Source organism: Microcaecilia unicolor, chromosome 6, assembly GCF_901765095.1.
Source record: "Microcaecilia unicolor chromosome 6, aMicUni1.1, whole genome shotgun sequence".
Classification (NCBI taxonomy): Eukaryota; Metazoa; Chordata; class Amphibia; order Gymnophiona; family Siphonopidae; genus Microcaecilia; species Microcaecilia unicolor.
The window spans coordinates 33,536,146-34,689,578 of NC_044036.1; the positions used below are offsets into that span (position 1 = coordinate 33,536,146).

Consider the following 1,153,433-nt stretch of genomic DNA (forward strand, 5'->3'; position numbering starts at 1 on the left):
GGGTAGGTTATTGGTAACAGTGAGAGATAGCACATCACAAATTAAATCCGGAAAATCACATTGTGGAAAGTATATGAATTTATTTGCATTCTGCAGAGGGAAATAAGTATTTGATCCCCCACCAACCAGTAAGAGATCTGGCCCCTACAGACCAGGTAGATGCTCCAAATCAACTCGTTACCTGCATGACAGACAGCTGTCGGCAATGGTCACCTGTATGAAAGACACCTGTCCACAGACTCAGTGAATCAGTCAGACTCTAACCTCTACAAAATGGCCAAGAGCAAGGAGCTGTCTAAGGATGTCAGGGACAAGATCATACACCTGCACAAGGCTGGAATGGGCTACAAAACCATCAGTAAGACGCTGGGCGAGAAGGAGACAACTGTTGGTGCCATAGTAAGAAAATGGAAGAAGTACAAAATGACTGTCAATCGACAAAGATCTGGGGCTCCACGCAAAATCTCACCTCGTGGGATATCCTTGATCATGAGGAAGGTTAGAAATCAGCCTACAACTACAAGGGGGGAACTTGTCAATGATCTCAAGGCAGCTGGGACCACTGTCACCACGAAAACCATTGGTAACACATTACGACATAACGGATTGCAATCCTGCAGTGCCCGCAAGGTCCCCCTGCTCCGGAAGGCACATGTGACGGCCCGTCTGAAGTTTGCCAGTGAACACCTGGATGATGCCGAGAGTGATTGGGAGAAGGTGCTGTGGTCAGATGAGACAAAAATTGAGCTCTTTGGCATGAACTCAACTCGCCGTGTTTGGAGGAAGAGAAATGCTGCCTATGACCCAAAGAACACCGTCCCCACTGTCAAGCATGGAGGTGGAAATGTTATGTTTTGGGGGTGTTTCTCTGCTAAGAGCACAGGACTACTTCACCGCATCAATGGGAGAATGGATGGGGCCATGTACCGTACAATTCTGAGTGACAACCTCCTTCCCTCCGCCAGGGCCTTAAAAATGGGTCGTGGCTGGGTCTTCCAGCACGACAATGACCCAAAACATACAGCCAAGGCAACAAAGGAGTGGCTCAGGAAGAAGCACATTAGGGTCATGGAGTGGCCTAGCCAGTCACCAGACCTTAATCCCATTGAAAACTTATGGAGGGAGCTGAAGCTGCGAGTTGCCAAGCGACAGCCCAGAACTCTTAATGATTTAGAGATGATCTGCAAAGAGGAGTGGACCAAAATTCCTCCTGACATGTGTGCAAACCTCATCATCAACTACAGAAGACGTCTGACCGCTGTGCTTGCCAACAAGGGTTTTGCCACCAAGTATTAGGTCTTGTTTGCCAGAGGGATTAAATACTTATTTCCCTCTGCAGAATGCAAATAAATTCATATACTTTCCACAATGTGATTTTCCGGATTTAATTTGTGATGTGCTATCTCTCACTGTTACCAATAACCTACCCTTCAATTATGGGCTGCTCATGTCTTTGTCAGTGGGCAAACTTACAAAATCAGCAAGGGATCAAATACTTATTTCCACCACTGTAGACATTGTGGGGGTCTTTTACTAAAACTTAGCTCGTGTTATCTGCAGCAGGGACCGTAGGAATAAAATGGGCCCTGCTGCAGTTAACTCGAGCTAAGCTTCAGTACAAGACCCCCCTGTATAATGAGCATGTGACTCCATACTTTAGATTCATAAAACTAAAAAAGAAAGTACATTTGTAAGTGATTCTGACTTACAAGTAAGGCATTATCCACAGATTCTATATATTCCAGTGGCGTAGCTACGTGGGGCCAGGGGGGCCTGGGCCCCCCATAGATTTGGCCCTGGACCCCCTGCCAATGACCCTCTCAACCCCCCTTCCCGTAGCCAACCCTCCCCCGCCGTGGGCTACCTTTGCTGGCGGGGGACCCCAATCCTCGCCAGCCGAGGAGGTCCTCTTCTTTCCACGAAGGCTTCATTCTGTTTCTGACGTCCTGCATTTTGTCGCAGGTCCATTTTCGGCAAAAATTTTAGAAAGGCATTTTTTGCAGGCGCGCTGAAAAATGGATCTGCGTGCGCCCAAAACATGTGCCTATACTAACACAGGCCATTTTTCAGCGCACCTTAGCAAAAGGACCCCTTAACTGGTTAACAAGCCAATCAGTACTGATAATTGCCAATTAACAAGCAATTGACACTAATTGGCATTAATTAGAATTTATGCGCAGGACTGTCTAAGCATATTCTATAAAGCGTTACACATAAAATCTAAGTCACATAGTTGAAAAGGGGGTGTGGCCATGTGTGTAAAATGGGTGGGTCGTGGGCATTTCTAAAATCTATGCGCTTTGTTATAGAATACACCCGGTCCACGTTATTATAGAATACACAGGTTTTACTTGGTGTAACTGCCCATGACCAAATGTAGTCATGCAGACTGGTGCTCGGTGTATTCTATAAACCACACAGAAATTTAGGCTTTGATAATAATGAACCTGTCTGGGCCTTCTCTGAACCAAAGTCCTGAAAGCCTGAAGCTAACAGCTGAATCTAAAAGCATAGCCTCTGTATGACCCAGAGATTGTACTTTGTGACAAGCTGGCTTAGCAGCTTTTCAGAAAGAAGAACCTAGAGCAAAAATGTTCCAGCCAGGGGCGTAGGACAGAATGTGGTTAGGGGCTTTCTGGAGTTATGTGGACCTGCAGACATAAGATAAAAGGTTGCTGGTGAAATGGTCTGTGAAGCAAGCAAATAAACATTCTAATCAGTATGATGTTGCTCTGGACCACCCTAATAATTTTGATCAGCTGTGGAAGCAAATGTTTAGCAATATTGGGGACAGGTCTAATGCTTGCAAACTATTAGAATTATATGGTGATAGAAAAAAAGTATATAACCTGAGTGTCAGCTGGACTTAGTCGGAGATGTGCTTAGAGACTGCACCTGTACGAATCCTGTGTACACTCCCATGAGAAAAGCATTGTAGACTTTACCATTATTGACTGTCTGTTTTTCTAACTTGGTAAGTGAATAAAACTCAGTATTTTCTCATATCTTTGTGGCGTCCACTTTGTTTCTCCCTAACTACTGGAGTGTGTGGAGCATTCGTCTGGGTTGGGAAGAGCAGATAAATTAATAAACAGCTTATTCTATAAAGTACTCCTAAATTAAGGTATACTTTATAGAATGCGCTTAGGCGAATTTCATTTTGCCGCCAAATTTTTAGGTATGATATGTAGAATCTAGTCCTATGTTCATTCGGGATTTAGAAAGACATGTCTTATGAAGTTGTATCATTATTTTGCCACGGAACACATGAATTTACTGAAAAAAAGGGGTCCTTTTACCAAGGTGCCTAGGCACTAATGTGCACCTAATGCGGCTAAAAATGCTAATGCAGGACGCACTCAGGCATCCTGCGGTAACTGCCAAATTAGCGCACGCTAATCTAGTGGCTAAAAAATCTTTATATTTCTGAAGGGGAATGTTAGGAGGGCAGACAGTAGGTGTCCTTGCGCTAATCAGTTAGGAGGAAATTCTATGAATGGTGCTTAGAATTCTGCTGAAAAAATCAACGCTAAGCATGATTCTGTAAAGGGTGCACCTTTAGACGACAGCATTTACGCCTGCTGAAACATGGTGTAAATGCTGGCACCTGAGATAGGCACTCTGAAGCCATATTCTATAACTATGGGGGCCTTTTACTAAGCCGCAGTAGGCACTAGCATGTACCAATTGCTGCCTGGATGTCTCAACGCCATCTCAAATTAAACATGGCTAAAACTGAACTTCTTATTCCCCCCCACCAAACCCTCCTACCCTCTTCCCCCATTCTCTATCTCTGTTAATGGCTCTCATATCCTCCCTGTCCCCTCGGCTCGTAACCTTGGAGTCATCTTCGACTCTTCTGTCTCCTTCTCTGCTCATATTCAACAAATCGCAAAAACCTGTCGCTTCTTTATCTTCAACATTAGTAAAATTCGCCCCTTCGTTTCTGAACACCCCACCAAAACCCTTATTCACACCCTTGTTACTTCTCGCTTGGACTATTGCAATTTACTTCTCACTGGTCTTCCGCTCAATCATCTTTCTCCTCTCCAATCTGTCCAGAATTCTGCAGCTCGACTTATTTTTCACCAGAATCGCTATGCCCACACTAGCCCACTTCTCAAGTCTCTCCACTGGCTCCCTGTCCGCTTCCGTATACAGTTCAAACTTCTCTTACTGACCTTTAAATGCATCCACTCTATGATCCCTCGTTACCTCTCCTCTCTCATTTCTCCCTACATTCCTCCCCGTGAACTCCGCTCTCTGAGCAAGTCTCTCTTGTCGTCCCCCTTCTCCTCCACCGCTAACTCCAGACTTCGTTCCTTTTATCTTGCTGCACCTTATGCCTGGAACCATCTTCCCGAGCCCATACGTGTAGCTCCATCTCTACCTGTTTTTAAATCTATGCTGAAGGCTCACCTTTTCACTGCTGCCTTTGGCTCCTAGCTGCTACTCATTTGCCCTCCTCCTCCCCTTTTCCTTTTTACCCTGTAATTCCCTTGCCCGTAATGTCTTGTCTGTCTGTTTTATCTAGATTGTAAGCTCTTTGAGCAGGGACTGTCTCTCTATGTCAAATGTTCAGCGCTGCGTGCGTCTGGTAGCACTATATAAATGCCATTAGTAGTAGTAGTATGATTCCAACTTCCCTTCAAAAGCAGTCAACTCTGGAACGCCCTACCCAGACCTATTCGCTCTATTAAAGATTACCTACCCTTTAGAAAATCGCTGAAAACCCATCTATTCAAGGAAGCTTATCCAAACGTCACGAGCTAACCCTAGGAACCCACCTATTCATCACCTGATCCTGCGACGACGACATTGACTCAGTCCACGCCTCCTCTAATTTTCCCTATGTTTACCAGATCCTATCCCTTGATTATCTCAATCTGTCTCAATCTAGCCTAAAACTAGCACCTTCCCCTTCCTCCTCTACCCCTCTCCCTTTTAATATTCCCTAACTATACATCTCCATCACTCTACTAGCTCAGCCTGTTTTTCTATGCACTACATCGTAAATTTACTGCTAGGTAAGCCGCATTGAACCTGCTATAAGTGGGAAAGTGCGGGGTACAAATGTAACAAATAAATAAAATAAATTAATAAATAGTAAAAGAGCACTACCGTGGGATGTGCTGAGGTGTCCCATGGTAGTTTGGCCATCAGCGCACACGACTCCCACGTAAAAAAATATATTTTTATTTTTGCTATGGGAGGCGTGTCTAGGGGGCAGAGAGTAGGCGTGCCTTGCACTAATCGACTAACAGGGGTACATTACCGCACACTGCTCAATTAGCACAGGAGTAGCGCAGGAGCCCTTGCCATCTGCTAAAAGGGTGGCTGTGAGGGCTTCCATGGTAATGGCCACATGCTAATTGGGAAATTTGCACATGGCCATTTAAAAAAAAATATGGAAAGTCGGCCATCTTACTACCACGCTAAAAGTGGCCACAGTGCATGAAAAACCCACGTGCTAGCACTTATTAGTATGGCTTGGTAAAAGGACCTCTATGCGCGCAACGTTTCAGAATGCCCGTGGCCACGCCCCCTTTTGAGTTACATGCTAGTAGAGTTAGGCGCCATGCCTTATAGAATAGCGTGCAGCCAGATGTGCTTGCAAATTGTAACTTCAATAATTGGTTAGCATCCAGTTATTGACAGTTAAGGGCTCGTTGCTTAATTAAGTTGGGCGCGCCTCTGGGATGCTCAAAACCGGGCATCATATATAGAATTCAAGGATCTGCTCATCCACATTACTGCACGCTAACTGGTTAACACAGTATTACCATGTGCGCCCTTACCATCTACACAATGGATGGCGGTAATTTTATTTAATGGCCATGCACTAAAAGCAATATTAGCAGATAGCCATTAATACATTAAAAAAAAAAAAGAAAATCACCCGTTTTATGGCTTTAGTAAAAATGGTCTTAGTGCATAGGGAAAACCCACGCAAGGGCGTGCTATGGCCATTTTTTGTCACAGCTTAGTAACAGGACCCCTAAGCCATATGCAGCACCAGAATGAGGTATCCTGGCACCTAGGGCAAGCAGCATGAAATGTACTCTCTGAATGTGACCATTGCAGTCTTGTCCTGGCAAAGCTGGATTGAAAAGTGCTCTCTAAAATATACTGTTGGGGGCAAATTAGTATTGACCCACTCTATTTCAAGCCCTGGCCATGTGCTCTCCATGGGTTTTCTTACTTTCAGAAATTTGCCAACACATACCATGATCCTGTTTAGGCCAGCTTGGTCTTGGTATTACCCTTTTGGACTTGTGGATTGTAATTCTATAAAAATTAGAACATAAAAACATAAGAATTGCCATACTGGGTCAGAACAAGGGTCTGTCTAACCTAGTATTCTGTTTCCAACAGTGGCCAATCCAGGTCACAAGTACCTGGCAAGATCCCCACAAATATCAAGATTCCATGCTGACTACCCCCCCCCCCCCCCATGGATAAATAATGACTTTTTCCAGGTCTACCTTCAAAACAATTTCTAGACTTTTCTTCCAGAAATTTGGCTAAAACTTTTTCTAACCCTACACGAACTGCTTTTACCACTTCCTCTGCTAATGAGTTCCAGAGATTAACTATTCACCCCTTTTACAAAGCCGTCCTAGTGGCTGCCGGTGTGGTAAGGCCGCACAGTTTTGTAAAAGGAGGGGGTGGGTTCTCTGATTTGTTTTGAATGTACTACTTATTAACTTCATGGCATGCCCATAGTCTTTGTAGTTTTTGAAAGAGTAAAAAATTAATTTGCATTTACCTGTTCTGCTCCACTTAGGATTTCTTAGACCATAGATCCAATGAGGGGTAAAACCTGAAAGGCTCAGCCTATCCAGATGACATGAAGCCCATTGGAAACCCTAAGCTGATCACTGTTGTCAGATGCTGTTGACCCAAACCCATTATTAGAAGCTTTTGGGTCTTACGAGCTTTCTTTCCATAAGCACAGAATAGGATAAAGTTATTTTCAAATAAGACCGAAAGTATGATTTGATATGCAAAATTTGTTACCCTCCCAACAGTGTGATGGAATTAATAAAAGAATTATCATAACATTTATATTTACAAAATCTGGGATTTTTTAATATGAACTTCCTTAAAGCCATTTCCCTTAAACATTTAAAGAGTTTAACGGTACAATTTTCCTTTTTTTCCCCCCAAGTTATAAAATAAAAATCCCATTTGAATTTTCTAATGTACAAAAGAGATAAGAGATGAACAATTTGATCACACAATCAGTTTGTTATAGCAAAGTTCATGCCACCACTGTCCCACGAAAGGAGTCTGTTTTATCCAAATCCGTGAACCAGAATTATTTGGCAAATGATTTTTCTTTAAAAAAAAAAAAATGGCACACAGAGAAAACACTTGTCTGCATAGCATCACAGCAGCAAGATAGCGGAGAAAGAAAACAATCTTCCTTTACTTGGCTTTTTAAGTCTCTTGGTTATCTGCACTTCACTTCGTCAATGGAACTTCATGTTCATGTCCACCCATAGCAGTTCTCAAACAGAAAGCAGAATTTTTCTGGTTTAGATGCTCTCACTTTTTCTCTCTGTTTCTCTCTCGTTCTCTTCCTCTGCTTCTGAAGGCCCATTTGGCAACATTTTCTAATTCATAATACAGGGATAAATCGCATAGCTAAATCTTGCCACTTCAAGGTAGGAATCCATATGTGGCATAATTCCCATCTTCTCAACCACCATGAAAACACCCTTCCACCCCACCCCCTAAAAAAAAAAGTTATAAAATTTCAAAAAAGAAAAGACCTAAAACAAATCAAACAATAATTTAAAAAAAAAAAACCCATAAAAATAATAGGTGGTTTATTATAATAATAACAAAAAAGAAAAAAAAAAATCTCCATGACTTAAAATATGCAGACCGAGGCCTACAAGGCTCCAACATAGTGATGCCACTGCTACATATAAATTCTGTGTCATGGCTGAGAGAAGAACAATAATTGCATCACATTATTTTTTTTAAATCCCTTGTACTGAAAGACAATGGCCCCCAAACAACAAATCGTTTAAAAAAAAAAAAGCATAAAAACATTAATGTGAACGTTTTCCATTTGGGATTATCAACAGCTTACATTGCTAGGGCTGCCCGATATTTTAAAAAGTTGTTCTTTTTTTTGTGTGCTGCCTTAGGAATTGCCATTGGGTTCATAAGGTCCCTCAGATACACTTGTACAACCGATCCTCTAGGTAACCATCTCTAGACCAGATTAAGCGAAAGAAAGTGGTGAGAGTCAAAGGCCGGTCAGGTTCCAGAGTTCCTGTCTCCTTGAAGCGCCAGATACTCCATTACGTATGCTATTTCTTAGGTCTGTTGATCTGGGCATAGAGAGGCTCTTTTTTCTGAGAAAGAAAGACATGAAAATAAGCATATGTGTCTTCAAGTATACGTTATTTTAGAGCAATATTTCTCAAGCTTGTCCTGGCGTAACCTCCTGGCCAGTCTTGTTTTCAGGATACCCATTATGGTTGTTCACAAGCATGAACAGTTTGGCTAGTTTTCTTCTTTATTTTTTTTTCTCTGAAAATTTTCCCAATTTTTGGGGTGTTATTTTCAGATAGGGTGTCTTAATTCACTTAGAGGTCCTTTTACCAAACAGCAGTAAAAGGACCCCTGTGCTTGCATTGATAAGCGGGTTTGCTGTGTGCCGAAGTCTCCTTTTACTACCACTGGTAAAAGGACTTAAAAATAAATTGAAATGCTGGTGCTGTAAGTTTAATACTTGCCACGTGGCCATTTCCGGGGGGGGGGGGGGGGGGGAGTCCTTATCACTTCCTATTTGGGAGGCGGTAAGGGCTCCCACGCTAAGCTGGCGGTAACAGGGTACCATAAAGCGTTGCCTGATTACCGCTGGGCAAGCCCCAGCTTTAAAAAATACGTTTTTGGTGCTGGAAAAGCTACACGGTGGGAGTTGGCACTACCACCGTGCTTCAGCGGTAGCTCAATGGTAGGGCTGAATTGACGCACACCAAGTCCACAGTATCCTTACCGCGGCTTGGTAAAAGGGTTCCTTAGTGCACCTTAAATCAATGGAGCACACACTAACCCCTGGATTCTATATATGGCGCCTGAAAATCCGCACAGAAATTGAAGTGCATTCTATAACTTAATTGGTTTACTAGCCAATTAGCACTATTAATAGGATATTAACAAGCAATTATCAACACTAATTGGCATTGAGATTTATGCATACAGTTTGCTAAGTGTATTCTATAATGTGGTGCACCTAAATTCTAAGTCGCATAGTTGAAGGGGGGTTGGCCATGGGGGGGGGGGGGGCATGGGTGTTTCTAAAATCTATGCACATTATTAGAGAATACAGCTGATCTGTGCCTAGTTTAGGCATCAGGATTTACACCAAGTAAAACGTGGCCTAAATGGATGCGACCAAATTTAGGGCCCTGTTTACTAAGCTGCGCTATAGGTGCACCTATGGATGTGTCTAGCGTTAACCTGCGCTAATTTTTAGCGTGAGCTAAAAACGCTAGTGTACCTTAGTAAATAGGGCCCTTAGTCACATGGTGAGTTGCTCACTGTATTCTATATACCTTGTGGAAATTTAAGTCTATTCTATAAAATGTAGGTGTACTTTAGAGCACACACCTAGGCGTCATTTTGTTCTGTGTGAATTTTTCAGGCGCCATATCAAGAATCTAGCCCTAAGTGTCCCCTACTAAACAAATGCATGAGACTAAGTTGATCAGTGGATATTAGATCAATTTGGTGCACACCAAAACTTTTGAGGCGCATTAATAAACCAAATGCACACGGTTCAAGTTTCAAGGTTCAAAGTCCAGTTTAGTTGATACACTGCCTACATAATAAAAGTTTAAAGGGTAGTTATGCAGCCGGTGGTAGTGAGTGTTTTTTTTAGCTACCTCCAGCATTGTCCCTGGATATTCAATGCCAAGCCATGTCTGGGCACCAGCACTGAATATCTGGGTTTATGAGACCAGCTATATATCTGGACCAACAATATATCCTTTTACTAAAGGGTTGTGGGCATGCGCCACTCTGAAACTACGGCTAGGCAACTGCAGGAGCCTGGCGTTAGTTCCCACCCCAGTGCGTGCCACTTCCGGTGCTACAAAAAATATTTTCAATTTTGTAGCGCCAGTGATTATCCAGCAGTAATCGGGTAGCACCGCATGCAGACTGGTTACCGCTGGGTTAGCCCTTACTGCCACCTCAATGGGTGGTGGTAAGTGCTCCCCCCTCCAAAAAAATGGCAAAAACATTGGAAGCAAAAACAATTTGAAAGGAAATTATAAATTGCACAGTTCATTCTTTATATGGACCAGTGATGAAGTATGATATTTAAGTTCTACATACTGAAGGGCAATTGAGACCTGAAAATCCTTGATGGTCCCTCAAAAAATTGTTTTAGTTAATTGATATTTGTATGGTGTTGGAATAATTTAAATATGATCTATAGAACAAGGAAAAAGCATATATTTGCATATTCTGCCTTAATTACATGCAAATCTATCTTCTGCATATTAATTGTGGCCATCCTGAAGACCAGACTGGCTATGAGTTGCTCGGAGACAAGTTTGAGAAATCCTGTTCTAGTACATTTTCATGCAGATGGCTGTGGTCCACAAGTAAAAGACTGAAGTAATGGAGGAGGGGGACAGTTTTTCCATGCATCATTACTATTAGACTGTATTTAAAGATGTTACATTCTGAAAGGATTCTTGGCTCTGCTTTTAGTATTACATCAAAGAGTTAATCACAAACTGAGAGCAAGGCTAAATCCAATAATCCACACCGTATTTCATGCATTGCCTGCAGAGGCAGAAAGGGGCCCTTTTACTAAGTGCGTTAGTTTTGACACTTACCACACATTCAACACAAAAATTAGCTGGAATGACAGCACAGGAAAGGTGGTGCAGGTCCACTCATATATACATAAATAAATCATTGGTGCAGTAACGAACCACCCCCCACAGCCTCCTCAATAACCGATCTCCCTACACAACTGCTCCAAACCCTCCCCCCCCCCCCCGATTAGGCCCCTCTAATAAACTCCCTGACCATCCAAGACAAATCCTATCCCAGAACAAGTCCCCCTGATTCCCCCCTAAATCAAGCCCCTACCTCCCAACACACCCGATCCCCATGATTAAGCCCCGATCGCAAAATCAAGCTCATGTAAGTCACCTTACTTTCTAATTCTTCCTACTTACTTACTCATCTATATGTTACAATTTTGCCTTACCCTTCACTACCAATTATAATGTTCTATTACATATTGTGTAGTCATTGCAAGCAGCATACCATGCCATACTTTGTATTGTTACTTGAATATTTTTACTGCTCTAATTGCCTACTGCTCATATTTGATCTATTTTTACTGTACACCGCCTTGAGTGAATTCCTTCAAAAAGGCGGTAAATAAATCCTAATAAATAAATGACTTCCAACACACCCAATCCTCTTGATCAAGCCACCTGACCCCACAACCGATCCCTTCAATCATGCCCCATGATCTCCCACCCCAATACAGGGGGCTATTTGTACTCAAACCCCACATCTTTTTAAAAACCCCACCCTTCCAACCAAATTATTCATCCCCCTGGGACTTTCTGAGTGGACAACATTCGTGGAGCAGTGGGTCCCAGGTGGCAGTGATCCCTCTTTACTGCCACCCGGGTTGGCACCTGAACCCCAAATGGTGCCCATGACCCCTAGTGGTAGTCTCGCAGTATTACTGCAAGGGGAGTTACTCTCCATATATGGAAAGATGACCTGGTTGCTCACAGGAGAGAGATTTCGGCCACCCAGGACCCACTAATACTGTCTCCCAGGTAAGTTCCAGGGCGGATTGCGGAGGAGGGGAAGAGTTGGACTAGCGGGGTGCGTGATTTGGTCAGAGGGATGGAGTTTCCAGCAGGAGGAGGTGTTTATTGGGGTGTTGGAATTGTGATGATGGTTCAAGTATGTTGGAATAATGTATTGTATTTTACATGCATTGTCTGTCACCAATTTTTTCTCTGTGATTACTCTGTGACCTCTGATGTGAATTGTCTAGAGAGGTCACACCCATGCAACTTCCTGTGGGTGTGATTAGGCACAGCACATGGAGCTCATGGTCTCTCCTAACCTGAGGATCTATGGTGTGAGCATCCATTACCATCTAAACACATGGAAAGAGCTGATAATCCAAATGTATAGTATTATGTATATATAAGCCTGTCTGAATATAAATCTAACTACAAACTGTGAGTAAACAGATGTTTTGTTACTTCAACTTTAAAGTGACTCAGCAGTGAATTATTCTGGGGTGTATGTGAGAGAGATGAAGAAAAGAAATTAACATTTCTAAAGCTGAAGCTGTGTGTATAAAAATCTGCTAATTATTTACTACAAATAATCCAACAAAAGGGTTATGGGCCCAGCCCAGGAATTGAAAAAGGGAGAAATATTACCAGGCAGTGAAAAAGCCAAATTTTTCTCTTAAGTTTTAAAAGAAAGATTCAGTCTGTCTCTCTCTCCCCCCACACACCAAACAGGCTAAGAAATGGCTGAGGGAGGAAATTCACCATTTTTCTACTCTCTCAAGGTGCCTAAATTAACTGAATTTAATTATCAGCAGTGGGAACTAAGATTCAGATGTCTCCTTCAAGCAAAGAAATTAAGTATATGTTTAGACCAAAACCCAAAACAGAACAGCTGAAAATATGGCTGAATGGGACAATGCAAACTATTATGTGAAGTGCATGTTTTTGGAAGCTCTCTCAGAGAAACAAGCCATATTGCTGGAAGCAAAGGATACAGCAAGTGAAATTTTATATAAACTAAGAACTATGTATGCAACTACATATGCAAAACAGCAACCAATTTGGTTAGCAGAGTTGAATGAAACCAAATTAAGGGATAAAAGTAAATGTAATGATCACATTATGCATCTTATGTCTTCATTTCAAAAGTTAGAACTTTCTGGAATTCCCATGTGTGATGCATTGAAAAGAGCATTTCTTTTTACCTCACTATCAAAGAAGTTTGATGTTTTTAGGTCTGTAAATGAAGCCATTGAAGGGCAATCTTTTGAACAGGCAGCATCAAAACTGAGGCAGGAATGCATAATTAATGATTCTGAGGAGATATGTTCTCAAAGACAGTCAGAGAGAAATGAAACAAATTTCTTGGCAAAGAATAGAGGAAGGCGGAGCTATGGGAAAACTCCACCCAAGGGCAAGCTGATTTGCTATTCATGTGGAAAGGAGGGACATGTATCTAAATGGTGTAAGGAAACACAAAACACCCCCTCTAGCTCACCTAAGCCAATGGAACAAAAGAATTTTCCAAGCAATGATAAACATAAGAGCTTTCTAATGGTAGAAAAATCTTTGACTATGGTAAATAATAATTCAAATGAAAGTACTTGGATTTTGGATTCGGGGAGCACATGCCATTTAACCAATTGTAAGGATTTCTTTCAGGAAATGAGTCCAGAAGAAGATGTTCTTCATACTGCAAACGCAGGGACTACTCAGATCCAAGCAAAAGGCATTGGATTCTTAAAATGCAAAGTGTCTAATGAAGTTAAAGAAATTCCTGTAAGTGATGTCTTGTATATTCCCCAAGCAGTTTGCAATATGCTTAGTGTATCTACATTAGATAAGAAGGGATTTGCGATTCATTTTGAAAACAATAAGTGCACAATCTCTAAAAATGATGAAGTGTATGCTGAAGCTTTTATGCATAATGATGTTTATAAACTGAGCATTTCAGGTGAAGCCTCACATATGGCGCAAGTAAGGAAGAATGATGGTAAATGTAGTCTGGAAATCTGGCACCGCCGCCTGGGACATCGTGATTTTAAGGTGATCCAGGATCTTCACAGTGGGCAACTAGCCACAGGCATTCAGATAAGTGCAGATACTGGTAAAATGGAGAAATGCATAGACTGTTACTCAAAAAGGTGTGAGACCCTCATTTCCTGCATACACAGGAAATAGGAGTAATAAAGTACTGGACTTAATACACAGTGACTTATGTGGACCGTTTAATATCCCATCATTGGGAAATAACAGATTTGTGCTAATATTCTTGGATGATTTCTCTAGATATTGTGTGGCCTATTTGCTGAAAGAAAAAAGTCAAGTCACAGACATGCTGAAGAAATACGTAGCCATGGTGAGCAATAAATTTGAAAGAAAACCAAAGGTTCTTCAGACCGACAATGGTGGTGAGTTCACTTCACAAAGCATGCGCACATTTCTAGAACAAGAAGGCATTCAGCATATCACAACAGTAGTTTATACACCAGAGCAAAATTCTGTTGCAGAGAGAAAATTTAGGTCACTTGTGGAAATGACCAGATGTATGCTGTCAGATAGCAATCTCCCTAAAAGACTATGGGGGGAAGCCATTCTCACAGCAGTGTACCTACAAAACAGAATGCCAACTAAAGGCGCTGAGCGCACACCACATGAGACATGGCATGGTAGGAAGCCAAACCTGTCACACATAAGAACATTTGGAAGTACAGCATATGCTCATGTACCAAAGCAAAGAAGGCATAAGCTGGATTCCACAACAGAAAGGGGCATTTTAGTTGGCTATGCTCCAGGACACAAAGGATATAGAATTTTGAATCTGAAAACTGGCATTGTTGGCATAAGACATGTCACATATTTTGATGAAAACAAAAGGGTTGATAAAGGCTGGATTATCCCAGATGAGCCTTATCATCCAGAATATGAAACTAGAACCATAATAGACATGCCAGTGTATATAAATGCCATACCAAGGCAGATGTCTGAAAGCAACTCATCTGTATCTAACGAGGAACAGGCAGAGGAAGCAGACACAGAAAGGATCATCGCAGGAGACAGTACAGTTGGAGAAGGGGAATCAATTGGAGAAGGACTCTCAGATTTAGAGGATGCGGAAAGGTCAGACCAACCTGTTGTCAGACGCTCATCCAGGGAAAACAAAGGTGTTCCACCCCCAAGACTGTCTTACCTAACAAAGTCAGCAGAAGCTCAAGAGCCCTTAACATGGGATGAGATTGAGAAAATGCCAGCAGAAGAAGCTGCTGAATGGCGTAAAGCTGCACAAGAAGAAATTGATGCATTGCATAAAAATAAGACTTGGATTCTTACAAAATTACCTCCTGGCAAGAAAGCTATAGGATGCAAATGGGTATTCAAGTTAAAAAGGAATGCACAAGGAAAAGTGGAAAGGTATAAAGCCAGATTAGTCGCAAAGGGATATCTTCAAAAATATGGAGAAGATTTTGATGAAGTGTTTGCACCTGTAGTGAAACACACGACAATTAGAACACTTCTGAGCATTGCAGTCTCAAAAGGCATGCAAGTCAACCACATTGATGTAAAAACAGCATTTCTTCATGGAGATATAACTGAAGACTTGTACATGGAACAGCCAACAGGTTTCATAAATACAAAACAAAGACAGCTAGTGTGTAAATTAAACAAAGGTCTTTATGGATTAAAGCAAAGTGCAAAATGTTGGAATGACAAATTGCATGAAATATTGACAAATTTAGGATTTAAGCAAGGTGAAGCAGATAAATGCTTGTACACTAGGTGCAGAAATGGACAATATGCATACATTTTAGCTTTTGTTGATGATCTGCTCATTGCAAGCGAAAGTGAGCAAGAGTACAAGGACATTGTAAAATATTTAAACCTGAATGTTGAGATAAAAGAACTTGGTAATGTGTCATACTATCTTGGTATAGAAATTGAGAAACAAAATGATGGTTCTTATCTTCTAAGCCAGAAGCAGAAAATAAATGAGATTATTGAAAGTTTAGGTATGCAAGATGCCCAAGTTGTAAGCACTCCCATGATCACTGATTTTCTGAAGGATGAAACAGTAAGAGAACCTTTACCAGATAACATCCAATATAGATCAGCCATAGGTAAGCTTTTATATCTGACTACCACATACAGGGCTGATATAGCAAATGCAGTAGGAATTTTGAGCAGAAGGGTCAGCTCACCTACCAAATCAGATTGGACTGCAGTTAAAAGGATGGTAAGGTATTTAAAAGGTACCATTGATTGTAAATTAAAGATTTCAGCCAATAGTAATCCAAAACTAATATGTTACTGTGATTCAGATTGGGCAGGGGATCATTCTGATTATAAATCCACAAGTGGATATGTGTTTATGTATGGAAATGTACAAATTTCTTGGGCCAGTCATAAACAAAGTATTGTGAGTCTGTCTTCTACAGAAGCTGAATATGTGGCTGTATCAGAAGCATGCAGAGAACTGATGTGGATTGAAAAACTTTTGCTGGATTTTGGAATAGCTGAACAGAGACCAATCCAGATAATGGAAGATAATCAGAGCTGCATCAGACTGTCACAGAATGACAAGGTTCAGTCACGCACCAAGCACATCGCAACGAAATATCACAACGTGCGAGAGCTGGCGAAAGAAGGGGTCATCAGTCTAGACTATTGTCACACCAGTGAGATGACAGCTGACATCATGACCAAACCGTTACCCAGAGAACGTTTTGAGAATCTGCGAATAAAGCTTGGACTTTGTATGAATTAATAATTGCATGACAGTTATGCATGAGAAGGGGTTTGTTGGAATAATGTATTGTATTTTACATGCATTGTCTGTCACCAATTTTTTCTCTGTGATTACTCTGTGACCTCTGATGTGAATTGTCTAGAGAGGTCACACCCATGCAACTTCCTGTGGGTGTGATTAGGCACAGCACATGGAGCTCATGGTCTCTCCTAACCTGAGGATCTATGGTGTGAGCATCCATTACCATCTAAACACATGGAAAGAGCTGATAATCCAAATGTATAGTATTATGTATATATAAGCCTGTCTGAATATAAATCTAACTACAAACTGTGAGTAAACAGATGTTTTGTTACTTCAACTTTAAAGTGACTCAGCAGTGAATTATTCTGGGGTGTATGTGAGAGAGATGAAGAAAAGAAATTAACATTTCTAAAGCTGAAGCTGTGTGTATAAAAATCTGCTAATTATTTACTACAAATAATCCAACAAAGTATCTGTCAGGAGACTCAGGGTTATGGTGGGCACTGGCATTCTGTCTGGGGGGGGGGGGGGTGGAGTCTGTGTTGGGGGGTTTGGATCTGATCAAGGGGAGGGTCAGGGGGCTTGATCGAGGTGATCAGCTTTGTCGAGGGGAGGGGGCCGGGGAGTTGACCAGGCGTTTGGATTGTGTCAAGGGAAGGAATAGGGGGGATATGCTGTGCTACTGACTACTGTAAGCACAGCTGTACTTACTGCCTCCTCTCAGCAGTCATGACAACTAATTCACAGTACGAACCCATGCGGTAGTTGTCACAGCCGGAAACACCCCACCCACTCATGTTAGGCCCAGATCCCACCCTCTTCTGTGTTAAACAGCTAACTTGGAGACTTTACTGCAGCAACTGCCTTTTTAATACAGGAGACAGTGGTGTAGGTCTCCGCTACTGTCTACAACATGGCAGGGGCATAGCCAGACCTCGTGATGGGAGGGGGCCAGAGCCCGAGGTGGGGGGGGGGGGGCACATTTTGGTCTGACTCCCTGCCGCCTCGCCCCGCTGCTCCCCCTGCTGTCCTGCCGCTTCCTACCCACTGCTGAAGCAAATACCTTGGTCCCCAACCCCCCCCCCCCAGCTGAAGCATTATCCAGCGCTGGTCTCCGGTGCCGCCGTGTTCCCTGACCTGCTCTGTCTGCCCCCTCATGTCCTGCACGCTCCTTTTAGTGAAATTGAGCATGGGGACCCCCGCCAGCAAAACCAGGGGCCCACAGAAAATTTGGGGGGCCCTGGATCCTGAGGCCCCACATAGCTACGCCACTGCAGCATGGTAAACCCTGTATTAGCTGCTTAACACAGCTTAGAAAAAGGGGCCCAACATCTCTTAAAGTTACTCATTGACAATGATACACATATAAAAAGCAGTTTTATACATGTAAATTGCAAGATAGATAGATGGCAGCATGCACTGATTTAGAGGCGGTGTGTTCTAGCTGGATTTCTCTGCTGTTTATTCTTTATTTTAAAATAGAACATGTATATCTCAGAAGTTTTATTACTTGGCATTTTCTACTAGCTTGAAGTCATGCATAAACCCTGACTAGCTTCTCCTTTGGACCTAAGGCTTGGAGAAGTGCTTACGGATGGAAGGGAAACTGCTCACTGCTCTAACATTCAAAACCACCTCTTGGGACAAAGTTTGAATTTTGGAGAATGACTGCTTACTACTACTACTACTTACTTAGCATTTCTATAGCGCTGCCAGGGTTACGCAGCGCTGTACAAGTTTAAACACGGGGAGGGACAGTCCCTGCTCAAGAGAGCTTACAATCTAACGGTAACAGACTACGTAGTCAGTGTAGGTAACAGGAATGGGGAAGGTGGTTAGGCGCCAAAAGCAAGGGAGAAGAGATGGGCCTTGAGTAAGGACTTGAAAATGGGCAGGGAGGGCGCATGGCGTAAGGGCTCAGGAAGTCTGTTCCAGGCATAAGGTGCTGCGAGGCAGAAGGGGCGGAGTCTGGAGTTAGCGGTGGTGGAGAAGGGTACAGATAGGAATGATTTGTCCTGAGAGCGGAGGTTACGGGTGGGAACATACGGGGAGAGGAGGGTAGAGAGGTAATGGGGGGCAGCAGATTGAGTGCACTTGAAGGTCAATAGGAGAAGCTTGAACTGTATACGGTAGTGGATTGAGTGCTTATGTTCTCAAACATGCAAGCTTGCAAAATTTGTCACTTATACACACATAAGTTGTAAAATCATGTCTTGCAAGTGTATTTAGCAATATTTTACATATAAATTCCCTAATATTTCTGCCCTCTTTTTGACTGTGTTCATTTGTAATGTTGCATTTTTTATTATGCAGTGTGATTCTTCAGGAGCCCTCGACGTAACAGCTCTGTGCTTGCGAACAATGTGCAGGACGTGTGAAACAGAAGGAAGCCTTTTGCGAGAAGAAGAGGACCTCCGCTGGCAGGGGTTGGGGTCCCCTGCCAGCAAAGGTAGGCGACGGCGGGTTGGCGGCGGGAGGGGGGGTCGAGAGGGTCGGCGGCAGGGGGGGGGGGCAAAGTCGGCAATGGCAGGGGGGGGGCTAAAATGTGCCCCCTCACCTCGGGCTCTGGACCCCCCTCCCGCCGAAGTCTGGCTATGCCCCTGGGGCAGAGTCAGCATTTGGCTGGTTAAGTGCAGATATTCAGCTTTTACCTGGCCAGGTTAACCACATAAATGGGACCGCATAAAAATCAGTCCTATTTTTATGTGGTAACCCATAGCTGGTTAAGGGGTCCTTTTACTAAGGTGCGCCAAACAATGGCCTACGCTGTTGTAGACACGTGTATGGGACGTGCGCAGGTCTATTTTTCTGCATGCCTGCAAAAAATGCCCTTTTTTTGGTCGAAAATGGATGTGCGGCAAAATGAAAATTGGTGCTCGTCAATTTTGGGCCTGAGACCTTAATGCCACCCATTCATTTAGCGGTAAGGTATCACGCATTAACTGGGCGGTAATCATCAGTGTGCGTACAATGCCGATTACCACACGGTTAGCACTGCTTGCCGGAAAATAAAATATATTTTCCGGCATGCGTACTGGACAAAAAAAAATCAAATTACCGCCCAGGCCACGCGGTAACCGGGTGGTAGTTCTGAATTGGCACGCGTTGGGCACACGTAGTCACCTACGTGGCTTAGTAAAAGGGCCCCTAAGTGCTGAATAATAAGTGCTGTGCGTTAGCCGGCTCCGCAAAAAAGAAAAAGAATATTTAATGCCCAAGCCTGGACATAGCCCAGCATTAAATATCCAGGAATAACGCTGGCAGTGGTCAGCAAAACGCTCACTACCATCGGCTGAATATTTACCCTATCTGTTTAATTGGAAGCTGGGCTAGGTGAATATAAGAACACTAGTAAAAGAGGCCCATTTCCAACAGAAAGGAAACGGGCGCTAGCAAGGTTCCAGGGGCCCCTCCCTACCTCCGTGTTCCAGGCCCTTCCGCAAACAGGAAATGAGGGCGGGACCAGAGGAACAGCTGAAACAGAAGTGAAAACAAAGGCAGTCTGAAGCGGCGTCTGTGCGTGCTGGACTTCACTGTTGCCGGCAGAGCAGGAGGTAAAACGTTTTAAACAACAGCTGGCACTTAGGAAGGGCTGGGGCACCCACACACGTCCTCCTTGCACAGAAAGAGAGAGGGAGGGAGGCGCTGGGTGGCGGAAATCGGAGAGGGGGGCGTGGAACTCGGACAGGAGTGGGGCCGTCGGACTGGAGTGAGCCCGTGGAACTCGGACGGACGGGAGTGGAAGGAGGGAGGGAGGTAGGGGGGTCATGGAACTCGGGGGGGGGGGGAGGGGTGATTGTTTACTTACCTCCGGTGGCTGCTGCTGGGGTCCCTTCCCTCTCACTTCCCATTGGTCCGCCCTGTGATGTCATCCCCAGGGCTGATCAATGGGAACTGTGTTACGAACCCAGGCATCCAGACGGAGGAGCAAATTATTATATAGGATAAGAATCGCCATTCTGGGTCACGCCAATGGTCTCTCTAGCCCAGTATCCTGCTTCTAACAGTGGCTAATCCAGGTCTTAAACACTTAGCAGAAACCCAAATAGTAGCAACATTCCATGCTACCAATCCCAGGACAAGCAGTGGGTTTCCATGTGTGTCACAATATAGCAGACTATGGAATTTTCCTCCATGAACTTGTCCAAACCTTTTTAAACGCAGATATGTTAAACGCTGTTACTACATCCCATGGCAATGAGTTCCAGAGCTTAACGATTCATTGAGTGAAAAAGTATTTCATCCTATTTGTTTTAGAGGTGTTTCTATGTAACTTCACTGAATGTCCCCTAGCCTTTGTACTCATTCTACACCACTTAGAAGTTTGTAGACCTCAATCATATCTCCTCTCAGCTAACCTATTTCGTCTTTCCTCATATGAGAGGAGTTCCATCTCCTTCATTATTTTGGTTGCTCTTCTTTGAACCTTTTCTTCCGCTATATCTTTTTTGAGATACGGCGACCAGAACTGAACGCAATACTCAAGGTGAGGTCGCACCACGAGGCGATACAGAGGAATTCTAGTATTCTCAGTCTTATTTACAATCCTTTTCCTAATAATTCCTAGCATCCTATTTGCTTTTTTTTGGCCACTGCCACACACTGGGCAGAAGATTTCAGTGCATTGTCTACAACACCTAGATCTTTTTCTTGGGTGCTGACCCCCAAGGTGGACCCTAGCATAAGTTAACTATGATTCAGATTATTCTTTCTAACCTGTATCACTTTGCATTTGCCCACATTAAATTTCATCTAACATAGTAACATAGTAGATGACGGCAGAAAAAAGACCTGCACGGTCCATCCAGTCTGCCCAACAAGATAAAATCATATGTGCTACTTTTTGTGTATACCTTACTTTGATTTGTACCTGTCCTCTTCAGGGCACAGACCGTAGAAGTCTGCCCAGCACTATCCCCGCCTCCCAACCACCAGCTCTGGCACAGACCGTATAAGTCTGCCCAGCACTATCCCCGCCTCCCAACCACCAGCCCCGCCTCCCACTACCGGCTCTGGCACAGACCGTAGAAGTCTGCCACTTGGATGCCCAGTCTTCCAATTTCCTAAGGTCTTCCTGCAATTTTTCAGTCTGCATGTGTTTTAACAACCTTGAACAGTTTTGCGTCATCTGCAAAATTAATCATCTCACTCCCGATTTCTAGATCATTTATAAATATGTTAAATAGCACTGGTCCCAGTTCCGATCCCTGCGGCACTGCACTATTCACCCTCCTCCACTGAAAATAATGGCCATTTAACCCTACCCTCTGTTTTCTGTACAATAACCAATTCCTAATCCGCAAGAGAACATTGCATCCTATCTCAAGACTCTTCAATTTTCTCAGGAGTCTCTGATGAGGAACTATCCATGTAATGTGTACATTAAGCCACTAAGCAGGTAAGATATCTGGTTAATTTAGGTTGGGCTGAATAGTGGCTGGTGTGGTCAGCACAAATACGTATCTTTAGTGTTGATTAAATATTACTTTCAGCAACAGTGATGGCACTTAAATTAATGTGGCGATCACATTGGCTCATTATCGGATCCTTTGTTTTGTTTTGTTGTTTTTCTTATTTACTTTCATTTTTGTCACTTTGCTACACGCTACATGGGCTACAGCCACAGAAAGAAAATAAACCAGCTTTTCATTGTGTTTTGTGTCATTTTGGATGGGAAATTCAAAGCAAGACAAATGTTACTGCTATGTCCCAGCTGTTTTAAAATGACAGTACATCCCTAATGCATATTCAGGATTCTACCACTCTGCTAAGACTGTCAGCTAAGATGTCAATTAGTGCCAATTACACTGAGAGTTTTAGTGATTATTCAACTAATTGTGTACTAGAGAAAGGGGATGGGATTTGATATGCTGCCTTTCTGTGGTTAAAATCAAGGTGGTTTATGTATTATATACAGGTACTTATTCTGTATGTGGGGCAATAGAGGGTTAAGTGACTTGCTCCGAGTCACATGGAGCTGCAGTTCCCCTGGTTCTCAGCCTATTGTACTAACCATTAGACCAACTCCTCCAGGCCAGAACAAACTTTACCAATCTTTCCAGAGTGGCCATCAAATTGCTATCGGATAGATTACCACTTCACACAAATTTACTGACCTACCCAGTGCCCTCCTCTCTTATTTTGTTTTCTCACCAGACTTTTCAGTAAATGTCTGGCCTTTTTGCTAAGGCCGTAGCATGTAGGTAATCTATTAATGGACATTTGCAACACGTTAGTACAATTGCAGGTTAAGGGCCCTGTTTACTAAGGTGCATTAGCATTTTTAACACGCCTACGTGTGCGCTAGTTATGTAGGCGCCTATAGGGATACTGTAGGCGCATACACGGTTAACATGCACACATGGTCAACATGCATTAAAAATGCTGATCAGAGCCTTAAATATTATTCAGCAAATTCATGAATACTGGACAAACACCACATCCTCTTTCCCCCTAATTCTTTAAAAAGCGCTAAAATGTGTGTGCAAATTTGGATGCACACCCAAGTTGTGCATGCATTTCAACTGAATAATGAACTAATTAGCACCAATAATTGGCTTTTAAATAAGCAATTATTAGCACTAATTAAATTATCATGTACGTGCATAAATTTAGGCACAGGATCTGCGCCTAAATTTTACACGCGAGTTGTAAAAGGGGGTGCAGAAATGGGAGGGTCATGGGTGGATTGGGATGAATTGGTGTGCAACTTTTAGTTACGTAAATAATTATAGAATAAGGGGGCTTTGCATGGGCATCTTGGTTGACATTTCCGCTGCACAGCATGAGCGCGTGAGTTCCCAGCGACCCGTTTGTGGCCGACCCCTGATGATGCCTGTATGAGCGAAACACGGACCGTGTAGGGTCATCACACAATATAAGCGTCCTCTCTGCAAGATGAATGGTTCAGTTTAATGGATGAAGTATTGTTGCTGTTCAAGGATTTTACTGGCATATCTGTACAGTGATGAACTGGGTGCTGGTATTTTCACGCCGGTGGACAGTTACTCTACATATAACAGTTTGGAATATCGTGAATTTGTGCTTTTTGTGGTGACTTTACAAGGTCGTTTATCTTTACGAGGATTTTCACCTGATGTACACCCTTCCAATCGAGAACTTGGGTGGGCGGTTACGAGTAGCTGTTCCATCCTTAAGTATTCAATTTAAGATTCAAAAGCAGTGTCGAACTGTTGGATTTGGGTTTGAAACGTTACCACTGGATGACTGGCCCCATGTTGCATATTATGCCACATAATTTATGTATTTGTTAATGCTTGTGATGTATGTATAGTATGTGTTAGGTATGAGACAGGCAAGAGTTGGTTTGTATGCATGAGTGTGAGTGGAGTAGGGATATACATAAGCAGTTTAGTAGGATTTTTAATATATTTGGATATTGAAATAATTAATAAAGAAATTTTGAAGGAGTGAAGCCTGTGAAAACTGGGATTGCTTTAATCAGTGGGATTTGAATTAGAGACTTGAGTATATGTATCGTTAAATAATTTCTGGTTTTTAAAAGAGAGAGAATGTAATCAGATGTATTATTTCTAACTAAAATCTGGACAATAAGTATGTTCTCAATGAAATGAATTGACTATACGCCGTATTTGGTCTTGAAGAAGCCAACCAGATGATCAATGTGGAATAATGAATTAGATGAGTAACACCTGGGGATAATCACGTTAATACCATGTTTCCTTTTTTCTGTTTATTGTTTAATTGATCTCCTTGTCTTATTTTGCTCTCCCTATTTTTCTTCACTTTGTGGTCTAAGAAAGAGAAAGATTGTATATAATCCATATATCTAGTTGGGATTGTTTTCCATGCTTGGAACAAACTCCCTGAGCCCATATGCCGGGCCCCCTCCCTACCCATCTTCAAATCATTTCTCAAAGCCCACCTCTTCAATGTCGCCTTCGGCACCTAATCACTACACCTTTTCTCAGGAAATCTAAACTACCCCAACTTGACATTTCGTCCTTTAGATTGTAAGCTCTTCTGAGCAGGGACTGTCCTTATTTGTTAATTTGTACAGCGCTGCGTAACCCTTGTAGCGCTCTAGAAATGTTAAGTAGTAGTAGTAGTAGTAGTATATTGTATTAATGTGCAATCCTCTCTGTATTACCGTTTGCAAGTGACATTGTAAAATGAAAAATTATAAATAAACGATTTAAATAAATTAAAAAAAATAAAGACATTTTGATACATGTATAGTTGTTAGTAGTAGAGTGTAAATATAGGTACGGGCATTTGTACCACTTTTTCTTTGATACAAATGGCTGTCCCTAAATGTAGGCTCGATCGATGGGCTTAAGTGCTACTCTATAAACTGTGCCTAATTTTAAGCACAGTTTATAGAATAGCATTTTTTCTGCACTGATATAGAATTTAGTCCTTTAAGTGTAAGTCTATAACAGGGTGCCCACTATAGGTGCTGGCTATGATACCTTTTTAAAGTCTATTCTCTACAGAAAATTAGGTGTTGAGCTTACAATTATCTTACTAAGATATCTACTAGTGTCGATGTTATTGTTGCTGCTATAGGAGGAAAGGAGAACACAAAAGTTGTGGAAGTTGCAGCATGTGAGACAATATGTTAGACACTAAGGAATTCATTGATCCACAATCGGGTAAAATGTATAAACTCCATCATAAAACTTCGTGTGAATCTGACTGGGTCATATATGCGATTATATGCCCCTGCAAGAAAGTCTATATTGGGCAAACCTCGAGGAAACTGTCAACGAGGCTCATAGAACATAAAAGTAACATCCATACGAAAACAATCACGGCGCCACTTGCTGCACACTGTGATGTAGCTAAACACTCTTTTGGATCTTTAAAGTGTGTAGTATTACAACAGATGATATGGAATACCATGGGCGGTGACAGAAAACTTGCATTACTACAGCAAGAGCAGAAGTGGATCTATCGTCTTCGGACAACTCAGCCATATGGGCTGAACATTAAGATAGAATGGAATCAATTTTTTTGAACAAACCGGGATCTATGTGGGCGGTTCTACAAATTGACTGTCAATCAAAGGGGAGGAGCCAAAGTGAAGGCGTGTGATGTCAGAGGCTTTTAAGCCTCTCGCCATTTTGTGTGTCCAACTGGATGAATCTGTAATGATCCAGCTATGAAAGTGAGAAGCCGTTTGTGGGTACAAGGTGTGAGGTTATGCTTGGAGGACTGTGCGATGTAATCAATCCGCTCTTTTATAGATACCAGCCGGTGGACACCACGGACACTGATGCAGGAGTCGAAACCTTGGCCAAAGTTGGGCCGTGGTTAGTGGGAAGAGACTGAGCAGAAGACTGGACAGTTGGAAAGATAAGTTTCTTTTCATATTTCGGTTTAAGAGCCACTTGAAAAAGTTTGTGTGAACATTCAAGAATAGTAAAGACAGGAGGTTTTTGTGCCAGTGATGAATGTATGGGCCTCCCTAAGGTTGATTAAAGAATTGACAAAGGAGTTTCTCATCATTTGTTTGAGGCTTTTCCTCCTATAACAGCAACAATAACATCGACACTAGTAGATACCTTAGTAAGTGATCAGTTTATGAACGAAGTGATATTCTACAAGCTCTAGTTAATGACTTACAATTATCTTTCCAGGTACTTCTGAACTGGATTGGCCACTGTTGGAGACAAGATATTGGGCTTAATGGACCTTCAGTCTGTCTCAGCATGGGCAACACTTATGTTCTTATCTCCCTCTGCTAGTTGACGGATATCTTGATATTGTTAGTTCTTCAGCAAATAATGAGTACATGGTGGCATACAGTGCATTTGTGTTATCGTAATGAAAGAGCTGCATCATTTAAACTGAATCATTTGCCGTCTATAGAGAAAATTTGGCAACCTTTAGTTGCTTTGCTGGACACTGGCTAAATAGCTATCTGTTGACGCTTCCATTTCTGATGTTGCTTAGGAAGCAGCTTAAGTTTACGGGTTTATTTTGATGGGCAGACTGGATAGACCTTACAGCAGGGGCGTAGCTACGGGTGGGCCTGGGTGGGAAACTATACTCAGGCCCACCCAGTTGTCCTGATAGGATGTGCGCTTTGGCGCCTTTCTGTCACGGCTCAGTTGAGCCTCCACGACGTGCAGCGTTTCGGTAGCCAGCAGCGCTCCAGTCCTACTCCCGCTCCTACTAGACTTAACTTTTTTTTTTCTTAATTCGGGTCCCCTTTCCTGATCTAGACCTGGCCAGTCTACCGCTGCACTCCCACGATGCTACTCACTATGAGGTCTGACTCTATCTTCACTCTGGACTCTGCTGCTTTGCCTTGCTCTCCCCCCCCCCCCCCCCCCCCCCCGTGCACGCTGGCGCCACAGTGCACTGCAGACCTGGGAAGCTGTGAAACCTGTACTCATCCTTTCAGCACAGTGCAGAATTTGCTTTGGTAACTGCTTAGTAAATCAGGAAAATTCCTTTGAAAACTGCCTTAATTTCTGCCTCTGCTTTCTCTTTATCCCTTCAGAGGCACTTCTATATTGCTTCTTTCATTTGCAAAGCGAAGGTGCTTAAATTAGTGTTGCTGCGGCTCCTTGGCTCCTTTACTGTGCTCTCGCTAGAGCAATATCAGCCTTTTCTTGACCCTGCCCCTCCCCGGCCACCCTCAGCACTGCCCTGCGGCCCCAGGCCAGAACAGGCATAGGAGCCAGCACACACAGAAGGGAGCAGGGTGCTGGAGTCTGCACTGCCTGCCACCACATGCAAGCCAGCTGTCCTCCAGGTAAAATAAATAAAATGTTTTCATTTTAATGTGTACAGTGTACGCAGCTTTGGAATACACTGCCGCGCAACTTAAGAACGATTTACGAACAAGCCTCCTTCCGCAAATTATTGAAGACCCATCTGTTTGAAACAATTTATGGCAAGAGCCAAAACACATAGAGTCCACACTCACTAATCATCAGTGCATCATACATCCACTTCTAACCCTCATCCCCCGTAATTCCACATCACTCATACATTTACTCACAGGAATATGTGCACCATATGTCTCTGTGTCTTAATACTGCCCTTTAAGCTTCCCATTGTCTCTTTCCAACGTTTCAATGTTGATGTCCCATTGTTATATTCTTAATTGATACTTCGATGGTCTCACATAACTTGTACAATGTAACCCATAACCAAGTTGTTAGCAAATGTATTTCCATTATTCATATCTTATTGTAAGCCACACTGAGCCCGCAAAGAGGTGGGAAAATGTGGGATACAAATGCAATAAATAAATAAATAAATAAATAAATAATGTTGGCTGGTGGTGGCTTCCTGGTGGGGGTAGGCTGTTCACTGCCTAGGGCAAAAAAAGGTATGTGTAATCATTAATATACCTTTTTTTCCTACAGTGAAGAGTCCAAAATATACCTTTATTTTGCCCTAGACAGCGAAGAGCCCACCCCCCACCCAGAAACCCACCAACAATACATTTTAGTAGTGACCAGGTTAAAATTTTAAAAAGGTTGTAAATGTTGGTGGGTTTTTGGGTGAGGTTGGTCTCTGCATTGCCCAGGTTAAAAAAAATGTTCTAAATTTAATGTAGGCAGGTCTCTGGGTGTAGGTGGGCTCTGCAGGGACCAGGACATTAAAAAAAAATGTATATTTAGTGCTGGTGTCCTTTGGGGGAGGGGGGAGGAGATGACAGACCATGGGGGATGGCTAGGGGGTAGGACAGGGCTGACACTAGGCTACAGGGAGGAGTGGGAGAGGGGGTAAGGTAGGGCTGATGCCTAGCTGTGGGATGAATGGTGGGGATGGGCTGATACTGGGCTATGGGGATGGTTGGGGTGGAGAGGATAAGGTACAGAAGGGAAAGGCTGATGCTAGCTAAGGATGGACTTATGTCTGGTCAAGTTTGATATGGCATAACATAACTATAATTAAAAATATTGTTTTTTCCATTAAATATGTTTGGGGTTTATGTTGATGCAGGGCAGCTGTTGGGCAGAGAAATCCATCATCAAGTGCATTCTAAGGCATTATTTTGTAGTATGCCAAGAAACACTACTCATGCTTATATACATAGTGCCCACCCATGTTAGCTCTGGGCCCACCCAAAATGTCAGGTCTGGCTACGCCACTGCCTTACAGGTCTTTTATTGACCTATAAGTGCATTCACTCTGCAGCTCCTCAGTACCTCTCCACTCTCATCTCTCCCTACATTCCTCCCTGGGAATTCCGTTCACTGGGTAAATCTCTCTTATCTGCACCCTTCTCCTCCACTGCTAACTCCACACTCCGTTCCTTTTATCTTGCTGCACCATATGCCTGGAATAGACTTCCTGAGCTGGTACGTCAAGCTCCATCTCTGGCCGTCTTCAAATCTAAGCTAAAAGCCCACCTTTTTGATGCTGCTTTTAACTCCTAACCCTTATTCACTTGTTCAGAACCCTTATTTTATCATCCTCACTTTAATATTCCCTTATCTCTTGTTTGTCTGTCCTAATTAGATTGTAAGCTCTGTCGAGCAGGGACTGTCTCTTCATGTTCAAGTGTACAGCGCTGCGTACGTCTAGTAGCGCTATAGAAATGATTAGTAGTAGTAGTAGTATCTGCCTTCATCTACTGTGTTACTATGTTTATGGGCAGTATATTCCATCTGAGACTAGAAAAGTATGATTGGAGCCCTGTGCTTGGTCTCATAATTTTATCTTTTATGCAAGCATTATTCCCTGCATAATGTTCCATTAGCCTTGTTTCCTTTTAGTGTTGGTTTTCTTTTGTTTTATGTTTCCGCTTTGTATGATATTTCCAAATTTAATAAAGGAAATTGAACTAAACGAAAAAAGAGAAGTAGATGTCTAGTTTTCATTATAGAATACTAGCTAAATAGTCCAAAAACCACATATATTATGATCCCTTACAGCTGGATGTACAAAATATATTTTTGTAGTGCCGGATATGATGTCACTCTAGGGGTAGGAAGTGCCACTGGGCTGCTGCATTAGCCCGGCGGTACTTCCTGTATAGCAAGCTTTCAAATCTGTACTGATACTTCTGGAACCTCATAGGCCTGCTCGGAGAATGTTAACATCATTACACCAGAAAGACCAGTGAACAGAAGCTGCGTGAAAAGTGCCGAGACATTTGGTTCATTTACTGAAGTGGATTGAGTGTCAATAGCAGCTTCATCCCATTGTTCCCGTAACTTTATTAAACTTTTGAGATGGGAAGAAGGGAGATTGTGCCCGAAGGAAAACATATGAACTGGAGAAATAAATAAAAACATTAGTAATGTATCTCTTATATTTCTCCCGAGAAAGATTTCATACTGACCTGTGATTCTATTATATTTAATATTATTCTGTTTCCCTTTTTAACGTGTATTTGCTGCTTCAATTGTATTTATTTATTCATGACATTTATTAGATTTACTCTCCAGTACAGGGGATTGTATAGTTTGAAGCTTAGCATGGGGCAAGCAAACAGGATCTCTAAGGGAGAGGAAGGGCTAGGAAATGGTATGGATGGGCAGGCTGGACCGGCCATATGGTCTTTATACTACTACTACTACTTAGCATTTCTATAGCGCTGCCAGGGTTACGCAGCGCTGTACAAGTTTAGCATGGGGAAGGACAGTCCCTGCTCAAGAGAGCTTACAATCTAAAGGTTACAAACTATGTAGTCAGTGTAGGTAACATGAATGGGGAAGGTGGTTAGGCGCCAAAAGCAAGGGAGAAGAGATGGGCTTTGAGTAAGGACTTCATTTTCTCTGTTTTTCCTTTATCTGTCTTTCTTCTTTTTAGCTCATAAAGAATCCTATTTCCTAAGTGTTATTAATGCAGAAACCCACTTTAAATACTGAATTTGTCATTTACCCCCCGATTCTATTCTATTCTGGTACTTATATCCCACTCATATCTACCCAGGAATCAAAGCGGGTAACACAGCAAATCTCTGAAGACAAGTAACTTGCCCTTTAGAAAGAAGCAAAATTTGGGGTTCAAAGATGAATATATTTCCTGACCTATCAAGGGAATCGCAGACTAGGAGGCGTGAACTCTTGGCTTTTAAGCCAGGAATCATTGCCCTAGGTGGGACCTTCCTAGTGCGATTCCCTTGTAAGTGTTTTATTTCCATTTTACTTATTTGTTGAACCTAAGAAATTACAAGAGTTTGTGGAGTTAAAAGAACAGATGAAGAACCCTCTGCAGCAACTTCCTTTAGTTACCACTGTACCGGCTGCAATTACCGATTAACCTTCCTCCCTCAGAAAATGTGAATTGTAAGATTAACCATTTTGAGTTTTTCTTATTTTCTTTGAGATTGTTTTCCTGATCTTGGATCTCCCAATTGTGGACAATTATATAATATATATTGATGAGAGAAAATGTTTTCTTTTTCCTTTATATTAATTTCTGTTTTTCCTTACATTTATGTGATAAATGTGATTGTAATTAAGTAAAATCATAAATAAAATTTAAAAAAAAGAAAGAAGCAAAATTAAAATATTAAAAATTCACTAATTAAAATCATAAAATTCACGAATTAAAATCATAAAATTTACTAAAAAGAAAGGTCTTTAAACCTTTACGAAATTGAAGATTATTACATAAAGACCTACTCCCCTGTTTACTAAGCCATGCGGCAATGCCGACAGAGCTCATTCTTTTGTCGGCATTAGTGCACGGCAGCCGCTAGCATGATTTAGTGAACAGGGGAGCTAATTTGCAAAGGTACTATATTCCATATCTTACTGGACACAACAGAGAAAGAACTTCCATGAAATTGCTTTAGTTTAATATACTTAACCAAAGGAAATCTCAAATCAAGCACAGAACTAAGACGAGAGCTCGCTCTTAAGGAAGAGATAGTTAACAATTCAGTAACAGATAATGGACAATTTCCTGAAATAATTTTAAAATTTGGGTGGCAACACCAGTAACTGGGAAGCAAAACCAGTGCTAGGCAGACTTCTACGGTCTACGCCCTGATCGTAACTGAATAGATATGGACGGGCTGGAGTGTAAATCTTAAGGGGCTTCGATGTTAGCTTCAGAACTTTTAGTACAAGAACAGTGTGGGGCAGACGTCTATGGTCTAGGCCCTGAAAATGGCAAGGACAAATCAAGACTAGTATCATGTACCATATGTAATGAGTTTATCTTGTTGGGCAGACTGGATGGACCGTTCAGGCCTTTATCTGCCGTCATTTACTATGTTACTGTTGGGCTCATTTTCAAAACAGAAAAACGTCTAAAAAGTGGCATAAAGCAGCATTTGGATGTTTTTTCGAAACCTATTTTTAGACGTTTTTCTTTGAAGTCCGTCAGAAGTGCATCCAAATCTCAAGGGGGCAATCAGGGGCGTGTTCAGGGCGGGTCTTGGGCGTTCCTGAGACTTAGAAGTTTTCAAACCATAATGGAAGAAAACAAAAATGTCCAGGACTAAAACAAAGACGTTTTGAGCTAGAATAAGGCACAAAAGGATGCACTAAATACCCAGATGACCACTGGAGGGAATCATGGATGACCTCCCCTTATTCCACCAGTGGTCACTAACCTCCTCCCACCCCCCAAATACGTGATGATAAACATTACTTACCAGCCTCTGTGCCAGCCTCAGATGTTATATTCAGGTCCATTAGAACAGCATGCAGGTCCCTGGACTAGTCTAGTGGCGGGTGCAGTGCACTGCAGACAGTGGACCCAAGCTCCTACCTCCCCCTACCTGTTACGCTTGTGGAAGAAACTGTGAGCCCTCCAAAACTCACCAGAAACCCACTGTACCCACATATAGGTGCCCCCTTCACCCGTAAGGGCTATAGTAGTGGTGTACAGTTGGGGTAGAGGATTTGGGGGGCTCAGCAGACAGGGTAAGGGAGTAATGGTCAGATGTGTACCTGGGTGCATTTTACGAAGTCCACTGCAGTGTTCCCTAGGGTGCTCTATTGCTTCCTGCGATGTCAGGGAAAACAGTGTACTAAAAATGGTGGCTCATCCTACATCCCAATGGCTTGATTTTGTGCATTTTGCACTTGGACTTTTTTTTTCGAAAATGGACCAAAAAAAAAATAAAATGTTCAAATCACAAAACCTTCTATTTTCGAAAACAAAAGCTAGATGTTTTTCTTTTTTGAAAATGAACTTCTTTGCTATTCAGATTTTGGATGTTTTTTTTGCAAAACGTCCAAAGTCGGACTTAGACGTCATATCGAAAATGCCCCTCTATGTAATATGCTACCTTAAATTCCACCTGGGTCACAATGGTCAACCAATGCAATTTACTCAATAAAGGAGATGCCTGATCAAACATTTTCATCTATAAAATAATTGAGTTGCAATGTTCTGAGGAAGTTGGAGTTTATATAAAACTTTATGCTGTAAACCAGCACATAGAACAGTGCAATAATCAAGTCGAGTCAAAACCAGGACCCGAAAATTCACCTGAAAAATAATGACCTCACTGTTCTTAAATGATGTAATTTATTAAAAAAACCTTCCTACTCAAATTATTTACCTGATTTTCCAGAGTTAGCTCAGAATCTAGATTAAACCCCCAAACCCTTGAAGAAACTTCAAAAGATAATTCTTCTCTTGATTTATATTTTATAAGCTTAGGAATACCTGAATTCGAAGTACCAAAATACAACAACTTAGTTTTGGTAGTATTCCATTTTAATACATTTTTTGAAGCCTATCTTTGAGTTCTCTCTATACTATCGAAACTTACCGTATTTTTCGGACTATAAGACGCACCGGACCATAAGACGCACCTAGGTTTTAGAGGAGGGAAATAGGAAAAAAAAATTTTCCTGTTTCCCTCCTCTAAAACCTAGATGCTCCGGTGCGTCTTGTCCGAGTTTTGGATCGCCCTCCCCTACTTACGTGACGCGATGTTCCCTGGTGGTCTAGTGACGTCGGGGCAGGAAAGAGCCCCCTCTTTCCTGCCCAGCGCGCTGCTCTCCGTGCTCCTGACTGCTTCCTGACGGTCTCAGCGAGATTCAAAATGGCCGCCGAGAAGCTCGGCGGCCATTTTGAATCTCGCCGAGACCGTCAGGAAGCAGTCAGGAGCACGGAGAGCAGCGCGCTGGGCATGAAAGAGGGGGCTCTTTCCTACCCCGACGTCACTAGACCACCAGGGAACATCGCGTCACGTAAGTAGGGGAGGGCGATCCAAAACTCGCTACCTTCGGACTATAAGACGCACCCCCCATTTTCCTCCCAAATTTTGGGGGAAAAAAGTGCGTCTTATAGTCCAAAAAATACGGTAAGTGGCAACTTTGTTCACAATCATGACCTTGTGGAATCAAAATAAAAATATCTGCAAAAGATAAAACCAGATGTTGTGAGGATTCCATAAAAGCACCCAAGGAACTCATAAACGCATTAAAATGACTTGGAGACAATGGAGAGCCCTGGAGAACTCCATATTTTGGGGTCCAAGATCTAGAAAATTCAGCATTCTTCTTCATGCTGTAATTTTGTTTTGTAAGGAAACCTTTAATCCACTCTAAAATTGCTCCTGCATAATCAAGCTTAGTCAGCCTTTCTACAAGCAATTCATGATCCACCGTATCAAATGCCCCAGAAATGTCAAATCGGAAACGAACAGATTTTATATATGGCGCCCAGATTTCAGTGTGCTGCCGAGATGCATTCGCAACTTAATTGCTTAACGAGCCATCAACTATCAATAATTAATTATTGATGTTTATTGGCAACAATTAGGTTTTGTGTGCAGATCTGACTGTGCACTATTCCATAACACTGCGTGCCCAGATCCCATAGCACATAACCCAAAAAGGGGGCGTAGCCACAGGAAGGGCATGGATGTGTCAGGGGCTTTCGGAAAAATTGCATGCGTTGTGACAGAATACTGGCTCAGCGCACCCAACTTGCGTGCCAGTGTTTACACCTGGTTTACCACTTTTTGAACGTTTTTCTGTTTCATTGTATAAATAGGAATAACATGCACTGATGGAGAGCAGTTCAATAAATCTAGCCCCCAGTGTGCTGACCCGCTGCGCAGAGAACCTGATGCCTAGGCCCTGAAAAAAAGTATGCGTGTGTGGTGGGGAGGGGTTAAATAAGAAAATACATTAGCTATACATTTGATAAGTAATGGAAGTAGAGACGTTTTGAAGACTTATGGGCCAATATTTAAACTCTGTAGTCAGTGTTTCTTAAAAAAAAGAAAAGAAAACAACACAACACAACAGGTGTTTAAAGATATACCTGAATACTCAACATCAGCTACTCTCCAGATATTGGTGCTGAATATCCAGATATGCCACTGACCACCACCACTGAAATTCAGAACTTTTTTGCTGTTATGAGTTGTCCAGATATGTACCCGGATACCGGTGCTGAATACTACTATCTCTGGATAAATTTTCATTCTGCCTCAGACCTTCCTGGCACTATGTAGATAGTGTTGGGATAATCCGCAGGGATTATCAGTGGTATTATTTATTTATTTATTACATTTGTATCCCACATTTTCCCACCTATTTTCAGGTTCAATGTGGCTTACGTGGAGGGGCATAATTGAACGAAAACGTCTATCTCCATGGGCGTTTATCTCCGAGAACGGGTCCTTGAAGGGGCGGACCGAACCGTATTTTCGAAAAAAATAGACGTCCATGTTTTATTCGACAATTTGTGAGCTGGGCGTTTTTGTTTTTCAGTGATAATGGAAAATGAAAGCGCCCAGCTCAAAAACGAATAAATCCAAGGCATTTGTTCGTGGGAGGGGCCAGGATTCGTAGTGCACTGGTCCCCCTCACATGCCAGGACACCAACCGGGCACCCTAGGGGGCACTTTTACAAAAACAAAAAAAAGGTTAAAGAGCTCCCAGGTGCACAGCACCCTTCCCTTGTGTGTTGAGCCCCCCCAAATCCCCCTCAAAACCCACTGCCCACAAGTCTACACCATTACTATAGCCCTAAGGGGTGAAGGGGGGCACCTACATGTGGGTACAGTGGGTTTGGGGGGGTTGGACGACTAAGCATTAAGCAGCACAATTGTAACAGGTAGGGGGGGGATGGGCCTGGGTCCACCTGCCTGAAGTCCACTGCACCCCCAAACAACTGCTCCAGGGACCTTTATACTGCTGCCAGGGAGGTGGGTATGACATTTGAGGGTGAAAATAAAAAGTTGTGAAACATCATGTTTTGTGGTGGGAGGGGGTTAGTGACCACTGGGGGAGTCAGGGGAGGTCATCCCCGATTCCCTCTGGTGGTAATCTGGTCATTTAAGGCACTTTTTGGGGCCTTATTCGTGAAAAAACAGGGTCCAGGAAAAGTGCCCTAAATTCTAGCTACAAACGCATACTTTTTTTCCATTATCGGCGAAAGGCGCCCATCTCTCTTCGGCCGATAACCACGCCCCAGTTCCACCCTCGCCACGCCTCCGACACGCCCCCGTCAACTTTGTACGCTTCCGCAATGGAGTGCAGTTGAAAACGTCCAAAATCGGCTTTCCATTATACTGATCTATTCGTTTTTGTGAGATAAACGTCTATCTCCCGATTTGGGTCGAAATCTAGACGTTTTTCTCTTTCAATTATAAGGTGGATAGTACCGTAGTGGTGTTCGCCAGTTCCGGAATGAACAAATACAGGTGTTATTGTAGTAGAATAGGTTCATGTAAGGTAGGTATATTAGGGAATTTAGGAAGGAAGAGGGAAGTTGGGGTGTGTCCATTACGATTTCTGGTTTTGTTGTGTTGCAGGTGCTCAGGCTTTTACGTTGGGTTGGTGGGATATGCCTTTCTGAACAGGTTTGCTTTTAGTTCTTTCCGGAAATTTAGGAGGTCGTCCGTTGTTTTTACTACTTCTGGCAGTGCGTTCCATAGTTGTGCGGTTAAATAGGAAAAGCTGGATGCATACGTTAATTTGTATTTATTTTACTTTGAGTCCTCTGCTGCTTGGGTAGTGAAGATTTAGGTATGTTCGTGCTGATCTTGTTGCGTTTCTGGTCTATGAGGTCTGTCATGTATCCCGGGGCTTCGCTGTAGACAATTTTATGAACCAGGGTGCGGATTTTAAAAGCAATACATTCTTTGATTGGGAGCCAGTGCAGTTTTTCCCAGAGGGGTTTGGCGCTTAATATGCTGAAAATCCAGATATGGCCATAGTCAGTGCCGCTAATCTGGGTAGCTGGAACTGCTGCTATTACCCAAACAAGCAGCTTTGAATATTGGGTCCTTAACATACCACTAGCTGCAAAAATCCAAAAGACTTGTACAGCAAGTTAGGTAGACTGCATTAACTATGCAAATTTTTTTAACATGCAGGTTGTTGTCAATTAAACATACATTACACATCTTTAAAACAGCAGGTGACAAATACCATGCAACCATTTAAGATGGAACAACACAGGTTAGGTTGGGAGAAACACAGGAAAGATGTGAAACAGGAATAGATGAACAAGTCACACATCTATGAAAGGTAGGCAATGGGACATGTAGAAGTGACCACCTCACAAGTGACTGTAAAAAAGGACAGATACCTACCCCAACTTGTGCTATCTAGCTATCGACCTGTGGGCTTATAGTATCAGCAATGGAGTTACCAAATGAATCACTGGTGGATGGGGCCTGAGATCCATCAGGCTAAAACATAAGAACATAATACCCTTTTTCTCAGCAATGGAAAGGAAATAATTTTGTTTGACATTAACGTGAACAGTCAAAAAGTATTTCGTAATACCAATATATCCAACAGAAGTATAACAAGCTCAACTAATTTATATAACACTTATCTTATACTGAGACAATATTTGATAAAGAGCAATCTACAACCTCCCTTTAAAAATGTCTATTCATGCAACATTCCCCATGGTACAATTTACCATCTTTTTCCGTAACTTTCTTTGAGCAAAATTTACTGAATGCATTTCTCCCATTTTGCATCTATGAGAAAACATTCTTAGCATCTCTGTCCCTTTGTGATCTCAAGTGAGGTAACTGCTCAGCTATTTAAAGTCACACTTACTGCATCCATCTCTTCACTTTTACTTGGTCCTTCTTCATATCCTTCTTCAAAGATGTCATCTGCTGTGGGGTCACTCGTATGAGATGCGGATGATTTGGATGGAGAACTTTGTCTTGGGGCAGGGGTTGGAGCTGGAAAGTGAAGGAAATAATTGTGAGGATGAGGGCAATGATCCACTGAAGATTCAATGACAATCCAAGCAGAAAGAAATACACTACAAGTCCGAAGATGTCTCTGCCTTAATCTCTGTATTAATGTTTGCTGCATAGCCCATTATATTCTGGAATTATGCAGTGATGTACCTAGAAATATATTACAACCTTTTCTTGTAAGATAGTCCCAAGAATGCACATTCCTCTGAACTCCATATGTCATTTCTCATTACATATTTCCCTGGCATAAGATAAAGAGACTCCATCAACCTTTGCTGTTTAGACTCAGTGGTTCGAAACTAATAATTTTCATCTTAAGCTTGCTTCAACCTGTTCGGAAACACAGTTCACAAACAGGTACATTTGTCATTTAGCTGGGTGACTGCTAGGTGAATATACAGCAAATAAGTAATTTCAGATTCTATCAGCAGCTGGTCATGATGTGTTTTTAACTAAATTCAATAAGCAAGGTCATTGAAAAGATCCATCAAATTCTACCAAACTTACTTGGAACCTTTTTTTTTTTCCAAATAAAACAACCTCTTATGTCTTCTGTCTATTCTTGTATAATTGTAACCAGAAACTCAGGATTTTTTGAAACATAAATCTACATTCTGTAAGTTATATTTTGCAGACATTTGCAAAGTCATCCAGTAACTGCCTGGCAAAGGTACTGTGGTTGATAAATGTCACATTGATTATACATTTTCAAGAAACAGAGCTGAAGTTAAAGATGGCAAGGTGATAATTTCTCTTTAAAATAATTAGTACAATTTACCATGATAAGTGCACTGATACATTTACAGTCTTATTCTCCTTGGATGACTGAATTCCAAACCAATTAAAATTATTTTGACATGTTTTGCATAGAAGATAGTCTTGTGTCTATTAGATCTCCCTCCTGTGATCTCAAATGCTATTGAGTTAATTTATTCTGCATTACAATGGACATTTGGTTCAAAGTCATGATTCTTATGCTCTAAACATCTCAAATCCTTGGCCCTAATTATTTATGAGAAAAAAAAAACTGGCCAGAAATGGATCTTGACTTGCCCAGGAACAGAAAAGATAAACAATGACAAATTAGGATCCTAGGAGGTCAACGCTGATTTCCTTACTCACGTGAATTTGTAGAAGGAGAGGTGGAGGTCATAGGAGTCAAATTCAGCTGGGAGATATCGAAGTCATCGCAATCATCGACTTCCTGTGCCAGCCCAACTTTGTCAAAATAACTTGAGAAGGCATCTGAGGTACAAGAAAGGGAAGGCTGGTCTGGTATTCTGGATGGCACTGGTGGAGGATTAGCCATCTGAAAATCTTTAAACATTTCATTTCCCATTTTCAGTCCTGGTCCCTGTGGACTTAATCGTATGGAATCACTTGTTGGTTGAACAGTAGCTACAGGAGTTGTGGTACCTTGAAACATGGCTGCTTGAAAAGGTATAACAGTTTGTGTTGGCATGAAGGCAGCAGGTGGAAACTGACCAGCCACAGGTGGCCATGATTGCTGGGAAGTAGGAAAAAGACCAGGCTGGCCCCATGCTATCTGTTGGCCTCCCTGCATCACCTGAGCCATTGGAGATTGTCCACCTAAGACCATTTGTTGCTGAACTAGCGATTGTTGTCCCCAAAAAGAAGACTGGATGGCTCCCATTGCAACATAACCTTATAAAACATGAAAGAACAAATGTCAGTACTTTAAATCTGGACAAGAAGAGAAAGATCCCACTCTGAGGGAAAATATAGCAATGTTTGTGTTGATATTCATAAGCTCTTATCAGGGAAGCAGCACCTGCTACCTGGTAAGTGCTGCTAACTGGGGCCAGCCAGCAATTTTCAGTAGCATTTATTTGGATTATCTGCAGCTGAAAATCACTACAAACCACCAAAAGGCGATATGAATATCTAAAACGTCAACCTCAGATCCACCTACATGTGATACAAAAGTGATGATCACAACTATTTAGATAATTTTATAAAACCATCAACCTCTGCTGAGTACCCGTCTATACAAATAATGTATCATCTATAAATCTCCTCCACAATTAAACTTGAGAAAAGTGTTCAGCGGAAGACACAAACACGCATGCATTGGCACTTTTTGGCAGTTGGATTGTTGAGCGGAGCCATGTTGCAAACAGCTCTTTCTATTTTCTTATTGAGAAATTACATACTTAAGGTATGTGTTATGGGGGGGGGGGGGGGGGTTGTAATTTGGTCCACAACACAATAAAATGTTCACTTTTGGAGATTATGTTAGAATGTTTAAGATACATGCATGTTACATTGCTTTTTAGAATCTCCTGATGACGCTTTTTAGTGAAACATAGTATCTATCCATGTAGAGGTTCAGGACATAGCAAGTATATAAGCTCATTAAGAGAGATTTCGGATGAGAAAGTACAAGGGATAAAATCATTAGGATAACTGCATGATGGATTTTGAGCATTTAGACATGTACTTTGGACATCACAGATTGGATTATTATGTGAATGAGTAGCTCCAACTGATGAACCCTACCCTCCTTGACTGTATCTTCAAAGACTCAAGAGCACGTGAAAGGCATTTGGGACTTTCATAAGTATCACTGATAAATTAAGTATATGTTTATTGGGATCAGTGAATAATATGTAACAAATGTAATAGAAACTGCAAGGTGTTATTATATCATTTCTATCGAATGATAATGCCTCTCGTTCTATGGATAAATCTCTCTTGTCTGTCCCCTTCTCCTCTACTGCTAATTCCAGACTCCATTCCTTTTATCTCGCTGCACCTCAGGCCTGGAATAGACTTCCCGAGCTTGTATGCCTAGCCCCGTCTTTGGCCGTTTTCAAATCCAGGCTAAAAGCCCACCTCTTTAATGCTGCTTTTAACTCCTAACCACTACTCACTTGCCCTGTACCCTTTTATCCCCACCTATTTAATTCCCATGAGTTGTTCTGTCTGTTTGTCTGCCCTATTTAGATTGTGAGCTCTCTGAGCAGGGACTGTCTTTTCTGTACAGCGCTGCGTATGCCTTGTAGCGCTATAGAAGTGATAAGTAGTAGTAGTAGTAGTAGTCATTTGAACAGCAGATGTGGTTATTGAAAAACTTTAAGGGCCCTTTTACTAAGGCATGCCAAAGAATGGCCCATGCTAGTGTAGGTGCATGTTTTGGGTGCGCGTAGATCCATTTTTCAACTCGCCTGTAAAAAATGCCTTTTTTTATAATTTTTGACAAAAATGGACGTGCGGCAAAATAAAAATTGGCACACATCCATTTTGGGTCGGAGATCTTACCGCCAGCCATTGACTTAGTGGTATGATCTCTCACATTAACCATGCAGTAATCATCTATGTGTGTCAAGTTGGAATTACCGCCTGATTTTCACCGTGCACCAGAAAATATATTTTATTTTGTATATATGCATATGTTTTCTGGCAAATGTAGCGAATGCGCTTAAAAAATAAAATTACCACACGGGCCATGCAGGAGCCAGGCGGTATCTCCAAATTGACACGCATTGGGTGCGAGTAGGCGCCTATGTGGCTTAGTAAAAGGACCCCTTATTGTGCTCATCAGTGGATGGGATGATAAGGTATTTATAAATATACTAGTAAAAAAGGCCCGTTTCTGACACAAATGAAATGGGAGCTAGCAAGGTTTTCCTCATTTAGCAGTTGCCTGTGAGGTGCGATGCCCCCCCTCCCGGCACCATCCCACCCACGGCGATGCATCCGGCCGCAGCCTTCCGACCCACCGTGCCCATCGCACCCACCTTCGCGTTGGTTTGGCGGCAGGGGACCCGGAACCCCGCCACCACAAGTCCTGTGTGCTGACTACGGCGTCATAGTCGGCGTTGGTAGCTGTGCATGGCGGAGTTCTGTGCGTCTGACGTCATGCACGTGCAGGACGTCAGACGCACAGAAGCCCTGCCTCCACAGGCTAGGAACGCCGAAGATGACGCCGTAGTGAGCAGACAGGGCTTGTGCTGGCGGGGTTTCGGGTCCCCCGCCGGCAAAGCAATGCGAAGGTGGGTGTCTCAGGAGGGGGTTGTTGCGGGGGGGGGGGGGGTGCTGGAGGTCCTTGTGTTCAGCTGCAGCTTTAGGGGGGGGTCAACCGTTTGTTTAGTTGATTTTTTTTTCCTGCCCTCGACGTCATGACATTTGACGCGAGGGTGGGGCATGGGTCTGTGGGGTGGCTTCACCACCATGAATCCACGAACCGTTCTAGGAGACTGACTGACTTCAGTGACGTCAGTGTCCTCAGAATGTTGAGGTTGCTTTTTATTATAGTAGATTTTTTGAAAATAAAGTGTTTTTTTTAAACATTTGATACAGAAACAGTGAAGTCTTTATATTGATGTAGGATCACAGATGGAGACTTTATATAAATTTGAGTCCTATTATATTATTTTGGTAACAGTAAATAAACAACAGACAAGTTTTACAAACCCATAAACAAAATATTAAATATAGACCATTGATGGCCAGATGCAATCTAAGATACTCCATCAATGGATAGAAACCTCTCAAAAGAGGAGAGTTTTCAGTCTTTTGCAAAATACCAAATAATTAGGCTGACCCTTGATTGCCATTGGCAGTGAATTCCATCACTTAGCACCCTGGTATCTAAAGTCAGTAGAGTGAACTGACTTTTAACGGACTCTCTTGCAATCTGGAAGATGAAGTCTAAGGTATATTGCGTAGCGGAATAGTTATTAAGGGCTGCATATAATCCGGTGATATGACATATAATATTTGGAACACAAAAGCACATAATTTAAAAATAATCTTGGCTTGAATGTGCAACCAGTGGCGTAGCTACGTGGGGCCACGGGGGCCTGGGCCCCTGGTTTTGCTGGCAGGGGTCCCCAACCCCCGCCAGCTGAAGCCTTATCCAGCAGCAGTGCCCCTGGAGGCTTCAACGCGGGGGTTGGGGACCTCTGCCAGCCAAATTATTTGCGCAGCAGTAGGGTGGGGAGCGGCAGGGGGAGGTGGTGGCGGTAGGGCAGTAGACAAAAATGTGCCCCCTCACCTCGGGCTCTTGCCCCCCCCCCCCCCCCCCCATCATGAGGTCTGGATACGCCCTTGTGTACAACCAGTGCAGCTTGCATAATAATGGAATGGCTCTATCAAAACACGAAACCTTGAGGACAAACCTAGCTGCAAGTATTTTGGGCTATTATTATAGGTTACATATGAAAAGCAGAGAAAGGGTCCAGTAGGTGAGGGAGGCGATGAGTAGGGTGATTGCAGAGCAGCTGAATGGTGTTATGTCCTAGCAAGTGATTAGCCATGAGAAATACCAGGTACCTGACAAATAACAGTTAGATCCACATGACTACAGGTCTTTCTGAACAAAAGCCCACAGTTTGTAAGAAAACACAAAAGCAAAACACTTAAATAAAATCTTATCAGGCTTTGTGCTGCCGGCACCTTGACCATCAAGAGCCTTCCAAAAGCTGAAAGGACTGCTTTTAAATATTAGGCTTCAAAGAACTGCACAGCAGTATGGAAGCATTTACACCTGCAGGGCTTTTGGTGTATCATTTCGGTAGCCCTGTTGAGAACTAAGGGGCTGTTTTACAAAAGCGCATACGGGACTACGCGTGTCCAGCGTGTGCCAAATCGGCATTACTGCCCAGCTACCATGTGCCCCGGGCAGTAATTCAGAATTTGGTGCATGCCAAAAAACACACAGTATAAAATATTTTCTATTTTCTACCGCATGGTGCTTACCCAGCGGTAAACAGCAGTAGACCTGCGCTGCATGCCTACCACCCGGTTAGCGCGTGAGACCTTACCGCTAACTCAGTGGGCGGCAGTAAGGTCTCAGGCTGAAAATGGACACACACTGGTTTTTACTTTGCTGCGCGTCCATTTTCTGGCCCCTTAAAAAAGGTCCTTTTTCCAAGACGCGGCAAAAACTGGCCCGGCGTGCGCCCAAAAGACATGCTTGCACTGCCACAGGCTACTTTTTTGCCATGGCTCAGTAAAAGGGTCCCTAAGAGAGTTGAATGAAAAGTAATGCATCCATTTCATAATTCATCAATAGAGGGCAGCACTGATGCGCTACTCATGTTCACTTGTTCTTTGAAATCTCATCTTTCACCTCAACTGGTGAGGAGTGTCTGTGCGAAGAGGCTGTTTTGCTATTGCTTGTGAAATGGAAGCATGACATGAGTACTCATCAGTGCGATTTAAGCAACGTGCTGCGAAAGAATTTCTAACTACTGAAGGAGTCTCGCCAATTGAAATTCACTGCTGCATGCAGACTGTTTATGAAGTCTGTTCAACTAGACTATAGAGGTGGAAAGGACAATCAGCAACTAGCTGAAGAGACAAGATGTGCAGTTCTTTCTTGACGACTTTTAAAAACGTATCCATCGTTGGCAGAAAAGTGTGGCAAATGGTGGCAACTATGTGGCAAAATAAATACATGCAATTAAAGAATGTTGTTTTCATTTTTATTCGTTACAATATCTTCGTTTAAACAAAAGTTATGGAAGTGGAGGTATTACTTTTCATTCAACCCTCATACATCTCTATGCATGCAATGGAGTAAAAACAGAACTGGGTCAACCCATCCATCTTGGCATGAAGCTCTCTGCTATTCAAGCAGATATCAGATGAAACACAAGTGGTCGAATTTTTAAAAATGATAGATCAAGTCTTACCACTAGGTGTCAGTCTTTCTCTGCCATGTTTAAAACAATCTAAAATTCATATTATAGAGTCTAGGATTAAATTATGAGGTATACAAGCAGCTTCCTAAACTTAGCTAAATTATGCATTTAGATTATATTACATATTGCAGTTCACATATATTTCATGCATACTTCATATTTTATTCAGCATAAACTTATTTCGATAAACAGACAACATCTTATCAATATAGCCAATTGGTGTGCTTATCTGTCTGCCTTCAATAATAAATTGGCATTAAATAGAGATATCATTAGAAAATGGCAATCAAAATTAAAACTAATAATGTTCCACAGCAAATCCCAATTTTAAGGGGCCCTTTTACAAAGGTGCGTAATGGGAGAACTTAGATATTTATTTTTATTTATTTGTTGCATTTGTACCCCACATTTTCCTACCTATTTGCAGGCTCAATGTGGCTTACATAGTACTGTCAAAGGCGTTTGCCCAGTCGGTGGTTAACAAATACAAAGTTGTATAGTGATCGTATGAGGTATAAGTGGAGGGTCGGAATGGATGAAGATTGCATGTTGTCCTGTTCGATCATAGTCATGCTGTGTTGGTAGGTGAAGAGGGTTATCCTCTCATATCGATGAAATTTGATTGTGGGAAGTTGCAAAATTTGGAGTAAATGGCATTTTCATATCAGTCAGATTTACTGTCTTTCAGTGAAATTTCATCAGCCCAATATTCATCAGGATGAGCAGGGTACAATTTGAAACATCTAACATATTGCTGCATTTGAATATTGTCTCCATGCATTGAGATGCTGTGATCATTCTAAAATGTTACTCTCATTAAATATGGGGTCAATGTTCAAAGTGATTTAGAGTCCTTTTTACTAAGTTGCGTAAGCATATACGCGTGACCGATGCACGCCAAAATGGAGTTGCCACACGGCTACCACGTGGCTCTTGCGGTAATTTCATTTTTGCCGCTCGCCCGATATGCATGGTCAAAAAAATAATTTTTAATTGCCTGCTGCACGTATCGGACACATGCCAAGTGTCCGCGTGAGACTTTACTGTGAGATCAATGGCTGGTGGTAAGATCTCAGACCCGCAATGGACACACGGCAATTTTCATTTTGCCACATGTCCATTTTCAGCAAAAATATTTAAAAAAGGCCTTTTTAGAGGTGCACTGAAAAATGATTCTACGCACTCCCAAAACCTGCGCCTACACTACAGCAGGCCATTTTTCAGAGCACCTTAGTAAAAGGACCCCTTAAGCAGGCAGGAGACACTCCTACCCACTACCAGTGGCATAGCCACAGGTGGGCCTGGGCGGGCCAGGGCCCATCCACTTAGGGTTCAGGCCCACCCAACAGCAGCACATCCCAAGCTCCGCCAGCTGAAGACCTCCCCCTGATGGTGCTGAAAACACTGCTTTCCACTTCAGCAGTCTAAGCTTCCTAAGCTGCTGATACTGGCCTCATTGCATTGAGGGGGGGGGGGAACACTTGGTGCCCACCCACTTCTTGACTAGGCCCACCCAAAATCTACTGTCTGGCTACGCCCCTGCCCACTACAATTGTGCTCAACTGGCCATCTGCTGATAATCAGTGGCACCGAACCAGGCAGTGCCACTGAATCAACTCTAACTAGCCAACCCGAAACCAGACAAGAAAGGGGCACTTAAAAACATTGCCAAAGATGGTCTACAGGTTCCTGATCGCTCCGATTGTGATGTTGAGAATGTTAGCGAATGGATATGCAATGACACTAATGATCCAGGATATCAAATCACAACAGATGATGACGTCATGGAATCAGTACAGGAAAAGGAACACAAAGAATCAGAAACTGATGATGATCACCAGGTTAATGTTGATGTTGGACTGACACATGCAGAAGCCTTAATATGTTTAAATACAGCAATGGCTTGGCTGGAAAAGCAGGAAGAAAGCAGTGCGATCCAGCTCCTTTGTCTGAAAAGACTACGTAATCTTGCAGCACAGAAATGAAAATCGACTTTGAAGCAATTAAGAATAACTTCTTTTAAAATAGAAATACAGTAGTGTATGTAGTCTGGTATTTTTTTCACACTTAATGTTGAAAATAAAAACAATTGTTCAACATACAGTGCTCTGATTCTGTGCTTTTTTTTTTTTTTTTTTTAAAGAGTAGGTATGTCCAATCATCCGGATTTATGATTATCCAGACCACCCCCCTGCCGAGGATAGTCCGGAAAATCAGAGTCATACTGCAATGCGCAGTGTCACTGAAGTTGGGTTTCAATTGTTTTGCAATCCTCAGATTCTGATAAACAGTCTGTATGGCCTTCATAATCTGGGGTTGGAATGTTCCCTTGCAATCCACCAACACTCTAAGACTGTTGATAGAATTTGGTGGAAATAACTCTTTCAATCAGTTAACTAACTGCATATAGGGTGCATATTAACAAACCCTTCTACCTCTAACCCAACTTGAGTGAATCTTATCTTCCCTATCCCACTATAATATCTTTTGTACTTATCCCCTACCGGACTTGGTGAATGCCTATACGGTATTATGTAAGCCACATTGAGCCTGCAAATATGTAGGAAAATGTGGGATACAAATGTAACAAATAAATAAATAAATATTATCCCCAAACGGAAGGAATAACATTGGCTGCATTTATGTGGCATTGTGGTCCAACTTATTTAAGAGTCTGTACAGCCATTTTGCACTAAGGGGGTCCTTTTACAAAGCAGCGGTAACCCCAACGTGGGTTTACTGATCGCTAAAAGGGACGTACCACCAGGCTACCACAGCAGCCTGGCGGTAGTCCCCACCCCCAGCGTTCGTCATATCTGGCACTACAAAAATATTTTTAGTTTTGTAGCGCCAGTGTGTACCCGGCGGTAATCGGGCAGTGACACATGCTGCCTAGTTACTGAAGGGTTAGCACGGGAGCCCTTACCGCCAACTCAACGAGTGGCGGTAAGTGCTCCCCTCCGAAATGGCCGCGCGGCAAGTGCTTCACTTGCCGCATAGCCATTTCCTGAACCCCCCCCCCCCCCCCAAATACCTGGCCTTTACTTGCTGTGGTAAAAGGGAGCCTCAGCGCACATCAAACGCAGACTGACACCAGCGCAGGCTTGGTAAGAGGAGCCCTAAATGTCAGTTGCATTCCGTGAGCCTCAGTTTGTTCAGTGTTTCTGCTCCTAAAGTGAATGTGTTAAAAAAAAGACATGGCAAAGGGACCTTTGCAGTTGTGGGCCCTGTATTGTGGAATTCTCAGCATTTGTTTTTTTGGACAGAAGACAAAACCTTTTTATTTATTTTGCCCTGTGCCTAGTTTTGCATTTGTTTGTTTAGGGGTTCTTTACCAAACCATGTTAGGAAATGGGCTTGTGCTTTTTAATGTGGGACTTTCCCCTGTACTAAGCCTATTTCTAACACTGTAGTATTTTAGGCATTTTTCCATTTAATTACCCTGGAAAAATTCAGGCAGGCGAAAGCTCTTATCACCTTCTCTTTAGGAGGTGCTAAGTACTCCTGCGTTAACGCCACGTTAGCCAGTTAGGGCTAGATTCTGTATATCATGCCTAAAACGTTGGTGCCAAAAAAAATTACACCTAGGTGTATTCTTTAAGCGCAGTTTATAGAATACGCCTAAATCTAGGCGCAGTTTATAGAATATGCCCATTTTCTGCAACTAGATTTAGTCACAGTCATTTATGCCAATGGAAACTTAGTGTAAATGCCGACGCCTAAATTATGCGTGGATCAGACATATTTTATGACACTGCGATAAATTCAAGGAACGCCCATGACCTCCTTGGCCACACCCCCTTTTCAGATCTACATCTTAGAATTTTGGCGCATTGTGTTATAGAATACACTTAGATATCTGTGCACATAAATTCTAATTAATGCCAATTAGTTATCGATAATTGCTTGTTAACTGCAATTATCGGTGCTGATTGGATTGTTAAGCTAAGAATACGATCGGATTCACACAGGCAACTCTTTAATTAATTTATGATATGGAAATGTCTTAATGATTATTTCTTGTTTTCATTGTGACCCACCCAGTGCAATTTTTCTAGCAAAAAAAGGTGCCAGTACTCAAATGCCAGGCCACCCTTCAGGGGTGGGGTGATCACTGAAGGACTCACCCCACAATAGCCAGGCCCCCTGCAACCAGTCACCGAATCTATGACAAGGCAGAATTGGGGTGTTGAGCCTGAGCTCTTTCATTAAAACTTGTGGTCCATGGGTCCATGGGAAAAGGTGCCGGTACTCAGTACCCCTTCAAAAAAAAGCCCTGGATCCACCTATGGTAAATTTGTTTAGGACTGGCAGAATACAAGTAACACACAAAAAAATAGCCATTCCTAGAGATTTCTAGGAAAGTCTGACTTTTTCAGACATCTCAAATGAAAATGACATTTTAAAATCTATCATGAGCAAAACGTTGAAAAAGATCGCCCTTGTGTTTCATTTCATTCAGTTCATCTGAATTAGTTGAGAAAGGCCAAATGAAGGCCTATTTTTCAGTCCTGGACACTCCGGTTTCTAAAGATAATGAGTGAAGGTGTCTTACCTGAGGGTACAGCAGCAGGGCTGAAAGACAAAGAACCAAACAAATCTGTACTGGGAGGATGTTGTAGGGATGAACATGGGACAAAGGCCTCACCTGGGGTTGCAGGAGTCTGTAGACAGAGACAGGAAGAAGAGTAAATACAGGAGCAAGGACAGGCTAGAACAGCAAAGGCCACTTTGAGAATGGTTCCTTTTATAGGCCATCAAATAAAACATTTTATTGGATTGAGAATTTTTTTTATTTGTTGGTTGCTTTTTGGTTTGTGTAGGTATTTATTTATTTATTTGTTGCATTTGTATCCCACATTTTCCCACCTCTTTGTAGGCTCAATGTGGCTTACAATACATCATGAATAGTGGAAATGAGAAGAGAATAGACAATTGGTATTACAGAAGGATTTTGGGTTACATGATAATGATAAAGCATAATAGTGAAATAACAAGAAAACATTTTAAGATAATTCTGGGTTCATGTGGGGGATTTCACATGTGATGATCTTAGTGATATGTCTTGTTGAAGAAATGAGTCTTCAGTAGTTTGCGGAAGCTGGTTAGCTCGTAGGTTGTTTTTAGGTTGCGCGGCAGCGCGTTCCAGAATTGCGTGCTCATATAGGAAAAGGTTGATGCGTGCATTAGTTTATATTTTAGACCTTTACAGTTGGGGAAATGAAGATTAAGGAATGTGCAAGATGATTTTTTAGCATTCCTGGGTGCTAAGTCTATCAGGTCTGACATGTAGGTTGGGGCATCACCATGGATAATTTTGTGAACTAGGGTGCACACCTTGAACGCGATGCGTTCTTTGAGTGGGAGCCAGTGTAGTTTCTCTTGTAGGGGTTTAGCACTTTCATATTTTGATTTCCCGAATATGAGTCTAGCTGCAGTGTTCTGGGCTGTCTGGAGTTTTTTTGAGTATTGAGGTCTTCCCCAGGTCTTAGATTAGGAAGCCAGGGTTGTGCAAAATGCTGCTTTACAGGGAAAGAGCTACTGTACCTGAATATAACTTGTACTGACCTACTGCGAAAGGTGATGTCTAACTCCCCAAATTCCTGAACCCCAAATCCCTTATAAAGGCAAAAAGAATGATCCCAAGGAAAAGTAGATGCACACCTTTACACCTGCTCTGAAGCTGCTGTAATTGTGTGTGTTGATGTGACGAAAGGAATAGACACATATGCATATATTCAGTGGCGGGCCTACCATTAGGACACCTGAAGCGGGGGCCTCAGAAGGCACTTTTCTGAGGTGGCATCATACCCTGCCCATAAGGCAGCATAACCTCCTGCCCTTCCTTCCCCAATCCACTTCCTCAAACTTACCTTTTCTCATTTTTTCGAAAGGCGGCGATGGCAGTGACAGCAATGATTCCCATAAGCTGCCCTGCTGCCAGTCCCAACCCCTTCTCTCTTCTGCAGCCCTCCTCTCTGACATAACTTCCTGTTTCCTCAAATGCGGGCCGCAGTAGAGCGAAGGAGCCGGGACTGGTGGCAGGGCAGTCCGTGAGAATCGCTGCCGCCGCCTCCGCCTTTTAAAAAAACAAGAAAAGAAAAGGTAAATATGGGGAAGGGGTTGGGATGGAAGGGGGAGGAGATGTCAGATCATGGCAGGGGGTGGCAGAGGAGGAGCCGGGGTGGCATCTCATTCCTCACCTTAGGCGGTGGATTGTCTTGAGCTGCTCCTGCATATATTTTATAAAACATGTGCGTAAGTGCCCCCACTCCACACCCAGCAATGTCTACACTTTTACTCTATATAGTGTGGGCACTATCACGGGAGTTATTTTACATAGAAACATAGAAAAATGAAGGCAGATGTAGACTACGTGACCCTCCCAGCAGTTGCATGCTATGGATTTTGAGAGCACAATTTTTAGAATTTTTAGAATATGTCTTCAAGTCTAGGCTTAAAGCCCACCTCTTTGCTACTGCTTTCGACTCCTAACCATGACTCTCTTACTCAACACCCTCACTTATCACCCCTACCACTGCAATTTCCCCACCCCTAGCTGTCTGTTTGTCTGTCCAATTTAGATTGTAAGCTCTCTTGAGCAGGGACTGTCTTTTCATGTTAATTTGTACAGCGCTGCGTAAGTCTAGTAGCGCTACAGAAATGTTTAATAGTAGTAGTAGTAGTAGAATCCTGACTAAGGGCAGTTAGGCAATTAACTGCTAATTAGTGCCAGTGAACACCACTTAAAGCTAATAACTGGTTGTTAATGCCAATTAGCAGCTACTTATTAAATTAAGGTATGCACGTGACAGTATTCTATAATTTGTGCCCACAACTTTGTAAAATTGTGTGTGCAGCTTTATAGAATCAGGGTGTATGAGGGTAATTTTATAAATGCAACAATATATGTGGGACACACTTTTAGTTGGGGTAAACCACTAAATCATACAGTAACATTTCAGATTTATCTTGGCATATAATTGATAGGGTTGACAGAACAGCACAGAGAGGGTTCAAAGCACAGAACACAATCGCCTTCAAAAATGGGACGAGATCTTTTATTCCACATCATAGATCAGTCTTTTACATCAATCACATAATCTTGTACATCAATGACCTGCCATGGGCCGTGTTTCGGCGCACAGCACCTGCGTCAGGGATCATTGGACATCAACCTGACAATATGAACATGCCCAGCATCTCACCTGAAGGCAAAAAATAAGTACCATACTTTGTAAGCTGCACTGAACCTGCTATCGAGCGGGAAAGAGCGGGGTATAAATGCCACAGATAAATAAATAAATAAAACCTTGTCCAAACACTGGGTATTGATAGCGAAAGGATAGTGTGATGATTCCCCCCTCTCCTCCCTTCAGATTCATTCCCTGCTTGGTTGCATTTCTTGCCCACTCCCTGTGATGGCTCTGATGTCTATCACTGCTTTCCATGGCCAACTGAACAGGAAGAATTGACCTTCCACTTGAAGTACAAAGTCCTGAGGTATATATATATTTGTGAGTAAAAATATCTGTGCAAGTGATGGCACATTCATGTGCACTTTTGCATTCCTGGTTTTCATAAATAATTTCTCATTAACATATAGAAATTGCATTTTTACCTGATAGTATCAAATTCTGATTATGCAGCAACAGGGCCGTGTAATGGCATAACTGAAAAGCCTGGAGTTACAGCTGGGTATAGATGGTGACTTACTCTTGTGTACATACCCAGGAAGTTTAGTAAATTGGTTCCACATGCATTAAGGCAAGACACGGGAATACAACCTCAGGATCAGCAAACACCAAAAGCAGCAAAAGTGGCCCAAGGGAGGAGGGACGACCAATAATGTGGCATAAAAGTTTATTGAAGAAGGATCTGACTGGGCCACGTTTCGGCAACAGCCTTCATCAAGGGTCATCGGATTCTTCAAAGGCAGCAGAACTTATGTACACAGTTGTAAGCAATCTCCCGCAAAAGTGGAGGTGCTCCCTCACAACACTTCTGCTCTCTTTTGAAGAATCCGATGACCATTGTTGCCGAAACTTCTTCAATAAAATTTTATGTCACACTATTGGTTGTCACTCTTCCCTTGGACCACCTTTGCTGCTTTTGGTGTTATATCCATATGCATGAACAATGCAATGGTATGTGCAAACAAGCAAAGCGTGAATGAAAATGGCACCTCATTAATAACCCTGAAATGTATTTAGTTAACACTGTTTCACTATCTCATTTTATCCAGGGATGACAGAGAAAAATGAGAAACCAAGTAAAAGAGCAAATGTAATTAACTACTGGTTTAAGGATTTTTCATTAAGATTTGCTTCTCTGCTGCTGCTTAAAAGATCTACATACAAACATTAAAAACATTACACACCAAAGACTGATTCCATGTTGAATTAAAAGCAGCAATTATAAAACAGACAGAATGGAAAAAAAAACCCTTTTTCTAGTAGACCAATGAACAGAATAATCTTTGCACTTACGGGAGGAGAGGTGACATCTGGAGGAGTTGACATATCTCCAAAAAGCTCTAGTTGGGTAACAGCCTGGGAAAAACAGCAGCAAAAAAGTCAAAAAGAGAGAAAGAAAATGAAAAAGCAACATACTACATGACTTCAGCTCCCTCTCTTAGGAAAAAGATATACTATTAACGTCAATAAACTGTTAAAAGCTGATGACCTAGTGATCAGGCCTCCCTTAGTCTTGATAGAGGTGTGGGCTGTGGGATATGTAAAGAGGGGTCCCCACAGGGGTTGCTAATTTGGAGATGGAATTTGGGGATCTTAGGTAGCTCTGGAGGTGATAGAAACATAGAAGCATAGAAAAATGAAGGCAGATAAAGACCATATGGCCTATCCAGTCTGCTCATCCATGCCATCTACTATCCTTTCCTCTCCCTTAGAGATCCTATATACTTATCACAAGCTTTCTTGAATTTAGATACTGTTTTTGTCTCCACGACCTCCACCAGGAGGCTGTACCATGAATTCAGCACCCTTTCAGTGAAGAAGTGTTTCCTCAGGTTATGTCTGAGTCTATCCTGTTTCATCTTCATCCTACTCGCCTCCTGTGCATCTGTGCCATGTAGGTATTTATACATGATGTGGGAGATTGAGTGTGTAGATACTTAAATGTGATGTGGGAGTACATGTATTTCCTGTTTGTAATGCCGATTGCATATTCACAGTTTGTGGTGAAATAATGAAATATACTAATAAATAAATAAATTAAAAAAAAAATGTGATGTGGGAGATTGAGTGCCACGCTTTTGCTTTGAGAAAAATGGTCTTAGGCTGGGGAAAACCAGAAGAACACGGTCTCTCTCCAGTGTTAAATGTTAGCATCCTGGCACTGAAGTCAACACCAACAGAGGGTGATATCTCCATGGGAGAAGCGAAAGCGAACACAAAGAAACAGTGGATACCAAAAAAAGTCCTCTCACAGAAGGTGTTTCCTAAACAAGGTCTTTATTCTTGCTTAGGAAACACCTTCTGTGAGAGGACTTTTTTTGGTATCCACAGCATCTTGGCACTAACATTATCACTCACTTTGACCAGATGATTAAGCGAGTAGAGTCAAAATATCCAATGATCTTATTATCTTCACATTTTGCAATGGAGATGCATGTGATAGACTAGAAGATGATTGAGACCATTTCCCTTCATTATTCTAAATCCCTAAAACTAAATTCTTATGCTATCATAATCAAGTCAATTGCCTTAAATGAATAGTTAAACTCTGGAACTCTTTGCCAGAGGATGCAGTAATAGCAGTTAGTGTATCTGGGTTTTAAAAAGGTTTGGATAAGTTCCTGAAGGAAAAGTCCAACGTCTGCTATTGAGAAAAATGGCACGAATGGTATTCTTTACCATGCACCAAGCTAACCCTGCATGAATCCTTTGGAGGCAGTAGGTTATGATCTTAGGAAGACATAGATTTATCATGTAGATACTCAGAGATAATGGGTGGGGAGAAATTACCATAAGTGCAGGTGAAGAGGGTCCTTCCAAACCCCCCTCTCCCCCCCCCCCCCCATCGTAACTGCTTGGATCCTCATTTCTCCCGCACTTCAGTCAGAAGTGCTGCCCCATGGCAAGTCCAGAAATAAAATTCAGCATAGGGCCTGCCAACCCTCACATGCTGTCAGTCGCTGCACAGTGGTCACAGAGCTTCTTGTTTCCATGGAAAACTGATCAAGGGGTGGGGGTGGGGGGAGGGCATCACAAGCCCAGTATGCACAGGAAAACTAGCAGGCTCTGCACCGAGTTTTGTTTTCAGGGGTTATCACCTTGGTGGCACAACACCCCCATAAAGAACAGCAGCGTGGCTGTAGGCCCAGAAAGCAGCGTGGCAGCTGTGGCTGCCGTATGGTGGTCAATGAAACTTTGATGCTGGAGACATAAGCTTACGTCCTTCTTTGTTTATTTTGTACAGCGCTGCGTAACTCTAGTAGCGCTCTAGAAATGTTAAGTACTAGTAGTAAGTAGTAGACAGACATGGGAAAGCAACTGCTTGCCCTGGGATTGGTAACATAGAGTGTTGCCATGTTTTGGCTTTCTGCCAGGTACTTGTGACCTGGCTTGGTCCCTGTTGGAAACAGGATACTGAGCTAGATGGACCATTGGTCTGGCCCAGTATGGCTACTCTTATGTTCTTAGCAGCCCAAGGAGTGGAGGAGTGGCCTAGTGGTTAGGGTGGTGGACTTTGGTCCTGAGGAACTGAGTTTGATTCCCGGCACAGGTAGCTAGCTCCTTATGACTCTGGGCAAGTCACTTAACCTTCCATGGCCTGCCCTATTGAGCCTGCCAAAGATGTTCTACAATAAATTATTTGAAAAAGTTTTTCTATATGTATAAGTTGTTAATATATGAGAATCATGAGAAGTTCTCAGAGTATAAACTCACCCAAGCGAGGCTACACCAAAGTGACTGACGTCTCTGAGGGTGGACAAGTTTCTCAATCATGGAACCTCTCTTTATTTTTTATTTTATATCAAATGCACCCATGTGCTGTAAATAATTCCCAATTAACAAAAATAATAAACGTGAATACTCTCTTAATCACTAAATTCATATCAACCCCATAATTCTATATACAGCACTCAAAACTGCATGCATAAATTCAGGCACACACCCAAATTGTACATGAAATTTAATTTTAATTTCTTAACGAGCCAATTAGCACTGATAATTGGGTACTAACAATTATTGGTGCTCACTGGCAATAATTGAAATTTATGCGTGAATCTTTATAGTTACTATTCTATAAAGATGGGAATGTAAATATTTCTGTGCAGATCTGAAAAGGGGTGTGGCTATGGGAGGGACATGGGCGAGTTGGGCTGTTTCTACGATTTGCGCACAGTGTTATAGAATTTGGGGGATCTGTGCCTAATTTAGGTGTAGGGATTTACACCAGAGTTCAGTTGGTGTAAATCCTCTTGCCCAAAATTGGGTGCGGATCCTAGTACTAAGCATTATTCTATAAATGGCGCCTAACTTGAAGCCCCAATTATAGAATAGCTATTAGCGTGCATTTTTTGGATGCTCAAATTTGGACATCATTTACAGAATTGAGTCCCAACTGTATCATATGCAGTAGATTCCTGCTCTTGAATGCTCATGCCTCAATAATGTGGTTTAACTATGAGGTACCTTCATCTTGTCTATCATTTTTACAGCTATTAATCCAGTCATCTCTCTTAAAATTAGACATCTTTTTTGCTCAGTGGTGTTTTGAAAATTGATATATTAAGTGTTTAGAAAATGTATTAGACAAATTGGAAATTAAATCAATCATAAGCTGATTAGAATAACAGTCTGCACATATTCAACAGCCTGATAAACATTGTCGTCTCTTTCTGTATATCACCACCAAAACCCATGCCTTTCTTTCTGAGCACACTATCAAAATCCTTATCCACACTCTCATCAACTCCCACCTAGATTACTGCAACTTGCTTCTCACAGATCTCTCACTAAACTGTTCTCTCCCTTTCAATTTTTTCAAAGTTCTGCTGTACAACTTATCTTCTGTCAGTGTTGTTACACTCACGTGGAGGGACATAATCGAACGGGGACGACCATCTCTAAGGGCGCCCATCTCTAAGGACGTCCCGGCGAAGGGGCGGGGAAACCCGTATTATCGAAACAAGATGGGTGTCCATCTTTCGTTTCGATAATACGGTCGGGGACGCCCAAATCTCAACATTTAGGTCGACCTTAGAGATGATCAACCTAAATGTTGAGATGGTCGACCTTAGAGATGGTCGTCCCCGGTTTTCGGCCATAATGGAAACCGAGGACGCCCATCTCAAAAACGACCAAATCCAAGCCCTTTGGTTGTGGGAGAAGCCAGAATTCGTAGTGCACTGGTCCCCCTGATATGTCAGGACACCAACCGGGCACCCTAGGGGGCACTGCAGTGGAATTCACAAATTGCTCCCAGGTGCATAGCTCCCTTACCTTGGATGCTGAGCCCCCAACCCCCCCACCCCCCCCAAAACCCATGCCCCACAACTGTACACCACTACCATAGCCCTAAGGGGTGAAGGGGGCACCTACATGTGGGTACAGTGGGTTTCGGGTGGGTATTGGAGAGCTCACATTTACCACCACAAGTGTAACAGATAGGGGGGAATGGGCATGGGTTCGCCTGGCTGAAGTGCACTGCACCCACTAAACTGCTCCAGGGACCTGCATACTGCTGTCATGGAGCTGGGTATGACATTTCAGGCTGGCATAGAGGCTGGAAAAAAAAAATTTTTTTAAGTTTTATTTTTAGGGTGGGAGGAGGTTGGTGACCACTGGGGGAGTAAGGGGAAATCATCCCCGATTCCCTCCGGCAGTCATCTGGTCAGTTCGGGCACTTTTTCAAGGCTTGGTCGCAAGAAAAAATGGACCAAGCGGGCAAAGTGCTCGTCAGGGACGCCTTTCTTTTTTCCATTATTGGCCGAGGACGCCCATCTCCTAATCACGCCCCAGTTCCGCCTTCGCTACAGTGTCGACACGCCCCCATGAACTTTGGTCGTCCCTGCGACGGGAAGCAGTTGAGGATGCCCAAAATCGGCTTTCGATTATGCCGATTTGGGCGACCCAGAGAGAAGGACGCCCATCTCTCAATTTGTGTGGAAGATGGGCGCACTTCTCTTTCGAAAATAAGCCTGATAGTCCCTCTCCTCAAGTCACTTTATTGGCTCCCTACCCATTTCCATATGCATTTCAAATTCCTCTTGGTGACTTACATGTGCCTTCATTCTGCAACTCCTTAGTATTTCGCTTATCTTACCTCTCCCTACACTCCTTTCTGGGAACTCAGTTCATCAGGTAAGTTACTCATTTCTGTATCCTTCTACTTCACCTTCCATATTGCTGCACTGTACACCTTGAAAAGACTTCCTTGGTTGGCATGTCATGCTCCATCTCTGGTCCTATTTAAATCTAGGCTAAACCTTTTAACACTTTAACCTCTTATTCACCCATTCAATACCTATGTTGTTTTAATCACTCTCATCTTTGTCCTTTTTCTCTGCATTGAATTTCTCTGTAAGCTCTGTTAAACAGGGACAGTCTCTTATATGCTCGTGTACAGTGCTGCGTATGTCTCGTAGCAGTACAGAAATAATTAGTAGTGGTAGTAGTAGCATGTGAGTCTAGGTTTAGCATTGTGGTCACACCTCTCCTTAAGAAGCCTTCACTCGACCCTACTTGTCCCTCTAATTACCGACCCATCTCCCTCCTTCCTTTTCTCTCCAAATTACTTGAGCGTGCTGTTCACCGCCGCTGCCTTGAGTTTCTCTCCTCACATGCTATTCTTGACCCACTACAATCTGGTTTTCGCCCTCTCCACTCAACCGAAACTGCGCTTACTAAAGTCTCCAATGACCTATTACTGGCTAAATCCAGAGGTCAATATTCCATCCTCATTCTTCTTGATCTTTCCGCTGCTTTTGACACTGTCGATCACAGCATACTTCTCGATACCCTGTCCTCACTTGGTTTCCAGGGCTCAGTCCTTTCCTGGTTCTCTTCCTACCTCTCCCTCCGCACCTTTAGTGTTCACTCTGGTGGATCCTCTTCTACTTCTATCCCTCTGCCTGTCAGCGTACCTCAGGGTTCTGTTCTTGGTCCCCTCCTCTTTTCTATCTACACTTCTTCCCTTGGTTCATTAATCTCATCCCATGGCTTTTCCTACCATCTCTATGCTGATGACTCCCAAATCTACCTTTCTACCCCTGATATCTCACCTTGCATCCAAACCAAAGTTTCAGCATGCTTGTCTGACATTGCTGTCTGGATGTCTCAATGCCACCTGAAATTAAATATGACCAAAACCGAGCTTCTCATTTTCCCCCCCAAACCCACCTCCCCGCTCCCCCCGTTTTCTATTTCTGTTGATGGCTCTCTCATTCTCCCTGTCTCCTCAGCTCGAAACCTTGGGGTCATCTTTGACTCTTCTCTCTCCTTCTCTGCTCATATCCAGCAGATTGCCAAGACCTGTCGTTTCTTTCTTTACAACATCCGTAAAATCCGCCCCTTTCTTTCCGAGCACTCTACCAAAACCCTCATCCACACCCTTGTCACCTCTCGTTTAGACTACTGCAATCTGCTTCTTGCTGGCCTCCCACTTAGTCACCTCTCCCCTCTCCAGTCGGTTGAAAACTCTGCTGCCCGTATAGTCTTCCACCAGGGTCGCTTTACTCATACTACCCCTCTCCTCAAGACCCTTCACTGGCTCCCTATCCGTTTTCGCATCCTGTTCAAACTTCTTCTACTAACCTATAAATGTACTCACTCTGCTGCTCCCCAGTATCTCTCCACACTCGTCCTTCCCTACACCCCTTCCCGTGCACTCCGCTCCATGGATAAATCCTTCTTATCTGTTCCCTTCTCCACTACTGCCAACTCCAGACTTCGCGCCTTCTGTCTCGCTGCACCCTACGCCTGGAATAAACTTCCTGAGCCCCTACGTCTTGCCCCATCCTTGGCCACCTTTAAATCTAGACTGAAAGCCCACCTCTTTAACATTGCTTTTGACTCGTAACCACTCGCCTCCACCTACCCTCCTCTCTTCCTTCCCGTTCACATTAATTGATTTGATTTGCTTACTTTATTTTATTTTATTTTTGTCTATTAGATTGTAAGCTCTTTGAGCAGGGACTGTCTTTCTTCTATGTTTGTGCAGCGCTGCGTACGCCTTGTAGCGCTATAGAAATGCTAAATAGTAGTAGTAGTAGTAGTAGTAGTAGTAGCATTTGGCTGACACATAACTACAGAAAACTGGAAGGGTATCACAATGGACAGAATAACATGTCCTTTTTCGGGGCTCCCAAACCTGTCCCAGTGACCCTATTGCTAGTTAGGTTTTCAGAATACCTACAATGAATATGCAGTAGGTCTCCAGGGTATGCTAATTTTATCTCATGCATACTTATTGAAGATATCATGAAGACTTGACTAGTTATGAAGTCACTAGGACAGATTTGGGAAGCCGTAAGCTAGTTCTTCCTTTAAGTATTGTAGCTGACCAGTGCTGGACACAGGTACTAGGTAAGATGAACCTTAGGTCTGACTCAGTCTGGCAGTTCTAATACTCTTATTATTCATGTTCAGGTAAACCCTGCATTATATTACAAACTTAGCATCTATGAATTTCCACAGACAAAGTTCTTTCCTCAAATCCCTTGGAGACTAATTAGGCTTAAAACTCAGAGAAGTATGAGTTGCTCTACTGTCATTATATTTTAGCTGTAGAACAATTTAGAACAAAATTCTAATCATTCTAGGAATAAGAACATATTAGATATCAATCCAGTTCATGTATTTCACAGAAAAATTTAGATAAAAGCATGATAAGAGTGTCAGCATTCGTTGTCTAGGTACGGTTCCGGGTCCTGTCCATAGAGGCAGTGGGTTCTCAATAATGCACAATCCACACGGGTTTGGATAGAAAGTATATTATATTTGCATATATAATTAGGCTCACAGCACTTAGTACAGATAAATATTGCAATGCTGTGTCTGGGTGTGTGTTTAGATGAGAATCAATGAGAGAAAAGTAAGGATAGGGGTATTCAGAGGAAGAGAGAGAGAGAGAGAGAGAGAGCTTCGGGGTAGGGCTGAAGGAGAAGAGGGGCCAGCGCCAGGGGCTCTGGAGGCTGGAGATGGGGGTGTGCAGAGAAAGAGAAAGGAAGACCAGAGCAGAGCCATGTGCTCTGTCTTATACTGTATATCCCTAACAGGAACAGAGAGGGATCAAATAACTTCTTTTCTTCTCAGCCTTTGTTATCAGTTATTTCTTTTGCAACCTCCAGTTTAATTTCCTGATGTAAGGAAGGTGAGCATTTTCACAGGTTCTAATCTTTGAAGTCCCTAGTTTTGGAACCTCTCTGTCTGGCTTTTATTATTCTCAGAGAGCCCTGCTCCCAGATGCCCAGAGAGGACAAAGGTATGTTAATTAGGGGTACTTGCGAAAAGAAAGGGCTAGCAGGCAGCTGGGCAACATTTGGTCCATCTGCCATCCTCAGGGCTTCCTGAGGGAGGGGGGAGTTATCAGATGCTGGTTTCATATTAATCTAAGTATGTCCAGCAATCCTGACATCCAGCAATCCTGACAAACAGCTGGAAGATGGAGCGGCAGGGGGCCTAGAATTTAGTAAATGAGAGACTTGGAAATCATGAGGATTGAGATGTGATATTTGAAGCTGGTGGAAATGAGGAATGCACTTTAAAAAAAAGGTCAAAAATCATTATGTACTTTGTAAGTCTATATGCTTTGAAAATGAACATCTAAATCTAATAATACAACAGACTTTGCTTACTATGACCACTCTCAGTTATTTCTGACCCAAATTAACCACAGAAACCAGCTATGGAAAGATGGTCTTCTGTGATGAATATAAGACCAATCAATATTCCAGGTCAGAGAATGAGGTCAAGGATGATATCTTCCATGCAACTGCTTTTATGAAAAATATGTTACACCAGGTATCCATAGCTTTGGGTGTTTAAATTGTATAATCTCCAAAGAGGGGAGTGGTGTGGTGTATGGCTAGGGAGGTCTAAAAAGTTCAGCATTCAAGAGTGAAATTTAGTCACTGAAAGTATAATCTATCCTTTGAAGTGGTGATGCGTAAGTGGCAGGTCTTAACTTTGAGGGGGAAAGTTATCAGTGTGGACTATTGTTAAGATGTGTTATTTTATTGTAAATCCCAATATGTCCTTCACCATTCCTAGTTAAAATAACATGTTTTATTTCTGTTTTCTCTTTTCTTGTTCTCTCTTTTGTTAACTACATCTTTGATTATAAACCACATAGCAACATTATTATTTTGTGATCACTGGTATATCAACGTAAAATAAATAAATATTCGTAACTAACAGTTGCGTAGCCAGGCCTTCAGTTGTGGGGTTTTTTTTTTGGAGGGGTCAGTTTTTATTTGGGTGGGGGAACTGAAACCAAAGTAGGAGGGTATAAAATTTTACCTCAGTCCCTGAACTCCACCCTTATCTTGTTTCTGTGCCCCGCCCGTGACCTCCAAATATCCGGACTGGCAGGAATCTCAAAGATCTATCAGCAGAACAAGATGTCCACTGGCAGCCTGGCATGCAGTGGCATTTTCTATATGCTGTTGACATACCATCCCCCTCCCTGCCTGAATGCTAACAGATTCTCAGACCAAACAAATGTAGGGTATGTTGAAGAAATCATCATTCCTTCTGCAAAGTGTCCCTGGACACAACAAATGCGTTACTTAATTTGGATAGACCCACCCTACCAACAAACTATATGACAACTTTTGTATTCCTTGCTCTGATTTATAGGATCATTTTATATTTCAGACTGTATTGTATTCAAGTAAACACAGTATATAGATAACACAATCCATGAATTACGAAGCTAAGCAAAAATATGATGTTACCATTTTTTTTTTAATTAATGTGCTTTCACCAGCTCTGTTTCACTCAGTCAGACACAGTTTTCATAAAATCATTTGGCTCCTGGGACCCAACAGCACATCACTGAACAAACTGAATCTCGGAACATGTTTTCCTTAAGGCTGAATCCTTAGCAATAAGGCTGGCTTTAAATACCCACAGGAGGATTATGTACAGTTTGGTGTGCCACATTTACACAAAGCGAGACAGTTTGTTTACCAGCTCTAAATGTTACTCTCCTTCAAATGCACAGAGAGTTTCTGCTCATTTCCAAGGGCACAACCTTACCTGTGTGACCTGAAAAGGATTTTCATCAAAAAACAGCAAGAGGTCTCCGTTCTGCAATTGTAAAGAATGATTTATGAACATGAGATGAATGAGTTATGAAAGTGAAATGAAATGAATTTATGATTATGACAACCTGAGACTCAAGGATTATTGACTCAGCTACTGAAATGAAAATCTATTCAGCCTGCTAACAAACTACTTCATTCGTCTGAGTTGCTGACCATTGAACTTCCTCGGCATAAAAATGTATTTTGTGTGTATGCTGAAAACATTCCTATAATCCATGTCATAAATATTAATGATTTGCTTTTTTTAGCTGCTTGGGTATCTGAGTGGAATTTGGTGTGGCTGTGATGGGTTGGGGTAGAGGGTGGGTTTGCTGGGGTGTTTGGGTTTGAGGGTGGGGGTAGAATGGTTATCGTTTTGTTTGTGACACAGTTCAGATTACTTGTTGAGGTTTGTTATTAAGTCATGGAATAATAATAAACATAGTTTACCTGTATGGATCAAGTGCTAAATTTAAGGAAATTACGGACCCATTTACAAAGCGGCGGTAGGGCTATCATGTGAGTAGCATGCCCACCCAGTGGTAATGTTGAAGTTGGTGTGCTGTTTTCAATGGTAGAAAATATTTTTCTGTTTTCTATTGTGGGGGCAATTTCCGGTGGTAATCAATAATTCATGGCTCCTTTTAGTAAGGTGCGTCAAAAAATAGGTTGCGCTAGTGTAGGCGTGTATTTTGGGTGCATGCAGATCCATTTTTCAGCGTGCCTGTAAAAAAGGCCTTTTTAAAATATTTGCCAAAAATGGACGTGCAGCAAAATAAAAATTGGCGTGCGTCCATTTTGGGTCTGACACCTTACCACCAGCCATTGACTTAGCGGTCAGGTCTATCACGTGTAAAATGATGATTACCGCCCGGTTTTCACCACACACAGGAAAATAAAAATTATTTTCTGGTGCGCATAGCGGACGCACGTAAAAAACGAAATTACCGCTCGGGCTTCGCGGTAGCCAGGAAGTAACTCCAAATTGATGCACGTTGGGCATGCGTAGGTGCCTACAGGTCTTAGTAAAAGGGTCCCTCACTGTTACTTGAGTTAATATCCGATTATCGACTACAATTGGCCATAATTGGCACCGATTGACAGTTATGTGTGTAACTACCCTTAGTCGCTGTTCTATAAGTTATGCGCGCAAATTCCAGAGTGTGCAACTTCTAGAGGGCATACAGTTACAGGTAACTCATTTATAGCCAGCTAATACCAATAACATAGATCATAGCGGATTACAAATAAGATACTAGAACAAAAAAAGTCTAGGGTGTAACAAAGTTATGACAAAATGATCATAAACATAGAGGGGCATAATCGAACGGCACCGGCCAAATAGATGGCCGGCCATCTATATGGCAGGCGCTGCAAAGAGCAGAACCGAACCGTATTATCGAAAAAGACGGCCGGCCATCTTTAGTTTCAATAATACGGTTGGGGCCAGCCAAATGTCAGAGATGGCCGGGTTTGAGATGGCCGGCATCGGTTTTCGCCCATAATGGAAACCGATGCCGGCCGTCTCAAACCCGGCCAAATCCAAGGCATTTGGTCATGGGAGGGGCCAGCATTTGTAGTGCACTGGTCCCCCTGACATGCCAGGACACCAACTGGGCAGCCTAGGGGGCACTGAAGTGGATTTCAAAAATTGCCCCCAGGTGCATAACTCCCTTACCTTGGGTGCTGAGCCCCCCAAATCCCCCCAAAACCCACTCCCCACAACTCTACACCATTACCGTAGCCCTTATGGGTGAAGGGGGGCACCTACATGTGGGTACAGTGGTTTTTTTGGAGGTTGTGGAGGGCTCCCATTTATCACCACAAGTGCAACAGGTGGTGGGGGGGATGGGCCTGGGTCTGCTTGCCTGCACCCACAAAAAACTGCTCCAGGGACCTGCATATTGCTGTCAGGGAGCTGGAAATGACATTTCAGGCTGGCAAAAAAGTGTCTTTTTTTGGATGGGAGGGGGTTGGTGACCAATGGGGGAGTAAGGGGAGGTGATCCCCGATTCCCTCTGGTGGTCATCTGGTCAATTGGGGCACTTTTTTGAGGCTTGGTCCTAAAAATAAATGGATCAAGTGAAGCTGGCAAAATGCTTGTCCGAGCCGGCATTCTTTTTTCCATTATCGAGTGAAGCCGGCCATCTCGTGACCGCGCTCCCGTCCCGCCCCATCACGCCTTCGCTACCCTACCGACACGCCCCCTTGAAGTTTTGCCGGCTCCGCGACGGAAAGCAGTTGGCGCTGGCCAAAATCGGCTTTCGATTATACCGATTTGGCCAGGTTCAGGAGATTGCTGGCCATCTCCCGATTTGTGTCGGAAGACAGCCGGCGATCTCCTTCGAAAATAAGCAGGATTGTATCCTAATCAGGAATAATCTTACCAAAACACATCTTCATTGGGATAAACTGCAGCATATTACTTTCTTAACACAATTTATAAAAAAAACACAAAGTCTTTAATCTGTTCTTAAAAATATCCTAACTAGGGATGCGCCTTAGCTTAGATGGACGAGTATTCCAGAAAGTAGCTGCCTGATATGCAAAAAGCAGATAAACAATTTATTCAAAATAATCCCCTGAAGGCTAGGAAAGGAAAATAAGGATGAACTGAGAATATTATATTGTTGACCTGATTTTAAGTAACATACCAAAGAGAGCATATATTGAGGGATCAAGCCACATATGATCTTAGGTAATAAACAACCCAGTTTGAACGGCACCTGAGCTTCTACAGTAGCGTAGCGAGGGGGGCTGCCACCCGGGGCGGGGCGGTTCGCCGTTGCACCCCCCCCCCCGGGTGCAGCACGATGACATACCCCCCCCCCTCGGTGCATCGACACCCCCCTCCCCCTGACCCAGTGCCCACCCTCTTCCGTCCAACCAGCTCCCTACCTTTAAAAAAATATCGGAATCCGAAGCGAGGCGAGGCGCCTCACGCCTGCACATAAAAGAAATGTGCACCGTCTCATCGGGCCTTCCCTCGCTCTGTCTGTCCCGCCCTCCGCTGACGCAACTTCCTATTTCCGCAAGGGCGGGACAGACAGAGCGAGAGAAGGCCCGATGAGACGCTGCACATTTCTTTTATGTGCAGGCGTGAGGCGCCTCGCCTCGCTTCGGATTCCGATATTTTTTTAAAGGTAGGGGGAGCTGGTTGGACGGAGGAGGGTGGGCACTGGGGGGGGGTGTTGATGCGCCGAGGGGGGGGGGAGCTGGCAGGGAGTACCCCCCCCCCCGAGCTGACATCCGGGGCGGACCGCCCCTCCCGCCCCCCCCTTGCTACACCACTAACAGGAAGCCAATGCAGCCTAATAAAGAATGGTATAATTATATCTAATTTTTTAAGAGAAAAAACATCAGACGTACGGCACATTTTGAATAGTTTGAATCTTTCTCAATAGTTGTTTCAATAAAACCTAATAATACAATGTTGCAGTAATCCAATTTACTAGGAATAAGTGACTGTACTACTAGTCTAAGCAGATCTTCCGGCAAGTATTTCCGAATACTTCTCAACTTTCTCATAACATAGAGGGAACTTCGTATCAGTGAATTGATCTGATTTTTCATGGTTAATTTATCATCTAACACAACACCCAAGACTTTAATTGAGCGATCTAACAAGTAAACTTCTCCATCAATGGTCACATTTAACTCCATATTTGTGTTTTACCTGGCTCCCAATAATAAAATTTTTGTTTTTTCTTTATTTAGTTTAAGGTAATGAGAAACCATCCAGTTTGCAATAATTGAGAAACAATGGGAAATAGTAGTATATGAGGGGCATAATCAAACACGGGTGTCTATATCCGACGGGTCAGCGAAGGGGCGGGCCAGACCGTATTTTCGAAAAAGATGGGCGTCCATCTTTTGTTTCGATAATATGGTTGGTGCCGAGCAAATGCATCAGATTTGGGCGGATTTGAGCTGGGCGGTATCGGTTTTCAGCGAAAATGGAAACCGAAGGCGCCCAGCTCAAAAACGAACAAAGCCAAGGCATTTGGTCGTGGGAGGGGCCAGGATTCGTAGTGCACTGGTCCCCCTCACATGCCAGGACACCAACCGGGCACCCTAGGGGGCACTTGTAACAATTAAAAAAAAATTAAAATACCTCCCAGGTGCATAGCTCCCTTACCTTGGGTGCTGAGCCCCCCCAAATCCCCCCAAAACCCACTCCCCACAACTCTACACCATTACCATAGCACTTATGGCTGAAGGGGGGCACCTAGATTTGGGTACAGTGGGTTTTGGGGGCGGTTTGGAGTGCTCCAATTTAGCAGCACAAGTGTAACAGGTGGGGGGAGGATGGGCCTGGGTCCACCTGCCTGAAGTCCACTGCACCCACTAACAACTGCTCCAGAGACCTACATACTGCTGTGATGAAGCTGGATATGACATTTGAGGCTGGCATACAGGCTGGCAAATAAAGTTTTTAAAGTTCTTTTTTTTTTGGTGGGAGGGGGTTAGTGACCACTGGGGGAGTCTGGGGAGGTCATCCCCGATTTTCTCCAGTGGTCATCTGGGCAGTTGGGGCACTTTTTTGGGACTTGTTCGTGAAAAAAAGGGTCCAAAAAGTGACCCCAAATCGCGCTAAAAACGCCTTTTTTTTCGATTATCAGCTAAAGACACCCATCTCTCCTCGGCCGATAACCAAGCCCCAGTCCCACCTTCACCACACCTCTGACACGCCCCCGTCAACTTTACCCGTTTCTGCGACGGATTGCAGTTGGAAACGCCCAAAATCGGCTTTCAATTATACCGATTTGGGAGCCCACGGGAGAAAGATGCCCATCTCCCGATTTGGGTCGAAATATGGGCGTCTTTCTCTTTCGAAAATAAGCTGGATAGTATACTACTTACAGTGTCAACATAATACATAATAGAACATTTTAATTGACAGTAACATAGTAATATAGTAAATGACGGCAGATAAAAACCTTTACGGTCTATCCAGTCTGCCCAACAAGATAAACTCATTTTATATGATATGTGATACTTTATATGTATACTCGAGTTTGATTTGTCCTTGCCTTTCTCAGGGCACAGACTGTAGAAGTCTACCCAGCACTGTTCTTGTACTAAGTTCTGGAGCTAACGTCGAAGCCCCTTAAAATTTACACTCCAGCCCATCCCTATCTATTCAGTCACAATCAGGGCATAGACTGTAGAAGTTTGCCCAGCTCCCATTTTGTTTCCCAATTACCGGTGTTGCCACCCAATCTCCGCTAAGATTCCGCGGAACCATTCCTTCTAAACGGGATTCCTTTGTGTTTATCCCATGCATGTTTGAATTCCATTACAGTTTTTATCTCCACCACCTCCCGCGGGAGGGAATTCCACATATCCACCACCCTCGCCGTGAAAAAACACTTCCTGACATAAATCCTGTGTCTGCCCCCTTCAACCTCAATTCATGTCCTCTAGTTCTACCGCCTTCCCGTCTCCGAAAAAGGTTCGTTTGCAGATTACCTTTAAAATATTTGAACGTCTGTATCATGTCACTCCTGTTTCTCCTTTCCACCTAGGTATACATGTTCAGGTCAGCAAGTCTCTCCTCATATGGTTTGCAACGCAAATCCAATACCATTTTTGTAGCTTTTCTTTGCACAGCTTCCAGTCTTTTTACATCTTTAACAAGATACAGCCTCCAAAACTGAACACAATACTCCAAGTGGGGCCTCACCAACGACTTGTAGAGGGGCATCAACACCTCCTTTCTTCTGCTGGTTATGCCCCTCTCTACACAGCCTAGCATCCTTCTGACAGTGAAGGGTATAAGCAAAGATGGAACATATAGATAGGTAAGAGAGTAAGAGGAGATAGAAAATAAGGTGACTAATTTAAAGAACGGTGCACATGAGGTCAGAGAGATGGTTAAATATGATCCCAGCTAGGGTAGGAGTGGATATGTGCAGCCCATGTTATTCTTGTGTGTGTGAGTGATTGACTAACAAGTTAGTTACTTCTTCCATTAAGGGCCTGGTTGAAGAGCTAAGCTTTCACTTGCTTCCTGAAGTAGAGATAGTCTTGTGTTAAGTGGAGCCTTTCAGGGAGAGCATTCCAGAGTGTGTATTGGACGCACGCAGGTCCATTTTTCAGAACGCCTGCAAAAAAGGCCTTTTGTTTGGCTGAAAATGGACGTGCGGCAAAATAAAAATTGGCGCGTGTCCATTTTGGGCCTGAGACCTTACCGCCACCCATTGACTTAGCGGTAAGGTCTCATGCATTAACTGAGCAGTAATTATCTGCGCATATACGATGCTGATTACCGCCCTGTTTGCACCGCGTGCCAGAAAATTTTCCAGCATGCGTAGCGGACACGTGTAAAAAATGAAATTACCGCCAGGGTCAGGCGGTAGCCGGGCAGTAGTTCCGAATTGGCATGTGTTGGGCACGCATAGGCGCCCATGCGGCTGAGTGAAAGGGCCCCATAGGCAGTAGTGCTCTGCACTAGCTGAAACCTCTGTCTCTGGTACTGAGGAAAACCAATATACAAACTGTTACAATAGCCAAATTGAGATGGAACTGAAGCATGTATAGCTGATGCCAGGTCATCATTGCCTACATAGGGCCAGAGATATCAAATGTTCCGTAAAAAAAGAAACACCAGAAAGACATAACAATGCACACCATTTTGACTGTCTCTGAACAACTGACAGCAGCAAGTGTCATACATAAAGATGGATTTACGTGGTCTTGAAAACTTATCCTTAAAAATGTTCCTGGAGAATTCTAATGACTGGCTCAGCAAACCTGCAATCGTCCAGCACATGTCCAACAATTAACATGGAAAAGCCCTAGGTAAGCAAGCAATGAAGGGGAAACGAGACAAGAAAGCTTTCTGCTGTGATACATTTGCATAATGAAACATTGCAGCAAGAAATGAGGTGTACATAATGTCTCTTATTTATACCTTCCTGCTCATGCCAAGTATCGTAGGTTAAATGATGTCTTTGATGAGAGCTGCACATATTGAATTTAAGTTCACTACACTGAAGTATCCAGAGGTACCCAATATTGTGGGGGGTGGGGGGGGGGGGGGTCAGCCTGGGGAACCAGCTGAGGAAAGGCACTAGACACCTTTATTGTGGAAACTGACAGGGCACCCTACAGTGAGCTCTTGTGTAAGCCAATACCAGCACCAACTTAAGATCCCAGTAAATGTCACAGAACCAGACTAAAACACTCTGGGACAGCAGAGATTACAAAAACCTCCAGTACTATAGTTCTGCAATTTAAAAGCCTGACAGACACTTTAATGCACTAAAGTTCCGTTAAAGAACGGAACGCTATTTCCAACTTGGTAAAAATTACCGAGTTGGAAATGGCTAGGGATGCTCAGAAGATGTGGGAAGCAAATGAGCCGCTCGCAAACACAGGTCAGTAGTGGGGGAAGAGCCAATCGGTCTGTCGAGCATGCGCAGAACAGCCAATCACTAAGCGTCAGATGCACTAAAGTCTAGCAAATCGGTAGGGAACAGCTATGCATCAAGGAAAGGGAATGCAAATGAGCTACTCGTTGTAGCTCACTTGCATTCTCTCTTCCATCGTAAAACTGTCGGCCAATCGGCCGGTCAAGCATGCGCAGAGCAGCAAAGCATTATGTTGGCTGCTCTGCGCATGCCAAATACGCCTCAAGTGCCAAGTGCTCGTCAAGAGCATCCTTTATGGACGTTCTTCACTGTAGTGTACTATAAAAAAAAATCACAGGCTCCGATGCTGCAGGCATCCGCTGCACCTACCATTGTACAAATAGAAGCAATTCTGGAGACTGTCATTAGGATTTCCATCCGCCCAGCGCCATCTTCCACCCAATCACAGCGAAGGAAGCATTGAGCGGAGCTGAGCTAAACGCTTTTCCTCCTCCTGCGAGGTAACCCTGGCTCCGATGCTGCAGGCTCTCAGCTGAGAGACCCGGAAGTCTCTGAGCCAATCACAGCGCGTTTAAATGCTAGGACCTCTCCAACCATGCTCCAGGTGAGTCCTAGGGGTGGAGTAGAGGAAGGTTGGGGGGGGGGGGATCTGCTCAAGCGTTACTTCATGGGAGGGTATGATCTTGGAGGTTTCCTGTTTGGGGGTTATCCTGGGTGGGGCTTATTTGGGGAGTCTGATCTTGGGGAAGCTTAATTGTTAGGGGGTGACTGGGAGACGGTGATGATTGGGGGACTGGTTACGGGGACACAAATTGATGGGTAATATTTGGAGGAGCTGGATCAGGGCATAACTTTGCAACATGTCATTAGAGCAGTGGCCATGTTACCAGTCTGCCAGTAAAATCTAATAAAACCTCAAGAGGTGACATTAAGTGCAGCCCCGCTATCAGTAGCCATGACAGCTATCACATGATACTGTCCTGTGGGCTAGGTGTCAGTGTCAGCCTGTCCCATCCCAGTTCGTGACCTTCCTGGATCCCACCACTACCTGCTGGCTGGTTTTTACCATGCTGGCTGGTTTTAGCATGCGGTCCATGTGTTAGCATGGGTCCGTGCTAACAGCTACTGCACATTAACATCTATACTAATTGCTTACTTCCATTTAATAAATATCCCCCCCCCCCCCCACACACACACATTTAGACATTTTTGAGCAGTTCAAGACTTTTCATGTGTTTTTCTGTATGAAGTCCCCTCTGTGAAAAAAAATGGCAACTTAGTACATCAGTCCTTATGAAAGGTTCAGGTAGCCCCAATTTGATTGACTGCATTTTTGTCCTTTAGATTGTAAGCTCCTTTGAGCAGGGACTGTCCTTCTTTGTTAAATTGTACAGCGCTGCGTAACCCTAGCAGTGCTTTAGAAATGTTAAATAGTAGTAGTAGCAGTAGTAGTAATAGTAGTCGTCCGGAACTCAGCAACATGACTGTTGACTAACTCTCAGTCTTTTCAACCAGCTGTTCTGTGTGTATGCTGCCATTTTGTTTGTATTGTACTGGCAGACAGCCTACAGTTAATGCAAGATCCTGCTCGGTCCTCTAAACTTTATTCTGATAGGGTTCAATGTTGTATGTGACCTCTCCGGTCTTCTTGAGACCATTATTGCTCACATCTCAGTCAGGAGTAAACTCTGATTCTCAGGGCTGGCATTAGTGATGGGCAAACAGGGCAATTGCCCTGGGTCCCCATGTCACTGGGAACCCCAAACCTGCCTAAAGCTGAAAGAGGGACAACCTGCAAGCAAGCTTTGGGGGTCCCTCCCTAGCATCTGCCCTGGGCTCCATCAAGTCTAGCACCGGCCCTGCTGACTCTTAGTCAGTTCCTGAGTCCCTAGCACTTTGCGTAGTACCTCCTGCTGGGGGGGGGCGGGGCTAATCTCCATCTTGCCTTCAGCACAGCAAAGCAAGTCTCACAAGCTGCTTCTCTCTTCTTTCAATCTGGCAAAAACCAGAACCTCTTTTTATCAGTTCAACGTCCGTCACCTGCAACACCTCCAATCATTTCACATGGAGATGATTCAACCAATTAACAGCCCATCCTGTCGGCATCCTGTTAGGGCTGCAGAACATCTGGGTATGGCTGGGTTACGCCAAGCCCCCTCCCTGCCCGTCTTCAAGTCTTTGCTTAAAGCCCACCTCTTCAATGCTGCGTTCGGCACCTAACCCTTACCGTTCAGTGAATCCAGACTGCCCCAATTTGACTGCCCCTATCGGACTGACCGTTCACTTGTCTATTAGATTGTAAGCTCTTTGAGCAGGGACTGTCTCTCTTTGTTAAATTGTACAGCGCTGCCTAACCCTAGTAGCGCTCTAGAAATGTTAAGTAGTAGTAGTAGTAGTGGGAAACGGACAGATAGGCGCCTCCCCCACCTCATTATTTCCCTTCCATTATCAGGGTGACTGCTCTTATGTGGAAATTTATCTGTTATTATCTATGCAGTTTTTGTATTGTGGTGAGTATATGGTTTATAAATAAAAGGTGATGATGAAGATGATTGGAGTGGAGGCGTGGCCTAGTGGTTAGGGTGGTGGACTCTGGTCCTGAGGAACTGAGTTCGATTCCCACTTCAGGCACAGGCAGCTCCTTGTGATTCTGGGCAAGTCACTTAACCCTCCATTGCCCCATGTAAGCTGCATTGAGCCTGCCATGAGTGGGAAAGTGCAGGGTACAAATGTAATAAAAAAAATTATGAATAATATGGGGGGCTGAACATTTCAGTCAAAAGCCTCATTAGTTTTGCTGTTTATTTATTTATTTTGAATTATTGCAAAGCTTTGAGGTAAGACATGGGCTGGCTGTTGCATTAAGTACTATATGGGTAAGAACCAAAGAGAGGCAGAAATTGGAACATGCCCCAAAAGCAGGGGAAATCCAGCTCAGAAGCAGCGACAAGAGGCTCACCTCCTTCCCTGTGCCCTCCTGCACCAACTGCTTGGATAACAGTTATGCTAAGAAATCCTGCTAGTGGAGGTGGTAGAGGTCAGCACTGAAGAGAATTTAAACAAGGCTAGGGTGAATATGTACAGCAATGGTAGGAATAGGATTGGGAGATTGGGGAATGAGGAGACAGCATCTGTTTAAGTATGGAAATCAGAAAACAACAAGGCAAATGATCTGCAAAATCCAACATGGAGAATGAGCAAGCAGATCAATAAATATAACATCAAAAATATTTTATTGAAGATATCGTATATGAGACAATTGCCCGACACAGGCCGTGTTTCGCCCAAAGAAGGGCTGCGTCAGGGGCAAGTCTGTATCTTTATGAAAAAGAACAATTATAAATTATATAATTTCCACTTAAATATCTATTTGTTGAGCTCACAATTGCTCAGTAGAAAAGCACACCTTAACAGATGTCACTTTAAAAAGAAAAATCTTTCAAAAAACCGTCAGTCGACATATACCGACTGTCTTTATTGTGGTATATGTCGACTGACGGTTTTTTGAAAGATATATATTAGGGATACGCTGTTTGTGCTGGTTTTTTAAATTTCCTATTTTCCTTGTCCTGATATACAATTTATAATTGTTCTTTTTCATAAAGATACAGACTAGCCCCTGACGCAGCCAGGGGCGTAGCCAGACAACAGATTCTGGGTGGGCCTAGGCAAGAAGTAGGTGGGCACCAAGTGTTCTTCACCACCACCAAAAAAATAGCTCAGCTGGCGAGAAAACGCTTCTTTCTACATTGGCTTACCATCAATGGGAAGTCTTCAGCTGATAGAGCTTGGGATCTCCACTAGCTACCACCACTAAACGTATGCTACTGTTGGGTGGGCCTGAACCCTAAGTGGGAGGGCCCTGGCCCACCCAGGCCCACCTGTGGCTACGCCACTGGACGCAGCCCTTCTTTGGGTGAAACACGGCCTGTGTCGGGCAATTGTCTCATATACGGTATCTTCAATAAAATATTTTTGATGTTATATTGATCTGCTTGCTCATTCTCTTCTCTAAGTATGGAAATCTACAAGCGTCTCTACTCAAAGTGTCGAAAATCCACGCAGCTTCAATTGAACAGTGCAGATGGGCCAAATGGCCTTCAACTGATGTTATCTATTATGCATAACTTCCCCAGATCACATATACACTTGTCGCCCAAAGGTACAGAAATGATACGTACACTTACTGGTTGACTTTTTGGCACATCATAAATCCCTTCCTTCTTCTGGCTGGTTGGAACCTGGATCAATGTAAATGAAATACATAATTTTAACAAAGGAATCAGGTTGAAAACAAAAAACACCATCAGATGAACCACTGGACATCAACCTTCCAGAAATGGAAAAGAAACAACAAGGGCTAGGACCAAAAAATAAAAATGTTCTACAAGGAAAACAACACATTAGTACATTTAGGGCCCCTTTTACCAAGCTGCGGTATAAGGGGGCCTGTGCTGTTGTTTGAGTGTGTTTTTGATGTATGCCGAGGTCCCCTTTTACCGCAGCGAGTAAAAGGTAGGTCTTGCTTTTCTGCAGGAAATGGCCATGTGGCAAGTAAAGCACTTGCTGTGCAGCCATTTCAGTGGGAGCCCTTACCGCCACCCATTGAGGTGGCAGTAACGGCTCCCGCGCCAACTCAGCAGTAACCAGGCAGCATGCGGCACTGCTTACTGCCAGGTACACACTGTTGCTATAAAAGTAAATCCATTTTTGTAGCACCCAGTGCATTTTTTCTAGTGAAAAAGGTGCCGGTACTCAAATGCCAGGCCACCCTTCGGGGTGTGGTCCGGGGTAGGGTGATCACTGAGGGACCCCACCCCACAATAGCCAGGCCTCCTGCAATCATTCACTGAATCTATGACAAGGTAGAATTGGTGTGTAGAGTCCAGAGGCATATCTGGACTTCAGCGGAAGGGGGGGCCAGAGCCAGAGTGAGGGGGCACATTTTAGCCCCCCCTGGCGCCGCCGACCCCCCTGCTGCCAACTTTGACACCCCCCCGCTGCCGACCCTCTCCACCCCCCCTCCCGCCGCTGTCGCCTACCTTTGCTGGCGGGGGACCCCCAACCCCCGCCAGCCGAAGTCCTCTCTTCCGTTGCAGCAAAGCTTCCTTCAGTTTCAAATTCTGAGTCTGACTCCCTGCACATTTTATGTGCATGATGTCAGACTCAGAACAGGAAGCTTTGCTGCAACGAAAGAGACGACCTCGGCTGGCGGGGGTTTGGGTCCCCCGCCAGCTTTGCAACGGAAGAAGAGAGGACCTCGGCTGGCGGGGGTTGGGGTCCCCCGCCAGCTTTGCAACGGAAGGATCTCGGCTGGCGGGGGTTAGGGTCCCCCGTCAGCAAAGATAGGTGATGGCGACGGCGGGTTGGCGGCGGGAGGGGGGGTGGAGAGGGTCGTCGGCAGGAATTCAGGGCCAAATCTATGGGGGGCCCCCGTGGCCCCACACAAATACGCCGCTGGTAGAGCCTGAGCTCTTTCATTAAAACTTAGGAACCACGGGTCAATTGTAGCAGACAATGGAAAAGTTGCTGGTACTCAGTACCCCCAAGCACCCCCTCAAAAAAAGCCCTGGTAGCACCAGATATGATGGTTCGCTGGGGGGTGGGAAGTACCGCCGGGCTGCTGTGGTAGCCTGACAGTACTTCCTTTTTAGCGAGCGGTAAGCCTGCTTTGGGCTTACCGCGCTTTGTAAAAGAGGCCCTCAGTATGAATATTGGTTAGCTGCTAACGTATACTTTAAGATGCAAGAGTTTGAGATGAAGATAGGGTTACCATTTTTTGTCCCCCAAAAAGGGCACATGCCCCGCCCCGCCCCACCACACACCCCAGCCCCTGTCACACCTTCACTCCGCCCCCTGTCACATTTTCCCCTCCCCCCTGTCACATACCCTGTCGCCCCCCCCCTCCCCATCACCCCCCTCCCCTTACCTTACTACTGCCCTGGTGGTCTAGTGACCTCTTCGGGGCAGGAAAGATCTCCCTCTTTCCTGCCCGGAGCGCTGCCCTGCATGCATCCTTCCTGTTCCTGATCCTCTGCGCCGATTCAAAATGGCCGCTGAGAGTTGAAGTCTCGCGAGGTCACTTCAACTCTCGGTGGCCATTTTGAATCGGCGCCGAGGATCAGGAACAGGAAGGATGCATGCAGGGCAGCGCTCTGGCCAGGAAAGAGGGGGCTCTTTTCTGCCCCAAAGGCGGAAGAGATCACTAGATCACCAGGGCACTAGTAAGTAAGGGGAGGGGAGGCTAGCAATCTGGCCGTTTGTCCGGATTTCTGGACAAACAGGCAGGCTGGCGGGTCGGCTGTCCTGTAGGACGGCCCACCCACTAGCCTGCCCGTTTGTCCAGAAATCCGGACAAACGGCCAGATTGGCAAAACCCGCCCGTTTGCCCGGACATGCCCTCAAAAAGAGGCCATGTCCGGGTAAATCCGGACATGTGGTAACCCTAGGTGAAGAAGAGCTCTCTACACACACTTACAGAAATACAAACTCAGAAGATGTTTGCTGCACAGCATCATGGTCTGTGCAACCGTTGCATGCACATGCATTCTGGAAGCATAAATTAAGCATTCCAACGAAGGCTACTTCATTCAGCTTGAGAACATCAGAACTAAAACTTTAGCATCATTTTGGCATGGGCCAGGCTGTTAAATTTGAGCATTTTACGCTGCCTGTTTTTTTGTACTCAAGAATTATAAGGTAACGGCAGGGAAATTCTCCACGATTAATTACAGCACACCCACAAGGAAGGATACAAATTTAGACCTTGACTTTAATGTTCATAATTAGTGCATACTGCAGAGTCATGCTGTCTAAGCTCTGCATGCATTTAGGTAAAGATGCTTCATTAGATTCTATTATATTGAGAAACAGAAATTTCAGTGAAATAACATGTTGTCTTCATTGTGTTAGGAACAGCTGTATAAGGTTGCAATTGTACAAATGAAAAGATGTTTTTGTAATTGTATTTTCCAAAAACAGTAGTTTTAAATTATTAAATGGGCAGGGAAGGGACTTACATAAAAATTAGCTAAGAGTTGCAAGCGATAACCAAAAAGCCTGTATATTGATTATTTTTTTTTTTTGGGGGGGGGGGGGGGGGTTATGGATTTTATAAAGGTTTCCCCATGTGTAAAGCCTTCTTACACATGTATAATAATCGTCCCATGGTATACACACACTTTCCACCCAATTTTTAAAACTATTTAACTGGCCAGGAACAGCTCCTGGCCAGTTATCTGGCAATATTCAGTAGGAAATCACCGGTTATCTCCTACTGAATATTGCTGGGTTAGCACTTAGCGGATAACCATTTATATCGCGTGATATAGCCAGCTATCTGCTAATATTCAGCTCATCACAAGCTAAGTTTGGCAGCCAAATTCAGCCGCTGAAATAGCAGGCCTATCTTTGGCCAGTTTCAACTTAAACGGTCAGAACTGAATATCGGCTTGGCTGGTTAAGTTGAAACTGGCCAGAAAACACTCAGATATTCAATGCAGGTCACCAGAAACAGCCCGCCATTGAATATCCTAGCTCAGAGCCAACTGCAGGAATCAGCCTGGCTAACTCCCGCGGGGGGGGGGGGGCATAAATATTAGGGATGGGTTGCCATTTGCATCGATCTGGGAAATGTCAACGAGATATCCCATGTCGTTCCACGTTGTTATGAAACGACAATGAGAAGAAAACAACATGAACAAATCTTGAGAGAGTGTGTACTATTTGCAAAGAGGGCACCCATTGTGCAAGGGCATGGTGCTCTCTCTTTCACAAAGTGTGCTCCCTCCACGACTATGCTTCCGTAAGATAAAAACAGCCAAACGACGATGAATAATACACACATTTCTGGAAACAACACAGAAAATGATACCAAATGAACATTTTCTGACCCTCTATCCCTAATCAGTACGCGTTCCAACGAGATGACGCATCTGTGTACCAGTGGCGTAGATGCTATGGGGCCACGGGGGCCTGGGCCCCTGTAGATTTGGCCCTGGACCCCCTGCCGACAACCCTTTCAACCCCCCCTCCCGCTGCCAACCCGCTGTCTCCGTCTGCTACCTTTGCTGGCGGGGGACCCCAACCCCCGCCAGCCGAAGTCTTTCTTCTTCCTTCGTTTGGTTTCCAAGTCTGACGTCCTGCACGTTGTATGTGCAGGACGTCAGACTTGGAAACCAAACGAAGGAAAAAGACTTCGGCTGGCGGGGGTTGGGGTCCCCCGCCAGCAAAGGTAGGTGACGGCGGGGACGGGCAGGCGGGGGTCAAGAGGGTCGTTGGCAGGGGGGGGTCAAAGTTGTTCATAGTGGTGCTGGCGGCGGCGGGGGGTGTTGGCAATGGTGGCATGGGGGTCTGCAGCACCGGGGTGGGGGGACTAAAATATGCCCCCTCACCTCGGGCTCTGGACCCCCCCTCCCACCGAAGTCTGGCTACGCCCCTGCCGTGTACATGCGCCACATTATAGTCATTCCCTGGGGTGGAGTTTGGGTGGAGCAGGGACATCCCCATGCAGAGCATGCACACATTTGCACCTGTTTCAGAGCAGGCATAAGGCTTGCGGGGGCACATTTGTGTGCTTTTGGGTCTGGTTTTGTCTGTCTATTTTACAAAACCAGAATTGGCAACTATGACAATAGGCTTAAATAGACACATTTTGGGATTTCTCAAGTAGGTATTCTCAGTGGCGTTCCTAGGGGGGCTGACACCCGGGGCAGATCGCCGATGCGCCCCGCCCCCCGGGTGCAGCGCCCCCCTGGAACAGCGCGAGCCCCCCCCCCCGGTGAAAGAACCCCCCGGGTGCACGCCGCTGGGGGGGGGGGGAATGCCGCGTGCCTGCCGGCTCTTCGTTTTCATGCTCCCTCTGCCCCGGAACAGGAAGTAACCTGTTCTGGGGCAAAGGGAGCATGAAAACGAAGAGCCGACAGGCGCGCAGCACCCCCCAGCGGCGTGCACCCGGGCGGACCGCCCCCACCGCCCCCCCCCCCCTTGGTATGCCACTGGGTATTCTATTATGAAAATGGGCCATTGGGGGTCAATTCTTTAACACAAGCACTGACATCTATGTGTCCATTATGTATATAAATGTTAAGGGGGTCCTTTGGGGGTCCTTTTACTAAGCTGTGCTAAAAAGTGGCCTTAACGCCCTTACATAGGTCTTTCCTGCACACTAAGGCCATTTTTGAGCATAGCCAGAAAATGGCCGATTTTCCATTTTCTGAATTAATGTCCATGTAATAATTTTGTCATTAGTGCATGGCCATTAAAAAAGATTACGTTATCAACAAGCCCAGCTCCACTAAATATTTCTCTCTAATAAACACTTTAGAAGGTCATTACAGAATTAGTGTTGGATCCATCAGATACACATGCTTCAACCATTAGGCTAAATTATTTGAGCCAAGCAAGAATAAGGATGAGCATGTAATTGTCATTGATCCTTTATCTATATATTCTTTTCATTTTCTTTCCAATGAATGAGAACCTATATGGAGACTGACTTTGAGACAGCTATCAGTGAAACGTGAATTCAAGTCGATCTGATGTGTCTCTTCTGATTTTACATGCATCCCATAATGAAAGATGTAAGAAGAAGTAAAGCTAAGCACTTGATATATATTACATATTGGGAAGAAAATGAAAAAATATATATATCTATATAGATAAAGAAGCAATGACGATTACATGCTCATCCTTCCAGTCAGAGGCATAGACTAGTATCAATTCTCCAGAGTTCTAAATGCCACATCACACTCCTGGCCCTTTAAAAGGACAGGGCTGATGGGGCATTGCTGCTCAATTGATAGGCTTTTAAAAGAAAGTGTTGTCAGGATGGAGAAGACACCTCCTACTCCCTGTACTGCCTAATGGAAAACAGTCTGATTGAGGCTGAGACCAGAGTGTTAATACAAGGTCACCTGGAGTAGTGACATACATGCCCTTGAGGACGCTAAATTCCCTGGGCCCGATATTCAAAGATTTTATGCTCTTAAATTGGCTTCTTTGAAAATGCATTAGGGTTGAGTGCCTAAATTGTTACTCAAAATCTCATTAAACTAAAGTTAAGAGCATAAAAGGTGTGTAGCCACAAGGATGGATTTAAGCCAGGGGGAGAAAGGTTAGAGGCTAAGCAGTGATATTCAGCCTTAGGCATATAAACTAGACCCAAATCTAGGCTAACAAATGGTAGGCCTAAATTTATAACCATAACTTTTAAACTCCTAAACTAAGATTGGACGTGAATGCTTAGGCTTACATTGTGAATGTGCCCTATGACCACCACATTCTGCCCAAATTCCACCCATGTGAACGCTCGCCTGCAAAGTACGTGCCATCGAATTTTGGCACATGCTTACAGAATAGTAAGTAACTGGAAAATGGTCATTTACACAAACATGCGTCAACATATCCGTGTACCTGACTTGCGTTCTTGCTGTCTAAATCTAAAGGCTGTTTATAGGTACCAAGAACACACATAAATGACCTTAATGCTGTCGTCAATGCACGTCTGTGCAACCCTATTTATGTAAATTCCAATGTTCTGACTATACTCTATTCCGTCAAAGGCACCTAAATGTGTTCAAATTCAATTTTATTTGATATACTGCCTATACGTGTGATGTTACGTATTTTATAGATGAGCGTTGACATGGGTGGATTGGGGTGCACCATGGGCAAGACGCACATTTAAAAACACTATAATGTACCTGTATTCTTTAGCGGTGTAGGAATGATCATTTACAGCAGCTCTATGGCTGGTTTAAGAGACTGAACCTGGAATACAGGTATGTTCTTGGCACGTTATGCTGGCACCCTATAATTTCTTTATACAATAAGCTCCAAGTAGGCTTGTTGTAGGCTCCCCATACCAGAATTACTCCCCTGGATTCTATAAAGGTCACCGAAAATTGCACATGCAAATTTAGGCGCTTGCAATTTAACAGGATAATGAGCCAATTAGTGCCAATAACTGACTTTTGAACAAGCAGTTATTAGGCGTGGAAAATTAGGTGCATGATCTGTGCCTAAAATTTATGCATAGCCCAAAAAAGGGGGCGCAGACGGGGACGTTCAAGGGCATTTGGGGGCAGAACAGGGTGTGGTTTTCAGTTATGTGCGTCAAGGGCGTTCCACGCATGCATTTAGGCATGGACATTTGCATCACATTTTCATAGGTGCAAATGGCGGCATCTAAATCTACACAGAATGATAACGCGCAGCTTATAGAATAACGCTTGAGCAGGGTTTTTTTTTTGAGCCGATTTTTTTAGGCACCATATATAGAATCTAGCCCCCTGTGTGTAGCAGAAGTGATCAGAAATTTCTCAAGGACATTGTCAATGAACCCCAACACTCTCTTTGCCTCATTGGTGGTTGGCCATAAAGGCTGTGGGTGTAAGTAGGCACAACCTAGCAGTACTGCAAACTGGGCTATATCCAAGTTAATTGAAAAGAATAATGTCAACCGAACTGACAAGGCCTGCTGACAGGTTGACTGTAGCCAATCTAAAACAGTAGGTCATGAAGAGATGACCTGTTCCGGCAGGGACTACAGCAAAGTCTCAGAAAGTTGACTTGTTTGGACTAAGCTATGATGGGGAGAAATTTGGACTTCCCAATTTTAGCAGGGAGGGATTACAATTCAAATACTGGAAGACCTGAATGATGATTTCCATGGCATACTGGGCAAATAACTGGCATCTTTGGATTTGCAGTATGCCCTGTGCACAAGTTTGAATTACTGTCCAAGACAGATCACAGAGTTGTTATGAGAACAGGGTTCCTGTGGAGCCCTCACATATTTTTTTAATCTGTTAATTTATGAGTATTGTCTCCAGGCTGGACAGTGGAATTTGGAAAACAGTCTTGAACTGCTGCCCAGGAGGAGATGTGTGTGTGTGTTGGGGGGGGGGGGGGGGTGGGTAGAGCTAGACATGTTATTGAGAAGCTGATTTGTTGGACTTCTTCCAGACCATTGAAAGAGAGAGAGAGCAATGATGAGGGGGAAGAGTTCCCATAGGTTAAAATGTGCCCAACACATCATGGGCCCAAAGAGAAGGATGTGGGAGGAACTGACAACCCAAGGCCCTCTGAAAGATACTGCACAACTTACAGAAGCGGAGACAGCAGAGCACAACCCAGCTAAGCAGTTACACTTTATGGAGGTCGAGCTGTTAGTTGGAACCTCACAAGCCCCTTGAGCACTTTTCGTCCTGATGGAGAAGAAGGTAGGGTTATTGGCCCTTGATATCCTGAATTATCTATGTGCAGAGGAAGACTGTTTTCAACCAAAGTAAAGCTTTTTTTTTTTTTTTTTTCTAGCAGTCCTGATGGACAATTCAGTATCTTCCAGAGCATTTAGAATGGAGGTAGCTGTGTTCAGCACTTGGCTAAATTTTGTTTCCGGGCTTGTATTTTGTTTGAGTAAGGCCAGAGCCAGCCTTTTTGTTTGTTATCTGACAGATTGGATTGTGAAGGGATTAACATACAATTATGTAAAGACTGATAACTTAAAGAAACCAAGCCAAGGCTAAAAACCCTGTTTGGGTTGAAGGCTAACTGAAAAGGAGAGCCTCTTTTAAAGCCCTGTTGAGTGAGAGAGAGAGAGAGAGAGAGAGAGAGAGAGAGAGAGAGAGAAAGAAATGCTCTGCTGGAACTTTCAAGGCATAGGGCTAGGGAGAGATGGGTTTGGAAACCTGTTGTAATGCCTTATTGAAGCTGGATTATATAAAACAGTGTCCTGGCAAAACTCTTAAAGCTACAAGACCAGAGAATCTGAAGTGGGACACAATTATACTGCTAGAGTGAAACTTGAGAGATAGTTACTGTCATTTTTAATTAAGTTGGAAAACGGTGTGCTTTTATTCATTTCTCTGGCGTAGGATTTCCTAGGTGGATAGTAAAACTCCACAGGAACATTGTGACTGACAGGGGTTGATGAGGCCCTGAAGCCATCACTTTGTGACAGCATCAAGTCTGGCAAGTGAACCTCTCTGCTTTGTGACCACTTAGATGAGGAATGCCACAGAACTCCTAATTGTCCCCTATTGTAGTTAATTTATATGTGGCCCCATTCGCATAGGAAATCGGTCAAGTTAAGGTGATGGCGAAAGCTAGAAGAATACTTGGGTGCATAGGGAACAGGAATGGCCATTAGGAAAAAAATGGGGATGATAGCCCTGCATAAGACTCTAGTGAGACCTAATTGAGAATACTGCGTACAATTCTAGAGATGTCACCTTCAAAAAAGATATATAAACAGGATGCAGTTGGTTCAGAGGGCAGTTACTAAAATGGTCAGCAGTCTTCATCATAAAAAGCATGGGGACAGACTTAAAGATCTCAATATGTATACTTTGGAAGAAAGGCGAGAGAGAGAGAGAGAGAGAGAGGAGATATGATAGAGATGCTTAAATACCTACATAAATGCACAGGAGGTGAGTTTTTTTTCACCTGAAAGGAAGCTCTGGAATGAAGGGGCATAGGATGAAGGTGAAAGGGGATAGACTCAGAAGTAACCTGAGGAAATAATTATTCACGGAAAGGGTAGTGAATTTGTGAATCTGACAAAGATCTCAGGTAGGTAACTCAAAATACCTTGGGTTCAATGTTAATAAATCGGTAGCTATGTGGTTCTCAAAAACAGAGACCACCACTTTGGGCGGTAAATTACTTAAGTTGCAGGAGTTGCTCATGAGCTGCCATCTTTGATTGAGCCGATCAGCCACATCAAGCTGGGGTAGTAATAAGTGCTTTTTTTTTCAGGTGTGGGGGGGGTGGGGGATGTTCTTGTCTAGGCTAATCTAAGATGACTAGAGCTTCAGCAGAGCATGGCAGTGAAGTTATTTGGGGTAATTCCATAAAGTGGGTACTAACATTTAAGTATGAAATACATGCATTCATGATTACAATAATGGCATATATGCACATACTTTTGCATATATGTCTGTAAATGCCAAATTTCCACCTAAGCATTATTCTACAAATAGGCATTTAAATGCTATAGTGTGTAGCTGGAAGTTGGCATATACACACAGATAGCATTTGGGTACAGAGTGGGCAGGGCACACAGTGACGCAGAAAAATTACATTTGTGCATGTGATTCAGCAGTTCAGGCACTTACAGCAGCTCTATAGCTAGCGAGGAGTAGCCTAGTGGTTAGTGCAGTGGACTTTGATCCCGGTGAACTGGGTTGATTCCCACTGCAGCTCCTTGTGACTCTGGGCAAGTCACTTAACCCTCCATTGCCCCAGGTACAAAATAAGTACCTGTATATACTATGTAAACCGCTTTGAATGTAGTTGCAAAAAAACACAGAAAGGCAGTATATCAAGTCCCGTTCCTTTCCCCCCCCTTCTTTCTCTCTATAGCCAGTGTAACTGTTCATGTCTAATTTATATGTGCATATCTATCCTGTTACAACAGTATTCTGTAAAAGAAAGTATCCACCTATTTTCCTTTCTAGAAAAGGTACCACATAGGCATACTGTTACAGAATTGCCCTAGAAGGGAGGAGAAGGGATCACATTACCTCCACGTTAAGCAGCCTTCGTTGGCTTCTAGTTCTCACTAGAATTCATAATAAAATGCAATGCTTGGTTTACTGGACCATCTATAGAAGACAGCCTCTGTATTTCATGAATACGTTGGTGTGGTACTCCTCAACTAAGCCATTACGTTCCTCACAACAGGGTTGTTACAGTCCTCTGCTTCAATGGAGCTATGTTTATCCTTAAGTAGTAATAGTATTTTTGGCAATTAGGGTCCTGCACTATGGAACAAACTCCCGCTGGCTTTGAGAGAGAAGATTAATTATCTCCATTTTCACAGGAAAGTGAAACTGTTATTCTTGTTGTTTTTCTTTTTCTTTTCAAGATTTCGGATATGCTTTTGGATGACCTATTATGTTTTTAGCAGGGGGTAAATCAGTAGGGAAGGCCTTGGGTTTTTGGGAACTTTTTATGGTTTAATATTGTATAAACTGTATTTTTGTTTTGTGAACTGCTTGGGGGTCTTATGATGTAAGTGATATAAAATAAATCAAATCATTACGATAAGATTTCTCACTGTTATTTAAATAAAGCAAGCTGTGGCCTTTTTTCTTCTACAAGTCCCAGCTCTTGCTATGTGCACCTGGCTGTTTGGGAGTATCACCAGCCAGGGCTGTTAGTGCCCATGTTATGCTTGTCAGTGTCTGAGATAATTAAACTCTGCTGCAGTGGGAAATAAGAAAGCAGTGTGTGGGGGTGGGGGGGGGGGGGGGGGGGGCTAGATATCAGTTCTTTGACAGGGCTAGAAATTAATGATCTTTCAGTCTACTGCCTCTATTGCTCTGACATGAGCAAATGAATGACAGAACACATTCATATTTCTACTGCAAAGGAAATTGTGGAGAGCACACGTTTCGCCATATTTTCATATTTATTTTTAAAAAATTGCTCAAACTAGTCTGATTTCAAATGGATAATTTTGGCAGTATGATGATTTATAGATGCAAAAATATCTGTTCCAGTGGCCTGGATATCAAACATATAAATGGCAAGTGACCGTACTCACCCGCAAATGCGCAGTAGAGACTTCGCTCTCTGTCCCGCCCCCGCGTCAATACGTGATGACGGAGGTGGGACAGAGAGAGAAACTGCGCGAAGGCGAGGGAGGGAACCGCCGACATCGCTACTGCTCCCCCCCGAGGTCGCCGCTACCGCTCCCCCCACCCGGAGTTGCTGTCGCCGCCACCCCCACTCCACCCGGCCTGAGCACTCTCTTCAGTATTGAACTTACATCGCCGACACACAGCAGGCAGATCAGCTGAGCTCCCGTCGGCCTTCCTTCCCTGTGTCCCGCCCTCGCCGACGTTACGTCACACGAGGGCGGGACACAGGCAGAGAAGGAAGGCCGACGGGAGCTCTGCTGATCTGCGTGCTGCGTTTCGGCGACGTAAGTTCAATAGTGAAGAGAGGGCCCGGGCCGGGTGGAGGGGTGGCGGCGACTCCGGGGGGGGGGGGGGGCCCTGCAGCGGCAAGGGGAGGGGGCCTTGGAAAAACCCCATACTAGCCCGTTTTAACGGGCTCAATGGCTAGTTTTAAAATAAAAAGCACTTATGAGTCACCCTGACTTGCTTTCTGAATTCTGTCGCCCATTCACTAAAGCACGTTACCAACCGGATTTAAAGCGGTTTAATATAGGAGTTTCTCGTGCACTAAGACCAGATTTAATACATCAGTATTTACGGCTTTTTAACTATTTTCTTTTTTGCAGGTCTTGCACTATTTTTTTCCATTAGCATGCGACGCTTCCAAAAATATTCATATGGCAGCACTTACCATCTCCTATTTAGGATACATTAACCCCTGGATTCTATATATGGTGCCCAAAATTGGGCACTGATATTTGGGTGCCGATCCAAAATGGGTGCCCAACAAATTGGCCAAGGAGCCAATTAGTGCCAATAATTGGGTTCGGACTGGCATCAATTTGAATTTGCACATACATCTGCTATTCTATAACGTTGTGCATCTAAATCCCATAGCAGGCAACCCAAAAGGGGCCGTGGCCATGGGAGGTGTATGGGTGGGTCAGGGGTGTATTTAAAATTGGTATGCAGTATTATAGAATACCTGGGATTTGCACCCAAATTGGGCATTGGGAATTAGACCTGGTTTCAGCAGATTTTCAGAAAGTTTTTTGACAAGAGTTCCTCATGAGAGACTCCTGAGAAAATTAAAGAGTCATGGAATAGGAGGCAATGTTTTGTTGTGGATTAGGAACTGGTTATTGGACAGAAAACAGAGTGTAGAATTAAATGGCCATTTCTCTCAATGGAGGAGGGTGATTAGTGGAGTGCCACAAATATGTACTGGGGTCAGTGCTGTTTAACATATTTATAAATTAGCTGGAAATCGGAACAATGCGGACTGTGAAAAATTGTAGGAAGACCTTAGGAAATTGGAAGACTGGGTATCCAAATGGCAGATTAAATTTAATGTGGACAAATGCAAAGTGGTGCACATTGGGAAGAATAATCTGAATCATTGTTACCTGATGCTAGGGTCCGCCTTGAGGGTCAGCATCTAAGAAAAAGATCTAGGTGTCATTATAGACAATATGCTGAAATTTTCTGCCCAAATGTGTGGCAGCGGTCCAAAAAGCAAACAGGATGCTAGGGATTATAAAGAAAGAGATGGTAAATAAAACCGAGAATACTATAATTCCTCTGTATCGCTCCATGGTGTGACCTCACCTTGAGCATTGTGTTCAGTTCTGGTCGCCGTATCTCAAAAAAGATATAGTTGAATTAGAAAAGGTTCCAAGAAGAGCAACCAAAATGTTAAAGGGGATGGAACTTGTCTTATATGAGGAAAGGCTAAAGAGGTTAGGGCTCTTCAGCTTGGAAGAGACGGATGAGGGGAGATATGATTGAGGTCTACAAAATCCTGAGTGTGTGTAGAATGAGTAGAAGTGAATTGATATTTTACTCTTTCAAAAAGTACAAAGACTAGGAGAGACTCAATGAAATTATATGGAAATACTTTTAAAACAAATAGGAGGAAATATTTTTTCACTCAACGAATAGTTAAGCTCTGGAACTCATTGCCGGAGGAGATAGTAACAGTGTATCTGGGTTTATAAAAGGTTTGGACAAGTTCTTGTAGGAAAGGTCCATAGTCTGTTATTGAGACAGACATGGGGAAGCCATTGCTAGCCTTGAGATTCGTAGCATGGAATGTTGTTACTATTTGGGTATCTGCCAGGTACTTGAGACCTGGATTGGCCACTATTGGAAACAGGAAACTAGGCTAGACGGACCATTGGTCTGACCAAGTATGGATATTCTTATGTTCACTCAATGCAATTCTATAATGGGTGCTCATCTTTGAGTGCCTAATATAAAATAGTTTTGAGTGCCGATTTTTTTTTTGGTGCTGACTGTTGAGTGCCATTGAATCTAGCCTTACAGGTTCTTGCATTAAGTCTGAATTATCCAGTTAGCATGTGTCAATGTGAACCCACTAGCTGGATATCACATCCACATCCATTCCCCACCCTTGACATACCAGCTCCCCAAAAGATGCATAAAGTAAATAACGTATCTCAAAAAAATATAGCGGAATTAGAAAAAGGTTCAAAGAAGAGCGACCAAAATGATAAAGGGGATGAAACTCCTCTCGTATGAGGAAAGGCTAAGGAGGTTAGGGCTCTTCAACCTTCCTGGACCCTTACGCCAAGCCCCCTCCCTGCCCGTCTTCAAGTCTTTGCTTAAAGCCCACCTCTTCAATGCTGCGTTCGGCACCTAACCCTTACCGTTCAGTGAATCCAGACTGCCCCAATTTGACTGCCCCTATCGGACCGACCGTTCACTTGTCTATTAGATTGTAAGCTCTTTGAGCAGGGACTGTCTCTCTTTGTTAAATTGTACAGCGCTGTGTAACCCTAGTAGCGCTCTAGAAATGTTAAGTAGTAGTAGTAGTAGTAGTCTTCAGCTTGGAAAAGAGATGGATGAGGGGAGACATGATTGAGGTCTAAAAAATCCTGAGTGGTGTAGAACGAGTAGAAGTAAATCGACTTTTTTACTCGTTCCAAAAGTAAAAAGACTAGGGGACACTTGAGGAAGTTACATGGAAATACTTTTAAAACAAATAGGAGGAAATATTTTTTCACTCAACAAAGAGTTAAGCTCTGGAACTCTTTGCTGGAGGTTGTGGTAACAGCGGTTAGTGTATCTGGGTTTAAAAAAAGGTTTGGACAAATTCCTGGAAGAAAAGTCCATAGTCTGCTATTGAGACAGACATGGGCAGCAACTGCTTGCTCTGGGATTTGTAGTATGGAGTGTTGCCATGATTTGGGTTTCTGCCAGGTACTTGTGACCTGGCTTGGCCATTGTTTGGAAAACAGGATATTGGGCTAGATGGACCATTGGTCTGACCCAGTGTGGCTACTCTTGTGTGGCTACTCTTATAACGTACAATTAGAACACGCAAAATACTGCAAAGCTTTCATGTGCTAAATACGTGTTAGGGATTAACATCCTTTAGAAAGGAAGCTCTACATATAGGGGAAGAGTTGTAGAGAGTCATGGACAGGGATCAGTGCACAGAATGTAGCGTCTACTAACAATGAAGTTCAACCTGCTATATGCTAATCTCTGGTTCATGGTTGGCAATGACCAATCAGGACACAGCTTTCATTCAAGCATTCTGTGATCTTAATAGCCAGCTGCCAAGTTCCCTGCAGCTTGTCCTCAATATAGCACTGCTCTGTTTACCTACAACTTTTATACCTATTGTAAAAAAGCTCTTTCACAGTTATAAATGTGCTATCAGCTCTAATAGCTCAAGACTGAAAACAAATGGCTCCTGCCTCTTAAACACCAGAGCTTATTTGGATCAAGAGACATTTGCCTTTATATAGGAACCAGGAGGGTTTATTACTTAATTCAGCAGGACAATCTATTAAACTGCATGTAATAAAAGATTTAAAAAAATGTATAGTGTATTTATTTAAGAATGATATAGCGCTACTCATATAGCTGTTAAAAGCTGCCTTGCAAATGAACCAACTGTGAAAACAGATGTTTAACAGCAAAGCAAAATGCAGCTGGATAAAGAACCGAGGCTTAAAAATCAATGTTCTTTTCCATGTCACAAGGTAAGGCGCATGATGTGTTTATTAAACTTAGGATAAATATATTCTGAAATTCCTAACAAAAATTCATATAGGTTTTGTCTAGGTGATTCAGGTTTTGAGTTGCTTTGCTAGGCACTAGAGAATGACACGGGGATAACATCTGTCCACGTCCCTGCCCTGTCCCCATGGGTTCTGTTTCTGTCCCCACCCCATCCCCGCAGGCCCCGTCTCCGTCCCTTTCCTGTCCCCGTAGGCCCTGTCTCTATCCCCGTCCCTGCCCCATCTCACAAGGTTCTGACCCCGTCTTCGCCCCATCCCCGTGGGCTCTGTTCTTATCTGCAGAAACTTCGAACACTTATGATTTTATATTTAAATCTATTTATTAAAGTATAAAAAGGAACAATATGCTGTGCAACTGTTCTATATAAATTACAAATAGAAAACAACAATAACAACGAGCAGCTATAATAAACCCTCCAACTACCACCACCCTTTACCCTTCCAACCCCAACAATAGCTGACTTCTCTTTCGAAAATAAGCCTGTAAGCCAACCAGGACACCATGCAAAGGGCTTTCTTTCCTGAAAAATACTTGTAACATTTCGTGCCACCAGTAAATCAGGCCCTTGGCTTTGGTAAATCTGAAGCACAGGACTATTTGACATTAGCAAACTGTTCTCTAGACATTCAATAACATTCGTGAATGTTATTCGGTTCCACAATCACTAGTCACAATACAGGCAGTAACTGAATACCTGGTAAATGTTTTCTTCCGTATCAGGATCACGGATTGGCTCATGTCCCGCCTCAAACACAATGTACTATTACATCAGCAGCCAGAGGGAAAAAGAGCAAAGGTCAAAGAGAAGGAAAATACAGAGAAGTTTGGAAGGTCAAATACAAAGTCACAAGCAAGCAATATACATGTAAATTCAGTAACTATGGATAACTGGCTTACTAAAAGATAAAGGTGCATACTTCTATTTCTTTCTAACTTTTAAAATTTATTTCATTTTGTACTTAAAACAAAATTTCAAAAATGGAAACAGAAAACAATGTCAGATCTACCTTGCCACCTCTTCCTACAGTGTTTGTGGCATTCTACCAATCCCCCCCCTACCCTGGGGGGTAACCCATGCTGCCTTTTACCTCATTCATAATGCAGGGTCTTCATAGAGAAGGAGTGATTTCTAGTTGCTTCTACTGTGCTAGTGCGGTTTTTCAAAATGGCTGCCACCCAATCAGCATGCACCATTTTGTTGCACAGCAAAAATTCAGAATAGCTCGGGCCTCAGGTCAGTTGATATCATTTTGTAAAACTGCACCAGTGGGGTAGACACCATAGGGGATCACTTCTGCTCTGCTGTCATAAATGGGTTAAAAGATAGGATGATGAGACTGGTAGAGGATTAGCACTATGGGGGTGGGGGCTAAGTGTTGGAACTAGTTACCAACATTTATATGTCACCAGTCCAGTTATATGTTGAAAAAATCATGATAGGCCTAAGGCCTACAACCTGTTCTCTTGATCCTTGCCCAGCAAAGATAGTACAATGAGTGAGCATAGACCTCACTGAACGGGCCACAAAAATTGTTTACACCTCTCTTGTGGCAGGGCAGCTGCCAACAACACTAAAAAGAGCTGTTGTTTATACTTGTACATTTTGCTATTGTTATGCTGTCAACAAAATTGACAGCCTTGGTTGAATCTCTTCATAAAGGCGGTTAATAAAGCCCAATAAATAAAAAGTTTTGCAATGGTTATTTCATCAGTTTGCTTAATCACACATGGTTTTTTTTAGTACTATTTTCCCTTCTTGAACAGCACTGTATCTTCTAGGGTTTGTCCTGTCTCTTGATGTCTATAAGCCACATTGATCTAGTCTCTGATATAAGTGGCATACAAGCATTGACTGTAACGTAATGTAATATAATTTTCTATTTTACTAGGGGTTAGAGAATCTTGACGCCTAGGAGAGCAGAGATTGAAGTAATGAGTGGGTATACGTAAGAAATTAGTGTGCAGTGAAAAATCTTTTGTTTAATGCTCTACTGCACACACAAAATTTAGCAGCATACTCTGAAATCTCAGGGATGGTAATTATAAATGAAGGGGTCGATATTCAAAAGTGTTTAACAAGGCAGGAGAGGCTCCTGTCCACTGAAACCTCGCTGAGCTAGTCAACCTCTGAGATTCAGTATCATTTAAGCGGGTATCCTCGGATACTCAAAAGCATTTATCTGGCCTGGATTGGCACCTTGCCAATTAAATACCCTATATGCAGCTATCCGGAAATATTCAGCGTGGGATAGCCGGCTATCTCCCGCTGAATATCACCAGTTAGCGGCTAGCAGTTAGCCGGTTATATCGGCCCACATAACTAGCTATCCGCTCATTTTCAGCCCCACTTTAGCAGCTGTACTTGACCACATGAATATGTGGGATATCTTTGGCCAGTTAGAAGATAACCAGCTACATCGGAATATCAACATAGCCGGTTATCTTCTAACCAACCAAAAATAAATTGGATATTCAACGCCAGTCACCGGAAACAGACTGGCATTGAATATCTCAGTTTAGTGGTGTCTGCAGGAGTCTCGCGGTCTGTATATCGGCTCCTTGGTGTTTCTGAATATCTGCGCTAACCAGTCAACCCTGAACCAGACAGGTTAGGTGTGGAGCTAGGGCGCTGTTCAGTTCGCTGACTGGTTAAGTAACCACATAAAGTTTGGGCAACAAAACAGCTGTCCTAACTCTATGCCCTGGGTTAACCGGGCACAGGTCTGAACAGTGGTTTAACATCTTGGTCAGTGGACATACCTGGATATTCAATGCATTGAATACCTGGGGTTAGGTTACCTCGTGGCTGGAAGCGGCTTATAAGCTGCTCACTGCCACAGGCCGAATATTGACCAGGACATTTCTATGAGTAATGCAGAAATTTTCTTTTAGAAAATTGCTCTCTCAATATGTTGATAAACATATGCACAAAAGACCTATATGGACATTCTTTTACCTGTATTCCTGGGGGAATGGTCTTGGGAATGGGGGGGGGGGGGGATCATTTGTGTGCATAATGTAGATTGTAGAAAGCATGTACAGCAAATCTACTTCCAGTGAACAGAAGACATAGCTCTGTATGTGTAGTTTCGCTGGCATAAATTTGGAAGCAAATGCATACATATAACTTATACATGTAATGAGAGGGTGTCAGAAAATGACCTAATTAGTGTTTGTCACACCTTTTTAGCCATTCAAAAACAACACAATAAAATGATCCACAATTGGAAGCTTGTTCCTGTTGTTTGGTTTGACATATGATGTAAAACAAAACAAATGTTGATGTTTTGGGGTTGTTTAGCATGAATGCACATCTCTGTAAGAAATCTCATATGGCATGTGTGGAAAATCTGTCTGAATGCTCCAAGTATACCCACTAGGTCAGGATTTGCTTTCATTGAAAACAACACGGACCGTGGCAAACTAAATCTTTCATATTTCTGCTACATTCTTATATCCCCGGGAGCCACGTCAGATCTCTGCAAGATACTTTTCAGTGGCAAGAGGGCAAATCTTTACACTTTCTAAACGGCAATGTAAATGAAGGATTTTTCGATCGTGCAAGATGAATGGCATCATTATTTCAACATCTTTGATCGGTGTTTCAAAAATATCTAAAGAAAACAATACACGCTCTCTCCTCTGCTCGTGTTTTGTGAAATTATTTCTCTTCAGCAGGATAATTATACTTTTAGAGCACCCTGTTATTAGCTGTGAGCTGGCAGCAAGCTGCTTCCTTTTCACTGTCTTCTAGGAAATGTTGCATTTCATGAAGTCGTAAATTACCTGGTATACAGGGTCTTCTACATCTTCTTCCAAAATGGTCTATGTCAAGGGTGCAGAAAGAAAAGCAAGAAAAACAGCACAGATATGAGAAGTAGAACTGGAAATCAAAGGACAGCAAGGGAATCAGGCAGATGTGGCTCAAGAATGTTGAAGGCGGTTAAGGTTGACACACAGATGTGGCCTAAGTTATTTGCTTATCATTCATGGTATCATTTTTAAAAAAAAATCAAGATATGTAGAGTCTTTGCATTATTAACATCTTTATGGATTTCTACAGAGTGCATGCACTTCCATGATAGGCTGGAAATATTTAGCCCCCTCCCCCCACACCCATTAAGAAATGCAAAAAATCTCCAGTTTTTCTACCATTTGCATAGCTCAGTGATTCCCAAACCTGGTCCTGGAGGCACCCCAGACAGTCAGGTTTTCAGGATATCCATAATGAATATTCATGAGACAGATTTGCATTTGCATCAAAGTCTTAGCACCTGATTTACAAAGGGGTTTTTTCCCCCTCCTTTCTCCTCAATGTTTGGGGTCCATTCTCAAAGTGGCAAACCATCTAAATCCCAGCGTTAGCCCTTTTGAAATGTGAATGGGGGTGGGTGGTTTGATTTAGCTGCACTAAAAATAGGCTGACCAGAAGCCCTTAGACCTGGGCAGGGAATTTGCTTCCCGGGTGGGAAGGAGATCACTGATTCTAGATGCTGAGACAGCTGGCTCGATTTAGACCTGCTGGCTTTGTACCTAATCTAGGTACAAGGCCCAGCAGGTCTAAATCTAGCCAGCTGTCTCTGCATCTGGAATCACTGATCTCCTCCCCACCCACCTAAACATTCCCAAGTCCCTTTCACACCTACCAGATCTTAAAAAGAACTTTTAGTTTTCCCCTTCCCCCCAATTCTCATCTTTTCATCCAATTTTAGTAAAAACACCCCTAGACGGTACTTGGATATCTATCCCGTACACTTGATTTTACAAAAATTATTTGCCCCTGATTCCTCCCTCTCTCTGTTGGATCTAAGAGAAGAACTCCTCTTCCCCAGAAAACCCCAAAAGTAACAAATGCACATTTGGCAGGAGGATGCAGACTGACTTCCTCCAGGCCCAATGTCTAGCATAGTTCTTAAGTTGCCCATTGCTAAGTGCTGAGCCAGTAAGAGGTAAACCAGTATTCTCAGTCATGATAGGGATCTTTTCTGTGGGGATGGGGAAGCTCCAGGATCAGAGGGTTTTTAGAGAGTCATAAACAGTGAAAGGGGTGGGCCACAGGGACCATGGCCCTACCCATAGGCGCCCCGTATAAGAGGCTTGGGGAGGCTAAGCCTCCCCAGCCCAATCGTGGACTTCGTTGGCTGCTGCTGCTGCCCTCACAAATGCAGTACTTTTGCCAGGCAGGCAGGTCTCCCTCATTCTTTCCCGTTCTTGGCTCCCCGACCGGCACCGCCCCCCCCCCCCCCCCCCCGTTTTAACCTTTAACTTTCCGTTGCAGCGACGCCAACGTCAATGAAGAAAAATGCACTTCACAGGCTCATCATCTTCTCCCTTCTCTCTTCACACAATGTCCCGCCCTCGCGGGAACAGGAAATGCATCATCGTGAGGGCGGGGCACTGTGTGAAGGGAGAAGCTGGAGCCGGAGACGAGCCTGTAGTGCCTTTTTCTTCATTGACGTCGGCGTCGTTGCAACGGAAAGTTAAAGGTAGAAAGACTTTTACTAGGTTACATCTTGCTGATCATGGCAAACCCAGATATTCAATGGCACATTCCCAGAAAGCTGCTCAACATGAGTATCCAGGCAGACTATCCCTGCACCAGGTAGTGCTGGGACAGTCCATGGGTAGAGTCGGGGCAATGCTGCAATGTACTCAGTGCCAATATTTAGTTGGCCGCTAACTTAGGCCAACTAAAAGGCTAATTTTATCTGGGTTCTTATCTGGGTATGGTTGAATATCAGCCAGGACCCAGATAAATCTCAGCAGTTGGGTGTACCTGGATATTCAGCACTGTCTTCTAGGTAAGCAGCGGTGCCGAATATCTGGGAATAAAAAGCCAGCATTTCAAAATATAACAGCTGACCACTGTGGGCTAAATATTGACCAGCTAATAAATTGGTAAGCAAAGACTAAGCTGTGATGAATCCATAATGTTTCATTATTATTAAGCCAGGTCTATTTATATGATCTGTAATTTTGTTTTTGTTGTTGTTTTTGGATTTTAATATAAGAGTTAAGCTCTGGAACTTGATGCCAGAGGATATGGTTACTGTGATTAGCAGCATATCTAGGTTTAATGGTTTGGATAAGTTCCTGGAGGGATAGTCCATCATCTGTTGTTTAGATAAATATGGGGGGAGCCAGTGCTGTCCCTGGGATTGGTAACATGGAATCTTGCTACATATGGTTGTTAATAAAAGGAGCTCATTGTGAACACTATCCACCCTAAAAGGGTGTTTTGTGGCTCTACTTGAGAATTGTGATATGATCCCTCGTTTCATATTGTTTACGGTCTGCATTTTCCATATGGGTGGTATATTGGTGTATTAGGGTCTGCCTAGTGTTATGGTACAGTAAGATTCTGAGTGTGTTTTTGCACAAATTTGTGCATAGTGTTTTACAGTTGAGCGATTGTGGTTAGTATATGCTTTGAGCAACCACTTTATTCTTTGACATATGATACATATCTAATATCTAAATTTAATAAAAGGTATTAATTGTGACTATTTTATTTTTACTTATTTTTTTCTGTGTGTTGTCAGACAATTATGGAGGTAAGCTCCGCCCATGGCCCCACCCCTAACCCCGCCCCCTTTAGCCTCCCCAAACAGCTGGGCCACCGACCGCCTATGGCCCTACCAACTTTTTATCCCCTGGGAGATGTTCCGCTGAGCCTGTAAGGAGTTACTCTATTTTAGATCATAGATATAGGAGGGAGATTTTTTATTTATTGCTATTTATTTTAAGATTCAGCAGATGTGTGTGGGTGTGTGGCGGGGGGGGGGGGGGGGGGGAGGAGGTCTTTACAGGACAGGACTTAAATGGCTAATGTAAATTTCCTGTAGTAGCCAAATAAACATAAATTCCAAATCTAAGCACTTACCTATGTTTTATCTGAATTTTATCCGAAAAGGATCCGTGGATTAGCTAAAAAGGAACTGTTTAGCTGGCGATAATTTGATTGGCTAAGACAGTGCCATTTTGAAAATTGATCCCTTGAGGTAGGATTTTAAGTTTCAGGAAAAAGTAGGCCCAAAAGCTTGCATGCTTTGATTGTATGTTTTGCAACTAAAGAGCAACTGTGCAAGCCAGTTCTTCCGCAAAACAACACACTTGCTATTTTTAATTTCAAAAGTGCTAAGCGTAAGAAAAGGATGAAAGCTGCACAGTGATTACTGGATAAAAATTGACCTGCATACTTTTGTTTTCTGGAAAAGCTGTCCCCTTTCTTGTCCTTACAAGAAAATAAATCTTTAGGTAAAAGATGCTCTTATTTTAGATTGTGATGGAAGGCTTTTTGACTCTACTTTTGATGAAAATTTAAATTAAACCCTAGGTCACAAGAAATGGAGGCTGTGAAAGCCTTGGATAGTAAATTGATTATACACTGTACAATGAGATAACTAGAGGTACTTTGCCCCATCGACAACATAACCGCTCGTTAGATAAAGGTCCTCCTAGGGCAGGACTCTCAAAACATTGTCTTTGAGGGCTACAAACCAGTTGGGTTTTCAGGATATCCATAATTATATTTATTTTATTTACTGGAATTTGATATACTGCTCTTTACAGAAGCATCAGAGTGGTTTTACATACCCAGAGAAGCTAAGTTACCCAGTTCCAAACTGAAGATTTGGGGACAGTTCTGGATTTCTGACCACCCCATTCTGGTGCATTATGGGACTTGTAGTACTGATGTAAATGGGCAGGGCCAGGCACTACAAATGTCATGCTGTTTTAGGATGTAAATTCAAAACCAGGACAAGTCTCCATTCTGGAACTGGGTAATTTGGCATCTCTGCAAACCAGCATTTCAGAACACAGATGAAAAATTTGTCTGCCTCAATTCTGTGCAAATGTTTCACTTGCATATCCATGAGGGACAGGCTGAAAAACAGACTGGTTTGCAAAGACCAGAGTTCAAAACCCCTTCTGAAGAAGGCATTTCTGTTTTGTACATTCCATACCGTCATAAACCTACATTTCTGTGTCACTAATTTACAAATCTTTTTCACATCAGCACTTCATAATGTCCTTTCAAACCATGACTGGCCCTGTGATTCATTGACTCCTCTCTGCTGTGCTGCTTCTTTCCGTACCTGGTATACTGCTTGTTCACACTGTTTATCTTTCTGTGCCTTTTTCTCCATTTCTTCCCTTTGTTTCAATTCGTAAATGAGTTGGAAGAGATCTCGCAAGTCCAATATGACGGGCTCGGCCTACACAAAGTTCGGAGAAAGTACACATGGATTTTAACTGGATAGGCTTGCCGACTTATTGACAAAGAAAAAAACCGACACCTGCTCTGCCCCATTCCTCTCCCTTGTCCCGCATCCGTGTCCCTCCTCTAGTCCTTTGTCATACCCACTGTTGTACCCTTCTCCACTCCACAACTCTACAACCAACTGTCCAAACTAGGGTTGCCATCTCAGAAGAAAAACTGCCACGTGTACATACATTCTTTTTTTTGTTGTTGTTGAAAATATTTTTATTGAAGGAAAAGTTACATCACATGCCAACACAGTGAGCCAGCTGACTCGTACCTTTCCAACATCTGCAAGATCACAGCTCTACTATCGATTCACACAAAGAATTAATAACAAAATTGATAACAAAATGTACAACTCATTGCCCACAAGCAAGTAATAACACAATCTACCATTCCTTCTAATTTTTCTTTTCCCCCTCCCCACATAACCTTCCACCCCAACCACCTACCCTCCCTCCTCCCATTCTATGATTGTTTCACAAGCTTGACGTAAGAGAAACAGAGCTCCAGTAACCAAACCCTGCAAAAAAAAAAAAAAAACAAGTGCATTCCACACATATATAGAAAACCTGGCATAATAAAGCAGCACTTATGCCAGGCCTCAAATAGCAACAGATCTACCTATGAAAAGGCAGCACCCTAGAATATCAATTTCCCTACTGGAAAATCAGTCTGTTACAGCTTTCTACCTATAAACTAAACACTCACAGAAAATAAATGCTAACAGAATACTGCACTTTGGGCATATGCACAGAACACAGCAGACCATTAACAAATCTAAAACAAGGGACCACATATCAGTACTGGAGATATGAAAGCAAAAAGCTGAACTGGAAACCTCAAAGAAGTCAGACTCTGCATGTACAGCAATAATAGAGAAATAGAAACTGAAATGCAAGGTATCTGCCAATTGTCTTGCAGGGTCTCCTGTATATTTGACATGTCTTCTCAATCATCTGTGTCCCTCTCTCTACCCTCCTCACATATTCCTCACCTGCCTTCTCAGTGTCCCTATCCCCCCCCCCCATATCCGATATTGCACCTCTGTGTCCCTGTCCCTAGACTCCCTCCATGACTTGAATCTTTTCTCTTTGTCCCTGTCACATCCCCTCTCTCTTCCCCTTCTAAGGCATCCCCCATCCTGCAGTCAGCATCCCTCTCTCTCCCCCCTGTCCACCCTTGCAATCCAGGATCTCTCTCTCTCTCTCTCTCTCCTGTTGGTCCAGCATCTCTCCTTCTCCCCCGTATGGTCTCTCTCTCTCTCTTTTTCCAAACTACTCCTCACTTCCCCCACTGTAGGTCTAGCATTTCTCCCTCCTCTACAGTCTGGTCTCTCACTCTTTCCTCCACTCCTTCACCCCCCCCCCCCCCCCCCCCCCGCCAGTCCAGAATTCACTCCCTTTCTTCTCCCTCACCTCCTGGTCTGGTATGTCCACCTACCAAGAGGGGGGGTCTGGCATCTCTCCCTCTTCCCCCCATCCCATAGCTGTCCTCCCCCAAGTGCCTAGCATCTGTCCATCTCCCGCTATCCTGTGGGTTAAATTATCCCCCAATGTTCAGTGGCGGGCCATGTCCGGGCACCGGCACTGAATATCAGGGAATAATGTTGAGTGGGAGGGCTGCTGGAGCTTATGCAGGCCTAGCTGATATTCAGCCTAGCTCGCATAAGAAAGGTTTGTGGGCCCTGGCTGAATATCAGTCAAGGACCTGCAAAATTGTTTTTTAAAGTTATCTCCGCCTCTCCCGGTCAGCAGCCCCATTCCACCTCTTCTTCCCTTCAGGGCCTACCTGACCTCTCTGGTGTTCTAGCGGGGTGTTAGGGACAGGAGCGAAACCCCCCCCCCCCCCCCCCCAGCTCTTGTCCCTAGCTGTAGCTTCTTGAAAATGGCTGCTGTGAGAAATCGTGGCAGCCAATTTCAAGAAGCTGTTACTAGGGGCAGGAGCGAGAAGGTTCGCTTCTGCTCCTGACACTCCACATGACCATCAGGTAAGGCAGGGAGGCCCCAGGGGAAGTCCTATTCTAACCGGGAGTTGGGGGTGAGGGTGGGGTAGGGCTGCTGACCAGGGGTGGGGTGGGGCGGGGCTCGCATAAAGATAGATGGGTGAATTTAGGATAGCTTTTAAGCTGTCTTAACTTCACCTGCTTAACTTACGTAGGTCTAGGCTGAATGTTGCTGGTACCCACTAAGCAATGGCCCCTGACTGGCCCACTTTTTTGGGGCAAGTCAAAGGTGATATTCAGTGGGACTCCCTGCTTTAGTGCCGCTGAATATCCACTTCTGCCCACTTAAATCACTTTAAATATTGGCCCCTGTATCTTTTGTACGCCATGGTCTGGGTGACTGTTTGAGCATCCAGGACTGTCCGGAGGGGACCAGTATAAATAAATACTGTATTAAAAGTTATGGCATCTAGTAAAGTGCAGACATTACAAACTAGGGGGCTGCAAATGTATTCTTGCAGCAAGTATTACTTCAGGGCTACTGGCTGTGCTAACCGCATCATCTACATTTTTCTCAAAGAGGTGTCAGAGGTACACATCTTCCCCCTGAGCAACCACCCTGACTGTAACCCTCTCACCTTTCCTAGGGCAAAGGAGAGTCTTGGATTAGCCAGTGCCATATGGAAAACCAGAGCCTGTGGGGCAGGAGAGAATGAAAATCATGACCACCCAGAACAGTGTGGCATCTTATCACTTTAAGTGAGGAGACTGGGAGGAAAAGGGACCTTTGAGAGCTTCTTTGAGTAGGAGCAGGGGCGTATCTGGAATCCGGCGGTAGGGGGGGCCAGAGCCAGAGAGGGGGGGGGCACATTTTTGCCTCCCTCCCCCCCCCCCGCCGCCGTCTCTCTCCACCCCCTCCCCGCCGTCAACCCTCCCCCGTTGCTTACTTTTGCTGGCGACGTCAGCAACGACGTCAGACGCCGAACTGGATTCAACGAATCAGCACTGCAGCGTTACTTCCTTGAAGCACATGGCCACGGAGGAAGACGAAATATGGAGATTGCGGGTCGGACCTCGGCTGGCGGGGGTTGGGGCCCCCCGCCAGCAAAAGTAAGCAGCGGGGGAGAGTTGACGGCGGGGAGGGGGGCCAGGGCGAAATCTGCGGGGGCCCAGGCCCCTGTGGCCCCACGCAGATACGCCCCTGAGTAGGAGGCATCCTTTTGCTTCAGAGGAGGTGTGATCCTAAGGGGAGACCTCAGGGTGAGAAGTGACTGATCTTGCCAAGTATTTGTGACCTGGATTGGCCACTGTTGGAAACAGGATGCTGGACTCGATGGGCCTTTGGTCTTTCCCAGTATGGCAATACTTATGTACTTATGTACTTGGTGGGAGGGTGGCTGTTCTTCTCAGGCAGTGAAGTTACTTTAGGCCACTGACAGCAATTTACTTCCTGTTCCGGGGCAGAGGGAGCAGGGAGCCAGCGGAGCTGAGAGCCGCGCGGCTGCTCCCAGCAGCTAAGAATACACCCGGGGGGGGGGGGGGGGGGGGGGTTGATGCGCCGGGGGTGGGGGTGGGGTGGGGTGCGCATCGGCGATCCGCCCCGGGTGGCAGCCGACCTAGGATCGTCACTGGGCTGGGCTGAGAGCCTTTAGTCTACAGATTAAAGAAGTACTGCCATAGGAAACAATAGGACGTCTTTTACTACGCGGCGGTAAGCCCAACGCTGGCTTACTGCTTGCTAAACAGGAAGTACAGCTGGGCTACTGCAGCAACCCGATTATATTTCCCACCCCCCAGCACGTGACTTTTCCGGTGCTACAAAAATATGGTGGCGCGGGAGCCCTTACTGTCCCCCCCCCCCCGCTCCGAAAAAGGCTCTGTGTGCTTCACTTGCCACACAACCATTTCTTAAAACAATACAGACTTTTACCCACTGCGGTAAAAGGGGGCCTCAGCGCACGCCAAAAACATGCGCTGGTGCTGGCGCAGGCCCCCTTTTGCCGCAGCTTAGTAAAAGGACCCAATAAAAAAAACCACAGTTCCAGTGTCCATGCTGCTCCTTGTAAGCTTCAGGTACAAATTTTGATTGTAGGTTCCTGGGAACAGGGAAATACCTTTTGTGCCTCTGACACGTTTTGAGCTACAATTGAAAAAAATGTGAGAAAATAAAAAGAAGTGCAGGTACTCACAGCCTGGGCTGTTTTTATTGCCACAAATCTATGGTTTCCTTCCTTTCCACATACATATCCAAAGGCTCGGTGGTCCGTGATATCCTTTGCAATATATGAAATTTCATGAACTGCGTGATGATGTTGAAGAACCTAAAACAAGTACAAAAAAAAAAAAATTCACACCACCAATTATACAGGTTTTCACCGAATTTCTTTCTTCAAGATAATTGTTCTACATAAGTTCTTTTAACCACATGTCACTACAGAACTAGGGTGACAGCCCGGCAACAACCGCGTGAGATTTCAAGCTGGTATTCACTGACCGCTTACAGTTAAGTGTCTAATATTGTATTTAAGCATAACTCCATTCTGATTGCTTATTTTATTGTGGAAGTAGGCAGGATCAGTGCTATGATGGCGGATTGCTACGGGCCGACTCCATTTTTTATGGTATAAAGGCACTTCAAGCAAAATTCTGAGCACTGCATTATAAAAAACAAAAAAAATATTTAAATCATATTATATTAAACAATATATGTAATACACTGGTGGAATAGTTATCATCAGTTAAAATTTAATGCCAAGAAGTGTAGAGTGATGCACTTGGGGTGCGGAAGCCCAAAAGAGAGATACCGGATAGGAGGGGAGAGATTAGTAAGCTCAACTCAGGAGAGAGACCTTGGGGTGTTGGTGTCGGAGGATCTGAAGGTGAAGAAACAATGCGACAAGGCGACGGCCATGGCCAGAAGGATGCTAGGCTGCGTAGAGAGGGGCATAACCAGCAGAAGAAAGGAGGTGTTGATGCCCCTCTACAAGTCATTGGTGAGGCCCCACTTGGAGTATTGTGTTCAGTTTTGGAGGCTGTATCTTGCTAAAGATGTAAAAAGACTGGAAGTGGTGCAAAGAAAAGCTACGAAAATGGTATGGGATTTGCGTTGCAAACCGTACAAGGAGAGACTTGCTGACCTGAACATGTATACCTTGGAGGAAAGGAGAAACAGGGGTGATATGATACAGACGTTCAAATATTTGAAAGGTATTAATCCGCAAACAAACCTTTTCCGGAGACGGGAAGGCAGTAGAACTATAGGACATGAATTGAGGTTAAAGGGGGGCAGACTCAGGAGTAATGTCAGGAAGTATTTTTTCACGGAGAGGGAGGTGGATATGTGGAATACCCTCCCGCGGGAGGTGGTGGAGATGAAAATGGTAATGGAATTCAAACATGAGTGGAATAAACACAAAGGAATCCTGTTTAGAAGGAATGGTTCCGTGGAATCTTAGTGGCGATTGGGTGGTGACGCCGGTAATTGGAAATAAAACGGGAGCTGGGCAGACTTCTACGGTCTACACCCTGATCATGACTGAATTGATAGGGATGGGCTGGAGTGTAAATTTTAAGGGGCTTCGATGTTAGCTTCAGAACTTAGTACAAGAACAGTACTGGGCAGACTTCTACGGTCTGTGCCCTGAGAAAGGCAAGGACAAATCAAACTCGGGTATACATATAAAGTATCACATACCATGTAAAATGAGTTTATCTTGTTGGGCAGACTGGATGGATCGTACAGGTCTTTTATCTGCCGTCATTTACTATGTTACTATGTTATGAGCAGAGTGGGTGATGAATCAGTCTGCAGCTGGCTAATATTCAGTTATAATTACTAACACTCATAGTGCGCAGACCTGGTTCCAGTTGGGGGGCGGGGAAAGATCCATGGCTGGACAGCTTGGGAGACAGAGTTGCAGATTAAAGTGGTTGACTGGGAGGGGAGAGAGAGGAAGGGAAGGGAAAAGGAAATGGGACTTATATACTGCCTTTCTGTGGTATTTTGCAACTACATTCAAAGTGGTTTACATATATTCAGGTACTTATTTTGCACCTGGGGCAATGGAGGGTTAAGTGACTTGCCCACAGTCACAAGGAGCTGCAGTGGGAATTGAACCCAGTTCCCCAGGAGCAAGGTCTGCTGCACTAACCACTAGGCTACTCCTCCTAGTGGTTAGTGGCTAGTGGCTAGACAGAAAGAGAGATTTTTGCTGTGTGCAAGAACAGTCACGAGACAGTGGACTGCAAAGCATGCAATGCCTGGTTTATGGGAAGAAGATTATCAATAGAAATCAAACAAAATAAAACATGGAAAAGAAAATAAGATGATACCTTTTTTATTGGACATAACTTAATACATTTCTTGATTAGCTTTCGAAGGTTGCCCTTCTTCGTCAGATCGGAAATAAGCAAATGTGCTAGCTGACAGTGTATATAAGTGAAAACATTCAAGCATTACTATGACAGTCTGACAGGGTGGGAGGATGGGGTGGGTCGGAGGTATGCATGGGGACATCAAAGCATATCATTGATATTCTAACAGGATGGGTGTGGATAGGTGAGGGGTGGGGTGATCAACAGAGACATACAGCTTTATGGTTTATAATGGGCTAGGAACCCCAGATCCTTGTTAAGTCCTTTCTGTTGGGTGTTAAAATATTCAATCATTCTGACTTCAAAGGTCTTACGTTCTTGTATGGTTTTAAAGTTACCTTTCAGTATTCTCACTGTGAAATCACTGGTACAGTGTCCTGATTCTGTGAAGTGCTGTCCCACCGGGGTGGGGGCCCTACTGGCTGTATTGTTCATGTGATGTCTATGTAAATTGAATCTTGTCTTAAGCATCTGGCCTGTTTCTCCAATATAGCATCCTTCCTTACATTTTTTACACTGAATGATATATACCACATTGGAAGATGATGAAATCCCCGTCTGTAAGAGATGTTCAGTCAGGTGAGGCCATAGAACTGTGAGCAACCAGAAGATCCCCCTCACAGAACAACCAAGGGCATTTGTCACCTATTAGTTAAATGGTCTATGCAAAGGATGAACCTTCAAGAGGTGGAAGGCCAGGAATAGGCAAGCATTCCTCTAAAATCCTACAGTCATTTTTAAGAAAGGAAGTTGAAGATGTAGCTATTAATGTCTCCATGCCAAGATCAAATTTCTGAGAACTGTGCACAGTTAGTGATGCCCCCTGGGGCCGTATATGAATAACTTTTCTAGTACATAAATGTCTGACCAGTTCCATACCCACAATGCAATGCCTCTGCGCTTGTTCCCAAATCTGACTAATCTGTGCTGCCAGCAAGAGGAATGGTCATGGAGTGTCGGTGTAGTGACTGGGTAAGCAATAGGAGAGGGTATGAAAAATTTAAGAAAAATCTCAGAGTAAGTCACAAACCACAGCCCAAGGCAATGGATCACAGGTCTAATTCCAATTCAACAGGAAGCTCAAAAGGGAGAGAGGAGGAGGAGGCGGAAGAGGAGGAAACAACCCTCCCCCACCCCCACCCCCCAACAAAGAAAATTACATTTTTTTCAATCTGACACATTTATGTGGGTTTTGAAAAAGTATCTATTTACAGAAAAACATCAAGAATTCCATTAAGTTGAAAATATAACAATAAGACATTTTTTCCTTCACAGCAGAAATCATATTACAGTATTAACTGAGTTACAGTCATTTTAATATCTGATATATTTTACATTAACATGTAGTTTCTTTAATCTATTTCAGAATTTGTAACAATTCTGAAATGATTTACAGGACAACAGAGTCACAGAGCAGCCAATTATATTCTGTTTGCATTAGAAAATCATTTACATTTGTGGATTATCATTAATATTAATTTTCTTCTGCATTTAGTTTGCATATTTGTATTTTTTTTCCCATTATCTAAATTTCCCCCAGGAACCTGTGACTTTTCTTATGCTCCTAGTCCTAATTTGAATTTCCCATTACTTCTGATCATTCTTGCACTTTAGAGCTGACAGTTTGCACAGAGTAGTTAAAAGACTGCCTTATCTCATAAGAACATAAAACATAAGCATTGCCATACTGGCACAGACCAAAGGTCCATCAAGCCCAGTATCCTGTTTCAAACACTGGCCAATCCAGGTCACAAGTACCTGGCAACATCCCAGAAAAGTAAAACAGATTTTATGTTGCTTATGCTAGAATATACAGTGGATTTTTCCCAATCCATTTTAATAATGGCGTATAGACTTTTCTTTTAGGAAATTATCTAAACCATTTTTTAAACCCTGCTAAGCTAACTGCTTTTACCACAATCTCTGGCAACGAATTCCAGAGTTTAATTACTCATTGAGTGATGAAATATTTTCTCCGATTCATTTTAAATTTACTATTTAGTAGCTTCTTTGCATGCCCCCTAGTCCTAGTATTTTTGGAAAGAGTAAACAAGCGAGTCATGTCTACCCATTCCACTCCAGTCAGTATTTTCTAAACCTCTATCATATCTCCCTAGCTGCTTTAGCCTTTCCTCATAGGGAACTCATCCCATCCTCTTTATCATTTTCATTGCCCTTCTCTGTACCTTGTCTAATTCCGCTATATCTTTTTTGAGATGCAGTGACCAGAACTGCACATAGCATTCGAGGTGCTGTCATACCATGGAGAGATACAAAGACATTACAACATTTTTATTTTTGTTCTCCATTCCTTTCCTAATAATGCCTAATGTTCCATCTGCTTTCTTAGCTGCCACCACTGCAGATTGAGTAGAAGGTTTCAACATATCATCAATGATGACACCTAGATTCTTTTTCTGGGTGGTGACTCCTAATGTGGAACCTTGCATCACTTAGCTATGGTTTGGGTTCCTCTTTCCAACATGCATCACTTTGCACTTGCTCATATTACATTAGTGCAAAATCAGCCTAATGCAGAACACCTTGAAGCTCAGCACACAAGAGGGCAAATACTATATATGGCACTGGAATTTAGCTGCTGGCATGATGTGTTCTGAATGCGAATTCTATGGCAGCACTTCCATGAGGAATTTCCATTATAGAATACTAGTGTAAGTTCTCAGTTTCATGTCTAACCTTAGGCACGAGCAGTTAAGCCATGTCAAAGGTTGGTGTAAGTCAGGAGCGTAGCCAGACTTCGGCGGGAGGGGGGGTCCAGAGTCCAAGGTGAGGGGGCACATTTTAGCCCCCCACCGGCACCGCCGACCTCCTCCCCCACCATTGCTGACCCCGCCACCACCAACTTTGCCCCCCCTGCCGACAACCCTCTCGACCCCCCTCCCACCGCCAACCCGCCGTCACCTACCTTTGCTGGCAGGGGACCCCAACCCCCGCCAGCCAAGGTCCTCTTCTTCTCACAAAAGGCTTCCTTCTGTTTCTGTTGTACGTGTAGGACGTCAGACTCACAGAACGAAGCCTTGCAGATCAGCTGATCTGCAAGGCTTCGTTCTGTGAGTCTGACGTGCTGCACATTGTACGTGCAGGATGTCAGAAACAGAAGGAAATGCAGGCGATGGCGGGTTGGCGGCGGGAGGGGGGTTGAGAGGGTCATCAGCAGGGGGGTCCAGGGCCAAATCTACGGGGGCCCAGGCCCCCTGGCCCCACATAGCTACGCCACTGATGTAAGTGCTTATGCCTAGCTGTTGCCTATTAGGCGTGTAACACTAGTATTCTATAACATGTGTGCATAACTCCTAGACATACCCCTAACCCTGGCATTGTCCCCCTAGAAGTTGTGTGCAGCTTCTAGAATAGCGTAACTGCTGACTGGTGCCAAGAAATGCCAATTTAAGCCAATAATTGGTTGTTAATGCCAATTAACAGCCAATTATTAAATTACATTGTGTGCGCCACTGACCTTATTCTGTAAATTGGGTGCTCAACTCTGTGCACTAACCCCCAGATTCTGTATATGGCACCAAGATTTCAGTGCTGAAATTTGTGTGGATCCAAATTAATTAGCCTACGAACCAATTAATTATTGCAGCTAATTAGCAATAATTGAAATTTGCATATGCATCTCCCTGCACCCTATTCTATAACCCCCATGAACCAAAATCCCCTATCCATGCAGCTCTAAAGGGGGCATGGCCAGGGGAGTGGCAGGGGCATCCTAAAAGTTGCATGTGGGGTTATAGAATAGCTCCATTTCCCCGTCAAAATGCCCAGAGATGGGTGCTGGCATTTACATCAGGTTTCAGCTGGCATAAATACGGGCAAATGGGCTCTATGTATTAATCTAGAGATGACGCTCAACCCAGAGTGCCATTTATAGAATGTTATTCTGCAACAATTTGTTTCCAGCGCTGAAATCTTGGTGCCCTCCTTAGCATAAAGTTGTGCGTCCAAATTTACATAATTAGGGGACTGTGACTACATAACTTCTGTTCTTTAGCACTTCTTTATCACTTCTACCCTCTGATAAGGTACAGTGGTTGCCCATGGCTCTAGGGGCACACCAAGATGGCGTAACTGTAGGAGAGATGAGGTCTGTTGAGTACTAGGGATGTTCACTTGTTCGAGAGACATAGAAAATGTCAGCAACACATCCCATGAGATTTTATGTCATGGGTAAATGAAAATGAGCAGAAGAAAAAGACAGAATGTCATGTTTTTTTTTTAGTTCTGTCAATAGTGCACACTATTCATAAAGAGTGCCCATTATTCAAAAAGAGTGCACATTATTTCACAAACACCCAAATTCTATATATGGCGCCTCAAGTTGTGTGCACAAATTTGCCCGCACAGCCAAATTACATGCACGACTTAATTGATTAACAAGCTAATCAGCATTGATAATTGGTACTTAACAACCAATTAGCAGCACTAATTAGCTTTAATTAGAATTTACATGCACAACTTTCTAGGCGTATTCTTCCCTTTTTTAGCGAACTCATGAATATCTAAGTTTTTTTAAACTGGATTAGCGCATGCCCGGTTAACTCGATTTCAGAACTAACCGACCGTCTGTTCAGGGGCGTAGCCAGACAGCAGATTTTGAGTGGGCCTAGGCAAGAAGTGGGTGGGCGCCAAGTGTTCTCCCCCTCCCCCCAAAAAAATATCTAAGCTGGTGGGAAAATGTTTCTCTCCACCTTGGCAGTCTGCAGCAGGCATGCGCTGAAAACTGAGCATTCACAGGTGCCAGTAATGTAGAGCACACCATTTTCATTACCATCAGGTGGAAGTCTTCAGCTGGTAGAGCTTGGAATCCCCATCAGCTACTGCTAAACATGTGCTACTGGTGGGTGGGCCTGAGCCCTAAGTGGGTGGGCCCTGGCCCACCCAGGCCCACCTGTGGCTACGCCACTGCGCCTGTTAGTCCATAAAGATAGAACTGGTTAGCTCTGGGAGCTGACCGGACTCCGTCCCCGGAATGCCCCCAACATAGCTGGCTTGCACTTTGGTCATTTTCAGTGACGATAACTGGAAAGCTGCCAATAAGCGAGTTAACCAGACAGCGGCCGTTCTCAGCCAGTTAACTCGCTTTGAATATCGGCCGGTAAATATTTAAACAAAACCAAAATAACTTGCAGCTGCGCTTGCTGAGTTGATAATATTCATTGTAATAACACTCATTTATGCTATTATGAATGTTGTGGCTGATATCTTTTAAATGGAACTGACGGAACATTTAGAATAATGAGATGGGAGCATCTTAAAGCCATAAAACAGGACGTCTAACAGACTTGAAGCGGCTATTGGAAGAGGTAGGCAGAGACCGCATTAACTGCTAATACAGAGCTCTAAATAGATTTTCTTTTTCTCTCCTACTCTGCCTCATACTGTTATGCCTGGATACATAAAGAGTTTGATTTATTCATCCCATGGAGCAAACAGCGGGATTTTCCAAACAAAATGTAGCAGAATGAAATATTTCTACACAGCTATTTTTCCGAAGAGCTGTCTATATAAATGAGTTTTAGAGGACACTGCATGCTTGAATAACAAAAAAAAAAATCAGAAGCGATGTGCTGAACATATAAGATTTCCATTCAGGCATGCAGTATATGCGTTTGAATCAGATACATTTTGACTTGAGGGACATTTGCATTTTCTGTATGTGCTTTCTGCTTGAGATGAGAAAGCTGGTTATAATTCAGATTTGGCTAACACTACTGAGTGGATACAAACTGCTCAAGTCTGGAGGTTCTGAACTGAAATAACCTTCCTGCTTTGTCAGGGCCATAAAAACGTAGAAAATGACGGCAGATAAAGGTCATATGGCCTATCCAGTCTGGCCATCCATACCATCTATTATCCTTTCCTCTCCCTTTTACTAAGCCATGTAGGTGCCTACGCACGCCCAACGCGTGTCAATTTTGAGTTACCGCCCGGCTACCGCGTGGCCCTTGCGGCAATTCACTGCCGAAGCGAAGGCAGCTGACATCCGGGGCGGGTCGACGCTGTGCACCCCCCCCCCACCGGGTGCAGCACGGTGCACCCTCCCCCCTCCGGAGCGCACCCCCCTGGAGTGCATACTTACTTTGGGAAAGCGGCGAGGGGCGGGCGGGAGGGCCGAACCGCCCCGAGTGCATGTCGCTGGGAGCTGCGTCGGCTCCGCTGGTTCCCTGGTCTCTCTGCCCTGGAACAGGAAGTAACCTGTTCTGGGGCAGAGGGAGCAGGGAACCAGCGGAGCCGACACCCCCCCAGCGGCGTGCACCCGGGGTGGACCGCCCCACCGTCCCCCTTCCTACGCCACTGCGGCAATTTTAATTTTGCTGCACATCCATTTTCAGCAAAAATTTTAAAAAAGGCATTTTTACAGGTGCACTGAAAAATGATTCTGCGTGTGCCCAAAACACGTGTCTATACTACCGCAGGCCATTTTTCGGGACGCCTTTGTAAATGGGCCCCTTAGGGAACCAATGTGTTTGAACCAAGCTTTCTTGAATTCAGATACAGTCTGAGGGGACCTTTTACTACGCTGCTTAGGCGCCTACGTGCACCCAACATGCGCCAAATTTGAGTTACCACCCGGTTACCATGTGGCCCCTGCGGTAATTTCAATTTTGGAGCATGTCTATGCGCGTCTGAAAAATATATTTTAATTTTCTGGTGCGTGGCAGCTAAGTGCGTCGAGTGGCATCTGACGCGCATAGACTATTACCTCCCGGTTACCGTGTGAGACCTTACCGCTAGGTCAATGGCTTGCAGTAAGGTCTCAGACCCAAAATGGACATGTGGCAATTTTAATTTTGCTGCACATCCATTTTCGGCAAAAATTTTAAAAAAGGCATTTTTACAGGTATGCTGAAAAATGATTCTGCGTGTGTCGAAAGCATGTGTCTATACTACCAAAGGCCATTTTTCGGCACGCCTTTGTAAATGGGCCCCTTAGGGAACCAATGTGTTTGAGCCAAGCTTTCTTGAATTCAGATACAGTCTGAGGGGCCCTTTTACTGCGCCGCGTAGGCGCCTACGCGCACGCAACCTGCGCAAAATTTGAGTTACCACCCGGTTACCATGTGGCCCTTGCAGTAATTTCAATTTTGGAGCATGTCTATGTGCGTCTGAAAAATATATTTTAATTTTCTGGTGCGTGGCATTTGACGCGCATAGACTATTACCAGCCGGTTACTGTGTGAGACCTTACCGCTAGGTCAATGGGTTGCGGTAAGGTCTCAGACCCAAAATGGACATGCGGCAATTTTCATTTCCGCACATCTGTTTACGGCAAAAAAAGAGGCATTTTTTGTAGGTGCGCTAAAAAATAATTTGCGCACGCCCAAAAACACGCGTCTATACTACCGCAGGCCATTTTTCAGCGCACCTTAGTAAAAGGACCCCTTAGTCTCCACCACCTCCACTAGGAAGCCATTCCATGCATTCACCACCTCCTCTGCCCTGCCCACATGTACTTGCATAGGCACATAGCTATATAGCTCCTACCTCAAAGCATAACAGATAGTAAGAGAGCTATGGGACATAAGACAGCCCATGTATGCTGTAGGTCTGTGCTCTCCAATTAAGCCACATTGACCCCACACGCCACTCCTTTATCCAGCCTCTCCCCCCCCCCCCCCCAACCGAGAGTCAAATGAACCTATGTGTTGAGTGACAGGAAGTGAACCTCTGCTCCCCCTCTATAGCAAGCAGTTCACAGAAAATTTACCTGGTTCTGAGATTGATATATCATGTGGTGTATGTCCCTATCAGTAAACATAATGGAGACATTCCCGAGCCTGTACGTCTAGCCCCCTCTTTGGCCGTTTTCAAGTCCAAACTTAAAGCCCACCTCTTTACCACCGCTTTTGACTTCTAACCACTGCTCACTTGCCCTGCCCTTTTATCCTCACCTCTTTATTCCCTTACCCTTAATTGTTGTGTCTGTCTGCCTGTCTTATCTAGATTGTAAGCTCTTTGAGCAGGGTCTGTCTTTTTTTGTGTATGGTGTACAGCACTGCGTATGCCTTGTAGCGCTATAGAAATGATAAGTAGTAGTAGTAGTAGTAGACATAGTAAAGAAGCTGGGTGGAGACATAATCTTTCATGGTAGCAGATATTTAATCTGACTCGGGGATATTGTGCAGCAATGGTTGAATCTCCACTCTACATAGCCCATGTGCAGTGGTTCCCAAATCTGGTCCTGGAGGCACCAGAGCCAGTCACGTTTTCAGAATATTCACTATGGATATCCTGAAAACTTGACTGGCTGGGGTGCCTCCAGGACCAAATTTGGGAACCACAGCCTTAGACCACTTGTATCCCAGCGGTTGATACAGCCCCTGACTACCAAGATCGACCTTGTACAGTGTAGTATATTAGATACTCCAAGAACTACAACACATAAAAAATGTCTGTATACTTTTGTCCATCTTCTGCATCATATACTCTCTTTTTCCAACTTGCCAACATTCTCAATCTTGCATTTTTTTTTTTTTTTAAAGGGTTGCATCAGGCAAGACTTTACATGTGTTGGAGAACAAGTCCAGTGCTGGGCAGACTTCTAAGGTCTGCGCCCTGATCATGGCTGAATAGATTTGGATTGATTGGAGTGGAGCTTTTCAGGGGCTTTCATGACAACTTCAGAAGTTTTAGAACAAGATCAGTGCTGGGCAGACTTCTACAGTCTATGCCCTGAAAATGGCATCAGGTATACATACTCAGGATATACAACACAAACAGATCAATGTCTTCTCGTACTTACCTCAATTTACACCTTCCCAACTGCAAAGGTATTAAATACAAAACCTACTATGCATCCAGTTTCTCCTTTTTAGGCAGCCAGCTTTGGAACGCTCTACCAAGATCCATCCGAATAATCAACGACCATCTGCCCTTCAGAAAAATGTTGAAGACCCATCTCTTCAAGAAAGCTTACCCTAATGACCCAACTTAACTTTTTAAGCTCACCCACATGATTCCTGTCCTGACGATTATTATACCTTAGACCAAGTCTCCCAATCTCCTTATGCTCATCCCCTAATCTTGACTTCTCCATTCTTCCTACTCCTTACCTCTCCCAATCTCCTTTCCTTTTGCACATCTCTGTTTACCTCTCCATGTTTAATTTACATATCCTTAAAACCCCACTATTACTATGTTTACTACAATGTGTAATATTCTCATTCAAACTTGTAATTGTATTTACTATGTAAGCCGCATTGAACCTGCTATGTGTGGGAAAACGCGGGATACAAATGTAATAAATAAATATGAAGTATTACATCATGCCTTACGTAAACGCACTGTGTTAGTTTTGCTGTGGTAACATTGTAAATATTACAACAGCTTAGTAACTTCTGCTAGGATTCTGGTTAGAATAAATTCTCTTTCTTTTTGTGTAGTTCTCTTTCATATAGCAATATAAATAATTTAATTAGTCTCAGATTTGTAAATTACATGATAATAATTACACAAAGCGCATTAACAATGTTACCTCATAACACTTTTAATCTGGTGTCTCTAATTGACATTTAAAATTAGCTCGCACAAATTAACTAAACAGCAGAAGATGGCTAACAGAGTGCTATCGGATATCTGAAAGATTAACATCAACCCACGGGTGCCTGCAGGTTGCATTTGTGCTAATGTATTATGCCACTGTTAAATGCATGAGTAAGGTATCAAATGGTTAATTAATTTGCAAAATCACACTATGCATTCATTAACTGACAGCATGCATTCATTAATTAAAAATATAATGTAGTTAAAATAATCAATATGCTTTTATTGCATTTACCTTAAATCATTTATTAATAAGGGTCAGAATTAAAAGACAGGAAAAGTAAGGGGGGAAAAGCCAGCTTACTTGTATATTTTTGAAATGATACATCTTTTTTTTCCCCACAATTATTTAGGGGACCTTTTACTAAGCTGTGGTAAAAAAGTCACCTTAATGTGCTCTTATGTGGGGTTTTCCCCACACACTAAGGCCATTTTTACCACAGAAGTAAAATGGCCAATTTTTCCCTTTTTGGCATTAATGGCCAAGTACTAACATTGCCTTAGCACATGGTCATTAAATATTAGCACCTGCACACTTACTGTCATCTATTTTGTAGGCGGTAATGGGCTCAGCGCTCATCCTGCGCAATTCAGTTAGGGCCACATTCTATAAATAGCACCTGAAAAATAGGCACTGAAAAACTACGCGCTTAGCCCGAGTCTGTAAACTACGCCTAAAGTTAGGCATAGTTTATAGAATATGCGCATATGCTGTTCTTGCAACTAAAATTTAGGCCACCTAAAACCAGGCCTATACCTGCACCTAACTTAAGCGCAGATCTGGTGTTTTCCACTTCCCCTTTTCAGCTACACACATTAGAATTTACATGCACCACATTATAGAATACGCCTAGAATCTTGTGCGCATAAATTCTAATCCAATTAGTGCCACTAATTAGTTGTTAAGTGCCAGGCTCTGGCTTGTTAATCAATGCATGGTAATGTAGCTGTGCTAAATGATTACCACAGAACTGCCCACTCTCCGCCCTCCCAGACATGCCCCCTCTGTGATAAAATAAAAAAATATTTGGAAATGAAGAAAGAATCCATGGAGAAAAAAAAGCAACTTTTCAGTTGAGATTCCCGTGTAAATGTTTGCTTTTCTTTAAAGAAAAGAAATATATTTTCTATGAACCTGAACAGTTGCGAGAATTTCTTAATGCGCAGAGAATTGAAGAGCAGTCATAGGACAAGAGGTTCATTTTGTAAGATAGGGGTTAATCCCTACTCGATTACTCTTTTTGATTTTTCTTATATATAAACCATCTTCCAATGGCACTTATAATTTTTGCTTCCTTCCTTCATATTGTGGACTATAATCCAATATAAAGATATTATCTTTAGTGGACAATGTTTACTTTGTCTATTTGAAATATTTTTTTGTGGAATATTGGTATGGATATGTTGGTATATCTGTTCAAAGTTTACTCTTTGTAAAAATTAAAATTCAATAAAGAAAAAATTAAAAAAAAAAACACTACATGTATATTGAAGTGAATGATAAAGCAGTCACAAACCAATGAGGATCATAATAAATGATGAACAATGAAACAAAGAAACACAGAGCTGTAAGAATATGGCAAGCGTAACAGATATATACTACATAAAATAATTTAAAATGAAATATCTAACCAGCATTGAAAATAGATATAAATAATATATGATAAACAGAAAATCAAAGTCCAAAAATCATAAGAAACTTACTCGAGGGCATTTTGGTATTTTTTTGCCATATCTTAGCCCAATATTTGTGTTTAAATATCCCCTACTCCCCGGTGACTCACAGGAGAATTGAGGGAAGAGAAAGAGTCTTAAAAGTTTAAAACTGCTGTGAATATAGGCCCAAACTTCTTTCCGTTTTGTCTCCCCAACAGTTGACAACATGCACCTACCTTCCTTTCAATTTCTGAATGATGAGGTGTAGTTAGGATTTTGATGTTCAGATAGAATTTTTATTTTTGTTACATTTGTACCCCACGCTTTCCCACTCATGGCAGGCTTAATGCGGCTTACATGGGGCAATGGAGGGTTAAGTGACTTGCCCAAAGTCCACCACCCAGGACCAAAGTCCACCACCCTAACCACTAGGCCACTCCTCCACAATGTATTTATTATTGGTTTAAAAATGTGGGGGTCAACATTCAAATCGATTTAACTGGCCAGAAGCGGCTCCTGGCTGGTTAAATCACTTGTGTGGGACTTTCCGCACAAGTGATTTAACTGGTTAGTGCCACTGAATATCATCACAGGCAGATAAACTAATGTCAGCCATTTTGTGGTGGCCCGTGGATGGAGTCAGCACTTATAAAGTTGAGAGCTGATATTCCGACCTAAGTTTAACATTTAAATGGGACTGCGTAAAAGTCAGTACTATTTTTATGTGGTGTTGCTTAGGCACTTAAGTGCTGAACATCACATTTAGGAGTCCTTTTACTAAGGTGTGCTGAAAAATGGCCTGCGCTGGTGTAGACACGTGTATTGGACGCGCGACGGTTCATTTTCAGCGCACCTGCAAAAAAAAGGCCTTTTTTTTGGTCAAAAACGGACGTGCAGCAAAATATAAATTGGCATGCGTCCATTTTGGGCCTGGGACCTTACTGCCACCCACTGACTTAGCAGTAAGGTCTCACGTGTTAACCAGGCGGTAATCATCAGCACGCATATACTGCTGATTACCGTCCGGTTAGCGCCACGCAATAGAAAATTAACCTTAGTAAAAGGGCCCCTTAACCGCATAACATGTTTGAGGAGTGGCCTAGTGGTTAGGGTGGTGGACTTTGGTCCTGGGGAACTGAGGAACTGAGTTCGATTCCCACTTCAGGCACAGGCAGCTCCTTGTGACTCTGGGCAAGTCACTTAACCCTCCATTGCCCCATGTAAGCCGCATTGAGCCTGCCATGAGCGGGAAAGCGTGGGGTACAAATGTAACAAAAATAAAATAGATACTATTGGAGATTCTACATGGAATGTTGCTACTATTGGAGATTCTACATGGAATGTTGCTATTCCACTAGCAACATTCCATGTAGAAGGCTGCGCAGGCTTCTGTTTCTGTGAGTCTGACGTCCTGCACGTCAGACTCACAGAAGCAGAAGCCTGCGCGGCCACATGGGTGATCTGCAAGGGCCGACTTCTACATGGAATGTTGCTAGTGGAATAGCAACATTCCATGTAGAATCTCAAATAGTAGCAACAGTGGAGGAGTGGCCTAGTGGTTAGGGTGATGGACTTTGGTCCTGAGGAACTGAGTTCAATTCCCACTTCAGGCACAGGCAGCTCCTTGTGACTCTGGGCAAGTCACTTAACCCTCCATTGCCCCATGTAAGCCGCATTGAGCCTGCCATGAGTGGGAAAGCACAGGGTACAAATGTAACAAAAATAAAATAAGAGATAGCCGGCTGCATAAACCTGAATATTCAATGCCAGTGCCTGGACATCGCCCAGCACGGAATATTCAGAAATAACGCCGCCGGAGGCTAAATAAATCTCGCTGCTGCTGACTGAATATCGATCCTTTGTGTTGTATTTGTTCGCATCTGTTTTACAGTCTGTTATAAAAAGTAGACTGATACACATATATAAAAGCAAAGAAATCATTTATTCAAACCAAGATAAAAGCAGTACCCGACGTGGCCACGTTTCGCCCTCAGGCTGCGTCAGGGGGGGGATTAATGTATATCTTTTTAATTTTGTTTTAGGCTTTTTTTTGAAGGGGTATGTTGATCACCCCTGATTTGTAGGTATGTATTGATACATTATTGGATTTGATTAAATCCATCCAATGTTTTATACACTTCTATATGTTTGGAAAGTGGCTTGTCCTATCTCCTCCTCCATTTTACTTTTGAATGTGTAATGCATAGATTGTACTTTTTTTATCATTTGCTGTTATGACTTTATCTGTTCCCTTCTCCACTACTGCCAACTCCAGACTTCGCGCCTTCTGTCTCGCTGCACCCTACGCCTGGAATAAACTTCCCGAGCCCCTACGTCTTGCCCCTTCCTTGGCCACCTTTAAATCTAGACTGAAAGCCCACCTCTTTAACATTGCTTTTGACTCATAACCACTTGTAACCACTCACCTCCACCTACCCTTCTCTCCTCTTTCCTCTACACAATAATTGATTTGATTTGCTTACTTTATTTTTTGTCTATTAGATTGTAAGCTCTTTGAGCAGGGACTGTCTTTCTTCTATGTTTGTGCAGCGCTGCGTACGCCTTGTAGCGCTATAGAAATGCTAAATAGTAGTAGTAGTAGTAATATATATGTACATAACTTGAGATGATGTTATCACTATTTCTATGTTTTTATTTGTAGTTTTACCCCTGACGCAGCCTGAGGGCGAAACGTGGCCACGTCGGGTACTGCTTTTATCTTGGTTTGAATAAATTATTTCTTTGCTTTTATATATGTGTATCGGTCTACTTTTTATAACAGACTGTTATGTAGCAAGTAGACTGTTGCCTTTTTTGTTTTTCTTCGCATCTGTTTTACTGCATGAAAATACAGCTCATATTTCTAAGGTGTTACTCTTCCTATGGATTCATAGCCAACATGAATATGCAACAGCTGCAAAAGCTCCGCGTTAACGGTTGGGGGTATTTCCAGAAGTTTGGAGAGGGCTGTTGTGGAGTTAAGGCAGATAATTGTTTGATTACCGCTAGGAGTCAAGATCGTCATTTTGAACCCGGTGCAGCAATGAGAAGGAGCGACTGGAGATGACTTCTGTTCCCACTAGAGCACCCCAAGGATCCTGGCAAGAGACAGGGCTGAGATTAGGGGGTAGAAGAGTTGGGGAGAATTGACAGCTTCTTCTAGGGGGAGGTAATCCTGGCATTTGGGGAGGGGAGGGGAAGCATTAATGCTAATGCTTGGGGAGGATTGGGGGGATGGGGGAGAGGTTGGGTAATGGCCAGTAGAAAATCAGGCTAAATGGGGGTAATGCTGGCAACGGGATGAAAGAGGAGGTGAAGTTGAGAGGTTGAGAGGAAGGGTTAATACTGATACTTGGGGGGCAGGGATTAGAGGGTTGGTTAAGTGATGATTAGAGGATTTGGTTTTTAAGGGATCATTTTACTAAGGTGCACTGCAAAATTGCCTGCGCTGGTGTAGATGCGTGTATTGGATGCACGCAGGTCCATTTCTCAGTGCACCTGCAAAAAAGGCTTTTTTTGTTTTGGCTGAAGACAGATGTGTGGCAAAATAAAAATTGGCGTGTGTCTATTTTGGGCCTGAGACCTTACCACTGCCCATTGACCCAGCGGTAAGGTCTCACGCGTTAACTGGGTGGTAATGGTCTACGAGTGTACAATGCCGATTACTGCCCGGTTAGCATCGTGTGCCAGAAAATTTCCAGCGCACTTAGTGGACGCCCATAAAAAATGAAATTACCACCCGGGCCATGCGGTAGCCGAGCGGCAGTTCAACATTGACACAAGTAGGACGCACATAGGCACCTACGCGGCTTAGTAAAAGGGCCCCTAAATAAAAAAATAAATAAGAATATTCAGTCCGCAATCCAGATATGTTAATCCAGATAATTTAAGACAGCTAAATATTGCCACTACCTGGGTAAGTCCAACCCACAGATCATATTACTCAAATATCCAGCACCACCCAATATCATGATAGTGGTGTTAAACATCAGGATATTTTTGGACTGCTGTGGCCAGCATTGAAAAAAAAAAACCCTGCTGACGACTGCAGCATGGACCCATTAATGTCTGTCTTTATGACAGGTGCTATTCAGAATTTTTTCCACTAGTTGCCCTTCAGAGAACAAAAGAAAATTTGGTTAATTGTTCCCTAATTCATCAGTAATTTGAGACATTATTAATTTATAGCACAATCAAAGCCCTGTATTTGCCTTTTTTAAACATTTTCTTTAATTCTTAAGTCTGTCTTTCCTGGAGTTTTTTCTGCAGATCTATGTTCATGATCTAACTTTCATCTTTTCCCTCACACCTCTTCATAGGATCTGTGCGATGCTTCCCCCTGTGCCGTTGCAGTATTTCAGGTAAAAGCCTGACCTTCTGTTTGTAGGACTCTTCAGTACTTTCACCCCTGTAGATTATGTGAGCATAGATAAAACCTTGGCTTTTGGCATGCTCTACATGAAGAGAATCACGTTTTAATCAGGGGTATGTTGATTTATGTTACCTCTCATCAGTGAGGCATTTGCTGTTCCTTGATATATTTGCTAAGGTAAAGAATATATACTTTCTCTGCATTCTAAGTACAACGTAATAGACAGCACATTTGGTCCTCAAACACCTTTTAATCCCCCATTTCTCCTGCCTGATCTAACCCCCCCCCCCCCCCCAAAAAAAAAAAAAAATACAGGCACACACCACCTGATTTAAAAAAATAAATGTTCTTTATAAGTGGATACTCATTCAACATATTTGCAGATGACACAAAATTATTCATAGTTTTTAAATAACAATTGGATTGTAAAGAGTTGCAGGGGAACTGGCAAGACTCGGAGACTGGGGGAGCTAAACAGCAGATGAAATTTAATGTGGACAAAAGCAAAGGGATGCACCTTGGCAAAAATAATCCTAACTATAAATACATCATGCTGAATTCTATGTTAGGGAAGGTCATTAAGGACAATTCTGTAGAAGGCATAGGCGGTCGGTGGCCCAACTGTTTGGGGAGGCTAAAAGGGGTGGGGTTAGGGGTGGGGCCAGGGGTGGAGCTTAAATCCATAATTGGCTGATAACACGCAGAAAAAGTAAATAAATAAAAATAAAAGTCACAATTAATACCTTTTATTAAATTTAGATATTAGATATGTATCATATGTCAAAGAATAAAGTGGTTGCTCAAAGCATATTCTAACCACAATCGCTCAACTGCAAAACGCTATGCACAACTTTGTCCAAAAACACACTCAGAACCTTACTGTACCATAAATATTACACTGGGCAGAACCTAATACACCAATATACCACCCATACGGAAAATGCAGACCGTCAACAATATGAAACAAGGGATCATATCATCACAATTCTCATGTAGAGCCACAAAACACCCTAATTCATGTTAAATGTGGGATAAAATGCCATAAATAAGTAAATAAATATAAACTTTTAATGTTGAGCACCTGATTCTCAAAGTGGACATATTCCAAACACTATAATGAAAATAAAATGATCTTTTCTACCTTTGTTGTCTGGTGACTTTTTCTGATCATGCTGGCCCAGTATCCGTTCTGCTGCTATCTGTCCTCAATGCAGGTCAGGAAGTCATCCTCCTTAAATATCTCCCTGGCAACCCAGGACACCTCCAGCCAACCCCCCCTGCTTTCCCAGCAGTAAGGTAAACAAACCATAAACCAATTTCTACAACTGCTAGAGGGCTTTCACTGCAGCTCCTGATGTAAGGATGGAGGTAAATCAACAATTTAATCCCCTCAGAGCAGCTGGACTCCACAGCTGATCCATTCTGCTGCAGCAGGGGGGAGGCTTAGCCTCTCTAAGCCTCTTATACCGGGCGCCTATGGTAGAAGGCGTGTCTGCAGTTATGCGTGTCTGGTGTGCATAACTTCAGAATAGACGCCAGTTACATGTAACACTATTCCGTAAGTTTGCACAAAAGTGACATATGCCCTCTGCCACTTGCAGATAACCTTGCATGCACATTTTTGTGCTTAGCATTAAAAACTGCATACACAGGTTACAGAATACTGCCAGATACGCACATAACTTAATCGCCTAATTAAGTGTGAATTGACACTAACAACCAACAACTGATGATTATTGGAGTTCATTTGCACAGCAGTGTACCTACCTTATATTGCATCTGGGGTGGAGTGTACATGCACCCCCCCCCCCCCCCCCCAGGCAGCACACACACACTCCCTCCTCCAAAGAAGGGGGTGCGCAGAGCAAGCAAATGCTGTTAGCTCTGCCGGTCCCCTGCCTCCTCAGATGTTAACTTCCTGTTCTGGAGCGGGGGACCAGCAGACCTGACAGCTCATGTCTGACCTGCGCATCCCCTCGCTGCTGGCACCTGGGGTGGACCGCCCCCCCCCCCCCCCCACTGCCCTGCCCTAGGTGCACTAGAGAATTTGCACTATTTGGTCCTAATTTGCAGTTACGTGAATGACTGCACTTTGGTGCTATTCTATAACGTTAGCAGCTAAATTCTACAGCATGTAACTGCGAGAGAGGTGCGAATGTGGCAGGGGCATGCTAACCTTTTAGGATACTGTCAGTTATGTGGGTAACCGCCACATTTAGGCACACACATTTATGCCTGCCATAGTTAGAGCACAACTGTGGACTTTAGTATTTTCTAATGGCGATTGCGTGCATAATTACCATTATAGAATTTATACTTAGCACACACACTTTAGGCACCTAACTTTAAGGTATCTTTATAGAATTGCTTCCATAATGCACAGCTGTGAAGGGGTCATAAGTGTAAGAGGGACATGGGTAGAATGTGAGCATGTCAACACTTAATCACTTAAACTGTTAATTGGTCATTTGCTTAGTGGATTTATTTATTTATTTATTTGTTGCATTTGTTTTCCACATTTTCCCACCTATTTGCAGGCTCAGTGTGGCTTACATTATGCCGTAATGGCGATCGCCATTTCCGGAATGAGAAATACAGAGTGGTAGTGCATTAAAGTTCATAAGTGATTGAGTAAATTAAGCAATCAGGTATAGAGAGTTCATTACCGGAATAAGAAATAAAGTGGTATTGAGTTAAAGTTCATTAGTGACAAAGTATATAAGCAGTCAAGTATAGAGAGTTCAGTTTTGTTCAGTACTGGTATAAATTTCGTTGTCTGGTATTTACGATGGATCATTGTGGTAAGGATGTAGTGAAATTACCCAAACTGACTACAAACAAAGTCATGGCAGGGCAGCAACAATACTCTGCTGAAGCTTGTGCAAAAGTCAACAAATACTGGTATAACCACCATGTAGAAAAAGTTATAGAAAACGAAAAAGTAAAGATTTTATGGGACTTTAGAATGCAAACAGACAACATTTGAAATTGCTTAACTTTATCATGGGATGGGTCTAATATTTATTTATGTATTTGTTGCATTTGTATCCCACATTTTCCCACCTATTTGCAGGCTCAATGTGGCTTACAATGTTCCGACATGGCATTCGCCATTACAGATTAAGATACAATTGGTATTACATAAAGAACATGGGTAACATAATAGGATAACGCAATCAGGTATAGTGAAAAAACATTCAAAATATCAGGTAATTCCTAATATGGATCATTGTGGTATGCCTTGTTGAAGAGATAAGTCTTCAGTGATTTGCGAAAGTTGATATAGCGGCGAAAGACCAAATATGTAGTCTGGGAGTTTTGCTAGAGCTGAATTAACTTTTGATAACCATATTTCTCATTTGCTCTCTTCTTCATTTTACTACCTATGCCAAATATGCAGGATTTGTACTTATTTTACAGAGTCTGATTTTGCTCAGTTTCTTTATGCTTATGTCATTTTATGCATTGGCTATTTATTATATGGCATTTAGATCTCACATTATCTCAGCAACCTGAGATCAATGTGGCTAACAATACAGTGAAATCACATTAATAAAAAAAAATACAGAACATAGAAGCAAAGATTCAGTAATCAAAAATTGACCACTAAGTAGATTAGTATTCACAATTAAACAGTTCCCAAAGAGGAAAGTTTTGAACACTTTACAGAATATCATGTAATTACACTGACCCCTAGTTGACTTACTACTACTACTACTACTATTTAGCATTTCTATAGCGCTACAAGGCATACGCAGTGCTGCACAAACATAGAAGAAAGACAGTCCCTGCTCAAACAGCTTACAATCTAATAGACAAAAAATAAATAAAGTAAGCAAATCAAATCAATTAATGTGAACGGGAAGGAAGAGAGGAGGGTAGGTGGAGGCAAGTGGTTACAAGTGGTTACGAGTCAAAAGCAATGTTAAAGAGGTGGGCTTTCAGTCTAGATTTAAAGGTGGCCAAGGATGGGGCAAGACGTAGGGGCTCAGGAAGTTTATTCCAGGCGTAGGGTGCAGCGAGACAGAAGGCGCGAAGTCTGGAGTTGGCAGTAGTGGAGAAGGGAACAGATAAGAAGGATTTATCCATGGAGCGGAGTGCACGGGAAGGGGTGTAGGGAAGGACGAATGTGGAGAGATACTGGGGAGCAGCAGAGTGAATACATTTATAGGTTAGTAGAAGAAGTTTGAACTGGATGCGAAAATGGATAGGGAGCCAGTGAAGGGTCTTGAGGAGAGGGGTAGTATGAGACTTCAGCAGGGAGTTCCAATATTTCGTGTCCTGGTAAGCATATCCCGCTGCAAGAACTGATTTGTAAACAATTGTCTTGGCTATTGAAGAACTAGATAATCTCTAGACCCAAGAACAGCATTACATGGTGGAAGATCAACAAGAGAAAACATATAGTCAGGGGCCAAACCATACAATACTTGGTAGTGCACAAAGTTCATATTCGGTAAAACAAAATATGAAAGCGCTAAACCTCTACGAGAGAAACTACATTGGCTCCCACTTAAAGAACGCATCACGTTCAAAATATGCTCCCTAGTCCACAAAATTATTCACGGAGATGCACCTGCCTACATGTCAGACCTGATAGACTTACCATCCAGGAATGCCAAGAGATCATCCTGCACATTCCTCAATCTGCACTTCCCTAACTGCAAAGGTCTAAAATACAAACTAATACACGCGTCAAACTTTACCTACTTGAGCACACAGCTATGGAACGCATTGCCACGCAACCTAAAAATGATTTACGAATTAACGAACTTTTGCAAACTGCTGAAGACCCATCTCTTCAACAAGGCATACCACAAAAATTAACAAATGTGAACATATATAACTCCTACACATATATTCAGAACTGTATTACAAAATCTGCTTGTTATACTACTATAACGTTTCTTCATTATCATGTTGCCCAAGAACCTACTGTAATACTAAATGTATATTTTCTAACACATTTCCATTATTCATGATGTATTGTAAGCCACATTGAGCCTGCAAAGAGGTGGGAAAATGTGGGATACAAATGCAATAAATAAATAAATAAATACGTTTAAAAGTGACCTTTGCTTTTATTAGGAGCCCATGCAGCTTAGATAGCAGTGGAGATGCCCTCTCAAAATGCGAAACTTTACAGACAAGCTGAGCTGCGGTGTTTTGGGCAATTTGGAGTTTTCTTAACAGCAGTTCACTGCAACCAGCAGAGGTCGCATTACAATTGTCTAATTGTGACAAAACAAGTGTCTGCATTAAGAGTCTGAAGGTCATAGTAGGGAAGAAGGATCTCAGTTTCCATACGATTTTAAAGGATTTGAACACAACATTGGATACTTGTGGCTCAAAAGTTAGGTGACGATCAACAACCACTCCCAGTAGTCTTAGTGTAGACTCCAACCGATAAGCAGTGTGGTCAATCGTAAAACTGCCTAAAGGTGTATGATCAAAATGATTAGTGAGATCAGGAATTTTGTTTTGTCCCTATTTAATTTTAATTTGAAATCAGATGCTCAAGATGTCATCAGGTCTAAAATTAACCATTAACGGAATCTCTTGAAAAACTTGTGTAAAGTGGATGTAAATTGTGTCATCATCCACATAAAGGAATGGAACCCTTGTGCATCCAACAGCCTACCTTAAGGTACCATCATGACGTCTAATTTTCAGAAGGAAAGGTTACACAGTTTTATTTATGCTTATATTTATGTGTGTAAGTGTGCACTTATACGTGTGTAACTCGGGTCTCACCCGTGTCTAGCTCCAGACATAAAACCATCACTGCTCATTCAGGCCACACTTACCACACTCAGGCCTGCAGTCAAACTCCAGTCGAGCTGAGAGTGGGTCATTGGTCTGGAATAGCGATCCGTGAGTTTGGGAGACACATTACCATTCAGGGTTCCAGTCCGCTCTTCAGTCCAGGAACCATGCCACACTCAAGGCTTAAGCAATAAACTCAGCTTTATTTGTAACTCAGCAACAGGCAGATAGTAACTTGATTGGAGTTCCAACACAGTAAATTCTTGAGCTTAACTTTTAAATAATTTTATCTCAGACTTCCGCTGTCCCAGGGGGTTACCCATATCACAACTGTCCACAGGGGTATGTACAAGGGTCTTTTAGGGCTGTTCACCTAATGACACTGTGTTGTGCACTTAAATTTATAGAATACAAGCATTTAAGTGCACAACACAGGCTTAAATTTAGGTGACCTGTTATAGAATAAGGGGTCACTGTGCTGTACTCAGTTCTTATTCAAATTCAGAATTATGGCATTGCATGAAGAGTGAATGTGACCTTTGAGGATGGTTTATTTAAGAAACATGCTATTATATAAAATCTTCACTTCAGAAACTGTGCCAGTCTGTCTTAAAAGACATTTATGTATACGTTATATCAAATATTTCAATTTAGGAGCTATATTCCCCTTTTTATATTATTAATAAATAGATACAGACCATTTTAGATAGGTCATGGAGAGGGGAACTGAGACATCTAGGTCAGGCAGGGCCGGATTAAGTCCAACTGATGCCCTAAGCACAACCCAACAATGGTGCTCCTCGGCCCTTCCATTGGTTAATTGATAAGATATTAAGATTCAATAAGTGCTAATAAATATCATTATTGTATAAAAGAAAACATCATATATATTTATAATGATTAGAGAAACACCGAAATTCATGTTGGATAATAAGTGTGGCAGATGGCAAGGAAAGAGTTAAGGGCGTGATATCTAGGGGGGGGAAAAAACCTCTATGGTGCCCCCTTCCCTTTGTGCCCTAAGCACATGCTAATTTTCCTTAATGGTTAATCCAGGACCAAGGTGTTTTACAAAAGGCTCTGCTTCATGTGCAGCCTTTTGTAAAGTACCTATAAAGACATGCAGGAGTGCAATTTTCTTTAAAAAGATTTTAAAAAGTTGAAAATAAATATTTCAATATTACATTCCAGGTTCTTGGAGGCAGCAACCAAGATGCAGAATCCCAAATTGGGCATCCTATCTGGTAAAGGAGCTAGTGGTGGAATCAAATTCTCACCTCCATCCCCTCACCCACATGGTGTCAAGGGGATAGTTGGGGGGGGGGGGGGTCTGCCACAGGAGCGTAGCCAGACAGCCAGTTTTGGGTGGGCCTGAGTCCAAGGTGGGTGGGCATGGAATTCATGCCCTCCCCCCATGTCCCTAGCCCCCCCCCCCTGCTCTTCATCCCTCCCTCCACCTGCAAGCCCACAATATTAAATACCTGAGCAGAAGGGCATCTACAAACCCCGCCAGCTGAAGATTTCCTCCTGCTCAGACAGCGCTCTTCCAAACAAGCCAGCAGCACTTTTCTCGAGCTAATGCCATGGCCAGCAGGCTGTGCATGCATAAACACTAAGCATATGAAGAGGGGCTGGTGTTGGTTTCAGCTCGAGGCAAGTGCTGCCAGCTGCCATTTGAAAGAGCACTGGCTGCCTGAGGAGGAAATCTTCAGCTGACGGGGTTTGAGGACCTCTGCAAGCCATAGCAAGAGTGCACAATTTTGGGTGGGCCAGAGTACAAATAGGGTGGGCCCTGGCCCGTCCATGGCTGCGCCACTGGTCTGCTGATGGTGTTGCAGGAGTGTCAAAGGGGAGTGCTGATGGTGTTGGAGGAAATGCTGAGGGGTTGGAGAGAAGAGGTTTCATTGGCCTTTGCACCTGCACCTTCAAATTGGCACACGATTTTTTTTTCTATTTACATGTGTTCCCAAGTCACATTCAAACCATACCTCCTTGTAATTTCTGTGTGACGTGCATCTCCACATTGTAAAATGCAGCTTTCTGAAAACCGCTGTTTATACATATATGGGAGGTGGTGGAGATGAAAACGGTAACGCAGTTCAAACATGCGTGGGATATGCATAGAGGAATCCTGTGCAGAAGGAATGGATCCTCAGAAGCTTAGCTGAAATTGGGTGGCGGAGCAGTTGGGGGGAAGAGGGGGTGGTGGTTGGGAGGTGAGGATAGGGGAGGGCAGACTTATACGGTCTGTACCAGAGCCAGTGATGGGAGGCGGGACTGGTGGTTGGGAGGCGGGAAATACTGCTGGGCAGACTTATATGGTCTGTGCCCTGAAAAAGACAGGTACAAATTCAAGGTAAGGTATACACATAAGAGTTTGTCTTGGGCAGACTGGATGGACCATGCAGGTCTTTTTCTGCCGTCATCTACTGTGTTACTACATATTTAACTGCATCTTTATACATAATGTTGATGTTTCTAAAATAACCTCCATATTTAATTGAACAACAGAAAAATGTTGTTAACTTTAAGGAGCTACACACATGCCATTTATATTGCGTACTTATTTTTTGTCAGCACAGTCAACTTTTTTGACCGCTTTGAAATGATGCTTTAGACATTAGTTTCTATTTCCGGCATGTAAAAAGACACCAAACACTTATTATGCGTTTCCACATCTGCTGCTGCATATATTTCATCTGGCGCTTCTGCTGCTTCTTCAGGGAACAATCATCAGATGAATGGCACAAGCTCAGTGTGAAAGCATTTCAACAAAGAGCAGTCTCTCTGGCTCCCACAAGTAGTCAAAACAGGAGCAGTCAAGTTACCACCAGACCAGATACCAAAGTATCCAGGTAAGGTCCAAGGAAACTGGAAACAGTGACCAGCCCTAAGCAACCATCTGATTTGGCCAGGGGTTCTCAAACTAATCCTTGGGATACACCTAGCCAGTCAAGTTTTCTGGATACTCACAATGAATATGCATTAGATTTGCAGAGGTAGGGGTACTGCATGCTGAAAATCTCATACTGACTGCATAACACGCTAGGGGGCAGGATCTGTGCTTTCCCTGGGTTTGGTAGCATGCAATGTTGCCATCTGGGTTTCTGCCAGGTACTTGTGAGCTGGATTGGCCACTGTTGGAACCAGGATACTGGGCTAGATGGACCATTGGTCTGACCCATTATGGCTATTTTTATGTTCTTATGCTTAAAATTTGCTAAAGGGCAGGAACTGTGTGGAAGGGGTACTTCATGCTGAAACTCCTACACAGTTAGCGCACAGCCTTTGCACTTCCTGTGCATTAATTTACCTCTTCAATGTTGCTTTCGGCACCTAATCTATATACCTTTCAGGAAATCTAGACTGCCCCAGTTTGACGACCCCTACTTGTCTGACTGTACATTTGTCCTTTAGATTAAGTAGAGTGTGGTAGCCGTGTTAGTCCACTCTTAAGGTTATCAATAGAAATCAAACAAAATAAAACATGGAAAAGAAAATAAGATGATACCTTTTTTATTGGACATAACTTAATACATTTCTTGATTAGCTTTCGAAGGTTGCCCTTCTTCCTCAGATCGGAAATAAGCAAATGTGCTAGCTGACAGTGTATATGTATAAGTGAAAACATTCAAGCATTACTATGACAGTAAAATAGATACCATTGGAGATTCTACATGGAATGTTGCTACTATTGGAGATTCTACATGGAATGTTGCTATTCCACTAGCAACATTCCATGTAGAAGGCTGCGCAGGCTTCTGTTTCTGTGAGTCTGACGTCCTGCACGTACGTGCAGGACGTCAGACTCACAGAAGCAGAAGCCTGCGCGGCCACATTGGTGATCCGCAAGGGCCGACTTCTACATGGAATGTTGCTAGTGGAATCGCAACATTCCATGTAGAATCTATAGAAATCAAACAAAATAAAACATGGAAAAGAAAATAAGATGATACCTTTTTTATTGGACATAACTTAATACATTTCTTGATTAGCTTTCGAAGGTTGCCCTTCTTCCTCAGATCCGATCTGAGGAAGAAGGGCAACCTTCGAAAGCTAATCAAGAAATGTATTATGTCCAATAAAAAAAGGTATCATCTTATTTTCTTTTCCATGTTTTATTTTGTTTGAGTACTTTAGATTGTAAGCTCTTTGAGCAGGGACTGTCCTTCTATGTTAAATTGTACAGCGCTGCGTAACCCTAGTAGCGCTTTAGAAATGTTAAATAGTAGTAGTAGTAGTAGGTGCAAAAACTTACCACACCTTAGTAAAGAGACCCTTTAGTTTCATATATTCCCAAGATTTTAGGACAAATTCACTGACTTGATTGAGAAAATGAAGAGAAATGATGCAACTGCTGTCGCTACATACTATTGATTTCTTTCATTTACGTTGGTGTGTCAAAGTAATCTTAAAATAAGAAAATAAATACTTTTTTCCCAAGAAATGAATGCACTGTTAGACTATGTGACCTTTTTCCGCCTTGCAACTGTAAAAGCAAGCCAACAATATGAATCAGTTATGCTATGTTTGTCTGTGTAGATTATATTATGTATTTAATGTATTTAATTTTGTATTTGCGGTGTTCTCCTGTATACTAAATCATGAGTTATACTGTTTTTCATCTTATGTAGCTAGTTTGTGGGTTTGCTGTGCTTTCCTGTAATGACTGGAGTTCTAATGTTTGTCCAACCTGTACATATTGTATTGCTTCTTTTTATAAATTGTAAACCGTTCTGTCTTGCAGTAGCAATAAGATACGGTATATAAATTGACGTAAATAAAATAAATAAATAGAGATATTGCTCAATCTGCTATCCATAACTTTTGTTGTGGTAGTAACAATCAGATTAGGGATGTGTCACGGTTCTAAAGTGACCTGCAAACACTGACAATATTTGTTACTTGGTTTTCTGTCTTTACCATTCTATATAGACAACCCCCCCCCCCCACCCCAATATATTAAATGATAGAAAACTGATTTTTAAAGCTAAGAAGTACAACCATGAGACCTCACTATTCAGAACTGAACATTGGCTCCCGGTAGAGCATCGTATATTATACAAAATTTTATTATTGGTCCATAAGGTTTTTTTCATACAGGCTCCCCTCAATTTTCGTGTTCATATCTGTCGCCGTATACCCCTGCTCAAGCCTTGTGTTCAGCTCTTCAACATGTGTTGACTGTTCCTTCCTTTTCACATGTTTTGTTAAGTATTTTTCATAACTCTATGTTTAGTGTTCTGGGGCTCACTCTGTAGAATGTCCTCCCCCTGTCTCTCCGAGCAGAGCCCTTGCTCTCATTGTTTAAAGTTTTTTCTGAAGATGTATCTATTTCAAAAGGCGTTTCCCCTAGGATTCTATATAGAATGACTTAAATTGCATGTGCAAATCCAGTCAGTTGTAGGGTGTGCTGTTCCTTCACCTCTTGTGGATGCTTTCCCTTACTCCTCTGCATAATTTTGGGCACTCAATTATAGATTTGCCCTTTAATGCGGGAATTAGCATGCATGGCTTGATCCTTGCATGCAGTAATTCCTGCATTAATTGAACAGCGTTGGAATGGGGCAAGGAATGGGCACGGACTGTGCCTTACATCCCATCCTGACTGATAAATAGCTGGATTCTAGAGAACCAGAAGTCGCGGTAAAAAAAAAACCCCAAAACACCAGAATGGCATTGATTATAGAGGTGTCAGGCCCAAGTGATTACTCAGTGAATCGCGTGGAGAAAGAAGGTCCTCAAGTAACAAAAATGTAGTCCAGGACCAAGAAAACATGGCAAAAAGATACAGAAATATTTCCCATCATTTTTGGTGCCACAGGCTTGATCAAAAAGATCTTCCAACAACACTTGGATAAGTTGTCTACACATGTTACATCTTATGAACTCCCCAAAAAAGGATCTTTGGCACAATGCAAGTACTATAGTGAGCAGTAAATGTGAGAGACTGAAATCATACTCCACATACCCTGCCTTAGGAGTGAGGTTCATTACTGTCATGGTATGTTCAAAAAAGAAGGGAGTGGGAAGTGGACTAGGATGACCAGGAACAAACAAGGAGACTTCAGATGCTGGTAAAACGTTTATTGGTGAAGACTCGACACAGCACCATGTTTCGGCAGTGAGTTTGTTTCAGGAGTCTTAATAAATCATATGTAAAACCATCAAACGGTAAATAAACGTTGGTATAAGCAGATGTCCACTCGGAGCAGAGGCAGCCCGTTTCCCGCCAAATTTTCAATTTTCAAACAAAGGTCTTTCCCAAGATCAGTTTTCACCATCCGATTGTAGCAACATTTATTTACCATTTGTTGGTTTTACATATGCTTTATTAAGATTCCTGAAGGAGGCTCACTGCCAAAACATGGCCGCTGTGTCGAGTCTTCACCAATAAACATTTTACCAGCATCTGAAGCCTCCTTGTTTGTTCCTGGTCAGCCTGGTCCATTTCCCACTCCCTTCTTTTCTCTGTCGCTTCACTGTGGGATCTCAGTGTTCCTCCGTCTTGGCGGACCTTCACTAAACCATTTAATGTGCAAAACTGACTCATTTGGAGAAACTGCCCCAAAGTAATATATGGTAACTTACTGCAATATGTGGTCAGCCTATACACCTTTAAAGAACCAGTTAATGCTTCTGGAAAATAATTTTGATTCCCGGCTGAGTTTTAAATATTATATAGCCTATAAGGTTAAAAAGTCATTTTTCTTCCTATGGAAGATTTGTTGTCTCACACTCTTCTTAAGAGTTAAAAGATGCATTTACATTAATCCATTTATTTGCTATCACTCATATTGATTACAGAAATGCTTTGTGGTATGGGCTGTGAAAGGCAGAGTTTTCACGAGTTTAAGTGATACAGAACACTGCTGTAAAATTGTGTTGTAATACTTGGAATCTGGACCATGTGACGCCCGTTGCAGAAAACGAAACACTGGTTACCAGTTCTTAAAATTCTACGTCAATATTTAAGGCTGGTTATCTAGTTATTAGCATGTGTTAACCAGATAACTAGCACTCACTGGGCCCAGGCAGTGATATTCAATGGCATTATCTGGACAAGAACAAATAAAATTTCAGGGGCATTTTAAATAAAAATACCAGAAATTGAAATAGTAACTCAAAAAAATTATTACTGGTAATGCACTTATATAGAATACTTTTATTCATAATACTATTAAACACTTTCTCATAACATACTATCTCCCACTCGGGAGATGAAATAAGGTAGTCTAACACTAAAAACAGGCTCTAAGACCTAAGTACAGTCCACGACAAATGACGCCAAAATCCAAAGAACGATGCATCTTAAGTCAATGAAGATCACACTGTTTATACTTCCAAATTCAATAAACTAGCTTAAACAAGCCAGAATCCTGCCACTTGTTTGAAAGCATTCCAAAACAAACCTCCGTAGATAGGTCTGTGTGTTAAAGTCCAATAAGGGGTAACATCCCCTACTCATTCATGCTCCAGAGACTATAAAAACGCACCAAATGCCAGCGATTAAATCCTCAGGTTAAAGTCTGTCCTCAATTCGGATCCATATTTCGCCACTTGGCTTCTTCAGGAGGAACAGAGTTCACCTGGGGCAAAACTCGGAACCCACCCAGTCAGAGAACGCTGGACAAGGAAGCTGGTGGTGTCGGGGTGGTGCAAGGGCAGAACTAAGGTACAGCTGAAAGCTATCCGAGTAGCACTGATAGCGATATAACTATCCAGGCAAGTTAGATCAGAGAGACAGCCATTCAGGTACTGGTACTGATTCAGATCCGGATACAGTCCAGTGCTGAATATCCAGGTATAGAAAAAACAGTGGCAGCCAGCATTTAAAAATACAGGGGCCGATATCACAGCACAACAACAAAAAAATTTCCGTGTGCTACTGGGCAAAAACCATTTGTCCTATACTAAATTCAGTGTGCGTATTCCAAATCCGAAGTCAGAATTGTTGTAACACGCCAGGAAATTTTGTTATGCATAAGTTTGCCCAAATGAATTAAGCACTTGGAAAGCATTGAATAATTTTTTTAGAGAATGAGTTTTACTCCAACAATTACCTGATCTACATCAAAGTTTTCGTAGTAAACAGTATATGAAAATGTAATGGAATAACAACATTTCAAAAAGGTTTTGTATTCCAGTTTAAAAGTCTTACTTCAGCAAGGCCCAGTACTGTTAAAAGTGCTTCAGGCATCTGCTTTTGCGTTTGTGACCGGTCATATTTTCCCGTTGCAAAAACCCGCAGTAGTCCCCCATCATGTTGGGATTCCAGCGGCCTTGATATCTGTTCTCCATTGTAGAAATGTCTTTATGGAACCTCTCTCCATGTTCGTCACTTACGTGTCCCAAATTGGGTGGGAAAAAGTCAAGATGGGAATGTAAGAAATGCATTTCCAATGACATATGGCAGCCAAGTTGTTCATATGCTTTAAGCATGTTGTCTACTAGTTCAGCATAGTTTTCAGCTCGTCTGTTCCCAAGGAAGTTCTGCACTACTAACAAAAATGCATCCCAAGCATTAATGTGAATAGGCTTTGCATGTATAACTTAAAATCTAGACGTGTCAGGCAAATACGGAGCAAACACCCACAGAAGGTGATCTCTCCACAGGAGAACCAAAGACAAACATACGAACAGTGGATCCAATAAAAGTCCTCTCACAATAGGTGTCTTCCTGAACAAGGTCTTTATTCAAATCAATAAAAACAACCCCACACATGACGTGTTTCGGCCGTGAAGGCCTGCGTCAGGGGTCTATTGATTTTCAATGCAAAATACCTTGTAAAATCACAGCCAATTAACTGTGAACAGAGATTTTAGTGAAATCTGCAGGAAAATGGCAGGGAAAGAGTCCAGCGGTTACCACTATAAGTATACCTGAGCTAGAGCAGCAATCTCCATGGGCTCACTTCCCCAGTCATCTTGGGCTTGGAGCTCCTCTCCAACCTCTTGCTCCATTTTTTCATATGCAGAAGCAAGTTATGAGATGTGAACCTCTTCCCTGAAGAAGGATTACGAAACCTGGCCATGTCGGTGAAGGTTTGACTCGGGTGAAAAATTGCTGCCAAAGTTAAGTAGTATTTAATACGCATCTCGAATGTTAAAGCTAGAAGCTGTCTGAAAAATGTTTTCAAAGGATTACATAAAAAGAAAAAAAAAACTTACAAAAAAATGATGTGAGCTACAGGTAGATCAATGACGATGTGTACAGCGCCATGAGTGCATGGGGGCGCTGGTCCCAAATGGAATTTGCTGTCAGTTATTCTGATGATCCCCGTTAGTAAAGTAACCAAGTTGGTCTGAAGATTTAAAAGTTGTGGAAAAGTTTGGACTGTGTAAAATACATCAGTATATAAAGTACTAAGAGTTGGAAGTGTTTGGGACAGAATATATTGGATTTCATAGTGAGTCCCCACACTAGTACTGTAAGGTCTCTTTAAGTAGATACATCTTTATAGAATAGCACTTAGCAAAATACTTGTGTAAATCCAAACTGTTTCCAATTAACACCAATAATTGATTGTTAATGCCCAATCATTGGCAGAACTCTGCAGCTCCTCAGTACCTCTCCACTCTCATCTCTCCCTACATTCCTCCCCGGGAACTCCGTTCACTGGGTAAATCTCTCTTATCTGCACCCTTCTCCTCCACCGCTAACTCCAGACTCCGTTCCTTTTATCTTGCTGCACCATATGCTTGGAATAGACTTCCTGAGCCGGTACGTCAAGCTCCATCTCTGGCCGTCTTCAAATCTAAGCTAAAAGCCCACCTCTTTGATGCTGCTTTTAATTCCTAACCCTTGTTCAGCAGCCTTTAAAAATTTTTTTATTAGTGGTAGTAGTAGAACGTTGAGCGCCATAAATAGAATGCATTATAACGTGAGATTTTAATATGCGGTAAGCTCAAAACTAATGCTTCGTTAAGAAGAGGCAGTCCCACTAATTTTTATTGCAGGTGATGTGCCAATGTACGTAAGTACATAAGTATTGCTACACTGGGACAGACCAAAGGTCCATCAAGCCCAGCATCCTGTTTCCATCAGCGGCCAATCCAGGTCACAAATACCTGGCAAGATCCCAAAAGAGCTCAATACATTTTATGCTGCATATACCAGAAATAAGCAGTGGATTTTCCCCAAGTCATTTTAATAATGGTCTATGGACTTTTCCTTTAGGAAGCCATCCAGACCCTTTTTAAATCCTGCTAAGCTAACTGCCCTTACCACATTCTCTGGCAATGAGTTTAAAATTTTTTCTCCGATTCGTATTAAATGTACTACTTTGTAGCTTCATCGCATGCCCCCTAGTCCTAGTATTTTTGGAAAGAGTAAACAAATTATTCACGTCTACGCATTCCACTCCACTCATTATTTTATAGACCTCTATCATATCTCCACTCAGCCATCTCTTCTCCAAGCTGAAGAGCCCTCATAGGGAAGTCATCCCATCCCCTTTATCATTTTTGACTCCCTTCTCTGTACCTTTTGTAATTCCACTGTATCTTTTTTGAGATGCGGTGACCAGAATTGAACACAATTAAAGCAGGACCACTTACTGCTTCCTGTTTAGCAGGTGCTACGTGCTGGCTAATGCTTCCATGCCCATTTTCCGCCCATGCCATGCCCCCTGAACAAAAATTCTAAAAAATTCAGGAACAAGCAGTTTAACATGTAGAAACAGGGAAACTACCGCAAAGTGGTTATGTGGTGGTTTACATGGCAGCACCTTGATATTATGTACAGTGGTGGAAATAAGTATTTGATCCCTTGCTGATTTTGTAAGTTTGCCCACTGACAAAGACATGAGCAGCCCATAATTGAAGGGTAGGTTATTGGTAACAGTGAGAGATAGCACATCACAAATTAAATCCGGAAAATCACATTGTGGAAAGTATATGAATTTATTTGCATTCTGCAGAGGGAAATAAGTATTTAATCCCTCTGGCAAACAAGACCTAATACTTGGTGGCAAAACCCTTGTTGGCAAGCACAGCGGTCAGACGTCTTCTGTAGTTGATGATGAGGTTTGCACACATGTCAGGAGGAATTTTGGTCCACTCCTCTTTGCAGATCATCTCTAAATCATTAAGAGTTCTGGGCTGTCGCTTGGCAACTCGCAGCTTCAGCTCCCTCCATAAGTTTTCAATGGGATTAAGGTCTGGTGACTGGCTAGGCCACTCCATGACCCTAATGTGCTTCTTCCTGAGCCACTCCTTTGTTGCCTTGGCTGTATGTTTTGGGTCATTGTCGTGCTGGAAGACCCAGCCACGACCCATTTTTAAGGCCCTGGCGGAGGGAAGGAGGTTGTCACTCAGAATTGTACGGTACATGGCCCCATCCATTCTCCCATTGATGCGGTGAAGTAGTCCTGTGCCCTTAGCAGAGAAACACCCCCAAAACATAACATTTCCACCTCCATGCTTGACAGTGGGGACGGTATTCTTTGGGTCATAGGCAGCATTTCTCTTCCTCCAAACACGGCGAGTTGAGTTCATGCCAAAGAGCTCAATTTTTGTCTCATCTGACCACAGCACCTTCTCCCAATCACTCTCGGCATCATCCAGGTGTTCACTGGCAAACTTCAGACGGGCCGTCACATGTGCCTTCCGGAGCAGGGGGACCTTGCGGGCACTGCAGGATTGCAATCCGTTATGTCGTAATGTGTTACCAATGGTTTTCGTGGTGACAGTGGTCCCAGCTGCCTTGAGATCATTGACAAGTTCCCCCCTTGTAGTTGTAGGCTGATTTCTAACCTTCCTCATGATCAAGGATACCCCACGAGGTGAGATTTTGCGTGGAGCCCCAGATCTTTGTCGATTGACAGTCATTTTGTACTTCTTCCATTTTCTTACTATGGCACCAACAGTTGTCTCCTTCTCGCCCAGCGTCTTACTGATGGTTTTGTAGCCCATTCCAGCCTTGTGCAGGTGTATGATCTTGTCCCTGACATCCTTAGACAGCTCCTTGCTCTTGGCCATTTTGTAGAGGTTAGAGTCTGACTGATTCACTGAGTCTGTGGACAGGTGTCTTTCATACAGGTGACCATTGCCGACAGCTGTCTGTCATGCAGGTAACGAGTTGATTTGGAGCATCTACCTGGTCTGTAGGGGCCAGATCTCTTACTGGTTGGTGGGGGATCAAATACTTATTTCCCTCTGCAGAATGCAAATAAATTCATATATTTTCCACAATGTGATTTTCCGGATTTAATTTGTGATGTGCTATCTCTCACTGTTACCAATAACCTACCCTTCAATTATGGGCTGCTCATGTCTTTGTCAGTGGGCAAACTTACAAAATCAGCAAGGGATCAAATACTTATTTCCACCACTGTATGTTGATGGAAGATAAATATGATTTTTGAGTTTGTGTTATTTGTAATATGTATGTTTTTATGGAATCCACTTAAGATATAAGCAGGTTAGAAGTGTTTAATACATGTCTCGCAGTGTGGGAGGCTTATTTAAACAAAGTTTCACAGCGGGCGCATAGTCAAATTTTGAGTAGGCTCCCTTGGGGTGGACAGGTTGTATAATAGGGGATTTATTGAGCAGTGCTTCAGGGGTGAGGGTTGGGGGGGAGATTTAAGAGTAGTTTAAAGGATAATGCAGGTAGGTCTGCTGGAATTTGGGGGGTGGTGGGGAGGAGGGAGGGGTAGTAATGATTGGGGTTTAGGATAGGAGTGTTAATCTTTTGGAAGATATTGCTCTGTTTCATTCAAGATTGCCTTGTATGTTATGCGCAGTTGATCAATGTGCGGTCTGGGCAATACATTTGGTGTGGGATTGTACGTGCAGGACGTCAGACTCACAAAAACAGAAGCCTGCGCAGCCGCGTTGCTGATCTGCAAGGGCAGGCTTCTACATGGAATGTTGCTAGTGGAATAGCAACATTAACATTCCATGTAGAATCTCCAATAGTAGCAACAGAATCTCAATAGTAGCAACATTCCATCTAGAATCTCCAACAGTAGCAACATTCCATGTAGAATCTCAAATAGTAGCAACAGAATCTCAATAGTAGAAACATTCCATGTAGAATCTCCAATAGTGGCAACATTGAATGTAGAATCTGAAATAGGGAAAAGGAAATGGGACTTGATATACTGCCTTTCTGAGGTTTTTGCAACTACATTCAAAGTGGTTTACCCTATATTCAGGTACTTATTTTGTACCAGGGGCAATGGAGGTTTAAGTGACTTGCCCAGAGTCACAAGAAGCTGTAGTGGGAATCAAACTCAGTTCCCCAGGATCAAAGTCCACTGCACTAACCACTAGGCTACTCCTCTAAAGCAAATCCATTACCGGCAATCACAGAAATTCTCTGTCCAATGTGATTGATCTTGCTGTAGGGAAATAGATGATAATTACTCTCAAACTTGTTTGATGTTTAATTGCAGCTACTGTATGGTCTGGGATTTTACAAAGATTTTATATGCTGTGGCTACACATCAAATGCCTCATCTTGTATATAATAAAAATAACAGATCTGGTTTATGCTTGTGTTTTTACTTTTTAATTGGGTCCTATGACTGCAATAATATATTTTTAGCCTGTCTCTAAAAGGCCTTATAAAGAACAAATCATTTTGTAAATGTTGCTTATTTCTATGAAAATTTGAGTTTGCTTTAATAAGCGACAGGCACTTTGTAAGGTCTCATTCCAAACTACTGTAGCCACTTCTTAGGGTAGGCCACAGAATGCTGAACTTACCCATGAGTACACAAAACCATCTGAATGTCACGCTTACCCACAAAAACATTAATTTTTTTTCCCTAGCCATCTCTCACTTAGTCCAAGCTGTATAACCTACAGAGGAAAATGTCCTGTTGCGGGAAAGGGATTCCCTTCAAAGCCCAAGGTGTGTACTTTCATGCTTCATGGAAAATAAAAAAACAAAACAAAAACAAAAAAACCTTGAAGACTCTTACAAGGTGTTCCAACTAAACTTTACTGACGATCTGGGCAAAACATAGACTGCCTTGAGTCAATCTTTCTTTCCAAAGGATGTACAGTATTGGTTAAACAGTAGTTCAGTATAATTGTACACCATACAGCATCTTCCTTTGTGTCAGTGATTCCTTTATGCTTTTCTTGAAGTCTTTTAGGTTTGTAGTTTTCTGAATGATATGTAAAATTAGCCCCTGTGACTGAGCTTTATGTAACCCACTGTTATATTTAAGCCCTGTGTGGAAGGAACCCGGCATTTAGAGCATAATGAGTCCATCACACACTGGAGGATGTCCTGATTTGCGTAATCCCAGTGTGCGGTGGAGCTGATGCATTTGCTCTTTAAGGGGGGCAGTGCTGTGTAAATTTGTCCTTGGTTGCCTATATTCTAGAAGACCAGAACCCCCACCAAGTGACCTGTTGGAACCAGTGGCGTAGGAAGGGGGGGCGGTGGAGCGGTCCACCCCTGGTGCACGCCGCTGGGGGGGGGGGGGGGGTGTCGTCTCCGCTTGTTCACTGCTCTCTCTGCCCCAGAACAGGTTACCTCCTGTTCCGGGGCAGAGAGAGCAGGGGAACCAACGGAGCCGACGCAGCTCCCAGCGACTGCACTCGAGGCGGAGCGGTCCTCCCGCCCGCCCCCCTTGGTAAGACTGCACTCCGGGGGGTGCGTTCACGCTCTGGGGGGGGGGGTGCACCGTGCTGCCCCCGGGGGGGGGGGGGGCGCAGCGGTGAACCGCCCCGGGTGTCAGCTGCCCTCGCTACGTTTCTGGTTGGAACTAAGACGGGTAATACTACTACTACTAGGGGTACCTGCTGAGAGCCTTGAATGAGGAGCAGGATTAAATCTTTTCCTGTTGATCTCCTGAGCCGTGAAGAGAAGCTGACCTGCGGGCTGGACATTGGGGAGTTTCGCCTTAGAGATAGGATGCCGTCTGCCCACGGCTGGTGATTCCTTTCAGGGTGAACCCCTGAAGGGCTTGGACAGTGAGTGCTGAAGTCCAATTCTCCGTTGGCGATGTTGAAACAACAGAGGAGTTGATTATGAATACCAACTGGCTGCAGGTCAAAAGAAGGGGTTGTGTATAAGGGCATAATCCAGTGAGGAAAGACGAACTGCTCTTGTGACTTTATAAGATCAACTGTGTTTACCATCTTAGTCCTGTGCTGAGGATTCCTATGACCAGTGTTGCAGAGTTATACTTGTTCAATAAAGTTCAGTTAATTTCTTGCACTCATCTTGACTGCGTGGTTCCGTTGTGAGATCCGGAGGGGACCTGAAGTGAGTAGTTCACACCCAGTCTCCCTAACCCAAGATTAACTCAAGGAGTCCACCTCCTGAGCGTGAACCCATTTCTGGGTGAGAGGAGCGGATTACATTTACAAGGATGTTTGTTCCCACTACTAGATCCTCTTCATCAGACACAGACTGTCTCCTCAAAGGGATTTTCCCAGTCTACCTTATCTTCTTTCTCTCTCTTCTTCTTCTCTTGTCCTTCTAGTGCAATCTTTTCAGTTCACTTCTTGTTTCCAGTCAGGCTGAGGGTAGTCCAACCTTTGACTTGTCACATGCATTTCGCAAAGGATCACAAACTATAACTCGTGAAAGACTCCTTACAAGACATAAACAGGCCCAAAACATCAAGCTAGAAGAAACAGAGTACTGCCTCACCAACAGATTACAGAGCAGCCACCCCACCATGACTTAGAAGGCACTGATTTATATAGAGCTTGGCAGAACCATTGCTGCCATTTCAGAAGGGGATGCTGTAGCAAGACAATTGACACTTCCTCAGAATACTAAGGTGGTATGGTCCAGTTGTCAGGAGCACACTGGGCTAGTGAGGGTCTCAAAGGGATTCTTACATCATTATTTATTTATTTATTTGCTGCATTTGTATCCCACATTTTCCCACCTCTTTGCAGGCTCAATGTGGCTTACATTATGCCATAATGGCGATCGCCATTTCCGGAATGAGAAGTACATATTATTATTGCAATTAAAGTACAGAAAATATGAAGTACATTAGAAGTAAATGGATATACAGTTCATTTCAAGGATTTGAAATCAAAGGTGATGTGTAACATTCAGTAATGACAAAGAAATTCAAATAACCGAATAAAAGAGTTCAATGTTAACTTGTTCTGGTAGGGTTTTGATGTCAGGTCATTTATGAAGGATCCTTTTGATAAGTCTTTTTGAACAATTTAGTCTTTAGTTATTTCCGGAAGGGTGCCAGATCGTGCGTTGTTTTTATAGCATTCGGTAGTGCATTCCATAGTTGCGTGCAGATATAGGAGAAGCTAGATGCATATATTGATTTATATTTAAGTCCTTTACAATTGAGGTAATGGAGGTTCAAGAATGTACGCAATGACCTTTTTATGTTCCTGGTTGGTAAGTCTATGAGGGCTGACATATATATCGGGGCCTCGCCATGAATAATTTTGTGAACCAGGGTGCAGGTTTTGAAAGTAATTTGATCTATTAGTGGAAGCCAATGTAATCTTTCTCTGAGGGGTTTAGCGCTTTCGTATTACTAATTCTATACCTCATTTAGGGGTCCTTTTACTAAGCTGCGGCAAGAGGGGGTGTGCGCTGGTGTCAGCACGTGTTTTTAACCTGCGCTGAGGCCCCCTTTTACTGCAGCGGGTAAAAGGCTTTTTTAAAAAAATGAAACAGCCATGCGGCAAGTGAAGCACGTGCCATGTGGCAATTTCAGGTGGATCACTTACCGCCACCCATTGAGATGGCGGTAAGGGCTCCCACACTAACCTGGAAATGGTGTGTGCTGAGGGTGGGAACTACTGCCGGGCTGCTGCGGTAGCCGGGCGGTACTTCTGGTTTGGCAGGCGCCCACTCTACCTCTGTCGTAGTGTTGATTTGGCATGCGCTACCTGTGCATTAGCCCAACCGCTGCTTAGTAAAAGTGCTCTTAAATCTCTTATGTTTCATGATAATTCTTCCCGAGGGGAACATTTCTCAACCTGATTCAATCAATGGTACTAAGCTATGTAGACTACTGCAATGGAATTTATGCAGGATGCAAAGAACAAACCTTAACGAAACTTCAGACCGCTCAAAACACGGCAGCTAGGCTTATCTTTGGAAAAACGCGATTTGAAAGTGCAAAACCCCTTCGTGAAAAACTACACTGGCTCCCAAAGAACGCACTGATTTCAATATCTGCACCCTGGTTCACAAAATTATCTACGGTGAAGCTCCGGGATACATGACAGACTTGATCGATCTACCAACTAGAAACACATCCGAATCAACACCTAAATCTTCACTACCCAAGCTGCAAAGGACTCAAATACAAATCAACTTCCACGTCCAGTTTTTCTTACATAAGCATACAACTGTGGAACGCATTACCAAAAGCCTTGAAAACTGCAAACGACCACCTAAACTTCCGGAAAACACTAAAAACTAACTTGTTTAAAAAGGCATACCCTACCGATCCAACATAAATGCCTGATCTTTGCAACACAACAAAACTAAAGAACGTAATGGACATAACACAACTCTTCCGTTGTACGATTCCCTAGTGTGGCTGTGCCACATGAACTTTATCTTACCACAAAATCACTTTGTATTTGTTCACACCGGAGTCTGTAACCCCTCTCCGGTACTATGTAAGCCACATTGAGCCTACAAATAGGTGGGAAAATGTGGGATATAAATGTAATAAATAGATAAATAAATAAGTGGGTCCAGCTAATCCAGCCGCCTTGTTCCTCCTCTAATCAGAAATGCAAAATTAATGTCTTCCTTGCCAGTTACTCAGTTACTGGATGAATTTTGAGAAAAACAAGAAGTACTGGCTTTGCTGGGTTATGAATTTCCCCCTGAAGCTTTCTCTGGATTAGAAGTGCACCTCTCCCTGGGTCTGCTATTGAGCCAGTGTTTCACATTGTTGGAATAACCATGCATTTAAGTGGAAACAACTGGGGCTTAGGGCTTTGATAGAACACAGCTGCTTCCATTTGAAGCAGGCATCATTAGGTGTGCATGCACTGATGCTAAACTGTTTCAGAGGTCTTTGTGGATTTCATATCAAAGAAAGAGAAAAAAAAGAAAAGAAACATTTAAGCTCCATCTTAGCTCCATTGATGTAGTCATCTGAGAAGCAACAATCACACTGTATTGCCTTTCAACCTAATTATTTTAAACACTTACAATTTATAACAATGCATTCGCGTTCATTCTTCTTTCAGTGTTAACATAATTTCTGATAGTTTTACAGTGGTTAGCCTTCAGAGTATTTCCACAGGTAAAGAGCAACTGACATGTACAAGTGATTTGGGCACACTTTGGGGTCCTTTTAGAAAGGCAGGCTGAAAATGGCTTGCAGTAGTTTAGGTGCGGGTTTCGGGTGCACGCCGATCCGTTTTTCAGCGTGCCTGTAAAAAAGGCCTTTAAAATTTTTTTTTTCCCTGAAAATGTACGTGCAGCAAAATGAAAATTTTGCTGCGCATCCATTTTGGGTCTGAGACCTTACCGCCAATCATTGACCTAGTGGTAAAGACTCACACGGTAGCTGGGAGGTAATAACCTACACGCATCAAATGCCACTTGGCGTGCAGCTGATACGTGCGGTCGAAAATAAATTTTTCAGACGCACATATCGGACGTGCTCCAAAAATGAAATTACCGCAAGAGCCACGTGGTAGCTGGGCGGTAACTCCATTTTGATGCGCGATGGGCATGCATAGACACTTATGCAGCTTAGTAAAAGGACCCCTTTAAATTTTTAGGTGTCCATCAGGCTTATTCTCGAAAGGGATCGCCGGCGATCTTCCGACACAAATTGGGAGATCACCTGCGATCTCTCAATCCCGGCCAAATCGGTATTATCGAAAGCCGATTTTGGCCGGCCCCAATTGCTTTTTTGTTGCGGCGCTGGCCAACCTTCAAGGGAGTGTGCTGGTAGGGTAGCGAAGGCGGGAACGGAGCGGAGCGGGGCGGGGTTACGAGATGGCTGGCTTCACCTTATTATGAAAAAAAAACGTCAGCTCGAATGAGTATTTCGCCAGGCGGACTTGGTCCATGTATTTTTAGGACCAAGTCCCAAAAAAGAGCCCCAACTGACCAAATGATCACCGGAGGGAAGCGGGGATCACCTCCCCTTACTCCCCAAGTAGTCACAAAACCCCCCTCCCACACACACACAAAAAAAATTAAAACATTTTTTGTCAGCCTGTATGCCAGCCTCAAATGTCATACCCAGCTCCATCACAGCAGAATGCAGGTCCCTGGAGCAGTTTTTAGTGGGTGCACTGCATTTCAGGCAGGTGGACCCAGGCCCATCCCCCCCCCCCCACCTGTTACAGTTGTGGTGGTTAATGTTGAGCCCTCCAACCCCCCCCAAAACCCACTGTACCCACATGTAACTGCCCCCCTTCACCCCTTAGGGCTATGGTAATGGTGTAGACTTGTGGGCAGTGGGTTTTGGGGGGGATTTGGGGGTTCTGCACACAAGGGAAGGGTGCTATGCACCTGGAAGCTAATTTTGGTTTTTGTACAGATTTTTTAAGTGCCCCCTAGGGTGCCCGGTTGGTGTCCTGGCATGTCAGGGGGGGCCAGTGCACTACAAATGCTGGCTCCTCCCACAGCCAAATGCCTTGCATTTCACCGGGTTTGAGATGGCTGGGTCCGGTTTCCATTATGGCTGAAAATCGGAGCCGGCCATCTCATCTAAACCCGGTGATCCGCCGGCGATCCTATTCTAATCCCGGCGAGCGATTTGGCCGGCGCCAAGCGTATTTCAAAAATACGCTCGGCTCCGCCCGCTTACGGCGCCGGCCCTGAAGATGGTCGGCCATCAATTTCGCCGGCGCAGTTTGATTATGCCCCTCCATATGAACCACATGTTCTCTCATAAACACACTTCCCGATTCCCTACAGCATATATATCAATAAGGTCCAGGCTGATACAAATGAGTGTCACACCTTAAGATGGTGATGGGCTCCACCCACTTTTCTCTGGTCATTCCCTGCATCCTGCTTTTCTGCATAGCCTGTAGCTGTAATCTGAGCCCGGGTGGGAAGCAAATCCTGCCAGGGCTTGTGGAAATAAGAGAGGGGAGGATGGGAGATTGAACAGATCAATGGAAGGTCCATAGCCATTTCAGTGCTGCAGATCCCTCTGGCAGAATCTCACTGCCTGCCCTTTGTCTTTGGTTGTATCTTTCAAGGCACAGCCCATTAGAGTACACTTTGGACAAGCACATCATGTAGTCATTTGTTACTCCAGTGGCATACTACTACTACTTATCATTTCTATAGCGCTACTAGACGTATGCAGCGCTGTACGCTTGAACATGAAGAGACAGTCCCTGCTCGACAGAGCTTACAATCTAATTAGGACAGACAAACAGGACAAACAAGAGATAAGGGAATATTAAGGTAAGGATGATAAAATAAGGGTTCTGAACAAGTGAATAAGGGTTAAGAGTTAAAAGCAGCATCAAAAAGGTGGGCTTTTAGCTTAGATTTGAAGACGGCCAGAGATGGAGCTTTACGTACCGGCTCAGGAAGTCTATTCCAGGCATAAGGTGCAGCAAGATAAAAGGAACGGAGTCTGGAGTTAGCGGTGGAGGAGAAGGGTGCAGATAAGAGAGATTTACCCAGTGAACAGAGTTCCCGGGGAGGAATGAAGGGAGAGATGAGAGTGAAGAGGTACTGAGGAGCTGCAGAGTGAATGCACTTATAGGTCAATAAGAGGAGTTTGAACTGTATGCGGAAACGAATAGGAACCAGTGAAGTGACTTGAGGAGAGGGCTAATATGAGCATAACGACACTGGCGGAATATTAGTCGTGCAGCAGAATTTTGAACACATTGAAGAGGAAAGAGACGGCTAAGTGGGAGACCTGTGAGAAGCAAGTTGCAATAGTCTAAGCGAGAGGTGATAAGAGTGTGGATGAGGGTTCTGGTAGTGTGCTCAGAGAGGAAAGGGTGAATTTTGGTGATATTATAGAGAAAGAAACGACAGGTTTTAGCAGTCTGCTGAATATGTGCAGAGAAGGAGAGGGAGGAGTTGAAGATGACCCCGAGGTTACGAGCTGATGAGGCAGGAAAGATGAGAGTGTTATCCACAGAAATAAGAGAATGGGGGAGGAGGAGAGGTTGGCTTAGGGGGAAAGATAAGAAGCTCAGTCTTGGTCATGTTTAATTTCAGATGGCGCTGAGACATCCAGGCAGCAGTGTCAGACAGGCAGGCTGATACTTTGGCCTGGATTTCTGGTGTGGAGAGGTAGATCTGGGAGTCATCAGCGTAAAGATGATACTGAAAACCATGGGATGAGATCAGAGTACCAAGGGAAGAAGTATAGATGGAGAAAAGAAGAGGTCCCAGGACAGATCCCTGAGGAACACCAACTGACAGTGGGATAGAAGTAGAGGAGGATCCACTAGAGTATACACTAAAGGTACGCTGGAAGAGATACCGAGGGCGAGGTGGTGGGGGCGGTCTGCCCCGGGTGAACGTTGCATGAGGGATGCAGGGAGCAGCCGCATAGCTGTCGGCTCCACTGGTTCCCTGCTGCTTCTTCTGTTACTTCCTGTTCTGAGGTACAGCGAGCAGGGAACCAGCAGAGCAGACAGCCGCGCAGCTGCTCCCAGCACCCCAGCAGGTAAGAAGAATGCACCCGGGGGGGGGGGGGGGATGCTTGGAGGTGATGCGCCGGGGGGAACAGTGATGCACCAGGGGGATGCTGCACCGGGGGGGGGGGGGGGGAACGCTGCACCCAGGGTGGGTGCACAGCAGTGATCCGCCTCGGGTGGCAGCCGACCAAGGAATGCCACCGTGTTACTCTAGCCTTCTATATGTTTATCACAGCTAAGTAGAGTGATTCTGAGATATGTAAAGGAGCAGCTCGTCTATCCTCCGAGCAGAGGAGAGTGGAAAGGAAGTGGGATGCCAATGTTGCCAAGAGAGAGAATTTCCTCTCTTGTCAGAAGGTTGTGCATTGCAGACAGAGACATATTCCCGAAGCACTGCGTACAGCCACACTGCTAGAATATGCATATTGAAAGTTTTCTGATTAGACCAGTCTAGCTTGGAATCACAGCAGTCACCATTGTTCATGTTTTTACCAATTTCATATCCATTTGGCTTGAGTGCAAACTTTATCTCACTTTGCTTGCATTAAAGATGTGGCCTCATTTTTCCAATAACAATGCATGTTGAGTTCAGTGTCATTCATGAAAGGGGGAAGGGGAGGGATAGGGACCGGAGTAGTAATTTCTTTAATGGAACTGTAAATTGTGTAATGGGTACGTAATGCTTTAATAGTACTTAACGTACCATGTTTTCCAACGTGTGGATCAACATGGTTTACAATAGACGTATCACATAAAACATAAAAGAATTCCATTAAAAGACAGGAAAGAGTCTCTTTCACTCAAGAAAATAAAACCATCTGTGCATCCAAACGAAACCCAGGGGTTACACCCCATGAGCTGGAGCGTGAGTCGACCACCCCAAAGTCTAGTCTAAAAAATGAGTTTTACAAAGCCTTGAACTTAGACAAGAATGTTCAGAATGGACACAAGGTGGTCGATCATTCTAGAGTTTCAGAGCACCCTGTTAGAATATCAATGATATGCTTTGATGTCCCCATGCATACCTCCTACCCACCCCCATCCTCCCACCCTGTCAGACTGTCATAGTAATGCTTGAATGTTTTCACTTATATACACTGTCAGCTAGCACACTTGCTTATTTCCGATCTGAGGAAGAAGGGCGACCTTCGAAAGCTAATCAAGAAATGTATTAAGTTATGTCCAATAAAAAAGGTATCATCTTATTTTCTTTTCCATGTTTTATTTTGTTTGATTTCTATAGATTCTACATGGAATGTTGCTATTCCACTAGCAACATTCCATGTAGAAGTCAGCCCTTGTAGATCACCAATGTGGCCGCACAGGCTTCTGCTTCTGTGAGTCTGACGTCCTGCACGTACTCACAGAAACAGAAGCCTGCGCAGCCTTCTACATGGAATGTTGCTAGTGGAATAGCAACATTCCATGTAGAATCTCCAAGAGTAGCAACATTCCATGTAGAATCTCCAATGGTATCTATTTTACTGTCATAGTAATGCTTGAATGTTTTCACTTATATACACTGTCAGCTAGCACATTTGCTTATTTCCGATCTGAGGAAGAAGGGCGACCTTCGAAAGCTAATCAAGAAATGTATTAAGTTATGTCCAATAAAAAAGGTATCATCTTATTTTCTTTTCCATGTTTTATTTTGTTTGATTTCTATTGATAACCTTAAGAGTGGACTAACACGGCTACCACAGTCCTCTACTTAAGAGCAAGAAAGTAGAAAGCAGAGGAACGAGTAGACTCATAATGGGTCTGTTTCGGGCCTGGGAGAACTAATGCGCTAGAATCAAGAGACCTAAGAGCACAAGTCAGTGTGTAGGGATGGTAGAGACAGCCAAGTAGGAAGGCTGTCCCAAGTGAAATGATTTGCAAGCAAGACATAATATTTTAAAAGGAACATGGAAATGAATAGGCAACCAAGGAAGACAGATGAAAAACAGAGTTATACGATCAAAACGACATGCTAGTGGAGGTCAAAATGAGCTTGTTCAGAAGCTTGAGAGGGCATAATGCTATACAAGCTAAGGAACGCTTGCGGATATGTTTAATTGGAGATGGCTCGAGAGAAGTTCTCCTGCAATGATTGAGCACTGATATAAGTGGAGAAAACAAGACCACACGGCTGAGAATCAAGTGGTTCGTTCACAACATAATCATTTTTTAGTACACGATTTTGTGAAACTGTAATAAAAAAAAGAAGAACTTGAGGATCATGTACAATAATGAATTAATTGCGTGGACAGTGGCCAAGGACGGCCTTTGATGCCAATGAACATTTGAGTTAAAGCAGCAACAGGTGTTGATTCAATGGTTGCAGGGCATTGAGAAGATTTTTCTTTTTCACAAAGACTGTGTGAGCAGAATTGAACTTTGTCCAGCTATAGACTGCTGTATGTTTACTTGTTTATTGTCTTTGTATATATTTATGCAATAAATTGAATTTTGATTTATATTGCTGATCTGGAGCACATTAGGAAAGTGTATTTATACAGGAGTGCTCTGGTTTATATAAATATATCCCCTCTTTTTTTAAACAAACAATTTCCAATGTATGCCATCATCTAGTGAAAAAGGCAGTTAGCCAGTACTATGAGCTTTTAGCTATCCTTCCTCTTTGACACTACCTTCTGAACAGTGGCATAGCCAAGAGTGGGTCCGGTGGCAGTGGCGTAGCCACAGGTGGGCCTGAGTGGGCCGAGGCCCACCCTGTTAGGGCTCCGGCCCACCCAACAGTAGCACACGCTTAGCGGTAGCTGTTGGGGATCCCAAGCTCTGCCAGCTGAAGTCTTCCCTCTGAGGGTATCAAAAACGCTGCTCTCCACGATACTGGCACCTGCGCATGTTCCGTTTTCAGTGCAAGCCTGCTGCAGACTACCAAGGTGGAGAGAAGCATTTTCCCGCCATCTTAAATATTTTTTTGGGGTGGGGGGAGGGGGAAGAACACTTGGTGCCCACCCACTTCTTGCCTAGGCCCACCCAAAATTTGCTGTCTGGCTACGCCCCTGCCCGGTGGGCCCAGGCCCACCCACTTTGGGCTCAGGCCAGCCCAGTAGCAGCACACCTGCGATGTGGCTGGCAGGGATCCCCAAGCCCCACCAGCCGAAAACTCTCAACAACTGTACCTCTGCATACCTTGTAAACAGCAGATCTTCACCTACAGCGAGCAGCAACTGATGCATACCGTTCGCACCGGCCCCACAGCCTTTTCCCTCTGATGTATTTCCGCCTGTGCGGAAACAGGAAGTTGCATCAGAGGGAAGGCTGTGGGGCCAACACGAGCAGTGTGTATTAGTTGCTGCTCGCTGCCAGTGAAAATTGGCTATTTAAAAGGTATGTGGGGGAGGGGGATGTTGGAGAGACCAAACGGCATGCAGGCGAGAGAGGGAGAGACCAAATCACTTGTAGGACAGGGTAGAATTCTTCTGCCCAAGGCATCTTGGGCCCAGGCCCACCCACAATTGAGTGTCTTGCTACGCCCCTGCTTCTGAATGCAGGAATCCAGCACTTTTCATATCAAAGGGATTTAGATTTGTTACACCATTGCCCACTACTGCTATGACTGGATTGTTTGTGAAATCCTTTGTTATCAGCTGTCCGTGTTTTTTTTTTTGTTTGTTTGTAATTCACCTCTGTGCTGCTTATTGAAACATGCCAGGCAGACTTAAGAAAACTAGACGAATTATGAAGTAAAGAAAAGGCTGGCTCTGGAAAATATAGCCACACCTATTCATTCAGAATTGTTAAAGGGCTCAGTCTCGTCATCTAGAAGCTGAAATTTCTCCAGTCTTCCTTCAGCTGTTTCTACCACGTTACCATCTTTTAACAAGGGGGCCTTACTAAAATGTGGTACTGAATCTTCAGCTGTACAGACGAAGGTGTGATCAGTGCAAAATCCATGCAGTAAATGCAGGGGGAGTGCTCAGAGTTGCACACACATACCACATTCCATTCAGATAGTATGAGAGCATCTGTGCTTTCTGTCAAATCAAGTAACAGTGCTGGTCCAAAGTAAAAATAGTGACTCTTCCCCCAATCTCTCCCCATTCCCCCTGTCCGATGGCTCTCAGTCCAATCCCTCCAGCACATAACTCCTCTTAGTCTGATCCCCTCAGAGCACCAACCTCCACTCTGAGCACAGACTCCACCCCCTGAGTACAAACCCCATTCCAGTCCAGTCCAGACCTGTACAGTCCATCTGCTGTGCCCAGCAACATGGCCAGAGTTGAATCTGTGCAGGTTCTACGTCTTCATGATTAAATACTGGCATCATAAATAGGGACGTTGACAACTTGCCACCTTGCCAATCTCATGAAAGCAATTATATGATGTAATCTTGGAATTCTCAGCAGCCGTTTTGAAGATGGAGAGCACATAGCAACAAGCGATTGGGGATTGTTCTTGCCCTGAACTCACTGCTGGACCACCAGGGCTTCTAAAGGTGGATCCCAAGGGGGATCTGAGAGCAGTGGCAGCTGCTGTTCGGGGGTGGCTGTCGGGCAGATGCTGTGGGTCCCAGATTATCTGACTTTTCAGTTATCTGACAACCTTTCAGTACTGATTAAGTTGGATAATCAAGACTATTGTTTATTGTCTAAATTTCTTACAAAGGATCCTCTTTCCTGTCACAGAGAGATGCAGTCCATCATTAAAGTATAGCCTTTTGTTTCTTCATGTATTGCCCCATCCTCCTACGTATCTACCAGTTAGTAAGAGGACAAAAAATATAGCAGTTTATAAGACCAAGCAGCTCAGCTAATGAGAGGAAAGAAAGTATTATTTTCCTCTCCTATATAGGACAGATTAAAGAAATGTCAGCAAACTTTCTAGAAAAGCAGAGTGAGAAGGAAACACTTGTCTAAATTCAGAAGAGCTTAACTTTCAGGCTTTGCAGTTCTTCAAATCACACAAGTGATCCCAAAGTCTGCTTCTCAGGAATTGCCAGCTTCCCAGGAAGCAGCCCCTCCTTAAAAGGGCCCGATATTCAGCCGATGGTGGGCAACACTTTTGCTGTCTGCCGCCAGTGTTAAAGCTAGATATTCAATGCAGCCGGCATTGACGGTGGCGTACCAAAGGGGGGGCGGAGGGGGCGGTCCGCCCCGGGTGCACGCCACTGGGGGGGTGCCGCGCGCCTGTCGGCTCTTCGTTTTCATGCTCCCTTTGCCCCGGAACAGGTTACTTCCTGTTCCGGGGTAGAGGGAGCATGAAAACGAAGAGCCGGCAGGCACGCGGCACCTCCCTCCCAGCAGCATGCACCCGGGGGGGGGGGGGGTCATTTGCTGGAGGATAGAGGGGGGTTCTTTCGCCGGGGGGGGGGGCGTCATGCTGTTCCGGGGGGGGGGCATTGTACCCGGGGGCGGGGCTCATCGGCGATCCGCCCCGGGTGTCAGCCCCCCTAGGAACGCCACTGGGCATTGAATATCTGGGGGGTGGGGGGTGATTAACTACTAAATAGTTAACTGGTTAAGCCGATATTCAGAACTAACCACTATTAATGCAGCCTATTTAAACCACTGAACATCGCCAGTTAAGCGCTGAATATCTGCACCTAACTGTGTTAACTTGCTATATTGGTCAGCAGTCATGTCTGGCTGGTAAAATAGCTTTGAACATCTGGGAAAAATCTCCAGTATGAACTAGGTACAATGAGTAAAATTGGGGGTGGGGGGTGGGTAGTGAATTTGATATACCATATTTCTGTGCTACAACCAAAGCGGTTTACGCTGGCAGTATTATATACAGGTACTTTCTCTGGACCTAGTGGGCTAACAATGTACGTTTTCTATATGCTCTGTACTTAACTGATGTCCAGGCTCCAGCTCATACAGAACACCTCGGCCCGACTGATCTTCAGGCTACGGATATTTGACAGAATCACATCCTACTTAAAACTACTACACTGGCTTCCAACCCAAAGCTACCTGCCTACGTTTTGAAGTCATATACGGATCGACATCAACAATGCTGATTGACATATTTAAAGGTTTCATATTCGGGCACTCTACCCGACTACAACACCTTCTGAAACTTACTACCCCAAGTGCGAAAAACAGTTTGCTTCTTCAAATATTTTAATGCTTTATTTTCCTTCAAGATCATTCCCATATGGAACTTCCTACCTACCTCAATCCGTCTGGAACCCTCCTACTTTACCTTTAGGAAGAAACTGAAAAACTTCTTATTCAACAACTAACAACCAATGAGAAACCTGTATCAACCTGCATGTTACCAACTAACAACTACTACAATACGTAACATGTTTTTGCAGACTATATAACCAGTGAAATATGTAACATGTTTACGCAAAATATAAATCCAGTACATCTTCAAATCTTTGCTCAAAGCCCACCTCTTCAATGTCGCCTTCGGCACCTAACCACTACACCTCTATTCAGGAAATCTTGACTGCCCCAACTTGACATTTCGTCCTTTAGATTGTAAGCTCCTTCGAGCAGGGACTGTCCTTCTTTGTTAAACTGTACAGCGCTGCGTAACCCTAGTAGCGCTCTAGAAATGTTAAGTAGTAGTAGGGCCGTGCCTAGGGTCTCTGGCGCCCCCCCTGCAGACCATCAGTTGGCAGCCCTGCAGACTATCAGTTGGTGCCCCCCCCGGACCTGCCTGGCTCCAAGGCACTTGAAGAGCTGGGCGGTGCCAAAGAGCTGAGCGCTGCTCCCCCAAGCTGCTGTCTGGGGTGTGATGGAGGAAATGGCTGGGTTTGGCCTGAGCCTCCTCTGCTCCATCCCCGATTCCACGGTGCTTTAAATTTACCTCTCTCCACCTCCGGCTCCAACGTCTGCGCAGCGTCAGTGAAAGCACTGCCTGTCTGACGTCTCTCCACCAGCCTTCCATTCGCTCGTTCGTTCCCTCTGTGTCCCACCTTCTTCTGACGTCATTTCCTTGAGGGAACAAACGAGCGAAGAGAAGGCTGGTGGAGAGACGTCAGACAGACAGCGCTTTCACTGATGCTGCGCAGACGTCGGAGGCGGATCGAGGTAAATTTAAAGCGCCGGGGAATCGGGGATGGAGTGGGCTTCTGTTGAGAACGTCTTCAGCTGGAAGGACTTGGGAATCCCCGCCATCCTTAGTATTATCTATGTTTAGTGTGTGTGTGGTGGTGGTGGTGGTGGGGAGTGGAGGCTAAGAGGAAATGCATGTGCCCTTCCATTCTACCCCTGGGCCTACCCAGAAAATGCCTTTTGGCTATGCCACTGAGCTCCTTACTGTCGAATATTGAGTTCAATTCTGGTCGCCGCATCTCAAAAAAGATATAGTGGAATTAGAAAAGGTACAGAGAAGGGCAACAAAAATGATAAAGGGGATGGAACGATTTCCCTATGAGGAAAGGCTAAATCAGCTAGGGCTCTTCAGCTTGGCGAAAAGATGGCTGAGGGGAGATATGATAGAGGTCTATAAAATAATGAGTGGAGTTGAACGGGTAGATGTGAAGCGTCTGTTTACGCTTTCCAAAAATACTTGGACTAGGGGGCATGCGATGAAGCTACAATGTAGTAAATTTAAAATTAATTGGAGAAACCTTTTCTTCACTCAACGTGTAATTAAACTCTGGAATTCGTTGCCAGAGAATGTGGTAAAGGCGGTTAGCTTAGCGGAGTTTAAAAAAGGTTTGGCCGGCTTCCTAAAGGAAAAGTCCATAGACCGTTATTAAATGGACTTGGGGAAAATCCACTATTTTTGGGATAAGCAGTATAAAATGTTTCGTACATTTTTGGGATCTTGCCAGGTATCTGTGACCTGGATTGGCCACTGTTGGAAACAGGATGCTGGGCTCGATGGTCCTTTGGTCTTTCCCAGTATGGCAATACTTATGTACTTATAATTGATTTCCAAATTGTTTAATGAAACTGATCCAAGCAATAGGTATAGCACTGCAGCATTCTGAGACTATTTTCTTCTAAATCCCTATGGAGAAAACATTGTAGAATTCAAAATGGCCAACTCCATTCCATACATTACTCTCTTTTCCAAATAAGTCACTATTGAGAAAAAAAAACCCTTGAAAATAGGATCTATATTCAAAAATGTTCTTTTCTGTTCTTAGTGTGTCCCCCATTTGCCTTAGAATCAAAGAGTTATCCAAACAAAGAAGAGGTTGGCCTTACACTGAAGCAAAGAAGAAATACTTGAAAAAATGGAAAACGTTTTCAGACCTCTCTAGGCTGCACTGCAAACTCTTAAAAATAACTAATTTAAAGACAAACAAGACAACCACTTTGATTTATTGCTGGTTCTGTTCACAAAAGAACTGTTAATACCTCATGGGGCTGATTTTTGAGACAGAAAACCATCCAAGAAGTGGCACAAAGCAGCAAATGGATTTTTTTTTGCCAAAACGTCTAAATTGCTATTTTTGAGACCCATTTAAAGGTGTATTTCTATGCAGTTCATCCAAATCACAAGGGGGGGGGGGGGGGCGTATCAAGGGTGGGATTTGGGCATTCCCAAAACTTGACAATGCCAAAAATGGTGCAAAAATCAGTGATTATAGTTTATTCTATTAATTATACATTTATTTTTATTTTTAAAGGAGGAAAAAAGAGCCTCACAGAGCTCCTACACTATATAACTACTTACTACTACTACTACTTAACATTTCTAGAGCGCTACTAGAGTTACGCAGCGCTGTACAAATTAGTAACTAAGGACGGTCCCTGCTCAGAAGAGCTTACAATCTAAAGGATGAAATGTCAAGTTGGGGTAGTCTAGATTTCCTGAGTAGAAGTGTTGTGATTAGGTGCCGAAAACGACATTGAAGAGGTGGGCTTTGAGCAATGATTTGAAGACGGGCAGGGAGGGGGCCTGGCGTATGGGCTCAGGGAGTCTGTTCCAAGCATGGGGTGAGGCGAGGCAGAAAGGGCAGAGCCTAGAGTTGGCGGTGGTGGAGAAGGGTACTGAAAGGAGGGATTTGTCTTGAGAGCGGAGGTTACGGGCAGGGATGTAAGGGGAGATGAGGGTAGAGAGGTAAGGAGGGGCTGCAGATCGAGTGCATTTGTAGGTTAGTATGAGAAGCTTGAACTCTATGCGGTATCTGATTGGAAGCCAGTGAAGTGACTTGAGGAGAGGGGTAATATGATTATATCGGTCAAGGCGGAAGATAAGACGTGCAGCAGAGTTCTGGATGGACTGAAGGGGGGATAGATGGCTAAATGGGAGGCCGGTGAGGAGTAGGTTGCAGTAGTCAAGGCGAGAGGTAATGAGAGAGTGGATGAGAGTTCGGGTGGGTGCAGTGGAGAGAGAGAGGTTGAGGATATGACAGATGGTGGGGGTGATAGTAGGCGCGATGGTGCTAAGTAGGTAGGTGGGGATGGGGTCTGAGGAACAGGTGGTGAATTTTGAGGAGGAGAGGAGATGGGCGGTTTCCTCTTCAGTGATATCAGGAAAAGAGGAGGAGGCCTGAGTTGGTTGGTTGAGTGGTTGGTTGGTTATAGGATGAAGAGGCGGAGGTTTGGTGATGAATTTGAGGTTGATCTTCTGGACCTTGTCACGGAAGTAGTCGGCCAGAGATTGAGGAGAGAGTGAGGGGGGGGGGGGGCAGAGGGCACTTTGAGGAGGGAGTTGAGGGTGGCGAAGAGATGACGAGGATTAGAGCTGAGGGACCGTCTATTGGAGCTAAAACGGATGCAAATCTATCCTCTGTTCATCATTGGCTCAAAAAAAACCTCCAGTGTGTCATGTTACTCTCTACTACACTCTAGAAAATTTGTGTAGTGCTTATCCTTTGAAACGCTCTATCTATATTCTCCAGCTACCAAGACCCTGAAGCAGTTTTTCGAAACGCTGGCCATCGTTGGCTTGGAGCGACATAAAGAAGCGAATTTCTAGTGTGAAAGATAAGTGTTCTTTCGAAAATGCTTTGCTGATTTGAAGATTTGACGAGTGTTATTAGTGAAAGGTTTGCACAGAATATGAGTTTGGCATAAAAATGAGCCACTAGAGAAAATTATCAATACGACTATTTTCACAAATTTTCTAGAGTGTAGTAGAGAGTAACATGACACACTGGAGGGTTTTTTTGAGCCAATGATGAACAGAGGATAGATTTGCATCCGTTTTAGCTCCAATAGACGGTTATATAGTGTAGGAGCTCTGTGAGGCTCTTTTTTCCTCCTTTAAAAATAAAAATAAATGTATAATTAATAGAATAAACTATAATCACTGATTTTTTCACCATTTTCGGCATTGTTGAGTGGAAAAGGCTGTATTGAGGTATTAATTTTTTAAGTGATTTTTCCACACCCTATTAGTTGGTATTTAGTGGATTCCCAAAACTTGGACATTTTTCTGCCATTATTGAAGAAAGCCAAAACATCCAGGGCTTAAAGGTAAAAGTTTTGGTCTAGATCTGTTTTAATCATGGCTAAGTCACAACAAGGTGCCCTGAATGACCACTGGAGGGATTAAGGCATGACACCCCTTACTCCCCCAGTGGTCACTGACTCCTTCTCACCCCACAAAGATGTGAAAGAAACAGTACATATCAGCCTCTATGACAGCGTCAGGTCTTATGGCCAAGGCTATTCGAGTAGCGGGCAGGTCCCTGGAGTAGCCTAGTGGTCGGTGCAGTGTACCGTAGAGAAAGGGACCCAGGCCCATATCCCACTCTAACTGTTACACTTGTGGTGGAAGGTGTGAACTGTCCAAAACCCAAAGCTTACTGTACTCATTTATAGGTGACACCTGCAGGAATAAAGGCTACAGTAGTGATACACAGTTGTTGTTGTTATTATTATTATTATTTGTTACATTTGTATCCCACATTTTCCCACCTTTTGCAGGCTCAATGTGGCTTACATATAACCGTTAACGACATTACCAATTACAGTCTGAACAAATACATGGTATGAATGAATACAAAGTGATATTGTAGTAGCATGAGGTACATGTATGGTAGGTACAGTTGGGGGAACTTAGACAGGAAAAGGGGGAAGAAGAGTCAGGTAATGTTCGTTACGGTCTTTGGTTGCATGGTGTAGCAGGTGAACAGGCATTTTTATGTTGGGTCAGTGGGGTATGCTCTTCTGAACAGGTCTGTCTTTAGTGCTTTCCGAAAATTTAGGTGGTCGAGCATAGTTTTTATTGCTTTTGGCAATGCGTTCCATAGTTTGCGCTTAGGTAGGAAAAGCTGGTTGCATAGGTGGATTTATATTTGAGTCCTTTGCTGTTTGGGTAGTGGAGGTTTAGGTATGATCGTGTAGATTTTGTGGTGTTCCTGGTTGGCAGGTCGATGGGGTCTGTCATCCCGGTGACTCACCGTAAATAATTTTATGAACAGTCGTGCAGATTTTGAAAGTGATACGTTCTTTGATTGGTAGCCAGAGCAGTTTTGCTCTGAGTGGTTTGGCGCTGTCAAAACGTGTTTTTCCAAATATAAGCCTGGCTGCTGTGTTTTCGGCGGTTTGAAGTTTCTTTATGATGTGATCCTTGCATTCCGCATAGATTCCATTACAGTAATCTGCTTGGCTTAGTAACAGGGACTGAACCAGGCTACGAAATATTTCCCTCGGGAAGAATGCTTTTATGCGTTTGAGTTTCCACACTGAGAGAAACATTTTCTTTATGGTGGATTTCACTGGGGTCTCTAGTGACAGGTTACGGTCGATTGTTACTCCGAGAATTTTCAGGCTGTCTGAGACAAGGAGGATGTATCCTGGGGTGTTAATGTTTGTGGGTTTGTATGTATTGTATTGGGATGAGATGAAGAGACAGTGTGTTCTTTCTGTATTGAGTTTTAGTTGGAATGCATTTGCCCATGAGTTCATGATGTTTAGGCTTAACTTGATTTCGTTGGTGATTTCCACCAGATCATGTTTGTATGGGATGTATAATGTAACATCATCAGCGTAGATAAATAGGTTGGGTACAGTAGGTTTCTGGTGGGTTTTGGAGGGCTCACCATACAATATAAGGGGGTAACAGTGAGATGTTTACCTGGGACCTTTTATGTGAAGTCCACTTCAGAGCTTCCTAGGGTGCCCCACTGCTCTGCTGGGATGTCTATGTGGCCAGTCTACTGCCCCCCCCCCCCCCCCCATACATCCCCATGGCTTGTTTTGGACATTTTTTTTTTTTTCAAAAATGGTCCAAAAAGATAGATGTACTGAGAACAAAAACATCTAGCAAATGGCCATTTTCAAAACAAAAAGATAGAAGTTTTTCTGGTTCAAAAATCACTATGTTCACCACTTGATTTCTGGATGCTTTCAGCAAAACATCCACAATCAGATTTAGATGTCATATTGAAAATGCCCCTCCACATCTCAAAGGAACTGGAATCTTCAGAGTACACCAATTAGGCCTTGTCAAAATGTAAAAATCTTGACAGAAAGCTAATGAATTGCATTCTACTATGAAAAAGCACCAATTTACCATTGTCATACCACATCAATTTATCCCAAGTTTTCAGTTGAAATAATGAGAATAAAAGTTGGTATTTTTTTAAATGATTATAACAACACTCATTTTCAAAGCATATAGATGTCTCAAAAGGCTGAAATGGATGCTCTTGTGCTTGAAACATCTAAATTCTGATTTTGCAAAGGCAGAAAAGGAATGGCCTAGTGGTTAGGGTGGTGGACTCTGGTCCTGGGGAACTGAGGAACTGAGTTTGAGTCCCACTTCAGGCACAGGCAGCTCCTTGTGACTCTGGGCAAGTCACTTAACCCTCCATTGCCCCAGGTACAAATAAGTACCTGTATATGTAAGCCGCATTGAGCCTGCCATGAGTGGGAAAGCGCGGGGTACAAATGTAACAAAAATAAAAATAAATGTCCAACACTGCAGTATGTCTAACTGGGCAACACTAGGTAGGGTCTGAAATCTGGAAGTCCAAGAGCAATTACTGAAGGGGAAGAAACCTACATATCTAAAAAAGAAAGACTTCCTTATTTAGACCTGTTTCAGGAACGTCCAGGTTACAGAAAGGTACTCTAATTGAGCAGCTGTCCACTGGAGAGATTAAGGCATGACAACTCCTTAATCCTCCAGTGGTTGCTGTCCCCCTCCATTTCCCCTGAAACTGTAAGGGGGATACCAGGCTCTATGACAGCTTCAGGTATCATAGGCATTCTTAACAAAGTATGAAGCAGGTCTGAGAAGCAGCCTAGTGGTTAGTGTAGTAGACTATAAACCAAAGGTAGACTGTAAACCAAAGGGACCCAGCTTCAAGTCTCATTTCCACATTTTTTTTTTAATTGTGAGCCATCCAGAGAAGGAAAAATACCTACTGTACCTAAGTATATAAACCACCTGCAATCCTGAAGGCTATTGAAGTGGTGCACATTCAGGTACAGTATTTTTCTGTTACTTGAGGGCTCGCAATTACAAAAAGAAAGAGTTAATGTGGGATTTGAACCTAGTTCTCATGGTTCATAGTCTATGGTACTAACAACTAGGCTGAGCCTCTGGTCTGCATGAATATCTGTGCGGCCATTTTCTAAGAATGTTGCTATACAGACATCCATGTCTCTTATTCCTCCCCCCCCCCCCCCCCCCCCCCTCTTCAAAATTTGGATGTTTCAGTTTGTAAAATGGATGTTCATGTTGGACGTTTCCAGCACATGGACGTCCATCTCATGTATTTTCGAAAAAGCTGTATCATAAGTGTACTACCCGGATTCCAAGATGGCGCTTTGAACGCACGCACCTGAAGTAGCTCCGAGTGTTTATTGCAGATTGCTGTTTCTTCCGGGCTTCTCGACTCCTCGTTATCAATGGGGAAGCGAAGGGGGAAGGTAAAGGAGCTCCCCTCGACTCCTGGACCATCGTCGGGGTTGAAACAATCCATTCTGCAATTTCCCATGGCGCAACCGGGTCCTCTGTGCACATCGACTCCTTCTGTAAACGCCGACGCACTGACGTCGTTGGGAAACGGAGACGGGGCTTCCCTGAGCCCCAAGGAATGTAGGGCGCCACCACAGCAGCCCAAGCAGAAACGGACACCGGAGTGGTGAATCCGCAACTGTCAGAGGGGAGGACTGTTGTGAACCGGAACAGGACCCAGGACCAGGCGTTTTCGGCCGATTTGGCCTTAAAGGTATTACCACAGCATATTGTGACTAAGCTATCTTGCACTGAGATCCCGTCCCTCACCCCGGCACCAACAGGTGGAATAGTTAAACCCTTAAATGTGACACTTGAGTCACTGTGGGATATGGTCTATAACACTCATTCCTCTATGCAAAAAATGTTGCAAGAAAATACTGTTATTAGAACTCTTTCGGACGCCGCGCTGATACAGGCACAAGCGACTGCGCAACAGTCCTGTAAGACTGAGAGTGTGGATACCAAAATTCAAGAAATGGGGATTGTGGAATCTGCCTTGGTTAAAGACAATAATTTTCTGCATAAACGTTTAGAATACCTAGAAAATCAAGCACGTAGACTTAACCTTCGGTTCCTTAATTTCCCCAAATCTCCTTTAATTTCCCCAATGGAGATGGCGAGAAAATATATGATTGATGTTCTAGGAATGGACAAAGACTCATTGCCTCCTATAACTCGGGCCTATTACATCTGGAATACTAGGGGGACAGTAGGAGAACCCCCTATACGAGGGACGGATGCAGAAATGAATCTTCCTTCCTTCCTGGAAAGCTCTTTGGAAGTAATTACCCACAGGACGACTATGCTGGTCACTTTTGTGCTGGAAGCAGACCGGAATGCAGTACTAAGGCTTTCCCTGAGACATTTAGATAGCGTGTTTATGGGTTCCAAGTTTAGGATTTTTCCTGATTTATCTAGGCCAACGCAAATGAGACGCAGGGCCTTTTTGGAATTGCGACCCAGAGTCGAGGCCATTAAAGAAAACTTTGTATTACGTTTTCCTTGTATTTGTAATGTGTTGTTTGAAGGTAAACAGTATCAATTTGTGGACCCTAAACAGCTTAAAGATTTCCTAGATGCTAGAAGTGAAGTAAATGTTATATGCCCTCCTACACAACAGGCTGGAGTCTGAACATAGAGGTAGCAACTGAGTATCAATTTAATATTCTTGTTAAATTTTTCCTATCTTGGAATCAATTTTTTCTTTTGTGTGGACAGAAAAAATATTCTCATTGTTTCCTTATATGTTGAATGAAATGTTTTTCTGTTTATGGAACTAAATGTGAATTGCATGGTCACATTGTATTGTGTATCACTGAAAATATCAAAATAATTTAAAAAAAAAAAAAAGCTGTATCATGTCTGAAAATGCAAGCAAGATGGATGTACATTTTGGATGTTCTGATTTGTACATCCCTATTCTCAGGGCCTTGCCAACACGGTAAGCGAGGTAAGAATGGCAGGAGGGCGCCATCCTCTGGGGGGTGCCCTGCCGCACCATGCTTACCTCGCCCTCTTCTCCCCAGATCCTTTTCCTTTTTTTGTTTTGTTTAAATTTACCTCTGTCCGGCGGCAGCGTAGCGTTAGTGAGGAGGCAGCGTTCCCCCGCCCCGACGTGTCAGTCTTCTCTTCGCTCAGTTCCGCCTTCTTCTGACATCAGAAATGACGTCAGAAGAAGGCGGGCCACTGAGCAAAGGGAAGACTGACACGTTGGGGCGGGGGAGCGCCGCCTCCTTCTCACTAACGCTACGCTGCCGCCGGACAGAGGTAAATTTAAACAAAAAAAAAAAGGAAAAGGATCTGGGGAGAAAAAAGGGCGGGTACTGTAGCGATCGTTTTCGGGGGGGGGGGGGCGGGGCCAACTGCAGGGGGGCACCGGAGACCCTAGGCACGGCCCTGCCTATTCTGACTTGGACGTCCTTTCAAAAATGCCCCTCCTCCACGCATAATAGTGCATGTGTCCAATCAGAACTAAGCTTTCTTACTACCAGAACGCATTGGTATCCAGCAGGGGTAAAAAGGCAATTACTGGGTTGCCTACTGAATGAGAGCAAAATAGATGCTTGGTAGTCTGCAAATAATAGAAATCAGACAGAGAAGTTGTACTCCAAACAAGAATAATTTTTGAGAAGACTTCAAGACAGGATAAAACTTGAACAAAAAAGTACTTCAAGTATACTACACAGCATTTCAAAAATGAAATTGAAATGTCTTTATAGTTTAATTCCCTTGTCCATTAGTCCTCTGAACAATTTCATAAGGCAGTTTCTATGGAAACTAACCTAGCTTGAGCAATCACTCTTGAAACACTATTGTTCGAGTCTGTATGTGCAGACTAGGTGGAAAGGGGAAGAAGACAAAGGCTCTGAAATATCTCAAATGCATAAATAGACAGAAAGGAAACTTTTTTTCAGAGGAAAGAAATTTCTAGGGCCTAGTCGTTAGGGTGGTGGACTTTGGTTCTGGGGAACTGAGGAACTGAGTTTGATTCCCAGCACAGGCAGCTCCTTGTGACTCTGGGCAAGTCACTTAACCCTCCATTGCCCACTGCATTGAGCCTGCCATGAGTGGGAAAGTGTGGGGTACAAATAAAATAAAAAAATATATATTGGAGGCCTTTTACTAAGCAGTGGTAAGCATTAACGTACGCTTACTTCACACTAAAAGGCACTACCTGCAGTAGTTCTGGGATTGGTGTGCCAATCTTGTGCTAATGAATATAAAATAGTTTTTGGCGCGACGACATGCTTGGGGGTGGAGAGTAGGCGTGCCCTGAGCTAATCAGCAAATCACCGCATGCTGCTGATTAGTGTGGGTTTAACACGGGAGCCCCTATCACCTAGAAAATAAGTGACGGTAAGGGCTCCTGCACTAATGGCCACGTGCTAATTGGGAAATTAGCGCGTGGCCATCAATGGATAAAATGAAATTGCAGCCGTTTTACTGCTGTGCTAAAAGTGCATGGGAAATCCACTTGTTAAAAACAGTGCTGGACACTTTTTAGCACGACTTAGTAAAAGGGTCCTATTATGAGGCTCTAAGAGGGGGGGGGGGGGTAACCTCTGGATCAACATTTGGAAAATATTTCTTTAGGGAAAGGGTGGTTGGTGTATGGAATAATCTTCCATAAAAAGTGCTAGAGGCAAAAACAGTACCAAAGTTCAAAGCATGAGATAAGTACAGAAGACCCTTCAGAAGAAGTGAACAGAACATCGATTCACTGAGGTCCATTGGCATTGTTCTACGAGCTGAATTGGGCAGAGTAGAATGGCTTTAAGGACCTCATATGTTTGTGCCTCCCCGCTATATTGGAAGTACCTGTGGATTACTTCATGGATTCTCATCTGTTTAACACACTGATACATTTTTGGGCTCATTTTTGAAAGAGAAGGACGCCCATCTTTCGACATAAATCGGAAGATGGGCGTCCTTCTCACAGGGTCGTCCAATTCGGTATAATCGAAAGCCGATTTTGGACGTCCCCAACTGCACTCCATCGCAGGGACAGCCAAAGTTCAAGGGGGCGTGTCGGAGGCAAAGCGAAGGCTGGACTTTGGTGTGACTAACACTAGGATGACCTTGACCCATAATCGAAAGAAACAAGGATATCCCTGATGAACACTTGGGCCACATTACTTGTTCGTGTTTTTCTTATGACCAAGGCTCAAAAAGATGCCAGAACTGACCAGATGACCACCGGAGAGAATCGGGGATAACCCCCCGTTACTCCTCCAGTGGTCACTAACCCACTCCCACCCTCAAAAAAATCTTTAAAAATATTGGTTGCCAGCCTCTATGCCAGTGTCAGATGTCATACTCAGGTCCATCACAGCAGTATGCAGGTACCTGGAGCAGTTTTAGTGGGTGCAGTGCACTTCAGACAGGCGGACCCAGGTCCATCCCCCCCCTACCTGTTACGTTTGTGGAGGAAACAGCGAGCCCTCCAAAACCCACCACAAACCCACTGTACCCACATCTAGGTGCCCCCCTTCACCCATAAGGGCTATGGTAATGGTGTACAGTTGTGGGTAGTGGGTTTTGGGGGGTTTGGGGGGCTCAGCACACAAGGTAAGGTAGCTACGTATCTGGGAGCAATTTATGAAGTCCACTGCAGTGCCCCCTAGGGTGCCCAGTTGGTGTCCTGGCATGTCAGGGGGACCAGTGCACTAGAAATGCTGGCTCCTCCCATGACCAAATGGCTTGCATTTGGTCATTTCTGAGATGGACGTCCTTGGTTTCCATTATTGCCGAAAATCAGAAACGACCAAGTCTAGGGACGACCATCTCTAAGGACGACCAAATTTCAGGATTTGGGCGTCCCTGACCGTATTATCAAAACAAAAGATGGACGTCCATCTTGTTTCAAAAATACGGGTTTCCCCATCCCTTGATGAGGACATTTTGCGAGGATGTCCTCACCAAAACTTGGACGTCCCTTTTGATTATGCCCCTTCAAGTAGCTTAAGATGTTCTAAATGTACTGATAGCATGCAGTAATCAATACATAATTGAAGAACATTGATTAACTGTGTGAATGTCATTGACTTCAACCTCTAAAGGAGGGATATGGCTCTTGATGAATGAAATTGGTGTATGGTACTGTGTGGAGTTTATCCTTCATGGAATACAGTTTCACAAATCTAAATGCTTGGTACCCAATTTGTTTCTGCCAATCAGAGAAAACCTTTATGGTCCATTCTCCAATCTGGATATTCTGGATGATTCTCCTTCAGATACTCTGATGGATTGACATTGCATTTGTGTGTGACAGATGTTTGTTATGTTCGGCAATATTTGCCAGTTGGGTTGTGTTGTATCCTGTAATAATTGTTACAGCAGGTAGATGGTGTCATATTTCTCTCTTCTTCCTTAGTTTTCTAGATAGTTCTGTGGTAGTTTCTTGAGGTTTTTGCCACGGTCAATTTTTCTTTTTTTTAGTTTGTTTTGTATATGAATTGTCTGTCAAATGGTGGCATACTAACCAAAATAAATGAATCAATAAATACCTGGTTGTGACATTTGCCATGTGCCAATATAATGTGAAGACCTGCTTTGAATAGGTCATGTAGGTAGGAATTGGGAGGTCCAGATCAGGACGGCCACAGTTTCCTGAGTATTTCCCAAAAGGACATCGGGAAATACCCATTCATGCAAACCCTAGGTCCTCATGAGCAGCTCACCGACATTAAAATGTGCTTTGCAGAAATTGTAAATGCCAATACCTAGGTTTTTAAAATCTTTACATTGATTGATTTTTATGTTAATGTACAAAGAAATTAAATGTCACCTAGTCCATCACATTTAACAATCCACCTGAAATGAAACATCAAACCAAAACAAAACATGTTAGTATTTAAACTGTCTCAGAGGACACAACACATTCCACATCCAAGCAGAAGAAATTAAACAGATGCATGGATTTATTAAAGTGTATGTACATAAGTACATATAAGTATTGCCATACTGGGAAAGACCAAAGGTCCATCAAGCCCAGCATCCTGTTTCCAACAGTGGCCAATCCAGGTCACAAATACCCGGCAAGATCCCAAAAATGTACAAAACATTTTATACTGCTTATCCCAGAAATAGTGGATTTTCCCCAAGTCCATTTAATAACAGTTTATGGACTTTTCCTTTAGGAAGCTGTCCAAACCTTTTTTAAACTCAGCTAAGTTAACCGCCTTTACCACATTCTCTGGCAACGAATTCCAGAGTTTAATTACACGTTGAGTGAAGAAAAATGTTCTGCGATTCATTTTAAATTTACTACATTGTAGCTTCATCGCATGCCCCCTAGACCTAGTATTTTTGGAAAGCGTGAACAGACGCTTCACATCTACCCGTTCAACTCCACTCATTATTTTATAGACCTCTATCATATTGTTGTTGCAAAATTGGAAAAAAACACATACGTTTCTAGCCCACCCAAAGTGTGGTTTCCTAAACTGGCTCGTTAGACTAGATGCACTGGTCAACTGAATACGTAAGCACCACTATTTACCCTGTAAAAATGTGCAAGCCTTCTAAAATGACATCTTGTTTGAACTAATACGATAGAGACAAAACAAAATTAAACCATAATACAAAATAAACAGGAAACAAAAGGAACCATTTTTCTATATACACTTGTGTTACTGCTCAGACCTCTTAAAAAATAGCCTGCAATGATAAAGCCCATTGTCTTTTCAATGTGCAAGATAAGAATTTATTTGCTACAGTGATCCGCTCTATAAAAGAAAAAGGAAAAACAATGCTTGATCACATAAAAATGCATCCCATCCTCTAATGGAAAAAACTGAAGCCTCCTATTAATTTGATTTAATATCATATCAGCGCAGTTCTGATTCCAAATACACAGAAGTTGACCGACTCCAGAAGTCAACCATAAATACTGGGAAGTATTGATTATCATTTTAGTAACAGTGCAGAAAGATATAGATCTTTTTAACGATACTTTCTCCTCACACACACACACACACACATATCCATAATGTGAATTAATTCATGCCACAAAATTAACTCACACAGGGGCTTATTTTCAAAGGACATAGACTTACACAGTTCCATAGGATACTATTGGGCTCATTGTCAAAACAGAAAAACGTCTAAAAAGTGGCATAAAGCAGCATTTGGACGTTTTTCTCACAAAAGACGTCCAAATCAGTATTTTTGAAACCTATTTTTAGATGTCAGGGGTGTGTTCAGGCCGGAATGTGGGTGTTCCTAAGACTTAGACATTTTTCAGCCATAATGGAACAAAACAAAAACGTCCAGGACTAAAACTTAAATGCTTTGATCTAGACCCGTTTTTATAACAAATAAGGCACAAAATGATGCCCTAAATACCCAGATGACCACTGGAGGGAATCAGGGATGACCTTCCCTTATTCTCCTAGTGGTCACTAACCCCCTCCCACCCACCCCCAAAATGTGATGAAAAACATTACTTGCCAGCCTCAGATGTTACACTCAGGTCCACTAGAACAGCATGCAGGTCCCTGGAGTAGTCTAGTGTTGGGTGCAGTGCACTGCAGACAGGTGGACCCAGGCTTCTACCTCCCCTACCTGTTACACTTGTGGAGGAAACTGTGAGCCCTCCAAAACTCACCAGAAACCCACTGTACCCACGTATATGTGCCTCCTTCACCCATAAGGGCTATGGTAGTGGTGTTTAGTTGGGGTGGTTGGTTTTTTTGGGGGGGGCTCAGCAGACAAGATAAGAGAGCAATGGTGAGATGTGTACCTGGCAGCATTTTATGAAGTCCACTGCATTGCCCCCTAGGGTGCCGTATTGCTTTCCTGGGACGTCAGGGGGACCAGTGTACTAAAAATGCTGGCTCCTCCTACATCCCAATGGCTTGATTTTGTGCATTTTGCACTTGGATGTTTTTTTTTTTAATGGACAAAAAACAAAACATCCAAATCAAAAACCCTTGTATTTTCGAAAACAAAAGATAAAACGCTTTTCTTTTTTGAAAATTACCTTCTTTCCTATTCCGATTTTGGATGTGTTTTGCAAAACGTCCAAAGTTGGACTTGGACGTCATATCGAAAATGCCCCTCCACGTAACTTTGTAAGTCTAAGTGCTCTGAAAATATGTCTTCAAGTTTTTATAACTCTATTGACTGGAGCCCTTACTTGTATTTTATACGATTGAGTATTGTGTTTTGTGGGGAAACACCCGTATGTGAGAAACACGCAATCTTCAGCTGCTAAACGTAGGGCATTGCTACATGAGTAACTTCTGTTTTATGGGACCACCTACTTGAGGATATAATTTGAGCAGGTAGCAGGGCAGAGACTTCATGGGACAGAATATGATATCTATTTTTTTTTCAAAAAATCAATTCGCTGTCTGGGTGAGACATCCAGAATACCAGAGGGACAGACCCGATGAACCCTGCAATATGACTAACTCCTGACAAACTGTTTCATGCCTGCTGTTTAGCCAATTTATCTGACAGAAACAGGAGATGTCCAAGATTGGACACTGCAGGAACTAAACGCAAGCATTATATTTTAAGCTAGGAGTGATTTATACCAGTGTCCAAGGAAGAGGAAAGTAGCCCCTGGGAACAATTTAAAAGGGTAGAATGCTTGTTCTTCACAAATGGTAATATTTCTAGGCTATGACCTAAAAAAACATTTACTGGCATCTGTAGCTTACATTTTAGGCATGTTGTCGAGGGTCCTTCTGTCTGTCTGTCTGTTTGCTATCCATGTGTATATGTTTGCTTACACGTGCAATAAAACATTAATATCCAGTCAGCTGTCCTTGTTTTTTTTTTTTAAGTATTTACCACCACATTGTGAATTATTTAGTGCCAGCACCTATCCGGGGGGATGGGAGCAGAATGAGAGACATGGGTATGTATAGGCTGGTCTAGGTACCTTGTGGAGGTGGGGTGGGGATTGTGGAGACACCTGGAGGGAGTGCTGACGGTTTGTGGGAGGAAGGGGTATGGGGTGGAAGATCCCTGCTTTGCTTACCTAGGAGCCAGCCACTGGCGATCTCCCCTTGGTCAAACCTGCGGTAGATTCCACAATGCTGTAGTATGTAGGCATCATGGGTGGAACCTGGGTATCAGGCACACATGTCCACAATCTCCCCCTGAGCATCATGCGCAACCTGCATATTCATAGAGTGGAATGCTTTTCTATTCCTATAGGTGGCTTCAGGGTGTCTGAGTGCGACCTGTGTGCGTCGATTATGACAGTGACTGAGGGGAAGAGAGCTATGCCGTAGAACTGAGCGATGCTGTTCTGCAGGGCCTGGGTGAAGTGGGAAGGCGATGTAGTCTGAGGTATGGGTAAGGAAGGCATCAAGGAACTTGGTGAGGCAGTTTGAAATGGCGGGCTGGGTCAGGCCCGTGTTCGCAAATAGGACAGACTGGAAGCTACCAGTGGCCAGAAAAGCAAGGGAGGCGGTGACATTCATGTGAATAGGGATGTGATTGTTCCCAGCACCAACAAACACCATTCGGCACTCAATCTCTTACCACCAGCATGCGGTACCCTGTCAAAATGGCCCCCGACATAATAGCACCAACAAGAATGGTGTTGAAAAACCGCAGAAGCCACACCTTAATTGCTAAACATATTATTGTTGATGCAAGCTTCACATACCAAGCTACTAGGATATGGAATTCCCTACCAAAGTCACTCAGATATGTTACTGACTAATTGAAATTTCTTAAATTGTTGAATTTCTTGCCACTGATGGTGATTGTTATTATTTTACTTAATTTATTATTTCAAAATGAGTCATCTTGGATGATTTTATCTATGGAGGAGTGGCCTAGTGGTTAGGGTGGTGGACTTTGGTCCTGGGGAACTGAGGTTGATTCCCACTTCAGGCACAGGCAGCTCCTTGTGCCCCATGTAAGCCGCATTGAGCCTGCCATGAGTGGGAAAGCGCGGGGTACAAATGTAACAAAAATAAAATAGATACTATTGGAGATTCTACATGGAATGTTGCTACTATTGGAGATTCTACATGGAATGTTGCTATTCCACTAGCAACATTCCATGGGGCTTCTGTTTCTGTGAGTCTGACGTCCTGCACGTATGTGCAGGACGTCAGACTCACAGAAGCAGAAGCCTGCGCGGCCACATTGGTGATCTGCAAGGGCTGACTTCTACATGGAATGTTGCTAGTGGAATAGCTCAAATAGTTGCAACAGTGGAGGAGTGGCCTAGTGGTTAGGGTGGTGGACTTTGGTCCTGAGGAATTGAGTTTGATTCCCACTTCAGGCACAGGCAGCTCCTTGTGACTCTGGGCAACTCACTTAACCCTCCATTGCCCCATGTAAGCCGCATTGAGCCTGCCATGAGTGGGAAAGCGCGGGGTACAAATGTAACAAAAATAAAATAGCCCCTTCAAAAAAAGCCCCTGACATAATAGCCACTGTCAAAACGGCCTGCCCACAATATAGCGCTTGACAAATTAGCCCCCCCCCCCCCGACAAAAGGCCCGATCAGGCTGCCCAGAATATGGTATTGCATTTTTTTTCCTAATAATCTTACCTTGCCAAATAGGATAAGGTTGGTAAGACTATGAAAATGATGGCAATATTGTTTTTTTTAATTAGTATGTTGATGGAACAATAGTTTCCTTAAACAGCAGAACAGATCATGAATACCAGTTGGTAGCTATAGAATTTTGTTTATTTATATATGCTTTATACAATGCAATGCTGATAGGAGCCTTTATCAGTGAAGATTTCACTTGTAGTTTATCACCTTTTTTGTGATGTCTTATTTTTTTCTAGGGGGCTATATTGTTAAGGGGGCTATTTTGTGGGAGGGGCCATTTTGTCTAGGGCTATTTTTTTAGAGGCTGATTTGTCAAGGCCTATTTTGTTACAAGGCTGTTTTGTTGGGGCTATTTTGTCAGGGTGCCCCAGCATGCAGTCCTTATATACACAGCAGCAGAAATCACTCACTCCCCCACCACTGACAAACAATGCAGTCACACACAGCAGCAGCAGCACACAGCAATCACTCTCAGCAACAGCAAACACTCGTACCACACCCACTAAGCACTCACTCTTTCAGCAGCAACCAACAGTCCTCACACACACAGCAGCAGCACACAGGATGAACAGAGCAACAAGGATAAACAGAAGCTAAACAGGTAAGGCCACAGGTGGGCTTGGGTGGGCCAGGGCCCACCCATTTATGGCTCAGGCCCACCCAACAGTAGCACATGTTTAGTGGTAATTGGTGGGAATCCCAAGCTCCGCCAGCTGAAGATTTCCCCCTGATGGTAACGAAAACGCTACTCTCCGTGACACCAGCACCTGCGCATGCTCAGTTTTCAGTGCATGCCTGCTGCCAAGGTGGAAAGAAGCGTTTTTCCACCAGCTGAGGTAATTTTTTTTGGAGGGGAGGGGGAGAACACTTGGTGCCCACCCAATTCTTGCCTAGGCCCGCCCAAAATCTGTTGTCTGGCTACGCCCCTGAGGTAAGGTGGTATAATGGGAGGTGTGCGGGCTGGGGGACAGTGAGTGTTGGGGGGGAAGGGGGCAAGATACAGAGAAAGGTATGGTTGAGGCAGAGGAGGTGAGACACAGAGGAGGGAAGGCAGGGAATGTAAGGGTGACAAGGTTCAGACTAGGGCAAACAGATAAAGGATAACACAGCAGTCAACAACTCTTTCTCAACAACCAATGCTCCTAGCTCTCCACTCTCCAACTCCACAAAATCGCAAATCGGTCCAAAGACAAGTTGACTCCTATCTTAAATGCTTTCAATGCAGGTCTGATTGCAGGAGTTTTCTTTCCACCAGTAGGAAATTGTTTTGCTATCCATTATGGTCTGTAGACGTTCATTCCACAAGATGGCCCGGGCCAGTGGAGTTTTTTGCCCAATGATAGAACCGCTGCGTGAGTTATTCTATAAACATTGCATAACCACGCACTAAACCACCAGAGCCTCTGGGTCCCCTAGAGTCTCTGGGCCCCCAGATACTGCCCGGTTGCCCAAAAGGTCAGTCCGCCTCTGCCCACAGAAATTAAGCCCTGGAGATGATTCAAATATTTGAACAGCGTATTCCAGCTTCACCTTGCAATCAGAGCACAAAAATGTGAATACTATGTATAAAACTCTGAATTCTATTAGATATTTGATTAAGAGCCAGTAAAAGTCAATCAGCAGTGAAAACATATGCTCATACTTCCCAAAAACCAGCAATAATTTGAGTGGCTGTGATCTGTATCAGCTGCTAGAGACTTGCCAAGAAGTACTGCAGCTGCCGCAGGTGATGGAACTCCTCTTGACGACAGCCGTGAAGAGCTCTCGCTTTCTCAGTCTGATATGTTGCTTTTTAAAAAGCAATTGAAAACTCACCTTCTTTTTATAGAGACTCACTTTGATATGTATTGTACAGTGGCGTAGCCAGATGGCTAATTTTGGGTGAGCCTGAGCTCAAGGTGGGTGGGCATGGAATTCACCCTCCCTGGCCCCCCTCTGGTTGGCTGCTCTCTCCACTCCTTCCCGCCCACAAACCCCAAATATTAAATACTTGAACTGGTGGGGATCCCCAAACCCTGCCAACTGAAGATTTCCTCCTCCTCCTCCTCAAGCAGCCAGCACTCTTCCAACTGGCAGCCGGCAGCAGTTGCCTCACACTGATGCTGCTGTCCAGGCTGTGCATGCTCAGTGCTTTTGCATGTGTGAAAACTGAGCATGTGCAGAAGGGCTGATCTCAGCGACAGCTCAAGGCAAGTGTTGCTGGCTGACATTTGGATGAGCACTGGCTGCTTAAGGAGACAAAATCTTCAGCTGCAAAGGTTTGAGGATCCCCACCAGCCACAGCAAGAGTTTCACAAGTTTGGGTGGGCCCGAGTCCAAAGTGGGTGGGCCCCGGCCCACCCAGGCCCACCTGTGGCTACGCCACTGGTATTGTATGCTCTGGGTGTAGCCTTGCTACTATGGGCTTTTTTTTTTTCCTGATCTGAATGCTTGTGTCTTTTGCAAGTGTGGAGAATTGGTTCAGGTGCAGACTGGCCATCGTCAGTTTGTTTTTGTCCATTTCATCCCTGTAAAATTGAACCTGACCCTTCACCTTGCTGCCTTCCCAGTTCATCAGCTGCAGCAGCGGCAGAAACAACGCAAAGACTCATGGCACCATTTTACCGCATGCACCGCTGCTAGAACTGCTGGTTATTCCTCCCTCTGATGTAACCGGCAGAGCTGTCAGAAGCGCATTCAGGAAAATGGTTCCACCGCCATCTTGTTTCTGCTGCTGATACAGCAGCTGCAGACCACGACCTGGAAAGGCAGCAAGGTGAGCTGTGGTGGGGGGGGGGGGGGGGGGGAGGGGAGGGAAGAAAGAGAAAGGGGGCAATGCTAGATGCTGAATGAGGGGAAGAGAGACAGAGACATTCTGATGCTGGATATGGGGGGGCAGGGAGATATCGGGTGATGCAGGCCTGGGGAAGGGGAGATAGGGGGACATAGAGGTGATGCTGACCTGTGGGGTGGGGGAGACAGAGAGAGAGATGGGTGATGCTGACCTGGGGGTGAGGAAGACAAAGACAGTTGAGTGCTGCTGACCTATGGGGGTGGGGAGACAGAGAATCAAAGAGTTGATGGCTGCATAGGAGGGGAAGAATGAGAGAGAAAGAGAGACATATACACAGAGGAGACGGCTGCATGGCAGAGAGAAGGAAGAGAGAGTGAGAGAGGAGACCCTGGCAAGAGGATTAAGAGAATATAAAGCACAGCCAAAAAACAGATACTGAGACCAACATGATTAGAAAAATATAACCCAGTGAGAGACTGCCAAAGCAGAAGAACACTGAAATCCCACGAGGACAGACAGACTAATAAGGATAGTGGGAAGTAGACCAGGCTATCCAAGAACGTTTATTTCAGAGACTCAACACAGACCTGTGTTTCAGCAGTGAGTCCATTTCAGGAGTCTTCATATGAATATATGTAAATCACAAATGGGCAATCGCTAGTTGGTACAATGTGTAAAAAAAATGGTCTTAAAAAAAGACCTTTATGAGGACCATGCAATGAAAGTGACAGCAAGCTCTCAGTGCGCTTATTAACTGAACAAAAGGACATCTTCTAGCAGGCTCAATAGGTCTGTGTATACAAATAGAGAAAGTAACAGATACAAATATGGAGAAGTTAACATTTCAGCATAGTTGTTTTCTCTATGTTTAAAGTAAAACAAATAAAGTAAAGGGACATTTTTTATGCTTCTTTCACCCACAATTTTCCAATTAAATATGTTGAAAGAAATTGTGAAGCAGACATTCTCTTGCAAACATATTTTGAAGGTTTTTTATAGCTATTTTCACTTTTGCTATTATTATTATACATGGCACATAACACAAAGATTTGTCTGGTATATCTGGAGAACTGAAGCTTCATCAAGAAGCTTAGGAATTATCCAGGTATCTGCGAGTCTGCTGTTGTCAAATCTAAAATTTGAACCAATGTGATACACATTTAGGCCAAAATTCTACATAGGTTGCTGATAAATCAGTGCCCATAAAATTTTGTGCTAAATGCTATTCTATAAACGGCAGTCAGAGCTGGGAGCACCATTTACGGAATAGTGATTAGCACCAGGATCCATGCCGAATATTGGGCACGAGGATGTACACCAATTGAAACCTGGTATAATTCTTTGCGCCTAAATTAGGCACAGATCTCCCTTATTTTGTAAAACTGCAAGCAAATCGCAGGAACGTACCTGGTCCGCCCATGCCCTTCCCATGGCCACACCCCCTTGTAGATCTGTGTTCTAAATATGGCAATCTAGTTTAGGATGGGCCAGAAATGACGTCAACAGCAACTTCAGTAGCTGGAACTGAGGGTCTGGGTTATGCAAATGACAAGACAGATTCGGATAGGCTGGAGTGGGCTTTGATGGGAACTCCAGTAGTTGGATCATAAGGACTGGGTTAGGTGGACTTCTACAGTCTATGACCAAGAAAAGCCAAAGAAAGACCATGATCAAGTGTATAATATCACATTCATTGTTGATTTAATCATGAATTGATAATGAGTGTGACTGTTGCTTCATGTTTTTCAAATTGCTGAGGTCAGCTCATAAATTCTTGACTTTCCTTTCAAGTTACATTTTCCATTTGGGGGTTTGAGTTTGCTGATTTGTTTCTGTAAATTCATTGGTTTGTTTCAATTGCTGCTGTTGCCATATTGGCATCCTTCAAAATCTTCAGCAATTCTTTTCTAGTCTTTTTCGGGGGGGGGGGGCAGTCTTTACTTTTCCATCATATTTTCCATGAACTTTGCAATCTTTCCCTTTAATTCTATTTGTCTCTGAGTAAGCTGGAGCTCATCACTATTATTATTATTATTATTACTGTTTTTCTTGCAGGACTCCATATTGGGTTAGATTCTATAGATGGTGCCTGAAATATCCACGCAGAATAAATTTCCACCAAAGCGTATTCTATAAGCGGTGCATGGTATACAGAATACGCCTAGTTGATATCCCAGCGCCTAGAACTACGTGCATCCATTTACACCAAGGAAAATGTAGCATAAATACCAGTGCGTAGATTTAGGCACAGGGGGCATATTCTATAACAGTGCATGTAAATTTTTGGAATGCCCATGAAACACCCATTTCCCTGCCCATAACCATGCCCCTTTTTGGCTCCACACATTAGAATTTAGGCGCTATGTGTTACAGGATACGTTTAGTGAGTTATGCACGTAAATTCTAATTATTGCCAATTAGTACTCATTATTGCTTGCTAAGTGCTGTTAAAATGCTGATTGGCTTGTTAAGCCAATTAAGTCACATGTGTTGTTATAGAATAAGATTGGATTTTGGCGCGGAATGCTAGGCGTGCTATATAGAATGTGCCTTCAAAGCAGTGTCAGTCAAACTATTGTAAACCACTTTGGACTCTAGGGTGTTAGCGGTATAGAAGTATAATGTAATCTGATATAATGAAAGGGTGGAAGCTGGAGGGAAGAATAAGAATGAGAGTTTAAAGAGGCACTTCATCCCCCAGAAGAGTCCAGTAAGGAGGAACATGTAGCTACAGAGTGAAGGGTCTCACACCCCGGGGCACATCAGGCTAAAGAAGACCAGTGAAGAGGCTGGCAGTGGGGTTTGTTCCCAAAAGTAAAAAGCCAAGAGGTCATGTAGGCCTGAAAATCAGCTGAACCCCAGAGCACAATGTACTTTAAGGAGGAGAAAGGTGGGATCATTGGGGAAAACTCATCCTGTCCTCATGGAGAAATAAAGAGAGATCACCCAATATCCAAAATGATTTAAGCATGCAGGAGAGAATTCTGTCTGCTTAAATCACTCAGGGATGCCCAACTTCCGACATTTAGTGGCACTTAAGCAGGCAGTGCTGCTGAATATCGGCTCTGACCGGCCAACAAAAGTAGGCAGGTCATAGAGGGGACATGGGACAGTGTTAGGGAGGAGCCAGCATTCATGTAGGTGTCGGCAACATTCAGTGCAGTAGTACCGCAAGGGGGGAAGGTTGGAGGGATTGCTCTTCCAGGGGATTGAAAGGGGAGATCATTTTGGGGCGAGAGGGATTAGAAGGGGCCTGATGTTTCGGTGTTTGTGGGGGATCAGAAAGCTTGGTAGGGATTTTAGGGCCCCTTTTACTATCCCGCGTAGGCGCTTAAGCGCGCTCAAAGCACACTAAATTGGAGTTACCCTTGCGGTAATTTCAATTTTGACACATGACCGCTATGCCTGTCTGAAGAAATCTGACGTGCGTAGGTCATTATCGCTCAAATTCTTTACCGCTAGGTCTGTGGCTGGCGGTATGGTCTCAGACCCGAAATGGACGCGTGGCAATTTTGATTTTGTCACACGACCATTTTCGGCAAAAAAAAAATTTTTTTTTTGCAGGTGCGCTGAAAAATGGATCTGCGTTCACCCAAAACTCACGCCTACAGTACTGCAAGCTATTTTTCAGTGCACCTTTGTAAAAGGACTCCTTAAAGTTATGCAGTAGCTCCAGATTGACCTGAGATAAGCCTGTGTTGACCTTACCGCTTCTTTGTAAAAGGGCTCCTTAAATAGATTTGCAAACAGATTCAATGAAGCTCCATATAACACGGGTCTTTCATGAATCTACTGGATTATTTTATTTTGTTATTTTATTTTTAAAACATTTTGGTCAGTTGATGCTGTATACTGAAACAGTCACAAAAATCTTCGTTACAATCCACTCAAAATGCACATCAGATATCCTCATGCTTGCTTCGGAGTTCTTCCCATCCTCAACTCAGGGATCTTGATAGAGTATGTAGACATTGTTGGGCATGAGGCAGGTTGCAATGTTCAAGTTCCCCTTGAACTGTTTTCTGCTTCCAGACATCAACGCTTTGCCTGTTAAAATTTCCAACAGAATGGCTGGCATGATTTTTGAGCATGACTCCTTAAGGGCCCCTTTTATTAAGCCACGTAAGCGCCTACATGCACCAAATTGGAGTTACTGCCCGGTTACCACATGGCCCTTGTGGTAATTTCAATTTTGGCGCAAGTCCGCCATGCGCGTCTGAAAAATATTTTTTATTTTCTGGTGCACATAACGGATGCGCGCCAAGTGGCATTTGACACACATAGGTCATTACCGCCCATTCTTTAACGCTAGGTCTATGGCTGGCAGTAAGGTCTCAGACCCAAAATGGATGTGCGGCAAAATCAAATATCTTTTAAAAAAAGGAGATAAACCCGTCCAGGATCATAAACCATATCATTTCAATTCATATTTTCCACTTATCACTTGCTATTATTTATCTTCGTCTCTGCAACTGATTTGTATTTCAATTACCATATACACATTTGAAATGATACCCGTAATTCAGTTCTCACTAACCATTTGGTGTACACTTCTAAACTAGACCCATTATTTTAAATCTTTACCTTTTATTTTTCATTCTTCTTTTTTACTATTTTACTACATACCGAGAGAAGATTATACACAAAATTGGTACAATAATTTTATATATATATTTATTTCCTTTATTTTTACTCATACACACCTATATAAACAATACATGTCTATGTATAGAATCACGTATACAAAGATTGATTTTTTTCTTTGTTCGCATTTGATTAGCTCATTAATTTGTATTTTTATAAGTATTTTATTGTGCATATATATATATATATATATATATATATATATATATATAATTTTTTAATATTTGAGTTTCCTGTTTTATTTGTAATTCTGTTTGCATGTTGTATTTTTTAATTATGTATACGTTTTTAATTATGTATACGTGTATATACGTATTTTGTAGACTCCTGATGCAGGCCTAATGGCCAAAACACAACGTTTGTGTCGAGTCTTTTTTCATCAATAAACAACTGTTTTAAGAATTCACTTGTCCAGTTTTTGGTTTCCCTTGGTCAAACATCCCACTTTCTTCTATACCTGTTTCTCTCATGTTCGAGTTCTCCGCCTGCGGCAGATTTTCTTGGCAAAATCAAAATTGCCACACGTCCATTTTCTGCAAAAATTTTAAAAAAGGCCTTTTTTACAGGCGCGTTGAAAAATGGATTGGCGCGCACCCAAAACCCGCGCCTACACTACCGCAAGCCATTTTTTCAGCGCACCTTTGTAAAAGGACCTGAACTTCAATTAGGATACTAATTTACACGAAATCCCACAAAACAAGAAAGTTTTTCCGCCTATGTGCTCACTCATTCAGAAAAATATACAAAGTGGTTCTTTAGTGCTATTCTGTGATAGCTCTCGAATTTGATCGCTTTATTTACTTTGCTGTGTGCTGAAGCTCTACTATCCAATTAAAGATGCATTTGGTAAATGTCTCTTTTTCAGTAGGGAGAAAATAAACACCAGTGAGAATCCAAACTGAAAATTAAATGCAAATAGCAGTAATACCTCGAAAGGGCCCTTAGCCTCACTTCTCAGATCAAAGACCATGACGGAAGTAAACAAGGAAATTAACTGAGATTCAGTGACTGACTTGTCACCAGTGAGTTCTCTGAAAACAGGATAAATGCACAAATGCATTGGCCACTTCTATTTGCCGCCCTAGAACTAACCTATGTGAATTATTCATCTTAAAATATTCATGCTAGCACAGCGGCAAAAAGATATTTCGGCTCTGCAGATAATATTTGATTGTTTCTGATCATTTTTATTATGTTTGTTTTATTGTATTAATGTTTTATGTTATTGAAATGATTATGTATGCACCTAAATTTTTCGGGTACAGCAGAATATAAATTATTTTAGAAATTAATAATTGAAATCCAGCTGTTGATTAGAAGACAACACCACACAACACATACCATACTGAAAAGGAAAAATACATACAAGTACTGAGAAGACTGCTAGCAACAACTCTAAAGGATTAACATCATACCCAACCTATTCTGATTTAGGAGTAAGGTTCATTTCTATGAAAGCTTGCACAAAGCTAATCCTGGCTCTTCTCTCAAGCCTTTAATACATAGAGTGACTGACTATACACTCATTCTGCACCTGGACTAGCCGGTAACATACTGTAACTTAGATCAGTTGCTTATCTCTTGCTTAACTATACAACGAACTTGCCTTGAGTTTAACTAACCATCAAATTATCCCAACTCACTCTGTACCACGCATCTTGTTCCCATCATATATCTGGTCTTAGTCCCTCAGCTATATGGTAAGCTGTATTGTAGAAAATCTTTAGCATCATATCTATGTCAGTTGAATGTTCTAATGCATGCTTATTAGGTGTATCATTAGTATTATGCTACATTGTATTATATCTCTGGTATTTGAATTCCAGTGCTGTTAAATGTGCATCATTTTGATACTGTTTCACGGTAGTTCTATTATTAGGATTCAATTTACTGTTTTCAAGTTTACCTTGTTTATTGTACTTACTTTATTCTTGGTTATTTTACTATTGTTATGCTGTTAACAAAATTGTAAGTTTTATGTTAAACTGCACCTGCTGTACACCACCTTGGGTGAATCTCTTCATAAAGGTGGTTAATAAATCCCAATAAATAAATACATGAACACATAAATAATCCACTTGGAAATGCTGCCCCTGAGAGAAAATCAACATAGTAGCAAAGGAGAAAAACCCAAGTGTATTGCTGATAGAAGCATCAATGCAATCAACTATTATATATAGGTTATGGAAGATGCCACTAGCTTGATTAAAAGAACTTCCAAATTCACCTTGAAATTTTTCGTCTATGCGCAAGCCATTTATGTGATCAGCAGCGGGTGAACTACATATTGGATTTCTTTTTTTTTTTTTCATTTTGGCAGACTGTGGAATGCTTAAACTCTGGCCATTCAAGTTGCTGAAAGGATTGAATCTAGTCAGCTGATATTCAAAACAATTTAACTGGGTGTGCCAGCACTGCAGTACTTTAAAAATGGCTGCCGAGACCCGTGAGACTACCATGGTAAGTTTAGGTAGCCATTTTGAAAAAACGGTGATGCCGGTGCTTCCAGGATGGTATTTTTGAACAGCATGTTTTGTGTCCTGTAGAATTTTTAGTCTATTCGATTCAAGACTCTCCTTAATATACAATGCTACCCCTGCACCAATTCGATCAAACCTATCACTGCAATATAATTTGTATCCTTTTATGACAGTTTTCCATTGGTTATCCTCCTTCCACCAGGTCTCAGAAATGCCTATTATATCTATTTTTTCATTTAGTACAATATATTCTAACTTTCCCATTTTATCTCTTAGGTTTCTGGCATTTGCAAATAGACATTTCAAACTATGTTTGTTGTTCCTATTGACATCTTGCTCAGCAGTTGACAGTGATAATGTGCAACCTTGAAAATCTGCTTTTTATTTAAAGACACCTGGGGGGCATTTTCGAAAGAAATGTCTAAGTTGGAATTTGGACGTCTTTGTAAAACATCCAAATTCGGAGGCGGGGAAAAGGTCATTTTCAAAAAAAGATGGACGTCCGTCTTTGTTTTCGAAAATACCATGAACGTCCTTGGATTTGGATGTCTTTGATTTTCGGCCATTTTCGAACACAAAGACGTCCAAGTCTAAAACGTCCAAATTCAAGCCATTTGGACGTGGGAGGAGCCAGCATTTGTAGTACACTGGTCCCCCTGACATGTCAGGACAGCAATCGGGCACCCTAGGGGGTACTGCAGTGGACTTCATAGAATGCTCCCAAAACCCACTACCCCCAACTGTACACCACTACCATAGCTCTTACGGGTGAAGGAAGGCACCTATATGTGGGTACAGAGGGTTTCTGGTGGGTTTTGGAGGGCTCGCTGTTTCCTCCACAAATGCAACAGGTATGGGGGGTATGGGCCTGGGTCCACCTGTCTGAATTGCACTGCACCCACTAAAACTGCTCCAGGGACCTGCATGTGCTGTCATAGACCTGAGTATGACATCTGAGGCTGGTAAGTAATATTTTTAATGATGTTTTTTGAGGGTGGGAGGGGGTTAGTGACCACTGGGGGAGTAAGGGGAGGTCAACCCCAATTCTCTCCAGTGGTCATCTGGTCATTTTGGGCACCTTTGTGTGCATTATTCATAATAAAAACAGGTCTGGGTGAAAACGTCCAAGTTTTAGTGCTGGACATCTTTGCTTTTTTCCATTATGGCTCAAAGACGTCCAAGTCTTAGGAACGTCCAAGTCCCACCTTGACCATGCCTCCAGTACGCCCCCTTGAGATTTGGACGTCCTTGTGACGGACTTCCGATAAAGACGTCCAAAATCGGGTTTCAGTTATACCGATTTGGAAGTCTCTGGGAGATGGACGTCCCAGTGCTGATTTATGTCACTTTTTGGACGTCCATCTCTGTCGAAAATGAGCCTGCTGGTCCACTATGCTCTCTATTGCAACCTTGCTATCAGGATGCCCTATCTTCTCTCTTTGGTGATATCTTTGAAAGATACCTTATTACGAACCACGCGCTTTTGAGTGACTGTTGGCCTTCCCCCAGTTTCTAGTTTTTAAATGCCGATGCCAGCAACTTGGGCCCACCCTGGTTAATGTGGAGCCCATCCTTGCCCAGTTCCAAAGAAATCTAAAACCCTCCTCCCTGCACCATCGTCTCATCCACACATTGAGACTCCGGAGCTTTCTACCTAGGAGCCTAAATTTGACTTCCAGAACCTCTCTCCCAAATTTTCCTATGTCATTGGTACCTACATGTACGAAGACAGCTGGCGCCTCCCCAGAACTATCTAAAATCCTATCTAGGTGATACGTGAGGTCTGCCACTTTTGCACCAGACAGACAAATCACCAGGCGATCCTCATGTCCACCAGCCACCCAGCTATCTATATGCCTAATAATTGAATCACCAACTACAACAGCCGTCATAACTCTTCCCTCCCTTAAACTGAAGCATAACCTCTATGGGAAAAGTTTCTACCTCTAGAAAAAGTTTCAGTTTAAAACTATGGGAAAAGGGTTGTACACTATGGAAGCGTTAATAATGCTTACTTCTCTCTCTCTTTTTTTTTCTTTATTTCCCTAAGACTGAACTAGGCTATTACTACTGTGGTACAAAGTTCAAGTTTTCAAACTAGGTGGAAAAGTGTATACAGAGTAGTTGATAAAGTTTGCTTTTTCTTTTCTTTTTTATTCTGCCTATCAATAACCTACAATTCCTCCTTTAAACCCCAATCATTAAGTCCCTAAAGCACAGAGCAAAATAATGTTCTCTTACCAGAGAAATGCCTTCTTCTCTCAGAACTTCTCAGAAAGAAAGTTAAGTGTGGATCTGGCTGCATGCAATTCAAGCATAAAGGACATGTTGTGTTTAGGGGGAAGTAACTAAGCAGGGCATGGGTGGAGAATGGGCATGGAGAGTACACTGCAATTAGCAATTGCCCAGCTAGTGTGGGTCCACATGGTCCCTCCAAAATAGGAGACGCTGACCCCTGGAGTTATTTTTGCAGTATTTTCATCCAATTAGTAGAATTATCAGTTTCTATATTTGATTTTGGTTTTCTCTGTGGTCACTATAAAATTTAAGAATTTAAATTCTGCCTTTTCAATTAAAAGAAGGAACAAGGGCCCTGTTTACTAAGGTGCATTAGTGTTTATAGCGCACCTACACTTAGCGTGAGCGCTAACCATGTAGACGCCAACAGGGATATTGTAGGCACGTACATGGTTAACGTGCATACATGGTTAAAGTGCGTTAAAAACGTTAACATGCCTATAACGCTGCTTAGTAAACAGGACCCAAAGTGAAGCATAATAAAATATATAACATAACATAAACATAATAACAAATAATCCATACAAAATAAAACATCACTAGCATGACATATAAAAATCACAGTAAAACAAATATAAAATCATCCTGAGAGTCAGTGTAAAGACCAAGTTCACACACATCAGCTTTCTAACATTTTGACTCTACGTTTTCATGATGCAACCTCAAAAACTTACCCCTGTCTTTTCATCAAAGATTTTGATTCCTCCAAAGGAGATTGTTAGAAATACTTTCTGCTTGTGTTCTCCTTTTGAGCGTGCAGCAGCAGCAGTTCCCTGTTGAGAAAAAGATCGGTTTGGGGTTGTTTCTACATTTCTTATTGTTACTTTTCTGGAAGAATGTGTTGTTCTGAAAGTCCTAATCATTCAATTTACAAGTCCAAAAGGTCATCCATCATAACTGTAATATGGCTTAAAATTCTACTTATCCTATACAATGCATATACAATAGACAGTATTTCATATGTAGATTCAATAAAAGTGTTCACTTGTCTGCTTAGGAAACAACAATATTAACCTTGTTACTCACAAATATGGATTTCATCTCTACTTCTGTGCTAAATAGATATTGATATTCCTTCACAAAATACAGTTGACGGTCTGCACCTTGATCCTTAACTACGGAATGGACAGGAACTCCTTGCCTGAAAAGTACTGTAAGTTAGGCCATTGTTTCCCAATTCTTTCCTAGAGGCATATCTAATCAGTCAGATTTTCAGTACTGCAGTAATGAATTACACATGGGATAGATCTGCATATATCGGGGGGGGGGGGGGGGGGGGGGGAGGGACCCAGTGTATGCAGATCCACAACATACATATTCATTATTGATATCCTGAAAACTCCCAAGATGAGGGTAGGGAAATAGTAACCTATGCTGGTGGCTTTGTCCAACAAAAGAAAAATACCTCTAGTATCAATGATGCTTTCCATCACGAGAGTCACTGTTAGTGTGAATGATAGGAAGAGATTCTAACACAAAGGAGGTAATTCTAGAAAATGGGCTCTATGACTAGAATAATGATACATATGTCTATATGTATCCAGATATAAGGAAACAACAGGGCAGTCTATCTGCAAAATCCAAGATGGCAACAAGAAGAGCAGAACAGGCAAAGAAAGGTCAAGAGTAAGTTTATGAATGGTTAATAAACCAACAATGCCCGGCACTGGAATTTTGGCATTTATGCATATATCTGGATACAACATAAATACATTCATATTAATAACACATAAAAGAAAAGAAAATAATATTTAGTATTATAGATGGATATTGTGGATTATGGGGCCCTTTTACTAAGCTGCATAGGCGCCTACTCGCGTCCAATGTGCGTCAGTTTTGAATTACTTCCCGGCTACCACGTGGCCCTTGCGGTAATTTCATTTTTGACATGCTTCCACTGCACATGCCAGAAAATATTTTTTATTTTCTGGCGCACGGGCGGTAATTGGCATTTTCCGTGCATAGACCATTACCACTCAGTTACTGCGTGAGACCTTACAGCGTGCTTGTCTGACATTGCTGTCTGGATGTCTCAACGCCACCTGAAATTAAATATGTCCAAAACCGAGCTTCTCATTTCCCCCCCCCCCCCCCCCCAAACCCACCTCCCCGCTCCCCCCATTTTCTATTTCTGTTGATGGCTCTCTCATTCTCCCTGTCTCCTCAGCTCGAAACCTTGGGGTCATCTTTGACTCTTCTCTCTCCTTCTCTGCTCATATCCAGCAGATTGCCAAGACCTGTCGTTTCTTTCTTTACAACATCCGTAAAATCTGCCCCTTTCTTTCCGAGCACTCTACCAAAACCCTCATCCACACCCTTGTCACCTCTCGTTTAGACTACTGCAATCTGCTTCTTGCTGGCCTCCCACTTAGTCACCTCTCCCCTCTCCAGTCGGTTCAAAACTCTGCTGCCCGTCTTGTCTTCCGCCAGGGTTGCTTTACTCATACTACCCCTCTCCTCAAGACCCTTCACTGGCTCCCTATCCGTTTTCGCATCCTGTTCAAACTTCTTCTACTAACCTATAAATGTACTCACTCTGCTGCTCCCCAGTATCTCTCCACACTCGTCCTTCCCTACACCCCTTCCCGTGCACTCCGCTCCATGGATAAATCCTTCTTATCTGTTCCCTTCTCCACTACTGCCAACTCCAGACTTCGCGCCTTCTGTCTCGCTGCACCCTTCGCCTGGAATAAACTTCCTGAGCCCCTACGTCTTGCCCCATCCTTGGCCACCTTTAAATCTAGACTGAAAGCCCACCTCTTTAACATTGCTTTTGACTCATAATCACTTGTAACCACTCGCCTCCACCTACCCTCCTCTCTTCCTTCCCATTCACATTAATTGATTTGATTTGCTTACTTTATTTATTTTTTGTCTATTAGATTGTAAGCTCTTTGAGCAGGGACTGTCTTTGTTCTATGTTTGTGCAGCGCTGCGTACGCCTTGTAGCGCTATAGAAATGCTAAATAGTAGTAATAGTAGTAGTAGTAGGTCAATGGCTGGCGGTAAGGTCTGAGACCCAAAATTTTGCTGCAAGTCCATTGTCAGCAAAAATTTTAAAAAGGCATTTTTTTACAGATGCGCTGAAAAATGATTCTGCCCGCGCCAAAAATACATGTCTACACTACCGCAGGCCATTTCTCAGTGCACCTTTGTAAACGGGCCCCTATAACTTTATATAGTTTCCTTTTATTATCTGCCTTGGTGTTTTATTACTTCTGTGTGTCATGGTTCTATATATATATTTTTTAATATTATATATTGTTTATTTTTTATTTTGTGTTATTAATATGAATGTATTTATGTTGTATCCAGATATATGCATAGATGCCAAAATTCTGTTTCTGCAGGATTCTGTAAATGTGCACATATTATACCTAGCTTGTATTTTACAGGTAGGTGTGCATAAGAGTGGAGGCTGTGTTAGACTCTCACACATGTAACTTATATAATGCCATAAGTTATGCACATATCTCCAGAATTTAGGGGAAAAGTTATCAAGGTGCTGTAAAAGGTGAGCTTTTACCAAACCTTCTGCGACCTTCTCGGATCTGACCTTATGACAGAACCTGAAATACGCTTCCTCTTTTACCCCTTTCTGATTTCATCCCTCTTCCAGCCATCATTATACATTCTTCCTTAATTACGACACATTATCCCAATTTATACCCTCTTCCCACTCCCTACCTCTACCGCCTTCCTCCCTTACCCATCTTGCTTAACCGCTTTTTATTGTCTACCTCTTTATATACTATATTCAGCTGTTTTATCCATTTTGTGTTACCTTGTAAACCTGTTATATTTGTAAGCCGCATTGAGCCTGCTAATGGGTGGGAAAGCGCGGGGTATAAATGTAACAATACAATACAATACAATGGACTTAAATACAAAAGCACCTATGCATCAACTTTCTCCTACTCTAGCACTCATCTCTGGAATGAACTGCCTAAACTGCTGAAACCTACTACTGACCACCCTACTTTCAAAAAGCGCCTCAAGACCTTTCTATTTGGCAAAGCGTACGCATCACTCCCGCCAGGCATCTCTACCTTCTGATCTGTCTTACCCGGTGTCACATTACTCACCGCTGCTCTTTCTCTTTACCTCATAAGTACATAAGTAATGCCACACTGGGAAAAGACCAAGGGTCCATCGAGCCCAGCATCCTGTCCACGACAGCGGCCAATCCAGGCCAAGGGCACCTGGCGATCTTCCCAAACGTACAAACACTCTATACAATCAAGCCATTGTGACATCACTAATGAGGTTGGCTCTTATTGGTGGAATGAGCCACTATGACATCACAATAGGTTAAATCACTGCTCTATGTAATAAAAGTGAGCCAAGTAGAGGACATAAGTAATGCCACACTGGGAAAAGACCAAGGGTCCATCGAGCCCAGCATCCTGTCCACGACAGCGGCCAATCCAGGCCAAGGGCACCTGGCAAGCTTCCCAAACGTACAAACATTCTATACAATCAAGCCATTGTGACATCACTAATGAGGTTGGCTCTTATTGGTGGAATGAGCCACTATGACATCACAATAGGTTAAATCACTGCTCTATGTAATAAAAGTGAGCCAAGTAGAGGACATAAGTACATAAGTAATGCCACACTGGGAAAAGACCAAGGGTCCATCGAGCTCAGCATCCAGTCCACGACAGCGGCCAATCCAGGTCAAGGGCACCTGGCAAGCTTCCCAAACGTACAAACATTCTATACATGTTATTCCTGGAATTTTGGATTTTTCCAAGTCCGTTTAGTAGCGGTTTATGGACTTGTCCTTTAGGAAACCGTCCAACCCCTTTTTAAACTCTGCTAAGCTAACCGCCTTCACCACATTCTCCGGCAATGAATTCCAGAGTTTAATTACACGTTGGGTGAAGAAAAATTTTCTCCGATTTGTTTTAAATTTACTACACTTTGTCTTTTCCCCATTATACTTCTAGGACATTAATTGTTTGACCCCTGACTTGCTGTGTTTTTATGTAGATTGTTGTAAGCCACATTGGGCCTGCCCATGGGTGGGAAATTGTGGGATATAAATACTGTAAATAAATACCTTGATTTACCACAGGAGTCAGAAACCTGCAGTATAACAGTCCTGCAGGTTGCTGACTGTGGTGATAAATAAATAATATTGATTGTAAACTACGTTACATGCAGCGTTATTCCAACAGCTTCGCAGCATGGGGTCTCAAAGCCATGGCCCTACACCAGAGCCTAAAGGGCCACTACCATCCCCCCCACCACACACATACACACACTGTCTCAATCAAACCCCTTACCCCCAGAACACATCTCCCATCCCTCAAAGAGTCCCTTATACAGAAGCATAACCCCTAGCGGTTAAAGTGAGGAACGCACTTTCCCCATTATGGAACTGAAATTATGATGTTCCTCAGGTTTCACCCTCATTGCCCATTGTTTTTAATACAGTAATGTCATCTTTGGGAAAATTTTTTTATCTGTGCTGATGACCTCACTGTACTTGTCCCATTGTAATTCAGAACTATCAGCTACTTTTTGTGTTAAGTTAGTTGAAGACTGGGTTTATATACACAGTGGTGGAAATAAGTATTTGATCCCTTGCTGATTTTGTAAGTTTGCCCACTGACAAAGACATGAGCAGCCCATAATTGAAGGGTAGGTTATTGGTAACAGTGAGAGATAGCACATCACAAATTAAATCCGGAAAATCACATTGTGGAAAGTATATGAATTTATTTGCATTCTGCAGAGGGAAATAAGTATTTGATCCCCCACCAACCAGTAAGAGATCTGGCCCCTACAGACCAGGTAGATGCTCCAAATCAACTCCTACCTGCATGACAGACAGCTGTCGGCAATGGTCACCTGTATGAAAGACACCTGTCCACAGACTCAGTGAATCAGTCAGACTCTAACCTCTACAAAATGGCCAAGAGCAAGGAGCTGTCTAAGGATGTCAGGGACAAGATCATACACCTGCACAAGGCTGGAATGGGCTACAAAACCATCAGTAAGACGCTGGGCGAGAAGGAGACAACTGTTGGTGCCATAGTAAGAAAATGGAAGAAGTACAAAATGACTGTCAATCGACAAAGATCTGGGGCTCCACGCAAAATCTCACCTCGTGGGGTATCCTTGATCATGAGGAAGGTTAGAAATCAGCCTACAACTACAAGGGGGGAACTTGTCAATGATCTCAAGGCAGCTGGGACCACTGTCACCACGAAAACCATTGGTAACACATTACGACATAACGGATTGCAATCCTGCAGTGCCCGCAAGGTCCCCCTGCTCCGGAAGGCACATGTGACGGCCCGTCTGAAGTTTGCCAGTGAACACCTGGATGATGCCGAGAGTGATTGGGAGAAGGTGCTGTGGTCAGATGAGACAAAATTGAGCTCTTTGGCATGAACTCAACTCGCCGTGTTTGGAGGAAGAGAAATGCTTCCTATGACCCAAAGAACACCGTCCCCACTGTCAAGCATGGAGGTGGAAATGTTATGTTTTGGGGGTGTTTCTCTGCTAAGGGCACAGGACTACTTCACCGCATCAATGGGAGAATGGATGGGGCCATGTACCGTACAATTCTGAGTGACAACCTCCTTCCCTCCGCCAGGGCCTTAAAAATGGGTCGTGGCTGGGTCTTCCAGCACGACAATGACCCAAAACATACAGCCAAGGCAACAAAGGAGTGGCTCAGGAAGAAGCACATTAGGGTCATGGAGTGGCCTAGCCAGTCACCAGACCTTAATCCCATTGAAAACTTATGGAGGGAGCTGAAGCTGCGAGTTGCCAAGCGACAGCCCAGAACTCTTAATGATTTAGAGATGATCTGCAAAGAGGAGTGGACCAAAATTCCTCCTGACATGTGTGCAAACCTCATCATCAACTACAGAAAACGTCTGACCGCTGTGCTTGCCAACAAGGGTTTTGCCACCAAGTATTAGGTCTTGTTTGCCAGAGGGATTAAATACTTATTTCCCTCTGCAGAATGCAAATAAATTCATATACTTTCCACAATGTGATTTTCCGGATTTAATTTGTGATGTGCTATCTCTCACTGTTACTAATAACCTACCCTTCAATTATGGGCTGCTCATGTCTTTGTCAGTGGGCAAACTTACAAAATCAGCAAGGGATCAAATACTTATTTCCACCACTGTATATATATAGACTTTGCATTGGATGATTATTATAGATTAGTAAAAGCGGCCCATTTCTGGAGCAAATGAAACGGACGCTAGCAAGGTTTTCCTCCCCAACACCCCCCCTTCTCCCTCCCTCCCTCCCTACCTACCTACCGACCCCTTCGTCGTTCTGACGCCATTGCTCCGCCCTCGATGTCATCACGTTTGACGCGAGGGCGGGGCCCCGAGACTTGGCGATTTCGGTGGCTTCACCACCACGAACCCTTCGAACCTGTGTTGAAGGAAGTGACGTCAGTGGCTTGGCTTCACTGACGTCAGTGTCTTCAGAACGTTGAGGATGAGTTTTATTATATAGGATAAGACTACTTTCCCCAATTGAACCAGACATTAAAATATTGAGAGTAGTATTAAATAAGAATCTGTCTTTTGAGCAACATATGACTCAATTAACAAAACATGTGTTCCGTACTTTAAAGAGATTAAGAAAGATTAGATGTTACTTTGAACCTTTGTAATTCATGTTAACTGTTCAGGCTCTTATCTTTTGACCTACAAGTGCATCTACTCCGCAGCTCCTCATTACCTTTCCGCTCTCATCTCTCCCTACACTCCTCCCCGTGAACTCCGTTCGCTGGGTAAATGTCTCCTGTCGTCCCCCTTCTCCCCCACTGCTAACTCCCGGCTCCGTTCCTTCTATCTCGCTGCTCCCTATGCCTGGAATAGTCTCCCTGAGCCAGTACGTCAGGCTCAGTCTCTGGCAGTCTTCAAGTCCAGGCTTAAAGCCCACCTCTTTGCTACTGCTTTTGACTCCTAACCATGACTCTCTTACTCAACACCCTCACTTATCACCCCTACCACTGCAATTTCCCCACCCCTAGCTGTCTGTTCATCTGTCCAATTTAGATTGTAAGCTCTGTTGAGCAGGGACTGTCTTTTCATGTTAATTTGTACAGCACTGCGTAAGTCTAGTAGCGCTATAGAAATGTTTAATAGTAGTAGTAGTAGTAGTAGATTACTGTAACATTCTTTTTGTACACTGCACACAATTAATTTTGAAAAGAAATTGCAGACCTTGCAAAATGTTGCAATCTGTTTGAGTTACTCTCTGCAAGGAAGCTCAAAAGGGTTACACCTTTGTTGGCTACAGCACATTGGCTCCCTGTTCAGGTTAGGGTGTACTTTAAAGCTTGTACAGTCATTGCTAAGATATTGTATGGTTCTGCTCCAGAATATGTACGGCCATAACTTACTTTTCCCTGTTGAGATAAATCTTTGGCATTGCGTAATATATCGTATCTAACTCTTCCATCAACAAAATCCATTCATTATAAGAGGTGCAGCAGGTAAAAGGGAAGTCTTTCTTTCCTGCAGGAAATGGATGTATGGCAAGTAAATCACTTGCCACGTTGCCATTTCGGGGGGGGGGGCCCTTACCGCCTCCCATTGAGGTGGCGGTAAGGGCTCCCACGCAAACCCGGCAGTAACTGGGCAGCACTCTAGGGGTGGGAAGTACCACCGGGCTGCTTAGGTACAGAAGTACATAAGTATTGCCAAACTGGGAAAGACCAAAGGTACATTGAGCCCAGCATCCTGTTTCCAACAGTGGCCAATCCAGATCACAAATACCTGGCAAGATCCCAAAAAAGTACAAAACATTTTATACTGCTTATCCCAGAAATAGTGGATTTCCCCCAAGTCCATTTAATAACGGTCTATGGACTTTTCCTTTAGGAAGCCGTCCAAACCTTTTTAAAACTCCGCTAAGCTAACCGCCTTTACCACATTCTCTGGCAACGAATTCCAGAGTTAAATTACAGGTTGAGTGAAGAAAAATTTTCTCCGATTCATTTTAAATTTACTACATTGTAGCTTCATCGCATGCCCCCTAGTCCTAGTATTTTTGGAAAGCGTGAACAGATGCTTCACATCTACCCGTTCAACTCCACTCATTATTTTATAGGCCTCTATCATATCTCCCCTCAGCCGCCTTTTCTCCAAGCTGAAGAGCCCTAGCTGCTTTAGCCTTTCCTCATAGGGAAGTTGTCCCATCCCCTTTATTATTTTCATCGCCCTTCTCTTGCAAACGTGACAGAAGCCTGTTGAATTTCATCAGCATGTGCCTCGCTGCTCATTTCATCATCTGTTTCATCATCAGCCATTGCCTGAGTGTAAGCACATATCTCGACATCAGTGCTGTCATCAGCTGTTTGTAGATCGTAATCAACAACTACGTAGTGATGAAACTCCTCTTCAGTAACACCGGCTGGGATGCCAATAGCCTGTTCATCTGACGCACTTGCAACAGCTGCATCTGTTTCGGCCCTTTCCACATCCCTAACAAAGCTTGCCCGCTTGTAGCAGTTCACAATGGTTGCCTGTGTAACATGATTCCAGGCTTCTTTCTGCATATGTAGGGAATCCAACAGTGATAGATTACGAGCTAGTTCAACAGTACGTTTATCCATGCCAGTCATCAAACGACGTAGCACAAGAGCCCGATAATGTTGTTTGAAATTGGCTATTATACCCTGATCCACAGGTTGGCCCTTGATGTTAGACAGCCTGACATCATTACTGTGTGCAGCACAATTATCACAAAGCAACAAAATCTGACGCTTTTGTGCCCGCATTCTAGTGTCTAACTTCTTTAGCCACTGCTTCCAAATTTCCCCAGTCATCCATGAATTTGTGTTAGCCTCGTATGACACAGGAAGTCGCTTAACATTCTTGAAGCAACAGGGCTGTTTGCTCTTTCCAGTGATGAGTGGTTCCAACTTCTCACTCCCATCCATATGGCAGCAAAGGAGGATCGTCAGTCGGTCCTTTGACGTTTTACTTCCTGTAGTTTCAGCTTGTTTGAATGAAAGTGTTCCATCAGGAATCGCTTGCCAGTAGAGACCGTTTTCGTCAGCATTGAAAATGCCACGAGGTGCAAACTCATTCAAGATGGTAGGAAGAACTGTCACGCACCAATCGGCTTCCATATTCCGTGCATGCGCTTATGCGGAGTCTTTCCTGCAGAGGAGCAGTCTTAAACCATGAATATAAGCGAATTTTGCACTTATCAGTGGTGTGCTAAACCGAAGTTTGTCCCCATAGAAATTCATGGCGACAAAAACGGGACCGAAGTACGGCATGCAGTTAAACAGATCATGCGCTTATCCGACGTGCACTTAAATGGAGTGCACTGTATTCATGAAATAGGGTCTTCAGCTTTTCTAAGCCTGCTTTCTATGTACATATACATCAGGCAACTTTATTCCAATGTGGTTTTAATGTTTTATCGTTTTTCTGTCTTATTGTAATCCACCTAGGACATTTCTGGGTAGGACAGAATGTGGATATAATACATAAAATGAAAATGAAGAGCCTACTTGAGCATGTAAAATGCTGCTCTACATTCTAAAGCCCCTAATAAAATAATCCCCTTGTGATGCTCTCAGCATAATAAAATATTAAACCAACCACTTCATGGAGAGTTTCTTTTAGAGGAATCCTTAAATGCTTATAAATCATAAAGTAAGGAATTTGTTATCCTTGCCTTCAAGACAAGAAAGACAGATCTTCATTATCGGACAGCCTCCTCTTGCCCATTCTCTCTGCCTTTTAGTTTTCCCATGCTTTCGGTTAAATCAGTAGAAGTGAGCATCGGCGGTGTCCCCCATGGTTCATACCCCTCCAGTTCTAGTATTTGGTATCGTTGTGTTTGTAGCTTTCATTGTTCCAGGCATAATTGGAAAAGCACATAGAAAGCAATCAAGCTGCATAAAGCATTCAGAGCAGAAATATTACAGTGAAATGTATATCATCGGAACACGTCTGCTTGGAAGATGGGCACCGTCTGTGAGATCCCCTACATGCATCTTGCCGTCTCTCAGTCCTGCTCCGACTATTCTTTCAATTATGTTGACTGGGAAATCTGTATCATAGAGCTACAGAAGTGATTTTCCTGTGAGGGCAAAGGACAAGACTAGCATGGTTCAGCAGCAGAGACAAAGGCAGCTTTATCCGAGAGGGAAAACTGCAAACCATTATCTATGGTGATATGAAAATTAACTACAACTTAATATTTACAACCTTCAAATATTGTCTATGCCATTGACTCACTAATGACTTTTAAACAGACTTTTTTTTTCTGTTATTTACAAAGCAGATTAATGGCCTGCGTCTTCTCTCTATTATAAGCACAATGTGTTCTCTTTTTTTAACCAAATGGTTCTAGTTTATATAGGATGAGTTTTCTTTCTTTCCAACACAGGATAGTAGTAACATAGTAGATGATGGCAGAAAAAGACCTGCACGGTCCACCCAGTCTGCCCAACAAGATAAACTCACATGTGCCATTTTTTGTGTATACCTTACCTTGATTTGTACCTGTCCTTTTCAGGGCACAGACCGTATAAGTCTGCCCAGCACTATCTCCGCCTCCCAACCACCAGCCCCGCCTCCCACCACCGGCTCTGGCACAGACCGTATAAGTCTGCCCAGCACTATCCCCACCTCCCAACCACCAGCCCCGCCTCCCACCACCGGCTCTGGCACAGACCGTATAAGTCTGCCCAGCACTATCCCCACCTCCCAACCACCAGCCCTGCCTCCCACCACCGGCTAAGCTTCTGGGGATCCCTTCCTTCTGAGCAGGATTCCTTTATGTTTATCCCACGCATGTTTGAATTCCGTTACCGTTTTCCTCTCCACCACCTCCCGCAGGAGGGCATTCCAAGCATCCACCACTCTCTCCGTGAAAAAATACTTCCTGACACTTTTCTTGAGTTTGCCCCCCTTCAGTCTCATTTCATGTCCTCTAGTTCTACCGCCTTTCCCTCTCCGGAAAACGTTCGTTTGCAGAGTAATACCTTTCAAATATTTGAACGTCTGTATCATATCACCCCTGTTTCTCCTTTCCTCCAGGGTATACATGCTCAGGTCAACAAGTCTCTCCTCATACGTCTTGTAATGCAAATCTCATACCATTCTCGTAGCTTTTTTTGCACCGCTTCCATTTTTTTAACATCCTTCACAAGATACGGCCTCCAAAACTGAACACAATACTCCAGGTGGGGCCTCACCAACGTCTTATACAGAGGTATTAAAACCTCTTTTCTTTTGCTGGTCACACCTCTCTCTATACAGCCTAGCAGCCTTCTAGCTACGGCCACCGCCTTGTCACACTGTTTCGTTGCCTTCAGGTCCTCAGATACTATCACCCCAAGATCCCTCTCCCCGTCCGTACCTATCAGACTCTCACCGCCTAACACATACGTCTCCCATGGATATTGGGCTTGATGGACCTTCAGTCTGTCCCAGTATGGCAACACTTACGTTCTTATGTTATGTTCATAATGTGGTCATTACCCAACTCATAGCTATGCTAAAAAAAAAAAAATCTCACAAATGTTTAGCACGGGAAGCTTTACACCAGGTCCAGGGCAGCATAGAAGAGTTGTTTGAGAGGCACAGGTATCTAGCAGCACCACATTTCTCCCTCCAACCTGACAACCCTGCCTGAACTGCTTCTTCTCCCCCCCCCCACCAGGCCGATCCTAACTGTAACTAGCTGACCCCCACCCACCGTATTAAATAAAATAGATTCCTGGGTGATTTAATGGCCCCCAGGCTTCCCTCCCTCCCACCCACACAAAAATCCCTAGTGTAGTAGTTTTATCCTCTGTCTCATAAAAATATTCCTTGGCAGTCTAGTTCCCCCCCCCCCCCCTTGCAATCTCAACCCAAGCCCCCCTTCCCCCAGAGGAAGTGGTAGAAATGGGGATTGTATCCCAATTCAATAAAGCATGGGACAAAAGCACAAATGATGATGAGTGACTGTAGAGATAAATTGTATACATAGTAACATAGTAGATGACGGCAGAAAAAGACCTGCACGGTCCACCCAGTCTGCCCAACAAGATAAACTCACATGTGCCATTTTTTGTGTATACCTTACCTTGATTTGTACCTGTCTTTTTCAGGGCACAGATCATATAAGTCTGCCCAGCACTATCCCCGCCTCCCAACCACCAGCCCCGTCTCCCACCACCGGCTCTGGCACAGACCGTATAAGTCTGCCCAGCACTATCCCCACCTCCCAACCACCAGCCCCGCCTCCCACCACCGGCTCTGGCACAGACCGTATAAGTCTGCCCAGCACTATCCACACCTCCCAACCACCAGCCCTGCCTCTCACCACCGGCTAAGCTTGGGAACATACAAGCCAATTTTTCAAAATGATTGGGGAGTGCTAAACCCAATAGAAATTGCCCGTGCCTGGACACAGTCAAGGAGTTTGCTCAATATTGAAGGTGCTTAAGCATCCACAGCACCCACAGAGCTGCTTCCTATGGATGGGAAGATTGGATAAACCTTTATCTGCTGTCCTTTTCTGTGTTAGTATATCAGCCCCTTGGTTTGCTGAACTAATCGTTATGCTATGACACATATTTACCAGAACACAGAGTCCTGCTTCTGCTGAGAAATAGTCTTCCTGTTGTGCTGTAGATCATCTAAATATAAAAGTCGTATTTTACCTTGAGTTTCATCATAGAGTCTTGACATAACTTGTCTCCCCGGGCTGCAGAAACCTCATCAATGCCAATCAGCTTTGCTTTGTATCGAACACCATCACCTTTAAATCTTCTTATTAAAGTAGTTTCACTTCGGTCCTGACCTAAAAAGAAACACATACTGCTGAAATACACATGGCAATTGTGTTTAGCAATATTTTGAGAACTGCTGGAAAAATAGCACACCAGTCAATATTCAGCCTGAAGGAGTCAACAAAAAAACCACTAACCGCCATGAGCAGAATTAGCCTTGAATATTGAGTGCCGGGCTATGTCCAGGGCTAATTGAAACTGAGTTGGCCATGAGTCAGTATGGCTCCTGCCCATATGATCACCTAGACTAACAGGGAGATTCCAGGGAGGCCCAGGGGGGGGGGGCTACAGGGGTTGGGGGGCAGGGTTTCATGCCAGGCCTATCATTCGCTTTCGGAGAAGAGAGAGGAGATAGGAACAAGGGGCACCCAAAACACCTCTTGTTACTACCTACAAGTTAACTGGGAACTAGCCAATATTCAAACCGGTGCCTCGTTAGCTCTGCGGCTAACATTAAGACAGTGGCGTACCGGGGAGGGGGGGGGGCAGTGGTGGCGGAATGCCCAAATCCCATCCCCACTACGCTCCCTTGTGATTTGGATGCACTGCAGATGAACTGCACAGAAAAATGTCTTCAACAAGGTTTTGAAAATAGCAATTTGGACGTTTTGGGAAAAAAAAAACATCCATCTGATGCTTTGTGCCGTTTTTGGACGTTTTTCTGTTTTGAAAATGAGCCCCTTTATGTTCTGACACATACAGCTGGATCGTCCATCTACTTCACAAATCAACATATGCTTAAGAAGTTAAGCATCACTTGGCCTTTACGTATGTAAGTGCTGCCGTGTACACACATATTTACTTCTTTTGCAATATATGTACATAGTAACATAGTAGATGATGGCAGAAAAAGACCTGCACGGTCCATCCAGTCTGCCCAACAAGATAAACTCATATGTGCTACTTTTTGTGTATACCTTACCTTGATTTGTTTCTGTCATTTTCAGGGCACAGACCGTATAAGTCTGCCCAGCACTATCCCTGCCTCCCAACCACCGGCTCTGGGACAGACCGTATAAGTCTGCCCAGCAATATCCTCGCCTCCCAACCACCAGCCCCGCCTCCCACCACCGGCTCTGCCACCTAATCTCAGCTAAGCTTCTGAGGATCCATTCCCTCGGAACAGGATTCCTTTATGTTTATCCCACGCATGCTTGAATTCCATTACCGTTTTCCGCTCCACCACCTCCCGTGGGAGAGCATTCCAAGCATCCACCACTCTCTCCGTGAAAAAATACTTCCTGACATTTTTCTTGAGTCTGCCCCCCTTCAATCTCATATCGTGCCCTCTAGTTCTACCGCCTTCCCATCTCCGGAAAATGTTCGTTTGCGGATTAGTACAATTTGACATATTTTAAAACCTGCACATACAAGAGGAGTCAGTTAAGAATGCTTTCTTGAGGTGTTGTTAGGAACCATAGAGGTGAACACTGTTGCGTCCTTATTCACTGAAGAACACCCTATGCTCTAACACACTGGTAGCTGGCTCTTGGGTACCTCAGAGAAGGTGCAAAACGTGGCACAGATGTTTTGTAATATGTGCGTATAACTACATGCTCATTTTTCTGCCCTTCCAAACCACACCACCCTGAAACCTTTGTGTTCTGGTGCATCAACACGCAAATATATCACTGTCCTGAAATCTCCATGTGTAAATAATGGGGTCATGGATTTGATATTGTGATAAATAAGAGGCTGTCCTAGCTGGGGCAGGCCACTAGATGGCGCTGTTCCCCTAAAAATGTTCAGGATGTCCGGGGTAGGCCACTAGAGGGCGCTAGGAGAATAGATGGAGGTCGCTAGGACCGGGGAGAGCCCTGGGAGGTCTACAGGTGCAGGCGGTTATGGGCTGGGTCCTGTGTAGCTAATTAACCACTTTATACCCCACCTGAGTTGTGAAAGAAAAAGAAGAGAGCTGGTAGCTGAAGAAGGAGAATCTCCCTGGAAAGCGCTGGCTAAACCCTATGGACTTGTGGTGTACTGGGTGCTCAAGGAAGAAAAACAGGCTGGGGTAAGAAGTCCCTAAAGCATTATTATTGGACTGTGTAGCCTCAGTACTTAGAGGAACTGTGTGTCCGGGACTGGGTGTCCAAAGAAGAAAGAGGAACTGTGTGTTCAAAGAAGAAGTAGGGCTGTGTGTCCCAGTACTGAGAAGCAGGCTGCAAAGCCTGGCGTTAGAAGTCCCCAAAGTATTGAAGTTAGCACTGAGCCCAGGTATCTGTGTGGGGAGGCTCAGTGTGAAGATATGTGAATTTATAAAGTATTTAAGCTAGAAGAAGTGTGCCCAGGGGGCTGGAATAAAGAATTGCCTGAATATGCTGTTGGTAAGACCTGTTTAATTGTGCCTCTGGAGAACCAGGTCACCCTGAGTGTGAAAGGGTAGCAAGCTAATCTGCTTATAATTTGCATACTGAGAACCAGCTCACCCTGAGTGAAAAAGGGGCCCAGGAGCTTGAGGTTGGATTGCTCAGGCTGCTAAGAAGAGATGGTTTAGAGTCCTGTTCTGAGGCCATAGGCCAGTGAGGCCTGCTGGAGAGTGAAGCAGGAGCTTCATCTTCACAATATACACTTATTATATACAGGTATTTTATCCCTAGTTGGTTCACAATTTAAATTTGTGTACATGGAACAATGGAGGATTAAATGACTTGCCTTGGGTCACAAGGAGCTGCAGTGGGAATTGAAAACAGCTCCCCAAATTTTAAGCCCACTGTGGTGACCATTAGGTTACTCCTGCCATTATTTTCCAATGTAGTGCTTCTAAAATGACCTTCTGTGTGTACTCCACTGAACACACCATTTCTGTGTTGAGAAGAAATTGTAGTGACAGCCCTACCATTAAGCCACCTGAGATGGGGACCTCAGGTGGCATTCTTACTGGAGCAGCATCTCGCCTTTCCTTCCTGCACCCCCTTCCCCGAGTTTACCTTCTTTGTCCATTTTCCAAGAGGTGGCAGCGATTCCCGTGTGCTGCCCTGCCGCCAGCACTGGCCTGTTCTCTTTACTGTGGCCCACCTCTCTGATGTAACTTCCTGTTTCCTCAGGCTGCAGTAGAGAAGAGGCCGGTGCCGGCGGCAGGGCAGCACATGGGAATCGCTGCCGCCTTTTGGAAAATGGACAAAGAAGGTAAACTCGGGGAAGGGGGTGCAGGAAGGAGGGGAGTAGATGCCAGACCGTGGCCCGGGAGGGGGGAGTGCCAGCGGCATCTTGCCTTGGGCCACCCTTGAAAAATGGACACATGTGCACTATATATTGTGAAATGCTTCCATCCTATCATTTGCGATGGGCATACTTATTGTATTTTATAAAGATCATTCTCAACATGGATTAATAGCTCTTATGTCTACAATCTTAATTTTCAAAACACAGTCTTAACATCGTTTGTCAAGTGCTACTTAGTCTTAAATCTTCATTACTAATATCTCCCTCTTCCACAGATAACTAAATTTCCTAATAAGGTATTATGAATGACACAGTTTCGAGAGATGGCTTTGTTATTTATCTCTACTAATGTAATATACCACCATCTGTTAGGGAGATCAAGTAATCCTACTTGATAGCCTGGAAACAGCTATGTGCCTTATTTAAATCCTTGTGTCCCTCAGGGTAAAATATGAATTTCCCATTTTTAAGATCATCTAAACTATATAATGATATTATCAGCAAAGTCAATAACATGCTTCAAGCAGCCAGTTCTCTGGAGAACACCACACTGCTGCCTGTTTCCTTCAAATAAAATACAAAAACTTGTATCCATCAACACATTCAAATTATAAACCTGCAATGGCTTAAATCACACAGAGATTTAACAGGTTGGCATATTGCAAGCAGTCTAAAATCTTCATGATGGCAATTAGCATTGTTATAGCACCCAGGCACAGGAGAATGTGCGGCACTGCAGCCTGGAACAACCTCCTAAGCACAGCAAGCTGAGCACCCCCCTAACAGAAATTGCAAGGTAAAACCTTTTTGTTATTCAGGGAAGCCATTTTGTTTTGTTGCTGACTAAAGATGGAGAAGGTTCAGCAGCATTAATCTGGTATTATTCATACTTTGAACCAATTTTCTTCAACAACTATGTAATTAGATTTTAAAAGTCCATATACCAAATGCAACTGTAGCTGAAAGCTCAATAGAATACAAAAGAAGGTCAATGAGTGCAGTACATAAGAAAGTCACATTGTAGACTACAGCGAAGGTCTTCCTGGTAGAAAAAGGAGAAGAGATTTTGGATGTAGCTCAAGGTGAGTTACATTCAGGTTATTTACATGAATACTTGGCTCACACTTTGTAGAATTGCCTCCTAAATGTATAGACCCCTTTCAATAAATTTTCAGTAATTCTCTATGGATAGTGATAAGATATAATACAGCCAGAGACCCCCGGAATGGTGGAGGGCTGAGCCATAGAGCTCAGGCTACTAGAGACATTGGCCAAGTCAGAAATCTGATGGTTGGCATAACTAGGAGCTTGCTGGAAAACTATGGCCTAGTTTTTAAGCCTAAACTGAGACCTGAATGGCCTGAATTGGAAAAGAAAGGGCAAGAAGTGTGAAAACAAAATGGAGATCAGAAAACAAAATGGAAGATCTAAAGTGTCAGTTATAAAGTGGATATTCCCCAAATTCCCCATTTAAGTTAGAAAAAGACTTGTTTTTCTTAAGTGTCTGCAGGTGCAAAGGAAATGACTTACTGATTGAGCAAGAATGTGGTCAGCTAGTTTGAAGTAAACAAGTGTAACATTGTAGCTTATGGGCTCCTTTACTTAGAATGGAGTTAGGAGAGTATATAAGGCAGGAAGATTTAAGGCGTGTCAGAAGACCTTTTGACTTGCTACACAAAGTGCTGTCCGCCCATCCACCCATCTGCTTGTATTCCTGATCCCGTTATATTATTGTGGTAAGCTATATTAAAGGTAATTATCCTTATAACTTCTCTCACTTCTTTCTATGAAATATCTAGCGATAAAATGGTTAATAAGAATACGCATACGTCCATGAACATTAGAAGCGAGTCAGATAAGCGCTGGTGCTTTATAGACGACAGCCTTGAGAGGAACCTCTCTGGTGAATGGCTAGCTCGCCAGCCTACCACAGAGGGTCCTCATGGGTCTCTCCAACCCTAGATAAAAACAATAGTAAAATTTCTTACAGATCACCCCAACACTACCTAGAGAGTGCTAAACTTACAATCCACATTTGTGCCAAGTGTCTAACCCAAGATCACAAGGAGTGACAGTGGGATTTGAACCTTGCATTCCTGGTTCTCTGTACTCAGTCTGGTTAAAACAGAGAGTAGGGTTAAATGGTCAGTATTCTCAATGGAGAAGGGTAGTTAGTGGGGTTCCCCAGGGGTCTGTGCTTGGACCGCTGCTGTTTAACATATTTATAAATGACCTAGAGATAGGAGTAACTAGTGAGGTAATTAAATTTCCTGATGACACAAAGTTATTCAAAGTCGTTAAACCGCGGGAAGATTGTGAAAAATTACAAGAAGACCTTACGAGACTGGGAGTCTAAACGGCAGGTGACGTTTAATGTGAGGCCTTTTTAAAATTGTTGCCGAAAATGGACATGCGGCAAAATGAAAATTGCCATGCGTCCATTTTGGGTCTGAGACCTTACCGCAAGCCATTGACCTAGCAGTAAGGTCTCATGCTGTAACCGGGTGTTAATGGCCTACGAGCGTAGATGCCGCGTGCCAGAAAATAAAAAAATAATTTTCAGATGAGCGTAGTGGATGCACGCCAAAATTGAAATTACCGCCAGGGCCACGTGGTAACCAGGCAGTAACTCCAATTTGGCGTGCATTGGGTGCACGTAGGTGCCTACGCGGCTTAGTAATAGGGCCCCTGAGCGTTGTATCGAGGGTTAAGTGACATGCCCAGATTCACAAGGAGTCACAGTGAGAAATGAACCCAGTCCCCCAGGTTCTCACCCCACTGCATTAAGCGTTACAATACTCGTCCACTCCAAGTATTTCATTTTTGCAGCTGTTGCATTTTACAATTGCTGAAGGTGAACATAGTAAGAGTGAACCCGGGAACGCAGCTAAGCAATTAACATAGGCTGCAATCATATTAAGGATACTGGAATCCAATTTCTCTCATACTCTCTCTGTGTAGAATAGTCTTTTGGGAAAAATACAAATATGGTATGAATGTTTACACAGCTTCTGAGCGAGCAGGATGGAAAAGGGGGGCAGACTCAAGAAAAATGTCAGGAAGTATTTTTTCACGGAGAGAGTAGTGGATGCTTGGAATGCCCTCCCGCGGGAGGTGGTGGAAATGAAAACGGTAACGGAATTCAAACATGCGTGGGATAAGCATAAAGGAATCCTGTGCCGAAGGAATGGATCCTCAGGAGCTTAGTCAAGATCGGGAGGCGGGGCTGGTGGTTGGGAGGCGGGGATAGGGCTGGGCAGACTTATACGGTCTGTACCAGAGCCGGTGGTGGGAAGCGGGACTGGTGGTTGGGAGGCGGGGATAGTGCTGGACAGACTTGTACAGTCTGTGCCAGAGCCGGTGGTTGGGAGGCAGGGCTGGTGGTGGGGAGGTGAGGATAGTGCTGGGCAGACGTATACGGTCTGTGCCTGTGCCAGAGCCGGTGATTGGGAGGTGGGGCTGGTGGTTCGGAGGCGGGGATAGTACGGGGCAGACTTATACGGTCTGTGCCCTGAAGAGCACAGGTACAAATCAAAGTAGGGTATACACAAAAAGCAGCAAATATGAGTTATCTTGTTGGGCAGACTGGATGGACTGTGCAGGTCTTTTTCTGCCGTCATCTACTATGTTACTATGAAAACACAGCCAGAAGGTGGAGGATATGCAGGTACTACTCACCACCAGTGGAGGACAACATCTAGATATTGTAATTGCACAATCTTTGAAGTAATGTTCATATACTTTTTTTTAAAGTTCACTATAGAAAGATTTCCAACGGTATTTAATTACAGGCAGGTTAAAGAGCTGATCGCTAGTACCAAAAATACCTTTCTAGTCTCTACCATTGACAGATGCGCTCCACAGGAGGTAGGGACTGAAGCTGTCTTCAGATGTAGTCACTGTCCTCTAAGTGAAAATGAGCTTTGAAGCATAGCACCAAAGCCCTAATTGAAAGTGTGGCATCGAAGGTGATTTGCAGCCCCTGACAGTGAAAGATAACTCATGTGAAAAGGCACTAAAATTAAACACTGACTTCCCAGCAGGCTTTTGATGCATTTTACAGGTCCAGCATAAATAAAAAAAAAAGGTCATAAGTACATAAGTATTGCCATACTGGGAAAGACCAAAGGTCCTTCAAGCCCAGCATCCTGTTTCCAACAGTGGCCAATCCAGATCACAAGTACCTTGCAGAAACCCAAAGAGTAGCAACATTCCATGTACAACTGCAAAGAATAGCAAGATTCTAGAATTCTAAAGAATAACAAGATTCCATGCAGAATTTCACAGAGTAGCAAGATTCCATTCAGAATCCCAAGTACATAAGCATTGCCATACTGGGAAAGACCAAAGGTCCATCAAGCCCAGCATCCTGTTTCCAACAGTGGCCAATCCAGGTCACAAATACCCGGCAAGAACCCAAAAAAGTACAAAACATTCTATACTGCTTATCCCAGAAATAGTGGATTTTCCCCAAGTTAATTTAATATTATTTTATAGACCTCTATCATATCTCCCCTCAGCCGCCTTTTCTCCAAGCTGAAGAGCCCTAGCCGCTTTAGCCTTTCTTTATAGAGAAGTCGTCCCGCCCCCTTTATCATTTTCGTTGCCCTTCAAAAATACCAATTTGGACTTTTTTGTGAGAAAAACGTCCAAATGCAGATATATGCCACTTTTTGGATGTTTTTCTCTTTCAAAAATGAGCCCCCATAGTAACATAACCATAACGTAGCTAATGGTCCATCTAGCTCCATATCCTGTTTCCGATAATGGCCAATCCAGGCCACAAGTACCTGGCAGAAACCCAATTAATAGCGGCATTCCAGACTACCAATCCCAGGGCATACAGTAACTTCCCCCATATCTACCTCAATAACAGGCTATGGACTTTTCCTCCAGGAGCTTGTCCAAACCTTTCAAAACAAGCCCCTAAATGTGATGGCATGTAGTTTGAAGTTGAGTGTGACACATGAATGGAGTCAATATGGAATGTGGGTTGTGCACTTTTTGACATGCATAAATTATGTAGTGTAGGTGCGGGTTTTGGGTGCGCGCCAATCCATTTTTCAGTGCGCCTGTAAAAAAAAGGCCTCTTTTTGCTTTTTTGCCGAAAATGGACGTGCGGCGAAATCAAAATTGCCGCGCATCCATTTTGGGTCTGACACTTTACCTCCAGCCATTGACCTAGTGGTAGAGAATCTGGGCGGTAATGACCTACGTGCATCAAATGCCACTTGGCACATGCTCGTTACGCGCGTCCAAACATAAAAAATATTTTTCAGATGTGTGTATCGGACGCGCGCCAAAAAATGAAATTACCGCAAGAGCCACGCGGTAGTTGGGCGGTAACTCCATGTTGGCGCACGTTGGGCGCGCATAGATGTTTACGCAGATTGGTAAAATGGGCCCTTAGGCCATGTTCTATAACAAAATCAGGGTACCCAGATGGCACTATAGAATACTATCTTAGTGTGTTACAAGAAATTCTACCCACTTCTCCAGCAATTAATATGTTGGAAGAAATGATTTATTTTGGGGAAAATAGCTCTAGAGCAACTCGCCACTGCTTATAATTTAAGAGCAGGTGCTGTATTTATAAGTTTTAGGATATTAATTTCTCCACCAATCACCAAAGGTGATAATTGCAATAAATTAAATAAATTAAATATATATATAGCTTCAATATACTCAGAACACAAAGAGACCGTATTTTTAGCTTCAAAAAAGGTTGATTTAATATACAATTGCACACGAGAGGTAGGTTTTAAAGGGATCTTAGAACAGATAATCTGTGCGTAAAATAGAACAAAGTAGCAGGTAGATCAAAAGTTATGTTACTTACAAGTCCTTGTTACACAGTATGAACAGCATTAGGTAAGCACATGTTTTAGGAGCAAGGCATCAGCGGACCCCAAAGAGAGCAGCAGTTTCCAAGAGAGGCAGGTTTCCAGAGGAGGCAGGTCCCAAGAGGGGCAGGTCCCAAGAGCGAGAGCTGGGCTGTTTCCAGGCCTTTTATAATGTTAGCAGAGAAGCATGGTGTGTGCATGTCCTGGATATTTTGCAAGGCATTATGGTTAAAGTAGTCTGTTCACATGACCACATTATAAGTCCTTCTTTCTGCAGATGTCCTGGCGTCCATTTGTCTGATAGATGATGGGAGGGGCAGGCATACCTCTGATGACAGGCAAATGTTCTGTTTATGCTTTTCCTCTGAGTTCTTTGTTTTCAATGGGGTCTTCAGGTGCTCACCTTAGTCCATCTTTTGTTAGGTGGGAGGGCAGAGGAAGCTCTTTTGTGTTTGTTAAGTGTTTGTGATGAACTTATTCCTGCTCTCAGAAGCTCCCAGAAAAAGGAATGGAGAGAGAGGGGCTTGAAATAAAACTATTCTCTCTGCTGCTGTGTCAAATATATATTTTTAAAAGATACACAAATATATTGCTGTATATATATCCAGCAAATATGCTACATATTTCAGTAATAAACTGATACCGTTACAAGTGTACAGATTTTGGGTACTTGATTGTTAGCACCCTTTACAGAACAGCTTCGTAAAATTATAAATGGCTGTGGATTTGGGGCTGTCAATGCACTTTTGCTTCTAATATAGAGACAGATCCTTCTCTTTAGAGAAGTCCATCCTGTTTCCTAGTTCCATCTCATTTATGTTGAGTGAGAGTGGGGGTGGGGGGAAGAAGTCAGGGGATTTTGTTTGTTTGTTTTCTTTCTCTTTTAGCATTGTACTATTGTCAAACAACAAGCACTAAAATGAAGAATGAAACCATTTTTCAAAAATGTTTTGTTTCGAAATGAATGAGAATACGCTTGTTTTCTTGTGTTTCTTATTCCATTTCAAAATGAATGCACAACCCTAATTCTCATGCTTAGATGAGAAAATCTAATCAAAAATGATGAAAATATCTTGCGGCCTTCAGCAAATCACTGGCAGATGTTCTCCCTGGGCTCTTGAGTTGCAGAGAAGTTGCAACTGTGCGATAACAATGATGAGGGTAACTTTCAAAGCTAGTTCTGGGAGTCAAACTGTGCCTTACCTGCAGAAAAGGGATTTTACAAAATTACTCACCCTATACTGTGGAAGAGTGGCCTAGTGGTTAGAGCACCAGTCTTGCAATCCAGAGGTGGCTGGTTTAAATCCCACTGCTGCTCCTTGTGATCTTGGGCAAGTCTCTTAACCCTCCATTACCTCAGGTACAAACTTAGATTGTGAGCCCTCCTGGGACAGAGAACTATCCAGTGTACCTGAATGTAACTCACCTTGAGCTACTACTGAAAAAGATGTGAGCAAAATCTAAATAAAGTTAAAGAATAACATGATTCCATAATTCCATGCAGAATTTTAAAATGTAGCAACATTCCATGTAGAACCCCAAAGAGTAACAAGATTCTTTGGGGTGGAGGAGTAGCCTAGTGGTTAGAGCACCAGTCTTGCAGTCCAGAGGTGGCCGGTTCAAATCCCACTGCTGCTCCTTGTGATCTTGGGCAAGTCACTTAACCCTTCATTACCTCAGGTACAAACTTAGATTATGAGCCCTCCTGGGACAGAGAACTATCCAGTGTACCTAAATGCAACTCACCTTGAGCTACTACTGAAAAAGGTGTGAGCAAAATCTAAATATTTGAGATTCTAGATGGAATGTTGCTATTCCACTAGCAAGAAGCCTGCCCTTGCAGATCAGCAAGGTGGCTGTGCAGGCTTCTGTTTCTGTGAGTCTGACGTCAGGGCAGGCTTCTACATGGACTGTTACTGAGAGGAGGAGTAGCCTAGTGGTTAGAGCACCAGTCTTGCAGTCCAGAAGTGGCCGGTTCAAATCCCACTTCTGCTCCTTGTGATCTTGGGCAAATCACTTAACCCTTCATTACCTCAGGTACAAACTTAAATTGTGAGCCCTCCTGGGACAGAGAAATATCCAGTGTACTTGAATGTAACTCACCTTGAGCTACTATTGAAAAAGGTGTGAGAGAAATGGAAATACAGCTCCCATATACTTGCAATTTTACCTGTATTTTAAGTGTTTCAGGGACCAGAGCTGGGGAGGCTTGCATTTACACGTATACAGCTGAACACCTCTCTTAGGGGCCCTTTTACAAAGCAGCAGTAAGCCCAATGCGGGCTTACCGCTCGCTGAAAGGGAAGTATCGCAGCAGCCCAGCGATAGTTCATACCCCTATCGCACGCCATTTCCAGCACTAGAAAAATATTTTAATTTTTGTAGCGCCAGTGTGTACCCAGCAGTAATCGGGCAGTGCCACTCGCTGCCCGGTTACCGCCGGGGTAGCGTGGGAGCCCTTACCGCTCCCACCTGAAATGGGTGCGCGGCGAGTACATCACTTGCCGCATGTCCATTTCTTTTAAAAAAACCCTGCCTTTTACCCGCTGCTGTAAAAAGGGGCCTCAGTGTGCGTCAAAAACACATGCCAACGCAGGCCCACTTATGCCGCAACTTCATAAAAGGACCCCTTTATGAATAATGGCGATACAGGTTTGGAGAAAAGACCACAGAGAGAGGATATGAAAGATGTTTATAAACTAATGAGTGGGATGGGATGCAGGGCCGCCGAGAAACTAGGCCGGGCCCAGGGCAAGGCTGCCCCGCCTCCGCCATCCACAGTCGCTCCCCCCGCCGCTGCCGCCCCCCGTCGCTGCAGTCCGCGGTCTCACCTGCCTGCCTCCACGGCTCCAGGCCCCCTGCATTCAAGGCAGCAGTCGCAGATCGCCTCTCTTCTGGCCTTCCCTGCCTGTGTCCCGCCCTTGTCTGATGTAACTTCCAGTTTCCGCGAGGGCGGGACACAGGGAGGGAAGGCCAGAAGAGAGGCGATCTGTGACTGCCGCTTCGAATGCAGGGGACCTGGAGTCAAGGAGGCAGGCAGGTGAGACTGGGAACTGCAGCGCCGGTGGCCTGGCGCCGGGCCCCCCTTGGAGGCCCGGGCCCGGGGAATTTTGTCCCCCCTGCCCCCCCCCCCTCTCAGCAGACCTGATGGGATGGTTAAAAAGGGAACGGTTGTCAACCTTTCAAACAACACTAAAACAAGAGAACACTATGAAACTGATGATCAACAGATGGAAAATAAATCAAAGAAGTTCTTTTTTCTGGTCATGCTGCAAATATGTGAGCTGTTGAATCGGTTGTTGGAGGACATGATCAACGTGACTTAACGGTAGAGTTCAAAAGAGATTTAGGGGTCCTTTTACAAAGGTGAGATAGGGGTATGTGCGTACAAAATTGGCTCTACCACCAGGGTAGTGCAGGAGCCTGGCGAAACTGGCGCGTAATTTCTCCCAGTAGAAAATAATTTTCTACTTTCTACCACGGGAGTATAACTGGCGGTAATTAGCAGCATGGCCACATTGCTGCCCAATTACCGTGGGGTTAGTGCATGAGCCCTTACCACCTTCTAAATAGGTGGAGGTAAGGGCTCAGGCAGGAAATAGCTGCGCACTAATTTCATGGCTGTTTACTGCCCCATTTTTTTTAAAAAGGCCTTTTTCCCACCCTGGTAAAAAATGGCTCAGCGTACGCCAATTTTTTTTCTTTCCTCCTTGAGCTGTTCAGGTGGTGCTGGGGTGGGGGGAAGAGGGGGTGTATATAATAAAATGTTTTCAAAATGTATTGAAGTTTTGATGGTATTGTGAGAAAGTGGTTGGGCGAGCTTTGTTGGGATTACTTGCTATTAATGTTGTTATTTGAGTATTGTACTGAATCTGTATATTGCTTACATTTATACTGCCCGTTTCCATTAAACAAAGACTTCTAAAAATTAAAAAAAAAAAGATTAGCTAGGTAGACTAAGGTGTGCCATTGCTCCTCCGGGGAAATGAACTATGAGAAATAGATCTGCTTTTTGAGATCAGCCGGGTACTTGTGATCCGAACTGGCCATTGTTGATCTAGAATGTTGGGCTGGATGGTCTAATTCATTATAGCTTTTCTTGTGTTCTTATATGCGTGCCGTTACTTTTACTGAAGTGATTTTCAATGTGAACGACGGCATGTACTTTGAAAATCTGGCAAATGCCATGGAGTGACAAGTGTGTGCATACTTTTCACCTGTGCAGACAGTCATAAAATTGCTCCCAATATTGCTGTCTCACTTCGTTAAAAGCTACTGTACCGATAATACACCTGGCAGTTAAAACAGACATATTTGCGCAGTTCTTCCTTATTTTGAGGTTTTTTTTTTTTAGACGTTCTCGTACAAAAGACTACCTTGCGGGAAGACCATGTTTGTCCATCTGTCCGCCTACCTGTGACAAATCAGCAACTACAGGGGTCCTTTTACAAAGGCGCGCTGAAAAATGGCTTGCGGTAGTGTAGGCGTGGGTTTTGGGCACGCGCCGATCCATTTTTTTTTTAGCGAGCCTGTAAAAAAGGCCCCTTTTTTGCCGAAAATGGACATGTGGCAAAATGAAAATTGCCGGGCGTCCATTTTGGGTCTGAGACCTTACGGCCAGGATTGACCTAGTGGTAAAGACGGTAATGACCTACGTGTGCCAAATGCAACTTGGCGTGCATTTGTTATGCGCGCCTGAAAATAAAAAATATTTTTCAGACGCGTGCCAAAAATGAAATTACCACAAGAGCCACGCAGTAGTCGGGCGGTAACTCCATTTTGGCACGCGTTGGGCAGGTCAGTGATGTGCCTGGTATGTGAGCAGGTTACAGAAAACTATCAGTCATGTGCAACATCCCAGTGCCTAATTGTAGGCAAGAAGTAGAGTCAGCACCTCGTTCTTGGCCATGGTGACCATTAACATCTCATAAAAAATGAGAAGTGGGCAAAATAAGTGTGTGTGTGTGGGGGGGGGGGGGGGGGAGGGCTGTTTTCTGCTAAAAATATATTAGGAGAAAGAAGAACGGCATCCTGGGAGCAAGATCAAATCAGAAAGTAAGCGAGCCAAGAAATGGTTCTGTTAATGTTTTGAGCAATCTGGCTGGTCTGGCTCTTCTGCTTTAAGTAACTCTAGCAATAAGCAGAAGTAGCCACTTTAATCTCATCTCCCCTTTGACTGCAGATGTTCCCATGGGTTGTAATATTTATGCATCAAGTGTCAGTGGGGTCAATGTAAGGTAAAGCTGAGGAAACAGATCTAATAAGTTTATTGAGCCAGTAAGTTTATACGCAGTCTGACATTTTACTGGTACTGCCTTCTATAGGAACTGTAAATTCCATGATGTGTTCCCAGTTACTTAGAGACAAATGAATTCAAAAGTGTGCCTTCTGTGACTAGGAAAAATGAGATTTTTGTGGTGTATTTTCATTTGTATAATTCTGCGGGATACTGAGCATGACCTTTGACCTGCTAGTTCAAGGTACTGAGGAGTCAGTCCTGTTCCATTTTTGTTGTTTGTTTTATGTTGAATAAATTTCAGGGTTTTTGTTCTTATTGAGAAACACCCACACTGCCATGAAAGAGAAACCTGGAAAAAAACATCAAAATGGACACTTTCACTCCTTGTGAACTGGTGTAAAGATTATTCCTAGTATCTATATAAAACCAGCACTATTGATAGGGCTGCTACAAGGGCATTAGACTCCCTAGACAAACGGTGAGTCTTGCACCCCCACCCCCCAATTAAATTTCAGGCCATCTGAGATTTTCACAGTTGAACTTAGCAATTATGATCACTTCAATATCATCATCACTCCCCTCCAAATAATCCTGTGTGGCGCGACCCTTGAACTCGGAGGAATGGAGGGAGGGAAGAAGTGGGGACGATGACCCTGGAACACGGAGGGAGTGGGGACACTGGAACTGGGAGGGAGGGAGGGAGGAGGGGCCCTGGCACACACTCTCAATTTCACAAACACTCGCAATCTCACACACACACTCACACCCAGTCTCACTCTCTCTCTGTCACACACACACACACACTCACACATTCACTCTCTCTCTCTCTCACACAGTCATTCTCACACACACTCTCTCAAACATACACACTCCGAGGAAAACCTCTTGATCTGCAGCCCCTCCTTACCTCTCTACCCTCATCTCCCCTTACGTCCCTACCCGTAACCTCCGCTCTCAAGACAAATACCTCCTTTCAGTACCCTTCTCCACCACCGCCAACTCTAGGCTCCGCCCTTTCTGCCTTGCCTCACCCCATGCTTGGAACAAACTCCCTGAGCCCATACGCCAGGCCCCCTCCCTACCCATCTTCAAATCATTACTCAAAGCCCACCTCTTCAATGTCGCATTCGGCACCTAATCACAACACCTCTACTCAGGAAATCTAGACTACCCCAACTTGACATTTCGTCCTTTAGATTGTAAGCTCTTCTGAGCAGGGACCGTCCTTATTTGTTAAGTTGTACAGCGCTGCGTAACCCTAGTAGCGCTCTAGAAATGTTAAGTAGTAGTAGTAGTAAAACCTTGCTAGCGTCCGTTTCATTTCTTTGAGAAACGGGCCTTTTTTTACTAGTATCTATATATATTTCTTTTCACATGTATTTCCAGGCAAATTCACATGTAGAGGCCTTTTTTAAATTAAATGACCTCTGTGCAGATGACATTCAATGACTAATAGCCCAAGACACCTGGGACTTCACTTTCCAATATATATCTTTTGAATAGTCTGTCTACGATAGCTTCTTGGCTTTCTGAAAATAAACTGATCTTCAATCCCAGGAAATCTGAGGCCCATCAAACATCTCCACCTCCTCCTCCTCCTCCTCCCCCAATAATTAATTAGGTTCCTATTCCATTTAAAGATACCGTCTTGGAGTTCTTCTAGATCACTCACTTTCGTTTCAACCTCACATTTCTAGAATAGTCTAAAAGTCATTCTTGGCTTTGTGGAAAGATAGAGCTTTACGACTTCTTTTGGATGACAAATCTTTGAAGATTCTTCTTCACACTTTTATTTTAACACATCTTAATTATGCATAAAAACACCTAAGGTGTGCCAGGAGTGCTACATGCCAAGAGCTAAAAGCCAAATATTATTTAAATCCGGGAAGCAAATTAATATCAAAGAAAAAATGTACTCACTGTAAAGTATCGATTATTAGGTCAGACCATGCTGAACCAAAATGCATTAGAAAACAAACTGGCAGGGCACCAAAACACAAATGTGTGTCGGCTAATTGTGACATCAGCAGCCTGTGCTGTGAGTCTACGTCATGCCCCAAGCAAAACTATGCCACTGCCTGTGTACCTGTATTGACGGTAAGGAGGGTGAAGTTTAACCAGGTTCGATCTGCCGGGTATTCTCCAGTGGTTGGGTCTAGCTCATTAAGGAAGTTTTCGATGTCAGTATTGTCATGGGGTAGCATGTTGCGTAGGTTTACAATTTTTTCGTTGACATACTTAGCAAGTTTATCTGCAGATGGGATGTCTGTATTCTTGTAGTAACCAAGTTGGTGTCTAGGAGTTTGTTCACGAGTTGGTATAATTTCTTCGTGTCTTTGTAATCTGTCCCTATTTTAGTTTTATAGTATGGTCTTTTGGTCTGTCTTATTGCTTATTTGTATTTTCTTTGTGATTGTTTCCTTGTGTTGAGTGTGTGTTCGTCTTTTGTTTTTTTTCCATGCTTGTTCGAGTTTCCTGGTTTGTGTTTTTAGCTTTTTCAGTTCATCGTTGAACTGTGGTATAGAGTTATGCTTTCGTGAGGTTCTTGTTTGTAAGGGTGCTATTTCATCTAATATGCATTTGCATCTTTTATCCCATTCCATGAGGAAGTTTATGGAGTCTGTTTGTGCTGTCCATTTATTGTTGTATATCAGTTGCCAGAATGTTTTCGTGTCTACTTGACCTCTTGTGCTGTAGGATGTGTGTTCTTGTATTTGGTGTAATCCCTTCTTCCGCCAGTGTAGGGATAACATTTCATTTGTAGTGATCCATCCAGGGTGTTTCTGTCCATTTAATATCTGTTATTATTAAGTTCTGGTCTGTTGAAAGTTTGTGTGAGATGAAATCAAGTGTGTGCCCTTTGACGTGGGTTGCTTGCATTTGTGGCCATTTGAGATCCCATAAGTGGAGGAATTCCTTACATTCCCATGCGTTGATTGAGTTTGGGTCTTCTAAGTGAAGGTTGATGTGTCCTAGTACTAGTACATTGGAGTTGGTTATACATGTGTTTGAAATGAAGTCCATGAAGTTAGTTTGGCTTTTGTTCCAATTACCTGGAAGTCTGTAAAACAAGACACAATTCAAAAGATCGCATAGGGTTTTGTTGTGGATTCTGATTGAGGCAATTTCAAGTTGAGGTGTCATGGACTTGGCAGTGGTTTCGGTGGTGAAGTGGGATCGATAGATTAGTGCTATGCCTCAACCTCTCTTTTCCTTTCTGGTCCTTTACAGTCTGTGTCCCACAAATGACAAGATGGATTCAGAAAGGCTGGAATGGGCTTCGGGGGCAACTCTAGTAGTTGGAACGTAAGGACAGTGCTGGACAGACTTCTATGGTCTATGACCCAGAAATGCCAAAGAAAGAGCATTTTATATCACATTCATTGTTGATTTAATCATGAATTGATAATGAGTAAGACTGTTGGACAGACTGGATGAACCATTCAGGTCTTTATCTGCCATCATTTACTCTGTTACTATGTGTCACTACAAAGAAAGCTGGCAGTTACATGTGTAAGTGTACTGTGTCATTCTATAAAGGGGAACAGAACTGGTTTGGCATATAAGTGCTAGGAAGCATGCCAATGGGTGAAGCTTGGATGGGGAGCACCACTGACACACACACACCTTACAGAATCCTGTAAGTTACAAATGCCCGTGCCACACTAATACATCAACATTTACACCATGTCTATGGTAGGCGTAACTGATGGCACATTACATTTTTGGCACACCAGTGGTATTTTATGCTAGGTTTCTATATCGAGAATCTTGGCACCAAGGTTCTGTTATAGAATTGGCACTCAGTGTATGCCCATGGGGTGCCAAAATAAGCGCTCACCTTTAAAGAATTACCCCTTTAATTCTAAATCAAATATCCATTGGAGGCCAATGAGACTTACAAACTTAAGGCGGGCACTGCTACACCTAATATATCCTAGCCCAAGTCTTGCTGCAGAGTTCTGTATTATTGAGAGACTATGAGCAGCTTTGGTAGATGAACCTGCTAAAGCTGAGTGGTTTAGAACGAGTGGAACTGAATTGATTTTTTTACTCTTTCAAAAAGTACAAAGACTAGGGGACACTCAATGAAGCTACATGGAAATACTTTTTAAAGAAATAGGAGGAAATATTTTTTCACTCAGCGAATAGTTAAGCTCTGGAACTCTTTGCTGGAGGATGTAGTTAACAGCGATTAGTGTATCTGGGTTTAAAAAAGGTTTGGACAAGTTTCTGGAGGAAAAGTCCATAGTCTGCTATTGAGACAGACATGGAGAAGCAACTGCTTGCCCTGGGATTGGTGGCATGGAATGTTGCTACTATTTGGGTTTCTGCCAGGTAATTGTGGCCTGGATTGGCCACTGTTGGAAACAGGATACTGGGCTAAATGGACCATTGGTCTGACCCAGTATGGCTATTCTTATGTTCTTAACATGTTTACAGAACTTACAGTAATCTCTGCGATTACATGCATGTACACCCCCCCCCCTCCCGTTTCTAAGGGTGCAATTGTGTCACCATTGTGCTAAAGCCAGCAGAGCAGCTGCACATATTCTAGTAAACCATTTCTTTCAGAACTTGATAAAATTCAAATGAATAACTCGATGAAACTTTATAGTCCTTAAGGTACGATGCACCTCTACTCTCAATGGTTGATGGCCATTAATTTATCCATTGGGAAACAGTTTTTGATGGATCAGAATTGCGGTTATTAAAACCTACCCTTACCTATGTATCTGCAGACTTCACTCGCAAGAAGGTTTTCGTCAGCAGAAAGAAACGTGCATCCTAATTTTCTAACCCGATTCCCTTCCACATCCCCGCAGTGATGTGAAGGTGAAAGGTGAATTCAATACTGCCCACACCTGTGACCTTCTCTTTTCATAAATACTGGTGTGGATGGGAAGGTTGAGGGGAGAGGATCCAATTCTTTGATTAGGAATTTGAAAGTTTTAACCTTTTCCACAAAATGTGGAATGTATTTGTTAGATCTGACAGTGGCTATTTCACAAAGGCTATAATTTAAACCGATGGCTCACAAGGGAGCTTGCAGATCCTTAGGATAATAATCTCTTTGGTCCTTGCTCTTACTTAATGTTAATGCAATATGCGTAATGAAAGCAAGTATAAATCTCCGAAATGGCAACTGTTAATGCTAATAGAGGAAAAGACTTCAGAATCTCGGTTTCAGCTGTTACCATATAATTCAATATTTAACTGACCGCTCTGCTCTGCGTGTTGAACTTTTCATACACGCTAGCGAGAATCCTCATCAGTCAGAAAAACCTCTACTTAAACACTTTCTTTTGTTATGTGACTATTATTCAAATAGTACTTAGCTGTAGTGTGTGCGAGGGCAAAATATACTAGTCCAAGCCCAACGGCAAGCTTCCGCTTCGCTCGTGGCTTCTTAAGGAGCTGGACGGCATAACCCTTCTTCGCACCTATAACAGTATAACCAAGAATTACTCAATCAGTTAACATCCAGAAATAGAGTAAGTGGAACAACTCACATTTTCGCCGAACGAGGAAATACCTTCACAAACCCTCAGCTTACAACAGCACAGTTGTTTCTGTTGAACCGGAAGTATTTATAGTGCTTCCCGTATTCGCTGATTCCCGCTCTATACGGTGCATATTTTAAAGGGCATTCCCTATGTTCTTAAAGGAACGCTTTCCATTCTACACGGTTGTTTAAACCTTCTGGCATCAAGGATCTCAATCTATAAATCCAGCGTTGTTCTCTTTGTATTAGTTGGCGATTTCGATCCCCTCCTCTAATATTGATTGGAATTTGATCCAAAACTACACATTTCAGATCCTCAAATTTATGGGCATGCTGTTTACTATGTTGTACTAAGGGGGCATCTATTCGTGAATGCTTCAAATTATGCTTATGATCGCTTAACCTATTTTTCAAGGGTCGTGTCGTTTTACCCACATAGATTTTACGACATGGGCACATTATTATGTATACCACGTGATTGGATTCACAATCTGTATTATATTTTAAATGGTATTCTCGTCCATCAAGTGGATTTTGAAATATTTGTGTCTTTATCATCAAAGGACAAAAAATACATTTCAAACAGGATTAATGTCCTGGATCCCTTATATTCAAGTCTAATGATTTATCTTGTAATATTTCTTTCAAATTTAGTCCTCTGGAATATGCTACTCGTAGTTCTTTTTTATTAAATACTGGATGTAATTGCCGAATCTTCCAATGTTTTTTCATAATGCGAACAGTATTTTTAGTCCCTTGCATGTACTTTAGTACACAGGTTAATAAATGACTTGTGTCTTCTTTGTCACGTTTATGAAATAAATATTCTCGATGATTATTCTTTGCCCTGGAACAAGCCCGCTTGACTAACTGATAAGGATACTCTCTAGCTACAAATTTCTGTTTCATTTGTTTTGCATGGATTTTAAATTCTGACATATCAGAACAAATTCGACGTGCTCTTAGGAATTGTGCAAACGGGAGGCTTTCTCTCGTACACTGAGGATGATGGCTTGTGAAATGTAACAACGTGTTACGATCTGTAGATTTTACAAATAAAGAAGTACTTAATGTACCTTGTTGTTGTACAACCGTGTAGAATGGAAAGCGTTCCTTTAAGAACATAGGGAATGCCCTTTAAAATATGCACCGTATAGAGCGGGAATCAGCGAATACGGGAAGCACTATAAATACTTCCGGTTCAACAGAAACAACTGTGCTGTTGTAAGCTGAGGGTTTGTGAAGGTATTTCCTCGTTCGGCGAAAATGTGAGTTGTTCCACTTACTCTATTTCTGGATGTTAACTGATTGAGTAATTCTTGGTTATACTGTTATAGGTGCGAAGAAGGGTTATGCCGTCCAGCTCCTTAAGAAGCCACGAGCGAAGCGGAAGCTTGCCGTTGGGCTTGGACTAGTATATTTTGCCCTCGCACACACTACAGCTAAGTACTATTTGAATAATAGTCACATAACAAAAGAAAGTGTTTAAGTAGAGGTTTTTCTGACTGATGAGGATTCTCGCTAGCGTGTATGAAAAGTTCAACACGCAGAGCAGAGCGGTCAGCTAGTTAAATATTGAATTATATGGTAACAGCTGAAACCGAGATTCTGAAGTCTTTTCCTCTATTAGCATTAACAGTTGCCATTTCGGAGATTTATACTTGCTTTCATTACGTATATTAGATCCTTAGGATAGCAATCTCCCGCAAGCATCTTAGCACATTATGACATTAACCCATGGCCGTTCTATTTGTCAGAAAATATGCATCTCCTACCTCAAGAGATATCAACCTGCTCCAGCCATTAAAATGTCCGAAATTCTATGTATAAATAACAGAACTGACATCCATGTTATACTGTATATCCATGACCTCTGTTTGGTATTTATGTAACCCCCAAAAGACCTTAAACTATCCACAATATGACTACTTTTCTGATGTTTATTCTGCAAGCCTAATATATGAAGAAAAATTGTATAAATAGCAAAGCAACTGAAGGGACATTGATTCCTGCTGCCCGGAGATATATGTGGTTTCAGGAGTTACATTTCTACTCCTAACCCCAAGTATTGATAAAGACCCAAAACCTGATCTATACAAGTTACAGCTGAATTAGATGCTAAAGATCAAGCTATTATCCTTAGGGTAAAATTAGCCTTTGCAAATTTGATTGTTATTGTATTGGAATTAATTTTGCTGTCAAGAACATATGAACATGGCAGTGGAGCAATTGATATCAGATGAAAATGACTGGGCTCATCTTGTCTGTTTCTCTTCCCTGCGTACTATTAAACTAATGAATCTTATTGGTCTTTCTTTCCCATTACTTAAACCTCCGATGTTGTCTCATAGTTTGTTCATTTCTAGCACTTCTTCTGTCCCCAGTCCCTCCACTAAGATGTTGCTCCATATATCCATCATATCAAAAAACGTTCCCAAATATTTCTCTGGAAAAAATATATAAAGCAAGTAGTACAATACCAGAGAATAATCTAACCAGGAGATAATTAAGTAAAAGGATTGACCTAGAACGGTTCTGGGTGACCACTTAGACAATTTAATAATTGGTAGAGATGTTCTCAGAGTTATAAACTCACCCAGGCGGGGCACCACACTGTAGAGTATCGCCTCTTAGGGTGGACGAATCTCTCAATCATGGAACTTCTCATAAATATATTTTTTGTAAAGTTTTTGAACAAAATCCCCCTGTTCATAATAAATATTCCTTAATATGTGAATTCTTCCCTCACAAATCTCAGAACCGAGTAAGTCGATCCTATCACTTGCTCCAACAAAAACCTCATGCACATCACAACGGAGGAGAGGCACTCTTTCATCATAAAATGTTTTTTCAAAGAAATCATCAACATATTCTGAGTTCCTGAAGAAGATATTCGAAACCCTGCAGAGTCGAACTCGTTATGACTTTATTTGGAAGGATTGACTCAAGTAGTCAAGCTGAGAGGTTGGATAGTTGCACTGAGGTCCTGCGGGACCAGCCTCGTATGACTCGGCCTTGTAGTGACTTTAAGATTACATTCCAGCATCTAAAGTTTTGGTGAAGGATACAACCTACCTTCTCTTGCCCTCCTATGGTATACAGTTGGATGTGAATATAGTCAGTAACGGAGAAAAAATTACTGCTAAGGACGGCGTTCATTGAAGCCTCTTTTGAATACCTATATGGAGATAGACTGCCGACAAGGACCGAGTCTATCGAGGATCCTCTTGACTACTTAAACGCTAAGTGCCTATTTTTTGATTGATTATAATGCAGAAAGCACAAAATTAGGTGCTTTATTATCACAGAGACTATATATTTCAGTATTGAATGATTAGAGCACATCTGTTGTTATCTTTGATGTGCATGAGGTTTTTATTGGAGCAAGTGATAGGATCGACTTACTCGGTTCTGAGATTTGTGAGGGAAGAATTCACATATTAAGGAGTATTTATTATGAACACGGGTGTTTTTGTTCAAAAACTTTACAAAAAATATATTTATGAGAAGTTCTGTGATTAAGAGATTCGTCGACCCTAAGAGGAGTTACTCCACAGTGGGTGAGTTTATAACTCTGAGAACATCTCTACCAATTATTAAATTGTCTAATTGGTCACCTAGAACCGTTCTAGGTCAATCCTTTCACTTAATTATCTCCTGGTTAGATTATTCCCATATATCCATCAGCCATTCTGTGCCAAAATTCATTGAACATCACTTTAATGTTCTTTAAGGAAAAGCAAGTAACCGAATGGTTAGAAGTAAAGCAAGATACACAGAAGTTGAAAAGTGCACACACTTAAAGGGCTAGACTCTATATATAGCACCTAAAAAAATTGGTGCAGAACACGTGCTGTCTGCTAAAATTGACCTATGATGCCCACATTTTAATGAAAGAGCTCAGGCTCTACACATCAATTCTGCCTTATCATAGATTCTGTGACTAGTTGCAAGGGGCCTGGCTATTCTGAGACGGGTCCCTCAGTGATCACCCCACCCCAAATACCAGCACCTTGTTCGCTAGAAAAAATGCACTGGTCTCACCTTGCATTCTGAAGATGTTGAGTATCTTCATATTTCTCCATTTTAGTTCATTGAGGGGTCCTTTTACAAAGCTGTGGTAAAAGGGGGCCTGCACTAGCATCAGTGCATGCTTTTCACATGCGCTGAGGTAGGGTTACCATATGTCCGGATTTACCCGGACATGTCCTCTTTTTGAGGACATGTCCGGGCAACCGGGCGGGTTTTGCCAATCTGCCCGTTTGTCCAGAAATCCGGACAAATGGGCAGATTGCTAGCCTCCCCTCCCCTTACTTACTACTGCCCTGGTGGTCTAGTGACCTCTTCCGCCTTTGGGGCAGGAAAGAGCCCCCTCTTTCCTGCCCGGAGCGCTGCCCTGCATGCATCCTTCCTGTTGCTGATCTTGGCGCCGATTCAAAAGGGCCGCCGAGAGTTGAAGTGACCTCGCGAGACTTTAACTCTCGGCGGCCATTTTGAATCAGCGCCGAGATCAGCAATAGGAAGGATGCATGCAGGGCAGCGCTCCGGGCAGGAAAGAGGGGGCTCTTTCCTGCCCCGAAGAGGTCACTAGACTACCAGGGCAGTAGTAAGTAAGGGGAGGAGGGTGACGGGGAGGGGGGTGATGGGGTGTTGACAGGGGGGAGGGGAAAATGTGACAGGGGGTGGAGCAAGGGCATGAAAGGGGGCAGGGTGGGGTGTGTGGTGGGGGCGGGCATGTGTCCTCCTTTTTGGGGGACAAAATATGGTAACCCTACGCTGAGGCCCCACTTTTACTGCAACGGGTAAAAGGCTGTCTTTTTTTTCTCAAAAAGAAACGGCTGTGGGGTAAGTGAACCACTTGCTGCACAGCCATTTGGGGGGGGGGGGCACTTACTGTCACCCATTGAGTTGGTGGTAAGGACTCCCATGCTAAACTGGCGCTTTAAAATTGAAAATAGAAAATATTTTTGTAGCAGCGGTAGTTCCAGATTGACATGCAGCAACCGTTTAGTAAAAGGGCCTCTGAATTAGATAGCTTAAGCAGGATTAGTTAACTTTTTTTTGAAGTGCTGAGAATGTGAATGTTGATAATGTACTGAAATCATCGTGTCCTCATTTCCTTGCATATTGTATTGAAAGAACTTTCAATATCAGGAAATTGATATTTGAAAAAAAAATAACAAAACTCAGTTTTTGATCATTTCTATTTACGTGCCATCCGGGGAATAATTTAGCTATTTCTATAACAGCAGATTTTCTGGATGTTCGTGAATAGCATCTTAATCGCCATATAACAATTTCTCCTTCCACTCACAGCTCTACAGAAACAGTAAAGATGTTGGTGGATGCATGGAATAGCCTCCCCTGTGGAGAGGAATAGATGGGGGGTGGGAGGCAAACAGAAACAATGATGAAATTCAGTAACTGTGAGACCAGCACAGAAGATCCTCACGGTTGGGGAGGTGAAGATAACACTAGAGATGAAATAAGTTTTACTGTATTCCAGCAAGAGAGGAAAATTGGCAGACAGGGAGATGAATTGGGGGGGGGGGGGAGGGGGGGGGCATTATCGGCTCTCATAGGTCCTGGTTCACTTAAAATTTTCTTCCATTCTCCCCCTGGTTTATATAGGTTGCCCAAATTTGAGTGTGGATCCCAGATCCACATATAAACTGATTAGTCAATTAAGCACTAATAATCATATTATTGGCATGAACAAGCACTTAATCTGTCCGTAAATGGCTTCAGAAATTGAGGTACATACATGAAAGGGAGCACCTGACTGCTGTACGTCAACGTCATAATACCTTGGTTAAATGGGAAAGAGTCTGAGGCCCCTTAAAGGACAAGGTCGTTATTCAATTATTCTTTTTTATGTCTCCTTTTCCCCTCCTTTCTCCTCCTCTTTCTGCCTGGTGAGTCTGACGTCGGTGCCTGGGAAAATGGTAGAGGCTATTATTAAAAACAAAATTACAGAGCACATCCGAGGACATGGATTACTGAGACCAAGTCAGCCCGTCTTTTGTGTGGGGAAATCTTGCCTGACCAATTTACTTCAATTCTTTGAAGGAGTGAACAAACATGTGGACAAAGGGGAGTCGGTTGATATTGTGTATCTGGATTTTCAAAAGGCGTTTGACAAGGTACCTCATGAAAGGCTACAGAGGAAATTGGAGGGTCATGGGATAGGAGGAAATGTCCTATTGTGGATTAAAAGCTGGTTGAAGGATAGGAAACAGAGAGTGGGGTTAAATGGGCAGTATTCACAATGGAGAAGGGTAGTTAGTGGGGATGGGACGACTTCCCTATGAAGAAAGACTAAGGAGGCTAGGGCTATACAGCTTGGAGAAGAGACGGCTGAGGGGAGACATGATAGAGGTATATAAAATAATGAGTGGAGTGGAACAGGTGGATGTGAAGCTTCTGTTCACGCTTTCCAAAAATACTAGGACTAGGGGGCATGCGATGAAACTACAGTGTAGTAAATTTAAAACAAATCGGAGAAAATTTTTCTTCACCCAACGTGTAATTAAACTCTGGAATTCGTTGCCGGAGAAAGTGGTGAAGGCGGTTAGCTTAGCAGAGTTTAAAAAGGGGTTGGACGGTTTCCTAAAGGACAAGTCCATAAACCGCTACTAAACGGACTTGGAAAAATCCAAAATTCCAGGAATAACATGTATAGAATGTTTGTACGTTTGGGAAGCTTGCCAGGTGCCCTTGGCCTGGATTGGCCGCTGTCGTGGACAGGATGCTGGGCTCGATGGACCCTTGGTCTTTTCCCAGTATGGCATTACTTATGTACTTATGTACTTATGTACTTATTAACAAATAAGCCACAAAAAAGTGTCCTAAATGGCCAGATGACCACTACAGGAATAAAGGAATGGCACCCCCTTACTCATTCAGTGGTCACTGACCCCCTCCCAACCGGCAAAGATGTAAATGAAACAGTAAATACTAGACTCTATGACAGCTTCAGATGTCATGGCCAGTCCTATTAGAGCAACAAGGCAGGTTCCTGGAATAGCCTAGTGGTCGGTGCAGTGAACTGTAGAGAAGGTGACCCAGGCCCATAATCCATTCTATTACACTTGTGGTGGAAAGTGTCACCCCCCCCCCCCCAAAAAAAAGAAAACCCTACAAAATCTACTGTACCCACAAATAGGTGACACTGCAGCCGTAAGGGCTATTCTACTGGTGTATAGTTGGATACAGTAGGTTTTTCATGGGTTTCGAAGGGCTCACCATACCCTATAAGGGGGTAATGGTGAGATATGTACCTAGGACCTTTTACGTGAAGTCCACTACAGTGCCCCACTGCTCTGCTGGGATGCCTGTGTGGCTAGTCTGCTAGGAAAGCTGGCTCCTCCTATGTCCCAATGGAGTACATTTTTCACTTGGACTTTTTTTTTAATGGTCCAAAAAGATAGATGTACTCAGCACAACAACATCTAGGAAATGGTCATTTTTCAAGAAAATAGATAGATGTTTTTCTGGTTTGAAAATGGTCATTTTTAGCACTTGATCTTTGGACGTTTTCAGCAAAACGTCCAAAGTTGGATTTAGACATCATATCAAAAATACCCCTCTAAATCTTAGCCTCCCTTAAATAGGCTCTCTCACCTCTTTTAGAAAGAGGAAGGATTAAAAGCTATCATAGGCAAATGATGCCATTGGTATACAAATAGCTAATTGACGCTTCATATGAGTATCAGTAATACTTGTATTTTTATCTGCATATTTCTAGATTTTTAGGGACTTCTTTTGAACCTAGAAATATGAGTTGTAGATGTGTAGCAGGACATCAAAATATGTCTTCCTTTCAGTAACAAGAGGAACTTGCTAGGTTCTTGCCACTCAAAGGTAATGAGGGTTGGGATTGTCTGGGAGATTCCAGTAATAGGTGTTCTTCAAAACTAGGAAAGGGCAAAGGTTCTTTCTCCCAGGAGATGTTGGAAGTGGACTGCTTTCTGGAGCTCCATGGAGGAACTTCGTCATCTACCAACTGAGGTCAAGAAGAAAAGAAGAGCAAGGAGTAGGCATTTTTCCTGAGAGAAGAGAGAGAGAGGAGTTAGCAGGTTTATGCCAAGCTTAATATCCGAAGGACACAGGGTGACAGAAGGAATAAGGAGCGAGGATCAGAAGGGAGGATCAGTCATCCAAGAAGAAGAGTGAAACTAATAAACTGTACCACATCCCAGGAAGTGGGAAAGGGGTAGAGCCAAGGAGTCTGAGATTCCATATGGATGAATAAGTGTGTGAGAGGAGGTGGGACCCAAGTCCCAGGTGCATCCTGCTAAACTTGAGCAAAAATGGGTAATGAGTAACTTTGTCTATGAGGAAAAAAGTCACTAAGGGAGAGGAATGACATCTCTTTGTGAGGAGTGATTGCCAAGAAAAAGAGAAAGAGAGGCAATCAGAGTCTATCCCAGTTCCTAAACCATAAGTGCACCGAGACCATGAAGGAGTGGTGATTAGCTGGGGGGGGGGGGGGGGGGGGAAGGCTTCCTGTCAAGAAAAAGACACTTAAGAGGAGCATAGAGATCCAGAAGGGTCCACAACACATCCCATCAAGTAGCAGAACAGGGGAAAGATGCAAGAGAGTAGGAGAGCCAACCCACAACCATGGAGACCAAGAGAAACTTGTGAGCAAGTGTGAAACCTTAGGTCATCATTTTGTTCTTGTATATCTAATAGTTTTTATTCTCCTTCTTTTGTACATGTTTGTTGCCTGGGAAGTGCCTATTAAACAGTGCATTCATATAAATCACTACTACCAGTTTTGGTAGTTTACGTCTGTCCAGGGGTTGTTGAGAGACTCCTAAAGCACTCACCAGGGACCCCCTTACTTATGTTTTCTGTGCTTGGGAAGAGAGTAGTGAAGGAAAATGTTGATTTTAACCAGAGAAACAATAATAATAATAATATTAATCATAATACTAAAATTACTGGGCCTGATTTTGAACCCTTTGTGGTGAGTGGCTTGTAAGCCACACAGAAGTTAACTGGGCACTGGCCAATATTCAGAACGGTGCCTCGTAAACTCAAAGGATAAAGTCAGGACAGCAGGCATATTGTTGGTAATTGTCTAAGTAGCAGCTATGCCCAAACTCTGTCCCCAGACCTCCCCTACCCTAACCAGTTTTGCAACGGCCAGTTAGAGCCAATATTCAGCAGTACTACCCGGTTATGTGCCGCTGAATATCGGCAACCAGCTAGCTCAGTGGAGGTTTAAGTGATCAGAAGCCTCTCCTGCCTGGTTAAACCCCTTTGAATATTGACCCCCCTCTGTTTTGTACCTGCCTTAGGGGTCACCCTCAGCTCCACAGCTGGAAGACCAGCTACAGGACCAGTCAGTAACTGAAGAGTCGTGGAGGGGCATAATTGAACGAAAACGTCTATCTCCATGGGCGTTTATCTCCGAGAACGGGTCCATGAAGGGGCGGACCGAACCGTATTTTCGAAAAAAATAGACGTCCATGTTTTATTCGACAATTTGTGAGCTGGGCGTTTTTGTTTTTCAGTGATAATGGAAAATGAAAGCGCCCAGCTCAAAAACGAATAAATCCAAGGCATTTGTTCGTGGGAGGGGCCAGGAGTCGTAGTGCACTGGTCCCCCTCATATGCCAGGACACCAACCGGGCACCCTAGGGGGCACTTTTACAAAAACAAAAAAAAAGGTAAAAGAGCTCCCAGGTGCATAGCACCCTTCCCTTGTGTGTTGAGCCCCCCAAATCCCCCTCAAAACCCACTGCCCACAAGTCTACACCATTACTATAGCCCTAAGGGGTGAAGGGGGGCACCTACATGTGGGTACAGTGGGTTTGTGGGGGTTGGATGACTAAGCATTAAGCAGCACAATTGTAACAGGTAGGGGGGGTGGGCCTGGGTCCACCTGCCTGAAGTCCACTGCACCCCCTAACAACTGCTCCAGGGACCTGCATACTGCTGCCAGGGAGGTGGGTATATTTGAGGGTGAAAATAAAAAGTTGTGAAACATCATTTTTTGTGGTGGGAGGGGGTTAGTGACCACTGGGGGAGTCAGGGGAGGTCATCCCCGATTCCCTCTGGGGGTAATCTGGTCATTTAGGGCACTTTTTGGGGCCTTATTCATGAAAAAACAGGGTCCAGGAAAAGTGCCCTAAATTCTAGCTACAACCGCATACTTTTTTTCCATTATCGGCGAAAGGTGCCCATCTCTCCTCGGCCGATAACCATGCCCCAGTCCCGCCTTCACCACGCCCCCGACACGCCCCCGTCAACTTTGTAAGCTTCCGCGATGGAGTGCAGTTGAAAACGTCCAAGTTCGGCTTTCGATTATACCGCGTTATTCGTTTTTGGGAGATAAACGCCTATCTCTCGATTTAGGTCGCAATATAGGCGTTTTTGTCTTTCGATTATAAGCTGGTTAGATTCCTATCTGAACGTTTTTGGAGGGGAGGAAAGCCAACTGAATGTAATTCATTCTCCATCATTTTATCAGCTTGATATTAATGTAATTTCTACCTAAACTCTTTTTTTTCTTTAGAACAGGTTTCTACTGGAAAGGACGAGCTGTAGAACAGGAAAGAAATCAGTGACTTTCACACCATAAGCAGTCGGAGCTGTCATTACGCCACACTTACTAATGACAACTCCATTCTCCTTAGTGCCAAATGACCAGTCTCTATTGATATCTGATGTTTATGCTGCAAAAGGTTGACTTAACACTCATCCCATTGCCATCAAGGACAATGAAGTGTCAGTGCTGCTGGTGTCTCCGTTAGAAAAACGGCATAATCTATATTTCCCTTTTGATTGATGTAGGCAACCGATTGTCCTTCATTATCTACCTAAGATGAAGGACATCCAGGCACCGAGCTCTGGATTACACACCATTCCTTTTGATTTCTTGTGAGTTTATCTTCCTTAGGCACAAAGCCTATGCACACATCTCATTTTAAGCACAGCAGCAGCAGCAGCATCCATCTATCATAATTAGTTTTGGATTAAGATGTGATTTGTAGAATTCTTTCTTTAGAAGCCCGAGAAGCTAAGAAAATACATGTGCATGTCGTGTCTCAGAATGGAATGTGGGCTTTTTTTTTTTTCTATCAGAGACAGAAGCAAATGGGGCTTAAAGAAAAAAACAATAACCAATTTCACCAAGAATCCTCATCAGGAGCCAAATTAAGAGTGTGAGAAGAAGCCTTTGTTGTATTAACTATCCAGTGAGAAAGGAAGTTCTATTTAATAAACAATGCCAGTAATAACTGAGGAAGGTGATGTTATAACAGGTTACCTATGTGTGATGGCCAAAAAGGCATTTATTTTAAGCCAATTTTATAAAGACACACAGTTGCCCTATGTATCTTGGTAAAATACAGAAACTGCAGCTAGATTGGAGTCACGGACAGTTAGGAGGAGATGCAAATGCTAAAGTACGCATGTATGACCATATTTAAAAAATACATGTATAATCTTTGTGCTTTACTCAAGCTCCACCCCATAACACGGCTATAAATGGGATCCCAAATTCTATAAAACGGCACCTAAAGTTAGGTGCCCAATTGGACATCCAGTTATCAAATAGGATCAGTTACATGTGTAATATAATTAGTTAATTGGCACTAAATTAGCACTTAATTGGAGATAATTACCAATAATTGACCTTCACAAGCACTAATTGCTATTAATTAGCAATTGCATGTGCAACTGACTTACACCCCTATTCTGTAAACTGAGCATCTAACTTCTCTCATGTGCAACTGTAAAGGGGATGTGGCCACGGAAAAGGCATGGATGGGTCAGGGGCATTCCCAGGATTTTGGGCACGGAATAGGGTCATTTATGCACCTAACTGCCATTAGCTGTGTTCCAGCGCCGATAAAAATTAGCAATAGTGCTATTCGATAAATGGTCCTCAGAGTTGGGTACTATTTATAGAGTTTGATGCCAGGATCTGTGCCTAATTTTTGGCATGAGGATTTACACCAACTGAAACCTGATGTAAATTCTTGCACCTAAATCAGGTACGGATCTCCCTTATTGTGTAAAATAGGGTGCAAATTCAAGGAATGTCATTGATCCACCCATGCCCCTCCCATGGCCACGCTCTCTTTTTGGATTCGCACAGCTGTATGCTAAGCTGTATTGTAGAAAATCATTAGCATCATAAGTAAATAAGTATTGCCATACTGGGAAAGACCAAAGGTCCATCGAGCCCAGCATCGTGTTTCCAACAGTGGCCAATCCAGGTCACAAATACCCAGCAAAATCCCAAAAATGTACAAAACATTTTATACTGCTTATCCCAGAAATAGTGGATTTTCCCCCAAGTCCATTTAATAACAGTCTACAGACTTTTCCTTTAGGAATCCGTCCAAATATTTTTTAAACTCTGCTAAGCTAACCGCCTTTACCACATTCTCTGGCAACAAATTCCAGAGTTTAATTACACGTTGAGTGAAGAAAAATTTTCTCCGAGTCATTTTAAATGTACTACATTGTAGCTTTATCGCATGCCCCCTAGTCCTAGTATTTTTGGAAAGCGTGAACAGACGCTTCACATCATATCTGTTAGTTGAATGTTCTAATGCATGCTTATTAGGTGTTTCATTAGTATTATGCTAACATTGTATTATAATCTCGGGTATTTGAATTCCAGTGCTGTCAAATGTGTATATGCTGTTAACAAAATTGTAAATTTTATGTTACACTGTACCTGCTGTACACCGCCTTGTGTGAATCTCTTCATAAAGGCAGTTAATAAATTTCAATAAATAAATCAATAAATAAAATAAACGCTATTCTATTTAAGGCATGAACTCTTTATAGAACAACACTTAGAACTGAATTTTTTCAGTGTCTTAAGTTTTATTGCCATTTATTGAATTCTCTCTTTAAACTCCTGATCTATTTGACACTAAAATGGGGGGGAGATCCTCCAATTTTTTAAACACCCTTCTTAAATATGTATTGGCATATGCATAAAATTGTTCCCAACATATACTTTCACATGTGGATATGGAGGTGGATTTTATAAAACACTCTTTTCACGTGTAAAACCTGGCTTTGCACTTTGGAAATCTTTTTAAAATTATCCTTCTAGTGCATACTTATTTGCTGTCTTCTTATTACGTCAAGCTCCAGCTTCGTTGTTGCACTTTGAGGGGCTCTTTTACTAAGCCGCGTAATCATCTACGTGCGCCCAATGGGCGACAAAATTGAGTAACTGCATGGCTACCACATGCCTGTTGTGGTAATTTTATTTTTGGCATGCATCCGATACGTGCGGACGAAAAATAGTTTTATTTTCTGCCATGCATATCGGAGGCGCACCAAGTGGCTTTTGGCGTGCGGTCATTACCGCCCGGTTACCCACGTGAGACTTTACCGCTAGGTCAATGGCTGGTGGTAAGGTCTCAGATCCAAAATGGACACGCGGCAATTTTCATTTTGCCGCACATCCGTTTTCGGCCAAAAATTTTAAAAAAGCCTTTTTTTTTACAGGTGCGCTGAAAAATGATTCTGCGCATGCCCAAAACCCGTGCCTACACTCCCACAGGCCATTTTTCAGTGCGCATTATTAAAAGGACCCCTGAACTTCTCAGCAGTAAATTTCATGAGATGCAAGGTGAAAAATTGAGGAAGACTAAAAGATGAAATACAACTCATTCTAGACCTAATAATAATTAAAAGGAATTTCTAGGTAACACGAAGGACATGAAACACCTTGGACTAGCTCCAGATGGGTCAGGGTGAAAGAGAGGTCTAGTAAATTCATTTGTAAATATTACTACATGAAATTTAACCTATGTGTTCGTCACACTTCTCATTCTTTGCTAAGTTTTAGTGAAAACGTACAGCAAAACACATCAGTTCTTCGGTAGGAGATTCTGACGCTGTAATATGGTATCAACAAATGGAACAAGTTGAATTTTACACCTCAGTGCATTTCATTTTGCTTTTGCTCAATGACAGCATTCATTATGACATAGTTCAAAGTGACAGACCCATAGTGTAACTGTCACCCAAGGGGTTTAGACATCTTTAAATTTTTTACAAAAATGAAATCGAGTGACAGCAAGGTAAAACGAAGCTCTTAACTTGGGTTACTGGATTGGGAAGTCAATGAAAAATGCTTCTATAGTTCCTTACGGTCCCCCCCCCCCCCCCGGTGATGAACCTTTTTTTTTTCTTTGTTACAACAGCAGTGACTTCTCAGAGACTGAAATGACAGAAATATGTCACATTGTATATGACTGATAAACACAGAAAAATGTTCCCACCGGGGCAAAACACACTGACAGCTAGAGCAATTTACTCCATCATTTCAAAAGTTAAATAACATTGTCACTTAGCTATAATGGGGTGATTATATACTGTTTACAGAGATGAACCCAGGAATCGCTGGGGGTAGTGGTGAGAGATTTCAGTGAGAGCTAGATTATTATGAAGTTCATTTTCAGAGCACATAGACTTACATAGGTTACTATCCACCTTATAATTGAAAGAGAAAAACGCCTAGATTTCGACCCAAATCGGGAGATAGACGTTTATCTCACAAAAACGAATAAATCGGTATAATGGAAAGCTGATTTTGGACGTTTTCAACTGCACTCCATTGCGGAAGCGTACAAAGTTGACGGGGGCATGTCGGAGGCGTGGCGAAGGTGGAACTGGGGCGTGGTTATCGGCCGAGGAGAGATGGGCGCCTTTCGCCGATAATGGAAAAAAAGTATGCGTTTGTAGCTAGAATTTAGGGCACTTTTCCTGGACCCTATTTTTTCACGAATAAGGCCCCAAAAAGTGCCCTAAATGACCAGATTACCCCCAGAGGGAATCGGGATGACCTCCCCTGACTCCCCCAGTGGTCACTAACCCCCTCCCACCACAAAAAATGATGTTTCACAACTTTTTATTTTCACCCTCAAATGTCATACCCACCTCCCTGGCAGCAGTATGCAGGTCCCTGGAGCAGTTGTTAGGGGGTGCAGTGGACTTCAGGCAGGTGGACCCAGGCCTATCCCCCCCCTACCTGTTACAATTGTGCTGCTTAATGCTTAGTCGTCCAACTCCCCAAACCCACTGTACCCACATGTAGGTGCCCCCCTTCACCTCTTAGGGCTATAGTAATGGTGTAGACTTGTGGGCAGTGGGTTTTGAGGGGGATTTGGGGGGCTCAACACACAAGGGAAGGGTGCTATGCACCTGGGAGCTCTTTTACCTTTTTTTTTGTTTTTGTAAAAGTGCCCCCTAGGGTGCCCAGTTGGTGTCCTGGCATGTGAAGGGGACCAGTGCACTACGAATCCTGGCCCCTCCCACGAACAAATGCCTTGGATTTATTCGTTTTTGAGCTGGGCGCTTTCATTTTCCATTATCACTGAAAAACAAAAACGCCCAGCTCACAAATTGTCGAATAAAACATGGACGTCTATTTTTTTTCGAAAATACGGTTCGGTCCGCCCCTTCACGGACCCGTTCTCGGAGATAAACGCCCATGGAGCTAGACGTTTTCGTTCAATTATGCCCCTCCACGGGGCTCATTTTCGAAAGAGAAAAATGTCAAAAAGGGTTATAAACTGGCAGATGGACATTTTCTTGTGAAAATGTCCAAATCACTATTTTTGAACCCATTTTTTAGATGTTTTTCTATGTTGTTCATCTGCAGTGTGACCAGATCACATGCCTGCTATGCCTCCAACACCTCCTTTATTTATATGGATTTTGGATCACAAGTAGCAACAGCGGGATTTGAACTGGCCACCTCTGGATTGCAAGACCAGTGCTCTAACCACTAGGTCACTCCTCTCCATGTCTTTGAAATTTGTCCATCCCTGTTGGGGGGGGGGGGCAGTTCAGAACGATCAAAATGTTTGAAAGAAGGACGTCCACACCCTCGTTTTGCCTCCGCTGACACACACATACTTCCCCCCCCCCCCAGGGACCTGCATTCTGCACTGCCCAAACTGACCAGATGACCACTGGAGGGAATCAGGGATGACCTCCCCTGACTCCCCCAGTGATCACCAACCCCCTCCCACCCTAAAAAAAACTTAAAATTTTTTTTTGCCAGCCTCAAATGTCATACCCAGCTCCATGACAGCAGTATGCAGGTCCCTGGAGCAGTTTTAGTGGGTGCAGTGCACTTCAGGTAGGCGGACCCAGGCCCATCCTCCCCTACCTGTTACACTTGTGGTGGTAAATGTGAGCCCTCCAAAACCCACCCGAAACCCACTGTACCCACATGTAGATGCCCCCCTTCACCCCTTAGGGCTATGGTAGTGGTGTACAGTTGTGGGTAGTGGGTTTTGGTGGGCTCAGCACACAAGGTAAGGGAGTTATGCACCTGGGAGCAATTTATGAAGTCCACTGCAGTGTCCCCTAGGGTGCCTGGTTGGTGTACTGGCATGTCAGGGGGACCAGTGCACTACGAATTCTGGCTCCTCCCATGACCAAAGGGCTTGGATTTGGTCGTTTTTGAGATGGGCATCCTTGGTTTCCATTATGGCCAAAAACCGGTGATGACCATCTCTAAGGTCGACCATCTCAACATTTAGGTCGACCATCTCTAAGGTCGACCTAAATGTTGTGATTTGGGCGTCCCTGACTGTATTATCGAAATGAAAGATGGACGCCCATCTTGTTTTGATAATACGAGTTTCCCTGCCCCTTTGTGGGGCTGTCCTGCGAGGACGCCCTGTTCGATTATGCCCCTCCACGTTAGCAATAGTTGCATTCATTGTAGTTGCGGTACTTTTACTGTTTACTCAAAAAGTATTATATCAGGCAATTTTTTTTTGCTTTCACTTAAGTACATTTTTAATGTGTTCTTTACTATACTTTTTACTTTTACTTAAGTACTTTGACCTAATACTTTGGACAACATTGCTATTCTCAGTAACAGATCTTCGTCATTTCAACTGATTTAAAATTCTGTTGTATGTTTAAAATGTGTAATAAATAAATCATGCAAACCCTAACATTATAAGGAAAATGAAACAAAATAAAAAGTTTTGGCCTGCACCTACAGATTTTAATAGGATGTTTATTTTGGCTACTCCTCTTGTATATTTCAAATAAACTTCTCATGATTAAAAAAATCTTTTTTTGCAAAATATTTCATCAATATCTGCTTTTAGAACAAATGATCTGCAGCTTTTTCCTAAATAATCATTCTCCATATGCCAAAACTATTTTGGCACATTAAATCCTTGTACACCTTACAATACAACCTTCTTCTATATAAAGTCTGCCTTCATTTCATTTCATTTCATTCCATTCTCTCTCTCTCTCTCTCTCTCTCTCTCTCTCTATATATATATATATATACACACTGTACATGGTGTTATGAGTAGTACAATGTATTACTGCACTCAATCATTAATCTCCATTCTGCATAGTTATGAATTGTTCCAATGGAATCCCAGAAAACTAATTTGACAGCTCAGTGACATTTGGAAAGAAAATTGTTGCTGACAAAATGGAATGCATCGGCGATACTGTGACACTGTCCAGCCTGACTTGAAAAGTTTCTCTGTATTGTACCAATTATACAGAAATGCCAAAGGCGAACCTTCCCAAAATCTGAGGTTTAACATCCCAAAGAGTGAGATTTTTCAGTCAATGTATCTAAAGTGTAAACCTAGAAAGGTTTAAATATTTAAAGATTTAGGGGTATGTTTACTAAGGTGCATTAGCGTTTTTAATGCGCCTGTAAATTTAAGGCGCGTTAAACGCTAACATGCCTATATATTTCTATGGGCGTGTTAGCGTTTAACACGTGTAAACCATTTACGCATGTTAAAAATGCTAACGTGCCCATAGCGTCGCTTAGTAAACACAGGCGTTAAAGATTTAAATTGCTTTGCAGATGGTACCTCTAAAACAGGGGTTCTCAACAGGGCCGCCGAGAGGGGGGGACAGGGGGTACAAAATTCCCCAGGCCCGGACCTCCAGGGGGGCCCGGCGCCGCGCTGACTCCGTGGGTGGTACGGATAGATACTCCCTCCCTCCCAGGGCCTGCCCGCTGTCCCTCCCTCCCTCCAAATTTCAAAGGCTATCTCCTACCTCGTCCTCGTCGGGGTTGGTTACGGTGACAGCTGCCTGCACGAAAGCGTGCAGGCTCGTGCTTCAGCCTTCCCTTGTCTGTCTCTCAGTTCTGGTCCTGCCCTTGGGAGACAGACAAGGGAAGGCTGAAGCGCGAGCCTGCATGCTTTTCACTGCGTGCAGGCAGCTGTTGTCGTAACCAACCCCAACGAGTACGAGGTAGGAGATAGCTTTTGAAATTCGGAGGGAGGGACGGCGGGCGGGCCCTGGGAGGCCTTGGAATTCAGACGGAGGGAGGGGGGCCTTGGAATTTGGACGGAGGAAGGGAAGGAGGGGGGCCTTGGAATTCAGACAGAGGGGAGGGGGTGGAGGGAGGAGAGGCAGTGACCTCGGGGGGGGGGGGGGGGGGCAGGGGCTGCCTTGTCCTGGGCCCAGCCCAGTCTCTCGGCGGCCCTGGTTCTCAACCCAGTCCTTGGGCCATACCTAGCCAGTCAGGATTTCAGGATACCCCAAATGAATATGAAATACATTTGCATACAATGGAGGTAGCGCATGCAAATTAAATTCATGAATATTCATTGTGGGTATCCCGAAAACCTGACTGGCTAGGTATGGCCCAAGGACTGGGTTGAGAACTCCTGTTCTTCACCCAATGCATAATTAAATTCTGGAATTCGTTGCCGAAGAACGTGGTGAAGGCGGTTAGCTTGGCAGAGTTTAAAGAGGGGTTAGACGGTTTCTTAAAGCACAAGTCCATAAACCTCTACTAAATGTACTTGGGAAAATCCACAATTCCAGGAATAACATGTATAGAATGTTTGTACGTTTGGGAAGCTTGCCAGGTGCCCTTGACCTGGATTGGCCGCTGTCGTGGACAGGATGCTGGGCTCGATGGACCCTTGGTCTTTTCCCAGTGTGTACTTATGTAACCTTTCTCCAGGCCCTGGATCAACTTTTACACATAAATTGGCAGCAATTATTGGTAGTCAGTGCCAATTGGTGCCTAATTTCTCACTTATTACGTGTATAACTGGCATTATTTTATGACCGGCATGTGCAACTTTGCATGCTAAGGGCCAGATTCTATATATGATGCCTAAAAAATCTGCGTGGAAATCATTTCCGACTAAGCGTATTCTATAAGTGGTGCCTAGATTTAGGCACGGTATATAGAACATGTTTAGTTGATATCTTGGTGTAGGGATACCATATTTGGTCCCCCCAAGAAGAGGACACATACCCCGCCCCCTTTCAAACCCACCCCATTTCACACCCTCGCACCGTCCCGTCACATATTCCTTTCCCCCCTGTGACACACCCCAACACCTCCCCTCCACTCCCCTCCCCGTTACCCCCTTCCCTTCCCTTACTCTACTGCCCTGGTGGTCTAGTGACCTCTTTGGGGCAGGAAAGAGCCCCCTCTTTGCTGCCCAGAGCGCTGCCTTGTATCCTGTTGCTGAGCTCAGCGCCAATTCAAAATGGCCGCCGAGAGTTGAAGTCTTGCGAGGTCGCTTCAACTCTCAGCGGCCATTTTGAATCAGCGCCGAGTCAGCAACAGGATGCAGGGCAGTACTCCGGGCAGGAAAGAAGGGGCTCTTTCCTGCCCCAAAGGTGGAAGAGGTCACTAGACCACCAGGGCAGTAGAGTAGTAAGTAAAGGGAGGGGAGGGCCGGGAGGCTAGCATAGGATGGCCTGGCCACCAGCCTGCCTGTTTGTCCAGAAATCTGGACAAATGGGCAGATTGGCAAAACCCGCCCGGTTGCCCGGACATGTCCTCAAACAGAGGACATGTCCGGGTAAATCCGGACATATGGTAACCCTATCCTGGTGTCTAAAACTACAAGCCTCCATTTACACCAATGAAAATGTGGCGTAAATCCCGGCGTGTAGATTTAGGTGCAGAGGGTCATATTCTACACATATACATTTCAGAATGCCCACAAAACGCTCATTTCCCTGCCTATAACCACACCCCTTTTTGCCTGTGCACTGTGTTACAGAATTACGCTTAGAGAGTTGTGCGCGTAAATTCTAATTATTGCCAATTAGTGCTCATTAGTGCTTGTTAAGTGCTGTTATTGGCGCTAATTACCTTGTCAAGTCAATTAAGTTACACATGTTGTTATAGAATACACCTGGATTTTATCGCAGATCTCTAGGCACACTATATAAAATCCAGGGTTAAGCATAAGGAAGTTAGTGTGTAGTCCTTGTCCATTCTCTGCCATAATCTGCCTAATTCCTGCCCCCTAACACAAATTTCAGTTAATGCACAAATTAGTACACACTGTCATGGCACTGTGGTAACAGTTACTGTACTCATGTTAATTAGCGCTCTAAGGGGTCCTTTCACAAAGGCATGTAAGGGCATAGGCGCGTGCAGTGTGCATCAAATCGGCATTACTGCCCGGCTAGCATGTGCACATGGTGGTAAATTCGAGTCTGGCGTGTACTGAAAACCCAAGATAGAAAATATTTTTCTATTTTCTACCGCGGGGATATTCCCAGTGGTAATCGGCAGTTGGTGCGCGCCGGACAGTTACCGTACGGGTAACGCATAGGCCCTTACCACTAAGTCCATGGGTGGCGTTATGGGCTCAGGCCGTAAATAGACACACGCTGGTTTTAATTTTGGCGCACTTCCATTTCCTGGCCCAACCCCCCCTTTTTTCCACACACACGGTAGAGAAATGGTCCAGCGCGTGTCCAATACATGCGCCCAGACTACCACAGTCCACTTTTTGGCACGTCTTTGTAAAAGGTCCCCTTACTGCTTAATCCGCTACAGTAAAAGTGCCCATAAGGAGCTGATGTACAGTTTAAAGTGTATTAGCAGGCCTACCCTGAAGCCATTCACCAGGAGAAGACTGCAGATTCATTAAGCATAGGTTTAACATGCTTTCAGTTAGTGTTCGAGTTAATACACTTATTATTCTATGTTATTTTACCACAGTTATCAACTCAAGAACTACAGGTTTTGCCAATGTCAATTGAATATTTTGATTCTTACATACTCATGGTCTTCTTTCAATTTAGTCTCTCTTCCATCAATGACTGAGAAGCTGGTGTTTCAACAATTACTTCAGGCATGATGAAACATGACATTTTACACCCCTAGCAATTGGGTTTCTACCCACACCCTAGCACAGAGACTATTTTAACAGCATTATTACATGAAGTGCACTCAGCCTTTGAATGAAGAAAAGCAGCACTTATCATCTCATTAGACCTATCTGCAGCCTTTGACCTGGTGGACCATATAATGCTATTGTCAAAGATAAGATCTATTGGCATCACAGGAAGCTTTGAATTGGTTCACTTCTTTCTTGCAGGGTAGGACTTTTACAGTCACATGTCCACCCTCAGTCTCTACCCCACATCATCTTTTCTGTGAGGCTCAGTAATGGCACCATTATTATTTAATATCTTTCTAAGTCCTCTCACAATGCACCCAGACGATGACGGAATTAAAGCATTCTACTATGCAGATGATGTAGTCTGAATAGATAACATGAATCCCGTGCATATAGATCTCAGTACGATTTAGAAATGTTTGGATGCGACTTCTGACTGATTATTAAATGACCACCTGATTCTCGATCCTGCAAAGACCGTAGCCACCTGGCTGTCTGATAGACCTTTCTCTTCCTTGGCAGTCCCAACTTTGAGAAAAACAAGAACACCTTTCATTGGTCACTGAATTCAGGTACCTTTTAGTCTTAATTAATCAGCAGCTTTGCTTTGAATCTCAGATTGCAGCTTTAGTTAAAATAAATGTTTCAGGGCATTTAGGCAGTTTCACTCAGTCCGGTCTTGCTTGGAAAATCTTGATTATTCAGAACAAGCATACCCCCTGGTTTCTAGAATCTATTATTTGTTACCTTATACTAATTACCAAAATAGCACACAACGCAAGCAACAGTCAAGATGAACTGCAAAGTCTTGACCGGCCTTAACCTATCAATAGGATTTTGGTATCCATTATCCCTTGAAGAAGCCCCACGGTGAAACGGGTCCATCGGGTCTGGATGCTTTCCAGGGACAGTCGAACACAGTCAAGTCAAGCCAAGCTAAGTTTAATTTATGAGTGACATTTGCAGCACAACAGTAGAAAGGGACGTTTTACTAAGGTTTCTTTGCACACATGCAATAAGCAAAAAATTTTAAAAACTAAGATATACAGAGGTTGGATCGGGGATTTTTATGACCAATGATTAAAGTGAAGAGCTGCGGTTAGGAAGATTTAGATTGTTTGTTCCAGCCTTGCAGCTGGCAGCCACAGCTTTCTGAGGTCCTTTCCCCATTTTTTCCTTTTTCTTTTTAAGTGTTTAACCTATACGGATAAAAAGCTTGCTTTGTGTGGTATTTTGGTAACTAGAAGGTACTAAGCGAGCTCCCCTTTTGTTTGTTACTTTATACCAAAAAATCTTCTGAACAATTACCAGTGCGGCAAGTTTTGAAGTACCATATGATGAGTTAAATTTGACTCAGACGATAGAGGATGAAACTGTAGATTTTGTTTTACAATCAGATCATGATTGGAGTTTTTTTGTCATAGACAAGAACTTTTATTGAATCCTAAAATTACAGTTTTTCCTGATGTATCTAGACAAACTCAACGAAGGCTTCAATCCTTTTTGAAACTACGTTCACGTGTTTTCCAGGTAGGGGGGGACCTTCTGGCTTCATTTTCCCTGTAAATGTGTGATTAAATTACAGTCAGGTAAATATATTTTCTTTGAACTGGCTCGTTAATGACCATCTTGGACTCTAAACGGGTCCCTATCCCCTATCCCCTGTTATCGGCTCCTGTAACTTCTACTCTGTAATTTTGTAATTGTTTGAGGTTGATCTTCCACTATTTTCTTTCAATGTTATTTCTTTGAATTGTGCCTTGTCTCTTTTCTCTATGTGGACTTGAGATACAATTATCACTTATGCTGAATATGTAATTAACTATAAGTGTTTCTTTGGATTATATAAAGGGGATTGATGTATTATATAGTTTTTTTATGTTTATGGAGCCCTTTATTGATTGTGTGATATTGTTCTTTTCTGTTCAAGAGTTTTCTTGTAAAATGTATTGACACTTTCTTAAAATAAAATTTAAAAAATAAGTAGATGACGGCAAATAACACTCTGTACGGTCCATCCAGTCTGCCGAACAAGAGATACTCATTACATGAGGTATGATGTGATACTTCATGTGTATACCTGACTTTGATTTGTCCTTGACATTTTCAGGGCATAAATTGTAGAAGTCTGCCCGGCACTGTCCTTATTCTAAAACTTCTAAAGATTTCATCGAAGCCCCTAAAAAGCTCCAATCCAGCTCATCCAAATCTATTCAGCCACAATCAGGGCACAGCCCGTAGAAGTCTGCCCAGAGCTGGCTTTGTGCAAATAGGTGGGAAAATGTGGGATACAAATGTAACAAATAAAATAAATAGAAATAAATAAATAAATCTGTCCAGCCATGATCAGGGCACAGACCCAGTGGCGTAGGAAGGGGGGGGGGCGGTCCGCCACGGGTGCACGCCGCTGTCCGGGTGTCGGCTCGCTGGTTCCCTGCTCTTTCTGCCCCAGAACAGGTTACTTCCTGTTCCGGGGCAGAGAAAGCAGGGAAGCAGCAGAGCCGACGCAGCTCCTAGTGACGTGCACTGGGGGCGGATCGGCCCTCCCGCCTGCCCTCCGCTGCAAGGTAAGGGTCCGTTTCGGGGGGGGGGGGGATGCGCCGTGCCCTGCACCCGGGGGGGGGGGGTGCGCAGCAGCGACCCACCCCGGGTGTCAGGCACCCTCGCTACGGCACTGCACAGACCATAGAAGTCTGCCCAGTACTGGTTTTGCTTCCCAATTACTGGTGTTGCCACTTAATCTCCACTAAGCTTTTTCGGATCCATTCTTCTAAACAGGATTCCTTTGTGTTTATCCCACGTATTTTTAAATTCCGTTACCGTTTTCATCTTCACCACCTCCCACGGTAAGGCATTCCACGTATCTACCACCAGTGGCGTACCGAGGGCGAGGCAGTGGGGGCGGTCCACCCTGGGTGCACGCTGCAGGAGGAGTGTAGAGAGCAGCCGTGCGGCTGTCGGCTTCACTGGTTCCCTGCACCCTCTGCCCTGGAACAGGTTCTGTTCCGGGACAGAGGGAGCAGAGAACCAACAGAACAGACAGCTGGGTGATACGCCGGGGGGGGGGGGGAGTTGATGCACTGGGGGGGTGTTGTGCTGCACCCAAGGGGGGACGGACGCCGCTGGTGTGAGGGAGCTCAGAGAACTCCTGGTGGGACCTAGTAAGGATTTATGTAATAGATCTTTAGAGATGGAGAGGTTCCACGGAATTGGAGATGAGCTTATGTGGTCCCTCTTCACAAAAGTTCATTTCTGATCTATGGTTGATGTTTTACAACACTTTGATGCAGCAGCAAAAGGCAGTATAGTAAGCACCAATTAAATAAATAAATGAATACACAAAATACAATACAGGGCAGCATGATCCCATGCCACATCTTAAAGGAGCTGGCACATGAAAATAGAAGTTGCCTCCTTCCTTTACCCAGAAGACCCCCTCTCCTCAATATCACATTTCCTATTCTGATTCCCCTAGCACATAGCTCCTCCCCCAGGCCCCTGGAACATTCCCCACTTCTTAAGCCTCCCAGTCACCAAAAGCTCCTCCCCCCAGTCTACCTTGAGAAGTTCTCTGGTGACTAGTGGTGGGACAGGGCAGAAGCAATCCTCAGTCATTCCTGCTGGTACTGGGTTCAAAATGGCACTGGTGACCCCTAGTGGTATTCTCATGGTACTACCACTATGTGTTAAGCTGCTGTATAAACTTGAACCCTAGTAATAATACCCCAAGGCTACCACTAAGGGGTCTCCAGCACCAGTTTGAATACTGCAGCAGTAGGAACAAGACTGAGAGGGGATCACTCCTGCCCCAACCATACTAGACTCCAGGGAATTACAAAAGCTAGGCTTGGGGGTGGTTGATGGGCATGGAGGGGGCTTTTGATTTATATTCCAAGAGGTATGTGCTGATGGGTCATCAGGATGGGGGATGTGATATTGGGAGGCTTTAGGGGCAGGGGGCAAACTAATGCTTGCCCCCTTTAAGATGAGGCTCAGGACTACTGGGCTGCAGCTTAGCATCTGTTTCTCTACTACTACTACTACTACTATTTAGCATTTCTATAGCGCTACAAGGCGTACGCAGCGCTGCACAAACATAGAAGAAAGACAGTCCCTGCTCAAAGAGCTTACAATCTAATAGACAAAAAATTAAGTAAGCAAATCAAATCAATTAATGTGTACAGAAAGGAGGAGAGGAGAGTAGGTGGAGGCGAGTGGTTACAAGTGGTTACGAGTCAAAAGCAATGTTAAAGAGGTGGGCTTTCAGTCTAGATTTAAAGGTGGCCAAGGATGGGGCAAGACGTAGGGGCTCAGGAAGTTTATTCCAGGCGTAGGGTGCAGCGAGACAGAAGGCGCGAAGTCTGGAGTTGGCAGTAGTGGAGAAGGGAACAGATAAGAAGGATTTATCCATGGAGCGGAGTGCACGGGAAGGGGTGTAGGGAAGGACGAGTGTGGAGAGATACTGGGGAGCAGCAGAGTGAATACATTTATAGGTTAGTAGAAGAAGTTTGAACAAGTTTCAAAAACGGATAGGGAGCCAGTGAAGGGTCTTGAGGAGAGGGGTAGTATGAGTAAAGCGACCCTGGCGGAAGACGAGACGGGCAGCAGAGTTTTGAACCGATTGGAGAGGGGAGAGGTGACTAAGTGGGAGGCCAGCAAGAAGCAGATTGCAGTAGTCTAAACGAGAGGTGACAAGGGCGTGGATGAGGGTTTTGGTAGAGTGCTCGGAAAGAAAGGGGCGGATTTTACGGATGTTGTAAAGAAAGAAATGACAGGGCACTATGAAAAATGTAACCTGTGAGGTTGTTCGTAAACAGCATTATTCATGTATTAAACTGTAGCAGTGACTCTCCAGCGGTACAGAAATGCCACAGATCAGTCAATCCTGCAAGAATTTAAAGCATCTTCATAATTTCCCCCTCCCATCTCCCAGTTACAGTCAGAATTCCTACAAGAGAGTTTTACAAGACCCACCATTTTTGGTACAATCAGAAGAGGACTAAACTCTCATCTTAAAGTCACTATTGCAATTTGAAGAGAGAACAAATGCGTAGAAAGCCGTTCAGCCAAGCAGGACAAGAGGATGAGGGAGTTGGTGTTAGGATAGCCATTTCAAAGAGGAACTCCGCACCTTGCTGCACTGTCCAGTGAATTTAGAAAGCACCAATTAGGATCTAATTATTCTACCACTTTGAAATTTGCAGTTGATTAAATACTGATTAGTCACTGATTAATAATTCATTCTTCTCTCATCAGCAGCAACATAAACCTGAGCAAATATGTCTATTATGCATGTGTAAATACCATACCATACCATACCATGTCTATTATGCATGTGTAAATACCATACCATACCATACCATACCATAAATACTATAGATACCATGCATATGCTGTCTATATAGATAGCTTTCTATCCATACATAGAGATATAATACAACTGGCTTGTGCTATATTAAGCTGGTTCTAACATTCTTAGGAAAACCTAGTGGCTCTTTTACTAAAGTGTGCTACATAGTTAATGCTGAAATTATCACATCTTAACTGTTTCCGCACAAGTGCACCAACTGTGCTAATTCGTGTACTGATTACATGTTGTGTTAGGGGGTGGGAACTAAGGGCGGAGAATGGACATGGACTGCAGGGACTCCTCAATCGGAGATGCTAAGTCCATCCGAACTAATTGCAACTAGGTTTGCGTATGCTAGTGCAGTTTTCGTGCGGTAATTGCGCTAATTTGTATACTGATTACATGTGGTGTTAGGGGGTGGGAACTATGGGCGGAGAATGGATATGGACTGCAGGGACTCCTCAATCCAAGATGCTAAGTTCATCCGAACTAATTGCAACTAGGTTGCACGACTCATTTTCTGCCAAAGTCGCTATGCTCACATTAGCTCTCTCCTCAAGTCACTTCACTGGCTCCCTATCTGTTTTCGCATTCAATTCAAACTTCTCTTACTGACCTACAAGTGCATTCACTCTGACACTCCCCAGGACCTCTCCACTCTTGTCTCTCCCTACACCCCACCTTGGATACTCCGCTCTGTAGATAAATCTCTCTTGTCTGCTAATTCCAGACTCCGTTCCTTTTATCTCGCTGCACCTCACGCTTGGAATAAACTTCCCGAGCCTGTACGTCTAGCCCCATCTTTGGCCGTTTTCAAGTCCAGGCTAAAAGCCCACCTCTTTGACACTGCTTTTGACTCCTAACCTCTATTCACTTGCCCTGTACCCTTGTATCCCCACCTCTTTAATTCCCTTTAATTCTTAGTTGTTCTATCTGTTTACCTGACTTATTTAGATTGTGAGCTCTTTGAGCAGGGACTTTCTTTTCATGTATGGTGTACAGCGCTGCGTATGCCTTGTAGCGCTATAGAAATGATAAGTAGTAGAAGTAGTAGGTTTGCGTGTGCTAGTGCAGTTTTCGTGCGGTAATTGCTGAGGACATCTTGGGCATGCTCCCAACAAATGCCACACACAGCCTTTGCACTTAGCACATCTTAATTTTTGCTGTTAAAAGCACACTAATGGGCTGATGCTCAAAATCTAACGCCAGCACTTGTCACGCTTCACAGGATAGTGAGCCCTTGGGCTACTGCCGAGGGTGGCAGCAGCAGGAGGAACACCCACCGGAACAGAAGCCACAGCAGGAAGCAGGAAGATAGTCCACGAACCCAGCAGAACTGGGGCCAGGCAAACAAAGTCAAGGTCCAGCTCCAGGCAGGGGTTCCAAGGTAGGCGGCAAACAAAGTCAAAGTCCAGGTCCAGGCAAAGGTTCAAAGGCAGGCAGCAAGCAAAGTCAAAGTTCAGGTCCAGGCAAAGGTTCAAAGGCAGGCGGCAAACAAAGTCAAAGTCCGGGTCCAGGCAAAGGTTCAAAGGCAGGCGGCAAACAAAGTCAAAGTCCGGGTCCAGGCAAAGGTTCAAAGGCAAAAACTGAAAGTAGCAGGGAAAGCACAGCAACAAACAACTGCAGAAGACACACCTCTGAGGACCTCTGTTGCAAGGCAAACTAGAAACACTTCCAGGTGGTTAATAAAGGCCAACAGCCACGGAGTTCACCAGGTACGGAAACAGCTGAGTTCCAAAAAGTCTCGAGACCAACTGGCAGGCTAGAAAATCCGGACCGGACCGGCATGACTTCTGGAACCGGGAAAACCATCAACAGACAGTTCATTGCGACCACCAGGTCTGACCACCAGGGGGCATATGAATGAGAGCACGATACCGGGACAGAGTCATAACAGTACTAAAGGCAATTAGCGGCAGAGTTAGTGTGCCACCCAATGCGCTAATGGTTTCCGCAGACCACCCTTCCCCAGATTGGCTTCCCTGTCGCTGTGCCCCTGTGTCGTGTCGTACAGTGCAGTGCCATGCCACGCATCCCCAAACATGGACCAACCTTTAAAAAAAATCCCTGGTGGTCCGACGGACCCTTCCCAGCCACCTCACAAAAGCCCCTGGTGGTCCCCCCCCCCAAAAAAAACCTTTGAAAAGCCCTGATGTTCCAGTTGACCCCTGAATCCCCTCCAAAAACTTTGAAAATGCCCAGGTGGTTCAGCGGACCCCAGGCTGGGAACCAATCAGACTCCCAAAGTCTAGTGCGGTAGCATATCCCAGTCCCCTTCATACCTGGTAGGAGGGAGGAGGGAGGGATGACTATTCCCTCCTTCTCTGGGGTGTGTCATCAAAATAGCTGTACCCTGCAGGTGGGGCCTTCCTTTATATGGTAGTTAGACCCCACCCACTGCATCCCAGTAGGCATCCCTCCTTCCCGCCACCTACCAGGTAAGAAGGGGTCTGGGGTAGGCTACCAGGGTAGATTTCAGGGGTGAAGGGGATGGGAGGGTCCTGGTCAGGGGTCCACTGGACCACCAGGGCATTTTCAAAGTTTTTTTAAAGGGGAGGATCAGGGGTTCACTGGACCACTAGGATCTTTTGTGAGGGGGCAGGGAGGGGACCACTAGACCACCAGAGATTTCTTTTAAAGGTCGGGGAAGGGGATGTTCTGGGAGGATGCAGTGCTTGGCTGGGCCAGGATTTTTTAATAAAATTTATTAACGGGGAACGGGTTGGGGTAAGGGACACCACGGCATACTATTTTTTTTTCACGTGGCATTAATTTGCATGCTCATTATTCTGAATATGCCATGGTAATTTTGCTGCGCTAGGTTCGCGGTAGAATTTGATTTTACCGCAAACCTTTGAGCATCGGCCCATAAGTGCAAAAATGTAGTACTCTTTCCTAAAAGACCCTCTAATTAGAAGGATTTACATTTGTGCTGTGGATGCAACAGACTTTCCTTGCTACTAAGCTCTACAGCAGGTTAAGAAGCAAGCGGAAAACGATGAAACACAATAACATACAAGAAAACGTATAACAGCTACCCACTTTAACAAAAGTCCTTTTCAACTTTGAAAACAGACATGTGGAAAACTCTTTTGTAAAATTATTCCCAAGGCATGCAAGTAAGAGTCTAGGGCTGTGTGCAGAAAATACCTGCTTGTTTTCTTTAAAAGGTCTACGTCATTTGCACCTGCTATTGGAAGGGTGGTCAAGTAGAGGCAACAACTAGAACTACAATCAACAATCATCTGTAAACATAAGATTTTTCTCTCTTGACTCCAACAGCCATTTCGGAAGCCTTATTCGCAATTTGGACAAGCATAAACCGGCATTTAAACATGTCTATAATATATCCCCTGGATTCTATATATGGTGCCAAATTTTCGGCACAGATCCCAGATGTGTGCGCAGGTAAATTGGTTAACAAGCCATTAATTATTAATGAATTGGTCTTAATCAATTATTGACATTAATTGACACGAATTTGGATTTGTATGTGCATCTGCCTGCTTGCTATTTTGTAACACCGGGCACCGAAATCCCATAGCGCACAACTCAAGAGGGGGTATGGCCAGGGGAGAGCCATGGGTGCGACAGGGGCAGCCTTAAAATTTCTGCCCCGAATTGCCAGAGTTGAGTACTGGCATTTACACCAGGTTTCAGCTGACGTAAATGCCAGCACTCAACTTTAGGCTTGGGAATTAGCTCTAAGCGCTGTTCTATAAAGGGTGCTCATCCCGGAGCACCTTTTACAGAATAGTGTTTAGCACCAATTGTTTCCGGTGCTGAGTTTTGAGTGCTACTTATAGAAGCTAGATTCTATATATATGGTGCCTAAAAAAAAAAAAAATCGGTGCTGAAAAAACGCTATTCTATAAGCCATGCTTAAAGTCGTACCTAACTTTTGGAACAGCCATTTCCACCAACTGAAACATAGTGCAAATGTACTTGCCTACATTAGGCACATATCCCCGTTATTCTAAACAGGAGTGGCCTAGTGGTTAGAGCACCTGTCTTGCAATCCAGAAGTGGCCAGTTCAAATCCCACTGCTGCTCCTTGTGATCTTAGGCAAGTCTCTTAACCCTCCATTGCCTCAGGTACAAACTTAGATTGTGAGCCCTCCTGGGACAGAGACATATCTAGGGTTACCATATTTTGTTCCCCCAAAAGGAGGACACATGCCCTGCCCCCCTTCACACCCACCCCACCCCCCTTCACGCCCTCGCTCTACCCCCTGTCACATTTTCCCCTCCCCCTGCCCTGCCACACACCCCATCACTCCCCCTCCCCATCACCACCCTCCCCTTACCTTACTACTGCCCTGGTGGTTTAGTGACCTCTTCAGGGCAGGAAAGAGCCCCTTCTTTCCTGCCCGGAGCGCTGCCCTGCATGCATCTTTCCTGTTCGTGATCTCGGCACTGATTCAAAATGGCCGCCGAGAGTTGAAGTCTCGCGAGGTCACGTCAACTCTCGGTGGCCATTTTGAATCGGCACCAAGATCACGAACAGGAAGGATGCATTCAGGGCAGCGCTCCGGGCAGGAAAGAGGGGGCTCTTTCCTGCCCTGAAGGTGGAAGAGGTCACTAGATCACCAGGGCAGTAGTAAGTAAGGGGAGGGGAGGCTAGCAATCTGCCCGTTTGTCCGGATTTCTGGACAAACGGGCAGATTGGCAAAACCCGCCCAGTTGCCCGGACATGTCCTCAAAAAGAGGACATCTCCGGGTAAATCCGGATGTATGGTAACCCTAGACATATCCAGTGTACCTGAATGAAACTCACCTTGAGCTACTACTGAAAAAGGTGTGAGCAAAATCTAAATTTAAAAAAAAAGTGTGTTATTTTTAGATACAACCCTGATACGTCCATGACTCTCACATTTACAAGCCCCCTGTTTCAGATCAAGTGCAAGTGAGCTGGAAAGGATCTCCCTCCCAGGGCCTTCAAGAGACAAAGCTGGGCCTGGGACAAACACCCCCTCCGGGCCTACGCACCCCCCCTCCAGGCTTGTCTTCTGTCCTGCTAGCTCTGCTCGCTGCACAGGACCTTCTTCCTGCCACATCCAAACAGGAAGTACTTTACACAGGAGGCAGGATGTGGCAGGAAGATGGACCTTTGGCCGGAAGAGCAAAGTTAATGCGATAACTCTGTGGCACACAGGAACAGGAGAGCCATGCCAGCGCCGAGCGGGCACCGGGCCTCCCTTGGAGGCCGGGCCCTGGGAAATTTTGGCCATGTCCCCCCCCCCCCTCTCGGCAACGCTGTTCCCTCCTGTCCAAAGTGGAGCAGTTGAGCCCAAGCGTCCTTGAAAGCTTATGACTTAATAAAGAAGATCTATTTCACAATAAATATTCCCTGCCATACATTCCTCAGCTTTTATAATGCTTCCTAAATTAAATTCAATTGAAGTTCTACTTTATTATTTCACACAGCTTGATTTGCCCCAGGACCTAATGCATTTACCCATATTTGGTCTAGAGGGATCTGCAATGTAAACAAGTCACTAATCTCTCTTATAACAGTTGAAAGTTGTTAAACAGCCTCGCACAATCAGAGACCGCTACATTTCTAATTAGAAGGAAAATACTTGCTCTATGGCTGATAACTGTCTTATCTCTACTATCCAGGAGGATTTCACAACCTTCAAAATGTTCTAAACCCCAATTATACAATCTCACTAATTGAACTTCTGAGTCCCAGACTTTATAGGTTAATAATAATTTAAGAAAAAAGATCTTTTTGGTTGGAAATGGAAAGAGGACAGAAAAGGTTATCCAGAAGCAATAAATAAAAGATTCAGAACACGCCTCAAAAATCATTAAATTGCTTTTGAAACATTTCCACACGCAGTGTTTTATTATTATTATTATTATTATTATAGAAGCATTAGAAGCTGGTGCAATAATTCTTATAATTCTTGAAATTCAGAGATTCCCACATAGGGGTAATTCTATAAAGGTCCACGCCCAAGCCCTTCCCAGGTCCACGCCCCCTTGCAGTTATTCATGATGGATTTTGGGCTCCCAACTTTTATAAAAGCAACGTGACTACAAAATTAGTGCCAATTACGGTTTGTTAAAACCAATTACTAGTACTTAGTGCTAATTAAGTGCCTGATTAGCCTACTAAGGGCCCTGTTTACTAAGCCGCATTACTTATCTCTTATTTGTCTTGTTTGTCTTTCCTAATTAGATTGTAAACTCTGTTGAGCAGGGACTGTCTCTTCGTGTTCAAGTGTACAGCACTGCGTATGTCTTGCAGCGCTATATAAGTAGTAGTAGTAGGCGCATTAGCATTAAACATGCACGTGCATTGACCGTGAAAGCACCTACAATATCCCTATAGGCACATATATGGTTAACACGCATGCTAATTGTAGGCGCGTTAAAAATGCTAACAGTCCTTAGTAAACAGGGCCCTAAGTTATGGGGTCCTTTTTTTTTGTTACATTTGTACCCCACGCTTTCCCACTCATGGGAGGCGCAATGCGGCTTACATATTGCATAGAGGTACTTATTTGTACCTGGGGCAATGGAGGGTTAAGTGACTTGCCCAGAGTCACAAGGAGCTGCCTGTGCCTGAAGTGGGAATCGAACTCAGTTCCTCAGGACCAAAGTCCACCACCCTAACCACTAGGCCACTCCTCCACTCTTACAAAGGTGAACTGAAAAATGGCCTGCGGTAGTGTAGGTGCATGTTTTCGGCGTGCGCCAGTGGCATACCAAGGGGGGGGGGGGGGGGCGGTGGGTGCGGTCCGCCCCGGGTGCACGCTGCTGGGGGGGGGGGGTGCCGCGCGCCTGTCCCTCTGCCCCGGAACAGGTTACTTCCTGTTCCGGGGCAGAGGGAGCATGGAACGAGCGAAGCCGACAGGCGCGCGGCACCCCCCCCCAGCTGGTAAAAATGCAACCGGGGGGGTGTCCATTTGTCGGGGGAGGGGGGGTCACGCTGCACCCGGGGGGGGGGGCGCATCGGTGATCCTCCCCGGGTGTCATCCACCCTAGGAACGTCACTGGCGTGCACAGATCCATTTTTCAGCGCACCTGCAAAAAATGCATTTTTTATTTATAATAATCTAATATAATAATTTGCTCCTCCAATATTCAAATGTTTCTCACTGCGTTCGTAACCATCTCCTGACGTCACTCTCCTGCAGTAGAAGCCTGCTTGCCTGACGTCAGGAGATGTTACTACTCGAAGCAGGGAGCTGTGACGTGTCTCAGGTGACTACAGAATCACCCCCTCCTTCCCCCCTCCCGTCCTCCCTCCGAGTTCCAGCCCCCCTCTCCTCCGAGTTCCAGTCCCCTCCCCTCTGAGTTCCATGCCACCCTCCCTCCCTTTCCTCCCTTCCGAGTTACAGGCCCCCCTCCCCTTGATGCACATGTAGGGGGGGGGAGGGCAAGGGACAGAGGAGAATTGCTGCATCATGACGGATGGAGGGGGCAGGGGAGAGATGCTGCATATGGATGGATGGAGGGGGCAGGGCACAGAGGACGTTTGTTGCATATGGATGAATGCAGGGGAGAGAGCATAACTGGTGCAAAAGGGACACACACTACACTCTCTCACTCACACAGACACACACACACATTCTGTCTCTCTCTCAATCACACACTCTCTCTCTGACACACACTCTTTCTCTCTCACACATACTCATTCACTCTCTCTCACACATACTCTCTCCTAACAGTTCCCTTAAAAACACAATTGCCATTAGAGGACAACTTTGCTAGTGCCTGTTTCATTTCTTTCAGAAATGGGCCTTTTTCACTAGCTTTCATATATTATTACAAGTCAAACACTTGTTTACAGAAACACAGTATGGAATATTATTATTAATGAAGAATTTTACAAAGGAAAAACCAAGGAAATTAAAACATTTACTTTCTTAGACACTTTTTAAAATTTTTGCCAAACATGGACATGAGACAAAATCAAAATTGGCGCGCGTCCATTTTGGTTCTGAGACCTTACTGCCAGCCATTGACCTAGCAGTAAAGTCTCACACGGTAACTGGGTGGTAATGACTTACACACGTCAAATGCCACTTGGCGTGCCTTTGATAATAAAATTTTTCAGATGTCCATATCGGACATGCGCCAAAAATGAAATTACCACAAGAGCCACACGGTAGCCAGTTTATTTCACACATTTGCATTAGTAAATATTTTAATGCATATTAGGACATGTTAGCCCATTCAAATCAACTTTATGTGCGTTAATTCAAAATCAAGTAATATAATGTATTAAATCAATTTTGTACACACTAAAGGGACTCTTTGAAAAGTACAGTGAAGTTTTGTACTAACCATGGTGTAAGTTCCCAAATTGACAGTACATTTGGGGCATTTCCTGCATCTTCTCATACACAGTTACCACACACAAAAAACCCTTGTACTGTGCAGATAGTTCACTGCATGGGTGACACTGAGGAGCACAATTGAAATGCGCCGGCCAAATAGATGGTCGGCCATCTTCAGGGCCGGCTCCGCAAAGGGGCAGAGCAAACCGTATTATCGAAAAAGATGACCAGCCGTCTTTTCTTTCGATAATACGGTTGGGGCCGGCTACATCTCAACATTTAGGTCAAATGTTGAGATCGCTGGGTTTAGAGATGGCCGGCTTCGGTTTTCGCCATAATGGAAACCCGGTCCCGGCCATCTCAAACCCGGCGAAATGCAAGGTATTTGGTAGTGGGAGGAGCCAGCATTTGTAGTGCACTGGTCCCCCTGACATGCCAGGACACCAACCGGGCACCCTAGGGGGCACTTAAAATTTTTTTTAAAAAACCCCCAAAATAGCTTCCAGGTGCATAGCACCCTTACCTTGGGTGCTGAGCCCCCCAAAACCCACTGCCCACAACTCTACACCATTACCATAGCCCTAAGGGGTGAAGGGGGCACCTACATGTGGGTACAGTGGGTTTTGGGAGGGGGGATGGGCCTGGGTCCACCTGCCTGAAGTGCACTGCACCCATAAAAAACTGCTCCAGGTACCTGCATACTGCTGTCAGGGAGCTGAGTATGACATTTGAGGCTGGCAAAAAATGTTTAAAAATTTGTTTTTTTTTTGGGTGGCAGGGGGTTGGTGACCACTAGGGGAGTAAGGGGTGGTGATCCCCAATTCCCTCCGGTGGTCATCTGGTCAATTGGGGCACTTTTTTGAGGCTTGGTCGTAAAAATAAATGGACCAAGTGAAGCCGGCGAAATGCTTGTCAGAGCCGGCCATCTTTTTTCCATTATTTGGCAAAGCCGACCATCTCGTAACCAGGCCCCCATCCCGCCCCCATCCTGCCTTCTGTATCCTGCCGAAATGCCCCCTTGAAGTTTGGCTGGCTCAGCGACGGAAAGCAGTTTGGCGCCGGCCAAAATCGGCTTTCGATTATACCGATTTGGCCGGCTTCAGGAGATGGCCGGCCATCTCCCGATTTGTGTCGGAAGATTGCCAGCAATCTCTTTCGAAAATAAGCTGGACTGTGCACTGTGCAGTTGGTTACTGTTGCATTAACTACATAACCAGCCCTTTCCCATCCCATTCCAGGATGTGCAGTCAGTGTCTGAATTATCACGCATTAACTATCAAGCACAGTGCACAACTGTTACTGCAGATGTGTCCTAACAGTTCCCATGGTTATCATTCATTAGTGTGCTTAAAGAAATGAATGAAAACCATGCTAATTAATACACATCTCCATAACTAAGCTATATTTAGCTACTGTTTAGGTTGGGGGTGGACAGAAAAAAGTACCCACATGAAATTTCTTATATTTGATATCAAAATCAAAAATCCCTTTTAGAAGCTATAAACTCCTCCATAGGTCAGGAATCTTGGGATACAGCTAGACTCAACAAAGTACTAATTATTATTTGGCTACTCCTATGATATTACAACAATAAGGAAACTGAACAGTCTAAACATATTAATGTGTGATCCTCCGCTGCCAACACATTCTACTACTACTACTACTCAGTGCATTTTTTTCTACTGAAAAAGGTGCCGGTACTCAAATGCCAGGGCCACCCTTTGGGGTATAATAGCCAGGCCCTCTGCAACCAGGCACAAAATTTATGGCAAGGCAGAATTGGTGTGTAGAGCCTGAACTCTTTCATTAAAACTTGGAGTTCCTGGGTCAATTTTAGCAGACAATGGAAAAGGTGCCGGTACTCAGTACCCCCAAGTACCCCCACAAAAAAAGCCCTGCTACTACTCCTTATCATTTCTATAGCGCTACTAGACGTACGCAGCGCTGTGCACTTGAACATGAAGAGACAGCCCCTGCTCGATAGAGCTTACAATCTAATCAGGACAGACAGGACAAATAAGGGAAAAGGACAAAGAGTAGCAAGATTCCGTGCAGAATTTCAAAGAGTAGCAAGATTCCGGAATCCCACTGTAGCAACATTCTGTGCAGACTCCCAAAGAGCAGCAAGATTCCAGAATCCCAAAGACTACTACTACTACTATTTATCATTTCTATAGCACTACTAGACGTACGCAGCGCTGTGCACTTGAACATGAAGAGACAGCCCCTGCTCGACAGAGCTTACAATCTAATTACATCAAACACGATGCCAAGACATTAAAAATAATAAAATGCCAACCTATAGGATATATTTTCTAGAACTTGAAGCAGTAATTTATCATAACCAACTCAAATGCATATGAATTTGAAAAGTTCTTTGCAAGAGGATACAAGTGCTATATAGCAGTCAAGTTTTAAAAAAATATAAAAAAAAAAAAAAGAAAGAAAATATTTCCTTTGGCTTCTTCTATGCCAGAGCTTCCCCGACTGTGGGTCGTGACCCCAAATGATTTTGCGCACATTGCATTTAGGGTACCTCGGCACCTCATTACGATCCACCTCGATGGGGTTGCAGACATTACAGCCTGAAAAACATTGGTACATTCTGGGACTTATTCACTAAGGTGCGCTAGCGTTTTAAGCGCATGCTGAATATTAGAGTGCGCTAACTCTGTAGACGCCCATAGGAATATTATGAGCGTCTACACGGTTAGCGCGCGCAAATGATTAGTGCATGCTAAAAATGCTAACGCGTACCTTAGTAAACAGGGCCCTCTGTCTTTTCTGTTGCTAATCTCTCTTTTTCAACAAACTATGAGACCCTTTTACTAAAAAACATTAAGCCCTTAGCCCCAGATTCTATATAGCACACCTAAAGTTTTGCGTGGTTCCGTATATAAATCTAGGCCTATTCTATAACTACACACTTGGATAAATTGTTTTAGCAAGCAGTTAAGCATTGCTAACATCTCTTAAGCAATTAACGAGCACTAATTGGCACAAATTAGAATTTACGCGCATACATTACTAAGCATATTCTGTAATGTACTGTGCCTAAATTCAAATATGCACAGGCAAAAGGACGTGCTTAGGGGCGTGGAAATGGTCTTTTAATGGGCGTTCCAAAATCTACACGTATTGTTATAAAGTATGGGTGAGTGCGTGTAAATCTCGTTGCAGGGATTTACACCAGCTTTTTGTTGGTGTAAATGGATGCGCGTAGATTTAGTCACAAGAACTACGCCTAAGTGTATTCTGAATACAGTGCATAGATTTATACGTGGTATTTAGAATACATTAAGGCATAATTTCCTAACACGCATTAATTTTCGGCGTTGTATATAGAATTGGTTCCTTAATGCGCAGATAGCACACAAGAATAGGCTTCCACATAAATGCATTAAAGCATTTTAGGGTTTTTCCCTGTTTTTGTGTGCTAAACTAAACATTTTTTTTTTTTTTAAAGAATTGTCCTTTGAGGGGGCATGGCATGAAAGCGTTAACCAGTTAGTGCATTACAGTTAGCACATGCTAAGTGGTTAATGCAGAATTAATGCAGAAGTCCTTACCCCCAGATTCTATATACAGCACCTAAAATTGCGTGTGCAAACTTGGCAGTGTGGCCAAATTCAGCATGCAATTTAATTGGTTAACAAGCCAATCTGTGTCGATAATTGGCCAGTAACAAGCAATTATCGGCACTAATTTGCACTAATTAGAATTCATATGCGCCAGTTTCTATGCATATTCTGTAAAGTGGCGCATGTAAATTCTAACATGTGCGGCCAAATTCACATGCAATTTAATTGGTTAACAAGCCAATCTGTGTCGATAATTGGCCAGTAACAAGCAATTATCGGCACTAATTAGAATTCATATGCGCCAGTTTCTACGCGTATTCTGTAAAGTGGCGCACGTAAATTCTAACATGTGGGTCTCAAAAGGGGCATGACCGTCGGAGGGATATGGGCAGGTCATAGGCATTTCTAAAAATTATGCACACTGTTATAAAATATGCCCGATCCGCACGTACATTAGGTGTGGGCATTTACACCAGGTTTCAGTTGGCGTAGATTGTCATGCCTAAATTTTAAAAACACCTACTCACTACACTTGAGCGTCTACAAGGATCAACCTACTTCAGTACTATCTTACTAAAATCCTATTCCTAATCCGGAACTCTACATATTCATGTCTACGAGATTTTCTATGAGACGGAGGAAAAAGCCTCAACAGACTCCTTAACGTAGCTCTATTGGCTCTAAATAATCCGGAGTTCATGCTGTCATCATTGGCAAAAAATCTCCTCTCTATACAGTCTCTTTCTTTACGGGTTACTGTCTTATTGTTAAACATTAAACTAGCATTTATCTTGCTGTTGTATTCAATCTGCTCTCGCTCAGTCTCTCCTTGCCACGGCCAACAATGGCCAAGGTTTCGGTGCTTCTTTCAATTCCTGCCTCAGGGTCCGTGGTACTGGCGACCGGTTTATTTTGAGCCGGATTATTTAGAGCCATAGAGCTACGTTAAAGGCTTTTTCCTCCGTCTCAAAGAAAATCACGTAGACGTGAATACGTAGAGTTCCGGATTAGGAATAGGATTTTAGTAAGATATGCCTAAATTTCAGTCACAGGAATGGGCTCTATGAGGCCCTTTCACTAAGCCGTGGCAAAAAGTGGCCTGCAGTAGTGCGAGTGAGTCTTTTGGGTGAGCGCCGGGCCTGTTTTTACTACATCCTGGAAAAGGGGCCTTTATTTAAGGGGCCGGATAATGGATGTGTGGCAAAATAAAAACCAGTGCGCGTCCATTTTCGGCCTGAGACCTTACCGCCACCCATTGGCTGTAAGGTCTCATGCGCTACCTGGGAAGTAGGAATTCAGGGCACGCCCACTGCTGTTTACCACAGAGTAAGTGCCACGCTGTAGAAAATAGAACATATTTTCTACCACGTGTTTTCGGTGCACGCCAAATTCAGAATTACCACCTTAGGCATGCGTTAGCCGGGTGGTAAAGACGCTTAGGCCCTTACGCACCTTTGTAAAAGGGCCCCTATCTGTATTCTATAAACCACACTTAAGGTTAGGTGAGGTTTTTAGAATAGTGCTAAGCATGGGTTTTGTTTTGTTTTTTTGAGCCATATATAGAATTCATCCCTTAGTGCCTCCTAAACGGGAAACGGTAAGTGCTTCCATCTTAACTTTTTGCAGGTACTGCATACTAATGGATACAACCTAGAAAAAGTAAACAAAAAAAAAGCCTTAAAACACAACAGTGCCACATAAAATTTGGGCTTAACACATGGGAAAATCCCCTATTAGAATACATTAAGCCCAGATTCTAGTGCACTGTAGTAAAAGGGCCCCTAACATTTTTAAGTCTTATATGTCAGCAGTTTTAGATGTTGTTACCAGGGGCGTATCTGAAGTGCGGCGGTAGGGGGGGGCCAGGGCCAGAGTGAGGGGGCACATTATAGCCCCCCCCGCCGCCGCCGCCGCCACTGCCGATCCCCCTCCCCCCAGCCGCTGCCATTGCCAATCTCCCCCCCGCCGTTGCTGTCGCCTACCTTCGTTGGCGGGGGACCCCAACCCCCGCCAGCCGAGGTCCGCGTCCTCCTGCCGCTGCCGGCTGCCTGTAAAAGAATTCCGTCAGCTGGCGGGGGACCCCCAACCCCCGCCAGCCAAGCCGAGGTCCTTTCATTTCTTCTACTAAAGCTGGCGCCGAAAGTTTCTTCTGAGTCTGACGTCGCTGCACGTTGTACGTGCAGGACGTCAGACTCAGAAACAGAATTCTGTTTCTGAGTCTGACGTCCTGCACGTACAACGTGCAGCAACGTCAGACTCAGAAGAAACTTTCGGCGCCAGCTTTAGTAGAAGAAATGAAAGGACCTCGGCTTGGCTGGCGGGGGTTGGGGGTCCCCCGCCAGCTGACGGAATTCTTTTACAGGCAGCTGGCAGCGGCAGGAGGACGCGGACCTCGGCTGGCGGGGGTTGGGGTCCCCCGCCAGCGAAGGTAGGCGACAGCAACGGAGGGGGAGGGTTGGCAGCGGTAGGGGGGTCCAGGGCGAAATCTGCGGGGGCCCAGGCCCCTGAGGCCCCACGCAGATACGCCCCTGGTTGTTACCAAGGGAGCTTTTGCAAAGTAATTTTCAAAGCTATTCCCATGGAGGAAACAGTGTTTTACTTGCAGAAATGAACTGTTTAAAAACTGCCAACCCCGAGTGGAACAATGTGTGTTTGGGGCACAGCTAAGGTGGAAGCTGACGTGACAATTGTACAGAATTTGATTCTAACAAGATTGGATTACTGTAACTCCTTGTATCTGAGTAGAACCAACAAGAGAACCCTGTATTACAATGCAAAACACTTACTATAAACATGAGGAAAAGACCTCAAACACCCAAACGCCTACTCATTTTTCAGTGGTTTTCATTGGGGTAATGATTATTATCATCGGTCGGAAAAACCTCATGTATATTTTTACCTTTTACAGTATCTTTTTATTTATTTTAATCAAAATTCTGGTATTGACTTAGGTTATTTCTTTTAAATAACTTTTTTTTTCCTAATGCATAATCATCCCCAAAACACAGCTTAAAAAGTTTCCAAAACGTAACTGACACCCGACAGTGACCCAGCCCGTTTCACTTTAAGGCTTCTTCAGGGGTTGTGCTTCAACATCAAAATACCAACCAGCTGCTGCATTTTTTAAATATGTAAAACCTATAAAACAAATAAGTGTTATGGACTGTACATTCACATAGGATATTCACATTTTTTATTTGAATATTCCCTTCTTAGAGTGTGTGGAAACTGGCTACATAGCAAATCATTTTTTTTAAATACTCACGATCATGCCTCAAACCAGGTCATTTATTTTCAGAAAGTACTAAGCAACTATGTGTCTCGATTTGTAAATTGGCAGATACTTGTAAGAAAACTTTATCGGTTGCAGGGGCGATTTTTTGGAATCAATTACCTGGTTATTTGAGATTGTGTTCTGATAGAAACTCTGAATGTCGAGCACCTGATTCTCATAATATGATGCCTGTTTTAGTGGCCCTTTTCTAGGAGAAAAAAAATATCTGCCTGAATATAACACTTGCTATGGTGTCCCTATAATCAGAAGCAGTATATATTTGAAATCTTGTTGACTGGGCTCTGATTGGCCCAGGAGCTCATCTCATTTGGACTTTACTGGCTTTGAGTGCAGTTTCAGCCTGGGAGAAGAGAGAGGTAGATAGATCTCTTTGTTGAAGTTCTGTGAACAGATATATGCCCTGATCTCCCCATGTACTTTCTAGGAAGTATGCAAATGTTTAGTTAGTTTTCTAATTGATCCATTTTTCAGTTACTTGTTACTGTTTGCTATTTGCACTTTTTTTTGTCCACTGTTCCAAGTTCTGAGAATAAATACAATTGTTCATTCGTCTGGACTTATAAAGAATCCTGGTGGTTTGTGTGAGTCTGTGAGTGCTTTCTGGGAACTGTGGGACCCCTGCAATCTCTGATTTCATGTTGCTTCTTTTAATATTTATTATGTTAAAGCTCAATGCCCATTATTCATATTCGGTATAATAGTAAAATATGCTATTCAGTACAACTCTAATAAATACATCTAAATAGAATAGCAATAGTGCCAGAAATTCAGCCTTTACCAGCCCTGGACCCGCCACTGATGAGTTATACAGTAACCTTATGTGATACTGTCCAATGTGGGTTCCCATGGGGTCTGTCTCTCTACCTTTTACAGGTCACCCATAGAAGTACAAGGCTTGTACTGCTACCTTTGCAGCACCAACAGAAAAAGTATCTCAAGAGGGAGTGCAACAAAATTCAGCAGCTGGCTGGTGAACAGTGTCTCTCTGTGGGGAAAAGCATAACTGTTTCTCTCCAGTCTTGTTGAGTACCTTAACGTGGTGACCCTTTTCTATAAACATCTATAGCAAACCTCAGCAAGGTGACTATAGCAGAGATGCATACTGGCCAGACATCACTCAGAATAAGAGAGTACCTACGTGTAGCTTGTGCACTAGAGCTAATGATGGTGATAGAAATAGATAACACCCCTGGTGTAGCCACAGGCCTTGGTGAACTTATTCACGGATTTACTGCAGTACACATACATCATAGAAATGAATGAAAACATTAAGAATATTTAAATTGTTAAGTGGACTCTTGAAGATAAAAAGGAGATAATGCACTGCTACCATTATACCCCAAACCCTATATTTGATTAGAGAGCACAGAGAGTTCCCTAAAAAAAGGAAGAAAGAGGAAAAACATCAAAGGAAACGCTGCAAAAGCCAATTGATGCAAGCAGCAGATCTCCGAATGACAAATGAAAGGAAAGTTTAAGTTTAATCAAAGTTGATGTACCACCTTTTCTTTGTTGAAGGTGAAGGCCGTGTACAATTCTAAAATTACAAAGTAGGAAAGCAATTTCATTAAGGTAGTAACGAACTCAGTCATATCAAAAGGTATCTGAGTAAGGACATTTTAGAACAGCTGAGCAATGTTCCAGTAAGAGAAACGGAGAAAAAAAAAGAGTGCAAAATAGAGGAGCCTCACCAGCCAGAGCACTGAGAGGGTCTTTTACCAAGGCGTGCTCACGTTTTTGTCATAAGCTAAAATTGGGGGTGCGCTAAATGTTAGAGACGCCCATAGAAATGCATTGGCATCTGTAACATTTAGCGTGTGCCCAATTTTAGAGCGCGCCAAAACCGTGAGCACGCCTTAGTAAAAAACTCTCTGGAAAACAAAGGAGGCACCTGTGATAGAAAAGCATATAGAGCAAAAGGAAGAGAGTGATGCGGGGGTCACCTGAGACATTCTCATTCCAAGAGATATTAATCTTGATACAAGGAAACCAGACACAGTGGTATAGAAGGAAAACACAAGACCAGTTATACCTGTTTGATGCTGCTTTTGACTCCTAACTCGTCACTTGCTCGTAACCTTTATCTTGTCTTCCTCTCTTCAATAGTCCCTTTTCCTATGTGTCCTTCTGTCTGTCTTACCCTTATCCTTATTGGTCCTGTCTGTCTGTCCTGATTTAGATTGTAAGCTCTTTTGAGCAGGGACTGTCTTTTCTTCATGTTCAATTGTGAAGCGCTGCGTACGACTGGTAGCGCTATAGAAATGATTTATAGTAGTAGTAGTAGTTATTGAATCGTGTGGAGATGGAGACAATCCTCAAATATCAAAAAATGCAATCAGCAACCACAAAAATGTGATAGCAAGATACAAAAATATTTCCCATAGTTTTGAGTGCCACAGGTTCAATGATAGGTTTCCCATCAGTATTTAAGTCTATGAACTTGAGAAAGAAGCTCTGTTTGGCAAGATACAAGTATGAAGGTGAGGGAGTGCTAACAGTAAATTTATGAGACTGTGATTATACCTCAGTCTGATCATTACTGACGTGATATATGATATCTATTTGAAGACACTGCCTCCCCCCTCCCCAAACCCAAGATGCATCATTCAGCTTGAAGGATCTCTCTTAGGGACAACTTGCAGATGTAATCTGGACATCCCAAGTAAAGTTTATATGACCTGGTGAAGGAGGAGCAGGAAGAAGGATTGGTTTGAATTTCTCAACATGGCCCACTCCATTGATACCAGGTACTAGAACAGCCAAAAGGGAGTTGGTGTCTAAAACAGGAACAAATACACCTGCATCATTATTGCCCTTCTTCAAGTTGAAAGTGTCTCAGTGCAGGCACCACATAGCATGGTGATGGAGGTACTAGCACATCTAGGACTCCTATGATCCGTTCGTCAAGAAGGGATGGTGAGGGCAACAGAGAAAGTTGCAAGTAGGTGATAAATTCAGGCATCTAAGATCATATAGCAGTAATTGACCAGGTGGAGGTCAGAGTTCAGACCTGTGTGGTAAAATGACTGGATCCTTTAAGAGATCACAAAAAGCATTTGTAACCTCAGCAGCATCCTGGTGTCGGCCAATGGGATGCTACACTAATGAGAGGACCCACAGTTTTCTTTTACTTCCGATGAGCCTACATCATAGAGTAAACTTAAAATCTAAGGGTGAAGGGGTGGGCTAGCAATCACCAGTCACTGCTTACAGACAAGAAGGCACCCTAAACCCTGTAGTAAGCATGCTTCATTGCCACCAATATGTCTGTGGAGACTTGTTGACAAAGATGCCTGTGCCTTCCTTGTTCTGGTTGAAGATCTCCTCCTTGGTTGCTAACATTAAGTGCTCAGCTGCCAAGAGAGATTGTATTTCACAGCAAATATGACAGGAGTTACTAATGTTTAAGAAGGCTGATGATGGGTGGAATCTCCTGGGGTGCTGTCAGACATAGATGTTGGTAATTGTATTCTTTTAAAAAGCACTTTGGAGGACCTATTTCCAGTGTCCCAAGAGAGCCCTTGTGGAATCAGAGTGACTTCTTCAGGAGTTGCTGGGTGAATATCAGTCTGTCTCTGTATTGCCTTCCTTCCAGCTGCTGAAACATCTGATGGTAACACCTTCACAAGCCATCATTAACTGGAAATCCAATGCTGATTAAATGTATTGTACTGTTTTGGGATCTTGCCAGGTACTTGTAACCTGGATTGGCCACTGCTGGAAACAGGATGTTGGGCTTGAAGGACCTTTGGTCTGTCCCAGTATGGCAGTACTTATGTACTTATGTAATCAAACTAACATTGTGTGTCAATCGGGGCATGTTAAAAAGTTCTAAAAATATTTTATTCAAATTAATATGTGAATTGAACTGAAATAATGTCTAAAATTGGGTAAAAAGCCTAAATGATCCAAAATGAACACTGAATTTTTGCTCTGTGCACATTCCGAAGACACGCAACCACTGAAGGGTTGCTTGGTTTTCTCACATGCTTGTTATAACTTTGTGTTGGCTGAGATCTTGCAGTTGGTGCAGCCTAGATTTTGCCAATACAAAGGGGTTGTATCTGGAAATTATCGTTTGACAAAATAACACCAAGAATAGTCTTGACCAAGAAATTTGAAGCATATGGAAAATTTAAAAAATAATAATTATAATAAAGAAACAAAATAAATAAAAAATACCAATGCTTCAGTATAAGCCCTGAAATAAAGACGATGTCAAAAAGAAAGCCGGGGAGCAACATATATTCTGGAAAACGAAACAGAGAGATCAATTATTCGCATAAATGAACCTAATCTCACACTAGCCTGAGCACTAACCAGTCCAACTCATAAATCCCCCATCATGTCAGGAATTTCCACCTTCTTAGAATCCAAATAAAACCACAACTATGAAGGTTCATAGAACATGTATTTCATATTAGACAACTTAACTAAACATCTGCACAGAAAAAAGAAACAAATCATAAAAGAAGCTTCCAAGGCAATAACTTCCTTAGGTATAGCTAGAAATTTCTTCCTGCAGTCCTGGGTAGACTAACACAAGTCTTGGAAAAATCCAAACATTGTGTCCCATAATTAAAGCACTACAGTATGGTTCTGGAAAAGATAAACGGGTATAACGTGATAGTAGCACAGTCCCGAGTACAAATCTGTGATGAGGAAAGTAGCTCTTTTCTCTTCCCCAAACAAGTAAGGGGGTCTTATAGGGTTCCTTTTACTAAAGTACACCGAAAAATGGACTGTTCTGGTGTAGACACATGCATTGGACACGCACAGGCCCATTTTCCATTGCGCCCGCAAAAACGTGTGGCAAAATAAATATTGGTGTGCATCCATTTTGGGCCTGAGACCTTACCGCCATCCATTGACCTAGCGGTAAAGTCTCACGCGTTAACCGGACGGTAATGGCCAATTACCATCCAGTTAGCGCCACATGCCAGAAAATTTCCGGCATGCTTAGTGGACGTGCCTAAAAAATGAAATTACCACGAGGTAGCCAGACGGTAGTTCAAAATTGACGTTTGTAGGATGCGCGTACACACCTATGTGTCTTAGTAAAAGGGGTGCGTTAGCATTTTTAGCTCGCCCTAGAAATCAGCTGTTGCTAAACGCTGAGGCACCCATCCTATATAATAAAACGCACCTCCAACGTTCTGAAGCCGAGAAAGTGAAGCCTTCAAGCCTTGAAGCATTCCTGTAACGTTCCGGAACAACGGCTTCAGAATGTTGGAGGTGCGTTTTATTATATAGGATATGCTCAGTGCTTTTCTGTAGCACATGGGGGGAATTTAATATACACTGATTAAAGTGGAGGAGTGGCTGGAGGGGGGGCAGGGGAGATAGGACAATCGCTGGGTGGCTGGAGGTGGGGCAGGGGAGAGGAGAATCGCTGGGTGGCTGGAGGGGGGGCAGGGGAGATAGGAGAATCGCTGGGTGGCTGGAGGGGGCAGAGGAGAGAGGAGATTCGCTGGGTGGCTGGAGGGGGGGGCAAGGGAAAAAGGAGAATCGCTGGGTGGCTGGAGGGGGGGGCAAGGGAAAAAGGAGAATCGCTGGGTGGCTGGAGGGGGCAAGGGAAAAAGGAGAATCGCTGGGTGGCTGGAGGGGGGGCAGGGGACACAGGAGACTCGTTGGGTGGCTGGAGAGGGGCAGGGGACAGAGGAGACTCACTGGGTGGCTGGAGGGGGGGCAGGGGAGAGAAGAGCATCGCTGGGTGGCTGGAGGGGGCAAGGGAAAAAGTAGAATCGCTGGGTGGCTGGAGGGGGAGCAGGGGAGAGAGGAGAATCGCTGGGTGACTAGAGGGGAGACAGAGGAGACACACTTGCACCCAGCAGTCTCACTCTCTCTCTGTCACACACACACTCGCACATTCACTCTCTCTCTCTCTCACACACACACACACACACACAGTCAATCTTAGTAAAGACCACCTAATTCTCTAACAACCCCAAGAGATCCAGACTATCTTCTGCCCAATGGTAGAAATGAGGCTTTAGCTAAAACAGAAAGCCTATCCTCTGGGAACTTCAAAATCTCTCACAAGTACTTTTTCAGGATACCAATAGAAAGGTAATTGCTAATGTATTTTAAGATGATAACACCTCATTTTTACTTAAACTTTTTTTTTATTGGCGGCAGAAAGTACAAAATAAGTGCAAAGTAGGTTATAAATTACAAAGGAACTTAACTATCATGGCAAGTAACATTGAAAAAGACAACAGAGCCACATGTATGATAACTGGCAAAACCTCATATGATTTTTCCCTTAATGCACATTAGTTTACCGTAATGCATGCTTCAAAAGCATACAAAGCTCCTCATTATTGTGCAAATCAATTAAAAACAGCTTTTGTGAAATATTGCAAGCTCTGTTATTTCTGTACAAATAAGGCCAGCTTTGACCTGGTATTATTTTTCCTCCCTCCAAAGAATTTGGTAGCTAATGCATTTCCTGATGTTCCCAGAAGCCTTTTTAAAGGGGCCAGTAGTCTTTCTATAATCAGGCACATCCTCTGATCCTCCCCCAACAAATCCCTCTTCCCAATTGCAGACCACTGAACAGAATGGGCCTACTGATCTAAGCCCCCCACCCCAAATGCACTTCCCAAATAGATCCCCCCCAAAAGATCTCCCTCTCCCCTAACCTCCCCTCCCGGGATCCACTGTTGCTATACCTGGTGATCCTCTGTCACTCCTATACCTAGGTCAGTGTTCCCCAAGTCCTGGAGAACCCCCTTTGCCAGTCAGATTTTCAGGATATCCATAATAAATATGCATGAAAGAGATTTGCATACAATAGAAGCAGTGTATGCAAATCAGTCTCATGCATTTTCATTGTGGATATCCTGAAAACTTGACTAGCAAGAGGGTACTCCAGGACTGACTTGGGAAACACTGCCCTAGGCTGCTGCCAACAAAGTGATGCCAGTCAACCCCCTAGCAGTATTCTTGTGGTACCACCTCTGGGAGGGGGGTCTCTATTTTTGCAAATATTTCAGAAATAAACAGGTAGAGTTATGTCCATGTTAGTAGGGATGAGTTGAGCTAGTACTGCTTTTTCACCCACTACATCTGGGGCAGTTTAAATGCACCAGTATTAATATCAGAATTGGCTCAGCTGCTCTCAAAAGACATAGAACTACAGTGGGGGAAATAAGTATTTGATCCCTTGCTGATTTTGTAAGTTTGCCCACTGACAAAGACATGAGCAGCCCATAATTGAAGGGTAGGTTATTGGTAACAGTGAGAGATAGCACATCACAAATTAAATCCGGAAAATCACATTGTGGAAAGTATATGAATTTATTTGCATTCTGCAGAGGGAAATAAGTATTTGATCCCCCACCAACCAGTAAGAGATCTGGCCCCTACAGACCAGGTAGATGCTCCAAATCAACTCGTTACCTGCATGACAGACAGCTGTCGGCAATGGTCACCTGTATGAAAGACACCTGTCCACAGACTCAGTGAATCAGTCAGACTCTACCTCTACAAATGGCCAAGAGCAAGGAGCTGTCTAAGGATGTCAGGGACAAGATCATACACCTGCACAAGGCTGGAATGGGCTACAAAACCATCAGTAAGACGCTGGGCGAGAAGGAGACAACTGTTGGTGCCATAGTAAGAAAATGGAAGAAGTACAAAATGACTGTCAATCGACAAAGATCTGGGGCTCCACGCAAAATCTCACCTCGTGGGGTATCCTTGATCATGAGGAAGGTAGAAATCAGCCTACAACTACAAGGGGGGAACTTGTCAATGATCTCAAGGCAGCTGGGACCACTGTCACCACGAAAACCATTGGTAACACATTACGACATAACGGATTGCAATCCTGCAGTGCCCGCAAGGTCCCCCTGCTCCGGAAGGCACATGTGACGGCCCGTCTGAAGTTTGCCAGTGAACACCTGGATGATGCCGAGAGTGATTGGGAGAAGGTGCTGTGGTCAGATGAGACAAAAATTGAGCTCTTTGGCATGAACTCAACTCGCCGTGTTTGGAGGAAGAGAAATGCTGCCTATGACCCAAAGAACACCGTCCCCACTGTCAAGCATGGAGGTGGAAATGTTATGTTTTAGGGGTGTTTCTCTGCTAAGGGCACATGACTACTTCACCGCATCAATGGGAGAATGGATGGGGCCATGTACCGTACAATTCTGAGTGACAACCTCCTTCCCTCCGCCAGGGCCTTAAAAATGGGTCGTGGCTGGGTCTTCCAGCACGACAATGACCCAAAACATACAGCCAAGGCAACAAAGGAGTGGCTCAGGAAGAAGCACATTAGGGTCATGGAGTGGCCTAGCCAGTCACCAGACCTTAATCCCATTGAAAACTTATGGAGGGAGCTGAAGCTGCGAGTTGCCAAGCGACAGCCCAGAACTCTTAATGATTTAGAGATGATCTGCAAAGAGGAGGTGGACCAAAATTCCTCCTGACATGTGTTCAAACCTCATCATCAACTACAGAAGACGTCTGACCGCTGTGCTTGCCAACAAGGGTTTTGCCACCAAGTATTAGGTCTTGTTTGCCAGAGGGATCAAATACTTATTTCCCTCTGCAGAATGCAAATAAATTCATATACTTTCCACAATGTGATTTTCCGGATTTAATTTGTGATGTGCTATCTCTCACTGTTACCAATAACCTACCCTTCAATTATGGGCTGCTCATGTCTTTGTCAGTGGGCAAACTTACAAAATCAGCAAGGGATCAAATACTTATTTCCCCCACTGTATCAGGTAACCCTCTAAACAGAACAAGTAATAATAGTAACTCCCAATATTAATAAAACATGTGTAAAGTATTGCTGTTCAAGTCATTATGACTGAACAGTTTTAAATACCATTCTCCCAGGATCTCTAAAACTTTAAGAGCTGCCAACCTAGATGAAGATTCAAAAATTATCTCCTGATAGGGCTGAAGAAACTCACAACCACCATTTGTCAAGGTCTGGTTTTCTGGGCAGCCCAAAGAAGTCGATTAACCTAGCTGGTTCTCAGGCAACATGTATGGACATCTGCACAGGAAGCACTCGTCCCCCTAATTCTATAAAGTCTAATGCCCAAACTTCTGACCAGCCTGCAAATTTGCACACACAAGTTATAGAGTAGGGTCTATTCCACTCTCTCATCAGGGAGATTAGCATGCAGTCTACACCAGAGTACAGAACATCACTAGGATAAGACTCAGATCTTGAACCAGAATAATGAAGTAATTAAACAAAGGGGCCCTTTTATTAAGCCGCATAGGCGCCTACGCACGCCTATTTTGAGTTACCGCCTGGCTACCACGTGGTCCTTGTGGTAATTTCATTTTTGACGCATGTACGCTAGGCGCGCTGGAAAATATTTCTGCTGGGTTTGTGTTGTTCGAAGTCTCAGCGGCCATTTTGAAGAGCGATCCGGCAGCGGGGGAGGGTCAGCGCCGGCAGCGGCAGGCAAGACTGGGGATCTTTCCTGCCTGCCCCGAAGTATTCGCTGGACAACCTGGGTGGCTGGAGGGAGGGCAGGGGAGAGAAGAGAATTGCTGGAAATGGGTGGCTGGAGGTGGGGCAGGGGAGAGAGGAGAGTCACTGGACATGGGTGCCTGGAGGCGGGGCAGGGGAGAGAGGAGGGTCGCAGTACAGCGCTGCGTACGTTTAGTGTAGCACTTTAGAAATGATAAGTAGTAGTAGGTGTTGCAGTTATGATCAACTGACCTGTGGAGAGACCTCAGGAGAGACCTGTGACATGCTATTCTGCACATGCGCGGCACCTTGACAGCTGTTCCGTGAGTCCAACACATGTGCGGGACATTGATGGCAGCTGCTCTCTACTGCGCATTTGTGGGTGAGTCGGTCACCTCTCATTTATACAGTTAGATGGCCCAGTGCACCTAAGTCTATGTGCTTGGATTTACACCACATAATAGATGCACATAGATTTAGGCGCTGAAATATCGATTAAGCGCATTCTACAATTGGCGCCTAAATTGAGACACCTATTATAGAATACGCTTAGTCGCACTGATTTCAGCGCTGATTTTTTTAGGTGCCCTGTATAGAATCTGGCCCTTTATTTACCCCTCTCTGAGTTAAATTTACGCTGTGTACTGCAGCAGCCAAAAAAGCAAACAGAATGTTAGGAATTATTAAGAAAAGAACAAAGAATTTAAAAAATGAATATCATAATGCCTCTAAGCTGTCTGATGATGAAACCACACCTTGAGTATTGTACGCAATTCTGGTCACCACATTCCCCCCAAAATATAGCAGAATTAGAAAAGGTACCGAGAAGGGGAGAGAATGAAGCCTATAGAGATTAGGGATCTTTAGAATGCAGAACAGATGGCTGAAGGGGGATATGATAGAGGTCTATAAAATCCTGAACAGAGCGGGATGGGTAATCACGAATCAATTGTTTACTCTTTCAAGATCAGGGGAACACCATGAAATTCCATAGTAGTACACTTAAAATAAATAGGAGAAAATATTTTTTTTTCACTCAATGAATAGTTAAGTTCTAGAACTCGTTCGTGAAGAATGTGGTGAACGTAGATAATGTACCATGGAATCTTCTACGTTTTGGAATTCTGCCAGGTACTTGTGATCTGGATTGCCAACAGTTGGAACCAGGATACTTGGCTGGCTCAATATGACAGCTCTACTGTTCTTATGTAATTTTATACATTTAAAAAAACAGGGTCTTATACATGGAAAAAGTTTATAAAACTAATCCCTAAAGCAGTTGGTGTTAAAATGGGTTCAGGGAAGTCTCTACCAGTGGAGGAGTGGCCTAATGGTTAGTGCAGTGGACTTTGATGCTGGAAGCTTGAGTTCAATTCTCACTCCATCTCCTTGTAATCTCAGGCAAGTCACTTAATTCTTTATTGCCCCAGGTACAAAAAGATTGTGAGCCCTCTAGGGACAGAGACACTACCTGCATATAATATGTACAGTGCTGCGTACATCTAGTAGCACTATAGAAATGATTAGTAGTAGTAGTAGTAGTACTTGGTCTCTGGGTTTTTCCTTCCCTTCCTCCATGCCTTGCCCCCACTCTGATCTCACCCTCTCCACACTCCTCAGCTTCTCACTGCAGCAGCTAAGCCCAGCCCTTGTCTGTCAGCACAGCAACTGCAAGCAAATTAAAAGTTTACAGCTAACCTCTTCTTGTTCTGCAAGACCAGCAGCAAAAGTTGGTGACTAGGAGATTAGAAGTTGGTCAAGGTTTGCAGTGCTGGACTGCTACACAACAGACTACCCACTGTTCCACTTCTACATATGAAGGTTAGTATGGGGTCAGAGAGACAAAATTTTGGGAACTATTTGATTTCAGAGATGCCAAGTGTAACCAGGTCTCACACCCTGCTAGCCTGGCTCTGGTTTCAACTTGGCCAACCTGGACCCACAAGCAAATTACTTTTACAGTGTCACCGGGGACCACACACACACCGCATTCACAGTTTCACTGCGCCAGCAGTTGAGCTTGGGAGTGGGTCAACGGTCCGGATGGAGCTTTGGGAGTTTAAGAGAGACTTGCCAGTGGCCCTCTTTCCTCAGTTCAAATGCAACCACTCTTTCTCTCTCTTGCCAAGAATCTCCCTGTAGTCCAGGAGGTTTATCTAATGCAAAACAGCTTTACTGGAACTTCTGCAACTGCCAGTTAAACATTTCTGAATTCCTTATGAATATTGTACATCTGAGACCATCAGCAATAATCTCAGCCACCTCACTTTACTCTTTGAGTATGTCAATGCTGTACATATTTACCTAATCTCCTTTACACGAAAGTCAGCTTTCTTCTTTTTATCGCCGTCACTTTGGAATAGTCTTCCAAAATTACTAAGACTTGAAGATACATATATTTGTTTCCGAAAAGCTCTAAAAACATACCTTTTTCAAAATACATTTAATAACAATGCAGAATAAAGGAAAAAAAATAGGAAAGAGAAGTCAGTCTTAGAGCTTGAATCGTGATATATGTTAAGTTTATTGTAAATTAGGATTATTAGTTTGTTACTAATTATTGTATGTTTGATTTGCCATGCTTTCCTATCAATTATTGGATTTCCTAGATGTTATCATGAGTGTATTTATATGTTTTAAATATTTTTTCTTTTATGTAAATTATTCTGTTTTGCTAGCAATAAGTAACGGTAAAGTAAATAATAAACGATAAACGATAATTTACACATCCTGTTGGGTCAGCAATAAACCTACGGCTGCTCCAGTTATTCCTAAAATCAATCCAAGTCCTTCAGGCACAGACCCTTAAGGCTGTCGTCTTTCCAACAGTGCACCTCATAGGGCTACACTCCGGCCTTGGACAAGCCCCGCCCCCATCCTGATCCTTCTTCCAGGCTGGATTCCCCTGATCCGCCTGAAGCTCTGTCTTCTTTACAGTTATCATTTATAGGGGCAGCAACTACTTTATTCAGCCTGAATTTATCTCCTACACAGCAGGATTACCCAATCTTATCACGGGTCGGTACAAGCAACCAAAGACCTCATGTACCTTACTCCAATCCACTTTATCTCTGCAACTTCTCTGCCAACCCCTTCCCTGCGCAGGCCTCACAACCTCACTCTCCAGCCCACTGGCAGGGACCTCCCTCTCCCCAGGGCCTCTGAAAAAACTAACTTACTGTACACCGCCTTGAGTGAATTCCTTCAAAAAGGCGGTAAATAAATCCTAATAAATAAATAAACACAACTTTTAGTAGTACCCATATATCATGGGGTATTACACAAGTTACCCAGTTCTAGGCTGAAGACTTTTTGGCAAGTCCTGGCTTTGAACTCACATCCCAAAGCAGTGTGGGATTCGTTGTTCCTGATTCTGCCCATTAAAATCAGTGCTGCAAGTCCCATAATGCTCCAGGATAGGGTGGTCAGAAATCTAGGACTGGCCCAAAATCTCCAGCCTGGAACTGGGTAACTTGACATCGCTGTGATTTTCTTGTAAAGATCTTATTATGTTTAGAGATCAGAGTCTGTGAAGAAGAGTGGAAGATGGGGATGTATAGAGGGGTCCAATACCTCTACCCAGGGGTGTGCTGGTAAATTTTTAACAACAGGCTCTTTCTCCGGACGTAGCCAGCTCTACAGTTGGAAGGGCCAGGGGTGGCCGGGGGAAGGGAGGAGAGCAACACTTGCCTCTCTCTCCTCCCTCCCTTCGTGTGGGCATGCTAGGCATACCTTTGCTGGCAACCAATAAATGGACTGCCACCACTCCCAAGGTCTTGCTCTGAGCAGCATGCTGAAACTTCTCACATATGCTGGAAAAGTCCCAGCCTGCTGCTCAGAGCTGGAAACAAGGAGCTGGGAGCAGCAGCAGTCTATTTACTTGGCTGGCAGGACTCAGCATCCCCACCAGCAAAGTAAAAGAGAATTCAGCAGAGGGCCCAAACCCACATTTTGGGAGCCAGTTGTTAAAGTAGCTATGGAGGGCCCTACTTTAACAACCAGCTCCCAAAATTCTTAAAAACTTAACAACCGGCTCTTGCGAGCCTGTGAGAGCCTGCTCCAGCACACCACTGCCTCTACCACACTGGGGCCAGAGCCTGTTTCAACTCTGTAGCTAATCAGGACTGGATCTGTGGAGGGACAAGCCCAGGCAATGAAAATAAAGAATGATTGTGCTGCTTATAAGGGGAGCTGGTGGAGTGGAGGAGTAGCCTAGTGGTTAGTGCAGTGGACTTTGATCCTGGGGAACTGAGTTCAATTCCCACTGCAGCTCCTTGTGACTCTGGGCAAGTCACTTAACCCTCCATTGCCCCTGGTACAAAATAAGTACCTGAATATATGTAAACCGCTTTGAATGTAGTTGCAAAAACCTCAGAAAGGTGGTATATCAAGTCCCATTTCCATTTCTTCCCCCCCCCCCCCCCCCCCGGCTCTGGGACAGCACAAACTGATCAAGCCAGAGAAGGTCAGTGCCACTGAGAGACAGATCCAGGCCTGGGACAGGGCCACTGCAGGTGCCGCCACCCCCAGGCCACCGCCTTGCCTCCCCTTGCCCCCCCCCCCCCCCACACTTGGATAGCTGCCATCTCCACCCCCTTATCTCTCTTGGTCTGTCATTCTCTGGCTCTTGTGTGCCGGGACCAAGGTTATTGCATTACATAATCACCCGGGTCCTGACACGCAGGAGAGAGACAGACCCTGGCGCCAGGCCGCTCTTGGAGGCCAGACCTGGGGAATCTCCCCCCCCCCCCCAGGTGGCTCTTGAAAATATGAGAGATAATGGGAGGTAAAGGGAATTAAATAACCTAAATATATTGGATGGAATGCGGTACTGCTGAGCAATGAGTTATTGCAGGGTGATGAACATTTACCCTGTCTACAATATGTATACTTTTTAAGAAAGTGACACTGATCAGTGTGGCTTTGGAAGTCAGCTAGAAGCCCTGTTTTGCTGAACTGGGATAACCCATAAAATCCAACCCAGGACGCCTCACAGTGAAGCTAGTTCCATGAGTCCTTCAGGACAATTACCAACATAAAAACTCATTGCTAGCCCATTCCTACCGGATAAGAGTCACTGAATGTCAGGATGTTAAATTTTAAACTCAAAGCCATCGGATATCAGGGGCTTTCCCATAAATGTACCCTCTGAGCAATTTCTATACCTCTATAAAAACCTGGCTAGACATACAGGTTATTGTATTTTATTGGCAAATGTGATAAAGCCACCAAAAGATTAACAAGCGACCTAACCGTATGTACTTTTTCTAAGTTTTATTGCAAAGACATATTGCTTGAGCTGGATAAATGTAATCAGAAAATTGAATTTTTCTTTTCAGTTTTTTTTTATGATATAAGCACCAATTGTTCCTTTAGAAAAGAGGAGCTGATTTATGATATGCTGACAACAAACAATGCAAGCGCCTGCCAGTTTTAAACGAGCATTAATATTGGCAGACCGGCTTGGGATAGCAAACTACAAGGCTGTCACAAAAAGTCTCTGAAGGCCATTCAAACTGAATCCCATGCTTTCTGCTGTTCTATTGATGTCCAATGGTTAATTTTGATGGGCTCAATATTCAACATGGTTTAAGCGGGAAGAAAAGGCTTTTGCCCACTTAAACCACACTGAATGAGCCGGCCGCTGATATTTTTAACAAGACGGTGTCACTGAATATCGGCTCTGAGTGCAGCAGCACTGTCCGGTTAGTGCCAGGGGTGGTCTGTGAGTGAAGCATGGGAGAGCCGGCACCAGGGGCGTAGCTAGATGGTCGATTTTGGGTGGGCCTGAGCCCAAAGCGGATGGTACAGAATTACACCCCCCCCCCCCCGGCCCTGCTCCTCTCTCTTCTGACTGCCCCTTCACCCCTACCCCCGACCACTGCAGTCTCAAAATATTAAATACCTGAACTGGTGAGATGCCCAAACCCCACCAGCCAAAGATTTTCCTCCTCCTCAGGCAGCCAGAACTCTTCCAAACAGCAGTCGGCAGCACTTGTCTAGAGTTGATGATAACACTGGCAGACCACATATGCTCAGTGCTTACACATGCATGAAAACTGAGCATACGAAGAGGGGCTGGTGTTGGCATCAGCTTGAGGCAAGTGCTGTTGGCTGCCATTTGGAAGAGCACTGGTTGCCCAAGAAGGAGAAAGTCTTCAGCTGGCAGGGTTTAGAGATCCCTGCCAGCCACAGAAAGAGTGCCACAATTTGGGGTGGGGTTGAGTCCAAATTAGGTGGGCCGCGGCCAGGGGTGTGCTGGTAAATTTTTAACAACAGGCTCTCTATCCGAGCATAGCCGGCCCTGAAATCTGGGGGGAGGGGGAATACATGCCTCTCTCTCCCCTCCCTTGTGCGGGCACACTAGGCATACCTTTGCTGAGCCTCACCAGCCAATAAATGGACGGCCACCATTCTCTGCTGCTTGTTTCTGGCTTTGAGCAGCATGATGGAACCTTCTTGCGCTTGCATGAAAAGTCCCAGCCTGATGAACAGAGTCAGAAAGAAGGAGCAGAGAGCAGCAGCAGTCTATTTACTTGGCTGGTGGGGCCAGCATCACTGCCAGCAAAGTAAAAGAGAATTCAGGAGGGGGCCCAAGACCACATTTTGGGAGTCAGTTGTTAAAGTAGCCATGGGGAGGCCTACTTTAACAACCGGCTCCCAAAATTCTTAAAAACTTAACAAACGGCTCTCGCGAGCCCGTGAGAGCCCGCTCCAGCACACCACTGGCCGCGGCCCACCCAGGCCCACTTGTGGCTACACCACTGGCCGGCACTTAACAGTTTAGCATCAATGTTCAGTTCACTAATTTGTTAAGTAAGAGTATAAAGGACCGAAAGCAAAAAGACTGTCCTAACTTTGGGGCCTTTTAATAAGCTGCGGTAGGCACTATTGTGTTGACATTGTAAGTAGTATACTATCGGGCTCATTTTCAAAGGAGAAAAACATCCAAAAAGTGGCATAACTCAGCATTTGGACGTTATTCTCACAAAAACATCCAAATCAGTATTTTCGAAACCTATTTTTAGATGTTTTTCTCTGAAGTCCACCAGAAGTGCGTCCAAATCTCAAGGGGGAGTGCCAGGGGCGTGTTCAGGGCAGAACCTCTGGATTGCAAGACCAGTGCTCTAACCACTAGGTCACTCCTCCACTCCAGATGTTATTCCAACTTCAAAGCCAGCACCAGGGACCCTTACGCCAGCCTGTGTGCTTGGGGGAGAAGATTATAAGGAGAATGAATGTTTTTAGACACCGCGTACCCACTCCTAGGGTCACCCTCAGCCCCAAAGCAACAGGACCAGCGTTACATGATTATTACTCCTATTATCATTAATGTGCATTGTGAGGCGTAGGCCAAGCTGAAACGATGTGCCAGGGGAATTATCTGCATTTTCTGAGCTACCTGTGGTTACCTATGCCTGCATTTCTTAAGCAGAGGGCACGATTATTTTTATTCTTCCTAAGTCAACGAATCAAGACCAGAATAAATAAGTAGCGAAGACTGGAATGCCTTGAGACTCCCAGAGAGTTGATTAGTTTCTTGTTGGTCATTTCTCTAGAAAATGAGTAACATCCAGCAGGAATTTCTTTCAAATTATTTATGACAAAGACAGTACTACATGACAGCTACCGTAGCTATTCACCCTGTCAGACTGTAATTGACACAGCATGCAGAAAGGCAAATGCCTCCTGCCGTCATCAGACGGATAAGTGGTGGGAGAAACTGGCTGAGGGACTGTATGATTATATTATCAACATATAAAAAGTCCTAAATCCAGCTGACAGGTATTATAAGGGGAGATGGTATTGTATAAATTATGAATCAAGAATGAAATATTTAGCTCAACCTTTTGGACCTGCAAATTATTGAATTCCATCCCTACCTTCTACCATCTCTTACATTTCCCAGCTAGTAAAAGTACTGCATTCATCACAGAAGAGGAGAGAAACAACTCTTAGGTTGTTTCCCAGTCAGAAGCAATTTCTTAGAAAGTACGGGGCCCTTTTACTAAGCCGCGTAAGCGTGTACGTGTGCCCAACGGATGCCAATTCTGAGTTACTGCCCAGCTACCACGTGGCCTGGGAGGTAATTTCAATTTTCACGTGCATCAGAAAATTTTTTTATTTTCTGGCGCGCAGGTGGTAATCGGCATTTGGACGTGTGTTGACCATTACCACCCGGTTAACACGTGAGATCTTACCGTTATGTCAATGGCTGGCGGTAAGGCCTCAGACCCAGGGGCGTAGCTACGTGGGGCCCCCTCTACATTTGACCCCGCCACCGCCACCCACCCCCTGCCCCACCGCATCATCAGGTACCTTGTTTGCTGGCAGGGGTCCCCAATCCCCGCCAGCCGAAGAGTTCTTCAGTGCCGGTCGACTCCGGCACCTTCGTTGTGTGATCATCTATTTCTGATGCCTTACATCCTGCACCGTGCATATAGCCCCGTGCAGGACGTAAGGCGTCAGAAAAAGATGATCACACAACGAAGGCGCCGGAGTCAACTGGCGCTGAAGAAGACTCTTCGGCTTGCGGGGATTGGGGACCCCCGCCAGCAAACAAGGTACCTAATGCGGCGGCGGGGCAGGGGTCAGGCAGGCAGTAGCGGCGGGGGGGGTTGCGGTTGCAGCGGCAGCGGGGGGGTTTGCTGTTGCAGCGGCGGGGGGTCCAATGTGGCGGGAGGGGGGGTCGGCGGCGGGGGGGGTCTGGCTACGCCCCTGCGACCGAAAATGGACACGCGCCAAATTTCATTTTGCCGTGCATCCATTTTTGGCCCTCCCAGAAAAAGGCATTTTTTACAGATGCACTGAAAAGTGATTCTGCGTGCGGCCAAAGCACACACCTACACTACTGCAGCATCTAGTAAAAGCACTCCTATGGAAGGAATGCAGAGCACACGCCAAAAACAAAACATATTTTTTTAGCGCAGGAGCAGTGCATGCTGATGGGCAAACTACCGTGGGATGCCTCAGCGCATCCCCCGGTAATGCGCTTTTACCACTTGATATTTACTTATTTATTAGGATTTATTTACCACCTTTTTGAAGGAATTTATTCAAGGCGGTGTACAGTAAGAATAAATCAAAATATAAGCAATAGACAATTAAAGCAGTAAAAATATTCATATAACAATACAAAGTATGGCGTGGAGGGCTATCTCTCTATATAAAAGGCAACACCAACGTTCTATGAAGCCTCCAGCCGGAAGTGTGAAGGGGGAGAGATATCCGGTTTCCCCATGAGTGTCTGCCCCGCCCTCTCTGTAACACAAACAGTCAGTGAAGGAAAACACAGCAAAGCAGTGAAGGACTCAGAGGGGGGAGGGGAGAGAGGGCAGAGGGCAGAGGGCAGGGACACACACACTCCCACATGCACACAGAAGAAAACCTTGCTAGCCCCCGTTTCATTTGCATCAGAAACGGGGCTTTTTTACTAGTTTTCAATATGACATCTAAGTCCGAATTTGGAAGTTTTGCAAAACGTCCAAAACCTGAAGAGGAAAGAAGGTAATTTTCAAAAACGAAAAACGTCTATCTGTTGGTTTCGAAAATACTGTTCCGAACAACGTTTTGTGATTTGGACGGTTTGTTTTTTGGTCCATTTTCAACCCCTCCCCTAAAAAAAAATGTCCAAGTGCAAAACGCACAAATCAAACCATTGGGATGTAGGAGGACCCAGCATTTTTAGTACACTGGTCCCCCTGACATCCCAGGACAGCAATAGGGCACCCTAGGGGGCAATGCAGTGCACTTCATAAACTGCTCCCAGATACACCATTGCTCCCCTACCTTGTGTGCTGAGCCCCCACAAACCCACCCAAAACCCCAAATCCCCAACTGTACACCACTGCCATAGCCCTTATGGGTGAAGGGGGCACCTATCTGTAGGCACAGTGGGTTTATGGTGAGTTCTGGAGGGCTCACAGTTTCCTCCACAGGTGTAACAGGTAGGCGGAGGTAAGAACCTGGGTCTACCTGTCTGCAGTGCACTGCACCCAACACTAGACTACTCCAGGGACCTGCATGCTGTTCTAATGGACCTGAGTATAACATCTGAGGCTGGCATAGAGGTTGGTAAGTAATGATTTTCATCACATTTTTGGGGGGGTGGGAGGGGGTTAGTGACCACTGAGGAATAAGGGGAGGTGATGTCATTCCTGATTCCCTCCAGTGGTCATCTGGTTATTTAGGGCTCCTTTTTGTGCCTTATTCCTAATAAAAACAGGTCTAGCTCAAAACATCTTAGACCTGGACATTTTTGTTTTGTTCCAGTATGGCTGTGCAGGCTTCTGTTTCTGTGAGTCTGACGTCTGCAGGACATCAGACTCACAGAAACAGAAGCCTGCGTGGCCGCATCGCTGATCTGCAAGGGCAGGCTTCTACATGGAATGTTGCTAGTGGAATAGCAACATTCCATGTAGAATCTCAAATAATAGCAACATAATCTCAATAGTAGCAACATTCCATCTAGAATCTCCAATAGTAGCAACATTCCATGTAGAATCTCAAATAGGGAAAGGGAAATGGGACTTGATATACTGCCTTTCTGAGGTTTTTGCAACTACATTCAAAGCGAAGCGGTTTACATATATTCAGGTATTTTGTACCAGGGGCAATGGAGGGTTAAGTGACTTGCCCAGAGTCACAAGGAGCTGCAGTGGGAATCAAACTCAGTTCCCAGGATCAAAGTCCACTGCACTAACCACTAGGCTACTCCTCCACTAGCAACATTCCATGTAGAAGCCTGCCCTTGCAGATCAGCAATGCGGCCACACAGGCTTCTGTTTCTGTGAGTCTGACATCCTGCACATACGTGCAGGACGTCAGACTCAGAGAAACAGAAGGCTGTGCGGCCGCGTTGCTGATCTGCAAGGGCAGGCTTCTAAATGGAATGTTGCTATTGGAATAGCAACATTAACATTCCATGTAGAATCTCAAATAGTAGCAACAGAATCTCAGTAGTAGCAACATTCCATGAAGAATCTTCAAATAGTAGCAACATTCCAGAATCTCAAATAGTAGCAACAGCAACATTCCATGTAGAATCTCCAATAGTAGCAACATTCCATGTAGAATCTCAAATGGAAATGGGACTTGATATACCGCCTTTCTGAGATTTTTGCAACTACATTCAAAGTGGTTTACATATATTCAGGTACTTATTTTGTACCAGGCCAAATGGAGGGTTAAGTGACTTGCCCAGAGTCACAAGGCGCTGCAGTGGGAATCGAACTCAGTTCCCCAGGATCAAAGTCCTCTGCACTAAGGGCTCACTTGCTACTTGTGTGGTAATCAAGCAATGTGCAGCAATATGGGAAAATGTGGGATACAAATGCAGCAAATAAATAAATAAATAAATAAAATATGGCTGCACTGAAAATTACCGTCAGCAAACAGCTCGTGACTGCTGGGCGCCCACGCTACCCCAGTGGTAGTGTCAATTTGGCACTCGCTACCCATGCATTAGCCCTACCATGGTTTAGTAAAAGGGCCCCTCCATGTGGCAACCCATAGACGTTTAAGTGCTGAATATCACACTTAACCGACTATGCGGTAGTTGCCTCCTGAAACCCAGAAATTCAATGCCCATGCTCGGACATGGCCCAGCACTGAATTTCTGGATTTAACGCCAGTAGTAGTCAGCCGCACGCCGATCGCTGTTGGCTGAATATTGGATCCTGTACTTACATGTGTGTTTTGACAATTTAGTTGCAAACCCTTACACTAACTTTAATGCTAATCTCTCTATATAATAATTGGTCAATCTGCGTCCCTGGATGGCTGGCTGGCTGGGTTCATAACCGTATGCTAATGAGCATATGTCAGCTCAACTCCAGCGTTCCCTTCCCTCTCAGTGTCCTGCCCTCGCGGAAAGACGAAATGATGTCAGAGGAGGGCGGGACACTGAGAGGGAAGGCTGGAGGCGACGCGAGCCGAGTCGAGCCTGCCGCCGCTGCGACCTCAGGTATGGAGGGGAGGGGAGAATCGCTGGACATGGATGAGATGGGAGGGCAGAAGAGGGGAGAATTGCTGGACATGGAGGGGAGGGCAGGGGAGAGAGACGAGAACACGCTTAGACGATACCCTTGCTAGCGTCCATTTCATTTTTTCACTAAACGGACTTTTTTGCTTGTATTCTATAAGGAAAGTAGGCACCTCCTTTACTTTATAGAGTTGGTGCCACACATGTGCCCTCTAGGCACCTAATTCGGTGCATTGGTACAGAACTACCCTCCACTGTGCTTTTTCCAATCCAAAATGTATTTTGTTCCAACACCCGTTAAAATAAAACGGAACAAAGTGAAATTAGAAACCTAAATGAAAAATAAAAGGAAGCAAAGCTTTTCACCATGCAAACCTGGACAGCAATGAGAAACAGTCATGACAAAGGAAGAAATGCAGAACATAAGGCATTACCAGTTTTATTACACTATCCCTGACCCTCATTATCCTAGGGGCAGGGAGCCTGCAACACTTCCCACCTTTCTGTCACCACACTGCTTTATTTAAATATTCTCACAAGCAGCAGCGCTACCTTTCTCTGAAGCAAGCAATGAGCGAAAGGACAAAGAAAGGAAAAATCCAAATCCCTCTTTTACCTTGTATTATAGATGTGTTATCTCTACACTGAAGCTGGATAAAGGGACACAGTTTTACATGCACTCACTCCTTATACCAGTGATTCCCAAACCTGTCCTGGATGAACCTCAGCCAGTCAGGTTTTCACGATATCCACAATGTTTATGCATGAGAGAGATTTGCGTACCAAGGAGGCAGTGTATCCAAATCACTCTCAGAAATACTCACTGTAGATATCCTGAAACTCTAAAGGTTTGGGAATCACTGCCTTATACATTGAGGTCTGGCTGAAACATTAGGCAGAATAGATGTCTGCCTAGAGTAGCAGAATTTGGAAGTGCTAGTGATGCTCTGGTGCGTGCAAGATCCTTTCCCCGTGCTGATGTTGGGCCTGCCACTGCTATACCTATATCTCCTCAGGCCCCACCTCTATGATCAAAGGAGAGTTAGTACTGGGTGGGCCCAAGTGCATGCTGAAGAACTGCCTTATCTCCATCCCCTCCCCTTCCTCTGAGGCAGAGTTTTTGTTCTTACAGGGCCCACACAGCGTTCAATCTTCTTTAAGATTGGAGCTGGCATGGGAGAAGGTAGGGGTTGAGAACTGGCAGCAGCATGGAAGCAGGGAAGGAAGAAGAGACAGATGGTGCACATGGAGTGGAGGTAGAGAAGGGGAGATGAGATGCTGGCCAACTGGGTGGGAGGATTAGAGGAAAAGGGGAGATGCTGGCCACCTGGGAGGAGGGTAGAGACGGGAGGGAGAGATGCTGGCCATCTTGGGGATGGGGTCAAAGGGGAAATGGAAGATGCTGACCATGGAGGGGAAGATAAAATGCTGGCAACCCGGAGGGTATAGGATAGGGAACAGAAGATGCTAATTTCTGAGGTGTGGGGAAGGGGCAGTGTTAGGGCTCAGAGCTGCCTTTAGAGAGGCACAGAGCTGAAGGTTCACCAAGGGCATCTGATACTCTTGAGCCAGCCCTTTATACATCACAGAGGATTTGTCTTTTCACAAAAAGGACATCCTGCACATAAACAAGCTTATTATTTAAAAGGGAAGTGGCAGGATTCCAAGGGTTTCCTTATGGATAGTATTGAACAGTCTTCAGGCCAGAAAGCACTTATGTTGAGAATGACACCATAAAGCATGTAGGAATGTTTCACCTTCAGCAAGTGACTTATCTCAGAGAAACACAACAGCACTTCCTTTCTTCATGTATACCAAGGACAGATGAGATGCACAGGAGGGGGAATTAATTAACCATACCATATGCAAAGGAAAAGATACATTGACACAAAGAGAGCAGAGAAATGACAATTCATCCTGACCCTTTTACAAGAGCCACTAGGAAACTGCTATTTACAAGTTACCCTCCTAGACATTTAACTTGTAGCAACCTGCAACCTTACTCTTAGTAATGAAAAATATAAACAAAAAATGCATGAGGTACAGGACGGTCATGTTGATACATTTGTGCGTTTTATAGGAGAGATATTATGCCTTTTTTTTTTTATCTTGGCAGTTCTGAATTTTATGTTTTCTCACACCATCTATCTGTCCCGGGAACCAAAGTCCATTTAAAGTCTTTTGCATCTCCGTCCTTGCGGCCATTACCAGGATTCTTATGTCACAGTTCTCATATGATTTCTTTCATTGCTTGAATAACCATCAAAATTTGTATTTTAGATTTGATTGTTTACTTTTTGTTTTCAGGGGTTTTCCCCCAAAATCCAGGTTTAAGGCAGGTTACAGTTCAGATGCTATAATTATTTACAGGTGTGTGCAGCCAGAAAATGTCATTTCTGGCATCGTTACTGGGAATGTTAATTTTTTTTTTTGGGGGGGGGGGTTGTCATTATGTCATCATGGGAGCAATATCATTATATCATTAAGCATGGTTCCAGAAGGGATTAAAGCTTGTTGGGCAGACTGGATGGACCGTGCAGGTCTTTTTCTGCCGTCATCTACTATGTTATGTTATTATATCATTAAGCGTGCACGCTCTTTCATGTTTTATCTACTCATCTTTGTTTGCCAATGACATGAAACATTCAAATGTCATTTCAAATGAATGCACATCCTTATGGATATTTCCCTGCTAAGGGGAGCTTTCAGTCTAAGCTGGAGGATGAAGCAATTTCCCATGGTCGCAAGGAGCATTAGTAATTAAAGCTGGATTTAAGCCCTGGCGCCCCTGGTTCTCAGCCCACTGCTTGCTACTGACTGAGCACTTTTCCTTGCCCAGGAATTAAGTCTTCCCCTATTCCAAGCTGTTGGGAAGACCCCAGACAAGTCTTCCCTATTTTTTGTATTAGTTTTGACCTTAACAATATGAAAGGGGTATAATTTATTTTTTATATGTGTATACAGGTGTGTAGAGGCAGCTGCAAGAGCTTCAGTAATAAAGGCGGAGACTTCTCCTTACCTTCTTTTGATGGGCTCTACTTCTGTGTATGCTTTGTGTCAGTCTTTGCAAGCACACCCAATCCACTTGGCCAAAAGGGGTTCAAAGCATAATACAATTTAAGAAAGAACTAAAAATTTACTTTTTTATTTATTTTATTTGTTACATTTGTATCCCACATTTTCCCACCTATTTGTAGGCTCAATGTGGCTTACATAGTACCGGAAAGGTGTTTGCAGACTCCGGTGTAAACAAATACAAAGTGATATTGTGGTAAGATAAAGTTCATGTGGCACAGCCACATTAGGGAATCGTACAACAGAAGAGTTGTGTTATGTCCATTACGTACTTTAGTTTTCTTGTGTTGCAGAGATCAGGCATTTATGTTGGATTGGTAGGGTGTGCCTTTTTAAACAGGTTAGTTTTCATCAAGTGTATGGAGCAGTGGAGCAATGAACCTACTATATCAGCTTTATTGCAAGAAGCTTGAACGCTGTGTTACTATTAGGTTTGATGACATGAACTTATTTGTTTTTTATGCTATAATTTTGCTTAATTTTTTTTGTCTTATATGCTATGTATGTGACATGTTATCCACTTAGAATTTGGAGATAATGCAGAATATAAATACATTTATTATTATTATTATTATGCTCTAATGAATGCCTGGAACAAACGACAGTAGGAAGATGGAGATGGCTTGAGAAACACCACGTAAGCAGGATGATCACAAGTTTCTAAAAAACTTTATTTCTTATAGTTGCAATAACATGCAACATCCAGCACGGCAACGTGTTTCAGCATAAAGTGCCTACCTCAGGGGTCTGTTGGACATGAAACATAAATAAAGTGAGGTATAAAACATTAAATATAAATAAAGTAAGGAATAAAACATTAAACAATATAAAATATTGGAAAATAAACATAAAAACAATATAAAATGATATGGTAACATAGAGCAGAGACCGAGTTGCTGGGAGAAGAGGGTCTCCGATCCCACTAACCACTTCTTTTTCCCAGGTGGAGGCACCAGGCATCAACTATGAGCATAGCCGCCGAGAGGGGGGCAGGGGGGACAAAATTCCCCGGGCCCAGGCCTCCAAGGGGGGCCCGGCGCCGCAGTCCCACCCGCCCTCCGTCGTTGACCGTCTGCCCCCTGCAGGCAGCAGAACACCTCCCTTTGGGCCTCCTTCCCTCCCTGTGTCCCGCCCTCGTCTGATGTAACTTCCGCGAGGGCAGGACAAAAGGAGGGAAGGAAAGCCGGAGGTGTTCTGCTGCCTGCAGCGCTGCTTTCATGAAGGTGAGACTGCGATTTCAATGCAGGGGGCCTGGCCCAGCGGCGGACGGAGGGGGGAGCGGCGGCAGCGACCTCGGGGGGGGGGGGTGAAGGGAGTGCAGTGGCTGCGGCAAGCTCGGGGGGGGGGGAGGGGGAAGCGGTGGCAACCTCGGGGATAGAGGGGGGAGCGGCGGCGGCAACCTTGCCCCGGGCCCGGCCCAGTCTCTCGGTGGCCCTGACTATGAGGTGAAAAAGTCCAAAGGAGTCTGCCCATTGAAGAGGCTCCCCGCCCGTTCAGATCCCGGACTTGAGGGAGTGCCAGAAAGGGCCGTTTCACATGGAAGTTGATTCTATAAGGGGGCACCTAGATTTAGGTGCTAGAAAAGCACCTATTTGAAACCTATTCTATAAAGTGAAGCAGGTACCTTCTTTTTTTATATATAATACTAGCATAACTGGTGAAAACATTAAAGGTGCAAACTCAGCAACAGAGTTGACATAAATGCTTGCACCTAGATTGAAAAAGCCTGAATGTAGATTATAAAACATTTTAATTTATGCACATAAGTATGAGCTTTGCCTATACTATGCCCAAACTCCACCCATGTGAATTCCTGTATGTATAATACTCACCCTCACATCTAAGTGCATAATTACTGAGCACCACTTGGTCAGAAACTGTTCATCTATGCACATTCTTGTTGCCTAATGCTTCAGATCCAGATGTGCCCTTGAGTAACCTTTGACCCATGGTGACTATGCAATAAAGAACCTCCCTTTATGGGGGGTTTTGTGTTTTTGTTTGTTTGTTTTGCATTCTACAGGAGTGGTTTACCATATGCAGGGGGCGGACTGACCATACAGGCAACTGGGCAGTGTTCGAGGGTCCAGGGCTGTGGGGAAGGGGGGGGCAGGCAGGGGCATCGGCAACTACATCAGCCATCTGCTGCTGATGTTGGAACTTCCCTTTGCCGTGGCCTACCCCTTCTGACATAACTTCCTTCTTCTACAAGCCCAGGTCATGGCAGAGAGAAGTTCCAGTGTCAGCGACAGATGGCCGATTTAGCTGCAGGACCAAAGGAAAAGTCAGTGGCAGGGGGATAGGGAGGCAGCCGGCCTATGGGGGAGGGGGCAGCAGCAGGACCAGGACACTCTACCCCTGACCATATTGCCCAAAGCTACAAAGAGCTGCTTTGGGATTTGAACCTGTATCTTCTAGTTCCCAGCCTGCTGCTCTAACCATTAGGCAACTTCTCTTCTCTAACCTAAAACTATGCAGCTTTTTATGGACTTACTCCCATGATCCTGTGATAGTATGGAACTAGATTCAGTAAACTGGCACATAGAGCCAATTTCCACACAAAACTTTGGGTGCGAGGACTTACACCATCCGAAACCTGGTATCAATCTTCATGTGTAAGTTAGGTCCGGATGGTACCCGGTCAAAATAGCCCCAACAAAATAGCCCTGACAAAAAAGTTCTAAACCAAAAAAAGCTCCCAACATAATAGTGCCTAACATAACAGCCACGGTCAAAACGGCCTGTCCACAATATAGCCCTTGACAAATTAGCCCCCTGATAAAAGGGCCCGATCAGGCTGCCCAGAATATGGCACTGCATTTTTTTCTAGGGGGTTATTTTGTGGGAGGGGCCATTTTGTCAAGAGCTATTTTGTTAGAGGCTGTTTTGTCAAGGGCTATTTTGTCAGGGCTATTATGTTTGGGTGCCGGCATGGATCCCACGAATTCTATCACACTGCACGCATCTTTAGTGAACACCCCTCACCCTGCCACGCCCCTCCTATGACCACACCCCCTTTTGAGCTGCACGCTAAAAGATTTTTGCACAGATCTTTCTAGAACGGCACTTAGCAAGATGTGTGTGTGCAAATCCTAATTGGACCAAAATAACTGCAATAATTGGCCGTTAGCACCAATTATCACTAGTTAATGGCTCGTTACATGATTTCAATGCGTGCGCAACTTGGGCACGCGATTGTGGACACCATATATAGAATCTGGTCAATGGTGCACTCTCAATGCCCATAACAGAGGTGAGATCAGGGGAGCAGGATCTTTGAAGTCTAGCTTAGGGCATCCAGCCTCCAGCAGCGGATCAGTGAAACTGACAAGCTGACAAATGCTTTGTTCATCACATTTAGGATCTCTCCTTAAAGCAAGATGACAGTTCGCATCCCTCGAACATAAAGGGAGATGGGGAATCTACTGCACAGGTGACATTACATCAACTTAACGAGAGTGTGTCAAATTTATAGCTGGTAATCAGCTAAAAGAACACTATCAATGCAAACTGCTCACTCAGCGCTAATCCAGTCACCCTCATTGTGCTGACAGCATCAACAGCAACCAAATGGAGGCGTTGAAGGCGTATTCTTGATGTGGAAACTATAACTGCAGTTTCTGTCTAATGAAGTCAATGCACACGTTACGCATACAATATTTGTCTCTCATATGTGCTGCCTTCTAAGCTCTGCTCTAGAGGAACCTTAGACAGAGTTTTTTTTCTATTTGAGGCAGTAAATCCCTTCTCGCCGACCCAGAGGGCAGAAAATGCTTTGCAAATCGTCTTTGATTTCAAAGAGAATGGCAACTAAAAGCAAAGCTATTGAAGAGAAGCTCGTGTGGCAAATTATATTAGTACCAGAAATATACATTTCTGCCTGATGAGAAAAGTTTTCTAAGCGCATTTTCTAAAAAGGATGGCAGGCGTTGAAATTGAAAACGATTTACTTGGGCAGGAGAGACTCTTAACTGCTTAAATCTGGCTGGCTGGCCCTAGGACAGAAATTAAGCTGGACTTAAGCAGATAGTGACAGGGAAGTCAGGGGTCAGAGCTGGGAATTATCTGGGCATGACTGATATTTGGCCGATATTCAGCACAATGTTTGTCTTGTGTTTGCCTGGTAGCTATCTGGGTACTGCTGCTGAATATTGGCACTACCTGACTGAGTGGAGGAGTAGCCTAGTGGTTAGTGCAGTAGAACATGGAATGTTGCTACTACTGGAGATTCTACATGGACCATTGTTAGTGGAAGAGTAGCCTAGTGGTTAGTGCAGCAGACTTTGAGCTTGGAGAACTGGGTTCAATTCCCACTACAGCTCCTTGTGGAGATTTAGGTATGTTCGTGCAGATCTTGTTGTGTTTCTGGTTGGTAGGTCTGTAAGGTCTATCATGTAACGCGGGGCTTCGCTGTATATAACTTTATGGACCAGGGCGCAAATTTTAAATGCAATACGTTCTTTTATTGGAAGCCAATGCAGTTTTTCTCGAAGGGGTTTGGCGCTTTCGAATCTCGGTTTTCCGAATATAAGCCTGGCTGATGTTTTGAGCAGTTTGGAGTTTCTTTATAAGTTGTTCTTTGCATCCCGCATAGATTCCATTGCAGTAGTCTAGATGGCTTAGTATCATAGATTGTACTAATTTGCAAAATATTTCTCTCGGGAAGACAGGTTTCACTCGTTTGAGTGGAACATTTCTTTGTAGTTGATTTCACTTGATTCTCTAGTGTTAGGTTTCAGCCTTTTATAATGCCGAGAATTTTCAGATTGTCTGAGATAGATAGAGCATGGTCTGGGGTGGGTTTGTTCGTGTTGTATTGGGAAGAAAGGATGAGACAATGTGTTTTTTCTGTGTTAAGTTTGAATTGAAATGCATCAGCCCATGAGTTCATGATGCTAAGGCTGAGTTTGATTTCGTTGGTGATTTCCATTAGATCAAGTTTGTAGGGGATGTATAATGTGACTTCTTCGTCTGTGTAAATAAATGGATTGAGGCCTTGGGTGGATAGGGCCTTCGCTAGTGGGGTCATCATTAGATTAGATAGTGGTGATCCTTATGATACTCCGCAAGCTGCTTTCCATGGTGAAGATATATTCGAGTTTGACTTCACTTGGTATGTTCTAGTAGTTAGGAAGCCCTTGATCCAGTTGAGTACGCTACCACCAATTCCAAAGTATTCTAGGACGTTTAATAGTATTTTGTGATTTACCATGTCAAACACACTAGACATTTCGAATTGTAGGAGAAGAACATTCTTGCCTGTTGCAATTTCTTGTTTGAATTTGGCTAATAGAGTGATTAGTACTGTTTTAGTGCTGTGGGAGGAGCAAAATCCTGATTGTGACTCATGTAATAATGAGAATTTGTTTATATAGTCGGCAGTGGCGTTCCTAGGGTGGCTGACACCCGGGGCGGATCGCCGATGCGCCCCCGCCCCAGGTGCAGCGCGACCCCCCCACCCCCCTGGCGAAACGACAGACACCTCCCCCCGGCGAAAGGACCCCCCCCCCCCGGGTGCATTTTTACCTGCTGGGGGGGTGCCGCGCGCCTGTCGGCTTCGCTCGTTCCCTGCTCCCTCTGCCCCGGAACAGGAAGTAACGTGTTCCATGGCAGAGGGAGCAGGGAACAAGCGTTGCCGACAGACGTGTGGCACCCCACCAGCGGTGTGCACCCGGGGCGGACCGCCCCCACCGCCCCCCCTTGGTAAGCCACTGATAGTTGGTAATTTGCTTGGTTACCAGGCTTTCCATCAGTTTGACTGCCAGTGGTATGGATGCTACTGGGCGGTAGTTGGTGATATCAGTTGTTTTTTTCTTGGTGTCCTTTGGTATAGGGGTGAGGATATTTCCGTTATCCTTTGGGAAGAGACCATGTTGGAGCATGTAGTTTAAGTGGGATGTGAGGTCTGTTATGAAGCAAGTGGGAACGGATTTTACTAGGTAACTGGGGCAGGTATCCAGTTTGCAGTGGAGAATCATTTTAATGCTTGGGTGACAGTTTCGGTTGTGCGGGTGGCGAAGCTTGTCCAGGTTCTGTCCGCTGGGTGTTCGCTGTCGATTGGGTCCATACGCTCGATGAAGTTTTTGATGTCATTGATGTTCTGAGGTAGGGTGTTACATAAGTTTATGATTTTTTCGTTGAAGTATTTGGCAAGGTTGTCTGCAGTTGGGATGTCTGTGTTGGTAGTAGTGACCAAGGAGGTGTCTAGTAACTTGTTCACGACATAGTATAGTTTTTTAAGGTCTTTGTAATCTGGCCCTATTTTGGTTTTGTAGTACAGCCTTTTGGCTTGTCTTATTGCATATTTGTAACTTCTTTGTGTTTGTTTCCATGCGTTGAGTGTTTGTGCGACTTTTAGTTTTTTCCATGCTCATTTTAGTTTCCTGGATTGTGTTTTTAGTTTTTCCAGTTCTTCGTTGTACCATGGTGTCAAGTTATGTCTGCGTGAGGTTCTTGTTTGTGTTATCTGTTACCTGTACTCCAACCCCGCTCGTGAGCCCTTGAGCCCAGACCCCCCTCCTCCCTCCCCCAACAGTAAGGAAGTCAAGGATAGCCCAGGGTAGACTGAACCACAGTAGCAAGAAACCACCCTCAGCTACTCACCCAGGACCCCAGCTTCGGGGAGAGGTGCAGGGTTCCTCACAGGTAGAGAACACTAGAACAGTGGCGTACCAAGGGGGGGGGCGGTGGGGGCGGTCCGCCCCCGGGTGCACGCCACTGGGGGGGTGCTATGCGCCTGTCGGCTCTTCGTTTTCATGCTCCCTTTGCCCCGGAACAGGTTACTTCCTGTTCCGGGGCAGAGGGAGCATGAAAATGAAGAGCCGGCAGGCGCGCGGCACCCTCCCCCCCCCCCCCAGCGGCGTGCACCCGGGGGGGTTCTTTCGCCGGGGGATCGGGAGTTCTTTCGCCGGGGGGGCGTCACGCTGTTCCGGGGGGGCACTGCACCCAGGGGGCGGGGTGCATTGGCGATCCGCCCTGGGTGTCAGCCCCCCTAGGAACGCCACTGCACTAGAACCAGCCGGCAGCGACCGGCACTTCACAAGGAATAGCAGGCACAGCGAAACTGGGACAGCTAACAGTCTTCATCTGCACTTAGCCGCTGTTCAGTGGGGGTTGAACCCCTACCTGCAGGCAGCCGGCAGGGCTTGGGGACTCTAGAAACAGCAGCAATAACAGAAGGAGCTGAACCCCACTGAGAACCAGATCCGGGCAGACAGTATCCAGAACAAAACAAAGAAATACCAGCCAGAGGAAAGCTACTGGCTACAGAACACACACACTCTGAACCAGAGACCAAAGGGTTAACACACTCTAGCTACAGGGAAGGGGAGGAGCCAGAACAGGGAAACCAAGAGAAAGTACACAGCAAAACAAACACTGCTCCCACACTAAACCCAGCTGCCAGGGGAGCTAATTAACCACCTCCCCCCAGAAACAAACAGAGAAGGGAAACATAACTCAGCACAAGTATAGACACACAGCTAGGGAACACAAAACAGGGAGGAAGGGCAACACAGAACTACCCCTCCTCCACAGCACAAGCTCTACAAACACAGAATCTACAAGGCTAAAGGCAAGCACAGAGCTCAAACGCCAAAGCACCGTTTACCTGGAAAAGCAGGTAAAAATAGATCCTGGATACTGATGTCTGAGCTGCAGACGTCAGCTACAACTCGGGCTGACCAATAGCAGGTAAGTCCCTTCCAGCTACTCTAGCAGAGAGGTTCCCACTCCTCCCCAGCCTGCTAGCAGAAACGTAACAGTTTGTAGGGGTGCTATTTCGTTTAATATGTTTTTGCATCTTTTGTCTCAATCTGAGAGATAATTTGTTGTGTCCGTTTGTGCTGTCCAATCAGTATTGTATATCTGTTGCCAGAATGTTACTGGGTCTATTTGGTCTCTTGTAATGTGTGTTGTTTGTTCTTGTTTGCTGTGTGAACCCTTTTTTCGCCATTATAAGGATAGGTTTAGTTTGAAGTGGTCTGACCATGGTTCGTTATTGTTATGTTCTTGTCTGTGGACAGTTTGTGCGAGATAAGGTCGAGTGTGTGTCCTTTGACATGGGTTGCTTGGTTATGTGGCCATTTAAGGTCCCATAATTGGAGGAATTCTTTGCATTCACATGCGTTTGATGAGTCTGGGTCTTCGAGGTGTAGGTTGATGTCTCCCAGTATTAATATATTAGAGTTGGCTACACAGGAGTTTGATATGAAGTCCATGAAGTGTGGTTGGCATTCATTCCAATTGCTTGGTGGTCTATAAAACAGGACACAGTTTAGGTGGCTAAGCAGGGTAGTGTGCTGTATTCTAATTGAGGCGATTTCAAGCTGGGATGTTATGGGCTCTGCATTGGTTTCGGTGGTGAAGTGGGATCGATGGATTAGTGCTATGCCTCTCTTTTCCTTCCTAGTCCAGTGAGTGATTTTGTATCCCGGGGGGCATAGATGTAGGATTATTGGGTCCTTTTGGTCATGGATCCAGGTTTTCAGATGTGATCCAATCTGTTATTATTGCCGCTTTATTTACAACAGATCTGGCATTGATGTAGCCCAACTGAATTATTTGGTAAGGGTCATCCATGTTTGGTGTTATATGGCTTTTCATCAGTTGTCGGTGCTTTGTTGGTGCGGGTTTGGTGGGGCCTTTCTTTCCCTTGAATTGAGGTTGTCCGCATGTTAGTGTTCTTATTTTGTTTTGGTTGTTGTCATTTTGTTGAGGTGTGACGCAATTGGCCATTCTTTGGTGATTACGTATTGTGGGTATGACGTTTTCAGTGAGTGGGGTGATTAGTATTAGGTGGATCAAGGATATGGAGTAGATTATTAGGAGTAGATTGCTGGTGTTCATTATGATGTCAGCTCAATTAGTGTTGCTAGTGGGCCATAATTGAAAGTTCTATGGCAGGACTATATTCTTTGGGTTGTGATCTTTCCTGTATCCCAGGGTGTATTGCACCTAAGGGCAGTAGATATTTTCCTTTCTCAATTGGGTACACAATCAAGCTTCTAGCTTTGGGCAGTCTAGGGTTAAATGACTTACCCAATATCACTGGGAGTTACTCTAGGACTTAATTGGCTTTCCGTATTTTCGGCAGAATATTTTAGTGTGATTCTTCATAGCATTCCAGGGAAAGGTTCAGCGATTGGTTCCTCTCTCTGCTGCTGCTGCTCTCCAAACCGGTGGGTCTCCAGCCGACCGTCACCCTCCACTCGATGCTAACCTCTGTTCACTCAACAGCTTCCGCCAATCGTCGCTCTCGCTATCCTCACCATCATGTTAGGGGGTCAGCTGTTAGTGGCCTGCCACCCGACGTTCTCCGACCAGTGCTGCGCCAACCGCTTCAGTGCTCGACTATGGTTCGGAGTTAGCGTGGGCTCGGCGAGGTACTGTATGCTGCTCCTGGGTATGGGAGGCCAAGTGAGGTGGTCCCAAGAGCCGACAGGAGAGAGCCCCAGTTTGATGTTGGTGGGGTCGCTGGGAGTTCTCGTGGGCTTACGAGGTACTGCACGGTGCTCCTGAGTACGGTAGGTCAGATAGGTGGTACCCAGAGCCGATAGGAGAGCGCCCCTGTTTGGTGTTGGTGGGGCCGCTGGGAAACCGAAGTTATTATGTTGGAAGACTTTAAAGTTTTGTTGGGAGGGGGTCAAAGTTGGTTAAGGGGGCAGGATTTTATTAGGGGGCGGTCAGAATCAGATGTGTGGAGCGATTAGCTATTGGAGAGATGTTTAGTTTATTGAGATCTGATATACTGCCTAAGCTGATACACAGATGTGGGGGATGGTGTGCTGCCATGGCAGTCCTGAAGGAATTTACTGACTTTTGAGTGGGCCTATACCACACTATAGGGTGCTTTTACCAAGCTGTGGAAAAAAAGGGCCCTGTGGTAGTGGTGGGGCCATTTTTGCTGTGCGCCAGGGCCCTTTTTACCATAGTGGATAAAAAGCCCTTGAAAAAGATATATCCATGTGGTAAGATTATGGCGGGGGGGGGGGGGGGGAGCACTTACCACCACCCACTGAGGTTGCAGTAAGGGCGTCCGTGGTAACCTGCGGTAACCAGGCAGGGATCCCGAGGCCCCACCAGTGGAAGAATCCAGCACTGTTCTTCACTCCAAGCCTGCCCTACCCCTACGGCTGCTTTTTTCTCTCATCACACATGCTTGGTTTCAAAACCAAGCATGCATCTGAGGGGAAAAGCAACTGCTCGCACGGCGGTAGAGGCGAGCGAAGAGCAGACCTGGAAGGGGGCCCGGCGCTGGAGTTTTCTCTCTCCTGCTCCTGTCTGAATATGATAACTCAGGGCCCGTCAGGAGCAGGAGAGAGACAGAGAGAGAGACTCCGGGGTTGGGACCCCTTTGGAGGTCAGGCCCGGAGAATTTTGCCCCTTCTTCTCGGCGGCCCTGGGTTTAACCAGGCAGGAGCCTCTCCTGCCTGGTTAAACCCTTTTGAATTTTAGCTTTTTGGGTAGCCTCTAGATTAAGGAGCAAAAATTCATCTGCAATTCCAGGTGTGCAGTATGGCATGACCAACTCAAGTATTTCATCCTTCCAAGCCAAATAAAATATGTGCCCATTGTAATTGGATAATAATAATTATTGTGCAATCAATCTTTAAAGCTATTAAGCCACTGCATGAATACAATATTATTATAACTTTCATCATATCCAATATGAAAAAGTGTGAGACTTTTTCATAACCCAACTAATTTAAGAGAAGTTCAATTTATTTGATGCTTTCATTAATCTTAAAATTTCACGTGTCCAGCATTTGAGGCCTGCAATTTCATTCCTCTTCCTCAATGCCCAGTTAATGTGTGCTTTCAAAGCTACTGTATGATGCCCAATCAGGATTCCGGTCAAATCACAGCACAGAAACAGTACTAATTACCCTAATGACCAAATTCAAACAAATGATTGCTACCTGCACCAACATACTCGTCTTACAATTTGACATGTCAAGTGCCTTTGACATGGTTGACCACGGAATCCTATTACACATACTTGAATATTTTGGCATTGGAGGCAATGTCCTAAACTGGTTCAAGGGGTTCCTAACCTTGCGCTCATATCAAGTCACATCAAATTCAACTACGTCTGCTGCATGGACACCTGAATGTGGAGTACCGCAGGGATCCCCCCTCTCGCCAACTATTTTCAACCTAATGATGATCCCCTTGGCAAAACTTCTATCAAATCATAACCTTAACCCTTACATATATGTAGATGATGTAACAATATATATTCCTTTCAAACAAGACATTAACGAAATCTCCAACGAAATCAACCAAAGTCTACACATCATGAATACCTGGGCAGATGCATTCCGACTGAAACTGAATGCAGAAAAAACTCAATGCCTCATACTTACCTCCCAATACAACACAAATAAATTTACCGCTATTAACACACCTAAACTAAATCTGCCAATCTCTGAAACTTTGAAAATCCTTGGAGTCACTATCGACCGCCACCTAACACTTGAGACTCACGCGAACAACACAACCAAGAAAATGTTCTACTCCATGTGGAAACTGAAAAGAATAAGACCATTCTTTCCAAGATCTGTCTTCCGCTGCCTAGTACAATCACTCGTACTCAGTCATCTGGACTACTGTAACTCACTATACGCAGGCTGCAAAGAACAAATACTGAGGAAACTTCAAACAGCCCAGAATACAGCAGCCAGACTCATCTTCGGAAAACCAAAATACGAAAGTGCAAAACCCTTACGTTAGAAACTACACTGGCTCCCACTCAAGGAACGTATCACCTTTAAAGTATGCACTTTAGTTCACAAAATCATTCACGGTGAAGCCCCCGCATACATGTCTGATTTAATAGACCTGCCACCCAGAAACGCTAAAAGATCATCCCGAACGTTCCTCAATCTCCACTTCCCTAACTGCAAAGGCATAAAATACAAAGTACTACACGCATCAACCTTCTCTTATATGAGCACGCAACTCTGGAATACACTACCATGCAATCTCTTTGAGAAAATTTATTGCAAGGATCACAACACATGAAGTCCAAACACACCAATAACAATGCATCAATATACTCTCTTCTGAATTCTCTTCCCCCGTATTTTCACCACACTTAAAACTCTACCCACATATAAAACTGATATACCCTAATGTTCTCTTGCTATTGTTCTATCGCCCTATCTTTTCCCCATTGTTACATTCCATTGTTTCTACGCCCCTAACGATGTTTTGACTTGACTTTGTCTTCCCATAACTCCTCACAATGTAACCCATAATCGTACTGTAACACATTGTATTTCCATCATTCACAATGTATTGTAAGCCACACTGAGCCCGCAAATAGGTGGGAAAATGTGGGATACAAATGCAATAAAATAAAAATAAATAAATAAAAATCCAGTAGCCTCAGGATCCAGAGACAGGTTAGGGTCAAAAACCAAAGAAATCCTGTGTTTGGACATGTTTAATTTCAACAATTAAACTGCAATTAAATTGTTTCCAAATGCCCACAGTGCTATTCTGAGAGTGCCGAAAATGTAAGTATTTCACAATATAAGAACAGAAGAAAAGACAGACAAAATCAGACCAAGGCAGAGGCATAACCAGATGACTGATTTTGGGTGGGCCTGAGCCCAAGGGCAAGGAATTCGAATCCCCCCCCCCCCCCCCCCCCCCCCCCCGCAATCCCTGGCTCTGCTCTCTGCCCACCAACCCAAAATGTTAAATACCTGAGCAGGCGGGGATCCCAAAACCCCGCCAACTGAAGATTTCCTCCTCCTTGGGCAGCCAGTGCTCTTTTAAAAGGCAACTGGGAGCACTTGCCTCCAGCTGACACTGCTGCCGACAGTTTTATGTGCAACAAACCTCCACCATTGTAATAAATTAACCCATTCGTCAAACATTCCATTTCTACTTCTCTGCAATATTGTCAGCCTGCTAGCAATTGTGAATATCCAGTTCTGGTTTCAGCTTCTGCATGCAGTAAGTGAATTGTCCATCGTTATTTTGCAAGGACACAGGTGAAATTCAAGAAAAACAGAAACCTCCCCACAATGCATGTACAAGCAGAGTTGAAGATACTTTTACTTTAAAAAATATTAGCCGTAGTTGTACCCAGTAGCATAGCAAGATCTCAATTTTTGGATGTGCCTGGGGGTGGACTGGGTGGGCATAACCTACGCATTTCCACTGTGCCCGCTACTCCCCCTGAAGCAGTAAAATGAATACCTTGGCTGGTGGGGATCCCCAAGCCTGGCAGCTGAAGAGTTCTCTCTGAAGTCGTCGTCCCCCCCCCCCCCCCCCCCACACACACCTAGCAGTCTCATCCAGACAGCAGTATGTTTCCAGCTGTCAACACTGCACTGCCCCATGCATGCTCAGTTCAACCAGCATCCCCCCCCCAATGCACGCATGCATGGGGGGGGGGGGGGTGCCGGTACTGGCAGCTGCAAATGTGCTGCTGACTGCCGCGGGGATGAGATTTCATCTGGTGGGACCCAGGGATCCCCACCAGACATAGCTGCCGAGAGGGGGGGGGGGCAGGGGGGACAAAATTCCCCGGGCCCAGGCCTCCAAGGGGGGGCCCGGCACCGCAGTCCCACCCGCCCTCCGTTGTCGACCGTCTGCCCCCTGCATTGAAATCGCAGTCTCACTTCCGTGAAAGCAGCTCTGCAGGCAGCAGAACGCCTCCCTTCGGGCCTCCTTCCCTCCCTGTGTCCCGCCCTCGTCTGACATAACTTCCGCGAGGACGGAACACAAGGAGGGAACAAGGGCCGAAGGGAGGCGTTCTGCTGCCTGCAGCGCTGCTTTCACGGAGGTGAGACTGCGATTTCAATGCAGGAGGCCCGGCCCGGTGGCGGACGGAGGGGGAGACCAGCGGCGGCGACCTCGGGGGGGGGGGGGGGTGGAGGGGGAAGCAGTGGCTGCGACGACCTCAGGGGGTGGAGGGGGGAGCGGCGGTGACCTCAGGGTGGGAGCGGGGGGGGGGGGGGGGGTTGAGGGCGGCAGGGGCGGGGCCCCGGGGATGGCCCTGCCCCGGGCCCGGCCCAGTCTCTCGGCGGCCCTAGCACCACCTATACTAGCGATGTTTGCTGCCACTGGGTGGGCCTGAAGTGAAACTGGGTGGACCCCTGCCCACCTGGGCCTACCCATGGCTACGCCACTCGTTGTACCTAAACACCTTGGGCCTGATATTAAAAAGAAAAGCTGAGGGATCGATATTCAAATCAATTCAACCAGGCAGGAGAAGGTCCTGCCCAGTTAAATCTCCTGTGCCTATCCACTGATATTCAGCGGCTCATATCCAAGCAGTTCTGCTGAATATTAGCACTCACTGCTGCTGCACTATCCGGGTTGTGCCAGGGCAGTCCAGGGCGTAGTCTGGGCAGAACCAGCACTTATCCGGGCACTGACATTATTCTGTGTCGGTGGCTGGACAGCTAACTGTAAGTCTGCATAAAAAGCAATCCTAGCTTTTGCCTGGTTAGCTATCCTGACACAGGCCAGTATCTGAATAACTTCCAGGTAAAGGGTCGTAGATTTGATAAATACTGTCTTTCTGTGGTATAATCAAATCAGTTTAAATATTATTATATGAAGGTACTTTCTCTGTCTCCAGTGGGCTCACAATCTAGGTTTTTGTACCTGGGACAAGAATGAGTGGGTTTTGCTCCTTTCCCCATCATCACTCTGCACCACCTGGGAGATCAGTTGGGCCCAGGGACCTATTCTAACTGGGAAAATGGAAGGTGAGTCTTTACTTGTTGGGCTGTGGAAGGGGAGTTCTTACTTGTTGGGGGTAGGGGGAAGGGAGGTGACCTGTAGTTGAAGGGAGTGGGATGGGGTGTTTACTTGACAACAGGGTGAGAGCGAGATGTATACTTATTGGGGATAGGAAGGGCAATTGGACCTTGCCTAGGAGTGAGAACATAAGAACATAAGCACTGCCATACTAGGAAAAAACAGTGGTCCATCAAGCCCAGCATCCTGTCTCCGACAGTGGTCAATCCAGGCTTCAAGTACCCGGCAAACCCACCAAATAAATAAATAAATAAATAAATAAATTTAATAATGTTCAATGGACTTTTCCCTCAGGAATCTGTCCAAACCCCCTTTAAACTCTGTAAGGCCAGCTGCTGTCACTACATTCTCCGGCAACGAGTTCCAGAGTCCAACTACACGCTGAGTAAAGAAAAACTTTCTCCTGTTTGTTTTAAATCGAACATATTCTAGCTTCATCTTGTGTCCCCTGGTTTTGTTGCTGTTTGAAAGTGTAAACAAACGCTTCACATCTGTCGGCTCTACCCCGCTCATTATCTTGTAGACTTCTATCATATCACCCCTCGGCCGCCTTTTCTCCAAGCTGAAGAGCCCTAACCTTCTCAGCCTTTCCTCATAGGGAAGTCGTTCCATCCCTTTTATCATTTTCGTCGCCCTTCTCTGCACCTTCACCAATTCCTTTATATCTTTTTTGAGATGCGGCGACCAGAATTGGACACAATATTCGAGGTGCGGTCGCACCATGGAGCGATACAACGGCATTATAACATCCTTGTGTTTGTTTTCCATCCCTTTCCTGAGAAGAGGATATCAAACCATGTGCTAGCTGGTGCCTGAAGTTATGCAGGCCACTATTCAGTTTGGACTTCCACATAGCTAACTGGCCAAAATTAGGACTGCTTTTTATGCAATCCTACATTTTATTAATTTATTTGAATTTTGCTCACACCTTTTTCAGTAGTAGCTCAAGGTGAGTTACATTCAGGTACACTGGGCATTTCTCTGTCCCTGGAGGGCTCACAATCTAAGTTTGCACCTGAGGCAATGGAGGGTTAAGTGGCTTGCCCAAGATCACAAGGAGCAGCAGTGGGGTTTGAACCAGGCACCTCTGGACGTCAAGACTGGTGCTCTAACCACTAGGCTACTCTTCCACTCCATGCCTGGTTAGCTGTGCGGGTGCTGGCAATGAATATTGCTGCCATCTAAATAACTCCCAGCTCCTCCCCAGCTCCAACCTCTGTAACACCTCTGACCTGCCCACTTGGGACATGGCTGGTGAGTGCCAATATTCAGCGGCACTGTCCAGTGAAGTGCCACTAAATATCATTTAAATCACTTTGTATACTGACCCCTTAGTGAACATGAGTAGAAAGTTCTATATTCAGCCCTAGAAACCAATTTACAAGCAAAACCCTCAAAGTTAGGAGTATAAATCCTTGAACATCAGGTCCCTTGTTTTCAGAATAGATTATATTACATTATACATCCAAGATTTGTTTACCACTACCGTTATCAGTGCACTCATCATTGATACTTGATCTTTAGAAATAACTTAATTATAGAGACAAGCAAAGCAAATTTTAACCAAATCCCCAAAGGACAAATATTTGCTTAATATTATGCATGTTAAGTTCTCTTCACACTTTTTGAAGAATTCAATTTCATTTCAAGACCTAATTAAAATCTACATTAATCAGGACCTTAAAAAAATGATAGAAAGCTAGGACTTTGACAATCTACTTCACAAGTGATGCAAAATATCCAATTATATGTTCACTCTCAAAGGAAATCAAGCAATCCAGATATGATTGATCCTTACCTTACTGCTCTCTTTAATGAACTGTGTCGGCATAAGCTGGTGTTTTTCCAATGAAACAATGTAAGGTGTCTTACTGTCTTCACAAAGGAGCAGCCATATTATTTTTTCCAACAAAGAATCTACACTTTTCAAGCTCATAACCTATCCCTTTACCCATCTGATATAGATAATCCAAATCAGCTAATAGCATATATCTATATCTATCTATATGTATATCTATCCATGTATCTTATGTCAATATGTTCTGCCTCCTATTTGCATGGAGGCAGATAATAGGATATTTAATAAGACTACAAATCTCTGCAATCCTGTAGTTCCCTGTAATAGGCTCTTGCAGAGCACATGACAAGTTCCCTGTGTCTTATGCTATTCTTTCTATTGGCTTGCCTTGTTCTCTATGCATGCTGGGCCAGCGCCCCCCCCCCCCCCCCCCCCCCCATCCCATCGGGTCTGTAAGAGTTAGTCTGCAGCATATCTCCTCTGTGAACTGAAACTGCCTATGCTACATTCTGCTGTATGATCTTTTTCAGCTACTGTGAATCTACTCAGCATGTTGCTGAATTCTCCAAGCCTCCTTTGCTTGAAGAGAGCTGGTTGAGAACAGACTCCCAGTGTGCAAGGCAAAAACTCTTGTCCAACCCATCTGAACTGCAAGTTGTTCTTCCTTGTTTGATTAATGCATTAAAGAAGATTTTGGTTCAAGAGTTCTGAGTCTTCTCAGGACTCTTGTTCTATACTCTGGTTTAAGATGCATGTCAATCACACCTAGTGATAGGGTAGCATACGATAGATAGTTTGTGTATGCATATATATCTAAACTTAAATATCTATATCTATATAGATATAGATCTGTAAATCTGAAATAGCGGATGGAGGTGCAGACTGTCTGTGGCCACTAGGTAGTATATGCAAGAGGTATGGATGACACGTGCATACCACCTATGTCATTCTCCTCTCCCCACCTCAGGAATCAGCACAATGATTCAGGGAATTTTAGCAAGTGCAGGACCCATCAGGCCCTGCCACGGAACTTTCATTGCAGATGCCATGAAGTGGAACAACAGATTTATATTAATTGTAACAATATGCTGAACCTCTTACTCTGTTAATGGTGATGCCATTGCAATATAATGTAAGCCACATTGAGCTTGCAAATAGGTGGGAAAATGTGGGATATAAATGCAGCAAAATAAATAAATTAAATAAATAAATAAATAGTGCATGAGAGCTGAACAGCCAGGGAACCTCCAAAGCTCAAAGGAAGAGATGAGGAGAAAGTCTGCCATGGGGGTTGGGGAGTCAAGCCAAATTGGGGAGGGAAAGAACAGAGAGAGAGAGTACTGGGGGAAAAGAAGGCAGTAGGGCCATCTTTACCACTAGATAGACAAGGTACCACCTAGAACGGCAGAATTCAGGGATCAGAGGTAAAACAGATCCAGCATGACAGGGATAAGGTCAGTGGCACTTTAAAGTGGCTTGTACAGTTCAGGGTGTTTCAGCACCCACCAGTGCTCAGGTCTGCCATATCCTACTCCTTCCAAAGAGAAATTTGCATTGGAGTGAGTGGAACATGGAAGGCCCTGAGTGCAGACCTGTGCTCAGGCTCCACATCACTCTTTCTAATCAATTTTTGTTTCAAGCAATCTTTCTGTACATAATTTTCTAGATGCATGAATATTGCCATGTGTCTTGCTAAAAAAAAAAATCATATTTGTCATCAGTTTCTGTGATATATGGTGATTGATTTTAGTTGCATACCTCTAGGTATTCAATGCAAATTGTCCCTCGGGAATGTCAGTTAAGAAAGAAATTTGATTAAATCCGATTTTCATGCAGATCCGGAGGTCTATATGTGCATCACATGGGGTAAAAGAATGCAAACTGCTCTCTAGAGAGACAAGATGAAAATAGAAAAGCCATTATGAAGAGATGGGGTGAAAGTGCTCACCCTTATCTTTAATCTTTACCCTAATCCCTTAAGTCTTCCTTCATTGCTCAGATGTAAATCTGAAGAATTTGTTGTCTTACATCTGTAGGACAATATTGTATTGCATCTGTCGTTGTTACTGTACCGGAAGTCATTCCAAGATAATTGTGTATATGTAAAGTAGGGTTGTATTTGTCACTTAACACTGATGAGCAATAATAAGCTGAACAAATAAGCCAATTTCCATTGTCACATTATGGTACTTGAAAATCTGATGTAATATCAATGTCTTAGACAGAAAACACTACTTTTCTCTTTCTTGATTCTCATCCAATTTTTGACTTTAGAATGACGTCTTACTCTAAATCTACAAATACATAGTAACATAGTAGATAACGGCAAAAAAAGACCTGCACGGTCCATCCAGTCTGCCCAACAAGATAAATTCATATGTGCTAATTTTTATTTGCCTCTTCAGGGCACAGACCGTATAAGTCTGGCCAGCACTATCCCCGCCTCCCACCACCGGCTCTGGCACAGACTGTATAAGTATGCCCAGCACTATCCCCGCCTCCCACCACCAGCTCTGGCACAGACCGTATAAGTCTGCCCAGCACTATCCCCATCTCCCAACTACCAGTCCCGCCTCCCACCACCAGCTCTGGCACAGACCATATAAGTCTGCCCAGCACTATCTCCGCCTCCCAACCACCAGCCCCGCCTCCCACCACCGGCTCTGGCACAGACCGTGTAAGTCTGCCCAGCACTATCCCCGCCTCCCAACCACTATCCCCGCCTCCCACCACCGGCTCTGCCACCTAAACTCGGCTAAGCTCCCAAGGATACATTCCTTCTGAACAGGATTCCTTTATGTTTATCCCACGCATGTTTGAATTCTGTTACCGTTTTCATCTCCACCACCTCCTGCGGGAGGGCATTCCAAGTATCCACCACTCTCTCCGTGAAAATGTACTTCCTAACATTTTTTCTGAGTCTGCCCCCCTTCAATTTCATTTCATGTCCTCTCGTTCTACCGCCTTCATATCTCCGGAAAAGATTCATTTGCGGATTAATACCTTTCAAATATTTGAATGTCTGTATCATATCACCTCTGTTTCTCCTTTCCTCCAGAGTATACATGTTCAGGACCGCAAGTCTCCCCTCACACGTCTTGTAACGCAAATCCCATACCATTCTCGTAGCTTTCCTTTGCACCGCTTCAATTCTTTTTACATCCTTCGCAAGATACGGCTTCCAAAACTGAACACAATACTCCAGGTGGGGCCTCACCAATGACTTGTACAGGGGCATCAACACCTGTTTTCTTCTGCTGGTCACACCTCTCTCTATACAGCCTAGCAACCTTTTCGCTAAGGCCACCGCCTTGTCACACTGTTTCATCGCCTTCAGATCCTCAGATACTATCACCCCAAGATCCCTCTCCCCATCCGTACCTATCAGACTCTCACCGCTTAACACATACGTCTCCCGTGGATTTCTCTTCTCTAAGTGCATCACCTTGCACTTTTTCACATTGAATTTTAATTGTCAAACCTTAGACCATTCTTCAAGCTTCCGCAGATCCTTTTTCATGTTTTCCACTCCCTCCCGGGTGTCCACTCTGTTACAAATCTTAGTATCATCCGCAAATAGGCAAACTTTACCTTCTAACCCTTCGGCAATGTCACTCACAAATATATTGAACAGAATCGGCCCCAGCACCGATCCTTGAGGCACTCCACTACTCACCTTTCCCTCCTCCGAGCGAATTCCATTAACCACCACCTTCTGGCATCTGTCCGTCAACCAGTTCCTAATCCAGTTCACCACTTTGGGTCCTATCTTCAGCCCATCCAGTTTATTTAAGAGCCTCTTGTGGGGAACCGTGTCAAAAGCTTTGCTGAAATCTAAGTAGATTACGTCCATAGCTCGTCCCTGATTCAATTCTCCTGTCACCCAATCAAAGAATTCAATGAGATTCGTTTGGCACGATTTCCCTTTGGTAAAACCATGTTGTCTCGGATCTTGCAACTTATTGGCTTCCAGGAAATTCACTATCCTTTCCTTCAGCATCGCTTCCATTATCTTTCCAATAACTGAAGTGAGGCTTACTGGCCTGTAGTTTCCAGCTACTTCCCTATCACCACTTTTGTGAAGAGGGACCACATCCGCCATTCTCCAGTCCCTTGGAACCTCTCCCGTCTGCAAGGATTTATTAAACAAATCTTTAAGAGGACCCGCCAGAACCTCCCTGAGCTCCCTCAATATCCTGGGGTGGATCCCGTCCGGTCCCATGGCTTTGTCCACCTTTAGCATTTCAAGTTGTTCATACACACTCTCTTCCGTGAACGGTGCTCTATCCACTTCATTCTCATTTGTACCTTTTCCAGTTCATTGCGGTCCTTCTCCAGGATTTTCTTCTGTGAAAACAGCCCAAAAGTATCTATTTAGCAAATTTGCTTTTTCTTCATCATTATCTACATAGCGGTTCGCACTATCTTTCAGTCTCACAATTCCCTTTTTAGTCACTCTCCTTTCACTAATATACCTGAAGAAATTTTTGTCACCCCTTCTTACATTTCTAGCCATTTGTTCTTCTGCTTGTGCTTTCGCCAGACATATCTCTCTCTTGGCTTCTTTAAGTTTCATCCGGTATTTCTCCCCGTGTTCTTCTTCTTGAGTTTTTCTGTATTTCTGGAATGCTAACTCTTTAGCCTTTATTTTCTCAGCCACTTGCTTGGAGAACCATATCGGTTTCCTTTTTCTCTTGCTTTTATTTACTTTCCTTATATAAAGGTTCGTGGCCCTATTTATAGCTTCTTTCAGCCTGGACCACTGTCCTTCCACTTCTCGTACTTCCTCCCAGCCCACCATCTCCTTCCTCAGGTATTGCCCCATTTTACTAAAGTCAGCATGCTTGAAATCAAGGACTTTGAGTTTTGAATGGCCGCTCTCCATTTTAGCTTTTATATCAAACCAAACCGTTTGATGGTCACTGCACCCACTCAGACATTTGACACGCTATCCCCATTTGTGAGCACCAGATCCAGCGTCGCTCCCTCCCTCGTGGATTCCCTCACCATTTGTCTGAGCGAAACACTTTGGAAAGCATCCATGATCTCTCTGCTTCTTTCCGATTCTGCAGACGGAATCTTCTAATCTACATCCGGCAGATTGAAATCTCCCAGCAACAGCACCTCTCTCTTGTTTCCCAACTTTTGAATATCTGCGATCAGGTCTTTATCTAATTCCTCCAACTGTGACAGAGGTCTGTAGACAACACCCATGTGAACAGAGGTTCTATCCTCTCTTTTTAGGTTGATCCATATCGCTTCTTCCTTTCCCCAGGTCCCTGTCATTTCGGTCGCCGTGATATCATTTCTCACATAAAGAGCTACTCCTCCACCTTTTCGACCCTCTCTATCCTTCCTAAATAGATTATAGCCTGGTATGTTTGCATCCCATTCATGGGAACCATTGAGCCATGTCTCTGTGATTGCAACAACGTCTAAGTCTGCCTCCAACATCAGGGCTTGAAGGTCATGAACTTTGTTGAAGTTAGTTAAGTAAATACATGGGGGAGGGGTGTAATTTTTTAATAGATTTTCTGCATATCTATCCTGTTTTACATAGGTAAAGGCCTCATAAAGGTACATGTGGTGGCAAGAAGGCATGTTTGGGGATATTTTTTTGGGTAGACAATAGACACAATCACAATGTACATGAGTAGTTTTTTAAAATATGTACGTATGTGCGCATTTCACCCAGCAGGTATAAATGTATGTATCTGCTCTGTAACAACAATTGTGCAGATTTTATAAGGCTATTTTATAAAGACACATTGACGCTTATATATCTTTATAAAAGAACCTTAAAACAGACATCTACTGGGACTGCCAACCTAGGAGAGCTGTTTAACAGTACGCCATGAGGGGACCTAAATGTCTGGTTCTTACAAAATTGAGGGGTCCTTTTCAGTGGCGTTCTGTGGTTCACTGCCACCTGGGGCGGATCGCTGCTGTGCGCACCCCCCCCCCCCCCCGGCCGCAGAGCAACACGGCACCCCCCCCCGACCCAGTCCCCACCTGTCTAACAGTTCCGTCCACCCAGCGCCTCTTGCGACTCTGCACTGCTGTAAAAAAAAAGAAAATCGCCTCGTTGGCCCTTCCCTCACTCTGTCCCGCCCTCTGATGTAACGTCCTATTTCCTTGAGGGCGGGACAGAGTGAGGGAAGGGCCGACGAGGCGATTTTCTTCTCATACAGCAGCGCAGACGCGAGGCGGCGCACCACACAGCTGCCGGGTGAATGGAGCTGGTAGGGACTAGCCAGCAGAGCACCCACCTACCCGTTGACACCCGGGGTGGACCGCCCCCACCGCCCCGCCCTTGGTACGCCACTGGTCCTTTTACTAAGCTGTGCTGAAAAATGGCCTGCACTAGTGTAGGCGCGGGTTTTTGGCGCGTGCAGATTCTTTTTTCAGCATGCCTGTAAAAAATGCCTTTTACAAATTTTTGCCGAAAATAGACGTGCGGCAAAATCAAAACTGGCACACGTCCATTTTGGGTCTGAGACCTTACCGCCAGCCATTGACTTAGTGGTAAGGTCTCACATGTTAACCAGGCAGTAATGACCTATGCGCATTGAACGCCACTTGACGCGCATCAGAAATATTTTTCGGACTTGCGTAGTGGACATGCGCCAAAATGGAATTACCACAATGGCCACGCGGTAACTCTATTTTGGTGCACGTTGGGTGCACGTTGGGTGCGCATAGGCGCCTACGCGGCTTAGTAAACGAGCCCCTGAAATAGACTGATTTGTGATTTCCAGCAAGTGAAAGTTTTCTTCTTGGTAACTTTAACAAAGACAGGGCTCAGGAACACCACAGGAGAGGCAAACTGTGTTAAATACATGGAGAAGATACAAGATCAGCATGTTCAACACAAGGTAATGGCCAGTATAATTAGTTATATACTCCCACAAAATCTAGTTACATTCATTTATCAATGTTGTCTCAACAGAATTCCCACCCTTCTCTCCCTGAGTTGATGTGAGTGAACCTGTAAATGAAGTGAGGCACTCTCAAAGCATAGCTCGCTGGCAGGAAGTGGCAATGTGACTACAATTTCTGAGCTTTGCCATCCCCTGGCATAAATCACTTCAGCTTTTTAACTGCTTCTTGGAAGAGGAGAGTATAGAGTCAGCAGAGATTATAAATCTTTGCTAGCGAATCATAGTTACTTTCAAAGTTTGTAAACTTCTAACTTGTAAAGGTGTTTTTCTCTCTTCATCGATTAAACAGTCTTTCTCTGTGAACATATGACAAATGATTTTTCCTGTGCGGTAGATGAAAAACATTGAGACTAGCAACTATCCGAAAAAGACTTGCTGGCTATGCAATTAATAGAAATTAAGGGGTCGATCCTACCAAGATGCATAATTCATGGATAGTTTTGTATTCATAGACCTAGTAGGTAATTTTCAAAAGAACTATGCACATAGATTCAGGGTCAGTTCAAGGGTCAGCCCTGAGCCAACCTTTGCGTTGGTGTCCCCTCCCCCACGATCCCTCCTCCCCCTTCTTTGATTCCCATATCTCCCACCCTCTCCCTCAAGTCCCCCCCCCCCCCCCCCTGCCAGTGATAAAGGGTGCTATGTATGGCATCTCCCCCTCTCTTTTGTCCCCTTTGCCTGTGGTCTGGCAATCCCGCCCTCTCAACATCCCACTCCAGGATATCTTCAAAGATCTAGAGGGTACCAGCAGCAATTCACATGCTGTCTGCACCCAGCCCAAAGCTTTCCCTCTGCTATGTGCTGCTTTGCTTGAAACAGGAAGTTCTATCGGAGAGGGTGGAATGGGGCAGAGGAAAGACTCCGTGCCAGGCGCAGGCAGAGGGTATGAACTGCTGCCACTGCTTGTGCCTTCTAAGAGTTTACAGGTAGGGGGTTTGAGAGAGAGGGGGATACCAGATCACAGGCAGGGAGGGGGGAAGAGAGAGGGAGAGTTGCAAGAATAGGATTCTGGTGCCCTTTATCCCATTGTTCTGAGCCAGAGTCTCACCTGGTCCACAGATTGAGCTGGCCCTTCTTAGATTTTTGTTTGAAAAATTGCATATGCAAGTACATAGGCACAAATTCTCATGTGCTCTCCACCTCATTTTTCTGAGGGTGGACAGGGGACTACACAGATTTGAAAATGCCATTATGCATGAATATCCACTCCCCCCCCCCCCCAAAAAAAAAAAAACTAAAGAAGCCTGAAGGAAAGACTCTTTTTTTCTGGTCCCCGTGGAGGGGCATTTTCGATCGGGGGCACCCATCTCTAAGGGCGCCCATCTTTGAGGAGAGCGCCGCGAAGGGGTGGGGACAACTGTATTTTCGAAACAAGATGGGCGTCCATCTTTCGTTTCGATAATACGGTTGTGGGCGCCCAAATCTCAACCTAAATGCTGAGATCGCCAGATTTAGAGATGGGCGCCCTCGGTTTTCCCCCATAATGGAAACCGAGGGCGCCCATCTCAAAAACGAATAAATCCAAGGCATTTGGTCCTGGGAGGGGCCAGGATTCATAGAGCACTGGTCCCCCTCACATGCCAGGACACCAACCGGGCACCCTAGGGGGCACTATAGTGGACTTCGCAAATTGCTCCCAGGTACATAGCTCCCTTACCTGAAAAAAAAGGGACCAAATAAAGTGGACCAAATTCTCGCCACGGACGCCCTTCTTTTTTCCATTATTGGCCGAGGGCGCCCATCTCTTAACCACGCCCCGTCACACCCCGTCCCGCCTTCGCTACCATTCCAACACGCCCCTGGGAACTTCGGTCGTCCCGGCGACGGAAAGCAGTTGGGGACGCCCAAAATCGGCTTTCGATTATGCCGATTCTGGCGCACCTGAGAGAAGGGCGCCCATCTCCCGAAAGATGGGCGCCCTTCTCTTTTGAAAATGAGCTGGATAGTTTCCTGCACTCCTTAAGGCTTCTAGTTAAGTTGGATCCAATGCTGGGGTCCTGGCACATGTTCTTAAGTGTCTGGAAATATGTTTGCTGTTTTGTGTGAACCTCTTGCCTGAACACACCCAATCTGGTACTTGCAGTGAAAGTCTTTTGGCCAGAATCATGCACAGTGATTCCCTCTGCAACCCTGCAATCATGAGTTCTGAATCTGGCCAGTAGGTTCACCGCTGAGCAATGAGTACAGTGCCCTGAATTCTGAATTCTAAAGGGCTTAGCTGAGCTGTTGGTCTTTCCATTTGCAGTGAGAGCACTGGGCTTTTCAAGAACTTGGGCTTTTTTTCTTTAAAAAATATTTGGTTCAAATCTGTTCTTGAGGATTCTTTTCCATTTGCTGGGACTAGAATATAGAATAAGCTTCCCTTGGAATTAAGGGTTGCATCCTCCTATGTTTCTTTGTTTCATTTTATAGTTCTGTGTGGATTTTAAAATTTGCTCTGGTTTTTGTTTTACATTTTTTATGTTTGCTATCTTTCTTCTTTATAATTAAAGTGTTCTTTAAAAAATGTAAACTGCTTTGAATCCATTAGGAATAACAGCGGTATAGAAAAATATGTAGTATGGTATAGTGTAGTATAATACAGTATGCCATGACCTGAGGGTGGAACATCCAACTCACTAGGAATCTTCTACATGCTACTGCCACTAGGCCAGCCCAGAATGTTCGATTTCAATGAAACAAAAAGTAAAAGGCACATTAAAAAAAAAAAAAAAAAACAACCAAAACAAAAATGAGGAGTGACCTAGTGGTTAGGGTGGTGGACTTTGGTCCTTGGGAACTGAGGAACTGAGTTCGATTTCCACTTCAGGCACAGGCAGCTCCTTGTGACTCTGGGCAAGTCATTTAACCCTCCATTGCCCCCATGTAAGCTGCATTGAGCCTGCCATGAGTGGGAAAGCGCGGGGTACAAATGTAACAAAAATAAAATAGATACTATTGGAGATTCTACATGGAATGTTGCTACTATTGGAGATTCTACATGGAATGTTGCTATTCCACTAGCAACATTCCATGTAGAAGGCTGCGCAGGCTTCTGTTTCTGTGAGTCTGACGTACATGCAGGATGTCAGACTCACAGAAGCAGAAGCCTGCGCGGCCACATTGGTGATCTGCAAGGGCTGACTTCTACATGGAATGTTGCTAGTGGAATAGCAACATTCCATGTAGAATCTCAAATAGTAGCAACAGTGGAGGAGTGGCCTAGTGGTTAGGGTGGTGGACTTTGGTCCTGATAAACTGAGTTTGATTCCCACTTCAGGCACAGGCAGCTCCTTGTGACTCTGGGCAAGTCACTTAACCCTCCATTGCCCCATGTAAGCTGCATTGAGCCTGCCATGAGTGGGAAAGCGCAGGGTACAAATGCAGTAAAATAAAAACAAGGGAATGCCCAAATTGCAAAAGCAGAACACAAGATATACAGTGAAGCAACTGGGAAAATTAGACAGTCACCAAACAATACGATGAATAAACATACACATTTTAATAAATAAAACTAAAAGCATACAGAACAAATCATAACAGTGGGTTGCTAAGGTGCGTAAAAAGCATGCCTATCAATAGTCCAACATAGGAGGTTTTATAAAAAGCCCAGCATGTTTTGGTGCCTGCTTCAAGAGTTGTAGAACAGAGTTACATCGAACTACAAGCCAATGAGAAGGTAATATGATGAGCAAAAGCAGAACCCTAAAGGTAAGAAATTGGAACCACCATGGTAGTGGGGTTAATGGGAATGGGGATGAGGTGGGGGGGGGGGGGAGAGGGGGAGGGAGGGAGACTACGGGGAGGGAGAAAATGGAGGGGAAATAAGTGGCGACATTCTTTAATGATTATGTGTCTGTATACTGAAGTTCAGATGTGGGAATGTTGGATGTTAATAGAATCTCAGCTGAGACACTGTAATGTAACTTTTCATTACATGGTTTGTTCAATAAACTTCACAAATTAAAAAAAAAAGAAAAAAAGAAATTGGAACCAAAAAAAGAAAAAAAAAAAACACATAACGTAATCAGACTCCAATATAGAAACAAAAATATGGAAACAAAGAGAGATTGGCACTCTTCTTCTAGAATTGTCCCCAGACTGCTCAGAAGCAAACATTCTGTGTGAGGCAGAGTGAATCTTTCCTCTGCTTTTGTATCAATCAAATTTGATTCCACACATATTGATGTAAGCTAGATTCACTTTGATCCGTTATAAATTTCAAAGATTGAATTGCCTCTATCTTAAAGCAAAAGAGAATTAACCTTAAGAGCTACAAAACAAATTATGCTGCAAAGCTGCTCTTTTTTGGGTTCAATTATTTAAAAAAATCCACGGTATTAGATACCTGTAGTCCTTTGGTAACAAACAATGCTACACATATGTAGAAGGTAATTTTATAGCAGGACAACCAAGTTTAGGAGGCTAAGAAGACACCTATTTGGATGTTATTTTATAAAACATAGGTACAACGCCAACTGCCAGTCTGGTAAAGCTCACGATGGCTGCTTTTCCATTGTGTCCCAAACCGAGGACACAACGGCAAGGAGATAACACTGAGACTTTCAGGTTTAACTGTCTGGGAAATTAGGCTTCAAGGTCAGGACCAAGTCAAACTGGGAGGCCATTGGCTCCAGAATCTACCCACTCCACCTCTTCACTTCCAATAATTTCTTAGTGGTCTAGATTTCATTCTGTACCAAGAAATTTACTAAAGTCTTTAGGGTCAAATCAAAATTAGAGTTTAAAAAATAGAATGAGGCAAACACTTTCCCTCTATTGGGATTCCCGACTCAGGGGACTCCTTCCTTTCACCCTACAAATACCTTCTGGAGCAGAACATCGGACTCAGATGTGGTCAGAAGTGAAGTACTAGTGTAGAACCTGACCATCTTCAAATCCCAGAGTCATCCTCTCTATCCTCCTCTTCTCTTTTGCACAATTAGGACTCCTCTCACCTTTTGGATATTTCACAGCTTCTTCTTTCTGCTACTTCTCCTCCTTGAGAGCAGGAGTGTCCTGGTGTAATTACCCAGAGCACACTTCTGTGAAATGCAGAGGCCTAAGCAAGCCCTGTCATCTCTCAATGATTCACTGCTTCTTGTGGTGCTAGCCAAAGACCTAGATTATGCTTTCAAGAATGGTCTCTTCTCACTATTACCTCACAACTCAGGAGAGCCCTCCCCTCTTCTGGAAACTGCAATGGTATAAACAGGTTAAAATACAGTACACTGGTGGAACCACTAGAGGTCTCTGTCACCTAAGTCTCTATAATTCTATGAATTACATTGGCTGCCAGTAGTGCAAAGCATAACATTTATGCTCCTTGTGACCATACACAAAATTATTTGGACAGAGGCACCTTAGTAGTTTAGTAACTACTTAAATATTTATGTTCTGCAATCTCATTAAGGTTGAAAGCTGATATACAGCTGAAGTTTCCATTTACGAATATTTGCAGGTTAATGGTGGCCTGAAAACAGTTCAACTGAAGCAAAAACATAAAATATGTTAGGAAACTCCCAGGGCCTGCCCGGTTAAATTACTTTGCTCATGCCAGTCACTCGAAAGTGCCTCTGAATATCAGCGCAGACTGCCGTGGTACTCTCTGCTTAATGCTGGAGCAGTCTGGGGCAGAATCAGGGCTGACACAAAACTTATGCAGACACTGCTGATATCCAGCCATGTAGGATAGTCCTAACTATAGTCAGTCCTAACTATAGTCTGTCCTAACTATAGCTGTCCTAACTATAGTCTGGGGTTCTCAACTCAGTCCTCGGGACACACCTAGCCAGTCAGGTTTTCAGGATACCCACAATGAATATGCATGAGATAAATTTGCATACAATAGAGGTAGGGTATGCAAATCTATTTCATGCATATTCATTGTTGGTATTCTGAAAAATTGACTGGCTAAGTGGGTCCCGGGGACTAGGTTGTTAATCCTTGCTATAGTCAGATAGTTATATAAGTGCCAGCACTGAACATTGGCTGGCAAATGCACAACTCTAATGGCCTCCCAAGGCCCGGCCAAGACATGGACATTCAGTACCAGTGCTAGGATATGATGCGGCACTGAATATCTTTGACTAATTGAGCCCATGGCAGTCAGCATTTATACAAATGATAACCACCACGGCCTGAATGTCTACTAGGGATGGGCAGTCGTTTACAAAATGACAGAAGAAATGTCAAAATGACATGTCTTCTGTCATTGCAGGGTTTGGTTTGACAATGACAAGTTCACAAATGAAATCACCCCCCCCCCCCCCACACACACACACAAAACCCAGCCTCCCTTCCAGCTCCAGCAACTGCCCCACCTCCCCACAGCACCGTGTGCAATCCATGCCCCTGTCGGGCCTACCTTAATACCTTAATCATTGGTGGTCCAGCTGAGGAAGCTGGGGCAGGAGTGATGCCCACTCACTCCTGTCCATGGTCACAGTCGCATCCAATTTAGTGTCTGCCACCTTTCACCCTAGTCTCACAGTGACTGCGATCATGGGCAGGAGCGAGTAGATATTGCTCCTGCCCCAACTTCCCCAGTTGAATCACCAATGATTAAGGCAAGCCTGGAGGGGGGCCTCTATATGTTGCAGGAGGGGTTTTCAGCATGGGGGGGGCATTGGAAGGAGGCCCAACATGGGGGTGCATGGGAAGGAGACCCAGCATGTGGGGAGGTGGTGGTGGTGAGGGAGTACCACTTAATTGACATGGGAAATGACATGACGAAAATATTTCTGGATGCCCATCTCTAATATCTACCCCTCTTTTTTTCACAGTTACAGATTGATGAAATCATGTTTTATTCTATGAATCAGGTAGGAGAAAATGTGTTAAACGTTTAAGTTAAAAAGAAGAAAGCATTCCTTATGTGACTGGGGCCATTATTGTACTGATTGATTAATCTAGGCACCTCTTTTCTCTGTAGCTTGGAAGTGATGTAATAATCGGGGAATAACTATGTAGTTAGTTCTCCCTATCTGTAAGGTGACCTAAGTGAATATATAGTTTTCAAAGTAAAAAGGTTCTGGGTCTCCTTTGGGTTTCCAAATCTGAACTAAGCCCTCCCTCTTTCTCCTAACGAGGAGACAAGTTTTGCTGTGTGATCCCAATACTGAAGTGGGAGTTACCCAGTATAAAAGGACTAACAGCTTTGGAATACTGCTGATAGGCCCAGCACCAGTAAGGAGTACTGGGGAAGTGGATGTCCAGAAGAAATGGTGCATTGCATCTACCTACCAAAAGACTGTGGGCATTCAGTGGGAGACAACATTTTGGGAAACTACCCAAGGGAAATCGCTCTGCATACAGGAGTTGCAGTGTGATGTTATTTCAACGGACAGTGAAGAATATCTTACAGAAGGAGGTCTCAGAAGAGGATTTTGTAGAAGTTAGGACAAAAGGAGAAGAATTCTAACCCAAATGGAAAAAATCTCAAAGGAGGAAATTGACAAAAAATAATCAGTCTCATGTTCTCTGTTTTTCTACCTTTTTGTAGTGAGGAGATATAAACCATTCAACAACAGCATCCCCCATTTGAATTTGCTGTAATAGTTGTTCCTAGATCTATCTAAGTTTGTGAGCCCCTAGGTGGCAGTATGACCTTGATTGTGGATTTCCTTGTGGAGTTTGGGTCAAAGAGTGTGCTTTGTTTATGGGCTTGTATTTTAGTGTCTTGTAAAGAATCTCCCAGTCTTAAGTTGTGTCCTTTGCTAAGTGCATATGTGAAGACATTAAATCAAAAAAAGAAGCCATGCTGAGTCAGAACACTGTCCTTGGAGCCCAGCATCCTGTTGCTGACAGTAGCCAGTCACATTTACCCAGCAGAGGGTTTACCTATCCCGCTTTGCTGAATACAACTCTAGGAGTAAGCTGTGGAGCTGTAGAAATTCAGGCTTGATCAACCATCAGAGGACTGAAGATATATAAGCCCCCAACTAAAACTTGAAAAGAAAGAGGATCTCAGTGTGTGTGTGTGTGTGGGGGGGGGGGGGGGGTCCTTGTAAGACTAAATTTAGATTGCCAGTTCAAGGGACTAGGTTTCCCAGCAACTGGAAAAAACCTTAAATCCTACTGAATTCTGGAGAGTAAAAGGCATCGACACAGATGAAGAAGAAGTGTACTTCATTAAAAGGCAATATTTAATCAATGCAGTACAACTATGAAAAAATAAGACTAGCTCAAAGTAGTTTTCAGTTTTTGCACAAGTTTGAAGTATAGTTAGTTGAAGCACCCAAAAACGATTGTGTGTTATGGGTACGTCCTAGAAGACATATAGGCCCTTGAAGGGAAATTCTTCCCACACTGAGGAATCCACCCCTGGAAGTGAGAGTGGAGGAGTAGCTAGACTTGGCGACCAGGAGAGCCCAGTCAAATCCCACTGCTGCTCCTTGTGATTTTGGGCAAGTTACTTAACTGTCCATTGCCTTAGGTACACAATGAGATTGTAAGCCTTTACAGATAGAAAAATACCTAGTGAATCTGAATGTAACTCACCTTGGGCTACCACTAAAAAAAAGTGTGAGTGAAATCCAAATAAATAAATAAATAAATAAATATTGAATGTTACTGAGAGAAGTATAGCGCTACAATAAAAGAATATTTTGTACATACCTCTTGGACACAATGGGCTAGATTCTATATATGAAGCCTAAAAATTGGTGCAAAACGAAATTCGCCTAGGCGTATTCTATAAGTATGCCTAAATTTAAGGAGATGGAAAAGGAAAAGAAAGGAAAAAGGAATGGGGAAGATAAGAGAGTAGTTTGCTTGTTGTCTTGAATTCTAAGGGCTTAGCTGAGCTGCTGGTCTTTCCATTTGCAGTGAGAGCACTGGGCTTTTCAAGAACTTTGAAGTTGGGCTTTTTTTCTTTAAAAAATATTTGGTTCAAATCTGTTCCTGAGGATTCTTTTCCATTTGCTGGGACTAGAATATACAATAAGCTTCCCTTGGAATTAAGGGTTACACCCTCCTATTTTTCTTTGTTTCATTTTATAGTTCTGTTTGGATTTTACAGTTTGCTCTGGTTTTTGTTTTACATGTTTTATGTTTGTTATCTTTCTTCTTTATAATTAGAGTGTTCTTTGAATCCATTAGGAATAACTGCGGTATAGAAAAATATGTAGTATGGTATAGTGTAGTATAATACAGTATGCCATGACCTGAGGGTGGAATATCCAACTCACTAGGAGTCTTCTACATGCTAGTGCCACTAGGCCAGCCCAGAATGTTCAATTTCAATAAAACAAAAAGTAAAAGGCACATTAAAAAAAACAAACCAACAACAACCAAAACAAAAACAAGGGAATGCCCAAATTGCAAAAGCAGAACACAAGATATACAGTGAAGCAACTGGGAAAATTAGACAGTCACCAAACAATACGATGAATAAACATACACATTTTAATAAATAAAACTAAACGCATATAGAACAAATCATAACAGTGGGTTGCCAAGGTGCGTAAAAAGCATGCCTATCAATAGTCCAACTTAGGAGGTTTTATAAAAAGCCCAGCATGTTTTGGTGCCTGCTTCAAGAGTTGTAGAACAGTGTTACATCGAACTACAAGCCAATGAGAAGGCAATATGATGAGCAAAAGCAGAACCCAACTAAACTGTTCCCTGTACAACATGGGGCATCTGCTACTCTCCTCAAAAATATCTTCTTCAATGCTGAAGCTCTGAAGCTCTGAGCTCTGAGGGCGGGACCAAAACTGAGCGAGAGAGAAGGGAAAACAACTAAGCACCGAGCCGAGCCTGAATGCTTTTTACCGCTGCTGCTGCCCTAACCCCGACGAGGTAAAATAGATGACTTTTAAAATTCGGAGGGAGGGACGAACGTCCGGTGGGTGAACGAACGTCTGGTGGGTGAAATATTGGGGGTGCTCGAGCACCCACAGCACCCACGGAGTCGGCGCCTATGTCTGGGCCTAAGTGCTTAGCTGTAGTGGCAGCTAGGGCCTGCATTATCAACTCATGGGGCCCTGGGTGGATGGTGTCGAACTTACCTTGCATCCTGGGGATAAAATAGCAGCATAAAGGCACAGAGCCACTGTTGGCTCCGCCAGTCCCACCTTTCAGAAACAGGAAATGACATTGGAAGGGGCGGGACTGGTAGACTTTGCCTTTATGCTGCTTTTTATCCTGGGAAGCACCTGTACCAGGGAAGGAATTTCCTGGACTGGAGTGGTCTCTGTGCTCAGGGTCACTTTTATTTATGAGCTTCTTATTAAGCTGGACCCTCATAGCAGCACATTTCTACAAAAGGTAAATTCAAATATTTTCCTATTTAAAAGAAAGGCATCTTATTATTTTGTATATTTTTAATTGATTTAGTATTTATGGGGGTTTTTTTTAAAGCTATATTTATTTTCATAATGTTATTGATTTTGCTGATTGCTTTGAGAGCACTTCTGTGCAGTGCTTAATTGCTATGTAACAAATATTATATCAGATAAATGAATGGAATGGAGTAAGTGTACACTAGACTACATGTCATATGAGTTACTCAGACCATCATTCACTTTCTTCGGAATCTGAGTTTTTTTGATGTTGTCAACAATCTAATCTCACTTCCATAAGAGAAATAGCATTTAGAAGTTTGGCTAGTCAAGAACTAAGGACATTTTTTTTTAGCCACCAACATAATGGAAAGGACTTATATGAAGAAACTTGATCATATGGCAGTGGCCAATATATTCAGTATCTTTCTCATGTCTCCAAATGAAGATGGTACAATGGGATCACAAGTTCTAGTGAAACCATTGCTTGCACCCAGGGCCAGTGCACTCTACTTGTACTACAGACAAACCTTCAATCGTGTGCTCTCCCTTCCAAGCCCCTTTCCCTTTCCTCATCCTTGGCAGTCCAACATCCAGCAACTCACTGCTTCCTCCTCCCCCTCCCCCCGTAAACCTGCAATCTCCTCCTCCTCCTCCTCCTCCACCTAACAGTTCAACATCTTGTGTCCCCACGTACCTGGTGTCTAGCATCTCCCCTTTCCTCCTTCTCTTGACACGGTGGCCACATGGAATAGCCAGAACTCAATGAGAATGCCAGCAGCTAAATAAGGAAGTGTGGGGCCTCAACACATATGGGTTCTGAAGGCTTCTGCATCCTCATCCACACTATAATATGTGTATTGGAGTAGGTGGAGACACAGCAAGCCTTGAACATTCAGGTACTGAGGCCCCACTTCCTTGTTTGGCTGGCAGCTTGCCTGCTATTTCTGGCTGTTCTGCCTGCCACTGACTGGGAGAGAATGCCTGAGCTGCCTGCTGCCATTTGCTGCATCCTAAATCACTGAAGAGCCCTTTTACAAATCAGCGGTAAGCCCAACACGGGCTTACCACATGCTAATCTGGAACTACCCGGCCTGCCCAACACGGGCGCCGGCAGTAGTAACCAGTCCCAGCGTGCATCAATTTGCCGTGCTAGGTTAAATAGCTGGCTATTTTCTAGCATGACGCTAACCTGGTGATAATTGGACAGCACCACGTGCTACCCGGTTACCACTGTGTCAGCACAGGAGCCCTTGCTCCCACCTCAGTGGGTGGCGGTAAGTGCTCCCCCTTCCATTGCTACGCGGTAAGAGCATCTTAGTGCATGGCTATGGCTATTTTCAAGCATTTTACTCACTGCAGTAAAAAGGACCTCAGCACGCGTCAAAATGGCTCGGACCACTAGCATAGGGCCATTTTTACCGGCAGCTTGGTAAAGAACCCTTATTGAAGGTGTCAGCCCAGATTGATGCCTTTTGCCAAGAAGGTTTTTTAAAACTCATTTTCTTAATTGTTTCAGCTGATGGACAGTTTCAATTCTGCTGAAAGACCTGTCCATTCAATAACATTGAACAGATGGGTGTCAATATAGATTGGGAGTATATCGCAATAAAAACGTGCTCAAAGCTTGTGTCAACAAAGTAGGGGGGTCCTTTTACTACGGTGGCGCTGAAAAAATGGCTTGCAGTAGTGTAGGTGTGTGTTTTGGCCGCGCGCGAGGATCATTCTTAAGTGCACCTGTAAAAAAATGCCTTTTTAAGGGGGGGGGGGGGGGGGGGGGGGGGGAATGGACATGCAAAATGAAAAATCGGCGCGCATTACCATTTTGGGTCTAAGACCTTACCTCCAGCCATTGACTTAGCGGTAAGTCTCACACGTTAACCGGGCAGTAAAGGTCAATGCTCGTCCAAATGCTGATAACGCACATATCGGATGCATGTCAAAAATGAAATTACCGCCTGGGCCACACGTAGCGGGCGGTAACTCAAAATTGGGCGCACGTTGGGCACACGTTGGTACTTAAGTGGCTTAGTAAAAGGACCCCTAGAGTTGCTGACTGTAAATCTACTAGAGCTATACTCTCAACATCTTTGCACTTCATCACCAAGGAAAATGATTTTGATATAGACAATCAAATGGCAATGTACAACATCAACAAGCAATGAGGCATTGGAGCAGCATAAGAATTTGAGACTGAACTATCATCATGAAGATTCTTATGAGAGCCATCTATATACCAGGAAATCAGAATCTGTCGACAGACAAACTCAGTAGAACGTTACAGCCTAACAAGTAGTCTCCGAAGAAAACTGTATCAGCACTATTTCAACGAACCAGTGAGAAACAGAAGAGCATTAATTACAGAAGGATGCCGAAGGATGGGAAGGCGGTAGAACGAGAGGACATGAAATGAGATTGAAGGGGGGCAGACTCAGGAAAGATATCAGGAAGTATTTTTTCACGGAGAGGGTGGTGGACGCTTGGAATGCCCTCCCGCGGGAGGTGGTGGAGATGAAAACGGTAACGGAGTTCAAACATGCATGGCATATGCATAGAGGAATCCTGTGCAGAAGGAATGGATCCTCAGAAGCTTAGCTGAAATTGGGTGGCGGAGCAGGTGGGGGGAAGAGGGGGTGGTGGTTGGGAGGCGAGGATAGGGGAGGGCAGACTTATACGGTCTGTACCAGAGCCGGTGATGGGAGGCGGGACTGGTGGTTGGGAGGCGGGAAATACTGCTGGGCAGACTTATATGGTCTGTGCCCTGAAAAGGGCAGGTACAAATTCAAGGTAAGGTATACACATATGAGTTTGTCTTGGGCAGACTGGATGGACCATGCAGGTCTTTTTCTGCCGTCATCTACTATGTTACTATATTACTATGACTATCTGGACTAACCTCGGCAGAGAGCAGTCCGGATAATGGAAAATCTGCATGATTGGACATTCCTTTTTGAGAAGAGCACATACTTTGGGCATTACATGTTGAGCATTTTTTTTCTGTTTTCAATAATAAATGGGAAAAAATGCCGAACGATTTGTGATGTTATAACATTTTTTTTACTCTATATCGGCATAAGTAACTTTGATTTAGAGGATTACGATTAAAAAGTTTTTAAAATAAAGAACAGAAGAAGTCCGGATAATTGGACATCCGGATAACCACGCAGTTCAGATAATCCGCGTCCTTCTGTACATCATGGAAAAACATTTTGTGTATGTATATGCTGAAATTCCTCTAATCACCAAAACGTTATTCAAGCCCAAACAGCACAAGAGCTCAGTGATCTTAACAGTGCCACCTTGACCCAGGGAGATATGGTTTCCTCTCCTGCTAGAGCTTTTCATACAGAAATCCATAAAGATGGAGATCTTAGAACTTAGCACTGATGGCACGAGTGTTGAGTACAAACAGACCCAACGCTCAAAGGTCTTCACATGTAACACTCTTCTTATAGGTATGGAAACACAACTGTGAACAGAAGCATACCTATGAGAAGAGTGTTACATGTGAAGATCTATGATTGTTGGGTTCTGTTTGTATTTTGAGAATTACACCCCCGCAGTTTGAATTTTGTGGGACTTATGAGTGTTGTGTACAGAATGATAACCCCCCTTTCTTTCCAATACAGATTCAAATTCTCATAGGAAGCCTCAATAAGAAGATCTTACAGCTTTAAATGGCAGAGTTTCTCCATTTTATGGATGCACAAGTTCAGTCCTACAGACAGGTCATGTTTTCAGGACATCTTTAATGAATATGTGTGAGGTGGATCTTCATTCATGTTACTTCCTTTGCATGCAAATATATCCTCCTGGGCATTGATCAGGGATATCCTGAAAACCTGACCTGTTTGTGGCCCAACAAGGTTTAGACTTGCGCACTCCTGCTCTATTTAGCACAAAACTACAAACCAAACAACTATGTTACTATATTATCACCTTTCTCAAGCAGATCTTCAAGCCTCATTGGTAAGAGTCCACCATAGCACAATAGTGGTCTTTCATGATAGGGTAAAAGGCTCTACAATTGTGAAATGCTGCATAATTTCTAAACAAAGCAACCTAATGTAAACCTCTAGTTTCAAATGATCTAAACATTGTTTAATGCGTTAATGAACCACCTTTTGAATCAACAGAGTCTTCTATAAAACACCGTTCCTGGAAAATCATTTTTCCAATAGTTTTGACCTCAGCCAGAAGAATCAACCATTTGCCTTGCTTTAAATTACACTGAATATTCATCCAAAATTTCTCCCAAAGATATTTCCCTTTTGTCTTAACCAGCCCATAAACTTTCCAGGATTTTATCCAAAGTCCCATTCTCACTTTGGAGAAAAAGTTCTCAGATGGGAAGTTCAAAGAAAATCTAGTCAGATTTTATATTTGTTTCTTTGGAATTAGTTAGGGACCACCATTGTCTAAAGAGCCTCTTCTAAATGGTTTAATTTATGCTCTCTTTATGGTTAACTGTCAAGGGCGAAGGTAAGGCCCATCAGAGCAATGTCACTGTGGGTAGCTCTTTTAAAAGATGTTCCCAAATAGGACATCAGCAAAGGCACACGTGATCCTCATTACATAATTTCATGTCTCACTCTTTTCTGGATTTTGATTCTGCAAGAAGTCAGTGCAGTAAGTCAATTTTTGTATCATGTTGTGTTGTTTCCAGGAATGTTTATGAACAACGTTGCTCAGAGTGTGGGCTTTTTTGAAAGAGTGTACAGTATTGGAAAAAAAGTGCACTCTTTTTATTTATTTTGGTTCTTAAAGTATGCGCTTTTTCAAAAGATCTTTCCAGAAGAGTGTTCACTATTGATGACACATGGAAAAAAAATCAAAAACATTGCAATGTAATTATAGTGGATTGAAAAAGGACCCTACAACCCCGTGGACAAAACAAAAACCAAAAAATGGGTCCAATATGTTATATTCAATTATATTTGCTGATTTCTGAAACACATTTGCATAAAATGTAGCTGGAAATAGACGTTTGGCATATAAATTTGATGAGTGCGCAAGAGGAAAGTTTGAACCATAGCCATCTTATAGAGGTTTTTTTGGACTGATGAATGATCAGTATGGTAATCCTTTAAAGAACACTGCAAAAATAGTGTCTGGTTGGCAGTGGTGTAGCCATGAGTGGTCCTGGGTGGGCACCCAGTTTTACTTCAGGCCCACTCAGTGGCGACGCACATCATTGGTGTAGCTGGTGAGGATCCCCGAGCCCCGCCAGCTGAAGAGTTCTTTCTACCTGGAGTTCCCTGAGCAGTCTCAACCCCACAGCAGTCAGCAGCGTACTTCTAGCTGCTGACACTGGCACTGCCCCCTCACCCACCACTTGAACATGCTCAGTTCAATTGGCACCACCATGCATCCATGCATGAGGATGCTGGTTGAACTGCGCATGCACGGGAGGGGTCTGTGCCGGTATTGGCGGCTGGATACAAGCTGGTGAGTGGTATGGGGATGAGACTTCTCAACCCTTGGGGGACTCCAGAAGATTCTTCAGTTAGTGGGGCCCGGAGATCCCTGCCAGCCAAGGTATATATCTTTATGGGGTGTTAGGGGCGGACAGAGAGGAAATGCGTGGGTCATGCCCACCCAGTCCGCCGTCAGATCCACCCAAAAATTGAGGTCTGGCTATGCTACTGCTGGTTGGGTATCTGAAGTCCTTTCTCACCATTAAAAAAAAATGAACAGCTGTTTATAAAAGTAATAACAGAAGAATATCTTTGAATTTTGAAAAGTTAGACAATGTTTTGGATCATTTTATAGTTTTTATTTTGTACACATGGAAAAACATGAAACTTCATGGGCATTTATTCTGCTCATTTTCATTTGCCAACATGACACATCATGGGGAATGTCAATGACATTTCCCGTCATTTCAAATTAATGCACATCCCTACTGTTAAGAACCTTTTTTTGCTTGTGTAGCTGATTCATTCTTTTTGTCATTGAAAAAACAAAACAAAATTCTTACCTGTAAGTGATGTTCTCTCTAGACAGCAACATAAATTAGACACACATTTCCTACCACTTCCCCAAAAGTTGATGTTGCATTATACACTAAGGGTGTCCTTTTACCAAGGTGCACTTATGGATTTAGTGCATGTTAATGATTAATGACCACTAAATGCTAAGACGCCACTAGGTATAAAATGGGTTTCTTAGCATTTAGCATGCGCTAAATCTGTTAGTGCAACTTAGTAGAAAGACCCCAAACTGAGGTAATCTGCGGGAGTGAGTTATATGGGAAGGAAGAGACATACTTGTTCCCCCCCCCCCCCCCCCCCCAGTATCTTCTGGGCACTATCTATAGAGAACACCTTTACCAAGTCTCATCAGTTCGTAACCTTGGGGTCATCTTCGACTCCTCTCTCTCTCTCCTTCTCTGAACATATTCAGCAGCCTGCTAAAACCTGCCATTTCTTTCTCTACAACAACAGCAAAATTCGCTCTTTCCTTTCTGAGCATACTACCAGAACTCTTATCACCTCTCGCTTAGACTATTGCAACTTGCTGCTCATAGGTCTCCCACTTAGCCATCTCTCTCCTCTTCAATCTGTTCAAAATTCTGCTGCACGACTTACATTCCGTTAGTGTCACTATGTTCATATTAGCCCTCTCCTCAAGTCACTTCACTGGCTTCCTATCCGTTTCCGCATACAGTTCAAACTCCTCTTATTGACCTATAAGTGCATTCACTCTGCAGCTCCTCACTACCTCTCCACTCTCATCTCTCCATAGACTCCTCCCCGGGATCTCTGTTCACTGGGTAAATCTCTCTTATCTGCACCCTTCTCCTCCACCACTAACTCCAGACTCCATTCCTTTTATCTTGCTGCACCATATGCCCGGAATAAACTTCCTGAGCCGGTCCGTCAAGCTCCATCTCTGGCCGTCTTCAAATCTAGGCTAAAAGCCCACCTTTTTGATGCTGCTTTTAACTCCTAACCCTTACTCACTTGTTCAGTACCCTTATTTTATCATCCCCACCTTAGTAATTCCCTTATCTCTTATTTGTCCTGTTTGTCTGTCCTAATTAGATTGTAAGCCCTGTCGAGCAGGGACTGTCTCTTCATGTTCAAGTGTACAGCGCTGAGTACGTCTAGTAGCGCTATAGAAATGATAAGTAGTAGTAGTAATAGTAAGTGAAGTGTTTTTCATAGCTTAGATTTTTGTAAGGACACTGCTTCTAGGATGATACCTTTTTGTCGGAAAAATTATTATTATAAACTGCGGTTCTTTGAGGATCTTACAAAAAATAAAAGAGAGACAGAAAGAAAGCAAGGTCTTACCTTTCTTTTTAGAGTCTTTCTTCACGCTGGTTTTAACAGCCACTTGAAGTTCTGTCTCAGTTGACATCCTATTAAATCCTTAGTCCTCTTCACACAGATCCAGTATCTCGGTCAGGCTCATTTAGAACTCCTCTCCCACAGAATAACTTGGCCCTTCAGATACTATAATGCAGACAGCATTTCTTATTCACTCTTCTCGAGTGCTGAAAAAAAATACCCCAAAAACAAGAGTCATTAATTTTTTTTATTATTATTATTTGGAGCTCATGAGAATATAGTTAACCCTACCCATGAAAGTCATTACCAGCCAATGAATAGTTTAAGTTGTGTGGACATGTACTTTTAATATATAGGCAATACACAAATTATAGATACGTTACATGTGCAGCAAGGGTCTTAGTAGCCAATATCCATTATTTCAATGCCTCATATCTGGTAGTACTTTGCCTTATTTTCAAACTGGCAATCAACAGGCCATGGGCTCCTGGCCTAAATGATAGGCTGCATTATATTTCATTTATAGCGACATCCAATATAAAAAGTAGTCAAATTGAAACGTAGGGGCCACTTTTCAAAGGGGTTTAACTGGGAGGAGAGGCTGAGCTGGCTGTCGCTATTCAGCGGCACTTAACCGGGTAGTGCTGCTCAATATCGCCACCAACTGGCCATTCCCTAATCAGCTAAGTTAGGGGCAGTCCCGGGGCAGAGTTTGGGTGGAGACACGACGTAGTGAGTTAGCAGTGATATTCAGTCCACTAACCGGCTAAGTATGTGAATAAAGTTAGAACAACAAAAAAGCCGACCTAACTTTATCTACTGAGTTTACTAGGCACCAGTCTGAATATCAACCAAAGCCTGGATAACTTTGGGTGACCACAGATACCCTGACATGCTCCAACATAAAACATCTGAGAAGTTCTGAGAGAAGAGGACATTTCTCTGGTAAGTGAACATTATTTTCCTCTATGCTTTGGTAACATAAAGATTGAGGTTTAAGATAGGAATTGTAGGTTACTGATAAAGGCAGAATCAAAATAAAAGAAACTTTATTAACTAGTCTCCATACCCTTCCCCTATAGTTTTAGAACTTGAACTTTCTGCCACACAGCAGGTCCTAGTTCAATCTTTATTCCCACCCCTAGAACATCTCTTCATTTATAGTCAATTATTCTAATTAGGATAACAAGAGGAGAGTTTTCATTAGAGTTTTAATTATATTTAATTTGTTTCTGAGAAGCAAACACTAAATAAATTACATATTATACCATATAATCTTAAGGCTCTTTATAATCTAATATCCCTAGTACTTTAAAAAGATTAAACAGTTCTCTAATACTAAGATACAGACAGCAGTCCAGCAGAGAAAGGGGTGCTATCTAGTCTTTTGCATTGAGTGTCCCTTGTATGATTATCTCCCAGTTGTTGAGAAGTTATACATGTGAGGTATACATGTTATACATGTGAGTTATACATGTGTGCTCCTAGCTCTTAGAGAATGAGTTAGTTCTCTTGAGGCTAGAATAGCAAACTTGGAGGAGCTGAGGGAGACAGAGAGGTACATAAAGAAGGCCTACATGAATGGTGTAGAGAAGTCCCACCTCGAGTTTGGCAGCCCCTGCGCTGCCTTGGAGGAGGTAGGTCTCCTAAAAGAAGACCATCACCCTGGAGAAGTTGAAAGTAATTCTGTAGCCAGGACCAGACCACCAGGTGATGTCATATCCTCTCACACTAAGGATGTATCTCCAGGAGCTGCTGCCCAGGAGGGAAGGGTTAGGACGGCTGTTGTATTTGGCGATTTGATTATTAGGCATGTAGATAGCTGATTGGCTGATGGACACAAGGATCACCTGGTCACTTGCCTCTGTGGTACGAAAGTGGCAGACCTCAAGCGTCACCTAGATAGGATTTTAGATAATGCTGGGGAGGAGCCGGTTGTCGTGGTACACGTGGGTACCAATGGCATAGAAAAATGTGGTAGGGAGATTCTGGAAGACAAATTTAGGCTCTTGGTAGAAAGCTGAAATCTTCCAGGGTAGTATTTTCAGAAATGCTCCCCGTTCCATGCGCAGGACCCAAGAGGCAGGCAGAGCTCTGAAGTCTCAATGTGTGGTTGAGATAATGGTGCAGGGGTAAAGGATTTACATTTCTCAGGAATTGGGCATCATTCTGGGGTAGGGGGAGCTTGCTCTGAAAGGATGGACTCCATTTTAATCGGGATGGAACCAGGCTGCTGGCATCAACATTTAAAATGGAGTTAGAACAGCTTTTAAACTAGAACTTGGGGGAAAGCCAGTGCTTTTTTGTAGGAAAAAAGGTACCATTATGGGCGGGGTCACCATCTATGGCTCTGCCCCTATGGTATCCACACCCACAGTAGCCACACCCCATATACCAGCCATGGCGCATATAAACAGGTATCATTGAAAATACTATACCAGTATAGGAGAAAAAAATAATTTGTGATTTTTTTTCATTATAAATAATTTCTGTAAGGTGTTACAACTCCAGTATACCCAGTGCCGTAGCGAGGGTGCCTGACACCCGGGGCGGGTTGCCACTGCGCACCCCCCCCCCCGGGTGCAGGGCACGGCGCACCCCCCTCCTCCGGAGCGCACCCCCCGAAACGCACCCTTATCTTGCAGCGGGGGGCAGGCGGGAGGGCTGATCCGCCCCTACTGCACGTCACTGGGAGCTGCGTCGGCTCTGCTGCTTCCCTGCTTTCTCTGCCCCGGAACAGGAAGTAACCTGTTCCGGGGCAGAAAGAGCAGGGAACCAGCGAGCCGACACCCCCCCCCCCACCCCCAGCAGCGTGCACCCAGGGCGGACCGCCCCACCGCCCCCCTCTTCCTACGCCACTGAGTATACCCAGTGCAAGATAAGACAGCAGATGTAAATTCTCAAATTGGACATATTCCAAACACTAAAATAAAAATAAAATGATTTTTTCTACCTTTGGTGACTTGACTATTTTTCTGATTATGATGGTCCCAGTCTCTGATTTTGCTGCTCTCTGTCTGTTCCCTTAACTCCATTTCCAGGGCTTCCTTTCCATTTATTTCTTTACTTTCCTTTCTTCTTCATTTCTTGCCCTACATCCATAGGTAAAAGCCGGGTCCTCCGCGGACTTGACTGGAGGATATATAGAGTGGATCCAGCTTTTGCCTATTTTCTCCATCCATGTGCACTTTTTCTCCTCTTTTCCCTTTCTCTAATCTCCGTCAGTATGCATCTCTGTCCTCTTTTTTACCTCCCCTCCACCCATACGCATCTCCTTCCTCTCTCTTCCTTCTCATCCATCCATGTTCAGCATTTTTCCTCTTCCCCCCCAACCATGTCCAGCATTTTTCCTCTCTCCTCCCCTCCATTCATGTTCATCTCATTTCCTCTCTCTTCTCTTCCCTCCCCTCCATCCATGTCCCGCATTTCAACTCTCTCCCTTCCCTTCCATCCGTGTCCAGAATTTCTTCTCTCTCTCCTAAATCCATGTGCATCTCCTCCTCTGTCTTCCCTCCCCTCCATCCATGTCCAGTATATCTCCTCTCCCCTTCTCCTTCATCTATGTTTATCTCACTTCCTCTCACTTCCCTCCCCTCCATCCATGTCCAGCATTACAACTCTCTCCCCTCCCCTCCATCCATGTGTATCTCCTTCCTCTGTCTTCCCTTCAGTTTCAGCTCCAGTCCTGCTGTTCTAGTCTTGCTTGTTTAATCCAGTCCTGGTTGGAGGGTTTTGCCTGCTGCTGCCGTTCATCGACAGCAGCCCAAAGGCTCACATTGTTCCTGAGTCCGTGACAGTTTGCTTAGAGCCTTGGACCATGACAGACACAAAGTTATTCAACATTGTTAAATCGTAAGAGGTTGCAAGAGGATTTTATGAGACTGGGAGATTGGGCATCCAAACGGCAGATGACTTTTAATGTGAGCAAGTGCAAAGTGATGCTTGTAGGAAAGGGGAACCCAAACCATATTTACGTGATGCAAGGTTCCACATTAGGAGTCACCGCCCAGGAAAAGGATCTAGGTGTCATTGTTGATGATACGTTGAAACCCTCTGCTCAATGTGCAGTGGTGGCTAAGAAAGCAAATAGAATATTAGGAATTATTAGGAACGGAAAACAAAACTGAGATTGTTATAATGCCTTTGTATTGCTCCATGGTGCGACCGCACCTCGAATACTGTGTGCAATTCTGGTCACCGCATCTCAAAAATATATATATTGGAATTAGACAAGGTACAGAGAAGGGCGACAAAATTGATGAAGAGGAAGGGACGACTTTCCAACAAAGAAAGGCTAAAGTGTCTAGGGCTCTTCAGCTTGGAGAAGAGATGGCTGAGGGGAGATATGATTGAGGTTTATAAAGTACTGAGTTGAGTGGAACTGAGTGGAGTGGAATCACTTATTTACTCTTTCCAAAAATACTAGGATAAGGGGCAGGCAAAGAAGCTACAAAGTAGTAAATTTAAAATGAATCAGAGAAAATATTTCTTCACTCAACGAGCAATTAATCTCTGGAATTTGTTGCCAGAGAATGTGGTAAAAGTGTTCATAAGGTGTGACATATATAGGCAACCTGTCCAGGTGTGCTTGGAAATTCTTTTTAATCAAGACTGAAACATCCAATACAATGGGAAAGATTTCTGTATCTTTCTGTCACATATTCTTGTTCTCGGACTGCATTTCTTGACACATGAGGGACTTCGCTCATTCCATATGATTCACAGAGTAATTGCTTGGGACTGACACCTCTATGATCAATGCAGTTCTTGTGGTTTTCTCATTTATCAGAATGTCTGCTGAACACACACATACAAAAGACACACTACCACAATGTCACTAATGTCTGCTGAACACACATCACCCTGACAAAATGTAACCACTTTGATGAAAACGCCTTATTACCTCACATGGGGCTCCTTTTATTAAGCTGTGTAAAAAAAATGGCCTTAGCGCTCCCCAAGGCTATTTTTAGCTCAGCTAGAAAATGGCCGATTTTCCATTTTCCAGATTAATGGCCATGCGCTAATATTACCATTAGCACACGGCCATTAAAAAAATTAATGCATGAGAACTTCCCAACACCTATTTTGTAGGCGTTAAAGGCTCACGCATTAACCCTGCGCTAATCAGTTAACGCAAAGTAATGTAGCTGTGCTAAATGATTAGCGCAGAAATGCACACTCTGTATCCACCAGACATGCCCCCTGTGAGCTAAAAAATAAACTATTTTTAGTCCATGATTTGCATGCATACATTGAAAATTTACCTCCCACCCTCCTTTTACAAAGCCTCACTAGCGGCTGCCACATGGCAATGCCGACACAGCAAATTCACTTTGAATGGGCTGTGTTGCAGGGGCGTAGCTATGTGGGGCCACGGGGGCATGGGCTCCCATAAATTACGCCCTGGCCCCCTCTACATTTGACCTCCCCCTGCCGCCGCCCGTCCCCCGCCCCGCCGCCGCATCAGGTACCTTGTTTGCTGGCGGGGGTCCCCAATCCCCGCCAGCCGAAGAGTCTTCTTCAGCGCCGGTCGACTCCGGCACCTTTGTTGTGTGATCATCTGTTTCTGATGCCTTACGTCCTGCACCGTGCATGTACCCCAGTGCAGGACGTAAGGCGTCAGAAACAGATGATCACACAACAAAGGTGCCAGAGTCGACCGGCGCTGAAGAAGACTCTTCGGCTGGTGGGGATTGGGGACCCCCGCCAGCAAACAAGGTACCTGATGCGGCGGCGGGGCAGGGGGCGGGGCAGGAGGTGGGCGGTAGGGGATTGCGGGGGGGGGGGGGGGGGGGGGGGGGGTTGCGGTTGTGGCCCAAAGTGGCGGGAGGGGTCGTTGGCTAAACAGTGCCCCCCACCTCGGGGTCTGGCCCCCCCTCCTGCCGGGGTCTTGCTACGCCCCTGCTGTGTTGGCATTACTGCACGAGCAGCTACTAGCATGACTTTGTAAAAGTGGGGGGGGGGGGGGGGGATTACTGCGGGATGTCTCAGTGCAGCCCACATTAAACTCTTTTAAGTTGCAGTAAGCACATGCTAGTGCTTATCATAAGAACATAAGAACAGCCATACTGGGTCAGACCAGTGGTCCATCTAGCCCAGTATCCTGTTTCCAACATTGACCAATCCAGGTCACAAGTACCATGAACATTATTCAAAAAAAGAAATAAGATTTGCAATTCCTCTCACATTTTCAAAAACTGCACATTTTAAATGAAAAGAAAAACTGTTATGGGTCTATGGAAGCAAGTAATTGATATTTAAAGACATAGTTCTGTGTAATTTCAGAGTCATAGCAATGTATCATACTACAATGCCAAGTCTGTAAATGTTCCTATACTTTGTTTTTCTATACTCACCATCCCACAGATGTTTCTTATGCAAAGCAAGCTGGTACTCAATCTGTTCTTCATAGCAACAGCTTTCATGTCTCCTCTTATCCAAGATATTGCTAATAAATATCATTTCAGTTTCCTAATGGTGGGAAGTATTGTAATGCACATTTCATCAGTATCTCACTGGTTTTTCAAACATTTTTCAGTTGACTTCCCTCACATTTGTCCACAGTATAGGACCATCTTCTATTTAAGAAGCTGGGATCCCACTCATCATTCTTATAATAATTGTTTGCCTAAGATTTAGCATAATCTTCTGTTCTTTACAACATCACACTTGTAGGCTTCAATTTAAAACCTTGCAGACTGGAGTTTTATTAGTTATGTAATATCTTCAGAAGGAAAAAAAATGATGGGGTAGATATTCAAAGGGGTTTAACTAGGTAGGAGAAGCAAATAATGCACACAGGGGTCCTTGTCCTAAACATTGGAGCCGACTCTGTGGGTGCTGTGGGTGCTTGAGCACCCCCAATATTGAGAAACATTCCTTGTATGTGTTCAGGGAGGGGTCATTTCCATTGGGCTTAGCACCCCAATAATTTTGAAAAGTTGGCTCCTATGGTCCTAAGGTATGCCAAAAAATGGCCTGTGCTGGTGTAGTCGCGTGTATTGGACGCGCGCAGGTCCATTTTTCAGCACATTTGGAAAAGACACCTTTTTTTTTGGCCGAAAATGGAAGTGCTGCAAAATAAAAATTGGTGCGCGTCCATTTTGGACCCGAGACCTTACCGCCACCCATTCACTTAGCGATAAGGTCTCATGCATTAACTGGGCGGTAATCGTCAGTGCACATACACTTCCGATTACCGCCCAGTTAGTGCCACATGGTAGAACATAGAAAATATTTTCTGCCGTGCGTGTCAGACGCACATAAAAATTAGAATTACCACCAAGGGCATGTGGTAGCCGGACAATAGTTCGGTCATGGACACTGACCTGCGGGATACCACAAGGATCGATACTGTCATCTATTCTGTTCAATATCTACCTCAAACCACTAGCTGAGCTGATTCGGTCAATGGACTCTCAGTTCTACATCTATGCGGATGATGTGCAGCTACTCATACCCATTGAGCCTGAGTCACCTACAGCCTTGAATAAACTGATTACCTGTCTAACATCAATTCAAGAATGGGCTAAACACAACAAAGTTTGCCTGAAATCAAGTAAAACCGAGCTTCTCTGGGTCCCTAACACAAATGGATACATACCTGACATCAAAATCCCTTTTGGGAAGTATGAACTTCCCCTCAAATCACAAGTCAGGAACCTTGGAATACAGTTAGATTCAACACTTACTCTGACTCCCCAAATCCAAGCAACCTTCAAGAGCTGCTCCTACTATTTGAGACAGCTATGCTGCCTCTCTCCTTACATCAAAAAGGTAAATCTTATCCCAGTTGTGCATGCCATGGTAACATCAAGACTGGATTACTGCAATGCACTATAGAATGGTCTGACTACAAAGGGCCTGCACCAGCTCCAGTTGATTCAGAATGCAGCAGCAAGACTCATAGAAGGTTGCAAGCGACGTGACCACATCACACCATTTTTGCAAAACCTTCATTGGCTACCAGTACAATACAGGGCTAAATTTAAAACTCTAAGTCTGATCTTCAAGGCCCTGAAAGAAAATGCCCCCCCCCCCCCCCCCTGAGTATCTGAAGAATAGGATGATCCTCCACACACCGCCAAGGATGCTAAGGTCCTACCAAGAACTTTCATTAACCACACCCTCTCCAAAAGATATTACATGATGTGATATCCGCAAGCAAGCCTTCTCCGGAGTAGCCCCCACACTCTGGAATGCATTGCCTGAAAGGCTGCGCTTAAAAGAAGACTATCTCTACTTCAGGAAGCAGGTGAAAGCTTGGCTCTTCAACCAGGCCTTTAATGGAAGAAGTAACTAACTTGTTAGTCTCACTCACATACACAAGGATTGACTCGGGCTGCACATACTGCAGCGGGACATGTTTATCCACTCCTACACTAGCTGAGATAATATTTAATCATCTCTCTGACCTCATGTGCAACTTTCTTCAAATCAGTCACCTTACTTTCTAATTCTTCCTACTTTCTTACCCATCTATATGTCACAACTTTGCCTTACCCTTTACTATCAATTATAATGTTCTATTACATATTGTGTCAACATTGCAAGTAGTATACAATGCCATACTTTGTACTGTTAGTTGAATATTTTTATAGTTGTAATTGCCTATTGCTCATGTTTGATCTATTCTTACTGTACCCCGCCTTGAGTGAATTCCTTCAAAAAGGCGGTAAATAAATCCTAATAAATAAATAAAATAAATTATTTGACGCACGTTGTATGCACATAGGCACCTACACGCCTCAGTAAAAGGGCCCCACAGTTTCTAAAGAGCGCGCACTCCAAGAAGCCAGTAGGTAGAGCCACCATGTTGTGTGACCCCAAACATTCGCAGATGCTATTGAAAACAATAGCAACCTAGTGAGCTTAATGACTGTTTACTTGTGGGTTTTTTTTTTATCTGATAGCCTTTGTATTTATTTGAAACATTCCCATATGTAACCCAAGGTTTTTTTTAACCTCTGGGGAGGTTTTGGGGTATGAGCTACAGTCCTGACATTGGTGCGGGTGCTCCAGAGCAGCAGGCTTGCTTTTGGAGCCGCGGTTTTTGTAGAAGGCAGCTTTAAGAAAGGTCTCGCCTCTGCCTGAGCTTTGTGGCTGAGCTGTGGGGACTCCCACAGCTCTAAAAACAAGTCTGTCACTCTGGAGCATCTGCACCTGCAGCGGGGAGAGTGGCTCAAGCCCTAGGACACTCCTTCCCCCTCCACGGTAAAAAAAAACAAAAAACCTCAGGTTACATATGAGAAGCTTTCAAATAAATAGAAAAAGCTTTCAAATATTAAGGATCTACCTTGTGTTCTGTGAGCCTCCTAAGTTTGCATATCGTCATCGTAGCAATATGGGGGAGATGTTAAAACGAGGACAGTTTTTAAGTGACATGGACAAACAAAATCCTTGTGGTCATGGTAAATTCTGCCAATACTGAATTTCAGTGTCATATGTAACAACTAGTAAAAAAGGCCTGTTTCCGAAACAAATGAAACGGGCGCTAGCCAGGTTTTCCTCGTAGTATGTATGTTTGAGTGAGTGTGTGTGTGAGAGTGACTGTGTGTGAGAGAGAGAGAGAGAGAGAGAGAGTGACTGGGCGATTGTGTGTCAGAGAGAGATTGTGTCTGTGTGGCTGTGTATCTGTGAGTGAGTGTGTGTGTTTCAGAATGACTATGTGCGAGTGCGTATGTGAGACACAGTGAGTGTGTTCCCCCCCCCCTCCTACTCCTCTCTTCCCCTTTGCCCCCCTCTCTCCCCCCCTCTTATGATAGCTAAAGTAGCATCCCTTCCCTTACAGGCGAGGGCAGGGCAAACACTCATGGGCAAGCTTTGATCTGCACCACCACAGATTTAGAATGTTGGGACTTATGGAGGCTTCATTAGAATGTTGGAGGTGCGTTTTATATATAGAGATACCACATTCTTCAAAACATTTTTATTTAAAGTCTTTTACAAATTGTGATAGTGATCAGGTTATATATTCTATCATTTGCCCATGTGATCTCTACTACATTGGCCAGAGCCGCAGGAGAATTAAACAATGTATTGCTGAGCACTTAAGCAACATTAGATTATATAAACATGAAACGCTGCTAGTAGCCCATTGGGAACAGGCTAACCGTAGCTTGGATGATTTAAAATATGTTGTATTAATGCAAATAAGGGGCGCCTTTTACCAAGCTGCGGCAAAAAGGGGCCAGTGCTGGCGTCGGCGCATGTTTTACACATGCACTGTGGCCCTATTTTACTGCAGCTTGCCGTGCAGCCATTTCGGGGGGGGGGGGGGGGGGTCACCCATTGAGGTGGAGATAAGGGCTCCCGTTTTAACCCGGTGGTAACCAGGCAGCACGTATCACTGCCCAATTACTGCCGTGTACCAGGGGCATAGCCAGACTTCGGCGGGAGGGGGGTCCAGAGCCCAGGTGAGGGGGCACATTTTAGCCCCCCCCCCCCGCCGCCGCCAACACCAACTTTGCCCCCCCTGCCGACGACCCTCTCGATCCCCCCTCCCGCCGCCGCCGTCCCCTACCTTTGCTGGCAACGCTTCCTGGGAAGCAAGAGGACCTCGGCTGGCGGGGGTTGGGGTCCCCCGCCAGCAAAGGTAGCCCACGGCGACAGTGGGGGTGGGAGGGGGGGGTCAAGAGGGTCATCGGCAGGGGGGTCCAGGCCCAAGTCTTTGGAAAATGTACAAAGAAAGGTACTGTAAGTTTTACAGATCTTAAAACATTCTGCAGTTTTGCAATCTCTATAAACAGCAATCAGGATATTAAAGCATGTTTCCTTGTGAAAAGGCTAATACAATTCAGTCAACATCCAGCAAGTGGCAGTCAGTCTTTCTTTAAACTGTGGCCCGCAGTAGCTGATTTAGACTAGCTAGGGGCACCTCAAAGCAATTTGCTGACTGAGGCGAGGGATGAGCTGCCCCCCCCCCCCCCCCAGCATCCAAGATAGGGGTGGGCAAGGGCTGCCCCAACCTTTGGCAAAACTGGCCAGCTTTTTAGAGGGTAGCAGCTGCAGTCAAAGCAAAAACAATAGATCCTAACTATCAAACAAAGAACCATGGGGGTCACTATTCAGCTGTTGGTGGTGAACATTTTGCTCACAAGCTGCCTGCGGCAGCTCCGAAGCTTTCCTTCTGCTGTGACCTGCCCAGGTGGAAACAGGAAGTTGCATCAGAGGGTTGCAGATCATGGTGGAGGGAAAGATTTGGGGTAGCCACAGGCAGCTTGTGAGAATGGCTGCCGTGACAGGGCCCCTCTGAGAAGGGAAACTGATTTTTAAAGAAGACCAGGAAGATGAGAAGAAGGGAGGGAGATGGATCATGATGGAGAGAAGGGGAAGAAATGCCCAGACCATGGGGTCCCCTGGAGCTGTGAGGCCCAGGGAAGCTGCCCTGTGTGTCATTCCCCCCCCCCCCAAATGCCAGCCATGCAGTCAGTAAATGACAGCAAATGAAGACCAGTTGACCCAGCCATCTTACCCATTGCCCTCCTCTTTCATTTTCTATCATTGTGGGTAGATAAATAATTTTCCATACTTAAATCAACATCAGCTCCCCTTCCCCTTGTTTTTTTACCCAGCCTCTTCACCCAGGTCCCACCACTGTTCTCTTTGTACCAATCATGATGTTAGGGTTATAACCAAGACCGCTCCATGCAGGCTATAAACATGACTGCTTCATACAGGTTATAAACGACCACCCCATGGAAGTTAATAACCATGATAACCCTAGGCAGGTTATAACCCTGGCTACACCATGCAGGTTTCCCCAGCTTCTTGGCAAAGTCATCAAAGTTGGTTCATTCCATTGAGTGAGTTAGAAGGCTAATAAGAGAGATTTTTCTAACAGTGTCTCAAGTGTCTAAACCTATGCTCAGATACCCCTCCCCCAAACAATCACTTCTCTTTGCCTTTAGTCAATCGATCTCTATTCTCCAACAACCCTCCTTGACATCAATCACCCTATACCTTCCTCAGAAAAACTCCCCCCCCCCCCCCCCCACAACTCTGTACTCACTCTCCCAGCAAATGTTTTCCCTCTGGTCTTAATCACCCCCCCTCCCAACCATTACCCCCTCCCACCTCCACACAATACATGTTTTCCCTACTAGGTTCCTGCTGCATGATCAGGTTTGCTTTTCATTATTTTCATGGCCAGGGCCTGGCAAACACCATAATCTCAGTACCATCATGCCAGAGTCTCTCCTGAATTCTACCATTCCCATTTCTGTATTCTTTGGCCATGGAGCTTGGGGAACCTCACATCCTCTGCACTACTGCTCCCGTTCCTTGCATTCTTTGCCTGTTGGGTAGGGGAACCCAGAAGCTACTCACTGCTGTTGCTCTGGCTTTTAGGATGCATGTAGGGGAGGGGGGGTTCTATATTTGTGTATGATCCCTTCCAAACATATGTGTCACACACACTATGCATGTATCTAGTATCTCCGTCTTGGAATCCCAATGCAGCTTAATGCCCCTGGGCAACAGTTGTTTTTCTGTATACTCTATGAATGTTTAATTAAATTTTTCTGTAAAATGTATTACTTTAGCTACTGTAGTTTAAGTTTAAAGATTATTTAAAAATTTGATATACTGCCTGTAAAAGAATAAAGCAAAGTGTAGCTTACCTGGGTGCTGCATTTCCCATATATATTTTTAAGGGTGATTTTTAAAAAAATCCATTTGTAAGCAGGCAACAGAAAACTAGAAGGAGAGCAAGGACAAAGTACAGTGGGTCAAAGTGTACTTTAATGAGATCTGGTAGATGATTACTAAAGTGAAAAACTGTATTTACTCTGGGATAAAAGTGGGAAGTGCTCATTCCAGAGCCTCTCTAAAGCAGTTGGCAAAACACAGAACTGTGACAGCTTAACAATCAGTCTTTTTTTCTTTTTCTTCCATTCTCCCTCATCTAACCATGCCCATCCCTTTTGCCAAGGTCCTAGTAGATGGGGCTCATTTTCAAAGCACTTCGACTTACAAAGTTCCATAGGTTACTCACATAACTTTGTAAGTCGAAGTGCTTTGAAAATACATCTCAAAGTACATGATGAAACAGAGGAAATTAGACTGAGAAGCTATGGGAACCCCTAATAAGGCCACAGGGAGACAGACAGAAACAATCGATACAAACCACACCTGAAAGTAGCACATTTTAAAACAGGACTTTCTCGCACTCTAAGTCCCTTTCTATTTTCAGGTTATGTGTTAATAAAAAAAAAAAAGAAGTTATGCTACTCCCTCTTATCTTAGAGGCACAAGCCCCCGTTATTCATAAGTACATAAGTATTGCCATACTGGGAAAGACCAAAGGTCCATTGAGCCCAGCATCCTGTTTCCAACAGTGGCCAATCCAGGTCACAGATACCCGGCAAGATCCCAAAAATGTACAAAACATTTTATACTGCTTATTCCATAAATAGTGGATTTTCCCCAAGTCCATTTAATAACGGTCTATGGACTTTTCCTTTAGGAAGCCGTCCAAACCTTTTTTAAACTCTGCAAAGCTAACTGCCTTTACCACATTCTCTGGCAACGAATTCCAGAGTTTAATTACACGTTGAGTGAAGAAACATTTTCTCCGATTTGTTTTAAATTTACTACACTGTAGCTTCATTGCATGTCCCCTAGTCCTAGTATTTTTGGAAAGCGTACACAGATGCTTCACATCTCCCCGTTGAACTCCACTCATTATTTTATAGACCTCTATCATATCTCCCCTCAGCCACCTTTTCTCCAAGCTGAAGAGCCCTAGCTGTTTTAGCCTTTCCTCATAGAGAAGTTGTCCCATCCCCTTTATCATTTTTGTCGCCCTTCTCTGCACCTTTTCTAATTCCACTATATCTTTTTTGAGATGCGGCGACCACAATTGAACACAATATTCAAGGTGCGGTCGCACCATGGAGCGATACAAAGGCATTATAACATCCTCATTTTTGTTTTCCATTCTTTTCCTAATAATACCTAACATTCTATTTGCTTTCTTAGCCGCAGCAGCACACTGAGCAGAAAATTTCAACGTATCATCAATGACGACACCTAGATCCCTTTCTTGGTCCGTGACTCCTAACATGAAACCTTGCATGACATAGCTATAATTCAGGTTCCTCTTTCCCACATGCATCACTTTGCACTTGCTCACGTTAAACATCATTTGCCATTTAGACGCCCAGTCTCCCAAGGTACGCTTGTAATTTTTCACAATCATAGCTATTTAACCGGCCAGACAAGGCCACTGACCGACAAAATAGCATATCGGCGCCTAACTGCTAATATTCAACGGGAGATAGCCGAATATCTCCACTGAATATTGCTGGTTAGTGCCTAACACAGTGGTCTCCAACAAGCGGCCCATAGGCCGCATGTGTCCCCAGCAGTCCATTTTTGTATCCCCATAACCAAGACTGAAAAATTGAATTGGGTCACCTGACGGGTGCAGCACTGTTGGGAGGCAGATAGAGAAAAGGCTGCGTGAAGCTCCACTGGGCCACGTGTACCTGCATGCCATGTGTGGTCACATTGACGCATACGGGAGGGCACTCAGGCACATCAAGCTTCATGGGACATTTTCTCTACTCACCTCCAGATGGCGCCACATCCTTCAGGTAAGCCAATTCGGGATGGATTTGCAAATGCTATCTACATAGACTTGCTAATACGCTGTCTATGTAGATAGCATTTGCAAATCCATCCCGATAGCATCAGCGATCACACTCTTTATGACACTCTTTTTGGAGGAATATCAGTATAAGCCAGTCTGAAGACCCCTGAGGAAGGCCTTTTTGGCCGAAACACGGACCGTGTTGGGTCGTAATAAATTATTTTGGTTCTCATATCTGTGGCTTCAGTCTGGTCCTTCTGGATAGCTTCCGCTTATTTTTTGTTGTTGTATTGTCCTTTTGCTGGAGATTTTGGACTCTCTTTGTTGTTGTTTCGTAGATAGTTTTTAACCACTTATCAGATAGAATTAGAAATAATTGGGCAGGTAAAGAGACATCTGCTGTCATCTTTCCAGCCTGCTAAATCAAACCAAACCAAACCAAAATGTTGAGTTCTTCAACCCCTTCCTGTCCTTCGGAGATCCTCAGTGCATGTCCCCTGCTTTCCTGGGTTCAAATCCCATACATGCCTCCATCAGCAGCAAAGAGCAGTTAATATTGTGCTTGTTGAAGCTGCTAGTGAGATTCCACCTAAAGTGTTGCGTTTAATGATATCTCTTAAGTGTGTTACTCAGGAGTCTCACTTACGGGTTTTTGCAACTGTTAATAAGCCAAAATAAAATGAGTTTAAAAAATATATGTATCCTTGTTGAATCAAAATTAGTATATAAAATTACATGTGTAAGCCTAAAACCCTTTGGTGGCCCCCCAGAGCATTCTCATGTTCACTCTACGGCTGTTTACATGAAAATGTTTGGCGACCACTGGCCTAGCGCACAACCGACTATGGGGTCCTTTTACTACGGTACACTGAAAAATGGCCTGCGCTAGTGTAGGCGAGTGTTTTGGATGCGCGCAGCTCCATTTTCAGCACGCCTGTAAAAAATTGGAACGCATACAGAAAAGGGCGACGAAAGTGGTAAAGGGGATGGGACAACTTCCTTATGAGGAAAGGCTAAACCAGCTAGGGCTCTAAAGCTTTGAGAAAAGGTGGTTGAGGGGAGATCTGATACAGATTTATAAAATAACTAGTAAAAAAGCCCCGTTTCTGATGCAAATGAAACGGGGGCTAGCAAGGTTTTCTTCTGTGTGCATGTGGGAGTGTGTGTGTCCCTGCCCTCTGCCCTCTGCCCTCTCTCCCTTCCCCTGTGCTGTGTGTCCCCTCCCCCCTCAGAGTTGAATCCTTCAGTGTTAAGTTTCTTGCTGTGCTGTTTGTGTTACAGAGATAGTGAGGGCTTCTGCCCTCTCTCCCCTCCCCCTCTGAGTCCTTCACTGTTACAGAGAGAGCGATTTGATTTCGTGCTTTGCTGTGTTTTCCTTCACTGTTTGTGTTACAGAGAGAGCGAGGGCGGGGCAGACACTCATGGGGAAACCGGATATCTCTCCCCCTTCACACTTCCGGCTGGAGGCTTCATTTAAAACGTTAGTGGTGCCTTTTATATATACAGATGAGTGGAGTGGAACGGGTAGACGTGAATCACTTTTTTACTCTTTCCCAAAATATTAGTACTAGGGGGCACGCAATGAAGCTATAAATTAGTAAATTTAAAACGAATTAGAGAAAATATTTCTTCACTGAACATGTAATTAAACTCTGAAATTCATTGCCAGAGAATGTGGTAAAAGCAGTTAGCTTAGTGGGGTTAAAAAAAAAGGTTTGGATAACTTCCTAAAAGAAAAAAATCCATAAGAAAAGCAGTGGATTTTCCCCAAGATGGACTTGGAGAAAATCCACTGCTTATTTGTAGTATAAGCAGCATAAAATGTATTCTACTGTTTTGGGATCTTGCCAGGTACTTGTAATCTGAATTGGCCACTGTTGGAAAACAGGATGCTTGGCTTGATGGACCTTTGGTTTGTCCCAGTATGGCAACACTTATGTTTTTCTGTTCTTAATCATGCCCCTAACTCTTTCAATGCCGTCTGCTATACCCATTAACCAATATGAATTTCAGTGTTTTTCTAATCATTAGAAATATATTTGGTATTTTGTTTCATACAATAATGATATTTCTCAGCACTTATTGAGTTTTGATGTCTTGTCAGTTGAGCAATGGATGGGCCCAGGGGCAACATTGTTGGGCTGTGCTTAGGGCTTCAGTTGGTCTTAGTCCGGCCCTGCTTTCATGCCCATTTCCCGACCATGCCACAACCCTTCCCAAAAATATTTTTAAAAATATAAATAATGCAACAGGCAAATTACCACAGAATGCTTTCAACATTTTTTGCAATAAGCCTTTTCCCATACACTAAACACACATTAGGGCTGAATGTCCTTTAGTAAAAGGGCCCCATGTCAGATAAACGGAAAGAAGAAATACGGTTCAGCTAGCTGGATTACAGATGGAGAATACACTGCCATCAGTATCTTGACATGGAGTGCAGAAGAGATCAAAGGGACGGCCAGGAACAAATGCTTCATAACCGGCTATCCAGCGATATTCAGTGGAGGACAGCTGCCTATCTACCACAGAGACCCAGATACACAAAGGTCCCATTAAGAATCCGTCTGCATTTCCAAATCGGTAAAAATTTACCAATTCGGAAATACAGAGGGATTCACAAAGAGAATCGCATGTAAGTGAGCTGCTCGTTGCTTTTGCGATCCAGCTCATTTCCATGCGATATGGGAGAAGCCAGTCGGTGAGCTGAGCATGCGCAGAACAGTCAATTGCTATGCATGGCTGCTCTGCGCATGCTATAGATGGCTCTCATACATGCAGACAAGCTGCGTGTATGAAAGCAGTACATTTACTGTTTTGTTTTTTGCAAGCACAAAAGTTTTTTGGTTTGTTTTTTTTGGATGGGCATACCTGTGTTGGGGCTCCCTGCCTCCCACTGCTGGGAAAAAGTGGGGGAAACCTTTCTGCTGCTCTTGGCTCTTCTGTGAGGAATCAGCTTCAGGGCTTGGTTCCACCCCGAGCTGTTCCTGCTGCATCCTTCTATTGGTCGGCTGACATCCTAGAATGCCCATCTCCCTGAAGATGGACTCTCATTGGCTGGCTGCTGTCCCAACTTCTCCTCCCTACAGGGCTTTCCTGATGACATCACTTTAGAGCTGTGAACTGATTGGATCCGAACTTCCTGGTGTCCCCCTCCAGAGAAAGGGGCTAAACCAATTGGACAGCATCAGTCTGGGATGTCCCACCCACTCACTACTGGAAGTTCTGATTGGAAGTTCGAATCCAATCAGTTCACAGCTCTAAAGTGATGTCATCAGGGAAGCCCTGCAGGGAGGAGGAGTTGGGACAGCAGCCAGCCAATGAGAGTCCATCTTTAGGGAGATGGACTTCTAGGATGTCAGCCGGCCAATAGAAGGAAGCAGCAGGAACAGCTGGGGGTGGAACCAAGCCCTGTTTCCCACAGACGCTGTTTGATGGACCCTTGTCTTACTTGCATTTTTGGTAAGTCACCATTACTTTTATGCTTTACACTTCAGTACTGCCCCCCTCCCCCCCAATTTCTTGCCAGTAAAATGTCATTTGAAAAAGAAACATGGCACGGCTTTCATAGACGCAAAGAAGCTGTGTGTAAGTTGATGTATTTTTTTTGTGTGTGTGTGTTCCATCTTCCCTGCCTTCTTTTTCCCCTTCTCCTATGTGCAATAATGAAGAACCGGCAGGTCCAGACCTCTTGTTAAAATTTCCATGGTAAAGATAGGGACTGCTTTTGTGCATGGGGTCGGAAATGGTAGAGCATCGCACTGCATGTACATTATAATAGTAATTAGCTCATTAATAGCTTTCCATTCCATTCTCGTTAGTTGTTACTGTGACAGGAAAATGACTCGGAGAACCCTTTTGTGCATGTCCCGGTTTATTACTTGCACACTAAACCAGCTAGAACTAGCTTAAAAACCACGTTGTGGACTCGTTAAGTTTAGTGCATCTGGTCCTGAATTTCTCCAGCTAGTGGCTAGACGGTTATATCAGCCGATATAACTGGTTACCTGCTGATTTTCACCCTCACTTTAGCGGTTATATTTGACCACTTGAATACATGGGATATCTTTGACCGGTTTGAACATAACCGGCTAAGTCTGAATATCGACTTAACCGATTATATTCAAACCGGCCAAAAATAAACTGGATATTCAATGCCAGTCACTGGAAATGACCCAGCATTGAGTATCCGGGTTTAGCACTGACCGCAGAGGGTTAGCCGGGCTAACTCCCACGGTCTGAATATCGGCCCCATAATCTTTATCTGCCTTTATTTTTCTATACATATGCTGTTTTTCAAGTGTGAGGGAGGGAGAAGATGAGGGATGGAGGGAATACAGCAAGCTCTGGTCTGCCTCTAGGAAACAAACATACACACATATTAAAAAAAGAGCAAGACTGGATGTTTCCAAGAAAAGGGTTTTCATTTTACTCTCCAAGTACAGGGCTGGCCAACAAAATTTTGGATAACTTAGCACCTGGATAGTTGGGATTTGAGGAGGCCATTGAGTAGAAAGCCTTGAATAAACGTAAAGGAATAAGATGCCAAGTAACAGACGATGGTCTTCCAGCCGTAGCATCTGTCTTTTTGGCAGATCCTTTAATAGCAATATTGACATCTCTGGAGCTGCCTTTGGGGCACTTACACAGTGACACTTCTGATGAGCTGTTCTGGCAGCTCTCTCTTCCAAGATGCCATCATCTTTTCAGCCACTGTTATTGAATTTAGTGTGCTTCTGCTCGCTTGAATAATAGATTACTGGCAATTTGTCCATATAGAAGCAAATAGATTTGTTATTAAAAGGAACTCTCCATACGTTATTGAAATATTTACAAGGGGAAGGTCATTTCCAAAAAAGAACCCATTTATCTGGTTAGAGATTTACTCAGGTAAATTACAATAATCTGTCTGAAACTGCCATTTGCATTCTGCTAAAAACATACACAGCCTTGCACAGTGTATGTAGTTTTAGCTGGATAGCAAAGAAACATTCCTTAAAGCATGTTTAGGTCAGGGATGGATAACAGAATAAATGCATTCCATTTTTATATGCATGTGCACTATATAGGTCATTTTTGAAGGATTGGTGTCATTTACATGTATAAAGGTAAAATTATGTATAATCATACCTGATAATTTTCTTTCCATTAATCATAGCTGATCAATCCATAGACTGGTGGGTTGTGTCCATCTACCAGCAGGTGGAGATAGAGAGCAAACTTTTGCCTCCCTTTATGTGGTCATGTGCTGCCGGAAACTCCTCAGTATGTCGATATCAAAGCTCCATCCGCAGGACTCAGCACTTAGAGAATTACACCCACGAAGGGACACTCTGCCCAGCTCACCACCGCCGAAACGGGGGAGGGGAATTAACCCAGCTCATCCCCACACAAGTGGGGGAGGGGAATCCGTCCAGCTCATCCCCGCGGAGCGGGGGAGGGACACCACACCCGCCGATGCGGGGGGATCTGGCTTATCCTGCAACCGCAACCGCGGGAGGAGCTGACTGACCCTAACACCGCCGAAGCGGGAGGGGTACAAAGCTGCCCTACAGCCGCACGAAGCGGGAGGGAGTGCCGGCAGAATTTATGTCTCAATCCAGCCCCGTAAAACGGGGGGGAGAGGAATGCAGCAGCTCACTGTAACACAAACTCGTCTCAACTCTTGAAGAATCCAAGTGAAAAAACTTGAACACGAAGTCTTTCTGAAGTAACTGAAGACTAAACTTGAACCTGAAATGCAACCAGAATAAAAACAGTACAGATATCTGGGAGGGGCTATGGATTGATCAGCTATGATTAATGGAAAGAAAATTATCAGGTATGATTATACATAATTTTACCTTCCATATCATCAAGCTGATCAATCCATAGACTGGTGGGATGTACCGAAGCAGTACTCACCCAGGGCGGGACATTGAAATCCCTGACCTCAACACTGAAGCTCCAAACCGGGCCTCCGCCCGTGCAGCCACCGTCAAACGGTAATGCTTGGAGAATGTATGAGCCGAAGCCCAAGTTGCCGCCTTGCATATCTCTTCCAAGGAGACGGATCCGGCCTCTGCCATCGAGGCCGCCTGAACTCTCGTGGAGTGAGCCTTCAGCTGGATAGGCGGCACCTTCCTTGCGGCCACATAAGCCGCTGCAATGGCTTCCTTGACCCATCTTGCCACTGTAGGCTTAGCAGCCTGCAGACCCTTACAAGGACCTGCAAACAGGACAAGCAGATGATCCGATTTCCGGAAATCATTGGTCCCTTCCAAGTATCTGATGATGACTCGCCTCACATCCAGATATTTAAGAGCAGAGTACTCCTCTGGGTAGTCCTCCCTACGAAAGGAAGGGAGACAGAGCTGCTGATTCACATGGAAGCGAGAAACAATCTTGGGCAGAAAGGGAGGCACTGTGCGAATAGTCACTCCTGCCTCAGTGAACTGCAGAAAAGGCTCTCGACATGAGAGCGCCTGGAGCTCGGAAACTCTTCTGGCTGAAGTGAGAGCCACCAAAAAGACTGCTTTCCACGTCAGGTCTTTCAGAGATGCCCTTGACAAGGGTTCAAAAGGCGGCTTCTGCAATGCTCTTAGCACCAGGTTGGTATTCCACGCAGGCACCACTGAGTGCAGAGGAGGGCGCAGGTGATTAACTCCCTTGAGAAAGCGCACCACATCTGGCTGCGAAGCCAGGGAAGCACCCTTCAGGCGGCCCCTGAAGCAAGCCAGAGCCGCTACCTGGACTTTAAGGGAACTGAGCGACAGGCCTTTCTCCAGACCTTCTTGCAGGAACGCCAACACTGAAGAAATTGGAGCAGTGAAGGGAGAAAGTGAGCCTGCTTCACACCACGCTGCAAAGATACGCCAAACCCTGGCGTAAGCAGTAGAAGTAGAGCGCTTCCTCGCTCTTAGCATAGTGGCGATGACCTTGTCTGAGAAGCCCTTCTTCCTCAGACGCTGCCGCTCAATAGCCAGGCCTTAAGACCAAAGGGGGAGGGATCCTCCATCACCACGGGACCCTGATGTAACAGGCCCTGCTCCACTGACAGCCGCAGAGGATCGTCGACTGAGAGCCTGATCAAGTCCGCATACCAGGGACGTCTGGGCCAATCCGGACCCACCAGGATTACCCTGCCGGGATGCTTTGCCACCCGGTCTAGCACCCTGCCCAACATGGGCCAGGGCGGGAACACATAGAGGAGCATCTACTCCCAGGGATCGAGGGTCCCGTCCTCTGCTGAAAAAGCGCGGCACTTGGTAATTGGCCGATGACGCCATCAGATCTAGGCTCGGCTGGCCCCAGCGCTTCGTGATGTCCAAGAACGCCTGAGCAGATAGTTGCCACTCTCCGGGCTCCAAGGTATGGCGACTGAGAAAGACCGCCTTGACATTCGTGACCCCGACAATGTGGGCCGCTGAAAGCTGCTCCAGGTTCGCTTCCGCCCACTGGCATAGATTCATGGCCTCCTTGGCTAGAGGGGCACTCTTGGTACCTCCCTGGCGGTAGACATAGGCCACAGCCGTGGCATTGTCCGACAGGACCCGTACTGGCTTCAAGGCCAGTACCGGGATGAACTCCAAAAGCGCCAACCGAATGGCTCTGAGTTCCAGGAGGTTGATAGACCACTTTGCCTCTGCAGGAGACCAGAGCCCCTGCGCTGTCCTTCCCAAACAGTGGGCTCCCCAGCCCGACAAAGAGGCGTCCGTCGTGACGACAATCCACTCTGGGGTCACCAGAGGCATTCCTGCAGACAACATGACTGTCTGCAGCCACCAGCTCAGCGCCGTGCGCACTGCTGGGTCCAAGGGAAGGCGCACAGCATAATCCTCCGACAACGGAGTCCAGCGCTGCAGCAGAGAGAGTATAGTGGTCTCATATGAGCCCTGGCCCAGGGCACTACTTCCATCGTGGCCGGCATAGAGCCCAAAAGCTGCACATAGTCCCAAGCCCGAAGAGGAGAGGCTACTAGGAACTAGTCCACCTGAGCCTGATTGTCTGGCAGGAACACTCTGCCCACTTGGGTGTCGAATCGAACTCCCAGATACTCCAGGGACTGAGTCGGGCGCAGCTGGCTCTTCTTCCAGTTGATGATCCATCCCAGGGAGCTCAAAAGAGCAACTACCTGGTCCACAGCTTTGCCGCACTCTGCATAAGAGGGGGCTCAGATCAACCAGTCGTCCAGATAAGGATGGACTTGTACTCCTGCCTTTCGCAGGAAGGCCGCTATGACCACCATTACTTTGGAAAAGGTCCGCGGAGCAGTAGCCAACCCAAAAGGGAGGGCTCTGAACTGGAAGTATCGTCCCAGGACTGCAAAACGCAGAAAGCGTTGATGAGGAGGCCAGATGGGAATATGCAGGTACGCTTCCTTGATGTCCAAGGAGGCCAAGAACTCTCCTGCCTTCACTGCCGCTATAACAGAGCGGAGAGTCTCCATGCGAAAGTGCCGCACTTTCAAGGCCCGATTGACCCCTTTGAGGTCGAGGATAGGCCGGACAGAACCTCCTTTCTTTGGGACCACAAAGTAAATGGAGTAACGTCCCTTGCCAAGCTGACTTTCTGGCACCGGAACGACCGCGCCCAGGCGGATCAGATTGTCCAAGGTCTGCTGCACTGCCACAGCTTTGACCGGAGACTTGCAGGGAGAGAGTACGAACCCGTCTCTTAAGGGTCGGCAGAACTCTAGCTTGTAGCCGTCTCTGATGACTTCCAGCACCCAAGCGTCTGAAGTTATTGTGGTCCACTCGCCCAGAAACGAGGACAGCCGTCCTCCAATCTGCACTGGGGCATGGACCAAGGACCCGTCATTGGGTACGAGACCCTGGGGGAGGACCGGAGGGAGCACCTCCGGGACGGCGGTCTCTGCGAAAGGAATGCTGCTTGGGAGAGAAATTCCTCTTGAAGGAAGAGGGGGCAGAGGAACCCGACTTGCCCGGGCGGTACCGACGGGCTTCCTGCAACCGACCTCTGGAGGTACCGGGACGAGTACTAGCCCGAGCCCTGACCTCTGGTAATTTCTTGCCCTTGGACGTGCCGAGATCGGTCACGATTTTGTCCAGCTCGACCCCAAAGAGCAGCTTGCCTTTAAAAGGCAATCTAGCCAGGCGGGATTTAGAGGCGTGGTCAGCAGACCAATGTTTCAGCCAAAGCCACCGCCGCGCAGAGACTGTCTGAGCCATGCCTTTAGCTGAGGCTCTCAAGACATCATACAGCAAGTCTGCCAAATAGGCTAAGCCCGATTCCAGGGCCGGCCAATCAGCCCTCAAGGAATGATCCGAGGGGGAAGCCCGCTGCACCATAGTCAGGCACGCCCTGGCCACATAGGAGCCGCAAACTGAGGCCTGCAAACTTAAAGCAGCTGCCTCAAAGGACGACCTTAAGGCCGCCTCCAATCTTCTGTCTTGGGCGTCCTTTAGGGCCGTGCCACCTTCCACCGGCAACGCCGTTTTCTTAGTCACCGCAGTGATTAAAGAATCCACGGTAGGCCACAAATAGGCCTCACGTTCACTCACAGCCAAAGGATAGAGGCGGGACATAGCCCTAGCCACTTTAAGGCTCGCTTCCGGGACATCCCATTGAGCCGAAATTAAGGTGTGCATGGCATCATGCACGTGGAAGGTTCTAGGCGGGCGCTTCGTCCCCAGCATAATGGCAGAGCCAACAGGGGCTGAGGGAGAGACGTCCTCCGGAGAGGAAATCTTCAAAGTGTCCATGGCCTGTATCAACAGGTTGGGCAACTCCTCTGGGCTAAAAAGCTGCGCTGCAGAGGGGTCATCCGCTCCATCCGAGCGGGGATCCGTCTCCTCCAAGGAATCCGCAAAGGACCGTTGGGAGACCTCAGACACGTTGCCCTCATCTACATCGGAGGAGACAAAGTCCTCCAAGGCCTGAAAATCAACCCGAGGGCGTTTACCTCTGGGAACCTCAACCTCTTTACCAGAAGAGGGAGCAGGGGCAGCGTTTTGCATGAGGAAAGCCTGATGCAGCAGCAAAACAAACTCGGGGGAGAAACCCCCCAGACTGTGCACTTCCGCAGCCTGGGCAACAGCCCTAGACGCACCCTCAACCGGCGCTCGCAAGAGCGGGGGAGAGACATGCTGCGCATCCAAAATGGCGTCCGGCGCGACACTCCGCGAAGGAGCCGCGCGGGAAGAACGGCGCTTAACTTTAGCCGCTTTTGTGCCGTCGCCCAAATTAAGGGCGTTCATGGCATTAATGTCTCCAACCTCAAGGGCGGCCCACGAAGAAGCCGTCCGAGCCGCGTGGCCGGCCAAGATGGCGGAGGCGAGGAGCGGGGGATGGGCGTTTATGGCGGGAAAAACCGCCACGCCGGAGGAAGGACCGGGACATTCATCGGTCACGAAACTGTCACCCAACAAGGGCGAATCAGGCTGTAAAACCCCCGCATCCCCTCTAGAAGCGCTCCAGCGATCCGGGGAGCGACCCTTTGCGCCCTCGCCCTCCGACGCCATATGCCACGAGGAGAAGAATCGGGGAACCCCCTGCCCGCTATAAAAAGGTAAAATTACCTGCTTGCCGCTCCGAGCTGTAACGAACTGGTGTCCCAGTGAGTAGCTGCAATGAACGTTTAAATAAACGTCGAAATAAACGCCTTTAAGGACGTTTAAAATTTTTTTTTTTTTTTTTTTTTTTTAACGGAGCCAGCGGGAGGGGGGAGAAAAGGAGGGACCTGGCACCACCAGGTTTGCACTTGCTCAAAAGAGCCCTCAACCCCAGGCCTCAACAAAGCCTAAGGATTAGGCTTGGAGGCCTAGCCAGAGCTGCTGCTGTGTGTGACCACCACCTGCTGAGATAGAGAACATACTGGGGAGTTTCCGGCAGCACATGACCACATAAAGGGAGGCAAAAGTTTGCTCTCTATCTCCACCTGCTGGTAGATGGACACAACCCACCAGTCTATGGATTGATCAGCTTGATGATATGGAAAAGCTAATTCACACTTGGAGAACAGCATGTGTATAGAAAAATAAAGACAGATAAAGGTTATGAGGCCGATATTCAGAACGTGGGAGTTAGCCTGGCTAACCCACGCGGCCAGTGCTATGCCCGGATATTCATGGGGTCCTTTTACTAAGGTGTGCTGAAAAAATGGGCTGCACTAGTGGGCGCGCAGAGATCCATTTTTCAGCGCGCCTGTAAAAAAGGCCTTATTTTGCTGAAAATGGACATGTGGCAAAAAATCAAAATTGGTACAAGACCACTTTTGGGTCTGAGACCTTACCAACCCCAATTCACCTAGCAGTAAGGTCTCACGCGTTAACCGAGTGGTAATAGTCAACGAGCGTACAATGCCGATTACGGCCTGTTTTTTGCCGCGTGCCAGAAAATAATTTTATTTTTTACACACAATGGAAAAAATATTTTATCGCCCGGACCACATGGTAGCTGGGCGGTAACTCAGAATTGATGCATGTTAGGTGCGGCTTAGTAAAAGGACCCCACAGCCGTTAAAGTGAGGCTGAAAATCGGTGGGTAGCCAGTTATATCAGCTGATATAACCATTTAGCCGCTAGCTGGTGAAATTCAGCAGTAGATAGGCGACTCTCCTCCACTGAATATCACTGGATAGCCAGTTATGAAGCATTTAATTGGACAAGTGCCAATCCTGGCCGGTTAAATGCTTTTAAATATCGGGGCATCTATAGCCTATCCAGTCTGCCCATCCATGCATCTAAATTTCAGAAAATCTCTAAAGACTTTGTTATTTGGAAAAGCTTACCCCAAGGACTCAACATGTGTCTCCACTACTTGATTCATAACAATATAATGACAATTTTGGACACATCCACCCTTCCCTTCTCTCCCCTGATTTCCCTGATCCTTTCGTTTCTTCCCCATCCTCTCCTTTATTTCTTACGTAGGTTTCATGATGTATTAGCTTAATTTACTGCATTGGCGTCCGCCTATGCAGTGTGATGTAAGCAGGGCATTTTTTGAGGGGGTACTGAGTACCGGCACCTTTTCCATTGTCTGCTAAAATTGATCCATGGTCCCTCAGTTTTAATGAAAGAGCTCAGGCTCTACACATGCATGGGATAAACATAAAGGAGTCCTGTGCAGAAGGAAGGGATCCTCAGGAGCTTGGCCTAGAATGGGTGGCAGAGCTGGTGGTTGGGAGGCGGGGCTAGTGCTGGGCAGACATATATGGTCTGTGCTGGGGCTGGTGGTTGGGAGGCGGGACTAGTGCTGGGCAGACTTATACGGTCTGTGCCGGGGCTGGTGGTTGGGAGGCGGGGATAGTGCTGGGCAGACTTATACGGTCTGTGCTGGGGCTGGTGGTTGGGAGGCGGGACTAGTGCTGGGCAGACTTATACGGTCTGTGCCGGGGCTGGTGGTTGGGCGGCGGGAATAGTGCTGGGCAGACTTATACGGTCTGTGCCAGAGCCGGTGGTGGGAGGCAGGGATAGTGCTGGGCAGACTTATACGGTCTGTGCCAGAGCTGGTGGTTGGGAGGCGGGGTTGGTGGTTGGGAGGCGGGGATAGGGCTGGCCAGACTTATACGGTCTGTGCACTGAAGTGGACAGTACAAATAAAAAAAGTAGCACATATGAATTTATCTTCTTGGGCAGACTGGATGGACCGTGGAGGTCTTTTTCTGCCGTCATCTACTATGTTACACCAATTCCACCTTGTCATAGATTCAGTGAATGATTGCAGGAGGTCTGGCTATTGTGGGGTCCCTCAGTGATCACCCCACCCTGGACCACACCCTGAAGGGTGGCCTGGCATTTGAGTACCGGCACCTTTTTCACTAGAAAAATGCATTGGATGGAAGCCACATTGGACCTGACACAGTTGGGAAAATGTGGGTTATAAATGAGATAATAAATAAATAAATAAATAAATAAAATGTCATCTGCTCTTCCTTCTTCTCCCTTAGAGATCCTATGTACTTATCCCAAGCTTTCTTGACTTCACATACAATTTTATTCTCCACCACCTCCACCGAGAAGCCATTCCACGAATTCATTACCCTTCCTTTGAAGAAGTGTTTCCTCAGGTTACTTTAGCTGGCAGTGGTCAGCATTTTTTGGCCGCCACCAGTTTTGAACCACGTTCTGGCACCAATATTTAAAATCTAGTTATATGTAGCTGGCTATCACTTATACCAGGGGTGTTCAAACTCGGCCCTTGCCAGGTCAGGTTGTTAGGATTTTCCCAATGTATATGCATGAGATCTATTTGCATACAATGGAGACCGTGCATGCAAATAGATATCATGCATATTCATGAGAGGAAATCCTGAAAACATGATTGCGGCCCTCAAGGACCGAGGTTGGACAACCTTGACTTATACGGTAAAGTGTTGGGCCAGCGGTAGTCCCGAAAAAGCGAGCAGTGAGCCCGCGTTGGGCTTACCGCCACTCTGTAAAAGTAATTAAAATAAGGTCATAAAACTACAATAAAAACATAATACAGAACAAAACAAACAATCTTCAATCATATTAGCATCAGCAGGAATAATAGTACCATTTCTCCCATTCAGTGGTTCGCTTAACATTCAAGCCTTCATACCTTACCAAAGGATTTATCTAATACTAGTAAAAAAGCCCCGTTTCTGATGCAAATGAAACGGGGGCTAGCAAGGTTTTCTTCTGTGTGCATGTGGGAGTGTGTGCGTCCCTGCCCTCTGCCCTCTCTCCCCTCCCCCCTGAGTCCTTCAGTAAAAAAGCCCTGTTTCTGATGCAAATGAAACGGGGGGGGGGGGGGGGGGAGGGCTAGCAAGGTTTTCTTCTGTGTGCATGTGGGAGTGTGTGTGTCCCTGCCCTCTGGCCTCTCTCCCCTCCCCCCTCTGAGTCCTTCACTGTTACAGAGCGAGCGATTTGATTTCTTGCTTTGCTGTTTTCCTTCACTGACTGTTTGTGTTACAGAGAGGGCGGGGCAGACACTCATGGGGAAACCGGATATCTCTCCCCCTTCACACTTCCGGCTGGAGGCTTCATAGAACGTTGGTGTTGCCTTTTATATAGAGAGATTATTATAGTTCATTGATGTTATAGGCTTCTTGACATAACAAGAATTAAACTCCCATAAGGATCACATCGGCGGACCTTTTATGTAAAAGATGAAATTCCTATATTCTTCCACAAAAACTAAGGGGCAGTTCTTAAAGAGCCACGGGAGGGCTAATGCGTGGGTAGCATGTGCCATATTGCCACTACCGCCGGGGTAGCGAATGTGCCCAGCGGTAATTCTGAGCATGGCACGTGCAAAATTCCACAGTAGAACATATTTTCTACTGGGGGGGGGGGGCCTTCCCAGTGGTAATCGACAGCACAGCTATGTTAGTGTGTGCTGCATGGTTATCATGCAGATAGCATGTGAGCCCTTACTGCTAGATCAATGGCTAGCGTTAAGGGCTCAGGCCATAAATAGGCAAGCACTAGTTTCAACTTTTGCGCATTCCCATTTCCCATCCAATTAAAAAATGGCCTTTTTTTCCAGCCGCAGTAAAAAGTGGCCCAGCGTGCGCCAAAAAGACATGCCCACAGTACTGCAGGCCGCATCTTACTGCAGCTTTGTAAAAAGATCCTTAAACTAAATGATTGTCCATCTAGCGTGTTCGATGATGATCATCATAATGACCGAGGCTGATGAAGATGTAGAATAGATGCAATTACAGAAGAAAGTTTACCACATAAAACTTTTAAAACTAACATAAAAATTTTATAACGGATAAGCAATTCGATAGGCAATCAATGGAGAACTACCAATGGCGGAGTAATATGGTCAGATTTTGAATGACCTTTAATTACCCATGCAACAGTATTCTGCATTGATTGAAGAGATGGACTTTTCTTTTAGGACATTATCCAAACCTTTTTTAAACCCTGCTAAGCTAACTGCTTTTACCACAATCTCTGGCAACGATTTCCAGAGTTTAATTGCACGTTGAGCGAAGAAATATTTTCTCTGGTTTATTTTAAATTTCCTACTGAGTAACTTCATTGTGTGCCCCTGGTGCTAGTATTTTTGGAAAGAGTAAACAAGCGATTCAGGTCTACCCGTTCCACTCTACTAAGTATCTTATAGACCTCCGTTATATCTCCCCTCAGCTGTCTTTTTTCAAGCTGAATGGCCCTAGCCACTTTAGGCTTTCCTCATAAGGAAGTTGTCCCATCCCCTTTATCATTTTTGTCACCCTTCTCTGTACCTTTTCTAATTCCACTATATTTCTTTTGAGATGTGGTGACCAGAATTGCACACAGTATTTGAGGTGCAGTTGTACCATAGAGTGATACAAAGGCATTATTCTCATTTTTGTTTTCTATTCCTCTCCTAATCATGCCTAACATTCAATTTTTTTTTAGACGCTGCTGCACACTGACGTGTTAGATTCTCAGGTTCATGGTCTGCAAACCTAATGTATTTGCTGCAATATTGTAAGAACTTCTCAGGTATCATTGTAGTTATGCTGCAACAGAATATGTATAACTATAGCTATATCTATATTTTGCAGTCCTTTGTTATACAAAAAAAGACTTGTTTTTTAAGCTTGTTTGCCACATTGCTATCATAATAATGACTCTAGTTGGGGTAATTACAGTACTGCCTCCTACATACCTGACTAAAATTAATAGGCTAAAGCTGTCTTTAAAAAACTTAAAAAATGATTTATCCTTTCAAAATGACCCGGCTAACTTTGTCTGGCCAGTGCTTGAACAGTGGCACTGAGGAGACAAGTAACACTGCCCCTTGGAAACCCCCCCAGTGCTACCTCTTTTAACCGAGTAAAATATGGCCTGTTCCAACTTGTCTGCGCAATATTTAGCTTGTTGGTTGAGGGACAAATTTTCAGCTTGAAGATTTGTCTGGGAGGGGTGCGCATAGGAAATAAAATTCAACTTGTTTTGGGGGGGTTAAAGCTGATTTTCAGACATATTTTGATTTATTTGTGAAATTTAAGCAAATAAAATATGATTAATGCATGTAAAAATGTATCTTTCCTAATTCAACTTTATCTACATTAATGCATAAATGTGAAATGTTGGTTTAAGGTGCATTCTTTAAACACACAAAATTTTTTTTTGTTACATTTGTACCCTGCGCTTTCCCACTCATGGCAGGCTCAATGCGGCTTACATGGGGCAATGGAGGGTTAAGTGACTTGCCCAGAGTCACAAGGAGCTGCCTGTGCCTGAAGTAGGAATCAAACTCAGTTCCTCAGGACCAAAGTCCACCACCCTAACCATTAGGCCACTCCTCCACTGTTGCTACTATTTGAGATTCTACATGGAATGTTGCTGCTATTCCACTAGCAACATTCCATGTAGAAGTCAGCCCTTGCAGATCACCAATGTGGCCGCGCAGGCTTCTGCTTCTGTGAGTCTGACGTCCTGCACGTATGTGCAGGACGTCAGACTCACAGAAACAGAAGCCTGCGCAGCCTTCTACATGGAATGTTGCTAGCGGAATAGCAACATTCCATGTAGAATCTCCAATAGTAGCAACATTCCATGTAGAATCTCCAATAGTATCTATTTTATTTTTGTTACATTTGTACCCCGCACTTTCCCACTAATGGCAGGCTCAATGCGGCTTACATGGGGCAATGGAGGGTTAAGTGACTTTGCCCATGCCCAGAGTCACAAGGAGCTGCCTGTGCCTGAAGTGGGAATCAAACTCAGTTCCTCAGTTCACCAGGACCAGAGTCCACCACCCTAGCCACTAGGCCACAAAAACTGGCCTGCTAATTAACAGGGAATTAAAGCAAAGTACTGTTACAAATAGCTATTTGCAAAGTTTATAAATATCAGTTTCCAATTTGTTTCAAATCGAGGTGGGCCCGTCTGTCTTTATCGGTTGTCAGTTTCAAAGTCATGTCCATCCCTCCTTAAAATATTTGATATTTTTACATCTGTTCTCCTGCACATGTTGTTACCACGGCACAGAGGTTTATTACTGCACAGCCCTGGCCCCAGCCTACTGCCAGTTCAGGTTTAAATACTAATTGTAAAGATTTTTATTGCTCATTTTTGCACTGCTAGCCACTTGTCCTAACCTTTTTCTGTTAAGTCACTGGAGTAATCATTAAGCTTTGGCACTTTGAGCTTGATTGCTATACCTAAGCCAGCACTTTTTTTTTGAGCTAATTGCGCACAATTTAACATTCTCCAACCACTGACAGTCTTCATTCATGCCAAGTGTAAAAGTTTTTAAATTAGCTTTCACACTTTGATTCACGGACAGGAAATACAAAATGACAAAGGATTATTTTTTTTTTCCCCCTAACCATGAAGCATTGCTGAATAGCCTGAGGGCTATCTCAGTTCATTAAATGTAAAACTGCTAAAGAGCTTTCACAATGTGTACAGCACTCCAGCAGTGGGAGAAGTTCTAGAACATTCTGGATAGCTCCAGCTGCTTCCCTAATGCCAGAATGGGTGTCCATTAAAGGCGTCACAATTGGTTGCAAGGCCTAAATGAATTCCAGAGTAACTTTTTGTCTCTGTGAAATAAGGTGTAACTCACAGTTCTGTGAATATATTGCTCCTTGTGCCCTGCCACTAAGGTCTGTCTGTGACATAACCTGCAAGCAGTGGCGTAGCTACGTGGGGCCAAGGGGGCCTGGGCCCCCATAGATTTGGCCCTGGACCCCCCTGCCGATGACCCTCTCGACCCCCCCCCCCCCCACTGACACCCCTCTCGACCCCCTCTCCCGCCGTCAACCCTCCCCCGCCACCGTCACTGTGGGCTTCCTTTGCTGGCGGGGGACCCCAATCCCCACCAGCCGAGGTCCTCTTCTTCCCGCGAAGGCTTCGTTCGGCTTCTGAGGAGCAGTGGCGTACTAAAGGAGGGGGGGCGGTGGGTGCGGCCTGCCCCGGGTGCACGCCGCTGGGGGGGTGCCATGCGCCGGTCAGCTTTGTTGTTTCCATAATCCCTCTGCCCCGGAACAGGTTACTTCCTGTTCCGGGGCAGAGGGAGCATGGAAACAACGAAGCTGACTGGCGTGCGGCACCCCCCCCCCAGCGGCGTGCACCCGGGGGGGGTTCTTTCACCAGGGTGGGGGGGTGATGAGGAGGGTTCGCGCTGCACGGGGGGGGGGGGGCGCTGCACCCATGGGGCGGGGCGCATCGGCGACCGCCCCAGGTGTCAGCGCCCCTAGGAACGCCACTGCTGAGGAGCAGGACGTCAGACTGACAGAAACAGAATGAAGCCATCATGCCTTTGTATTGCTCCATAGTGAGACCATACTTTGAGTATTGCATTCAGTTCTGGTTGCCGTATCCCGGCGGCGGGGGGGGGGGGGGGGGGGGGGCGAAAATGTGCCCCCTCTCCTCGGGCTTTAGACCCCCCTCCCACCGAAGTCTGGATACGCCCCTGCCTGCAAGTGTGAAAAATCTCTGGGGTCGATATTCAAAAGGGTTTAACTGGAAGGAGAGGCTCCTGTCCAGTTAAACCCACTGAGTTAGCCAGCCACCAATATTCAGCAGTACTTAACTGGCTGCCATCCCCTAACTGGCTCGGTTAGGGGCAGAGCACCAACTTAGCTAGTTAGCAGGGATATTCAGTCCACTAACCGATAAGTAACCACATAAATTTAGGGCAGCAAAACAGCTGTCCTAACTTTATGCACCGAGTTAACTGGACACCAGTCTAAATATCGACTGGTACCCAGTTAACTTCTGAGTCAGTGGACATGCCAAGATTTTAAAGGATGGGAGCCCCACATTGAATATCCAGGGTTAAGAACAGAAGAATAGCTTCCAGTAGTGGCCAATCCAGGTCACAAGAACCTGACAGAATCCCAAACAATAGCAAGATTTATGCTACTGATGCAGTGGCTTCTCCCATGTCTATCTCAATACCAGACTATGGATTTTTCCCCATAAGGACTTGTCCAAACCTTTTCTAAACCCAGATACACTAACTACTAATACCACATAGTAAACGACAGCAGATAAAGACCTGAATGGTCTATCCAGTCTGCCCAACAAGATATACTCATTTTACATGGTATGTAATACTTTATATGTATACCAGAGTTTGATTTGTCCCTGCCTTTCTAGAAGCTTAGCCGAAATTGGGTGGCGGAGCAGGTGGGGGGAAGAGGGGTTGGTGGTTGGGAGGCGAGGATAGTGGAGCGCAGACTTATACGGTCTGTGCCAAAGCCAGTGATGGGAGGTGGGACTGGTGGTTGGGAGGCGGGAAGTACTACTGCGCAGACTTGTACGGTCTATGCCCTGACTAAGGCAGGTACAAATCAAGGTAAGGTTTACACATATGTTTGTCTTGTTGGGCAGACTGGATGGACCGTGCAGGTCTTTTTCTGCCGTCATCTACTATGTTACTATATATAAATTTTACATTCAGTTTCTACAGGGAAAGGGCATGTGTACTTTTAAAACTGCCACAGACAGGGTACCCACTGTCTTTCCATACAGGGAAAAAGTTTCTGGAAAATAATACGTAAAGTTTTAAAAATATGGTTTACATCCAAGGAAAAGTATGTGAACTGTGCAATGACACTCTCAAGGGCTAATTCTGTACATGCTAAGTGTGAATTCTATAACAGCAATTACACATGCAATTCAGTTACATGCACAACTGCCGCATTTATACATTTCCTCTGGCAACAAGTTCTGGAGCTTAATTATCTCTGAGAGAAAAAATATTTCCTCCTATTTGTTTTAAAAGTATTTCCATGTAACTTCCTTGAGGGTCCTCTAGTCTTTGTACTTTTTGAAAGAGTAAAAAATCGATTTATTTGGGTACTCATTCTGCACCACTAAGTATTTTGTAAACTTCTCAGCCGTCTCTTTTCCAAACTTGAAGAGTCCTAACCTCTTAAGCCTTTCCTCGTATGAGAGGAGTTCCATCTCCTTCATCGTTTTGGCTGCTTGTCTTTCAACCTTTTCTAATTCTGCTATATCTATTTTAAGATAAGGCAACCAGCACTGAATGCAATACTCAAGGTATGGTCTCACTATGGAGCAATGCAAAGGCATTATAATATTCTTTGTCTTATTTTCTGTTCTCCGCGTCTGGAAGTGGCTTGCATGCTACTTACCACAGCAGGCTGAATATTACCATCCATGTAGTAGTTGAAAAAACAATTTCAGTACATTTCAAACATTAGATTACACCTGAATTAGACAGCATGGCATTAAAATTGAAATTTTCATTACTGCTGCCTTTATTTTATTTAGAGATACCAACTACTAAGTTAACCTACCGTTTGAGCCATAGAGCCAATCCTCCAAATCAATTGATTTACGGTAACATAATGACAAGTTCTTCCTCCCTAAGTCCTTAATAACATAAATCAGAGATGTCTGCAAAAATTCAACAAAAACAACGTTGTGTATTAATGAAACAAATAATGAACAATTTTAGATTCTGGAAATAAACTTGTCAAATATTTAATTATTCACCAAAGCTTTGTTCACAAAACAAAACCCAAATGGTTAAAACTCCTTTCCATCAAGGCTTCTCCCCAGAGCCCAGTCCTGGATTAGATAATTTTCTTCAGTCAGGAGCTTGTATTGGTTAAACCGTTTTCCTTCAAAAACAGTTAATTGGTCAAAACTCAAACACTCAGATGTGTTGAAGTACTTACCACCAGTGGCGTAGCCGTTGCATCCTCCCCCCGGGTGCAGCATGATGACATACCCCCCCCCCCCTTGGCGCATCGACACCCCCCAGACCCAGTGCCCACCCTCTTCCGTCCAACCAGCTCCCCCTACCTTTAAAAAAATATCGGAATCCGAAGCGAGGCGCAGCGCCTTGCGCCTGCACGTAAAAGAAATGTGCACCGTCTCATCGGGCCTTCCCTCGCTCTGTCTGTCCCGCCTTCCGCTGACGCAACTTCCTATTTCCGCAAGGGCGGGACAGACAGAGCGAGAGAAGGCCCAATGAGATGCTGCACTGCGGGGGGGTGTCGATGTGCCGAGGGGGGGGAGCTGGTAGGGAGCACCCCCCCCCCCGAGCTGACACCCAGGGCGGACCACCCCTCCTGCCCCCCCCCTTGCTACGCCACTGCTTACCACCACCCATTGATCAACAGATCTGAGTGTTTGAGTTTTGACCAATTAACTGTTTTTGAAGGAAAATGGTTTAACCAATACAAGCTCCTGACTGAAGAAAATTCATTTATCCACTCCAGGACTGGGCTCTGGGGAGAAGTTTTAACCATTTGGGTTTTGATTTTTTGAACAAGGTTTTGATTGGAAGAAGATGGGCCAATCTGGAACATGTTTTTTTTGGGATGGAGTTTTGAGATATGGCTGTTTAACCAATTAAAAAAGCTTTTTGAATTCTGGATGTTTGATATCTGATTGGCTGCAAAAGATTTTTAAAGCCCAACCATGTATGATGGGTAGCCATTTTGAAAGTGCTCAGTTTGGAGGGAAGAACTTTAAGAGCAGTAAGTGTGTCTACACTAGTGAAAGTTTGATGTTTTTGCTATGTTTTTCTAATAATATGTTTTGTTTTGTTTTGTTTTCGCAGCAGTTGGACAACATCGGGGATATCATGAAACTAACCTGAGAAGCTAAATATAATTTAAATGAAAGTTTTTTGGAACATGTTAATTAAAAATAAAGGGATCCTTTTAATAAGCAGTGGCAGGTCTAATGTGCGTGTAGCACACGCCAAATCGACACTACCGCCAGGGTAGCACGAGTGGCTGGTGGTAATTTCAAAGATGGCGCGTGCTGTTTCCCATAGTAGAAAATATGTTTCTATTTTCTACCATGGGGGCATTCCTGGCAGGGGCGTAGCCAGACTTTGGCGGGAGGGGGGTCCAGAGCCCGAGGTGAAGGGGCACATTTTAGCCCCCCTGGCGCCTCCGACCCCCCCCCCCCCCCGGTGCCGCTGCCCCTTCTCCCGCCGCTGCCAATCTAACCCCGCCACCACTAGGTACCTTTGCTGGCGGGGTCCCCAATCCCCGCCAGACAAAGTCCCCTTCAGTGCCGGTCTCCAAGTCCGGTGCGTTCGCCGATCTGGATTCTGTTTCTCTGAGTCCTGACGTCCTGCATGTTCCTATGTGCAGGATGTCAGGACTCATAGAAACAGAATCCAGATCAGCAATACGACGGAGACCGGCGCTGAAGAGAACTTTGGCTGGTGGGGTTTGGGGACCCCTACCAGCAAAGGTACCTGACAATGGTGGCGGGGGAGGGGGGTTCGAATTGGGCGGGGGAGGGTCGGTGGTGGCGGGGGGTGAAAGCCTGCAGGTCAGGGCTAAATCTGTGGGGGCTCATGCCCCCGTGGCCCCACCTAGCTATTCCCCTGGTTCCCGGCAGTAATCCGTAGCGTGGTCACATTGGCGTGCACTGCCAGATTACTGCATGCGAACTGTGTGAGCCCTTACTACTAGGTCAAGGGGTGGCAGTAAATAGCCACACGTTACTTTTAATTTTTACTGCCACAGTAAAAAAAATGCCCTGTTTCTCAGCCACAGTAAAAAATGGCCCAGCATGTGTCAATTTCACACAGCCAAACTACTGCAGGCCACATTTTACCGCTGCTTAGTAAGACCCCCAAAGTTTCAGTGAAAATACAGAGGCTGGAAGGTTTTTATGCCTGTGATGGATACAAGAATGGGTACAAAAGTATAAAGGTAACCATCAGAAGTCTGAGGCTTTTCCTTCCTAGTTTTCATATAAAAACATATATAACTTTTTGGAGTATGTAAATCTGAACACAGTGTTTATAGTGAAATATTACTGTTTTGGTCATTGGTTTGCACTTCACTTTTGTTGGAGAAATATTTTAATACCCCATCACAGGTTTCAAAGTGAAGGCTTTCTTTCCCTTTTCCTAATAATGCACTATCTAAAATGATATTGCAGCTACATCAGCATTTCCACATGCAGCAAAAATTTGATTTTCAAATGTGAATGAAATCAGCAGGCCTCGAACCATCATCTAAAGGAGTGCAGTGCAATCCACTTAAGTGCAAGGGTCTGGGACCAAAGAAATACATGCAGGTAACTGGAGCGTGCACTTAACCGTTGTGACCCAAAGAAGCTTGACAGTCTCCGTTAACTGGCATTATACAGTCTCCGTTAACTGACATTAGGCTTACTTGAAGTAATCAGTCATAGTGGCCTGGATTGGCCACTGTTTGAAACAGGACCTGGATTGGCCACTGTTTGAAACAGGATGCTTGGTTTGATGGACCTTTGGTCTTTCCCAGTATGGCAATACTTATGTACTTATGTAGTCCTCTGTACACTCTTGTGTCTGTGAGTTCCATAGACTACGTCTGCCAGACGGTAAAAACTGTCATAGCACTGACATCCAGTGGCCTCCAGATAGGCCTGCACGGTGTTGAGACTCTCCAGTGCTCTTGCAAAAGTGACAGGAGGAGGTTGTTGAATTTCATCAGCATGTGCCTCGCTGCTCATTTCATCATCAGCCATTACCTGTGTCTAGGCACATATCTCGACATCAGTGCTGTCGTCTGCTGTTTGTAGATCGTAATCAACAGCTACATAGTGATGAAACTCCTCTTCAGTAGCACCGGCTGGGATATCAATAGCCTGTTCATCTGACGCGTTTGCAACAGCTGCATCTGTTTCGTCCCTCTCCACATCCTTAACAAAGCTTGCCCGCTTGTAGCAGTTCACAATGGTTGCCTGTGTAACATGATTCCAGGCTTCTTTCTGCGTATGTAGGGAATCCAACAGTGATAGATTACGAGCCAGTTCAACAGCACGTTTATTCTTGCCAGTCTGGTCATCCATAATGCTCATCAGACGACGTAGCACAAGAGCCCGATAATGTTTTTTGAAATTGGCTATTATGCCCTGATCCATAGGTTGGATCAGAGAGGTAGTGTTTGGTGGCAGGAAGGCCACTTTGACGTTAGACAGCCTGACATCATCACTGTGTGCAGCACAATTATCACAAAGCAACAAAATCTGATGCTTTTGTGCCCGCATTCTAGTGTCTAACTTCTTTAGCCACTACTTCCAAATTTCCCCAATCATCCATGAATTTGCGTTAGCCTCGTATGACACAGGAAGTTGCTTAATATTCTTGAAGCAACGGGGCTGTTTGCGCTTTCCAATGATGAGTGGTTCCAACTTCTCACTCCCATCCATATTGCAGCAAAGGAGGATTGTCAGTCGGTCCTTCAACGTTTTACTTCCTGTAGTTTGTGCTTGTTTGAATGCAAGTGTTCCATCAGGAATCGCTCGCCAGTAGAGACTGTTTTCATCAGCATTGAAAATGTCACACGGTGCAAACTCGTTCAAGATGGTAGGAAGAACTGAAACAACCCAATTTTCAGCACCAAAGTCATCAGCGTCTTGTTTTTCACCATGCTGTTTCTTGAATTTTATGTTGTTCCTCTCCTTCTATCTTTCCAACCATCCAACAGTGGCTTTGAATTCAGTTAGTCCAAGACTTTCAGCTAGCTGATTAGCTTTCTCCATAAGCAGTGGACCACTGACAGGAAACTGTCTGCTCCTGACTTGAGAAAACCACCGAAGAAGAGCATCTTCTACATCCTCAGCTTTTCCTGCCCATTCACGTTTCCTGTGTGGATTTGTATTGTTTTGCCAGTCTTCCAGAAGCCGATCTTTCTGCTTCAAGATACGTGAAATTTGACTGGGATTGACACCATATTCTTTAGCAACAGATGCTTGACTTTGTTTTCTAATTTTTTAAAGAACTTCTATTCGTTCAGCCAGTGTTAAAGTCTTACAGTTGCGCGATGACGATGAGAACTCCAGTGTACACTCTAACAATTTTCTTTTGCTTATTCTGCCTGTGGCAGTTAACCAATGAGATTTCAAATTTATCGCCCCTTTATCACGGCCCAGTCGACTTCCATATTCCGTGTGTGCGCTTATGCAGAGTCTTTCCTGCAGAGGAGCGGTCTTAAACCGTGCATATAAGCAAATCTTGCACTTATCAGTGGTGCGCTAAACCGAAGCTTGTCCCCATAGAAATTGATGGCGCCAAAAACGGGACTGAAGTACAGCATGGAGTTAAACAGAGCATGCACTTATCCGACGTGCACTTAAATGGAGTGCACTGTACTTAGCTTGGTTTCATTTGCAAAAGTCAGCAGAATAATTACCATTTGCTGGTGATCAGCACTGTGTTGTTGTTTTTTTTAAAATATATATATTATTTTTAATTATCCAGAACATAAATAGCCATTAAATGACAGAACCATTTCCTCATAAATCTCAGCTCCCCATCTCCCTCACATCACACCAAACTTCTAACACTCTAAGCCCCACCCAACCAAAGACAAAGCAGAAAAGGATTCAAAATTCATCAAATCTAATTATTGCTATGCACAGTTGAAGGGGCTCTTCTGTCAAAAGTCGACCAATTGTTTTCAAAGGCCCTTTCCCTTCCATTCCTCTCTGAACAGACCACCCGAACCCTCGTCCACTCGCTCGTCACCTCTCGTCTTGACTATTGCAACCTTCTTCTCACTGGCCTCCCGCTTAACCATCTATCCCCCCTTCAATCTGTCCAAAATTCCGCCGCACGTCTTATCTACCGCGTGAACCGATACTCTCATATCACCCCTCTCCTCAAGTCACTTCACTGGCTCCCGATCCGCTACCGTATACAGTTCAAGCTTCTCCTTTTAACCTTCAAATGCACTCAATCTGCAGCCCCCCATTACCTCTCTACCCTCCTCTCCCCGTATGTTCCCACCCATAACCTCCGCTCTCAGGACAAATCACTCCTATCTGTACCCTTCTCCACCACCGCTAACTCCAGACTCCGCCCCTTCTGCCTCGCATCACCATATGCCTGGAACAGCCTTCCCAAGCCCATACGTCATGCGCCCTCCCTGCCCATCTTCAAGTCCTTACTCAAAGCCCATCTCTTCTCCCTTGCTTTTGGCGCATAACCACCTTCCCCACTCATGATACCTACACTGACTACATAGTTTGTAACCTTTAGATTGTAAGCTCTTTTGAGCAGGGACGGTCCTTCCCCATGTTAAACTTGTACAGCGCTGCGTAACCCTGGCAGCGCTATAGAAATGCTAAGTAGTAGTAGTAGTAGTAGTATGCCTCTCTGTCTTTAACTTACTAAAGAAATAAACATTCCAAAGTCTCTGAAACAAAACTTCTCGATCCAGCATGTGAGGGATTCTCCATCTTTTTGCCAACTCATACAGCATCATCGCCTTTATTGTCTTTACGAAGTGCTGCTGATGTGCATTAAAATCATCTAGTAAAACTTGCAACAAAAATACTTAAGTCCACATTAATACGAATCCCTACAATTTCATTTAGCATTTCTACTCATAGAGGCCATTTTATTAAAGTGCATTAAGCACCTAGGGGCCCTATTACCAGGTTGTGGTAAAAAGGGCTTTCTGGTAGTGGCGGCAGCCGGTTTTGCTGTGTACCAGGAACCTTTTTACCCCAGCGGGTAAAAAAAAAAAGCTGAAAATTGACATGGCCATATGGTAAAATTGCATTTACCGCATGGTCTTGCAGGGGAGGGGAGCAGTTGCCACCACCCATTGAGGTGGCGGTAAGGGCTCCCACAGTAACTTGGTGGTAAACGGGCAGCTTATGACACTGCCTGATTACTGCTGGGTTTGCGCCATGCTAATAATTATGGAAACCAATTTCCATAGCGCTGGAAATAGTGCATGCTTGAAGCGGAACTACCGCCGGTGGCCGTGTTGGGCCCGCAGTAGTTCCAGGTTGCCACACGGCAACCCTTTAGTAAAAGGGCCCCTCAAGGAGCAAGTTATCATGCAGTAATTTATCACACAAATGCACGTAGTAACCTCCATATTAAGTACTTTTCATGTTAAGGGGTGTGGCATGGGTAGAGTAAGGGTGTGAAAGCATTAGCCAGGTAGCCCTGCACTTACCATGTGCTAACTGGCCAATATGCAGTCGATGCAAGACCACCTACAGCTGCTTTCACTTGGGCAACTTGATAGTATCTTGCCAATTCAGGTACCCCCCCCCCCCCCCCCCCCCCCCCCCCACTTCCTCCCTCTCCATTGACTCTAGGAGGAGTCTGTGGGCTAATGTAGATGGTCTCCTCTTCCAGAGGAAACAAAACATCTTTCTAGTCAGTGTCTGCAGCTGGATGTCAGGAATAGCTAGAGGGAGAATGTGGCACAGGCACAGAAATTTGGGTGAAAAATATTCCCCATATCACTCTGGCTTAGAGGGATTTGCATTGGCTTCCAGTGTGCTGGTGGATCAGGTTCAAGGTTCTGACTCTGATTTTTTATGCCTTGAAGGCTGACACTCCTCCGTCATTGGTTTCTCTTTTAGCTTTTTTCAGCCCTCTCGAAATTTGCATCCTATTGGTAAGTGCTTAATTAATATCCCTTCATTTAAGTGCATCCAGTTTGAGGTTAATCACCGCAAGGCTTGGGGCTAGCACCATGATTTGGAATACCTTGCCAGTGGAAATGCAAATGGTGTCATCCGTTGTGCAATTCAGGAAGCAGCTGAAATCACTCTTTTTTTACTCAGGCATTTGGAGTCACGATGTAGGGGGCTGATCACTGTACACTGTTAGTTGCTGTGTTTGTTTTTTGATATGTGCTGTCTCAGTGCTTATGATTTTGTATGTCCCTGTGTTGTACACTGCCTAGGGCAGTTGGATAGAGTGGTTTATAAATATTTTAAATAAAATTGTCTGCCCCAGACCCTAGTAAATTCCTTTCTTGGTCAAAGGCATCAACTCTACACTCTTCAAATGTCAGCCTGGAAGAAAGGCCTAAAGAAAAACATACCTCCCAAACCATTTCTACCTATAACCTCAATGACCTCATCAGCTCCTTCCTCGGGCATTTCTTGTAGGGACAGCCAACTAAAAAAAATCACTCCCCGCTCTATTACATTATCCATAAGGAAAGGCAAGTGATACTCCAGTGTAATCAAATAGACTGAGTCAGAATTTGAATGTCCTGTTACCCATACTGTAATTACTGAACATGTTCGTGACCTGGGTCACACATCTATAGATGCTTGGGGAAGGCTGTACAAAGCTTGTGCTCCATCTTAGAATTCAAGGCTATCCAACATCGGTCCCTGAGGGCTGCCAATTGGCCTATTTTCAGTATGCATGCAATATTCATGAACTGTAGTTATACAATATATACTTGTTCCGAGCACCTGCATTCATTTGCATGTCTTGATTACCCTAAGAAACTAGAGGATTGGTGGAAGGGGACCTCCGCTGTCCTCGGAAATTCATTTTATGCAGGTTCAAGTGACGGCAACATAAGATGTTGAAAAGGTTCATGGCATTGCAAATATGTATTGTTCAAAGCCAAATTAGCTATAAAACATATTGCCACTATTAAGAAAGAAAACACATCATTGACTCTGGCATATTGAACTACTGTAGAAACAAGCTAAGCTTTGTTAAACTAAAGTGCTATAGAAATCAGCCAGATTTCCATTTAAATTGCCACTTATTGTAATGGAGGAAGCATTGTGCAGATGGCATTGCACCACAGTCCTTTTAAGTGTAGTAGAGTTTTTAGGAAGGTATAGCAATAGAATAGTTAACACACCTTTCCACCGGAGTGCCCAAGGTGAGATACACCAAATAATTAATATGATAAATGAAAGCAAACAATGACGTGAACGTGAATAGAATAAATACAATGTTATAGCAGGGGTATACTTGCAAGACATTGTAAAATATTTGTTTTAAAGATAGAACACTAATTTCATATTTTCTAATAATAGAGATGGAAAGAAAAGAAAACATATTTTATTAATAATATTTATTATTATTATTATTATCATCATCAATTTACATAGCCTGTCAGATACTCTTGTCTGAGTCTGGCACACTAAAGAGGAGTATTTTCAAAGCACTTAGACTTAAGAGTTACGTGGAGGGACATTTTCGATATGACACCTCGTTTTGCGCTAAACGTCCCAAATCCGAATAGCAAACCATCTTCGAAAAAGCAAAACATGTTTTTTTTTTCCGAAAATGCCATTTGTAACAAGGTTTTGTGCTCTGTGCGTTTATCTTTTCAAGCCATTTTTGACAAAAAGAAGACGTAGGTGAAAAACGTAGAAAATCAAGCCATTGGGATGTAGTAGGGGCCAGCATTTTTAGCAGACTGGTCCCCCAGACATCCCAGGAAAGAAATGGGGCACCCTAGAGGGCACTGCTGGGAACTTCATTTAACTGCTCCCAGGTACACATCTTACTGTTGATTCCTTATCTTGTCTGCTGAGTTCTCCAAAATCTACCCAAAACCCACTACCCCGTACAGTACACCACTTTGTAGGTGAAGGATAGGGTTACCATTCGTCCGGATTTCCCCGGACATGTCCTCTTTTTGAGGTTTCAAAAATACCAATTTAGATGTTTTGAGAAGAAATCCATCCAAATGTTGCTTTATGACACTTTTTGGAAGTTGTTCTCTTTCAAAAATGAGCCACGTGGAGGGGCATTTTCGAAAGAAAGTCTAAGTTTGGATTTGGATGTCTTTGTAAAATGTCCAAATCCAGAGGCAGGGAAAACCGTATTTTCGAAAAAAGATGGATGTCCATATTTCGTTTTGAAAATACCCGTCAAAGACGTCCAAATCCAATGATGTCCTTAAATTTGGACATCCTTGGATTTGGTCGTCTTTGACTTTCTGCCATTTTCGAACACAAAGATGTCCAAATGCAAAACCTCTAAAATAGAGGAGGAGTGGCTTAATGGTTAGTGCAGCAGGCTTTGATCCTGGTAACATGGGTTCAATTCCCACTGCTCCTCCTTGTGACTTTGGGCAAGTCAAATGCACAAGGGGCATTTTTGGATATGACATCTAAGTCTGAATTTGGATGTTTTTTGTAAAATGTCCAAAATCAGAACAGGAAGATAGACTATCTTTTCCTTTTGAAAGTTTTGAGTTCGTTATTGGAAAAATGTTTTGTGATTTTGGGGAGGAAGGGGAGGTGATCCCTGAGTCCCTCCAGTGGTCATCTGGTCATTTGGGGCACCTCTTGTGTGGAGTAGAGGAGTATCCTAGTGGTTAGTGCAGCAGACTTTGATCCTGGGGAAGTGGGTTCAATTCCCACTGCAGCTATTCATTATAAAAACAGGTCTAGCTCAAAACATCTAAGTAGTCTTCATTTTGTTCCATTATCTCTGAAAGACGTCCATGTCTTAGGAACACCCAAGTCCCACCTTGAACACACCCCTGGCACGCCCCCTTGAGATTTGGGCCTCCTTCTGACGGACTGCAGTGGGAGACGTCCAAAATCAGGTTTCGATTATACCGATTCGGACGTCCCTGGGAGATGTGAAACAGTTACGCCTTTAGGGCCCTGTTTACTAAGCAGTGTTATAGGCGTGTTAGCGTCTTTAACGTGAATTAACCTTGTATGCACATTAACTGTGTACGTGCCTTCAATATCCCTATAGGCACCTAGACAGTTGGAATCTAAAGGGCCCTGTGTACTATGGTGCATTAAAAACGCTAATGTGCCTTAGTAAACAGGGCCCTACAGATTCCAACTACAAGCCAAATAATCAAACATACATCAGAAATGTAACCTGTGAGCTCAAAACCTAAAAAACCTTACGAAGTGTTGAGGATCTGGCACTCAGAATAAATTCATCCAAAGCCTTTCATTGCTTACACCCTTATGAAAGTCACTACAGTCTTCCCACAGGTTGATTGGTAGTCGCATTTTAAGACAAGTGTTTACATTTCTGATTCAGAATGAACATGGCATCGTTAATTCATTCACCGGGCTACGGTTTTGCATGGATCGTGATCAACGGATTTCTGTATTCATTGCTAGTGAAAACAAAACAGGACACATAATGTATCACTGTCTCTCCCTCTTAAAAAAAAAAAAAAAAAATCACGGAGGAGGGAGATACAGCAAATGGGCATGTCCAACATTGTAAAACCTTCTCCTTTCATTCAGGATGACATCGCAAGTGGGCTCTGTAGTTCTGGGGAGGAAAGTAATATTTGCTAGGTTCTAAGGATAGAGATACCCCAACCAATCCATCATGCTTTGAGGACTCATAATAGACTCCTGCATAAGAAGCCCTCTAACTAAGCACTGAGAATCAGCTGTTGGCGCTTGTGATCTGAAGGACTGCAGGCCTGTGATTAGAATTTTCAATCAGGCTTCTGCAATTCATCATGCCTCGGAGGGCAGGAGAATTCTATAACGGGGGTGCTCATCAGCCCTTTCTGTTATTAGCATAGCAAGTTCTGGGTCACAAGCAAAGGAAAAAGGAATCTCACAGTTGGAGGCTAGTATATAAATTTTATTGTTAGGAGAAAATAGCTTTTACAGAGCACCTCCTGATTACTTCCCATTTGCGCAATATAAAGGTGATAAGATCATTTTGTACATGGTATGATATTATACCATAAAGAAATCAAAAGCACAGATCCTTTTCCGCTCTCCTGCAGGCATGCATATGTGAAAATGAGGCAGCCACTACTGCTACGCTATCCTTGGAGAATCAGGGGAAAAAAAATTCTGGAACCACACAGAAACCATGACAGAATGTGTATACAGCTGCACACATTATCATGGATGTATGCAAAGACAAAAAATCTATCTAGATAGTGCTAGATTTTCAAAGCATGGTTTTAATGCCTGATGAAAATTCACAAACTAATTTCTTTTTTCAGGGTAGATAAAAAATGACTTGCAAGCTTCTTCCCCTCCAGTTATTAAATCTGATGCACATCAGAAGGCAGGTCATTCTCTTCCTGTACCTGCGCTGTGCATGTCAGCTTTCCTAACTAGCATGCCAACTGCTAAAAATCCCTGCAAGAATCCACAGTGGGTTCACGGAGCTGTCATGTAATCATCGACCGCCTTGGGCACTCTACTACAGCTCTGCTGTTGCGGGCCATGAATAATCCGAAGCTGGCTGAGGTAGATCTGTGATCTGCATATATACTCGCACAGGGTTTTTTTCAGCAGTCACGGAAGGCAAGATATGGGGAGAACAATTTTCAAAGCCACTTAGGTGGGTAAATTAACTGAACGTACCCTTTTTTCAATATGGCTAAAAGTAGGGTTACCATATGGCTCCAGAAAAAGTAGGACGGATTGAGCCAGCCGGGTTTTACTTCCATTGCTTTCAATGGAAAGCAATTGCTTTCAATGGAAGTAATTGAGCCAGCCGGGTTTTACTTCCATTGCTTTCAAGCAATGGAAGTAAAACCCAGCTGGCTCAATCCGTCCTCCTTTTTCTGGAGCCATATGGTAACCCTAGCTAAAAGTGTACATGGTGCACAACAGCACATTTAAAGGAGACACAGGTTTTGGGAAGAACTGTAAGATCGTGAATGTAGGTTGCATGTGCAAGTTTCTGTGTGCTGTTGTCCTAGCTAAGGGGGCCTTTTTATTAAGCTGCGGTACGCACTAATGAATGCTTATTGAAGCTAAAGTGCCTTACCACAGGGTATACTCAGGCGTCCAGTGGTAATTTTGGGGATTGGAAGGTTGGGGGCGGAGAGTGGGAGTGCTCTGAACTAATAGCATGTGAGCCCTTAATGCCTACAGATGTGGTGGTAGGGGCCAGTGGTGATCCTAGGTCGGCTGCCACCCGGGGCAGATCGCTGCTGCGCCCTCCCCCCCCCCCGAGTGCAGCGGTGTCTGTCCCCCCAGGGTGCAGAACAACACCCCCCCCCAGCGCAATGACACCCCCCTCCCCGGCGCATCAAGCCCCCCCCCCCCCCCTCCGGTGCATTCTTGGCTGCTGGAGGGTGCACCGGGGCGGACAGCCCCCACTGCTCCATCCTTGCTACGCCACTGGTAGGGACTAATGGCCATGTGCTAATGGGAAAATTAGCCTTTAGCCATTAATACAGAAAATAGAAAAATCAGCCATTTTACACCTGCAGTTTTACCAAACTGTTCCTAAATCTGCCCAATCCCAATGCTGTTCCAGAAAATGTGATAATTGAGCTGCAACCACGCTTCCCAATAATTTCACAACAGTGGTGCAGCCATGGGTGGGCTAAACAAACCTTTGGAGGAGAATAAAGAATGTTGTTAATAGATGCCCTGCCGTCTGGGACCCTGAAGCAGCTAAGCAAAATGCTGGCCATCGTTGGTCCGGGGGCGTGTAAATAACTTGACGAATGCTGGTTTGATCCTGCACTTTGGAAAAAGAAGCCAGCAGATCAATATAACATCAAAAAGACTTTATTGAAGATACCGCATGTAAACAAATTGCCTGCACAGGCCATGTTTCGCCCACCAAGGGCTGCGTCAGGGGCTAATTTGAAACACGGCCTGTGTCGGGCAATATGTTTACATGCGGTATCTTCAATAAAATCTTTCTGATGTTATATTGATCTGCTGGCTTCTTGTTCCATATTGGATTTTGCAGATCGTTTGCCTTGTTGTTTTTTGACATGAGTTTCCTGCACTTGACATGAGTTTCCTCAAGATAAGTGCTTTTTATACTATGAATATTAATTATTGTGAACACTAAAGGATTGTAATATAAAATAACATATAAAAGAATTAGATTTATGCCTGGAAGGTTTTTGATAATGATGAAGGTGAAATCTATTGGATCTGTTTAGGTCTTTGAATCTGTTAAGATTTTGAGCTCTTTCAGCTTTTCCTTCCTTTTTCAAAACACTTTGTTTAAGTTATTTTCCAGTTAGTGGATTATTTTGTGCTATTTGGTCTTCTGTGGGCTTTTTAAACTTATACTTAGCACTTCCTAAAAGAATCAAATTACAATAATCTAGCTTCGGAGAAACAAGAGAACAAAAAGGGGAATGACCAGAGAAGTACCAACCAAAGGATATTTACTAAAAATCACATGAAAAAACGTACAGTCTATACAGATCTATACAATCCATAAAAAATGTAATAATCAAGGCTCGACACAGTCCTGTGTTTCAGCACGCTATGCGCCTGCCTCAGAGGTCTCAACTTCAATTGGACTTGTGAATCCCATGTACTGTTTTGAAACAGATATAAAGATAACACCATCAAACAGAAAACCACAATATGGGCTGTGGCAGCAAAATGACGCCAACTGCTGAAAGTGACAAAGCTGATGCACAAACTGAGCACTTCGTTTTGGCTGCAAAAAACAAAATCCACAGAACTAGCTAAGTAACCTGACTAATGGTCTGAAAAACAGGAATTGTAACTGTAATATCATCAGCGTAGATAAAACACAAAAAGCCCTGAGATTCTAAAAGTGAGCCTAGGGTATGCAGAAAGAAATTAGACGATATTGGTAACAACAGAGACCCCTGCAGAACACCACAGGGGTTACCCCAAGAGTCAAGAGAATTTTGATTTTTGTATAACCCTGTAGAATATAGAAAAAAGAAAACCTCTAAACCAACTAAGTACTCTACTACCTACACCTATTTTTTCCAGCTCCAGTAATATAAGCTCATAGTCCACCAAATCAAAGGCACTCAAGAGATCAAACTGTAAAATTAAGGCTCTATATTTACTTCAAAGCAAAAATCTCACCTTATCCAATAACAAACCCAAAACTGTTTCTGTACTGTAGTCAGCTCAAAAGTCTGACTCTGGATGATGTAAGATGTTATAACGCCATAGATAGTCATGTAATTGAGTGCAAACTAATCCTTCCAAGATTTTAACAAACATTGGTATGGATGCAACTTGCCTGTAGTTTCAGATTTTTTTTTAAATGGGAGTAATAATAATACCTCTTAGATTTTTCTGGAAAAAGACCTTTAGAAAACAGAGATTGCATTCATTCCATTACCAATATTCTAAATTTAATAGGAGCAACAGACTTCAAATAATTTGTACATATATCTAGTTGACAATGCAAGTTGGAATATCTTGAAAATAAAGAATTTAAGGACTTCCAATCGATAGCATTACTTTGACAGTCTAACAGAGTGGGAGGGTGGGGGTATGCATGGGGACATCAAAGCATTTCATTGATATTCTAACAGGATGGGTGTTGGTAGGTGAGAGGAGGGTAATAAACAGAGAAATAAACAGAGAAATACAACTTTATGGTTTATAATGGGTTAGAAAACCCAGATCCTTATTGTCCTGTTTGTTGTGTGTCAAAATATTCAATCATTCTTATTTCAAAGGTCTTACGTTCCTGTATTGTTTTAAAACTGCTGAGAAACTGCTGAGAAAGTTACAGACGATTCAGAACACAGCACTGAGACTGATCTTCTCTTTGAAATGGTCTGATTGGCTTTCAGCATATTATGCCAAATTTCACTGGTTGACAGTATCTGCTAGAATTGTATTTAAATTTTCTTGTTTAATGTATAAGGTCTCTTTTGGCCTAGCACCTTTTTATCTAATACATTGTTTTGTTTTATGAAACTTAGACTGGCCTTCTTGATCTGTAAAATTGCTTTCCTTCCCCACCATGAAGGGTAAAGTAAGAAGGAAATGTATTGATTTATTGTTCTCTTATCAGGCAGCTAAGTTGGGTAGAGACATTTCTTCATTGATATTAGAGGCATTAGATATGTAAATTGTATACGATCGCTTAAAACATTTGTTTTAAAAATATGATGGGAATTGATTATATTACATAAGTACATAAGTAAAGCCACACTGGGAAAAGACCAAGGGACCATCGAGCCCAGCATCCTGTCCACGACAGCGGCCAATCCAGGCCAAGGGCACTTGGCAAGCTTCCCAAACGTACAAACATTCTATACGTTATTCCTGGAATTGTGGATTTTTCCCAAGTCCATTTAGTAGTGGTTTATGGACTTGTCCTTTAGGAAACCGTCTAACCCCTTTTTAAGCTCTGCCAAGCTAACCGCCTTCACCATGTTCTCCAGCAACGAATTGCAGAGTTTAATTATGCGTTGCGCAAAGAAAATTTTTCGAGGATTTGTTCCAAATCCACTACACTGTAGCTCCATTGCATGCCCCCCAGTCCCAGCACTCTCGGAAAGTGCGAACAGACGCTCCACATCCACCCGTTCCACTCCACCCACCATCCCATATACCGCCATCATGTCTCCCCTCAGCTGCCTCCCCTCCAAGCTGAAAAGCCCTTGCCTCCCTAGTCCTTCCTCATAGGGAAGTTGTCCCATCCCCGCCATCATTTAGTTTTTTTTATCTGGTTGTGTTATTGATTTTTAATTGTAATTCCTGGATTGCCCAGCTTCTTTGTATAGAACCAGCACTGAAATGCGAGGTATTGCGGGCTACAAAAAGAAAGTGTTTACGTTATTTATGACAACTACACTGCCTCTCTCCTTACATCGAGAAGGTAAATCTTATCTCAGTTGTGCATGCCATGATAACATCAAAACTGGACTACTGTAATGCCCTCCTCACTGGTTTGGCTATAAAGGGCATGCAACAGCTCCAATTGATTCAGAATGCTGTAGCAAGACTCATAGAAGGTTACAAGTGACGTGACCACATCTCACCATTTTTGCATAAACTTCATTGGCTACCAGTACAATACAGGGCTAAATTTAAAACTCTATATCTGATCTTCAAGGCCCTTAAAGGAAATGGCTCAGAGTACACGAAGAATAGGATGACACTCTACACACCTCCAAGGACACTAAGGTCCTCTCAAGGAGTATCCCTAATCACATCCTCTCCAAAAGACATTACACAATGTGATATCCGCAAGCAAGCCTTCTCCAGAGTAGCCCCCGCATTCTGGAATGCACTTCCTGAAAGGCTCCTCTTAACACAAGATTATCTCTACTTCATGAAGCAGGTGAAAACTTGGCTCTAAGGAGGACATGTTTATCCACTTCTATACTAGCTGAGATACCTCATTGGGCTCATTTTCGAAAGAGAAGGGCGCCCATTTTTCGACACAAATCGGGAGATGGGCGTCCTTCTCCCAGGGTAGCCCAAATCGGCATAATCGACAGCCGATTTTGGGCGCCCTCAACTGCTTTCCGTCACGGGTATACCAAAGTTCACAGGGGCATGTCAGAAGCATAGCGAAGGCGGGACTGGGGCATGCTTAACACATGGGTGTCCTCGGCTGATAATGGAAAAAAGAAGGGTGTCCCTGACAAGCACTTGGCCGACCTTACTTGGTCCATTTTTTCTTGCAACCAAGCCTCTAAAAGGTGCCCAAACTGACTAGATGACCACCGGAGGGAATCGGGGATGACCCCCCCTTACTCCCCCAGTGGTCACTAACCCCCTCCCACCCTAAAAAAAAAAACGTAAAATATTTTTTGCCAGCCTCAAATGTCATACCCAGCTTCCTGACAGCAGTATGCAGGTCCCTGGAGCAGTTTTAGTGGGTACTGCAGTGCACTTCAGGCAGGCGGACCCAGGCCCCCCCCCCCCCCCACTCCTGTTCCACTTGTGGTGGTAAATGTGAGCCCTTCAAAACCCACAGCTAGGTGCCCCTCTTCACCTCTTAGGGCTATGGTAGTGTTGTACAGTTGTGGGTACTAAGTTTTGGGGGGCTCAGCACACAAGGAGCTATGCACCTGGGAGCAATTTGTGAAGGCCACTTCAGTGCCCCCTAGGGTGCCCGGTTACTATCCTGGCATGTCAGGGAGACCAGTGCAGTACAAATGCTGGCTCCTCCCACGACCAAAGGGCTTGCATTTGGTCATTTCTGAGATGGGTGTCCTCATTTTCCATTATCGCCGAAAACCGAGGGCGACCATCTCTAAGGACGACCATCTCTAAGGTCGACCTAAATTTCACAATTTGGGCATCCTCGACCGTATTATTAAAACGAAAGATGGACGCCCATCTTGTTTCGATAATACGGGTTTCCCCGCCCCTTCGCCGGGACGTCCTGCGAGGATGTCCTCAGGAAAACTTGGGCGCCCCGTTCGGTTATGCCCCTCCATGTGTAACTTTCTTTAAATTAGTCACCTTATTTTCTAACTCCTTTTACTCTCTTGCCTATCTATATATTTCACCTTTGCTTATACCCCAGGTTGTCTATTAAAATGTTTTATTACGTATTGTGTTGACATTGTAAGTAGTATACTATCCAGCTTATAATCGAACGAGAAAAACGCCCAAGTTCCGACCTAAATCGGGAGATGGGTGTTTATCTCACAAAAACGAATAAAGCGGTATAATCGAAAGCCGATTTTGGACGTTTTCAACTGCACTCCGTCGCGGATGCGGACAAAGTTGATGGGGGCGTGTCAGAGGTGTGGCGAAGGCGGAACTGGGGCGTGGTTATCTGCCGAACAGAGATGGGCGCATTTCACAGATAATGGGACAAAAGTATGCGTTTTTAGCTAGAATTTAGGGCACTTTTCCTGGACCCTGTTTTTTCACGAATAAGGCCCCAAAAAGTGCCCTAAATGACCAGATGACCACTGGAGGGAATCGGGGATGACCTCCCCTGACTCCCCCAGTGGTCATAAACCCCCTCCCACCTGAAAAAATGATGTTTCACAACTTTTTATTTTGACCCTCAAATGTCATACCCACCTCCCTGGCAGCAGTATGCAGGTCCCTGGAGCAGTTGTTAGGGGGTGCAGTGGACTTCAGGCAGGTGGACCCAGGCCCATCCCCCCCCTACCTGTTACAATTGTGCTGCTTAATGCTTAGTCGTCCAACCCCCCCCCCCGAACCCACTGTACCCACATGTAGGTGCCCCCCTTCACTCCTTAGGGCTATAGTAATGGTGTAGACTTGTGGGCAGTGGGTTTTGAGGGGGATTTGGGGGGCTCTACACACAAGGGAAGGGTGCTATGCACCTGGGAGCTCTTTTACCTTTTGTTCTGTTTTTGTAAAAGTGCCCCCTAGGGTGCCTGGTTGGTGTCCTGGCATGTTAGGGGGACCAGTGCACTACGACTCCTGGCCCCTCCCACGAACAAATGCCTTGGATTTATTCGTTTTTGAGCTGGACGATTTCATTGTCCATTATCGCTGAAAAGCAAAAACGCCCAGCTCACAACTTGGCGAATAAAACATGGACGTCTAATTTTTTCGAAAATACGCTTGGGTCCGCCCCTTCACGGACCCGTTCTCGGAGATAAACGCCCATGGAGATAGGCGTTTCTGTTCGATTATGCCCCTCCATGCCATACTTTGTATTGTTATTTGAATATTTTTACTGCTGTAATTGTCTGTTGCTCACGTTTGATTTATTCTTACTTACACCACCTTGAGTGAATTCTTTCAAAATGGTGGTAAATAAATCCTAATAAATAAATAAACTGGATCTGAAACATATGCTCTTAGAGTCAAATGACTTTTTTTTTATTCTGGTCTGTATTTTTCAGCAGCTGACTTACAGGAAGGCTCTTTCTGAAATAATCACTATTATTTATTGTTCTTCTTTTTTCATTTTATTAACTTCCTAAACCAAACGTAACAGTGATAGCAATGACAAATGAATGAAACACGGACATGAATTTCTCCCGTGCTCCTGATTCACCACACAGTTCCTTTCAGCAATATTGTGTTTTCAAGTTCGCTGTCAGATACGCTGCTTTGTTTTATTTGAATTGTTCAATCGATTTGAAGCATATTTCTTGAAACAGAGTAAAATTGGACCCATCCATGAGACTGTTTATTGGAGTCCAGAAATTGTGACAACATCTATCCTAATGAGGAAATGTCCAGGATTCAATGGAAATGGGAGCCTTGGACAGGCCAACTGCACTGCAGTTCGTCAGAAAGAACCATGTCGCAAAACCTTAGTAAGGTTTTTTAAAGTATACATTTTCAAAGGTAATAATCACTGATGCAATAATGTATTTGCTATATGGCAGCTATTACTGACAAAGGGACCCGTTTAATAACAGCATTTTAGCACGTTAACATTTTTAACGTGTCTTAACCGTGTATGCACGTTATCCATGTACGTGCCAACAATATCCCTATAGGCGCCTACATGGTTAGTATGAGCGCTAAGTGTAGGCGCCAGTGGCCTGGGCCCTGTAGATTTGGCCTTGGACCCCTCTGCTGACGACCCTCTCAACCCCCCTCCCGCCGTCAACCAGCCGTTGCCGTCTGCTACCTGCAGATCGCAAGGCTTCGTTCTGTTTCTGTGAGTCTGACGTAGGACGTCAGACTCAGAAACAGAACGAAGGAAGAAGAGGACCTCGGCTAGCGGGGGTTGGGGTCCCCCGCCAGCAAAGGTAGGCGACAGTGGGCGGGCGGAGGGGAGGTTGAGAGGGTTGGCGGCGGGGGGGGGGGGTCAAAGTTGTTGGTTTTTCTGGCGGCAGCGGGTGTCGGCAATGGCGGTAGGGGGGGTCGCTGGGGGGGGGGCTAAAATGTGCCCCCTCACCTCGGGCTCTGGACACCCCTCCTGCCAAAGTCTGGCTACGCCCCTGGAAGGTGCGCTAAAAACACTAACGCTCCTTAGTAAACAGGGCCCAAAATGTATTGCAGCTTTTTTTCATGCTGTATTTTGAGGGGCATAATCGAACGTGAACGCCTATCTCCATGGGCGTCTATGTCAGAAAACGGGTACGTGAAGAGGCGGGACAGACCGTATTTTCAAAAAAATGGACGTTTTTGAGCTGGGCGTTTGTTTTTTTTAGCAATAATGGAAACTAAAAACGCCCAGCTCAAAAACGTCCTAATCCGAGCCATTTGGTCTTGGGAGGGGCCACGATTCGTAGTACACTTGCCCCCCTGACATGCCAGGACACCAACTGGGCACCCTAGAGGTCAGTGCGGTGGACTTCAAACAACGCTCCCACGTGCATAGCTCCCTTACCACAGGTGCTGAGCCCCCAACCCCCAACCCCCCTCCCCCAAAACCCACTACCAACAAATGTACAACACTACCATAGCTCTTAGGGGTGAAGGGGGCACCTACATGTGGGTACAGTGGGTTTTGGAGGCCTCCCATTTACCAGTACAAGTGTTACAGGTAGGGGGGGATGGGCCTGGGTCCGCCTGGCTGAAGTGCACTGCGGTACCCACTAAAAGTGCTCCAGGGACCTGCATACACACAGGCCTCTAGGACTTGTTGCTGCTATATAACATTGGCACAGCAGTTGACACCTGAAGACTAATCTCTCCGAAAACGTCCTTTATTGGAATAAAGCACGCTTATTCACAGTTAACTGCAGATCAGAGGTTGTGCCCCACTGGCAACGAGTCTCCCTGGTACTAAGATGAGCAGCAGGTCAGAGCTGGCAGAATGCTGTACAATGCCCTCTTTCAGCCACATTCAAGGGAAGAACTAAGTTCTGTAATGTGGCTAACACGTGAAACGGATCTAAAACTGGCTTACAAAAATGGCCACTACCTCATGGACTACTGGAAACAAAACAGGGCACAGTCTGACCCAGTAAGCAGGGGAAAAGCACCATGGGAGCAGAGCCTACCAACTACCAACATTGTGAGCATTTGCCACAAGCTACTGGAATCACGGAGCCCAATACCCTACACCCACCACAATGCATTGCTGATGTGATTCTGCAGTGCACATAACAGGAAAGGTGTCACACTCACCCGAGAGCCACATCAAAACCAGGGAAAGGCTGTCACAGGATAGAACACATTCTGCCGTGGGTACGGCATTTGAGGCTGGCATAGAGGCTGGAATAAAAGTTTGTAAAGTGGGTTTTTTTTGGTGGGAGGGGGTTAGTGACCACTGGGGGAGTCCGGGGAGGTCATCCCCGATTCCCTCCAGTGGTCATCTGGTCAGTTGGGCACTTTTTTGGGACCTGTTCGTGAAAAAAAAGGGTCCAAAAAAGTGACCCAAAATCGCGGTAAAAACGCCTTTTTTTTCGATTACCAGCTAAAGATGCCCATCTCTCCTCGGCCGATAACCACACCCCGGTTCCGCCTTCACCACGCCTCCAACACGCCCCCATCAACTTTACCCGTTTCCGCGACGGATTGCAGTTGGAAATGCCCAAAATTGGCTTTCGATTATACCGATTTGGGCGCCCACGGGAGAAAGATGCCCATCTCCCGATTTGGGTCGCAATATAGGCGTTTTTCTCTTTCGATTATAAGCTGGTTTATCTTCATAGATCTCCCCCACTTCCCGTTTCCATCTCTAGTCTGCATTGTGTTCCCACCCCCAAACTAAGGAGCTGACCACCATCATTAACACCATTTCTGGCCTTTTTACTAAAATGCAGCTAAGGTTTGAACTTGCCAGTGGCGTTCCTAGGGGGGGGGGGCGGTAGGGGCGGTCCGCCCCAGGTGCACGCCGCCGGGGGGTGCCGCGCGCGCCTGCCCTCCGTTGTTTGATGCTTCTTCTCTGCCCTGGAACAGGTTACTTCCTGTTCCGGGGCAGAGAAGAAGCATCGAACATCAGAGGAAAGGCGCGCGCGCGTCGTGCACCCGGCGGGTGGGAGGGGGTTCCTTTGCGGGGGTATCCTTTCGCCGGGGGGGGTCCGCGTGGCATCGGGGGGGGCGCTGCACCCGGGGGGCGGGGCGCATCGGCGATCCGCCCCGGGTGCCAGCCCCCCTAGGAATGCCACTGGAACTTGCCACATGTTAATGATAAAATTACCATCCAACTGTTTGTAGTAACTATTGGGATCATTCCCAACATGTTCCCATACATTTATCGTACAGAAAAAAAATAATTACTGAAAGATAAGTGCAATCATGCAATACATCTCTCTCTCTTTCTTTCTCCCCATCCATCCCTCTGGCCAGTATCGTCACTCCAAATTCCTCTCTCTTTTCCCTCTTCCCACATCGTATAGAAGAATTTGGATAGGCTGGAGTGGGCTTCGACGACAACTTCAGTAGTTGGAACCTAAGGACAATGCCAGGCAACCATCTATGGTCTATGTCCCAGAAATTCCAAAGAGAAACAATGATCCAGTATTTCATCACATTCATTGTTGGTTTAATCTTGACTTGATAATGATTGTGACTGCTGGGCAGACTGGATGGACCGTTCAGGTCTTTATCTGCCATCATTTACTAAGTTACTATCGTTACACAGTCCTTAATCGGTCCTGTTCTGTTCTAGGCAAGTATACTGTTGTAGGCAAAGTATAGAGTAGCTTAAACAGCCAGTATAAACCATCCGCAAGTAGAAGCTTTACCAGTAGACTCTCAATTCTTAAGCAAATCTTCCTTATTGTAGTACGCAGAATAAACAAAGAAAAATCCAGTTTACAGTTCAGTTGCTTGTAAAAGAATTGTGGCCTTGATATTCAAAGCAATTGAACACACATTCCTTTTCATTTATTGTCTCTGCTTGTCTGATTAAGAATCCTGGTGGTTTGTGTGTTGGGTCTGTGAGTGCTTTCTAGGAACTGTGGGAACACTGGCAGTGTAGCCTAGAAATCACTGGGGAACACCTTGAGAGCGGAAGACTTGCCCAGAGGCGGTTGAGACCCAATTGGTGGGAGGAGGGTGCTAGTGTACAGCACAAGGTGCAGGTGCAGGCGGACCTGAGCTGTGCTGGGATAGACCCTCTAAGTGGCCATGGGGTAACCCCACGTGGGTGGCAATTGAGGCAGTGTATGCAAAGCTATCTCATGAATATTCATTGTGGATATCCTGAAAACTTGATGGGACTAGGATTGGGTTGGGAAGGGCTGGTCTAGAGAGATCATGATTCATGTCTTAGTTAATGGGCATAAGCATCCAGATCAGGCCCTGCATGTATGGAGACTGTAGGAATGAAATTAGGTAAAGTTAGGTGCTAAACGTAGTTGGCAGAAGGCTCTATTGAAAGCAAACAATAGATAAATAAAATCCCACCAAAACATAGAATAGAAAAATGTAAATAAAGGCCATATGACCAATCCACTCTGCCTATCCATGGTATCTACTATCCCTATCTCTCCCTTAGAGATCCAAAGCCCTAGAGCACTTTTGAAATGCATGCAAAATAAACCAAATGTAAAATTAACTTCAATTGTATAAGTGGGATCCTACATAAGTATTGCCATACTGAGAAAGACCAAAGGTCCATCAAGCCCAGCATTCTGTTTCCAACAGTGGCCAATCCAGGTCACAAATACCTGGCAAGATCCCCAAAAAGTACAACATTTTATACTGCTTATCCCAGAAATAGTGGATTTTCCCAAGTCCACTTAATAATGGTCTATGGACTTTTCCTTTAGGAAGCCAGCCAAACCTTTTTTAAACTCCGCTAAGCTAACCGCCTTTACCACTTTTAAGGCACGCCAATGCAGCGTGGGGAGAGTCTATTTTATAATGGCATCTGGATGCCCTGATTCTGTTATAGAATTCTAGTGTAAGTCAACACTGGCGCACCTAAAGTATACATACTCGCAGATACACCAGCTGACGAGCTAATGTAACTGCAGGCACTTGCAGTAAAGTTGCATAGGTAAATGGAAGACATGCCCATATCCTGTCCATGCTCCTTCCACATGTGCGCCCCCTTGCAATTATGCGCTATAGCAGCTATGCATTGCCCTTATGATATTGAAATGTGCAAATGCTATTTTACCCTGCATTTACGTGTGCAAGGGGTGTGTTAACACAAGCAGTATGTACTGACTTGCCTTTCACATATGAGGCCCTTTTGCTAAAGTGTGGTGAATTTTTGCACTTACTAGGTACTTACTATGACACTTATTTTAAGCCTATTTTATAAATCAAAGTAGGCACTTCCTCTTCTATATAGAATACTAGTGGAAATGGCCAAAAATGCACACACATAAAGAAAGAAGGCTTGATATTCAAAGCAATTGAACACAAATAAAGAAGGCTTGATATTCAAAGCAATTGAACCAGAAGCTCTTAGTTAAATCGCCTGTGTGGGACTATCTGCTGAAATTTAGTGACACTTACCCATAGAGTGCCGCTGAATATCACTGCTAATCACCTAATCCAAAACTGGCTATGCAGTGGGCGGTCTGGGGGCACAGTCAGGGTGGAGTCTACACCTTGAGATTCAGCACTTAACCACGTAAAGTATGGTCTGCATGAAACTCAGTCCTATCTTTGTCTGGATTCACCTACCCGGTTAAGGGCTGGATTTTGGCCTTAACTGGATATGTGCCGACTAGCTGCACATACTCGGATATTCAATGCTGGTGCCCGGACATGGGCCAGCATTGAACATTGGGACATAAAGCCGTAGGCTTAAAAAAAACACTCACCGGCTGAATATTTACCCTCAAATTATGATGCCAGCCCTATACCTGGGAGAAAGACTTATGACTGGAGCATGGTAAATACAAAGCTGTTGCACTGTTGGAGCATTCTCAGTACATTCTCACCCCCCTTACCATACAGAAGAGCGCTTAGCTGTACAGTAAGTATACTGCCTGGACATTTGAGACTGTGTGATAATATTCAGCATTTCAAGAAATTCTTAAAGACTCACTATTTTTTAAAGGCCTTTCTAGAAGGATGACGTGTACTGAAGTAATTGTTTTTCAGCTAATTGGGTTGATGTATTAATTGTTATTGATTATTGTTGTTTGCTATGTTTTTGTGTATTAATTGTAGGTGTGTTTTTTTCTATTACCTCCTTTGTTGATTCTGATACTACAGATTGTATTCTCTTGTTACTATGTAAGCCGCATTGAGCCTGCGATGAGTGGGAAAGCGCGGAATACAAATGTAATAAATAAATAAATATAAATAAAATACTCACTGCCCCTTAATTAAGAAGAGGTAGGTGTATCTACACTATTTTGCAGCAGAGACAGGATAACAGTCCCTGCCTATTCTCCACCCATTTCCCACCCCATTACAAGCTATGCTGTTAGCATGTGAATTAGCGTGAACTAACAGTTACCCATGCCAGTGCCGTAGCGAGGGTGCCTGACACCGGGACGGGTCGCCGCTGCGCACCCCCCCCCGGGTGCAGGGCACGGCGCCCCCCCCCCGGAACGCCCCCCCCCTGAAACGCACCCCCCCCGAAATGCACCCTACCTTTCAGCGGGGGGCAGGCGGGAGGGCTGATCCGCCCCCAGTGCACGTCACTGGGAGCTGCGTCGGCTCTGCTGCTTCCCTGCTTTCTCTGTCCCGGAACAGGAAGTAACCTGTTCCGGGGCAGAAAGAGCAGGGAACCAGTGAGCTGACACCCCCCCCCCCCCCAGCGCTTGCACCCTGGGCGGACCGCCCCACCGCCCCCACCTTCCTACGCCACTGACCCATGCTAACTCACATACTAACACTGTTGTGCTATGCACTTCCCTTTCCTCCTGTTTCCATTGAAATTTTTATTTATTATTATTTTAATAGGTTTATAAGTTGCGCCTTGTCATGTGAATTTTGTCTATCTGTTCTGATTAATTTCTTATTGATATGGTTAAATGAACCCCTTTTACAAAGCTAAAAAGGAATTACCGCCGGGCTACCGCAGCAGCCCAGCGGTAGTTTCCACCTGCAGCGCATGTCATATCCTGCACTACAAAGTTTTTTTTAAATTTTTGTATCACCAGTATGTTCCTGGTGGTCATCGGGCAGTGCCATGTGCTGCTCGGTTACCGCTGGGTTAACAAGGAACCCTTATCGCAACTTCAATGGGCGACGGTAAGGGCTCCCCCTGAAATGGCCACACGGCAAGCGCTTCCCTTGCCGCATGGCCATTTCCTGAGAAAAAGAAAGACCTAGCTTTTACCCACTGCGGTACGAGAGGGCCTTGGCGCGCGTCAGAAACATGCATCGACACCAGCCCAGGCCCCCTTTTGCCGCAGCTTGGTAAAAGGGACCCAGAATGTGGTATATCGAATATCATGAAATAAATAAATGCACTGTAGTAAAAGGGACTCATCTCATATCACATTTCTGTGCTATTCTCTTGTTTAAATGCCAAAGTGATATCAGATGAGCCCTCATGGGGGTGTAGTAGATCTTCTGGGTAACCTGAAGATCGACGACACAGGGAAAACCCTTCAACCTTAGTTTGCAAACCATTTCGCAGCCTTTCTAGGAGAGATGGTAATGAAAGCTAGTAAATACATAAATAAGTAAATAAAATGGCTGAAGATTTGCAAGCTGATAGACTGCACATAACTTTGCCTTAGAAATCAGCCTCTATGGAGGGGTTGCATGCTGGAAGAAATATTTTCAATCAGCCCCATGTGACATTTATGTGCCTGCCTTTCAAACAATATTTACAGTTTTCCCCACAAGAATCATATAAAGGCTTTTTAAACAAATAATTTAGTCTTAAAAGCATAACAGGAAAAATAGGAAGAAGGAGCTATCACAGAAGGATACCTTCAAAATGGCCTTTTGACGCTGGTAAAGACAATTTTATAGAAAATAACACAGTCTATTGATGAATTGATAGCATTTAGATTCCATTAAACTTAAGCTTGCTGGATATAACATTGGAATAGTAAGACTTAACTTGTACAGCAGAGAATTATTATTATTATTTTTTAAGGGGAGCTTAGATACTCGATTTCCACTTTATCTCTGGTTCGTAGCAGTGTTCTTTATAAAACCTTCAAGCTTAAATTACACCATATATCCTTGGCTACGTTTAGATGGGGTTATTCGCCTTAAAGGTTGCACTGCATTACCATTTTTAAACGAATGCAGGAAAGAGCAGCACTCATTGCCTTTGCAGAGGCAGATCTATTATCCAACGCCTGCTGAACTTCCAACTCCTGAAATGGGGTTTATTGAAAAACTGAGATCCTGACAACTGCATGACCGAAATCTAATTTTCTACTGGACTGTGATGTTTGTATTGATCTACAGTGACACACTGATATTGTCCTGCCTCACAAACTTTGTTCTGAAGATTCCAAGACGCTCTCTCTCTCATGCTATAAGTTTACCTCCTAAATGTAGATGTCATGCAGCGTTAAAAATTATAACAGGGGCCTTTTTACTAAAGGCCAGTAAAATTTAGGCTTAACGCTTTATAATGCAAGACTTTACCAAGTGCTAAGCACAGATTGAACATGGCATCTTTTAATGCATTTTATTATTTTTTTTTAATGTTTACATTTGCGGGTCAAATGCTATTCTCACTAGTGTGCAGTACCTGCAGAAAGTTAACTCTGTGTTAGCCATTTAGCACTCACTAATCATAACGCATTAGCTGGTTAACACTCCTAAGTCCATGCTCCAGCAATGCCACGCCCTCTCAGATAAAAATTCTTAGAAATTAAATAACGCATAGCTTAGCATGCAGAAACAGAAACAAAAATTACTGCAAAATGCTTTAACGTGTTGACAGGTGCCCCTTATGCAGGTACAGTGGGGGAAATAAGTATTTGATCCCTTGCTGATTTTGTAAGTTTGCCCACTGACAAAGACATGAGCAGCCCATAATTGAAGGGTAGGTTATTGGTAACAGTGAGAGATAGCACATCACAAATTAAATCCGGAAAATCACATTGTGGAAAGTATATGAATTTATTTGCATTCTGCAGAGGGAAATAAGTATTTAATCCCTCTGGCAAACAAGACCTAATACTTGGTGGCAAAACCCTTGTTGGCAAGCACAGCGGTCAGACGTCTTCTGTAGTTGATGATGAGGTTTGCACACATGTCAGGAGGAATTTTGGTCCACTCCTCTTTGCAGATCATCTCTAAATCATTAAGAGTTCTGGGCTGTCGCTTGGCAACTCGCATCTTCAGCTCCCTCCATAAGTTTTCAATGGGATTAAGGTCTGGTGACTGGCTAGGCCACTCCATGACCCTAATGTGCTTCTTCCTGAGCCACTCCTTTGTTGCCTTGGCTGTATGTTTTGGGTCATTGTCGTGCTGGAAGACCCAGCCACGACCCATTTTTAAGGCCCTGGCGGAGGGAAGGAGGTTGTCACTCAGAATTGTACGGTACATGGCCCCATCCATTCTCCCATTGATGCGGTGAAGTAGTCCTGTGCCCTTAGCAGAGAAACACCCCCAAAACATAACATTTCCACCTCCATGCTTGACAGTGGGGACGGTGTTCTTTGGGTCATAGGCAGCATTTCTCTTCCTCCAAACACGGCGAGTTGAGTTCATGCCAAAGAGCTCAATTTTTGTCTCATCTGACCACAGCACCTTCTCCCAATCACTCTCGGCATCATCCAGGTGTTCACTGGCAAACTTCAGATGGGCCGTCACATGTGCCTTCCGGAGCAGGGGGACCTTGCGGGCACTGCAGGATTGCAATCCGTTATGTCGTAATGTGTTACCAATGGTTTTCGTGGTGACAGTGGTCCCAGCTGCCTTGAGATCATTGACAAGTTCCCCCCTTGTAGTTGTAGGCTGATTTCTAACCTTCCTCATGATCAAGGATACCCCACGAGGTGAGATTTTGCGTGGAGCCCCAGATCTTTGTCGATTGACAGTCATTTTGTACTTCTTCCATTTTCTTACTATGGCACCAACAGTTGTCTCCTTCTCGCCCAGCGTCTTACTGATGGTTTTGTAGCCCATTCCAGCCTTGTGCAGGTGTATGATCTTGTTCCTGACATCCTTAGACAGCTCCTTGCTCTTGGCCATTTTGTAGAGGTTAGAGTCTGACTGATTCACTGAGTCTGTGGACAGGTGTCTTTCATACAGGTGACCATTGCCGACAGCTGTCTGTCATGCAGGTAACGAGTTGATTTGGAGCATCTACCTGGTCTGTAGGGGCCAGATCTCTTACTGGTTGGTGGGGGATCAAATACTTATTTCCCTCTGCAGAATGCAAATAAATTCATATACTTTCCACAATGTGATTTTCCGGATTTAATTTGTGATGTGCTATCTCTCACTGTTACCAATAACCTACCCTTCAATTATGGGCTGCTCATGTCTTTGTCAGTGGGCAAACTTACAAAATCAGCAAGGGATCAAATACTTATTTCCCCCACTGTAAATGTACACTTAGATGCTTAAGTGCTAGCTGTTTGCTCAGCACTATTCTATAACCACTAAACTGAAATCCAGGGCCGGTCAAACCCGGTAAGTGGGGTAAGCACTGCAGGGGGGCGCCTGCCTTCAAGGGTGCCGCTATACCGCGCCGCCCTTGGGGGTTTAAATCTTTTATTTACCTCTGTCCCAGTGGTCTCGTCATTTCAAAGCCTTGCCCGTCTCTAGCCTTCCCCTCCCTTTGTGAGTTCATTCCCTCAGAGTCCCGCCATCTGACGTCATTTCCTCTTTCCTCGAGGGCGGGACTCTGAGGGAACAAACTCACGAAGGGAGGGGAAGGCTAGAGACGGGCAAGGCTTTGAAATGACGAGGCCGCTGGGACGGAGGTAAATTTAAAAAGACTTAAACCACGCAGGCTGGCAGGAAGAAAAAGGGAGATGTTGGAGGAAGAAGAGGGCGGAGATGCTAGACGGGACGGAGCGGGGGGGGGGGGGCACCAACTGATAGTCTGCAGGGGGCACCAGAGACCTAGGACCGGCCCTGCTGAAATCCTCCACTTAATAGTCCTGCCAGTGGGGGGAAGGTGCTGTTTTACTATCACAGTTTTAATAGTGATGGACTGGCAAGCTCTGCAAGATTCCTGGGAACCTGCCTGTCCCTGGTGATTGAAAGCACAATATTGAAGCATCACCCCACTGGAAGCAATACAGTTGGAGGCCTCCCGCTCAGCTTAGACAGAACAGTGACCCCGACATTCAGACCACGGGAGATAGCCGAGCTGTCTCCCGCGGTCCATGCTAAACCTGTATATTCAATGCCGGGCTGTTTCCGGTGACCAGCATCAAATATCTGGATTTTTTCGACCGGTTTAAAGACAACTTGGTATGTCAATATTCAGATCTTTAAACTGGTTCACAGATATACCAGGGTTTGACATGACCAAATATGACTGCCAAACCTGGTTTAAAAATCTGCGGATAGCCGGTCCTGTCGTGTGATATAGCCAGTTATCCGCCAGCCACTAACCACGGCTATTCTGTGGGCGATAGCTGGTAATCCTCCACTGAATATTAACTGATAGCCAGTTAAACGTTATTTAACCAGACAGCATCTGTTCTGACCTGTTAAACAGTGCTAAATATTGGGCGGAGTGTCTATAATTTAGGCACATAATTTGCTTTGTACATAAATGCAAGGAGACATACACGGAAGAGAAGCATTGTGGGACATGAGCGGGGCACCCACACATGTGCATAAGTTACAGAATTCTTTAAGTTAAACACTAAAGTGCTGGCAATCAGGCACACACATTTCTACCTTCTATTGATTTGGCATTAGAGAGCAGACCTTAGTGTTATGCTAATATTCAATAATTAAATCTTAGCACCATGATGATTATACAATGACTATAATTGCTTTTAACAAGCAATAATTGGCACTAATCAGATTTAATTGATGCAGTGGCGTACCAAGGGGGGGCGGTGGGGATGGTCCACCCCAGGTGCACGCCGCTGGGGGGGGGGGGTGCCGCGCGCCTCTTGGCCGAGTCCGCTCGTTCCCTCCCTGCTGCTCCCTCTGCGCGGAACAGGTTACTTCCTGTTCCAGGGCAGAGGGAGCAGCAGGGAACGAGTGGACTCGGAGCCGATAGGTGCGCAGCACCCCCCCCCCCCCACCCCAGCAGGTAAAAATGCACCCGGGGGGGGGGGAAGGGTAATTTCACTGGGGGGGCTGCGCTGCACCCGGGGGGGGCGCATCGGCGATCCGCCCCGGGTGTCAGGCAGCCTAGGAACACCACTGAATTGATGCTGCCTGAAAAAGGAGGAACAGAAACGGGAGGGCCATGGGCCCTTTGGAGCAGGTAGGGGGCGTGGTTTTGAGTTATGCCTTCTGAGCTCTTCATCTGCTTCAAGTCCTCTGCTCTTTTGTACATTGAGAGAGCAGTTTCCAGGACTCAGAACAGGGAGAAAGCGGCCTCTGTAAAGCAGATACTATATATCTGTCAGTGCTGGGGCATATATCTGGTTTACGGACAACTGACTGCTCCCAGTTAAGAAAGCAAGTATGTCTTAGTTTTTTGTTATGGAGGAAAAAGACTTCAGATGCTCAATGGTCTTTGCTCTTTTGAACAATAAACCATTGACTGCTTATATCCACTAAAAGCAGGGAAATGCTCCCTTGTGGACAGGGCTTGAGCTCCTCATCAATCTTAAAAAACCTCCAAGTTGTAATTATAGCATTTGCTATGTCTATTCCAATGAACTATCTAAATTTTCAAGTATAGTATCAACGGTACTTATCTGGGCTTTTGAAGACCACTGCGGCTGGTGAGGAGCTCAAGCGCTGTCCACAAGGGAGCATTTCCCTGCTTTTAGTGGATATAAGCAGTCAATGGTTTATTGTTCAAAAGAGCAAAGACCATTGAGTATCTGAAGTCTTTTTCCTCCATAACAAAAAACTGAGAGACATACTTGCTTATTTAGATATTGAACTAGAGTTTACTAGCAAGTGCCATACCAAGTTTAAATTCCCAGTTAAAAAAGCATGTATATATGAATCCAACAGATGTGGAAATACTTTGAATGTATTTGAAGACTCCTGTAATATTACAGTGTTGAGTCTGCATTTCATATAGAAAGAGGAGAGGAGACCCCATCATCCTAACAAAGGTAGCAAAGTGAATCCATAGTGTGACAGGCCTCAGAAGTGGTGCAGAAAAAGATACAAGAACCCTAGCCGCTAATCAAATGTAGCACATCTCCCCAACCGAATCGGAAAGCAGGCCAGACAAAGAAACCACTACACTGAAAGGGTGGAAAAAGTGCCGAATCAGAGGATAGGATCCTTACGGGACAGGTCGCTACCAAGGTCATAGAGGAAACAGAAGGGATGACCTGAAAATAGAAGGTCTGACACTTGCAGGATTGTCCAAGTTGCAATTGGAGCCTACTACCTTGGACCCACGAGCAAAGTCCATGACTGACTGTCCTTGAACCACATCAACACTCCAACATACACTCACCTTCATACATCTAAATGCTTGGAAAGAATCACATGGAAAATACAAATATGAAATCAAAAAATCCAAACGGAACTACTATAATGAACAACTAGGTTCTGACTTCAAAGACATGAAAAAGTTATACAAGCTACTGGATAAATTACTAGACACAAAACCAGTGTCCTCAACAAAATCAGGAATCCAAACAGCAGACGATCTTGCTAACTACTTCAAAGGCAAAATTGTCGCTCTACGCAAAAATATGTCACAGGACTACACCAACCTTGATACCTTCCTTAATGAGCTAGACCCATGCTCAGAAGAATACCCAGCCAACGGAACTTGGACAAATTTCGCCCAGATCACACAAGAAACATTAGCACTAGCAACCAATAAGATCTCTACAGCCTACTGTCAATTGGACACCTGCCCCAATTATCTAATGAATCCCCCCCCCACGCTCGATTCATCACTGAACTTACCTCCCACCTCAACTTCTTGTTCCAGCATGGCATATTCCCCAAAGACGAAGGTAATATACTACTCACACCATTACCAAAAGACACCAAAAAGAAAACTAACGATATCACCAACTACCGACCTGTGGCATCCATCCTACATACAACCAAACTGATGGAAAGCATTGTAGCTAAACAACTTACTGAATACATCAACAATTTCTCAAACCTTCATGAATCACAGTCAGGCTTCAGTTATTCAACAGTTCAGAAACCGTCCTGGTAACTTTCCTAGCCAAGTTCAAAAAGGAAATTGCATTAGGTAAAAACATACTCCTCTTGCAATTCGACTTGTCAAGCACATTCGATATGGTTGACCATTATATACTATTAAGAATACTCGACAAGATAGGCATAGGAGGGAATATACTCAAATGGATCAAGGGTTTCCTAACCACAAGATCTTATCAAGTAAAAGCAAACTCAAACATATCACCATCATGGAGTACCGATTGCGGAGTACCCCAGGGTTCACCTCTCACACCCATATTATTTAATCTGATGATGATCCCCCTTGCTCATGCCCTATACAAGCATAATCTTAATCCTTTTCTATATGCAGATGATGTCACCATTTACATACCGTTCAACTCTAATCCAACAGAAATCACTGTCACAATAAAGACTAGTTTAAGCTTAATGGATGCCTGGGCATCGGCATTCAAACTCAAAAAGGAAAAAACTCACTGCCTTATTCTCTCGTCTCACCATGAAACAAACCTCCCTTCATCCATAAAAACCCCAGAACATACTCTCGCAATATCGGACAAACTGAAGATCCTTGGAATTACTATTGATACCAACCTAACCCTGGAGAGCCAAGCCTCTGCCACCACGAAGAAAATGTTCCGTGCAGTGTGGAAACTCAAACGGATCAAACAATTCTTCCCAAGGTAAACTTTCCGTAACATAATTCAAACAATGGTACTATCACATGTTGTCATGTCGCCTACCTCAATGCAAGCGGCATCCTCGTGCTGCACAGGGTCCTGACAACACACACACTTGACTGGCTCAGCCTTGAGCCATGTCTGTGTACTTCTTCTCTGGCTGAAGGCTCCTTGAAAAAGCCCTCTAAAAGTGCTATGTAAAATTCATCTGTGTTCGGTCAGTAAGGACTGAGTGTTCCTCCATGCCTCATGGTTGATCTCTCTTATCTGTATTCAATCTGTAAGGATTGAGCGTTCCTCCACGCCCCATGGTTGATCTCTCTAGTCTGTGTTCAGTCTGTAGGGACTGAGCGTTCCTCTATGCCCAATGGTTGATCTCTCTCATCTATGTTCAATCCGTAAGGATTGAGCGTTCCTCCACACCCTGTGGTTGATCTCTCTCATCTGTGTTTGGTCGATAAGGATTGAGCATTCCTCCATGCCCCTTGGTTGATCTCTCTAGTCTGTGTTCACTCCGTAGGGATTGAGTGTTTCTCCATACCCTGTGGCTGATCTGTCTCGTCTGTGTTTGGTCCATAGGGATTAAGCATTCCTCCATTCCCCCTGGTTGATCTCTCTAGTCTGCGTTCAGTCCGTAGGGATTGAGCGTTCCTCCATTCCCCGTGGTTGATCTTTCTTGTCTGTGTTCAATCCGTAGGGATTGAGCATTCCTCCACGCCCCGTGGTTGATCTCTCTCGTCTGTTTGGTCTGTAGGGATTAAGCATTCCTCCATACCCCATGGTTGATCTCTCTCTCATCTGTATTTGGTCCATAGGGATTAAGCGTTCTTCCACGCCCCGTGATTGATCTCTCTACTCTGTGTTCAGTCCGTAAGGATTGAGTGTTCCTCCACACCATGTGGTTGATCTGTCTCATCTGTGTTTGGTCCATAGGGATTGAGCATTCCTCCATGCCCCCTGGTTGATCTCTCTAGTCTGCATTCAGTCCGTAGGGATTGAGCGTTCCTCCATTCCCCGTGGTTGATCTTTCTCGTCTGTGTTCAATCCGTAGGGATTGAGCATTCCTCCACGCCCCGTGGTTGATCTCTCTCGTCTGTGTTTGGTCTGTAGGGATTGAGCATTCCTCCATGCCCCATGGTTGATCTCTCTCATCTGTGTTTGGTCCATAGGGATTGAGCATTCCTGCACGCCACGTGGTTGATCTCTCATGTAAAATTTGCAATCATGACACTGTAAAATCCCATATTAAAATGCAATAGCTGCAAATTTTAGTGCACTTTAATAAAAAGCTCTTTAACCAGAAAAAGGACACAGCAATAATGCCTGCACTATAAAAATGAAAATAAACACTGATTTTTTTCTAACCTCAAAGACCTCTAATTAGCCGGCAAATGAAGACCTAAATTTATAACTTATAACCACCAAAGACTTCAAACTGCTGTTATAAGATAGGCTAATTAAATTTAACTATCAATCATTTTACATTTAAACAATTTATTTTCATTTTCTCTTCCAGGTCTGAAGCCATGCTGTGGGTATTAATGATAAATCACCACAAAGGCAACACACAAGTAATGATTTCCAAAGATTTACTGTAGCACTATGATTTACCACATAAAGACGTGTGCATGACCAATCATAGTGTAACTATGGCAATAAGCTATAATACACAATTTTGCTTATGAGTTTGTTAATGGTGCTGTGAAACACTGGCATCCTAGGTTCACATATTTTGATGAATTAGGAGGGTTTTGTCTATTGCAAATGGTGGAAGCCATTATCACTACAGTTCTCATGATGAAATGGGTGGGGAGGAGAGGGGGATATAGGTTACGGCCAGATCCCTAATTTCACGGTACAGTAAATGTTAGGACAAGCAATGACCTTTGCCCGTCAGGTCAATCTCATCTTGCTACAGAAATAATAATGCTCTGATATACTTTATACCTCAAGAGTTCAAAGCAAAATCAGTATTAAAGGCGATCTGCAGCTTCGAAATTGCCAACCACTCTATATAGAGACAAGGCAATAGGGCTAAATTGCTTAGCTGCCCCTTTAATTATGGAAAGAAGTGAGTTGGAAAGTTGAAATGCCTCTACATTATTTTTTGTATGGACATGGTTTTATAAAGATCTATTTAGTTAACTATACACGAAGGTATTAAAGCAGCAAGTCTATGTGTCATACTTTCCTTTTCCACTACTTAAAGTCACACACACACATTTAACTCACTATAACTGATCTAGGGCATTTGCCACTGTAGTTATAATCTGCCCTAAGTACAGCATGCTGTCAACATTCAGGGGCCCTTTTACAAAGGCGTGTAAGGGCCTAAAGGCGTGCAGTGCGTGTCAAATCGGCATTATCGCCCGGCTAGTAAGTGCGCCTGATGGTAATTCTGAATTTGGCGCACACTGAAAACATGCGGTAGAAAATAATTTTCTATTTTCTACCACAGAGGTGTTCCCGGTGGTAATCGGCAGTTGGCAAGCGCTGGACGATTACCACACGGATAACTCATAAGCCCTTACTGCTAAGTCAACGGGTGGTGTTAAGGGCTCAGGACATAAATAGACGTGGACTGGTTTTCATTTTGCCGCAAGTCTGTTCCCCCCCCCCCCCCAAAAAAAAACCCACCTTTTTTCTAGATGTGCTGGATAAATGGTTCAGCGAGCATCCAATACACAAGCCTACACTACCGCAGTCCAGTTTTTGATGCGCCTTTGTAAAAGGGACCCTCAGTAAATTAAGTCAAGGGCACTTTTTGCTGCTTCTGTTGTGTGGTAGCATTGTTAGTCCACCTATGATAAGGATACTGTAAATAAATTCAGAACAATCCAGGAGCATGAGACATTTGAAGTTAAAATGATCTAATATTTTAGAACTGACTTCAAAGACTAAGGAGTCCTTTTACTAAGCTGCGGTAAGCTCTAATGCGTGCTTACTGCAGTTTTAAAATTCACTACTGCGGAGCGTGTTCAAGCATACCGCGGTAATTTTTGTATGTGTGTGCGCTCTGGGGACAGAGAATAGGCATGTTCTGTGCTAATCGGTTAGTGCAGCTTTATTGCCATGTGCTAACAGATCAGCGCATGGTTAGCATCTGAGTCTTTACCGCCTAAAATATAGGTGTCAGTAAGTGCTCACACGTTGATGCCCATGTGCTAATGGGAAATAGAAATATTGGCTATTTCCTGGCAGTGCTAAAGGTGCCGTGGAGGGGGCATTTTCGAAAGGGACGTCCAAGTTGCGATTTGGACGTCCTTGCGAAACGGTGAAATCCAGGGGCGGGGAAACCCATATTTTCAAAATAAGATGGACGTCCATCTTTCGTTTCGAAAATACCAAATCCTTAAATGTGGACGTCCCTAGACATGGACGTTTCTGACTTTCGGCGATTTTCGAAACCAAAGACGTCCATGTCAAAAACAACCAAATGCAAGCCATTTGGTCGTGGGAGGAGCCGGCATTTGTAGTGCACTGGTCCCCCTGACGTGCCAGGAAACCAACCAGGCACCCTAGGTGGCACTGCAGTGGACTTCATAAATTGCTCCCAGGTACATAGCTTCCTTACCTTGTGTGCTGAGCCCCCGCCCAAAACCCACTACCCACAACTGTACACCACTACCATAGCCCTTACGGGTGAAGGGAGGCACCTAGATGTGGGCAAACTGGGTTTTTGGTGGTTTTTGGAGGGCTTGCTGTTTTCTCCACAAATGTAACAGGTAGGGGAGGTATGGGCCTGGGTCCACCTGTTGAAGTGCACTGCAGTACCCACTAAAACTGCTCCAGGGACCTGCATGTACTGTCACCAACCTGAGTATAACATTTGAGGCTGGTGCGACATATTTTGAAAGATGTTTTTTGAGGGTGGGAGGGGGTTAGTGACCACTGGGGGAGTAACGGGAGGTCATCCCCAATTCTCTCCGGTGATCATGTGGTCATTTTGGGCATCTTTTTGTGCCTTAGTCGTAAGAAAAAGAGATAAAGGACGTCCTTGTTTTTTTCAATTATGGGTCAAGGACATCCAAGTGTTAGGCATGCCCAAGTCCCGCCTTCGCTACGCCTCCGACACGCCCCCTTGAACTTTGGACATCCTTGCGATGGACTGCAGTTGGAGACGTCCAAAATCCTGAGACAATGGAGGGTTAAGTGACTTGCCCAAGATCACAAAGAACAGCAGTGGGATTTCAACCAGCCACCTCTGGATTTCAAGACCAGTTCTCGAACCACTAGGCCACTCCTCCACTCCAATAACAGCCTACCTCTAATAATGGCCCACCCCTCTGCTTCAACAAAAAACCCTGTAAATTTCCTCGTAAAGCCAAATGTAGATTCAGCCCCCCCCCCCTAATAATAGCCCACCCCTCTGGAATTCGCAGTATCCAGTATTGCTCTCCTCCCCTCCCCATGATGACTGGATCTCTCTTCTTACCTTGTCTCATAGTTATGGCACTGGACCAGCATGCACAGATGCTCAAGGCCCCACAACAGCCCAGTGCCTTAACCATGAGAAAAGTTAAGAACAGAGATTAGGTCATTGTGAGAGGTGAAGGGTGGAGGAGAGCAATGGTAGTCAGTGTGGGGAGGATGGGTGGAAGAGAGAAATTATGCAGACACTCCGGAAAACATATTGTTTCTAATAATAGCCTGGGCATATATTAGAAACAATACTGTAATTATCTCTTTTTAAGTCTTTCGGATCCTCCCAGTCTTCTTGGAAATCTATTAGCAGGACCTATTGACTCTTCTTTTCTCTCTTTTTGGGTTGTGAAACAAAACTAAGCTCTATCACAGTATTCTCTCCTAAGGGGGCACCTATGGCTATCTCCCCCAAAATACATTGTTTAAGTACCGAGATTTCCTCGTCATAGAAATCTTGTTAGATGTCCTCACTCCTAATACTTTTGCTAGTCATAGATCTATCAGCAATCTGCTTCTGGTCACCAGTCCTCTCCCCCAGTTCTCCTCCAGTTGGTTACAGACTCTACACAATTTCTCGCTTAACTTCTCTTACAGGTAAAAGAATGGATAAGCTTTGTCCTCTGCCTGTCACCACCTACGATCCCACTAACTAGGGAGCTCAGCACCTAACCAGTCAACCTGCAGACAGGAGGGCAAAGACAAGTCTCCCGCCTACACGCCTCTAATTAACAACTTTTCTACCTCATCTAACTCCTCCTTTGGCCTTCCATATTGGGAAGCCAGCTAGAAAATTCCTCAATTATACCTTAGCCTGGTGCTGAGGCAAGTGATACCCCTGCACGAAAACTAAGTCACATGATTCATCTAGCACTATATATTCAGAGTAACCCTTGAACATTAGGGCGCCTCACAACCCTGGGGTCATAGGTGCATTGTTAACAGATTTAAATACACCTCAAAACAAATTGGGATGCCATCTTTGCCCTCTCACACAGCCTCTGCTTTTGGGAGTACAGAATTCAGACCCAGAATATTTGGAAGCCTTAGCTCAGGTCAGGTGGGATGTAGAAGACTGCAAGCACTGAACTGTGACCTGGGTACAATTATTTAGGGATCCTTTTACTAAGCCACGTAGGTGCCTATGCGCATCCAACGTGCATCAATTTGGAACTACCGCCTGCCTACCGTATGCCCCAGGTGGTCATTCCATTTTTTACACGCGCTCACTACGCACGTCGTAAAATATTTTTTATTTTATTTTCCGACGGGCGGCGCTAACCGGGCGGTAATTGGCACTGTACGCGTGCTGATGATTACCGCTCGGTTAATACGTGAGACCTTACCGCATAGTGAATGGGTGGCGGAAAGGTCTCAGGCCCAAAATGGACACATGCCAATTTTATTTTCCACATGTCCATTTTCGCCCCCCCCCCCCAAAAGGCCTTTTTTACAGGCGTACTGAAACATGGACCTGCGTGCATCCAAAACACGTGCCGCCTACCCTAGCGCAGGCTTCTTTTTGGCGCACCTTATTAAAATATGCAGGCACAGGCAGCTCCTTGTGACTCTGGGCAAGTCACGTAACCCTCCATTGCCCCAGGTACAAGTAAGGTACCTGTATATAATATGTAATCCGCATTGAGCCTGCCATGAGTGGGAAAGTGCGGGGTACAAATGTAATAAAAAATAAAAAAAAATTATGTGGTTCTAATATTTCTCGTAGGTCAAGGCACTTTTTTAAAATGACTAGCAAAAGCATGTGTGCTTTCTTTGCTTTTTTCTTTGCTTTGCACGATTTGGCAGCCTTCCGGAAACTATTAAAGACTAACCTGTTCAAAGAGACTTATCATTTGGACCCTTCTTAAATGAACTGTCATCACAACTTTACCAGAACAAGTCAACATTGAACTCTTTTTACTTGTTTACTTTAATCTCATTGACTCTATTGAATGTTATACATTATCCTTGTTCTCAAATACCTGAAATGAATTGTATATCTATTCATTTCTAATTTATACTATACTTTCTGTACCTTAAATGCAATAATATTCTGTATTTCTCATTCCGATAATGGCGATCGCCATTACGGCATAATGTAAGCCACATCGAGCCTGCAAAGAGGTGGGAAAATGTGAGATACAAATGCAGCAAATAAAATAAATAAAATAAAAGGAAATTTCTGTTCCATTAAGTTGCATTATGAAATTACTAGTAAAAAAGGCCCGTTTCTGGATCAAATGAAACGGGCGCTAGCAAGGTTTTCCTCCCGAACACCCCCTCCCTCTCTACCCACCGGTTCATCGTTCTGAAGCCACTGACGCACCTCGTGAACGCACCTTCATCAGCTTCTTGGTTGTGAAGCCACTGACGCCATTGCCCCGCCCTCAATGCGTGACGCCAATGCTCCGCCCTTGACGCCATCACGTTTGACGCGAGGGCGGGGCCCAGATACATGGTGCTTTCGGTGGCTTCACCACCACGAACCCTTCATTACGGAAGTGACGTCAGTGTCCTCAGAACGTTGAGGGTGAGTTTTATTATATTAGATAGTGTCATCAAACTAGCTTGAGTACTATGAACACATCATAGCACCTGACTTTACTGATGCTACTACTACTACTACTATTTAGCATTTCTATAGCGCTACAAGGCATACGCAGCGCTGCACAAACATAGAAGAAAGACAGTCCCTGCTCAAAGAGCTTACAATCTAATAGACAAAAAATAAAGTAAGCAAATCAAATCAATTAATGTGAACGGGAAGGAAGAGAGGAGGGTAGGTGGAGGCGAGTGGTTACAAATGGTTACGAGTCAAAAGCAATGTTAAAGAGGTGGGCTTTCAGTCTAGATTTAAAGGTGGCCAAGGATGGGGCAAGACGTAGGGGCTCAGGAAGTTTATTCCAGGCGTAGGGTGCAGCGAGACAGAAGGCGCGAAGTCTGGAGTTGGCAGTAGTGGAGAAGGGAACAGATAAGAAGGATTTATCCATGGAGCGGAGTGCACGGGAAGGGGTGTAGGGAAGGACGAGTGTGGAGAGATACTGGGGAGCAGCAGAGTGAGTACATTTATAGGTTAGTAGAAGAAGTTTGAACAGGATGCGAAAACGGATAGGGAGCCAGTGAATGGTCTTGAGGAGAGGGGTAGTATGAGTAAAGCGACCCTGATGCAAAATGATGTACCATTATGATTGTTATAAACAGCTGCTATTGTTCCATCTAGGTCACAGATTACCAACACTCAATTGTTTCAGTAGAAAACAACTTTAAGTGAAATGTCATCTTTTACAAATTCACTTTTTTAATAATATGAAGGAAAACACTTGCTCTTCCCCCAGATAATGCAGATGAGGACAGCGTATCCTGCAAGTGATACTATGATCATGCAGAGCTGAAGGACAATGTAAATCCAGATCAAATTGTATTACCTAAAAATGCATTTACGATGGTTGAATATGTGAGATGAAACACAGAAATAACACCACATAATAACAGCATTGCTTAATTCTGTGTGCTGGCTCGTGATCATGCCATCTACAAAAGGCCAATACTTATTCAACTAATTTATAACAAAATTGGAAAAATAGATTTATGGATGAAATTCTTAAGCTGGGACCCAGGAATGCAATTTTATTTCAGCCTGACTGAGCAAAATCTGGTGTTGCAGGTACAGCATGAAGAGGGGTTTTGAGAGTTTGCTCTTTAATGGCTTTAGTTAGATTGAACTGAAAGAAAAGGTTTCGATTTCTCCTAATAGAGAATTTATTACTTGCTGAAGCACCTTTATTGAAAATGGTTTGCGCCTGGCTCATAATTACAAAGCCGATAACACAAAAAGAAGAGACTTCCTCATGCGTCTTCTCTCCCCCACTTATGTTTTATTTTAAGTATGTATGTACCAAATGCATGATACCAAATGCCTTGTGGTTAGTGCAGTGGACTTTGATCCTAGAGAACTGGGTTCAATTCCCACTGCAGCTCCTTGTGACTCTGGGCAAGTCACTTAACCCTCCATTACCCCAGGTACACATAAGTTCCTGTATATACTATCAGGCTTTTTTTTTTAATATATATACAATTTTTATTGATGAGCTATAAACAAGGTGCATCAGTGACATTACACCCCGCACTGTACAAACTATGGATAATCATTACAGATATAGTCATCAATTTTACATTTTCTCCCTCTCCCCCCAAATCAGGCTTTTTTTTAAAGAGAAGGACGCCCATCTTTCGACACAAATCGCAAGATGGACGTCCTTCTCCCAGGGTCGCCCAAATCGGCATAATCGAAAGCCGATTTTGGGTGTCCCCAACTGCTTCCGTCGCGGGGATGACCAAAGTTCCCGGGGACGTGTTGTAGGCGTAGTGAAGGCGGGACTTGGGCGTGCCTAACACATGGGCATCTGCGAACCATAATCAAAAAAAGAAGGGTGTCCCTGATGAGCACTTGGATGACTTTACTTGGTCCTTTTTTTGTTACGACCAAGCTACAAAAAGGTGTCCGAACTGACCAGATGACCACCAGAGGGAATCGGGGATGATCTCCCCTTACTCCCCCAGTGGTCACTAACCCCCTCCCACCCTCAAAAAAATTCTTTAAAATTATTTTTTGCCAGCCTCAAATGTCATACTCAGGTCCATCGCAGCAGTATGCAGGTCCCTGGAGCAGTTTTAGTGGGTGCAGTTCACTTCAGATAGGCGGACCCAGGCCCATCCCCCCCTACCTGTTACACTTGTGGTGGTAAATGTGAGCCCTCCAAAACCCACCAGAAACCCACTGTACCCACATCTAGGTGCCCCCCTTCACCCTTAAGGGCTATGGTAGTGGTGTACAGTTGTGGGGAGTGGGGTTTTTTTTGGGGGGGGGGGTTGGGGGGGCTGAGTTCCACAGCTCCCTTGGCAGTAAATATACATGGACTTTGTTACTGATTTACCACCATCCCAAGGTCACACGGTCATTTGGGTAGTGGTGGATCGATTCTCCCGTATGGCCCATTTCATTCCCATGAAATCTCTCTCCTCAGCTGCTACTCTTGCCAAGAATTTCATCCAGCATATTTTTCATTTACATGGTCTACCTCTCCGGATCATAAGTAATTGGGGATCTCAATTTACTTCTAGGTTCTGGAGAGCACTGTGCTCTGCTTTTGGCATCACCACCCATTTTTCATCCGCATACCACCCACAGACCAATGGAATGGTGGAACAAGTCAATCAAACTCTCAAGACCTTCCTGCGAATGTATACTAATAACCGACAGGATGATTGATTCACATTACTCCCCTGGGCTGAATTCGCCTATAACAACGGTCTCCACACTGCCTCTCTTACATCACCATTTTTTACAGTATACGGGCGCCACCCACGACAACCACTTCCGATCCCTCAGACCCAAGCCTCGCCTCAGCTCCAACAGACCCTCACTGATATCCAGGACATTTGGAGCAGGGTCCAGAACAACATCTTCAGCGAGCCGCTGCTAGATACAAGCTTTTTGCAGATTGTAAGAGGCAGTCTGCTCCGACCTTTTAACCTGGACAAAAAGTTTAGCTTAGTACCAAATACTTGAAATTCTGATTACCCTCTTTCAAGTTTGCTCCCCGATACATTGGACCCTTTTCAGTATGATCTCGGGTGGGAGCCGTCACTTATCGTCTCTAGTTACCAAGTAATCTCAAGGTCCACAACGCTTTCCACGTGTCCCTGCTAAAGCCATTCTTGACCTCGAAATGGCATCCAGAGCCAAAGAAGATCATCATTCCGTTCCTGATTCCGAGCCGGATCCTGAATTCGAGGTAGATGAGGTTCTGGACTCCAAACGTCCAAGGGGATGGCTGTTCTATTTGCTATCTTGGAAGCACTTTGGTCCCGAGGATAATTTCTGGGAGCCTGCTGCCAACGTCCAAGCACATGAATTGATCCGGGAGTTCCATACCCACTACCCATCCAAACCCAGACCTAGGCAGAGGGGGGTTCTTAAGGAGGGGGTACTGTCATGTCCCCTACCTCAATGCAAGCGGCGTCCTCGGGCTGCGCAGGGTCCCGTTGACACGCACACTTGACTGGCACAGCCCTGAGCCATGTGTATGTAGTTCTTCTCTGGCTGCAGGCTCTATGATTGCTTTGCTTCCATGCACCTGGCTCTGCTCTCTCTCTCTCTCTCTCTCTCTGCCTGGCTTCCAGGCCCCTTGACTGCTTTGCTTTCACCCACCTGGGTCTACTCTTCCTCTGCCTGGATTCCCTTGCTTCTCTCCTATTGGTCTTCTGGTTCCTCCTTCCCCTGCTCTTGTCCTATGGCTGTGCCCCTTCTCCCTGCTGACGTCAGATGCCAGCACTTTAACAGCTGAGCTCTCCCTAGACTCCTTGCTTCGGCTTCTACTTTGAAAGGTGTTACTTGCTCAGTAGTGTGCTTCTCCTCTACTTTGTTCTTTGTTGCTGACTTAGCCTATACCTGGATTACTCTCGTGTCTGCTGCCTGCCTACTGACCTTGCCTGTACCTGGATTACTCTCATGTCTGCTGCCTGCCTACTGACTCTGTCTGTACCTGGATCACTCTCTTGCCTGCTGCCTGTCTGGCCATCACGTTCATCACCCCGCTTCATGCTCTCTCGTAAGCCCTGGTTTTCGCCCTCTCCACTCAACCGAAACTGCGCTTACTAAAGTCTCCAATGACCTATTACTGGCTAAATCCAGAGGTCAATATTCCATCCTCATTCTTCTTGATCTTTCCGCTGCTTTTGACACTGTCGATCACAGCATACTTCTCGATACCCTGTCCTCACTTGGATTCCAGGGCTCTGTCCTTTCCTGGTTCTCTTCCTACCTCTCCCTCCGCACCTTTAGTGTTCACTCTGGTGGATCCTCTTCTACTTCTATCCCTCTGCCTGTCGGCGTACCTCAGGGTTCTGTTCTTGGTCCCCTCCTCTTTTCTATCTACACTTCTTCCCTTGGTTCATTAATCTCATCCCATGGCTTTTCCTACCATCTCTATGCTGATGACTCCCAAATCTACCTTTCTACTCCTGATATCTCACCTTGCATCCAAACCAAAGTTTCAGCGTGCTTGTCTGACATTGCTGTCTGGATGTCTCAACGCCACCTGAAATTAAATATGACCAAAACCGAGCTTCTCATTTCCCCCCCCCCTAAACCCACCTCCCCGCTCCCCCCGTTTTCTATTTCTGTTGATGGCTCTCTCATTCTCCCTGTCTCCTCAGCTCGAAACCTTGGGGTCATCTTTGACTCTTCTCTCTCCTTCTCTGCTCATATCCAGCAGATTGCCAAGACCTGTTGTTTCTTTCTTTACAACATCCGTAAAATCCGCCCCTTTCTTTCCGAGCATGGCTTTGTAAACATGGGGGCTAGTGACCTTAGGCAAGTTATATAACCCTCCATTGTCTAAGGTACATATTTAAACTGTAAGCCCTCTAGGGACAGGTCAATATCTACTGTATCTGAATGTTACTCATCTTGAACTACTACTGAAATGGTGTAAGCTAACCCCCCCCCCCACCCCTCAAAAATAAAATCACACACTGACTTATTGTTTTGTTTTTTCTGAATTTAATTTACTATTTCCCATGTAATTAAGATTTGTTTTCAGTATGTGTTATTTGTAAATAATATTTACTAAAAACAACATGGAAAAGAAAATCAATATTTTGGGAGGGGGGGGGGGTTAATTCAAAAACAATTTGGCATCCCTAGAATCAAATAAAAATAACATTTTCTATATTGCAAGCCATACTTGAGAATGTGGAAGATTAATTAGGCAGTATGTTCTTCATTTCTCATTGAAAAGTCTGTCAACGATGTTTCTTCCATGGAAAATATCGGACAGAATACTTTTGCTCTAAGAAACCAATCTTGATGCTTTAAAAAAAAAAAAAAAACCCTGTAAATGGGATCACTTCTACAGGGACCAATTAAGCAGGGGAGTCTGAGACAGGCAAGATAAGAGTGAAATGAGGGACAATGTGCCTGGGGGTGGCGCCAGAGAGGGATCTGTTATAGAGACTACAGAAGAGAAAGATTACAATAGGGAAAGAGAAAGTACAGTTCAGAGAAATAAAGAAAAGGTAACAGGGGAAAGAACAGAGTAATGTATCCCCTCATTCTACACAGTCAGGGGTCAACTTTACAGGTAACATTTATTTATTTATTTCACTTGTATACCACATTTTCCCACCTATTTGCAAGTAAAGTTGCATGCATAATTTACAGAAGATCAGTTGCATGTGTAACTCAATAATTGGCTTTTAATTGGAGTTATTGGATATAATTGGCATCAATTAGCAGTTATGTGCGTAACCACCCTTAGTCACTATTCTATAAGTTGCACACTCAAATTCTAGAACATGCAACTTCAAGGGGGTTGTGGACATGAGAGGAACATGGGCAGGCTGGGGGGGGGGGGGTGTCAGACAGATATGTACACAGGTTATAGAATATTATCATTTAAGCACCCAACTGCCTACTGCCTTTCAGTTGGTGTCAGTGCTTATCTATATATATAAAACTCACCCTCAACGTTCTGAAGACAGTGACGTCAGTGAAGCCAAGCCCTGACTTCCTTCAAAAAGGTTCGAAGGTTCGTGGTGGTGAAGCCACCAAAATCGCTCCGGGCCCCGCCCTCGAGGGCGGAGCAATGGCAGAACAACGAAGGGGTTGGCAGGGAGGAAGGTGGGGGGGGTGGGAAATCGCTCTGGGCCCCGCCCTTGCGTCAAACGTCATGACGTTGAGGGCGGAGCAATGCCAGAACAACGAAGGGGTTGGCAGGGAGGGAGGGAGGCAGGGAGGGGGGGGGTATTGCCGACGAAAACCTTGATGGCAGAACAACGAAGCGGTTCACAGGGAGGGAGGTGGGGGGGGTGGGAAATCGCTCTGGGTCCCGCCCTTGCGTCAAACGTCATGACGTTGAGGGCAGAGCAATGCCAGAACAACGAAGGGGTTGGCAGGGAGGGAGGGAGGGAGGCAGGGAGGGGGGGGGGTATTGCCGACGAAAACCTTGATGGCAGAACAACGAAGCGGTTCACAGGGAGGGAGGCGGGGGGGTTGCAAAATCGCTCCGGGCCCTGCCCTCACGTCAAACGTCATGACGTTGAGGGCGGAGCAATGGCAGAACAACGAAGGGGGGTTGGGCAGGGAGGGGGGGTGTTGGCGACGAAAACCTTGCTAGCACCCGTTTCATTAGCTCAGAAACGGGCCTCTTTTACTAGTGTCTAATGTTTGGGGCGTAGATACTGCCATTATAGAATTCATGCTGTTCACACATCATCCAGGTGCCTAAATTTTGGTGCCATTTCTTGAATTTACCCTATAATGGATTGTAAAAGGGGGAAGTATATCCACTAAGGAGTCAAGTCCATAAACCCCCTGATTCTATAAAAGTCACCAAAACCTGTGTGCGCAAAATTAGGCGTGTTCTTCATTTGTGCATGCGATTTAATAGAATAATTGGCTTTTTAACAAGCAATAATCGGTACTAATTAGATTTAATTAGGACTTACCCTATAAAGTGGAGAATGGGATCCTCGCATAAAATTTACATGCGGCCTGAAAAAGTGGGCATGGAAATGGGAGGGCCATGGGTGTTTTGTGATGGATTGTGGGAGTGGTTTTGAGTTACATGCATAATTGTAGAATAACGGTGCTCTGCATGTAAAGTTAGTTAAGGCATGCTGCAGCAACTGCTGGACCACCAGGGCTTATTTTAAGCTTTTTTGGGGGGGGAAGAGGGTGGGCTGATGTTCGGGGGGGGGGGGTGTCTATTATACCACCAGGCTTTTGGGGGGGGAGGGGATGCCCATCCAGGGCAGGGTAGTCAAGTTGGAGGGAGTGAAGAGGTGCCGCTAGACACCTCTTCTCTCAACCAACCCTTCCAACGTTGCCCTGGACATGGCAGCAAGTTTCCCATGCTAAAAGCACTTGGGAAACCCTTTTATTTATTTATTTTGTTGTGCATTGGTTCAGGGTCACTAATGACCGCATTCTAATGCATCTAAATGTGGTCTGTGCTAATGGTTTCAGCACCCGCACTGAAACCACTAGATCATTCAGCGCACAATAACATGCGTTTGAACCTGACTCTAACCCCGTTTTGATGCCAGTTTTGTGGGGGATGGGAGTCAATGGAAGATTCTGTCTTCCTTGCTTTCACTTTCTACTTCATCCTCCCACCTCTTCTGAAATCTTAGCTCTAAGGCCAGTGACATTCCTAGGGTGGCTGACACCCGGGGCGGATCGCCAATACGCCCCCCCCCCCCCGGTGAAACGACACCCCCCCGGGTGCATTTTTACCTGCTGGGGGGGGGGGTGCCGCGCGCCTGTCGGCTTCGCTAGTTCCATGCGCCCTCTGCCCCGGAACAGGAAGTTACCTGTTCCGGGGCAGAGGGAGCACGGAACGAGCGGAGTCGACAGGCGCGTGGCACCCCCCCCCCCAGCGGCGTGCACCCGGGGCGGACCGCACCCCCCGCCCCCCCCCCCCCTAGGTACGCCACTGTCTAAGGCTTAGATATTACTCATCCACAGAGGCTCCAGATTTTACTGTTTCCTAAGCTGTAGCATTTTTCTTTCCTGCAAATAACCAGAAACATCAGCCACCTCCCACCTACATTGTTTTCTGCTCTGCTCTGTAAAGAGGTCATTAGGAAGTCCCACTGATTCTCCTTTCATCTATCTGGACCAGAAAAAAAAGGAGACTGGAGAAAAGGATAGCAATCGCTTAAAAGGGATGAAAATAACAAAAAGAACACACACCTTTGTGCATTTCTCTGTGTCCTGTATTTAAAACTGAAGCTTCTCATGGTTTTTCCCCCAATTCCCTAATGTGGCTGTGCCACATGAACTTGATCTTACCACAACATCACCCTGTATTTGTTCACACCGGAGCCTGCAAAGGCCTCTCCGGTAATATGCAGGGGCGTAGCCAGACAGCCAAATTTGGGTGGGCCTGAGTCCAAGGTGGGTGGGCATGGAATTCCCTAACCCCCCTCTACTCTGCTCTTCATCCCTCCCTCCACCTGCAAGCTCACAATATTAAATACCTGAGCAGTAGTGGATCTACAAACCCCGCCAGCTGAAGATTTCCTCCTGCTCAGACAGTCAGCACTCTTCCAAACAAGCCAGCAGCACTTTCCTTGAGGTGATGCCACGGCCAGCAGGCTGTGCATGCATGAAAACTAAGCATGTGAAGAGGGGCTGGTGTTGGTTTCAGCTTGAGGCAAGTGCTACCAGCTGCCGTTTGAAAGAGCACTGGCTGCCTGAGAAGGAGGAAATCAGCTGACGGGGTTTGAGGACCTCTGCAAGCAATAGCAAGAGTGCACAATTTTGGGTGGGCCAGAGTCCAAATAGGGTGAGCCCTGGCCCACCCATGGCTACGCCACTGGTAATATGTAAGCCACATTGAGCCTACAAATAGGTGGGAAAATGTGGGATACAAATGTAACAAACAAATAAAATAAATAAATAATTCTCTTAGAAAATAGGCTGGTTTTCCTGAAAGTCTCCTTCAGACAGTGCACTGCATAGATTTTCTTTTGGTCTCTCAGATCCAACAACTCCTTTAAAATAGGAAGGGAGACTTTCCTCCTGTTCTCCAGGGGACTGAGAAAGGACCTTGTAGAGTTGACCACTTTCCTGCTCTACACAGGGGTTGCAGCTCATAAATCAGGTCTGTCCACTTCCCCGCATCCCCTCAAGACGCCAATAGCTCTGTTGAGCTACAAGCAGTTAACTATCCTTTGGATACCACTAGTACAGAACCAAACAGCAAATAAGATGGAAAAAAACCCAAGATTTTCAAAGAATTATATTATTATATAAACACTAAAACAAAATTAAGGTCAGCCGGAAGTTTGGGAATTTGATTGTAAGATAAGTGGACTAACACGGCTACCACACCACTCATATCAGAACACGGAAGAGCGGATTTTGGTTTTATTTGATCTGTTAAATCAGAGAATTTCTTCCAATACAGTTTCAGTATTTCAGACTTCGAACATTGTTTGGTGTTTATGTGTTAATGTAATACACTGGGGTGGGGGGTGGGGGGGGAAATGGCAGAGTTATCTATCTGCATTAGGGCTTTATTACACAGAAACACGACCCACTACCAGAAGTATCACATGACTACCGCTAGGGGTGCCATTTTGGATTTGAAGGCAAACAGGACAGGAGCGACTGGGGATCGCTCCTGACCAATGACTACTGGACCACCAGGGAATGAAATGGCTTATCCTTTTGATGGTAGTGGGTCCTTTGAGGGTGTGGGCTTCAACAGGGCGCTAACAATCAATTATTGGTGTTAATTGGCAACAATTTGGATTTACACATGCATCTTGCTAGGCGCTATTCTATAAAGATGTGTGACTCCATTTTTCAGTGTGGAGCTGAAAATGGGGCATGGCCACGGGAGGAGCATGGGCAAGCATGGGGCATTCACTAAAGATGCACACATCATTATAGAATGTAGGGGATTTGCACCTTATTTACATGCAAAGATTTACACCAGCACCGTTTAAGGAAAAACGCTCGGTGCTTATTTTTGGGTGCCATTTACAGAATCTAGTCCTTAATGTGGGAATACCCACATGCTGTATCAAGCCACTGCATTCACTGTTAACAGATTGCACCAATTCTCGCAAAAGTGCTTAACACACTTTAATATAAAGGATTCCAAGTAGGGCTTTTTTTGAGGGGTTACTTTGGGGTACTGGGTACCGGCACCTTTCCCATTGTCTGCTAAAATGGGTCCATGAACCCCAAGTTTTAATGAAAGAACTCAGGCTCTACACACCAATTCTTCCTTGTCATAGATTCTGTGACTGGTTGCAAGGGACCTGGCTATTGTGGGGTGGGTCCCTCAGCGATCACCCCACTCCTGAAGGGTGGCCTAGCATTTGAGTACCGGCACCTTTTTTGCTGGAAGCAATGCACTGATTCCAAGACTCCAAAAACATCAAATTTCCATGCTGTCTCACTGTGAGTTTTCATGAGAAACCTAGGGCTCCTTTTACTAAGCGGCGGTAAGCCCAACACGGGCTTACCGCTTGCTATTTAGGAAGTACCGCCGGGCTACCACAGCAGCCCAGCAGCGGTGCTTCCCGCCCCTACTGTGCCATCATATCCAGTGCTATGCAAATCTATAGTGCCAGATACTACCTGGCGGTAATCGGGCAGTGCTGCGTGCTGCCCGTTTACTGCCGGGTTAGCTCGGGATCCCTTACCGCCACCTCAATGGGTGGTGGTAAGGGCTTCCCTGTGAAATGGCCGCACGGCAAGTGCTTTACTTGCTGCCTGGCCATTTCCTGAAGGAAAGCGAGACCGGCCCTTTTACCAGCTGTGATAAAAGGTGGCCTTGGCGCGCGTGTAAAACACGTGCCGATACCAGCGCAGGCTCCCTTTTGCCACAGCTTGGTAAAAGGGGGTCCTAGTGGTGAAGCATGAAAAAAGAATAATTTTTTACCCATCCTTTCAAGTCCCAGGAACATTCTGAACCCACAGCTCTGTGATCAAACGACTACTGTGCACATCCTCTAATATAGAGCAAAGACAAGATAAAATGCCGTAATTGAATTTCACGTCTATGATCCAAAAGTTACAATGTTAGTCACAGTTTTTCATAGATTTTATTTAACATATGAAGTGATAAAATAATTGCTTACTACAATGGTATTATGTCTACAAATTAACTTAATTAGGCCATGCAGTTCGGCACATTAAAATCGAGGAAAGAAGAACAGACCTGAACAGTAAATCTGAACTGCAATCTCCCCTGAATTTATTCTCTTAAATTCACTATACATTGGTTACTATGAGCATTCTATTCTATCAATACAAGACATTTCGCATGCTGGAGTGTAATAATGAGACTTAATTGCAAGTGGTCTTCTTTGTTTCTTACCTAGGCAAGATGATAGGTGATGTGATGTGATGAGAAATACATCAATTAACAGCAGAGCTCGATATTGTGAACGTATGCCTAAGCATTCAAAGTGTATCTTCATCTGTTAGAGTTACAATAACGGGACACTGTCAGCTGTTTACTATGGTGCGTTAGCGTTTTAAATGCGCCTGTAAATTTAAGGAATGTTAAATGCTAACACGTCTATACATTTCTATGGGCACATTAGCATTTAATGCGCGTAAACCATTTACGCATGTTAAAAACGCTAACACACCCATAGCGCCGCTTAGTAAACATAGGCGTTGGTATTAGAATGCGTGGGAAAACCAAAAAGGGGCGGTGATTGCTTAAGTCTATTATTGCAGGGGGAAATCTCTTTACTCTGAGAAGCAAAGATCCTTCAAGGCATTGACTGATTGAATGTTTACTTAAGATGGAGAACACAGTAGGGGCAACCAAAAAAGAAAAGGAGGTCAAAGAGGCCTGGTTGTTAATGATATCTTTATTCAATATACAGTAGAGGAACAGTTCAAAAGTATTTGACATGGGCATTGTTTCTGGAAAGTTGTAAAACAACAAAAAAAGAAGTGTCCCTCTAACCACAAGTCACACAATATACAAAAAAAGAGAAGTAGGCGGTAGACTAAATGTTTATCCAAACAGCAGGTTTATTCTTACATTAAAAAAATAAATCAAAAGACTCAACACAGTCCTGCGTTTCGGTACTAACCACACCTGCCTCAGGAGTCAATGTCAATTATCTCTGTATAAACGACATAAATAATATAAACATTTTGTATCATTGAATTATAATAAACTAATAATGAAAAAACATACATACTGTAATATTACGCAAATAAAATATAAGAAACATATTAAAAGTCACACATATCTCTAAATTTTTTCATAATAAAAATAATGATATCAAAAGAATAATATGACATCAAAAGATAATAATATGACAACATGGCCAACTATAGGGTCACTATAGGGGGAAATTTCTTTAGACTGAGAAGCAAAGATCCTTCAAGGCATTGATTTAATGTTATCTTAAGATGAAGAGAACACAGTAGGGGCAACCAAAAAAGGAGGTCAAAGAGGCCTGGTTGTTAATGATATCTTTACTCAAGTCAGAGGAACAGTTCAAAAGTATTCAACATGGGTTGTGTTTCTGGAAAGCTGTACACAGTAGTATAGAATACTGGGGATGCACACTAGGATTTACACCTGATTTCAGTTGGTATAAGTCCTCACCCCAAAGGTGGGCATGCAATTTAAGCGCTCATCCCAGAGCAGCTGGGCACCATTAAGGGGGTTATGTTTATAAAGGATTTTTTCACATTTAAACCCTGTTTTATGCAATCAAAAGGCCTTAAAATTATCCAAAGGATAACATAAATAAATCTGAGCATTATGACAAAAAGGTGCATATTTTTACATGACCCACTTATAGTTGTATTTTGGGCATAGATTTATATGGAAGAAGTTTTAGGGGCCCATTACTAAGCTATGTAAGCATCTACACGTGCGCAACGCACGCCAATTTGGAGTTACCACCCGGCTACCGTGTGGCTCTTGCGGTAATTTCATTTTTGGCATGCGTCCGATACATCCATCTGAAAAAGAATTTTTATTTTCTGGCACGCGTCTTGCTATGCGTGCCTAGAGGCATTTGATGCGTGTAGGTCATTACTGCCTGGTTAATGCATGAGAACTTACCACTAAGTCAATGGCTGGTGGTAAGGTCTCAGACCCAAAATGTACACGCGCCACACATTCATTTTTGGCAAAAATTTTAAAAAGGCATTTTTTGCAGGTGTGCTGAAAAATGGATCTGCGCACGCCCAAAACACGCGCCTACACTACCTCAGGCCATTTTTCAGCGTACCTTAGCAAAAAGACCCCTTAATGAGGCTCATATTTAGATGCAAAAGAATAGATACCAATGTGTGCTGACCTCCCCCATCTGTCATAAGTTTTCCATGCTTATAATTTGAATATATTTACCTTGAACATGTGAAGGAGTATCGTATGGAGAAATGTCTGAGGTGATGAAGTAGCATGTGATGAGTTGTCTCAGTGGTGAACTGTCATTTGATGAATATTTTGGTGATGAAGTGTCTCAGAGATGAACTGCCAGTGATGTACTGTCATGTGATGAAATATCACCAAACCGAGCATAGAGGCATCCGGTCCTAACGATTACTCTGTGAATGCAGTCTGAGGCCAAGAAAATGTGGCAGAAGGATACAGAAATATTTCCCATTATTTTTTGTGCCACAGTCTTGAATAAAAATAATTTTGAAGTGTATCTGGATAAGTTGCCTGTACATGTAACATCTTATGAGCTCCTGAGGAAAGCTTTCTATCAGGGTCTTAATGTGACTCCGGGGCCAGTCTCATCCACTGACGTTGGGCAATGAGGAAACCCTGCTCTCTGCTGCCTCAGGAACATCACGGGGTTGTGTGTAACTGCACAGTGATGTCAGACGCCAGGCCATGCCACAGTGGTGGGACATTTGGCAGTTTGTGTCATAGCCACCATAGAAGCTTGTCGTGTTCTGTGAGTCCTGCGATGCCTCCAACTTTCCACCAGCTTTGGTGGGCTCTTTGAAGCCTCCACTTCTGAGTATGAGTGGATTTCTGTCACGCTACCTGATCTGTGTCTGTGTGGATTCCTGAGAAGCTCTCAGCTTCTGTGTATGCGTAGGTTCCTGAAACCTCCAACCTTTTTTGTGTGTGAGTGAGCTCCTGAGAAGCTGCCAAGTTCTGTGTATGCATGGGTTCCTGAAGCTTTCTGCTTCTGTGTGTGTGTGTGTGGGGGGGGGGGGGGTTCCTGAAACTGCCAACCTGTGTGTGTGAATGGGTTCCTGAGAAACCACCAGCTTCTGTATATGCATGGATTCCTGAAGCCTTCTGCTACTGTGCATGTGGGGGTTCCTGAAGTTTCTTGCTTCTGTGTATGAGTGGGTTCCTGAAAAGCCAGCTTCTCTGTATGCCTGGGTTCCTGAAGCCTTCTGCTTCTGTGTGTGCATGAGTTCCTGAATTCCCTTGCTTCTGTGTGTCAGTCAGTTCCTGAAAAGCCACCAGCTTCTGTGTGTGCGTGGGATCCAGAAGCTGCCCACCTCTGTGTGTGTGAGTGGGTTCCTGAGAAGTCACCAATTTCTGGGTGTGAGTGGATTCCTGAAGCCACCAGCTTCTGTGTGGGACTGACTGTGCTCTGGAAGCGCTTTCTGCCTCTGTGTACTTGATTTCTGGCCACCCAATTCCTGAGCTTTGGTGGCCTTGCCTCAACTCTACCTAGTCTAGTCCCAGTGTTGTTACCAGGCGTTTAACCTGCCTGGTTTCTGCCATGCTTTCTGCTTGCCTGAGATTGGTCTACCATAGTGTTCCACTATGAACGAAGTGATCACTATCTAGAACCATAACACTTTCTTTGGCACTGTGTAAGTACTATGGCATGGATTAGCAGTAAATGTGAGAGACTGAGATCATACTCCACAAACCCTGGCTTAGGAGCAAAGTTCACTAGTGTAATGGTATGCACAAACTTAACCTATTCAGAGGCATTGTCCCCCACGATAGAAGCAAACCAATTATCATTGATAGATGGGCAACTTACAAGAAGTACTAGTTATAAGCCTAAATGATGGCATCTGATTTAACCTGCACAAATCAGCAATTACAACCCTAACTACTTTTCTAAGCAGACTAGATAGGCCAGTTCAGTTCAGTGAGGATGTGCAGGCCAAAATGTTAGCACATAAGTACCGCCATACTTGGGAAAAGACCAAGGGTCCATCAAGCCCAGTATCCTGTCTCCGACAGCAGCCAATCCAGGCTTCAAGAACCTGGCAAACCCCCCCCCCCCCCCCCCAAAAAAAAAAAAAAAAATTTTTAAATAATGTTCAATGGGCTTTTCCTTCAGGAATTTGTCCAAACCCCCCTTAAACTCCGTAAGGCCAGCCGCTGCCACCACATTCTCCGGCAACAAGTTCTAGAGTCCAACTACACGCTGAGTAGAGAAAAACTTTCTTCTATTTGTTTTAAATCTACCATATTCTAGCTTCATCTTGTGTCCCCTGGTTCTATTGTTGTTTGAAAGTGTAAACAAACGCTTCACATCTGTCCGTTCATTTTGTTTAGTTTCCCATAATGCACATGCTGTAGGCACCATCACCTAGTATTTTCCTGTGAGGTATGTTTACTAAAATATACAGGATTAGTCTCTGACTGAGCTCTTGAGCCCTTGTGCTGTTCCAACCATATTACATAGACACTTACAAAGAATCCCCGATGAAGCCACGATGAAGCCAGACATGGTGAAACTGGAACCCCACCTGGAGCAATTTGAAGTTTGTGATCTTGCCGGGTATTTGTGACCTGGATTGGCCACTGTTGGAAACAGGATGCTGGGCTCGATGGACCTTTGGTCTTTCCCAGTATGGCAATACTTATGTACTTAATTCTTTGAAGATAGTTGAGTGAGCACTCTATCATTTCTCATTGACTGTGTTAGAAAATTATAACTGTGGAAGAATTTTGATCCATGGAATGAAAGGTAAGTTGCAGGAGATTTTTCTTCTTTGATTCTACTAATTCTATGAGACAGATTTGCAGTGATTGTGCTATGATGGAAATAGAGTGCTACTCATCTTCATAGATGTTCACTTGCACAAATTGATTTCTCGGCACAATTATATTGGAATTAGCTGTTATCTTAAGGAGTGCTGGGTACGATCTGCTGCAAGAAGAGTCCATCAAAGGACGATTTGGGACTCTTGTTGACTTCAAAAGGATATTGGTTTTGACCCCTGAGGCAGGTGCACGTTATGCTGAAACACGGCCCGTGTCGGATCATTTTTTATTAAAGACTGTACCATTGTTCCAGCTTTGGAGGCTATTTGTGCTTTCTTTTGTTGCCACACATTAAAAAAAATTGATTAAACAATTATATAGGATTTCATTTGTAAAGTGCTTTTATATAAATTATTGCAGTTATTATTTCTAGTAAAAATTACTTGTCTCGGTTGTCTAGTTTATACTAAAATATACAGATAATCGAGCAGTCACAATACAGCTAAAATGCCTGCAGAAGTCCGAAGGATTTACTAATCTGTGGGTGTGTAAGTACCTCAGGTTAGAACAATTTTCAAGGGTTCATTTACAGATTGGAACAGTGAACATTTACAGCCATAGGAGTGGTAGGCCCAGTTCTGGGACTTTCCTCTCTTAAAAGGATTTGTTTAAGGTAAAGAAAATAAAAATACAAGATCTCTGAGGTGGCCCCTCATGACCAAAAAAAAAAAAAAAAGTAAAACCCCCACTTGGGTTCCTCTCACTCATCCTTCCTGCATCACACCTCTTCTAGTAGGTCCTGAAATCCCTGGTGGACTACTGGCCCTAACATCAAACCCCCTAGCCATGGAAGACCGTGTTGAGTCACCTAGATTATTGCAATGCGCTGTAAACTGGCTATGAAGAGCATATCATTACTACTACTACTACTATTTAGCATTTCTATAGCGGTACAAGGCATACGCAGCGCTGCACAAACATAGAAGAAAGACAGTCCCTGCTCAAAGAGCTTACAATCTAATAGACAAAAAATAAAGTATGCAAATCAAATCAATTAATGTGAACGGGAAGGAAGAGAGGAGGGTAGGTGGAGGCGAGTGGTTACAAGTGGTTACAAGTCAAAAGCAATGTTAAAGAGGTGGGCTTTCAGTCTAGATTTAAAGGTGGCCAAGGATGGGGCAAGACGTAGGGGCTCAGGAAGTTTATTCCAGGCGTAGGGTGCAGCGAGACAGAAGGCCCAACTTCAGAGAGCCCAAAACACCGCAGCTAGACTCATTATTGGAAAATCAAAATACGAAAGTGCTAGACCCTTCAGAGAGAAGCTCCATTGGCTCCCAGTTAAGGAACGATCTGTGGTCAAAGTTTTCACTCTGGTTCATAAAATCATTCATGGAAATGCTCCGGCATACATGTCAGACCTTATTGATTTACCACCCAGGAACGCTAAAAGATCAGCACTTCACTTCCCTAGCTGCAAAGGTCTAAAGTACAAGCTAGTACATGCGTCCTGTTTTACTTACATTGGCACGCAGCTGTGGAATGCATTGCCACTTGATCTGGAAAATATTCACGACCTCATCAACTTTCAAAAATCTTTAAAGACTTTCCTTTATAACAAGATAATATAATAATAAAGGAATTCCAACACACCACTAATTACTTGATAATGTCTGCCTTCTGATTTATTGAATTGATTATATCCATTATGTTACACTTGTTCTTTATGTAACCAATTGTTTATCTACTCTTGATTAGCACTTGTTATGATGTAATATTGTAAGCCACATTGAGTCTGCAAATAGGTGGAAAAATGTGGGATACAAAAGCAACAAATAAATAAATAAATAAATAAATAAATAAATAAATAAATAGCTTCTGCCCCTTCATCTCTGTCCTGGAGCCTCAATTCACACCTGAAGTATGAATGCCACAAAGGTCAGGACTCATCCACACTGTTGATAGGGCTTCTTTTACAAGGCCACGCTAGCGATTCCCGTGCGGCAAATGAGAGGAAGCCCACAGGAATTGAATGGGCTCCCTCTCATTTGCCGCACCGAGAATCGGTTGCGCGGCTTTGTAAAAGAGGCCCTTAGACTCTTGTCTTAGTTGCAGGTAGGGGGAAGATCACTGTTAGGGCCAATAGCCCTGCAGGGATTTCAGATTCCCCCCTAGAAGGGGATTCTTGGACATCATATAGGGTGGAGAGGAAGGAGGGAGAAGGACAGTGGCCCATCACGGATGTTAAATGTGATATTAACATGGTGTTACAATATTTTTACATTAGGCTAGCCCTTTTAAGAATTTCCTTGGGGGGGTCTTGACTCTGTAGATGCTGTGTAGATCAATGAAGCAGATTCCTATTTTACCCTCCTTTTTACTAAGCCACATGTCAATGCTGACACAGCCCATTCAAAGTGAATGGGCTGTGTAAGCTAGCACGGCTTAGTAAACAGGGGGTTAATGTGTTTTGAATTGTATATTTTAGACAGCAAAATATGAAAAATGTATGATGCCACTTTTCCACATTTTTAAAATAGGTACCTTGTTATCAGTGGCATAGCAAGGGTGGGGCGGTGAGGGTGGTCCGCCCGGGTGCACGCTGCTGGAGGGTGCAGAGAGCAGCCGCGCGCCTGTCGGCTCCGCTGGTTCCCTGCTCCTTCTGCCCTGGAACAGGTTACTTGATGTTCCGGGCAGAGGGAGCAGGGAGCCAGTGGAGCCGACAGGCGTGCAGCTGTTCTCTGTACCCTCCAGCAGCCAAGAATGCACCCGGTGGGGGGGGGGGGGGGGGGGGCTTGATACGCCAGGGAGGGGGGGTCATTGCGCCGGGGGGGGGGGGGGGGGGCTTGATGCACCGGAGAGGGGGTATCATTGCACCGGGGGGGCTGTCGTGTTGCATCCAGGGGGGATGCACAGCGGCGATCTGCCCTGGGTGGCAGCCGACCTAAGATCGCCACTGATTGTTATAAAATTGCCCCCAAGGTTGTAATTAAAGCAGTGGAGAGTTAAGTGACCCACCCATTGGTAACAACACCAGTGGGGGGGGGGGGAGCAGACCCTGAATTAATTTCCTAGTTTACATCCTGCTGCTTTAACTACTTAAAGTAATTCAGTGGTTCCCTCAGTCAGCAAAAACTGAAAAAAGATTTTTTTAAAAAAGCGTACTTTCCAAGCATAATAATGAGATACAATAACAAGGAACCCAAGCCATTAATTTTGCAAGTGGAATGTGTAACACAGATCTGTAACTGTTTGCTTACTCTCAGTCAATAAAGAACCTATAAACACTGTAATTTATAAGATTTAGTAAAAACTAACAATGATTCTTGGGGCAAAATATGCAATCCATTTTAAAGTATCTCAGCGCCAGGAATCCCACTGGCATTTAATTCCTAAGCAAGCTCACAAAAATATGGAAATGCAGCAGACTGCTAAATTTCAATTTATCTAAAGATGTGTCAACTTCTTAAAAATAAGTTTGTCTTTTAGGGAAAAAGATCCCCTGCAGGAAAAAATTGCAAAAATCCAGTGCTGGGAAGACTCTAAGGGGCCCTTTTACTAAGCCGCGTAGGCGCTAACGTGCGCCGAACACACACCAAATTGGAGTTACCGCCCAGACACCATGTGGCCCTTGAGTAATTTCAATTTTGGCGTACGTCCGCTACCTGCGTCTGAAAAATATTTTTATTTTCTGGTGCGCATAACGGATGCGCGCCAAGTGGCATTTGATGCGCGTAGGTCATTACCAGCCCGATTCTTTACCGCTAGGTCAATGGCTGGCGGTAAGGTCTCAGACCCAAAATGGACGCGCGGCAATTTTGATTTTGCCGCACATCCATTTTCGGCAATAAAAAGAGGCCTTTTTTACAGGCGCGCTACAAAATGGATCGGCGCGCACCCAAAACCCGCGCCTACACTTTTTTCAGCATGCCTTTGTAAAAGGACCCCTAAGAAATGCATTTGATTAATACGCGGAATTCTTTATTTATTACATTTTGACAGTGCATTTTATCTAATGAAAAAGGTGCCAGTACTCAAATGCCAGGCCATCCTTCAGGGGTGGGGTGATCACTGAGGGACCCTCCCCACAATAGCCAGGCCCCCTGCAACCAGTCACAGAATATATGACAAGGCAGAATTGGTGTGTACTGTAGAGCCTGAGGTTTTTCATTAAAACTTGGGGACCAGGGGTCAATTTTAGCAGACAATGGAAAGGGTGCCGGTACTCAGTACCCCCAAGTACCCCCTCAAAAAAGCCCTGCATTTTGATAGCTTTTTGTTGGTTTCTGAACAGTCTTAGGAAATTAAGGGGCCTGTTACTAAACTGTGGTAAGTTTTGCACCTACTGTATGTTTAATCCAAAACTTAATGTGTGCGGTAAGTGCAGGGGCATGTTCTGCATCTGCCCTTCATTTATCACATGGCGCATACAGCACACAGGCCCTCCATGCTATCAGTCCAGGCAGGTAACGCAGCCTCCGGTGCTGTCACAATGACAGCTGGCTGGGATGGCGCAACTATTTCGTGTCTCTCCGTCCATCAAGCAGTATCACCCCCCCCCCCCCGACACAGAGCCAACCCCCCCAATGCAGCACCCACACCCCTAGAGACAGACCAAACCCCCCTAATGTGGCACCAGCACCTCTCTCAACACTCTAATGGGACATCCAGACACTTTGACAACAGATCCAACCCCTAGTGCAGCATTTGCACCCCCCCCCTCCGACACAGACCCAACCCTTTGATGTAGCACTCACACTCCTTGATAGTCCTCCCCCAATGTGGATCTGCATCTCTTGACACAATCCTGGCACCCCCGATGGCGCATCCTGAACCCCTGGCATTCCCCATACAAAAAACAAAAAAATTAATACCCACTATCCCCCTAATTCTATAAAAGTCACTAAAGATTGCATGCGTAAACTTGGGGGCGCATGCACAACTTGCACATGCAATTTAATTGAATAGTGAACTAATTAGTCCCAAAAATTGGCTTAACAAGTGGAGGAGTAGCCTAGTGGTTAGTGCAGTGGGCTTTGATCCTAGGGAACTGAGTTTGATTACCACTGCAGCTCCTTGTGACTCTGGGCAACTCACTTAACCCTCCATTGCCCCTGGTACAAAACAAGTACCTGAATATATGTAAACCGCTTTGAATGTAGTTGCAAAAGCCTCAGAAAGGCAGTATATCAAGTCCCATTTCCCTTTCCCATTATTGACACTAATTAGATTTAATTGGAACATATATATGTAAATTTAAGCATCTCCATGCCTAAATTTTACACACGAGTTCATAAAGGAGGGGCATGGAAATGGGAGGGTCATGGGTGGAATTGGGGCATTCCTAAAATTAACACGCAGTTATAGAATAAGGGGAAAGCATGCCTAATTTAGGCAGGTACATTTATACCATGTTTCAGTTGGTGCAAGTGGCTACGCCTACACTTAGGCATGATTTCTGAGTGTAAGTGCAATTCTAACTTTAAGAGTGGCTTATAGAATAGTGGTTTTTTTTTCAGTGCTTTATATATATAGCATTCACCCCTACATCCAAAAATAGTGTCAAACTGTCAAGGGCAAAATTCTCAAGCCTCGGAATCCCCAAGATGAAACACTCACTTTCCATGTCCTTTATTAGGGTACCAGTAATATCGTCAGTTACTAGTTCAGTGGGCTCCACGTCCTGAAGCAGCCTGTGGCGAAAAGGTCTGGTATACTGTGCTGAGCTGAAAAGAATAATGAAGTGTTGTATGCTAGCTCCTCTGGAAAGAAACTGTTTATACCGGAGAAAGTGAGAGGCTAGGACAGACAGGATATATAAGTACATAAGTAATGCTATACTGGGAAAAGACCAAAGGTCCATCGAGCCCAGCATCCTGTCCCCAACTGCGGCCAATCCAGGTCAAGGGCACTTGGCAAGCTAACCAAATATTTTATACAAGTTATTCCCGAAATTGTGGATTTTTCCCAAGTCCATTTAGTGGCGGTCTATGGACTTGTCCTTTAGGAAACCGTCCAACCCCTTTTTAAACTCTGCCAAGCTAATCGCCTTCACTACATTCTCTGGCAACGAATTCCAGAGTTTAATTATACGTTGGGTGAAGAAAATTTTTCTTCTATTTGTTTTAAATTTACTACACTGTAGTTTCATCGCATGCCCCCTAGTCCTAGTATTTTTGGAAAGCGTGAACAGATCTGGAAGTTCTTGTGGGAGGAGCTGCAGTATCTTTAAGGGCCCCGTTTACTAAGCCGCACTAAAAAAAGCTAGCACACCTTAGTAAACAGGGCCCTAAGTTAAGTAGTAATTTTTTTTTCTTTTTTGATTTTTTACTCAAAGCAGTTTTCATGTTTAGATATTGAAACTCACTTTTTTTATATACTCACTATACTAAGTGATCTTGTCAAGTGAAGTATTGTGAAGGAGTTTTTTTTGGCAGAGGGGTTTTTCTCCACCTTTTTGTTATTGTGGAGTTTTTGGGGTTTTTTTTTACTACTCTCTCTTTTTTTTTCTCTATGATTGCACTGAGTTAAGCGCATTTAACCTTGCCTCTGAACCCAATGATATTACTGGTACCATACTAAAGGACCCGGAAAGTGAATATTGTTATTTTAGATTTTTAAATGCTGTATTTTAATTATTTATTTTATTTTAATGTTATATTTTTTTGTAAGCCACTTTTTGCCTATACCCCATGCCTCAGCAGTATATCAAGACTGTGTAAATAAACAGATACTTGATCCTGGGGGTTCTGAGGCTTCTTGGGGCTTGAGTGTTTTTTTTCCTTGGCAGTTTGACACTATTTTGGGTATAAGGGGTATTAGCAAACTTGTTATTTTGTATTAGGTTTTGTGGGTTTGCTTTCTTTTTCTATATATTCCCTGACCCACCCCCACCCAAGACAACCCCAATGCTCAATCAACACTGGAGCACACCAGCCTGCCCCCTTCCCCAAACACCATCATTTGGATCTAAACACACTGCTCCCTACCAGAGTCCTACCTTCCCCGCACCTCCAGCCCTCCCCTAGTACTTACCAGGGGGTCATCGTTGGTGGTTGAGTGGTCCCAAGTTGCAGGAACCCTCTTCTACTGCCACCTGGGTTTGTGCCCAAATCAAAATGGCACCAATGAGCGCTAGTAGTATTCTTGCGGTACTACCACTGGGGTCATTCTTCCATATACGGAGAGAATCTCTATTTTGGAAGGAGAATGCAGAACTAACTACTTTGAGGAGTACCCCACTTTGGGGCCCACCTGTGCCTTGGCTCCCTGCTTTAGGGGTAAGGGTTGTTAAGAGAAAGTATAGGGGTTGTACATCTAGTCCACAGTTGTCCCCTAGTGAATACCGAGTGGCCTGTTCCCAAAAGAGACTAAAGCGATCAGGGATTGCCAGTCTAATCCATATCTGTCCTCTAAAGCAGAGTGTCACAGAGGAGGGATAGATTCTGATCTTCAGAGGAGAAGGACTAAAGTGAAGCTACTTTTATACAACCATCCTTATGGGGAAAGGAATTGGATGCTGGGGAGTGGTGGACCGTGGAACTGGTGAGCACCAAGACCCTGAAAGAGGCAGGAGGCAGACCCAAGTCTTCCAAGTCTTGGAAGTTACTGGCTCTGCCTGATCTAAGAGAAAAAGAACACTGAAGGAACACAGAGCCACCAGAGAGAGAGAGAGAGCATGCAAGAGTGTGTGTGAGAGTGAGAGTGGAATTAAGATCTAAGAGAAAAAGAACACTGAAGGAACACAGAGCCACCAGAGAGAGAGAGAGAGAGAGAGAGAGAGAGAGAGAGAGCATGCAAGAGTGTGTGTGAGAGTGAGAGTGGAATTAAGTGTGACTGAAGCAGAGGAGGCCTGTTTGCCTACCAATAGATTAACAGGAGTGAATTACCCCATGCCTTAAAGCTAGAATACAGCTGGGAAATACTGATAAAGAGGTGAGAGGCTGCTAACTACCTTTAAAGAGACCAAAGGCAAAAGTAGAAGGTGGGGTGCAACACCTCTCCAGGCTGCAAAGAGGTGTGAAAGATGCATGAGTTTGGAAGAGGGAAAAATGCTGAGTGTCATAAATTAATTGAAACTTTGATACCTTTCACAACTATTTTACTTTTGTTCTTATGAACTATTTGCTTCATTGAAAGTTCCTAGCCCTTCTGTTGTATATATTTGACAATTTTTGGAGAGTCCAATAAATGGGAATAGTATTAAAATTTAAAACAGCCTCTCTGCTATCTTTTTCTACATTACTTTATTGAACCTGTCTAATAATAATCACTGATATTCAAGCCTATCAGTTGTGTATCCTTTGACAGACTGTATCACATCCAGGCCCACTTGTTACTGAACATGAGAATATATATATATTTGTTACATTTGTACCCCGCGCTTTCCCACTCATGACAGGCTCAATGCGGCTTACATGGGGCAATGGAGGGTTAAGTGACTTGCCCAGAGTCACAAGGAGCTGCCTGTGCCTGAAGTGGGAATCGAACTCAGTTCCTCAGGACCAAAGTCCACCACCCTAACCACTAGGCCACTCCTATTCCACTAGAAACATTCCATGTAAAAGTCGGCCCTTGCAGATCACCAATGTGGCCGCGCAGGCTTCTGCTTGGAATGTTGCTACTGGAATAGCAACATTCCATGTAGAATCTCCAATAGTACCTATTTTATTTTTGTTACATTTGTACCCTGCGCTTTCCCACTCATGGCAGGCTCAATGCGGCTTACATGGGGCAATGGAGGGTTAAGTGACTTGCCCAGAGTCACAAGGAGCTGCCTGTGCCTGAAGTGGGAATCAAACTCAGTTCCCCAGGACCAAAGTCCACCACCCTAACCACTAGGCCACTCCTCCACACTCAATATGCTCTCGACTCAATGACCTTATACATTTTTTTCTGCATCAATTGAAGCTATTGATATTTGTTTTCAAAACTTTGTATGGATTAGCTCCTGACTATCTCCATAATATGGTTTCTTATTATTCAGCAACTAAAATAACTTTGTTCCATTCAGGAAGTGAAGTTGAATATACCCCTAGTTTTGGTTTGCCGAAAGGTTGTTATTATAAATCAAAATTTACAAGTCCACAATATTTATAAGCGGGGTATATATATGTTAATTTACTTTTCAAAACCCAATGCCCAAACCATATATAATTTTCCATTCAAGGTACCCAAATCATAGTAACATAGTAACATAGTAGATGACGGCAGAAAAAGACCTGCATGGTCCATCTAGTTTGCCCACGATAAACTCATATGTGAATACCTTACCTTGATTTGTACCTGTCTTTTTCAGGGCACAGACCGTATAAGTCTGTCCAGCAGTATTTTCCGCCTCCCAACCACCAGTCCCGCCTCCCATCACCGGCTCTGGCACAGACCCCGTATAAGTCTGCCCTCCCCTATCCTAGCCTCTCAACCACCAACCCCTCTTCCCCCCGCCACCCAATTTCAGCTAAGCTTCTGTGGATCCATTCCTTCTGCACAGGATTCCTTTATGCCTATCCCACGCATGTTTGAATTCCGTTACCGTTTTCATCTCCACCACCTGCAGGACGTCAGACTCAGAAACCTGAAAGGAAGGAAGAAGACTTCAGCTGGCGGGGGATGGGGTCCCCGCCAGCCCAGGTAGGCGACGGCGAGCGAGCGAGCGGGGGGTTGAGTCGGTGATGATGGTGGCGGCGGGGGTGGGTGGGCGATGATGGTGGCGCCGGCGCCGGGGGGGGTGGCGGTGCCGGGGGGGGGGGCTAAAATGTGCCCCCTCACCTCGGCTGTGGCCCCCCCTACTGCTGAAGGTCGGATACGCCCCTGCTTATATGTGTATAAAATGGTGTGTAAGGGTTGGTGCCAAGTGAAAGAATTGCTCTTCACATTTCATAATTATGCCTAGGTGGCCTCAGGGGAAGAATCTAAGAAATACATTAGATGAATGCATACAGGTCTGCATTGTTTCTGAATAGCAATGCCAAGCTTTTCATTGCTTTCTGAATAGTCTTAGGAAATGATATGGTTTAGAGGGGGCTTCCTTGGCCCCGCAATTGTTAAAGGATGATAAAAGTCCTGCTGTTCAGAAGGCCATCAAGGCCAACTGACTGGAATGACCTTTATTAATCTGAGCATTGTAATTTTGCTGGGGGGGCCACTGTTACTGTTGCTACCACATCTGCTCTAGTTACCAAACAGGCCCAAGGAAGAAAGCTCCCAGTAATCATGTGAAACACCTGTGCACAATTCATTACATTAATGTAACAGCAGGGGAACAGTAGAGGTGTTTTAAATTGGCTGCCGAGCACCTTTTGCAATCAGAGGGGACTGCAGGGGGAATGCAAATGTTCCCTCACTACCACAGCAAGTGCTTACTGGGGACCTGCTGCGTTGTAATAATGGGTTCAGTAGTAACAGATCCTGTCACTTCCCACACCTTGCGGGGAGCTATGTAGATATTCAACTTGTCCAATCTGTTAGAAAGCAGGCATTGAATTTGTGCTTAATCAGGGCAATTTTCCAATCTATCTGCACTAGTACAAAGCCCGTGGGCATTTTTACCAGGTTTCAGTGACAAGGTGCATATGTTTTTGCCTATGAAAATGTCTGAATGAAAAAGCACCTATAAGAATTTGCATTCCTTTTTTCTATGAATACGTTTTTTGGGGGCATAAAGAATGTCCATAGCTTTAAAAAATGGAAAACTAAGGGGTCCTTTTACTAAGGTGCGCCAAAAAGTGGCCTGCGCTGGTGTAGACGCATGTATTGGATGCGCGCAGGTCCATTTTTCAGCGCACCTGCATAAAAGGCCTTTTTTGAGGGAGGGGGGCGAAAATGGACGTGCGGGAAAATAAAAATTGGTGCACGTTCATTTTGGGCCTGAGACCTTGCCGCCACCCGATGACCTAACAGTAAGGTCTCATGTGTTAACCGGGCGGTAACGGTGTACGCACGTACAATGCTGATTACCGCCCGGTTAGTGCCATGTGCCGGAAAATTTCCGGCGTGCTTAGTGACGTGCGTAGGATGCACGTAGGCACCTACGCAGCTTAATAAAAGGGTCCCTATGTGAGTTTTTGCTTCCCTCTTGCCAGCCCCATCCCAGGAATACCTCCACATGAATGTGGGGTTTTTGTAAAGTGTCTTGATAAGACTTTGTGTCCGTCACCTTCAGATCATCGGACTCCAAGGTTTCTCTCCTGAGCTGTGCTTATCAATTACTCTCCTCCAATCTCTTACATCTCCTTTGGATTTCTGCGACCCAAGTGTATCACTCAGCAGTTTAATATTAAGAGGTGAAGAATTTCAAATGCTTGGGCATTTCACAAACAACATTCTATTGCAGAATTTTATCCCACAAAAATTCTTCTTGCATATGTGGCTGCTCAATTATGAAAGCCCTTTTCTCTAGGTAAACCAGGTTTTACAAGCAGAAAAGCTTTACAGAATGTAACGTGGTAACAAAGTAGATGATGGCAGATAAAGACTTGAACAATCCATCCAGTCTGCCCAAGAAGATAAACTCATTGTCACGCTTTCAAGGCAGGAACTAGGTTTGAGAGCCCTTGGGCCGCTGCCGAGGAGCGGCAGCGGCAGGCAAAACCACCCCACACAGGGATAAGACAGAACTCTGACAGGGACCTCTAGACTTCACCTGTACTTGACCACCGTTCCTCAGGAGTTGAGCCCCTGGGTGCAGATGGCCGGCAGGACTTACCGGACAGGGCAGGAACTGGATACCCACCAGGCAGGAAGTGGACAGGCCAAAAGGGTCAGGAACTGAAAGCTGCAGAGCAGCCACTAAAACAGGGAACAATTACTGACAGACAAGAGACAACCAAGAACTAGACAGAAAAATACAAACAAGAAACAAGAGTGGGAACAAGCAATACAGTACAAGATAAACTACACAAAGACTATACTAGAAACAGACAAGAATCTCAGATAATAAACTGGGCTAGGCAGAAGTGCACAGCGCACACCAGTATACCAGGGACCTTAGGCGATGCAAAGGCAGAAGTTTCCAATTGGCTAATAAGCCCAGCAGCAGCTGAGACTCAGCTGTAGCAATCACAATGCAGCTACGGATGCTGTGCAGCCACAAACAAGAAAGACAAGTCTGGCAGCCTGGAAGATCCGGACCGGACTAAGCTGAAGCCTGGAACGGGTAGGGACAGCAAGACAGTCTATGGCAGTCACCAGCTCTGGCCACCAGAGGGCGAGGGGAGCACAACCCAAGACACAGGCAGAAAGCATACTGAAGCACAGAGAGGCTTAACACACACAGGTGCAGTGTAGTGGAGAAATCAGAGCCATGCTGGAAGCAGCCAGCACACAGAGACAGAGACAGAGCTAACTCAGAAAGACCAGACAGAAGCCAGTTTAGAAGCTGACCGCCAGAAATAAGGTAAGCCTGAAAGGGGTCACGACCACAGACGTGACACTCATAGCAAAAGGAAGGATGTGATACTACAAATGTATATTTGATCTTGATTTGTCCTTGCCATAGAAGTCTGCCAAGCACTAGCCTTATTCTCCAGCTACTGAAGGTGTCATCGAAGCCCACTCCAGCCCATGCAAATCTCGCCAGCCATAATCGAGGCACAGACTGTAGAAGTCTGCCCAGCACTGACTTTGCTCCTTACTGGTGTTGCCATTTGATCACCTGTAAGCTTGTTTGTTTCCATGCCTTCCATACAGGATTCCTTTGTGTTTAACCCATGCATTTTTGAATTCTGTTACTATTTTCATCTCCACCACCTCCCACAGAACAGCATTCCAGGCATCTACCATGCTCTCTGTGAAAAAGTACTTCCTGATGTTATTCCTGAGTCAGCTCCTCTACAATCTAAATTAATGTCATCTAGTACTATTACTTTCCCTCTTCTGGAAAAGGTTTGTTTGTATATTGATACTTTTCAAATATTTGAATGTCTGTATCATATCACCCCTGTCTCTCCTTTCCTCCAGGCATAGGCGTAGTTTGACTGTTTCATTTGGGGGGGGGCAAAGAATGGCCGGAGCATATTAGCATATCATTTGCATATATACATATGCAAATGAATATGCTAATGTGGAGGAAGGAATTGAAATTTACAGGCAAAATATCACAGATGCACATTTCAAAAAGCTGACACATTTCAATTAATAAATTATGAATAAAATATTTTTATCTACCTTTGTTGTCTGATCATTTAGTTTTTCTATTCGCTTTGGTCCCAGTGTCTTCTGTTTTATGCAGTGTTTTCTTTCCAGTAGGCTTCCCTCTGCTCCCCACCCTCCCCAGTCCCATCCATCTCTTGCTCCTTCCCTCTGCTCCCCACCCCTCCCAGTCCCATCCATCTTCTGTTCCTTCCCTCTGCTCCCAGTCCCATCCATCTCTTGCTCCTTCCCTCTGCTCCCCACCCCTCCCAGTCCCAACCATCTCTTGCTCCTTCCCTCTGCTCCCCACCCCTCCCAGTCCCATCCATCTCTTGCTCCTTCCCTCTGCTCCCCACCCCTCCCATTAAAAGTTTATATTTATTTACTTATTTATGGCATTTTATCCCACATTAAACATGAATTAGGGTGTTTTGTGGCTCTACATGAGAATTGTGATGATAAGATCCCTGCATTTTCTGTATGGGTGGTATATTGGTGTATTAGGTTCTGCCCAGTGTAATATTTATGGTACAGTAAGGTTCTGAGTGTGTTTTTGCACAAAGTTGTGCATAGTGTTTTGCAGTTGAGCAATTGTGCTTAGAATATGCTTTGAGCAACCACTTTATTCTTTGACATATGATACATATCTAATATCTAAATTTAATAAAAGGTATTGTGACTTATTTGTATTTATTTTTTCTGTGTGTTATCAGACAATTATGGATTTAAGCTCCACCCCTGGCCCCACCCCCTAACCCCGCCCCCTTCAGCCTCCCCAAACAGTTGGGCCACCGAACGCCTATGGGGCAGTCACAGTTGTAGGCAAAGGGATTGAGAGCACTCTTCTCTCTAAATTGACCTTCCTGTTGAAATAGAGGGGTTTTCAGAATTTAGCTTAAGAACTGGACCCATGTGTGTCACCATTACAGGAATCTTGTGTGTGTGTGTGGGGGGGGGGTCGGTGTTAGAGAAACCCATCCACAAGGTATCTTGCGTATTTCATTACAGTTAGATCACAGCCAACAAACTGAGCAGCCGTGGATGGTCATGGCATATGGGAAAAGGGGAAAGAATTGAAATGTGATGTGGAAGTTGGGGAACGAAGTCTGTGAAATAAAGGGGCTAGGCAGGATATGAAAAATGTTTGGGGATTTAACATTATCTGTCAATACTTTGAAGAAGGTGTTAATAAAGCTGCCACCACAAAGTCTTGACTAATTCTATCTTGATATGTCATAAGAGGCGGGGGGGGGGGGGGGGGGGAGTAGGTTGTGAATGCCTGTGCTAGTGTATTTTAAGTGGCAGTATGATTTCGCAGTTACCATGTGTTAATTGCAGAAATGAATATGCAGTGCCTGCAAAAAACCCCTTGTGTTAACCGTTGGGGGCATTCCCAGAACCTTCCCATTCTGTTAATGCAGAGACAGTTTGCTTATCACGTGTTAACTGCACTGCAGATAATGTAACAGTTTGCTACACCTATACAGATGGCAATTACTGCACCGTATAATCTGTTGCACCAACAGTTAACTCAGCTTACTGAAAAGGCCCTTAAACTTTTCAGAAAACAGGTAAAATAATCACTTCCAGGGCACACGTGCATTAATTTCAACACATCAGTTCATGAACAAACATTGCAAGGTCCCATTCCTGATGAAAAATGAATATTGATACCCATGTACAAAGTGAGGAAATATTGAGTAGTTTTATCTCGTCTGACAGAATATTCATGCTACTGGCTCTTTCCAAGACAGGCATCAGAGGTTTTCACAGCTCAGATGCATGCATAATGATAAAACATATACAGTAGTTGCTCTGAAACATTTATATATGAAAATAAAGAGGCGGTGTGTGTGGTCTGGAACCTGAAATGCCATTCTAGCATGGAGCAGATTTCCCACAGGGCAACCGTGAAACTTTGAGAAATAAGCACAATACTTTGCTATGAAAAGCTCAAACCCTCACCTTAAATTATACATTACTTCTAAAGTAGACTGGCAAGATATTAAAATAAATTATTTCAATTCAGCAGCCGGTGCAATAAAAATAATCAATGGGAAATGCTTAAGAATTCTGAGAAGGTTAACCCCGGCAAACAGACAGCTTTAGGCAAGCAGTAATTCGAAATATACAACAAAGGAACTTTTTAAACCTTTCTAGTGTCTCGAAACATTTTCATGGGAGAGAAACAGCCTAGTGGGCAGCCAAGGTTCAAATCCTGTTTCTACCACTAACACTCGTGACTTTGGACAAGTGCTATCTCCCATTGCCTCAGGTAACCACTTAGATTGTAAGCTCCTTGGTGAAGGGACATATTTATCACCACTGTATTACATAATATATGGCCAGTAGTGCTATAAAAATGATAAGTAGTATTAATCATGCTTATGTCAATATTTGACTAACTTTCCTAAATAGCCAGTGAGGAAGATGTACACCGCCTATTTGGCGAAGAGGTGATATCTATAAGAAGTCAACTGGTTGTTGGGATGTATTCTTAGCACTATGGACAGGAATAACAGGGCAGATTCAATGGAACAGTTGGAGGCTGATATCCAAAAGATTTGTCTGGGTAACTAGGGGAGCTTGCTCTGGAGGAAAGGGATGTTATCAGTGGAGTACCGCAGGGGTCGGTCCTCAGGACGGCTCTCTTTAACATCTTTGTGAGTGACATTGTGGAAGGGCTATCTGGTAAGGTTTGTCTCTTTGCGGATGATAGCAAACTCTGTAATAGGGTGGACACCCTGGAGGGTATGGATAGCATGAGGAGGGATCTAGCGAAGCTTGGTTTGATCATTGGCAACTAAGATTTAATGCTACGAAATGCAGGGTCATGCACTTGGGTTATAAGAATCCAGGGGAACGGTACAATATAGGGGGTGAAGTGCTTCTGTGTACAGAAGAAGAGCGGTACTTGGGGGTGATTGTGTCTGATGACCTTAAGGTCTCCAAACAGGTAGAAAAAGTGATGGTCAAAGCCAGAAGGATGTTTGGTAGCATTAGGAGAGGAATGAACAGCAGGAAAAAAAAAGGTGATAGTGCCCTTGTATGTCTCTGGTGAGGCCCCATTTAGAGTACTGTGTGCATTCTGGAGACCGCACCTACAGAAAGATATAAACAGGATAGAATTGGTCCAGAGGGCGGCTACAAAACTGGTAAGTGGTCTCGTTCATAAAACATATAGGGACAGATAGTAATAGGAGGAGACGGCAGAACTCCATGAATGAAAGGAAAGGGGAAGAGAAAATGCAACAGTTAAGCTCAACTATCCTGCACTGGGAGCCACCATGGGATCCGGCACCAAAGGGGATTTAACTGAAAGCATCTGACAAAAAGAAAGGTTTTAAGATCTGCCTTAAATTGGGTGAGAGACGTTTGTAGTCGGAGGTGTAGAGGCAGCAAATCAGGGGCGTAGTTACGGGTGGGCCTGGGTGGGCCTGGTTTCAGCTCAGGCCCACCCACCCAAGTGCACACACACACTGTGCAGCAGCCTAGTGACCGCTGGAGAAACGGCACCCGCTTGCTCTGGCTCAGCTGATCTCTCCAGGGCAGGCTCCAGCCCAATTTCAGCCCGCCCACCCAAGCAGCAAGCGCAAACACTGCAGCAGTGTACCACGTCGCGCGGTCGCGGGCACCTGCTCAGGGCTGGCTCAGCTGATCTCTCCAGCAGGCTCATTCCGCCTACCTTCGGCTTGGACGGAGCTGGAAAATGCACTTGTTGCAGCAGCAGCAGGTCCCATCACGGCCGCACAGCGCGTCGTAGTTGTTGTTGTTCCCTCCATATGATCCTATGCGGTAGTACCGTATGATGACGTGGCTGCTGTGTGCGGCGGCGTGCTCAGCCTCGCTCTCGCTCCGCTCGCATCTGAGGGCAGGCTAAAAAAATAGCTGCAGCCTGCACGTGCACGCAGGCCGGGTTGAGTATTGAACTAGTGTGAGCCTCAGCCTGGCCCTGCCCTGTGGAAACGTGGGAATTGGAAAGGTTTGAGTCTGAGATCATTCGAGTCCAGAATCGAGTTCCTGCCAGTGCCAGCCCAGCAGGTAATAAAATTGTAAATGCTTTTTTTTTTTAAATCAGGGGAGTTATATCTGTTTGGCTTTTAAAATGGGACATATATTGATGTTGTATATATTCACTGCTGCCTTTTTAAAGGTATTGTTATTCATATTTGTGTGTTCAGAATTGGTGGTGTTAAGGTTTGCTATATAGGCTCTAAGAAGCGTTATACGATTTAGTGTTACTTCACAAAGAATCTGGCAGGGAAGGGATTATGACAATGTTGCTATTACTGAGGTCCTACCAGAATTTTAATACACTTTTTTTCAATGGAAAACTGTAAGAGAAAACATCTTAGCTGTGGACTATGATAGATCTGCTAAATATTTTTAGGCCAATTTGCCATTTTTATCTAAAGTTTTAGAAAAGGTGGTTTTAACAGGCATTTACATTTGTTATAAAGCAAAGTTTGACGGATACGTGCCATTGTTATAATTATTTTGCAGGATACTGTGATGTTAGGATGTTTGCCATTACAGTAGACTTATGTCTGGTCAGGTTTAAGTTCTGTTTGTCCAGTAATTGCTTAAATTGTGGGATAGTGCAGGATAGAAATTTTTTAAATGGTGGTGTTCCATAAAGTATGTATGCAGTTTATGTTGACACAGGACAACTGTTGGGCAATCCTTCATCAAGTGCACTCTAAGGCATTATTTTGTAATATCCCATGAAACACTACTCGTACCTGTATACATAGTGCCCACTCATATTAGCTCTGGGCTCACCCAAAATGTCAGGTCTGGCTACGCCACTGCAGCAAATTCCAAAGTCAGGGCCTGATTGAACTCCCACTGCTGCTCCTTATCTCTCCGTTGGCTCAGGTACAAGTTAGGGGCAATTCTACAAAGTGGCACCTAGAAGTAGACACCACTTACCTGCATCAACGGTGCCATCAAATTGACAGTAAGGCACCTATCTGTACCAGGTGCTATTCTATAAGGTAGCGTCTAAGTGCCATAGCGTCTAACTGCAAGGGGGTGGGTAGGCCATGGGCATTTCTCCCAGTTAGGTGTATAGATTACAGAATGCTATAACCTTCAGGCATCATTTTGTGCACCTACGTGTGCCAACTTATGCCTCAAGAGGATGCGCCTACACACTCTCGTATTATCCTCAATAATCGTCTCGCCAAGGTTTCCTCATGGCTTAAATCCAATCTTTTATTTCTCAATACTGCTAAGTGTGAAACTACTCTTTTCTCACCCCCTCACCATTCACCAGTACTGGCTCCCTATCTTTCAAAAACACTGTCAAGATGACTCGGCTCTAATCTTTAAACTTCACATTGACTTGGTTCTTCATGCCTCTTTTTTGCTCTTCATCGTCTTTGGTCTGTCTGCTCCATTCTTTCTGCTTCCCTTTTATAACCACTTATACATGCACTGGTTATATCCCGTTTTGACCACTGTAACTCTCATTTTGCAGGACTATCTTTACAGAGTTTGAAGCATCTACAATGTATTCAATCAACTGCAATTAAACTACCTCACAATGTACAACGTTTTGACCGCATCATGCCTTTTCCCATATCTGAACACTGGCTTCCTATTTCAATCCACATAAAGTTCAAGATTCTACCGTTGGTTTATAAATCTAGAGTTCCTTCTGCCCTTCTTTATCTTAACAAGGTTCTTATTCCATACTCTCCTTTGTGTTTCCTTAGATCAGCCGATAATAATCTTTTGTCCTTACCGCCACCTTCTCTTACCCGTATTACTTGCACTTGAGATGCTGCCTTTAGTTATCTAGGCCCTAAACTCTGGATTGAGTTCCCATGTCCGGTTCAGGATCAACCCACCATTGCTTCTTTCAAATCAGCCTTAAAAACTCACCTTTTAAGATTTGCATTTGTCTTACCATCATAACTTTCCCCCTTCTCTCTGTTCCCTTTTCACTCCTGGTGTGCCTTCCTTCCCCCAATCCCTTTTCTTCTTTTCCATATATAAGTACATAGGTATGTAAGTACTGCCATACTGGGGACAGACTGAAGGTCCATCAAGACCAGCATCCTGTTTCCAACAGTGGCCAATCCAGGTTACAAGTACCTGGCGTGCTAGTTCTAGTATTTTTGGAAAGAGTAAACCAGCAATTCACATCTACCTTCCTTCCTCTTTTCTTTCTTCTAAGTTTTTAGTTAGTTTGTTTGTTGTTTGTAAACCACATTGAAGGCTATGTTAGGCCACATGTGTAGGGTTACCATATTTTGTCCTCTGAAAAAGAGGACACATGTCATGCCCCCTGCCCCGCCCCTGCCCACTCACACCATGCCCCCTGCCCTGCCTACACCACGCCCCTGCCCCACCACGCCCCTTTCAGATCCTCATCCCGTCCCATCACATATTCCCCTTCCCTTCCCTCCCCCCGGGTCACATATTCCCCCCCCCTGCCCCCCCCCCCCCCCCGTCACCTCCCCTCCCCGTTGTCACAGTTCTCTCCCATCCCTTCCTTACTATCTGACCTGGTGATCTAGTGACCTCTTTGGGGCAGGAAAGAGCCCCCTCTTTCCTGCCCGCAACGCTGCCTGCCCTTGCCCTGCATCCTTCTCGGTCTCGGCTGGGGATTCAAAATGGCCACCTAGAGTTGAAGCGGCCTTGCGAGACTTCAACTCTCGGCGGCCATTTTGAATCCCCAGCCGAGACCGAGAAAGATGAAGGGCAAGGCAGCGCTCCGGGTAGGAAAGAGGGGGCTCTTTCCTGCCCCGAAGAGGTCACTAGACCACCAGGGCAGATAGTAAGGAAGGGAAGGGGAGGGGAGACCCACAGTGCCACACGCCCACCCGCACGCACGTTTGTCCAGAAATCCGGACAAATGTGCATGCGGGCAAAACCCGCTGGATGCCCCGGACATGCCCTCAAAAAGAGGACATGTCCGGGGAAATCCGGACGAACGGTAACCCTATACATGTGGTATATCAAGCATGTGAAATAAATCAGCAATATAACCGGCTATCTGCTGATTTTCAGCCCCACTTTAGTGGATATGGGGTCCTTTTACTAAGCTGTGGGAAAAAGGGCCCTGCAGTAGCACAAGGGGCCGTTTTTCCCGTGCATCAGGGCCCTTTTTTCCGCAACCAGCAAAAGCCCCCCCCCCCCCAAAAAAAAATGGTCATGTGGTGAGAGAACTCTTACTGTGTAGCCATGTGGTGGGGAGCCCTTAGCAATAAGGGTTCCTGTGCTAACCCAGTAGTAACCGGGCAGCGTGTGGTAATGCCCGATTACCACCGGGTTATCACCATGCAAGCCATTCCCAGGGGGTTTCTTTTTCCCCTGGAAATGGCACGTGCTCGGGGTGGGACTACTGCCGGTGGTTGTGTTGGGCCAGCGGTAGTCCCGGAAGAGCATGCGATAAGCCCGTGTTGGGCTTACCGCCACTCTGTAAAAGGGCTCCTGTATTTGGCTGCTTGAATACATAGGAAGTATTTGACCGGTTTGAACATAGCCGGTTAAGTCTGAATATTGACTTAGTTGGTTTAGTGCTGACCGGGGGGTTAGCCAGGCTAACTCCAACGGTCTGAACATCAGCCCCTATATGTCCACAATTGTATGCATCGCTACTACTGAATATTTTTAAAAATAGCACTTAATTCGCCGAGGGACCCTTTTACTAAGATGCGTGGAGGGGCATAATCGAACGGGGCGCCCAAGTTTTCCTGAGGGTGTCCTCGCAGGACATCCCCGCGAAGGGGCGGGGAAACACGTATTATCGAAACAAGATGGGCGTCCATCTTTCATTTCGATAATACGGTCGGGGACGCCCAAATTGCAAAATTTAGGTTGACCTTAGAGATGGTCGTCCTCAGAGATGGTTGTCCCCAGTTTTTGGCGATAATGGAAACTGAGGACGCCCATCTCAGAAACGACCAAATGCAAGCCCTTTGGTCGTGGGAGGAGCCAGCATCTGAAGTGCACTGGTCCCCCTGACATGCCAGGACACCAACCGAGCACCCTAGGGGGCACTGCAGTGGACTAACTGATGCACTAACTGAACGGAAAAAGCCCTTCCCTTACCGATCCCTTAGCGATTCGGAAAGGAACGGGCATGCATGAAGGAAATCGCATGCAAATGAGCTGCTTGCTGTTAGCCCATTTGCACACGATTTCCTTCCTAAGGAGGGGAAGCCATGCTGCTGCTTTGCTCTGCGCATGCCAAAGACATGGCAAGCTGTGTGTATAATAGCCATCTACAACCTTAAAAAAACACAAGTCAAGGTGAAAACCCCCAAGTGCTCGTCAGGGACGTCTTTGTTTTTTTTGAGCATGGGTGAAGGACGTCCAAGTGTTAGGTGCCTTTTCTATGCCTCCGTCCCTGCAACATGTCCAAAATGTGGATGTTACTGTGAGAAGGACATCCATGCCTTTGCTATGCCTCTGACACTCCACAGATTTGGGATCACAAGTAGCAGCAGTGGGATTTGAACTGGCCATCATGGGATTACAAGACCAGTGCTCTAACCACTAGGCCACTCCTCCACACCACTCTGCTCCCTTGAAATTTGGCTGTCCCTATGGGGGGGGGGGCAGTTCAGGACGTCCAAAATGTTTGAAAGAAGGACGTCCACGCCTTTGCTATGCCTCCGCTGATGCGCATACACCTCTCCCCCCCGTCCCCCCCCCCAGGGACCTGCATACTGCTGCGATGGACCTGAGTATGATATTTGAGGCTGGCAAAAAAAAGTTTTTAAAGTTGTTTTTTTCAGGGTGGGAGAGGGTTAGTCACTACTAGGGGAGTCAGGGGATCACTCCGGTGGTGATCTGGTCAGTTCAGGCACCTTTTTGAGGCTTGGTTGTAACAAAAAATGGACCAAGTAAAGTCGGCCAAGTGCTCATCAGGGATGCCCTTCTTTTTTCCATTATCGTTCGAGGATGCCCATCTATTAGGCACGCCTCAGTCCCACCTTCGCTATGCCTCCGACGCGCCCCCGGGAACTTTGGTCATCCCCGTGACAGGAAGCAGTTGGGGACGCCCAAAATCGGCTTTCGATTATGCCGATTGGGTGATCCTAAGAGAAGGACGCCCATCTCCTGATTTGTGTTGAAAGATGGGTGCCCTTCTCTTTCTAAAATAAGCCTGATAGACACCTACACGCATGCAGTGTGCGTCAAATTAGACCTATCACTGGCTACCGTGTGCCCCGAGCAGGATTTCTAATTTTGACATGTGTCCAAAATGCACAGCAGGAAATAATTTCTATTTTCTACCATGTGGCGCTAACCACGCGGTAATTGGCAGTGTACACACGTGAGACTTTACCACTTAGTCAATGGGTGGCAGTAAGGTCTCAGGCCCAAAATGAACACGCACTGAGTTTTGTTTTTTTTTTGCTGCACATCCATTTTTGGCAAAAAAGGGCCTTTTTTGCAGGTGGTCTGAAAAATAGACCTGTGCGCGTCCAATACACACGCCTACACCAGCGCAGGCCATTTTTCAGTGCACCTTAGTAAAAGGGCCCCTGAGCTGGCCTGCATATCTTTTGAGTAGCAGGAGGGAAAAAAATGACACAGGTTGAGTTACTTCAGAATTTCCCATCAAAAGATTTTCAGAATCAAAACCCCTTGGGAATACATGAAAATGTTCAGTCCTCTGTAATAGCAGATCTTTATTTTTTTAACACTCTTTTATTCCAAAGAAAGAAGCTGCATTCATTAAAAAGACAAAAAAAAACTTGGATCAGTTTGAATTTCTTCATTAGCATCCACGTCTGATTCTTTTTAAGTAGGGCAATTTAAACCCTCTGCCTAATATAATCCTGCTTGATTGACGGAAATGTAAGTTTGCCACTGTTGGAGCATATCATGGTATGAAGGTCAAGCAAACTGGAAAATGAATCCACTGACAGCTATTTGAATAAGTAAAATAGAGACATTTCTCAAACTTTGGGTAGCGGGAATGATCATCATAAAACACAATGGACTTGTAAAGAAATATTGTATGAAAGTTTGAATTTGGCTGTACTTACTCAAAAGGCCTATCAATGTTTGCAAAAGCCTTTAACAGGTGAGGCAATTAACAACTCGCACACCCTGATTAACATTAGCTGCTTATAGAGATGGGCTGTCATTTGAAATGAACGTTGTCCACTGATGAAAGTACACACTACCCCCCCTAATTCTGTAAAAGTCACCAAAACCTGCGCACACAAATTTGGGTGCATGCACAATTTATGCACGCAATTTAATTAAATAACAAGTTGATTAACGCTAATAATTGGCTTTTCAACAAGTAATTATTGGCACTAATTAAATTTAATTGAGCTTTAGGCGTGGAAATTTAGATGGGATCCATGCATACATTTTACATGCGATCTGAAAAAGGTGGCGTGGAAATGTATTGTACTTTTTTGGGATCTTGCCAGGTATTTGTGACCTGGATTGGTCACTGTTGAAAACAGGATGCTGGGCTTGATGGACCTTCGGTCTGTCCCAGTATGACAATACTTATATACTTATAGGAGGGTCATGCCTAAAATTAACACGTGTTACTGTACAATAACAGGGATTTGTACCACAAGTTTTCAGATGATTACCTAACTTTTAGAAGTCTTCTAAAAAGACATTTCTTCAGCCTGGCCTTTCTGAATGCAAAGAACTCTATTTGAATTTTACTCACACCCTTTCCTGTAATCTCCTTTTCCATCTAGTCCTGCCTAACTATGTTCTCACCTATCCACCCTTAATTATTTGTTTGTCCTTGAGATAGTCTAAATCCCTGGTTACTTACCACACATGTATTAATTTGCTTCTTGAAATTATTGTAATTTGTGTCATATTCTGTACATTATTATGTTTTATTCACTTTATTGTTTGTTTGTAAGCCACATTGAACTTGAGTCTATTTCGGGCTAATGTGGGGTACAAAAGTCATTCATTATAAATAAATAAATAAATAAATACATTTCACACCATCAGACCTTGCCTACATCTATTTAAAATCGCCACCCATTTATCTACAAAATCTTTATCGAATGCAAATAGTTTAGGTTCTTTAATAATGTGGAGTCCTCTAGGAATCTCAGGGCCCCTTTTACTAAGTCGCGTAGGTGCCCATGTGCGCCCAACGTGCGCCAAAATGGACTTATTGCCCGACTACCGCGTGGCCCTTGCAGTAATTTCATTTTTGGCGTGTGTCCACTATGCCCAGCTGAAAAATAATTTTTATTTTTCGGAAGCGCATAGCGAATGCGCGCCAAGTGGCATCTGCCGCGTGTAGGTCCTTACCGCCCAAATTCTTTACCACTAAGTCTATGGCTGGCAGTACGGTCACATACCCAAAATGGACGAGCAGCAATTTTGATTTTGCCACAGGTCCATTTTTGGCAAAAAAGGAGAGGCCTTTTTTTACAGGCACGCTGAAAAATGATTCTGCACATGCCCAAAACCTGCGCCTACACTACCACAAGCCACTTTTCAGCGTGCCTTTGTAAAAGGACCCCGATAGATTTTTTAAAATACTGAACCAATGTACTACCATGTAATTCTACTCTGGTTAATCTCTTATGATGATTCAAGAGTTCAGTCCAGGAGCTCTGAGAGGTGCTCTCGGAATCCTCAACTAAGAGTGTCGGTCTCTGTAGAATCCGGGAAATTTGCTGCTTAGAAAATCCTGTAAAATCCATTATGGTGTTATTCAATGATAACTCCTGTTATTAAAAAGGCACCAGACAATATAGATATAATGGAGGAGGCAATAACATTTACAGTAATAATAAGCCCAGCTCCACAAGGTATTTATTATCAGCAAGCACGTAATATATAAATTTGTTAGTGGATCTGTCAGATATGTATACTTTCACCCATCAGGCTGATTCACTTGAGCCTAGCATAACAAAGGATGAGAATGTAATTGTCATCAATCCATAGCATATTTTTCATTTTCTTTAATTTTTTTTTAATTAACATATAGTGAGTACTTAGCTTAATTTCTTCTTATTCCTCCATCAGAAGATATATGTAGTAAAGTCATAGCAGGAGACATATCATCACCGACATGAATTCATATTTCGCAAATAGCTGTTTCAAGGTCAGTCTCCATATAGGTCTCATGTAATGCGGCTTCAAAGATCGCCTAAAGCTAGGCATGATTCCCAGACGTAGGTGCTTTTCTATAAACCGTGCCTAATTTTAAGCACGGCTTATAAAATACCACTTTTTTTAGCACCATATATAGAAGCTAGTCCTATGTGCATATGGAAGGACATTTTAGAAAGGACATTCAACTAGAATATGGATGTTCAAGTCTGTACGTCACGTAGGAACATAGATGCTGCTACAATTGAACTATGTTCTTGTCTAGGTGCAGATAATAATTGGATGATAATGAATAGACTCAGTGAATTTGTCTAAGACTGAAGTAATGGTTAGATAATCTTTTGACTCCTCTTATTGACTTTGAAGGTATGTGTCTGGAGCTTCATTCACAGATATGTTATTTGGGAGTTACTTTAGATGCACATTTATCTATGTTCAAGAGTTCACAGCAGCCATTTTGTTGAGGCAGCTTATATGGACAGGAGTGAGTAGGGTTCACTGCTGCCCCCACTGCTCTTGTTGAATGACCAGGGGTCTTAGGTAGGCGCATGAGGAGGACCTATTATGACTGGGAGGGATTTGGGAAGGGGACTATTCTTGACAGGAGGGACAGGTGATTGGGAAATGGGCTATTCTAAGGGATTGGGAAAGGGATTGTGGGACATTATGCGGTTATGCGGTTACCCAGCCAGTTAGTGGACTCCATCTTAACTCTGCTCTTGGCTCCCCCCTAACCTAGTTGGTTAGGGGATGGCTGGCTAGCAGGAATATTCAGCGTTACTGTCCAGTTAAGTGCTGCTGAATAACCCTGCTTAGCCTGGAGCCTCTCTTGGCTGTTCAAATCACTCTGAATATCTATTCCATATTTGTTTGTCTAGATGTATGGAAACAATTGATACTTTTATGCAGGGCTTTCTGTGTGAGTGTGGGGGGGGGATATGGATTGTCCATTGATATATAATTTAACAAACAAATAGATAAATTAATCAATATCGACACCAAAAAATGATCCGTTGAGTTTAACCTACTCATTGATGTAGGATAAAGAGAACATCTAGATCAAATTTTACCCTTTTCACATATATGGCTCATTTGGGTGCCTAAAATATTTTTGTGTGCACAATTTGATTTTATGCACATATACCTAAAACTTAATACATGAACAATTGATCTGTGCATCTGTGCATGTAAAAAAAATTATAGCATGCACTTGATGTATGCATTGGAAATAAAGTCTGAATATTTTGGGGGGTTATGCACTTCTCCAGGGACCCTTCAACATATCTCAGATACTGAACCTGAACAAAGTTTGGGATGCTTTTTCTAAGCTGTGGTAAAAGTTGGCCTTAGTACGTCCTTATGCAGGTCTTTCCCATGCACTAAGGCCATTTTTACTGAAGCCATAAAAACGCCTTTTTTCTATTATTATCATTAATGGCTGTGCGCTAATGCTACCATTAGCATGCCAACCTCTTTAAAAATACTGTGGTGGTCAGCCAAAATTGGGTGGCGGAGCAGGTGGGGGAAGAGAGGTTGGTAGTTGGGAGGCGAGGATAGTGGAGGGCAGACTTATACGGTCTGTGCCAGAGCCGGAGATGGGAGGCGGGACTGGTGGTTGGGAGGCGAGAAATACTGCTGGGCAGACTTGTACGGTCTGTGCCCTGAATAAGGCAGGTACAAATCAAGGTAAGGTATACACATGAGTTTATCTTGTTGGGCAGACTGGATGGACCGTGCAGGTCTTTTTCTGCTGTCATCTACTATGTTACTATGTTTTTACAATTACACCCACAGGAATATATGGGCATCTCTAGCATTTCGAACAAATTCGCAAACAAGCGGAGAACTCAAATGCCCCACGGGAGAATACAGGTATAGGAGAAAGTGGGATGTTTGACCACGGAACACCAAAAACTGGATAGACTGATCTTAAAAACACTTGTTTATTGGTGAAAAAAGACTCGACACAAATGTTGTGTTTCGGCCGTTAGGCCTGCATCAGGAGTCTACAAAACACATATATACACGAATACATTAGTAAAAAAGTTGACTATATAGATATTAAATCTATATCACAAATAAAACAGAACACTAAAATATAATATTAAACAATTAAAAAAATTATGATGAACAATAATACAGGCTAAGAAAGAAATTGAAGCGATAATCAAAAAATATATATATCAATTATAGAATATATATATATATATATCAATTTGTGTGTGTGTAATTCTATACATAACCATATAACATTTATATGTGTGTTTACACGTAAAAAGCTCTTGTGTCAACCATAGAATGGTACGTTGAAGGTGAAGAATAATATTACATTAAATGTGTGTGCAATCCCTTATGGATAAGTGAATAAAAACATTAATGAATGAATAAAACAGAGATTAAAAATTAAGAATTACATACACACAAATTGAGAGATATATATATATATATATATATATATATATATATATATATATATATATATGTTCTATCATTGATATATATATTTTTTATCATTTCAATTTCTTTCTTAGCCTGTATTATTATTCATCATAATTTTTTTGTTTAATATTATATTTTAGTGTTCTATTTGTGATATAGATTTAATATCTGTATAGTCAACGCTTTTACTAATGTATACGTGTATATATGTGTTTTGTAGACTCCTGATGCAGGTCTAATGGCCGAAACACAACGTTTGTATTGAGTCTTTTTTCACCAATAAACAAGTGTTTTTAAGATCAATCTATCCAGATTTTGGTGTTCCGTGGTCAAACATTCCACTTTCTTCTATACCCATTTCTAGCATTTATTACATTTATTTTTAGTGTGCACTAAAAAACGCTAATGTGCCATAGTAAAAGGACCCCTGAGTGAGTACTTACCATCACCAATTTAAAGGATCCTTTTACTAAGGTGTGCTGAAAAATGGCTTGCGGTAGTGTAGGCGTAGGCTTTTGGCACACATCGATCCATTTTTCAGTGCACCTGTAAAAAAGGCCTTTTTTAAACATTTTTGCCGAAAATGGACATGGGGCAAAATCAAAATTGCCGCGTGTCCATTTTGGGTCTGCGACCTTACCGCCAGCCATTGACCTAGTGGAAAAGACTCACGCGGTAACTCGGTGGTAGTGACCTACGCACGTCAAATGCCACTTGGCGCACGTGGAAAAACAACAATTATTTTTTCGGACACGCATATCGGATGCACACCAAAAATGAAATTACCGCAAGAGCCACATGGTAGCTGGGCGTTAACTCCATTTTGGCACACATTGGGAATGCTTAGACACTTACGTGGCTTAGTAAACGGGCCCCTTAGGTAGTGGTAAGGGCCCTTGCGTTAACCGTGCGCTAACCAGTTAGCTATACCAACTGGTTAGTGCAAGAATGCCACTCTCCATCCCTGATATGCCCCCATCAAAAATTAAGAAAAAATATTTACCAAGTGGTTAACGCATGCAAGTTCCTAATCTAACATGGAACACCTCAGCGCATCCCACATTAAGCTGTTTTTTTTTTGCCGCATTAGGTATGGGTTAGCGCCTGATACAGCATAGTAAAAAAGACCCCTTTGTTGTGTTCTGTTTATTAAAGTTTACCAAATATGATTCTCTGAGAGCAGCTATTAAATGATTGCTCAGCTGACCAAGTTTCATAACCTCATATTAATTATAGCTCTAAGTAGACAACGTTTAGCACAGCTGTGCTGATTAACTGTTCTTGATACCGGTACCGCGCTTTCAATTGAGACAGCCTTAAAAAAATAAGCATGTTAAAGCTGCAACGTAATGAAATGTAGATCAGTGGGATTTGGTATCAGGGCCGACCTCAAAGCTGGGATTTAAACTATAATCCCGGGTGAATAATTAGTCAATTCAGGTTCTCATTTAACACTCTACTGTTCTATTATTCCAAGCCAGGATAATATTGTAAAGTGACAAAATGATTTTAAAGCACTGCAATACAATAAAGAAAAAGGTTTAAAACATTTGCTGGCTAATCTACAAAGGCTTATTGCGCTTTTCTGAGCATTTTGTGCTAAATAAAGACTCATTTATTCTCAAGGTGTAATAGGAGTTGATCATAGATATTTCTTTTTTGCTACTTCATTCAATTAAATGGCAAACGTGACAAAAACGAATGAGTTCATTCTGTACTAATGGTCAATGGAAAGGTAATAACAAAGAATTTAATTACACCCAAAATAAACATATTAATTTAGCATCTTGACAAAAGAGCAGTCACTGGCATAACGTGATGAGGTGAACCTGAAAGAGCAGCCTGCTTGCCTTCATGTTGCTACAGTAACGTGTAGATAAAACACATCTGCTGGAAAGGGGGCAAGAGATCCTATGCAGATCACGGCAATTGTCTAATTATCTTTGGATGGTGATGCCCAATTATCTGCCTATAAAACAACCTCACTAGGATTTATTCTTGAAAGAGGTCATGAAAGTTAGTCTTTGAAATACCAGTGACAAAATTTCTAAAAGAAAAATTCAATAACGCAAGTGAGATCCTTACAATTTATAGCTTCTATACATTTATAAATATAGATCTATAACTGTGTCTTTATATTTAAATTTATCATCTATATATCTATATCTGCGTCTCTGTCTATCCAGCTTATAATCGAAAGTAATCGCCGGCTATTTCCCGACACAAATCGGGATATGGCTGGCGATTTCGCAAAAGCGGCGAAAAGCGTATAATCGAAAGCTACATTTGTGATAGATTTGCCACTTTCCCTTCGTCTCGCCGGCAAAAGTTCAAAGGGGCGTGTTGGCGGCGAAGCGAAGGCGGGACATGGGCAGGCTTGGGCGTGGCTACCAGATGGCCGGCTTTCACGGATAATGGAAAAATAAAACCCGGCGATAAGCAGTATTTCGCCGGGTTTACTTGGTCCTTTTATTTTCATGACCAAGCCTCAAAAAGGTGCCCCAACTGACCGGATGACCTCCCCTTACTCCCCCATGGTCGCCAACCCCCTCCCACACTAAAATTATTAAAATACAAACCTTTTTTGTCAGCCTGTATGCCAGCCTCAAATGTCATACCCAGCACCCTGACAGCAGTATGCAGGTCCCTGGAACAGTTGTTGTTGGTTGCAGTGGACTGCAGAAAGGCAGAGCCAGGCCCATCCCCCCCCCCCTCCCCTACCTGTTCCACTTGTGGTGGGTAATGTTGAGCCCTCCCAAACCCCCCAAAACCCACTGTACCCACATGTAGGTGCCCCCCTTCAGCCCTTAGGGCTAGGGTAATGGTGCACACTTGTGGGCAGTGGGTTGGGAGGGGAATTTGGGGGACTCAGCACACAAGAGAAGGGTGCTATGCACCTGGAAGCTAATTTGGTTGTTTATAATAGATGTTTGAAGTGCCCCCTAGGGTGCCCGGTTGGTGTCCTGGCATGTGAGGGGGACCACTGCACTACAAATGCTGGCTCCTCCCACGGCCAAATGCCTTGGATTTCGCCAGGTTTGAGATCGCCGGCAGTTTTTTCCATTATCGCGGAAAAACAAAACTGGCGATCTCAAACCTGGCGAAATCCAAGGCATTTCGCCGGGCCACACCGTATTATCAAAAAAAAAGATGGCCGGCCATCTTTTTTGAAAATACGGTTCTGGCCAGCTGTTGCGCCGCCGCCAAAATAGATCGCCGGCGACCTATTTCGCCGGCGACGTTCGATTATTCCCCTCCACATCTCTCTATACATATCTGTATATCTGTATTTATCTATTTACCTATCTACAAAGGAATAAATAAAAACTAATGCCTCCACCTGCATAACTTTTGTTTACATGCAGAAGCGAGCAGTTTAACAAGCTACCTCGAGTTGCATAAGTTTCTCAAAACATGGATTTTCGAGAATGTCTCTGCCAGATCGTAGACATTGTAAACGGGCCCGCTGCTCCAGTATGGGAGAGGGCGCTGCCTCCCCTGAATAGCCAGAACTTCACAAAACTGCCCCCAGGAAATACTTCAAAACATTCCTTTATTTTCCAGATTCATAAACAAAACTTCACTCCAGAGTAGAGACTTGCTTCTCAGGCAGGGCTGTTCTGCCTTGCTTAGTACATCAACCAATTACACAAAGACTTTGCCCCCTTCCCGGAGGGGAATGCATTAGTCCTTTGGAAATCCCTGCTTTTGTGGTCCCAGTCAGTAGCAAACAAATAGTACTTGTCCCACAAGCAGGATTTCCCCTCAAGACAGTGTTAATCACCAAGCAGCCTTTACTTTCAGGAGGTTCAATACTTTTGGGACTTCCTTCCACCCAAGGTATTTCAGCCTGCTTCAGTTCTTTAAGGACCTGTCTTGCCCAAGGATTTTCAGCCTGCACTGCTCCTCTCCTCCTGAACTGAACCCCCCTCTTCCCACCAGGCAGCCCTCCTTCATAAACAAGCCTTCCAACTTCAGAGGTTCTCACAATAATCAGGTTTCAAAACAGGTTAGTAATTCCCCCACCACTCAGGGTTTCCCCAAAAGAAAACCAGGCTTCTCTACTTAAGCAGGGTTTAAACCAAAATAAATTCCCAAAACCATGTAGGTTTCCAAACCTTCAGGGGCTGCCTTCCTCAGCCCTCAAGCTCCCATTCCGTTCTGCTTTCTTCCCCTGCTCAGGCTGATTAATTCCCTCTTCCATCCAATCCTCCTCCTGCTTCTCAGCCCACCCCACCCTATTACAGGTGGGCAGCATGATATACAGATTGCTGGTCCCGGGAACTGGCTCCTTCATTCACCCTCCCTCTTGTGGTCAGAGACGGTATATGGCCAGCTTGCCTATCCCCTGGGATCTCACTGCTAGGACTGGAAATGCATTCTGGGATATGTAGTTCATGGTTCTGCTGCTTCACTCTATACATCGGGGATGTAGCCTTGTCACAACATATTAAGTCAATTTCTGACTGTGATGACTGCTGATTATTTATTTGATTTTGGTTAAGCAATTATATTGTTTGGTTTTACTTGTTAGAACATCTAGAATGGTCTTATAATATCTGCTTGTTATACTACCATCATGTTTCTATCATTACAATGTTACCCAAGATCCTTCTGTAATACTAAATATCTATTTTCTTATATATTTCTACCATTCATGATGTATTGTAAGCCACATTGAGCCTGCAAAGAGGTGGGAAAATGTGGGATACAAATGCAATAAATAAAAATAATTGTACTTGTTCCTGTTTTATGGTAAAACTATTTTAAAACTGTATTAAGCAGTATATTAAGGAGACCATTTATTAAGTGGCAGTAAGCCCAATGTGGGCTTACCGCTCACTATACAGGAAATACCGACGGGCTACCGCAGCAGCCCGGCAGTACTTCCCGCCCCTAGCGTGCTGTAATTTCTGGCGCTACAGAAGTTTTGTAGAACTGGAGTGTACCCGGTGGTAATCGGGCAGTGTTGGGTGCTGCCCAGTTACTGCCAGGCTGACACAGGAGCCCTTACCGCCACCTCAATGGGTGGCGGTAAGGGCTCCCCCCCCCCTCCGAAATGGCCGTGCAGCAAGAGACTTCTCTTTTACCAGCTGCTGTAAAAGGGGGCCTCGGCTCGTGTGTAGAAGACACGCCAATGCCAGCACCGGCCCCCTTTTTGCCGCAGCTTGACAAAAGGGGCCCTAAATAATTAAGCCAAATCAAGATATTGTAATGAATAAAAAACAAAAATAATGCTTGAAACTTACTGTACTATAGTACACAGTACTTCTATTCCACAAAACACTTGACCAGTTTGTTACAGATTTCATAAAGAAGACTGGATCAAAACTTTCCAGGAACTACAATACATTTCAAAAATAAAACAAAATTAAACTCCAAAAAAACTTCTCAAATAGCCATGTTTTTAACAATTTACGAAAGGTTAAGTAATTTGAAATAGTGCAAATTTCTAGAGGCAGAATACAGCCTGATAATATAAAGAGGAATTGAATATAGATTTATATCTAAGCTGTCTGATTGAAGGAAACCGTAGCAGCATTAATTTACACATAGAATAAGAGGAATTAGAACAAAGCAAATTTGCCCAGCGCTAGCAATTCCCGGTGCAATAAATAAGAGGAAGCCCCCTCAATTCCTATGGGTTTCCGCTCATTTTCTGCGCAGTAATCACTAGCGTGGCTTTGTAAAAGAAGCCCGCAATGACTTGGTGCCCTGTTTACTAAGGCACGTTAGTGTTTTTAACACATCTACAATTAGCACGAACGCTAACCATGTAGACGCCTATAGGGCTATTGTAGATGCACACATGGTTAATGCATGTACATGGTTAACATGCGTTAAAGACGCTAATGCTCAGTAAACAGGGCCCTTTGTGTTAAATAATCTATGCAAAACTCACTCAGTCCAAAAGTTTTTTTATTTTTTTCATTTTTGTCAACACTGCAGCTGATGGACTTAGGGGTCCTTTTACTAAACTGTGTAGATGCATAATATATGGCCCCATGAGTGTAAATCTACACACAGGGATTATGCCATGTTTTCATTAGTGTAAATGGAGGCATGTAATTTTAGGCGCTTAAGCGTATTCTGTGTACTGTGCCTAAATCTAGGCGCTGCTTATAGAATATGATTAGGCGGAAATGTTTACCACATGGATTTTTTTAGGTCCCTTATATAGAATCCGGCCCTTATTTATTTATTTATTAGGATTTATTTACCACCTTTTTGAAGGAATTCACTCAAGGCCCCTTAGCGCTCAAAAACAGGCAAAATACTGCAAAACGCTTGAAGACATTTTGCTGTAGGCTGTTTTCCCACGCTAACACCACATTAAGGTCTTAACGCCGTTTAGTAAAAGCACACTTTTATTAGGTCTTACATTAAATGAGCATTTTGAAGTCCTGAAGTCCCACAGGTACATAACTACAACATGGGGACTTTTACCTGTATATTAAGAGAGATGGAGTCTTGGCAGAAAGGGGTTAGAAGAGGGGAAGTCGGCATGGACTTTGCATGGGTACAGATGTACCTATTCCAAGTAGATGCAAATTGATGCATTAGACCTGCTGTTCCCCTGCCAACAACGTTTAAAAAGGGAAACCCAGCACAGGATTTCCTCTTGCAAATGGTTATTTGATATACCATCATATATATGCATATTAGGATGAAGCTCTCTAAGGAAAGGTCCTTTCTATTGGATTTCCTCATCAGTCTCCATTAAGCTAATTTTGAACAATTAGAAAGAAATTACATTTCTAGATTTCCATATGTGGTAGAATAGTGTTTCTTTATTCCATAAATATGAGATGGCAATTGCAGAAAAACAAAAACAGTTCTTTCAGTGCAAGAGGATACAGAAACTAGTGGATATTTACATCTCATCTTTTAAGTTCCTTTGGACCCTTTTACTTAGTTGCACTAAAACCACTTTTTCTTTTTGCCACAGCTTAGTAAAAGGGCCCCTTTGTGCTCTAAGACTGCAAAATATAACCTTCTCATAATTGTATTTGTTTTGTTATCTCAAAAATCAAAAATACTGAAGAGCAAAAAAAAAAAAACCAAAACAAAATAATATAACAATAAAATAAAATAATAAAATAAAAGAATAAAAGAATGCATCATCTTCAAAATCTGCACTTTAGTCCACAAAATTATATATGGAGTAGTCCCAGGATACATGATAGACCATATAGATCTACCAACAAGAAACAGAGTCAGATCATCAAGATTATACCTAAACCTGCACTACCCAAATTGCAAAGGATTGAAATACAAAACAACTTACGTATTCGGCTTCTCCTACATAAGCACACAACTATGGAATGGCCTCCCAAAAGCTGTGAAAACAATCCATGACCACCTGAACTTCAGGAAAACACTAAAAACCAACCTCTTTAAAAAGGCCTACCCCAACGACCCTACGTAAACCTCTTCAACCAGAAACACAGCATGACTAATGATCGCACTGGACAATACGCAATCTTCATCCCTCTGATCCTCCACATATACCTCATTCGATCACTATACAACCTTGTATTTGTTATCAACCGACTGGGCAAGCGCCTTTGACGGTACTATGTAAGCCACATTGAGCCTGCAAATAGGTGGGAAAATATGGGGTACAAATGCAACAAATAATAATAATAATAATAATAATATAACCTAATTTGCTCTAGAACCCAACAGTAACCACAGAGATTGCAGAAAAAAAATACATTAAAGAAAAGAAACCTCAATAGCCCAGGGTACCTACAAATATGGTCTACACCTATAAAGGGCACTTACCACCAGTTTCAATTAATCCTCTGAAAACAAACTTCAGTGGAAAACAACTCCTCACAGAGAGAAAAAACCGCTGAAGCAAAAGAAAAAAAACCAGAGGAAAAAGTTTAAACTACAAAATTTCTCTAGGGTTAGTGTTAGGAAGTTTTCAAGTCCAGCGCCTGCTGGTCCGTGCATTCCGCTGTCCAATCCAGTCACAAGCCACCACTTTGGGTTTTCTAGGGAACTTCCACCAACATAAAAATTATAACAACTGATAAATGTGGAGTTTTCATTCCCCTTTTATTATGGGACAATCTTATGGCATGGAACAGTCTTATAACCTCCCACCCCTTTCAGCTCTTTCCAGATTCAGAAGAGTCTTTCAAAGAAAATTCACTCAATATAACGTTCTTCTTCCCCAAACCCAAGCAGTCTTTTAGAGAAAGTTTATTCAACATAATTGTCCATCTTCAGACTCACATCTTCTGTTCCCTCTTCTCAGTGAACTGCTGAGAAAAAGGAGCCCCCCCCTTCCCTTTATTTTACCAGCCTTTGATTCTCTGCTATCCACCCCAGGGTCAAACTTTAGTCCAGGGTCTTGCTTCTAGAATAACCTCATTTAGTTCAGGTATTCCCATTAAACCTCTTCTCCATGTTGTGAATCAAATTAGCCATCATGGTAGCTAGCATTCTCCTAGAATTCCCCCTCTTTACCTTGGCAAGGGCAGTGGTATCCATAGGCTCCCACTCAGTCTCACCTTTCAGTCTCTGAAATTCCATCTGGTGCTAGCCACTCCACTGGAACATTCTCTCCTCTATTCTCTTGCAGCTGAAAATCATTACCCTCAGCTGGTCTAGAAAGATCAGCCCTTCCACCTTTGGGAACCTGGCCTTTGTAGTACATCTCCTCCCGATTAAAAGAGTCCTGTGACCCAACCTCAGGATCTTGGGAATTATAGTGTAGGCTACCCTCTCTGGAGGAGTCAGGTGATCTTCCCTGGGTAAGCTGGGAGTTGTAGTCCCTCAAATGTTCTTGGAGATGCCTGCCTCTCCTCCTTCTCCCAGAGTCTCTTCCTCTCCTCCTCCCCGCGTCTCTTCCTCTAGGTCTATCCTGAGGAAGCTGGGAGTTGTAGTCCCCTATTTGTTCCGATGAATCTTTGTTCCTGCAGAGCCTAACCCCCCGTGTCCTGCTTTCTAGACCTGCCATATATATATATATATTTTTAATTACATTTGTACCCCGTGCTTTCCCACTCATGGCAGGCTCAATCCATCACAAAGTACATAAAATGCTGAGAAAATGTCCAAAACATGCCGTAAATGCACAGAGAAAACTTTTTCAACTTAGCTTCTCCACCTGGGTGATCACAGCAAGTAAACGATATCAGTGTGAGTGAAAAAAATGTTTTGACTTGTTTGCATCCCCACCCTGAGGCAGAAGCGAAACAAGGGGGCTCCTTGTTGGGGAGCTGCAGTGTGCTACAGGGACACCACTACTTGTGGAGCTGGACCCGGTTGAAGATGACAAGCGGAAATCGTTTAGTTGATGTAACCACCCGGGTGGAAAAGCTAAGTAGAAAAACTTTTCTCTGTCACTTGCGACATGTTTTGGACATTTATGTACTTCCTGATACTAACCCTAGAGAGATTTTGAGATTTACATTTTTTCTTCTGTGTTTTGGCTTCAGCAGTTTTTTTTTCTCCCTGTGAGGAGTTGCTTTCCGCTAAAGTTTGCTTTCATAAGATTATTTGTTTTGTTATGCCATAAAAATTCAATAAAAAGGTTTGAACAAAAGAATCCTGCCCTGTAGATAGTTTTAACATAGCTGAAAGATCTGGGCAAAATTACGTGTGGAATCTCAGTTAGTTAAAACAGGGCTGTAACTAGGGATGTGTCAGAAGAGCAGTCATCCGGGGTACAAAGTCTTTTGGGAGAAAAGAGTGAAATAAAAGAGAGGGATAATAGTGATTAAAAACACTTGAAGCATGCCACTAGCATTTGGGTTGGTGGGGGTGGAGGGGGGTGGAGGTGACAAGGTGCTAAGCATATTCTGTAAAGTGGTGTGCATAAATGTGTCGCATAATTGAAAAGTGGATGTGGTTATTAATTAATGCCAATTAGTGCTGATAATTGGTTGTTAACATCCATTTACCAGCACTGATTAGCTTGTTAACTAAGTTATGCGCATTCTTATAGAGTACACTTTAATTTCTGCGCGAAAATCTAGGTGTGATATACAGAATCCAGTTAGTGGTCTAATTAATGATAATTTGTGCTGATAATTGGTTCTTAACATTCAATTATCAGCACTGATTAGCCTATTAGCTAAGTTATGCACATTGTTATAGAATACGCTTTGATTTCTGCGTGGAAATCGAGGTGTGATATATAGAATCCCAGGATTTATATTTTCCTAATGAATCCCACTATGGGTTGGGTAATTCTATACATTCACGAGTCACAAATATGCTACAAAATTAAATATATTGTATCAACCATCAGTCAGAAAACAAACACAAACCCAATCCCTTGCATGCTTTGCAGAACAGCGGGATCACATCTTCCAGTCCCAGCCCTGGAGTTAATTATTACTTTGAAAATCCCAAAGCAAAATACAATAAAAAGGCAACCAACAAAAAAAAAAAAAAAAGTACCAGTGCTCTCCTGCCACCAATTCCTCCATGATTCATTTCAAACCAAACAAGATGCACCTCATGAAGTGCTGGGTATTGACATTTCATGGGACATTTCACTCGCAATCCTTTCCAAGAAATGGGCCCACTTTCCTGTGGTAGTTCAGTTTTGAGACAAGCTAATTCCATAGCTGCCGAGAGGGGGGGGCAGGGGGGACAAAATTCCCCAGGCCTCCAAGGGGGGCCCGGCACCGCAGTCCTACCTGCCCTCCATCGTCGACCGTCCGCCACTGGGCCGGACCCCCTGCATTGAAATCACAGCGACTCTCACCTCCGTGTGAAAGCGCTGCAGGCAGCAGGGCAGCAGATCGCCTCCCTTCGGGCCTCCTTCCCTCCCTGTGTCCCACCCTCGTCTGACGTAACTTCCACGAGGGCGGGACACAAGGAGGGAAGGAGGGCTGAAGGGAGGCGATCTGCTGCCCTGCTGCCTGCAGCGCTTTCACACGGAGGTGAGAGGCGCTGTGATTTCAATGCAGGGGGCCCGGCCTGGTGGCAGACAGAGGGGGGGCAGGTGGACGGGGGAGTGGCGGCGACCTTGGGGGGGGGTGGAGGGGGAGCAGCAGTGGCAACCTTGGGGGGGGGGAGGGAGGGAGCAGCGGCGGCAACCTCGGGGCGGCGGGGGCGACCTTGCCCCGGGCCCGGCCCAGTCTTTCAGCAGCCCTGGCTAATTCAGGGATCCTTTTACAAAGGTGCATAAGGGCTTACATATGTCCAGCATGCACCAAATTGGCATTACTGCCTGGCTACCGCATGTCCCAGGCAGTAATTCCAAATGTGGTGCACGCTGAAAACACGCAGTAGAAAATATTTTCTATTTTACACCATGAGGCGCTTACCCAGCAGTAAACAGCAGTTGATGTGTGCTGCATGCTTACTGCCCGGGAAGCACGTGAGACCTTACTGCTAAGTCAATGGGTGGTGGTAAGGTCTCAGGCCAAAAATGGACACATGCTGTTTTTCATTTTGCTGCACGTCCATTTTCCGCCCCCTTAAAAAAAGGCTTTTTTTCCAGGATGCGGTAAAAAATGGCCAGGCGCGTGCCCAATAGACATGCTTGCACTGCTGCAGGTCACTTTTTGCTGCAGCTTAGTAAAAGGGCACCTTAGTTCTTCAGGCTTCACACTGACAAAGTAACCCTGCAGGCATTCCTTCTCCTCCTCAATTAGAGGTAACTCTATAGCCTTCTAGTACAGGGGTGAAAACCCTGACCCTGTGCATGAAATAGTTATATTAGTACATTGTAGGAAGTGCATGTAAAGCTAAGTCAATCCCTAAATGTTCTGGTGAAGGTCAAAGGATTCAACAGAATGTTCACAAAGAGCTTTCTGAGAAAGTCTCATAAAGTAAATATATATTTTGTCTTTATTTTTAATTGAGGGTTAAAGAAGGATTCAGTATAGGCTGTACATACAGCCGTGCGATATTTCAGTGAGTCACACTGCTAAAAAGCAGCTCAGCTGAACAACTCTACACATCATAGAATATCCTTCAACCTCAACCCTCTATCCAATTTTTATAGAGTAAATGTCTAAACCCTTATGGTGAAAAATCAATTGTCAATAAATAAATAACGGAATTCAAACATGCGTGGGATAAGCATAAAGGAATCCTGTGCCGAAGGAATGGATCCTCAGGAGCTTAGTCAAGATCGGGAGGCGGGGCTGGTGGTTGGGAGGCGGGGATAGTGCTGGGCAGACTTATACGGTCTGTGCCAGAGCCGGTGGTTGGGAGGAGGGGCTGGTGGTTGGGAGGCGGGGATAGTGCTGGGCAGACTTATACGGTCTGTGCCTGAGCTGGTGGTGGGCATCGGGACTGGTAGTTGGGAGGCAGGGATAGTGCTGGGCAGACTTATACGGTCTGTGCCAGAGCCGGTGGTTGGGAGGAGGGGCTGGTGGTTGGGAGGCGGGGATAGTGCTGGGCAGACTTATACGGTCTGTGCCAGAGCCGGTGGTGAGAGGCAGGGCTGGTGGTTGGGAGGTGAGGATAGTGCTGGGCAGACTTATACGGTCTGTGCCAGAGCCGGTGGTTGGGAGGAGGGGCTGGTGGTTGGGAGGCGGGGATAGTGCTGGGCAGACTTATACGGTCTGTGCCCTGAAGAGCACAGGTACAAATCAAAGTAGGGTACACACAAAAAGTAGCATATATGAGTTATCTTGTTGGGCAGACTGGATGGACCGTGCAGGTCTTTTTCTGCCGTCATCTACTATGTTACTGTGTAAACTCTCCCAAGAATTCACCTGCAGGAAAAAGCTATAACTAGGAGCTACTATAGGAGAAAATTGAGCAAAGTCTTGACTTACTTGCAAAACCTTCTTTAACTCAAAAATAGACACTGGAATAAAGAAGCCCAACAGGAGCCAACTTATCTGAACTGTGAGGCAAATCTATCTCATACATATTCATTATCAATATCTGCAAAACATAACAGGTTGGTAGCTCTCAACAGTTGATGTGCTCACCATTCTCCAAAAGGCCCTCTTATCCCCTTGTCAGTACATACCAGAACTTTGCAGAATATGGGCTTTAGAGATTCTGATTTAGAGCTGGAGGTAAGCAGGAGCTTAATTAAACCACCCTAAAGCAGGATACTGTAATGTTTTCAAGGAACAGAAAGGCCTGATTCAGATAAAGCAAAAATGCTGACTAATCCAAATTGTATTTTTTTTGTCACCGTCTAGTTGAGATTTTCAATTTCCAGACCAGTAAGTGAATAAACATGACTTAGCTGACTGATGCTTAAGAATGTGTAAAATCACAACAACAAAAAAAAATAAAAGGGCCGATAATAAACTTCACAACTTTATTATAATTTTTTCTTCTTTCTTTCTTTTTTTTTTTCAGTGAAGGAAAAGGATCTCAGTTGCCATCAATCCTATGAATCACAGTATTTCCTTTTGGGGCTTTACAAGTTTCTCATTCGTTGGTCCAGAAAAACCTCCGTCATTTTATTTTAACCTAAAACACCAATTATAATCTTTTCAAATTCAGGCACCTTGCAAAAATTCAATAACATGCAGTAACAACATTCAAAACTTATGCAGAATACTTATGTGACGTGTTCTGCATATTTTTTTAATTTCTTTTTTTACTTAATTTAAACAGTATGAGTTGGGTTGAAATGATATGTCTCATTTTGTGTGTGTGTGTTCATAAGATATAATAGGTCATTTTCAGCTCCTTTGCCTTCCTTACTCAGAGCCCCTTTTGCCAAGCTGTGGTAAAAGGGTCCCTGAGGTAGCATCGGCATATGGATTTGCCGCACGCTGAAGCCTCTTTTACCGCAATGGGTAAAAAACTAAAGAAAAAAGGAAATGGCTGTGTGGTAAGGGCCAAATTCTATAACTGGTGCCTTAAAAATCAGTGCCCAAAAACCTAAAGTTAAGCGTAGTTTATAGAATATGCTAATGCACCATTCTTGCGACTAAATTTTAGGGGCACCCATTTAGGCCACCTATAACCAGGCCTAAATACTTGCAACCTAACTTAGGCGCAGTTCGGGTGTATTCCATAATATTGCACATAGTTTTTTTTAAAATACCCACAACCTGCCCATTCCACGTCCGTGGCCACGCCCCCTTTTGGCTGCATGCATTAGAATATATGTGCACCACGTTATAGAATACACCAAGAAAACTGTGTGTGTAAATTCTAATTAAAGTCAATTAGTGCCACTAATTGGTTAAGTAACAATTATCGGCACTGATCGGCTTGTTAATCAATTAAGTTGTGCGTGCAATTTGGCCGTGCGTCCAACTCATCGCACACAACTTAAGATGTCATTTATAGAATTTGGGGGTAACTGCGCACTTACCACGTGGCCATTTCTGGAAGAGCCCGTACCACCACGTATTTAGGAGGCGGTAAGGACTCCCGCGCTAACCTGGCAGTATCCAGGCAGTGCACAGTGCTGCCCGATTACCACTGGGTAAGACCCAGCAGTAAAAAAAGAAAAAAAATTCCTGTCATGCCGGAAATGGAGTGGATTGGCATGCTTCAAAGCTGTGGTAGGATTATTGCGGCATTGTAAAAGGACCCCTCAGTTATGCATACATATTCTAAACAGTTCTTGTTTTCAGAAGTAGCAATAGGTATGGTAAGTAATGATAATGTGCCTCTTTATATGAACACAGCCAGTCCTAATATCTAAATCCTTCTTGGCATCGTCAATGTGGTTTAGCTGCTCTTGACACTGTAACCATAGGCCATTACATTTGCTAGGGGCAAAACTGGAATTTCTCTGGGGCTCACAATAAAATGAAAAGTGCACATTATATGTCAAGTACACGGTATGGATTGTGATAAATCAAGTAATTTAGAATTCCCCACTGATTTTCATGTTGTTACTGCCAGTAGTAAATAGAAACACGTAACTCTTAAAATCAATTTTAGTTTTGTGACTGTCCTACTTTCTAATTTCTCCATTATTTTTTTTTTTATTACATTTGTACCCCGCGCTTTCCCACTCATGGCAGGCTCAATGCGGCTTACATGGGGCAATGGAGGGTTAAGTGACTTGCCCAGAGTCACAAGGAGCTGCCTGTGCCTGACGTGGGAATCGAACTCAGTTCCTCAGGACCAAAGTCCACCATCCTAACCACTAGGCCACTCCTCCACTGTTGCTACTATTTGAGATTCTACATGGAATGTTGCTATTCCAATTCCACTAGCAACATTCCATGTAGAAGTAGAAGTCAGCCCTTGCAGATCACCAATGTGGCCGCGCAGGCTTCTGCTTCTGTGAGTCTGACGTCCTGCATGTACGTGCAGGACGTCAGCAACATTCCATGTAGAATCTCCAATAGTAGCAACATTCCATCTAGAATCTCCAATAGTATCTATTTTAATTTTGTTACATTTGTACCCTGCACTTTCCCACTCATGGCAGGCTCAATGTAGCTTACATGGGGCAATGGAGGGTTAAGTGACTTGCCCAGAGTCACAAGGAGCTGCCTGTGCCTGAAGTGGGAATCAAACTCAGTTCCTCAGGACCAAAGTCCACCATCCTAACCACTAGGCCACTCCTCCACTATGTAGAATCAGGGCTCCACTTAGGTTCCCAATCAAGATCAAGTTACGGGGAACAGAGACACGACTATATTACTCAATACCAGGTATAATCCCTTCAACATTGTATCACAGGAATGATTTCCTGTTACACTCAGGGCCAGTGCTTGTCTATTATTATTACAGCTATGAGCTTTGGTTCAGGATCTAAAATGAGAAAAAAATCTTACAGGCCCATGATTTTAACCTGAACTTCAAGTGGGATTGCAGGGAACCTATGATCATGGAGCAGAAAGAGGAACGGGCGTAGGTGGAAAGACAGAGTAACATCGTTTAGCAACATGGTGGTCACAGATGTTTTGGTAAAAAAAAAACAGAACAAGACAACTCATCAGGAAGATGACTTACAGGCTTATTTTCGAAAGTGATCGCCGGGCATCTTCCGACATAAATCGGGAGATGGCCGGCGATCTCTCAAAAGCGGCGAAATCCGTATAATCGAAAGCTGCTTTTTTGACGCCATCGCTGCTTTCCCGTCGCCGAGCCGGCGAAAGTTCAAGGGGGGCATGTTGGCGGCGTAGCAAAGGCGGGACATGGGCAGGCATGGGCGGGGCTACCAGATGGCCGGCTTTCGTGGATAATGGAAAAAAAAAGTGGCGTTAATCAGTATTTCGCCGGGTTTACTTGGTCCTTTTATTTTCACGACCAAGCCTCAAAAAGGTGCCCCAACTCTCCAGATGACCACCGGAGAAATGGGGAATGACCTCCCCATACTCCCCCAGTGGTCACCAACCCCCTCCCACACTAAAAAAATAAAAATTAAAAACCTTTTTTTTGCCAGCCTGTATGCCAGCCTCAAATGTCATACCCAGCTCCCTGACAGCAGTATGCAGGTCCCTGGAGCAGTTTTTAATGGGTGCAGTGCACTTCAAGCAGGCAGACTCAGGCCCATCCCCCCCTACCTGTTACACTTGTGGTGGTAAGTGTTGAGCCCTCCAAACCCCCCCAAAACCCACTGTACCCACATGTAGGTGCCCCCCTTCACCCATAAGGACTATGGTAGTGGTGTACAGTTGTGAAGAGTGGGTTTTGGGGGGGATTTGGGGATCTCAGCACCCAAGGTAAGGGAGCTATGCGCCTGGGAGGTATTTGTATATATTTTTAAAATTTTTAGAAGTGCCCCCTAGGGTGCCCGGTTGCTGTCCTGGCATGTCAGGGGGACCAGTGCACTACAAATGCTGGCTCCTCCCACGACCAAATGCCTTGGATTTCGCCGGGTTTGAGATCGCCGGCATTTTTTTTCCATTATCACTGAAAAACAAAACCAGCCATCTCAAACCCGGCGAACTCTGGCATTTGGCTGGGCTAAACCGTATTAGCGAAAAAAAAGATGGCCGGCGATCTTTTTCGATAATACGGTTCCGGCCAGCTGTTGCTCCACCGCCAAAATAGATCGCCGGCGATCTATTTCTCTGGCGACGTTTGATTATGCCCCTCTTAGTCTTCCAGTAAGAGCTGGTCTATTGTTAGCTTTTCCAGTAAATGCTAATCAACTCATTATCATGGCCAATCAGTGTTAACTATTATATTAGCATATATCCAATAAATGGGATTATTGTCAGAATGACCTGTTATGTTAATGAGCGTATATAAGTGATTGTACTTCCTATTTCTGGGGGGTGAGACAGTCACCGCCAGCACCTATGTGCAAGCCGGGCTGCACTCCCATGAGAAACCAATCAATTGGCAAGTAATCCTATTGCTTTCTCATAAGTACCCTTGGGTCTTTTATATCTGTAAATTGGCTTTAGCTGGTAATTTGGGATGAGGGTGAAAAAGACCCTAAAATAAAACATTGGAGACTGAGACCCAGAAGAACACTTATGTGTAGCTGTGGTACTGTTATTCCCATAAGCAATTGATTGTGCATATATTTGGAGAATAATAAATAAAAGTATTTGGTTGCTTATATATATTCTTTGGAGTCTCAGATATACCGTGTTTCCCCGAAAATAAGACACTGTCTTATATTAAATTTTGCTCCCCAAGACCTGCTAGGTCTTATTTTCAGGGGAGGCCTTATTTTTCGGGGAAACATCGGGGTCACCCCCCCCCCCCCACCCGAGATCGCCGGCTCCCCCCCTTGATCGGCGGCTCCCCCTGCCCTCAGTCACTCCCGGAACTAACCTCTTAAATGCTTCCTTTCACCATTCATCTTCGCACTCGCCGCAAGCAGCAGGGCAGGCCACTCCTTCCTTCCATGTCCCGCCCTTGCCTGACGTAACGTCAGGCGAGGGCGGGACACGGAAGGAAGGAGTGGCCAGCCCTGCTGCTTGCGGCAAGTGCGAAAATGAAAGGAAGCGGTTAAGAGGTTAGTTCCGGGAGCGACTGAGGGCGGGGGGAGCCGCTGATCGAAGGGGGGGAGCCGGCGATCTCAGGTGGGGGGGGTGACCCCGATGTTTCCTCGAAAAATAAGGCCTCCCCTGCTAGGTCTTATTTTCGGGGGAGGCCTTATATTTTCAAATTGCAGCAAGACCTCTACTAGGTCTTACTTTCGGAGGATGTCCTATTTTCGGGGAAACACGGTAGAAGTAATTTTGTGAAGCAGTGTTCTGCATTCCCAGTGAGATATCACTGATCTGCTAATTGTGCAAATACTTGATAAGAAATAAGGTACCTAATAAAGAGCAAACTGCTGCAGCCTTGGGTGATTTATGTATTCCTACGTTATGTTGAATCAGGTATCTACTTAGGTTCCCAATCAAGTCACGGGGAACAGAGACACGACTATATTACTCAATACCAGGTGCAATCTCTCCAACATTGTATCACAGCAACGATTTTACAGAAATGACAGCAACCAAATGCAATTATTTCCTGTTACACTCAGGGACAGTGCTAGGGTTTCTGGTGCCCTCCTGCAGCCTATTAGTCACACATGGGGGAAACCACTGCTTGCCCTGGGATTGGTAGCATGAACTGTTGCTACTATTTGGGTTTCTGACAGGTGTTTGTGACCTGGATTGGCCACTGTTGGATACCGGGCTGGATGGACCATTGGTCTGACCCAGTATGGTTATTCTTATATCATTGCACATCATTAAAACCTGAAAACGAGCAGAAAAATACACAAGATTTATGTTTTTTTTTCATTTGCCAATAATATTGCACACTCTTTTGAAAGAGGGAGCACTATTTGGAAAAAACAGCACACTTTCTGACAGACTATGCACTCTTTTCTCGCTAGTGCACTATTATGCAGGTGAACCATCACACATTCGTGAACACTGCCCATGTGCATGCTATCAGTAATGGAGTGTGCATTGTTTTATAAAGTGTGTGTCCCTTTTCCAAATCATGTGCCCTCTTTCAAAAGACTGAGTACTCAATGACTTTACTCCCGAGATGAAATAAATGAACAAAATTAATATTGCTGAAAGCAACACTGGAAACAACATGAAATGAACAGTTCTAGTTGTCCATCCCTAGAGTAACTCATTCACAGTAAGCTTCACCAGACGTCTCCGAAGGGGATTTCATTATCCTCAAAGAATCTGTTTGGAAAATAACTCAGAACACTACCAGACAGTATTTTTTTTTCCCCTCTGGGAAGCTGAGATATTGTCACGAAATTCAATCCACCCTCTGTATTGTATTTCCACAAGGATCATAAGTACATAAGTATTGCCATACTGGGACAGAACAAAGGTCCATCAAGCCCAGCATCCTGTTTCCAACAGTGGCCAATCCAGGTCACAAGTACCTGGCAGAAACCCAAATAGTAGCAACATTCCATGTAGAACCCCAAAGAGTAGCAAGATTCCATTCAGAATCCCAAGTACATAAGTATTGCCACACTGGGGCAGACCAAAGGTCCATCAAGCCCAGCATCCTGTTTCTAACAGTGGCCAATCCAGGTCACAAATACCTGACAAGATCAGGTTTATTTGGAAAAGAGTAGAGTGATGTGGTAGCCATGTTGGTTCACTTTTACAGGTAATAAACAGAAATAAAACAAAACATAGAAAATAAGGTAATACATTTTTTTAATTGGACTAACAATACATTTTTGATCAGCTTTCAAAGGCGACTCTTCTTTTTTGGATCAGAAATAAGCAAATGTTGATAAATAACAGTATATATAAATTTATCATCAAAGCATTCCAATGACAGTCTCAGAGGAAGAGGGTGGGGTGGATAAGGTGAGAAACATGGGAGCTGGGTGGATGTGAGACAGGGAGAGATATATGGTAAATAAGAGGGTGACAAAGCAGTAGAATTTTATGGTTTATAACGGGCTGGAAAACCCAGATCTTTGTTAAATCCTGTCTGGTGGGTGTCAAAATATTTAATCATTCTGACTTCAAAGGTCTTACATTCTTGGATTGTCCTAAAGGTTCATTTTAGTCTCCTCACCATAAAGTCACTAAAAGAATGTTCTGGTTTTGTAAAGTGCTGTCTCACAGAGGTGACATCCTGGTTGGCACTGGCATTTTTCATATGCAGTGGCGTTCCTAGGGGGGCTGACACCCGGCGCGGATCACCGATGCGCCCCGCCCCCGGGTGCAGCGCGACCCCCCCTGGCAAAAGATCCCCCCCGGGTGCACGCCGCTAGAGAGGGGTGCCGCGCGCCTGTCTGCTTCGTTCGTTTCCATGCTCCCTCTGCCCCGGAACAGGAAGAAACCTGTTCCGAGGCAGAGGGAGCACAGAACAAACGTAGCGGACAGGCACGCGGCACCCCCCCAGCGATGTGCACCCGGGGCGGACCACACCCACCATACCCTCTTGGTACGCCACTGTTCATATGATGTTTATGTAAATTAAATCTTGTCTAGCATCTGGCTTGTTTCTCCGATATAGCACCCTTCTTCACACTTTTTACATTGAATTATATATACTACATTGGAAGATGAGCATGTGAATGATTCCTTTATGTTGAATATTTTTCCTTTGTGAATGGCTGTGGGATCCTGTGAAATGTGTTGGCATAGTTTGCAGCTGGATATATATTAAGTTAGTCCAATGTATTTAGTCCAGTAAAAGAGGTATCATCTTATTTTCTTTTCTATGTTTTGTTTTATTTCTGTTTATTACCTTTGGAAAAGAGGAAATGTATTCAAGGGCAGATCCACAAGTTAAATTACAGTCAATGTTTTCCCATACTTGCTCTGAGACAGTTGGTTCATTAGCAAAGTATAATACATTTCAGTTACTATGCCCGGGAACTTAGCCATGCCAGTTTCATAATGCAGACTCCCATTCCAGCAAGAATAGTTACAGTAAGTGACCGATTGTGCTAGGAAAATCTCTGTTCAACTCTCTCAAACACTTCTAGGGAATTAAGCCTCCTGAGAGTCTATAAGCGTCCCTGATGTTACAGGACTGTTCACTACTACTACTACTACTACTAACTAGCATTTCTAAAGCGCTACTACTACTCAGCTTCTCCTGCAGAACTGCACTAGACACAAGACAAGATAGAGGGCTTTCAAGAGACGTCAGGTGGAGTCTTAAAGAAGTACACATACCACTTCTAAAGATGTCCCAGGAAAGGATACGAGCACCTGATCATACTCAGGTCAATTTGCATTTTCAGCATCACTATCCAGATAGTGATCGACACTGAATATATGTAGAAAAGCACTCTCCACAAATAGCTAGACATATAATCCCAGATTCTGTAAACTCAAGCATGCAATTTCATGTTTAGTGTACAAACCGGAAATGTGTAAGTTATAGAATATTGACTGTTACGCACCTAAGATAATTGGGCCTTAATTGGCAATAATTTGCAGTTATACGCTGCACTTAGGTGCTATTCTAGAAAATCAGGGGGAAATCTATAAATGGAGCTCAAAAATCAGCACCGGAAAAAAACAGTGCCAAGTGTTATTCCATCCAGGGTGCCCTAAAATGAGCGCGCTTTCTAGAATAGCGCTTAGAGTTGATTCCCATGCCTAATGTTGAACATCAGAATTTACATCATCTGAAATTTGGTCTAAATGCCAGCACCCAACTCATGGAAGACCAAAAAAGAAGGCGTAGAGGGTGACACACGGCTCACAAGATGGGAGAATTTACATCAAAAGTCTTTATTGGGCAGCAAAAATGAAGACTCGACATGGGCCTGTGTTTTGACAGGGAAACCGCCTGCTTCAGGGCTCATAAGACCCTGTGTAGTTACTGGTGTTGGAGTCTTGGAGGCCGCCCTTGTAAGTATCGGTGGCCATTTTGAACAGCAATCCGGCAGTGGGGGAGCATCAGCACCAGCGCCAGCAGCGGGCAGGCAAGACCGGGGATCTTTCCTGCCTGCTCCGAAGAATTGGTTACACAACCTGGGTGGATGAAGGAAGGGCAGGTGAGAGAGCAGGGTCGTTGGACATGGGTGGCTGGAGGGGGGGCCGGGGGAGAGTAGTGTCACTGGACATGGGTGGCTGCAGGGGGGGCAGGGGGAGAGGAGGGTCGCAGGACATGAGTGGCTGCAGGGGGGGCAGGGGAGATGAGGGTCATTGTTTGATGCGCAGCTCCCTGCCACTTGCTCCGCGTGTTTCCCTACTCCTCCCCCTGCCTGGGAATCAGCTGTGAGTGATGTCAGCCTGGCTACGGAGCCTAGCTCAGAAACTCCGAAGGCGCCACGGACACAGGCAGGCACATTAGAATGTTGGTGGTGAGAATTATTATATAGGATAAGTTGTATAGTATGCCATACGTAGTATTATTTGAATATTTTTACTGCTGTAATTGTCTGTTGGTTATGTTTCAAAAATGGGATGTCAAGAGCTGCAAGAAACCTTGCACACACTGGGGTGGTATGCATACCCTAGAACAGAGGAGAGAGAAATAATACAAACATTTCAATTGTTGAAAGAGAGCAAGGAAAAACAGAGAGGGCATTAAATGAAGCCGCAAGGAGGGAAACTTAAAAGCAACATCAGGAAATATTTTTTTCACAAAGAGGATGGTGGATGCCTGGGATGCCCTTCCACGGGAAGTTGTGGGGTCGAAAACAGTGGAATTCAAAAACATGTGGAATAAACATAGAGGTTCCCTATCTGTCATGAAGACAGAATAAAAGTATAGCATTTCCATTCACAATAAAACTTAAATAACATTCACACTTTAAATAATTTAAGCAAAATAGCAAAGAAAGAGAAGCTGGACTAAATGTTAGTTACAACCCTAAAGCCAAAGGGGGGGGGGACTGGAAAAGCCATGCTGCTCTTTATCTCCCATCATTTATTTGTTTATTTAGGGGTCCTTCTACTAAGGTGTGCCGAAAAGTGGCCTGCGCTGGTCTAGAAACATGTATTGGACGCGCGTAGGTCTATTTTTCAGCACACCTGCAAAGAAGGCCTTTATTTTGGCCAAAAATGGATGTGTGGCACAATAAAAATTGGCACGTGGCCATTTTGGGCCTGAGACCTTACCGCCACCCATTGACCTAGCGGTAAGGTCTCATGCGTTAACCGGGTGGTAATGGTCTACGCGCATACAATGCCGATGACCGCCTGGTTAGTGCCACGTAAAAAATGAAATTACCACCCAAGCCACGCGGTAGCCAGGTGGTAGATCAAAACTGATGCATGTAGGCACCTACTCGGCTTAGTAAAAGGGTCCCTTAAAAACATTTCTAAACCGCTCTATCCAATTGCACTAGGCGGTGTACGTCTTACTCTGTAAGCCACATTGAGCCTGCAAAAAGGTGGGATAATGTGGGGTACAAATGCGATAAAAAAAATAAATATAAATAAAATATAAATATAAAATATAAAAAATAAAATAAATAAAACATATATAATCAAAAACATAAAAACAATACATAACAAAACAATCAAAAAACAATACAATATTAATCAAAGAAAAAAATCATCTTCACAGTAAGTAACCACCTGCAACTAATCCAAAAAAGCCTGAGTAAAAAGAATTGATTTCAAATTTTTTCTGAACTGATGTTAGCATATGCATTTCCACTGGCTGTGTATTCCAAATAGATGCACCTGCAACCTGGAGCACTGCTGAACGATTAGCTTCAAGTCTGACTTCCTTAAATGAGGGGAGGGCTGGTGTTTGCAATTGTGGGGCCCTGTGCAGACCAGTTCAGTGGGGGCCCCCACCCATATCCACCCCTCCTGTGCCTGCATCCCTGCGCCCGCCACCATAAACCATAATTTATCAGAGATTAAAAGGAGGTTTAGGGCTCTCAGAACCCCACCTCACCCCGTACCTTGATATGCATCCACCACATTTCAGTAGAGAATGGCAGACAGCAGCAGCGATTTTCATATCCCGTCAGCTGCCGAGCCCAGAGCCTCCTCGCTGCTGCATCCCTTCCTTGCGGAAGCAGGAAGTGACATCAAAAGGGGGCGGCACATAGCAGCGAGGAGGCTGTGGGATCGGCAGCTGATGGGATATGAAAACTGCTGACACTGCCTGATGCTCTCTACTGAAATGTGCATGCACATTAAGGTATGGAGCAGGGAGGTATTCTGAGACAGAGGAGTGTGGTAGCCGTGTTAGTCCGATCTGACGAAGAAGGGCAACCTTCGAAAGCTAATCAAGAAATGTATTATGTCCAATAAAAAAAGGTATCATCTTATTTTCTTTTCCATGTTTTATTTTGTTTGATTTCTATTGAGACAGAGGAGAAACTTGCCAGGGCCCTGTGTGAATGCCCCTGTCGCCCATGCCTAAGACCGGCCCTGAATGAGGGAATATCCAGTAACAGTTTATCAACAGAACATAGACTACAAGTCGGCTGATACAGTTTCAAAGACGAGGCCAATGCCAGTAGAGCATCATTTCTCAAAGCTTTGAAAGTCAAAGTCAGTTAATACGTTACTACATTACTATGATAGGACAAAGAACTAAAGCTAAGCAATCCTTCCTCTCTCAAAATCTTGTGAAATGTCATTTTCAGTACCTAAAGTCTGTGAAATTAATTTCAAACTGTAAATCAAAGCAATAATTGAAGCATTTCTTCTATATTTAGAGTACGCCATTCTGAGACATGCTATTTTAATGTCTACTTTATCACTCATTTCTTTTATAGTTATCCATGACTCATCACCATATAAATGATGTCTCCTCATGAACCTAAACATGCAGTGGCCTTGTTAAGAAACTGAGAAAGAGATCAGTGCAGACAGAGATAACCTCAAGCGACAGTGTTAAGCACAATTCAATGCAAGGACTGTGATAAATCCTTTCCAAGATCTAGAGGAATTTCACTCTCTTGATATTTCACTGCCAGTCTTCAATTAGTAACTTTGCACAAGCAGGCCCCTCTTCTTGCACAATACGTTGAATTTACGTGTGAGACATGTGATATCAAGCATTTGAGATTTAGGACTCGATGCACAAAAGTCCCCGGAAACAAACGTATGCCTTGAGATCTTCAGTAAAAATTACCAAGTTGAAAATACCAAGCGATTCCCAAAGGGAACTGAATGCAAATCAGCTGCACGAGCTTTCAGCGAGCAGCTGAAGCCAGCGCATGTGTAGGACAACCAATTGCTAAGCTTGGCTGCTACGCACATGCCAAGAACGCCTCCACATCGTTTCACGGCTTTCATACATGCATAGAAGCTGCGTGTATGAAAGCCATGTATAGCTTTTTTTCAAAACTTTTTAACCCACCACAGCTCCCAAAAACAGTAATATTTGAATTGTGTCAACCTCTTACTCCACTTCTCCAACCATAGCCTGGGCACAACACAACACAACACAACACAACACAACACAACACAACACAACACAACACACACACACACACACACACACACACACACACACACGAGTACAGACCTGTGGTGAAGAGGTGCTGAAAGGAGAGTTGCTGTACCCTGTGGCTGCTGAACAATGCAGAGGGGAGGGGGCCCCCCTGCAGGAGGGCCCCAGGCTGAAAGGCCTAGCACACTTGGAGCTGAGAAACACTATGAAGGGGAGGCTTCCTCCACCCAAGCCCCAAGCATGCAACCAGGAGAACCAGGAGAGCCCAGGCCTGTGGACGGAGGAAGGACCAGAGCCCAGCAGCGCTTGCTGAGGAGCCAGCTCACCCTGACTGTAAGTCCTGGCCATAACATTCCTAAGCTGGGTGACGAACAGGGGGCAAGAAGGCAGGGCCCGGGTTCCAGAGCAGGGTTCTCTGCATCCAGTATCAGAGGAGAGGTGGTGGAAGAGAATAGCGGAGAGTCTGAAGAGGACGTTAGTGAGGAAGAAGAGGAGGAGAAGGAATCCAGGCCTAGGGCCTGGCAGAAGAAAGAGGCCCAGCATATGACTCCTGAAGAGGTAATTAGATCAGTGAAGAAAATGAATCGAGTAGAAGGTGAAATAGAGGTACTGAGGAAGCGGCTGAAGCTAGCAAAAACTATGTGTAACCTGGCTTCCACTGGCCCACGAGACAAGTATGTTAAGGGAGTTGAAGCACTCCAGAAGCGGCTTACAGCAAAACAAAGGCAGCTGCAAAAACTAAAGAACTGCAGAGATAATCCCCTTCGTGAGGTTTTCCTGAACAGGGAACGCATGCAGCAGACCCAGACGCAGTCCCAGATCCAGCAGGAAGCAGAACCCAGAGACACACAGGACTCCGTGGTTCCAGACACCCCAGAGGCTATGCTGGAAGGGACAGCAGGGGAAGAGAAACAGCAGCAGCCAGAAGGAGGGAAAGACAAGACTGACACAAATAATTCCCAGTTATCACCAGTATTTTATTTCCTACAGGATTCCCAAGAGCTAGGTGCTCCATCCACTTACCAGCCTTGTAGAACAGAGGCTCCTAGTCCAGTTGTGGCAGGTACTGTGGATAAGGAGGGGCTCCAGCACTGCATGCAGCAAGAGAGCCTGGCAAGTTTGGAACACAAAAGAGCTATGAAACTGAAAAAAATTCAAAAACGTCCCTTATACTTAGAGAGCTGGCAGGGCATAGCCGAACCCACAGAGAAGAGCTCAGGTTTGCTGGGAGAGACAGAGAAGAAAGACAGCCTGGAGAATCAGAACAGTTTGAATGCTGAGGAGAATCAGAACAGTTTGAATGCTGAGGTAGGAGAAGAATCACTACACACTGAGCAAGTACAGAAGTTACCAGGAACAACGGGAGGGAAAGTAGAGCAAAAACAAGGGGTTTTGCAGATGGAGACAGAGACTAAAGAGGATGGGAAAGTACAGGAATGGAGTAGTGGAGTACTACAAGAGATGGAAGAAGCTGAGAGCAAATATGGTGGACAGAGGGCGGGAACATCGTGGGAACACCACAGTCACTCATGGACAGAATTGATAGGGCAGACCTCTGAGCAGGGCTGTCCAAGAGCTGCCATCCAATCTCAATCAGAAGTGCTGATGACATCATGGGGGAAGCTCAGTGACAGGCAGGGGCTCCCAATAGATTCTGCCACTCAGAAACAAGAAGAAAGAGCAGAAGGGAGCTTCTCAGAAACTCATGCCCATCAAAGCAGGAGTCCCAGAAAGGAGAGAGAGAATTGTGGAGAGTGTCAGCTGCACCAGGAGGCGGAGCCAAGACCCAGATCGAGTAAGACAGGGCATGGAGGAGAGTGTCAGCTGCACCAGGAGGTGGAGCCAAGACCCAGACTGAGTAAGACAGTGCCAGATACAGAGAGAGTACATGAAGGAGAGTGTCAGTTGCACCAGGGGGCGGAGCCAAGTCCCAGACCCAGTAAGACAGTGCATGGAGGAGAGTGTCAGCTGCACCAGGAGGCAGAGCCAAGACCCAGACTGAGTAAGACAGTGCCAGATACAGAGAGAGTACATGAAGGAGAGTGTCAGCTGCACCAGGAGGCGGAGCCAAGACTCAGACTGAGTATGACAGTGTCAGAAACAGAGAAAGTGCATGGAGGAGAGTGTCAGCTACAAGAGGAGACAGATCCCAGACCTGGTCTGAGTGGGACAGTTGCAGAGCAAGGGAACGAGTGCTGGTTGGGAACAGCAGCAACTGGCAAAGGACTGGAAGTAGAATATTGCAGAGGGGGAAGAGACAGAAACAGCACAAGTGAACTGAACATAGTGGGGTTAGTGGACATGGGAGAGGAGGGAGGGGAAGAGAGGGGGAGGGGAGGAAGGCAGGAAGGGAGTGGGGAAGGGGGGAGCATACTGGTATCAGCCCCTTTATCCTTTGCAGCAGTAGTACGGGGAGGAGGGGCAGAGACAGGGAAGGAGGAGGGGAGGCAGGAGTCAGACATGGAGACAAGGGGAAATCCATTTTCTGGTCCGTTGCGGGGTCCCGGGAGCGGTGTTACCCCAAAACGTCGAAATGTTGTCCAGCTGCGTTGGGTGGGCACAGGGGTAGCACCACCTAGAGAGGTTGTTTTAAGAATGGTATTCTCCCTTGGCTTTATCCCTGAAGATTTGTATGCATGCATACACCCTGTGGGAATCCCTGAATATGATATTAGTTTCTTAACAGGGCGAGGTTTGGACCTGTTTTGGGAAAAGTACACAGAGGTGCAGCATCAGGGTAGATGGGTGGATTTTAAGGCTGTCCCCATCAGTAGACAGGACGCAGTCCAGATTACCATTTTGGTACGTAATGAGTCTCTTATGGCTGCAGACCTGTCATACTGGTTGGGACGGTATGCCGAAATTAGGACCCCATTAAGCAAAATACCAGACCAGAGTCGTGTGTGGGCGGGGGGGTGGAGTGCCCTTGTAAAATTAAAACAGGCAGGCTATGTCACCCAACATATACCTTCAGCCGCATACATTGGAAGGGATCGAATTCAATGCTTTTATGCAGGACAACCCAGACAGTGCTACAGGTGCGGATCTTTCCGTCACTTAAGCATGTCGTGTACAGTGTTAAAGTGCTCGCGATGTGGTAGTGCAGATCATGACACCAGCGACTGCACTACCATACGCTGTAACCTGTGTGGAGGCTTGGGGCACCCTTTTAGCAAGTGCCCACAAGCATCGCACAATCAGGTAGAGGGAGAGAGGAGGGGGGAGGAAGGGGCACAAGCAGAAACTACAAGGATACAAGGACAGAAGTGGGAAGCATTAAAGGGATTAATGGATAAATCAAATACCGGTATTCATACAGAGGCAGGCACTAAGGGAAAGGGAAAGGGGGAGAAAAGGGCATCAGGTTTGGATCACATTCAAAGAAGGGGTATTTGTGAAAGGATGGAAGAAGGAGGTGGGGAGAAGGGGGGAGAAGAAGGGGAAGCATGGACCCTGGTAGGGAAACATGGAGGGAAGGGGGGTCAGAGGAAGGAGGGGAGGGGGCTAGCCCGAGCGGGGAGAACAGATATTCTGGAGAAGAGCCAGAGTAATCGATATGCAGTGTTTCAGGTTTCAGGTGAAGGAGAGGGTGATCTTGAGATGAATCCACCCCAAAGGGAGGTTTTGGAGGAGAAGAGGAGGGAGGGGAGGGGAGCGAGGAATGAATCATCTGAAAGACTTAACAGAGAGGAGCCAGCAGTGTTACCCCCAAGTCTAACATCACATCCTACTAGTTTAACGAAGGGCCTCATGCAGGAAATAGAGGAGGGTAAGGAAGGGATGAAAGGGGAAAGGGCTGGTCCAGAGGAAACCAAGAAAAAAAAGGGTAGAAAGAAAGCCGGGGAAGATGACTCAGAGTGGGAGGATTTGGAATTAGAAGAAATTATAGAGGATCCTGAAGAAATGATGGGGGCAGGAATATCTGTGAAGAGGGATTGCGGTGAAGAGATGAGGAGGGGTAAGAAATTTAAGAAATAAACCATGGCTGCCTTGTCCTTAATCTTTGCAACTCTGAATGTAGCCAGCATAAGGCAGAGAGAACTAGATTTGTCGCCTTTAGCGATTTGACCCAGTGCAAGGTAGACTGCATCCTGTTGCAGGAGACTCATTTGGATTCTTTGCAGCTCCTGCACCGGGCCAAGAGAGATTGGAAAGGGGGGCCCTCATTCTGGTCTCTGGCCAAAGAAAGATGCGCAGGGGTGGCTATTCTTTTTGCCACCCGAGAAGTGGAGATTACGAGGGAAATAGAGGTGGAGATAGGGAGGTGTGTTGTCTTAGACGTTTTCATTAGAGGGGTAGCAGTGCGAATCATTAACTTTTATGGGCCCCAGATTAGTTGGGAACGCAAGCAGCTGTTGCTCCGGGTGAAACCGTATTTATATACAAGCAAATTGGTGGTATTTGGAGGAGACTTTAATATGGTCTTACAGCAAGCAGATAGAAAGGGGTCCAGGCGTCAGGTGGGTTATGACAGCCTCCAGCTGGCAGCAATTGTAAAACAGGCAAGACTGGAGGTGGCGGGAGGGAAGGGGTTCACTTTTAGAAGGGGAGACACGGAGAGCCGTATTGACTGGCTCTTTGTAGGCGGGTTGGCTAAGTTTCAGGGGCAGCCGAATAGATGGACGGAATATTCAGATCATGCCTTAGTTTCCACAGTCTTAACAATATGCGAAGGGGCGCAGAAAGGCCCAGGATTTTGGAAACTGAGTGCAAAGTTATTAGAAGTAGAGGAAAACAGACAAATATTTGAGGGTTTTTTAGCAGACCAAGAAACACTATGGGAGGTGATGGATGATAAGGGAGCCTGGTGGGACATGGTAAAGGGGCGAGTCAAGGCCCTTTTCCGGTCCCTAGCCAGGAAGCAGAGTCTGGGGTTACAGGCACAGTGCTGTCGTCTTCGTAAGCAATTGGACCACGCGGTCTCCAACCATCTAGAGAAGGGAGAGATAGAAGCTTTGCAGGCCCAGTTGAGGCTGTTGCAATATGATCGATATGCTGCTTTGCTTCTGGAAAGGGAATATGGGCATCGGTATTCCCCGGATCCTTTCCAGAATTGCAAGGTAGCAGTAGGACACAAGGTCATTTATGCTATGAGAGATGAAGCAGGGCAGCGATTGACGAACCAACGTTCAATCGAGGCCAGGGTCATTCGGTTTTACACCCAATTGTGGGGGAAAGAGAGCTTGGTTTCTAACTTCATGCTATCATACGTGCAGAGTGCCCCAGGCTTGGAAAAGGTTTCGGAGGGGGAGATGGAACAACTGCTTAGGCCCATTACCACAGGAGAGGTAGATGATGCTATTGATACGCTATCAGCACGTACAACTCCGGGTCCCGATGGGCTGACCCCAGAGTTCTACAAAAAATTCCGTGTGGTCCTGATTCCAGTGTTAGCTGCAATTTTTAATAATTGTTTGCAGAACGGGCGTTTGGCCCCTTCACAGCAGTGCTCTATTTGGTTCTCCTCGCAAAGAAGGGAAATCTGGAACTTATCGAGAACTGGAGACCCATAAGTCTTCTGAATGTAGATAGGAAAATAATGGCCAGGATTATTTACAACCGCCTGGCTGGGGCAGTGGGTGGTCTCTTGTCCTCAGCACAGTTTTGCTCGGTGAAGGGGAAAGGGGCAGTGGAAGCAGTTTGTACCATCCGTGAAATAGTGGAAAGGAGTCAAGGTGGGACAAAGGGAAAGTATTTGCTGACCCTTGATCAGTCTAAGGCTTTTGACAGGGTGTCCCAGGAGTACCTATGGCTAGTGCTTCGGTGCTATGGGATACCCGACCAGTTTATAGGGTGGATCCAGACTTTGTATCGCAATGCAAGGAGTAGCACTCTAATAAATGGTTGGTTGGGCAAGAGCTTTGCAGTGAGGTCAGGGGTACGGCAGGGGTGTCCCCTCAGCCCCTTGCTGTACGTCCTTTCCTTAGATCCTTTCCTCAGAAGGTTGAGTGGAGGGTTTAGCGGTCAACTAGAGGGCATCTCTTTGGGTTCACACACATGGCGATGTGTCGCCTACGCAGATGATGTCACAGTAGTAATCAGTAGCAAGGAGGAAGCCGAGCGAGTTCAGACCTGGATGGCAGAATACACACAGGCTGCGGGGGCCCAGATAAACCAGGATAAGAGCTCCGCAATTTGGGTAGGACAGGGCAGACCAGCTTTCAAACTTCCCAGTCAGTACCCAGTAGCAAGGGATGAAGTACGGATCCTGGGTCTCTGGGTAGGCAGACAGGACTATGATACGATCAACTGGGAGAAGGGGCTGGGGAGAGTCGAGGAAAGGGTGGCCCAGTGGAAATCATATAAGTTGCGGTTTGTGGAAAAACTGCATGTCATTAAGACCTATCTGATACCCCTTCTCCTGTTCATATCCAAGGTCTGTTTACTGCCTATATCGTTACATGCCAGAGTATACAGCTTGTTTTTCCAACAGCTATGGGGGAACAGGATGAATATTATCCGGAGGGAGGTGACCTATTTGCCCAAAAGGGAGGGGGGGTTGGGAATGGTCAACCCTGTGGTACATTTTAGTTGTTTCTTTTTCCAACAAAATCTGGGAGGGGTCTTGCGGGAAGGGAGGCCGGCTTGGGCAGACTGCATGGCCTCCTGGCTTCAGCGGTACTTGAGGGATTGGGTGAGGGGAGGTCAGGCAATGCCCCTGCGAGGGAAGGTGGGATACTTGCCACAGTACATCTCACCTCTGTTGAGATTGGTGAAGAGATGGGGTATCACAGTACAGGAAATCCAGAAGGAGGACAGGAGGCAGCTACAACACCGCATTATTCAGACACACTTTTCAACACGTCTAGCCTTGAGGGACTGCCCAGGTCCACTACAGGAGGAAGGTCTGGCTTTCCTCAATTCATCACGCCTCCCCCGGAAGATTGCGGACATGGCCTGGCTGACTTTCCACAGCCGGCTTTATGTTCGAGCTAACATGAAAAATAGAAACAGCAATGATCGTAAGTGCCCGAGGGGGGAGTGCGTGACGGAGGATGAAACAATGGACCACTTCCTCCTCAAGTGCCCGTTCAATCAACAAGTCTGTCAGGCAGTAGCCCGCCAATTAGGGATTCCTTTCTTCCACCAGCTATCTTATGCAGAATGGGCCTATGGAGGGTTTCCAAAAGGAAAGGGGTGGTGTAGGGAGACACTGTATATCATCGCTGCAGCCCTTTGTTACTTCCTGTGGCAGGCACGCTGCCAAGCTTCATTATATCGGAAGTGGCTGTCTGTACAGGAGGTGGCAGGGGATGTGGTACATTTTGTCCAGCAGCTGGCAGTGAGGGAGAAGGAGCATTGTTCTGGACTACAGTGGGCAAGGCATTGGAGGGGTTTTTCGTTTCAGCCTCCCTGAGTGGGAGGGTTTGTTGAGGGGCGGGGGTATTGGCCAGTAAGGTTTTATTTATGTATTAGTTAGCGGGTTTTATTGCTTGTTTTATCGCTTGTTTGTATGCTTGGTTTGTCTTGTTGCAAGTTTCAATAAAGACAATATGACACACATACACACAAACAAACACACACACATTCGACTGAGATAAGAAGATAACACAACTTGGCTCTGTTTGCTGCTTTTCTTGACTTAAAGGGGAATGTTTTCTCCTATGCCTTCCCCCCATCCCACCGATTTGCTCTCCTGTGCTCCGCTCCTCTTTACTGGCAGTTCCCGCCTTGCACCAAAAGTCGTTCTTTCTTGCCCAACTTTTCTTCCACTTTTGCGTCCCTGTGTGCACCATTCGCTGCATCCTACTCTCAGGGGCAGGGAAGGCAAGGGAGAAACATAAAACATTTACATGATTTGTGGGATACACCTTCCCTTCTACGAAATGCACTATTCCTCCTCCCAAAGCTCTCATCTCATCCCCTCTCTAGCACCCTCGGATCCTCAGTCTGGCCTCCTGCTGACCCTCCCTGCCCTTTTATGATATTGCAGCAGTGAGAACATGCAAATTCTGCAGCAGAGAGGCCACCGTCATACTACGACCGCTCCTGACCCCCCCCCCCCCCCCACCCGTACAAATTTCCTTGTTAAAGGCAGGGGCTCCATTTTGTGCATCGCTCATAAATGGGTGTGCATCACTTGGAATGCACATTTAAATAGTAATCAGATCATTTTAATGCATTGTATATGATTCCCACTGTCTGCTACCACAAATGGTAAAAAGCACCAAAGTCCCTTTGTGCATGTCTCACTGAATATCATGCTCACTATAACAGCTGGAACCAGTCAAAAATGCATGTTACTGGCCTGGTAAGCTTTGTGCATTGGGCCCTTAGACAATAAGAAATGCATTTATTTATAGGAAGACACTATTAAAGCCTGTAGGCTCTTAACTATTATTAAAAGACTGAAGGCTCTATTACATAATGCTTCTTACTTTGCTAAGATACAGATCTAAGGAGGTCAGTACTGAAGAACAGTACAAAAGATACTGAGCCTTTAAATACTGCGCTATTAAGTACAACTTGCAAAGGCCAACTTCACTTGATTTTTCTCACGAAAATGTTTTTTACTCTCTTTTTCTGTGAAGATATAGTTGACTGTCAATGTCCATGTGCATGACAATCTGATACTGTTCCATGGCTTAACTTTAAATAAAATGTTTAAATACTGTCAGGACGCAAGCCCTGGTATGAGGTAGCTTCTTATCTTTCCCCCTAAACCAACCTCTCCTCCTCCCCCATTCTCTATTTCTGTGGATAACACTCTCATCCTTCCTGTCTCATCAGCTTGTAGCCTTGGGGTCATCTTCGACGCCTCCCTCTCTTTCTCTGCACATATTCAGCAGACTGCTAAAACCTGTCGTTTTTTTTCTCTATATCATCACCAAAATTGGCCCTTTCCTTTCTGAGCACACTACCAGAACCCTCATCCACACTCTTATCACCTCTCGCTTAGATTATTGCAACTTGCTTCTTACAGGTCTCCCACTTAGCCATCTCTCTCCTCTTCAATCTGTTCAAAATTCTGCTGCATGACTAATATTCCGCCAGTGTCGTTATGCTCATATTAGCCCTCTCCTCAAGTCACTTCATTGGCTTCCTATCCGTTTCCGCATACAGTTCAAACTCCTCTTATTGACCTATAAGTGCATTCACTCTGCAGCTCCTCAGTACCTCTCCACTCTCATCTCTCCCTACATTCCTCCCCGGGAACTCCAGACTCTGTTCCTTTTATCTTGCTGCACCATATGCCTGGAATAGACTTCCTGAGCCGGTACGTCAAGCTCCATCTCTGGCCGTCTTCAAATCTAAGCTAAAAGCCCACCTTTTTGATGCTGCTTTTAACTCTTAACCCTTATTCACTTGTTCAGAACCCTTATTTCAATATCCTCACTTTAATATTCCCTTATCTCTTGTTTGTCCTGTTTGTCTGTCCTAATTAGATTGTAAGCTCTGTCGAACAGGGACTGTCTCTTCATGTTCAGGTGTACAGCACTGCTTACGTCTAGTAGCGCTATTGAAATGATGAGTAGTAGTATGTTGCCGGCCTGCAATTGAATTGAACCAGATCAAGTTAACTGAAGGTGATTATATAGAGGCTCATTTTCAAAATAGAAAAAATGTCCAAAGAGTGGCGCAAAGCAGACCCCTTAGTTTTCAGTATCACAGTTAAAATCTGGGCATCCAAAGTTTGATTCACCCAAATTCAGGTGTAGTGAATAAAGTGACCTGAGATTATGGGGGGAAAAAACAGCTTGGGCTTAGATATAACCATGTGAAGGGACATGGCTTTGATTCCTGGCTCAGGTCTTCCAAAGCTGGAGGTGCTAAAGAGGTGACACCTGGTATGAAATATATCATGATTTGTTCCATATATGTTATGCTCCATGTATGTTACCATGTATGCATGCACCTTAATGCAATACCATTTGTAATTCTGTTACCCAGAATGGCAACTGCCATTACGGCAAATGTAAGCCACATTGAGCCTGCAAATTGGTGGGGAAATGTGGGATACAAATGCTACAAATAAATAAATAAACTAGAGCCCATGATCTTACGATTCCCAAATGTGTCTGTAACAATGAACCTTATCCTACCATACATCACACTGTATTTGTTCCTTACCGGACTGGGCAAACGCCTTTACGGTACCATGAAAGCCACATTGAGCCTGCAAAGAGGTGGGAAAATGTGGGATACAAATGCAACAAATAAATAAATGGACATTTTGTTAGCCAACACATCAAAATCGCTATTTTCGAAACCCATTTTAAGGTGGTTTTCTATGCGATTTGTATGCAGTGCATACAAATGACAAGGGGGCATGTTGGGTATTCCCAAAACTTGGACATTTTTCTACCATAACGCAACAAAACAAAAATGTCCGGGGCTAAAATTTAGATAGTTTGGTCTAGACCTGTTTCAATCATGACTAAGTCACAAAAAGGTGCCCTAAATTACCAGATATCAACTGAAAGGATTAAGGCATGTCCCCTCTTAATCCCACCCCACAAAGCTGTGAAAGAAACAGTACATACCAGCCTCTATAGAGGCTGGGAGGGGGGAATCAGTGACCCCTTACTTATGCCTTAATCCTTCCAGTGTTTATTTAGGTCACTTGGTCATGACTGAAGCAGGTCTAGCCAAAAACATCTTAATTTTGATCCTAGTCATTTTCATTTTGTTCCATTGTGTCAGAAAAACATCTGTCTTTTGGTGTTTCCCGTGTCCCACCCAAAACACGTCCCCTTGAAATTTGGACGACCTGGGGAGCAAAATGTCTAAAATCGGGGTGTCAAAAATTGCAACTTGAATGTTTTTGAGAGAAAAACGTCCTTCTTCCACCTTACATCTTGTTTTGAAAATGAGCCCCTACATATCATAGAGAGGAAGTCAGCCTATCCCAGTGCTTCCTGGAAGTAATCCAACAGCCCATAACAAGCCATACCCTGGCCTTGTCAAGCCTCTGAGCTTCTTACATTTCTTAGCCTTCGCAACAGCATGCCTGTAGTTGGTAGAATGTTACAGCTCATGTTTAGCAGCTCCTTTGAGTCAATCAAGCACAGGTTGATAATTATATTTAATTCTGAAATCAGAAGCAACAGTGAATTCCAAAGGTAATCAATGCACTGGTCTGCACACACATCCCACTGAGGGAAGGGATGTATAAAGATCATATGCACCAGCATTCCCTCAATATGCAGGTGATGTGGTGTGAATATGACTATAATGCATGTAGTTGCCAAGTCCTGCCGAGACTCGAATGACTTGCATCAAAGTGCCTTCTTTCATGGGTTTGAAGGGCAGGTGCAGTGGCAGCTGACTGCTCAGTAAGTAGTCATCTGCTTTTCACTTCTCAGTCTAACCTTTCCCCTCAAGGTCAGGCATCTGATACCTTATTAATCTTGCACCAGCCACGTTAGCAGAAGCAGTCATACTGTGGGCCCTGCAGGCTCAGAGTTCCCATCAGTGGCATAGCCAGACTGCCAATTTTGGATGGGCCTGAACCCAAAGTGGGTGGGCACAAAATTTTCTCTCTACCCCCCCTCCCCCAGCAAAATTTAGTCACGCTAATCAGATGCATTTGTCACACAGGGTAAAGTGCTGCTTTTCAGTGCATCAGATTTCAGAAAATTTATTTAATAGCCTAACACCCTTTTCAGTGAGCTTTCAGAGGCCAAAACCTCCTGCCTCAGGTCAGTATAATGCTGTTATGGTATCCTCGCCTGACCTAAGGAAGGAAGTATTGGTCTCTGAAACTTCATTAACACAGGTACCATATTACTTTATCCTAAATTAAAAATAAAATTATTTTCTTTACCTTTCTTGTATGGCCATTTACTTTTTCTCATTGTGTCGCTCCCAGTCTCTAGATTCTGCTTTCCTTTGTTTTCGCTTAACTCTTCTGCCATGGTTTCCTGGCCATTTCTCATTTTTCTCTCCTTTTTCTTTGCTTTCTTCAATATTTTTCTGCCTCTCTCTCTCTGTCCTGATTTAATTCATTCTTACTATCCATTCTTTAATTTCCTTCATCTACTTATGGCTTTTCATCTTTTTCTCACCCTTGTTCTCCCCATGCCCCTTTCTCCAGTCTTTCACTACTCTCCTTTTCCATCCAGCAGCTCTCTTCTTTCTCTCCCCATCCTTCCAATCTCCCCTCTCTCTCCCCATCCTTCCAGTAGTCTCCCCTCTTTCTTTCTGCATCCTTCCGTCCAGTGTCACCTCTTTCTCCCTACCCTTCCATCCAACGTCTTCCCTCTTTCTCTCCCCATCCTTCCATCCATCTACCCTCTCTCCTGATCCTTCCATCTAATGTCTCTCTCTCCCTCTTTCTAACCAGTGTCTCTGTATCACTCTACCCTTTTCTGTTCAGTGTCCCTTCTCTCTCCACATCCTTCCAGTCTCTCCCCTTTCTCTCTGCATCCTTTCAGTCTCTCCCCTTTCTCTCCCCATCCTTCCATCCAGAGTCTCTCTCCCCATCCATCTGTTTTCTATCTTTTCTCCCCATCCTTCCATCTGTGTTCCCTCTTTCTACCCATCCTTCCATGTTTTTCCTCATTCTCTGCCATCCTTCCATGTTTTCCCTCATTCTCTGCCATCCTTCCATCTGTTTCCCTCTTTCTCTGCCATCCTTCCATCTGTTTTCCCTCTTTTCTCCCCATCCTTTCATGTTTTCCCTCTTTCTCCCCACCCTTCCATGTTTTCCCTCATTCTCTGCCATCCTTCCATCTGTTTTCCCTCTTTTCTCCCCATCCTTCCATCTGTTTTCCCTCTTTTTCTCCCCATCCTTCCATGCTTTCCCTCTTTTCCTCGACGAGGCCCGCCCTGCATGCCAGCGTCAGCCCCAGCCCCAGCTCCCATTGCCGGCCACTGCTGCTTTTCCTGTTGAGCAGCAGGGCCGGCGCTACAAAAAGAAGAAGTGCTAATGGCGCTAAGGACGAAAAATGTTTTAAAAAAAAAAGCGCGGCACCAGCAGGCACTGTCTAAGCAGCCTTGAGGCATTGGCTGCTGGCTGTAGGCTCCTCCCGTGACGGTCCCGTCTCTTACGTTACTGCCCCTGCGTCGCTCTAGGGGCAGTGACGTAGGAGACGGGAGGAGCCTGCGAGCCAGCAGCCAATGCCTCAAGGCTGCCAAGACAGTGCCTGCCGGTGCCGCGCTTTTTTTTTTTTTTTTTAAACATTTTTCATCCTTAGCGCCGTTAGCGCTTCTTCTTTTTGTAGCGCCGGCCCTGCTGCTCAACAGGAAAAGCAGCAGTGGCCGGCAATGGGAGCTGGGGCTGGCGCTGGGTGGGCCTGGGCTGAAATTGGGTGGGCCTGGGCCCAGCCAGGCCCACCCGTAGCTATGCCCCTGGTTCCCATTAGTAAGTGTAGACAGCTTCTCAGCAATGCAGAATTGGAAAGGGCTTCCCCCCCCCCCTCCCCCTCCATCCAATGGCACTTTAATTTTTAGTGGTGCTCGTTCAGAACAGCATCATCCTGCTACTCTCCTGCTCAACTGCACAGTGGAGCACTGGCAGCATTTGGAGCATGGTAGAGTCACTGCTCACCTACCTCTGCACTTTTAAAGGGACAGGTATAATGGGACACTGCTGCTTAGGCTGAACCATGCTTGAGAACATGGGCTGTCCTATGAAAAAGATGGAGAAAGAGAGAGAAGGATCATGTCTCAATGCAGCACTTCTTTGGGAGAGAATTAGGGGATCACGTTGGCCATTGTATCCTTGAGACTCCAGGAAATGCCAAAGGAGAAAATCTGGCCCTGGGACCCTGTCAGATTAGCTAAATCTTGGAATTTTGATGCCCACCTACTATGCACTATTCTAGAAACGTTAGATCATGAGCCCTAAGTATATATGTTTATTTATTATTTGCTATACCTCCCATTCGGTTCCATCTGAGCAGTTTACAATAACTAAAATTTAAAAAATATGAATTAGAGAGAGAGGAATTTCATTCATATAGGAAAGTCATAGGAAGAGAATAGTAGAGAGATGCAAGAATGCATAGTCCAGGTTTCCCCAAGCTGTACTTGTATATAATATATGTAGACCACTTTGGTTGCACCACAGAAAGGTGGTAAATGTTAAACCCTTTGTATCACCAATGAACCCTGCAATGAAAAATGTAACACTGCACTTATAAAACTGATATTCAAATAAATGTTCTAATTCATCAAGAAAAAATTGATTAACAAATTATGGGCCCTGTTTACTAAGCCACACTATAGGTTTGCTAGTGTTATTAGCGAGCTAACGCTAGACACCCATAGGAACATAAAAACACTAGCGCACCTTAGTAAACACAGCCCTATAACTAATGCCCATAGGAAAGGTTGGGATGTAATCCTGGGTGAAAAGAAGCAAAAGCATGAATTAAAATAAAAAAAGTGTTCAAAGCAGACCATAAGGTCTCTAGTTTCTAATCATCACATATTTCAAGTCCAATTTATCAAGAGCCTCCTTCATCAAGATATTTTCCCACAGACACAGAACAAAAGGGATCATCACAGGACTTGTGGTAAGTTCCGAATGTGCACATGTGAACTGTGAGCTAAGTAATTTTTTGGAATTCTTCTCAGAGGAGGCGTGTCTGTCGGGAGTGGAGAGTGGGCACGACAGCGCCAATCAGCACGCCTATATTGCTGTATACCTCATAGATCTACCAACCAGAAACAGAATCTGATCATTGTGATTTATTTATTATTTTTATTTATTGCACTTGTATCCCACATTTTCCCACCTCTTTGCAGGCGCAATGTGGCTTACAAAACATGATGGATAATGGAAATGAAAAGAGAATAGGCATTTGGTGTTACAGAAGGATGTTGGATTGCATGATAATGGAATACATGATAGTAATATAATAGAAGGCATTGTAGACATTTCTGGAAATATGAAAGAGTATCACATCATTTGATCTTTGTGGTATATCTTGTCGAACAGATGGGTCTTTAGCAGTTTACGGAAGTTGGTCATACCTAAACCTACATTACCCAAACTGCAAAGGTCTTAAATACAAAACAACTTATGCATCCAGCTTCTCCTACATAAGCGCACAACTCTGGAACGGACTCCCAAAAGTTGTGAAAACAATCCATGACCATCTAAACTTCAGGAAATCACTAAAAACCAACCTCTTCAAAAAGGCTTACCCCACTGATCTACCGTAAATCCCTACACCCAGCAACACAGCATAATCAATGATCGTACTGGACAATATACAATCTTCATTCCCTTTGACCCTCATGGTGCCTGACACACACCTACCTCACTCAACCACAATATAACCTGTATTTGTTATCAACTGACTGGCGAACGCCTTTACGGTACTATGTAAGCCACATTGAGCCTGCAAGTAGGTGGGAAATGTGGGGTACAAATGTAACAAATAAATAAATAAATTAGTGCAAGATTAACACGCAAGCCCTTGGTGCCTACAAAATAGGTGGCAGTAAGGGCTCATGCACTAATTTTTGTTAATGGTCTCACACTAATGGCAACATTAGTGCATGGCCATTAATTTAGAAAATGGAAAATCAGTCATTTTCCAGCAGCAGTAAATATTGTCTTAGCGTGCTGGAAAGACCCACATAAAGGCACACTATATGAACGTAAGAATAGCCATACTGGGTCAGACCAATGGTCCATCTAGCCCAGCATCCGGTTTCCAACAGTGGCCAATCCAGGTAAGTATCTGGCAGAAACCCAAATAGTAACAACATTCCATGTTACCAATCCCAGGACAAGGAGTGATTTCCCCATGTCTGTCTCAATAGCAGACTATGGACTTTTCCTCCAGGAACATGTCCAAACCTTTTTTTTAAACCAGATACACTGACTGCTGTTACCACATCCTCCAGCAACAAGTTCCAGGGCTTAATTATTCGTTGATTGAAAAAATATTTCTTCCTAATTGTTTTTAAAGTTTTTCCTTGTAACTTCATTGAGTTGAGCCCTAGTCTTTGTACTTTTTGGAAGACTAAGAAATCGATTCACTTCTACTTGCTCTACACCACTCAGGATTTTGTACACCTCAATCATATCCCTCCTCAGCTGTCTGTTTTCCAAGCTGACGAGCCCTAACCTCTTTATCTTTCCTCATAGAGGAGGAGTTCCATCCCCTTTGGTCACTCTTCTTTGAACCTTTTCTAATTCCGCTATATATTTTTTTTGTGTGTGATATGGCAACCACAACTGAATTGCACTTTTTACTACAGCTTGGCAAAAAGACCCCTTAGTGTGTGGCATTCACAGCAAAGGCGCATGGGTGGGCCAAACATTTATAGTCCATAACTTATGGAACACTGTTATGTGCAAAAGTTGCAGGCATGTAGTTGCATTCACTTACAACTGCTTTTGACATGGCTTACGTGGGCATGCCTACACATAGATATATAGACGCCAACTTAGGCATAGCATTCTAAAACAGAATCTTGGTGCCATATAGAATTAGTACTCAGCGTGCTGCATCAAGGATATTTTTTTAAATATATTTTTTATTGATTTTTAACAAGCCTTACATCTTGTATTTAGAAACACAGAGTTAAGAAATCTTTTAAACAAAGAATTACCAAAATTGTTAACATAAACATTATTATTCTCTTCCTTAGACCTCAAAAGTGGGGGTCGTTTCTTATGGATAAGGAGATCATTTAAGAAATTATGTTAAGAAAATTAGGCCTGACTCAATTTCACTATCTTAATATGTTAATCAGCTGTTACATTATTTGCTGGGGTTACACTGAAGAGCCTTTTATGATCCAAGAAACTTTTAAGCTGGTCAGGCTCAAAAAAAAACATATTTCACATTTAAGTACTTCACAATACATTTGCAGAGATATGATAACAGAAAAGAAGCTCCAATTGCCCTGGTTTCCTCTCTCAGCACAAGAAATAACTTCCTCCTTTCTTGGGTCGTCTTAGTTACATCCGGATATATCCAGACCCTAAATCCACAAAAGTTTTTCATAGAATTTTTAAAGTATAATTTCAATATCGCATTAAGATCTTGTTCAAAGACTAATGATATTAATAGAGTTTGTCGCTGACTTACCACTGAGAAAGACTGTTCCAAAAACCCTGAAATATCTTGTAAATCTTGTACATTCCCTTGACAAGTGGTCTGGGCTCCAGTTTGTTTCACTTCCCCCTCTTTATTTTTAGGCATAGGAATATAATAAATTTTATTTACTGGAGGTATAAGAGATGGGGAATACTGTAAATTTTCAATCAAATACTTTCGAAAAAGTTCCATCGGGCTCAGGCCTGTTATCACAGGAAAATTTAATATCCTTAAATTCAGACGTTTGTTAAAATTTTCCATTTGTTCAATCTTCCTCAGTATCATCATTTTATCTTTAATCAAAACCGTGTTAACTGATTTCAGTGTCACTACTTCTGATTGAATCGAGTCAATTCAAGTTGCTGTATCTGTCTTTAAGTTTTCCATGGTTTCAGTTAAGGCATTAACTTTACTCACAAGTGATGAGGTCTCCTGGGCTGTGTTCGCTCCTTTTTAGTCAAATCTTGAATGGCTCTCCAGATCAACTCCAGCATAACCACCTGGGGAGCTTGTTGCTCCAAGAGTGATTCCTCTGCTCTCATTGGGGGAGCCACCATGTACAGATCCGTCACCCTCATCTTCCAAAGTAATCGGATCTGACCCCCTCTCCCTAAGACGAGCTGGACAAGATGGGTGATTAATCTCCGGTGGCGAGAGAGATGTTTCTATTTCCAAGTGGGCCGACGCTCCTTCGTCGGCTCTCACAGCGGTCTGCTGAACACCGGTTTCTTGTGTGAAATTTGTTGTGAAACGGTCAAGCGTTGTCTGGATTGGCGAAGAGGTACAAACCGATGGCGGTAGGTTCTTTACCACTCCTTTCCTCTTGGTATGAGGCATTTTAAGAAATAGAAAAAGTCTTAAATCCAGCAGAGCTCGAGCATTCACACTCAAAGTAGAGTCGGCATCTTGGAAACGCCCCTCCCAACTATCCTACATCGAGGATCTTAACTTGTTCCCTTAGTGTCACTGTGTTCTAACACATCTGTGACCCAACATACTTCTTAGGTTGTATTGCATTGTATCCTCCTGTATTCTCTGTTGAGTACCACTTTACTGTTTGTATAAAAAAAAAAATAATAAATCTGTTTAAATAGGAAGTGAAATTTACAGAACAATCTGGCATGTCCTGATTGCATAATACAAGCTGTCTCTTTTGACTGCCTTTTGAACACATCTGGCAAGGAATGAAATCATTGATTGAAGTCATCAATATGCCGTGACAGCCTAGTTAAAGCAAAGGCACAGTGAATTGATTATGAGGTGAACATAAAATCAAAAAAGATGCTAGGAAACAGCAAAAGTGAGTACGTGATGAGAACAGTGTCACAAAGTCAGGTTTGGTGAGAGAGGGCTCAAGCGTACCAAATTTAGTGTGGCTGCTGAAGTTGAAATAGTTGAAAAGTATTGATCAGCCACTGTCAAAAAATTAATGCTTTGCCGGACGAAAAGATGCATGTCAAGGCCTGAAAAAAAAAGAACTTTGCTTAAGCAGGAGGAGAAACTACCATGTGCTTCATTTAAACTAGTCACTCCACCACAGGACAAGCCCAGAAACATGTGGAGGGGCATAATCGAACGGGGACGACCATTTCTAAGGGTGCCCATCTGTAAAGACATCCCGACAAAGGGGCGGGGAAACCGCTATTATCGAAACAAGATGGGCGTCCGTCTTTCATTTCGATAATACAGTCGGGGACGCCCAAATCTCAACATTTAGGTCGACCTTACAGATGGTCATCCCCGGTTTTCGGCGATAATGGAAACCGAGGACGCCCATCTCAAAAACGACAAAATCCAAGCCATTTGGTCATGGGAGGAGCCAGCATTTGTAGTGCACTGGTCCCCCCTCACATGCCAGGACACCAACCGGGCACCCTAGGGGGCACTGCAGTGGACTTCACAAATTGTTCCCAGGTGCATAGCTCCCTTACCTTGTGTGCTGAATCGCCCAAAACCCACTCCCCACAACTGTACACCACTACCATAGCCCTAAGGGGTGAAGGGGGGCACCTACATGTGGGTTTGTGGTGAGTTTTGAAGGGCTCACATTTACCACCACAAGTGTAACAGGTGGGGGGGATGGGCCTGGGTCCGCCTTCCTGAAGTGCACTGCACCCACTAAAACTGCTCCAGGGGCCTGCATCCTGCTGTCAGGGAGCTGGTTATGACATTTGAGGCTGGCAAAAAAATGTTTATTTTTTTTTTTTTTAGGGGGAGGGGGTTGGTGACCACTGGGGGAGTAAGGGGAGGTCATCCCCAATTCCTTCCAGTGGTCATCTGGTCAGTAAAATGGGCCCTACTGCAGATAACTCAAGCTAAGCTTTAGTAAAAGACCCCCTTATTCACCTACTGTAAATACAGAAATGTATTATTAACCTCAACTTATCAAAACAAAATTACCCAAACTGAAGTAACAACAAATGCCACAAATAAACCCCCCCCCCCCAATAAATTCCTCTAAAGAATCCTTCAAAATAGTTTCCACTTTTATGATATTTCAAATCAACGAAGAAAGAAACCTTGAATTACAGTCAACTGCAATAAAACTGAATACTGACATCTAATCAGTATTTAACCCTGGTTTATTTTATTACATTTGTACCCTGCGCTTTCCCACTCATGGCAGATGCGGCTTACATGGGGCAATGGAGGGTTAAGTGACTTGCACAGAGTCACAAGGAGCTGCCTGTGCCTGAAGTGGGAATCAAACTCAGTTCCTCAGGACCAAAGTCCACCACCCTAACCACTAGGCCACTCCTCCACTCCACTCATTGCCTTTGTATGAAGACATACAAAATCCAAGGAAAACTTTCCACCATCATGGGTCTCTATGAAATACCATAAAACCCACCTGCAAGTCTTCCAAAAATCAATTGTGGCTCAACCAAAATACTTGAAAATTAAATTGAAATCAGTCCCTTATTTCAGATGTTTGCCAATGAAAAGTCACAGCTGCTTTAATGTAAAAATGCCAGAGTAGTTACTTCATGGCCATCACTGTTAGCTTGCCAGTAGGGTCCATGTGGTAACGTGAACATGGGGGGGTTCTGGAGGCCAGATAAAGGGAGCCACACAACAGGTGACAAGTGAACACAAAATAATATTTTATTAAAGGTGCCGGGTACTGTAAGGGGTCCTGTTCAGTTCACAGATATGGGAGAACAAACATAAAACAAGTCCTTAGATGTAGGACAGCCTCTCATGACCTGCCTCTGCAGGGCCATGGTGTGCACTATAGTCTCTCAGTAAGGCAGCATATTCCATTTGACTCTTGCCTGGGTCCCTCTAGTTTCCAGTATAGTCTTTAGCAAATATCATATGCCAGTCAGGTCAAAATACAGTTCTGCAGGGTCCCAAGTTGAATTACGCCTACCCGACTGTCATGGTTACAGCTCACACACATACCCTGTTTCCCCGAAAGTAAGACATCCCCCGAAAATAAGACCTAGTAGAGGTTTTCCTGAATTGGTAGATATAAGGCCTCCCCCAAAAGTAAGACCCAGCAAATTTTTGTTGCAAAGCAGGGCCACCGAGAGCCGGACAAGGCCACCCCCGGGCCGCCCCCCCCCACCTGAGGTTGCCGCCCCCCCCCCTCCACCCACCCTCCGTCGCTCCCGGAACTAACCTTAAACGCCTCCTTTCACCTTCGCAGCAAGCAGCAGCGGGGCAGACCTCTTCTTCCGTGCCCCGCCCTCGCGGACATTACGTCAGGCGAGGAAGGGACACAGAAGGAAGGAGTGGCCTGCCCTGCTGCTGCTTGCTGCGAAGGTGAAAGGAGGCGTTTAAGGTTAGTTCCGGGAGTGACGGAGGGCGGGCGGGCCAACCCCAATCCAACCCCGATGCTTCCCCGAAAAATAAGACAGCCCCTGAAAATAAGACCTAGCGCATTTTTGGGGGCAAAAATTAATATAAGACAGTGTCTTATTTTCGGGGAAACACGGTATATGGTGGAGGGAGATGCAGTGGGGCTTCACTGTTTCCCTCAACTCCCTGGACCACACTCTCCTGGCTCTGCCCCTCCTGTGTCACACCCACCTGGGTGGAAATGTGAGGTTTAAGGTGGTTCTACCACTGTGAGGGAGTATCACCAAGGGAAGGGGCAGCTTCCTATAGACTCCCGTACAGTCCAAACAGGCACTTGTTTTTTATGTGGTTTGATAGAGGCCTATGATGGTGGAAAATTTCCATTTGATTTTATATGTCTTAATACAAAGGCGATGAGAAACTAGGGATAAAAAAAACTGTGATTACATTTGATTATGCATTTTTAATTGCGGTTTAAGTGAAGGTCTCTTTTTACAACATGGAGCAGAATTTTAGAAAGGACGTTCAACTCAGAATATGGATGTTCAAGTCTGTATTTTAGGTATGGAATTCCATGTCTCATGAATTTTAGAACAGGATCTGCTGACACACAGCTTGTACTAAAATACCGAGAAGTTGATGCCCAAGTTCTGGCTACATCCAGCATGAACCTCTATTTTACAAACTGAAATGTCCAAACTATGAACAGAACAAAACAAGGGAGACATCTGTGTGGCAGCAGAAATATGCCCATAATACAAAATGGCCACATAGCTATCCATATGAAGGAGTAGACTAATAGACGGCTGTAAAATAGAGGCCTGTAAAATAATGAGTGGAGCGTCTGTTTACTCTTTCCAAAAATACTAGGACTAGGGGCCATTCAATGAAGCTACAAAGTAGTAAATTTAAAATGAATCAGAGAAAATGTTTATTCACTCAACGTGTAATTAAACTCTGGAATTCATTGCCAGAGAATGTAGTAAAGGCGGTTAGCTTAGCAGGGTTTAAAAAAGGTTTGGACGCCTTCCTAAAGGAAAAGTCTATAGACCATTATTAAAATGGACTTGGGGAAAATCCACTGCTTCTTTCTGGGATAAGCAGCATAAAATGTTTTGTACTTTTTTGGAATCTTGCCGGGTATTTGTGACCTGGATTGGTCACTGTTGGAAACAGGATGCAGAGCTTGATGGACCTTTGGTCTGTCCCAGTATGGCAATACTTATGTACTTAGAGCAGCCTGCTAAGAACCAGGCAGAGATCCACTGATTGCTAGGTCAAGTGTACATGCAGCTTTTTATCATTTTTTTTTTTAAATTGTGAGCCCTCCATGGACATGCTGTGACTTCCCTTACTCCATTCAGTGGAGAATTGCTCAATCAGAGCATCTTCTTGGAACCCGGACTTTTGCCAAGTACCAGGTCTAAATATGGATGTCCATCTTTTTAAGCATGGACGTCCCTTCCCCTTCTGCAATCAGAGCTAAACATCCATATTTTGACTTCTCCCTAGTTCTGGCCAAAATACTCCCAGACCATATGGATGTACAGCAGTTTTAGAAGTCCATATTCTGACTTTATAAAATCAATATGTGGACATCCGTGCAATATGGATATCTAAATACTGGTTTTCAGCCATAAAAAAACATGAATAGAATTTCTAAAATAAGCACTTTGTTCTATTATAGACCACAGATTTGAAATATCATAAAATTAGAAACTTTATTTTGAAGGATTTAAACCAAAGGATTTATTATGTTTTGTTTGTTTTAATTTACCGCAGTCAACTCTCAGAGCCAAGTATGTTTGCTTCTGCGTACACTGGAGTCCCAACATTTTCAAATTAATCTCACGCATATTAATTGTGGATATGCTAAAATCCTTATTGATTATGGTATCGCCAATACAGGTTTAGGAATCCTTGTTTTATACAGTGAGCAATGGTACAGATCAGATGAAGAAGAGCTGTCATTCACATAGGTTTTTGATTGACGAATCCAAGCTGAAATTGTTTTGATTACCTTTTAATTCAGTTCTTAATTAGAAATGTAAGGTATAATGCATTGACTTCATAGACCGTAAGGTTTCTGCTAGCAATATGTGATAATGTGATAGTTGGTGTGGTAAAGCAACTTGTCCTATTTAAAGTGGGACAGATGTATGATGTAAAACTCTTGGTAAAAGAGGGTGTTCCTGTCCTTTCCTCATCCACAAGCAGAATGATTTCCATGACACTATAGTACTCCACTAACTGTGAACCAGACCCAGGTGGCTGGACTTGTGAACACTGGGAGTGTGGCTCAGTAACCTAGAAATCACTGGGGATAATTTGAGAGTGGAAGACTCTCAGTGGGAGGAGGGTGCTAGTGTGGAGCACAAGCAGCAGGTGCAGGCGGACTTGAGCTGTGCTGGGGATAGACCCTCTAAGTGGTAACCCCAGGCAGGTGGCTAGGTATTTTGTGACAACATCTAAGGACTCTTATTGAATGTAATCATATACCTTATAACCGAGAAGAAATCCCCACATCAGAGGTTGCGCAATACCATCACCAATCAGCAGCTTTTGGACCCAAATACCAAGATCTTACCTATGTTGGGAATAGATGCACCAACATTGATCAGAGTTTGTGGATCACGTGCAGGTCCACTCGATACCCCATATGCCTACCGACTCGCCCTTGGATGGTTGATAGTAGATGACATCTGCCTTAACACACTGAGGAGACTAACTGTAGATGTCTACAAAATGTGCATCTTGGACAATGGATGCACTACCTTGTTCAAACCTTGTCATAACCATCTGCATGTGAAGGAAGTTTATAGCTGAGAAGAATGAGAACCCGGCTCAACCATCTGTCAGGACACCTCTCCACCAAATTTAGGAGAACATCTGGGGAACTTAGTGTTCTAAGTCACCAAAGATGATGACAAACCAACTCTTTTAGTAGAAGACAGAGTGTTCTTGAGAATTATGGATAAGGAATTCTACAAGAAAGAGTCAAACATCTGGGTGGCTCGAATACCATTCTGGAAACCCAGAACACAACTACCTAACAACAGAGAGAAAGCTCTCTCTCATCTCATTTTGTTACAACAGAATCTGAGAAGGAAAACAGAAAGAAAACAGCACTTTACAACACACATGCAGAATATGCTAGATAATGGCCATGAAGAGCCAGCTCCACCGTTAAAAGTCAACAAAGAATGTTGGTACTTACTTATCTTTGGTGTGTATCACCCACAAAAACCAGGCCAGATCAGGATTGTGTTCGATTCCAGTGCTCAGTTTCAAGGACTTTCACTCAACAATGTGCTGCTTTCTAGGCCTGATATGATTAACAGCCTATTAGGAGCTTTGCTCCACTTCAGAAAGGACCCCATCGCAATAACAGCAGACATCCAGTGAATGTTCTACTGCTTTGTCGTACACCCAGACTACAGAAATTACTTGAGATTCCTGTGGTACCATGACAACATCATCAACCAGGAAATTGTGAAATACAGAATGAGAGTTAATTTCTTTAGTAACAGACCATCATCTGCAGTAGCAACCTATGAGCTTAGAAGGACAGCCCAAGAAGGTGAACGAGAATATGGCACAGATGCCAGATGCTTCATTGAAAGAGACTTACTTTGATGATGGTTTGAAATCCTTACCTACTGTAGGGGAAGCCATTGACTTGCTAAAGAGTGCACAAGCAATACTGGCAGAGGCCAATTTGAGACTTTATAAAATTGCCTCTAACAGTCCAGAAGTAATGAGAGCATTTCAGGTAAAGGATCATGCCAAAGATTTAAAGGATCTATATTTAAGGGTAAACACCCCTCTGCTTCAGAGAAGCCTTGGATTACATTGGGATCTAAAGAGAGACATTTTCACCGTTCAAGTCTCCACCCAAGAGAAACCATATACACCCAGAGATGTCTTGTCCACAGACAATAGTCTGTATGATCCACTGGGATTTGTGGCTCCAATCACAATTCAAGGAAGATCCCTACTGAGGGAGCTTTCCCCAAAGTATTAATGAGTGGGATGTCCCATTGCAACGTGAATGGGAGAAATGGAAAGATTTTCTAAAGACTCTTGGACAACTGCACATCTCACGCACTTATATCCCTGCAGCACTCTGCACTGCCTCTCACAAATAAATCTGCATCTTCTAAGTTGCTTCTGAAAAAGCTATAGCTGCAGTGGCCTACCTGAAAGCTACTGACACAGATGGGCTATCTCATGTGGGATTCATTTTTGGAAAAGCCATGATAGAACTACAACCATTCCATGCTTAGAATTGTATGGAGCAGTGACAGCAGTAGAGATAGCAGAAGTTATATGCAATGAAATGGACATTCAAATAGATGCTGTCAAATTCTACACCGAATAGGAGTAAAGTCATCCTGGGCTACATCTACAACCAAACCAGGAGATTTTACATGTATGTTAGCAACAGAGTAGAGCGTATACAAAAGTCAACACGACCAAAGTAGTGGCATTACATGCCAACTGACTGAAATCTAGCAGATTATGCCACCAGAGCTGTGCCAGCATCCTGTTGGATGGAAACCATATAGTTATCAGGAACAGACTTTCTTATAAAACCTGACCACATATCCCCAGTGATAGAGAACTCCTTTGAGCTTACAGACCCTGACACAGAGATTGTTCCAGAAATGACTGTTCTTGTTGCTAGCGTTTTGCCTGAAAATAACTTGGGAGCTCAGTGTTCCTCTCATTCCTCAAGTTTGATAACACTCAGAAAAGCTATTGCTTATTTGTTTATTTTGCATCTTCATCTCATCAGTCAGCTGATAGTAAAAGCTCTGCATCTGTTACTACTGGCATATCTATTCAAAGCCTCTCTCAGTACATGAGATTATCTGAACAGAGAGTATCATCCTATCTTGTGTACACCAAGAGGTTTATGTGGAAGAATTCAACTGCATCAGTAGAGGCATGAACCTTCCAAAGAGTAGCCCACTTCTAAAGTTGAATCCCTTTATTGACAAGGAAGGCCTGCTGAGAGTAGGTGGCCACCTCACCCAAGCAGAACTAGAGATGGGTGAGAAGATCCCTCTTATCATCTCAGGTTGGCACCACATATCAACTTTGCTTGTGTATCATTATCACAAACAAGTTAAACATCAAGGACAACATTTCACAGAAGGAGCTATCAGAATCACGGGATTATGGATTGTGGGAAGGAAATGTAGCATTACCTCTGTAATACACCAGTATGTCAAATATCATAGACTACAGGGCAAGCACCAAGAACAAAGAATGGCAGATTTGCTCTCAGACTGGCTGAGTACCGAACCACCATTAACCTATGTGGGACTATACTTATTTAGATCCTCTATACTTTGCCTAGAACAGTACATTACCAGAAGGATGAAATGTATCTGTAACTTTATGGCGTATAGGGATATATGCTCCCCCAAATCATTTTGTGTTCAGTTTTTCAGAAATTTTCCCAGTTTTGGGCTATATTGTTTAATTTGTTTCACACATTTTTTAATGCATGCATGCTGGAGCTTTTTTAGCTGTGCAAATTGATTTTATGTGTCATTCAGAGGTGTACACATATAATTGATGTGTGAACAGTAACGTGTTTTAGCTGCCTAAACAAACTGCTTGCAGTATACACAGCACAGAATAAGGATGGCTGGGAAGTCTAAGCAATAGCCTGAAAAGATCTGCAGGATTTGGAGAAAAAAAGGAGTCTGTTTATCTTTTGGGTTGAGTCAAAAAGGCACAAGGAACTACTGTCTTGATTTATCCTTTAGTGTCAGATTTGTGTCCAAGTGAAATATTTTTCCTCTGAATTGCCCTGGGGATTTTCTTCAGTTTCTTTATCTACGTAACCATTCAGACTGGATATCAGTCACACACACCTCATTTGGGATCACAACCGACACTACATACAAGTGTCATGATGCACCTCAACAGGATCATGGGCTTCACTGTGGACGTGGGCATGGGGTCATGGCTGGAGCTGCATTATTCTTAACAGAGGCTATGCTGATTGACTCTGAGGACATGAGTGAGACAAGGAGCTTCCATCAAGATATGGCCTTGATAATGATCTGCCATTCCCCTCTACTCAACACAACCCCACTAGTCAGGAAACTGGGGTGTAAGCCCTTGCCCCAAGGTTACAGGAAGAAGAAAAATTATTTTCCAGCAAATGGTTTGTAATAAAAATTATTTGATATTATTGACATCGCATTCTTCATTCTCAAAACAGCCTTAGAACAAAATTCAGCCAACACAATGTTCACTGTAGGTGTTTTGCAATACAAGAACAAATTCATTTTTCTTTCTCTTTTTACACAATTTGGGTAGAGTCCTGAATGATCTGACTAATTGCAGCCTCATGAAATGTTCTTCGGCTTCTAAGCCTCTGAACATTTTGTTCTTTTATTCGTTTTTTAAATTTCGTTCTTTTCACAAAATTCATCTCTTTAGATCAATGGGAAGTGCCATGTCTCCAGTCACTTTTCACAGTGCGAGGAGCTGGCTCATTACTCAAAACAGTGACTCATTCCTTCAACAGGGAGCAAGAGATGTCTTCAAGCTCTGCGCAGAACAAACACCACTGTGACAACACAATATCAGACTTCAGAGTGAAATGACAGATGCAATAAAGAACGTCCTCATTTTCCAGCATAGGCAGGATACAATGAAAAATAAAATGGTGCCAAAAAATAAATCAATAGCCAGAAAATTTCCAGGTTGTGTTCTTTCCTGTGCCATTTCCAGGAATGTTTGTTCTATCCATTTTTGATTGGCCATTTATTTTTTTTTTTGTCATGTCAGCAAAGTCATTCAGGGGTCCTTTTACTAAGCTGCAGTAAAAAGTGGCCTACGGTAGTGTATGTGCGTGTTTTGGGCACACGCCAGGCAAGATTTTACTGCACCTGCAAAAAAAAAAGAGCTTTTTTTTTAATGGGACAGGAAAAGGACATGTGGTAAAAGTGAGACTCGTGCGCACGTAAAACTGGCTTGAACCCTTAACGCCACCCATTGATCTAGCGGTAAGGGCTCACACGCTACACATGTGGTGACCGGTCGATGCATGCCAAATGCTGATTACCGCTGGAAACACCGTGTGTGGGAGGAAATAAATAAATAAATAAATCATCCAGGTGTTATGGGTGTGTGGAAAATCTGAAATTACCACCAGGGGGTATGGTAGCCTGGCAGAGGTCTCATTTTGGCGCGGACTGCATGCGCACAGAGCCTAATGCACCTTTGTAAAAGGGACCCTGAGTACGCACTCTTTTTAAAGAGGTCAAACTATCCCCTGGATTCTATAAATGGCATGCAAATTTACACACCTATTCTGAGATGCGTGTGTAACTAAATTGACTAATGAGCCATATTAGCACCAATAATTAGGAGCTAACAATCAATTATTGGCATTAATTGGCAACAATTTAAATTTGTGTGTGCATCTTGCTAAGTACTATTCTAAAAAGATCTGTGAGCAAATCTTATAGCATGGAAGTCAAAAGGAGGCATGGCCATGGGATGGGCATGAGCCGGTCAGGGACATTCCCTAAACATGTGCGCCACATTATTGAATACCACAGATCTGCCCGTAACTTAGGGCCCCTTTTACCAAGCTACAGCAAATGGGGGCCTGGGCTGGCATCGGTGCCTATTTTTCACACGTGCCGAGGCTCCCTTTTGCCACGGCGGGTAAAAGGGAAGTCTCTCTTTCCTGCATGGAAATGGTCATGCGGCAAGAAAAGCCCATTGAGGTGGCAGTAAGGGATCCTGCCCTAACCCGGCATTAACCGGGTAGCACGTGGCACTGTCCGATTACCACCGGGTACACTCCGGCGCTACAAAAATAAATAAATATGTATTTATTTATTGTGAACATTTATATCCCACCAAGGCAGGCTCTATGTGGTTTACAGCGTTTGAGGAAAAGTTCAGCATAACAATGCTAGTGCAAATCAGGGTAGAAAAAGTAGATGAGGGGAAGAGAGGGAAACAGCAGGGGAGAGGGATGCGGGGATGCAGAGGATCAAGAGGTAGAGGAGTAACATCGATCACACAGGTAGGTCTTTAGGGATTTCTTAAACAATGTGTGACCAGTTGTCTCTTTTAACATTGATGGTAGAGCGTTCCAGAAATGGGGACACGTGAAGCAAAAAGAAGAGGCAAAGAGCAACTTGTATCTTAAGTTCCTGCAATTAGGGAAGTGGAGATTGAGATAGGTGCGGGACGACTTCTCGGAATTCCTTGGCGGGAGGTTGATTAGGCTGAACATGTAGGCTGGAGCGTTCCCGTAGACAATCTTGTGGGCAAGAGCACAGACTTTGAATTCAATACGTTTCTTGATCGGGAGCCAGTGGAGCTTCTCACGAAGGGGCTTTGCTGCCTCAAACCGCGATTTGCCAAATAGCAGTCTCTCCACCATGTTCTGCGCTGTCTGGAGTTTTTTAAGGGCGTGTTATTTGTAGCCGGTGTAAATTCTATTGCAGAAGTTGAAGTGGCTCAAGATGAGGGTATGGAGTAGTGTCCTGAACAAGTCAAATGGCAAGAACTGCTTGATACGCTTAAGGGACCTCATGGAAAGGAACATTTGCTTTGTAATATACAAATATATATTTTTGTAGCGCCAGATATGACAACGCGCTAAGGGTGGGAAGTACCACTGGGCTGCTGCGGTAGCCCAACGGTACTTCCTGTTTAGCGAGCGGTAATGTGGGCTTACCGCTTGGCAATCCGGAACTACCGCCTGCCCAACACGGGAACCAGCAGTAGTTCCACCTCCAGCATGCAGAATTTCTGGCACTAGCAGAAATATTCAAATATTATTTCTACAGGGGATAACCCAGTGGTAATTGCTACCCAGTTACCACCAGGTTAGCACAGGAGCCCTTACCGTGGCAGTAAATGCTTCCCCCCCCCCCCCCCCCCCCACACACACATGGCCACGTGGTAAGAGCAATCTTACTGCATGGCTATATCTTTTTCGGTCCTTCTACCCAATGCAGTAAGAATGGCCTCAGCGCATAGCAAAAATGGCCCCCACTGCTAGCACAGGGCTCTTTTTACTGCAGCTTAGTAAAAGGACTAGGGTTCCCATATTTGCGGCTACAAAAAAGAGGACAGAAAAAATAAAAATGGTTGCTACCTTTGCTAAAGAAATATTTAATTGTAGTTAATGAACACACATCAAACAGCAGTAGACATTCTACTTTTTAAGAACTTCTGGATTTCAGTTTGACTGAGTCTGAGCCTAAGCGTGCTTATCATAAGAGCACATATCCCTTTGGCTGGCTTCTGAGATACATGTGAAAGTCCATGACATATGCTTAAAATTGTGCTGCACGAACAAAATTCCTTTGACAGATTTAACTAGCTGTGGAGCAGAGAGGGGATCAGCAATGCCTTTTTCCCTCTTTAGCACCTCCATGTGTCCATATTGACTAATAAACCAGAGATGATTTCTCTTACTACATGGGTAGGTGTGTTAGTCATAGGCACATACAAGAAAAAGAGGACATTTCCCTAAAAATTTAAAATCCTGTAGGACATATCTGAAGATTTCCAAAAAGAGGACATGTCCTCTTAAAAGAGGACATATGGAGGGGCACAATCGAACGCAAACGCCCATCTCCATGGGCGTCTATCTCCGAGGACGGGTAAGCAAAGGGGCGGGACAGACCGTATTTTCGAAAAAGATGGGCGTCCATCTTTTGTTTTGATAATATGGTTTGTGCTGGGCAAATGCATCGGATTTGGGTGGATTTGAGCTGGGCGGTATCGGTTTTCAGCGGTAATGGAAACCGAAGGTGCCCAGCTCAAAATGAACAACTCCAAGGCATTTGGTCATGGGAGGGGCAAGGATTCGTAGTGCACTGGTCCCCCTGACATGCCAGGACACCAACAGGGCACCCTAGGGGGCACTTGTAAAAAGTTTTAAAAAAAAAATTAAAATACCTTCCAGGTGCATAGCTCCCTTACCTTGGGTGCTGAGCCCCCCAAATCCCCCCCAAAACCCACTGCCCACAACTCTACACCATTACCATAGCACTTATGGCTGAAGGGGGGCACCTAGATGTGGGCACAGTGGGTTTTGGGGGCGGTTTGGAGCGCTCTCATTTAGCAGCAAAAGTGAAACAAGTAGGGGGGGATGGGCCTGGGTCCACCTGCCTGAAGTCCACTGCACCCACTAACAACTGTTCCAGGGACCTGCATACTGCTATGATGGAGCTGGGTATGACATTTGAGGCTGGCATACAGGCTGGGGAAAAAGTTTTTAAAGTTCTTTTTTTTTGGTGGGAGGGGGTTAGTGACCACTGGGGGAGTCATGGGAGGTCATCCCCGATTCCCTCCGGTGGTCATCTGGGCAGTTGGGGCACTTTTTGGGGACTTGTTCGTGACAAAAAAGGGTCCAAAAAAAGTGACCCAAATTCTCGCTTCTGGCACCCTTTTTTTTCCATTATCGGCCGAGCACGCCCATCTCTCCTTGGCCGATAAACATGCCCCAGTCCCGCCTTCACCATGCCTCCGACACGCCCCCGTCAACTTTGTTCGTTCCCATGACAGAGTGCAGTTGGAGGCGCCCAAAATCGGCTTTCGATTATACCGATTTGGGCGCCCATGAGAGAAAGGCGCCCATCTCCCGATTTGGGTCGAAATATGGGCGTCTTTCTCTTTCGAAAATAAGCTGGATGGTAACCCTAAAAAGGACCTCTTAGTGATCTCTACACATCGTATTCTGGCAACTCTGCCTTCACCTGAAAGTTCCCCATTTTACTTGATGAACACATCCTCTGCTTACAAGACGTCCAGAAGGCTCTACATAAGTTAGACATGAACTGAGTATTGAAAAATTTAGTCGCACATTCATTTTATGTCAGGCAATACCCTCCCAGGGGCTGAAAAAAAGAATCCGTGCAAGAATGTATATATATATATATATATATATATATATATATATATATATATATATATATATATATATATATATATGGTGTTGAGAGCATATTTCTGAAGCCATTATATCTGCCAGGGCATCCCTCAACTCTCTTAACTGATAGCTGTACCAGGCTATTATCATATGTTTTAGCTACCAGTAAAGAATGAGTTGAAATGTCTCCCTTGACAAAGTCTAGCCAACTGAAACAAACTACATTGGGACTTTGATGGATAAGCAATTTTAGTTCCATGCAAGCTGTGTTGCACCTTATGCATCAAATGGAAGAACATAAACTGAAATGTCTTTAACATGTTAGTTGCAAAACCTGCTCACACATTACATATAGCACAATACTTTGACAGTCTGCTCTGATTCTAAGCAGAAGTCACTTATTATATGACATTTCTTATACTAATGCACCAAATTTTATTCTAAATTTATTACCCATACAAGAAAATGTGTAGGTGGGTAAATTTCTCCTAGCAAGTTAGATCCCCCTTACTACCCATCAGGGACACTCTTTCCATTTGTTTGGTTCTGGCCATCACATACCTAGTTTGTTCTCGAATAAATTTCAGAAGAAAGGGAAATTGAATTCTCTAGTATATGCCATCTGTAATATAATGTGATAAAAAAGAATGAAGGGGAAAGGAGTAACAGAAAGTATGGCAAAATGTACCGTGAAAACAAATTTGCATAAAGAAACAGCTGCTGATACAAAACTGTAGAAAAATTCAGTTTTAATTGGAAGTGAGCTACTTTCCAAATGGAATTAAATTACCATTTACAATTCCAGATTAAGATCACACACATTAGATGCTACACACAGATCTATGTAGTGTATATTAAATAAACTTGAAACCTATGTAATATGAGTAAACCGTGTACAACCCTTTAGAATATTCCAAATTAACTATTTTTGTCCACAAGATATATCTTCTTACATGGATCTCTTCCCTCCTACCCCCCCCCCCCCCGCCCCCACTCCCTCTGTCATTGGCCTTTCTAAGCAATAAGTAATATTAAAGTGTCAAGGTTTATCATTAATTCAGACATTAACTATGCATAAAAATTGTTTTCAAAATCTCTGAAATTAATTATCATCCTTGAATGCACAAACTCCTAATTCACTCCTCCTTAAAGTAAAAGAGAAAAAAAAATCAAGTCCATTTACTACTACTACTACTTAACATTTCTAGAGCGCTACTAGGGTTACGCAGCGCTATACAGTTTAACAAAGAAGGACAGTCCCTGCTCAAAGGAGCTTACAATCTAAAGGACGGAATGTCAAGTTGGGGCAGTCTAGATTTCCTGAATAGAGGTATAATGGTTAAGTGCCGAATGCGACATTGAATATACACTGAAATCCTGTGAGCCATGGAGATTTTGACTGATAAGCGACAGACCCACTACAGTTCAGATGGAGAGGAATGGAGTTGACTTCAAATGTTATTAGAGATAAGGAGATTGGACTTTGACGTGTATTGATTATAAGTCTTTTTGGACGGGGTAGGGGTATAATTGGAGGAAGTTGATGGTCTGAAGAAACAACAGAACAAACCAAGGGTGGAAGAAGACCAAGTCCAAATGACCAGCCCAAATAAGAGCTCCAGACAAAGTTTATTAGGACCCTACACGGCCCGTGTTTCAGCAACAAGCCTTCCTCAGGGGTCGGTAAACAGGAGCCCTCTGCTCAGCACCAAAAACCCCCCTGAAAGTGCTATCAAAGCACATGCCGGAGAATGCTAAATCCACAAGTGTACAATTGCGTGGAAACAGCACTTTCAGGGGTTTTTTTTTGGCGCTGAGCAGAGGATTCCTCTTTACTGACCCCTGAGGAAGGCTTGTTGCCGAAACACGGACCGTGTAGGGTCCTAATAAACTTTGTCTGGAGCTCTTACTTTCTTTGTTTGGGCTGGTCATTTGGACTTGGTCTTCTTCCAGCCTTGGTTTGTTTTGCTTACGCTTTTGTGGAAGGAGTGGACCCCCTCTTTTCTTTCCTGAAGAACCAACAGACCATTTGCAAAGTTTTCAGTGTAAAGTGTTATGAAATAGAGGGAAGAAGGATTGTGGGAGTTTGGGTGAATGTTACAAATTAGGGGGGGGGGGAATGTTTAAATGGGAAGGTTGGGAGTGGCTTTGTTAGTTCCTGCTGTTCTGCGTAGCAGTTGGGATTTTTGTTTTTGGAACTCTAGTTTACCATGGTTTATCTTTGTGTATTTACTGAGATCTTTCATAAAAATGATTGAGACAAAATAAATAGTAAAATATATATACTCAATCCATCCAGTACTGTTGAGTTCACTATTTCCAAATGGTTTCATACTTAAGCAAAATATGCTACTAAACAGTGCGGATCCATCTGCTGACATCTGGATTCTTTGTAAGCTGTAATATTTTTTTATTGTGCCGATATAAAATGTATTCATAGATGTTTTAAAATGTGCATTCTAAAGACCACATAGGTGGCATCTAAGAAACTGCATTGCTATCCTGAGGCATGAGCCTTGACTGTACTGCAGCTGTTTAATTAAATGGTGTGTATGTGACATTCTGGAGATGGTTAAGAAAACTCTCAAGCTGGCTGAGCTCCTCACTGACTTGCTAGTAATAATTTTCTGAAAGTTAGAGCACTGGAATTTATTTTGAGTACTTCAGGCAAAATCTTGGAAGGTATGCGAGCAAGTCTCTCTTGTCGTCCCCCTTCTCCTCCACCGCTAACTCCAGACTTCGCTCCTTTTATCTTGCTGCACCTTATGCCTGGAACCGCCTTCCCGAGCCCATACGTCTAGCTCCATCTCTACCTGTTTTTAAATCTATGCTGAAGGCTCACCTTTTCACTGCTGCCTTTGGCTCCTAGCCACTACCCATTTGTCCTCCTCCCTGTTCCTCTTTACCCTGTAATTCCCTTGCCCGTAATGTCTTGTTTGTCTGTTTTACCTAGATTGTAAGCTCCTTGAGCAGGGACTGTCTCTCTATGTCAATTGTTCAGCGCTGCGTGCGTCTGGTAGCGCTATATAAATGCTATTAGTAGTAGTGGATTCCCTGCCCCTCTAGAGGTCATAATTCCCTCATGTTGAGTAAACCATTATGTTTCTAAAACTCTGGGGTGAATTAGGCTAGAACGTACCATCTCTGCTTTTGAGACAGACTTAAATATACATTTTAGCAAACAACCCAGTCCTCAGGAGACACCAAGCTAGTCTGGTTTTCAGGATAGTCACAATGAACATGCATGAGATAAATGAGCATACATTGCCTCCATTGTATACGTATCTATATCATGCATAGTCATTGTGGATATCCTGAAAACCTGTATGGCTTGGTGTGTCACGCAGACTGGTTTATGTAAAGTCAGTGAATCCATCTACTTTTATTCACTGCATGCCGCCACACCATGCAGTGCAGACTTTTTTTATTTATTTGTGACATTTATATCCCACATTATCCCAAACAAGTTTGAGTTCAATGTGGCTTACAATAAACAGTATAGGACAGTGACGATCCTAGGTCGGCTGCCACCCGGGGTGGATCACCGATGCGCACCTCCCCCTGGGTGCAGCACGACACACACCCCTGGCGCAATGACACCCCCCAGCACATAACCCCCCCTCTCACCCGGGTGTATTCTTAGCTGCTGGGAGCAGCCGCTCGGCTCTCGGGTCCGCTGGCTCCCTGCTGCCTCTGCCCTGGAACAGGAAGTAACCTGTTCCAGGGCAGAGGGAGCAGGGAACCAGCGGAGCCGACAGGCGCGCGGCTGCTCTCTGCACCCCTCCAGCAGCGTGCACCCAGGGCAGACTGCCCCCACCACCCCACCCTTGGTACGCCGCTGGTATAGGATACATAACAAAGAATAAGGCATAAGAAAGAAATTTGTTATAAGAATCCAATTTTACAATACAGTATCATAAACATACTTTAACTCTCCCATTACTTTATATTTATGTAAGACATGAAAGCTCTGGGTGACTGCAAGCCATACTACAGTATTCTAGACCATTAAGAACATAAGAGTAGCCATACTGGGTCAAACCAATGGTCCATCTAGCCCAGTATCCTGTTTTCTAAACAGTGGCCAAGCCAGGTCACAAGTACCTGGCAGAAAGTCAAATCGTGGTACACACCATACTACAAATCCCAGGGCAAGCAGTTGCTTCCCATGTCTGTCTCACTAGCAGACTATGGAATTTTCCTCCAGGAATTTGTCCAAACCTTTTTTAAACCCAGATACACTAACCGCTAGCAACAAACTTGCCTGCCAAAGAGGAAATCAACGATCCACTTATGGGAAGTAAGGTGAAGACTGCTTGCAGAAAGTGAGGTGTTTGAATTAAATATACATGCTGCAGCAGGACATGTTTATCCACTCCTACCCTAGCTGAGATAATATTTAATCACCTCTCTGACCTCATGTGCAACTTTCTTTAAATCAATCACCTTACTTTCTAACTCTTCCTACTTTCTTACTTCTCTATATGTTCCATCTTTGCTTTACCCTTCACTATCAATTATAATGTTCTATTACGTATTGTGTTGACATTGTAAGTAGTATCCCATGCCAAACTATGTATTGTTTTTGAATATTTTTACTACTGTAATTGTCCATTGCTCATGTTTGATCTATTCTTACTGTACACCGCCTTGAGTGAATTCTTTCATAAAGGCGGTAAATAAATCCTAATAAATAAAATAATATATAATGGAAAAAGGGTGTTCAATATAATTTGTCTGCACCAAACTAAAATGGCTTGAAGATTTTTTGCAGCTGGCAAATGAAAATAAAACAGGATAAGAGAGTCTAGAGGTCAAAGAGTACCTAAGGCATGGCTAGTGTTTCTACATTTGTCTCTACTGATTTAAGATTAACCAGTTAAATTTTACACCACAAACTAGCTACTAACACAGAATTGGAGTGTGAACATTTGAAAAGGCACTTGAAAAAAAATCTAATGTCTAGCAGAGTTCCTCAGACTATTGCTGCCCTGGAACCATTAGCACCCAAGATCATTATAGCTTTATCCATACTGCGGCTATTATCATTCAATCCATAATGCAAGATGTAGTGTTTTCCATTTCCTGCCTAATGAACTCCCATGCATACAAGTCCAAAAGAAATTGCTTTTCATCTCATCTTCTTTCTTTTATTTTTCTTTGAAACACTAGCACTCGACAGACTTTGCCAGCATAAATATTACATGTCACTGACTTGTAGGATGCAATACTTCATTTCCCGGTGAATTTCAGCTGTAAGGCTGTTGCTGGGAATTAGTTTACACCACCATCCAGCTTATAATCGAAAGTGATCGCCGGCCATTTCCCGACACAAATCGGGAGATGGCCGGCGATCTCGGAAAAGCGGCGAAATCGGTATAATCGAAAGCTGCGTTTTTGACAGCATCGCCGCTTTCCCGTCGCCTCGCCGGCGAAAGTTCAAAGGGGCGTGTCGCCGGCTAAGCGAAGGCGGGACATGGGCGGGTGTGGGCGTGGCTACCAGATGGCTGGCTTTCGCCGATAATGGAAAAAAAAACCCCGGTGATAAGCAGTATTTCGCCGGGTTTACTTGGTCCTTTTATTTTCATGACCAAGCCTCAAAAAGGTGCCCCAACTGACCAGATGACCACCGGAGGGAATGGGAGATGACCTCCCCATACTCCCCCAGTGGTCACCAACCCCCTCCCACACTAAAACATAAAATTAAAAACCTTTTTTGCCAGCCTGAATGCCAGCCTCAAATGCTGTACCCACCTCCATGACGGCAGAATATGTTCTATTCTCCGACAGCCTTTCCCTGGTTGTGATGTGGCTCTCGGGTGAGTGTGACACCTTTTCTGTTAGGTGCACTGCAGAGTCACTTCAGCAATGCATTGTGGTGTGTGTAGGGTACTGGGCTCTACTCCCATGGTGCTTTTCCCCCTGCTAACTGGGTCAGAGTGTGCCCTGTTTTACTTCCGTTAGTCCATGAGGTAGTGGCCATGTTTGTAAGCCAGGTTTAGATCCCTTTCATGTGTTAGCCACGTTAGAGAACTTAGTTCTTACCTTGAATGTGGCTGAAAGAGGGTATTGTACACCATTCTGCCAACTCTGACCTACTGCTAATCTCAGTACCAGGAAGACTCTTTGCCAGTGGAGCACAACCTCTGATCTGCAGTTAACTGTGATTAGTGTTCAGGTGTCAACTGGTGTGCCAAGCTTATACAGCAGCAACAAGTCCTGTCCCTGGAGCACTTTTAGTGGGTACCGCAGTGCACTTAAGACAGGCGGACCCAGACCCATCCCCCCATACCTGTAACACTTGTGCTGGTAATGGGAGCCCTCCAAAACCCACTGTACCCACATGTCTAGGGTGCCCAGTTGGTGTCCTGGCATGTCAGGGGGACCAGTGCGCTACAAATGCTGGCTCCTCCCACGACCAAATGGCTTGGATTTCGCCGGGTTGGAGATCACCGGTATTTTTTTCCATTATCGCTGAAAAACAAACCCGGCGAAATCCACGCCATTTGGCCGGGCTAAACCATATTATCATAAAAAAAAATGGCCAGCCATCTTTTTCGATAATACGGTTCCGGCCAACTGTAGCACCGCCGCCACAATAGATCGCCGGCGACTATTTGGCCGGCGACGTTCGATTATGCCCCTCCATGTCTGTTCTATCTTAGAAAGCCTTCCTTGAATCTCTGTATTGGTTAGAGTTCAGTTCAAGTTACTGACCACATCTTAAGAACTTGCAAGGGTTTAACCCAGTCTGTTTGAGGAGCAAACTAATAAAGTATGTTCCAGAGTGGGTACTACGTTTCCAACCTGAAAATTTGTCATTGGTGCCCTCCAATAAAGCAGTGAGATTAAGGACAACTTGGAGAAAATCATTCCTATACGTATCTCCAGTGTTATAGAATAAATTACAATATCAAGTATGACATCGGTTCTGAAACTTGTCCTGGGGGACCACCAGCTAGTCGGGTTTTGAGAATATCCCCAATGAATATGCATGAGAGAAACTTGTATATAATGGAGGTGACAGGCATGCAAATCTGTCTCATGCATATTCATTAGGGCTATCCTGAAAACCCGACTGGCTGGTGGTCCCTCAGGACAGGTTTGAGAGCCACTGAGGTTTGGTGAATAACCGGTGAAGCGGAATTCAGATGCTGTCTTAAATCATGGCTATTTATGTGGAGGTTGGTTATGTCCACTCCGCTTCAAGGGTAAACGGGTTGGTCAGTGGGCTGAGGAATTCAAATTTATAAATAAATTAGCCTGTTAATAGGGGTAGGAACAGTTTTCATATTTCAGAACCAGTGTCATACTTGATATTGTAATTTATTCTATAGCACACAGATGGGATGGATATATACAGGAGGAGCTTACTGTAGGATTATAAATTGCATTTAAGAAGATACTAATCAAACAAAATATAAGTTTGCTCTAGAATTGATTCCAACTCAAAATATATAGAAGATCTAAAGAATTAACAAAATGAAACCTCAACAGCCTGGAATGCCTACAACGATGGTCAACCCCTACTTAATGGCTACTATCACTGGTTTCAAAGGTTCTCTGAACCCAACTGCAAGGACATCAACTTCAATGGAGAAAAAAACATGTGGCCAAAAAACCAGAGGAACAATTGTGTCTTCAAAACGCTATAATATATTGGGTTAGAGTCAATATCATGCTAAAAAAAGATCCAAAGCTGCAAAAAAATTGCAATATGTGCACAAAGAGAACGCAATTTACTTAACTTTACCACCCAGGTGGTAATCACCGTCTTCCAATTCTTCAGATGTCCAACCGGGACTCACTTCAAGTTCTTCAACTGTAGCACTTTGCAGTATCCTCGACAGAGGGACCCCCCTGTTTCGTATCTCCAGCTTATTTTGGATTTTTGAATTTAAGAAAATAAATCATATCCCCGAGTTTGGCTCAGGATTTATAGTTTGCATCTGGTATCAAGTTGGATTACGATTTGCCTGTTTGTTTCATAAGAGAGGATTTGAACTGCAGAATCTTCAGTAAATGTTTTGGTTTTTGCATAAACTCTGGATTGAAGTCTTTACTTTGTGTGTGGGTGAAACTTATTTACTCCCAGACTGGCAAAGGTATTCCGCCAGAACTGATATACTCATATCACCCCTCTCCTCAGGTCACTTCACTGGCTTCCAATCAGATACCGCATTCAATTCAAGCTTCTCCTTCTTACCTACAAATGCACTCAGTCTGCTGCCCCTCACTATCTTTCTACCCTCATCTCCCCTTACGGTCCCGCCCTTAACCTCCGTTCACATGATAAATCCCTCCTCTCAGTACCCTTCTCCACCACTGCCAACTCCAGGCTCCGCTCATTCTGCCTCGCCTCACCCTATGCTTGGACCAACCTTCCTGAACCCTTACGCCAAGCCCCCCTCCCTGCCCGTCTTCAAGTCTTTGCTTAAAGCCCACCTCTTCAATGCTGCGTTTGGCACCTAACCCTTACCGTTCAGTGAATCCAGACTGCCCCAATTTGACTGCCCCTATCGGACCGACCGTTCACTTGTCTATTAGATTGTAAGCTCTTTGAGCAGGGACTGTCTCTCTTTGTTAAATTGTACAGCGCTGCGTAACCCTAGTAGCGCTCTAGAAATGTTAAGTAGTAGTAGTAGTAGTAAAGGAAAGAGACCAAAGAGTAATAGAGAGATAAAGCCCCAGCTCAATACTCTATGACCTTCCGGATCTTTATTCGGCCCCAGCCTGCATCCAAGCTCAGTGTGTGTGACCAGAAAAGCAGCAGTGCTTTGGAAGAAGGATTATGGATTGTGTGTTTTCTTAATGGCCCTGGTCTTGGGTGCCCCCTGACCCGTGGCGAGCTAGCTGGTGCCCAGAACTGTGTGTGCTGAGACCAGGGTTACAAACGTAATGGAGGAAGCAACTGTGCTTACCTCTGGTGCTTAAACCACCTCAACAATAATTAAAAAAGAGTTTTCAATTGGCTCTTCCTCGATGTTTAGTTTTCTATAATTTGGCATTTTGTACATGTAAGTACCAGCATTTGCATGTGAAGATGATAAAATAAGCACACGTTCAAAACCCAAATGATGGGGGAGGGGGAACACACTCCAGAGCTTGTCCAAGATGGCCTCATAGTTTGAGCTGTCTGCTGATGCCTTGGTTCTTAAAATAATTCCTTCTGAATTTGACCTGTCTCTCCACTGTTGATTGGAAGGATAAAGAGGCCATATTCTGCACTAAAAGTACTACAGGAGACCTTCAGGTCTCTCTACCATCAGGCTTAAAATGTAACAAATGTAGGTGACCAACCCCTGAAAAAATGGTGTCCTGAAGTATATGACTATTCCTAATGAATTGTTAACAGCAGAACTATAAATCCGGAAACAGATGATGAAAATACAACTTGAGACTACCAAGGACATTAAAATCAAGTAGGAGAATCTTACATTACAACTGCAGGCATCACAACAAGGAATTGATGTACTGGAACAGTGGGCCTCTAAGGTAGAGATCCTCAAGGAACAAAAGTGGAAAAAAGTGGCAAATGTTCTTTAAATGTATGGAACAATATGGAAGATTTTGACAGCTGTACTGTAAAGAGCCAAGGAGGCCAACACTATTTCCTAGTTGGAAGATTTGTTAATGAAGATTTGGAATATCCCCACTTCTCTAAAACTTTCACATTTGAAGCAGTTCATTGAGGGGTCCTTTTATAAAGATGTGCTAACTGTTTTAGGGTGTTCTAATCATTAGCACGCACTAAATGCTAGAGACGCCCATAGAAATCTATGGGTGACTCTAATGTTTAGCACATGCTTATTTTTAACATGCACTAAAAATGCAAGCACGCCTTTGTAAAAAGGACCCCCGAGTTCCTTCCCACCTTCTGCAAAATGAAAAATACCCTCAGCAACAGTGGCTAAAATATTGCAGTATCCACAGGTGGTAGAATTGCTGTCTATAGCCACGTTTACTACTTATCACTTCTATAGCGCTACAAGGCATACGCAGCGCTGTACACCATACATGAAGAGACAGTCCCTGCTCAAAGAGCTCACAATCTAAATAGGACAGGCAAACAGACAGAACAAGCAAGAGGTAAGGAAATTAAAGAGGGGATAAAAGGTACAGGGCAAGTGAGTAGTGGTTAGAAGACAAAAGCAGCGTCAAAGAGGTGGGCTTTTAGCTTGGATTTGAAAACGGCCAAAGACGGGGCTAGACGTACAGGCTCGGGAAGTCTATTCCAGGTGTGGGGAGCAGCGAGATAAAAGGAATTAGCAGTAGAGGAGAAGGCGACAGACAAGAGAGATTTATCCATGGAACGGAGTACCCGAGGGGGGGGCGTAGCGCGAGACAAGAGTGGAGAGGTACTGGGGAACGGTAGAGTGAATGCACTTATAGGTCAGTAAGAGAAGTTTGAATTGAATGCGGAAACGGATAGGGAGCCAGTGAAGTGACTTGAGGAGAGGGCTAATGTGAGCATAGCGATTCTGGCGAAAAATGAGTCGCGCAGCAGAGTTTTGGACTGATTGAAGAGGAGAGAGATGGTTAAGTGGGAGGCCGGTGAGAAGCTCTGTTAGGAGCCCTTTTACAGATCAACAGTAAGCCCAACGCTGGCTTACCGCATGCTAATCTGGAACTACAGCCGGTCCAACGTGGGCACCAGTGGTTGTTCCAGCCCCTGTGCAAGCTATTTGCCGCACTACAGAAAATAACTTGATAGTTTCTAGCACAGTGCTAACCCAGCGATAATCAGGCAGTGGCGCGCACTACCTACCTCCGGGTTAGTGTGGGAGCCCTTAACGTCACCTCAATGGTTGGTGTTAAGTTCCCCCCTCCCCCCCCCCGCATGGCCCTGGGGTAAGTGAAATCTTAGTCTTTTTACCCGCTGCAGTAAAATGGGCCTCAGCTTATTGCAAAAAGGGCCCCCATAGCTAGCTCAGGGCCCTTTTTACCGCAGCTTGGTAAAAAGACCCTTTAGTATATAAAGGACAGAAGCTTTTTATTATGCCAGAATTGGATAAAACAATTGTTCAGAAGAAAAAAATGCTTTCTGAGCATGTGGTCATAAGGATGCAGGGGCTTAATTTGGATTCCTTTATCTAGTGTATATGTGGACTATGCTTAATAATCCTATCCAATTCTTTATAGACGCAGATGACTTCCACTTGTTTATCGATGCAGAACTCAATGTTATTTGGGTTGACTGTTTTCAACGTCTCAAAGTGAGATTTCTATCATTTCTTGTTCCTTTCGTGTAACTAAAGTGTCTTTTGATGCCTAAAGAGTTTTGATGGTGCTGATGACTTCATGAAATCAAACCAAAAATAACTAAAATAAAATAAAAATATGGTGTTGATATTCAAAGCAATTGAACTGGCCAGAAATGGCTCCTGGCTGATTAAATCACTTCTTCAGGAATATCCACTGATATTCAGTGGTGCTTAATTGGTTAATGCCATTGAATATCATCACAGACCGCTAAACTCAAAGCTGGCTATTTTGTGGGCGGTCTGGGGGTGGAGTTGGCACTTATGTGGTTAAATGCTGATATTCAGCACTTAACCATCTAAATTTAGCACTTAACTGCTTAAAGGTCATTTACATGGTTAGGTGCTGAATATTGCATTTAACTACTGGCCACATAAACCTAGATATTCAGTGTTATGTTATGTTATGTATTTATACCCCGCCCAATAAGGTCCAAAGCAAAGTCACAAATTAAGAAGCAAGGGGCCCTTTTACTAAGGCACGGGAGGGCTAACTCGCAGGTAGCACACACCAAATCGGCACTACATCCATGCTAGCACATGTGCCCAGTTGGTAATTCTGAGTTGGGCGTGCACCGACTCCCATGGTCGAAAATAATTTTCCACCACAAGGGGCGTTCCTGACAGTAATCAGAAGTTGGTGCGCACTGCATGGTTACGGCACAGGTAGCGGATGAGCCCTTACTGCTAGGTCAATGGGTGGCAGTTAGGGCTCAGGTCATAAATAGGTGCGCGCTAGTCTTAATTTCAGCGCACACCCATTTGCCGGCCCATTAAAAATGCCCTTTTCCCAGCTGCTGTAAAAAAAATGGCCCCAGCAGGCTTCCAAAACACGTGCCCACACTACCGCATGCCAGTTCTTACCACGGCTTAGTAAAAGGACCCCCCCTAGTGTTTTGGATTAAGCATTTGTGAAAAAGACATGTTTTCAATTGTCAAGGTATTAATCAGATAGTAAGAGGAAGTGAATTCCAAATTTTAACAAAATGAACGTTCTAAAAATTGTTAGACCTGAAACTCATGGAGAGCAGAGAAGACCTTGATTCATTATATGGCTCACTTGACCTACCTGAGGAATCCCCAAAACAATAGTAGTTCAGAAGACTGCCTAGATAGTATTTCATAAACTAAACAAGATGTTTTTAAAATGATTTAGACCTCCTCAGGCAACAAATGAAGTTGGATTAGCATAGCATGATCAATTTTTTTCCATTTTAATTGAACTGCCATATTCTGAAACAATGGAAGTCTTTTCCAAGTTTTGTGTGAGATTCATACATACAGAGAATTGCAGTAGTCCATCTGAAAAATTAGTGATCAATACCACTACAGCAAAAATGATTCCTGCAAAAAAGAAGGAAATCTATCTAAATTGTCTTAAGTTTCAGAAAAGAAAATTTATTTACAAGATTATTAATTTGATGTACCATAGATATGGCAGAATCTACTATCATTCCCAGGAAGCTAGAGGTTTTCCCAACTGAAAAAGAGGCAACATTATCTAGAGAAATACTATTTTGAACGTTATTTAAATCAGAACTAAACCAAAGCATTTTAGTCTTAGCTGTATTTAGTTTTATAAGACAAGATAAAGACCAATCTCTGATCTTATCAATGCACATCTTTATTCTAAGATATAAATAATGCAGATCTTGAGAAATCGATAACAAGATAAAAAATATTGTACATATATGAAAACAAAATTCTCCTTCCCCAAGAGCCAACAAGCTTAAAGAACTCATATAGATGTTAAATAAAAGAGGTGTGATAGGAGAGCCATGAGGAACTCCGCAAGGCGGCTGCCATGGAGATGATAATTCATCATTGTTAATCACCCAGTAGCACCTATTTCTCAGAAAATCATTAAACCATTGAAATACATTGTTAGTGATTCCTAATTCAGCCAGTTTGCACATCAAAATATCATGAACAACCATATCAAAAGCTGCTGAGATATCAAACTGTGAAAGCACCATCTGGCCTCCCCTACTGAGTACTTTCTTTACTTCAGAAGTTAAATCAACAATAACTCTACACTATGAGACTGCCTGAATCCATACTGGGAAGAATGAAGTACGTTAGAGTCTTCTATGTAATCTGATAATTGTGAGCTAACTACACCTCAATTAATTTATTAAGAAATAGAATGCTATTGGCCCTAAATTGCTTGCTTTAGTTAGATCAAGAATTTCCGCCTTTGGAATAGGAGTTACCACAATCTCATCCATCGGGTGGGAAAAATATCCAGTAGATAGCACACAATTTAGAAACTTCGCTAGACATTCAATTATTTCAATGGGAGGGTCAGCTAAAAGAAACGATGGACAATGGTCAAGAATACAGTGCATTAAAGTTTATATAAAAGCTTATTTACCTCAGGAATGGTTACCACCTTAAAATGAGACCAAAGTCTATCCATTAAAACCCCATTAGTGGGTCCTAGATAAGCAATACAGGAATTCCCAAACTCCACAACTCACCCCCCTTCTAATCTTTAACACACTTCCTCCCTCTAGATGCCCCCTGCAACCCCCAACCATATCTCCACAAGGTCTTCATATCAGCCAATACACACTCATATCTGTGATTCTGCTTCTCCCAGCGAACCTGGCTCATGACTCCCATAGTCCACCCCCAAAATGAGGCGGAGGAGGATTATAACAACAGACATAGACCAGATCTCTGGCCATGAGTGGTGCTGTGATCCTGGGGGGCAATGCTTCACACCCACCTTTCCAAGCTGCTCCTTACTGATCTCTATGCCCTCATGAGGACATTGTGTGGGGGCAGACGGTGCTGGTGTTTCATTATTTGTCTTCTGTGCCTGAGGCACATGAGAACCAGGAGCTCTCTCTCTTCCCCAGAGAAATGTGGCTCCCTTTTCAGAGACATAGCTGGGCACACCGAGAAATGTTCCTCCACATGCAGAGGTATCCTACTATATAAATTAAGAGTGACCGACGTGCGCATGCGTGACACGTCACAAATCTCTTCCGAGTTCTGACGTTGACTGGCGAGCACCGGGCGGGCGCAACTCCGAGGCGCACTCCGTCTCTGATAAGTACGATGAGCTGCTGCTGCCGCTGCCACTGCTGCTGCTGTCTCCCTGGCGCTTTCCTCTGCCACCATCAACCCGGGCGGCTTTCTTGGGCGGGGGCTCGGCTGCACCCGGCGAGGCTCCGACTGCTTTCTTGCCCGTTTTAATGGGCTCAACGGCTTATATATGCATATTTTGTACGTGGAGGGAACGTCCTGCTGTTGCTGTGGTCATTTTCATGATACGGGGATCAGTACCGCCATTGCACGTTTTGTGTAGTGTATTTTTGATTGGTGGAAGCATTTATCTCTGAACGTCTAAGATATTTTCAGTACGTCTGTTTTCTGATAAACGTTTATTTCGCCACTTGAACGTCATATCCGGTTTAAATATTTTTTTGGAAGCTTCCTTTATTTTTTCAGGCGTTAGGTTATGGAATAAGCCTCCTCTGAATATAAAGCAAGCATCTTCTTATTTTCTTTTTAGGACAATGTTAAAAAACCATATTTGATTGAACGAGGCTCTTAATTATTTCTGATTACGTTATTTACTATTCCTTCGTTAATGTTGAAGTTCTATTAAATATGTTAAACGCTTTGAGTTCAGTTGGATTATAACGGTATAGAAGACCTTGGTAGAATAGAATATTGAAAATGTCCCCCCACATCTATAAATGAAACATAAAACTTTCTGTTACAGCTTTTTGTTGGCCTCTCATGTGATTTGACTTTGGGAAAAAAAAATAGTTTATCCTGGTAGAAGATGTTCATTAGTTAGTATGAATATTTATAGAGAATTCTAAGAGATTAATCATTTCTATGATTAGTAAAGTCTTCTCTATAGTGCATTAATAATTGGTTTTTATAATAGCTCAGCAAAGTGCAATAGTATTGAATAACAGTGCAGTTGCATAGCCACCAAAAAAATGCGAAACAAAAGCCTGACAGCATAATAAGGCAATGAAATCAGTATTCAGCGAAAGAATACATTGCTTAAACTGGTATCTAACTAATGATAGAAGTAAATTCCAAGGAGGCAATTCTAGAAATTGATGGTTCAGTCTAGGTGCCAATACCATGTGCTTAATGCCAATTCTATAATCAGCGCGGTCAATTGGATGTTAAAAAACAATCATCAGCACTAATTGGCATTATGATTTACATGCACAACTCGCCAAATTTAAGCTAATTCTATAAAATTTCTTCTTGCTGGCCTCCCACTTAGTCACCTCTCCCCTCTCCAGTCGGTTCAAAACTCTGCTGCCCGTCTCATCTTCCGCCAGGGTCGCTTTACTCATACTACCCCTCTCCTCAAGACCCTTCACTGGCTCCCTATCCGTTTTCGCATCCTGTTCAAACTTCTTCTACTAACCTATAAATGTACTCACTCTGCTGCTCCCCAGTATCTCTCCACACTCGTCCTTCCCTACACCCCTTCCCGTGCACTCCGCTCCATGGATAAATCCTTCTTATCTGTTCCCTTCTCCACTACTGCCAACTCCAGACTTCGCGCCTTCTGTCTCGCTGCACCCTACGCCTGGAATAAACTTCCTGAGCCCCTACGTCTTGCCCCATCCTTGGCCACCTTTAAATCTAGACTGAAAGCCCACCTCTTTAACATTGCTTTTGACTCGTAACCACTCGCCTCCACCTACCCTCCTCTCCTCCTTCCTGTACACATTAATTGATTTGATTTGCTTGCTTTATTTTTTGTCTATTAGATTGTAAGCTCTTTGAGCAGGGACTGTCTTTCTTCTATGTTTGTGCAGCGCTGCGTACGCCTTGTAGCACTATAGAAATGCTAAATAGTAGTAGTAGTATAAAATTTATATGTATTTTAGAGGATACGCCTAGGCGTATTTTTTTGACCGTGCAGATTTTTCAGGCGTCATATACAGAATCTAGTCCATAATGGACTAGACTCAGTAAATGGTGCACAAATGTGGTTGCAGAAAAAAAATCAGCGCAGATGCGCTATTCTATAAACGGTGTTGCAAGTTGCAAACCATTTATACTGTAAGCCCTCTGGTGGCGGAGCCAGGTATTTCACAATAAATACAATGATGTTAATATTTGTTATGGTGTTTCCCCAAATAAACTCTACACCGAACCAGGGAGTTTAACAATAAAAATACATTTTATTTGTAAACATTTAAACAAATTCACAACAGTGTTTGCCTGTTTCATTCTACAGTGCTCTCGGGAGTCTACAACATATTATCCTTGAATATTACACAAACATTTTGAGCATTTTCTGGACCTACATCAGATAAGTAACCCTTTTCCTGATGTCTAACAGAGCAGCATGCAGTATTATTGACTTATGTGCCAGGATTTACACCAGGTTTCAGATTATGTAAATCCTCGCATCCAGTTTGGCACAGAAATCAGCTCTGTTTACAGAATAGCGCTCCATTATGTACCTCAATATGTATACTACTACTACTTAGCATTTCTATAGCGCTGCCAGGGTTACGCAGCGCTGTACAAGTTTAAACATGGGGAAAGACAGTCCCTGCTCAAGAGAGCTTACAATCTAAATCTAATATGTTTACGCTGGAAGAGAAGAGGGAGAGAGGACATATGATAGAGATGTTTAAATATCTCAAGGGCATTAATGTACAGGAAGTGAGCCTTTTTCAACTGAAGGAAAGCTTTGGAACGAGGGGGCATACGATGAAGTTAAGAGGGAATAGGCTTAGGAGTAAAATCTAAGACAGTATTATTTCACAGAAAAGGTGGTGGAGGCATGGAATGGCCTCCCGGTGGATGTTGTGGAGTCGAGGACTGTGTCAGAACTTACAAAGGCATGGGATAAGCAGGTGGGATCGCTTAGGAACAGGAAGAATTAGGGGATACAGAGGATGGGCAGACTGGATGGGTCATATGGCCTATATCTGCCGTCATGTTTCTGTTTCCATGTTTCTATGTTTTTGAATGTCATTTACTGAAGCTCGTCCTATGCCACTTTGGCCCTACTGTATGGAACAGAGTCTATTGCTTATAGTACTACTACTACTTATCGTTTCTAAAGCGCCACTAGACGTACACTGCCCTGTACACTTGAACATGAAGAGGATAATACATTTGATAAACTGCCTTACTGTGGTACTATCAAATCAGTTTACATACTATATGCCAGTGATAAAGCCAATGGGGGAGGGGGCTTTGGGGCCTGGGCCCCACTCACCTTCAGTTCAGCCCCCTCTGCTTTAATGTTTGGCAGGGATGCCAAGCCCCGCCAACTGAAGACCCGCCTGTGCTTTCCAAGGTGCACTTTGGCCTCCGATGCTGGTTATGTTGCTCATGCTCAGTTGAGCGACTGAACTGAGCATGTGCAGGAGTGCCAACATCGGTGGCTCTAGTGCACTGCCGACATGAGCGTTGCTATGGCAGCACAGGTGGGACTCATGGTGGAGACCTCTTTGGCTGGCGTAGGTTGGCAACCCCACCCGCAAAAGTATGCCTCAATGTTGCAGCTGTGGTGGCAGTGGGGGGAGAGGGGGAAGACAGAGAATACCTGCCCCACCTAGTCCACCTTTGGGTCCCTTCCAAAAAAATGCACTTCTGGCTACGCCTCTACAATATATAGGTTCTTTCAAACCTGGAGGTTTCTTTTCCCCCAAGTATATCCCCCTTTTTGACAGGGCATGACATGAAAAGTCTGGGGTCTGCTTCCTAAGCTGTGTTATGTATCATCTCCTGTGATGCAAAAGAGTTGGGGGGGGGGGGGGCTTGAACAAAATGAACATTCCCCCCATCTTCACAGGAAACAACAGACCAAATCGGCTTCCGGAAATCACTAAAGAACAACTTATAAGAAAAGGCATACCCTTCTGATCGAACTTAAATGCTTAACTCAGCAATACGACAAACAAAAATTATAATGAACACATTATAACCCCTCTTCTCTGTGATTCCCTACTGTGTTTGTAACATATTTATTTCACTGACTATAATATTACTCTGTATTTGTTTCATCACCAGAGGTAGATACCGCCACACGGTATTATGCAAGCCACACTGAGCCTGCAAATAGGTGGGGAAATGTGGGGTACAAATGTAACAAATAAATCAATCAATCAGTAGTTAGAACCAGGATTATGCATCACAAATCAGACACACCATGCAAAAGCCTCTTTTAAAGTTTGTGCGGCAAGGTCCTTATTGGGTGATTCTCAAGTCTTTCCAATATCAGCCTGTGAGAGGATCCAAAAGTAAAAGAACTCTTTTGGCAAAACCACTGTTGATTCACAGAACCCTAATTTCCTCTTTAGAAACCACCCTGGAGATCTGGGTATTTGCCTGCAGGGTTCCAGTCACATGAGAACTGAGGAAACTGGCCCCTGACACTTTTTGCTATAAATGTGTTCTCTATTTAGAAAGGAGTCTAAGCTGAAAACAGAAAATGTGGTCAGCGCTTTCTATTGCAGGTTATCTCTGCAGACTGCAGCTTCTGCAGCTCTGTAGGAAAAAAAGGTGTTCCCATTTTATGTATACAGTAAATTTGCAACCTGCCTGTGGAGTTAATGAAATTACACCTGATTTTACAGTCCCCCTATGGACACTAAGAAATTACACCAATGCCTACAATTTCCACACTTCACCTCATCGCTAAATGGAGTCAACAGGATTGCGTCTATTCGTCTGCTGCAAACTAGAAACACTGAAATGGGAACTTGCGGTATCCATATCATTTCCAATTTCAGGGTGCAGAAATGCCCATCTTTTTACAACCATTTTGGGATCAAAATATAATGCTAGCTCAAAGGTTAACATGCAGGGCCGGTCAAACCCGGTAAGCGCTGCAGGGGGGCGCCTGCCTTCAAGGGCGCCGCTGCGGCGCTGCGCCGCCATACCGCGCCGCCCTTGGTGCTTTAAATCTTTAATTTACCTCAGTTCCAGCAGCCGCATCATTTGAAAGCCCTGCCCCATCTCTAGCCTTCCCTCCCTTCGTGAGTTCGTTCCGCAGTCCCGCCTTCTGACGTCATGTCCTCGAGGGCGGGACTGCAGAACAAACTCACGAAGGGAGGGAAGGCTAGAGACGGAGCAAGGCTTTCAAATGACGCGGCTGCTGGAACGGAGGTAAATTAAAGATTTAAAGCACCAAGGGCGGCGGGGGGATGGGGGCGAAGGAGAATCGCTGGACAGGGGCAGGGTGGGAGAAGAGAGAAAGGAGATGCTGTGGGGGGGGGGGGGGGGGGGGGGCACCAACTCATAGTCTGCAGGGGGGCGCCAGAGACTCTAGGACCGGCCCTGTTAACATGCCTGGGTGTGTGTGTGTGTGTGTGTGTGTGTGTGTGTGTGTGTGTGTGAAAGAAACAGAAAAGGAAATAAAAGGACACAAAAGAGGGTCCGAGAGAGATTTGTCTTATTTTTGAGCCCACTGGAGAACCATGCCAGCCAGCAAAATAGAACAAAACCCAGCAATTTCCAGGGCTCACTGAAGTTGTTGGAGCTAACTTTTCCGCGCTTTCCTTGTTGCAACTTTTCTTGGCTCACAAGTTTATTCGACTAAGTGCTCACCTTGTGTCGTCCTAAAAACTGGGAGAATTAGTAAAAAATCTTTGTTGACTAAAGCCCTTCTATCATCAGCTGTGAAAGAGGCAGGGTAGAAATACAAATGATAAGACAGCAGGATGTAAGAATTGTTAATTGAATTCAAGAAATGGAAAAAGAAATGAAGACAAGCTATGAATTTAAAGGAACATAGGTTCAAGGGTCAACATTACTTCAGCAAAAGCCCCATTATCTGGAATGCTTAGGGAATGGGAAGTGCCACTTAGTCAAATAAGCCAGTTATCCGAGAGTTTTACACTTAAGTACTTTTCATTATAGAAACACAATGTCAGCATGATTCAGACCTTTTCAAGAACCTGTATAAACCTGTTTTTTTTTAAAAGACAACTTTGGTTCTTTTATGCCTTTATAACGTAGGTTCTCAGAACCAGCTGCAATAGAGTGCAAACGTGGTCCCAAGAAGCAACAAGGCTGCCGATCTGCAAAATCCAATGTGGAAACACACAGAGCAGATCAGTAGTAGATGCAAACAAATCTTTATTGTAATGCAATACCCGGCACGGGCTGTGTTTCGCCCACAAAGGGGGCTGCGTCAGGGGCTATGTGGTGTATATAGTGATCTTCACTACCAAAGGATTAATGCCCTTATGAATAAGGCACCATAGTAGAAATTTAAAAAATAAAAAAAAACAGCACAGTCGCTACACAGTGATCAAAATGCTCTCCAGGAGATGGCAGCGTGCTCATAGACACATATCAATATTGGGTCTATGGCTGGTGTACCTGCGCACGAGTTAATGTTAGGTGCCCCAATACTGGGTTACGCTAGTATTCTATAATAACACCTGGGTGTCACTACAGAATACTCTCCTATACTATATTATCAGGGCATTATCTGGAGGCACTCTGTTATAACATCAGTAGCGTAGGAAGGGCGGAGGGGTGGGGGCGGTACGCCCCGGGTGCACGCTGCTGGAGGGTGCAGAGAGCAGCCGCGCGCCTGTCGGCTCCGCTGGTTCCCTGCTCCCTCTGCCCCGGAACAGGTTACTTCCAGCTTATAAATGTTCACCTTACTAACAAGTACATGCTCAGGATGGAGCTTGGATGGAATCACGATTTCTGTGTATTCTTTATGAAATAGAGAGGCAACGTTATACAGTGGCGATCCTAGGTCGGCTGCCAACCAGTGTGGATTGCCACTGTGCACTCCCCCCCGGGTGCAGCGGCGTCCATCCCCCAAGGTACAGCACGACACCCCCTCCCCGTCGCATCAAGCCCCGCCCCCCGGCGCAATGACACCCCCCTCTCCAGCGCATCAAGCGCTCCACCGGGTGCATTCTTGGCTGCTGGAGGGTGCAGAGAGCAGCCGCGCGCCTGTTGGCTCTGCTGGTTCCCTGCTCCCTCTGCCCCGGAACAGGTTACGTCGTCGAGGGCAGGACATAGGCAGAGAAGAAGAAGGAAGGCCGACGGCAGCTCAGCAGAGCTCAGTGCTGCGTTCCCGGACCCTCGCTGTTTCAGTAGCGGAGCGAGGGCCCGATGGGTGGAAGGTGGGTGGCGGCGGCGGCGACTCCAGGTGGGGGAGCGTTAGTGACGGCGGTGTCCCTCCCTTGCAAATGCGCAGTACAGACCCTCTCTGTTCCGCCCCCGTCATCACGCATTGGGGCGGGGCAGAGAAGGTCTCTACTGCGCATTTGCGAGTGAGTACGACACTCGCCTTTTATATATATTGATTATAATGCAATGCCTTCTGCCTTAACCATGCCCCCTGGCAATTTTATACAAGCCGTTTTTCACGTGCAAAACGTGCTTCAGATGTAGAAAATACTTTCTGTAATTACCCCTAACTGCAAAAAGCACACAGCAGTGTCTTCAAGACATAAACAGAGCAGCCATGGAGGGAACCACCCAAACATGAGTTTCACAGACCAACACAGAAATATATGTAATATTCTGAAAAGTGATGGTCACCACTCACCAGCAATCACATACAATTTTGATAAAGGTTTTCTTTTTTTATAGTCTCCCCTATTATGCAGTATATTGAACCGAGCAAAAAGCACAATCAATTTTTTTTAACACGCAAGCATTTAGGAGGGTTAAATATTTTAAAAACACCACGGCAAACATGGAAATAGATCTTCCCCCCAAAAGGGTCGGCAAGCTGGAAAAACAAAGCCTGAATGAAACACAATGCAAAATAACCTACTGACAAGCACAACAGGTTAGAAAAATTGACCAGGAAAAATAAAACTCCAGGGTTCCAAATCACAGCGCTTTTCTATGAAAGCCAAATGTTACATTATTTATCTGAAACATTTCTTCTCTGTGAAAAGCTGGCAATACTCCATTTCTTATTCTCTCCCTGTGCTCACACCAGGCTGAGTGTGGACCTCATACAGAAAGGAAGCACAGGCCCAGGGCAGATCAATAGGAAATCCATTAAAAATTATGCTAAACATATTTGCAGCAGAATCTTTTAGCCAGCTTCTGTTTTGATCCCTAATACTGAAAATCGTTGCGGGAGATGGAAACAGTGAGATTGAGTTTGGCAAGGGCAGGCCTTTGCTGCAACTAATTGATCACCCGTGATAACACCTGAAATCCACAGCACAATCACTTTGATGGCCATTATACTCTTCTAAAGCATAATTAAATGAAGCATTAATCAAAACTCCAGGGGTTAGGTCTCCATTGTCTTCTAGATCTGCTCCTCACCCGAAAGCAAGGAATGGACAAGGAATGGATCCAAAGAGGTGCGACGTCAGACTCTGAACTGGATTCAGCCGCTCAACTCCAGCACGTCCGCCACGGCGGACAAAGAACTTGAAACTTTCAAGTTGAACGACGTCACCTCGGGTTGGCTGGTGGGGGTTGGGGTCCCCCGCCAGCTGAAGAAATATTTTTAAAGGTCCAGGAGGAAGCGGACCTCGGCGCAAAAGTAAGAAACGGCAGCGGGGGAGGGCTGGCGGCGGGAGGGGGGTGGAGAGAGTTGTTGGTGGCGGTGGGGGGGGGGGTGGTCCGGTAATGGCGGTGGGGAGGGGGCTAAAATGTGCTCCCTCCCTCTGGCTCTGGCTCCCCCTACCGCCGGAGGCCAGATACGCCTCTGGTGTGGGTAGAGGAGAAACCCAATCCGGGAGCATGGGAGTGGAGCCAGGGACTGAATGTCCAAAGGACAGAGTGGTGCCAGTGAAAAGGGCCGTTCCACAAGAAGGTGAAGAGTTATGCTAGCCCTTGCTCTCAGTAATATACAGGCCAATGGCTCATAATAAGAGCTAGGCTTCTTAAAATCAAAATCATCTCTGATACAAAAGAGAGCTAGCCTGTAAAAATCAGAGATCACCTTTGACATAATTACATTTCACTTTGGCAAGTACTGAAATGAGGTAATTGAGAACTGGCAAGGGTGGGGGCAATCTACTCTATAAACAATCCTGAGACTGGCACCTGCAAGACGTCATGAGCAAGAGTTGCTATGGTTATGTAGAGATGGTACTTGGTCAGCTGCACCCCGGGTGAGAACATCCAAAGAGGGGGCTAGGGAAAGTTTGGGGAAAATGCAAAGTCATCTAATAAGATGTGCTCTGAGCATATCTTGTTTATACTTAGAGCTTGATAGTATGTGAAGTCATTCTGATCAACTGATAAGGGCCAGGAGCCCTATTGAGACAGCTGGGGTCCATTGAAATGAATAGGGCCAAAATTGTATATAAGCAGCAGTTTGAGGAGTATTAGAGCAGACGAGAGGAGAAGACGAACAGAGAAGGAAGACTCCAGAAGGCCAGAGAGAGAGGATGTGCCATGTAATGCTGTTCCACCATGTGACTGTCTGAATTGATTGTATTACCATTGGTAAGATTGTAATAAACTATCTTATTATATCTACTACATACTGGGTTCCTTTCTAATTACAAGGGTCTATACTGCCTTGACGGTGTAAGCCTGTCATGAGCAGATACAGGGTTGGGGTAATTAAGTATCTAGAGGAGATTTGCAGTTCTCTCTAGGATAGCACAGAGAGCCCATGGCTTCGGCTGCGCAAATGGGTGAGGCAGATCTAATTATAAACAAAGGTCACCCACTTTGGGCTGAGGCCCACCCAGTAGCAGCACACCTATGATGTGGCTAGCAGGGATCTCCAAGCCCCACCAGCCGACAACTCCCAACAACTGTCCCTCCTGCATACCAGCCTGCCCTCTGATGTATTCCCGCCTATGCAGAAACAGGAAGTTGCATCAGAGGGAAGGCTGTGGGGCCAACATGAGCAGTGTGCATTAGTTGCTGCTCGCTGCTGGTGAAGATCTGCTATTTAAAAGGTATGCGGGGGAGGGGGATGTTTGAGAGACCATATGGCATGCAGGCGAGAGAGGAAAAGACCAAGTCACTTGTGGGACAGGGCGGAGTTCTTCTGCCCACCCATCTTGGGCCCAGGCCCACCCAAAATTGGGTGTGTAGCTATGCCCCTGGGTCAGACCACAAGAGGTCTGGACCTGGAAAACTGTGAGGTGCACAGCCTTTGAGGATTGAGGTCTCTGGGATAGGAATGGGCAGGAGTTGTTGCCTATATGTAAATAGCCCTGACTAAAGCATACCCTGTATATATACCCGTGAAGTAAGTGGTATAGGTGTTCTCCATTGAACAACAAAAGCTGACTTTAAGTTATTCAAGAGTACTTCAATCAATTGTGTTGCTAGTTTTACCAGCTGCTTGTTGCAGAAGTTCAATAAACGTTTGAGCTGTTGTTACGTTCCAGACAGTGGCGTAGCCAAGGGTGGGCCCAGGTGGGCCCAGGCCCACCCACTTTGGGCTCAGGCCCATCCAATGGCAGCACACCTATGATGTGACTGGCAGGCATTCTTCCCAAGCCCCACCAGCCGAAAACTCCCAACAACTGTCCCTCCTGCATACCTTGTAAATAGATCTTCACCTGCAGCAAGTAGCGACTGATACATGCTGTAGGGTCAACATGAGCAGTGGGTATTAGTTGCTGCTCGCTGCCAGTGAAAATCTATTTTAAAGGTATGTGGGGGAGGGGGGGGGTGTTTGAGAGACCATATGGTATGCAGGCGAGAGAGGGAGAGACCAAGTCACTTGTGGGACAAGGCGGAGTTCTTCTGCCCACCCATCTTGGGCCCAGGCCCACCCAAAATTGGGTGTCTGGCTACGCGTCCCTGGTTCCAGAGTGTAGTGTGGTTCCTGGACTGAACAGCTGAGTGGAACCCAGAACTAGTAAAGTGTCTCCCAAACCCCTGGATGACTATCCTGGACCACTGACCCACCCCAGTTCGACTGTAAGTGGTCTGGAATTAAAGTGTGGGGTAAGAGTGGCCCGTGTGAAAGCGACAACGGTGAGTTTTGAAGTGAGAAAGATAGTGAAATTCTTTTGTGGTCCTGGTCCGGAGATAGAACTGGGTGAGACCGGAGTTACGCATCCTTAAGAGAATAGTGCTTAGAGCACAAACCGTGTCTAATTTTAGGGGCAGGCAATTACGCCTACTAAAATCTGGTGTAAATGTTGGTGCCTAAATTATGCGGGGTTCGGCCAAATTCTGTGGTTACACACGTACAATTTTGGAACGTCCCCGAAATGACCCTGGCCGCGTCCCCATAAATTTATGCACAGATTGATGTAGAATACGATCTGCATGTAAATCCTAATTAAGCCCAATTAATACCAATACTTGGTCGTTAGCAGCCAATTACCGATGCTGATTGGCTTGTAAAGCAATTAAGTTGTGCACGCAAATCGGCTACACGCGCCGATTTGCGTGTGTAACTTTAGTCACAATTTATACAATCCGAGCGCAACTGCCTAATCCACTTTAGTAAAAGGGCCCCTAAATTAAAATGAACGCATGAATCAAACAGAAAACAGTGCAAAAGTCAGAAGAAAAAACATTACGTACCATTGTGCACATCTAGGATTAACATATTTTGTCCCCCCAAAAGGAGGACACATGCCACGCCCCCTTTTACACCCAGCCCCGCCCCGTCACAATTTCCCCTCCCCCCTGTCATACACCCCGTCACTCCCCCTCCCCGTCACCCCATCCCCTTACCTTACTACTGCCCTGGTGGTCTAGTGACCTCTTCGGGGCAGGAAAGAGCCCCCTCTTTCCTGCCTGGAGCTCTGCCTTGCATGCATCCTTCCTGTTTCTGATCTCGGCGTCGATTCAAAATGGCCACCGAGAGTTAAAGTTTCGTGAGGTCACTTTAACTGTCAATGGCCATTTTGAATCGGTGCCGAGATCAGAAACAGGAAGGATGCATGCAAGGCAGAGCTCCGGGCAGAAAAGAGGGGGCTCTTTCCTGCCCCGAAGGCGGAAGAGGTCACTAGACCACCAGGGCAGTAGTAAGTAAGGGGAAGGAAGGCTAGCAATCTGCCCGTTTGTCTGGATTTCTGGACAAATGGGCAGGCTGGTGGCCCGCCTGCCAGCCTGCCCGTTTGTCCAGAAATCCGGACAAACGGGCAGATTGGCAAAACCCACCCGGTTGCCCGGACATGTCCTCAAAAAGAGGACATGTCCAGGTAAATCCGGACATATGGTAACCCTATGCACATCCCTAACAAATATCGGAGTTGAGATTTACATTTGCCATATCCAGTCTGTTACCAGCCCATGGGATACTCTATACAGTAGACAACAGCACTAAAGAGGTGTGAAATCAGTGTATCTCTATATAATCAGCAGTATTTTTCCATACCAAATAGAATTACCTTAGAGCTGTGCAAACATGTTTTTCAAGCACAAAGGCTAGGCCCAGATTACCATCAGCATTTCTTGATCACTGTTAAAAGAATAAAGAAAATAAGACTATATAAATACACAGAATTTGGGTTTGCTATTTTATCTGGCTAGTGCACCAAACTGTAGAATCTCATTTGCATATCATAACCTAAAACAATTTTGGATGATAACTTTCATTGTGTTGCATACATAATGAACCTCATTTTCAAAAGGATTTCACCAATAACTAACTCAGGGTCTTTTTACTAATCTGGGCTTAGTTTATGCTAATATAGGATTTTTCCATCACTAAACTCAGATTTACTGCAGCCATGAAGTTACCATTTCCCAATATTTCTTTTATCCGGCCATGTGCTAATGTGGACAATAGTATGCGGCAACTGAAAAAAAATATTTCAGAGTATTCTCTACAATGACACCCAGATCTTTTTCTTGAGTGCTGACTCCCAAGGTGGACCCTAACATCAGGTAACTATGATTTGGATTATTCTTTCCAATGTGCATCACCTTGCATTTGTCTACATTAAATTTTCTTCTGCCATTTGGATGCCCTAAATGCATGGTAATCATCTTTTTTTTTTTAGATTTGGGGTAATTATTTAAAAAAGGAAAATTGGGAGGAGCATGTCAGGGGTGGAGAAAGAGCGTGGATGTACTAATCAGCTAGCACACTGACGTCACCGCTATGCTAGCTGGTTAGCAGCATCTGCAACGAGGGAGCCCTCAAGTGCTCCTGTGATAATTTTTTTAAATTGCCGTGCTCTAATGCTAACATTAGCTCACTTCCATAAATTAAACCAATAGGAAAAGGCCCGTTTTGACAGCCACACTAGAAATGGGCTTAGCACACAAGAAAGGCCCTACATAAGAGAAAGGGAACTTGATATACTGCCTTTCTGAGGTTTTTGCAACTACATTCAAAGCAGTTTACATATATTCAGGTACTTATTGTGTACCTGAGGCAATGGAGGATTAAGTGACTTGCCCAGAGTCACAAGGAGCTGCAGTGGGAATTGAACTCAGTTCCCCAGGATCAAGGTCCACTGCACTAACCACTAGGCTCCTCCTCCACTAGCAACATTCCATGTAGAAGCCTGCCCTTGCAGATCAGCAATGCGGCCGCGCAAGCTTCTGTTTCTGTGAGTCTGACATCCTGATCTGCAAGGGCAGGCTTCTACATGGAATGCTGCTAGTGGAATAGCAACATTCCATGTAGAATCTCCAATAGTAGCAACAGAATGTCAATAGTAGCAACATTCCATCTAGAATCTCCAATAGTAGCAACATTCCATGTAGAATCTCAAATAGGGTCCCAGAAAACAACAAGGCAAACGATCTGCAAAATAACGTGGAAGACAAAGGAGCAGATCAATATAACATCCAAAAAAACTTTATTGACAATACTGTATACTCAGACTTGACATGCCACCTTTCTGAGGTTTTTGCAACTGCATTCAAAGTGGTTTACATATATTCAGGTACGTATTTTGTACCAGGGGCAATGGAGGGTTAACTGATTTGCCCAGAGATACAAGGAGCTGCCGTGGGAATTGAGCTCAGTTCCCCAGGATCAAAGTCCGCTGCACTAACCACTAGGCTACTCCTTCACTAAGGGTGAACTAAGCCCATTTCTTGATGTAGCTTAGTAAAATTGCCCCTTAGTGAATTAGATGCTAAATGCAATTTTAGCATGTCCACTAATTTAGATGCTCTTTTACCACACTGTGGTAAAAAGTGGCCTTAGTGCATCCTTATACAAGTCATTCCCATGACCTAAGGCCATTCTTTCTGCAGGGGCAAAATGACTGAAGTTCTGAGTTTTTCTATTAATGGCCATGTGCTAATTTTCCCATTTGCACTGACTATTAGCATATGAGGCCCTTCCTCCACCTATTTTAGTAGACAGTGAGGGCTCACGCGCTTACCACATATTAATCGGCGTGCTGTGCCGGAGGTGTACAAAATCCTGAGTGGTATAGAAAGCGCAGAAGTAAATCGATTTTTTTTTTTTACTCGTTCCAAAAGTACAAAGACTGGGGAACACTGAAATGAAGTTACATGGAGATACTTTTAAAACAAAGAGGAGGAAATATTTTTTCACTCAACGAATAGCTAAGCTCTGGAACTTTTTGCCGGAGGATGTGGTAACAGCGGTTGGCGTATCTGGGTTTAAAAAAAGGTTTGGACAAATTCCTGGAGGAAAAGTCCATAGTCTGCTATTGAGACAGACACCTGACCCTCCCCCTGTGCTAAAAATGAAAGGGGCTCTTTTACTAAGCCACGGTAAAAAGTAGCCTGCACTATTTTTAGCACCTGGGTTTCCTGCGTGCTGAGGCTACGTTTACTGTGGCAGTGAAATGGCTGCAATTTCAATGCTTCCATTCATGGCCACATGCTAATTCCCCAATTAGTGCGTGGCCATTAGTGCCGGAGCCCTTTCCGCCATCTATTTACTACACAGTAAGGGCCCCCGTGCTAAACCAGCGGTGATTTGCCAGTTAGCAAAGGGCACACCTACTCTCCACCCCCTAAACACACCCCCATGCTAAAAAATATTTTAATATTTTTTAGCATGGGATTGGCATGTGTCAATCCCAGAACTACCGCAAGATGAGCAGCACCAGTGGTTAGGAGGCGGGGCTAGTGGTTGGGAGGCAGGGCTAGTGCTGGGCAGACGTCTATGGTCTGTGCCCTGAAAATGGCAGATACAAATCAAGGTCAGGTATACATATAAAGTATTTCTATTGTGTTCATGCAGGTTCCAGTGACAGACGGAACATTTACAAACGGCCTTTTTCAAGACCATTTCTATGGTATATATTTTTGTCTCCGGATTTTTACCCATCAATTGATGTTTGAGATTTTTCTTTCATATCATCAATTCATATGTTTCATTTTTTACTACGGATACAAGACTCCTGATGTAGGCCAACAGGCCGAAACACAACGTTGTGTCGAGTCATTTTAAAGAAATATTAATAAATATTGTTTGTTTGAATTTTATATAGTTTTGTCTGGTTCCAGTTCTTTGGATAAGCCTGGTTGATATTCTCATTTCCTTTTGTTCTCATTGTCTGCTCCGTGGGATCTACTGAAATCTCCACGTACGTGGATTCTCTTTACATATAAAGTAGCACAGATGAGTTTATCTTGTTGGGCAGACTGGATGGACCGTACAGGTCTTTTTCTGCCGTCACTTACTTTGTTACTAAGATGCTTCAGAGCATCCCATGGTAATGTTTTGTAGCGTGTGGTAATCGCCACTTAGTAAAAGGGCTCCCAAATCTATTTTTTTACCACATGCAAAGCATGCACCGATGCCAAAATTACTGTGGGGCACACTCAGGCATTTTAAGCTGTGGAAAGCAGACATTAGTGCTTACCGCAGCTTATTAAAAGGACTCCTTAAAGTCTCCATTTCAAATATTAGAGCGTAAGTAATGCCATACTGGGAAAAGACCAAGGGTCCATTGAGCCCAGCATCCTGTCCATGACAGAGGCCAATCCAGGCCAAGGGCACCTGGCAAGCTTCCCAAACGTGCAAACATTCTATACATGTTATTCCCGGAATTGTGGATTTTTCCCAAGTCCATTTAGTAGCGGTTTATGGACTTGTCCCTTAGGAAACCGTCTAACCCCTTTTTAAACTCTGCCAAGCTAACCGCCTCACCACGTTCTCCGGCAACGAATTCCAGAGTTTAATTATGCGTTGGGTGAAGAAAATGTTTCTCCGATTTGTTTTAGTAGCTCAAGGTGAGTTACATTCATAAGTACATAAGTATTGCCATACTGGGAAAAGACCAAGGGTCCATCGAGCCCGGCATCCTGTCCACGACAGCGGCCAATCCAGGCCAAGGGCACCTGGCGAGCTTCCCAAACGTACAAACATTCTATACATGTTATTCCTTGAGTTCTGTTGTCAATTGTAAGACCTAAGGAGCCCTTTTCTTACGATGCGTAGGTGCCCTACACACGTACAATATGCATCAAATTAGAACTACCATACAGCTACCGTGTGCCCTGGGTACTAATTCTAATTTTGATGTACGTGCAAAACGAGCAGCAGAAAATAATTTTCTATTTTCTACCACGTGGTGCTAACTGGGCGGTAATTGGCAGTGTACGTACGCTGATGATTACTGCCCGGTTAACATGCGAGACCTTACCGCTAAGTCAATGGGTAGCAATAAGGTCTCAGGCCCAAAATGGACGAACGCTGATTTTTATTTTGCTGCACGTCTATTTTCGGCAACCCCCCCCCCCCGCCTTTTTTTGCAGGCGCACTGAAAAACGGACCTGCGCACATCCAATACATGTGCCTACACTAGCGCAAGCCATTTTTCGGTGTGCGTTAGTAAAAGGGTCCCTTAGTGAGAGAACATAGAGACTGTGGAATAAATAACCAGTGAATTCTGGCAAATGTCACATTTTGAATTCATGAGAAAAAAAAACCCACCAGTATTTGAATGGAGTGTTTAAGTACATATTTGGCTTTATATATTCCAGCCTATCATTACTACGTGGATAAGAAAGTTAAATGACGAAGGTATCAAATGAGAAAAAGATAGAGCCGGTGTTTACAAATGCAGGAAGCACGAGGAACATCAGGGCTACAAGAAATGACTAACACATGGATTTGAATCACGGTGCTGAGGACAAGTATATATTGTTAGGAATATCAAAACCATTACAGTTGGAATATCTGAAATGTAAATTAAGTCATGTAGGCCATCTGGAGAAGAAGGAAAAAAAAAAACCAACAGCATATGCCAGGAATGAAGTTAAAGGGAACGCAACAGGACAGGTGGCTGCCAACTTTAAGGACTGGCTGGTGATTCAACATAGTGAAATGGAAGGGAAAGGCAAAGTTATCACACAGTTTAGCAGATTGAGCTCTGAAAGGAGCGTGTACAGGGAAAACAAGATGCTGAAAATGTTTTCCACTGAGTTCAGGTTCTACAAAAAAAAAAAAAAAAAGCATTCCTATAGTGAAAGCATCTGGAATAAAGAAACAGTTCAGAAATGTCTTTATAGGATGAAATTTTCATTTGGAGGTCAAACTGAAATGCCGCAGCTATTTTTTTTTTTTAGCCCTCACACACTCAATGGATATTCACAGAAGTGGACCGTCGGCTCTTCCCTCGCTCTGTCTGTCCCGCCCTCCGCTGACGCAACTTCCTATTTCCGCAAGGGCGGGACAGACAGAGCGAGAGAAGAGCCGACGGTCCACATTTCTTGTATGTGCAGGGCAGGTGCGACTCCCGGTATTCTTTTTAAAGGTAGGGTGCGGGAGCTGGTCGTCGGGGGGGGGGGGGGGGGGGGTGCAATGGCGAACCGCCCCGCCCCGGGTAGCAGCCTCCCCTGCTACGCCACTGTTTACTTGTCTCAAGATCAGATTGATATATGGCAAAAATACTGTGCATAAACTTGTATACGTTTTTCATCTTTAATAGACGCGTATAGTTTTCTCCTCTCATTAAATTATACCTCCTAAAAGGCCCTTTTTTGGGGGTTTTTTTTTTACAGTGGCTGTGCACATTCTGAAACTCTGATTGCACTTTTAGTTGGAAATATATGTGTTAATTTTATTTTGTAAAGAAACAAATGACATTCTGTTCCTTTTCTTTTGTTTTGTTTACTTTCAGCCTGCTCTCCCAGCTCCTCCAGCCCTGCCGTGAGTTATCCGCCCAAGTCCCAAAGAGGTGCAAGAAACAAATGGGAGATGTTGGATGTTTTCAGTGATGGCACTTATGTGGTGGAATGAGATGCTTAAGGAAGCTAGAGCCCCTTTTACTAAACTGCGTAAGCGTCTACGCGCTCCCAATGCGCGCCAAAATGGAGTTACCGCCCGACTACTTCATGGCTCTTGCAGTAATTTAATTTTTGGCTCGCGTCCGATATACGATTCTGAAAAGTATTTTTTATTTTTGGATGCGCATAACAGATGCATGCCAAGTCGCATTTGACACACTTAGGTCATTACCACCCGGATTCTTTACCGCTAGGTCAGACCCAAAATGGATACGTGGCAGTTTTGATTTTGCCGCACGTCCATTTTCGGCAAAAAAAAAAAAGGCCTTATTCACAGGTGCACTGAAAAATGGATCAGTGCGTGCCCAAAACCCATGCCTACACTACCGCAAGCCATTTTTCTGCGCGCCTTTGAAAAAGGACCCACTAGTTTGGAGTTAGATGAGAAGGCCTTTTGTAAATTGGTCAAAACATGAGAGGGAGTGATGGATTAGAGTTTTCTACAGACTGGTGAAAGAGCAAGGAATTTATTATTTTTATTTGGATTTTGCTCACACCTCTTCAGTAGTAGCTCAAGATGAGTTACATTCAGGTACACTGGGTATTTCCCTGTCCTGGAGGGATCAACAATCTATGTTTGTACCTGAGGCAATGGAGGGTGGCAGAGTTTTAAAAAGGTTTGGACGGCTTCCTAAAGGAAAAGTCCATGGACTTGGAGAAAATCCACTATTTCTGGGATAAGTTGAAGCTGATGGATGATGGAAGCAAGAAAACTGGACTTGAACAGCACAGCAGTTCTTGAATGCAGAATTACCAGACATGAGGTGCAGGAGACACCATGTTCTGGCAGCTTGTATGCAGGTCTGGACACCTGGAAGCATATATATATATATGTCCTGAATAGGAAACAAAATGGCCTCCAGCAAGAAGTGTGGGCTATAGAACTGAAGGACTATTGGCTAATCCCAGAATTCTACTAAGACACCTACTGGCAGGAGGCAAGAAGTGCATATTGAGACTTAACAGCCATTCTATCCAAAGAACCTCATATACTCCATATATTCCCAACTACTTCTTTGTAAATTACCCATATATTACATAGCACATATTTACTGTTTTTTTTTCATATATGTTAATAGAATTTAGAATGTGTCAGGATCCATATATTATTTTAATATAAATGTAACATATGAAATATTTTTGCTACAGGGCTTGAATTTTATAGGTGACTTTTCTACCATGCTCTGCCTGTGTATAAAATCTTTATTGAATACGGCTTGCTGGTGCTTGTTTTCTAACAGGCATTAACGTGCTAGTATGCACATATTTATTTTTTGGAATTTTGCTCACACCTATTTCAGTAGTAGCTCAAGGTGAGTTTCAATCAGGTCCCCAGAGAGCTTACAATTTAAGGGGCCCTTTTACTAAACCGCAGAAAAATTTGTTGTTGCCTCAACTTAATGTGGGAATATAGCACATGGTACCTGCAAGTTTTACTCAGTACCCAGTGGGAGCAGAACCAGCATTTTTTTTAATGCTGCTCCCACATTACAGTGACAGTTACCATGTGGTACATGGCCACAGTTAATGCGAGAGCACTGATCACCTCCTATTTAGCGGATACTAAGTGCTGCCGTCTTAACTAGTGGCCTAGTGGTTAGGGTGGTGGACTTTGGTCCTGGGGAACTGAGGAACTGAGTTTGATTCCCACTTCAGGCACAGGCAGCTCCTTGTGACTCTGGGCAAGTCACTTAACCCTCCATTGCCCCATGTAAGCCGCATTGAGCCTGCCATGAGTGGGAAAGCGCAGGGTACAAATGTAACAAAAATAAAATAGATACTATTGGGGATTCTACATGGAATGTTGCTACTATTGGAGATTCTACACGGAATGTTGCTATTCCACTAGCAACATTCCATGTAGAAGGCTGCGCAGGCTTCTGCTTCTGTGAGTCTGACGTCCTGCACGTATGTGCAGGACGTCAGACTCACAGAAGCCTGCGCGGCCACATTGGTGAATCTCAAATAGTAGCAACAGTGGAGGAGTGGCCTAGTGGTTAGGGTGGTGGACTTTGGTCCTGAGGAACTGAGTTCAATTCCCACTTCAGGCATAGGCAGCTCCTTGTGACTCTGGGCAAGTCACTTAACCCTCCATTGCCCCATGTAAGCCGCATTGAGCCTGCCATGAGTGGGAAAGCGCGGGGTACAAATGTAACAAAAAAAATAGCCAGTTAGTATGTGATAAATTTAACCCACTAGCTGACTAATGCTTCCACCCTCCCTCACTCTCTGCCCATGCCATGCCCGTTAACAGAAAAATTCAGTAACATGCGAACAACCTCAAAAACCCTTAAAGAGGTTGCGCGATAGCCTCTTTGCATGTATTAACCACACCTTAAGAGGTAGATTCAAGAAAGAACACCAAACAGTAGGCAGCTGGATGAGGTATTCTAAACACAAATTCTATAATTCCACTCTTTCCTGCCCACTGCTGCTAGTGTGCCCGGCGCCGCTGTGTTTTAAAAATGGCCGCCGAGACTTCTTGCAGCAGTCTTGTGGCAGTCTCGCAAAAGTGCCAAGACCCGCGAGACTGCTATGGTAAGTCTTGGCAGCCATTTTGAAAACACCCTGGCGCTGGCCCCGGGCACACTAGCGGCAGCAGGCAGGAAAGAGTGAGATTCTTTCCTGTCCCCAAAAAAGCCACTAGACCATCAGGGCCCCTTCAAGGTAGAACTCACTTGCAAGGGGTCTGTAGTATGTGTGTGTGGGGGGGGAGGTGTGTGTGTGGACTGTGCTAATCTGATGGATTATATATTTGTGTGTTAAGTTAAAATGAGTCATTGTCCATATGCTTAGCGTTGTTTTCAACCTATAAGCCATATAATATGAATATTGTTGTTGAGAACTGTATTTTAATAAAGGCTCTATATGGTTATGATTTTTATTTTGGTTGAAGCTATACATTATGGGCAATAATAATGATATTTATGAAATGTTTTTATATGTTGACAGGCTATTGCAGTACACGCACTGATTCTGTGAATGTATTGTGGAAACCTATGTGGTAAAGTTTGCATTCTTATTCTTATATAATTTATTTTAATGATGATCTTTCTTATACATTTATTGATTTTATGATATTTATTGTTTGTAGACCCCTGACAAAGGTTTTTCTGAAACTTGGCCAGGTTGGATCCTGTTGCCATTAAAGTTGACATTTGGATAAACTCTTGCAGTGTTTGTCCTTCCTTGGATCGCTGCTTCTGTTCTACTTCTGCAGTAGATTATCTCCTGTTTGTTTCTGTGAATTCTAATTAACAGGCAATTGTTAAACTAAGACCTTATTCTTTCTAGAAATTGCAATACACAATTTTACATGCTAAGCTCAGCACCCAATTTTATAGTATTAAGTGGTAAGAACCTAACTCTATATATGTCACCTAAAAAAACATGCTTAGGCATATTCTATAAGCTGCGCCTAAAGTTAGATGTGATTTACAGAATATGCCTAAAGTTGTCCACATGACTAGAATTTAGGTGCAGCAAACTATGCCAATAAAAACCCAGTGTAAATGCTCACACCTAACTTTAGGCCCATGACTAGAATTTAGGTGCAGCAAACTATGCCAATAAAAACCCAGTGTAAATGCTCACACCTAACTTTAGGCCCAGTACCCCGGATTCTATATATGGTACCTAGATTGGCGTGGAGATAAGCGTGTAACTTAATTGGTGGAACAAGATAAATTAGCATTTTTAACGGTACTTAATAAGCAATAATGAGTGCTAATTAGCAATAATTACAATTTATGCGCGGAAATCGGTAAGCGTATTCTATAAAGAACTGCACCTAAATTGCAAAGCGCACACAGTTTAAGATAAATGCGTGTAGCTGAATAAGGGACGTGTTAATGGGTATTCCATGGGCATTCCAATAGTTATGTGCGCAATTACAAAATACGCCTCAGTGTGCCTAAATCTACGCGCATGGATTTACACAAGGTTTTTATTAGCATAAATGAATGCGCATAGCTTTAGGCGCTGTAGTATTGATAACGCATATTCTATATACCGTGCCTTAATTTTATAGAATACGCTCATCTCCACATGGATTTTTTTAGACACCATATATAGAATTTAGCCCAGAGTGAGTTATTCTATAACACTGTGCATAGATTTTTGGAACGCCCATGACCCGTCCATGCTCCTCCCACAGCCATGCTCTCTTTTGGGATCTACATGGCAGAATTTATACGGGCTATGTTATAGAATATGCTTAGCGAGTAGTGCGTATAAATTCTAAATATTGCCAATTTGTGGTGATAATTGCTTGTTACCATCCAATTATCGGTGCTGATTGACTCATTATTAAATTACTAGGAAAAAAGGCCCGTTTCTGACACAAATGAAACGGGCGCTAGCAAGGTTTTCCTCGGAGTGTGTGTGTGAGAGTGAGTGTGTGATACAGAGAGAGTGAATGTGTGAGTGTGTGTGACAGAGAGAGAGAGTGAATGTGTGAGTGTGTGTGACAGAGTGAGACTGTGTGTGAGAGTGTGTGTGTGTGAGAATGAGAGTGTGTGCCAGGGGCCCCCTCCCTCCCTCCCTCCCAGTTTCATTGTCCGCCCGCCCCCCCTCCAAGTGTCAGAGTCGGCCCCCCCTCCAAGTTGCAGGGTCCGCCCGCCCTCCCACCCACCCAGTTCCAGGGTTGTTTCCCCCCCTACCCCCTCCCCCTCCCTCCCAGTTTCAGGGTCACCCCCCTTCCTCTATCCCAGTTTCTGGTTCCGCCTGGTCTCCCTCCAAGTTCCAGGGGCCACCTTCCCTCCCACTCACCCAGTTCCAGGGTCGTTGCCCCCCCTCCCCTCCCTCCCTCCCAGTTCCAAGGTAGTTGCCCCTTCTCTTTCCCTCCCCTCCCCTCCAGCCACCCACCTGCAACGTTGTGAAGCTGACTCCATGGCTTCATTGAAGTGAAGGGTTCGTCAAAACGTGATGACGTCGAGGGCGGCGGACCTATCAGAGGCGCGAGGGCGGGGCCGAGAGAGATGGTTACAGAGCGACAAACCTAACGATCCTTACGAACCCTTCACTTTAGTGAAGCCACGGAGTCAGCTTCAGAACGTTGAAGGTGCCTTTTATTATAGTAGAGAAGTTGCATGCACAAATCAGCTACACATGCCGATTTGCATGCATAACTTAAGAAGCCATATATAGAATTTGGGGGTAAGTGCCTAACGCTCTTTAGTACAAAAGCCCCTAAACGTTTCCTGGTTGCCAATTCAGTGTTTAACAACTATTTATTTGGATTTGGATTTTTGGCTCATTCTTTTTCAGTTGTAACTCAAGACATGTTACATTCAGGTAGAGTAGGCTATCCCTCCATTTATTTACATTCATGAGCATTGCATTAAAATTGGCCCGTTGACTCATATTAAAGGACCATCAGGCTCATTTTCGAAAGAGATGGACGTCCATCTTTTGGCATAAATCGGAACATGGATGTCCATCTCCCAGGGACGTCCAAATCGGTATAAATGAAACCTGATTTTGGACGTCTCCAACTGCAGTCCATCAGAAGCACGTCTAAATCTCAAGGGGGCATGCCAGGGGTGTGTTCAAGGTGGGACTTGGGCGTTCCTAAGATATGGACGTCTTTCAACGATAAAGGAACAAAACAAAGACGTCCAAGACTAAAAAACTTAGATGTTTTGAGCTAGACCTGTTTTTATAAAAAATAGCTGCAGTGGGAATTGAACCCACTTTCCCAGAATCAAAGTCTGCTGTACTAACCACTAGGCTACTCCTCTACTCCGCACAAGAGGTGTCCCAAATGACCAGATGACCACTGGAGGGACTCAGGGATCACCTCACCATACTCCCTCAAATCAGAAAACATTTTTCCCAACAGCACTTTCAAAAGGAAAAGATAGACCTTTTTTTTGTAGAAAATGACCTTTCCTGTCATATCCAAAAATGCCCTTTCTGTATTTGACTTGCCCAAAGTCTGAACAAGTAGCAGTGGGAATTGAACCTATGCTGCTAGGAGCAAAGCCTGCTGCACTAACCATTAACCCACTCCTCCTTTTTAGACATCTTGCAATTGGGCGTTTTTTGTTCGAAAATCCACTAGGTCGTCCAAGTCACAGGATGTCCTTGGTATTTTTGAAACGAAAGATGGACGTCTATCTTTTTTCGAAAATGACCTTCTCTCCGCCTTTGAATTTGGACGACTTTGTAAAACGTCCAAATTCCGCTTAGACGTTTCTTCCAGAAATGCCCCTCCATGTTAACCGGTATATTTTACTACGGTTTAGAGAATCAGCTCCATAGTATTCAAGTAGATAAAGGCTAAGGGGTCATTTTACTAAGCGGCGGTAAAAAGTGTCCTGCAGTAGTGTAGGTGCATGTTTTTGGCGTGCATTGGGCCAGTTTTTATCGTGTCTGGAAAAAAGGGCTTTTTTAAAAATGGGATGGGAAAAGGGCATGCAGTAAAACTGAAACCAGCGAGCGCCTAAAACTGGTCTGAGCCCTTAACACCACCCATTGATCTAGCGGTAGGGGCTCACGCACTACATGCGCATGGACCAGTCGGCACACTCCAACTGCTGATTACCACTGGAAATGTCACGCTGTCACATATGTGAAGGTTTCCTTGTCTGTGTTCACCTTGCCATCTGGTGGCCAGAACTGGTGGCTGCTATGGACTGTCACCTGTTCCGGACTTCAGCCCAGTCCAGTCTGGATCTTCCGGGCTGCCAGACTTGCTTCTCTTGTTTGTGCCTAAACAGCACCCATAGCTACCTTGTGATGCCTGCAGCTGATGGGCTTTATTAATCACCTGGAAACTTCTGTGTGTGCCTTTGCATCGTCTAAGGTCCCTGGTTTGTTGGTGCTTTGTTGCACTTACGCCTAGTCTGGTTTCTTGTTTGAGTTTCTTGTCCAGTTCTAGTTAGTCTGTGTGTAGTTTAGCTTAGGTTTATTGCTTATTTTCCTAGTCTTGTTTCTGGTCTGTCTTCCTGGTCTAGTTTCTGTTTGTCTGTGTCTCTTTCTTAGTGGCTGCATGGTAGCTTTCAGTCCTGACTCTTTTCTGTCAGTGTTTGTACCCTGTTTCAGTGGCTGCTTGTCAGCTTTCAGTTCCTGTCCTTTAGCTTGTCTATTTCCTGCCTTGTGTAGTATTGTCTGTCTGTGAGTCCTAGCCCATTTTCCTGCCTTGCTGCCCATGTATATTCCTTTTCTCTCTGACCCTCAGTCCTTGTTCAGCCTAGTGGGTATCCAGTTCCTGCCCTGTCCGGTAAGTCCTGCTGGCCGCCTGCACCCAGGGGCTCAACTCCTGGGGAAGGGTGGTCAAGTGCAGGTGAAGTCTAGCTGTTTCTACTACTTACTACTTAACATTTCTAGAGCGCTACTAGGGTTACGCAGCGCTGTACAATTTAACAAAGAGAGACAGTCCCTGCTCAAAGAGCTTACAATCTAATAGACAAGTGAACGGTCGGTCCGATAGGGGCAGTCAAATTGGGGCAGTCTGGATTCACTGAACGGTAAGGGTTAGGTGCCGAACGCAGCATTTAAGAGGTGGGCTTTAAGCAAAGACTTGAAGACGGGCAGGGAGGGGGCTTGGCGTAAGGGTTCAGGAAGGTTGTTCCAAGCATAGGGTGAGGCGAGGCAGAATGAGCGGAGCCTGGAGTTGGCGGTGGTGGAGAAGGGTACTGAGAGGAGGGATTTATCCTGTGAATGGAGGTTACGGGCGGGAACGTAAGGGGAGATGAGGGTAGAAAGATAGTGAAGGGCAGCAGACTGAGTGCATTTGTAGGTAAGAAGGAGAAGCTTGAATTGAATGCGGTATCTGATCGGAAGCCAGTGAAATGACCTGAGGAGAGGGGTGATATGAGTATATCGGTTCTGGCGGAATATGAGACGTGCAGCAGAGTTCTGAACAGATTGAAGGGGGGATAGATGGCTAAGTGGGAGGCCGGTGAGGAGTAAGTTGCAGTAGTCCAGGCGAGAGGTAATGAGAGCGTGGACGAGAGTTTGGGTGGTGTGTTCAGAGAGGAAAGGGCGAATTTTGGTGATGTTAAAGAGGAAGAAGCGACAGGTCTTGGCTATCTGCTGGATATGCGCAGAGAAGGAGAGAGAGGAGTCAAAGATGACTCCAAGGTTGCGGGCAGATGAGACGGGGAGGATGAGGGTGTTATCAACTGAGAAAGAAAGTGGAGGAAGAGGAGAAGTGGGTTTTGGTGGAAAGACGATAAGCTCGGTCTTGGACATGTTCAGTTTCAGGTGGCGGTTGGACATCCAGGCAGCAATGTCGGATAAGCAGGCCGATACCTTTGCCTGGGTCTCCGCGGTGATGTCTGGTGTGGAGAGATACAGTTGGGTGTCATCAGCATAGCGATGATACTGGAAACCATGAGATGAGATCATGGATCCCAGGGAAGAGGTGTAGATTGAGAAGAGAAGGGGTCCAGGGACCGATCCCTGGGGAACACCAACAGATAAGGGGATGGGGGTGGAGGAAGATCCATGAGAGTGAACTTTGAAGGTGCGGTGGGAGAGATAGGAGGAGAACCAGGAGAGGACAGAGCCCTGGAACCCAAATGAGGACAGTGTGGCAAGAAGTAAGTCATGATTGACAGTGTCAAAAGCGGCGGATAGATCCAGGAGGATGAGGATGGAGTAGTGGCCTCTGGATTTGGCAAGGAACAGGTCATTACAGACTTTAGAGAGTGCTGTTTCTGTCGAGTGAAGAGGGCGAAAACCGGATTGAAGCGGATCGAGGATGGCATGAGAGGAGAGAAAATCAAGGCAGCGGCTGTGGACTGCTCGCTCAAGTATCTTGGAGAGGAAGGGTAGGAGGGAGATGGGGCGGTAGTTGGAGGGACAGGTAGGGTCTAGTGATGGTTTTTTGAGGAGTGGCGTGACTACGGCATGCTTGAAGGTGTCGGGGACAGTTGCAGTGGAGAGAGAGAGGTTGAGGATATGACAGATGGAGGGGGTGATAGTAGGAGAGATGGTGTTAAGTAAGTTGGTGGGGATGGGATCAGAGGAACAAGTGGTGCATTTTGAGGAGGAAAGAAGGCGGGCGGTTTCCTCCTCGGAGATATCAGGAAAGGAGGAGAAGGAGGTCTGGGTTGGTTGGTTGAGGGAGAGGGTTGAAGGGTGAAGAGGAGGAGGTGGCTTGGTAGTGAACTCAAGGTTGGCTTGGTAGTGAACTCAAGGTTGATCTTTTGCACCTTTCTGTCAGAGTTCTGCCTTGTCTCTGGTTTGGGGTGATTTTGCCTGCCACTGCTGCTCCACGGCAGTGGCCCAAAGGCTCACGAACCTAGTTTCTGCCTTGAAAACCTAACACACATGGTAGGAAGTAAATTAATACATCAGCCAGGTGGTACGGGCACATATCAAATCTGAAATTACTGCCGGGGGGGCACAGTAGCCTGGCGGTAGTCTCATTTTGGCACGTGCAGCACGTGCGTAAAGCCTTATGTGCCTTCGTAAAAGGGCCCCTAAATGCGAATGGGCCTCTGCCAAACAATTTTCACAGAGTTCTTTTTACTTAATGTTTCTGGAATGTTCCCTAATTCAAACCTTAGGGGCCCTTTTACTAAGCTATGTAGGCGCCTACACACATCCAACGCACACCGATTTGGAACTACCGCCTGGCTACCGCGTGACCCGGGTGGTAATTCCATTTTTTATGTGCGTCCGATACGTGCTTTGGAAAATATTTGTTATTTATCCAACTTGTGGCACTAACTGGGCGGTAATCGGCAGTACGCACACTGACAATTTATTATTCATTAAAGACTCACTTATTTGGAAGGGCATATCCGAATGACCCAACTTAAATGACTCAACCCTGCAAAACTTCACTATTAAAGATCGAATTGGACATTAATGAACTCTTTTACATCAACCCAACTTGATTGAATCTTACCTTCCCTATCCCAATACAACATTTTGTACCTATCCCGTACCGGATTTGGCGAATGCCTTCATGGTATTATGTAAGCCACATTGAGCCTGCAAATATGTGGGAAAATGTGGGATACAAATGTAACAAATAAATAATAATAATAATTTATTATTATTATTAGGACTTATTTACCGCCTTTATGAAGGAGTTCACTCAAGGCAGTGTACAGTAGGAACAGAACAAACATGAGCAATAGGCAATTACAGCAGTAAAAGTATTCAAGTAACAATACAAAATATGGCATGGAATACTACTTACAATGTCAACACGATACATAATAGAACATTTTAACTGATAGTGAAGTTTTAAGCAAAGATGGAACACATAGATAGGTAAGAGAGTAAGAAGAATTAGAAAGTAAGGTGACTGATTTAAAGAAAGTTGAACACGAGGTCAGAGAGATGGTTAAATATTATCTCACTTAGGCTAGGAGTGGATAAACATGTCCCGCTGCAGTATGTGCAGCCCAAGTCACTCCTTGTGTGTGTGAGTGAGACTAGCAAGTTAGTTACTTCTTCCATTAAAGGCCTCTTTTTTGTACTCTTTTTTTTTTGTTTTCCATTCCTTTCCTAATAATACCTAACATTCTATTTGCTTTCTTAGCCGCCGCAGCACATTGAGCAGAAGGTTACTGCCTGGATAACGCGTGAGACCTTACCGCTAAGTCAATGGCCGCACGTCCATTTTTGGCCCCCCAAAAAAGGGCCTTTTTTTTTTTACAGATGCGCTGAAAAATGGATCTGCGCGCATCCAATACACGCGCCTACACTAGCGCAGGCCATTTTTCAGCCCACCTTAGTAAAAGGACCCCTTAGTCAAGTGACGTTAGTAAAATATTTTTCCATTATTCGCTGTATTCTTATCATCAATCCAAGTTTTAAAAAAAAGTCTTGCATGACTCACCTAAGTGGTGCATTTCTTGGGCTTGCAAGCTAATCAATTCGATTGCAATTAGACTAAGGAAATCTATAGAGTCAGGAGGGTTTGTTTTAGCTGGTATCATTGCAGCAATCCATAAAGGTGAGTGGCCACATTACATTATTGCATTCATCTGCCGGCTGCATACACGTTACATCAAGAGACAGGAATGGGATTTGAACTTATGCCCTTCATCTCCAAGAGATCACAGTCACCATCCCACTTAGATAAAGAAACTAGTGTGTCACAGACAGTGAACTGCATCATAACTCATGGGATTAGACCTGACCAAATGTGACAGGGAGACACAGCAAAAAAGAGAGGGACGGCTTAAATAGATAGACACCGTCTCATCTATGGAAGAACAACAGGAAATGCAGTTTACCTGGAACTTACATTCTAAAACACTCAAGGACAATTTTCAAAGCCATTTACAGTGGTAAAGACCGATTTCTGTGAGTAAATGGACTGTCTAAAACTCGTTCCCTCTTAATATAATGAAAAGTATGTGTCGTGTTCCACAACTGGTGTCCTTTTAGTCACTATTAGAGAAGTCATTCTCGGGGGAGGAAATAAAGACACTGAAGGTTGCCTTTGGTATTAGGCCTGCATTATTTTGTCCAAGGAAAAGTCACCCTCACAACGGTCTGCCGTGGCGGGGGTGAAAGCATTTGCGTATTTTCTTTTTGAAAATACCTGTGAACTCCACAGAGCTAGTTTATCCACTGAATCTGTTCCAAGATGGACAGTTTGAGAATTGCTCCTGAATATATATTTTCCTACTTAAGGCCGTATCTTGCGAAGGATGTTAAAAAAATGGAAGCGGTGCAAAGAAAAGCTACGAGGATGGTATGGGATTTGCGTTCCAAGATGTATGAAGAGAGGCTTGCTGACCTGAACATGTACACCCTGGAGGAAAGGAGGAACAGGGGTGATATGATACAGACGTTCAAATATTTGAAAGGTATTAATCCGCAAACGAATCTTTTCCAGAGATGGGAAGGCGGTAGAACGAGAGGACATGAAATGAGATTGAAGGGGAGGCAGACTCAGGAAAGATGTCAGGAAGTATTTTTTTCACGGAGAGGGTGGTGGACGCTTGGAATGCCCTCCCGCGGGAGGTGGTGGAGATGAAAACGGTAACCGAGTTCAAACATGCATGGGATATGCATAGAGGAATCCTGTGCAGAAGGAATGGATCCTCAGAAGCTTAGCTGAAATTGGGTGGCGGAGCAGTTGGGGGGAAGAGGGGGTGGTGGTTGGGAGGCGAGGATAGGGGAGGGCAGACTTATACGGTCTGTACCAGAGCCGCTGATGGGAGAGAGGGTGGTGGTTGGGAGGCGAGGATAGGGAAGGGCAGACTTATACGGTCTGTACCAGAGCCGCTGATGGGAGAGGGGGTGGTGGTTGGGAGGCGAGGATAGGGGAGGGCAGACTTATACGGTCTGTACCAGAGTCGCTGATGGGAGGCGGGACTGGTGGTTGGGAGGCGGGAAATATTGCTGGGCAGACTTATATGGTCTGTGCCCTGAAAAGGACAGGTACAAATTCAAGGTAAGGTATACACATATGAGTTTGTCTTGGGCAGACTGGATGGACCATGCAGGTCTTTTTCTGCCGTCATCTACTATGTTACTATGTTACTACTCTATCTTTAAGAAAAGACCTAATTGTCTGGCACTAAGAAATTGATTCTAACCTCCTGCTGCATCCAAATATAACTTTTCTACCGACAAGGAGGACTGAATCAGGCACACAAGTGGGTGACATCATCCAGTGGTGGTGGTTTAGTGTGATTCATTATTTTTAAACTGCTGCGGGTGTTTAAAAAAAAAAAAAAAGACTCTACATTGTCAGATCCTTTTCTAAAATACCACCAGAATAAATGAATAATAGATCTAAAAATAATGCATTATAATTTTTCTCTGTTTTTAATTGTTTTTTTAAAGTATAATTTTATCTTTTTATTATGAATGTTACCCATGCTAAAGGTTGCCGTGCGCTAATGCCAACACAGCCCATTCACTTTAAATGGGCTGTGTCCGCATTGCCACGTGGCAGCTGCTAGCCCAGCTTAGAAAACAGGGGGGTTAAATTGTAAACTGCCTAGTACTATGCAGGAGTGTAGCCAGACTTCGGGGGTCCAGAGCCCGAGGTGAGGGGGCACATTTTAGCCCCCCCCCCTGGCAGCGCTGACCCCCCTGCCACCGCCGGACGCCAACACCACCCCTGCCGCCAACCCTCTCGACCCCCCCTCCTGCCGCCAACCCTCCCCCGCCGTTGCCTAACTTTGCTGGCGGGGTACCCTAACCCCCACCAGCCGAGGTCCTTCCGGCGCAAGGCTTTGTTCTGTTTCTGTGAGTCTGACGTCCTGCGTCAGACTCACAGAAACAGAACGAAGCCCTGCGCCGGAAGAAGAGAACCTCGGCTGGCGGGGGTTGGGGTCCCCCGCCAGCAAAGGTAGGCGACGGCGGGGGCGGGGGAGGGTTGGCGGTAGGAGGGGGGGTTGAAAGGGTCATCAGCAGGGGGGTCCAGGGCCAAATCTACGGGGCCCAGGCCCCCGTGGCCCCACCTAGCTATGCCACTGGTACTATGGATAGTACAGTATACAAACTGTGAAAATGAATAAATTCAGTAAGTCTCAGCCTAGACGTCTCAATTCTGATTTCTTATGTTCCATGTAAACTGAGGCTCCATGTTGTCCAAGTTAATATTTTTCCCATGCCCAAAATGTGGTCTCAAAATCCAGAACTTCGACATACAAACAGAGTGAAAGGTAAAGAGTCATGCATTTGATATACTGATTTTCTGTGGTATATTTATTACATGGAGATATTAAATATGCATACTAAATAATACAGGTACTAGCCAATACGGTGTATAGTCAAATCATTTCATTGAAAAACATACTTATTGTCCAATATTAGTTAGAAATAATACATCTGATTACATTCTCTCTCTTTTAAAAACCAGAAGTTATTTAACAATACATATACTTAAGTCTCTAATTCAAGTCCCACTGATTAAAGTAATCCCAGTTTTCACAGGCTTCACTCCTTTTAAAGTAATAATTTGAGGAAATATTTCTGAGGAAAACTTTAGGAGTCATACCCGGAACTCTGGGAAAAACAATAATCTCGATATTAATCATCTATAATAATATTCATTTTATTATTCAAAATTTCTGGTCTATTATCATTTCCAAAATCATAACCACTTCTTGCTCATGTAGAATCATTTGTTATATCAATTTTTCACTCTCAAAGGGTTCAGTTAAATTGTCCATGTAGCTCTCTAATAAAATTATATCTGAAACAAAATTACCTAGGAGTTGAATTCTTTTCCAGCTATTATATGTTACTAAGGGCCCCACGCTCTCATGTTTGGTGGGAAGCCAGTTGCACATGCACGGTGGGGTTGCTGCCAAAGGCCTCTTAAAGTTAGAGTGTTGAGTAGTGTCCCTTACCGGGTTCCGTCACAATGACATCACCCAGATATAAGGATACCGTTGTCCTGATTGTCCTTGGAGAATGTGTATTTTACCGATGGTAGTGAACATAGGCGGAGTCTGGGTGGGGCATGGGCAGGTCACACATTTATGTGCGTAACTTATAGAATGCTTAACTATGGCATTTAGGTGCATGCACTCACACTAGTTCTATGGTTGGAAAAAGAGTTTGTGTCTAACTCAATGGTTCCCAAACCTGGTCCTGAAGGCATCCCAGCCAGTCAGGTTTTTCAAGATACCCACAATGAATATTCATGAGAGAGATTTGCTTGCACTGCCGTCACTTCATGAAAATCTCTCTCATGAAGTCTGTGAAAACAATCTACGACCATCTAAACTTCAGGAGATCGTTAAAGACCTACTTATTCAGAAAAGCATTCCCCACCGACATAAATTAGATGCATCAACTCTGCAACACAGCAAAACCTTAGACTGTACTGGACACTATATATTCCTTCCTACCCTCGATCCCTATGTACCTGAATAGACCAACCTACTCGACCTAATATCAAATTGTATTTGTTTCCATACCGGTACTATGTAAGCCACATTGAGCCTGCAAATAGGTGGGAAAATGTGGGATACAAATGTAACAAATAAATAAATAAATATTCATTGTAGATATGCTATTCCCTGGAAATGGCCCAGCATCGAATATCCAGGTTTAGCGCCGAGTACGGAAGTTAACCGAGCTAAAACCCACAGTCTCAATATCGGACCCAGAGGTTTCTGCTAATAGCTTGGACTTGACAGCTGTATTGGAGAGTGCTGACGGGGCTAGAACTGGTAGATCCATGCCCAGTTATACCCAGCTAAATGAGCCGGCAGCCGATATTCGCTGACACTTTTCCTGTTAGTGTCGCTGAATATATCTGCTAACCGTCCATCCCCTAATCGGATAGGTTAGGGACAGGCAGAGGGTGGAGTTAAGACGGAGCGTCAACTGAGCCGGTTAGCAGTGATTTTCAGTTTGCTAAGATGACTAACGTAACCACATAAAGAGTTAGGACAGCAAAACAGGAGAGTTGAACTGGGGGGAGGGGGGAATGGGCCTTGGGAGCAGGCCGTGAATGGAGGTCCCCAAGGGTTTGGGATTGGGTGAGTGTAGCTCTGTAGACCGTAGGGAAGGTCCCAAAAATGTGTTTGCATAGGGCCCAATATAGTTTTTATTTAAAGACACTGCTTCAGACTTCAAAGCCTCATGCGTTAAAAGACTTCAGGTTTGCCTTCTAGTTACCTTACTAACACAACAATTGCAGAGCCACCATCCTAAAACAAAAACAAAAAAAGCATTTGTTCTAAAGCATGGCTGTTTTCCTTGCGTAGTTCAAACCAGCCACAAGAAAACAGGAAACAAGCAAATATATGTCAAAAAGAGAAACCAAATGAAATGAAAAAAAGTTATCAAAAATGAAGAAACCAACTGAATTCTTTTGCCTTAATATTACCTTTATTTTTGACTGAATGTATTCCTAGATTCCATAGTTTCAACGACGTGCACTGCTTAAACATTTCCAGCAATCCGACAAAGATTTTTTTTTCCCCCTCAGGCTCTCAGCAGACATTTCAGAGCTGTCCTATGGGAGCCCATAGCCAGCCTTCATTAATTATCTGCCTCATTTGAGTGACTGCACTAATTAGATATTCTACACCTTACAGTGGTAAATTAATTCATGGGAATTTATGTGGAACTCACAGCTGGACAGCTGTCCGGTGTTCGGACCTGACAGCTGTCTAACTCCCACTGTGATTGCCTATAGATAAACAAACATTTTTATTTTCTATTTTCATAGCAGGACGATAAGTGTGATGAACAGGCTTATAACATAAGAGGGACTATAACGAGAGCAGTGGTTCTCAACCCGTTCCTCAGAAAACACCTCAGCAGTCAAGTTTTCAGGATACCCACAATGAATTTTTTATTTTATTTAATTACATTTGTACCCCACACTTTCCCACTCATGGCAAGCTCAATGCAGCTTACATGGGGCAATGGAGGGTTAAGTGACTTGCCCAGAGTCACAAGGAGCTGCCTGTGCCTGAAGTGGGAATTGAACTCAGTTCCTCAGGACTAAAGTCCACCACTCTAACCACTAGGCCACTCCTCCACTGTTGCTACTATTTGAGATTCTACATGGAATGTTCCAACGTGCAGGACGTCAGACTCACAGAAACAGAAGCCTGCGCAGCCTTCTACATGGAATGTTGCTAGTGGAATAGCAACATTCCATGTAGAACCTCCAATAGTAGCAACATTCCGTGTAGCATCTCCAATAGTATCTATTTTATTTTTGTTACATTTGTACCCCGCACTTTCCCACTCATGGCAGGCTCAATGCAGCTTACATGGGGCAATGGAGGGTTAAGTGACTTGCCCAGAGTCACAAGGAGCTGCCTGTGCCTGAAGTGGGAATTGAACTCAGTTCCTCAGGACCAAAGTCCACCACCCTAACCACTAGGCCACTCCTCCACACGAGGTAGTGCTTGCAATTATATCTCATGCATATTCTACTACTCATCATTTCAATAGTGCTACTAGATGCACACAGCACTGTGCATATTATACGCAGGTACTTTGTCCCGAGAGGGCTCACAATCTAAGGGGTCCTTTTACTAAGCGTCTACGTGCACCCAACGTGTGCCAAAATGGAGTTACTGCCCGACTCCCGCGTAGCTCTTGCGCTAATTTCATGTTTGGTGTGCGTTTGATATGTGCATCTGAAAAATATTTTTTTATTTTCAGGCACACGTAACGGACATGTGCCAAGTGGAATTTGGCACACGAGGGTCATTACCGCCCGGTTACTGCGTGAGTCTTTACCGCTAGGTCAATGGCTGGCATCAAGGTCTCAGACCCAAAATAGACACATGGCAATTTTGATTTTGCCGCATGTCCATTTTTGGCAAAATTTTTAAAAAGGCCTTTTTTACAGGTGTGCTAAAAAAATGGATTGGAGTGCACCCTAAATCCATGCCTACACTGCCACAAGCCATTTTTCAGTGTGCCTTTGTAGAAGAAACCCTAAGTTTTTACACCTGGGGCAATGGAGGGTTAAGTGACTTGCCCAAGGTCACAAGGAGCTGCAGTGGGAATTGAACCCTGGTTGCCAGGATCAAAGCCTGTGCCACTAACCATTAGGCCACTCCTTCCTCCTTTGTTGGGGATATTCTGAAAACCTGGATGGTTAGGTGTGTCCCAAGGACTAGGTTCAGAACTCCTGAACTAGAGCAATGGCCCATCAATATGGCATTCTTGATGCTCTTGTAGTTGCTACCTGGATCCTAGTTCTCAGTGGTGGAAAGTGCTCATGGTCTTGGACAGAGCCCACACTTTTCCCAGTGGATAGATTTACACTCACAGATCCACACAATTTGCAAACGTTTAGACTCACAGAGGACTGATAATGTTCAGAGATCTCTTTCACCTATGTGAACATGTCTTTACATGCATGATGTGTCTTTATAGGTTGTATAAGAAAATTATTTTAATTGTCTTTTGTGTTTAATTAAGGTTGCTAATGGGCAACTATTCTCATGCTTGCAAATCCAAGTTACAAAATCAGCTGTTGTAGGTTTTCTCTGCCCTAGACTGCTTACAGTCTATATTTGCACCTGAGACAATGGAAGGAGAAGACCCTGCCCAAGGCCACAAGAAGCAGCAGTGGGAGAGGCAGGATTTGTACTTGGTTTCCTGGTTCTCAGCTGCTGTCCTTATAAGGAAAGATGGATCCTAGTGGTAGTACTATGAGATTACTTCTAGGGGTGTTCAGCAGGGCCACCGAGAGGGGAGGTGGGGGGGGGGAAGACCCCCCCGGGCCCGGCCTCCAAAGAGGACCCAGCCTCAGGGTCTCTCTCTCCTGCTCCTGATGGGACCCAGGTGATTACATCCCGACAGGAACAGAAGAGAGAAAACTCTGGTGCCGTGTCCCCCTTAGAGGCTGGGGAGGAGCAGACACAGGGTTTTGGGCCGGGGCCTCTGGTTTTGCTGGTGGGGGGTCCCCAGGCCCTGCCAGTAGAAGAAGTCTTCCTCCAGCACTGTTCTTCACTCTGCCACATTGCCTGCTCCTGCGGCTGCTTTTTCCTTCCAATCACGCATGCTCGGTTTTGTGATGAAAAACTCTCTCTCTCTTTCTCTCTCCCCTCCCCACCTGACCCCCCTCACAGTGACAGCTATTTCCAAATTTCCAAGTTTATTCAATGTTTGTTATATTGTAAATCAAACAGGTTTTCTGAGCATTTTACAATTCTGCAAGAAAGGAAAAAAGATAGCAGGGAGGAGAAAATGATTAGAGAATAAACAAATGTGAATGAGAAAGAGAGAACTACAATACATGATAAGATAGAGGGGAAGAGAGGAGAAAGGAGAGGATAGGTGGCATGTCTGGCTTGCCTCACAGGTCACTGTTGGAGGGAGTCACATGGATTAGGTATAGGCATCCCCAAACAGGAATGTTTTAAGGTCAGATTTAAATTTGTCAAGGAGGTCTGTAGGCATAGGCGGGAGGGCAGCAGGAGGTGTCATATTTAATTTATCTGAAAGATGCAATGACTAGAAGGTTCTGCTGTGACAACTGAAGTGTGCGAGATGGGCAGCAGGGTGTCTGCAATTGAGATAGGAAGAGTGGTCTGAATTTTGAAGATCAAAGTGAGAATCTTGTAAGTGATTCTGTCCGAGAGCATCGACCAGTATGCGGTTTTAAAAAGGGACGTGATGTGGTCAAATTTCTTGGAACCAGTGATTAATTTGAACTAATTGCAGATGGTGTAAATCTTTTTGCCTGAGGCCTTTATCTAGTGCATTGCAGTAGTCTAATTGGTTGAGTGTGAGAACAGTAAACTGCTGAAGCAGTGATCTAATTGATGTGATCGTTCATAGCTTGAAGAAGCAGCGCTGTACTAAGGGAGCAATCTGTGGTTTGAAACTGTGGGTGCTTTCTAGTGTGACCCCCAAGAATTTAAAAGTTAGTACTAGTGGGACTTGAAAGCCGCATAGGAGAAGTGGTGATGATACAGTAGTGCATAGATACTCAAGACACATAGCGGCTGAATGCGATGATTTTTGTGCCAGCATGAGCAGGGAAAGGGAGGTAAGGAGAGAAGAGCCAGTCACCACGGGGGAGGAAGAAGGAAAGAAATTTTGCCCTGGCTCAAATATAAACCGAGACTTGGTTATTTTGAGGCGGGAGAGGTTGACAAAAAAAAAAAATCTCAGTTTGTATTTGTGTATATACGGTGTTTGCCTTTTACACCAAGGTGGTCTGTTATAAAATTGCTTTCCATAATAAATTAAAAGAAATAAAAGAAAATGAAGTGAAAATCAAAACAACATGCTTCTCTACCACCACATATCGAGAAACAAAAGTCCCTATTTGTAGTGAAACCTGTTTAAAAACACAGCTGCTCTCAACCAGTGGGACATGATGCTTCTGCATGACCCTCGGACATGGCGTGGCTTCTTAATTGCAAGTGTCAGTTCTCCATGAATATATTGACTCACATGTTATCAGGAGACGTAATGTCATTTGGAGGCATATGTAATCAGTTCTACTGAGCAAGGAAGCATTTTCCAGTAAGTACTAAAAGCCACAGAAACATGTCAGCTCTTGTGCATCCCAATTTCTTTTCTGGTGAGTGCATTTAACTGTGATGCTTGACTTAGAAAGGGAGACCTTAGGGGCAGGATAAGGATAGGAGAAGATTGGAGATCTATGGATTTTGGCAGCACGGTGGGCAATCACAAGTGGGAAGACTAGGTAAAGCAAGTGGTCCCTAGGTTCTGACAATCTCTATTTCTTTAATAACAACTCCTCCCCCCCCCCCCCCAATTGTGTACAACAGGCCAAAGAAAAACAAAACAGAGGTCTGTGTTTCCAGAAAAATGATTTGTTGTCATCCAGGATGCATACAATGCCCGACATATTTCACCATCAGGCTGCATCAGGGATAAGTGACAAATGCATAAAACATTATTTAATGTTTATTGCTCATGTTTATTGTTTTTTAATGTATTTCAGTTTTATGTACGTGTCATTTACCCTGATGCACTTTTTTTCATCGTTGACATTTTGTGGTGCACCCACCTCTCGTTTTTCAAAGATTTCAGTAAACCAGTTTCGACACTGTGTTTCTAGAAGGGTAGCACAGTTTTGTGATTAGGGTATGGGTCTGTGCGACCTCTGCTCCTGCTTAGATCCTATTATTGTGATCACTCATGTGTTCTAAAGTCAAACCTGGTCTCCACAGATCTGTGCTCTTTGTAACTGGAATTTCTAGATCATGCAATGGGCATTTCAAAGGTATATGGAAAAAAAAACAGATTCAGTATGTTTCCTAATTGCAAAAGAATATTGCTTATGATCTGACTGTTTACACATTACGTAAAATTATGCATTTTACTTATAACATTTCTAAAAATGGCTATGCTTGTTTACAACATCAAAACCATTCCATTTTCAGCAGAACACTCTTACTCTAACGCCGATCAAAAATCTTAATGACTGAATACAAGATTTCTTTTTTAATGGAGTGTGAATGTAGCAAAAATCCAGGTGGTCAATTTCAGTGTAATTGTTTCATCGGGAGCATTGTGATTCACTGAATGCTGGCTGATTACATATGAAATATTTAATTTTTAACTACGATTATTTCATATTGGCGTTTTAAAGCGGTAAATATTTCCACGCTGGTTCCAGATATGCACTGTGAAAATGAGTTCTTGAATGACAGCAGCACTAATTAGAATAATGATCTCTTTTTCATTCTTGTGGCACAGTAAGTGTAGATTACCTTCAGCCCCAAAGGCGATCTCATTTCCTAAATACTGCTGGCAGAATCTTAAGTAACCAGACATTGGAGATCATTTTAGAAGAGTCAATTCATTCCTGTAACACACTGTCCCATTGTAAAATGAGTGTTCTGATGCTTTGTGTCAGAAATATTTTCCCTCCTTGGGAGCATCAGGGAACTAATTCACAGCCTGATGCTCCTGGGGACTTATCTTAAAGGGGCCAATGGTTTTCTAATTGTCATACCTACCCTTATCCCCTCTTCAATAAAGGCCTCCATTCAATCAGACTGTCCAACAAATTTTCACCTTAGACACTCATGCTCCCTTCTGTCCAAGAATCTTTCACCCCCCCCCCCCCCGCCAGAAAAGTCCTTCTCCACCTGCAAAGAGACACCCTGCCAGCCAGATCTAATGAGGCTTATCCCTGGTGTCTAGTAGTAGCGACCTGGAATGATCACCAGTCATTCCTATCCAATAGGCTTCCAGCATCAAAATAGCCCTGGTTGACCTCTAATGGTAATCCCATGGTACTATCTCAAGGAGTCAGGCTGCTAAATAAGGGAAATAAGCCCTTTTCTATGTATTAAACAGAGTTTAAATTAGGAAAAGCTTTATAAAAGGAGTGACAAATTCACCATATAATTTAGAGTTTATTTAAACTTGAAATTCTGCTATTATAGCATTGCAGATCATAGCGGTTAACAATATTAAAATATAAAACGTAAGATCAATGCCTTGGATGAATCTCTTCATAAAGGTGGTTAATAAATCCCAATAAATAAATAAATCAGAAAAGAAAGCCAGATCATATAGAGGAAAGCCATCATTCACACCGCAAAGGCAGGAAAGGGTGAAAGCTGAGAGACCTGAGACCGCGGGAGCAGTCATGGGGGTGGAACAGTTCAATAAGCTAACTGAAAGGTATGGGTTTTTAGGCCTCGAACTCTCGCTCTGGGAGGAACATTTAAACTAAAATTTGCATGTAGATGTCTTGTGTCATTTAATAATGTTTATTATGTATATTTTGATCCAGAAAAGCTGAAGCTCCTTCTAACAAGTAGAGAAAATAGGGACGTTCAAGCCTTGGTGACACCAGTTGGGAGCTGAAACCATTGGTAAAGCCTGGGATCTCGTCCTCCTTATGATGTTTTAAGAGTTTACTCTAATTTTTCTTAGTGAAATTACTTTGTATCTTGATCGTATTTACTTGTGGTCTAAGAATATAAGACATTTTCCGTAATCCATGAAAATGTAATGGATGAAGTATTTTTTTCTTTTTCTTTGGGTATTGCCTGATTGCCGACATTTATTTTATATGAATGTATTATATTGAAACTTAATAAATAAATAAAAAAAAAAAATGACTTGAATTTGACAAAAGAGGATTCAGACCTGATAAAAGGGGGGGGGGGGGTGAAGGTTATTCCAGAATTTGGAGAGCTATAAAAAAAGAAAAAGATTCAGAAGAATGTGCTAAACGAAGGGGAGGAAGAGTTAGACAATTAGCATCAAGGGATCTGAGGGAGCAAGTAGGGATATAAGGTATGATCATAGAAGACATGTTTGGAGGAAATTAGTAGTCAAGTTTTTTTTTTTTTATTGCTGGTCCTCATTTGTGGAATTCGTTACCATAGAAACAAAGAAACATGACGGCAGATAAAGGCCATATGAACCATCCAGTCTGCACCTTCCTCTGTAACCCCTAATTCTTACTGTTCCTAAGCGATCCCACATGCTTATCCTATGCCTTTTTAAATTCTGGAACAGTCCTCGACTCCACCACCTCCACCGGGAGGTTATTCCACGCCTCCACCACCCTTTCTGTGAAATAATACTTCCTTAGGTTACTCCTAAGCCTATTCCCTCTTATCTTTGTCATATGCCCCCTCATTCCAGAGCTCTCCTTCATTTGAAAAAGGTTTTCTTCCTGTACATAAATACCCTTGAGATATTTAAACGTTTCTACCATGTCTCCTCTCTCCCTCCTCTCTTCCAGCATATACATGTTGAGGTTCATAAGCCTGTCCCTATAATTTTTGCACCGCTTACTAATTTCATAGCCGCCCTCTGGACCGACTCCATCCTGTTTATATCTTTCCGTAGGTGGGTCTTCAGAACTGCACGCAGTACTCCAAATGGGGCCTCACTAGTGACTTTTACAATGGCACTATCACCTCCTTTTTCCTGCTGGTCATGCCTCTCTTTATGCATCCAAGCATCCTTCTGGCTTTGACTGTTGCTTTTTCTACCTGTTTGGAAGCTTAAAGGTCATCAGGCACAATCACCCCCAAGTCCCGCTCTTCCTTCATACACTGAAGCACTTCACCCCTATACTGTACTGTTCCCTCGGATTTTTGCAACCCAAGTGCATGACCCTGCATTTTTTGGGATTAAACCTTAGTTGCCAAATATTGGTCCATTCCTACAGCTTCGCTAGGTCCTTCCTGATGTCATTCACACCCTTCAGGGTGTCTACCCTGTTGCAGAGTTTAGTATCATCCGCAAAGAGACAAACCTTACCAGACAGCCCTTCCGCAATATCGCTCACAAAGACGTTAAAAAGAGCCGGCACTAGGACCGATCCCTGCGGTACTCCACTGACGACATCCTTTTCTTCAGAGCAAGCTCCATTTACTACTACCCTCTGTCTCCTACCATTCAACCAATTTTTAACCCAATCAGTTACTCTAGGTCCCATTCCGAGGGCACTCAATTTATTTATCAGTCGCCTGTGCGGAACCGTGTCAAAGGCTTTGCTGAAATCCAAGTATACCACATCAAGCGCCCCTCCAACATCCAACTGTTTGGTCACCCAGTCGAAGAAGACAGTCAGAGTCATCTGACACGACCTGCCACTAGTGAAGCCATGCTGCCTTGGGTCCCACATTCCATTTAGTTCAAAAAATCTCACAATCCTCCTCTTTAGAAGCATTTCCATTAGCTTACTTACCACTGAGGTCAGACTGACAGGTCTGTAATTCCCAACCTCCTCCTTACTTCCACTCTTGTGCAAAGGAACCACATCCGCCCTTCTCCAGTCCACCGGGACCACTCCAGTTTCTAAGGAAGCATTGAAGAGGTCTGTCAGTGGAGCCGACAGAACTTCTCCAAGTTCCTTAAGCACCCTCAGGTATATCCCATCAGGCCCCATCGCTCTGTCTACTTTTAGTTTGGCAAGCTCCTCACGAACACAGTCCTCCATAAACGGGTCTTGGTCTACCATACATTGATTGTGTGAGTAGGCATCTGTTCTCCAGTTCAAGAAATTGTTAAAAACCTGACTATTTTCTAGGGCATTTGGCTGATGGCAGTTCTGAGTTTGTAGAGTTTGTGTATTGGTTTTTTTTTTTTTTTTTTGGGGGGGGGGGGGGTTAATGAATGTTTTATTGTACGTCGCCTAGATGTTTAGATAGGCGAGTTATAAATGTAATAAATAAATAAATAACACAAGTAGGAAGGGGAACCGGTGTGGAGGCCCTTGTGAGCAAGAGTGAGAACATTAAATATAGAATGAAAGTGAATATGAAGCCATTGTAGTTTAGCTAACAAGGGCAAAGCATCATCAAATCTATGTGCTCTATATAGCAGAAGGGCAGCCGAATTTTGGAATGTTTGTAGTTTTTGAAGAGAAGCTTTAGAAATCCTACAGTAAATAGAATTATAAAAGTCCAACTGAGAAATGAGGAAAACGTGCAAAGTATTTAGATATGATAGATCATAAAAACTACGGATGAGAGTAAGAAACCCTAGTTTAGTGACATGAGCTACTTGGAAATCAAAAAGTTTTGAGTCAATGACAACTCCAAGATAACGAAAAGATTCAACAGGCTGAATGGATCTATCAAAAAGAACTGGAATAGTAGTAGGGAAGGATGGAAACCCGTGATCCATGAAGCAGTGGTTTTGGAGGGGTTAAGAACCAGATTGTAAGTTACAAGCCAATCAGATACAGCATTCAAGCAATGCTGAAGAGGAGTAAGGTCGGGAGAGATATGGGAAGTTGGGAAATAAAACAGAATAATCGACAGCATAGAAAAAGAAACAACTATTGTGGTCTTGGATTAAGGTAGCCAGCGGTTTTAGATAAATGTTGAACAACAGCAGGGACTTTACAAATGAGAGGTTGATCAGTGGCACAGGAAGAGGAGGTAACAACTCTGAAAGACTGGCCAGAAAGCTAAGCGGAAAACCAAGACAGAACAGAGCCCGAGAGACTGATTTCACCAAGACGGTAGAGGAGAAGTGAGTGATTAACCAAGTCAAAGGCAGCGGAGAGATCAAGTGAAACCAGAAGTGCAATCTGCCCACAATCATGTACAGAGTGAAGATCACTTGAGGGCTGTTACTGTGCTGTGAAGGGAACAGAAACCAATCTGTCAAGGGTGAGGAATGAACCATTGATCACAATGTGAGAGAAGCTGTTCAAACACGACCTTTCACAGAGTTTGGACACAAAAGGGAGGTTAGATATGGGGCGAAAAATGATTGTGGAAGAAGGTTCAAGTGATGCTTTCTTAAGAACGAGGATAACCACAGATTTCTTCCAGAGACAGGGGACAAAACCAGAGGAAAGGCTTGGAGTGATCATCTGAAAACAGAAAGGTAGGAGGCCGTGCGAGGGGTAAGTAAGCAATTTAGAAGGCAGAGAGTCCAAGACACAAGTAGTGAGATTCCCTACATATAGATAATTATTTATTTATTTATGGAGGAAGAGAAATATAAAAATTGAAGGGTTTTTTTTTTTTAATCAGTTGCATTTCTCCAAACCATTTTTACCAAGCTATGCATATATTGCGAAGTCATCTTTGTTACCTTTTACAGAAGAAACTAAGGGGCCCTTTTATTAAGCCATGTAGGTGCCTACGTGCGCCCAACGCGTGCCAAATTGGAGTTACCGCCCGGTTACCACATGGCCCTTGCGGTAATTTCAATTTTGGCACGCAACCACTACGCACGTCTGAAAAATATTTTTTATTTTCTGGTGCATGGCAGATACGCGCATAGACCATTACTGCCCTGTTACCGTGTGAGACCTTACCGCTAGGTCAATGGCTTGCTTTAAGGTCTCAGACCCAAAATGGTCGCGCGGCAATTTTCATTTTGCCACATGTCCATTTTCGGCAAAAAAAGGCATTTTTTTTGTAGGTGCGCTAAAATATAATTCTGCGCACATCCAAAACACGTGTCTCTACACTACCGCAGGTCATTTTTCAGCGCACCTTAGTAAAAGGACCCCTACGAGTCCATTTTTCACTACCTGGAACAGATGCTTTCAAACAAGTTGGCAAAACCTCTCCATGTACTACTGCCAGCAGTAGTGCATGGAGAGGAAATGGCATTCTTTTCTAGTGTCACTTTTGGACAGTAAACTAGCTGCACTAAAACAGGAAAAAAGGGAGAATAATGTAACTGTACAACACTACAGTACCTGCAGTACCAGCAGAGCAGACCCAGGCAGCACAGCTAATACACATTCAATAGTGGGTCACAGAGAGGGGCATAATCGAATGGGGTGGCCAAGTTTTCCTGAGGCCATCCTCGCAGGATGTCCCCGCGAAGGGGCAGGGAAACCTGTATTATCGAAACAAGATGGGCGGTCATCTTTCATTTCGATAATATGGTCGGAGACGTCTAAATCTCAACATTTAGGTCGACATTAGAGATGGTCGACATAAATATTGAGATGGTCAACCTTGCAGATGGTTGTCCCCGGTTTTCAGCGATAATGGAAACCGAGGACGCCCATCTCAAAAATGTCCAAATCCATTTCATTCGGTCATGGGAGGAGCCAGCATTCGTAGTGCACTGGTCCCCCTGACATGCCAGGACACCAACCAGGCACCCTAAGGGGCACTGCAGTGGACTAACTGATGCACTAACTGAATGGAAAAAGCCCTTCCTTTACCGATCCCTTGGCGATTCGGAAAGGAACAGGCATGCAAATGAGCTGCTCACTGTTAGCTCATTTGCACACGATTTCCTTCCTAAGGAGGGGAAGCCAGTGCAGAGCAGCCAAGCATTATGCATGGCTGCTCTGCGCATGCCAAAGACGGCTTCATACATGCAGACAAGCTGCATGTATAATTGCCGCCTACAACCTTAAATAAATTGTCGTCTACAACCTTAGAAAAATACAAGTCCAGGTGCTCATCAGGGACATCTTTTTTTTTTTTTTTAGAGTATGGGTGAAGGATGTCCTTTGCTATGCCTCCATGTCCAAAATGTGGGTGTTTCTGTGATTAGGATGTCCATGCCTTTGCTATGCCTCTGATACCCCCTTTATTTATTTGGATTTTGGATCACAAGTATCAGCAGTTGTATTTGAACCAGCCACCTCTGGATTGCAAGGCCAGTGCTCTAACCACTAGGCCACTCCTCAACTCTACTTCACGCCCTTGACATCTGGCTGTCCCTGTGGAGGGGGGGCAGTTCAGGACATCCAAAATGTTTGAAAGAAAGACGTCCATGCCTTTGCTATGCTTCCGCTGACACACACATACCTCCTTCCCCCCCCCCCCCCCCCCCCCCCCCAGGGATCTGCATACTGCTGCGATGGACCTGAGTATGACATTTCAGGCTGGCAAAAAAGTTTTAAAGTTGTTTTTTGGGGGGTGGGTGGGAGGTGGTTAGTGACCACTGGGGGAGTCAGGGGAGGTCATCCCCGATTCCCTCCGGTGGTCATCTGGTCAGTTCAGGCACCTTTTGAGGCTTGGTCATAACAAAAAATGGACCAAGTAAAGTCAGCCAAGTGCTCATCAGGGACGCCCTTCTTTTTTCCATTATCACTCGAGGACGCCCATCTGTTAGGAGCGCCCCAGTCCCACCTTCGCTATGCCTCCAACACGTCGCCGGGAACATCGGTTGTCCCCGCGATGGGAAGCAGTTGGGGATGCCCAAAATCGGCTTTCGATTATGTTGATTTGGGCGACCCTGAGAGAAGGACGTCCATCTCCCGATTTGTGTCTAAAGACGGGCGCCCTTCTCTTTCGAATATAAACCTGAGAGAGACTGACAGATGGACAGGACATTTGAAGCATTCCTTTTCATTCATTTTGAAAAGAGCACGTGAAAGTACAGCCCAGACCTTCTACTGGTTACTCCACAGATTCGCAGAGGGACACAAAAGAACGACCTCTTCCGGAAGAAGATAAGAATTATGGAACACAGCCAGAATAACAAGAATACGATGAGGGAAAATGCAAATTGGCATGCTAGACTGTACTCTTTTTTTTTTACTGCTTGAAAGGCTGGGGAACATAAAAGCTGGAAGCGAGTGGTGGTTGCTAGGTACTGTATCTTCCATCTAGCATGTAGCAACATCTTACAATAGGTTTTATCTCTCAACAAGTCTGATTTCTGTGGAGTCGTTCAGGGCAAGGAAATATTTCTTAGCAGCATGTCGCTGTTCCTCTGCCTGGCAGCCTCTTGCAATGACCTGATAACAGGCCAACATGCACATAAACGACTGATTTTTATTTGTACTTCAGCAACCGGAAAAGGAGGATAGTCGGAGTATTTCTGCCACACGTATTTTATTTCTTTCTGATAAAAAAAGACTGGGAAACCTAAGGAGCCTAAGAATGTACAGTAGGATTTAGTGTACTCTGATTGTCAGCAGTTTTCAGATAATGGACTCTTGTCTTGTAGGGTTATTCAGCTGACAAATGCAGGAATTAGTTCTCCTCAAAGCTATGACCCCCCACCCCCACCCCAGTGCTACCTGCTTTCGATTCTTACATCAACAAAGGGTAAGTAAGTCAACTGGCGTTTGACTGATAGGAATTTAGGTGTAAACAGATTTTCAATCATAAGAGTTGAAAAGAGGCTATTTCAGGCCTCTTTAAGAACACACAGTGAAGTGATGTCTTTACCAACTGTAAAATACTACTTTGAGTTACAGTGGTATAAATCTAAGGCAACGCTTCCGTGTTGTTCACAAGGGTAAAAGATGGTTCCGCTTTAATGAAAAGATCAATTTAAAGGAAAATGACATTCTTAATTTAATTGGCTGGATTGTAGACTAAAAGGTTTGTTCATTACATTGCAACAAGCACTTACCATGTGAATAAACATGTGATAAAAATGACCACACACCCACAACAGCCCCGCAAATTCATGCGGGACCCGGGACCTGCTTGTTGTGGCAGAGGGTGGGAAAGGGTTGGAAAATATTGGTTGTGTGCTTGGACAGCTGTAACTGCTACAGATAGCGCAGATGCACTAACTACCTCCTCAAGAGGAGACGGCAAATGCATTTATGCTATGTGCATGCAGTTAGACCTATCCGAGCAATCCATGACCACCTACTATTCAGAAAAGCACTAAAAACCCATCTATTCAAACAAGCCTACCCAAAAGACCCAGATTAATCTCTTGAACCCATCTACCTTACATATACTGAAGAGAAAACGACATTGACCCAGAATCTATCTCCCACCTTACCCTCCTCTCTCTATCACCTGTCTCTACCTACTACCCATCCATCCTTCTATTATGTTATACTTAATTTCCTACTTTACATAACAAAATTCTGTGTTACCTATTACTATGTAAGCCGCATTGAGCCTGCTTTTAGTGGGAAAGTGCAGGATACAAATATAGTAAATAAATAAATAAATAAATAGTACAGCTTGATGTGTTAACAAAAAACACCAGATCCCCTTCAATGAGCATCCTCCGATAAGACGCTTACCCAATCCCCAACCCTTAAGGGTCATCCAAACATCTCTTGATCCCCTCCAGCAATGTCCCCACTAAGCAACTTTGAGCTCCACTGGGGGGAGGGGGAGCTACAATGATATCACACTTACAGTTTCAAGGGACAAGCACTTAACAAGAGTGTTCTGAGGAGGGTAGAAGCGATTCCTAGATGCTCCTGCTCCATCACCAGACCAGGTTCAAAATGGCAACCGATCTCTAGTGATAACTCACAGTACTACTGCTAGGAGTCAAGATTCCAATAAGGATGGCTACCACTAGGGGTAACTAGTGTCTCCATTTTGAAACCAGTCTGTCAACAGGGTAAGAGTGTCTGGGGATCGTTCTTGCACACCACTAACCCACTAGAGACACCCCTGGAAAACGATGGGGAGGGGGTTGAGAGGAGTTTAAGGTTGTTTATTGGGGTGTGGACGACGAATAAAACTCCAGGCCCAAAAGGCAACGTCAAAAAGAATAAAAACTAAATTCTGTGCAAAAGGACAAAAAGGAGACTTACGACATAATCCCACTGCTGCTCCTTGTGATCTTGGGCAAGTCACTTAACCCTCCATTGCCTCAGGTACAAACTTAGATTGTGAGCCCCCCTGGGACAGAGAAATGTCCAGTGTATCTGAATGTAACTCACCTTGAGCTACTACTGAAAAAGGTGTGAGCAAAATCGAAATAAATAAATAAATATGAAGCTGATATTTTAGAAGCCCTATTTACGATTTGGATGTGCATAACCTAGCATTTAAACGTGTATATTGCATATATGTCATGAGTGGAGGAGTGGCCTAGTGGTTAGGGTGGTGGACTTTGGTCTTGAGAAACTGAGTTTGATTCCCACTTCAGGCACAGGCAGCTCCTTGTGACTCTGGGCAAGTCACTTAACCCTCCATTGCCCCATGTAAGCCGCATTGAGCCTGCCATGAGTGGGAAAGCGTGGGTTACAAATGTAACAAAAATAAAATAGATACTATTGGAGATTCTACATGGAATGTTGCTACTATTGGAGATTCTACATGGAATGTTGCTATTCCACTAGCAACATTCCATGTAGAAGGCTGCGCAGGCTTCTGTTTCTGTGAGTCTGACGTATGTGCAGGACGTCAGACTCACAGAAGCAGAAGCCTGCGCGGCCACATTGGTGATCTGCAAGGGCTGACTTCTACATGGAATGTTGCTAGTGGAATAGCTCAAATAGTAGCAACAGTGGAGGAGTGGCCTAGTGGTTAGGGTGGTGGACTTTGGTCCTGAGAAACTGAGTTTGATTCCCACTTCAGGCACAGGCAGCTCCTTGTGACTCTGGGCAAATCACTTAACCCTCCATTGCCCCATGTAAGCCGCATTGAGTCTGCCATGAGTGGGAAAGCACAGGGTGCAAATGTAATTAAAAAAAAACAAACTATTGCATACATGTCTACATCCCAATATTAGGAAGCTATGATATACACCTCCAAATTGCAGACACATGCATAATGCAAGGAGCATGATTTGGGCATGTTTTGGGTGGGGCTAAAATATACACAATTATTCCCCATATCAGCAAGGGAATGTACTTTTCTATCCTCTGTGATCGATGTGGGAACGTACCCCTCCTCCTGGGCATAAGTAGGCTAAACAAAGGTGCTTCTGTTGTGCAGTTCTCTACTGGAGGAATTAGAGGACATCACCCCCCACCCTTAATCTCCCAGTGGTTTTTGTCCCTGAAAGTAATACTGGCAAATGGCATTGGGTTCTGAGGCGGCTTGGGGACATATAAATGTGTATGTTTCTAAAATGGCAGATGTAAACATGTATGTGCCAGCACATTACACATGTATGTTCTGAAGTACGAACAAGAAAAATCCTTGCAGAGTACGAAACATATGACACAACAGCGAAGATGACTCAGCAACTGGCAGACGATGCTTCAAATGGTCTAAATGTTTATTGTAAAGCAAAGGAGACTCGGTCATTTGAAGCATCGTCTGCCAGTCGTTGAGTCATTTTCGCTGTTGTGTCATATATATTTCCTGCCCTGAAGTACGAACATACATGTGCATGCTGATTGATATTTTAGAGAAAACGGGTGCACTGCACACTGCCAGCACCACACTCCCATTCCTGCATGCATTATAGAGAAGGTTCTGGGTCGGCAGATCCCTCTTCTGAAATACCAGCAGAAAATGGAATGCTCCGACCTGGATATCTCAGTTCCGATTTGTGTGTTCTTTATAAAATCTGCCTTTAGGTGTGTTATGGATAGAACCCTGAGCAGTTGGTAAGTCTTAGCTGAATGTTTGCATCACAATCGCCAACTGATAACTGCTTGTTCTGAGAACTCAGCGAAGTTCATTTACAGAACACGGTGAAAAAGCAGAAACTTGCCGTATTAGAGAAATAATATATTCACTGACTGTCGGAAACAAAATGACAAAAAAAGCACCATCTGCGTAGATTAGTTCTGTTTCTTTACAGAATTATGTGCCTTTCTTTTTAAAAAAGTCTGTTTAGCAAGTCGGGGTGGGGGGGGGGGTCTATTTTTATTAATATATCAGACAGTGGTATATGCTTGCCAGTGCAATTTTTCTAGTAAAAAAGGTGCCGGTACTCAAATGCCAGGCCACCCTTCAGGGGTGGGATGATCACTGAGGGACTCGCTCCACAATAGCCAGGCCCCCCCTGCAACCAATCACAGAAGCTATGACAAAGCAGAATTGGTGTCTTGAGCCTGAGCTCTTTCATTAAAACTTGTGGTCCATGGGTCAATTTTAGCAGACACTGGAAAAGGTGCCGGTACTCAGTACCCCTGAGTACCCCCTCAAAAAAAGCCCTGATGCTTGCTCATACAACAGATGCATTCACTGTGCTATCTGCTGATGCATTAGCTGTGCAGGTACATGGCAATTCTAAAACAAGGTGCTTACATGTTCATGAACTCCTGGATTCTATACATGGTGCCCACAGACGCACACACAAATTTGGGCAGATGCTCAATCTCTGCACGCAATTTAATTGAGTAATAAGCTACTTAGCGCCAATAATTGGACACTAACAATTGTTGGCGTTAATTAGCAGCAATTAGGATTTATGCTTTGGAAATAAGCACCACAGGCATTGATGTGTCTTTCTAAAGCAGGGTTATAATAGTGCCAAGTTAGCCTCCTGAACTTGGCAACCTATTATAAAATTATCCACTGTGAGTTGCGTGGATAGTGGCTAAATGTTGGTTGCCTTTCTTCATACTACTCTAAGCCCCTTCTCCAGAACTCCTCTAATCTCATCGCACCTTAAATGGATAACTTTTGGTTACGCAGTTTGCACTGATTTCTATGGCCAAACATTCGGGGTTCCGCATCTGGGAAATTTCATTCAGAAGGCACCCGAAGCCAACTCCATGAGTCCTTTTGAGTATCAACCTAGGAGTGCCAGTGCTATTGTGGATACAAATATGGAACTGAAAGAGAGAGAGAGACGTTTGATGAATCCCTTTATAGCTGAAAAAGATTTGCTTATAATACACTGTCAGTATCAAACAGAACCCTTGAAAAGAATTCATCTTTTGCATGACGCTCTAATTGTACAGTGTAGACTCTGTACTTCAAAATACAATTTATATTTAGCATCTCTGTCAAGGAATTACCATCGGCTCAATCTGAAATCATGTATATTGTGAAAGAAAACACAAACATAACTATATAATTAAAAGTTTCCATTTTTAAGATTTATACCGAGAATCCAGCTAATCTAATGTAACCCGGATCTCACCACTTGCACCAGCGTCTTGGGCACCGACTAGCTCTCAGGGTCAGGCACCCTTAACCTGCCCGGGCCACGAAACAAAAACAAAAACAAAAAACACAAACCTCACTATACACACAGTTTTTTCTTCTTTCATTACTTCCTGTACTGAGCTGGGCCCAGGCCAGGGCTAGATAAGAATCCGGTAGGCCGTAGCGTTTGAGTTAAGTCTCTTTTTCTGATTTATTTTTGTTAGTACCAGGAGTCAATCATTCTCTCTCTCTCTCTCTCTCATTCAATGAAAAAACACCAGTCCAGGATTATATAACACACAACTAAAACTTTACTGAAAACGCTGCCACTGGCAGTTCAAATCCCTTCAGAAAAGAACAGCTAATTTGTAATCCAACTTGATAACTATGTATGAATAAGTCACAAGCCAGTTTAGGGATAGTGGTATAAATCCTGTCAACCACTTTGTAGATGTTACAGTATGGACATATTTACAACTCCTCCTGTCCATTACCAGTGCATTTTATCTAACGAAAAAGGTGCCGGTACTCAAATGCCAGGCCACCCTTCAGGGGTGGGGTGATCACTGAGGGACCCTCCCCACAATAGCCAGGCCCCCTGCAACCAGTCACAGACTATATGACAAGGCAGAATTGGTGTGTAGAGCCTCAGCTCTTTCATTAAAACTTGGGATCCATGGGTCAATTTTAGCAGACAATGGAAAAGGTGCCGGTACTCAGTACCCCCAAGTACCCCCTCAAAAAAAGCCCTGTCCATTACCCATCCTTTCTGGGTGGAACAATCTAAAGTTGTGCCAGCAGCACTAATGCAACAAGCGATCTTATGGCCTCCCTGTCTGTTCTACCTCCTTCCCGGGGTGTACCTCTCTGGACCAGGGCCACCGAGAGGAGGGAGAGGAGGGCCAAAATTCCCCCGGGCCCGGCTTCCAAGGGGGGCCTGGTGCCAGGGTCTCTCTCTCTCTCCTGTTCCTGACCCAGATGATCGCGTCCCAACAGGAGAAGGAGAGAGAAAATTCCGGCGCCGGGCCTCCCTTAGAATCTGAGGAGAAGCAGACACAGGGCTTCGGGCCGGGGCTTGTGGTTTGGCTGGCGGGGGTCCCCGCCAGCAGAAGAAGTCTTCCTCCAGTGCCGTTCTTCACTCTGCCTCATTGCCTGCCCTGTGGCTGCTTTTCCCCTCACATCGCGCATGTTCGGTTTTGATGAAACCAAGAGTGCGTGACATGAGAGGTAAAGCAGCCGCAGGGGCAGGGCAGGGCAGGCAATGCAGCAGAGTGAAGAACAGCACTAGAGGAAGGCTTCTTCTGCTGGAAAGGCTTGGGGATCTCTGCCAGCCAAGGTATTTGGAGTTGCGGGTGGGGGGGGGGGGGAGGCAGAAGTGGCGATCGATCCTGGGTGGGGTGGCGGCGGCGGCAATCTTGGGGGTTGCGGCAGCCCTGCCTCAGGCCCGGCTCAGTCTCTCAGCAGCCCTACTCCAGGCTACTGCTTTGGGCTCTTGTTCCTGCTTCCAGGCTGAAATTCCCTTCTTCCCCACCTAGAGCACTCTTCCTCTACAGAGTTACTGCTTTGACTGGCAGAAACCTCTCCTTGGTTCAGCCCAGTGGCGTATCAAGGGGGGGGGGCAGTGATGGCGGTCCACCCCGGGTGCACGCTGCTGGGGAGGTGCCGCGCGCCTGTCGGCTCTTCGTTTTCATGCTCCCTTTGCCCCGGAACAGGTTACTTCCTGTTCCGGGGCAGAGGGAGCATGAAAACGAAGAGCCGGCAGGCGCGCGGCACCCCCCCCCCCTAGCGGCGTGCACCCGGGGGGGGGGGGTTCTTTCGCCGGGGGATCGGAGGTTCTTTCGCCGGGGGGGGGGGGTGTCGCGCTGTTCCGGAGGGGGGGCGCTGGACCCGGGGGGGGCGGGACGCATCTGCGATCCGCCCCGGATGTCAGCCCCCCTAGGAACGCCACTGGTTCAGCCTTAGTTTCTTCAACCCATCCAGGACTCCCCCGCTCCTCCAGGGTCCTGGCAGGGGTAGAGGCAACCAAAGACTTTGTGCTTTTCCCCAACCACAACATTTGTAAACTTCAAACTCCTCCCCTTCTGTCATTCAACAACCAGGCTTTATATATGTCAATAAACTCCCTTAAAGCTCATCTACTTAGCACAAGTCCAAAGACCACAACTCTTCAAAACATATTTTGGGCTTGTGATATTAGAACTTACATTTTTTTTTTTTGAGAAGACCTCAGCTTGGCGGAATCATGGGGCACTCTTTGATTTGGTCTTCAAATGTATTTTTTGTTTTATATATAACTTTCTTACTGTATTTTAGTTATTCTCCATTAAATTCAAAACGTCTACAAAAGAGTAATCACTCTCATATCAGCTTAAGTGCTAACGTGGCATTAAGTTGATATGAGAGTGATTACTCTTTTGTAGACGTTTTGAATTTAATGGAGAATAACTAAAATACAGTAAGAAAGTTATATTCAACAACCAAGAACATTTCCCTCAGCAGTTTCCCCACAAACACTCTCCTTGGGGCTATGCTTCACATATCTCTATTACCAACCAGTTCCCCCCCCCCCCCCCCCCCCACCCAGTGGCTCCCATCACTTTAGTAATCCCCATTATAATGGGGGATTACACTAAGAAGAACCATAGTGGCAAAATCATTGACAGATTAGGTTTCATTCACATCAAAACAGACAATTAAAATTATAGGGCCCGATTTTCAGATGGCAACAATTCGTGTTTTGCTGACCGCTGCCAACGCCATTTTGAATCTCGCCGAGACCGTCAGGCAGCAATGCATACAGGAGGATGGAGAGCAGCGCGCTGGGCAGGAAAGAGGGGGCTCTTTCCTGCCCCGACGTCACTAGACCACCAGGGAAGATCGCGTGAGTAGGGAGAAGTGGTGACAGGGCCGGGGGGAGGGATTGGGACAAGACGCACCGGAGCACCTAGGTTTTAGAGGAGGGAAAAAGGAAAATTTTTTTTTCCTATTTCCCTCCTCTAAAACCTAGGTGCGTCTTATGGTCCGGTGCGTCTTATAGTCCGAAAAATACGGTAAGTACATAAATAATGCCACACTGGGAAAAGAACAAGGGTCCATCGAGCCCAGCATCCTGTCCCCGACAGCGGCCAATCCAGGCCAAGGGCACCTGGCAGCTTCCCAAATGTACAAACATTCTATATTGGGCCCATATTTTTTTAACCAAACATTTTAAATGCATTTTAACATCTTGATGCTGCAATCATCAGTGCCATCATATCGTGTGCAGTCTTGCCTTTTCTTCTTTTACTCTCCCCTCCTTTTCTGTCTTAGCTACTACTACTACTACTATTTAGCATTTTTATAGCGCTACAAGGCGTACACAGCGCTGCACAAACATAGAAGAAAGACAGTCCCTGCTCAAAGAGCTTACAATCTAATAGACAAAAAATAAAGTAAGCAAAAATAAAGTAGACAAAAAATAGTCCTCCTGTCTGGGGGGATCCCAAGGCTGGTTTTTTGCAGGGGCATAATGCGGTTATCATTGTTCATCATTTGCTTTGTGCCCTGGAGTTTGTTAGAGAGCTTAAATGTTAATATCTCTTGCTAACTATAGATCATTTTTTGTAACCTAGGTCCCTTTTCTATCTATTCCCTCTAACCTACCTTTTCCCTTATTTTATTTTATCCCTAGTGTAAACTGCTTTCATATACATTTAATTAAGCTGTATATCAAATAAAAGTTGAATGTAAATGTCAGCGCACTTACTTGGATATTCAATGCTGCCATGGACTGAATATTACCCCCTAAAATACTATCTCATTGGGTTTTTACCAAAATATTTCATTAGTGTCATGGGTCTGAGGGAAAGGAGGGGGTCCTGTTTTAGTTGTATATTTGTTTTTAAACCTGATGGTTTACTCCTGGCCCTTATTATTTCTGGCTCTGTTAGAATTGAGGCTAGGATTCTGGTGCCCTAAGCGTCATTCACAACTACCCAGGGATTCGTTATCCCTGTTTTACGTCCCCTCGCTCTTCTTCTTGCTTATGTCAGTTTCAATCTGCAATGATGAAGGCAAATTCCATCCCTTTTAGAATGGGGTATGGGCGGTATGGTATAGTTCAATTCCCATACACTGTTCCTAGACTAGGGAATGAGTTGGTTTCTATACAAATAATGAAAGAGGTTACTCTATGTTCATCTCAGAATTTCAAATTAGTGTTAATCGATGCATGATTGGTTAAAAACAAGTGAGATGGATCACTGATTCTAGTTGTGATGTTATTTGCATTGCAGAATCCTAGTTGTTGGATTTAAATATAGTTGTAATCAATTCTGGCCTTCAGGTTATTCCAGTGGTTCCCAAACCTGGTGCTGTAGACATCCCAGCCAGTCAGGTTTTCAGGATATCCACAATGAATATTCATGAGAGAGATTTGCATGCACTGCCTCCACTGCATGCAAATCTCTCTCATGAATATTCATTGTGGATATCCTGAAAACCTGACTGGCTGGTGGCTAGCAGACAGCTTGTTACATCGCCTGATATAACCGGCTATCAGCTGATTTTTAAAGCCGGTTTAGCGGCCATAATTGGCCGTGTAAAAAAGGTGGGATATCTTTGGTCAGTTTTAAGATAATCGGCTAAGTCTGAATATCGACTTAGCCGGTTATCTTTAAACCAGCCAAATATACACCAGGGGTCCGATATTCAGACTACAGGAAGTAGACTGCGCAACTTCCGAGGTTAGCGCTGATCCCAGATATTCAATGCCGCGCCGTTTCTGTTTGGGCGGTTTAAAGATAACTACTACTACTACTACTATTTAGCATTTCTATAGCGCTACAAGGCATACGCAGCGCTGCACAAACATAGAAGAAAGACAGTCCCTGCTCAAAGAGCTTACAATCTAATAGACAAAAAATAAATAAAGTAAGCAAATCAAATCAATTAATGTGAACGGGAAGGAAGAGAGGAGGGTAGGTGGAGGCGAGTGGTTACAAGTGGTTACGAGTCAAAAGCAATGTTAAAGAGGTGGGCTTTCAGTCTAGATTTAAAGGTGGCCAAGGATGGGGCAAGACGTAGGGGCTCAGGAAGTTTATTCCAGGCGTAGGGTGCAGCGAGACAGAAGGCGCGAAGTCTGGAGTTGGCAGTAGTGGAGAAGGGAACAGATAAGAAGGATTTATCCATGGAGCGGAGTGCACGGGAAGGGGTGTAGGGAAGGATGAGTGTGGAGAGATACTGGGGAGCAGCAGAGTGAATACATTTATAGGTTAGTAGAAGAAGTTTGAACAGGATGCGAAAACGGATAGGGAGCCAGTGAAGGGTCTTGAGGAGAGGGGTAGTATGAGTAAAGCGACCCTGGCGGAAGATGAGACGGGCAGCAGAGTTTTGAACTGACTGGAGAGGGGAGAGGTGACTAAGTGGGAGGCCAGCAAGAAGCAGATTGCAGTAGTCTAAACGAGAGGTGACAAGGGTGTGGATGAGGGTTTTGGTAGAGTGCTCGGAAAGAAAGGGGCGGATTTTACGAATGTTGTAAAGAAAGAAACGACAGGTCTTGGCGGTCTGCTGGATATGAGCAGAGAAGGAGAGAGAAGAGTCAAAGATGACCCCAAGGTTTCGAGCTGAGGAGACAGGGAGAATGAGAGAGCCATCAACAGAAATAGAAAACGGGGGGGGAGCGGGAAGGTGGGTTTGGGGGGGAAAATGAGAAGCTCAGTTTTGGTCATATTTAATTTCAGGTGGTGTTGAGACATCCAGGCAGCAATGTCAGACAAGCACGCTGAAACTTTGGTTTGGATGCAAGGTGAGATATCAGGGGTAGAAAGGTAGATTTGGGAGTCATCAGCATAGAGATGGTAGGAAAAGCCATGGGATGAGATTAATGAACCAAGGGAAGAAGTGTAGATAGAAAAGAGGAGGGGACCAAGAACAGAACCCTGAGGTACGCCGACAGGCAGAGGGATAGAAGTAGAAGAGGATCCACCAGAGTGAACACTAAAAGTGCGGAGGGAGAGGTAGGAAGAGAACCAGGAAAGGACAGAGCCCTGGAATCCAAGTGAGGACAGTGTATCGAGAAGTATGCTGTGATCGAAAGTGTCAAAAGCAGCGGAAAGATCAAGAAGATTGAGGATGGAATATTGACCTCTGGATTTAGCCAGTAATAGGTCATTGGAAACTTTAGTAAGCGCAGTTTCGGTTGAGTGGAGAGGGCGAAAACCAGATTGTAATGGGTCAAGAATAGCACGTGAGGAGAGAAAATCAAGGCAGCAGCGGTGAACAGCACGCTCAAGTAATTTGGAGAGAAAAGGAAGGAGAAAAGATAACCGGCTAAGTTAGTATTCAGGCATGGGTGTAGTTTGACCATTTCATTTGGGGGGCAAAGGGTGTGGCTTGGCACATCAGCGTATTCATTTTCATGCATACATCTCATAAATATTCATTATGGTTATTTAAAAAAGCAACAACACACACACGCACTAGACTAACATAGACAGGCCCTAACATGATACAAAATAGGGGCCCACAAAATCCAGAATAGAGATTCCATCAAGAAAGCCAGACTCTTTAAGCTGTACAAATACTGGTAAAAGAGAAAGAGACATGTATTTTTCCTGCACTCTGCAAAATAAAACAATAGAAAAAAATGTACATTTCACAAAGCAGGCACATCTTAGTTCTTAAAAAGCATTAAATAAAAATGTTTTCTTTTCTACCTTTGTTGTCTGAGCATTTTATTTTTCTAATTGGGCTGGTTCTAGTCTCTTTTCCACTTCCCATGTGTCAGTCATCTCCTAAATGCTTTTCCAGGTTGGTTTTCCATTTGTTCTCTCGCCTCTTGTCTTCTTCCTTTCCTTCTCTACATATCTTTCATTTAATGTTTTTTTCACACTTTTCTTTCACCCTTTAGTCCTTAGTCTCCATTTCACTTCTCATCTACCTCATCCCCTTCTCTCATACCCCCATCCCTTTTCAATGCCTCTCATCCTCTCTCCAGTCTTCCAGGTCATTGATACTACGTCTCAACCTTTCCTCACATCATCCCCTTTTCTTGCCCCTCTTCTCTTATCCCTCATTTCACATCATCATTCATTATCCCAACCCATCAATACACCCCCACATATCTAAAACTGCCAAGTATTCACTAGCCCCTCAAATTCCCACTCCATCTTGATCCATAACTCCCTGTTCTATTCCTCTTCCTCTCCCCTCCATCCACACCTCCTAGCCCCATCCATCTTCTGCTCTATTCTCCTCCCCTCTATCCATACCCCCCCAATCCCATTCATCTCCTGTCCCCCCCAACACACACAGCCTGTAGCCTCAACCATCTCCTGCTTCCCCCCCCCCCCCCCCACAAACACAATACGGTCCAGTGTTCCCCTCCTTCTCTCCTCCTCCTTCCCAGTGCGATCCAGTGTTGCTCTCTCATCCTCTCCTCCTCTCCCCTATCCCTCCTCCGGTCTGCAGTCTTCAAGGTGTTCAGACCAATTCAGGGCTGCTGGCAGGGTTAGCAATGTAAGCAAACTGCCTTCGGCCTGTCTAGACGTTTTCTCTCTGCAGTAACTTCATGTTCCCCTTGGGGTTGGCTCTGAAGAGAGCGCTTGGGGTTGGATCTGAAGAGAGCCCTTGGGGGCTGGCCTGATGGAGTCAAGCCAGGGAGTAGCTGGAGCAACAAGGCTGAAGACAGGAACACATTAATTGATTTGATTTGCTTACTTTATTTATTTTTTGTCTATTAGATTGTAAGCTCTTTGAGCAGGGACTGTCTTTCTTCTATGTTTGTACAGCGCTGCGTATGCCTTGTAGCGCTATAGAAATGCTAAATAGTAGTAGTAGTAGTAGTAGGTTGGAAGCAGGAACTGGCCAGGCAATGAACACTGGAGAAGCACAACTCTAGATGCCTGTTGCCAAAGCACTGGTGGCGTGTAGAGCACTTCCTTAAGTATCCCTTAGTCAGGAAGTGAGATCAACTGTCTGCGCCCCATCTAGGGCTATAAAAGGGAAGTGCAGCACCCAGGAAGTACAGGCTTGCAAGACTGTAGGAATGGAATGCTGCAGGACTCTAGCAGTTTCCTGAACCAGGTGAGAGGTGTAACATATTTTCAAATGTGCAACTATATCAGGCTTATTTTCAAAAGAGAAGGGCGCCCATCTTTCGACACAAATCGGAAGATGAGCATCCTTCTCACAGGGTTGCCCAAATTGGCATAATCGAAAGCCGATTTTGGGCGTCGTCAACTGCTTTCCATTGCGGTGATGATCAAAGTTCATGGGGGCGTGTCGGAAGCATAGCAAAGGAGGGACTGGGGCATGCATAACTTATGGACATCCTCGACCGATAATGGAAAAAAGAAGGGCGTCCCTGACGAACACTTGGGCAACTTTACTTAGTCCATTTTTTGTTACGACCAAGCCTCAAAAAGGTGCCCGAACTGACCAGATGACCACCAGAGGGAATCGGGGATGACCTCCCCTTACTCCCCCAATGGTCACTAACCCTCTCCCACCCTAAAAAAATAACTTTTTAAATATTTTTTGCCAGCCTCTATGCCAGCCTCAAATGTCATACCCAGCTCCCTGACCACAGTATGCAGGTCCCTGGAGCAGTTTTAGTGGGTGCAGTGCATTTCAGGCAGGCGGACCCAGGCTCATCCCCCCTATCTGTTACACTTGTGGTGGTAAATGTGAGCCCTTCAAAACCCACCACAAACCCACTATACTCACATGTAGGTGCCCCCCTTCACCCCTTAGGTCTATGGTAGTGGTGTACAGTTGTGGTGAGTGGGTTTTGGGGGGGTTGGGGGGCTCAGCACCCAAGGTTAGGAAGCTATGCACCTGGGAGCAATTTGTGAAGTCCACTGCAGTGCCCCCTAGGGTGCCCGGTTGGTGCCTTGGCATGTGAGGGGGACCAGTGCACTATGAATGCTGGCTCCTCCCATGACCAAATGGCTTGGATTTGGTCATTTCTGAGATGGGCGTCCTCGGTTTCCATTATCGCCGAAAACCAGGGACAACCATCTCTATAGTCGACCTAAATGTTGAGATTTGGGCGTCCACGACCATACTATCGAAACAAAAGATGGACGCCCATCTTTTCATAATAAGGGTTTCCCTGCCCCTTCGCGGGGGACGTCCTGTGAGGACATTCTCAGGAAAACTTGGGCGCCCTGTTCAATTATGCCCCTCCATATAGGGTGCCTTATAAGAAAAAATACAAAATAAGATTTAATGTGGTATGTTGTTCAAAAAAGAATGAACCAGGAAGTAATTGAAGGAGTTTAGTATTATAATAAGTTTTCATTATTTATGGGAGTGGAAGATCACATTTAACCTCTTGCCATGAAATACCACCAAAGTTCAAGAATCTTCTGCGATTTTTTACAGGGCTGTAGCAAGCTATATGTGGGCAATGCGGCCACCCAGGGCACAATGGAGCTGGGGTACAAAAACTGTGCCCCGTCCTTTGGCTTCCCTTGCAAAGTGGACAGAGTGGAGACACATCAGCAGCATCTGGGGGCGTGTCACACAGGGCATGTGCCGATTTAATACACTCCTGATTTTTTTTAATATAAAGGTCATTACTTTTAATATGCTACCATTATTAGTAATATGCATTGCTGAAGACAAGAAAATGCATTCATATTTCAAAAGGCAGCTGTATATGTTGAACACAGAAATCTCTAATTTTAAGATCAAGCTCTTTATTTCATCTGCTCTACAGACCTATTTGCTTTAGTCATACAGGATGAAACACCGAACATGTTAATTATGTATATTAATGAGCCTTACTGATTTCCATTCATGCATGTTAGCTGTGAAAAGGAAAACAGTAAGTCAATCATCATTTCATTGCTTAATGACCTCTGTATTTTGCAGTTAGTACAGCTACTCTTCAGTGGTAGAACTCAAGAGTTCAGTGCATGAAATGCAATGAATCTATCCAACCACTCAATTAAAGAAAAGTTGTCTCTAGAGATTCTTTTTAAGATTTATATTTCAAAGCAGTATTAAAGTGGTCCAGTGATCTTCAATGCAGCAATGAGAACGGAGAAGAATGTTTCAAAATCTTCAGAAATGCTTCTACTGCCTCACTGTATCTTCTACAGACTGCCATACACTAGTCGCAGCAGTAGAGTATGGTGGAGCATGGCTAAATTTTGGCAATCAGGCTTATTTTCGAAAGAGATCGCCGGCAATCTTCCGACACAAATCGGGAGATCGCCGGCGATCTCTCAAAAGCGGCGAAATCGGTATAATCGAAAGCTGCTTTTTTTTACACCATCGCTGCTTTCCCGTCGCCGAGCCGGCGAAAGTTCAAGGGGACGTGTCAGGGGCATAGCGAAGGCGGGACATGGGCAGGCATGGGCGTGGCTACCAGGTGGCCGGCTTCAGTGCATAATGGAAAAAACAAAAGCGGCGTTAAACAGTACTTCGCCGGTTTTACTTGGTCCTTTTATTTTCAGGACCAAGCCTCAAAAAGGTGCCCCAACTGACCAGATGACCACCGGAGGGAAAGGGGGATGACCTCCCCGTAGTCCCCCAGTGGTCACCAACCCCCTCCCACACTAAAAAAATAAAAACCTTTTTTGCCAGCCTCAAATGTCATACCCAGCTCCCTGACAGCAGTATGCAGGTCCCTGGAACAGTTTTTGTTGGTTGGAGTGGACTTCAGGTAGGCGGACCCAGGCCTATCCCCCCCTACCTGTTACACTTGTGGTGGTAAGTGTTGAGCCCTCCAACCCCCCCCCAAACCCACTGTACCCACATGTAGGTGCCCCCCTTCACCCATAAGGGCTATGGTAGTGGTGTAGAGTTGTGGGGAGTGGGTTTTGGGGGGATTTGGGGGGCTCAGCACCCAAGGTAAGGGAGCTATGCACCTGGGAGCTATCTGTATATATTTTTTTAATTTTTAGAAGTGCCCCCTAGGGTGCCCGGTTGGTGTCCTAGCATGTCAGGGGGACCAGTGCACTACAAATGCTGGCTCCTCCCACGACCAAATGCCTTGGATTTCGCCGGGTTTGAGATCGCCGGCATTTTTTTCCATTATCGTTGAAAAACAAAACCGGCCATCTCAAACCTGGCGAACTCTGGCATTTGGCCGGGTCAAACCATATTATTGAAAGAAAAGATGGCTGGCCATCTTTTTCGATAATATGGTTCAGCCAGCTGTTTGTGGCACCGCCAAAATAGATCGCCGGCAATCTATTTCGCCGGCGCTGTTCGATTATTCCCCTCAATATTACCTGACAGAAAATGCATTTCTTGTGAAACAGGAAGTAGCTGCTTGCCAGTGTTAACAACCATGTGTTCTCTGCAGCCAGTCAGTAAAGAAGAAACAGATCAACAGCAGCAAAAAGTCAAGCTCCCGTTGTTCTGCAGATAAGAGAAAGGATCAACCGGCAGGAAACTTTAGGTGGGGCTAGGATCTGTGTGCTTCACCCCCCCATCCCATTCAGATACCTATGGAAGCACTGATATCTGTCACCTATGTGCATAATCTATGGGCCTCAATATCAAGCGGAATGTAATAATACTTCACAAGTTGAATTCTGTACATCATTGGCAATAAACAATCCAAGCTTGCATATAAACACATCAAATTATTTTATGAAGTTTTAACGGACCTCAGCATGGGGATAAAGCAGTCAAACTTCAATGCCGCATGTGACCACCCCAAAATCGTCACCGGTCCCTAAATATGAAGTCTCAGTATTCTTATATTCTTGACCATAGTGCTCAATGTTAGAAATCAACTTTCATCTTCTGAATTTCCCATCCCCCGTAATTTCACCACATTTATACCTCTAATCACAGAAAAACGTTATACCGAATGTTCTCCTACTATTGTTTAGCTGCCCTGTCAGTTTCCCGTTATTTCTTTCCATTGTTCTATTGTTCTTCTCCATTGTTCTATTCCCTTAACGATACTTTGACTTGTTTTCGCATAACTCCTCACAATGTAATCCATAACCAAGTTGTAACAAACTGTACTTCCACCATTCACAATGTATTGTAAGCCACACTGAACCCGCAAATAGGTGGGAAAATGTGGGATACAAATGCAATAAGTAAATAAATAAATAAAATATGGTAAGCAACTTAGCTTTTAATGAATGAAGTCGACTATGGAAGGTTCTTCTGTCTGACATGCAACATGTTTCACCGACTAGAGGCTGTTTCAAGGATGTACACCCCCCCCCCCCCCCCCCCCACACACACACAGAGTTTAAATGCCTGCCATACGTGCCAACAACAAATCTCTACTGTCGCTTTGTTGTCAGCTGTGGCCAGTTCTCTTGCCACATGAAGCCTATATTTGTATTTTTTTGAAGATAATGGTTTGTGAGCATACCAATGCCGATGTTGAGAGATATCTACAATATTTTTATGATAAACATCAACTTGCCCAGAATCCACTGTAACCCATCTGTCAATGACCGGCTCAGTTCCAACCCAGGTCATAAACAAACAGGCGGGCAGCACACACTTTCTTTCCCTACTCACATATTCCACACAGTTCAATCTTCCTCATTCGAGTTTGGGCACAGACCGGGGCCGGATAAATATCCGGAAGGCTGTAGGATATTAAACGGGGCATTACTCAGGAGTACACTTGAACAGTCCAGGAGACAGCTCTTCTCTCTCTCTTCCAAGGAATACTTGTCACACCAAGGAGTTATCTTATATGCAAACAACTTTACTTAACTTCTACTTCCTTAATTCATAATTCCTTAATTACAATCAGCATTTGGTTTAAGAAGTCTTCTGTCCATCCAAGACTATTGGTTACAGTCTTATCCATTAATTGAACGACTTCTTATAGCAATCTTGAAATAACAACACCTCCAGTCTATCACCCATCCCTTTGGGCTGTATAATCTAAGGTCGTGCTGGAAGTGTTTGTGGTCACCAGCAAACTCCTCCAGGATCAGATCTCTCTATCTATCCTCTCCTCCAGAGTTGCATTTCTCTGAGCTGCATCCTCTGGCCTTGAACTGGCTCTTCCCCCTTCCTTCTCTGGAGCTGGGCTCCTCTTGCCCTCCTAGAGGACTCCTCTCAAAACAGTTACTGCCTTTGGTTGACAATAACTCCTCCTTGACTCAGCCTTAGGTTATCTGGCCTTCCCAGGATACCCCCTCTCCTCCTAGAATCCTGGCAGGTGTGAAAGTAGCCTAAGACCATGTGCTCAGATAAACAAGAACTTTTATTCCCTTCAAATTCCACCTCTACTGTCAATTAATAACTAGAAACATTTCTCTCTGCCACTTATCGCATAAACACACCCCCTGGGCTGGATCTTTGGTCCACTCAAAAAAGCCCTCCCCTCAGAGACTGTGAAGAGCTCTATCATGATGACCTCAGTAATCCCCATTATAATGGGGGATTGCATAACTATCCTAAGATCTGCATGAAATACAGCATGGAAGTTCATTTGGTCTTAAAGGAACGGGCAATAGCTGTTCTGTCATGTATGCAAAACACAACAGCCTTCAGTGTGATTCCCAGTACTCTTCCCACCCCCATCCCAGCCAGCACTCTCCCTCCTCCCAGATCTCAGCCGGTGCTTTTTTTTTTCCCAGAATCCCAACTAAAGCTCTATCCCTCCTCCCCTCCAGTCTCAATCAACATTCTGTACCCCCTAGACACCATTTGCGCTTTCATTGCTGAATAATTCAGGTTCCTGAGCCTTGTGGTCTATGAGGACCAATGACACCTCCTTTCCTTAGTATGCTAATGAGTGCTCCTCTCTCTGACTCAATTGCTTCTTTTCCCATGCAAAGGAAACCGAGGCTACTATGTTCTGTATACAGTGAGATGCAACTCATAACACCACTTTTTCTGCTTGTCTTTTTCTACTGCTGCAGGTCCACTCAATACTAAGGGCCTGGGACAATTATTGCACTTCCCCCTCTATTGATGGATGGGCCTGTCTGGACTCACAGCAGCGGAGAGGAAAGACTAAGGAGGTGATGGGGGAGACAAATCTGATATTAGGGATGCTCAACTAGCCACAGCATCCACTGAGCTGGCACTTACGCTTTCAGGCAATGTTTAGCAAGGCGCATCATCCTATTTTATCCTAGAGTTTGTGCAAATTGGTTCATAAATATTTTCCTAATCCCATTATTATATAAATATGCTTGGCATTTGCTTGGAAAGCAAATGGGCACAATTTCAGCCTGAAATGCAAAGGAAATGAGTCTGAGTGTAATCTCTGTGCATGCATTTCCTGGCTGCCATGGAACCAGCCCTTTTTCACAGAATTGGTACAGCCTGTTGCTGAGAGTATTGCCCCATGTAGATACAATCTTTTAAAAGATCAAATGCATGCACAGTATACTGCAGGGGCGTAGTTACGTGAGGCCATGGGGGCCTGGGCCCCCGTACATTTGGTCCTAAACCCCCCTGCCGACGACCCTCTCGACCCCTCTTCCGCCACCAACCCTCCTCTGCTGCCACCGTCATCGCCTACCTTTGCTGGCGAGGGACCCCAACCCCCACCAGCCGAGGTCCTCTTGCTTCCTGCGCAAGGCTTAGTTCTGTTTCTGACGTTCTGCAATCCCCTGCTGGTGGGAATTGAGGTTGCTGGTTGATCTTCAAGGCTTCGTTCTGTTTCTGTGAGTCTGACGTCCTGCACGTACAAAGTGCAGGACGTCAGACTCAGAAGCAGAACGAAGCCTTTTGTGCCAGAAGCAAGAAGACATCAGCTGGCGGGGACTGGGGTCCCTCGCCAGTAAAGGTAGGCGATGACGGCAGCGGCAGGGGAGGATTGGCGGCGGGAGGGGGTTCGAGAGGGTTGTCGGCAGGGGGTGCTAAAATGTGCCCCCTCACCTGGGCTCTGGACCCCCCTCCTGCCGGTCTGGCTACGCCCCTGATATAGTCCAATGAAAATTTTAACAAATGATTGATTGAGAAAATATAAATTGAATTTAGGACTCAACATGTTTCATGCGTTTGGTCCCTGCAGTTCATTATCAAATACTTCATAAAGGAATATCAATCAAAGGTGAGAATATATAGGCACTTAACTTAGGTGCAGATATTTAGGCCTGGTTTTAGATGGCCTACATGGACGCATCTAAATTTTAGGCGCAAGAATGGCCAATAAGCATATTCTATAAACTATGCTTTATTTTAGGTGTAGGTTATAGAATCATGCTGTGTTTTTTGGCACCGATTTTTGAGGCGCCATATATAAAATTTGGCCCTTTTCTCATATGGTTTTATATAAATTTGATTATTAAAGTTTTTAAGAGATTGCTTTGGCTACACCCTGGTTCTTGGTCATCTCTATTGTCTGTTAAATATTAGAAAACCACCATTTATGGTACTTCAAGCGGACGAGTCGGAGAAACTTACTGACTTCACGGTAAACCTGGAGGACGTAATGGGGCAGTTCGGCAAACTGAAGAGTAGCAAATCTCCTGGACCGGATGGTATTCACCCTAGAGTACTGATAGAACTGAAAAATGAGCTTGCGGAGCTACTGCTAGTGATATGCAACTTATCCTTAAAATCGAGCATGGTACCGGAAGATTGGAGGTTGGCCAATGTAACGCCCATTTTTAAAAAAGGCTCCAGGGGAGATCCGGGAAATTATAGACCGGTGAGTCTGACGTCGGTGCCGGGGAAAATGGTAGAGGCTATTATTAAAAACAAAATTACAGAGCACATCCGAGGACATGGATTACTGAGACCGAGTCAGCACGGCTTTTGTGAGGGGAAATCTTGCCTGACCAATTTACTTCAATTCTTTGAAGGAGTAAACAAACATGTGGACAAAGGGGAGCCGGTTGATATTGTGTATCTGGATTTTCAAAAGGCGTTTGACAAGGTACCTCATGAAAGGCTACAGAGGAAATTGGAGGGTCATGGGATAGGAGGAAATGTCCTATTGTGGATTAAAAACTGGTTAAAGGATAGGAAACAGAGAGTGGGGTTAAATGGGCAGTATTCACAATGGAGAAGGGTAGTTAGTCGGGTTCCTCAGGGGTCTGTGCTAGGACCGCTGCTTTTTAATATAGTTATAAATGATTTAGAGATGGGAGTAACTAGCGAGGTAATTAAATTTGCTGATGACACAAAGTTATTCAAAGTCGTTAACTCGCGACAGGATTGTGAAAAATTACAAGAGGACCTTACGAGACTGGGAGACTGGGCGGCTAAATGGCAGATGACGTTTAATGTGAGCAAGTGCAAGGTGATGCATGTGGGAAAAAAGAACCCGAATTATAGCTACGTCATGCAAGGTTCCACGTTAGGAGTTACGGACCAAGAAAGGGATCTGGGTGTCGTCGTCGATAACACACTGAAACCTTCTGCTCAGTGTGCTGCTGCGGCTAGGAAAGCGAATAGAATGTTGGGTATTATTAGGAAAGGTATGGAAAACAGGTGTGAGGATGCTATAATGCCTTTGTATCGCTCCATGGTGCGACCGCACCTTGAGTATTGTGTTCAATTCTGGTCACCGCATCTCAAGAAAGATATAGTAGAATTGGAAAAGGTGCAGCGAAGGGCGACTAAAATGATAGCGGGGATGGGACGACTTCCCTATGAAGAAAGACTAAGGAGGCTAGGGCTATTCAGCTTGGAGAAGAGACGGCTGAGGGGAGACATGATAGAGGTATATAAAATAATGAGTGGAGTGGAACAGGTGGATGTGAAGCGTCTGTTCACGCTTTCCAAAAATACTAGGACTAGGGGGCATGCGATTAAACTACAGTGTAGTAAATTTAAAACAAATCGGAGAAAAGTTTTCTTCACCCAACGTATAATTAAACTCTGGAATTCATTGCCGGAAAATGTGGTGAAGGCGGTTAGCTTAGCAGAGTTTAAAAAGGGGTTGGACGGTTTCCTAAAGGACAAGTCCATAAACCGCTACTAAACGGACTTGGAAAAATCCAAAATTCCAGGAATAACATGTATAGAATGTTTGTACGTTTGGGAAGCTTGCCAGGTGCCCTTGGCCTGGATTGGCCGCTGTCGTGGACAAGATGCTGGGCTCGATGGACCCTTGGTCTTTTCCCAGTATGGCATTACTTATGTACTTATGTGTCTTCTTGCTGCTCAAAATGAGGCGGTTTCTTATAGAATCACCCCCTAAGGACTAGATTCCATATATCACACCTAAAAAATCAGCACCAAAATGAAGTTCGCCTAAGCGTATTCTATAAAGTATGCCTCAATTTAGGCATACTTTATAGAACAGACCTAAATTTCTGTGCAGTATGTAGAATACACTGAGTGCTGTCTGAGCAACTAAATTATGCACGGCAGGGGCGTAGCCAGACACCCAAGTTTGGGTGGGCCTGGACCCAAGGTGGGTGGGCAGAACTCCGCCTTGTCCTACAAGTGATTTGGTTTCTCCCTCTCTCGCCTGCATGCCATATGGTCTTTCAAACATCCCCTCTCCTCCGTATACCTTTTAAATAGTAGATTTTCACTGGCAGCAAACAGTTGTTGGGAGTTTTTGGCTGGTGGGGCTTGGGGTCCCTGCCAGCCACATTATAGGTGTGCTGCTACTTGGTGGGCCTGAATCTAAATTGGGTGGGCCTGGGCCCACCCCAGCCCACCCTTGGCTACGCCACTGATGCACGGCCTGGGTACATCTTATAAGAACGTGCATAGATTTTAGAAACGCCCATGACCCGCCCATCCCATGCCCATGGCTACAGCCAGTTTTGAATTACGCAACTTAGAGTTTACGCACACCACGTTACAGAACACGCTCAGACACACTGCGTGTAAATTCTAATTAAAGCCAATTGGTGCTAATAATTGGTTGTTAACATCCAATTATCAATGCTGATTAGCTTGTTAACCAATTAGCTTGTGCACACTGTTATAAAATACGCTTCGATTTCCATGCAGAAATCTCAGCACAATATATAGAGTCCCGGAGTAACTGCACACCTGAAAAACAGAAATCATTTCTCTACACCTGGATCATCTCTAATCACTAAACCCAATCTGCATTCAAAAGCAAGGAGCTAAATCTCTTCCCTTTCGGAGAAGGCACAAAATCCATACTGATAAAATAATAATAATAATAATAAGAAAACTAGTTTTAAAAATCTTTGTCCAATTTCAGAATTCAAACCATGCAGTAATTGAAAAATCCACATATTTTTTTCTCACAGATAAGAATTTATCTCTATCCTCACAAAGGCAATAAGTAATCGCTTGTGCAATTTGAAGAACAATCATCAAGTATAATAGTCATAAAATGTGGATCAGTGATAAAATACCCAGGGGTCCTTTTACTAAGGTGCGCTGAAAAATGGCCTGCGGTAGTGTAGACGCGTGTTTTGGGTGCACGCAGAATCATTTTTCAGCGCACCTGCAAAAAATGCCTTTTTAAAATTTTATGTATTGATAAATGGGCATATGTTTCTCCCCTTTATAAAATAATGAATGTTTGTATGTGTTTTAAGTGTGTTATTTTTAGTTATCAGTTATTGTTGGATGACATGTTTTTTTTAGATTCCAGATGCAGACTATTGCAGTCAAAACATGACTTGTGTTGAGTCACTGGATGTTTTAATACATGTTTTGCACGTCTTGAACATCGTCTAGCTTCTACTCTTTTGTCACCTTCATTGTGTTTGACATGTCTAGAATAGGCTCCTACCAAATACCCTCAATTTCTCCCTTAAGGTCTGATTGTTTTCTCAGGCTTTTGGGGCTAGGTCGCTTCTCACTTTGGTCTGGATGGTTTTGATTTTCCTTTGAGGTTACTTGTAGAGGAGTGAGGGGGTTGATGTATTATTCTGGAACATCTTCTTATGGAATGGTGGTTAAGCAAGTATATGTAAATAAATGAAAACAGAGTGGAGGAGTGGCCTAGTGGTTAGAGCATCAGTCTTGCAATCCAGAGGTGGCCAGTTCAAATCCCACTGCTGCTCCTTGTGATCTTGGGCAAGTCACTTAACCCTACATTGCCTCAGGTACAAACTTAGATTGTGAGCCCCCCTGGGACAGAGAAATACCCAGTGTACCTGAATGTAACTCACCTTGAGCTACTACTGAAAAAGGTGTGAGCAAAACCTAAATAAAATAGTAGATGACTGCAGAAAAAGACCTGTACGGTCCATCCAGTCTGCCCAACAAGATAAGCTCATATGCACTACTTTATATGTATACCTGACCTTGATTTGTATCTACCATTTTCAGGGCACAGACCATCGAAGTCTGCCCAGTACTAGCCCTGCCTCCCAACCACTGGTGCTGCCACCCAATCTCTGATAAGCTTCTGAGGATCCATTCCTTCTGAAAAGGATTCCTTTATGTTTATCCCACGCATTTTTTAATTCCGTTACCATTTTCATCTCCACCACCTCCCGCGGGAGGCATTCCAAGTATCCACCACTCTCTCCGTGAAAAAATACTTCCTGACATTTTTCTTGAGTCTGCTCCCCTTCAATCTCATTTCATGTCCTCTACTTCTACCGCCTTCCCGTCTCCAGAACAAGTTTGTTTGCGGATTAATACCTTTCAAATATTTGAACGTCTGTATCATATCACCCCTGTTTCTCCTTTCCTCCAGGGTATACATGTTCAGGTCAGCAAGCCTCTCCTCATACGTTTTGTAACGCAAATCCCATACCATTTTTGTAGCGTTTCTTTGCACCGCTTCAATTTTTTTTACAGATACGGCCTCCAAAACTGAACACAATACTCTAGATGGGGCCTCACCAACAACTTGTACAGGGGCATCAATACCTCCTTTCTTCTGATGGTCACACCTCTGTCTATACAGCCTAGCAAACCTTCTGGCTACGGCCACCGCCTTGTCACACTGTTTCGTCGCCTTCAGATCCTCAGATACTATCACCCCAAGATCCCTCTCCCTGTCTGTACATATCAGACTCTCACCACCTAACACATACATCTCCTGTGGATTTCTACTCCCTAAGTGCATCACTTTGCATTTCTTCGCATTGAATTCAATATTCAATCATTCTTATTTCAAAGACCAGACCAGAACACTGCACCAGTGATTTCACAGTAAGAATACTGAAAGTTAATTTTAAAACAATACAGGAATGTAAGACCTTTGAAATAAGAATGATTGAATATTTTGACACCCAACAAACAGGACTTAATAAGGATCTGGGTTTTCTAACCCATTATAAACCATAAAGCTGTATTTCTCTGTTTATTTCTCTGTTTATTACCCTCCTCTCACCTACCAACACCCATCCTGTTAGAATATCAATGAAATGCTTTGATGTCCCCATGCATACCCCCACCCTCCCACTCTGTCAGACTGTCAAAGTAATGCTTTGATGTTTCTCTTATATATACTATCTGCTAACACATTTGCTTATTTCCGATCTGACGAAGAAGGGCAACCTTCGAAAGCTAATCAAGAAATGTATTAAGTTATGTCCAATAAAAAAGGTATCATCTTATTTTCTTTTCCATGTTTTATTTTGTTTGATTTCTATTGAAAAGCTTTGCTGAAATCTTAGTAGATTACATCTATAGCACGTTCCTGATTCAATTCTCCGGTCACCCAGTCATAGAATTCAATGAGATTCGTTTGGCACGATTTCCCTCTGGTAAAACCATGTTGTCTCAGATCTTGCAACTTATTGGCTTCCAGGAAATTCACTATCCTTTTCTTCAGCATCACTTCCATTACTTTTCCAATAACCAAAGTGAGGCTTACCGGCCTGTAGTTTCCAGCTTCTTCCCTATCCCCACTTTTGTGAAGAAAAATCAATCAATAGCCCAAAGTTCTTCCAATGTTCCCATGGTGTTGTGAAGCCACCTTTGAACTGATTTTGATGCTGTCGAAGCTGGAAATGATGGCTAGTTGCAAATAAACATTGGAGATAAAAAGAGGTTTGTAATTCTGACAGCATACTAATAATCTTTTTTTTTTCCTAACTAGTTTTAATGAAACATAACTTCAGTGTAACTGTTTGTGAATCCAATACTAGTGCGCCACGTTTTCTTCAATTTTTAAATAAAAAGAGCTCTACAAACTCGGGCAATTATGTGGGGAAAATTCATGTCCACACAGAAAAAGGGCTATAAATAATTTTCTTTGGTTCATGTCTTCCTTTTATTTTTCTTGATGTTTTACAAATCTTTGATAATTATAGTTTGGAATGACAAATCATGCACCATGCGAGTAATTTCTCAAATCTGATATAATGGAAACAGCTGGATAGACTTGCTTTCTAGTTCTGTGTGTATTGTACTTAATTATTTGTGGGATATGACAAGAAAAGCTTTAGGCTCTGATTGTCAAATTCATCTGTCAGACATTTGAAGACATTAGGCTAAATTATATAAATGGTGCCTTAAAAATCAGCGCTGAAAAACCATGCACTTAGCACGATTCTATAAACTACACCTAAAGTTAGGCTTTGTTTTATAGAATATGCTTAGCAGCCATTCTTGCAACTAAATTATAGGCGCACCTATTTAGGCCACCTAAAACCAGGCCTAAGTACCTGCACATAACTTAGGTGCAGATCAGATGTATTCCATAATAGTGTACATAGGTTTTTGGTTTTTTTTTACACCTATGACCTGCCCATGCCATGCCCCCTTTTTGGCTGCATATATTAGAAAGCTAGGCACATAAATTCTAATTAAAGCCAATTAGTGCCACGAATTGGTTAAGTACCAATTATCGGTGCTGATTGGTTTGTTAATCAATTAAGTTGTGTGCTCAGTTTGGCCGTGTGGCAAAATTAGCGCATACAACTTAAGGTGGCATTTATAGAATTTGGGGGATTATATATTACTAGTGACAATACATTCATCAACCATCTTTCCAGTAAGTGATCAAGTGATATGCCTTCTAAACTCTAAAGTTCCCTTTTTTTATCCAATAAGTCTTCCTATACACAGCACCAGAAACGGTAATATTCATGTGCTTTTACATCATTTAATTTCTATTAGAGTAACAAAGCAAAGCAAAAACATAAGAACTCCCATACTGGGTCAGGCCAAAAGTCCAACAGACCCACTAAACCCACCTTCCCCCCCTCCCCGCTCCTTGTCAAGTGGTGGCCTTCCCTAATCTATCTTGTTAATTAGAATTTAAGGACATTTTCTCCAGGAATTTGTCCAATTATTTTTAAACCCAGCTACAGTAATTACTTTTACCATATCCTCTCACAATGAATTCTAGAGCTGAACTATGTACTGATGGCCCCTTTTACTAAGCTGTTGCAAAAGGGTCAGTGTATTTTTTTGGACACACGACGAGGCTCCATTTTACCACAGCAGGTAAAAAGTATGTCTTTCTTTTTTCAGAAAATGGCCATGCGGCAAATGAAGCACTTGCTGTGTGGCCATTTCAGAGGGGGGCAGCCCTTACCGCCACCCATTGAGGTAGTGATAAGGGCTCCCATGCTAACCCAGCAGTAACCGGGCAGCATGCAGCACTGCCCAGTTACCGCTGGGTACACACCGGTGCTTCAAAAATAATTTTTTTTTGTAGCACCGGATATGTTGTGCACTGGGAGTGGGCTGATGCGGTAGCCTGGCAGTATTTCCTTTTTAGCGAGTGGTAAGCTTGCATTGGGCTTGCCGCCACTTTGAAAAAGGGGCCCTGATGTCACGGTTGTGACTGTATTCCATGCCCACACTCACCTCGTCTCCTGGTGACCAGACCCTATGGCTGCTGTGGACTGTCTTCCTCCTGTTTCCCAAAGCATGTTCCAGAGTTCATTCCAGTCCTATTCTGATGTTCCAGCCTTCCAGACTTGCTTTGGGGTTCCTGCAGCCAAGCCTCACTTTGGTGCTCTTGCAGTCAAGCCGTGCTCTGGTGTTTTTGCTGCCAAGCCTCACTCTTACTTGTGACCTCATCTGTAATTGCCTTTATTAAGCACCTGGGAACTTTCAGGCTTGCCTTTGCAACAGAGGTCTTCAGATGAGTTTTCGTCTGTGTGTGTGTGTTTGTTGCAGTTCCAGCCCTGCTAGTTCTTGTCTTATCAGTCTTCAACTTCTACTCCAACCCTGCTTGTTCGGGCCCTGCAAGCCTTCAGCTTCAGTTCTAATCCTGCTTGTGTCTGTCCTGTTTGTCTTCAGCTTTAGTTCCTCCACTGTTTGTTCCAACCCTGTCTGCTTTCAGATTCCATTCTAGCCAAGCCAGTTTGAGAATCCTGAATCCTGTTCTAGCCAAGCCTGTTTGAGAATCCTGAATCCGGTTCCAGCCAAGCCAAGCCCGTTGCAGAATCCGGTTGTTCCAGTCCTGCTTATTACAGCCCTGCTCATCTACCTCTTCAATTCCCATCTTGCTAGTTCCGGTCCTGCTTGTACCAGCCTGTCTAGTGTTCAGCCTCGCTTCCTGTTTGGGTGGTTCACCTGCTGCTGCCAGTCACTGGCAGTGGCCCAAGGACTCAGTACTCCAGACTCCGTGACAGTTGTGACACCTGAATTTGCTTTACATGTAACACTTAGGGGGGGTGTTATCAACATGGGCTACCATTAAGATGTGCTATTTTAATGGAACAGTAAACTAAGAAGTGAGGAAAAGAACCAAGGAAATCAGTTCTTAGTGGTCTATTTATTTATTCGAAGTACAACACAAATATGGTGGAATCAGAGGTACTTCATACCCGTAAGGAATTTGTTCACCTTTTCTACATTTGCATGTCATTTTACTAAAAATCATAATATTTTACCACAGGGTCTCAATGCATAAATTGGCATGACCTGTGGTAAAATAACTTGTCTTAATGAAAGCCCACTTCATGGCATGTCTCCTAGTCTTTGTATTTTCTGAAAGAGTAAACTACCAATTTCAATTTATCCAGTGGCGTTCCTAGCCTGCATGGCACCCGGGGCGGATCGCCGATGCGCTCCCCCCCCCCCCCCCGGCAAAATTACACCTCCCCCCTCAGCAAAATGACACCCCCCTGGGTGCACGCCGCTGGGGGGTGTGCCGCGGCGCGCGCCTGTCTGCTCCGAAGAGTTCGCTAACTTCGCTCGTTCGCTGCAGTTCCCTCTGCCCCGGAACAGGAAGTAACCTGTTCCGGGGCAGAGGGAGCTGCAGCGAACGAGCGAAGATAGCGAACTCGGAGCCAGGCACGCGCCGTGGCACCCCCCAGCGGTGTGCACCCGGGGCAGACCGCATCCACCCCCCCCCCCCCTTGGTACGCCACTGAATTTATCCATTCCATTCATGAAATTTAAGCATGTGTAATATCTCAACTCAGATTGAACCACTTCTCCAAACTGAAGAGCCCTGATCGCTCTAGCCATTCATCATAGGAGAGTCATTCCATCCTTTTTATCATGTCGGTTGCCTTTTTCTATATCTTTTCAGTAGTGCAGCAATAAGAATAGCACTGAATACTCAAGGTGCAGTCTCATTATAGAGCAATACAGAGACACTAAAATATTCTCAGTTGTATTCTCCACTCCTTTCCTACAAATGTTAACATTTTGTGTACTGAAATGTTCAGTATATTGTTCAAAGCGTGCCTAAATCCTTTTCCTGGTGGTGTCTCCTAACTGGAACCGAACATCACATAGATATAGTTTATGTATTTATTTGTTTTAGTGCATTTCTACCCCACATTTACCCACATGAGCAGGCGCAATGTGGCTTACAATAAATCAAGTGGATACAATACAAGACAATGATGGCCCAGAATCAGAAAGTGACAGGAGGGGAAGGAACAGGGGATAACACAGGGTAAATGATAGGGGTGAAGCGACAGCAAGAGGGAGAGAGGTTAAACATGAGTTTAGATGATTATTCTCGATTTTCTTCATTGGGAGAAAACATGACACTGGCCAGGGCCGCCGAGAGGGGGGGCAGGGAGGACAAAAGTCCCGGGGCCCGGGCCTCCAGGGGGGCCCGGCGCCGCCGCCTGGCCCGCCCTCTGTCGCCGCCTGGCCCGCCCTCCGTCACTCCCAGAACTAACCTTAAGCCTCCTTTCACTTCGCAGCAAGCAGCAGGAGGTCAGGCCACTCCTTCCTTTCATGTCCCGCCCTCACCTGATGTAACGTCTGTGAGGGCGGGGCACGGAAGGCAGGAGGAGAGGTCTGCCCTGCTGCTGCTTGCTGCGAAGTGAAAGGAGGCTTAAGGTTAGTTCCGAGGGCCCGGCCCGATAGCAGGTGGAGGGGGGCCTGGCGACCTCGGGGGGGGGGGCCGGGGGCAGCCTTGTCCCGGGCCCGGCTCCAGCTCTCGGCGGCCCTGACACTGGCAAGTTAGATCCAAAGTGTTGATAAGGTAGGCACAAAAAAAAAAAAGAGAGAGAGAAAGAAATAGGAATGTCACCATTACAGCAGTGGTCCCCAAACCTAATCCTGGAGGCACCCCAGCCAGTCAGGTTTACAGGATATCCACATGAATATTCATGAGAAGGAGTTGCATGTAGTGGAGGCAGTGAATGCATATCTCTTTCACGAATATTCGTTGTGGATATCCTGAAACCTGGTGCCTCCAGGACCAGGTTTGGGAACCACTGTTATAAAGGCCAAAACTTAAAATAAAAAAACTTCCAGGCACGTTCAAAATTAGAAGCCTCTGTGGAAATCACTTGAACCAATAGATGATCAAGGAGTAATAGGGAAATCAGGGAGAACAAGACCATAGTAGAACAAGGAGTAGAATGTAGGGGAGATACTCGTGCCAGAAATGATATTAGACCTGATGATTTGGAGGAACCAAACCATAGTGAACCTGGAAGATATATTCTGGTAAACTGGAAAATCAAAGAATATCAAATCACATGAACCTGATGATATACACCCTAGAGTACTGAAATAACTCAAAAATTGCAATTTGTAACTTACCTTTAATATCATCTGTGGTACCTGAAACTGACATGTGGCCAAAATAATGTCAATTTTTTTTAAAAATGAAGGATTCCATAGACAACCTGGTAAATTATGGACCAGTATACTTGCAAATTGCAAATGCAGTCATTTTTTTTCTTTAAATTACCAAATACATAGTCACGGATTAATTGGAGATACCCAACAGGAATATAGTCAAGAGAAATCAAGCCTTACCAATCTGCCACTTTTTTTTTTTAATAGAGGTAATAAAAATGTAAATGAGCAAGTGAATGTAATGTATCTGGGCTTTCAGAAGTCATTTGACAAAGTCCCTCATGAGAGACTCCTGAGGAAATTAAGTAGTCATGGGCTAGAAGGCGATGTACTCTTGTGGATTGAAAACTGATTAAAAGACAGAAAATAGAGTAGAACTAAATGGTCAGTTCTCTCAATGGAAAAAAGATAAATAGCGAACCGTCGCAGGCTTTGTACATATCTATAAATGATATGGAAATGGGAACAATGAGTAAAGTAATCGGGTTTGCGGACATCATCAAATTATTCAAAGTTGTTAAATCTCAAGCAGACTGTACGAAATTACAGGAAGACCTTGCTAGGCTGGAGGGCTGGGCATCTACACGGCAGATGAATTTTAAAATGGACAAGTACAAAGTAGTACGTGTAGAGAAGAATAATTCTGGAAACTGTGTCACGTGGCATCAAGCTCTGCCAGAAACTGGAAGACAAAAGAATCAGGCCTACCAAAAAGTTGAAAAGTAAAAAGTCATGGGATGGGAGGTAATGTCCTTTTGTGGACTGGAAACTGACTTAAAGACAGGAAACAGAGTGTAAGACCAAATGGTCAGCTATTTACTCGGAAAAGGGTCACTAGTGGAGTGCCTGAAGGGACAGTACCAGAACCTGCTCTGTAGAATATTTTCAAACATGGAGAAAGGAGTGACGAGTGAGGTGATCATTTTGCAAGTCATTAAGGGGTCCTTTTACTAAGCTGAGGGACAAAGGGCCCTGTGGTATCAGTGAGGGCCTTTTTTCTGCAGCGGGTAAAATGTCCCCCTCCCCCCACCAAATGACCATGCAGTAAGGTAACTCTTCCCACATGGTCATGTGGTGGGGAGCACTTAATACCACCCATAGAGGTGGCAGTAAGGGTCCCTGCGGTAACCCAACGATAATCAGGCAGAGTGCAGTGATGACCGATTACCGCTGAGTTAGCACTGCATTATAAAAAAATATATTTTTCTGATGCAACGGAAATGGTGCACACTGGAGCCAGAAATATCAAGGGTAGGTAGCCACATTGGGTCGGCAGTAGTTCCGGAATAGCATACGGTAAGCCCGTGTTGGGCTTACCACCACTTCGTAAAAAGGCCCCTAAAACAGCAGAAGACTTCAAGAATTTGCAGGAGGATATTTTGACACAGAAGAGGTAAATTTTATAATGGATTTCTCTTACATAAAGGCCTCTTTACATATGAAAAGGGGTTTGTATAAAATTACCTCGTGTTATCCCCTTAATTCTATATATGACGCTAAGTATTACATGCGCAAATTGGTCGCATGCTCATTTGCATGCACAATTTAATTGTACAGAGCCAATTAATGCTGATCATTGGGTGCTAACAATTATCAATGCTAATTGGCAATCACTTGAATTTATACGTGCATCTTTATTGCTATCTATAAAGATGCGCCTGAAAGCTTTTATGCGTGGATCCAAAAAGGGGGTTTGGTCATGGGAGGAGCATAGGTGTGTCAGGGCTTTCCTGCAATTTGCATGCAGCATTACAGAATTAGGCAGATCCACACATAATTTAGGTATGAAGATTTACACCAGGTTTCAGCTGGCCCACCCAGTAACAGCAAACCTATGATGTGGCTGGCAGGGATCCCCAAGCCCCACCAGCTGAAAACTCCTAACAACTGTCCCTCCTGCATACCTTGTAAATGGCAGATCTTCATCTGCAGTGAGCAGTGACTGATACATACTGCTTGCACTGACCCCACAGCCTTTCCTCTGATATATTCCCGCCTATGCGAAAACAGGAAGTTGCATCAGAGGGAAGGCTGTGGGGCCAACATGAGCAGCATGTATTAGCTGCTGCTCGCTGATGGTGAAAATCTGCTATTTAAAAGGTATGTGTGTTTGGTGGGGGGGGGAGGGGATATTTGAGAGACCATATAACATGCAGGCAAGAGAGGGAGAGACCAAATCACTTGTGGGACAAGGCGGACTTCTTCTGCCCACCAATCTTGGGCCCAGGCCCACCCAAAATTGGGTGTCTGGCTACGCCCCTGCCTCACGCCCAAAACTGGGTGCGGATCCCAGTGTCAAATGCTATTCTATAAACGGCACTCAGCTCTGAGAGCTATTTATAGAATAGTGCTTAGCGCTATTTTTTTTTTTTTTTTACATAATTTAGTCCTATGCATGTAATAGTATACACAGTCCCCCAAATTCTATATATGGCACCTTAAGATGTGGACACTAATTTGGCCATGCAGCCAAATTGCGCTCACAACTTAATTAACAAGCCAATCAGTGCTGATAATTGGTACTTTACCAATTAGTGGCACTAATTGGTTTAGTTAGAATTTATGCGCACAACCTTATAGGTGTATTCTATAACACGGTGCGCATGCACACAGCTGAAAGGGGGCGTGGTCATAGGCATGTAATGGGTGGGTTGTGGGCGTTCCTAAAAACTATACGCTCTGTTATGGAATACACCCGATCTGCGCCTAAGTTAGATGCAGGTATTTAGGCCTAAATGGGTGCACCTAAATTTTATGTACAAGAATGGCACATGTACCTATTCTATAAAGTACGCCAAACTTTAGATGTAGTTTATAGAATAGCACTAAGCGTGTGTGTTTTTGGCGCCAATTTTTCAGGCGCCATATTTAGAATTTGGCCCAATGCCAATAATGTGCATATTTTTTGTGTCCCACATGTAGTGGGGGGCAGGTCGTGTTGTGATTTATTTGTATACTTTATTTTTTAGCATTTGTACCTGCTGGCAAGCAGGCATCAGAGTTCATGGCTTCCATCTTGTTACGGCTTCTTCAGTTTACCCCTAGTGTTTTATAAGGACACGTGTGTCCTTACAAAATAGACTTAAATAAGCACCAATGTGGCCTTCACGCATAGAGAACCTATTGTAAAAGTGCCACCCAGAAAACTGGGAATTTAAATGGCAGATGAAGTTTCATATGGAAAAGTATAAAATGATGCACATAAGGAAAAATAATCTCAACAATAGGTATAAAAATGTCGGTTAGGAGTCACCACATAGCTCCTGTTTTGCTGAATTACACTGGTTGCTTGTTAACAGCGAGAATTATGTTTAACATATTGTTTTGTGTACAAAGCTATTTGAGTGGGCTCTCCTAAATATCTTTCAGATGTGATTTTTTTTTATTTATTTTATTGCATTTATATCCCACATTTTCCCACCTATTTGCAGGCTCAGTGTGGCTTACAATACATTGTAAATAATGGAAATACAATTTGTTACAAATCAGTTATGGATTATATTGTGAGAAGTTAAGCAAAGACAAAGTCAAAGTATCGTTAGGGAATAGGACGAGGAAAAGAACAATGGAACAGTGGAAAGAGACAACGGAAAATTGATAGGGTAGTAGAACATTAGCAAAAGAACATTCGGTATAACATTTTCTGTGAGTAAAGGTATAAATGTGATAAAATTACGATGGATTGGAGTTCAGAAGAGAACGTATTGGTGTATTTCTGAAACAGTGAGTGTGGACTTCATGTGTATTGATCCTTACAATAAATTTTATCAAAGAGATGAGTCTTCAGTAGTTTGCGGAAGTTGGTTAGTTCGTGGATCGTTTTCAAGTTGCGTGGTAGTATATTCCAGAATTGCGTGCTTATGTAAGAAAAGGTTGATGCGTGCAGTGCCTTGTATTTTATGCCTTTGCAATTAGGGAAGTGGAGGTTAAGGAAAGTTCGAGATGATCTTTTAGCGTTCCTGGGTGGTAGGTCTATTAAGTCAGACATGTAGGCTGGAGCTTCACCGTGAATAATTTTGTGGACTAATGTGCATACTTTAAAAGTAATGCATTCCTTAAGTGGGAGCCAGTGTAGCTTCTCTTGTAAGGGTTTTGCACTTTCATATTTTGGTTTTCCGAAGATGAGTCTGGCTGCTGTGTTCTGGGCTGTTTGAAGTTTCCTCAGTATTTGCTCTTTACAACCTGCGTATAGTGAATTGCAGTAATCCAGATGGCTGAGTACGAGGGATTGCACTAGGTTGCGAAAGACGAATCATGGAAAGAATGGTCTTATTCTTTTTAGTTTCCACATGCAGTAGAACATCTTCTTGGTTGTGTTGTTTGCATGGGTTTTGAGTGTTAGATGGCGATCAATGGTGACTCCAAGGATTTTTAAAGTTTCTGAGATTGGAAGGTTTAGTTTTAATAAGTGTCCCAACACTCAGTACGTTCATCTCAAAGTTCTCTTACATAAGAACATAAGAGTAGCCATACTGAGTCAGACCAATGGCCCATCTAGCCTAGTATCCTGTTTTCCAAAGAGTGGCCAAGCCAGGTCACAAGTACCCGACAGAAACCCAATTAGCAGCAACATTCCATGCTACAATCCTGGGGCAAGCACTTTCTTCCTCATGTCTAACTCAATAGCAGACTATGGACTCTTCCTCTAGGAATTTGTACAAACCTTCTTTAAACCCAGATACGTTAACCGCTGTTACCACATCCTCTGACAAAGAGTTTCAGAGCTTAACTATTTGTTGAGTGAAAAAATATTTCCTCCTATTTGTTTTAAAAGTATTTCCATGTAACTTGAGTGTCCCCTAGTCTTTGTACTTTTGGAAAGAGTAAAAAATCGATTTACTTCTACTTGTTCTACACCACTCAGGATTTTGTAGACATCAATCATATCTCCCATCCTTCTCTTTTCCAAACTGAAGAGCCCTAACCTCTTTTAGATTTCCTCATATGAGAGGAGTTCCATCCCCTTTATCATTTTTGTTGCTCTTCTTTGAAACTTTTCTAATTCTGCTATATCTTTTTTGAGATATGGTGACCAGAACTGAGTGCAATCCTCAAGGTGTGGTCACACCATGGAGTGATACAAAGGCATTATAGTATTTTTGGTCTTATTCACCATCCCTTTCCTAATTATTCCTAGAATCATATTTGCTTTTTTAGCCACCGCTTCTCACTGAGCAGAAGATTTCAACATATTATCTACAACGACACCTAGATCTTTTCTTCAGTTTCTTCCATTAACTCTGTTTAAATTCAACCAGAAAACAAGCTTTTTGTTTTGCAAGACCTTTCTTGTGGAAGTCTTTACCATCATAAATCAGTGGTATTCGTAGTTATGTAGGTTTTTGTAAAGCCCTAAAGACATGGCCTTTTGTGAACACTTTTAGAAGTTCTTAAATATTATAAAAAATTATTTTATTTGTATTTTTAAATGTAATAATTGCTATGTTTGTTGTAAACCACTTTAAAACTATGTTGTCTTAAGTGGTAAATCAAATCAATAAATCAACCACCCAGAAAAATGATCTCGGAATCAATGTGGGTAATGTTGACAGTATGCTGTGGCTGTTGAGAAAAACAAGTAGAATATTGGGGATTCTCTAAAATGAATGAAGAACAAAATTGATAATCTCATTATACCTTGGTATTGATCTAGGGTGCAACCGAACCTTGGGTATTGTGTATATTTCTGAAGTGATTAGAGGATGGACAGAAGTGGTGGAAAAAACCCAATGGATATCGATATGCTGGGTGCTGCCGTCCATCAAAAATTTACAAATAGATGCAGCACATTGATACTTTATGAGCATCTAGATTTCAAAATATTTCTCCAAAATTAATGGGAATGTTTCTCTCAGGGGCCCTTTTACTAAGCTGCGTAAACATCTATGTGCAACCAACGCACACCAAAATGGAGTTACCGCCTGTCTACTGCATGGCTGTTGCAGTAATTTTATTTTCTGATGCAAGTATCGGACACACACCAAGTGGTATTTGACGTGTGTAGGTCATTACCGCCCAGTTACTGCTTAGTCTTTACCGCTAGGTCAAAATAGACGCGCACCAATTTTGATTTTGCCGCATGTCCATTTTCAGGCCAAATTTTTAAAAAGGCATTTTTACAGGTGCACTGACAAGTGTTTCTGTGCACGCCCAAAACACGTGCCTACACTACTGCAGCCTATTTTTCAACGCACCTTAGTAAAAGGACCCCACTTCTTATTTGCAAAAAAATTCATTACTATTTATTTATTTTATTTATTTGTTGCATTTGTATCCCACATTTTCCCACCTATTTGCAGGCTCAATGTGGCTTACATAGAGCCATAGCGGCGGTCGCCGGTTCCGGTCTGAACAAATACATAGTGTGCTCAAGTACAAGTTGTGATTGTGGTAGGGTATGGTTCACATTCGGTAAATGCATTGGGAAACATTAAGTGTGAAGAGGGAGATAGGGGTGAGTCCATTAAAGCCTTGGTGTTGTTGTGTAGCAGGCTTTCTGGTTCTTATGTTGGGCTGGTGGGGTATGCCTTTTGGAACAGGTTCGTTTTTAGTTTTTTCTGGAACTTTAGGTAGTCGTATGTTGTTTTTACTGTTTTTGGTAGTGCATTCCATAGTTGTGCGCTTAAATAGGAGAAGCTGGATGCATATATTGTTTTGTATTTGAGTCCTTTGTTGTTTGGGTAGTGGAGGTTAAGATATGTTCGAGCTGATCTTGTTGTGTTTCTGGTTGGGAGGTCTATGAGGTCTTTCATGTATCCTGGGGCTTCGCCATAGATGATTTTATGGGTCATGGAGCAGATTTTTGATGGACGGCAGCACCCAGCATATTGATACGTTCTTTGAGAGCCAATGAAGTTTTTCTTGGAGGGGTTTGGCACTTTCAAAATGCGATTTTCCAAATATAAGCCTGGCTGCTCTGTTTTGAGCAGTCTGGAGTTTCTTTATGATTTGTTCTTTAATGCCCACGTAGATTCCGTTGCAGTAGTCTGCTTGGCTCAGTACCATTGTATCAAGTGTCAAAATATTTCCCTCGGGAAGAATGGTTTCACACGCTTGAGTTTCCACACTGAGTGGAACATTTATATTTATGCTATACAGTGATACCTTGGTTTTCATTGATAATCTGTCTGAAAACAATCAACGAAAACCGAAACAGATGAAAACTGAGGCAATTATTTTCATATGAATCAATGTAAATCCAATGAGCAGGAGAACGTGTGGGTTGCCCTTTGTTTTTGTAAAATTAGCAGTGAAAACCGAGGCATCCAACGAAATCCGAGACAAAATTTTCACTGAAAAAATCAACGAAAACCGAAACCGACGATAACCGAAGTCAACGAAAACCGAGGTTTCACTGTATTTATGTTGTCTTCTTTGCATTATTTAATTCTGCAAGCAGACATCTTAGCAGTGGTAAACAGCAAATATGTATCATTTCTCAGGTTTATGATCATTTTTTTTCTTTTAATTATGCTACGAATATTTCGTAGACTCATTTTGCTTCAATACACTTTTAAAAGTATTTTACACTTCATGAAACAAATCCTCGAGAGGCATCATTATTCATCTACTGGTATTATCTGATTGAATATTTCGAACAAAAAATTCATTTGAGAGTTTCCACATTTTTTCAGTGGAGATTTAACAATTTTAGCAATCCAAAAGATCACAAGAGGCTGAATTAGAAAATGTTGATATTCTAAAACAAATAGGCTGCATGAAAGCACATGACTCCAGTGTTAGCTTTGATAAGAGTCTATTGAAATGCTTTCCAAATGATAAAAGAGAAATACATCTAATTCAGTGCCACTTGTGTTTTGTCTTCCTTAAGTTGCTGAGAGCCTTTTTTTTTAAGTGATAAATGCAATTTGTTTTCTGAAATACCATTTGCATTTTCATTCAACTTTTTAATATAAAAGTTTATGTGCAGTGTTCAGTGTAGAAAGGACTCCCAATAGCATTGGCTACATGTTAACATTAATGGCAAAGGCAGGTGGCATCTTATAGCCTAAACAATTTATTGAGGCCTGCGCTGTCGAGTACTAGAGTCCACTATATCAGTCGCATCGTTAGACTCATCAGCTTGAAGAAAAGGCAGCTGAGGGGTGATACGATAGAAGTCTACAAGATAATGAGCGGAGTAGAGCGGACAGATGTGAAGCGTTTGTTTACACTTTCAAACAACAACAAAACCAGGGGACACAAGATGAAGCTAGAATATGGTAGATTTAAAACAAATAGAAGAAAGTTTTTCTTTACTCAGCATGTAGTTGGACTCTGGAACTCGTTGGCGGAGAATGTAGTGACAGCAGCTGGCCTTACAGAGTTTAAGGGGGGTTTGGACAGATTCCTGAAGGAAAAGTCCATTGAACATTATAAATTTATTTATTTATTTATTTATTTATTTTTTTTTGGGGGGGGGGGGGTTCCCCGTGTTCTTGAAGCCTGGATTGGTCGCTGTCGGAGACAGGATGCTGGGCTTGATGGACCCTTGGTCTTTTCCCAGTATGGCGGTGCTTATGTGCTTTTGATCAAAAGCTCATGCCTCAATAAATTGGTTAGTTTAAAAAAGTGCCACCTGCCCCAGACATTTTTGTTACAACACAAGGGGCCTTTTACAATGGTGCGGGAAAACGTGACCTTTGCATGTGCTCATGCGCTAAGGCCATTTCTTCCCACAGCTGGAAAATGGCTGATAATTAAGGTGATACCTTTTAAAATCTATCCCCCTCCCCCCTAATAAACAAAACAAAGAAAACATGCAAAGGCCCATTTATGTGGAGATCAGAATTCAGATATTTAGCTCAGGATGTGCTCGGTTCCTGTAGTATTTTACAAAAGACTGCCAAATGTGAAGCCTTTTGTAAAATACCTATAAAGAAATGCAGGAGTGAATATGTTTTTTGCCAGTAAGCACAACAGAAGAAACCATTTTACAAATATACACGTGGACAGGGCTGGAACAAGGGACTGTGGTACCCTGAGCCAACTTTCGCATTATCGCTCCCCTCCCCCCACCTGGGATCTGGTAGTTTCCCCTTTCTCTGAAGTCCCTCCCCCCCCCCCCCCCCCCCCCCCCCCCCCCCCACTGCCCTCCTCCAACCTGCAGGGGTAAGGAAAGAGAGAGAAAGAGAGAAGCTTGATAAGGGTTTGGTGCCCTTTATCACCCGCACCCTAAACCAATGCCTCACCTGGTCCATAGGCTGGGCTGGCTCTGCATGTGGAAAAAGTAAATGGTGCCATTTCCACGTGTTGCTGGCCAATTTTTATAAACTTAGGGGCCCTTCTACTAAGCAGCAGTAAAAGGAGCCCTGTGCTAGCAGCAGTGGTCACTTTTGCCATGCGCTGAGGCCCTTTTTACCGCAGTGTCAGCTCTCGCTTGGATTATTGCAATTTGCTTCTCACTGGTCTTCCACTCAGCCATCTCTCTCCTCTCCAATCTGTCCAAAATTCTGCAGCACGACTTATTTTCCGCCAAAATCGTTATACCCACACTAGCCCACTCCTCAAGTCACTTCACTGGCTCCCTGTCCGCTTCCGCATTCAGTTGAAACTTCTCGTACTGACCTTTAAATGCATCCATTCTGCAGCCCCCCATTACCTCTCCACTCTCATCTCTCCCTACATTCCTCCCCGTGAACTCCGCTCACTGGACAAATCTCTCTTGTCGTCCCCCTTCTCCTCCACTGCTAACTCCAGGCTTCGTTCCTTTTCCCTCGCGGCACCTTATGCCTGGAATAGACTTCCTGAGCCTGTACGTCTAGCTCCATCTCTACCTGTTTTCAAATCTGTGCTGAAAACCCACCTTTTCACCACTGCTTTTGGCTCCTAGCCACTACTCAATTGCCCTCCCCTTGTTCCTTCTCACCCAGTACTTCCCTCGCCATTAATTGTCTTGTCTGTCTGTATTTTTTTTTTTAGATTGTAAGCTCTTTTGAGCAAGGACTGTCTCTCTGTGTCAGGTGTTCAGCGCTGCATTCGTCTGGTAGCGCTATACAAATGCTAATAATAATAATAGTGGGTAAAAAACTAAAAAAAAAAGAAATGTCCATGCAGTAAGTTTGCACTTACTGTGCAGCCATTTTGGGGGTAGCACTTACCACCACCCATTAAGGTGGTGGTAAGGGCTCCCGCACTAACCCAGCGATAACTGGGCAGTGTAACCCAATATAACCCAGGGGTTACCCATTGGGTAACCCCCTGCGATAATATTTTTCTGGAATTTCCAGTAGAGCTTGAAGTACCATGTGTAGAGGGCAGAACTACTGCTGTAGGCCGCATTAGGCCTGTGGTAGTTCCGATTTACCGCACATCAACCCTTTAGTAAAAGGACCCCTTAGATGTAAGTGCAGCCAATTAAGTAGTTAGGCTGCACTTTTTCTTTTTCATTTTGGAGGCAGAAATACACAAAGGGGGATTAAAAAGAGAGTTACTTCCTTAATCCCTCATGTAAAGCCCTGCCAAAACCAGCACTTCTAAAAATTCTATGCTTGCCTTTCAACTGGTGTAAAATCTGAAAAGGAATTTTTTCCCCTATAAACATGTATTCCCTTTGTAAAATACATATGTAGATTTTTGCCTCACACAAAACAAGCCCAAACCACAACTGCTTGAAATGTTGTGTATCTCCCTGTATAAACAGCTTTGTGAAATCACCATTTACATGGGATACTCCAATAAATTACTCATTTAATTCTACTCACTGTTTTCAATCTTTTAAGTGGTTCCCAATCCACAACAGCACATTGCTTTCTATCCCGTGGGTTTTTAATTTCCTTAGGAGTCTTTCATGAGGGACTCTATCAAATGCTTTCTAAAAACCCGGAAACACTACGATGTTCATTTTAGAAGCACCAATCATGTTTTGGACATTCATAAACCATCACTTAGATCTCCATCATACACAGACATTTATGTTCATCCAAATGGTAAAAGGGCATGTGACATGTTAAACCAAAAGATCGGCCCGCAAATTCCTCAATCTGAACTTCCCCAGCTGTAAAAGACTGAAATACAAACAGGCTTATGCTACGACCTTTGCTTACAGAAGCACAGTTTTGGAACGCTTTACCCAAGGCCCTGAAAACCATGAACAATCTAACCAGCTTCCGCAAAGCTTTGAAAACACATCTCTTCAACAAAGCCTACAAAAGTCATCCTCAATGAAACAATTCATTCCTTAAACCACCCAAGTACACCAAAAACACCTCTCACACGACCTTACCTAACACCTTTCCATCTAAATCCTCTTATACCTCAGCTTATGATCAACTGTATTTAAATCATGTAACGACTTTATCATAACCATACTCTGTAAGCCACATTGAGCCTGCAAAAAGGTGGGAAAATGTGGGGTACAAATGCAATAAATAAATAAAATAAATAAATTTCAGAAGGGGAGAGCACGACTATGTCCAAAAAGATGGATGATAGAAGTTAGACCTACTATCTCGGACATAAATACTCTTAGGGGTTCTTTTACTAAGGTGCACTGAAAAATGGCTTGTGGTAGTGTAGTCGTAGGTTTTGGGTGTGCGCCAATCCATTTTTCAGCGCACCTGTAAAAAAGGGCTTTATTTTTGCTGAAAATGGACGTGCGGCAAAATAAAAATTCCCGCTGTGACCTTACCGGTAAACTCTCACATGGTAATTGGGCAGTAATGACCTACATGCACCAAATGCCACTTGGGGCATGGCCGAAAATAAAAATTATTTTTTGGACGCGTGTATTGGATGCACGCCAAAAATGAAATGACCACAAGAGCCATGTGGTAGCCGTGCAGCAACTCCATTTTGGCACGCATTGGACGAGCGTAGATGCTTACGCGGTTTAGTAAAAGGGCTCCTTACTGAGCAGCATTGAACTGGAGGGATTAGAAAAGATCACCTCCTCCAACCATTTGGACTCTATAACTGCTTTGGGAGAAATAGACATCTATTGGGCCCCTTTACTAAGCCGTGTTGGGGCCTATGCATGCCCAATCCACGTCAATTCTGAGTTACTTTCCGGCTACCGCATGGCCCGGGCGGTAATTTCATTTTTTACGCGTGTCCACTACGCATGTCAGAAAATATAGTTTATTGTCCGGCACCTGGCGAAAACCGGGCGGTAATCAGCACTGTATGCGCGTTGACAATTCCCTCCCGGTTAATGCGTGAGACCTTACCGCTAAGTGAATGGGTGGAGGTAAGGTCTCAGACCCCAAATGGACGCGCGCCAATTTTTATTTTGCCGAACGTCCATTTTTTTGTCAAATAAAAAAAGTCATTTTTTACAGGTTTGCTGAAAAACGGATCTGTGCACATTCCAAATACGCACCTACACTAGCGCAGGTCATTTTTCAGCGCACCTTAGTAAAAGGAACCTCTGTTTCTAAATGACTGACATAACCATTTAGGTTCCAGCACATAAATGTCTATGTCGCCATTTCATAACACAGACATTCATATGCTGACACAGAGATGTTTCATATCACCGGCATATGAACGTCCATTGCATCATGTATTTTAGATTAGGCTCTATGTCTACAGATCCCATTGTAAGATACTAGCTGAAAGTCATATGTCCTAACTTGGATATCTAAATTCCAATTTGGACGACCTTTCTAAAATGCTGTTTGTCATCAGCCAGCTCACCTGTATCCATGCTTATTCATGCCTTCTAAAAATGAGGCAGATTGCTGAGACAACAGTTCCCTTGGCTAAATCCAGGTTGACTTTGTCCCATCCAACCAGGTCTACCTATGTATTCAGTCATTTTGTTCTTTCTAAAAATTTCTATCATTTTGCCCAGCACTGATGTCAGGCTCACCAGTCTGTAGTTTCAGGATTCATCCCTTTTTTAAAAATTGGTGCTACGCTGGCCACTCTCTATTCATAGATGAATTCAGTGATGGGTTATAGATTATTAATAGTGGATCTGTAATTTTTGGCACATAATTCCCTGGGTGTACTATAAATGTCACGGCTCTGAATAAATATATTAATATTTAAATGCTGGTGCCTCAGCATTTAATTTAAGCTGCTTGCCACCACTGCTGAATATCAGCTCCTTAAGTTCAATGTCTAGGCCTTCTGATTGTGAACACAAAGAACTTTTTTGATGGTTCACTGCTACGGAAATCACCAATTGCAAAAGGTTCACTAAAATGTCTTGAATAACATTACTAATCTTTTATATATTTACTTTATAAAATTTATAGACTGCATGATCTACAATTCTCAATGGTTTTCAATCATACATACCTATTGATACATATAAATTATAAAACATCACACATCAGACAGCAATAAAAATTCCACAACAAAAACTGATTCTTCAGATCTATATATCGATGACTCCTCAACTGTTGCTGTTAAAGGCACACTGAAAATGACAAGTCTTCAATGCCTTTTTAAACTGATCCAGCTTCTTAATTGTTCTTAATGACAATGACATAATACATTTTTGGCCTATATTATTCCAAGTGAATCAGCTGGAAAGAGGGCACATCCAACACATTCAGGGGCCATTTTACTAAACCGTGTAAGCATCTAGGCGCGCGAGGCTGCTTCAACTCTCAGCGGCCATTTTGAAACACCGAGAGCTGGACTCACCAGGACAGGAGGAGGATGCAGGGCAGCTAGCAGCTCCGGGCAGGAAAGAGGGGGCTCTTTCCTGCCCCGAAGAGGTACCTCTAGACCACCAGGGATTGGGATAGCAGAGTAAGGGGAGGGGAGGGGAGGGGGAGGAGAGATGACAGGGGGGAGGTGAGGGCGTGGAAGGGGCGGGACAGGGGACGAGAAATGGGCAGCTCCCCCCAGCAAAACGACACCCCCTCCCGGTGCATCTTTACCTGCTGGGGGGTGGCGGTGCGCGTCTGTCAGCAACGCTCGTTCCTTGCTCCCTCTGCCCCATTACAGGAAATAACCCGTTCCGGGGCCAGAGGGAGCAGAGAACGAGAGTTGCCGACAGAGGCGCGGCACCCCCCCAGCGGCGTGCAACCGGAGCGGACCGCCCCCACCCCTTAGTACGCCACTGCCTGTCTAACATCAATTCAAGAATGGGCTAAGCACAACAAACTTTGCATGAACCCAAGTAAAACTGAGCTTCTCTGTGTCCCTAACAGAAGTGGACACGTACCCGACATCAAAATCTCTTTTGCGAAGTACGAACTCTCCCTCATATCAGTCAGGAACCTTGGAATACAGTTAAGAAGATTCAACACTTACTCTGATTCCCCAAATCCAAGCAACCTTTAAGAGCTGTTTCTAGTATTTACGACATCTACGCTGCCTCTTTCTTTACATCAAGAAGGAAAATCTTATCCCAGTTGTGCATGCCATGATAACAGTCCTCCCAAGGGGTATCCCTAACCACACCCTCTCCAAAAGACATTACCTGATGTGATATCTGCAAGTGAGCCTTCTCTGGTATAGCCCCCACACTCTGGAATGCACTCCCTGAAAGGCTTCGCTTAACACAAGACTATCTCTACTTCAGGAAGCAGGTGAAAGCTTGGCTCTTCAATCAGGCCTTTAATGAAAGAAGTAACTAATTGCTTAGTCTCACTCACACACACACACACACACACACACAAAAACACACACAAGGAGTGACACAGGCTGCACATACAGCACTCCTACCCTAGCTGAGAAAACATTTAATCATCTCTCTGACCTCATATGCACCTTTCTTTAAATTATGTTCTAACTCCTCTTACTCTCTTACCTATCCATGGGGCCCTTTTACAAAGGTGCACTGAAAAATGGTCTGCGGTAGTGCAGATGCGTGTTTTGGGCGCACACAGAATCATTTTTCAGCGCACCTATAAAAAATACCTTTTTAACATTTTTGTCAAAAATGGACGTGTGGCAAAATGAAAATTGCCACGCATCCATTTTGGGTCTGAGACCTTACCACCAGCCATTGGCCTAGCGGTAGTCTCATGTGGTAATTGGGCAGTATTGACCTATGCGTGTCAACGCTGAAAATAAAAATTATTTTTCAGATGCAGTAGCTGGGGGGGGGGGGGGGGGGGGTAACTCCATTTTGGTGCATGTTGGGTGCGCGTAGACCCTTACACAGCTTAGTAAAAGGACCCCTATATATTCCATAGTAGCTTATACCCTATGCTGCCTATTAAAATGTTTTATCATGGATTTATTTATTTAGATTACACCTTTTTCAGTAGTAGCTCAAGGTGAGTTACATTCAGGTACTCTGGATATTTCCCTGTCCCAGGAGGGCTCACAATCTAAGTTTGTACCTGAGGCAATAGAGAATTAAGTGACTTGCCCAAGATCACAAGGAGCAGCAGTGGGATGTGAACCGGCCACCTCTGGAGTGCAAGACCAGTGCTCTAACCACTAGGCCACGCCTCCACTATTGACGTTGTAAGTAGTACTATGCCATACTTTGTATTGCTATTTGAATATTTTTACTAATGTAATTGTTTATTGCTTAGGTTTGATTTATTCTTACTGTACACTGCCTGTATTGAATTCTTTCAAGAAGGCAGCAAATGAATCCTAATAAATAAACAAAATTTTGAAATCCTGTCATATTTACTTAAGGAGTAAATTAGTCCAACTGCAGTATTCTGAATTGTTTGTAAGTGTAGAAGATGGATGTTCCTGAGAAAATCAGATTACAATAGTCCAATTTTGACAACTACTGGATGACTAGTCAAAAATGAAACTTGAACGTTTTGTCATATTTAATTTCAACCTATTTGTGTTCAAACCAAACATTAATGGTCTGTAAATAAAGACATAAACAGCCAATAGACGCTGACACAGTAGGTTCAGATTGAAAAAAAAAAAAACCTGAATAGCGTCTGCATATCAAACATATAAACGGCGAGTGACCAACTCACTTGCAAATGCGCAGTAGAGACTTCCCTCTCTGTCCCGCCCCTGCGTCAATACGTGATGACGAGGGCGGGACAGAGAGGGAAACTGCGCTGCCGAGGTTGATACCGCACCCGCCCACCCGAGGTCACCGCTACCGTTACCCCCCCCCCACACACACACACACACACACACCCACCCGGCCCGGGCCCTCTCTCCGCTACTAAACTTACACATCCATTCGCCGGAACGCAGCATGCACATCAGCTGAGCTGCCATCAGCCTTCCTTCCCTGCCTGTGTCCCGCCCTCGATGACGTTACTGTTGGAATGTAATTGTATTTTACATGCATTGCCTGTCACCTATTATTTCTCTGTGATTACTCTGTGACCTCTGATGTGAATTACTTAGAGAGGTCACACAGCTATGCAACTTCCTGTGGGGGTTAGATGCAGCAGATGCAGCACATGGAGCACATGGAGCTCATGATCTCTCCTAACCTGAGAGGATCTATGGTGGTGTGAGCATCCATTACCATCTAAGCACATGGAAGGAGCTGATAATACAAATGTATAATAATATGTATATATAAGCCTGTCTGATTATAATCTAACTGCAAACTGTGAGTAAACAGATGTTTTGTTACTTCAACTTTAAAGTGACTCAGCAGTGAATTATTCAGGGGTGAATGAGAGAGAGATGAAGAAAGAAATTAACATTTCTAAAGCTGAAGCTGTGTGTACTAAAATCTGCTAATTATTTACTACAAATAATCCAACAAAAGGGTTATGGGCCCAGGGGCTCAGGAATTGAAAAAGAAGAGAAATATTACCAGGCAGAAAAAAAAAAAGGCCACATTTTTCTCTTAAGTTTTAAAGGAAAGATTCAGTCTGTCTCTCTCTCCCCCCACACAGCAGACAGAAGGCTAAGAAAATGGCTGAGGGAAGAAATTCACTATTGTTCTACTCTCTCAAGGTGCCTAAATTAAATGAGTTTAATTATCAGCAGTGGGAATTAAGATTCATATGTCTCCTTCGAGCAAAAAGATTAAATATATGCTTAGACCAAGACAGAACAGCTGAAAATATGGCTGAATGGGACAATGCAAACTATTATGTGAAGTGCATGCTTTTGGAAGCTCTCTCAGAGAAACAAGCCATATTAGTGGAGGGAAAAGATACACCAAAGGACATTTTATATAAACTGAGAACTATGTATGCAACTACATATGCAAAGCAGCAACCAATTTGGTTGGCAGAGTTGAATGAAACCAAATTAAGGGATAAAAGTAAATGTAATGATCACATTATGCATCTTATGTCTTCATTTCAAAAGTTAGAACTTTCAGGAATTCCCATGTGTGATGCATTGAAAAGAGCATTTCTTTTTACCTCACTATCAAAGAAGTTTGATGTTTTTAGGTCTGTAAATGAGGCCATTGAAGGGCAATCTTTTGAACAGGCAACATCAAAACTAAGGCAGGAATGCATAATAAATGATTCTGAGGAGATGTGTTCTCAAAGCAAGTCAGAGAGAAATGAAACAAATTTCTTGGCAAAGAACAGAGGAAGGCGGAGCTATGGGAAAACTCCACCCAAGGGCAAGCTGATTTGCTACTCATGTGGAAAGGAGGGACATGTATCTAAATGGTGTAAGGAAACACAAAACACTCCCTCTAGCTCACCTAAGCCAATGGAACTAAAGAATTTTCAAACCAGGAAATGTATGAAGGACAAAGATAAACACAAGGGCTTTCTAATGGCAGAAAAATCTTTGACTATGGTAAATAATAATTCAAATGAAAGTACTTGGATTTTGGATTCAGGGAGCACATGCCATTTAACCAATTGTAAGAATTTCTTTCAGGAAATGTGTCCAGAGGAAGGTATTCTTAAAACTGCAAACGCAGGGACTGCTAAGATCCAAGCAAAAGGTATTGGATTCTTAAAATGCAAAGTGTCTAATGAAGTTAAAGAAATTCCTGTAAGTGATGTCTTGTATATTCCCCAAGCAGTTTGCAATATGCTTAGTGTATCTACATTAGATAAGAAGGGATTTGTGATTCATTTTGAAAACAGTAAGTGCACAATCTCTAAAAATGATGAAGTGTATGCTGAAGCTTTTATGCATAATGATGTTTATAAGCTGAACATTTCAGGTGAAGCCTCACATATGGCGCAAGTAAGGAAGAATGATGGTAAATGTAGTCTGGAAATCTGGCACCGCCGCCTGGGACATCGTGATTCTAAGGTGATCCAGGATCTTTACAGTAAGCAACTGGCCACCGGCATTCAGATAAGTGCAGATGCTGGTAAAATGGAGAAATGCATAGACTGTGTTACTCAAAAAGGTGTGAGACCCTCATTTCCTGCATACACAGGAAATAGGAGTAATAAAGTGCTGGACTTAATACACAGTGACATATGTGGACCGTTTAATATCCCATCATTGGGAAATAACAGATTTGTGCTAATATTCTTGGATGATTTCTCTAGATACTGTGTGGCCTATTTGCTGAAAGAAAAAAGTCAAGTCACAGACATGCTGAAGAAATACGTAGCCATGGTGAGCAATAAATTTGAAAGAAAACCAAAGGTTCTTCAGACCGACAATGGTGGTGAGTTCACTTCACAAAGCATGCGCACATTTCTAGAACAAGAAGGCATTCAACATATCACAACAGTAGCTTATACACCAGAGCAAAATTCTGTTGCAGAGAGAAAATTTAGGTCACTTGTGGAAATGACCAGATGTATGCTGTCAGATAGCAATCTCCCTAAAAGACTATGGGGGGAAGCCATTCTCACAGCAGTGTACCTACAAAACAGAATGCCAACTAAAGGCGCTGAGCGCACACCACATGAGACATGGCATGGTAGGAAGCCAAACCTGTCACACATAAGAACATTTGGAAGTACAGCATATGCTCATGTACCAAAGCAAAGAAGGCATAAGCTGGATTCCACAACAGAAAGGGGCATTTTAGTTGGCTATGCTCCAGGACACAAAGGATATAGAATTTTGAATCTGAAAACTGGCATTGTTGGCATAAGACATGTTACATATTTTGATGAAAACAAAAGGGTTGATAAAGGCTGGATTATCCCAGATGAGCCTTATCATCCAGAATATGAAACTAGAACCATAATAGACATGCCAGTGTATATAAATGCCATACCAAGGCAGATGTCTGAAAGCAACTCACCTGTATCTAACGAGGAACAGGCAGAGGAAACAGACACAGAAAGGATCATTGAAGAAGACAGTACAGTTGGAGAAGGGGAATCAATTGGAGAAGTACTCTCAGATTTAGAGGATGCGGAAAGGTCAGACCAACCTGTTGTCAGACGCTCATCCAGGGAAAACAAAGGTGTTCCACCCCCAAGACTGTCTTACCTAACAAAGTCAGCAGAAGCTCAAGAGCCCTTAACATGGGATGAGATTGAGAAAATGCCAGCAGAAGAAGCTGCTGAATGGCATAAAGCTGCACAAGAAGAAATTGATGCATTGGATAAAAATAATACTTGGATTCTTACAAAATTACCTCCTGGCAAGAAAGCTATAGGATGCAAATGGGTATTCAAGTTAAAAAGGAATGCACAAGGAAAAGTGGAAAGGTATAAAGCCAGATTAGTCGCAAAGGGATATCTTCAAAAATATGGAGAAGATTTTGATGAAGTGTTTGCACCTGTAGTGAAACACACGACAATTAGAACACTTCTGAGCATTGCAGTCTCAAAAGGCATGCAAGTCAACCACATTGATGTGAAAACAGCATTTCTTCACGGAGATATAACTGAAGATTTGTACATGGAACAGCCAACAGGTTTCATAAATACAAAACAAAGACAGCTAGTGTGTAAATTAAACAAAGGTCTTTGTGGATTAAAGCAAAGTGCAGAATGTTGGAATGATAAATTGCATGAAATATTGACAAATTTAGGATTTAAGCAAGGTGAAGCAGATAAATGCTTGTACACTAGGTGCAGAAATGGACAATATGCATACATTTTAGCTTTTGTTGATGATCTGCTCATTGCAAGCAAAAGTGAGCAAGAGTACAAGGACATTGTAAAATATTTAAACCTCAATGTTGAGATAAAAGAACTTGGTAATGTGTCATACTATCTTGGTATAGAAATTGAGAAACAAAATGATGGTTCTTATCTTCTAAGCCAGAAGCAGAAAATAAATGAGCTTATTGAAAGTTTAGGTATGCAAGATGCCCAAGTTGTAAGCACTCCCATGATCACTGATTTTCTGAAGGATGAAACAGTAAGAGAACCTTTACCAGATAACCTCCAATATAGATCAGCCATAGGTAAGCTTTTATATCTAGCTACCACATACAGGGCTGATATAGCAAATGCAGTAGGAATTTTGAGCAGAAGGGTCAGCTCACCTACCAAATCAGATTGGACTGCAGTTAAAAGGATGGTAAGGTATTTAAAGGGTACCATTGATTGTAAATTAAAGATTTCAGCCAATAGTAATCCAAAACTAATATGTTACTGTGATTCAGATTGGGCAGGGGATCATTCTGATTATAAATCCACAAGTGGATATGTGTTTATGTATGGAAATGTACAAATTTCATGGGCCAGTCATAAACAAAGTATTGTGAGTCTGTCTTCTACAGAAGCTGAATACGTGGCCGTATCGGAAGCGTGCAGAGAACTGATGTGGATTGAAAAACTTTTGCTGGATTTCGGAATAGCTGAAAAGAGACCAATCCAGATAATGGAAGATAATCAGAGCTGCATCCGACTGTCACAGAATGACAAGGTTCAGTCACGTACCAAGCACATCGCAACGAAATACCACAACGTGCGAGAGTTGGCGAAAGAAGGGGTCATCAGTCTACACTATTGTCACACCAGTGAGATGACAGCTGACATCATGACCAAACCGTTACCCAGAGAACATTTTGTGAATCTGCGTATAAAGCTTGGACTTTGTATGAATAAATAATTGCATGACAGTTATGCATGAGAAGGGGTTTGTTGGAATGTAATTGTATTTTACATGCATTGCCTGTCACCTATTATTTCTCTGTGATTACTCTGTGACCTCTGATGTGAATTACTTAGAGAGGTCACACAGCTATGCAACTTCCTGTGGGGGTTAGATGCAGCAGATGCAGCACATGGAGCACATGGAGCTCATGATCTCTCCTAACCTGAGAGGATCTATGGTGGTGTGAGCATCCATTACCATCTAAGCACATGGAAGGAGCTGATAATACAAATGTATAATAATATGTATATATAAGCCTGTCTGATTATAATCTAACTGCAAACTGTGAGTAAACAGATGTTTTGTTACTTCAACTTTAAAGTGACTCAGCAGTGAATTATTCAGGGGTGAATGAGAGAGAGATGAAGAAAGAAATTAACATTTCTAAAGCTGAAGCTGTGTGTACTAAAATCTGCTAATTATTTACTACAAATAATCCAACAGTTACGTCACAGGAGGGCGGGACACAGGCAGAGAAGGAAGGGCCGACGGCAGCTCAGCTGATGTGCGTGCTGCGTTCCGGCGAATGGATGTGTAAGTTTAGTAGCGGAGAGAGAGAGAGGGCCCGGGCCGGGTGGAGGGATGGCGGCGACTCCGGGGTGGGGGGGGATGGGGGAGGGGGGAGGGGGGAGGGGGACGGTAGCGGTGGCGACCTCGCGGGGAGGGAGGGAGGGGGAAGGAAGGAAAACCCCAATACCAGCCCATTTTTACGGGCTCAACTGCTAGTATTCTATATTGCAGTATTAATCCACCTAACAATGGGGCCCTTTTACTAAGGTGCACCAAAAAATGGCCTGCGCTGGTGTAGTCACATGTTTTGGACGCTCGCAGGTCAATTTTTCAGCATGCCTGGAAAAAAAAAGCATTTTTTTGTGGCCAAAAATGGACGTGCGGCAACATTAAAACCAGTGCGCATCCATTTTCGGCCTGAGACCTTACCGCCACCCACTGACTTAGCGGTAAGGTCTCACATGCTAACTGCCTTCTCGTACATGAGCACGCAGTTATGGAATGCACTACCCACAGACTTGAAAGCAATCAACGAAACAACGATCTTTCGAAAACTGCTGAAAACATTCCTCTTCAACAAGGCCTACAATGAGCACCCACAACCTCATTAACTCACCTCACCAACCCTCTCAACTATGAAAGCGTACCTTATACAGCTATCTAATTCACTCCCTCCCTTCTTCCCTCTTCCCTTCTTGATCGCTACACACCACTAACTGTATTTGATATCCTGATATGACAATGTCAACAAATCTATGTAAGCCACATTGAGCCTGCAAATAGTTGGGGGAATGTGGGATACAAATAATAATAACCGGGCGGTAAGTGGCGAGTAATTGCAAATTGCCGATTACCACTGGGTAAGCACCAAGCAGTAGAAAATACTACTACTACTACTACTAACTAGCATTTCTAAAGCGCTACTAGGGTTACGCAGCGCTGTACAATTTAGACATAGAAGGACGGTCCCTGCTCAAAGAGCTTACAATCTAAAAGACAAGAGAACAATCTAAAGACAAGTGAACAATCTAGAGGACGAGTGAACAGTTAATCTGATAGAGTGGATAGATAGGGGCATTCTGTCTATCTAGAGCGGTTAGGCGCCGAAGGCAGCATAGAAGAGGTGAGTTTTAAGCAGAGATTTGAAGATGGGTAGGGAGGGGGCATGGCGTATGGGTAAAGGAAGATTGTTCCAGGCATAGGGTGAAGCAAGGCAGAATGAGCGGAGCCTGGAGTTGGCAGTGGTGGAGAAGGGTACTGAGAGAAGGGCTTTGTCCTGTGAGCGGAGGTTACGGGCGGGAACATAGGGGGAGATGAGGGTGGAGAGGTAGTGAGGAGCCGCAGACTGAGTGCACTTGTAGGTAAGGAGGAGGAGCTTGAATTGTATGCGATATCTGATTGGAAGCCAATGAAGTGACTTGAGGAGAGGGGTGATATGAGTATATCGGTTTTGGCGGAATATAAGACGTGCAGCAGCGTACTGAACTGATTGAAGGGGGAATAGATGGCTGAGTGGGAGGCCGGTGAGGAGTAAGTTGCAGTAATCAAGGCGAGAGGTAATGAGAGCGTGGACGAGAGTTCTGGTGGTGTGCTCAGAGAGGAAAGGGCGAATTTTGCTGATGTTGAAGAGGAAGAAGCGACAGGTCTTGGCAGTCTGTTGGATATGCGCAGAGAAGGAGAGGGAGGAGTCAAAGATGACTCCGAGGTTGCGGGCAGATGGGACGGGGAGGATGAGGGTGTTATCAACAGAGATAGAGAGTGGAGGAAGAGGAGAAGTGGGTTTGGGAGGAAAGACGAGGAGCTCGGTCTTGGACATGTTCAGCTTCAGGTGGCGGTTGGACATCCATGCCGCGATGTCGGATAAACAGGCCGATACCTTGGCCTGGGTCACCGCGGTGATGTCAGGTGTGGAGAGGTATAGCTGAGTGTCATCGGCATAAAGATGATACTGGAAACCATGAGACGAGATCAGCGAGCCCAGGGAAGAGGTGTAGATTGAGAAGAGAAGGGGTCCAAGGACAGATCCCTGGGGAACTCCAACACATAGTGGGATGGGAGTGGAGGAAGATCCATGGGAGTGTACCCTGAAGGTGCGGTGGGAGAGATAAGAGGAGAACCAGGAGAGGACAGGGCCTTGGAATCCAAAAGAGGATAACGTGGCAAGAAGTAAATCATGGTTGACAGTGTCAAACGCGGCGGAAAGATCGAGGAGGATGAGGATGGAGTAATGACCTCTGGATTTGGCCAGGAGCAGGTCATTGCAAACTTTAGAGAGTGCTGTTTCTGTCGAGTGCAGAGGGCGAAAACCGGATTGAAGTGGATCGAGGATGTCATGAGAGGAGAGAAAATCAAGGCAGCGGCTGTGAACGGCGCGCTCAAGTAATTTGGAAAGGAAGGGTAAAAGAGAGATGGGGCGGTAGTTAGAGGGGCAGGTAGGGTCAAGTGAAGGTTTTTTTAGGAGAGGTGTGACAACAGCGTGTTTGAAGGTGTCAGGGACAGTTGCCGTGGAGAGAGAGAGGTTGAGGATGCGACAGATGGCGGGGGTGACAGTATGGGAGATAGTGTTGAGTAGGTTGGTGGGGATGGGATCAGAGGAACAGGTGGTGCATTTCGAGGAGGAAAGAAGGCGGGAAGTTTCATCCTCGGTGATCTCAGGAAAGGAGGAGAAGGAGACCTGGGTAGGTTGGTTGAGGGAGAGGGTTAAAGGGTGAAGGGGAGGTGGAGGTTTGGTCGTGAACTCAAGGTTGATCTTTTGCACTTTGTCGCGGAAGTAGTCGGCCAGTGATTGAGGAGAGAGAGAAGGGGGAGTAGGAGCGGGGGGCACTTTTAGGAGGGAGTTAAGGGTGGTGAAGAGACGACGAGGGTTGGAGCTGAGAGAATTACTAATTACTACTGCATGTATTGGGAGTACGTCAAAAATGGAATTACCGCTTGGGGCACGTGGTAGCCGGGCGGTAGTTCCAATTTGGCACACGTTGGATGCCGGTAGGCGCTTACGCGCCTTAGTAAAAAGGCCCCAATATGCATAAAGGTCACAAGGATATATTAAACTTAACCCATGCCACAAATTCAACCAATGTAGGTAACGTAGAACAGAAGTAATGTATTGTTTAAATTTTGCCTCAGGTAAAAGGTGGGCGGCCATATTTTATGCCATTTGTAGCATTTTGGTTATAGCAGCAGATGACCTTGAATCAGTGAGTTACAAAAGTCTATAGGTGATAAAACCAATTGTCTTAAAACTAAACAAAACTCTCAAGATAGATAAGAAATAATTTTACATAGAATATGTTCTTAATTGCTGAAAACCCACCTTTTCAAGCAAGCTTACCCAAATGATCCAACTTAAAACTTATGTACCCATCCACACAACACCCAACTAAATGTTAATGACAATGAACTAGACCCCCTCCCACCAGTCTTCCCACAACCCCTCCCCCTCCCCCTACTCTCTTACACCAAATCCCCCGACTAATACAACTTATCCCCCTCTACCACCCTTCTCCTGTTCTACCTAACTACTTTTATCATTCTACGTTACTACAGCTTTACTACAGCTTGTACTTCACTCTGCAATACATTGAAACTCTATCTACTATGTAAGCCGCATTGAACCTGCCATGAGCGGGAAAGCGCGGGGTACAAAAGTAATAAATAAAAATAATAATAAACTAAGGAGTCCTTTTACAAAGCCGTGATAAAAAGTGTCCTGCAGTAGTGTTGGCACATTTTTTGGTGCAAACTGCGCCACCTTTTACCACAGGTGGGAAAAAAGGCCATTTTTTAATGGGCCGGGAAATGGGCATTGCACAAAAATTAAAACTAGCGTGCACCTATTTACAGCCTGAGCCCTTACCACCAGACATTGACCTAACGGTAAGGGCTCACACGCTACCCGCGTGGTACACATGAAGCCCACATCAACATGACTGCATTGCCTATTACTGCCGGGAACACCCCCGTGGTAGAAAATAGAAAAATATTTTCTACCACAGGATTCGGCGCACGCCAAATAGAATTACCACTGGGCACATGCGCTACCCCGGCAGTAGTGCCAATTTGGCGCTTGCTACCCATGCATTAGCCCTCCCACAGCTTTGTAAAAGGGCCCCTTACTGCCTAACATGAAGCCTAACTTTCGCCTGTGATTACAAAGGCGCTCTATAGGCGCGTCAGCGTTTAACACGTCTTAACTTTAAAGGCACATTAAAAATGCTTACGCACCTTACTAAACATACCCCTTTGTGTCTAGCAAAATGCTTAAATAACACACTTCTGATATATTGCAATGATATGATTGTTCAACACAGTGGTGTAGCTGGTGGGGCCACGGGGGTCTGGCCCCCCCCCCCCAAATTTCATCCTGGCCCCTGGTTTTGCTGACCCCCGCCAACAAAGGTATTTGCTGCTATGGGGTGCGAAAGGGTGGTGGGGGGTGAGGCGGCAGGGCAGCAGACTAAAATGTGCCCCTCCCACCTCGAGCTGACCCCTTCCCCAGGGCCGCCGAGAGGGGGGGCAAAATTCCCTGGGCCCGGCCTCCAAGGGCAGCACGGCGCCAGGGTCAGGCTGCCGGCGGTGCAGTCCCCAGTCTCCCCTGCCTGCTTCCACGGCTCTGGGCCCCCTTCGTTCAAAGCGGCAGTCACAGATCGCCTCTCTTCTGGCCTTCCCTCCCTTTGTTCCGCCCTCGCGGAAACCGGAAGTTACATCAGATGAGGGCGGGACACAGGGAGGGAAGGCCAGAAGAGACGTGATCTGCGACTGCCGCTTTGAATGAAGGGGTCCCGGAGCCATGGAGGCAGGCAGGTGAGATCGCAGACCACAGCGGCGGAGGGGGGCGGGGCGGCCTTACCCCAGGCCCGGTCTAGTGTCTCGGTGGCCCTGCCCTTCCCACCGCGAGGTCTGGCTACGCCTCTGGTTCAACATTAACAACTCCTGGAGCTAAAACTGTGATAGTGCCTTGCATAGTTAAAAACAGAGTTTTCTTAATGGACAGTAAGGACCAGACTCATTGAAGGGTCTGGTCTAGCCTGTGATTAACACTCAAGGGTAATGCAGATGAACGCATCAAAGATAAGAATATGTACTCACATCATGATTAAAGATAAATGAGGAGCCCTGGAGTAAAACCAAGGATGTCGGCCAGTACAACTTTTTCCACTGTCAGCTTAATCTGATCTCAAGAGAAACTGCTACAGCCCTGTGGGGGAAAAAAAACATTTTAAGTAACAGATTTGTTTTTAATATATTAAAGACTTTCAGTTTGTGGTACCAAAAAAACTAAAAGGTCTTAGGCTTAATGGGGCCCGTTTACTAAGCAGTGGTAGGGCTAACACAGGGTAATGTGCGCCAAATTGATAGTACCGCAGAGTAGCGCGGGCACCCGGCAGTAATTTCAAAGTTGATGTGCACTGTTTCCTGAAGTAGAAAATATTTTTCTATTTTCTACCAGGGAGGGGGGGGGGGGGGCATTCCCGGCAGTAATTGGCAGCGATAGCCACATTGGTGCGTGCTGCCTGTTTACTGCACGAGTGGAATGTGAGCCCTTACTGCGAGGTCAATGTGTGGCAGTAAGTGCTCAGACAGTAAATAGCCGCACACTACTTTTAATTTTAGCCCATGGCCATTTACTGCCCCATTAAAAAAAAGCCCTTTTTCCCAGCCGTAGAAAAAATGGCCTAGCGTGCGCACATTTCACGCGTCAAAATGCAGGCCACGTTTTACCCAGTATGCACTAAATGCTGTGTGGCCTATTTTATAGCTATGGGCCATTTGGCTCTTAGCACACACTAATGTCTGTTAGCACACGCTAAGCTTTGGTAGAAAGGCCCCAAAGCATTATGGGAAATAGGAAATGTGAAACATCTATAGATTCAGTTTAAATTCGTTTTATATCATTTTGATTCAGAATTTTTTTAATGTGCCTAATGCAGGCCTTGACAATTTTTTATTAAATCTAGGAGCCTTAGAAATAATTGTACTCTTATTTTGATTTTCTCTTGTTGTTCCGTTATCATTCATACATTTGTTCCTTGAATGTAAGAGCAGTGCCGTAGCGAAGGCTAATGGCACCCGGGGCGGGTCGCCGCTGCACACAACCCCCCCCCGGGTGCAACATGGCGCGACCCCCCCCCTGTGGCGCACCCCCCCGGACCGCATTCTTACCTGCGGGAGGGCCGATCCGCCCCGAGTGCACGTCACTCGGAGCTGCGTTGGCCCCACTGGTTCCCTGCTCTCTCTGCCCCAGAACAGGAAGTAACCTGTTCCGGGGCAGAGGGAGCAGGGAACCAGCGGGTCGGCACCCCCCCCCCCCCCCCCCCGAGCGCGTGCACCCGGGGCGGACCGCCCCTCCCGCCCCCCCTTCCTACGCCACTGTGTAAGAGTTTAAATGATTATACAAAGTTAAAACAAAACATAGGAGACAGCAGAGGAAACCTCTCTTGCTTCTCCTTCCTCAGCCCTTCAATAGTGTACACAGTGAATTTTTTTTGGGGGGGGGAGGGGAGACAAGAAGGGGGTCGGAGTGGGGATCCCCTCCTAGATCAACAACAGCTCTTTCTACTAAGGCTCTTTTCCTATTCTGTGTCTCAGAGCAAAGAAACCTTAGTACATCAGTCGTAGAAGCCAGCGGTCTCCTTTCCCAAAGCATGTTATCAGCTGTGTGACAGCACTGCCTTGTTAGGTGAAGCAAGGAGACACAGTCCCTCAGCAGCACATGTATGCTTCCCCATAAGGTATTAAAGCCAAACCAGTTACGCATCCACAGAACCCCCTGACCCTCCCCCAACAACGGATGCAGAGCTAGAAAATTTCCCCATAAAACTCACCATGCAGAAACATTTCTGATTCTAGTGTAATCTCGTTACCATCAACATAAATTCTCTAATTCCCAGGCATATTGTGAAGCAATAGAACTGTACAAAAAAGCCACTCAGGGGTCCTTTTACTAAGGTGCACTGAAAAATGACCTGCGGTAATGTAGATGCGTGTTTTGGGCGCGTGCAGAATTATTTTTTTAGCGCACCTACAAAAAAATGCCATTTTTTCATTTTTGCCAAAAATGGACGTGCGGCAAAATGAAAATTGTCACGCGTCCATTTTGGGTCTGAAACCTTACCGCAAGCCATTGACCTAGCGGTAAGATCTCATTCAGTGACCAGGCAGCAATGGTCTATGCACATCAAATTCCACTTTTCAGATGCGCGTAGTGGACTTGTGCCAAAATTGAAATTACCGTAAGGGCCACGCAGTAACCGGGCGGTAACTCCAATTTTTCACACATTGGCCATGCGTAAGTGCCTACGCGGCTTAGTAAAAGGGCTCCTCAGGACCTAGATCAAATCTACCACCCCAGCACTAACTTCCCTCCTTCAATCCCCAATTCAACATGGCCAGCTTGTTCTCGTTTGTCCCACCTTCCACCATGCACACTGCTACCTCTTTCTGCACTCTCCCCAAAATCTACAAGCAAAATGTTCCTTTCTGCCCCCTTACACATACACACACATGGCCAGTCTGTCCCTCTCTCTGCCCTGCCCCAGTGCACATGGCCAGCCTTTCCCACCCTCTCCCTGTTTCCCAAATGCACACTGCCACAGCCAGAATATTTCTCTCTGTGCCACCCCCTACACACACACACTGAGTCAACCCATCTGCCCCCTCTCACCCAATTGCCACATCTTTCTGACACCCCCCCCCCCCCCCCCACACACACACATAACAGCCCATCAATCTCTCTTTTACCCCTATGCATATTGTCATCTCTTTCTGCCTCACATACCTACAGCCAATGTCTTCAAAAGAAAAAGGTACAGTCCTCCTAAGATATTCAAAAGAAAAAAAAAGGTACAGTCCAGGTCCCAAGATCCCTCAGCATACGCTCAGGTCTTCTATTAGGGCATTAGCTTTCCCTTCCCCCTCCTTCAGAAGGGTTTAGTAAGAGTTCAGCACACTTCCAATATAGCCCAACAGTTCAGAACAAATCTTCATGGACAGTCTTTGCACATCAAACCAATACCACAAATCACCTGCCTTTTCACAGCACAGAGGGAACCCTGTAAGGAGCAGGGTTGGCAGTTTCTCCCACCTCTCAGCACCATGCCCGGTGTGGCCTCCTCCACTGCCTTCAAGTGCTGGGCAGGGCAACCTTTGAATTCTCCCACTCCATGGTAGCTGACTCCTCTCCCTTAGGCAGCTCTAGTGGCAGGCTACTTCCTTCCTCCACATGGAATCTCTCTCTCCATTCGTCTCTCCTCTCTCCTGGTGACTGAGAGCCTCCAGGAAATCTGCTCTCCCCTTCTCACAGCTAGGGGGAACTATATACTGAAGCCAGGGAAACTGAGCTTCATCCTTTCCTCTCCCTCTAGTGGGGAAGGGTGTAACAAGCTCACCCTGCCTCGAGCCATTGCTCCCCCTGCTGGGGCTGGGAATCCATTCCATCTTTTTAGGACTACTCTCATTCTTGCAAGGACTTCTGGGACCCGTAGTTCTCGTTTGTCAACTGCTTCACTGGAGAATCTCTGGGGCTTGCCTTGTCACAACTATACTATCTATGGGCCCTGTTTACTATGCCATGCTAGAGTCCCATTAGTGTTTATAGTGCGCGCTAACCATGTAGACGCCCATAATATTCCTATGGGCATCTACACAGTGCACACTAATTTTTAGCACGTGCTAAAAACGCTGGTGCACCTTAGTAAATAGGACCCGTCTTGTATACCACACAATTATCCACAAAGGACTTCACGGCGGTTTACATATCAAGAAAAACTCTTCATATGAAGATGAATTACATATCAATAGAGACTATACAAACAGTACAACAAGTACAAATTTTACATCACTTAAAAATCATTAAACCCAACATCCTAAAAACTTCTCAAAACTCATACATACGTCTTTAAACATTTCCGGAAATGAAAATATGAGAATTCTAATTTAATACCTAAAGGTAATGAATTCCAGAGTCTCGCTCCTTGCACCGAAAATAAACTTTCATGAATACACTTGTAACGCACATTTCTAATTGAAGGAAAACCTTAACAAAAAGTCCTAGAAAATCAGTTTACAGCCCTGAGATGATATCACCAGTAGATCTCCTACTCCCTCAGAATTTAAACCATACAGGAACTTTTAAATCGTACTAATAATTTTAAACTGAATTCATTTCTGAACGGTCAATCAATGAAGATCTCTCAAAACAGGGAAACTCCCTTAAATTTATTCAGACCAAATATCAATCTTGCCGCTGTATTCTGCATTAACTGCAGGCACATTTTCAACCCTGCTGAAACATCACGAGAGTTGCAATAATCCAGTCGAGGGAGCAATACTGCCTGGACTACAGTTCTGAAACTGCGCTGGGATAATGAAGATCTAATTGCTTTTATTTGTCTAAGCCTAAAAAATAACTTTTTACTAAACGCATTAATTTGCCATTCATATGATAGTTTAGAATCCAATATAAGTACATAAGCACTGCCAAGCTGGGAAAAGACCAAGGGTCCATCAAGCCCAGCACTCCGTCTCCGACAGCGGCCAATCCAGGCCCCAAGAACCTGGCAGAAACCTAAAACTTTTGAATGGTCATCAGTTGTTAATTTTTCTCCAGAAGTTAATATTACTATTTTATCTGGACTATGATCAGAATCCAGAAACCACAAAAGTTTAGTTTCTTTGCTTATTCAACTTTAAAAAATGATTAGTTGCTCATTCATCTATAACTGAAATATATTCATGACTTTTCTAAAATGGCACTGCACATGTATTTGATATACCACCTGTAAACAGAATTATACCTTCCTAAATATTTATTTAGGAAGGTAAAGTAATAGAAAAATATGTATAGTAAAGTCCTATGAATTTTTTTTCCAGATATAGAATGTTGAGGTAAGAGCACATCAACTCTCTAAAAGAAAACATGAAAACCCCCAGTGATCTCAGAGAAATTAGCTTATAAAAATACAGGGTTCATACATCCTTTATGCATGTTTGTATAAAACATTCAGATCTAATTGGAATGTCATCCTTCCAGCACCTCTACATTTGTACAGTCTACATTTGATCAACAAAAAATAACAGGAAAATATAGCTTTTACACCATTTTCGCATAATTACTTAGGTATGGGTGACTGGCAGAGCTGTATCACAGCTGAGCTTCACAGGAGCCTTAGGAAATACTGATGCTAACAATGAGGACATGTGATACAGGAAACACCTGAACGCAGGCATTGTTGATACTCATTTAATTAAATGGATGAATTCCTCCACAAGTCTAGTGCACATAAAAGCTTATTTTCTAGCGTAAGAGAAGATTAGATTTGGAAGTCTTCCAGCAACCTTACCAAATGCCTTTTTATCAACTGGAAATAGTTGTCAACCACTCAGCCCTACGATCACTATTCTGACAGTCTAGACTGAAGACAATGAATATGTGTAGATAAAATATATGTAACAATAGAGATGCTCATGGTGCATGGTGAGGATGCAGAAATTGTGGAGGGGATTCAATAAAGGGACACTGGACTTCATGCTTACTAATGTGGAGTGTGCTCCTGATGTTATAGAAGGTGATCAACTGGCATCCAGTGATCACCAGATGGTGCGGTTTAGTATTACGATAGGTGTGGAGAGGGTTCATTCAAAAGTGACGGTTCTAGACTTCAAAAAAACTAACAATTCAAATGGGGGATTACGTCAAGGAACTGTAATCTGGATGGGAACATCCGGAAGAAAGCAGTGGGTAAAACTGAAAGAAACTATTGTAAGGGAAACAAATCTCTTTATAGGGAAAGTAAATAAAACTAGGATGAAAAGGAGGCTCCTTTGGTTCTCACCCTTGCCACCTCTCGTTTAGACTACTGCAATCTGCTTCTTGCTGGACTCCCACTTAGTCACCTCTCCCCTCTCCAGTCGGATCAAAACTCTGCTGCCCGTCTCATCTTCCGCCAGGGTCGCTTTACTCATACTACCCCTCTCCTCAAGACCCTTCACTGGCTCCCTATCCGTTTTCGCATCCTGTTCAAACTTCTTCTACTAACCTATAAATGTACTCACTCTGCTGCTTCCCAGTATCTCTCCACACTCGTCCTTCCCTACACCCCTTCCCGTGCACTCCGCTCCATGGATAAATCCTTCTTATCTGTTCCCTTCTCCACTACTGCCAACTCCAGACTTTGCGCCTTCTGTCTCGCTGCACCCTACACCTGGAATAAACTTCCTGAGCCCCTGCGTCTTGCCCCATCCTTGGCCACCTTTAAATCTAGACTGAAAGCCCACCTCTTTAACATTGCTTTTGACTCATAACCACTTGTAACCACTCGCCTCCACCTACCCTCCTCTCTTCCTTCCCGTTCACATTAATTGATTTGATTTGCTTACTTTATTTATTTTTTGTCTATTAGATTGTAAGCTCTTTGAGCAGGGACTGTCTTTCTTCTATGCTTGTGCAGCGCTGCGTACGCCTTGTAGCGCTATAGAAATGCTAAATAGTAGTAGTAGTAAAAGTAGTAGCTGAAAAGGTAAGGAGAAAGAGGTTAGCCTTTATAAACTACAAGAGATCGCAGAAACAGGAAGACAGGTGACAGTATCTGGAAAAGCTAAGAGAAGCTGGTAGAGCAGTCAGGAAAGCAAAGATGCAAACAGAAAAAAAAAAGTAGCCAACATGGGTAAAAGGAGGGGGAACAAGACATTTTTAGATATGTTAGTGCAAAAGTGGCATTGTGAGACTCAAAAGGTGAAGGGGAGGAATATGTAGAAGCTGACAAAGATAAGGTGGAATTGCTTAACAAATATTTATTTTCTGTGTTCACAGCTGAAGGGATGGGAACAGGACAACAGAAGACGAACCCAAATAGGAATGGAGGGGTGGTAGTCCCTGAACAATATTCAGAGGTTTATTTCATGTGGAGCTGGCCAAACCAATGATGAACGAAGCGATGAGGCCGGATGCTGCTGAAGGAACTTAGAGAACTTCTAGTGGCTCCACTGTCAAAAATCAGGAGTGGTCCCAGTGGTCTGGAAAAGAGCAGATGTGGTCCCTCTCCACAAAATCAGAAGTAAGAAAGAGGTTGGGAGCTACAGACCGATAAGTCTGACTTCTGTGGTAAGTAAATTAATGGAAACACTTTTAAAACAGAGAATAGAAAGCTTTTGAAATCCAATTGATTACAGGACCTGAGGCAACATGGTTTCACTAGAGACGAGTCTTGTCAGACAAATCTGATTAATTTCTTTGATTGTGTGACCAAAGAGTTGGATCGAGGGAGTGTGCTAGATGTGGTATATAGAGAGAGATTTTAGTAAAGCCTTAGCAGAATTCCACATAGAGAACTAATATACTGATGCCCTAGGTATGGGTCCTAAAGTGAATGACTGGGTTAGGAAGGCGACAGAGGGTAGTGTAAATCGAGCTCATTTTGAAGAAAAGGATGTTACCAGTAGTGTACCACATGGTTTGGTTCATTGGGTCAGTTCATTTTAACAATGCATGAAAGAGGAGTGGATGATCTTAAGATGACCAAACAGGTAGAAAAGGTGTACACCGCCTTGAGTGAAGTTCTTCAAAAAGGTGGTAAATAAATCCTAATAAATAAATAAAGTAAATACTTGCCAATATAATTTCATACTAGTAGTAGAATTTGACCTAGTTGTTTTTAGTTCCAGTTGAGTCCACTCTAGACAGCAAATCACCGTACACAAGTGAAGGTATTAGACATCCAGCATTGGACCCAGTATCTCATAAAGACATATGATTAGGTGGCTAATCTGTGACTCATTGAGGTAAAAGGTACCAAAGTGGGGTATGTGACTTATTGATACCACAGGATAGAGAGATATAAATTGCATAATCCTGCTAATTTCAGCTTTGGGTATAGATTATCCTCCCGATAATCAAAATCATTTCACTGAACAGGAATGGCAGCTGGCCGGACTATGGGGCCCTTTTGCAAAGCGGCAGTAAGCCCAACGCGGGCTTACCACTCACTAAAAAGGATGTACTGCCGGGCTACCGCAGCAGCCCTGCGACAGTTCCCACCCCCAGCGTGCTGTCATATCTGGCACTACAACAATATTTATACTTTTGGTGCTGGTGTGTACCCGGCGGAAATCAGGCAGTACCGCACGCTGCCCACTTATCGCTGGGTTAGCACGGGAGCCCTTGCCGCCACCTCGATGGGTGGCAGTAAGGGCTCCCCTCCCCCCCAAAAAAATGGCTGTGTGGCAAGTGCTTCACTTGCCGCACAGCCATTTCCTAAAGAAAGACCTATCTTTTACCTGCTGAGGTAAAAGGGGGCCTTACCGCACATCAAAAATCGGTGCTGATGCCAGCACAGGCCCCCTTTTGACACAGTTTGGTAAAAGGGGCCATATCTGCGATATTCAGTGGAGGATAGCCGGTTATTCCCTGCTAAATATTTCTGGTTAGCACCTAGGAGATAACTGTCTATATTGTGCAGTATAGCTGGATATCCCCTAGGGGTGTAGCTAGGTGGGGCCACGGGGGCATGGACCCCCCCCCCTGCTTTCATTCCCACAATCCGACCCTCCACCACCACATTCAACACCCCCGCCACCAGGTACCTTTGCTGGCAGGAGTCCCCAACCCACGCCAGCCGAAGTCCTCTTCGGCGCCGGTCTCCAAGTCCAGCGCGTTGCTGATCTGGATTCTGTTTCTGTGAGTCGTGACGTCCTTCAGGACGCATTCTACTGACCCTACAGTACAGAAAACTTTCAAAAATGAAAGTTGCCCAAATTTACCCTTCCAAACGTTTATAGCCCTTATTTATCTATGCTATTGTAATCCCACTTTCGATACCTTTTCGCTCAGTGGGTCCCAATGAATGGAGAACGGTTACAGCATCATATGCCCAGTCTAGCAAGATTTGAATCACCCCTGCCCCCCCCCCCAAAAAAAAAGACCCCAGCACCCCAATCATTCAAATTTAGTAAGCCTTAGATTTTCAGATGTTAATGACTTTGAATGACAATTACAATGACTTATATCTTATCATTTCCCGCAATGAGCCATGCTAATTAAAATTGATTGTGCTGCTGTTCTGGCAGAGTCACAAATTCCTCTTTGAACATGAGCTTATTGTGACACTGATTGGGTAAACTAAACAAGGAGATCTCCTCACTTTACTGCCTGTTCATTCCTTGCTGTGGTACATTTCTGAATGACACCAGAAGCCATTTAGAAAATCTGAAAATAATAAAAAAATAAAAACCTTTCAAAACAAAAGCACAACAAGAAAGTACGTTTATCTGAATATGAGATTGCAGATAAAGCAGGCAGTAATGAATCTCCTTTTGAGATGAAACAGCTGAAGGAAACTACATTGTACATTGTACTTCTAAGTCTCACATACACACACAAGGAGTGACACTCATTCCCTAGCTGAGATAATATTTAACCACCTCTCTGACCTCATATGCAAATTTCTTTAAATTAGTCACCTTATTTTCTGACTCCTCTTACTAGGGTTATCATATGTCCGGTTTTACCCAGACATGTCTCTGCCCATATCCAGCAGACAGCTAAGACCTGTCGCTTCTTCCTCTATAATATTAGCAAAATCCGCCCATTCCTCTCTGAAGAGACCACCCGAACCCTCGTCCACTCACTCGTTACCTCTCGTCTTGACTATTGCAACCTTCTCCTTGCCGGTCTTCCGCTTAGCCACCTATCCCCCCTTCAATCTGTCCAAAATTCCGTTGCACGTCTTATCTACCGCGTGAACCGATACTCTCATATCACCCCTCTCCTCAAGTCGCTTCACTGGCTCCCGATTCGCTACTGTATTCAGTTCAAGCTTCTCCTAATGACCTTCAAATGCACTCAATCTGCAGCCCCCCATTACCTCTCTACCCTCCTCTCCCCCTATGTCCCCACCCGTAACCTCCGCTCTCAGGACAAATCACTCCTATCTGTACCCTTCTCCACCACCGCTAACTCCAGACTCCGTCCCTTCTGCCTCGCATCACCTTATGCCTGGAACAGACTCCCCGAGCCCATACGCCATGCGCCCTCCCTGCCCATCTTTAAGTCCTTACTCAAAACCCATCTCTTCTCCCTTGCTTTTGGCGCCTAACCACCTTCCCCATTCATGATACACTGACTACACAGTTTGTTACCTTTAGATTGTAAGCTCTCTTGAGCAGGGACTGTCCTTTCCCATGTTTTAACTTGTACAGCGCTGCGTAACCCTAGTAGCGCTATAGAAATGCTAAGTAGTAGTAGTAGTTTTTTAATTATTATTATTTATTGCACTTGTATCCCACATTTTCCCACCTATTTGCAGGCTCAATGTGGCTTACAAAGACCTGTTATCGCCATACCAGGTTAAATAATACAATTGGTGTTATAAAGAAGTTAATGAAGACAGGAGGATTTGCTCAAGCAGTTGTAGAAAAATACATTCTGAATAAGGTTGGATAGGTGTTGTGTTATAGTTAGTTAAGGGCTCTCGTGGTAGGCTTTGTTGAAGAGGTAAGTCTTCAGGGATTTGCGGAAGTTGGTTAATTCGTTGATCGTTCTTAGGTGAGTTGGAAGTGAATTCCATAGCTGCGTACTCATATAAGAAAAGCTGGTCGCGTGTGTTAGTTTGTATTTTAGTCCTTTACAGCTGGGGAAGTGAAGGTTAAGAAAGGTGCAGGAAGATCTCTTAGCATTTCTGGGTGGTAGGTCCACGAGGTCCATCATGTAGGTCGGGGCATCTCCGTAGATGATTTTATAAAAGATCGTGCAGATCTTGAATATGATACGTTCTTTAAGTGGGAGCCAGTGTAATTTCTTTCTTAAGGGTTTTGCACTTTCATATTTTGTTTTCCCAAATATGAGTCTGGCTGTGTTATTTTGGGCTGTTTGAAGTTTTTTGATGGTCTGTTCTTTACAGCCGGCATAGAGTGCATTGCAATAGTCCAGGTGACTTAGTACCATTGATTTTGAGGACATGGCCGGGCAACTGGGCTGGTTTTGCCAGCCTGCCCATTTGTCTGGATTTGCGGACAAACGGGCAGGCTGGCGGACGGGCCTAGGGGTGTCCTATTCTCCCTTCCCCATACCTTCCTGTTCTGCCCTGGTGGTCTAGTGACCACTCCAGGCTGAAGACTGTCTCTTGCTGCCTCCGGTCCTGGTGCCGATTCAAAATGGCCACCGAGAGTTGAAGTGGCGGCCTCGCGAGACTTCTGCAGAAGTCTTGCAAGGTCACTCTCAGCGGCCATTTTGAATCGGCACCAATACAAGAGGCAGCAAGACAGCCTGCAGCCGCTCCGGGCAGGAAAAAGAGGGCTCTTTCCTGCCCTGAAGAGGTCACTAGACCACCAGGGCAGTACAGTAAGGTAAGGGGAGAATAGGGCACCCTTAGGGGGTGTGCTGTGGTGGGATGGGAGTATGAAAGGGGTGTGGCAGTATGTGAAAGGGTCAGGGTGGGGTGTGGTGGGACGGGGCAGGGGTGGGGCATGCGTCCTCTTTTTAGGGGGAGTATATATGGTAACCTTACCTCTTACTCTCTTATCTGTCTATATGTTCCATCTTTGCTTGTACCCTACGCTGTCTATTAAAATGTTCTATTACATATTGTGTTGGCATTGTAATGAAGCACAGGCAGCTCCTTGTGACTCTGGCCAAGTCACTTAACCCTCCGTTGCCCCATGTAAGCCGCATTGAGCCTCCATGAGTGGGAAAGCGCAGGGTACAAATGTAACAAAAATAAAATAGATACTATTGGAGATTCTACACGGAATGTTGCTACTATTGGAGATTCTACACGGAATTGTTGCTACTATTGGAGATTCTACATGGAATGTTGCTATTCCACTAGCAACATTCCATGCAGAAGCCTGCGCGGCCACATTGGTGTTCTGCAAGGGCCGACTTCTACATGGAATGTTGCTAGTGGAATAGCTCAAATAGTAGCAACAGTGGAGGAGTGGCCTAGTGGTGAAGGTGGTGGACTTAGGTTCTGAGGAACTGAGTTTGATTCCCACTTCAGGCACAGGCAGCTCCTTCTGACTCTGGACAAGTCACTTAACCCTCCATTGCCCCATGTAAGCCGCATTGAGCCTGCCATGAGTGGGAAAGCATTGGGTACAAATGTAACAAAAAAAAAACCATACTATGCTGTATTGCTATTTGAATATTTTTACTGCTGTAATTGTCTATTGCTTATGTTTGACTTATTCTTGCTCTACACCGGCTTGAGTGGATTTCTTCAAAAAAGCGGTAAATAAGTCCTAATAAATAAATAAATTGTATTGCATAAACAAGGCTGTGCTGCCAATTTTTTATCAAAAGGGTCTGCCAGTTCTGCTCTTTGCAGTTAATTTTCTAACAGGTCGCCAAGATGGGGAGGCCATGTAGACACCTATTTTAAGAAGAAACACAGTGGGAATGACCCAACGGGTGAACCAGGATTTAATCAAAGATGTTCTTTATTTAGCAGCGGTGTACAATGCACATGTGCTCAGGATTAATAATTGTAATAAAACAGTGGAACTCAACACAGGCGGTGTTTCAGCATCAATGCCTTCATCAGGGGTCTTAGTTTCTTTGATGCTGCGGCTCAGGAAAGAGGCGTCTCTGTTCTAATAATAAGTCAGATTGGTTTCTTTGATAATCTATTTGGTAGACCTTTTTAAATCCTACTAACATATAAGACATCTCAGCTAGGACTTCTCAGTTGTTCCCACTGTGTTTCTTCTATGTTCACGCTGTCTGGGATCATCTTGATTTTCTTCTTTCGTTGGACACCTATTTTAAGCCCATTTTAATGTTTTTTAATCACATTTATCATGATTACTATGATATCAAAACTTAAAGGGGTCTTTTACTAAAGGTTAGCTTGAATTATCTGCAGCAGGTCCCACTTTATTCCTGCAGGCCCTGCTGCAGATAACTGAAGCGGGAGAAAGGAGATGAGAAAATGCAGGAAAAGTCCAGCAGTTTTCCCTATCCTCCAGGAAGACAGAAAAACTGTCCTTAATTAGGAATTCCTGCTGTAGTTCTAGCAAATACAAGGAGCTTGAGGGAGAGGCAAGCAGGAAGCAAAACCCAGAAAGCTGATCAGGCTCACAGCCTGGGGAAAGGAGATGAGGATCCTGGGACTTGTACCAAAGTTGTCAATTGGGCGGTTTTCCGCGACCCGCTGCGGGAAATTTTTGCCCACTGTGGGTCGCGGTTTTTTGGGCTGGTTTTTTTTTTCAGGACGCTGGGGGCGGGGCTAGTGACATTGTGGGTGGGGCTACTGACATTTTGGGCGGGGTCGATGGCGGCGGAGGCGGGGTCAATGACGGTGGGGGCGGGGTTGATGACGGCGGGGGTGTGAACTTTTTGGGCGGGTTTCGGGGCCGAGTACCTGGCAACACTGACTTGTACTAGCAGGGACTTTCTCCCACAGGTGGACTGATTAGTCCCCACCTGGTCTGCAGATAAAGGGTATCAGCAGTATATTAAAAGAGCTGGAAGCACAGAGGAGGGAGCCCCCTGCATATTGAAGGGAGGGTAGAAGCCAACCCCAGGAAGCAGCTGTTGTGTGCAGCAGGGCCGCCAAGAGACTAGCCCCCCCCCCCCCCCCTCTCGGCAGCCCTGGTGTGCAGAAAGCCAGAAAAAAAACTGGCAGGTACACTGTCCTTTGATGGTGCTCTGTTTGCATAGTGAGAAGAGGAAGCTAATCCCTAGAGAGCTGCAGAGAAGACACAGGGCAGAGCAGGGGCATAGCCAGACAGCAGATTTTGGGTGGGCCTAGGTAAGAAGTGGGTGGGCACCAAATATTCTCTCCCCCACCCCCACATCAAAAAAAAATATCTCAGCTGGTGGGAAAATGCTTCTCTCCGGTCTCCAACTTGGTAGTCTGCAGCAGGCATGTGCTGAAAACTGAGCATGCGAAGGTGCCAGTATTGTGGAGAGCAGCATTTTCATTACTATGTGCCACTGTTGCATGGGCCTGAGCCCTAAGTGCGTGGGCCCCGGCCCACCCAGGCCCACCTGTGGCTACGCCACTAGGGCAGAGGAAGCTGACAAGGGAAAGTGAGTACCCTTTAAAGTGCCTGCCTTTATGCAGGGAAAGAAGCCAGCAGGTGCTTCTAGAGAGTCCTTGAAGGATGGGGGTTTAAGAAGGACAAGAGAATCAATGAGAAACTCTGGGCTAGGGGAGTGCCTTAGTGAGGGAAAAGTCTGTGATTCAGAAATGAGGTTCTGGAACCAGTGGCTTTCCTGGGGAGGCTGGCACCTGGGGCGGATCGCCGATGCGCCCCGCCCCCCCCCCCCCGATGCAGTTCGGACCCCCCCCCCCCGGCGAAAGGACACCCCCACAAAGGAAACCCCCCCCGCCTGGTGCACGCCGCTGGGGGGGGGGGGGGGTGCCGCGCGCGCCTGTCCTCCATTGTTCCATGCTTCTTCTCTGCCCCGGAACAGGAAGTAACCTGTTCCGGGGCAGAGAAAAAGTATGGAACAACAGAGGACAGGCGCGTGCGGCACCCCCACCGGCGGCGTGCACCCGGGGCGGACCGCATCCACCCCCCCCCCCTAGGAACGCCACTGTCTGGAACAGAAGAGTACCCCCTATTACAAGTTGTTGAAAACCAGAGGGCAAGTTACTGGGTAAAAGGGGGGCTTGAACTCTGCTTAGCACATTCATGATGGAGCAGGGGCGTATCTGGAATCCGGCGGTAGGGGGGGCCAGAGCCAGAGAGGATTCAGACGCCGAACTGGATTCAACCAATCAGCACTGCAGCGTTACTTCCTTGAAGCACATGGCCACGGAGGAAGACGAAATATGGAGATTGCGGGTCGGACCTCGGCTGGCGGGGGTTGGGGCCCCCCGCCAGCAAAAGTAAGCAGCGGGGGAGGGTTGACGGCGGGGAGGGGGGCCAGGGCGAAATCTGCGGGGGCCCAGGCCCCTGTGGCCCCACGCAGATACGCCCCTGTGATGGAGCAATTAGCTAAGAAATGCTTATTACTGTTTATTACGTACATGCCTTTTTCTTCAGACTAAAAAACCTAGAAAGTTCTCCATCGTTGGAAGCTCACCTGAGGAATGTTTCGCTATGTGTTGTTTAAATGCTCTTAATAGTATGGAAGGAGCCAATACTACGTGTGTTTACCCTTCTGAGTGAAATAGGGACATTTGTGCTTTTGAATTGAGCTGAATAAAAAGGTGACACTTTGAAGTTAAGAGTGTGGTCTTTTATCGAGTGCCAAGGAAGCTTCTGGAGGGATTGTAGCTGTAGTGGAAAAGAGGGCAGGCCTGCCACTAGGGAGGGTCAGAGTACAGCATAGACAGAGCTCCTTCTTCAGGACAGTGCCTCCCTGGTGGATGCTGGCTACAGTACAGGGAATTGTTGCCCAGGCAGCAGAGTGAACCTGGGAAAAGATGCCAGGGCACCCCCTAGCCGTGACAATATGTTCCACATTCTAGTTTGTAAAATGGCTGCTCATGCTAGATGTCCTCAGCATGTGGACATCCATCTACTACTACTAATCACTTTTATAGCGCTACAAGGCATACGCAGCGCTGTACACCATACACATAAAGACAGTCCCTGCTCAAAGAGCTTACAACTTAAATAAGACAGGTAACAGACAGAACAACTAAGAGGCAGGGGAATTAAAGAGGAGGAGATAAAGGTACAGGCAAGTGAGCAGTGGTTAGGACTCAAAAGCAGCGTCAAAGAGGTGGGCTTTTAGCTTGGACTTAAAAACGGCCAAAGATGGGGCTAGATGTACATGCTCAGGAAGTCTATTCCAGGCGTGTGGTGCAGCGAGATGGAAGGAGCGGAGTCTGGAATTAGCAGTAGAGGAGAAGGGGGCAGACAAGAGAGATTTGTCAACAGAACGGAGTGTTCGAGTAAGCGTGTAGGGAGAGACAAGAGTGGAGAGGTACTGGGGAGCAGCAGAGTGAATCCTGACATATTTCCTGTATGAAACTACATGTGAGATGAACGGTCATTCTGGACATTATGGACTGGACGTCGCTATTCTGACTTGGATGTCCTTTTAAAAATGCCCCTCAACATCTCACAACTACAGTGTATTCCCGAGTGCTTTCTCTCTTCTTCTCCTGGGTCATCAGTTCTCCTCTGGATTAATCTTTTATGGAGTTCCCATACCACAGCCTTTGGTTTTCAGTACTGAGGGCCCCTTTTACCAATTTCGAACGCACTGAGGCCCACTTTTACCGCAGCTGGTAAAAGGGAAGTCTCACTTTCTACAGGAAATAGCCGTGCGGCAAGTAAAGCACTTGCAGCGCAGCCATTTTGGGGGGGAGGCCCTTACCACTACCCATTGAGGTGGCAGTAAGGGCTCCCGTGCTAACCTGGTGGTAACCGGGCAGCGCGCGGCACTGCCCAGTTACTGTCGGGTACACTCCGGCGCTAGAAAAATGAATACATTTGTAGCGCTGGAAATATCCTGGAATATCCATAACCTACCTCTCATACCATCACCTCAGCCTTTGTTTGCTATATATGAATTCAGTTTGGAAATACAATTTATTCTGCATCTGCTTGTTTTGCATGGGGTTGTTTTTTTCCATATATATATATTTTTAAGGCAGATGTGTATTTAATGTTTTTTATATATGTGATGTGGTAGAATGTATATGATACACAGTGGAGATCTGATCATGTGCAACCCTCATACTAATAATATCATGGCTAAACATTTATATTCTGCAATAGAGACTTCAATAGAGAATTGTAATAGTATGATAATTTGATATTCCTTGCAGGGTGTTATTGCTATAACAAAATTAAAATGTGTTTGTAATATCATTTGCTCTGTACTCTGAGTTGGAGGATCCAAAAGACTTTGATTTCCATAGTGGAACTCTCATAATTAATAAGCAAATGAGTTTTATGAAGTCATTTTGGACTAATTAAGGTATATGACTGCATGGATATAACTAATCATTTCTCAATTGAACAATTCCCTCTCAAAATTCAATTCTGTAATTTTGTTTTATTGAAGATTTGCAAATCAAATATAGAAAAAGAAGATGTACTAAAAGACCAAACTACTGATATCACTGGATGTTATGATTTTTGTTTCCATAATGAGATTGGGTTTATCTTATAGATTTTTTGGATACTGATCAAAGCAATGGCATCAACATTTTTCTGTAATGTATAGTTTCCCAGAAGTTTACAGAACTTTGTTACAACATATGTGCATCAATACATCACCAGCAAATAAATGTCATTCAGTTTAATTATATGACATCATTTAGCGCTTTTTAAAATGTTTTTCTCTAGAAGTAGATGAATAGCTGGATATTGCATGACCTGATGGTTAACTAAACTGAAAATGCCATGGAAATGTGTTAATCATTCTGACATTTACTGCTACATTTTCAGCGAGTTTCGTCTGAAGGCACAAAGAAGAACATAGCCAGATAGGACTAAATTCTATATAGCATGCCTAAAAAAATCATTGCTGAAAAAAACTACTCTTAGGCATATTCTATAAAGTACGTCTAAATTTAGCCGTACTTTTTAGAATATGCCTAGATTTCCATGTGGTTTGTAGAATATGCTGAGCAGGGCCACCGAGAGGGGGGTAGGGGGGGCAAAATCCCCCAGGCCCGGCCTCCAAGGGGGGCCCGGTGCCGGTCTAAGGCCGCCGGCGCTGCAGTCCCAAGTCTCACCTGCCTGCCTCCACGGCTCCGGGCCCCCTTCATTCAAAGCGGCAGTCGCAGATCGCCTCGAGGGCGGGACTCAGGGAGGGAAGGCCAGAAGAGACGCGATCTGCGACTGCCGCTTTGAATGAAGGGGGCCCGGAGCTGTGGAGGCAGGCAGGTGAGACCGCGGACTGCAGCGGCAGGGGGAGCGATGGGGGTGGCAGCGGCGGGGGGAGCAATGGGGGACGGCAGGGGTGGAGGTGGGGCAGCGGGGGGGCGGAGGCGGGGCAGCCTTGCCCCGGGCCCGGCCTAGTCTCTCGGCGGCCCTGATGCTGAGCGCCCGTCCGTGTGACTAAATTGCAGTTATTGCAAGTAAAACTTGGTGTAAATGCTGATACCTAAATTAGGCGCGGACTGGATGTATTCTATAACAACACCCATAGATTTTAGAAATGCCTGTGACCCACCCATTCCATGCCTATAGCCATGTCCCCTTTTCAACTGTGCGACTTAGAATTTATGCACATCACGTTACCGAGTATGCTTAGACAGTTGTGTGCATAAATTCTAATTAATGCCAATTAGTATCAATAATTGCTTGTTAATTGGCAATTATCTGCGCTGATTAGCTTGTTAACTAATTAAATTGTGCACACAAATCCAGAATATGACCACCTAAGTCGTGCTATATAGAATCCTGGGAATGGTGTCAATATTTGACTGCTTTCTGGTTCCATTTATTAATTTAGGCAGGATTATACATAAACAGCTGTAAGAGGCACATATTCAGTGGTCCTGCTTAACTGGAAAGTTTGACTGTAAATCTGCATAAAGATCAGTAGATAAGCTATCTGCTTACTTTTATGTGGAGATTGTCCACTTGAACATCAACCTCAGTGTGGTCAATTAAAAGAAATGAATCTCTGTGTATGGAACTCAAAATCTACCCACAAGAGAACCCTTATATAAACATTTGCTCTAGATGTGGCTGTCCTAAAGAATTACTTTTGCTTCAGCACTTGGAAGGTGCACCCAATGAGAAAGGAGCTAAACTAAGTCAACACACACCCTGAAAGATCTATCACTGAAAGCCTATTCAATAGTCGTTGGTGATCCAACAAATCACAATAGTACAGAGAGGTAGTGCAGAACTAATAGGACAATCCAAAGCACAGAAGCACCACGAGCCTTCAAAAAAGCAAATATCCATCAATCCGTTTCCGGTCGATTGGAAATGGATTACTGGATATTTGACTTTTTAATAGGTCAATAATCATTATCTAGAGCCCGATGATGGGCTAGTTTATTTCAGTGGTGTACCAAGGGCGGGGCGGTGGGGGCGGTCCACCCCAGGAGCACGCTGCAGAAGGGGTGCAAGCAGCATCCGCGCAGCTGTCAGCTCCGTTGGTTCTCTGCTCTCTCTGCTGTTACTTCCTGTTCCGGGGCAGAGGGAGCAGGGAACCAGCAGAGCTGACAGCCACGTGGCTGCTCCCATAACAGGTAAGAAGAATGCATCCGGGGGGGGGGGGGAGGGGGCTTGGAGGTGATGCACCGGGGGGGGGGGGGGGGGACGGTGATGTGGTGGCAGCTGACCAAGGTACGCCACTGGTTCGTTTTGGAACTATTGTGCTGTACGACCCTTGATGCAAGTGTTGACCTGGGGATTCTATATAGCGTGCCTAGAGATCCATGCAGAAATCCAGACACATTCTATAACTAGGCACATAACTTAATTGGCTTAACAAGACAATAAGCATTTTTAACAGCACTTGACAAGTAATAATGAGCACTAATTGGCAATAATTTCAATTTGCACGCACAACTCGCTAAGTGCATTCTGTAATGAACTGTGTCTAAATTCTAAAGCATGCAGTTCAAAATGAACGCGCGTAGTTCAAAAGGGGTGTAGTTATGGGTTGAGAAATGGGCAGTTCATGGGCATTCCAAAATTTATGCACGTAGTTATAGAATATGGGCCAGTGTGCATAAGTCTATGCGCGTAGATTTAGGCGCTATGATATCAGCTAAGTGTATTCTATATACCGTACCTAAATGTTATAGAATACTGCTAAAGCTATGGACCCTGATCTGTATGTAAAATATGCACCTATAATTTAAGTGTGAACGCTTACATCAGCCATAGAGTTGGTATAAATGCTTGCGCTTAAATTCTGAAGTAGGCGTCTACTTCCTACTAGCATGCTCTGTCCATTTCTGGAAGTCGTTCCTCCGAAAAGAACCGAAAAGTGATCCAGGGAGAGGCTACCAACATGGTGTGGGATTTGTACCAAAAGTCATATTAGACTGATTGGTGAATAAACAGAATTTATTTGTACAACTTGATTTAGCACTATTCAAAATTACATCACAGCGACGTACACTAAAAAAGTAAACAGATCCTAAAAATGGATGCCCAGCAGAAGGAATTGTAACAAACCCAGTAATGGTATTCAAAAAAATCATGGAACAAAGAGAAGATCTCTGGTGATGAAGAGGTGAGGTGAGGCCCAGTAATTTACGCAGGTCTGTGGCATTGCACGAGGGGTCATTTTGAGCAGACTAGATGCACTTAATGGTTTTTGTCACTTAATGGTCCTTTCGACTCTCACAGTCTAAACCAGTAGCAGGAATATGGTTGGAAGGTTGCAATATTCCTAACAGGCTACTTTTTTTAATCTTTCAAGAACGGAGGCAAGGTGAGAGGAGATAAGAACAAAACAAATGATGGAGAAAAGACATACAGCTTAGTGTTACTATAGGTCATTAAGTAGCAGAATCAAAACTAACAGCTTACAACTCCATAGGAAACCATGTGTTTGCCAGAATGTTGATGGAGTCTGTGCACTATCCAGTAGGAATGTGCATTTGTTAGTGACCATAGAATATTTAGGGATCTGATTACTAAAGTGTACTAAGCAGTTACCTTGCAATTTAGCATGCGGTATCAGTTATTGCATGGCTGCCACACTTACTGTATACTAATTCGTGTGGTAACTTTCAATGGCAAGCGGTAGGAAAGGGACGGAGAATGGTTGGGTAATGAACATGGATCGTGCCTTAGAGATAGAGCATGATGCAGGTTCACTTACCATGGTTTTGACACCTAAAACCTAAACTTTCTAACCCCCTCCCTCCACATCATTAAACAACCTCCATGCCCAATAATCCCCTGATATCCATACAAGAATTCCAGACTCCATGGACCCCCTTCCAAGTAGGCTGTCAAACCCCATCTCCAGAACTCCCACCTCTTACCTGGGGGCCTCAATGGCTATGTGGGTGTGGGGGAGGCAGGATCAATCCTTGGATGAACATACCTCATCAGCAGCTCGTTCAATATGATGACTCTAACCTCTAGTGGTAGTTTCTTGGTATTATCACTAAGGGTCAAGCTGCACCTCAGTGTATATAGGGCCCTGTTTACTCGGCATGCCAATGTTTTTAGCGCACGCTGACACTAGACACACCCAGAGGTGTCTCTAGGTTATCGTGCTCTAAGTTTTAACGCACACTAAAAACGCTAGCGCACCTTAGTAAACAGGGCCCATAATCTATTGTTTGGAACTTTGCAAAAATGGATCCAGTGTCATGTTTTGCTACACAATGTCTGGTCATAATTTGTGAGCTATACTCAGTGCTTTTTTTGTAGAAAAAAAGGTGCCGGTACTCATTATGGGCGGGGTCACCACATATGGATCCACCCCTATGATAGCCACACCCACATTAACCACACCCCCTATACCAGCCATGGCGCATATAAACAGACATCATTGAAAATATTATAGTACTATAGGAGAAAAAAATAACGTGATTTTTTTTCATTATAAATAATCTCTGTAAGCTCTTACAGCTCCAGTATACCCAGTGCAAAATAAGACAGCCAATGTAAATTCTCAAATTGGACATATTACAAACACTAAAATGAAAATAAAATGATTTTTTTCTACCTTTGTTGTCTGGTGACTGTTTTTCTTTCCATATTGGTCCCAGTCTGTGATTCTGCTTTCCTTTGTTTTCGCTTAACTCTTCTGTGCCATTTTTGTCTCCTTTTTCTTTGCTTTCTTCAATATTTTTCAGGCTCTCTCTCTGTCCAGATTTAATTCATTCTTACTATCCATTCTTTAATTTCCTTCATCTACCTGTGGCTTTTCATCACCCTTGTTCTCCCCATGCCCTTCCTCTTATTCTCCAGTCTTTCTCTATTCCCCTTTTCCATCCAGCAGCTCTGCTTTCTCTCCCCATCCTTCCAGTGTCTCCCCTATTTCTTTCTGCATTCTTCCATCCAGCGTCTTCCCTCTTTCTCTCCCTATCCTTCCGTTTTCCCTCTCTTTCTCCCAATCCTTCCATCTGTTTTCCCCTCTCTCCCCAATCCTTCCATCTGTTTTTCCCTCTCTCTCCCAATCCTTCCATCTGTTTCCCTCTCTCTCCCCATCCTTCCATCTGTTTTCCCCTCTCTCTCCCCAATCCTTCCCTCTTTTGTTTCACTCTTTCTCTCTCCTCCCCATCCTTCCATCTGTTTTTCCCTTCTCTCCCCAATCCTTCCATCTGTTTTCCCCTCTCTCTCCCCAATCCTTCCCTCTGTTGTTTTCACTCTCTCTCTCTCCCCATCCTTCCATCTGTTTTTCCCTCTCTCTCCCCATCCTTCCATCTGTTTTCCCTCTCTCTTTCCCCATCCTTCCATCTGTTTTCCCCTCTCTCCCCAATCCTTCCATCTGTTTTTCCCTCTCTCTCCCAATCCTTCCATCTGTTTTCCCTCTCTCTCCCCATCCTTCCATCTGTTTTCCCCCTCTCTCTCCCCAATCCTTCCCTCTGTTGTTTTCACTCTTTCTCTCTCTCCCCATCCTTCCATCTGTTTTTCCCTTCTCTCCCCAATCCTTCCATCTGTTTTCCCCTCTCTCTCCCCAATCCTTCCCTCTGTTGTTTTCACTCTCTCTCTCTCCCCATCCTTCCATCTGTTTTTCCCTTCTCTTCCCAATCCTTCTCTCTGTTGTTTTCCCTCTTTCTCTTTCTCTCTCTCCCCATCCTTCCATCTGTTTTTCCCCACTCTCCCCAATCCTTCCATGTTTTTCCCTCTCTCTCCCCATCCTTCCATCTGTTTTCCCCTCTCTCTCCCCATCCTTCCATCTGTTTTTCCCCTCTCTCCCAATCCTTCCATCTGTTTTCCCTCTCTCTCCCCATCCTTCCATCTGTTTTTCCCCTCTCTCTCCAATCCTTCCCTCTGTTGGTTTCCCTCTCCCTGCCAAGTTTCCCGCGAACGGCGCGAAATCGCGATGCAGGCGGCACCAGCCCCTATTTCCGGCCGCTGCTGCTTCTCCAGTTGAACAGCAGCGGCCGCTACACAAAGAAAAAGAAGATTTAAAAAAATTTTGAAACCTGGCTGAAATGCGGCACCCCGGCACTGTAGACAGCCATTAGGCATTGGCTGTTGCCCCGCAGCCGCTCCTCCTCTTGCCTCTACGTCACTGCCCCTGGAGGAAGACCCCGGAGGAGCGCAGTGATGTAGAGGCAAGAGGAGGAGCGGCTGCGGGGCAACAGCCAATGCCTAATGGCTGTCTACAGTGCCGGGGTGCCGCGTTTCAGCCAGGTTTGAAGTTTTTAAAAAAATCTTTTTCTTTGTGTAGCGGCCGCTGCTGCTCAACAGGAGAAGCAGCAGCGGCCGGAAATGGGGGCTGGCACTGCGTGCGGGACATAGACTCACGGGGCGGGGGGAGCAAAAAAAAAAAGGTGCCGGTACGCCGTACCGTTGCGTACCGGCACAAAAAAAGCAATGGCTATACTCCATTAAAACATTGGCGTTCAGATTTCACAGTAAAAAAACCAACACTAACTGAAGATAAAAGGATAAAGATCCTTTTAACCATCTTGACTGATAGATATCAGCAACTTTTTGAGTTCTTCAGTCTGGACTCACTTCTATTTTAACTCAGGAGTAAGGAGTTCCTCTTTAAATGCAAGGCAACATTACAAACCTGGCTTTATTTCCAGAACTGCATTATTCTATGGTCTCATTGTGTTGATTTCTTTCTTTACAGGATTGTAATTTTTCACTTTTTTAAAATCTCATTTTAATTAATCTGTAAACTGCCTAGATGTTCTTGTAACTTGAGCAGTATTACAAATGGAAAATCCATCTTATATATTTATTTCATTTACTTATTGGGATGTATTAACCATTTTTATGAAGAGATTCATCCAAGGTGGTGCACAGCATAAGAACGTAAGAACAGCCATACTGGTTCAAACCAATGGTCTATTTAGCCCAGAATCCTGCTTCCAATAGTGGCCAATCCAGGTCACAAGTGCCTGACAGAAACTCAATTAGTAGCATCATTCCATGCTACCAACCCTGGGGCAGGCAGTGGCTTCCCCATGTCTGTCTTAACAACAGACTACGATCTTTCCCTCCAGGAACTTATCCAAAACTTTTTTAAACCCAGATACGCTAACCACTGTTACCACGTCTTCCGGCAATGAGTTCCAGAGTTTAACTATTTTTTGAGTGAAAAAATATTTCCTCCTGTTTGTTTAAAACTTACAATTATGTTAACAGCATAGCAAAAATAAAATGGGCAAACCTAAGCCTAAATACAGTCAATGAGGTAAACTTGGAAATGGCAAACTGAAACCTAGTAATAAGACTAGCAAGAATCAGTATCAGAGATACACATCTAACTGCACTGTAGAACAAGTATATAACAGAAATATGATAAATGCCATACAATGCAAATGATACCTGTTTTGTCGCGGGGTTGTGAGCCCTTGGCTCATAGTGCGAAACTACGATAAAGTAATCTCAGGCAGGCAGAGAAATGTGGCTGGCCCCAGGGAGGGTCTAAATTCCGAACAATACTGGGACTAGAGTAGGCAGGAACGAAGCAGTGCCACACTAGTACAGAAACAAGGAGGCCAGAATCCATGCACTCACACCCAGAAACTAGCGGCTTCTCAACAACCCACTCACACACACAGAAGCTGGCGGATACAAAAATGGTATGGGATTTGCGTTACAAGACGTATGAGGAGAGACTTGCTGACCTGAACATGTATACCCTGGAGGAAAGGAGAAACAGGGGTGATATGATACAGACGTTCAAATATTTGAAAGGTATTAATCCGCAAACGAACCTTTTCCGGAGATGGGAAGGCAGTAGAACTAGAGGACATGAAATGAGATTGAAGGGGGGCAGACTCAAGAAAAATGTCAGGAAGTATTTTTTTCACGGAAAGAGTGGTGGATACTTGGAATGCCCTCCCGCGGGAGGTGGTGGAGATGAAAAAGGTAACGGAGTTCAAAAATGCGTGCGATAAACATAAAGGAATCCTGTTCAGAAGGAATGGATCTTCAGAAGCTTAGTGGAGATTGGGTGGCAGATCCAGTGGTGGGAGGTGGGGCTAGTGGTTGGGAGGCAGGGCTAGTGCTGGGCAGACTTCTACGGTCTGTGCCCTGAAAATGGCAGTTGCAAATCAAGGTCAAGTATACATATAAAGTAGCACATATGAGTTTATCTTGTTGGGCAGACTGGATGGACAGTACAGGTCTTTCTCTGCCGTTGTCTACTATGTTACTATCACGCTTATTTTCAAAAGAGAAGGGTGCCCATCTTTCGACACAAATCGGGAAAGACGATTTTTTGACACCCTCGACGGCTTTCTGTCGCAGGGATGACCAAAGTTCATGGGGGGGTGTCGGCAGGGTAGCGAAGGCAGGACTGGGGCGGGACTGGGGCGTGATTAAGAGATGGGCGTCCTCAGCCGATAATGGAAAAAAGAAGGGCGTCCCTGACGAGCACTTGGCCGACTTTACTTGGTCCATTTTTTTTCATGACCAAGCCGTGAAAAGTTGCCCGAACTGAGCAGATGACCCCCAGAGGGAATCGGGGATGACCTCCCCTTACTCCCGCAGTGGTCACTAACCCCCTCCCACCATAAAAAACAGGTTAAAATACTTTTTTGCCAGCCTCAAATGCCATACTCAGGTCCATCACAGCAGTATACAGGTCCCTGGAGCAGTTGTAGTGGGTGCAGTGTACTTCAGGCAGGCGGACCTGGGGGGGGGAGGTTTGGGGAGCTCAGCACCCAAGGTAAGGGAGCTATGAACTTGGGAGCAATTTCTGAAGTCCACTGCAGTGCCCCCTAGGGTGCCCAGTTGGTGTCCTGGCATGTGAGGGGGACCAGTGCAGTACAAATGCTGGCTCCTCCCAAAACCAAATGGCTTGGATTTGGCCGTTTTTGAGATGAATGTCTTTGGATTCCATTATCGGCGAAAAACAAGGTCAGCCATCTCTAAGGGCGGCCATCTCTAAGGTCGACCCAAATGTTGAGATTTGGGCGTCCCCGACCTTATTATTGAAACAAAAGATGGACCTGCAGTCAATACCATAATTGACAGCATCTTACTGTTGCAGGGGTTGTACTTTATCTATGTCCATTGGAGAAGGTGAATTTAGTGAACCTTCAGACGTGCAGCAAAGCTGGGGACTTGTAGAGCTAAGACTTAAACAACAGACAAGTCCTGTTTATCTGTTTAGCATTTGCTGGGAAAATTAAGTTCTGCTTTTTTGATACCTGTAAGTTGATTCATTGCTATCCATTGAAATCGTTTTCCAGTGTGTACAGAATTTAAATTATTTAGGTAGCACTGAATGTAGTCTTTTATTTAAAAAAAAAATATTTATTGAATAACAATTTGCATTTGCTGCAGTAAACTTATAAACATGAGGGATTATTGTACCTCAAAAGCTATTAAGTTCAATGACTTGTTCATTTGGCTTTACAGCACAATTGAAAGAGGGAAAAAAAAGATAGTAAATTGCCCATTTAATTTAACTGAACAGAGAAGATAATACAGCCATATGTTGTTGAGACTAGACTCATGGATTATAAGAAAAAGTACGCCAGTATTCAGTGTGTAAACGAGAGGAAGCCGAAGTCACTAAACCCTACGGTCAGATTTTGTTTGAGGTTTAGAGAAAAAGCTATAGTGAGAGACAAGAGAGAGATGCGATCAGGGAACAGGGGTGGGCTGTCATTTAAATCAAATGTTGTCCGTTGATTCGAGCGCATACTATGCGCACATAGGGCTAAGTTCTATCAATAGCACCGAAAAACCACACACTTAGTGTGATTCTACAAACTATGCCTTAAGTTAGGCATAGTTTATAGAATACAGTCACACGCCGTTCTTGCGACTAGAATTTAGGTGCCCCCATTTAACCAGGCCTAATTACCTGCCCCAAAGCTGCACAGATTGGGTGCATTCCATAATAGTGTACATCGTTTTTTGAAAAGCCCACAATCTGCCCATTCTATGCCCTACATCTGCATCCCCTTTTCGGCTGCACGCATTAGAATTTACACACACCGCATTATAGAATATACCTAGAAAGTTGTGCATGTAAATTCTAATCAAACCCAATTAGTTCCGCTAATTGAATGTTAAGGACCAATTATCGGCATTGATTAGCTTGTTAATCAATTAAGTTGTGCCCGCAATTTGGCCAAATTAGCATGCACAGCTTAAGGCACCATTTGGGGGATAGTGCATACTCTGTTTGTGCACGATGGGTGCTCTTTCTAGAGAGAATGCACAAGTGCAACATGCATGATTGTTGATGCATGAGTGGAGTGGAGGAGTAGCCTAGAGGTTAGTGCAGTGGGCTTTGATCCTGGGGAACCGAGTTCAATTCCCACTGCAGCTCCTTGTGACTCTGAGCAAGTCACCTAACCCTCCATTGCCCCTGTATATACTATGTAAACTGCTTTGAATATAGTTGCAAAAACCACAGAAAGGCAGTATATCAAGTCCCATTTCCCTTTCCCTATTTGAGATTCTACATGGAATGTTGCTACTATTTGAGATTCTAGATGGAATGCTGCTATTCCACTAGCAACATCCCATGTAGAAGCCTGCCCTTACAGATCAGCAATGCGGCCGCGCAGGCTTCTGTTTCTGTACATGCAGGATGTCAGACTCACAGAAACAGAAGCCTACGCGGCCGCGTTGCTGATCTGCAAGGGCAGGCTTCTACATGGAATGTTGCTAGTGGAGGAGTAGCCTAGTGGTTAGTGCAGTGGACTTTGATCCTGGGGAACTGAGTTCGATTCCCACTGCAGCTCCTTGTGGCTCTGGGCAAGTCACTTAACCCTCCATTGCCCCTGGTACAAAATAAGTACCTGAATATATGTAAACCACTTTGAATGTAGTTGCAAAAACCTCAGATAGGCATTTAGACTCTCCCGCTCATATCTAAACCATCATTAGCCAACCTGCATCAGACTTAAGTACATTCTCTGCCGAAAGCCATAAAAAACATCTACAACCACCTATCTTTCAGGAAATCGCTTAAGACCTTGCTATTTGGAAAAGCTTATCCCAAGGACTCAACATGTGTCTCCTCTGCTGGACACACATCAATCTAGAGACAAATGTTGGACATATTTACCCTTCCCTCCTCTCTCCTGGTTTCCCTGTTCCTTCCGTCCCTTCCTCATCCTCCCCACTATTTCTTGTGTAGGTTTTCTGCTGTACTAGCTTTACTTTACTACATTGGCGTCTGCCTCTGTGGTGCGTTGTAAGCCACATTGAGCCTGACGCTGTTGGGAAACTGTGGGGTACAAATGAGATAATAAGTAAATAAAATAGCAAATCCTATTTCCCTTCCTTTCCCCTTTTATTGTGAAACAGCAGGCACTATGGACTAAACTGTACAAATTGCGCCGAACAAATCAGCACCAAAGAAATACCTCTGTAAGCTGTGCCTAAAGTTGAGTGTTATTCTATAAATCATGCCTAAGTCCTGGGAGTCGCACGTGAATTTAAGCATGTCCATTTGCACCAATGAAAATGTGGTGCAAATGCCCCCTCCCCCCCCTCCTAAATTTATGCATGGATTGCATGCACAACCACAAATCAAACCCATGATCTGCCCTGAGCCGCCTATGACTCAACCATTTCCATACCCCCTTTTTTTGGGCACGGATCACGCATGTGTACATCTTAGTTGATTCCAATTAGTGTCAATAATTGCTTGTTAAAAAGCCAATTGTTGGCAGAGCACCCTTTACAGCTTACTGCACATTTTGCCCCTAACTTTGGGCACCAGCATTTACACCTGCCAAAAGCTGGTATAAATGCTGGCACCCAACTAATGGCAGTTAGGCATGCAAAATTCTGGGAATGCCCCTGACCCGCCCATGCCCCTCTCATGGTCACGCCCCCTTTGGAGCTGCATGCGATGAAAATTAGGCACACAACTTGTAGAATAGGGTACAAGACAGATACACATGTAACTCCTAATTACTATCAATTAACACCAATAATTGGTTATCATCTAATTAATTGATATAGGTGCAGATTGCATGTTCAGCTTTGAGCAATTTATACAGAATCCAGGGGTATATACTTTGCACAGAGTTAATATAATATTGATGCATGTGTTGTCTTGATTTTTTAATTGACTTAATTCATGATTTTTTTTTTAATAATTGATGCATTTTGTATGTTTTTAATTTCTGTTTGTATGTTTTTAGATCCTTGATGCAGGCAATTTGCCAAAACATAGTCCATGCTATTTTACAGTGGGATTCACTAACCCATGATATCTTACTATTGCGAGTTATGAATGTTGCAGTAACTTTATTTTTCATTGGTGCAGCCAGGAATATTTGCCCAAGTTGGGCCTATTATCTTTTAAAGGAGCATTTGAGCAAAAATACATCCCCACCCATGATCAGTTAACAATGGGAAGCCACCTTTGGATACCCCCAAACCCAATCCATTTGAAATAGAAAGCTTCCCTGATATTCCCCACCTGAATCTAAAAGCCCCTTTACCCCTCTAAATAACTCCCTGGTGAGTAGCATTAGTCAGGAATGATCTCCAATCACTCCTGCCCTGGCAGCCCCCTCAATAAATATGGTGACTTCATGGTGCCACAAGGAGTCAAGCTGCCAAATAAGGGAACATTCTCATATTTGGCAACCTGACTCCTAGTGGTAGTATAATGAAACTACACTAGGGAGCTGAGGCTGCCATTTTTACTTAAGGAGTCAGGTTACTAAGACACAAATCAAACTTGGATATAAAGTATCACATACCATGTAAAATGAGTTTATCTTGTTGGGCAGACTGGATGGACCGTTCAGGTCTTTATCTGCCGTCATTTACTATGTTACTATCCAGCTCATTTTCGACAGAGAAGGGCGCCCATCTTCCGAAACAAATCGGGAGATTAGCGTCCTTCTCTCAGGGGCGCCCAAATGGCATAATTGAAAGCCGATTTTGGCTGTCCTCAACTGCTTTCCGTCGCAGGAACGGGCGTGTCGGCAGTGTACCGAAGGTGGGATGGGGGCGTGGTTAACAGATGGACGTCCTCGGCCGATAATGGAAAAAAGAAGGGCGTCCCTGGCGAGCATTTGGCCGACTTTACTTGGTCCCTTTTTGTTCACGACCAAGCCTCGTAAATGTGCCCAAACTGACCGGATGACCAACGGAGGGAATTGGGGATGACCTCCCCTTAATCCCCCAGTGGTCACCAACCCCCTCCCACCCAAAAAAACTAATTAAAAACATTTTTTCCAGCCTCTATGCCAGCCTCAAATGTCATACCCAGCTCCATGACAGCAGTATGCAGGTCCCTGGAGCAGTTTTTAGTGGGTATTGCAGTGCACTTCAGGCAGGCAGACCCAGGCCCATCCCCCCCTACCTTTTACACTTGTGGTGGTAAATGGGAGCCCTCCAAAACCCACCCAAAACCCACTGTAACCACATCTAGGTGCCCCCCGTTACCCTTTAAGAGCTATGGTATTGTTGTACAGTTGTGGGTAGTGGGTTTTGGGGGGGGGGGGGTTGGGGGGCTCAGCACACAAGGTAAGGGAGCTATGCACCTGGGATCAATTTGTGAATTCAACTGCAGTGCCCCCTAGGGTGCCCGGTTGGTGTCCTGGCATGTGAAAGGGGGCCAGTGCACTATGAATGTTGGCTCCCCCCACAACCAAATGGCTTGGATTTGAACGTTTTTGAGATGGCCGTCCTCAGTTTTCATTATAGGCGAAAACCGAGGTCGGCCATCTCTAAGGCCAACCTAAATGTTGAGATTTGGGTGTCCCCGACCGTATTATCGAAACGAAAGATGGCCGCCCATCTTGTTTCGATAATACGGGATGTCCCGCCCCTTGGGGTGGGGAGAATTTCAATCTTTTTTAGTAGCTTTGGGGCGAGGGTGGGGCAAATTTTCATGTCTCTGGCACCTATACATTGCTTTCCAGGAGTATAGAATTATTGATAAGGTATTACATAGTAACATAGTAGATGACGGCAGAAAAAGACCTGCACGGTCCATCCAATCTGCCTAACAAGATAACTCATATGTGCTACTTTTTGTGTATACCCTACTTTGATTTGTACCTGTGCTCTTCAGGGCACAGACCGTATAAGTCTGCCCAGCACTATCCCCGCCTCTCAACCACCAGCCCTGCCTCCCAACTACCAGCCCCACCTCCCAACCACTGGCTCTGGCACAGACCGTACAAGTCTGCCCAGCTCTATCCTCACCTCCCAAACACCAGCCCCGCCTCCCAACCACCGGCTCTGGCACAGACCGTACAAGTCTGCCCAGCACTATCCCCGCCTCCCAACCACCAGTCCCGCTTCCCACCACTGGCTCTGGCACAGACCGTATAAGTCCGCCCAGCACTATCCCCGCCTCCCAATCACCAGCCCCGCCTCCCGATCTTGACTAAGCTCCTGAGGATCCATTCCTTCTGCACAGAATTCCTTTATGTTTATCCCACGCGTGTTTGAATTCTATTACCGTTTTCATTTCCACCACCTCCCGCGGAAGGGCATTCCAAGCATCCACTACTCTCTCCGTGAAAAAATACTTCCTGACATTTTTCTTGAGCCTGCCCCCCTTCAATCTCATTTCATGGCCTCTCGTTCTACCACCTTCCCATCTCCGGTATTGTTAATGTTCTATACATAATGTAGCATGAAAGTTTACTGCATTTTCCATGCTTTGCAGCTCATTATTATTTAACTGTTTTGTTTCAAATAACATGTTGTTGCTATAATGCAGCTTAGTAAATAGGGGCCTTAATTTATCCATGGGGATGCGTTAAAAAAATGTGCTCAAAATTAATAAACAAGATTCTCAGTATTCAAGGGTGGTTTTTTTTTTCAGCTTTCCCCTGGTACAGAATAAATAAACTAACCTGGCAGATCACTTAAAGCCTGTTAATGAAATACTGTAGTAAAGATGAATGTGCTGTCACAAAAATATATGTGCTGGAGGTGAGCTCACATTACAGAGGAAAGAGTGATGCAAATCCCCAAAATGATATAAACAGTATAAATAATGGGTACAAAATAAATAGCACTTAGGTAACACCATATGATTAGGAAGCAATTCCGATGAAATGGTCCTGTAATGTTTGTGAATGAATTATAGATGAAATACTTTTCTGAGACACATCACAGCCGGTAGCAGAGGTGTCTCAAACTTGCAGCTCACCATTCCTTTTTCAGTGCCTCCCTTCTGCCAGCTCTCCTCCTCCTGACTGTGGCTACAGTAGGCTGTGAAAGAGCATAAGCTAGGGAGGAACTAGACTATGGTCTCAAGTACTCAACATTTGCTCCACCTCATTCCCTCTTCACCCCATCACTCCTCCTCCCATCCTCCTGCTTTCTCTCCAGTCTTTTGCTCTGGCTGGTTTCCTTTCCATCTTCCCTGAAGTGTTCCTCTCCTTTTCTCCAGCACATTCTCTCTTCCTTTACCTGATGATCACCCCTCCCCCCCCCCATCCTTCTGCTTTCCCTCCACTCTTGTGCTCAGACCTTTCCATCTCCCCTGAAAGGTTCCTCTCCACTTACACCCTCCTATTTTCTCTGGCCCATTCCCTCTTCACCTGATGATCACCGATCCTCCCTTCCTTCTGCTTTCCCTCCACTGTTGTGCTCCGTCCAGTTTCCAGTCCTTTCCATCTCCCCTGAAAGGTTCCTCTCCACCTACACCCTCCCATTTCCTCCAGCTCATTCCTTCTTCCTTTACCTGATGATCACCCCTCCCCCCCCATCCTTCTGCTTTCCCTCCACTCTTGTGCTCAGACCAGTTTCCAATCCTTTCCATCTCCCCTGAAAGGTTCCTCTCCACTTACACCCTCCCATTTTCTCCGGCCCATTCCCTCTTCACCTGATGATCACCGATCCTCCCATCCTTCTGCTTTCCCTCCACTGTTGTGCTCCGTCCAGTTTCCAGTCTTTTCCATCTCCCCTGAAAGGTTCCTCTCCACCTACACCCTCCCATTTCCTCCAGCTCATTCCTTCTTCCTTCACCTGATGATCACCCCTCCTCCTGCTTTCCCTCCACTCATGTTTCCAATCCTTTCCATCTCCCCTGAAAGGTTCCTCTCCACTTACACCCTCCTATTTTCTCTGGTCCATTCCCTCTTCACCTGATGATCACCGATCCTCCCTTCCTTCTGCTTTCCCTCCACTGTTGTGCTCCGTCCAGTTTCCAGTCCTTTCCATCTCCCCTGAAAGGTTCCTCTCCACCTACACCCTCCCATTTCCTCCAGCTCATTCCTTCTTCCTTCACCTGATGATCACCCCTCCTCCTGCTTTCCCTCCACTCATGTTTCCAATCCTTTCCATCTCCCCTGAAAGGTTCCTCTCCACTTACACCCTCCTATTTTCTCTGGTCCATTCCCTCTTCACCTGATGATCACCGATCCTCCCTTCCTTCTGCTTTCCCTCCACTGTTGTGCTCCGTCCAGTTTCCAGTCCTTTCCATCTCCCCTGAAAGGTTCCTCTCCACCTACACCCTCCCATTTCCTCCAGCTCATTCCTTCTTCCTTCACCTGATGATCACCCCTCCTCCCATTCTCCTGCTGACCCTCCACTGTATTTCATGACTGCCTGTTCCAAGCTGTGCATAATCAGTCACTTTGTAATGGCCCTTCCAGAAAGTGCTGTAAATGGTGGAACTCAAAGAAGGCTGCGTGTGTTGAAAGCTGATATGTAGGAGCTAACCTTCTAACTTTTGAGAAAATTGATAAAGTCTGTAATAAAAAAAAATTATGTATACCGTGTGCAGGTTTACAAAATCTGCTACATGTATGAGTGATGGCGTAAACATGTATATGTAGCAAAAATTGCCACATACACATCTGTAGGCTGTCACTTAAAATGTGTGTATTCTCCATGGAATGCCAATCATTCTTCAAATATGTTCATTTATAAAACTGGGGGGTGGGTGGGGGGCTAAATGAGGAAAAACAAAACGAAAAGGGGAATGAACAAAGAAGTGCCAACCAAGGGATATTTATTAGCTCAACACCTCTTTGAGAGAGACTCCATTGGCTTCCCATCAGAGAAAGAATAAATTTTAAGGTTTACACTATGATTCATAAGATTATATATGGAGAATCCCCCAACTACATGAACAACCTTATCGACCTTCCAGCCAGAAATAGACCATCATCATCCCGTACCCACCTTAATTTGCACCTCCCCAATTGCAAGGGTATTAAATATAAGACCTTCTATGCATCCAGTTTCTCCTTCCTGGGCAGCCAGCTTTGGAACGCTCTGCCGAGATCCATCCGAACAATCGGCGACCATTTACCCTTCAGGAAAAAGCTGAAGACTCATCTGTTCAAGACATCTTACCCGAATGACTCTACTTAACTTTTAAACCCTTCCTCTTAATCCCGATCCTGATGTTTACTACACCTTAGACTATATCTCCCAATCTCCTTATGCTCTTATCTTTTTTCCTCTCCATCCTTTGCCCTTTATCTTTTCCCTCTTCATCCTTCCTCTCCTCACCCCTCCCAATCTCTTCTCCTTTTGCTTATCCTACCTTTGTTTACCTTTACATACTCAACTTACTCATCCTCAAAACCTCACTTTCACTGCTTATAATATTCTCCTCTAAGACTTTGCTATTGTAATTGTAATTGTACTAACTATGAAAGCCGCATTGAGCCTGCAATGTGTGGGAAAGTGTGGGGTACAAATGTAATAAATAAATGAAATGTCACAAACAAGGATCAACTAAAAAAAACATACAGTCCATAGGGATCTATAAAAATGATATCAAGACTTGATGAAGTCCTGCGTTTCGGCACGCAGTGTGCCTGCCTCAGGAGTCTCTGCTTCAGTAAAATACTGATATAAACCACAGTTCTGTAGTCTTTTGGTTTTTTTGTTGCCAAAACGAATTGTTCAGGTTGTTAATCAGCCGATGGTGTTGTGTTTATATCTGTCTTTAAAGAGTAGAAGTAACATAGTAACGTGGAGGGGCATAATCGAACGGAAACGTCTATCTCCATGGGCGTTTATCTCCGAGAACGGGTCCGTGAAGGGGCGGACCGAACCGTATTTTCGAAAAAAATAGACGTCCATGTTTTATTCGACAATTTGTGAGCTGGGCGTTTTTGTTTTTCAGCGATAATGGAAAATGAAAGCGCCCAGTTCAAAAATGAATAAATGCAAGGCATTTGTTCGTGGGAGGGGCCAGGAATCGTAGTGCACTGGTCCCCCTCACATGCCAGGACACCAACCGGCCACCCTAGGGGGCACTTTTACAAAAACAAAAAAAAAGGTAAAAGAGCTCCCAGGTGCATAGCACCCTTCCCTTGTGTGTTGAGCCCCCCAAATCCCCCTCAAAACCCACTGCCCACAAGTCTACACCATTACTATAGCCTTAAGAGGTGAAGGGGGGCACCTACATGTGGGTACAGTGGGTTTGGGGGGTTGGACAACTAAGCATTAAGCAGCACAATTGTAACCGGTAGGGGGGGGATGGGCCTGGGTCCACCTGCCTGAAGTCCACTGCACCCCCTAATAACTGCTCCAGGGACCTGCATACTGCTGCCAGGGAGGTGGGTATGACATTTGAGGGTGAAAATAAACAGTTGTGAAACGGCATATTTTCTGGTGGGAGGGGGTTTGTGACCACTGGGGGAGTCAGGGGAGGTCATCCCCGATTCCCTCCAGTGGTCATCTGGTCATTTAGGGCACTTTTTGGGGCCTTATTCGTGGAAAAACAGGGTCCAGGAAATGTGCCCTAAATTCTCGCTAAAAACGCATATTTTTCTTCCTTTATCAGCGAAAGGCGCCCATCTCTGATCGCCCGATAACCACACCCCAGTTCCGCCTTCACCACGCCTTTGACACGCCCCCATCAACTTTGTCCGCATCCACGACGGAGTGCAGTTGAAAACGTCCAAATTCGGCTTTCCATTATACCGCTTTATTCGTTTTTGTGAGATAAACGTCTATCTCCCGATTTGGGTCGCAATATAGGCGTTTTTCTTTTTCAATTATGAGCTGGATAGTAACATAGTAGATGACGGCAGAAAAAGACCTGCATGGTCCATCCAGTCTGCCCAACAAGATAAACTCATATGTGTATACCTTTACCTTGATTTGTACTTGCCTTTTTCAGGGCACAGACCGTACAAGTCTGCCCAGCAGTATTTCCCGCCTCCCAACCACCAGTCCCACCTCCCATCACCGGCTCTGGCACGGACCGTATAAGTCTGCCCTCCACTATCCTCGCCTCCCAAAACCAACCTCTCTTCCCCCACCTGCTCCGCCACCCAATTTCGGCTAAGCTTCTGAGGATCCATTCCTGCTGCACAGGATTCCTTTATGCACATCCCACGTATGTTTGAATTCCGTTACCGTTTTCATCTCCACCACCTCCCGCGGGAGGGCATTCCAAGCATCCACCACCCTCTCCGTGAAAAAATACTTCCTGACATCTTTTTTGAGTCTGCCCCCCTTCAATCTCATTTCAGAAGTGATTTACAAGTCCAGCTGAAGTTGAGACTCCTGAGGCAGGCCTACTTTGGTTGTTCTTTTTCATTTTGTTTTTCCTCAAAGGTGTTCTTTGTGGCATTAGTTTGCAGGAAGTAAGCAGGCCAAGGATGAACTGAAAACAGTTTAACTGAAGCTCTGTCCCTCTCTAAGGAAGTTACAAGCCACTGGGTGGCTGTAACTGCTTCAGCTTAATAACATTAGTCATGTTTGGGTTAATTAGCATTTTTGTTAAATCTGATTAATGATTAAATTATACATTCTTTGTTTTGGATAATTAAGACACTGGAGCTCTGTTAAGAAGTACAATTCCTGCATTGTTTATCCTGTAGAGAATAGTGAAAAAGAAAAAAAAAAAAAAAAGACTTGAACACTGGCATATTACTTTTCTCTTTTTTAAATGTATTTATCAAATTTTAATATACATATAACAAGTATCCACTTGTTTTAGTAACACAGAATTGGCAAAAAAAACCTTAAAGGAAAAAAAAAATAACAAGGAAAAAAATATTCTTCTTTAGACCACAAACATGGGGAAGTGGATCCTAAAACAGGATAAGGAAATCCATAAGGAATAAACAAACTATAGGCCCCTTCTTCTACAAAGGAAGTACTACCGGGTTAATGCATCAGCCTGGTGGTAGTTCCCACCCCCAGTGCGCCATCATATCTGGCACTTCAAAAATACTGCCGGTGTGTACCTGGCAGTAATCGGGCAGTGCCGCATACTGCCCGGTTACCGCTGGGTTGGTTGGTGTGGGAACCCTTACCGCTGCCTCAATGGGTGGTGGTAAGGGCTTCCCCCCAAAATGGTCATGTGGCAAGCAGTGGCGTAGCTAGGTGGGGCGTCAGGGGAGCAGCCGCTCACCCAAACGGAGTTCTGCCGGCACGGGCGCCTATTTTTTTCATCCTGTTGCACTGAAAATGTGCGCCGGTGGATGTCCACTCTCGCTGCCCCCCATAGGCGTAGACTGGGGGGGGGGCGAGGGGGGGCAATGCCCCCCAAACGACGATGACGTGGACTGGCGCTAGAAGTGAAAAAAAAAAAAAAAACAAGCAGGCACGCGCTCGTCTCCGTCTGCTTCGCTGCTTCCCTCCTGCCCTCTCTGTCTGCGTCCCGCCCGAAAGGAAATGACATCAGAGGAAGGCGGGCCGCAGACAGAGAGGGCAGGGAAGCAGCGAAGCGGACGGAGACGAGCGTGTCTATCTACCCCCTCTCTTCCTACCCTCCGGCGCAGGCAGCACCAATCTTCTCTAAGTCTTTCTTGTTCCTGGCAGCGGTAGCGACGTACACGCTGCCTTCAGCTCTGCCCCGAAGCCTTCTCTTCAAGTTCCTGTTCCCGCATAGGTGGGAACAGGAACTTGAAGAGAAGGCTTCCGGGGCAGACCGAAGGCAGCGTGTACGTCGCTACCGCTGCCAGGAACACAGAAAGGCTGAAGAAGACTGCTGCCTGCACCGGAGGGAGGGAGGAAGAGAGGGGGTAAATGGAGTCACGATCCTGGACCTCGCGGGGGGTGGGGCAGCAGAGGGAAGATGAATGGGACTGGGAGGGTGGAGAGCAGAGGGAAGGAGTAAGAGATGGATGGGACTGGGAGGGGTGGGTGGGGAGCAGAGGGAAGGACCAGGAATTGGATTGGACTGGACTGGGAAAGGAGGTCAGAGGGAAGGAGCAGGAGATGGATGAGACTGGGAGGGGTGGGAAGCAGAGGGAAGGAGCAAGAGATGGATGGGACTGGGAGGGGTGGGTGGGGAGCAGAGGGAAGGACCAGGAATTGGATTGGACTGGGAAATGAGGTGAGCAGAGGGAAGGAGCAGGAGATGGATGGGACTGGGAGGGGTGGGAAGCAGAGGGAAGGAGCAGGAGATGGATGGGGACTGGGAGGGGTGGTGAGCAGAGGGAAGGAGTAAGAGATTGATGGGACTGGGAGGGGTGGGTGGGGAGCAGAGGGAAGGACCAGGAATTGGATGGGACTGGGAGGGTGGGAAGCAGTGGGAAGGAGCAGGAGATGGATGGGACTGGGAGGGGTGGGAAGCAGAGGGAAGGAGCAGGAGATGGATGGGACTGGGAGGGTGGGAAGCAGAGGGAAGGAGCAGGAGATGGATGGGACTGGGAGGGTGGGAAGCAGTGGGAAGGAGCAGGAGATGGATGGGACTGGGAGGGGTGGGAAGCAGAGGGAAGGAGCAGGAGATGGATGGGACTGGGAGGGTGGGAAGCAGAGGGAAGGAGCAGGAGATGGATGGGACTGGGAGGGTGGGAAGCAGTGGGAAGGAGCAGGAGATGGATGGGACTGGGAGGGGTGGGAAGCAGAGGGAAGGAGCAGGAGATGGATGGGACTGGGAGGGGTGGTGAGCAGAGGGAAGGAGCAGGAGATGGATGGGACTGGGAGGGTGGGAAGCAGAGGGAAGGAGCAGGAGATGGATGGGACTGGGAGGGGTGGGAAGCAGAGGGAAGGAGCAAGAGATGGATGGGACTGGGAGGGGTGGTGAGCAGGGGGGAAGGAGCAGGAGATGGATGGGACTGGGAGGGTGGGAAGCAGAGGGAAGGAGCAGGAGATGGATGGGACTGGGAGGGTGGGAAGCAGTGGGAAGGAGCAGGAGATGGATGGGACTGGGAGGGGTGGGTGGGGAGCAGAGGGAAGGACCAGGAATTGGATTGGACTGGGAAATGAGGTGAGCAGAGGGAAGGAGCAGGAGATGGATGGGACTGGGAGGGGTGGGGAGCAGAGGGAAGCCTACTGGAAAGAAGACACTGCATAAAACAGAAGACACTGGGACCAAAGCGAATAGAAAAACTAAATGATCAACAAAGGTAAAAAAAGTATTTTATTCAGAATATATTAATTGAAATATGTCAGCTTTTTGAAATGTGCATCTGTGATATTTTGCCTGTAAATTTCAATTCCTTCCTCCATATTAGCATATTCATTTGCATATGTATATATGCAAATGAATATGCTAATATGCTCCGCCCCATCCTTTGCCCCCCCAAATGAAACAGTCAAACTACGCCTATGCTGCCCCCGCACCGTCAACCTGGCTCATCCTAGCTCCGTTTCTGGTGGCAAGTGTTTCACTTTGTCGCGTCCCTCACCTGTGCCGCTTCTCCGTCGGTCAGGCCGCGCTGTCAGGGTGCCACAGGGAGTGTTGATCAGGAGAGGCGGTCGGGCGCCGGGCTCCTGCGTCGCACCGCTGGAGTGCTGTCGGCGGTCTGGGCTGCTCCGGCCCTCCGGTCCGCTTCGGTGGCGGCGTGGAGACGCCGGCCAGGTGGACAGGGCTGGCGTTCCCCGAAAAAGGGATCCCTTGCAGGCGCGGAGCCTCAGAGGAACAATGTCACTCCCCACAACGCCCGGATTGGCCGATCGCGGCTGACTCCGCCTCCTGCTTCTGGCTGGCCAATCCGGGGCTGTTGAGTCACGGTTGTGGGTAGCTCCGCCCCTTTTCAGCTGTTACCGGTCCTCCTGATGGGGAGGGCTATTTAGGAGCAGCAAGGCAGAACTCTCATTGCTTCGGCTTCTACCTTTGTGGATTCTGTGGCGTTGGGTTTTTCTCGGACTGCAGCCTGCCTTCAACCTTGCCTGGACCTGGACTTTGCTTTTGTTTGCAGCCTGCCTTGAAACTTGCCTGGACCTGGACTTTGCTTGTGTTTGCCGCCTGCCTTGAATATTGCCTGGACCTGGACTTTGCTTTTGTTTGCAGCCTGCCTTGAACCTTGCCTGGACCTGGACTTGCTTTTGTTTGCCGCCTGCCCTGAAACTTGCCTGGACCTGGACTTTGCTTCTGTTGCCACCTGCCTTGTATCTTGCCTGGACCTGGACTGTGTTCTTGTTCGTCCCCTGCTCTGAGGCTTGCCTGGGCTTGGACTTTGCTCCTGCTTTTCATCTGCCCTGGAAGTCTCACCTGTGTCTACACTTCCCTGACCTCCTGAGGAGTGTTGCCTCACTCTCCAGGTAAGATCAGGATTGTCCGGCTGCCTAACTCCGTTCGGCACAGGGGCTCACTTTCTGAGGGTCACTAGGGTTGACAGTAAGCCGAAGCCATGAGCTCGCCGGATAAGCCTGATTTGACCGACCTGGCCCAAGCTCTTCAACAACAGCAGGCCCAGCTTAATAGACTTTCAGGAGTCCTTCAAGATGTATGCTCTCAGATGTCGACCCAGTGGAGTCCGACTACTGGTGCCAGCCGGGCACCTCCACCCCAGCTTGCCTTCCGGTTGCCTGAGCCTCCCCGGTTTGACGGTACACCTGCCGCGGGTTTTTGAACCAATGCCAAATGCTCTTTGATATGCAATCTGCTTCATTTCCTACAGATAGATCCAAGATTACATATATCATCTCGCTACTGTCCGGGTCAGCCCTGGCATGGGCCTCACCCTTGTGGGAACAACAAGACCCTCTTCTTTCTGATCTGGGAGAGTTCCTGCGAAGGTTTCACATGGTGTTTGACGTCCCGGGACGCCCCTCTTCCGCAGCTAGTGAATTGCTGCGTATTCAGCAAGGAAGCAGTTCAGTCGGAACCTATGCTATCCAATTTCGTACTCTATCAGCAGAGCTGAAGTGGAATCAAGAGGCCCTCACGGTGATCTTTTGGCAAGGCCTGAACGGGCGTATCAAGGATGAGTTGGCCGGCCGGGAGGTTCCTACTACGTTGGATGCCCTTATTTCCCTATGTGTCTGGATTGATGTTCGATTCCAGGAGCGAGCACGAGAACAGGGAACTTCACGTCCGCCTCGGAGAACTTCTCCTCCTAGGCGGCGGCCCATGTCTCCTCAGGGTGCTGCAGGATCGACCGCAGAGGGGTCTGAAGAACCTATGGTGATTGGCAGACATCGTCTTTCAGCTGTTGAGAGGGCCCACAGACGTAACAATAGACTTTGCCTTTATTGTGGTAAACCTGGTCACTTTGTAAAGGAGTGTCCCAATAAGCCGGGAAATGCCTAGACCCAAGCCCTGAGGAAGGGGTGGCGTTGGGTCACTCGAATTCCCTTCCAGATAACTTGATTTCTGTGCCTATAATTCTCCTTTGGCAGGACTTCAGGGTGAACACTTTAGCTCTGTTGGACTCTGGGGCGGGAGGTAATTTTATTGATGCATCTCTTCTTAAGAAGCTGGGAGAACCTTCAGTGCCTTGCAGACCTGCGCTGCAGGTAACGTCCATTCATGGCTCGGCTCTGCCTCATCTTGTTACCCAGCTCACCCCACCTCTGAGGATGCAAGTGGGCCTCTTGCACCATGAAGAGATCCAATTTTTTATTTTGCCCCATGCTATCCATCCTGTTATTCTGGGTTTACCCTGGTTACGTCTTCACGCACCCAGCATCAACTGGCCGGCTGGGGAGATCAGTCAATGGAGCAATCGATGTTTTGAGGTCTGCCTGACTCCTGTGGAACCTCCTCCTAGGAGCATTGCCGCCTTACCTGGAATTCTTCGACCTTGTGAAGCTTGTCTTCCTGAGGAATATAGTGATTTTCAAGATGTTTTTGATGCACGGGAGGCAGACTCCCTCCCTCCCCATCGCCCCTTTGACTGTTCTATTGAGTTACTGCCGGGCAAGATGCCTCCTAGGGGATGATTATATACTCTGTCCAGAGCTGAGTCGGCTGCTATGCGGGAATACATTCATGAGAATCTTACCAAGGGATTTATTCGACCCTCCTCCTCCCCGGCTGGTGCGGGGTTTTTTTTGTGTGTCCAAAAAGGACGGGTCGTTGAGACCTTGTATTGACTATCGAGGACTGAATACTATCACGATTAAAAACCGCTATCCTCTTCCTCTGATCCCTGAGTTATTTGATCGTCTTCAGGGAGCGGTTATCTTCACCAAGTTGGATCTCCGAGGTGCTTACAATTTGATCCGCATTCGTGAGGGGGATGAGTGGAAAACAGCATTTAATACTCACGAAGGCCACTTTGAATACCGAGTCATGCCTTTCGGCTTGTGTAACGCTCCAGCTGTTTTTCAGGACTTTATTAATTTCATTTTCCGGGATTTACTGTATTCATCCGTCATTGTATATCTGGATGATATCCTTATCTTCTCTGCTTCTCCTCAGGACCATCCAGGGCACGTGCGCACGGTGCTCCAACGCCTTCGGGCTCATCGACTGTTTGCCAAGATGGAGAAATGTGCTTTTCACCAGTCGACTATTCCTTTTCTGGGACATATTATCTCCGCCGATGGCCTTCAGATGGACCCTGCTAAGCTTCAGGCTATCCAAGATTGGCCCCTGCGTCAAGGACTCCGGGCCTTGCAGAGGTTCCTTGGCTTCGCCAATTATTACAGACAGTTTATTCCACATTATTCTTTGCTTACGGCTCCTTTGACAGCCTTGACCAGAAAAGAGGCCGATGTGCGGAATTGGTCCCCCACAGCTCTGGAGGCGTTCTCTACTTTAAAGACGGCTTTTGTGTCTGCGCCAGTACTCCGTACTCCGGATATTGCGAAACCTTTTGTGGTTGAAGTGGATGCATCTGCTCTTGGAGCTGGAGCTGTCTTATCACAAGTGGCTGATTCTGGTAAACGGCATCCTTGTTTTTTCTTTTCTAAGAAGTTTTCCCCAGCGGAGCGCAATTATACGGTGGGGGACAGAGAATTGCTAGCCATGAAGCTTGCCTTTCAGGAATGGCGTTATCTTCTTGAGGGGGCCGCACATCCTTTTACTGTGATCACTGATCATAAGAACCTTCTTTATTTACAGGATGCCAAGCGTCTCAATCCACGGCAAGCCAGATGGTCTCTTTTTTTTGCCCGTTTTGACTTTCACTTGATCTTCCGACCTACTGAAAAGAACGTCCAAGCTGATGCGCTCTCCTGAGCCTTTGAGGAGCCCGCAGAACCTGATGAGGTTTCTCCTATGCTAAATCCGGCTTGTCTTCCTGCGTCGGTGGTGGCTGCTGCTTCTCTGCGGACCCCGGTTCCTCCCCACTCCAGACGCAAGGTACTACAGTGGGGCCATTCTTCTGCTTTTTCGGGACATTTTGGGTTCCGGAAGACTTATCATCTCATCTCCCGTTATTTTTGGTGGCCTCATATGGCTCAGGACATTCTACAGTTTGTTTCTACCTGTCCCACCTGTGCTCGTACCAAGTCTCCTCCGGGCAAGTCCTATGGACCTCTGCAACCCTTGCCCATACCTCAGCATCCATGGCAGGACATTTCTATGGACTTTATTACGGATCTTCCTCCCTCCAAGGGTAACACTGTCATCTGGGTGGTGGTGGATCGTTTTTCCCGCATGGCACATTTTGTTCCTATGCGAACCCTACCGTCTGCTGCTGTTTTGGCCTCCCATTTTGTCCAGCATGTGTTCCGATTACATGGATTTCCGCAGCGGATCATCAGTGATAGAGGTTCTCAATTCACGTCTCGATTCTGGAGGTCCTTGTGCTCAGCTTTTGGTGTTGCCACACTTTTTTCTTCAGCCTATCATCCACAGACGAATGGCATGGCTGAACGGACTAATCAGACGCTTAAGGCTTTCCTCCGGGCTTTTACTAACGCCCGTCAGGATAATTGGACTGATCTTTTGCCTTGGGCTGAGTTCGCCTACAATAATAGTGTGCACTCGGCCTCCCAGACTTCACCCTTTTTTGCTGTTTTTGGACGTCACCCTTGTCTTCCTCCTCCGCTTCCTTTGGATCACGCTCCTCCACTAGTTCAGCCGACCCTCTCCACTATCCAGGACACATGGAGAACAGTACAACGCCACTTGCAGCGGGCGGCGGTCCGGTATAAGCGGTTTGCTGATCGCCATCGTCGGGCCGCTCCTGTTTTCCAGCCTGGGCAACGGGTGTGGCTCAGCACCAAATATCTGAAGCTTCGTCTGCCGTCCTTGAAGTTTGCTCCCCGGTTTATTGGTCCATTTGCTGTTCAAACCAGAGTGGGGACGGTAGTTTATCGTCTTCACTTACCTAGTAACCTGCATGTCCACAATGCTTTCCACGTCTCGTTACTCAAACCTTTCCGGACCTCACAGTGGCATCCTGAACCGAAGCGGGTTACTGTTCCTGATTCTGAGCCGGATCCTGAGTTTGAGGTACAGGAAATTCTGGATTCCAAGCTCCAAAGGGGAAGACTTCTTTATTTGATTTCGTGGAAGAATTTTGGTCCTGAAGATAATTCTTGGGAACCAGCAAAGAATGTCCATGCACCTGACTTGGTTCGAGAGTTTCACTCTCGTTATCCTTCTAGACCTGGGCCGAGACGGAGGAGGGGGGCATTCGGGGGGGTACTGTCGCGTCCCTCACCTGTGCCGCTTCTCCGTCGGTCGGGCCGCGCTGTCAGGGTGCCGCAGGGAGTGTTGATCAGGAGAGGCGGTCGGGCGCCGGGCTCCTGCGTCGCACCGCTGGAGTACTGTCGGCGGTCTGGGCTGCTCCGGCCCTCCGGTCCGCTTCGGTGGCGGCGGGGAGATGCCGGCCAGGTGGACAGGGCCGGCGTTCCCCGAAAAAGGGATCCCTTGCAGGCGCGGAGCCTCAGAGGAACAATGTCACTCCCCACAACGCCCGGATTGGCCGATCGCGGCTGACTCCGCCTCCTGCTTCTGGCTGGCCAATCCGGGGCTGTTGAGTCACGGTTGTGGGTAGCTCCGCCCCTTTTCAGCTGTTACCGGTCCTCCTGATGGGGAGGGCTATTTAGGAGCAGCAAGGCAGAACTCTCATTGCTTCGGCTTCTACCTTTGTGGATTCTGTGGCGTTGGGTTTTTCTCGGACTGCAGCCTGCCTTGAACCTTGCCTGGACCTGGACTTTGCTTGTGTTTGCCGCCTGCCTTGAATATTGCCTGGACCTGGACTTTGCTTTTGTTTGCAGCCTGTCTTGAAACTTGCCTGGACCTGGACTTTGCTTGTGTTTGCCGCCTGCCTTGAATATTGCTTGGACCTGGACTTTGCTTTTGTTTGCAGCCTGCCTTGAACCTTGCCTGGACCTGGACTTGCTTTTGTTTGCCGCCTGCCCTGAAACTTGCCTGGACCTGGACTTTGCTTCTGTTGCCACCTGCCTTGTATCTTGCCTGGACCTGGACTGTGTTCTTGTTCGTCCCCTGTTCTGAGGCTTGCCTGGGCTTGGACTTTGCTCCTGCTTTTCATCTGCCCTGGAAGTCTCACCTGTGTCTACACTTCCCTGACCTCCTGAGGAGTGTTGCCTCACTCTCCAGGTAAGATCAGGATTGTCCGGCTGCCTAACTCCGTTCGGCACAGGGGCTCACTTTCTGAGGGTCACTAGGGTTGACACACTTGCTGCACAGTCATTTCTTTAAAAAAAGAAAGACCTACCTTTTACCCGCTGTAGTAAAAGGGGGCCTTGGTACATGTCAGAAACATGTGCTGATGCCAGTGTAGGCCCCCTTTTGCTGCAACTTAGTGAAAGGGGCCCATACAGGGTAACATGTTTAAACCCCGCAAAGTTCCCTTAATACCCAATCTTAAAGGATCTTCTTCATCTCAAGGAAAGCCATAAGTCCTGAAGTTGTTCAGGACTAAAGAAATATATTTAGTTCCATCAAGTCTAACCAGACACTTGCAAGGATAAAGAAAACAAGTAGGAAAAAGAAAAAACAGATCAGTGATCAGTCCAAAACACTCTTTATTGTAACTCAATCAAATAAAATGCCCGACAGAGACCATGTTTCGCCCAAAGGGCTGCGTCAGGGGCTATACTGTAATCTTCATCATCACAAAATTAAATGGTGTGTGTTTTTTAAAATCTTCTCCATAGTATATACCAGGGGCGTAGCCAGACTTTGGCGGGAGGGGGGTCCAGAGCCCGAGGTGAGGGGGCACATTTTAGCCCCCCCCCCCCCGGTGCCGCCGACACCCCCCGGTGCCGACAACACCACCACCAACAACTTTGACCCCCCCCCCCCCGCCGATGACCCTCTCGACCCCCCCCTCCCACCATCAACCCTCCCCTGCTGTCGCCTACCTTTGCTGGCGGGGGATCCCAACAACCGCCAGCCGAGGTCCTCTTCTTCCTTCGTTCTGTTTCTGAGTCTGATGTCCTGCATTGTACGTGCAGGACGTCAGACTCAGAAACAGAACGAATGAAAAAGAGGCCCTCGGCTGGCGGGGGTTGGGGTCCCCCGCCAGCAAAGGTAGCAGACGGCGATGGCAGGTTCACGGCAGGTTGGTGGCAGGAGGGGGGGCCAAGAGGGTCATCGGCAGGGGGGTCCAGAGTCAAATCTACGGGGGCCCAGGACTTCCTGGAATCCTGATAATTTAAACAACCCAAAGCCACCGAGAGATGCTATTGCAGCAGGAAGGCCAAGGCGCACAGGCGCGAAGGGTGCCGCAGGGGGAGGAACGTGAACGAGGAAGGCGTCTGGCGTCATGACATCAGATGGGCGGGACTCGTCTCTGACTCAACTGAGAGGGAGGGAGAGAGAGAGGAGCCGCTGGAAGGAGACAAGTCAGCCTGAGCCCGAGCCACAGAGGTGTGTAAGGCACGCCAGTACAGCATTAGGGCCCAGGGGAAGTCGAAACTGATGGCAGGAGCAGCGGAGCACCAGAGCAGAGAAGGTAGAAGTTTTAGAACACCCCCCCATTGGTTAGCACCCGGGGCGGTCCGCCCCCCCCCCCCCCCCTCGGTACGCCACTGACTTAAAGTACTCTATAAGTTCATAGAAGAACATAAGAATAGCCATACTGGGTCAGACCAATGGTCCATCTAGCTCAGTATCTTGTTTCCAACAGTGGCAATCCAGGTCACAAGTACATGACTGAAACCCAAATAGTGGAAACATTCCAGAATCCCAGAGAGAAATAAGATTCCAGAATCCCAAAGAATAGCAACATTCCATTCAGAATCTCAAATAGAGGCAACTACTAATCCCTGAGCAAGCAGTGGCTTCCCCAAGTCTATCTCAATAGCAAACAATGGACTTTTCCTCCAGGAACTTGTCCAAAGTTTTTTTAACCTAGATACGCTCATCACTGTAACCATATCCTTCCGCAATGTTCCACAGCTTAATTATTTGTTGAGTGAAGAGTGTAAGTGTGAGTTCCACTAAGACTCCACCCATGTATGTCTTTTATATACCAATATGTTTATGTGCACGTTAAACAGCTGTTCTTTAAAATGATCTCCTTTGCCTCCAGTCTTTGGACAGAGCTGCCATTTTTTTAATGGATGCAGAAATAGACAGCTCATAGTGTAAGACTAATTCCTAAATCTGTTCTAAGGACGCAACCAACAGTTAAGTTATCAGAATAGCCACAATGAACGTGTATGAGTGATACTTGCATACAGCTGAGGCTCATGTACATTTATTAGATAATTCCTGAAAACTTGATTGACTGTGAGGTCTTCAAGACCATTTTGGGAAGCTCCTTCTCTAGATTTCAATGAAACAGCCCGTAGACAACATGATTCTCCCTGGTTGGTCTGCATGTCTTACTGGATAGGACAGTAATGGCCTAATTCTATAAAAAGTGCTAAAAATTGTGTGTAATTTGATTGAATAATGAGCTAATTAGCACTGATAATGGGCTTAACAATCAATTATTGGAACTAATTAGAATTAATTAAAAATTACATGTGTAAATTTAGACACAAGTAAAAAAAAAAGGGAGCATGGAAATGGGAAGGTCATGAGAAGATCGGGGGTGTTCCTTTCAGTTACGTGCGTAATTATAGAATAAGAAGATGGGATCTGCATCTAATTTAGGTGCGAGAATTTGCACCACTTTTCCATTGGTGTAAATGGCCATGCCTAAATGTAATCACAGTTCCTGGGTGTAAACGCTATTCTTTAAACCGCACCTAACGCACCTAACTTTAAGCACAGTTTATAGAATAGTGTTGAGCAGTTTTTTCGGCGCTGATTTTTTTCAGTGTCATATATAGAATTTAGTCCCAAATGTCTCATCCTTTGAGAATTATTACTTTAATTATGCCTAAATGCATTATGAATCAGTCCTGCTATCACTTTGCTTACCGAGGAGATGATTACAAGACTGTGAAATCAATAGGCACTTACAGTAATTACCAGTCACAATAGCATATCATATGATAAATGATTCACTGCAGTAAAATGAAAGAGTTTCTTATTAGGTTATGCGCCATCTGTCCTTGAACCTTTTCTTCCTATTATAAGATAAAACACACGGATTTGTGAGTACATATTTCATTTAAAAGGATTTTTTAATATATATTAGAACATTGCTTAGGTAGTGAAACATAGAGGGGCATAATCGAACGGGGCGCCCAAGTTTTCCTGAGGACATCCTTGCAGGACGTCCCGGCGAAGGGACGGGGAAACCTGTATTATCGAAACAAGATGGTCATCTTTCGTTTCGATAATATGGTTGGGGACGCCCAAATCTCAACATTTAGGTCGAGCATAGAGATGGTCGTTCCCGGTTTTCGGCGATAATGGAAACCGAGCATGCCCACCTCAGAAACGACCAAATGCAAGCCCTTTGGTTGTGGGAGGAGTCAGCATTTGTAGTGCACTGGTCCCCCTGACATGCCAAGACACCAACCGGGCACCCTAGGGGGCACTGCAGTGGACTTCATAAATTGCTCCCAGGTGCAACCCACTCCCCACAACTGTACAACACTACCACAGCCCTAAGGGGTGAAGGGGGGGCACCTACATGTGGGTACAGTGGGTTTCTGGTTGGTTTTGAAGGGCTTACATAAGTGTAACAGGTAGGGGGGGGTGGGCCTGGGTCCGCCTGCCTGAAGTGCACTGCACCCACTAAAACTGCTTCAGGGACCTGCATACTGCTGTCAGGGAGCTGGGTATGACATTTGAGGCTGGCATAGAGGCTAGCAAAAAATATTTTTAAAGTATTTGTTTAGGGTGGGAGGGGGTTAGTGACCACTAGGGGAGTAAGGGGAGGTCATCCCCGATTCCCTCCGGTGGTGATCTGGTCAGTTCGGGCACCATTTTGAGGCTTGGTCGCAAGAAAAAATGGTCCATGTAAAGTCAGCCAAGTTTTTGTGCACAAGGTATGTGTGTAAATTCTAAGCAGTGCCAATTAGTGCTGATAGTTGCTTGCTGTTGGCCGATTATCGGCGCCAATTGTCAACTAAATTGCTCATGCAATATGGCTACATTGCCTAATTTGCATGCGCAACTTTAGTCACCATCCCCAGGATTCTATATAGCGCACCTAGAGATTTCGGCATGGATTCTATAACAATACGCATAACTTAACAAGCTAATGAGCGCTGATAACAGCACTTAACAAGCAATAACGAGCACTGATTGGCACTGATTAGAATTTAGGCACACAAGTCATTTAGCATATTCTGTAATGATGTGCACCGAACTTCTAATGCACACAGCCAAAAAGGGGCACGGTTATGGGTGGGGAAATGGGCGTTTCATGGGCATTCTGAAATATATGCACCTAGTTATAGAATATGTTCAGTGCACCTAAATCTACATGCTGGGATTTATGCAGGACGTCAGACTCACAGAAACAGAAGCCTGCACGGCCGCATTGCTGATCTGCAAGGGCAGGCTTCTACATGGAATGTTGCTAGTGGAGGAGTAGCCTAGTGGTTAGTGCAGTAGACTTTGATCCTGGGGAACTGAGTTCAATTCCCACTGCAGCTCCTTGTGACTCTAGGTAAGTCACTTAAACACCATTGCTCCTGGTACAAAATAAGTACCTGAATATATGTAAACCACTTTGAAAGGCAGTATATCATTTCCCTTTCCCTAACTATGATCTCACATATCCACCCTTAATTATTTGTTTGTCCTTGACATAGTCTAAATTCCTGGTTACTTACTGCACATGTATTAATTTGCATCTTGAAGTTATTGTACTTTGTCTTATATTCTGTACATTATTATGTTTTATTCACGTTATTGTAAGCCACATTGAACTTGAGTCTATTTCGGGCTAATGTGGGGTATAAATGTCATGAATAAATAAATCAGTAAAATAAACATGGTCACTTAGATGAGAACGTTTATTTCATCTGTCTGAACCAGCATGGCAAAAGTTTCCATTTTGAAAAAACTCAGAAGACTGCTTTTTCAATAGAAGGTGCAGATGCAGAATAACACTAGACAATATAGCACCACTTCAAACCAGAACCTCACATAGAAAAAACTCAATACCATGGTTTAACGAAGAATGAAAAGAACTAAAAACACAAGTCAGAAGATTGGAAAGAGCATGGAGCAAGAAAAAAGGCGAAAACACACACAAAGACTAGAAACAACTACAAAGAAAATACAAATACACTATCAGACAAACTAAAAGGACCTTTTACAAAACCAAAATAGGACCAAACTACAAGGATACACACAAACTCTTCTCACTCGTAAACAATCTTCTAAATACTACCAAGGTCACCTCCAACAACTCAGATACCCCATCAGCAACCAACTTTGCAAACTACTTCAATGAAAAAATCATAAAGCTCTGACTCATGATACCAACTACCACAATGGACTACACAAATATCCTTGAGTGTCTAGACCAAAAACCCGGAGAATGCCCAGCAGATCGATCATAGACCGACTTTGACACGCTCTCATCAAAAGAAATCTCATATTGGCAAGGAAAATATGCCAAATAGCAATGCAAATTAGACATCTACCCTAACAGTCTAATAAGATCTGCACCCAAACAATTCAAAATAGACCTCACGAAGCATATAAATTACAGACTTCAAAATGGACTCTTTCCCACGGATAAAGAAAACATCTTACTCACTCCGTTACCGAAAGATGCTAAAAAAAGCACAATGGACCTAACCAACTATCGACCAGTAGCATCTATTCCACTCATGACCAAACTCATGGAAGGCATAGTGACGAAACAACTTACTGAATACCTAAATAAACACTCAATTCTGCACGAATCCCAATCAGGATTTCGGACAAATCACAGCACCAAAACTGTACTAGTGTCCGCAATGAACTTATTCAAACAGGCAATTGCGACTGGCAACAACACCCTCCTCCTGCAATTTGACATGTCCAGTGCCTTTGACATGGTTAACCATGAAATATTAATACACATACTAGAATACTTCGGAGTAGGAGGCACTGTTCTCAAATGGTTCAAAGGATTCCTGACCACAAGATCATACCAAGTAACAACGAACACGGACAGATCAGCACCATGGATACCTGACTGTGGATTCCCCCAGGGATCCCCTCTCTCACCAACACTATTCAACCTAATGATGATACCTCTAGCCAAACTACTAGCCAATCAAAAGCTCAACCCCTACATTTATGCAGATGACGTCACAATTTACATCCCATTCAAACATGATCTAAATGAAATCACCAACGAGATCAACCAAAGCCTCCAAATAATGCACACTTGGGCAGATGCATTCCAAGTAAAACTTAACACAGAAAAAACACAATGTCTTGTACTCACCTCACAACATAACACAAAAAACTTCAACACCATAATCACACCATACTGTTCCCTTCCGATCTCACAAAACTTGAAAATTCTTGGAGTCACCATTGATCGAAACCTCACTCTTGATACCCATGTGAAAAACACGACGAAAAAGATGTTTTACACCATGTGGAAACTTAAAAGAGTAAAACCTTTCTTCCCAAGATACATCTTCCATACCCTGGTACAGTCAATGGTAATAAGTCATCTGGACTACTGCAATGCACTATACGCCGGGTGCAAAGAACAGACAATCAAAAAACTCCAAACGGCTCAGAATACAGCCGCCAGACTCATATTTGGAAAAACTAAGTATGAAAGCGCAAAACCCATAAGAGAGAAACTTCACTGGCTTCCACTTAAGGAACGCATTGCGTTCAAGATCTGCACAAATGTACACAAAATCGTTCATGCAGACGCCCCAATCTACATGCTAAAAACCTCGTGGACCTACCTCCCAGAAACGCCACAAGATCATCCCGTAAATTTCTCAACCTGCACTACCCCAGCTGCAAAGGACTTAAATACAAGCTGATGCACGCCACTACCTTCTCTTTCAAGAGCACGCAGTTATGGAATGCACTATCCACAAACTTGAAAGCAATCAAAGAAACAACTATCTTTCGAAAATCTCTGAAAACATTCTTCTTCAACAAGGCCTACAATGAGAACCTATAACCTCACTAGGCCAACTCACCAACCCACTCAATTATGAACGCCCACCTTTTATAACTACCCTAACAACTCTCCTCCTTCTTCCCTCTTCCCTTCCTTAATCGCTACACATTACTATTGTATCTGATATCCTGATATGACAATGTTAACAAATCTATGTAAGCCACATTGAGCCTGCAAATAGGTGGGGGAATGTGGGATACAAATGCAATAAATAATAAATAATTATAATAATGATGTGGAACGCTTTACCATCATATATTAGAATGGTTAGAGACGCAGCATGTTTAAAGAAATGATTGAAATATCACTTTTTCGTTAAGGCGTATTATTTTGATTACACATATTGAGATAGCAGGCAAATGGTGAGATGGTAGATTGTATATATTTATGAAATATGTAAGTGGAAATTTTGTATAAAGTGAATAAACTAAACTATTCAAGGTTAACTCAGCTCGTGGCTGTGAACGGCTTACAAGCTGATTACCACCGTGGCCTGAATATTGATCCCCTATCTTTTTTAAATGTCTAAACCCCTGATGCAGCAGGCATAGCGCTGAAACAGGATCCACATCAGGTCTGCCCCGAATGAAAATTATTCCTTTATACCTGAGCAACTGGATTTCCTCTTTGGCAGACTGTGTTGTTTTGTTTGCAGCTTATATGTGAAAAGAAACTATTGTTACCTCCTTCTGCAAAAGCATCAGAAAAAGGCATCCACAACCCTGGAAGGTGCATGCACTGCAAACTGATTTGAATCTGTGTTCTCCAAACGCTCCTTTTAGGCTGAAAAATTAAGAGCTTTGCCCTCTCCAATGCTGAAAATGAAGGTCAGCATGGGTCAGTTGCCATTCCATTATCTGCTTAATTACTATTTTACCTCTCTAAATGCAGGAATCCTCAAGGAGCCAGCAGCACCAACAGCTTTACAAACACTAAAAGCACAGAGAATAGCACAGATTAAATGTTATCACCGCCAAAGGACAGCATACAAAAAGGTTTTTTTTTCACCAAGTCAATGCAGCGTAATGTCTCAATCTTCCCTGCCAAGTTTCACTGCTATGCAAAAACAAATGTGTCGGTATTCTTCAACCCAGCTATTCACTCATTAAGCCTGTTTAGAACATCACTCAGGTTCAAACTTCTTTTGAATTCCAACCATCGTGAATTTTATTCTTGTCAAATATTTTTCAACTTGTATCAAAATACTTTAAAACACTTTTACTCCTTCTCATAATTACAGAATTTGCAGTACACGGACGCCTTCACCTACGTGCGGCATGTTTCGCAATTTCGCTATCTCAGGGTGTGGTCCGCATGTTATGAGAAAGGTTCCGGCTCAGAGGCTATCCTTTTAAAGCTATTAAGAAAGCTAATCTGAGCGCTAAATATGCCCAACGTGAATTGTTATAGGTACAAATCAAAGTAGGGTATACACAAAAAGTAGCACATATGAGTTGTCTTGTTGGGCAGACTGGATGGACCGTACAGGTCTTTTTCTGCCATCATCTACTATGTTACTATGTTATTGCAATATTCTAATAAAGACACTGAGAATAGAATTGTAGCAGTATTCCCATACATGGCAGGACGTTCTAGAGTTACATCTTTGATTCATAAATACTGGACTGTGTTACAGGTTCATCCTGCTTTGCAGGAGAGACCATTGATTGCTTACCGTAGGGGTAAAACTATTGGAGAAATGTTGTCTTACAAACGAGTGGAATATCTGCATAATCAGGATGATCTTATTGACCATGGTCAATGTGGTGTCAGTGGTGTACATTGACGATACAGGGAATTGATTGGCAGGTACTGGGCAACGCCCAACAATTTACAGCACGTCACAATACTGACTGTAATAGCAGTAATGTGATTTATATGATATGCTGTCCTTGTCAACTTATATATGTGGGCAAATCAACAAAACCGGTAAAATATAGGTTGAATGAACATAAATCAAGGATTCACATGGCCACTTTGACAGCCCCATTATAAACCACTGGCTGACCAAGCAACACGATTGGTTAGATATAAAATGGTGTGTCATAGATCAGATCCAATTGGGGACAGAGGGAGGAGACGCAGACGGCCTACTCAGCTACAAAAAACAATAGTGGATTTACACGTTAGGATCCATGACCCCTGGGGGGCCTAAATTTAGAAATTGATTGGACAGCTGCGATGTAATATGCTGCGATGACAAGAAGGGGTGGGATTACAGATACCGACGTTCTGAGCCTTGAAGCGTTATAAAAACGTAGCACTACGCATGGGTGGAACAAACGTTAAGATGGCAAACACTGATGCAATGTGGAAAGATTATTTTGCATTCTAGGTAAGAGAAATATTTTATACTGTTTTTCTGACCAACAATAGTATATAAAGGAGGTTGACTAGAGGTTTTATTCTTTGGTAGAATCATTGAATTGCGGACCACACCCTGAAGCAGCGAATTGTGAAACATGCCGCATGTAGGTGTACTGCACTTTCTGTAATTATGAGGAGTAAAAATGTTTTAAAGTATTTTGATACAAGTTGAAAAATATTTGATAAGAATAAAATTCATGATGGTTGGAACACAAAAGAAGTTTGAATCTGAGTGATGTTATAAACAGTCTTAATGAGTGAACAGCTGGGTTGAAGAATACTGATACATGGAGTTACCTTTGCTGATTGGTAGACCAACTAAGGAGATGCAAAAACCAATAGCATCTTCTAGATTGTGCCACCCTAATGCTGAATCTCTAAAGATGGTCTTTCCATTAAACAGTTATTTAGTTTTAGGAAAGTTTCAACACAGAATATGGTTTTCAACAGGATTATTTCATAAAATACAGAGAGGGAGATGTAGATAGATAATCTTCATTCTGTGCATTGGGAGCGGCCTCCATTTTCTTCCCATGCCATCATGCACTTTTCTGTCTTATTTCTGTTTTCTTTCTTTGTGAAACAGAAGCTGTACAGGAAATGAAGTTTAAAAAGAATTCTATACTTTATCTATTTGATATGGACTATTTCAATGGAAAATTCAAGGATATGGAGCATGATCGTGAAAGATTCTCCACTTGTTCACCTTTCTTTTGTCTTCATTGGAAAATCCTGCAAAGATTACTAGCTCCACTGGAGTGCGAGAGTGCCGTTCAGAAATAATGGCAAAGACCAATAAAAGACAGAATCAGGGGCCAGAGATAGACGGAAGCAGTAAGTGATTGATTGATTGATTTAGTAAATGCTTTCTTTTATTGGGGGAGAAAGGATTAATGCATTCAAAAAGAGAACTGTTGCAAAAGCATGACTCAGACTATTATTCTGAATCTGAGTTATCCAATAAAAAATAAGTAAAAACTAAGGGGTGTTGTTATCAACATGGCCTTCTGTTAAGATGTGTTTTACCACTATCTCTTGCTGTTTTAGCACAGGGCCATCTTTACAAAAAGAGACCTAGGGCCCTGTTTACTGAGCCGCACTAGAGGAGTGCTAGCAGGTTTACCACGCACTAAACATTAGCACTGTCAGACTTGTGAGTTCTTGTACCAAGGAGAGCGCTGCTGAGCCCGGTAGTCAGACCAGGTTCCACTTGGTGGCTGGACAACCCCGGGTTTCACCTGCGCTGACCGCCGTTTCCCAGAGGTTGAGCCCCTAGGTGTGGGCGGCCTGCAGGACCTACGAGACGGAGCATGGAGCGGGGTGGTGAACATAATGACCAGACAGGCAGCAGGCAAGGGAGTAATCCAGGAACAGGCAGGCAGCAGGCAGGGGAGTGATCCAGGTATAGGCAATGTCAATAAGCAAACAACAGGCAAGAGAGTAATCCAGGTACAGGTAAAGTCAATAGGCAGGCAGCAGGTCAAGAGAGTAATCCAGGTACGGGCAAAGTCAGTAGGCAGGCAGCAGGTCACGAGAGTAATCCAGGTACAGGCAAAGTCAGTAGGCAAGCAGCAGGTCAAGAGAGTAATCCAGGTACAGGCAAAGTCAGTAGGAAGGCAGCAGACAAGAGAGTAATCCAGGCAGAGGCAAAGTCAGCAACGAGGGACAAAGTAGAGAAGAAGCACACTACTGAGCAAGTAACACCTACCAAAGTAGAAGCCGAAGCAAGGAGTCCAGGAAGAGCTCAACTAATAAAGTGCTGGCATCTGATATCAGCAGGGCCAGCAGGGAGAAGGAGCATAGCCATAGGACAAGAGCAGGGGAAGGAGAAACCAGAAGACCAATAGGAGAGAAGCAAGGGAAGCCAGGCAGAGAGAGAGCAGACTCAGGTGCGTGGAAGCAAAGCAATCAAGGGGCCTGGAAGCCAGGCAGAGAGAGAGAGAGAGCAGAGCCAGGTGCATTGAAGCAAAGCAATCAAGGAGCCTGCAGCCAGAGAAGAACTACACACAGATGGCTCAGGGCTGTGCCAGTCAAGTGTGTGTGTAGTCAGGACCCTGCGCAGCCCGGGGATGCCGCTTGAGGTAGGGGACATGACAAGCACGCACTAACTGTGTAGATACCCATAATATTCCTATAGGTGTCTACACAGTTAGAGCGTACTAATTTTTAGCACACGCTAAAACAGGGCCCCTAGTTACAAATAACTCGGGTTAACAGTAAAATAACACATCTTAATGGTAGCCCATATTGAAAACTTCCCCCCTAAAACATAAACAAACCCCAATGTGTGTCCACATCAAAATCTTCTGACAATGTCAGTTCTGAGGAATTACAAACAGAAACAAAACATGTCCAGATGAGAATGTACACTTGAATTTCTTGCTTGAAAAGTTGTTTCCAATAGACATTGCGGAAGGGAGGGACTTTGCAGGGATGGATCTCTAAGGTGTTAACCTTGGAAGCCCTCATTCTGGTTCATGAAAATCCAAGAAAAGATAACGGGAAATGAAGGTAACTAATGGCCAGAGGCAAGCAATTCCCTCCTTCCTCCTAGCAACTCTCTCTTATCTTATCTTATTCATTATCTCACATTTTTCCTAGAGATACTTCCTAGTCTAATTAATCTAGGGTTTCAGAAAAGGTCTCATGGGGACGGCCTATTTTCAGAAACTGAGATTTCGTGAAAACAATGCAGAAATGACCAGGGAGACCAAACAGGAAAAAAAACCCGATGTAAACAGGAGGTGGTGAAGGGCACTTCATACTCAATTATGCACCTGGAAATTATAAGGACTGATGGCTAAAAAGTATGAAGGTGAGTGATTTTCTACTAAAACTCTAATTATAAAGTATCTTATTAAACCTAATTATATTAGTAAAAATAATGCGTCAGTGCACACCATAAATTTACTGCTGTATTACTGGCTTTTCTGTACGATTCACTTCTAAATGAATAATGGAAGAAAAACAGTATCATATCCATTAACTATATTCAGAGAGTGTGTATTTAATTTACAGTAGAGTCTTGATTATCCGATGTAAATGGGACCAACAGATTGTTGGATAATCAAAAAGTTGGATCATACAGAACAAGTGGATAAAAGATAAAATAGAAGTATATTGAATGCATGTTTCAAAACAGGAACCAGTAAAAAAAAAAGAGTTTAAAACTTAATCTGGCTGATATTTAAAGCCATTTAACTGGCCAGGAATGGCTCCTGGCCAGCTAAAAATGGCACTTAACTGGCTATCTGCCTATCTTCATCACGAGATAGCCGGCTATCTCCAGCTGAATATTGCCAGTTAGCGCTTACAAGATAGCCAGTTATTTTGTGCAATATAACCGGCTATCCATCGATATTCAGCGCATTGCCAGCTAAGTTTGGTGGCCATATTTGGCTGCCAAAATAGCAGGTATATCTTTGGCTAGTTTAAATATAACTGGCCAGCACTGAATATCAGCTTTGCTGGCTATATTTAAAATGGCCAAAAATAAATCAGATATTCAATTCCTGAATGGCCTGGCATTGAACATTTGGGCTCAGTGCCAACCATGGGAGTCAGGCTGGCTAGCTCACGCAGTCTGAATATCAGGCTTAATGTGGCCAAGAATCTTACCACCACTGCAGCCTTTTAATGAAATGTGATTCCAGATAAAGAGAAACCCGTATGCATCTCAGTGACAACGGTGTGACATCACCAAGGTATGTCGGATAATCCAGACATACCTTATTGTCAGATAAGCGAGACTCTACTGTACTGTAGTACAATTTTATAAAGAAGCACTTAAAGGCTAATTCTATAAGGGAGCCTACATTTAGGCACCTTCAATGTGCCTACTTGGAGTCTATTCTATAAAGAAAAGTAGGTACTTTCAAAGGTAGTCCCTGTAGGTGATGAAGGGAATGGGTGTGCTTCTAACGAGTGGCAGGGGCCTGGAATCTGGGGGGGGGGGGGGGGGGGGGGGGGGGGGTTGGGCAGGCCATCTGCTCATTGATCTTGTGCTGGGGGGGGGGGGGGGAGAATCCTGTTCTGCCGGCCCAGGATCATTAGGCTGCGGCTTCCTGGCCCGATGCACCTGGGTAATGAAATCTGTGATTTTAGGGTCCTAACATGACTTGCTGTGTATCACCGCAAGTCATAATAAGGTATTTGTATAGTAATGAGATGCAAAACATGCATTTGCATGTTTTGCATCTCATCACTACTTGCAGCAACTAAAATATCACCACAGTAACTTTAGTCAGGCGGAGTTACATAGTAACATAGTAGATGACGGCAGAAAAGACCTGCACGGTCCATCCAGTCTGCCCAACAAGACAACTCATGTGTGCTACTTTTGTGTATACCCTACTTTGATTTGTACCTGTGCTCTTCAGAGCACAGACCGTATAAGTCTGCCCAGCACTAGCCCCGCCTCCCAACCACCGGCTCTGGCATAGACCGTATAAGTCTGCCCAGCACTATCCCCGCCCTCCACCACCGGCTCTGGCACAGACCGTATAAGTCTGCCCAGCGCTATCCCCGCCCTCCACCACCGGCTCTGGCACAAACCGTATAAGTCTGCCCAGCGCTATCCCTGCCTCCCAACCTCCAGTCCCGCCTCCCACCACTGGCTCTGACACAGACCGTATAAGTCTGCCCAGCGCTATCCCCGCCTCCCAACCTCCAGCCCCGCCTCCCACTGCCGGCTCTGCTATCCAATCTCGGTTAAGCTCCTGAGGATCTTTTAAGGGCTGTTTAAGTCACATTAAGGGCCAAATAACATGACTCATGGCCCTGATGCTGCTTGGTAACTAACCCCTAAATGCCACTATATATGTGTCTAAAGACAGCTCTGAAATAATCAGCCTATTCATTATTGTCTTTTCTCTCCTGGAAATAGAGAACAGCATATCACCATGTTCATGGTAACCTTGCTGTATATTAAAGGTAAAGGTAAAAAGGGTAACCAAGAATAGAAGAGGAAGATGCTCTATGTAATCAGAGTTCAAGCTCAGCTTGAGCTTTTGAGCATTTAAATTCACATATGTATTTCCCATCTACATAATCAGAAATGCCATCAAAACTGTTTAACAAATGACACATATCTACACAGAAAGGTTTTTGTTTTTTTTTAATATACATTGAAAAACATGGATTAGCCAGCTCAATAACTGATTTGAGTGTTTCTTAGTAAAAGACATCTGAAGGGTTCTACACAATTCCTGAAATCTTAAGGTCATTATTCAACCTACAGATATCCAGGTAGAGACATCCAAATAACTTATCAAGACAGTTTCTCAGGATTTCTCTAGCTGCCTGTTTAGGGAAAGGGAAATGGGACTTGATATACCTGTGATATTTTGCAACTACATTCAAAGCGGTTTATATATATATACTCAGGGCTTTTTTTTGAGGGGGTACTTGGGGGTACTGAGTACCGGCACCTTTTCTATTGTCTGCTAAAATTGACCCATGGACCCCAAGTTTTAATGAAAGAGCTCAGGCTCTACATGCAAATTCTGCCTTGTCACAGATTCTGTGACTGGTTGCAAGGGGCCTGGCTATTGTAGGGTGGGTCCCTCAGTGATCATCTCACCCCTGAAGGGTGGCCTGGCATTTGAGCACTGGCACCTTTTTCGCTAGAAAAAATGCACCGTATATACTTATTTTTGTACCTGGGGCAATGGAGGGTTAAGTGACTTGCCCAGAGTCACAAAGAGCTGCAGTGGGAATTGAGCCCAGTTCCCCAGGATCAAAGTCCACTGCACTAACCACTAGGCTACTCCTCCACTAGCAACGTTCCATGTAGAAGCCTGCCCTTGCAGATCAGCAATGCGGCCACGCAGGCTTCTGTTTCTGTGAGTCTGACGTCCTGCACATATGTGCAGGACGTCAGACTCACAGAAACAGAAGCCTGCGTGGCCGCATTGCTGATCTGCAAGGGCAGGCTTCTACATGGAATGTTGCTAGTGGAATAGCAACATTCCATGTAGAATCTCAAATAGTAGCAACAGAATCTCAATAGTAACAACATTCCATCTAGAATCTCCAATAGTAGCAACATTCTATGTAGAATCTCAAATAGGGAAAGGGAAATGGGACTTGATATACTGCCTTTCTGTGGCTTTTGCAACTACATTCAAACTGGTTTACAAAGTATGTACAGGTACTTTATTTGTACCTGGGGCAATGGAGGGTTAAGTGACTTGCTCACAGTCACAAGGAGCAGCAGTGGGTATCAAACCCAGTTGCCCAGGATCAAAGTCCACTGCACTAACCACTAGGCTACTCCTCCACTCCAGATGTCTGCACACAAAACCATTGAAAGTTATCTGTACAATCTTATTCTGCTGAGGGATGCTATATCTGCAGCTGTCATAACCAAAGCTCTTTAAATGCAAATGGCTGAAGCCATTCCACTAAAGTTTAAACCTGTCTTTGACATGTCTCTGACTCTTCGTCCAGTGAAGGCTCAAGGAATTATAGCACCCTGAGCCAACATTTGCTTTGGGGGTCCCCCCCCCCCTTTCCGTCTCCCCATGCAGCCAATTTCACTTTGCAATGCTATCACCCTGCCCACCTGCATCAGCCCTTTAAACAGTGGCAAGTGCCTGTTCTCGTATGTAAACCTGTGGTGGTTCCAGCAGTTGAACAGAGAAGAGAACAAAGTGGGCTGAGCAAAACCTGCTCTTGCCAAGGAGAAGACAGGCTTATGGGGCCTTTGAGATCTGACGTCTTCAGCCAGTGCACCGCCTGGCTTATGTCTTAAGCTGACCTGCTCTCCTCATTTTAAAAAAATAACTTTTAGCCAACATCAAGGTGTCTGGCCAAGTGTTATGCATTTACAAGCTAGGAATTTTAAAGGCACACAATACTTTAACTCCTGAAGTTAACGGAATAAATGCTTTTGCTTACTGACCACTTTCCCCATAATCCTATATAATAATTCTCACCTCCAACGTTCTAATGTGCCTGGGACCGTGCCTCCCTCAGAGGTGGTCTGCTAGGCAGGCACACACTGACGTCAGTGACAGCTGATTCCCAAGCAAAGGGAGGAGTAGGGAAACACACTGACATCAGTGACAACTGATTCCAAAGCAAGGGGAGGAGTAGGGTGATTCCAAAGCAAGGGGAGGAGTAGGGAAACACACTGACATCAGTGACAGCTGATTCCAAAGCAAGGGGAGGAGTAGGGTGATTCCAAAGCAAGGGGAGGAGTAGGGAAACATACTGACATCAGTGACAGCTGATTCCAAAGCAAGGGGAGGAGTAGGGAAACACGTCAGACACACACAGAGGAACTTGAACAGATCATTGAAGAAGCAACACCGCGAAGGCCAGCACAGGACTTCGGCTGATGGGGGTTGGGGTCCCCCATCAGTACAGGTACTCCACGGCGGTGGGGGACGGTTTTCGCCGAGAAGGGAGGGTCGACAGGGTCACGGAAGGGGGGTACAGGGGTCCATAACGCGGAGGGGGGTGAAAATAAAGGGAGGGCAGAGTCTGGAACAGCAAGGGAGGGTGGGGGATGGCCTTGCTAGCACCCGTTTCCTTCCCTTAAGAAACGGGCATTTTTTACTAGTTCTAAATATGGCACTATGAGTTGAGCATGCAAATTTGGATGCATGCCCAAATATGCACATACAATTTAATTGAATATCAAGACAAATAGTGCTGATAAGTGGATCCAATCAATCAATTATTTGCGCTAATTGGCATTAATTAAAATTTATACATGTACTTTTATGCGCCCGAACCTTTTCCTAAATTTTATGTGAGAAACCAAAAAGGGGGCATGGCCATAGGAAGGTCATGGGTGGATCAGGGCACTATTCTATATACGGCATCTAATTGTAAGCACCATTTATAGAACAGCGCTAAACGCTATTTTTTCCAGTGCCAATTTTTTATGCACCATTTAGTCTCTTATGTCCATCCGTTTCAGCTGTCTTCTTGTTGCCAACAGCAACTCAGTTTACACCAGTTTATTTTCTAGTCACCATAATGCTTTGGAGATTTTAAATATTATTTTAAACCCTCTTAGATGATTTATGCTTGCATAAATATTTTCAAAGAAATATATGAAAAAGATGGTGAAATCCTTAGCTTTAAATTCTAGACATGTTGTGCTCTGCATTCATTCAGTTTGGGATCATAGTCCCATTACTCAGTATTTAAAGAGTTAATCCTACTGATGGAGATGTGAAAATCAGAAAATATTTTAAAGTCTCAGTATTCCATGCAGCCTGAGGAATCACAGTGTGCTAAAGCCCAAGATAAAAAAGGCTGACAAAGATTATTGACAGTTTACCATTTAATGAGCAGCTTGGATTGATTTTGTTTCCCTCTGGGGCTTTTTACTTTGCCCTATTTATACCCACAATGCCATGATTAACAAAAGAATTGATACTTCACATCTAAATAATTACAAAGTTTGCAGATTAATTTATTTGCTCTGTATTTGTCAAACACAGAAGATTCTACATGTTGTTTGCTTGTTTTCTATAAGTCTAGTATGATAAATGACAGAATGAATAATAAGGACTAACGTGTGGTATATTTATTTCTTAATCCTAGTTAAAATGTATTTAAAAAAAAAAAATTATCTTCTGGAGTGACTATAACACTCATTTTTGAAGCATATAGACATTGCAGAAGGCCAAAATGGACATCTATACACTTGAAACATACAAATCCTGATTTTTCAAAGGTATAATAGGAACATCCAGCACTGCAGAATGTCCAAATAGCAAAGGGGCGTCCGACAGCAGTTACCGAAGGGGAAGAAACATCGATGTGTAAAAAGAAGGACTTCCTTATTTAGACCTGTGGATTAAGGCATGATATTTTCTTAATCTCCCCAAGTGGTTGCTCTCCTCTCCCTCTCAATGAAAATGTAGATAATAAACACAGTTATGCACCCTGGAGTAGAGTCAAAGGTCATAAATCGTGAGGCCCAGGAACCTATGATCTGATATGATGTCCTTGCGGGCAAACAGGCCTGGTAAAGGAGGAAGCATAGACAAACATGGGAATGTGGTTTAGCAGGTGAGGGAAACCAGATGGCTTTGAAAGAAGACTAGATGATCCTGGGTAAGATAACTTGTTGAAGCATTTTAAATCACCGTTAAATACAAGTGTATAAAAATAGCTGTTTCAGTCCAGTATGTTGGAGCGATAGATACAGCCAGCATATTTATGCAGTAGTTCTATCCTCCCATGAGAAAATATTAATTGTATCAATACTTGGTAAGTGAATAAATTACCTTTCTCATAAACGGCAGCCTTGATCTTTTATCTCTACAAATTGTGGGTAACTGGTATATGAAGATTTGTAGAGGTGGTAAAAAGACCTAAACATTTATGTGGGATTAATTAAAAAATGAAACAGGAAGGGGATACCAGGCTGTATGACAGCTTCAGGTATTGTGGACATTCTTAACAAAGTCAGCAGCAAGTCTGAGGAGTGGCCTAGTGGTTAATGCAATGGACTGTAAACCAAGGGATCCTCGTTCAAACCCCACTTCAACTATTTGTTTGTAACTGTTAACCCTCGAGAAACAGAAAAATATCTACTGTACCTGAATATATATAACACCTACAAGCCTGAAGGCTCTTGAAGTGATGTATATTCAGGCACAGTAGGTATTTTTCTGTTCCTGAAGGGCTTACAATTACAAAAAGAAAGAGTGGGATTTGAACCTGGGTCCCTTGGTTTACAGTTCACTACACCAACCATTAGACTGACCATCTGCTCTGCATGGACATCTATGTAGTCATTTTCTAAGAATGCTGCTAAACAGACATCCATGTTCCTTGTTTCTCCCTGTTCAAAATCTGGATGTTTCAGTTTGTAAAATGAATGTTCATGCTGGACATTTCCAGTGCATGAACATCCATCTCATGTATTTTCAAACAGGCTGTATCCTGTTCAAAAATACATGTGAGATGGATGTTATTTGGGATATTCTGATGTGTATTTCCGTATTCTAACTTGGATGTAGAGAGTTGCACAGGTTCAGAAATCTTACCCATCCCCGCCCATCCCTGCCGGAATCTTACCCATCCCCACTGGAATCTTACCCATCCCCACCTATTCCCACAAGAATTTAACCCGTCCTCACACATCCCCACAAGAATTTAATGGTACATAAAAGAAAATTCCTGTCAGTTCTCTCAGTCTCTCTCTGGATTTGAGCCACAGCATTGCAGGCAAGGAAGGAATGGAAGTTGAAACTTGGAACACTCTGGTGTGCACATGTAAGATTTGTCTCTGATTCACTGGTATAGTGTGCTGAGAGGTCACCACATGCACGCGCCAGTAGGTCAGGTGACATCTGATGCTCATGTCTATGTCAGAGTTCATGTCTGCACATCAGCCAGGGAGCAAAGAGGATTAATAGTAATATAGTAAGTGACTGCAAATAAAGACCTGAACGGTCCACGGTCCATCCAGTCTGCCCAATAGTTACACCCATTATCAATTCATGATTAAAACAATGAGTGTGATATTATATACTTGATTATGGTCTTCCTTTGGTGTTTCCGGACATAGACCATAGAAGTCTATCCGACCCTATCCTTGTGTTCCAATGGCTGGAGTTGCCGTTGAAGCCCACTCCAGTCTATTCATCTTCTAGTTTGTGGGACGCAGACCATAAAAGTCTGTCCAGCACTGTCCTCATGCTCCAGTCACTAAAGTTGCTATATAAGCCCTTTCCTGCCCATCCTAAACCAGATTGCCATATATGAGACACAGACCATAAAAGTCTGCCCAGTATCGGCCCTAGTTCATCACAGCCAGAGTCCCCATCTAAGCATTTTTTTATTTATTTTATTTTTATTACATTTGTACCCCGCGCTTTCCCATTCATGGCAGGCTCAATGCGGCTTACATGGGGCAATGGAGGGTTAAGTGACTTGCCCAGAGTCACAAGGAGCTGCCTGTGCCGGGATTTGAACTCAGTTCCTCAGGACCAAAGTCCACCACCCTAACCACTAGGCCACTCCTCCCAAAAAAGTACAATATATTTTATGCTGCTTAGCCTAGAAATAAGCAGTGGATTTTCCCCAAGTCCATTGTAATAATGGTCTATAGACTTTTGCCTTAGGAAGCCATCCAAACCTTTTTTAAACCCCACTAATTGATTTTACTACATTCTCTGGCAAGAATTTCAGAATTTAATTACACGTTGAGTGAAGAAATATTTTCTCAGATTCATTTTAAATTTACTACTTTGTAGCGTCATTGCATGCCCCCTAGTCCTAGTATTTTTGGAAAGAGTAAACAAGCGATTCACGTCTACCTGTTCCACTCTTCATTTTATAGACCTCTATCTTATCACCCCCAGCTGTCTTTTCGCCAAGCTGAAGAGCCCCAGCCGCTTTAGCCTTTCCTCATAGGGAAATCGTCCCATCACTTTTTCATTTTCGTCACCCTTCTCTGTACCTTTTCTAATTCCACTATCTTTTTTGAGATGTGGTGACCAGAATTGAACACAATATTCGAGGTGCAGTCACACCATGGAGCGATACAAATGCATTAGCTGGTTTAAAGGATTCCTGACCACAAGATCTTACCAAGTGACAGCTTGACTACGTCAGCCCCATGGATACCTGAATGCGGAGTCCCTCAAGGATCGCCCCTCTCACCAACACTCTTCAACCTAATGATGACAAGTTACTATCCAACCAAAACCTCAATCCATACATATACGCAGATGACGTCACGATCTACATTCCGTTTAAACATGATCTACAGGAAATCACCAATGACATTAACCAAAGCTTCTAAATCATGCATTCCTGGGCAGATGCATTTCAGCTGAAACTTAATGCAGAAAAAAACACAATGTCTTATACTTACTTCACAACATAACGCAAGTAATTTCACCACAATAACCACACCAAACTTTTCCCTTCCCATTTCAAACACCTTGAAAATTCTAGGAGTTACCATCGACAGAAATCTCACACTGGATACTCATGCGAAGAATACAACTAAGAAGATGTTCCACTCAATGTGGAAACTCAAAAGAGTAAAACCTTTTTTCCCAAGGGACATTTTTCGCAACCTGGTACAGTCAATGGTACTGAGTCACCTAGACTACTGCAATGCACTATACGCTGGCTGTAAAGAGCAAATCACCAAGAAACTTCAAACAGCCCAGAACACCGCAGCCAGACTCATATTTGGGAAAACAAAATACGAGAGTGCAAAACCACTAAGAGAAAAACTACACTGGCTGCCACTTAAAGAATGAATCACGTTCAAAGTCTGCACACTAGTCCATAAGATTATTCACGGAGATGCCCCGGCCTACATGCTAGACCTGGTGGACTTGCCACCTAGAAATGCTAAACGATCAGCCCGCACATTCCTTAATTTACACTTCCCCCGCTGCAAAGGACTAAAATATAAACTAACACATGCTACCAGCTTTTCTTACATGAGCACACAGCTGTGGAATGCATTACCACTTAACTTAAAAACAATCTTTGAACTAACTTTTGTAAATCTCTGAAGACCTACCTCTACAGCAAGGCATAACACAATGAGTAATAGTTAATCATAACACAGCACCACTTTACCTATATTCTGACTGCCTACTCTCTATATCTGATTGCGTAACTCTCTATCTTGTCATCCTTATTCTCTTGTAACACCAACTGTATCTCTACTCTGGAATGGCAAATGCCATAACAGAACATTGTAAGCCACATTGAGCCTGCAAATAGGTGGGAAAATGTGGGATACAAATGCAATAAATAAATAAATTATAACGTCCTCATTTTTGTTTTCCATTCCTTTCCTAGTAAGACCTAACATTCTATTTGCTTTCTTAGCCGCGGGTTCCTCGTTCCCACATGCATCACTTTGCACTTGCTCACATTAAACATCATCTGCCATTTAGATGCCCAGTCTCACAGTTGATCCAATATTCCAGATCATCCCACTATTGATAGATATTGCACTTTTACTAGCAGTAAAAGTATTTTAACACTTCAATAAAATATTTTTGCACCATTTGCACTAGTGAAATCAAAGGGGACTTAAGACATCACTTGACACATCCACACACATGCAACCATTTAAGTTTAGGCTTTTTATAACTTCCATTTTCTAATTAGAGATCCTCTGTGTTCATCCCACGCCTTTTTGAATTCTGCCACCATTTGTGTCTCTAGCACCTCCTTAATGGAAGACTTTCTGCATTTGTGCTGTTAAAACAAGGAGGAGGAGACAGCACTCAAAGAACTCGGTACTCGGTAGATGAAAGGCTGGTGCAGGTGCAGTTTACACTTCCATGGGAAACCCGCAGGAATTGTTTCCATCCCCAAGGGAATCCCGCAGGAAGAGCTTCCGTCCCCGCAGAAACCCCACAGAACGGCTTCCATCCCTGCAGGATCCCCGCAGGTTCCACGGGATTCCTGCTAACCCCATTCCCGTGCAGGTCTCTACTTGAATGTCCTTTCAAAAATGCCCCTCCACAAGTTTAAAACATTGTGCATAAGTTTCTTCTGCCATCTCCAACCTGTCCGTCACACCGCATACATTTATCCATTCCACTGCTTTAGATTTTACAAAAATAGCACTAATGTAGTCAATGTTGCCGCTGGCCACATGAGCAGTTTTAAATATTAGGCCCTTCCTACTTAGTTTCTGCCACTTAAGACCTCAAATACATTGTGATATTTAATCAGCAGCTACGACTACACTATACTAGTAATATATGACTGCAGTAAAAACAACCACAGACAGGACAAATGGAAGGAGATTACTTGAAGAACATAAATATGTGAAGAAGAGAGAAGGGATAAGCAACATAAAAAGATATTTACCTTCCAATATTTAAACATCACGTTCAGCATTGACTTCAAACGTTGACTGTAGAGTTTAAATTTATATCAAGTTTCAAGTTTATTAAAAAGCTTACTACCTCGCCTATTGAATGACTGTCTAGGTGCCTTACAGTCTAAGGTTAAAGGCAAGAGGGTGGGAATGTAGATAGAAAACACAAAGGGTAGAAGGGAGGAACTACAATATTGATAGGAAAGGGTGGAAGGGGGACACACAGAGGGTCAATTGTAGAATCCAGGATCACCAGAAGTGTTGACCCTAAGGGTTGTGTTTAGCCCATTCTTGAATTGATGTAAGACAAGTGATCAGTTTATTCAAGGCTGTAGGTAAGTCAGGTTCAATGGGTATGAGTAGCTGCACATCATCCGCATAGATGTAGAACTGAGAGTCCATTGACCGAATCAGCTTAGCTAGTGACTCGAGGTATTGCTATTTAAATGGTCTTACTTCCCAATTAGCTATGAAGAACACCCCAGCACTGTCCCAATTGTGTCGGAGCAGTCAGACCCAATAGTCTAGTCTAGCAAGTAGGGGGTCAGCCTTAAAAAAAATCCTGATCTTGCTGGCTGAATATTGATTCAGTTGTGAATATCCTGATAATCCACTTGATTGTGGAATAGGGATGTGCAAGAAATAAAAGTTTTGGTTTTGGGTCATGCTGAGCGCCTGTCCACACAACTTAATTTAGTCACAATTAGTTACGCCAAGTAAAACTTGGTGTAAATGCCAACACCTAAATTACACATGGACCGGGTGTGTTCTATAACAATGCGCATAGATTGTAGAAATGCCCATGACCTGCCCATTCCATGCCCATGGCCACGCCCCCTTTTCAGCTCTATGACTTAGAAGTTATGCACATCACGTTATAGAATACACTTTGACAGCTCTGCGTGTAAATTCTAATTAATGCCAATTAATATCAATAATTGCTTGTTAAGTGGCAATTATCAGCGCCGACTGGCTTGTTAACTAATTAAGTTGCATGCGCAAATCCAGAATACGACTGGATGGGCGTGCACAACTTAAGTCACACTATATAGAATCCAGGGGTTTGTTTCAAATATTTTTTAACTGAAATTTTTAACGCACATTGGGATTTTTTTTACTGTGCAAATCTTGACTTTGTGCACATTCATTTGTAGATTAATGCGGGTTAAATTGCTTTTCTGCATGCTATTTTTAAGGCACACTCATGAACCCTATACATGCGAACAAATACACATCCCTTCTGTGGAGATTAAGTAGGATAGGTTTGGTAACTGCTGCTGTAGGGTAACAACGAGATGCTATTTATTAGAAGCCTGGTAAATGCAACTCCTTATTTAGCAGAAATACTCCCTCTGCAAGGAAAGTACCATCAGTCCACGGTGCACTTAGTCAAATCAGCTGCCTTTCATCATTGAGTTTGCTGGCAGCCCTGTTGAAAACACTGATTTATATTGCTGGTTCCTGCTTGGGAACATATAAATAAAGCATAGTTGCAGTGCCGTCCGCTTATTGCTAGCAGCAATCTGCAGTCACCCACGCATCTGCCACGTCATCGTCTGCTCCATTAATTCAACCAGGGTCACGGGGGAAAGCGTGGCCAGCTGCAGCAAATCCATTCATTTACCATGGATTGCTGCCATCTTATAGCAGACAGCAGAGCTGCCAGGTTACCCAGCTCCAGAAGGGACATTTTTTGGCCAGACCTGGGTTTATCCCAATGCAGTGCAGTGTTTGTAGTCCTTGATTCTATCCATGGCGATCAGGGCTTCAGGTTCCATAATGCAAGAGGATAGAGTTGCCTGAAATTTAGGATTCACCTAAACTCATTGAAATCATTATTCTGAGTTTTATTTTGCTTAAGGGAGCTTCTGTAAGGATGTCACAAAAGCGTCCTTTAGTATTTATGTCAGTGACCTGTGAGGTCATAGAAAAGGAGTGTTTTGTATGCTAGACACACATCGAAGGAAAGCATCTTGCAAAGAACTGTGTTTTCATAACATTGCCAAATGGCCCCAGAAGTCCCTTCAGAACCCCTATGATTAGAGGATGGGCCAGGAGCTACATAGCTGTAAAAGACCCATTGTTTAGGACTAAAGGATGGGCAGTCAGAAAATGCTTGGGTTTTTTTTTACCATTTGTCATGTTATTTGTGGGAATTACTGCTTTCTTCAACTTTTCATGGCCATTTTGTCAGTTCCTGAGCAATGTCATTAAAAGTGCAACCTCTTTGCAAATAGTGTGAAGAGGGAACACTTTTTCCATGATAGTGCATGCATGCGAGATGGTTTGCGCATGCAAGATAGTTTACACACGCATGCACTAAGTACAACCCTCTTTGCAAAGAGTGAACACTGCTATCGCCAAACAAAAAAGCACAAAATGTGTTTTTCTGCTTGTTTTTGTGGACATTTCCAATGTCATTGCAAATGGCAGCCCATTCCTATTTAGGCCTTCCATTTTTCCAGGTTCCAAAAAGATGACACTTTCAGAAAATATGTACATATATTCACATCTAACCAGTATATAATTGAAGTTTAAATAAGGAACAAGAGGAGTAGATTGGTAACTGAGAGTCTCACACCAATCCAGCACTATCACCGGCCTTCTGCAGGAGCCGGCAGTAATGACCCCGCCCCCCAGTGCACGCCATTTAGGGTTTTTTTTACTGCCGGGTTAGCATGGGAGCCCTTACCACCTCCCAAATAGGAGGCAGTAAGGGTTCCCTCTAGAAATGGCCGCATGGCAAGTGTGCACTTACCACACAGTCATTTCCTTTTTTTTTTGCCTTTTATCCGCTGCTGTAAAAGGGCCTCGGTGTGTGGCAAATCCACACACCGATGCTACCGCAGCTTGGTAAAAGGGGCCCTGAGTTCTGAAAACCAGGCCCATGGACTTCTGGGTAGTGGGTCTGAGCCATGCCGTTCACATGCGAGTCCTCCTATGCCCTGACTTCTGATGCTTAGAAAAATGTCCTGGTGCATAACTTTGAAAAACAAATGTCAGCACGATGACAAGATGTGGAGTGGAGGAGTTACTGCAGTGGGCTGAAAACCATGGCGACCAGGTATGATTCTCACTGTGACTCCTTGTGAACCTCATAAGTCATTTAACTCCCGCAGGTACAAAAAACTTAGGGGGCCCTTTTATGAAAGCTTAGCAAGTGCTGATGGACATTAGCATATGCTAAGTGCCAAGTGATTCCATAGAGGTCACAGCTGTGATACCTTTTCCCCTTGTGTCCAGTTTTGGGATATCGGTCATCAGGGGTGGACTGACAGTGGTCAGGCCCCCGGGCACTAGAGGTCATTGGGGCCCCCTAGTCACTGCCTGCTGCCCCACCGCTACATCACTGCCCCCCTTCTTGTACTTCCTTGAAGGGCCTGGTGGTCTAGTGGCTTCTTCGGGGGCAGGAAAGAAACCCACTCTTTCCTGCCCACTCTCGCTACTGTGCCCGGCGGCTGTGAGTGTTTTTCAAAATGGCTGCCGAGAATTACCGCAGTGCTCTCAGGTTTCAGCAGTGTCGTGAGGCTTCCGCATGAAGTCTTGGCTGTCATTTTTTAAAATACGGCCGCAGCAGCTTGTCGTCATGCAGATTACTGGCAGCGGGCAGGAAAGAGTGAGATTCTTTCCCGCCCCCGCAGATCCTTCAAGGTAGGACTGGGGAGGGCTGCAATGTGCTGAGGCGGCTGCGGGCAAATCCTCTGGGCCCCCTAGAACCTCTGGGCCCTCGGGCATTGTCCGGTTGCCCGAATGGTCAGTCCACCCCTGTTGGTCATCTCCTTAGTATTTTATTTTATACAGGTGACTTTCTTTGTTTTACAATCTTACCATGTCCTATATTTGTTTATTGCAGTCCACTATTTTGCTCTTCTATATATGGACATTTATGCAGTTTTGTGTTTTTAATGCATTATGGGGCCCTTTTACTAAGGGGCGTAGGCACCCACGCGTGTACAAAGCGTGCCAATTTGGAACTATCACCCGGCTACCGCGTGGCCCGGGCGGTAATTCCATTTTTTGCGAGCGTTGGAAAATAATTTTTTATTTTCAAGCACGCGGCGCTAACCGGGTGGTATTCAGCAGTGTACACACACTGACAATGACCGCACAGTTAAGGCGTGAGACCTTACCGTTAAGTCAATGGGTGGCGGTAAGGTCTCAGACCCAAAATGGACGTGCACCAATTTTAATTTTGCCATGCATCCATTTACGGCCCAAAAAGAAGGCCTTTTTTAACAGGCGCCCTGAAAAATGGATATGCGTGAGTCCAAAACATACGTCTATACTAGTGCAGGCCATTTTTCAGCGCACCTTAGTAAAAGGACCCGTATGTTTTAAATATGTATGTATATACATTTTGTGTTATTTGTTTAAATAGTTATTTATTCTTTGTACACAGTGTTTCTGGTGACCCCCCTGAGACAGGTGGATGCATCTGCCGAAACACGGACCCGTATAGGGTCACTCTACTGGTGTTTTACAAATAAAGAACTTCCGAATATCCCCTCCCAGGCTGGAAGTCAGTTTGTCATGTCAATAGCAGAGAATAGGCATGGGTGCTCTAATAAGCTAGGGTGCTGACATTATCGCCATGGTAACTGGTTAACGTGTCCATAATGAGGGAGCTCTTAGAACCTCCTAAATAGGAGCTGGTAAGTGTTCCCACGTTAATTTTTTTTTAGATGACCGTGTGCTAAAGCTAACATTAGCCAAGAAATGCGGCAAATACAAAAATGCCTTTTTAGATAGCCATGTTAGAAATGGGATTAGCGCGTGGGAAAGGCCCATGTAAATACATGCTAAGGCCATTTACTAGAACAGCTTAGTAAAAGGACCCAATAGCATAGACAATAGAATATTCAGCTATATGAAAGCATTGCTAACTCCAGGAATCCAAAGCTTATTTAGTGGCACAAAAGAAGACAGATCCACTCTGTAGAACAAGGCAATGACTTCTCTCAGTCTCTCTCTCTGTTTCTCTCTTTAGCACCATCTTGTGTCGACTCCAGTCAGGAGTCTGGTCTTTCTCCTCTAATGGGTAGATGTGTTGACTATGGATTCCTTCCTCATGAAAAACAGGGACATTTACCTAAAAACCAAAAACCCTGGGAGACACACCTGAAACACCTCCAAAGGAAGACATGGCTGTACATATGTGCAAAGTATGATAATATCTTACTGATTTGCTTTAAAAATAACTTACTGTATGTTCAGTGCTCCATGGCACTGAATTTCTTCTGTGATAGTTGAAATGGGAATTTCTTCAGGTAAATTTGATGTAACATAAGACTACTGTTTCACATTAATGAAAAAAAGTGAATATTTTTTTTATATAAAACAGGCCATATGAATGTCCTTTGAAAACTGGGTTAGTCCTCAAAAGACCAGAACAGTGAGGTGAACATCTGTTTTATGACAGTACACTGGTAAATAGTGTTTTCGTTCCACCGGGACCATCATGAAAAATGACTTCCCTGATACATACTCTAAACTACATATTCAGAAAATAGAATGACATCGCTTAGTCTGAGATGCAGCAATGATGGAAAAGCATGCAGCATGCTCACGGACCTTCATTATAGGCAGCTCTACACATTTCCCAATAGAGCTGCTACCAGAGATTTGCAAAAAGATCACTGGGAGGCCACTTTTCATAATATCTAGGTGGCTAACTAAGACGTCGCCCAGGTAGATTGAGGTTGTGGAAATCTGCCCTTTCTCCTCCTCCACTCCCTAGGCATTGACCGGATTATAGGAGAAACAACAGTTACAGTAGCAAAATATTTTGTATCCTGACACCAGGCAAGAATTATAACCTAAGACCAACTCTTGAACCTGGGAATTGGTCTTGTTATTGTTCTCTCTATATCCTGTAGCTTTATTTCACTGTTATAATTTCTCGGTTGAGATTTCTTCCCATTTTTTTAGCTATACCACATGTTTCTTGGTGAACGTGCAAACAAGACATTTTGTCTATACTATGTATTTTCAAAACAAATGAATATGCATGCTTATAGTTTAAAAATTACCCCAGGGAATATATATGTTCACACTTGCTGTTTGTATGCATACATTTTATGGGTTAATTGATGTACATACGTGCATCCTACTCCTAATTCATAATGATTTAGCTGGCCGGAAACAGCCACTGACTAGTTAAATTGCTTGTTGGAGGCTATCTGCTCATTTTCAGCGGCACTTAGAGGCCCTTTTAGAAAGACGCGTAAGGGCCAACGCCAGTGGCGTAGCTACGTGGGGCCAGGGGGGCCTGGGCCCCCGTAGATTTGGCCCTGAACCCCCCTGCCGATGACCCTCTCGACCCCCCTCCTGCTGCCAACCCTCCCCCGCCGTCGCCATGGGCTACCTTTGCTGGCGGGGGACCCCAATCCCCGCCAGCCGAGGAGGTCCTCTTCTTCCCGCAAAGGCTTCGTCCTGCAGGACGTCAGAAACAGAACGAAGCCTTCGCCGGAAGAAGAGGAACTTCTCGGCTGGTGGGGATTGGGGTCCCCCGCCAGCAAAGGTAGGCGACAGCGGGGGAGGGTTGGCGGCAGGAGGGGGGTCGAGAGGGTCATCGGCAGGGGTCGTCAAAGTTGGCGGCGGCGGTGGGGGGGTCATCAATGGCAGGGGTGTCGGCGGTGCCGGGCGGGTCGGCGGCACCGGGGGGCCTTAAATGTGCCCCCTCACCTCAGGCTCTGGACCCCCCCCCCCTCCCACCGGTCTGGCTACGCCCCTGGCCAACGTGCATGCAGCTCACATCAAATCGGCATTAAAACCCGGCTAGCTCCTGGTGGTAATTCTGAGTTTGGCATGCGCTGAAAACACGTGGTAGAAAATAAGTACATAAGTACATAAGTAGTGCCATACTGGGAAAGACCAAAGGTCCATCTAGCCCAGCATCCTGTCACCGACAGTGGCCAATCCAGGTCAAGGGCACCTGGCACGCTCCCCAAACGTAAAAACATTCCAGACAAGTTATACCTAAAAATGCGGAATTTTTCCAAGTCCATTTAATAGCGGTCTATGGACTTGTCCTTTAGGAATCTATCTAACCCCTTTTTAAACTCCGTCAAGCTAACCGCCCGTACCACGTTCTCCGGCAATGAATTCCAGAGTCTAATTACACGTTGGGTGAAGAAAAATTTTCTCCGATTCGTTTTAAATTTACCACACTGTAGCTTCAACTCATGCCCTCTAGTCCTAGTATTTTTGGATAGCGTGAACAGTCGCTTCACATCCACCCGATCCATTCCACTCATTATTTTATACACTTCTATCATATCTCCCCTCAGCCGTCTCTTCTCCAAGCTGAAAAGCCCTAGCCTTCTCAGCCTCTCTTCATAGGAAAGTCGTCCCATCCCCACTATCATTTTCGTCGCCCTTCGCTGTACCTTTTCCAATTCTACTATATCTTTTTTGAGATACGGAGACCAGTACTGAACACAATACTCCAGGTGCGGTCGCACCATGGAGCGATACAACGGCATTATAACATCCGCACACCTGGACTCCATACCCTTCCTAATAACACCCAACATTCTATTCGCTTTCCTAGCCGCAGCAGCACACTGAGCAGAAGGTTTCAGCGTATCATCGACGACAACACCCGCGGGGCCCTCTCGTTGCTAATCGGCAGCTGGGTGGCATTAAGGGCTCAAGCTGTAAACAGACATGCGCTGGTTTTCATTTTGCCACACATCCATTTCCCGCCCCCCCCCCCCAAAAAAAAAAACGTTTTTCCAAACGCGCTGGAGAAACAGTCCAGAGTGCATCCAATACACTCGCCCGCATTACTGCAGGCCACTTTTTGGCATGTCTTTGTAAAAGGGCCCCTAACCAGATATCACTGTTGAAAATTAGCAGGGCCCCTTTTCCAAAGCAGTGGTACCCGTACCGTCACTTTGCCATGCATCATTTTGGCACTACTGCCTGTCCACTTCAGAAACCAGCGATAGTGTTGCCTCCAACGTATGACCAGAAATATTCTTCATTTTTACCGTCGGGGTCTCACCCAGTGGTAATCAGGCAGCAGGATCCCCTACTGCAGGAGTCTCTACCACCTCCTCAAAATGGCCTCGGAGCACAGCAAATCCACATGCCAATGCTACCGCTGGGCCCCTTTTCTCACAGATTTGTAAAAGGGACCCTTAGTGTCTAAGTGAAAACTGGCTATTTGGGGATGTTCTAGAGGCGGAGTCAGCAGTTAGCCAGTTAAGTGCCGATATTTAACACTTAACCGGCCAGGGTAGCTGCACAAAGGGAACCACAAAAAAAAAACCAGTCATACCTTTATGCAGTAACCAATGGCCACTTAAATTCTGAATATTGATTTAACTGGGTATGTGTTAGCCAGCGCCACATAAATTGAATATTCAGTGCCAAAGCTCAGACATGGCATATAAGTTTATCCTTACCCCATGTAAGTGCTAGTATGCTATAAATTTACTCACTGATTGCAGGTATAAATTGAAGTGCTGTGTTACAGAATGAGGAGGTAAAAACGTAGCACGCTTGCTAAACATGGCCCTGACACTCAGCAGGAACATTAGCTAAAATTAGCAAACAGGTGGAAAAAACAATACCAAGAACCTTCAAAATAGATACTAATGTTTAATTCATGGACACGACACGGGGCTGTGTTTCGGCACACAGCGCCCGCGTCAGAAGTCATCTACGGAAATAAATACAAATCACAATGAACCCAACCTAAGGGTTAAAAACTGATACAGCAACCAAAGATATCTTCCCTTGTAGCACTCTGGGTCGGCGTTTCTGAGGAAATGACGGCAAACCAAAATTAGCAAATGCCCACATTTAAATTTAGTTCCTCTACAACTGATTTTGGCATGCATACACAAAATACTATTATTTCTTGCTTACCCATTGAGAGCTAAAATGGAGTACTTGTCCAGAGTATCAAAAGACTTCACAATCCATGGTCTACACACTATATACATACTTGGTTGGCTTGCATGCTGATAGCAGGTGACTGATCTGAGGACAATGTTTTGCAAGTGCCAACTACAATTAAGCATGCAGGCCACTGAGTGCAAGTTTAGCCTATATACTAAATTTTTAGTTCATGCACATGGAACAATTTTCTTGTGAGAGTTGTAGTGAGTAGATCCCATAATCCATACTCTCCAAACACCAACCAAGAGACATATTATTACATGTACCCTTCTAGATAAAGGAGAACATTAGAGACAAAGATAACGGGGGTTGTGGTAATGGAGACATATTGTACTTCATTATTCTACAATCAATGTTATCAAAGGACAAATTTCATGGAATATATTTACTGACTTCTTGAACCACAGTCATCTCCTCTTTCTTGCTCAGCTAAGAAGAAAGAAAGGTCAATAGGCTTGTTTTGGCATTATATTTGTACTGAATGATTAAATTATTGAATCAAATTTTGGACTGAATTATTGAATTAAAGAAAGATAGGTCAAAGAGTTTTTGTATTGAAAGTTGTAATGCCTATGTTTTCAACTAATTCACATCACAGCTCTCTTGCAAATTCACGGCCACTGTGCCTACAGGCCACATTGACCGCTAGACTTTGGCAAACACCTTCAATTTACTCAAGGGCACTTTAACTAGGTTGAACCTCCTTCCTGAACCGCCCTAGCAATGGGGCGGGGGGGGGGGGGGAACGGGACTATTGTTTTAGTGGCAACATATAGTGGGAAAGGGGGCATTAATGACCGGTACTGAGCATGTTCTGAGCGGAAGTCACTGGGAACTATAATTTTGTATAGAAGGTTTACAATTTTGACAGGCTAGGAATTTTTGGGGGAGGGAGTTGTAGAGATGGGTTGTAGAGTAGCAGCTAAAGGCAGAGATTTTGAGAGATACCCATTAATTTGCTTTTATTGATAAAGAGATGTTTGTAGGATTTAATTAGGTTAGGGGCTGGTCCCAAGTGCAGTACTGCCATGGGCTATCTCCCATAGGTGTGGGGCAGTGTAGTCTCACGTTACCAGAGGCTATGTGGGTTTGTGTAGCTAATCTACAGGACACATTATAGAGTACCACAGTATGGTTAGATTGCAGCTGACTGAGCAGCCAAGTATGGCTGTGAAATGTGGGTGAAGGAGAAATATTTGAAATGTTGGGATGGTGAAGTTGGGGGACAAGATTTGAAAAGTTATGAGGTTAAATGCGTATGTAATTGCTTGTTGCTAATTTTTTATGGAATTGTTAATAAAGCTGTAGCTGATTTTGCCACTACAAAGTCTCAATTAGTTGTATGGGAATTGAGGGAAGGAGAGGGTGTGAATGCCTTTGTTATGGTTTAAGAAGACTTCCATAGTCATCAAAGTCTTCTCTTAATCTCTTTGTCAGGTTGTAGATGCTTTTCATGTTCTCTGTTCTTATTCCGTTCTTATTAACAGCAGGCAGAATGTTCTACTTTTAACCAAATCTTTTTCCTTTTACCTTGCCTGCTCTTCCAGGCCACTAAAGAAATGTTCTCTTAGGCACATTATTATGAACCTTATTGACTTGCAAAACCTGCCCCTTCTTTTTCACAAATCATTCTTCAGAAAGCCCATGCTGGTTTTGTTTAGTCTCTATTCAAATCTAGTTCTGGGTTGAATCAAAACAACAATTTAAAAAGAAGTTTAGCACCTGTGAGTTATTTGTTTGGATTTTGTTAAAAGTCTGTGCTGTTGAGAGATATGAAATCCTTTGTGAACGACGCATGCTGTTGCGTGATATGAAATCCCAGTTCTGAACTCAAACACAAAAGAGAAATGAATGCCCACACAGGGGCCTGTTTACAAACCTTTGAAGCATGTTAATACTCATTATTTACCAAAGCTCCAATTATTGGCTATGGGACTTCCTTACTACTAAATAGACCCTACATTTCTCAACAAGATTGCTATTATAAAACTCAATTCTTTTTCATTTGCTAATTTAAATGAAGGCAACTTTAGTCAAGTAAACTTGAGAGTTGGTCATTAAGATATATTTTTTATATCACGTGACAATCAGGCTTATTTTCGAAAGAGAAAGACGCCGTATTTCAACCCAAATCGGGAGATGGGCGCCTTTCTCTCATGGGCGCCCAAATCGGTATAATTGAAAGCCGATTTTGGGCGCCTCCAACTGCAGTCTGTCGCGGGAATGAACAAAGTTGATGGGGGCGTGTCGGAGGCATGGTGTAGGCAGGACTGGGGCATGTTTATCGGCCGAGGAGAGCTGGGCGCCCTCGACCGATAATGGAAAAAAGAAGGGCGGCAGTAGCGAAAATTTGGGCCGCTTTTTTTGGACCTTTTTTCCACGAACAAGTCCTCAAAAAGTGCCCCAACTGCCCAGATGACCACTGGAGGGAATCGGGGATGACCTCCCCTGACTCCCCCAGTGATCACTAACCCCCTCCCACCAAATAAAAAGAACTGTTAAAACTTTGTTTTGCCAGCCTGTATGCCAGCCTCAAATGTCATACCCAGCTCCATCACAGCAGTATGCAGGTCCCTGGAGCAGTTGTTAGTGAGTGCAGTGCACTTCAGGCAGGCGGACCCAGGACCATCCCCCTCCCCTCCTGTTTCACGGAGAGAGTGGTAGATACTTGGAATGCCCTCCCGCGGGAGGTGGTGGAGATGAAAACGGTAGCGGAATTCAAGCATGTTTGGGATAAACATAAAGGAATCCTGTGCAGAAGGAATGGATCCTCAGAAGCTTAGCCGAGATTGGGAGGCGGGGCTGGTGTTTGGGTGGTGGGGCTAGTTCTAGGCAAGACTTCTACGGTCTGTGTCCTGAAAATGGCAGATACAAATCAAGGTAAGGTATACACAAGAAGTAGCACATATGAGTTTATCTTGTTGGGCAGACTAGATGGACCATGCAGGTCTTTTTCTGCCGTCATCTACTATGTTACTATGTTACACTTGTGCTGGTAAATGGGAGCCCTCCAAACCGCCCCCAAAACCCACTATACCCACATCTAGGTGCCCCCCTTCACCCATAAGTGCTATGGTAATGGTGTAGAGTTGTGGGGCGTGGGATTTGGGGGGATTTGGGGGGCTCAGCACCCAAGGTAAGGGAGCTATGGACTTGGGAGGTATTTTAATTTTTTTTGTTACTTTTTACAAGTGCCCCCTAGGGTGTCCGGTTGGTGTCCTGGCATGTGAGGGGGACCAGTGCACTACAAATCCTGGTCCCTCCCACGACCAAATGCCTTGGTTTTGTTCGTTTTTGAGCTGGGCGGCTTCAGTTTCCATTATCGCTGAAAACCGATACTGCCCAGCTCAAATCCACCCAAATCCGATGCATTTGCCCAGCACCAACCATATTATCAAAACAAAAGATGGACGCCCATCTTTTTCAAAAATACGGTCAGTCCCGCCCCTTTGCGTACCCGTCCTAGGAGATAGTCGTTCATGGAGATGGGTGTCCGCGTTCGATTATGCCCCTCAATGTGGTCTCTTCCTTAACCTTCTTTCTGTCATTTCTTTAAAGTCCCAGTTAGAGTTTCTTGGTTTTATAATAATACATCTATGGAATGCTACATGGTGTCTGGAAAAAATGGGACCCCTTACAGAGTTTGAAAATACTTTGCAATTGTTTAAACATTTACCAAGCGGTGGTTAAAGTGATCCTGCGGTGGCATCGATGCACTGGTTTCTCTGGTGCTGAGGTCCTCTTTTATCGCAACCCGGTAAAAGGACACTTCTGGCTGGGCCCGGAAATGGCCATGTCATAAGTGAAGCACTTGCCATGAGGCCATTTCCTGGGATAGACCTTACTGCCTCCTAAGGGCTCCTGTGCTTACCCAGCAGTAACTGGGCAGAGTGTGGTGCTGCCCAATTACCACCAGGTAAGTCCCCCACAGAATAAAAAAAATACAGTAATGCACCGGAAATGTCATACGCTAGGGGCAGGCACTATCGCCAGGTTCCTGCAATGGCTAAAAACGTATTTTTTTAGCACTGGGGCAGGTTTGGGACAGAGAGTGAGCATGGTCTACGCTAATGTGTTAGCACAGCTACATTGCCATGTGCTAACCGATTAGCACATGGTTTGCACGTGAACCCTTACCACCTACATAATGGGTGGCGATGGGGGCTCACATGCTAGTAGCCATACATTAATGAGAAAATTAGTGCATGACCAATAATGGGGATAAAAAGAAAAATCGGCCATTTTACCCAGGTAGAAAATTAGCCTTTAGTGCACCTGAATGACCCACATAATGATACACTAAGGCCACTTTTTGCTGCAATTTGGAAAAAAGGTAGAACTCTTCAGAGTCACTGGGGGGGGAGGGGGGGTTAGAGGTATAAGAGGAGTGGGGATCCAGCCCAATGGGGTGGGTTCTGGGATAGCTTACAGAGGAGAAGTGCTATTGAGTAATGATTGATAGGTGCGGAGGAGTCAGAATTGACAACAGGGATTACAGAGGGGAACATAGGGTCTTTAGTTTCATGTACCCCTGCCGGGACCCTTGGAGGAGAAGGGGTCCTGGAGTGGCCGAATAAACCAGAGCTGAATTAAAGAGAGTTGCTGCCCCAAACAGTGACAACTGAGAAGGAGTGAGGAGCTCCGGGTGGGCAAGGGGAACCCAGTCTGAGAGCAGGAACCAGAGCAGGGGAATCCTGTTCAAGGCCAGGGTACAGCTCTGAGAATTGCATCACTGGAAGGAGGACAGCCAAAAGGGGTCTGTGCCTGAAGGAGAACTGGATTCTGATCAGGAGTATCAGGAGCAGCCTTGGATTATTGCTAGCCTGAAGGGACCGTTAAAGGACAGGTGCATCTGTAAATATGTAAATACTTTGAGCTTACTAGGTGAAACGAGTTGGAAAACGATTGAGGTTGTATCACACAATCTTTAATGGATAGGATGACTATTGAGACCAAATGTTAATTCGACAGAAAAAGTGCGAGGAGCAAGTCTTGGGTTACAATAATTATAAGAGTTGTTTAAAATCCTGCATGAGTTATATGCTATATATGTACAAAAAGATGTTGAATTTTAGAGAAACCTATGACAGTCTTATCACATAAATCTTGAAACTGAACCATGTGGAGGGGCATTTTCGAAAGAATGTCCAAGTCAGAATTGGGACGTCCTGCTCATAACATTCAAAAAAAACCATTCATCTCACAGCCATTTTCAAACAGGAAAGATGTCCAGATTTCTTGCTCAAAAATTATTGAGACGGACGTCCTTACGATGGAGACATTCATCCTGAACAACTATTTTACAAACTGAAACACTTAAATGGGGGGGGGGGGGGGGGGGGGGGACTAGGCACAGGGACCTCTGTCTGGCAGCATTCTTATTAAAATGGCCACACAAACATCCTTGTAGAACAGAGTAGGAAATCAACCGTGGACTCCAGAAACGAGAGGGACAACCTTGATACTTTAAAAAAGATTTATTGATTAAAAAACTCAACATGGCACCGTTTTTTGGCCTATGGCCTGCCTCAGGAGTCTGTTGATGACAACTAGATGACAAAATCTCCAATGTCATATCTTTTTCAATGCATGGCAATTAGAGGAAGCGCTGATCTTTTTTTCATGGTCTTTTTCAAGACCCTTCTTGAATGTTTTTTGCATTGAAAAAGATACTACATTGGAGATTTTCGTCATCTAGTTGTCATCAACAGACTCCCAAGGCAGGTCATAGGCTGAAATACGGTGCCATGTTGAGTCTTTTTATCAACAAATCTTCTTTAAAGTATCAAGGTTGTCCCTCTCATTTCTGGAGTCCACAGTCGATATCTCACTTGTTTTCTGCTGTTGCTATATCCCATGAGATTTCAGAGTTCTCCACTTTGGTGGACTTCTACTGGATCATAAAGCATACAAGGCTTAACTGGTTTTGGAATTAACGTCTGCCTGGACTTAGCTGATTTTGAAAAACAAATCTTATTTTAAATTGGATGCAAGTGAATGACGAACACACTTTTCATCTCAATGATTAATTACACTGATAATAACATCCTTTGTCCATACGAAACTATAGCTCAATTTTGCAAAAAAGTGAACTTCGCAGATTTTGGAAATAAGCCCTTTGATTACTGGAGCAAAATAAATTGATACAAAATATAAAGTGATGGAAACTCTCCCTGAAGAGCCATGACTGCAGCTTCATGGTACTGGGATGTCTCCCTTGCTCTGATTGAGTCGAAAGCCCAAAGAAGCAGAAGGAAACTGCCAGATCCGAAAAAGTCCAAACAATTAGGCATATGAAAGTGCTCAAGGAAGTTTGAGGACCACTTTATATTCTTACTGTTTCTTTTATTTTTTTTATCATTATTGCTGAGTAGGACAATAATTAGTTCAGTGTTGACTGTACTGTAGCTGTGCATTTCCAATCATTTCTGTCAACTGAACTGAGAAAATAATTTTACACCATGCCTTAGGCAATCATAAAAAAACAAAACTCTAAGATAAAGCTAGAATCTATGTGTAGTAATTCTTTTCTTCTACTTATCAGATATTTATATGTAACCAAGGGCTCTATCTGCCTAACAATAGTAACCCCACTGTTGGAGACAGGAACCTTCAAGCTCCTGGGGCTCTCTTAGATCAAGCACATCAGGTCCTGGGATCAGGGTTCAGAGACTTGTGCCAGAGGGAGCTGGGAGGCTCTTGAAAAAAGAAGTGAATTACGTGATTGCCCCTGTGATTTGTCTCTCAGTTTGCAGTCAGAATAGCTGAAAATGTTTAAAAGAAAGAAAAAAAAATCACTGAATTGTGTCCTGAGTTGCTTCATAGCCACTGGTTGTAGTGCTTGACTAACAGCGGCATAAACGAGAGAGAAGGATGCCAATCTTCCGACACAAATCGGGAGATGGGCATCCTTCTCTTCAGGGTCGCCCAAATCGGCATAATCAGAAAGCAGTTGAGGACGCCCAAAATCGGCTTTCGTCGCGGGGATGACCAAGGTTCACGGGGGCGTGTCGGCAGTGTACCGAAGGCGGGATGGGGGCGTGGTTAAGAGATGGGCGTCCTCGGCCGATAATGGAAAAAAGAAGGGCGTCCGTGACGAGCATTTGGCTGACTTTACTTGGTCCAATTTTTTTCACGATCAAGCTTCGAAAAGGTGCCCAAACTGATCAGATGACCACCGGAGGTAATCGGGGATCACCTCCCCTTACTCTCCCAGTGGTCACCAACCCCCTCCCACCCTAAAAAAAATATTAAAAAACATTTTTTCAGCCTCTATGCCAGCCTCAAATGTCATACCCAGCGCCATCACAGCAGTATGCAGGTCCCTGGAGCAGTTTTTAGTGGGTGCAGTGCACTTCAGGCTGGCGGACCCAGGCCCATCCCCCCACCTGTTACACTTGTGGTGATAAATGGGAGCCCTCCAAAATCCACCTGAAACCCACTGTACCCACATGTAGGTGCCCCTAGGGTGCCGGTTGGTGTCCTGGCATGTGAGGGGGACCAGTGCACTACGAATGCTGGCTCCTCCCACGACCGAAGGGCTTGCATTTGGTCATTTTTGAGATGGGTGTCCTCGGCTTCCATTATCGGTGAAAACCGAGGTCATCCACCTCTAAGGTCGACCATCTCTTACGTTGACCTAAATGTTGAGATTTGGGTGTCCCTGACCGTATTATCGAAATGAAAGATGGACGCCCCTTAGCGGTGACGTCTTCAGAGATGGGCGCCCTTAGAGATGGGCATCCCCGTTCGAAAATGCCCCTCCAAATGTGCAATGTTGTTAACATACAAATTAGGGCACGTTAACTGCAACCACAGACGTGTGCTAATAGCTACCATAGTGGCATGACAGTTTGTATGAACTAATTCATGTATTAAGGGGCCCTTTTACTAAGCTGCAGTAAAAAGTGGCCTGCGCTAATGTGGGTGCGTGAAACTGGCGCGCGCTGGGAACATTTTTTACCATGGCTGATAAAAAGTCCTTCTTTAAATGGGGCAGTAAATGGCCATGCGCTAATATTAAAAGTAGCGCGTGGCTATTTACTAACTACGCCCTTACCGCAAACTATTTACTTGGCAGTAAGGGCTGACGTGCTACTCGTATGGTAATCAGGCAGCGCGAGGCAATGTGGCCACGCTGCCAATTACCATCAGGAACATCCCCCGTGGTAGAAAGTAGAAAATTATTTTCTACTGCGAGCACCGATTTTGGAATTACTGCTGGGCACCTGTGCTACCCTGGCGGTAGTGTTGATTTGGCATGCGTTACCTACATGTTAGCCCTACTGCAGCTTAGTAAAACGGAGTGGAGGAGTGGTCTAGTGGTTAGAACACTGGTCTTGCAATGCAGAGGTGGCTGGTCCAAATCCCACTGCTACTCCTTGTGATCTTGGGCAAGTCACTTAACCCTCCATTGCCTCAGGTACAAACTTAGATTGTGAGCCCTCCTGGGACAGAGAAATATCCCCAGAACCTGAATGTAACTCACCTTCAGCTACTACTGAAAAGGTATGAGCAAAATCTAAATAAATATATATATGGAATGTTGCTACTGTTGAAGATTCTACATGGAATGTTGCCACGTTTTGAGATTCTGGAATGTTGCTACTATTTGAGATTCTAGAGGGGATGCTGCTAGTGGAGGAGTGGCCTAGTGGTTAGTGCACCAGTCTTGTAATCCAGAGGTAGCCAGTTCAAATTCCACTGCTGCTCCTTGTGATCTTGGGCAAGTCACTTACCCCTCCATTGCCTCAGGTACAAACTTAGATTGTGAGCCTTCCTGGGACAGAGAAATATCCAGTGTACCTGAATGTAACTCACCTTGAGCTACTACTGAAAAGGGTGTGAGCAAAATCTAAATTAATAAATAAACTGCATATTGTATTAAAGGCAGAATCTAGGCTTGTCAGGGGTAGAGAATGATGCCTCACATCACCTTATGCCTGGAACAGACTTCCTGAGCCCATATGCCATGCGCCCTCCCTGCCCATTTTCAAGTCCTTACTCAAAGCCCATCTCTTCTCCCTTGCTTTTGGCGCCTAACCACCTTCCCATTCCTGATACCTACACTGACTACATAGTTTTTACCTTTAGATTGTAAGCTCTCTTGAGCAGGGACTGTCCTTCCCCATGATTAAACTTGTACAGCGCTGCGTAACCCTGGCAGCGCTATAGAAATGCTAAGTAGTAGCAGTAGTAGTAGTAATGGGCTTGGACTGCATAATAATGTGGTGAGCACACAGTAATTAATATGCACTAGCTTCCATTTTTGCAGTTAGTATGGCTTCACTTAGCACCTCCTCAATAGGTGACCAAGTTCCATGCATGTTAATACACGTCCATGCATTAGTTTCAGAGAACATGTTGAGCATGGCCACCAAAATTAGCACACGGTCTTTGCACCTCAAATGAACTGATGTTTGCTGATAGAGCACATTAAGAGCAAAAACGTAATGCACTTTAATAAAAGACTCCCTCCAGCCGATATTCAGCTGATGGTAAATGACTTTTTTTAATGCTTACCGTCACCGGCTAGATTAAGCCCAGACATTCAGTGCCAGGGCCATGTGCGGGCACCACACTGAATATCCAGTGCAAATTTTATGTGGCCTGGCCACTGAATCATATGTGGGTCCCAGACAATATTCAGCCGGGGCCTGCATAAGACAGTTATGTGTGCCTCAGCTGAATACTGACCGAGACACACATATATATCTATTTTGTACCTAACAAGACCCCTGAGCCCCCTCCTGGCCTCCAAAACTGCCCTTTCCTCTTACCTCCTCCCTCAAGCCCTCGGGAAACAAAGTCCCTCCCCCCAAGATTGATCCCCCCACCCCTAAACCCTGAAGTCTAGGTAAGCCTTCCCTGGGTTTACTTCTATCCCTGGTGGTCCTAGGGAGGTTATGAGGGGCAGGAGCAAAGCCCTCTCGCTCCTGCCCCTTGCAGCTGCCTGATTAAAATGGCTGCCACAGCAGCTTGCGATACTCCACTCAATAATTCAGTCAGCCCCAAGGTTTCAAAGTCAGTTACAAATTTAACAGAGGCAAAGGCAATACATACAGGTATGTAGCAATAGAACATTAACTGTAGCAAAGTATTACAATGTTTCTCCAGAACTTCATTCCGGTGCATCAGCAATACTGTACTCCGCTAACTCCTATATCCTACCACTGCAGATAGTAGGGTTTTCCTTGGTCTTGCTTCTCCTGCCAGGTGCATCTAACTGCCGTGGGTCCCTTGCAGAGTTCTGGATCAGTTGGAGACTACGAATGTCTTATCTCCTAGTTATTATTATTTATTTATTGCATTTGTAGCCCACATTTTCCCACCTGTTTTCAGGCTCAATGTGGCTTACAAAAACCTGTTATGGCATCGCCAGTCCAGGAGATAGATACAGTTGATGTTACAACAAGATCATGGATGAAGAAAACAAAAAAAGATCTGAACAAAGTTAGAGAGATAATTATCAGAATAGAGTGGAGTGGTGAAGTATTGAAATTAAGCTATGGATTCCCATTGTAGGCCTTGTTGAAGAGATAGGTTTTCAGAGATTTACGGAAGTTGGTTATGTCGCTAACTTAACAAAAGTGATCACATACTCAACATCAAAAATCCATTCTGGGAGTTATGAACTCCACCTTAAAGCACAAATCAGGAACCTTGGAGTAATAGCTTGATTCATCACGTCCATTGACCCCCCCCCCCCCCCTTTAAATCCAAGCAACCTTTAGAAGCTGAACATTTCAAGGCAATTTATTATCTAGGAGAGTAGGATGCTGTTGAAGACTTTCTTACATACTAAGTGGAATGGAACCAAGATTAGGGGGCATGCAATGAAGCTACTAAGCAGTAGATTTAAAACAGACCAGAGAAAATACTTCTTCACTTAACATGTAATTAAACTCTAGAATTTGTTGCTAGAGAATGTGGTAAAAGCAGTTAGCTTAGCACAGTTTAAAAAAAGTTTGGATGATTTCCTCAAAGAAAAGTTCATAAGCCATTATTGAGATGGACTTGAGATAATCCACTGCTTATTTCTAGGATGAGCAGCATAAAATCTGTTTTGTTGTTCTGGGATCTTGCCAGGTACTTGTACCTGGATTGACCACTGTTGGATACTAGGCTTGATGAACTTTCGGTCTGTCCCAGTATGGCAACACTTATGATCTTATGTTCCTAGATTTCTACCTTTCGTACTACTGGCCATAATGGCCTTATTCAGAATTAACTGGTCTTTGGTTCCATATGTTCCTCTCATACTACCCTTCTGTTGTATTAACATGATATTGGATCGATACCATCATATATTCCATTGATATCTATTGCATTGACCAGTTTATAGATTGTGGGTATATAAGTTATTTGGTGAGTGTGGGTAATTTACTTCTTTTGCATTTTCATTTCATCTGATATGTATAGAGTTTCACAACAATATCATCACATTGTTATATCACATTGTTATATTTCTTTAAAATGGGGACTAAGCTAAAATGGAATCGAACTTTAATAATTTGACATAATTTATTTTGAAACCAAAGGAGAATGTGTTCAATAACTGGATGGTTGCAAAGGGCAAATGGAAGCTATACAGGTTGTGTAACATCAGGATCAGTTTCTATGGCAACAAAAATGTCAGCTATCTTTTTCCGGCTGATTCTATTAATCTATAGTGGAAACAGTGATCTTGACATATTCTGGATTTATTTAAACATGAAGGTGAAAAGATAATCCTTCTGTTGCTTAAAAACAAGGGCAAGTTGATCCCACTAGCATGATGCTGCCTGACAGGTGGATGATAGCGGGAGAGATGTGAGACGTAGTTCTGGCCTTCCTGTACTGAATTTTATCAGGAAGGTGATTAAGCTTTCTACTGCCAAGAGTTGTTGTGAATAGTTTATAAGAAGGTGCTGACAAATTTCCAGATTAGCCTAGAGTCTTTGCAATGACAGACATTCAGCAAGAAGTCTTATGGCATTTTCATGACATGCACGGAAGATGCACTGCTTATTATTATGGTCCATCACATCCATGCAAAACAGATACCTGGTGTATAATATCATAAACAATGCAAGCAATGCTCTTTGAAATATATTTGCAGTGGATTATAAATATGCTTTATAATTGCTTTACCTGTTGATCCTGAGAAATGTGAAATTACTCCTTGCTGTTTTTTAAGGCTTGGTGAATATAGGCAGATTTTTTTTTGGGGGGGGGGTGATAAAGGCATAGCGGGGTTGATTTTTATATATATATATATATATATATATATATATATATATATATATATATATGTGTGTGTGTGCAGGACGTCAGACTCACAGAAGCAGAAGCCTGCGCGGCCACATTGCTGATCTGCAAGGACCGACTTCTACATGGAATGTTGCTAGTGGAATAGCAGCAACATTCCATGTAGAATCTCAAATAGTAGCAACAGTGGAGGAGTGGCCTAGTGGTTAGGGTGGTGGACTTTGGTCCTGGGGAACTGAGTTCGATTCCCACTTCAGGCACAGTGACTCTGGGCAAGTCACTTAACCCTCCATTGCCCCATGTAAGCTGCATTGAGCCTGCCATGAGTGGGAAAGCACAGGGTACAAATGTAACAAAAAAAAATTACTACCTTATCATTTCTATAGCAGGGGCGTAGCCAGACAGCAGATTTTGGGTGGGCCTAGGCAAGAAGTGGGTGGGCACCAAGCATTCTCCCCCTCCCACCAAAAAAATATCTCAGCTGGTGGGAAAATGCTTCTCTCCACTTTGGCAGTCTGCAACAGACATGTGCTGAAAACTGAGCATTGCACAGGTGCCAGAATCGTGGAGAGCAGCATTTTTGTTACCATTAGGGGGGAAGTTTTCAGCTGGCGGACCTTGGGATCCCCACTAGGTACTGCTAAACATGTGCTATTGTTGGGTTGTCCTGAACCTTACAACCTATATAAGGTAAACAGGCAAATAAGAAATTGGGGGGGGGGGGTCATTTATTATGGTTATTAAACAGGAGAGTAAGGGGTTAAAAAGGTGAGCTTTTAGCTGGATTTGCGTAGGGACAGAGATGGAGCACGATGCATGACTCAGGACATCTGTTCCAGGTGTACAGCAGCAATTTCAAAAGGCTGCTGCCACTCATCTATGAGATGTTGTGTGTATTTTTCTCACCTGCGGCTGTTGAAATTACTGCTCCTGCTGAATGTGGAGAGGGATGGACATGTGCTCCTGCGTGTCTTCACACGTATTTTACCAGAGGCTCTATGCTTGGCAGAGCTCTTTGTAAAATACTGTGTTAGTTCTCCGTGTCCCAACCTGAACATCTGCATTCTCCTTTTTACATCCTTCCTAAATCATCCCGCTCATTCCTCAATCTCCACTTCCCCAGCTGCAAAGGTCTAAAATACAAACTAACGCATGCGTCAAACTTTTCTTACCTGAGCACACAGTTATGGAATGCATTGCCGCGCAACTTAAAAAACATTGATGAACTAACAAACTTTCGTAAATCTCGGAAGACCCACCTCTTCAACAACGCTTACCACAAAGATCAGCAATTATAAATGTAACACACCTCCACCTTACCTATAACCAGAACTGTCTTTTCCTAAATCTGCTTGTTCAAATTTCTATTACACCAACCATGGTCTTTATGTAATACTAATTGTTATCTTCTTATCCATTATATACCAACAATGATACACTCTAAGCCACATTGAGCCTGCAAAAAGGTGGGAAAATGTGGGATACAAATGCAATAAATAAATAAACAGGACTCCATATTTTGCAGTTCTCACTGGAACAGCATGAGTGGGTTCCATACTTACCGCATTAATCTGAACAAACGTTTTTTAAAAATCTTTGACATGAGTAGATGACTACCTTGTTCAGAATAGGCTTAGTAGATCTACTTGAGCTAGTTGCATACAATGATTCATTAATTAGTGCAAGCCTTTCTTAAGGTAGGCAATAGGTTACGGCAATTACCCTAAGGGCATTCAAGAATCATTTCCTATTTTCACTCAGGGGCCCTTTTACTAAGATGCGTAGGGCGCCTACGCGTGTATGACGCGCATCAAATTAGAACTACCACCTGACTACTGCGGGCCCCTGGCGGTAATTCTAATTTCTACGTGCGTCCAAAACACACGGCAGAAAATAATTTTTATTTTCTACCGTGTGGCGCTAACTGGGCGGTAATTGGCAGTGTATGTGTGCTGACGATTACCACCTGGGTAACGCATGAGACCTTACCGCTAAGTCAATGGGTGGTGTTAAGGTCTCAGGCCCAAAATGGACGTGCACTGATTTTTATTTTGCCGCATGTCCATTTTTGGCATTAAAAAAAGGCCTTTTCTGCAGGTGTGCTGAAAAATGGACCTGCACGCGTCCAATACATGTATTGGACCATTTTTCAGTGCACCTTAGTAAAAGGACCCCATATTGCTCTCACCTTCAGGAGTAACATAGTAACATAGTAACAGAGTAAATGATGGCAGATAAAGACCTGTATGGTCTATCCAGTCTGCCCAACAAGATAAACTCATTTTATATGGTATGTGATACTTTATATGTATACCTGAGTTTGATTTGTCCTTGCCTTTCTCAGGGCACAGACCGTAGAAGTCTGCCCAGTACTGTTCTTGTACTAATTTCTGAAGCTAACATCGAAGCCCCGTAAAATTTACACTCCAGCCCATCCCTATCTATTCAGTCACGATCAGGGCGTAGACCGTAGAAGTCTGCCCAGCTCCCGTTTTGTTTCCAATTACCGGAGTCGCCACCCAATCTCCGCTAAGATTCCGTTGAACCATTCCTTCTAAACAGGATTCCTTTGTGTTTGAATTCCATTACCGTTTTCATCTCCACCACCTCCCGTGGGAGGGCATTCCACATATCCACCACCCTCTCGTGACATATTCGAATATAAACTGAGATTTTTGGGCCAAAAAAAAGGCATATTCAAGTCTCTACTCCACACCCGACACCATCATTATTTCCTCCATACCCCTCCCCCTTGTTACAAGCATTTCCTACCTTCCTTCCCTTTGGCTGATGCGGACGCAGTTAGCTATGTGCTGGGTCGGTGTAGGGCCTTGAATTGACCCCTAAATATTTTTAGTTTGGTCTAAACATCTAAGGACACTTATTTGGAAGTGTGACCCTTATGGTAATACTGTTAAGACCTCCACTATGGGTCAGCCCTCATCACCCCAAGACCTATGATTGTGAGTTGGGATCTTGGGAAGATTGACTGGCAGACCCAACCCTCTGTTATGAAAAGGGTAGGGCTTCTGGAAATGGGAGATCACTACCAGTTTAGCTCCACATCTGTATTGGGGCTGGCGGGGTGTTGGGCCCACTAGGACAGCAGGAAGTGCAAGTCCAGCAGGGGAGGGGTCATAGGGTCTTCCAATTTTGAGCTGGTGGGTACTTTAATTTGAAGATACATCCATGCAACATGTTCCTTTTTTGTCTCCTTCAGCTTTTAAAAAATGACTACAGATCTTGAGCTGTGGTTATATTTTTCAGGCCCACAAAACCTTTCTCATGTATTCATTTTCACAATAATTTAATATCAGTTATGATGTGGCTTTGAATGGCTTGAGGGTAGGCATGTTGGGTAAAGAAAATTAATAGGCGTTGTGGGTGAAGATGAAAAGACAATTCCTTTGAGTGGAGGTAAGGGAGGAGGTTAAGGATGCCTGCCAAGTGGAATCAGCAGATTAATGTACTATTGCACTCTGCAGTACGGCACCAGGAAAGATGTGCTTTGTGAGGTCAATGTTGGCCCAACTTGAACTGTATCTTCAAGCCGTTAACACTACCATGTAACGGTTGACTGATCCCTTGCCAGAATGCAGCTATGCTCATCAGTAAGATATGCTCTGGTCTTGCAGATAACTGTATACAAAAAAAGAATTAGGTCATGGTTTTTTTCTTTCCTCTAAACAGAATTTCACATGCTCCAACGAGTGATAATCAAAAATAATATAGGTACAAGTAAGGTAGTTTTGCCATTTCATATAAATGACATCCCAAAATGTGTTCCAAATCAGAATGAATGAACATCTCATCAGCCCCGTTAAATTAATTGCAAACCTTTGCAGGTAAATGGATTGGGGGGGGGGGGGGGGGGGGGGGTCCTTCAGCCTAATTTGCAAAAAACAAAAACCACAGGATCTTATCTACTAAAGTGTGAAGCGACTTGCACTTTGCATGAAAAATAGTGCAAAGTATCTGGAAATGTGCAAAATTACCCAAATGCATTTCACGCTATTTTTCATGCAAAGGGCATTTTTGCACAATCACTTCACAAAAGTACATTTCACAGTGGTTAACATTCCCCTGAAGTGTAAGTACATTTTACATTAATGAGCTGCAGTGATGCAAAACCATGCAAAGCAGCTCATTAAAGCAATAACGAGAGAGAGAGAGAGAGAGAGAAAATGAATATTCCTATGGGCGTCTCTAGTGTTTAGCGTGTGCTAATTTTTAGTATGAGCTAAAAACGCTAGTGCACTTAACAGTTTTTGGCATATTATATTATCTGCAATTTTACTATTCCCACTTTAGGTTTAAATTTTTTATCGACTTTTAAACATTGAACAAAATAATATACAGTACAAAGAATCATATGTCAAGACATATGAAGAAAGCATGACAACCATATATCAAAATCCAAACATGTTAGAATTGATGCATTATACAACAACTAAACCCAAGAGCACTGGCTCCCTATCCGTTTTCGCATCCTGTTCAAATTTCTTCTACTAACCTATAAATGTACTCACTCTGCTGCTCCCCAGTATCTCTCCACACTCGTCCATCCCTACACCCCTTCCCGTGCACTCTGCTCCATGGATAAATCCTTCTTATCTGTTCCCTTCTCCACTACTGCCAACTCCAGACTTCGCGCCTTCTGTCTCGCTGCACCCTACGCCTGGAATAAACTTCCTGAGCCCCTACGTCTTGCCCCATCCTTGGCCACCTTTAAATCTAGACTGAAAGCCCACCTCTTTAACATTGCTTTTGACTCGTAACCACTTGTAACCACTCGCCTTCACCTACCCTCCTCTCTTCCTTCCCGTTCACATTAATTGATTTGACTTGCTTACTTTATTTATTTTTTTGTCTATTAGATTGTAAGCTCTTTGAGCAGGGACTGTCTTTCTTCTATGTTTGTGCAGCGCTGCGTATGCCTTGTAGCGCTATAGAAATGCTAAATAGTAGTAGTAGTAGTAGCTCTCTAACAGCTAACCAATAACACCTTCCCCCCACCTTTTTCCCCCTCCCCCAACCCCAAGACCACCTCCCACTCTACCAAAATAACCCATCCCTCCCTTCCAGATAATCCCAACCCCCCCCCCACTTTAAAAAAAATACTGCATGCATGTTAAAATATTTTTTTAGCACAAACCATAGTGAATTAGCCTCTAGTATGAAAGAAAACACATCGCTGTATATAGGTTGACTCTTTATTTACTGTGTGATACTCTCCTGCAAGACATTTAACAAGGTGAAGCCCACATTCTACTCTGATATGACATTTGAGGCAAAATGGTCATCACTCACTAATGTTTGTAAATTGTGAAAGAAATGATTACTGTATTTGTTGATAGCTTGGATGGTATTTAAAACCATGGTTTCAAAAGGAGAGAGTTGATAAGCTCTGAATATTCTTTACCCAGTTTCAAGCAAATTGCATCTCCTTTTTTAATTTCATGCATGATCGAAGCGATACGTCATCCTAAATCCATTATTGCTGCCCTTTGCTTTGCATAACTCAGCATGCCGATGTCACTGGCCATGACCACTTACCCCACAAGTGCATCAAGCTTAGAATATTTCAAAAAGACAAAAGACACACTTCAAGCAAAGCTGTGTAGCTTCATACCTACTCACACGAGTTAGTTCTGTTTGCAAATGTATTTTAAAAAAATGATTGCCTTTAAACCCTTTTGCATCTGTTTCATAAGTTCTGCTGCTACAAAATCTGAGACTGTAATTTTTCGACCAGACTCTTTTCATTCTTTCCAACCCAATGAATATTGAAAAGAAATTATACATAAGTGGTTGAAATATCTGTCCATCTGTCTGTCCGCCTGTCTATCTGAGGCAAAATAATTCTCTGAAAATTTAACAGAATGGTACCAATTTTTTGCGTGGAGTAAATCCAAAATCCTTGCACTGCCAATCCCCAATGCGTTCCCATTCTCGATTTCACCACTTGCTTTTGGGCCCAAAATACATAAGAATCACCACAAATCTAAACCACGATCTCTTCGTTTCTCCGAATCAAAGTTAAGACTATAAGAAAAAAAATGAATAGGTCAATCATCTCAATATTGCACATAAGATCTATAACTAGATGAAATCCGTCTACCTATCTTTTTAATCTCTTCTACAGACATCGCTTGCTCCTCTGCAAATGATGCTGCCCCAATTCTAAAAGAGTGAGTACCAAATAACTTTGGATCAAAACCAGCCAACTTGAAAGCTGACTTCGGGACGTTTTACAAAGACATCCAAATTCTAAAGCGGGAAGAAGATCATTTTTGAAAAAGATGGACGTCCATCTTTTGTGTTCGAAAATACCATGGATGACCTGCGATTTGGACGTTTTGTGATTTGAATGTCTTAGATTTTCGGCCATTTGCGAAAAAAAAGTCCAAGTCTAAAACGTCCAAAGTCAAGCCATTGGGACATGGGAGGAGCCAGCATTTTTAGTAGACTGGTCCCCCTGACATGCCAGGACAGCAATCGGGCACCCTAGGGGGCACTGCAGTGGACTTCATAAAATGCTCCCAGGTGCACAGCTCCCTTACGTTGTGTGCTGAGCCCCCCCCAACCCCCCCAAAACCCACTACCCCCAACTGTACACCACTACCATAGGCCTTACTGGTGAAGGGGGCAGCTATATGTGGGTACAGTGGGTTTTGGAGGGCTCACAGTTTCCTGCACAAGTGTAACAGGTAGTGGGGGTATGGGCCTGGGTCCACCTGTCTGAATTCCACTAAACTACTCCAGGGACCTGCATGCTGCTGTCATGGACCTGAGTATGACATCTGAGGCTGGCATAGAGGCTGGCAAGTAATGTTGTTTAACACAATTTTTGGGGGTGGGAGGGAGGTTAGTGACTACTAGGGGAGTAAGAGGAGGTCATCCCTGATTCCCTCCAGTGGTCATCTGGTCATTTGGGGCACCGTTTGTGCCTTATTCATAATAAAAACAGGTCTAGCTCAAAATGTCAAAGTTTTAGTGCTGGACATTTTTGCTTTGTTCCATTATGGCTCAAATACGTCCAAATCTCAAGGGGGCATATCATAGGCGTGTTCAAGGCGGGACTTTGGCATTCCTAAGTCTTAGGAACGCCCAAGCCCCGCCTTGAACATGCCTATGATACGCCCCCTTGAGTTTTGGACGTCCTTCCGACAGACTTTGGAGAAAGACATCCAAAATGAGGTTTCAATTATACCAGTGGCGTACCAAGGGGGGGGGGGGGGGGGGGGGGCGGTCCACCCCGGGTGCACGCCGCTGGGGGAAGTAACCTGTTCCGAGGCAGAGGGAGCTGCAGCGAACGAGCGAAGTTAGCGAAGTCGGAGCCCACAGGCGCGCGCCGCGGCACCTCCCCCAGCGGCGTGCACCCAGGGGGGGTGTCATTTCGACGGGGGGGGGGTCATTTCACAGATGGGGGGGTGCGCTGCCCCCGAGGGGGCACATCGGCGATCCACCCCGGGTGCCATCCAGGCTAGGAACGCCACTGAATTATACCGATTTAGACGTTTCTGTGAGATGGACGTCCAAATACCGATTTATGTCACTTTTTGGATGTCCATCTCTTTCAAAAGTGAGCCTGATATTATCATACATTAACCAATAATTACCTCCTTCCTTCCTCACTTCCTTAAAAATGTTTGCTACCTCCACTGGACAAGTATTCAGCCTTTTCACTCGCCTCAAAGTCACCTGCGCCCCTCTACCCAATTTGATCTGTCTGTCTTTCTCATATGCAAAATAACCTCATTATTATTATGCATAACAGTTTCCTATATTGCTAACTTTCAATTTTGGAGACAATACATTACAGATTTGTGATACCACTACGGAACAAGGAGTCATTGGACTCCAATCTCTCTATCAAAATGCAAGTATCATCTGTTGTGAAGACATATTTTTTCCATTGAAGATGAATTAGGTCAGATAGACATCTGTTTGACCAAGCCACATTCCATACTCTCAGGCCCAGATGCATTAAAGACATTGGTAATTCCCGTTCCCTACCGATTCCATAGCGAATCGGTAGGGAACGGGAATGCATCAACGATAGGGAATGCAAATGAGCTACTCGTTGTAGCTCACTTGCATTCTCTAGTCCTTCGGTACCTGAGTCGGAGAATCGGGATGTCCCTTTAGATTAGGCTCCTCTTCCTGGTCTCTTCAGCCAATCAAAGCGGGCTTAGCTGGCTGTTGTCAGCGAAACGCGCTCTGATTGGCTGAAGAGACCAGGAAGAGGAGCCTAATCTAAAGGGAGTCCCGATTCTCCGGCAACCAGGAAAATAGAAAAATTTCGCTGTGGAGGTGTAAGTGGTGCGGCGAAGACTAAATAGAAGGGGGAAAAAAACACGAGTGCCGGCAGAGCAAAAATCTGCGAAAAAAAAAGTCTCTCACAAGCGCAGGGAGAGTACGTCCTTAAAGGACGCCCCTCACCTGCGCTCCCTGCTTTTTTTTTTTCTTTTTTACCTTTTTTGGGGGCCCTTTTCCTTTCCGATTCCCTCACAGGAGCCCTAACAAGAGGTCAGACATCTCGTTAGGGTTCCTACGGTAAGGGAATCGGAAAAACGGTAGTGCATCTGATTATAATGGGCTGCAACGGTAGTGCAGCTCATTATAATAGCTTTTCAATCATTTGCATTCCGTTTTCGTTGCCTGCTACCGTGGCAGGCAAAATGCCCTTAGTGCATGCCTGGGGTGAACTACTTGCGTTTTAAACTGGCTGGAACCAGTTTAAAACACAAGTTGTGGGCTCGTTAGGTTTTGTGCATCTGGGCCTCTGTCATGTGTTTGCCATCACACACAGAGACTATTGTAACACGTTTCTGAGAGGTATCAGTCAGAAAGCGATCAGATGACTGCAGCTAATACAAAATACTGCTGTTAAATTACTCCACATCGCCAAAACGTTTGATCATGTGACTTCACTGTTGCAACTTGAACACTGCCAGTGGGACATTGAATTGTATATACGATCCTTTTGCTGATTCATAAGGTTTTGCAATTGGGTTACCCTTTATTTTTGTTTTCCTAATTCCTATCCCAAGCATCTTGTGCTCCAGCCAACAACACTTGCGGACTATTCCTACAGTCTGACGTGTACCCTTAAGTACATTGTGAACATCGATTTTCAGCATAGCAGAACCTACACTATGGAATGTCCTCCCTCTTCTGCTACGTATACAGGAAACCTGTTCCCGATTCAAAGCTATGTTGAAGACCCACCTATTTCACTCAGCTCTTACTATATGATTAAGGTCTAATTACTTAAGTGGACTGCTTCAGATCCCGGGGTCTATTGCAACGCAGTAGTTTTGTGGCATTTTATGTTGCTTTATTTTTAGTACATAGGTAAGTAATGCCACACTAGGAAAAGACTGAGGGTCCATCGAGCCCAGCATCCTGTCCACGACAGCGGACAATCCAGGCCAAGGGCACCTGGCGAGCTTCCCAAACGTACAAACATTCTATACATGTTATTCCTGGAATTGTGGATTTTTCCCAAGTCCATTTAGTAGCGGTTTATGGACTTGTTCTTTAGGAAACCGTCTAACCCCTTTTTAAACTCTGCTAAGCTAACCGCCTTCACCACGTTCTCCGGCAACGAATTCCAGAGTTTAATTATGCGTTGGGTGAAGAAAAATTTTCTCCGATTTGTTTTAAAATTTACTACACTGTAGTTTCATCGCATGCCCCCTAGTCCTAGTATTTTTGGAAAGCGTGAACAGACGCTTCACATCCACCTGTTCCACTCCACTCATTATTTTATATACCTCTATCATGTCTCCCCTCAGCCGTCTCTTCCTCAAGCTGAAAAGCCCTAGCCTCCTTAGTCTTTCTTCATAGGGAAGTCGTCCCATCCCCGCTATCATTTTAGTCGCCCTTCGCTGCACCTTTTCCAATTCTACTATATCTTTCTTGAGATGCGGCGACCAGAATTGAACACAATACTCAAGGTGCGGTCGCACCATGGAGTGATATAATGGCATTATAAAATCCTCACACCTGTTTTCCATACCTTTCCTAATAATACCCAACATTCTATTCGCTTTCCGAGCCACAGCAGCACACCGAGCAGAAGGTTTCAATGTATTATCGACGACGACACCCAGATCCCTTTCTTGGTCCGTAACTCCTAACGTGGAACCTTGCATGACGTAGCTATAATTCGGGTTCTTTTTCCCCACATGCATCACCTTGCACTTGCTCACATTAAACGTCATCTGCCATTTAGCCGCCCAGTCTCCCAGTCTCGTAAGGTCCTTCTGTAATTTTTCACAATGCTGTTGCGAGGTCACGACTTTGAATAACTTTGCATCATCAGCAAATTTAATTACCTCGCTAGTTACTCCCATATCTAAATCATTTATAAATATATTAAAAAGCAGCGGTCCTAGCACAGACCCCTGAGGAACCCCACTAACTACCCTTCTCCATTGTGAATACTGCCCATTTAACCCCACTCTCTGTTTTTCTGTTGCTTCTATCAGATTGTAACCTTTTTCTTTTCTCATTTAATATTAACGTATGTAATACACTTTGACGGTCTGACCCTAAGCGGACAATCAATTCACTCACTCTAAAAGCACCATAAAATGCCCACGAAAATGCCACACTAGACAATTTCAATTCATACAATGAAAAACAGATGTCTGAAAGAAATAGAAATAATGACTGTAACATATCATGACTAATAGGCATTTGAATTCTAGGGCTACTCACGCATCATAGTAGAGCACCACTTACTAATTTTTTTAACTAAGAATAACGAAGTATAAACCTTCACACAATGCATTTACAATAAAATGCCACACTTACCAAAGCAAAAAGCACCAAGGGCCTTCAAAAAAATGTTGATGATGCAATACTTAAACGGACCCGACACGGTCCGTGTTTTGGCGCCCAGCGCCTGCGTCAGGGGTCGCAAGAAATAGCTGACAACATGCGGCAGTATTGTGAAAACAATACAATGTTTAGAAGCAATATACTGCAATGTTGTGTGGCCCCCTTAACACCAAATTGATCGATGTTCTGATTAAACACACGCAGCCCTTCAGTCACAGACTCAATCAGGACTGCGTGTGTTTAATCAGAACAGCGATCAATTTGGTGTTAAGGGGACCAGACAACATTGCAGTATATTGCTTCTAAACATTGTATTGTTTTCACAATACTGCCGCGTGTTGTCAGCTATTTCTTGTGACCCCTGACGCAGGCACTGGGCGCCGAAACACGGACCGTGTCGGGTCCATTTAAGTATTGCATCATCAATGTTTACAATTAAAGACTTTGTCCCCTTTTTTTGAAGGCCCTTGGTGCTTTTTGTTTTGTCTCTTGGCTTTTTTTTGTGCTTCGCTCCCTCTCTCTGCTATACCACACTCGCCAAAGCAATCATCATTGCTGATTTTGACTTTCGACCAAACCAACTGAACCACCTTTAGAATAAATTCTAATATGAAACTCTGATAAATAAGTTCTGCTATCGACCCTCCTTCAGGACGCAATATAAACCAAGGGCGTCTTTTACTAAGACGCGCTCACGTTTTTAGCGCTCGCTAAAATTGTGGGCACGCTAAACGCTACAGGTGCCCATAGGAATGCATTGGCATCTCTAACATTTAGTGTACCCACAATTCTAGAGTGCGTCTTAATAAAAGACCCCTCAAATTTTTTTCCAAGCCCCAGAATATGCCGCCAATATATTATCTTCGAAAGTAGTTTTAACGCCAATGCAGGAATGCTATCCACAACTCTTGTAGCATTCTTGTGGGATGTTTCTCCACCTCTGGCACAAGTGACCAAAAACGAGACCACTGTAAGCGAGTTAATGCTTCATATATGACATTACTACTTCCAGGAATATGATATGCTGTCAATAAAACATTTAAATACAAACATCTGAGGAAAAATCATATGCAAAATTTCTAAAGTCAACTGACATTTTACAGATTGTCGATTAGCAGCAAAGACCACCGCCATATTATCTTATCCTATATAATAATTCTCACCTCCAACGTTCTGACGCTGCCTGGGACCGTGGCTCTCAGAAGTGGTCTGCTACCTGCAGTAGATAACACTGACATCATACATCCCTTTGAGTCTGCTGCCTTCCCTTCTCTTTGCTCTTCGCTCTGACTCTGGTCCCGCCCTTGCGCAAACAGGAAATGAGGGCGGGACCAGAGTCAGAGCGAAGAGAAGGAAGGCAGTAGACTCGCTGAGCCTGCTCGCTCTTCAGTGCTGCTGACGGGACCCCGGTAGGAGAGGGAGAGAGGGGGGTTGGCGATTTTGGAGGGGGGGACTGGCACTCGGATTGCTCTTCAATGCTGCCGATGGGACCCCGGAAAGAGAGGGGAAGAGGGGGGTTGGCGATTTTGGAGGGGGGGGACTGGCACTCGGAGGGAGGACAGAGTGAAGGAGAGTGACAGAGGGAGGGAGGAAGCCATGGAAATCGGAGGGGAGGAAAGGGGGCCGTGGGACTTGGAGGGGACATAAGGAGAGAGCGAGGGGGGGGGGGGAGGAAAACCTTGCTAGTGCCCGTTTCCTTTCATACCGAAATGGGCCTTTTTTACTAGTCTTATAATAATTCTTCTGTTTTTTTTAAATCTGTCACCCCACAGCATTAATGCCACTCAAATAGGAAACAACTCCAAAAAAGGCTAAATATTTTGTCCATCCTTTCTGCAACCAAGGAGCGGGCCAAGCTTTGGCACAACAGGATCCCAGAAAGTAAACACCAAATCCTAAACCACCAGAAGCATCAGAAAACAACTGTAAATCATCATTAGAGACCCGAGGTGGTCTTCCAAACTGAAATACCATTAAACTGCTTCAGAAAAGATTTCCAGAGTTTTAATTTACCTTTAACCGTGGCTGGAATTCTAATTAAATGATGTCCTTTCAAAACTCCTCTTGTAAAATAAGTCTCCTAATAAAAAGCCACCCCATTGGAATTACTCTACAGGCAAAATTAAATAGGCCGATTAATGACTGAATTTATTTCAACATCATCTTTTTTGCAACAAGAGCAATAACAATGCTTGTGCCAATGTTTTATTTTATTTATTTATTTATTTGTTACATTTGTATCCTACCTTTTCCCACTTATTAGTAGGCTCAAAGTGGCTTACATAGTTCCGGAGAGGTGGTTACAGACTCCGGTGTGAACAAATACAGTATAGGGGTGCTATTACAGTGACAAGTACAGTAAAGAAGTATCGGTAAATAGGTTGGGGTGATTCAGACAAAATGTTAGGATGTGATCATGCATCGGGGTTGAAAACTGTCCGTTTCCTGATTAAAACGCCACATTTCATTTTTCGGTGTTTATGTCAGATACTGTGGGGAATGCCTTCTTGAACAGGTGAGTTTTTAGCGGTTTTTTTCAGAATTCTAGATGATTACTCGTAGATTTCAGGCGTTTTGGTAGAGAATTCCAGACCTGTGTGCATATGTAAGAGAAACTTGACCCTTATGTTGATTTATACTTCAGGCTTTTACAACTTGGGAAGTAAAGAGTTAAGTACATTCTGGCTGATTCAATTGTGTTTCTAATTGGTAAGTCGATTAGTTCAGACATATAGCTCGGAGCTAGACCATGTATTATTCTGTGAACAAAGGTACAAATCTTGAAAGCGATACGCTCCTTGATTGGTAGCCAGTGTAGTTTTTCCCAGAGGGGTTTTGCGCTTTCAAATTTAGATTTTGACTCTTTTAATAGGCCATCTGCATTGCATATATACAGAACCAAATTTGATTCCTAAAAATATGTCTTGTATAAATATCCGTCTGACATAATCTCTGTCTCAAACTTTTCATACATCTCTGCTTACCAGCTTATAATCCTGAAGCTATAAAATACACAGAAACTCAACTATCTGCACCATGTATATATATGTAAAATGTTTTAATTATAAAAGCCTAATACTGTAAAATACCAAGTCAATGAGCTGGTATAAGTTTGAATTGAAATAAAATGTTTAACCAGCATTTAATATAATACAGCGCCTGCCTGCAATATTAAGAAGCCTGCTTCTGTCTCCCAAGAAATGTCTTTACAATGTAAAATGTCTCATCTCAGTAACTTTATTGCCGAAGAAGACAGCCTCTCATACTAACTATGTTCTACTTGGAGAACCTAATAACACATTATTCTAAAATTATTTAATAAATACTTATTTAGTCTGTTACTAATGTAAACCTCATTTCTTCCTACCACTGAATTCATTCTTTCCATCGATTCAGGAATTGAAGTGACAGAAAATTTAATTTTAAGATTTGCACCTATTCCGGCCACTTTTCCAATAAATGCATTATGAAGGTTTAAACTGAATTACTGGGGAGAGTTTGACTTTTTACCATGGATTTTATTAAAGCGTTGCTCCAGGGGGAAGATTTATAATGAAGCATAAGTTATCGTGGCAGCCTTTTCTTTTCACAGAGGGAGCGGTTCAGCTCATTTAAAATTTTCATATTCTTTCCTCAGATCTTTATTTTTTTTTGCTTTTATCATTAGTTTGGATGAGAATCCTGCAGGCACTGCTTGTCAGGTGCAGAGCAGGAGGTATGCAAAATAGCAAAATTCAGCTACCAAGCTGGGGATTAACAACTGGTAAGGTGCCAATAAAAAAAAAGGAAGAATGCCTTGATTTTTTAAAAATAAGAGTGTGACAAGCAAGCAGGCACTGCTTGTCAAGCTGTGGTAAATAACACATCTTAACAGTAGCTCTCGTTGATATCTTCCTTCCTGAGGGGCCCTTTTACAAAGCCAACATGGGGCTTAACACACTCTAACCAGGAGCTACTTCCGGCCCAACTTGGGTGCCGGCGGCAGGGGTGTAGCCAGACCTCGATGGGAGGGGGGGGGGCCAGAGCCCAAGGTGGGTGGGCACATTTTGGCCTGCCTCCACGCCGCCGCTTTGCCGCTACCACTTCCGCCCCCTGTGGCCGCTCCCTCCTCCCCGCCGCCACCCTCCTACCGCCGCTTCCACCTCCCCGCTGCCGCTCCCCACTGCCACCACTGCGAAGGGGACCCCCACCAACCAAAGCATTTGTTCCACGCTGCTCAGTTTCTTTAAAACCAGCATGCACAGCGACTGAAAACAGGACAGGGTGCCAGGCAATGCGAGATCAGCGCAAGCCAAACACTTTAGCTGGCGGGGGTTGGGGACCCCCGCCAGTCAAACCGGGGGCACCAGAGACAATTTTGAGGGCACTAGGTGTTATTACGGTGCTCGCCCTTTATAGAATAGCACTTAGTGCCAATCTTTTCCGGTGCCCGTTTCTGAGCCCCATTTATAGAATTCCTCCCATTGAGACTGATCAATAGGGAGCAGCACCTGAGCATAGCTCTTCCAATCAGAGTAATCCTACTCCATTTTGGGGAGGTTGCAAGTTGTTTATTGGGTGTTGAGGTGGTTTAGTTAGGGTGCAGGTGGGATTGGCTGGTGGAAATCATAAAACCTTATTATAGGCTGAATGAAATGGATGAAGGCGGGAGTGTCTTTGTGTCAGCATTATTCAAATTATGCAGAATGGTGATGAAGATGGGGAAATATATGAAATGATGGAAAAATACTAGAATAGAAATCTTTACAAGCAACTGATAAAAAATGTAGGCTATGAATTTAAAAATATGTATTATGTGGAGTAACTGGAAAAGCATGGAAAAAGTGAAAAACTGAACGGTGATTTGCCAGCTCAGCAAACTCTTTAGGGAGGACCCAGGTTGAGAGATCTGCTTTTGGTATGAAGGATATCTATGGAATAGAAGTAGAATATGATGGATCAGCTTAAAATAATATCTTTGAAAGTTTCATAGGTTCATCAATAAAATGTATTAAGATACTGCAAGAGCTGAAAGGACATAAACCAGTTTATTTCCTGCAGGAAATGCATGCAGCAGATTTGGAGCACCAGACATTGCAGAAATCCTCAGTAGACAAGTAGAGTTTGTTTCTTCTAGAAACAAGAAATTCAGGATTGTTGTGCTAGTTTGAAGTAACTATTTTATTCACTAAAGTGATTAAAGGCTTGGAGAGTGGATATGCAATCATTGAGTCTTTGGTATATGACAAGGTACCCCTCAAATGTACTTGGAGAGTGTTATAACATGGCTGAGCCTGTCCGAATGATGTGCCCTTCCACCCCATCCCCCACCCCCATTTTGGGTGCCCTCTTTTTGCCAGGTGGTTAGAGACCAGGTAGTTAGAAGCAGGGGCGTAGCCAGACACCCAAATTTGGGTGGGCCTGGGCCCAAGATGGGTGCGCAGAAGAACTCCGCCTTGTCCCACAAGTGATTTGGTCTCTCCCTCTCTTGCCTGTATCCATACGGTCTCTCAAACATCCGCCCTTCCCTGAATACCTTTTAAATAGCAGATTTTCACCAACAGCGAGCAGCAACTAATACACACTGCTCATGCTGGCCCCGCAGCCTTTCCTCTGATGCAACTTCCTGTTTCCGCAAAGGCGGGAATACATCAGAGGGGAAGGCTGCGGGGCCGGTGTGAACAGTATGTATCAGTCGCTGCTTGCTGCAGGCAAAGATCTGCTATTTAAAAGGTGTGCAGGAGGGACAGTTGGGAGTTTTCGACTGGTGGGGCTTGGGAATCCCTGCCAGCCACGTTATAGATGTGTTGCTACTGGGTGGGCCTGAACCCAAAGTGGATGGGCCTGGGCCCACCCGAGCCCACCCTTGGCTACGCCACTGGTTAGAAGCCCTGGTGACAGAGTAAGGAAAGCATGGAAGATATCAGGGATTTCTGTGCATTTAAGGTCGTGCACAACTCAAAGGACCTTATGCCACATATATTCTTTCCCTCAGATTGTCGTTCTTTGTGTGTCTGATGCTGGTACATAATTTTCCGATATCCCATATTTTCATGCATTTATGGCTGGAGATTTCAGGGCGCAAAAGTCATGAGAGTAGAAAATACTTAAGGGAATCCTGCTAATAATGTTTCAGCTCCTGCTAAGAGATAATTATATTCTTATATTGTTTTGGAAAATGTTCAAAGTTTCTGTTTTTGTAAAGAAAATTTAATTTGCTTGAGGGTGCTGGCAGCAATTCATACTTACTTCATTGATCTCAGTAGCCCTGTAAAGATGCACCAATCATGGCCGTGTAATGGCAAGAGACAGTAATGACAGCTCATTACTTCTTTCCCTATCTAATTCTTGGTTTTGGGCAGCACTGACCAGGTATTCCAATAGCATATCAAAATATAATTGATTCAGTACAAATAAAATAACATTTTTAAAAATGTACATTCTTCTTCCCCGAAACTGGGAAGATTACTTCCCCAGTGGAGGAGTGGCCTAGTGGTTAGAATGGTGGACTTTGATCCTGGGGAACTGGGTTTGATTCCCACTGCAGGCACAGGCAGCTCCTTGTGACTCTGGGCAAGTCACTTAACCCTCCATTGTCCCAGGTACAAATAAGTACCTAAGCCGCATTGAGCCTGCCATGAGTGGGAAAGCACAGGGTACAAAAAAAAATACTTATTGCATGGGGTATATATAGATCAGTGATTCCTAAAATATTTTTTATACACCAAGGAACCTCACTGCATTCCCCCTCCTTCTACCCCACGGGAGATGAAACATTGGGGTCCTTTTACAAAGGCATGCTGAAAAATGGCTTGCAGTAATGTAGGTGTGGGTTTTGGGCGCACACCAATTCATTTTTTAGCGCGCCTGTAAAAAATGTCTCTTTTTTTTGACAAAAATGGACGTGTAGCAAAATCAAAATTGCCACACGTCCATTTTGGGTCTGAGACCTTATCGCCAGTCATAGACCTAGCGTTAAAGAATCTGGGCGGTAATGACCTACGCGCGTCAAATGCCACTTGGCAAGCATCCATTACATGCACCAGAAAATAAAAGATATTTTTCATACACGCATCAAAATTGAAATTACCACAAGTGCCACGTGGTAACTGGGTGGTAACTCCAATTTTGCACACGTTCGGCACCTACACGGCTTAGTAAAAGGGGACCATTATTAGCAGGGTTCCCTTAAACATTTTCTACTCTCCTGACTTTTGCATCCTGAAAACTCCAGCCATAAATGCATGAAAATATGGGATATCAGAAAATTATGTGCCAGCATCAGATACACAAAGAATGACAATCTGAGGGAAAGAATATATTATTATTATTATTAGCATTTGTATAGCGCTACCAGAAGCACGCAGCACTGAACACCTGACACAAAGAGACAGTCCCTGCTCAAAAGAACTTACAATCTAAATAATACAGACAGACAAGACAGTTACAGGTGAGGCAGTGGCGTAGCCACAGGTGGGCTTGGGTGGGCCAGGGCCCACCCATTTATGGCTCAGGCCCACCCAACAGTAGCACATGTTTAGTGGCAACTGGAGGGAATCCCAAGCTCCGCCAGCTGAAGATTTTCCCCTGATGGTAACGAAAACGCTACTCTCCATGACACCGGCACCTGCGCATGCTCAGTTTTCAGTGCATGCCAGCTGCCAAGGTGGAAAGAAGCGTTTTCCCACCAGCTGAGAATTTTTTTTAAGGGAGGGGGTAGAACACTTGGTGCCCACCCAATTTTTGCCTAGGCCCACCCAAAATCTGTTGTCTGGCTACACCCCTGGGGTGAGGGAAGTAATGGGAGCAGTGAAAAGGTAGGTTTTTAGCATAGATTTGAAAACAGGTAGAGATGGAGCTAGACGTATAGGTCCAGGAAGTCTATTCCAGGCATAAGGTGCTGCGAAAGAAAAGGAGCAAAGCCTGGAGTTAGCAGTGGAGGAGAAGGGGGACGACAAGAGAGATTTGTCCAGTGAGCGGAGTTCACAGGGAGGAATGTAGGGAGAGATGAGAGGTAATGGGGGGCTGCAGAGTGGATGCATTTAAAGGTCAGTATGAGAAGTCTAAACTGAATGCGGAAGCGGACAGGGAGCCAGTGAAGTGACTTGAGGAGTGGGCTAGTGTTGGTATAATGATTCTGGCGGAAAATAAGTCGCGCCGCAGAATTTTGGACAGATTGGAGAGGAGAGAGATGGCTGAGCGAAAGACCAGTGAGAAGCAAATTGCAATAGTCCAAGTGAGAGGTGACAAGGGTGTGGCTAAGGGTTCTGGCAGAGTATTCAGAAAGGAAGGGGCGAATTTTGCTAATATTGTAGATAAAGAAATGACAGGTTTTGGCGATCTGTTGAATATGTGCAGAGAAGGAGAGAGATGAATCAAAGATGACTCAAGGTTATGAACCGAGGAGACAGGGAAGATGTGAGAGCCATTAACAGAGACAGAGGAAGAGGGGAGGTGGGTTTAGGGGGAAAATGAGAAGTTCAGTTTTGGACATGTTGAGCTTTAGATGGGGTTGAGACATCCAAGCATCAATGTTGGACAAACAGGCTGAGATTTTGTCTTGGATCGAGGTTGAGATTTCAGGGGTGGAGATGTAGATCTGAGAGTTATCAGCGTAAAGATGGTATTGAAAGCCATGGGATGAAATCAGGGTACCAAGGGAAGAGGTATAGATGGAGAAAAGGAGGGGTCCAAGGACAGAACCCTGAGGCACACCAACAGAAAGCGGAATGGAAGTTGAAGAGGATCCACTAGAGTGAACACTGAAAGAATGAAGTGAGAGGTAAGAGGAGAACCAGGAAAGAACAGGGCCCTGGAATCCAAGCGAGGACAGAGTATCCAGAAGTATAGTGTGGTCAACAGTGTCGAAAGCAGCAGATAGGTCAAGAAGGATAAGGATAGAATAGAGACCTCTGGATTTAGCCAGTAGCAGGTCATTAGAGACTTTGGTAAGTGCAGTTTCAGTAGAGTGAAGAGGGTGAAAACCAGATTCGAGTGGGTCAAGAATAGGTTGTGTAGAAAGAAAGTCAAGACAATGGCGGTGAACGACAGGTTCAAGTAATTTGGAGAGGAAAGGGAGAAGGGAGATGGGGCGATAGTTGGAGGGATAGGTAAGGTCAAGTGAGGGCTTTTTAAGGAGTGGAGTGACAACAGCATGTTTGAAGGCCATAGGAACAGTTGCATATATATGTGGCATAAGGTCCTTTGATTTATGCACAACCTGTTATGCTTTCCTTACTCTGTCACCAGGGCTTCTACCTACCTGGTCTCTGACCACCTGGCAACAAGGGGACACCCAAAATTGGGTTGGGGGTTGGGGTGGAAAGGCATATCATTCGTAGAGGCTCAGCCATGTTATGGCATTCTCCAAGTACATTTGAAGGGTACCTTGCCATATACCAAGAAGTCCCTCTATCCTGGAACAATACATAGCCTCCCCCCACCCGGGACCTACCATATTGTTATAGTTAGACCTACATTCCTTTATAGAAGAAACCCCATCATGTGCCTTCTGGACTCCTAACTGGAGTCACCCAGTTATAGAATTGCCCCCAAAGTTATAAATCTCTTTGAATATTGTGCCCATTAGTTACTGTCTGTTCAGTTCCTGTTCTCACTATATTGCTGAGAAGCTGTTCACTCAATGCTTTGAGTTATAACAGGATGAACAGCCCTATGTACTAAATAAAGTCCTATTTCAGATTCCTGCTGCATCCTGTCCTTGAGAATCTTGGAACAAGCTCAGTGTGAAACAAGCCTGATCCAATCTTTGATCTTGTGGGACGTTTTTCTGTATAACAATTTGTCCTGGTCTGACACCAAAAGCCAACGCAACAAGATAACTCACCGGCAACCTGCCAGTGTCTTTGAACAGCAGACAGGGCACCTGTTTTCAGCACATGAATGTGCGTTCAGTTCTTCAGGCCGCGGCCCCCAGCTGAAGCAATTCCATGCAGGGTTATGAATAGAGTGTTTGTTGCCTTTGCCAATGCTGCTGAATCAAATGCTAATGAGAACCGAAAGACAGAAAGGTTTCTGTTGCTTTTCCAACATTTGAAATCATTTGTTGCAGGAAAAATACAACAAAAAAGAAAAGCAATTGTGCTGGGGCAGTGTCTGGATTTATTTAAAGTTTTAAACACCAGGTGCAGCAGATAAATAATAATAATAATAATAATGTTACACTCCTTTACACTGGTTTCCTGTTGCTGTTTTGTTTGGTGCGGGAGGAGGGGAAGAAATACCAAGTGTGGAAAAATTGAACTTTTGCCTAGTTGTCTTTTTAGGGGTCCTTTTACTAAGGTGCGCTGAAAAATGGCCTGTGGTAGTGTAGACGCGTATTTTGGGTGTGCGCAGAATCATTTTTCAGCGCACCTGCAAAAAAAAAATGGCTTTTTAAAATTTTTGCTGAAAATGGAAGTGCGCAAAAATTAAAATTGCCACGTGTCCATTTTGGGTCTGAGACCTTACCTCCAGCCATTGACCTAGCAGTAAAGTCTCATGTGGTAACTGCGCGATAATGACCTACGCGTGTCAAATGCTACTTGACGCACACGCCCAATACGCATGTCTGAAAAATAATTTTTCAGATGCTCCAAAAATAAAATTACCACAGGAGCCACGCAGTAGCCAGGCGGTAACTCTATTCTGGCACGCTTTGGGTGCGCATAGAAGCTTATGCTACTTAGTAAAAGTGCCCCTTAGAGAATAGAAGGGGATATAAATGTGTAATCAAATTAAATTATGCAAGCCAGTCATCTTCAGCTAGAGACGAGGCTGAGCTCGCTTGGATGGAACATTCCAAACCTTTCCTATCCCGCTACATTTGAGTTAATACGAAAGAATATTTACTGTTATCTAGTGATAATAAAAAGCTGGGAGAAGATTTGAAGAACAAGCTTCAAATGACACCACTAGCGAGAAAAATGATGCTGAGGCAAGAGCCACTGCCAGCTTATTACCCTGTGCTACGCATGTACATACATCTGAAAATACAACTCTAAACCTCTCATCATATCTGTAAATGGAAGTGGTGTTATATAAACATTAAAAAAGCAGAGGGAACAAGATTATCTTTTGGAACACTCTACAAATCAGGGATCTTGGAGAAGAGCTGCCAATGTGAAAGTGACATAGAAGCTGGCTGTGCATCTAAGGAGAAGGAGAGAGGTGGAAACGTGACAAAAGGTGCCATGCAATTGTGCGAGGTGAGAATTAAAGCCTGAAAAACAGACGGAATGAAGATGTGACAATAAGGAAAAGAAGTAGACGAACATGCCTGTTGTAAAATGAGATTCTGCCTAGGGTATGTGAAGTGCCACCATCCTTGGTGGGAAACATGGTACTGCTCCTTTAAAAGCTGCTGAAAAGGGGAAATTCAGTAAAGGATCCTTTTACTAAGGTGCGCTGAAAAATGGCCTGCGGTAGTGTAGGCGTGGCTTTTGAGCGCTCGCAGATCCATTTTTCAGCGCCGCTGTAAAAAAGGCCTTTTTAAAAAAAATTTTGCCGAAAATGGACGTGCAGCAAAATAAAAATTGCCGCTTGTCCATTTTGGGCCTCAGACCTTACCACCAGCCACTGACTTAGCGGTAAGGTCGCACATGGTAACCGGGCGGTAATGACCTAGGCGCATAGCTAACGCATGTCAGAAAATAAAAAAATATTTTTCAGACGCGCGTAGCGGATGCGCGCCAAAATTGAAATTACCGCAAGAGCCACGTGGTAACCGGGCGGTAGCTCCAATTTGGCATACGTTGGGCGGGCATAGGTGCCTACACGGCTTAGCAAAGGGGCCCCTAAATGTTTTAAAAAGAACAGAAGACGGCTAGATTTTCACCAAAGTTGTTACTGATGGAACAAATATTTACTTACTTTGCCATCTTTCCTGAATGAAAAAGATCATTTCCACAGGAGGAAATAGGAGCTGTGTTGCTGTGGAAGTTTCCCAGCCTGGATTTGCATCAGTGTCAAGGTAAGGAAAAAAAAAAAGATATGTCCACTGTGAGCACTCTGGAGGGCTGGTACGAGGGAAAGGGGATAGTGGTTCTTTCAGCCGGCATCATCCCCGGTCATTCAGCCCAGCTAGGAGAGCAGGGCGCCCTCTAGGGATCAAACTGCCAGGGAAAGCTGTAATGCAGGAGAAAAACTACACTCCCCAGAAGCCAGTGCAGGGTCAGCTGAACTCTCAGGAGGGGGAGGGTGGAGTGACTGATTGGGAGATGAGGTCTGATCCTGGAGATGGGGAACAGCTGGTGGAGCTTGGGGAGGAGGAGATGGAGTGGAATAAAGAGGAGGTAGGAGGAGAAGGTAAGGAGGAATGTATGGAGGTGGGTGGTTTGGCTCTAACCCGTACAGACAGGGTGAGAGCTTTTGTGGCCTCAGCATTGCCCCGGTTGTGGAGTTGGGGGAAGCTGGGAGCAAAGCAGTGGGGGAGCAACTGGAAAGCACAACTTGCTACCATATTGGCTGTTCCCAAGAGGTAGGGTTACCATATGGCTCCAGAAAAAGGAGGACGGATTGAGCCAGCCGGGTTTTACTTCCATTGCTTTCAATGGAAAGCAATTGCGCCAGCCGGATTTTACTTCCATTGCTTTCAATGGAAAGCAATGGAAGTAAAACCCGGCTGGCTCAATCCGTCCTCCTTTTTCTGGAGCCATATGGTAACCCTACCAAGAGGTAGTGCTGTGGAAGGGGGGGGAGGGTTTTTAAGACAAAAAGGCATGTGCATTTTGGAACTTAAAACTGTAGGAGGTGAGAGAGGAGCTGGTTCCAGCTAAATCTCCAAAACTATCTGCTGTGAAGATAGTGTGGCTGGAGGTTTGGGAGGGAGAATTTAAAACAAAAGCCTGTAATTGAAAATGGATTAAAGTTTGCTGATAGTTGGAGGTGTTTAAACAAGGCTGACATCTGTAACAATAAAGAACTTGGATTGCGCTTACTACTGGAGTGGGACTGAGTTTCTCAGCAGCTGGCAAGGTGGAGAGAGAGCGCAAGCGAAAGTGCGGTGGCTGGCTAGGAAAGCAGATGGAAGCCAGTGAAGCTAAGCAGGGTCAACCCCGGCTCTCACCTGGAAGGGAGACCTGGTTACACCACGTAACACTGTGGTATCAGGGAGATTGTATTCAGTGATTTGAGGTTCATTAATCAAGTCGTCAAATTGGTAATGAAACAAATACTTAGTGGAACTATGCTCACTAAAAGGGATGGCCAGCCCTTTCTGTGGCTGTCTATAAATTCTTTGCTAAACAGTTCTGGTCACCTCATCTCAAAAAAGATATAAAAGAACTGGAGAAGGTGCAGAGAAGGGCGACGAATGACTATCTTATGAGGAGAGGTGAAGAAGGCTAGGACTCTTTAGCCTGGAGAAAAGGCGGCTGAGGGATGATATGATAGAGGTCTACAAAATAATGAGTGGGGTAGAGCGGACAGATGTGAAGTGTTTGTTTACGCTTTCTAACAATAATAGAACCAGGGGACATAAGATGAAATTAGAAAGTGGTAGGTTTAAAACAAATCGGAGAAAGTTTTTCTTTACTCAGCACGTGGTTAGACTCTGGAACTCATTACCGGAGAAGGTAGTGACGGCAGCTGGCCTTGCTGAGTTTAAAGGGGGTCTGGACAGATTCCTGAAGGAAAAGTCCATTGATCGTTATTAAATTTGGGTTTTTTGCCAGGCAGTGGCGTACCAAGGGGGGGCGGTGGGGGCGGTCCACCCCGGGTGCACGCCGCTGGGGGGGGTGCTGCGCGCCTGTCAGCTCTTCATTTTCATGCTCCCTTTGCCCCGGAACAGGTTACTTCCTGTTCCGGGGCAGAGGGAGCATGACAACAAAGAGCCAGCCCCCAGCGGCATGCACCCGGGGGGGTTCTTTTGCCGGGGGGATCAAGGGTTCTTTCGCCGGGGGGGGGGCATCGCGCTGTTCCGGGGAGGGGGCGGGGCGCATTTGCGATCCGCCCCGGGTGTCAGCCCCCCCTAGGAACGCCACTGTTGCCAGGTTCTTGGGGCCTGGATTGGCCACTGTCGGAGACAGAGTGTTGGGCTTCATGTACCTTTGGTCTTTTCCCAGCGTGGCAGTGCTTATGTACTTATGTACTAAAAAGAGCTGCAGATGAAGGCTGGCATCTGGTACCATAAGCCTCATTCACAAATATCTGGCCACCCGGTGTCATCCTTTAGCAATGACCTTGACTCACTGTGCCCTCTCCCCCTTTCTTCAAACAGCTGTGAACGTTGCTTCTGCAGCATTCTAGTCAACCCAGGAAACAGACAACCCAACTTAGGGATCAAGCTGGCGACATGGCAGATCACGGCACGTGCCACGGAGCTGGCCTATTCATTTCTAGTTACTGCTGAATTAGATCTCAGTTTTTAAAGTAAAATTGTAAAGAATATAGGAAAATTCAAAATGGCAAGTGGCTACTGGTAGGATGTCATGAGAGCTCTGGATTATTCGCTGCATTTTTGTTTGTAGTTACAGCTGTTTGTATGTTTTTGATACTAATACAAAAAAAATCCTTCAGTCTGTGGTATAAAAATATAACAAATATCCAAACCAGGACAAAAAGTTATCAAAATTGTAAAATAATAATCACAGCAAAGGCTACCCCAAGAGTATTAATGTATGTTCAAATTTTTTTTTTAATTTTTTTAAGAATACCCTCAGAATTTCCACTCAGTACTGCAAGTGATAATATCACTGCCTGGTGGTTCAGCACTTCGTTCATCGGGTGATTCTTTTTTATATATATTTTATGCTGGTTCAGGTGTTGCTAATCCTTAATTCACCTTCTATTAAATGTGGTATAAGTATAACCAGTAGCCAATATTGCTAATAATATAATCAATAAATACACTTGCACTTATCTTGTGATTCGTGAGTGCTCCATCTTGTTGAGTCGTGACAAGAGAATATCCAATAGCCTCCCCCTAAAAGACGCCCAACGCCGTGGGTTTCAAAATCATTTCTTCAGCGACTCGGGTTTAAAGGCGTTAACTGGCAGCGTAATCCTCCTGCTGCTGACTTCCTTCCATCCTTATCTCGAGTTCATATAAGTATTGTATTTACATGAAGTCGTGGGTTTCAAAATCATTTCTTCAGGGACTTGGGTTTGAAGGCGTTAACTGGCAGCGTAATCCTCCTGCTGCTGACTTCCTTCCGTCCTTATCTTGACTTCATATAAGTATTGTACTTGGAATGCCCTCCCGCGGGAGGTGGTGGAGATGAAAACGGTAGCGGAATTCAAGCGTGCGTGGGATAAACATAAAGGAATCCTGTTCAGAAGGAATGGATCCTCAGAAGCTTAGCCGAGATTGGGAGGCGGGGCTAGTGCTGGGCAAGACTTCTACGGTCTGTGTCCTGAAAATGGCAGATACAAATCAAGGTAAGGTATACACAAGAAGTAGCACATACGAGTTTATCTTGTTGGGCAGACTAGATGGACCGTGCAGGTCTTTTTATGCCGTCATCTACTATGTTACTATATAATAGAAGGACCTGCTACTATGGTTTAAGTGTTTTAAATGTTATCCAGAATCTTGCTATTAATTTGTTCATTGATGTTATGCCAAGTCATTTATCCTATATTAGCTTTTAACCATATTTACTCTAGCTAGCAGATTTTTATTATACAAGTTAAATAGACCTATTCGAATTCTGGTGCCTTCAAGTTTCGCTCCATTCCAGAGGGGTTGATGTAGGATATTTAGGTTCCTTGGGTTGGTTATTGTAAAGGGATTTCCCAACTCCCCTTAATGTTTGCATATATCCATGTACCCGCATGTTGATTCTCGTCATGGCCTTTTCACTCGCCGTGCCAAACCACCTACGCCACCCTTTGTATCACACCCCCTCATTGGACTCTAGGAGCCCTCTGGAATGGATGGCCACATACTAGAAGTCCTACATATGAAGGCCCTACCTATAGGCCCTTCAAGAGGGGAGATGTAGAAAATTGATTCCACTTGCCTTCAGTGAAATACAGGTCAAGAGGCTTACAGCTGCCAACTAGGCCTCTAAAAGCAAAAATTATGTCTGACCCAGAATTTCACAGAATTGCTGCAACACGGAATTGTGACAGCTTGTAGGGCAAGTGAAACTTGGCAAGGGTGCAAAGGATAGCAGAACTGATGTAGAAATGACAGCTGGACAAAGCCATGACGAGAACCTGTGGTCAGAGATATTTTGCAAAAGATAGATTTACAGTTAGCCAGGTGCAGGAAAACAGAACTATGAAAGGGGCTGACCGAAACTTGAGGGACAAGAATTGTCATGGTGGTCGAAACTAATAATTGCTAAATAGATTTACTAATTGTAAACTGAAACTGCCAGTAATGTAGAAGATAGAACAAAAGGGTATAAAACACTGACAGCTAGATTAATCTTGCGGAGATCTCAGTAACTGTGACACCTGTTTGAATCACTGACTGACCTCCCTATGAGAAATGAATTGATTGCACTTACAAAGGATCTTGTAATAACTGCCTTGGTGAGTATTAATAAAACTTGAGAGCTGATTTCTCATACACGCAGTCCCCTTCTGATTATTGACTTTAATATTACCCAGAGTGAGTGCACCACTCTGGGTAGAGGAAGAAAATTATACAAACTACAGCTGTTGGATGACAGTTTAAATCTTTTGGGCTATCTTCAGAACTTCTTGAATGTTGACAGGACTTATTCTACTTTGATCACTGTTTTTGCTTTCGAGTATGAACAGAAGTGGGTTTTGAAACTCATCCATCATAGGGAGAGTTTCTTTCTGAGAAGGAAAATATGAGTTTTTCCAGACTTATCTAAGATGACACAGAAACATTATGAAGGTTTTCTGGCAGAGGTCTTTGAGGCAGAGGGTTACCTCCCTTGGATCTTCTTATCTGCTTTGATTTCCTTTCAAGTGTGTCATTAAATTCCAATACGACAGCTAAACATTTTCTTTGATGCTAAGGACTGAGTAGGTAACTTGCCTCATAGGGCAGGGTAATTAGAGCACCAATTATGCTATGTTTTAGAGTTCTCTTTGTTTAAGAGGTCAGTCCTTATTACGGTTTTCTTTTCATTTATTGTATTAATCTCATTCACATCTCCAATTATAATTATTATTTTGCTCGGATTCTCCTACTTTCCAGATCTCATATGAATGGATGGAATTGGTGTAGTATATAATTTTTCCTTTGGGCATCAAGGGTTATGCTTCTTTTTCCTGCTTTCTCATTATTTTTTTTTTCTTCCTGTTCAGCTTTGTTTTTCATAAATTCTTGAATTCTGTGATTTTAAATTGTATAAAGAGAAAAGAAAGGTATAAAGACTTTTCATACTAAGCTTGCTGACTGCAAGATATGAAATATTTTCTTTGCTATTCTCCTCCTAGAGTTACTTTGATATTCTCAGTGGTTTCCAAACTCTCCTGTTTGTAACGTCTCCCTCCCCCAATTCATATCCAGCAAAACTATAAGGTGTGCCACAAAACCAAGCCTCAAAATCCAAAACCACACTGTGGTGTTGGTCTCAGTTTTAATGCCCTCCATGCATTTATATAACATAGTAACATAGTAGATGAGGGCAGAAAAAGACCTGCACGATCCATCCAGTCTGCCTAACAAGACAAACTCATATGTGCTACTTTTTGTGTATACCTTACTACTACTACTACTACTACTTAACATTTCTAGAGCGCTACTAGGGTTACGCAGCGCTGTACAATTTAACATGGAAGGACAGTCCCTGCTCAAAGAGCTTACAATCTAATACCTTACCTTGATTTGTAACTGTCCTTTTCAGGGCACAGACCGTATAAGTCTGCCCAGCACTATCCCCGCCTCCCACCACCGGTTCTGGCACAGACCGTATAAGTCTGCCCAGCACTATCCCTGCCTCCCAACCACCAGTCCCGCCTCCCACCACCGGCTCTGGCACAGACCGTATAAGTCTGCCCAGCACCATCCCCGCCTCCCACCACCGGCTCTGCCACCCAATCTCGGCTAAGCTCCTTAGGATCCATTCATATTTATTCACACTCTTCCAGAGTATGCAACGTCAAAGGCTCAAGGCAATTGCTAAACTACCAGACTTGATCTACTCAGGCCTTTTCGTTTTCTATGTGCAAGAGTGAGGCTTCACCTTGGCCCCACCTTGGATGATTCGTAGAGCTCCAACGCCGAAAAGGAAAAACTATGGCAGCTCTGGCAATGCCCCATTGTCCTATTCTTTCCCTTCTTCTGCTTTCTGTTATTACAAACCATCTTGATGTACCTCAGTATGAACAGCAGTATAGCAAGCCCTTGTGATAAATAATTACATTTTGTTCTGATTTTCCTAAGAAAAACAGGGTTATCAGCTAGAGTTACTAATATGTGTTACTGCCATGAACATACATTATTCTATGACATATCCCATTTTATGAAATAGGACCTACTTAGAAACAGAGAAAAAATATAGGCAGATAAAGACCAAATGGCCTATCCAGTCTGCCCATCCATGCCATCTACTCTCCCTTGCACTCTCTTGGAAATCCTATGTACTTTTCCCAAGCTCTCTTCTTGAATGCTGCTTTCATCAATCCATGATCACCTAAACTTCAGGAAATCACTAAAAACCAATCTCTTCAAAAAGGCTTACCCCATGATCCACCATAATCCCCCACACCCAGCAACACCGCATAACCAATGATCGTACAGGACAATATACAATCTTCATTCCCTTCAACCCTCATGGTGCCTGATACACACCTATCTCATTCGACCACAATATAACCTTGTATTTGTTATTAACCAACTTGGCAAATGCCTTTACAGTACTATGTAAGCCACATTGAGCCTGCACATAGGTGGGAAAATGTGGGGTACAAATGTAACAAATAAGTAAAAAAATAAATAAATCTCCACCACCTCCACCGGGAGGCCGTTCTATGAATTCACCACCCTTTCCATGAAGAAGTATTTCCTCAGGTTACTTCTGAGTCTATCCCCTTTCATCATCATTCTGTGCTCCCTTATGCTAATCACACTCATTCATGATGTTAGTGTATGCTAACAGGGTAGCAAATGTAAGTAACTCTAGTATCTCCAAGCATTCAAGGCTTCACACATTCCTTCCCATTTGATGAGCAGTTGAATCACCTGGTACCGACAGATTAACACAATACAAAGAAAGGAGTCCAATAGAGTCTATCCACAAATTTATTAGGAGTGTACTACTACTGCTATTAAACAGTTCTATAGCGCTACTAGACTTACGCAGCGCTGTACAAATTAACATGAAAAGACAGTCCCTGCTCAACAGAGCTTACAATCTAAATTGGACAGACGAACAGACAGCTAGGGGTGTGGAAATTGCAGTGGTAGGGGTGATAAGTGAGGCTGTTGAGTGTACACCTGACATGGCCATGTTTTGCTAACTGTGGCCTCAGGGTGAATAAGTACTTGCAAAACAAAGTATGGTTAAAATCTTCTACCATGAAAACCAATGCAGCATTGTGTTTTCACCGTTCATTTTTTCCTTTTTTAGAATCTTTTTTTTTTTTTTGTGTAAAATCTTCTACCACCATAACAAAAGAATGAGAAGATCCAAAACCAACTCCCTCTTCCAAAAATTCCTGTGCTAATACTATTCTGTCTTCATCCACCTGAACTGACGGCAAATTGAATTATGTTGTAAATCCCGAGGGACTGTCTCGGTATTTCTTTTATTCCTTGTAAAACGCTTAGAACGTTTTTGGTATAAGCAGTGTAGAAATCCGAAATAAAGTAAGTTATAGATCAATATTCTGCATGTAAAGGACTTCTATCGCATGGAGCAGAATCTTGGCAGGTTTTTAGGCCACATCAGGGGTACACTTTTGTTAAATTTGTGGATATACTCTACTGGGCGCTTTTCTTTGTACAGTGCTAATCATTTGATACCTGTTTTGGATTTTTAGCACCTGCCTCTTGTATCTTTTTAGTGCTAAACATCTTCTACACTCACCTGCAAATCTTCTGTGACCCGCTAGTGTGATCTGCAATGTGAGAATCCCCATAGTATATCACTGACACTGCTAAGTCCCCATGACAAGGGATAGAACGATTTAAAATGAAGCACACGGTGACTAGAATCATCTGTTGGGTACACCAGCACCAGATAATTCACTGCTCATTCATCTTCCACTTAGGAACGAGCTGCCCTCATTATAATGCACGTCCCTGTCCCAGCAGCCTGACATCCTGCTGATCCGCCCTGATTCCTGGATACACTGGTCTCATTAAATCCGTGTTCAGCAATGACTGATTTAATAACAACGGTTCATTTCCATAACGTTAAACCTATCAGTTGTAAATGACAATTTGCACAGATCATATCTCTACAATCGCTCTGATTTTCAACCTTTCAGCTCACTAATTTGGTGACAAATGCAGAGAGTTTGTTTCGTTCATTGTGGCTAGTATTTTGCTGGCTTTCATAGACTTCCAGTCCTTTTTCTAGATGCCTATCGATCAGTAACATAAGCAGGGTTATGCAAACTGAAGTATAATGGATGTATCATATACAATCCACATGCAGATCACAACTCTCAGAGCTATAAATACTTTAAGCTGAACGGGAATCCTCCAATAGCTTTGCTGCCAGTAGGGGGCGGTGCTTCGATATTGTGTTTTCATTTGCTAGTGACAGGCAGGTTCACTGGAGTCCAGCAGAGCTTGCCTGTCCCTCACTATTGAAAATGTGATTTTGAACCCCCCCCCCCCCCCCCCCCCCCCCCCCCCCACTGACAGCAATGCTGTTGAGGATTCCCACTCAGATTAGAGGGAACAATGGCTATAAAGTACTAGAAATAACACTGTACCCTATTGTGGGTCTCAGTCTTCAATTCAGTACCAGTGGCGTAGCCACAGGTGGGCCTGGGTGGGCCGGGGCCCACCCAATTAGGGCTCAGGCCCACCCAACAGCAGCACACATATTAGCGGTAGCAGGTGGGGATCCCAAGCTCCGCCAGCAGAAGACTTCCCCCTGATTAGGGTTACCATATGGCTCCAGAAAAAGGAGGACGGATTGAGCCAGCCGGGTTTTACTTCCATTGCTTTCAATGGAAGTAATTGAGTCAGCCGGGTTTTACTTCCATTGCTTTCAAAGCAATGGAAGTAAAACCCGGCTGGCTCAATCCGTCCTCCTTTTTCTGGAGCCATATGGTAACCCTACGGCCCTGATGGTAATGAAAACGCCATTCTCCAGGATACCAGCATCTACGCATGCTCAGTTTTCAGCGCGTGCCTGCTGCAGACTGCTAAGGTGGAAAGAAGTGTTTTCCCGCCAGCTGAGATTTTTTTTTGGTGGTGGGTAAAGGGGAGAACACTTGGTGCCCATCCACTTCTTGCCTAGGCCCGCCCAAAATCTGTTGTCTGGCTACGCCCCTGTTCAGTACCATGTTTTCCACTTTTATTTGCAGGGTCTAGTCTCTCATACATTACAAACTGCAACTCCCGTTCCACTCTCCAGTCATACTCAGGAGCATGGCTTAGTTTTCAGGCCATTAACATGCTCCCTGTTCCCAGTTTCTTTCCTAACAAGGGGAAAAACAGTCTTTCAAGGCCCTTAAGCTTGTGAAGCTCTTCTGGCACTTCTCAGTACAAAGAACTACCCCCCCCCCCCCCCCTTAACAAAGGATAGAATTCTTCAAAATGTATGGAGGTACTTAATGGATGTGAGCAACTTGAAGCTTTCTTATTTTGCAATCCATAAATAAATTACTTTTTAAATTAGGGCTGTGCATTCGCTAGTAGGCAATTGGTTTGTTAGTGCACCTTAACATTTGCTTTTAAATATCAGCCACTGTGGGCAAAAAAAAAAAAAAAAAAACGGTTATTGAACAGCAGTATCTGGTAGTTGCTGCCGTTGAATATACAGATAGAGCTCTGTGCTGCTGGCAGTGATATTCTGCTGCCAGTCAGACAACAGGAGGAGTGGCCTAGTGGTTAGAGCACCAGTCTTGCTATCCAGAGGTGGCTGGTTCAAATCCCACTGCTGCTCCTTGTGATCTTGAGCAAGTCACTTAACCCTCCATTGCCTCAGGTACAGACTTAGATTGAGAGCCCTCCTGGGACACAGAAATATTCAGTGTATCTGAATGTAACTCACCTTGAGCTACTACTGAAAAAGGTGTGAGCAATAAATAAATAAATATTGAAGATTCTACATGGAATGTTGCTGAGTGGAGGAGTGGCCTAGTCTTGCAATCCAGAGGTGGCCGGTTCAAATCCCACTGCTGCTCCTTGTGATCTTGGGCAAGTCACTTAACCCTCCATTGCCTCAGGTACAGACTTAGATTGTGAGCCCTCCTGGGACAGAGAAATATTCAGAGTACGTGTCCTAGTGCTGCTAATTATCTCTCTTAGCAGCATTAATCCAGGTAGCAGTGCTGCTACTTGGATAAATGCTTTTAAATATGAGCCCCTTACCCCTAGATTCTATATAGTGCGCTTAAAGATCAGGGCTGAAATCGGTGCAGATTCTATAACAATGCACACAATTTAACTTAAGCTTAACAAGCTAATGAGCACTAATTGGCACTGATTAGAATGTAGGAACACAACTCGCTAAGCATATTCTGAAACAAAGTGAGCTGAACTTCTAAGGTGCACAGGTAAAAAGGGGCGTGGTTATAGGCGGGGAAATGGGCATTTCTTGGGCATTCCAAAATTTACGTGCCTAGTTATAGAATATGGCTTAGCGCACCTAAATCGACACGCAGGGATTTACACCAAGTTTTCAGTGGTGTAAATGGATCTGCATAGGTTCAGGCACTGCAAGATGAACTAAGCGTATTCTATAATCGGCGCCTAAATCTAGGTGCCAATTATAGAATATGCTTAATCGGCACTGATTTCAGCGCCAATTTTTTTTAGGTGCCCTATATAGAATTTCTTTCTTAGTGTCTATGTAGTAACCTATGGATTACCATGTGTTAAATAGTTCTATTGCATGTTAAGAAGAGAGGTGTGGTAGCCGTGTTAGTCCACTCGTAAAGGTTATCAATAGAAATCAAACAAAATAAAACATGGAAAAGAAAATAAGATGATACCTTTTTTATTGGACATAACTTAAATCAAGAAATCAAATAACATAAATCAAGAAATGTATTAAGTTATGTCCAATAAAAAAGGTATCATCTTATTTTCTTTTCCATGTTTTATTTTGTTTGATTTCTATTGATAACATGTTAAGAAGGAAATCCTACAAAAGGAGCATCTAGAAGACACAGAAGGCACCCATAAGTGGCAAATTCATGCCAATGTTTTATCTGTGAGCATTTACACCAGTCATAGCGTTGGTTTAAATGTTTGTACCTATCCTGCTTATTGTCGAACGAGAAGGCCGGCTATGACGAGCACTTGGGCGGCTTCACTTGGTTCATTTATTTTTAGGACCAAGCCTCCAAAAAGTGCCCCAACTGACCAGAGGACCACCGAAGGGAATCGGGGATGACCTCCCCTTACTCCCCCAGTGGTCACCAACTCCCTCCCACCCAAAAAAAGTATTTAAAAATCATTGTTTTGCCAGCCTCTATGCCAGCCTCAAATGTCATACCCAGCTCCCTGACAGCAGTCTGCAGGTCCCTGGAGCAGTTTTTAGTGGGTGCAGTGCACTTCAGGCAGGTGGACCCAGGCCCATCCCCCCCTACCTGTTACACTTGTGGTGGTAAATGGGAGCCCTCCAATTCCCCCCAAAACCCACTGTCCCCACATGTAGGTGCCCCCCTTCATCCCTAAGGGCTATGGTAGTGGTGCACAGTTGTGGGGAGTGGGTTTTGGGGGGATTTGGGGGGGCTCAGCACACAAGGTAAGGGAGGTATGCACCTGGGAGCTATTTTTGAAGTCCACTGCATTGCCCCCTAGGATGCCCGGTTGGTGTCCTGGCATGTGAGGGGGACCAGTGCACTACGAATGCTGGCTCCTCCCACGACCAATGCCTTGCATTTGGCCGGGTTTGAGATGGCCGCGATTAGTTTCCATTATCGCTGAAAACCAATGCTGGCCATCTCTAAAGCAGGCCCAAATGTTGAGATTTGGCCGGCTCCGACCATATTATCGAAACAAAAGATAGCTGGCTATCTTGTTTGATAATACGGTCGGAACACTGCTTTACGGGGCCGGCCATCTAGATGGCCGGCGCCATTCGATTATGTCCCTCTATGTTGTTAAACACACACATGTAAATGATAGTATTATATAATTTATGTGCATAACTATGTGCCTCCCACCCAAGCTGTGCCCAGACTCCACTCAAGTGTACATCCTCTTTAAAAGTATGCGCCATCACATTTAGGCATCTTTTTATAGAATAGCACATAGCAGGGATATTGGCATTTACATGCATCTGTTTGCCTATAAACTGGTATTCTGGTTATTTATGTGTGTTCTTGGCACCCTCTTGATAAAGTTATCCCATTAAAGGTCTTATTATAAATGAATGTGTAGAGGAGTCTAAGATGGCTGCTCCGGACTGCACTGTTTTATTTCTTTACTAATTCTTTTATGTGGAAACACAAGGCTGAGGCCTGTATTTAACAGATCGACTCTTCCCTGTAGCATAGCTCAGGGGATGAGCTGCACCAGTCTCCAGACCTTGATGTTACCCTGAGTCTGAAGGAGTACATACCTCCTCCCCTCCTAGCTCCAGTGAAGGTTGTGAATGAGCCACTGAAGATGCCCAGGTCACATAGCAACAATGGCTTAGTGGCAGGAAGAGAGAATCCACGTGGCTGGTGGAAGTCATGTCTTTGACCCCTGTACTGCTGGTTGGAATATCTGTTACCGGTGGAAGATGTGAGCATTGAACTCAGATTTGGTTTGTGGAGGAATTGCCAGAGAGCCTGATTGGTTCATGTCTCTTCTGGAGTTAATGAGGAAGACTCTTTTGCAGCTGGGCTTCACTCCATTTAGACTATTGGGCTCATTTTTGAAAGAGAAGGACATCCATCTTTCAACATAAATCAGAAGGTGGACGTCCTTTTCCCAGAGACGTCCAAATCGGTATAATCAAAACCTGATTTTGGACGTCTCCAACTGCTTTCCGTCACAAGGATGTCCAAATTTCAAGGGAACGTGTCAGAGGCGTAGTGAAGGCAGGACTTGGGTGTGCCTAACACTTGGACGTCTTTGACCCATAATCGAAAAAAGCAAGGACGTCCCTGACAAACACTTGGACGTTTTCACCCCGGACGTGTTTTTTTTTACAAATAAGGCACAAAAAAGGTGCCCAAAATGACCAGATGACCACTGGAGAGAATCGGGGATGACTCCCATTACTCCCCCAGTGGTCACTAACCCCCTCCCACCCTCAAACAAATCTTTAAAAATATGTCGTGCCAGCCTCAGATGTCATACTCAGGTCCATGACAGCGCATGAAGGTCCCAGGCGCAGTTTTAGTGTGTATTGCAGTGCACTTCAGACAGGCAGACCCAGGCCCATACCCCACCTACCTGTTACATTTGTGGAGGAAACAGCGAGCTCTCCAAAACCCACCACAAACCCACTGTACCCATATATAGGTGACCCCCTTCACCCGTAAGGGCTATGGTAGTGGTGTACAGTTGTGGGTAGTGGGTTTTGGGGGGCTCAGCACACAAGGTAAGGGAGCTATGTTCCTGGGAGCATTTTATGAAGTCCACTGCAGTGCCCCCTAGGGTGCCCGGTTGGTGTCCTGGCATGTCAGGGAGGCCAGTGCACTACAAATGCTGGCTCCTCCCATGTCCAAATGGCTTGCATTAGGACGTTTTTGACATGGACATCTTTGGTTTCGAAAATCGCCGAAAGTCAGAAACATCCATGTCTAGAGACATCCAAATCTAGGGACGTCCAAATTTGAAGATTTGGACGTCTCTGACGGTATTTTCAAAACAAAAGATGGACATCCATCTTTTTTCTAAAATACGGTTTTCCCCGCCCCTGGATTTGGACGTTTTGCAAAGACGTCCAAATCGCAACTTGGACGTTTCTTTCGAAAATGCCCCTCCATAGGTGCCAAACCTAAGCTTATTAACTTAGGGGCCCTTTTACAAAGTGGCACTGAAAAATGGCCTGCGGTAGTGTAGACACGTGCTTTGGGCGCACGCAGAATCATTTTTCAGCGCACCTGTAAAAAATGCCTTTTTAAAATTTCTGCCGAAAATGGACGTGCGGCAAAATGAAAATTGCTGTGCATCCATTTTGGGTCTGAGGCCTTACCGCCTGCCATTGATCACTGTCAGTCCACCCCTAGTACTACCCCTCTTCTCATCTTCTTTAAATTGTGCCAAATGTATGAAGTACAGGACATTTATAGTAACATAGTAACATAGTAGATGACGGCAGAAAAGGACCTGCATGGTCCATCCAGTCTGCCCAACAACACAACTCATATGTGCTACTTTTTGTGTATACCCTACTTTGATTTGTACCTGTGCTCTTCAGGGCACAGACCGTATAAGTCTGCCCAGCACTATCCCCGCCTCCCAACCACCAGTCCCGTCTCCCACCACCGTATAAGTCTGCCCAGCGCTATCCCCGCCTCCCAACCACCAGCCCCGCCTCCCACCACCGGCTCTGGCACAGACTGTATAAGTCTGCCCAGCACTATCCCCACCTCCCAACCACCAGTCCCACCTCCCACCACCGGCTCTGGCACAGACCGTATAAGTCTGCCCAGCACTATCCCCGCCTCCAAACCACCAGTTGTTTTAGATCCTAAAATTTTAAAAAGTATAACAATAGCAAACAAATTATTAGTAGTAGTTTTGACATTTAAAGTTCACCTATTTTGAAGTTCATTATTTGAAGAAAGAGCCATTTATTAATCTTATTATGTTATTAGTTTATTATGGCTCATTGCTTTAAAATACTTAGCTTAATCTTCTGCAGGTCCTTAAACACAAATATGGCAGCTATTAGCAACTTTTTCAGTCAGGCATAAAATTGTACCCACAGGCCTCATAAACAATAGATTGCTTTGGAAGGATTAAATCAGTGTACAAAGCTGTGAAAGAAGCCATTAGGAAATACATTTCTATCCCGCTTAAGTGTTATTTTCTTTGCTACTCTGCTCTTGTCAAATCTGTCATGCTACCTATGTTTTTCTCTTGTAAGTACAACATGCCACCTCATCTTGTCCAGTAAAATTCTTGCCTCCCAAACTGGCACACGAGCACATCATGAATTTATATTTAAATACAGGCCTAACAATGAAACGCTAATGACCGAGTTCAAGGTCGCTTCTGTAGATGAAATATATAATTTTAGTAGTTCATTCTAAATCCTTACAGGCATCAGGTGGCCCCATTTCCAATGTAAGAATCATCTTATAATTCACAAAAAGGCCCTTTTACAAAGCTGCATGCAGAGTGCACCTAAACAAGACTACCGCCAGGCTACTGCGCCCCCTGGTGGTAATTTTAGATTTGGCACATGCCAATAATGCCTGGATGATTTATTTCTTTATTTCCTCCCACGTGCGTCGTTTCTGGCAGTAATCGGCAGTTGGCACACGCCAACTGGTCACCACACGTGTACGGCGCGAGCCCTTACCTCTAGTTCAACGGGTGGCGTTAAGGGCTCAGGCCGGTTTCGGACGCACGCCGGTTTCAGTTTTACTGCATGCACTTTACCCGTCCCATTTAAAAAGAAGCCCTATTTGCAGGTGTGGTAAAAACCGGCCCGGCATGCACCCAATATACGCGCCTACACTACCGCAGGCCGCTTTTTACTGCGGCTTAGTAAAAGGACCCCAAACTTTGCAAAGGAGCAGGTATACGGTTGAAATATTGCACTCTGGGGAGCAGACGTTATAGGGTCCTTTCACAAAGCTGCAGTAGAAAGTGGCCTTAGCGCACCCTTAAACAGATTTTTCCCAAGCACTAAGACCATTTCTACTACAGCTGGAAAATGACTGATTTTCCATTTTCCGAATTAATGACCATTCACTGATGTTGTCATTAGTACGTGGTCATTAACAAACATTAGTGCAAGAGCACTTACTACCACCTATTCTAGAAATGGTAAGGGCTGACACAAAAATCAGTTAGCCTGCAGCAATGGCATTCCTAGGCTGGCTGACACCCAGGGCAGATCGCCGATGCACCCCCCCAGGTGCAGCGCGACCCCCCCCCCCCCGGCGAAATTCCCCCCCCCCCCCGGGTGCAGCGCGACCCCCCCCCCCGGTGAAATTACACCTCCCCGGGTGCATTTTTATCTGCTGGGGGGGGAGGGTGCCGCGCGCCTGTTGGCTCCGAGTCCGCTCGTTCCCTCGCTGCTGCTCCCTCTGCCCCGGAACCGGAAGTAACCTGTTCCGCGCAGAGGGAGCAGCAGGGAGGGAACGAGCGGACTCGGAGCCAACAGGCACGCGGCACCCCCCCAAGCGGTGTGCACCTGGGGGCGGACCGCCCCCTCCCCCCCCCCCCCTTGGTACGCCACTAGCCTGCAGCAATGTTGGTGCAATAATTGATTAGCACAGAAACGCCCACTCTCCGCCCCCAGGCATACCCTTTGACCAAAAATTATAAAGCATATTTTTTTAGGGTGTGGGTAGAATATGCACATTTGAAACTTAGCATGGAACGCCTCAGTGCAACCCGCAGTAAATCCTTTAAAGCTGCGCTAAGCATTCGTTAGCGTTTACAGCAGCTTAGTAAAAAAAGACCCGTATGAATTTATAACCTAACATCCCACAAAAAGCTCCCAGCTGTAAAATCAATTTCAGCTTCTGCCGGGCAAAGAACTGGCGACTGGCTTTGCATCCCAATGCTGAGCTCATTGCTGCTTTCTTTTCACTAAGTTAATAAAGAAGCCAAATTCTGCAGACGCTTAACCACAGCGAAGGACAAAGATGTAGAGAAAATTAAATGATGACACACTGCTGCACATCAAATATTTGTTCTGCAGAAATGATTTGCTATGTACTCATTCTACCAATCCAGTCTACCAGATTATTGTACCTAAAACTAATCCCCTTGAAACCCATCAGGCAAGCATAAGCCACTTTTCCGTTTTTCTGTTCCTTGTTCAAGACTGTTGCCAGCTCCCTCCTGACTTAAAATCTGAGTAACACAAGTTGTTCAATGCACTGGTCTGCATGAAAGCTGGAAATAACTTCAGATATGAATAAATGTAGTGGGTTTAAATTTCGCACAACAAACAGAGACAAAAACACTGAGAGAGGATTTGAGGACTCCTGCCAGAGAACAGTATCCCTTGTCATAATTCTCTCACTTGACCTGTATTGTTACCTTAGTTGTTGCTGGTCTTGAGTGGAGATGTGGCCTTGTGGTCAGGGAGGTGGACTTTAGTCCTGGGGAACTGAGGAACTGAGTTCAATTCCCTGCACAGGCAGCTCCTTGTGACTCTGGGCAAGTCACTTAACCCTCCATTGTCTGACGTCCTGCACGTATGGAACATTCCATGTAGAATCTCAAATAGTAGCAACAGTGGAGGAGTGGCCTAGTGGTTAGGGTGGTGGACTTTGATCCTGGGGAACTGAGTTCGATTCCCACTTCAGGCACAGGCAGCTCCTTGTGACTCTGGGCAAGTCACTTAACCCTCCATTGCCCCATGTAAGCCGCATTGAGCCTGCCATGAGTGGGAAAGTGCTGGGTACAAATGTAACAAAAATAAAATAGATACTATTGGAGATTCTACATGGAATGTTGCTATTCCACTAGCAATATTCCATGTAGAAGGTTGTGCAGGCTTCTGTTTCTGTGAGTCTGACGTCCTGCACGTATGGAACATTCCATGTAGAATCTCAAATAGTAGCAACAGTGGAGGAGTGGCCTAGTGGTTAGGGTGGTGGACTTTGGTCCTGAGGAACTGAGTTCAATTCCCACTTCAGGCACAGGCAGCTCCTTGTGACTCTGGGCAAGTCACTTAACCCTCCATTGCCCCATGTAAGCCACATTGAGCCTGCCATGAGTGGGAAAGCACGGGGTACAAATGTAACAAAAAAATACAACTAGTCAGCAGGGAAAACAAGTAGCTAGAGATGTACATAGAAAAAAAATATTGGTAAGGTTCATGTTCAGTTCAGTTCTGGATTCTGACATTTGGATCATTCCAGACTCCGTTCCTTTTATCTTGCTGCACCTCAAGCCTGGAATAAACTTCCTGAGCCTGTACGTCTAGCCCCCTCTTTGGCTGTTTTCAAGTCCAAACTTAAAACCACCTCTTTACCGCTGCTTTTGACTCCTAACCGCTGTTCACTTGCCCTGTCCTTTTTAATCCTCACCTCTTTATTCCCTTACCCTTAATTGTTCTGTCTGTCTACCTGTCTTATCTAGATTGTAAGCTCATTGAGCAGGGACTGTCTTTTTTGTGTATGGTGTACAGCGCTGCGTATGCCTTGTAGCGCTATAGAAGTGCTAAGTAGTAGTAATGTAGAAGCCTGCCCTTGCAGATGAGCAACGCGGCCGCGCAGGGTTCTGTTTCTGTGAGTCTGACGTCCTGCACATACATGCAGGACGTCAGACTCACAGAAACAGAAGCCTGTGCGGCCGCATTGCTGATCTGCAAGGGCAGGCTTCTACATGGAATGTTGCTAGTGGAGGAGTAGCCTAGTGGTTACTGCAGTGGAACATGGGATGTTGTTACTATTTGAGATTCTGGAATGTTGCTATTACTTGAGATTCTACATGGAATGTTGATATTCCACTAGCAACATTCCATTTTTAGATTGTGAGCTCTTTGAGCAGGGACTGCCTTTTTTGTGTATGCTGTACAGCACTGCGTATGCCTTGTAGCGCTATAGAAATGATAAGTAGTAGTAGTAGTGGCGAGAAAACTCCAAGCCGCTGTGAGGGGCAAAGTAGCACAAACGGTGGAATGAAAAATTTGAAGGTATGGGGAGAGCCACAAAGCAGAACCAACATTTGTATAAAGATTTCAAATCCTCTGGGCATGGAGCAAAAAAAAAAAAAAAAAAGCACTAAAAGGATTAGGAATGGATTAAAGTTTGTGGAAAAAGAGTCCATTTGAGGGGTGCATGAAGAGCTATCTGGGCATCTCCTTAGACAAATTTGCCTAAGAGAATTTGAAAGAATAGCCATACTGGGTCAGACCAATGGTCCATCTAGCCAGGTATCCTGTTTCTAACGGTGGCCAATACAGGTCACAAGTATCTGGCAGAAACCCAATTAGTAGCAACATTCCATGCTACCCGTCCCCGAGGCAAGCAAGAACTATACTTTGCTGCAATGCTAGAAAAAAAAAAAATCACATAAAAGGATGCGGGTCCTCTCCTTTGAAGGAAGATTGGAATGCAGCCTTAAAGTTCATTTGTACTGTTTCCCAGGCTGTTACTATTCACCAGTGCCAAACATAGCTTCTGGGCTAATAGGATTATAACATCTGAAAATATATAAACAAACTGGGCTTGAAGACTCTAAGGCAGAAGATGAGTAAAGTAGCATACACATTACCATGCAGACTCCAAGTCATATGGAGACACAACAGTAGCAATGGCAGGAAGACCCCAAAGTGGTGGAAGGGGAGAAAATTAGCTCCAATCTTGACATTTTGACCAAAAGACAACAGGAGAGGGATAAAGCAGAACCAACATTGGCAGGAAGATGCAAAGGCAATAAAGATAACAGAATGTGGACACTGACCAGGTCTCTGGGTTTCTCTCCAAAGATTTCATAATCGGGGTTCCGTGGGCAGCTCATCAGTACTCAAGATCTCCTGAGGTAATGTTATCCTGCAGGATACTTGGTAACTGGGGGCCGGGAGGTGCAGCAAATATTTCCTCTTTGTGCCACGGAGGGAAGAAGGACCCAAGCTGTAGCTGAAAGGGTAAAGCAGTACCAGTACCAGTGGAATGAAGAACCAAGGCACCAAGAAAGGTGCAATGCAGCCTATGCAGGCATAGATGGAAGATGTGTGTCTACACAGAAAAACACTGACCACAGAAGATGTAAACTGGTGACGTAATCGGCAGAATCCAAATGGAGGATCACTTAGGTCATGTCTATGCAATCTTTGGAAAAGCCAGTGATGCCAGGGAATGGAGACAGGTGCAGCAGAAGTTTTATCCCTGGAAGCACCCCAGTAATCTCAGCATGAGTATAAGCCAAAGCATTGTTACAACCATTGTTTTTAAAAGTCTGTCCTCGATGTCCCGTTCAATCCACTTTTTAAATTCTTCTGCAACGTAAATAGGAGTATCAATCAAAGCACATTTAATAGCTTACACAGACAAATGAAGAATTGTGTCTGCCACTTTTCAAGTATCAGAAGCAGGTCCTCAAAAGCTGTGCACCACTTCCCATCTTAAGAACACTTATCTAAAACAAATCATTCTGTTGTAATTACATAAGCACAAAGCAAAACAAAAAGCACAAGTGGACCTTCAGGAACAGGACAAAGACAAATCTTTATTGAGTGGACTCGACATGGTCCATGTTTCGGCGACCAAGTGCCTGCATCAAGGGTCACAAAATTGTTGAATATTGAGGTGTATGAAAAACGTAGCGTCATCAACGTTTAAATGGAGCCAGTGGCGTACCAAGGGGGGGCAGTGGGGGCGGTCCACCCCGAGTGCACGCCGCTGGGGGGGGGTGCCGTGCGTCTGTCAACTTCACTCATTCCCTGCTCCCTCTGCCCCGGACAGGCGCGTAGCACCCCCCCAGCAGGTAAAGATGCACCCGGGGGGGGGGGGGGGGGTCATTTCGCCAGGAAAAGGTTCCGTTGTTTCACCGCTGGGGGTGGGGGTGCCGCGCATCTGTCGGCAACGCTCGTTCCCTGCTCCCTCTGCTCCGGAACAGGAACCCGTTCCAGGGCAGAGGGAGCAGGGAACGAGTGTTGCCGACAGACGCGTGGCACCCCTCTAGCTGGTAAAGATGCACCCGGGGGGTGTCCGTTGTTTCGCCGGGGGGTCTTGCTGCACCCGGGGGGGGGGGGGGGCGCATCGGCAATCTGCCATGGGTGTCAGTGACCCTAGGAACGCCACTGAATGGAGCTAAAATCGCAACTCTAAAAAATATCCCGTTCACCGTCGGGAGATAAAACCGCTCTTATGTGTAAAAAACCCAAAAGTCCTGCAGCAAGGAATCTATTACATCAAAAATACCACCCAGGACAGTGATGCTGAACACCACCCCACCTCCTCCATGGTAACTTGTTAAATGGGTACTGGGGTTTCTCACCAGCCATCTTACTAGGGAAAGAAACTGAAGACTGAGCTTGAGAAATGGGTTTCCTCTTTTCTATGGCTTTTCTGTTGCTGCTTCTTGCAGTGCAGGAGGGAGTCCCCCATGCCCTCCCTTGAACCTAAATCAAAAAACTGTTGTTTCTTCGTATGATGTAGCAAGCCACTGTTCAAAAGATGGCCTGTTACCGTTCATGCATTCTGCAGTTCACATTTTCAAGCACTTCAAAATGCCTCCACAACTCTGCTTTTTTATGGAACTTCATCGCTACTTCCTTGTGGGTTACTGCTGCTGTTTGGGGAGGGGGGGGGGGGGTGATGCGCCAGGGGGGTGCACAGTGGCGATCCACCCTGGGGGGCAGCCGACCTAGGAATGCCATTAGGTATATAAATAAATAAAGTTGGCCAGTTCAGCTCAGGCACTAACTGCGTATATTCAGTGGCACCAACCAGTCAAATGTTGCTGAATGTTCACGGTTAGCCACCGACAAGCAGTTTAAACATCCAGGAGCCTCTCTGGGCCATTTATATTGTTTTAAATATCAGGTGGATAGTGTATAACATTTTGATGCTTACAGTTATACCATAGGGCAGGTATAAGAGCAAGCACCTAATTGCTACGGGTACCGCCCCGCTTATGTTCCTCCCTGTGTATACCCCCTCACAAATGTAGGTTAAGTGGGTACAAGCAGAACAGATCTCAGGCAGCATGCTTGCATATACATACATTAAGTGTGCACATATTACTACTCCTAATAATCAATTCTATAGTGCTACTAGATGTGTGCAGTGCTGTACACATTTTCCCCCAGATTCTATATAAGGTGAGGCGAATTGGGCATGCACACAATTTATGTGTGTGGCTTTAATTGAGTAATGAGCCAATTAGGCATGATAATTGGCTGATAATTATCATCACTAATTGGCAAAAAATGGAATTTATATATGCTTCTGTTTAGGCATATTCTAAAAAGAGGTGTGTGTAAATTCCCACGCGACTAGCTGAAATTGGGGCGCAGCCATGGGAGGAGTGTGGGCGTGTTGGGGCATTACTGAAATTTATGTGCATGGCTTTAGAATTCGGGGGAACGCGCTTACATTTAGTTTTGGGTATGTACAACAGGTTTTCAGTGATATAAATGGCCTTGCCTAAATGTAGGGACGACTTCCCTATGAGGAAAGGCTAAAGAGGCTGGGGCTCTTCAGCTTGGAGAAAAGGCAGTCGAGGGGAGATATGATAGAGGTCTATAAGATGAGTGGAATGGAAAGGGTCGATGTGGAGCGTCTGTTTACGCTTTCCAAAAATACTAGGACAAGGGAGCATGCGATGAAGCTGCAGTGTGGTAAATATTTCTTCACTCAACACGTACTTAAGCTCTGGAATTCGCTGCCGGAAAAAGTGGTTAAGGCAGTTGGCTTAGCGGACTTTAAAAAAGGTTTGGGCGGCTTCCTGGAGGACAAGGCCATAGAATGCTATTGAATGGACGTGAGAATAATCCACTATTTCTGGGATGGGCGGGACAAATTGTTCTTTTGGCCACTGTTGGAGACAGGGTGCTAGGCTCGTTGGCCATACTTATGTAGGTGCATTCCCTGGCTCTATGTGCTATTCTATAAACTGAGCCTAACTTTAGGCTTGGTTTATAGAATTGAGCTAAATGCATTTTCCAGACGCATCTAGGTTTTAGGCACTATTTACAGAATCTGGCCCTATATGCAGGTACTTTTTCTGTCCCTACAGGGTTCACAATGTAAGGTGATTTTTGTACCTAGGGCAATGCCCAAGGCCACACATATATGCCAGTATTCTAAATATTTATACATGCAAACCATGTGTAGATGTTAGAGGCTAATTTATATAATTACCCCTTTAGCACACAGGCTCACTAGCAGCTACATATTCCAGACCTCCCTCAAATGTTTTAAAGAATGGCAGATTTTCATGGAAATCTCCATGTGGTCTTCACCAAGGCTCTCCCATCTCTCCACTCCTGTACAATATGTACATGAGCTCCATCGGTCAATATTTGTTGAAACCTGGTGAGCTCATGTTGTCCTATGCAGATGATATTTTCTTCTTGTTTCCTGTTGGTCAGACTGTAGATTTCTGTTTCTTATAAAATCAACAGCTGTATAAATAGTATTAAAGAGTGGTCTGTTAAAACTCAAACTTTCAAACTTAATGCTGATAAGATCAAGATACTATGGTTTTCATTGGATTTAGCCAGAATTCCCCAGGCAATCTTAAGCGATAATGGTTCCCAGTTCAAGGTAGAGAGAACCTCCAAAGTTTTGGGAGTGATACTAGATTCATCTTGAACAATGGAGCCACAGATTAATGGTTTAATTAGAAAAGCCTGCTTCGAGTTAAAACAGCTACACTCACTAAGATCTTACTTTCTAGAAGATCACTTTAAGATCATTGAGCAATTAACTATTCTATCTCTCTTAGACAGGGCTTTTTTTGTGGGGGTACTTGGGGGTACTGAGTACCGGCACCTTTTCCATTGTCTGCTAAAATTGACCCAAGGACCCCAAGTTTTAATGAAATAGCTCAGGCCCTACACACCAATTCTGCCTTGTCATAGGTTCTGTGACTGGTTGCAGGGGGCCTGGCTATTGTGGGGTGAATCCCTCAGTGATCACCCCACCCTTGAAGGGGTAGCCTAGCATTTGAGTACCGGCACCTTTTTTGCTAGAAAAGATGCACTGCTCTTAGATTATAGAAACTTGTTATATTTGGGTCTGTGCAAGCAACTTTCTAGAATTCAAATGATTCAGAATTCAACTGCTAGGCTTATCTTTTAGAAAACTCGATTGCATCGTGTAAGACTTTGTTGTAAACATTGCATTGGTTACCTATAAGCACTGGGGTCCTTTTACAAAGTCGTGGGAGGGCTAACGCATGGGTAGCGCACGCCAAATCGGCACTACCACCAGGACAACGCATGCACCCTGCGGTAATTCCGGGTTTGGTGCGTGCCAAATCCCGTGGTATAAAATATTTTTCTATTTTCTACCACAGGGGGCATTCCCAGTGGTAACTGGCAGTGTGGCACACGCTGTATAGCTACTTAACTGGCAGTGTGGCACACGCTGTATAGCTACTACACGGGTACCACGTGAGCCCCTACCTCTAGGGGCTGTAAGGGATCAGGCCTTAAAAAAAAGGCACGCACTAGTTTTAATTTTTGCACATGCCCATTTCCCGGCCCATTAAAAAAAATGGCCTTTTTTTCCAGCCGCTGTAAAAAGCGGCCCAGCGCACGCCCAAAAGACGCGCCCACACTAACCGCAGGCCCCTTTTTGCCGCAGCTTTGTGAAAGGGCCCCTCTGTTTAGTATTTAAGTTTCTGGAGGGTATTTGCCCTGAAGGTGGATCTCAGTTGGTGACTGTGTTAAAATCTAGGACAATCTCGAGAAGATGTAATTATTTACTGTTAGCTTTTCCTTCAATAAAAAAATGTGTGGTTTAAAGCTGCTTTTTCTCAATCATTTTTGTTTTCTTAGCTGTTCACTATTGAAATAATCTTCCTTTTGAATTACGCTCACTGGGAAGTTATCTTTTATTTCGCAAAGGCTTCAAAACATATGTGTTTGTTAGGCCTAGGGGTTTTTAATATCTGCTTTTTATTATGTAATTTTCTTTGAAATTGTGTAATTCCAGGCGTTTGTGGTTAGTTTCTTTATTTTAAATTGAATGGAACTCACCTTGAATCTTATATTAGAGAACTGGCGAGAGATAAGTCTCTCATAACATAATATAACAAATGTAAAACTTTCAAAGACCAATTTTCAAAGGCAATCTGTGGCTGATGCAGGGGCGTAGCCCCACCCAGTTTTGTCTCAGGCCCATCCTCACCTTCTCCCACCCCCGCCATAGTGCTGCCTCCTCTCCTGCACTTCACGGTCTCTGTCTCCCACCCTCGCGGCAGCGCTTTCAATTTGCTATCAGCGCTGCCTGACAGCTGCGGCGCGACGTCCTCCTGCTCCGGGGCCTTCCCTCTGCCACGTTGATTCAACTTCCTGTTTATGCAGGGCGGATTGCACGCGGCAGAGGGAAGGTCCCGGAGCAGGACGTCATCGCGCCGTGTCTGTCAGGTGTCAGGCAGGCAGCGCCGATAGAGCGCTGCCGCGGGGGTGGGAGACGAAGACCATGAAGTGCAGGAGAGGAGGCAGCGCCACGGTGGGAGAAGGTGAGTGGAGGCAGCGCCGATAACTTGAAATGTGCTGGACCGTGTGTGTGTGTGGGGGGGGGGGGGGGGTTGTAGTGCCCACCCATCCAACCTGCTGGCCCACCCAAAAATTGTCTTCTGCCTACGCCACTGGGCTGATGGTGCCCATCTTTAAGTGCGGCTAATTATTCGTATTCTACAACTGCTGTTTGTGATCATTTTCACAAGGTAACACCATGTGCTACTGAAAAGCTTCTTTTAATTTCTAAGTGAGGTAGTAGCAATTGATACTCAGGATATTCCATGATGGATAAAGATAATTATAGCGCAAAGGGGCCCTTTTACTAAGCCACGTGGAGGGGGATAATCGAACGGGGATGACCATTTCTAAGGGCGCCCATCTCTAAGGACGGCGCCGCGAAGGGGCGGGGCAACCCATATTATTGAAACAAGATGGGCGTCCATCTTTCGTTTCGATAATACGGTTGGGGATGCCCAAATCTCAACATGTAGGTCAACCTAAGAGATAGTCGACCTAAATGTTGAGATCGTCGACCTTAGAGATGGGCGACCTCGGTTTTCGCCGATAATGGAAACCGAGGACGCCCACCTCAAAAACGACCAAATGCAAGCCCTTTGGTCATGGGAGGAGCCAGCATTCGTAGTGCACTGGTCCCCCTCACATGCCAGGACACCAGTTGGGCACCCTAGGGGGCACTGCAGTGGACTTCACAAATTGCTCCCAGGTGCATAGCTCCCTTACCTTGTGTGCTAAGCCCCCCAAAACCCACTCCCCACAACTGTACACCACTACCATAGCCCTAAGGGATGAAGGGGGGCACCTAGATGTGGGTACAGTGGTTTTGTGGTGGGTTTTGGAGGGCTCACATTTACCAGCACAAGTGTAACAGGTAGGGGGGATGGGCCAGGGTCTGCCTGCCTGAAGTGCACTGCACCCACTAAAAACTGCTCCAGGGACCTGCATACTGCTGTGATGGAGCTGGGTATGACATTTGAGGCTCGCATAGAGGCTGGAAAAAATGTTTTTTAATTTTTGTTTTGGGTGGGAGGGAGTTGGTGACCACTGGCGGAGTAAGGGGAGGTCATCCCTGATTCCCTCCGGTGGTCATCTGGTCAGTTTGGGCACCTTTTTGAGGCTTGGTCATGAAACAAAATGGACCTTGTAAAGTCGTCCAAATGCTCATCAAGGACGCCCTTCTTTTTTCCATTATCGGCCGAGGACGCCCATCTCTTAAGCATGCCCCCGTCCCGCCTTTGGTACGCTGCCGACACACCCCCAGGAATGTTTGTCATCCCCGCGATGGAAAGCAGTTGAGGATGCCCAAAATCGGCTTCTCCTTGGGAGAAGGACGCCCATCTCCCGATTTGTGTCAAAAGATGGGCACCCTTCTCTTTCGATTATGCCCATAAAAGGCACCTACATGCACCCAATGTGCACCAATTTGGAACTACTGCCCGGCTACCACGTGGCCCGGGCAGTAATTTCATTTTTTACGTGCGTCCACTATCGTGTGCCGGAAAACTTTCCAGCTTGCAGTACTAACTGGGCAGTAATCAGCATTGTACGTGCACAGATGGTTACCACTCAGTTAACTCATGAGACCTTACCACTAAGTCAATGGGTGGCGGTAAGGTCTCAGGCCCGCACAGCCATTTTTGGCCAAAGAAAAGGCCTTTTTTGCAGGTGCACTGAAAAACGAACCTGCAGACGTCCAATACACTCGTCTACAACAGTGTAGGCTATTTTTCGGTGCACCTTAGTAAAAGGACCCCATAATTGGCTTTACTAGCATTGGTATCTGATGCTACTCTTCTCGGCAAAGGGTGTCGCTTCTGTTTTATTACAATTTGATATCACTGCTGATTTTAAAACAATATACCATGAGATTCCTTTTAAAATTAAATTCATTAGGAATCTCAGATAGAGTCCTGTTGTGGCTTTCAGAATTTGTATTTAATAGACATTATACTGTAAAGATGAAAAACGTCTTTTTAGAGGGTTGGACCCTGCCTTGTAGGGTCCCACAGGGCTTGCTTTTATCTCCTATTTTATTTAACATCTATATGACTTGCTTTGATTTAGGTTTCTCATCTCGAAAGCTAAGTTTCATTCATTTGTAGATGACATGCTGGTGTTGATCCCTTTGGTTGATACTCATTCTACTAGATTGTCTAATATTGTGTCCTGTATTTCTACTATTGACAACTTTAGTTCCATTCATGGATTTAAACTATATAAGGAGAAAACTAAACTTTTCTGGATAGATACTTCTATTCCAGATGTACTTATGATTTCCAATGATCTCTTGTTAAAAGTTGAGTGAACATCTAAGGTGTTGGCCTTTATCCTGGATTCAACTCTCTCTCTCTCTCTCTCTCTCTCTCTCTCTCTCTCTCTCTCTCTCTCTTGAACCTCAAGATAATTATATTGTCAAGACAGTGTTCTTTAAACTGTGACAGCTGCATAATGTACATCCTTACTTTGATAAGAAAAACTTCTCTGTCTTAGTACATAAGTAATGCCATACTGGGAAAAGACCAAAGGTCTATCGAGCATTGGCTTTAACTCATTTAGAATTGGAAAGGGGAGATATTTGGTAAGGGTAGGCGCTTTGGGGCAAACTTACACTTTAGTCCTGTGGCAGGGCATGGGAGGCTCATTGGACCACCAGGGACTTGATGCTCCCCAAGGGAGGGGATTTTGGAAGATCTCAAATTCCCTGCACAGGTTTAAGCACCAAAACAATAACTACCTTTTCTTGTGTTTAAAGTTGTAAATGTGCCACTGGCAATGGAAGGAGCAGAACACAGCGTTGAGCGCAGAAGAGCACGCTGTCAACACTGTGAAAGGTAAATCAGTGAGGCAGGCTTTCAGGGCCCTGATCCAGAGTCTCAGCTGGCTCATGCCTTAAACATCCCTTTCACTCATTTATTTTCCATTATTTTCTTGACTCCTATGTTTGTAAGGAAGCCTAGATAAGGACAATTGATGGGAACCAGTATCTTCTCAGTTTTCATATACCTTACACATATCAGTCTTAGCCATAAACAAGGGGTCAGTACCTTTTCTGGAATTATTTTGGGCTTCTCTTTTTATTAGAGCCCAGGAAAGAGCGCTCAGTTTCATCGACTGGCATATGTAAACCATAATTGCACTTTATTAGAAGATTTGTAACAAGACCTGATGTAGAAATACACCAGATAATTAAACTTAGATATTATTTTTGATTAAAGTTGTTATGATACAAAGAGCAACCAGTGTGCAATAACAATAGCTTGATAGGTATAGCACGTCCATGCTTGGAAGCTATTATGCTACCATTAATCCAGTGCTGAAACAAGATATAATTCAACTGAAGTCAAATTATGCCTTGTCTTCTCCAGGGATGCATTGCTTCAAGAATTGCCCCAGCTCCCTTAAATCATTTTTTTTCCCATTAGACATGAGCAGTTCATAAGGTGTTCTATCCCGAGCCTATTCCATCTGCCCTGATTCATTTCTGGAAAGTAATCAACAGGCTTTTAATGCACAAGAGGAACTCGGAACAGGAGGTCCCAACATGCTTTGGAGCCCTTCATCTTTGCAAGGGAAATAAAAAACCCCAATTCCCATAGGAACTGTACTGCAAAACTCTTCAGATGGAAGTGCTAAAGTATAAATATATATGTGCATGCATTTTATTTATTTTTATTGCTAATAGTTTTCATGTCAAAAGACAAAGCTGAGGTAGAAGAAATCTCTCTATATAAAAAGCAACACCAACGTTCTATGAAGCCTCCAGCCGGAAGTGTGAAGGGGGGCGAGATATCCGGTTTCCCTATGAGTGTCTGCCCCGCCCTCTCACAGTCAGTGAAGGAAAACAGCAGAGCAGGAAATCAAATCGCTGGCTCTGTAACAGTGAAGGACTCAGAGGGGGGAGGGGAGAGAGGCCAGAGGGCAGGGACACACACACTCCCACATGCACACAAAAGAAAACATTGCTAGCCCCCGTTTCATTTGCATCAGAAACGGGGGCTTTTTTACTAGAATGTAATAAACAAAGGGGTCCAGGAATTTATTTATGTATTATTTTTTTTAATTTGCTTTTATGAAATTTACATTCCCATTCCCCCCCCCCCCCCAAAAAAAAAAAAAAAAACCACAAAAGCTAACAAGTATCTAAATCAATCCAGTGATTGGGGGGGTGTCTCTGAATTAAATCCAACTAAACCCATAGGAGTTTATATTTAAAGCTATTTATCCTGGTTGAAGCACCAGCTACCTGCGCAATTACTGCTGATCAGGTCCAGGTAGTGATATTCAATGGCCTTATCTGGGTAATACCAGTCAATAATCTTAACAAGAAGAAATCCATCAAATTATTATAACAATGATGTATTGTTCTTTTAAGGGAGGAAAAGCCTCAAATAATGATAGGATACTCCTTTGTTGATTATTCATTCAACTTTAGGGCGTTCCAGCCATTCATCATAGGCTAAAAGAACCTCCTAAATTTGAAATTCAAGATCCCCAAACCATACTTTACGCTAGTGTTGTAAGGTTCACTTATCTCTCCAGCTCTTCAGTTGCTGTTCACTGTCCACGGCCCGACTTCGACGACTGAAGAACTGGAGAGATAAGTGAACCTTACAACACTAGCATAAAGTATGGTTTGGGGATCTTGAATTTCAAATTTAGGAGGTTTTTTATCCTATGATGAATGGCTGGAACGCCCTAAAGTTGAATGAATAATCAACAAAGGAGTATCCTATCATTATTTAAGGCTTTTCCTCCCTTAAAAGAACAATACATCATTGTTATAATAATTTGATGGATATCTTCTTGTTAAGATTATAGTGTGATTGATATACTGTGATATTCCATTAATACCAGTCAATATCATAAGTGAGTGCAGGAGTAGCCTAATGATTAGTACAGTGGGCTGAGAAGCTGGGGATGCGGGTTCAATTTCCACTGCAGCTCCCTGTGACTCTGAACAAGTCACTTTGGGGTCCTTTCACTAAGTTGCGGGACAAAAAAAGCCCTGCAGTAGTGGTGAGGGTTATTTTTCCCATGTGCAAGGGCCCTTTTTACCACAGCCAGTAAAATGTCCCCCCCCCCCCCCCCCTAAAAAAAAAGTGGCTGCACGGTGAGATAATTCTTACCTCGTGGCTATGCAGTAGGGGGTCCCACGGTAACCCAGCAGTAACCAGGCAACACACGGCGATGCCTGATTACCACTGGGTTGGCGCCACACTAGGGAAATCAAATTTCCTGGAGTGATGAAAATGTTGCGCACTCCAGCTGGAACTACTGCCGGAGACCGGAATCGGTCGGCAGTAATTCCGTTTTAGCATCCGGTAAGTTCACATTGAGCTTCCTACCGCTTTGTAAAAGACCTCCTTAACCGTTCATTGCTCCACATACAAAACTTAGATTATGAGCTCACTAGGGACAGAGAAAGTACCTGCTTATAATAAAGGCAAACTGTTTTGACTGTACCACAGAAAGGCAGTATAGCATACCAACTACCCTTTACCCCAACCACCTCAGCACTATCCAGTAGTGCTGGGGTCAGAATTAAGGCAGAGCTGGAAGTAATCTGGGCACCACCAATATTCACCACTGGTTCTTGAATGACCATCAGGGCCAAGGCCGCCCCCACCCCCGTCGCTGCCGCCCCCCATTGCTCCCCTCCCGCTGCTGCAGTCCATGGTCTCACCTGCCTGCCTCCATGGCTCCAGGCCCCCTGCATTCAAGGCGGCAGTTGCAGATCGCCTCTTCTCTGGCCTTCCCTCCCTGTGTCCCGCCCTCGTCTGATGTAACTTCTGGTTTCCGTGAGGGCGGGACATAGGGAGGGAAGGCCGGAAGGGAGGCGATCTGTGACTGCCGCTTCGAATGCAGGGGGCCCGGAGCCGAGGAGGCAGGCAGGTGAGACCGGGAACTGCAGCGCCGGTGCCTGACCCCGGCGCCGGGCCCCCCTTGGAGGCCCGGGCCCGGGGAATTTTGTCCCCCCTGCCCCCCCTCTTGGCGGCCCTGATCAGGGCAGGTCAGGTCCGAGAAATAGCTGTCCTTCCATATTGCCACCAAGTATCAGTGTACTCAGATAGTTCCTGCAGCTGCTGACTATTCACATATTCAATGTTACTATCCTGGTATGGCCCAACACTGATTATTCTTCAATGGTCATCATTTTTAAAAAATGAGGATCATCATAAGTTTAATATTACCCTCATAATATATTTTGTATGTGCACAGGTGCCTACTCTGTGGGTGCTGTGAGTGTTTGAGCACTTGAGCATACCCCCTCCAAACATGCCTCCCTTCAACAGCTTCACCCACTCCCAAAGGACCCTCATCCCCTGTAGGCTCCCAACCCTACCTCAAGGTTCCTTGGTAGTCTTGTGTAGGGAGGGCAGGTGCAGTCCCCACTCAATACTGGCCATACCAGCTCCAGTCTGAAAATGACTGCTTTAACCTCTTGTTAGCCCTGGACAGTCAATTTAACGGCCAGGAGCCTCTCCTGGCTGTTTAAATCGTTTTGAATATTGGGCACAATAAGCTCTATTACCCCAGCTAAGACCAGAGAACTCACGTCTGCGTCATATACAATAAATTTGACATCAGCTCTGTTCTCTACAGTCACAACTAGTTATGTCACCAACTATTCCCAGTAAGAAAAAAAAACCAAAACAAAGCCCTGATGTCTGAATGTTTGCCTTGTCCAGAATGTATTAGCTTTTATTTCACGCTATGTTGGTCTGGCCAGGAGCCAGCACTATGAACCAGTAAGACGCAGATGCCGCCGGATCATCTGTTCCCTAATTACTTAACATCACGTAACATAAGTGTCTTTCTACTAGGGGACACTTTCACCATACAGAAGCAGCAGAGACACATTTGCTGTTTCATTTTGTGCTATTTTCCAAATGAAACAGAATGAAAGCAACAAAAAATTAATTTTGTTTTCTTTTTTTTTTGGTTGTTGCCCTATCTGTTTCCGTATTCAGTCTGAAATTGTTCCCACAGTCCCGGAATGGCAGAAAACCCTTCATACATCACTCCATTCTCAAATCATTCTATGGCTCCCTAACTATTTTCATAGACAGTACTGTATTCTTCAAATTAAAACTTGTTAGAAGACTGAAGGATTATTTATCTTGTGAGACTTTTCATTTAGTGGTTCAAAGTAGAGTAATGTCTCACTTTGATTACTGTAATGCACTATTATTCGGGTTACCAAAATATGCTTTACAGTCCAGTAGCGTAGCCAGCGATTAATTTTTGGGTGGGCCTGGAGGTGGACTGGGTGGGCACAGACCTCTTTCCTCTCCACCGTCCACCCCCCGCCCGCCGCCGCCGCCACCACCACATTTTGTGTCCACCCGTGACCGCCCCGCCCGAGACAGCCCCCTGCACTGACCTGAAGCGCGTTCTCCCTCCAAACCAGCACCGGCGATCATAGCCAGCCTTCTACCACGTCCAGCACGCGTCGTCGGAGCTTCTTCTCAGGCGCGTCCCGCCTACTCTGCAACTTCCTGCTGGACGTGGTAGAAGGCTGGCTATGATCGCCGGTGCTGGATTGGAGGGAGAACGCGCTTCAGGTCAGTGCAGGGGGCTGTCGCGGGCGGGGCGGGCCTGTAGCAAAAGTGGGTGGGCCTGGGCCCATCCAGGCCCACCCGTGGCTACGCCCCTGTTACAGTCATTACAAATTGCAGAAAATGCTGTTGCTCGTGTACTTCTGGGAATGAGTCGTTTTGAACACAGAATTCCTGCTCTTGTTTCTTTGCATTGGTTGCCCATTGTGCAGGTCCGCCGAGAGCCGGAGCCGGGACCGGGACAAGGCCGCCCCCGGGCCCCCCCCCCCCACCCAAGGTCGTCGCCCACCCGAGATCGCCGGGCCCCGCCCACCCGAGATCGCCGGGTCCCCCTCCACCCGCTATCGGGCCGGGCCCTCGGAACTAACCTTAAGCCTCCTTTCACTTCGCAGTAAGCAGCGGCAGGGCAGACCTCGCCTCCTTCCTTCCGTGCCCCGCCCTCGCGGACATTACGTCAGGCGAGGGCGGGAAATGGAAGGAAGGAGTGGCCTGACCTGCCTTAGTTCTGGGAGTGACGGAGGGCAGGCCAGGCGGCGACAGAGGGCGGGCCAGGCGGCGCAGGGCCCCCCTGGAGGCCCGGGCCCCGGGACTTTTGTCCCCCCTGTCCCCCCCTCTCGGCGGCTCTGCCATTGTGTATAGAGTGCAATATAAGATCTTACTCATGGTATTCAAAGTGATAACTGATAAAATCTCTACAGTGATTTCAGCAAGTCTACATTGACATTAGCCTTCTTGTTGAGGCCAGTATCATCTAATATGCTTGATATTCCTTCCTTTAAGACTTTCTTTTTGGATAAGTATAGGAACTCAATCTTTTATATGGCAGGACCAAAACTGTGGACCTGCTCAGCTTCGAGCCTTACGAAATATAGATGAATTTTAAAAGGCTTTAAAAACTGTCTTGTTTCAGCGAGCATTTTGGGGGGGGGGGGGAGCCCTTGGCTGGTGGTAAGGGCTCCCGCTCTAAACCTCCGGTAACCGGGGAGTGCATGGCACTGCCTGATTACCGCCAGGTACAAACTGGTGCTACAAAAATATATTTTTGTAGCACCGGATATGACGGCACGCCGGGGGTGGGAAGTACTGCCAGACTGCTGCGTTAGCCTGGCGGTACTTCCTTTTTAGCGAGCGGTAAGCCCTCATTGGGCTGACCATTGGTCTGACTCGGTATGGCTCTTCTTAGGTTCTTATTTATTTAAGATAGACTAACAGGACAAATAAAAAAGTATATAGGTTCATTGAATGTGGGAATGATTAATAATCACATGCATAAGAGGAGAGGAGTGGAGGAATAGCCTAATGGCTAATTCAGTGGTCTGAGAACTAGGGAAACTGAGTTCAAGTCTCACTGCAACTTCTTGTGACTCTGGGCAAGTCAGTCATTTATTTATTTACCGCCTTTTTGAAGGAATTCACTCAAACCCTCCTTTGCCTCAGGTACAAGTGCCTGTGTATTTGACCCATTGAGCGAAAAGGTAGCAAACGTGGGGTTACAAAGAAGAGGCGAAGGCTATAAAGTTTTAGAAGTTGAAATTTTGACAATTTTCATTTTTGAAAGTTTTTTTTTGTGTACTATAGAGTCAGTAGAATGGGACTATGCAAAAATTTTTCACAACTCTGATGTTTTTCATGTTCTACAGTCTATAAATTACAAGTGCCGAAAAGGTACCTAAAGTGGGTTATGTGATTTCTGGGATTAATTACTTTTTTTTATTGATAAACTTTTCTCATTTCCCAACTCTTGCTAAACTTCACTGGCTCCCGATTAAGGAGCGCACTGAATTCAAGGTTTGCACCATGGTCCATGAAATCATCCACGAGGAAGTCCCAAGTTATATGCTGAATATGATTGACTTGCCGGCCAGGAATGCTGACCTGGCTTCCAGATTATATCTCACCTTGCACTACCCCTGCTGGAAAGGCTGTAAACACAGATCTATTCAGGCATCCAGCTTTCCCTTCATCAGTGCGCATCTATGGAATGCTTTTCCTAAAGACATCACTAGTCTGAGGGGACTATCTGACCTTTCGCAAGGCTCTAAAAACACTTCTGTTTACCAAAGCATTTTCTCCGGGAACAACGTAGGCCACTGCCTCTACCAGCTGACTACTGTGGAACCTGTTTAGTCCTATTCTTTTGTACTGTTATGTAACGTTTCCTTTCTTTCTGTTTTCCTCGGAGTTCTCTGTCTCTCTGGGTTCTGTAAGCCACATTGAGCCTGCATGTCTGTGGGGATAATGTGGGGTATAAATACTTAATAAACAAATAAATAAATAATTAAAAAAAAACTTAGGGGCCCTTTTACTAAGACGCATAGGCACCTATGTGCGTCAAACAAACGCCCTCATTGGGCTTACTGCCGCTTTGTAAAAGGCGCCAAAAGTCAATCAGTGCCCCCTCCCCCCCCCCACATACACACATACATGGCTATGTGGTAAGTGCAAGCTTTCCACATGGCCATGTGTTTTTTTGGGCCTTTTACCCGCTGTAGTGAAAAGGGCCCTGGTGCGCGTCAAAAACGTCCGCCGTCGCCACTAACCGATGAGCCCTTTTTTACCGCAGTTTGACAAGAGGGCCCCTAGATGCATCTGTGCTAACCGGAAGTGACAGTGTATGTTAATTATCTTGCATGAATTGCAGTCTATAGTCCATATACAATCTCTGCCCATACCCCACCCAAGCCCTACCCCAAACCATGTTATGCAGTTAGTGTGGGATTTTTAGAATGGTGGCTTAGAGATGGGCTGTTGTTGAAGCAGAAGAAAGCACGACATTTTGTATTTTGTGATTAGCCAATAACAGTGTGCACTCACGTGGAAATAGTGAGAAATCTATCCCTAGAGTGTGTGACCTATGGGCTCATTTTTGAAAGAGAAAGACGCCCATCTTTCGACATAAATCGGAAGATGGGCGTCCAAATTAGTATAATTGAAAGCCGATTTTGGACGTCCCAACTGCTTCCGTCACAGGGACGGCCAAAGTTCAAGGGGGCGTATCAGAGGCGTAGCGAAGGCGGGACGTGGGTGTGCCTAACACATGGACGTCCTTGACCCATAATGGAAAAAGAAGGGGCATCCCTGACAAGTACTTGGACGACTTTACCTGGTTGTGTTTTTTGTATGACCAAGGCACAAAAAGGTGCCCGAAATGACCAGATGACCACCGGAGAGAATCGGGGATGATCTCCCCTTACTCCCCCAGTGGTCACTAACCCCCTCCCACCCTCAAAAAACATCTTTAAAAATATTGATTGCCAGCCTCTATGCCAGCCTCAGATGTCATACTCAGCTCCACCACAGCAGTATTCAGGTCCCTGGAGCAGTTTTAGTGGGTGCAGTGCACTTCAGGCAGGTGGACCCAGGTCCATCCCCCCCTACCTGTTACGTTTGTGGAGGAAACAGCTAGCCCTCCAAAACCCACCACAAACCCACTGTACCCACATCTAGGTGCCCCTTCACCCATAAGGGCTATGGTAATGGTGTAGAGTTGGGGCTAGTGGGTTTTGGGGGGCTCAGCACACAAGGTAAGGGAGCTATGTACCTGGAAGCAATTTATGAAGTCCACTGTAGTGCCCCTTAGGGTGCTCGGTTGGTGTCCTGGCATGTCAGGGGGACCAGTGCACTACAAATGCTGGCTCCTCCCATGATCAAAGAGCTTACATGTGGTCGTTTCTGAGATGGGCGTCCTTGGTTTCCATTATTGCCGAAAATCAGAAATGACCAAGTCTAGGGATGACCATCTCTAGGGACGACCTAAATTTCAAGATTTGGACGTCCCTGACCGTATTATCGAAAATAAAGATGAACGACCATCTTGTTTTGATAATACGGGTTTCCATGCCCCTCCATCGGGACGTTTTGCGAGGACGTCCCTTTCGATTATGCCCCTCCTATTGTGCATTCTCAAACTTGGGAAAAAAGTGTGCCCTCTTTCCGAGGGTGCACTATTATCAGAAACTAACAAAATGGCATGAATATCTTGAATAAAATGAAAATTCTCAAAAACAGTATAAACATGAAATGGATATTTTCCGGCTGCCCATCTCTCTACACTGGCTGCTTTTGTGAACGGTAGATGTTAGTAACTGCTTAGCACACTTTAGTAAACGTTCTTATATTAGCAGAATAAAAAGAGAATAAAGACTTCTATTCCTTTTCAACCATACAAAGGGATATTAAGGGCCCTTTTACTAAGCCGTGTAAGCGTCTACGCACGCCCATTGAGCGCCAAAAAGAGTTACCGCCTGGCTACCGTTTGGCTCTTGCAGTAATTTCATTTTTGGCATGCGTCCGATACGCGCATCCCAAAAATAATTTTTTATTTTCAGACACGCGTATTGGGCGCATGCCAAGTGGCATTTGATGTGCGTAGGTCGTTACCGCCTGGTTACCACGTGAGACTTTACCGCTAGGTCAATGGCTGGCGCTAAGGTCTCAGACCCAAAATGTATGCGTGGAAATTTTCATTTTGACGCGCGTCCATTCTTGGAAAAAAGTTTTAAAAAGGCATTTTTTTTACAGGTGCGCTGAAAAATGATTCTGCACCCGCCCAAAATACGCGTCTACACTACCGCAAGCCATTTTTCAGCGCGCTTTGTAAAAGGGCCCCTAATATGTTCTATGCTAATCTATTCAGACCCATGGTGATACTGGGGTACTAGATAGCAACAAAAAAAAAAAATCAGTGTAGTCTACGACTAGGGAAAAGGTAGTTCTGTCCACCAACAGTCCCTTCATGCAGCTTGTGCCACGGCTGTGACAGCTTCTAGTTCTTTTCCTGGTCTTGTGCTTTCTTCTTTCATGTTCTCCCTGCACTGCTTTCCTCCCTGTGGCTGCGGCCGACTTCTTCCCGCTCCCCTGATGCTTTCCTTAGCCGCGACGGATTCAGCTTTCCTGCTGTGGCTTCTATGACCACCTGAACAATCACAGATGTGTGCTGCCACCATCTGCAATCTCCCAGAGAGTGGAGATGAGTCAATCAATATATATTTAGTCCCAGGCTATAAAACAAACTCTGTAGTTCACAGTTTTATTTAGATTACTTCATTTGTCATTACCCACATTACTATCACCATAAGAAATCCAATAAAATATAAAAAAAAAACAACAGTGCAAGATAGAGATACAACTGGAAAATTCTACAGATATAAATCCTGCACCACGCGAGTTAAGATAATTATAAGCCAAAGCCCAAAAGACATTAAGGAACATGCAGGGACTGGTACTTTTAGTGAAATTTCTGTTTACTATGACTATTTTTCATGTTAAAATATAAATTTTATAATCTATTAACAGTGATTTTATCAAAAAGGCCATAAAAATAACGCAAGACCTAACTATCTTCCGAAGGCTACTGAAAACTGATCTGTTCAAGAAGGCATAAACACCCATCTTAAACACTAAATAATAAGACTTCACACGACCTAGTCACAATTGAAATCTGATCACTTGACTGATTAACCTCCTAGCTATTAATGAACAAGCACTACCACTTTAATCCTTAGTTCGAATATGGTCTTCCCACAGTCGATGACCTAATGTATGTTACAATCCAACCTATTACTCAGGAACCTTCAGGTATTACCATAATGAATTCTTCCTTACCATAATATATGCACATGTTATATCTTTCTACCATGATATGTTCCATGTATGTATTTTTTCTGTTACATTTGTACCCCACACTTTCCCACTCATGGCAGGCTCAATGCAGCTTACATGGGGCAATGGAGGGTTAAGTGACTTGCTCAGAGTCACAAGGAGCTGCCTGTGCCTGAAGTTGGAATTGAACTCAGTTTCTCAGGACCAAAGTCCACCACCCTAACCACCAGGCCACTCCTCCATATATGTATGCATCTTAATGCAATATCATTTGTAATTCTGTCACCCGGAAATGGCAACCGCCATTACGGCAAATGTAAGCCACATTGAGCCTGCAAATTGGTGGGAATATTTGGGATACAAATGCTACAAGTAAATAAATAAAAGATATCTGAAGTTATGTTCAGACTTTCTTTAGGTTCAAGGGTATTATGGTAAACTAGAAAGAATCGTGTTATGATGGCATGGGCTTGAGGGCTAAAAAGAAATGTGTACGTCAATGAAACTGAAGTTTGTGGGCCAAGATTAGCAGAATCCTGAGAGACAGAGAGTTGTCACACTCCCTCTCAGGCACAAAGCATCCTAAGGATGACCACATGACCACAATGAAACTCAGTCTTCATGTTACAATTTCTGTTTCAAAAAATTTGCAGAGTTCCTCAATAGTAAATATTTTGTAAACGCTGAAAATGTTGGATTATATGTTCCTTATATCTAGAACCAGGTGGCAACCCTGGGAACCAAAGTAGAGATTATTAATTGGTAGAGAAAATGGACACAAGCAAGAAAGAAGGGGTCTTTTACTAAAGATTAGCTTGAGTTATCTGCAGCAGGGCCCATAGGAATAAAATGGGACCTGCTGCAGATAACTCGAGCTAACCTTTAGTAAAGGACCTCCTGAGTTCCACCACAATCAAGGAACAAGGAAAGAGAGTCTGCCCAGTATTGTGATCCAGAGAATTAAGACAGATAAGAACAGAACTCCCCACTCGAAAGGTAAGAGTGGCTCTTTGAATTTAATATTAAATGTAGAGGTTTACCCACACTCTCATCTTTCCAGAGTAATTCGTATCTGCAAATGAAGATTTAGCGCATGTGGAGAGGGAGACCTTAATTCCCATTCCACAACAATGATTCGATTCATTTAGTGTGATTTAAATGGACTTGGCAACGGCAATGTTTGTACATAGGCAGTCTTATTGCTCCTTAGTGAGTAACAAAAAGGATTTGTTTGCTGAGAAATATGTTCTTCTTGAGTAATATGACTTTGAGAGAAACAAGGAATTTGTCTCATGATCTGACATGTCATCTTGGCTTCCCAGAAATGGCAGATGTAGAATTTAAAACAGGAATATAAGAGCGTAATGTGCCCCATTACAAAAAAAAAGGGGGAGGAAAGATGTTCTTAAAAGTAAGACTTCTACAACATAGATAATGAAGGATCAGTCTTCAGCAGGGTACCTGCTACTTAAACATAGAAACAGAGAAAAATGTAGGCAGATAAAAACCATATGGCCCATCCAGTCTGCCCATCCATGCCATCTACTCCCTATCACTCCCTTATTGATCCTATGTACTTGTTCCAAGCTCTCTTGAATTCAGACAATATTTTTGTTTCCATGTCTAGTAAACATTCAAATACGGGCCTGAGCCTAATTAGAGGCAGCTGAAACATTCAGACCTCAAATCCAGGAAGAGTTAATGTAGACCCATCTGATCTCAGGCTTGTCTCTCCTTCCATCATGCTCCTCTGTGTCCTGATGTGGCTATGCTTGGTTCGTCTTACCTCTGACCGGCACTTACCCTGGAATGGTGAGCCAGCCCTCCACTACAATCCTGCTAACGGAGAGAAAGAGTAAATCAAGCCTAAAGAAACAAGAGGGGACCAAATGAGGGTCCCCTCAGAAACCATAGGACAGAGAACCCCATTAGCTGTGTGTCCACCAGCGAAGGGACCACCTACAAGGACATAGAGACCCCTACTGCTGGATAGAGACATATTGAGCAGCTCTCCTCTGAAGAAGGGGGTCAAGAGAGACTACAGTTATAAAAGAATTTTACCAAGAACCTCTACCAAGGCAGAGAGTTCCTCAGGAAGCTTGCTAGAGACTGTGTTCGAAACTACTTTATTCTACTATTGCTTATATATAGTTACTAGTATAAAAGGCCCGTTTTGGTAGGCAATGAAACGGGCACTAGCAAGGTAATCCCCCCCCCCCCGCAGCGTCCTTCCTGTCTCCCCTGCCCCCCCTGCAGCCACCCATCTGGTCTCAGGACCACCTCCCCACCAACCCTCCTCTGTCCCTGCAGCCACGCATGTGCAGCGGCCCTCCTCTCTCCCCTGCTCCCCCTGCAGCCACCCATGTCCAGCAACCCTCCTCTCCCCCTGCAGCTACCATGTCCAGCGACCCTCCTCTCCCCTGCCCCCCTGCAGACAACCATGTCCAATGACCCTCCTCTCCTTTCCCCTTGCCCCCCCTGTAGCCACCCATGTCCAGCGACCCACCTCTCTCCCCTGCCCCCCCTGCAGCCACCCATGTCCAGTGACCCTCCTCTCCCCCTGCCCCACCTGCAGCGTCCCTTCTGTCTCCCCTGCCCTCCCCTGCAGCCACCCATCTGGTCTCAGGACCCCCTCCCCACCTCCCTCTTCCCTGCCCCCCCACAGCCATCCATGTCCAGCGACCCTCCTCTCCCCCTGCAGCCACCCATGTCCAGCGACCCTCCCCTCCCCCCTCGGCGCATCACCCAAACCCCTACCCCCCAGCGCATCACCCAAGCCCCTCCCCCCCCCTCGGGCACATCAACCCCCTCGCCACCCGCAGCCGCCAATACTAATGCTGTCCGGCCGCTGCTGCGTCTCCTGTTGAGCAGCAGCGGCTGGTACAAAAAGAAAAAAGCCAAAAAAAGATTTAAAACCTGAAACACGGCTCCGTAGACAGCCATCTGGCATTGGCTGTCATCTCTGCAGCCGCTCCTCCTCTCCCCTCTGACGTCGCTGTGCTCCTCCGGGGTCTTCCTGCAGGGGCAGTGACGTGGAAGGGAGAGGAGGAGCGGCTGCAGTGACGACAGCCAATGCCAGATGGCTGTCTACGGAGCCACGTTTCAGGTTAAAAATCTTTTTTTGTTTTTTTTCTTTTTGTACCGGCCGCTGCTGCTCCACAGGAGAAGCAGCAGCGGCCAGACAGCGTTAGTATTGGCGGCTGCAGGTGGCGAGGGAGTTGATGTGCCTGAGAGGGGGGGTAGGGGCTTTGGTGATGCGCTGGGGGGAGGGTCTTGGGTGATGCGTCGAGGGGGGGGTAGGGGCTTGGGTGCTGCGCCGAGGGGGGGGGGCACTGAGAGCTGATTGGTAGGCAGGGGGAGGAGTAGGGAAATACTCCTCCCCTTGCCTTGGAATCAGCTGTCAGTGACATCACTGACGTCAGTGCATTCTAAACTGCCTAGCAGACCACCTCCGAGGGAGCCATGGTACCAGGCACATTAGAACGTTGGAGGTGAGAATTATTATTATGTAGGATTACTGAGCTTTGCCCTATGCTTTTGCCTACATTAACCAAGATTTTGGCTCAGAACTACACCTTATTGCCTGGACTGACTTACTAGATGAAAGCCAAAAGGAAGTGAAGATTGAGTGGATTGCTACGCCAATTTAGACTCCCAGCTCTTGCTGGTCCCGGCCATAACCTCCCTATAAACTCTTAACTTACCTGCTCTGATACTTCCCATATAAGCAAGGATTACATTTAATCTGAGCTACAAACTGAAAACACTAGAACCACTCCCTACGGATGTAAGATCATGTATGTGCAAATTCCGTGTTCTAATCAGCAAACTGAGTGGAGGAAATATGTTTTTAAAGACATTGGTGAGTTGTCTTGTCTGTAATAAATATGGAAAGGAAAAATGTAAATCAAAAATGTAGGATTGAACGGGTTTTTATTTTATAATTACTATTTGGGTGTCAGGGGCCTTACAAAACAAGACCACCACCATAAACAACAATTGGGGTACAATTTTTTTTACTGTGTATTAAAAATCGATTAGTAACAAAACTGAATTGTACAGGTGCCCAGAGACTAGGCAGAGTATCATTTATCTCAAGTGCCTGTTCATTCTGAAAGCTCAAAACAGTTATTTAAATAATGATAATTAAAAAAAAAACAGAGCAGCAAACTAACCTAAGAGATACTAATTTCGGCTTTCAGTTTCTTAAACCATGATTCGAAAGTTAAGATAAATCAGTGCCTTCCAGCTTTAGACCGCATCCCCTCTCCACACAGCCCTTAAACGCGTGTAGAATTTTTAATGCTTCCTTGTTGCAAACAACTTTGAGCAATCATCATGGCTGGCCAGCGCATTTACGGGAAAGTAAATGCCTTTTGCTGCTCGAGGAGTTTGCTTAGTGCTCTTAACCCGTCGAGACCATTACTTAAACTTAATGTCCTGGAGAGAGGGGATTATTGCAATTACAGCCCATCTACAGTGGGTGCTTTTACCAAAAAAAAAAAAAAAGAATGTAGCAGGTTTTCATCATCCCGGCTGTACCGTCAATTTTTCCAAGTGCCCTGTGTCTCAGCACAGTCCGGTGGCCACTTCCTTGTCACTAATGCAATTCCCAATATAGAAACTCAATCAGAATGGGGTGAGAGCTAATGATTCCACGATCTGCAGGGGGCTTCAATTGCTATTGAATGTGACAAATTAAAAATAGTACAATTGTTATATTTCAGTTGCAATGAGATCAGTGACCAAACCAGAAACTGATTTTTTTTTCATATTGCAAAATAGCCACCAGCACTTAAATCCCTGAAAGAAGATCAGACTCATGTAGTTTTATTAACTAACTAGTAAGAAATGCCCGTTTCTGGCAAAAATGAAACGGGCGCTAGCAGGGTAATCCCCCCCCCCCCCCCCCGTCCTCCCTCCCGAGTTGCAGACACCCCCTCCGTGCCTCCGTTCCGAGTTGCACACCTCTCCTCTTCGTCCCTTCGTCCCTCAGTGACGTGGTTGCGAGGGCCGCCCCGCCCTCAACGTCATTGCGTTTTGATGCGAGGGCCGCCCCGCCCTCAACATCATCGTGTTTTGACGCGAGGGCGGAGCTACAGTGACTGGAGCCTGCAGGCCAAACCGGATATCTCGGGCGCCTCAAGTTTCCAGCTTGAGGCTTCAAAGTGCCTTTTATATATATAGATTCCCTAACCTGACATGTTAATAGATTCATGCTTTTGTTATAAAGAATTTTGTTCATGAAGTCTTATTATAATTTTGAGAAGAAGGATAGCTAGGATTTTTTTACGCTTTCTCATACTCAGAGACCACCATAATGTCACGTCCCTCACCTTGCCGGTAATGGCACTCCCCCCGTCGGTGTAGGGCCGGGTTTCCCTTCAACAGCATCTCTGCCCTGCCTCCTTGCTCCATGGGGATTGGATCCCCATGACTGGTGTCCTGGTTGTCCATCTCTCAGCCCTTAACCTATGGCCTCTCCCTTGCCTCCTCTGCTCTTTCCCTATTGGATGCCTGGTTGCTTCCCTTACTCTCCTTCTCAGCTGTTTCCAGTGAATGCCTGATGCCAGCACTATTTCTGTGGAACCCTTCCCTGCCTCAGTGCTTCTGCTTCTACTTTGGTAGGTGTTACTTGCTCTGTAGTTTGCTTCTTCTCTACTTTGTCCCTCGTTGCTGACTTTGCCTGTACTTGGATTACTCTCTTGCTTGCTGCCTGCCTATCGACATTACCTGTACCTGGATTACTCTCTTGCCTGCTGCCTGCCTTTTGACATTGCCTGTGCTTGCTGTGTGCTGATCTGGAACTACTGAAGGAGCCCTGTGGTAGTTCTCACCCCCCAGTGCGTGCCATTTCTGGCACTAATCTTTTCTATTTTAATAGCACCGGTGCTTACTCGGCGGTAACTGGGCAGTGCCGCACACTACCCAGGTACCGCTGGGTTCATGCGGGAGCTCTTACTGGTGGTGGTAAGGAGTGGCCTAGTGGTTAGGGTGGTGGACTTTGGTCCTGGGGAACTGAGGAACTGAGTTCAATTCCCACTTCAGGCACAGGCAGCTCCTTGTGACTCTGGGCAAGTCACTTAACCCTCCATTGCCCCATGTAAGCCGCATTGAGCCTGCCATGAGTGGGAAAGTGCAGGGTACAAATGTAACAAAAATAAAATAGATACTATTGGAGATTCTACATGGAATGTTGCCATTCCACTAGCAACATTCCATGTAGAAGGCTGCGCAGGCTTCTGTTTCTGTGAGGACGTCAGACTCACAGAAGCAGAAGCCTGCGCGGCCACATTGGTGATCTGCAAGGGCCGACTTCTACATGGAATGTTGCTAGTGGAATAGCAACATTCCATGTAGAATCTCAAATAGTAGCAACAGTGGAGGAGTGGCCTAGTGGTTAGGGTGGTGGACTTTGGTCCTGAGTTCAATTCCCACTTCAGGCACAGGCAGCTCCTTGTGACTTTGGGCAAGTCACTTAACCCTTCATTGCCCCATGTAAGCCGCATTGAGCCTGCCATGAGTGGGAAAGCGCGAGGTACATATGTAACAAAAAAAAAATGGCTGTGCACTAAGTGGCTCACTTAGACATTGCATTTAGACATATGCCTTCCCCATCAATCACTAACAAAATGAACTTGATTCAAGTAATTGCCCCTGCTGCGAGAAACCTCTCCACCAACAGCCTTGCCTCACCCTATGCCTGGAACAATCTTCCTGAATCCCTACGCCAAGCCCCCTCCCTACCCATCTTCAAATCCTTGCTTAAAGCTCACCTCTGCTTTCGGAACCTAACCTTTCGAACATATAGACTGCCCCAATCTGTCTGACCTATCAGATTGACTCTACATTTGTCTTTTAGATTGTAAGCTCCTTGAGCAGGGACTGTCCTTCCATGTTAAATTGTACAGCGCTGCGTAACCCTAGTAGCGCTTTAGAAATGTTAAGTAGTAGTAGTAGTACTATAACAAAATGCCTGACAGTGTGTTCCCTCCAGGCTTCTTAGACCCCTGCCCATTACCTCTCCTCCCAGATGCTATGTCCTAAATCAACCACTGATCATAGAGGGTGAAGCACTCACTGCTATTGTTCAAACTTTCCCTGTGGTTCCTTTGTTGAACACCCACTGACCCCTTGTCCAACTATCCTCCAGGTCAGTGAGGAAACAGAGCCCCCAGCATCCAGTTACAACTGGCAGCCAAGGACTTTGCTACCTTGTCATCCTGCATTCTATAGACATATAAGGGACTTGGGATAAAAAGACGGTTATATACTTAGAGAAAATTCACAATAGTTCTCCTTTAATAACTCAGACGCAGAACAGTAAAATTGGTTGTCTTGCTTTCCACTCTTGGACTCCCTTAATTCATCATTACAGTTGGGTCAAGGGTTATTGGTTGCAGTAGCATGTAATTACAACCAATTTAATGCAACATCTCATAGCTGGGATGATGCTAAAGTCAGAAATCACACTCGTTCCTGCAATTAATAATCATTGGCCCTATTCAGTGATGTGTTTCCAATTTCATATTAAGGTGCTCTCAACAGCTTGCTACAACACTGGTCCCACTACAAACAAAAAAAAACAAACAAAAAAAAGCTATGAGCACAAAATTCAACACTGTTTTCTTTTCAGCTTAGCAAATGCCCATGTTTCAATTCCTTCAAAAATTATTCTACCGATTGATGGCTACCACTTTTCATTTAGAATTTAATTTGAAGAACAGGCCATTTGACCTTTTCAAGCCTTTGTGTATGTGTGTGTGTGTCTGTTTGCCAATGGAAAGTAGATGTGCCTTAGCCATTTTTAAGATTTTAAAATGGTAGCATAGAAGACTCCCCTGGTTCCTATCAAATCCGGACCAATCAATACGATCTGCTCTCTTACTTAACTTTCAAGTCAATAATACCTATATCTTTTATGTCATTTGGTCTGACAATGTCAATAACTCTCAATAATGTCAATAATCTCGCATAACTCTGTACAACGTAATCCATAACCAAATTGTAACAAATGTATTTCCATTATTCATATCTTATTGTAAGCCACACTGAGCCCGCAAAAAGGTGGGAAAATGTGGGATACAAATGCAATAAATAAATAAATAAATAACTGATCACATGTGTGTCAGAGTTATTTTGTAGTCATTTACCCTAAAACTTGAAGAACCATTAACAGATTTTTGCAATTTTTAAGCGATTATCAAGAGTGACACTGTATAAAGGAATTGCTAGAGAAACTTGGGACACCGAGAAGAATATACTATAGACGGTCAATTTAGAAGACCTATTCACATTTTGGACATGCATAAACTGGCATTTAGATGTGCATGTTGTATATAAATCTAAATCTCAAATTTAGAAAGCTGGGATATACATATCCAACATGTGAATGCATACATAAGACAAGTATGGGTGTGTTTTAGGCAAGACTAGGGTGAGGGAAAATATACAAGTGCATATTCCACTTCAGAAAGAGAATGCACTGACATCTACATATGTTGACATTAAAATTTTCACCTGATCCTGGGGATGTCTAGGTTAGAGAAAGCTGCTCACTCTGTTTAGGGGTGGTTACCCTACTACTACTACTACTACTATTTAGCATTTCTATAGCGCTACAAGGCATATGCAGCGCTGCACAAACATAGAAGAAAGACAGTCCCTGCTCAAAGAGCTTACAATCTAATAGACAAAAAATAAAATAAAGTAAGCAAATCAAGTCAATTAATGTGAACGGGAAGGAAGAGAGGGGGGTAGGTGGAGGCGAGTGGTTACAAGTGGTTACGAGTCAAAAGCAATGTTACCCTCTTAATCCTCCAATCTTTTTGTGCTCCACCTTTCCAAAGGAGACATAGAGAAATGTTATTAGGCGCTGTGACAGCTTGACGGATGTATATGTTCAGAAATTCTAACATATGAGTGTGTATGCCAGCACATTTGAGTTTAAAATGTTGTGTTGACCCTGTTGATATTTTAGATGTCGATGAATGTAAAATGGATGTGTCAATGGTCTGGGTGGTGAGTCCTTGGACCCCCACTGGGTTCCCAACCTGGAGGTCAGGAGGCTGGGCTGAATTGTTGATTGGAGCATGAAGGCTGGAACTGGAGATACTGAGGCAAGGCTGGGATGGGAGACACAGGGACAAGGCTAGAACTGGAAACACTGAGGCAAGGTAGGAACTGGAGACACTGAGTCAAGGCTGAAACTGAAGACTAAGAGGCAAGGCATGAACTGGAGACACTGAAGCAAGGCTGGAACTAGAGACTCAGAGGTACAGCAGGAACTGGAGACACAGAGGCAAGGCTGGAACTGAAGACTCAGAGGCAAGGCAGGAACTGGAGACAACTGGAGACACTGAGGCAAGGCAGGAACTGAAGAGACGAGGCCAAGCAGAAACAGGAATCTGTTCGTTGTGAAGGCAATGAGGAAAAGAAGCAGCTGTCCTAAAAAAGGGCTGGAATCTGACATCACTAAGGCATGCATGTTTCAACTCTGTACTACAGGTCCATTAAAAGAGAGTCCATGGAAGATGCTGGGGCAAAATCTTTGTAGAAGGTATAAAGATTGTTTGAGACGGTTGGTAGGCCTGTGAAGCTGTTGAAGAGGTTTCATTTAAGTGGTTTCATTTCATCACACTACTTATTATGCATTTGTTACAGTTTCATATTGGGGTATTCTTAAACTCTTAAAGGGGTCACATTGTAAATTATATCACTGAGAAAGATTATTTGTAAGAAAACATGATTGGCTACTATGGACTTATCCTGGAGAACGTCAGGCATGAAATGTAGAGTTACTCTATAAGGGAGTTAAGTGAAGAGGATGTTAAACACAATTGCATGAACTTTTGGTAAGCAGTTCAGAGGAATTATCTATGTCTAAGGCCAATCTGTTTGTCCTGAGACTGGATATGGACTTTTATAGTGACTGTTGCAATAAGAAAGGGAAAGTTTTGGACCTCATTCCAGAACATAATATTTCGACCACACATTTAACACACAGGCATATCAAGAAATAGCAGAGCAAAGGCATTCAAGGTTTACCAAAACAAAGATAACTCCATAACAGCCACTGATGGGATAGAGGATTGCTGAGAAAAGGGTAATTGGTTTCACAAGTATATAGAGAAGAAACATACTTTGTGATTTACCAAACTGAGTGCTCATTTTTGAAACAGAAAAAACATTCAAAAAAAGGGCACAAAGTGGCAGATGGATGTTTATCTTGCAAAAATGTTCAAACTGCTATTTTCAAAATATATGTTTTAGACATTTTTCTATGCAATTCATCTGCAGTGCATTCAAATCACAAGGGGGCATGTCAGGGGTGTGTTGGAGGTGGAATTTCTCTGTTCCTAACACTGGGATGTTTTTCTGCCATAATGGAACAAAGCAAACATGTCCAAGACTAAAACCTAGATGTTTTGGGCTAGGCACCGCGAATGACCAAATGACCACCGGAGAGATTAAGACACGACCTCCCCCCCTTACTCCTCCAGTGGTCACTGACCCCCTCCCACCCCATAAAGATGTAAAAGAACAGTAAATACCAAACTCTATGAGAGCTTCAGATGTTATGGCCAGTCCTATTAGAGCATTTCCAAATAAGCTTCACTCTTCTACAGAATAATGAATTATCCAATCAAACATGGACTGTAGACACACTTTACTAATATATTCCAAAGCTAAGAGGAACTGAAAGGGATTAAGAGGAGGAAAAGACCTCAAAACATCCGGCTGCTAGGGCTTACTCCACGCCCAATGGCTTCAAAGCACTCTCCGGACCTTAATTCATCACTGGCCCAAAAACCTCCTCTGTCCCTATGCTGTTTTATTAAAAGCAAAAACATGTTTTTAATTTGTCCACGTGCCTCATTCAAAACATCGTCAAACCATCAACTTGTATGATATAGATAATGGTTAAGGTCACGTGGCTTCTGAACTTGTCAGGCTGTTGAGCACCCGATACTCCCGGCGGGGACTCATTTCGCCCACCGGCTTTCTCAAGGGAGATACCATCGACAGTTTTTATGTTCATTCAATCTTTCTGGCAGCCTCCCTTAGGGGGTGTTTTACTTAAGCTTAAATCGAGTTATCTGCAGCAGGGCCCATAGGAATAAAATGGGACCTACTGCAGATAATTCGAGCTAAGCTTTAGTAAAAAAAAAAACCTTAATGAATAGAGACGGAATTACTCCATGTCATTTATTTATGTATTTATTACACTTGTATCCCACATTTTCCCACCTATTTGCAGGCTCAATGTGGCTTACAAAGATCTGTTATGGCATCGCCATTACAGGGTAGAAGATACAACTGGTATTACAAAGAGAACGAGGATGACAGAGAAAAACTAGGCCAACCTTTAAAGAAAGACGTCGTTTAGAGTCAGGGTGGGGTGGTAAAGTGTTAAGTTATGGATTCTCGTGGTAGGCCTTGTTGAAGAGATAGGTTTTTAGAGATTTGCGAAAGTTAGTTATTTTCATTAACTGTTAGTGTGTGATCATTTCTGAGTTAAATTATTATTGTTATTAACATTTGTATAGCGCTACCAGACGCAGGCAGCGCTGAACACCTGACCTAGAGAGACAGTCCCTGCTCAATAGAGCTTACAATCTAAAAATATAATACAGACAGACAAGACAAATTAAGGGCAAGGGAAGTACTGGGTGCAGTGGCGTTCCTAGGGGGGGCGGACACCCGGGGTGGCACCCCCCCTGGGTGCAGCACCCCCCCGATGCAGCGCGGAACCCCCCCTCCCGGGTGCACGCCGCTGGGGGGGGTGCCGCAGCGCGCACCTGCTCAGAGTTCCCTGACTTCGCGCGTTCGCTGGAGTCCCTCTGACCCGGAACAGGAAGTAACCTGTTCCAGGGCAGAGGGAGCTGCAGCGAACGCGCGAAGTCAGCGAACTCAGAGCAGGCGCGCGCCGCGGCACCTCCCAGCGGCATGCACCTGGGGCGGACCGCCCCCACCCCCCCCTTGGTACGCCACTGACTGGGTGAGAAGGAACAAGGGGAGGGCAATTGAGCAGAGGCTAGGAGCCAAAAGCAGTGGTGAAAAGGTGGGTTTTCAGCATAGATTTGAAAACAGGTAGAGATGGAGCTAGGCGTACATGCTCAGGAAGTTAAATAGCTAAGGCAACTTGAGGGCAATCTCTCTTTCCTCAACAGAAATCATGTGTACTGAAGGTTGGGGAAAATACCTTTACAGTATACAAAGAAAAGAAAAAGTCAGAGTCAAAGCAAACTTGCTGCATTCAAATCAGTTTTGTTCCACTATTTGCTTTTTTATACAATGGTCTAATCCAGTCAAACATGACATGAGTCAATTAACCAGACAAGATGCATCGTAACACTTCTCCCAGTTTGACATCTTCAAAAACATTGTTTTTTTTTTCTGGAAGACAACTCAACATCAGCTCCCTCTAAGTGGTAAGCATGCTATTTAAATATGTCTTTCCTCTGCTTCCCTGACCCCCTACCTCGCCCTAGAAATGGAAAGTTTGACAAAGGTGATCCTGGATGGCTCAGTGAATGGCCCAGGGTTACGGAGTCACCTATTCAAAGTCAACCCAGGGGTCTTGTAGCAACCTGGTCATTATGTCAATTTATGCAAAACAAGTTCATGGCTTGAATCTTAATTCACAGGAGACAGACGTTTGTGCCACAAAGAAAGATAATCATAGTCAGTATAAATCGTCCTAGATTATGTAGAGAAGCCAAGAACACAAAAGCCCCAGAGATTGAACTTCCTTTAGTCCCTTGGAGGTAGGGTTGCCAATTGACTCCAGATTCATAGGACAGGGTTGATTTAGTCCAGATTTTATCCCACTGCATGAAGGGACTTGTAGGCTTGCTTTACTTAGGGAATGCAGTTTGCAAAACCCTGCATGCAATGGGGTAAAATCTAGACTGGATCAACCCCGTCGGGAAAATCTCTAGAACCAGTTGGCAACCTTATTTGGAGATAAGATAGTTATACAAAGCCTGATAGTCCTTCTACCACACAACGGAATACAGAAAATTCATTTTAATAGTGAGTCATAGGACTGTAATTTATTGCTATACAAAAAAAAACTTTTTTTTTTTGTCTCATCCAATGTTTGTCATTCTAAACCACATTAAGACAGAGTCTGCAAATGGAAGTTGAGCGAGCTCTGTCTAACCCCCATCTTATTACCGATGGGGAGTTAATGAAGCTGTTTCTTGCACCTTAGATTCCTACTGCAGAAATTAAACCTCTGCACATCAGTTACAATGCATGTTTGCACAGTTTGAGGCTAATGATTGTTATTAACGTCATCACCGCTTGCTAATGTGCTCACTTGGTTCAGTCAAGCTATTTAACACTTGTTTTTCAGTAAATGCACGTTGAGCAAATGTGATAAGATGCTGGTGAATTTTTCTCAGGATATACTAGGACTCAGATTATAATGGCAGTGTGTGAGTTGACAGCTGAACAGGGTATGCTACACGAGACTACGCGTTACTTTGAGTTGAGTTTATTAGTGCTTGCTCGACTGCTAATCTGTCGCAGGCATTAGAACGGTTTACATCAGGAAATAACAAAGCAAGTAATGAAACACAGATACAGTTAATACCAAATCAGGACAGTAATAACAAAGTAAAATGCAACAGTACAACAAGAACCTTGACGAAATCCTTAATCGTATGGAACAGTAAAAAGAAAAAAACAACAAACAGCAATATCTAACCACAATTGGCAGCCAAAGGTCATTGCTACCTTGCAAAAGAGAATGACTTCCAGCTGGATTAACTGCAGTGTTTACATGTCAGAGGCATTGTATATTCTGGAGTATTTTTCAGGCCTGAAATCATACTTTGGTTCAGGCTCTGAGATGACAGTAAAACTGACAGGCCCATTTCTAAGTGACTTTCAGTTGAACCAAGATCTGAGTCAACATCTCATGATCTGTTAAGACCAGGGCTTTTTTTGAGGGGGTACTTGGGGGTACTGAGTACCGGCACCTTTTCCATTGTTTGCTAAAATTGACCCATGGAACCCAAGTTTTAATGATAGACCTCAGGGTCTACACACCAAATTCTGGCTCGTCATAGATTCTGTGACTGGTTGCAGGGGGCCTGGCTATTATGGGGTGGGTCTCTCAGTGATAACCCCACTCTTGAAGGGTGGCCTAGCATTTGAGTACCGGCCCCTTTTCTGCTAGAAAATACACACTGGTTAAGAGACAGTGTCACAAGCTATATGAGGGAGAGTGCAGGTGCAAAATAGCTGACCACAGGGCTTTAGAAATGTAACAGCAACTTTTTAACAGATGTTCAGGAGAAAGAGGGAACAGAGTAGTTCCATGGGAAAATGACAAGGCTGCTCAGAGGTGAAGGCCTTTTCATTATAATATAACCAATTATCTGCAACTAGGTAATTACCATCAACCTATCATATGTAACCAATTAATTAACATGTAGCCAATTACCTGTAACCACAATATTATGCAATTGAAATTATCTGTATAAAAGTGATTGTATCAGGAAGTTAGAGGCAGAGTAGCAGATTCAGCCAGTACTTCTGTATAAGCTTGTCTGTACTCTCGTGTGAGAAATCACAATTTGTAATCGGAAAGTGGTGAGTAATAAAGATCACATTTCTCACTCCAAACGTAGCCTTGGTTTATTTATTCCACCTATTAGGAGGTGGCTGGTCCATACACTTTAGTAAGGGATAAATAAACCTAAAAATGCAGTATCCCAGGATAACCCAAGATTGTTGTAGCTATGTAATTCATATCAATAATATAGGGAGTTGTTGATAAGTTAGGAAGTACCATGTTAGAAATTTCCCCTTTTCAGCTGGAAGTTTTAGCCAAAGCCAAGCTACACACATGGGGCAAGTCATATACCTGCTGTAAATGGTTTATGTTCAGAGTGAATGATGATGACACATAAAGAACTACATGGGCCACCCAGTCTGCCCAATATATATAGGTATTTAGTCTTGAGCTATCCTTGCCATAGACATCTGCCCGGCAGTGGCTTAATTTTCAACTACTGGAGTCGGTGTTGAAGTCCGCTCCAGCCCAACTAGATCTATCTATCTATAATCAGGACACAGACTGTATAAATCTGCCCGACTCTGGCCTTAAGCACAGCTAAGTTGTGTTGAATTCATTCTCTTTCACAAACTAGTGAAAAGCAAGTTCTGGATAGAAACACAAAAAGAAGAGAATAGCACACATCTTTGCATTATACCTAGCTGCAAACTGTGCCAACATATTTCACAGGATCCCACAGTTATTCATATGGGAAAAATATTCAGCATAAGAGAATCCTTCACTTCCTCATCTTCTAATGTGGTACATATTATTCAATATAAAAAGTGTGAAGAAAGGTGCTATATTGGAGAAACAAGCCAGATACTAAAGATGAGATTTATCTACATAGACGTCATATGAAGAATGCCAATGCCAACCAGGATGTCACCTTTGTGGGACAGCACTTTACAAAACCAGAACACTGCATCAATGAGTTTATGGCGAGAATCTTAAAAGGAAACTTGAATGTAAGACCTTTGAAGTCAAAATGATGAAATATTTTGACACCCACCAGACAAGACTTGACAAAACATCTGGGTTTTCTATCCCACTATAAGCCATAAAATTCTACTGTTTTGTCACTCTCTTATCCACCATCTCTCTCCCTGTCTCTCACCCACCCAGCTCTCCCTGTTTCTCACCTAACCCACCCCACCCTCTTCCTGTGAGACTGTCATTGGAATGCTTTTATGTTTCACTTATATCCTATATAATAAAAGGACCTCCAACGTTCTGAAGCTGACTCCGTGGCACTGTGGCAGTGTAGGGTTCGTAAGTCTTTCAGCGTTTCATTGGCTCTCACTGTCCGCAACGTCACAAGAGCGAGGACCCAATGAACGCCCAACCCTCCTGCCCGGACTGTCATTGCCACACAACACAAACCCATGGTGGCGATTCACTCCTGCCCCCCTCCAGGCACCCACCGATTCTCCATTGCTCCTTTGAAAGCCCTGCCCGTCTGTAGCCTTCCCTTCTAGTTCGTTCCCTCAGAGTCCTGCCCTCGCGGAAAGAGGAACTGACGTCAGAAGGTGGGACTCACAGGGAATGAACTCGAAGGGAAGGCTACAGATGGGAAGGGCTTTCAAAGGAGCAACGGAGACTGGGTGCCTGGAGGGGGGCAGGGGAGAGAGGAGACTCGCTGGGTGGCTGGAGAGGGGGGGCAGGGGAGAGAGGAGAATCGCTGGGTGCCTGGAAGGGGAGCAGGGGAGAGAGAAGCATCGCTGAGTGGCTGAGGGGGGGGGGGCAGGGGACAGAGGAGACAGTCTCACTCTCTGTCACACACACACACTCGCACATTCTCTCTCTCTCTCTCTCTCTCTCTCACAGTCACTGTCAAACACACTCTGTCAAACATACACACTCCAAGGAAAACTTTGCTAGCGCCCGTTTCATTTCTTTTAGAAACGGGCCTTTTTTACTAGTATTCTGATATTTGTCAACATTTGCTTATTTCTGTTCTGAAGAAGAAGGGTTGCCTTTGAAAGCTAATCAAAAATGTATTTGGTCCAATAAAAAAAGGTATCATCTTATTTTCTTTTCTATGTTTTGCTTTATTTCTATTTATTATCTTTCCATTTAGGAATCCTTTGTGTTTATCCCACATATTCTTGAATTCCATCCATCTCCCAAAGGAGGGCATTCTAGGCATCCACCCTCTCTCTGTGAAAAAGTAATTCTTAAAATTACTTCTAAGTCAATCCCCCCAGTATCCTCAATTCATGTCATCTAGTTCTACTACCTACCCTTGTCTGGAAAGGGTTTGTTAAGTATTTAAATATCTGTCTCATATCATCCCTATCTCGCTTTTCTTCTAGGGTATACATATTCAGGTCCTCAAGTCTCTTCTTGTAGGTCTTTTGGCACAAACCCCATATCATTTTTGTTGCTTTTCTCTAAACTGCTTCAAGTCTTTTTATGTCTTTAACCAGTTTTGATATAAGAAGATTCAAAAACATCAAAGTGAGGGTTAAGGGGAGGTGGCGTTCTGTTGGTTTTATGGGTGTACAAGGTAGAGGTGTGGTGGGTGTGCCGAGGGCTATAAGAGTCAAGGTCCTTGGTGCTCCAATTTGTACAACATGCCTCTGTGTCTCATGTTCTTGCCTTTGGTTCTGTTTATTATTTGGGAAATTTCAATAAAAAGATTCAAACATAAGGGAGTAAAGGGAGTTACAGATTAAACAAAAATAAGTGATGGAAACAGGCAAGCCTAGTTGTTGCTCAGTTGGTATTCCTTTTCTCTTTTACTTATTGATCTAGACCAAGAGGCTAATACATGGAAAGTTTGTATTGTTTTATACTTGATTCCATCAATTAAAATTGCGACAAATAAAAATGTTCACACATAAAAAGTTGTAAGGAGGGGAGGGGGCGGGGGGGGGGGGGGGAGAAAACGAAAAAAGTGATTGACGATGTTGGGTATGTTGTTGGAATGTCGATTTTGTATACTGAGCCATGTATGAATAATTCAAGTTGATTTGTATTATACATATCATCAATAAAACAGTTTAAACATAAATAAGGAATGAAAGGAAAGAAAGAGGCGTAGAATATAGAATACGCTTAGTTGACACCCTAGTGCCTAAATCTATGCACCTCCATTTATACCAACAAAAACATGGCATAAATCCCAGCATGTAGATGCCATATTCTATAACAGTGCATGTAAATTTTGGAGTGCTCATGAAACACCCATTTCCCCACCCATAACCATGCCCCTTTTTGCCTACACACATTAAAATTTAGGCGCACTGCTTTACAGAATACACTTAAGGAGTTGTGCACGTAAATTCTAAGTATTGCCAATTAGTGTTCCTATATTGCTTGTTAAGTGCTGTTAACAATGCTGCTAGACTTGTTAAGCTCATGTGCAACTTTCTTCAAATCAGTCACCTTACTTTCAAGTTCTTCCCACTTTCTTACTCATTTATATGTTACAACTTTGCCTTACCCTTCACTACCAATTATAATGTTCTATTACGTATTGTGTTGTCATTGCAAGTAGTACACCATGCCATGCCTTGTATTGTTGTTCGAATATTTTTACTGCTCTAATTGCCTATTGCTCATGTTTGATCTATTCTTACTGTACACCGCCTTGAGTGAATTCCTTCAAAAAGGCGGTAAATAAATCCTTATAAATAAATAAATAAGCCAATTAAGTTACACATGTTATTACAGAATATGCTTTGATTTTGGTGCGGAATGCTAGGCGCGCTCTATAGAATCCAGGGGAATGCACACTTTTTAAGAAAAGTGCCCCCTCTTTCACAAAGAATACACTCTTTAGGAGGAGACTGCTCTATTATCACTCAATGATATTTCATCGCGAACGACAGCCTGTCACTAAAAACATGTGTGTTCCTCAACAGACGCACAATTTTAGCAATAGACAACGGAGGTATTCCTGGGGGTGGGGTTCAGGCAGAGTGAGGAACAGCATATGCAAATATCTGTGTTTAATTTTTCCTTAGGAAATAATGAAGCAAAACACTTTGTGTAATTTTGTTTTGGTTATCGCTGCAGACCCTGTGGATTAAAATTAACTGCAAGATTTGCAGAATCACAGTCAAACTGATTATTACTGACCATTATGTGCCATTATTAAATACAGTCTAAAGTGTATTACAGCATACAACTGCCAGTGTAATTTCAGACTCTGCCTGAAAATCCACATGGTAGATGGTACAGTTTCTTCCAGAAACACAAATATTTCCTGAATGATGAATCCCGCACATTAGGTCTTTGCATCCTTGAAAGGAAATATACAATTCTTGACTGAAAGAATTGAGGAGGTGGTGTTGGATCTCCCTGAAAAGCCATGGAAAATATCCAAAAGAGATCAAATGTAACAAGGAATATGAAAAATGCATATAATACTCTCCAGTTGACAGAGGCAAAGAAGAAGAAGCAAGATGGTTTGGCAATGAATTGCTCAATGCACATTTGAGAAAAATACAATGAACAGGTGGAGCCGGTAGGGGGGGGGGGGGTGGGGATGGTAGTTGGGAGGCGGGGCTAGTGCTGGGCAGAGTTCTACGCGGTCTGTGCCCTGAAAATGGCAGATACAAGTCAGGGTAAGGTATACACAAAAAGTAGCACATATGAGTTTGTCTTGTTGGGCAGACTGGATGGACCGTACGGGTCTTTTTCTGCCATCATCTACTATGTTACTATGTAACAGTGAAGGAAGAGTAGTAGTCTATCCTGCTTATAATCGAAATAGAAAAACGCCTATATTGTGACCCAAATCGGGAGATAGACGTTTATCTCACAAAAACGAATAAAGCGGTATAATCGAAAGCCGAATTTGGACGTTTTCAACTGCACTCCATCGCGGATGCGGACAAAGTTGATGGGGGCGTGTCGAAGGCGTGGTGAAGCTGGAACTGGGGCGTGGTTATCGGCCGATCAGAGATGGGCGCCTTTCGCCGATAATGGAACAAAAATATGCGTTTGTAGCGAGAATTTAGGGCACTTTTCCTGGACCCTGTTTTTCCACGAATAAGGCCCCAATAAGTGCCCTAAATGACCAAATGACCACTGGAGGGAATCGGGGATGACATCCCCTGACTCCCCCAGTGGTCACAAACCCCCTCCCACCACAAAATATGCCATTTCACAACTTTCTATTTTCACCCTCAAATGTCATACCCACCTCCCTGGCAGCAGTATGCAGGTCACTGGAGCAGTTAATAGGGGGTGCAGTGGACTTCAGGCAGGTGGACCCAGGCCCATCCCCCCCCCCACCTGTTACACTTGTGCTGGTAAATGGGAGCCCTCCAAACTGCCTCCCCCAAACCCACTGTACCCACATGTAGGTGCCCCCCTTCAGCCCTTAGGGCTATAGTAATGGTGTAGACTTGTGGGCAGTGGGTTTTGAGGGGGATTTGGGGGGGCTCAACACACAAGGGAAGGGTGCTATGCACCTGGGAGCTCTTTTACCTTTTTTTTTGTTTTTGTAGAAGTGCCCCCTAGGGTGCCCGGTTGGTGTTCTGGCATGTGAGGGGGACCAGTGCACTACGAATCCTGGCCCCTCCCATGAATAAATGTCTTGGAGTTATTCATTTTTGAGCTGGGCGCTTTCATTTTCCGTTATCGCTGAAAAACAAAAATGCCCACCTCACAAATTGTCGAATAAAACATGGACGTCTATTTTTTGCGAAAATACAGTTTGGTCCGCCCCTTCACGGACCCGTTCTCGGAGATAAACGCCCATGGAGATAGACGTTTCCGTTCGATTATGCCCCTTTATGTATTTTTTAAAATTTCTTTACAAATATTCAGTTTGCATTGGGGTCCTTTTACTAACCTGCACTATGGGGTCCTTTTAAAAAGGCATGCTAGCGTGTTTAGTGTGTGCTAAAAAGAAGTATGCGCTAAACACTAGAGATTCCCGTATATTTCTATGGGTGTCTCTAGTGTTTAGAGCACACTATTCATTAGCTCACACTAAAATCACTACCATGCCTTTATAAAAGACCCCCTAAGTGCTAGCACCCGCTTACCACAGCTCAAAATGACTTACCGCTGCAGGTGGTGAGTCTAGGAGGCAGAGAGTAGGGCATTCCTGCGCTAATCAGTTAGCTCAACTACATTATCACATACTAACTGGTTAGTGCAAGATTATACATGCTGCAGCAGGACATGTTTATCCACTCCTACCCTAGCTGAGATAACATTTAACCATCTCTCTAACCTCATGTGCACCTTTCTTTAAATCAGTCACCTTACTTTCTAACTCCTCTTACTCTCTTACTTATCTATATGTTCCATCTTTGCTTATACCCTACACTGTCAATTAAAATATTCTATTACATATTGTATTGACATTGTAAGTAGTGTACTTTGAAACAGAAAACCAACAAGGAGGAAAAAACCTCACGAAACCGCGAGAAACAGAATCAAACCAGTGAGGTAGGTCCAAAGAGGAAACTTTATTGAAATTAAAAAATGACCCGACACGACCGTGTTTCGGCCCAAAGGCCTGCCTCAGGGGTCTTGTAAAATCTCTGATATCGTAGAAGGTGGTGGATATCAAAATGTATTGTAGAAGTGATCAAATAATGAGATCCTTCAGCAATCTTCTGTCTTGCAAAAGCACTTCAGGAAAAGACAATGGCCGATATAGATGTAATATTTACGCTAGCCGATCACACGGCCATTGTCTTTTCCTGCAGTGCTTTTGCAAGACAGAAGTTTGCTGAAGGATCTCATTATTTGATTACTTCTACAATACATTTTGATATCCACCACCTTCTACGATATCAGAGATTTTACAAGACCCCTGAGGCAGGCCTTTGGGCCGAAACACGGCCGTGTCGGGTCGTTTTTTAATTTGAAGTAGTATACTTTGCCATACTTTGTATTGTTATTTGAATATTTTTGCTGCTATAATTGTCTATTGCTCATGTTTGATCTATTCTAACTGTACACCACCTTGAGTGAATTCTTTCAAAAAGGCGGTAAATAAATCCAAATAAATAAATAAAAATACCTCGTGAGTGCTCCTGTTGTAATACTTTTTAATGGCAACATTAGAACATGTCAACAAAAAGAAAAAAACAGTGGGGACCACCAGGCAAACGAGTAAATAAAGCCAAAGAAAAGCTCTTTATTAAAGTTCACACATAAGATTGATTTATACATGGGACTCGACATGGGCCAGTTTTTGGCACAGCTGCCTTCTTCAGGAGTCCAAAAAGCAATTTTGATGAAATCTTGATGCCTTGTTAAGCATGTGGAAGAGATTTGCCCTGAACGCTGTAACTGTAGTAGGCTTATCTGCAGCAGCATTGCCGGCGTTCAGAGCAAACCTCATCCACGTGTTTAATTGCTCCGTGGACTCCTTCAGAAGGCAATTGTGCTGAAACACAGCTTATGTCATCCCGTGTATGAATTAATTCTATGTTTGAACTTTTAGTAAAGAGCTTTTCTTTGGATTATTTGCTCATTTGCTTGGTGGTTACCACTGGTTTTTTTTGTTTCTTGTGGGTTTTTTCTTTTTTTTTTTTTTGCTGTTTGCAGTTTGTGGGAGGAAGAGTAGATTCGTGGTTAGTGCAGTGGACTTTGATCCTGGGGAACTGGGTTCAATTACCACTCCAGCTTCTTGTGACTCTGGGCAAGACACCCAACCCTCCATTGCCCCAGGTAGAAATAAGTACCTGTATATACCATGTAAACCACTTTGGATGTGGTTGCAAAAACCACAGAAAAGCAGTACATCAAGTCCCATTTCCCTTTCACCTTTTGTTTTTTTACTCTTTTCTTTTATGGACATGAGCACATGGCCATTATTTAAAAAAAATAGGAAATCAGCCATTTTCTGACTGTGGTTAAAAATGGCCCTATCACATGGAAAAGAAACCCATGCAAGGGCACAGTAAAGCAGTTTAGTAAAAGGACCCCATTGTAAGCTAAATAAAAGAAATTACAATTCCAACATTGGGGACCCTGAACTGAAAATAAATTTGTGCAGGTCGGAGCTTCATCTATCTCTGCAACTGTTAGAACAACCATTAGTTTCTATTGAGATGAACATAATGGCCAAGTAGGCTAATACGCCTTCATATTATTGTCTCATTCAGAATTTAAACATCCACGTAAAATCTTAAAAACCATGCACATGCATTCAAAAAGTAACGTGAAACCGAACAGGAATCCAATGAAGCTTGATTATCATAGAACAATATGATCATAATGCCAGAGTCTACCAAAATCAATGTAATATATGCAATGTTAACGTGGTCAGTATGGGGAAGAATAGAAAAGACCAACAGAAAAGAATTACAATCTATATAAAGAGCATAATTATTGTACCAATTGTAACTTGAAGATACCTTATTTATCTGAAGTACTAAAGAAAAAAAAAAAAAAAAGAAAACTGCAGATCTAAACTTCTGCCCAGATATTGGAGTTTTTGACTTATCAATTTTTATACCACTAAAAACAAACTCTGTTATGGGCATGTAACCCAAAGTCATATCCCCTCCCTCTCCCTTTACTAAACCATGCTAGTGGCTGCCATGCGCTAATGCTGACACAGCCCATTCAATTTGAACGGGCTTAGTAAGCAGGGGGGATAGTTACAATGATTATTTCTATCTTCCTCCTATTAATAACTATCTCATTATTTACTGCAAAACAATTCATGATCTCAGAAAAAATAGTTAATATTCAAACTCTGTAGACCCTCTAAGATTGAACATGAAGCAAATACAGTGTGGCTTGCAAAGGGGCATACATAAAAATGGTATTTTTGCAATTATCCTGACGTTCTCTTAAGGTCATCGCTGAGAAACAATTATAGGGGGATTAACCTTCTTGGACATACAAGGAAAACAGATAATTGTGGTGTTGTAGGATAAAAAGTGTTGATATAACATTTCAGTTGTGTGTAAAAATGAGATTAAATGCCTCCTAATCAGAATTCTCCCATACCTCTACAAGGGGAGGGGGAACAAAAGTTGACTGTAGTTGCGAGCTTAATTAAATAAAGGTAACAGAAGGGGAAAATGGATGAGACTTGGTATACAGCCTTTCTGTGGTTACAATCAAAGCAGCATACGTATTATACAGTGGTGTACCAAGGGGGGGGGGCGGTGGGGGCGGTCCGCCCTGGGTTCACGCCGCTGGGGGGTGCCACGGCGCGCGCCTGCTCTGAGTTCGCTGACTTCGCGCGTTCGCTGCAGCTCTCTCTGCCCTGGAACAGGTTACTTCCTGTTCCGGGTCAGAGGGAGCTCCAGCGAACGCGCGAAGTCAGGGAACTCTGAGCAGGCACGCGCTGCGGCACCCCCTCCCCAGCGGCGTGCACCCGGAGGGGGATTCCGTGCTGCATCGGGGGGGGGGGGGGTGCTGCACCAGGGGGGGCGGGGCGCCGCCCCGGGTGTCCGCCCCCCTAGGAACGCCACTGGTATTATATACAGGTACTTACTACGTACCCAGGAGAATGGAGGGTTAAGTGACCTGGCCAGAGTCACAAAGAACTGCAGTGGAAATTGAACCCAGTTGCACAGGTTCTCAGGCTGCTGCATTAATGCCTAGGCTACTCCTCCAAAATCAGATTCTAATAATCCTTTTCACAAAATCTATATTTTGTAAAAATTCAGAGAAATCATGTGCTGCCCCATTTTATATAGAATGTAGAGATTGGAACTCAGATAATATCTAGGTCTGCATATGCTCAGTTTCAATGGTATTTTGGAAAAAGATCTGCCAATCTAGAGCAAGAGCATGTGACAGCACATGCCATGGAAGCATTGATTTTACGAACGTGGAGGGACATAATCGAAAGGGGCGCCCAAGTTTTCCTGAGGACGTCCTCGCAGGACGTCCCGGCGAAGGGGTGGGGAAACCCGTATTATCGAAACAAGATGGGCGTCCATCTTTCGTTTCGATAATACTGTCAGGGACGCCCAAATCGCGAAATTTAGGTCGACCTTAGAGATGGTCGTCCTTAGAGATGGTCGTCCCCGATATTCGGTGATAATGGAAACCAAGGATGCCCATCTCAGAAATGACCAAATCCAAGCCATTTGGTCATGGGAGGAGCCAGCATTCGTAGTGCACTGGTCCCCCTGACATGCCAAGACACCAACCGGGCACTGCAGTGGACTTCAGAAATTGCTCCGAGGTGCATAGCTCCCTTACCTTGTGTGCTGAGCACCCCAACCTCCCCCCCCCCAAAAAAAACCACTGCCCCCAACTGTACACCACTATCATAGCCCTAAGGGGTGAAGGGGCACCTACATGTGGGTACAGTGGTTTTGTGGTGGGTTTTGAAGGGCTCACATTTACCACCACAAGTGTAACAGGTAGGAGGGGAGGGGGGGGGTCGGCCTGGGTCCGCCTGCCTGAAGTGCACTGCACCCATTAAAACTGCTCCAGGGACCTGCATACTACTTTCAGGGAGCTGGGTATGACATTTGAGGCTGGCATAGAGGCTGGAAAAATATTTAAACAATTTTTTTAGGGTGGGAGGGGGTTAGTGACCACTGGGGAAGTAAGGGGAGGTCATCCCCGATTCCTTCCGGTGGTCATCTGGTCAGTTCGGGCACCTAAGAAAAAATGGACCAAGTAAAGTTGCCCAAGTGCTCGTCAGGGATGCCCTTCTTTTTTTCATTATTGGTCGAGGACACCCATGTGTTAGGCACGCCCCAATCCCGCCTTCATTACGCTTCCGACATGCCCCCATGAACTTTGGTCGTCCCTGCGACGGAAAGCAGTTGAGGATGCCCAAAATTGGCTTTCAATTATGCCAATTTGGGTGACCCTGGGAGAAGGACACCCATCTCCCGATTTGTGTCAAAAGATGGGCACCCTCCACTTTCGAAAATAAGCCTGATAGGGTCCTTTTTATTAAGTCATGTAAGCATCTATGCACACCCAACACACGCCAAAATGGACTTACTGCCTGACTACCGCATGGCTCTTGTGGTAATTTCATTTTTTGTGCACATCCGCTACGCGCATCTAAAAAATATTTTTTATTTTCTGGTGCTCATAGGTCATTACTGCACAAATTCTTTACCGCTAGGTCTATGGCTGGTGGTAAGGTCTGAGACCCAAAATGGACATGTGGCAATTTTGATTTTGCCACACGTCCATTTTTTTGGGGAAAAAAAGAGGCCTTTTTTAAAGGCAGCTGAAAAATAATTCTGTGCGCGCCGATAACTCACGCCTACACTACTGCAGGCCACTTTTTACCGTGGCTTAGTAGAAGGACCCCATACACACTGAAAAAAATCAACAGTGAAAACCCAGCTATTTGCATCTATAAGTTGTGAACTGTCTAGCGTATGTACATGTCAGCATTTACAGATATATGACAGTCTTTCTGCAACCCTACATGTATTACTGCTGCTAATTAATTACTGCTGTAATTTGGAAGGGGAAAAAAACAATGGAGGATTAAGGAGGCTAACTCCCCTAATCTCACCTATAAAGAGCTGACCGAAATAATCATCTTTTACAAACCCATATGCACTTTTGAGCAGGTATAAATCTTGATGTGCAAATTTTCCCACACACATGAATATCATTTTTGTAAAATAGGGAATATACATGTAAGATTCTGGCCCCAACCAAGCCCCAAACCATGCTCCCTGGACATCTGTATATGCTGTAGATTTCAAAAAACAGACAGGCAGACGATCCACCAGATCCAGCATGGACAAAAAACCCAGTAGATCGCAGAGATTAACGATCAAAATCTCCAGTTTATTCAACACATGAAACAATAAATATATACATAATTAAAAGCCTCACACAGCCATATTTTGTGCATTCAAGGGCTGTGTCAAGGGCTTGTTAAAATACCCAGAGGTGTAGCCTTAGAATGTCAACTACTGGTTAAAATACTTTTCCCCTGTGCATATACGTCTGGGAACTTTAACAAGCCCCTGATGCAGCCTTTGAGAGGGCGAAACATGGCTGTGTCGGGCTTTTAATTATTTATATATTTATTGTTTTATGAGGTGAATAAACAGGACATTTTGATCTTTAACCTCTGGAATCTACTATTTTGTTGTCCATGCTGTAGATTTCTACATCTAACTTTCAGGTTTCTGAAACTGGGTTTTATATATATATATGTGGTATACACATCTAAATACCAGTGTTTTACACACGCAAATCACGAATAAGCCTTCTAAAACAACCACCATAACGTAGATAATTAGGCATAATTTCAAAGCACTTAGCCTTCCAAAGTTCCATAGAAACCTATGGAACTTTGGAAGGCTAAGTGCTTTGAATGTGACCCTTATGCAAATGTTTCCAGCACCGTGACTGAGATACAAATCCATGACTTTGCACATCTATTCCTTCCAACTATGCAATATTTAGATTAATATAAGCAACAGTGTCTTTTTATCTTATTCTGCCTAATTGCTGAGTAATCTGATTAATGTCTTCAGTTTTCTTAATGAAGTTCTTACATGGCAAGCTAGAGCCTTCTAACTCGTTTCTTCAAATCATGTAGAATTCATCTGTCTTAATTGCCCTTTGGAATCCTAGCATTAGTTTATTAAATAAAAAGGGAAAATGTTACAAAATAAATGAGAATGAATTATGCTTACTCAAAAAGTAATTCAATAATTGAATGACACTAAGATTCGCTTTACCAGCATTGAATGCTAAAGGTCAAGGATTTAAGTAGCATCAGAACTTCTTTTCCACCAGAAAAAAAGGAAGCCGTGAAATACAAGTTGCAGAAAGCCATAGTAAAAGGATTGTTTCATATCTGCCTCTATTGATTAAAAACCTCTAATGACCCTATAGTAGGCCAAGGGTTAAACAAGGAAAAGCAATATTCAATCAAATATCATTTAAAAGGCATGTCAGATTGCTATCCAGAGAGCGGACCTTGTATCGCCGCTACCAGGTCGGCGTGGCTCCTTGCAACTCTATCTGGCTATTCAGCTACTCTTGCAAGCCAGACAGCAGCACGGAGTATCATGAATATTTTTAAGTTCTGGCACCAACATTACATTTCATCTCAACACCAGTTTGTTTGGATTAAACATGACAGAGTCGACATTTCCTGAATAGTATCGTTTCTCTCCTTTCTTGCTACCATATTGGAATACCTGCTACAACCTAGTCCTAGCAAAACATGGGGAACGTAACTCCAGAAGTTGGCAGACCAGCAGATGTCCCATGGTCTATATTCAATCAAGTATCTAGCTCATTGGAGCAGCTCCTTCCCTATATTTGATCTTTCAATCTGTGAATTTTTGTTCAAAGACAATTCAAGCACCTCCCACATGGTTCACTCCTTTTCTGTGCCTATCGTCGCTAGGCATACTGGGAACCTTTTGCCAGAAGATGGTCTGAGCTACTGGATATTCTGTTTGATTGTCTGACCATATGATTACTGGACTCTGATTTATCTGCGAGTGCCTTTGTTTTATTGTGAATTGGAGTAAATGCACCACATTTTACACTAAATCATTCATATAAACTGCTTTGATTTGATGATTACTTAGAAGAGCGATATGTCAAATTTTATGAATTTAAAAAAAATAGTAGATGGTGGGAAATAGTTAGTTATAAACCAGAGATTTGATAGTCAAGGGTTTGTCCAGCTAACGTTTGGAGTTAGCAGAACAAAACCTGAGACTGGACTATTTCCACTAATCCCCAACTACATTTTGTCTAGAAAACAAAGAGGTAGCAAAGTGGGTGTTCCAGAGGTACGGTTTTACTTTGATAGCAAGTAAAGTGTTGTCAGTTTGCAACATTGTTGTATTGATGGTTTAATCACATATTGACAATAAATATGACTATGCTGGAACCAAAATTATAAAACCACTCTTCCGTGATTGTTGGGCTCATTTTCAAAACAGAAAAACGTCTAAAAAGTGGCATAAAGCAGCGTTTGGACGTTTTTCTCACAAAAACGTCCAAATCAGTATTTTCAAAACCTATTTCTAGACATTTTTCTATGAAGTCCGTCAGAAGTGCATCCAACTCTCAAGAGGGTGTGTCAGGGGCGTGTTCATGCTGGGACTTGGGCAATCCTAAGACTTAGATGTTTTTCAGCCATAATGGAACAAAACAAAAACATCGAGGACTAAAACTAAGACATTTTAAGCTAGACCTGTTTTTATTACGACTAAGGCACAAAAAGATGTCCTAACTAACCAGATGACCACTGGAGGGAATCAAGGATGACCTCCCCTTATTCCCTGGTCACTAACACCCTCCCACCCCCAAAAAATGTGATGAAAAACATTACTTAACAACCTCTATGCCAGCCTCAGATGTTATACTCAGGTCTACTACAACAGCATGCAGGTCCCTGGAGTAGTCTAGTGTTGGGTGCAGTGCACTGCAGACAGGAGTACCCAGACTCCTACCTCCCCCTACCTGTTACACTTGTGGAGGAAACTGTGAGCTCTCCAAAACACACCAGAAATCTACTGTACCCACATACAGATGCCCCTTCACCTGTAAGGGCTATGGTAGTGGTGTACAGTTGAGGGTACAGGGTTTTGGGGGGCTCAGCACACAAGGTAAGGGAGCAACGGTGAGATGTGCACTTGGGAGCATTTTATGAAGTCCACTGCAGTGCCCCCTAGGGTACCCTATTGCTGTCCTGGGATGTCAGGGGGGCCAGTCTACTAAAATTGCTGGCTCCTCCTACATCTCAATGGCTTGATTTTGTGCATTTTGCACATTTTGTTTCGAAAATGGCCCCAAAAAACAAAATGTCCGAATCACAAAATGTTGCTCGAAACAGTATTTTCAAAAACAAAAGATAGACGGCTTTCTTTTTTGAAAATGACCTTCTTTCCTAGTCAGATTTTGGACGTTTTTTGCAAAACGTCCATAGTCAGACTTAGACATTGAAAATGCCCCTCCACGTCAAATCTAACTGGCTGGTATTGTGGCAAATTGCCAACTGCCCTATTTGTGATGCCAGTATTTGATCGTGAAGGAGTATAACCTGCACAGAGTGGAAGGTGCAGCTCTGGCCACCCTGGTAGGCAGACTGAATGGCTTATGCAAGTCTTTATCTGCCATCATATATATGCTACTATGGAAGTTACTTTCGAAGCATATGGACATCTCACAATGCCCAAATGGACGTCCAAGCTTGAAACATCCAACTCCCAATTTTGGAAAGGCAGAAAAGTGATGCCCCAACACTGCAGTGCATCCAAATATCAATGCGATGTGTTTTGAGTGGGACTAGGGAGGGCCCAAAATCAGAATGTCCAACAGCGACTGCAGAACAGGAAGAAGCGTCCAAGTCTAAAAAGAAGGATGTCACATCCAGGGTACAAAAAGGTGCTCTGATTGAGCAGCTGAACACTTAATCCTTAATCCTCCAGTGGTTGCTGTCCCCCTTCCTCTCACCTGAAAGTAAAATGGGATGCCAGGTTCTATGAGAGCTTCAGGTTATTATGGGCATTCTTAAAGCAGCAAACACAAAAAAGGGGGAAGCTCGCTTAAAGTCAACCTCAGTAATCCAACCAAAAGCGAGCGTAAATCTTGATATGAATTAACACCATACAAGTGAAAAGTCAAAAAGTAAAAAAAAAAAAAACGGGGGAAAAGACCTCAGAAAATGGTGACCTGCCACTCCAAGACTGAAGTAACTGAATCGTCCAGGTCACAGTTCGTTTCTATATAATCATCGGTCAAAAAAACCCCAGCTAACCAGAATGGTTGTGCAAAACTAATTATAACTCTTTTTTTTATTTTTCTTATTGCATCATATGAATACCAAACGGTCTGCCAAAAAGAAATTGTAACTGAACAACCAGGGCTCCCCACTACCAAACTGTAGTTAATATTCTTAAAGCAGCCAACAAATTTTAAGAGTAGCCTAGCGATTAGTGCAGTAAACCATGAACTAAATGACCCAGGTTCAAATCCCACTTTAATTCTTGTTATTATGATTATTATTATTATTATTATATTATTGTGAATCCTCCAAGAACAGAAAAATACTATAACTGAATATATAAACCACCTGCAAGCTTGAAGGCTACTGAAGTGGTGCACATTCAGGTACAGTTTGTATTTTTGTTGTTGTTGTTCCTGGAGGGCTCACAAGTACAAAATAAAAAATTTAAAGTGGGATTTGAACCTGAGTCCACTGCACTAACTACTAGACTGTGTGGTCATTGGTGTTGCCATACTGATGTCCATGTTCCTTGTTTCTCACCATTCATAATTTGGATGTTCCAGTTTCTAAAATAGCTGTTCATGTTGGATGTCTCCAGACCACAGGCATCCATCTAATAAATTTTCAAACAGGAAATCTTGATGTATTTCCTGTTTGAAAATGCATGTGAGATGGACGTTCATTTGAGACGTTCTGACGCGCATGTCCCTATTCTGACGTGAACGTCCTTTTGAAATGCCCCCTACATGTTACTATTTTACTCTGTTAACGACAACAAGGATTCTACAAGGACTATAAAGAACACATCCTCTATAAGAACATGACTATTCAGCCTTGGCATACCAAAGCATCATAAATGCTAATAAAGATGATCTCAAGGTATATGAATGGAGGCTGTCCTCTTTTATTTATTTGAATTTTGCTCACACCTTTTTCAGTAGTAGCTCAAGATGAGTTACAGTCAGGTACACGGGGTATTTCTCCGTCCCTGGAGGTCTCACAATCTGAGTTTGTACCTGAAGCAATGAAGGGTTAAGTGAGCTGCCCAAGGTCACAAGGAGCAGCTTCAGAACTTGAACTGGTCACCTCTGAATGTCAAGACCGGTGCTCCAACCACTAGGCCACTCCTTCACTCTTTGGCTACATTTGCTATTTCTATTAATATTGTCAAAATGAAATTTCAAAGTATTCAGAGTTTAACTAGAAAGCAAAAGCTGGGGAATATGATGCAGTAGCTGATTACAATGCAGGCCAAAGACTTGCAAATAATATTAAAAGGAAGAGTTTATTTTTTTATTGTCACATTTGTACCCTGTGCTTTCCCACTCATGGCAGGCTCAATGCGGCAATGGAGGGTTAAGTGACTTGCCCAGAGTCACAAGGAGCCGCCTGTGCCTGAAGTGGGAATTGAACTCAGTTCCCCAGGACCAAAGTCCACCACCCTAACCACTCCTCCACTGTTGCTACTATTTGAGATTCTACATGGAATGTTCCAACATTCCATGTAGAAGTCGGCCCTTGCAGATCACCAATGTGGCCGCACAGGCTTCTGCTTCTGTGAGTCTGACGTCCTGCACGTACGTGCAGGACATCAGACTCACAGAAGCAGAAGCCTGCGCAGCCTTCTACATGGAATGTTGCTAGTGGAATAGCAACATTCCATGTAGAATCTTCAATAGTATCTATTTTATTTTTGTTACATTTGTACCCTGCGCTTTCCCACTCATGGCAGGCACAATGCAGCTTACATGGGGCAATGGAGGGTTAAGTGACTTGCCCAGAGTCACAAGGAGCTGCCTGTGCCTGAAGTGGGAATTGAACTCAGTTCCCCAGGACCAAAGTCCACCACCCTAACCACTAGGCCACTCCTCCACACATTTCTGTTCCCGCCACACATTTCTGTTCTTGACAACATATTTATCAATGGGCAATGCAGATACACAGCAGTGGCATAGCCAAGGGTGGGCCCAGGCCCACCCACTTTGGGCTCAGGCCCACCCAGTAGCAGCACACCTATGATGTGGCTGGCAGGGATCCCCAAGCCCCACCAGCCAAGAACTCCCAACAACTGCCCCTCCTGCATACCTTGTAAATAGCAGATCACCTGCAGCAAGCAGCGACTCATACATACTGTTCGCACCAACCCCACAGCCTTCCCTCTGATGTATTCCCGCCTATGCGGAAACAGGAAGTTGCATCACAAGGAAAGCTGTGGAACCAACATGAGCTGTGTGTGTTAGTTGCTGCTCGCTGCTGGTGAAAATCTGCTACTTAAAAGGTATGTGGGGGAAGGGGGGATGTTTGAGAGACCAAATCACTTGTGGGACAGGGTGGAGTTCTTCTGCCCACCCATCTTAGGCCCAGGCCCACCCAAAATTGGATGTCTGGCTACGCCCCTGATACACAGTATAAGAACATAAGGGTAGCCATACCGGGTCAGACCAATGATCCATCTAGCCCAGTATCCTGTTTTCCAAACAGTGGCCAAGCCAGGTCACAAGTATCTAACAGAAACCCAAATATTTATGCTATTCCTTCTTTTCTGTTCTTCTAGTGCATGAAACCATAATAACCCTCTTTGGAATCACCGCCGAGCAAATCGAGACACGTGAATGGTTCAGACTAGCACACAATGCCTTTCCTTCAGGGATATGCATGCATATCTTGGTACATTAAAATGAGAGAGTTTATGGTGGGTGATGGACTTCGTGGCCAATTTAACATTTGCTGTCAGAAACACACATTTACAAACACGTTGAGACAAATAAATTATTCCTTGTTTTTTTTATTCCCCAGCTTCTAGCCTACAAGGAAAATTGCTTACAGAATTGCTGATGCACAACTCAGTAGTATTTAACCCTTGATTCTCTACATTGTATTTCCCAGGGTGCCTTCCAAAAGGGCAGATCGTTAATGTTGTTTCAGGACAGATATGTAAAGAAAGGCATTTTAATATGGCTTCTATGTTGCTATAGGATTGAAAGAAGAGTTGGTTTATTTTCATTTTGCTCACACCTTTTTCAGTAGCAGCTCAAGGTGAGTTACACTCAAGTACAATGGATATTTCTCCGTCCCAGGAGGGCACACAATCTAAGTTTGTACCTGAGGCAATGGAGGGTTGAGTGACTTGTGCAGAGTCACAAGGAGCTGCAGTGGGAATTGAACCCAGTTCCCCAAAATCAGAGTCTGCTGCACTAACCACTAGGCTACTCCTCCACTAGCAATGGCCTGCCCTTGCAGATCAGCAATGTGGCCGTGCAGGCTTCTGTTTCTGCGAGTCTGACATTCTGCAGACTCACAGAAACAGAAGCCTGTGCAGCCATGTTGCTGATCTGCAAGGGCAGACTTCTACATGGAATGTTGCTAGTGGAATAGCAACAGTAACATTCCATGTAGAATCTCAAATAGTAGCAACAGAATCTCCAATAGTAGCAACATTCCATGTAGAATCTCAAATATTTATTTAGATTTTGCTGACACCTTTTTCAGTAGTAGCTCAAGGTGAGTTACATTCAGGTACACTGGATAGTTCTCTGTCCCAGGAGGGCTCACAATCTAAGTTTGTACCTGAGGCAATGGAGGTTTAAGTGACTTGCCCAAGATCACAAGGAGCAGCAGTGGGATTTGAACCAGCCACGTCTGCATTGTAAGACAAGTGCTCTAGCCACTAGGCCACTCCTCCACTAAAACAACTGCAAAATATCACCTATTTCTTCTTATTGGCACACAAAAACACCCAGTTGCAGCAAAGAAAGAAGTTTCCAAGTTTATTTAAGGACTTAATATCCCGCTCATCAAAAGACATTGAGTGGAGTACAATCTAATACGGAGAGATAAGGAAAAGAAGGGAACAAGAGACAAGAGTAGATAAAGGAAGGAGGGTAGAAGGCAATGGGATCAATATCAACACAATTTAACCAGCCAGGAATGACCCCTGACCGTTAAATTGCTTGTGCAGTGTTATCTGCTGATATCCAGCGGGCAGCGGTGAGTGTTTTACTAACTTCCACCAGCACTATTCCTGGATATTCAACGCAGGAGCATGTCTGGGCTTCAACACTGAATATCCAGTTTATGTGGCGCCGGCTAACACATGGCACCTTAAGTTGATATTCAGCACTTAAGTGGCCATGGGTTGCTGTATAAAAATGGAACTGGGTTTTATGTGTTCCTATTAATGTGGTTACGCTGGCCAGTTAACCCTAGAACGCATATTGGGGGCCTTTTAGGCCCCCATGCTTACATTTTTGCTATTATCTGCAAAATTACTTTAGTTAGAATTTTGAAACTCAAGGTATTCCTCAAGTATGTCATTGTTGATAATATCCAGTTGTTCATATAATTTTTTTTCATAGGCATTATGGTGTAACAATGCTTGTTTGGTGAAAACTACATCTGTACGAATTGGGGGCCTTTTAGGCCCCCGCTGTTTTTATCATGTTCTCAGAAGTGTTTGTGTCTCAAGTTACTTTATTTGTACTCAGTAATGCTGGTGGAGGGGCCAGGGTGTGGATAATAACATGTGAGGATGTCATGTGATTTTTGGAGGGAGTGATAAGGCCATGACATCACCTCAGGTCCTCTGAACACTGAGGACAGTATACACTGTGAGCTAATTGCTGAAGGACCTGTGATAAGATAAGCTGTTGAGAGGAAATCTGTTTCATTTTCTAACATCTAGTCAGCAATGGCACAGTCTTCCTCCAAGTGTCTGACTGACCAAGAGATTGAAGCGATTATGTTTCAAAGCGATGATGAAAGTGAACTATCTTTGTCTGATGAAGAATATCTGCCACCAGCTAATCAAACATCCTCATCCAGTGATTCTTCTGATGATGAAGAAGTGAATCTAGTGGATCCTCAAGAAGTGATAAGTAGAACATCCAAAACGAATGTTTTTTGGGACAGTAATCCTACATTAGTCGGACGTACTCCAATACACAATATTGTGAGACAGGCTCAAGGAGCTGTGGGAAGTCCCAGTTACTTTACCCCTAAAGATGTATTCTGTACTTATTTTTCTGACAATATTGCAGAAGAGGTCCTATTATGTTCAAACCTAGAAGGAAGATGTATCGCTTCAGCAAAAAATAAGTCCTGGAAAAATATCTCAAAAGAGGAACTTTATGCATATATTGGACTTTTCCTGCTGGCAGGGAGTCAAAAATCGTATGATGTCCCAATACGAGAATTATTTCTGGACCCACTTTCTGATCCACACTATAAGGCGACAATGTCAGTGGGCAGATATGAGGAAATTAGAAGGATCATTCGCTTTGATGATAAGCGAACTCGTGCAGCGAGGTTTGAAACAGACAAATTAGCCCCTATCAGTTATATCTGGAACATATTTATCAAAAATTGCACAAAACTTTACAATCCTAGTACTAATGTTACTGTAGATGAGCAACTTGTACCGTTCAGAGGACGCTGCAAATTCATACAATACATACCCAGCAAGCCAGCCAAGTACGGTATAAAAATCTTCTGGATGTGTGATTCTGCAAATTATTATGGCATAAATGGCGTAATCTACTGTGGCAAAGAGGTTGGTGCACCAGTACAGAAGGATCTGGGGTCTGAAATAGTCAAAACTCTTGCTGTTCCAATATTCAATTCAGGTAGAAACATCACCATGGACAATTATTTCACCAATGTTGAACTAGGCAATTTTCTGCTTGCAAAAGCTATTACACTTGTTGGTACTATAAAGCAAAACAGACGAGAAATTCCAGCAGCACTCAAACACAATCGTCAGCGAGCACTTTATGAGAGTGTCTTTGGATTCAATAACAAAGCGACTTTGGTATCTTACAAGGCAAAGAAGGAGAAATCTGTAATTTTACTCAGTACCATGCATCACGATTGCAGTGTTGACAGCAATAACCAAAAATTGAAACCAGAAATCATCCTGCATTACAATGCAACAAAAGGAGGTGTAGATAAAATGGATGAGATGGTGGGAGAATATTCGTGTAAGAGGCAAACAAAACGATGGCCTGTAGTACTATTTTCAAATATGCTTGATGTAGCAGCCCTAAATTCATTCATTATTTATACAGAAACTCATCCTGAATTTCATGCACAGAGGAAGGACAGGAGACGCTTATTCTTGAAGGACCTTTGTCATGAACTTGTAATACCTCACATGACAGAGCGAAGCGACTTGAAATGCTTGCCAAAGAAAACTAAAGAAGCAATGAAACGGTGTGGCGTACAGTTTCAGATTACTCCAGAGCCAGGAGAAAGAAAACGAAAGCGTTGTTTCATGTGTCCAAGAAACATAGAGAGGAAAACTGAGCGATATTGTTCCACTTGTAAGGAAACTGTTTGCAAAGAACACTCTTCTGAAAAAATAACATGTCAGAATTGTTTGGAAGACTAATATAATAGAAAAGAAAGTTAGAATAAAAATGTAGCTGCAGCTAATTTGCTATAGATTTCTATGCATTTTTGTGTGTTTTCATGTCTTTGCGTGAAATTTGGGAAAAAAAAGATTTTTTGGTGTTTTCTGTGAAAAATTATAATTAAAATGTTGTCCACTATTCATATTTTATTGAGCAATTTTGAAATAAACTTGTGAAAGTTATTTAAGTGTGTTTTTCTACATTATGTGCATGGGGGCCTAAAAGGCCCCCATGACGTTAATATGTATATTTTTAACGTCATGCGTTCTAGGGTTAAGTGCTGAATATCGACACTTAACTAGTCAAGGGGCCCTTTTACTAAGCCACATAGGCGCCTAACAGGCTTTTTTTCGAAACAGAAGGGCGTCCATCTTTCGACACAAATCGGGAGATGAGCATCCTTCTCCTAGGGTCGCCCAAATCGGCATAATCGAAAACCGATTTGGGGCATCCTCAACTGCTTTCTGTCGCGGGGACGACCAAAGTTCACGGGGGCATGTCGGAAGCATAGCGAAGGCGGGACTGGGGCGTGCTTTACACATGGGCATCCTCAGCTGATAATGGAAAAAAGAAGGGCGGCCCTGATGAACACTTGGCCGACTTTACTTGGTCCTTTTTTTTTTTACAACCAAGCCACAAAAAAGTGCCCTAAATGACCAGATGACCACTGGATGGAATTGGGGATGACCTCCCCTTACTCCCCCAGTGGTCACTAACCCCTTCCCACCCTAAGAAAAAATATTTAAGTATTTTTTGCAGCCTCTATGCCAGCCTCAAATATCATACCCAGCTCCATGACAACAGTGTGCAGGTCCCTGGAGCAGTAATTAGATTGTAAGTTCTATTGAGCAGGGACTGTCTCTTCATGTTCAAGTGTACAGCACTGTGTACGTCTAGTAGTGCTTTAGAAATGGTAAGTAGTAGTAGTAGTTTTAGTGGGTACTGCAGTGCACTTCAGGCAGGTGGACCCAGGCCCATCCCCCCCTATCTGTTAAACTTGTGGTGGTAAATGTGAGCCCTACAAAACCCACCAGAAACCCACTGTACCCACATCTAGGTGCCCCCCTTCATCCCTTAAGGCTATGGTAGTGGTGTACAGTTGTGGGTAGTGGGTTTTGGGGGGGTTGGGGGGCTCAGCACACAAGGTAAGGGAGCTATGCACCTGGGAGCTTTTTCTGAGGTCCACTGCAGTGCCCCCTAGGGTGCCCGGTTGGTGTCCTGGCATGTCAGGGGGACCAATGCACTATGAATGCTGGCTCCTCCCACGACCAAATGGCTTGGATTTGATCGTTTCTGAGATGGGTGTCCTCGGTTTCCATTATCGCCGAAAATCAGAGATGATCATCTCTAAGGTCGACCTAAATGTTGAGATTTGGGTGTCCCCGACCGTATTATCGAAACAAAAGATGGCCATCCATCTTGTTTCGATAATACGGGTTTCCCCACCCTTAGTGGGGACATCCTGCGAGGACGCCCTCAGAAAAACGTGGGTGCCCTGTTCGATTATGTCCCTCCCTGTGTGCCCAACGCACGCCAATACAGAACTATCACCCGGGCTACATGTTTTACGCGCGTCCACTATGTGCGCCAGAAAATTTCCGATGCACGGCCCTAACCGGGCGGTAATCATCAAAGTACGTGTGCTGATGATTACCATCCGGTTAACACAGACCTTACCACTAAGTGAATGGGTGGTATTCTATAACTCCACATGCAAATTTTTGAAATGCCCTTAACCATGCCCACTTTTGTGATGTGTGCTAGGGCAGAGTTTCCCAAGTCCAGTCTTGGAGTACCCCTTGCCAGTCAGGTTTTCAAGATATCCACAATGAATATGCATGAAAGAGATTTGCATATAATGGAGGCAGTATATGCAAATCAAATCCATGCATATTCATTGTGGATATCCTGAAAACCTAACTGGCAAGGGGCACTCCAGGACTGGACTTGGGAAATACTGCGCTAGGAAATTTAGGCATGCAGGATTGTTACAATAGGATGCAGGAAGATGTGTGAGCAAAATCTAATGCCAATTAACTTCAATATTTGTTAACATCAATTATTGGTAGCTAATTTGCATGTGCATCTTCGATCCACTTGAGTACTAAGAACACATTGACTGCACCTGCGCTAAGTATAAAAGTGAAAGCACATGGTACAGTACCATGTCCTTACTGCAGTACATAGTCCATGCCCATTTTCCACCCATGTCTCCCCCCTTTCCCAGCCCATAACATGATATGCACCCAACGCATAATTAAACTCTGGAATTCGTTGCCGGAGAACATGGTGAAGGCGGTTAGCTTAGCAGAGTTTAAAAAGGGGTTAGACAGTTTCCTAAAGAACAAGTCCATAAACCGCTACTAAATGGACTTGGGAAAAATCCACAATTCCAGGAATAACATGTATAGAATGTTTGTACGTTTGGGAAGCTCGCTAGGTGCCCTTGGCCTGGATTGGCCGCTGTCGTGGACAGGATGCTGGGCTCGATGGACCCTTGGTCTTTTCCCAGTGTGGCATTACTTATGTACTTATGCATTTTAACTGCTTAGCACACTTACTCCCCATTATTCAGTTTGGGGCAATCCGTGCTTCTGACTGCTGCAGGCTGAATGAGGTCTAGATATTCAGTGCCAGCCCTATCTGGAAACCAGCACAGAACATGTGGGTGTTTGCTTCTCACAGATCTCCCACTAAGCCATCGCTCTCCTCTTCAATCTGTTCAAAATTCTGCTGCACGACTTATATTCCGCCAGTGTCACTCTCCTCAAGTCACTTCATTGGCTCTCTATCCATTTTCACATACATTTCAAACTCCTCTTACTGACTTACAAGTGAATTCACTCTGCAGCTCCTCAGTACCTCTCCACTCTTATCTCTCCCTATACTGGTCCCCGGGAACTCTGTTCATTGGGTAAATCTCTCTTATCTGTACCCTTCTCCTCCACTGCCAACTCCAAACTCCGTTCCTTTTATCTCGCTGCACCATATGCCTGGAATAGACTTCCTGAATCAGTACATCGAGCTCCATCTCTGGCTGTCTTCAAATCTAGACTAGTAGCCCACCCGTTTGAAGCTGCTTTTAACTCATAACCCCTATTCATTTGTTTACTACCCATGTCTGTTTTATGCTTCCCACCTTAGTAATTCTCTTATCCCTTATTTGTCCTAGTTGTCTGTCCTGATTTGATTGTAAGCTCTGCTGAACAAGGACTGTCTCTTAAATGTTCAAATGTACAGTGCTGCGTATGTCTAGTAGTGCTATAGATATGATAAGTAGTAGTAGTCTTTGGGATTACGGAATCTTGCTAATCTTTGGGATTCTGGAATCTTGTTACTCTTTGACCTTATCCCTTATTGTCCTGTTTCTGTCCTAATTAGATTGTAAGCTCTGTTGAGCAAGGACTGTCTCTTCATGTTCAGTGTACAGCGCTGTGTACGTCTAGTAGCGCTATAGAAAGGATAAGTAGTAGTAGTAAGAATGAGTGACATTTGGCGCTGATACCCGGATAACTCGCTGGGAAGTTTGGACTGTTATTTGAGTGGTCCTGCTTCGCTGGATAGTTATCTGGACACTGGCACAGAATATGGGTAGTGCCCGGATAACATCTGGCTCCCCCTGACTCCACCTCCAGAGCACCCTGGCACTAACTGGAAAGTGACATGTCAGTCAGAGCCAGTGTGTTTTTTCTAACGAAAAGGTGCCGGTACTCAAATGCCAGGCCAGCCTTCAGGAATGGGGTGATCAGTGAGAAACCCACTCCACAATAGCCAGGCCCCCTGCAACCAGTCACAGAATCTATGATAAGGCAGAATTGGTGTGTAGAACCTGAGCTCTTTCATTAAAACTCGGGGATCATGGGTCAATTTTAGCAGACAATGGAAAAGGTGCCAGTACTCAGTACCCCCAAGTACCCCCTCAAAAAAAGCCCTGGTCAGAGCTAATATTCAGTGGCTCTATCTGGTTAACTGTTGCTAAATAATATTTGGACCAACCAGCACAATTTAACTAAGTCAAAGACTCTTCTGCCCAGTTAGATTGCTTTGAATATTGACTCTTTAGTAAACAGGCCCCTTATTTTTATATGTATATTGTATATTTGTGCTGATCATCTAGATCAGTGGTTTTCATCCCAGTTCTCAGGTTTTCAAGATATCCAGAATATGTATGAGAGAGATTTTGCATGTACTGCCTTCTTGGTATGCAAATCACTCTCATGCATATTCACTGTGGATATCCTGAAAACCTGACTTGCCAGGTGGTCCCTGAGGACTGGCTTGAAAAACCACTGATTTAGCCATTCCCAACCCAGTCCTCGGGGCACACCTAGTCCCATCGGGTTTTCAGGATATCCACAATGAATATGCATGAGATAGATTTGCATGTACTGCCTCACTTGCATGCTAATCTAACTCATGAATATTCATTGTGGATATCCTGAAAACCTGATGGGACTAGGTGTGCCCGAGGACTGAGTTGGGAATAGCTGGATTTCTTTATGTGGGCCATTATGGACCACTGAATGCCTTCTATTTCCTCCATTATCAGTCCCTAATAAACTTACAAGTGAACTCAAAAGTGTGTATCAATTTCCTAAGGAAGATGCATAAAGTGAAAAAAAATGGACTAACCTCCCTAAAATGTCTTTATGTCTTTGGATTTAATTAATCTCTTTCTACATTAGTAAATTGGATGAGTCTATTTGCAAAGCACCCAAAAAGTCCATGTGAATAAACAACATTCTTAAAATTGTTCAATGGATCAATGTGTGATGCATTTATGCAATAGAAAACAGTAGCTTGGGAAAGTCAATCACAGATCAACTGCCACCAAATCAAGGTCAGTAATTATGAAGTATGGATAGGTTTTATAATTTATCATTTCCAGATCAAAACAGTCCAACCTTTTTACTACTACTACTACTATAAATCATTTCTATAGCGCTACCAGTCGTACGCAGCACTTCACAATTGAACATGAAGAAAAGACAGTCCCTGCTCAAAAGAGCTTACAATCTAAATCAGGACAGACAGACAGGACCAATAAGGATAAGGGTAGGACAGACAGAAGGACACATAGGGAAAGGGACTATTGAAGAGAGGAAGACAAGATAAAGGTTACGAGCAAGTGACAAGTTGGGAGTCAAAAGCAGCATCAAACAGGTAGGCCTTTAGCCCAGATTTGAAGGCGGCCAGGGATGGAGCTAGAGGCCTATTCCAGGCATAAGGTGCGGCGAGATAAAAGGATCGGAGTCTGGAGTTAGCGATGGAGGAGAAGGGTGCAATTAGGAGAGATTTAGCTTCAAAATTGCTGGATGTTTCTCAGCAAATGTCAGTTTTCAGCTGTGCAATTGTCATAGTATTTAATACCATAGTGTAGATAAAAACTGTGATTTTATGAGATTTTGAAACTTAAACTCATTTGTACAGTAAATTAACTCGCAGATTCCCATTATTAAATAAGAAAATAATTATATCAAGAGGGGCTGAATTATAAATTGGATGCTAATCAGTTTATTACTCTTGTTTTTGTTGACTTCCTTCTAAATATTTTATTTTTAATAACAGCTATACCAAGAAATCATCTGTAAATAAACCTTCAGAAAGGTAATGAAACATGAAAAAAATGTCTTTAGGGCTGAAATTGTCTACTGGGTATTAAAAAAGAGACAAAATGAAAGCTCTGTATAAAAGAAAATGAAGAGAAAGAAGAAAAAGAATTTCTATTCCATAGGGACTATTTGTAAAGCACGCCTTTCTCAGCGCCATACTGAGGGCGGGGCAGTGGGGTGGTCCGCCCCAGGTGCATGCTGCAGGAGGGGTGCAGCGAGCAGCCGCGTGGCTGTCAGCTCCGCCGGTTCCCTGCTCCCTCTGATGTTACTTCCTGTTCTAGGGCAGAGGGAGCAGGGAACCAGTGGAGCCAATAGCAGCATGGCTGCTCCCAGCATCCCAGGAGGTAACAACAAGGCAACTGGGGGGGGGGAGGGAGGGAGGGCTTGGAGGTGATGTGCCAGGGGGGACAATGCTACACCCGGGGGGGATGATGCTGCACCCGGGGAGGGGGTATGCAGCGGTGATTCTCCCTGGGTGTCAGGCAACCAAGGAACACCACTGGAATTTGTTTACATACCTTGCAATGAATAGATTTGACCCCCCCCCCCCCCTCAATTCTATAATCTTTCATGCACATTTCTCGCACAGGACTAGAAACTGTATATCACACCTAAAAATTCAGCACCAAAATGAATTTAGCTATACTTTATAGAATAAACCTAAATTTCTACACGGTTTATAGAATACGCCGAGTGCCAGTCCATGCAGCTAAATTTAGTTATGGTCAGTTACACCAACTAAAACCTAGTGTAAATTCCAATGCCTAAATTAAACACAGAGTGTGTGTATTCTATAACAACGTGCATAGATTTTAGAAATGCCCATAACCACGCCCACTTCAGTGCTGCTAATAGTGGAGGAGTGGCCTAGTGGTTAGAGCACTGGTCTTGTAATCCAGAGGTGGCAGGTTCAAATCCCACTGCTGCTCCTTGTGATCTTGGGCAAGTCACTTAACCCTCCATTGCCTCAGGTACAAACTTAGATTGTGAGCCCTCCTGGGACAGAGAAATATCCAGAGTACCTGAATGTAACTCACCTTGAGCTACTACTGAAAAAGGTGTGAGCAAAATCTAAATAAATAAACAGTAGATGTTGGCAGATAAAGGCATGTATGGTCCATCCACCCTTCCCAATAAGATAAACTCATTACATATGGTATGTATACCTATTCTTGATTTATCCTTGCCATTTTTAGGGCATAGACAGTAGAAGTCTGCCCGGCACTGGCCTTGTTCTGAAATTTCTGAAGTTGTTGTCAAAGTCCCTGAAAAGCTCCACTCCAGCCCATCCAAATCTAATTCAGCCTCCATCAGGGCACAGACTGTAGAAATCAGCCCAGCTTTGGCTTTCCTATTTATTTATTCATTCATTCATTCTTGTATCCCACTGCTATCCAAAAACAAGTTTCAGTTCAAAGTGGCTTACAATTTACAATTTGGTGTGATTACAGTGGTGTTTTACAGTTAAGACGAGGAGAGGGCATCATTGTCTTTTGTAGTTATTTATAAAAAATTTTGAAAAGGTAGGTTTTTAGTTCTTTTCTGAACTGAAGATAGTTTGTGATGATTCTTGTAGTTTTGGGTAATGAGTTCCACCACTTGGAACCCAGGTAACTGGATCCTGCTGTGTAGATGGTCTTCTGCAGTTGGATAGATGAAGAAGTAAGTAGCCTTTGGTTTCTGGGCTTGCATTTCTTGGAGAAAGATTAACCATGTTTAGCATATATTCAGGTGCCATTCCAAATAGTATCTTGAAAATAAGGGTCCTAGCTTTGAAGAATAGTCTTGCTTTTATAGGTAGCCAGTGTAATGTGTCTAGCAGTGGGGTAGCTCTTTCGTATTTCGACTTCCTGAAGATCAGTCTTGCTGCTGTGTTCTGGATGGTTTGTAGTGATTTTAGTGTGTTTTCTTTGCATCCTACATATGCTGCATTGCAGTAGTCTATTTGTGATAGTATTGTTGATTGTACTATTATCCGGAAAGATTGTCTGGGAAAATAGTCTCTTATCCTTCTCAGTTTCCATAGTGTTTTGAAGCATTTTGATGTTACTGCTGATACTTGACTGTCCAGTGTTAGATGTTTGTCAAGAAAGATTCCCAATATTTTAAGTTGTGTCTCGATTTGGTATGTTTGATTGTTGATTTTGAAATTTTGGTGAGATGTGGAGGTGTGCAGGAATTTGGTTTTATCTCTGTTTAGTTTGAGTTTGAAAGTTGTTGCCCAGTTTTCCAGGAGGTCTAGGCCTTTTTCGATTTTATCCAATATTTCTGAGATACTGTTGCTAAAAGGTATATTTTATGCTGTTTATCCTAGAAATAAACAGTGGATTTTCACCAAGTCCATCTTAATAATGGCTTAAGGACTTTTCTTTTAGGAATCTATCCAAAACCTTTTTAAACCCCGCTAAGCTAACTGCTTTTACCACATTCTCTGGCAAAGAATTCCAGAGTTTAATTACACATTGAGTGAAGAAATATTTTCTCCGATTTGTTTTAAATTTACTACTTTGTAGCTTCATCACGTGCCCCCTAGTCCTAGTACTTTTGGAAAGAGTAAACAAGCGATTCACGTCTACCCGTTCCACTCCACTCAGTATTTTCTATCATATCTCCCCTTAGCCATCTAAATGCATGCGTGCACCCTTTACACACACACACACATCACAAATTTAGCTCCACCCAAACTATATCATCCAGAACACCTTTGCACGAAGTGTATGAATTCAACTGTTCTTGTAGGCACATATGTATGTATGTATATATATATATACCCCTTTACCTGGAACTGGTGTGTTGATTAGGGTAGTGCTTCTCCCACCTGAGAAGCAACAGGCTTCTGTACTAGAGCTCTGAGCAGACACAGCTTCCTCCTCTGGCTGCCTGTTGAACCTGTTTCTCATATCTGATTTCCAGTTACTCCCTTTTCCTGGAACTGCTGTAATGATTAGCTTAGTGCCTTTGCCACCTGGGAAGCAACAGACTTTCGCACTACAACTCCCAGCAGACACAGCTTCCTCTTCAGGCTGCCTGCTGAACCTCTCCCTCGGGTCTGGTTTCCAGCTACCCCTCCCCTCAAGGCTCCTGTGCTTGGTCAAAGGGATTTTTGCTGGAAACAGAGGGCACATGTCTCCAGTAAGGATTTAATTTAATTTAACCTTTGTTTCTGCTTTCCGTCTGTACCTTTGGGGTTTAACCAGTATAGCAACTGGTTACTTCCTAACCTCTGTGACTCCTGGGGTCCTGACATAGCTGCTGTGTCACAACCTTTAGCATAAACAGTAAAACAGCAACAAACTTACCTATCCAAATGTAACACTTCATATATTACAGTGGGCCCTAGAACCCCAGTACACCTACTGAGAAAAAGAAGCAGCTGGACTGTGATGGATATCTGTATAGAAACTACACACTTGCAGAATCCTTCACCTGTCACACATGCAGAGCACATACAGACTCTACAAATACAAGACATGGGACCATGATTTGAAAATAGAAACGTGCAAAAATAGAAATGCCAAGAAGCCAAATTCTGCATACAGAAGGTGGAGAATGGTCTACTGGTTAGAGCAATGGGTAACATACCAGGGTTCAAACCCCAATATCCCACAGGGGCCTGTCGCTTCAATCCCTGGTTCTAAGCTCTTCTTATTTTTTCGATAAACTGAAAAAGATATCATACAATCATATTCCCAAAGCTAATATATTTCTGTTTCATTTCAAATTAAACTACATCCCTAGCTTTAAAATTATAACCAAGTTCATCAGTTGAAAAGCACATGTAACCATCTCCTCAAGGGAAAAACAGTTCTACAATAAAAAAAATTGATTAAACAAAAAAAAAAAAGAAAAAGAAAGCCTGGCTCATACATTTTTCAACCTTGTAAGCCTGTATCAAGGACACGCAGTTAATTATTTCTGAAAAACTGCCATTCAAGATTTAAAAGAACATAATACCTCCCACCCACCCACCCACCCCTTTACAAAACCACGCTAGCGACTGCCAGTGTGGCAATACCCACAGCCCATTCAAAGAATGGGCTGTGTCTGCATTACTGCGTGGCTTTGTAAAAGGAGGGAGGGGGATAGTTATATAAAAAGGTTTAGGCAACCCAGCCCAAATTGTATATTCCAAAGATGATAGCAAAACCTTATCATGCTACAAAGTTGAACTCTACATCTTTCTGCACATGTTAATACACAAGTACTATTAATTTCAATCATATTTACAAATTCAAAATAAGAAACAGTAAATATGGCAGTTGCAAAGTTAGGACCTTCTTTCTGTCAGTAAGTTGCAACAATTTTCACAGAAATAACAGCTTTCAAGCATTTCCTCAAGTTAGATAAAGGCCTTTTTATTCTTGCCTCTGGAATTTGTTTCCGAGTTTTCCTCACAGAACTTTTCCAACTCAAAGTTATTCTTAGGTCTTCTTGCATGCAATTCATATTTGCGATCTCTCCCCCACCCCCCAGTGGTGTATTCCACCTTGGGCTCAGGCCTACCCAGTAGCAGCACACCTGTGATGTGGCTGGCAGGGATCCCCAAGCCCGGTCAGCCGAAAACTCCAAACAACTGTCCTTTCTGTATACCTTGTAAATAGCAGATCTTCACCTGCAGCGAGCAGCGACTGACACATGTTCACACCGGCCCCACAGCGTTCCCTCTGATGTATTCCCGCCTACGCAGAAACAGGATGTTGCATCAGAGGGCAGCCTGTGGGGCCAACATGAGCAGTGCATATTAGTTGCTGCTCGCTGCCGGTGAAAATCTGCTATTTAAAAGGTATGCAGGGGAGGGGGGATGTTTGAGAGACCATCAGGCTTATTTTCGAAAGGGTTCGCCGGCGATCTTCCGACACAAATCGGGAGATCGCCGGCGATCTCTCAATCCCGGCCAAATCGGTATTATCGAAAGCCAATTTTGGCCGGCCCTAATTGCTTTTTCGTTGTGGTGCCGGCCAACCTTCAAGGGGGCGTGTTGGTAGAATAGCGAAGGCAGGAAGGGGGCGGGGCGGGGTTATGAGATGGCCGGCTTCACCTTATTATGAAAAAAAAGGCCGGCTCGAACGAGCATTTCACTGGCCAGACTTGGTCCATGTATTTTTAGGACCAAGTCCCAAAAAAGAGCCTCAAAGACGGACTGCTACAGATTCCTATACAGAACCTATATATCAATTGAATCTCTTATCCCTGTTACACAAGGAAAACACAGGCCATCACATACCAAATATATAATGGTAGAAAAAAAATGAAAATGAAAACAAAAGAAACCAGACAGTGAGCAGTGAAATCCCAGAGAAACATTGATGCATTTTCTTCAATACAGAACAAAATTCAAGACATGCACATTTTGAAAGCTGACATTATCTTTCTCGAAATATAAAAAAATGTATTTGTATCCTTATTTTATGAACATTTTATTTTTTCAGTTGGGTTGGTCTTGGTCTCTCTTTTGTTGCTTTTCTCCAAGTCCCTTTCTAGGATCTAATATTCATTTTCTGAGTCTTCACTGTCCTGTCTTCATCCTAACGCCTGACTGACACTGGTCCTTCTGTTTCATTATTGTCTCCATTTCTCTCATCTGCCCTTTTATGAACCTGTAACTAGATCTCATCCTTCCTTCTCCCCACAATCCTCAGTCTCCTCTTTCACCTACTTATCAACTTTACACTTCCTACATTTTCCTCCCTTCTCCTCCCATCCCTACCCCTCTCTCATTCCTTACCAAGCTTCTATTCCCTGAATTTCATGCACTTTCAAGGTTGCCAGATGGAAAACATTTTCCCCGCCCAAACTCAGCCTTAAACCAGCCCAAAACCAGCCCAACGTCATCGACCCCGCCTCCAACGTCATCGACCCCGCCCCCTGACGTCAGCTCTGACGTCATTTCCCCGCCCCGCCCCCGATGTCAACCCCGCCCCGGAAAAGCTTCTATTGGACCAAATTGGACCAATAGAAGCCCCGGAAAAGCTTCTATTGGACCAAATTAGACCAATAGAAGCCCCGAAAAAAGAGCCCACACCCTGCACAGCTGCAGTGAAAAAGAAGCCCAATTTCCCGCAGCCCGCAACCTTTGATAATTTCCCGCATCCTGGCTTAAAAACCAGCCCAATTGGGTGGGAAACCAGCCCACCTGGCAACTTTGCGCACTTTCCAGTTCCCCATTTCCAGCCCCTGTATTCATTGCTTTCCAGGCCTCATCAATCTCTGCCTCTCATCTTCTCCCTGTTATTCACCTCCTCACCAACTCCAGTCCCTTTCTTATTTCTTACCCCCCTTCTTTAGGTTCCATTCTCCCTTTTATCTCCCCTATTTCCACCCTCTATCACCTATGTCACCTTCTTTTATCCCTCACTCTTTGTAGCCTTTTCCCACTTTCCCCAGCAGCTACTGTCCCTACCTCTTCTCCCATAGTTTCTTCTCTACTTCCCTAGCACCCCCTACCCTATCTTTCTTCCACCTTAACCACAATATCCATCTCTGTGCCCCTCCATCTTCACCTTCCCTAGCATATGCCTATGTTTCTTCCTCCCGAACAATATGTGTCCTCCTCCTCCTCCTCCTCTTCCCACCACCAATGCCCTCCTCCCATCCGCTGTATCAGGTTCATCACCAGGCCCCAAAACAATGTAATTAATAGGGCGACAAGCTCCACCTAATGGCCTCAGGCCAGATAATCATCCAAGCATGCTCCTTCCGTCTCCTGCTCATCAAACCTCCTTGGGTGCACCACAACAATATGAAAAGGGTGGCCCATCCTAAACAGCGACTTTCACCGCCACAATGACAGATTTTCTAGCAGTGCATCTGGAGTGTACATTTGGAAAGATCTGCCCATTTTGCTTTCTAAAGGGTCCTCTTACAAAGCCATGGTAAAAAGTGGCTTGCAGTAGTGTGGGTGCGTCTGTTTGGTGTGCGCTGGGCCACTTTTTACCGTGACTGGGAAAAAGTCAATTTTTTAATGGGCCAGGAAATGGGCATGCGCAAGAAATAAGACTACGGATATTCACAAACAATCCCACAGTCCTTGGTAAATACCGTATTTTTTGGACTATAAGATGCACCGGACCATAAGACGCACCTAGGTTTTAGAGGAGGGAAATAGGAAAAAAAAAATTTCCTCTTTCCCTCCTCTAAAACCTAGGTGCTCCGGTGCGTCTTGTCCGGGTTTTGGACCTCCGTCCCTTACTTACATGATTCCATGTTCCCTGGTGGTCTAGTGACATCGGGGCAGGAAAGAGCCCCCTCTTTCCTGCCCATCGTGCTGCTCTCCGTGCTCCTCAATGCTTTCTGATGGTCTCGGCGAGATTCAAAATGGCCGCCGAGAATCTCGGCGGCCATTTTGAATATCGCCGAGACCATCAGAAAGCATTGAGAAGCACGGAGAGCAGCGCGATGGGCAGGAAAGAGGGGGCTCTTTCCTGCCCCGACGTCACTAGACCACCAGGGAACATGGAATCATGTAAGTACGGAACGGAGGTCCAAAAACGCTACCTTCGGACTATAAGACGCACCCCCCATTTTCCTCCCAAATTTTGGGGGAAAAAAGTGCGTCTTATAGTCCGAAAAATACGGTAATCAACTATGTTAAAAAAGGAACCAAGACTACTGCTACTATCCTAGAATAGCCATGGCTGATTTAACCACACATTGAACGAACCTTTGTGAAAATAATCACTGCTGTTTTTATTTTTTCAATTGTTCAAACTCTTGTTTATTTAAACTTTTTCTCGAGAGTGCCCTCAGCAAAAACCACTATTTTAAGGCATTTCCATTGCCAAGTGGAATAGCACTTCTTTCATCGGGCTACTCTCTTTTTTCTTTCATTTTATAAACATGCTATTCAAATAAAAACAAATCGAAAAAATTCAAAAAAACATGAACTTATCTTGCAACGTTTTATCAGCTTTCTCATTAAGTCCACACTTTGCTTTTTCAAGGTACCATGACCACATTTGAGTCTCCGACTGTCTTCCCCTGGAAATGCCCAACTCTGCAGGTTTGAACAAGCTTTCCTCAGGGACTTTGGTTAAAGCTGTCTCCTCTTGACCCTGAGGAAAGATTGGTGAAACCCTTGGTGTTCAGTTTTAGAGGCCATATCTTGCTAAGGATGTAATAAAACCTGAAGCGGTCCAGAGGAAGGCAACAAAAATGGCATAGGGCTTACACCAAAAAATGAATGAGAATAAATTGGAAGACCTGAATACTATTTATACCTTAGAGGCGAGGAGAGACAGGGGAGATATGATATAGACATTTAAATACTTGAACGGTATTAATAAAGAAACAAATATTTTCCAGAGAAATGTGAATGTCATTCACTGCTTTTCCATACTTACAAAAGACCTACATTCCTCTAAGCTGTGCGGACGTCCTCAGCCTGTGTTCCTATTAGCAGGGGTGGAACATCATTATCACATTTTCAGTTGTGAATGGAAGGCAGGTTCCCTGGGAATCCTTGTAAAACTTGCCAGCGATTCATGATTGAAAATGCAATATTTTCCTGTACACAAGAACATAGGCAGATGACCCCTACAAATTTTAAGGGATCACTTCAACAAAGGTATATCAACTAGAAAAACTGATGAATTCAAAGGTCATACCTTATTATATTTGTACCCCACACATTCCCACTCATGGCAGGCTCAATGTGGTGGGCAATGGAGGGTTAAGTGAATTGCCCAGAGTCACAAGGAGCTGCCTGTGCTGGGAATTGAACTCAGTTCCCCAGGACCAAAGTCCACCATCCTAACCACTAGGCCACTCCTCCACTCACACACAGCCTCGAATTTAAAAAGGAAGCTCATATTTTTAGCCTCCTCACATTCTTCAGTTTTTCATAAACACAAGAGTATAACATTTGGATACGGGAAAATACAAAACAACAATACAACTGCCCCATTTTTCTTGAACTAATACAATAAAAGCATCACATTTTGAAGCCCACCCCAATTTTTCCTTGCTACTTTCTCATAAGCATTCTATCAAGATGATGAATTCCTATCGCCATTATAAGCAATACATTCTTCCTTTTATCGCTTCCCTATCAAAATGAGGTGCTTCCATCCTGCAAATTTTACATAATAACATTTGTATGTATGGGAAAAAAAAAGTGCATTCCGATTTCCTGAGGAAACAAATGCCCCACCATTCACTGGAGCCATTTAGGTTTGTTTTTCTTTATATGTGTGGTGTTCCAAGTTAATTTGTGATGGTCTGGGTAGATTACTGTACAATGTACAGTTCAGAACCCTCTGGTCAGCATACTACTACTTAACATTTCTAAAGCGCTACTAGAGTTACGCAGTGCTGTACAATTTAACATAGATGGACGGTCCCTGCTCAAAGAGCTTACAATCTAAGAGACAAATGAACGGTCAGTCCGATAGAGGCGGTCAAAATGGGGCAGTCTGGATTTACTGAACGGTAAGAGTTAGGTGCCGAATGCAGCATTGAAGAGGTGGGTTTTAAGCAAAGACTTGAAGATGGGCAGGGAGGGGGCTTGGCGTAAGGGCTCAGGAAGGTTGCTCCAAGCATAGGGTGAGGCGAGGCAGAATGAGCGGAGCTCTGGGCAAAGTTGGAAATATGAGTGCTGGATAACCAATCGCAAGGCATCACTTTTTCCCCTGTAAATCTACTCTTGTAATTTTTCAGCACCATGGACAGTTCAGGGGCTTAGATTAGATTCACTGTGGAAATTTTTGTACTCTGTTTTCATCCCTTCGTTTTTTCCCCATTTTTTAGCAAGGCCCTGCAACCAGAGGATAGACCTGTCCTGTACGGTGCACTTGGCTTTACATTTATATGCTAGTGTATTGACTCTCGTCACCCTTGGCTTCATGGTTGCAGGCCATTGCTACAACGATTCTTCATCTTTTTTTCTGGGCTGAAAGTGTAAGATGATATAAAGTGGACTCAAAATTAATGACCTAGAAAGAGCTTCCTAATACATAAGGACATTGACAGAATCTTGGAGCCTAATAAAGATGATTCCCATTGGCAAACACTGGGAAAACAACCTTAGTTATAGGGACATGGAACACATTATTGCTGTTCTTAAAATTTCATGAAAGCAAGCCGATGCAAGTCAGCAATTAAATGAAATTATTTTCACCTTTTATTTAATTTTAATACAAAATAATCCATAGATACAAAGTCAACCAGACTGGACCAAAAAGCCACAACTGAAAACTCATTTTGCAGGAGGTTTCTGAATTCAAGTAACATAAAAATGGAAGAGGGGATGAGAAGGGAGCCAAAGGGAAAGAAGATTGCCATATTCATTGTCCTCTCTACCTATCTCCTCTAGTCCCACCCCCTTCTGTTTTAATTTTGTCCCTAAATAACACACGTACAAGGATTGTCTCTCTCCATTACCTTCCTCCATGTGACTCTTTCTTTCTTCCCCCTCCCCCCCACTCTCCTTCCTTCCTCCAATGCTTCTATGTAGCTCTTCTTTCTTCTCATATGTCAGCATCAGCACATGTTTTTGATGTGCGCTGAGGGCTGGTCATTTTTTGGGGAAAAGAAATGGCCATGCAGTCGGGGCTTCTTTTACAAAGCTCTGCAGCAAATGAGAGTAAGCCCATCCTTCCCTTTCCCTCCTCCCTTCTTCTTCTCTCTCTCTCTCTCTCTCTCTCTACCCCACCCCACTTCATGCCTCTATTCTACTCAGCTTTCCAGCCCCTGTCACACACTTACTGGCATCCCTCTTCCTTTTTTCAGGGTGCTGCAGCTCTCAAACTCCTGCAGTGTTCTTATTTGGCTTCCCTCTTTGAATGGAGAGCCATAGCAGTACCCAACAGCTGCTCTGTAGACTTGTTGGGGTCCCATGCTTGGATGGTTGGTGGTATGCGGATATGCACTGTTGCACATACCCAGCAATCTGCACCAATATCCACTGCTATGTGACCTCCTACTAGCTCTGGATTTGACAAATTTGCCCTACAAATTTTCCAGATAACCTCATTGTCTCTCATGATTAAGCTGTTTATCTCTAACAGATTTCTAAATCAGCGACAGCAGTTTATAAAATAATTAATCTCCTCCTGTTCCTTCCTGTAATTATTACAAACACATGAAGGTTCCCAGGAGATAGGAGAGAAAGGTAACTGGAGGAAAATATTTCTAAATTAATTTTTAATCAATAAAGAAGAATCAGTATAGGTTTGAAAGTTGTGGGGTGGAATTCATAGCACTTCAATTAGGCAGGAGAGATTTCTGCCTTGCTAAATCACGCTGGGTGGTCCAGCAGTCAATATTCAGCAGCAATTAAGCAGATCGTGGCATTGAATATCTGCTCTGAACATTGCAGCACTTGCTAGAAACTCACTTGGCACCTAGGGCCACACGAAAAGTAGTCTTAACTATGCCCAGTTAGGGCCTCTTTTATCACATCACACTAGCAGTCCCAAGTGCGGTAATGCCAAAAAAGCCCATTACAGTTAATTCATTTATAGTCCACTAGTGCCAATCATATACTTGACAACGGATTACGTCAAAGATAAGAACATAACAGTAACCATACTGGGTCAGACCAATGATCCATCAAGTCCAGTATCCTGTTTTCCAAACAGTGGCCAAGCCAGGTCACTAGTGCCTGGCAGAAACCCAGATAGATCCAGGATGCAACAGAATAATCAACATCATCAATTAATATGGGCTTCATCGGCATTGCTGAGCAGGAACTGCTATTGCAGTTTAATAAAAGAGGCCCTTATTTATGTGAGAATAACACTGAATACTGGCTGTACCTGTAAAACTTCTGAGAGACACCGAAGACTGGATGTTCTGTGCCAGTGTCTGCCGATTTTCCATTTTCCAATTTAATGGCCATGAGCTAATGTTAACTTGCAACATAAGATGGGCTTTCCAAGAAGTGAATGGGCTTTGTTGGCATTGCTGCACTGGCGACCGCTAGCGTGGTTTGGTATAAGAGGCCCTAAATTCTTTCCAGTCCCTCTGTATGTAATTGTGCCAATATTCAGGTCATGATGTAAATTTTGTAGGATGGTGATGGGAATTACATCATCTTGATGGGATGCTTATGAGAAGGGGTGGGTTTCAAAATATGATGCTTTTATTGTATTAGGTCAACAAAAATGGGGAATATATGATGTGTTTATTTGTTTATTTGTGACATTTGTACCCCACATTAGCCCGAAATAGACTCAAGTTCAATGTGGCTTACAAACAAACAATAAAGTGAATAAAACGTAATAATGTACAAAATATAACACAAATTACAATAACTTCAAGAAGCAAACATGTGCAGTAAGTAACCAGGGATTTAGACTATCTCAAGGGCAAACAAATAATTAAGGGTGGATAGGGGAGAACATAATTAGGCAGGACTAGGTGGGTAATGAGATTAAGAAAAGGGTGTGGGTAAAATTTAAATAGAGTTCTTTGTAGTCAGAAAGACCAGACTGAAGAAATATGTTTTTAGAAGACTTCTAAAAGTTAGGTATTCATCTGTAAACTTGAATGATTTTGGAAGGGAATTCCAAATTTTGGTACCTTGATAGGAGAAATTGTTTTATATATCACATTTTTACAGATAGGGAAATGTAAGACAAGTTATTCTCTAGATGATGAAACAGCATTACGAGGGGTAATTCAATAAGATTATTCATATATGATGGCACTAGATCAAACAGAATTTGATGACTGAATTTGGTGAATTTGGTGTTGCCATTAGCACATGGTCATTAACAAAAATTAGAGTGTCAGCCCTTACCACCACTGATTTTGTCTGTGGTAAGGGCTCAAGTGATAATCCTGTGCTAATCTGTTTGTATTTGCACTGAACGATTAGCACAGACATGCACCTTGGTGAAAAAAAATACATTTTACATTTGAACACACCGGTATTGGGCCGGTGGTAGTTCTAGGTTGCCAAACAGCTTTTGCTAACTCAAACTCGTGCACTGCTTTTGTGTCCTCTAACTTTGGTTACATCAGTAACTAAGACGCTTGACACTTTGTATTGTTTGTTTTTCCACAGAAATGTTATCATTCTACATTTCACCTGTTCGTTCAATTTTATTAACTCAAGTGAGTTTTCAACGTAATTTAAGAAAAAAATGTTACTTATCTTCCTAGAGACTTTGTTGATGTTTCAGCTGTAACTAAAATACCTGACTAAGCTGAGAATTTCACATACCCTAGAATTTTTCTTGTACTGAGACCTAACTAATAAATAAATAAATAAAGTTAAAAAGTTTCCTATTTAACACCCCACCCCTTTTTTTTCTCATATCTTGTTTGGACTACTCCAATGTAGTGTATGCTGGTCTCCCTTCAATAATAGCGCACAATCTAGAATATATTTTATTTTTGTTACATTTGTACCCTGCGCTTTCCCACTCATGGCAGGCTCAATGCGGCTTACATGGGGCAATGGAGGGTTAAGTGACTTGCCCAGAGTCACAAGGAGATGCCTGTGCCTGAAGTGGGAATCCAACTCAGTTCCTCAGGACCAAAGTCCATCACCCTAACCACTAGGCCACTCCTCCAACTGTCTTTCTTGAGCTGGCAAATATGATCATTTAAGGCTGCTACTCATCCAACATCATTGGCTTTGGATTCCCCATTGATGAACTTTATTTCATAATGCATAACGTTCTACCTACTTTGCCATACTTTTGTCTTGTACTTTTTTGTGTTTTTCGTGTTGTGTTTGTCTCTGGTTGGTTATTCCCCCAATTTCTGCTGAATATCTTCATTCCACCAGAAAAAGTGCTTTCTTTTCTTCTGGGACCATCATTATAAAAACCCACTTCCTACACAATTGCAATTAGAACCTTCCTACCCTAAATTTAAGGTTTCCTTGAAAACACATATTTTATCTCAGACATATGAAGGCTGTGTCTGAGAGGGTAACTGATTGTACACATCTGCCTGCTTTTCTCTGTGTCCCTATTTATTTTATTTTTGTTACATTTGTACCCCGCGCTTTCCCACTCATGGCAGGCTCAATGCGGCTTACATATTGTATACAGGTACTTATTTGTACCTGGGACAATGGAGGGTTAAGTGACTTGCCCAGAGTCACAAGGAGCTGCCTGTGCCTGAAGTGGGAATTAAACTCAGTTCCCCAAGACCAAAGTCCACCACCCTAACCACTAGGCCACTCCTCCACTCACCTATGAGGGAGTCTATAGGAAATTACAGTACCCTCTTTGCAGCATTCCTTCAACGCTACAGAGCCACCTTAAAAGGCAGGCCAGAGATCAGGGATGGGATGATTCAATGTGAGCAGAGCAGGGAGAGCATAGTCTAGGCAGGATAAAAATCCTCACTACAGATCAGTCAGGGAAGCCAAGAGGAAAGAAGAGAAGCCCTCCATTTTATGTCTCCACTGCAGAAGTGCAAGCTGTAGAACTCTACTCAGGTAGGCGAAGCTTATCATGGAACTCTGCTGACACTGTTCATTTGGTACCCAAGCCAAGCCTGGTCCAACTCTGTTGCATACTGAAAGACAGAACTTTAACTCAGCTGTTTGTGCTTGCTAGAGCAGGCCTTCGGGGAAGAACTTTATAAGTACAAGGACTGATTTTTTTTGTGTTTATTTTCTCTTGACTTGTGAAGGGAAATAACCACTCATTCCCCTGCAGATAAATACATTGATTTTATTTATTTATTAGGATTTATTTATTGCCTTTTTGAAAGAATTCACTCAACATAAGCAATAGACAATTAGAGCAGTAAAAAGTATGGCAGAGTATACTATTTACAATGTCAAACACAATATGTAATAGAACATTTTAATAGACAGCGTAGGGTATAAGAAAAGTTGAAACATATAGATAGAGGAGTTAGAAAATAAAGGTGACTAATTTAGACAGTTGCACATCAGGTCATAGATGTTATCTCAGCTAGAGTAGGAGTGGATAAACATGCCCTGTAGCTGTATATGCAGCCTATGTCACTCCTTGTAAGTGTGAGACTAAGAAGTTAGTTACTTCTTTCATTAAAGGCCTGATTGAAGAGCCAGGCTTTCACCTGCTTCCTGAAGTAGAGATAGTCTTGTGTTAAGTGGAGCCTTTCAGGGAGATCATTCCCAGAGTGTGGGGCTGCTCCAGAGAAGGCTTGCTTGTGGGTATCACATCATGTAATGTCTTTTGGAGAGGGTGTGGTTAGAGATACCCCTTGGCAGGACCTTAGTATTCTTAGAGGTGTGTAGAGGGTAATCCTGTTCTTCAAGTACTTGGTACCATTTCCTTTAAGGATCTTGAAGATCAGACATAGAGTTTTAAATTTAGCCCTGTATTGTACTGGTAGCCAATGAAGTTTTTGACTTCTCTGGGAACTTAAATTTTATGCACTTCATGTTTCAGTGTGAATGATTCCTGTGTTTTCAAGGCTTCAGGCCCAACCGTTGCTCAGACTACTACAGTCCATCTATGGTTCACTTTTTCCCCTTTCCTTTTCCATTTTCTGTCTTGCTAGTGAACTATACACGGCATTGGTTTATTGAATGAAAGGCAGTCTATTAAGTCTGAATAAACCTAAGCATAACCAATCTTTTCTTGAAATGACTCCAAAGAGCCCTCAGTTTATACCTGGTCCAAATGATTTTGAAGCAACCTCCAAATCAACCAGCAGTTTATCACTGGTAATAACACCAGGCAGGCTCATTCTCTCTCCTCTCACCAGCATCAAGTTTTTATGAACAGTTCTTCACAGTATCTCATGAAGAAATTAGCAGTAGAATGGCTCAACCTTTTTTGTTTTTACTGTATCTATATGCATATCACCTGAGACAGGTGTCAAGTAAATCCAATTCCATTTCCCCTTTTCCTGTCCCTTAGAAGCTTCAATCCTTCCTTAGACATCGGTGCATGTTTTATACGTACGCTGAGGCCCCCTTAGGTTGTAGTTGGACTCTGGAACTTGTTGCCGGAGAATGTAGTGACAGCAACTGGCCTTACGGACTTTAAGGGGGGTTTGGACAGATTCCTGAATGAAAAGTCCATTGAACATTATTAATTTTTCTTTTTTTTGGGGGGGGGGGAGGGGTGGTTTGCCAGGTTCTTGAAGAATGGATTGGCCACTGTCGGAGACAGGATGCTGGGCTTGATGGACCCTTGGTCTTTTCCCAGTATGGAGGTGCTTACGTACTGGAAATGGCCAGGCGGCAAGTAAAGCACTTGCCACGCAGCCATTTCGGGGGGGGGGGGAGCCCTTATTGCCACCCCTTGAGATGGTGGTAAGGGCTCCTGTATTAACCAGGCAGTGCGCAGCAATGCCCGATTACCGCCGGGTACACACTGGCACTACAAAAATAAATAGGTTTTTGTAACACTGGAAATGATGGCGCACTAAGGGTGGGAAGCTCCGCCGGGCTGCTGTGGTAGCCCGGCGGTACTTCCTGTATAGCGAGCGGTAAGCCTGCATTGCGCTTACCACCACTTAGTAAAAGGAGCCCTAAGGCTGATTTGAACCAGAACTTGAAGTTATGTTAAAATGTCTCCGACAAGGGTCTGAGACATATAGGGCCAGATTCTATAAATATATATAGCATCTAAAAAATCCATGCGGTAAACATTTCCACCTAAGGGTATTCTGTATGCAGCACCTAGATTTAGGCATGGTATACAGAATATGCTTAAGTGGAAATCCTAGTGCGTATTTTGTAGGCAGGAAGGGCTCATGCGATACTTATTTATTATTTGTAGCATTTGTATCCCACACTTTCCCACCTATTTGCAGGCTCAATGTGGCTTACATTATGCCGTAATGAGAAACACAGAATATTATTACATTTAAAGTACAAGTTATAAGGAGTAGATATACAGTTCAATTCAGGCATTAAAGATCAAGGGTAAATGTAGAAGATTCAACAGTAATAATGTGAATAAAGCAAACAAATAAAAAGAGTTTAATATTAACTTGATTTGATGTCTAGTCATTTATGAAGGATCCTTTAGGTAAGTCTCTTTGAACAAATTAGTCTTCAGTGGTTTACGGAAATCTGTCAAAACGTGCTTAGTTTTTATGGCAGTTGGTAGTGCGTTGCACAGTTGCGTGCCGATATAGGAGAAGCTGGATGGATATCTGTGCGCTGCCCAATAAGGGCATCTACATAACCGCGCACTAACTGGTTTGTCCAGGAATGCCCACTCTCCACCCCTGACATGCCCCCCTCAAAATATTAGAAACAATTTTTAGCGCATGGTTAGCACGAGCACATTGCAAAGTTACTGCAGGAAACCTTGAGTGCAGCCACGGTACTCCATGCTTTGCTGCGTTAGCCACGTATTAGCGCCTCATGCAGCTTGGTAAAAGGGCCACTTAAGTAGCTAAAACACTGTTTATCCACATAAATGGCTTTGAAAACTGTCCTTCTCCCCATATCAGATAATTATATTACTATCCACCTTATAATCGAAAGAGAAAAACGCCTAGATTTCGACCCAAATCGGGAGATAGACGTTTATCTCACAAAAACGAATAAATCGGTATAATGGAAAGCCAATTTTGGACGTTTTCAACTGCACTCCATCGCGGAAGCGTACAAAGTTGACAGGGGCGTGTCGGAGGCGTGGCGAAGGTGGAACTGGGGAGTGGTTATCGGCCGAGGAGAGATGGGCGCCTTTCGCCGATAATGGAAAAAAAATATGCGTTTGTAGGTAGAATTTAGGGCACTTTTCCTGGACCCTGTTTTTTCACGAATAAGGCCCCAAAAAGTGCCCTAAATGACCAGATTACCACCAGAGGGAATCGGGGATAACCTCCCCTGACTCCCACAATGGTCACAAACCCCCTCCCACCACAAAATATGCCGTTTCACAACTTTTTATTTTCACCCTCAAATGTCATACCCACCTCCCTGGCGGCAGTATGCAGGTCACTGGAGCAGTTATTAGGGGGTGCAGTGGACTTCAGGCAGGTGGACCCGGGTCCATCCCCCCCCACCTGTTACACTTCTGCTGGTAAATGGGAGCCCTCCAAACCGCCCCCCAAACCCACTGTACCCACATGTAGGTGCCCCCCTTCACCCCTTACGGCTATAGTAATGGTGTAGACTTGTGGGCAGTGGGTTTTGAGGGGGATTTGGGGGGGCTCAACACCCAAGGGAAGGGTGCTATGCACCTGGGAGCTCTTTTACCTTTTGTTTTTTTTTTTGTAAAAGTGCCCCCTAGGGTGCCCAGTTGGTGTCCTGGCATGTGAGGGGGACCAGTGCACTACGACCCCTGGCCCCTCCCACGAACAAATGCTTTGGATTTATTCGTTTTTGAGCTGGGCGCTTTCATTTTCCATTATCAATGAAAAACAAAAACACCCAGCTCACAAATTGTCGAATAAAACATGGACGTCTATTTTTTTCGAAAATACGGTTCGGTCCGCCCCTTCACGGACCCGTTCTCGGAGATGGAGATAGACGTTTTAATTCAATTATGCCCCTCTATGAGTCCCTGTGTTAAAGTGCAAATTTTATTGTAATTCTGCATTTATGAGCTGCTCTGCGTACATTGTCTTGCAGTAGCTTATTAATTCAGACAGAAAAAAATGGCGCATGAAAGTTTACAACGTGCAAGGGATAAAAGGTACAGATCTTTCTGCAAATGAGGCCTGTGAGTAAAGAAATGTGAATTCATTTCACAAATGAGTCTAAAAGCACAGAAAGATCTACATTTTTCTATACAGTCCCTTGGTCAGCTGTGGATTAACCATTAAGCAAAATAAGACAATGCTTAGGGTACCAAGGGGAGGGGGCACCACAGAGCTTTTCCCCCCTAACTATCATGTCCTTAATTCTTTCACTGCCATCTGCCACACCCATTATCCAACATAAATTTCAATGTTTTTCTAATCATTATAAACATATATGATATTTTGTTAGGCACATAATGATATTTCTCAGCACTTATTGAGTCTTAGGGCCCTTTTTACTAAGGCGCATTAGCATTTTTAATGCGCCAATTAGCACGCGTGCTAACCGTGTAGGCGCCTATAGGGATATTGCAGGCGTGTACACAGTTTATTTATTTATTTATTATTGCATTTGTGTCCCGCGCTATCCTGCTCAAGGCAGGTTCAATGCGGCTTACATAATAATATGGATTACAGAGAATTGATAAAGAGAAAATAAGTTAATTAAAGCAGAATAATAAAAGAGATAGGTAGAGATGGGCAAGGGTGAAGGGAGTAGGAGAGGTATGAGCAAGGTGTAGTTGAGCGTTGGAGGAGGGGTAGAGGAGGCGGAAGGGGGATGGGATACGGGAAAAGCATAGGGAAATTTGGTGGGAGATGTAAGTTTGGGTCATTGTCATAGTCTCCTGGATATGTGTTGGGTAGATGGGTTCTTAGGATTAGTTTGGGTCATTTGGGTAGGCTTGTTTGAACAGATGGGTTTTTAGTGATTTCCGGAAGGGTAGTCGCTGATTGATCAGCATCAGTTAATGCGCGTACATGGTTAATGAGCGTTAAAAAATGTTAACGTCCCTATAACGCAGCTTGGTAAACAGGTCCCTTAAAGACCCCTTTACTAAGCCATGGAGGCACCTATGCGCATCCTACACACATCAATTCTGAACTTCCGCCTGGCTACCACATGGCCTGGGCAGTAATTTCATTTTTTACATGCGTTCACTAAGCGCACTGGAAATTTTAAAGTGTGCAGCGCTAACCGGGCGGTAATCGGCACTGTATGCGCGTAGACCATTACCTTCCAGTTAACATGTGAGACCTTACCGCTACGTCAATGGGTGGCAGTAAGGTCTCAGCCCCCCCCCCCCCCCCCCCCCCCCCCCCCCCCCCCCCCCCCCCCCCCCCCCCCCCCCCCCCCCCCCCCAAAAGGCCTTTTTTGGAACCTGTGCACGTCCAATACACTTGTCTACACCAGCACAGGCCATTTTTCGGCACACTTTGGTAAAATGACCCCTTAATGTCTTGTTAGTTAAGCAAAGGAAGAGCTGAGGAGCAACCATTGTTGGGCTGTGCTTAGGTTATCAGTTGGCCTTAATCCAGCCCTGCCTTCTGTGGTACAACTAAAGCAGGTCTATGTATTGTATGCAGGTACTTTGTCTGTCCCCAGTGGGTTCACAATCTGCTTTTTTTTATACCTGGGGCAATAGTAACCTGCCCAAGGTCACAACAAGCTGCAGTGGGAATCAGGTCCAGTTCCTCTGTTCCTCAGGCCACTGCACTAAACATTAGGCTAAGCCTTCACTTGTGCATTAACCTTCAGCTACACCAGCTCTCAAACAAGCATAAGTGACCATGTCTACATTTAAGGTGTATTCTCTCCACATATGCTAGTACAAATTTTATAAAAACAAGCGGGTGCCTGTGTAATTTCCTACCCATGGTGCTATGTTAACATCATATATATTTACCCTCCACTAGGGCAACTCTTTCTACTGCCCACCTTACCGGAAACTCTGCTGGTACTTTTTATTTGCAGGCTTTGCATTCTTGGAAAGTAATTTTATAAGGGGGCTTCTACTGCAAGCCCCAATTCCAGGCTCCTATTTTAAGTCAATTTAATAAGGACAAGTAGGCGCCGACTTGTCCTTATAAAATACTAGCATGCGTGACCACGGACACTGACGTCTCTTCTGCACCAATAATTTTTAAGTAAGTGCTTAGATTAGTATATTTTATAATCCATATGTTAACACAAGGAAAACCACCAAAGATGAGGAACAAAGAACCAGTACAGTGAATCCACAAGGAGGTTTCAGTGTCTTATTTTATTTACTTTAAATGCAGTCATCTCACTGTTTTGATTTACGATCTTATCAATCATTATATTGTATTGAATTTTTACTTTTATGGTTATTTGTTTTGCTATATTTGATGCAGGCCTTGTGCCGAAACATGGTCCCATGTCAGGTCCCAGTATTTTGACCAATAAAGACGGATCAGTATATCAACCACTGTACATTTCTCTCTAGTTGGAAGACCCTTCCACTACCCTATCTTTTTTCACTATATAATCTACATACTTACATGCACACTCTGCACAAACTCTATCCCAGTACACATTTACTGGGAAAGTATGCATTATCATGTTGTAATACATACTCTGATGCTGGTTGGAATTATATAAGAGGTCATTAACACATATGAGCTAAAACAGGGGTGTCCAATCTCATTGGTTACCAGGTCGGGTTTTCAGGATTTACATATGTACATAAGCACCGCCATACTGGGAAAAGACCAAGGGTCCATCAAGCCCAACATCCTGTCTCCGACAGCGGCCAATCCAGGCTTCAAGAACCCGGCAACCCCCCCCCCCCCCCCCAAACAAAAAAAAATGAATAATGTTCAATGGACTTTTCCCTCAGGAATCTGTCCAAACAGTGGAGGAAGTACATGCAAATAGATCTCATACATATTCATTGGGGAAATCCTGAAAACCCGACTGGATTGCGGCCATCAAGGACCAAGGTTGGACAACCCTGCACTAAAATGACTGTACAAAAGTACTCCATTGTGAACGCAGAAGAATGCAAGTTCTTTCAATTTGAAAATTACCTATAGAAAAGTAGCTACACATATTTGAATATTCTTTTTTTTGTGGGTACTTTTCCAGTTAAAAAATACACAGCAGCTGATATTTAGTGCTATAACCGGCTATCCATGAAAACTCAGTGGGAGATAGTCGGTTATCTCCCGCTGAATATTCCCAGTCAGCGCTTAGCTGTGGATTCTAAATATGGTGCCTAGATTTGCGTGCTGAAATCCAGGTGCATTCTAAAACTACCTGTGTAACGTTATTGGCTCAACAAGCCAATCGGTGTTTTTAACAGCACATAACAATAATGAGCACTAATTGACAATAATTGCAAGTTACGCACATAACTCGGTAAGCGCATTCTATAATGAACTGCGCGTAAATGGTGAAGCGTGCAGTTCAAAAGGGGCATGTTTATGGGCATTTCATGGGTGTTCCAAAATTTATGCACATAGTTAAAGAATACAGCCCAATCCACCTAAATCTACGTGCCGAGATTTACACCAAGTTTTCGTTGGTGTAAATGGGCACATACAAATTTAGGTGTGATGGTATCGATTAAGCATATTCCATATACCGCATGCAAATCTTATAGATTACGCTTAGGCGAAACTGAGTTCTGCACAGATTTTTTTTAGGTGCCATATATCGAATCTGGCCCATAGCGGCTAACCGGTTATATCACACGATATAACTGGCTATCTGCGAATATTCAGGGCATCATCGACTACGCTTGCAGGCCAAATCGGGCCACCCAAATAGCAGACCTATCTTTGGCCACTATAAACTTAACCGGCCAGTGCTGAATATTGGCTTGGCCGGTTATGTTTAAAAAAGTCAAAAGTAAACCAGATATTCAATGCTGGTCACCGGAAAGAGCCTGGCATTGAATATCTGGGGCTGAGCGCTGATGACGGGAGGCAACCCAGCTAACCCCCTTGGTCTGAATATTGGTCCCACATACTTTTGTAAATACAAATGTATGTGCAATATTATAATCCCCAGTCTCTACTAAGAGACCCTTTTACTAAAATGTAGTACAGTTTTGCACTTACTGCTCATTAGATGCTAAAATTGCCACCTGGTAAGTGTGGTAACTATTGTTGAGGATACTCCCAGCATGTTTGCGTTCAATGCCCTCACGGAAAAGTTCTTTACTGCATCGTAAATGCATCTATGTTACTATTACACAAGGAGGGGCATAATCGAAAGGCGCCGGCGCAATAGCTGGCCGGCCATCTCCGGCGCCACAAGCAGGCGGAGCCAACCGTATTTTCGAAAAAGATGGCCGGCCATCTTTTTCTTCGCTAATATAGTTGGGCCCGGCCAAATGTCAGAGCTCGCCTGGGTTGAGATGGCCAGCCTCAGTTTTCGGCCATAATGGAAAAAAATGCAGGCGATCTCAAACCCGGCGAAATCCAAGGCATTTGGTCGTGGGAGGAGCCAGCATTTGTAGTGCACTGGCCCCTCTGACATGCCAGGACACCAACCGGGCACCCTAGGGGGCACTTCTAAAAATTAAAAAATAAAAATAGCTCCCAGGTGCATAGCTCCCTTCCCTTGGCTGTTTAGCCCCCACCCCCCCCCCCCCCCAAACCCACTCCCCACAACTCCACACCATTACTATAGCCCTAAGGGGTGAAGGGGGGCACCTACATGCGGGTACAGTGGGTTTTGGAGGGCTCCCATTTACCACCACAAGTGGAACAGGTAGGGGGGATGGGCCTGGGTCCACCTGTCTGAAGTGCACTGCACCCACTAAAAACTGCTCCAGGGACTTGCATATTGCTCTCAGGGAGCTGGGTATGACATTTCAGGCTGGCATAGAGGCTGTCAAAAAAGGTTTTTTTTGTTTTTTCTTTGGGTGGGAGGGGGTTGGTGACCACTGGGGGAGTAAGGGGAGGTCATCCCTGATTCCCTCCAGTGGTCATTTGGTCAGTTGGGGCCCCTTTTTGAAGCTTGGTCATGAAAAAATAGGGACCAAGTAAAGCCGGCGAAATGCTCGTCAAGCCTGGCTTTTTTTTCCCATTATCAGGCAATCTCGTGAGCACGCCCCCATCCCACCTCCGTCCCGCCTTCACTACCCTGCTGACACGCCCCCTTGATGTTTCGCCGGCTCCGCGACTGAAAGCAGTTGAACCCAGCCAAAATCGGCTTTCAATTATACTGATTTGGCCGGGTTAAGGAGATCGCCGGCCATCTCCCGATTTGTGTCGGAAGATGGCCGGCGATCACTTTCGAAAATAAGCATGAAGGTGAACAGTCCATGGCCCTTTCCTACCCATAACCTGCCACTCCAGAACACGTTACGCAGTTGGTACGTGAATAAGCACATGGTAACTACCATGCGGGTGTAGTAAATGTTAGCGTGCACTAATTCACATACTAACTCCCTGGTGCGCTTTAGTAAAGATCCTTAAATGTGGCTGAAATGTATGTGTTGTGGAACAGTGTTTGCACTTATCTGTATACCAGGTAGACAATTTTTTTCTCAGAGTTCATTTCAGCAGGAATGACTTTGAAAATTGCATTCTTCATTTCCGTTGTGTAGTTACGATATACACAGGCTTCAAAGCAGTAAGTTGTGTTCTGTTTGATTTAACGGTGGAGTATAAATATGACAGCTGTATTTTGTTAAAAGGTTTCAATGTGCAATGCTGTCTCTTTTTTGGTTGTTGTTGTTGTTCGGGGTTTTTTTTTTTTGTGATGCTCTCAACATGCTTCTGAATCCTTTTTCACCTTTCTTGTTCAAAACAGAGCAAAGCCTTAACGACTGCTAGCAACTGAAATTTCTTGCTTTAGAACATCAAACCATGAACACAGCTTTCAACTCCCTTGACTTCATTTTCTTAAAAGCAACTGTGTAATAACATCACCCCCTGAAGGTCTCGGGCACTAAATTCAGCTAAAGGCCATCTTTTCTTTTCACCTTTTGGTCGATGGCAGAGCCACGCAGATTCTTCAGAACGATTCTACAAGAAATTTCCTCCTGTTATTCCATCTTTGAATAGTGTCCAGGCGACTCTACCTAAAGAATGTTCAACTTGAAGCTTTTTTTTTCAAGGCACACATCTGAGACAAGGACCTCCCACATGACTTTCAGAGGTAGGCACCCTCTGCAGCAAATTCATTGCCCCACATCAGTGTTACGGAGTGCATTCTGTTGGGTAAATGTTGCATTACTGGATACTGAAACACCATTAACCTTACCTGTCACACTGTGCATTTATTTCCAAGAGAGCTGTTTTAAATGACTCCTGATAATCCTCAGCCTAATGCGCTGGACAATGAGACTGCCTGCCTTTGAGAACACAGTGTTTTATTAGCTTCGGTTAGAATAGCATAATTTCCTTGGTGTTGGCTTTCAGTACCTCTTTTACAGGTTCACTTTCCTGGCATTTGTAACTGGAAGGGAACAGTTTGTCCTGTTCCCAGGAGCATTCAAAAAAAAATCTGATGGTGTTTGCTGTTTGAATTTAGTAACAGCATAACAGACTGTGGTTTGACATGACCTGACATTTCAGCTGCAGTTGGTGTAATGAAACAGAAGGCATGCCACTGTATTACTGGAGGTTACTGAGAGCAGTTAGCCAAAAAGAGTCAAAAGAATTATTTACTGCCACGTGGTGACCAGGTACAGCATGCGGCTTTGTAAGGTCATTTTATGAATTTGTTAGAGGCACTGAGACATTTTTATAGTGAAGTTGTGTAATACTCAGTGACAGACAAGGGGACATGTTTGGAATAAATATAGGGGGAGTAATTTTATAAGGGAGCACATACTTTAAGCAATAAAGTGTTTGCCCACTTTTGGGTATTTTAATCATATGCCCATAAAAGAGCCCTTAGCCCTAGCCTCCTTAGTCTTTCTTCATAGCGGGGATGGGACGACTTCCCTATGAAGAAAGACTAAGGAGGCTAGGGCTATTCAGCTTGGAGAAGAGACGGCTGAGGGGAGACATGATAGAGGTATATAAAATAATGAGTGGAGTGGACCAGGTGGATGTGAAGCGTCTGTTCACGCTTTCCAAAAATACTAGGACTAGGGGGCATGCGATGAAACTACAGTGTAGTAAACTTAAAACAAATCGGAGAAAACTTTTCTTCACCCAACGTGTAATTAAACTCTGGAATTCATTGCCGGAAAATGTGGTGAAGGCGGTTAGCTTAGCAGAGTTTTAAAAGGGGTTGGACAGTTTCCTAAAGGGCAAGTCCATAAACCACTACTAAATGGACTTGGGAAAAATCCACAACTCCAGGAATAACATATATAGAATGTTTGTATGTTTGGGAAGCTCGCCAGGTGCCCTTGGCCTGGATTGGCCGCTGTTGTGGACAAGATGCTGGGTTCGATGGACCCTTGGTCTTTTCCCAGTGTGGCATTACTTATGTCCTCTACTTGGCTCACTTTTATTACATAGAGCAGTGATTTAACCTATTGTGATGTCATAGTGGCTCATTCCACCAATAAGAGCCAACCTCATTAGTGATGTCACAATGGCTTGATTGTATAGAATGTTTGGGAAGCTTGCCAGGTGCCCTTGGCCTGGATTGGCCGCTGTCGTGGACAAGATGCTGGGCTCGATGGACCCTTGGTCTTTTCCCAGTATGACATTACTTATGTACTTATGTACTTAGCTTAGCGGGGTTTAAAGGAAGTTTGCATGGCTTCCTAAAGGAAAAGTCCATAGACCTTTATTAAAATGGACTTGGGGAAAATCCACTGCTTATTTCTAGGATAAGCAGCATAAAATGTATTGTACTGTTTTCGGATCTTGCCAGGTACTTGTTACCTGGATTGGCAACTGTTGGAAACAAGATGCTAAGCTTGATGGACCTTCATTCTGTCCCAGTATGGCAATACATATGTACTTATGTAAGGAATGCTGACCTTGAAAAGTGCACATCGTGACATCATGGTGGGTATTGTGCCAGTGGTCATGCGGGGGGGGGGGGGGGGGGAGTTTGGGCAGAGCATGGGTGGAGCACAAAAGTGTCCACATTAATTATGAAATGGCAAATATTGGCACAGACTTTTACATCTGCCCTAGGCTTACGCAGGTGCCTTTTTTACCACTGTTCCCTCTAACCTGAGCAGGATTCAATGGGTGGTGGTAAGTGCTCCCCCCCCCCCCCGAAATGGCCATGCGGCAAGTGCTGCTTCACTTGCTGAACGGTGAATTCTTGAAAAAACAAAGACCTGCCGTTTACCCGCTGCAGTAAAAGGGGGGCCTTGACGCACATCGAAAACACGTGCTGATGCCAGTGCAAGAACCCTTTTTGCCACAGCTTCGTAAAAGGACCCCTGAATTCTTTTTATTAAATTTAAAGATAACATTAGCCACAGAAACATCCATACAGTCCATAACAGCTTCAGCAGTTAATATCAGTCTTGTCTCTACATCAAATAGAAAGTCCCTCATGACTTTTGGCCTGTTTTGGATATGTGTATCGACACCTGAAAGCAAAAATATTTTTATCTGCATTTGATGTGGAAAAAAAAGTGAGAATTTTAAGGTGCTTATTATAACTCACCAATAATATATCAAATTTGTGGGCCTTTTTACCAAGAGATGGTAGGGCTACCGCGGGGGGGGGGGGGGGGGGGGGGGCAGTGGGTAGATGTTCGCAGCTTGGGCACAGTACCATGCGCTGCCCGATTCCCTCTGGGTTACAGCGTGAGCCCTTACCACCTTCTATAATAGGTGGTGGTAAGTAAGGGCTCAGGCAGTAAATGGTCTAACGCTAATTTTGATATCAGCATACGGCCATTAATGACTCGAAGCCTTTTTCCTGCCACAGTAAAAAGTGGCCTCAGCACACAGAAAATCTACACGCCAACACTACTGCAGGCTACTTTTTTTTACCATCTTTATTTATTACACGATACAGCTTTTCAGATGTTACAATGGTTCGGAATTCAAGAAGAGCTTCCAGTAGTGTACTGAAATGCACGTCTATCTCATTTCGTGCAAAAAGTGCACTTGACACTATTGATTCTACAGGATGACATATTCTGAAGCAACCTGTCAAGACTCCCTGCACTAAGGGATGATGTTTGAATTTTTCCCCTTGTATTTTGTATTAATGAAAGTTGGCACTATGGGGCACTTTTTCAAAGGTAAGCCAAAAAACCCCGCCTGCCGCAGTGTGGGCGCGTGTTTTGGGCACAAGCCGGACCCTTATTGTACCACGTCTTGGAAAAAAAAGGATTATTTCAATGGGTCGGAAAATGGACGCCCGGCAAAATGAAAAGAAACGCGCGTCTATTTTCGTCCTGAGACCTTAACGCCACCCATTGACTTAGCGGTAGGGTTTCATGCTCTACCCGGGCAGTAAGAATGCCCCTAAAATGGAAAATCCAAACAGAAATATGGCAAGAAAACTTGTGTCTGATGCTCTGCAATTACTTGGCCGATGTCGCTATCTGTGCAGTGGATCTACTCAGTCTCGGATAAGGATGGAAAATGTGGAGGGGTCTGCCATCAATGCAGCACCAACTGTCTTCACTGTGAAGCTGTAATTCTGCAATATTTTATACTTGAATGATGTTACATTCCACAAATTCTTGTGCAATTATCTTTACTGGCAGTTTGGGAGCGAAGCAATTTACTCCTCATGGCTACACGTTCATTTTAGAAGATGTTACATGCTACACTTATCTGTGAATAAACTGCAGACACCTCATGCAGCTTTCAAAATCTTTCAACCTGCAGAAAGGTCCATTTCTGTTTTTTGTGCCGAAATCAGTTATGAGAAGTACAACGATCTTTTCTTATGATTCTACTAGCCGTTGAGCCCGTAAAAACGGGCTAGTATAGGAACGGGAGGGGTTGAAAGACCCCCCCCCCCCCCCCCCGCCGACCAGTTCGCCGCTGCCACTCCCCCTCCGAGTTTGCCCCCCCCCCAGAGCTGTCGCCACCTACCTTCCACCCGGTCGGGTCCTCGCTCCGCTATTGAAACAGCGAGGGCATGCAGCACACAGCTCTGCTTGTGAGCTGCCGTGGCCTTCCTTCTTCTTCTCTGCCTGTGTCCCGCCCTCGTGTGACGTAACGTCGTCGAGGGCGGGACACAGGCAGAGAAGAAGAAGGAAGGCCGACGGCAGCTCAGCAGAGCTGTGTGCTGCATGCCCTCGCTGTTTCAATAGCGGAACGAGGGCCCGACCGGGTGTAAAGGTGGGTGGCGGCAGCGACTCCGGGTGGGGGGAGCGTTAGCGACGGAGGTGTCCCTCGCAAATGCGCAGTAGAGACCCTCTCTGTTCCGCCCCCGCCGTCATCACGTATTGACGCGGGGCGGGGCAGAGAGGGTCTCTACTGCGCATTTGCGAGTGAGTACGACACTCGCCATTTATATATATTGATTTTGTGTCTTTTAAGAGGTGCACAGGTTTCAGACAGCCTTCTGCTCATACGGGGTGGGGCCCTTTTGCTAGGCTGTGGTGAGGGCTACCGCGCACTTACCACAGCTCAAAAATTGTGTACCATGAGACATAGAAACATGACGGCAGATAAAGGCCATATGACCCATCCAGTCTGACCATCCTCTGTAACAACTAATTCTTCCTGTTCCTAAGCGATCCCACATGCTTATCCCATGCCTTTTTAAAATTCTGGAACAGTCCTCGACTCCACCACCTCCACCGGGAGGCTATTTCACACCTCCACCACCCTTTCTGTGAAATAATACTTCCTTAGGTTACTCCTAAGCCTATTCCCTCTTAACTTTGTCATATGCCCCCTCATTCCAGAGCTCCCCTTCATTTGAAAAAGGCTCTCTTCCTGTACATAAATGCCCTTGAGATATTTAAACATTTCTATCACGTCTCCTCTCTCCCTCCTCTCTTCCAGCATATACATGTTGAGGTTCATAAGCCTGTCCCTATAATTTTTGCATTCAAGACCACTTACTAATTTCGTAGCCGCCCTCTGGACCGACTCCATCCTGTTTATATTTTTCTGTAGGTGCGGACTCCAGAACTGCGCACAGAAGTCCAAATGAGGCCTCACCAGAGACTTATACAACGGCACTATCACCTCCTTTTTCCTGCTGGTCATGCCTCTCTTTATGCACCCAAGCACTTACCGCATGACACCGATACATGTTCAGTATCGTGCGGTAACTGCCAAATTAACACACCCTAATTTGGGTGCTAATAGTTTTTCGGTATTTTTGGGGAGGGAACAAAGAGTGGACGTCCCTGCACTAATCGATTAGTGCAGCTACATTAGCACATGCTAACTTGTTAGCACAAGATTACCACATGAGCCCTTACCGCCTACAAAATAGGTGGTGGTAAGTGGTCATGTGGTAGGCCGAAAGCTTATGGCAACATTAGCGCATGGCTATTAAAACAAACAAAATTGAAAATTGGCCCTTTTACTGCAGTGCGCAGGAAAAACTCATGCAAGGGTGCCCTAAGGCAGCGGCATACCAAGGGCGGGGCGGTGGGGGCAGTCCGCCCCGAGTGCATGCTGCTGGAGGGGTGAAGAGAGCTGCCGCGTGCCTGTCGGCTCCGCTGGTTCCCTACTCCCTCTGCCCCGGAACAGGTTACTTCTTGTTCGGGGGCAAAGGGAGCAGGAGCCAGCGGAGGTGAGAGTCGCACGGCTGCTCCCAGCAGCTAAGTATGCACCCGGGGGGGGGGGGGGGGGGGTTGATGCGCCGGGGGTGTGTGTCATTGCGCTGGGGGGGGGGGCAATCTGTCCCGGGTGGCAGCCGACCTAGGATCGTCACTGCCCTAAGGCCAATTTTTGCAGCAGCTTAGTAAAAAAAAAAAAAAACCCTTAGTTTGGTACCGCAACATTGTGCTGGCTGGAATCTTTCAAGGATATGCTGTTTACTTGCTCTGGCCTTGCAGTTTATCTCCTGGGAAATTGTGTAGGAGAGAACTTCACAGAGACAGTGTCTCCTGTGTCTTGTATGAAATTGTGAAGGAGAGTTGTGCACTTCAAGACACGAATGAGGAAATGCTAGTTGTTTACCTGGTTAGGGAGGCTACTACTGAAGCCCAAGGTCTCACTGTGATGACTGTATGTAACCTGCTTGACAGATATATACAGTCATAGGCGCCGACTCCATGGGTGCTGTAGGTGCTCGAGCACCCCCAATATTTCACCTACCGGAAGTTCGTTCTCTCTCCCCCTCCGAGTTCCAGGGTCGTCATCCCTCCCTTCCTTTGAGTTCCAGGCCCCCTCCCTCTGAATTTTAAAAGTCATTAGGCCAAATTAGCACGCACAACTTAAGGCGCCATATACAGAATTTTAGGGTTACTGTGCACACATGTATAACATTATAATTATAATATTTATCCATCTCTCTGAGCTCATGTGCAACTTTCTTTAAATTAGTCACCTTATTTTCTAACTCCTCTTACTCTCTCACCTACCTATGGGGTCCTTTAACAAAGGCGCGCTGAAACATGGCCTGCAGTAGTGTAGACACGTGTTTTGGTTGCGCGCAGAATCGTTTTCAGTGCACCTGTAAAAAAATGCCTTTTTAAAATTTTTGTCGAAAATGGACCTGCGGCAAAATGAAAATTGTTGCACGTCTATTTTAGGTCTGAGATTTTACCGCCAGCCATTGACCTAGCGGTAAAGTCTCACGTGGTAACTGGGCAGTAATGACCTATGTGCGCCAAATGCCACTTGGTGTGCATAGCTGATGCATGCCAGAAAATTTAAAATATTTTTTCGGGCGCACATAGCAGACATGGTAGCTCCATTTTGGCGTGCGCTGGGCGTACATAGACGCTTATGCGGCTTAGTAAAAGGCCCCTAAATGTTCCATCTTTGCTTATACCCTACGCTGTCAATTAAAATGTTCTATTACGTATTGTGTTGACATTGTAAGTAATGTACTATGATATCACTCTAAATTTTTGCATGCAAGATGATCAAAATATTGGTAAAGTTAAAAAAGGAGGAAAAATGGCAAATATTTACATTGAAAGGAATGAGTACTATGGTTGCTGCATTTATAAGCGCTCCCGAATAAGCCTCTGTGAAACGGTGTCGCACTGTAGGACGACAGCAACCAAGAGAGTCCAAATCTCCCGTAAAAAACACCAGAAAACGACAAGAACGGAAGATGTACAGAAAGACCAAACTAAAATCACAGATGTAAAAAAGCCAAATTCATTTATTAAGACCCTACACGGTCCGTGTTTCGGCCAAAGAGGCCTTCTTCAGGGGTCTATGCATTGGCATATATAGATATTCTTCCAAAGGTTCACTCAAATTAAGACAAATCTGCTGATGCTGTCTAAACGATGCATTTAACTTTAGCAATATTTTGATTGTCTTGCATGCAAAAGTTTAGAGTGATATCATCAATATTGCAAGAAGGAAGTAATATACTATGCCATACTTTGTATTGTTATTTGAATATTTTTACTGCTCTAATTGCCTATTGCTCATGTTTGATCTACTCTTACTGTACACCGCCTTGAGTGTATTCCTTCAAAAAGGCGGTAAATTAATCCTAATTAATAAATAAAATCAATTAATAATAAAAATATATAGTGGAGGGAATTCAATAAACGGGGTTGAAACTAAGCGGTATTGTCTAAAGGCTGCACGCCTTATACAGAATAGTATTTAGCGTGGATCCTGTACCTAAATTTTGGGTGCTGGACTTATGCCTGCTGAAACCTGGTAAACATGGTGGTGCCCAAGTTTGGTAAGATTAGGCAGGATTTTGTAATTCTACGTGCAACGTTTCAGAATGCCCAACACGCCCCTTTTGAGATATGCGCCATGGGAGTTAGGCGCCATGCCTTTTAGAATAGCATGCATCCAGGTGCATATTCAAATTGCAATGAGTGCCAATTAACAGCAATAACTGTTAGCACCCAATTATTGACGGTTCAGAGCTCATTATACAATTTATTTGCGCATGAATCTTGGAAGCGTGCCCAAAGTTGACACACAACTTTGGATGCCGTATATAGAATCTGAGGGACTGCATAGTCCATTATTCTAATCATTTATAAGCATAATCAGAAAGTAAATATTAGCACTCACTTTATATAATTACACCTAACGTCTTCTGCAAAGGAAAACAAACTCTACAAATGAATGCCAAATAGAAATGTAGATAGAGAAAATACATCTTGTTGAACATCTCTCTCGGAAACAAGACTGCACAAATCTCTGTTTAAGTAAGATTCCCTTTTCATTGATCTAAGGTCAATTTATTGCTTGCAAAGCTTAAAAGGGAGAACCTAGCTTCGGTAATTTCAAATGACTACAGTGGATTACATAGATTGTATGCTATTTAAAGTGCAGCCATTCAGTTACAAAATTACTTACTAGTGAATAAAAAACCAGTAAATTGTTGACATTAGTTTATCCAAGCAGATATGATAAAATTACTTAAACCAACAATATGGCAACCATGGAGCCTCAAAATGTGTATTTTGCAGTTGCTGTAATTAAGATATCTGTTGTACGATCTATCATCTTTTACCGCTAAACTAATACCGTTTGAAGTTAATGAAGAGGGATCATATGTTGAAATTGCAAAAGCAAAAGCCAGAAGACACAACAGAAATGTATGTGCTGAAAAGTTTGGTCAGCATTCAGACTAAATGTTCACTTTGAAGCTTGAAGGGCAGGTTTCCAAGTAAGAGTGAAGCTGGGGCTTTTTTACGGTCAGCAATTTCAGATTATAATTGGGAACTTATACTTGAGTATAGGGAATAAAGTCAGACACTGTGGGTGATTTCAATTACTTCAATATTGACTGAATAAATGTAACATCAGGAAATGCTAAATGAATTAAATGACCACTTCATGGAGCAGCTGGTTCAGGAACCGAAGAAGGGGGACTATTTAAGATCTAGTCCTTAGTGGAATATAGGACTTGATGTGAGAGGTAACAGTGCCGGGGCCATTTGGCAATAATGATCATAACATGATCAAATTAGAGTTAATAACTGGAGTGAAGACAGTAAGGAAATCGACAGCATGAACACTTAAATTTCAAAAGGGCAACTATGATACAATGAAGAAAATGGTTTTAGAAAAACGAAAAGGAGCAGTTGCAAAGGTTAAGAGTTTAAATCAGGCACTGATGTTTGAAAATGCCATCTTGGAAGCCTAGACAAAATGTATTCCACATATTAAAAAAAAAAAAAGTAGTACAAGGAAATCTGAATGACAGTGTTCAAAAAATAGAAAAAGAATCTGAATGGCAAGTTAAATATAAAACATTGATATGAAAGGATAAAAGAGAACTTGAAAAAAAAAGCTTACCATGGAGGCAAAAATTCATAAGCATTTTCAGAAATATTAGAAGCAGAAAGCTTATGAAGGAAGTCTTTTGGCCAGTTAGATTATCAAAGATTAAAATGATCTCTCAGAGAGGACAAGGCAATAATGGAGAGATTAAGAGGGTTATTTATTAAGACGTAGTAAAAGTTGGGATTTTAATGTATCTTAATTTCCCACATGAGTGATTAGCCTACAATAACTAACCTCATTACCGTAGGTTAGTTACTCCAGTGGTATGTGATTAATGCTGCTTGTGATCAACCTTGTAAACAGTGTCCAGGAGTATCAGGCCACTAATCTGCAGCCCAATGATCCTGAGCCACTTCTTAAAGGAGCTGACCACACTGCCAATAACCTCCCTCCACAATTCCCCTTCTTGATGCCCCCTCCCCAAATCCATTTCCCCCTCTCCATACCACCAAAATCCATTTCCCCTTACCTGAAAAGTCTCCCAAATGCCCCCAAATACAAGCCCCTTTTCTGAGGTGTGCTGAAAAATGGCTTGCGGTAGTGTAGGTGCAGGTTTTGGGCGCACACCAATCCATTTTTCAGCGCACCTATAAAAAAAGGCCTTTTTTTTATTTTTGCCGAAAATGGACATAAGGCAAAATCAAAATTGCAGTGTCCATTTTGGGTCTGAAGTCTCAAGCGGTAACCGGGCGGTAATGACCTGCACACATCCGATAATAAAAATTATTTTTCAGCCATGCACCAAAAATGAAATTACCGCAACAACCACGTGGTAACCGGACAGTAACTTCATTTTGTTGCATGTTGGGTGCATGTGGATGCTTACGCGGCTTAGTAAAAGGGCCCCAAAATGTCCTTATACAGCAGCTTGACCCGGTAATACTGGGAAAGTACCATTAAGGGTCACCAGCACTATTTTGAACCTGGTGCTGGCAAGGAGCAGAAATGACTGGGGATCACTCCTGCCCCAGCCCCGTCTGACATCAGGGATTACTAAAGGTATGGTCAATGGAGGAGAGGGGGGCTATGGGAGGTTAGCGGTAACCAGGGAATCTTCAGGACAAAGGACATTAGGAGAGTGAACTTGCTTGATGGGGCACTGGGAAGGGGAGGTTCTTCAGGGCAGAGGGTTTTCAGTGGGATGGTCTGATTCTGGGGTGCATAATGGAAAGGAGAAGGGGTCAGCTCCAAACATTGTCGGCCCCTTTAAGAAGACCCCTGGAGTATAAGGCTATGGCTTTGTGGTCAATGCTACTGGGACAGAAAAATACATCCATGTTTTGCTGAGTCATTCAATTTACCTACTAATGATGTCTTTTGCATGCTTTGCATCTCATTACCGTATATCTCATGGTAACTTATTTTAACATGTGTTATGGTAATATAATGCATAATATTGCCCTATAACATGGGTTAAGGGGCAAATTACCCACTTTAGGGCCATAATGTACATTAAAACTACCTTCATAAATGAATAAATAAATTAATTCTTTGCTTCAGTCTTTCCTGAGGAGAATGTAAGGGAGCTTACCTGTACCAGCAATGGTAAAGTTGATAATGAGGAGGAACAATGAAATCCTGGTGATCCTGGAAGATGTAAGAAGCCAAATCAACAAGCTAAAGCGTACTAAAGCACTCAAAAATGAAATTAAAGATCTACTATTTGTAACCTATCATTAAACTCATCTATGGTACTTAAAAAATTGGAAAGTGGTCAATGTAACACCAATGTTTTAAAAAGTTCCGAGGTGATTTAGGAAACTACAGACTAATGAACCTGATGTCAATGCTGGGCAAAATGATAGAAACCATAATAAAGGACAGAGTTAACTGAACACATACATAGACAAACATGGTTTAATTGGACAGAGTCAACATGGATTTATCCAAGGGAAATCTTACTTCATCAATCTTCTACATTTTTTGGAAGGTGAGAATAAATGTGGATAAAGGGAAGCCACTCCCGGGCATGCCTATGCTGCAAGAATAAGTACATGCCATCTTGTCAGTGTGTGTAATATGGTGCTTATTTTAGAAATGCTAGTTGCATTTTAGACATGCATAAACCAACATTTAAACATTTATATTGCATAAACATCTAAATCCTGATTTCAAAGAGCTGGGATATACACATCTAAAACTGAAAAACATGCATGTGGCAAAGGGGCGTGGTCTGGGCATGTTTTTGGCAGGGCTACAGCGGGCCTAAAATATATATATATATATATATTCCCCATTTCAAAAGGGGAATGAACATCTGTGTCCAAAAAGACTGATGCCGGGATTTCCACCTGCTCTTCAGTACCTCTCCACTCTTGTCTCTCTGTATACTCCTCCCCGGGAACTCCATTCATTGGGTAAACCTCTCTTATCTGTACCCTTCTCCTCCACTGCCAACTCCTTGCTGCACCATACACCTGGAATAGACTTCCTGAGTCAGTACGTCAAGCTCCATCTCTGGCCGCCTTCAAATCTAGGCTAAAAGCCCACCTTTTTGATGCTGCTTTTAACTCCTAACCTCTATTCACTTGTTCAGTACCCATGTCTGTTTTATCATTCCCACCTTAAGTAATTCCCTTATTTCTCCTATTTGTCTGTCCTGATTAGCATTCTGTAAGTTAGACCTATAAGTGGGAGCTCTGCCTAAGTCCCACCCATGCTCCATGTTCATTCTTCCTCTGAAATTGGAAATGAACATCTAACTTTATGGCCCACCCTAGTCCTTCCCAAAACATGCCTAGACCTCACCCTCACCCTCTTACCATATGGATGCTCTTCGGTTTTAAATGTTCATATCAGAGCTTTGTAAAATTGGAATTGAGTCATTCATGCAATGATAAACATCTAAATACTGGTTTATGGATGTCTAAGGATCAACCACCATGTGGAGAGAACACTACGAGAAGTGGTCAAGACAGGAGTAGTATAGTCAACAGGACACTTCCAGAAAAAAAAACCCGTGGGAGATGAAGGTATATCAAACACAAGTTTATTTCATGAAAAGGACTCAATACAGCACCATGTTTTGGCTAGTGTGCCTGCATCAGGAGTCTCATAAAATCATAGATAGTTTGGAAGGTAACTTGTAGTTTGAACATCAAGTTACAGTGGTGGAAATAAGTATTTGATCCCTTGCTGATTTTGTAAGTTTGCCCACTGACAAAGACATGAGCAGCCCATAATTGAAGGGTAGGTTATTGGTAACAGTGAGAGATAGCACATCACAAATTAAATCCGGAAAATCACATTGTGGAAAGTATATGAATTTATTTGCATTCTGCAGAGGGAAATAAGTATTTAATCCCTCTGGCAAACAAGACCTAATACTTGGTGGCAAAACCCTTGTTGGCAAGCACAGCGGTCAGACGTCTTCTGTAGTTGATGATGAGGTTTGCACACATGTCAGGAGGAATTTTGGTCCACTCCTCTTTGCAGATCATCTCTAAATCATTAAGAGTTCTGGGCTGTCGCTTGGCAACTCGCAGCTTCAGCTCCCTCCATAAGTTTTCAATGGGATTAAGGTCTGGTGACTGGCTAGGCCACTCCATGACCCTAATGTGCTTCTTCCTGAGCCACTCCTTTGTTGCCTTGGCTGTATGTTTTGGGTCATTGTCGTGCTGGAAGACCCAGCCACAACCCATTTTTAAGGCCCTGGCGGAGGGAAGGAGGTTGTCACTCAGAATTGTATGGTACATGGCCCCATCCATTCTCCCATTGATGCGGTGAAGTAGTCCTGTGCCCTTAGCAGAGAAACACCCCCAAAACATAACATTTCCACCTCCATGCTTGACAGTGGGGACGGTGTTCTTTGGGTCATAGGCAGCATTTCTCTTCCTCCAAACACGGCGAGTTGAGTTCATGCCAAAGAGCTCAATTTTTGTCTCATCTGACCACAGCACCTTCTCCCAATCACTCTCGGCATCATCCAGGTGTTCACTGGCAAACTTCAGACGGGCCGTCACATGTGCCTTCCGGAGCAGGGGGACCTTGCGGGCACTGCAGGATTGCAATCCGTTATGTCGTAATGTGTTACCAATGGTTTTCGTGGTGACAGTGGTCCCAGCTGCCTTGAGATCATTGACAAGTTCCCCCCTTGTAGTTGTAGGCTGATTTCTAACCTTCCTCATGATCAAGGATACCCCACGAGGTGAGATTTTGCGTGGAGCCCCAGATCTTTGTCGATTGACAGTCATTTTGTACTTCTTCCATTTTCTTACTATGGCACCAACAGTTGTCTCCTTCTCGCCCAGCGTCTTACTGATGGTTTTGTAGCCCATTCCAGCCTTGTGCAGGTGTATGATCTTGTCCCTGACATCCTTAGACAGCTCCTTGCTCTTGGCCATTTTGTAGAGGTTAGAGTCTGACTGATTCACTGAGTCTGTGGACAGGTGTCTTTCATACAGGTGACCATTGCCGACAGCTGTCTGTCATGCAGGTAACGAGTTGATTTGGAGCATCTACCTGGTCTGTAGGGGCCAGATCTCTTACTGGTTGGTGGGGGATCAAATACTTATTTCCCTCTGCAGAATGCAAATAAATTCATATACTTTCCACAATGTGATTTTCCGGATTTAATTTGTGATGTGCTATCTCTCACTGTTACCAATAACCTACCCTTCAATTATGGGCTGCTCATGTCTTTGTCAGTGGGCAAACTTACAAAATCAGCAAGGGATCAAATACTTATTTCCACCACTGTATATAGAGTAGTCTTGAAAAAGACTTTTGGACGAAGAAGTTTTGAATCTGTAAAAAACATGCTGAGAAAACATGCAAGTGGATGTCTAAAACACAAATAACGCTTCTAAAATAAGCCCCCTTAGCATGTAAATGCAAAGGGGTATATACATGGGCGGAGTATGGACAGGGTTCCCTGGTATGCGTATACCTTACAGAATACTATATGTTATGCATGTCCCTATCACATTTATGTGCCTCCAGTTATACCAGGTCTATGGCTCGTGTAACTACAAGCACGTGAATGTTAGGTTACATTAGCATTCTATAATAGAACCTGGGTGCTCAGATGTCATTATACCAACCAACATTCACTCTGTGACCGGCATTGAGCCCGGATATTCAATGCCAGGCCATTTCTGTTGACCAGCATTGAATATCCGAGGGGTTTTGGGCCGGCTTAAACTTAACCGACCAAGTTAATATTCAGCGCTGCTCAGTTAAGTTTATAACAGCCAAAGATAGGACTGCTATATACGCGGTATAATTTGTCTGATAAATTTAGCCAGTGAAGTGCTGAATATTCGCGGATAGCTGGTTAGCCGCTATGGGGGAGATTCTATATATGGCGCCTAAATAATTGGTGCTGAAATCAGTGCCAACTAAGCACCTAGATTTAGGCACCGATTATAGAATACACTTAGTTGATATTTCAGCACCTAAATCTTTGCGCATCCATTTACACCAACGAAAACATGGCGTAAGTCCCGGTGCATAGATTTAGGTGCACTGGGCCATATTCTATAAGTAGGCACATAAATTTCAGAATGCCCACGAAACGCCCATAACCAGGCACATTAGAAGTTCGGCTCACAGCGTTACAGAATACACTTAGCGAGTTGTGTGCCTAAATTCTAATCAATGCCAATTAGTGCTCATCATTGCTTGTTGAGTGCTGTTATCAGCGCTTAATAGCTTATTAAGCCAATTGAGTTACGCGCATTGTTATAGAATTCATGCCGGTTTCGGTGCAGATCTCTAGGCGCGCTGTATAGAACCCAGGGCATATGCTAATTTTCAGCAGAGATAAACTGCGCTGAATACTAGTGCTTAACCGGCTAAGAGGAGAGGTTAAGACGGCTAGGACTCTTTAGCCTGGAGAAAAGGCGACTGAGGGGTGATATGATAGAGGCAGTGGTGTGCTGGAGCAGGCTCTCACAGGCTCGCAAGAGCCGGTTGTTAAGTTTTTAAGAATTTTGGGAGCCGGTTGTTAAAGTAGGGCCCTCCATGGCTACTTTAACAACTGGCTCCCAAAATGTGGGCTTGGGCCCCCTGCTGAATTATCTTTTACTTTGCTGGTGGGGATGCTGAGCCCTGCCAGCCAAGTAAATAGACTACTGCTGCTCCCCGCTCCTTGTTTCCAGCTCTGGGCAGCAGGCTGGGACTTCTCGAGCACGTGAGAGAAGTTCCAGCATGCTGCTCAGAGCAAGACGTTGGGAGTGGTGGCAGTCCATTTATTGGCTGCCAGCAAAGGTATGCCTAGCATGCCCGCACGAAGGGAAGGAGGAGAGAGAGGCAAGTGTTGCTCTCCCACCCCACCCCACCCGGCCACCCCTGGCCCTTCCAACTGCAGAGCTGGCTATGTCCGGAGAAAGAGCCTGTTGTTAAAAATTTACCAGCACACCCCTGGATAGAGGTCTACAAAATAATGAGTGGGGTAGAGCAGACAGATGTGAAGCGTTTCCTTACACTTTCTAACAATAATAGAACCAGGGGACACAAGATGAAACTAGAATGCGGTAGGTTTAAAACAAATCAGAGAAAGGTTTTCTTTATTCAACGTGTAGTTAGACTCTGGAACTCATTGCTGGAGAAGGTAGTGACGGCAGCTGGCCTTGCTGAGTTTAAAGGGGGTCTGGACAGATTCCTGAAGGAAGAGTACATTGATCATTATTAAATTTGGGGTTTTTGCCAGGTTCTTGGGGCCTGGATTGGCCGCTGTCGGAGACAGAGTACTGGGCTTGATGGATCTTTGGTCTTTTCCCAGCGTGGCAGTGCTTATGTACCTATGCTTATATAAGAGCTATTTAACCATCCAGGAACCCCTCCTGGCTGGTTAGATAGCGCTGAATATCAAGGGGGAGGGATAGAATACACTCTTACCATGTGTTCTCAGGCCAACTAAATGGCAGTTGTAGAACTGCCCCCAAAGCATTGTGGGAAAACTAAATTTTAAGCTTTCCTCTGTAATGGCATATTTGTAAATGCTGAGTTGTTCTGTAGCTGGAGGAAAATTACTTAATCTCTGAGTTTATACTGATTGAGGACTCTGGCTAAATCTTCATTGTTTAATAATAGTTGTGCAAAGCCCGTTGCAATAGAATTCAAATGGACTCGTATGATAAAAAAAATCATTGTTCTAGGAGCTGAGCCTAAAATGTTTGAGCTATATTTAAATTCAGTTTAAACTGAGAACAGGAGATTTGCCATATGGCAGTTTCTATAGAATGAGTTCCTATTATAATTTGCCCCAAGGCTTTGGTTGTCCAAAGTTGCCATTTAATTGGGAGTCGGTGCCAGTTTTATGAAAGTTCCAGTTTTCATGTCTGAGCAGAAACATACAGAGCTAACACCATAATCCTCCCAAATCAAATCAAAAATTGAAAAGAATAACATGTTTCTTCATTGTAACCAAATATACACTCTTCTAGTCCTAATTTAACTGTTTAAATACTTCTCAGCTGAGTAAGTCACACAATCCTTGATCTCGTGTTGGGCAATATACCAAGATTCAGGTAGGTCTTTTAAGAATTCCCTGTTATGATTTTACTATTAAAATATTATGGGGTCCTTTTATTAAGGTGCGCTGAAAATGGCCTGCGGTAGCGTAGGCGTGGGTTTTTGGGCATGCGCAGATCCATTTTTCAGCACGCCTGCAAAAAATTCCTTTTTTAAAAACATTTTTGCCGAAAATGGACGTGTGGCAAAATAAAAATTGCCACGTGTCCATTTTGGGTCTCAGACCTTACCACCAGCCATTGACTTAGCGGTAAGGTCTCTCAGGCTAACCATGTGGTAATTGCTTATGTGCGTCAAGTCGGAGTTACTGCCCGATTTTCGCCACGCGCCACAAAATAAAATACATTTTCTGGCGCGAAGCGGACGCACGTAAAAAATGAAATTACGACATGGGCCACGCCGTAGCCGGGCGGTAACTCCAAATTGGCACACATTGGGCACAGGTAGGTGCCTACGCGGCTTAGTAAAAGGGCCCCTCTTTATAAGATCATTTTGAAGCAGAAATCCTTAAAAAAAAATAAGCTTGCATTACCAGGCCAAACCGATTGCCACATTTGCTCAACTGTCATGTCTCAAGCTGTTTAACTATCTCCTTATATATTATCTAGGTTCAAAACACATTGTGAAGCTAATTTTTCTCAGATAGCAGAAGACATAAAGGGGCACTATTTCATGAAGCAATCTGCTCCCAAGGGCCATAGCTTGATCCTTAGTACTACTGAGCGAGACAAAAATAATAACCGCAATCACCTGTCTGTAAAGTTCAAGGCAACAGACAAGTATGCAGTGTTCATTCTAGTGATTGTGTCCAGCAGCAGAAAGACGGAGAAAAAAATATCAGTGCTGAGACATGTGGAGGGGCATAATTGAACGGCACCGGCCATCTCCATGGCAGGCCATCTCTGGGGCCGGCTCCGCAAGTGGGCGGAGCCAACCGTATTTTCGAAAAAGATGGCCGACCATTTTTCTTTTCGATAATACGGTTGGGGCCGGCCAAATGTCAGAGATGGCTGGGTTTGAGATGGCCAGCATTGGTTTTTGCCCATAATGGAAACCGAAGCCGGCGATCTCAAACCCGGCCAAATCCAAGGCATTTGGTTGTGGGAGGGGCCAGGATTCGTAGTGCACTGGTCCCCCTCACATGCCAGGACACCAACTGGGCACCCTAGGGGGCACTTCTAAAAAGGTTAAAAAAAAATTAAAATAGCTGCCAGGTGCATAGCTCCCTTACCTTGGGTGCTGAGCCCCTTAACCCCCCCCAAAACCCACTCCCCACAACTATACACCACTACCATAGCCCTAAGGGGTGAAGGAGGGCACCTAGATGTGGGTACAGTAAGTTTCGGGTGGGTTTTGGAGGGCTCCCATTTTCCACCACAAGTGTAACAGGTGGGGGGGGGGGTGGGCCTGTGTCCGCCTGCCTGAAGTCCACTGCACCCACTGCTCCAGGGACCTGTATACCGGCTTTCTTTTTTTCCATTATCGGGCAAAGCCGGCCATCTCAACGCACACCCCCGTCCCGCCCCCGTCCTGCCTTCACTACCATGCCGACACGCCCCCTTGAACTTTCATCGTTCCCGCGACAGAACACAGCTGAAGCCGGCCAAAATCGGCTTTCGATTATACCAATTTTGCCGGGTTCAGGAGATCGCCGGCCATCTCCCGATTTGTGTCGGAAGATGGCCGGCGATCTCTTTCGAAAATAAGCTGGATAGTGACCTTTCGCAACTGAACTGGTGTGAGAGTTGCTAGTTCACAATGTGCTGTGGGTTCTATTTACTGAGGTGCAATAAAATAGCGTGCAAATGCACTGTTTTATCATGAGAAAATTCCTACTACATTTGCTAATCTGTGGTACATAAAGAAAATTTTACCTGTGCTTATTACCAGAGACAAGCTGCATTCTCGACCACAGCAAAAACTAATTGTGGTGCTACCCATTGCATAAAAAGGACACGTGGCCCTCTAGGCACTCCCTCACTATGGGGGGCAATTAACTAGCAGTTACGCACCAGTTGCACAAGAAAATGTTTAGAATATTTGCATATGCGTCTATATGCAAAATATGCCAACTAGGTGCTAGTCTGTATTTATGCGCGTATATTTGATAGTGTGTAGTTTATAGGTGGCTATTTACATGGCAGTGTCTGGGCACAGCATTGGTGGTACACACAAGTATGCTTGTAATTTACAGAATGTTATTATTATTATTTATTTATTATTATTTATTGCATTTGTATCCCACATTCCCCCACCTATTTGCAGGCTCAATGTGGCTTACATAGATTTGTTAACATTGTCATTTCAGGATATCAGATAGAGTTCGTAATGTGTAGCGATTAAGGAAGGGAAGAAAGAAGAAGGAAGAGAGTGATTAGGGTAGTTATAGAAGGTGGGCGTTCATACTTGAGTGGGTTGGTGAGGTGACTTAGTGAGGCTATAGGTTCTCATTGTAGGCCTTGTTGAAGAAGAATGTCTTCAGAGATTTTCGAAAGATAGTTGTTTCGTTGATTGCTTTCAATGCTGTAAGTTTTGTGTATATCACCTGAATTAAGGCACCTATGTGCATATGCATGTATATACCCTGTGAACATAGTAGATGTTGGCAGTAAAGACCTGTGCGTCTATCCAGTCTGCCCAAAATGATAAACTCATTAGATGTGGTATGTGGTATACCTGTTCTTGATTTAACCTTCAAAAGTAGAGGCTGACAAATGTACAAACCAATAGGGAGATAATATCAAAGAGCAGTTTATTCAGAATATTCATATCAAGGACCCGACACGGTCCGTGTTTCGGCGCCAAAGCGCCTGCCTCAGGGGTCACAAACAACTTTCTACAAAAAGAACAAAATAGATTTTAAAAATTCTTTAAAAAAAATATCGGATAATATATCCGTCTTTATAAAATATACAGCAAACATTTATGAACATTCATGATAATATTGCACGACTGTAAATGTATAACAATAAATAATGTGAAAAAGTTTTTATATATTGACATCAATAGAAATCAAACAAAATAAAACATGGAAAAGAAAATAAGATGATACCTTTTTTATTGGACATAACTTAATACATTTCTTGATTAGCTTTCGAAGGTTGCCCTTCTTCCTCAGATCGGAAATAAGCAAATGTGCTAGCTGACAGTGTATATAAGTGAAAACATTCAAGCATTACTATGACAGTCTGACAGGGTGGGAGGATGGGGGTGGGTAGGAGGTATGCATGGGGACATCAAAGCATATCATTGATATTCTAACAGGGTGGGTGTGGATAGGTGAGGGGAGGGTGATCAACAGAGACATACAGCTTTATGGTTTATAATGGGCTAGGAACCCCAGATCCTTGTTAAGTCCTTTCTGTTGGGTGTTAAAATATTCAATCATTCTGACTTCAAAGGTCTTACGTTCTTGTATGGTTTTAAAGTTACCATAAAAACCATACAAGAACGTAAGACCTTTGAAGTCCCATCCAAATCTAATTTAGCCTCCATCAGGGCACAGACCGTACAAGTCAGCCCAGTACTGGTTTTCCTACGTAATCTCCCCTAATCTTCTTTGGATCCGATCTTTCTAAACAGGATTCCTTTGTGTTTGTCCCACGCTGTTTTGAATTCCGTTACCGTTTTCATCTCCACCACCCTCCGCGGCAGGGCATTCCAGGGATCTACTACCCTCTCAGTGAAAAAAAATACTTCCTGACATTAGCATGCATTTGGCAAGGAGGGTGTATGCATGGGTGGGGCACACACTTACACATTCATTTTATAGAATACCATTAAGCAGGAATGTCTTTTTGGCATTGAGACTCCCACTGTTACATCATCTCTATGGTTGGTGTACATGCCCACACCTAAACTGTAGGCACCTGGGGGGGAGGGGGGATTTGATAAACGGCACTCAGGAAATTGCATGAGACACAGCACAGTATTTTTTACTTGCATTGTGTCCAATTTATACTATGATACAGCAAATTATCCATCGAACTGCCAGATAACATATGTTGTTTGCCTAATAATGTATATATATATTTTTTTTGTTACATTTGTACCCTGCGCTTTCCCACTCATGGCAGGCTCAATGCGGCTTACATGGGGGTAATGGAGGGTTAAGTGACTTGCCCAGAGTCACAAGGAGCTGCCTGTACCTGAAGTGGGAATTGAACTCAGTTCCTCAGGACCAAAGTCCACCACCCTAACCAATAGGCCACTCCTCCACTGTTACTACTATTTGAGATTCTACATGGAATGTTGCTGCTATTCCAATAGCAACATTCCATGTAGAAGTCGGCCCTTGCAGATCACCAATGTGGCTGCGCAGGCTTCTGCTTTTGTGAGTCTGACGTCCTGCGCGTACGTGCAGGACGTCAGACTCACAGAAACAGAAGCCTGCGCAGCCTTCTACATGGAATGTTGCTAGTGGAATAGCAACATTCCATGTAGAATCTCCAATAGTAGCAACATTCCATGTAGAATCTCCAATAGTATCTATTTTATTTTTGTTACATTTGTACCCTGCGCTTTCCCACTCATGGCAGGCTCAATGCGGCTTACATAGGGCAGTGGAGGGTTAAGTGACTTGCCCAGAGTCACAAGGAGCTGCCTGTGCCTGAAGTGGGAATCAAACTCAGTTCCTCAGTTCCCCAGGACCAAAGTCCACCACCCTAACCCCTAGGCCACTCCTCCACTCCGATTGCAACTTTATTGCAGCTTAGTTAATAAGTCCATACCTAGGGTAAACAGTAGATAGCAGATTCAATCAGGCATAGCTATTAGGAAATATGTGTGGCTTGCTGTAAGTTGTTTTGGCAATATTTCTTCCATCTCTTGAATTTGAGATTCAAGTAAACATTTAGGTGGTCAGAGACTCCAACAGAAACATGAAATAATTGTGCACAATTTCCTTCACAGCATTTGATTTGCCTTATTTGGCCCTGTCCTGAAGGAGAGTTAAGTTCTAAGAAATCCTGGGTCCCACAGCACTGTTTTGAAATCCAGTGTACACAATGCTAAGAAAGTCTTGCCCTTTTCTTTGAGGAGAAAGCTTGCCTAAGGCACAGCTGAAGCTTCTTACTGGATTTAAGTCTTCAGACTATGCAGTCCAGTGTCATACGCCATCTGTGTCCTCTGCTAGAAATATTTTATAGCTTCACTTTAAAAAAAAATCCATTAGAAGGGTATTAACAATGTCTAAAGCTCACTAGTTTTCAGACTTAAAAAGTAGTCAATAATATGATCAACAAATAAGGCTTATTTCCTGACGTTTTCTGAGTTAGCTTGTTATTTTTATTTAGACCTGTTTATAGAAACACTAGTAAAAGAGGCCCGTTTCTGAGCAAATGAAACGGGCGCTAGCAAGGTTTTCGTCGCCAACACCCCCCCCTTCCCTCCCTCCCTGGCCAACCCCTTCGTTGTTCTGCCATTGCTCCGCCCCCAACATCATGACGTTTGACGCGAGGGCGGGGCCCGGAGTGATTTCCCACCCCCCACCCCCACCTCCCTGCCTCCCTCCCTGCCAACCCCTTCGTTGTTCTGCCATAGCTCCGCCCTCGAGGGCGGGGCCCGGAGCGATTTTGGTGGCTTCACCACCACGAACCTTCGAACCTTTTTGAAGGAAGTCAGGGCTTGGCTTCACTGACGTCAGTGTCCTCGGAACGTTGAGGGTGAGTTTTATTATAGTAGATAGAAAAATATAGGCAGAAAAAGACCATGCCATCTACTCTCCTTAACATTCCCTTAGGGCCCCTTTTACTAAGCCGCGTAGGTGCCTACGTACGCTGAATGCACGCCAAATTGAAGTTACCGCCCGGTTATCGCGTGGCCCTTGCATTAATTTCAATTTTGCTGTGCGTCCGCTATGCATGTCTGAAAAATAATTTTTATTTTCAGCCACGCATAACGGACGCATGCTGGCATTTGATGCACGTGGGTCATTATCACCCAGATTCTTTACAGCTAGGTCTATGGCTGGCGGTAAGGTCTCAGACCCAAAATGGAGGCGCCGCAATTTTGATTTTGCCGCACATCCATTTTCGGCAAAATAAAAGAGGCCTTTTTGTACAGGCGCGCTAAAAAATGGATCGGCATGCGCCTCAAACCCTGCCTACACTACCGCAGGCCACTTTCAGCGCACCTTTGTAAAATGATCCCTTAGAGATCTATGTACTTGTCCCAAGCTCTCTTGAATTCAGATACTGTTTTTGACTTCACCACTTTCACCGGGAGGCCGTTCCATGAATTCACCACCTTTTCCGTGAAGAAGTATGTCCTCACCATCGGGGGTGTCTACCCTATTGCAGGTTTTGGCATCATCCGCAATGAGGCAAACCTTACCAGACAGACCTTCAGCTATATCGCTTACAAAATTGTTAAAAAGAATCGGCCCAAGAACTAAATCTTGCAGCACACCACTGGTAACATTCTTTTCTTCAGAATGAGCTCCATTTACCACTACCCTCTATTGTCTTCCATTCAACCAGTTCCAAACCCAGTTGGTCACTTCAGGGGGCCCATACCGAGAGCACTCAGTTTATTTATTAGTTGTCTGTGCAGAACAGTGTCAAAGAATTTGCTAAAATCTAAATACACCACATCTTGCGCTTTCCCTCAATCCAACTCTCTGGTCACCCAATCAAAGAAATTAATCAGATTTGTCTGATAACAGTTGCCTCCAGTGAAAACATGTTACTTCGGGTCCTGTAATCCATTGGATCCCAAAAACTTTACTTTTCTCTATTTTAGAAGCGTTTTCATTAATAATCAATGCCGACATTGCATATCCAGGGATAATTCTGCCCATGGCGGTCAGCAGCTTAAAAACTGCTGACCTCCTTAATCAGATGCCTTCAGAATATCCAGTTACATTATATCAGTTGATTCTCCTTTATCAGGATGTAAACCGACTTGTTCTCCCAATCATAGTTCATGCAATCTAGTGCTTCTCAAACTCACTCTACAGGTCGTCTCCAAATCAAGCCCCACTAAATCAGAATCCTGTTTTTATAGGATGCTCCTTAGTGTTTGCCTCCTTTTGATAGTGCTCGGAGACCTCAACTTGGTTATGGACCCTGCTGTCACAGTCGTGCCCTGGTTTCAGGCTCTCAGTCATCTCACCCCCTGGTGGCCAGGCCTGGTGGCTGCATTGGATTGTCTGTGTGCTGTTTCCCGTTCCAGACTTCAGTCCAGTCCAGTCCAGATCTTCCGGCCTGCCAGACTTGCTTGTCTTGTTTGAGCCTGCACAGCACCTGTAACTGCCTGGTGATTGCTGCAGCTGAATCTCAGCTGCTGCTGGGCTTATTAGTCATTTGGAAACTCTCTGCTTTGCCTTTGCATCGCCTAAGGCCCTGGTTTGTTGGTGCTTGTTGCACTTCTGCCTAGCTTGGTTTTTATTCTAGTTCCTTGTCTGATGCTAGTTAGTCTGTGTGTAGTTTAGCTTAGGGTTATTGTTTGTTTCCTAGACTTGTTCCTTGTTTGTCTTTTTGTGTTTAGTTTCTGTTTGTCTGTGTTTCTTATTTCAGTGGCTGCTTGGCAGCTTTCAGTTCTGTCTCGTGTTTGTTCCCTGTTTTAGTGGCTGCTTGCAGCTTCTCTGTCCTGTAAGTCCTGTCGGCTGTCTGCAGCCAGGGGCTCATCTCCTGGGGAAGGGCGGCTAGTGCAGGTGAAGTCTTGCTGTTCCTATCTGAGTTCTGTCTTGTTCCTGGTGTGGAGTGGGGTTGCCTGCCAGTGCCGCTCCTCGGCAGTGGCCCAAGGGCTCACTAACCTAGTTCCTGCTTTTGAAAATGTAACACCTGCACAGGATAGGTCCCCACTGCCTGGTAGGTGTGGAGATGGGCAGGATGGAATCTTATGCCAGATTAGTCAGACGTTGATTTAACTAGTCCCTGGAAAGTTTTTCTCCTTGGAGAACATGACTACACCCATGTATCTAGAGCATTGTTTCAGCTACTTATTACCTCATTACCTCTCGCCTTGACTACTGCAACCTACTCCTCACCGACCTCCCACTTAGCCATCTATCCCCCCTTCAGTCCATTCAGAACTCTGCCGCACGTCTTATCTTCCGCCTTAACCAATATACTCATATCACCCCTCTCCTCAAGTCACTTCACTGGCTTCCGATCAGATACCGAATACAGTTCAAGCTTCTCCTACTCACCTACAAATGCACTCGATCTGCAGCCCCTCCTTACCTCTCTACCCTCATCTCCCCTTACGTCCCTACCTGTAACCTCCGCTCTCAAGACAAATCCCTCCTTTCAGTACCCTTCTCCTCCACCGCCAACTCTAGGCTTCGCCCTTTCTGCCTCGCCTCTCCCCATGCTTGGAACAAACTCCCTGAGCCCATACGCCGGGCCCCCTCCCTGCCCATCTTCAAATCATTGCTCAAAGCCCACCTCTTCAATGTCGCCTTCGGCACCTAATCACTACATCTCTTCTCAGGAAATCTCATCTACCCCAACTTGACATTTCGTCCTTTAGACTGTAAGCTCTTCTGAGCAGGAACCGTCCTTATTCGTTAATTTGTACAGCGCTACGTAACCCTAGTAGCGCTCTAGAAATGTTAAGTAGTAGTAGTAGTGTAGTAGTAGCTAGACAACATTTTGGTGGTGGAGGCTATGCTCACAACGGTGCAGTCTGCCTGTACTGGACCCTTAGAGGTGTGCGATCATAACATGATTTGGCTTGATTTGGAGATGGACCCTTTCTATTTTCAGCGTCCCGGCTGGAGATTTCCTGCATATTTAAATCTCCTGTCTGCAAAAAGTAGTCAAGCCTAGGAGTAGCATGAAGATAGTAAATTGAGGCAGGGAAAGAGGAAAAATGGTGATCTCTGTCAGCCAATGAATAGTAATCAGAGTGCACCTTGGTAGAGGGGCCCCTCCTGTCCTTAGGCATATATGAGTTCCCTGAGCCACCTGGAGATTCCATCCAAAGGTAGGAATGGAGGGGCAGAGAAGAGATATGAAGATGGAGAAAAACTAAGAAAGCGAATGCTACATACCTGTAGAAGGTATTCTCCGAGGACAGCAGGCTGATTGTTCTCACTGATGGGTGACGTCCACGGCAGCCCCTCCAATCGGAAACTTCACTAGCAAAGTCCTTTGCTAGCCCTCGCGCGCCCGCGCGCACCGCGCATGCGCGGCCGTCTTCCCGCCCGAAACCGGCTCGAGCCGGCCAGTCCAGTATGTAGCAAGACAATACACTTCAAGGGAAGACACAACTCCAAAGGGGAGGCGGGCGGGTTTGTGAGAACAATCAGCCTGCTGTCCTCGGAGAATACCTTCTACAGGTATGTAGCATTCGCTTTCTCCGAGGACAAGCAGGCTGCTTGTTCTCACTGATGGGGTATCCCTAGCCCCCAGGCTCACTCAAAACAACAACATTGGTCAATTGGGCCTCGCAACGGCGAGGACATAACTGAGATTGACCTAAAAAATTTACCAACTAACTGAGAGTGTAGCCTGGAACAGAACAAACCGGGCCCTCGGGGGGTGGAGTTGGATTCTAAAGCCCAAACAGGTTCTGAAGAACTGACTGCCCGAACCGACTGTCACGTCGGGTATCCTGCTGCAGGCAGTAATGAGATGTGAATGTGTGGACAGATGACCACGTCGCAGCTTTGCAAATTTCCTCCATGGTGGCTGACTTCAAGTGGGCTACCGACGCTGCCATGGCTCTAACATTATGAGCCGTGACATGACCCTCAAGAGCCAGCCCAGCCTGGGCGTAAGTGAAGGAAATGCAATCTGCTAGCCAATTGGATATGGTGCGTTTCCCTACAGCCACTCCCCTCTTGTTGGGATCAAAAGAAACAAACAATTGGGCGGACTGTCTGTGGGGCTGCGTCCGCTCCAGATAGAAGGCCAATGCTCTCTTGCAGTCCAATGTGTGCAGCTGACGTTCAGCAGGGCAGGAATGAGGACGGGGAAAGAATGTTGGCAAGACAATTGACTGGTTCAGATGGAACTCCGACACGACCTTTGGCAGGAACTTAGGGTGAGTGCGGAGGACTACTCTGTTGTGATGAAATTTGGTGTAAGGGGCCTGGGCTACCAGGGCCTGAAGCTCACTGACTCTACGAGCCGAGGTAACTGCCACCAAGAAAATGACCTTCCAGGTCAAGTACTTCGGATGGCAGGAATTCAGTGGCTCGAAAGGAGGTTTCATCAGCTGGGTGAGAACGACATTGAGATCCCATGACACTGTAGGAGGCTTGACAGGGGGCTTTGACAAAAGCAAACCTCTCATGAAGCGAACAACTAAAGGCTGTCCTGAGATCGGCTTACCTTCCACTTGGTAATGGTATGCACTGATTGCACTAAGGTGAACCCTTACAGAGTTGGTCTTCAGACCAGACTCAGACAAGTGGAGAAGGTATTCAAGCAGGGTCTGTGTAGGACAAGAGCGAGGATCTAGGGCCTTGCTGTCACACCAGACGGCAAACCTCCTCCAATGAAAGAAGTAACTTCTCTTAGTGGAGTCTTTCCTGGAAGCAAGCAAGATGCGGGAGACACCCTCTGGCAGACCCAAAGAGGCAAAGTCTACGCCCTCAACATCCAGGCCGTGAGAGCCAGGGACTGGAGGTTGGGATGCAGCAGAGCCCCTTCGTCCTGCGTGATGAGGGTCGGAAAACACTCCAATCTCCACGGTTCTTCGGAGGATAACTCCAGAAGAAGAGGGAACCAGATCTGACGCGGCCAAAAGGGAGCAATCAGAATCATGGTGCCTCGGTCTTGCTTGAGTTTCAACAAAGTCTTCCCCACCAGAGGAATGGGAGGATAAGCATACAGCAGACCTTCCCCCCAATCCAGGAGGAAGGCATCCGACGCCAGTCTGCCGTGGGCCTGAAGCCTGGAACAGAACTGAGGGACCTTGTGGTTCACTTGAGATGCGAAGAGATCCACCAGGGGGGTGCCCCACACCTGGAAGATCTGTCGCACCACACGGGAATTGAGCGACCACTCGTGAGGTTGCATAATCCTGCTCAACCTGTCGGCCAGACTGTTGTTTACGCCTGCCAGATATGTGGCTTGGAGCACCATGCCTTGACGGCGAGCCCAGAGCCACATGCTGACGGCTTCCTGACACAGGGGGCGAGATCCGGTGCCCCCCTGCTTGTTGACATAGTACATGGCAACCTGGTTGTCTGTCTGAATTTGGATAAATTGGTGGGACAGCCGATCTCTGAAAGCCTTCAGAGCGTTCCAGATCGCTCGCAACTCCAGAAGATTGATCTGTAGATCGCTTTCTTGGAGGGACCACCTTCCTTGGGTGTGAAGCCCATCGACATGAGCTCCCCATCCCAGGAGAGACGCATCCGTGGTCAGCACTTTTTGAGGCTGAGGAATTTGGAAGGGACGTCCCAGAGTCAAATTGGAGCAAATCGTCCACCAATACAGGGATTCGAGAAAACTCGTGGACAGGTGGATCACGTCCTCTAGACCCCCGGCGGCCTGATACCACTGGGAGGCTAGGGTCCATTGAGCAGATCTCATGTGAAGGCGGGCCATGGGAGTCACATGAACTGTGGAAGCCATGTGGCCCAGCAATCTCAACATCTGCCGAGCTGTGATCTGCTGGGACGCTCGCACCCGCGAGACGAGGGACAACAAGTTGTTGGCCCTCGCCTCTGGGAGATAGGCGCGAGCCGTCCGAGAATCCAGCAGGGCTCCGATGAATTCGAGTTTCTGCACTGGGAGAAGATGGGACTTTGGGTAATTTATCACAAACCCCAGTAGCTCCAGGAGGCGAATAGTCATCTGCATGGACTGCAGGGCTCCTGCCTCGGATGTGTTCTTCACCAGCCAATCGTCGAGATATGGGAACACGTGCACCCCCAGCCTGCGAAGCGCCGCTGCTACCACAGCTAGGCACTTTGTGAACACCCTGGGCGCAGAGGCGAGCCCAAAGGGTAGCACACAGTACTGGAAGTGGCGTGCGCCCAGCTGAAATCGCAGATACTGTCTGTGAGCTGGCAGTATCGGGATGTGTGTGTAGGCATCCTTCAAGTCCAGAGAGCATAGCCAATCGTTTTGCTGAATCATGGGGAGAAGGGTGCCCAGGGAAAGCATCCTGAACTTTTCTTTTACGAGATATTTGTTCAGGGCCCTTAGGTCTAGGATGGGACGCATCCCCCCTGTTTTCTTTTCCACAAGGAAGTACCTGGAATAGAACCCCAGCCCTTCTTGCCCGGATGGCACGGGCTCGACCGCATTGGCGCTGAGAAGGGCGGAGAGTTCCTCTGCAAGTACCTGCTTGTGCTGGAAGCTGTAGGACTGAGCTCCCGGTGGACAATTTGGAGGTTGAGAGGCCAAATTGAGGGTGTATCCTTGCCGGACTATTTGGAGAACCCACTGATCGGAGGTTATAAGAGGCCACCTTTGGTGAAAAGCTTTCAACCTCCCTCCGACAGGCAGGTCGCCCGGCACTGACACTTGGATGTCGGCTATGCTCTGCTGGAGCCAGTCAAAAGCTCGCCCCTTGCTTTTGCTGGGGAGCCGCGGGGCCTTGCTGATTCGCACGCTGCTGACGAGAGCGAGCGCGCTGGGGTTTAGCCTGGGCCGCAGGCTGTCGGGAAGGAGGATTGTACCTACGCTTGCCAGAAGTATAGGGAACAGTCTTCCTTCCCCCGAAAAATCGTCTACCTGTAGAGGTAGAAGCTGAAGGCTGCCGGCGGGCGAATTTGTCGAATGCGGTGTCCCGCTGGTGGAGAGACTCTACCACCTGCTCGACTTTTTCGCCAAAAATGTTATCCGCACGGCAAGGCAAGTCCGTAATCCGCTGCTGGACTCTATTCTCCAGGTCGGCGGCACGCAGCCATGAGAGCCTGCGCATCACCACACCTTGAGCAGCGGCCCTGGACGCAACATCAAAAGTGTCATAAACTCCTCTGGCCAGGAATTTTCTGCACGCCTTCAGCTGCCTGACCACCTCCTGAAAAGGCTTGGCTTGCTCAGGGGGAAGAGCATCAACCAAGCCCGCCAACTGCCGCACATTATTCCGCATGTGTATGCTCGTGTAGAGCTGGTAAGACTGGATCTTGGACACGAGCATAGAGGAATGGTAGGCCTTCCTCCCAAAGGAGTCTAAGGTTCTAGCGTCCTTGCCCGGGGGCGCCGAAGCATGTTCCCTAGAACTCTTAGCCTTCTTTAGGGCCAAATCCACAACTCCAGAGTCATGAGGCAACTGAGTGCGCATCAGCTCTGGGTCCCCATGGATCCGGTACTGGGACTCGATCTTCTTGGGAATGTGGGGGTTAGTTAATGGTTTGGTCCAGTTCGCAAGCAATGTCTTCTTCAGGACATGGTGCAAGGGAACAGTGGACGCTTCCTTAGGTGGAGAAGGATAGTCCAGGAGCTCAAACATTTCAGCCCTGGGCTCGTCCTCCACAACCACCGGGAAGGGGATGGCCGTAGACATCTCCCGGACAAAGGAGGCAAAAGACAGACTCTCGGGAGGAGAAAGCTGTCTCTCAGGAGAGGGAGTGGGATCAGACGGAAGACCCCCAGACTCCTCGTCAGAGAAATATCTGGGATCTTCCTCTTCCTCCCACGAGGCCTCACCCTCGGTGTCAGACACAAGTTCACGGACCTGTGTCTGCAACCTCGCCCTGCTCGACTCCGTGGAACCCCGTCCACGATGGGGGCGTCGAGAGGTAGACTCCCTCGCCCGCGTCGGCGAAGCTCCCTCCGCCGACGTAGTCGGGGAGCCTTCCTGGGAGGTGGCCGCGGTCGGTACCGCACGCGGTACCGACGTCGGGGACCTCAACCTGGGCGATGGGCCAGCCGGCGCCACGCTCGACGGTACCGGTGGCGCAAGCACCGCCGGTACCGGAGGGGTAGGGCGCAACAGCTCTCCCAGAATCTCTGGGAGAACGGCCCGGAGGCTCTCGTTTAGAGCGGCTGCAGAGAAAGGCTGAGAGGTCGATGCAGGCGTCGACGTCAGTACCTGTTCCGGCGTGGAGGCTGTTCCGGGCTGTCCAGAGCGGAGCGCATCGACACCTCCTGCACAGAGGGTGAGCGGTCCTCTCGGTGCCGATGCCTGCTGGGTGCCGAATCCCTCGGCGACCCAGAGCTCTCGGTGCCGACACGGGGAGGAGACCGGTGTCGATGCTTCTTCGATTTCTTCCGAAGCATGTCACCGGAGCTCCCCGGCACCGACGAGGAGGACGTCGAATCCACCCGTCGCTTCCTCGGGGCCGAGACTGAAGAAGGTCGATCTCGGGGGGGCTGTACCGCAGGAGCCCTCAGGGTAGGCGGAGACCCACCCGAGGGCTCACCGCCACCAGCAGGGGAATGGACAGCCCTCACCTGCACTCCACCCGATGCACCACCGTCCGACGACATCAGCAGACGAGGTCCTGGTACCACCGACGTCGATGCAGCTATCCGATGTCTCGGCGCCGATGCAGAGGCCCGATGCCTCGATGCACTCGATGCAGGGGCGGCCGAGGAAGATGGTCTGGACGCTGACGACGTCGATGCACTCGAAGATCCCGGTGCCGATGCCGACGAAGAGCCCGAGAACAACACGTTCCACTGGGCTAGTCTCGCTACCTGAGTCCGCCTTTGAAGCAGGGAACACAGACTGCAGTTCTGAGGGCGGTGCTCGGCCCCCAGACACTGAAGACACGACGAGTGTCGATCAGTGAGCGAGATAACCCGGGCGCACTGGGTGCACTTCTTGAAGCCGCTGGAAGGCTTCGATGTCATGGGCGGAAAAATCACGCCGGCGAAATCAAAAGCCGAAATGGCGAAATTTGAAGCACCAAATTTAGAGGGAGAAAAAATCTCGACCGAGGCCGAAAAAAGGCCTACCCCGACGACGAAAGAAAACTTACCGGGGCAAAAAAGCTGGAAGTACGGGGAGGATTTACACGAAACCCGGCGGGGGGTTTCCGGAGCACTTCCCGACTAGGACAAAGCTTTCCCGAAGGAAAAAAACACGTTCAAACAAATTGGACGCGCGAGGTCGACTTTCCGGGGCTCGACACGGCGAAGACACGACCGTACCGAGTGCGGACAAAAGAAGACTGGCCGGCTCGAGCCGGTTTCGGGCGGGAAGACGGCCGCGCATGCGCGGTGCGCGCGGGCGCGCGAGGGCTAGCAAAGGACTTTGCTAGTGAAGTTTCCGATTGGAGGGGCTGCCGTGGACGTCACCCATCAGTGAGAACAAGCAGCCTGCTTGTCCTCGGAGAAACAAAGCTACATCTAGGTTTTTCTTACCTGTAAAGCTGTTCTGTTAAGGTACAGTTAACAAAGCTCCAATGCATAAAATTTAAAATGACAGCACGCTGTCTAGTGGACTTCCCAATAATTTTCCTGCTGTTTACTTACATAACTACATAAGTATTGCCATACTGGGAAAGACCAAAGGTCCATCAAGCCCAGCATCCTGTTTCCAACAGTGGCTAATTCAGATCACAAATACCTGGCAAGATCCCAAAAAAAGTACAAAACATTTTATACTGCTTATCCCAGAAATTAGTGGATTTTCCCCAAGTCCATTTAATAACGGTCTATGGACTTTTCCTTTAAGAAGCCGTCCAAACCTTTTTAAAACTCCGCTAAGCTAACCACCTTTACCACATTCTCTGGCAACGAATTCCAGAGTTTAATTACACGTTGAGTGAAGAAAAATGTTCTCAGATTTGTTTTAAATTTACTACATTGTAGCTTTATCGCATGCCCCCTAGTTCTAGTATTTTTGGAAAGAGTGAACAGACGCTTCACATCTACCCGTTCAACTCCACTCACTATTTTATAGAGTTGCTATGAAAAGGGGAGGCATGGCCTGCTCCTTGAGCAATAGAGCAGTTTTGAGCCCCAAAGTCTACCTCATGGGTTTAACGTGTGCTGGGGAAATGATTAAATTCTATGAAAAGGGGAGCACGGTGGAGTCAGGGCATTGATCATTATAGACAGAGCCTTCCCACCTACCCAATGCTCTGATAGTTCCTAAATAGATTGGTTTATTACTCTGTAACTAAAATTGTTCCAGCTTTGTACAATTAATTGAAGTGCTCAATGCCCTCCATTAAACCTCATTTATTAACTCGCTTTCAGTCTTTACATTGTATCCTTTGTTCTCCTGCTGCTAATGCATTGCTTAAATTTACAGAGGAGTGTATTAAACCAGCTTTATATTGTAATCAATCTAGGAGTGATGTTGGATTCTCTAAGCATAGTGTTAGACCTTCTACTTCCCCCAGTGGTTTCTCTTACATGGACTCTTACAAAGCCTCTTTCCCTGCAGATTTGCACAGTTAATGTTTTCCCTTCTTCAGCTAACCCAATGTCAGATAAGGTGGTCACCGAGGCACTGCAGTTTCTAGGAGGTGGCAAACCAACAGCTTCTGACAGCCATGTAAACTCAGAGAACCATCAGCATGCACTTCCATCTGTTTTTCATGCAAAAAGGGAGTTTTATGAAATTGTGCAACTGCATACACGTATAAATATATTTATTTATTCATGACATTTATACTCCACGTTAGCCAAAATAGGCTCAAGTTCAATGTGGCTTACAAACAATAAAGTGAATAAAACATAATAATGTACAGAATATAACACAAATTACAATAACTTCAAGAAGCAAATTAATACATGTGCAGTAAGTAACCAGGGATTTAGACTATCTCAAGGACAAACAAATAAGGGTGGATAGGTGAGAGCATAATTAGACAGGACTAGATGGGAAACGAGATTAAAGAAAAGGGTGTGGGTAAAATTCAAATAGAGTTCTTTGTATTCAGAAAGGCCAGGCTGAAGAAGTGTGTTTTTAGAAGACGTCTAAAAGTTAGGTAATCATCTGTAAACTTATAAATGTATTTATACAAAAAGCATGTGCCTACTTTTATGAGATCGCCACAGAGACGTTCCTGTGGGTAGAAATTTAGGCAGAACAGACGTGAAATTGTGATACAGTGGCATGCCGAGGGTGAGGTGGTGGGGGCGGTCTGCCCCGGGTGCACGCTGCAGGAGGGGTGCAGGGAGCAGCTGCGTGGCTGTCAGCTCCGCCGGCTCCCCTGCTCCCTCTGCTGTTACTTCCGGTTCCAGGGCAGAGAGAGAAGGGAACCGGCAGAGTCGATAGCCACATGGCTGCTCCTAGCACCCCAGCAGGTAAGAAGAATGCACCCGAGCGGGGGAAGCTTGGAGGTGATGCACCAGGGGGGATGATGCTGCAGCTGGGGGGGGGGGTGTCGTGCTGCACCTGGAGAGAGGTATGATGCTGCACCTGGGGGGGGGGGGTTGTGCTGCACCGGGAAAGAGGTACGATGCTGCACCCAGGGGGGGGGGGGGGTGCGCAGTGGTGATCCACCCCAGGTGGCAGCCAACCAAGGAACACCACTGTTATGATGTTTGCATGTATTTTAGAAAATATGGATATATGAACGGAAGACATGCACACACTGAGCTCATTTTCTAAACAGAAAAAAACATCCAAAGAGTGGTATAAAGTGGCAGATGGATTTTTTTTTTGTCCAAAACCTCCAAATTGCTATTTTCTAAACTTATTTTTAAGATGTTATTCTATGCATCTGCAGTGCATCCAAATCACAAGGGCATGCTGGGAGCCCCCTTGTGATTTGAATGCACAAGAGGGGCATGTCAGGGGTGGGATTTGGGTGTTCCCAAAACTACCGCAGCAGCCCGGCAGTTCTTCCCACCCCCAGCATGCCATCATTTCCGGTGCTACAAAAATTGATTTATTTTTGTAGCGACAGAGTGTACCCAGCAACACTGCCCGGTCACTGCCAGGTTAACGCGGGAGTTCTTACCAACCACCTCAATGGGTGCTTTACTTGCCACATGGCCATTTCCTACAGGAAGGTGAGACTTCCCTTTTACCAGCTGTGGTAAAAGGGGGGCCTCGGCGCGCATGTAAAACACACGCCAATGCTAGTGTCGGCCCCCTTTTGCCGCAGCTTGGTAAAAGGGGCCCTAACCAATTAAATCTGCATGCGGCGGGCAAAGTTAGCTGTGCAACATGTTACTTAGAAGTCCTTTTACCAAACTGCGGCAAAAAGTGTCACTAATGCATGCTTGCATGGGTCATTCCCACGTGCTAAGACCATGGGTAAAATGATCGACCTTCAAATTTTTTTCCATTAATAGCCATTTGCTAATTTTCCCATTAGACCATGGCCATTGGAAGAGGAGGGGAAGTGGTCTAGTGGCTAGAGCACCAGTCTTGCAATCCAGAGGTGGCCAGTTCAAATCCCACTGCTGCTCTTTGTGATCTTGGCCAAGTCACTTAACCCACCATTGCCTCAGGTACAAACTTAGATCATGAGCCCTCCTGGGCCAGAGAAATATCCAGTATACCTGAATGTAACTCACCTTGAGCTACTACTGAAAAAGGTGTGAGCAAAATCTAAATAAATAAACACATGAGCCCCCACTGCCACCCATTTTGTGGGTGGTAAGGGTTCATTTGCTCATCAGTTAGTGTGTGTCAATGTAGTTGTGTTAACTGATTAGCACAAAACACATCTACTCTCTGCCCACAGACCCGCCCCGGTGCTCAAAAATAAAATCTATTTTTTAACACGTGGATAGCATGCTGATGACAAAGTTACCATGGAACACCTGAGTTCGCCCCGTGGTAAGGCATTTTGGGGGCCTCATACTAAGATGCGTAGGCGCCTACGTGCTTACAATGCATGTCAAATTACAACTACCGCCCAGCTACCACATGCCCCTGGCGGTAATTCTAATTTCTACATGTGTCCAAAACGCGCGGCAGAAAATCATTTCTATTTTCTACTATGTGGCGCTAACCGGGCAGTAATTGGCAATGTACGCACGCTGATGATTACCATCCGGTTAACGCATGAGACCTTACCGCTAAGTCAATGGGTGGCGGTAAGGTCTCAGGCTCAAAATGGACGCGCGCTGATTTTTATTTTGCCCCACGTCCGTTTTCGTCGAAAGAGGGCCTTTTTTGCAGGTGCGCTGAAAAATGGAACTGCGTGCATCCAATACACGTGTCTACACCAGCGCATGCCATTTTTCAGCACACCTTAGTAAAGACCCCTTTAAGTTGAGGTAAGCACACATTACTGCTTACTGCTGCTTGGTAAAAGCGCCAAAAAGCACACAAGCAAGTAGTCTGGTGCAGTAGCATAGCCAGAGTTTAATTTTTAGATGGGCCTGGAGGTGGACTGGATGGGCACAGGCCTAGCATTTCTTCTCCACCCGCTACCACCCCCCACCCTGCGACAGCCCCCTGCACATGGTCAGTTCTGGTCATTTTTACTGACCTGAAGCGCCGTTCTCCCTCCAGCAACGGCGATTCCCATAGCCAGGCCAGCGCGAGTCGTCGGAGCCTCTTCTCAGGCACGTCCCGCCTACTCTGCAACTTCCTGTTTTCCGCAAAGGTGGGATGCAGGAAGTTGCAGAGTAGGCGGGACGTGCCTGAGAAGAGGCCCCGACGACGCGCGCTGGCAGAAGGCTGGCTATGGGAATCGCCGGTGCTGGAGGGAGAACGGCGCTTCAGGGCAGTAAAAGTGAGCAGACTACGCAGACGGGCAGAGCGGGCAGAAGAGGCTGGGCGGGCCTGGAGCAAAAGTGGCTGGGCCTGGGCCCGTCCAGGCCCACCCGTGGCTACGCCCCTGGTGCGGTGAGTGATTTATTTATTTATTTGCAGCATTTGTATCCCCCATTTTCCCACACATTAGCAGGCTCAATGTGGCTTACAAGTCACCGTATTTGGGAGCTCCAATACGGTCGATGGTAAACAAATACAAACAGAATCAGGGTAAGGGAAGGTAAGGGATAAATGGGAACAATAAATAGCAAAGATAGAAGAAATAAGATTAATCAATTTCTGATATTTATTTATTTATTTATTTATTGCATTTGTATCCCACATTTTCCCACCTCTTTGCGGGCTCAGTGTGGCTTACAATACGATATGAATGATGGAAATACAATTTGTTACAACTTGGTTATGGATTACATTGTGAAGAGTTATACAAGACAATCGAACTGTTGTTAAGGAATATAAACACTGGAACCAAACCTTGAAACATTGGAAGGAGACAGCGGGAGGTTAAAAGGGCATTATGTATAGTATACATATTTCTGTGAGTAAAGGTATGAGTGAGGTGAGACTACGGGGGATGAGAGTTCAGAAGTGGATGTATTGATGCATTAGTGAACAGTGAGTGTGAGCTTTATGTGTTTTGCTTCTTTCCGTAGATTTTTTCAAAAAGATGGGTCTTCAATAGTTTGCGGAAGGAGGTTTGCTCGTGGATCGTTCTCAGGTTGCGCGGCAGTGCATTCCAGTACTGCGTGCCCACGTGAGAAAAGGTTGACGCGTGTAGCGTCTTGTATTTTACGCCCTTGCAATTAGGGAAGTGGAGGTTGAGGAAGGTTCGGGATGATCTTTTGGCGTTTCTGGGTGGTAGGTCTATTAACTCAGACATGTAGGCTGGAGCTTCGCCGTGAATGATTTTGTGGATTAACGTGCATACTTTAAAAGTAATGCGTTCCTTGAGTGGAAGCCAGTGTAGCTTCTCTCGTAAGGGTTTTGCACTTTCATATTTTGGTTTTCCGAAGATGAGTCTGGCTGCTGTATTCTGGGCTGTTTGAAGTTTCCTCAGTATTTGCTCTTTGCAACCTGCGTATAGTGAGTTGCAGTAATCCAGGTGGCTTAATACGAGGGATTGCACTAGGCAGCGAAAGACGGATCTTGGGAAGAATGGTCTTATTCTTTTCAGTTTCCACATGCAGTAGAACATCTTTTTGGTTGTATTGTTTGCATGAGTTTCGAGTGTTAAGTGGCGGTCGATAGTGACTCCAAGGATTTTTAGCGTTTCTGAGATTGGAAGGTTTAATTATATATTCTTTTGTTTTTACTTTGTTATATTGGGGCATTTTTTTGTGTACTCTGGCAGCTTTGAAGCATTTATGAAATTTATTTTGCTATGTAGAGGAAGGAAGTATTTAAATAGGTACTTTGACTACTGCCAGGCATTTAGTAATTTGCATTTGAGAGCAGCCTGTGTGTCAAGCCTCAGCTGCTTGGAATAGCCAGCTCAGTGTTTGTCAGCCTTATTCTGTGTGCTGCACTGGTGAGTAATCAATTTTTGAAATATTCTTTTGTTCTTATTTTGTTCTACTGCAGCATTTTTTGTATATTTTGGCAGTTTTGTGGGATCTTTTTTCATTTATATAATTATTTATATTTTTAGCACTAACCAGACAGGGAAAAAACATTGGACTGTTCCTGCTGGGTATGTAATGCTGTTTTTTTCTGTACCTATGAATGAATTGCTGTTGCTTGAGATTCTATATATGGCACTTTAAAAAATCCACATGGAAAACGTTTCCACCTAAGCGTATTCTATAAGATTTAGGCGTGTTATATAGAATACGCTTAGTTGATATCCCAAAGCCTAAAACTACACACCTCCATTTACACCATCGAAAACATGTCGTAAATCCCTGTGTGTATATTTACACGGACTGGGCCATATTCTATAACACAGTGGCGTAGCTATGTGGGGCCATGGGGGCCAGGGCCCCCGTAGATTTGGCCCTGGACCCCCCTGCCGACGACCCTCTCGACCCCCCCCCCCCCATCTTGCAAGTCTTTGTTCTGTTTCTGTGAGTCTGATGTCCTGCACGTACAACGTGCAGGACGTCTGAAACAGAACGAAGCCTTCGCGGGAAGAAGAGGACTTCGGCTGGCAAGGATTGGGGTCCCCCGCCAGCAAAGGTAGCTCACGGCGACAGCGGGGGAGGGTTGGCAGCGGAAGGGGGGTCAAGAGGGTCATCAGCAGGGGTCGTCAAAGTTGGTGGTGGCGGTGGCGGCGGGGGGGGGAGGGGAGGGGGGTCGGCGGCACCGGGGGGGCTAAAATGTGTCCCCTCACCTCGGGCTCTGGACCCCCCCTCCTGCCGAAGTCTGGCTATGCCCCTGCTATAAAAACGCATGTAAATTTGGGAATGCTCATGAAACACCCATTTCCCTGCCCATGGCCATGCCCCTTTAGAACTGCACGCTCTAGAATTTAGGTCCAGTTTATTACAGAAGATGCTTAGCAAGTTATGTGCGTAAATTCTAATTATTGCCCATTATTGCTTATTAAGTGTTGTTAAAAATGCTGATTGGCTTGTTAAGTCACTTAAGTTATGCACATTGTTGTGGAATACACCTAGACTTTAGCTCGGAATGCTAGTTGCGATATATAGAATCCGTCAGTTAAGATGTATTAAGTTGTAGCTTTTTTATATCAAATTATCTGATGGCTTTTTACGTATTTATTTTACAGTTAAGCCCCTGATGCAGCCCTTGATTAGGCAAAACATGGCCATGTTGGACGGTTAGAGGAAAGTTGTATGTTGATTTTACATATCTGCGTAGAATTAAATTTGTTTTATTTCACCATGTGGGTCTGCTTTTCTTTTCTGCTGCTTGGTAAAAGGACTGTTTAATGAGTTAATTGGCACTTAATTGATGCTAAGTATCAATAGTTGGCTTTTTAACAAGCACTAATTAGAACTAATTTGCATCTATGCGTGTAACTTCTATATTCTATAATGTTAACACCTAAATTCTATATCACACAACAGCAAAGGGGGTGTACACGTGGGCGGAGCATGGGCATGACTGGCTGTTGCCACGCTGGTTATAAAATAATGTCACTTATGCAACCAAATGCTAACATTTAGACACACACATTTATATCTGCTGTTGACGTGACATCAGTGGTTGCATCTAGATGTTGGCGCATAAATGTAGCCAATGCTAGTGTTCTATAATTAAGCACATAATTGCTGTTATAGAATTAACATTTTGTGGACTATATTTTAATGCCCAATTTGGGGAAACCTTGATAGAACTGACCCCTAACCCCCTAATTCTATAAAGGTCACCACAAATTGTGCATGCACACTAATTGAATAGCAAGCTAATTAGTGCCAATAATTGGCTTTTTAACAAGCAGTTATTGGCACTAATTATATTTAATTGGCATACTTTACACACGATTTGAAAAGGGGGTACAGAAACAGGAAGGTCATGGGCAAAACAGGGGTGTTCCTATAATTAACGCACGTTGTTACAGAATAATGGGGACACACGACTAGATTTGCACCACAATTCAGTTGGTGCAAATGGTTGCAGCTAAAATTAGGTGGGTAAAATTCTCCCCCCCCCCCCCCACAAAAAAAAATAAGCACGCGGTAAGATAACCATTACCGCATGGCAATGCAGCGGGGAGCACTTACCGCCACAAATGAGATGGCAGTAAGGGGGTCCCACGGTATCCTGCTGGTAACCAGACAGTGTACGGCGATACCCAATTACCACCGGGTTAGCGGCACACTACAGAAAAAAATTCCGGAGCGCTGGAAATGGCACGCGCTCCAGCTGGAACTAGCGCTGGTGGCCGTGTTGGGCCGGCGGTAGTTCCGGATTAGCAAGTGGTAAGCTCGCACTGGATTTACCGCCATTTTGTAAAAGACCCCCTAAGTGTGGCTTAAAGAATTGCGCTTTTTTCAGCACTGATTTCTTTTGGTGCTTTATACAGAATCTAGCCCTAAAAGTGTATCCATTTGAAAATAACACCCATGGAAATATTTAAGAATTGCAAAAAAAAAAAAATATTTGATTCAAAAGGGAACCTTCTGCTTCCCAAGGGAAAAAAGTACAAAGATGTTCTATCATGAGAATTTTATTGCTAATAACATTTCACTGCTGCCCTATAATAAAACTGGAATATCTGCTAGAAAGATTTCTAAATGTTTTATCTTTCTATAGTGTAATAATGAACAACATTTTAGTACTGTGATTGCAAAGCAGGAAGGCTAATTTAAGGGCCAATTCAACAGAGCTCTTGGGAGCCTATTTCCTACCCAAAAATGATTTTCAGCTTTACAATAAAGCAGAAAAGTTATGGTGTACCCCTGAAGTATAATAACGAATTTTCTATTTTGTTAAAGCCTGGTAAAAGGTTCTCGTAACTCCTAGTCGAGATTCTTCCAGCTGAAACAGCGGCTCTGTAATCTGTCCTGAGGGATCACCAATCACTTATGTTTTCAGGATAGCAGCCATGAATATGCATGAGATAGATTTGCATACTCTGCTTTCAATGCAGGAAAGTTTATCTTTTACATATTTCTTGCAGATATCCTAAAAACCTGAGAAGCTGGTGCTCCCCCAGGACAGATTTTAGAATCGCAATAATAAAACATCTAAAAAAAGCAAAAAAAATCAGTTTTAAATTTTCTGCTGCTGTTTATAATTTCTATGTAGTTTCCATTTCTGTGTTCTAGTTTTAAGATACTCTGGTGGTGGTGGGGTGGGGGGTGGGGGGGGGATATTCACAGCTAGTTAACCGGATGAGAAAGGCTCCTACCCAGTTAACTCTTTCTGACCAGATTCAGACAGGATATTCAGCAGTGCATAACCTGACAATCCAATAAATATCCCATCTGACTGCCTTGGCATAGTCCACTTAATCATTAAATAGCCCCAGTCTTATTGAATACAAAATATCTTTATTAAACACGTGTGCTTCAAAACCTGCTCACGTGTATTTAAAACCTTTATTCACAAACAATATTCTCTTATATCTTTCATGCTCATTCACACCTTATAGTACCTGCATAGAAAATCTATAACAAGGAGGATTTATATATACATGACTTTCTTGAATATCATTACACACTGTGTCAAAGTTCATGATATCTCGTCTCTCAAAGAGGCATCACAGAATTAGAAATAAGACACCTTTGCATATGTCCATTCACTCTGTTCTTCCGGTTTCCGGTTTCACATGAAGTTTCATGAAAGTTCAAGACAAACCCCAACACACTTCTCTGGGGGTAAACAACTCCACTTGCAATAGATTTCAGGCACTACATTAGCGGGATGAGACTTTTCAATCTCATAACTGCTGTTACTCTAGTCCTTAAGCAAGCATCGGCTCCTCTATGCAGGACCGCATTTCGTTCTCTTCATCAGGAGGAACCACCATATCCCTTTAACCAATTCTGTTTGGCAGCGTGCCAACAAAGGACTTTCTCAGGCCGGGACCCAACTGCTGATAAAGATATAATGCCTTGGGAAGTGGTTGTCTGTCTGGTGCCAAAATTTGAAAAATTATGGAGACATCATCAAGTCTATAGATTATTATCTGATGTCACTCACATGTTTTGGCAAATATAATACTACTAGGTATCCCCCCAAATATATCAAAAGGAACTTCATGGCTCTGAGGAAGAAGATAGGTGCAAAGGTGGTGATCTGCTTAGTTCTCCAAGTTGAGGATAAAAGCTGAGGCAGAGAAGCTCATAATCTGAAGATAAATGCATGGCCGCACAGATATTGTCACTGAGATCATTCAGCTTCCTGGATCATGAGATGATTTTCAAAGAGCTCCTGAGCAGATGTGGAGGGACATAATCGAAAGGGACGCCCAAGTTTTGCTGAGGACGTCCTCGCAAAACATCCCGGTGGAGGAACCACCATATCCCTTTAACCAATTCTGTTTGGCAGCGTGCCAACAAAGGACTTTCTCAGGCCGGGACCCAACTTAATGCCATGGAGGGGAATAATCGAACGTCGCCGGCGAAATAGGTCGCCGGCAATCTATTTTGGCAGCGGCGCAACAGCTGGCCGGAACCGTATTTTCAAAAAAGATGGCCGGCCATCTTTTTTTTCGATAATACGGTGTGGGGGATTTCGCCGAGTTTGAGATCGCCAGTTTTGTTTTTCCGCGATAATGGAAAAAACTGCCGGCGATCTCAAACCCGGCGAAATCCAAGGCATTTGGCCGTGGGAGGAGCCAGCATTTGTAGTGCAATGGTCCCCCTCACATGCCAGGACACCAACCGGGCACCCTAGGGGGCACTTCAAACATCTTTTATAAAAAACCAAATTAGCTTCCAGGTGCATAGCACCCTTCCCTTGTGTGCTGAGTCCCCCAAATCCCCCCCAAAACCCACTGCCCACAAGTGTGCACCATTACCCTAGCCCTAAGGGCTGAAGGGGGCACCTACATGTGGGTACAGTGGGTTTTGGGGGGGTTGGGAGGGCTCAACATTACCCACCACAAGTGGAACAGGTGGGGGGGGATGGGCCTGGCTCTGCCTTTCTGCAGTCCACTGCAACCAACAACTGTTCCAGGGACCTGCATACTGCTGTCAGGGTGCTGGGTATGACATTTGAGGCTGGCATACAGGCTGGCAAAAAAGGTTTGTATTTTAATAATTTTAGTGTGGGAGGGGGCTGGCGACCACTGGGGGAGTAAGGGGAGGTCATCCCCCATTCACTCCGGTGGTCATCTGGTCAGTTGGGGCACCTTTTTGAGGCTTGGTCGTGAAAATAAAAGGACCAAGTAAACCCGGCGAAATACTGCTTATCGCCGGGTTTTATTTTTCCATTATCCGCGAAAGCCGGCCATCTGGTAGCCACGCCCAAGCCTGCCCATGTCCCGCCTTTGCTTTGCCACGAACACGCCCCTTTGAACTTTCGCCGGCGAGGCGCAGGGAAAGCGGCGAAGCTATCACAAATGTAGGTTTCTATTATACGCTTTTCGCCGCTTTTGCGAAATCGCCGGCCATATCCCGATTTCTGTCGGGAAATAGCCGGCGATTACTTTCGATTATAAGCTGGATGGTGACATAAAGGTGGAGTCAAGGTGGAGCTGGAAGTTTACCTGGGCATCACTGTAGTACCCAGACAGCTATCTGGTTAACTTTTCCTAAGTTAACTGGGCAGGTATCTGGGTACTGCCACTGTATTTCACTGGCACCTTGGTAACTCCCAGGTGCCATGGTAGACCCAAATACACAGTGCCAGTTACCCAGATAGATGTTGGCACTGAATATTCATATTAAATTTAGCCAGCAGCAGCAAACATTTAAAGAAATGCTGACCATTACTGGCTGAACGTTGTTTTGGACACTTGCCACGCAGAGGAACCTAATTTATTTTAAAAATATGGGGCCCTTTTACTAAGCCATGCTAGGCTCTACTTGTGTACAGGACATGCCCAAATGAGAATACCACCAGGCCATCGTGCCCCCGGCGGTAAATTCAGTTTGGGTGCCCATAGCGCCTGGATGAATTATTATTTATTTCCTCCCACGCGCGCCGTTTCCAGCGGTAATCTACTACTACTATTACTACTACTTATCATTTATAAAGCGCTACCAGGGTTACGCAGTGCTGTACAATTTAACACAGAGGACAGTCCCTGCTCGAAGGAGCTTACAATCTAAAGGACAAAAAGTGCAGTCAATCAAATTGGGGCAGTCTAGATTTCCTGAAAAGATGAATAATGGTTAGGTGCCGAAAGCGACATTGAAGAGGTGGGCTTTGAGCAAGGATTTGAAGATGGGCAGGGAGGGGGCTTGGCATATGGACTCAGGGAGTTTATTCCAAGCATAGGGTGAGGCGAGGCAGAAAGGGCGGAGCCTGGAGTTGGCGGTGGTGGAGAAGGGTACTGAGAGGAGGGATTTGTCCTGTGAGCGGAGGTGACGGGTAGGAGCGTAAGGGGAGATGAGGGTAGAGAGGTAATGAGGGGCTGCAGATTGAGTGCATTTGTAGGTTAATAAGAGAAGCTTGAATTGTATGCGGTACCTGATCAGAAGCCAGTGAAGTGACTTGAGGAGAGGGATGATATGAGCATATCGGTCTAGGCGGAAGATAAGATGCGCAGCAGAGTTCTGAACGGATTGAAGGGGGGATAGATGGTTAAGTGGGAGGCCAGTGAGGAGTAGGTTGCAGTAGTCAAGGCGAGAGGTAAAGAGAGAGTGGATGAGAGTACGGGTGGTGTGCTCAGAGAGGAAAGGGCGAATTTTGCTGATGTTATAGAGAATAACAGCAGATGACGCAAGCCGACCCGGTCACCACGCGTGTAACACATGAGCTCTTGCCGCTAGATCAATGGATGATGTTAAGGGCTCAGGCCGGTTTTAGATGCGAGCTGCATGGGCATAGTTTGACTGTTTCATTTGGGGGGGCAAATGGGGTGGGGCATATTAGCATATTCATTTGCATATATATTATATATGCAAATGAATATGCTAATATGGAGGAAGGAAGGAAGGGAGAAAGAGCTGGCTTTTGAATATGTATGATCTCATACATATTCATTATGGTTATTCCCAAAAAAGCCAGCTCTTTCTCCCTTCCTTCTTTCCTCCTTACCCAGCACTCCCTCTTCCTCTCCAGTAGTATTTCGCCACCCCCTTTCCCATATCATGCCAGCGTAGACCTTAGAAATGCATAAGCTCTATATGTAGATCCTTCAAGAGGTAGTGTGTCATGATTTAGGCTCTAAAACCCTTTCTGATGTTTTGGTGCCACCTCAGTAAGGCCAACACACAATCTCTCCACTGCAAAACACTATACACAAACTTGTGCAAAAACACACTCATAACCTTAGCAAACCATAATAGCACTAATTCAAAGGACAGGACAAGCTACAACCTTATGCGTGGAAAGGCAGCACTGTAATTACATCGGGCTCTAAAACACCAGTACACTACCTAGTGAAAAACAAAACAAAAAGGGCTGCAAATACTACAGGCTAGCAGAATACTGCACCTTGATCACACTTGAAAAACACATGACACAACAGACATGACACAAGGAACTAGAAATCAAAAAATATGAAGGCAAAATACTGAACTGGAAAGTTAACTCAAGAAGTCAGACTCAGCATGCAGCAATACTAGAAAAATGGAAACTTATATACAAAATACCACAGATGCACATTTCCAAAAGCTGACATATTCCAATTAATAAATTCTGAATAAAATACTTTTTTCTACCTTTGTTGTCTGATCATTTAGTTTTTCTATTAGCTTTGGTCCCAGTGTCTTCTGTTTTATGCAGTGTCTTCTTTCCATTTGATATTTTTTCACTCACCATGTCCACCATCCTCCTGTGTCCTTATGCGTCCTGTCTACCATCTGTAGCCCTGTCCCTATCCTTCCTCCAGTTTCAGTATCTGCCCTCAAAGTGTTCCGATCCAGCCCTTAAATTCAGCAGTTTCCCTTCCATCCATATCCAGCATTTCTCCTCACTCCCCTCCCCTCCATTCATGTGCATCTACTTCCTTTGTCTTCCCTTCCCTCCATCTATATCCATCATTTTTCCTCTCTCCCTATCACTCCATCCGTGTGCATTTCCTTCATTTGTCTTTACTTCCCTCCATCCTTGTCCAACATTTCTCCTCTCTTCCTTGTCCTCCACTCCATCCATGTCCAGCATTTCTCCTCTCTTCCCTCCCATCCATCCATGTGCATCTCCTTCCTGACTTCCCTCCCCTCCATCCATCCATGTCCAGCAACTTTCTATTCTCCCCTGCCCTCTCCTCCATCCACCCATATCCAGTAAATTCCCTCTCCCCTGCCCCCTCCATTCATCCATCCATGTCCAGCAATTCTCCTCTCTCCCCTGCCCTCTCCATCCATCGAGGTCCAGCAATTCTCCTCTCTCCCCTGCCCTCCCCCTCCATCCATCCATGTCCAGCAACTCTCCATTCTCCCCTGCCCTCTCCTCCATCCACCCATATCCAGCAAATTTGCCCTCTCCCCTGCCCCCTCCATTCATCCATCCATGCCCAGCAATTCTCCTCTCTTCCCTGCCCCTCCATCCATCCATGTCCAGCAATTCTCCTCTTTTTCCTGCCCTCTCCCCTCCATCCATCTATGTCCAGCAACTCTCCATTCTCCCCTGCCCTCTCCTCCATCCACCCATATCCAGTAAATTCCCTCTCCCCTGCCCCTCCATTCATCCATCCATGTCCAGCAATTCTCCTCTCTCCCCTGCCCTTCCCCTCCATCCATCCATGTCCAGCAACTCTCCATTCTCCCCTGCCCTCTCCTCCATCCACCCATATCCAGCAAATTTGCCCTCTCCCCTGCCCCCTCCATTCATCCATCCATGCCCAGCAATTCTCCTCTCTTCCCTGCCCCTCCATCCATCTATGTCCAGCAAATCTCCATTCTCCCCTGCCCTCTCCTCCATCCACCCATATCCAGTAAATTCCCTCTCCCCTGCCCCTCCATTCATCCATCCATGTCCAGCAATTCTCCTCTCTCCCCTGCCCTCTCCATCCATCGAGGTCCAGCAATTCTCCTCTCTCCCCTGCCCTCCCCCTCCATCCATCCATGTCCAGCAACTCTCCATTCTCCCCTGCCCTCTCCTCCATCCACCCATATCCAGCAAATTTGCCCTCTCCCCTGCCCCCTCCATTCATCCATCCATGCCCAGCAATTCTCCTCTCTTCCCTGCCCCTCCATCCATCCATGTCCAGCAATTCTCCTCTTTTTCCTGCCCTCCCCCCTCCATCCATCTATGTCCAGCAACTCTCCATTCTCCCCTGCCCTCTCCTCCATCCACCCATATCCAGCAAATTTGCTCTCTCCCCTGCCCCCTCCATTCATTTATCCATGTCCAGCAATTGTCCTCTCTCCCCTGCCCTCCCCTCCATCCATCCATATCCAGCAATTCTCCTCTCCCCTTCCCTCACCTCCTCTCTATGTCCAGCAATTCTCTTCTCCCCTGCCCTCCCTTCCTCTCCATGTCCAGTGATCTCTTCTCTCCCCCCTCCCATCCATGTCCAGCGATTCTCCCTGCCCTCCCTCAACTCCCCAACAGCCTTCCTCTCTGTTCCTTCCTGCCCCCCCCCACCACGCGTATTTAAAACTTTTATTTTCTTCGCAGCAACGGCAGTGAAGCACACAACACAGCGGGCTCACCTCCAGCCTTTCCCTTCCATCACACAGTGTCCCACCCTCACGGAAACAGGAAATACATCATCGCAAGAAGGCAGGACACTGAGTGAGGGAAGGGAAAGGCTGGAGGTGAACCCGCTGTGTTGTGTGCTTCACTGCCGTCGCTGCAAGGAAAATAGCTTGTTACCTTTAGATTGTAAGCTCTCTTGAGCAGGGACCATCCTTCCCCATGTTTAAACTTGTACAGCGCTGCGTAACCCTGGCAGCGCTATAGAAATGCTAAGTAGTAGTAGTAGTAGTAGTAGTAAATAAAAGGTATAAGTGCAGGGGGGGGGGGCCAGGAAGGAATGAAGAGGAAGCCTGTCCGTGAGCTGAGGGCGGGAAGAGCTGCCTGCAGCATTGCACCAGCCCTGTTCCGGGGCAGAAGGAGGGAGCTGCTGCAGCGAACGAGAGAATTTAGCGAGCGTAGCGAACTGGGAGCAGACAGGCACGCGCTGCGGCACCCCCCAGCAGCGTGCACCCGGGCCGGACCGCCCCCACCGCCCCACCCCCCCTTGGTACGCCACTGGGGATACTACAGGGGCAGAAGAGTAACAAAAATAAAAACGTCTCACATTTGTGCAAACTCCAAGGATACTTTTACCCGCTGAGATTTATGCAAATGATCAAAGCAGGCATCTCCACAGCTTTTCATTGTTTTTTCCCCCAGACTGAGCCTTTTCTGTGTAATTTATTTCCATCAGATGAGCACCTACAACGTTTATTATGCAGAACTCTGAATATTATTCATGTCCATTGCCCTCTCCCCGTCCCCCAGACTACCGGTGCTGTCTGTAGGTAGCAGTATGAACGCTATTGAAAAACACATGCACCTTTTACCTGCTGCCAGCTTGGGCAATTTTTTAAAACTTAGGGGCACTTTTACTAAGGCATGCTGAAAAATGGCCTGCGCTGGTGTAGGCGCGTGTTTTGGATGCGCGCAGGTTCATTTTTCAGCCTGCTTGGAAAAAAGGCCTTTTTCTGGCCGAAAATGGACGTGTGGCAAAAGTAAAACCAGCGCACATCCATTTTCGGCCTGAGACCTTACCACAACCCACTGAGTCAGCGGTAAGATCTCACACGCTAACCAGGAGGTAATTGTCAGCGCGCATAAACTGCCAATTACCGCCAAGTAGAAAATAGAAAACGTTTTCTACTGTGTGTTTTGGATGTGCGTCAAAAATGGAATTACCGCCCAGGGCTCGCGGTAGCAGGGCGGTAGTTCCAATTTCACGTGTGTCCTTAGTAAAAGAGCCCCTTAGTTTTCTGTGGGTTAAGGTGGTAATTTTATAAGTGGGCTCCTCCAGTGCCAGATTGTCAGCCTATTCTGTATTAGTATCAGGGCACGCATAATACTACTACTTATCACTTCTATAGCGCTACAAGGCATACGCAGCACTGTACACCGTACACGAAAAGACAGTCCCTGCTCAAAGAGCTCACAATCTAAAAATGGAATGTTGCTAGTGGAATAGCAACCAAACAAACAAACAAACAAACAAAGCAAACACTGGGCCTTCAGGATTGAAAAAAAGGTAGTTCTTTATTTATAATGGAGACCCGACACGGTCCGTGTTTCGGCGTACAAACGCCTGCATCAGGGCTCAAGGGACTCCTATAGGTCAGCAAGATAATAAGTTGACAGAGATGTGGAATAAACAATCAGGTTATATTACCTCCGTGGCGGTCCAGCAGCGCAGCGTCAGTGAAGGAGGCGGGTAGATAGAAATAAAGGCTCATGATACCAGATCCAAGCCTTGGTTCTGAGCAGGGCAACCGAGAGACAAAGCCGGGCCTGGGGCAGAGCCGCCACCCATCTCCTTGGGCCCCTCCCTACTTGGGCTGCCACCACTGCCTCCGCCCCCTACTCGGGCCACCACTGCATCCACCCCCCCCCCCCACCCTCCTTCCCACATCTTCTCCTGCATTGGTCTGTCACTCTCCTGCTCCTATGTGCCGGGATCCGGGTTATCGCATTAATGCAATCACCCGGGTCTCGACACACAGGAGCAGGGGAGAGACAGACCGAGGGCGCAGAACATTCTGCCTGCCTCCAGAAGCCTTGCTGGCTCTGGGCCCCCCTTGGAGGCTGGGCCCAGGGAATCTTGCCCCCCAGCCTCTCCCTCTCAGTGGCACTGGTTCCGAGGAGCTGTAAATCCAACGGAGCGGTTGCAAATGACCTGATTCAAAAACAAAATAAGAAGTGGGGAAAAAAGATTTCAAAAAAATCTGCACTACTGAAATTACATACCATACAGGAAATATTCCTGCTACAATGCATAAAATAAATACATTTACAGCAGTCATCCCCTCAGAGCCTCTGCTTTCAATTTTAGATGTCTTCTGGTACATGTACCGAAATTCACGGAATAGAAAGAGCCATCGTTTTCATTAAGGAAGTGAGAGGATAATATATTCCAGTGAAGCCAAGCTGACAGCTATCATCACTCACGCAGTGTCATGAGAGCCTCTGAAGCCATTGGTAATTCACAAGTCTACCAAAGATCATGCTGTCATCTAGGTGAGGACCCTAGAAAGCAGCATTGCATTAGCCAGACCCTCTATGATCCAGTATGTGTAATTCTTATGCAGGAAAGAATTCAGGGTCTGGTATTTTTAAATTGTACATCACACAGATTTCTTAAGTTAAGTACATAAGTATTGCCATACTGGGACAGACCAAAGGTCCATCAAGCCCAGCATCCTGTTTCCAACAGTGACCAATCCAGGTCACAAGTACCTGGCAAGATTCCAAAACAGTACAATACATTTTATGCTGCTTATCCTAGAAATAAGCTGAGGATTTTTCCCAAGTCCATCTTAATAATGGCTTATGGACTTTTCTTTTAGGAAGCTATCCAAACATTTTTAAACCCTGCTAAGTTGGTATGGTGTGATCCATATGCTAAATGGGGAAAGGAAAGGGGAAGAAAGGATTTGATATATCGCCTTTATATGGTTAAATTAAAGCGGTTTATATATTATATAGAGGTACTTATTTTATGTTTAAATATCTTTATTGTATTCTATACCTGTTCATTACAATACTTTACCTCATAATTTAACTGTACTATTGATGTTATTTGGATTTGATACTATCAGGCTTATTTTCGAAAGAGAAGGGCGCCCATCTTTCGACACAAATCGCAAGATGGGTGTCCTTCTCACAGGGTCGCCCAAATCGGCATAATCGAAAGCCGATTTTGAGCGTCCTCAACTGCTTTCCGTCGGGGGGATGACCAAAGTTCACGGGGGCATGTCGGAGGCCTAGCGAAGGCGGGACTGGGGCATGCCTAACACATGGGCGTCCTCGACAGATAATGGAAAAAAGAAGGGCATCCCTGACAAACACTTGGACAACTTTACCTGATCCTTTTTTTCTTATAACCCAGCCACAAAAATGTGCCTGAACTGACCAGATGACCACCTGAGGGAATCAGGGATGACCTCCCCTTACTCACCCAGTGGTCATTAACCCCCTCCCACCCTCAAAACAAAATTTAAAAATATTTTTTCCAGCCTCTATACCAGCCTCAAATATCATACCCAGCTCCATGACAGCAGTATGCAGGTCCCTGGAGCAGTTTTAGTGGGTGCAGTGCACTTCAGGCAGGCGGACCCAGGCCCATCCCCCCCTACCTGTTACACTTGTGGTGGTAAATGTGATCCCTCCAAAACCCACCAGAAACCCACTGTACCCACATCTAGGTGCCCCCCTTCACCCATAAGGCCTATGGTAGTGGTGTACAGTTGTGGGGGAGTGGGTTTTGGGGGGCTCAGCACCCAAGGTAAGGGAGCTATGCACCTGGGATCAATTTCTGAAGTCCACTGTAGTGCCCCCTATGGTGCTCGGTTGGTGTCTTGGCATGTCAGAGGGACCAGTGCACTACGAATGCTGGCTCTTCCCATGACCAAAGGGCTTGCATTTGGTCGTTTCCGAGATGTGCGTCCTCGGTTTCCATTATTGCCAAAAATCGGGGATGACCATCTCTAAGGACGACCATCTCTAAGGTTGACCTAAATTTCACGATTTGGGTGTCCCTGACCGTATTATCAAAACAAAAGATGGACGCCCATCTTGTTTCGATAATATGGGTTTCCCCACCCCTTCGCCGGGACATCCTGCAAGGACGTCCTCAGGAAAACCTGGGTGCCCCTTTCGATTATGCCCCTCCACATGTTCTATGTAACTAGAAGTGGTTATCAAATGTTCTGTTCAACTGTGAGCCACATTGAACCTGAACTTGTTTGGGATAATGTGGGATATAAATGTCATAAATAAATAAATAAATACCGGAAAGATAAGCAATAAGCACAATGAGAGACAACCAAATCAAGGGTAATGGCAAACAGTATTTTGTGGTTAAACCCTGCCCCATCCCAAATCCCTACTACAGCTAACAAACCCTCCCCACCCCCCCTCCCTAATCCCAATGCCCTTATGTCCAAACAATGCTAGAAAATACCATGCAACAAAGCTATTCAAAGCCAACAAACTTATAATATACTATAAATGGTCAGATGTCTAGTGTATTCATATGGAGTCCACATCTTTGCTTCTTGGCTCTCCGGTCCCCAGTGTCCAACGAAAGTCTCTGTATACGCAAAAGGTAATCCATTTGGTTCAGTCACAACATCAATGATGGAGGGGTATCCATGATCCAATGCATGAGAATACACCGCAAAAACATACTGGACACCCGAGTGCCCTCCAGCATGTCCAAAAGGCAATTTTGTGGGGTAGCAGTCCATTGTCGGTCAAAAAGAGTGCTCAGAAAAGCCCAGAGATCAGTCCAGAAATTACAACTGGGCGCACAGTCCCAAATACAATGTTTATACAATGCCTCACTTTGGCTGTAGTTACGCTATAGAAATGCTAAATAGTAGTAGTAGTAGTAGTACTTGCACCATCATGGGAAGGCCCTTTTTTTTCAGCTCTGGAAGGGTGAATATACATTTGCATTAAAAACTTGCAATGTACCTCTTGTAGTTGTGCACTCTCAGCAAGGTGTGGGCCTTCATTTAGGCTTTGGTGAAAGCAATCTACCTAACAGGAATCTAAAGGAGAGGCACCCATGGGTAGTTTAAGAGTCTCATCGTAACGTCCCAACAAACCCTTGGTAACAGTCAACAACGGCCTTTTTTCATCAAAAGTAGACTCCATAAAGGCTGCTCTACAGGTTTGAAATAAAGTCTGCCCCTCATCATCCTTAGTGCCACAATTACTCACAGCCTCCCACTACTCATCATACTCCACTTACTCAGCCTCTGTCAGTTCATTCATTAACCCCCTACTTGTCAGCTCTTCATCAATTCACTCACTGATTCAGTCCCCTAGTACTATAACCCCTCCTCCTCACACAACACTTTTGAATACTTTTGAGAGCACACATACACTTTTCAACTTTTATTATTATTATTATTATTAGTGAATTCCATACAGGAACAAAACATCAAAAGCAGGCATGCAGGGTGATAGTCAATATAATTGTAAATCAAAATGTAAATAGCTCAACCTACACCACTACGCTCACATAACGGGCAGTGGTGTAGGCTGAGCTCTCTGATATTTTGATAATCTGGCTCCTATTTACTACAAATAAAGTTTATGGATCTCAGTACCATACGTCTGAATGGTAGAACGCTTCTTAAAAAAAACGTAGTATGGTACCACAAAGAGAATTACGTACGTTAAGTTTATTTAAATACTGTTTCTTAAATTTCACAATGTTTTTGGTCTTTAAAAATAAAAATCAGGAGGAAAAAGACCTCATTTAGACCTTAACCACACTTTTTGAATCTTGTTGTTTCCTGCTTAGGGGGTTGGTCAAACAAGTCATCATTGGTCTAAAAAACCTCCTGTTAACTGTTGTTGAACAACCAAAATCAGTCTATTTTATTAACAATAGCAATAACTTTAGTTCAACAAACGTATATAAAATAGTTACTTAGCTTGAGCAGCCTTGCTCTTAAGCCATTCCAAATGATCGTCTAATGGTTTTCTTATGAAACCGTATCCGATGCTGTCGAATGCTCGGTGGGGGTCCCAACAGGGACCCGTTTCGCTATGGCTTCTTCTGGAGACCCCACCTTCCTTGATGATCTCTGATATTTGGGTTCTTATATACTGCTTTAGTATCTCAAGACTTTCTAGCATTGAAACTTCAAACAGGGATTTCTAAAAAGCTGTTCCCCCTTTTCCCTGTTCTAAATTCTCCTTCTTGCTTATTTTTTCAAAACAATCCCCAGCTTGCAACAAAGCAAATTCAAACCAATTAGAGGACATCTATCCATCAATACCACAATTCTATTCAAGGATGAGACACTATCAAAATGACCCAATCCAAATATTAACCTAACAGCAGTATTCTGTAATGATTACATGATTTGCCATAAATTGACAGTATAAAGAATTACAGTAATCAACGAGACAAAATAATTTCCTGAACCAAAACCCTAACATTTGCATATTGTAATGAAGACCTTATCACCCATAATTGCCTTAGGGCCTTGTTTACTAAGCAGCATTATAGGCACGTTAATGTTTTTAACATGCTTTACCATGTATGCGCGTTAACCATGTATGTGCCTACAATATCCCTATAGGCGCCTACATGGTTGGCACGCACGCTAAGTGTAGGCACACTGAAAACACTAACGCACCTTAGTAAACAGGGCCCTTAGTCTAAAAAAAATTATTAAAGCATTCACCTGTTTATCATATGATAATTTAGAATCCAATATTATCCCCGACACTCTAGAATTATCTTCAGTTTCTAACTTCTCACTAGAGGTTAGTGTCAATGACCCAGCTGGAATTTTTTCTATATCCCCAAACCACAGAATTTTAGTTTTCTGTTTATTTAGCTTCAAAAAATGATTGGTAGTCTATTTATCTATAAATCAAATATAATTATTAATACATTTATTTATGTATTTATTTTATTGCATTTCTATCCCACATTTTCCCACCTTTTGGTAGGTTCAATGTGGATTACGTGGAACAATGGGCGATTACAATGTAGCGCATGGGGTTAGTCATTCGATGCAAACAGCTAGAGTCTGTAGAGGTCTCTCACTGGGGTATTGAATTGGTTAAGACTTTGGTGGGTTCCGAACGGATAAACATGCTTCGAGATGAGGGATGGGATGAGGGTCACTGAGATCATAGTAAGTCAAGATAGGATTTCAGTTTGGGTTTGTGCTTTTTCCGTTCCAGATTTAGTTTGTGGTAGGACCGACTGGTTCTCTAGGAAGTTCGGATGGGTTGATGGAGATGTGTTAAAGTATCCTCAAATCTTTCTAAGGTTGGGCATCAAAGGAAAATATCATCAGCATAGGACAATATATAAGCTCCAGTATTTAACAAAAGGCTACCAAGAGGGGCATAATCGAACGCGAATGCCCGTCTCCATGGGCGTCTATGTACGAGAACGGGTACGTGAAGGGGCGGGACAGACCGTATTTTCGAAAAAAATGGCCGCCCATCTTTTTTTCGATAATACGGTTTGTGCCCGGCAAATGCATCGGAGTTGTGCGGATTTGAGCTGGGCGGTTTCGTTTTTCAGCGATAATGGTAACCGAAGGCGCCCAGCTCAAAACCTAACAAATCCAAGGCATTTGGTTGTGGGAGGGGCCAGGATTCGTAGTGCACATGCCAGGACACCAACCGGGCACCCTAGGGGGCACTTGTAATAAGTAAAAAAAAAAGTTAAATACCTTCCAAGTCCATAGCTCCCTTCCTTTAGGTGCTGAGCCCCTCAAATCCCCCCCAAAACCCACTGCCCACAACTCTATACAATTACCATAGCCCTTATGGCTGAAGGGGGGCACCTATATGTGGGTACAGTGGGTTTTGGGAGGGCTCCCATTTACCACCACAAGTGTAATAGGTAGGGGGGGATGGGCCTGGGTCCACCTGCCTGAAGTCCACTGCACCCACTAACAACTGCTCCAGGGACCTGCATACTGCTGTGATGGAGCTGGGTATGGCATTTGAGGGTGGCATACAGGCTGGAAAAAAAAGTTGTTAAACTTGTTTTGTTTTTGGTGGGAGGGGGTTAGTGACCACTGGGGGAGTCAGGGTGGTCATCCCTGATTCCCTCCGGTGGTCATCTGGTCATTTAGGGCACTTTTTTGGGACTTGTTCGTGAAAAAAAGGGTCCAAAAAGTGACCTAAATTCGCACTAAAAACGCCTTTCTTTTTTCGATTATCGGCCGAAGGTGCCCATCTCTCCTCGGCCGATAAACATGCCCCAGTCCCGCCTTCACCACGCCTCCGACACGTCCCTGTCAACTTTGTTCGTTCCCGTGACGGAGTGCAGTTGAAGACACCCAAAATTGCCTTTCGATTATACCGATTTGGGCGCCTTTGCGAGATGGGCGCCTATCTCCCGATTTGGGTCGAAATCTGGGCGCCCATCACTTTTGAAAATAAGGCTACAAGTGATCTTAAATAAATATGAAATAGTAACGGAGAAAGTGGTAAGCCCTGTGGCACTCCGCAACCCAGAATCGAACTTGGGGATCTTCCTTTTCTCCCTATCACATTGTAAGATCTTCTTCTCAAAAAAAAAAAAAAATCAAACCAGACAAGTACTTTCCCTACTATCCTCAATTCATTTAACTTAAAAAGAAGAACCAAATGATTGATAGTATCAAATACTGCTGACATATCCCATGACCATCCCTTCTAAAATGGCTCAGCACATATTTTCTGTATCCTAACATTATTTTACAATCCTTGACTTTTTTCCTTAAATGAAATACATTTACTATGGCAGATTGAGGGGTCCTTATACAAAGGCGCGCTGAAAAATGGCTTGAAGTAGTGTAGGCACGGGTTTTGGGCGCACACAGAATCATTTTTCGGTGCACCTGTAAAAAAGGCCTCTTTTTTTCCCCCGAAAATGGACATGCAGCAAAATCAAAATTGCTGCACGTCCATCTTGGGTCTCAGACCTTACGCCAGCCATAGACCTAGCGGTAAATAATTTGGATGATAATGACTTACGCGCGACAGATGCCACTTGGCATGTGTCCGCTACACGCACCAGAAAATAAAAAAATATTTTTCAGACATGTGTATCGGACGCACACCAAAAATGAAAATACCGCAAGAGCCACGTGGTAGTCGGTCGGTAAGTCCATTTTGGCGTGCATTGGGCATGCGTAGACAGCTACGCGGCTTAGTAAAAGGTGCCCTGACAGTCCAGCAGTATCTTTCTTTTTGTAGGTATAACACCCTTGGCATTTTTCCACTGAAGTCTTATACATTTCTATAAGCAACAAAAGAGTGTAAATGCACACCATAAGAAACAGAAATATCAATTATTATAACATTCCCTGGTTACTGCTATTAAATAATCATCTCTTTCATGTTCTCCTTTGCCTTGTTTCCCTTCTCTCTGATTGATATTTTTAAGGAGGTGAGCGTGCTGGTTGCTACACAAGGAGCAAAGCCATAACACGCTGAGATGAGGTTACCTCGTTGTGATGCAAATAAATGTAACAATTAAAAATATATTTGGAACATGTCAGCAGTGCAATTACTCATATGGCTTCCATCAAATTAAACTGCGGTTGAATTAACTCATTGAATTGAGTTTTGAATTTTGATGTAAGGTATGTTTACTCTGCGTTTTGTCAAGGTATCATTTTTTTCCAGCTATGAGTAAATACTGATCTCTCAAATGTTTATTTCATGAGACTATTTCAAAGCAAGTATCAGAGAATGCTTTCTTAATAATCTTGATAGATCTGTTTTCACCCAACATCTTCTACACCATCGTTCAGAAAATACCCTGAGAGTAGCTATTGTTATCACCAATTGTAAGTTTCCTTGAACTAGGTTTGCTAATTCTATATTTCAAAATTACATTTTTTTTTGTGAGTGACCAGTGGTAACTCTTAGAAATTGAAAAGAACAAGATCATTCTAACAAGCTTTTTCACAATGCACTGAACAACCCTCAATCATGTTTCCTTTCTTACGTGCCAGACAACCAACCAAGGCACAACATTAGCACGCGGGGAAGATTACAAAAGGCTCTATTCAGCATGGATTTCGGCCTTTAGCACACAGTGGGGAAGGCCATACCAAGGACGCCAAAGCCATACAAGAGCTCAGGGGACAAATGTTTATTGTTGGTTAGTCTGACACAACAAAACCAAAGGCAATGAATGAAACAGAGCTAATTGCACTACTTCCTGTTTGAGTAAAGTAGATACGGTTGCGGGCTTCATGAGTAGTTCGCTGATTTGCTGGCTATAAAGGCAAAGACTGGAATCCAAAGATAGCTCTTTTCAAAACTTCTCAGAGGTCAAATTTTTGTTACTAGCAACATGGTTATAATAGGTACATGTATTGATATAAAGGCCTACTTTCAATAAAAGACGCCTAAAAAATCGGCGCTGAAAGATATAGTGCTTAGCATTATTCTCAGGGCTTTCTTGAGGGGGTACTTGGGGGTACTGAGTACCAGCACCTTTTCCATTGTCTGCTAAAACTGACCCATGGAACCCAAGTTTTAATGAAAGAGCTCAGGCTCTATACACCAATTCTGTCTTGTCGTAGATTCTATGATTGGTTGCAGGTGGCTTGGCTATTATGGGGTGGGTCCCTCCGTGATTACCCCACTCCTGAAGGATGGCCTAACATTTGAGTACCGGCACCTTTTTTGCTAGAAAAACAACACTGGTTATTCTATAAATGGTGCTCAAAATTCGGTAGCAAAAGACAGGGTTCAAAAGCACACAAGCAAAGACAGCACTACAAGGCCTACAGGACTGGAACAATCAAGAGATCTTTAATAAATAGACCCGACACAGGCCATGTTTCAACGTACATACGTATGAGTCAGGGTTCTGGTCTGGCACTTTAAGAATTATCCTTCTGGAGCTGTGCTAGAGCTCACCTGGAACCTTTTACGAAGGGATATGTTTCTTCATTTCATTCAGAAAGTCTCCCACCGTTTCTGCTATCTGCCTGTAGCACTCTTGGCAAAGATCGAGATAGAACCACCAAGTATCTCAACAATCCTCAAAAGAGCTTCGATACAGCTCCCGCTTAGTGCCGGGAACTACAACTACGTTTAGACGTGACTATTTACACCAACAAAATCCTGGTGTAAATCTCCATGCCTAAATTAGGCACGGATCCCCTTTGTTCTAGAACAGCGTGCATAAGTTGTGGGAACGCCCCCAATCCACCCATGACCCTCCCATAGCCCTGCCCCCTTTTCGGATCTGCCTGTAGATTTTACACACCGATTCAGCTGCATAAATTTATACATGTACATTTAAATTAATGCCAATTAGCATCGATAAATATTGGGGCCCAATTATTGGTGCTAACTGGCTCGTTATTCAATTAAATTGCGTGTTGGCAAATTGGGCATGTGCCCAAATTTGCATGCGCAATTTTTTAGCACCATTTTATAGAATTCGGAGGAAAAAGTGCAATTAAACAAAAAATCAGAATGAAATGTTTAAAATGGAAGCAGTAAAAGTTCACAGGGCCATGCTATTGGGAAAATATCGAATAGTCACTACAGATGTGCTTATGTGATTCACTGTCCAGGCGCCTTGTCGTAAAATAACCTTTATCAAGGGAGGGCAAATTTCTGTCAACCTAGGAGTGTAAACGTAGCTCTTTTTTTTTTTTACCAATGGTTCATTCTTTGGTGATTCTGCATGTGGATGTCAACCATGTCACTGTATTCCATTTATTTTTTCAAGGGCTCGGATGGACAAAAGGAAGAACTAGACTCGTACATGCACTCCTTCCAGACTAGAGTGTACATTTGTTCCCTAATTCTATAAACTTATGTGCTCAATTTTACACATAGTGCATAAAGTTCTTCATGCAAATTAGGGAATGTCAGTTACATGCATAACTTAATGAAATAATTAGCTGCTAATATCATTGGCTATACCTGGTTTTCACTGGAGCTAATTGGCACTAATTAGCAGTTACACATGTAACTGCCATTAAACGGTATTCTACAAACTTGCACGCAAAATCCATTGCCTGCAACTACAAGGAGGAGAGGACCTGAGAGGAGAATGTCTAGCCCTTATGTGTATACTTTGAAGACTATTACCTAACTGCCTACATTTGGGTGCATCCATTTACACGTGTAGACGTAAATGAGTGGACCTGGTAGACGTGAATTGCAATGGCAAGATCCCAAGTGAGTAAGGCAGATTTTATGCTGCTTATCCTAGAAATAAGCAGTAGATTTTCCCAAGTCCATCTTAATAATGGCTTATGGACTTTTAGGAAATTATCCAAATCCTTTTTAAACCCTGCTAAGCTAACTGCTTTTACCACATTTTCTGGCAATGAATTCCAGGGTTTAATTACTCATTGAGCGAAGAAATATTTTCTCCGATTCATTTTAAATTTACTACATTGTAGCTTCATCGCATGCTCCTTAGTCCTAGTATTTTTGGAAAGCATGAACAAACGCTTCACATCTACCCGTTCAACTCCACTCATTATTTTATAGACCTGTATCATATCTCCCCTCAGCCACCTTTTCTCCAAGCTGAAGAGCCCTAGCCGCTTTAGCCTTTCCTCATAGGGAAGTTGTCCCATCCCCTTTATCATTTTCGTCGCCCTTCTCTGCACCTTTTCTAATTCCACTATATCTTTTTTGAAAAAGTCTTTTTTCCTAGCCGGGGTAAAAAAATGGACCAGCAAGTGCCAAAAACATGTGCCCACACTACCACAGGCCACTTTTTACCATGGTTTAGTTTAAGGATCCCTGCATGAATAAGTACTTGAACAATTGCAGGTTATGAATATTAGTGGAATCTATTTCCTTTTCCAGCAGTGGAATTTCTTACAGCTCATGGTTAGGCATTTTTGTGTGTTTTGAGGAACCAGTTCTGTGTATACATATGTGTGTGTGGATGGTTGAGGGTATGCAGTGTATATGTCATTGATGCTATGAGAAAAGGACTACAACAGGTCCATCTACAGTCGGCCTAGACATCACCAAGGAGTGGCAGCCACAATCCATTGATTAGTAGTCATACATTCTTTAGGAGTGGGAAGCAGATTTCTTAACCCTGCATTGACTGCAGGGATGTACAGGTAGTTTGCAAATTTATAGGCGAAGAAAACGTTACACTGTGAGGTTTCACTTTTTGTACATCAAATGCAAGTGCCAGAAGCAAAACCAAGAAAACTGAAGGTGTAGTCTGGTAAATAGCAATTCTGTGTGCAGTTCAAATATGAACTGCTTATCATATTAAGTATGTAAATCTGACTAAAACTAAATCAGAAAATAAACCTAAATTATAAGCTGTGTGCTGCTTAAGATGTAGAACCCATTTAAGGTGTTTTGCAATGAGGTAATGATAAGAACCCAATTCACACACTGGCTGAGTTTGCCATGTTTGATTTGTTTTGAAAATAGAGCTGTCTGTAACCTGTGATAGAGAGTCTGAGCCTATCACCCAAACAGCGAATGAGGCTTAGGTAGGTTTAATACAGCAGCCATCCATCAAGTATAATCCCTATGTTTATTTATTTATTTATAACATTTAGACCCCACATTTTCCCACCCACTGGCAGGCTCAATGTGGCTTACATCAGTCTGAAAAGGCATACATTAATCTGGCAAACAAACAGTCAAGTACAGTAAAGTGAAGAAGACGGTGAGTAATTACAGGGGAGAAGAAAACGAGGAAAGGGTAATAGAGTCCATAAGGTCTTTATAGTAGTAGTAGTCCAGGAATTATGGATGCAGGACGGGACCTTTAGCGTAAGCGTTTCCAAATAAGCTGGTCTTGAGAGATTTTCTGAAATTCAGATGATCGTGAGTAATTTTGACAGATTTAGGTAATGCATTCCACAATTGAGCGCTGATATAGGAAAAGGTGGAAGCGTAAGTGGATTTATACTTGAGATCATTACATGTAGGGTAATGGAGGTTTAAGTATGAACGACATGATCTATGGGAATTTCTTGGTGGTAAGTTGATAAGGGTATCCATGTAAGTTGGAGTTTCACCATAAAGGATTTTATGGACCAGGGTGCAAATTTTAAAAGTTATTTGTTCCTTTACAGGAAGCCAGTGTAATTTCTCACGAAGTGGTCTTGAACTGTCGAACTTTGATTTGCCATAGATTAGTCTAGCAGCTGTATTCTGGGCAGTTTGTAGTTTTTTTAATTTGTAGTTCGCACACAGGGGATCAAATCTATACCTACGGACATGTTCTACAAAGGTTGCCCAAATGAAGAGATGCGCACACAAATTAAGTGGTTAACAAGCCATTAGCACTCGATAATTGGGCATTAACAACCAATTATTAATGTTAATTGGCATCAATTAGGGTTTGCATGCGCATCTGGGTGATCAACTTTCATAGCCCATATCCCAAAAGGGGGCAAGGCCATGGGAGGGGCATTGACAAATCAGGTCAGGGTTGTTCTGAATATTTGGGTGCAGTATTATAGAATTCAGGGGATGCGCACCCAACTTGCATGTCAGGATTTATACCAGGTTTCAGTTGATCCTCATGTCCAAAGCTGGGCGTGGAAATCCGCAGTAAGAGATCTCTTTATAGAATAGCGCTGAGGATGGATTTTCCCAGTGCCTATTTTTCTGCACCATATGCACATAAATGTTGAGATAATTGGCACTTACTCACATGCGTGCACTACGTGTTATTCTATAAAATAGTACTTATATGTAAGGGAGCATACCTATGGGCAGTGGATGGTGTAACCAGGTCACCCTTCCAGATAGGACCACGGATGTCACTGCTTAGCTTCAGCTGCTTCTCATGAGCTGAGCTCTCCCGCACACCTCCTGAATCAGACTGACTTCCTCTCATAGTAACATAGTAGATGACGGCAGAAAAAGACCTGCACGGTCCATCCAGTCTGCCCAAGAAGATAAATTCATATGTGCTACTTTTTTATTTGTACTGTCCTCTTCAGGGCACAGACCGTATAAGTCTGGCCAGCCCTATCCCCGCCTCCCAACCACCAACCCCGCCTCCCACCATCAGCTCTGGCACAGACTGTATACGTCTGCCCAGCACAATCCTTGCCTCCCAACTACCAGTCCCGCCTCCCACCACCAGCTCTGGCACAGACCATATAAGTCTGCCCAGCACTATCCCCGCCGCCCAACCACCAGCCCCGGCACAGACCGTATAAGTCTGCCCAGCACTAGTCCCGCCTCCCAACCACCAGCCCCGGCCCATTCTAGGCTAAGCTCCTGAGGATCCCTTCCTTCTGCATAGGATTCCTTTATGTTTATCCCACGCATGTTTGAATTCCGTTACCGTTTTCATCTCCACCACCTCCCGCGGGAGGGCATTCCAAGCATCCACCACCCTCTCCCACTCAGTCTCTCCCTCCATTCGTCAGGGTCAGTATAGCCCTTAGTTTCTTTCTCCACCTGCTTCCAGAGACTTTAACACACTCAAAGTTCTTATAAAAATCCAAAGGCTTTATTGTTCAAGCTCTTTAAACACAGTATTAGCTGTGACTTGCATCAGTTCCTCCAGCATGAATAGTTCAGCTTATTATTAACAGTCATTATTGTCACATAGTTCAATCCCTCCTCCAGCACAGATAGTTCAGCTTATCCTTAACAGTCATTATATCCAACAAAGTTCAGTCCTATTTTCCACACGACAGTTGCTGACTCTGCTAACCCCACAGGACTATCTTTTATAAGCAGACAGTTTCTGGGTTAGTTGTTTCCACCAGCTTCCTCTCCACTGGCTCACTTTAGCCTCCCCCAACATCCACAGTCTTGGCAGTACAGAGGCCACAAAAGCTTTTACCTTTTCTCCTCGAGTCTGAGCCAAACCAGCCACTTCCATACACTCCTCTCCCCCTTTTCCTTCCACCTCCTCTTTATTACAATCCATCTCCTCCTCCTCCTCCTCCCCAAGCTCCACCAGCTGTTCCCCATCTCCGGGATCAGACCTCATCTCCCAATCAGTCATGCCTCCCTCCCCCTCCTGGGAGTACAGCTGACCCTGCACTGGCTTCTGGGGAGTGTAGTTTCTCTCCTGAACTAAAGCTTTCTCTGTCAGTTTGGCCCCTAGAGGGCGCACCGCTCTCCTAGCTGGGCTAAATGACCGGGGAAGCTGACGGCTTAAAGAACCCCTATCCCCTTTTCCCCGCATCAGCACTCCAGAGTGCTCACAATGGGCAGAACAGGAATGTCTCCCACATACACATGTAACTTCCAGAATACATGTGATCTGTAGCCCTTAGGTGCACTCATGCCTTCCATTGACCTGGCATAACTGAGTGTTCACATCTTTGGGCTCAAGCCAGTATTGTATAATGGTATCTGTATAGAATTGGTGCTCAGCACTCCTCACTGTGGTGCCAAATACATAGGGCCCAGTGTTCCCTCTAAGTTGAGCAGGAGTCCTCCATTTACAGCCCTGCCAGTGGGAGGTGCTGTTTCACTATCACATTTTCAATAGTGAGGGACGGGCAAGCTCTGCAGGACTCCTAGCAATTGAAATCACAATATTGAAGCACCGCCCCCTACTGGAAACAATGCAGTTGGAGGACTCCCGCTCAGCTTATAGGGAGCAGTGATAGCACCCAATTATAGAATTGCCCCTAGTGTATTTTGTGGTACTGTGCATCACCAAAGCAGTTAAGGCAAATCTGGTAGTAGGCTGCTCAATTTAATTGTTTCAAAATTGGAAGCTGAGATGGAATGAAGGAGTGGAGCACCTGCAGATGTCTTGGCCATGGAGAAAAGAGGATTCTTTGCACCTGAGTGGAGGAGTGGCCTAGTGGTTAGGGTGGTGGACTTTGGTCCTGGGGAACTGAGTTCAATTCCCACTTCAGGCACAGGCAGCTCCTTGTGACTCTGGGCAAGTCACTTAACCCTCCATTGCCCCATGTAAGCTGCATTGAGCCTGCCGTGAGTGGGAAAGTGTGGGGTACAAATATAAAAATAAATAAAAAAACTGTTGACACCTTTCATCACTGCCTACTCCTTGATATGCTGTCCTCACTTAGATTTCAGGGCTCTGTTCTTTCCTGGTTTTCTTCTTATCTCTCCCATCGTACTTTTAGTGTATACTCTTTCAAAGATATCACCATAACAGGGAAGATAGAGTATCCTGATAGTGAGGTTGCAAAAGAGATTGTAGTAGATCGGGTATCTTTAAATAACAATAAAAATCAGACAAAAGATTGCCAATTAATACTGTCAAGTACTAAGCATGATGTACTTAGGAACAACAAACATAGTTTGAAATGTCTATATGCGAATGCCAGGAGCCTAAGAAATAAGATGGGGGAGTTAGAATATATTGCACTAAATGAAAAATTAGATATAATAGGCATCTCTGAGACCTGGTGGAAGGAGGATAACCAGTGGGACACTGTCATACCGGGGTACAAATTATATCGTAGTGATAGGGTGAATCGGATTGGTGGAGGGGTAGCATTGTATATTAACGAGAGCCTTGAATCAAATAGATTGAAAATTCTGCAGGAAGCAAAACACTCCTTGGAATCACTGTGGATTGAAATTCCATGTGCAAAGGGGAAAAGGATAGTGATAGGAGTGTACTACCGTCCGCCTGGCCAGGACGAACAGACGGATGCGGAAATGTTAAAGGAAATCAGGGACGCAAACAAACTGGGCAACACAATAATAATGGGGGATTTCAATTACCCGCATATAGACTGGGGTAATGTAACATCTGTACACGCAAGGGACATAAGATTTCTTGATGAAATCAAGGACAGCTTCATGGAACAGCTAGTTCAGGAGCCGACAAGAGAAGGAAAAATACTAGACTTAGTCCTTAGTGGTGCTCATGATCTAGTGCAGGGGGTAACGATACGAGGGCCGCTTGATAACAGTGATCATAATATGATCGGTTTGATATTGGCATTGAAGGAAGAGAAACTAGGAAATCAAGTACGCTAGCGTTTAACTATAGAAAGGGTGATTACGACAAAATGAGAAAAATGGTGAAAAAAAGACTGAAAGGAGCAGCTCGCAGAGTAAAAAACTTGCATCAGGCGTGGATGCTGTTTAAAAACACCATCCTGGAGGTTCAGGACAAATATATTCCACGTATTAGAAAAAAGGGAAAAAAGACTAAACGTCAGCCGGCGTGGCTAAACAGTAAGATAAGGAAATCATTAGAGCCAAAAAACAATCCTTCAGAAAGTGGAGAAGAGAACCAACTGAAAGTAACAGGATAGATCATAAGGAATGCCAAGCCAAATGCAAAGCGGAGATAAGGAGGGCAAAAAAGGACTTTGAGAAGAAATTAGCGTTGGAAGCAAAAATACATAGTAAAAACTTTTTTAGATACATTAAAAGCAGGAAACCGGCCAAAGAGTCGGTTGGGCCGCTGGACGAAATGGTGTTAAAGGGGCGATCAAGGAGGACAAAGCCGTAGCGGAGAAATTAAATGAATTCTTTGCTTCGGTCTTCACCGAGGAGGATTTGGGGGGGACACCGGTGCCGGAAAGAATATTTGAAGCGGGGAGTCGGAGAAACTAAACAAATTCTCTGTAACCTTGGAGGATGTAATGGGTCAGTTCAGCAAGCTGAAGAGTAGTAAATCACCGGGACCTGATGGTATTCATCCCAGAGTATTAATAGAACTAAAAAATGAACTTGCGGAGCTACTGTTAGAAATATGCAATCTGTCCCTAAAATCGAGTGTAATACCGGAAGACTGGAGGGTAGCCAATGTTACTCCGATTTTTAAGAAAGGTTCCAGAGGAGATCCGGGAAATTATAGACCGGTGAGTCTGACGTCGGTGCCGGGCAAGATGGTGGAGGCTATTATTAAGAATAAATTGCAGAGCATATACAAAAACATGGACTGATGAGACAAAGTCAGCACGGATTTAGTGAAGGGAAAGTCTTGCCTCACCAATCTAATGCATTTTTTTGAGGGGGTAAGCAAACATGTGGACAATGGGGAGCCGGTTGATATTGTATATCTGGATTTTCAGAAGGCGTTTGACAAAGTGCCGCACGAAAGACTCCTGAAGAAATTGCAGAGTCATGGAATCGGAGGTAGGGTATTATTATGGATTAAGAACTGGTTGAAAGATAGGAAGCAGAGAGTAGGATTGCGTGGCCAGTATTCTCAGTGGAGGAGGGTAGTTAGTGGGGTCCCGCAGGGGTCTGTGCTGGGTCCGTTGCTTTTAATGTATTTATAAATGACCTAGAGATGGGAATAACTAGTGAGGTAATTAAATTCGCCGATGACACAAATTATTCAGGGTCGTCAAGTCGCAGGAGGAATGTGAACGATTACAGGAGGACCTTGCGAGACTGGGAGAATGGGCGTGCAAGTGGCAGATGAAGTTCAATGTTGACAAGTGCAAAGTGATGCATGTGGGTAAGAGGAACCCGAATTATAGCTACGTCTTGCAAGGTTCCGCGTTAGGAGTTACGGATCAAGAAAGGGATCTGAGTGTCGTCGTCGATGATACGCTGAAACCTTCTGCTCAGTGTGCTGCTGCGGCTAGGAAAGCGAATAGAATGTTGGGTGTTATTAAGAAGGGTATGGAGTCCAGGTGTGCGGATGTTATAATGCCGTTGTATCGCTCCATGGTGCGACCGCACCTGGAGTATTGTGTTCAGTACTGGTCTCCGTATCTCAAAAAAGATATAGTAGAATTGGAAAAGGTACAGCGAAGGGCGACGAAAATGATAGTGGGGATGGGACGACTTTCCTATGAAGAGAGGCTGAGAAGGCTAGGGCTTTTCAGCTTGGAGAAGAGACGGCTGAGGGGAGATATGATAGAAGTGTATAAAATAATGAGTGGAATGGATCGGGTGGATGTGAAGCGACTGTTCACGCTATCCAAAAATACTAGGACTAGAGGGCATGAGTTGAAGCTACAGTGTGGTAAATTTAAAACGAATCGGAGAAAATTTTTCTTCACCCAACGTGTAATTAGACTCTGGAATTCATTGCCGGAGAACGTGGTACGGGCGGTTAGCTTGACGGAGTTTAAAAAGGGGTTAGATAGATTCCTAAAGGACAAGTCCATAGACCGCTATTAAATGGACTGGAAAAATTCCTCATTTTTAGGTATAACTTGTCTGGAATGTTTTTACGTTTGGGGAGCGTGCCAGGTGCCCTTGACCTGGATTGGCCACTGTCGGTGACAGGATGCTGGGCTAGATGGACCTTTGGTCTTTCCCAGTATGGCACTACTTATGTACTTATGTACTTCTATCCCACTATCAGTTGGTGTACCTCAGGGCTCTGTCTTGGGACCTCTTATTTTCTCCATCTATACTTCGTCCCTTGGTGCTCTGATCTCCTCCCATGGTTTGCAGTATCACCTTTATGCACTTCTGAGGGGTGCACTCAGGTGTCCCACGTTAATTATTGGGTCTGTGCATGCTTCCCATGTGCTAAATAATACTTTTTTTTTATTTTGTAGTGTTTGGGGCATTTGGGGAGGCAGAAAGTAGGTATGCCCAGCGCTAATCGGTCAGTGCAGCTACATTGCCATGTGTCAACCAATCAGTGCATAGTTAGCACAAGAGCTCTTACTGCCTAGACAATACGTGTTGGTAAGGGCTCACGTGCTAATGGTGATGCATTGATTGGGAAATTAGCGCATGGCCATTAATTGGGGAAATAGGAAATGCGAACATTTTATTGCCGCTCTACAAGTGGCCTCAGTGTGCGGGGAAACCCATACCCTAGTCATAGAGCAGGCCACTTTATAGTAAAAAGGCCCCTAACTTTACAGAGTTTGATGCCTAATTTTGACCCTTTAAAAACTGATCGTGGTTAACAGCCAAAAAGGTGGGCAGAGCTAAAGGCAAGACCAGACCAGGAAATGTTATTGAGCTGAGACTTAAGGCTTCTACGATCACCTCAGTATATCGGTATAGCGATTATGTTTCAACTGTTCTGGTCTACGGAGGAATGCCTTTGCACTGACCCCCCCCCCCCCCCCTTGCAGGTTGACAACATATTTAAATTTCACTCAATGTGTAATCTACTACTCCATCCTCTGAGGGTTCCTTTATTGAATGCTATAACTGTCTGGATGTTGTTTTTCATTTCCGTAGCTGTTGCTGTTAATTAGACATTTTGTGGAAAGCTCCCAGTGACAATTCTCATTGCATAACTTGAATGTCTGATGAGATGAGCTTGTTATACGTTATTACTACTCCAGTGTGTTAATACCAGTGTCTCTCCATCCCCACCCCTACTGATTTTAACCCCTAATGCTGAAGTAAACTCAATGCACGCTACAATGAAAGGGCAGAAGGGAAATCATGGCACGTCACATCACTACCGCTAGCTCAGACAAGATACATCGAGTCAGGTATGCACATCTGAGCTCCAAGGCTTGCCTCCTGCCAATCAATGAACAGCAGCAATGTCACTCCATCAAAGGTGGTAAGATAGATGTCTGGAATGCTGATGGAACTACTGAGGTAATCTGAACAAGAGGCTTTTGACTTTGAAACAAAAATTTCAGGGATCTTATTGAAATACAGTTTAACTCAGTGCTTTCTTTTGTACATTGGATATATTTTCCAGATATAGAAAGAAAGACTTGCCGAGTATGTTTTTCCTATCATGTATAAGTAAGTTGATATCAGAGAGGAACAAATGGACAAAGCTGATATTCTAGACCACTCAGGTCACACCAAGCCAGTCAGGTTTTCAGCATACCCACAATGAATATGCATGAGATAGATTTGCATACAGGGGAGTACATAAGTAATGCCAGAATGGGAAAAGACGAAAGGTCCATCGAGCCCAGCATCCTGTCCACGACAGCGGCCAATCCAGGCCAAGGGCACCTGGCAAGCTTCCCAAATGTACAAACACTCTGCACATGTTATTCCTGGAATTGTGGATTTTTCCCAAGTCCATTTAGTAGTGGTTTATGGACTTGTCCTTTAGGAAACCGTCTAACCCCTTCACCAGGTCGGGTTTTCAGGATTCCCCCCATGAAGGCAGTGCATGCAAATAGATCTCATGCATATTCATTGGAGAAATCCTGAAAACTTAACTGGATTGCAGCCCTCGAGGACTAAGGTTGGACAACCCTGCTACAGACTTTAAAAAGAAACAAATTATATATTCATTTTATAATTGGGTGGCTACTTATTGTATGCCTTCATTAAGAAGTACAGAATTAATTCCAGTACTGCACAAATCCTCTCACACATAACTATACCTGTTTCAAGGCAGATCCATATAGGTATGTACTCTCTGTATATATTCATGTATTTTATAATATGTATGTGAATAGGGATGTGCAGGCAAAAAAAATGTCATTTCGTTTAGCTTTCAGTTTCATTTGTGGCTTTCCCTGTTTTCTTTTGTTTTTAAAGAGTTTATTTCAGTGTATTGTCATTAGAGTTGCTAACTGTCCAAGCATTTGAAAAAAAAAAAATGTTAAATAGCAAACCACCCCAACCCCCCCCCCCCCCCGATCAAAGCCCAAACACCCAGACCATCACCCAACTCCCTCCTCTCACCTCTAGGTGGCAACATCACACCACTCCCTCCTCCACTCAATCATCACTCCAGCCCTCCTGACCCCCAGCAAGTATCCCGCCCCCTCCCCTCCCCCAACTGTTTGGCACCATATTATGCACCTGTAACAACATCGGGGAAAAAATTTGTTCTTGTCATTTCAGGTTAAAGGCAATATAAAATGACATGGCATAGCAAAAATTATTTATGTTTCCCATGCTATTTTTTTTATTTTAGTTACATTTGTACCCTGCGCTTTCCCACTCATGGCAGGCTCAATGTGGCTTACATGGGGCAATGGAGGGTTAAGTGACTTGCCCAGAGTCACAAGGAGCTGCCTGTGCCTGAAGTGGGAATCGAACTCAGTTCCTCAGGACCAAAGTCCACCACCCTAACCACTAGGCCACTCCTCCACTGTTGCTACTATTTGAGCTATTCCACTAGCAACATTCCATGTAGAAGTCGGCCCTTGCAGATCACCAATGTGGCCACGCAGGTTTCTGCTTCTGTGAGTCTGACGTCCTGCACAGGAAGTCAGACTCACAGAAAACAGAAGCCTGCACAGCCTTCTACATGGAATGTTGCTAGTGGAATAGCAACATTCCATGTAGAATCTGCAATAGTATCTATTTTATTTTTGTTACATTTGTACCCTGTGCTTTCCCACTCATGGCAGGCTCAATGCAGCTTACATGGGGCAATGGAGGGTTAAGTGACTTGCCCAGAATCACAAGGAGTTGCCTGTGCCGGAGGTGGGAATCGAACTCAGTTCCTCAATTCCCCAGGACCAAAGTCCACCACCCTAACCCCTAGGCCACTCCTCCACTCCATATTTCAAACAAAAGCACATCTCGAATGCAAACATCTCAGCTTTGTCAGAGCACAAGCCAAACAATACTTCCAGGAAGGCCTACACACAGCCCACATAAAAGCAGGTATCATCTTTTTGTGCACGTAATTTTTATGTGTGCCTACCTGCATCATTTTGTCTTACAGCCCTTTTTTACATGTAAAACATGCAGCATAGCCTTTAGGAGGATGGAACCACCTTATAACCTTTGGGGGAAAGGAGATAAAGAAAACTGAGAAATAAATAAATGAAATGAATGCCACAGTATGGAAATAGATGTTTCAAAGTATCTATAGTTATTCTCAGAGATGCGGAACTGTTCTCAACCTCTACTGCATATACAGAAGCACACACTAAATCTATGTAAAAGACAGCCTCATAGATATGTTTATGAGACCGATTTCTGAATGTGAGAGAATAGCCTGTAATTACACTCTTTTCTTTAGAGTCCCCCAAATTCTATATATCGTATCTTAATTTACACGTGGAAATCGAAAAAAAGATGTCAGGAAGTATTTTTTCACGGAGAGGGTGGTGGATGCTTGGAATGCCCTCCCGCGGGAGGTGGTGGAGATGAAAACGGTAACAGAATTCAAACATGCGTGGGATAGGCATAAAGGAATCCTGTGCAGCAGGAATGGATCCTCAGAAGCTTAGCTGAAATTGGGTGGCGGAGCAGGTGGGGGGAAGAGGGGTTGGTGGTTGGGAGGCTAGGATAGGGGAGGGCAGACTTATACGGTCTGTACCAGAGCCGGTGATGGGAGACGGGGCTGGTGGTTGGGAGGCGGGAAATACTGCTGGGCAGACTTATACGGTCTGTGCCCTGAAAAGGACAGGTACAAATTCAAGATATGAGTTTATCTTGGGCAGACTAGATGGACCATGCAGGTCTTTTTCTGCCGTCATCTACTATGTTACTATGAAGCGAATGCTAAAACAATGCAGAGTTACACTGTGAAGAAGAGTGCTAAATTTTTCAAATCGTGGATCCCAAATTATGGAGTTCCTCAGGGTTCTCCCTTATCCCCAATTCTTTTTAATGTGTTTATGAGTTCTTTGCCTGATTTTCTGGAATCATCACAACGCTTGGTTTTATCATGTGCAGATGATATTTTGATTACACTGGGTTTTGATTGTGAACAAAATCTCTGTTTAATAGGAGAAAATTCAAAGATGGGCTTTTTTTTAATTTCTTAAGATTAAATATCATCAAAACTAAACTGTTGTATCTTTGTACCTCGGTTTCAGATATTCCTAAGACTAAAATCAAGTGAGGAACTTCCTTTTGATGTTTCTTCAAGGTCTTTAGGGTTTATTTTGGATTCTCAGCTGACTATGGAAAATCGGATGAATAATCTGAGCAGGAAGGTTTTTTTTTTATAAATTACATCAGTTAAGAACTATGAGGTCTTCATTTTTCCAGGAGGATTTTCGGGTCTTGATACAGGCATTGTTTTTGACCCATTGATTATGACCCATTTTGATTATTGAAGTGCTCTATATGCTGGATTAGAGCATAAATTTCTATATAAACTCCAACTTCTTCAGAACACAGCGGCAAAATTAATTTATAGGTGTATAAAGTTTGATCGGGCATCTCCTTTACTGTGTAAACTACATTGGTTGCCTGTTGAAGCTAGGGTGGAGTTTAAGGTGGCATCTTGGGTGTGTAAAATTGTTATGGGAAATTGTTAATTATCTCTTACTGAATTATTAACTTTCCCTTCTATGAGACTTAATTCTTGTTTTAATTCTTTACTTAAACTGGGATTTCCATCGGTTAAGAATAATAAACTGAAGTGATTTCATGTAAACTCTGTTTGTTATCTGTCCAGCAAGATTTGGAATATAGTACCTTTGCAAATTAGGTCTTTGTCTAATTATTTCAATTGTATAAGAATTTAAAGATCTTTCTTTTCAGTACATTTTTTTATTTTAATTAGTGTTGTTTTTTTTTTTTAACTTTGATCTATGTTCTTTTCTTATGGTGAATTAGCTGCCTTGGTATCTGCTTTATGTTACCTGTTTTGATTCCTGAGTAGATATAAGCGGGATATAAGCACCAGAATAGAATAGAACTTAAGGACAAATCAAGGTCTGGCATACATATAAAGTATCACATACCATGTGTAATGAGTTTATCTTGTTGGGCAGACTGGATGGATCATACAGGTCTTTATCTGCTATCATCTACTATGTTACTAGGTTAACTGGCTCAGTGCTGTCAACTGGATCTTAACAAGCAATTATCAGCACTAACTGGCATTAATTTAAATTTACGCGCACAACTCGATAAGTGTATTCTGTAACGTGGTGTGTGTAAATTCCAAGACGCATAGTTGAAAAGGGGACATGGTTATGGGTATGGAACAGGTGGGTTATGGATGTTTCTACAGTCTATGTGCATTATTATAGAATACAGCCGCTCTGCACCTAATTTAGATGTCGGGATTTACTCCAAATAAAAGATGGCCTAAATGGACACAACCAAATTTGGTCACGTTGAGAGGTGCTCGGTATACTCTATATACCACGTGGAAATTTAAGCCTATTCTATTAAATGTAGGCATACTTTAGAGAATACATCTGGGTGTATTATTTTTTACCGCACAGATTTTTTAGGTGCCATATATAGAATCTAGCCTATTGTGAATATCCTAGGATGGAGGCCTTGTTAGGACAGAAGACCCAGATTCTATGGGTTTGCAAAGTAAAATAATGTAATTATGGAATTCACTGTAGGACGAATGCAAACTATTGAAAGTTGTACTGTTTGGGGACAAAGTGTGAAGTATTTATTATAAAGACATATGATAAGGCTATTATTGTGGAGTTTTTTTCTGACCAGTGATTAATGTGAGCTACTCTGTATGAAGAAAGTTACCAGTTGGGTTAGTCACTTTTTTGACTGAGGTCTTTTTGTGACACATTTTTTTAGTAGTCCCTTTTAGCCGCCTCTGGTACAGATACAAAGGTGGAATTGTTATTGTTATTTTATTAAATCCCCTATGTAGGGGCCTTTTGTTTCTATCCATTATTTCCAACCGTTATTTTGATTAGTGAACTGCCTAGATATATTATTTGCAGTATATTAAATAAAGCTGAACTGTGAACTAAAATTAGGTACCAGCTATAAGAATTGCTTTTATCGTGTCCATAAGCAGTAACATAGCCCGGTGCACCATGCTCAATGATTGGGAAGGTAAGAAGTGGAGGAGTGGCCTAGCGGTTAGAGCACTAGTCTTGACATCCAGAGGTGGCTGATTCAAAATAATCCCACTGCCGCTCCTTGTGATCTTGGGCAAGTCATTTAACCCTTCATTTCCTCAGTTACAAACCTAGGGCTTCTTTTACAAAGCCGCACCAGCAAATGAGAGGAAGCCTATAGGAATTGGGGGACCCTTTTACTAAGTCTCGGCAAAAAGTGGCCTGCGGCAGTTCGAGCACATCTTTTGGGCATGCACCGGACTAGTTTTTGCCACGTCCCGGAAAAAGGGCCTTTTTTAAGGGGCCGGAAAATGGATGTGCGGCAAAATAGAAACCAGTGCGTGTCCATTTTCGGCCTGAGACCTTACTGCCATTCATTGGCTTAGCGGTAAGGTCTCACTTGCTACCCGGGCAGTAGGCATGCAGCGCACGTCCACTGCCATTTACCGCCAGGTAAGTGCCATGCGGTAGAAAATAGAAAATATTTTCTATCACGTTTTCGGCGCACGCCAAATTCAGAATTACCGCCCGGGGCACGTGGTAGCTGAGCTGTAATGCTGATTTAGCGCACGCTGGGCAAGCGTAAGCCCTTACACGCCTTTGTAAAAGGGCCCCTGAATGGGCTACCTCTCATTTGCCTCACCAAGAATCGGCAGCGGGGCTTTGTATAAGAGGCCCTTTGGTTGTCAGTCCTCCTGAATGTAACTCACCTTGAGCTACTACTGAAAAAAGGTGTGAGCAAAATCCAAATAAATAAATAATAAAAAGTTAAGAAGAAAGCACATAGCAGTATTTTTGTCTGATCCCCCAAATTCAGTATAAATCACAGTCCCAAATGCTTTTTGCTATAACTTGAGAAAAAGACACGTTTCACTATTGCTGCAGCCTCAGAAATATTCACCCTATAGCTAATTATACTGCTTTTTTAATAGCCAGAGCTTGGACCAGCAGACAAAAGGACACACACTGGTCTGATGGGGGGGGGGGGAAGACTGAGAAAAGGTACCAGGAGTGGTGCTTGTAGTCTTAAAATTGCTAATGTTTCTCATCTACAGTGATTAAGACAGAAAAACCAGCTGTGAACTCCTCTGATCTGCTGAAGACACAGACCTGTGGGGGGTAGTCAATGCCTGCACTGAGAAGCATGGCAACTTCAGAGGCATGGAGCTCCCTTCTCTAGTCTAATTGGACTCCTAGACAGCTGCTAGGATGGGAAGCTATAGAACCAGCTGTGAATTATTTTAAAAGCAAGGACAGAAACTGTGGTGTAGCACCACCTATCGCCACTGGGGCTGGATCTAAGAAGGCAGATTTGGCTCCAATGGGACGTTCCATTTAGAAAAGTCTGTTCCATGTTGTATTGCTCTATCGTTCTTGAGTAGAGAGATGTGGTAGCCGGGTTAGTCCACTCTTAAAGGTAATCAATAGAAATAAAATACAATAAAACATGGAAAAGAAAATAAGATGATACCTTTGGTATTGGACTAACTTAATACATTTTTTGATTAGCTTTCGAAGGTAGCCCTTCTTCGTCAGATCAGAAATAAGCAAATGTTGAAAGATGACAGTAAATATGAGTATATGTATTACTGGGGATAAATATTTAAACTAGAAGAACAGATCCCAAAACTATATCACAAAAAACGTTCTTCCTTTAAAATATTTAATTTCTTTTATTACAATACATATATCACATAAAACCACTTGTGCTGTGTAAGTTCCGGAACTTGCCCAGTCACACCCTTCACTTCACCACCCATTCACATAAACCTTGTGTGGGCACATTTCTATATATCCATAATCTGTGTACATGCTCCCCAATTGTTGTTTCCTCAATTTCAAATCTTCCACTTGTGTCTTAGATATCGTCCTTAAAGGTTCAAATTATAGTCCTTTTAAATCATAAAAATCTTCTAAATCACATCAAGCAGGAGCACAGTGTTCACAACAAAGTCTCTCCAGCACTCTTCTTGGAGTAGTGTTAGTTCAGCAGAGTGAATCAGTGCAGTGTGTCAAGGGCTTCCTGGAATTTACATACTGTTTCCAGACTTTAAGCACCTTCTAACTCTTCACACCTTCTCTCTTTTGTTCCTCACTGCATTTCGAACACTCCTTCTTCAGGAGGAACATTTCCCTTAGGAATCATGAGCCCAGCACAGGACCCTCTGTGAGCGTCTCAGCAACTTAAATATGAGTGACACATCAAAGCATTTCAGTGACAGTCTGACAGGGTGAGGGGCAGTGGTGTACCAAGGGGGGGGCGGTCCGCCCCGGGTGCACGCCGCTGGGGGGTGCCGCAGCGCGCGCCTGCTGCGAGAGTTCGCTAACTTCTTTCGTTCGCTGCAGCTCCCTCTGCCCTGGAACAGGTTACTTCCTGTTCCGGGGCAGAGAGAGCTGCAGCGAACGAGCAAAGTTAGTAAACTCGCAGGAGGCGCACGCTGTGGCACCCCCCCCCCCCCCAGCGGCATGCACCCGGTGGGGGCTCTTTCGTGGGGGGGTCTTTTGCCGGGGGGGGGGGTCCGCGCTGTATTGGGGGGGGGGGGCGCTGCACCCAGGGGCGGGGCGCCGCCCCGGGTGTCCGCCCCCCTAGGAACGCCACTGGTGAGGGGTGGGTTAGATGAGAGACAGGGAGAGCCCGGTGGGTGAGGGACAGGGAGATATGCATGGTGATCAGAGGGTGACAAAGCAGTAGAATTTTATGGTTTAAAATGGGCTAGAAAACCCAGAAGTCATTTTGACTTCAAAGGTCTTAAGTTCCTGGATTGTCTTAAAGTTTCCTTTTAGTATTCTCACCATAAAATCATTGATACAGTGTTCTGGCTTTGTAAAGTGCTGCCCCACAGAGGTGACATCCTGGTAGGAACTGGCATTTTTCATATGATGTCTATGTAAATTAAATCTCTTCTTTAGCATCTGGCTTGTTTTTTTTACACTGAACGATACAAACCACATTGGAAGATGAGCATGTGAAGGATTCTTTTATGTTGAATATTTTTCCTTTGTGAATGACTGGGGGATCCTGTGCGCCTGCAACGTGGCTTATTAAACAGGGCCCTGATTGTATTTATGTTTAGTATTTAGTATTTATATTTGGTCATTTTACTATTGTTATGCTGTTGACAAAATTGTAAGTTTTATGTGTACACCGTCTTGAGTGAATCTCTTTATAAAGGCAGTTAATAAATCCCAATAAATAAATGCCCTGCAGTGAGTGAAGAAATGGAAGCTGACGACTGTTGAATATTGCAGGAAGACAACAAACTGATAAACAAATCTCAAAATCAACCATGAAGTACTTAGAGGAAAGGAAGATGAAGACTTGAGAGTGACCTTCACAGTCCCAGACTTGAATATTTCTGAGCTAGAAAAGTTCTGCAAGGAAGAGTGGAAAAGAAATTGCAAAGGTAAGAAGAGAAAGACTCTTAGGGGCCCTTTTTCTAAGCCGCGTAAGCGCCTATGCGTGCCAATTCCGAGTTACCGCCCGGCTACCGCGTGGCCCCGGGCGGTAATTTCATTTTTGACGCGTGTCCACTATGTGCGCCAGAAAATCATTTTTATTTTCTGGCGTGCGGTGCTACCGGGCAGTAAATGGCATTTGACGCGCATAGACCATTAACGCCCAGTTAACACGTGAGACCTTACCACTAAGTCAACGGGTGGTGGTAAGGTCTCAGACCCGAAATGGATGCGCATCAATTTTCATTTTGCTGTACGTCCATTTTCGGTCAAAATTTTAATAAAAGGCATTTTGACAGGTGCGCTAGAAAATTGGATCTGCGCGCGTCCAAAACACGCGCTTACACTAGACAGGCCATTTTTCAGCGCACCTTAGCAAAAGGACCCCTTAGCTGGTTACAGTAAGCATTTACAAGCTGCTGTTTCTGTCGGAGGAGATATTAAAAAGTACTAACACAGCAATTTTGGACCTGCCACCTACACTGTTTTCTTATGTTCAAGCTGTAAGAGACAAAACAAAACAAAAACTGCAAATACATATTTAGAGACTTTTACTGCCTGATATTCAAAGCAATTTAAGCAGGCAGGAGCAGCACCAGCCTGCTTAAATCACTCCTGGCCACCCAACCACCGAATGCTAGCATCACTTAACTAGGTAGTGCCACTGACCATCAGCTGTGACCATCCTTTAAAAAAACAGATATTTCAGGGGCAGTACAGGGAGTGGTGTTGTTGGGAAGAAGCCCGCAGTTATGCAGGAACCAGCAGTATTCATTGCCAGCACCCACATAGGTAACTGGGTGAATTTAAGACAGCATTAAAGCTGAATTTCAGCCGGGACCCACATAAGAATTGCTGCATTAACCTGCGATCCCCCTCCTACCCCCCTGATGAGGAACAGATCCCCCCTCAAAGCCCACCCCGACAAAACAAGATCCCCCAACCCCCGACAGGTCTCTACTGTTGGAATGTAATTGTATTTTACATGCATTGCCTGTCACCTATTATTTCTCTGTGATTACTCTGTGACCTCTGATGTGAATTACTTAGAGAGGTCACACAGCTATGCAACTTCCTGTGGGGGATAGACACAGCAGATGCAGCACATGGAGCACATGGAGCTCATGATCTCTCCTAACCTGAGAGGATCTATGGTGGTGTGAGCATCCATTACCATCTAAGCACATGGAAGGAGCTGATAATACAAATGTATAGTAATATGTATATATAAGCCTGTCTGATTATAATCTAACTACAAACTGTGAGTAAACAGATGTTTTGTTACTTCAACTTTAAAGTGACTCAGCAGTGAATTATTCAGGGGTGAATGAGAGAGAGATGAAGAAAGAAATTAACATTTCTAAAGCTGAAGCTGTGTGTACTAAAATCTGCTAATTATTTACTACAAATAATCCAACAAAAGGGTTATGGGCCCAGGGTCCAGGAATTGAAAAAGAAGAGAAATATTACCAGGCAGAAAAAAAGGCCACATTTTTCTCTTAAGTTTTAAAGGAAAGATTCAGTCTGTCTCTCTCTCCCCCCACACAGCAGACAGAAGGCTAAGAAAATGGCTGAGGGAAGAAATTCACCATTTTTCTATTCTCTCAAGGTGCCTAGATTAACTGAGTTTAATTATCAGAAGTGGGAACTAAGATTCATATGTCTCCTTCGAGCAAAAGGATTAAATATATGCTTAGACCAAGACAGAACAGCTGAAAATATGGCTGAATGGGACAATGCAAACTATTATGTGAAGTGCATGCTTTTGGAAGCTCTCTCAGAGAAACAAGCCATATTAGTGGAGGGAAAAGATACACCAAAGGACATTTTATATAAACTGAGAACTATGTATGCAACTACATATGCAAAGCAGCAACCAATTTGGTTGGCAGAGTTGAATGAAACCAAATTAAGGGATAAAAGTAAATGTAATGATCACATTATGCATCTTATGTCTTCATTTCAAAAGTTAGAACTTTCTGGAATTCCCATGTGTGATGCATTGAAAAGAGCATTTCTTTTTACCTCACTATCAAAGAAGTTTGATGTTTTTAGGTCTGTAAATGAGGCCATTGAAGGGCAATCTTTTGAACAGACAACATCAAAACTAAGGCAGGAATGCATAATAAATGATTCTGAGGAGATGTGTTCTCAAAGCAAGTCAGAGAGAAATGAAACAAATTTCTTGGCAAAGAACAGAGGAAGGCGGAGCTATGGGAAAACTCCACCCAAGGGCAAGCTGATTTGCTACTCATGTGGAAAGGAGGGACATGTATCTAAATGGTGTAAGGAAACACAAAACACTCCCTCTAGCTCACCTAAGCCAATGGAACTAAAGAATTTTCAAACCAGGAAATGTATGAAGGACAAAGATAAACACAAGGGCTTTCTAATGGCAGAAAAATCTTTGACTATGGTAAATAATAATTCAAATGAAAGTACTTGGATTTTGGATTCGGGGAGCACATGCCATTTAACCAATTGTAAGGATTTCTTTCAGGAAATGTGTCCAGAGGAAGGTATTCTTAAAACTGCAAACGCAGGGACTGCTAAGATCCAAGCAAAAGGTATTGGATTCTTAAAATGCAAAGTGTCTAATGAAGTTAAAGAAATTCCTGTAAGTGATGTCTTGTATATTCCCCAAGCAGTTTGCAATATGCTTAGTGTATCTACATTAGATAAGAAGGGATTTGTGATTCATTTTGAAAACAGTAAGTGCACAATCTCTAAAAATGATGAAGTGTATGCTGAAGCTTTTATGCATAATGATGTTTATAAACTGAGCATTTCAGGTGAAGCCTCACATATGGCGCAAGTAAGGAAGAATGATGGTAAATGTAGTCTGGAAATCTGGCACCGCCGCCTGGGACATCGTGATTCTAAGGTGATCCAGGATCTTTACAGTAAGCAACTAGCCACTGGCATTCAGATAAGTGCAGATGCTGGTAAAATGGAGAAATGCATAGACTGTGTTACTCAAAAAGGTGTGAGACCCTCATTTCCTGCATACACAGGAAATAGGAGTAATAAAGTGCTGGACTTAATACACAGTGACTTATGTGGACCGTTTAATATCCCATCATTGGGAAATAACAGATTTGTGCTAATATTCTTGGATGATTTCTCTAGATATTGTGTGGCCTATTTGCTGAAAGAGAAAAGTCAAGTCACAGACATGCTGAAGAAATACGTAGCCATGGTGAGCAATAAATTTGAAAGAAAACCAAAGGTTCTTCAGACTGACAATGGTGGTGAGTTCACTTCACAAAGCATGCGCACATTTCTAGAACAAGAAGGCATTCAACATATCACAACAGTAGCTTATACACCAGAGCAAAATTCTGTTGCAGAGAGAAAATTTAGGTCACTTGTGGAAATGACCAGATGTATGCTGTCAGATAGCAATCTCCCTAAAAGACTATGGGGGGAAGCCATTCTCACAGCAGTGTACCTACAAAACAGAATGCCAACTAAAGGCGCTGAGCGCACACCACATGAGACATGGCATGGTAGGAAGCCAAGCCTGTCACACATAAGAACATTTGGAAGTACAGCATATGCTCATGTACCAAAGCAAAGAAGGCATAAGCTGGATTCCACAACAGAAAGGGGCATTTTAGTTGGCTATGCTCCAGGACACAAAGGATATAGAATTTTGAATCTGAAAACTGGCATTGTTGGCATAAGACATGTTACATATTTTGATGAAAACAAAAGGGTTGATAAAGGCTGGATTATCCCAGATGAGCCTTATCATCCAGAATATGAAAATAGAACCATAATAGACATGCCAGTGTATATAAATGCCATACCAAGGCAGATGTCTGAAAGCAACTCACCTGTATCTAACGAGGAACAGGCAGAGGAAGCAGACACAGAAAGGATCATTGAAGAAGACAGTACAGTTGGAGAAGGGGAATCAATTGGAGAAGGACTCTCAGATTTAGAGGATGCGGAAAGGTCAGACCAACCTGTTGTCAGACGCTCATCCAGGGAAAACAAAGGTGTTCCACCCCCAAGACTGTCTTACCTAACAAAGTCAGCAGAAGCTCAAGAGCCCTTAACATGGGATGAGATTGAGAAAATGCCAGCAGAAGAAGCTGCTGAATGGCATAAAGCTGCACAAGAAGAAATTGATGCATTGGATAAAAATAATACTTGGATTCTTACAAAATTACCTCCTGGCAAGAAAGCTATAGGATGCAAATGGGTATTCAAGTTAAAAAGGAATGCACAAGGAAAAGTGGAAAGGTATAAAGCCAGATTAGTGGCAAAGGGATATCTTCAAAAATATGGAGAAGATTTTGATGAAGTGTTTGCACCTGTAGTGAAACACACGACAATAAGAACACTTCTGAGCATTGCAGTCTCAAAAGGCATGCAAGTCAACCACATTGATGTGAAAACAGCGTTTCTTCACGGAGATATAACTGAAGACTTGTACATGGAACAGCCAACAGGTTTCATAAATACAAAACAAAGACAGCTAGTGTGTAAATTAAACAAAGGTCTTTATGGATTAAAGCAAAGTGCAAAATGTTGGAATGATAAATTGCATGAAATATTGACAAATTTAGGATTTAAACAAGGTGAAGCAGATAAATGCTTGTACACTAGGTGCACAAATGGACAATATGCATACATTTTAGCTTTTGTTGATGATCTGCTCATTGCAAGCAAAAGTGAGCAAGAGTACAAGGACATTGTAAAGTGTTTAAACCAGAATGTTGAGATAAAAGAACTTGGAAATGTGTCATATACTATCTTGGTATAGAAATTGAGAAACAAAATGATGGTTCTTATCTTCTAAGCCAGAAGCAGAAAATAAATGAGCTTATTGAAAGTTTAGGTATGCAAGATGCCCAAGTTGTAAGCACTCCCATGATCACTGATTTTCTGAAGGATGAAACAGTAAGAGAACCTTTACCAGATAACATCCAATATAGATCAGCCATAGGTAAGCTTTTATATCTAACTACCACATACAGGGCTGATATAGCAAATGCAGTAGGAATTTTGAGCAGAAGGGTCAGCTCACCTACCAAATCAGATTGGACTGCAGTTAAAAGGATGGTAAGGTATTTAAAGGGTACCATTGATTGTAAATTAAAGATTTCAGCCAATAGTAATCCAAAACTAATATGTTACTGTGATTCAGATTGGGCAGGGGATCATTCTGATTATAAATCCACAAGTGGATATGTGTTTATGTATGGAAATGTACAAATTTCATGGGCCAGTCATAAACAAAGTATTGTGAGTCTGTCTTCTACAGAAGCTGAATACGTGGCCGTATCGGAAGTGTGCAGAGAACTGATGTGGATTGAAAAACTTATGCTGGATTTTGGTATAGCTGAAAAGAGACCAATCCAGATAATGGAAGATAATCAGAGCTGCATCCGACTGTCACAGAATGACAAGGTTCAGTCACGCACCAAGCACATCGCAACGAAATACCACAACGTGCGAGAGTTGGCGAAAGAAGGGGTCATCAGTCTACACTATTGTCACACCAGTGAGATGACAGCTGACATCATGACCAAACCGTTACCCAGAGAACATTTTGTGAATCTGCGTATAAAGCTTGGACTTTGTATGAATAAATAATTGCATGACAGTTATGCATGAGAGGGGGTTTGTTGGAATGTAATTGTATTTTACATGCATTGCCTGTCACCTATTATTTCTCTGTGATTACTCTGTGACCTCTGATGTGAATTACTTAGAGAGGTCACACAGCTATGCAACTTCCTGTGGGGGATAGACACAGCAGATGCAGCACATGGAGCACATGGAGCTCATGATCTCTCCTAACCTGAGAGGATCTATGGTGGTGTGAGCATCCATTACCATCTAAGCACATGGAAGGAGCTGATAATACAAATGTATAGTAATATGTATATATAAGCCTGTCTGATTATAATCTAACTACAAACTGTGAGTAAACAGATGTTTTGTTACTTCAACTTTAAAGTGACTCAGCAGTGAATTATTCAGGGGTGAATGAGAGAGAGATGAAGAAAGAAATTAACATTTCTAAAGCTGAAGCTGTGTGTACTAAAATCTGCTAATTATTTACTACAAATAATCCAACATCTACCCCCTCCCATCCATAACCCTTCACCCCAACTCAGGATAGCCCCCAGGGCCTACTTGAAGTCACTGGTGCTCCAGTGGAGCAATGGGGGCAGGAGCAAACCCCACTTGCTTCTGCCCCTAGTGGATGCCTTGACAAAGTGCCCACTAATACTTCCCACAGCTGTCAGTGTTTTAAAAAATGCTGACTCCCGCAGGCTGAATATTACCTCCTTTTAAGATTCTGCCTTGCTTAGATGAAAGATCCCTCTTGTGCTAGGTGGAGGAGTGGCCTAGTGGTTAGAGTGGTGGACTTTGGTCCTGGAGAAGTGGGTTTGATTCTCACTGCAGGCACAGGCAGCTCCTTGTGACTCTGGGCAAGTCACTTAACCCTCCATTGCCCCATGTAAGCCGCATTGAGCCTGCCATGAGTGGGAAAGCGCAGGGTACAAATGTAACAAAAATAAAATAGATACTATTGGGGATTCTACATGGAATGTTGCTACTATTGGAGATTCTACACGGAATATTGCTATTCCACTAGCAACATTCCATGTAGAAGGCTGCGCAGGCTTCTGTTTCTGTGAGTCTGACGTCCTGCACGTACGTGCAGGACGTCAGACTCACAGAAGCAGAAGCCTGCGCGGCCACATTGGTGATCTGCAAGGGCCGACTTCTTCATGGATGGAATGTTGCTAGTGGAGGAGTAGCCTAGTGCAGTGGACTCTGATTCTGGGGAACTGGGTTCAATTCCCACTGCAGCTCCTTGTGACTCTGGGCAAGTCACTTAACCCTCCATTGCCCCAGGTACAAATAAGTACCTAAGCCGCATTGAGCCTGCCATGAGTGGGAAAGCACAGGGTACAAAAAAAACAACAACATTGTATTGTGACTAGGGCTGCACATTTATGGGAGCTTTTACAAAGCAGCGCTAGCGTTTTTAGCTTGCGTTAAAAATCAGCTGGCGCTAAACACTGAGTTGCTTATAGGAATGTAACAGGCATCTCAGCATTTAGTGCCAGCTGATTCGTAGCATGAGCTAAAAACGCTAGCCTTGCTTTGTAAGAGACCCCCCTTAACGTCTTAACATGAATAATGCATTAACCCCCAGATTCTATATAGCGCACCTAGAGATCAGCACCAAATCGAAGCGGATTCTATAAAAATGCGTGTAACTTAACAAGGTTAGTACATAAGTACATTAACTGTTGTCATACTGGGACAAACCGAAGGTCCATCAAGTCCAGCATCCTGTTTCCAACAGTGGCCAATTCAGGCCACAAGTACCTGGCAAGATCCCAAAAAAAGGTACAATACATTTTATGCTGCTTATCCTAGAAAAAAGCAGTGGATTTTCCACGACTCTTTTAATAATGGTCTATGGACTTTTGTTTTAGGAAGCCGTCCAAACCTTTTTTTAAACCCCATTAAACTGCTTTTACTACATTCTCTGGCAACGAATTCCAGAGTTTAATTACATGTTGAGTGAAGAAAAATTTTCTCCGAGTCGTTTTAAATTTACTACTTTGTAGCTTCATTGCGTGCCCCCTAGTCCTAGTATTTTTGGAAGGCGTAAACAAGTGATTCACGTCTACCCATTCTACTCCACTCATTATTTTATAGACCGCTATCATATCTCCCCTCAGCCGTCTTCTCCTAGCTGAAGAGCCCTAGCCGCTTTAGCCTTTCCTCATAGGAAAGTCATTCCATCCCCTTTACCATTTTCATTGCCCTTCTTTGTACCTTTTCTAATTCCTCTATATCTTTTTTAAGATGTGGTGACCAGAATTGAACACAATATTCAAGGTGTGGTCGCACCATGGAGAGATACAAAGTCATTATAACGTCCTCTTTTCTGTTTTCCATTCCTTTCCTAATTATACGTAATACTCTATTTGCTTTCTTAGCTGCCACCGCACACTGAGCAGGGGGTTTCAACGTATCATCAACGATGAAGCCTAGATCCCTTTCCTGGTCGGTGACTTAACTGGTTAGTGCTGCTGAAAATAACTGGTTACTGCTGATGGGTATTGGGGGGAGGGTGTTCCAGGGGTTGAGTCAGCCCTTGGCCGGTTAACTACAGATATTCAGCACTTAACCGGTCAGAGTAACCGTATAAACAGGACCACATAAAAGTGGTGCCCCATAGTTAAGTGTTGTTCCAATAAAGATCACCTTTTTGAACTATCGTCTCCCTTGGTCTTTTTGGAACAGCCAATTTACCCTACTCCTTGGCTTATCTCTTTCTGGCGTATGTAGGGACTGATCATTCCTCCATGTCGTGTGCTAGTTCTTATGAGCTCCAGTACTTTTACAGTTCTAATAAAAGCTGCTTTCAGAGAGCAGCAGGATGGCTTCAGCTCATCTAGAATCATGAAAAGTAAGAAGGGCTGAGCATAAATCCTAGGTCTCAGCAGCTGACCCCTGAATCCATAGTGGCCACCTGATAACTCTAGGACTTTCTTTGGGTTAACAGCCCACTTCTGGAAAATTTTGCAGTAGATGCAAATGAGATCAGTAGCAAAACCTTTCAGGAGAAATTTAGCTTTTGGGGGTTCAGCCTGGAGAAAATAGCTGTACCTCAATGAAAGGTGAAAAACATCGTACAGTGGCATCTTCACCTGCCAGTATTTGATAGATTCTGAATTAATAAATTGCTTGACATGACTGTAAATTTTAGCAGATTAGGAATTTAGATTTGTAGTAAAATTAGGCAGGTAGTAGATTATGCACAAAATTTTACTGCTAGTGAAGTTTTTTCACAAACAGGATCTACTCACAAGACATTAGGGCATTTTGAACATCTTTCATGAGCAAGATCCATTTATTTTATTGTTACATTTGTACCCTGTGCTTTCCCACTCATGGCAGGCTCAATGCAGCTTACATATTATATACAGGTACTTATTTGTACCTGGTGCAACAGAGGGTTAAGTGACTTGCCCAGAGTCACAAGGAGCTGCCTGTGCCTGAAGTGGGAATTGAACTCAGCTCCTCAGGACCAAAGTCCATCACCTTAACCACTAGGCCACTACTCCACTCCTGCTGTGCATTTATTACACAGGCATCATAGTATGGCTAAGGGATTTGGTCTCCCACCTTGTATTATTAGTTTATGAAAGGAGTTGTATCTTCATTCATGCATTGCTCACACACTAAATATACAGCCATATCAGGCTGCCATGTTTCCTTTGAATTGGAGTCCAATATTCACTTCCAAGCCCCAGTTGAAACATTCATGGCACGGTTCTCGTTTCCTCATAGAATCATTCTGCTTTGTGTTTCCAACGCCTCCATGCTTGTGCTGTTGACTGAATTCTGGCTTGTACAGCACTATTGATCAGTGACCTGATTATAAACCAAGATTTATGATTCTAGCGCAATATCCTCAGTGGCAAAATGCAAAATTAAATCATTTCTAGGGATATGTACACTACAGCAGTATTCTGAACACAATGGAGCATTTCTCTGCAGCACTTTCCAATGAAGGAACATCAAAATAACCATCATATTAACTATCTATTAAACAATTTTTTTTAAACTTCATTTTTATTAGGTGCATCAAACAAAGAATTAAACAATCAGACAGTCTGTACACAGCTCCCAACACATACAGTGAGATATAACAGTAGAAAGTATCTTAGTACATTATGAAAACATGTGAGACATGCGGTGGACTCTTATCTGCATGTCCCATCAAATAGAAGAAAGAAAAAGAAACAAAGAAATATATGAGGAACCCATAAGAGCAGAAGGATAGCCCTACTGGGTCAGACCAATGGTCCATCTAGCCCAGTATCCTGCTTCCAACAGCAGCCAATCCAGGCCATAAGCATCTGACAGAAACCCAAATAGTAGCAACATTCCATGCTACCAATCCCGGGGCAAGCAGTGGCTTCCCCCATGTCCATCTCAATAACAGACTATGGACTTTTCCTCCAGGAACTTGTCCACTTTTCCCAAACCTTTTTAAAACCCAGATACGTTAACTGCCATTACCACATCCTCTGGCAGTGAGTTACAGAGCTTAACAATTCTTTGAGTGAAAAAATATTTCCTCCTATTTGTTTTAAAAGTATCTCCACGCAATTTCATTGAATGTCCCCTGGTCTTTTTACTTTTTGAAAGAGTGAAAAATCAATTCACTTCTACCCATTCTACACCACTCAGAATTTTATAGACCTCATTCATATCCCTTCTCATCCATCTCTTTTCCAAGTTAAAGAGCCCTAACCTCTGTAGCCTTTCCTCATATGGGAGGAGTTCCATCCCCTTTATCATTTTGGTCACGCAGTACGCAAGGTGAGGTTGCACCATGGACATCCCTTGTCACTTATTCCCTCCTAAACCTCCCTCTGGGCTGGGCTTTTCACCCTCATGATGTTCCTCCCCCCCCACCCCCAGTAAATCTGGAGAGTTCGACACCAGTTCTAGTAATCCCATGGGGAAACTCTCAAATTCAATCTACCAGGGGACTACATTTGCAATCACAATTCCGGGCCTGCCACCCTCCACTGGAACTCTCCAAGTCTATGAGCATGCTCAATCCTAAAATAAGCTCATCATCCTTCAATGTCTCAGACAGACCTACAAACTGAAGGTTATTCTTTCTCAATTTGTTATCTAGATCATCTTTTTTTGCAATTGGCCCAAGCTTTTGCAAGTGATTTGGCTCATCTCTTGCATCCTTCATACTGTCCTCTGCTCCACTAACCCGAGTCTCCAACTCCGTTACCCTGTTAAAGTCAGCCACTGACTGAGTAAGATTTCCGAGCTGTTCATTAATAGAGGTCAATCATGCATCCAGAACTTCCACCACAATATCATTGATTTGAGAAAGTAAGTTATCAGCCACCTCACCAGGCTCTGAGTTGCTGGTCGCCATCTTAGGGTCTGCTGGAGTCATAGACCTCGCTTTTTCCTTCTCACATTTCCCAGTGATTTAAGTCATATCTCTCATTGCTTTACTCACAAATTTGTCCAGATGGGTCAAGTGTTGCATAGGGCAGTTTCTCTGTAGATGATATCTGCCAGGGATAATCTTATGCGAATTGAAATGGGAGCCGAGAGAAAACGCTGTTCCTCAGCTCATTGACCCACGTGACCCCCCCTCCCCTTTATTAAGCAATATTATGTGATGGAGGCTGCAAATATTTACAGACATGGGGTCAGATTGAAGCCTTGTTTAAAACTCATACAGAGCTTTTTGCTTGAGAATTTGAGTTGTTAAAAATAATTAAAGCAGCGGGCAAATTAAATGTTTAAAAGTGAGCAAATTGCAGATAGGTTCTTCTCTCATTTCCAGCTCCAATTTTTATGATCCATAAATATGGGCATAAGTTTGGGTTCAAGGGACACCCTAGGTACATTATACCAAAAGAGTTGATGTTCTAATATGAATGATATAGATTTGCAGGCAATGTCTGCAACTGTCTCTTATGCATGATCATTGCAGATGATCTAAAAATCCGACTAGCTGGTGCTTCCCGAAGACAGGACTGAGAATCATTGTTGTAGAAAACAGCCTCAGGGGTTAGTGGGACTCCCACAGGGATCTCCTCCAGGTCCACGAGACTTCCGTGGGGATGGATGCAGGTCCTATGGGGCTCCTGTGGGGATGGACGCAGGTTCTGTGGGCTTCCTGCAGACGTTTAGTGCCAGGCCAGCCTACCTATCCTTTCCTTGTGTCCTGGGGAACTGAGGAACTGAGTTCGATTCCCACTTCAGGCACAGGTAGCTCCTTGTGACTCTGGGCAAGTCACTTAACCCTCCATTGCCCCATGTAAGCCGCATTGAGCCTGCCATGAGTGGGAAAGCACGGGGTACAAATGTAACAAAAATAAAATAGATACTATTGGAGATTCTACATGGAATGTTGCTACTATTGGAGATTCTACATGGAATGTTGCTATTCCACTAGCAACATTCCATGTAGAAGCCTGCACAGCCACATTGGTGATCTGCAAGGGCCAACTTCTATATGGAATGTTGCTAGTGGAATAGCAACATTCCATGTAGAATCTCAAATAGTAGCAACACTGGAGAAGTGTCTAGTGGTTAGGGTGGTGGACTTTGGTCCTGAGGAACTGAGTTTGATTCCTGGCACAGGCAGCTCCTTGTGACTCTGGGCAAGTCACTTAACCCTCCATTGCCCCATGTAAGCCGCATTGAGCCTGCCATGAGTGGGAAAGTGCAGGGTACAAATGTAACAAAAACAAATGGCAACAGAACTAAAACAAATTAAAGGATATATCATTGATAGCATTAAAATCCCCATAAGTACTGAGAGGGGAAGTTATCAACATGAGCTACTGTTGAGTTATTTTACCCCAAGCTAGGTTATTTTAGCACAGGAGACAGGTGGGGATGGGTGAAATTTCTGTCCCCGTGCAGCTCTCTAATGTAGGTCCCTAGAAAACACAAGTTGAACATCTGGGAAAAGGCTTCAATGACATCACTATAATCACTTTTTCCCTGTAGTTAATCATTGGGATAGATATTCAGCCAATGGTGGAGGGTGTTTTTTTAGCCATCACCAGTGTTATTCCTGGATATTCAATGCTGGAGCACTGAAAATCCAGGTTTATGTGGCCAACTATCTCTTATGAAGTTAAGTGCAATATTCAGCACTTAATCGCTTAAAGTGACACCCCATAAAGACAGGGCTGTCTTATGCAGTTTGATACGGCCACTTAAATTAGGGGTTAAGCAGCACTCAACTGCATAAGTGCCGATTCCACCCCAGACCGCCCACAAAATAACTAGCTTTCACTTTAGCAGTCTGTGGTGATAATCAACTGCACTAACCAATTAAGTGTCACTGAACATCAGTGGATAGCTCTGCAGAAGCGAGACATTTCTGGCCCTTTAAATCGCTTTGAATATCGACCCCCATTACGTTTAATGGTCAAAAAGACCATACTAGGCCTGATTTTCAGCAGTCAAAGCTACTGGATAAAGTAAAATGTTGGGCAGCACTTTCTTGATAATTTTAGCCACACCAGCCATTTAAATAGCACTGCTGATTAAATGTGTACATGGCAACTACAGGCTTCATTTATTCACTGAAATTATGCAGAGACCAGCTACATTTCACCAGTATTCCTTGAATTGTTTTGTCCATCCTTGGCCTAACTCAGACCCCTCTTCCCAATCCATTCATAACTTTTATGCACATAACCTGCAGCTATAAAGTTATCCAAACCAGGGAAACAACAAAAAATGGACTTATACAGTCAGTCACAACTGCATAAGTCTTTCTAAATATGAGGCCCACTGTTTAATGTTCTTTTATTTTGCCTTTTCCCCTTCTCATATGGCACTCCCTGGAAGCTCTGGGAAGCACTCAATGGCAACTTCTCCGATGTGCGCCCTCAGTCTTGCTTAGGAATACCATATGTCCGGTTTTACCTGGACATGTCCTCTTTTTGAGGACACTGCAGGGCATCTGTGCAAGTTTTGCCTGCCTGCCTGTTTGTCCAGGTTTGCAGACGAATGGGCAGGCTGGTGGGCAGACGGGCAAGTGGGCCTCAAGGTATCCTATCCTCCCTTCCCCTCCTTTACCTTATTATCGTGCCCTAATGGTCTAGTGGCCTCTTCGGGGCAAGAAAGAGCCCTTTCTTTCCTGCCCGGTCTGGCTGCAGACATGTCTTGCTCCCTGCACCTCTTCAAAATGGCTGCCAAGAATTCAAGTGGCAGCCTCGCGAGACTTCCGAAGAAGTCTTGCAAAGTCACTGCTTCAACTCTCAGCAGCCACCAGGGCACTACAATAAGGTAAAGGAGGGGAGGGGATGTGAATGGCGTCATGTCGGTGAAGTGAGGCTGGAAAAAAGAATGGGGAGGGGATATATGCATGGGGGGAGAGAGAGGGAATCTAGCTTTTGTGGGGAGTCAAGGTGAAAGGGGCAGGGTGGGGTGTGACAGACGCAGGGTGTGACGGGGTGGGGCGGGGTGTGACAGATGGCAGGGCGAGGTGATATTTTGTGGCCTCTTTTTTCTCATGGCAAATATGGTAACCCTAGTATCACTGGCTGTCAGGGACACAACAGTACTGTACCCAGGCCCAGATGACTCTCAACAGCAGCAGTATTCACCACGACTCACAAAGGTCTTTTTAAAAACCACCTCCTCTCAGAGTTCACCTATCAAAGACTCCATTTTTTTGAAACATAAACCAAGACCCCCGAGGAAGGTATCCTGTGTGCCGAAACAAGGCACCTTGTTGAGTCATCATTTACTAAAGTTTATCGCCCTTTTCCAGCGTCTCTGGTCTGTTTTGAAGAGCCGACTCTGTTCCCACTCCTTGCTTTCTCAATGTTACTCCTTGTAGGATATCGGTGATCTTTCCACTTCTGCGGTCTATATTGAGCCTACAGAACCGCTGTTAAATATATACATATCTACAAAGCACTTGTAAGGATTTTTGGCGTTCATGCACTTATATGCACACATATGCATGTATATGCCATTATTCTAATAATTTGCATGAGTAATTGGCATGTACATGTCTTCACCCATTTTACAGGTTCACCCCCTATGCTGCATTATGAGGTTCACTGTAGGATGCTCTACTTCCTTTTAACTACAGCTTACAGTCCATGATTCCTTTCCCTAAAGGGCTGATAATCTCCCTCCTTCCCACCCCCAGATCCAACATCTCTCCCTTTCTCGACCTTCCCTATCTCTCTTCTTCTTCCAGGTCCATTATCTCTCTCTCTCTCCTTCCATCCTCCCCTCCACCCCCATAAGCTGTAACACAGATTTGGTAGTGAGCAGCACCAAGCTTTTCTTGTGGCTTCTGGAGCTCACTGCCTCGGTCATAGGTTCCATTGGTGAACCCTCCAGTTTTGCTTGTGGGTCTGCAGCTGACACTTCTCCCCCCCCCCCCCCACCCAGGGTTCAGCATCTGCCCCCCTCTCAATAATCCTGCTGCCAATGGTCTACCTTAAAGGTGGGCTTTTGCTAGTCCTGAGAGTGGCAATGTTGCACGCATTCTGATTGTGGTCTACTCTGAGGCTTTCTCTCTGGCCCAACCCACCTCCTCTGACATCACTTCCTGTTTCTGCTTGGGCTCTGCCTCTGGTCCCGCCCTCATTTCCTGTTTCCAGAAGGGTGGGACCAGAGGCAGAGCTGAGAGAGATGGGAAGGCAGGCTGAAGCACTGTGCCTGCTCGCCTTTCACTGCTGCCGCCGGACCCTGAGGTAAGAACTTTTAAATTCTGGGCGGCACGCAGGAAGGCGAGGGGCAGGCGGAGGACTGGGAGAAGAGGGCAGGAGGCACAGGGGTCTGGAACTTGCAGGAGAGGGGGGCATGGAACTTGGAGGACAGGGAGGGAGGGGGACGGGCCTGAAACTTGGAGGACAGGGAGGGAGGGGGGCGATTCTCCCTCACCTCCAATGTTCTGTGGCTGGCTGGTGCTGGTTTCCCTTCCCTCTCATTGATCTGCCCTCTGACATCATCACGTTCAGACGCAAGGGCAGACCAATGGGAATTGTGTTACGAACCCAGGCATCCAGACGTAGAACGTTGGAGGTGCAAATTATTATATAGGATGGGGGATAATGAGTGCATACATTTAACACCTCTATTGTAGATTTTCTCCCATAGGGGGTTGTTCTATAAATGGCACCTAAAAAAAATCGGTGATGAAAAAAAGCATGTAGGGTTATTCATGCACACCGAGGCCCCTTTTTACCGCAGTGGGTAAAAGGGAAGTCTCTCTTTCCTGCAGAAAATGGCCGTGCAGAAAGTAAAGCACTTGTTGCGCGGCCACTTCGAGGGGCAGTGATTACCGCCGGGTACACTCTGGCGCTACAAACATAAATATATTTTTGTACATAAATACATAAGCATAAGTACATAAGCACCGCCATACTGGGAAAAGACCAAGGGTCCATCAAGCCCAGCATCCTGTCTCCGACAGCGGCCAATCCAGGCTTCAAGAACCCGGCAACCCCCCCCCCCCCCAAAAAAAAAAAAAAAAAAAAAATTAATAATGTTCAATGGACTTTTCCCCTCAGGAATCTGTCCAAACCCCCTTTAAATTCCGTAAGGCCAGCTGCTGTCACTACATTTTCCGGCAACGAGTTTCAGAGTCTAACTACATGCTGAGTAAAGAAAAACTTTCTCCTATTTGTTTTAAATCTACCATATTCTAGCTTCATCTTGTGTCCCCTGGTTCTATAATTGTTTGAAAGTGTAAACAAATGCTTCACATCTGTCTGCTCTACTCCGCTCATTATCTTGTAGACTTCTATCATATCACCCCCTCGGCCACCTTTTCTCCAAGCTGAAGAGCCCTAACCTTCTCAGCCTTTCCTCATAGTGCCGGATATAATGGCGCGCTAGGGGTGGGAAGTACCGCCGGGCTGCTGCAGTAGCCCAGTGGCACTTCCTGTTTAGAGCAGCTTAGTAAAAGGGGCCCTTAGTTCTGCAAGTGGGCAAAAATCCTTACTTCTTCCAAAACTGGTTGCTCCTTTACAGTGGCATACCAAGGGGGGGGGGCGGTGGGGGCGGTCCGCCCCGGGTGCACGCCGCTGGGGGGGGTACCGCGCGCCTGTTGGCTCCGAGTCCGCTCGTTCCCTCCCTGCTGTTCCCTCTGCGCGGCACACCCCAGCAGGTAAAAATGCACCCGGGGGGGGGGGGGGGAGTCGCGCTGCACCCGGGGGGGGTGTAGTTTCACCGGGGGGGGGGGGGGCGCATCGGCGATCCGCCCCGGGTGTCAGCCAGGCTAGGAACACCACTGCTCCTTTATTTGATGCACACGCGTTCTTTTCAACCATTCTTTTGAGCCCCGTTATCTAGGTCTCAACAGTATGTTGGAAAAAATTTACACTCCTCCTCATTCAGTCTCCCATAGACAGACCATGATTTAAATGTCATTATTGAAACAGGCTTTACATTAAATACAGAAATGATTGTTTTGGTTCCTGGAAACATTAATCATCTTGAGGCAACAGCACATTGTAACTAATGTTCTCTTTGATTGGGCACTTAAATTTATTCAACGATAAATAGGTCTAGATATTTTCTTTGCTACCTCTGGTGCTTCCAGTTTTAGATGCTGAGATCTGATGTCTTGAATTCTTCCAGCAACCTTGCACTGTAATTTTTATTAAATGACTAGCAGCAAAAGAGCCAAGGGAAATGACTCAACATTTTCTCTGACCTTCCAATGACAACTGCAACGAACTTTGGAGGCCACATCAGTTCCTACTGAATTGAACAATGTGCTCGGAGTTTCATGATTTATACATAAACAAGCTTAAAATACAGACTATCAGGTTTCTATTTCAATATCAATGTTGCAAATAATTGCACTTCACATATTTGTCTACTATATCAGATATATTCCTCAAATTAAGGGGCCCTTATACAAAACCGCATGAGGCGCCTACGTGTGCCCAACGCGTGTCAATTTGGAGTTACTGCCCGGTACCATGTGGCCCTTGTGGTAATTTCATTTTTGACGAATGTCCGCTACGTGCACCGGAAAATAATTTTTATATTCTTTGCCACATGTCCATTTTCGGCAAAAATATTTTACAGGCGCACTGAAAATGGATCTGTACAAGCCCAAAACACATGCCTACGCTACCGCAGGCCATTTTTCAGCGCACCTTAGTAAAAGGGCCCCTAATTGTTGAATGGTATAATCCTTTACCCTGTTTACAATATTTCTCTTAGCCTTAAAAGATGATACATTACTGTATTGCACAATTATTTACAATTCATGTGATGTACTAGTAACTAAAGGAACCCATAAATAGGTGTAGCTTTTGTACAGGCCAAAACATCTGCCCCTCTACATGTTTTATTACACTGAAAAACCTTTTTACTACAATGGAGTAAAGTTTTGCACTTACTCTGTGCTAAGGATCCAAGGGGGGAAGTTATCAATGTGGGCTACTGTTAAGATGGGTTATTTTACATAGTAACATAGTAAATGACGGCAGAAAAAGACCTGCATGGTCCATCCAGTCTGCCCAACAAGACAAACTCATATGTGCTACTTTTTGTGTATACCCTACTTTGATTTGTACCTGTCCTCTTCAGGGCACAGACCGTATAAGTCTGCCCAGCACTATCCCCGCCTCCCAACCACCAGCCCCGCCTCCCACCACTGGCTCTGGCACAGACCGTATAAGTCTGCCCAGCACTATCCTCGCCTCCCACCACCGGCTGGCTCTGCCACCCAATCTCGGCTAAGCTCCTTAGGATCCATTCCTAGTTGTGCTATTATACCTCCTTTATATACTTTATATACTTAGAAGTCCTTTTACAGAGCGGCGGTAGGCCCAACACTGGCTTACCACTTGCTCTTCTGGGACTACCACCAGTGGGAGTCCCGCCCTCAGCATGCACCATTTCTGGGGGAAAAAGAAAACACTCCCGGAAATAGCTTGCATGGCAGTAACCTGGTGATAACTGAGCATCACCACATGCTGTTAGCATGGGAACCCTTATCACCACCTCAATGGGTGGCGGTAAGTGCCCCCGTCGAATGGCCACGCAGTAAATGTTCTCTTACCGCATGGCCATGTGTGTCTGGGGGCTTTTTACCCACTGCGGTAAAAAGAGCCCTTATGCACAGGAAAAACTGCTGGCGCCCACAGCTTGGTAAAAGGACACCTTAGATAGCAATTCTAAAGCTCCTGGCTCTTAGCGAATTTTCTTTTGTCACAGAAGAGCCAGTAGCCTCTAGAGTAGCAACCTGAGGCTCTACCTGGAGCAGCCTCTTTTCAAGTTGAGGACAACTCCATTTTAGAGACAGATTCCTGAAAAAATTGACAGAGTTGACTCACTGCTCCTCCCATCCTAGCCTCAGTTCTGGCAACCACATTCCAAATGTCTCTCGCGGAGACTTCTTGAGAACCAATACCCACATTAGCTGTTTCCACAATAGGAAGTCGAAAGGTTTAGGCAGTGGGACATGGTTTTCTCACCCTGAACAACCCAGGAAAGGGGGGGGGGACTCCCTCTTGTAGTTCTTCCAATGAGTGTCCCATTAGGAGGATTCGGAGGTGCTAGGAATAGGGGGAAGGGTCCTTTCTGTAGAACTTAAGGAGACCTGCTCTATCACTGAGCCTACAATCACATGTCCTTTCTGCATCTTTGGCAATTAATGTTTATCTATAGGACCACGTTGAGGAGTACTGGACTTTGGAGATCCCTTATTATTTGTCCTCCTTTCCTCATACAAATATAATAAATAGTTACCTAAAGAAATAATGGACTTCAGTTCCTTGTAGCTCCTTCGGTGCTCCAAGGGGCTCCCAAGGGGCCTAGTGTGCCCCTTTGGCTATAACGTGAAGCCACTCTTTAAGGTGTTCCAGGTACAATGCAGTGAAATCAGCAGTGGCTACTTTGATAGCAACATTTAGAGAAATAACTAATGGACACCTTGACTATGGCAAACCTATTTCTTCAAAACAAGAATTATATTATAATACTAAGGTGTGGATATTCCTAGATGTAGCTAGAGACACTGAATTTTGACGTCATCAAATTTAGCTCCTTAGGCCTATGGCTTTATAATTTGGGGCTCAAATTTATCTTAAGTTTTCTTGTAAATGATTGATTTAGTATAATAGTGGTATAATATTTATGATTTTGTAAACCACTTTGATGATACTTACTCTTTAGCAGTATATCAAGCATTACAGAAACTTGAAGCTTAAGTATGTGGGGGGGTTTTAACCATCACAATTGACTTTCTGTTTTTGCCTTCTAAATCCCCTGTCTATAATCCACTCTTGCAAAATTTAGCAATAGGATGCAAAATTTGTGGGAAAATGGGGGGTACAAATGCACCAAAATAAATAAATAAATAAGCAGGATGGGGGGAGTTTCCAATACTGGAGGATACTTTAAAGAAGGGAGGGCTAGACATTCTAGGGGTTGGGGTATGGGAAGTGGCCAACATTTTGGTAATTTTAGCCGCAGAAGAAGGCTGAAGAAATCAAGGTGTAACGGAGCCATTTCAGAGAGATAAAGAGGGGCATCTTCGGGGCTGGCTCCGCAAAGGGGTGGAGCCAACCATATTTTCGAAATACGGTTGGGGCCGGCTAAATCGATCGCCAGGTTTAGAGGAAATGGCTGGCTTCATTTTTCAGCCCTAATGGAAGCCGGGCCCGTCATCTCAAACCCGGCAAAATGCAAGCCCTTTGTTCGTGGAAGGAGCCAGCATTTGTAATGCACTGGCCCCCCTAACATGCCAGGACACCAACCAGGCACACTAGGGGGCACTTCTAAAAAATTAAAAAAATAAAATAAAAATAGCTCCCAGGTGCATAGCTCCCTTACCTTGGGTGCTGAGCCCCCCAAATCCCCCCAAACCCACTCCCCACAACTCTACACCATTACCATAGCCCTAAGGGGTGAAGGGGGGCACCTACATGTGGGTACAGTAGGTTTTGGGTTTTTTTTTGAGGGCTCAACATATACCACCACCAGTGTAACAGGTAGGGGGGTGGGCCTGGGTCCACCTGCCTGAAGTGCACTGCACCCATTAAATACTGCTCCAGGGACCTAAATACTGCTGTCAGGGAGCTGGGTATGACATTTGAGGCTGGCAAAAAAATGTTTTTTTTTTATTTTTTTTGGGTGGGAAGGGGTTGGTGACCACTGGGAGAGTAAGGGGAGATGATCCCCAATTCCCTCCGGTGGTCATCTGGTCAATTGGGGCACTTTTTTGTGACTTGGACCTAAAAATATATGGTCCAAGTGCAGCCGGTGAAATGCTCATCTGAGCCGGCCATCTTTTTTCCATTATGGGGTGAAGCCGGCCATCTCCTAACCACGCCCCTCCCCTCCCCATCTCCCACCCCGCCTTCTGTACTCTCCCTTGAAGGTTGGCCAGCTCCGCGACGAAAAGCAGTTGGGGCCGGCCAAAGTCGGCTTTCGATTATACCGAATTGTCCGGGATCAGGAGATCGCCGGCCATCTCTTTCGAAAATAAGCTCAGTAGTTTTTGTTTGTTTGTTTTTGCAAAAACAGACCTGCTTTGGCCTAGTTTTCAAATATTCTGCATTAAATGGCCCACGTAAGCTGATGAATGAGTAGGCTGGGGACCAATAACATGGCTGAGCCTGAGCCTATTCATTCAGGGTGGAATCAGGGGACTGGAGGAGAGTTTGAGTGGAAAAGAGGGAGAGGAGGAGCTTGCCAGGTATGAAACTTTTCAGCAGATGAAAGCGACAGCTGGCAGTGTGCAAACTGAAGGACTGAAAAGTCCTTCTGTCAGTTTTTGGGACTTCAGGCTCGAAATGCAAGGCTTGGTAGGACCCGTGTTAATCAAAGCTGAGAGCAAGGAGCTTTGGAGTGATGGTAGCATGTATACTCTGGAGGAAAGAAGGAACAGGGGTGATATGATACAGACGTTCAAATATTTGAAAGGTATTAATCCGCAAATGAATCTTTTCCGGAGATGGGAAGGCGGTAAAATGAGAGGACATGAAATGAGATTGAAGGGGGGGCAGACTCAGGAAAGATGTCAGGAAGTACTTCTTCACGGAGAGGGTGGTGAACGCTTGGAATGCCCTCCCGCGGGAGGTGGTGGAGATGAAAACGGTAACGGAATTCAAACATGTGTGGGACAGGCATAAAGGAATCCTGTGCAGAAGGAATGGATCCACAGAAGCTTAGCTGAAATTGGGTGGCGGGGTGAAGAGGGGTTGGTGGTTGAGAGGCTAGGATAGGGGAGGGCAGACTTATACGGGGTCTGTGCCGGAGCCGGTGATGGGAGGCGGGACTGGTGGTTGGGAGGCGGGAAATACTGCTGGACAGACTTATACGGTCTGTGCCCTGAAAAAGACAGGTACAAATCAAGGTAAGGTATACACATATGAGTTTATCGTGGGCAGACTAGATGGACCGTGCTGGTCTTTTTCTGCCATCATCTACTATGTTACTATGTTACTATGAGAAGGGAGAGAGAAAAGAGACAGCAGTGAAGATTAAGGCAGTCACGGTAGGAAAAGAGGGGATCTTTCAATAATTGATGTACACCACTTAAAGTGACCCATGCTAGGATGGGAAGGCTGTCTACAGACTCCTACCAAAGGGACTTCTGCTTCATCTAGAATCCTCTATCACTATTCTTGCACTCTCCATTACCATGAGCAGGACTCGAAGGGGGAGGGGGGGGGAGTCCAACTCTGATTTCAGAAGACAAAGGTAATCTATGTCTAAAAAGATGGATACCGGTATTTAGGCCTGGTACCTAGCACATCTAGGTTACAAAAAGTGGCTCCAATTGAGCAGCACTCCACTGGAAGGATTGAGGGAAGTTAGTTGCAGGCCCTCCCCATAAACTGGCAAGGGATACAGGACTCTGTGACAGCTTCAGGAATTATGGATGTTCATAGTACTAACATTTTTCTTATATATCACCTGCAAGCCTGAAGGCTATTGAAGCACTGTACATTCAGGTACAATAGATATTTTGTTTGTCCCTGGAGGGATCAAAATTAAAAGAAAAACACAAACAGCTGAAGTGGGGTTTGAACCCAGGTCCCTTGATTCTCAGCCCACTGCTCAAACCATTAGACTATTCCCCTACTCCACCTGGCTTTCTATGTGGGCATTTCATAACATATAAATTGGATATTCATGCTGTACTTCACCAGCACATGGACATCCATTTCTCAGTTATTTAGGTTTCAGCTCGCATAAGTCCTCGCGCCCAAACTTGAGTTCCAAATTCAGTGCTCAACACTATTCTATAAAGAATGTTCATCCTCATACCAGGGGCGTAGCCAGACCTTACGGTGGGAGGGGGCCAGAGCCCGAGGTTGGGAGCACATTTTGAGTACCGCCCCGCCACCCCCCTCGCCTCCCCACCACCTCACCTCGCCCACCCACCACCTCGCCTCACTCCCTCACAAACAAATACCTTTGCTGGCAGGGGTCCCCAACTCCCGCTAGCTGAAGCCTTCTTCAGCGCCGGTCTCCGGTGCAGCTGCGTTCGCTTTCTGCCCCCTGCTCTTCTTTCTTCTTGCTCCTCCTGTGCACGCTGACGCTGAGGAGGAGCAAGAAGAAAGAAAAGCAGGGGGCAGGCAGAGAACGTGGCTGCGCCAGAGACTGGCGCTGAAGAAGGCTTCAGCTGGTGGGGGTTGGGGACCCCAACCAGCCAAACCTGGGGCCCGGATGAAATTTGCGGGGGCCCAGGCCCCCGTGGCACCCCATAGCTACGTCCCTGCCTCATACATCCTTTATGGAATAGCATTGAAGACTATCACCCCCATGTTCAGCGCTATTTAACAGGTGAGACGGCTGCTGACTGGTTAAATAGCACTTAACCAGCTATCCGCCGATATTCAGCTGAGGATAAGTGGCTATCCCCCGCTGAATATCCCCAGTTAGAGGCTAGTGGACAGCCAGCTATATCACACCATATAACCGGCTATCTGCCAATTTTTAGACCGGGTTTAGCAGCCATATTTGGCCACGTCAACTACTGGAATATCTTTGCCCTGTTTGAAGATAACCAGCTAAGTCTGAATATCGACTTTGCCGGTCATCTTTAAACCGCCAAAAATAAACCAGATACTCAATACCGGTCACAGGAAAATTGAGTATCCGGGCTTAGCGCCGACCATGAGAGTTAGCCAGTCTAACTCCCACAGTCGGAATATCGGCCTCCAAATTCTCAGCACCATTTATAAAATCAGGCCCCAGTAAAAAGGTCCCTAGGTTTCTCTTTATAGAATTACCCCCATACAAAAATGCACGACCTAACCAACTTTCGAAGATCACTGAAGGCCAGCCTGTTCAATAAGGCATACCACACTGACCCATCCTAATCACCAGATAATGGAACTCAACCCTGAACTGGATAAAACCTACTCTCTGCACGTGACTACCAAAGTCTACTCAACCACGAAAGAACTTTAACGCAATACCACTTTATCTCTTATTCCGAATATGAACTCTTTATACTTGACTGTTTAATCTACCATGTCAGTCATGATCTTAATGTAATAATACCTGTATCTCTCACTCCTGAACTGGCGATCGCCATGACGGTACTATGTAAGCCACATTGAGCCTGCAAATAGGTGGGAAAATGTGGGATACAAATGCAACAAATAAATAGAAGACAAATGAAGTCCATCACAAGATGTAACATTGGGATTGCAAGTATTTTGCTGACTTTAACCTCTTGTATTAGTTGGTTTGGGTGAATGGAGCCCATACGATTTTACGGCGATAGTAGGGATAGTATATATACATGTATTTTCATTAATGCAAAATCACGCACAACATATAGTGATACATAACAGAGAGCACAGCAATTGCCAGTTAATTTCCCACCATTATTTCTAATCACAGCCCTAAACCGAAAGGCTGCTGTAATGTGCAGGAGCAGGACAGTGCACACATATTGAGATAAACAGCCACTAGGAAATAAAAGGCAGCTCATGGCAAAGAATGATGAAACAAAAAAGAAAAGAGAAGCTTTTTTTAAGCACGGCCAAAACCAAAATGCTATTTTCTGAAATCGCTGCTTTTTAAAGACTCCAAATGCAAACCCTAACTCAAAGTGAACAGTTTTCTCAGATATGATTTATTGGTTCACTGTTTTCCTTTTCTATACATTTGTATACTTTCTAGTGTACCATTTAAGTTTTAGGTGCTACCCACCGTTGTGAAATGAATTCTCTTATTTCTATTGTGCATTACAAAAAAAAAAAACACACTTCACAATGAAAGATACATTTTGAAACCAAAAAGATATGTATATAAAAACGAATGGCAGACAGTTTTAGAACCATTCAAATAAGTGCATATGGTTGGAATATGTCTAAAATACGACTTCCGGGTTCATGGGAATCCCATGAGGCTGAGAGAGGTCACCGTGGGGTTCCCACGGGTATGGGAGAAGTCACTGCAAGGTTCCTGGTGATGCAAAAACGAGGCTTGCGACACACTGAAAGAAGCTATTGGAGCATCAAAATGATGCTTGGAATACATTGAGAGAGGTACCGGAGCTCCAGAATGAGGTGTGGAATACACTGAGAGAAGGTCCTGGAGATCCAGAATGAGGTGTGGAATACACTGAGAGAAGGTCCTGGAGATCCAGAATGAGATGTGGAATACACTGAGAGAAGGTCCTGGAGATCCAGAATGAGGTGTGGAATACACTGAGAGAAGGTCCTGGAGCTCCAGAATGAGGTGTGGAATACACTGAGAGAAGGTACTGGAGCTCCAGAATGAGGTGGCTGTCGGAGCACTGGCTCCACTTCTACTTAAGAAATCAAGGTTTTGCTGCTCTGCAGGTACAACGTGCACGTTCGCTCTAAGCTATTTTGTCAAAAATGTCAATGTCAAAAGATTAATCTGAAATGGTTTGAACCTTTATGAATAATTGAATCTGCTCTAAAAATAAATTCCCCATCTTTGCATTGTTAGTGCTGGATGTATCTGCGGGTATAGGTGGGGAGGGAATGAAGCTTGGCGGGCCCATGTGGATATTGGATAGATTCTGGTGGGTTAAACAAATAGAGATACAGGAACCCCTCGAAAACAGGCAGTCAAACCAAATAAAGTTAGTGCTTTAATCCAATTAGTGGACCTTAAAGCATTCTTTCGTGCATTAAAGCATTTTTATTTACACAAACGTGTTAAATGGACCTAAAAATAGCCAAAAAGCATTTTAAAAAGTCCAAATGAACCAAAATCAAATCAAATAGTTGCCCTTTGTGCATATCCCAAAGACCACAATACTCTTTAATCACCTATTTCCGTTTTGTTTGATTAACCGCATTTGGTCTTATGTCTGTTTCCCATTTGTTGCTCCTGTATTCCCTTCCGTATTCTTTTATTAAGCTACTTATGCTATTGTCTTTGTTAATTTTTATATATCTATTTTATCCTGCTGTACTATGTAATTTCTTGTAACTTCGTTAGCCACATTGAGCCCACACAATATAAATAAATATATGGGTATCTTGCAGCCCCATACAACCTCCACCCCAGAAGCGTGTATGTATATACCACATGAAAGTATGCACTATTCATCAGAAGTACGTACTTTTACATGTTTATACTCCTGGGCAATTTCATAAGCCAAAACAAAAAAAGAGAGACGAGTAGGTTCAAATATAAAGAAAAGAAAACCTACTAATGACCAATGTGGGAAGGGATAGTAACCTCTTTCACAATAAAAATGGTGGACAGAAAGACCTCATTCAAAAAGGAGCTCTGTTACTTCCAACAACATCAACTCACAATAATCATTGGCCAGATAAGAACTCCAGTCTTAATAGTCAATATACATAACAAAATATCCCTATTCACCACTAACGCCTATGTTTACTAAGGTGTGTTACGGGTGCGTTGGCGTTTTTAACACGCGTAAATGGTTTACGTGTGTTAAACGCTAACAAACCCATAGAAATGTATAGTTGTGTTAGAGTTTAACACACCTTAAATTTAAAGGTGCGTTAGAAACGCTAACGCACCTTAGTAAACATACCCCTAAGGGTCCAAAACACTTGTGACTGTGCAAAGGAATCTTATAGCTGCATTACTCATGTACAGTCTTTCTCTTCCTGTCATTTCAACAACAAAATTTTCTAAACAGTCCTATAACTTGAAAAAAAACGTATCTGTATAGAAGCTGTTGACATCAGCAGGTAAAGCATTTCATCATTTACAGCAAATTTCATAAGCCCCCATTTCTTCATGTGTCAATGCTGTCCAACAGGGTGAGGCAAAAATAAAAGTAACCCCCTACAGTTTTTTTGCCATTTTCTCAGTAACTGCTTTGAATTTCAATGAGAAATTTTATGTACTTATTTAGTCATAATACTTAACGTATTACTATCAAACAACATCTAATTATCTTAAGCTATGTTGATGTTACTGACATTTTAGTGTTACTATCTAATGATTTTTGAACATTGCAAATGTTCGAGCTAAAACAGAGTAAAATAACACCATTCAAATGATACAATTAACAACGTGTCAGAATTCTGCAGTCACGCCGACAAATTTTCTTCACCGTGCTGCGCTTCTGGTTCCTGAGATGATACGCAGCCACTATCGCCTTTGCTCTGAAATCTTGTTCATGCAGTGTCCGGATTCTCATTTTTGGACGCTACCGACACCTCCCCCACGATTGCAATTCCAAACCAAATTTCTTTAAAAGCAATTATCTGTAAATTATCATATTATCAAATACAAACTACTTACAAAAGTCTACGTCACTGTGACATCATTAAAAGTAAACTAATACCCTTTTTTCAAATAATGGTAGTTTTACAGTGCAAATATTTTTGAATGCATGAAAATTGATAGGTGGTCTTTCTGAAAAGTCTGTAACTTTGCCTCATTTAAAAATAATCTCATTCTGCTTGGCACATAAACATAGATAGTAAAAACAAAGCTGTAAAATTTCATGGTTGCGCTATAGGCACGTTAGCGTTTTTAACGTGTGTAAATGGTTTATGCGCGTTAAACGCTAACACACCCATAGAAATGTATAGGCACATTAGCGTTTAACATGCCTTAAATTAAAAGGTGTGTTAGAAACGCTAACGCACCTTAGTAAACATACCCCTAGGACAGTGGTTCCCAAACCTGGTCCCAAAGGCACCCCAGCCGGTCAGGTTTTCAGGATACCCACAATGAATATTCATGAAAGAGATCTGCATGCACTGCCTCCTCTGTATGTAAATCTATCTCATGAATATTCATTGTGGGTATCTTGAAAATCTGACCTGCTGGGGTGCCTTCCAGGACCAGATTTGGGAACCACTGCCCTAGGAGTTTGGGGTTTTTTTTGCCTCACCCTTTACATGCAGAAATCGGCCTTATAAATCTATCCTCTATAAAAACCAATATTCAAAACACTAGGAACCTATCAGAGCAACAGTACCTGCCAAAACACTGTGGGCGCAATTCTATAAATGGCGCCTTAAAATTCAGAGCCAAAAAACTACACGGTTAGCATGATTCTATAAACTATGCCTAAAGTTACCCACAAATTTATAGAATATTCTCATGTGTCGTGCTTGCAACTAAAATTTAGGCGCACCCATTTAGGCCACTTAAAACCAGGCCTAAATACCTGCACCACAGGCACAGATTGGGTATATTCCATAATAGTGTGCATAGCTTTTTTTTTTAATGCCCAGAACCCACCCATGGCCACACCCCCTTTTTTCGACTGCACACATTAGAATTTACGCACACTGCATTGTAGAATACGCCTAGAAGTTGTGTTTGTACATTCTAATCTGAGTCTTTTAGAGCAGCTAATTGGCTAAGTACCAATTACTGCCACTGATTGGCTTGTTAATCAATTAAGTTGTCCATGCAATTTGGCCACGCGGCCAAATAAGCGCACACAACTTAAAGCGCCATATATAGAATTTGGAGGTGTGTCCTCCAGGCTCAGTTACGGATCTAGTCTGGAGAACCATGCATGTTATGGAGAAGGAAGCCATCAAGACACCCTCAGCTACACTTTAGTTTAATGTTTGTTGATCCAAACAGGAAAGCTTAGCCTTTCAGAAGTCCAAAAAAAAAATAACTCCAAGAATGAATTAAAAAGCAAAAACCTACCAGGTGTAGAAAGAGATGTCACTTCCTGACACAGTTCAAAAATTTGTAGGAATCATTCGAAACTACGGTGGTAAACCAAATTTCCTCAGATGAACATCACTGCCGTAGCTGAAGTTGACAGCTCCCTTCAAAAGTCCTATTATTCCTAATTATAGAGTGTGCATATCCTCTTCACTTGCAGTCAGTCTACTTCCTTCTTCCATTTCTCCTACTGCTGTCTGGCAACCATGAATAAGGCCCAAAAATAGAATTCTTCCATGCTAATTAGGAGCTGGATGATGCACAGCTAACACCTTGGCAACATGATTTTTTTTTTCTGTGCAAGTCAGAACCACGGAGAGCGCTCACACAGATAAAAACTCTGTAGACTGTGAAACTAGTTACCTCCCCCTTCAAACATTCACAGCCGCTATAAAGCACGGCCAGAGCCACCCTATTTGAAACACATCTGGCACAAAGAGTACTGCTCTATGGCATCTCTTCCCTCATCAGCACTAATACAAGTGCATCTTCCTTGCGTCATGCACTTTGTCTCGGCAATCGATGATCGGTGATTGTGTCCCACATTCCGTTGGTTTGAATAATAGCTGTAGCCTTCAATTACCTTAATAAGAGCATCATCGTAACCAATTATGCAACATAGCTCTACACTTTCTGCTGACAGCAATCTCTAGCATATACATCTTTATCTGGTTTGTGCTCTTCTCTGCCTTTATAAAAGCATAAAAGGGCACTTTGTGGAATGGCATATACACTGTGCTTAATGTATTGCACAAATGGGTCTTCCAACATTTTTTATACACTACATTTGTAATCGAAGGAGGTTATTCTCCCTCATTACACTTTTATTCAGGTGCATTCTTTTTAATCTAATAATCCGAGGTAGTCAGTTTTGTCATCTGTGAAAGTGGAGCATGCAAGGACTTTTTTTTTGGGGGGGGGGGGGTGATTTTAAGGATGGGCAGTCATTTGCAAAGACACAGTAAATTTCAGTGGCATATTGTCTTTGCATGTCGTTCAACAAAAATGAGCAAAAAGAAAAAACATTTTCTGGGAGATTCTATATATGCACCCCTGGTTTAATAAGATGCATTAGCGGCTGCCTTGTGGGCTGTGTCGGCATTAGCGCATAGCAGCCACTAACATGTCTTAGTAAACAGGAGGTAAACAGGACTAAAGTTGCATGCGCAAATCGGTGCACATTGCTGATTTGTGCATGCAAATTAATCAATTGAGCTAATCAGCGCCAATAATTGGCTAACAACCAATTATTGGCATTAGCCTTAATTGGGCTTTATGCATGATCATATTCTATAATGCATCACACATAAATCCTAGGATGCGTAAAATCAAGGGGCATGGCCAGGGGCATTTCAAGGGTGTTTCGGGAGCATTCCCGGAATTTACGCACATTGTTACAGAACAGACCCCCCACCAGCATTTACACCTGTTTTCAGCAGGCATAATTGCCAGCGCCTTAAGCTAGTCACTATTTATGCATTTACCACCAGATTCTATGTAGTGCACCTAGAGACCTGCGCCAAAATCTAAGCATATTCTGTAACAGCGTGTGTAAGTTAATTGGCTTAACAAGCCAATCAGCACTGTTAACAGCACTTAACAAGCAATAATGAGCATTAATTGGCAATAATTAGAATGTACGTGCACAACTCCCGAAGCATATTCTTTAATGCACTGCACCTACATGTTAATGCGTGCAGGCAAAAAATGGCCATGGTTATAGGTGGGGAAATGGGCATTGCAAAATTTACACACATAGTTATAGAATATGGCCCAGTACACATAAGTCTACACTCTGGGATTTACGCCACATTTTTGTTAGTGTAAATGAAGGCATCGTCACTCTTGTGCCCATGTTTTGTGCTCTCCTTCCTCTCACCACCTGGTGGCCAGTCCTGGTGGCTGCAATAGACTGTCTGGTTATTGTCACCCGTTCCAGATTTCAGCCCAGTCCGGTCCGGATCTTCCGGGCTGCCAGACTTGCTGGCTTTGGTTGAACCTACACAGCACCCGTAGTTGCCTGGTGATTGCTGCAGTGAGCCTCAGCTGCTGCTGGGCTTATTAGCCAGTTGGAAATTCTCTGCTTTGCCTTTGCATCGCCTAAGGCCCTGGTTTGTTGGTGCTTGTTGCTCTTCTGCCTAGCTTGGTTTTTATTCTAGTTCCTTGTCTGATGCTAGTTAGTCTGTGTGTATTTTAGCTTAGGGTTATTGTTTGTTTCCTAGACTTGTTCCTTGTTTGTCTTTTGTGTTTAGTGTCTGTTTGCCTGTGTTTCTTGTTCAGTGGCTGCCTGGCAGCTTTCAGTTCTGTCTCGTGTTTGTCAGTGTTTGTTCCCTGTTTTAGTGGCTGCTTGTAGCTTCCAGTTCCTACCCTGTCCTGTAAGTCCTGCCGGCTGCCTGCAGCCAGGGGCTCAACTCCTGGGGAAGGGTGGCTAGTGCAGGTGAAGTCTTGCTGTTCCTATCTGAGTTCTGTCTGGTTCCTGGTGTGGGGTGGCTTGCCTGCCACTGCTGCTCCTCGGCAGTGGCCCAAGGACTCACAAACTTAGTTCCTGCTTGAGAAACCTAACAGGCATACAATTTTAGGCGCTGTAATATCAACTAAGCATATTCTATATACCGCGCCTAAATCTAGGCGCCGCTCGTAGAATACACTTAGTCGGCAATGTTTTCCATGTGGATTTTTTAGGCACCATATATAGAATCTCCCCCTTAGTGCTATTCTATAAAAGGTGCAGATCCTTTACAGAATAGCACTCAGTACTTAAATTTTTCAATGATGATTTTTTGGCGTCATTAATAGAAACTAGTCCTTTGTATTTTTTGTATACAGTAAGTATTGCCGTGCATCAGTACTATTAACACCCACTGCTGTTACATAAAAGCTTCTACAAACAACTGTGTTTTTAACAGCTTCTTAAACTGAGCCACCTTGCTGCGTAGGTGAAGATGTCCCGGAAGGGCACTTCATACATGAACCCCAGCAACAGAAAAAGGCAGAGACGCTCGTTTCAACATAACGAACTTTCTCTACTGTGTCCAGAGACAGATGCATTGTGTTCTCTGAATGTAATGCATGTTGTGGACAGTAAACACGTATTACTTGAACAAATACTGTGGTGTTGCGGCATACAAGGCCTGATGGACGTATTCAGTATTATACGGTCAGATCTGGGAATCCCAACCACAAGTCTAGCTGTCGCATTCTGAACCAACTGCAATGCCCTGCACCTCAGACTACACAGCCCGAGGTATAACGCTTTGCTGTAATCCAAACTAGATAGAACCATACTCTGTAAAACTTTCCGAAAATCACCCAGGGACAACATCGGTTTCAATCTAAATAACACACGAAGCTGCCTAAAAGAGGCTTGAATAACCTCCATGATTTGATTCTGCATCGTTAACCTGGGATGAAAAATGACCACCAACAACTTCATGTTCCTTACAACCAGGGGCGTATCTGAGGTTCAGCGGTAGGGGGGGGCAGGGGCTAGAGTGAGGGGGGCACATTATAGCCCCCCCCCCAGGCCGCTGCCGCCGACCCCCCCACCGCCGTCAACCCCCCCCCCCGCCGTCGCCATCACCTACCCCCGCTGAGGTCCGCTTCCTCCTGCCTGCCGGTGCCTTTCACTTCAGCTGGCGGGGGACCCCAACCCCCGCCAGCCCAGCCGAGGTCTTGTTTAAGTTTTCTTCCTCGTGCTGTGCTGTTAAAAGCTGCATCCCTTCCCTTCCAGTTTTGGACGGAGTCTGACGTCGCAGCACGTTGATGTCCTGCACCCCATCAACCTGCCCCTGCTTACAACCAACTGCATCCCATCAACTGAAAACCTCATCTTTGGCTACATAGTTTGGAATGTTTGTTTCCGAGGCAAGGGAAAAACATATCAAAAACTGTCTGCCAGCTGTTTAAAAAAAAAATTTGAGATTCCAACATTATGTGAAGTCAAAGCCTTATCTTGGAGGATTATGGCTCAAATCAGCTACTAAATGTATATTTTTGACTTGTTAACATCTCAGCTTGCTTTCCTGTACACTGTGCAAAGATACACATTGTGTTGGAACATAATGCATTCCACAGTATGCAGAACTGCCGGGGACAGTGCCAGCAAGAGCAAATAAACCTTCCTTCGCTTTTCATCGATGTTATGGGCTCACAGGGAACAGTTTCAGGAATCCTGCCATATAGACTTGTGTTAGGTATGAAGAATTGTACCTTGTCACCCATCATCCTCTGCAATTAATCACTGACTGCAAGAGAAATGGCAGCAACCACTTTAGAAGCGAGATGAGTGTACGACTCTTAACTCCTGCAGAGTAATGCGCCTGCTGGTTTCAGGAGGTTCTCCCAACTACATCTGCATGGAAACAAACATACAGCTCATTTGTCACACCTGCAATTTTAAACAGGGTTTCAAGCAGCCTCTGCCTGACTACCCTGTGCGTTTCCTTCCTGAAGATAATATGTTTATTAAGATGTATGCATTGTTCACCTTAAATGATTGTTTGCCAGGATTCTTCTCCAGTCTCCTTCTCCCTCTCTTTCGTCCCTAATGAGCCCAAGACTTGAAAGTTCCTTATTTATTGAGAACTGATAATATATGTGGTTTGTGAAATGACATATCATCTAGGGAAATTGTTCAGTTAAACGTGAATATGCAGTTTTCAAAGGAGCTGTTTAGGGAATTGCCAGTGACTTTATAAATATTTTAAGTCAGAGTGAGTGTGTCAAATCAGCTCATTAAAATGTGAACTATAAGGTGGATTCTGGTTTACGGTGTTGAAGGTGTCCAGGTACCACACAGTGCTCTACACACACACACACACACACACACACACACACAATCATTCAAAATTTGCCAAAGATGCCACTGTACAGCTGTTAAAGAAATGGTACATCTATAACCATGAGATGCTGCCAGAGTGCTTGTTGACCCGCTAGGGAGGCGCCCCACTTTATACATTGGGCTCTTTGAGAAAACAAGCCCGAGGGTCGATGAACATAAGACTTGAATATTAAACTAATAAATAGGTTCTTGAACTATAGAAGACTTGGATCTGTGCAGAGAAAAGACGTTGCTATGTCTCAGCCCCGTGATTTAACAGGATTGGGAATTCTGTTATTATAAATAATTACATTTATGTTGAAGTTATACTTCTTGTCCAGCTGTATTATTTACCCAGCCACGCCCAAACCTGCTCAGGTGTCTATAAGACCTTAACCCTTTAGTGTCCAATGTTCCTATCAATCTGTTCCCATATGGCTTATTACGGGAACATTGGACACTAAATGTAATGTAATAATTGCTGTGTAAATGTTTGTGTGCTCTTTATAAAAATTTTCCTATAACTGGGTGCCACAAATTTGGCGCCTACATGCAGTGTGCCGAGCGAATCTGGGTACCCAGATTCTGCTATAGAATACAAGCATAGGTTGCCATCTACAGGCCCATATGCAGGCATGCCCACTTACACCATATTAATACATTATGCATAAATGTTGGGCACACACATGCCCTGTCCTTGTACATCCCCTACACATGCCACCTTGCATTGATACAATACACAAGTTGCGTACTAAAGTTATACAGTACCACATACCCCCAAATTCTACATACAGTGCTCAAAATTGTGAGCATAAATTTGGGCAGGCACCCAATCTGCATGAACAATTTAACTGAGTGAACCAATTAGGGCCAATAATTGGGCGCTATGAATTATAGGTGCTCATTGGCAACAATTACAAATTTACATGCGCATCTTCCTAAGTCGGGATTCTATAAAGATGCGCAAGTAAATGTTTCTGTGTGGATCCAACAAGGGGGTGTGGCCATGGGAGGGGCATGGGCAGATCATGGGTGTTCCTAGAATTTGCACCACAGCGCCACAGAATATGGTAGAGCTTCACCTAATTTTGCCGCAAGGATTTCGACCAGGTTTCAGTGGGGGTAAATCCTGGCACCCAAAACTGGTCGCAGATCTTAGTGATAAATGCTATTGTATAAACAGCGCCCAACTCAGCGTGCTATTTATTGAAAAGCAGTTAGCAGGGCTGTTTTTTGACACCCAAATTTACTGCGGTGGGTAAAAAGGCTGAAAAAAGAAATGGCCATGCGGAAAGATTGTTCTTACCATGTAGCCATGCAGGGGGAGCACTTACTGCCACTCACGGAGGTGGCGGTAAGGGCTCCCACGCTAACCTGGCAGTAACCAGGCAGCGATTACCGCCTAGTAACCCCCTGAGGAAATATTTTCTAAATATTTCCGCTAGCCCCAGAAATGCCACTTGCTGGGGTGGAACTACCACCGGCGTCTGCTTTGGGCAGGCGGTAGTTCTGGATTGCCAAGCAGTAAGCCTAGGCATTATTCTGCAAATACCTGTTTATCCTAGGCAGGGCACTCAATGAAGTTGCATGGAAACACTTTTAAAACAAATAGGAGGAAATACGTTTTCACTCAACAGAGGATGTGGTAACAGTGGTTGTATCTGGCTTTAAAAAAAGGTTTGGACAAGTTCCTGGAGGGAAAGTCCATAGTCTGCTATTGAGAAACAATGGGGGAAGCCACTGCTTGCCCTGGGATTGGTAGCATGAAATGTTGCTACTATTTGGGTTTCTGACCTGGATTGGCCACTGTTGGAAACAGGATACTGGGCTACACGGACCATTAGTCTGACCCAGTACGGCTATTCGTATTGTACTTATGACTTTGGACATTTACATGCCTAGGTGTGCACACAATGTGCACGTAATATGCACATAAATGGTATTGTTCTAAACAATCAACCAAAAATCGGCTTCGAAGTGAAATGTTATGCTGAATCTATATCAAAACAAAATTTCCTTCAGATATCCAATAAAACGTTTTGACTATCACATTAATCCAGCCAAAGAATGAAGATACAAGTTTTAGACAATGAACCTCGACAGTACTGCACTGCATCCACAAACTCTTACGCAGAGACTTATGCACTCAGATCGTCATCGATTCAGTGGCCTGCCACCTTCCTCTAATAATTGGTTTTAACATTTAGCATTCAGCGAAACACGTGCCGTGTCGAAGAGTTGCCCCTATAGCCGACTAAGAGCAAGAATTCTCATTCTTAAGATGAGTATCAAGTAAAAGTTAAATACAGCAAGATAAATAAGTTAGTTACTTGATTTAAATGCATGGTTGGATGTTTTAAAACCAATTATTAGAGGAAGGTGGCAGCCACTGAACCGATGACGATCTGAGTGCATAAGTCTCTGCGTAAGAGTTTGTGGATGCACTCAACGTGTAATTAAACTCTGGAATTCGTTGCCAGAGAATGTGGTAAAGGCGGTTAGCTTAGCGGAGTTTAAAAAAGGTTTGGACGGCTTCCTAAAGGAAAAGTCCATAGACCGTTATTAAATGGACTTGGGGAAAATCCACTATTTCTGGGATAAGCAGTATAAAATGTTTTGCACATTTTTGGGATCTTCAGGTATTTGTGACCTGGATTGGCCACTGTTGGAAACAGGATGCTGGGCTTAATGGACCTTTGGTCTTTCCCAGTATGGCTACTACTACTACTACTATTTAACATTTCTATAGCGCTACAAGGCCTACGCAGCACTGCACAAACATAGAAGAAAGACAGTCCCTGCTCAAAGAGCTTACAATCTAATAGACAAAAAATAAAGTAAGCAAATCAAATCAATTAATGTGTACAGGAAGGAGGAGAGGAGGTAGGTGGAGGCAAGTGGTTACGAGTCAAAAGCAATGTCAAAGAGGTGGGCTTTCAGTCTAGATTTAAAGGTATGGCAATACTTATGTACTTATGTTCATTGTCCAACACTTGTATACTGTATATCTTCACTTTTTGGCTGGATTAATGTGATATTCAAAAAGTTTTATTGTTCTAAACATTTACAAGTGTAATGCGTGTGTCAATGGTAGCACCTATGCTACAGAATTCTTCCACTAATGCATACTGTTGGCATATCTAGGAGATAAAAATGCAGGGAGCTCAGACTTGTGGAGGCAGGCTACTTGCTGAATCTGCACTGGCACATCATGTCTATGTCCCTGTAATGAAGGAAAACGTAAAGGGAATTAAAGAGAAGAAAGACAAGGGTCAGTATTCAGTTGATGCGGCGACTGTATGATTTTAAGCAACAGCTCTGAATACACGTGTCATGGCACTTTGCCGGCACAATCCCCTGGATTCTATAAAGGTTGCCCAAATTTGGGTGTGAACCCCAGATCTGCTTGTAAATTAATTAGTTAATGAGCTGTGCTTAGCTACAATTGGGTGGCAGAGCAGGTGGGGGGGAAGAGGGGTTGGTGGTTGGGAGGCGAGGATAGGGGAGGGCAGACTTTTATACGGTCTCTGCCAGAGCCGGTGATGGAAGGCGGGACAGGTGGTTGGGAGGCAGGAAAAACTGCTGGGCAGACTTATACGGTCTGTGCCCTGAGCAAGACAGGTACAAATCAAGGTAAGGTATACACATGAGTTTATCTTGGGCAGACTGGATGGACCGTGCAGGTCTTTTTCTGCCGTCATCTACTATGTTACTATGATGCTAACACTGTGTGGATCTGCTTATGGTCTATTCTATAACACTGTGCGTTTAGTCTTGCACACAACTCTACATGGGCCGTAGCCAGGGGACAGGCCTAGGTGGGCCAGGAGCATTACCAAAATTTAGGGGCAATGTTATAGAATAGGGGTCATTTACATGTCTGTCTGCCGGCTCCTCACCAGCATTTATACCAGATTTCAGCAGGCGAAATTCCTCACACTCAAAGTTGCTAAAGTTTGCATAGCGCAATATGTTTAATTTAGACTTACTATGCAGCAGGCCTAGACAAAAGGGGTAAATTTCCTGGGCAACCACTGAATATCACTGCTACGTAGGTAATTTTAAAGTCTAGCCTTACTCCACTTCAAACCAGGCTCTATATGATACAGATAGCTTTGGGCCCTTCAGTAAGGTTTTCTCTCTCTCTTTTTTTTTTAATCGTTATGAAAAGTTATTTTAAAAAATATCAAAACATAGACATCTTGAAAAGAAAATTTTCAAATAACATAGAGGCCCTTGTACAAAGCTGAGGTAAGCACTAACGTACGCTAAACCTTAGCAAACAAAAGACATACTACAGGGCACACTGAGGCATCCTGCGGTAATTTTGGGATGTGCACCTGCTACCCACGTGCTAAAAAAATGAATTTATTTTTTCATGGTGGGGGCATGTCTGGGGATAGAGTGGGCGTGTTCTGCAGTAATCAGTTAGTGCAGTTACGTTGCTGCACGCTAACCAATTAACGCATGATTAATAATAATAATGACATTTATTTCCAACCTACATTATCTAAAAATTCTAGGCAGGGAACAAAAGTAAATACAAATTAAAATAAAACAATACAAGTCCTACAACATGGAGCTTAATGACACAATCAACAACATAACAGAACCACTGACTTTCACTGCATAACAGCAAAAACAAAAACAGAACCATTATTCTAATGGCTTGAATAAACGTATGGGTTTTCAGGTCTTTCTTAAACTGAGCAATATTCTGCACAGAGCGAAGCTCTGCAGGTAGTACATTCCGCAACCTTATGCCTCTGATATAGAAAATGGAAGATCTATACTCCTCTAGATGCACCGGCTGAAATGGTAGAACCTCAACTAACTGGGCAAAAACAAATGAGACCCCAAATACAGTTCTCTTAGAGGCCCTTTTATAGAGCGGTGGTAAGCCCAACGTGGGCTTACCGCTCACTCTTCCGGGACTACTGCCGGCCCAACGTGTGCCCCAAGCACGCACCATTTCTGGGGGGGGGGGGATAAAGGAAAACCCCCGGAAATGGCTTGCATGGCAGCGACCTGGCAGTAATTGGCCATGAACTGCCTGGTTACTTCCGGGTTAGTGCGGGAGCCCTTATCACCACCTCAATGGGTGACAGTAAGGGCTCCTTGTCGCATGGCCATGCGGAAAGAGTTCTCTTACAACATGGCCATGTGTGCCTGGGGTCTTTTTACCCACTGCGGTAAAAGGGCCCTGGAGTGTGGAAAAAATGGGCCCTACCGCTAGCCCAGGACCCTTTTCCCCATCTTGGTTAAAGGACCCCTTCCTGACTAGTTCGCCAGAAGATTCCAGGAGATCAGCTGCAACCAAAGAAGTCCCAAATACGTCTCCAGATCTCCTATTTTGTCTAGAAGTTTTAAGATTATAAATATTACTCATGAGGAGCATAGTGGAGCCAGGAAGGCTCAGTATCTCCTTCAAATATCTATACAAAAATATTTAGGAGATACAGTTAGTGCTTGAGGAAAATTCAATATATTCTGTATTTTCAATCTTTCTGTGAATGACAGACTTAGGGCCCAGTTTACTAAGGTGCGTTAGTGTTTTTAGTGCACCTACCAGTGGCGTAGCTATGTGGGGCCACGGGGACCTGGGCCCCTGTAGATTTGGCCCTGGATCCCCTTGCCGATGACCCTCTCGACCCCCCCTCCCGCCACCAACCCGCCGTCGCCTACCTTTGCTGGCGGGGAACCCCAACTCCCACCAGCTGAGGTCCTCTTCTTCCGGCGCAAGGCTTCGTTCTGTTTCTGAGTCTGACGTCCTGACGTGCAGGATGTCAGACTCAGAAACAGAACGAAGCCTTGCGCCGGAAGAAGAGGACCTCGGCTGGCTGGGGTTGAGGTCCCCCGCCAGCAAAGGTAGGTGACGGGGGCGGCGGGAGGGGGAGTCGAGAGGGTCGTCAGCAGGGGGGGGTCAACGTGCATGTTAAAAATGTTAACGTGCCTATAACGCTGCTTAATAAACAGGGCCCTTATTCTCTATCATTGAAGACTGAACTTCTATACGAGTTTTATCCTCCTGCTCCGAAGTCTCTACCTTTTCAGATGTAGTCTGATTTAGCAACCAACTGTGATGAAAACTGAACAAAAAGAGAATAGACCTGATGAATAGAAGCCACTGTGCTCAGAATGTCCTCCATGGTTATCTCACTTGATCTTACTAACAGTGGCACTGTCGGTAGTACAGATGGATTACCAGTCTCGTTTTAACTACTTGCTGTTCTAGGGTTTGCGGATTAGCCAGGGAAATTACCTCCAATGACAATCAGAGAACACACTTCCTGATGTGGAACTATCTTGGTGTTGCCCCCCCCCCCCCCCCCCCCCCCAGCTACCGCAGAAACTTCCTGTAGCTTCTTCTGAGCCATATACTACTACCTGCAGTGGATTTGGAGTTGTCCTGATCGCTGGAATGCCTAAAATCTGATTAGCAATGAGGAAGCCCCATATCAAATACTGACCAGGGGTCAAAGCAGGAGTCAAAGATGGAGGGGAAATCCAAACCAGAATCAGAACTAAAAACACTGAGGAAAATGCAAAAGTGACTCCACAGTTATGCGACAGAGGTTGACTTATTGCTGAGAACAGCTGTTTCAAAATAATGAAAGCACTAATCATTTAGCGATAAATATTTGAGAGTAAGTGGCAGAAACATAATACCAGTAAATCACAGTGAACTCCTTTCGAAAGCATTAACATACTCAATGGCCATACTCTAGATATACAAAGTACAATGTTATAGGCTAATGTGTACTAGGGAAAAGCAGCCAGAATGTCATTTTCATATTGTTGCCCATGTGCTTTAAGGGGATGTTCATTTCCTTCGTTTTCATTTCTCCATTTTTCATCACAAGAGAAAGTCATTTACTCCTGGATTCTATATAGTATGCTTAGATTTAGGCGTCAAAATTGGTGTGCATTCTATAACACCGCATGTAATTTAATTGCCTTAACAAGCTAATGAACACTGATAACAGCACTTAACAAGCAATAATGAGCATTAATTAGAATGTATTTATTTATTTGTTACATTTGTACCCCGCGCTTTCCCACTCAAGGCAGGTTCAATGCGGCTTACATAGTAATAGGGGTTACAAGGTATTGCAGAGAGAGTTCAAGCTGTGGTATAACAGAATAATGATGGAGATATGCAGATAGGTGGGATGGGAAAGTAAGAAGGGGTAGGAGAGGCAGGAGGGGGGAAGGTTGAAATGAGCAAGGGATAAGGGGGTGGGAGTGGCCGGAGGAGGAAATAGTTTGAGGTATAGCATAGGGGGAGTTGATGGAAGATGTCGTCTAAGTCATAGTCATTGTCGAGTGATTAGGTATTGGGTAAAGGGTTCATAAGATTAGGTTAGATCATTTGGGTATGTTTAGGCACACAACTCACTAAGCGTATTCTGTGACAATGTGCGCCGAACTTCTAACACGCAGAGGCAAAAAGGGGTGTGGTAATGGGCAGGGAAATGGGCGTTTCATGGGCGTTCCAAAATTTAAGCACCTAGTTATAGAATATGGCCTAGTGTGACTAAATCTACGCGCTGAGATACATCAAGTTTTCATTGGTGTAAATGGATGTGCGCAGATATCGGCGCTGAAATATCAACTAAGTTTATTCTATAATCAGTGCCTAAAGCTAGCTGCCGATTATGTTCTGGCACTGCCCTAAGATCACTGACTTTTGGTCCCAGGTGTTTGCCCAAATATCAACTATGTGGTCGTGCAGAGTTGCCCTATCTCCATTAATACTATTTGACAGTTTTCAGTTGGCAAAAGCCAAGGGCTCCAGGCCTGGTTGGTTTCTTTTGAAGCGGGCTGTCCTGATGGGGAAGAAGGTAATCCTCATATGCTGGTTGGACTCGACAGTGGTGTCTCCATCGCTATGGCGAGCACAGATGATATCCTTGTTGACAATGGAGCGTTTTGGTATAAAAGACATTACTTCAGATAGAGGTGTTAGATTCCAGCGTGTTTGGAAGGGGTTCTGGGCCACTTTAATGCCGGTGGCGCGCAGTCGCATCCTGAACTGGTAAGCCCAGATCCTTCAGGCCTCAATGATTGTAATTTTTCGAAAGAGGGAGATGAAAGAGGGGTGAGGGAGGAGGGTAGGGCAGGTAGGGCAAGTTGTTTAGGGCTCTGTTTGGGAGTGGGATAGATTAGGATGTTATCAGAGATACATGATGACATTGTATCTACGCGGTTGTATGGTTTGTTTTATGTATGTCATCAATAAAAATGATTTATACATAGAATACTCTTAGCTGGCACTGATTTCAGCGCTGATTTTTTAGGCACCATATATTGAATCTACTCCTGAGTGTGCACTCAGTGCACATTATTTGCAAACAAAAAAAAACCATGAAGTGTTGTGTTTTTTCTGCTCATTTTCATTTCTTAATGACATGCAACAACATGGGATATGTCTTTTGACATGCCATAAACATCTCTAATACATATTAAAGATAAGTACAAGAAAATGAGTTAGATATCACAAAGGAATCCAGGTCCACCCTTGTTATTGCCTTATCTATTGAGGTCGATTTTACAGTTTTTTTTTCCTGTGGGTAAACCCTGTTTACAAAATTAACATATGTAGGTGTGCTCATAAGCATTATTTGGGCAGAGCACAGGCAAAGTCACAAAGTATGAACCAGGGGCATAGCCAAACGTCAACGTTTGGGGGGTCCGAAGCCCAAAGTGGGGAGGCACAGTTTGGCCTACTTGCATGCTGCAACCCCACATACCTTGGCTGGCAGGGGTCCCACAACCCCCGCCCACTGAAGCCTTCCCCCAGGGCTGTTCTCTGCATATTGCCTGCCCTGCTTCCTCTCATATTACGTGCATGCTCGGTTTTAGTGAAACTGAGCATGCGCAAAGTCGTACATACTCGGTTTTAGTGAAACTAAGCATGCGCAAAGTCGTACATGCTCGGTTTTAGTGAAACTGAGCATGCGCAAAGTCGTACAAGCTCAGTTTTAGTGAAACTGAGCATGCGCAAAGTCGTACAAACTTGGTTTTAGTGAAACTGAGCATGCGCAAAGTCGTACATGCTCGGTTTTAGTGAAACTGAGTATGTGAAAAGTCGTACATGATCTGTTTTAGTAAAACTGAGCATGCGCAGTCGTACATGCTTGGTTTTAGTGAAACTGAGCATGTGCAATGTCGTACATACTCAGTTTCGCTAAAACTACTACTACTACTACTACTTAACATTTCTAAAGCGCTGCCAGGGTTACGCAGTGCTGTACAATTTAACAAAGAAGGACAGTCCCTGGCTCAAAGGAGCTTACAATCTACAGGACAAGAGTGCAGTGAATCAAATTGGGGCAGTCTAGATTTCCTGAATGGAGGTATAATGGTTAGGTGCCGAAGGCGACATTGAAGAGGTGGGCTTTGAGCAAGGATTTGAAGATGGGCAGGGAGGGGCTTGCTGTATGGGCTCAGGGAGTTTATTCCAAGCATAGGGTGAGGCGAGGCAGAAAGGGCGGAGCCTGGAGTTGGCGGTGGTGGAGAAGGGTACTGAGAGGAGGGATTTGTCCTGTGAGCGGAGGTTACGGGTAGGAGTGTAAGGGGAGATGAGGGTAGAGAGGTATTGAGGGGCTGCAGATCGCGTGCATTTGTAGGTTAGTAGGAGAAGCTTGAACTGTATGTGGTACCTGATCGGGAGCCAGTGAAGAGACTTGAGGAGAGGGGTGATATGAGCATATCGGTCAAGGCGGAAGATAAGACGTGCTGCAGAGTTCTGAATGGATTGAAGGGGGGATAGATGGTTAAGTGGGAGGCCAGTGAGGAGTAGGTTGCAGTAGTCAAGGCGAGAGGTAATGAGAGAGTGGATGAGAGTACGGGTGGTGTGCTCAGAGAGGAAGGGGCGAATTTTGCTGATGTTATAGAGGAAGAAGCGACAGGTCTTGGCTGTCTGCTGGATATACGCAGAGAAGGAGAGGGAGGAGTTGAATTTTTTTTGGTGCCGATTTTTTAGGCATGATATATAGAATCCAGCTCCATGTGTCTATAACCCAGCCTCAAAATCTGTGCGTACTTGCATTTCCTACCTAGGCGTGCTCTTGGAAACGTACCTCTATTATGCGCTAAAAATTGCTTTTAGAGAGACTTTTATGTTCTGATATATGTCAAAGCCTGGTGTTATGTGCTTGTGCCAAACTCCTAGGCATGGCCTTGCCCCATCCATGTCCCTCCCACATCCATGCCCTCCAGAAGTTGTGCACAATAGAATTTGCATACACAGCTTGTAGAATAGTGACTAATGGCAGCGGCGCACACAACTACTAATTAGCACCAATTAACACTGTTAACTCCAATAAACTAATTAATACAATTCACTTGTGTGCAAAAATGATCTTAATCTATAAAATTGAGTATGCAAATTTGTACATTATGCCTAAAGTTGGGCACACATGTTTATAGAATTAATGGGGCATGAGTTCTCAATAGCCACAACCTATCAAAGCAAATACCTTCTGGATGCTGGAAAGCAATGCTCTCTCCTAAATACCAGATTAGTGTTTCTAAACTTTCTTTGTACTATCCCGGAGGCACATCTAACCAGTCTGGTCCTCTACATAGCCAATAATGAATATATACGAGTGATCCACATACCCTGGGTCTTCCATGCATGCAAATATATCTCATGCATGTTTACTATGGATATTTAAAATTCCAGATGGGTTTGGTGTGCCTCTAGACCAGAGTTTGTAAACCGCACTGCACAGAAGCACAACCATTCTTCCCATAATCCCCAGTAGGCAGAAATCCTATGGAATATACACCATAGACTGCTGTTTTCCCCATAAAAATGAAACAACATAGTTGTTTCATTTCAACATGATGTGGGTATTGAAAAGAGTAAAACCATTCCTCCCACAAAACACTTTCCGCAACCTAGTACAATCCACAGTACTCACCCATGCCGACTACTGCAACAGCATCTTCATCGGTTGCAAAGCCCAAATCCTGAAAAAACTCCAAACCGCCCAAAACACAGCAGCCAGACTCATTTTTGGCAAATCACGATTTGAAAGCACAACACCACTTCGTGAAAAACTTCACTGGCTCCCTATCAACGAACGAATAAAATTCAAAGCCCAGAAAATGATCCACAAGATCCTCCATGGCGAATCTCCAAGCTACATGACCAACTTGATTGATCTTCCAGCCAGAAATGGGTCCAAATCTTCTCGAACATTTCTCAATCTTCATCTCCCCAATTGCAAAGGTCTCAAATACAAAACCTACTATGCATCCAACTTCTCCGTTATAGGCAGCCAACTTTGGAACGCCATACCTCGACACATCCGAACAACCAAAAAACACCTACCTTTCCGAAAGCTGCTGAAAACTAACCTCTTCAAACAAGCCTACCCAAATGACCCAACTTAACTCTCGAACCTAATCCACAACACTAGCACTACACATGCACCAATTCTTCTCCCACATCTATTCCTATTGTCCTACTCTATATAACTATGTTATCTCTGTGATACTTTGTACCATACTTTATAAACCGCACTGAACCTGCTAACGAGCGGGAAAGAGCGGGGTATAAATGCCACAAATAAATAAATAAAATAAATGTAGGGTAACGTATCTATGCTTCCTGCCATTAACAGAAATTTTTGAGGATGAAAGTCATGTTTTTTGTTTTCATTTTGTTTTAAATAGATATTTTATGTTAGCTTCATAAAGATGTAAAACCAAAATTCAACAATTAACATAAATATTGCATACTTATTTTAACTGATAATTTAATATCCCATAATGCAAGTCTATATCTCTCTGCTCCCAATCCCAGAAATTACAGCTTTTGCAAAATACTGCAGCATGGATATTATAATGACCTGAACTGACCACACTGTGCCTGCATTAGCAGAATTGCGTTGGTTACCTGTTCCTTCTAGAATATCATTTCACATTTTATCCTTGGCATTTAAAGTCCTTTAGCAAGCTCCCTTGACTAAGGTCCAGACTGCAGCAACATCCTTGCAGCATGGCATTAAGATCTGCTCAGGATTTATTATCACTTTCCCCTAACACATGCTGATGGGAAATATCAGGATAAGTGGTAGCACGGTTTATTTTATGCGGCACCAAAATTACGCTATTCTTTGCAAAAACATTTGAGACTCACCAAGAATTATCTGACCTTTAAGAACCTATGGGGCCCTTTAGCTGCGCTAAAATGGGCCGTGAGCCACGATTAGCGTGTGGGTTTCCCCACATTCTGAGGCCACTTTTAGTATGGCTGTGAAATGGCCACATGTCCATTTGTTTTCTATTAATGGCCAGGTGCTAATTTCCAAATTAACTCATTGCCATTAGCGTGTGAGCCCTTACGGACACCTCTTTAGTAGGCAGAAAGGGCTCATGTGCTAATCGGTTGGCTTGTGGCAATGTAGCAGTGCTAACCAATTAGCATTGAGCATGCGTACTCTCCACCCCACCAAAACACCCCCCCCCCCTCCCGGCGCTAAAACAGAAGGGAAGCATGCGCAAATGCCTGAACTACCACAGGGCACCTGAGCGCACCCCAAACTAGTGCATTTTGGTGCATGGGAATGATGAGGTAGTTCCTACCGTCGCTTAGTAAAAGGACCCCTATCCACCTTATAATTGAAAGAGAAAAACGCCTAGATTTCGACCCAAATCGGGAGATAGACGTTTATCTCACAAAAACGAATAAATCGGTATAATGGAAAGCCGATTTTGGACGTTTTCAACTGCACTCCATCGCGGAAGCGGACAAAGTTGACGGGGGGTGTGTCGGAGGCGTGGCGAAGATGGAACTGGGGCGTGGTTATCGGCCGAGGAGAGATGGGCGCCTTTCGCCGATAATGGAAAAAACGTATGCATTTGTAGCTAGAATTTAGGGCACTTTTCCTGGACCCTGTTTTTTCACGAATAAGGCCCCAAAAAGTGCCCTAAATGACCAGATTACCACCAGAGGGAATCGGGGATGACCTCCCCTGACTCCCCCAGTGGTCACTAACCCCCTCCCACCACAAAACATGATGTTTCACAACTTTTTATTTTCACCCTCAAATGTCATACCCACCTCCCTGGCAGCAGTATGCAGGTCCCTGGAGCAGTTGTTAGGGAGTGCAGTGGACTTCAGGCTGGTGGACCCAGGCCTATCCCCCCCTACCTGTTACAATTGTGCTGCTTAATCCTCAGTCGTCCAACCCCCCCAAACCCACTGTACCCACATGTAGGTGCCCCCCTTCACCCCTTAGGGCTATAGTAATGGTGTAGACTTGTGGGCAGTGGGTTTTGAGGGGGATTTGGGGGGCTCAACACACAAGGGAAGGGTGCTATGCACCTGGGAGCTCTTTTACCTTTTTTTTTTGTTTTTGTAAAAGTGCCCCCTAGGGTGCCCGGTTGGTGTCCTGGCATGTGAGGGGGACCAGTGCACTACGAATCCTGGCCCCTCCCACGAACAAATGCCTTGGATTTATTCGTTTTTGAGCTGGGCGCTTTCATTTTCCATTATCACTGAAAAACAAAAACGCCCAGCTCACAAATTGTCGAATAAAACATGGACGTCTATTTTTTTCGAAAATACGGTTCGGTCCGCCCCTTCACGGACCCGTTCTCGGAGATAAACGCCCATGGAGATAGACGTTTTCATTCAATTATGCCCCTCCACGTATTTTAAAATCTTTTTATTGAATAAATTGCAAAGCATGGCCTTTTGAACAAGTTTTTGGTTGACTGCAGTTTTTCAAGCAACAGTCTTTTTTAAATTTTTCGTAATTATTTGTTATGTTGGGTTCATTTATATTGCATGTTTTTTAGGATGTCTGTCACCTATGGACGTGCTAAGGCCATTTTTACCGCTGGGATAATTTCCTATTTTTTGTATTAATGACCACATGCTAGTTTTCACACACCATATATAGCTCTGCAGTTTAAATTCTCCAATATTAAAATATATAGCTACCAGACCATCCAAGGTGAACTTCCACTGAGATAACTATCTAACTTTCTGGAAGCAGGCGTGACACCTTATACTGTCATCAGTCTGTATGGAATTTTTTAACTGACTGAAATAATTTTAACTATATTCACACCATTTTCCACTTTTTTTTAAAGTTTCATTACTTAATAATTACCATTTGTCACATCTATAATTTGAATTTATTGGAGAATTTAAACTGCAGAACTACATATAAGTACATAAGTGTTGCCAAACTGGGACAGAGTGAAGGTCCATCAAGGCCAGAATCCTGTTTCCATGAGTGGCCAATCCAGGTCACCTGTACCTGGCAAGATCCCCAAGAAGTACAATACATTTTATGCTGCTTATCGTAGAAATAAGCAGTGGATTTCCCCCAAGTCCATTTTAATAATGGTCGATGGACTTTTCCTTTAGGAAGCCATCCAAACCTTTTTTTTAAACCCCATTAAGAGTGGAGGAGTGGCCTAGTGGTTAGGGTGATGGACTTTGGTCCTGGGGAACTGAGGAACTGAGTTCAATTCCTGGCACAGGCAGCTCCTTGTGACTCTGGGCAAGTCACTTAACCCTCCATTGCCCCATGTAAGCTGCATTGAGCCTGCCATGAGTGGGAAAGCACAGGGTACAACTGTAACAAAAAACAAAACAAAACTGCTTTTACTATATATGGTGGGTAATTATATTGATTCATCTGCTCTTAATGTATTGAATATTAATAAGGCCTAATTGATACACATGCTAGTTTTGCCATTAGAATATGACCATTAAAATAGATTAGCATGTGAGCTCTTACCACCACCCATTTTGTAAGCGATAAGGGCTCAAACGCTAATCACATGCTAATTGGTTAGAGCATGGCAATGTAGCTGTGCTAACCGATTAACACAGAACATGCCCAATCTCCACCTACCCCAGACATGCCCCCACCATGAAAGCATTTCATTTTTTAGCACATGGGTAGCACACACTCATACCGAAATTACCGTGGGATGCCACAGCACACGTAGGGTTACCATATGTCCGGATTTATCCGGACATGTCCTGGTGGGTTTTGCCAGTCCGCCCGTTTGTCTGGATTTCTGGAAAACGGGCGGGCGGCGGACCTATCCTAGCCTCCCCGCCCCTTCCCTTACTTACTATCTACTGCCCTGGTGATCTAGTGACCTCTTCGGGGCAGGAAAGAGCGCCCTCTTTTCTACCTGGAGCGCTGCCCTTACCCTGCATCCTGTTGCTGTGACGGTCTCTGGATTCAAAATGGCCGCTGAGAGTTGAAGCGACCTCGTGAGACTTCAACTCTCGGCGGCCATTTTGAATCCCGAGACCGTCCCAGCAACAGGATGCAGGTCAAGGACAGAGCTCCGGGCAGGAAAGTGGGGGCTCTTTCCTGCCAAGAAGAGGTCACTAGACCATCGGGGCAGTAGATAGTAAGGGGAGAGGAGGTGACGGGGGGGCAGGGGAGGGGAATATGTGACCCGGGGGGAGGGGAGGGGAATATGTGACAGGGGGGTGGGGCGAGGATGCGAAAGGGGCGGGCATGGGCGAGGCAGGGGCGGGACATGTGTCCTCTTTTGAGAGGACAAAATATGGTAACCCTAAGCGCACCCCACAGTATACCATTCTTTTTTGCTGCAGTAAGCACAAGATGCCACAGCTTTGTAAAAGGGCCCCCATGTTAGGCCACATAGGGGTCCTTTTACTAAGCTGCAGTAAAAGGGGGCCTTGTGCTTTTGACTCATGCTGAGGCCCTCCTTTACCGCAGCAGATAAAAAGGCTGTCTCATTTTTTTCCCCATATAAAGAAATGCCCATGTGATAAGTGAACCACTTACCGTGTGGGCATTTCGGAGGGGGGAGGGGTGAAGCTCTTACCGGCACTACAAAAACCAGAAATGGTGTGCGCTGGGGGGAGGGGGGGGGGTGGGAACTACCAGCGGGCTCCTGCAATAACACACCAGCTAACAATACAAGTTAACTACACCTGATGCTTCCCTTTGCCTCAAGTACCCATGGACTCATTTTCCTCAATGGAGTGAGCTGGGAACTCTCCTGCCCCAACATTACTACTAAATTAGTGTACAATAACTGCAAAACCTCTGTATTAACTGTTGGTGACAATAGAGAATGACACGGGACGGGGAACCGCAGTAACTGCGGGGATGAGGACGGGGACAGAGCTCGTGAGGACGGGGACAAACTTTGTCCCCGTGTCATTTTCTACTTTGAAGCCTGTTAATGAACTGGACTGTTATTTATGTTTAAGTGATGTCTACAAAGATCTTTTGATTTTTTGGAAAAACAAGCAAAATACTGGCCACAACTAGCAAAATCTGCATGGGAGATCCTGTACATCCTGCTACCAGCACATCTTCTAAGAAGACAACTTCTATTCCAGGAAGGACTGTGGAAGACAGGAGAGCTAGATTGAATCCTGAGATTGTTGATGACTTCTTATTTATCCACAGATTAAAAAAACATAACAGTGCTTTATAGGGCATATTTTTTCCCTCTAGGGCTTATATAGAATGGGTTGCATTTTATACCCCTGGACATTTTAACAGTGTGAATTAGGATTCCTTGGTGTAGTAGAAATGACCTATTGTTGGGGTTGGAAGGGTAGAGGGTGGTGGTGGGAAGGAGGGTTATTATAGCTGCTCATTGTTATTATTGTTCTCGATTTGTAATTTATACACAACAGTTGCACAGCATATTGTTCCTTTTTACATTTTAATAAAAAGATTTAAATATAAAATCATAAGCGTTCGAGGCTTCTGCAGATGAGGACAGAGCCCACGGGGACGGGGTGGGGACACAACCTGCAGGGACGGGGCGGGGATGGAGACAGAACCTGTGGGGATGGGGTGGGGATGGAGACAGAACCCACGGGGACGGGGCAAGGAGGGAGACAAACATTGTCCCCGTTTCATTCTCTAGGTGACATTCCCTGCAGTTTCTATTTGGTTAACAAAGCGAAATACTTTTTTAATGCTTCAGTCAAGTGGATACCTTTCAGTGTATGATTTATGACTCTCCAATGCTGAAAAAGTTTTGATCTGAAGTCTGGGACATCCTTTTGCATATTATTCCCTTCAAGGTCTCTTTTTCTCCTAAGTTGATGAGGTTTCACTCACTAATATTACCAGATGATACCTCACCAGAGGTTAAGAAATGGTTCGATATTGCCATAGCAGTGGCCATAATGGTTATTCTTCTGCATTTGAAAGACATTGAATCTATTCATGTAAATCAATGGTGGGTATACCTTGTCTAGGGTTACCATATTTTGTCCTCTTAAAAAGAGGACACATGTCCCGCCCCTGTCCTGCCCATGCCCCACCCCTTTTTGCATCATCACCCCGCCCCCTGTCACATGTTCCCCTCCCCTGGGTCACATATTCCCCTCCCCCATCACCTCCCCTCCCCCTTGTCACATATTCCCCTCCCCTCCCTTACTATCTACTGCCCTGGTGGTCTAGTGACCTCTTTGGGGTAGGAAAGAGCCCCCTCTTTCCTGCCCGGAGCGCTGCCTTGCCCTGCATCCTTCTCGGTCTTGGCTAGGGATTCAAAATGGCCGCCGAGAGTTGAAGTCTCGCGAGGCCGCTTCAACTCTCGGCGGCCATTTTGAATCCCGAGCGGAGACTCAGAAGGATGCAGGGCAAGGGCAGGCAGCGCTCCGGGCAGGAAAGAGGGGGCTCTTTCCTGCCCCAAAGAGGTCACTAGACCACCAGGGCAGATAGTAAGTAAGGGGAGGGGAGACCCACAGCGCCGCTCGCCTGTCCGCCTACCCGCCCGCTTGTCCAGAAATACGGACAAACAGGTGGGCGGGCAAAACCTGCCGGGATGCCCCGGACATGTCCTCTTTACACATGGTAACCCTAACCTTGTCCTCATTACAAAGTTTGACTGCTATTTAGCTGAGCAGTCTAATATTATGGATAGATATAATCTGATTTGGCACCTCTTTGTCAATTTCTGCAATCAGTAGGTAGTGACTCTTTCTCTTTACCTGATGTTTTCAGTTTCGAAATTCGGTATGTTGCTGCTTTGTTATAGTCAGTTTCATTAATGATTAATCACTGTATTATCCTCTCAAGTGCTTATCCACTACTTGATGGGTTTTCCTTGTTGTTAACTTGTTCTGTGTAGCTGTATTGTTTTCCTATAACCTTAATTAAACAAATATTAATCAACTTAAAAAATGACTCATTTCCAGGGTCACTTTAACAACTTATGGGACCTGGGCAATCTTTTTTGGGGGGGGGAGGGTGCGGGGGGTGCCCCTCCCTGCCCCCTCCCCCCCCCCCCCCCCCCGATCCAGCAGTACTCTTCCTCCTACTTCCCTCCCCTTGGTTCAGCATTGAACTTCCCTCCCCCCCATCCCTGCTTGAGCAGTACTTTTTCCTAGTGGTCTCTCTAGACATAAATATTTGGGTTGTCAGGACACAAAGCTAAGTACTGGGGGTGCAAGGCAAAGTGAGATTTCCGCACATAGTCCCCCAAGTGTTTCAATGCATGAAGAACCCCCCTCTCCCTCCCTCCCCCTCCCCAGCTATTTTGAGCCAGCTAGTAAAATAACTTAAGTATTACCACACTGGGACAAGCCGAAGATCCAACAAGCCCAGCATCCTGTTTCCAACAGTGGCCAATCCAGGCCACAAATACCTGGCAAGATCCTAATGAAGTACAATACATTTTAAGATGCTTATCCTAGAAATAAGCAGTGGATTTTCCCCCAAGTCATTTTAATAATGGCAAATTATTACCAGTATTACTGACAGAATCCTTGTTCATATCGACCAATAGGCAAGTATGTTTTATATGTGACCTGTTATATTATTGTTAATGCTTAATGTTACCCACTTAGGAGTTTATAGATAGGCAAAATATAAATATAAATGACACAAATGAAATCATTCAGCAGATTCTTCTGTGTGGGAGTGAAGTATAACTTCTATATCGGATTGGACAGAATCGTAATATACAGGGCCGGTCTTAAGGCGAGGCGACCGAGGCGGCCGCATAGGGCCTCGCGCTCAGGGGGGCCCCGCGCAGCGCGCCTCAGGTCGCCCCGCCCCGACCGCCCGAGCACCACTCTCCCTCCCTCCCAAGTTCAACAACGCGCGACGGCGACGTGGTGGGGGCGGTCCGCCCCAGATGTCAGCGGCTGGTGGTGGGGGGGGTGCTCCGAGTCCGCTCCCGGTGCTGCTCGTCCTGTCCTGCCTTTAAAAACCCAATTTGAAGCGCTGAAGTAACAGGCAGCAGCGCCTCGCGTCTGCCCTTCTACTAAAAATCTCTTCGACGACGTCATTGGGCCTTCCCACATTGAGTCCCGCCCTCCTCTGAGGTAACTTCCAATTACCGCGAGGGCGGGCGGGACTCAATGTGGGAAGGCCCAATGACGTCGTTGAAGAGATTTTTAGTAGAAGGGCAGACGCGAGGCGCTGCTGCCTGCTACTCCAGCGCTTCAAATAGTTTTTTTTTAAAGGCAGTGAGGGTGGTGGGCCTGGGCGGCAGGAGAATGGAGCTGGTAGGTGGGGAGGGACTCAGATGGGAGAAGGGTGTGGGGCTCTCAGGTGGGGGAAGGGTGGGGTGGGGAGGGGGTTCTCAAATGGGAAGGAGACTGAGGTGGGGAGGGGTTCATGGATGGGAGAAGCAGAAGGGGGTGGGGAGGGGGTTCTTGGATAGTTGAAGGGGACGGGTGGGGAGGGGACTGGGGTTCTTGGATGGGAGAGACTGGGGAGGGGGTTCTCGGATGGGAGAAGGGGATGGGTGGGGAGAGGACTGGGGTTCTTGAATGGGAGAAGGGGACTGAGGTGGGGAGGGGGTTCAAGGATGCGAGAAGGGGATGGGGAGGGGGGTCTTGGATGCTTGAAGGGGACGGGTGGGGAGGGGACTGGGGTTTTGGATGGGAGAGACTGGGGAGGGGGTTCTCGGATGGGAGAAGGAGACGGGTGGGGAGAGGACTGGGGTTCTTGAATGGGAGAAGGGGACTGAGGTGGGGAGGGGGTTCAAGGATGCGAGAAGGGGATGGGGAGGGGGTTCTTGGATGCTTGAAGGGGACGGGTGGGGAGGGGACTGGGGTTTTTGGATGGGAGAGACTGGGGAGGGGGTTCTCGGATGGGAGAAGGGGACGGGTGGGGAGAGGACTGGGGTTCTTGAATGGGAGAAGGGGACTGAGGTGGGGAGGGGGTTCAAGGATGGGAGAAGGGGATGGGGAGGGGGTTCTTGGATGCTTGAAGGGGACGGGTGGGGAGGGGACTGGGGTTCTTGGATGGGAGAGACTGGGGAGGGGTTCTCAGATGGGAGAAGGGGACGGGTGGGGAGGAGACTGGGGTTCTTGGATGGGAGAAGGGGACTGAGGTGGAGAGGGGGTTCTTGGATGGTTGAAGGGGACAGGTGGGGAGGTGACTGGGGTTCTTGGATGGGAGAAGGGGACTGGGTCTGAGAAGGGGCAATATGGGAAAATGGGGGCCATGCCTGGGGCTGGTGGGAAATGGGGTATGCGTGGGTCAGGTGGGAGAATGGTTCTGAAAAGGGGGGCCCTAATACAAGGCATGTGGATGAAGGGGGCTGGAACTGGGGGCTGAAAAGGAGGTTAGGTGGGATAAGAGGCTGGAGACTGAAAAGGGGCAGGGGCTGAAACTGGGGACTGGGGGCTGAAAAGGGGACAGGGAGAAGTGGCTGGGGGGCTGAAGCTCGGGACTGGTGGAGAAAAGGGCTGGGGCTGAAATGGGGGACTAGTGGGATAGTGGGGCTGGAACTGGGGGCTGAAAAAAAGGGGCGGAGAGAGGGGCAGATCCTTGATGGGGGAGCAAGAGGGAGGGCAAACCCTGGATGGATGGGAGAGGGAGGGCAAATGGTGGATTGATGGAGCAGAGAGAAAGGGCAGACAGTGGATGGAAGGGATAGAAAGGGCAGACAGTGAATGGATGGGGGAGAGAGAGAGGGCAGACAGGGGCAGATGGTGGATGGAAGGAGCAGAGATAGAGGGCAGATGTGGATGGAAGGAGCAGAGATAGAGGGCAGATGTGGATGGAAGGGGCAGGAAGAGAGGGCAGACATTGGATGGAGGGAACAGCAGAGAGGGCAGACACTGGATGGCAGAGAGAGACCGAAGACAGATGCTGGATGGAAGGAAGACAGTGAAAAGAAGATGAGGAAAGCAGAAACCAGAGACAACAAACTGTAAATAAAATATATATTTAAATTTTTTTGCTTTAGGATAAAGTAGTAATGTAGATATGTTAATAAATGTTTATAATAGAACATGCAAACAAGGTAATCTTTTTATTGGACTAATTTTAATACATTTTGGCTAACTTTCGGAGAACAAAACCCCCTTCCTCAGGTCAGGATAGGATACTGTAACAGTACTATACTGTATTGACCTGAGGAAGGATGTTTTGGCCTCTGAAAGTTAAATATATTAGTTCAATAAAATGGTATTTTATTTTCTATATTTGTTTTATTTCTATTTGTTAATTTGTAAAGTGGTGATTGGTATTTGTTAGTTTTTTTCAAATTTACATCTGCTGTCTTTATATTTTGCACAGTACTAGGGGACATTTTCTGTTTCTGTGGTGTTGCATTGTATTCAGAGTCTGGCATCTTGGGGTTTCATTTTATTTTTTGTCTAGATAGAAAGTTTATGATTACTTATTCTATAGTGGATTAGGGTGTATCTGTGTTTGTGAAAAAGACATGGCTTTCAGTTGGCATTGACTGCAGGATCGACAAGCCCTGGAGCTGGGGGCCTTGGAGCTCGGAGGGAGGGATGGCGGGCCCTGGAGCTAGGGTGGGGGTGGAGTTAGGGTGGGGGCCGGGACGAGGGTGGGGCCCCATCAAATTGGTCTGCATAGGGCCCCGCACTTGCTAAGACTGGCCCTGGTAATATAGAACCTGCACACTATCCACACTGGAGCTAATAATCTCAATATAGAACCTGCAGCCATTCCACATTCCCTCAACAATGGAGTTAAGAATCTCAATATAGAAACTGAACCCGCTGCACATTCCATCAACAATGGCATTAAGAATCTCAATATAGAACCTGCAGCCACTCCACATTCCCTCAACAATGGAGCTAAGAATCTCAATATAGAACCTGCAGCCACTCCACATTCCCTCAACAATGGAGCTAAGAATCTCAATATAGAACCTGCAGCCACTCCACATTCCCTCAACAATGGAGTTAAGAATCTCAATATAGAAACTGAACCCGCTGCACATTCCATCAACAATGGCATTAAGAATCTCAATATAGAACCTGCAGCCACTCCACATTCCCTCAACAATGGAGCTAAGAATCTCAATATAGAACCTGCAGCCACTCCACATTCCCTCAACAATGGAGCTAAGAATCTCAATATAGAACCTGCAGCCACTCCACATTCCCTCAACAATGGAGTTAAGAATCTCAATATAGAAACTGAACCCGCTGCACATTCCATCAACAATGGCATTAAGAATCTCAATATAGAACCTGCAGCCACTCCACATTCCCTCAACAATGGAGCTAAGAATCTCAATATAGAACCTGCAGCCACTCCACATTCCCTCAACAATGGAGTTAAGAATCTCAATATAGAAACTGAACCCGCTGCACATTCCATCAACAATGGCATTAAGAATCTCAATATAGAACCTGCAGCCACTCCACATTCCCTCAACAATGGAGCTAAGAATCTCAATATAGAACCTGCAGCCACTCCACATTCCCTCAACAATGGAGCTAAGAATCTCAATATAGAAACTGAACCCGCTGCACATTCCATCAACAATGGCATTAAGAATCTCAATATAGAACCTGCAGCCACTCCACATTCCCTCAACAATGGAGTTAAGAATCTCAATATAGAAACTGAACCCGCTGCACATTCCATCAACAATGGCATTAAGAATCTCAATATAGAACCTGCAGCCACTCCACATTCCCTCAACAATGGAGCTAAGAATCTCAATATAGAACCTGCAGCCACTCCACATTCCCTCAACAATGGAGCTAAGAATCTCAATATAGAACCTGCAGCCATTCCACATTCCCTCAACAATGGAGCTAAGAATCTCAATATAGAACCTGCAGCCACTCCACATTCCCTCAACAATGGCGCTAAGAATCTCAGTATAGAAACTGCACACACACTGCACATTGCCTTAACCGTGCAGCTAAGACCTGTAGCATTTACAATTCTCCATAACAAAAACCAATATTTAAAATGTGGAATCACCTCAGGAACTGCAATACACTCTCCATCCACTGCAAGGCACTTTGTGAAATAACACAAAGCCCTGAATAAAGACATTCAAAACCTATAAAACAAAATCACCATAACTACCATGCTCCCAGGACTCAAACTGCAGCGACCCTAATTATGAAAAGACAGCAATATAAATATTACACCAGTTCCTATAACACCAGTGTACCACTACTGAGGAAACTAGAATGACCTACAGATCTCTCAGCACAGAAACTATGGCTCCAATGCACAAAGCTTACCATGCTTGCAACATTTGCTTTAGACTGGCTGTAGCTTCGGAGCAAGTGGAAGGGAGTGGCGCATCAAAAAACTACAAGCGCGGCACCACAGAACCCCCCCCCCCCCGGCACATCAAACACCCCCCTCCCCCCACCCAAAGCACAACAACACCCCCCCCCCCCCCGGCGCATCAAACCCCATCGCAACCCGCAGATGCCAGTAGTAATGCTTTCTGGCCGCTGCTGCTTCTCCTGTTCAGCCGCAGCAGCCGCTACAAAAAGAAAAGAAGCCATAAATGAGCGCAGTGACGTGACAGGCGAGAGGAGGAGCAGCTGCAGAGACTGCGTTGTAAGACTCGGGCATTTCCAAATGATTTGGGCTGGGTTTAAAAACATTTATCGCTTCTTTTCTTTTTGTAGCGGCCGCTGCTCAGACAGCGTTATCACTGGCAGCTGCGGGTGGCGAGGGGGTTTGAAGCACCGGTTGGGGGAGGGGAGGGTCGCTGGACATGGGTAGCTGCAGGGAGGGCAGGGGGAGAGGAGGGTCACTGGACATGGATGGCTGGAGGCGGGGCAGGGGAGAGGGAGGTGCGGAGGGGCTCCTGAGACCAGAGAGGTGGGTTGGGGAGGGGGGCCCTGCAAGAGGGGGGTGGGGGCTCACACTCACTCACTCACTCACTGTCTCTCACATACATTCTCTCTGACACACTCCCTGTCTATCACACTCTATCTCTCTGTCACACACACACACAGTCTCACACACACAGACACTCTGTCTCTCACACACTCATTTGTGTCAGAAACGGGCCTTTTTTACTAGTTATTACATATAGCAGTGGTTTCTACTTCTAGAGACATTTCTTTTTTCGTTAATTAAGGGGGGGACGTTACCAATGGGAGCTACCATTAAGACATGTTATTTTACTGTTACCTGGGTTATTGGTAACTAGATCTCACTGCATAAAATTGAACCTGTGCTAAAATAGACAAATTAATAGTAAAATAACACATTTTAACTGCAGTCCATGTATGTCCCTAAGCTTAAACACTAGTGCTCGCCTTTAACTTAATCTGGTGACTTTATCAGCTGAATGCTAATCCCCATATTGCAAAAAAAATCAACTTCATCGTAACTGAAAACATTATCACCAAGTGCAAGTGCCGGGCAGGTTTCCAGGGCAGAGCTATTCATTCACCTCAGTCTTAATTATATCCATCATGCCCTGTCAATCCTGGGCCGCTTCAGAGGCCACTCGGCTACCTTGGGGACGTAAACCATGCCTCGCTCTGCAATGGTTTGTGGAAGGGACAAAACCAGCATTAGAAACTGAACGCAAATCCAAGAGCAAAACAGGGTTTCAAACCAACTCTCTCCACTCCCCAAGAAGTTGTAATAAAACATTATTTCAGAACACTAACTAAATTCTCATTTAAAACAAAAAAAATGCTATGAGATATTTCTCTAGTTCTCGGCATTGTGGACGCCTTGGTTTTCATTAAGATGCAGTGCCGATAGTGTGCTAATTTAGCCCTTCAAAATTCAAGCAGTTCAGAAGCACATATTTGCATAGCATGGATTTGCATATTCAGTGATAATTAGCAGAACATACCATAGGGCAGCCAGTGGCTTGCTCCATTCTGTCAGTAATTCTTAGCAAATCATGCTGTTTGCAGCAGCAGAATACCTGTGAAGTGTTATTTTCAGGGTTCTCGATATTTTTAAGAGCAAAAGTTCCATTCTCATACGCTGATAGCCCCCCAGGGTACATTTAGAAGCATCTCTACTTTAGGCAACACTACATTTAAATAAGACTGCAAAAAAACTGATTTTTGTTCTCCTTAACTTTAGTGCTATTCAAAGACTTTAAACAGGGCTAGAATTGGTTTTGTGATCTCCCTGAGTCCTCTTTAAGAAAAACACTGCAGCCTGTTCAAAATTCTGCAGCGACATTATTAAATTCCTGCGCACTGCATGAGTGGATTACTTCAGCGCTGGCAGCCTTGCACTGGCTGCCAATCACTCAGCAATCAATACTTCAGATTTGCATCTTGATTTATCAAGCTTTGAATGCTGAAGGACCAAGTAAGTTTGAAAGACAGACTGTTCCCACTGTCTCAGTAGCCGGTACAGGAAGATTTCAACACTTATCTCTCTGGAAGTCTGGCTATGCTATCAGTTACCTGTAAAAGCCACAGGGCCACAGCTGTAGGATTTGCTTCCTGCTGTATGTATCCAAAAATTCGTTATTATGGAGGCAGTTAAAACATTACTGTTTTCTCAGGCTTTTGGTGACCCACGCCCTTTTACTAAGGTGCGCCGAAAAATGGGCTGCGCTAGTGGAGGCGCATGTTTTGGACATGCGCACATCCATTTTTTCAGCGCACCTGTAAAAAAAGGTCTTTTTAAATTTTTGCCAAAAATGGACGTGCGGCGAAATAAAAATTGGCGCGCGTCCATTTTGGGTCTGAGACCTTACCGCCAGCCATTGACTTAGCAGTAAGGTCTCACGCGGTAACCATGCGGTAATCATCTACACACATAGAATGATGATTACCGCCCAGTTTTTGCTGTGCACCAGAAAATAATTATTTCCCCACGCGCGCCAAAAATGAAATTACAAAAGTACATAAGTATTGCCACACTGGGACAGACCAAAGGTCCATCAAACCCAGCATCCTGTTTCCAACAGTGGCCAATCCAGGCCACAAATACCTGGCAAGATCCCAAAATGTTACAAGGGTCATGCGGTAGCCGGGCGGTAACTCAAAATTGACGCGTGTTGGGCATACACGGCTTAGTAAAAGGGCCCCTAAGGTTTGTTAGAAACTGGGGTTAGGGTGTCTTAGTGCAGGACTTTCCCACCCGCCAAGCCCAGATTCAACCGGGCACTTTTTAGGCCATTGTGAATCCTTTTTTTATTTCCGATTGCACGCTAATGTCATTATTTATTTGGATTTATTTACCACCTTTTTGAAGAAATTCACTCAAGGCGGGGTACAGCAAGAATAAGTCAAAACATAAGCAATAGACAATTACAACAGTAAAAATATTCAAACAACAAAGCAAAGTATGGCATAATATACTACATTACAATGTCAACACATTAGTGCATATTACTTGTCAAAACTTATCCTGGGAGCACTTACCATCTTCTATTTAACAGGTGCTAAGTGCTCCCATAACTCCACATTAGCCAATTAGCCTGTAGTAATCCAAACACGCTAGTTAGTTAACTCTTCCATGTCCATTCTCTACTCGTGACACCCCCCCTCAAAAAAACATTTTTGAAAAATACCTAATGCATGAGTTAGTGGTGGTTAAGGTGTTATTTAAATTAGGCTGTCTCCTATTTAAGATCATACCTACCCAGTGTACCTGAATGTCAAGGCCTCTTAAAGCGTAATATTCTTAAAGCTGTAATATCCAAGAAGTGTAACCTCGGCACATCAGCATACCCAGAAGTCTCTTTTCTTTTTCTGAAATTTACTTTATTGAATAAATGTACATAGTTTACTCACAGTCAGTAGATGTTCAGAACTTCGTGCCCCAAGGCAAGAGGCTTCGTAGTTCTGAGAGCTGCAAGGGTGGATGGAGGTAGAAATCTGAAGAAAGAAAGCTTGTTGCAGAGGTGGGAGGGTGATTAAATAGATGAAAGCAGTTCAGAGATGGAGTACTGGATTTGTGCAGTATTTTGTGAGATACCCAGTGTACCTGAATGTAACTCAGCTTGAGTTACTACTGAAAAAGGTGTGAGCAAAAATCCAAATAAATCAAAAAAAAATATCAAACATATAAATGGCAAGTGACCGACTCACCTGCAAATGTGCAGCAGAGTCGGAACGCTGAGAGTGTAGAAGTCCAAGCCCCGCCTCCACCAGCAGTACAGCCCAATAGGGAGGAGGGCTTGGACATGGGCGTAGAAATCGGAGGAGGAGGGAGCAGGGAGAGAAGAAGGGGGTGGAACTGAGAGAAACAGACGCTGGGGGGAGGGCAAGAGAGAAAGCAGGGTTGGTGGACGGGGGGAAGCCATAGGAAAACAAAAAACTAGCCCGTTGTTATGGGCTTAACGGCTAGTATATATATGGTCCAATTCCTTAATATATGATTTCTCTTGCATGTTTCTTAATATTAGGTCACTATTACAAAGCTCAAGGTTTATTTTCATTTTTTTCCCTAGTCCTTGGGGGATTACTTTGAAGAAATGTTTACTTGCTTGTTTGCATATCAGTCTATTTGTGTACCAGTCTGCTCCCTACTCTCCTTTCTGTCTATTCTCAGCTCCTTTGTTCACACCCTTAACTCCTCCCTACCTCTCCTTTTCCCCCTTTGCTGGTCTTCAGCCCATTTGTGGGCAGCTCTCACTTAAACTGGGTTTATTTTTATTTTTTTGTTACATTTGTACCCCGCGCTTTCCCACTCATGGCAGGCTCAGTGTGGCTTACATGGGGCAATGGAGGGTTAAGTGACTTACCCAGAGTCACAAGGAGCTGCCTGTGCCTGAAGTGGGAATCAAACTCAGTTCCTCAGGACCAAAGTCCACCACCCTAACCACTAGGCCACTCCTCCACTCCACTGCCTTGTTCTATACACAAATGTCAAACAAAAGTACTGCCAAATACATTTCCACCACAGTGCTGCCATATACTCTCTTCATTAATACAGCCATCTCAAGAAACAAAATGCCTGCACAAAAAAACTGAGTTTTTAACGTTTTCTTAAATTGTAAGATACTGGCACTCAAGCCCAGCTGACCAGGTAACACATTCCATATAAGTGGTCCAGAAATTGAAAATGCTGACACTCTTGTCACAGCAAAATGCATGGTGGTGACTAAGAAAAAGACCAAAGCCAATTCTTTGAGTCGCTCTACGGATGGACTTCATCAAACAGTGTTAAAGGAATTAATGAATGCTAAATGCTAAGAAGCCCATTCCTTAACACACAATAAGGCTCTCATGCTCATGTGGAATGGAGGAGTAGCCTAGTGGTTGGTGCAGTGGACTCTGATCCTGGTGAACTGGGTTTGATGCCCACTGTAGCTCCTTGTGACTCTGGGCAAGTCACAACCCTCCACTGTCCCAGGTACAAATAAGTATATAATATGTAAACTGCTTTGAATGTAGTTGGAAAAACCACAGAAAGGTGGTACATAAGTCCCATCCCCTTTCCTTTCTAACGCTGCTTGATGAATTCCCCCATAATCTCTTCAGTGTCTTGTTAACAGTCACATACAAAAATAATAAACCAGTCTACTCAATAGCAATTAACCTTCAGTAAGCTGGTAACCAAACAGCTATCACAAAAAAATATTTAAAGTGTGTAATCAAATTCAAACAGGTCATTCCTTGCTGTTTAAGAGTGTGATGTGAGTGGGAAAGCTTATGCTGGTCTTATTTGATTATTACAAATGATTAAACAATTAAAATTTTTTTTAATAGCTATTCTGTTACTTACCTTGTTAGCAGTCATAACTGGAGCAATGTATAGTAAATACCATCACATCTGTTCAAATATTGTAACAGCTTTCTGCAATTGAGTCTGAAAAGTTTTCTGCGATTTAATGCAGTCTCGGAAGCCCATCTGCAATAGCACTCCCAGTTCATTTTTATTTTGGGTCAACTAAGGGCCCTGTTTACTAAGCAGTGCTAAGGGCACACTAATGTTTTGAGCGCACACAAAACATATGAACAAAAACGTAGCCATACTGGGTCAGACCAATGGTCCATCTTGCCCAGCATCCTGTTTTCCAAACAGTGGCCAAGCCAGGTCACAAGTACCTGGCAGAAATCCAAATTGTGGCAACACTCCATACTACAAATCCCAGGGCAAGCAGTTGCTTCCCATGTCTGTCTCAATAGCAGACTATGCACTTTTCCTCCAGGAATTTGTCCACACCTTTTTTAAACCCAGATACACTAATTGCTGTTAGTACATCCTCTGGTAAAGAGGTCCAGAGCTTAACTATTCATTGAGTGAAAAAATATTTCCTCCTATTTGTTTTTAAAGTATTTCCATGTAACTTCCTTGAGTGTCCCCTACTCTTTGTATTTTTGGAATGAGTAAAAAATCAATTTACTTCTACTCGTTCTACACCACTCAGGATTTTGTGTACCTCAATCTTATCTCCCCTCATCCATCTCTTTTCCAAGCTGAAGAGCCCCAACCTCTTTAGCCTTTCCTCAGAGAAAAGGAGTTCCATCCCCTATCCAGCTTATAATTGAAAAAGAAAAACGCCTATATTGCGACCCAAATCGGGAGATAGACGTTTATCTCACAAAAACGAATAAAGCGGTATAATCGAAAGCCGAATTTGGACGTTTTCAACTGCACTCCGTCGCGGATGTGGACAAAGTTGATGGGGGCGTGTCGAAGGTGTGGTGAAGGCGGAACTGGGGCGTGGTTATCGGGCGATCAGAGATGGGCACCTTTCGCCGATAATGGAAGAAAAATATGCGTTTTTAGCGAGAATTTAGGGCACATTTCCTGGACCCTGTTTTTCGATGAATAAGGCCCCAAAAAGTGCCCTAAATGACCAGATGACCACTGGAGGAAATCGGGGATGACCTCCCCTGACTCCCCCAGTGGTCACAAACCCCCTCCCACCACAAAATATGCCGTTTCACAACTTTTTATTTTCACCCTCAAATGTCATACCCACCTCTCCCTGGCAGCAGTATGCAGGTCACTGGAGCAGTTATTAGGGGGTGCAGTGGACTTCAGGCAGGTGGACCCAGGCCCATCCCCCCCCCACCTGTTACACTTGTGCTGGTAAATGGGAGCCCTCCAAACCGCCCCCCCAAACCCACTGTACCCACATGTAGGTGCCCCCCTTCACCCCTTAGGGCTATAGTAATGGTGTAGACTTGTGGGCGGTGGGTTTTGAGGGGGATTTGGGGGGCTCAACACCCAAGGGAAGGGTGCTATGCACCTGGGAGCTCTTTTACCTTTTTTTTTTGTTTTGTAAAAGTGCCCCCTAGGGTGCCCGGTTGGTGTCCTGGCATGTGAGGGGGACCAGTGCACTCCGACTCCTGGCCCCTCCCACGAACAAATGCCTTGGATTTATTCGTTTTTGAGCTGGGCGCTTTCATTTTCCATTATCACTGAAAAACAAAAACGCCCAGCTCACAAATTGTCGAATAAAACATGGACGTCTATTTTTTCCGAAAATACGGTTCGGTCCGCCCCTTCACGGACCCATTCTCGGAGATAAACGCCCATGGAGATAGACGTTTTTGTTCAATTATGCCCCTCTATGTCATTTTGGTCACTCTTCTTTGAACCTTTTCTAATTCTGCTATATCTTTTTGGAGATAGGGCGACCAGAACAACACACTACTCAAGGTGCAGATGCACCATGGAGTGATACAAAGGCATTACATGGAGTGGAGGAGCGGCCTAGTGGTTAGAGCACCAGTCTTGCAATCCAGAGGTGACCAGTTCAAATCCCACTGCCACTCTTTGTGATCTTGGGCAAGTTACCTAACCCACCATTGCCTCAGGTACAAGCTTAGATTGTGAGCCCACCTGGGGCAGAGAAATATCCAGTGTACCTGAATGTAACTCACTTTGAGCTCCTACTGAAAAGGTGTGAGCAAAATCCAAATTAATAATAATTATAGTATTTTCAGTCTTATTCACCATCCCTTTCCTAATAATTCCTAGAATCCTGTTGGCTATTTTGGCCACCGCCGCACACTGAGCAGAAGATTTCAACTTATTATCTACAATGACACCCAGATCTTTTTCTTGAGTGCTGACCCCCAAGGTGGACCCTAGCATCAGGTAACTATGATTTGGATTATCCTCTCCAATGTGCATCACCTTGCATTTGTCCACATTAAGTTTCATCTGCCATTTGGATGCCCACTCTTCCAATTTCCTAAGTTCTTCCTGCAATATTTCATAGTCCGCACATGTTTTAATAACCTTGTATAGTTTTGTATCATCCACATAGGAATATATGAGTGTCTCTAGCGTTTAGCATGTGCTAAAAACCTTAGCGCGTCTTAGTAAACAGAGCCCTAAAGATTTTAAGGGTCCTTTTACTAAGATGTAGTAACAATGTGGCTGTAGCACACCCTTACACATGTTCTTTCTAATGTATTAAGGCGATTTTTACTGCAGCTGTAAAAATGACTTTTCCCTATTTTTGTATTAATGACCAAGCGCTAATGCATTTATTCATGACAGGACACCAACTTTCTCAGCAGTGATGGTAGTGCTCTGTAGGTCAAGAAAGAAGTTTCAATGCAGTTTTGCATGACGAATGCTAGCATTTTTATATCTCTACTGAACATTACAAATCCCTGATGTAGGCGCCACAAGCTGAAACACAGACCTGTCAGGTCTTTCATGTGCATTCTTTAAAATAAACTTTGGATCACATTGATTGGAACTTCCTGTGCAGCAGTCCCATCTCTTTGCTTGATGGTCATTGCTGGCGCCTTGTTTGTTTGCTCTTGTGGAGACCTTCCTCCTGTAATTTCCTTGTGCTAATGTTGTCATTAGCAAGTGGCCATTTTGTCAAATTACCTCATGTGCACTTACCACTACGCATTTTGCAGTCAGTAAGGGCCTCACGCTACCATGGGCTAATCAGCTGCACTAATTGGTTAACGTAGGAATGTAGAAAGAAAAAAAAAACGGGGGGGGGGGGGGGGAACCTCACTCAAAATCAACCTCAATAGTAATACAAAACAAGCGAGTAAAGACTATGAATGTGTCTAACACCACTCATGCAAAAAAAAAAAACCTGGGGGAAAAGACCTCATGACCTGCTGTTGCAAGCCTTAAGCAATCAGACCATCGTGGTCATCTATGTGCACTTTATAATCATCGGTCAAAAAACCCCCACCCAACCACAAAGGTTGTGTAAAATGCTCAATACGTTTTGGGGTTTTGATCTGAAAACTTTTTTTATATATATATTAATTTTGTCATTCATCAATTTGAAACAAACAAAGACATTGTAACTGTGTAACCACTGCCAAACAATCAAAAGAAAATTAAGATCCAGCTTATCTTAACTGACTGAGCTACACTGTATGCAATTCTCCTGAATGGAATCCGGACCCAACAGACCCGTTTCACCAAAAAGGCTTCCTCAGGGGGACACAGGATAACCAGTTCAGGCTCAGCAGTGGCGCTTCACCAGTACTCCATCTCTTGGGAGTATAGGAATGCCCGCTGTCTGCCCTCCCTGACAAGCCTCTTCAAAAGAAATTTAGTGTGCACATAATTAGCAGCAATTGCAGGATTGCAGGTCCCACAGTATGCCAGTTAAAGCTGTGTAAAGTACACAGTAATGCCTAACACAACTTAATAAAATTGCCCCTTAGTACCTGGAAAGAATCCAAGCCCATTAAAGCCACTGGAGCTCAGTGGCGTAGCCACAGGTGGGCCTGGGTGGGCCGGGGCCCACCCACTTAGGGCTCAGGCCCATCCAACAGTAGCACATGGTAATGAAAATGCTGCTCTCCACAATACTGGCCCCTTCGCGTGCTCAGTTTTCAGCACATGCCTGCTGCAGACTACCAAGGTAGAGACCGTAGAGAAGCATTTTCCCACCAGCTGAGATATTTTTTTGATGTGGGGATGGGGGAGAGAACATTTGGTGCCTACCCACTTCTTGCCTAGGCCCACCCAAAATCTGCTATCTGGCTACGCCCCTGCTGGAGCTGTCTCCTATCAAGTGTACTCCGTTAACAAAATCTTAAACCCTGACTTCCGTTAAAAACACGAGGCAAAAAGTCCTTCTAGTTTAAACATTAAAGCTGAGGGCACAACTAATGACGCAAGAGCAAGAACAGGTGCCTGAATCCTTGGTAATGAACTTTCAATGTCACTGGCATTAGTAAGATGAATACCTATTAGACGCCCTGAGCAAAACTGTTCTGAATCTATATTTGGAGTATCATTAGTAGACTCTCAGCCGGTTGTACGAGCAGAATGAAGAAGGACATTTTTCTGTCTGACTACAATCTGAAGGGGTACTTAGCTCTGTTTTTTGTATTGACACAAACAGATTCTACATATGGAGCCCAAAAGATCAAGCGGTATCAAGATCAGTGCACAACTCAATTGGTAAATAAGCTTTCAAGTATGAATTAATGAGCCTTAACAGTGAATAATTACAAAGGGGTCCTTTTGGCACAAAAAAACGGCCTGCGCTGGTGTAGACGCGTGTGTTGGATGCGCACAGGTCCATTTATCAGCGCACCTGCAGAAAAAGTCTTTTTGGGGGGACCAAAAACGGACGTCTGGCAAAGTGAAAATTGGCACACATCCATTTTGGGCCTGAGACCTTACCCCCACCCATTGACTTAGCGGTAAGGTCTCATGCGTGAACCATTATCAGCGAGCGTGCAATGCCGATTACTGCTGGGTTAGCGCCATGCGCCAGAGAATTTTCTGGAGCGTGTAAAACATGAATTACCGCCCGGTCCGTACGGTAGCCGGGCGGTAGTTCAAAATTGACGTACGTAGGATACACTTACGTGCCTACATGGCTTACTAAAAGGGTTCCTTAATTGGAACTAATTGGATTTTGCGCAGGCATCTTCTTGTGTGCTATTCTATAGCACCCTGAACCTAAATCCTCTAGCGCACAACTCAAAAGGGGGCATGGCCAGGGGAGGGGCATGGGTGTTCCAAAAAGCTGAATGAACTGGTATAGAATAGTGCCATTCATGTGTTGAAATGGGTGGGTTTCAGCTGGCATAAATTCTGGCACTCAACTTTAGGCACAGGAATTGGCTGTACATGCTATTGTATAAAGTGTGCTCATCCCGGAGCGCCCTTTACAGAATGATCCTTGGCAAATTTCATGACTTTTTGAAACCCCGTATTTTGGAACATAAAAGTACAATAGTGACCCAGAAAGAAAATTCAAATTTACCTCTGCATTGTAAACATCAACAGTATGAGTTTTCCTCTGCAAAACATATCGGTTTGGAATGGATTACACCGAGTAAAAGAGGGGGTGATAGACACAAACTTTTACTGTAAGCGGAGCAGCGATGAATTTTTTTTGTTGAATTTTTTGGAATTGGTTGGTTTAAATGGCAAGATTGAATAGCACCATTTTTTTTTCTGACTTAATCGATCTTATTTTGCTTATATGCAAGATCTTGACTTGCTTTTTGAATTTTCCTCCTCACTGGTTGTTAACCACTAGTTTTTAAAACCTATCTCCCTGATTGGTTCTCCACTGGGATGGTGTCTAATATAAATTTGGATGACATCATCTTGATGGGTATGGCCTGGAATTAGTAGCAGCAGTATGACATGAAGTCTTTCAGATGAAGAATATGCCAGTAAGTGTTATGTTTGATGATGCTTATTTTCAGCAAGAAAGATTCTTAATTCATTTTCTCCATTTCTAGCAGATTCCGCGTATCCCTGAAGCAGACTTCGAAATGCTGGCCATCGTCAGACAGTAGCGATAGCTTAATGAAGAAGGGCCTTTCTGAAGAAAGCTAAGTATCGTTAAAAACGTTTTGCCAAAAATTCAAGAATTTGAGTATATATAAGTAAAAAGTGATACGCAGTAGGTTTTTTTTCTGCCTATGATGACATTGTAGCCGCTCATTAGACTACAGTTAATACAGCAGCATTTGTGGTTCGTTGAGGCTTTTCCCTTCTAGTGTTATTCCATGTGGTGTTTTCTACTGTTGTGCAGTCAAGTCCGTGTGTGAGTTCGGTATATAACAAGAATAGCCATGCTGGGTCACACCAATGGTCTATCTAGCCCAGTAATCTGCTTCCAACATGGCCAATCCAGGTCACAAGTACCCGGCAGCATCATTCCATGCTACCAGTCCCGGGGCAAGCAGTGGCTTCCTCCATATCCATCACAATAACAACCTATGGACTTTTCCTCCAGGAACTTGTTCTAACCTCTTTTAAACCTAGATAAACTGCTGTTACCACATCCTCCAGCAGCGAGTTCCAGAGCGTAACTATTCTTGAGTAAAAAAATATTTCTTCCTATTTGTTTTAAGAGTATTTCCATGTGATTTGCAAGAGTGAAAAATCAATTACTTTTACCCATTCTATACCACTCAGGATTTTATAGACATCATATCCCCCCCCCCCCCCCCCCCCGTCATCTCTATTCCAAGCCGAAGAGTCCTAACCTCTTTAGCCTTTCCTCGTATGGAAGGAGTTCCATCCTCTTTATTATTTTGATTACTCTTCTTTGAACCTTTTCTAATTCCGTTATTATTTTTGAGATACGGCGACTAGAACCGAACGCAATAGTCAAGGTGAGATCGCACCATGGAGCGATACAGAGGCATTATAATATTCTTGGTCTTATTTAACATCTCTTTCCTAATAATTCCTAGAATCCTGTTTGCTTTTTGGCAGAAGATTTCAGCTTATTGAATACAATGATACCTAGATCTTTCTGAGTTCTTTCTGTACCCTGAGGTGTATACCATCCAGTCCAGGCGATTTATCACTCTTTAACTTGTCGAGTTGGCTCAGCATTTATATCCCACTTAGTTGATTGTTAGGGCCCAATTATCAGTGCTAATTGGCTCAGTATTCAATTAAACTGCACACACAATTTGTAGCACCATTTTTTAGAATTCAGGGGATACTGTATATATCCATCTCTCTCTCTCTCTCTCTCTCTCTCTCTCTCTCTCTCTCTCTTTACCCTAATGCCACATCTCTGTAAAAAACGCATAACTGGACATCATGCTTTTAAATATTAAATTGGCCCCCTGGTATCTTGACGTATACACAAAATGAGAACAAGTTCCAAAAAGTCATTTACCCAGGTAAATAGGCTAATTGGAAATTGCCTACTCTCTCCGTCCCTGCAGGTACAAATAGGCCCTAATGGTTCTTGGAATTAGCAGGGCTGTCAAGACATAAAGCTTTGCCCTGTCTACAGCTGCTGTTTGCTGGCCCTCAAAAAACTAGTGAGCTAAGCAACAGCTTAGTCTGGTTAACAGTGATGCCAGCCCTGCAAACTCCTGACCTATATATTTTCTTTTTAAGCTTTTCTACAATCAGGTAAACAACAGGAAGCACAGCAATTTAAGTACATAAGTCAAAAAGATTTTTGCATGATTAATGTTTGCATATGTTGATTAATGTTCTGTATAGATATAAAGATAAAATGTATCTTAACCAGCCACCTTGTCCAACGCAGAGCAGGACCGAACCGATGGTCCAGCAACCTAGACACTGCTGTGAAAGAGTTTTAGGTTTTATACCCTGCTTTGGCTTCTGTACTCCGGGACATCTGGACCTGGCACTGCTTTAGAAGCAGCGCGCACAGCACTTGGGAAGGACAGGGAGAACGATCAGCCATCACATAACAGTAGCACCTACCAACTGTACTCAAGATGTATATGTTATAGGTACCATGGGCCAAGCATTATTGCTGCAGTGGCTGGGCTAATGCATGTATGTATGGTGAGGGGATGTGAAATATATGCAACCTGGGTAGCTGTAAATACATGCTTATGGCACTATAGACCAACCGAGGCAGGCCGCAATTGAGATAGAAGCCCAGAGGGACAGGAGGAAACTGCTGGGTCAAAAAGAAAAACAAAGAACATGAGTAGCTTAAGGTTTGCTATTAATGACATTCAGCTCTGCTGGGCACCATTTTAGATATGTGTTTTATAAAGAAACAAGGCATCCATAAACAGAGTAATATTTTCTCCCTCATGGTACTTTTGAGACCTTTCCAAGAACCTGAATTTCCTGAATAAAACTTGCTTGGAAAAAAAGAGTATGCAGGCAATGTTATACTAAATATTGAAGACCTAAATCAATGCATTAACATGCATTTTTTTCTATTTAAGACACATTATTAGGAAATAGCCTCTACTAGCAACAATGGGGCTTGCGTTAAATGGCAAAACACAATTTGTTAATGCATCGACCTAGCTTAGTTTATTTTCTTGTGGTGTTTGAGGGTTTATTTTGTTTTGATGTTATAAATTGTTTTGTTTTGTTTCAGAGCAATTTTATTCTAACAAAGGGGTGGCTACAGCTGTTGCCCAAACTAAAAAAAAAAAAAAAACACTTGTGGCAGACCCCTCTTACCTTCCCCCATCACAATCTGAATCCCCAATGGCAACCTGCACCCCCTAAGAGAAATACCCAGCCCACCCATGATTCCCTCCAATCCCCCCCCCTGGTGCCAGCATTAGGTAACGTATCACCTCCCCACACAAGAGAAGCAGATGACCCCCCCCCCCGGCACTTAATGGAGTTATTATAGTAGCATAAAAGATAATTCTATAGTCGCATGTGTGCAAGTGCACAGAAAAGTGTCACGCACGCAAGTTCAATACCCACTATTCTATATGAAAGAGTGTAAGCGCTGCAGAGTCAGATTCAATAAATGGTGCCCAAAGATACGCACTGTTTTGATCCGCACTAAGGGGTCCTTTTACTAAGGTGCGCTGAAAAATGGTTTCCAGTAGTGTAGGTGTGGGTTTTGGGCACGCACCAATCCAGTTTTCAGCGCGCCTGTAAAAATCCCTTAAAAAATTTTTTTTGCCAAAAATGGACATGCAGCAAAATGAAAATTGCCACGCGGCCATTTTGGGTCTGAGACCTTACCACCAGCCACTGACCTAGCGGTAAAGTCCAATGCGGTAACCAGGCGGTAATGACCTACGCACACCAAATGCCACTTGGTGTGCGTAGCTGATGCGCGACAGAAAATAAAATATATTTTTCAGGCGTACATAGCGGACATGCGCAAGGGCCATAAAGTAACTGTGTGGTAACTCCATTTTTGTACAGAATACCAGAATACCAGTTTACTAGCTTAGCCTGCATTTTCCCCCTGGATTCTATATAGTGCAACAAGGGCCCTGTTCACTAAGCTGCGCTATAGGCGCATTAGCGTATTTAACATGTGCTAACCAATTAGTGCATGCTGTGCAGGCGTCGACAATATTCCTATGGGCGCCTACACAGTTAGCGCTCGCTAATTTTGTGCACGCGCTAAAAACGCTAGCGCACATTAGTAAACAGGGCCCCTAGTGTTTGCGCTGAAATCCAATGTATTCTATAATAGCATGCATTAACTTAATTGGCTTAATAAGCTTATCAGCGTTGACAACAGGTCTTAATGAGCAATAATGAGCACTAATCGGCAATAATTAGAATTTACACGCACAACTCGCTCAGCGTATTCTGTAACGCACTGCGCCTATATTCTAATGCACGCAGCCAAAAAGGGGCTATGGGTGGGGAAGTGGGCATTCTGTGGGAGTTCTAAAATTTACACACACTGTTATAGAATATGCCCCTGTGCACCTAAATCTACGCACCAGCTTTTACGCCACTTTTCTCCTTGGTGTAAATGGATGCACATAGTTTTAGGTGCTGTGAAATCAACTAAGTATATTCTATATGCTGTGCCTAAATCTAGGTGCCACTTACATGAGCACGCAGGACTGGAACGCGCTGCCGCGTGGCCTGAAAACGATCTGCGAACAAACCAACTTCCGCAAATTATTGAAAACACATCTTTTTGAGAAAATTTACGGAAAGAACCAAAACACATAAAATCCACACTCACCGTTCAGTAATACATCAACACATCCACTTATGAATTTTCTATCCTGAAACCTCACCACACTCATACCTCTACTCACAAAAAAAAAAAAAAAATGTATATCATATGTTTTCTGTTATGATATATTGCCCCTTAGCTCCTCGTTGTTTCCTTCCAATGTTTCAACGTTCTTTTCCATTGATATATTCCTTAACGATACTTTGATTTTGTCTCGTATAACTCTTACAATGTAATCCATAACCGAATTGTAACAAAATGTATTTGCATCATTCATAATGTATTGTAAGCCACACTGAGCCCGCAAAAAGGTGGGAAAATGTGGGATACAAATGCAATAAATAAATAAATAGAATACACTTAGGCAAAATGTTTTCCGTGCAGATTTTTTACACGCCATATATAGAATCTCCTCCATAGGGGTGAATTCTATATATGATGCTGAAAAAATCAGTGCTGAAAAAGTGCTATTCTATAAGCTTATAGAATAGCAACTATGCCTAGGAATACTTTAGGCACGGCCATTTGCACCAACTTAGGCACATATCCCCCCCCCCCCCCCCCCTTATTCTATAACAATGTACGCAAATACTAAAAACACCCCTGTTCCACCCGTGACACTCATTTTCGTGCCCCCTTTTTTATTCATGCATAAAATTTAAGTGCAAAAAGTTCAATTAATTTCAATTATTGCTTGCTACAAGGTCAATTATTGGACCTAATTAGCTTGTTATTTAATTAAATTATGCACGCAAATTGGGCACATATCCAAATTTGCATGCACAATGTTTGGTGACTTTTCCAGAATTAGGGGGTTAATGCATGAATTGGCACCCATTAACTACTACCGCACAAATGCGGTAACTACTTTTGCATTATTTTTATTTATTTATTTATTATTTATTCATTTATTCAAAAAACATTTACAAGAAACCTCTTGGTTAGAAAGTCTCTACAATCATAATAAGCTTTAACAAGGGAAATAATAAAATAATTCACTTTTAAAGAAAAGAGACTCAAGTCCATAATGCTAGAAATCCAATATGTAGGAAATCAACTGGAGAAATAAACAAAGGAAATAAACATCAGATATCACAGATTCACTAAGTGGAGATGCCTCATTCTTATCGCTTTTCCTTATTTACCGAGGCTATGAGTGCAGACACATGAGCTGGTTCCATAAATACATATTTCTTCCCCCCAAGTCTTATTATACACTTGCAGGGGTATCTTAAAAAAAAGGTACCCCCCAAGTGCAAGACTTCCGGCTTGAGGAGTAGGAATTGTTTCCTCCTTAGAGACATACTTTTGCATTATTTTACAATTACCTAATGCAAACATTAAAGCTGGCAGCGTTACTAGGTGAGGCGTAAGCAAAGAATGGGTGTGGTGCGCATATTGCAGGTAGCACATGGTGATTATTCTTTGTTGTATGAATGGCAGCAGAACCATGCATGAACACCACGGAGACATTTTAATGGAATAGTTTGCTTTATATTTTGGAACACAATGACAATAATAATAAGAATAACTGGAGGACTGCTGTGCTGATGCCTAGTAAAGCTGCGCTGAAAGAAGTAAATAAATCAAGCAATAATTTCATTTGATTTTTCTTGAAATTAGTACCGGCGAGCAGGAAAGTCTATTATGGCAACATCCCCATCACAATAGCCACCGTGGCAGACCAATGTAGACGAAATAACAAAAGCCTGTGGTAGTGATAGGTTAAACGCTGAAATTTATTTCACTAGTTCCATAAAACAACATTGTTATGTGCCAGCACAATAAAAGGTACAAGAAAATATGCAATCCTTGCGACACCCTTGAGAGATTCAATCATTGTCTACCTCTATTAGCACAAAAGGTCAGCTTGTCGAGAATAAATAATCCCCGTTTTTATTCTGTTTTAGTGCTTTTGGCATTTGTTTCCAGTTTATATGAAAACATCATCTTAAGCTCTTCCTCACTCGAAATTATTCAAATGGTCCTGATATAATCAAGGAAGAGAAGATCACACACGCAGCCCAGTGTGTGCCAAACTGTGTGATGTCGCTGCTGTGTCACCTGTAAGAAAAGCCTTAAATAAGCAGTATGGCAGCCTTTTAATAGCTAACAGAAAGATCAATGTGCTACATGAGTGCAGATACTGCGTCTTTGGATGTTCAGAATGTCTCTTCTTAAATTTCCTGTTCTAGCTATTCCTGTGTATATAGGGCCAGATTCAGCAAATAGGAGATTCTATATATAGCGCTTAAAAAAAAATCAGCGCCAACACCAGTACCGACTAAGTGTATACTATAAGCGGCACCTAGATTTAAGCGCCGATTATAGAATATGCTTAGTTGATATTTCAGCGCCAATATCTGCACACATCCATTTACGCCAACGAAAACATGGTGTAAATCTCAATGCGTAGATTTGGGCGCATTGGGCCATATTCTATAACTAGGCACCTAAATTTTGGAATGCCCATGAAATGCCCATATCCACTGCCCTTTTCGCCTCCACACCTTAGAAATTTGGCGCACATTGTTACAGAACATTCTTAGGGGTATGTTTACTAAGGTGCGTTAGCGTTTTTAATATGCCTTTAAAGTTAAAGTGCATTAAACGCTAACGCATTAGCATTTGATGTGCGTTAGCATTTAATGCATGTTAAAAATGCTAATGCGCCTACAGCATGCCTTTGTACACATATACATCAGTGAGTAATGCGCCTAAATTCTAATCAGTGCCAATTAGTGCTCATTGTTGCTTGTTAAGCGCTGTTATCAGCGCTCATTAGCTTGTTAAGACAATTAAGTTACATGCTGTGTTATAGAATCCACACCGAATCCGGGGGTTTGTGGCCAGATGTAGAGTAGAAGCATCAACAAGGGTAACCAGCAAGGTAACAATTAAATGCTGGGCAAAGACCAGCAAAAAATGATCAGAATAAATAATGGCAAGAATTTTTATCGAGACAAAAAAAAATACAAAAAGAAAGCATCAAAATAAAAATAAAAAAATCAACCCCCTCCAAATTTCCTCCCTACTGTTTCTATATTTATACGTTTGTATTTGCTCTGATCGTTTTTTAAATTGTCTGTCAATCATTTAGGGGATCTTTTACTACTGCATGCTAGCATTTTGAGCATGCGTTAATATTCAGGGCGCGCTAAATATTAGAGACGTCCATATATTCCAAAAATCTGATCTCGTATCCGGTCTTTTGTTCAAAGGACAAACCAAGGGTCATCAGATTCACATCCACCAATATCAATGAAAGTTTTATCCGTACAAGAAATTAGGTTACCCCCTGATGCAGGCAGTTGCTGAAACGTGGATGCATCAGGTGTTACGGTGAATTTGTAACAATAAGCATTGGTTTGGGACCATACTGTCAGCCCTTGGTTGTGACATTAGCTGGGCTTTTCTGGCCTGGTTATCTCCTGCTTTTCCAGATCTACCGGCCTCTTTTGGTTTACATCTATAAACATTCTATACATCTAGTAGCAATGTAAAGATAAGTACTAGATAGGAGCAATATCTCTTTTACTCCTCCTGTCCTTGCCTGAACAGCAGATGCCAAGTACTTAACAACTTTATTAATTACTATGCTAAGTTCAGTGAAGTGAACACCTCATTTAAGAGCTCCACCAGGGCATTTCAGCAATCTCACATATATATTCATTAGACGGTATGTTTTCAGCTCAGGTGTCATTATTCTGATAAACTGTTGGTGATACTGTGGAAGGTGCAAATTGAAAGCTAGAGATTACCTCAAGCCATGACTTGAAATAACACTTAGCAAAAGTACAACTGATAATGTAATATGGCATCAAATATCAACAGATGACCAGGCAATTATAGGGCTATGCTATTGACCTTTCTTTTAACACAACACATTCGCAAACAGGAATGACTACACTGGCTCCATCCACTGAAAAATCAGAACGTTAAGGATCAGCACTAGCAAAACCAATAAAATTCTCTCAGTTAAAATCACTGAGATCTACTCTTTATTTATTGTTAAAGTGATTCTAGTATCTTTTTTTTTATTATTATTTTTTGTTACATTTCTATCCCACATTTTCCCACCTTTTTGCAGGCTCAATGTGGCTTACATAGCACTGTTAACGGCGTTAGCCGATTCCGGTCTGAAACAAATACAAGGTATGAACAATACAAGATGATATTGTGGTAGAATGAGGTACATGTATGGTAGGTACAATTGGGGGGAACTTAGAGAGGGAGAGGAAGAGTCAGGTAATGTCCATTATGGTCTTTGGTTGCATTGTGTCGCAGGTATCTAGGTATTTTTATGTTGGGACGGTGGGGTATGCTCTTCTGAACAGGTCTGTCTTTAGTGCTTTCCAGAAATTTAGATAGTCAAACGTGCTTTTTATTTATTTATTTATTTATTTATTGCATTTGTATCTCACATTTTCCCATCTCTTTGCTGGCTCAATGTGGCTTACATTATGCCGAAATGGCAGTATCCATTTCCAGAGTGAGAAATACATATTATTATTATTATTAATTAACAATAAGTACAAAAAAGTATGAAGTACAATAGAAGTAAATGGATATATAATACATTTCATGAATTTGAAATCAAGGATAATGTATAACATTCAGTAAAGAAAAAGAAATTAAAGCAATTAAATAGAAGAGTTCACTGTTAACTTGTTCTAATTGAGTTTAGATGTCAGATCATTTATGATCATTTACTGCTTTTGGTAATGCGTTCCATAGTTGTGCACTTAAGTAGGAAAAGCTAGATGCATAGGTGGATTTATATTTGAGTCCTTTGCTGCTTGGGTAGTGGAGGTTTAGGTAATCATACTGACAATGTCTACTTAGCTCCTCCCACTAATAACACCAGGGTGAAATGCTATTGTGTTGGTCCTTATCAGAATCTTTGACAAGCATCACAGTGATACATGTATGAAAAAACAATGGGGACAATTCTATAACATAAAATGTTGTAAACTATTTTGATTTGATTACTCCCCAGATTCTTTATAGATTGGCCAAAGTTGGGCATGCAATTTTGGACGTGGAGTGCGGATCTGCATGCAAACTAACTGGCTAAATAGATGATAACAGTTATTGATGTTAACAAGCGCTAATTAGCTATCATTAGTGGTTACGCACAGATCTGCCCTACGCTCCTGTTTTATAACCTGCACACCTAACTTACCACATATTCAGCTCCGAAGGGTGTGTGGCCAGGGGAAGGGCATGGGCAGACCAAGGGCATTCCCAAGACTTAGATGCTGTCACAGTGTAGCACCTTTGATATGGAATAGAGTCTCAATTGCTCCGAGAGTGTAATCAGCATAGGACAACGCTGTCAGTCTATTTGGCGTTTTTTTTTAGACTGACAGCGTTGTCCTATGCTGATTATGCTTTCGGAGCAATTGAGACTCTATTCCATATCAAAGGTGCTACACTGTGACAGTACCACCTACAATTTTTTGATCAGGATTAGCTGACCCCTGAGGAAGTCGCCAGTGCGCCGAAACACGGCCAGTGTCGGGTCTATCCGTCAATTAATAAACAAGAGATTTTGATCATCTCAATCCTGAAGGCCCAGTGTTGCTTTTTTGTTTCTGTATTATTTTGTATGCTGTTTTACCCTCTCTTTTGTGTCTGTATAAATTGTGATAGTCACATCCAGGATAGTTGGGTTAAGGCAGTTTCAGTTTGAAATACAAGTCCCAGAAGGCATTGCAGGCAAGGAGACAGGGGGTGGGATGAAGAACCCGGACTGGACTCCTAGCTGCAATCAGGGAAGACATGGGTGTAAGCTGGCAGGAGGTGTAGAGTGGCTGTCACTAGGGGGAAAGAGAGTTAGGAAACCCTGTGTGCAGGAGCTCATCATTAGTCTAGTGCTTAACTCAGCTGGTATGGGTGTGAGGGAAGCTAGTGGAAGGAGAATGATTGGCTGTGAGAGCAGAAGCCAGGGATTGATTAGGCAGGTGGGAAGGAGTTCCAGGGGAGTTCAGTTCAGGAGGTAAGAAGCAGTTGCAGGCTGAAAATCCTTGGGCAAGAGAAGTCCCTAAAGTAGTGAAGCAGGCTGAAATCCCTTCGGGGTGGGAAGTCCCTAAAGTATTGAAACCTCCTGAAGGTAAAGGCTGCTTTGTGATTTAACTGAGATGATGAACTGAATGAACTGTTTGTCTTGGGAATTGAACTACTGTTTACTGTGCACTGGATAAAGAGCCCAGACTGAAGCTGACTGTGAGCCTGTATTGAATCCTGGTAGGTGCTGGTAGCCTACTGCTTAAAGGGGACTATTTGTCACACACTTTCAGGTGGCTTACATGTGTTTAAGATTGAAGGTGAATGCTGCTGTTGGAACCGTGTATCAGGTCTACTAGAAATCTGCATGGAATTGAAGCTGCTGGTGGACATTTGTTTCTTGATTGTACCGGGAGCGCTCTCCCTGGTGACAAAATAAACATAGACACTAACATTAATGTGCCCATTATCCCCCAGATTCTATATAGCGTGCCTAGAAATCCGTGCTGAAATCCAAGCATATTCTATAACAACGTGCATAACTTAATTGGCTTAACAGGTCAATCAGCGTTGATAACAGCTCTTAACAAGCAATAATGAGCACTAAGTGGCAATAATTAGAATTTACATGCTCAATTTGCTAAACACATTCTGTATTGCAGTGCACCAAAATTCTAATGCACACAGGCAAAAGGGGGTGTGGTTATGGGCAGGGAAATGGGCATTTTGTGGGAGTTCCAACATTTATAGCGTAGTTATAAAACATGGCCCAGTGCGCATAAATCTATGTGCCAGGATTTATGCCACATTTTCTCTGGTGTAAATGGAGGCTCACAGATTTAGGAGCTGATATATCAACTAAGCATATTCTATATACCATGCCTAAATCTAGACGCGGTTTATAGAATATGTTTAGTTGGTATTGATTTCTGTGCCGATATTTTATGCGCCATATATAGAATCTCCCCCTTGGGTGTATGTGGTTAGAATAATAGCATGTACATGTACATATATCTCATCACCTCTCGCTTGGACTACTGCAACTTGCTTCTCACAGGTCTTCCACTCAGCCATCTCTCTCCTCTTCAATCTGTTCAAAATTCTGCTGCAAGATTAATATTTCGCCAAAGTCGCTATGCCCATATCAGCCCTCTTCTGAAGTCACTTCACTGGCTCCATATCCGTTTCCGTATGCAGTTCAAGCTCCTCTTATTAACCTATAAGTGCATTCACTCTGCTGCCCCTCACTACCTCTCCACCCTCATTTATGCTCATAAATTTAGGAGCACAAATTATAGGAGCATACATTTAGGAGCCATAGGCGTAGACTGGGGGGGGGCGAGGGGGGGCAATGCCCCCCCAAACGACGAGGACGTGGACTGGCACTAGAATGAAAAAAAAAACAAAAAAACAAGCAGGCACGCGCTCGTCTCCGTCCGCTTCGCTGCTTCCCTGCCCTCTCTGTCTGCAATCCCGCCCGAAAGGAAATGACATCAGAGGAAGGCGGGACGCAGACAGAGAGGGCAGGGAAGCAGCGAAGCGGACGGAGACGAGCGTGTCTATCTATCCCCTCTCTTCCTACCCTCCGGCGCAGGCAGCACCAATCTTCTCTAAGCCTTTCTTGTTCCTGGCAGCGGTAGCGACGTACACGCTGCCTTCAGCTCTGCCCCGAAGCCTTCTCTTCAAGTTCCTGTTCCCGCATAGGTGGGAACAGGAACTTGAAGAGAAGGCTTCCGGGGCAGACCGAAGGCAGCGTGTACGTCGCTACCGCTGCCAGGAACACAGAAAGGCTGAAGAAGACTGCTGCCTGCACCGGAGGGAGGGAGGAAGAGAGGGGGTAAACGGAGTCACGATCCTGGACCTCGCGGGGGGGGGGGGGGGCAGCAGAGGGAAGATGAATGGGACTGGGAGGGTGGAGAGCAGAGGGAAGGAGTAAGAGATGGATGGGACTGGGAGGGGTGGGTGGGGAGCAGAGGGAAGGACCAGGAATTGGATTGGACTGGACTGGGAAAGGAGGTCAGAGGGAAGGAGCAGGAGATGGATGGGACTGGGAGGGGTGGGAAGCAGAGGGAAGGAGCAAGAGATGGATGGGACTGGGAGGGGTGGGGAGCAGAGGGAAGGAGCAGGAGATGGATGGGACTGGGAGGGTGAGAAGCAGAGTGAAGGAGCAGGAGATGGATGGGACTGGGAGGGTGGGAAGCAGAGGGAAGGAGCAAGAGATGGATGGGACTGGGAGGGGTGGGTAGCAGAGTGAAGGAGCAGGAGATGGATGGGATTGGGAGAGGTCAGGCACAGCAGAGGGAAGGAGCAGAAGATGGATGGGACGGAGGGATGGTGAGCAGAGGGAAGGAACAGAAGATGGATGGGACTGGGAGGGGTGGGGAGCAGAGAGAAGGAGCAAGAGATGGATGGGACTGGGAGGGTGGTGAGCAGAGGGAAGCCTACTGGAAAGAAGACACTGCATAAAACAGAAGACACTGGGATCAAAGCGAATAGAAAAACTACATGATCAGACAACAAAGGTAAATAAAAGTTTATTTTATTCATAATTTATTAATTGAAATGTGTCAGCTTTTTGAAATGTGCATCTGTGATATTTTGCCTGTAAATTTCATTTCCTTTCTCCATATTAGCATATTCATTTGCATATGTATATATGCAAATGATATGCTAATATGCTCCACCCATTTTTTGCCCCCCCAAATGAAACAGTCAAACTACGCCTATGTTAGGAGCATAACCTTTATAAAATAATGCCATAAATGCTAAGAAGTCCATTTTATGCCTATGGGCTTCTTAGCATTTAGGGCCTTCTTCTACAAAGGTTATGCTCCTAAATTTACACTCATAAATTTCGGAGCATAATTTATGCTCTTATGCTAAATCTATGAGCGTAACAGGCCCTAAATTAGGAGCTTAAATTTAAGAGCGTAAATTTAGGAGCATAACTTTTATAGAATAAGGCCCTTAGTGCATCGAAATGGCAAAATATAGACACGTATGTGGTGATTTTGCTATTTATCTATCTACAGTTAGGGCCAGATTCAGTAAATGGTGCTCAAAATTTGGCATTGTAAAAAATGGGCGCTAAGTGTGATTCTATAGAGGGCATGGGCTCTTTATAGAATCACACTTAGTGCCAATTGCTAAGCCTAACTTTAGGCATTAGGCTCACACCTGGTATACATGCTGGCACTCACGTTTGGCACACTGAGAGGGGCATAATCGAACGAAAACGTCTATCTCCATGGGCGTTTATCTCCGAGTTCGGGTCCGTGAAGGGGCGGACCGAACCGTATTTTCGCAAAAAAATAGACGTCCATGTTTTATTCGACAATGTGTGAGCTGGGCGTTTTTGTTTTTCAGCGATAATGGAAAATGAAAGCGCCCAGCTCAAAAATGAATAAATCCAAGGCATTTGTTCGTGGGAGGGGCCAGGATTCGTACTGCACTGGTCCCCCTCACATGCCAGGACACCAACCGGGCACCCTAGGGGGCACTTTTACAAAAACAAAAAAAAAGGTAAAAGAGCTCCCAGGTGCATAGTACCCTTCCCTTGTGTGTTGAGCCCCCCAAATCCCCCTCAAAACTCACTGCCCACAAGTCTACACCATTACTATAGCCCTAATGGGTGAAGGGGGGCACCTACATGTGGGTACAGTGGGTTTGGGGGGGTTGGACGACTAAGCATTAAGCAGCACAATTGTAACAGGTAGGGGGGGATGGACCTGGGTCCACCTGCCTGACGTCCACTGCACCCCCTAACAACTGCTCCAGGGACCTGCATACTGCTGCCTGGGAGGAGGGTATGACATTTGAGGGTGAAAATAAAAAGTTGTGAAACATAATTTTTTTGTGGTGGGTGGGGGTTAGTGACCACTGGGGGAGTCAGGGGAGGTCATCCCCGACTCCCTCTGGTGGTAATCTGGTCATTTAGGGCACTTTTTGGGGCCTTATTCGTGAAAAAACAGGGTCCAGGAAAAGTGCCCTAAATTCTACCTACAAACGCATACTTATTTTCCATTATCGGCGAAAGGCGCCCATCTCTGTTCGGGTGATAACCACGCCCCAGTTCCACCTTCACCACGCCTCCGACACGCCCCCGTCAACTTTGTCCGCATCCGCGACGGAGTGCAGTTGAAAACGTCCAAGTTCGGCTTTCGATTATACCGCTTTATTCGTTTTTGTGAGATAAACGTCCATCTCCCGATTTAGGTCGGAACTTGGGCGTTTTTCTCGTTCGATTATAAGCAGGTGAGGCTGTATTCTATAATTACGAGTGCAACTTTTCAGAATGCCTCTGACACGCCCATGGCCACATCCCCTTTTGAGCTGCACATTAGTAGAGTTAGGCGCCATGCCTTGTAGAATAGCAAACAGCCAGATACGTGCATGAATTTTAATGAGTGTCATCAATAATTGGTTGTTAGCACTCAATTATTGATAGTTAAGGGCTCATTATGCAACTAATTTGTGCGTGTATCTTGGGAGCAAATCTTAGTAAATAGAAAAGAGCACTTACAAAAAATGGAGATGCACTGATCCCTACGAGAGTCAAGTGAGATAAAGGAGAAGGGTAAGCTGGCTCTTTCCAAAGAAAGAGGAGGCGTATGTACAATTCTAGATCTTTAATGAAAAATACCAAATGACTCAACACATCTGCTATGTTTCTACGCCAAAGCACCTGCCTCAGAAGTCTTATGATGTAATGAGATGATGTTTCCTTGTTTTCTGGTTTTTAATGCAAGAAACAAAGCTAATGTTGAAAATTTAAAGTCACACAATATACTTCTGGGGTCCACCAAAGTGGTCCGAGTGTATAATTTTTTATAACTATTTTTCTAATTTTCTAGTGAAGTAGACATTTGTGTTGAAAGATGTCCATGTCAGGTCAATATTGAAAACCACTTATGAAATCAGTATCAGATGTCAACCACAGAAGTGGTTTTCTTGAAATCTGCCAGCATGAAGAAAGGATACATTTTGGACATATAAGTCACTTGGAGGGGCATAATTGAAAGGGACGCCCAAGTTTTGCTGAGGACGTCCTCACAAAACGTCTCGATGGAGGGGCGGGGAAACTCGTATTATCAAAACAAGATAGACGTCCATCTTTCGTTTTGATAATACGGTCGGGGATGCCCAAATCCTGAAATTTAGGTCGTCCTTAGAGATGGTCGTCCCTAGATTTGGTCGTTTCTCATATTCGGCGATAATGGAAACCAAGGACGCCCATCTCAGAAATGACCAAATGCAAGCCCTTTGGTCACGGGAGGAGCCAGCATTCTTAGTGTACTGGTCCCCCTCACACGCCAGGACACCCTAGGAGGCACTGCAGTGGACTTCACAAATTGCTCCCAGGTACATAGGTCCCTTACCTTGTATGCTGAGCCCCCCAAATCCCCCCAAAACCCACTACCCACAACTGTAGACCACTACCATAGTACTTATGGGTGAAGGGGGCACCTAAATGTGGGTACAGTGGGTTTCTGGAGGGTTTTGGAGGGCTCACATTTACCACCACAAGTGTAACAGGTAGGGGAGATGGGCCTGGGTCCGCCTGCCTGAAGTGCACTGCACCCACTAAAACTGATCCAGGGACCTGCATACTGCTGTCATGGACCTGAGTATGACATTTGAGGTTGGCATAGAGGCTGACAAAAAATATTTTTAAAGATTCTTTTTGAAGGTGGGAGGGAGTTAGTGACCATTGGGGGAGTAAGGGGAGGTCATCCCCGATTCTCTCCAGTGGTCATCTGGTCAGTTCGGGCACCTTTTTGTGCCTTGGTCGTAAAAAAAACAGGACCAGGTAAAGTTGTCCAAGTGACGTCAGGGACGCCCTTTTTTTTCCATTATGGGTTGAGGACGTTCATCTGTTAGGCATGCCCAAGTCCCGCCTTCGCTATGCATCCACCACGCCCCGTGAACTTCGGTCATCTCTGCGATGGAAAGCAGTTGGAGACGCCCAAAATCGACTTTCGATTATACCGATTTGGGCGACCCTGTGAGAAGGACGCCCATCTTCTGATTTGTGTCGAAAGATGGGCATCCTTCTCTTTGAAAATGAGCCTGTATATGGTCCAAACATATCTGTATAACTTGGGACAGGGCCTGAAGTTATATGGATATAGGTGATATTGAGCCACTATCCCCCAGATTCCATATAGTGCGGCTTAAGTTGCGCATGCAAATCCGGTTGTATTCTGGATTTGCACATGCAACTTAATTAGTTAACGAGCCAATCAGTCCTGATAATTTCCAACTAACAAGCAATTATTGACACTAATTGGCATTAATTACAATTTACATGCACAACTCTCTAAGCATATTCTGTAAATTGTAAGTTGCATAATTGAAATGGTAGCATGGCCAAGGGCGTGGAATGGGCAGGTCATGGGCATTTCTAAAATCTATGCGCATTGCTATAGAATACACCCGGTCTGCGCCTAATTTTGACATTGGCATTTACACCAAGTTTTAGTTGGCGTAACTGTCCATGACTAAATTTAGTCATGCAGATGAGTGCTCAGCGTATTCTATAAACTGTGCGGAAATGTAGGCATATTCTATAAAGTATGCCTAAATTTAGGCGTGCTTTATAGAATACCCCTAGGCGTGTTTTTTTCGGCACTGATTTTTTCGGCATAATATATAGAATCTAGTCCTATCTGTCACAGTCTGTCATGAGCAACCTGGATACAGCCGCCGGTTGTGAACCCTCGTGCTGATCCAAGAGTAGAAGTTCCAGGCCCAAAGGCATGGGATCAGTTCTAGAATAAGCAGTCGGAAAGCCCAGTGCTTCACCTGCGATAGCTGCCATTCCCCAGAAGTTGAGCCCCTGGATGCAGGCGACCAGCAGGACTTCTGGAGGATCTGGGCAGGAAGGACTACCAAGAAGGGAACCAAACTATACAGCAAGGGTGCGAGGCAGACAGCCACCGCAGAAAGGGTCAGGTCTCAGTAGAGATCCAGGCGGCCAGCAAGCAGGAAGCACGGTCAGGACCAAACAGAGGTCCAGGCAGGCAGCAATCAGGAATCAGGGTCAGGACCGAACAGGGGTCTAAGGTCAGGTCCAAGCAGAGGTCTAGGCAAGTGGCAATCAGGAAGCAAGGTCAGGTTCAAAGCAGAGGTCTGGCTAGGCAGCAAGCAACAAGAGAGAATGCACCAGTGCAACCAACAAGGTAGTATCCGAGGCAAAGAAGCAGTGCAAGGTTCCTGATTTTAAGCTGAAGGCGTCTGACGTCACTGTAAATGCACCCAGACGTAGACGCGCTCAGAATGTAGGCGCCCTGGAGGAAAGGGATAAACAGAGTCATGGGTGTATGCATCTGGCTCCGCACGTAACACTCCAGGTTTGTGACACTTACTGTATAACTTATGCAGATAAGTCTGCATACAAATATAGCAAGGATAAACATATGGCTAGGTTATCTTTATATCTTTGTCTATGTATATTCAGCAGTCCGACTTATCCATATAAATCACCAGAATATCTGCAAAAAAAATGTATGGACAGTTTATTCATATATCTTTATCCTATTCTCTTTAGCCTTTAAGACTTGATGGACCATGCTGCTCTTTATCTGACATCATTTACTACGCAATACGTATTAATCTCTGCTGGCTCATTAGATTATTTTCGTTTCTACTCAATTATTTTTATTGTAATTTCTACTCTATTATTTTTATTGTTTCTCTTTTTGTCTTACTGCTGTGTGTGATAAAAGAGACTCCATTGTATATTATTTGCAAGCTGTTTGAGGTATTTTCTGCACAGTAGTTCTCATTAAGCTGAAAGTAATGCCATTATGTACTGCTTCCTTTTCTTTTTTACATCATTTTTCAGTGCCATAAATAAGCAAATAATAGAGCATCTGCTATTTTTAAAATATGCTTAGCTACGGAAAACCAAACTTGAATGACCAGAAAATGTTCCTTTTGCATTATCTTAAGTATCACAGTGTTCTACAAGGAGAAGGGGGTATTGTTTTTACAGATATTTAAAAGATGAATAGTGGGGGAGGGTTTTGTCTGCTGTAGCATTTCTCAAGGTGTAGGTAGTATAGTGTCACCTCTGCCCCAGCTGTGAGGTTTTCTGCCAACACACTGCGGAACTGTAATAGTGTCATATGTCTTTCCTGCTGATTTGTAAGTGAGGAAGCATTTTAAACATGGTGTGCTGCAAAGACAGAGGAACTGTTCTGAGCTCTGGGTCTCGTGAAGTACTTCATTGTAGAAAGAGTGTGTTTGGCTCTTCAGAGCAAGTTTGATGAAGAGGAGTCCGAAGGGGGCAGCATGCAGCGGAAGCTGAAGATCGAGGGGCCTAAGCCGCACAAGCGTCTACACACGCCTAACACATGCCAAAATGGAGTTACCGCCGGCTACCGCATGGCTCTTGCAGTAATTTCATTTTTGGCATGTGTCCGATACATGCGTCCAAAACGTTTCGGACGTGTGTATCGGACACGCACCAAGTGGCATTTGACGTGCATAGGTCATTAGCATGTGAGACTTTACCGCTAGGTCAATGGCTGGTGGTAAGGTCGCAGACCCAACATGGACGCGCGGTAATTTTGATTTTGTCGCACGTCCATTTTCACCCAAAATTTAAAAAGGCCTTTTTTTACAGGCGCACTGAAAAATGGATCGACGCGCGCCCAAAACCCATGCCTACACTACCAGAAGCCAATTTTCAGTGCACCTTAGTAAAAGGACTCCTGAGTGTTACAGGTGGCCCTTCTAAAGTGAAAAACTGTCCAGGTCCTGGTGAAATTATAGCTCTCAGAAGGACTATCAAGCCTATTAGTAGAGTGTCTCTCCTCCTCCCCCCACCCACTTCCCACCACCTGGTGAAATTTTAGCTCTATGAAGCCCCTCAGTACAGTATCTCTCATACCCACTTCCCACCTCCCTTCCCACCAAGCTGTGAACTGTAACAATGGAGGAACTGAGTTCTGGTAACACCAAACTAGACATGATCCACTGGGGGAATCCACTAAAGAGAAACTGGAGCGAAGTATCCCAAGGTAGGGTAGGGCTTGATATTCATAAGGATTTATGAAGTTAAATTTGGATTTAACCACATGAATATGCTGTTTATTTTGGGGGTTGGCTAAAGGATAACTATATACAGCTGATCAAGACAAATGGAGAAAGCGTGTTTGTTTGTTTATTAAGTAGAGGAGTGTGGTAGCCGTGTTAGTCCACTCTTAAGGTTATCAATAGAAATCAAACAAAATAAAACATGGAAAAGAAAATAAGATGATACCTTTTTTATTGGACATAACTTAATACATTTCTTGATTAGCTTTCGAAGGTTGCCCTTCTTCCTCAGATCGGAAATAAGCAAATGTGCTAGCTGACAGTGTATATAAGTGAAAACATTCAAGCATTACTATGACAGTAAAATAGATACCATTGGAGATTCTACATGGAATGTTGCTACTATTGGAGATTCTACATGGAATGTTGCTATTCCACTAGCAACATTCCATGTAGAAGGCTGCGCAGGCTTCTGTTTCTGCGAGTCTGACGTCCTGCACGTACGTGCAGGACGTCAGACTCACAGAAGCAGAAGCCTGCGCGGCCACATTGGTGATCTACAAGGACTGACTTCTACATGGAATGTTGCTAGTGGAATAGCAACATTCCATGTAGAATCTATAGAAATCAAACAAAATAAAACATGGAAAAGAAAATAAGATGATACCTTTTTTATTGGACATAACTTAATACATTTCTTGATTAGCTTTCGAAGGTTGCCCTTCTTCCTCAGATCGGAAAGAAGCAAATGTGCTAGCTGACAGTGTATATAAGTGAAAACATTCAAGCATTACTATGACAGTAAAATAGATACCATTGGAGATTCTACATGGAATGTTGCTACTATTGGAGATTCTACATGGAATGTTGCTATTCCACTAGCAACATTCCATGTAGAAGGCTGCGCAGGCTTCTGTTTCTGCGAGTCTGACGTCCTGCACGTACGTGCAGGACGTCAGACTCACAGAAGCAGAAGCCTGCGCGGCCACATTGGTGATCTACAAGGACTGACTTCTACATGGAATGTTGCTAGTGGAATAGCAACATTCCATGTAGAATCTATAGAAATCAAACAAAATAAAACATGGAAAAGAAAATAAGATGATACCTTTTTTATTGGACATAACTTAATACATTTCTTGATTAGCTTTCGAAGGTTGCCCTTCTTCCGATCTGACGAAGAAGGGCAACCTTCGAAAGCTAATCAAGAAATGTATTAAGTTATGTCCAATAAGAAAGGTATCATCTTATTTTCTTTTCCATGTTTTATTTTGTTTGATTTCTATTTGTTTATTAAGAACTTACTATACCATCCCAGTTGCAAAAGCAAGTCTAGGCGGTTTACAGTTCACAAAAGGACCTAAGAAGAAGAAGAAATGCTAACTATTCGCTGGATAACTCGATGTCCAGCCATGAAGAAGAGGGTGGAGTTGAAGGCATTCTGGTATGGAGCTTCAACCAGATAGCAACAGCTTTCAGCCACTCTCCAGGAGTTTATCCATTTAAGAGAATCATTTAAATACTCAACTGTAATGGTTCATAAATGCTAGGAACACCCCCGTTCCACCCCCCGACCCTCCCATTTCTGTGCCCTTTTTTTTACTCATGCATAAAATGTAGGCGCATAAATTCCCATTAAATCTAATTAATGCTAATAATTGCTTGTTAAAAAGCCAATTACTGGTGATAATTAGCTTGTTATTCAATTAAGGTGTGTGCATGAGCAATCTTTGGTGACTTTTATAGAATTAGGGTGTATATGTAGGTACTTTTTCTATCCCTAGAGAGCTCATAATCTTTGTACCTGGGGCAATGGAGGGTTAAGTGACTTGCCCAAGGTCACAAAGACCTGCAGTAGGACTCAAACCCAGGTGACCAGGATCAAAGCCTGCTACACTAACCATTAGGCTACTCCACCACTCCTCATGGGATATAGTGTCTGAGCTATGCAGTAAAGAGGTTGAGAGTAGGATTAACTTGCGCAGCATACATAGCCGCATATTGCATTCAAATGAATGCATATGAGGCCATTAAGTATGCCATGGCAATGCAGAAAAGGAAACAGTGGCCTCCAATGCATGGCTGCTGCCTGAATTTTTTTGCCAGATCCAGGGCAGCATAGATTAATTTAACACCCCTCCCAAACAGCTTTCTGCATTAGCACCATCCACCCCCCACCCTTACTGGACTCAACCCGACCACCGTCCTTCCTTCTCCCTGACTTAAAAATTTTACCTGGTCTCTACTGTCACACCCCACCCTGCCAACCCGACCCTCTTGCCCCAGCTTCATAAAAAAATCATCTCTGGTATCTTGGGCACCTGCCAAACTGACACTCCCCCTTCCCACTACTTAAGAAATCACTGGTGTCTAGGGCAACCCCCCACCCTACATAACCACCCTTCTCCTCCTCTAACTACAAAAAAAAGCTGGTGTCTAGTGGCACCCCCCACCCCAGTTGTATCTTAATGAAGGCAGGAGCAATACCCACTTAGTCTTGCCTCTAGTGCCGCCATCTTGGAAAATGGCAGAGCCCAGCCTCATGCAGTACATCCTAGGATGCACTGGGTGGGGTCAGTGTGCCATATAAAGGACTTTTCCCTTTATTTGATAGTTGAGCAGCAGAACATTATGAAAGCAACAAACTGCTGCTCCTTGTGATCTTGGGTAAGTCACTTAACCCTACATTGCCTCAGGTACAAACTTAGATTGTGAGCCCTCACAGAGAAATATCCAGTGTACCTGAATGTAACTCACCTTGAGCTACTACTGAAAAAGCTGTGAGCAAAATCTAAATAAATATTCTTGGGGTTCTAAATGGAATGTTGCTACTCTTTGAGATTCTGAATGGAATCTTGGGAGTGGAGGAGTGCCCTAGTGGCTAGAGTACCACCAGTCCTGCAATCCAGAGGCGGTCAGTTCAAATCCCACTGCTGCTCCTTGTGATCTTGGGCAAGTCACTTAACCCTACATTGCCTCAGGTACATACTTAGGTTGTGAGCCCTCACAGAGAAATATCCAGTGTACTTGAATGTAACTCACCTTGAGCTACTACTGAAAAAGGTGTGAGCAAAATCTAAATAAATAAATACATAAATAAATAAATAATCAATAACAACTTGTTCACAAACTATCCAGCATATACAGAGTCATTAGCACAAAACAGTAATAATAAGGACAGAGTTTCTTAATCTAGGGTATAGAACTTTTTATCCCAATTTCACTCAACTACTAAACTAAAAAAAACAAACTCCTTTACTCAGTAAACTGTGGGATAGTGTTATGAAAGCCCTTTACAATGGCTGTATTACCCCTAAATAGTTTGCAATAGGGTAGTAGCTTGCTGTGAGAAGATAACAAGGAGTCTTGTCTATAAAGCAATGACCAGCAGTGATTTCTTCCCTCCTACCCGCTCTTGGCCCATTCATTTCCCTAATTCTGAGATTAAGAGGAAAATTATTCACTGGAGCCATATAGGGAATTACATTCGCAGTGAGTAGCCCTGATTTTAGCAATAAACTAATTGTTGCCCTTTTAAAGATCATTAAATCATCACACACTAACCCAACACTATTCAAACATTTGACAGTCTCTACAACATAATTTTTAGGCTGTATCCACAATTAGATAATCTCTTCTAACGTACAAGATTTATCAAGGAGCCTAAGCTGGTGACTCGTTTCACACAAGGATCTCAGCCTCGTGGCTCACCAATAACGTCACTGGCGTCCCAGGTTATAAATTTCTCAAACGTTTTTTCAAAAATAGCTTTACTAATCTCTCCGTTAAAATGAATAGAGTTAGGCTGAATGCCAAAAGACCCAGTGCTGACATGAGCCATGTTTCACTGCATCAAGGCATAGTCCTGAACCGTGACATAACCTGGTTCTGCATTAGTCGCAGGACCATACCTTGATTTTATTTATTTTATTTATTTAACACATTTATACCCCACATTTTCCCACCTAGTTGCAGGCTCAATGTGGCTTACACAATGTCGAAAAATTAAAATACAAATAGACAATATAATACTAATCCTGTAAGTAACTTGAATATAAAGCAACAGATGTAATAAAAAAGTGCAGTAATGGTCCATGAATTTTGCTAAATGATAAGAAGTAGTAAATTAAGTTGGGTCTGAGGGGTAAGCCTTCTTCAACAGTGTGGTTTTCAGTGACTTCCTGAAGTTGAGATGGCTATGAATTGATCTGACGGTTTTAGGTAATGCATTCCACAGTTTTGTACCTATATAAGAAAAGCTGGATGCATAGGTTGACTTGTAGGTTGATACAGCGTAGTTGCAGCAAAACATGGCCCACGTCGGCACAGGGTATTTTTGCATTCAGCCCAAATAAGCTATCTTTATTCAATTTAATGGAGAGATAAGTAAAGCTATTTTTGGAAAACAATTTGAGAAATTCATATTATGGGAAGCCAATGACAATATTGGTGAACTATGAGGCTGAGATCCTTGTCTGAAACGACTCATCAGTTGTGCCTCCTTGATAAATCTTGTACATTAAATGAGATTATCTAATAATGGATAATGTATAAAAGTCACATGGTAGAGACTGTCAAGTCATTGAATAGCATTGGGTTATGGTGTGATGATTTACTGATTACCCCCACTATAAATATATGATTGCTCTAACTTTTACAGATCATTGGCAAACTAGCATAAAACACACAAAATAAGGGACTTTAGATTCTATTAAGCATTTATTTATTTATACCCCACATTATCCCACAAACATACTGGCTCAATGTGGCTTACATAAACCGGAGAGAGAGAGAGAGAACTCCGGGCGATATCAGATACAAATGCGAATAGTGGAGTAGAAGGGCAAGAAAGAAAGGATACTTTACATATAACAGTACATAAGAATAGAACTAAACAGGATCCACATATGCCAGCTGGTAGAGGCTATAGTCCTACATTGTTCCCGGAGAAAATGCTTTGGTAAACAGATGCGTTTTTAGTGCCTTGCGAAAGGTAAGGTAGTCTCTCTGACTGGTTATGTCTCTAGGAAGTGCATTCCATAGTTGTGCACTGATGAAGGGAAAGCTTGACGCCTGAATAGATCCATGCTTACAGCCTTTCCAGCTGGGGTAGTGCAGGGTGAGATATAATCTTGAGGACGGGTCAGCATTTCTGGCTGGCAAGTCAGTCATATTCAGCATGAAACTTGGGACATCCCCGTTGACGATCTTGTGAACCATGGTGCAAATTTTGAATTCAATGCGCTCCTTGATCGGAAGCCAGTGAAGTTTAGCAAGAAGCATCCCTCACTCCGAACAAATTTAAATAACACCTCAACAATATTAAGATGCAGACAGCAGTCCAGTCATGAGATGCAGGCTACAGTACACGTTTTCAATCTCAGCAAAAGGCTAAGGAGAGAACACCTTCAACTCGTTGATCCTATGTGGGAACCAAAGCCAAATAAATTACCTGCAGGGTCTTCAAGACAATTGTTGTAAAACCAGTGGCGTTCCTAGGGGGACTGACACCTGGGGTGGATCGCCAATGTGCCCCGCCCCCCGGGTGCAGTGCCCCCCTGGGTGCAGCGTAACCCCCCCCCCCCCCCCCCGGTGAAAGAACCCCCCCAGGTGCACGCCGCTGGGAGGGATGCCGTGCGCCTGTCCGCTTCATTCGTTTCCATGCTCCCTCTGTCCCAGAACAGGAAGTAACCTGTTCTGGGGCAGAGGGAGCACAGAACGAACGTAGCAGACAGGCGCGTGGCACCCCCCCCCCCCCCAGCGGCGTGCACCCAGGGCGGACCGCACCCACCGCCTTCCCCTTGGTATGCCACTGTGTAAAACACCCTAGTTTAGTCCTCTGTGTAAATGTAAATAAACTAAAAATGAACCGTTCACTCACTTCAAACAGGAGGAAAAGAACTCATATGGTGCAAAGAAATCAAACTGGCACTGTCTATGACAGGTCCGAAAATTAACTTTTTAGTGACTGTTGTAATCATGGGTCAAAAAAACTCCTCCCTCAACCAAAGTCTTTTTTAATTTTTTTATTTTAACACATGTAGGGCCCTGTTTACTAAGCCACGCTGTAAGTGCACTAGTGTTTTTCGCATGTACTAACGCTAGAGACACAAAGGAATATACGGGTGTCTCTGGCATTAGCGCTAATTTTTAGGGCGCACTAAAAATGCCTAGCGAACCTTGCTGTCTCAGCGCAAAATGTCCAACTGTGCTTTCACTTAATGCTAGAATTATTCAAAACGCTTTTTCACAATTGCTCCTTGAAATAACAGCAGCACCGTCAGTGCCAGTATTGCAAAAAAGTGACACTTCAAATTGAGACCCAAACAGGCACCCGTTTTGCCATTGCTTCTTCGGGGGATCATCAAAGAGTCACATGAAATACTTGCACTCGCTCTTGCAAACTCACTCTATGTCGCTAAAAATTTATTATTCGGACCTGTCATAGTGCCGATTGGATTTCTTTGCGACATACGAGGTCTTGTCCTGCTGTTTGAAGTGAGTGAACGGATCATTTGTAGTTCACTTTTGGGTACTATTTAGGATATAAGTGTGACCATTATTAGCCAATTTTTTGTGTGTGATAAATGTAAAATAAATACATAAAATCCCCCAAATCTTGTTTTCACAAGTACTTCAGTTACCCTGCTGTTTCCTGTGATAGAATAAATATTCAGAAATCCACAATATTTTTCTGTGATTGACAAGCTTGTTTTTGAAGTAAAACAGTCTATATCCCCTTTCAGAAATATATTAAACATTGAATGAAGTAAAAAGCCCTGGAAGAATAGGTGGGTTTGCTCTTGAAATGCACATCTTTCATTGTGAATAACTGTTTCAGTCGAAGTAAGCCCATTTCAAGCAGACATTAGCCAAGATTTCATATTTCTCCAATTCATTGCAATCATTAAAGAATGGCATTGGCTGGCTGTAACATTTCTGCAATAGTTATGATGCTGGCAGGATCATTGGCTCGTTGTGACCATATGGCTGCAGCAATGTCCTCTCACTAATTACTCAAAATAAACTTGTCTAAATCTTAGTAGCTCTAAGTCTCATTCTCAGGTCTTCATTCTTTTATATACCCCTTAAAATGACTTAAAAAAAAGAAGCAGCTAATCAGTGCTACCGTGTTTCCCCAAAAATAAGACACTGTCTTATATTAAATTTTGCTCCCCAAGACCTGCTAGGTCTTATTTTCAGGGGAGGCCTTATTTTTCGTGGAAACATCGGGATCACCCCCCCACCCGAGATCGCCGGCTCCCCCCCTCGATCGGCGGCTCCCCCTGCCCTCAGTCGCTCCCGGAACTAACCTCTTAAATGCTTCCTTTCACCATTCATCTTCGCACTCGCCGCAAGCAGCAGGGCAGGCCACTCCTTCCTTCCGTGTCCCGCCCTCGCCTGACGTAACGTAACGTCAGGCGAGGGCGGGACACGGAAGGAAGGAGTGGCCAGCCCTGCTGCTTGCGGCGAGTGCGAAGGTGAAAGGAAGCGGTTAAGAGGTTAGTTCCGGGAGCGACTGAGGGCGGGGGGAGCCGCTGATCGAGGGGGAGAGCCGGCAATCTCAGGTGGGGGTGGTGACCCCGATGTTTCCCCGAAAAATAAGGCCTCCCCTGCTAGGTCTTATTTTCGGGGGAGGCCTTATATTTTCAAATTGCAGCAAGACCTCTACTAGGTCTTACTTTCGGAGGATGTCCTATTTTCGGGGAACCACGGTATATAAAGCTTATTTGTTTGGCTGAGCACCACATTATACTTGATTTTACTGAAATTCCAGCTAAGGGGTCCTTTTACTAAGCTGCCAGTAAAAGGAGGACTGAGCTAGCATCAATGCATGTTTTTTGACATGCGCTGAGGCCTCCTTTTACCACAGCAGGTAAAAGGCTGACCATTATAGGGGGGGGGGGGGAATGGCAATGCAGTAAGTGAACCACTTACCGCACGGCCTTATCACATGCACACTGCGGTTGGGAACCCTTACTGCCACCCATTGAGATGGCGGTAAAGGCTCTCGCGCTAACCTGGCGGTAACAGGGCAGCATATGGTGCAGGACGTCAGACTCACAGAAACAGAAGCCTGCGCGGCCGCATTGCTGATCTGCAAGGGCAGGCTTCTACATGGAATGTTGCTAGTGGAGGAGTAGCCTAGTGCTTAGTGCAGTGGACCTTGATCCTGGGGAACTGAGATTGATTCCCACTGCAGCTCCTTGTGACTCTGGACAAGTCACTTAACCCTCCATTGCCCCAGATACAAAATAAGTACCTGAATATGTGTAAACTGCTTTGAATGTAGTTGCAAAAACTTCAGAAAGGTGGTATATCAAGTCCCATTTCCCTTTCCCTATTTGAGATTCTAGATGGAATGTTGCAACTATTGAGATTCTGTTGCTACTATTGGAGATTCTAGATGGAATGTCGCTACTATTGACATTCTGTTGCTACTATTGGAGATTCTAGATGGAATGTTGCTACTATTGAGATTCTGTTGCTACTATTTGAGATTCTACATGGAATGTTGATATTCCACTAGCAACATTCCATGTAGAAGCCTGCCCTTGCAGATCAGCAACGCGGCTGCGCAGGCTTCTGTTTTCTAGATGTGTGAATTAAAAAAGAAGGCAGTTATCTGAGCACGGAAGTTTATTCCAAACCCACAGATAGAAAATTTTTTTAGCATATAAAAGTATGTATCTGGTTCATCTTAAGAACAGTTGTCCCTTTTCACAATTTTAAAAACAAAAGGCATAAATTCCATTTGCTTGTAGCACATTAACGGCATCCCCAAGCCCTGTCACGATAGAAATATCTGCTTCTGAAACCAGAAGCTAAGCTACAGCTGCAGTCCCATGAATTGTAAAATAGAACAGAATGCACCATGTCGAGATGTTTCTTGCTGACTGCATCTCTACATCCACAGGTCACTTCAGATTTGACTAGAATTCTGAATACATTGACTCAAATATAAGCAGCTCATGTTGGCATTGGGGATTGGGTAGAGAAGAAAAATATTTATATGCTTGGGAAGGAGTAGAAGACAGCATTGAATCTCAATGTTTTCATTAACCTATCCCTTCATTCTATAAACTGGCAAGATTGTGCATGCAGGTTATCGAATAGTGCCAGATATATGCTTAAATTGTTAAATTAGCAGCTAATTGGCATTAACAACCAATAATTGGTTATAATTAGTGTTAATGTTAAGATGGCCACCGAGCACAAACCTCTGCAGTGTGCTTTCCAGAGACTGTCAACGTAAACATAATTCTGGCAAGGATAAAACCGTGGTGCAACCCCAGACAAACCGCAACGCGATCCCCAGAAACTTTCCAAGCGGAAACTGAAGGAAATGAATGAAACGCAAGAGCAATTCGCCAGTAGGATGCCCAACCATCACCCCCATGGCGGACCTGGACCGTGACCTCTGAGCAACTTGGATCTCAGTCAGGCCGAGCAAGGTCCGAAACCCCAAGGGACTCAAAATAAAGCTCGGGTGAATGACGCGCCCCGCCGCTGGCTGAATACACAAGGCATCACAGGAGAGAGACCTCAACAGCTCCAAAGGCAAATATATCGCAGGTAGCATTCTAGTCACCCACCCTGGACAGACAGAGGCAAGGAAACGGAGGGATACTGGAGGCAGTCCAGCCTTGGCACATCGGTTGCCACCACCCTGCTAAACCCAAGAAGACTGGCCAGACCAAAACAGCTGCTGGCTACCCAGGTGTCCGGAGTCTTACAAAGCGAGGACCTCGCTGAAGCTCGCCGGCTGCTGGAGCACCAACCTCTTGCGCCACATCGTTACTGCTTCCTGTGCGCAGATCTCCCCCCGAGACCAGAGCCGCATGGAGAAACTCGACTAACGCAGCCAACGGTTGCACGGAGAGCTTTGGTTGAGATCACGGAGAGCCTCCTCAACCAACAACGCACAACAAAATGAATCCGGAGACTCCAACGAGCATGCAGAGGACGATCCCCACACTCGGTTGCAGACACGCTACCTCCCACTATTGGGAACAGAAGGGAGCCGCTGCATAGCTCCAGGAGAAGCTACACAGAGATTCCCCTGAGCCCACAGACACTGAAAATGGCCACAAACAGCAAAGAGGACAAACCGCCCAGCCCAGAACAGGCAGAACAGGTAGATCTTCTATGTCACAGCTATACTCTGTCTCTCCCTCATGCACTGCATCATACCCTGTCACCTCGAGACATAATAGACTCGTACAGCTCTATTAAGATATTTTTCAATCATCACAAACGTGACTGTGAGGTCACCACAGGTCTGTTTTCTAATATATATCAACATTAAGAATAACAGATAGATGGTCCAGGTCATGTGAAGGACTATTGCTCAATTCACTATATACACTTTGGCACACTCCAAAAATGGCTAAAATAAGGGCATGGTTTTTCTACTATATGTTAATAATATGGATAACTGGGTTACAAGTCGCTTCACTTCATGATTGGAACAAAATCCCTGTATTTGTTTCTGAGAAACGACGCACACACAGTCAACTGGAAGGGCCAAACTACAAAACAGAGAACAACATGTTAACCAAGGGGAAAAAAATCAAACTTGAATAACAATCACAATGAACACAAACTCAATAAAGAAAAAATGCACAGACATTACAAACTATTGAACATACCAACATTAAATATGATATTTATGTTCCTATTTCCATAGGCTACATAAACACAAGGTCAGCTGTTAATAAACCAGCTATAATCAGCTAGGATTACTGTTCTCAACACATAGCTGCACCTTAAAGATGACCCAGTATTGCCTGACTTATGCCTTGATTTAAAATGTCAGACAGACAATGGTGAGGGTGCTGTGTATTACTTCCGCCAGGGTCGCTTTACTCATACTACCCCTCTCCTCAAGACCCTTCACTGGCTTCCTATCCATTTTCGCATCCTGTTCAAACTTCTTCTACTAACCTATAAATGTACTCACTCTGCTGCTCCCCAGTATCTCTCCACACTCGTCCTTCCCTACACCCCTTCCCGTGCACTCCACTCCATGGATAAATCCTTCTTATCTGTTCCCTTCTCCACTACTGCCAACTCCAGACTTCGCGCCTTCTGTCTCGCTGCACCCTACGCCTGGAATAAACTTCCTGAGCCCCTACGTCTTGCCCCATCCTTGACCACCTTTAAATCTAGACTGAAAGCCCACCTCTTTAACATTGCTTTTGACTCGTAACCACTTGTAACCACTCGCCTCCACCTACCCTCCTCTCTTCCTTCCCGTTCGCATTAATTGATTTGATTTGCTTACTTTATTTTATTTTTTGTCTATTAGATTGTAAGCTCTTTGAGCATGGACTGTCTTTCTTCTATGTTTGTGCAGCACTGCGTAAGCCTTGTAGCGCTATAGAAATGCTAAATAGTAGTAGTAGTAGTAGACTCGTAACCACTTGTAACCACTCGCCTCCACCTACCCTCCTCTCTTCCTTCCCGTTCACATTAATTGATTTGATTTGCTTACTTTATTTATTTTTTGTCTATTAGATTGTAAGCTCTTTGAGCAGGGACTGTCTTTCTTCTATGTTTGTGCAGCGCTGCGTACGCCTTGTAGCGCTATAGAAATGCTGAATAGTAGTAGTAGTAGTAGAAAGCAGTTAAATTGATTCATGAAAGGCATAATTAGCAACTTTGTGTCTAGTATAAACATTCAGACATCAAAAACTTTAGTGAAAGTCATTAATTAAAAGCACGTAAGTTAAGGAATCTCAAAACTGTGAGCACATGCTGTGTACTTACTATAAGCTAAATGTGTTAATAATATAACCCTAAAGAAAGCGATGCTGCTTTTAACTCCTAACCCCTATTCACTTGCTCAGTACCCATGTTTGTTTTATCATTCCCACCTTAGTAATTCCCTTATCCCTTATTTGTCCTGTTTGTCTGTCCTGATTAGATTGTAAGCTCTGTGGAGCAGGGACTGTCTCTTCATGTTCAAGTGTACAGCGCTGCGTACGTCTAGTAGCGCTATAGAAATGATAAGTAGCAGTAGCAGTAGTAGTGGTAAAAGGCATATAATTTTACCATGGGTCCGTACAATACCATAACTCCTGTTATATAAATTAACCGCTTAACCAGTAACTTCTTCCTTTATCTTTGTCAACTTCCTTAATTAGTATGTCCTCATTTTGTTAGAAATTTCGCATGAGTTTGTAGTGGAAATGCCAACCTCAGAAGATCTAATAAACGTTCCTGCAACCAGAGACAAAAGTCAGTGCAATCACTAAGAAAATTAACTTGATCATCATTGAGAGCGTGTACCACACCCATATCATGAAGTATGTATCTAGCTAATCATCGAGTATGTATTTTAATAAGCAATGTTAATAATAAATAAGGAATGTATGTAAAGGGTCTTAGCTATCTGTGTAAATCATGACAGTATATATTGAGACTAACAATTATTCCCTACTTATCACTAAATAGTTTCAGGCCCTATTGCAAGCCCCAACAACATCCTGCTGACCGCGCTGGATTGCTTCCTAATCTGGTATAACTCTTAATAGAATATTAATTTGTATGTAAGTAATTAATAATGGTTATCATCCATACTTATGCTTTAAAATATGAGAGTGCATGTAATAAATATTCAACCTTTATAAATAATTCTCAAGGTAGGAAATAAATGATAAACCAATTAATAATAATTCAGGAATGTATGTAATGAGTATTAGCCATGTATAAATCATGACCATAAATAATGAAACTCATAGTTATTCTGCATATTATGTGTAAATAGTATCAGTGCCCCACTCCCAATTTTGTTTTTATCATAGTTTCTCCAATGCAGAATGGAAAGGCAGCTGGGTAAGTGACGTCACACCTATCCCTGTTATGATATGGCCGACCCAATAGGAATTGATTAATGACCATGCCTCCGGATTGTACACATGGCACTGAAGTCAGATGGAAAGTAAATACGGGAGTTGCCCTTAACAAAGATGGCTGGTCGTAACTGGCACATGGAGAATAAATAATAAGGATAACCTCACATCCAATATGAGTTCTACCACCATCCTGCTATAGCTATCGAGGCCCTAGACCAGAACAGTCAAGATCTATGGTTCTCATCTGGGAGGGGATCACATATAGGAATCCCGTGTCTGTGACTCTGAGCAAAGGGAAGGGGTATTTGAGGGCTGCACATGCCCGGATGCAATGGTGGGGTGGCAGTTATCCATCCCACTAAGGAACACAATGGCACACCCTTTGTTCAGAAGCGCACTCTAGGAGGTTGATGTCCTCATCACTCGGTTCTCTCAGCATGCTCCCGACGGACAACACTACCCTTTCAAGCGCTCCCCATGTGCCAGAAACTCTCAAACTAACCAGGCAGCCCTGCCATAACACCGAATGGCCCGCATGCACTCACCCAATATGACTGCCCATGATAGAAAACACCCAACCAACCACCATGCAAAATAGCTCCGGAACAGAATCAAGTCAACAGAAAACTTACAGTAGGGTGCCTCCAACATGTCATTTCCACAGAAACAAGAAGTAATGTGACCATGCAGCGCTGTTCAGCAAACAGCAAGCAGGATTTCCAAGGTGACGCTGCCACACCCTATTCACTTGGAGAAGCAAAAACACCAGAGAGCCCTGCACAACCGTTGATCTCAAGGGTGAGCCTGCAATGTGCCACCCAAAATGGCAAGCACAAATATTTATTTATTTTATTAATTTTTTTAAATGAATTATCAGCAGGTTAACACCAAACTGCAGAACCAGTGGCGCAGCCCGCAAGATGCGCACCTGCCTGACACCAGCACCAGCCCCACTCAGCATTCCCTGCTGGGACCCTATGATATTCGACCAACTGTGAGCACTGGCACGCACCTCGGCACTGCGTTTCCACCTGGGAGCTTTTGAGTCCGCCGTTCCTCACAACCAACTTGCCCGAGGCCCAAGGAAGGGAGCAACCGCAGCCTGCTTGATCTTCCCATCAACCAGGGGAAATTCCAAGAAACAATCCCACACATGTGCATGGCCAAACAGTCAAAATTCAAGGCTTGCCGGACGGAATGACACTACATGAGCATACTTGCCCTCCAGAGCAGCACTTCTGGCATCAACACCAATGCAGGAGTCGGAGGTGACCAAGCTCTGCGTCTCTGGCGCAGTCCAGCTCCAGACTGCATAACAATGATCCTGAAGCTCCATGGCCGTCTCACCTATGGGAGCATCCGTGCCGGCCACGATGCGAGCTGCAAGCTCAAATCCTTCAGCCTCCGAAGTAGCACAGAGCCCTATCAATCCCATGAGGTGACTCAGGGGGGGCAGGCTTAAGAAAAACTGAAAGGTAAGGTAGGTCAAAAGCGCCTTTAAAATTGTAGCATTCAAGGGATGAGCTGTGCCTGCTGGAGCTGTCTGCACAATGGCAACTACAACCTTGCCAATGCCTTACTTGCTTCCTTCATGGCCACCTCATCTCTCTGCCCCCAGGTCTTCCCTTCCTATTACCTATATATACAACCCTTCCCCCTTCTAACCCTTACTGCCTCCCATTCTACTACTCTTGATCTTTCCTGCCTACTGCTACCTGCACACCCTACCTACCTGACCCCTTCCCTCCTCCCTCCCTCCCTCCTAGCACCATTTCCTCTAGCCATGCTGGGCCACTGCTCATTTATGCCGCTGACCGTCTAGTCATCTGGGGCAGCTTCCTTTTTCAAAATACTATTTGGCATGTCTCCTGAATACATGCTAGACCTGAGTGAATTATCACCAAGAAATGCGAATCCAAGATCCAGAGGCTACCTACTACTCCACCTACCCAGCTGCAGAAATGTTATCTACAAATCCATCTACACAGCTGGATTTAATTATCTGATCTCTAAATGGTAAAATTCAATACCCAAGCTCATAAAAAGCATCATGAACTATCTTAAGTTCAGAAAAAGACTAAAAACCTCTTTAAAAACTGTTATGGTTAATCATACATGCTACTGATGTCAACACTACTTTGTAATGGTAATGCATAAATGTAATCAAACATATAAACAGCAAGTGACCATACTCACTTGCAAATGCGCAGTACAGACTTCCCTCTCTGTCCCGCCCTCGCGTCATGACGTCAAGAGGGTGGAACAGAGAGGGAAACGGAGTTGAATTGTCGGACGCTGCCACTGCCTGGAAAGGAACATCGCGCGAAACAACCTCCACCCTCCCCCCATCCCCGCCGCCGCTCCCGCCCCCCTCCGTATCGGGCCCCCTGAACTGACCTGACAGCGCCTCTCTCACCTCTGTGTGGAAGCGCTGCAGGCAGCAGCAGAGCGATCTGCTGCTGCCTGTAGCGCTTTCACACGGAGGTGAGAGAGGCGCTGTCAGGTCAGTGCAGGGGGCCCAGCACCGAGGGGGGAGGGAGCGGCGGCGATGAGGGTAGCTGGACATGGGAGGAGGGCAGGGGGGAGAGGCCATGGTTGGACTTGGGGTGAGAGCAGGGCACAGAGGAGGGTTGCTGGACATGGGGGGAGGGGGGATGCCAAGGGAAAGAGGAGGGTCGCTGCATATGGGGGGGGGGAGGAATCGGTGGACGGGGTGAGGCCAGGGGAGAGAGGAGGGCTGCAATACTCGCCCGTTTTTACGGGCTTAATGGCTAGTTTCTCATAAATGCTAACTAAGCCACATTGAACTGAAACTTGTTTTTGGATAATGTGGGATACAAGAAAGAATAAATTGGTGATAATTGGCACTAATTTGAAGTCACGTGCGTAACTGCTCTAACTGGCACTCTAAAAATTAAGCATGAGGGGCCCTTTTACTAAGCTGTGGTAAAAAGGGCCCTGAGCTAGCAGCGGGGGCTGTTTTTGCCACGTGCTGAGGCCCTTTTTACCACAGCAGGTAAAAAGGTTGAAAAAAGACAACGCTGTGGGGGCCCATTAGAAGGCAAGAACAGGCTAGAGAAAAGACAATTAGCGTGGTTAGCCTTACAGTAGTGTACACACTAAGGAGCGCGACCTGCTCCTTTAACAGGTGGTTACCGCACATTATTAGGCTGCAGCAGAAACAAGTTAAAGCATTGTGGTAGTTTGTCTGTTTGTGAACAATAACTCGCATGTTAACGCTTTTTTATAAATAATTTTGGAGGGAGCATGTCAGGGGCAGAAAGTGGGTGTTCCCACATTATCCATCTAGCGCATTATGATTAGCACTCACTAACTGGATAATGCAGAGTTAACGCAGGAGCAGCATCCAACACCAGATGAACATTGAGACTTAGACCACCTTTAAATCATGAATAAGTGCTTTTGCAGCACATCCATGTGACTGACTGCACTGATGCTGACAGCAAAAGAGCAGAGAGAGACCTGTGAGCCCGATTGCCGTTTCGGTCCACCCAGGTCTGTCATCTGAAATCCCCCTGTCTCCACTTCCAATACCATGCCAAATACCTCCTGCCCCTCATTTGTCCCCTTCTCCCTTTCTGGGGGTACAGCAGGACACTTCTGTGATCCTGTCTGGTTCTCAGCACATTCATCATTCTGCTCTTTGTACCATCTGAGGTGTGGTTTCTCTTGTCGAACAATAACTGACTCTGCCATAGATTGTAAAATGGCAAGCATTTTTTTTAAAATTTGCATTTGGGAAATGTAAATTTCATAAATGCATGTAAAATGGCAAGCATAACATTTACATATGCCTTAAAAAATGTTTAGGTTGGAAGGCTGTAAATGTTGCTAATTGGTACATCTAAGTTTCTGAATTTTTCGGCAGCTTTGAACATTTAGGTTTACAAAACGTCTATGCCTGCCATTTTACAAAGCCGGCAGCTTCTCTGGTTCAGTGTTGAAATGTGAGACAGAATTATTTATAGAAGATTTAGGTGGTATAATATTCTTTTTATTTTAATTGCTTTTTTGTGATTTGGTGCCCTTTATATAGTATTTGCTAATGGATATGTACCTTGTTCCATTTCTGTGCAGTGCTGAGTAAATAAAGGTTAAACCCCAAAAGTGCCCACTGTTAAATGCTTACACTGCCTGAGGAGGATATGAGCCACTGGTGCTGTAACCACTAAGCTACTCCTCCACTGAGGGCCAATGTACAAAATGTTTTGGCCTGCTTCAAGGTGCAATATGTTTCCCACTGAACTCTGAGGTATAAAAGGTTTTGCCCTGCTCCGAGGTACAATACATGTTGTCCTGATCTGAGGTGCAAAAGGTATTGTACCCTAGAGCAGGGCAAAATGTTTTGCAACTCGAAGCAGGCTAAATGTTTTGCCATGTAGAATGGCATGGAGGAGAAGCTTAATGCTTAGAGCACTGGGCTTAACATCCTGAGATTCTGGCTTCAAAATCTGCTCCTTATGACCTTGGATACATCACTTAACCCTGTATTGTCTCAGGTAGAAAATTAGGTTGTGAGCTCTCCAAAGACCGGGAAATTCCTAGTGTACCTGAATGTAACTCGCCTTAATCTACTACTGAAAAAGGAGTGAGTAAAATATAAATAAATACAAATATTTTACCCCAGGTCAGTGAAAAAGTTTTGCAGTGCTAGGCATGCTCCCCTACAGGCATTGAATGGACACCAGAGACTCAGCAGGCAGGGGCATAGCTACTATGGGGCCACAGGGGCCTGGGCCCCCGATTTGGCCCTGGACCCCCCTGCCACGACCCTCTCGACCCCCCTTCCCGCCGCCAAACCTCTCCCGCCGCCGTCACGTACCTTTGCTGGCGGGGGACCCCCAACCCCCGCCAGCCCAAGTTCTCTCCTCGGCCGCGCGGTGTTGCTTGTTGAATGATCTGATCACGTTTCTGTGCATTGTACGTGCAGGACATCAGACACACGCACAGAAACAGATTCAAACTTGATCAGATCATTCAGTAACGCTGTGCGGCCAAGAAGAGGACGTCGGCTGGCGGAGGTTGGGGTCCCCCACCAGCAAAGGTACACGGTGGGAGAGGGTTGGCGATGGGAAGGGGGGTCGAGAGGGTTGCAGCCATGGCGGTGGTGGCGGCATTGGGGGTGAAAGTTGGCGGTGGGGGTGGGCGTCAGCGGAGCCAGGGGGGGCTAAAATGTGCCCCCTCTCCTTGGGCTCTGGACCCCCCTCCCGTTGAAGTCTGGCTACGCCCCTGGTAGCAGGGATCTCTCTGATGCTATGTAATTGTCCTACGTGGGCAGAGCATGATGGTGTGAGCTTGTTTGGGTGCTTTCCTGCTTTATAGACTCCCTTGGGTTCACTTTTTTTTCTGACGTTTTATATTAACACATTTTGAGACATTGTCATTGATGTGCTATATGTTTAGTCCTGCATTGGAACATTCTACGTCAAAGGCTCTATAAGTTTTTCCTAAAAAGTATATATGCTGAAAATGGTGCTGCACATGAACTAGGCTCAACAGGCTCTATTTATTAAGATTTATCATGTAATAATGGGATTATTGCATGATACCTGTTACTAAGCCTATTGCATAAAATGGTCTTTTGAGTGATAACACTATTATTGTGTTCTAAGCATTAGTAAATAGGGGTCATAATGATCCCATGTAGGGTTACCATATGGCTCTAGAAAAAGGAGGACAGATTGAGCCAGTCCGGGTTTTATTTCCATTGCTTTCAATCGAAGTAAAATCCGGACTGACTCAATCTGTCCTCTTTTTTCTGGAGCCATATGGTAACCCTGATCCCATGGGAGTTATGAACATTTGCCACATGCTGTGGGCATTCTTTGACTTACACCCAGGGGCGTAGCCAGACTTCAACAGTAGGGGGGTCCAGAGCCAAGGAGAGGGGGCACATTTTAGCCTCCCCCCGTGCTGCCAACCCCTGCCTGCCCGCCATTGCCAACACCTCCAACAACTTTGACCCCCCCCGGCCGATGACCCTCTCGACCCCCCGCCATCACCCACCTTTGTTGGCGGGGGACCCCCAACTTCTGCCAGCTGAAGTCTTCTTCCTTCGTTTGTTTTCTGACTGAGTCTGACGTCCTGCACTCAGTCAGAAACCAAACGAAAGAAGAAGACTTCAGCTGGCGCCTGGTGGGGGTTGGGGTCCCCCGCAGGCAAAGGTAGCAGGCGGCGGGAGGGGTGGTTGAGAGGGTCGCCGGCAGGGGGGTCCAGGGCCAAATCTATGGGGGCCCAGGCCCCCGTGGCCCCATAGCAGCTACGCCCCTGCTTACACCAGCAATTTTGTTGGGAGTGGGACCGTGGGAAGGGAAAGGAAAGAAACGCTACAAAATGGTTAAACACTCACCCTTCCAATCTAGATCAAATGTGGCATGGTAATGGAGACGGGCATGTATATCTAATACATTTCATTTAATGAAACTGATTGGAATGAGTCATTCACTTCCAAGCCATCCCCCATTAAGAGGCTTCTGCTATGTTCAATTGCTCCGACAGTTTTACATTTTGTTGGTGGTTGTCTGAAGCATTTAAGAGACTACTAAATATTGGGTATTTGGTCTCTCTGCCACAGCTGTCCTGTGACTCTCCAGCTTCATTAAAATAAAATCATCTGGTAAAATATGAGGCTTCTTTTTTAACCTCTTAAAATAATTGGTTCCATAGCTGATGTAGTTTTACTTAACATTTGTTCTGTTTTAAGTAAGAGTTACTTGAAATGTTTTTCTCCTATACAAAAACATATTATATATACCTACGTCTGTTGCCATAGTAACAGCATAGCTTGTCACACTTAAATCAGACTGCAGTTTACCAGTAGCGAGCACACTGTTAATGTTAACTTCTCTCTAGAAATACAGATAGAATTACTAATAAGCCTTTTAGGGGACAATTCTATAAAAGGTCACACATCCAATAAGATGCCCGGAAAGTGCACAGTACAAGCCTATTCTCTAAAAAAAAAGAAAAACCTAAGTTCATGGCCTAGTTATAGAAGGTTAGTGGAACTGAGTATTAACGCGCCTATAATTTAGGCCCTTGCACTAGATTAACTCGTTATTGGTGTCCCTCATTCTTGAATACGTGGGCTCCGATTGATACAAAACGCTGAAATTAAGCTCATTTATGGCGATAAGAAATATGATCATGTAACTCCCTGAACACTGGCTCCTGGTATCCTACAAAATCCTTTACAAACTGATTCCTCTGTTCCATCAGATTCAATCCTCTGGCCTTCCCTGTTTCGTGGCCAGCTTCCTTACCCCTGTCTCCCCAGCCAGGCTAACTCTGAGGCCCTTTTACAAAGGCGTGTCAAAAAGTGGCCTGCGGTAGTGTGGGCGTGCATAGTGACACACGCTAGACCATTTCTCCAGTGCGTCTGGAAAAAAGGGTTTTTTTTTAAATTTTGGGCCAGGAAACGGATGTGCGGCAAAATGAAACCAGCGCGTGTCCATTTACGGTCTGAGCCCTTAATGCCACCCACTGACTTTGTGATAAGGGCTCACGCATTACCTGCACAGTAACCATCCAGCACATGTTAACTGCTGATTACCGACAGGAACGCCCCTGTGGTAGAAAACAGAAAATAATTTTCTACCGTGGGTTTTCGGCATGCGCCAAACTCAGAATTACCGCCAGGTGCACATGCTAGCTGGGCAGTAATACCGATTTGACACTCACTGCACACGCATAGGCCCTTATGTGCCTTTGCAAAAGGGTCTCTTTGTGAGGAAGGTCCCACCTTTTAGCTGTGGCTCTTCTGGTGGAAACCTCTGGAAAATCACAATAAGAATATATCCCCCTTCTTTTATGCAGTGCCCTTGCCTTTCCCATGTTTTAAACTTGTATCCTTTTTCCCCCTTTTTTCATTTTGTGTGCGTTCTTCGTGGTCATCTATTCTAAAATATGTTTCATTATTTATTTAGTTATTTGTTCTTAAATCCCACATTATCTGAAAATTAATTTCAGCTCAATGTGGCTTACATTTAATGGAACTCAATTACATTAACAGTACACTGAACAAAGTTACAATGAACAAGAATCTGTCATAAATATACAATTCTCTAATTTTACAATTCAATATAAATTAAAGAATTTCTTAAAAAGATAAGTTCCCAGGTTCTTGTGAAGTAGTAAGTAATTATTTTTACCTCTTATTTCCTTGGGAACTTGATTCCACCATTTGGATCTCAAATAACTTAGGGCCCTGTTTATTAATCCGCGTGTTTTTAGCACACACTAAAAACGCTAGCGCACCTTAGTAAACAGGACCCTTAGTGTTGCTGTGTGAGCTGACTTATAAGTTTTTGCAACTGGGGAGGTGGAGAAGTAGATAGTCTTTGGATCCAAGTGAGTAAGTAGATTTCTGGCTTGGCATGCTCCTGGGAGAGATGGGGGAATAGAAGGCTAGGAAAGGAGAACCAGTGAGGGAATGTAAGGATAGTGGAAAGGATGAGAGTAGGAGATGGAAAGCTGGTAGGTAGGTGAGTTGTGAAGAGGAAGACTGGAGGGTGAGAGAAGGAGAAAATGAGGAATTAAATCTAGCCATGGCTGGACAGAGGAAAGAAAAGAGAGAAATTAAAAAAAAAAAAAAAAAGAGATGAAAGGGAAATCACTGAGTACATACAAAAATTCTCCATCCTACATGAATCACAATCAGGCTTCCGCCAAGCCCATAGCACAGAAACTGTATTACTCACTTTAATATCCGAATTAAAGCAAAAAATATAAGTACATAAGTACATAAGTAATGCCACACTGGGAAAAGACCAAGGGTCCATCGAGCCCAGCATCCTGTCCACGACAGCGGCCAATCCAGGTCAAGGGCACCTGGCAAGCTTCCCAAACGTACAAACATTCTATACATGTTATTCCTGGAATTGTGGATTTTTCCCAAGTCCATTTAGTAGCAGTTTATGGACTTGTCCTTTAGGAAACCATCTAACCCCTTTTTAAACTCTGCCAAGCTAACCGCCTTCACCACGTTCTCCAGCAATGAATTCCAGAGTTTAATTACGCGTTGGGTGAAGAAGAATTTTCTCCGATTTGTTTTAAAATTTACTACACTGTAGTTTCATCGCATGCCCCCTAGTCCTAGTATTTTTGGAAAGCGTGAACAGACGCTTCACATCCACCTGTTCCACTCCACTCATTATTTTATATACCTCTATCATGTCTCCCCTCAGCCGTCTCTTCTCCAAGCTGAAAAGCCCTAGTCTCCTTAGTCTTTCTTCATAGGGAAGTCGTCCCATCCCCACTATCATTTTAGTCGCCCTTCGCTGCACCTTTTCCAATTCCACTGTATCTTTCTTGAGATGCGGCGACCAGAATTGAACACAATACTCAAGGTGCGGTCGCACCATGGAGCGATACAACGGCATTATAACATCCTCACACCTGTTTTCCATACCTTTCCTAATAATACCCAACATTCTATTCAGTTTCAGTGTATTATCGACGATGACACCCAGATCCCTTTCTTGGTCCGTAACTCCTAACGTGGAACCTTGCATGACGTAGCTATAATTCGGGTTCTTTTTTCCCACAAGCAGCCGGAAACAACATTCTCCTTTTACAATTCGATATATCCAGCGTGTTTGACATGGTTGATCACAACATTCTAACAAAATTACTGGATAAACTCGGGATCAGTGGAAATATCATCAAATGGGTAAAGGGCTTTGTCACCTCAAGATCCTACCAAGTGAAATCAACAACTACACTTTCATCTCCTTGGTCCCCTGACTGCGGTGTGCCACAAGGATCCCCTCTCTCACCAATCCTCTTCAACCTTAGCCAAGTCTCTATTTAGACATGACCTCAACCCATTCATTTACACCGATGACGTCACCATATTCATTCCCTTCAAATCCAACCTATCGGAAATCTTCACTAAAATTACTACGGGCATGAATACCATGACCTCCTGGGCCAACGCCTTCAAGATGAAGCTAAACAATGAGAAAACGCAATGCCTCATCATCTCATCCCCCTATTCTACTCCACTTTCAGCTACTCTCACCACCCCCGAGGTCACAATACCCATTTCTGACAACCTGAAAATTCTCAGAGTGACACTAGACAAAAATCTATCGCTAGAAAACCATGCAACAACCATCACAAAGTAAATGTTCAATATGATGTGGGTACTGAAACGCGTGAAACCCTACCTCCCCTCAAAATCCTTCCGCAATTTGATTCAGTCCACTGTACTTACCCACGCTGACTACTGCAATAGTATCTTCATCGGCTGCAAAGTCCAAATCCTGAAGAAACTCGAAACTGCCCAGAATACGGCAGCTAGACTTATCTTTGGCAAATCACGCTTTGAGAGCGCGACACCTCTCCGTGAAAAACTACACTGGCTCCCAATTAAAGAACGAATAAACTTCAAAATTCATACAATGACCCACAAAATTATACACGGAGAAGCTCCAAGCTACATGAACAACTTGATCGACCTCCCAACCAGAAACATGTCTGAATCGTTGCGAACATACTTCAATCTACACTACCCCAAGTGCAAAGGAATCAAGTACAAGTCCTTTTATGATCCACCTTCTCCTTTGTAGGCAGCCAACTCTGGAACACTCTTCCTCGGTCTATTCGCTCAATCAATGGCCTACTTCCATTCAGGAAGTCACTGAAAACACACCTTTTCAAACAGGCCTACCCCAATGCTCCATCCTAATCACCTAAATGTAAGAAAAAGTCATGGTCAAAGACTTCGCTCTCCCCGTTCGCCCTATAAGCATCCCTCACCCCTTCCCCAGCACCCCTACCCTCCCCTAACCCACCTTCCCACCTACTGTACTTCCACTGTTGTTCTGTCTCTACAACATGCCTTATTTATAAAATGCTATGTAAGCCGCATTGAACCTGCCGAGGAGTGGGAAAGTGCGGGGTATAAATATAACAAATAAATAAATAAATAAATAAATTAGTGTCAGAGACAGATGGAGGGAAAAGACAGGAGAGGAAATGAAAAATGAAAAGATGATTCTTGAAAAGAACTTAGGAGAAGATCAACAAGAGGAGAGTGGAAAAGAGAGACTGGGACCAGTGTGATTATGAAAATAAGATGCCCAAAAAGCAGAGGTAGAAAACTCAGGGTTTTTTTGAGATTGGAATATGTCAGCTATGGGAAATCAATTAATTATGTTATTTTTCTTTTGCTTTGCTTTCAACGGTAATATTTTAGTGGTTCCCATCCCAGGTCTCTGCTGAAAAATTACCGTTGAAAGCAAAGCAAATGAAAACTAACAAAATTAATTAATTTTTCTTTTATTTTAGTTTCAAAATGAAACGGAATGAAACAGGAAATCTCCCGTAGTACTGGTTCCTATTCCTCAGGGTCCTCAATATCATCCCTGAGTGAGTAATTGCCTGGGTTTCTTTGCCCGCTGTAATAGACGTTCCTCTGGGCAAACCTCCAATTCCATTACCCACTTCCCTGGAAGAGAAGCAGCAGCAGGGACTGATTCATCCATTTCACCTGCTGCCTTGAGCACAGAAACTGTAAAAATCACAGGCACTAACAGCGTCTTTCTTTCTTTCTAGTTTCAACAAACTGAACGCACAGAATTCTGGCCAGGGCTTAATTCACAGACAAAAAAAAGTGGAACTGTGGAGACAGGGAAGAGGCAGGCAGACCAGGACAGCTACGACAGGAGAAGGGCTGCATTAGAGAGCAGACTGACTGTTCTTTGCTCTGCTCCAGGCTTGCTCTCTCCTGCCCTCTTCCCTGCAGGCTGCTTGGAAGAGCGGAGCTGTAACAGAACACTCCAGCAGCTCTAGAGACTGAAAAGAAGTGGCAGGAATTGTGTTCCAGGCTGTTTCCCCAGAAAATAAGCCCTAGTCCTTGCATTGACAACTTGTATGCAACCTTACGGTCATTGCTCATTATTGTTTTCATTTTTATATGATTTCCTTTTTTTTTTTTTCCTTCCAAGAGGAGAACCATTATACTGTATTCAAAATGTAAAATTGCAAACTGAGAGGGTCTTTTACTGAGGCGCGCTCACGTTTTTGGCGCTCGCTAAACTTGTGGGTGCGCTAAACATTAGAGATGCCAACGCATTCCTATAGGCGTCTCTAACATTTAGCACACTAAAAACGTGAGTGCGCCTTAGTAAAAGACACCCTGAACTTACTATAATCCTACATACAGGGAGGAAAATTTTCAAAGTCATTTCTGACAGCAAAGCAGTACTTGAAGAAATCGGCTCTCTACAAAATCACCCAGCTTACATGTGGGTAAAACTGCATGTGAACAGCTTGCATGAGCGTAACTTTTCCTGCTGTTTGAAGAAAGGGTTCCTGAGGAGGGGGTTGGGGAGGAGGTTGCACTTGAAAATTCAAACATAGGCATGACCTAGAATCCAGAAAACTTGTGCATCCCAAACGGCAGGTGTATATATAAGCACACAGTTTTCCTAGTGAGATATGCTAAGAGTGATTAGCGTATCTGAGTTTTAAAAAGGTTTGGACAAGTTCCTGGAGGAAAAGTCCATATTCTGCTATTGAGACAGACATGGGGAAGCCACTATTTGCTCTGGGATTAGTAGTACTTTTTACATTTGCTTTTATTGGTGTGCGGGGTACAAGGTCCTAATGGTTTAGTCCTTTAAGGAATTTAATCAAAGGAAACATGTAGTTGATGCTCAGACATCTGAAATCTCTTACTCTATGTGTGAATTGCCGTTCCTTATTTTATTGGAGTTCCTTCCTGATAACGTTTAAATTATAAATCACCCTGATGTGCACTGTAAAAAAAGGTGATTTTAGCAAACACTAACAAACAATAAATAAAAATGATTCAAGTGTGTATGTCAGCTATTTTGCAAACCCGTATGTGTGAATGCTGATAAGTAAATACAGAGGCTAGAATCTTTATTTTCTTTCAATCCGGAAGTGGAAAAAAACAACAGGGGATAAAGGAAGATAACTCCTGTGATCCTTCCTCTATAGGACTGGTCAAAACAAGCAGTTATTTTTAAAAACAATATGTGCCAGGGATCAGCTGTAAATCCTCACATGAAATTATTAGGACAAATGCCATGTGCATTACATGTACATTTTTGACCAACCCAGGCCATTCCCAGATCACACCCCCAACACGCCCCCTTTTGCAATTTCCATGTATTATGGATTACATGTGTAAACAGAGCCCTTTCTAAAATTGCAATTTACGTGTAGTTGCTGTTTGCACGTGCAAAAATGGAAGTATTTCAAGCAAATCATAAATATTTATTTATTTGTTACATTTGTATCCCACATTTCCCCACATATTTGCAGACTCAATGTGGCTTACGTGTACCTTGGTGGTGGTCACCATTTCTGGTATGAAAAATATAGAGTGGTAACTGATTCAAAGTACATGAGTTATAGAGTGAATTAAGTGGTTAAGAGGAGAATTTAAGTGTCCTGGTTTGGTAGCAAGTTTCATTGTGTTGCATGATTCAGGTGTTTAGGTTGGATCGTTATGGTACGCCTTCTTGAATAAATTGGTCTTTAGTGATTTCCGGAAGATTGTTATGTATTGATTTCAGGTTGTTTGGTAATGCATTCCATATTTGTGTGCTTAAATAGGAGAAGCTGGTTGCATATCTTGATTTATATTTTAGTCCTTTGCAACTTGGGTGGTGGAGGTTTAGGTATGTGCGTGTTGAAGTTTTTGTGTTTCTGGTTGGTAGATCTACTAGGTCTGCCATGTAGGTCGGAGTCTCGCCGTGGATAATTTTGTGGACCAGGGTGCAGATTTTGAATGCAATCTGTTCTTTGATTGGGAGCCAGTGTAGTTTTTCATGTAGGGGCTTAGCGCGTTCATATTTTGTTTTTTCCAAATATGAGTCTGGCTGCGGTGTTTTGGGCTGTTTGAAGTTTCCTCTTAATTTGTTCTTTGCATCCGGCGTAGATTGCGTTACAGTAGTCTAGGTGACTTAGCACCATTGATTGTACCAATCTTCGGAATATTTCCCTCTGGAAGAAAGGTTTTACTTGTTTAAGTTTCCACATTGAGCGGAACATTTTCTTTGTTGTATTTTTTGCCTGGTTTTCTAGCGTTAAGTTTCGATCGATGGTGACTCCGAGTATTTTCAGGCTGTCTGAGACAGGTAGAGTATAGTCTGGAGTTTTTATACTAGTTGGTTTGTTCATATTGTATTGTGATGAGAGGATGAGACAGTGTGTTTTTTCTGCATTGAGTTTTAGTTGAAATGCATCCGCCCATGAGTTCATGATTTGAAGGCTGAGTTTGATTTTGTTTGTGATTTCTGTTAGATTGTGTTTATACGGGATGTAAATCGTGACATCATCTGCGTAGATGTATGGGTTGAGGCCTTGGTTGGATAGGGATTTGGTTAGTGGGGTCATCATTAGATTAAAGAGGGTCGGCGATAATGGTGAGCCTTGGGGTACTCCACATTCTGATTTCCATGGTGGTGAGATGTTCGAATTGGATATCACTTGGTATGTTCTTGTGGTTAGGAATCCCTTAATCCAACTGAGTACCTTTCCACCGATCCCAAAATAATCTAGGATGTTTAGTAGTATTTTGTGGTTTACCATATCAAATGCACTTGACATATCGAATTGTAGTATGCCTATGCCAAACCAGAAGTGTTTGATACAGACTAAGTTCCAGTGTGTGCGAGACAGGAAAGTGTGATGTAAGACAAAAAGAGCCGGATTCTATAAATGGCACTCAAAATAAGGTGCTGGAAAAAAATCGGAGCAAAGAACTATTCTGTGCCTAACTGAGTGTCAGACTTACACTTTCAAACGCTTACGTGACATCTGTTTCTGAAATAACGAATGGAAGGCTTGTCTACCTTTCATGCTAGATGTAAGGAACAATATGTTAGAAGACTTCCATTTATAAGACTCCTGAAGCAGGCCATTGTGGCCGAAACACGATTCGTATCGGATCTTTGGATGTTTTAAATAAAAATTTGTGTGTTCTGTTCATCACCTAGCCTTATCCTTTTTGGTGTCATCTTTGCCTTGTTTGCTATATCTGTAAATGCTGGCACCCAATTAGGTGCGCTGACCCATTATTCTATATAACTACACAGGCAAAATTTCAGGCTGCCACTATTATGCCCATGCTCCTCCCATGGCCACACCCCATTTTGAGATACGCACTCCGGGGATCTGAGCCAGCAGCAATGGCTGTTTCTGCCACATGCCAGGGCCCCTTTTACTGCAGCATGTGAAAAGGCCAAATAAAATAAATGGTCGTGCAGTAAGTTTGCACTTGCCATAGAGCAATTTTGTGGGGGAACACTTACCGTCATCCATTGAGGTGGGGTAAGGGCTCCTGCGTTAACCCGGAGGTAACCGGGCAGCGCACAGCATTGTCTGACTGCCACCAGGTAACCCCTGTGCTAGAAAATCAGACCTGATTTTCTATAACACCGGAAATGGCGTGCGCTGGGGGCGGAACTACCACTGGAGCCCGCGTTAGGCCTGCGGTATTTCCAGTTTGGCGCTTAGCAAGCCTGTTGCCATGTGCCAACTCTTTAGTAAAAGGGCCCCTTAGAGAATAGCATGTAGCCAGCTGTGCGTGCAAATATTCAGTGCCAATTAAACAAGAATTGGTTGTTAGCACTCAATTATTGATGTCATTGAGCTCGTTAAGCAATCAAGTTGCGTGTGCATCTTGGGCACGACCCAAAGTGTGTATGCTACGACTGTGTGTAAATCAGAGACAGGCAGTGTACGAAACAGAAGTTAAAACTGAGGGAGGCTGAGGCCCGGATGCACAAAAGCTAACGAACCAGCAACGTGCTTTTTACACTGGATCTAGCTAGTTTAGTGAGCACAGAGTTCAGCGAGACGTACACAAAAGGGTTCTGTGAGCTCTTTTCCTGTCATGGTAGCAGCTAACGAAAATCGTATGCAAAGGTATTATAATGAGCTAATTATTATACAAATATGCATGCAAAGCGATGCACAGCCATTTTATGAGCAATTCACAGAAGCAGTCCCTACCTTTAGAGTGGAAAATTTAGCGGGTGGTCAGGATCTGCCGGTACTACAAGAGTGATAGCTGAAACATAAGAATTCATCCGGGGTGGAGGGAAGAAGCCCATCATAGCAGAGATCTGGACGTGCGTCTTGGGAGAACGTTCATCCTGTTGTTAAAAGAAGTCATCAAGTGGAGGGAAGAATTCACCTGGGGTGGAGGGAAGAAGCCTGTCAGAGCAGAGATCTGGAATGTGCCTTGGGAGAACTTTGATCCTGTTGTTAAAATAAGACATCAAGTGGAGGGAAGAACTCATCCGGGTTGGAGGGAAGAAGCCCATCAGAGCAGAGATCCGGACGTGCGCCTTGGGAGAACCTTTTTTTTTTTTTTTAAAGAAGCCATCCTCTGTGGTGCTGATCCAAATGATCCTTTTAACTTTACTACCGACTTCTGCCCTGGATGTCCTGCAGCAGGGATCGCAGGCTGCTCAGAATGGATCTGCTTTCTGGAAGAACATCTCCAACCCCGAGCACAACAGAAAAAAAAAAGCTACACCGGCCTCCATACATGCAGCTTCTTTGTGTGTATGAAAGCTATATACAAGTGCCACTCTGAGCATGTGCAGAGCAGCCACGTTTAGCGACTGGCTGTTCTACACATGCTCAGCTGTCCAACTGGCTTCCCCCCACCTATCACATGCAAATGAGCTGATCGCAAAAGCAGCAACCAGCTCATTTGCATGCAATTCGCTTTGGGAATCGCTCTGCATTTCCAAATCTGTAATTTTTGCTGAGACAGAAATACAGAGTATTCTTTACCAGGACCTTTGTGCATCTGGGTGTGAGTGTCTGGGAGGGACAGCACGAACACAGTCACATATTGAGTGCATTGCAGCAATGCTCTATTCAGCCTGGGTGTGTGTGTTTTGGTGGGGGGGGGGGGGGGTCTGGGGAGGGGTGGGAAGCAAAGATACACTGAGCCCTGATGCTGAAAACTCCAGTGCTAATCCGAATAGCGCCATAACAATACCTCAGGAACAGTGCAGAACAGCAATGCCCTAATATTCAATGCTAACGAGATGCAAATAAAGGTGCGCTCATAGCATTGAGCATTAGGGAGTTTGGCGGCAGGACTGTGCTTTAGCATAGGAGGATTGTGCCTGGCACATGCACTGAAGAGTTCTGTGGTAAGCTCAGCTCCTGTGCACATGCGCCTGTTAAAACCTAAACGTGAAGCACACATTGGCGTCTGTTTTCTGCTTATATTTAGATGCAGGAAATAGACGCCAATGTGTGCTTTCACCGGGTGTTTTTAATTTTTTTTCTTTTTTTTTAGCATGGACACTTTAAATTTATTTAGATGTAGGAAACAGATGCCGTGTGCTTTCGCTTTGATCTGCTGTTTCTCATGACCAGCGCTTAAGGGCTTGCACGGGCTTACTTCTGCTTCCAAAATCAATCAAAACTGGCAGATTTTGCAGAAAGAATCATAAGAGAAGCATAAGAATCATGGGAAATCTTCTCTTCCAACACCCTAATACCCGCTCCGACCTAGCATTATTTTTCGCAGCGGTAAGGCAGTTTTGTTTCAGGCGCTCTTTTCTGAGCATTGGGGGGGGGGGAATACGAAATCACCTCATTTACATGAGCTTGACTACATTTGCGTGCTATCTGCGCCAGTGCCTGGCGCGCTCATTGGTTCCTGCGCTAGACCCCTCTGAACATTCAGCACAGGTAAATGTGGGTGTTAGTACAGCACTAATGGTCTCTAGTGCTCATGTTTACTTTTGAGTATCGTGGCCTGAAGAAATTAAAATGCTAAACGTGAGTGTCTCACTCTAAAATTCCTGCTTCACTGCCTTCTTTAAAAATGTATTGAATATTCAGGTGAGAAAACCACTTGAAATAACATGTCATAAGCCAAAGGAACTGGTTGATATTCTATGTGCCTGTTGTTTTATGCCTTTGTCTTGCATTTCAAAATTCCCTAAAGTGAATTTTGTTACTCTTTCACTGTGATATTCATTCTTTGTGCAAAGCCCTTACTGGATAGCTTCTACACAGTTTCTGAAATATGTTGAATTTGCCTTCTGTTATTTCTGTTGAGTACGGTAGATTAATGCTGCAGTCATGTATTGATGCCCCTTCCCAAATGTCTGCATTATAACACGTAGCATTCAGTACGTGTCATGTAGAAATATCCTTCTCTTCATTATGGGGCAATTAGAAAACTGTTGGTTGGGCTTTGAAGCCAGCCTTGCATTTAGGACTGCCAACCAGCATCAACTCGTAAGGAACAGGCCAATCCAATCCTACATCTAGCCCTACAGGGTGGATGGACTCGTAGTTGTATATTTCCTCATTGCTTTGCCCAAGGAAATCAGAGGTACAAACCAATGCATTTGGTAGGACTCAAGCAACACTGGATTAGCCAGGTTTCTTGCGATATTTATCCAGTTGGCAATTGTGTTGTGCAAACTTAATTCATGTTTTGGCTCGTGTTGCTCAGTGAGCCAGATTCGACCCTTTGGCTTTGCTCTGGCTTGGCTCTCGTTTTGAATTGTCTGATAGGATCGGCTCGAATGCCTTAATGTTGACTAAGACTGTCCTTATTGGATCAATAGGATATTAAGGGTTTGTAAGCATGCAGATGGCTAATGAGCTAATTCTGGAACCACATATTTTATTACAGCAACGGTATAAGTTATTATTGTAATAGGAATGCCATGAGACTTCTGCTTGTCTCTTAGGGGTCCTTTTACTAAGCTGTGGAAAAATGGGGCCCTGCGGTAGCGGCGGGGGCCGTTTTTCCAGCACACCAGGGCCCTTTTTACCGCAGCAGGTAAAAAGCCCCCAAAAATGGCCACGTAGTCATATAACCCTTACCACGTGGCTATGTGGCGGGGAGCACTAGAGGTGGCAGTAAGGGCTCCCGTGGTAACCAGGCAGTAACGGGGCAGCATGCGGCAAAGCCTGATTACCGCCGGGTTAGCGCCGCACTAGAGAAAAAAGTTTTTCTGTAGCGCCAAATGGCACAAGCTGGAACTACCACCGGCGCCCCCATTTAGTGTGTGGTAAGCCCGCACTGAGCCTGCCGCTGCTTTGCAAAAGACTCCCTTAGTGCCTGTTTTGAGTTTTATATCGTCACCTTCATATCCCAAACTGAACCATCTGACACCACCATAGCGGAGACGAATTCCACAATCATTGATGAATGAGTTTATATATATATATATATTGTAAAGATAAAGCTACTGGGATGAGGAAGCTCCCACCTCAGGATCCCAGGTCCCTCTTTCACTCAGGGTGAGCTGGTTCTCAGTATGCAGATTTATGCAAATTAATCTACCACCCTTTTCTGCTCAGGGTGACCTGCTTCTCAAAAAGCAAACATAGTCAGGTTTCACCAATCAGGCTAGTTTCATACACAACTTTATTCCAGCCCCTGGGGCACACTTCTTTTAGCTTAAAACACTTTCATTTCTTCCTACTCAGTGCAATCTTCCCTTTTAAACATTTCTTCTTGCACAGTTCAATATCCATGGATTTCTTCCCCCTGAGCCCTCTCACACAAGCAGTTGGGCTCAGTACTAACTCAGTCCCTGGACACACAGTCCCTCCTTGTAGCACCCAGCTCTAGACACACAGTCTTTTCTCCTGGGACACACATTACCTCTTCACTGTTCTAGACACAGCCTTTTCCAGACACACAGTCTTTTCTCCTGGGACACACAGTACCTCTTCACTGTTCTAGACACAGCCTTCTCATCTGGGACACACAGTACCTCTTTGAACACTCAGTTCTACCACCAGTCCAAAGGGCACAGCCAGTACTCCTCCTGGGGATCCTCCTGCCTCAGCTACCAGTCTTCCTCTGCAGCTGCTGGCTCTCTCCTCCCCCTCACAACTCAGGTGGGGTATTAAAATGGTTAATAGCCAAACAGGACCCAGCCCATAACCTGCTGCACCTGTTTCTATCCCCAGGACTCTCCCCGGTCCTAGCGACCTCCTACTATACATCCCCTTACTGGCTCCCTTTTGTGACTCACCCAGCCCTTCAGCAACTCACCTAGCCCTTCTCCCTGGACATTTTTAGGGGATCTGCGCCCTCTAGGGGCCTAACCAGGGTAGGACAGCCTCTTCCTTATCACAATATATATATATATATATATATATATATATATATATATATATATATATATATATAGACACTGAGGGGTCGATATTCAAAGCGATTAAATCAGCAAGAAATGGCTCCTGGCCAGTTAAATTGCCTGTTCAGTGCTACCGCTCATTTTCAGCAGCACTTAACCATTTTTAAAAATTTTAACTTTTTTATTTTCAGCACTTGATATACCCACAAGTGATCCCTGGGGCAACTATGAAGTTTACAATTTCTTTCACAGGTACTTTGCACTGTCCCTAATGGGTTCACAATCTCAGTGCCATTGAAAATAACTGCCACTAAAAACAGTGCTGAACAGAAGCCCCCCCCCCCCCTATTTTGGGGGCGGAGTCAACATTTGGCTGTTTAAGTGGCAATATTCAGGACTTAACCAGCCAGGTTAACCACATAGAATACAGAGGAAAGGGAGTCCAAAAGAATGAAGCGAAGGCTAATAGCCAAAAAAGCACAAGGAGACTTCAAAATTGAGAGTGTCTCAACTTCATTTTATTGATCAGACCCAACACGGTCTGTGTTTCGGCAACAAATGGCTGCGTCAGGGTTCTATATAGGTGATATCTGATTCCAAAGAAACAAATAATCCAGTAATGAAAGACAAACTTTTCTTTAAAAAGATAGGTCCACTAGGAGCTTAATGAAGAGAAGCCAAAAAAACACGGAAATGACATGTGAACTTGGAGGAGTATCCCGCACTGTAAATAACTGCCAGACACCGGCGCAATTAATGCTGAATCCAGGTTAACCACATCCTGCATAAAAGTCAGTCCTGTCTTTATGCAGTAACCCACAGCCTATTAACTGCTGAATATCGTACTTAACCAGCTATGTGTTAGCCAGCACTGGAAACCCTGAAATTCAATGCTACTGCCTGGACATGGCCTGACACCGAACTTCTAAGTTTAACACCGATGGCGATCAGCAAAACGCTGATTGTCACCGGCTGAATATTGGGCCCTTATATATATACCCATAATTCACATACCCACAAACAAGATTATGAATCAGGCTCTCGTTCTTATGAATTCCCTCTTTCCACACTACCAATCAATGGTGTTCAAACTGGTCTCCACTCTCTCCCATCCACCATAGCCGGTTGGGTTTTTATCTCTAACAATAGATGTGTGAAGTACTGTAGATTTCCATAAACTGGAAATCTCTCTTTGGAATTCAGTAGGCATATGTTGAAAGCCTGACTGGTTGAAAGGAGGAGGAGAGCCAAGAACTGTTTTGCGCACCACTGCACTAAATACTTACGCTCACTCAAGGACTATGGAAAGAACCACTTATAAAACATTAATAAGTCGATATTCAGCCACCACAGTCAACATTTTTTGTAAATGCCAGCTCTTGAAAGAGTGTACACTATTATCAGCAAATGTCTGGTAACAACATGCAATGACACGGGATATGTCATTGACTTTTCTGATATCATTGCAAATGAATGCCCATCCCTACCACTATTCGAAAGTGGCTAGCATTGAATATCCCAATAAGGTAGTTTACTTTGGAATGATATTTTTTTTTTATTTATAATTTCAAAATTTACAATTCAAGCAACAGAGCTTGTATAGAAAAGCAGTTTGAATACAATATTTGTTTTACAGGAAATATAATAAAGAAATATAATGAATACAAATTGTTAAGATCCATTGTATTTATAAATTCAACTGCACAAGTCCACAAAAACTTTGGAATGATATTTAATTTTGACAATTTATAATCTGCTTAACCATCAAGTTCAAGGCAGAGAACAATCACACACTATGAGTAGGTACTTTCTCTATCCCTTGGCAATAGAGGGTTAAATGACTTGCCTAAGGTCACACAGAGCTGCAGTGGGAATTGAACACTGAATGCCAGCATCAAAGCCTGCTGCACTAACCATCAGGCCACTCCTCCCAGCCTAGTCAACCTTCTAACTGAATGTCACCACTATACACTTAAGTTCCGGAACTGCTCTGGCCCCGCCCTGGCACTATCCACATTGTGCAGAGGTGCTGTGTAGGGATAGTCAGTGGCACTATCTGGAGAGCACCTCTGAGGATCCCTCTTAGAAGCAGCGCACAACTGGTTAATAGGTGCTGTTTTCCAGATAAGCAATACTCTCTGGAGACCTATCTTTTAGAAAAGCTACAATATGATAGAGGTCTATAAGATAATGAATGGAATGGAACGGATCAATGTGGAGCGTCTGTTTACGCTTTCCAAAAATACTAGGACAAGGGGGCATGTGATGAAGCTGCAGTGTGGTAAATTTAAAATGAATCGGAGGAAATGTTTCTTCACTCAACGTTTAGTTAAACTCTGGAATTCGCTGCCGGAAAAGGTGGTTAAGGCGGTTAACTTAGCGGACTTCAAAAAAGGGTTGGACGGCTTCCTGGAGGAAAAAGCCGTAGAATGTTATTGAATGGATGAGGGAATAATACAGTGTTTCTAGGATGGGCGGGACAAATTGCTTGTTCTTTTGGCCGCTGGCAGGTAAAAGGGTACTGGGCTCGATGGACCCTTGGTCTGTACCAGCATGGCGATGCTTATGTACTTATCCATACTTATAATAAATAACATATATTTTTTTCCATCTGCACTAATGAAACATTTGTCTACTTCCTCAAAATGGTCTTAGTTTCTGTGGCCAAGAGCCTGGCAGTTGCCATAGGAATGAATCTGTTTGAAAAGATTATAATTTTGTTTATGTTGTATGATAGGATACCCCATGCTGAGTATAACATGACAGAAAAAGCAATTGTCAGCATTTAGCAAACAGGTATATCTTCACTGATATATGAGGTTTCTTTCGCTCTTTTTTGTCTCACTCTTCGTTTAATTGCTAGGTCTTCCCACTTGTGCAATAAACTAAGACCGGTTTGTCACAAAACCAAAGTACTCAGCAGCGATGAAACAGCTATTTAGTGATAGAGAGATGAGGGACCAAAGCATAAAACTACAGGATTTCTCTTAGAGAGAAAAAGAAATAAATCAGTTTGGGGTTCTAATTTCTAAATACATGGAGGGGCATAATTGAACGAAAACGCCTATCTCCATGGGCGTTTATCTCCAAGAACGGGTCCGTGAAGGGGCGGACCGAACCGTATTTTGGGAAAAAATAGACGCCCATGTTTTATTCAACAATGTGTGAGCTGGGCGTTTTTGTTTTTCAGCGATAATGGAAAATGAAAGCGCCCAGCTCAAAAACGAATACATCCAAGGCATTTGTTCGTGGGAGGGGCCAGGATTCGTAGTGCACTGGTCCCCCTCACATGCCAGGACACCAACCGGGCACCCTAGGGGGCACTTTTACAAAAACAAAAAAAAAGGTAAAAGAGCTCCCAGGTGCATAGCACCCTTCCCTTGGGTGTTGAGCCCCCCAAATCCCCCTCAAAACCCACTGCCCACAAGTCTACACCATTACTATAGCCCTAAGGGGTGAAGGGGGGCACCTACATGTGGGTACAGTGGGTTTGGGGGGGGGGGGTTGGACGACTAAGCATTAAGCAGCACAATTGTAACAGGTAGGGGGGATGGGCCTGGGTCCACCTGCCTGAAGTCCACTGCACCCCCTAACAACTGCTCCAGTGACCTGCATACTGCTGCCAGGGAGCTGGGTATGACATTTGAGGGTGAAAATAAAAGTTGTGAAACGGCATATTTTGTGGTGGGAGGGGGTTTGTGACCACTGGGGGAGTCAGGGGAGGTTATCCCCGATTCCCTCCAGTGGTCATCTGGTCATTTAGGGCACTTTTTGGGGCCTTATTCGTGAAAAAACAGGGTCCAGGAAAAGTGTCCTAAATTCTAGCTAAAAAAGCATACTTTTTTCCCATTATCGGTGAAATGCGCCCATCTCTGTTCGGCAGATAACCACGCCCCAGTTCCACCTTCACCACACCTCTGACACGCCCCCATCAACTTTGTCCGCATCCGCGACGGATTGCAGTTGAAAACGTCCAAAAATCGGCTTTCGATTATACCGCTTTATTCGTTTTTGTGAGATAAACGTCCATCTCCCGATTTAGGTCGGAACTTGGGCGTTTTTCTCATTCGATTATAAGCAGGATAGTAACATAGTAGATGACGGCAGAAAAAAGACCTGCACGGTCCATCCAGTCTGCCCAACAAGATAACTCATATTTGCTATATTTTTGTGTATACCCTACTTTGATTTGTACCTGTGCTTTTCAGGGCACAGACTGTACAAGTCTGCCCAGCACTATCCCCACCTCCCAACCACCGGCTCTGGCACAGACCGTATAAGTCTGCCCAGCACTACCCCCGCCTCCCAACCACCAGTCCCGCTTCCCACCACCGGCTCTGGCACAGACCGTATAAGTCTGCCCAGCCCTATCCCCGCCTCCCAACCACCAGCCCCGCCTCCCGATCTTGACTAAGCTCCTGAGGATCCATTCCTTCGGCACAGGATTCCTTTATGCTTATCCCACGCATGTTTGAATTCCGTTACCGTTTTCATTTCCACCACCTCCCGCAGGAGGGCATTCCAAGCATCCACTACTCTCTCCGTGAAAAAATACTTCCTGACATTTTTCTTGAGTCTGCCCCCCTTCAATCTCAATCAGTGGCATTTGGCATATAGGCGCCCAAATTGGGGCACTGAAAGAATGAGTGCTGAGCGCTATTCAATAAACGGCACACCGAGCTGGGAACTGTTTATAGAATAGCACATACTGCCAGGATTTACATCAACTGAAACCTAGTGTAAATCCTAGCATGTAAATTTAGCACGGATCTTTTTGGTTGGAGGAGCCAAATAAATCTCTTGCCCCCCCCCCCCCCCCAAATGGGCCTTATAGAACCACAGGCATAGGCCATGGCCCTAGTGTCTGCCTATGCCTGTGGTTCTATAAGGCTGTTTCACTACTGGGCACTTACTGTGGAGTCCATGTGGAAAGATCCTGAAAAGAGACAGAGGGTGATGGAAAAAGTGACTCCAATTAAAAACTCCCAAGTTATGAAGAGAAACTTGGTCTGTGGGTATATAGTGCCAGACCCTGAGCTTTCAGTCCCATATTTCCACTGTTGTCAAGACTTTCTTCTATTAACTTAGAAAAATATATTCAATCTGGTACCTCTTCACCAAGAATGCCATTCATATTCTCATCCACTCATCACTTGTCTAGATTACTGCAATGCTCGCTTTAATGCAAGGCTTCCCAAACTGTGGATCACAAAGTTTAATAGCTTACAGGTCAGTGATATTTGATATCTCCAAATAGTATAAAATATGGCTGTGAAGTTTGTAACAGGTTCAAAAAATTTGACCACGTGACCCTTGTGCTATGTGACGAACACTAGCAGCTAGAATCACATAGAATTATATTGAAAACTCTCACATTAGCTCACAAAATCCATCATTCTGATTCCCTTCCATCTCTTTCCTGTCTCCTAATACCTTACACTTCGGCAAGAAATTTAAGGTTTTCACAACAAAATTGTTTAGCTGTTCGGTCTACTTAACACCTCACATTAGATGTCATCAGGATGAAAACATTCAGTGTAATGGCCCCTCCCTTTGGAGCACCCCTCCACACTATCTTCGATTCGAACATTTTTTTTGAGAAATTTAAATCCATAAGAACATAAGCGTTGCCATTCTGGAACAGACTGAAGGTCCATCGAGCACAGCATCCTGTCTCCAAAAGTGGCCAATCCAGGTCACAAGTACCTGGCAAAATCCCAGAACAACAGATTTTATGCTGCTTATCCTAGAATATGAAGTAGTTTCCCAAGTCCATCTTAATAATGGCTTATGGAGTTTTCTTTTAGGAAATTATCCAAACCTTTTTTAAACCCTGCTAAGATAATTGCTTTTACCATATTCTCTGGAAACAAATTCCAGAGTTTAATTACCCATTGAATGAAGAAATATTTTCTCTGATTCACTTTAAATTTACTTCACAGACACTTCTTTTCATGTCCCCTAGTCCTAGTATTTTTGGAAACAGTAAACAAGCAATTCACATCCAGATTCAAGACTTTTCTTTTTTTTTTTAGGATGCCTTTAGATAACATATCCCCTCTCTCATTCGCTCTTCGCCCGACTGCTCAGGGAATGATACTGGGGAGATACCGCGAGGTTAATGAATTCACATTATTGTTACTACTAATCTGCTTGTAATTCTTTTCTGGCTTGTTTTCATACTCATTTGTACACCGTTCAGAATGATTCCTAATAGGCGGCATATCAAATCCTTAATAAATTTGAAACTTAAACTTTATGGTGCTTCGGATTTAGTGCACTATAGAGTGGCACTATACACCCACAGGGAACAATAAAACATGACAAGATCTGAAGTAAACTGTGCTGAAGTGCTGTTTTAATACACAGGAATATTGAGTTGGTACAGGAGAACAGAAAGAGCTATGTTAGCATTAACCAACTGACTTTGGAAATTAAAAGAGTGACGTTGTCTTCTCTTTTCTGAACATCAGAGAACCCCCTAAGCAAAATAAAACGTTTTCTCTTCTAGTGGCAATAAGTCACGACATGGCAAACGTTTTCTTCTAATCAGGTTTCATCGATCGTGCCAGATCACAATGGGTCTACATAACCATGTTCACACATTTATATAAAGACGTTAAGTATTATAATCACAGCTTACAAAGTCTTAGAGGTTATCAAGTTCTGAACAGCGACCATCTGCTAACCCTGGTAAGAGAAGAAGTTTGTTGTCTTATTCTGCACAACAGCTGGTATTTCAGGCTCATGCAGAAACATAACTGTGCAGCTCTAAAAATCACTATTTTGTCAATCTTAAATGAAATAATTTTCTGGAAATGTACACAGAGTAGAAGTAAGACTACCTTGGTAGCACAGTACTGAATTGTGTCTTTTAGTAATATTGCTAAGACTTGGAGGGGAATAATCGAACGGCGCCGGCGAAATACATGACCAGCAATGTATTTTGGCGGCACCGCAAACAGCTCGCCAGACCCGTATTTTCAAAAAAGATGGCCGGCCATCTTTTGTTTTGATAATACGGTTCCGGCCAGCCAAATGCATTGGATTTGGCCGGGGTTTGAGATGACTGGCTTTGTTTTTTAGCGATAATGGAAAGTTATATCGGCCATCTCAAACCCCAGCCAAATTCAAGGCATTTGGCCGTGGGAGGAGCCAGCATTTTTCCTGCCAGGACACCAACCAGGCTCCCTAGGGGTCACTGCGATGGACTTCAGAAAAGCTCCCATGTGCATAGCTCTCTTACTTTGGGAGCTGATCCCCCCAACCCACCCCCCCAAAACCCACTACCCACAAATGTACTGCACTCACTAAAACTGCTCCAGGGACCGGCATACAGCCTCTAGGACTTATTGCTGCTGTATAATTTGGCACACCAGTTCACACCTGAAAACTAATCTCTCTGAAAAAGTCCTTCTTGAAATAAGCACGCTTATTCACAGTTCACTGCAGATCAGAGGTTGTGCCCCACTGGCAAAGAGTCCCCTGGTACTAAGATTAGCAGTAGGTCAGAGCTGGCACAATGGTGTACAATGCCCTCTTTCAGCACCATTCAAGGTAAGAACTACGTTCTCTGACGTGGGTAACACAGGAAAGGGATCTAAAACTGTCTTACAAAAATGGCCACTACCGCATGGACTACAACAGTAAGCAGGGGGAAAAGCAGAGCCTACCAACTACCAATACCTATACCCACCACAATGCTGATGTGACTCTGCAGTGCAAATAACTGAAAAGGTGCCACACTCACCCCAGAGCCACATCACAAGCAGGCAAAGGCTGTCGGAGGACAGAACACATTCTGCTGTCATGGAGGTGGGTACGGCATTCGAGGCTGGCAAAAAAGTATTTGTAACCTGTTTTTTATGCTGGGAGGGGGTTGGTGACCACTGGGGGAGTACCGGGAGGTCATCCCCGATTCCTTCCGGTGGTCATGTGGTCAGTTCGGCCACCTTTTTGAAGCTTGGACCTGAAAAAAAAGGACCAAGTAAAAGCGGCCAAATGCTCTTCAACGCTCGTTTTTTTTTCCATTACGGGCTAAAGCCGGCCATTTCGTAACCCTGCCTTCGCGTCGCTGCCAACACGCCCCCTTGAACTTTCGCCGGCTCTGTGACAGGAAAGCGGCGATGGTGTCAAAATAGCGGCTTTCGATTGTACCAATTTGGCCGCTTTTGCGAGATCGCCGGCCATCTCCCGATTTGTGTCGGAAGATGGCCGGCGATCACTTTCGAAAATGAGCTGGTTAGTTAGCTCTTACCTGAAAGTTCAGATTTTCTTTAAAATGTAAGAAGTCCAGTGACAACAAAAAATCTAAAACAAGACAATGCCCACTGGTAATCTGTCAAAGCACCGCATGGAGAAAAGCAAAACGTTACTTACCCCCCCTGTTTACTAAAGCTTAGCTCGAGTTATCTGCAGCAGGGCCCATTTTAATCCTATATGCCCTGCAGCTGATAACTCGAGCTAAGCATTAGTAAACAACCCCCTAAATACTTAAATCTGTCACCCCCCTCCCCCTGATATTCAGCCAGCGGCAGTGAGCGTTTTACTGTCCGCCACTGGCGTTGTTCCTGGATATTCTGGGCCCTGTCCAGGCTTCGACACAGAATATCCATTTTTTTGAACCAGCTAAGACATAGCCGGCTAAATCAATATTCAGCCTGTGATTGCATAAGCCAAACCACTTAAAGATAGGGCTGCTATTTATGTGACCTGATTTAAGTTTACTTATACAGTGAGGGACTGAATATCGGCACATATCCCAACTCCATCCCTGGAACACACGCAAGTTAGGCAGTTTTGAATTTGGTGCTAACTGGTCATTTTCAACGAAGATAACCAGTTAAGCACGACTGAAAATGACCAGATATCTACAAACAAGCGATTTAACCGGTCTGCAGTAATTTCCGGCCTATTAAATCATTTTGAATATTGCACAGTGTGTATTCATCCCCACCACTGAAAATTCTACCTACTATCCCCCTGTGTATGAAGAGTGTAAACAGGAGCATCCATTATGGAAGTTACTAGGCATGTAAACAATCAGATGTGTATGGCTTCACTTAATGGTCTGTTAGCTGCAAGCACTGTGGGACCCCCTACCACTGACCTCATTTACTTCTTTTCTCAAACCCCTCTCCCTCCTGGTACATTTTATTTGAAACAGTCACTACAATATTCAAAATGGTGGGGGCAACTATATCTATATCAGACTATCAGTCCAACGCCTCCAATATCAAAAACACTATTGAATGCCACATCCAAGTTAGACACTTAAGTCTTCAAGTTTAATTCTTCTTACAAAAGTTTTGTTGTCATAATTAAGAACCAGCTTGTATGGTTTCCACATGTTTCTAACTTATATAGGACCCATCATCAACATGGTCCATGTTTCTGAAACCTGCGTCAGGGCATAGGTCCAAAAATATCACAATATAAATAATTAGAACATTTCAAATGTTACAACCTGCAAGTTGTTTGGTATCCAATGAGAAACTCCATCGTTGTTCCTTTAAATAATTTATCCAAAACCCCACCCTCCCATCCCAATTCAATTTTGTCTAAAATTCGCCATTTTATTTCTGATAATGTATGATTCATAGAGCACCAGTGATCAACCAATACTGCATTCACAACTTAACAATTTAGATGTGATCAATGTTCATTTAAATGGAGTTTCACTGGTCTACTAGATCTACCTACATAGACCAAGTCACAAGGACAAACGATAGCATATATTACTCCACTTGAATCACATGAAGTATTGACATGAGATGTCACAACTTTATTACTATTCTTCAGTCTCCAAACAGAACCTTCTATAGTACTACTACACCACTGACAAATGACCACATTTTCTGTGTTTGGGTGCCTGATCCATTGACGCACAATCTAACGTTCTATAAGACAGAATTTCTCCTACCGATTTACCTCGTTGGTATGCTATAAGGCGGCGTTCTTTGGATCAGCCATGTAAAGATAAAAGCTCACAATATTTAAACAATAGCATAACCACCATATTCACATTCTGCATATATGGAAAATCTGCCACTATATTAGGGGTATTTGATGAATCTTTATATTCTAATAAAGCCTCCCTTTGTGCAAATTTGGCTCCAAGATAGGCTTTTTTTAATGACGGACCTTGGGTACCTTCGTTCACAAAATTTCAAAAACAAATCAGCTGCATGTATTTCAAATTCATTGTCAGTGGAGCAGATTCTGCGAGTACGCAGAAATTGACTAATAGGTAGATTTTGCCTGAGGCGATACGGATGAAAACTCTCAAAGTGTAAAAGAAAAGTGTTGTGTGCCACCTTTTTCCTATATAATGTTGTATCTATTTGGGAACCTGATCTATATAGAGAAACATCCACAAAATCTATCTTGTGTTTATCATAAGACAGAGAAAATTGGAGGTGAGATGTGAGACCATTCAGCCATGTTAAAAATTCCTTTAATTCCTGCTCTGATCCTATCCACAAAAAGAAGATACTATCCAAAAATCTCTTACAACATCTGATCTTCTGAAACCAGTAAGACTCATATATATTTCTCCTCAAAATCTGCCACGAATAAAGTGGCTATTGAGGGAGCTAAACATGTTCCCATGGCTACTCCTTGTTTTTGTTTAAAAAAAGTTACCTTGAAACCAAAAATAGTTCCTAATCTCTATATATAAAAGGCACCACCAATGTTCTAAATGAAGCCTCCAGCCGGAAGTGTGAAGGGGGAGAGATATCCGGTTTCCCCATGAGTGTCTGCCCCGCCCTCGCTCTCTCTGTAACACAAACAGTGAAGGAAAACACAGCAAAGCACGAAATCAAATCGCTCTCTCTGTAACAGTGAAGGACTCAGAAGGGGGGGGGGGGGGAGAGAGGGCAGAAGCTCTCACTATCTCTGTAACACAAACACAGCACAGCAGGAAACTTAACACTGAAGGACTCGACTCCGAGGGGGGAGGGGACAGAGAGGACAGACAGCACAGGGGAAGGGAGAGAGGGCAGAGGGCAGGGACACACACACTCCCACACGCACACAGAAGAAAACCTTGTTAGCCCCCGTTTCATTTGCATCAGAAATGGGGCTTTTTTACTAGTTTCATAAGAAATGCAGTGGAAATCTGTTGTTTACCCACCTGTTTTAAAGCAGTTTGAATTATAACCAAAGCCTGATCTTGAGGAATCTGGGTGTATAAGGACTTAACGTCCAAATGTTACAAAAAAAACATCTCAAATAATGTCACTGTACATATGAAACAACCTTCATTGCTACAATTTTTTTTTAATATCCAAACATTTACTCAATGGTTCTAACACAGTATTATTTAAAGATACAATAGGGCGTCAGTGGGGAGTGGGGGGAAGAGATTTTTATGGACTTTGGATACAAAATATATACAAAGTCATTTCCTTTCATGTTAATATATTTTGTAAAAACACCTGACCCATACATTCTTTAATCTCAGTTTGCAAAGATGTAACAGGATTCTCATCCAATTTATGGTATACTGACTCATTTTGTAATTGGGACAAGGCTTCTCCATGTGTACATATCAGCGTATTGAAGAGTAATAGCAACACCCTTATCTGCAGGTAGTATAGCCAAATTTCTATTATCACGTAATTGAAGCAAAGCTTGTCTTTGCCAAGCTGTCACATTTTGCCAACCATATCTCAATGGGAAGCCTTGATCCAAATATTCCAAATCTCTAAACACCAACTTCTGAAAGATAGATATCTCTGGGATTGGTGATTCAGGAGGCATCCAACTAGATCAAACCCTAATTAAGGATGCATCCTAAACACTCTGAATACCTTCAAAATATTTACGCAGATGTAACTTTCTCATAAATTTATACAAAATAATATGCATCTTAAAGGGATCATAGAAAACAGTGGGTATAAATGATAAACCCAATTATAGAACCTTAAAGGAATCCTCATTTGTGAACTGAAGTTGACCAATAACAATCACTGATGATCTTGACCTCCTCCTGTTACGAACATTGGGGGCCTATTTGTTGATCCTGAAATCCTACTTGTCTGACTCCACATCTCCAATATGAAGGCCTGTGCTTGGTTAAAAAACACCAATAGCCCCCCCCCCCCTTTTTTCTTTTCATATTGAGGTCTAAGGAAGCCATGTTATAAGAAGAGAACATTTTCTTGATTTCCTGATTTGTAAAAATGTATTACTTAATGGCTGTATTATACTTTGCAGTATTATAATATCTGTATAAGTATTAAAATCTAATAAAAATTATATATAATAAAAAATACCAATAGCATGAATGTCCCCTGCAGCCATAAGGCTTACTCTAGTGATGTACAGTTGAGTATAGTAGGTTTTTGAAGGAGTTTGGAGGGCACAACATACAACATAAGGGGGTAACAGTGATATATGTACCTGGAACCTTTTATATGAAGTCTACTGCAGTGTCCTTTAGGTTGCCCCACTGCTCTGATGGGATGTCTGTGTGGCCAGTCTACTAAGAATGCTGGCTCTTCCTACATCCCAATGGCTTGATTTTGTGCATTTTTCACTTGGACGGGTTTTTTTCCCCCAAAATGGTCCAAAAAGATATACGCACTGAGTACAGCAACGTAAAGCAAATGGACATTTTCTAAACAGAAAGATAAACATTTTGCTGTTTTGAAAATCACTATATTCACCACTTGAATTTTGAACGTTTTTGAGGAAAATGTCTAAAGTCAGATTTAAACATCATGTCGAAAATGCTCCTCCATGTAACTTTGTAAGTAGTAACATAAATATACACAGTTAAACGGTATAGTACTACTACTACTACTACTACTACTACTTATCATTTCTACAGCGCTACAAGGCATACGCAGCGCTGTAAATCACATAATAAACATATGATAAATTACAGCAGAACATAATAATAATAATATGAACGTGCATGTAATATAGATATGTTACGATCTTAGCACAATATAACCTTAACAGACACACAATCGAATATTCAAATAATGTACAGTAGATTTGATAGATATGATGTCTGCCCATTACAAAATGACATATTAGAACAATCAAATTATATATATATATATATACAGTGGGGGAAATAAGTATTTGATCCCTTGCTGATTTTGTAAGTTTGCCCACTGACAAAGACATGAGCAGCCCATAATTGAAGGGTAGGTTATTGGTAACAGTGAGAGATAGCACATCACAAATTAAATCCGGAAAATCACATTGTGGAAAGTATATGAATTTATTTGCATTCTGCAGAGGGAAATAAGTATTTAATCCCTCTGGCAAACAAGACCTAATACTTGGTGGCAAAACCCTTGTTGGCAAGCACAGCGGTCAGACGTCTTCTGTAGTTGATGATGAGGTTTGCACACATGTCAGGAGGAATTTTGGTCCACTCCTCTTTGCAGATCATCTCTAAATCATTAAGAGTTCTGGGCTGTCGCTTGGCAACTCGCAGCTTCAGCTCCCTCCATAAGTTTTCAATGGGATTAAGGTCTGGTGACTGGCTAGGCCACTCCATGACCCTAATGTGCTTCTTCCTGAGCCACTCCTTTGTTGCCTTGGCTGTATGTTTTGGGTCATTGTCGTGCTGGAAGACCCAGCCACGACCCATTTTTAAGTCCCTGGCGGAGGGAAGGAGGTTGTCACTCAGAATTGTACGGTACATGGCCCCATCCATTCTCCCATTGATGCGGTGAAGTAGTCCTGTGCCCTTAGCAGAGAAACACCCCCAAAACATAACATTTCCACCTCCATGCTTGACAGTGGGGACGGTGTTCTTTGGGTCAGTTGTCTCCTTCTCGCCCAGCGTCTTACTGATGGTTTTGTAGCCCATTCCAGCCTTGTGCAGGTGTATGATCTTGTCCCTGACATCCTTAGACAGCTCCTTGCTCTTGGCCATTTTGTAGAGGTTAGAGTCTGACTGATTCACTGAGTCTGTGGACAGGTGTCTTTCATACAGGTGACCATTGCCGACAGCTGTCTGTCATGCAGGTAACGAGTTGATTTGGAGCATCTACCTGGTCTGTAGGGGCCAGATCTCTTACTGGTTGGTGGGGGATCAAATACTTATTTCCCTCTGCAGAATGCAAATAAATTCATATACTTTCCACAATGTGATTTTCCGGATTTAATTTGTGATGTGCTATCTCTCACTGTTACCAATAACCTACCCTTCAATTATGGGCTGCTCATGTCTTTGTCAGTGGGCAAACTTACAAAATCAGCAAGGGATCAAATACTTATTTCCCCCACTGTATATATATATATATATCCTGGTAGTCTATATATTGCACCTTAATTTCTGTGAGGAAATCAAAGCGTATTCTATAACAGTGTGCATGATTTAATTGGTTAAATAGCTAATCAGCGATGTCAACTGGATGTTAACAAGCAACCATCAGCACTAATTGGCATTAAGATTTATGCGCACAACTCGCTAAGTGTATTCTGTAATGTGGCGTGCTTAAATTCTAAATTGCATAGTTGAAAAGGGGGCGTGGCCATGGGTGGGGTGTGGCCATTTCTAATTTAGGTGTTGGAATTTATGCCAAGTAAAACATGGCATAAATGGCCAGCAACTAAATTCAGTCACGTGGAGAAGTGCTTGGTGTATTCTCCATTCCGCGTGGAAATTTAAGCCTATTCTATAAAATTATAGGCATGCTTTAGAGAATTCGCCTAGGCGTATTTTTTTCCCACACAGAATTTTCAGGCGCCATATACAGAATCTAGGCCATAATGATGACTGTACGATACAGTGAAATATCTTAATAGGCAAACAAGGGGGAAGTGCAGCTGAGACGTGTAAGAAAATCTATGTAAGACAAAGTCATTGGGATAAATAGATGGGTGGCTAAATTGAAAGCAAATTTGAAGAGTAGAATAAGATATGAGGAACTGGTCTTAGCTACAGGGTGTGCAGCAAGCTATCTCCTCTCCTCCTCATCAGATCTATTTGCTAAATCATAGAGAATGCATCACAATTTAGATCCAGATGTTGCATTCGGCCATTTTAACAAATCTAATAGTCATGGCTGAAGCCCATATATAAAAAAAAAATCAAGCTTTCGCCAATGCAAGGAACTAAACTACAAGAAACATCATTAGCCTAGAAAAAGGCAAGGGAAATTCAAGAACTTGGCAAGTCATACTACAACATTCTTATCTGAATGGTTCAGTTACATGTGATTTAGGAAAATATGTAATAACATACTAGTTTACATCATGGCACTAGGGTTATATTTTTTTTTCACTTTTCACACAATAGGAAGTGTCAGATTGATGTAAGAGACAGACATACAGGCATGTCTATTCATTAACTACCTTGTTGTTTCCAGCGAAAGGTGGTAAAGCAAATATAGTAATGGAATTACTAATGATTGGCCGCAACAGGTTTCTTGTAATTAAAATAAATTGATGAACGAGCTAGCACCTGAGTCTCCAAATAACTTTGGATACCTTTCAATTGTCTGTATGTAGGCGCAGTTCATTCCCCTTGGATCTATACAAGCAAACGTTAATGTGATCCTTAAATTTTTGATGCCTGGATATTTTTTCCATAGCACACTGTGCTAATGTTTTTTGGCAGAACACAGAGGTTTCCTGGTTGCTGGCACAAAATGTTACAGGTCTGTGCCTCACAGCTAAAGTGGCATAAGAGCCGCTCGAGGGCAACAGTTATTCCTTGGTGTTCTGCATTTTCCAAAATTTCCTTTTCACTCCCCTTTAGCAAAGCATAACTTTTACTCTTCTGTTCTGCATATACCGAGAACTGGCTCAACGCGAATCACAGTTACAAGAATTGCCAGGCATAGCCAGCAAAGTTGCAGCAAATAATAGCATAACCTAATAATCTCTCGAATCGCAGCAAACATCATCACAATCATTATCAGTGATACATTTCTGAAACAACAGTCTTTAAAAACTTTCTAAAAATTGTATAATCTGTAATGGGCTTTAAGGGCTCTGTTTAGTAAGGTGCGCTACCGTTTCTAGCGTTCGATAAAAATTAGTGTGTGCTAACTGTGAAGATGCCCATAGGAATATTATGATATGCAAAGGCACCAATTATTTTTACAATTGAATGGAGCTCACAGTCAATTAAAATACGCTCTTCTTCATCATATTAACCAAAAACATTCAAAAGGTCAGTTTATTTTATATTTATACCCTGTGCTTTCCCACTCATGGCAGGCTCAAATGGGGCAATGGAGGGTTAAGTGACTTGCCCAGAGTCACAAGGAGCTGCCTGTGCCTGAAGTGGGAATCAAACTCAGTTCCTCAGGACCAAAGTCCACCACCCTAACCACTAGGCCACTCCAAGGAATCATAGTAGGAGCTATCAGATCAGCGTACATACCCTTATTTTGGCTAAAATGAGCCAAGCATATTTCTTTCAAGGGTAGTATCGCAATCCTCATCAATCCTGAGATGTAACTCTTTATACTTATAATGTTCTAGTACTCTCTAGCATTTTCAGCATTTTACTTTCAATTTTTCAATTTTTGTATACATATATACTATATCCACATAATGGTTTCACAGTGAAACACTCTTGGAGACTACCTTGAAACAGCGTTGAAACGCGAAACATGGATCTATGTCGGTGACATCTTGTCTCCAATATTGAGAACTTAGTAAAAGCAAAGTATCACTGTGAAACCGTTATGGGCATACAGAGACAGTCTTCTTTTGTTCGATATTGGAACTACAATATAAATTTGCACTGAGGCTTTACATCTCACCAGTTAGAGCGTATCGAGTATCATTTGGCACGACCGGGAACTACCCAAAGTGTAATCAGAACACTGCAAATTTAAGTCATATGTTTTGGACATGTTCATTTGTCAACAAATTTTGGTCACGGATTTTGCAGAGCATATATGGACCGTGGAATCAACGAGTGACGCAGAGTCCGTTAATGTTGTTCAGTGTTTTTCAATATCAGAACACCTGCCCTGGTAGGATTAAAACACTTCTTGCATTGCGCAATTTTGTTTGGCCAGAAAGTTATTTTACTTTGCTGGAGACAACCTAGTGGCCCCACTTATGCAATGTGGCGCACACACATGATTGACCTACTTAAAACTGGAACGCTTTGATATCAAGGACATTGCTTCCAGAGATGGAGAAGCCTTCAAACACATCTGGGAGCGCTTCTGGGATACCCTGCACCCCAAGGCGAGAAGTCAACTGTTAAATCAGCCATAATAATTACAACTCTTTGAGACTGATATGCTTCTTGCAGTGATGTTTAATACTATGCACGATAGTCTAAGGGAGGGACGGAGGAGGAGTGGTTGGGTATGTGTAGGGAGGGGGAGGGCAGAAGGAAGGGGTTTATTTCAAAGAATGTTTACCTGTTTTGGATGTTAAGATCTTGTTGTACTCGCAAAAGTCATGCTTGTACATGTTGGCACTAGTTTAATAAAGATGAGTTAAACATAACAGGGGCCCTTAGTGATTGATTTTGGCCACCAATAGGATCTCAGGGATGTTACTCAGATCCACATTCAGGAGTATATCATTCTCTCCTCAGAAGCAAAAGGTGGAAACGAAACCTGGAAGGTGGGTAATGAAACTTAGAAGACTGGCAGTTAGAGAGAGACAGGGCCGGTCTCAGGGCGAGGCGACCGAGGCAACCGCATAGGGCCTCGCGCTCAAGGGGGCCCTGCGCGGTGTGCCTGAAGTCACCCCACCCCGACCGCCCAAACCCCAGTCCCCTCTCCCTCTGAATTTTAAAAGTTACCTCGACATCGGGTTAAAGCGGCCGGCAGGTAGCAGCAGCAGTGAAAAGCGTGCAAGCTGCTCGGCGGCGCTTCGAAAGCCTTCCTTTCCCTCGTTCAGCTCTGGTCCCGCCCTCATGGGGGCAGGACCAGAGCTGAACGAGGGAAAGGAAGACTCCCGAAGGAAGCGCTGCCGAGCAGCTCGCACGCTTTTCACTGCTGTTGCTACCTGCTGGCCGCTTTAACCCGACGTCGAGGTAACTTTTTTTCATTTGCCGCTGTAGCGATACTGAACTTGAGAGTGAGTAGCCACTGAGAGACTTTAACACAGTAAGTTTTATTTTACAGTCTGCTTTTATTTTGTAATCTGTTTTTTTTTCTAGCTTTCTTTGAGCAGCGTTCTGTTGTACTGTCTTTGCGATGTACTGTATAAAATGTATGGTTTTTGAGCATTCTTTCCCTTGGAGCTGGGTGGGAGGGAGGGAGGGAGGGGGGCCTTGGAGCTGGGTGGGAGCTGGGTGGGAGGCCTTGGAGCTGGGTGGGTGGGTGGGAGAGAGACTGGCCTTGGAGCTGGGTGGGAGGCCTTGGAGCTGGGTGGGAGGGGGGCCTTGGAGCTGGGTGGGAGCTGGGAGGGAGGGAGGCCTTGGAGCTGGGTGGGAGGCCTTGGAGCTGGTGGGTGGGTGGGTGGGATAGAGAGAGAGACCGGCCTTGGAGCTGGGTGGGAGGCCGGGAGGCCTTGGAGCTGGGAGGGAGGGGGCCTTGGAGCTGGGAGGGAGGGAGCTGGGGAGCCCTGGGGATGGCCCGGGAGCTCGGAAGGAGGGGTGGCCGCCCTGGAGCTCAGAGGGAGGGGTGGCCGGCCCTGCAGCTAGGGTGGGGGTGGGGGTGGGGCTAGGATAGGGCCCCATCAAATTAGTCTGCATAGGGCCCTGCACTTGCTAAGACCGGCCCTGGAGAGAGACATATAGACAGATCTATATGCCTCTTTTAAACCTTTCTGATAAAAAGTACCTGGAGAAGTCGGGAGTCATCAGGTTAATAAGGGAGCGAGGAATGGTCAAAATGAGGATTTGGGGGGCTGATGATTATAAAGAGCAATTTGATATTGCTTGGTCACCTTCTTACATTTTGCCATTTTCTTCCTTTAAATGATACATTTTTCTGATGCTTGTGTTTTTTGTTTTTATCTAATTTATTTTCTTTAGAAGCAGTCTGTGCTCCAATTCTGCTTTCTGTCTCTATCAGGCTTTCATCAGGAAGATGAGACAGGGAGAGCTGCACAGTATGAGGGAGCTAGTTGGCTGAAGTCCAGGAAAAAATAAAATTACCTGTTTAATATTCAGAAGGAAAAAAAGGGGAAAGAAAATTCTAGAGTCCAAGGAGGACACACTAAAATTGAGGTGAATGGTTTAAGGGGGGGGGGGGGGGGGTTCAAAATGCTTGTAGATGATTAGAATACTAGCATACACACCTGTACGTGTGCAGATATGTGACTATCTGTGGAAAAAGCTGACTAGTCTCAGATCCAAAATGTTGAGAATGACTGATTTTCATGTCATGGGTCCATAAGCAGTTTTGAAAAAAGTAACTGTTTGAACTTCTGAAACATTTTTATGATTTTTTCACATAAAATGATGAGGTCTGGATTGTTGCATTACATATTGTTTGCTCAAACAAAATTCAATAAAACCTTATTTTTTCTTGCAGGTAACTTTAGTTACCTTTTCCCAGAGATGGTCACATACGTGTTAACATGCCCGCATGGGTGCTAGGAGGGCACCTAAGTAAAATTCTGCAAATACCCACTTAACTTGGGGGTCCTTTTACTAAGCCGCGTAAGCGTCTACGCGTACCCAACGCACGCCAAAATGGAGTTACTGCCTGACTACCGTGTGGCTCTTGTGGTAATGCCATGTTTTGGCGCAAGTCCAATACACGCGTCTGGAAAATATTTTTTCTTTTTGGGCACGAGTAACGGACGCGCACCAAGTGGCATTTGGCATGCATAGGTCATTATCGCCCGGTTACCGCTTGAGTCTTTATCACTAGGTCAATCGCTGGCGATAAGGTCTCAGACCCAAAATGGACAGGTGGCAATTTTGATTTTGACGCACATCCATTTTCGGCAAAAAAAAGGCCTTTTTACAGGCGCGCTGAAAAATGGATTGGCGCACATCCAAAACCCACGTCTACACTACCGCAAGCCATTTTTCAGCGCACCTTAGTAAAAGGATCCCTTACATAGCCCATGTTTATAAAGGGGTGTACACATGGGTAGAGAATAAGCAGGACATAGAAATCAGGGGAATATTCACACATTGGTTTGGGAGGACCTGGGCACATCCACTTTCGCAGCAGCAGCAGCAGTGCACCATCCCCAAAAGTCCACAAATGGTGCTTAAAACGGCATGCATCCAATTTGCGCAATTTAATTGATTAATGAGTCAATTAGCACCGATAATTGGGTGCTAATAATCAATTACACTAATTGGCCTTAATTGACATTTGTGCATGCATTTTTAGTTGTGTGGATCTGTGCGTAAATTTTATGCATGATTCTGAAAAGGGGCACGGCCGGGTCATGGGCAGATCAGGGGTGTTCTGAGAATTTATGCGCACTGTTATAGAGTAAGGGGGATCTGCGCCTAAATTAGGTATGAGAATTAACACCAGGGTTAGGTGCTAACTCTGGGATTCTATACATTGTGCCTTAATTTCTGCGCAGAAATTGAAGTGTATTCTATAACAATGTGCATAACTTAATTGGCTAACTAGCTAGAAACATAGAAACATGACGGCAGATAACGGCCATATGACCCATCCAGTCTGCCCATCCTCTGTACCCCCAAATTCTACCTGTTCCTAAGCAATCCCACATGCTTATCCCATGCCTTTTAAAATTCTGGAACAGTCCTCGACTCCACCACCTCCACCGTGAGGCCATTCCACGCCTCCATCACCCTTTCTGTGAAATAATACTTCCTTAGGTTACTCCTAAACCTATTCGCTCTCAACTTTGTCGTATGTCCCCTCATTCCAGAGCTCTAATTAATTTGAAAAAGGCTCTCTTCCTGTACATAAATGCCCTTGAAATATTTAAACGTTTCTATCATTTCTCCTCTCTCCCTCCTCCCTTCCAGCATAAACATGTTGAGGTTCATAAGCCTGTCCCCATAATTTTTGCATTCAAGACCACTTACTAATTTCGTAGCCGCCCTCTGGACCGACTCCATCCTGTTTATATCTTTCCGTAGGTGCGGTCTCCAGAACTGCACGCAGTACTCCAAATGGGGCCTCATCAGAGACTTATACAACGACACTATCACCTCCTTTTTCCTGCTGGTCATGCCTCTCTTTATGCACCCAAGCATCCTTCTGGCTTTGGCTGTTGCTTTTTCTACCCGTTTGAAAACTTTAAGGTCATCAGATACAATCACCCCCAAGTCCTGCTCTTCCTTCGCACACTGAAGCACTTCACCCCCTATACTGTACCGTTCCCTTGGATTTTTGCGACCCAAGTGCATGACCCTGCATTTTTTGGGATTAAACTTTAGTTGCCAAATATCGGTCCATTCCTCTAGCTTCACTAGGTCCTTCCTCATGTCATTCACAGCCTCCAGGGTGTCCATCCTGTTGCAGAGTTTAGTATCATCTGCAAAGAGGCAAACCTTAACAGACAGCCCTTCCACAATATCGCTCACAAAGACGTTAAAAAGAGCCTGCCCCCACTCCGAAGGGACACCACCTTGTAGTGGTGGAGGCGCTTCTGTGTTTCAATGACTCAGAGGGCTATGCTGAAGGGTTACCCATATCAGACAGGCCTCTGAGGAGAAACCAGACAAAGAGTGTCCCAAACTGGGAGAGTGGTAAGATGGTGACCTGAAGTTCGTATGCCCAGCAGCCCAGCTGCACTCTGAAGTTTTATCTTCTTTATGTAAATTCCTTCTCTGCAATTGCACTTTCCTTAACTGAGAGGAAGGGGACAACTGGCGGTCAGCCACTGATGGCTAGCGTTTTGTCCCCTGAGCAGCAAGTGCGGGACTGCTGCGCGTCGAACTGCCCACAGATGAAAGGGTTGGCAAGTCCTTTGATTAATGCCGGCGAAGGAGTGTCGACGTTCTTGGACCTGAAAAAACAACTCCATCGCTCCCGAATTATTCAACCACCATGTCCAAAGCAGTGGAGGAGTGAGTTAGAGGCATATGCTGAAACGGAGGGCGTTTACAGCAGAACCCGAGTCGGCGAAACCACTCCTAAACACCTCAAGAGAAATCACCTTGGAGTTTTTGGCTTCTGTGGAGGTTACATTGAATGCCATCTGGAAGGCGCTTCGGGACCTGATGGCGGTAGTAAATAACTTTGTTTCAGATATAATCTTATTGGAGAGTTACTGGGATAATTTGATTGAACCCTTTGAGAGTGAAAAATTGATATAGTAAATGAAGTTCTACACAAGCTAGAGGTGGTTATGATCCTGAAAATGATAATGGACCAGAAACTTTGAATGATAAGGTGGATGTTATTGTGGATGATTAATGTTGAGATTGTTTTTCCCAGAGTTCCAGGTATGACTCAAAGTTTTCCTTAGAAATATTTCCTTAATTATGTATTAAATATGTATTATTAAATAATTTCTGGTTTTTAAAAGAGAGAGAATGTAATCAGCTGTATTGTTTCTAACTGAAATCTGGACAATAAGTATGTTCTAAATGAAATGAATTGACTATACACCGTATTTGGTCTTGAACAAGCCAACTAGATGATCAATTTGGAATAATGAATTAGATGAGTAATATCTGGGGATAATCAGGTTAATACCATGTTTTCTGTTTACTGTTTAATTGATCTCCTTGTCTTATCTCACTCTCCCTATTTTTCTTCACTTTGTGGTCTAAGAAAGAGAAAGATTGTATATAATCCATATATCTAGTTGGGATTGTTTTCCTCTTATCTTGTATTAACGTGCAGTCATCTCTGTATTACTGTTTGCAAGTGGCCCTTGTAAAATGAAAAATTATAAATAAATGATTAAAAAAATAAAATAAAATAAAGAGCCGGCCCTAGGACCGATCCCTGCGGTACTCCACTGACGACATCCTTTTCTTCAGAGCAAGCTCCGTTTACCACTAACCTCCACCTCCTACCATTCAACCAATTTTTAACCCAGTTACTCTAGGTCCCATATCGAGGGCACACAATTTATTTATCAGTCGCCTGTGCAGAACCGTGTCAAAGGCTTTGCTGAAATCCAAGTATACCACATCAAGCGCCCCTCCCACATCCAACTGTTTGGTCACCCAGTCGAAGAACACAGTCAGATTCGTCTAATCAGCAATGTCAATTGGTTGTTAACAAGCAATTATCAGCACTAATTGGTATTAAGATTTACGTGCACAACTCACTAAGGGGTACTTCTACTAAGGCGTGTAAGTGCCTATGCATGTCCAATGCATGACAAATTGGCACTACCACCCAGCTAGACTGTGTACCGGGTGGTATCTATTGGCCCTGTTTACTAAGCCATGCTGTAAGCGCGCTAACTTTTTAGCATGCGCTAACAATAGAGACACCCAACACGCCTACAGCGTGGCTTAGTAAACAGGGCCCTATGTGTTGGCTTTACCTTTTTAATTGTAAAAGGTTGTTATGTTGTGCTGTACTTTTCTCTCTCCTCATGGTTACTTTTTCTTGATTTGTGCTTTGTTTGTATTTTAATTTTTATTTAGTTTTGTAAACCACCTTGATATCCTTGGATCATTGGGGGGGGTATAATAAATGTTCAAATAAATAAAAGAAATAGCCAGAACAACCAACTTCAAGTTCCGCTTCTGCCGTAGTCCGACCTTAGGTATGTGATAACATCTCACACCATCTCAAGTGCTCATTTATGGCCCTTTCACTGAGATGCGGTAAAAAATGGCCTTGGTGCGCCCTTACGCGGGTCTTTCCCGCGGTGCTAAGGCTATTTTTACCGCAACCAGAAAAGAGACGAATTTCTGGTTTTTGAATTAACGGCCATGCACCAATTTTGGCATTACGCACGGCCATTAAAAATATTAACATGTGAGCGCTTACAGTCACTTATTTTACGAGCGGTAAAGGCTTATGTACTAACCCTGCAGTAATCAGTTATCTAGTCAAACTGATTAGCACAGAAATGCACACTCTCTGCCCCAGACACCCCCCCCCCCCTCCCCGTGCTAAAAAATAAACCCCTGTGTTTACAGTGAATGGACTGTGTCAACATTAGCACACGGCAGACACTAGCGCGGCTTAGTAAACGGGGGGGGGGGGGGATTTTAGCTTTAGTGCGCGGTTTGTGCACGTAGATCCAAACATTACTGCAGTATGCCACAGTGAGTCCCACTTTAAGCCGTTTTAACCTGCAGTAAGAGCGTGCTAGCGTTTACTGCAACTTAGCATACACACCTGTGTACTAGCATACACACCTGTACGTGTGCAGATATGTGACTATCTGTGGGAAAAGCTGACTAAAGTCTCAGATCCAAAATGTTGAGAATGGCTGATTTTCATGTCATGGGTCCATAAGCAGTCTTTAAAAAAGTAACTGTTTGAACGTCTGAAACATTATGACTTTTTCACATAAAATGATGAGGTCTGGATTGTTGCATTACATATTGTTTGCTCAAACAAAATTCAATAAAACCTTATTTTTTCTTGCAGGTGACTTTAGTTACCTTTTCCCAGAGATGGTCACATATGTGTTAACATGCCCGCATGGGTGCTAGGAGGGCACCTAAGTAAAATTCTGCAAATACCCACTTAACTTAGGGGTCCTTTTACTAAGCCGCGTAAGCGTCTACGCGTACCCAATGCACGCCAAAATGGAGTTACTGCCTGACTACCGTGTGGCTCTTGTGGTAACGCCATGTTTTGGCGCAAGTCCAATACACGCGTCTGGAAAATATTTTTTCTTTTTGGGCACGAGTAACGGACGCGCGCCAAGTGGCATTTGGCACGCATAGGTCATTATCGCCCGGTTACCGCTTGAGTCTTTATCACTAGGTCAATCGCTGGCGATAAGGTCTCAGACCCAAAATGGACAGGCGGCAATTTTGATTTTGACGCGCATCCATTTTCGGCAAAAAAAAAAGGCCTTTTTACAGGCACGCTAGCGTTTACTGCAAGACCCCTGAGATTCCAACCTCTTCAGATAGGGGTTTATTGTACCCATGTGGTTTTTTTTTGTAAGGAGTTATATAAATGATAAAATTACTGAAAAAAAAATCATTAAGAACATCTCTGGTAGTCTCCTTCCCCCTCTAGGAGTACCACTTTAATGACACAGTAATCCAGTTTATATAAAAACACTGGTGGCTGAAAATTAAAACAATTCCAGTAAATGAAGAAACCTACACTTCAAATTAGATTTAAATTATGACTTATGTTCTAGAACAATTTTAATTTAAGAAAAAATTATTTCTAGTATAGCTTCTGCTTTGTGTCAGCTAATCCTGTGCAATATTGAAATCAGCATATCGTGCATGTCAGCAAAATAATGCTACAAGGACCATGATTGAAAATATACCATTCTGAATAATATGTCCTCGCTCTTGAAACAGGAATGGTAATAACTTTTCCCTTTTATACTCCTCATGTTAAAATAATGCCACTGTATTTTCATCATGCGTCAGCACTAATGCGGGTGGAACATGAAAGTAACCCTATACCCTTCCATATCCTGCACGTCTCTGGGCTCAGCCCATGATTAATTGATTCTTGTATTGAATTTTCTAGATCCAGACTGAAAAATTCATTCTAAAACTTCAACGCATTAATTTCTGTGATTTACTTATTTCTCCCACCTTGCTCATAGTTCAGCAGCAATCTTGATACGCCTTATAAATGGGAAGCGTTCCTCCTTTCTTGATAGAGACAAGAATTTGAAACTATAAACCTTCAATGAAATTTAAAAGCACCAGAAATAAAGAAAAATGAACTACTTTGCCATCCTTCAGGCTTTAGTCATATTTCATTCTTCAACTGCCTAAGGTATATCTCACTAGGGACACTATTTTCTAAACTGTGTTAAGATTTTATAGCTAATGCAGGTGAATAGCTAAAGTTAATCTATAGTAGCTGCCAAATCTCTGCAATTACAGTTGAGGGCCATTTCTAGAACTTTCTGGGGAAGGAAGCCATGTTACTAATACAGCCAATGGTTGCTCCTATGTGTTAATGACTTGATCCAGTGGTTCCCAAACCTAGTCCTGGAGGTACCCCAGCCAGTCAGGTTTTCAGGATATCCACAATGAATATTCATGAGAGAGATTTGCATACACTGCCTTCACTGCATGCAAATCTCTCTCATGAAAATTCGTTCTGGATATTCTGAAAACCTGACTGGCTGGGATGTTTCCAGGACCACGTTTGGGAACCACTGGCTTGGTCACTAATGTGGAATACTTGTGACTGCGTCTCTGAAGGATAACTGTTCCGTGTACTCTGCTGCGTTAGCAGTTAACATGTGGTAATGACGCCTGCGTTAAGTACAAGGCACAGTTACTGACCATTTCCTGTCCAGTTATCCCTGCTAATTGAAATTCCTGCATTAGTTGTTCAACATAGGGGGGGGGGGGGGGGAGTCCAAGAAAACAAAAGGGCAGACAATCTGCAAACTCCAAGGTGGAAAAATGACAAAGAAGATCGACAGTGGCATACCAAGGGGGGGGGCGGTCTGCCCCGGGTGCACGCCGCTGGGGGGTGCCGCGGTGCATGCCTGCTCCTCCAAGTTCACTAAACTTCGTTCGTTCGCTGCAGCTCCCTCTGCCCCGGAACAGGTTACTTCCTGTTCCGGGGCAGAGGGAGCTGCAGCAAACGAACAAAGTTTAGCGAACTCGGAGGAGCAGGCGCGCGCCGTGGCACCCCCCTCCCAGCGGTGTGCACCCGGGGGGGGTGTCATTTCGCCGGAGGAGGGAGGTGTCATCTAGCGGGGGGGGGGGCGCTGCATCTGGGGGGGGGGGCGCATCGGCGCTACGCCCCGGGTGCCATCCAGGCCAGGAATGCCACTGCAGATCGATATAAGACAAACAATAGTTTATTATTGTAAATCTAATGTACAGATCAGCCCAACACAAGCCGTGTTTCGCTCAACAGGGCTGCTTCAGGGGCTAAAAAACAAATAACATAACATTGAAATTCCTAATATAAAAATCTATATAAAACAATGTTTGGTCTATAGGTAAAAGCATGAATAAAAACATATATATTACAAAAATATCCCACAGAAGGAAAGAATATGAACAATTGAATATATAAAATAGAATAACATAATGCTGCTATATATATCAACTTAATGGCAATGTTTTGATATGCTGATAGATACATATATATAACAAAAATATCTCGCAATAAAGAAATTATTACAAAATATATCAAATATCAAATGCATCTACTGTATATATCACCTTAAAATGAAATATTTGGAATAAGATTGTACGTATAGACTTAATATGACGTGTATATCATATATAAAAACTATAATAAAAACAAATAATAAAAAATAATTAGAATATATCTACTGTATAGATCACCTTAAAATGAAATATTTGGAATAAGAATGTACACAGATTAGACATATAAACTTAATGTGACATATATATCATATATAAAAACTATGATTAAAAACAAATAATGAAAAACAAATAGGACACCTATCTACACAATGATTTTTTACTGCCAAAATATGGTGAATATGTATTGATGAAAACAACTGAAAAATAATAAAAATGATTGAAAATATGGATAAAAAATAATAATAAATAAGACAATATATGTAAATACTAGTAAAAAAAGGCCCGTTTCTGAGACCAATGAAACGGGCGCTAGCAAGGTTTTCAGCGGAGTGTGTATGTTTGAGAGTGTGTGTGTGAGAGAGTGACTGTGTGAGAGAGAGAGACGGAGTGAATGTGCAAGTGTGGGTGTGTGTGACATAGTTTGAGGCTGTCTGTGTGAGAGTGTGTGTGTGTGAGAAAGAATGAGAGTGTGCGGCAGGGGACCCCCCTCCGTCAAGGTGTTTTGGAAAAGAAGCAGGAGATTCCAAGGGGGTCACGTTTTGACGCGAGGGCGTGGCAGACACTCATGGTGAAAAAGCGATCTATACCATGACACATTTAGAATGTTGGGTAACTTGAGGCTTCATTAGAATGTTGGAGGTGCGTTTTATATAGAGAGATATATAAGTAGTATATGGAACGATTTAAGAAAAAATAAAAAATAAAAATATCGATCTGCTTTGTCATTTTTCCACCTTAGTTGTTCAACATGCCAGTTAATATGTGCTGTTAATATGGGATGTTGTGTGTTAACATCCCCCCCCCCCCCCCCCCGGCCACAACTAACTGTTAATGAACATTGAAATTCATGTTAAACACCTAATGGAATTTAGTACATAGGCCCCTGGCCTTGATGCTTTGTAACATTGTGTTCTCCTCAACAAACTATTCGGTGTTGGGACTTGACTTTTTTTTTAGCCTTCCCACAGATGAAGTGCCCCCTAGGATGCCCGGTTGGTGTCCTGGCATGTCAGGGGGACCAGTGCACTACAAATGCTGGCTCCTCCCATGACCAAATGCCTTGGATGTCGCTGGGTTGGAAAAACAAAACTGGCCATCTCAAACCCGGCGAACTCTGGCATTTGGCCGGGCTAAACCGTATTATCGGAAAAAAAAGATGGCCGATAATACGGTCCCGGCCAGCTGTAGCGCCACCGCCAAAATAGATCGCTGGCGACGGTCGATTATGCCCCTCATTGATACCTCTCCATGCCCAAGAGCTTATCGTGCTAGGAATGTCCGATGTTGACTGGTTCTATCCAGTTTTGCATGCATGTTATTTAGCGAGCAATGCACAAAGGAGTTGTGCATCCATCTTACCATCCAGATACCATTCTAGAATTAGTGCTCGGCATGCAGCATTTATAGGCACCTAAATTGTGACACCCAGTTATAGAAATTGTTCCTAATTCTACACTCTCATTATTTATATTGATAGTCAATCGCTGGGAACATTTTTTGTATGTGAAGGAGAAGAACGTGTTGAATGGCTATAAAAACATTGTGAAATCAATAGTTTATAAATCTCTGTTTATTTCTCTGTTTGTTACCCTCCTCTCACCTACCAACACCCATTCTGTTAGAATATCAATGAAATGCTTTGATGTCCCCATGCATACCCCCACCCTCCCACTCTGTCAGACTGTCAAAGTAATGCTTTGATGTTTCTCTTATATATACTATCTGCTACCACATTTGCTTATTACCGATCTGACGACGAAGGGCAACCTTCAATAGCTAATCAAGAAATGTATTAAGTTATATCCAATAAAAAAGGTATCATCTTATTTTCTTTTCCATGTTTTATTTTGTTTGATTTCTATTGATAACCTGAAATCAATAGCAAATCCACTCTATGTTGTAGTCCAGCATTGATCATGGGACTGAGCAGTGCTTGTGACAGAGGAAGCCAAGTCAACTGGGTTTTAATCCTGTGAAATGCACAAACCCCATGCTGCCCACTGAGCTGCCTTTTGTAAAATTATTTCTGTTTCTTTCAAAGGGGATTTATCAGAGCTGCAGATGCTCAACCTCTGTTCGCTTGATCCGCTCTAAGCAAGAGCTACATTTACAAAGAAAAAGACATGATTGAGCAGTGGCTAAAACTGTGTGTGTCACAAAACAATGCAAACAGAAGGATTTTTAATTTACTCCACAGAGGAGCTCCAGTAACACAGGAGCATAGGCTGAATGGATTGTAGAATGGCCCAGAAGTTCTGAGATGGACTCGAAGCTCTATAAGTAAGATGGCCATTTGGTTTCCATGTGCATGATAATGTGCTTAGGGCCCCTTTTACTAAGCTGCGTAAGCGTCTACACGCGCCCAACGCATGCAAAAATGGACTTACCGCCCGACTGCCACGTGGATCTTGCGGTAATTTCATTTTTGGTGCATGTCTGCTAAGTGCGTCTGAAAAATATATTTTTTCTGGCGCGTGTAACGGACGCGCGTCAAGTGGCATTTGATGCGCGTAGGTCATTAACGCACAAATTATTTACCGCTAGGTCTACGGCTGGTGGTAAGGTCTGAGAGCCAAAATGGATGCGCGGCAATTTTGATTTTGAATTAACTATTACTATAAATTCAGATCCAAGGACAATAATTATATGTCATTATCACTTGCCTTTTGATGTTTAATTGTTATTTTATATCTTATTCTCAATTTGTATAATTGTTTTTCTTGTACTGTAGATTGTGTAAGCCACTTTGAACCTGCGATCAGTGGGAAAATGTGAGATATAAATGTAATAATAAAATAAATAAATATTACTGGCCAATTAATGCATGTTAATTGGCAATAACATTTGTTATTTGCCAATAACGCTGTTTAACAAAAAAAGTTGTACCCCAATGTGTGTTAAATAATAAGGAGCTGTGAAGCATGCAATACAGCTCATTTGTAGTCAAAATGGATAAAGCAGCTTGTTTTATTTGCAAGCTGTGTTATTTATTGAACGTTCAAGGGGAAGTTTTTAAAGGGGCTGATGAATGGTGAAAAATAGCCTCTCTACCCGAATCCCATTTTAAAACGTTGTATGTCTCTCCACATTCCTATAACCAACTGCCCAAATCCCGCTCCCTTTAAAATAATTGTTGGACCTCGTCCCCTGATTCCACCAATCTCCACGTCCCCAGCATCCACCAAATATCCCTGGGGTATAATGGAGGGCAAAAGCAATCCATAGCCTTCCTTTTTCAAAATGGCAGCAGTTTTTCATACAGTGGTAAATTAGTGTATAGTGCAGCATTTTATGCCTAAGCTTGTGCCTGAGACAATGAAGGTTTGAGGGATCTAGGAGTATTCCCTGTATTTCACCTTTTACAGGCCTGAAGCCTAATAGTGTACAAAAAGTGGGAGTACGACCAAGGATACCAGAAACTGGAGGATGTTCCTAAATAAAAACTTTATTGAAGGTTTGAAGACTCGACACAAGAGACTGCTGTAAGATCTTCAGAGGATTTCCATCATCATTGCTCTGCAGCACTCTGCACAGCAGACTCCTGATGCAGGCCTGACGGCCGAAACACGACGTTGTGTCGAGTCTTCAAACCTTCAATAAAGTTTTTATTTAAGAACATCCTCCAGTTTCTGGTATCCTTGGTCGTACTCCCACTTTTTGTACATTATTGTTTTTACCGTGGGGCGTTTGAGTTCTCCGCTTGCTGGCGGATCTTCTCTCACTGAAGCCTAATAGGCCATGAGCCATCTTTTCTGAGTAATACTATCACAGATGCTACAAGTCTTCCAGCAGCACTGTTTCTGGCTGATATTATTCAAGGCATGAGGAACACCTGTGCTGGCTCTCCGATCCTCCCTGTGAGAAGTTTGGAGAAGTGAGACTCACACAGAAATGAAGTAATCCTCATTAACTACCTCAGCGAACCGTCTTGTACCAGCCCTGATAAGGAGTGCCATCAGGATGGCTCAGGGCCCCTCATTATTCAAGGTTTTATATCATCTCTGAGTCAGGTGTATATAATACCTGATTGGTCTAGAGAAGTCACCTGAGGACCACTGGGCTAAAGCTGAGACCGGGCTTTGCTGAGAGTTTTAGCCCTGAAAGTGAAAAGGGAAGAAGAGCTGGTGGTGTGCATATCTCTCTGAGGAGAGGGACTGAATTGTTAGTAATGCCTATAAACTGTAGAATTTGCAGGACAGGGAAGACTTCCATAGCTTCAAGCAGGTCTGAAACACGACCTGAGCAGGGACAAACCAAACTATGAGCATTTTTACGCTATTTTAACGGTAATGGGTTTTACTATGTTGGCTCCACTTTTTTATGTATATTCTATATTTGATGAATATAATTTTTACATATGACAGTTTTTGATTTGTTTCATATAAATTTTTGTTAGACCCCTGATGCAGGCATCTCAAAACATGAACCATGTCGGGTCCTTCATGAATAAACATTCTCTGACGCTACCCAATTTAGAAAGTCCATTGTGCTTCTTGTACTTCTCTGACCAGGGGCAAAGCAGGACTGGAACCTAAGAATTGTCCTGCTTGTATTTTGTAATTTTATTTTTACTTTAATCACTATAATGTATTACTTTGGCAATACGTGTCATTTCATTTATGTAGATACGTTTACCTTATAAAGACACCCAAGACAGGATATATAAAAACATTCACAAAAACCCAATATACATTACTTATTAACAACAGTAGCATGCAACATCAATGACATCAACAGCAAAATAAAGATGCTCATCAAATAAAGCCCAATGAATAAAATATATCAGCAAAAGAGCCCACGCAAGGGAATAGCCAACCCCCTACAGTCCAGTCAAGGCAAAAATAAATGAGTCTTTAAGGTTCTTAATCCCCCCCTACCCCCCAGTAATCAATTAAACGTCAAGCAACTGGTCAATTATTACTCAAAGATAGAATGGCACAAAAACAAAGGCACAAGCCCGAGCCCTCAATCTTAACAGTCTGACTGCCAATAAAGTTATCGGAATCGGAATCTATAGAGAAAGAACTTCTATACTCCTTGTCAGTGCTTTCTCTGAACTCTTTGTTAAGCTGATCAGTCTCAGAATGATACATCATCAACACTGCAATCCATTAGCATTAACCTAGGGCTCAATGGAGACTAGGCTTGTGTTTTTTTCTGAATCTTGAGCTATTTATATGCAGTATCTGGGACAAAGGCTCTGCAGGATGAGTATTGGCACTGCTGGTCAAGCCTGTCTTCATAATAGTGAATTACAGCAGTGTCTATTGCACAGACTCACTTGAATCATTTCTCTTGGTCACAGTCAGTCGGGCACATCTACTGGCTGTTGCATTCTACATTAATAATATTTTATAACCATCTTCATCATCAGAATCGTATACAGTATTCTAAATGAGGTTTCACCAGAGCCTTATACAGAGGAGTTATCACTTTCTTCTTCCTGCTGGTCATTCCTCTCCCTAAGCACCCGAACATCCTTCTAGCTTTTACTGTTGCCTTTTCTATCTGTTTGGCCGCCTTAAGGTCATCACATACAATCACACCCAAGTCTCGCTCTTCTTTTGTGCAGAAAAGTTCTTTACTACTCCCTTTGGGTTTTTATAACCCAAATATATGATCCTGCATTTTGTTTTGCTTTTTTGTTTTTTTTGCATTAAAAGTTAGCTGCTAAATTCTGAACCATTCTTCATGCTTTGCTAGGCCTTTCCTCGTGTTATCCACACCATCAGGGGTGTCTACTCTACTGCAGATTTTGATATCATCCACAAAGAGGCAAACCTTACCAGACAACCCTACTACTACTATTTAGCATTTCTATAGCGCTACAAGTCGTACGCAGCGCTGCACAAACATAGAAGAAAGACAGTCCCTGCTCAAAGAGCTTACAATCTAATAGACAAAAAATAAAGTAAGCAAATCAAATCAATTAATGTGTACAGGAAGGAGGAGAGGAGGGTAGGTGGAGGCGAATGGTTACAAGTGGTTACGAGTCAAAAGCAATGTTAAAGAGGTGGGCTTTCAGTCTAGATTTAAAGGTGGCCAAGGATGGGGCAAGACATAGGGGCTCAGGAAGTTTATTCCAGGCGTAGGGTGCAGCGAGACAGAAGGCGCGAAGTCTGGAGTTGGCAGTAGTGGAGAAGGGAACAGATAAGAAGGATTTATCCATGGAGCGGAGTGCACGGGAAGGGGTATAGGGAAGGACGAGTGTGGAGAGATACTTACAAAAATGTTAAAAAGAACCGGCCCAAGAACCAAACCTTGCGGCACACCACTTGTAACATTCTTGCCCTCAGCGTGAGTTCCATTTACCACTACCCTTTGTTAACTTCCACTCAACCAGTTTCTAACCCTGCCAGTCACTTTAGGGCCCATACCAAAAGCACTTACTTTATTCATAAGTCATCTGTGCGGAATCATGTCAAAGGCTTTGCTAAAAACTCAATACACCACATCTAGCACACTCTCTCGATCCAACTCACTGGTCACCCAGTCAAAGAAATTAATCAGATTTGCCTGGCAAGACCTGCCTCTAGCAAAACCATGCTGCCTCGGTTCCTGCAAATCTCTCTGGAAACGTCTTAGAAGATACAGTAACTGGATGAGAATATGTGTTATAGAAATGTGTATCAGATGATACCTTTTCTAATGTGAGGTTTAAGGGATAATTAGGGTCAGTGTTAGGGGGCCCCAATGCCAGTCAGTGGGCTTAGCTTTTATAGATTTCAGCAAGCATGGGAAGTGCAGGGTAATTTTAGAATTGCACACAATATTTATTTATTATTACATTTGTACCCCGCACTTGCCCACTTAAAGTAGGTTCAATGCGGCTTACATAATAATATGGATTACAGAGTATTGATAGAGAAAATATAAGTTAATTATAGCAGAATAATAAAAGAGATAGGTAGGTAGAGAAGGGGAAGGGTGAAGGGAGTAGGAGAGGTATGAGCAAGGGGTAGATGAGCATTGGAGGAGGGGTAGAGGAGACGGGAGGCACACGGGGAAAACACAGGGAAATTTGATGGGAGATGTAGTCTCCATAGTTAAGTGTATATATATATATATATATATATATATATATATATACTAGTAAAAAAAAAGGGTATGATACATACCTGTAGCAGTTGTTCTCCGAGGACAGCAGGCTGATTGTTCTCACGACTGGGTTGACGTCCGCGGCAGCCCCCACCAACCGGAAGAAGCTTCGCGGGACGGTCGGCACGCAGGCCACGCCCACCGCGCATGCGCGGCCGCCTTCCCGCCCGTGCGCGACCGCTCCCGCCAGTTGAATGACAAGCAATAAAATATGAAACACACAACTCCAAAGGGGAGGAGGGAGGGTAGGTGAGAACAATCAGCCTGCTGTCCTCGGAGAACAACTGCTACAGGTATGTATCATACCCTTTCTCCGAGGACAAGCAGGCTGCTTGTTCTCACGACTGGGGTATCCCTAGCTCTCAGGCTCACTCAAAACAATAACCCAGGTCAATTGAACCTCGCAACGGCGAGGGTACAACAGAAATTGACCTACGAAGAACAACTAACTGAGAGTGCAGCCTGACCAGAATAAATTCGGGTCCTGGAGGGTGGAGTTGGATTTACACCCCAAACAGATTCTGCAACACCGACTGCCCGAACCGACTGTCGCGTCGGGTATCCTGCTGGAGGCAGTAATGTGATGTGAATGTGTGGACAGATGACCACGTCGCAGCCTTGCAAATCTCTTCAATAGTGGCTGACTTCAAGTGGGCCACCGACGCTGCCATGGCTCTGACACTATGAGCCGTGACATGACCCTCAAGAGCCAGCCCAGCCTGGGCGTAAGTGAAGGAAATGCAATCTGCTAGCCAATTGGAGATGGTGCGTTTCCCGACAGCGACCCCTAGCCTGTTAGGGTCGAAAGAAATAAACAATTGGGCGGACTGTCTGTTGGGCTGTGTCCGCTCCAAGTAGAAGGCCAATGCTCTCTTGCAGTCCAATGTGTGCAACTGACGTTCAGCAGGGCGGGTATGCGGCCTGGGGAAGAATGTTGGCAAGACAATTGACTGGTTAAGATGGAACTCCGACACCACCTTCGGCAGGAACTTTGGGTGAGTGCGGAGCACTACTCTGTTGTGATGAAATTTAGTATATGGAGCATGAGCTACTAGGGCTTGAAGCTCACTGACCCTACGAGCTGAAGTAACTGCCACCAAGAAAATGACCTTCCAGGTCAAGTACTTCAGATGGCAGGTATTCAGTGGCTCAAAAGGAGGTTTCATCAGCTGGGTGAGGACGACGTTGAGATCCCATGACACAGTAGGAGGCTTGATAGGGGGCTTTGACAAAAGCAAGCCTCTCATGAATCGAACGACTAAAGGCTCTCCAGAGATGGCTTTACCTTCCACACGATAATGGTAAGCACTAATCGCACTAAGGTGATTCCTTACTGAGTTGGTCTTGAGGCCAGACTCTGATAAGTGCAGAAGGTATTCAAGCAGGTTCTGTGCAGGGCAAGAACGAGGTTCTAGGGCCTTGCTCTCACACCAAACGACAAACCTCCTCCACTTGAAAAAGTAACTCTTTTTAGTGGAATCCTTCCTAGAGGCAAGCAAGACCCGGGAGACACCCTCAGACAGACCCAACGCAGCGAAGTCTACGCCCTCAACATCCAGGCCGTGAGAGCCAGGGATTGAAGGTTGGGGTGCAGCAACGCTCCGTCGTTCTGCGAAATGAGAGTCGGAAAGCACTCCAATCTCCACGGTTCTTCGGAGGACAACTCCAGAAGAAGAGGGAACCAGATCTGACGGGGCCAAAAGGGCGCTATCAGAATCATGGTGCCGCGGTCTTGCTTGAGCTTCAGTAAGGTCTTCCCCACCAAAGGTATGGGAGGATAAGCATACAGGAGGCCGGTCCCCCAATGAAGGAGAAAGGCATCTGACGCTAGCCTGCCGTGTGTCTGAAGTCTGGAACAGAACAGAGGCAGCTTGTGGTTGGTCTGAGAGGCGAAAAGATCCACCGAGGGGGTGTCCCACTCTCGGAAGATCTTGCATACCACTCTGGAATGGAGCGACCACTCGTGCGGTTGCATGACTCTGCTCAGTCTGTCGGCCAGACTGTTGTTTACGCCTGCCAGGTACGTGGCTTGGAGAAGCATGCCGAACCGACACGCCCAACGCCACATACCGACGGCTTCCTGACACAGGGGGCGAGATCCGGTGCCCCCCTGCTTGTTGACGTAATACATTGCAACCTGATTGTCTGTCCGAATTTGGATAATTTGGCAGGACAGCCGATCTCTGAAAGCCTTCAGTGCGTTCCAGATCGCTCGGAGCTCCAGGAGGTTGATCTGCAGATCCTTTTCCTGGAGGGACCACAGACCCTGAGTGTGGAGCCCATCGACATGGGCTCCCCACCCCAGGCGAGATGCATCCGTCGTCAGCACTTTCGTGGGCTGCGGAATTTGGAATGGACGTCCCAGGGTCAAATTGGTCCGGATGGTCCACCAGAGCAGTGAAGTGCGGCAACTGGTGGAGAGGCGGATGACATCTTCTAGATTCCCGGTGGCTTGAAACCACTGGGAAGCTAGGGTCCATTGAGCAGATCTCATGTGAAGACGAGCCATGGGAGTCACATGAACTGTGGAGGCCATATGACCCAGAAGTCTCAACATCTGCCGAGCTGTGACCTGCTGAGACGCTCTGGTCTGCGAAGCCAGGGCCAAGAGATTGGTAGCCCTCGCTTCGGGAAGGTAGGCCTGAGCCGTCTGGGTATTCAGCAGCGCTCCTATGAATTCCAGAGACTGAGTAGGCTGGAGATGGGACTTTGGGTAATTTATCACAAACCCCAGCAGCTCCAGAAGTTGAATAGTGCACTGCATGGACCGGAGGGCTCCTGCCTCCGAGGTGCTCTTGACCAGCCAATCGTCGAGATATGGGAACACGTGCACTCCCAGCTTGCGTAGATACGCCGCCACCACCACGAGGCACTTTGTAAACACTCGTGGGGCAGAGGCGAGCCCAAAGGGCAGCACACAATACTGAAAGTGCCGTGCGCCCAGGCGGAATCTGAGATACTGTCTGTGAGCTGGCAGTATCGGGATGTGAGTGTATGCGTCCTTTAAATCCAGGGAACATAGCCAATCGTTTTTCTGAATCATTGGCAGAAGGGTGCCCAAGGAAAGCATCCTGAACTTTTCTTTGACCAGGAATTTGTTCAGGCCTCTCAGGTCTAGGATGGGACGCATCCCCCCTGTTTTCTTTTCCACAAGGAAGTACCTGGAATAGAATCCCTGCCCTTCCTGCCCGGGTGGTACGGGCTCGACCGCATTGGCGCTGAGAAGGGCGGAGAGTTCCTCTGCAAGTACCTGCTTGTGAAGGGAGCTGAAAGACTGAGCTCCCGAAGGACAATTTGGAGGCAGGGAGGCCAAATTCAGGGCGTATCCGCACCGCACTATTTGGAGAACCCACTGGTCGGAGGTTATGAGAGGCCACCTTTGGTGAAAAAATTTTAACCTCCCTCCGACCGGCAGATCGTCCGGTACGGACACTTGTAGGGCGGCTATGTTCCCGTGGATCCAGTCAAAAGCCCGTCCCCGGCTTTTGCTGTGGAGGCGCAGGGGGCTGCTTAGGCGCACGCTGTTGACGAGAACGAGCGCGCTGGGGCTGTCCCTGTGCCTGGCGAGGCCTTCGGGCCGGCTGGTTGTACCTACGCTTTGCAAAAGAATAGGGTGCAGCCTGCCGTGCCCGGGAAAAACGCCCACCCGTGGGGGCGGGTGCTGAAGGCGCCCGGTGGGAGAGCTTGTCGAGAGCGGTTTCCCGCTGATGCAGTTGGTCCACCATCTGCTCGACCTTCTCACCGAAAATGTTATCCCCCCGGCAAGGGACGTCAGCCAGTCTCTGCTGGGTGCGATTGTCCAGGTCAGAGGCACGCAGCCATGAGAGCCTGCGCATCACTATACCTTGGGCCGCAGCACGAGATGCCACGTCACAGGTGTCAAAAATCCCCCTGGACAGGAACTTTCTGCACGCCTTCAGCTGCCTGACCACCTCCTGATAAGGCCTGGACTGCTCCGGCGGGAGCTTATCGACCAGGTCCGCCAGCTGTTGCACATTGGTCCGCATGTGGATGCTCATATAGAGCAGGTAAGATTGGATGCGGGTCACGAGCATGGAGGATTGGTAGGCCTTCCTCCCAAATGAGTCCAGAGTGCGAGACTCCCGCCCCGGGGGCGCCGAGGCGGTATCCCTCGAACTCCGTGCCCTCTTGAGAGCAGAATCCACGACCGCTGAGTCATGGGGCAACTGGGGCCGCATGAGCTCTGGGTCAGAGTGGATCCTGTACTGGGACTCTGCTTTCTTGGGAATGGTGGGATTAGTTAGTGGTCGCACCCAGTTCCGGAGCAGCGTCTCCTTCAGGACATTGTGCAGCGGTACCGTGGAGGACTCTCTAGGTGGTGATGGATAGTCGAGGACCTCGAGCATCTCGGCCCTCGGCTCTTCCACAGAGACCACGGGAAAGGGAATGCTTATAGACATATCCCGCACAAAGGAGGCAAAGGAGAGACTCTCAGGAGGTGAGAGCTTCCTCTCCGGTGACGGCGTGGGGTCCGAGGGAAGGCCCGTAGACTCCTCTGAGGAGAAATATCTCGGGTCCTCCTCTTCCCCCCACGAGTCCTCATCCTCGGTATCGGACATTAGCTCATGTAGCTGCGTCCGGTACCGGGCCCGGCTCGACGTCGAGGCACCGAGGTCTCGGTGTCGTCGAGCGGTGGACTCCCGCGCCGGCGGGGACGGAGCTCCCTCCATCGACGTCGACGGGGACTCCACCTGCGTGGCTGTCGAGACCGGCACCGCAAGCGGCGGCGGTGTCGACTGCCCCGGCGCCGGGCTAGAGCTCGCCGGCGCCACAGTCATCGGCGCCGAGGGCGCAAGCACCCCCGGCGCCGGCACAGCCTGGCGCATCAGCCCTTCCAGGATCCCCGGAAGGATGGCTCTGAGGCACTCGTCCAGGCCCGCTGCCGGGAAAGGCGGTGGGGCCGGTAAGGGTGTCGGTGCCGGAAGCTGCTGGGGGCCAGGAGACGGCACCGAGGTGCCGGAACCCCGACGCGTCGGTACCTCCACCACCGACGGAGATCTCTCCTCTCTGCGATGACGCTTCGGCGTCGACTCCTCTTCAGGGTGCACCGAGGGCTCCCGGTGACGGCGCTTCTTGTCTGTTTTCCGGTGCACGTCACCGGTGCCGGAGGGCATGGAGGAGGAGGAGGTCGATCCCCCTCGGTCTCGGGGTACCGGGTCCGACAGGGTTCGGTCCCGTGGCTCACGAGTTGAGGGAGTGACCGGGGCCGACTGCCCACGCGGTCTCTCTACCCCACTCTCGCCGGCGGACCGGCGGGCCGACGGGACCTGTTCTCCTGGGGTCGCTGCCATCGGTGCCGATGTCTCGGGCATCGATACCGGTACCGAAGAACCGGTCTTCGATACCGATGCCGTCGAGGTCGACGTCGAGGGGCCGGCGCAAGTTCCAAAAAGACGGTCCCGCAGAACTTGCCTCGCAACCTGAGTCCGTTTCCGGAGACCGAGACACAAAACACACGACTTGAGATTGTGCTCCGGCCCGAGGCACTGGAGGCACCAAGCGTGGGTGTCGGTCTGCGAGATCGGCCGGCCGCAGCGACCACACTTTTTAAATCCACTCGGGACCTTCGAGGACATCGACGGAAAAATCGCGTCGGCGAAGTCAAAGTCGGCAATGGTGGCTAAAATCACACCACGAAAACTGAAACCGACCGAGCGGCCACTAGGCCGCAACGAGGCGTCCCCGCTAGAAAGCGAGGGAAAAGAAGGAGCGCGTGCTCCACACGCGCAAAATTCTTTTTTTTTTTTTTTTTTTTTTTTTTTTTTTAATAAAAGAGAAAGAAGAAGAGGCCGAACAGGCCAAAAGCGACGATCCGCGTAAACGCGGTCGAAAAAATCCGGCGGCTGAAACGAGAGAGAGGGGAAAACACAACTCTCTCAGTCGCGGAAAAAAAGTAACTGGCGGGAGCGGTCGCGCACGGGCGGGAAGGCGGCCGCGCATGCGCGGTGGGCGTGGCCTGCGTGCCGACCGTCCCGCGAAGCTTCTTCCGGTTGGTGGGGGCTGCCGCGGACGTCAACCCAGTCGTGAGAACAAGCAGCCTGCTTGTCCTCGGAGAAAGGCCCGTTCCGTTTTAAAGGAAACGGGCGCTAGCAAGGTTTTCCTCGGAGTGTGTGTGTTTTACAGAGTGTGTGTGAGAGTGAGTGTGTGATAGAGAGAGAGTGAATGTGTGAGTGTGTGTGACAGAGAGATTGAGACTGGGTGCGAGAGTGTGTGTGTGTGAGAATGAGAGTGTGTGCCAGGACCTCCCCTCCCTCCCTACCAGTTCCATTCCTTCCAAGCAGGGTTGCATAGCTGTAAAGGGGCTGTGTTTGAAGAAGTGGACTTGTGTGTAGAGATAGGCCCCCACCCTACGATGTTTTGAAGTCATATTCAGTCCTTCACTTACCTCTTCGTGTCGGGAGGGCGGATAATTCGGGAGGCAGGCAGGCACAACAGAGGCTCCAATGGGCAGCGGTTTTTTCGTCATCTGGGTTGAGTTTCGGGAGGGCGGCAGCAGTTCGGGAGAGGAGAGTAGAGGGAGGGAGGCGGCGGTTTTTTGAGGGCGGTTGGCAGGGTCGTGGTTTTGCCAATACATCACAGGCTCCATGGGGCGGTTCGGGAGAGGAGAGGTGCCGGCGCTTTTTGATGGAGGTTGGCAGGGGGAGGAGTAGGGAAACACGCGGAGTGTGTTTCCTTACTCCTCCCTCTGCCTGGGTTGTGGTTTTGCCAATACATCTCTGGCTCCATGGGGCGGTTCGGGAGAGAAGAGGTGCCGGCACTTTTTGATGGCGGTTGGCAGGGGGAGGAGTATGCTTGGGTCGCAGTTTGTTGTTGTGCGTCGGGCTGGTGGCATCAACTGACACGCAGCCAATCAGTGGGATGATCTACTCCATCTTCCAGTCCTCCTTCGAGAGATCCACGGTTCCAGGCACGCTCAGAACGTTGGAGGTGAGAATTATTATATATATATATATATATATATATATATATTTTCTTCACTCTATTGCTCAGTAAGGATATACATGTACTCTAAAACCTGTACATACACATTTACACCTGCTATTTAGGTCACAGAAGTTTCAGGAAAAACACACACATGTAATGCCCTGTTTACAGTTGATTCCAGACTCGAGTCTAGAATCAACTGTTTAATCCAGAACTATCCGCAATAAACCTTTTTTTATTGACTGGAACGTCGTCTGCCCATTTTTGTGTCATCATCACTGTCTTGCTGCATGTTGTGTCCCCTGTGGAGATTTGTTTTTTTTCTGTGTATACATCTACAAAGGCACTCTAGCATTTCAATCACGTGCTAAAAATTAGCATGTACTAACCGTGTACATGCCTATAATATTCCTACTGGCATCTACACAGTTAGTGCACACTAAAAACTCTAGCACGCCTTTGTAAACAGGGCCTGTAGTTTTGAAAATATGCATTTAAGTTTAAATTCTATCCAAATTCCAACCCTGCCAATGTCTTTGTTCCCTATAGAAAAAAAGAAACCTATATGCAATACAGCTGAGAGCCCATTCCCATCAGTAAAGCAGTAACACTGCAACACAGTAGATGACAGCAGATAATGACCTACATGGTCGTAAATGTAAATAAATAAGGTGGGTTTTTTTTAAAAGACTTACATGGTCCATCCAGTCTGCACAGTAAGGTTGTTAAGATGGTACCAGCTGTGCAGTGCTCCATGTTCCTTTACTTTCCACCAGTGGCGTTCCTAGGGGGGCAGACACACGGGGCGGTGCCTCGCCCCCCCCCCCCCGGCGAAAGACACCCCCCCGCGCGAAGAGCCCCCCCCCCCGAGTGCATGCCGCTGGGGAGGGGGGGGGGGTGCCGCAGCAAGCGCCTTCTGCGAGTTTACTAACTTTGCTCATTCGCTTCAGCTCCCTCTGCCTCGGAACAGGAAGTAACCTGTTCCGGGGCAGAGGGAGCTGCAGCGAACGAGAGAAGTTAGCGAACTCTCGCAGCAGGCACGCACCGTGGCAACCCCCCAGCGGCGTGCACCCGGGGCGGACCGCCCCCACCGCCCCCCCTTGGTACGCCACTGCTTTCCACATGCCTTTGTTTTTCACAGTCATTTCACAGGTGTTTTGAGCTGTTGTTCTCTATGTGTATATCTTTTTGCCTTTTAAGGATCCCCCTATGTATAATTGCTTCTACCACCTGTCTGAGGACATCCTAGGCATCCACAAAAATCTTGAGGCTCCTTTAGATTCTGCCTTCTTGTAGCTTCATATCATACCCTCTAGTTCTTTTGAGTATTTACAGGTCAGTATCCTATCCCTCTGTCCCTCCTCTCCTCTGTGATGCACATATTTAGGACCTCCAGGCTCTTCTCATATGTATTCTGAAGACCTCTGGAATCAAGTCCAAAACTCAACACAGAACGAGGTGTCACCAATGACCTATACAGGGGCATTATGACTACCTCCTTTCTGCTGGTTATCAACCTCTCAGTTCTGCCCAGTATCCACAGCCTTTGGCCACTGCCTTGCATCTGGCCTTAGCCATGGACTTGTCAAGTTGTTTCACCACCTTGAGATACTCTACCAACCCTACCACCCCAAGTGTCTCTTCTGGTCCATGAAAACGAGCCTCTCCCCTCCTATCACATACAGCTTCTTTGGGTTCCTGCACCCCAAATGCATCACTCTGCACTTCTTTGCATTATAAGGGTGATTTTATAACAGGGTGTCTGGTTTAAGAGGACAAGCTTATTTAGGTGCTTATGTTATAAAGACACGTGGAAGGGCATTTTCAATAGTGTGTCTAAGTCGAACTTCGGACGTTTTGCACTAAATGTACCAAATCTGAATAGGAAATATACCCATTTTCGAAAAAAGAAAAACGTCTATCTTTTTTTCGAAAATAACATTTTGAACAAGGTTTCGTGCTTTGTGTGTTTATCTTTTTAGGCAATTTTTGGGGGAAAAACGCACAAGTTTAAAACACAGAAAATTAAGCCATTGGGATTATAGGAGGGGTCAGCATTCTTAGCAGACTGGTCCCCCCAGACGTCCCAGGAGAGCAGTGGGGCACCCTAGGAGGCACTGCTGTGGACTTCATATAAATGCTCTCAGGTACAAAGGCCAAGAATTGGAGTTAAGAAAAGGGGGAAGAGGTAGGTGTGGGATGTTTAGTATTGCAACATGCGAGGGAAAATTAAGGTGTCTTTAGAAGTTCCTGATGAGGGATTGGATGGGTAGAAAAGTGGGCAGCTAAGGGTATATAGGAGGGATGGAAAAGAAGAAGTTTTGATGGGCTTTAGTTATTTCTTGGGTGGGCAGTGCGGTGGGGGGGGGGGGGGAAAGAAGATTGGAGGCAGGCTGGAAGTTTGCATAGGGAATTTAATTAAAGTTTTTTGCCACCCTTGCCCTCCCCTCTGGGGGAGGGGAAGTCATTCTGTGTAAATGAGGAAGGTGGAGGTCCCAGCAGGTAGAAAAGGGGCTTAATTCCTGGTGGCTGATAGCAGGGTTGAAGGGAGAAAAAGAAACAGGATGTTGCCTGCAACACCACATGTGGAGGAAAGTGAAGGGGATTTGATATACCACCTTTCTGTGGTTTTTGCAGCTACATTCAAAGCAGTGTATAAAGTTATATTTGTACCTGGGGCAATGGAGGATTAAGTGACTTACCCAGAGTCACAAGGAGCTGCAGTGGGATTATCAGGATCAAAGTCTGCTGCACTAACCACTAGGCTACACTAGCAACATTCTATGTGGAATCTCAAATAGTAACAACATTCCATGTAGAATCTCCAGTAGTAGCAACATTCCATGTTCTACTGCACTTACCACTAGGCTACTCCTCCACTAGCAGCAACATTCTGTGTAGAATCTCAAATAGAGAAAGGGAAATGGGACTTGATATATTGCCTTTCTGTGGTTCTTGCAACTACATTCAAAGCAGTTTACATAGCATATACAGGTACTTATTTGTACCTGGGGTAATGGAGGGTTAAGTGACTTGCCCAGAGTCACAAGGAGTTGCAGTGGGAATAGAACCCAGTTCCCCAGGATCAAAGTCTGCTGCACTAACCACTAGGCTACACTAGCAACATTCCATGTAGAATCTCAAATAGAGAAAGGGAAATGGGACTTGATATACTCCCTTTCTGTGGTTTTTTGCAACTACATTCAAAGTGGTTTACATATATACAGGTACTTATTTTGTACCTGGGGCAATGGAGGGTTAAGTGACTTGCCCAGAGTCACAAGCAGCCACAGTGGGAATCAACCCAGTTCACCAGGATCAAAGTCCACTGCACTAACCACTAGGCTACTCCTCCACTAGCAACATTCCATGTAGAAGCCTGCCCTTGTCGCGCAGGCTTCTGTTTCTGTGAGTCTGACGTCCTGCACGTACGTGCAGGACGTCAGACTCACAGAAACAGAAGCCTGCGCAGCCGCGTTGCTGATCTGCAAGGGCAGGCTTCTACATGGAATGTTGCTATTGGAATAGCAACATTAACATTCCATGTAGAATCTCCAATAGTAGCAACAGAATCTCAATAGTAGCAACATTCCATCTAGAATCTCCAATAGTAGCAACATTCCATGTAGAATCTCAAATAGAGAAAGGGAAATGGGACTTGATATACTGCCTTTCAGTGGTTTTTGCAACTACATTCAAAGCGGTTTACATATATACAGGTGCTTATTTTGTACCTGGGGCAATGGAGGGTTAAGTGACTTGCCCAGAGTCACAAGGAGCTGCAGTGGGAATTGAACCCAGTTCTCTAGGATCAAAGTCCACTGCACTAACCACTAGGCTACTCCTCCACTGGTATCACTGTAGATCTTGCTGGTAATGAGAATTCATGCTGCATATATCTGAATCAGCTAGGTGGTTATATCATCACTGATAAGCCTATGATAGAGAATGGGTATTGAAGTCAGAAGGCCACTCTGGAAAATAGGGGAATTAATTAAAACTGTTATGAAAATCGCTGTTATTGTGGTTGGATTCTTGAATAAAGCTGCAGCCAACGTTGTGCGAAGAGGTTGACCTTATTGTATTTATTTAGATGTGATAGAAATATGTTTGGGGCCTGGAAGTGATGAGAGTATCAATGTTACCTCAGACAGTGCATAAAATAAAGAGATGAGAACCAAGACTCGAGGCAGAATGATTAAGCTAGTGTGATATCATTTTACTGTTGTCAGAATGCATGCCTCAGAATAATGTATTAAAGCAAACTGTTTCCCGAAACCGATTCTAAATTATTCATTCAAAATACAGAAATTAACAAATTATATCTTTGATGCATATTTGTTTTCATGAAGCCAAACGTTCTTTGCATCCTTCCATCCTAAATTTCCATTTAATAGCTTGTAAACGAATTGCAGTTTTTAAAAAGCCAGGGCCTGGTATATTATTCTCCGGAGAATGGTTTGCTTGGAAAATTAAACCTTGGGCTTTCTATTGTCATGCATGAGTGCATTAATTCCATTTTAACATTCAAAAAGTAATACAAATAAACCTGTCCGGTCGTGACTCAGAACTATACATCACAGAGTGTCACGTTTTCTGCTCGCAAAGTGACAGTACATGGACTACTCTACGGTGAAAGAAAAGGCAGCCTTGTATTCCTAGCGTTGCAGTATTACCCTTAACAGAGGTTTCCTCCTCCATCACAGAAGCTGCTGATGAATTTGGTGGAATGCTTGCAGAACATGCATGCACAAAACTGATGAAAAAGTGCATTGACGTGGACAAAAGCAAATCTAAAAATATGTTTCCCAATACATTGCATTTTTTTTTCTGTTTAAGGGTTTTGTTTTGACTAAAAGCTGGTTCTGCTGCTAAACGCCTGTTTTATATATACATACATACACATGATTAATAGCTCTATTATCTTTGATATAAAAATCTATTCTCTCCTTCAGCTTGTCTGGTTGTCTTCAAAAGCCCCAGCCGTGATAATTATTCTTCCTGATGCAATTTAGAAATTAATAGAAGGCAGGCAAGCTTGAGTCTTGGACAAGGACAACACAGGGCATTCCCAACTGCAGATTCTAAAGGTTGGTGATTGTCTATAAATGTGTTCATATCATTCCAACTAGCATAATACATTAGTTATAAGGCTGCATTTCCTGCATTCAGTTTATGATTAATTTCTACGTATAGTTTCATTTTGAAACTCATCAGATTTGAGCAGAAATTAAAAACAGAGTGACATGATATGGCTTAAAGAAGAGTCATGTCATAAAATCATATATATATGCATATAAAGAGAAAGATAGATAGCCAGTAGAAATATTAAAATATTCTTATCCTTAGGCATTATTGGGTAATCTTGTACAGCAAGATTTATAGTCAACTGACTGCAAAGGTTCTCGGCAGATTCCACAGTATTGACTCTGAGTATTAGAAATTAAAAAATAATCCAGTCTGGAGAAACTTTTATGAGGAGAAGAATAAAATGTGAATTCTTTAGCTGTCAAATTGCATAGTCTCCACGGATCAATGAGATGTATTTGAACAATAAATGAATGCAAAGCAATAGATGAAGGTGTTACTTTGGTTTGAGAATGTCTATCAAGGTGATAGCCCAAAGGTATGTTAAAATCTCCGGACAAGATTATGGGAAGAGGATCCAGTGACTGTATTACTTGAAAAAGATTAACAAAAAACTCAGGAGTATCAGTGTTCGGAGCATATAAATTAACCAACAAGACAAGAGATATTATTAATAGACACTTTGACAATTATCCATCTACCTGGTGAATCAACACTCTGAGCCAAGATAGTTGGATTAACATAGTAACATAGTAGATGACGGCAGAAAAAGACCTGCACGGTCCACCCAGTCTGCCCAACAAGATAAACTCACATGTGCCATTTTTTGTGTATACCTTACCTTGATTTGTACCTGTCTTTTTCAGGGCACAGACCGTATAAGTCTGCCCAGCACTATCCCCACCTCCCAACCACCAGCCCTGCCTCCCACCACCAGCTAAGCTTCTGGGGATCCCTTCCTTCTGAGCAGGATTCCTTTATGTTTATCCCACGCATGTTTGAATTCCGTTACCGTTTTCATCTCCACCACCTCCCGCGGGAGGGCATTCCAAGCATCCACCACTCTCTCCGTGAAAAAATACTTCCTGACATTTTTCTTGAGTCTCCCCCCCTTCAATCTCAATTCATGTCCTCTAGTTCTACCGCCTTCCCATCTCCGGAAAAGGTTCGTTTGCGGATTAATACCTTTCAAATATTTGAACATCTGTATCATATCACCCCTGTTTCTCCTTTCCTCCAGGGTATACATGTTCAGGTCAACAAGTCTCTCCTCATACGTCTTGCAACGCAAATCCCATACCATTTTCGTAGCTTTTCTTTGCATCGCTTTCATTTTTTAAACATCCTTCGCAAGATATGGCCTCCAAAACTGAACACAATACTCCAGGTGGGGCCTCACCAACGTCTTATACAGGGGTATTAAAACCTGTATAAGGTCCTTATGAAACAGTATTGAAACTCCGTGTTCCCTACCTATAGAGGGAGAGTCTATAGAGAATTAAATCCAATTACATTGCTTAATAAGTGGTAGAGTAGAGGCACAGTGAGTCTGTTGTAAGAAGATTATCCCAGGTTTAAGTTTTTTAAGATAAATAAGAATTTTTTTGCGTTTTACAGGATGACTTAAACCATTAACATTCTAAGTCACTATGTTGAGAGGGGAGACAAGTTTGGATTGCGCCATTGGAGATTATAAAAAGAGATGTATAAATTAAAATTTCGCTCTTTATGAGGTAGACACCCAGAAAAGTAAATGAAAAGGGAGAAGCATAGCTGGCTAGTAAGACAGGACAGAAGAATGGCATAAAGAACTAATAGTTAGTTCAGCCCAGGAAATGCAATGAAGATAAGAGAGACTGAGAGAAGAGACGAGATGACACTCAAAGAGAAACCCTGCATACTTCAAAAATATGAAGAAGAAGAAGTAACTAATGCACCGCAAGCAATATATGATATTGACAAAGAAAGACAAAACTTTACAACCATTTATAATAGCAAATGCAGTAATATAAAATTATAAATTCAATATGAAGGGATGTTTGTGCAGCGCTGCGTATGCCTGTAGCGCTATAGAAATGCTAAATAGTAGTAGTAGTAATGTCATATAATAGAGATTTGAACATAACAATATGTTTAAACAGTAAATTTAAACGTCCTTACTATAAGAAAGAAACTGTGGCGTATTTTGTATGAGAGTGGAAATTATGGAGACATGCCATGAGACTGCAATTGGTCAAGATATACTTGCAACTGATCAGGAGAGTCAAAAAACTTTGTGGAGTTGTGGAGAGTTAGTTGCATACGAGCTGGATACGCCACCTGAAATTAAATATGACCAAAACTGAGCTTCTCATTTTCCCCCTCAAACCCACCTCCCCGCTCCCCCCGTTTTCTATTTCTGTTGATGGCTCTCTCATTCTCCCTGTCTCCTCAGCTCGAAACCTTGGGGTCATCTTTGACTCTTCTCTCTCCTTCTCTGCTCATATCCAGCAGATTGCCAAGACCTGTCGTTTCTTTCTTTACAACATCCGTAAAATCCGCCCCTTTCTTTCCGAGCACTCTACCAAAACCCTCATCCACACCCTTGTAACCTCTCGTTTAGACTACTGCAATCTGCTTCTTGCTGGCCTCTCACTTAGTCACCTCTCCCCTCTCCAGTCGGTTCAAAACTCTGCTGCCCGTCTCGTCTTCCGCCAGGGTCGCTTTACTCATACTACCCCTCTCCTCAAGACCCTTCACTGGCTCCCTATCCGTTTTCGCATCCTGTTCAAACTTCTTCTACTAACCTATAAATGTACTCACTCTGCTGCTCCCCAGTATCTCTCCACACTCGTCCTTCCCTACACCCCTTCCCGTGCACTCCGCTCCATGGATAAATCCTTCTTATCTGTTCCCTTCTCCACTACTGCCAACTCCAGACTTCGCACCTTCTGTCTCGCTGCACCCTAAGCCTGGAATAAACTTCCTGAGCCCCTACGTCTTGCCCCATCCTTGGCCACCTTTAAATCTAGACTGAAAGCCCACCTCTTTAACATTGCTTTTGACTCGTAACCACTTGTAACCACTCGCCTCCACCTACCCTCCTCTCTTCCTTCCCGTTCACATTAATTGATTTGATTTGCTTACTTTATTTATTTTTTGTCTAGTAGATTGTAAGCTCTTTGAGCAGGGACTGTCTTTCTTCTATGTTTGTGAAGCGCTGCGTACGCCTTGTAGTGCTATAGAAATGCTAAATAGTAGTAGTAGTAGTAGTAATACTGTAATCCATAACAAGCTCCAAGAGATTTAAGGCGTGCTCTAAGATCCAAAAAAGCTTTCCGTTTTCTAGCAGTGGTTTTTGCCAAATCGGGAACAACCAGGAATCTTTTTCCGTCAAACTGAAGATCTTTGATTGTACGAACTGCTGTAAGTATAGATAAATGGAGAAGTTTAGCAATAATCGGCCTAGGATTCTGCAGGCCTCGTTTGTGATGAGATGGCGATCTGTGGGCTCTTTCGAACTCGAGCGGGAGATCAGTCTGTAAATGCAGAACATGCGGAAGCCAGGTAGAGAGAAATTGAATAACACCGGTGCCTTCTGCCCCTTCTTTAAGACCGAAAATCCTTATGTTGTTTCCTCTATTTCTCTTCGAAAGATCTTCAATTTCTAACTCCAGCTTGCAAAAATGCTGGTCAGATTTTCCCTGTTTTTGCACCATCAAAAGAGCAGCTTGGTCTGCACGTGACTCTAATGACTCCACTCGGATAGAGAAAGCTGTTAGGTTGGAAGAAAGGGATTGCAAATCCGCTTTAAGATCACACGTCGTTTGAAAATGTTTAGTAGTGAGTTCTTTTAGTGTCTTTATGTCTTCCATAATAATATCAGCCATGGAGGGTGGCAATCTTGATTGCGAGGCCTTTTCCGGCGTGTGTGGATCTGTTTTCGATCGCTTAGAACCCGTTAGAGGTAGGCTAGCTGGATCCATCTTCGATGATTTGGATAGAGACATGGCTTAAGTTAACGATTTAGTCAGATATTCAAGGAAGAGAGTCTGAAAAAACTATGATTTAGGACGATGATCTAGTTGAAGCAGGGGAGAGAAAGTCTTCAAGCGTCCATTTTCGTTGGTTGATCAACAGCACCCCCCCTAAAGTCTTTTTCAAAATTGGTGCCTCAGCAGATTGCCTAAGATGCTTGATTTATTGTCCTTAGTGCAGAGATATTATCCTAACCCTACAGAACATTCCAGATTACTCCCCACCATTCTTTAGTAATCCAGATGGTACCAGAACTAACCTGCAGTAAGTGGTATGCAGATAACCAGTACTAACAGCAAATCCAACCCAAACCACAAGGTAAAATTATCTAAATGCTGACCAACATCCTCCCAAGACACTGGATTCTATTGATGCCCAACAGTCACCACATCACATTAAAAAAATAGGTGGTCATCTCCTGAGCATGAGGAACCAGTCTTATGCTTCTAGGGTTTTCTTAACAGTTTAGAAGGTACTTGAGAAGTTCTGAGAGAAGAGGACATCTCTGTGGGTAAGTGACATTATTTTATTCTAAGCTTGGTAACTTAAAGATTAGGGTTTAAAAGAGGAATTGTAGGATATTGATAAACACAGAATTTTAAAATAAAGAAGCAAGCAAGCTTTATTAGCTAGTCTCCATACCCTTTTCCCCATAGTTTTAAAACTTGAAGTTTCTTCCACAGCATTAACAGATAGTCTCTAGAAGGCACAGAAAGGCCCAGTTCAGTCCTAGAAAGAAAATAAAAATATAAAAGAGGGAAGCAAGTATTATTAACTAGTTTCCTTAGAGTACAATCCCTTTTTCCCCTATAGTTTTAAACTGAAAATTTCTCTAGAGGTAGAAACTAAACAGCCAAGAGTACAAAAAGGATAGTAGCTAGGCTTGAACTGTTCTAAAAGAAAGTTATTCTCTGTTTTTGCCTGCTGAAGAGGTAGCACTGTAGTTGACCTGAATTAGGTGTTAATTAAGGTGTGAGGACGTAGAATAGTTGCTAAGGTTTCTACAAGTAATTTGATTACTGGGATAGCTTCAAAGGGTTTGTTCGAAATAGTCTCCTTAGAATCCAAACTTATAGAGGGGAAAGGTCCCACAGCTTTCTTTCTGAGAAGTTCTGAGAGAAGAGGACATCTGTGTAGGTAAGTGAAATTATTTTATTCTGAGCAGGGTAACTAAAAGATTAGTGTTTAAAAGAGGAATTGTAAAATATTGATAAACAGAATTTTAAAATAAAAAAGCAAACTTTATTAGCTAGTCTTCATACCCTTTTCCCCATAGTTTTGAAACTTGAAGTTTGTCACAGCTTAAAGATTAGGATTTAAAAGAGGAATTGTAGGATTTTGATAAACACAGAATTAAAAAAAAAAAAAAGCAAGCAAACTTTATTAGCTAGTCTCGACACCCTTTTCCCCATAGTTTTAAAAGTTGAAGTGTCTGCCATAACATTTCTTTTTGCTTCATGTACAATTTCTCATTCATAATAGATTTTCTAAATGTTAAACATCCATAGTTATCTCAGTATGTTTATGATATTGTATTGCAAACTTGGATTCTTACAACAAATTACTTTCTTTTGCATTATTCCTTGTTATGTATCCTATACTGTTTATTGTAAGCCACATTGAACTCAAACTTGTTTGGGATAATGTGGGATATAAATGTCACAAATAAAATATCCATACAGACTGCATTAAAACCAACCATAAGAAATTACATTAAAAAAATTAATTTAAAACATCCTGATCTAATATGCAACTATAGCAGTCTTACATGCTTCTGGGTTGGAGATTATAATTAAGTCTTCAGGGATGGACAGCCCCAAATTTTTCATTTTTTTCCCCTTGTTATCTGCAGTATTGTTTGTTTTGTTTTATTTTGGTTACCCTTGTTTTTTTGTTTTGGGAGCAATGTGGTTAAGAGTGTGCACTATTTGCAAAGAGAGCGCACTATTTGTGAAACGAAAACAAAAAGATAACTGAACAAAGAAAACCCACAGGGTAATCAGAACAGACCAAAAAGCGAAAGCAGGAAGCAGGTTTGACAGACAATGGGATAAACAAACTAGTTTTAATGCTGAAATACATAAGACTCGACACGGCACCATGTTTCAGCAGAGAAATGGCTGCCTCTGTAGTCTTGTATTAAAGTGTTCTGCAAAAAAATAGGAACTTTGCAGCTGAGTAAACAAATGTTAAGTGGTCTTTAAAAAGACTGCATAAATAAATACTGCACTCCTCGAAAAGACGGATCGTCGCTTGCTCAGTACTACTCAACCCAGAACGATCCATCACAAACTCCTGGATTCTAAATATAGTGCTGAGTGTTGTTCCATAATTTGCATACAGATTAACAAGGGTATAAGCTCCCATTGGCCACTTAATTGGTGCCTAATTGAAATTGCACATGGATCTCCCCCACTCGTTACAATTTGGCGTCTAACTTTTCTGCTGCACAATCAAAGGGGGTGTGGCCGAAGGGGAACATGGGCTGGTCACAGGTAGTCACAAAAGTTAGGCACCAAGTTATAGAATTTGGCCGATCTGTGCCTAACGTTGGGTACAGATTTTACACCTGTTTCTGTCAGGCATAAGTCCGGTGCCCAAAGTTAGGCGTGATCTGCGCACTATGACAGTATTTTATAAAAGGTTGGGAGCTCTTTATAGAATACTAGCTGAGCATCAGTCTTTTCAATGCCTAGATTTCAGTACTATTTATAGAATTTTCCTCAAAATATGTGGGGGGGGGGGGGGGGAGTTTCTACTCATTTTCATTTGTTAATGATATGAGACACCAGCTAGGTAAGGAGAGAACCAGGAGAGGAACAGATCTGGGCAGGAAGAAGGGTTGCCTATAGGTGCCCTGCTTTCCCAAATGGAAACTGGAAATTGTCCTGCTTTCACAAATGGATTCAGCATGGCTATTCTGATTATAGCAAATTGGAAATAAGGGAGTTAATGTGATGCCATGTTCTTGGAAGTGTTCAGGTGTTTAAACCCATGAATGAATGTGTGTTAAGAAGATTAAGCATGCTCCAAAGGCACAAAGATGGTACATTAATATTACAGTTCCCCCCCCCCCCAACACCCCCCCCCCCTCCCTATGTACTGTGTGTTATTATAATTCACTTTAGCCTATATGTGTGTGTGGGGGGTATTTTTTATATTTTGTTTTTTGCTTTAGGCATTTTTTTCTTCCTTTTTTTTATTAAATCCTCTTTGATATATGTGAAGAACACTTGGTCATATCCATCCAATCATGCCACTCAAATTCTCAAAAATATTTTTACAGTGCAGTTAAGGCAGCATATCATCACTGCTGCCTTGAAAGTTAGCTTTGTTGACATGCTCCCCATTGGTTTGTATTGCTGTTTTATAGTGCTTATGAAGAAAGGGATTATTTGTCAACTGATTTTCATTCATAATGACATGTAGCTAGAACTCCATTGCTTTTCTAGTGGTAGTCTGCCCATGACTAGTGTGATAAACACAGGACGCCCTACCCTGAGGAGGCTACCAGAGGGTGCTCTCAGAGTGCAAATCCTGTAAAAAGCCAGGAACTGGTCCCTAGAGAGAGCTCCAAGGGGGACACCAGTGAAATGCTAGAAAGGGTCACTAGAGGGAGCTCCAGCATAGGCCAGGCATATAGGAGTGCGTTGGAGAGGACCCATAGCAGGAGATTCTCCTTTAAGAGAAAAGGCACCCAGGAGAAGGTTCTGGACTCTTCCAGAGCTAGAAGGGGACCAGAAGGGGAGTGGTGGCCTATTTGCAGTCCTATAAACAGTACTTCCAGGAGGAGCTGAAGGGAGAGGAAAGGGGACTTCCAGGAACTAAGGAGAAGGAAAAAGGACCTCCAGAAAGTATGAGAAGGAAGGACACCTGAGAGAGAGAGAGGGAAGATCAAATCTGGCTGAAAACCCCGGGGCCCGGACCCCTATGGAAAAGGATCCCTAAAAGGACAAATAAGGTACTTACCTTAATATTACAAATATTTTGCCTGTTAGTATACAGCATGGATTATGGTAGAGGTAACATCATGTTCTTAGACCTAAGGCTTAAACCGCAGTGGGGTGGAGGACAGGACTGTAAAGTTAAAGTGGGAGTTGAAAGTCCTGTCCAGGGGAGGTGGCTGTTCTAAACTGAGACCCAGGTCCCATATGAAGTGGGCTCAGTTGATGAGTGATTTGAGGAACAGTTTGCTGAAAGAAGAATTCCCTGCTTGCGTGAGTAAAGAATGCGGAACTGTAATTTGCCTAAGAGGTGGTTAATTTGTATATTCTGCTGAATCCTGATAGGAAAGCGTTGTATTCCCCAGAAAAGGTGCCAGGAGGTTGTGGCACAAGTATACAGAAACTGTAGCCTGTTACCCAGTGAACCTCAAAAGGAGAGGGTCAAGAACAGGAGGCTGGTAACTGAGGAGAAGTCACTCTAAGTTAAAGAGCCCAAATGTTGAGACAGAGACTACAGAATGCTAAAGAGGAGAATTGTCACTGAGCTTTTCATTGCAGCAGAGCTCCTATGAGCCCTGGTGGTGAGCTTGTGATACAGGGTACGAACCACAAGGGGACCTCAACACACAAGAGTTGTCTTGGAGCTCTTTCCTAGAGGCAAAGCTCTAGTGCATACTGGCAGAGAGCTGCTGGTTTAAGCGGTTGGCTACAGAGGTATCATCTGCTAGAGTCTAGACAGAGACCTCGGTGAGAGAGGGGAGACCGTGTAGAGTGGGCCTTTGGACATTAAGGGCCACACACTGAGGACTGGTTCCAGTCAATATTACAGCAGTCCCCAGAGATATCAACCAATGGAATTTAGACAGAGCCCAAAGTGACAGGAAAATCATGTGGAGCAGGCCCATGGCCACAAGGGGCCTGTCACACTAGGGAGATAACTCCATTTCAAGGTGGACAAGCAAAGCCAATCTTTGTTTTATCCTACTGCATACAAGGTGATGTGAAACCGTACTTTTCTCAGGATTGCAGGACATAGAGGACACTTCACTTCCAACCAATGCTTTCTTCAAGGGGTTTTGCAGACCAGAGGGCTCCAGCTATCCCCATGCTTCCAGATCTGCTCATTAGCCTCAAGCTCCATGCAACACCCTCCTCCTCCCCAGCAGCACAACTCTGCATTGTGTCAAGACAAAAGCCCTATAGGTTCATAACACCCACCATGCACTTCCTTGCATCATCCTCCACCTTGATACCACCTGGCAAAATGATCTCTCATTATCCAAAGATGAGGAACCCCAGTGGGCATCTTTCTATTCCCAACCCATCCCATGACACACCAGAGTCTCGTTGGAAAATTATTCATAGTGCTGTCAATATCTGCCAGTTTCTAGCACTGTTCACAGACTCATCACCATCCTGCCCCTTCTGTGACAGGAAAGAATCTGGATATCACATCTTTTATATTTTGCAATATATCACAATCCAATTTTCTTTTGTAAAAAATGGAAACTTGTTGCTGCATTTCCAGCATTATTTTCCCCCTACTTATTTTAGGTGCAGCACGTCCAGGGCCCCACAAACAGGACAAATGAGTCTCTTCATCAGTTTCCTCAGGCTATCACAAAGATGACAATGTTAGGTTTCCTCCTCCATATGGACTTCTTCAAATATGTCCTACAGACTTTTTAATTTTTAGGAAAATGTCCTCTTTTGCTTTTATGTGCTTATGACCCAAATATCTACCCACATAATGACAGAAACCATCTCTGGCCTATTTGTCAGTCTGGACACGTGGGGGTGCTAAAGAGAGAAAAAGGCTATGCTGATCTCCTCTCAGTTCCCCTGCTGGATGAATCTGAATTTTGTTTGGAGGAGTGGCCTAGTGGTGGACTTTGGTCCTGGGGAACTGAGGAACTGAGTTCGATTCCCACTTCAGGTACAGGCAGCTCCTTGTGACTCTGGGTCACTTAACCCTCCATTGCCCCATGTAAGCCGCATTGAGCCTGCCATGAGTGGGAAAGCGCGGGGTACAAATGTAACAAAAATAAAATGGATACTATTGGAGATTCTACATGGAATGTTGCTATTCCACTAGCAACATTCCATGTAGAAGGCTGCCCAGGCTTCTGTTTCTGTGAGTCTGATGTCCTTCAGACTCACAGAAGCAGAAGCCTGCGCGGCCACATTGGTGATCTGCAAGGGCCGACTTCTACATGGAATGTTGGAACATTCCATGTAGAATCTCAAATAGTAGCAACAGTGGAGGAGTGGCCTAGTGGTTAGGGTGGTGGACTTTGGTCCTGAGGAACTGAGTTTGATTCCCACTTCAGGCACAGGCAGCTCCTTGTGACTCTGGGCAAGTCACAAGTCACTTAACCCTCCATTGCCCTATGTAAGCCACAGTGAGCCTGCCATGAGTGGGAAGGTGCGGGGGTACAAATGTAACAACAATAACAAAAAACTTTAAGCATATGTCATGCAAAGACTTTCACATATATCTCAAAAGCCAGCCAAAGTTGTTGAGGTGATATCTGCTCTTCTGATAAGTACGCTTGGGCTCAGACTTGGTCAAACTCAAATCTGGAAGTTTTTGAAAAGTAGACTGCCTACTGTTGCACTGTAAGTCAGTCACTGTTGATGTGTGTTCTTTAAATAAAAGCCATTTACACATTTGCTATGATTAAATATTTCCTTAATAAAGGTAGCAACTATTTTTATGTCCCCTTTTTTTTGTCTCCACAAATATGGTAACCCTAGGCAACCTACACAAGCAGGAAGTAGAACTTGGACAGGAAGACACCCTTGGACTGTGGGGTCCTGCTCCAAGTGACGGTACACACCCTTCACTGAGCACAGTGCTATGTTGTGATATCTCCCGACTCAGCAAATGCCTTCATCAATCATTGGGCATTAAAAGGTGATGTAAAACTTCCTTTGAAAAGAGTAGGGCTGAGGGATAAGCTTCTTTGATCATTCTCCCATTACTCCTTATTCACTCGTCCTTCTTCCTGTTTTTCTTATATGAATTCTTTACAAGTTTGCCCAATTGGATAAAACGATCACCGTCTTCAATTAATCCTGCACTTTCTAACCCACTCGAAACTTCAAATATTTTCCTTATTCTTCCTATACTCATTTATTTTAAGATTTCTTGTCTGCAATACCTACCATTCTAGAAGGAGTCCAATATACACTCAAATACATAAAGGAGTAGATTCTATAAATTGCGCCAAAAATGGCGGAGAAAAATGTAATCACTCAGGGGTCCTTTTACTACGTGCAGGGCTGTTTTTCCAGCGCGCCAAGGCCCTTTTTATTGCAGCAGGTAAAAAGCCCCCAGACAAACATGGCCATGCAGTAAGAGAACTCTTACCAAGTGACCATGCGGCAAGGAACCCTTACCACCACTGAGGTGGCGATAAGGGCTCCCGCAGTAACCTGCCTGATTACCACCGGGTTACCGCTACGCCAGCCATTTCTGGGGGGTTTTCTTTTTCTCCCAGAAATGGTGCACGTTCAGGCCGACGGTAGTTCCCATTTAGCGTTCGGTAAGCCTGCATTGGGCTTACTGACTCTTTATAAAAGAACCCCTTAGTGCTCTTCTATAAGAGATCCACACCCTTTATAGAATAGCGCTGTTGTGCTTAGGTTGGTTTTGTTCTACTCGCCTAACACCTAACTTAAGGACAAGGAAATTACAGAATGCCGGCGACTAAATTAAGCACCGACCTCCAGCCCCTGTGTTTGACAGGTCTGGACTTTTGAGAGGCTGGAACTGTCAAACAAGTGCGGGAGGATTGTGTCTGAGAACATGCTCAGGCACAATCAGGGCCGCCGAAAGACTGAGCCCCCCCCCAAAAAAAAAAAATCTCTAAATCAGCAGCGCAGCATCAGCGAGCAGTGTCTCACGTCTGTGTGAAAGCGGCAGATCGCCTCAGGCCTTCCCTCACTTTGCCCCGCCCTCACGGAAATAGGAAGTTACATCAGGCGAGGGCAGGACGTGAGGCGCTGCTCGCTGGCGCTGCGCTGCAGATTTAGAGATTCTTTTTTTAAATGCAGGGGGCCCGGTGGCAGACAGAAGGGGGCTATTGAAGAAGCTGAGGGTAGTCAGGTGGAGACTGGGGACTGCGGCGCTGGCGGCCTGGGAAAAGGAGAGGGAGAGAGACCCCAGTGCCAGGCCTTCCTTGGAGGCCCGGGCCTGGGAATTTTGCCCCCCCCCCCCTCTCTCGGCAGCCCTGGGCACAATCCTGCCGCAATTTTACTCTATGATCAAAGATAGTGTGCTTAAATTTGCAAGCTATTATCTCTGATCATAGGGGCGGTAATGCCCCGCGCTTTCCAGCGCTATTTTTAGAGTACTGTTTTGAACAGCATGAGGCTTTTGATCATCTGCACCTGAATGGTGTGATCTGCTGAGTCTCTTGTACCTCCCATGTAGCCACTCCCCTCATAAACCACCATGGCCCTTTGGGTAGTCCCTGGGGTGTAACTCAAGGCCAAGGTAAAGGTCAGTTCATCTGATATACCACCTATAGTGAGTCATCTAAGCTGTGTACAACCCCCCCCCCCCCCCCCCCAAAAAAAAATAAATAAATAAAGGTGGAGAAGGGGACACATACAAGGGAGACAAAGACAAATATTCAACAACAAGGCAGGGAAGGGTAATACAAGAGGAATGAATACAATTCTACAAGGGGATAACAGTGGTGGACAACACAAAAGGAAACGCTGTGCAGATCAATAATAAGGAAAAAGAGCAGAAAAGCAAGTCAGAAAAGAAAAGCAGGTCGGACTCAAACACAGTTTGAGTCTGCCTAAAACAGGCCCTACTTTATTTAGGGAAATGATGACTAAAGAACTATGCAAGCAATTAGATCAAGTCTTTTGGGCTGTGCGTGGTGAGGCAGCAACTCTTACCTACTAGGCATGCACATTCATTGGTGCACATTTGGGTCGTTAGCGTGCCTCATAAAATTAAGCTCACATGAAATGAATTTAATGCAGGTTAAGCTATTAACTTGCTTTAAGTCAATTAGGTTGCAATTCTATAACTGGGGGCCTCCATATAAGTGCCCAAAGACTGCATGGTAGGAGCCTATTTAAATGGAAATTGGGTACCTCAATTCTATTATATACTACTACTATAACTGAGGCAACCTAAAATTTAGGTATTTGTGCTTATGACAGCCTTAGGCTTGGTGTAAGTGTAGGGTCCTAAATGCACTGAGCAAATGGAACTTTGCCCATGCTCTGTCCCTTTATTTGCTTCCCTTGCAAACACATGCAATGTAAGTTGTGGGTATTTGCAGAATAGCATTTAGGGAAAGGGGATGGGCTTTGATATATTGCCTTTCTGTGGTTATAATCAAATCAGTTTACATATTAAATAGAGATAAAGGGAAAGGGGATGGGATTTGATATACTGGATCAAGGGTTTTCTAACCACCAGAACATAACAAGTAAAATCAAACTCAACCATATCATCACTGTGGAAAGTAGCCTGTGGAGTACCTCAAGGATCACCATTATCACCAATACTCTTCAAAATAATGATGATCCCACTGGCAAAGTCCTTATCCAATCAAGGCCTCAACCCGTTCATCTATGCAGACAATGTCACAATCGACATTCCCTTCAGACATGATCTGACAGAAATAACCAATAAAATCAAGATCGGCCTGAACACCATGGACTCCTGGGCAAACTCATTCCAACTGAAACTGAACACTGAAAAAACACACTGCCTCATCCTCTCATCACAACACAACAAGTACAAACCCACAACCATAAACACCCCAAACCACACCCTTCCTATCTCAAACAGCCTAAAAATACTCAACGTCACAATCAACCGCAACCTTACTCTTGAGAGCCAAGTAAACTCCGCAACAACAAAAAAATGTTACACTCAGTGTGGAAAGTTAAACGCGTAAAACCCTTCTTCCCGAGGGAAATATTTCGTAACCTAATACAATCAATGGTCCTAAGCCATGCAGACTACTGCAACAGAATCTATGTGGGATGTAAAGAACAACTCATAAAGAAACTCCAGACTGCCCAAAACACAGCAGCCAGGCTGATATTTGGCAAAACACGATTGGAAAGTGCTAAACCCCTCCGAGAAAAACTGCACTGGCTGCCAATCAAAGAACGTATCATCTTCAAAATCTGCACCCTAGTCCACAAAATTATATATGGCGAAGTCCCAGGATACATGACAGACCTTATAGACCTACCAACCAGAAACAGATCCGGATCATCACGAACATACCTAAACCTCCACTACCCAAATTGCAAAGGACTCAAATACAAAACCACCTATGAATCCATCTTCTCCTATATAAGTACACAACTATGGAATGCATTGCCAAAAGCTGTGAAAACAATATACGACCATCTAAACTTCAGGAAATCACTAAAACCAACCTGTTCAAAAAGGCTTACCCTACCGACCCACCATAAATTCCTACACCCGGCAACACAGCAAAACCAATGATCATACTGGACAATTCACTACCTTCCCTCTCTTCGACCCCCATGGTGCCTGAAACACACCTACCTATTCGACCACAAGAAAACCTGTAATTGTTTCTCTACCGGACTTGGCGAACGCCTTTACGGGACTATGTAAGCCACATTGAGCTTGCAAATAGGTGGGAAAATGTGGGATACAAATGTAGCAAGCAAGCAAATAAATATGTATCTATATCTAAATCTATATATATATATATATACATATATATATATATATATATATATATATATATATATATACAGGTACTTATACAGGTACTTATTTGTACCTGGGGCAATGGAGGATTAAGTGACTTACCCAGAGTCACAAGGAGCTGCAGTGAGAATTTAACACAGTTCCCCGGCCACTGCACTAGCCAGTGGGCTACTCCTCCACTCCCCTTCTGTAAGTACCCTGCTAGCATTTACACAGGTGTGTGTGCTTGTACGTGCATATCTGCTTAGTGTTCTAAACATTTACATTTGTAACACCACGTAAATATGGATGTCTAGTTTATAGATTTTTTCTCTTCAAGTGTGCAATAAAAACTTTAATGTACATTTTACAACTTTCACTAAAACAAACTGAAAAAAAAAACGTCCAAACATTTTTCAAAGACCTCAAACAAATGGAAAGTTTCTGCCCTATGCACATTTGTAACGCCTGCCAGCCTCTGCAGTATTTTTACCTGCAACTACTACTACTAATCATTTCTACAGCGCTACTAGATGTACGCAATGCTGTACACATTATATGCAGGTACTTTAGAGGGCTCACAATCTAAGTTTTTGTACTGTGGGCAATGGAGGGTTAAGTGACTTACCCAAGGTCACAAGGAGCTGCAGTGGGAATTGAACCCAGGTTGCCAGAATCAGAGCCTACTGTACTAACCATTGCAGAACGGTTTCTTAGAAATTCATTCAAGTTGTGAGCGGGCAATTGGCAGCCTAACACCCAGAAAAAGCCTTGTGATTGCAGATGACTAATAATGCCTTCCTAAGGATGTGTATGAGATAGTTCAAATAAATGATTCAATCAAGGGCGTAGACAGACCTCAATGTTTTGGGGATCCAGAGCCCAAAGTGGGAAGGGGGCACAGTTTGGCCCACCTTCCTGCCTCAACCCCCACCCTGCCACAACCCCACATACCCCACTAAAACCGAGCATGCACGCAACGTGAGAGGAAGCAGGGCAGGCAATGCGCAGAGAACAGCGCTGGAGAAAGGCTTCAGCTAGCAGGGGTTGGGGGGCCCAGGCCCCCAAGGCCCCACACAGCTACACCACTGGATTCAATTGTACTGGTACACCTTTTTAAGGCAGTACTGTAGCACAGAAAGCTTTCAAATCAGGGATAGTGAAGGCCTGGACAAATCCAGTGTTTTCTGTAACATGAACAGATTATAACACATTAAACAATACTTGTTCACCAACAAGACTGAAACACTCTGACTAAAAACTGAAGCACCTAATTAAGCACATTAGAAATTGCATTAATGTGGTTACTTTGGCCAGTTTTTACCTTTCGTACGACAATAGAAGCTACTTATGATAGGTGAAGTCCCCAGATGGCATTCACAGGCACATAATCTACAGAGAATAGTGAATAATTCAAAGAAGTTTCAAGCTCCCTCAAAACAGACTTCAGTAGCTCCAGGCAAACTCATTTTTAAGCATGGAAGGTCTCCCAGTATAAAAGCACAAGAAAATACTGTTTTATGCAACATTTAAATAAGATTCGAACGTGAGATATTTGTTACGTAACACTTGATAGCTATAGTGGAGCTCTAGCATTTGAAATTGCTTCAATGAAATGTGAAGCACAAATTATGTGCAGGATGTACAAAACCGTGAGACCCAAAATGTGAGCTGCCAAAATAAAAGAGAATCCCGTAGGTCGGAGCAGCGCTGGGAGCTTCTCTGCATGCCTATCATTGCTAGGGAAAGCATGTGATACCTGTTGCTAGGGAAACCACATCGGTCTGCTCACATTCAGAAGGGCTGCTTGCTTTGGACTCTGGTTCTGAGGCAATGTTCTGTACAGGGGCAGTGAGGAAAATCAAAGAAAAAGTCAAGCTTGAAGGTAAAAAGACATCAAAGAAACACGCAAAATTGTATACACATGCATAAATTGGAAGTGTGTTTGTGTATGTGTGTATCTATGCAGTGGTGCGAGGGTTGTTACATTTTTTAACATTTTGCGAGCCGGTTGCTGTTGTTCAGGCAGGGCTCGCTCTCCCTCCCGCTGCCTGTTGGGCTCTCCCTCCCCCGAGCCGCAGGGTCCCGGCACATACCTGAAGGCAGCAACCATGGTGGACTAGTGGATTATTCTTGGCAGGAAAGATCCCCAGTCTTTCCTGCCCGCTGCCAGCGCTGACCCTCCTGAAGCTGCATAGCTCTTTAAAAATGGTTGCCGAGACTTCCAGCAGCAGCCTCTGCGCGCGTACCCCCCCCCCCCCCCAAATTGCAGGGCTGGCTATACCCGGGGAGAGAGCCTGATGTTAAAAATTTAGCAGCACACCACTGTATCTATACCTATCTATCTGTGGAGGAGTGGCCTAGTGGTTAGAGCACCAGTCTTGACATCCAGATGTGAACAGTTCAAATCCCACTGCTGCTCCTTGTGATCTCAGGCAAGTTAACCCTCCATTGGCTCAGGTACAAACTTAGGACTACCCCAGAAAATAATAACCCAGCAGTAATAGGGTCAGCGAGGGAGCCCTTATCTCCACCTCAATGGGTAGCGGTAAGGGTTCCCTGCCGCATGGCCACACGGTAAGATTTCTCTCACTGCATAGCCTTTTTTTTTAGGGGGAGGGCTTTTACCAACTGCAGAAGAAAGGGCCCTGGCACACGGGAAAAACAGCTACCGCAGGGCCCTTTTCCCCACAGCTTAGTAAAAAGACCCCTTAGACTGTGAACCCTCCAGGTACATTCAGTGTACCTGAATGTAACTCACCTTCAGCTACTACTGAAAAGGTGTAAGCAAAATCCAAATAAATAAAATTAAAAATAAATCTATCCAGTATAAAGGAACACTTCATGAAGATGTATATGTGAGTACATTATATATCTAGATCTCTATATTGATATCTATACACACACACACATATACATTTAGACAGATACATCCCCCCCCCCCCCCCCCCCCCCCCAGTATTTAAAGCTATTTAACTGGGCAGGAACTGACCACGACTGGTTAAATAGCATTTATCCGGCTAAGCGCTAATATTCAGCATTACATAGCCAGTTATCTCAGCTGAATATTATTTATTTATTTATTGCATTTGTATCCCACATTTTCCCACCTATTTGCAGGCTCAATGTGGCTTACATAGAGGGGCATAATTGAACAAAAACGTCTATCTCCATGGGCGTTTATCTCCGAGAACGGGTCCGTGAAGGGGCAGACCGAACCGTATTTTCGAAAAAAATAGACGTCCATGTTTTATTCGACAATTTGTGAGCTGGGCGTTTTTGTTTTTCAGTGATAATGGAAAATGAAGGTGCCCAGCTCAAAAACGAATAAATCCAAGGCATTTGTTCGTGGGAGGGGCCAGGATTCGTAGTGCACATGCTAGGACACCAACCGGGCACCCTAGGGGGCACTTTTACAAAAAAAAAAAAAAAAGGTAAAAGAGCTCCCAGGTGCATAGCACCCTTCCCTTGGGTGTTGAGCCCCCCAAATCGCCCTCAAAACCCACCGCCCACAAGTCTACACCATTACTATAGCCCTAAGGGGTGAAGGGGGGCACCTACATGTGGGTACAGTGGGTTTGGGGGGCGGTGTGGAGGGCTCCCATTTACCAGCACAAGTGTAACAGGTGGAGGGGGGGATGGGCCTGGGTCTACCTGCCTGACGTCCACTGCACCCCCTAATAACTGCTCCAGTGACCTGCATACTGCTGCCAGGGAGGTGGGTATGACATTTGAGGGGGAACATAAAAAGTTGTGAAACGGCATATTTTTGTGGTGGGAGGGGGTTTGTGACCACTGGGGGAGTCAGGGGAGGTCATCCCCGACTCCCTCCAGTGGTCATCTGGTCATTTAGGGCACTTTTTGGGGTCCTATTCGTGGAAAAACAGGGTCCAGGAAAAGTGCCCTAAATTCTCGCTAAAAACGCATATTTTTTTTCCATTATCGGCGAAAGGCGCCTATCTCTGATCGGCCAATAACCACGCCCCAGTTCCGCCTTCACCACGCCTTTGACACGCCCCCATCAACTTTGTCTGCATCCGCGACGGAGTGCAGTTGAAAACGTCCAAATTCGGCTTTCGATTATACCGCTTTATTTGTTTTTGTGAGATAAACGTCTATCTCCCTATTTGGGTCGCAATATAGGCGTTTTTCTTTTTCAATTATAAGCTGGATAGTGCCGTAGCAGCGGTCGCTGGTTCCGGTCTGAACACGATAGTGTGCTCAAGTACAAGTTGTGATTGTGGTAGGGTATGGTTCACATTCGGTAAATGCACTGGGAAACATTAAGTGTGAAGAGGGAGATAGGGGTGAGTCCATTAAAGACTTGGTGTTGTTGTGTAGCAGGCTTTCTGGTTCTTATGTTGGGTTGGTGGGGTACGCCTCTTGGAACAGGTTCGTTTTTAGTTTTTTCCGGAACTTTAGGTAGTCGTATGTTGTTTTTACTAATTTAGGCAGTGTGTTCCATAGTTGTGCGCTTAAATAGGAGAAGCTGGATGCATATGTTGTTTTGTATTTGAGTCCGTTGTTGTTTGGGTAGTGGAGGTTAAGATATGTTCGAGCTGATCTTGTTGTGTTTCTGGTTGGGAGGTCTATGAGGTCTTTCATGTATCCTGGGGCTTCGCCATAGATGATTTTATGGGTCATGGAGCAGATTTTGAAAGCAATACGTTCTTTGGGAGCCAGTGAAGTGTTTCTCGGAGGGATTTGGCACTTTCAAAACGCGATTTTCCAAATATAAGCCTGGCTGCTGTGTTTTGAGCGGTCTGGAGTTTCTTTATGATTTGTTCTTTACAGCCCATTTGCAGTAGTCTATATTAGTGCTTAGTGCATAGGGGTAAATTCTATATATGGTGCCTAAAAAATCAGTGCTGAAAAAAACTGCTTAAGCGTTATTGTACGAGCCATGCCTAAAGTTAGGAGCGGTTTATAGAATAACGTTTAACCATGATCGTTCTGCATAAATTTAGGCACCACCATTTGCACAAATGAAAACGTGGTGCAAACACCCACGCCTAAATTTACACATGGAGGCCTTTATTCTGTAATTACGTGCGTAACTGAAAACTGCGCCCTGAAATGCCCACGACCGTCCCCATTTCCACGCCCTCTTTTTTGGGCCACGCATAAATTTTAGGTGCGAAGCGCCCTATTAAATCTAATTAGTGCCAATAATTGCTTGTTTAAAAGCCAATGATTGGCACTCATTAGCTTATTATTCAATTAAATTGCACGCGCAAATCAGGATCGTGTCTAAGTTTGCATGCACAATTTTCGGTGACCTTTATAAAATCACGTGATACAACTGGCTAGCCACAAATATTCAGCGCTTCACCGGCTAAGTTTAGCAGCCAAATTGGTCCAACTAAATAGCAGTCCTATCTTTGCCCACTATAAATTTAACCAGTCAGCACTGAATATTAACTTGGCTAGTTAAGTTTAAGCTGGGCAAAAAAAAAAATGGATATTCAATGTCAGTCACCAGAAACGGCTCAGTATTTAATATCCGGGCTCAGCGCCAATCGTGGAACTTAGCTGGCCTGCCTCCCGTGGGCTGAATATCGACCCCATAGATACTTGCATAGATACATATAGATAAAGCCATGGCTTTTCAAGCTTTGATGATCTATATCTCTATACATGATAGATAGATAGATAGATAGATAGACACTTGCCTCTTGATTAAGTGTATATATACATATGCTAAAATGGAAACATGACCCCTAGTGGCAGTATCACAATACTACCGGCTAGGGCAGAAACAGCTGGGGCTCACTCCTGCCCTGCCCATTAGAGACCAGGGATTTTCAAAGGTAGGCCCATGGAGAGGGGGCCTTCAAGAAGGTAGGTAGGGATTGGAGGCCCAAGATTTGAGGCAGGTCTATCAGAAGCAGCACTGGGGTGGAGAGTCCAACACTTAGGGGGCCTTTCATGTGGGGGGCTTCTAGTTGGAGGGCGCTATAATAGGGGAGCTTTAATTGGCAGGATGGCTACAGGAGGGGGTTTGTGCTGGGGGATTCGCTGTAGGACCAGCTTTTTAAAATGTCACTGACCCCTTTAAGATGCAGCATGCAGCACAGGCGCATCTGCAGCCCAATGCTCCAAAAATGGATACAATAATCACAGCATTTTGCTAGGATTATTTTTCTTGCTGTAATGTGGCTTGCAATGTCCATAAGGTGATCGCCACAAGCCACATTATTTATTTATTTATTTGTAGCATTTATATCCCACATTTTCCCACCTATCTGCAGGCTCAATGTGGCTTACATTGTTCCGTAATGGTGATCACCAATTCCGGAAAAGAGAAAATACATAGTTAAGATGGAGGTGACAGAGTGGATTAGATATTCAGGTAAAGAAAGTTCATTTTCATGCTGAGAAGTAAAAGGTCTAAGATTAAACTTCAATCGTGATAAATCAGTTTGAACAAACAGAAATAATAAACTTCAATCGTGAATAGGTTAGTTTGAACAATCAGAAAATTAAAGGTTATGTTTTGTGTAGTTCAGGTGGAAATTTCTTACTGGTGTTTAGGATGGATCTTCGTGATATGCCTTTTTGAATAGGTTGGTTTTCAGTAATTTTCGGAAATTATTTGTCATGCGTTGTTTTACATAGTAATAAGCTGTAAGCGAGACATCCCAATTCTGACTTGGATGTTCTTTTGAAAATGCCCCTCCATCTGTTGATTAATGGCGCCTGTCACGCGTACCTGTAGGCGCAGTTTTTAGAATTGCCCTGATGGTGTTGAAACTTCCCCTCCATGTCATTTTTAAATTCAGTTTGAATATCTACTAACTTTGCAGTCACAGTAAATTCAGTTGAGGTCATCATTCTCCATATTGTCTCCAAGGTCACTTCCATTGGCACAGTTAAGTTCTTTAAAACATTGATCTTTGAAGTACATACTGCTGAATCAGCTGAAAGGTTTTTCCTTCAAGCCATTAGCCTCAGGCTCCTCAAGGAACTTCTTCAGTTTAGTACACTGCCCACCACAGAAACTAAAGTAGGCAACAGCATCTGACCGATTTGCTTTCACAGAGGCTCTATTGCTCTAGCTAGCTTTTCTCCATTCATCTGCTCACTTACTAGGAGCAACATTGAATTCCTCAATAAGATCTAACACAGAAGAAAAAGAGGGTTCAGTCATTGTATATTTTTTTTATTTTTGTTACATTTGTACCCTGTGCTTTCCCACTCATGGCAGGCTCAATGTGGCTTACTTGGGGCAATAGAGGGTTAAGTGACTTGCCCAGGGTCACAAGGAGCTGCCTGTGTCTGAAGTGGGAATTGAACTCAGTTCCCCAGGACCAAAGTCCACCACCCTAACCACTAGGCCACTCCTCCACTCCACTCTGCCATCCCTGTAAACAAAGTACATCTGCCCCTCGCACCTGCATAGGTTCGTCAAATTTGCTACCTTAGACTACCAAAACCTTTCACTTATTACGGCCACAATAAACCTAAACCTAAATCTGGGTTTCTCATACGATCGAAAACTGAAGTAAATTTAAGGCCATTGAGCCCATACATGAAAAGTTCAAACATATTTCTTTTAGGGATGTGCACAGAAGCAATTTTTGTTTCATTTTCCATTTGTTTTTGGACTTTTCCTTGATTTTTTTTTCTGGTGACCACAAACGTTTTGGACTTATTAATGTATGGATACTGTACATATGTTAATTTGTGTGTTAATGTTTATTACATTTTTATTTATTTATTTATTTATTGCATTTGTAGCCCACATTTTCCCACCTTTTTGCGGGCTCAGTGTGGCTTACAATACATTATGAATGATGGAATTACAATTTGTTAGAATTCGGTTATGGATTACATTGTGAAGAGTTATACGAGACAAATCAAATGTCGTTAAGGAATATAGCAATGGAAAAGAACAGTGAAACATCGGAAAACAACGGGAAGCTAAAGGGCAATATATAATAACAAGAAAACATATGGTATACATTCCTCTGTGGGTAAAGGTATGAGTGTGGTGAGATCTCGGGGGATAAGAATTCAGAAGTGGATGTATTGATGCATTACTGAAACAGTGAGTGTGGACTTTATGTGTTTTGGTTCTTTCCGTAGATTTTAGCAAAAAGATGTGTCTTCAGTAATTTGCGGAAGGTGGTTTGTTCGTAGATCGTTTTCAGGTTGCGCGGCAGTGTGTTCCAGAACTGCGTGCTCATGTAAGAAAAGGTTGACATGCCCTTTTTTAAGGCACCCAAATCAACTGAATGCATACTAATGAATGAGCATCACAAATTTCTTGTGAGGGAGACGCAGCAATGGTTTTCAACCTGTAGTAATTAGGTAGAAACCAGCCTTTTAACAGAAATATAGCCCCGGACACACTCCATGCCAATTCCTTCCAGGGGACTTGTTCTGCCCCTCAGCTCTGATGTGATCAATTTTCAGAGACGTGAGCCCTCCTCTCTGATTTCCCTGTCACAGACAAATGAGAAGAAATGGACTGTAACAAGAGGACGCGTTTCTAAGGTTTGTGTATGTGCTATAACTGAAAACGTAAAGGTAGAAACTACAAAATTTGAGATCATTGATTAGACATTAAGGTAGGGATGTGCATTCTTTCGAAACTACATAGGAAATGTCAAATGTGTATATTTTTTTCTCATGCTTCCAAATTTGATCACATGACTCCATTACGTAGTCAACACCACTGCCTCAAGTTCCCACACCGCATTCCGTTTAAGATCTGTTCTTTGGTCCACAAAGCTTTATATCCGGACTGTCCTCCCTATCTGGTTCCTCTTTTAATCCCAGTCACGACTCCTCATTTTTTACGCTTGGCAAATGGCAAACGCCTAGCGCTTCCCTTTGTCTCTGCTGCTCATTTGGCGTCAACTAGAAATAGGGTCTTCTTTCTAGGACCGCGGCTGTGGAATTCTTTACCCCCTGACCTACAACTTGAGCCTTCGTTTTCCATAGTCAAGAAAGCACTGAAGTCTTTTTTTTATTTCATTTGGCTTACGGTGAGTGCACTCAAGGGCTTCCGCTAGCACCTATAACCTCTGATCTTTGAACTTGATCTCCCTTAGGGCCCTTTTTACTAAGCCGCGCTAGAAACGTGCTAGCATTTTTAGTGCCTGCTAAGCGTTAGCAAGTGCTAACCGTGTAGATGCCCGTAATATTCCTATAGACGTCTACACAGTTAGTGCACGCTAATTTTTAACACACACTAAAAACGCTAGCGCACCTTAGTAAACAGGACCCTTAACTTTTTAATCTGTCCTACGCATTTTGGAGTTCTTTTTTAACTGATTGATTTTAATTATGGAGTCCTTTAACTAAGTTGTGGTAATCACTAACGTGTGCTTACCGCAGCTAAACATGCCTTATCCTGGGGCACACTCAGATGTCCTGTGGTAATTTTGGGATTGGCACGCACTACTCATGCACTAAAAACTAAAATGTATCTTTTTAGTGCTGGGGAGGAGAGTGAGCATGTTCTGCGCTAATCGGTTAGCGAAGCTACATTGCCGCACACTAACTGATTAGCATTTGGTTAGTGCGTGAGCCCTTACTGCCTACAAAACAGGTGGCGGTAGAGGTTCACACACTTGCTTCTTTTTGAGTCGCCGGATCCAGCTGATGCCGTCTGCCACCGGTGACCTCTTCCGCTCTTCAGGCCGCATACTGCTGCTTCTTCTGCACCTCACCTGCGCTTCCTGGGTATTCCTACAGTTCCCAATTATGGATTGCCTTGCCGAGAGCTGTTCAAGCCACTCTGATCCGTCTCAGCATCTGGTCTTCCACAGTCCATTTTAGACCCTCTTGCCCTTTCCCTTTTACTTCCTACCCTGTTCCTTTTACCCTATGTAATGTAATTGTAATTGATTCCTGTACATTGTAAGCCACTTTGAGTCTGCTTAATGTGGAAAAAAGTGGGGTATAAATGTTCATAAATACATAAATAATGGGCATGCACTAATGGCCAATGAATACAGAAAATAAAAAAATTGGCCATTTTACCTCTGCGGTAAAAATGGCCTTAGCACATGGGAATGACCTGCGTAATTACATGCTAAGGCCACTTTTTAGCGCAGTTTGGTAAAAGAACCCTTACGTTTATAAACTGCTTTATCTATGGAAGGTGGTATATAAAATTTTAATAAACCATAACCATGTCACTTATCACTACTACTACTACTACTATTTAGCATTTCTATAGCGCTACAAGGCGTACGCAGTGCTGCACAAACATAGAACAAAGACAGTCCCTGCTCAAAGAGCTTACAATCTAATAGACAAAAAATAAATAAAGTAAGCAAATCAAATCAATTAATGTGAATGGGAAGGAAGAGAGGAGGGTAGGTGGAGGCGAGTGGTTACAAGTGGTTACGAGTCAAAAGCAATGTTAAAGAGGTGGGCTTTCAGTCTAGATTTAAAGGTGGCCAAGGATGGGGCAAGACGTAGGGGCTCAGGAAGTTTATTCCAGGCGTAGGGTGCAGCGAGACAGAAGGCGCGGAGTCTGGAGTTGGCAGTAGTGGAGAAGGGAACAGATAAGAAGGATTTATCCATGGAGCGGAGTGCACGGGAAGGGGTGTAGGGAAGGACGAGTGTGGAGAGATACTGGGGAGCAGCAGAGTGAGTACATTTATAGGCTAGTAGAAGAAGTTTGAACAGGATGCGAAAACGGATAGGGAGCCAAGCAGAAAAAAACATAAAATGTTTATTCTTGTGCTATCAATAAAAGAGTGCACAATCTTTCCAAAGAACACACACTCTTTCCTGAAAGTGCACACGTGCACGAACCGTCACATGTGTGCATCATCGGGGAAAGCGCACAGTGTTTTTGAATTGTGTCAGCCCTTTCAAAAAACTGTGCTTTTTTTGAAAGAGTGCACAGTCTTAATAATACTTCTCACATGATGACAGAATGAAAAAAAAAACGATTTAACAAAAATGAACAATGACACCGGAAACTACATGAAATGAAATTTTTTTCTGGCTGTCCACCCCTCATTTAAGGTAACACTATTTTAATTTGCTAGTTGTGTCTATTCTTGCTATAGTGGGAGGTGGAAACAACAGAATTTTCCTCTAATAAAAACCATGAGGAAACTGCTGTTTGAACAGTGCTAATACAGGAAAGTATGTTTGAAGGAGGAGTGGCCTAGTGGTTAGTGTGGTGGACTTAGGTTCTGAGAAACTGAGTTTGATTCCCACTTCAGGCACATGCAGCTCCTTGTGACTCTGGGCAAGTCACTTAACCCTCCATTGCCCCATGTAAGTAGCATTGAGCCTGCCATGAGTGGGAAAGCGCGGGGTACAAATGTAACAAAAATAAAATAGATACTATTGGAGATTCTACATAGAATGTTGCTATTCCACTACCATGTAGAAGGCTGCGCAGGCTTCTGTTTCTGTGAGTCTGACGTCCTGCAGAAGCTTACGCGGCCACATTGGTGATCTGCAAGGGCCGACTTCTACATGGAATGTTGCTAGTGGAATAGCTCAAATAGTAGCAACAGTGGAGGAGTGGCCTAGTGGTTAGGGTGGTGGACTTTGGTCCTGAGGAGCTTAGTTCAATTCCCACTTCAGGCACAGGCAGCTCCTTGTGACTCTGGGCAAGTCACTTAACCCTCCATTGCCCCATGTAAGCTGCATTGAGCCTGCCATGAGTGGGAAAAATGTGGGGTACAAATGTAACAAAACAAACATAACTGTGTGTGTGGCAGGAGCAATAGCTAGGGTGATGCTTTGAGAGCCTGGGCCCCACCATGTTTGCTCAGGCTCCCCCCCCCCAATTGCATTGCCCATTTCCCTTGGTCCCCACCATCTACTCTCCTGTGTTTCTCCCCCTTTTCCAGCAGAACATTCATTTCATCTACCTCCCCCTCCCTGCAGTATCTGTCTTCTGCTTTCCCCTCCCCCTCTCTAGATTTTCCCCTTTCACCGTGTCACATTAATTATACCATAGCTGGCTGGGATCCCCAAGCCCCGCCAGCTAAAGAAATCGGAAACAGCAGAGGTGTAACTGTGGTGCTACCATGACCAAGAGCAATGAAAAAGCAGCACAACAGGAACCAGGAACCACAAACACATTTAGTATTCATGGAGGCCAGCACTGGGCAGTGATACCCTACAATATTGAATATACTTGAAGTGCTGGTGTTAGAGGGTTCTACTTCTGCTGCTTCTCAGGTTCATGTGGCCATGGCAGCACCACAGCTACAGTTCTGACGCTCCTGATTTCTTCAGCTGGCAGGGCTTGGATTTCCCCACCAGCTATAATTAATGTGACATGGTGAAAGGAGAAGATATAGGGAGGTGGAGGGGAAAGAAGAGGACAGATGCTGAAGAGAGGGGGAGGTAAATGAAATGGGTGATCTGCTGGAAAAAAGGGGAGAAAGGCAGGACAGAGGATGCTGGGGACAAGGGAAGTGGGTATGAGACATAGGTACATAAGTATTGCCATACTGGGACAGACCAAAGGTCCATTAAGCCCAGCATCCTCTTTCCAACAGTAGCCAATCCAGGTCACAAATACCTGGTAAGAACCCCAAAAAAGTACAAAACATTTTATGCTGCTTATCCCAGAAATAAGCAGTGAATTTTCCCCAAGTCCATTTTAATAATGATCTATTGACTTTTCCTTTAGGAAGCCATCCAAACCTTTTTTAAACCCCGCTAAGCTAACCGCCTTTACCACATTCTCTGGCAACGAATTCCAGAGTTTAATTACACATTGAGTGAAGAAAAGTTTTCTCCGATTTGTTTTGCATTTACTACTTTGTAGCTTCATATAAGTTTGAGAGAAGAGCAGGGACTCACAGTGATGTGTGGACATTGGGACAAGGTAGGAAAGTAGAAAGGGGAAGACTCAGAAAACAGCTGGGGATTGGAATGAGCGTGGAATCCTGGGGACTTTGTGCTAATTGGGTAGGTCTGGAAAGTAGGAACTTGAGGATTAGAGTGAAAAACAGTGGGTACAAAAAGCAATTGCATGCAATGGATGAACTATGGGATGTACCACAGCAGGGGTGGGCAACTTCAATCCTCGAGAGCCACAACCCAGCTGGGTTTTCAGGATTTCCTCAATGAATATGCATGAGATCTATTTGCAAACAATGGAGGCAGTTCATGCAAACAGATCTCTTGCATACTCACTGGGAAAATCCTGAAAACCTGCATGAGTTGCGGCCTTGAAAGACCAAGGTTGCCCACCCCTGTACCACAGAGTAAAGAAATGAGAGGAAATGGTGTGAAGGATCTGCAAGAGCTGAGGTGGACTTGGGAACCAATAATAGGGGACAAAAGAGAGTGAAAGACAGATAAGGAAAGGGGTCTGCTCTTTGAAAGGGTAAGAGCAGATAAAAATGGAGAAAATTAAAGAGGGAGGCTGGATAGGAGGTAAGAGACAGAAGAAATGGGCTAAAAATTGGGGGATGGGATAAGTTACATGGAAGGAGTTGAGACTAAGGGGATGAGAGACAGGAAGTTAGATGATTGCTGGGGAGATGGTGAGTATAGTGAGTGAAAACAGAGGACTTGAGGGCAACGAAAAAAAGGGAATTATGTGTGTAGTTGATGTGAACTGCCTAGTACATAGGACAGAGCAGTATTTAAATGGTGATATAAATAAACAAATAGTAAGAACAGAAGAGAGAAGGAATTCAGAGTGGGGAATTGAAAGCTGCTAGGCAGGTTAGAAGCAAAGAGGCCCTTTTACTAAAGCTTAGCATGTGCTAACGGAAATCGCTGTGTGCTAAATGCTGTGCATCCTATTTTACACCTGTGGACCATGTGCCACTTAGTGCACACTAATGTCTGTTCGCACACGCTAAGCCTTAGTAAAAGGGCCCCAAAATGAGGAAGATTAAAGACTGTAGGGTAAGAAAGGGTAAAATTTAGCGTTGGATGGATAGAGAAGCAGACTAGAGAAATAGAGAAGATCATTGTCAGCAAGAAACAGAGGGGAAGAAGGAAAGCGGGAGAAGAAATAGAAAATGGAAAACAGATCCTGGAAAAGGACTTGGGAAAGTATCATCAAATGAATAAAGAAACCATAACTATTAGAAAATTAAAAAGCTCAAATAACAAGGGCACCAAAAGGCATTTCATTTCAGGTTTTTAGAAAGTGGAATATATCAGTTTTGTGGCCCTGCATTTCTTATAGCTTTGTATTTTGCTCAGTACTCATTTTTCTTTCTTTTTATTCAGTGTTCCACTGTTGAAAGGCCAGTTTCTCAGGCTTTCCATTTCAGTTATTGTATATATGCCTCCATTTCTAATTTGTAGTCGAGTATTCTGTATTTGGTGAAGGTCTGCCTGTATTCTACATATTAGATATTCTGTTGGCATATCTTTTCCCGTGTGAGGGGTCTGCACAACTTGTTATATATTTCCAGTAGCAGGTGTTAGTGTTCTAGGTCTTGGTGTAATTCTACAATGCTACCTTTTCATAGGAACGACTCTTGCTGTTTGAGTCTTGGAAGTTAACTATAAGTTAACTTATAGAATAAGTTCTGAGTGTCTTTTTGAAAGGATTTGTATAACGTCATTCTGTCTGGCAATGAACAGAACTTGCGTTGCTGTTACTGAAGTGACATCAGTACATGAATATAATTTTTTCACGTTGTAAAGTGAATATCCTAGTTCTGCTGCACTTCCGTTGTACTTTTTATGTCCCTGTGATTATCATGATTATTGCCGTTTTATTGTAGTTATTTTGTTCTCTGCCTCGAGCGCTCTGGAAAAGAGTTTTAAAACAAATATCAATGTATTATTTTATATTACATGAATGGATCTGATGTTTCTATAATGGGTTCTTTGCTTTCTATATAATATTCTTATATTTATCAACTGCAATAGAAATAAAAAGAAAATAAGACTTCAGAAGTATTTATCCATTTTCGTTATACAGATTGTCATTTATTTGTCATAAAACAAAGGATATGTGCTAAATTAGGCTAACTAATTATTTTGCCATGGCATCAGGCAGGGTCTAGAACTCCTTGCAGGATATTACAAAGCATGTTCAGATGTTTTACCTTTACAGTAGTGTCTTTTTACATGGCCAGAAGGATGATAGGCAGCAAAAAAAATGAGGTGTTGATACCCCTGTACAAGTCATTGGGGAGGCCCCAACTGGAGTATCATGTTCAGTTTTGGAGGCCGTATCTTGGTATGGACGTAAAAAGACTTCAAGCGGATCAGAGAAAAGCAGCAAAAATGGTATTGGTTTTGCATCACAAGATGTATGAGGAGAGACTTGAGGACCTGAACATGTATACTCTGGAGGAAAGGAGAGACAGGGGTGAAATGATACAGACATTCAGATATTTGAAAGGTATCAATCTACAAACAAACCTTTTTCAGAGAGGAGAAGGTGGTAGAACTAGAAGACATGAATTCAGGTTGCAGGGGGGGGGGGGGGGGCGACTCAGGAATAATCAGAAAGTTCTTTTTCATGGTAGAGGGTGGTAGATACCTGGAATGTCCTCCTGCAGGAGGTGGTGGAGATGAAAACAGTAATTGAATTCAAAAATGCGTTGGATAAACACAAAGGAATCCTGCTTAGAAGGCATGGAACCAAACAAACTCAGTGGTGATTAGATGGCAACACCAGTAATTGGGAATTCATTGCCGGAGAACGTGGTGAAGGCGGTTAGCTTGGCAAAGTTTAAAAGGGGGTTAGACGGTTTCCTAAAGGAGAAGTCCATAAACCGCTACTAAATGGACTTGGGAAAAATCCACAATTCCAGGAATAACATGTATAGAATGTTTGTACGTCTGGGAAGCTCGTCAGGTGCCCTTGGCCTGGATTGGCCGCTGTCATGGACAGGATGCTGGGCTCGATGGACCCTTGGTCTTTTCCCAGTGTGGCATTACTTATGTACTTATGTACTTAAAGCCAATGCTAGGCAGACATCTACAGTCTGTGCCCTGACCATGGCTGGACAGATAGGCCACTGCCAGGCAGACCTCTATGGTCTGTGCCCTGATCGTGCCTGGACAGATTTGGATGGGCTGGACTGGAGCTTCGGTGACAACTTCAGAAGCTGGAGAACAAAGCCAGTGTTGGGCAGACTTCTACGGTCTCTGCCCTGAAAATAGCAAGGACAAATCAAGATCAAGTATACATATGTAGTATCACATCATGCCTTATGCTGTGAGTTTATCTTGTTGGGCAGACTGGATGGTCCGTACAGGTCTTTGTCTGCCGTCACCTACAACGTTACTATGTTTCACTTACATTATAAATGGGATACTGCCTCTTGAGACATTGTTACGTATAATTGAACAGTTTCCTTAAGTATACATGTGGTTTAGCTCTGGTGAGTGCTTGAAATACTTTTAAAATACTTAGTGTCACTCATGATGTATGACACCTATTGCAGACCACTTCGAAACCCATTGTCAGGTGCAATCCAAGACATTATGGTGCTCATTTTCAAAGCAAATGGACATCTTAAAATGCCTTAAAAAAAAAAGCCCATCTACTAAAAATGTCTAAATCCTGATATTGGAAAGTCAGAATTTGGACGTTTCACATTGCAGTTCATCCAAATAGCAAGGGGGTATGTTGTGGGTGTGTTTTGGGATGGACATCTAACTGGGATTTTCGAACGAGAAGAAACATCCAAGTTGCAAAAAGCTGTTCTAATTGAGCAGCTCAGCATAACATTCTGTTTGGTTTCTTAGCCACCGCCGCACACTGAGCAGAGGGTTTCAATGTATCATCAACGATGACACCTAGATCCCTTTCCTGGTCGGTGACTCCTAATGTGGAACCATGCATCATGTAACTATAGTTCTGGTTCCTCTTTCCCACATGCATCACTTTGCACTTGTTCACATTAAACGTCATCTGCCATTTGGATATTCAATCTCCCAGTCTCGTAAGGTCCTCTTGTAATTTTTCACAATTAGTATGTTTATTTTTTCTACTTTGTGTATGTCTTTATGTCATCCATCTAGGATCTTTTAGGATAATATGGAAAATAAATTAATAAACGGAATTAAATGAAGTTCTGCTTCACTCTGAGACAGCCTTTCCTTTCATAAAATTAATTAACCAGGAGACCCAGAGAGAGACCCTCACCCAGAGAGGCCCCAAAACAATTCAAGAAAGACCTTACGGACCAAATCAACCACAGACTCCAAAACGGCATATTCCCCAAGAATAAAGGAAACATCCTACTCACACCTTTGCCAAAAGACGCTAAAAAAAGCACAATGGACTTAACTAATTATCGACCAGTTGCGTCTATACCGCTCAATACCAAAATAATGGAGGGTATAGTTACGAAACAACTCACTGAATACCTAAATAAACACTCAATTCTACATGAGTCACAATCAGGATTTCGATCAAATCACAGCACCGAAACTTTACTAGTGGCGGCAATGAACTCATTCAAAAAAACAATTGCAACTGGCAAGAACATACTAGTACTGCAATTTGACATGTCAAGCGCCTTCGACATGGTTGATCAGGAATATTACTTCATATTCTAGAATACTTCGGAGTCGGAGGTCCGGTCCTCAAGTGGTTCAAGGGATTCCTCACCACCAGATCCTACCAAGTAATAACAGATGCCGAAAGATCACCTCCATGGACACCGGAATGCGGAGTTCCTCAAGGATCCCCCTTATCACCTACCATCTTCAACTTAATGATGATACCACTAGCCAAACTATTAGCCAATCAAAACCTTAACCCTTTCATATATGCAGACGATGTCACAATCTACATTCCGTTCAAACACAATATAACCGAAATCACCAACGAGATCAACCAAGGCCTCAGAATCATGCACACCTGGGCAGATTCATTCCGTCTAAAACTCAACGCTGAAAAAACTCAATGCCTAGTACTCACTTCTCAATATAACACAAACAACTACTCCACTATTACCACACCATACTGCACCCTTCCTATCTCAGAAAACCTGAAGATTCTCGGAGTTACCATAGACCGAAACTTCACTCTCGATACCCACGCGAAGAACACGACAAAAAAGATGTTCTACTCGATGTGGAAACTCAAAAGAGTTAAGCCTTACTTCCCGAGAAGCATTTTCCGTACCCTGGTACAGTCTATGGTATTAAGTCACTTGGACTACTGTAACGCTCTGTACACCGGCTGCAAAGAACAGACTATTAAGAAACTCCAAACAGCCCAAATTACCGCAGCCAGACTCATATTTGGTAAAACCAAATACGAAAGTGCGACACCCTTAAGAGAGAACCATCACTGGCTACTACTCAAGGAACGCATTGAATTCAAGATATGCACGATCGTACACAAGATCATTCACGCAGATGCCCCACTTTACATGTCTAACCTAGTGGACCTACCGCCCAGAAACGCCAAGAGATCAGCCCGCAAATTCCTCAACTTGAACTTCCCCAGCTGTAAAGGTCTTAAATACAAGCAAGCATACGCCACCACCTTCTCGTATAGAAGCACACAGCTATGGAATGCGTTACCCTCAACCTTAAAAACCATGGACAATCTAAGCAACTTTCGCAAATCCTTGAAGACACATCTCTTCAACAGAGCCTACAAAAAGAACCTATAAAGACACAACCCACCCACACAACCAATTACACCTCCTACATCACCCTATTTAACACCCCCTTCTCTTTCTTCAAATATCTTCGTCCTACCACCGACTATATCTATTATCCTCTCATGAATATGTCATAATAACACTCTGTAAGCCACATTGAGCCTGCAAATAGGTGGGATAATGTGGGGTACAAATATAATAAATAAATATAGTAACCCATCTCCTTTTTTCCCCTATAGGTTTCTACAATTTTTTCTGTTAAATCTTGACTGTGTAAGCAACCTATCTTGCAGGATGCTGTGCACAGTTTTTTTGTCTGATCTTCAAATATGGCCCAATATCATTTATGACTCTGCAAAAGCAAGAAAATAAAAGAAATATTAAGTAATACAGGCAAACACAGATAAAGTGAAGGAAGTCTAGGTGCATCATAGCGACTACCACTATTCATATTTCTACAAACGCGCACAAGAGACAATCACTTCCCCATCTAGTCAAGACACACATGCAAGACAAATGGAAGGTTTCAGAAACTCAATTATTATAGAAACTGGTTACAACAAAGTCATAATTGGGGTTTGAGTGTTCCACCTCAACCAAGCAACTACTACTACTACTACTTAGCATTTCTATAGCGCTGCCAGGGTTACGCAGCGCTGTACAAGTTTAACACGGGGAAGGATAGTCCCTACTCAAGAGAGCTTACAATCTAAAGGTTACAAACTCTGTAGTCAGTGTAGGTGACATGAATGGGGAAGGTGGTTAGGCACCAAAAGCAAGGGAGAAGAGATGGGCTTTGAGTAAGGACTTGAAGATACACCTTTGCGTTCACAAATGTACGTAGGAAGATTGGCAGTGGGACTAACTAGGAGAGATCAGAATTTCAGGGCTGTTCTAGTGGTTCTACCAATAGACATAAGACGTTACAAACTGGAAAAGAACAAGTGAAACAGAACTGCAGTCAGATTGTTAGGCAGCACAATTATAAAACAAGGAATCAGCCTCTGATTCTGCAGTGGAGCCTAGGGAAAGAGTTAAACAGTCTCAAAAGATGCTTTATATATCATTTGGGTATGGAGTAAAGCTGCAAGAACCAGCCCTCTGTTGTACTAACAGTTAATATGAAAAGAAAGAAGTGGGGTGGTGGGTGGTCAGGTGAAGGATTCCTCTTGTACATATCTCATTTTAACGCACTGTCCTTATCAGGGCTGTGGGAACCAGGGGCGTATCTGGACTTCGCCGGTAGGGGGGTCCAGAGCTGAGGTGAGGGGGCACATTTTAGCCCCCCTCCCCCGGCGACCCCGGTCCCGCCGCCGCTGCCAGGACCAGAACCACCTCCAACAACTGTCGCCCGCCTGCCTGACGACCCTCTCGACCCCCCCGCCCGCTGTCACTTACCTGTACTGGCAGGGGACCCCAACCCCCGCCAGCCGAAGCCGTCGTCCTTCGTTCGTTTGTTTTCTTCTTTCTGACTCTGACATCCTGCACACATCCTGCACGTTGTGTACGTGCAGGACGTCAGAGACGAGTCAGACTCAGAAAGAAGAAAACAAACGAATGAAGGACAACGGCTTCGGCTGGCGGGGATTGGTGTCCCCCGCCAGGAAAGGTAGGCATTGGCAGGTTGGCGGCGGGAGGGGGGGGTTGTGAGTGCCGTCAGTAGGGGGGTCCAGGGCCAAATCTACGGGGGCCCTGGCCCCCGTGGCCCCATTACAGATACGCCCCTGGTGGGAACAAGCCTGGGATACTAAGGTGGGTGGGGATCATTTCATGCTAGTCCTGACTCTACCCATGCCCCCCGCTGGGGTGGTCTTCAATGATTTTCAGCAGTAGCCAGATAATGCCGATGAAAACTGGCAATCGGCCCTGGTCAGTACTACTTATCCAACTGGCTGGTATTGCAATATTAGGCTGGGTGTTTTAGCTTTGATAAAAGCACCTTACAAGATAGACACTAGGGCTAGGCTGGTCGTTTGCAATGCCATGGATTATCCCAAGTCGTTGCATGTCATTAAAATCTGAAAATGAGCAGGAAAAAAATGCAAAGTGTGGGTTTTTCTTTTGCTGGTTTTTTTTTTTAATTTATTTAGATTTTCTCACACCACTTTAGTAGCAGCTCAAGGTGAGTTACATTCAGGTACACTGGGTATTTCCCTGTCTCTGGAGGGCTCATGATCTAAGTTTGTACCTGAGGCAATGGAGGGTTAAGTGACTCACCCAAGATCACAAGGAGAAGCAGTGGGGTTTGAACTGGCCACCTGTGGATGTCAAGACCAGTGGTGCTCTAGCCACTGGCCCACCCCTCCACTCCACTAATAATGTACACTCTTTTGAAAGAGGATGACCTATTTGGAAATAGGGTGCACTCTTTTTGAAATGGTATGCCATTGTGTATGTGTGATCAATAGAACAACCACAAGAAAGTGGAGGAACACCGATTCCTACGATTGTAGCACAATAAACCAAAGAGTAGGATGAAGAGATGGCACTTCCAGATGCATAGGAGCCGACTCTGTGGGTGCTTAAGCACCCCCAATATTGAGAAAATTCCTTGTATATGTCCAGGGAGGAGTTATTTACATTGGGCTTAGCACCTCCAATAATTTTGAAAAGTTGGCTCCTTTGCAGATGTACCAGTCAAATTCAATGATGTTTCTTACAAGCACATCAAAAGACTCGACATAGCAGCCGTGTTTTGGTGCTCAAGGCCCCTGCCTCAAGAGTCTGAAAGTAGATGTGTTCAAATATAGTTCTACACAAAGAAGCACTTAAAGTATCCAAGAAATGCTTGTGAACAAACTCGCGTGCGTTCCCAGGAACCAGCATCCAACAGAGCCGGAAACCAGCACGCATGCAAGAATAGCACACCGAGGTGCATGCTATTGGGACAAGAGTGTGCTCTTTTTTCAAATAGGCTGCATTCTTTAAAAATAGTGCGCACAATCCCCCGGATTCTATATAGGTCGTCCAAAGTTGGGCACAGAGCCCAGACACGCATACAAACTAGTCGATTGGGTGCTAACAACCAATTATTGATGGTAATTGGAGTTCATTGGCACTCATCTAGATTTACATGCGCATAATGCTACATGCCCAAAGTGTCTTACTTGGAAACCCAACATGGGGTGTGGCCATTGGAGGGGCATGGGCAAGTAGGGGGCATCCGAAATATTTAGGCTCAGCGTTACAAAACACCAGGGTTAGGCGCCCAACTTGCATGCCAGTGTTTACATCAGCTTTCAGCTGGCGTAAGCCCTGGCACCCAAAGTGGAGCGCAGGAATTCGCTCTAAGCTGTATTCTGTAAAGGGCAGTCAGTCTGGAGCACCTTTTTAAAATAGCACTTAGCACGGCTTTTCCCCAGCATCTAAATTTGAGCCCTATGTGGCTGCTCCCATGATGAAAAAAGTGGGTAAGCAAAAATGATAAAAATGAACATTTCTGGAAGCAACACGAAATCAAAAAATTTCTGTCTCCCCATCCCCTAGTAAATACCCTCCGAAAGGAAATGAAACATAAATGACTGAAGAGGAACGTAAGAGAAAGAGAGAGAAAATTTGGAAGACGAAAAATCTGTGATCTAGCAGGGGTAGATTCTCTAGGCAAGCCCTTGCTGGCTTTGACAGCATCTTGATTTACAGGAAAAATAATGAATTCTGCCACTGATGGCCTTTGCCTCCCTTTTTATCCTCCCTTCCACAAAGCAGTACTGCATGTAATTAAAGAGGTACAGAAACGTGACAAACTCAAAGCAGCCGGCTCAGGCCTTGCAGTTCTCTTTTTGAAGAATCATAAAATAGGGCTTAGCTTTAACCAGGTCACTACAAAATTACCTTCACATAAGTATCTCTGTAATCACTATGGGGTTGAGTCACCCTTCCCCTTTTCCCCAAGGAGATTTGAGATTTCTGCAGGGTTTTAGACTTCCTCTCATTCTCCAGCATGTGTGTATGTGTGTGTTACTGTTTAACAAAATCCAAATTTACTAAGAATTTTGCCCCAGGAGCCCATAATCAGTGGATCCCTCAAATATTACCTCTTCTATCTTAGCAGCTTCTTCTCATATTTAGATAATAGGTATGCCAATGTTGCGTGATCCAAAATCCTGGTTGTGCTCTTGTTCACAAGTACTGTAGATTATACATTGCCATGCTTGGGACTGATGAACATAAAGGTTAATACATGTTTCCTTGCTGCCCCACAAAAGTGAAACATGTGGCCACCCTTCCTTATCACTGCTAGTGGGGTAAACATGGGACCCAATCAGTGATGGTGGGGGAATGAAAAGATCAGCATCCTACAGAGCACCATTTACTGAATCTGGCCCATTATGCATGTGGCACCTGCCACTGGAGGGGATCTCATGCACACATGCAAACACCCCTTCCTCTCATGTGATGAGGCAGGCAGCAGTGTAGAGGTACTGAGCAGCTGTAGGGTCCCTCAGGCCCAGCTGTCAAAGAATTGCAATGAGAGAGTGGCAGAATGCAAGAAGTCCCAGAACTGTGACTCTGTGGCCAGCTTACTAGACTTTGTGGCCAAAGAAACTGGAGTGGAAGTGGCAGAATGTAAGGAGGAGTCCAAGAGCTATGGAGTCCCCAGATCCTGCCCACCAATACATGAAAACAGACCTGGATGTGCACCAGGAACCTGGTAGGGAAAATGAGATGTGAATGGGTGATGGTTCTGAAAGAGGGAGGTGAGTGACCAGAGGGGAGGCATTTGTAGAGGGAGTTAGTGATTGAATACGTGAGGGGGGGGGGTTGGTGGGAGGGGTTTATAGGGAGGTTTGCTGAGGGGAGAACAGGGAAAATTGAAATCAAGAGGAAGATGGTGGGGAATAGAAATTAAATGAAGCTAAAGAGAATGTGCTGCTTGAGGGGATGGGTTTGTGTGTATAGATTTATAGTTCTGAAGCTCATCTGGAAAAAAAACGACTCATTGGCCTTCAATCTACTCACTAAATCAGAAAATCTCACTCTTTGGGATGAGCCACCTTTAGCATTTCTGTTTGCCTACCTCATAACCTTAAACATGAGGTTTCAATTCATGGCCAGTTTGCTTGCTCCATGCTTGGGAGACTCCAATCCAGTAAAAACAGAAAGTTGAGCAAGATACATAAGAAATCAAAGTACAAGGTAAGATTAATTCTCTTTGCTGGTCTTGTTTAAAGGAATCTGGGACTCTCAAACACGTATTATTTTAAGGTATACATGTGGATATTTTTCTGGAAGGATGTAAGGCAGAAGATCACTGAAACTTTGGACATTAATTGTCCTCTTACTTATAAAATTGTTATCTTCCGCTCTATGGCCTTAGTGCAGGATAGTTATATTTCTAGATACTTCTGACCTGCGTGAAGTTGATCCAACATCAGGGTAGAGGCAGAGTCAAGAGAACCCTCCAATGAAAGCAGCGAGGGCAGAGTTCCTTCTCCCCCGACGCCAAAGAACTTCCGTGTTGCATGGGCTTCGACCTTGGCGCAGGGCTGAGAGAGACCCCGCTAACACTGCTGCCAGAGAGACCCACCTCAGGCTGAACCAAAGGGGATAATGTTCTGAGTCCAGACGGAGCTCCAGATTCCTGCATCGTTGTCTGTAGAAATCTTGCTGAATCTTGGAGGGTGGTCTTCACCATTAAAAACAGGTTAAAGTCAGTGAGTAGTACATAACTAAGCACAGGGGAAGTAGAGCTCAGCATTGGGACATCTATTCATGATGCCATCTTGGTCGCGTCGCCGATCCTCGTGCAAGTTTTAAAGGCAGATGGTGAGTAACAAACTTGCGCATGTCTAAAGAAAACTGAAAGTGAAGCACACATCGGTGCCTGTTCTTCTGTGTCTAAATATAAGCCTCTCAATAATTTCAAGTGCAAACAATTTGTACAAGACTCATAGGTAGGCGCAGAAAAACACACGCCGATGTGTGCTGATACTTCCATTTTTGGTTTGGATATGCTCACAAGAAGCTGCGCTTACCGCAAAACCTTGTGCACATGTGTCAGGAATACCCGCAGTTTGCTGTGCATGAAATTTGCATGCAATTAGCATGCTGCAGTATTACACTCACAGTAGAAGCCACACACTACATCCACATGTGGCTCTACTGTGAGCCTTTCTGCATCAGTCCTTGAATGAGAATAGAGACAGAAGGCGAAACTGCTGGTAAGGAATCTGCATGTGTGCATATTTAATGTACATGCTGAGAAACTGTCTCGAACCTTTGAGAAAAGGAAGGTTTGAGTTAAACTGATAAATGTGATGTCTGTTTAAAATTCTGTGTTTATTTAAAAAGCCAGTTGTAAGAGATAGGCAGAGGCAGGAAAGCTTTCTGTCTCTGTTAAATTCCCGCCCACCCCATGCTCAGTTTTAGATTTATAGGCTTTTAAGCCTATTAAGAGGATAGGAGGGAAATTATTCATGACAAGTTTATCTGGAGATTTCTCTCAGCAAGTTATTAACCCTTAGCAAATATATTAATTCTAGTTCCCTGCTGTTCCATCTACAAGTAAACACAAATAGCATAAAATATACCTTATAAACATAAGGAACTTTATATTAAATTTAACTATGGGGATCATTTTCAAACGACAAAAATGACCAAAAAATGCCATAAAACAGCATCTGGACAAATTTCTTCTCAAAACATCCAAATTGGTATTTTTAAAACCTATTCTGCAGATGTTTTTCTATGCAATACATCTGCAGTGCTTTCAAATCACAAGGAAGTGTGCTGGGGGCATTTCTGGGGCGAGCTTAGGGCATTCCTAACCCTTGGAAGTTTTACAGCCATAATTAAAATGTCTCGGACTGAAACTTCAATGTTTTGGTCTAGGCCTGTTTTTAGAACAAATAAGGCACAAAAAGGTACCCGAATGACCAGATGACCACTGGATGGAATCAGGGATGACTCCCCTTACTCCCCCAGTGGTCACTGACCTCCTCCCACCACCCAAAGATATGATTAAAAATATTACTTACCAGCCTCTATGACAACTTCAGATGTTAGAAGCAAACAGGTCCCTGGAATAAATGTAGTGGTCAGTGAAGTGCACTGTGAAGAGGAGGACCCAGGCCCATATCCATTTTACCTGTTACACTTGTGGTGGAAAGTGTAAGCCCTCCAACACTCGCCCAAAATGTACTGCACCCTTTTATAGCTGACCCCTTCACCCATAAGGGCTATTATAGTGGTGTACAGTTGGGTACAGTAGGTTGTTGGTGGGTTCTGGAGTGCTCAACATACAATACAAAGGGGGAACGGTGAGATGTGTACCTGGGAGCTTTTATATGAAGTCCACTGCAAAGCCAGGGTGCTCCATTGCTCTCCTGGGATGTCTGTGTGGCCAGTCTATTAAGAATGCTGGCTCCTCCCACATTCCATTGGCTTGATTTTCTACATTTTTCAGTAGGACTTTTTTTTTTTTCAAAAATGACGCCAAAAGACATAGAGGGGCATAATTGAACGAAAACGTCTATCTCCATGGGCGTTTATCTCCGAGAACGGGTCCGTGAAGGGGCGGACCGAACCGTATTTTCGAAAAAAAAATAGACGTCCATGTTTTATTCGACAATTTGTGAGCTGGGCGTTTTTGTTTTTCAGCGATAATGGAAAATGAAAGTGCCCAGCTCAAAAACGAATAAATCCAAGGCATTTGTTCGTGGGAGGGGCCAGGAGTCGTAGTGCACTGGTCCCCCTCACATGCCAGGACACCAACCGGGCACCCTAGGGGGCACTTTTACAAAAAAAGGTAAAAGAGCTCCCAGATGCATAGCACCCTTCCCTTGTGTGTTGAGCCCCCCAAATCCCCCTCAAAACCCACTGCCCACAAGTCTACACCATTACTATAACCCTAAGGGGTGAAGGGGGCACCTACATGTGGGTACAGTGGGTTTGGGGGGGTTGGACGACTAAGCATTAAGCAGCACAATTGTAACAGGTAGGGGGGGTGGGCCTGGGTCCACCTGCCTGAAGTCCACTGCACCCCCTAACAACTGCTCCAGGGACCTGCATACTGCTGCCAGGGAGGTGGGTATGACATTTGAGGGTGAAAATAAAAAGTTGTGAAACATCATTTTTTGTGGTGGGAGGGGGTTAGTGACCACTGGGGGAGTCAGGGGAGGTCATCCCCAATTCCCTCTGGTGGTAATCTGGTCATTTAGGGCACTTTTTGGGGCCTTATTCGTGAAAAAACAGGGTCCAGGAAAAGTGCCCTAAATTCTAGCTACGAACGCATACTTTTTGTCCATTATCGGCGAAAGGCGCCCATCTCTCCTTGGCCGATAACCACGCCCCAGTTCCACCTTCGCCACGCCTCCGACACGCCCCCATCAACTTTGTACGCTTCCGCGATGGAGTGCAGTTGAAAACGTCCAACGTCCACTCGCCTCTACCTACCCTCCTCTCTTCCTTCCCATTCGCATTAATTGATTTGATTTGCTTACTTTATTTTTTTTTTTGTCTATTAGATTGTAAGCTCTTTGAGCAGGGACTGTCTTTCTTCTATGTTTGTGTAGCGCTGCGTATGCCTTGTAGCGCTATAGAAATGCTAAATAGTAATAGTAGTAAAATCGGCTTTCCATTATACCGATTTATTCGTTTTTGTGAGATAAACGTCTATCTCCCGATTTGGGTCGAAATCTAGGCGTTTTTCTTTTTCAATTATAAGGTGGATAGTAACATAGTAGATGACGGCAGAAAAAGACCTGCACGGTCCATCCAGTCTGCCCAACAAGATAACTCATATTTGCTGCTTTTTGTGTATACCCTACTTTGATTTGTACCTGTGCTCTTCAGGGCACAGACTGTATAAGTCTGCCCAGCACTATCCTCACCTCCCAACCACCAGCCCTGCCTCCCAACCACCGGCTCGGGCACAGACCGTACAAGTCTGTCCAGCACTATCCCCGCCTCCCAACCACCAGCCCCGCCTCCCGATCTTGACTAAGCTCCTGAGAATCCATTCCTTTGGCACAGGATTCCTTTATGCTTATCCCACGCATGTTTGAATTCCGTTACTGTTTTCATTTCCACCACCTCCCGCGGGAGGGCATTCCAAGCATCCACTACTCTCTCCGTGAAAAAATACTTCCTGACATTTTTCTTGAATCTGCCCCCCTTCAATCTCATTTCATGTCCTCTCGTTCTACCACCTTCCCATCTCCGGAAAAGGTTCGTTTGCGGATTAATACCTTTCAAATATTTGAACGCCTGTATCATATCACCCCTGTTTCTCCTTTCCTCCAGAGTATACATGTTTAGTTTAGCAAGTCTCTCCTCATACGTCTTGTAACGCAAATCCCATACCATTCTCGTAGCTTTTCTTTGCACTGCTTCAATTCAAAAGACAAATGCAGAGAGCATGAAAACGTTTTGCTGTTTCGAAAATGGCCATATTTCCTATCCGGATTTGGGAATGTTTAGCGCAAAATGTCCAAAGTCTGACTTGGATGTCACACTGAAAATACCCCTCCACATCTACTCCCTTAGCAAATTTAAAACAAAAAGCAAAAAAAATTGCCAGAGATGATAAGGACTATAAAAAGAACCAAGTTTTTTGATGGATATTTGAGTGATAAATAACAACTGACAATAAATTACCTACACAAAAGGACCATATAAAATTTCAGATTCAGCGTCTAGATCCTCCAGTTCTTCAGATTCCTCAGAAGATTTTTTAGAGGTGGGGCAGGTAAAACTTTACTGAGGACGCAGCACCAGGGGTCATGGGGGGGGGGGGGGGGGGGACAAAGAACAAGAGAAGACCAAGGTGATAAATTTATGCAATAGAACTTTGACAATGGCTGAGCTGGAATTATACGATCATTACATTAAAAAAAAGTTTCATCTAAGGAAACATCTGCTGATAGGTCAATAGTGAGACCAAAATCCAGTTGGGTTCCCCCAGACCCACTTGATCCGGTCTTGGTCGCATTTAAGAAATGTGTTCTATATGATATGACACAATTTTCTCAACAGATTAGTTTTTGTAGACAGAACATTTCGAAAGACCAACAAGCTGCCATTAAGATTCTACAAAATGATTCTACTGTAATTGTTCGTCATGCAGATAAGGGAGGCACAGTGGTGTTGCAGAATTCCACTGATTAATATGCAGAAGTACAGCGCCAATTGGATGTCCGCTCTACCTATTTACCTCTGTCGGAAGATCCTACGGAACATCTACAACATGAGATTCAAGAGTTAACAAAGACATGGTTAAATGCAGGCTATTTTACTAAATTGGGATATCGTTTTTTGAATAACTTACATCCTAAGATGCCAGTGTTTTATACGGTACCAAAGATTCACAAAACATTGTTTCATCCTCCAGGATGACCTGTTACGCTTTCCTAAGGATCTTTATTAGAGCCACTCTCCATCTATGTGGATCATTTTTTGAAGCCTCTAGTTATGCAAAGTGATCCTTATATTCATGATATTACACATTTTCTTAACATCATAGATGACATTGATTCATTACAGTTTCCATTTTTTATAGCAACCACAGATGTAGTATCTCATTACATTTCTATTCCACAGGACATGGCTCTTCAGGTTTTGGAAAGTGTATTAAATGATCGACAGGATTTAGTGGTCCCCACATCTTTCATCTTAGTATTAGCATCTCTGGCTATGGAAAACAAATTCTATTTCAGGATCAAATATATGTACAAATATCCGGAGTTGCTATGGGAGCCACATTTGCCCTGTCAGTGGCATGCCTTTACATGATATAGTTTGAAACCACATGGTTATCTAAGGCGCCCAATGCTACACAGATATATAAATGGGTTCGCTACATTGACAATGCATTTTTATTGTGGAAGGGATCCAACCAACAACTTGAAGAATTTGCAAATTTTTTGAATACATGGGATCCGCACATTAGACGTATTTTCCAATCATCTAAGAATCAAATTGACTTTCTAGATGTTTTAGTTTGTCAAGTGGAAAATTGTTTTCAAACAAGAGTCTGTAAAAAACCAACCAATACTGATTCTATGCTGCATTTTGACAGCTGCCATCCATACAACCTAAAAGCTAGTTTGCCATTTTCCCAGATGTTACAATATTGGAGAGTGTGTTCAAATGTCAAGGAGTTTAAGATCCAATCTAAATCTTTAATGAATGATTTGAAGGACAGGGGTTATCCCCCCCTCATGTATTGAAACGGGCATTTATGCGTGCAAAATATAATAGGGAACTCTTGTTAAGTGATAATAGAGAATGAGCATCAATTGATTCTCACCAAAACTGCATACTGCAATACAATTCAGGAAATAGACAATGTATAGAAACTCTTCATAAATATTGGGATATAGTTTGAAGCCATCCAGTTTTCAACAACATGGACTTAAGAGTGTCTTTTGCGAGAGGATGAAATTTAAAGAACTTTTATGTACATCATTAGATTATTCCCATGGGTTGGTTGAATTTAATGGTCACCACTCTAAATGTGGCAATTGTTCTATCTGCGATTTTACAGAAGAAATCACTCAATTTCAAAATCCTGTTGACCATAGGACACATATGTTGAAATATGACACTACTTGTTTGAGTGATCAAGTAGTATATGCAATTTGATGTCCTTGCCAAAATGTCTACGTTGGAAAAACAGTTAGATCATGGAAAACAAGGATTTCCGAGCACAGATCTTGCCTTAATTGTAAAAAATATTATACCCCAATGGTACGACATTGTTTGATTATGAATCATAAGATGTCTGATTTAAGATGTATTCTTGTGGACCAAGTAAAGGATATGATAAGAGGTGAGGATTGGGAAAAAAACTATATCAACTTGAACAACACTAGATAAAGAGATTACACACAGACGAGCCACATGGATAAATGCCGCCATTGAATGGCAGGTGTCCTTTTGAAGTTCTGGTCATGTTTGGCTGCCAAATAAGAAGGACATCATCGATATACCGTAACCACCCCACCACCTTTGAAAAAAATCAAAAAGGGTATACATAAGTGTCTTCAAATTGGGATGTGATTCAAGATCCAAGGTGTTTCTACAGTGGACTGTGTGATAGTTGGCAGTTGTCGCCAAGATAAGTACTGAGTCTTCAATTATCACAGTGGACTGGATGCAGGGGATTGACGGTTTTTATGAGTGATTTGTACGAATGGTGATATTTTATGCGTTAGTGTGAGGTTAGCAAGAGTATGTGATGTGAATAATATGTTTTAAAAATAGTTTTGTAATTTAAGGTTTGGAAATGTAATAAAGTTTTTGCACATATTGTAGTTGCTGAGTAATGATGATACAGACATTTGTGCAACTAAATTGGAATTGAGTAACCCATATATTAGTGTATATGAACCTGTTAGACGTAATGAGCCAAATCGACAAATTAAAGAGTGGTAAACCACCTGGACCAAATGGCATGCACCCTAGGGTACTGAAAGAACTCAAACATGAAACTGCTGATCTGCTGTTAGTGATCTGTACCTATCGTTAAAACTGTCCGTAGTACCTGAAGATTGGAAGATGGTCAATGTAATACCAATTTTTCAAAAGGGTTCCGGAGTGATCCAGAAAATTACAATTGGCAAGCCTGACATCAGTTCCGGGCAAGATCATCAACCAAGGGAAGTCTTGCCTCATCAATTTGCTTCACTTCTTTGAAAGCCTGAATAAACATGTCGATAAAGGTGAGTTGGTTGATGTAGTGTATCTAGATTTTCAGAAAGCTGTTGACAAAGTGGAGTGCCACAGATGACACAAAACTATTCAAAGTTGTTAAAACATATGCGACTGTGAAAAATTGCAGAAAGCCCTTAGGATATTGGAAGAGTGGGTATCCAAATGGCAGTTGAAATTTAATATGGACAAATGCAAAGGGATGCGCACTGGGAAGAATAATCTAAATCATAGTTACCTGATGCTAGGGTCTACCGTGGGAGTCAGCACCCAAGCAAAAGATCTAGGTGTCACGGCAGACAATATGCTGAAATCTTCTGCCCAGTGTGCAGCAATGGCCAAAAAAGCAAACAGGATGCTACAAATTATTAAATATAGCCAAGAATGCTATAATGTCTCTGTATCAGTCCATGGTGTGACCTCTCCTTGAGTACTGCGTTCAGTTCTGGTCACCATATCTTAAAAAAGATAAAGCGGAATTAGAAAGGGTTCAAAGAACAGCGCCAAAATGATAAAGGGGATAGAACTCCTCCCATATGAGGGAAGGCTAAAGAGGTTAGAGCTCCTCAGTTTGGAAAAGAGATGGCTGATGGGGGATATGATTGAGGTCTATAAAATCCTGAGTGGTGTAGAATGGGTAGAAATGAATCGAATTTTCACTCTTTCAAAAAGTACAAAGACAAGGGGACACTCAATGAAATTACATAGAAATATCTTTTAAACAAATAGGAGGAAATATTTTTTTCACTCAAAGTATAGTTAAGCTTTGGAACTCTTTTCCGAATGATGTGGTAACAGCAGTTAGTACATCTGGGTTTGGTAGTATGGAATGGTGCTGCTAATTGGGTTTCTGCCAGGTACTTGTGACCTGGCTTGGCCATTGTTGAAAGCAGGATACTGAACTAGATGGACCATTGTTTTGATCCAGTATAGCTATTCTTATGTTCTTATGAAATGATTTATTATCGAACAAGAATAGATTCCAATGACTTTGGTAAGGGCATTCCATCAAATTGGTCCTGCAACCTAGAAAATAGAAGAATGATAATCAACTAAACAAATATAGTTTACGGTTTATTTTCAACTTGATATATCGCTATTAGGCATCACCAAAGGCATCACCAACATAGCAGTTTACGTAAAATCTATAAACAGATACATAAAGGAGAGAAAGAGGAAAATCATGAATGTAGAGAAAAAACAAAGAGGAAAATCACAAGTAATCCATAGAAGAGATTAGGACCAGAGCTTAGTTGTTTGATCCCAGGCTAGAACCAAATCACTGCTTATCGCTCTGATTCTCAAAGCTAATGGAAAGACAGAACATCCAATAGGCATCTTATCAGCTGAACGCAGCACCCTGTGCTCTGCCCCCATATTCATAAAGGCAGGGTGTATTGTGATTTATATTTAATATGAGTATAATCTGTATTCAGTTGCATTGTTGTATAATAGTTAGCACTGTGTAGGGTTACCATATGGCTCCAGAAAAAGGAGGACAGATTGAGCTAGTCTGGGTTTTACTGCCATTGGAAGCAAAACCCGGACTGGATCAATGTGTCCTCCTTTTTCTGGAAAACAAAAAGAGCAGAAGAGAACCAAAATAGACCAGATCCACACCTCAAAAGAGTAAGAGCACCAAAAAGTTTATTAGGACCCTACACGGTCCGTGTTTCGGCCAATGTGACTCCTTTTACTGAGCCATATGGTAACCCTAGCACTGTGTATTGGAGTCCCCCCTCCCTCATAGTTTGCAGGATCCCATGATTGACTCTTTGTGAATTTTCTCTATTGGCTGGTAGCTCTGAGCTAGGGCCAGCCCCCGTTCTCTGCCCTTGCGGGCTGTGTGAGAGAGCCCAGTTTTCCTAGCATGCCTTGGTGATCAGCAGCTGTTCTAGGGGCTGATCCCTTCCTTAATCTACAGTAATTCCATTGTTAGTTTTCACCATTTCCCCAAGTCATTCCCCATTTATTTTCCCTGAGTTTCTCCCCCTTATTCCCCTTTCAGTGTTGCTTTTCCTCGTAGCTGGGTTGAGGATCTGGCCCTCTCCTTGTCTCTGAGATGGCTAGATACAAACTCTATGTGCAGAAAGCCACAATTCTTTTACAAGCAACTGAACTGTAAATTGGATTTTTCTTTGTTTCTTCCGAGTACTACAATAAAGAAGACTTGCTTAAGAATTGAGAGTCTACTGGTAAAGCTTCTACTTGGGGATGGTTTATGCTGTCTGTTTAAGCTACTCTATACTTTGCCTAGAACAGTACACTCTAAGCAGACGGTAGATCCTTCATAAGGAGGATCAGACATGATTCTGGCAAGGGGCCACAGATCAAAAACTGTGGTTTGATCCAACTCTAGGATACACTGAGAATCGATTAGGGCAAACCTTTCTGCATGTCTTTGCCTTCCTGACGCACACAAAAAAGGCTAAAAATAAATGAATAGACCTTCGTCGGAGGGGCATCTTTCCAATGAAAAGTTTATATATGAGGAATGGTGCAAAACTGAGCAAAACATCATACTTCTGTTGAAATTAGGGCTGATGTTATAAGGGATTTCCTACATGTAAAACACAGTTTACGTACAGTAAATGCTGTTATAAAACTGTACATGTATGCATGCTGACAAAAGCACACGGTCCATGGGTTGGCATTCTTGGGAATGGCATTTGAATGGAACTGTTATGCGCATAAATCCTTTTTTAAAATGCATCCATACCCACACGGAGTACACACAGAAGTCTGAACTGCCTCGGAGCACTGTAGATTATTCTAGGTACCCACTTGATAAAGGCACATTCACATTGTCTTCTCTTTATATAATAGCACAGCCATAAGGCAGTAGAATGGGTGAGCCACAGGGGTCACTGCCCCACCAACATTTTGCCCAGTGCAGCATCAGCAATTAGAAAAGTTGGGAGCGGGGCTGCAGATTGGTAGATCTGGCCCTACAACCAAAAAGATGTTCCGCTGCCCCTGTACAAATTTTTGTAGGCACCCTTTTAAATTATACCCCCCCCCCCCCCCCCCGCCTTCACCGGGTGAAATATTGCTATAGTTACATAAAAGAGTTCACTTTTAAATGGGATTTCAGGACTCCAAGTCACTGTTTTCACAAGGTGGGGGGGAGAAATATGTCAGTTTAAATGAATGTTTGAGGGGAAGCCCCAACCTCTAGTGCTATTTGTAGTTGAAAGGAAACCGAATGATGAAATAAGTACAGTCTGATAAGAAGAGTCTCTCATCCCGTTGATCAATATATTGTAGACAGCACGCCATAGAGATCGTGCCAAGCTAATCTTCAGTGCTGCACTGAGTCAATGAGTTTCAGTAATGGTGGAACGATACACACATGACAAAGTAGCCTTTTCAATTTACCAAAGAGCCTACTTCTGTTTAGCAGAAAGCTGATGTGACAAGCTTCAGAAACTCTTGCTGTTAGGTACAATATCTGCTTTACATTCACTCTCTCCATGCACTGAAAAGCACAGGGAGGAAAGGCCTGAGGAGGAACCCCCCCCCCCCCCCCCAGCCATCCCTCCACTTACTTCTTCCATAATTTTGCTTATTAGAGCAGGAGGGTTTTGATCCAATACAGATTTCAGAGCATTAGACTGTCTGGGTGGGTTACCGACTAGTTAGTGGACATCAAAGATCTTACTGGTGCTTGTTAATATGTGTTAGCACACTGCAGTTTGACAGACGCTTCATACTGCAATCTGGAGTGCTGCAAACCAGTCAGATTTTCAGGCTATTACTATTGAATATGAATGAGAGCTATTTTGATTCATTTGTTTTGCATTCAGTGGCATAGCCAGACGGCCAATTCTGTATGGGCCTTAGTCCAAGGTGGGTGAGCATGCAATTCTCCCCCCCCCCCCCCCCACGACCCCGGTCTCTGTCCTTGGCTCCTTAAAATATAAACACCTGAGCTGGCGGGATGCCAAGCCCCGCCAGCCGAAGATTTATCTTGCATGAGTCGCGCCTGCAACAGCACTTATTCAGCAGGCGCAATTCGCTGCTAATGCCGGCTCTCCCCTGCATGTTTGTCAAACCTGAACTGAGCATGTGCAAGAAAGCCGGGATTAATGCAAAAGCATGCTTCCTGAATAAGTGCAGCTGCAGGGGAGATTCAGGCAGGAGAGGACTTCGGTTGGAAGGGCTTGGCACCTCCCCCAGCCAGGAAAGCAGAGGAGTCCTCCTAAGCCAAAAGTGAGGGGGGGGGCCCAGGCCCCTGAGGCTTCCCATGGCTATGCTACTGTTTTGACTCAATGCAAATATATTTCATACATATTCATTAGGGATAGCCTGAAAATCGGACTGGCTTCTGTCTCTCTAGGATTGCAGCTTGACTCCCCTGGTGTAAGGCAGTATTATTTTAGATGTCCAAATCAATGTCATGATCTAATTCCCCGAAAGCAACAAGGCAAACGATCTGCAAGATCCAACGTGGAAAACAAACCAGCAGATCAGTATAATATCCAAAAAGACTTTATTGAGGATACCGTGTATGAAACAAATGCCCGACACAGGCCGTGTTTCACCCAACAATAGGGCTGCGTCAGGGGCTAGTCTGTATCCTTCTTAAATAAGATCGGTATCAAATTATATGTCAACAATATACAAGAATATAAGAAATCTTCTTTATAAAAAACCAGCATGAGCAGCATAAAATAGAATATCCTGGATGACGCCAGATAGACAATGAATAGCCTGCTGGTTTATGATCTAATTCCCCTACATGGAGATTTCCTTTCCACCCGTGATGGGCATGGAATGGTTCCAGAGCATTATTATCTTTGCCTTATGACTCAGCATACTTATATAAAACATTTTACACAGGTAAACACTATTTCACAAACATAAAAGCTTCTTATAAAATTACACCAGAGGGTACACGCATAAAGTAGGCACAATGGCAAAAGCATATGTGCTTCTCTATGGCCAGTGTGTAGACATGCCCAAAAGGGAGGGTCCAAGAAAACAACAGGGCAACTGGTCTGCAAACTGCAAAATGGAAAAACAAAAGAGCAGATCGATAAGAGAGAAAAATATTAATTTATTATATGACAAAAATATTCAGAATCAGCCCGACACTGGCCATGTTTCGCCCAGCAGGGCTGCGTCAGGGGATGTCCAGAGTCGTGTGGGTGTAGGACAGACCTCGCGTCGCTACCTTTTGTGACTTATCCGTTATGCTGTTTTTTTCAACAACCCTTTGAAGATATATGCTTCCACAATTTCTGGACATCCCCTGATGCATCCCTGCTGGGCGAAACACGGCCAGTGTTGGGCTGATTCTGAATATTTTTGTCATATAATAAATTGATATTTTTCTCTCTTATCGATCTGCTCTTTTGTTTTTCCAGTGTGTAGACATGTGCAGCGGTAGTTTGGGAAGAGCATGGGCAGAATCACAAAGTATATACAGTGATACTTTGGTTTTCGTTGATAATCCATCCGAAAATAAATCAATGAAAACCAAAACAGACGAAAACCGAGGCAATTATTTCCATATGAATCAATGTAAATCCAATTAATTCGTTCTAGACACTCCAAAATACATACCAAAACCACATTTTATAGAGAATAAATATAGTCCCATGATAGAGCGTAAGGGAAACTTATTAGCAAGGGAAACACTTAACAGGGAAAATGAGATTTGAACACATGTGATTTTATCTTGCATGCGTTGCGTTAGACGTGTGGGGTGATGTTCACACAACAAAAAACAACGCCACAATGAGCAGGAGTCGCCCTTTGTTTTCGCAAAATTAGCAGTGAAAACTGAGGCAACCAACGAAATCTGAGACAACGTTTTCACTGAAAAAAATCAACGAAAACCGAAACCGACGATAACCGAAGTCAACGAAAACCGAGGTTTCACTGTATGTCCTTTAGAAAATGTGCACCTGTGCATGCAGTTCACCCTACTACATTCACCAGCTCCCAAGCAGAGGTAAATATACACAGCTGCATTTTAACTGTGATTTCAACTGCTTTTCTGGGTCAATTCTATAAAAAGATAGATGCCTTAATAGTCTCATAATAGGTGCCTCCCAGCAAAGGCACCCTGTTATAAAGTATTCTGCAAAGTTTGCAATTTATGCACATTAGCCTGAGTCACTTATGCGCACACCACATTGGTATAATCAAATTGAAACATAAAAAGCGCATGCAGGAGAATCATAAAAGTCTTCTTATCTACGTAGCAACGAACAGCCCTCAATTTACGTATAGACCATATATCCTCAAAGAATCAATTGAAAATCAAACAACACACCAAGGGGTCTGCGCTGGTGTAGATGCGTGTATTGGACGCGCCAAGGTTCATTTTTCAGCGCACCTGCAAAAAAGGCCATTTGTTTTGGGCCCAAAAATGGATGTGCAGCGAAATGAAAATTGGCGCACGTCCATTTTGGGCCTGAGACCTTACCACCACCCACTGACTTAGCGGTAAGGTCTGATGCATTAACTGTGCGGTAATCGTCAGCATGCATGCAATGCTGATTACTGCCCGGTTAGTGCCGCACGCCGGAAATTTTCTGGCATGCGTAGTGGGCGCGCGTTAAAAAAATGAAATTATCACCCAGGCCACACAGTAGCCAGGCGGTAGTTCCGAACTGGCGCACATTGGGCGCACGTAGGCCAATGTAAAAGGGCCCTCTAGGTACTTACATGTATCCGCCGCAGGAATAATTTCATCCAATAATTTCACCTCATCCACTGACAATCCTTCCTACTCGTAATCCAACAAACCTCCGTCTTTCCTGTATTCAAAACTAACCATTTTCTTGCAACCAAGTAGCTATCGCATTCACACAATCCTGCACCCATACTAAGGTGATATCTACCTGCGAAACAGAAACCACAAGAAGCAGAACATCAGCATATACATAAGCACCGATAGCATAAGATTGTACTACTCCAAGCCAGGGGCGTATCTGGACTCTGGCAGTAGGGGGGGCCAGGGCCAGAGGGAGGGGGCACATTTAGCCCCCCCCCCCAGCACCACCGACCCCCCCCCCCGCCATTGCCAGAGCCCCCCCCCCTGCCACCAACGACTCTCTCCACCTCCTCTCCCGCCGCCAACCCTCCCCCGCTGACGTTGTTTACCTTTGCTGGCGGGGACCCCAACCCCCGCCAGCCGCCAAGGTCTTCAAAGTTCTTGTTCGTCGTCCTCCTCCGTGGCCATGCTGTACGCTGCTGATTCGGAGTCTGTCTGACGTCGCACCACGTTGTACGCGCGTACAATGTGGTGCGACGTCAGACAGACTCCGAATCAACAGGGTACAGCATGGCCACGGAGGACGACGAACAAGAACTTTGAAGACCTCGGCGGCTGGCGGGGGTTGGGGTCCCCCGCCAGCTGAAGAATTATTTTTAAAAGCAGGCAGAAGCGGACCTCGGCTGGCGGGGGTTGGGGTCCCCCGCCAGCAAAGGTAAACAACATTAGCGGGGGAGGGTTGGTGGCGGGAGGGGGGCCAGAGCGAAATCTGCGGGGGCCCAGGCCCCTGTGGCCCCACGCAGATACGCCCCTGCTCCAAGCAAAGGACTTAGAAAGACATTGAATAATATAGATGACAACGTCAAGCTTTGAGGTACCCAACATCTAAGCTGCCTCACCTCAGACTCTTCCTGCCCCTCAGACAACAAAAGTATGACCGTTTTATTTGAATATCAAGCACAACTTCTGTAGCCACAGCTAATTACAAAGATTTTTCTTTTTACAATAAGGGCCCTATGGGCTTCGTCAACATTCGCCGCAAGGGAATCACTAGCGCAGCTTTGTAAAAGGAGCTCTTAATCTTTATGACGTTCAGAAGTAGCATCGTCTGTTCTACAATCAGAGATCTTGGGATATAAACTTGCATTCCTCAGGTAGAAAAAAGAAATAAAAGAAAAAGAAAGAAATCTATCATTATGCTAACTGAGAAACTCCCTGGCAGAATCTGATTTCTCATACTAACATCACCGTGTCACAAAGTACGTGGAGGGGCATTTTCAATATGACATCCAAGTTGGACTTTGGATGTTTTGCGCTAAACATCCCAAATCCAAATAGAAAACATGACCATTTTCAAATCCACAAAACATCTTTTTTTTTTAAATACCATTTATAACAAGTTTTTGGTGCTCCGTGCTTTTATCTTTTCAGGCCATTAAAAAAAAAAACCAGACAAGTAAAAAATGTAGAAATTCTAGCCATTGGGATGTAGACAGGGGCCAGCATTTTGTAGCAGACTGGTCCCCCAGATATCCCAGAAGAGCAATGGGGCATCCTAGGGGGCACTGCTGAGGACTTCATATAAATGCTTCCAGATACACATCTCACTGTTGCTCTCTTATCTTGTCTGCTAAGCCTTCCAAAACCCACCCAAAACCCACTACCCCCAACTGTACTCCACTGCAATAGCCCTTTTGGGTGAAGGGGGAACCTATATGTGGGTACAGTGGGCATCTGGGGAGTTTTGGAGGGCTCACAGTTTCCAACACAAGTGTAACAGGTAGGGGGAGGTATGGGCCTGGGTCCACCTGTCTGCAGTGCACTGCACCGACCACTAGACCACTCCTGGGAACTGCATGCTGCTCTAATAGGCCTGGCTATAACATCTGAGGATGTCATAGAGGCTTGTAAGTACTATTTTTATTCACATTTTTGGAGGGTGGCAGGAGTTCTTTAACCACTTGGGGGAAAAAGAAGAGGTCATTCCTGATTCCCTCTAGTGACCATCTGGTCATTTAGGGCACCTTTTTGTGCCTTATTTGTTCTAAAAATGGGTCTAGACCTAAGTGTTTAGATTTTCGCCCTGGACGGTTTCGTTTTGCTCCATTATGGCTGTAAAACGTCCAAGTGTTAGGCACGCCCTAAGCCCACCCTAACCCCACAACCTTTGAAACGCCCTCGGCACACACCCTTGCGATCTGGACGCACTGCAAACGAAATTGCATAGATAGACGTTTACAAAACAGGTTTCAAAAATACCGATTTGGACGTTTTGAAAAGATATTCGACCAAATGCTGCTTTATGACACTTTTTTTTAAACGTTTTTCTCTTTCAAAAATGAGCTCCATGGTCATCAAGTAAGAATACTGTGGGGAAGGATGGGGATAGTGTTATACTACAACAATCAGTTATATCATCTTCTCAGCAGAAAATGCTATCCTACATCAGTGCTGCTGCAAACAATCTAATTGAATTAAAACAATGATTGCATATGATGAAGCATGCGCATATTTTAGAAGCCATGAGAGCATTATAATAGCTTGCAATTACAGTTACATTTAATTGAAGAACAAGGACACACGTCACCTGACAACTAGCTGGAAAACAGCAATGGTGTTGGATTCCTTGCCAGCTACCTCCAGGAGAGTTGCTTAGTGATAAAGCAAAACCAATGAACTACAGTGTGCAGATCAGAAATGAAAACAATAAAAGGAAATAACCAAAGCCAACATTAATATCAGTTACTTCCTAATGTGAGGCTTAGGCACTTATTGCAGGCACTGGATGCAATAACACTGTAGAGCTGTTAAAGACTTCACCTTGCCAGGAGCTCGGTGAACAACACAGGTACAGTATAGGGGGTGAAGAACTTGGGTACCAGAAGAAGAGCAGGACTTGGAAGTGATTGTGTCTGATGACCTTAAGGTGGCCAAACAGGTAGAAGAGGCAACACTCAAAGCCAGAAGGATGCTCCGGTGCATAAGGAGAGGGTTGACCAGCAGGAAAAAAGAGGTTCTACTGGAGATAGGAAAGCGGTAGAACTAGAGGGCACGATACGAGATTGAAGGGGGGCAGACTCAAGAAAAATGTCAGGAAGTATTTTTTCACGGAGAGAGTGGTGGATGCTTGGAATGCCCTCCCGCGGGAGGTGGTGGAGATGAAAACGGTAACGGAATTCAAACATGCGTGAGGTAAACATAAAGGAATCCTGTTCCGAGGGAATGGATCCTCAGAAGCTTAGCTGAGATTAGATGGCAGAGCCGATGGTGGGAGGCGGGGCTGGTGGTTGGGAGACGAGGATATTGCTGGGCAGACTTGTACGGTCTGTGCCCTGAAAATGGCAGATACAAATCAAGGTAAGGTATACACAAAAAGTAGCACATATGAGTTTATCTTGTTGGGCAGACTGGATGGACCATGCAGGTCTTTTTCTGCCGTCATCTACTATGTTACTATGTTACTAAGTGATATTGCCCTTGTACAAGTCTCTGGTGAGGTCCCATTTAGAATACTGTGTGCAATTCTGGAGAAGGCACTTACGGAAAGATATAAACAGGATGGAGTTGGTCCAGAGGGCGGATACAAAACTGATTAGTGGTCTCAGTCATAAAACATATAGCGACAGGTTCATGAACCTCAACCTGTATACGCTAGAAGAGAGGCAGGAGAGAGGGGATATGATAGAGATGTTTAAATACCTCAGTGGTGGTAATGTACAGGAGGTGAGTTTTTTTCAAAAGAAGGAAACCTCTGGAATGAGACGGCATACGATGAAATTAAAAGGAAATAAACGTAGGACAAATCTGAGGAAATACTCTTTCACAGAAAGGGTGGTGGATGTGTGAAATGGCCTCCCGGTGGAGGTCATGGAGACAAAGACTGTGTCAGAGTTTAAGAAGGCAGGGGGCAGACACGTGGGATCTCTTAGGAAAAGGAAAAGTCAGTGGTTACTGAGGATGGGCAGACTGGATGGGCCATACGGCCTTTGTCTGCCATCATGTTTCTATGTTTCTAATGTATATAAGAACAAAGGAATAGCCATACTAGGTCAGATGGATGGCCCATCTCGCACAGTATTCTGTATCCAACAGTGGCCAATCCAGGTCACAAGTACTTGGCAGAATCGAAAAGAGTAGCCAGTTTCCGGAATCCCAGACAGTAATAAAATTCTGGAATCCCAAATAGTAGCAACATTCCATGCCACCAATCCCAGAGCAAGCAGTGGCTTTCCCCATGACTCTCTCAATAGCAGACTACAGACTTTTCCTCCAGGAACTTATCCAAACCTTTTTTTTTAACCCAGATACACTAACTGTTGTAACCATGTCCGCTGGCAACAAGTTCCAGAGCTAAACTATTCATTGAGTGAAAAAAATATTTTCTCCTATTCATTTTAAAGTATTTCTATGTAACTTCATTGGTAACCCTAGCATTGGTACTTTTTGAAAGAGTAAAAGATTGAGTCACTTTTACAGTGAGAGAAGTGCTGGTGCTAACTTTTTGTTTCATTTTCACTAGCTACTTTTAGGGTTACCATATGTCCGCTTTTACCCAGATATATCATCTTTTTGAGGACACTATGGGATATCTGGGCGGGTTTTTCCAGCCTGCCCGTTTGTCTGGGTAGGCTGGAATTGGATATCCTACAGTGTCCTCAAAAAGAGGACAAGTAAATCTCCTGCTTGCCAGTGGCATACTAGGGGCGGTGGAGGCACTCCGCCCCAGGTGCAAATAATAAGTGGGATGCTCCGGTCCTGCTGCTCCAGTCCCTATATTTAGGCCATCGCTGTTGCCTCTCCTCCGCAGTCCCTAGTTTTTACCTTCCCCATCCTCAGCCCCCTCTACAGTCCGCTTCTCATTTCTGCTGCCCAGTGCCCTACATTTTAAAAATCTAATCTTTGAATCGATAGTGCAGCATCTGTGGAAGAAGCAGGCTACCTCCAGCCTTCCCTCACTGTGTCCCACCCTAGCGTAAATAGGAAGTTACATCAGAGGAGGGCGGGACACAGTGAGGGAAGGTCCAAGGTGACCTGCTTCATGCACAGATGCTGCATGCTGGCACTGCACTGCCGATTAAAAGATTTTAAAAATGCAGGGTGCCAGGTGGCAGAAACGAGAAGGGGGCTGTGGAGGGAGCTGAGGGTGGGCAGGTGGGGACTGGGGGCTGTGGCTGAGTTCAAACTAACAGATAAAATAGGGGCTAGGGCTGGAACGCGGGGGGCTGAAAAGGGAGGTTCAGATGGGAGAAGGGGACTAGAGCTGGAACTGAGGGCTAAGGGGGCAGGTTGGAGAATAGGGCTATGGCCAGGACAGGGGGGAGAATGGATCTGGGGCTGAAAAGGGGGGCACGTGGGTGAATAGGTATGGGTATGTAAAGGGGGGTTGTAAAGCAGGGCACATGGATGAAGGGGACTGGAACTGGGGGCTGAAAAAGAGGATAGGTGGGATAAGGGAGCTAGAGCTAGGACTGGAACTGGGGGCTGAAAAGGGGGGAGGGGCTGTAACTGGAGGCTGAAGCTGGGGCTGAAAAGGGAACGAGAAGGAGGCTGGGGCTGAAACTCGGGACTGCTGGGAGAAAAGGGTTGAAACTAGGGGCTGAAAAGTGGGGAAGGTGGGAGAAGTGGGCTGGAGCATGAACTAGGAGCAGGTGGGATAATGGGGTAGGAACTGGGGGCTGAAAAGAGGGGGCAGAGAAAGAGAGAGGACAGATCCTGGATGGAAGGGAGAGAGAGGGAGGGTAGATGGTGGATGGAAGGGGCAGAGAGACAGATGGTAAACCCTGGATGGAAGGGAGAGAAAAGGAAGATAGTGGATAGGAGCAGAAAGAAAGAGAGAGAGAGAACGAGCAGACCCTGGATGGAAGGTAAAGAAAGGGCAGATGGTGGATAGGAGCAGAGAGAGAGAGAGAGAGGGCAGACCCTGGATGGAGGGAAGAGAAAGCGCAGACAGTGGATGGAAGGGCGAGAAAGGGCAGATGAGTGGTTTGAAGGGGGAGAGAGGGCAGATAGGGGCAGATGGTGGATGGAAGGGGCAGAGGTAGAGGGCAGATGCTGGATGGAAGGAAGAGAGAGGGCAGATAGTGGTTGGAAAGGGCAGATGGTGGATGGAGGGAGCAGAGAGAAACAGGGTAGACACTGGATAGCAGGGAGAGAGAGAGAAGGCAGATGCTGGATGGAAGGGAGAGGAGTGAAGAGAAGATGAGGAAAGCAGAAACTAGAGACAACAAACTGTAAATAAATATATGTTTTTTCCTTTTGCTTTAGGATAAAGTAGCATTGTAGCTGTGTTAATAAATGTTTATAAATAGAACATGGAAATGAGGTCGTTTTTTAACGGAATTCAAACATGCGTGGGATAAGCATAAAGGAATCCTGTGCCGAAGGAATGGATCCTCAGGAGCTTAGTCAAGATCGGGAGGCGGGGCTGGTGGTTGGGAGGCGGGGATAGGGCTGGGCAGACTTATACGGTCTGTGCCAGAGCCGGTGGTGGGAAGCAGGACTGCTGGTTGGGAGGCGGGGATAGTGCTGGACAGACTTGTACGGTCTGTGCAAGAGCCGGGGTTGGGAGGCAGGGCTGGGGAGGTGAGGATAGTGCTGGGCAGACTTATACGGTCTGTGCCTGTGCCAGAGCCGGTGGTTGGGAGGTGGGGCTGGTGGTTGGGAGGTGGGGATAGTGCGGGGCAGACTTATACGGTCTGTGTCCTGAAGAGCATAGGTACAGATCAAGGTAGGGTATACTCAAAAAGCAGCAAATATGAGTTATCTTGTTGGGCAGACTGGATGGACCGTGCAGGTCTTTTTCTGCCGTCATCTACTATGTTAATACATTTTGACTAAACTTTCGGAGACCAAAACCCCCTTCCTCAGGACAGGATAGGATACTGTAACAGCAATAAACTGTATTGACCTGAGGTTTTGGCCTCTGAAAGCTAAATGTATTAGTCCAATAAAATGGTATTATCTCATTTTCTATATTTGTTTTATTTCTATTTGTTAATTTGTACAGTGGTGATTGGTATTTGTTAGCTTTTTTATTTCAAGTTTACATGTGCTGTCTTTATATTTAGCACAGAACTAGGGGACATCCATCGCTATCACTGTTTCTGTGGTGTTGCATTGTATGCAGAATCTGGCTTCTTGGGGGTTCAGTTTAATTTTTGTCTAAATATTTCTACTTTTAGCTTGTGGTTACTTATTCTATAGTGGATTAGGGTGTATCTGTGTCTATGAAAAAGACATGGCTTTCTGTTGGCACTGACCGTGCAGGATCGACGATCTGTACTATTCTGGCTGGTTTTGTTTTACAATAGGTGAATTGATGTTCTAGTGCTCATTGCGATGTTTAAGATGCTTCCTTTTCCTAGGTACACCCTTGTGTAACTCATAGAAATTACTGCTTATGGTATGGTAGAATTGCTCTGTAGGTCACAGGGGGGGAGGGAGGGAGGTGCTTCAATATTGTGTTTTCAATCATTAGGGACAGCCAGGTTGCCTGGACTATTACAGAGCTTGTGTGTCCTTTGCTATTGAAAATGTGATAGTGAAACAGCACCCCCCATAGGCAGGACTGTAGGTGGAGGACTCCCACTCAGCTTAGAGGGGGGTGAACAAACATGTGGACAATGGGGAGCCAGTGGATACTGTGTATCTGGATTTTCAGAAGGCGTTTGACAAAGTGCCTCGTGAAAGACTCCAGAGGAAACTGGAGAGTCATGGGATCGGAGGTCGGGTACTACTATGGATTAAGAGCTGGTTGAAAGAGAGTAGGATTGAATGGTCAGTATTCACAATGGAGAAGGGTAGTTAGTGGGGTCCCTCAGGGGTCTGTGCTGGGACCGCTGCTTTTTAACATATTTATAAATGACCTAGAGATGGGAGTAACTAGTGAGGTAATTAAATTCACAGATGACACAAAGTTATTCAGGGTCGTCAAGTCGCAGGAGGAGTGTGAAGGATTACAGGAGGACCTCGCAAGACTGGGGGATTGGGCGTCCAAGTGGCAGATGAAGTTCAATGTTGACAAGTGCAAAGTGATGCATGTGGGTAAGAGGAACCCGAATTACAGCTATGTCATGCAAGGTTCCGCGTTAGGAGTCACAGACCTAGAAAGGGATCTGGGAGTCATCATTGATAAGACGTTGAAAACTTCTGCTCAGTGTGCTGGGTGGCTAAGAAAGTGCACAGAATGTTGAGTATTATTAGGAAAGGGATGGAAAACAAACACAAGGATGTTATAATGCCGTTGTATCGCTCCATGGTGCGACCATACCTCAAATATTGTGTCCAATTCTGGTCGCCGCATCTCAAAAAAGATATAAAGGAATTGGAGAAGGTGCAGAGAAGGGCGACGAAAATGATAAAAGGGATGGAACGACTTCCCTATGAGGAAAGGCTGAGAAGGTTAGGGCTCTTCAGCTTGGAGAAAAGGCGGCTGAGGGGTGATATGATAGAAGTCTACAAGATAATGAGCGGAGTAGAGCGGACAGATGTGACGCGTTTGTTTACACTTTCAAACAATAATAGAACCAGGGGACACAAGATGAAGCTAGAATATGGTAGATTTAAAACAAATAGGAGAAAGTTTTTCTTTACTCAGCGTGTAGTTGGACTCTGGAACTCGTTGCCGGAGAATGTAGTGACAGCAGCTGGCCTTACGGAGTTTAAGGGGGGGTTTGGACAGATTTCTGAAGGAAAAGTCCATTGAACATTATTAAAAAATTATTATTTTTTTTTTTGGGGGGGGGGTTGCCGGGTTCTTGAAGCCTGGATTGGCCGCTGTCAGAGACAGGATGCTGGGCTTGATGGACCCTTGGTCTTTTCTCAGTGTGGCGGTGCTTATGTGCTAGTATGGAGTACTGCTGAAGGCCAATTTTAATGGTGTTGTCATAGATGGCATTGCTGCTTTACAGTTTTTCTTGGTTTACGATCTGACACTTATGCTATCTCGTTCTTTTGGAGACTGACTAAGCAATAGATATATCATGGAATTCAGGAAGTGTGAAATATTTTGTCAAAACATAATCCTCCAAACAAATCCTATCTTCGGTCTTGCTGTTCTCTTGCCAACATCTGCTTTTTATTACTGTTTCTCATGTTCTTTTTGTTAGGATAACAGATAAGACTTTAAAAGCAGGATTTTCAAGATTTATTTGGTAGAGAGCTTGTCAACTCCTTTCTTGTTTTACTGCTACCAACAGTGCCAACATTAACCGACCGATACTCAGCCCATGGAAGGCAGGCCAGCTAAATCCCGCAATCGGTGCTGAGTCTGGATATTCAATGCCGGGCCATTTTTGGTGACCGGCTTCGAATATCCTTTATTTTTTGGCTGGTTTAAAAGCCAAATCAATATTCAGAGCTAGGTGGTTAAGTTTATAGTGGTCAAAAATAAGCCTCCTATTTGGGTGGTCCAATTTGGCAGCCAAACTTAGGTAGCGATGTGCTGAATATTTGCGGCTAGCCGGTTATATCGCATGATATAACTGGACAGCTGCTATGCACTAAGCGGTAATATTCACCAGAGATAACCAGCTATCTTGTGTTGAATATTAGCGCTGAATATCATCTGGTAAGTGATTATGTCTAGGCAGAAAACAAGCACTAAGGAGGTAATTCATAAAGTCTTTTTCGCGTGCATCTGGCCATACACATGCGCAAACGGGCTTTAATAAATTAGCGATCATCATAACAGTACGCATGATGACATCATGGCGCATACTTTGCTGTTAGACATATGTAGAAGTGGACTTTGGGCAGAGTGTGAGTAGTCACAAGTGCATGGGTAGATTATAACAGAGGATATTCTGTGTACTTGAATAATCAAGGGGCAGATATTTCCAACAGCTCAAGAGCAGATGTAAATGTCCATACCTGCAAAGTTGATGCAATTTCTGCCACTTATTCTAGCATGTATCAAGATATATAGGTGCCTATGGAGTAGGACTACTAACGCACTAGGAAATGAGGTAAGCCCATTTCCAGGGTGCCCAAGAAATAAAGCATTTCCAGTCGTACGCTAATGTTTACATTAGTGTGGTTGAGGCAGTAAGGGCTCCCATGTTATGGACACACCGCAAATGTTGATTCTCCACCCCTGACATGGCCCTTCCTACAAATAAATACAAAAATATAGATAACATGCACTTAGGGTTAGATTCTCTCTATGGCGCCAGAAAAATCCCCACAGCAAAAAAATACACCTAGGTGTATTCTCTAAAGTACGCCTAAATTTTATAGAATAGACTTAAATTTCCTTGGGGTATGTAGAATACGCTAAGCGCCTCTCCATGTGATCAAATTTGATTGCGTCCATTTAGGCCATGTTTTACTGGGCATAAATCCTGATGCCTAAATTAGGCGCAGAGCGAGTGTGTTCTGTAATAATGCGCATAGATTGTAGAAAAGCCCACACCCCTTTTCAAATATGCGACTTAGAATCTACATTTATTTATTTATTTGTTACATTTGTATCCCACATTTTCCCACCTATTTGCAGGCTCAATGTGGCTTACATAGTACCGTACAGGCAATCGCCAATATCGGTATGAACAAATACAGCGTGATGTTGTAGTAGAAGACGGTTCATGTGTTACAGACACATTAGGGAATCTTAAGGGGGAAGAGTTAAGTTATGTCCAGTACAATCTTTGGTTTCGTTGTGTTGCAGGGTTAAGGCATTTAAGTTGGATCGTTAGGGTATGCTTTTCTGAACAGGTAAGTTTTCAGTAATTTCTGGAATTCTAGGTGGTTGTTTGCTGTTTTTACGGTGCTTGGTAGAGCATTCCATAGTTGTGTGCTTACATAGGAAAAGCTGGATGAGTAGGTTGATTTATATTTGACTCCTTTGCAGCTTGGGTGGTGGAGATTTAGGTATGTTCGTGTTGATCTTGATGCGTTTCTGTTTGGTAGGTCAATGAGATCTGTCATGTATCCCGGGGCATCTCCGTAGATGATTTTATGAACCATGATGCAGACTTTGAATGCAATTCGTTCTTTGATTAGCAGCCAGTGCAGTTCTTCTCTTAGGGGTGTGGCGCTTTCGAATCTCATTTTTCCATATATAAGCCTGGCTGCTGTATTTTGCGCAGTATACATTTAGCAAGTTGTGCGCGTAAATCTTAATCCCAATTAGTACTGATAATTGTTTAACATCCAATTAACAGCACAGATTAGCTAGTTGACCAATTAAGGTACACGCATTGTTATAGAATACGCTTCAATTTCCATGCAGAAATTAAGGCGTGATATATAGAATTTGGGGGTTAGCGTGCACAAAGAGATTACTTACCACCAAATGCTTTAACATGCTTTATAAAATACCGCATAGGTAGGCACCCTGTTGCCCTCTTCAACCAGGCACCATAAGGGGATAATTCTATAAAGTAGCTGTTAATATTTACATACCAGTTACACATATAAGAGCCGATATTCAGACCATGAGAGTTAGCCTTGCTAACTCCCACAGTCGGCGGTGATGCAGCATAATGCCAGACCAGATTTGACCACCAAACTTAGTTGGCAATGCACTGAAAATTGGTTAATGCAGGCCATTTTTTAGCACAGCCTTGTAAAAGGGCCCCAAAATTTGCAGGTAGGCGCACACATGGGCAGAGTCTGGGAAGAACACGGTGGCATAAGGGTTTGAGCCTAAGCACATACACACATACGTACCCAGTTAGGCTAGTATTATATTAAGAAAACTAGGCACCTTCTTTCCTTTACAGAATATACACAATCACACACCCTATATACAGGCTCACAGTTATAGAATTATTTCCTAAGCCCCTGTTGCAAATATCTTGCTGCTAAGTTGTATGTGCTAGGTACCCATAAGAACAGAAAACATGCAAGGTATTCAATGACATCAGAAATTTTTGTATGTTTCATTGTCTGGCAGTTTTAATGATATCTGATAGGGATGTACATAGAAAACAAAAATTTAAGGGGGTCTTTTGCAAAGGCATGCTAGAGACACCCATAGGAATATACAGTGGGGGAAATAAGTATTTGATCCCTTGCTGATTTTGTAAGTTTGCCCACTGACAAAGACATGAGCAGCCCATAATTGAAGGGTAGGTTATTGGTAACAGTGAGAGATAGCACATCACAAATTAAATCCGGAAAATCACATTGTGGAAAGTATATGAATTTATTTGCATTCTGCAGAGGGAAATAAGTATTTAATCCCTCTGGCAAACAAGACCTAATACTTGGTGGCAAAACCCTTGTTGGCAAGCACAGCGGTCAGACGTCTTCTGTAGTTGATGATGAGGTTTGCACACATGTCAGGAGGAATTTTGGTCCACTCCTCTTTGCAGATCAGCTCTAAATCATTAAGAGTTCTGGGCTGTCGCTTGGCAACTCGCAGCTTCAGCTCCCTCCATAAGTTTTCAATGGGATTAAGGTCTGGTGACTGGCTAGGCCACTCCATGACCCTAATGTGCTTCTTCCTGAGCCACTCCTTTGTTGCCTTGGCTGTATGTTTTGGGTCATTGTCGTGCTGGAAGACCCAGCCACGACCCATTTTTAAGGCCCTGGCGGAGGGAAGGAGGTTGTCACTCAGAATTGTACGGTACATGGCCCCATCCATTCTCCCATTGATGCGGTGAAGTAGTCCTGTGCCCTTAGCAGAGAAACACCCCCAAAACATAACATTTCCACCTCCATGCTTGACAGTGGGGACGGTGTTCTTTGGGTCATAGGCAGCATTTCTCTTCCTCCAAACACGGCGAGTTGAGTTCATGCCAAAGAGCTCAATTTTTGTCTCATCTGACCACAGCACCTTCTCCCAATCACTCTCGGCATCATCCAGGTGTTCACTGGCAAACTTCAGACGGGCCGTCACATGTGCCTTCCGGAGCAGGGGGACCTTGCGGGCACTGCAGGATTGCAATCCGTTATGTCGTAATGTGTTACCAATGGTTTTCGTGGTGACAGTGGTCCCAGCTGCCTTGAGATCATTGACAAGTTCCCCCCTTGTAGTTGTAGGCTGATTTCTAACCTTCCTCATGATCAAGGATACCCCACGAGGTGAGATTTTGCGTGGAGCCCCAGATCTTTGTCGATTGACAGTCATTTTGTACTTCTTCCATTTTCTTACTATGGCACCAACAGTTGTCTCCTTCTCGCCCAGCGTCTTACTGATGGTTTTGTAGCCCATTCCAGCCTTGTGCAGGTGTATGATCTTGTCCCTGACATCCTTAGACAGCTCCTTGCTCGTGGCCATTTTGTAGAGGTTAGAGTCTGACTGATTCACTGAGTCTGTGGACAGGTGTCTTTCATACAGGTGACCATTGCCGACAGCTGTCTGTCATGCAGGTAACAAGTTGATTTGGAGCATCTACCTGGTCTGTAGGGGCCAGATCTCTTACTGGTTGGTGGGGGATCAAATACTTATTTCCCTCTGCAGAATGCAAATAAATTCATATACTTTCCACAATGTGATTTTCCGGATTTAATTTGTGATGTGCTATCTCTCACTGTTACCAATAACCTACCCTTCAATTATGGGCTGCTCATGTCTTTGTCAGTGGGCAAACTTACAAAATCAGCAAGGGATCAAATACTTATTTCCCCCACTGTATATGGGTGTCTCTAGCATTTAGCAAACGCTTATTTTTAGAACACACTAAAAATGCTAGTGTGCCTTTGTAAAAGAGGTCCTAAATGTTTTCACAAATTAATCCCAACTTTCAAGTATTTTTGATTGGATTCACACATTCATTTCAGTAGATAATTTTTATTGGCTTAACTTGACATACATTCATCAAATAACAATATTACTTTAGAAACTAGTGTAAGCATTCTGTACCTGCAATACAAAATCTGAGCCCCCCCCCCCCCCCCCCAAGAAATCCCTCACTTCCACATCTTTCTGCCCTCCTCCCTCCCCCACCTTCCCCACAACCCTCCAGAAGAGAATGACATGGGACAGGGACCTGTGGTAACTGCGGGGACGAGGGCAGGGACAGACTGCCCATGGGGACGGAGCATGAACAAAGCTTGAGGAGACGAGGCGGAGATGGGAATAGAGCCCGTGGGGATGGGGACAAACTTGTCATGTGACATTCTCTACTTTGAAGCCTGTTTATGAACTGGACCCGTTATTTATATTTGAGTGATGCAGACGATGATATTCTGATTTTGGGGGGAAAAACAAGCAAACATGCTGGCCACAACTGGCAATATTTGCATGGGGGATCCTGTACATTCCTGCTACCAGCACATCTTCTGAGAAGACATCTTCTATTGCAGGAAGGACTGTAGAAGACAGGAGAGATAGAGATTGATGACCTACTCATCCACAGATTAAAAAATCAAAACAGTGCATCATACGGCATATTTCTCCCCTTCTAGGGCATACAGAATGGGTTGTATTTTGTACCCCTGGATATTTTAACAAGGTGGATTAGGATTCCTTGGGGTAGCAGAAGTCAGCTATTGTTGGGAAGGGTAAAGGGTGGTGGGGGGGGGGATTATTAAAGTTGCTCGTTGTTATTATTGTTTTCTATTTGTGATTTATAAACAACAGTTGCACAGCATATTTTCCTAAAAAGATTTAAATATAAAATCATAAGTGTTCAAGGCTTCTGCAGATGACAACAGAGCCCATGAGGATGGGGTGGGACGGGGCAGAACCTGTTGGGACAGGTCAGGAACTGAGACAGAACCTGCGGGAATGGGTTGGGGATAGAGACAGAACTCACAGGGATGGGGTTGTCCCCATGTCATTCTCTAACCTCCAGGAACCAGCCCATCTCATCAATCAGTCGATTTGCACGCAATTAAAATAAGGAGCCCCATTTTCCTAAAAGTGTCCACATAAGGAATTTTTACACCTCGCTAAATTGAATTAAGGTGCATTAACTGACAAATTAAGGAGTGCTGAGTGAAATAGTGCATATAAATTCAATTTAAAGGGTGCAGCAAAGAGCAAAATACACACTAATGAATGCCTACCCCTAGTTTCCAAAGATCTTCTCCATCTGCTTTTATTCATGTTGATTCCTTAAGCTTGAAGTCTGCAGTTTGCAAACCAATCAGCAGCCTTACCACTGCTGATCTCTATTATACAGCTCACCACAGACTGAGGGAAGGCCCACTTTGTTTTCTGTCTTTCCCTAGAGAAACATACTTTCCTGGAAATGACCTGACTTTCCTGACTTTTGCTAAACTTGAATCTAATAATCTACAGCATGAAGTCTGCTTGTTACTGGTAGGGATGTGCATTCATTTGAAATGGCATTCCCCTTGTCACTGCATGTCATGCTCAAATGAAAACAACATGAAAAGACATGAAATTTTGGGGGGGTTTTTCTCTTGTCCTTTCCAAAGAGAGCACACACCATTTATGAAGAGTTTGCACTATGTACAAAAAAGTGCACACTCAATTGTTCCCATAATGAGAAAAATGCCCACAGAACCTTGAACAAAATGAACATAAACAATATGCCATGCTACTTGGATTCTGCAGGGAAACAATTTTCATTTTGTTTATTTTCCTGTGTTTGTGGGATTTTTCACTTTGGTTCTTTTTCATTTCAGGGCAATGTTGTGAATAGTGTAATAGTGCGCACCGTTTTATAATAGTGAGCACTATTTTGAAATAGTGAGCACTACTGCAAAATAGTGCACCCTTTCACTCAAATTAGGGCTCACAATTGTAAAATAGTATACACTTCTGCAAAACAATATGTACTATTGAAAAGCAGGGTTTCTTCCTATTATGGAGTGGAGGAGTGGCCTAGTGGTTAGTGTGGTGGACTTTGGAACTGGGTTCGATTCCCACTGCAGGCACGGGCAGCTCCTTGTGACTCTGGGCAAGTCACTTAACCCTCCGTTGCCCCAGGTACAAATATAAGTACCTATATATAATATATAAGCCGCATTGAGCCTGCTATGAGTGGGAAAGCGCAGGGTACAAATGTAACAAAAATAAAATAAATATTGGAGATTCTAGATGGAATGTTGACACTATTGAGATTTTGTTGCTACTATTTGACATTCTACATGGAATGTTGCTACTATTGGAGATTCTACATGGAATTTTGTTACTATTGGAGATTCTAGATGGAATGTTGCTACTATTGAGATTCTGTTGCTACTATTTGAGAGTCTACATGGAATGTTGTTATTCCACTAGCAACATACTGCAGGACGCCAGACTCACAGAAACAGAAGCCTGCGCAGCCATGTTGCTGATCTGCAAGGGCAGGCTTCTACATGGAATGTTGCTAGTGGAGGAGTAGCCTAGTGGTTAGTGCAGTGGACTTTGATCCTGAGGAACTGAGTTCGATTCACACTTCAGGCACAGGCAGCTCCTTGTGACTCTGGGCAAGTCACTTAACCCTCCATTGCCCCAGGTACAAATAAGTACCTGTATATAATATGTAAGCGGCATTGAGCCTGCTATGAGTGGGAAAGTGCAGGGTACAAATGTAACAAAAATAAATATTGGAGATTCTAGATGGAATGTTGCTACTATTGAGATTTTGTTGCTACTATTTGACATTCTACATGGAATGTTGCTACTATTTGAGAGTCTACATGGAATGTTGTTATTCCACTAGCAACATTCCATGTAGAAGCCTGCCCTTGCAGATCAGCAACGTGGCTGTGCAGGCTTCTGTTTCTGTGAGTCTGACGTCCTGCACAGACTCACAGAAACAGAAGCCTGCGCAGCCACGTTGCTGATCTGCAAGGGCAGGCTTCTAAATGGAATGTTGCTAGTGGAGGAGTAGCCTAGTGGTTAGTGCAGTGGACTTTGATCCTGAGGAACTGAGTTTGATTCCCACTTCAGGCACAGGCAGCTCCTTGTGACTCTGGGCAAGTCGCTTAACCCTCCATTGCCCCAGGTACAAATAAGTACCTGTATATAATATGTAAGCTGCATTGAATCTGCTATGAGTGGGAAAGCGCGGGGTACAAATGTAACAAAAATAAAATAAAAATTATATTGGGTTAAAAGCAATCTAAAATAGCATGGGAAAAGCAGTTGCCATGTTCCCATACCATTTCAAATAAATGCACATCTCTACTTGTTATCACAATCACTTATGAACAATTTCATCAAAACCACGATGCATCGTTTAGACAGCATTAGCAGATTTGTCTTAATTTGAGTGAACCTTTGGAAGTTAGGGTCTTAATAAATGAATTTGGCTTTTTTACATCTGTGATTTTAGTTTGGTCTTTCTGTACATCTTCCGTTTTTGTTGTTTTCTCACGTTACAATATACAAAGCCACAAAGACGTGATGTTAACGGGCAAGTCTTCGTTGTATACGTATAGGTAACAAGAAAAGTGCTCATGTGCAACAGGTAGACTAATAAATAGAAAAATATAAAACTGCTCAGAGAATCCCAGACCGCCGACCATCTTCCTGGCCATCATTTGCTTCCCTACTTCCTTGCTCTAACAGCATGCTTTGAACTGAAATATGTCTCCTCGCCCATCCTTAACAAAATTTACTTGCAGCTTTCAGAAACCTACTCCACACATACTATGTCGCATAGATATCAACAATAACTTTAATCAGATCTTGAAACACACACGCATACATTTTTAAAGAACTGCTTAGCTGCCAAGAGAGCCAACTAGGTTGTGACCAGAAATAGATTTAAGGTACTCTAGTTATGGCTGTACCAAGTGCTAGCTAGTTACATTAGCTGGTTAGCAGTGAAAATTAGCCCTGGCCATTCAGTGTTTGTCCCAATATGGCCTCTTGATCATCCAGCTCATTTTAAACGGCTAAATTTAAATTTGACCTGAAAACAGTTTACGACCTAATCAACTTTCGTAAATTACTGAAGACTTATCTCTTCAACAAGGCATACCACAATGATCCATAATAGGAACTGTAACGCATTACCACCTATCTGATATTCTGTATGTTTTCTCTCTATACCTGATTGCTTAATTTTATTATGACATCCATGCTCTTTATGTAATATCAATTGTATCTTTTACTCTGGATTGGCGAATGCCATGACGGAACATTGTAAGCCACATTGAGCCTGCAAAAAGGTGGGAAAATGTGGGATACAAATGCAAGAAATAAATAAATATTTAGAATGCCCAAGTTGTTCAATCAATCGCATTCCAAGTTCTTTTTGTCTACTTGCCACTTCAAAATTCTTGATTATTTCTTTCTAGATCAGTGCTTTTGCTAGGTATATCCTGGCTTGATAGTATCCCTTCAGTATTTGTGACACTACCCCTTAGTTATCCTACAGATATCCCAAATTCATTTCCATCATGCAAAGCACAAAACCACCAAAATGTTCCAAAATTATTCACTGGATACATTTCAAAAGAACAACAACAAAAAATATTTATCTTATTTGTATACAGTGTGTCAATAGTTGCTTTAGATTCTCCAACACATTAGTATCACGCATCAGGTTCCCTTGACAAATCAATATTTTCAATACAGTTCACCAGGCTGCATCATCTGCCAAAAGCAGAAATGGAAAGCCACAAAGTTGATATGAGAAGCACATAAACACTAGAAAATTCCTTCGGGGAGACAAAAGTGAAAGGTGTTGAATACTATGAATTATTAATTCTGTACTGCTTTAGAAGTGTCAGGTAGGTATTGGAGATAAAACAATGAATGTGATGTTCTCTTACCATTACAAAACCTACAGATGTTAGGAACTAAACCAAACTTTCTCGCTTGAAATATTAACCCAGGACAGACCCAAAATGCAGTGTTGCAGGGCACATGGGACTGTGGAGTGAAAAGTAGAGAAAACCAAAAATATTTCTTGAACGGAGAAGATCAGGTGCACAAGATAGACATTTCTTCTTTATGTGTTGAGCTGCCCACCATTATTTACTGGATCCTACTCTGCCTTTCAACTCTTTGCTGTGGTGGTAAATGGGCTCTCTGCTGTGGTCCAGATTAAATTTTCCCAGTGGCAGAGAGATGAATAAATGGAGATCACCTGGGGAAAAGGAAGACAGAAGTGAGAAGGGACAGAATGGAATGCGAGCATGAGACGATAATAAAGACGAGATAATAGGGGAGGAATATATTGGTGAGATGGAAAGCTAGAATGGTGTGATGATGTGGAAGAGATGAGAAGGAAAAAAAACTAAGCATGGACAAAAAGAAGACAGACTGGTATGACGTACAAGATGGCTATAGGGTAGGGAAAAATCGAGAATGGTAGTAAGAATGAATAAAGGAAAGTAAAAAGAAAAAAGCAGAGGCATAATGTGCGTGCAAGAGAAAATAAGAAAGGAAGAGATTTAAAAAACAGCTCAGAGTTAACAATGGCACAGTAAAGATGAGAAGGAGGGTGTAAAAGAACAGAAAAGAATGACAAAATAATTGATTATACAGGGATGGCAAATAAAAGATTAAAGGGACAGAAAGAAAATGGAGGAGAAAGAACCAGGCACACCCATTAAAGGGGGGCCGACCACAACCGGGCTGAAGGCCAGCGAAGACAGAAGTGTGGGGGAGGGTAAAGGGAGGGCCTAGCTAGAGAGCAGAGGTAGTAGTGGGAGGGAAACAAGGGGTAGCAAGGGGAGGAGGCAGGAAAGAAGGGGAGGAGCAAGGGAGGAGGAGAGAGGAATTTGAACTGCACAGGAAGTCCTTTTGAATTTGGAAGCAGGAGAAGAGCAACGCCCACCCACCCACCCACTTGAGAGGCAAGATTTGTCGCAGCGAGGCGTTAGACTACAATGTTTATGCACAGCCAGCAATGGGTACACAGCAGCTTGACACATAACAGTTACAAGTTTGGGGTAACTACTGCTGCAGAAAGAGTTGTGTGGAAAGTTATCAAGTTGATGCAAATGGTAGGCTTGCATATGAGCAGCCTTGTTATAAGGAAACAACGTGTATACAGCTTGTCTCCTGGCTTGGGCGGCAGGGAGGCCTAGAACGTCATTTTGTAAATGTGGTAGGTGCCTCCTTCAACGGGAGACACCAAGTAACGTCGGGTGCTTGGGAAACAGCACAGAGGGCCACAGGGGCTTGGTACGGCTTGGCCTGTGGCCCAGAATATGCAACTACGTGTAGAAGCTATGTACCCGGGTAGAAATGCATGCTGGCATAATGATTAGTAGAAGATGTAATGTAATTTGTTTAAGTTGTAACAATTTTGATGTTCCTGGCTGCAGCCAAAATAAATCCAATTCTATCGAAGATACGGCTTGTAGTGTGGTATTGAAGGGGGCGGGGGTTGATACGTCTGAGTGTGTACCGAATGCCCGAGTTGTGAATAGGAAGTAGGTCTGAGAAACAACTGAAAATATTA

General features: G+C 44.2%; 1 protein-coding gene and 1 long non-coding RNA gene across 10 annotated transcripts; one reads left to right on the forward strand and one right to left on the reverse strand.

The window, feature by feature from the left end:
* Positions 1 to 7,876: 7,876 nt before the first annotated feature.
* Positions 7,877 to 618,429, reverse strand: LOC115472873 (disabled homolog 1-like). Of its 9 annotated transcripts, none has more exons than XM_030207355.1 (16): positions 336,718 to 336,755; positions 330,454 to 330,568; positions 324,098 to 324,300; positions 196,946 to 197,085; positions 183,954 to 184,052; positions 102,097 to 102,228; positions 97,796 to 97,915; positions 93,483 to 93,521; positions 90,391 to 90,456; positions 74,196 to 74,255; positions 62,592 to 62,642; positions 52,851 to 52,913; positions 48,917 to 49,025; positions 38,813 to 39,355; positions 37,539 to 37,669; positions 7,877 to 8,372 (listed from the first exon to the last, which is right to left on the reverse strand). In XM_030207355.1, exons 3-16 carry the CDS (start codon positions 324,162 to 324,164, stop codon positions 8,328 to 8,330), a joined length of 1,665 nt encoding a protein of 554 aa, XP_030063215.1. In that variant the 5' UTR covers positions 324,165 to 324,300; positions 330,454 to 330,568; positions 336,718 to 336,755; the 3' UTR covers positions 7,877 to 8,327. The 9 variants fall into 9 exon arrangements, with proteins under 9 accessions (XP_030063215.1, XP_030063214.1, XP_030063217.1 ...); XM_030207354.1 differs by lacking the exons at positions 7,877 to 8,372; positions 330,454 to 330,568; positions 336,718 to 336,755 and adding exons at positions 37,058 to 37,156; positions 526,705 to 526,775; positions 618,361 to 618,429; XM_030207357.1 differs by lacking the exon at positions 7,877 to 8,372 and adding an exon at positions 37,058 to 37,156 and having other exon boundaries at positions 49,010 to 49,025.
* LOC115472875 lies at positions 289,352 to 290,811 on the forward strand. Its single transcript, XR_003942573.1, has 3 exons — positions 289,352 to 289,470; positions 290,704 to 290,707; positions 290,782 to 290,811. It is a non-coding gene; the product is annotated as an uncharacterized LOC115472875 (long non-coding RNA).
* Positions 618,430 to 1,153,433: the final 535,004 nt, after the last annotated feature.

Excerpts from the sequence above, each read along its gene's own strand:
- LOC115472873 (XM_030207354.1), bottom strand. The coding sequence starts at position 324,164 with ATGTCAACTGAGACAGAACTTCAAGTGGCTGTTAAAACCAGCGTGAAG. Across the intron at positions 102,229-183,953 it reads TCTTTGATGAAAAGACAGGG|GTTCTTCAACATCATCACGC; the intron begins GTAAGTTTTTGA and ends TACTTGTTTTAG. Across the intron at positions 37,670-38,812 it reads CTCTCCTTCTACAAATTCAC|CTCCAACCCCTGCCCCAAGA; the intron begins GTGAGTAAGGAA and ends TTCACTTTCCAG.